Source organism: Triturus cristatus, chromosome 4_2 (genome assembly GCF_964204655.1).
Source record: "Triturus cristatus chromosome 4_2, aTriCri1.1, whole genome shotgun sequence".
Classification (NCBI taxonomy): domain Eukaryota; kingdom Metazoa; phylum Chordata; class Amphibia; order Caudata; family Salamandridae; genus Triturus; species Triturus cristatus.
The window spans coordinates 477,409,371-478,562,803 of NC_140586.1; the positions used below are offsets into that span (position 1 = coordinate 477,409,371).

The window sequence follows — 1,153,433 nt, forward strand, 5'->3', positions numbered from 1 at the left end:
GCTGCTCTGCTCTTGGAGCACAGCAGGGGAGGAGTGGTTTGCCCACTCCTAAGTGCACATGACTGTTTGGCCCTCTGGGACCGGCCAAACAGTCATGCGCACTTTCCCTGATCTCCACGCAGGCTGCAATATAGCCTGCATGGAGAACATGTCCAGGCCCCCATTCCCTGGCTGAGAGTCAACCCACGAGTCTCAGACCACTCACAGTGCTGCATTGAAGCAGTGTGATTGGTCAGCAGAGCCTGGCTGTGCTTCCTGTTCCTGAAGTCTGACGGAGTAGAGCAGGAGCAGAGACACGGGATCCAGCGGCAAGTTGAGTGTTTATTTTTATTTTTTTAATTTACATTGCAACCCCGTGCACCCCCTCCCCACACCCGTTCACCACCCGCAAGGTCTGCCGGCCGCCACTAGTACCAAGTAAGGTTATATCTCATCTGACATGGTCTGTTGTTCTAAATCCATGTTGCCAGGCAATGATCCTCAACAGGCAGACTGCCAAAACGTTGGAGTAAAGCTTGGCATCAGCATTAATTAAAGAGATGGGCCAATATAAGGCTGGGTTATCCAAGGGATTACCTTTTATTGGACAAATTGCTAAATCCATGCCCAGCCATGACGGAGGGGAACCCCTATTCTGTTGTACTCCAATGAACAAATCTAACAGAAACTGAACTCATTCTAAATGCAAAGCCTTATACAGTTCAAGGGGGTGTTAGGGCTGGCTGCCTTCCCAACTTGTTATGTTATGTTATGTTATAGCAATTTGTATAGTGCACTACTACCCATAGGTGTCTAGGCGCATTGCGGACCAAATACTGCAGTGAGAGACTACTTTTTAAAAAGCCAGGTCTTAAGATGTTTTCTGAATTCAAGCAGGGATTTGATCTTCCTAAGAGAAAGAGGGAGGGCGTTCCATATCCTAATGGTACTATGTCTAAAGCTCCTTCCCCCCCAGTTCATAGTTTTAGCTCTGGGGGTGAGCATTAGGAAGGCATTAGCTGAACGTAGTGACCTGCTGGGAGAGTACCAGCTAGAAACGTGCTGAAGAAACTGTGGGCCATTTCCATGAAGAGCCTTGTGAGCAATGCAAAGTGCCTTACATTTCACACGTTGGCCAACCGGAAGCCAATGTAGATCTTGAATTCCCGCCCTAATGGATTGGTATTTAGGGACATCCAAAGCCAATATAGCTGCGGCATTCTGAACCGATTGCAGTCTTCTAAGTTGGTTAGACTGCACATTGATATACAAGGCATTACAATAGTCCAACTTGGTTAAAACCAGGGAAGTTAAAACAGCTTTCCTAGACTTTCTAGGAATGTAGGGAAGGATTTTATACACCGTTCTGACACCACCTTTGAGATGTGAGATTTGAAATGAAGCTTTTCATCTATTATGACCCCCAAATGTTTTGCTTTCATCACTGGTGTAGGAAGGGGGCCCAAGGAATTTGGCCACCAAGCTGGTGACCAGCGAGGAGAAAGCTTTCCGAAGAGCACCACCTCGGTTTTACTTGAATTTAACTTAAGGTAGTGCCTACTTATACACTCACTCAAGGAGACAATACAATCATGTAGTTTGGTAGAGTAGTTGACATCTTTGTCAATGGTTGAGATCACCAATTGGGTGTCGTCGGCATAGGAGGTCTGAACTTCCAGAGAGTTCAGAGAATTCACAACTTCCTCCAGAGTAATATCTGCCTCCAGTGCCCTATTTAATGTTGGCTCTATCAGTATGATACCCTCATTTGTCCCTTCTTCCCTTCACCCAGAGTGGTGTGAGGGGCATCTTCATAATACAATGTTCTATAAAAGCCCTCACAGATATTGATGATCTATTTGGGATCAGTGGTGTATGATTGATTTTCTCAATGCTAGTCCTAACTTCTTTTTATCTGGCACGTAATGCCAGCCTTCTCCCTACCAATTCACCATATTCATAGCTCTCATATCTGTATAGCTGAAACTTCTTTATGTGATAGCTATTGATCTTGGCTTTAACTGCCATGATTTCAAGTTGAATGTGCCCTTCCTCCTGCCCACTCATAATCCTCTCCATGTGGGTTTGTTCCAACCTCGCTAACTTTTTATACAACCCGCCTTCCTCCTGCTTCCTGCTAAAAGTGACAAAGCTGATAGTCTCCCCTTTCAATCCTGCTTTAAAACAGTCCAAAACTACCCCCATCAAAGCACTATACCTGTTCTGATAAAAAGAACTCCACAATCCATTTCCTCATATACTTTATAAAACAATCATTTAAGAGCAATTTCCTATCAAAAGTCCATTTAGACTGAGAGTTGAGAATAACCAGTCCTGAAATTTCCAGAACTAATGGATTATGATCTGAAAGGAGCCTTGGAAATTTCTTGATTCCAACTTTGCTCATCAATCTGGATGAGGCCAGAAAATTATCTCATCAAACATATTTTCAGTGTGGAGCAGAAAAATACATAAATCCCGGGTGAGGGGCTTTCTTAACCTCCCACATTTCCACCAATCCATGACTATCCATAAGTGACACTAAAGTCTGATTAACCCAGGGATTCTTCCATGATATTTAGTCATCTGCTTGCTTCCCACCCCTGATGTATATTTAAATCCCCACAGATATCAAAAGAGTCAGCCAGGCTGCTAAGTCTACCTCTAAATCTTCAAATAATTTTGAATCATCCTGTAAATGGAGAAAACAGTCACCCCACTGCCAATTCTACAATATTCCACCTGCCCCACATATCCACCAATTTCCGCTTGACAGGCCCCATAATACTTTTAACCAAGATACCAACACCCCTGATCATTGTACTCTGGGTTGTATATGCAGCTAGGGTGTAGCCCCTAATTGTCCACAGTTACCACATACCCCATGAAATGTGTGTTTCCTGTTGACAAATAACCTCTGACCCCAGGGACCTCAGTATCTATGCCACCCTCTGACGTTTGACTTTATTATTTAGACCCCCCACATTGACTGAACATATAGATACTTTACCAATTTGATATCCAGAGTCTTGTTCATATGCCCATTCCTTGCATCTTAGATGACTGGATATCCTTATCCCTCTCTCCTTGGCCTCTTTTTTCCTTGCTTACTCTTTGGATATTTCCCCCATAGTTACCATCCCCCTACCCTCTGCCCTTCTACTCACACCTCCACCCCAGCACCCCTCTTATCTCCCCTCCACCCCTGAGAAGCACCCAGACCACACATTGGTCTGTAGCGATGAGAGCATGGCCTCTTACCAACCACCCATATTACCACAACCTGACCAAAGAAGAAAGACCCCCTCCATAATAAGTGCAACGTGAATACCACTTAAGAACATGCAAGAACCATGAAGAAAGAAAAGGAAAATAAGGGGATCACTTTGAAGGGGGAAGGACCCATGTCAAAAGATACCCCAATCAACCAGATCCTGCTTTAGAAACCCGCCTTTCAAATCTACAAAAAAAGTATTTCATCATTTCCTGCAGATATTCTTTTGCTTTTATCTCAGACATGAAGGCCCGTATTTGGTCCCCCCAGATCACTTTCAGACGTGTCGGATACAGTAAGAAAGCTTGGTCTCTTTTAACTTGAAAAGATTTGATTAGCTGCTGCAGATGCCATCGTCTTTCAACAGTGATATGGCAAAAGTTAGGTCTTACAAAAAAACACAGTCTCAAACTGTACGTTTGGCCTCCTACCTGGCCTTCTCCAATATTGACTGTCTTAGAAGGAAATTCCCTATATAGACAAGAGTGGCATGAGGTTGCAAGTCATCCCTAGCTGGTTGTGTCCACACCCTAGGCAATCAATGGGCTCTTTGAACATCTGGGGCCAGTTCCACCCCTCCAAGTCAGGGAATGCCTAGAGAAACAAGTCCACCATGAATGAACGAACATCCGATTGCTCTTTACCTTCTGGAATGCCTAGCACCTGCCAATTATTATGCCTTTGCCAGTTCTCTTGATCCTCCAGCTTCCACTTGACATCAATTAGTTGGGACTCATAGGCTTTCATCTGACCAAAAGCCCCGACAACATCAACTTCAAGGGCAGCAGCTCTGGTTTCGAGGTCAGTCATATTCTCCACAATAGCATTACAAGATTTGGCTACCTTGCAAACCACCCCCTGAAGCTTACGTATCGCAGCCTGAGATCTGTGGCCATCCAATCGGGTTGCCTCACGGTGACACGTGATGCATTGGAAAATTGAGTCCAGCGTGGGGGGACTTGAGGTAAGAGTCCCTGTCGCAGCCTTGGATCCTCAGGGTCGTATGTTGCTCTTTATGGTCCACCTCTTGATATCACCACGGTCTGGTTTATTATTACAGACTCAATGGAGTGATCAAGCGGGGGAAGGGAAGGATGGGAGCAGCGGGGAGGGAGACCTGCAAAGAATAGCAACCAGGTAAGGCACAGTGAATACACACAAACAGGAACCTATGATAAGACTACAGATACATATTGCTCTGTCTATATACCTGCAACAAAAAATTCCTCCGTATTCTCAGCATAAAGTAGTTATCAAGGCTCCATACACATCTGTGAATGAAACAACATGTTAACACCAAGAGAGCACTGACTCACCAACCTCTCTCAAGGATATGCAGTGCGTGGCTTAACAGGGGTGCAGTGCTGACTTGAGTGAATTCAGGTTTCCCTGTAGTGAAATAACACAAAGAAGGCCCAATGCATAGGCACATAAACATATGGTGAAAAAACACGAAGATCCTTCAAATCAGGAATGGGTAATAACACAACTGCTCAGTAGTCAAGTTTTAGGTAGTGGAATAAGTACCCAAAGTGTCTGATACGTCTCAGAACATAAATATAAAGAACAGATTGTTTGTCTTCAATTTCTATATATGGAATCGTTTTATCTCACGACAGTAGCATGTAATAACCCACTCTCAATGTCCTCCTTGCATGGGAATTCAAAGGAAGATCCACAATAGTGCGCTCATCAATGATTGACCAGGAAAAAACAAGCCTTTCAGAAACGCGGCTTGTGCCTTTACATCCACGCGTTCTATCTGCAAAAGTATCAGACTCGCCAAACAGGAGAGAATGCCTCAAGAGTTAAGGAAGGCAGCCGCCTCCCTACTGTATCACAAGAAACCCAACACCCAGCTTGTTTACTATAATGAAGCAAGCGGGGTTCGTTCTGCTCTCCCGCAAGAACCCGGTACTAGGTTCAGCCAACGGGACAGCAGCAGATTAAGATCAGGTCGACAAGAGTTGCCGCATCCGCTGAGCAACAAGGAATTAGAACAAAGGAAATGCGGTGCAAATTGCACCCTTACCAGACCTCTACGGACTTCGGCGTCTCAGCGGCAAGAGTAACCGGCACCCGCTGCTTCCACGGAGGCGTTGAAATAACTTTCTTCCGGATACACGACGATGTCATCAATGCAGTCCCTACGTAGGATCATGGGTATTGTAGTCCGGATCACTTCCAAGGCCTTTTTGCAGTACCTTATGCCTCTTCAGTGTTTTCTCTGGTGAAACCTGACAGTCCCTTGAGAGCCATCTGTCGTTACCCCCACAAATTGCTCAGTTGGTGAATAGTCTTATTTGAGACCCTTGCCGCCTGCGATTTGCCATCTAGTCCCTTTAGCCATCTTCTATGCTTTAGTGAAAGAAGCACCTCCAGTTTGTTCCTGCGGTAAACTGTCGCTATCACTGGACTCAGTAAAAGATTCTGACCCCCCTAAACTTACCATTCTGCCCCATCCATCAAAGAAAAAAAGTGTTCAATCTGTGCACTTTTGCGAGGCCTGGGGAAACTCCTGAAGTAAGGTGCCTTTTGATGGGCTATGTTCTTTAGAATAGTAATCCCCAGAGCTGCAACCCTGAGTTAGAGGCTGCAGTCACCAAGCTCCCTCATTGGCCCCTCTCCCAAATTCACTATCTCTTTTATGCCCTTACCAGCTTTGGATATAGAGACAGCAAGTTCTTGTATGGGTGTTTCAGGGGCTTCAGGGGCTACTGGCATCTCAGATCCCCAGATCCTTGTGCGATGGCAAAGTGGTAGCGCTCTTTACCTTGCCTGCTGCAGTCTGCACCTCTAGAAAAAGCTTCCCAACTATGGCATCTTCCTGGATCCGATTCCTAACTTCTGCTGACTCCTTGTAAAGGATTACCTCCATTGCCTGGAGCATCTCACAGTTCACATGGCTTCCATTGGGCCCCGCAAACTGCAAAATTCCTGACGTGAACGCCGAGACATGAAGGAGTCTGAAGACCCATCCGGGCGCTGAATTTGCAGGGCCCCGCCTTTACCCTTCTTCTCACCAGTTGCTGGAAGATGCCGCCAGCTCTGCTAGATGTTCACTCATCCCCAGATCGTACAAGTACCTGGGGCGCCTGGGGAGCTATTGCCGGCAGAGAAGCAACTTTCCCTTTCTGGGTGCCTGATCCCTCTCCGGCCGCATTAGGACCGATTCTGTTCTGTGGCTCACGCCCGCAGCAGATACTGCAGTCATTGCGGCTCACCACAGCCGTTAGTAGCCAATGACAGGTAAACAAAAACGTTTTCCACAGTAATGTATCACCGTGTCTCCTGCCAGCAAGCTTTAGCAACAAAGTAGAAGCCTTTCAGATCTCAGCTGTGACTACCACAAGCATTGGTCTGTGCTTGGTTAGAGAGACAATAAACAACCACATCAAGCGGCCACCATCTTGCTTCACTCGGAGGGGTGGTGAGAGGTTTTTAGGGTTCAATGATGAATGGAGGTTATGTGTCATGCAAATTGGTTAGGGTTCATGGATCGGCAGAGCTTAGGGCTGCTGAGAGTTTTAAGGTTCAGTGATGGTTAGAGGTTGGGGTAGTGAAGGATTTTTAACGTTCCATAGTAGGGTGATGGTGAGGGATTTCAGGGGTCAGAGACAGGTCGAGTTTATGGGCGAAAAGAGATTTAGGGTTCAGGATTAGGTGGCGTGTAGGGTGGTGAGGTTTTGTAAGGGTACAGGTATGGGTGGAGTTTAGATGTAGAAAGGGCTTTTATGATACAGGTATGTGTGAAGTTTGAGGATATTGAGGGGTGTTTATGGATTAGGGATGGGTGGTCTCTAGGGGTCTTTAGGGGTGTTGAGGGTTTTTCATTATTTAGGGTTGAGGGATGGGTGGAGTTTAGGGGTGGTGAAGGGGTTTAAAGGTTCATGGATGTGTGGCGTTTCGGCACAGAATGGGTTTTTAGGGGTAAGGGCTGGGTGTAGTTCAGGTATAGTAAAGAGGTTTTTGGTTTCAGGGATGGGTAAGGTTTATGGGTAGAAAGGGCTTTTAGTGTTCAGGGATGAGTGGATTTTAAGGGTAAGGGATGGGTGTAGTTTAGGCATAGGGGAACGTTTTAGGTGACAGGGATGAATGTTGTTTGGGATTTTAAGGGGGTTAGAGTTGGATGGTGAGGGGTCAGTGAATCGAAAGCACTGAAATAATGGCCCCTGAAGTAAAGTACTAAAAAAATATCTCCGACAAAATGTTTCTGAATGTGAGACCTTTACACCTATAAAAGATAAGCCTGCAAAAGCCAATTTAAAAAAACAAATAGGATTCTATGAATTGGTTTCCATGAAATGATAAATGCTATTCATGTTGCAAATTTCCATTAAACAGTTTAGGTGAAATGGTTTCTTGGAACTGATAGGTCATAAAAACAATTTTCTATGAAATCACATACAACCTAGTGGCACTTAAACTACTGGCTAAGCACTCCCTAGTTAAGGGTGTAGTGTCTCTGAATGTTTTCATTTATGGACTTTCCACATAAATAGACAAAGTTAATATTTCAACTAACTTTGTCCTTTAAGCCATTTTATGCCCGGTTTTATTTAATCTGCCGACCAACAATGTATTTAGACATGCATTGCTTAATTTGTAAAAGAATAAGCGCTGGGGACTAATGTTTTGCTCAGAAGCCTACTGCCGAAGCTATTGAATGTCAGAAAGCTGAATGCTAAGACTGCACAGACTTGATTCCAACTCATGCCTATTTAATCCTCTACCAGGCACTCCCTGCCCCTTCACCTCACCATTGCATGTTCTTGCTTTCGTTCCCTGTCACGGTTTGCGTCTATATATTTCTTCTTCTTTCCCCGCTTGTGTTTTTTTCACTCCCTTGTTCTTGATAAAAGTGTGAGGAGATAACAATGAGTGTTTGTGCACAAAATGCGTGCCAGTGGGCCCCACCAGCAAATACAAACTCAATTTAAGCACTGTAAACTTGGCGAAGACCAGGAAAAATTGTTTTATGAAATTTAGACTCCGGGTAGTTGTTCTTACTTTCCCACACTACAGGATTTATAGATTTAGTAACCAGGGAAGCAAAACCATTCAACATACTTTATTGCACTCCCTGGTGTTTTAACGTGTAGACAGAGAATGACTGTACCTTATTTGGAATATTTCAATTGAAACTTGGACCGTGAAGATATTCGACGTTAATGAAGGCAAATTGATTTGCAGTGACTCAAGTAGTGGTAAAGAATTAAACATAAAGTCGTAATAGAATGGAATCTTGTAAAACCTGCTTTTCCACGTTTCCTTATGAAACGTTATATCTTTTGTATCGCTATCTTTATATGAATTGCTTAAATTGTAAACTAAATGTAAATTAAAAAAAATAGAAACAAATATAAATAAAGTTACTGATCTATGTTTAAGGGATGCTTAACGTTGATGAAGAATAAGGTGAGAAAAAGGCAGAAAGCGAGTGCAAAGTGTGCATCTCAAGATAATCGTGTATCCTTAGGTTGGCAGACAACAATATATAGAATAGCAGAACAAACCTCTTCACCAGTAAAAAAACGTTGGTTGTAAAATTAATTGAAGATTGGTTGTACTCAGGTAATATTAAGGGGCAGATTTATGACGACTGGCGCATCACTGCAAATCAGCAGGGATGCGACGGGTAAGATGCGTCACGCAAGTTTACCCTTGCGCCACCACAAATGCGCCACATTTACTATGCGGAGCATCGTGGCTCAAGGATAAACAGATGCGTGCCGCATCTCCTGTCGGAAGGGTGGCGCATTGCTGGAGTCGTGTCGCAAGCGTGACGCAACTCCAGCAATGCTCGTGGCCTGCCCATACATGACGAGGTGCGTCACGCCTTACGCCTGCTTCAAGCAGGCGCAAGGTTTTGTCGCAGCGGCGTCGGAAAAGTGACTGAGTGGAATCTTGTAAATTTCACTCAGGCACTTTTCCAAAGCTTTCTGCGCCGGAACCCCCCCCCCCCGCCCCACACGCCAGAACGCCCATATGAAACCTGATGCAGGTTTCATGTGGTGCAGGGCTTTACAACGTGACGCATCTCCCTAGATCCGTCACGTTGTAAATAGGGTGCAACAAATCGCATGGTTTACACCACCGCTGCATCACAGAAGTGACGCAACAGCGGCGCAAAAGTGGTGCAAGGGGCTCGTAAATCTGCCCCAAAAAGTGCAGGAAATATGGCCAAACAAACACAACCTACAGATAGTGCACATGGTTATAGAAGACAAAGGCCCTAATTATGAGAGAGTTGGAGGGAAGGTACATTTTATTGCATCCAATAAAATTCGATTCCACAGTGTTCACAATACATCAGGTGTGATAAATAGTTTAAAGCCTATGCTAGTCCTTTGTACCTCTATCGGCTAAAAGGGTCAATGCGTCCTACGCTAGGGAAATCCATCCTAATTTAAAGGGCATGAATAACCCTGTGAAAGTGTACCGCATTGCCGGTTAGATTCCACCACCTCGATGCCTATGACTATTATTTACACATGGGCAATTAAGTTGTGGGTAGATTTAAGTATTGCAGACCCCTCTAGAAATACAGGATTCAATTGAGGGAGGAACCGATGTCCTTTACATACGAGGAACCACTATTAATCAAAAGGTAAAGACTTTAATTATTCATATAAAGAGTATAAAAAAGTGACTCAGCATAATAGCAGCAGCTACTTCTAGTTCAATTGATCTGTAAGCAAGAGCAAAGAGGACACATTGAAAACATTCCAGACTTTATATATGTGCATTCTTTAACAATCTGCCAATGAATTAAATTACTTTGGAACGTGCACTGCAGCACCCTCCCAAAGATGTCAAGGTTGGAGTATTGTTCACATGCCTAGTCAGAGATTGGACTGTTAAGCATCCTGTGGCCTCAGCCTCCGCTCCACCACTGATCTGTTCTGTATCTAGGTGTGTGTGTGTTTAATTAGGGTATAGATCAGCAAGCCAAGAAATAGCAGTATAACATATTAAACAAGCATCAAGGAGCTGAGCGATGAGTGTCAATGTCAAAGTACTGAGTCTGAAAAAAACACAATCAATGCACTGAGCACGTAAAACACAATCAAGGCATTAACCATGTGAAAACTCAGTCACAAATGCAAGAGGCTACTTGAGAGGCACAAACAAATAACTTTCATGACACCACCATGTTTCAAATGCATAAACAGCAGCAGCCTCTCCTTAAGGTTGGAGGGGCCCTGCACCCCCACCTTTTTGAAGATATGACGAGTGTCTGTCAGGCTGAGCAAAGGTCAGCCTGACAGACACTCTTTATGTTCAGGTCAGGCAGTTGAGCGCTATACATGAGCTAAATGCACCGGCGCCTGGCTCCCTGAGCTGAACTTTGCAGGGATGAAAATTTTACAGCCCTGTGAGATGGACCTCATCAGCCTGTCAGAGCACTTGGAGTTGCTCCCCCTCATGAAGAGTGGAGCTCCACCGATAGACTTGGACCTGGGTGCTTCAGTTCTAAGCTCTGAAGTGCCCAGGGCCGACTATCCATCAGTGACACTCGTCACAGAGTGGAGTGGGTTCAGCAAATCTCACAGACCCCATCCTACTCTGCGACGAGTAAGGGACTGCCACCGCCTCTCATTGACTGACCCATAATAAGGTCAGCCAATGAGACAAAGTGGCAGTCCCAATACTACAGGAACAACAGAGGCTCTCTTCTGCCACTAGAGATTACATCTGTGGCTGTTTTTTTAAAAATGTGTTGGGTGCATGAGTGTGTGCGTGTGTGTATTGTTAGAAACGGGGTCTCTAGTTGGCAGAGTTAGGCACCCTGTCCAAGAAGGGACCAAAATCCTAGTCAGGGTAAGTCAGATACACACCTAAATTAACCCATGCTCCCCCTCTGGTAGCTTAAAACAGAGCAGTCAGGCTTAACTTAAGAGGAACACTTAAAACAGTGAAAACACCACACAAAAATAATACACACCAGATTAGCAATAAAGAGTTTGATTTAATGAACAAAACAAGACCAACATGACAACAACTCAATAAATAGGACAGGAGGTATACATTTTTAAAGAACATCGTTAAATAGTGCTCAAAAGCATAAAGCGCCAACTGGGGACATCTGGTTGCACTTGACTGGGGTAAATTCAAAAGTTAAGGCTCACCACAGTGGAGCACGGGTTGGATACAGGGAACAAACTTGCCCCATTGAAAAAGTACCTTTGGACGGAGGATGTGTCATCGAAGACCTGATGCAAGGAGCAGAGAAGGTGATGCGTCATCGTTAACCCGGCTGGATGTAGACGATGCAGTCGAAGATGCGTTGTCGATGAACCCTTAACGAAAAGGCGATGCAACATCATCGAGCCACACAGCCGACGATGTGATGTCTTAGTCCTCAGAGGCAGCGGCAATGCATCAGCATTGAGGGCAGCTGTCGACACAACAACAAGGATTCATGGATTTTGCAGAAACCAGCCAGAACACCCACTTTTACGGGACCAGGGATGGATTGGCACAACTTGGCAGGGTAGGAGTCACAGTTGGCAGAATCCAAAGGCTGTAGTAGGTTTGCTGAAAGTCTTTCATGTCCCTTACACTTCAGAACAGGAGGCAAGCCAGCAAGCTCTTGGAGTCACTTTCGTTCTGCGGATGTGGAGATGCAGGTCCAGTTCTTCTTACTTCCAGGCAAGGAAGGTAGAAGACAGCAGGGCAGACACAGCAAAACAGGAGTCTGAAAAGTCCAGCTGAAGTGTACTGAGATGGTGGTGTCAGAGGTCCAGTACATATTCTCAGTTGTGCCTTTGAAGTGGGGGAGACTTCAGAGAGAGGCAATTTAAGTTCACAAGGTCCCTGCCCTTCCTGCCCTGGCTCTATACTCAGTACAGAGGGGTATGCAGCTCTTAGTTTGGTGACAGGTACATCCCTATTTAGGTGCAAGTGTCAGTTCTTCCCTCCCATCCTACCCAGGATGGCCCATCAGCCTGGCGATGGCCCATCAGCCTGTTGATGGCACATCAGGATGTGAATGACCCAATATGCACACCTAAGCTCTCTTTGTGTGTGTCTGTCTAGAGGGAATGCACAAAGCCAACTGTCACCAATCCATAGATGTATATTCAGAAACAGGCAGACATACAGAAGGGTTAAAGTAAGAAAATGCCAACTTTCTAAAAGTAGCCTTTTCAGATCTGCAACTTAAAGTCCAACTTTACCATAAATTATGATTATAAATTGTGAGTTCAGAGACACCACATTCAATATATCAATCTTTTCCCAATTGTAAATTACACTTGTAAAGTGTAATAAGGTAATCTCAATATTAACCTAGGGGCGAGATAGACCTTGCTGCAGTGAAAAACATATTTAAGAGTTTTTTACTACCAGGACATGTAAAACATAAAAGTACATGTTCAATTGTTTAAGTACACTGCACCCTTCCCTTGGGCAGTCAAGAGCCTACCTTAGTGGTGACAAATGTATTAAAATAGACAGGAGGCAAGCCAGCAAACCCTTGGAGTCACTTTCGTGAAGCGGATGTAGAAATGCAGGTCTAGTACTTCTCACTTCCAGGCAAGGAAGGTAGGAGGCAGCAGGGCAGGCACAGCAAAACAGGAGTCCAGAAAATTCCAGGCAAAGTGTACTGAGCTGGTGGTGTCAGTGGTCCAGTACATATTCCGAGTTGTGCCTTTGAAGTGGGGGAGACTTCAAAGAGAGGCCATTGAAATGCACAAGGTCCCTGCCCTTCCTTCCCTGGCTCTAGACCCAGTACAGGGGGGTATGCAGCTCTTTGTGTGGTGACAGGCACATCCCTATTCAGGTCCTGCCCAGGATGGCCCATCAGCCTGGTGATGACACATCAGGATGTGGATGACCCAACGGTAACACCTAAGCTCTCTTTGTGTGTGGCTTTCTAGAGGGAATGCCCAAAGCCCACCTGTCACCAACGTTAGACGTTTATTCAGAGACAGGCAGACATACAGAAGGGTTAAAGTAAGAAAATGCTAAGTTTCTCAAAGTAGCATTTTCAGACTTGCAACTTAAAGTCCAACTTTACCATAAGTTGCGATTATAAATTGTGAGTCCAGAGACACCAAATTCAATATATCAATATTTTCCCAATTGTAAATTACACTTATATGGTGTAATAAGATAATCCCAATGTTAACCTAAGGGAGAGATAGGCCTTGCTGTTGTGAAAAATGTATTTAATTGTTTTTCACTACCAGGACATGTTAAACTTAAAAGTACATGTCCAATTTTTTAAGAACACCGCACCCTGCCCTTGGGGCTGTCAAGGGCCTGCCTTAGGGGTGATATATGTATTAAAATGAAGGCTTGGGCTTGGCAAGTGGTTTAACTTGCCAAGTCGGCATGGCAGTTTAAAACTGTGCACACAGGCTCTGCAGTGGCAGGCCTTAGACATGTTTAAAGTGCTACTTAAGTGGATGGCACAATCACTGCTGCAGGCCCACTAGTAGCATTTAATTTACAGGCCCTGGGCACATGTAGTGCCCTGGTTTTGGACTTATACGTAAATTAAATAAGTCAATTGTGGATAAGCCATTGTTACCACATTTTAAGGAGAGAGCATAAGCACGTTAGCACTGGTTAGCAGTGAAAAAAAGAGTCCTAAAGCCAACAAAATAATGTCATAAGAAAGAGGAAGGCAAATGTTTGGGGTGACCCTGCAAAAAGGGCCAGGTCCAACACAATCCCCCCAGCCTATTGCCAGAGTAGACTCATCAAAGTCATAAAAGGACTATCAATACCTTGTTGGACTGCTGACGGTGATAGAACATGGACAATGGCCCACCACTACAGGGGCACTTGCCAGTTCTATTCTTCTCTGAATTCAGATGGATCCCTCTGTCTGTAGTCTCTAGTCCCATAGGGAACTCTTCTTCTCACCTTTGGACCCCATCTGTGCAGCACCTAACCATAACTTGCTCACATTTGCATCTCCGTCCCAACCCAGGGAAAACTCTGTCCACAAGGAAAACAACCAACAGAGGCCATTGACAGCTGTCAGGGTCCACAACCAGGCCCCAGGACATCCACCTCTTTGGTTTCCTAAAGTGAGGGGCAGTAGCCCCAGGTGCCTTGCACCCTTTTTCCACTCCCTCACCCACCAGTTATGGGGTGGTATCCTGAGACTGGTCAACCCGCCCAGGGTCTGTATCCTTATGCTGCACTTGTGCTTGGTGAGCCAGGACTTCCTGGGGAGTATAAACATCCCCCAAGAGAAATACATTCTACATGTAATGTGCAAGATTCTACCTGGCACATGTCCCCAGCCCTCTGTCCTTCTGACAGTGCATGGAGCCTCCCAGGTCAGAAGTGGCCTCAGCAGGGTGAGTGTTGGGCTGCTATGATCTCAAAGCTGGCAACCCCTGACCCACTGGTCCCCCCGTGGAATGTTTCCATCTCTATCTGGGCCTCTGTGCACTCTGCTGTGGAGTGGTACCCCCAGAAACCAGAATTGGTAGGGCGCTTGTGGCATTCGTCCCTCTGGGCTCCCTTGTCATTGTGGAGCTCCCACCAGTTGGTGGTCTCTCAGTACAGGCTGGGTCTCCCTGCTTGTGCCTCCTCTGGGAACAATCCAAGCTCTGAGGCTGGAAATAGTGCATCATGGGCCTCTTCCCAACCCCACCTCTCCTCCTATTATTCAAACAATCAATCAAGTAGGATTTGTATAGTGTGGCTTCTCATCCAAGAGGGTATCCAGGGGCTGAGCTGCAGGTATCAGCTGAGCCAGGTCCGAGTCCCTTAATGAAGTGGGTCAGCAAGGGTGTGGTGTGGAGGTAGAGGGCAAGGGTGTTCCAGGCTTTGACGGTGAGGTAGAAGAAGGATTGTCCTCCAGAGTAGCAGCAGCGGAAGCATGCTATCTGTGCGAGGGCAAGGTCTGTGGAGCGGAGGCTACTGGGAGGTTGGTGGAAATGCAGGCGGTGGTTCATGTAGGCGGTTCCTTGGTAGTGAGGGCTTTGTAGGTATGGGCCAGAAGTTTGAAATGGCATCTCTTCTGGATGGGAAGCCAGTGATGGTCCTTCAGGTGCTGGGGGATGTGAGTCCTCATGTGCAGGTTGAGAAGCAGTCTGGCGACTGTGTTCTGGATCATTTGGAGTCTTTGCAAAAGTTTGTGGTGATCCTGCATAGTGTGCATTGCCGTAGTCCAGTCGTCTGTTGATGAGGGCCAGCATCATTGTTTTCCTGGTGCTGATGGGGAACCTCTTGAAAACTTTGCAGAGCATATGGAAGCAGGCTGGGGAGACGGCATTGACCTGATGTTTCATGGAGAGTTCGCTGTCCAGAATGATGACGGGTTTGCAGGCATGGTCTTTAGGCATGTGGGTGGGTCCAAGCACTGCTGGCCACCGGGAGTCATTCCTGAGTGAGGTGTGTCTGCTGAAGATTAAAACTTCAGTTTTGTCCATGTTGAGCTTCTTTCACAGTTGTACTTCATCCAGACTGAGACATTATTCATACAGTTGCGGAATTTGGTTTTTATCTAGGTGGGTCCGCTGAGAGCCAGAGGACGAGCTGGGTATTGTTGGAATAGGAGATGATTTTGATGTTGTGACATCTGATGATGTCTGCGAGTGGAGTCATTTAGATGCTGAAGAGGGTCGGAGTGACAGGATGAGCCCTGGGGTACGCTGCAGATGGTGTGCCTGGGTTGTGAGGTGAAGGGAGGGAGGCAGACTCTCTGGGTGCGAACTGTGAGAAAGGATGCTACACATCTGAGCTCATCATCTGTGATTCCAATCTGAAGTTGCAATTGATGAGTGTGTGGTGGGAGATGGTGTGAAAGGCCGCAGAGTGGTAAAGCAGGATCAGGGTGGCTGATTCTCCTCTGTCGAGTAGGGTTGCGGATGTCGTCTGTTGTGACGATCTGGGCTATCTCTGTGCTGTGCTAGGCTCTGAAGCCTGTTTGGGAAAGGTCCAGTAGGTTCTTTCTCTCCAGGTGTTCGGTGAGTTGGAGGTTGATAGCCTTCTCCAGGACTTTGGCAGGGAACAAGAGCAGAGAGATGGGATGGTAATACTGGAGCTTGCTGGGGTATACTGAAGGTTTCTTCTCACCTCCGCATGTTTCCAGACATTGGAAAGGTGGCTGTGGTTATGGAGGTGTTAAGGATGAAAAGCCAGTGGGGCATGCATTGGTGGGTGCCCCTGAGTCGATGGAGTTCATAAGAGTGGTTGTGTTCGGTGTGCTGAGTTGTTACAAAGATGGTAAGCGGGTGGTCTGCAGTGGTGGTTGATGATATGCTGAGGAGGTCAGATGGTTGGGAACCGAAGTTTCTATAGATGGTTGCTCTGTTGTTGTGGAAGTGGTCGGCAAGGGTGTCGCAGAGTTCCTGTGAGGGGGGAATCTGGTTTTCGGTGGCTTTTGGGTAGGCAAATTCTTTGATGATGGTGAAGAGTTCCTTGGTTTGGTTGGTTCTGATCTCCAGCTGATGTGTCAGGGCCTGCTTTTTCGCAGCTTTGCACTGGTGGTGGTAGTCATTAAGGGCTGATTTGAAGGCGACTTGCTCAGTGTAGTTCCTGCTGGTGCGCTATCTCCTTTCCAGATGCTTGCACCTGTGCTTCGACGTGCTGAGTTCCAGAGTGTACCATGTGGCCCGTTTGGTAGATCTGTGCATTTTGGCTGTTTTGAAGGAGGGGCTCGGTTGGCGGCGCTAGTGATCCAGGCATTGAAGTTCTCTACTACCTGATCCAAGTTAATGGTGATGCTGGGCTATGTGCTGCTGAGGGTGTTGGTCCATCGTTGCTGGGGGTCCTTTGTCAATCTGTGGTAGGGGCACTGTGGTGGTTGGGGGTGGTACGGAGAGGTCCAGCAAGTTGAAGTGTACGATGGAGGCTTAGGACCAGGTAAGTTGCGAGACGTGGCTGTATCTGATTTTGTTGCTAGATGTTCAGTGTGTGTTTTGCTTTGTATGTGGGGTCAGTGGCCAGCTGCTTGAGGTCAATGTTGTCCAATCATTCCAGAAGGTCAGAGGAGTTGGTGTCAGTGGAGTCATCTAGGTCGGAGTTGAGATCTCTTAGAAGAGATATGGGACTCATTTCTTCCCCTACTACACTGGGACCTGTCTAGGTCACTGCATACCTCCCCCTCAATATTTTGGGAAAAACCTGAGACACCCTCCTTAGGATCGCTCCCCAATATCTTCTCAGACACTCTGGTACTCACCCAGAAGTCTGCCTCCCTTGCAAGTTCCCTGGGGTCAGGGAACTTGCAATCAAACAGGTGCTGGCTTAGCACTGGAAAGCTATGACTGAACATGTGCTCCCTAGCAACCAGATTGTACAGCCCCTCAAAGGTGTTTACTTCACTACCCTTCACCCACCCATCCATTGCCTTGCAAAAGTAACTCACGAAATCCCCCCAAGGACTGGTGAGACAGTTTCTGACTGCCGTGAATCTCAACCTGCATTCTTCCGGGGTGAATACATACCTACTGACAAGGGTCTCCTTCATGGTGGAATAACTAAGCCTGTGCCCCTTCTCTCGGGACTGTAGGGCATCCCTACCATCACCAGGTAAATGCCTTAATAGGACAGTTCCCCAATCCTCCTGTGCACGTCTAGTGTGACCTTATATGTCTCAAACCACCTATCTATGTAATTTCCCTCTGTTAAGTTGGGCACCAAGCACCCGATTCACATAGGTAAACTTAGAAGTTTGGTCTAAACTTAGGCCAAACTTCTAAGTTTACGACTGTGAATTCTCAAAGGGCATTTACGAGGGTTCCTGACAAAATATCGACCCTCAAAATATCCCCATACCAGAATATCGTGACCAAAATATTGATGTAAAAATGGTAAGTATAAAATATCAGAAAAAATATAGGTGTAATAGATATCGTTGTATTAAATATCACTTTTTAAATATATATAAATAAAAATAATAAATATTAAATAGTAACATGAGTTCTAAAATCATTGATTTAATATATATTTTAGCAAATATAACAAATAAACTTAATTTAAAAAGTTAAAAATATATTTAATAATTATTATAAATATATTTACAGATATTTACTTAAAAAACAATTATGAAACTGATCATTTTAATTTGGACTATCATTTCAATTGTTGTAACTAATATAAAAACATAACAAATACATATATACACACACACACACACACATATATATATATATATATATATATATATATATATATATATATATATATATATATATATATATACAATCCAACGCTCACCTTAAACACAAAAGCAAGCAGGACACAGCTCCGGATGCGGAAAAGAATTTAATGAGCAAAATTTCCAGCTTTGGCTAAACAGTCCGTGAAGCAATGGCAGACGCGTTTCTGGCCTCCATGGCCGTCATCAGTGCCGGTATCACAGGCTGGTGAATTCAACTGTTTGCTTGGAGATCTGTCCTGATAAGCAGTCTCTCAGCTCCTCCCACTACAGTCAGGTGAGTGAGACAGTGCCGCTGGGCTCCAGGAGAACTGCATGATGGTACTATATATATATATATATATTATCTACTGGCGGTCGCCAGTAGATAGTTATAGTTACAACCTAGTTTCCATAGGAAATCTCAACATTCTATTTTGAATAACTTTGGCGCCGGTTGACGAATCCTCGCGAAATTTTCAAAACTAATGGGGCGCTCCGCTCAGCTCCTACCCTGAAAGTCTCGGGGTGATTCGTCAAGCGGGGGCCGAGAAAAAAGGGGGGTCCCAAAACGCATTTTCCCCATGCATTTTTCCATAGGACCTTTAGACACAGCTACAGCCCGAACGGCTGAACAGAGTTACTTGAAATTTGGCAGAGAGGTAGCCATAAGGCCAAGGAAGTGCCTTTTGCAGGTCTGGTGTAAATCTGTTCAGTATTTCCAGAGAAAATAGCATTTAAAATCATATCAATATCTATACGCGCGCACCGTGCGCGCACCGTGCGCGCACCGTGCGCGCACCCTGCCGTGCGCGAGCGCAATTCTGATTGGTAGTTTGATGTCGGTAAACATTCGAATCGGTCGAAACCAGGAAGTGTCGGCCGCCATTTTGTCTCTCGCAGTCTGAGGGGGTGAAAAAAAAAGGTGGAGAACTTGAAAAGGGGGCAGAGTGGACAGTTCCTGACCCCCTAGCCTTGGTCAGGGGGTCACTGAAGGACCCCCAAGGGAGAAAAAAATATTTTATTTTTTTTTTTAAATCGCAAGGTGCGCGCACTGAGCGCGCACGGCAGCGACTATGACCCGTGGGCGCTCGGTGCGCGAAGCGCACCGAGCGGCCACAGAGCGTGCACGGTGCGCGCACCTCGCGATTTAAAAAAAAATATATATTTCACGGTGCGGGCACGGTGAAAAACCTGAAAAAAAAAATAATTATAAATAAATAACTTAGCATTTAAAAAACCGTACAAATTCACTGAAAAAACCATAGGTTTCACACACGTTATAGTTACGAATAAGCATTTAAAAAACCTTGCAAATTCACTTAAAAAACCATAGGTTTCACACACGTTATAGTTACGAATTAGCATTTAAAAAACCTTGCAAATTCACTTAAAAAACCATAGGTTTCACACATATTATAGTTAGCTGGACATTTCCCTCGTAAAAAACCAATGAAATTCCCCCGTTATAGTTAGTGCAGGCAACTATAACTTACGCGACCGCAATCCTCTGCTGATGACGTCAGATATTACATCACTGATGACATATGTGTCTTTATGAAAAATAAATATTTGTAATATATGTATAGCTAAAGATTAATGGAAGAAGACATGGGTAAATAAGTGTCTAAATACAGTGATGTAATATCTGACGTCATCAGCAGAGGATTGCGGTCGCGTGAGTTATAGTTGCCTGCACTAACTATAACGGGGGAATATATATATATATATATATATATATATATATATATATATATATATATATATATATATATACACACATATATATATATATATTACCTACTGGCGGTTGCCAGTAGGTAGTTATAGTTAGGACCACGTTTCCATAGGAAATCCGCAACATTCTATTTTGAATAACTTTGGCGCCGGTTGACGAATGCTCGTGAATTTTTCAAAATAGGTGGGGCGCTACGCTCCGCTCCTACCCTGAAAGTCTCGGGTGGATTCGTCAAGCGGGGGCTGAGATAAAAGGGGGGTCCCAAAACGCGTTTTTCCCATGCATTTTTCCATAGGACCTTTAGACACAGCTACAGCCCGAACGGCTGAACAGAATTACTTGAAATTTGGCAGAGAGGTAGTCCTCAGGTCAAGGAAGTGCCTTTTGTAGGTTTGGTGTAAATCTGTTCAGTAGATTCTGAGAAAATAGCCTTTAAATCAATATATATATCTGAGCCAGCTTACGGTGCGCTTACGGTGCGCTTACCGTACGCGTACGGTGGCGTGCGCGAGCGCGATTCTGATTGGCTCTTAGATCTTAGTAAACATTCCAATCGGTCGAAACCAGGAAGCGGCGGCCGCCATTTCGTGTGTTTCACTCAGAAAAAAAAGAGTGATATCTTGAAAAGGGGGCAAGGGAGAGAGTTACAGACCCCCTAACATTTGTAAGGGGGTCAAAGAAGGACAGAAAAGTACAAAGAAAAAATTTATTGATTTAAAAAAAAATCACGGGGTACGCGTACGGTAAGCTCAACGTACGTGTACGGTAGAAAAAAAATAAAATAAAAGAAATGAAATGCAGATTTAAAAGTTTAGATATTAGGGGGCTCTAAAAAGAGCCGTTGTGTTTATGAAGTGATTTTTTAGTGGTACCTACAAGTAAGTACCGATGCAGAGTCTAAGGTTCAAGAGGAAGACTCTGTTCCCTTCATCATTGAAGTGCACACCATCTCCTCTATAAATGTCTTGCATGTCGTAATGCAAGTTGTTGTGGTAAATGGAACCCATACCATAGTCACGGAGGAAAGCAGAAACAGATTTGTTGACGTGCTTTCTTGCTTTGTCAATCTGCGGACAGAAATGATTGGACCAGTTCCATTTTTGCCTTTGGCATATGTTAGAAAACACAAAGGCAGTTTTAGGGAAAAGTGAAAACAGTTGTGCAAAGGTGTCCTTCATAAGCATTTCCAGACCTACCCCAGTCAAAGTGCCTAGGTCATTGCCACCACAGTGCACTATTATGAGGTCAGGGTGTTGGATTTGCATGAAGGATTTCACCAATGGCATCAATTGGTGCCACTTTAACCCTCTCTGACCAATCCATTTAATGTCTACATTTGGCAAAGCAAGGTCTCTCACCATATCTGTTTTCTCTGCATACTTTTCACTCCAGAAGACATAGCTGTGCCCTACAATCCACACTGTGAACATCTTCAAAGGAGAACTGGATGCACTCAGGAGGTGTAATTCAGTAGAATGGTAAAAAGAAATGAAAGACAGTTTGGAAATGGAGGCATACATATTTTTTTTATAAAAAAAAGAACTGATTGGCTGTTTCATACCATTCTAGAATAAAAACTAGGCTGTATGTGTAAATTAATAGAAGCATGTTTTGTATTGGTACAGAAAAATGTGTTACCAAAGAACAGTACTATGGATTTGCTGTTAGGTTTGAAAAGTCAAGCACTCTTGCTCTGTGGAATTGAAACATTGTTTGGTGAACTTCTGACCTAACTCCACACAGCAGTGTTCCATGAGCTGTTGCTATGGTAGCAGGCAGAAGTCAAGTTGGGGGAAGGGTACTAGGCAGAAGTCAAGTTGGGGGAAGGGTACTTATAGAAACCAATAGAAATGTGTGATTACATTTGAAAAAAAGGGGGAAGCACTCTGATTTGAAATTAACATGTATATGTGTGGAAAAAGAGAGGGAAAGTTTGCCATTATCTGGTTCTGCTGAGAGGAGAGAGGTGTAAAGAACAGAGATCCTGGCTCTGATAATCTGCTGTTTGAGTGCCACATTTCTTTCACAGCTAACTAATTTTAAAGGTGAGTTTAGAGTTTGAGAGGGGATGTATGTGGTAAATTGAGAAATGAATAATAGAAATGGAATTCCTTTTGTTGAAGTTGTGTTTATTATTTTCTGTTTTGGGAGAAATTTAAATGTGAGGAACATGTAAAATAATATGGACTATGTTTTCACGATAAATTAAGGTGTACTGGTAAAAATAAAGAATACTTTAAGGGTTTGAGGTTGGACTCAGTAATGCAAATACATACAGCATCAGTAAGGCTGGTTGCCCTTGCTGGAGTGTAGGCAGTCACCCAGGTTACACATGGTGCTGGCCTGAAAAAGCAGTTTGGACATGTGCTTTTTTAAGAATCTGAAAAGTGGATTCAAAATGTGACAGACTGTAAAAGTGTTTATCACTTGCCAAAAAAAAGAGTAGTAAGTGTGCTTTCAAAATGGCAAAGAAATTTCGTTTTGTGACTAATGTGAAAACATGACTCTGTGTGCAAATAGGAATTACAGGCAGAGATTTATTGCGTATTGCTCTGGTGATTTCACAGTTGCATTAGATGGAAAGGGGGAGCCATTTTTTGGTGCAGAAGCAGACTCTTAGCACACACCCAGCTGCTTACCATGTGGAATCATGCACGGTATTCACAAGCGAGTGGGGTTTGAGGTTTCAGTCAGTAATGCAAATACATTCAGCATCACTAAGGCTGGTTGCCCTTGCTGGAGTGTAGTCAGTCACCCAGGTTACACATGGTGCTGGTCTGAAAAAGCAGTTTGGACATGTGCTTTGTTAAGAATCTGAAAAGTGGATTCATAATGTGTCAGTCTGTAAAAGTGTTTATCACTTGCCAAAAAAAAGAGTAGTAAGTGTGCTTTCAAATTGGCAAAGAAATTTCGTTTTGTGACTAATGTGAAAACATGACTCTGTGTGCATATAGGAATTACAGGCAGAGATTTATTGAGTATTGCTCTGGTGATTTCACAGTTGCATTAGATGGAAAGGGGGAGCCATTTTTTGGTGCAGAAGCAGACTCTTAGCACACACCCAGCTGCTTACCCTGTGGAATCATGCACAGTATTCACAAGCGAGTGGGGTTTGAGGTTTCAGTCAGTAATGCAAATACATTCAGCATCACTAAGGCTGGTTGCCCTTGCTGGAGTGTAGTCAGTTACCCAGGTTACACATGGTGCTGGTCTGAAAAAGCAGTTTGGACATGTGCTTTTTTAAGAATCTAAAAAGTGGATTCATAATGTGTCAGTCTGTAAAAGTGTTTATCACTTGCCAAAAAAAAGAGTAGTAAGTGTGCTTTTAAATTGGCAAAGAAATTTCGTTTTGTGACTAATGTGAAAACATGACTCTGTGTGCAAATAGGAATTACAGGCAGAGATTTATTGCGTATTGCTCTGGTGATTTCACAGTTGCATTAGATGGAAAGGGGGAGCCATTTTTTGGTGCAGAAGCAGACTCTTAGCACACACCCAGCTGCTTACCCTGTGGAATCATGCACAGTATTCACAAGCGAGTGGGGTTTGAGGTTTCAGTCAGTAATGCAAATACATTCAGCATCACTAAGGCTGGTTGCCCTTGCTGGAGTGTAGTCAGTTACCCAGGTTACACATGGTGCTGGTCTGAAAAAGCAGTTTGGACATGTGCTTTTTTAAGAATCTAAAAAGTGGATTCATAATGTGTCAGTCTGTAAAAGTGTTTATCACTTGCCAAAAAAAAGAGTAGTAAGTGTGCTTTCAAATTGGCAAAGAAATTTCGTTTTGTGACTAATGTGAAAACATGACTCTGTGTGCATATAGGAATTACAGGCAGAGATTTATTGCGTATTGCTCTGGTGATTTCACAGTTGCATTAGATGGAAAGGGGGAGCCATTTTTTGGTGCAGAAGCAGACTCTTAGCACACACCCAGCTGCTTACCCTGTGGAATCATGCACAGTATTCACAAGCGAGTGGGGTACAAAATCCAGAGTAAAGAAAGACCACAAAAAAAACCTATATTTGAAGACAACTGTTACCTGTTTCTGTCTCCACCTACTTGGCAAGCTGAAATCTTTGGCCCTGAGGAAGATCCGTGGATCCCGCTGTCTGCCACTGCTTCCCTGTTGCCTGAAGCCGTTCCGGTCTCCCGCCGCCGCATCTCCATCTCGCGCGGCCGCAGTGGGGAGACCGGACCACAAGACCCAGGTGCCCTAGCGGTCACGAACCACGTGACCGAGCGTTGCGCGCCAGGAGGCGCTTAAAATCACGGCGCTGCTGCGGCAGAGCGGGTTCCCTGTTTCTGTCTCCACCTACTTGGCAAGCTGAAATCTTTGGCCCTGAGGAAGATCCGTGGATCCCGCTGTCTGCCACTGCTTCCCTGTTGCCTGAAGCCGTTCCGGTCTCCCGCCGCCGCATCTCCATCTCGCGCGGCCGCAGTGGGGAGAAAGGACCACAAGACCCAGGTGCCCTAGCGGTCACGAACCACGTGACCGAGCGTTGCGCGCCAGGAGGCGCTTAAAATCACGGCGCTGCTCCCGCGTCGCGGGATCGCGCGCGGGTAGCGCCGGGAGAAGCCCGGGACAAGGGCGGGACCGTCTGTGGCCGTCCGGGGCCGGAGGAGGCTGGGCTGGGGCCCACTCCCTAAGGTCTATCGAGGCGCCCCCCCTGCTCACCCTGTATCCTATCGACAAGGTATTACTGTTGTACCGTCTAGGAGGCCGACCCGGCAATTGAATTATGGGGAAAAAAATCATCACGAAGAAACGATCTATGGATCTGCAGACCAAAAATACTAAGGTCCCCTTGCCGAGTCTGACTGCGATCGATAGGATGTTGCAGAAAACTATAGGTGTTGTTGTAACTGCTATAGAGAGCACAGAGAGACGTTTATCACTCCCCCCCAACATGCGCCTTGCTTCGCTAAATCCTACCTCTAATGAACAGCCAATAGTTTCACCTGGATCCACATTTCTGGACTCTTATGTAGGGCTTCCAGGAGTTGAGGGAAGCCACAATATTCCATTCTTAAAAAATCCTTCTCCCGTAATGTCTCTTTCTGCAACAAGTGTAACTAGTGCGCCACATATATCAATTGTACAGCACCAGGATACATTTGTAGAGACACATGGTATAGCAACTGAACCAGCGGCCACGGAGGACCTGGCCCTCTCCCCCTGGGCGTCATTGAACAAGAGTGGGAGACTTACTGCTTTAGATAGGTCCCCACCCTTGCTAGCAAATGGGAATATCAGTCACCCAAATCACAATGACATGAGGCCATATAAAGAGTCACCCTTAATGATCAAAACCCCACTGCCCAAAACGATCAATAGACGTATTGCTAATCGAGTAAGAACTGGTGGGGCTTCGAAGAGGAAAATAATAGAAGTGGTACAAAAAGGGAGGGAACCAAAATTATTTAAAACCCAAGATTTGGAAACCCCTAAGCAAAGACCTCCCACAAAAAGGATACCTGTAAGGCCTAATGATAATCAAGGGCGATCTACTCAAATCACTACAGGCAGCCCTACTGGAACCATAACTCCTGCTTCTACTGAGGGTGTCTATGGGTCACTGGCACATATAGAGCACATTGTTAGGTCAATGATTTTGCCAGTCCTTGAAAGGATCAAATTGGTAGATGAAAAGTTGGAGAAATTGGAACAGTTAACTCTGGATAATTTTATTTCCCTAAAAAACCTGATAAAGGTAGAAGTTAGAGGGAGATCAGAGAACTTATCACCATCTAATGCTGATTCTGCAAACACCATAAGTGCTGGAAGTGCTGTAAGTGCGGTATCGATAGTACAACCAACAAAGGTACTAAATTGTAAAGGTCTGAATTGTAATAAACAAAAGTTAGAAAAATGTGCTAAAAGTCCAACATCTAGTGCAGGGAAGTTCATGAAGGAAAGAGCTGTCATACCACAAAGCACAGAAAAAATAACACATAAGCATGAAGGAAGTATAAAAACTCCTTTGGTAACAATTGACCTACCACCAGAATCACTACCCTATACAATTGCACTTACTGGCGTCCCTGAACTGAAGAATGGGAAATCAGAATCTTACCAAGAGTTAAAGAATAAAGTGCTATTCTGGTTGAACACGAACAGGCCGATCCCTAGATATTTAAATGGAGAGATATTGTTTGTCAGAAGGGTTGGCTGGATAGGTAGGAAGGTAAAAGACATTCAAGGAGACACGATTATAGTTAATTTCAGGGATAGGAATGTAGTGGCACTAGTTTGTAATGACGAATATTACAACGACAAGGGCCCTATTAGAATTAAAAATCTTAATTACTTTTATAGTGAGAAGGCTATCCGTACATATAAACGCCGGGCAAACACGGCATATGAAGCTATGCCGTGGGGGCCTGACAACTATTTTCAGATACCCACAAATAATCGTTTTTCAGAGTTATATGGGTTAGACAAGACAAACTGACTCGAAGAAAGTTATGATAAAGAGAATGATATAATTGTCAAACCCATTAAGGCAACTATGGATGGGTGTATTACTAGGGACATAGCCAAACAGGATAACAACCCAATCCTGCAAAAAGAAGTGGGGAATAATAATTCACCAATAACAAGAACTGGTTAAGTTATAAATATAGACTTGAGCCAACTTGATAGTACCAAGGAAGTTGTGGTCAAACTAATTTCTTGGAATATTGCTGGTATAAAGAAAAACATGTCTGATCCTGCATGGCATAATTTCATCAGCAATGCGGATCTCATCTTGTTCCAAGAAACATGGGGAGTAGAACACTTTTTTAAAGTAGGCTATAGGTCTTTTCATAGAGCAGCATCACATTTAAACAAAGGTAGACCATCTGGTGGTCTGATAATTTGGGCAAGAATTACGCTGGGCATTGACTTTACACAAGTGGATTCTAATAGCCCTGATATTTTGGCTATAAAATTTAATGACACTAAAGGACGGGCAATCTGTATTATCAATATTTACAACAGACCCCATCCGTCAAACAAAGAATCAGACACAATAGTCCAACTAGATGGTTTCATTCGTAGTTTAGATCATAAAACTATGTTGATTATAGGAGGAGATCTTAATAGGAGTTTTGAACCCATTACGGGGTTAGATGATATCCATGGAGAAGAAGACAAGGCCTATAACATCCCTAGCATTGACGCAAATTATATAATACCTTGCACAAATGGTTCATTGCAGATGCTGAGATTGATTATGGAACATGGCCTACGCTCTTGTAATGGTCGACTCCCTTCTGATTGCCCAAGCAAACCGACCTTTGAAAGAGGTTGTTCTACTAGCCATCTCGATTACATATTGGTCTCCTTGAATATATGGCCAATGCTCATAGATCTGAATGTGGATAACCGTATTGAAAGTGACCACTTCCCTCTTTCTTTGACTATCACTGGCTCATTGTTCATGTTCCCTAAGGTATTGATACCTAGTGATTACAATTCCATTCATGACCCCTTAGAGTCCAACAATTGCAGGTCTCTAAAATGGCCTGCTGTAATGGGTAATGTAGGTACAATTAGAGAAATCTATGTACTTTATGTAAAGCTTATGTCGCCCTTAGTCAACATCAATATTGAGGAACACTCGGTAACATTAGTACATAGGAATTTGATGCAGCAACTTAGAAAAATCCTTTCAAAAGAGGTCAACAAAGGTCAACCCTGTCGGACTAACCGGCCTAAGGAGGGACCTTGGTATAACAAAGCCTGCCGGCAGGCTAAATTAGAACTAATAAAGGCTATAAAAGGGAAGCAAATAAATATCCTGAGAGAAAAGAGAACATTTTATAAAAATACTATTTTATTAGCAAAAAGATTATGGGACGAACAAGTTTGGGCAGATCTACTCCAAGCTTGTAAATTAAAAGACCAAACGTTGTTCTGGAACCTTATAGCAAAGGGCACCAAAGAAGGTGTGCAATCCAGAGATAGGTTTCTAGAAGAAAAAGTCTGGGTCAAACACTTCTCCACATTGTACTCATGTGAAGGGGAGGAGGAAGGAAAAACAAATGAATACCTAGGACAAAACACTTGTGATACAACGTTAACATTTAGCCTGGCAGATACCATACTAGCCATTAATTCAGTTAAACAAGGTAAAGCCCCAGGACCAGACAAAATCCCTGGGGACCTCTGGAAACACGAGAACAACTTGTGGGCCCCCTATATTAATTTACTTAGCAATGATATTGCAAGAGGTGCCCCAATTCCAGAAACCTGGCAGGGTGCAGAAATTGTGACCATTTTTAAGAAGGGGGATAGATCCAACCCATCAAACTATAGACCTATCAGTTTGATAGATGTCTTGCAAAAAATGTATGCGTGCCAACTTCTCAATAAATTGAATATGTGGATTGAGGATCACTCTATTTTTACCAAATACCAGGCAGGTTTTAGAGCCAGAATTAGTACAATAGACCAGGTTTTTAGATTTTTATGTTTAACATGGAAATATATTAATATAAGGAAATCCCATCTATACGTAGCCTTCGTGGACCTTAAAGCGGCCTTCGATTTGGTTCCCAGGGGGCAGTTATGGAAAAGGCTGAGGGATATGGGCGCCCCTGGGGACATCTGCCAACAATTGATTAGGCTACACGAGGGTAATTATGCAAGAGTGAGGTGGGGCCCTAATGGAGAGCTATCGGAGAGAATAAATATAAAGAGAGGTGTCCGACAAGGCTGCGTTTTGGCACCAACCCTTTTCTCTCTTTATGTAAATGACATCCCTGACACCCTCTTGGGCTGCGAGCATGACTCTCCCAAGTTTTGTGGTCAAGCCGTTCCGGCCTTATTATTCGCGGATGATACGATTTTAATCTCCCAGACGCCTAATGGACTACAAAATCTCCTGAACAAATTTCGGGCCTACTGTCTGGATAAAAACCTTGAAATTAGTGCTCCCAAAACAAAAGTTATGATGATTAACCCCCATAGAGGGTTTAATAAAGTCTTCGATGTAAATAAGGAAAAGATTGAACAAGTGAATAATTTTAAATATCTGGGTATTACCCTCGATACTAAAATGAACTGGAAACCGCAAATAGAAAAATCGAGGCTAACATTAATACAAAATCAAGCCCCTATAATCAGGAAGTTTAAAAGTAGCCCTACTAAAGCAATATCACCTGCTATTGAACTTTTTAAATACAAAGTCCAATCAGCTACCCTATATGGGGCAGAACTATGGGGCTATGTATCACGAGATTCTTTCTCAGCCCAAGAAAACAGTTTTTTTAGGCAACTTCTAGCGATCCCGGGCTGCACCCCTCTTGTCCCGTTATTTTGGGATTTGAATATACGTCGTTTGGACGATCAAGCCCATTTACGCCCATTACTGTACTGGGTGCGCCTGTGGTCAACCGATGAGCTTGCAGACTACAGAGATGCATTGAAGGAAATAATTCAAATAAAGAATGCTACTCGGCTGGTTTGGTTAGCATATATTGAAAACTGGTTCACAAAGTTGGGCTTACGCAACTTTTGGACAGATCCTGATTCTCTTACCAATTCTTCCAAAAAATTGCTGAAGGACACATATTGGGACTATATTTATAATTCTGTATTACATAACCCCAAACTTGGATCATTGACCCTTAAATTTTTAAATTTTAAATGTGGAAGCAAATTCGAATATTTTATGGATGAAATTGAACCCCCCTTGGCTAAATCACTGTATTTAAAGTATCGCTATGGCATTTTGCAACTTAATTTTAGAACATCGAAGTGGGCGCCCAACAATAACAATAAAAAATCTGACCTGTGTAAATTGTGCGATATGGACGCAAAGGAGGATGAGACCCATGTCCTATTTATATGCCCTGCATATATGCGGGCAAGGATAAAATGGATCAAACCTATTTGCTTAAATTTGGGTCTTCGGCGTGTCCAGGATGGGGAAAGAATATTTAAGGGCGACACATCACAGAGTATAGTATTTAGCCTGAGTCGTTTTTTATTTAATGTTGCGATAATTAGGAAAAGGAATGGTCAAAAAATGTAATGGTACTATCATTATCCCTGGTTCTTAAATTTTTTACTCTTATTTTAAATGGTTGATAAACCAACATTGTGTACAAATTAATATTTAAAACTTTTTATATTGTATATTGCATTTATGTATGGATTATTTGTACCCATTAGAAATGCTGCATTTTGTCATAATGATTGGTTTTATATTGTACCGTACTCTTTTATGGTTATTATAACCGAAATAAAGAAATGAAAGAAGACAACTGGAGGACCTAAGTTAGTTGGAGATGCTCATGTTGGGAAAAAGAAAAAATCTTCTGGTAAGCAGACAAAAATTTTTTTAAAGAACATATTCAAAAAAAGGAAAAATGTACAAAATGTCTGTACTGGAAAGAATGTTTTCAATAGAAAAGGAGAGGAAAAAATTGAGAATTTAGTTAATGCAAATATACCTTCTGCAACTAAAAAGATTAACTTAAACAGAAAAACAGCGTTTAAAGAGATACGTAGAAAAATGTTTCAGAGAAGAGTTATGTCCAATTTGATAAAGGATGTGAAGAAATATAAGCAAAAGGCTAAGTTTTATAAGAGAAAAAAAGAAATTGAAGCCATTGCAGCAAAGGCATTAGAATTAAAAAGGAAACTATTCATTTTAATTTTGAATAGGATGCGTACATTAGATAAAATGGTTAATGTACTGAAATCACAAAGCAAAAGGAAAAGAGTAGTGAACAGAACAAACTTTTGTAAAGTGTTTTTAGGAAAATGGATGCATAGTTCAAGTAGTGAACCTTTTTTTAATGAAGAGAGCTATTTGCAAAGTAATAGTTTGCTGCATGCAGTTGACACCAGAGGTCGTGCTTACGAAGTGAAAAATGGTTGCATAATGGAGAAGGAGATAATGGTTCCAAGAGATGAGGTACAAGTGATGGCGGATGAGGCTATGGGGAGACGTCCTAAAGCCCCAGTGTACACTTGGAATTGTAGTAGTATTTGCACTGTGCGTCAGGAATCTATTGATAAATTTCGTGAGTTTCTAAGAGAATATAGTAAAAAAAGTGTAAAACAGAAGATTAAGGTGCTTCAAAGTCTAGATCCATGCAGAGTGAGAGAGAATACTGGTTTGCAGGGTCATTCTCTGGCTTGTCTATCTAGAAAAGTGTGTAATAGTGTTTTCCATCATTTTAGGATGCTGGCTGTTCATCATACTGAAATGAGAAAGTTTGTGAAACGGTTGTATTTTGCTAAAAGTCCAGCAATAAAGTTAGATGAATTGAATAGGGCTCTGTTCCGTGGATCGGTATCAGATGTAGAGAAGGTTGTTGATGAAATTCAGTTTTGTTACTTTGGTCCTGAACAAAACAGTGCAGAAAAGGACACAGTAAATGAGGAAGAAGTGGAAGAGAATGTAGAACCCTCTGTAAGTAAGACATTTAATGATCACATAACAACATTTGCAATAATCTCTAATGAAAGACCAAATATTACTTGTATTTGTTGCCGCAGAACTCATTATAGAAAACAAACTAGGAATGTTGATCTCTACAGAAAGAGTGAAAATGAAGATAATTATAAGTGGAAGGATTTTGCCACATATATAGTTCTTGAAAATTGTTTTGAATTGGGTGAAGATCAGCGTATTTGTAAATACTGTTACAACAAGTTAGAGGAAAATAGAATGCCGACCAGAGCTGTACATAATAATTTAGAATTGGATGCTATTCCTGCTGAACTTTCTGAATTAAATACATATGAGTCTATACTCATTCAATGTGTTCATCCGTTCCAGACCATAGTACGTATGGAGCCCAAAACTGGTAAATTACCTCCTTCAGATTTACTGAGAGGTTTAAAAGGTAGAGTGGTGTATTTGCCCTTGGATTTGAAAAAAAATATGGAAACTATTGATGCGGATACTTTGGAAACTGAACCATTAATTATTCTGGTTAATGGTGTACCTACAAAGAATAAGAAGATTTGGCAGGAGCTGGTAGATGTACGGAAAGTACAAAGAGCAAATTTGTATTTGAAAAGGAATAACAAATGGTATGAATCAATTTATATAGAAGAAGAAGAAGAAGATTTACAAGAAGACACAGAAACACCAACTGGACAAATTGAAAAAGTGGACAAGTCAAAGGAAGAAGAAATTTATGAACATTTTAGCATACATCCTCTTCATTCAAAAGAAGTTATGGGAGACAATATTGATCTGTTTCAGATGAAGAAAGCAAAAGGAACTCCCGTGAGTGTATGGGAGGAGAGCTTGGAAGCTTGATGTTTTCCCCAGCTGTTTCCTAAAGGAAAAGGAGGACGATACGATGAACGTCCGGAACAGATTCCAGCTTCTGAGTATCGGACTACAAGACTATATGCTGAAGATCCCAGATTTCGACAAAGTATTCCTTATTTGTTCCATCTTTTATTTGAAAGCGACTTGTCTGCACTGTCTTATGCAGTAAATCACATTTTAAAAAGTGGAGTACATTTACAAAATGTGTCTGCTAAGGATTTTATGGAGAAAGTGCAGCACCGAGATGATCATTTGGAAACACAACTGATCAATCTGATGGCTTGTCAGCGTGGGACAAATGAATATTGGTACAGACGCCATGGTGAATTAAAATGCATGTTACGGAATTTAGGAACACCAACATGGTTCGTTACCCTAAGCTGTGCTGAGTACGCTTGGGATGATTTACTGGATTTTCTACGAGAGGCAAATTCAAACATTAAAAACATCGAATACAAGACAGCAGGAGAACTGTGCTCATTGGATCCGGTTAATGTTTGCAGATATTTCAATCATAGATTTGAGGCTATGATGTCCTTCATCTGCAATAAAAAAAATCCACCTCTAGGAGAAGTAGTGGATTTCTTTTGGAGAAAAGAGTACCAGGCAAGAGGTGCTCCTCATATTCATATGCTGTTGTGGATCAAGGATGCCCCAAAGTTTGGAACAGATGCTGATGAAGCAGTGTTATCTTACATTGAAGAATATGCAACATGTGCTATACCAAAAAGCACAGAAGAGAAAAAGTTAAAGGAGCAAGTTTTACGTTTCCAAAGTCATCGGTGTGGAAAATACTGTTGACGGAAATACAAGAGCAAAGATAAATACTACACTAAATGTCGATTTGGATTTCCTAGACCTGTTCTTTCAAATGGAAGAGTAAACAGTTTTATGTCATCTGTGAGACATACTATCACAAGAAAATCACCTAAGAATACCTACAACCTTAAAAGAAAAGAAGAATCAAAAAATATAAATGACTACAACCCAGTCATTTTATCCATGTGGAATGCTAACATGGATATACAGTATGTAGCTGACAATTCCATTGCTGTTGCTCGATATGTAACGTCTTACATTACGAAATCAGAAAAAACAGAATTGAAGGAAATGTGGGAAGAGATTTCTCACGAGAAAATTGTCAGTAAGAAGCTGTACAGTTCCAGTTTGAAGATGTTATCGCATCGAGAAATTGGATCCTACGAATGTTCAGATAGGTTATCTTCTGCAAGTCTCTACTCGAAATCAAGAAGAAGAATTTGGGCAAGTTTAGGCCTTGCAGCAATGAGAAATCGGGTACTGAAATCTGATGGAGAAATTGAATATTTGGCCGAGAATGACCCAGAAAGTACAGATATTTTGAAATCAAACATGTTGGACACATATTATCCCAAGAGAAGTCATCATCTGGAGAACATGTGTCTCTATGAAGTGCTTCAGAACTACATTTATTCACGGAAAGCCGCAGAAGACATCAACAATGGAAAATATAAAGTCATTGGTGAGGAAGGATGTTTGGTTGAAGCAAACAAAAGGAAGTTTGATAAATCACAGGAAGCTGAGTTGCGACAGTGCTGACAAAAAGGAATTTTACTACTTGGCTCTTTTACAGCTGTTTAAACCATGGCGTACAGAGGATGAACTACTGGGAGAATTTCAAAGCTATGAAGATTCTTTTAATGCTTGCAAAGACAGCATACAATGCAGTACATTCTCAACTTATCTGCAAATGTTAAATGAAGAAATTGAACAGGAAACTACAATTGCAGCAGAAATAGCTAGAGACAGTTCTCAGGACAGCCAAAGTTCAGGAACACTCAGTCAAGATCCCCTAGGACAACCAATCGTTGAAAATGAAGCATCAATAGCCATGAATGAAGTGGAAACGGCTATGAATCAAGCTCAAGAAGAATTTATAGACTTACAAAATTTGGAAAGACAACTGAACGAAGAGCAGCAACAAATTTATGAAGAGATCAGAAACAAAATTGATCACGGATTTCTACATGAAAAAAAGAGTGCTCATGCACATCATTTCATCCAATCAGGATGTATGTAAGCGGACAAGCTGGAACTGGAAAAAGTTTCCTTATAAAAGTCATCAGAAGCTACCTACAGCAAAAAACGGATTCTACTTTGTCTTGTGTGGTTACTGCTCCAACTGGGTTAGCAGCATATAACATAAAAGGAATTACTTTACATTGTTTGCTAATGTTACCAGTGGAGCATGAGAACAAAATACAATACAACAAGCTAACTGGAGAAGCATGCTTGGAAGTTTCAAGAGTATTGAAGAAGATGCAAGTTCTCATTATTGATGAGGTGAGCATGGTATCAAACTTAATGCTTGCCTTTGTGCATTTAAGAATGCAGCAAATTCTGAAGACAGACTATGACGTGTTATTTGGAGGAAAACACGTCATAGTTTTTGGAAATCTTTTGCAACTTACTCCAGTTAAAGGACAACCAGTGTTTAATACTGTGACACATGAAGACACAAAGAAGTCATTGGGAAGCATCGGTAATGCAAATATTTGGTCCTTCTTTGAGTACAAGGAACTTACTACTAATATGAGGCAAGCAAACGATGAAGAATATGGAAGTATTCTGAAAGATATCAGAATTGGACTACTCACTGAAGCTGGCACGAAAGCATTACAGAGTCGGCTGCTACATAATTTATTTCCAAAGGAAGAAATAGTTGCAGAGAAGATATACAAGAACATTGCAGAAAAGAAAAGTGTCATCTGCTTAATGCCAACTCTACGTGAATGCTCAATATTCAATGAGGAGCTTTTGAAATTGGAAAAGGAAGATATCAGGAAATTGGAAGCAGTGGACAAAATTGAGGATGGAAGAATTACTGTCACATTAACAGGCACACTGAAAAATAAATTGGATTCACTAGAGAAGAACATTTCCAAAATAGCTGGATTAGAAAAAAATCTATATGTTTGCATGAACTGTAGAGTATTTTTAAGGAGAAATTTGGATGTTGAAAAAGGTTTAGTTAATGGAGCTATGGGAAGAGTTGTGGGTTTTATTAATTATCAGAAAAAAGATGGAATTGAATGTTTAAAAATAAAATTTGATCAGATAGAAGAAGTTAAAGACATTTGTCGTTGTTCAGTTCGTTTCATGCTTGTGAAAGACTTATATGTACGTAGGAAGCAGTTTCCGTTTTCTCTAGCATATGCTGTAACTATTCACAAGTCTCAAGGATTGACTGTAGATTGTGCATTTGTGAACATTGGTTCAACTGTGTTCAAAGAAGGTATGGCATATGTTGCTTTGTCACGAGTGAAAACATTATCAGGTTTATTCATGATAGACTTTGATGACTCAAAAGTTAGTGCTGATACAAATTATGTAAAGGAGTATAATAGATTAAGAAGAAGCTATGCTCATTTAGGTCAGTATCCTGTGTTGGAGAAACGTGTAGTTTCTCGTAAAAGGAGAAATGAGAATATCTGTAATGAAGATGTAGAGAGGAGGAAAAAAAAGAGGAGTGATGTAATTGCAAGCAAAAAGAAAAAGGAAAATGAAGAACAGGTTGTAGGATGTCATTTTGAAAATAGCTCTGGTGTCAACTGCTACGCTAATGTAGTGCTGAATGTTGCATTTTATCTGGAAAGTGTGCAAGAGCAGATAATAGTAAATCAGGGAAAAAGATTCTGTTCTGAGTTGAGTCTCCTTTTTCAAAAGCTGAGTAATGATAAAACTCAAATAGAAAGTGCTACTGAAATTAGAAAACTTTTAGATGTATGTTCAGGACGAACACAGTTTTCTCAAAATGTACAGCAAGACGCACAGGAATTCTTGATGTTTTTTCTTCAGGTACTGGAAGAAGAAGGGGTTCCCATTGAAAATTTATTTGGTCTCTCTTATAAATGGGAACATAGTTGTGAAAACTGTTATAATATATGTGGCTCTAATGTTGATTCTGAAAGGTTTATTTATTTAACATTGCCAGAAAGTAAAACAGTCACTTTTGCTAAATTAGTTAAAGATGCTAATCATAGCATGGAATGCAGTGAGTGTCAATCTGACATGTTTTCAACGTTAATTTTAAAGGAATACGGACAGTATGTAATTTTAATGATGCAACGCTGTAAAGCTGATGGTTCAAAATTAGATACTTTAATAAAGAAGTTTACAGGACAGCAATTATCAATTTCAGGAAAAACTTTTTTAACAGTTGCAATAATTTTCCATGATGGACCTACTGTAACTTCTGGTCATTACACAGTTTATCTTAAATGTGAAAAAGGCTGGACACTGTGTAATGATTCCCAATTGATTTTTAAGCAACGTTTGCCTTTTGATTTAGCAAATTCCTATCTAATCTTCCTGAAACCTAAATTTTAGAGAGATTTGGCAACATCTGTACAAAACAATTTTACCATTTTATTGGATTACCATTGGAATTTAAAAAAAAAATGATTTTACAAATTATCATTTAGCCTAATGGAAAGGTAACCAATTGTAATGTGGACTTTTTCAATTTTTAATGAAACGTTGGAAAACCAAAAATTTAGAAAAAATCGGTAACATCTGCACAATTTAAATTTTGGAATGTTATTGGATTGCCATTGGAAATTTATTCAAAAAAGATTTTTAAAATTACTATTTGGCCATGCGGAGAGGTAAACAATTCTATTGTGGACTTATTTAATTATTAATTAATCTTTCGGAAACCAAAATGTTACAGACAATCGGTGAGATCTGTACAATTTAAACTTTAGATTTTTATTGGATTACCATTGGAAATGTAATCAAAAAATAATTTTAAAATTACTATTTGGCCTAAAGGAAATGGAACCAGATGTATTGTGGAGTTATTTGAGATATATTATTGTGATTATACTTCTGAAACAAAAATATCAGACGGTATTTTAAAGAAATAAGTATTGATATTAGATGATATTTTTTAAGAATATTATGCATTTCTATAAAGTTATGTTTATGCAAAAAGAGATTGTGGGCTTTTTTAAAACAATCTTTGAGATTGTTAATTTTTTTTTTGCCCGCTGTTAAATGATGAATGCAATTGCTTTCACAATTTATAGTGAAATGCAATATATTCTGAAAACAGCAAAAAAAAGGCAAATTTTTTTTTTGAAAAATATGTAAATATGTGTACTGTATTATAAAATGTTTTATTAAATATTAATACTTTTTTCTTTTTTTTCAGATTGAGATAGAACATTTTCGAAAACTAGAACCATTTTTAAAGCAATTAAAATAAATTTAAATGAATAAATATTTTTTTGAGTGGGTATGGTAAGTCAAAAATTTCATGGTCCCTTTTTTCCACTTCTCCACAATCACATTTTCAGTTTTTCATTGTAGTCTCTCAAGGACCTTCTAATGTGATAATTGATTTTTAGTGTTTTTAAAAAAAAAAAAATAATAATTACGCGTACGGTAAAAAAAAAATAATAATTACGCGTACGGTAAAAAAAAAAATCAAAAAAAAGTTTAAAAAAATATATAAAAAAAAGTTGAAAGGTAAGGTTGGCTCTTAAAAGAGCCGTTGTGTTCATGCAGGAACAGAGGAAAGAAAGAATGGGAATATTAGTCGGTACGACAAATGTGCTGATCTATTTTATTGTTCACTAGGGAAATACTGGTCTCCCTATGACAAATTAGATCATGACAAGTGGCGCACCGTATTTCAACCCTCAGAAACCGAGGGTTAATTTCCAGAGGACGAGAAAAAGGAGATGCTCCCCCCACAGATGAAGGGCTCACCTGACCTGCCGAAGATGGACTCGGCCCTGCAGATGATGGTCCAGGCTGAGCTGCTGTGGATGTGCTTGGTTGACTTACTGAAGGGTTACCTTCAGTATGTCGAGCATGTGTCCTTCCGTGTACATCCTTAAGGTGTCTCAACATGGTGTGATTCCCGAAGGAATACTTCTTGTTGGGATTCCCTCTTGAAAGTACACGCTTACACAGCTTACAAGTCACTAAGGGTGCATTTACCTTTTTCTTGCCCTCTGGAAAAGTAAAATACTCCCATATGAAAGAGGTCTTTTGTTTCCTCCTTCTCTGCCTCAAGGTAGTGCTGCTAGCCTCACTCTCAGAAGAGTTCTGCTGTTCTGCCATCGTATCACAAAGACAACCCAGCTCCTTCTCCTAAGGGATCACAAGCAGAAATGAGGGGAATGGGTGTGGTGTAGGAGAGTTCTAGAACTGAAAGTTGTAAAAACCAATCAAAAGTCTTGTTTCTTGATCACATGATCTACCGTGCGCGTACGTTACGCTTACGGTGCGCTTACGGAGCGCTTACGGCAAAAGTACGCATGCGCGTAAAAAAGACACTCGCACGCGCGCATGCGCAAAACAGGCACGCCCCTTCACTTCCGCGTAACGTGCGCGTGCAGCGTACGCGTTACGCGCTGTGCGCGCGTGACGTGTGTCTACGCAAATTGCGTAAATGAACGCAAACAGCGTAGAAATCTAACGTAATTAAAGCAAGACGTGCGCTTACCGTACGCGCACGTTAAAAAAAAATAAAATAAAAAAGGAAAAAATAAAAATGTTATACTAATAAATCTTACCTGTTTATTTTATAAAAATGGTAAAAAAAAACCATATTGTAGAATTTTTAAAATTTAACCATAGTCTTTAAAAAAGGATAGAAAATTAAAATAAAAATATGTAAAAAAAAAAAGAAAAAAAAAAAATTAGCATTTAAAAAACCTTGCAAATTCACTGAAAAAACCATGGGTTTCACTCACGTTATAGTTAGGAATTAGCATTTAAAAAACCTTGCAAATTCACTGAAAAAACCATGGGTTTCACACACGTTATAGTTAGGAATTAGCATTTAAAAAACCTTAGAAATTCAATGAAAAAACCAAAGGTTTCACACATGTTATAGTTAGCTGGACATTTCACTCGTAAAAAAACAATTAAATTCCCCCGTTATAGTTAGTTCAGCTAACTATAACTCGCGCGCCCGCAATGCACTACTGATGACGTCACATATTACATCACTCATGACATGGTCACTGACATCACTCATGACATCACTGATGACATCTCAAATGACATCACTGATTACATCACTGATGACATCATCCTTGTGATAGAGTGGCAGACCTCCTCTCACCCTAATATAACCATTGAAACACACATTCAAAAATAGAAACTAAAATGTTCAAAATAATGAACATATCAATATCAGTTACAACAACCTATTCAGTAATTCTAAGAACCACATACACATACAGTCATTCACCAACAGTCCTCTACAGTCACTCATACATGTACTCACTCATCATATGTATTCATACACCTATACATTCTGTTACACAACGCCACTCATCCATAGAGTTACTCACACACATAGTCACTCATGCTAATAAAGAATCAAACATCCATTTACTTGCATATACAGTTATACACACACCACCACACTTACTTCTACAGAAACTTACATATACTTACTCTTTTAAACAATAACTTATAGAAATACATACTTATTCATACAGGAACTCTTCCAATCTCTCACTCTCACATATACTCACTTATATACACCAATAGTCACATATACTAGTTTAAAACATATGTAGTTACTCATAAAGACACTATAGAGACAGTCATTCACTCACTAACACACCCATTCACACACTCATCCACCCATACAGTCCTGCACACATGCTGTATTCAACACATACAAACAGTGAGTCACTCATTCATGCACCTATGCACTAAGTAATACCCCCCACCGAACCATACAGAAACTCAGACACTCATACTGATAAAAAACCAACTAATAACCAATATAGACACTCATGTAGCTACTCACCAACCCATGCAGCCACTTATACACAAAGTAAGAAACTGATACAGATATTTTCATATTTAAAGATTACTCAGTAAGCCATGTATTCACTATGATACACTTAATTAGTCAGTTACACAAAAAAAATCAAAACAAAAGCATCCATTTAGACACTTATATACCCATTTATTCTTCCATTGACCTTGAGATATACATAAATATAAAACATATTTAATTTTCAGAAAAACACACAATCACTGGATGATGTCATCAGTGATGTCATCAGTGATGTCATTTGAGATGTCATCAGTGATGTCATGAGTGATGTCAGTGACCATGTCATGAGTGATGTAATATGTGACGTCATCAGTAGTGCATTGCGGGCGCGCGAGTTATAGTTAGCTGAACTAACTATAACGGGGGAATTTCATTGGTTTTTTACGAGTGAAATGTCCAGCTAACTATAACATGTGTGAAACCTTTGGTTTTTTCATTGAATTTCTAAGGTTTTTTAAATGCTAATTCCTAACTATAACGTGTGTGAAACCCATGGTTCTTTCAGTGAATATATATATGCAAAAAAAGAAGCAGAGAACTCTGGGTAGTTCTCAAGTTTAGGTGGAAAGCAGCTCCTGTATAGAGCACCCTCAACACCAGCGACACTCTAGATCTGCTCACCTCAAATGTTTGCTTTTCTATCAAAGTTTTTAGGCATAGGATTAGCACAGTGCTATCCACGCCGAGATAGAAAGGGACAAAGTCTTTTGCCATTTCTACAGCAAAGTCTTTAAGCATAGGACTAGCACAGTGCTGTCCTTGCCGAGCTGTAAAATGACAAAAGCCATTTACCACTCCAGGCACAGTATTACAGCTTTGAATTGGTAAAATACCAACCAAGCCAACCTGAAATGAGTAAAAGCAACCCCTGACACAGCGTTTCACTCTAATTAAAGCTCTTCAGAGAGGTATAGCTTTGTCCAGACACAAGGGAGCACCCAGTATAAGTCAAAAGAATACCCTTTCAGGCTTAGAGTGATGAATAAATTATGCAAAAAAAGAAGCAGAGAACTCTGGGTAGTTCTCAAGTTTAGGTGGAAAGCAGCTCCTGTATAGAGCCCTCTCAACACCAGTGACACTCTAGATCTGCTCACCTCAAATTTCTGCTTTTCCATCAAAGTTTTTAATCATAGGATTAGCACAGTGCTATCCACGCCGAGATAGAAATGGACAAAGGGGCAGATTTATGAGGCCCTTGCGCCTCATTTACGCCGCCGTTGCGTCACTTTTGTGACGCAGCGGCGGCGCAAATCCTGCGCCATGCTGCGGGGTATTTACAACGTGACGCATCTGGGAGATGCGTCACGTTGTAAAGCCCTGCGCCAGCAGCAGGCGTACCTGTGCAGGGGGGGGCGTTCCATCGCAGGAACGCCTCCTAAAAGTGGCTGAGTGAAATCTACAAGATTTCACTCAGTCACTTTTGAGCCCATGCTGCGTCAAAACCCTGCGCCTGCTTGAAGCAGGCGTAAGGATTGACGCAGCATTGTGAAGATAGGTCCCCCCAAAGCATTGCTGGAGCTGCGTCGCGCCACTTTTACGGCACAGATGCGTCACGCATCTGTGCCGTTTTTGCCCCATGGTGCGCCGCATTGTAAATGCGGCGCATCCATGGTGGCGGAGCTGTGGCGCACAATAACTGGCGCATCCCTGCTGATATGCAGGGATGCGCCAGTTATTATAAATCTGCCCCAAAGTCTTTTGCCATTTCTACAGCAAAGTCTTTAAGCATAGGACTAGCACAGTGCTGTCCTTGCCGAGCTGTAAAATGACAAAAGCCATTTACCACTCCCGGCACAGTATTACAGCTTTCAATTGGTAAAATACCAACCAAGCCAACCTGGAATGAGTAAAAGCAACCCCTGACACAGCGTTTCGCTCTAATTAGAGCTCTGCAGAGAGGTATAGCTTTGTCCAGACACAAGGGAGCACCCAGTAAAAGTCAAAAGAATACCCTTTCAGGCATAGAGTGAAGAATAAATTAGGCAAAAAAAGCAGAGAACTCTGGGCAGTTCTCAAGTTTAGGTGGAAAGCAGCTCCTGTATAGAGCACTCTCAACACAGGCGACACTCTAGATTCGGGACACTCCCCTCGCTAATCTGTCATCATGTCCCAACCAATTGTAGCGGGGCATGGTGCTTTAAATGTGGGTTTGGAGAGTACTGACTAGTTTGGCGGCATCTGAGGAAGTCAGTTTCATGACGAAACGCATCATGCTGTATGCCAAATTAAACGAACATTTTTCTTGGTGACCCGTGTGTGCTCGAACTTCTTTTTACAAGGGAGTCTGGTCTTGGTATTTTGGTGCACCATTGAGCGCCCACCCCAGAAGCTGTTCAGCGGACCAGTGGCAAAAGGTTTGGGAATCTAAAAACTTTTTGGAAACGCCGAACCACCACTGTATCCCGCAAACCAGCACTGTTGTTGTACAAAGGGAATCTACTTACTGAAGTGGGATCCTTGAGCCAAATTTGGGATGCAAGCGGTGGGGTGAGGGTCCCGGAGAGCTGTTCGCCACCCGCAAGGAGATCTAGGCGGGGCGTGGAGAAGGAGCAGAGACCGCCCACTGGGGAAGCACTGACGCTGATGTTTCTGCTCCACACGGACTCGGAGCTCCGAGTTCGGGACACTCCCCTCGCTAATCTGTCATCATGTCCCAACCAATTGTAGCGGGGCATGGTGCTTTAAATGTGGGTTTGGAGAGTACTGACTAGTTTGGCGGCATCTGAGGAAGTCAGTTTCATGACGAAACGCGTCATGCCATATGCCAAATTAAATGAACATTTTTCTCGGTGACCCGTGTGTGCTCAAACTTCTTTTTACAAGGGAGTCTGGTCTTGGTATTTTGGTGCGGCCATGAGCACCATTGAGTGCCCACCCCAGAAGCTGTTCGGTGGACCAGTGGCAAAACTTTTGGGAATCTAAAAACTTTTTATAAATGCCGAACCACCACTGTATCCCGCAAACCAGCACTGTTGTTGTACAAAGGGAATCTACTTACTGAAGTGGGATCCTTGAGCCAAATGTGGGATGCAAGCGGTGGGGTGAGGGTCCCGGAGAGCTGTTCGCCACCCGCAAGGAGATCTAGGCGGGGCGTGGAGAAGGAGCAGAGACCGCCCACTGGGGAAGCACTGACGCTGATGTTTCTGCTCCACACCGACTCGGAGCTCCGAGTTCGGGACACTCCCCTCGCTAATCTGTCATCATGTCCCAACCAATTGTAGCGGGGCATGGTGCTTTAAATGTGGGTTTGGAGAGTACTGACTAGGTTGGCGGCATCTGAGGAAGTCAGTTTCATGACGAAACGCGTCATGCCATATACCAAATTAAATGAACATTTTTCTTGGTGACCCGTGTGTGCTCGAACTTCTTTTTACAAGGGAGTCTGGTCTTGGTATTTTGGTGCGGCCATGAGCACCATTGAGCGCCCACCCCAGAAGCTGTTTGGCGGACCAGTGGCAAAACTTTTGTGAATCTAAAAACTTTTTGGAAACGCCGAACCACCACTGTATCCCGCAAACCAGCACTGTTGTTGTACAAAGGGAATCTACTTACTGAAGTGGGATCCTTGAGCCAAATGTGGGATGCAAGCGGTGGGGTGAGGGTCCTGGAGAGCTGTTCGCCACCCGCAAGGAGATCTAGGTGGGGCGAGGAGAAGGAGCAGAGACCGCCCACTGGGGAAGCACTGACGCTGATGTTTCTGCTCCACACGGACTCGGAGCTCTGAGTTCGGGACACTCCGCTCGCTAATCTGTCATCATGTCCCAACCAATTGTAGCGGGGCATGGTGCTTTAAATGTGGGTTTGGAGAATATATATATATATATATATATATATATATCACACACAAAGTCTCCAAGCACAAGGAGCCCCCGACCCTTCAGGGCGGCCTCATGGAACAGTGAGCATGGAGCAGCTCACCAATAGTCATCACAACAAGGCAAACAAATGAGGCCCATTTCTTAGAGCAAGTCATTTATTCCGAAGGCAGCAGCACACATTTTCCTTTCCTTACGCGTTTCGGCGGATGCCTTGATCACAGGTTGGAAATGAATAAAAAAGCAAAGTGCGTCGTGCATGCTTTAAATACGTAATGTCACATGACCAGTTCGTAAAAAATACAGGTTCCACAATGCATTGTACTGAGTTTAAAATGTTCCACATAAAATCTCAGTAGATCTATTATTAAGCATGTGCAAAAATCGTTCTTTCAAAGTACCTGCATTGTTTCAGTGGCAGTATAACTCATGCAGCCATATGTTTGTTCTTATTTATTCCTGCAAGTGCTCACAATCAACGTCGGCCTTCGTGAAAAATCATTGTTCCTCAGAACGGTCAAAAGCGGGATGTCATCCCGTCTGACTCCCTTCCACACAGTCATCTTATTTCACGCTCGTGGCATTTCCTATTGTAGGTGGGGTGACTGTAGTGGGTCATGCTCCCGATCAAAATCACACACAAAGTCTCCAAGCACAAGGAGCCCCCGACCCTTCAGGGCGGCCTCATGGAACAGTGAGCATGGAGCAGCTCACCAATATTAGGGCACATTTTGACTTCTCAAATCCTCTTCTATTTTATAAACAAATTCTGACATGCAGACTGAAACATGCACTTTGAATACCAGCAGTAGACTTCCCTGGTGAGCAGTAGTTTTACTACAGTGATCTAATGAGCAACTAGAGTGCTAACATTCAGAATTTATGGCAAATGTGTGACACATCTGAATGCCTTCTTGATGGAACCAAAACAAAAAACTGAAAATATTCCCACTGTGGAGACTGCAGTAAATGAGGAAATTAGGAAACTTCATAACAAATAAATCTCCCAAGATGGCCACCAGAGCCAAAAGAGCCCAAATGTAGCCCAAATATCACCCAGATGTAGCCCAAGTATAGCCCAATGACAGAATGTCCCAGAGTGTTCTAACGAACAACTAGAGCGCTTAGTGTCTTACTTATGACAAAAGTATGGCACACCTGAAGCCATCTAGATTGGAATAAACTGGTAACACTTAAAACATTTAATTTAAAAAGGAACACAATGAGGGGGTTCATTTTGCCATAGAAATTATGATTAGTGCTGAAGAAAGAAAAATTAGGGCACATTTGGAGTGACTTCTCAAATCCTCTTCTATTTCATTAAAAAATTCTGATATGCAGACTGAAACATGCACTTTTAATACCAGCAGCAGACTTCCGTGGTGAGCAGTAGCTTTACTACAGTGATCTAATGAGCCACTAGAGTGCTAACATTCAGAATTCATGGCAAATGTGTGACTTATCTGAATACCTTCTTGATGGAATCAAAGTAAAAAACTGAAAGCATTTCCTACTGAGGAGACTGCAGTAAATGAGGAAATTAGGAAACTTCATAACAAATAAATCTCCCAAGATGTCCACCAGACACAAAAGAGCCTAAATGCAGCACAAATATCACCCAGATGTAGCCCACATGTAGCACAATGACAGAAGTGTGCAAAACACTTATTTTTTGTGTATTTGCAGTTTTATATAGTGCAGACTTGTCAGGTATTGGAATGCTTTACATGAACATTGGTTACATCACACGAGATCAAATTCATTTTGGTTGTAGACATGGGGAGATTAAGTGATTTGACCACAATCACAGAATGTTGAGCTGAAGCAGAAACTCCAACCTGGTTCCCCAGTTGTAAAGTCTGCAGCTCTGGAAGTAACACCACGTCCTCTCGCCAAAGTGCAACATTTAATCAAGTGGTCAACTGGATAAAAAAACATAAAGATTACAAATAATTTAAAAGTTCTTTGTCGCTATTTGAAAACTCAAAAAATATGTCCTCGTTTTAGTTTTTTAGAGCATTAACCATAATTTTGATGCAAATAAGACCCTCTCATATATGTAATTTCTAAAGGAAATACTCTAGGTATTACAGTTTTGATTACATCAAGATGACATCAGGCGTTCCACACTTTTGTAATAAATATAGAATGTTAGCAATCTAGTTGTTCATTGGGATACTGTTGAGAGGCAGAGGCCAGGGGCACGGACTCTGAAAATTGAAGGCAGGTAGGAGAGTCCAGAGGCAACAATTTGACCACACTGGGCAGGCAGGAAGGGCAGTGGCAGCACAACAGACAATGGAGGGCAGTGGAAAGGGGGGCAGGGGCAACAAACCAACAATACAGGACTGGCAAGAGAGGCTGTGGCAATATAATAGACCATTGTGGGCAGAAGGAAGAGGCAGTGGTAGTACAACCATACATGCCAACAGACCCGTTTCAGCCAGGAAACGTCCAATGTTTTTAAGCTCAAATAGGCTTTATTTGATCTGTCTCCTGTCTACAATCTCCTTTTTTTCAATGTAACTCAAAGGGGAAAATCAATACCCCAGTTTTTTTTCAAAATCTCCCTCTTACCAAGTTCAAAATGTTCGCAAGTATGGTACATTGAATCATGGTAGGCAGGAGGAATTGGGGTAGGGACATGGACTCGGATAACAGAGGACAGGAGGGACATGGAGAGGTGCACCAAACTGACCCTACAGGGCAGGCATCAGGGTTTGCAGCAGCACAATACACCACACAGCGCATGCGGGACGGGAGTGCAGCACAACAATCCATAGAAAGCAATATGGAGGGGACAGGACCAGGCACATGGACAACAGAGAACAGATGGGAAAGAGGCAATGGTAGCTAGCTGACCATAATGGACACACAGGAGAGAAAACTGCAGCATAACAGACCATAAAGGGCAGGAGGGACGGATCAGGGGTATTACAATGGAACAGACAAGCCAGGAGGGAGGGAGTAGGGGGTCTGCATATGGAAACAGAGGGCTGGGGGCAAGGTGTCAGGGCAGGAGCAGCAAGATGACCATGGAGGTCAGGCAGGATGGGCACTAGAAACAAGGCACACCATGGAGAGCAACAATGAGACTATGGTGGCATACACACAGACCATGGAGGGAGGGTGGGAGGGGGTCAGGGGCAGCTAGCTGACCACACAGGGAAGGTGGGAAGGGCCATGGCAGCACAGAAGACCATGCATGGCAAGCGGGAGGGTTAGTGGCAGCACAATGGCTATGATGGGCAAGAAGGAGGGTGCAGGGGCATGCACAAAGGACCATGGAGGATAGAAGGGAGGGTCAGGACCTGGGCACAGACAAGAGAGTTCAGGGGAAAGGGCCTCACAACAGAATGCGCGGGGCAGGCAGGAGGAGCAGTTGCAGCACAACAGATCAGGGAGGGCAGAAGGGTGTGGCAGTAAAATGGACCATGGAGGACAGGAGGAAGGGGATAGGGGCATGGCATGTGGACAGGCAGGGTGGAGGTGGCAGGGACAGGTTACAGTCATCTGACAATGCTAGGCAGGTGGGAGGGGAGTGGCAGCTCAACAGAACACTCAGAGTAGATAGGAGTGGCAGGTCCATGGAACATAGTGGGCAAAAAGGATGGAGCAGGGGCATGCACAAAGACATCGGAGGGAAGGGGGAAGGAGAATAGGGGCAGCAAGCTAAGCACAGAGAATAAGCAGGAGGTCAATGATGGGCCATAGAATTGGGCAATGGAGGGCAGGAGGAGTGGACTGGTACATCATGCTAAATGGAGGGCAGTGGCAGCACATCAAACCATGCATGGCAGGAGGGAGGAGGCTAGTCCATGGATTTAGACAACAGAGGATAGGGAAGAGGTGGATGGGGCAGCAAGCTAACTGTTCAGAGAAGGTGGGTATTAGGAACTTTATTGTTTTTAAAATGTGTGGCTGTGCGAACTACTTAAAATATGAACAAGTATGCAGCATAATCTCACTTTTATTCAGGAAGAAGAGGATGTTTGTGACTGTGACTCCGGGCTCTCTTGGCAGAAACACCCCCTGACCCTCCACCCCCATCGCAAAATGTAATGCCCGTGAAAAGGGTAGGTGGATGCAGTGTTATATAGAACATAGTCCTGAGAGCACGATTGAAAATGAAAACTAGATGTAGTATATGGTATAAACTATGCACCAAAAAGTGTGATATAAGATGAACCGGGGCGTGAAATATAATATGCAATACATTGTGCGCAATGACAGATTCATTGGAGAGCGTGAGATAGCACAGGCACTAGCGCGTGCTATGCGATATGCGCCTTGGAGTGTAATATGCATAGGGCTGTGTTGTGTAACAAAACTAGTCTCTAAAGTTGTAATATAAAATATGTGCTGGGGAGTGTAACGTTGCATATGCACTGTGACAAAGATATGGATCCCAGACTGTAATATGTATGGCATAGCGCTGTGCGTTATAACATACACATCGAGGAAGGCACGTTAGATGGGGCAATATAACCTGTGCGAAGGCAAGTGTGGCATGACATATTCACGGGGTGGTGTTACAGTGCACATGGCTAGAGAGTGTCATAGCATACACACTAGCTGGTGGAATACAACACAGAGGTGTGAGGCAATCGGCGGGCAATGGTGGGTGTAACACAGCATTGGGCTCAGCCAGGAGCACGCTGTGACTCTCAAGTGAGGTTCGTCTCCTTTCCAGAGAGTAAAATAAAAAGTATTACACATCCGGCGGTGGATGTGTTTTTTATTAACCGTGAGGGGGGTTTCTTGCATAGTTTGGTCGAATTTTTGTCGAATCCCCTTTGAATGGCTTGGTGTGCGTGTATATTAAATGTGCCCGTCAATAGCTACCCATGTTTGTATAAAGAAACGACAAGGGTGTCTACTTGGAGAGTACCCACCGGCGGGGGCGCCGGGATTAGGCACGGTAGGGCGTCAGACACGTCAGAGCTTCACTAGCGGTGTAAATACATTCCATGTGGATACATTCTATGCATAGTCGCCTTTTAATGAATATCACGCAAATCGTCATGGTGATAGGTACATACGGTTTGTCCAGCATGTCCTAGGTGTTTCTATAAATATATATATTTTTTAAATATTAAAAAACAAAGGCCGGCCCCGGGGGATGGGGTCCCCGGAGCCATGAGTGGCCTGAGGAGGGGGCAACGCAGCCCCCTCCTAAAGAATTTAAATACAAAAAAGGCCATGACCCGGGGGTTGGGGTCCCCGGGGCGATTAAGGCCTTGGGAGGGCCAAATTAATTTTTTTCAACAAAAAAAATTAGGGTGCAGGCCCTGAGGGATGGGGTCCCCAGGGCCAGTAAATTTGAAAAAGAAGGGGGGCCACACAGCCCTCCTTCTTAAAAAAATAAAATAAATAAAAGACCGGCATCGCGCTGGAGGCCACGCCCCCTCGTTGCAGCACTCTGCAAACGCGCCCCCTGGCCAGTTGTAAGTTGGGGAATTAATTCCCCTTCAATACTGCGGGTCCCTGAGGACCAACTAGCCCAACAGGTATCTCCAGTGTGCGCCAGGGAGCTGTGTTGCAGACAGGTGTTCTGAGGCCACGCCCCTTTTTACACCTCTATGCAACGCAGCTCTGTGGCGCTTACTGGAGGTACCTAGTGGGCTAGTTTGACCCTAGGGACCCTTAGGATTCAAGGGGACTTAATCTCTCAACTTAGAACGGCCACAGGGCGCATTTACACAGTGGTGAAGGGAGGGGACGGGGCCTGCGGTGACATGTGAAAACACGCCCTGTGGCGCGTTTTAAGGTGGGGAAATAATTCCCTTTCAATCCTGAGGGCCCAACTAGCCCACCAGGTGCTTCCAGTAAGTGCCACTGCTCTGCGTTGCAGAGAGGTGGTGCAGGCAGTGCCCCTTTTTACACCTCTCTGCAATGGCGCTTACTGGACGTACCTAGTGGGCTATTTTGCCTCTATGGATCCTCAGGATTCAAGGGGACTTAATCTCCCAACTTAAAAAACGGCCACAGGGCATGTTTACACAGTTGGGAAGGAAGGGGACGGGGCCTGAGGTGACGTGTTCAAACACGCCCTATGGCACCTTTTAAGTTGGAGAAATAATTCCCCTTCAATCCTGAGGGCCCCTGGGGGCTAACTAGCCCACCAGGTGCTTCCAGTAAGCGCCACTGAGCTGCGTTGCAGAGAGGTGGTCCAGGCCGTGACACTTTTTACACCTCTCTGCAATGCAGCTCTGTGGCGCATACTGGAGGTACCTAGTGGGCTAGTTGGACCCTAGGGACCCTCAGGATTCAAATGAACTTAATCTCCCAACTAAAAACGGCCACAGGGCGTGTTTACACAGTGGTGAAGGGAGGGGATGGGGCCTGAGTTAACGTGTGCAAACAAGCCCTGTGGCGCGTTTTAAGTTGGGGAAATAATTCCCCTTCAATCCTGAGGGACCCTGGGGGCCAACTAGCCCACCAGGTGCTTCCAGTAAGCACCACTCCGCTGCGTTGCAGAGAGGTGGTCTAGGCCGTGCCCCTTTTTACATCTCTCCGCAACGCAGCTCTGTGGCGCTTACTGGAGGTACCTAGTGGTCTAGTTGGACCCTAGGGACCCTCAGGATTCAAGGGGACTTAATCTCCCAACTTAAAACGGCCACAGGGCGAGTTTACACAGAGGGGAAGTGAGGGGACGGGGCCTGAGGTGACGTGTGCAAACACGCCGTGTGGCGCGTTTTAAGAGGTAGTTTTAATCACCTGCCCTATTATATACTAGGGGCTTACAGAGGAGGTAATGCTGATCACAGGGGGACCCCAACGCATAGTGTTCCCTAGTGTATGTAGGTGTTTTCACTGTATTCTGAGTGTCTTTTAACATAGCACTGGCTCTAGGACTGGTTAGTCAGACTCAGTTACCACCAGTATCCGTCTGAAAAAGCTGAGGGTACAGGATGATTTTGCAACAAGGCTTCTTTCTGCTCTTCTGTTTGTTCTTTCTGCACGTTATCCTTCTTCCTGCACTTTTCTTCATCTTTGAGGACTTCTGTTGCTTCTTTCTACATTTCTTTTTTTTCTTTCTATGCGTTTTTTCTTCTTTCTTCACATGTCCTATCTCTGTAGGCATAGTTAGAAATTAGCATTTAAAAAACCTTTGACATTCACTGAAAAAACCATTGGTTTCAGGCACGTTGTAGTTAGGAATTAGCATTTAAAAAACCTTAGAAATTCACAGAAAAATCCATAGGTTTCAGGGGCATTATAGTTAGCTGGACTTTTCACTCGTACAAAACCAGTGAAATTCCCCCGTTATAGTTAGTTCAGCTAACTATAACTCTCGTGCCCGCAATGCACTGCTGATGACGTCACATATTACATCACTCATGACATGGTCAGTGACATCCCCTGGGGCATGGCCACATTTTTTTTTATGGAGGGGGCGGCGTGGTCCACCTCCTGAGGCCTCTATTGGCCCCGGGGACCCCATCCCCCTGGCCGGCATTAATTTATTTGGGGGGGAGGGGGCTGTGTCTGCCCCCCTTCCCTGGCCACTTCTAGCCCCGGGGACCCCATCCCCTGGGGCAGGCCCTATCTGTTGGGGACCGTGGGGGGAGCCCCAATGCCCGCATGGTCCCGCCGACTCCTCGCGTCCTGCAGGAGCCGGCATTGCTTTTCCACATGGGGAGCTGCTGACATGCAGCTCCCCATGTGGAAAAGCAATTCTACTGTGCTTCATTGGCTTTGTCTAGCTGTGGACGGAATTTGTTTGACCACTTCCATTTCTGCCTTTGGCACATGTTAGAGAACACCAAGGCAGCGTGCGGGACAAGTGCCATTTATTGACCGAAGGTCTCCTTTATTAGGGTTTTGCAGTCTAACCCCAGTCAATGTGCCGAGGTCATTGCCACCACAGTGCACATTCATGAGGTCTGGATGTTGGAAATTCACAATATTCTCAACCAAGGGCAGCAATTAACACTACTTTAACCCTCTCTGGCCAAGCCAAGTAATGTCCAAATGAGCCAAATGCAAGTCCCTGTCAATGCCACTCTTTGTAGCACATTCTCTGGCCCAAAACACATAGCTGTGACCCAAAATTTATTCTCTAACCATTTGGAAGAAAAGGAGCAGCAGCACACAGAAGGCTATATCTGAATGACACCGTTTTTAAAATGAAAGGCAGTTAAAATTGAGGTCAGGTCCTAGTTTAAAAGAAGGACATATTTGATTGGATGGTGTAAATATGTTGGTAGCTAAAAATAGGTAGTGATTTAATACATGAAGAAGGTGGATTTGTGATTGGTTCTGGTTAATGTAAAAAGAAGTTATGCTGTTTTGAATATGCTAACATTTTCAAACACTCAAACACACCTGCTACAATTGAACTCGAAACAAGTATGCTGCTGACTGAAAGTGTTAAGTGTTCTGAACTTATAACCTACTGGTACAGTAGAGTGTTGCAAAATAGGTTTCTATGGCAACAGAGGTAGAATAATGTGGGGTGAAGGGTTCAAAATGCTATGTACTTTCAAACTAGAGAGGAGAGTGGTTTACACATAGTACCTATTCAGAAATACAAATTTCCTAAGGCAACATTATCATAGTATGTCAAATGGAGATGAAATATAATAGTAGTATAATGGTAAATACATTATTGGACTTCCATAGATATTCACAAATCTGCTGTAAAGTTAAATGGGGTCCGCTCTGAGTGTCGCAACGGATACGCAAACCCCCCCCCAGAAACTACCCGATTGGGCTTCTTAGCAGAAAGGGTTAGAAAAAACAGACCCTCCAGAAGTGGAATAACAGAAGGAAAAAAGGAAAGAAAGGTTGCGAGTTGCTAAGTACACTTGTATCACTCAAAAAAAGTGTGAAAGATTACCATTACAGGTTCTTTTCTACTGAGAGCAATACTTATAATTCTTCTTGATTAGAAATTTCAAGTAAAAGTGTATTCAAAATTGGAGAACAACATAGCAATTACACATTTGAGGTAATAATGCTGGATATTGAAAATCTCTATATAAATATATACTAAGCTATGACTACTAGACACATTCTACATCAGATTGCACAACTTAGAGAAGTAGACCGTCAAATATATGTGAGGTGTGCTAGTCCAGTGCCTGTGTCGTCAGTTTAGACTGCTACATTGAAATGACATTTATAATGTATTGGAAAGTCATAGGGTTTTCTTTTATTACATTTAAATTATCCCTAAGGTAAAGTGTATGTAGCTAATTGGAGAGGAAGGTGTGTGTTTAAAAGGCAAAACATGTAGTTTGGTGTTTCAGTGAATTAGAAATGCAGTTACAGAGCAGTATACCCCATTAAACATCCACTCATCTATCTATGTAATCATTGACATATTGAGGTGGTGCACTCAGCCAGAAGAAAGACTAAAGGCGCAGTATTTGTAGATAGGTCTTTAATGTAGCTCCACTACATGAGACCTCATCCTACAACCAACAGTAGCAACAATTATCAACATTCTACTACAATTGGATTCTACTAAGGAATGTGACTCCATAGCAACAGGGAAAGCATGGAGGCTGCATAGCTTACAATATATCTCTAAAACTAAGAACATACATCACCTCCCCCTTTACCAACAAACATTGGAAAATATACAGTTGCAGAAACCCATATACACCCAAAATAATATTGCAAATGATGAGAAATCAGATCAAAGTGCTCAGTTAAGAAATACAAGAAATACACGAAATACAATCTTGTAAACGTTGAAGAATTTTCTTCATCCTACTTGATCTCCTCTCAACAGGTTGTGGTGAAGGAGCAGCTTGAGGTAGAGGAACAACGAGCTCACGGGAGGGATTCTCCTCAACACATTTGGACGGGCACTTGACAATCCTGTTTAGATCCCATACTCTATGATCCTGGGTCTTAACTGCGTTCCCAAAGAGTTTGACCACCTTTATTGGTTGTCCAAACTTAGACTTACCAACCCTCGTATAGGAATTCACACACCCAGTTAGTTAGCAACATAGGCACTTAGACATCTACTCCAACACTGACATACCACTTATGTATCCAGCAGTAACAGAGTTAGTTGTACACATAGCTGTATACCCGAACACTCACTAACACAGCCAGTAAGCTGTCCATTCAGCTACTTACACACAGTTTTACAGATGCATACAATTAGTAAGAGAGCCACTCATGTATTTATATATATATACTTAGACATCCAGTAACACACCCACAGTGAGACTGATAAACTCACTCACATAAGTACTCAAGTACTGTTCCAATCAAGTTGCCCATTCAGAGAAGTAGCTCTTTAAACATGGCTTGGGCCTGCTACTTCAGAGCCCGTGTGTGCATTTGTACTTCCAAGTCGACATGGCATTGAAAACTACTTTGCTAAACCTTAAACTCCCCTTCCACTACATATAAGTCACCTGTAAAGTAGGCCCTAGGTAGGTGATAGGGAGGGTGGTACGTGCTTAAAAGGTAAGACATGCACATTGAAGTTTTATTGAGTTTGACATGGCTTACAGACCCATATGTCACTCATACATCCAGTCTCCAATCTAATGTTGTTTGAAGTTTTAGTAAGATTCATGCGCACGTACAGACACATATGCTCAGTTATTCATGCAGCCTCTCACCCATACTGCAACTCATAAACTTATTCACAAAAGCATAGAGACACTCACACACCCAGCTAGATAGCAACATAGGCACTTAGAGATTCACTTAAACACTGACATACCACTTATCTATCCAGTGGTAACAGAATTGGCTCTACACACAGTTACATACCCTAACACTAACTAATACAGCCAGCAAGTTAACCATACAGCTACTTGCATACAGCTTTACAGATGCATAGAATGAGTGAGAGAGACACTCATATACTGATATAGTTAATCAGATATCCAGTAACACACCAAGAGAGAGACTGATACACTCATTCACATATGTACTCAAGTACTGTTACAATCAAGTTACCCATTCGAAAACATGGCTCTTTTAACATTTGTTGGGCCTGCTGCTGCAGAGCCTGTGCGTGCAGTTTTACTGCCAAATCGACTTGGCATTTTAAACCCCTTTGTCAAGCCTTAAACTCCCCTTCCATTGCATATAAGTCACTTGTAAAGTAGGCCGTAGGTACGTGATTGGGAGGGTGATATGTGCAGACATGCAGATTGAAGTCGTATTGAGTTTGATACACACTTAGAGACCCATATGCCAATGATACATCTAGTCTCCCATCCAATACTGGAACTCATGAAACCCATTTACAAAAGCACACAGGCACTCACACACCCAGTCAGACAGAGAAAAGGGGAATTAGACAATCACTCACACACTGACAGACCACTCATGTATCAAGCAGTAACAGAGCAAGTTCCATAAACACTTGTATACCCTAAAACTCACTAACACAGTCAACAGCATACAGTTGTGCAAGCCAATACAATTAGTTAGAAAGCAAGTACAATAGTGACATAGTTACTTAGACATTTAGTCTTATACCCACAGACAGACTGTCACACTCAGACACATCTGACACTCAAGAACTGACACAATCAAGTCACCCATCCAGAGAAGTAGCCCTTTAAACATGTCTCAGGCCTACTAATGCAGAGCCTGTGTGTGCAGTTTTACTGCTCCGATGACTTGCTATTAAAAACTCCTTTGCCAAGCCTTAAACTCCCTTCTACTACATATATCTCACCTCTAATGTAGGCTGCAGGTAGGCCATAGGTCAGGGTGGTATCTGCTTAAAAGGTACAATATGCACGTTGAAGTTTTCATGAGTTTCATGCACATTTACAGATAAATATGCTCAGTTATACATGCAGTCTCCCATCCATACTGCAACTCATAAAACTATTTACAAAAGCATAGAGGTACTCACACACCCAATTAGATAGCAACAGAGGCACCTATACATTCACTCACACCCTCACACAACAGTTATGTATCCAGCAGTATCAGAGACAGTTGCAGATGCAATACATATACCTATACTCACTAACACAGCTAGTAAACACTTTATAGAGCCACTTGCATACACATTTAGACACCAATAGAGTTATTAAAACAGTAAGTGATATACTGGCATACTAATTTCAACATCTGGTAGCAGACCCACAGAGGGAATGATACACTCATTTAGATATGTAGTCATGAGTAACAGACCTAGACACCTATTCAGACAAGTAGTGCTTTAAAGATGGCTTGGGCCTACTGCTGGAGAGCTTTTGTGTGCATTTTTAATACAAACTCGACTTGGCATTAAAAACTACTTTGACAAGATTTAAACTCTCCTTTTACTAAATATAACGCACCCCTCAGCTAGGCTGTAGGTGGGCCATAGGACAGAGTGCTTTCTCATTAAAAGGTAAGACATGTTCACTTGAATTTCACTGAGTTGCACGTTTGCTTGCTCACCATTATACCCAGTTATACATGCAATCTTCTACCCATACTGCAACTCGCATACCTATTTACAAAAAAAGAGCCACTCACGCACCCAGTCAAACAGTGAGAGAGGCACTTATTCATTCACTCACACACCCACACAGTAGTTATGTACGCAGCAGTATCACAGGCCGTTGTACACACAGTTACATACATGCACACTCCATAATACATCAAGCAATTCATAAAGCCACTTACATACACATTTATAAAACAATAGAGGTACTAAAAGAGCAATTGATATACTGGCATAATTACTTCAACATCTGGTGGCACAACCAAAGAGGAAATTATACAATCATTTAGATATGTAGTCAAGGAGTGAGAGACCTAGATACCCATCCAGAAAAGTCGTCCTTTAAACATGGCGTGAGCCTAGTACTGCAGAGCATGTGTGTGTAGTTTTATGGACAGGTTGACTTGGCAATTAAAACTACTTTGCCAAGCGTTAAACTTCCTTTCTGCTCTATATCACTTACCCCTGAGGTAAGCTGTAAGTAAGCCATAGGGCACGGTCCTATGTGCTGAAAAGGAAATACATGTCATTTGAAGTTTCAGTGAGTTACACATGCACTTACAGATCCATATGCACAGTTATACATCCAGGGCCTTATTTATAAGGCCTTGCATCACTTTTTCGCCGCCGGTGCGTCACAAAATGTGGCGCACCGGCGGTGGTGATGTAAAAAAACCGCCATATGTAAAATAAAAACGCATCCAGGTAGATGCGTCACTTTGTAAACCCTTGCGCCACATTATACCTGCGCCAGGTATAATGTATGCGGGGGGCGTTCCAACGCAGAATGTGTCATAGAAGTGATGCAGTGATTTCTGTAAGATTTCACTGCACCACTTCTAGGACGCAAATGCGTCCAATATCTTATGCAGGCGGAAGACTGACGCAGGCACATTTAACATGGGACTTGCCAATGTGTAATGACCCATTTCTGGAGTTGCGTTTTTTTGTGACACACTCCAACAATGCGTCATTTTTGCAGCGACAGATACGTCAGAAAAACTGATGGATCTGTAACTCCTTGCGACATGATGCGTCGAAATATAAATGTGACGCATCATTTGTGTCCCAAGGAGGGCGCAATGAAAAGTGACGCAAAACTGTTTTTTCGCAGCGATACGTCACTTTTCATAAATGAGGACCCCAGTCTCCTACCCATACTTTAACTCACATATCTATGTACAAAAGTATAGCTCCACTCAAAAGCCCTGTCAGACAGTGACAGAGGCACTCAGACATGGACTAAGACAGTAATACACCAGTTATGTGTCGACCAGGAACAGAGGCAGTTGCAGGCACAGTTACATACCCCAACAGTCACTAACACAACATCATTTTAGCGACCCATAGAGTTACAAAGAGAGGCAGTGAAATAGTGATATACGTACTTAGACATCCAGTCACACACCCACAGACAGACTGATACACTATCTCAGATATGTACACCAGTACGTACACGCCGTGTACACATGCAGGGACACACTTATACATACACTAACACAGCCAGATACTGACTTAAGGATAGATTGCTACACCTTGACACACAATTATGTAAACACTAACACACTTAGGTTCACTCTGAGGCATATAGTGATATGACCACACATACACTTATCCATTCACTTAGACACCTAGGCCCACACTAATGCACACACTTACACACCCAGTCATGCAATAACCCATACAATAAGACACCGAGGCTCACACTGATACATACACTGACATGCGCAGACACACACTCTTTTATACACTAATAGACCCAGGTAGACACCTATGCACACAGTGACACTCTGATATACTGATACACCCAGGCATACACTTAAGCATACACCCAGTTACACTCTGATGCATATGGTGACTCAGCTACAAATATACTAATGCATACACTGTGATACTGAGCGATACAGTGATGCACACCCTAACACAGCCAGTCACACACTGACCCAAAAACGTACACGCCCAGGATAATACTGATCATACACTGAAACACCCAGGCAGAAATTGATACGTATCCTGACACACCTTCAGGTACATTCTGATAGATAGAGTAGCATACCCAAGCGTACACTGATATATACATATGCACAACCCAGGAGACTGTGAAGAAAATATTGACATATGCAGGTACAATTTCATGCATACACTAACACACCAAAAGACACACTTATGTATTCACTGACAGACTGAGCCATACATGTTTTCATACTGTATCACACTCAGACAGCCATTTATGCATACAGTGAGCCTCTCTAACACACACTGACACATATGCTTTTAAAACCAGGATCACAGTGATCCATATGGTAGTATAACCACAAATACACTGATGAATATGCAAATACAGGTAGAGACAAACAGATGTAAACATGAACAAAATAGAGTTACAATAGCTATACTATTGTAATATAACTGTTTAAATTGTCAGATAAGTGCTTTAATAATTGTATTTAATATTATGCAAAGAAAACAAAAATTTGCTCATTCCAGTCATTTACTTATATTAAAAACAATATAATTACAAAGCCATCAATAACTGAAAGAAGTAAGAATCAGAGGAAAGGGCGCTATCTCCTCACAACTGAGAAACAAAAGGGGCAAAATGGAGAGAATTTACTGAAAGAGATAAGAGCAGCTGGTAATAAAACAAAAATGTTTCTTAAAATAATATGTGGAAAACTACAAAAAGTGAGCAAAAGCAAGTAAAGAAAAAGCAAACTTTAAAATCAGCTAAGAAAGGACAAAAACTGCAAGATATTAGGAGTAAAAAGAAGAAAGAGGCAGTTTAACATTTTTTTAATCAGAATGTTTTGTAGTAGGTAATTCACAATCTCATAAGAACTACGAAGCAGTATAAAAGGAGGAGGGAAGCAGTCAAAAAATAGGAATGTGTTGAGGCCGTAGTTGATAAGGCCTTTGCCCTTAAGAGGAAGCTCTTTATTTATGTTCTGAGCAGAATGAGAATACTAGATAAAATAGTGCTGTCTTTGAGGAAAGGAAGCCAAAAGAAAAGACTTGTGAATAGAAGTAACTTTTGCAAAATGTTCAGTGGTGAATGGAAGAATAGTTCCAGTACTGAGCCTTTCCTTAATGTAGAAAGCTGCTTTCAAGAGAACACATTAGTGTATGCAGTAAAAACAATTGGACAATGTTATGAGATGAAGGATGGTTCTCCCATTGAAAAAGAGGAGATGGTAGTTTTAATTTTATATATTTTTACATTTGCAGAGCGCATGGCTACACCGCCGGTGTGTCCCCACGCTAGTTGCTGAGAGAAAAAATAGCGTACAGTCAGGCAGACCGACAATCCAGGAACGGTAAAGTAACTAGGTCATTCACAGGAGGTCTATGGAAACAGTACACTCACTGATGGGGAAAAGCCAAGTCTTCAGCTTTCTCCGGAAGGTCCTTTCACTGGGCTCTGTTCTTATTTCAACAGGGAGAGTATTCCAGTGTTTGGATGACAGGAATCTAAAGGAGTGGCCGCCCATCCTTGCCTTTTTGACTCTGGGAATCATTACTAACGCTTTGCCTTCCAATCTCAGTTTCCTGTTGGGTGTGTAGGTAGCTATCATAGTCTGAAGGTAACGTGGTCCTTTGTTTGCCAGAATCAAATTGGCAGTGGCATATTGACTTAAATAGTATTCTCTTTTCGACCGGTAGCCAGTGCAGTCTGGCTAGTGCTTTGGATATGGACGTTCTTTTTGGTAATTTTAGAACTAGGCGGGCTGCTGCATTTTGAATTGATTGCAGGTTCTTGATTCTTTTTTTGGAGGAGCCTACGTATAGGACATTGTCGTAGTCAAGCTGAGAGGTGACCACGGCATGTACTATGGTTTTTCTGGCATAGGCAGGTAGTAGGTAGAGGACCTTTTTCAGGATTTTAAGTGTCCCAACACATTTACCTACGACTTTTCGAATCTGACTCTCAAATGTCAGATTAGAGTCGAGCCAAACTCTAAGGCTTTTGACTTCTGTCTTAGGGGTTGGTAGTTGGCCAAGAGTCTCCGGCCACCATGCTGGCAACCAAATGGATGGCGTTAGTTCGGAATGTTGAAGAAGTTATGGGTAAAGAGATATAGGGAAGGCGCAGGGAGGCCCCTGTGTACAAAATGGAACTGTAGCAGTATTTGCAGTGTTTGGCAGGGCTCAATAGACATATTTAAAACGTTCCTTCATATGTTTCCCTGCAAAAATCTGAAGAAAATGTTTTGTATGTTGTAAAGATTACAGCCATGCAAAGTAAGGAAGTACACAAATTTACATGTTTGCCGACGAAAGTGTGCTGAAGCACCTTTCTTGATTTCAGAATGTTAGCTGTTCACCGCTCCATAATGTAAAAGTTAGTTAGGGGAATTCATCATGTGAAAACTCCAGCCTTATGTATAGGAGAAACTAATAGAGCTCTTTTGCATGGTAAAGTAGCAGAGATAATGAGTTTCATTTCTTTGGTCCTGAAGAGGCGTGTAGAGAAAATGAGGAGTTGGTATGTGCAAGTGTAGAGGAACAGGACACAGGTATTAGTGCTTATAACTTTACAGAAGAGATTAGGAAGTTTAACACAGTTTCTTCAGAGAAGCCAAACTGTGTTTGCATATGTTGCCGGCACACTCACTACAAAAGTCAAATTCGTATTGTTGTTTTGTATTCAAAAACTGAAAAGAACCGAGATAAGTAGCAAGAATTTGCTGCTTACCTATTTGTAGAACAACTATTTGATGTGTCCACACAGCTATGCTATGTTAGAGGGTAATAAAATGCCAGTAGAGCAGTTACATAGCAATTTAGAATTAGTTTGCGAATAAATTCCCATGCGATGTATACATCCTTTCCAAGCTAATATTCGTAGGGAACCCAAAACTGGGAAATTGCCTCCAACAGTGCTACAGAAAGGTCTTAAAGGTAGAGTTGGGTAGTTGCCATTTAATTTAAAAAAGAATATGGAAACTATAGTGGTACAGAGATATTTATTATTCTAGTAAATGATGTTCCTACTAAGAACAAAAAAATATGGCAAGAGTTAGTGACTGTTAAAAAAGTTTATTAAAAGCAATTCCAATACATGGTACAAAATCATATTTGTTATGAAAATGCTAAGGTTTTTCAAGTTATAAGAAATATGGAGGATGAAACATTGCCGTCAATTGGTCAGATTGAAAAAGTGGATCAATTGATATCAAAAGAAATGTATTAACACCAAAACATTCCCCCTCTGCATTCTAAAGAAGTTATTGGTGATGATATTGATCTGTTTCAAATGAAGCAAGCAAAAGGAGCTCCCATGAATGTGTGCGAGAAATGTTTGCTGTTTTCCACAACTGTTTCCCACTGGAGAAGGTGAATGCTATGATGACAGCCGCGAACAGATACCAGCAACTGAATACCGCTCAGCCAGATATAATTTCGCAAGTGTATTCCATATATATTCCATCTTCTGTTTGAGAGTGACTTGTCTGGACTTTCACATGCTGGAAACCATATACTAAAGAGAGTAGTAAATCTCCAAAACCTTTCTGCAAAGGAGTTAATTGAGAAAGTTTATGGAAAGGATGAAAAGCTGGGATGCATCTTGATTAACGTGACGGCATGAACGTCACAACGAGTATTGGTATCATCGTCATGGTGAGCTGAAATGCATGTTGAGAAACCTAGGAACAGTTACTTGGTTTCCGGCGCTCAGTCGTGCTGAGTATGCAGGGGATGACCTGCTTGAATTTTTTAGAAGTTTACTCCTTGGATTCCGCTAATGTTTGCAGATATTTTAACCACAGGTTTCAAGCTATGATGTCTGTAATCTGCAGCAAAACAAATCCTCCTCTTTGCTAAGTAACTGATTTCTTTTTGCGTAAAGAATACCAAGTGGTGCTCCTCATATTCACATACTGTTATGTATAAAAGATGCACCAAAGTTTTGAACAGACACTGATGAGTCTGTCCTGTCTTCAATAGATCAGCATGTGGCATGCGCCATCCCAGAAGGTGGCAGTGAAAAAGGCTTGAGATTTATTTATTTATTTATTGGATTTGTATTGTGCATAGCTGCCCCAGCAATGGGGCATCCCAGCGCGACCAGAGACACCAGAGGGTGACAATCCAAAAGCCGTTATACACCAGAGGAGTTATTTATTTATTTGTTGGATTTGTATTGCGCATAGCTGCCCCAGCAATGGGACTTCCCAGCGTGACCAGAGAAGACAACAAGTTCTGCACTTTCAAACTCAGAGATGTGGGAAATATTGTTGTCAAAAATACAGATTCAAAGGTAAAATTTGAATCTGTATTTTTGACAAGATGTCGGTTTGGATTCCCATGACCTCCCATTTCACAAGGAAGAGTAAACAGCTGTTCTCTGCAGTCAGACATAAATGACACGAAAATCACTGAAAAACACATACAACCTGAGAAGAACAGAGGCCTTGAAGTAAATCAATGACTGCAATCCAGTCATTCTGAAAATGTGGAATGCCAACATAGATATACAGTTTGTTGCAGACATGACAATTGCTATTGCTTGTTACATCTCTTCATATATTATAAAATCAGAGAAGACAGAAATGAAGGAGATGTGGGAGGAGATTTCTGCAGAAAAGAGCTTTACCAAGAAATTGTATAGCCTCAGCTTGAAAATACTTTCCCACAGAGAGATAGGGTCCTATGAGTACTAGGATCGGTCGAGCTAGGCTAGTTTGAAGTCAAGTAGAATTGTTTGGGTAAGTCTAGGCCTTGCAAGACCACGAAATAGAGTGTTGAATTATTTTACGGAAATTCATTATCTAGCAGAGTTTGTTCCGGAAAGCACAGATATTGTAAAATCAAATATGTTGGACATATACTATGCAAAAAGTAATTTACACCTAGAAGACACATGTCTTTATGAAGTACTTCAACACTACAGATATAGATGCAAAGTAACAAAAAACATAGATGGGAAATATGCAGTAGTTGGATGTCACAGTTGTTTGGTGAGACACAACAAAGGAAATCTAATTAACCACAGAAACTGAGCTGCCAAACTCCAGACAGAAGAGGTTTTTCTATATGGCACCTCTACAGCTGTTCAAGCCTCAGCATGCTGAATCAGAACAACTTGGAGACTATGACTCCTACGAAGACTCTTTCAACACTGTGAAAGACATCATTCACAAAGTACTTGCAAATGATAAAAGATAAGATTGAACAGAAAGAAACCATTGCTGCTGAGGTAGCTAAGGGGAGTTCACAAAGGAGCCAACGTTCTGGATCACTCAGTCAAGATCCTCTTGGAGAAACAGTTATTCAAAATGAAGGAACCCCAGCCATGAATGAGGTGGAGACCACAATGTAACAAGCAAGAGAGGAAAGTGTTGATTTTGAAAAATTAGTAGCGCAACTGAACAAAAAACATAAAGAAATTTATTTCAAAGTAAAAGATAAAATAGAGCAAGGATTTCGACATGAGAAGAATGTGAATGCCCTTTGTTTAAGCCGATACTACTATACTTCAGTCAAGCTGGCATCGGGAAAAGCTTTCTCACTGCTTATCTACAGAGGACTACTGAATCAAATTTATTGTGTGCAGTAACATCGCCAACTGGATTAGCTACACACAACATTAAAGGAATTACTTTATATCAACTACTTATGCTACGTGTTGAACATGAATATAAACTGCAATACCAGATGTTATCTTGTGAAACATTGTTACGAGGTATCAAGAGTATTGAAGAAACTGACGCTTTTAATCATCGATGAGAACAGCACGGTTTCTAACTTAATGCTTGCCTTCATACATTTAAGAATGCAGCATATTTTAAAAACAGAATATTACTTGCTGTTTGGAGGAAAGCATTTAATTGTCTTCGAAGTCCTACTGCAACTTACGCCCATGAAAGAACATCCTGTTTTCAAGACACTTCTCCATAATGAAACAAGACGTTCTTTGGGAAGTATTGGCCATGTAAATATTTGGTTAAACTTCGAATACAAGGAACTAATGAAAAATATGCATGAAGTATCTGATGTAAAATATGGACATTTCCTGCAGCACAGTAGAGTAGGGGTTCAGACAAAAGAGGGGAAATATGCTTTGGAAAATCGACTGATCAAGAAAGCATTTTCATCTAACAACATAGCAGAAAAACTAATGCACGATTTCATTGAACAAGACAAATCCATAGTCTGTTTAAAGCCTACACTTCAAGAATGCTCCTACTTTGAGGAACACTTACTGAAGCTAGAGAAAACAGATATTTTGGAAATGACAGCTAATTTCCAGAGAGTAATAATCCTACTAAGTGAAAAACTATAAGCAAAATTGAATTCTTTGAATAAATCTGTTTCGAGAACTGCAGGATTAGAAAAGTGTTTACACGTGTGCAGAAACTAAGTCAGCATAATTTAAATGTTGAGGCAGGGTTGGTAAATTATATTATGGGTAAAGTTATTGATTTAATTAATTTTCCAAATAGGGATGAGGTTCAAAAACATTTGATCAGATTGATGACATGAAGCAGATTGGCTGAAGTGTTTCTGCTTAAATAAATCATTTATATGTCCAGCAGCAGTTCCCAGTGTGTCTACCATATGCTGTAGCTATCCATAAATCTCAAGGTTTAAGAGTAGACTCAGCTTTTATTGATATTGGAAGTATGTCCAGTTTGTTTTTAGTTGAATTTAATGATAGGAAAGTTAGTGCTGATGCAAGCTGTGTAATCGGTTAAGAAGTCTATCCGCTCCTCATTTAGGTCAGTATCCTATTTATGAAAAATGAATAATCTGTCCAAAGTGGAAGCTTACAAAAGAGTTAACCGAGATAAGCTAGAAGGCGTTAAGAAGAAAAAAGTGGAAAATCAGGGAACTGTTGTAGTTTACTAGTTGGAAAACAGTTCAGGTGTAAACTGCTATGCAAATGTTGTTCTCAATGTACTCTTTTATTTACCACATCTTGTAAATCACATTCAACAAAAACAGATACCACATTATGTTCTGCATTGTATCATTTTCTCCAACGTTTACTCAAGTGATGGAACTGTAATACATTCTGCTTCAGGCATTCAAGACCATTTAGATATAAGTAGTGGATCAGTAATATTTACTCTCAACAGTAAACAAGACGCAACAGAATTTATAATGATCATCCTTGGAGTTTCAGTAGAAGAAGTAAATATTGATGAGTTATTTCCACTGAGTTACAAATTGAACCATGACTGTGAAAATTGCTCTTTTACATCCGCCACTCAAATAAATGCAGAGCGATTTCTGTACTGAACACTACCAGATTGCAAAACTGTACATTTTGACAGCTTTATCAAAAACTCAAACCAAAATATGTCGTGCCCAAAATTGTAGATCAGATGTTATGTCTATGTTGCATCAACAAAGAACTGGAAAATACCTTATATATTATTGTTACAACAATGCAGAGCAGATGGATCTAAATTGGAAACCAAAATTACAAACTTTAAAGCTGGCCAATATCAATTTATGGATGGATTTATACTATTTAGGCTATAATATTTCACAAAGGACTTAATAAAACATCTGGACACTACACTTTCTATTTAAAGAGTGAAACTGAATTGACGGAATGCAATGACAGCAACCCTATATTCAAATAAAAACTGCAGTTCAAACTGCAAACTTCCTACCTTTTGTTTCTTCAACCAACATTCTAAGGAGTATTTCTGGGAAAAATTAATGTACAGTATTTTTTCAACATAGATTGTCAGTGTTTTAGACATGATTTGGCCAATCAGGGGTGATGGCTTTAAAAAGCTCACCAAAAATCAAGAGTCCATTTACCTTGCACAAAGGAGTTAATACAGCATCTGCATACTACAGTCTAATTAAAGAAAGAAACTGTATGGGCACAATGCAATCACTACAACGTTAAATTAAACAAAAGCTGCTTTTTCATCTACAAAGATTTTTACCTTTTGTTTTTTCAAACAAAGTTCTATGCAGTATTTCTGGGGAAAAGTAATGTATAGGATTTTATCTATGTGGACCATCAGCGTTTTAAACCTCATTAGGCCTACTAGGGGTGATGTCTTCAAAAAGGTCTTCAAAATATAAATCTCCTTCAAATGTATCAATACTATTGTACCAGTCATCATAAAAAGACAATTATTTTTAGGGCATATTTGTGTAAGAAGTTTACAAATTGTAGGTAAAACAATTGATTAAGTGTTTTTAGTGAGTTTAATGCATAGCGTCAATTAATAGTAGTAATATTCTGTGCACATTTTTCCTGCAATCTATGTGATTGCTTTTTCTCCACTGTTTGAGGCTGAAGCTTTATGCACTACATTGTTTATGGAGCACAAGTATGAAAGCTGAGAACAGTAAAAAATAGAAAGTAAAATGTTTTACTATAACGTAATATAGTTACAGCATAAGCAATGTGTATTGTTTTGTTTCTGAAATTTTGTAAATGTAATACTGACTTATATTTATGGTCTTTTTCCTTTTCAACAGATGAATGACACTATCTATTGGAGTAAAGCAGTTTCCTAATTAGTTCTTTCTGTGTAGTTGAAAAAACATACATTGTCAAGGTGTACACCAATGGGGACTCTCAAACTACAGACACTTACATACCCATTCATCTACCAGTACACCTACTCACACATCCAGTCACGCACTGATACAGATACTCATGCACACACTCACTCATACAGCCACTAAGGTATCCACTCACTCACCCATGCAGACATTGACACAACCACTCACTTTCCAATATAGTCACTGACACACATACTCACTTAGCCATACAGCCACTCATGAACTCACTCACTCAGTTATTCACAAAGACACTTTCTAATACAGCTCCTCACACACCAAATCACTTAGTCAAACACCCACTCAAACAGTCACTTACATACCCATACATACACTCACACAACCATTCACTTACCTATACAGCCACTCATGCACCCTCGCACTCATCTACGCAGCTACTCACACACCCATCCACATACCAAAACATCCACTTCCAGACCCATTCACGCACTCATATATAAACTCACACACCCAGTCACTCACATTGACAGACTAATACATCTATGTACATACCCAATCATATACTAAATACACCTGCTCACATACCCAGTCACTCACCCATGCAGGTACTCATACACACAGCCACTGAGACATCAAACTCACACATCAGAAACCTACTCACAAACTGAATCAGTTACCCATACAGGTACTCATATACCCAGTCACTCACCACACCACTCATACTCGTACTCATTCACCCATATACCACTCACGGACCCACTCACTCACTCACTCATATGCCTACTTATACACTCCTTTGCTCACCAATGCAGGTACCTACTCACTCACCCAAACACTTCTCATATTCCCACTTACTCACTCATACAGCCACTAACACACCTACTAAGTCATACATACAGTCACTCAAAGACACAGTCTCTTACGAATATAGGCAGTTCCACATGCACTCATTTATTCATATAGCCATTCACACACACACACTCACTGTGAGTGACTGTATGGGTCTGTCTGTGTGTGTGTGTGCCACACACACACACACTGACAGACCCATATAGTCACTCACTTATTCATGCAGCCACTCACACAGGCACTCACTCACCCATACAGCTACTCACACACCCACTCAGTCATTCATACAGCTACTCACAAACAGTCACTCACTGGTACAGGCACTCACATACACTAACTAACCTATGCAGCCACTGGCACACCAACATATTCACCCAATCAGACACTAACATGCCTACTAACTCATCTTACACTCACTGACACACTCTCAGACAAAACAAGACATATTCACATTGTTACAAGCATACATGTAACATATAGTTTTTCTTTGTTAAACCAGAATAAGTGGTTCTAACCAAAACTGTTTTTTGTTACCATTTTTACATTTTCTTTTCATTTTTGGTGTCTTTTCAGTTTAAACAAAACAGTAAAACATACTGCTTTCCAACAAAACAAACAAATGTTATGCAAAAAAGAGATGTAATACAAAAAACAAACACTTGTGTGTTACAAATGTGTATCAGAGCAAGGATTGACTGCTCCTCCATGCTGAGTTTCTTCTTACAATTGATGCAAAATTGCCTGAGGTTTGCGAACTCTGGGACAGTCGCAGGAACGTCTGATCGCATTTGAGGACTTGATAAAGTCTCTGGCTCTTCTCCATCATCTCCAACAGATGCTCCTTGTTGGGTCGTCTCCTGCTCTTTCTGGGCTCTTAGAAAACAATTGCAGTGGATTGTTTTGAGATGCTTTAGCATGCTGGAAGTACCACACAAATACTTCATGTCTGTGCCCCTCAACAGTATCTTGTGGCAGACGTTACATTCCACCTTTTTTGCCACAACTTTCTTTTTGCCTGATGGAATTGAAAAAACTGCCAGACATTGTTCTCTCTTTTTGGCCTAAATCCTCTTCCAATACAGACTTAGGTTGATCTAGTCCATGAATCCCAGGAGCAGATGCCATTTCTTAAAAGAAAAACTTGCAAAAAACACCAAATAGAAAACAAAATGAAGAAGGAAGATAGAGAAGTGTGAAAAATCACACCCGCTCCTAAAGAATACTGGAAATCCGAGGAACCTTCTTCTATAAATCATTGAAAGGTGGTTAAACCAATCAAATCCATTTTTCTTGTGTCACATGGGATTCGCGATGGGGTCAAGAGGATGCCACAATGTCATCGCGAATCTGGAAAATTAATATAAACAAACTATAAATTGTTTTTTGTCTATAATTATAACCCTTTTATCCTTTCCTTAGTAAGCCACTTACCATAAACAATAAGTTTAAAGTCTCTATCTATGTTTTTAAGTATCACCAAAAAACACGCAGAAGTCACGACTCTTCCACAGCCCCAGAAATACATGGTTGCACTGACTGCGATAGATTTGGAACTCCCAACAGACCATTACCTGTGATTTACTCGCTTTTCTGCATCGCAGCACTGAGAATGTCCCTGTAGTGTTCTTCCACCCCAAAGTAAACTGTCTCTCGCTCATTGTCACCAGAGTAAATAAGTTTTGTATTTGTACTTGTTGTGTGTGGATTAAAAAGGTTGTGATTTGGTTTCCTAAAAACTTTTATGAGAGATTGCAAAATATGAAGTTCTCAAGCTCATGGGTTTCAGGCAGCAGTCACAAGTTCCCTTCACCTTGCTGTCTGGGAACACATCACAACAACAATGTATAAGTGAGAAACCAACTGGAGTTCTTGGAATGTATACCTAAAATGAAGAAATACGGCCAGTGTTCACACAGGTACAAACATGAGGACCCATGCCCACTTACGAATGCTTGCACAAGTCAAAGCACCTGTACTTTAGCTGATGCCTGGAAGTACACATATTTACCCTGTCATAAAGCACAGTGCTCAGACTTCCAGTCTTCAAGCAATCTTCCGCCAATCTCACTTTTTCGTACTATGGTATTGAGGTTTGTATTAATCCAGGCCACTCCCATGCCTACAATTCCTTTCCTTTACAAACTTGGAGCTTCACTGGCTCAGATGGCTCTCAGCACTGTCAGAGTTTCTAACTCTCCTAGCCCCTCTTAGGCTATGTGTCTTTCCCTAGTGTATAATGGCTGTACTTAAGGAGGCGCCCCGGGATGTGCAAAAGTGCTGCTGCGTCTCTTCACTCGAGAAATGTGCAGAATGCCTTTCTCCCAATCAGCATGCTTCTGCAACCCCCACCCCACATCCCAGCCTGTGCATCTGGAATCATCAGCACCCCCACATGTCCTAATGATAACTTCCAAATGAGCAATGCCTCATCACAGGTGATCTGTCATCAAATTAGAAGAACTGTGGTTCCAGCTTAGCATTAGGTGATCTCAAAATAGCAAGAGGGCTACTTCAATTGTCATAGTTGATAGGTGGTTTTGTCATATTTGACAGTTTAGCATTTATTTTTTTCCAGCATCGCTTTGTTCATAGGGCATTTAATCTCAAACTGAAAAAGTAAAACTATGAATCATAGAATACATATTACAGGTTTAAAAGTGAGGGGCCACTTATAACAGATCCCTTGCCTTTTGCTGATGAGAACTGTTAGTAATTAAACCATATATAAGAAAGAGACGTTCACACTGCAAGTGGCAAGGGTACTAAATATAAATATGATTCACCAGTAGTAGGGCAATAGTAGGAAAGAGGCAGATGCAAAAGGAGGAATGTGGTGCAAGTAAGAGAAATACGAGTAAGAATAAAGTAAGAGGAGAAAGAGAGAGGGTGAGAAAAGATGGACAGCAGAGACAGAGAGAGGCAAAGGGTGGTGGAAGAGTGTTGAAAGGGGAGGAGAGGGACAAAGAGAGAAAGAAAAGTTAGTAGTGGTGGGACAGAAAGGGAAGAACTAAAGGGAAGGAGGGAGGACAAACATAGCTAAAACAAAACATAGAAAGAGGAATGTGGGAAGACTGAAAAAGAGAAAGGCCAGAGGAGAATGAAATCCTAATTTTAAGACTTTCGGTATTCACAGAAGGCATTTAGGAGTCCTAAAGTTAGGAGTCCTAACTATACTACTACTAAACTGAGAAAAATCCTAATTTTAAGACTTTCGGTATTCACAGAAGGCATTTAGGAGTCCTAAAGTTAGGAGTCCTAACTATACTACTACTAAACTGAGAAAAATCCTAATTTTAAGACTTTCGGTATTCACAGAAGGCATTTAGGAGTCGTAAAGTTAGGACTCCTAACTTCTGTGAATACCGAAATGAGTAAGTGCCTTCTGTGAATACCAAAATGAGTAAGTGCCTTCTGTGAATACCAAAATGGTAGTAAGTTTAGGATTTTGTCTTAAGTTAGTTCTGTGAATCGGGCCCTCTATATTTATCCATCAAGGTAGCACTTACCAATAGTCCAATAGAAAGTATTCCAGTTGAGTAGACAAGTTGTGCAAAACTGAGGACTCTTGTTCGATGAATGGGCAGGTTACGTTGCATTCTTTTTTTTTTTAGTCCTCATTTATGCAAATTATGCTTTATATTCAAAGAAAGAGTGCATAAACCAATGCAAAAATGAGGTGTTAGTAATCTACGAGAGAGAGATAAATGTTATCCCCGGGTCGACGATTTAACCACTTGGCTGGAGAATGACACCTAATCTTTTTTTTTTGTATATACCGGTGCTCTTTAAAATAGAAGTGGCCCCGCCACTAAAGCAGCCTCTATAGCATACTCTTAATCATTGGACCATAGATCAAAAACAAACAGAAGTATATCTTAAATACCCGAGAAATTTGATTCAAGAAAATGAAAAGAGAAAAGGGAAAGAACCTCTAATCCGAAACCAAAAAGAAAGAAGAGAACAGGGTGTGAGGTTTATAAAAAGTAATACTTAGTGAGAGGCGTTAGAGGTAAAAGTCTTAACCCAATCATCCCAGATTTCCCAATATTTGGTTTTCTTGGCCTGTTTGCCTGAGTGGTCAAGTAGGGAGACCCTCTGAATGGAGTAAATCCATTCCTCCTCAGTAGGGGAACAGGGAAGAATCCACTGAACACATAATTCCCTCTGGGCAAGAAGGATCAGGGCTAAGAAAAGGGCTTTATGGTTTTTTGTTAAGGTTCGGTAGTCTGCATCCCCTAATAACACCCCAATAATTACAGAGGGTATAGTTAACTTCATCCCTTGACCCATAATACCTGATATGGTCTTACCCACTTTCTGCCAAAAGGACTGGATTGAGGGACACCGCCAAAACATATGGACCTCATTTGCGCTGTCTTCTCTGCATTTCGGGCATTTCTTGATCTCACGACTCCCCATTTATGATATTTTCTGTGGTGTCCAGTATGCCTTATGGACCATGAAAAGATGGTTCTTTTCTAAAGGTGCAGACTTCACATGAGACCATAAAAGAGACATAGATACTTGCCCTAATTTTTCAAGATCTTCATCCGGCAGGTCCCGCTTCCAGATCTCTGTAAATGGGTCTTGCGTATCTACTCCACTTTGAATTAACAGCCAGTACCACTCTGCAACTTCTTGTGCAGATCTTTAACACCAAGTCCGCTTTCCCTTCTAACTCCTTTCCTAGAGATTTTACCAAACTTGACAATTGGTAATACTTGAATTTCGAGACCGAGTTCTCGCAAATTGGGGAGAAGTGATGCCATGAAATTAGTTCAGAATCCACAATAAGCTGCCCCTACGTACGAATACCACAGGATTGAAGCAAAATGGGGAGAGCATCCATCAACAAAGCCGGGGTCCCAGATCGGTGCTGCGTCACTATAGCAGGGAATTTTTAGGAGACGTCTCACCTGAGACCAGAGTTTAACTGCAGCCACAAGAGTCTTCAGTCTCACCTTCTTAAACAATTTGGGATGATCACATTTTAAGAGGAAAAACCCTGCCAGGTGAGGAATACTAGCTGTAAGATCCTTGAAAAGCGGGGAGAAAGTTGAGCTACCCATCAATAATTGCTGAAAGTTCTTTAAGTGGAAGGCACAGTAGTACAGGTATAAATCTGGGAAAGCTATGCCTCCATGAGCTTTCTTTCTTCTAAATTTCTTTAGGGCTATTCTTGGTCTTTTGTTTTCCCAACTAAAACTAGAAAAGGCCCCTTGCACTTTCTTGAACCAAATCTTCGGAAATTCTAGTGGAATTGTATTAAACAGAAAAGTAAATTTAGGGAGAATTGACATTTTTTAGGAGATTCAATTTACCCAAAAAAGAAAGTGGAAGAGCACCCCATGATTGTAGCTGTGATTTGACAGTCTAAGTTACTTTTTCGAAATTGACCTGTGCTATCTTGTCAATGTTATGGACTATTTGAATGCCCAGATATCTGATTTCTCTCTTTGTTAGGTCACTCCTATAGTGGGTATTCCATTTCATTATCTCTGTTTTTTGTCGGTTAATCAAATATACGGACACCCTCCCGAAACTCTCCAGCTGCTCCCAAATTGCAGGAAGTGATTGCTCTAGGTCACCTGTGAGGATCATAAGATCATCGGTGTATAGCCCGATTTTCTTTTCCCAACCATTACACCTAAAAGGGATGATGTTCTGGCAAGCTCTTAATTTGCATGCTGCGGGTTCAATATATATATTGAAAAGGAGAGGGGAGAGGGGCCAGCCCTGTCTAGTCCCCCTACCCATTTTTAGTGACCTTGGTTTTTATAGATGGCTTAAACTGCTGTTTAAAAGGTTTCCCCTAGATTAAGACGCTGAATCATTTTATATAAGAAACGCCAAGTGACCCGATCGAATGCTTTTGCAGCGTCAAACATAATTACTGCTAGTGGGATCTCGTATGTTTGTGCCATGTCTATTGCCCCGATTAGGTCATGCGTTAGTTCAAAAAGCTGCCTTCCTTTCATAAAACCTTTCTGATCTGGGTGTATCAGTAGTCCTATTACCTTATCCAGGCATTTAGTTATGATCTGAGTGTATAGTTTATGATCACTATTTAAGAGTGAAATAGGCCTGTAAGATTCACAGGATTTCGGATTCTTGTTTGGTTTTAAAAGAATAGTTATGGTGGCTTCATCCCATGACAAGGGGAGGTCTTGACCAGATATGAAAGCAGAGTTAAATAGTTGAAAGAAAACAGGAGCAAGCTCTTCCTTTAAAATAACATAAATCTCGCTTGGAATAGAATCAGGGCCGGCAGCTTTCCCCTAATAATGCTAATAGTTTGATCAACTTCCTACACAGTTATGGGGCGACTTAATAATATCACCGGTTTTGAACATCCAAGATATTTTATTACATTTCTAGACTGGTCGGCCTTCGTTTTCCATGCAAGGAGTTGGCCACACCCCTCCCCGTATTCATGATGAGACAACTTACTGGCTTCCCATTTTCTTTTGATTATTACTTCTAAGTGGTCCATGAGCTTATGTTTTGCTGCCGTAAAACTTCATAAAATATTCAGATTACCAGGAAGTTTTTTCTAACGCATCCTGATAGGTGAGTACTTCAGCTTCTAAAGCTCTGATTTCATCCTTCGCTCTATTGGTTTGGGCAATAGAAAGAGTTGTTAAACTACCTCTTAAGAATGCCTTATACGAGTCTCATACCACGTGAAGGGGTGCTGAGTTAAGATTAAATACAAAGAACTCTTTGGTTACTATTTTTAATTTTTCAATTACTGTGGTTTCCAAGAGTAGCGAACGATTTAGGGTCCACCTACCAGGGGACGGTCTCTACGCGATGGCAATTTCCAGGACCACAGCAAAATAGTCAGACAGATGTTCCGGGACATGACTAACCTTCATGGTGTTCTTACAGGTGGAGGCATTGACCAGAAAAAAATCGATCCTTTTTATTATGGAAGGTGAAATTCCCCCCAGCTGTCCCTGCCTTATGTCCCATCTCTCTCCAAATATCTAAGAGTTTCATATCTAACATCAACTGTTTTAAGGCAGCTCTCATATTTTGTGTTGGTGCCACTGCTCTACTTGAGGTTGAATCTAGACTAGGGTCCAAAAGCAAATTAAAATCGCCACCAAATATAATAAAGTCATTTATGTTAATTAATTGAAGGAATAGAGTGTATAATGAAGCCGGACCATCTAGATATGGTCCATAATAACCCACGAAGGTCAGCCGAAGCCGTTGATTTTGGCCCTGGCGATTGCCCACCTCCCTAGAGGGTCAACAATGCAATCCCTAAGTATAGCTTGAATTGTTTTTTTAAACATAAGAGCAACCCCTTTTATTGTGCACGTTTGGGTTGTGCAGATGCAGCGTTCTACACATTTTTGATTTTTTTTAAATCGATATCCATTCCTCCTTAAGCAAGTGTGACTCTTGGATGAAAAACACATCGCTGTCAGAGAGTCTTAGATATTCTAGAATTTTCCTTCTTCTAGAGGGAACCCTGAGACCATTTACATTCTATGACAGAATTTTCAAGCTTTTTTATTTGTTTGTCCTACCTAAATCTGTCATGGGAGAGCTAAATGTTGAGAGAGAAAAACGTATATATGCTGCGTACAATTAAAGGAGTGACAAGCTTATCTGAGCCGATTTGGAATATTTGAAATATTTGGTTGTTATTTATAAATGAGGACTTTTCTTTTCTTTTTTCCCACATGGTCCCCCACCCCGTGTAAGAACAAAAGATCTTTATTTTTTTATTTTTATTTTTATTTGTGACCCACCCCACCCCGGGGAACCCTCCCTCAATACTAGAGGTATACCGAAGATACCTCTGCTTCGGGCTCTGTCTCTATCTAGGCAGGAATTTTAAAGTTTCTCATTTGGATGTGCTTTTAATCTGAATGATCAGGGAATTAACTTCAGAGGGATCCTTAAAATTAAACATGTTATTGTTCCACATCACTTTTAGAGATGCAGGGAATCGTAGGTTTGCTGTGGCACCCAAACCCCTTAATTTTTGGATTGATTTCCCTAATTCCCACACACTGTCCTGTGTGATGCGTGAGATGTCTGATGCGAAACGACCAGTCTCCTTTATTATACACTCCTGCTTTTAGGCCCCTGACAAGGAGCTTTTCCTTTACTAAGTATGTTTTAAAGTTAACAAGGATCCTTCTCTGTTTTCCCCAGGTCTTTTAGAGTATGGGTCACAATGGACTCTCTGTATATCATCCTCCAGGGTCTGTCTTCTATGTCAGGGTAGAATTCTCTTTGAAGGCTAATAATGAAAGACCTTATGTCTCCTCCCTCAACCTCTTCTGGGACATTCAGGATCCTAATGTTATTCCTTCTAGCATTATTTTCTAAACTTTTTAGTTTGGCCCTCATTTCTTTGTCACTGTCTTTTAGTCTTGTGATTTCAGATGGGTTTTAATCTACTTGTTTTGTAAGGTCTTCCAAAGCTGTTTCCATAGCTCCGACTCTCTCCGTTATATCATTAATTTTTACTTCCAGCGTTTCGCAAACTGCTTGGATTTTCGTTTGGTTACTTTCTGAAACTGCACATTTTTCTCTGATTTCAGTGAGTAGGGTAACTAATAGACCATCTGTAGATGGTTGGGCCTCCGAATTGTGGTCTGTAACTGATACCCTTTGCTCATCCCTTAGCTCATTTCTCTGTTGGTTAAACTGATTCTGCAGAATCTCAGGTCTAGGGTTATGTGGATGGCAAATGTTTTCAGTGTTATCATTTTCTACCTCGACCAAGGGTGCCAAGGAAGCAAATCTGTTTTCAAGAAGTACAGGATCCATGTCTGTTTCCAATCCCCCAAGTGTTTGCTATCCTGGGCAGCTCTGAAGAAGTCAGTTGTATAGAGCCAATACTACTATCATTGCTCAGGGTCACCATAGGGGTAAGTTTAGAGCTTGACTGGCTATCCTGAAAAAACTTGAGTATGCTGGGTGGATTGAGTAGGCAAAAAAGATTGAGCCTGAACCTTGAAGCAAGAGCGGAAAAATGGGGTAACTCAAATGTTGGCTGGTTTACTTTGGATTTGCTTTTTTTTCCCCTGATTGGGTGGGACTTCTCTACCAGTGCCTTTTTATTTTGTGGGGCTTCTGAGGTTTTTTTAGGGTTAATTTGCCCCATAAGTGGGGTAGTTTCCCTGTTTTGAACCTCAGAGGGGGGCGACTTTGGCCCCAGATGTCCCTGCTTCTAAGGTTATATCTATTTAACCTATTTGCACCAGTATATAGCTCAGTGTGGTCCCCACTAGCTTGCTGCTCCTCACAAACTGTGCCCCTCTCCACATTCAGTTTAGGCCCCCAGTCCCTCTTTCTCCTCCTTACCGGGGTCATTGGTAAGTGCCATAAACAGTCTCTAAAATTCTCCAAGTACGCCGACTTACCACTACTTTGAAACCAGCCAATTTCAGGTTTGGAAAGTCCTAAATGACCTTCAATTCCAGTTTCAGGGAAGAGCCACTCTGAAACACAAGGAGCCACCAGAGCTAAAACACAAGGAGCCGTGAGGTCAATCACCCAACTCCCGCTGCCCCGGAACCCGACCTTGGCCTTGGTACGCCTGCCACATGCAATCCATGCTGCTACTATAACTCACATATTACATCACTTATGACATGGTCAGTGACATCACGCATGACATTGCTCCAGCGTGGAGTGCAAAATCCTTCCCTCCGTCACAGACCAAAGATCTCACATACACACACTATCCATATGTTCGCCGGTGGGGCCCATAACACCAACATTCACTCACCATCAATCTGTGTTTCTTGGGAGGCGATTATCTTCCAAACGCTGGCATGAAAGGAAATACCACTTTTTACCCTAATGAGTGACAAATCTAAACAACCTTCTGTTCTGATACTCATTAGGCCCTGAACTTCACCTTTAGTATTCCTCTCATAAATCGGGACGGATCAGTTAGTTGCAGGTTTAGGTGGATTTCTAATTCTCTAATTAACCTTTTCGTTAACACATTTTCAATGAACAAACAACCCAACTCATTTCTGTAGGTATTCAATTCAATCTTTATCTAATTAATGCAAATTAAATCATTCATTTAATCAAGTCACCATTCATATTTACCTATTCGGGCTAATTGTCGTCCTCTATGTCAAATCTGGCAGTCTCGCAAATCTATGCCCATCAAATTTAGTAAATTCAGTTTATCAGGAGTTTGGGCATTAATTCAGTCCGTCAAAGATTCAGGGAAACAGCTGTCCTGCAGTGTCACCGTCCTCTCCGTCAGCATAACGTCAGGAAATCGAGAAAGGCCAGAAACGAACCCGCCCCAACCTCTCTATTCTACCATAATTTATAGTCAAAATCATTGACAAATTGTAACGAAAACGGGTCTTCAGCTCTTCTGATTGGTCAATCGAAATCGTCTGACAGGATTCACACCAAAACAATGTCTCTGATGTAATCAATCTTGATTGTTCCAGTTTTTAGAAGCACATTATTGTTCTTTCTGAAAAGCTGGCTTGCTTCCCAGGATAACCTTGAAGGGTACAGTCTGGTTAAGGACATGACGAGGCCACTGTAGCTGGCGTCAACGCAGGCGCACTTCACCCAAGCCTCGTTCAGCGTCGACAGTCAGATTAGGTACCAGAAGCAGCCATTTTGTGGCAGGCCCAAATGGTCAACTTAAGCAAAAGAAACACAAAACGTAATTAACACATAGGAATGACTAAATAAATGTTATTCCCTAACTAATACCCATATGTGTGTGTATTTATCTAGCAATAAGCAACACTCAAGCGGGTTTATTCTTACAAAATAAAGCACAAATCACGAATACATCATAAAAGCGACATATATCATGCAATATTCTAATTGTCTATCATTAGTATTCGTACATAATTTAGTATACGATTTAATAAAGTCATGCAAAGCAATCCCACATGTATTTTAACTCCGCCCACATATTGATCCTGTATCGAAAATGTCCATAAATGGTAATGAATTTTGCTCTATGTTGTATCCACCCACTTATGAGCCCCTCCGTTGTGTATAAAAGGGGACCGTGTACGCAAGTTCTTTGTGCTACCCTATGCAATACTGAAGAGTGTTGTATGGGTTGTAGGACCACCCTTAAGGGTTAATAAACTTTGTCTTTGTACTTTGCAGTTTCCGTGCCAACTTCCTTGTAGATTCCATTTGCAGGAGAGCGAACCCTTGTGTCCTGCTGGCCTAGCTGGGGCCGATATTCTTCAACTTGGCATCTTCCCGTGTACCCAGCATCTTCCACCATGGCTAAGGGTTACAACTCCTAGCGCGTGCAGGCTGTGTAACAACAAGCAAGGAGACATCTTACACCTAATCTGCACCTGCAAGGATTTACATCAAGAACGGTTACTGCTATTAAAAGCAATTAGGAACCCGCACCAGAAGACAAGCGGTGTTGGCTTGCTTTAACCCGGGAAACACACAGCTGAATTGCAGAATACTTAAAGCTGGCCGAACAAAAAACATATAAAATTGTCACAGCGGAACAACAAATAGACAAGTGAGAATCGTCTTTGGCGCAGTTATCTTAAAATCCGGGACTGGCTTTCTCCAAAGGACGGAGCACTTGCACTTTCGTTATATAATAATCATTGGTATAGCAACCGTTGTAAACGTACAATAATGTTACCTTCTGATTATGGTTTTTATTATTGCATAAGGACAGAGCACTAGCACTTCTGTTAAAAAAAAAAAAAGATATATATATATTTGTGTGTACAGCTACCGCTTTTTTTATTGCACAGCAATGTTATCTTCTGTTTAATGTTTTTTTATTATTGTATAACAACAATTTTATTGCATCTTTTTAAAGCAAACACTGCAATGGTTTTTAATAACTATGAGAAATAAATAAACTTAAACTTAAACTTAAACACACCTATAGTTCTTCTTTAATGTTATTTTTTTTCTTATGTTCAGGGGCATTCCAAAGATGTACATCAAAGAGTTTTAGAGTGGAGTTTGATGATTAGATCATGATGTTTCCAGTTTGATGAACTGAGATGGTCAAATCTGCATTAAATGAAGCAATGGATACTTTTGGAACATTTTTGCCATACAGACTTGAATAGGTTTTCTAGATCTTCAATGATTTCTAGAGGACTATGCTCCAGAGCACTGTGTCATGGGTGAAGAACAAGATGCCTTTTTTAGTTTGTTTCCATGCATGCACACATATATGTCTACAATAAGCATTTAAGGGTGTTCTTTGAGGTCTCTGTGCTTGAGGTTTTCATAGGGTTTTTGATAAGCTTTGCAAGTAGTACATATGAGGATCCCGGTAGTCAAATTCTGTGGCTCAGAAGCACATACCAGGACTGTCAAAATAATCATTAATGAGTCACTCAAATGACATGTTGAAATAATCATGAATTGATTTCAAATTATGCATTTCTGCCATTATGTTTTCTTCTTGTGTTACAAATAAATATTAGTTGATTTTGAACTTTCATCCAGCTTTGAAGACATGGTGGAGAGAGGGTACTTATTACTTTTGCGGAGACACCCTGTTTCCTGTGGTTTCATCTCTCTACTTAGTTGTCAGGGGCATACAGCAAAATCAATAAGTATTATCACTTACTGTTTCAGTGTATCAATCCTCTTCCTGAAAAGCAGTTGTTTTACTTTGCTGTCTCGGTCTGACAATCATGATGACCATTTATAATAGTTGCATAGGTTGGGCAAAGAGTATTGCCCAATATTAACGACTTAGCTCTTCTTCTTAGTAAGAAAAAAGAAAGAAAATGAGACTTGGGGCGAGCCAGAACAGCATTACTGCACATAAGAATGATAAGAGCAGTGTGTAAATGTATTTGAGCTTTTTCCAGAGTTCTCGGCATCCTTACCTTGAGTTTGTTGTCAGTTCCTTGTAGGCCTTTCATGCTATCTATTGCCTCTATGCAGGGGACGTTAGCCAATATATAAGCTTTCCAATCTGCACTCTTCTTTTGGCTCCTTTGGCTGATGATTCAACCTCCTTATATCCCATTCTCTAATGGTATGTGGTGCAATAATATTGCATCTGGTCTTGTAGGATCCTGCATGTGGTAGGGTTTGAATGACCCTCCACTCTACTTTTTACCAGACTGGCTATTGAGTGCAAGGAATGCAGAGAGTTAAAACGCATTGCATAATGGCTTGTGTGGAAATATAATTCATCATTAAATATAGTTCCTTCAATAACATGAGATTTCTTTTTCAGAAGGAAGTTTAACTAATCTAACAGCAGGAGACAGTGAACAACCAAATATTGTCTGATGGAGGGTATTTATACTACACTTGGGTGAAACACTCCATTTGCAGAGCATTTGGTCTTTTTATTTTGGAGTAGCACTCAGGAGCCTTTAGTATGGGCCCGTTATTGGGCACAAAATGTTGCAATTTACAATACTACTTGTTAAACTGAACTAGACCTGCCCATATGCTCATGGATATATTTTACCTGGGCACAATGAGACAGAAGTGCAACACAGGGCCTGATTAACAAAGGTAAACTTACAGTTTTGTAAGTTTACAATTGTTTGCTATTAACAAATGTATTTTACAAGTAGTATTTTTAGGACTGCAGAGTCTAGGCTCATGGAATTATAGGAGTGACCTATCTTTCTATGCGTGGAGACTCTGCAGTCATAAAGATACTACTAGTAAAATAACTAAATAGCAAACCATTGTAAGCTTAAATAAAAATATATGTTTACTTTTGTGAATCAGGCCCACAGAGTTTAAATCAGTGAGTACCATTAGCTTTCATGCACAAGGAGCCAATATTGGTAATTAACTATAGGTTTTTAAAATTTTAATTTGTGTAGTTCATGTAATGCTTATAAAAAATGACAAGAGATCATAGCCATGTTTATTCTTTATTTGGCAAACACCAAAGGAGTCACACACTCATAATTAAAAATAATTAAATTGGGGCGTGGCTTGGGCGCACATGGAGTGAGACGTGTTACATCGAGCCTCCACTCTGTCGCCTCCCGTACTCGCCTTTCTTCTGGTCACTGGGCCCGCTTTCCATCCTGAGGGGCCCGGACACATGTGGGGGACCTCTTGGCATCACCTTGTGCTGTGGGGGCCGCTCGGAGGCTCCGTGTGGATCGAGTCTTCTGGCCGGGATCGGCCTGACCTGCTAGCGGAGAGTGGTGCTGGTGATGGTGGAGAGGGCCTATATACCCTGACCTTCACTGACCTGCTGGGGGCCCCGGGCTGCCGCTGGGGCCTCCGTGTGTTCCTGGCGCTTGCTGAGGCAGACGGCTGCTCCCCTACTGCCCGAGACTTCTTGCTGTGGGAGCGGTCAACCCCCGAGTCCTGAGGGCGCAACGGACTACGACTGACCACTCTGGCAGTGGAGGTACCGGGACGGAGGGACCATCTACATGTGGGCACCTGGTCCGCTTGAGCTATGCTGGCTCTTCAGCGCCGGCCCGGCCATTTGGTCCCCATCTGTGGCCTGCGTTTCCTGGCCCTCGCTCCACTTCTACCCCTCTTCTGGGACTCTGGCTCCAAGGCTCGGACCGGGTGGGCACGAATGCTGCAGGTGCCCTCCCATCAGAGCCTGACCCGACTCTTCTGCTTTTTGAGCCCCGTGCTGGTGCAGTTTTGGCCTGTGAGGGCCCTGGAGGTCTCCGGGTCACTGTGAGAGACTGCTCTGCCTTGGACGCTCCCTCCCTGCTTGTGGGGCCTTTGGAGGGGCCCCAGAGACTCTACTTGCCCCTTTGGCTTGTGAGCCCCCCCTCCTGGCCTACTTGGACTGCCCTTTGGTCGGGGACCTCGCTGGACCTTCGGAGTGGTGGTGATGACCTGTGCGGGGCCCCTGCTGGTTGGTGCATGAGCTGGTTCTCCACAGTAACTGCTTGCTCACTCCTCTCTCTCCCACAGGGGTGTGCCTGCATGTCCCCCTCCTGCCCTTGATGTCCCCAAACACCCATAAGCTCTTGTGCCTGTCTCCGTCCTGTGTGTTGCAGGGCATGACATTCACACACTGAGTGGCCCCTTGCTTCCCTGCTGTCTTGCCATCACCACCCCGGGAGTCTGTCACTGACTGGGGAGCCCTGGTTCTTCTCCCGCTGGGTCCTTGGCGTTCCTGGTCTTTGTAGACATGCCTCCTAAGCATAGAGGCAATAAAGAGGCCGACTCTGTGGCTTGTCGCGAGAATCCGGAGACCTCTTTGTGGTCCAAGACATCCTTGCATACACAAGAGGACCCTACTGCTTCTTTGGGGCCCTCTGGTTCATCTGCCTCTGGGGTGCCTATCATCCAGTCATATATGTTGTCCTTCTTGCAGGAAATCTCGCACACGCCCTCCGGGCCCACTCCGACCAGAGTGGTCCACTGTCCCTCCTCTTTGCTCCAGACGACTCTCGAAAGAACTTGAATCGTCACAAGCCAAGCAGGATGCCATCAACCATGTTCACTCCCTAAGTGCTTCCCCGTCTCTCACGAACTAGTCGCCCTCTGTACTACGGTGTGCCTGGCTGTGTTACTACATAGGGCCCAGACCTGGGGGCCCCTCAGCCTGGGCCCGGGGGCTGGATCAAGCTGTGCTTCTTACATTGCTACACGGGATGCCCGACGGCGGAGACTCTTCACCTCCTGTGTGTCTGACGCCCACCCTCCAGAGTCCTGTCGGAGAATGACTTCTCCGGAATGGTCTGCCTTCGGAAGTCTGGCTGTTCCGAATAGACTCTATATTGACTTGGCCCAGTTGGCCTGATTTTTCTTTAATTTCTCTCTTCTTTCTCTTCTTATCTCTTTTCCCTTTTATGGGTTCCTTTCAGATGCGTCCTTGTCTGAGGATGGTGGCGTAACTCTGGGAGTGTGTGGAGGAGATATTGGCAATTGTGCGGAGTCGGTTGGCCCTTTGCTCCTGTGCTTAATTCATTTTCTTTGCCACAGTTTTTGACAGCATGTTTTTCTCCCTCTCTTGTGCCACCTTGTGGGGCTGCTTGTTCCCTGGTCATGGGGTTTGTCTCCCTTCGCTTTCTTGGGGGGTGGTTGCTTGGGTATGGGGTCTGGTATGCTCTGGGAACTGCTGGCGTGGCTGAGGCATGTTGTTCCTACTCCCTTACACCATGACACACACCTTCACATTCCTCTCTCTCAATGTGAAGGGGCTCAATTCTCCTAACAAGCGTCAACAGGTATGGTGCTACCTACTCCATTATGATCCTGACATGGTTTTCTTACAGGAGACCCACTTTCTTTCCTCTTACACCCGCCTTATGTCTCACGGCAAATACCCTACCCAATTTTGGGCGTGCTCCCTGACCAAGGCTAGTGTTGTGGCAATTTTGTTTAAATCTGGCTGGCGCGCAGCGACCTCCCGGACTGTGGCCGATGAGGGAGGGAGGTATCTTAAAGTTGACATGGTTTGGGGTCGGGCTCCAGTACCTTTGTTAATGTATATGCCCCCAACCAGAAACATGATATGTTCTTGCGTCATCACCTTGGAACTCTGCTTTGCTCCCTCTCAGCCCCTGTTGTCCTTGGGGGTGACTTTAACTTGGTTTGGGACCCTGAGCGAGATCGCTCTGCGCAGGCGCACCATGTTTCTGGGGCGATGTCAGCGCCATTGAGGAATACCATTACCGACTTCGGTTTGGTCGATGCCTGGAGATACCTTCATCTGGAGTCTCGGGATTACTCTGTTTTTCTTACGTTCATCACTCTTATTTGCGTATTGATTATTTTTTCCTCTTGCTTTCTTTGGCTCACGTGCTGTGCACCGCGGACGTCTCTGACATTTCTATTTCCGATCATGCGCATGTTCTGATTACGCTCCAATCTCCCGCTGCCCGTGGCGATCCCCTCCCATGGTGGCGCTTGACCCCCCAAGCCCTCTGTGACCCGGTAGATGCGGCGGACATTCGTAAGGAGATTGAATCCTTCTTTGTGGCTAGCTCTCTCTCCCATAGTCCCTAGGATGTCCATTGGGATGCCTTCAAAGCTACTGTTCGGGGAGTCATTACCTCAATCTCCATTGCCCGGACCAGGGAGGCACGTCTGGTTGAAACCACCCTCTCCCGGGATATTAAAGACTTGGAGCATGAGGATCATGCCTATCCCTCCCTTGCTAATAAACGGCGCCTGGCTCTGCTGCGTGGTCAACTGCGCTTACAGCGCACTAATATGGCCGAACGCCTTCTTGTTAACCTTAAACAGAAATATTACGTGGGTGGTGATAAGGTTGGGACGTGCTTAGCGTGCCGTCTACGGACTCAGACTGCCCAATCCCATATTACGAAGCTCAAATGGTCCGATGGCTCCTGGGTTATCATGGAGGCAGACAAGGCTCATACCTTGATGGCCTTTTACACTGATCTGTATGCCTGTGATTCTTGCTCACTGGAGGCAGTTGAGACGTTTCTCGACTCTTGTCCCTGGGACCCTATTGATCCGTACTTCAAGGAGTTACTCGATGAGCCTATCTCCCATGAGGAAATTGCAAAAGCATTGAAACAGCTCCCGACGGGCAAAAACCCAGGTCTCGGCGGTCTACTGGTCGCTTTTTATCAGGTCTTCTACCCGCAACTGCGGGACCACCTGCTCCATCTCTTTAACAACTTTACTGATCATATGGGGCCTCTCCCCCACGATGAACGAAGCAGAAATAGTGCTTGTCCCTAAGCCTGGCAAGGACCCGACTCTAGCAGCTTCTTTTTGCCCCATTGCCCTGTTAAATACTGACGTTAAGCTATTTACCAAAATCTTGGCTAACCGTTGGGAGCCTCAACTTCCGGGCCTTATAGACCCTGTTCACGTTGGATTTGTCCGCCACCGTCAGGGCGCAGACAGCATACGGCGGATTGCCCACTTGGTTGAAAAATCGCGTATCAGAGATATCCCTGCCTGCCTGGTATCTCTTGATGCCGAAAAGGCATTTGATCGCATGGATTGGGGCTTCCTTCGGGCAGTCCTCCAGAAGGATGGCCTGGGACCTGGATTTATTTCTAAATTGATGACCCCTATGCGAAACCTACCACTCGCGTTCACTTCAACAGCTCTACCACCGCTCCTATCTCTATCCACCGAGGCACTCTCCAGGGGTGTCCGCTTTCCCCTCTATTATTTGTACTTGTTGTTGAGCCCTTAGCTATTGCTATACGCCGCAATCAAACTATACGGGGTATTTGTATGGGGGTACTGAACACAAGGCTTCCCTCTTTGCTGACGATTTGCTTTTGTCCTTGTCCTCTCCGTCGATCTCTCTTCCAGTGGTGGCTGAGTCTTGAAGTCCATTGAGCCTGCTTCCGGCTATTGGATTAATCTTGCGAAATCTCATGCTCTCAATCTCACGCTCTCAGCCTCGGAGATCCGGGGCCTGCAGGACTTACTCCCAGTACAGTGGACAGATGAGTCGATTCGCTACTTGGGCCTCGACCTGACTCCTGGGCTCACTTCTTGGTCCTCTCCTAACTGGCCTAGATACCAGAGGTCCATCCACGATGAAATGCGTTGTTGGGAGGGCGTCCCACTGGTGTGGTTGAGGCACCTTAACGCGGTTAGAATGTCCCTTCTCACTAAGATCCTTTATCTGTTACAGTCTCTTCCTACTCCCATTCCGCACGCTGACATTCAGGCCTTACAAAGGGATTTTACCAAGTTCATCTGGGGGAAGTCCCATCCCCGCTTCTGTCATAAACTACTTATGCTTCCCAGATCTCAGGGTGGCCTGGCCTGTCCCAATTTACTGGAATATTATTGGGCTTGTCATCTCCGGTTTATATCGGAATGGATTGTTCCTGAAAGCGAGAAGCACTGGTTCCATATGGACCGTGCGGTGGCCTGTAGACCATTGTGGGATCTAGCCTGGCTCCCGAATGAGGTACGTCCTCGCAGTACCTACATAGCAACTCCAACAAGAACGGTCTTGGAGATATGGGATACATTGGCGCTTTCCCGGGGCCTTATGACCGTCGCTTCCCCCAACACCCCGCTAACACTCAACCCTGCATTCCCCCTGCTTTGCAGCCTCAGGCTTTTGCGGCTTGGACCATAGAGGGTCGGCGTTTGCTCCAGGATTTTTTCCAGGGCTCTGCCCTTCACACCTTTGATCAATGTAAACAATTTTTCCATCTCACAGATAACGTGCGTCTGCAATATTGTCAATTGCGTCATTGACTGTCTTCCCCAGCGTACATCCGGGAAGGTGACTTGTCAGCTTACCCCCTTTGAGTCCCTGGTGCGTAGATTCGAGGGGTCTCGTGGCTTAATCTCTAAAACCTTCTCTGTCCTTCAACACTCTTGACAACTTCCACTTCATGGCTACCAGGCGCGTTGGGCCTCTGATCTGGCTGCTGACATCTTCCCGGAGGACTTGGACCGCTTATGGAAGGACATCCCTAAGGTGTACCATAGCATTTCCCAGCACAAGTCTGCTTATAAGATAATGACAAGTTGGTATTATACCCCTACCCGTCTGCACCAGATGTTCCCGAACACTCCTCCAACTTGCTGGCGATGCCAGACTGATAGAGGGGACTTCCTACACATTTGATGGTCTTGCCCGAGTCTTAGTATGTTCTGTAAGGAAGTCCTCAATCATATCAAAGAGGTGGTGTGCTTCCCGGTTCCTTCTACCCCATCCCTAGCGATTCTGGGCATTCAGCCCAGCACATTGAAGGCCATGTCTTCAGCACACTGGTATTTAATCATCCATTTATTGGGAGCTGTGCGACAGTCCATCGCCTCCTGTTGGAAGCAGCCCCACCCTCCTATTGCAGCATGGTTTCTCCAGCTGTGGGATGTCCTGTCACTGGAACTACTTACGGCCCGCCTCACCCACACTGACACACGCATTGACCACATCTGGTGCCCACTTATACACTATCTCACTAAAACTGAACACTCCTGTCTGATGCCCCCTAGGCTGTGGGTTCTACAGCTATTCGATGATCTTCTGGAGCCCATCTCTCATGGAAAGAGACCGGGCACCCCTGAGTAACCTGCCTAGTCTGTCGGGAGAGCCCTTTGGGCCTACTGATCACTAGACTCCACCCTGGGCTTTGGCTCTTCCCCCTCCTCCCGAGTTCCCAGGCACATCCACTCCTGTCCTCTTTTCCCTCCTCTTCCCCTTTGAGGGATGTACTTTCCGTTGTTCTTTTCTTTTTCTTTCTGTCCTCATCTATATCAGATTTCTCTTTCTGTCTTTCTCTTGTTATATGATGGTTTCTGTTTTATACATAGTGAAGTGTATTAGTATTGTCACAATACGAATTGTAACCTCCAAGTGGGTGGGGGGCCTCGCCTTGACTGGACCTTGCTAGCCTTGCCCATCTGTTTGACTCTTTGGTTGTGTTGTTGTGGGACCCTTATACTGGGCATTGGAACTCTAGCCAGGCCTGCGCCTTCTGGCCCCCTACATGGCTTCCCCTTTGGGTGTGGCGAAGGCCCTTTTTCTTTTTACGGTTGTCCCTTGTATTTTAGGAAGTCGCTGTGCTGTCATTACATTTGTATCTTCAATCTTAAATAGCTGGATCTATCCCTTTGTGGGGTTCTGGATCTGTTTGCTTCTTCTGTTACCCACTTTTTGTTGCCCTGATCATTCAATTTCTGAGACATGTGTAACTTTTTTCCTTGTTTGTTTTCAATAAAAAGATATTAAACAAATATAAACAGTCACCGCTGTAGTGTGCTGTGTTCTGCAAAGGTCTTGGGTTGTGGTGCAACTGGTGGGCACCGGGGACCTGGGTGGATTTGCCACTCGGAGGCCCTCGGTGGTTTTGTCTTGGTGCCTCCTTGGGGTCCGCTGTCTCTGGTCGTTGCCCTGCCAGGTCCCCCGGCGGTTTGTTTATGGTGTGCTCTGCTCGACTCACTCGTGCATTTTGCTTGCATGGGGCGCCGTTCGGGGCATCTAAGGATCTCCTCCTGAAGTACCGGGGATTTTAGGACCCCAGCGGTGCCAGGGGTAGCACCCTATGACTTCGTTTTCCATGTTGGCGTAGTATTATAAAATTCCACTCTCATGGTAATATAACAAAGAACTTGGCAAAGAAGCTGAAATATGAAAAGACATCTTTATTAAACTCAAATGAGTGAGACTACGTCGCACAGAAGCCTTAGCAACTGAATGAGGCAGTCTCCAGAACAAAAAACAGTCTTCCCTTTTATACAGAATATTACGCTTTGGGCAACACCGCCCCTGTTTCACAAGTGGTCATTCACATATTTTGGCTTCAAAGAAAAGGCAGAGTCATGATGACAATCCCACATTCCAGTTCGTTCAGCCCTCAATCGTTTAACCCAGCAAGGCTCAGAACCCTCATCAGATATCATCAGACCCCAATAAAACGGGCACCTCCTGCTCGTAATGTGGTAAATAATTTAATTACCGGGACTTAATTTGATACGGAACATAATAAAAATAGCTCAATAAATAAGAGGCAGAATCCGTGGTATTAGAGGTTAGGAACGGGCTTTATTCCAATGGATGATTTCGAAATCGTGGACTCCAGGTTCCATCACCACGGAGGCTCAGGAAGTGAAGTACATACATTATTGATAATTAATTACTTTTATACAATAGGCATTACAGTGAAGCAAATGCGAGAGGCGTAACAATTGATAAGGAAGATAACATTATTCATGCGTAATGACAATGGGCGTGATTGGGCGTAACTAAGGAACGTCATCAGGTATGATGTCATAATGGGGTGGTTCCATGAAAGAATTTCGCAATGTCAGCAGAATTACTTGGCAGAAATGCGCGCACAGCAGCATGACGTGTGATTGACGTGCAGCTAGGGGGTGAAGGGGACTTGACATTTAGCTCTACATGTGGCGACAGATGTCTAGAGGGTCAAGTCAACCTAATCCCAAATCATATCTAACATCCTATGTTTAAAGAACTATGTTATCCAAAAGAGAGGCCTTCTTGGAGTAGAATCTTATTCTATACTGACTATACTGACTGTTAGTGCGTGTACAAGCGTCTAAGTGTCTACACTAGATGCGAGGGCAGAAGTCTTCCATGGTAATAGGGCTATGAATTACTTGTATAAAGACAGAGAAGCCGGGCCTCTGCTCGGTAGTTGGCAGAATGTTTACTTAAACTACTAGACAGGAATGCATTGGGCAGGGAACGGAGCAGATAATTTCGAAGGTGAAATACAGTTCTTGGCAGGCAGCAAGCTGATGTCAGGCATCGTGAGCCGCGCAGAGGATGAGACAAAGTTCATGGTCACAGATGCAGGTTCGGACTGGAGCTTCAGAGACAGAAAGCAAGAAAAGCTTGATGACAGAATCAGGGCCTACTTGCCTGGACTGTAAAATGGCATAAGTGAACCATATAAAGGCGGTGGCCTTTCGTACTTAGGAATGGAATATCCGGCCCATTCATGGCGGATCTGAAAGAGGACATGTTAACGGTGGACGCACATGTATTTGCGTCTTCATAACTGGAACTGGAGGGAACATACATGTACTTGTAACATGTACATAGAACCGTTGGGGTCCAAGATAGGGGACATAACTGACCAGAAAAATCCATACTTCCACAGTAAAACAAGCCATAAAGTAGGAAACAGAGTCAGATGTGAAAGAGATTAGCCGGAGGCTTGTGTGGGATGAAAAGGCTTTATGGTGTGTCAAACCCTGATGCTAATCACAGGTGGCCTTAGGACGGGGAGCTCGTGAGACCGGACTGACCTGGGGCAGCGGAGCCAAGCTGTACAGGTCAAAGAGAAGTCAAACAGAAAGTACATGTGTTCTAAAGGCCCGTACTTGTTTGTAATGTGTAGCCTATGTGAGGGCAACCATAAGATGGCCACCGCTCTAAGATGGAACCCATGAAGTCAATGTATAATATCGTATACATCGTGCATTTATCGATGAAATGTAATGAAAAGCACTTGTACATAACGCATTGGCCATTCCCGGTTCACTAATACCCGAATAGACAGGGGTAGGGCCCTGCCTCCTACGCGGTCCCAAATTTCAAAGTACCACACTCCCATGTCTGGTTGGGGGCCGCGGCACGGCACTGGTAGTTGTGGTGTGGCGGGGGGCCCTGGGATGGGGCGTGACATACCGTGCATTTATTTGTAATGCACACAAAACGAAACAAAATTTTAGTTTGTTCAACCGCTTAGTCATAGGTTCAAATCCCGGCAGGCTCAATCAGCCTTTCATCTATCAGAGGTCAATACATAAGTACTATTGAGTTAGGTAACACACCAATATGCCGACAGGTTAACGTGCATTTTGCAAAGTGCACATTGTGTTGTGCTTCATTTTGTGGTTCCTCGTCACGCCGTGGCCGCCGGGTTGTGGTGTGGCCTTCAGGTGTTTTTGGTGGTGGCCTGTGCGAGTGGGGTGTGTGGGGGAGTTGAGCGGAGTATGTGTCACTAGATCTGGGCAGGTCGCACGGGGACCTGGCAGGGCGTTGGTCGGGGGTGGCGGGTTGCTGGTGTGTGCCTCGGGGGTAGCTAGGACCTGGCCTCCGTGGGTTTCTGGGCGGAGGTTTGCTTGGGGTCTTTGGTGCCCACCAGTTGTATTGAGGTTTTATATTTTTGCAGATTACACCACAGTAGAGCTGTTATTATTTATAGGCAGGGCGATTTTCGCATTATAGATTTGCCGCATTTGATATAATCCATTGGCAGATTTTAACTGAAATGTATCTAGCTCAAACAGTTCTAAGGTTCCTAAAAATGCTGCGCAGTGATCAGTCCCGATAAATGCCCCCACCCCTTGTTGAAGGGTTATATGAGTCCAGAACATGTTGACACTAATTTAGCTTCACCTAGCGATATACAGTTTCCCAGCATCATTTCATTTGGTTTTGATCCTGTCCTCAACAGACAAGAATTAAGGCTAGTCTGATTTAACGTCAATTTCAAGTCTCCTACTGTCACACCATGCTCAACTCCCATACATTTCACTGCATACATGAAGCTACTGAAAACAACTGAAGAGCTTGTTTGGTTGTAGTTAGAAGAACCCTATGATTAAGTGTGCCACCTTAAAAAAATGTATATATATATCTATATATTAAATATTAAAATTAATGCTAGCAATTAGTTAATTCACATATCAGATCCTGTAATGAATAGCAGTTGATCAAATATACACCAAGTTTGATAACTTATTCATTTGTACTTTGTAGGGATAAATGTCCATCGTCTCTAGTATTCATACCTGTATATCTGGGCTGGCTGTGACTTTCCAATACAGCCCTATTATTAGCCGAATAACCAATATGGAAAAAAACTAAATTTGACTTGATGTGAAATGTATATCCCAGCATAATAGGATGGGTACCATAGAGACCATTAAGGTCGTTGACGAATAAAATCGGACAACCTGCAAACATATGTATATGGTCTATAGCTGTTCTTGATATCGAGAAAAAGTGGCAGATATTTCAGGTTGCCATTTATTCATTTCAGATTGTGTATCACACAAATCAAATAAGGCTCAATAATAATGTAATTTAATAATATATTGGCCCTGGATGCCATCAGTAGTGATAATCTTAAAATCTCTGGTATAATTTTGTACCTAGCCATATAGATAGTTTCTGAGCCTAATGTTCCAATCTATCATCTGTACAGATCAAGAACTCCTAATAATATAAGTGAATGGAAGACGAGATAGATTTAATCAATTTGGCATGATAGGTAATACCTCCGGTGCCAACTTTAAGTTTTTTAGAGTTCTATCAGTAGAGCATGCTCTAATGTTGAATACTGAAGTAATGCCAATGAAACTTCTAAATGTGCCTCGTGAGTATATTTGTTGATGGAACTGAACTCTTGAGGTAGCCTGTGATGAGTTGGCCTGCACTTTAGAGGCTTCTGCAAGTAATGGTTATTCTTTATAGGAAGATAGCCATGGAATATTCAAATGTTTCAATAGCCACCGACACGTTTTCTTGGCGATTTGTACGTCCGTTTTTTATTGAACGTCATATTATTGTGGACAGGGTCAGAGGAGCGTCGTCCCACTGCTTTCTTGCATTGCGATTAACAGAAACATAAAATGGTATTGTAAATACCATTTTATGTTTCCACTTATTGCGCTGCAAGAAAGCAGAAGGCAGGGTATGCCTGGTTGTATTTATGCCGATAGAGGGCGGGCGGGTGGTCAGTTCGGGGAGGAGTGGCTTGCCGGCCAGAAGTGGAGGACTGTGCGGGACCCGGTAAGGTAAGGGTTTAATATTTGTTTAACTCCCCCGTGCGAACCCCAACGCGAAACCCCGCATGACTCCCCCACCAGCCTCCAAACCTGCCCACCCACCCGCGAGTCACGCGCACCACAACTGATTGTGGAGGCTTTTAGGGTTAGCAAAATGGAAGAGGTAAAAATTGACAGATATAGAACACTGTAGGTGAGAGTATTTGGGAGACTGTTTCAACATGTTTTTTACTAGTGCTGCCCAGTAATGAAGAAGGATAATAGGAAGTGCTCTTAGTGGTGTTCGTAGTAAGCAATATGCTCTTCTTGGACTTCTTTTTCCCCAAATAAAAGTGTAAATTAGTGGTTTACCTTTGAAAAGTATGTTTTTGGAAGATAAATTGGCAAGGTCGGGAAAGGTAAAGGGCCTAATTTAGGTTTCGGTGAATGGGACCAGGTGTGGCGGTATAGGTAAGAGCGGAGAACGACCTTTACAACGCGGTTGTTATACCACGATAGCTTTACAACGCAGCCATTACAATTCAAGTCGTTACAACGACTTGCGCTGGATGGCGCTCTACACTAAGGAATAGTATGATTTACTGTTCCAAAACCTTCCCTACTGTTCCATACACTGGAGTTGGAATAGTAAATCATACTATTCCCAAATCCAGCACCTCTAGCGCAAGTCGTTGTAACGACACGCGTTGTAATGAACGTGATGTAAACTACCGCGTTGTGAGTGTATGCGATATATCATCAAACATTCGTAAGAGCGGTTGAGTGGGGCGTGGGGGGAGATGGGGCGAACGCAAGGTAAGTGGTTTTATTTATTTTTTTATTTATTTTCCCTATTTCACTATCTGTCGACTTCAAGCCCCGCCCTCACCACTCTTACCTGTACAGGTAGCGCCTGGATGGGACACCCCTTCGCAAACGTGATAGATTCCCTGTCTTTCGTACTATATGTGCTGTAGGATATAATACACTTGTAATACAGTGTAGAGGATGTCCATCATGTTTGCGACAGAGTATCCCATCTGCCGACATCTGAATCAGGCCCAAAGCATTTTGGTAATACAATCTTGAGTAATCCGTCCTACTAATAATAAGGAAAGAAGCACCATTTGTCAAGAAGTTTGGCAATTTCTTTAAAGAGAGGAGTATAATTTGTTGGTCTTCTATTGTCAGATGTAAGCCATATCCTTAAGTATTGCATTTTAGTCACTTTGCATTGTATCTGTTGGATCTGTTGTGTAGAAGTAGCTGGTATGTAGGGAGCTGGCTCTCTATATAGTGTCCTAAAAAGAAGTACACTGTGCAGGGAGTCCAATGAATCCCCAATAGGTACGCAGAGGTAAAAGCAGATAATTCTAATTCTCTTTCAGTGGTAGTGTGGGCGTGCTGTTAGGCTTATCAGTGTGTAGTGCTAAGCATTTGTTGTACTCACAGGGGCAATAAATGAGACAAACACTAGAATAAATCTGTGAGCAATTTATAAAAATAAAATCAATTTGAATGTAATTTTGTAAGACCAAAAATACAGTTCTAAGGTAAGCATTTTTGGAGTTACATTTTTAAAAATTTTGGGAAATATATCACTTTTTTACGCATTATGCACCTTAGGAAACAATGGAGAAAAAGTAGAAAAATTCATTTAAATTAAGGCAATGCTTTCACAAAAGTTCACCTTCTCGTTTTAGGTCTAGGTCGGGACCAGGTCCAAAGTTCCAGCAGGAGAAGTTTGGGTAGGAGCAGAATACTGAAAGGCTTGGAAGCTGGTGCATAAAGACGAAGGGGGTCACTTGAAAACCTACTGCACAGGAGAATTTACAGGTAAGTCCGGTGGGTCTCCTAGGAGGGAGGAGGTTGCAAGGGCTTGGAGACCACAGGAGCACAGTTGCTTGGTCGTTGTCAGGGCCGGTGGGACAGAATGCAGAATGAACAGGTCAGCCGGGCGGTGTGCGTCTTGAGGTTGTCGTGGTCAGGAGCAGGTAAATAGGAGAGGCGAACTCGGGACAACTGGGCCACTGAGGAAGTTTGTCTCAACATCCCTTGATGGGTGCTTACTTCTGGTGTACGTTGTGGACTCTTCTTCTTTGTTTTTACAGTTGGGGGTCTGGTATCCCAGGTATTAGTGCTTCGCAGCTCCTTTAGGCCCTGTTGACTCCAGACTTGGTGGGGAGTCAGATCTGACCCTCTGGATCTATTTTACCTTTTCTTGCTTTGGTGCTGCCTCAAGGTCGTCGGGGATCAGAAAGTAGAAAAACCGGACTCAGTGCACAGGAGTGATGCCTTCACTCCAATGGAGCTTCTTGGCGATTTCTTTAAGGATGGTGGTGCTCCGGGATTCTCAGAGTCCTTACAGGTTTTGGGACAACCCATCAGCAGCGATTGTTGAGTCCTTGGAGTGGCAGGCAGTGTTTGGCACCTTTTTCTTCTGCAGCAGGGTTTCAGTTCTCGTGCAGCAGGTCTTCTTTGCCCCGGTCTTCTCTTGTCTTTTGAATCTGATTTTCAGCTCTCAGGATGCCAGCTAAATACTGAATTTAAGGGTGTTACAAGTGGAGACAGATAGTAGCCAATTGGTTACTTACCTTTAGGGTGTCTATACCCTCTAGTGGCCACTTTCTGTCTGACGGGGCACGACCCTAGCCCTGATAGGTTTTTTTCCACCATCCCAAGATGGTGAAAATTTAGGAGAGGTGTTCACAATACCTGCTCCACCCTAGTGGTGGACAACGCTAAGTGGGGACCCTTCTCCTAATCTCATTGATTTTCCCTCCTTTCCTCTGCCAAAAGTGGAGCAGGACAGGGGGCTTGGCTTCCACCACTATCTCGGGGTTCCTGGGATGGATTTCAAAGGAGGCATCACCTTTGAAGCTTCTTGCCCATGAAGGCCATCCTGTCCTGGAGGAGGTGTGAAGCACCTCCACCCAGACCAGGCTTTGTTTTTGTCCTCTGTGAGCACTGGCTCTCACCCCATGAGGTCAGAAACATATCTGGTGGTGGCAGACTGCTGTAAACAAGTCAGGAACCACACTAGTGCTTGGTAGATTTGCAGGGGACCCTCTAAAAGGTTCTCATGTGTAAATGTATCAATAAATCCAACACTCACATCAGTTAGGATTTATTAAGACAAGATGTTTGGTACCAAACATCTTAGAAATCAGTGAAGCCATCATGAAGCGAGGTAATCGTGTTGACAAATATCCAGCCCATGTACTATTTATGGCTTCCCTGTTCACTTACAGCATCCCAGAATAGAGTGGATATTGCGGGTGCATATCTGCTCATGCTGATATGCCCTCACATAGGATATAGTGCAACCTGCATTAGGACTAAAGGCCTGCAGTAGGGGTGAATTACCTATATCTTATGCAGTGCATGGGTGGCATGGCACCCAGGGCTGTGGGCCATGTCGTCACTTCGGATTTCTCTGCACCAAGACATGCAGCCTGCATTGGCAGAGTGCAAAGCCTTGGTGAGGAGTCTTTGGGGTGGCTCAATTAGTGCTGCAGCACCAGAGGACCCTCTTCAGTACCCATGCCCGAGGTACCAGGGGTACCATTTACTAGGTACTTACAGGGGTGGCTGAAGGTGTGCCAACTGTGGTAAATTTTTAGGGAAAGAACATTGGTATAGGCAATCTGGTTAGCAGGGACCCAGTAGAACTCAGTCAAAGTTGCATCAAAAACTCAAGCAGAAAGCAGAGGTGGTACTGCAACAGACACCCAGTTTCTCATATGGATTTTTCCTGAGAATATTTATATCCCTAGAATTCACGAAAGGATGCAGCTTGTGATATTATTGTGGAAAGAGCATCATTAAGATCTAGGGTGACCTTTAGTGCATCATCAGCATGGGAAAATGCCTTGAATGTACGAGTATCAGGATTAATGGGTGTTTCTGAATATAGGGCCCGATATACAGTGCACATAGTATTGGCGACAATGGACATCCTTGCCTTGTCCTTCCATTTATATATAATGATCCAGATGTTGATACATTTAGAGCTGCCTGTGTTTCTTGGTATGCCTGCTGGATCCACATAATAAATGCTTGGGAAAATATATATCTTTTTAATACTATCAAAAAAGGCCATTCAACACAGTTTAAGGCCTTCTCTGCATCAAATGAAATGAAATAAAGGGGCTGATTAGTGGCCTCCGACCAATCTGTCAATTTTACCTTTGTATTTGATATTCCAGAATAATCCATGTTGCAATGGAATGACTGGATAATTAATCATTGTGTTAATTCCCTTGGCTATGAACCATGTGAATATCTTATAGTCAGTGCATAGAAGTGATATGGTTAAGTTGTATGTGAGTTTTATTCTTCTTAAGAAATATAATATCTTGTGCTAGCTTCTAGGTTTCAGGCGATAAAGCTCCTGTGCAAATTCCACTGTTTAGTTGAAAGATATATAGGGAGATTTTGTACAGCAGTATTCCATATATCTTAACAGTCAGTCTGGAAAGAATAGTTTTGAAAAAATAGAAAATAAATATCTTGCTGTTGTTCGAATTCTCATCGTATTTCTAACTTTGCTCAATATGATTTCTTTAATCAAATATTTTGACTATCTGAGCCCAAAGTATTCATATTAGAGTGCGTAGCATGTGCTGTCTAATATTGGTGGCCTTTTGTATGTCCTAAATTAAATCGTCTGCCACTGATTGTGTTTTCAGCTAGAACCATGTTAGCATGTGGTTTTTTTAACTGTGTAATGAATGTTTCATCTTTTAACAATACTCAAGTGAATGTCCAATGTGGTTAATCTACTTTGTATAAGTCTATTAAGATTCCTAGCATTACTGGTGCATAGTTTGATACCCATATTAGATGATATTTGAAGAATGTAGGGTAAAACTAATCAGGAAATAATACATTTTGAAATATTGTTTATGTAGTTTGAATGGTGGGCAGCTTTATCCTGAGGATGTTTCCTTTGCCATTGGTCAATGATATCAAGTGTATCTTTTAAGTATATCGTGGCGTTATGAACATGAAATGAAAGAACATGCTAGTTAGCATTTGTAGTGTCCAAATAATGGGAGCAGATACAGTTTAAATCCCCTGCAATGATAAAATAACCCATATTTTTTTTTCAACAGATTTTCTTGGACTTGTGAAATAGACAGTGGTGTGTCATCATTTGGTCCATATTTAGAGCAGATATATATGCGAAAATACATTAGCCCTGAGAATCTTAAATACTCCTGAGAAATTAAAAAGACCATTCAAATATTAAAATAGCTGCTCCCTTTGTTGAAGTATGTTGATCAGTATTATAAAGTGATTTAGCTCCTCATCTCATCAATATATTATATGAAGAAATGCTATATTAGTCTTATAGTATGTAATTTCTTCATTAGTTTTATGTTGGTTAGCACCTATATTAAGACCTTTGACATTAAATTATAAAACGCTTACTGTTTTAAAAATATGAGTTTGTGTGGTGGAAAAAAACATCTGTGACATTAAAGAAATCCCTTGGTTTGCCTTATTTCCATCCTGCTTTTAGCACATCTCCAACCCTGTTTTTCTCCCTCACCCTTAAGTGCAGAAATAGGCCCTGCAAACTCCGATACCTAGAATGGGTCTCCTGTACATCCCCACATTTATATTGGGAATGCTGCTTCACATTCCTGAAGGTGGCATACTTCTGTTCATCGCTTGGAATGTCCTTGTATTTCCCTAGGGTCATCTTATTTATCATTATGATTTTCATTTTGTATTATAATGTTTTGGACATCTTCCGGTTCCTGTAACACCAGAAGATCTAGCAATCTTAAAGTTTGCTAACTCTGCCAGTGATGATGAGCAGCACATCATTATTAGCTCATACTGATAGCCTCTCATTTCTCTTAACTGTTTGTCAGTTTGGAAAGAAACGTTTCCAAAAAGAGAAAACAAATATCCTGCTGTTTTTTGAATTGTCATCCTATATCTAGGTTTGCTCAATCAATAATAATCAATCAATAATAATCAAAAAATATAAAAAATATTATTCTTCATGGGGGGACCATGCTTTAATGTTATATTGGGTATTTTGTGATGGCTGGTTATTGTCAGCCAGTCAGGATATTCATCTTTCACTTCTTCAAGAACCTCATCCTTTAGTAGTTGGGCGATCCATTTTATGAACTCCGATTCACTGGTTACATTTTTTGTTCCCTCTGGGATACTGATTATCCTGATATTATTGCACCTGGACTTCACATTTGCGGCCATAAATATGGTAATTTGTTGGAGTTTTTGTGACTGTAATTGTGTTTCGATTGCAGCAACCTTTCATGACAGGTCTTCTCATCTATTTCTAATGTAATGTATATATTTATGTATATTAGCAAACAGAATACATACAGTTTCCCCAATATCAGCATTTCGTACATTCCTATACTTTAATACTCTCTACTATAATACCTAATGCACTCAATATTATCTATGCATGTGTAAATAATATGTATGTATACTTAGGAAAAACAGCATTTCTATATATCACTTAACAAATCTGGTGATGAATTCAGTTATTCAGGTACCCGAATACAACCTGTAACCTACATAACCACAAGCTATGTTGAACCTTGGAAAACTGGCTGGGGTGAGTGATTACCTTCAAGCTAAATATTATCTACAATCAGTTCAGTTCAATTGTTTTTTTGACCCTTTGTCTTTAAATAAAATAAAACCCACAAACCTTAATCATTTAGAAGAAATACATGCAGTTGAGTATCATAACACCTATTACAATAAAAACAATCATAAAATCCATTAAAAAAGTTATTCTCATAGAAATACAACAGAATAAAAGCATTTCATAGGGTTATGGAATAAACACTGGCATAACCATAACATTCTAAAACCCTTTAAAAGGGGCTGCCAATATCCAAATCCAGCAAAACAGTTTTTATGGCAACCATAAATCTCCCAAAGCAAACACAAGGAGATGATGGACGGATCGCTGGAACTTTTCAGACACTCACCCCCAGTCACAGATCTGGGTTGAATCCATCATCATTCTTTAGCTCACTTCGCCACCTCAGTTCACACCCAGCTTTATGCAAATCAGTATTGAAACTGTGCCTCCTGGGAATAGCTTGAATCCAGTGGCAAAGTGAGCAAGGGACCCACGTCTGGGCATACCCTGCCAACTTAGGGTGAACAAAGCAAGCACAAGGAGATGAGTTGCAGTTGGCAGGGTATGCCCAGACGTGGGTCCCATGCTCACTTTGCCACTGGATTCAAGCTATTGCCATGAAGGGTGTTACCCAGAAACCGGTCCCAGGATGCTGGTTTCTGGTTCACGGAAGACCTGGCTTGGCAGTTCGGGCTGGACTGTTCCCATGAGGCACAGTGTTACGACTGATTTGCATATAGCTGGGTCTGAACTGAGGTGACGAAGTGAGCTAAATAATGATGATGGATTCAACCCAGATCTGTGACTGGGGGTGAGTGTCTGAAAAGTTTCAGCACTCCATCCATCATCTTCTTGTGTTTGCTCAACCATAAATCTCCCAACATCACAGGTCATCCAAATGGTGCATGTCCATTAAGAGCACCACTGCCTGCATTCGGTTACTGGTGCCATATTTTAGAAAAAGAGGTCTCTACACTCACCACCCCTAATCTTTCCAAAAGTGAGAATACTTACAAATGAAATAGATTAGCATGCCAAAGACTGACAGCAAAGCATGATTGAATATATTTGACGAGCATCAGAAAGCAGAGCACCATACTCAAATAAATAAGGGACAGATAGAAATAGTTTGTGTTTGTGATTACCTACCAGTGAGGTTTTGTATTTCGCTTTTAGGTACTCGCAAACAGCGATGTACTACAACGTGTTTTACACTGTTTACGATTCCCAGTGGGTCGCAAATAGACCTACCTGCCTGCTCTTAAAAACGTTTTTACAACCATTCAAAAAACGGGAAAGGGGTCCCTTGGCGACCCCTTTCAGTTTATGAATGGGTTGCCACCTACTTGAAGTAGGTGGTAAAATGCAATGGTTTTATGACCACATTTTAGTCACAAAACATTCACACATACCACTGCAAGCCGCAATTAGGAAGGAGAGGTCTTAACACGACTCTTCCTAATCTAGAATCGCAAACCAATTTTGTGATTTGGTAATATATTACTGAATCACAAAGTCACAGGAATGGTTGCCTGCTGGCGTTAGCAGACAACCACATCTGCAATTGCTTTTAAATAAAGAAAAATTAAAGGTTTTCTTTTCATTTTTTAAGAGTAGGCAGTGGTCCGTGGACATTTTACAACGATTCACAAAGGGGAATGGATCCCTAGGGATCCCTTTCAATTTGCAAATGGGTCACCACTTACTTAAAGTAGGTGGCAAAATGCAAAGGTTATGCAACTGCATTTCAGTCTCAAAGCATTCACACATACCACTGCGAGTCACTATTAGATAGGAATGCCCTCAACACGCCTCTTCCTAATACTGAATCGCAAATCCATTTTGTGATTCAGTAATAGGTTACAGAATGGCAAAATAGGGCTCTGTACTTCCAAAAAGGATTTTTGATTTCACAAACGGCCCGTTTCTGCAAATCAGTCTGTTTGCAAACTCAAAAAAGATACATACATCTGGCCCTTAATATGTTAAAACACATTAAAACTGCACTTTGAGGGGATTTTTGAGAGGCACAAATAATATTCACAACAACCACAATGATCAAAAATCAACACTGGAACCTGATACACTGTCAAGCCAATGCCCCACCTCAAATATTGTTATCTTTTTAAAACACATAGATGGAGTGGAGGATTTGAAGTCTCAAGAGCATTTACCATCCCAAGGATTTGGTGTACAAGGTTCCTTTAGTATTTTGTCTTTTGTCCTCATTTAATTTAATGTGCAACCATTGCACCAACTGCTTAATCATCATTTTCATATTGACACAACAAAATATAAATCTTACTTATTCTTACATTTAAACATTCAGTCAAATTTAACTTATAAGTAGTCATCGCATCTGGCAAGGCTCTATTTCATTTATGTTTTAATCCAAATATGTAGTTGTTAAAAAGTGCCCTTTTTGGATGGTCATCCCCCGCTTCTTGCTGCTAGATGCTGTAGTAATTGATCTGAAAGTGTGCTGGGTCCTGCTAACCACGCCCAGTACCAGTGCCCTTTCCCTTAAACTGTAAATGTGAATTGGTACATCCAATTGGCAAGTACTTTTACACCCCTGTAAAGCCCTAGTGTATTGTACCAGTGGTACTCAGGGCAGGGGTGTAAAAAGGGTACCATGGCTACAGCACTTATTGTGCCACCCTGAGTGATCCGAGTCAAACAGAAGTCTGGAGGTCTGCCATGTGAGCCCTGCATGAGCAGCTTTCCTTCTCGAGTTCGACCCTGCACACTCATGTGTGACAGAGTCACCTCACTGCATTTAACAAATGTCAGTCAAAACTAAGGTAGGCCTCCTATAGCCCAGGAGGCAGGATGCATTATATTATAGGTGTAGAAATATATGTCCAAGCATATATTGCCCTGTGATAGCATTCTAAACGTAATTCAACCACAAGTGAATGGCGGTTCATCGGATAGCATGGGCTGGCATTACCTATATATCCAGCTCCATGATGGCTTTGCCGATTTCTTTCGTGTTTTGTGTCAAACACCATGCTAATAACCCCTGACACAATGGTGGTGTCGAGGTTTAACCAGCATGTACCTAGGTAGCACTTTAAAAAGTGACCACCAAGTTAACCCAGTATTCTGGTGTCTTAGCAGGCTTTTTCTGAAGGTTTATAGGGTGTTCCAGCTGAGCTGTAAAGTTGAGGATGGTTTTGGTCACGGGATGTCACCACTACTTGGGCTGATTAGCCATAAGACTAGATGCCCATTGGCTACTAGTCATCACACCCACTAACACCTCCTAACTACAGGATTTAAGGGGCCCCCTAGACACCAGAAGCTTAGATTTGATGTGATATCAAGAAGAGACCTGTGTCCATGACACGACAAGACTCAACGAAGATAGGTGCTAAGCCCTGCACCTGTGGTATCCACCCTACACCCGCTGGATTGCGACTCAACAAAGGCAGTAGACTGGTTACACAAGGAAGGCGAACCCCTCTGCAAACTCCAGCCTTCATAAGAACTCCTTTAAACTAGTCCCCTGTAGACAGCAGGCACAAACTGCTAAGTCCATGGCTTCAAAGTCCTGCTCCACGAGCCATCTGGCATGGCCACTCAAAGTCCTTGGGCAGCTGGCTTCTGGGAACTGTAGTCCCAACCCTCAGTGAGGCTCAGCCTTCTACAATGTTGCCATGGTCCTCTGGCTAAAGATTTCCTCATTTGGAGTGCTTGCAGGTACCAAGACTTGTTGGTGGTCAGTCCGACTACAACATGCTTTATTCAATGCTTCAAGAGAAGAGATTCACCTGCAAAAATTACCAGTCACCCCTGTGGCTCCATCGGAAAGATCTTGCATTCGTTTTTGCCCTCTTTTGCCCAGGAATATCTATCATTGATATCATGAGGCATTTTCCAAGCTAAGGTAGGTCAAAGCAATACTTATGAATCAGCAACTTCTGGTGGAGGGCAAGGATTATTTACAGTGCGTATAGAGAACATGCGCCATAAGCAGCTTTGGCTACTAATGAAAATACACTGAGGCGAATATGCTATTGATGTCGGGTGAAAGAAACTAAGTCATAGACAACACCATATGAGAAAAAGCTTGCTTTCAGTTGATGTTCTAAAGATCACTGCCTTAGGAAATCCATTCAGCTGTAATAGCATGGCAAACAGATGTTGGTTAAAACTGGATTGGAAATTGCAGTACAAGATTGGACTCTAGCCAAATGGTGATGGCAATGGGATATTTTCTAATTGAACTCTTAAAGCCATATAAAATAATCTAATTATACAATTAAGCAAAAATGTACTATGATAACGCCAATTGACGTGTTTTTTGAAAAAGGAAATAACAATCTCTCCTATTCAATAAAAGCAGAGACTTCAGCATACACAGTGGACTGCAGCACTTTTACCTCTGCTCCTATCTGATCTGCTAATAATATGTTTGTTTTGATTCCCAAGAGCAGGCAGGTGAGAGCAGACGGAAAGCGTTTCACTGAAATTCTATGGAACATTTTACTGCATATTGGGCCACATCTAGGACCATTACCTTTTGCGACACGAAATGTGCAAATTTTAGTGACTCACAATTTAGGAGTTGCAAAAAGAAATATACTACTGTGTCTCAGACACATTTTGCGATACCCAATGAGATTACAAATGACCTGCCCCATCAGTAGTCATGAGGCAGGTTGCAATTTGCACCCATTGGGAATGTGCAATAACACAGGGATGGTGGCCTGCTTTGGACAGCAAGACCCCCATGTCTGTGTTTTTTTTTAAATAAAGCAACTTTTTTTTTAATGCAGCCCATTTTCCTTAAAGGAAAACGGGATGCATTTCAAATTCAAAAATGAAACATTTCAGTTTCACTTTTTAAGTGTAGGCAGTGGTACGTTGGATCACTGCCTGCTCTTAAAAAATGCTTTTGTTACAAATCACAAAGGAGAAGAGGTCCCCTGGGGACCCCTTCCCGTTTGCGAGTGGCTTATCACCTACTGGAAGTAGGTGGTAAACAGCAATTGTTTCGCGACCGCATTCTGGTCCCGAAACAATTGTACATCCCCTTCCAATTCGCTATTAGGAAGGGACACCCTTGGAACGCCCCTCCCTAATAGTGACTCACAAATCCTATTTTGCGTGTTGGTAATAGGTTATCGACTCATAAAATAGGGTTTGTACATAGAAAAATTAAGTTTTACTTGTCGCAAATGGCCCAATGGGCAGTTTGCAACCGGTAAAATGTGTTGTACATCTGGGGCCAGATGTACAACCATTCCGTTTTTCGATTTGCAAATTGTGACGTTTTGCAACTCACAATTTGTGACTTACAAAATGGAATGTACAACAGTGTCTGAGACACTGTTTACAATTCCCAAATGGGACGCAAGGGACCTGCCTCATTAATATTCATGAGGCAGGTCACAATGTGTGACCCATTGGGAATGGCCTGCAAACACAGGAATGATGGCCTGCTGGGGACAGCAGACCCCCATGCCTGTGATTGATTTTTCAAATAGAGCAATTTTTTTTCAAATGCAGCCTGTTTTCCTTAAAGGAAAATGGGATGCATTTGCAAAGAAGAATGAAATTGTTTCTTTGAATTATTTAAGGGCAGGCAGTGGTCCTTAGGACCAGTGTGTGCTCTTCAAAAATATTTTCGCACCCATTCACAAAGGGGAAGGGGTCCCCTGGGGACCCCTCCTCATTTGCGTGTGGCTTACCTACTACTTGAAGTAAGTGGTAAACTGTGTATGTTTTGCGACCGCAAATGCGGTCACAGAACAATGGTACATACCATTCTGACTCGCTATTAGGAAGGGACACCCTTGGTATACCCCTTCCTAATAGCGCATCGCAAACACTATTTTCCGAGTCACCGATTCGCCAAATAGTGTTTGTACTTAACACCACCTCCTTTGACCCAGAGCTTTTGTTCTGAAGACAATCAGGCTTTAGTCGTTCTCCTGCCTGATCTGCTAGATGTCCATATGAGCCTTCAGGCCCCTAGAAATGTTTACATGTACGTCAGCCTGCTTTGAGATGTAAAAACTGATTTTTTAAATGCATAACAAACAAGAATCAAATTGATAAACTAATTTTGAAGTTAAATTGAGAAATTTAAAATAAAAGCTTAAACCACTTAGCAATATTAGCAGTGAAAATGATTATAATAATATAAGTTTTAGCAGTAGCATTAGAAGTGCTATTATTAATTATACTGTCATAAAAATGACTAGTATTAGCATCATCATCACTCATCGTTACTATTATTATTATTATTATTATTATTATTCTTTAGTTGAAATCGAGGAATTGTGCATTTTTCTCTGTCATAAGGGCACTGCTGTGCATGTCCTGTCACCGGCAGATTTTGCCATGAGAAAAAACATGCATTTTAAAACATACATCAGCTTTTTAAGTTTGCTTTTTATATCGTCTGCATGAGTTCCAGTTTCAGCACTTGAATCATTAACCATTTTATGAAACAGTGTGCAAAGCGTGGCAAATTGGTTTTGTCTCCCGGCCACTATAACCCATTTAACATTTTCTCTGGGTAGTCGTTGTGTGCAGGTTCCATAAAAAATTCTCTTTGTCATTTGAATTGAGCATTCTGGACACAATTATATTTTTTTCTTGGGCTAGCAGGGGTTTTAAAACAGACTTTCGATCTATGCAATTACTTCATCTGAGACCAGGCGTAAATGAATGATTACAGGACCTAAAGGTAAGCAGCAATCTTATAAAACGATATTCTATGGCTGTGTTAACTTTCCATGCTGTGCGATGTAACAACCGCACTGAATCAGAGAACACAGGTTTTGTATTCAATGGTACCGATGAGGTACATGTTACAAATGACTCAGACAAGGACCTGTATCTTCAGATATTTATAGGCAAGAATAGTTTATGTGTGAACATCAATTAGGTTGGTGAACTTTTCCCCAGCTTTAGCTGGCACCAACAGTTAATACGAATATTGAAGAAACCTATAGGGTGCAAGCAAAGTATGTTTCATAGTATGCTTTATAAGTAAAGAGGGTAATTTAGGGTATGTTGGAGCGGGACCATAAATTCACCAAACATGCGGTTCTCTTGCCTCATGAAGAGGTGGGGGGATGACTGGGTTTACCAAGGCAACCACTTACTCTTGGAAACCCTTGGCCTGGTGACCCATCTCCCATAGGCGCAGGAGCATCAGGTAACAGTTACAGATACGCTGTCTCTGTAGCACAAGGTGTCTACCACTGAATGTCCTGTCCAGGAGTGCCAACATGAGGCATGGCAGCCAGGGCTGGGCTGGGAACCCAAGGCATGCCTGGCACATTTTGTCAGAGCAGCCTACATGCAATGCATAGTGAGCAAGCACAGCAAGCGAGCCTGACTGCTACAATGGGTTTTTAGGGGGGAGAACATTTGGGGAAAATAGTGCCTTCTACAACACATTTTTAATTATGCATTCAATTGTATTAATTTTTAAAGCATAGCAAATGATGACGTGACAGTGCACCAGGATATAGAAATCTTTCTTGTGGCTCTTCAATGATTCCCTCCAACAGTGCCTCTTATGTCTCCATAGCTCCTCTTTCATAATTATTTGACATGTTTAATAGTGCCTTGCATGTTAGTATAGGGTATTGAAGCATTTTACATCATTCACATGTACAGACTATGAATCACACATGTGTAAATCAGTGCATAGAAAATGTTACATCACACAAGGGGGACTACACGTTGTAGGACTCACATGTAAACCATACTGGTAGGCATTTTGTAAGAGTCCTTGGTCTGGGAAACCACAAGCTCACAATTCAGAACGTACCAAAGGATAAATTATAAAAGAATACCCAAAGCTTTGTGAATGTGCATGTAATAGTGAGCAACAAATACGTTCACACCGGCAGCAATTTAACATTGTAAATTTCTGTTCTTTCATTGATTAATCAATCCCTGTTATATAATATTAATTCAGTTTGATAATAAATCAGGCAAGTCGATGAGAAAACAGACAAATTACGTACTACAAAGGTTAAGCTAAGCCAGTATTTAGCAAAGCATGTAAACATTAGGGTGCTGATTCCGATCCTGTAAAACCCGGGTTCAAATGGTCGTACGGAGCGTTTTCTCTGTACGACTCGTACCCGGGAATTCCACCGTACAAACCAGCAAGTACGATTCGTACAGAAATACCATTTCCGTACTAATCGTAAAAAACACCATACGGCTAAAAAAATACATACAATTCCGATCCTGGACAGCATGTACGCGATGTCCGCACGGAGTCAGGCAGCGTTTTACAGACCAGCAAGTACGATTCGTACCCACAGCACTCCGCACAGCTATATTTTTACGGGAGCAAAAAAGTGCCGGAAAAGCCAAGTACGCCGCGATGCACGAGGGAAAGGGGGCCCGCTACGCGACGTACACGCCATCATCCTCATCGTACGTGTCATCATGTACGGTGCGTACTCCAACATTGCATATGTACGCGCCGTACCCCCACCCCAGCCCCGTATGTACGCGCCGTACCCCCAGCCCCGTATGTACGCACCGTACCCCCAGCCCCGTATGTACGTGCCGTACCCCCACCGCAGCCCTGTATGTACGTGCCATACCCCGCTGGGGGTACGGCACGTAAATACAGGGCTGGGGTGGGTGTACCGGGCGTACATACGGGGCTGGGGGTACGGCGCGTACATACGGGGCTGGGGTGGGGGTACGGCGCGTACATACGGGGCTGGGGGTATGGCGTGTAAATACGGGGCTGGGGTGGGGGTACGGCATGTACATATGGGGCTGGGGTGGGGGTATGGCACGTACATACGGGGCTGGGGGTACGGCACGTACATACGGTGCTGGGGTGGGGGGGCCGTACGACTTGTGCCCAGGCACAAGTGTACCCGGGGTAGGGGTCGTACACAGTTCGCTCCGTACGGGATGTTTTCCATATGCTTGTGCATTCGGAACGCCGGTACGGATCGGACTTGTGCGTTCGGACTTCAGTTTTACGACTCGTATGTAAAACTGTCCGGGGACGTCCCGTAGACTTTTCCCGAGGCAATTTGAATGTATTTTTCCGGTACAAATCGTACTTCACCGTTTGTATGATTCGTACGTAAAAAAATACGGATACGAGTCGTACGGGAAAAAAAATACAGGATCAGAATCGGCCCCTTAGTGGGAAAACTTTGCAAAAAAGTATTTCTTTAAGGGTAGTCTAATGATAGGGGATGATCTTGCTAGAGCAGAAGATGTGTGTTTAAAAAATAGGTATTCAAACCTATCTGCTAGATAGTTAAATAAAGGTACGCTGGAAAAAGAAATTGCAATACTATATAGGGAAGGCATATATATTAAAATCAATGCGTTCAGCCAATATGAATAAAGAAGACGACAGCACAATGTGCAAACAAAACTGTATTTGAAAAAAACTGAAAAATAGAAGGCTGTCATTTGGACAGAAATAGCACAAACAGAGAATATTTCAAAGTTAATATAACAGTGAGACATACCTTTTTTATGGGATTTGGTCAAAATATCGAGTTTTTATGATTAGGAGACAGAAATATCAGAAAAGAATATTATGATACATAGATATCATGATGCTGGAATATTATTGTCAAGAATATTATGTTTTCAGGCAAGGTAAGAATATCACTTTCTAGTTAGTTTAATGTGTTTTAGTCCTTATTTTAATTGTATGTGTTGTTTTAATATAGTTTCTAATTTTAAGTGATTTAAAATTTCCAATATAATTGTTAATAATAATTGATAGTGTTGTCGTGGGTTGTTGGGCTATGGGGTCAATTAATTTTTAACTAAGTGCATGATTGATGTTAGTTAAGTATATTATGTAATACTAATTTAATTTGCCTAATATTCTAGGTCTGAGCTTCTGGAATTTTTAGGGGTATGGAGTGGGAAAATAATTAAGTAATAATGAATTAATACATAATTATTAATTATTGAAGTGATTATTAATTATGTACAATACTGTTGTAAAGAATATTGTTTTCTAATTAGTTTAATGTGTTTTAGGTCATATTTTAATTGTATGTGTTGTTTTAATATAGTTTCTAATTTTAAGTGATTTAAAATGTCCAATGTAATTGTTAATAATAATTGATAGTGTTGTAGTGGGTTGTTGGGCTATGGGGTCAGGGTAGGAAGTTAACTAAGAAATAATTCATTATGAATTATTTTTTAAGTCAGTGCATGATTGATGTTAGCTATGTATATTATGTAATACTAATTTATTTTGCTAATATTTTAGATGTGGGTTGCTATGTTTGTAGGGGTATAGGGTGGGACGTTAATTAGGTAATACCTATTTAACAATTAATATTTAATTTATCACTATATAATTGACGATAAATAATGTAAATTATGTAATGATTATGTATTTTACTTATATTTTTGGTCTGGGCTTCGGGGATTTTTAGGGGTATGGAGTGGGAAATTAATTAAGTATTAATGAATTAATACGTAATTATTAATTTATTTTTAATTATTGAAGTAATTATTAATTATGTACATTATGTAAAACTGATTTCTTATAGTTATATTTCAGTTGCTGGTTGATAGGTTTATAGGGGTGTATGGTAGGAAGCTAATTAAGTAATATTTAAAAATGAATGATTATTAATGTATAATTTAATATTTAGTTGATTAATCAATGTGTTAATTGTGTAATAATTATATATATTAGTTATAAATTAGGTGTGGGTTGCTGGGCTTGAAGGTTGTTAGGTAGAAAGTTACTTAAGTAATTATTAGTTAAAAATGAATTATTTAATTGAATATCAATTAAGTAAATTGTGTTGTACATTTTTATTTTAGTTATATTTTGGGTGAGGGTTGCTAGGCTTGTAGGGGTATAGGTGGCAAGTTAATTAAGTGATAATGAAATAACCATTGCATTTTCAAAATTGTTTAATGTGCTTAAATATATATATATATATATATATATATATATTATCTACTGGCGGTCGCCAGTAGATAGTTATAGTTAGGACCCTGTTTCCATAGGAAATCCGCAACATTCTATTTGGAATAACTTTGGCGCCGGTCGACGAATCCTTGCGAAATTTTCAAAACTAATGGGGCACTACGCTCCGCTCCTACCCTGAAAGTCTCGGGGGGATTCGTCAAGCGGGGGCTGAGAAAAAAGGGGGGTCCCAAAACGCATTTTCCCCATGCATTTTTCCATAGGACCTTTAGACACAGCTACAGCCTGAACGGCTGAACAGAATTACTTGAAATTTGGCAGAGAGGTAGTCCTTAGGTCAAGGAAGTGCCTTTTGTATGTCTGGTGTAAATCTGTTCAGTAGGTCCTGAGAAAATAGCATTTAAATCAATATATATATCTGTAAGCGCGCTCCGTGCGGTAACCGTAAGCTTGGGCAAAAAAAATAAAAATAAATAAATAAAGAAGTAACAATCACATTTATTAAATAAATTAAAGGACCCACAAGGGAGAAAAAAACAAAAGTTACTGCGTAAAAAAAGGCGAGGCGTGCACGGCATGGACTGCGCAACGTGGGCGCTCGGTGCGCGAAGCGCACCGAGCGCCCACAGAGCGCACATGGTGCGTGAAGTGCACCGTGCACGCAGGGTGTGCGCATAGTGAAAAACCAGAAAAAAAATAAAAAATAAATACATAACTTAGCATTTAAAAAAACCGTACAAATTCACTTAAAAAGCCATAGGTTTCACACACGTTATAGTTAGGAATTATCATTTACAAAACCTTGCAAATTCACTTAAAAAACCATAGGTTTCACACATGTTATAGTTAGCTGTACATTTCACTCGTAAAAAACCAATGAAATTCCACGTTATAGTTAGATCAGGTAACTATAACTTGCGCGACCGCAATCCACAATGTGTAATTTCAGATGTCATCATTGATGTCATGAGTGATGTCACTGACCATGTCATGAGTGATGTACTATGTGACGTCATCAGCAGTTTATTGTGGGCGCGCAAGTTATGGTTACCTGATCTAACTATAACGTGAAACCTATGTTTTTTTCAGTGAATATATATATAGATATAGATATATATATATATATATATTCACTGAAAAAAACATAGGTTTCACACACGTTATAGTTAGGAATTAGCATTTAAAAAACCTTGCATATTCACTGAAAAAACCATAGGTTTCACACATGTTATAGTTAGCTGGACATTTCACTCATAAAAAACCAATGAAATTCCCCCGTTATAGTTAGTTCAGCTAACTATAACTCGCGCGCCAGCAATCCACCGCTGATGACGTCACATATTACATCACTCATGACATGGTCAGTGACATCCCTCATGACATCACTTATGATATCTCAAATGACATCACTGATTACATCACTGATGACGTCATCCATTGAGTATGTGTTTCTGAACAATTTTAATATGTTTAATATATATAGGGAGAGGCCTGTTGAAGAATGAGTGGGTGTACAAGTGTGTAAATGGATGATTTTCTGTGGTGTGTAACTGACTCTATAAGTGAGTCATTAAATGTATCTTACTGCAGACTAGTGACTAAACTGTGTAAATGTCTGTATGTGTCTGTATGTTGGTGTATAAGTGGCTGCATGGTTTTGTGAATAGCTATATGAGTGTCTATATGAGTTATTGATTGCTTGTCTCAGTATCTGTATGGGTTCCTGAGTGTTTGTGTGGGTAGGGTGTGTGTGACTCTATGCATAGATGTGTGAGTGGGTGATTCTATGGGTGCATGGTTTTAAGAGTGCATCTGTGATGGACTGTATGGTTGAGGGAGTGTATGTATGGGTGTGTTAGGGATTGAATGTATATCTCAGTGGTACATTTGTGACTAACTACATATTTGAAAGGCAGTATATATGCGTGTAAGGGTATATAAGTGGGTAGATGTGATAGTGTGTGATTGTGAGAGTGACTGTATGGATGAATTTGTGCTTGAATCAATGATTCTATAAGAGCGTAAGAATGTGGTACTAATTGTATGATTAAGTGAACTTGAGTGTGTATAACCGCATAGGTGAGTAAATGGGAGTGTAATTATTTGCATGACTGACTAGGTGTGAGAGTACCTCTATGGATGATTGGTGGTGTGTGAGTGTCTGTATACGTGTATAAATGCATATGATATTCTTGTATGGAGTGATTGTAAGTATGAGTGACTGTACAGGTGAATGAGTGGAGGTGTATGTAGATCTAACAGTTAATAAGTGGGTATGTAGTTATTGGTATTGGAGTATGTATGGTTTTGAGAATGGAACTCTGAAATTTTAAGTCGGTGTATCAAAGGTTATATTAGGGTGTGAGAAGATGTGGTAATTTATCACATGGATGACGTCATCAGTGATGTCATCAGTGATGTCATTTGAGATGTCATCAGTGATGTCATGAGTGATGTCACTGACCATGTCATGAGTGATGTAATATGTGACGTCATCAGCAGTGGATTGCGGGCGCGCGAGTTATAGTTAGCTGAACTAACTATAACGGGGGAATTTCATTGTTTTTTTACGAGTGAAATATCCAGCTAACTATAACATGTGTGAAACCTATGGTTTTTTCAGTGAATTTGCAAGGTTTTTTAAATGCTAATTCCTAACGATAACGTGTGTGAAACCTATGGTTTTTTCAGTGAATTTCAAAGGTTTTTTAAATGCTAATTCCTAACTATAACGTGTGTGAAACCTATGTTTTTTTCAGTGAATTTCAAAGGATTTTTAAATGCTAATTCCTAACTATAACGTGTGTGAAACCTATGTTTTTTAGTGAATTTGTAAGATTTTTTAAATGCTAATTTATGTATGTATTTTTATATTTTTTATATAATTATTTTACAATAAACTACCTATGTATATAGTTATAGATTGACTGTATCCTGTAATGAATGGCTCAGCTCTTTTTTTTTAATTTGGATAAAGTTGAACAGCATAGTTAATATCTTCTATAAACTTATAAACACTTTAATTTAAAAAAAAAAAAATTTAAGGGTTTTTGTATGCATGCGTACGTTGTGCGTGCTCCATGCGCGCATGCTCCGTACGCGCATGCGTGCGTGCACCATGCGCATACAGTGCGCGCACCTGCGTGCTCCGAGTGCGCATGTGTACGTTGTGCGTGCTCCGAGTGTGCGCGCTCTGTACGCGCATGCGCGCGTAGACCCTACGCGCGTGCTCCGTACGTGTATGCGTGCATGCACTGTGCACGTACGGTGCGCGTACTGCGTGCTCCGAGTGCGCGTGCGTGCGTGCTCCGAGTGCACATGCGTGCGTGCTCCGTGCGCGTACGGTACGGTGCGCGCACGGTGGGTGCACGGCAAGTCATGTGATTACAAAACAACACTTTTCATTGGTTCATATAAGTTTCTGTTTCAGAATCTTCAAACACCACACCCACTACCCTCACTTTTTCTACTAATTTCCTGAGAGAAGGTTGCTGAAGAGCTACTCCATTGAAATGGCAGAACACCAGTCATCTTCAGACAGTGAGGAGACCTTTCAAGAACCACCAAGAAAGAGCAAACAGAAGCACTCTTTCATTTGGAATTATTTCACTTTTCCAGACGGGTAAAAAAAAGTGAATGCGCCAAAAGTCACTTGTACAATTTGCGGAAGTGTCCTGTCTAGAGGGGATCTGGCCAAAAAATACTCCTTCAGCATTCCTTGCATGCTCAGGCATTTTAAATCAATGCTTTCAATTCGGTTTGCTCGTGAAACCACAAGAGCCCTAAGGGAGAACCCTCCACCTGGACCTTCTGAGCGGCTGCAGATTCACCATGCACCAGGCCTCTTGACATCCGGCCCCTGTTCCAAAAAGTGCACATTCATTGCAATATGTGCAATGAGGTAATTTGCTACGGAGAGAGTAGCATATATTTAATTGAAAACCGTATACAGCAGCACACATGCTCCAGGTCATAATTTTTTTTTTGTTTTTTTTGTTCCTGTTGAGCAGTTTTTTGATTCCCAGTTTTGTTTTGGTGCTGTAAAAAAATCCCCCAAAAAATAAAAAAAAATTGAAAACTACAAAAAATATATAAACCAAAAAAAATCCAAAAAAAACAGTTCTTTTAAGAACTCAATTCACTTCTCCAAAAAGAGCTATATTTTTAATATACAGTTTTTTATTTTGATTGAATGAATGTGTACTGTATACAAGAATGATTGAAATGATTGAAATTACTGAGTGAAGAGGAGGAAAGGACAGACAGAATGAGTGAGAAAAGGAAATTATGATCAGTCATGAAAGGGAAGTGAAAGACTGACTGCAACAAAAGGACTAAGGGTAGAGGATACAGGTAAGAAGAGTAAATGAGTAAGGGAATGGCAGTGAGTAATGGAGAGTGATGGAGGGGGAGTGAGAAAAGGGGAGTAAGGGACGGAGATAGGAAAAGGGAGTAAAAGATAAAGCGGATGAAGTACAGCAGGGTAAAGGGATTGAAAGTAAGAGAAGTGGAGTGATGGTGAGATAAGGGGTATGAGGATTAGAAAAGGAGGTAAGGGAAAGTGAGAGATGGGGAGTGAGGGGATGGAAGGATTTAGGAAACTGGAGTGAGAGAAAGGGAGTCAGGATTTCAATGGGCAAAGGAGAGTGAGGGAGAGTGAAGGAAAGAATGCGAAAAGATGAAGGGGTGTGAGATACAGACAGGAGGAAGTGAAGTAGGAGAATAGGAGTGACTATGAGTAAAGGATAGTGACAGTTAGGGAAGGTGAGGAAAGGAGAATGACGGAGAAGGTTAAAAAATTAACATAGATGGAAAATGAGTGATGGAGAGAGGAGAAGTGGTCGAAACAGAGATGTTAAGGATATTAAGGGTAAGACAGAAAAAGGGAGAGAGACAGAAACAGAGACAGAGAGCAAGGAACTGAGAAGGAGTAAGGCAGTTAGAATGACTGAGACATATGAAAACAGGGAGAGAAACATGGTTGAAAAAATATTGATGGAGGCAGTAAACCTAGGGGAGTAGTAGAGAAGGAGTGAGGGAGTTACGAAAGAGCAGTAGAGGAAGAAGAGAGAGGGAAGGGGAATGAGAAAAGCAGAGTGAGTAGAAGTGAAGAAAAGGGAGCATGAAAGTGAAGGGGTGAGAAATACAGATATTTTAAACTTACCTGACCAGCAAAATAACTTAATTAGAAATAAATGGGTTTTTTTAATTGCTAGAAAAAAGGATTACATTTCCTAAATTTTCTTTCTCGATCTGAAAAAAAAGAAAAAAAGTATTTATATTTAACAATACATTTTAGAATACAGTACACATATTTTCATATTTAACAAAGTAATTTTTTGCCCTTTTTTGCTGTTTTCAGAATATATTGAATTTCACTGAAAATAGTGATATCAATTACATTCATCACTTAACAGCGGGCAAAATAATTAACAATCTGAAAGATTGTTTAAAAAAAGCCCTGAATCTATCCTCAGTAAAACATACCTTGATAGAAATGTAACATATATATTAAAAATATCTTCTAAGAACAATAACTATTTGCAAAAATATTGTCTGTAAATCTTGTTGCTTAAGCACATACACCAAAATGATATCTGTCAAAGAAGTCCACAATAGAAACAGTTACCTTTCCATGAGGCCAAATGGTAATTTTTAAATTGTTTTTTGGTGAAATATCCAATGGTAATCCAATAAAATCGAAATAATGGTTCCTTCAGATGCTGCAATTTGTATCTAATATTTTGGTTTTAGAAAAATTAAGTAGGAATTTGGTAATTCTGCAGGCAAACGTTGCTTGAAAATCAATTGTGAATCATTACACAGTGTCCAGCCTTTTTCACATTTTAGATAAACTGTGTAATGACCAGAAGTTATACAAGGTCCATCATGGAAAATTATTGCAACTGCAACAAAAGTCTTTCCAGATATTGATAATTGATTTCCTGTAAACTTCTTTATTAAAGTGTCCAATTTTGTTCCATCAGCTCTACAACGTTGCATCATTAAAATTACATACTGTCCATATTTCCTTAAAAATAACGTTGATAACATTTCTGATTTACATTGAGAACATTCCATGTTGTGATTTGCATCTTTAACTAATGTACTAAAAGTCACTGATTTACTCTCTGGTAATGTTAAATATATGAACCTTTCAGAATCAACATTAGAGCTGCATGTGTTCAAACAGTTTTCACAACTATGTTCCCATTTATAAGAGAGACCAAACATATTTTCTATATCTACCCCTTCATCTTCCAGTACCATAAGCATATACATTAAGAATTCCTGTGCATCTTGCTGGACATTTTGAGTAAACTGTGTACATCCAGAACATCCATATAAAAGATTTCTAACATCAAAAGCACTTTCTATTTTAGTTTTATCATTACTCAGCTTCTCATAAAGGAAACTCAGCAGAGAACAGAATCTTTTTTCATGATTTAGTATTATCTGCTCTTTCAAACTTTCAAGATAAAATACAACATTCAGCACTACATTAGCGTAGCAGTTGACACCAAATGACAACCAACAACCTCTTCAGCATTGTCCTTTTTCTTTTTGCTTGCAATCACATCAGTCTCTATTTGTTTACTCTTCTGTACATCCTCATTACAGATATTCTCAGTTCTCCTTTTCCGACAAACAACACGTTTTTCAAACACAGGATACTGACCTAAATGAGGAGCATAGCTTCTTCTTAATCTATTATACTCCTTTACACAGTTTGCATCAGCACTAACTTTTGACTCATCAAAGTCTATCATGAATAAACCAGATATTTGTTTCACGCGTGACATACCAACATATGCCATACCTTCTTTGAACACACTAGAACCAATGTTTACAAAAGCACTATCTACAGTTAATCCTTGAGATTTGTGAATAGTTACAGCATATGCTAGAGAAAACGGAAACTGCTTCCTACGTACATATAAGTCTTTCACAAGCAAGAAACATACTGAACAACGACTAATGTCTTTAACCTCTTCAATCTGATAAAATTTTATTTTTAAAAATTCAATTTCATCTTTTTTCTGGTAATTAACAAAACCCACAACTTTACCCATAGCTCCATTCACTAAACCTTTTTCTACATCCAAATTACGTCTTAAAATTACTCGACAGTTCATACATACATAAAGATTCTTTTCTAAACCAGCTGTTTTCGATATGTTTTTCTCTAGAGAATCCAATTTAGTTGTCAATTTGCTTGTCAATATAATAGTTATTCCTTCATGCTGTATTTTATCCACAGCTTCCAGTTTTATAATCTCTTCATTTTCCAATTTCAAAAGTTCTTGATTGAATATAGAGCATTCATGTAGTGTTGGCATTAAGCAGATTACAGTATTTTTTTCAGCAATTTTCTTATATATTTTCTCTGGAACTATTTGTTCTGTTGGAAACAAATTACATAGCAATCGACTCTGTAAAGCTTTTCTGCCATGTTCTGTGAGTAGTCCAATTCTGATATCTTTGAGAATACTTGCATAATCATCATCATTTGCTTGCCGCATATTGGTAATGAGTTCTTTGTACTCAAAGTATGTCCAAATATTCACATTACCTATACTTCCTAACGACTTTTTCGTGTCTTCATGTGTAAGAGTATGAAAAACTGGTTGTCCTTTAACTGGAGTGAGCTGCAGTAGATCCCCAAAAACTATAACATGTTTTCCTCCAAATAGCACGTCATAGTTTGTCTTTAGAATTTGCTGCATTCTTAAATGCACAAAAGCAAGCATTAAGTTTGATACCATGCTTACCTCATCAATAATGAGAACTTTCATTTTTTTCAATACTCTTGAAACTTCAAAACATGCTTCTCCTGTTAGCTTGTGGTATTGTATTTTGTTCTCATGCTCTACTGGTAACATTAGCAAATGAGGGAGGGTAATTCCTTTTACGTTATATGCTGCTAACCCAGTTGGAGCAGTAACAACACAAGACAAAGTTGAATCCGTTTTTTTCTGTAGGTAGCTTCTAATTACTTTAATTAAGAAACTTTTTCCAGTTCCAGCTTGTCCACTCACATACATTCTGATTGGTTCAAATGATGTGCATGAGCACTCTTTATTTTCATGTAGTAATCCATGATCAATTTGTTTTGCGACTTCCTCATAAATCTGTTGTTGTTCATCATTCAGTTGTTGTTCCAAATTTGGTAAGTTTATTAAATCTTCCTGAGCTCGATTCATAGCTGTTTCCACTTCAGTCATGGCTATTGCAGCTTCATTTTCTATGATTGGTTGTCCTAGAGGATCTTGACTGAGCGTCCCAGAACTTTGACTGTCTTGAGAACTGTCTCTAGCTACTTCAGCTGCAATTACTGCTTCTTGTTCAATTTCTTCATTTAACATTTGTACATAAGTTGTGAAAGTACTGCATTCTATGGTATCTTTGCATGCATTAAAGGAATCTTCATAGCTTTGAAAATGTCCAAGTAATTCATCCTCTGAACGCCATTGTTTAAACAACTGTAAAAGTGCTAAGTAGTAAAATTCCTTCTTGTCAGTAGTGTCGCAACTCAGCTTTCTGTGATTAATCAAACTTCCTTTTGTTTGTTTTACCAAACATCCTTCCTCACCAATGACTTTATATTTTCCATTGTTGATGTCCTCTGTGGGTTTCGTTTAAAAATGTAGTTCTGCAGCACTTCATAGAGACACATGTTCTCAAGATGATGACTTCTCTTTGGGTAATATGTGTCCAACATGTTTGTTCTTAAAATGTCTGTACTTTCTGGTTCGTACTCTGCTAAATATTCAATTTCTTGAATAGATTTCAATACCCGATTTCGCATTCCTACAAGGCCTAAACTTACCCAGATTATTCTTCTGGATTTGGAGTACAGACTTGCAGATGATAACCTATCTGAGCATTCTTATGAGCCAATTTCTCGATGCGATAACATCTTTAAACTGAAACTGCATAGCTTTTTACTGACAGTCTTCTTGTGAGAAATCTCTTCCCACATTTCTTTCAATTCCGTTTTCTCAGATTTAGTGATGTAAGATGTGACATACCGAGCAACAGCAATAGAATTGTCAGCTACATACTGAATATCCATGTTAGCATTCCACATGGATAAAATGACTGGGTTGTAGTCATTTATATATTTTGACTCTTCTTTTCTTCTTAGGTATTTTTAGGCGATTTTCTTGTAATAGTATGTCGCACAGCTGACATAAAACTGTTTACTCTTCCTTTAGAAAGAACAGGTCGTGGAAATCCAAATCGACATTTTGTGTAGAATTTATCTTTACTCTTGTACTTTCGTCGACAGTATTTTCCACACCGATGACTATGGAAACGTAAAACTTGCTCTTTTAAGTTTTTTCTTCTGTGCTTTTAGGTATAGCACATGTTGCATATCCTTCAATGAAAGATAAAACTGCATCATCAGAATCTGTTCCAAATTTTGGGGCATCCTTGATCCACAACAGCATATGAATATGAGGAGCACCTCTTGCTTGGTACTCTTTTCTCCAAAAGAAATCCACAACTTCTCCAAGAGGTGGATTTTTTTTATTGCAGATGAAGGGCATCATAGCCTCAAAGCTATGATTGAAATATCTGCAAACATTAACCGGATCCAAAGAGCACAATTCTCCTGCTGTCTTGTATTGGATGTTTTCAATATTTGAATTTGCCTCTCGAAGAAAATCCAGTAAATCATCCCAAGCGTACTCAGCACAGCTTAGGGTAAGGAACCATGTAGGAGTTCCTAAATTCCGTAACATACATTTCAATTCTCCATGGCGTCGGTACCAATATTCATTAGTCCCACGCTGACAAGCCATCAGAATAATCATTTGAGATTCCAAATGATCATCTCGCTGTTGCACTTTGTCCAGAAAATCCTTTGCAGACACATTATGTAGATGTACTCCAGTTTTTAAAATGTGATTTACTGCATAAGATAGTGCAGACAAGTCACTTTCAAATAAAAGATGGAACAAATAAGGAATACTTTGACGAAATCTTGGATCTTCTGCATATAATCTTGCAGTCCGATACTCAGAAGCAGGAATCTGTACTGGACGTTCATCATATCGTCCACCTTTTCCTGTAGGAAACAGCTGGGGAAAACAACGAGCTTCCAAGCTCTCCTCCCATACACTCACAGGAGTTCCTTTTGCTTTTTTCATCTGAAACAGATCAATAGTGTTTCCCATAACTTCTTTAGAATGAAGAGGATGTATGCTGAAATGTTCATAAATTTCTTCTTCTTTTGACTTATCCACTTTTTCAATTTGCCCAGTTGGTATTCCTGTGTCTGCTAGTAAAACTTCTTCATCTTCATCCATATAAATTGATTCATACCATTTATTATTTCTTTTCAAATATAAATTTGCTCTTTGTACTTTTCGTACATCTACCAGCTCCTGCCAAATTTTCTTATTCTTTGTAGGTACACCATTAACCAGAATAACTAATGGTTCAGTTTCCAAACTATCTGCATCAATTGTTTCAATATTTTTTTTTCAAATCTAATGGCAAATAGACAACTCTTCCTTTTAAACCTCTTTGTAAATCTGAAGGAGGTAATTTACCTGTTTTGGACTCCATATGAACTATAGTCTGAAATGGATGGACACATTGAATGAGTATAGACTCATACGTATTTAAATCACTAAGTTCTGCAGGAATATCAACCAATTCTAAATTATTATATACAGCTCTAGCTGGCATTTTATTTTCTTCTAACTTGTCATAACAGTATTTACAAATACGCTGATCTTCACCCAAATCAAAACAATTTTCCAGAAATAAATATGTAGCAAAATCCTTCCACTTAGAATTATTTTCTTTTTCACTTTTTTTATAGAGATCAACATTCCTTGTTTGAGTTTTATAATGGCTTCTCCGGCAACAAATACGGGCAATATTTGGTCTTTCATTAGAGATGATAGTAAATGTTGTAATTTGATCTTCAAATGTTTTACTAACAGTGGGTTCTACATTCTCTTCCACATTTTCTTCAATAACTGTGTCATTTCCTCCACTTTCTTGCTCTGGACCAAAGTAACAAAACTCAATATCCTCACAAACCTTCTTCACATCTGATACAGATCCACGGAACAGAGCACTATTCAACTCATGTAACTTTTAGCAAAATACAATCTTCTCACAAACTTTCTCATTTCAGTATGATGAACTGCCAGCATCCTAAAATGGTGAAAAACACTTTGACAAACTTTCCTACAAAGACAAGCCAGAGAATGTCCTTGCAAACCAGTATTCTCTCTCACTCTGCATGGATCTAGTCTTTGAAGCACCTTAATCTTCTGTTTAACACTTTTTTTACTATATTCTCTTAGAAAGTCACGAAATTTATCAATAGATTGCTGTCGTACAGTACAAATACTACTACAATTCCAAGTGTACACTGGGGCTTTAGGACGTCTCCCCATAACCTCATCAGCTAACACTTCTTCCTCATTTCTTGGAACCATTTTCTCCTTTTCCATTACACAACCATCTTTAACTTCATATGCTCGACCACTGGTGTCAACTGCATGGAGCAAACTATTACTTTGAAGATAACCCTCTTCATTAAAAAATGATTCAGTATTTGAACTATGCTTCCATTCTCCTAAGAACACTTTACAAAAGTATTTTTTTTCACTTCTCTTTTTCTTTTGCTTTTTGACTTCATTACATTCACTAATTAATCTAATGTACGGATCCTGTTCAAAATTAAAGTGAATAGTTTTCTTTTTAATTCCAAAGCCTTTGCAACAGTTGATTCAATATGTTTCTTTTTCTTATAAAATTTGGCTTTCTTCCTATATTTTTTCACTTCCTTTAGCAAATTGAACATCACTCTTCTTTGAAACATTTTTCTACGAATGTTTTTAAAATCTATTTTTCTTTTTAAGTCATTCTTTCTTACTTCTGATTGTACATTAGCATTTAGTATATTCTGTCGATTGTCTTGTTGTTTTCTACTTGAAACACTATTTGCAGTGGATATATTTTTTAAATTTTTTCTTTGAGGATATTTTTTCTAAAATCCTTAGTCTGCTTACCAGAAGGCTTTTTCTTTTTTCCAACATGAGGTTCTTCAACTAATTTTTGTTGTCCAGTTGTCTTCAAATATAGATGTTGTTGCTGTTCGTTTCTCTTTCTTGATTTTATAGGCATCTTTAATTTATTTCAGTGTAGTTCAGCAATACCTGAAAGAAACTAAAAAAAAATACCTTTATGTAATTTAAATATATTACTATATTTTTTATGAGCTTTTCAAATCCTATCATATGAGCTGTCCCTTTCCTACAACTGCAAGTCTTACACAATAAAAGCTACACAAATTAAATCTCTGACAACAAGTCCTGTGTGCACACAGACTCATGGTGTGATTCTAGGCAGAAAACGATATTTGATTGGCAATTTCAAAGCACATTTACTACTGTGGTAGAGCAAGTGAAACAGCCTGACACATTTTCCTTATAGTTTAGAGAGGCAGAAAAGAGCACATGTCCTAACAGCTACTTGAGACCATGAGCATGTGGAACCTGGGTGAGTGATTAGACTAGAGCAAAGGAAATGAGCCTTGGTGATGTTGTATGTGTTAGCGTTACACACTGCTATCTGTAATACCACACAGTACTGAATAGTAAGCATGGGAGTGCAGGAGAAGCAGCTGCCTGTGTGCTAAGAGTTTGTTTCTGGAGACTGTGTATTGTCAGGTGCAAGAGAGATCTGCATGGACGCTTGCACAACTGCATGAAGACTGCAGAGATGTATGTAGGAGTACATGTATTGTAAGGGTTAATTGGAGTTTTGAACATGTAGGAACTACCTCACCCATTGCAGGAGTGGAAGGAAAATCTACCCTGTTGTTTTCAAATGTGTTTGCATTTGCCTTTCATCTGTGAGATAGTGATGTGTGCTGTATGCTAACCATCACAGTCCAAGAAAACAAGCTGCCCCTCTCCTACGAGTGCTAGTCTTACAGAAGCACAGCAACACAAATTAAATCTCTGACAACAATTCCTATGTGCACACAGACTCATGGTGTGATTCTAGGCAGAAAACGATATTTGATTGGCAATTTCAAAGCACATTTACTACTGTGGTTTTGCAAGTGATAATTACTGTAACAGCCTGACACATTTTCCTTATAGTTTCGAGAAGCAAAAAAGAACACATGTCCTACCAGCTACTTGAGACTATGAGCATGTGTAACCTGTGTGAGTGATTAGACTACAGCAAAGGAAATGAGCCTTAGTGATATTGATTGTGTTAGCGTTACTCACTGCTATCTGAAATACCACACAGTGCTGAATAGTAAGCATGAGAGTGCAGGAGAAGCAGCTGGCTGTGTGCTAAGAGCCTACTTCTGGAGACTGTGTATTGTCAGGTGCAAGAGAGATCTGCATGGACGCTTGCACAACTGCATGAAGACTGCACAGATGTATGTAAGAGTACATGTGTGGTAAGGGTTAATTGGAGTTTTGAACATATGGGATCTACCTCACCCATGGCAGGAGTGGAAGGAAAATCTACCATGTTGATTTCAAATATTTTAGCATTTGCCTCTCATTTGTGAGATATTGATTTGTGCTGAATGCTAGCCATCACAGTTCAAGAAAACAAGCTGCCCCTTTCCTACGAATGCAAGTCTAACAGAACCAGACCACCATGAATTAAATCTCTGGCAACAATTCCTTTGTGCACACAGACTCATGGTGTAATTCTAGGCAGAAAACGATATTTGATTGGCAATTTCAAAGCACATTTACTACTGTGGTTTTGCAAGTGATAATTACTGTAACAGCCTGACACATTTTACTTATAGTTTAGAGAAGCAGAAAAGAGCACATGTCCTACCAGCTACTTGAGACTATGAGCATGTGTAACCTGGGTGAGTGATTAGACTACAGCAAAGGAAATGAGCCTTAGTGATATTGATTGTTTTAGCCTTACTCACTACTATCTAAAATACCACACAGTGCTGAATACTTAGCATGGGAGTGCAGGAGAAGCAGCTGCCTGTGTGCTAAGAGCGTGCTTCTGGAGACTGTGTATTGTCAGGTGCAAGAGAGATCTGCATGGGCGCTTGCACAACTGCATGAAGACTACAGAGATGTTTGTAAGAGTACATGTGGGGTAAGGGTTAATTGGAGTTTTGAACATGTAGGATCTACCTCACCCATTGCAGGAGTGTAAGGAAAATCTACCCTGTTGTTTTCAAATGTGTTAGCATTTGCCTCTCATTTGTGAGATATTGATTTGTGCTGAATGCTAGCCATCACAGTTCAAGAAAACAAGCTGCCCCTTTCCTACGAATGCAAGTCTTACAGAACCAGACCACCACGAATTAAATCTCTGACAACAATTCCTTTGTGCACACAGACTCATGGTGTGATTCTAGGCAGAAAACGATATTTGATTGGCAATTTCAAAGCACATTTACTACTGTGGTTTTGCAAGTGATAACTACTGTAACAGCCTGACACATTTTCCTTATAGTTTAGAGAGGCAGAAAAGAGCACATGTCCTAACAGCTACTTGAGACCATGAACATGTGGAACCTGGGTGAGTGATTAGACTAGAACAAAGGAAATGAGCCTTGGTGATGTTGAATATGGTAGCTTACACACTACTATCTAAAATAACACACAGTGCTGAATACTTAGCATGGGAGTGCAGGAGAAGCAGCTGCCTGTGTGCTGAGAGCGTACTTCTGGAGACTGTGAATTGTCAGGTGCAAGAGAGATCTGCATGGACACTTGCACAACTGCATGAAGACTGCACAGATGTATGTAAGAGTACATGTGTGGTAAGTTTTAATTGGAGTTTGTAACATGTAGGAACTACCTCACCCATTGCAGGAGATGAAGGAAAATCTACCATGTTGATTTCAAATGTGTTAGCATTTGCTTCTCATTTGTGAGATATTGATTTGTGCTGAATGCTAGCCATCACACTTCAAGAAAACAAGCTGCCCCTTTCCTACGAATGCAAGTCTTACAGAACCAGACCAACATGAATTAAATATCTGACAACAATTCCTTTGTGCACACATGCTCATGGTGTGATTCTAGGCAGAAAACAGTATTCCTGGGTGATACCAGTACACCTTAACTTATGGTGAAGACATACTCCATAATATCTTACAAGTTCAAGGCAGTTAAATATCTTCCAAAACATAAAATGTAAAACACAACTTTAAAACAAGAATCACATTTCTATTTTTTATATCAAAATGCACCACATACATCCCCTCTCAAATTCATAACTCACCTTTAAAAGTAGTTAGTTGAGAAAGAAATGTGGCACTCACACAGCAGATTATCAGAGCCAGAATCTCTGAACTGTACACCTCTCAGCAGAACCAGTAAATGGCAATCTTTCCCTCTCTTTTTTCACACATAGACATGTTAACTTCAAATCACAGCGCTTCCCACATTTTTTCAAATGGAAACACACATTTCTATTGGTTGCAAATTTCAACCCTTTCCAAATGATCCCTACCCCCAACATGACTTCTGCCTGCTACCATAGCAACAGGTCATGGAAGACTGGTGTGAGCAGAGAGGTCAGAAGTTCAGCACACAATGTTTCTAATCCAAAGAGCAAGATTGCTTGACTTTTCAAACCTAACAGCAAATCCAAAGTAATGTTCTGTGGGAACACATTTTTCTGAACCAATACAAAACATGCTTTTAAAAATTTAAACATACAGCCTAGTTTTTAGTGTTGAATGGTCTGAAACAGCCAATGAGTTCTTTTTATTTTAAAAAAAGTTTGTAAGCCTCCATTTTACAACTATCTTTCTTTTCATATTGCCATTCTACTGAAAGACACCTTCTGAGTGCATCCAGATCTCCTTGAAAGATGTTCACAGTGTGGATTGTAGGTCATAGCTATGTCTTCTGGAGTGAAAAGTATGCAGAAAAAAGAGGTATTGTGAAAGACCTTGCTTTGCCAAATGTAGACATTAAATGGATTGGTCAGAGAGGGTTAAAGTGGCACCAATTAATGCCTTTGGTGAAATCCTTTCTACATCTCCCACAGCCTGACCTTATAATTGTGCACTGTGGTGGAAATGGCCTAGGCACTTTAACTGGGGTAGGTCTGGAAATGCTTGTTAAGGACACCTTTGTGCAATTGATGTCACTTTTTCCACAAACTACCTTTGTATATTCTAATATATGCCAAAGGCAAAAGTGGAACTGGTCCAACCAATATTGTCCGCAGATTGACAAAGCAAGAAAGCACGTCAATAAGTCTGTTTCTGCTTTCCTCAGAGACTATGGTATGGGTTCTATATACCACAACAACTTGTGTTACAACATGCAAGGCATTTATAGAGGAGACGGTGTACATTTCACAGATGAAGGCAACAAAGTCTTCCTCTTGAACTTCAGACTCTGCATCGGTACTTACTTGTAGGTACAAAAAAACACTCAATGAACACAACGGCTCTTTTTAGAGCCAACCTACATCTAAACACTTAAACTTGATTTTTAATTCTATTTTTTTTAAGTTTTTTTTGCCGCCGTGTGCGCACCGTATGTGCACCGTGCGTGCACCCCGCGATATATTTTTTTTTTTTGTGACCTAAGGGGACTTTCATGGTCCACCTGAGAAGGCCTAGGGGGTCAGGGACTCTCTACCCTGCCCCCTTTTCACGTTCTCCACTTGTGTTTTTAGCTCTCTGCTGCCTCTAAAACTCAAAATGGCGGCTAGGGGGTGCGCGCACCGCGCGCGCACCCCGCGATTTTGAAAAACATTTTAATGTATTTTTCCTTCAGGGACCCCCTGACAAAGGCTAGGGGGTCAGGAACTCTCTACCCTGCCCTCTTTTCACATTCTCCACCTTTCTTTTTCCCTGTCACACACACAACACACAAAATGGCGGTCGACACTTCCTGATTTCGACCGATTCAAATGTTGACTGACATGAATCCACCAATCAGAATTACGCTCGCGCACAGCACCGTGCACGTAAAGTGCGCGCACGGTGCGCGCACGGTGTGCGGCTATAGATATTTATGTGCTTTTAACCCCTTCAGTGCCACGCCCTTTCCCCCTCCTGTGCCGGGCGTTGCACTCGTGGGTGGGGTTCATGACGAGATAGTCTCGTCATGGGCACAGCGCAACCGTGCTCCATGACGAGACTATCTCGTCATGGGCATTGAAGAGGTTAACTGCAATTTTCTCAGGAACTACTGAACAGATTGACACCATATATGCAAAAGGCACATCCCTGACCTGAGAATTTCAAGTAATTCTGTTCAGCCGTTCGGGCTGTACCTTCGACTAAAGGTCCTATGGGAAAATGCATGGGGAAAACGCGTTTGGGGACCCCCCTTTTTTCTCGGCCCCCGCTTGACGAATCACCCTGAGACTTTCAGGGTAGGAGCTGAGTGGAGCGCCCCATTAGTTTTGAAAATTTCGCGAGGATTCGTCAACCGGCGCCAAAGTTATTCAAAATAGAATTTTGAGATTTCCTATGGAAACTCGGTCCTAACTATAACTATCTACTGGCGACCGCCAGTAGATAATATATATATATATATATATATGTATATATAATATTCACTGAAAAAAGCATAGGTTTCAGGGGCGTTATAGTTAGTTGGACATTGCACTCGTACAACACCAGTGAAATTCCCCCGTTATAGTTAGTTCAGCTAACTATAACTCGTGCACCCACAATGCACTGCTGATGACGTCACATATTACATCACTCGTGACATGGTCAGTGACATCACTCATGACATCACTACATTACGATATAAAGATTGCCCCCAGAGACCGCGCTTTGTTTTTTAAAAAGAATTCGGCCGAAATTCGCGCTGGGTGCACGAATCTCGCCTTTTTAAAAACAAAAATGCTTTTTTGGCCCTGGGGGCCTGGGGGGTCAGGGTGTTTCTACCCTGCCCCTTTTTCTTGTTTTTTGCGATTCTTTTTCTGTTTTCTTGAGCCTCGGTTCTACCGAGGCACAAGATGGCTCCCAACACTTTCTGGTTTGGAGTGTTGACAGCCAATTAGCATGAAGCTCGTGATCAGGAGGGTGCGCGGATCCATCGCGGTCATAGATATCACTATCTTTAAAAGTCCCACGTCCCATCAAAGACAACGTACTGCGCACTCCAGCTCGATCAAGAAAATCATTTTAATTCTGTTTCCATAGAAAAGCTAACACACGCGTTCCGGCACCCTGGCCTTCGTCAGTGTTAGTTTGTTTACATCATAGCTGCCCTTAAATAACAAACTTTCTCATTCGTCCAAAGTGCTCTCTAACAACATAGACAAGGGACTTTAGAATACATTATATAAACCCACATTACTGCAGCGGCCATTTTAACCTAGTTCGCATATGTTGATTTGTTATATGAACTTATTACAAAGTGACATTCACGTTCCCAAATTCATTCTGTTTAAAAATATACTAATAAGCAGAACAAAGCAAATTGGTCAAGAATATGCTCATTTGTCAAATTCTCACTTTTCACAATCTATACCAGTTGATTATTGCCACTGTTATATTAATGTCCAATTTCTTGTAAATATCACAGCCATGGCCGCTTATATTAACTCATTTAGCAATGTTGAAAATTTCATTCTTTCAAAATTAAGCCCTCCAATGGGCTATCAGTAAACAATAATACTGTCAAGCAGCACTGTTTACGCATCTTTAAGTATCTTGTATATAGATGGTTCACCAAGTTCTAATATGCACATACATGATATAAAAATATATGAATTCAAACAGGGAAAGCAATTATAATAAACACAACTTTCAGAAAAGTTATTTTTGAAAAAAGATTTGATCCTGGGGAGTTTGAAGTTGCTCCTTAAGCTATCTAAGATGACAATAAAAAAATCCAACAATAATTTTGAGCAGTTCAACCAATAAAGGACCACAATTCCTCCTCCATATTCAATCCCCCAGGAATGCGTGTTTGAAGCTCGATAATGAATCTTGCCTCCAGTTGACGCAGCTCTTTCACCCTGTCTCCTCCTCTTTCTGTCACAGGTACATGATCTAAGCAAAAATGACTTAATCTATCACTCCGAGATTCATGCATTTCCACGAAATGCCTCGCCACTAGATAGGATGCATCGTGGTTTGTGATTGCCCGTTTGTGCGCCAATATTCGTTTCTTAGCAGGATGGATTGTGCTTCCAATATATCGGAGACCACACGGGCACACCAAACAATAAACAACAAAACTAGTGTTGCAATTCATCAATTTACTGATACTGCGTGTCCCCTTGCTGCCCGGAACAGCATATTCCTTTACCTTTTTGCTGTTCTTACATGCTTTGCAGGCAGCACATGGATAAAAAGCAGCTAAAGTAATTGTAGAAACACTCTCTGAAAAGTGACTTCGTACTAAGAGATCTTTTAATGACTTGCTCTTTCGGTATGTAACCTCGGGTCTACTTGGTATAGCCTTACCAATAATATTGTCAGTCTGTAGCACTTTCCAATTTCTCTCTACTAACTTTCTGATGGCACCTGATTCTGTGGAGAACCCCAAAATAAGTTGCTGACTTTCTGTATTCTCACCATCTCGGGTCTCCATTGGTTCTTGAGATCTCAAAAGTGATTGCCTCTCAATAGCCTGCACCTTTAAAGCTGTCTCATTTAAGAGACCACTTTTATAGCCCCTCTGCCTGAATCTACCCAGCGACTCACTTGCTGCCTGGACATAATCCGAGGGGAGTGTGCAATTCCTTGTAAGTCGCAGCAGCTCCCCATACGGAATACTGTGAATCAGTGTACGGGGGTGCTGACTCCTATAGTGATGAACTGTGTACCCTGCAGTCGGCTTTCGATAAAGCTTCGTACAAATCTTACCATCTGCCACAAAAACTGAAAGATCTAGAAACTGGGGCACCTCAGTCTTACTCACATAACTGGTAAACCTCAAATTCAGCGTATTATTATTCAAGATATCAATATATTCTGTCGCCTCCTCTGGTGTACCTTTCCAGACAATGAAAAGGTCGTCAATATATCGCGCCCATAGGGCGATTTTTTCGACCCACTTCTCATTGTCATCTGCCCAGGCCACGTGCTTCTCCCACCAGCCCACGAACAAGTTTGTGTAGCTGGGGGGAGCACGTGCCCATCGCGGTTCCTTGAGTTTGTAAGTACAATTGGCCACCAAATAAAAAAATGTTGTTATGCAGGCAGAATTCGGCAAATTCAAGTAACATTTTACTATGCATCTGGAACTTTAGAGGCCTAGTGTTAAGAAAATACTGGAGGGCTTCCAGACCATTGTTATTTGCTATACAAGTGTACAAGCTGGTTATGTCCATGGTAATAAGGAGAAAATCAGGTTCCCACTGTATCTCCTGAATATGCTTAATGAAGTCAGTGGTGTCTTGAATAAAAGAGCTTAAATATATATATATTCACTGAAAAAACCATAGGTTTCAGGCACGTTAATGTTAGAAATTAGCATTTAAAAAAAACCTTAGAAATTCACTGAAAAAAACATAGGTTTCAGGGGCGTTATAGTTAGTTGGACATTTCACTCGTACAAAACCATTGAAATTCCCCCGTTATAGTTAGTTCAGCTAACTATAACTCATGCGCCCACAATGCACTACTGATGACGTCACATATTACATCACTCATGACATGGTCAGTGACATCACTCATGACATCACTACATTACAATATAAAGATTTCCCCCAGAGACCGCGCTTTGTTTTTTTTAAAAAAATCGGCCGAAATTCGCGCTGGGGGCACGAATCTCGCCTTTTTAAAAACAAAAATGCTTTTTTGGCCCTGGGGCCTAGGGGGTCAGGGTGTTTCTACCCTGCCCCTTTTTCTTGTTTTTTGCGATTCTTTTTCTGTTTTCTTGTGCCTCGGTTCTACCGAGGCACAAGATGGCTCCCAACACTTCCTGGTTTGGAGTGTTGACAGCCAATTAGCATGAAGCTTGTGATCAGGAGGGTGCGCGGATCCATCGCGGTCATAGATATCACTATCTTTATTTCTTAATTTCTCAAAAACTACTCAATGGATTTACACTATTTTTTAAAAGGTCGCTTTCTGAGCCAAGCAGTACCTTTTTGCCAAATGTGGTGTAATTCCGTTCAGCAGTTTTTGCTATAACCGTGTCTAAATTTTCCTATTGGAAAATGATTTTTTGACCACTATTTTTTGAATTTCTCAGGAACTACTGAACGGATTTACACCATATAAAAAAAGGGTACTTACTGAACCAAGGGCTACCTTTTTGCAAAATTTGGTGTCATTCTGATCAGCAGTTCGGGCTGTAGCCGTGTCTAAAACTTCCTATGGGAAACAACATGGGGAAAACGTGTTTTGGGACCCCCTTTTTTCTCAGCCCCCGCTTGACGAATCATCCCCAAACTTTCAGGATAGGAGCTGACCGAAACGGGTCATTAGTTTTAAAATTTTTGCGAAGATTTGTCAAACGGCGCCAAAGTTATTGCCAATAGAATGTTACGATTTTCCTATGGATAATAGGTCCTAACTATAACAACCTACTGGTGACCGCCAGTAGGTAATATATGTACACATACACATATATATACATATATCTAGTGACACGGATCGACTACAGCCCGAATCACACCAAATTTAGCAGAATGCCAGATTTTGGTCCAGAAATAGTGCTTTTTTAATTTGGTGTAAATATTTTCAGTAGTTTTATAGTTATTACAGTAAAAAGATTCATGTATATCTAGAGACATCAATTCATGGTAGCAGATCCGCTGAGCTATACACCAGCAGCAGTTTCATAATTGGCCTGCTGCAACCTGGGAGGAAACTTGTGGCCACCATTTTGTGCATCGGACTCGGGTCCAGGGGGGAGATAAAAAATGTCAAATGTATTGAGGGGTCTGTTAGGGACCCATCATGTGCAAGAAAATGTCCAAATTTGTTCAGGATCCACCAAGGCTCTCAGCACGACCTCCCCTGTTGCACCATGACATATCTGTGGATCCAGACCCAATTAAAAAAACTCTAACACCCACTCACTGACCCACACACCTACTCACACACTCACTCACACACCCACACAAACACTCACACACCCAGTCACACATCCATACAGCCACTCACAGACTCACAAAACCACACGCACACCTACTCACAGACCTACACAGCCACTCACACACCGGCTCACACACCAACTCACACAATGACTTACACAACCGCACACACAATGCACACAGCCATACAGTGAGTCACACATCCACTCACAGGCCCACAAAACCACTCACACAATCACTCAAACACATACTCACACACCCATTCACTTTCTTACACACCACTTATACAACCACACAACCACTCTCACACACACTTGCACACCCATACAGCCATCACATCCACTCACACATCCATAAAACCACTCACACACCCACTCACAGACTCACACAGCCAATCACATACCTACTCACACATCCACACAACCACTCAAACACCCACTGACACACCTATATAGCCTCTCATACACCTACTCACATACCCATACAGTCACACACACTCACACTTCTACTCACACAGCCACTTACACACTCACACAGCCATTCACACACACAGATAGCCATGCATATACCCACTCACAGACCCATATCACCACTTGAAGGCCCACTCACACACCTACTTACAAAACCACACAAAACCTCACAAACTCATACAACCACTCACACACCCACTCACAGACTTACAAAACCACTCACTTACTCACACAGCTACTCATACACCTACTCACACAACCACAAACCTATTCCCACATACACACCCACACAGTCTCTCACATACCCAGTCACATACCAATATAGCCACACACCCACACAGTCACTCACACAACCACTCACACACCCCATAAAGGCAATAATACACTTATAGAAATTGAAATAGCATATATTTGATTTAAATGTGTTGTTGTTTTAGTACTAAATGGGTGGTTTTGATTAGGAAAGGATTCATAAAATGAATTTAAAAAAGAAAGACTTGGTGCATTGCATTTTTAGAAAGACTATATAAATTACCTTACCTTCATTTTTATTTTTTTTGTTTAAAAATATACAATAAGAATGAATGTGTAAATAATAGAGTTAATAATATGAACAATATTTTTCAATAGAGGAGCTAGGCCATGCAGTCTCCCTCTCCCGGACAATTTTGGCCTCGGGGACCTCATTCCCTGGGGTTTGGCCATTACTAAATGAGGGAGGGGGTCCCATCCCAAGGGCCCAGACATGGTTTTCTGGGTGCCCTGGATTGGGACCGCGGGAGAGCCTCAAGGCCCCCATAGTCCTTGCCGGCCTCCTGCAGGAGCTGGCATTGCTTTCACACACAGGGAGCTGCTAAACATGAAGTTCCTTGTGTGTGTACGCAATTCATCTGTTTCCCTGCTCGCTTGACAGCGGGCCGGGAAACAGATAAATGCTCTGCTTCCAGCAAGCAAGAGCAATTTTATTGCTCTCCCTTGCTGAAAGCAGAGAGTTTGCTGTGACTTGGCAGGAGTGGTTAAAGCTCCTGCCAAGCCACAGAAAACAGCTGTGTCCCAGAGGTGGAAATCCAAAAACATAGCAGGAACCAGCCCTGGGAGGTGGTGGTCCCCAGGGCTATTATTGGCTCAAGAGATTTCATGTAGTAGGACCTGCCCCAGTGAGGGCACACTCTGCGGGGCTGAGAATGGCCCGGGAGGGGGCTACATGCCCCACTTCCAATTTTCAAGTACAACTTGGCACTGTGGAGGTCTGGTCCCTGGTGCCAGCGGGAATCCATGAGGCCCCCCATTCCAAACTCAATAGCCCCGGGAGGTGGTGGTCTGTGAGAACACTCCTATTTCTTTTGCTTTAGCCCAGGAAGGTGGCTGTCCCTGTGGAATGTGGGATCTGGCCTGAGGAAGTGTTGGTCACTGGGGCACAAGTAGAGGGGCCTCGTGCACCCACAACCTTTAAATATAATTTAAGCTGCATGCTCCCAGAACCTGGCCCACACACAGGCTATATAATAAGGAAGCACAAGATTTCATGCTTTAAAAAAATATATTTTTCAGCATGAGCTGCAGCTCTAGCACAGATCCACCTAAATATATATATTTTTTAAAACATTGTTTGCTCTGGCCTTGGACCCCTACCCTTTCAAGAGCCCCTGCCCCTTCTCTTTTTTAATATTTTTTGTGTGACTACCAAGATGGCTGTCAAAACTTCCTGGTTTGAAGTGATGGCACCCAATCAGATTTGAGCACAGGGACAGTCGGATCTGCGGAGGATCTGCATCCGTATATATACAAATGTATATTTCTTTCAATAACTCCACAACTACTTAAAGGATTTTCACCAAATAAGAAACCAAACCAATGAGTACCTTTCTGACAAATTTAGTGAACTTCTGATCAGCAGTTTGGGCCATAGCTGTGTCTAAATTTCCTATGGGAATTAACATGGGGAAAATGCATTTTGGGACACCTCCTTTTTCTCGGCCCCGGCTGGACGGACCACCTCAAAACTTTCAAGACAGCAGCTGAAGTGAACATCATACTAGTCTTTAAAATTTCACAAGGATTCATCAAACATTATCAAAGTTATTAGCAAAACAAACAACCCTCTTCCTATTGCAACTAGGTTGTAACTATAACTGCCTTGGTAATTATCTATCTATCTATCTATCTATCTATCTATCTATCTATCTATCTATCTATCTATCTATCTATCTATCTATCTATCTATCTATCTATCTATCTATCTATCTATCTATCTATCTATCTATCTATCTATCTATCTATCTATCTATCTATCTATCTATCTATCTATCTATCTATCTATCTATCTATCTATCTATCTATCTATCTATCTATCTATCTGTCTGTCTGTCTGTCTGTCTGTCTGTCTGTCTGTCTGTCTGTCTGTCTGTCTGTCTTTCTATCTATCTATCTTATATATATATATATATATTTTCACTGAAAAAAACATAGGTTTCAGGGACGTTAGAGTTAGAAATCAGCATTTAAAAAAACCTTAGAAATTCACTGAAAAAAACATAGGTTTCATAGACGTTATAGTTAGTTAGTTAGTTAGTTAGTTAGAGAAATGTGGCCGTTATAGTTAGTAGACCTAACTATAACTCGCACCCCCGCAATGCACTGCTGATGACATTTTCATATTACATCACTCATGACATGGTCAGTAACATCACTGATGACATCACTGATGACATCTCAAATGACATCACTGACGATATCATCCATGTGATAATTTTATGCACCTCCTCACACCCTAATATAACCTTTGATACACCCACTCTAAAATACTGACTACCATTTTTGAAAGCATAGACAATCCAATAGCAGTTACTACATACCCACTGACTAATTCCTAGGTATACACACACATCCATTCATTCACCCCTACAGTCAGTCATACATGCAGTCACTCATCAATACACCACTATCATATGCACTCTCATTCCCGCACATACATACATACATGTTGCGATTATGACCGAATATTTAAGAGCAAATTGTGCACCTACCGGCCTGATCGTAACAAATGCACCGCGCCTGTTCCTAGAAGATAAACTGTTTACGAAAGACTGGTCCCTCATCGCCTGGCGATGTACGAGGGACTGGCTTATACTAATCATTAATACTGCCAAACGCATTGCAGACACCATTCTAGTGGAGATACAAACATTAGAGACCATATTAAATCAGTTTTGGTGACCTCTGTATATAAAAAACAAGCAGATAAGACAAATAAAAATAACAAGGAGTTTAAAGACTCGGTGCTAGCTATGAAAATAACGACATTTAAGAAAGACCTTGCAAAATTTGCACTTAACAAAGTGTACCCCTACACAAGTGAAAGCTATGTACCTCCACAATCTAATCAAAGAGGGAGAAGATATGGGTCAAACTATTCCACTTCTGCAAGCAAAGATGAATCAAATGACTCAGACACATGAAGAAAGGAGAAGAGAGGCTCCAATAGAAGGGGTAGAGGACAAAGAAGAGGTGTGCAATATAGCCAAGGACAACCACAATGGTGGCCCCCGGGTCCCTTTGGTTACTCATAACCACCCTTCCAACCGCCCATGTATCCCTTTCAACTGTACAACAACATGATCCCTACACAGCTTTTTTTAGGGTGTGGCCCAGGCCGGGCAAGAGGCCGCAGAAGAAATCAACAAGCCTCCGTGCATTTGAGTTCGACAGTGACATCCAGGACCACGAGCAGCATAGCCAAGCCGCCAATGCAACCAGGGACCAGCCACAAGACGACCTGATCATGAACCTGAGCACACGAGCATTGACTGACGAAGAGACTTCTGCCTTACGGAAAGGATTGAGATTCATTCCGACTTTCGAAGGGGAAGCTTTTCAAATCAGGCAAGGGCTAGCTTTTTTTTTCCGCAAATTACGTTTGCGTTCATTTTTTGAAGATAAACCAGAGACCGACCAAGAAGAAGATGTGAAGAACACGGGCTTGAGACCATGGTCTACCTTCAACCCTCCAGATATTTGATTCCTACACAGATTGCCACATTTGAGAAAGCGGTGCTTCAGGACGTGAATAGTCTATTTGAACAAGAGACTAAACAGTATCAAAATCTGCCCAAATAAGAACGACTAGCACTCCAGCGGTTGTCCGAAGATGAAACCATCGTCATAAAACCAACGGACAAGGGGGTGTGATAGTCATTCTAGATACTACCAACTATACAGCTGAATGCCTGCATCAACTTGGAAAAAGAGAATCTTATAGCCCACTGAAGATGGATCCAACGAAATGACTCTTGGCAGAAATAAAGAGAATTGTGGACGAAGCGAACGAGGAAGGTTGGATCACTGACCATGAAGCAGCGTTTCTGGTCAGATCCCATCCGATCACACCCTACTTTTATGTATTGCCAAAAGTACATAAAGGACAGCAACCACCACCAGGGAGGCCCATCATTTCGGGTATAGGGTCCATCCTTGAGCCATTGTCTACCTTTGTAGACTTCTTTGTACAACCATTGGTATTAAAAAAAGCCTACTTACATACAGGATACGAAAGACCTCTTGCGTCTCTTAGGTGAGACCTCCTTTGATCTGGAGCAGGATTATTTAGTCTCTTTTGATGTTGAACCCTCTTATACCTCGATACCTCAGGATGAGACACTTTCTACAATAGAGTCATTACTAAACTCGAACCCCACAGACAGCATCACTCCAGTACACTTCATAATGACTTGTGCACGTTTAGCCATGAAAGAACACTTTTTCAAATTTGAGGAGGGCCTATATTTACAAACGTCCGGAATATCCATGGGCAGTTTTTTTTGCCCCAAGCCTGGCTAATCTCTATGTGTACCATTTCGAACAGACCATTGTCCTGCAAGAGAGTAACCCCTATGGCAGACACATATGGGTCTGGAAGCGTTACATCGACAATGTGTTCGTCATCTGGAGAGGCACCCCGGACACCATCATATCTTTCCACCAGTGGTTAAATACCAAAAACAACATTTTGAGATTCACTTTTGAATTTTATAACAACAGCCTGCCATTTTTGGAGATCCGCATCTTCCCTGATGGAGAGGGCCTCAGCACCGAACTAAACAAAAAACCAATGGCCCGGAACTCACTCCTATCATACAATAGTTACCATCCGAAGGCCCTCCAAGAGAATTTGCCCTTTGGGCAATTTTTCAGGATACAGAGAAATTGCTCAACTATCGAAAAATATGAGGAGCATGCCAGAATATTAAGTACCCACCTGAAGGAGAAGAACTATCCAGCTAACGTGATACACAGATCGTGAAAAAGAGCTGTAAATAACAACAGGGAAGCCCTGATTGAAGTGTCTCCCCAAAGGAAGAACAATCCATGTTGAATTGTATCAACACTTTTTGCAGCTATTCAAATCAAATAAAAAGGAGTATTCTGAAGCATTGGAAAATCCTGAACATCGGAAGAGAACCTCTGCCCACTCCAATGTTTGCCTTTAAAAGGAGTACAAACATCAAAGACCAAATCGTACACACAAGACCTAAACTCAAGTCTAAACCATCAGACCAGGAATCCCTATGGGGTTACCTCCGGTCAAAAAGCATTTTCCATGTGGTTCCTGTGCTGTGTGCACCCAAACCTCGCACATGACGGAGGTGGATATAGGCACCAACAAACCATGGATCCTATCAAGACATACAAACTGTAATAGTGATAAGATGGTCTATATGATCATCTGTCCGTGCGGTTTGCGCTACGTAGGGATGACCACGCACAAAGTCAAAACAAGAATACTTGAGCATAAAAGCACCATCTGGTGTATAAAAATGTTTAGACTTAAATCATCGTGAAGAAGACCTACATTGGACCGTGCTAGAACAACCTTACTGACCCCCGCATATTATGGATATATCTACATTTTTGTTTCGCAGAGAACAACGTTGGGTCCATAGGATTAAAACTGATGTTGCAGGATTGAATGAAGAGATCCCTTGGCTATCGCTGTAAATACATGAATCTGGCCCCTGCCACGTAGGATTCTTATATATTCATTATATTACAACCGTGGCATACCACTAATTTGGCATGATCCATAATGTAGAGGTATTGAAATTGCATTAGTGACAAGATTGAGTGTAGTCATCAGGGCACTTGCAACCATTTAGGTACCTCACAGACAGAGTTTACATACATCACAGTGAGAATAGTGCCAAAACAACCACAAGCGCATGGTTTATTTGTGAGGAAGTATCAGATAACTGACTAAAACACTCATTTGTGAAAATCCCATCTGTGGACATAGCGTACTCGCAACAAAAAGGCACCTCTCTTCAAACTGTACGGATAAAGATTTTTCATATTGAAGGGAGAGGATTGTCAGGGTCTGTACATGCGCATTGCGGCCAGCCAAAAATATCACATTACTGAGTATGTGCTGGGGGATAGCGAAAGTACTTACACATGTGTATCGTTCTAAACAGGCATTAGAACAGAACACCTTGAGGTCTTCGCGTTACATGACTCAGGTTTCCATGCCGGTATATATAAGCCTTGTACTCCTCCTGTCGGTACCTCCGGTTGCAACTACAGTATCAGAACGGGGTACCGACGGAGAGGCGAGTCAGGGGGAGCACGTTGGGCAATACGATTTTATGGTGTTTATGGGGTCTTGATTTGGCCTTTATGAGATAGTACGGTTTTGTTAATGCATACAGACAGGTTTTTAAAGGTATGTGGTCGCGCAATTAGTAGTCTCTCACCATGGTATATGTCTTTAACACAACAGGCTCTACTAATTTTAACATTTGACTCTACACACTCCCAAGGAGAAGTACTAGCGCGCTATTTTTACAACGTTGACACTACGCATATTAGCGTGGAACCTTAACCATTCAAAATTGTGACTGCATGGTTTGGCACATAAAAGCCCAATCCTTGTAGTATGCTTAACTTTTACAACGCTAACCATTTGGCCACGCCACTTATGAAATAGGCACATTAGCGCGTAACCCCTAACCATCACAACGTGTGATCACAGGATTGGCCTCTCTAGACCTTGATTCCTGTAATTCACCAACGTACACTAGAATAGCGCGCTCTTTAACTCACCTCTATGTGCGGCTGCAGGATTTGCCACTATGGACTTAGATTCCTTTAGTTCACCTTGGCACACTAGAACAGCGCGCTCTTAAAGAAACTCTTAAAGAAACGTGCATCGCGCATACATAAATTTACCAACAAGAAGCAGCAACGCACCATGCAACCTGCAGCACAAGATAGCTGTCTTCCAATGTTTCCTTGTTTGAAATAATACTACTAATTAACGATCTAAATTAAATTACATTTTAAATTTATTTATTATGCATGATTAATTAAAATCGTTGCATTCAGTACATTGAATGTTAATATCAAAAAAGGTTACATTATACAAAACTGTTAAAAGAGAATATAGAAACACTGCTGATACAATATTGCCGGCCCATTTAAAAACATTATGTGAACTACGTAATATTATTATTATTATTATTTTTTATTTTATTTTTAAACCTGTGGAGCGAACCAGTTCAAAGTCTGCTGTAATCGTTAGTAAGTCTCTACTGTTGGCAGCACAAGCTTTTTCAGTCTCTGTGCTGTCAGATCAAAAAAAATTGGAAGGCAACAGTTTAGCTGCACTAAGGAGGAATTGAAACACATCATCACTGCCTGTCTGCAGGACCTTACTCCGTGCAGCTTGAATAGTGGTTTTCACAAACTTTTCCGTATGTCGTCTAAATTCTTGCATGTGCATATAATATGGATCAGAATCTCAGTATCATTCACACACAGGTGGCACAAGTGATCGGGCCCTCTTGTTTCCCACGGTGGCAAGAACGGATTGATCGGTCCGACTCCCAGTCACAACTTTAGAAATTTTTCATTGGTCTCAAGCTTGATTCCGACCTTAAGGTAAGGCTGGGGTTTTAGAGCATCATAGTTGTTAAGCACGGCCCAGCCGTGAGCTCTCTTGGATACCGATTTCTTGTCCTCTATAGCCAATATGAGCCTTGTCGATTTTGTTACAATTTTTTTAAAAGCCAAATGGCCCATGGGGGTGCTCCAGGCATCTGCCAGGCCAAGGGCCTGCAGAGAGTTCTGTAGGTAGACATTAACTGATTGTTTTCCAGTGCGGGACAACTCTAGCCAAAGTTGGTTGTTCAAGGACCCTCTTTCACCAGCTCTGATTTTGTGCCAACTCTTTAAGAAAGCTCCCTGCCTTTCTGTTTCTTGTCTCTGGATTCCAAATTCCAACCTTATTTGGGCTGGTGAAATATATTTGGGGAGCTGAAATATCGCCCGGTAGGAGGTTGCGATTATGCAGTCAAGGGTAGCGGCATCTCTTCCTTTCATGGATTCGCTCCCGTAGGTGATTACTGGTTGTAATTTTGCTTGTCGAACTTTTAAAAAGGGGTCAAGTGTTAAATCCGGCAACTATTTTTTCAGGTGCTTTAATGCCAAACACTTCATTTCTCCCTTCCTTCGTAAAGATTCAAGTTGTGGTTTGAAGGAGTTGTTTTTATCTAGGAGTACGCCCAGGTATTTGTAGGTAGTTACTTGGTCCAGGCATTTGCCTTCCATATACCAACTAAAATTTTACTTCTTGCGGTGGTTTACACTCATAACTTTTGATTTTTTTAAATTTATTTTTAATACGTTCCGATGTGAAAAACTGTGGGTGACATCTAACAAGTGCTGAAGTCCTATTGGAGTTCTGCTGATCAGCACTAGGTCATCAGCGTAAAGTAAATTTGTCAATGCCGATGCTCCTAGCTTTGGGGAGTGTGAGGAGCAAGCATCCAGTTCTGCTGGCAGGTCCGCCAGGAAGAGGCTGAAGAGCAAAGGGGCCAAAATCCTTGCTTTAAGCCCTTCCTTGTAGTGATTTTTCTTGAGAGGTGCCTTCCAGCGCCTAATTTAATTCTGACCCATGTGTCGGTGTGCAACTGTACGAGTTGGTCTAGAAGGGTTAGCGGAATCCCCATTCTTTCAGCTTTGACCAAAGTTTGGAACGATCTACCTGATCGAAGGCCGCGGAGTAGTCGATGAATCAAAGGTATAGGGGATATTTACCTTGCTTCGCTGCATCCATGAGCCTGGTTAAGGCCATAATATTTGTTGTGGTTCCTTGCCCTTGACGAAAACCCGTTTGGGTCATTGGTATAATGTTGTTTCATGTAGACCAGGCGACCAGATCTTTAAGGACTATGCCTGCATAATATTTAGCCTCAGTGTCAATCAGGGCTATCAGGCGGTAGTTATTTGGGTCGCATCTCATTCCTTTCTTGAATATAGGACTAATAATAGAGCCTCGCCATGACTCTGGAATTTCTGTTTTTCTTAGGGCGTGGCCTATTATTGGGACTAGTGCGTTGCTCCAGAAATCTGGGTCCTGCTTATTTAGCATCGGTGGTATGCCATTCGGGCCCGGTGCTCCTGCCCGTCTGCTTCTAGAAATTTGTTTGCATATATCTTTGACCAAGGATTCTTTTTGCAGGTCTTCTAGACAGTTATCACAGTCGTGGCTTGGCAGAGGAGCTACCTCTTGCTGTGACAGGATCGGTGGTCCAGTGCCCACGTCACATAGGTGCTTTTGGCTTCTGGCCTCCCGAGTGTTCTTTTTTTTTGTAACGGCGTGACTCAGAATACCCAGCGGGACTGTTGTTTCAGGTTCTTAGTCGTTGAAATGCTTAGTTAAGTAGTCTACCCAGGTAGTTTTGGTGATATTGGAACTAATACCTTGATGATTGGGGTGCTGCAAGTTGTTGACCGTTTTCCAGAATTTAGCACTGTTTTTCTGATTTGCGTCAAACATAAGTTTCCCTGAGTTGTAACCAGGTAGAGGTGGGTCATCTTATCCTTCAAATTTGGGTGAGTAGATAGTAAAGAAGTACCCTTGCGGACTCAATAATGATATATGACTAATACATCATTATAACCATGTACCATGTTGGGAATAGTTAATTGTTTTGACTCATTGGAATCTTCTCTGTGTCTCACATTTACAGATGAGTTCCAGTAATACAGAACTACTCACAGGATTACTGGTTTTGTATTACTGTTTATTTCTATTCTTTTTTGATATTCACAGCAGCAGCTTTGTTTTTTAATTCTGGTCCTGATGAAAGCCTGGATACTAATTTAGATCATAAGGGCTGAAACATGTTGACCTCTTCATTCATCTTAGCAGTTTGAATTCATACTGCTTTGCACTTCTTTTTAATCCTGCCAGTTCGGACAAGTGAATAAAGAGTCTTTTTGTCCTCACTAGGTAGTTTTACATTCACGTTCACTCATAATTTGCGCTGCACCCTCACAACACCCTATTACTCACATATGGGATTGTAGCATCCTCAACAGCTAAAAGACAATCTGAAAACATCCCAGAGCTCCTACCTCACAGTGAGGGAGTTGTAGCCCTCAGTGGGACTAGGTTTTCCCACTGGGAGGAGAAGCCCATATGAAGCATGCCACCTTTGGTGGGTGAGGGCATTCGTCCTAAAAGGGATTGCTCCCCCCTTTGGAGCTTCATAGAAAGACGCAGATTCACTTCTTTCTTCTTTCTTTTTCCCAAAACTGGTTTAATGCTAACATAGATCCGAGAAGTTTTTTGTATTATGATTACTATGTTTGAGGAATTTCTTCTCGCAGGTCTTTAAACTGTCTCCCTTGGACCCTCCCCTCTTGATCTTTGTGTTATTATTGCAGTCCAGAAGGCAACAGACATTGCTACTAGTGCGGCCCTCCTGGACCATGCATCATCGCTGGCTGTGCACACGCTGAATGCTTCTGATGCCCCTATCACAGTGTACCACAACTCATGGACCCTTTATGATAGAATCTTTTGTGTATTATTTCACATCTAGTGACCCTACATTAGTTCAGCACAAGTCATAGACTCTTTATGATTGAATCTTTGTGTGTGATCCGATAATTACTGTTGTACTTGTTGCCAGCACTCATCATTCCCTGAGGCCTGGGTTACACTCACCCCACACGCATCCAGCACAGACGTCACTGGACATGTGACCCTGGTAATAAAAAGGAGCCGAGCGCACGTGCCCGTACCCAGTTCCACTATCTATCTAACTGTGTCCGCCTGTTCATTATGTATCCTACCACATTACGTTGTGCTGTGGACAGCACCCACAACCATGTTACCTCTGGCAGTGGTAAAAACTTAGGTTATGTAACTTTGTCTCAGTCATTGTATAAGTACATAGGTAGAGACTGGATCATTAGAGTACTGCAAGGAGAGTGTATAGTGAATTTATAAGTGCTTGGGGATTGGTGGAGTGATTGGAATAATACATATGTTGGCGGAGCCTAACACCCAAGCATGAGCTTGGCTCTAATTGGCTGCCCTCTATGTGCCAAAAACTGAAATTTGGGCTTTGCATGGCCCTGTATTGCTACAACTGCAACACTCTACTCTATGTGTGGAAGTATGGATGAATGTAGGGTCAGTGATTCCCCCTACCTTCCATGTTGGCCATGTTCTTGGGTCACAAGGTGACACATTGGCGCTTGCGGCCTGGCTGGCGGCAGCACTACAATAGAGACACGCACATCAGTTGATTTCTCATACAGCCCAGGACGGAACCACACCCATAGCTTCGGAGTCATTCAGGGAGAGACAACAAAGCTACATGGCCCAGGTTTTCATTGCAGTGATCTGCTGGTCACAGGTTTAGTTGTCAGTACGCCACAGCCACTCCTTCACGGCTGGTTTACACCCACACCACACACATAAACCACAGGCGTTACAGGACACGTGACCCTACCAATAAAAAAGACCGGACGCATGTGCTCTACGCCATTTCCATTTCAGACTTGCTGGCACCGGATGCACTACAGCCGGCACAGGCACACCACCATGGGACGGTGACTTTCGGTGCGCTGAGGTATGGGCACTGTAAGTGCTGAGCGGGTGTGCAGCCTGCGATGATGCCCCGTCCCGGCGGTCCGGACAGCTCAGGTTTTGTGTGCTCTGCTGGACTGCACAGTAGGCCTCAGCCATCGAACAGCAGGGGCCTACCACCACGTGGAGTGGCCTTGCTGGTCACAGAGTTAGTGGCACCACAAAAGCTGAGCGGGTGTGCAACCTGTGATGATGATGGGTGCACTGGTATGTCCTCTGCCATGGTAAAATCAAGACGCAGCAACAAATGTGAGACCTGGTGGCCTGCAAAGCGGGACTGCATGATGTGGAGGGTGCCCTGTCTGTGGACCCCAGGTTTGAGGCTTGCAGCGGCAGGTGGTGGGCCCTCTTTTCTACACGCAGGTGGTGAAACAAGAGCAGTGAGGCCTGGGTGCGCAGGGACGGGCAGACACCTCTGGGCTGTGGGAGTCGATGGTGTGCAGCAGCCTGGGTACGCAGTCGCGGGACAGCGATGAAGGCGTTTGCAGTTGTATGTACTCTGCCATTACTGATTCTATACTATGTTTCACATGAGTGATATTGAGTGCTGCAGTATGTCCCGGAACGTGGTTGGAGACACACCGGTGGCGGAAAGGTGAGCAGTGAGGACTGGGTGCGCAGGGGCGGGCAGACACCTCTCGGCGGTGGAAGTGGATAGAAAGTGAGGAACATTTGTTTTTTTTGTACAAAGTTTGAGGTTTGCAAGGTATTCTGGGTAACAGACCCTGGTCAGAGCCAGACAACTCATCCCATCCTAGGCCTACTCACACAAGTGAGGTAACATTTTTCTCGGAAGACTTTGGGGAAACGCGGGCTAGGTGGAATTTTGTGTATCCACACAGATTCAAGAACTTTCCACCACAGAAATGTGAGGAAAATGTTTGTTTTTTTGTCCATTTTTTAGGTTTGCAAGGGACTCTGGGTAACAGAACCTGGTCAGAGCCAGTCAAGTCACCCCATCCTGGATTCCCCTTGGTGTATAGTTTTGAAAAATGTATAGGTTTGCTAGGTTTCCCTAGGTGCCGGCAGAGCTATGGTTAAAAAACTAAAGCTAGGAACTTTGCAAAAAAAGGGTCATTTTTCACCTTGAAAATGTGGTGTGTCCACGTTGCATTTTGGGCCGTTTCCTGTCGCGGGCACTAGGCCTACCCCCACAAGTGTAGTACCATTTTTCTAGGAAGACTTTGGGGAACGCGGGGTGGGTGCAATTTTGTGTATCCACACAGATTCCAGAACTTTCCACCATAGAAATGGGAGGAAAATGATTTTTTTTTGTCCATTTTTTAGGTTTGCAAGGGACTCTGGGTAACAGAACCTGGTCAGAGCCAGTCAAGTCACCCCATCCTTGATGCCCCTTGGTGTATAGTTTTCAAAAATGTATAGGCTTACTAGGTTTCCCTAGGTGCCGGCAGAGCTATGGTTAAAAACCTACAGCTAGGAACTTTGCAAAAAAAAAGGGCCATTTTTCACTGTGAAAATGTGGTGTGTCCACATTGCGTTTTGCGCCATTTCCTATTGTGGGCACTAGGTCTACCCACACAAGTGAGGTACCATTTTTCTCGGAAGACTTTGGGAAATGTGGGGTGAGTGGAATTTTGGGGATCTACGAAGATTCCAGACCTTTCCACCATAGAAATATGAGGAAAATGTGTTTTTTTTACAAGTTTTTAGGTGTGCAAGGGATTCTGGGTAACAGAACCTGGTGAAAGTCAATCAAGTCACCCCATCCTGGATTTCTCTGGATGTCTAGTTTTCAAAAATGTATAGGTTTGCTAAGTTTCTCTAGGTGCCGGCATAGCTAGTTTTAAGAAACTACAGCCAGGCACTTTGCAAAAAAGGGGCATTTTACCCTGTGAAAATGTGGTGTGTCCACGTTGCGTTTTGGGCCGTTTCCTGTCACGGGCACTAGGCCTACCCCCACAAATGAGGTACAATTTTTCTAGGAAGACTTTGGGAAACACGGGGTGCAATTTTGTGGATCAATGCAGATTCCAGAACTTTCCACCACAGAAAGGTGAGGAAAATGTGTTTCTTTTTATAATTTTTTAGGTTTGCAAGGGATTCTGGGTAACAGAACCTGGAGAGAGCCAGTCAAGTCACCCCATCCTGGATTCCCCTGGGTGTCTAGGCTTAAAAAATGTATAGGTTTGTTAGATTTCCCTAGGCGCTGATAGAGCTAGGGCTCAAAAACTACAGCTAGGCACTTTGCAAAAAAAGGGTCATTTTGCACTGTGAAAATGTGGTGTGTCCACGTTGCGTTTTGCACCGCTTCCTGTGGTGGGCACTAGGCCTAGCCATACAAGTGAGGTACCATTTTTCTCGGAAGACTTTGGGAAATGCGGGGTGGGTGGAATTTTGAGTATCCACACAGATTCCAGACCTTTCCACCACAGAAATGTGAGGAAAATGTCCTTTTTTTCACAATTGTTTAGGTTTGCAAGGAATTCTGGGTAACAGAACTTGGTGAGAGCCGGTCAAGTCTCCCAATCCTGGATTTCCCTGGGTGTCTAGTTTTCAAACATGTATAGGTTTGCTCGGTTTCCCTAGGTGCCGGCAGAGCTATGGTTAAAAAACTACAGCTAGGAACTTTGCAAAAAAAGGGTCATTTTTCACCGTGAAAATGTGGTGTGTTCACGTTGCGCTTTGGGCCGTTTCCTGTCGCGGGCACTAGGCCTACCCACACAAGTGAGGTACCATTTTTCTCGGAAGACTTTGGGAAATGCGGGGTGAGTGGAATTTTGTGGATCTATGCAGATTCCATAACTTGCCACCACAGAAATATGAGGAAAATGTGTTTTTTTTATAAGTTTTTAGGTGTGCAAGGGATTCTGGGTAACAGAACCTGGTGAAAGCCAGTCAAGTCACCCCATCCTGGATTTCCCTGGATGTCTAGTTTTCAAAAATGTATAGGTTTGCTACGTTTCTCTAGGTGCCGGCAGAGCTAGTTTTAAGAAACTACAGCCAGGCACTTTGCAAAAAAGGGTCATTTTGCACTGTGAAAATGTGGTGTGTCCACGTTGCGTTTTGTGCCGCTTCCTGTGGCGGGCACTAGGCCTAGCCACACAAGTTAGGTACCATTTTTCTCGGAAGACTTTGGGAAATGTGGGGTGGGTGGAATTTTGTGTATCCACACAGATTCTAGAACTTTCCACCACAGAAATGTGAGGAAAATGTCCTTTTTTTTCACAATTGTTTAGGTTTGCAAGGGATTCTGGGCAACAGAACCTGGTGAGAGCCAGTCAAGTCACCCCATCCTGGATTTCCCTGGGTGTCTAGTTTTCAGACATGTATAGGTTTGCTCGGTTTCCCTAGGTGCTGGCAGACTTTGGTTCAAAAACTACAGCTAGGCACTTTGCAAAAAAGGGTCATTTTTCACCGTGAAAATGTGGTGTGCTCACGTTGCGCTTTGGGCTGTTTCCTGTCGCGGGCACTAGGCCTACCCACACAAGTGAGGTACCATTATTATCGGGAGACTTAGGATAACACAGAATTGTAGAGCAACTGTTATTACCTACTGATTTTTGATGCATTTCTGCCTTCCAAGTGAAAGACAATGTGTAAAAAAGAAGTCATTTTTATGACCTATAATTCACATGCTTGTCTGGGTACTCCCAATTCCGGAAATGGGCAACTATCTACTGTTTCTATACTCTACATTTCAGAAATACATAGGTGTCTTTCATACCGATTTTTCCATGTATACTTGCTATATACCCTGTACATAATAAAAAACCATTGCAAAACGCTGCACAGTTATTGGCTCTGGGGATCGTCTGGTTCTTGGTGAACCTACAATTCCTATATATCCCTTCAACCAGAAATGTCCAGCGGATGTAAAGGTATATTGCTTTCAAACAGTTGTCATAATTAGAAGAAGTTACAGGTGAAAACGTTGACACAAATAGCTGTTTTTTTCAACTAATTTTTAATTTTTCCTATATTTAACTGTTAGTTTCTATAAAGAAACCTTGAAGGAGCTACACAAATGACCCCTTGCTGAATTCAGCATTTTGTCTACTTTTCTAAAATATATAGCTTTCCAGGATCCATTATTGCTTTTATACCCATTTCTACCATTAACTGGAAGGAGGTTGAAAGCACAAAAAAATAGCAAAAATAGGCTATGTCCCAGAAAAATGCCAAAACTGTGTAAAATATTTTGGTTTTCTGACAAAAGTCTGCTTGTCCCTGAAAGCAGGGATGATTGTGATTTCAGCACCACAACCATTTTCTGGGAAAAGGCTGATTCTTTCAACTGTAGTCCTTTTTTCAAATTTTTCCCAAAAAAAGAAAGAATTTGCTTTATTTTCGCTAATTTCTTGGTCCCCTCCAGGGGAATCTACAAACCCTGGGTACCTTTAGAATACCCATGATGTTGGAAGAAAAGGACGCAAGTTTGGCGTGAATACCATATGTGGTCAAACAAGTTACAGGGGCCTATGAGCGAACTACCCCAAATAGCCAAAAAAGGCTTAGCACGGGGGGAAAAGGCCTAGCAGCGAAGGGGTTAACAAAACTAACAACAAATGATTCATTAAAATATTTGGGGAACCTCTCCACTATTTTTCACTGCATTAAAGAGCTCCACTCGAAACGATAATACTTCTTCCAGTGCTGTGATATCGGCCACTAATTCCTCAGCCTGACTACTTAACACTTCTGGTAAATTGATATCTGAAAAGTACTGAAGTTATGCATCTTGTGAAACTGTATATTTAGAGCCATAACGTTTTTTATAGTGGGCAAGGAATAGTTTTGCAAACCCTCCTTATTAGATGTCAAAACCCCTTACCTAGGTTGCAAAACTCAATAACTATTGCAGCTTCCTGCTTCACCCTAGATGGCCAAGCCAAGATGTTTCCCACCATCTTGCTTTCTTCATGGACTCGCTGTTAATACGATCAAGAATTGTTTATCTCTTCCAGTAAAAAAAATCCCCTCAGTTCATGTTTAGCAGTAGACTGCGGCTACTCCATAACAATTCGCTTGGACGCGGAATTTACCCTTGACTGAACTGCGGTATCAACTGCAAAGTGCATTTCCAAAAAACATGCCCTCCGCCTCTTAGAATGAACAGCTGTCAAAGCCATCATATGTGTGCGGGAACCCGCCTTAAAGGCACCCCAAACAGAAGAGAGGTCTGCTGTGTCCTTATTGATCTGAAAATATTCTTTTAACCATATTTTCATATTTATCAGCCATTCCTGGTTTGAAAGAAGGAGACGATCCGTCTGCCATATGGATCTCTCCCCTCGCTTATCATCTAGTTCTATCTTAACAGTGATGGCAGAGTGGTCAGAGAAAGAATGGGCCCATATTTGGGAGTCAAGACACTTAGAAAACGAGAAATAAGAAAATAGTCAATATGCGAGGCCAACTGAAATTGCCGGGAATAATAGGTATACTGTAACATTTCCGAGTGGGCTCTACGCCAAGGATCAATCAATTGATAATCTTGAATCATAATATCCAATACCTATCTTGTTATAGACTTCAATCGGTTTTTTTTGTGTTATTCGAGGTATCCCTAGCTAGATCCTGGATTTAATTAAAATCCCATCTAATATTATTGCACTTACCACTCCTCTCATCAGGTTATTAATTTTCATAATACTTTTAGGACCGTCTACTGTCGGGGCATAATAATTAATGAGATTACAAATGTAGCCATTTACCCCAGCTGTGATCCATATCCACCTACCAAAAGGGTTCCTCAGGACCTGTATAATGTCCCAGTCTGACCCTCGATCCAGATAAACTGCAACACCCCTCATGGACAGCCCAGCAGAAGCAAAATATGCCTTTACATAGTTCTTGGGAATGTATTATTTCAGAAAATTGGACTGTAGGTGAGTCGCTTGAAAAAATAATACTTGAGGTGAAAAGAGGAAAGCCACCTAAGTAAAGCCCCATACTTTTTGCTATTCAATATTCCTTTTACATTGACCAAAATTATACGTACTTCAACCCTATTTCATAAAGGTCAACAGCATATTTTCTTTTCGTTTCTGTTTTTTCTTTCCAACAATACTGTCCTATCTATGATTCTGCTCTTTTCTAATATCCGTTCCTTCTTTTCTCTCGCTTTCCTAAACTCCTGGGTTAGAGATAGATTGCAACATTTCTTGAGCTTCTTCAAGATTTGTAAACATATGAAATTTGCCCTTTACTAAGACCCTACGTTTAGACTGTTGGGCTATTGTCGCTTGCGCAACCTTTGCCTTAAATAAATAAAGGAGCTTCACAAATTCTTTACAACACCGTGCAGGTGCAGCAGACATATCAGAAAAGGATTCGACAGCATGGTACTTTGTTAGTAGAAAATAGATTTCTTTGGATGGCTCTAGAGAGTATCCATTCCTTGATATGATAGTTGGCAAAATTTTCAAAAATCGTCCTGGGCAAGTTCAAATTGGGAAATGGATAAGCCAGTATCCTGTGTGCTCTTGTAATTGTCGAATCACCTGAGATTTCTGGTAGCATATGACTCTTAATAAATGTCTCAACCCATTGAACCATTCAAGCCCATTCACAGCCTTCTGGTACACCCACCAGCCATAGATTTGAGCGTCGCAAAGGATTTTCCATTTCATCAATCTTATTTTCCAGCGACAATTTGTCTTCCTCCCTAGATCTGTCTGCTGCTGCAAAATAGCCATTCGATTCTCCAGCTGCCATATCCTAGACTCGGCCTCCTGCATCCTAGCTGGGAAGGTAGCAACTGCTTCCCCGATTTTAGTCAAACGAAGCTGCAGGGATGTGTTCTCAGTTGCTTGTGATGCTTTTAGTGATCCTATTTGGTCCAGTATAAGATTTAACATTGTTTTTAAGTCCCATTGCTGGACCTGCGGAACGTCGGGCGCTAAGATAGGCATCTGAGTCTGAGGGTTATTATCCTTGTAGCCAGAAGTTGTATCCTGCTTGGCTCGGCTGATAAAGGCTGAGGAAACGGCAGCAGATCCAGGATACTCAGACTAAGAAGCTGGATCTTTGGGTTGCTTTCTATAGCAGCCTGGGATTGCACTTGTGAGGTTGCAACTGTCCTAGGATCTATTACCAAAGGCTGGGCTAGCAGCTTCTGTTGGGGAGGAACTGGATCTAGGAGAGCAGCCTGTTTCGTGGGAGTGGCAATAACTCCCATATTTAGAGATTGAATATTCTGGTCATTCATAGAAGGCCCTGGAAGAGTAGATGTTGTTGCGTTAGATTTTGAAAAATAGTTTATATTCTTTCAGCTTCCCTTGTATAGCATATGTGGAAGGATCACATCCACCTCGGAAGAGATATCATCCTCTTCTAGCCCCCTTGTGGATGCTGGCTTTGATGTTGGCACCTTATCCTCCCTGAGCACCCTGCCTTCGTTGAGGGATATGGCTAGCTGATTTTGAACAGCGAACAACCTTTACAACCCAGTTGTTACACCACGATACATTCACATCACGGTCATTACAATTCAAGTCATTACAACGACTTGCGCTTTATGGCGCTCTACACTAAGGAATAGTATGATTTACTATTCCAACACCTTCCCTACTGTTACACACACTGGAGATGGAATAGTAAATCATAATATTCCTAAGTTCAATACCTCTAGCGCAAGACGTTGTAACGACTTGCGTTGTATTAACCGCGATGTAACATACCACGGTCTAAATGATTGAGTTGTAATGTCACATATTCATTTTGAACAGGGTCCTGCAAAGTATGCGTACAGCTCCACGGTGTCATCCGCCACCTCTTTTCATTCCTAGCTCCAAAAGCAGGAACAGAGCGCCCCCGGCCGGGAATCCACAGAGCAACAAAACAATGATATGCCAGAAGACGCGAATCTGCAGTGGGTTTTGAGAGGGGGGCAGAGGAGCTCACCTAGCGGCAGCGCATGCTCGGGGGTCCACCTGCCGCCTGTCATATTTTTAATCACAATTCTGAAAATGCCACTTTTAGAAAGTTGTCATTCTCTTGCCCTAACCGTTTGGTGCCTGCAGCCTGATACTGGGTCACATGATGAGGTGTAGTTGGCAGTGGACCTTTTTGTATTGCTCTCAGACATTGAGAAAAACGGAAGATAGGTGTTGGCAATATAGACCACTCTTGAGTTAATGAGGGGGAGGAGTTGTCACCTGCCACACTTGCACATCACAAAAGCTCTGCCTGAGCACTCTCACACAAGGTTTGACACTGGTCTTTTTTGACCCCAGACAAGCTGGGGCCAGGATAGGGAGAAAGGGGATGTCTGACACTTTAGGGGGGAGGGACCTTTAGAAGGTTCCTCCACTTCAAAGTGGGTATCAGATATAAATGTTGAAACATTATTAACAACTCTTCAGTACACCTCTGGACATGTGGCCAGGAAAAAAGACTGCTATGCTGCTGAAAGGACTACTACTGTGCTGGACTGCTGCTTTAAAGGACTGCTGACCTTCTGTGCTGCCCTGCTGCCCTCTTGCCTGGATTAGAAGCACTGGACCTGCATCTCTATGCGTGGAAATCTCTAGAAGCTTCTTCCATTTCAAAGTAGGCACCAGGTATAAATATTGGACCCTTATAGACCCAAATTTTCAGTACACTTCTGGACCTGTGGACTCTGCCAGGAAGAAGGACTGCTGTGCTGCCACTCTGCTGGATGCTTCTGCAAAGAACCGATGCCCTGCTGTGCTGACCCGTTGCCCTCTCTCCTGGGTGAGAAGTACTGGACCTGAATCTCTAAACCCAGGACCTCAGAGTGACTCCAAGGGCTAGTTGTCTGGCTTTCTGATTAGAACCATCTTAATGCTTTTTGGCACTATTTTTACTTAAATCTTTAAATTTGCATACCTCCGGATTTTTGTTGTTTTGGTCTTGATCTATTTATTACAATTTACACCATTTTCTAAATTGGTATGGAATTTTTTTGTGTTGTATTTTTACTTTATTACTGTTTGAAGTGCTGCATAAATACTTTTCAGTATTCACTAAGGTAAACTTAGAACAAAAGTCTAACTTTACTACTTTTCGATATTCACAAAAGTAAACTTAATGTTAGCAATTCAAAATGATGTCCTATTAGGGATACTGGATATTTATCAAGCAGTGTGTCAAGGTTTATCTGTAAAGTATAATTCTTTTTGTAAAAATTCGACTTCTTTAACATGGTTCTATGTCTTGAATGTATAACTGGTGATTACTCGTGAAACTGGAATACACTTTTTCTAACTAAAAAATGTATTAGGTTTCTCCTCTTCGTGTAACCTGTAAATGTTAATTATACACACATATTAAAAAAAATAGGATAACACATGAAAGAATAGAAAAATACATTTTAATTTTTTTACTTCGTTTTGTTGTTTATACATTCATATTCAAGTAGTATATTATGCATTATACAATATAGAATTACAGGTGTAATGTACTTTTCCATCGATTCTTTTTAAAATAATGTAAATAACAAATGTATTGGTGCTAGTATATACCTATTGTAATGGAGTCATTGATATAGAAAGTGTTTGACTGGTTGAATAGATGTAAAAGGAATATAAGGAACATTGTGAAAGTTTTGCAAAAATATTAATAAAATACACACAAGTTAAAAAAGGACATTGCTCAAAGATACTAAAATGAAGGTATTCACATTTTTAAATGTAAACATTGTTCATACAGCTGTTATTAAATATGTTATACAGTTTACTTGTGAAAAAGTGTGGGATAATGGGATTGAGAAAAAAATAAAAATACTCCTAATGCTTACAAAGTACAGCGGGGACTTACAGGTGCCTCTTTCAATTTCTTGTTCTCGTTCTCTCTCTTTGTCTTGGTCTTAGCTGGATACTTACTGCTCAGTAAGGTATGTGAGGTGGCCAAAGTACCCCCTCATAGTTTTCCAAAATGTCGATCATAATATGATGTAATTCAAACCCAAATAGTCCGACGACGCTACCGAGAATTCAAGCAAAAAAGCATGGGGACTGTTTCGTGTAGTATTGGCCAGTTCTTGAAATGGGCAAAAGCAAATGATGGTGCTACAGTTCGACAGTACTTGCTCAGTACTCCTGCCGCCTAGTGGCTGAAGATGGCGGCTCCATTTACCAGAGGGTGACTGTATGGGAAACTTGGAATAACAGGCTCTGGCGTCAAAGAACAGGACTCTTTTATGCATGTTTACGAAGTATCCTCCTCTACATCTGTAAGATGAACAGTGGCTTTTTTGTAGGCCTATTTTTGACGACATCACAATTACAATTCCATTAGCAAATTCAGGCCCAAACAAGTAGATCTACATGCTGGCAACAGAAACCACAAATAGAAAATAGTACTGCTCCTGTAGCCTGATCACAGGGGGAAACGATTTTACGTGTAAAAAACATGCTGTGGGAGAATTTTTATCAATTACTTTTCCTTTTATAGAACTATTATGAACTGAAAACTGAACACAGATTGTGTACACATGTTGCATGGAGAAACATCCGATGGATATAATTTTAGTAATAAAATCATTAAAAGGATATATGTTTTATGATGATGGAAACCCAGGCAAAAACACAAACATTTGATGATTGAGCAAGAATGCACCACATTACAAAAATCACATTTTAATGGGCAATTTTTTAACATGTGTACCACACCATAAATCACATTGCCAGTTACTTAGAACAATGATTCCTTATTTTTTAAACAACTAGATCGTTACAGTGTGTCACGCATTAATTCAAAGTAGGAGAGTTCTCATCTTCCTTGCTTGGCATCACCTATTGCTCCCCAGACATCAAAGACAAACTCGTCTGGGAATGCAAAGTCTCCAAGAGCTTCATCAAGGGCCACTGCAAACTCATCTGGGTTCTTCTTGTCCCTCCCGGCTTCTACCATTGTTGCAGCTGAAACAATCCAACAACAAAATACAGTGAACAAGAAAGAACATATTCTATATCCTAACATCCTCAAATTACATAAATGCAGTGTGTAAAGAAAATAGCTCTGGATTTCATTTATTCTAGCATGCACTACCTCAGACCCTCTATTAAGTGCAATTTATTGAATTAAATTTACAGATTTAATAGCCCACTGAGTGTCTTCTTCAGACATTTAGAAACCCATAACTTTGTGTGTTACCTAGTCCAGCACAGTATTGCCGTATAACAGCAGCACATGTCTCGCCTTGCTCTTTAACCACTCCCTCACGTCGAGTTAAAATCCAGAATCCTTAAATTTGTATTAATGCTACATCTACAGAAGAAAAATCTTTCAAAACTGCCAATCCTTCTCCTACATTCAACTGCCATCCAGTATCACACCGTTCTTCCTTTGCGAAAACCCGCAAGTTTCCTGCATTCAATCGGCTGCCAAGGTACTTCTCCTTAGAATCTGGATTTTGTTAATTTCACTCAAGAGAGACAGCCCTAAACAGGTCTGTCTCCTTCACCTATGCCCACCACAATCACACGTTCTCTATTTTTATCCTACTTGACCACAGTCTTCATCAGTCACCAGGCAACCATACCAGAAGCTCTCAACTTTCTATGCATTACTTGTATGGTTATTATTGTATCTTAACAATCCATCCCTTGCTCTGTCATTCCCACACCACTGGCATCCCATAAAGGCACAAAACTTGGATCTCTCCTCGTTTCTATATACAGCACATCTCCCTTTACCTCTAAACAAAGACCTCTGCGTGGGTCACAGCCACCCAGAACTGGATGTCCATTCCCTACCGCCCATATGCAACTTATCGAAGACCGGCAATATCTGCTATTCAGCTTTCTCTATACCAACAACCCTATGCCTACCTGTTGTATTCCACAAGATATCCTATGACTATGATTGGTTAGATTACTAGATATTAAATTGACCTCTTTCAGTTGGTTAGAGTTTTCAGTTACCACCATTGGCATAGCTTCCAAAAACCAGCTGCATAATGTATGCAAAATGTTCACACACAGTACATCATGCTGAAGCTATTATTCAATGCTATGGCCCAGACATCCTCTCTTTCCCATGCCACATCCTGTCTTGTTCTCTATGCTCAAGCAAGCTAGTCTTCCTGATAGCAACCCACCTATCTTGTGTAACTCAAGGTTCATATCTTGCGTACAACAACCTCCTCTCCACAATAAATTTGCAAAAACATTTACACGGCGTAGAATGCACTCTGCATATCGAATACCCCTCCCCAGTCTCATCAGATCTGCCTTGTTCTTGTTGGAGATTAGACATACACTCAGAGGCAAGATTCAAGAGCCTCAATATGTGATTCGCTGTTGAAGCCACAAATTCCCCGATCACCATTAGGAACCACAATGCTAACTTCATCTTTAGCACATTTTTTTAATGTTTGTTAACATACTTACTGCAGCAGCTTTGTTTGTGTCCCGCGACACACCTAGCATTTGACTGCCACTGTATCTACATGTAGCCATATCCTCTGAAAATGTGCCACCTTTTTCACTATACACAATATTTCTAGTTGATGTGAGTCAAAATGTGTTCTATGAACAACCGGCAAATAAGCAGTGTTGTAGCTCCAAATACAAGTCACTGTCATTCACATGCACAGTCTTGGCAAACTAGAGTGAATTACCACAACAATTTTGCTGGTAGACTCATGAAGACATAAGTCTCCTTCGTCTGAAATACACTAATGCCCACATTTATTAAAGGTTGGCTCTGGTGCCACACAAAGTCTCTCATGGGTATTAACTTTACAGCAAAAAAGTTATTTTGCACTGGAAATGTGTAATTCTCTCAGCGCAATTAGCGTTTTGTAATGCTTTGTATCACTTTCTGCGAAGGGGGCATTAGTAGAGTGTAACCTGGGCAGATCAGTGGAAACACGTGTAGTTTTTGACGCAAAGCCCAAACTACTAAGATAGGCAAACCGGGCTTTATAGCAACAAAAAAAGGATTCCTCCTCGAAATAGGCGTTAAAAAAGGGAAATGGTTTTATGTATCCAAACATCTCACACATTGCATGTATGCTGCGTGTACACCATAGATCCAATGTTGTAGGATGCTTCAAAGTTTGTCTACACATAGGAATTTGTACTGGAAGGGATACAAATTGTTTGTTAGATGGTACTCCTTCATGTACAGCTATTTGTCATACAAGGCAGCATTTTTAGTGCACTAGTGCAGGGGATGGCAGCAGCAGAATACCATTTTTAATAAATATGGCTTTGAGCTGTTTTCTCACCCTTGTGCAAAACAGCTCAGCAACTTTGATAGCTGTACTGTGTTGCCCAATAAAGGTAATAGCTCTGTTTTTGATGCACATGGAACCAGACTTTATGAAGAGTCCACAAGTGGGAGATCCTTCTCCTCAAGTAAATGTACAGACTTTCAGTGCACCTGCAGCCCTTCTATGTCCATTCTGTGGTACCACTTTCTTTCTCTGTCCCATTGCATGACTGCAGCACATGAAAATAAAAATATACCAAAGAACTATTTAGAAGCAGACTTCCAAACAACAATGACCAAAAGAGATCATAAAACTGTTTTGATTAAGACTTTCACCATTATTGTTCACTCAGCTATAAAATGTATTAAATCCAAATAATCTTATTATGTTTGAATAATTAGAAGTGGAAGTGTATTTAAAGGAATGTGCTATTCCTTTGCAAGAAAATTTGCTCAAAGGTTTTAAAGTTTTGGATAAAAAAAAATTTGAAAAAAAGAGGCGAGAGTTATTGTAAAATTTGCAAATTCACAGTCCTGAGCACTTCACACTGGGCTTTCCCTGCTGGTTATATCAGCATGTTTTTAGATCACCTGCAGCAGTAATGCTGTTGGTATCCATTTATTGATTTATGTACTGCAAACTATACTGTTAGGGCATCATAGCGTTTTATAAGCAGCTCAATCAAAATATAGACACATAAAACAATTTATGTTGTACTGCATGTAGTAAATCCATCTTTTCTGCATGGTCACCCCAGATTTTTCAACCTTTTATGGACCCTACTTTTTGCTGGCTTTAGAACTATGTGCACTTTGCTGCTTCTAACCAGGAATGCCAGTGCTCCCCTTTCAAATATGGTTAAATTGCTTATTCTTACTTGACACTTTGATATGCCGAAAGGTCCCTAGTATATGTCGTAGAAAGTGCACCCAGGGCCTGGAAGTTAAATGCCACCCATAGAGTGCTGAGCCTATTCTGCCATCCACAACATAGGATTAAAAAACATTGCTTCAGGCCTACCACTGTTGCCTGACTGCTACAGAATAAAACCTGTAGGACGACTTGTCAAAAACCATTTCTAGCAGCTAAAAAAACTCCCTTTTAAATATTAATATAGGCCTTTAAGTCCCCAAGGTAGGGTTGATGGTATTTAAAAGTGTGACATGTTCAAAATTAATGTCAACATGTCCCTATAGTCGCAAAGGCCCAAAAGTTATTTTCATTGTTGCAGACCTGGCTGTCCTCTACAGAAAACCAGAGTACAGATTACAATATTAGTATTGCTATCTGCAGAATATGACCAGCTAGAAAAATAATCAAACCACTATTTTAATAGTTAAACTCCAGTTCAATTGGTAAAGATGAAGTCAGAACTTTATTAAATATAAAGAAAAAGCAACTTCTAGAAAGTTATCTTTACCCTCCCTGGAACTCCTGGAGGAGCCCTCCAGCAAGTGCCCAGCCTGCATTTAACCTTAATGAGTTGTGAAAGTTCTTCCAGGAGCCAGGCAATAGACCACTTTGATTAACACTTGACCTGAATGGGCGGGGATGATTCCTCAGTGCTCAGCTAGACAATCAGGGTGGGGCTGCTGCCACTGCCTGAGGCACATGTAAATCTTTTGCAAGCTTGAAACAGGACAATAAAACAGCTCTTTTGTATCCCCTGTCTAGTTGCTGAAGAACACTATTTTGTCTTACCAGATTTCTGTCTCATTTTTAGGTCTAGCATTCGCCAAGAGCTTTTGATTTTACTAAACTATGTACAATATACTTATATAGGGACTTTCAGCCACCTCTCTTCATTCATTTGTCTGTTGTGACATTCACATTTTGCTTCCTCCCACCAGAGCATAGAGCATGGGGCAGTGGGACAGCCTACTTAAGTCTCTGGTTAACTTCACTTTGGGTAGCTGCATTTTGCTCTCACAAGGAGCACATCCGCACACAAGCTAGCCTCCTTCAGAGCCAGCGTTTTTGTTTTTACTTTAGTGTTACCTTTGTGTTAGGAGCCTAATGTGATAGTAGGATGTGTCTGGTGCACATTCCATCTTTATCAGATCCCATCTCCTGGCTATGCTGTTCTAAATTCCTTTTGCAGAACTTTGTGTTTCTGGCTGCTCTAGTTCACGGCTTACCAGATTAAATTGTGTCCCTTAGGTTACCTCTATTTACTTTTTTGCTCTCCCTCCTTCTTTATTTCTTTCCTTTTTTTCTCTCTTAATTTCCTTCTTTATTTCATGTTTTCCTTCTATCTTTTATCTCTCTCTCTCTTTCTTTTTTCTTCTTCTTTCCTTCTTTCTTATTATTTCTTTCCCTTTCTTTCTTGCCTTCTTTACATTCTTTTTCTTTTTGTTTCTGTCTTTTTTTCTTTCTTTCTTTTGACCTTTCTTTCTTTCTTTCTTTCTTTCTTTCCCTCTCCCTTTCTTTCTTTCTTTCTTTCTTCCTCGATTTTTTTTCTTTCTTCTTCATTTCTTTCATTTTTCTTATCTCTTGCCTTCTCTTAACTTTTCATTTTTATTTATCTCTCTTTCTTCTCCCTTCTTTCTTTCTCTTGCCTTCTTTCATTCTTACCTTCTTGCATTCCTTCTTTCCTTCTCTTTCCTTCTTTCTTTCCTTCTCTCGTTACTCCTCTTTCTTTCTTTCCTTCTATCTTTTTCGTCACTCTCTTTCTTTCCTTCTTTCCTTCTCAATTTCTTTTTCTCTCAGAAGACTGGCAGCCAACGCCATATCTATTGGCCTACCAATACTTGTTTGTTGTGGGTCCATGGACTGCTTCAAAGTGGATTTTAGTGTTAAATGTGGGAGGACAATAGTAATTATCATAGTACATTTCCCTACACACCCTCAGCTCTCAAAGCCCAAGTTCAGTGTAATGAAAGACTTTGGTCAACTTGGGAATTGTTCACATTAAGCGTTTGGGAACTTTACCCCATTGGTTAGGTTGCGTCCAGGAGTCAACTCCACCTACTAGCAAGGGAAACCATAGATATGACTGCCCAACTCTCCTCCTCCTCAGAAGACTTTCTGGACTTGCGGAATAGCAGAAGACAGCTGGACTTACTGTCTGTAACCTGAGAGAAGCATGGATGTAATTTGGAGATAGAGTAGAGTTATTACTGTGACCACCTCTAGGTTGCTCCCTTCTACTCTTGACACTTCCTTCACGACCCCTGGCCTCAGAGGGGGCAAAGCATTTGCCTTCTACGAGGCCAGGGCTGGCAAAGGAAGTGCCAGGAGTAGCAGGGAACAAGCTAGAGGTCACAGCAGTGACCTCTGGCTACCGCCAAATGATGTCAATGGAAAGGAACCCTGAAATTTGGTCCTACTCCCTCTTGTACCCCAGACAAAGAAGTGGACTCCAAGGGTCAGTTGGCTGACTTCCTGTGTAACTACAGGCATGCAACAAGCTATAAAAGACCTTTTCATTAAAGTGCCGTGCTGACCACTTACTACTGCACCTGGACTGAATTTTGCTGTTGACCTCTGCCTAACGTCCAGTGAGTCTCCAAGGGCTGGATGTACAAAGAGAAGGAATAGCGATTTCCAAACAGCGATTTTACCTATATATGAAACTTTGTTTTATACTTTCAATTCCCAGTGGGGCTCGTGAATAATAATGATGAGGTCACAGTTTGCGGCCTATTAGGAATGCCTACCGTCGAAAAAATGGTGGCCTGCTGAGGTCAGCAGACCACTATGTTAGTGATTGCCTTTCAATAGAGGTTCCTTTTTTTGTTGAAATGTATCCCATTTTCCTTGAAGGAAAATGGGATGCATTTCAACAATATAAAATGAAATGTTTTGTTTTCATTTTTTAAGAGCAAGCTCCTAAAAAATGTGTTTCCAACATTCACATTCTGGAGAATCACAGTTTGGTGTTAGTACATTTGGAAAAGTATTTTTGCCATTGCAAACGGCCCGATTTTACGAATCGAGCCATTTGCAATGGCAAAAATGCTTCGTAGATATGATCTTAAGTTCTTTATATTAAGCTCCTTGGGGGCACAGAAGTAAACTTCTGTGGTTGTTTGGGCACCAAAAAAAGTTTGGAAACTTTTGAAAACTTTTCCTCCAGAGGTTCGGCAGGACCGCATGGAAAAGTATACGACTAGTAATTCCACAGCATCAGATTGTATTTCAACTCTGTCCCACATGGAGATATCTGCAACTCCAAAAAAGTGACAAAGCCCCATTTTACATTGGGACTCAGAAGATTTTCATTGAGAAATCACCAAAAACTCCAGAGCGTCAGCTGGATTAACCTGCTTCAGGTATCTGGCCTTTGGTTCGACAGCGGAGACTACAGTTTCAGCGGTTTCCTGCACAGGGAGGATTTTTCTTCTCAAAAAGTGTGAGAGTCCCATTCTGTGTTGGGTCTTTAAAGAAATGATAAATTGTTTCTTCATGACAGTAAAAAAGTCAATTTCTAAAGTAGGACTTGGAAAGTTCTCGATTGCCAGACTTTCACCTGGATTAATCCACTTGGAGTATCTGACCCGCAGCGCTTCGCAGTCAGTCTCGAATTTCACACGAGGCCTGGTATATTGTGACCATTAACTACCATTGGCGGTTTGCACTTTATGAAACTATTTTCACTTAAAACTTTAAGAACTCATAATTTCAGCTCCTCTTATTGAATTGGTGTTATTTCGTTGACATTTCCTTCATTAAATGTTACCGTACTTTTTTAATTTGGTTTGGGATTTTGATTAATCAGTGTTTTTACTTAGTTAATGTTTTGGCACTGCCTAAATACTTTGCACATTTCCCTAAATTAATCCTGTCGGCTTTGTGCCATACCTACAAGTGAGTTGAGTTTAGGTTAATTTATTGACTTTAGGTGTTCACCCCAACAAGAAGTGTTATTATTCCTTGTGGCTGGCAGACACCCACCCCAAATATTGATTCACGTTTTTACACTGCACATGATATAAACACAGCAATAACAGTAAGGGACAAAGAACCATATACAACTGTGAAGGTTTCATCAGCGCTTAGGTGTAATGTTGCCACCACTGGGACATTCAAGGGAGTTACATAGGTTAAATCTAGAAGACTTAGTAGGTATTGTTCATCTTTTTATTTACTTTCCATGTGAGGTATTAGTCTGGATCTCTTTGGAAAAAGGTTCCAGATCTTGGAAATGGTCTTTGTGAGGGTTTAAAAAATTCTTCTATGCTTAATGGAAATTGGTCTTTTGAGGAGAAAAGTGTTGAGGTCTACAGGAATGGTCAATTTTTATGCAAGGTCAGAATCAAAAAATAACTTTATTCAATCTAACAAGATCATAAAAGTACATCAAACTTGAGCACATACATCAGTCAATAAAAAACACATTGCATCCAGTTCCATAAATAAAACCAAATAGTCTTAACCATACTCATATTGGGAAGATAAAATAATCATTGAACTCAGTATTGTTGATTTGAAATATAAAACTGAATGGTATGACAACTTGCTAAAAGCCTAATGCAGCCACCCCTGAGAACAGTAGATGGAACATCCAAGCTGGGCCAAACGCGCTCGATCAAAACATCATGGCAATAATTAAAACTGTTGGGTTATGCCGTGACAGGTATAAAAAAATAAAGTTCTGGTGCAGCGCACTTATAGACTGTCAAAGTATTTTCGAGCTAGACAAAGTGCCTATGTGTTAGTAACCTATATTTTTGTATGAGTTCTGCCTTTATACTGTGTGTTAGGCTTGGAGCTGTCTATTTGGTGAATACGCCTCTCTGCATTTCTTTTTACTGTTCTGTGGCGGGCGGGTGTAGGAAAACTTCGTGGCCATAACTGAGACTGTCCATGAATATCATGACGGATAAAAGCCCAAGGCGCTCATGCAAAAAACCTGTAAAATCCCAGAGCACTTTCAAGCTGGACAAGGTACATATGCATTTGGAACCTTTTGTCCTGTAATACTGCTGCAAGGTAAATCCATGACCCAAACGAGTAGCTTACTTAACATTCTACTAACCACTAAATTAATGAGTGAGTCACTCAGCATTACTGTTAGGTCTCAGGAGGTCTACTTTAAGGCCTGGAATTTGCTCTTTTGAACATACAATAACTCCCCCTTTTTTCTCTCCATGTCATTAATTGCGGCAGCACTCAGGTTCTTGGTTCTCCATTGTATGTAGCTTATATGAAATCTGCTACAAGGGAGTAGCCAAAAAAAAGAAGTGTCCCCCACTTTTAACCAAACCTCGAATGACACAGAGTGAGCAGAGAAGTAAGCCCAAAACTTCCTATAAATAGTTCCCTTTACCCTTGGTCACCCTTATCTACTCACATGTCCATTTATTCTGCTACCTTTCCAAACATCTATTATCCTTTCATCTTTCCATCCTCCCATTCATCCTTTCATAATTATAACCATCCACTGAAACTCCATCCATCCATCAGTTCATATACTCGTTAATCCTTTTACACAGCAATCACCTTTTCACCTTTCCATTTTTCCATCCATGCATCTATCCAAGCCTAGGGGAGGGGCTCCCTTAGTTGCGCCACGGACTGAGCCTCCCCCTGGGCCAGAAAGGGGGGCTGGATGAGGTCAATTCAACGGGATGCGCTGGAAGGATACTTAAGGCCGGGCCCTGGCATCTTCAGCCTCTTTGTCCCCTTGGACCTCCGGAAAGCTGCAGGGGCACGGCATCGACGAGGAGTGAGGTTTCCGGTTGGATGCGGGGTGTGGCATGGGAGGTTTGAGGGGGTTTCTCTTACAGTTAACTTCTGCAATCAATGCGATAAATATTGAGGTCGCTGCAGGCATGGTGGAATCGCTTCGCTACGAGAATCGTGGTAATGAAATGCGGTGGGCGCGGAGGTAAATGGGTAAGTTAGGAGGTCCCACCGTGATATGCGGGAGACGAGCCCTCGTTATCGGAGCGGCGGTGATGATCGACAGTTTACAAGTCATTTAAAATGAGGCAATGCTAGTTGTTAAATGGCCTTACTGGGGTATTAAGCGATCGCAGCTGAGGGTAGAAGATAATCAGGACTCTGCAGGTGGTGGGGCAGCACCCGTATGGGAGGGGGTGGTAATAGCGGATCATGGGTGCTTTCCCGCATGCATAGAGGTATGATGCAGGAGTGATTGTGACATTGCGAGTGTTTTTTTTATACTGTGTAATAAGTAGTATGTTCATTGGTGCTGCGTATGCCAGTAAACCGAGTGCATCGCAAGGGACTAGATGAGCGCACGTATACATCATTTACCAAAACGTCTGCTCTGTGAATGTGTGACAGAAAGCAACCCTGAGCTGCATATCTCAGGAAGCCACAAGGTCCACAGAGAGGCTTCACTAAAGGCTGCAGGAATGCTCCTACTGCTCCCGTAATTGAGGAATACTCTTCAGCCAGCAGGGGGAATACTCTTTTTCGAGTTCGCTGCTAATGCCTTTGTTTAGAGATGCCCACTGTGCCTTTTAATAATACTTTCGGTAGTCGCGATATATGGGGCAAATTGCTGCCTGTTTACTGAAGCAGCAGTAAGCTATTCTTATCTTCATTTACCTGCTTAGTTATAAATGTGTCTATACTGACTGGCTTTCGGTAGCCGCGATATATGGGGTGAATTGCTGCCAGTTTACTGAATCAGCAGTAAGCTATTCTTATCTTCATTTACCTGCTTAGTTATAAATGTGTCTATACTGACTGGCTTTCGGTAGCCGCGATATATGGGGTGAATTGCTGCCAGTTTACTGAATCAGCAGTAAACTATTCTTATCTTCATTTACCTGCTTAGTTATAAATGTGTCTATACTGACTGGCTTTCGGTAGCCGCGATATATGGGGTGAATTGCTGCCAGTTTACTGAATCAGCAGTAAGCTATCGCTACCCTCATTTACCTGCTTAGTCATAATGTTATGTATACTGGCTGCATATCACAGCTCACTGAGGCATCCGCGTCTCGGAGCTCCATTTGTAATGTATCATTAGGTTGCACTTATCCACAAAATCACCGCATTCGGTGGTATTTCAATTTGACAATGCGAGTTACCAACCGATAGAAGTCCGATTCTTCTCTCCCCTTTTTTTTCGGGACCCTGTCCTTGGCGCCGATGTGGGGAGACCGTTCATGAACTTGTATGGGAAAGAGAGGCAGTAGTTGGACTGTGTTGGCATCGCTTGCCGTTTTTTTTTTATTATTTAATAGATTATTGATTTGTGTTGTTTTCCAGTTAATTAACACGTTATATGAATGGTTTGTTTTTTCATTCTCCGCAGAAGTGTTTATGGTTCAGGGACAAATACGATGCAAAAGGAACAGGCATTGAGTTTAGAGTTGACATGTTTTAAAATAAATACAACAAACATGTAGTTCTTTTTTCAAAATTTAAGGTATTGGGAATGTTAAGTAATCTGGAACGGGTGGTCTTATTTATAGTGTGTATGAATTTATGATCAAGATAAGGGCTAAATAATTCCAGATGTACTAATCAGCTGATAAACACGTTTTGACAAATCGTTTTAATTAATGGCTGGTTCAGTCGCTCGGTATGTTCGGTGTGCAGCAATCTTGGCCCTTTCAATGCCATGGTTTTGATTAATTCCTTTGCGTTGTATTCAGCGCCCAGATGTCCCTTTACGGGTGAAAGCGCGCAGTGCAAACACACGTTAAGCTATTTGTCAGAGAAGTATAGCAGGGCGGCTGCGACCTAGTAGTGACCTCTTGCCGGTTGGGATGGTGGTGATCGTTTTCCCAACTTTCCGGTTGCAGCTCTGAGGCAAAACATTTCCTTGGTGATATGTTTATGGTGTTCTCGTCCATGTGTTGCCTGGGTGGTGTGATTCACTTGTCGGGTGTGATTCACTTGTCAAAAGGTTGAAACAATGATTTCCTTTCACAACCAATAGCTATCATCCTGTTGGGCAATTTTATGTAATAGTGTGTGCGTTCTTTATACTTCTCGGTGAGAAATGATGTGGGTGATCTACACCAATTGTGAAGGCTACTTATAGCTCGATAATATGTCATTTGCCATGACCTTCGCTCGCAGAGAGCATGTCAAGCCGGACGTTGGCTTACCAGACGGCTGTGTGAGAAGGAATAGGTCATTGGGTAATATGACGCGCTTATCAAGCCGGACTTTGGCTTACCAGCCGGCTATGCGAGAAGGAATAGGTCCTTGGGTAATATGACGCGCTTATTGTGAAGCACCCCATTCTCTTCACTTCTATGTTCTATGTTATTTATGTCCACGTTATATTTACACCACATTGTATATTTACACCGCCTACGAGATCTAAAGATAGCGGAGCAATTGCCCGACTCTCTCAAAGAGTACAGCGCTTCAAGGCCGTGCCGGAGTTTTAGCGCGGGCATACGCTGGTTGAGAGAAGGGATGTGCAAGGACGCCATATCAAAAGGGGTAATCTTGCTAGAGACCCGCAACTGTCAAGGCTCAGGGCTGTCAAAAGGGTTTTCTCTCTTTAGGAATTTGGTATTCCACTAGGGAGAGGATGTGGCATAACGCCCAAGCGGCTGACTTAATTCTAGGGGTCATGGTTAGCAGCCTCGAACCTCCAGTCTAGGTTGAATTAGTATTTTCATCTTTCCAACGTTGAATGAACCTCGGCCAAATAAGTTGAGTAATAAATCCAGACGTGCGTACAAAACCGATAACTAGTGTAAAGCACCGTCACAAAGAAGGCTTGCAGTTATTATCCAACTGCAGCTCTAATGGAACTGTAACAACCGTACACTGCATTAACGGTCAAGAGAAGGAGGTAGGCAGAAGCTCAGATAAGGTGTTATTGAAGCCTAACATTGGCTCTTTATTTTATTACTCCTTCTGGGTTGGCGTTTGGTACTGATTGGTACATGAACTTGCACAATAGTGCTTGGTGAACTGCTTCCAAAAAGAATTATCACAATTGAGTACGGGCCATCACAGAGCCACACCCGTAGCTGATCTGGCAAGGTTTATGCTGGGCGCTACCGGCTTCACTTGGGTGGTAGGAGGACAAACCCCCTTCTCTAGGAAGTCGGAGGATGGGTAGCCTTTGGATAAATCTCCCCAGGGGTACCAATGAATCCCAGTGCAGGACAATACCCCGGAGAGCTAGTAAGGATGTTGCAAGCTATGGCTATACGTTGTGTGGTGCGGCTGGGTTTGAGCGAATGATCACCCAGGAAGGTGTCCTGGCGTTGCTATAAGGAGCTTGCCTTCTTAAATGAGCTAGCAAGGATGGTGCAATCTATGGCTATACGTTGGGTTGTGCGACTTGGTTAAGCACATTAGCACCCAGGAAGGTGCCCTGGCGTTGCCATAAGGAGCTTGCCTTCTTACAAAGAGCTAGCAAGAATGTTGCAATCTATGGCTATACATTGTGTTGTGCAGCTGTGTGGTTTAAGCACATCATCACCCAGGAAGGTGTCCTGGTGTTGCTAGAAGGAGCTGGACCCCTTACGAACATGTAGCTGTAGTAAAAGTCTGCTCAAACACACAGGCCTTACCGAATGGTCATAACATACAGGCGGGGGCAAATAAGGGCATACCGCCATTCCACCGCATGTGTGCTTTGGAGAAGCACATGTGGATTGGTTTTCCAGAATTAGCATAACAACCCCAGCTGTGGTAATGAGTGGGTTTACCTACACTGCAAACACTTTTTTCTGTTAGCCGGCTCTACGGGTTCGGCCACGAGCTTAGCCCAGTAAATAAAGGAAATGCATATTAAAAGCTCTTCCCAATAGCAATTGTAAATTGATTGGTGCCATGATCCACAGGCAATGTGGGGAATTGCGAAGTAATCATGTAATATTAGGGTCATTTTACCTAATTTGCCAAATATGTATATATGGAGCTTCTCTTCTCCTTTTAAGGGTCAGCAGTCCTTAGTGAGGACTGAGGGTGTACAACGCAATCAACATGGGGTACTTGGGAAGGAAACGCAATTTAGGAGCTCATCCCAATAATGGGTAGCGATGTAGGTGTGACATAATCCACAGGCAATGGGTGGAATTACTAATGAATTAATAAACATTGGGGCATCATTACGTATTCACCAAATGATTCATGCAGAGTGTCTCTTTTCCAGTTAAGAGTCAGCAGTCATTAGCGAGGGATGAGTGTGGGCAACACAAATAACATAGAGGGGAGGCCTTGGATACTCCACCGGTTCGGGAGGATAGCTTTCTCTTTCATCTTGCTTCCTTTTTTCTTAATTAATTGTTTACCCGCATATTCGGTGCAGGTCTCACCCCTGGAGTATGTTAATTTTGCATTGTAGTTATGCAAGACGATCTTATGCATTCCTTGAGGAGGTGATGCATACGGATCAGTCTATCCAATGTGGGGACACCATGAAGGAGGGGCTAGGGTAAAGGCTAACATCTTGTGGTTTGGCTGTTTGGTTTCGGCTATGGGTGTCAGTCACCCCCAAGAAGAAAATATGCAGGAAAATTGCGGGCAGGGTCCCACTTTGGTGGCATCAGAGCCCGGAACAGGGGGAGACGCTGTTTTCTGATCTGTTTCCTTTCAGAGCTGAAAGCCCACTCTAACAGGAAATGGGGAGGCATTTAGTGACTCGGCCTCCCTAGATTGTGGTTGGAGCCGATCCATTTGATCAAAAGAATAGTAGCAGGTTCCACGATGGGCGCAATTTGGCACAACTCGCTTCTGCTTGAGAAAGGGAGCTGTTCCATCAGGATGGGATGCATCTGTCGACAAAAGGGCAGGAGCTCTTTATACAGACTATAATGTGGGTTATGTTGGAGCACAGTCAGCGCCGGGGGGGTGCAAGTGCGCCAGGGAGCTTCTCACCCTGTAGCGGAGAGCTGACAGTTAACAACAAAGGGGGATGCACAACAATGGAGGTTCAGCGACTGGATGGCCCCAGGAGGGGGTAGGATCCGCGTCTGCAGAGGGTAGGCGGAAGGGGGGACTGACCTGCTGGTGGTCCTGGACTCTACTGCCCTAACCTGCAACGTATGGACTGAGTTGAACCTTGGGGAGGATGCCTGTGTGCAGGTACCCCGGAGGGCCAGTACGCTATGCGGGGCCCTGGTTTTCAAGTAGTGCAAATGTTTACTGTAGCACGTTGGAGCCTGCTGGCACAATGCGCACAGCAGAGGGGGGGGGGGCTTGGTGGGCCGAGACGGCCAAGTTCAAGTGTAGGCCAAAGCCCAAGTTCAAGTTCTTTGCTGCCTTTGACAGGTCAAGGCCACTCACGTGTACGGCCAAGCTCAAGTTCAAGTGTAATGTCGTGCCTAATTTACTTTCAGCCTTTGACATGCTTATGCCGCTAAAGAGTGATGATGTAAATAATTTTATATATCCAAGAAGGATACTGTTACTCTTGTGTTGGTTTGTTGTGAATTACCTGGTTTGAGGTGAATAAAAAGGCTACGCTATGAACAACACGCTCTTGATTCTGAGAGTTCTTGGGCAGAAGGGGAGGTAAGATGGCGGCAATTGGGTGAATGTCACATTGTGCGCATACTTTCCAGCCTTTAACTCTTCCAACCATTTGTCCTTTCACTCTTCTGTCTACCTTTCCATCTGCCTATCCACCCCTCCTTGAATCGTCTATTCTTGCACTCTATTCATGTTTCCCTTTCTTTTCACCCAATACTCCATTTGCCTTTCATCTTTCCTTCCTTCATTCCATATTTCCTTCCTTCTTTCCACCTTTCATTATTTTTATCCTTCCCTCCTACTCATCTTCCTGTTCTCCAGTTTCTATCTACTACATTTTTTCTTTTCTCACATTTTTTTCTTAGTTACTTTTCTCTCTCCAACACTTATTCTGCTCTATCTGTATTTTCTTTGTTTGCATAATTTCTTTCTCTCTCTCTCTCTCTCCTTTACGGAACCTGCCTCACATAGCAGCGCTCGACCCCCTTCCTATTAGCCCTGCCGTGCTATGGCCTAAAAACACTTACGGAGCCAATGTAAAACCAATCAAACGACCCCTCAAAGCCAATGTTAGCCATGCGACTGATCAGCTCTATTGGTATTCATCTATTTCAATAACACACACGGCTCTCATTACAGAAATCTTGGAAATTCTGATTAATGTGGAAAAATAATTTTCCATCCAAATCAAGATTCCGCGATGCGATGGAATAGGACTCACTCGATTTGTGTGAGCACATTTCCCCAAGTAAACGTTAGCAGCAGAAGTCCACGGAAAATGGCCCACGGTGGAAGAAAAAACACAGTAACTCCCCATATTTGAGGGGAAATCACATAATCGTGTGAAAATTCTGCATCACAGTTTTACCAACCCATATGCTTGTTCTAATCCAGGGAGCAGCATTACCAATGCAGAGTTCCTGCAGTTGTAATGGAGACTAGGGGAGGTAAGCTTTTTGTCCTTATGGAGCACGTGCATTACATGGGTTTATGCAAACGCGGCGTCTCATTATTGGGCCTTTAGTTTAAACTATTGTGACGTTTCTTCTTCAAATTAACCTGATGACTTTCCACTCACCATCACCTCTCTTAATAATGCAAAAAGTTAGCGAGACACCTTATTCGGTGAAATGACCCTACATTTACAGTTCGCTACGTTTGTGGGGTTGACAACTTTTCTGAGTTTTGCCCTTCAAGGTTTGCTATTTTTACTTTCGTGATGAAACACAGGGAACTGACTAAAGGCACTTTTCTGAAAGACGAACAAAGTGGAAATTGAAGGCCAATGTATGTGTTATAGACATGCATCTCACGGTTTCATAAAAACGGTTCGGCAATTTGCATTATGACTGGCGAAGTGAAATCTACTGTAGGAGATGGAGCATCATTAATTACATCAGCAGGATGCTTTACTGGCCACACTACATTAGCAATCATTTAGGGCAGGAATTATGTCAAATTAAAGAATGATGGAAAACCAATGACCGAGTTAACATTATAAAATCCTTTTAAATTACTTAAATCAAAAGAGCTTGCATCACCACGGAGCTCTTTTGTGCTGTTGAAATATATATTGTTACTGTCACATTTAGCCAAAAACTCGTGATAAAATATTTATAGTAGGAAATCCCTAGAGGGCCAGCTTGTTAAGTATTGTTTGTCTCCTCGGTAGATATAGTGCCTAATTTGTGCCGGTTTTTCTGGTGCTCTGAACCACCACTTATTTCCTAATAGTGACACTTATTCCTGACAATCCATTGAGTGTTTCAAATTTCAATATATATATATATGTAAATTAAAGTAGAAACAGCTTGTCTAGTCTGTTCTGACAGTTTTAGTGGCATGGAATATTCCAAATGGGAACATTTATTGGAATGGTTTGGTTATAAGGTGCAAGTGGCACAGGCATTTGGCAGTGCTAGGACGTTGCACAAGCTGCAGTGACGTGCCTTGAAATACCGTGGGTACTTAGCTTTTGACAAATTAAGCACTGCAGAAAGATGGTAGATTGTAAAATTAAATGAAGACTTAGTTTTAGAGCAGAACCTGTGGAGAACATTTCAAGTAGACTTTACAAAAGAAGCTAGAGAACAACTGCCTTATTAATCCAGAAATACAACTTTCTGTTAATTAGTACTCCTAAAATTCCATTTGATTGACATGTACTATTGCAAACCTGGAGTGAACAATTATTCTGTGGATGCTCATATAATGGATAACTGATCATGCAGGACAGGTATCAATGTGTTGATCCACCTACTCAACATCCACTGAAGCAGCAACACTAATGCTAGTGAAATGACTTGTGAAATGACCTGTAGACGCCATGAGGTGGAACACTTGTTTATGTATATGATTCAGCTCAAATAGAACCCCATTTCCTGACAATATAGTACTCCTAGGTGTCCTAGCTGGTATTTACTAACTGTTCCTCATCTCCCATTTCTCCGTCTGCTTCCAATCATGCTTCTGATCATCTAACACTCAACATTATATGCTACTGTTGCAAGAGGCACATTACACGCACTAGCCCTAATGGCAAAATGCACAGATCATTTGAAAGCCCCTTTTTTGAGATTACGACCACTCTCAGAAGATAATCCTTCTTCCAGGTAGTTGATCCACGTGCCCCTTTGTTCTTAGGTTCGTCAGGAAAATATGTCCTACATCCTCATTACACAGATCTGATTGGCAACATGTAAACCCAGCAGAACCACCTGTCTTTGATTTAACCACTTTGCATACTCTCACCAAATCAACCATGTTCCTCTTCACCTTTACTACTATGTATTTAGAGATAGACATTCTTATGCACTTACTCTAACCTCGTACATCATCTTGGAAACATCATTGCATCATTCATGCTTGTTCTGGCTTGTCCACTCTGTTATGTTATGCTATGGGAAACATCCATTACAACGCAGTCATTACTATGACCTACCTTTACAACGCAACTGTTACCACGCAACTGCCTTTACATCGCCTGCCATTACAATGCATGTCATTACAACGCATGTCACTACAATGCATGCCATTACAACGCATACCATTACCACGCATGCCATTACAACGCATTATAAGGTAAGTAATGGCAATTTTTTCAGTATTAGGGTGGGTATGGGTTTTGAGGTACATGGGAATAGCATTTTTTACCCCTAAACTATCCAACACTTTCCCTACTGTTGCAGTCACTGGAGTAAGAATAGTAAAAATGTACCCCTTCACTATCCAACACAGTAATTTTTACTCCTACATTAGCCAACACTTACCCTACCATTGCACTGACTAGAGTGGGAATAGTAATTTTTACCCCTACACTATCGAACACTTACCCTACTGTTGCCCTAAAAGTATTATGCGTTGTAATGGTATGCATTGTACTGGACTGCGTTGTAATGGTAGTTTTTAAAAATGCGTTGTGATGGCATGCGTTGTAAAATCATGCAATGTAATGGTAGTTGTGATGTAAAGACTGCGTTATAAAAACATGAGTTGTAATTGCATGTGTTGTAACGTCATTTATTCTATACTATGTTATGCTATGTTATGTGGAACTTTCTATAGCTGGGTCCTCCTCACTGATCTATTCTGCAACTTCAGGCCATATTTCCTTTTTGGTTTTCTGGGCAAGATGTATTAAGCCTTTTTCCCGTTCACAAATGGGCTGATTTTCAGAATCGGCCCATTTGCGAAAGGGAAAGAGCCTTTTGGGATGTATCATCCCAAAAGGCCATCGCAAAATAGAGAATCGCAAAATTTGCGATTCCCTATTTTGTGAATGCACTTAAGGAATCGCAAATTGCGATTCCTTAAATGCAATTCTGTAAGCACCCGAAATTTGAGGTTGGGCCTTAAGGAATCGCAAATTACCACCAACTTCAAGTTGGTGGTAATTTGCGATTTCCTAGAAAAATGCACTTTTTTGCATTTTTTAAAGTGCCATGTGGCGCTCATATATGCCTTTAGAGCATGTATGTGCACCATATGTGCACATTTACATATTTCATGGGTCCAACAGGGTGTCCTTTTGGCACCCTTTCACTCTTGAAATTGCATTTGCAATTTGTGAGTACCCATTGAGTACTCGCAAATTGCGAATGAAATTAAATGAAATGAAAGAGCATTTATAGAGCGCATGGTCACCCGGAGGCATCCCAGCACTAGGGTCAAACCGCAATAGGCTAAGGTAATCAGTGTGGAAAGAGCCAGGTCTTGAGCCTCTTACGAAAAATGAAGTGGTCTGGTTCTTTTCGCAAATGCAGCGAATGTCTTCCCATTCTAGGCCCATAGGAATGAATGGGAAGGTATTCTTTAATTGTGAATCGCAATTGTTAAAATTCTTTAAGAAGACATGAGGGTGAACGGAATCATGATATAAAAACGTTTTAAATATTATATAATGTATTGAACTCATTTGACCTTTCCTGTCCAACCTACAAAATATTTGGACCCTGACTTGTCAGGAAAGAGGATTTGATATCCTGTTTACAGCTTGATCTGATCTGTTTGTGGAGAAACAGCACTTTAGAGCTGGAAACAAAAGGGTATCAGTCATCACAAAGTATTGGAGCTGACTGGATTTAGGCTGTACATGTGCAGAGGAAATCCTGAGTAGCAGTGCACTCTCAGTGGACTACAATTGCCAGCAGGCCATAAACTCTTAAAAGTGTAGAGAGATGATGGCCATCTTAGATCTTCAAGTATAACTTTTCCTATCGATCACAGAGTCCTTAGCACAGCAATGTGTTAAAATGTTAGGGCAGCCAGGTCCTCGCTATATGGGTGTAAGATTTCATGTGACAATTCTGGTACTTCATAAAGGTTTGCCTTTGAACACATTGGATTATAGAGAGGTATCATGCATAAGTCTGTTGTTGACATGTATGTTTGAACTATACCATGAACATTTATTCGAACTCTTAAGACTGACGTAAACATGTGTGCACTCGTAACATTGTGCTGTGCGTGATGCTAAAAGTAACTGCAATGGAAATGAAATTGGCTGGATTCTTAAGGACAATTGTGTGTGTGTGTATATATATATATATTATCTACTGGCGGTAGCCAGTAGATAGTTATAGTTAGGACCTATTTTCCATAGGAAATCCGCAACAATCTACTGGGAATATCTTTGGTGCCGATTGACGAATCTTCGCAAAATTTTCCAAACTTTTGGCCAGCTCTGCTCAGCTCCTACCCTTTCGCGTTGATTCGTCAAGCGGGGGCGGAGAAAAAAGGGGGTCCCAAAACGCGTTTTCCCCATGCAATTTCCCATAGGATCTGTTGTCGCAGCTACAGCCCGAACCTCTGAACGGAATGACACCAAATTTGGCAAAGAGCTAGTCCTCAGTTCAGACTCGTGCCTTTTGCATAAATGGTGTGAATCTGTTCAGTAGTTCCTGAGAAAATTAAGGTAAAAAAGTTAGTGAGATCTATGGCCGCGGAGGATCCGCGGATCCTCCACGCACCCTCCCCGAACCCTCCCGAGCACAAGCTGAATGCTAATTGGCTGCCAACACTCTGAATCAGGAAGTGTTGACAGCCTTCTTGTGCCTCGGTAGAACCGAGGCACAAGAAAGCACAAAAACAAAGAAGCTAAACGCAACAAGGGGGCAGGGTAGAAACACCGTGACCCCCTAGGCCTGCTCAGGGGGTCCCAAAAGGACGCGGGATGCGCGTAGGGTCCACGCATCCCGCTAATGAAAAAAAAACGAAGCGCGGGCTCCCGCACTTCGTTTAGATTTAGCCCCCGGGGGGCCAAGTCCCAGGGGCAATATGGTTTTATAATGGGGAGCCCAGAGGGGCCCCCCAGCGCCAGGGACCACCACCCCCGGGGCTTATGTTAATGTATGCGGGGGGGCTCATGGCCCCCCCGCAGCCCTGGGGACCGCCACCCCGGGGCTTTTAAAAAAACCACAAAAAAAACCCTGTGTGGGGGGCTCGAGCCCCCCCACACGCCCCGGGGACCGCCACCTCCCCGGGGCACTGAATATGTAAAATAGGGGGACTGTTACTGACCCCCAAGCCCTGGGGACCACCACCCCCGGGGCTTTAACTTAAGTGGGGGGCCGCGCTGCCCCACCTGGAGCCAATGATGGCCCTGGGGACCGCCACCCCCCAGGGCCGGCTCCTGCAGTGTCCCGGGGTGCCCACCCCCGGGACACTGCTGTTTGCTATTGCAGGGTGGGAGCCCCGCGCTCCCGCCCTGCAATAGCAATAGCTACTGCAACTGCTTTGGTATTTGGAAGAGAGAGCAGGAAACCTGCTCTCTCTTCCAAATACCAAAGACGATTGCTTTTCCACACGGGGAGCAGCATGTTAGCTGCTCCCCATGTGGAAAAGCAATGCCGGCTCCCGCAGGACGCAGGGAGTCGGCGGGGCCGTGGGGGGATTGGGGCCCCCCTCCTCAAATTTTTTTAATTTTTTTTTTAAAAAATGGCCCCGGGGGATGGGGTCCCCGGGGCCATAGGTGGCACAGGAGGGGGGCTATGCAGCCCCCCTCCATAAAAAAATATTTTTTTAAAAAGGGGAATGACCCGGGGGATGGGGTCCCCGGGGCAAATTATGGCATTCCCATTTAAAAAAAAAAAAAAAAAAAATTGGGGGCAGGCCCTGGGGGATGGGGTCCCCAGGGCCAAAAAAAAAGAAAAAGAAGGGGGGCTACACAGCCCCTCTTCTACAAAACAGAGGGGGAACGAATTCCCCGTCAATACTGGGGGTTCCTGGGGGCCAACTAGCCCACCAGGAACCTCCAGTATGCACCAGGGGGCTGCGTTGCAGAGAGGTGTAATGAGGCCACGCCCCTTTTCACACATCTGGTGCTTACTGGAGGTACCTGGTGGGCTAGTTGGCCGCCAGGGGACCTCAGGATTCAAGGGGACTTAATCTCCCAACTTAAAACGTGCCACGGGGTGCGTTTGCACAGTGGTGAAGGTAGGGGGCGGGGCCTGAGGTGATACTGTGCAAACACGCCCTGTGGCGCGTTTTAAGTTGGGGAATTCATTCCTTTTCAATCCAGAGGTCCCCTAGGGGACAAATAGCCCACCAGGTACCTCCACTAAGTGCCACGGAGCTGCGTTGCAGAGTGTTGTAAAAAGGGGTGTGGCCTCTGAAGACCTCTCTGCAAGGCAGCTCCCTGGCGCATACTGGAGGTACCTGGTGGGCTAGTTGGCCGCCAGGTGACCTCAGGATTCAAGGGGACTTAATCCCCCAACTTAAAACACCCCACGGGGCGCGTTTGCACAGTGGTGAAGGTAGGGGGCGGGGCCTGAGGTGAGATCTGTGCAAACATGCACTGTGGCGCTTTTTAAGGTGGGGAATTAATTCCTCTTCAATCCTGAGGGTCCCTGGGGACCAACTGGCCCACCAGTACCTCCAGTAAGCGCCACGGAGCTGTGTTGCAGAGTGTTAAAAGTGTAAAAAGGGGCGTGGCCTCTGAATACCTCTCTGCAATGCAGCTCCCTGGCGCATACTGGAGGTACCTGGTGGGCTAGTTGGCCCCCAGGGGACCTCAGGATTGAAGAGGAATTAATTCCCCAACTTAAAACGTGCCACAGGGCGTGTTTGCACACGTCACCTCAGGCCCCTCCCCCTTCCTTCACCATTGTACAAATATTCCTCTAAAATCAGCCGAACTACGAATTCCGATTTACTCACCTGTAATCTGGAGAGAACCCAGTGCTGCATCTTTTAGCCCAGCACTGACCCTGAAAAGTAATTCTAAGCGTACTTACCAGTAACTTGTATTTCCTTCCATAGGAATCCATTGTGTGGTTTTCACCAGAAAATTTTCAAAGTGTACATTTTTGAAACGTACAAATATTCCTCTAAAATCAGCCGAACTACAAATTCCGATTTACTCACCTGTAATCAGGAGAGAACCCAGTGCTGCTTCTTTTAGCCCAGCACTGACCCTGAAAAGTAATTCTAAGCGTACTTACCAGTAACTTGTATTTCCTTCCATAGGAATCCATTGTGTGGTTTTCACCAGAAAATTTTCTAAGTGTCCATTTTTGAAATGTACAAATATTCCTCTAAAATCAGCCGAACTACAAATTCCAATTTACTCACCTGTAATCAGGAGAGAACCCAGTGCTGCATCTTTTAGCCCAGCACTGACCCTGAAAAGTAATTCTAAGCGTACTTACCAGTAACTTGTATTTCCTTCCATAGGAATCCATTGTGTGGTTTTCACCAGAAAATTTTCAGTGTCCATTTTTGAAACGTACAAATATTCCTCTAAAATCAGCCGAACTACGAATTCCGATTTACTCACCTGTTATCAGGAGAGAACCCAGGGCTGCATCTTTTAGCCCAGCACTGACCCTGAAAAGTAATTCTAAGCGTACTTACCAGTAACTTGTATTTCCTTCCATAGGAATCCATTGTGTGGTTTTCACCAGAAAATTTTCAAAGTGTACATTTTTGAAACGTACAAATATTCCTCTAAAATCAGCCGAACTACGAATTCCGATTTACTCACCTGTTATCAGGAGAGGACCCAGGGCTGCATCTTTTAGCCCAGCACTGACCCTGAAAAGTAGTTCTAAGCGTACTTACCAGTAACTTGTATTTCCTTCCATAGGTATCCATTGTGTGGTTTTCACCAGAAAATTTTGGAAGTGTCCATTTTTGAAACGTACCAATATTCCTCTAAAATCAGCCGAACTACGAATTCCGATTTACTCACCTGTTATCAGGAGAGAACCCAGGGCTGCATCATTTAGCTCAGCACTGACCCTGAAAAGTAATTCTAAGCGTTCTTACCAGTAACTTGTATTTCCTTCCATAGGAATCCATTGTGTGGTTTTCCCCAGAAAAGTTTCTAAGTGTCTATTTTCACAAACTAAAAATATTCCTAAAAAATCGTCTGTATGACTTAAACACATTCTTTCAACTGTTTACAGGAGGTTGGCCAGTGCTGGATCCAGGATCCACCACTGAGTAAGAAAAAGTAACGATAACACTACTTACCTGCTAAGTGAATTTTCTGCCATAGGATAACATTGGTGATTCTATGGGAAAAAGTTTCTAAGTGTCAACTTTTAAAATACAATAATATTCCTTAAAAATCACTACTGTAACCAAAGCGCTTTTACTCAACAGTTTACAGGAGATGTCCAAGGACTGAATCTAGGATCCAGTCTTGTGGTTAGAAAAGTAATCCATAAAGTAACTAGTTGCATTTAAATAGAAATTCACATTGAGCTCAATGTTGCTTTCTGTTTGAAATTGTGTTGCCCATTGCAACAACTGTAACTACTGTACTTAAAAGTCTGTTGCCTATTTGCCAAGTATTTAAACTAAAGTAATTCATTCTGAGAAAGTATATTTTGTATTGTAATGTATAATGTAATTATAATGTAATTAAAAAATATATATCTAAAAATAAATAGCTTAAAAAATGTAGTAAATCAGTATCAAAAAAATCAGTATAACAATTAATACATTCAAAATTGTCATTTAGAAAACCTTTGAAATTCCCTGAAAAAACCATAGGTTTCAGGCCTGATATAGTTAGGAATTAGCATTTAAAAAACCTTTGAAATTCACTGAAAAAACCATAGGTTTCAGGGGCGTTATAGTTAGGAATTGGCATTTAAAAAACCTTAGAAATTCACTGAAAAAACCATAGGTTTCAGGGGCGTTATAGTTAGCTGGACATTTCCCTCATACAAAACCCTAGAAATTCCCCTGTTATAGTTAGTTCAGCTAACTATAACTCGCGCCCCCGCAATGCACTGCTGATGACGTCACATATTACATCACTCATAACATGGTCAGTGACATCACTGATGACATCACTGATGACATCTGAAAAGTGGTAGGTGGTTGGGTACAGGGTCTGGGGCCCAGACCCTAGAGAGTGATGTCACAACACCCGCTAAGTAAGGAAGACCTTCTGACTATGTCAGTGAGACAGAACAGAACACCAAATATAAAAGGTGAGCCTATTGGCTTTATGAAGGGATCAGGATATCAACATACTTAAAGCACACCTATTGTCTTTGTCAAAAAATCACTAGAAATATATTCAAATGTATGTTTCATTAATTCACACAGTGCAATATGTAATAAAGGTTTTATTTTATAAAAATTAACATGTCAAGTCCTTTTTTAAACAATTTTCAAGCTACAGAATACAGCTCCAGAACCACAAAGGGGCTCTGCACTCAAGTTGAAGAGCATATAGCTCCAGCTAGTAGTACTTTAAGACAATATGGTAAGTTCTCCAGGGGTCATGGATTTAATGAGCCAGGAGCCTTATTGTATTTTTTTACTTACTGTACATCTGGGCATTTTATTTATCATCTAAATTACTATAAAGACAAAACAACTAGGCTAGTAAAAACCACAAGAGCATATCGCCACCAGAACGTCACTTTTAGTAACCTTCGGGTGATGATATGCCTTTCTCCATATTTACTTAGGGGGGTTTAAGCCACTTTTTGTGGCTTAACACCACCTTGTAAATAAGGCCCCTTTACACAGATCACTTAGCGTGAAAAGGGCATGCATTAGGTGTCGCTGTGGGTGTTCCACTGCAACACCCTTTGCTTTTGATGCTGCCCCAGATTTACAAGGAGAGGTAAATCTGAGGCAGCACTAAAAACTAGTGCCATGCAAGAGTAGGTGTTAGAATGGACCAACGAGGAGAAATACTTTTATTTCTCCCCGTGTTTGCTTTTTTTTATGTGTGCTGCATTGTGCAGATCATAATGCCATTAATGAATGTTCATGTGCAGGCACATAAATAATCATGAAATAATCACGATTTTCTATCTACTTCTATGTGTGCGGCAGTCTATGCGAAATGGGCGAACCTCTGACAAATGGCATGCACGAAAGAATGATAAAATGGCCTTGGTATATACACAGAAAGTCATATAGCAACCAACTGATATGGTAATAGCTGAAACTTATGAGCTGTTTAGTTTTAAACATTTGCTTGTATGTGGACTACTTTTTTATTTCTGCATTAGAATACTAGCAGAAATTCATTTTATACCTAATAATTACTTTGATATTAATTATGGATTTGACACGCGCTCACTTTAAAAACTTTTAAAAAAGAGAATACGCCCCCTGTAAAAGAAGGCTAAAAAGCAGCAAACAGGAAGTGTAGAATGTATCGAATGTGAATTTTGGTACCTAACAGTGTGTGTAATTGGAGGAAATGGCAGACATGCTTTTGATTTGTTATTAATTATTCTGCATCCTGGTGAAAAATGAGACTCTGAGATGTTGTGACAAGGAATAATGGTAAGAATTAATTTTTTGCCCTTTGATTAAATAATGCAGTTAATTATCCGACGGATTTTAAGAAAAATGAAGCATGATAATATTTGGAAAGCGATATTTGTCATTATTCTCCACGAGTAATTACATAAAATATTTACTGCAGGTGTGTGTGTTACTACCAAATTGATTATGGTTGCGTAAGTATGATTTTTTATGTTTAAAATCTACAAACTATACCAGTCTATGTGTGCTTAATCGTTTCCAATCCAGATTATCCCTTTAATCAACCAAGAGCAGTGAAACTAGGGATAGGGCAAGTGGCGCAGCATGACAGAACAGGAGGCAGATCTGAAAGATAATTTATAACATTGAGGGCTTCAGCAGATTCTTTGCAGAGCAGCATTAGCTGTTTGTTCAAAGACAATGGAAGGTCAATGGTAAATAACGTGAGACCAGTAAGCAACTTTTAACAAGTCAGAGCACATTTGGCTGTGACTTCAAAGAGATGGCATGGCTAACTTTTGTATTGTGATCAGGCTTTCTCGAGAATGAAAGAATTGGCTATGTGGAAGGCACACATGTTAAAAATAGATCTTTCTCAAAGTTTAAAAGTATTTTAAAAAAGTACACTTATTTGGGAAATGTAATTGTAGAATGTGTTGGAAAGCAAGTTGTAAAGTAGAATGAGAAAACAAACCAATACACATGTATTGGCTAAAACGCTCTGATTTATTAATTGCCTATTCTAAATAATTATTATTGAATACAAATTGGAACAACTTATCTACCTATTTAAGAATATAGCATTACAGTGCACCTTTGAAACACCATTTTGCAAAAAAGACCTGAGACTAATATCCCTTCCGCTTGGTTCCCTCTCACAAACACATGCTCCCCACTTAAAGTGTTGTGTTCCTTTGCTGCACTCGTTTGTTTGGTAACACCAAGATTTTTCAGAACACCTATAACTTTAGTGAGATGATGCCCTTGGACAGCATCCCCAGTCAGAAAATTATTCCACCACTAATGTAATAAATACATCTATCTCTGTAACACCAATGTTTAAAGGCCTTTCACTCATGTTTCAAAGGAGGGTTTTTGTATCATTTCCAACAATGCACCACACAGAGAAACAGCAAAAACGACGAGAAATAAACCATTTCTCCTCGTTTCGCCATGTTGAGTCCAGGTTTTCTTTTGTCTTAATTTTGGTGCCGCCTCCTATTTACGCAACCCTTGGAATGGGTGTTGCGGCGGAATGCCCACTATAATACCCATTGTCCGCCCTTGAAAGGGTGCCCTATTTACAAGGCAGCGTTAAGTCATGTTAAGTGGCTTAATGCTGCGCTGTAAATAAGGCGAAGCCCACAAGAACTGATTTTTCTGGAAGGATAGCTCAGACATTTCCTGCCTCAGTGAGAAGGGGAGAGAGTTCCACATCTTGGCAGCCAGAAAGCCAGAGGAGTAACCTCCAGTGCGTGTCTTCTTAAGATGGGAATGCAGGCCAGAGAAGCCCCAGCTGATCTCAGATTTCTTATTGGGAGTAGGGTTTGATAAGAGGGTGCAGATACATTGGGCCTATGTGTTTAGGAATTCTGCTGCAATAGCACATGGCTTTAAAGGAGACCTTTTCCTTTAACCCCTTCCCCGCTCATGACGGAACCGCTCCGTCATGAGCCACGGTTGCCGTGTTCTCATGACGGAACGGTTCCGTCATGCCACGACCGTTGGCGGCTACTCCGCCCACACGGCGCTGTTTCCCCGTCTGTGCGGGGGGACAACGCAACTGGGCGGAGTTATGAGGGAACCGTTCCGTCATGAGCACAGCTCAACTGTGGCTCATGACGGAGCGGCTCCGTCATGAGCACAGCGCCACCGCGCTGCCCCCCCGCACCCCCCAGCGCCGCGGCGGAATTCCCGCCGCGGCGAAGGGGTTAAAGGGAGCCAATGCAATTGTGCAAGAGCAGGGGCTGTGGGGGAGTATCTCAGCAGATTTAGCAGCAGACGAGCTGCAGCATTCTATACACGCTGGAGTCTCATCAGTCAAGACTGAAAGAGCCTCAGATGTAGAACATTGATTGCAATATTCCATTCTGGATGCAATCATAGACTGGACTACTATCTTCCTTGCTGCTCCTGGAAGGACACCATAGATCTTTTTAAAGGTTCCTAAGATCCCAAAACATTGCCATGCTAGGCTAGTTACTCATCTATCGAACGAAAACCACGAGTCAAACCAGATGCTGAGGTCCTTCACTTTTGGGTTGGGTACAGATAGAGGCCCAAGTGAGTCACACCATCAGGCTGAAGACCAAATGGAAGGCTGCTTGCAGAGAAAAAGAAGCTCAGTTTTTCCAGCGTTTAGTTTGAGGCAACTGAGGTTCATCCACGCAGCAACCTCCGACAGAAAAGATCTTAAGAGAGACGCTGTGTTTGCAGCATCCTTAGAGAGGGTGCTAATCAGTTACGTATCATCAGCGTATGACATGATGTTAAAGTCATAATACTTGATGATGTCAGCCAGGGGGTGCATGTACAGATCGTAAAGAGTAGGGCTCAAAGAAGACTCCTGAGGCCTCCCCTGCTGCTGTGGAAAAACCTTGGAGGATAAAGGTTATTGAGCCCCCTGAAAGGTGCGGTTCTGAATAAAGGAGACAAGCCACAGCAGAGCCTTGTCTCCAATTCCACAGTTCCACAGCCATTTGAGTAGAAGGCTGCGGGACAGCATGTCAAACGCTGTGTTAAGGTCCAGCAACAACAGTGATGTAGTGTCTCCTCTAGCAAAGGCCTGTTGAATGGACTCAGAGGGAAGCAGAAGTGCCGACTCAGTACTTTACAGGGGACAAAAGCCTGATTGCGACTAGTAGAGAAGGTCTCTCACCTCAATAAAGGCTGAGAGTTGTTAGTTTTCATTTTTTCGGCCAGATTGGAAGCAAAGGGAAGCAACTAGATGGGTCTGAAATTTTCTGGTTACATGGGATCAAGTAGCGGCTTCTTAAGAAGCAGCACTATGGTAGCGTGTTTCCAAGACTGGGGACTCTAGCCTGACTTAAAGGAATTGTTGAGAAGATTGAATAGCACGGGTGGTATCACATTCATCCCCCACTCAAGAATTGCCAGGGAGGCAGGGTCTATAGGGGCACCTGATTTAACAGTTGCTACTAGAGGAGATAGTTCCTCTCTGGTGATAGATTTAAAGTTAGGATGCCCGACACTGTCTTCTGGAGGCTAGAAGCAGAACTTGAGACAGGGAGCATTTCTGACAGCCTCGGAGAAAGTAGAGAAGATAGAAATAGGCTTGTCAAAAAAATACTGAGCTATGATATTGCAGCGCTCCATGCTGACACGTGGTCAAGAGAGGAACGTGATTTCACTATTGAGAAGAGTTTGTGGGAGAAGTTCTGGGCCATCTCGATTGTGCCAGCATAGAAGTCATGGCACTTGGTCCTAATATGCCTGTGGTAATCCTACTGGGCCTCACAATAATTAGCCTCTTCAGGACGGTCAAAGTTTTTACGCTATATCCGTTCAAGACATTTAAAGATTTTTTTTCAAAACAGATAACTCCTCATTGAATCAAGCCAACAAAGGCTCATTCTTCTAATGGTGATCGACCCGCAGTACAATTTGATCCAAGGCACTCTTTATCCAATTTACCAGTTGAGAATTAGCTGTGTCTACACAGACATCCAAAACAGAATGTCTCGCTTCTAGAGCTTGGGTGAAGGCAACAAAGGTCACCTTAGCCCATTTTCAAGTCTTGACCGGTTGACCAGAGATGGACAGAGGTGTTAATGTGAATATAAACAGGAAGCACAAAGTGATCTGACCATGGAAGAGGAAGAGGAGGATCCTAGGTAAGCTAAATTGGAGCAAATGGGATCCAAAGTATGTCCCGGCGCATGAACCAATTGTGCTAGCTGCAGTGTTTCTAAGTCAGCCACCAATGCGGCCGCTGCTCTGCACTCAGCGTGCTTAAAATGGAGATTAAGGTCTCCAATGACTGTGAAATTCGAGTACTTCAGGACATAGGCCGAAAGGGTATCAGCGAGAGAGACAACAAAATCTGAGGCTAAGCCCCTTGGGTGATATATTAAAAACCCTGCTAGTGCGAACTTACAAGATAAAGAAAGAGAAATAAATGCAGCCTCGCTACCTGCGCTAGTAACCACCGAAAAGGAGCAGAGGATAGTTTGTTTAAAAATTATTGCAATCCCACCCCTCCCCCTGCGATGGCCTGCCGAACCTAACAATTGCTTATCTCTGGGAATGGCCATGAGCATGTCAGGCGATGAGGATTCCATCAGCCATGTCTCAGTTAAGATAATGGCAACAGGTGAGTGGCAATCAAAAAATCATGCAACTTTAGTTTCTGCTTAGCTAATGAGCAGCAGTTAATGGAGTAAAAGCGTGCCTTGTAAAGAGGGTGTGGAGCCTTAATCTCCATGGTAATGGGTGTCATTAACGTCTGAAAGGAAAACCCGCACTTATTGCAGCAAGAATCAGCTTCATCGGACCCCGTGTCTGACATGAATTGTTAGGGGTGGATGGGGCCAGTTCCCTTAGCTCAGCAGAAGTGTAACACAGGGAGGCTGTCCCAGAACAGCCAGGAGATCTGACCGCTGGCACTGTCTGGACATAAACTGGGTTTGCCATAGGCACGCCTGCAGTGCAGACATGCAGCTGACACAGCTAAATAGCCTCCCTCTAGAAGGGGGCGTGAGTAGGCCAAGTGAGCGCCAAAACCAGCAGAATCAAATAAAAACAAACTGAACCACAGCAGCTCCGCTCCCTCCTGAAAGGCTTCTGTATCAGGTGGAAGATACTGGTGAAAGCAACTTGAACACAATAAAAGGTGCACAAATTAAAAACATAAACTGATTAAAATAGCAGGGTAGACCATCTAAGATGGCTTCCAAGGTGAGTGAGCTAGGCAACTCCGAGCATGCTATGGTATTCTACAAGGAAATGATAGAAGTGTCACCACTGCAACACTGTAGCCAAAGTTGGCTGTTCAAATGCCCCTTACAGGAGCTGAAACCAAAGCAGCGGCGTAGCTGACATAGCTAAATAGCCTGCCTCTGGAAGGGGCGAGGCCATGCCAAATGAGCACCAAAACCAGGGGAGTCAAATAAAAACAAACTGGAGCCCAGCAGCTCCACTCCCACCTGGAAGGCTTCCCTACCAGGTGGAGGATACTGGCAAAGCAACGTGAACAAATAAAAGGATTGAAAATTAAAAGTCAAACTTATGAAATACCAGGGTAGACCATCTAAGATGTCTCCCAAAGTGAAGGAGCCAGGCAACTCAGAGCGTGCTAGAGCACACTACAAGGAGATGAAAGAAGTGTCACCAAGGTAACCTTGTTGCCCAAGTCAGCTGTTCAAATGCTCCTTACGGGAGCTGAAACCACAGCGGCCATGCAGCTGACATAGTTAAATAGTCCTCCTCTAGAAAGGGGTGTGGTGACCAAGTGACCGCCAAAACCATGGGGGGTCAAATAAATACAATCTGGAGCTCAGCAGTTCTGCTCCCTCCTGGAAGGCTTCTCTACCTGGTGGAAGATACTGGCAAAAGCAATGCTAACAAAATAAAAGGTGCGAAAATTAAAAACATAAACTGATTAAAATAGGAGGGTAAACCATCTAAGATGGCTCCCAAGGTGAAGGAGCCAGGTAACTCTAATTGGGCTAAAGCGCTTTACAAGGAAATGAAAAAAATGCCATCATGGCAACACTGTAACCCAAGTCAGCTGTTCAAATGCTCCTTACAGGAGCCGAAAATCAGTTTGATGCATGGTATGGTTTTTTTCCTTTCCTTCTATACAGATTTAAAACTAAGAGCCAGACCACTAGATCCAGTAAACTGTGGTTTTCACCAATTCCCCCTATTCTAATTAGCATTTCCCTGAAGCTCTATGCCGGAGTACACTTTCATAATAAATGATTACTGATGACATTGGTTGTCCTAGTTGTGTATTGCCGCTTCGGGAAATGTACAGTCTGCGAAGAAAGTTAATTCCTGCACTTAACATGAGAATGAACATTCTTCAATTCAATTGGGAGTTTGAGAATTCCACGTCCAGACTAGCATTTCATCTATCTTTACACTTAAATCTGCCCACAGCTCTGGCATTCAGCATAACACTAACCAAGTTGTCCTCCTTCTCCAAGGCCAATCGAAATTTTCTAGCAACCCACACATCGGTGGGGCCTAAGGAAAATCCCTCGACCAGCTTTTATCACAAAAACCTATTGCACAAACTGCCCAAAAGAATAGGGATAGAAGCAGGTCATAAATCAACGAAGGGCATTTGAACATAAACTCTTGTGGAACATATGTCAGCATAGTAAGTGACACATGGGAGGGTTTTTATTTCATTATTCAAATCTTAACATAAGGTAGCCACTGCGTGGATGCGAGCCTTCCTCTATTCACCCTCATGGGCTTCTTTGTTCCCTAACCTTTCGTTTTGTAATCCCAGCGAATGCGACTAAATTTCAGTGGAACACACAAGTAATTACTCCAAAAATACACTCATGATTACATTATTTTGTTTTGTCTTTTTCCACCACACTTGCTGCTACTTTTCTTCTCTTCATCCTCTCCATTTTTCCTATATCTTCCATTCGCATGCAGCTGTATTCCCAGTTTTTTGTTACCAGTTCCATGCTTTCAACACCTGCCTGTCCTCAGTTCAGTCCAAAATGTCTTTTGGGCTCTGAAAGCTAGAAAGTTCTTCAAATGCAGCACACAGAGCATCCTCATGACCTCATGTAAGGATTTTGTCTGTGTGTTTTTATAACCAAGCTTTTCTGGCATCACATAAAATCCCATCATTGTCTGAAATTCATAATGTTACCTATAGCTGCCTTTATTATTGATCCACCTGTGTTCTCCTAACTAGTGGTCTCACCATATGCATCAAATCTGTTACCCGGTTCGATGCGTTTCTACCGTGCATTTCAGCTGTGAGACTCTCCTTTCTACTTCAGTTACATTGGCTGTTAAAACCTTCCCAGACTGTATGTTAACAGACAGACTGACATTCTCATTGCACCTATTGTGGCGTTCCTGGGTTCCATGGGCTAAATGCTGACTTTCAGAAAATCATCTATATGCGCAGCAACAGCTGTACATTTTTATTTCAGATATATTCTTTGTCTATCTTCTTGCTTTCATTCTGATCGTTCTGTGAACATTCTTCACTTTAGCTTATTATTCTGAGAGCCTTTGGTGGTGCAAGACCGAGAGAAGGTTTTGTGTCTTCATTTTGTATCTAGAAGCTTCATTCACTAGATCCCAATGTGTGGTTAATGGGGTTGTTTTTAGGTCTCGCCTGACTCAGCGCATGCGCTGGTCTGGCGAGACTTTTTGAGACTTTTTGAGACTTTTTGAGACAAAAAGTGCACCAGGCCAGCCTAGAACTACAGTGCATGTGCGCAGACGCGCGCGTCCCGCTTTTCCGCGATTACTTTCACTTTCGCGGCCGCTTGTCATAGCCAATAGGTCTCGCTTTTGGGACCTTATAAGTATTTAGTTATGCAACTGTTGCATGGCTAAACACTTATAAGGTCCCAAAGGCGAGACCTATTGGCTATGCCAATGCTTGTTACGCTTATGCCTAACACAGGCAACGTTTGGATGTCCTTGCAGCATCTCACTGGTGGCATCTCCTCCTGCACATGTGTTGCCTGGTCAGGAAGCCTGTTCTTCTAATCCATGTAGTACTATACCTTTAATATGGGTACAGCAAGGGGCTAAGTTGGGCCTACTGTACTGAAACACTCTACTGTGCCTGCCTAAAACAGGGGTGATGCTACAACAGCTATTATGACCACTTCAGATGTGTTCAAGCAGCCGGTCCTTACATCAGTAGTCTGGTGAGCCCCTCTTCATCCTTCTGGATTGTTAGACTCGCGCCCACGCCGGAGGTCTGGCACATATCGTCCTTTTGCACCCACATTAATCAGTTCTTGTCAGCACCCTTAAACCTAGCTATCTTCTTACAGGCAGTTGTTATTTACTTTCCCTGTACCTAGTGGATCTATGTACCATTCTACTGGTTGTGGTCAGTGCATACATGCATGTCCTCCCCTTTAATTGATGTATTGAATTGGGATTTGTCTCTGCGTGAAACCCCAGATCACTGATGTGCTCAAGGTAAACTTTTGGCATACAAGAGGTCGTGTTCTAACACATAGACGTTAATGTAAGCTTTGTTATTTTTATATTAGGGAGCTACCTTGCACGTTGGCATTTCTTCGGATCTGATGGACCCACTGCCACTTCTGCAAAAATGGCTTCTCCAGCTTCCAGCATCTCAAGAACAAAGCGCCACCTCTGCTCTCTGCCATACCATCCTGTGATCTTCTGAACGAAATGCAAACTCGCTCTAGAGGCTTATGGTGATTTGCAGGGGTTCAGACCCCAGTCATTGCACACGCGCGAGAACATTCAAAGGGCTGAATTTTACTTAAACTGGTTGGAGTCTGTCAGTCCTTCTCTACGGATGATATTCACTCTTAGAAACACAGATTTTCAAATGTGTGACACCATATTTCAGGGACAGCCTCACACCTAAATTCAGGGACTGACAGAGTACTGGATAGTCCTGGGTAAGTTGCAAGACTTGATAAAATGTAGGTGTTTGCTTTTTTTAACAGGAGACAAATTGAGAATCTTATGAATGGGGGGTCACCACATTAGGATCAATAACATAAAGTTAAAATTATGACATCCACATCACAGCGAAACTCTAGTAGAAGATGATGCCACTTTCCAAGGCCAGATTGGAAGCAAAAATAAATCCTGTCAAAATATTAAAATCAGCCTCTCACAGCAGGAGGTCGTGACCAGAACGAGGTCATGAGGGTTTTGATGGGTGACAGCAGCCCATCCGGCTCTCAAAGAAGCTCCCTAAGCCTGCAGTCTACCAGGGAAAGGCCAGAGTAGTTTAATGGCCATTACAGCCCTGCAGGGCTCGGATTCCCTCAAATCTTACTCCCAAAGTGGGTCATATATTTTGTAAAGTAACCTTGAGAATTAATCTTCAATAAACAATGTCAGAACTATTGCGTCAGGGATTCCTATTCACATCATGACCTGTCAGTGCATAAGAATAAACAGATGGTCTGGAAATTTATAGTTCATTGCAGAAATCAACCTGCAAGAACAGCTGGAAAAGACCATTTGCGTCCTTATAAACACTGCGCAGTCTCCACAAAGATGGCAATACAATTGTGATTACATTTCTGGGAACACTTTGGCACAGAAAGTACACATGCTGGGAAGTATGCCATGTTCTTGCTAAACATGCATCCATTTTTATTTAATCTTACATCTTCAACATTTGGTTTCCAAATGTAAAGTTAATTCCTTTTCTGCGTGAATAAGTATTGGTCGGCGAGACTTTTCTGCTGTCAATGCAAAGTCCTCACTGTGGACAGGCTCACTTAATGGGATGTTGAAGAGTCAGATAGAGGTGAGAGAGGAAAGAAAAGCAAGCCCTTTGATAATGAAGGCGAAAAGCACCTTGTCACAGCCTCGCATTATGCTGCCACGGGCCCTACTGTAAGCAAGCATTAGGTGCCCACCATCCCCACGGTTCTGTAGTAGACGACTGCCATGAATATGGGCAGTAACCTCTCCACTAGGGACAACGTTTTTTCTCACACAAACTTCCCATCATACTCGTGAATACTACGATTCCTACCCATAGTTCGTCAGGTTTTCTGCAGGTAGATTTCCAGATTCAAATCGCGACTCACAGCCCCTTTTAAGAGGTTTTCACGTAAAAAAAAAAGATCAACAAGATCTATGCAGTTTCAAAGTTGTGAGGAAAACGGTTTTAAAGCTAACATAAGAAAATTCCACATCCATGTCAGCACCAACTAGCAATCACGTGGAATTATTACTAGTTTGCGAGGAAAAAGTATGCAAGGGTCTAGATGTAGAAAAAGAGGGAAATTCCCCTAACTGTGAGAACAGCAATAATCAGGAGTGAGGCTTCACTTATGTAATAAAAACTTTGCACTCCCCTCAAACTCTGGGTCAACTGCATCTTGTGCACTATGGACAATTATGCACCTGCTCACACAGTCTTAGCGTATTCTGCCAAATTTGGTGTAATTCTGTTCAGCGGTTTGGGCTGAAGTCTTGTCTAAAATTCCTATTTGAAATTGCATTAGGAAAACATGTTTATGGACCCTCTCCTTTTTCTAGCCCCTCTCTTGATGAATCATCCCATAACATTCCAGACAGTAGCTGAAGTGAGTGGTAAAGTAGTTTTGTGAAGATTCGTCAAACGGCTTCAAAGTTATTTCCAAAACAAAAAATTATTTCCCTATGGAAACTAGGTCCTAACTATGACTGCCTACTGCCGAGCACCAGTAGGTCATATATATTCAATAATAAAACCAAAGGTTAAAGTAACGTTATAGTTAGGTGAATATGTCAGTGACAACATTAACTTTTTGAACTAAAAAATACAGAAATTCACCAGTTCTAGGTAGCAGAGCTAACTATAACTTGCACCCCCGCTATGCGCTGCTTATGACCTCACAACATCACTCATGACATGTTCTATGACATAATTTATGACATTATTGATGACAACTCAAATGACATCATTGTTGACATCACTGATGCAGCACGCATAGAAAGAGGAAGTAATGAGAAGCAATGCAGATATTTCTCCTTGGAGGGTGTACTATTTTGATGTAATGCCAGATTAACTCACCTTCGTAAATCTGGAATTGAATAAAAAACGATGGGTGGATGCATGAGAACGCCCATGTTCCACCCATGGAACGCCTTTGTAACACGGGGTAATGCATGGCAGTAATTTGTGCTTCCTTGTGTTGCTCTGGATTTACTAAGACATGCAGAGCCACGCTCATAATCAAGTTTATAGTGTTCCTTACTTTTGTCATGAGATTCGAATAAAGCCTCTCAGTTATACTGTGTTGGTCACTTCAAAAGGGGCCCTATGTAATTGTTTCTGTTTTGATAAAATCCTCCTAAATATTAGATGGCTCTATGCTACTGGGATACAACATTTCCATATCTGGTTTTTGCTTTTACAAATCATTGTTTTGAGGTGTTTTAGTCGGATTTGTTTAATTGAACTGAACCAGAAATAATAATTCCAGATTACACTAATTTGCTGCAGAAAATTAGGTATTTTCATAACATGGAGCCTCTTGGTAATCCTATATCTGGCCCTTGTACATTCCCATGACTTTCTGAATAAGAGTGTCTGTATAGCTTTAGAAGAGCCAACAGCTTTAACTAGTCTTGCAAAGGTTCTAATAATCTTTATCATTTGTCACATCTGCAGATAAAGGTAAAGGAGTTGGAGCATTTGTGGAGCATGAGGCAGTTCCATAAAGAGCTTCACAAATTGCGATGTATTGGCCCACGGTGTAATTGAGTGGCATTCTGTACTATGTCTCTCAAAATAGCTTGTAAATATTCAAACATTTGGGACATTTAGACCTATAAATTAGTGCTGCTGCTAAGCCAGTTTTAGCACTAAGGGCCTCGTGTCACAAAATCACAAGACTCATGACCACAAAACTAAGTACTTATCATCATGTACAAAACCTTTATTATGAGTTGGAATTTTTTTTAGACTAGTATATATATGATCATGAAAGTGGTTTTCTCCCTTCCTATATCCGGTTTGGAAAGGAATGTATTGATAGTTTGTGACTGCAATAGATATGGCAAGCCGTTGATGAGCTCACAGCTCCTCCTGAGTTGGGGTGGTAACTGATTTGTAAAGGGAAAGGCGTCCACTTATGTTGGCATTCTCAGGGGGGGACTTTTCCAAAAATTGCTGGCCAAACAGTGCAGAATCGCTACCATTCAGGCAGCGCCTGGGTAAATAGTGAAATTTTTCTGCAATTCACATGGCCTCCAGGCACACAGTGCAGAATCTCTACTGTTTCCGCCAGGAAAATAGTGATATTTTTCTGCTATTTGCACGACTGCCAGCCAGATAGAGCTAAATCTCTACTTTTTAGCCCGGTAAATATTTAGGTTTTCCTGCTATTTGTACACCTGCAAGCCGGACAGTGCAGAATCTCTACTACTGAAGTTGTTCTGCTACTTGCATGGTGGCCAGCTTAATAGTTTAGCTAGAGATGGGGTAAATAGTGACATTTTGCTGCTTTTTGTACAGCTGCCAGCCAAACTGCATAGAATCTCTACTATTTAAGCAGCGGGCAGATAAATAATGAAGATTTGCTGTTAGTTTCATGGCTGCTGGCCAAACAGTGCAGAATCCCTACTATTTTGCAAGTGGCTGGGAATATAAATACGTTTTTCTGATATTTGCATGGCCATTGGTTGAACAGGGCAAAATCTCTAGTATTTAACCAGCAGCCGGGCATATAGTCAAGTTTCTCGGCTATTTTCAAGGCTGTAGGCCAAATACTAATTAATTTCTACTATTTATCCAGCGGCCAAGTAAGTAGCAGACTAAAATCACTATATACCCCGGGACCAGGTACATAACTGGTTACATTGAGATTAGCATATTTCCTAATTGTTAGAGTGGGAACCATGTGTTGTACCCATTCTTGTTCCATCCTTTTTCAACTGAAACATATGAGAATTGACTGATAGCGACTGACTAACAAAACACAAAAATGGTATGCAGGGAAAAAAATGAAGCCCTTTGCGTTACAGTAAATATTATTCAAATGAATCCATACCTTATAATAATTAACACAGCACTATTAGTGATGCAGATCGATTTCAGTGTCAATATCTATACTTCTGTTTTTTGCTGCAAATTGTAAAAGTCAAATTCCTTTACCTCCTCCTCTAAGAACCATCCTCTGGTATGACACAAGTTCAATGGGGCAGACTGTAGCAATTTGCTTTGAGAATTGACAGCTTACATCGGTTTTGGGATCCCTGCAGATAATGAGGGAGCATCCTGAATGCTTCCTTTCAGGGTGGGCCTATTATTTACCTAACTTGTTGGCCACTCTCATTTTGAATGCATGTTTGGCATCAGGTGACTGTTCTGAGCTATCATTTATGACTTAGGTCTTTTATCCCTATTTTCCACATTTACCTTATCTGAAATAAGCATGTTTGTAAATGATAATGATAGGCATGCACACAGTACATATACAATTCAGTATATAAATCAGCTTTACCAAGAGGATCACAGTGCTATAATCTTCCAACTATTTGTAAGATTAAATATACAAAATTCCACAAGTTGGGACTGCAGCAGAGGAATTAAACCAGCCTTACCTAAGTCAATGTCTCTTATTCCCATGTAGGTTTCAAGAAGGTCGTCCACTTTTTTTATTGCCTTCTCTTCAAATTCTGATGGCTTAAATAGAAAATGATAAAAATTATATAATTGAATATTAATTAGATACGTGGTGAAATGTAAACTTTTCTGTATTTTATTTTAGAAGTATGACATTTTACATATATAATGTCTAGGAAAGCAGCACATGCCCCATTAAAATTGGTTATATGTGCATGGTGACTGCTTACTGAAAAAGTCACTTTGCAGGGGATTAGTTTTGGGCCGCATTGTTTAACGTGACTCAAGGCTTTGTACTGAGCATGTGTACCAAGTACTGAACATGGCCTTGTAACACTTACAAAAAAAGGCAGTCAGTGCTAGCCCTAAATGCCAAAGTTGATGCATGCATATAAATGAGTGCAGAACACAGATATGGTACAGCTGTTCATCCACTGCATGTTTGTACTCTATGTACATCTCAAACTTTGTATAGGCTGTGCAACACTGAAGAAGATAAAGAAATATGGTAGAAGTCATGTTGGTTTCTTTTAGGTAAGCTCAGGGTAATAGATCACCCATCTACTGCTAGCTGCAACTGCCAGTATTCAAGCTTTAACACCCCAATGGTTCCTTCTACATTCACAGATCTAGAAAGTGAAAATATCACACACCTCCATCTTCTAATAAAACAAACACAACTAAACAATTAACTAAAACATTAGATGCATCTCCAAACTATAACTACCCATTTGAGCATACTGCTAAATCAATTCACACATGTATAATCAAAAAATAATTTTGGTCTTCTTACATCTTTTTGCAAACACCTGCAGTCATTCCTTTCCTTCAATGAATTGTGTTTCGCTTGCAATCCACATTTATTACCTTATTTGCACTTAGCTACTGTACTCAAATTCCAAACTCTTCTATAATGCATCTTAATAGACCCTCTTCTTATTTCAACTAATTTGATCAGACATACATTCGAGCTGTGAAAAATTTCATGTAGGAACTTTACAATGAAAACATCATCCACACTGACTTTATTCCACCCAACAGAGCTTCTCTTGTGAAACTGTGTTTTGGTGTCACATCCTCTCTTAATCCCTCTCTTTCTTATTCACGTTTGGGGTTGGATCACATTTTCCCTTGTTCCAACACATCCAGCCTGGTGATAACTTTGTATTGGGCTTCCATCCCTTAAACTGATTAAAAGATTGTCTTCTGGTGGAGCAGTGTGCTGTTATTTGATATGCCCATGGTTTATTAACTATTTCTTTCCTCCAACACATATTAGTACATTCTGTTAATTGAATACTGTCCTATATATGAAATTACATCTTTCCACCACACAATTTGTTTTGGGATGGTAAAGATATGTTTGATATCTCTCTGTATTACAAAATCCTCCATCTCTTGGAGGTTACCTGCACCCTGTTGTCCTTGAGAAACTGCGGTATCTTGTGAAATGAAGACTACCAAAGTAATGGATGAGAAGTGAGTTTTTAATCATGGAAAGGACTCCAGCCTCCTGCCAACTCCTCACAAGCCATGTCCAAACAGTCAACCCCTAGCAAACTAGAACTACATATTACATCACTGATTACGAAACATGGATGCTTATGCTATACCACAGTCACACCCAGGAAAACCTTCTGCCTTAAATAAGAGATTCAAAGGTTTCATCACTCTGTTCATGGCCACATCCAAAACTATTTCCAATTCAGGCCAATGAGAAAACAAATTCACAAGTACAATTACATAATTCAGATCTCTTCCTTCTTGTATGGGAACCATAATATCTAACTGGATCTCTTAAGGTTTTGAAGGACTATCTCTGAATTTTGAAGGGTGAGTTCCGATTGTTTTAACCTTGTGTTGAAAAGGGGATTATTAGCAGTGATAAGTAGTGACTTACCACTAGTAAAAAGGCCTCAAACACAATAAAAGGTTCAGTTATGGACTCAAAACATTACTCCGTTGCTTAACTCTTGTACCTGGCAATGAGCAGGCAAGTTTAATTTAGGAGACAGGTGTGTAAAGTATTTAAAAACACCAATACGCTACATAAGTAAGACACAACACACAATAAAAATCTAACTCCGATTTATAAATTTAGCTTACATTTTTATGAACGAATAGACACCAATACAACAAAAAACCAATGTCGAGAACCAGAGATGTGAATTTTTAAAGAACAAACACTTTCTAGTGCTTAGAAACACATTGCGCCAATTTGAGACATCTTGTTGCGCTTGATCGGGACAAAGTCAAAGTTTAAGGCCACTTGCGATGGAGCCCAGGTCAGATACCCTAAGCGGGAGACATTGGTCAAAATGTAACGATTGGACTTAGAAACTTTTCTGGAGGATTTTTCTCTTGACGTTGAGTGGTCCCCTCCAGCAAACCGATTTTAATGCAACATCATCGGACTGCTTCTCCGAGAGGCCTCAGCCAAATCATAGAAGTCTGGTGCTCCGGAGGTTTCAGTGGGACAACCCTGAAATCCAGGCCGGGACGCGGTTGAAGGTAGCCAGCTCGACTCCTGATGTTGAGTCGGTAACTTTATGGAGCTTTTTTGACAAAAAATCCCATACGTCACCAAACTTCTGGAACTTCTCTCTGAAGTTCCTTTTGAGGGTTCAAAGTATCCAAAACAGAAATCCAATGGTCTGGAATCTCCTAGAGAGTCCTTGGGATGTCTGGACTACAATGCATCAGGCCAAACCCTTAAAGGTCCGATAGACCTACTCCAGGATGGGGACTCTTGGTAGAGATGATGCAGGTGGGCTCTATTAACCTTTAGTTTGCAGGGAGACCACTCCTTAATCCTTCTTGAAGAAAGGCAAAGTCCTTAGGGCTGTAGTACCAGATTATGCAGCAGGTTGACACTTTCAGAGTGCAGTCCTTTGGGTGCAGATCCAGATTCCAGCAGGGTAGTCCTTCTTCTCTTTGTAGTCTCAGGCATCCCATTCGAGGAGCTATGCAGCTCTCCCATATTTATTCACAGTTTCTGGGCATCAAGCAGGGGAGCACCCCTGACCAATGGGATGCAGGGTGCCACACAGGTGTATGATCACTTCATCTTAAATGTGGCATATTCGTGTCCCAGAAAACACTATTCTCTCAAACTCCAACATGGAGAAAGTCTCTCCTTTTGGGTTAGATCTGGCTAAGCCAACCCACTGGCGTAGATAAGTTTCACTCACACACCCCTCCCCCTGACTAATCTAACTATGGAGGCTTCTGTGTGACTGGGGTGCAGGATGTGGGGGTTAGCCTATGCTATTCCCAAACTGTCCTTCTCTCATTGAAGACCAGTTTGGCTCACCCTCCCTCTTCCTGCTTTTTGGCTTCTGCAGTTAAAGTTCTGCACCCACAGTAAATCCATGTCTACTCTGACAGGACACTTCACATCTCATCAAGCAGCTCTGGCTCAGCCTGGGAAAGGCTGGCCAATCAGGAGAGGGCAGCTGGAAAGCTAGATTTTGCCTCACTGAAAAGAAAGTTTAATAACTTATTTTCTGTAATAGTTATAAATATAACTTGGGCAAGTTGTTGGGTTTATCTTAACTATTAATTAGATACCCTGAAGTATATGGTTAGGTGGCTGCTGTCAATATTTATATGTAAATAAAATATCTCAATATTAGCCTATGGAGCCATTGATTACAATGGGGAAAAACAAATGTAGCAGTCTTTCCCTGACCAGGGATTAAAAAGCATCTTTTATACTGCCTCTGCTTGTAGTTACAAGGCACCCTACCCTTGGGGCACCTGGGGGAGACCTTAGGGGTGACGTATATGTCAGAATAACGTAGTTTGAGACTTTGGAAGTCTCTTTAAATATAAATTTAAGGTAAAGGCAGTGATTTAAAATGACAGCAGACACCACAGTAGTGCACACTTAGGTGCATTAAGTCTACTGGACCTCTAAATCTACATGCCCTAATATATACTAGGGAATTACAGCTAGGCTGTCAGTACCAATTATAATTACATATAAAAATTTGCATATCCTTATAATCAGAACACTGGTCCTGGGCCTGGTAGGCAGAGCCCAGGGCGCAGTCAGAGTCAGTGACCACCAGTACCAAGCAAATAATTTGATACCCGGGGCACAAAAGATGACTTTCTCACCCCTTGTCACTGGTTTGACATTTTATATAAGCTCTCACAGTTCGTTCAACCATCACATCTTGTCCTGTCGACCAGAAACCTGACCTTAGCCTTTCTTTTGCCTTATTTATCCCAAAATGAGCCATGTCCACTATTTTGGATCTAATACTGTGTGGATGAATTATCTTGCTCCCCTAAAATCTATCCCATCTGCAGGAGCCAACTCATGCAATAGGGTAACACTTCTTCCTTGAGTGCCCTCTGACTGGCCACTCTATGCCAATCTGCCTCATCAATTCCAACAATATGTGCCGTCTTTGATTTCACACAGCCATTCTTCTTGTAAGATACATCCTGTTGTTATTTCGCAAATTTGCATTTCCCGTCACCAGTCAGGAATTTAGTTTGAGTCTACTACTGTATCACCTAACCTAGACAAACATTCTATGTTCCCCATTCCCCATTATAACTTTTGATTCTCCTAATCCACCAGATAATAGCAAGTGTCTTATTTTCAATTACTGAAACCTTATCCTCATTGAGTCTGTGGGGTTATCGCCAGCCCAGCTGCATTCAGCAGCCGGGCTGGAGAAACCCCACAGACTCAATGACCTGAGCAAGGCATCTTTGCTGCCTGCTCAGGCCAATCCCAGTGCTGCTCTGCAGTGCAGGGATTGGCTAGGAGTGTGTCCCAGGGACTGCTGGTACCCAGGAAGAGGCCAGCAGGAACGACGCGATGCGGGAGGAGGCCGGCGTACGGCGGCATCAGGTAAGTTTTTTTATTTATTATTATTAACATTCCCTCCGTGCTCTCCCCCCCCCACTCCCCCCCTCCTGCCCCACCACCCTGTGTTAATGGCGGCTGCCACTGACCATATCTTTTTTCTGCCAGCTAAAGAGTGTTTTGGTTTTTGCCAATATTAGAACTTCACAAAAAACGGGATCATCCTACAACCATCATTCTAGGATGATGTTATCTCTGCACATAAATTGGTCCTCAATATTCGCTCTAAATTCTGTGCCCAAGTAGTGCATTAATAATGGTTCCTTTCTTTCTGCACACAAGCTTGTGTCACACACCTTGGCATGGCGATTAAACAGTTTTCCATTTGCTCCTGGCTAAATTTCATTTTTCAGGAGATTTCAAGAGAAATTGAGATGGAATGAGGTTCTGCATCATGAAGTTCTTCCAAAATTTAAGTGTGTCTGGATACTTTTGAATTTTCTTAGAACAGATATTAGTAGTTTTTTTAAATACACATATCCACATGACATTCTATTGTATAAATTGGCAGTTCCCCTCTTTTTACATCCTGTGTGTAAGTATGCATTATGTGGGATGCAGTACTGAATATGCACTCTGGAATTTTGCAATGTTCACAGGCAAATTACTGTGGCATCTGTTCTTGGTGAAAAATGGACAGTTCCACAGATCGTTTTTAATGTCTTATCTCTAAGCCTGTGTCTCACGTCTACACGAATATGAAACAAACAGCTGTTAGCTCATTAGCATTTTCTTCCTGAAATATAATTATTTAATGTTATCTTTCTAAGGTATTTGCCACCACACGTCACTTTCTTGTTTTGTGATGATCGTGTCTTTATACAACTCCCTCCCACCTGCGAGTTATCTTGTAAATGGTGTCGAACATATGCTAATGTGGCATCCTTCTTTGAGTAAGGTGTGTCAACAACTTATTGATGATCTAATAAGGCAGCTCCGCGCAATCGGTTGAGCACAGGTGTCGGATGAGGCAGCAACAGGAACTCCAGACAACCAGCTGAGTGCACGCGTCGAATGATGCAGCAATTGTGTGCAGACGCGGCACACAGAAGGGGCCTGTAAGCCTTTGTAAGATAGCTGTACCTTCACTTAAAAATAGTCAAGGTGTTTAGTCATTGACAACCCTGTTGGGTTTGCACAAGTAGTAGCTCGCTATTAACTTGGTAGAAGTTAACTGCTAAAGTTACTTAGGATGTAATGGGAGTTAAGTTAAGAACTGTCAAAATCATGAGTCCTCAGTTCTCGATGTTTGGAGGTGATTCACTCGTCAGAAGATGATAGGACGCAATAGAGGTATGGGAGGTTTATATTAGGTAAGCAGGGGTCATAGAAGGGGGATCCTTCATCTATTCACTGCTGACTTCATCTACCAGTTTTCAAGCCTCAATAACCCAATGACCGGTTACTCACCGGTAATATTCATTGCTCCGAGTCGTAGCCCTCCCCGTCCCAGTCCTAACCACATGAGCATAGCTCCTCCCACCAGAAACTCCCAAGCAACTTAAAACCCATCCCTTCCCTCCAGGCCACACCCATACCCTGAGGCATATAACTCCGTGACCCGCCAGTCCACATCCTGTACCAACCAAGCACAAGAAGCCGAACAGGGAGGGAGGGATGGGAACCTGGACTGGGACGGGGAGGGCTACGACTCGGAGTAATGAATATTACCGGTGAGTAACCGGTCATTACCTCCTCGTCAGCCCTCCCCGTCCCAGTCCTAACCACATGAGCAGATACCAAAGCAAGAATCGGCTTCACTCAGTAGAAAAAACAGACTTTATTACTCACAGAAAAGTCACACCACCGGAGCAGAACGCAACACAGCGTCCCCAAACCCAGCAGAATCAGTCCCCCCTACCACCAAAGGATAATGGGACATAAACGTGTGAGGAGAACTCCAGGTAGCAGCCCTGCAGATCTCGGCCATGGAAGCCCTTTGAAAACAAGCCCAGGAAGCCGCCGCCCCCGAGTCGACCTCCCCTGAACAGAACCAGGAGCCAACGCCCCACATGCCTCATACGCAGCACCCACAGCCCACCGCAGCCAACGACTGAGGGTAGCCCCAGAAGGCTTCAGACCTTGACCAGCCAGCCCAAAGGTCACAATAAGGGATTCCACCTTACGAAAAGGCGCAGTACGCATCAAATAGATCTCCAGAGCCCTCCGAACGTCCAAACAGTGCAGCCGCACCTCCGAAAGAGGACCAGGACAGAAAACAGGCAACACCAGATCCAAAGAGCAGTTAAAAGAGGAAGGGATCTTGGGAACAAAGGAAGGATCAGGCCGCAGAACCACCCGATCAGGAAAAAAACGTAAAAAAGGGACCGAACAAAGCAAGGAGCCCAACTCCCCAATCCGCCGAGCCGAGTTAATAGCCACAAGGAACAGAACCTTGATAGTCAGAAACCTCAAAGACACCTCATGCAGAGGCTCAAAGGGAGCCACCTGCAAAGCCCCCAAAACCAGAGGCAGATCCCAACTAGGAGCAAAGGACCGAATGACAGGCTTCTGAAGGAAACAACTCAGCAACAAGCGGGACACCAGGGGTACCACCGGGTCACAGACCGAACCCCGAAAGGCCCGGACAGCAGCCCAATGAGCCCTCAGGGAGGACACAGCTAGACCCAAGTCAAACCCGTCCTTCAGAAACTCCAAGACATGCACCGGATCCACCTCCAACGCAGACCACCCACGCGCCTCACACCAAGACTGTAAAGAAACCCAATGCCGGGCATAGGACTTGAGAGTCGAAGGGCGCCTGGACCGCTGAATAAATTCCGCCACAGAAGGAGAACACCCCAAAGCCACAAGGTTCCTCCTCTCAACAGCCAACCCGCCAATCGCAGGCGGACCAGAAACTCCCGAGACAGAGGGGGAAATGACAAGGGACAAGGGACCACCGGCAACCTCCAGCAAGGCTCCACCGCCAACTTCAATAACAGAGGGAACCAAGGCCTCCTGGACCAATCTGGAGCCACCAGGATCACTGAAGCCCGATCTAGCTTGACCTTCAGGAGAACACGCGGAAGCAGAGCAATAGGGGTAAAGGCATACATCAGGTCCCCCTCCCACCGGAAGGACAGAGCATCCACCCTCCAAACCGCCGCAGAGCAAACCAGAGAACAATACCTCTCCCTCAAGGCGTTCCCCGGAGCGGCAAACAGGTCCACCACCGGGATCCCGAACCGAGCCATCAGGCAACCAAACACATCCTGCGTCAGGCACATGTCCGACAGGGAGGGAAACACCCTGCTCAGGCGATCCGCCTCCGTGTTCAAAATCCCCGGTAGATGTAAAGCCCTCAGAGACAGCAAGTGAGACTCCGCCCAAAGGCCGATACGTCATAGAAGGGGGATCCTTCATCTATTCACTGCTGACTTCATCTACCAGTTTTCAAGCCTCAATAACCCAATGACCGGTTACTCACCGGTAATATTCATTGCTCCGAGTCGTAGCCCTCCCCGTCCCAGTCCTAACCACATGAGCATAGCTCCTCCCACCAGAAACTCCCAAGCAACTTAAAACCCATCCCTTCCCTCCAGGCCACACCCATACCCTGAGGCATATAACTCCGTGACCCGCCAGTCCACATCCTGTACCAACCAAGCACAAGAAGCCGAACAGGGAGGGAGGGATGGGAACCTGGACTGGGACGGGGAGGGCTACGACTCGGAGTAATGAATATTACCGGTGAGTAACCGGTCATTACCTCCTCGTCAGCCCTCCCCGTCCCAGTCCTAACCACATGAGCAGATACCAAAGCAAGAATCGGCTTCACTCAGTAGAAAAAACAGACTTTATTACTCACAGAAAAGTCACACCACCGGAGCAGAACGCAACACAGCGTCCCCAAACCCAGCAGAATCAGTCCCCCCTACCACCAAAGGATAATGGGACATAAACGTGTGAGGAGAACTCCAGGTAGCAGCCCTGCAGATCTCGGCCATGGAAGCCCTTTGAAAACAAGCCCAGGAAGCCGCCGCCCCCGAGTCGACCTCCCCTGAACAGAACCAGGAGCCAACGCCCCACATGCCTCATACGCAGCACCCACAGCCCACCGCAGCCAACGACTGAGGGTAGCCCCAGAAGGCTTCAGACCTTGACCAGCCAGCCCAAAGGTCACAATAAGGGATTCCACCTTACGATAAGGCGCAGTACGCATCAAATAGATCTCCAGAGCCCTCCGAACGTCCAAACAGTGCAGCCGCACCTCCGAAAGAGGACCAGGACAGAAAACAGGCAACACCAGATCCAAAGAGCAGTTAAAAGAGGAAGGGATCTTGGGAACAAAGGAAGGATCAGGCCGCAGAACCACCCGATCAGGAAAAAAACGTAAAAAAGGGACCGAACAAAGCAAGGAGCCCAACTCCCCAATCCGCCGAGCCGAGTTAATAGCCACAAGGAACAGAACCTTGATAGTCAGAAACCTCAAAGACACCTCATGCAGAGGCTCAAAGGGAGCCACCTGCAAAGCCCCCAAAACCAGAGGCAGATCCCAACTAGGAGCAAAGGACCGAATGACAGGCTTCTGAAGGAAACAACTCAGCAACAAGCAGGACACCAGGGGTACCACCGGGTCACAGACCGAACCCCGAAAGGCCCGGACAGCAGCCCAATGAGCCCTCAGGGAGGACACAGCTAGACCCAAGTCAAACCCGTCCTTCAAAAACTCCAAGACATGCACCGGATCCACCTCCAACGCAGACCACCCACGCGCCTCACACCAAGACTGTAAAGAAACCCAATGCCGGGCATAGGACTTGAGAGTCGAAGGGCGCCTGGACCGCTGAATAAATTCCGCCACAGAAGGAGAACACCCCAAAGCCACAAGGTTCCTCCTCTCAACAGCCAACCCGCCAATCGCAGGCGGACCAGAAACTCCCGAGACAGAGGGGGAAATGACAAGGGACAAGGGACCACCGGCAACCTCCAGCAAGGCTCCACCGCCAACTTCAATAACAGAGGGAACCAAGGCCTCCTGGACCAATCTGGAGCCACCAGGATCACTGAAGCCCGATCTAGCTTGACCTTCAGGAGAACACGCGGAAGCAGAGCAATAGCGGTAAAGGCATACATCAGGTCCCCCTCCCACCGGAAGGACAGAGCATCCACCCTCCAAACCGCCGCAGAGCAAACCAGAGAACAATACCTCTCCCTCAAGGCGTTCCCCGGAGCGGCAAACAGGTCCACCACCGGGATCCCGAACCGAGCCATCAGGCAACCAAACACATCCTGCGTCAGGCACATGTCCGACAGGGAGGGAAACACCCTGCTCAGGCGATCCGCCTCCGTGTTCAAAATCCCCGGTAGATGTAAAGCCCTCAGAGACAGCAAGTGAGACTCCGCCCAAAGGCCGATACGTCGCGCCAACAAATTGAGGGAAGCCACCTTCGCGCTCCCCTGGCGGTTGATATAACACACCACCACCGTGTTGTCTGACCGTACCATCACATCCCTCTGGAGGACCCAAGGCAGAAAATGAGTCAACGCCAACTGAACCGCCTTCAACTCCCTCCAATTCGAGGACATTCCCGCCTCCGGCACAGACCAGAGACCCTGCACCAACTCCTGACCCAAGACCGCATCCCAACCCACTTCGCTGGCATCGATCGTCAGGACCAACCTCTCCTGGGACACAAAGGGCGAGCCCTGTAAGAGGTTCCAATCCACCAGCCACCAGGACAACTCTCGGACGATGGACACACCCCCCGGTATCAACCGCTCGTAATTCAGAGAGGCCGGATCCCAATGCCCCAGAAGATGATTCACTAGGGGGTACAAGTGTAAACAGGCCCAAGGAACAATCATTACAGTAGCTGACATTAGCCCCTGAACACGCAACCACTGGCGAGCCGTGGAAGACTGAGCCCCCAACACCTTCCTCAGCTCGTGCATAAGAGTCAATCTGCGTGGTTCCGACAGGAAGACCTTTCCCAACCTGGTGTTGAACACCCCCCCCCCCCCAATGAACAGCAGTTCCCGAGTGGGGTGAAGATGGGACTTCTCCAAGTTCAGAATCCACCCGAACTGTTGAAGGAGACTGCAAACCTCCAGGGATTGTGCCTGAGCCTGAAGGAAAGAAGAGGAAGAAATCAACCAATCGTCCAAGTAAGGGAACACCTGTATACCCCGAGCATGCAACAAACCCACCAAGGGAGCCAACACCTTAGTAAACACCCTTGGAGAGGCAGACAGGCCAAACGGTAATACCTGGAACTGGTAATGATCCACCCCCACACAGAAACGCAGGAACCTCTGCGAATCCGCGTGCACTGGCACATGAAAATAAGCATCCCGGAGATCGAAAGAAGTCAGGAAATCCTCCACCGACAGGAAGGGAAGAATCAACTGTAGAGTCACCATTTTGAAGGACCGATGAGGGATACATAAGTTCACCGCCTTCAGATCTAGCACAGGACGGAAGTCCCCATTTGGCTTCTGGATCAAGAACAGGATTGAGTAAACCCCCCGACCCCTTTGACTCACAGGCACCTTCACCACAGCCCCCTTGGACACCAAGTCCCGAACTCTGTCCAACAGAGCACGGCATCTCGCCGGAGACCTGGGAACAGGGGTAGACCTGAACACATCCACCGGAGGAGTTCCAAATTCTATCCTGTAGCCCAGCCGGACCACCTACAGGACCCACTGGTCCCGAACGAACTCCTCCCAGACTGGAAAAAAAGAAGTGAGGCGACCCCCAACCGGCATCCCCATCATCACATAGTCACTACTTGGAGGGATCTGCCGAAGAGGAAGCACCCTGTTGACCCCGGGACTTGTGGAAGGAAGGGACACCCCGGCCACGTCCCCTACCACGAAAGGGCTGGGCCGCCATTTTAGACTGAAACGCCTGCCCAAAAGCCCGCTTATAACCCGCAAACTTCCCCATCTGAGAAGAGCGGACCGGAGCCAACAATTTCTTGTCCTCCGCTGTCTTCTTTATCAAAGCCTCCAACGGCTCCCCAAACAGCTTAGAGCCCGTGAAGGGAATCTTCATTACGGCTGCCTTCAGAGCAGCCTCCGCCTTCCAAGACTTAAGCCACAACTGCCTCCTAGCAGCAACCGAGGCACCAGCAGCCGCCGCTGCAACGCTAAGGGAGTCAAAGGACAAATCCGCCAAGAAACGCAACTGTTGTTCCAACATGGACAAAGACTCCGAGGGATCCTCATCCTGCATGAGCTGCGCAGAAATACCCTGACAGTCTTTAAGAAGCGACTGAACAAGATAGCTTGTGTAAGCCGCAGACCGAACTGCAAGATTAGAGGCAGCAAAGGACCGCTTCAAGGCCCCTTCAACACGCTTGTCCCCAGGATCAGAAGGAACCGCATCCTCAGACACCACCAGGCTCTGAGATGCCATACCAGCAAGCAGGGAATCCACCTTCATCACAGCTGGAAATTCCTCCGTATATCCCTGCAAGGGATACCTCCTAGCCAGAAACCGGGAAAAGGCATGTTTGTCAACACCCTTCCATTCCCCCTCCAGCACCCTCCGCACAGAAGAATGAATGGGGAGGCTTTCAGGTTCTTTCTTCAGGTAATTAGCGAAGAAGTCTTCAGACTCTCCACCCGCCACGGGACCAGGGAACCCCAAATTGTCCCGAACATGCTGCAGAACACAACGAAGGTCTGACCCCTGGACAAAACGACCCTTCACCTCCTCATCAGAGTCCATGTCTGGATCGACCTCCGCCGAGGCATCCAATTTCTGTTTCTTAGGCCCCTTGGGATCACGAGCCACAAAGGCAGCCGCCACCGCCGCCTCAATCATCTTTTGAATATCCGCCAAGGAAGGAGCAGTGGAAGACCCAGGACCACCACCTCATCCACACAGCCGAGCTACCGCACCTCTACCCTCCATGTTGTGAACATAAGAACAGAGAAACAGACCCCAAGAAATACCGAGCCCAACAAGGAAAAAAATCCCCAAAGGGCAAACAGGGAAAGCCCCACCGATCCCCAGCCAATCCCCAACAGGACTGAAGGCCGGCCCTAAAACCGGCCAATCAGAGACATCTACACATCCCATAAAAGGAAAGGACAGGGCCAAACCGTAAGGATACTAAGGAACCCAGAAGCCCCCGCACTAGGAACTAGCGAACACAGAGGTAAGAAACACCCCAAAGCCCCAGCAGAGCTGCAGGTGATTAGAGCCACAAAAACCCCATACGACCCCCACAGACAGCAGAGACAGACACGAGGACAGGGGAAACTCCTCCCCAGGGCTCCCACAACGCAGCTCCACCCAATCAGCAGGAGTAGAACACCCAACCCTGAAAGCCAGAGTCAAAGACCCGAGGAAGCTTGAAGCGGACTGCATAGCAGCAAAACGGCAATCTGGAAACCGATCTGCCTATACCTCAACTGAAATGTAGTGGCTTGAATCAAACAGGAGACAAGTACCGAAATCCCCAACACCATGCCCCCACTGGCGAAATGGAGAAGCCAAAACCGCCACGCCCCCGGCGCGCAGAAAGGCATGCCGCGCCTCACACCTTCCCTCCCCCCCGGGCGATCCCGCTAGAGCAGGGAATGAACCCGGAAGAGAGGAGGCCGCAGCAGGGAGTCACCACCCCACACCAGGTAGTCCGGACCCCCCAACCCCATGGTCCCGCTAAAGCAGGGACTCAAAGCAAATGCCTCTCAATGTAAAAACCGGCACATGAGGGGTTTAAACGGGCGCTAAACATCCTGTTTCACACTCACCCGACAGGAGGCCAGTCCCAGCACCTTCTGTCACGTCGAAGTCCGCCCGGAAGTGAATCCGCAGAAAAAACAAACAGGATGTGGACTGGCGGGTCACAGAGTTATATGCCTCAGGGTATGGGTGTGGCCTGGAGGGAAGGGATGGGTTTTAAGTTGCTTGGGAGTTTCTGGTGGGAGGAGCTATGCTCATGTGGTTAGGACTGGGACGGGGAGGGCTGACGAGGAGGTAATACTTACCTTCTACATTCTAAGATCTAGCAAGTGAAGATACAACACACGTCCACCATTTTTGGTACAGATCCAGACTCCACTCATCATTGTGAGGGTTTCAGATTCTATTTCAATGGCCAGCATGCAAGGTGCGCCTTTGAAGATACCAACCGTGTGGCCTTTGTTCACGGGCAATAGCTGCATAAAGGCGATTTGTACTTTGCATTTGTATACTGACTAGGTATATCTCTAAGGGGATCCAGGTCTCTACTTCCCACTCCATGGTAGGGTAGAGGAGGGTGTTGTGATAAATGTGCCCACCTTCAGCTATTCACACATTCAATGTATCCCCAAAATGTATCCTTGTTCATGTGTATACTTGAGTACTGCAGACTGTATTTATGATCAAGGGGTTTCTCTCATTTGCAAATGAAGGAATGCCAGCAGACTGTTTGGACAGACTTGCATTTGACAATTTAAATAGGAAGTGTGGCCCTTTCAGGATTGTGAAAAAGTGGTAGGTAATGGACAAACATTAGCAAGAACTATTCATACAGGTGCCACACTTTCTGTAAGAAGGCCCAAGCCGCTTTTAATTTTACTATTAATCACCATGGGCCTGCCCAACTGATGAAAATGTATGCTGAGCTTGATAAGAAAGTAATGCTTTAGGTCAACTACACGTCACTTCCTTTCCATGACTTCACATTTTATTACAGAATGTATATGATATATTGTGAGATCTGCTCAGCTCTGGATAATGGAGCCCTTGAGGCAAGTGATCAACGAGGTACACAAACCCTTGCTGTGTATGAGCACAGCCAAACCATGTGTGCTATTTGCAAACGAGTTGTGCCACATTGAGGAAAAATGCAATAATCTAATCATGCGCTGTCAATCTTGGCACTCTTGAAGTAGAGAGTGCTACTAATCGACAGAATACGTCTTCACCAGAGTCTTACTGGGTCAAAGGGTGAAAGTCCCTCTCGGTTGGTATACTGCACTGCGGCACCCACGGGCAAATCACATCAAACATTAGTGTTGTCTTGTTATGTACACCTCATACAAAGTATTAAAAAAATCATAAAAGTCAATATTTAAAAAATATCACAGATTACAATTCACAATTCATACAAACAGCATGAATTCAAATGTTTTCTAAAAGCCCACCACAATTCTTATCATAAAAGCCCCTCTGCCGACATATGCGCAGCTTCCATGCCATATGCATGAAATGAGAAAAAGTGCAGACTACTGTTGGATCACGGATAGGATTGGAGTTTCCATGGAAGCTGCCACTTTACTAAGCCTATTTCCACCTGGGATCCTCGGCAGCCAAATCTGTTTTACGTGCTCAAAAAGGTAAGCAGAATAAGGAGCATGCACTGACAAAGGCAAAAAGTCTGTCTTTGAAGTGTTAATGCACGCAGACACAGGCGTGCACAAATGCTGCCTGCATTAGTGCATCAAAGCTAGACCAACTGGATTGCAAATTCTCTCAATATGTATTCTTAAACATAAATGCTCATTTTCGGATTCACATTGTAATCCCCTGGCTAAATAGATATGTTTGTTTCAAGATTCACCATGAAGCATTCTGTTCTACACATCAATTGTGCTGCTGTGTGTTTTGCCGTCAAAAGGCCCTGCTTTCAATGAACGTGATTCAGTGATATGATTGTCGTTTCAGCATTTACTTTCGATTTAACCTGCAGATCACAAATGTCTACAGAGGAAACTCATCTGTTAATTTCCACACGTGAACACGGTTCTCTGCTTTATTGTGCTGTACAGAGTTTATCCAATTAGTTTTATATAAATTTCAATACAACCTATGCAAACATTCTAAAGCCATCTTCCAGTACACTGCACCTGAAGTCTACCATAAACACTCTGAGGCGCAGTAACACACAGAGATAACAAAAAAACGACTTAGTCCTTTCAATGCGTGAAGAATTCTAGAACAGAAAGCACCAATGTACCTCCACCGCAATAAATAAACCATAAAGCCATACCATTTCTTCCACGGTTGCGGGGCCTTTGGATCTCAGTCGTAATGTTTCTCTTCCAGTGGATATTTTTCCTTCTGTCAACTTCCCACCTTTCGATCTGGGTTCGATCATCTCTGTAAACAACAAACATGTAGTTACTTCAGACACATTCCAACATTATTAGAGGTTATGTGTAAAAGGCATAAGCAGTCAGCAGGAACACTAAGTGGACTGCCTGGACTCAAGATTGCTCTAGAAAGGCTTTCTCTAAAAAAATCTCTCACTCTTCATGACAGCCCCCAAGCATCTCCATTATTGTCTCTCTAGCATAACTTAGGTCTCGCCTCTTTGGTATCTTTTCCAAGTGTCTCCCATTATAGTAGTGGTATATTCATGCACACACCCCATTGATTATTCCATAGCATGTGCACAGCTCTGTGCTCCACCAACTTCAGACAGTGATGCTGTTCATGAAAACAAAAATGATATCAATATTTCCCTTTTAGATCGGTTTTTGACAGTGTGGCTTTTAAATAGACCTATCGCTTGCAATAGACTGGGCTTTCCCCCCATTCAACCATTGATTTATATCAGATGCATGTAACTGATAGCAGGCTGTTCTTACAACTATACGTTAAAAATCTAAGAAAATTAATGTACATTGAACCCAGATCTCTTGAGTGTTAGTGCTTAGTTACTTCTTTATGGGCAGACTCCACAGTAAAGGGGTTGTACATTGGCGATAAGCTGTCACTCTTTTTCATATTTATTTTTTTATAGAAAAGTGAAGTTGTACCTTTAGTCATATTTTTCATGGTTACATTTGATTTGATTAATCAAGAAGTTAACCTCGGTGCACGTGTCCCATATATAGATCAAGTGCCCACAGGTGTTACAGAGAGAACGGAACTTGCCCAAAGGGCTGGTGCAGATGTGTCACCAACAACTTGATTTTGTGTGTTCTCCATTGTTGGGCCAATTATTGTTCCCCAACATGCAGAATTCTGAGGTCAAGCACAGCAAGTGGCAGCAGTAGGCGTGGAAGCATTATAGTTCTAAAGTGTCTGTTCTCTAGAGTGTGGGCGGAGAATGGTGAGGAGTGTGAGGGCTTCACAATGAAATTGCAAATACAGAAAACGTCATTGAGGAAAGAACATAGCTGCATACATTTCTCATATATAATGCATTTATCATTTTCAATATTGCAACAAATGGGGTCAATTCGGCAAAATGCAAAGGGGTAGTGGAGGTGACATTACACGCCATTTAACCTTTACTTTCACTCATACATGCATGCTTTCACATACACACACACATTTACTCATACACACACTCATTCTCACATAACCTCTTTCTCACCCGCAAGGGTGCAGACAGCATACATTTCAAATAATTTTTTACGTATCTCTGCTGCCAGGGAGGGTCATACTCCAGGAAATTGTAATTGATTCATCATTACACTAATTGTGAGCAATAAAATATTATTCACTATTAGTGTAATTAATAATTGACAAAAAAACAGGAAAGTGGTGCTGCCCTTGTGTGCCTTGCACTAATTCTGCCACCTCTGAGGCCACGGGTCACAAAGGCAGTGCCAGGAGTGGCAAGGGGCAAGCCAGGGGTCACCTAACTGACATCCACGGTTCGCTGTGTCTCCTACTCAGTTAAGGAATAATTTTAGTAACAAACATTTTTAGATTACTTCACTCTTTTGCAAATAAATCAGATATTTCTACAGTAAGAGACTTTATTCCAAAACAGTAGTGGCTGGTGAAATCTGAAAGTAGTGAGGCGTATGAGCAAAGGATGAATCATAGTACAAGCGAGCGTGCCCGATGTCGTGAGGCAGATTTGGTGGTGTTCTCCCCCTAAGAATCGTAATCAGGCCCAAAATACTTGAACTGGCTTCAGCCTGCCAACCTCCCTCTACTAACAATGGGCCTCATTAGGATGGCGGACAGACTTCCATCCAGCTGCCATCCATTCGGAATGGAGACCGCCCGCCTCAAGGCGTCCATACCACGCACCGGATTACGATGCAACTGCCACCACCGCAGTCGCAATGTCTTTTCATTTTATTGCGGCGGGTGCTGCAGTCTGCAGCACACGCCACAGTACAATGAAATCATATGTTACATATCCCTGCACTACGTTGCAGGCACCATGCGGTGCCTGCCACATGGTGCTGGGATATGTAGGGGACACCATCATAGGTGCCCCCCATGGGCCATGTCTGAGGCCCAGAGGGGGAGGGGGCCCGCTATGGGCACCCATGTCCATATCCGCCTGCATGGTCACGGCGGGTCAACGGCCGCTGACAGACATGCGAAAAGGGATATCATTATCCATACGGCAGTGCCTGCCAGGCACCGCTGCCATTCTGTGGAATGCGGGATGTCCGATGGGCAGTCGGTCTTTCCCACCGCCAAATATACGGCCACGGTCCAAATGTGGCAGGCAGAAAACATGATTGCGAAGGTGGTGGGACTGCCACCGATGGGCTGTCAGTGGCAGTCCCACCGTCATCGTAATTGGGCCCATGGTTGTTTTAAGGCCAGAACTGCCGACTTTGGAATTGGAGAACCACGTTCAGTTCTTGGCTTTGGCTGAATATCCTGTGATTCTCGTCAAGTCACTTAATCTCCCATGTGCCTATAAAAAATGAATGTGACCTTGTGTAATATAATTGGTGCTCATTTAAAGTGCTTCAATGCCTTTGGGTCGAGTTTGAACTATTATAAAAACTGCAAAAAGAAGTGCAAAACAAAGCCTTAATATAATGAAAGACAAATAGATACCTATTTAGTGGCTGATATGAACAAAGCTAAACCATAAAATTTGTATAAATCACAGCATCCTTACTTAAATTGTGTGATCTAAGGCAAATATTTTATTTCCAAAAACACACTAGGGAGACAATCCCAAAGGAGAGCGTATCACTCCCTGTCTGCAATGAAACTCACAAAATATATGTCCCACTAAAAACAAGGGTCATCTATAGAAGTAAAAAGAGAAACAAGAAAAAAGAAGAAGTGATCTTTTATAAGGACAATTATCCTCACTCACCCGAGGGTGACATGCTTCATCATCGGGCTCCCTCCTCACATCAGGGCCGCAAGGTCCCAGAAGTGGGCTACGACTCCCCACCAGAAAAATATTAGGTGGAGAGGAGCTTGAGGTGTTTTAAGGTGAGGATTCCACAAAGAAGATAAGTGAGTCAGGGGCAGAGTGCGCAACCCAAAAAAGTGAAAAGTTAAAACTATCTCAGGGGCCCAAAAACTTTAGTCGGTGGTACCCTTGGATAGGATTAAAAAACCAAGAGGACTGGGGGTTCGAAACAAATATACGCCATAAGTGGTCAGCATGTTTCTGCCATTATTAGGTTCAGAAGAAGTTCTTACACATTCATCAGGACCAAAAAACAATTCAAGTCACTCTGCGTAAACAAATAGAATTAGAAAACACTCGATTTAGATGGCTATACTGGCCGTGTTCAACTGTAATCACAGAAGTGATGGGTAATTAATACGCCAACTCCATCTCTCAGAGATAGACTCGGCTGTCAGTACACAGTACTCCTCCAAGATTACTGTGTCCACGGGGGTCAGGGCAAGAGTTATATTTTATTTCACCACAACTTCATTTTCTTCACTATAATGCATGAAAGCACTTTCAAGCGTGAGTTCAGAATATCAGTTGCACAAAAACCTATTTTGTTTGATTGTCATTGGGTCGAAAAGCTGTTTGACTACATTGTCATCCGTTCTTGGCCTCTCAGTACAGCGCACAGTGCTGAACACATTAGCAGGCAGAATTCTAAATTCTGCCTCACTGAGAAGCAAACAAGACCAATGTTTCTGATCTAGCACATACTTCTGTGTCTAGAAAGCAAGTTGTCCAATTATATTGGAAACTTGCTTTCTAGACATCAAACATATGTCCTTGCAGGATAAATGACATCTCAGAAAATATGTATTCTATGTCTAGAAAGCAAGTTGTTAAATTATGTAACTTGCTCTCTAGACACAGAATGTATGCCATGATTACTTTAATAAGCATTTTCGGCCAGGCAGAATTTACAATGATTATGCTGCAAATGCCTAAATTGCTCCAAACAAAAGACTGCTGTCTTGCGGGTTTTAACTCCACATGTACTCGACCTCTGAGCTGTGCGTCACTGTTCTACTCTCTGGCATACATCTTGTTATTCTGGGCAATTGCCGCTTAAGTGCTGCACACTTCTTGGATTTGTATGTTTTAAAAGTTATGCCAAACTTTTCAAAACGTGCACACGAAAAGCGCTTAGCTGACCCCATGGGTTTTTAGCAAAAAATGCATGCACATTGCACAGAACATCTTGTATTTTGGGATATATCTTTCCATGACACTTCCGAGGATATCTTACAAGGCCTGAACAGAAGCTAATTACAACGTTGCTGCTACTAGAGTGAAAGACAGAGAGAGGAAATAGTGGAAAAAGAAGAGGGTGAATAGGCAAAGGCAGTGAGGGAACAGTAGGAGAATGGAGAGAGTAAAGCAGGAAAGGGAGGGAAAGTGATCCTGACCATAAACGAGAGACAAGAGAGGTCAAGACCACGTACCCCAGTAGTCCTGTAGTGCGGTAGTGTCGCAGATGGAGGCACTGCATACCAAATGGTCTATGTCACTCTCGTTCCACAAGGCCAAGCTAGCATGTAACCCGGCCCCACTGAGCCATGAGTTCAGTCTCAGGAGTCTGTGACGTCAGGCCCTCTTCCAAAGGCTGCAACCCCTCCCATTTGCAACTCATCACCCTGTGACGATTTGGAAAAGGAGGGGTGGTGAGAGGCAGCTCTTTATAACTAACAGGCTGCCCCAGGTGTACAAGGCTGCTACTGTAGACGCCCGGGCTGCTTCAAAATGTGACGCTTATTGTGTCAGTTGGTGGTCCTAGACCATCCCTAAGTATTGTAGAACCGGGTTGGCAGCATGTCAGCTCGCACACTGCTTATTATTCACTACTACCAAGTGGCTCATGCGCTCTAGTGAATGTGTCCAATTAAAACTGCCTGACTGCCTGACATACACTTTGGAGAACAGAGTGGAAAGGCGCAGACCAGTGCAGTGAATGCTTATATATAACGCAAATAGGATCTTCATTGCTCTTTGTATTTAACATCTGTTAGAACTGGGGGTCTCTAGTTGGCAGAGGTAGGTGCCTTTGACCAAATAGGGACCCTTGCTTCTAAGTCAGGGAAAGGGGATTACATTACTGGATAACCCCTGCTCACCCCCTTGGTACGTTGACACGAGCAGACAGGCTTATCTCAGAGGCAGTGTGTTAAACATTTGTGAACACATACAGTAATACAGTGAAAACACTACAGATGGACACCACACAGGTTTTTATAAAAATAAGTATTCTTTATATAGACTTAACACAAGACCACAAACGACAAAAATCCACAATACTGTACTCAAAATTGACTTAAAGATGGTAGAATTAACTTAGTTCAAGTTGATGGTAAATGCGACACAGTTCTAACAAAAGTACCTGGATGCGTAACGCAAAAGAAACAAAAGGCTCGCAGTGTTGGAGATGCGTCGGTTCCTTGCTTCGGGGGAGACGATGGGTCGCGCCTCAATGCTTGCGCAGAGTAGGGGATGCATCTTGATCCTTACCGGAGAGGAGGTGATGCGTAGATTCTTGTATTGTGGCCCAGTTGCGATGCGGCAAGTTGGCGCCTCGATGCGATGCGACAATCCGGTGCGATGCGATAAGATGATGCCCTTGATGCGACGATGTGAAGACGATGCGTACACGCCCTGGCAGCCTTGCGGCGACTCTGTACTTTGGAGCCACGACAGGCCCTGCAACCCGCTTCTCCGGTGATGCGAAGGTGACCCTCACGGTGGCGTCACGCTTCTCCGGTGATGCGACAGCAGACAGCTGCGACGAAGACACGCTTCTGGGGAGATGCGGCGGCAGCACACTTCTCCGACGATGCGACGACTACACCTGCGGCGGTGACACGCTTCTTCGAGTTGTGTCGCGCTTCCAGCTCCCAGCGACACTCAGGCTTCTGCAGATAGAATTCCCAGCAAGGAAATTCAGAGGAGAGCTGGTGGTGAAGTCTTTTGTCCCTGAGACTTCAGCAGGAGGCAAGCACAAGTTCAAGCCCTTGGAGCAATATTCTGCAAGATGATGAAAGTCCTTTGAAAGTTCCTTCTCCTCTCCTTGGCACTGAATACACCACTGTAGGCAAACCCAGCAACACAGCACACTGGCAGGGGGGCAGTACAACTCCTACAGCTTCCTTTGGTTCTTCTCCGTGGCAGAGGGTCATCTTGTTGTTCCAGAAGTAATCTAAAGTCTTGGGGTCTGGGTCCCCATATTTATAATACTTTTTTCTTTGTTCTCTGAAGGCAGAGAGGCTTTTGCCTAGTACAAACCAGTTCTGGTCAGTCCTGGAGCACTTTGTTGACAAGACTCCTTCTTTCCTTTCACAGTGTAGGCCAGGGACATCAGACGCACCACAGGAGGTGGAGCCAGCATTGTGGAGGGAAGGCACAGCCCTATTCAGGTCCCAGGTGCAGCTCCTCCCACCCATCTACATGCAGATCTCTCTATTCAGCCCTGTGCTGACTCACAATACACAACCTAGCAGAAGCAGGCTTGGACAGTTAAGCAAGAAAATACCTACTTTCTAAAAGTGGTATTTTCAAACACAGAATGTTAAAACCAACTTCACTAAAAGATGTATTTTATCATTCTGAGTTCAGGCATACTAAACTCGAATTTCTAGCAAGTTCCCTGAGTCAGTTTCAAACTTGAGGGAGGAGAAGGAGCGCCCTGTGCTGTTGCTTTGGTGGATGAGGGGGGTGTGGGTGAGTGAGAGGGAGGCAGAGCATAGTTGTCTGGTAGGATGGTGGAAGTTCAGGCAGTAGTTGATGTAGGCTGGTTGTGCAGTGCTTTGTAGGCGTAAATCATCAGCTTGAATTTGCGTCTCTTCTGCATACAGAGCCACTGGAGTTTTTTTAGGTGGGGGGTGATGTGGATCCATCTGGGGAGGCGGAGTTCTGTATAGTCTGGAATCTCTGCAGAAGGTGAGTAGTGATCCCAGTGTAGAGTTGCCAAAGTCTAGTCGACTTGTGAATAGGGCATGAATGACGGTACATCTGGTGTGCAGGGGGATCCATTTGATGGCTTTTCATAACATTCAATATGTGAGAAAGCGGGCAGAGGAGATTGCATTGATCTGGGACTTCATGGTCAGTTTGTTGTCCAGGATTATGCTGAGGTTTCTGGCATGGTTGGTCGGATTGGGTGATGGTCCTAGTTCTGAGGGCCACCAGAAGTCATTCCAAGGGGTGGTGTTGTTGCCGTAAATCACCACTTACATTTAGTCTATGTTGAATTTCAGGCAGTTATCCTTCATGAAGTTGGAGACGATAGTCATCCTCCTGTGGAAGTTCACTCTCGTGTTGGGGGGGTTTTCTAAGAGTGTGTGTCGTCTGCATCAGATATGAACTGACGATTCCACGATTCCACACCACCTAATTTACTCTGTCCCTGCAGCTTACATGCCCTTTTTATGGCCCGACATAGTAAGGGCCGTCAGAGGTTTGGCCATGTGTCTTTCCCGCCTCCCTCGATTTCGAGTGGGTGGACACATGCCCAGTTTTTGCTTTTACAAACCCCAACCCAAAACATGGCGGTCTGTAACAGTAAAACTTTTCAATTTCTCCTACGCCATGGGAGAAAACTCTTGCTTTGCGATTTTGTTTCTGAAAATAAAAAAATAAAATGAAAGTGTACAGTGCAATGCTGTCATGTTGATGGAGCTGCAAGTCACACTTTCAATGCATTTACAGGAACTGCCATGATGACAGTCTCTGTAAATGCAAGAGATATCTGCTGGGCCAGCGGACATCTCTAAACTTAGCAGGCAGAGTACCCATGGCGAGAGTAACGCACTCCGCCATGACAATGGTACTATCAGGCACTCTATAGTCCCAATCAATCATATATTATATTAAACTATTATTTTTATTAATAATAACCTCTTGGCCATTGGATTGAGTGTCAGGTTCACAAATTGAAAGTGCTTCAGTTTTGCACTATGTTATACATTGTAGGACAGGAGCGGATCTGTAGACTTACTCATTTCATTCTGCAAGATAAAAATAGTGTGCATGCTAAGGAGTGGTAATAAAGAGCTTATGAAAGTAAACATGACTTCAATACAAATCTAAAGGAAATCGCCAGGATATCTGAAAAATCCATAATTTGGTTAATTAAACTGAGTATTTAATACAAAAAATGGAGAACAAGTTGTTGATCCACAACTGGACACGTGGTGTACCTCAAGACCCCTCCTCACTTTCCTCAGTTCACTTTTATATCTTTTTTCAGCCATGACATGAAATGTTGGTGAATGTATGGGTGAATATTTATGCTGATGATACCCAACTGTTTTTCCTGCCACTGCGGTTTTTGGAAGGGACTTGCTGGATTAAATAAATAATCTGTTTAATGAAATCCAGTTCTTGATGGAAGACAACTGAGAGGCCCTGAATACCAACACGACTCAGTTAATGCTAGTGGGGTGCTACCTGCAATCAAAAGTCTGGGTCACACTTAAGCTTCCTTTAGGAGGTCGGATAGAGAAATCTATGCATCCAAAAAGGTTGAAAATGCTAAGGGTTATTTTTGATATGTTGTTAACATTTGAAGAGCAGGCTAATGAGATCATGAGGTAATGTTGTGATTAAATCCACTTCCTAGCGACCATGCGTCACTAACAGGATAAACAAATCAGGGCTACCATAGCACAGGCTAGTGTTTGGTTGAGCATTGATTATTGTCGTGGCCTTGGCTCCTCAGCAAAAGTGAAAGGCTGACTCCAAAAAGTTCAGAAGTGATGGAGGTTTCTAGGTATGAGCATATCACCCCCACCCTGAGGAAGTGTGCCATGGCTTCCAGTACACCAAAGGGTCATTTTCAGAGGTCTGGTATTTATGCTCAGATACTTATTTAAATGAGGTCCAACTCACTGGATAGAGGCTATAGAATCACAAGAGAAAAATAATAGATAAGGGATGACATCTCTGTCAGCATGAAAGAAAATATCAGCGGTTTTAAGCATTCTAGTGGCCATCTGCTTAAAACTGAACAAAGAGCCCACTGAAATGACATGGCAAACTGCGCCAAATATATGTTGGTCTGAGAAGAGGAACTAGAATTAAAAAAATACATGAAGGAGTGGCCAATAATCCTACGGGGTTTACAAAATGATTGATGTAAACCATTGTGTATGACATAAAAGAAGATGCTCTAAAGAGTATATTTAAGTTCACTAAGGGTGTGCAAGCTTTAGAGTGAAGACAACCCGGATTGTTGATGGGAAATAATAAACATATGTTGTGAGATTGCTCTGCCCTTGCTACCTGGTGAAAGGACACTTCGAGGGTCTAGAATGGGTTTGGTGGCACATCCACCAAAGCGACTGAATCAGTGTGTGGTCATTTGATATCATCCGAATAAGTTGAAGAATGCTGGGAAGCTGTGCTTGGGCTGCCTCAGCTCGACCAGCTTTGGTCTTGGACCACCACCAATCAGCCTCAGTTAATGCCAGTGACCCAGGCTCGCAGTGAGACCCAATGAGGCAGGTTTTCTCTCTGCTGTGGATCTAAAAAGCGAAGCTCACCGTGCATTCCCACTAGTGCAACAGTTGTTTAAAATAGGCTGGTCACTGGACGTGGCCATCGAGTGCAGAAACAGCTGCACGCACAGTACCTGCAACATTATTTGTTTTGCCAAACTAAAAAGAATGACAGGAAACACACATTTTCTGAACATAAAGACCACACTGCTGCTTTTAATGTTCTGAATAGGTAGTGTCTAAAATCATAGAGCCCTTTCTGTTGCAATAAATATAAAAGCGGTGAAGGACATATATGTCATGGAATCACAAAGCAGAATGGAAGAAACTAAAAAGAAAATGTATTTTCTCCATCTCATGTCACTTATTACAGAACAATTGCATATTTATCTTTGTAAGAATAAACATTATTAAACCATGTCAATCATTTTACGTTCTTTTAACTAATAGCTGTTCCATTGGTAAACGGTATAGCCGATATGTAGCATAAACCATAAAAACGAGTCAAGAGAAACCATCTATCATGTCTGTCGTGAAGGTGTGAAGGCATCTTTCCTCGGATTATGGGAATAGATGTGTGGGTAATTTTTACCTTTTTATTTTCATTTAATGAAGAGTAGAACACACGCTTGCTTAACAATTTCCCACACTGTCTGAATTGCAAATCACCTTCAGCAATTATTATTATTGCAGACAGGAATCGACGCATATTGATTTGGAAAATATTTGCATCGTTCGAGAAGATCTAAAATGCCAAAATTCTCCAAAGATCCTCATACACGTATAACACCAACATCTATCGATCTATGCCCGAATGCCTTGCACTTCCTACGTCAACATCAGAGGGAATCAGGCTGTTGATGTAATTGTAAGGAGTGTGTGCGCTGTTATGTTTTAGAAGGCGTCCTGTCTGAGGGGGAAGGGGGGAAGGAGCACGCAGGAGCCCGGTAGATCCCTTTACATGTGTTTATTCAAACCAGAGATGCATGCACATAACAGGCAATGTCAACAGGGCCGCCCCCTTCCTTTTCCGTGGTCCCCAATGGTAATACTAGGATTTTGTATTCCTTTATGGGAGAATATGTGCCCAAAGAAAAGCTCACATTCTGCTTCATTTAGCGTTCCAAAGAGTGGTTAGCTTGGAAGTTCTCCAATTCCCCTTTCCACACTGGAAAATGTAGGATGATTGTGTTCCTTTGTGGGAGAATATGTGCCTGAAGGAAATGAGCTCATCTTTCTCTAACTCACATTTTCCTTTGTTTTGCGTCGGTCCAGCTTCGTCCAGACAGCAACCACCCTTCCTCTGGTGCTTTGTAATGATCCTCTTTCACGCACTCCAAACACTAGGATGTCATTACTGTAGTTTAGATGGTTTTTAATGAGCTATAAGACTCTCCGCATCATTTTGTGCAATATCTTGGCGGCAGATGACTTGTCAAAGATGAGACGTTTGTATCTAAACAATCCAAGGTGCATGGAGAAAGCTGTGATGCACTGTGACATATGACACTACATCTCCCCCATTGTTAACCCCTTCTATGCTCATGACGAGCTCAGCTCGTCATGAGTCACAGTGAAGCTCACGCGCGATAAATTCCCCGACTGTGCGGGAGAATTAATCAGTGGGCGGGGTCGTGGCGAGCTCAGCTCGTCATGAGCAGAGCTCCACTGTGAGTCATGACCAGCTGAGCTCGTCACGAGCACAGCGGCGCTGCGGCCCCCCCTACCCCCGCAGGGAAGGGGCTAAATAAAAAGTACACACAAAAAATACATATATACATCATAACTTCTCATGAGTCTTGGTGGTGCTCAAATCAATCTTCCAGATCTCGTTCCATGAGGTTGAAGAGACACAGGAGACATAGAAGAGTCATCCGCGGCCAGCACAGGTGACACAGGCACAGGGGCAGTCTTTGGGCTCTCCTGACTCCCAAATGGAAGGGTTTCAGGGTATTTGAAATAGGAAGAATCTGATGTGATGGATTTCCCAGGATGATGAATAGTTAATATGTGTCCTCTGTTAGTCTCAGCCCTCAGTGGGTGAGCATCAAAAGGAGCATCAGACTTAACATTTTTTTTTGCTGCCTGAGAATGGCTTGGTCTCCTCTTTTGAACACAGTACTCTGAGGACAGTGGCATCTATCACCATTGGTCTTAATTTTGCATTTGTGAGACGAATCAGTAGTGCTAAGTTTATCAATGTCATATGATCTTTCAGTGGTCCATTTTGGCAATTTGGTTCCCATGCCTCTCCCAAACATTAAGGTGGCAGGGCTTTCACCTGTGGTATGCACGAAGAATAGAGTGCAGAACTGATTTGAGTTCAAGTACCTCCAACGTAGTGCTCTGAACGGTCTTCTTGTGGGTGCTCATAAATTGCTCGATGAGGCCAGAGAGGTGTGCTTTTCTGATGTTTGACAGTTAAATGAGTTAGAAATTCTTTTTTAAATTCTCGACTATTGAAAGACCGGCTATTGTCAGATTTCAAAAGCAAAGAAACAACCGAGGTTGCAAAAATATTTTCTAGTCTTTTTTAATGACTCTGTTGTGAGTGGTTGAAAACATATCTTCCATAAGGGGAAAGAGGAATATTCTTCAACAACTACTATAAGAAGATGACCATGGTCAAGGGGTCCAAAGAAATCAATGGCAATCTTCTCCTACACATGCATTGGAAGATCAGACATGTTTAACAGACGCAGGGTTGTGTTGGATGACAAGCAGTTGCACAAATGACATGCCCTTGATTCCTTTTTAACTTTTTCACCAAGACAAGTGAACCACACTCGGTCCCATAGAGCTTGTTTAGTAGAAACAACTCCATGATTTGCCAGTTCAATGACTTGCTGTCTCAGGCTCTCATTTATAACAATTCTTGAACCTCGTAATATAATGCCTTCTGGGGTAAATTAAAGTTCTTCCTGCACAATTTCGAATTTCTGGTATTCAAAGTCATCATGAAGACGTAGAGTATGTTTTCGCCAAGACTGATGTGTAATAATATTTTGAGTATTAGCAAATCTCTGTCAGTGCTCGTGGCAGCAATGATTTGTCCCATGCATATGGCAGCAGGGGTACTAGATTGAAGCATCAGCCACTTTAGAAGTGGTGCCATGACTCGGTATTGGTACACGTGAGAAGTAGTCAGCAGGGTTTTGAACTTCTCCTGGATGATGCACAATCGTATAATCATACTCCCGCAGTCGCAATCACCACCTCTCAAAGCAAGGAGGCATCTTGGCTTTAGGATTGCCAAAAATGGAGACTAATGCTTGGTGATTGGTGACAACCGTGAAGTGCTTTCCATACAGGAACACATGAAAATGTTCACAAGCCCACACCACAGCCAGGTTTTTGTTTTTCAGCTTGTGAATTAGCACGTTCCTTCGGAGACAAACTCCTACTAGCATAAGCCACAATGTGTCTTGGTGAGTTACGATGTCCATTTTGCCTAGGCAAGTATGGCACCTAACCCCACTGGACTGACATCAACAACAATCTCCATTTGTAGGTTTGTTTCAAAATTTGCCATTTCAGTGGCATTCTCCATTGCACGTTTGATTTTCTTGAAGCTTTGTTCACGTTCATGTGACCATCGAAATGGAGTATTTTGTTTCGGTAAGTCTCTCAATTGGACACTTACAGTGGCAAAGTAATGTATGCAACTTGAACAATAATTGGTCATACCAAGGAAGGATCGCAACATAGTTACATCTTGTGGGGAAGAAGCAGATGACAAAGCCTGAACTTTATTTGTTCTGCAGTCATTCCTCCTTCAGAAAATATATGGCCAAAGAACTTGAGATTTGTTATATGAAACTCACACTTTGTTGCATTTAGAGTGAGACCTGTATCTGCAAGTACATGACATATTTGTGTCAGAGCTTTATCCTGTTCCTTTCGCGGGGCCCTAAAAACCAGTGTCATCACTGTAATTGAAAGCATTTGTGATGACTATGCAACCAATGCGATGAATGACATCTATTTCAACATTCAAAGTTCTGCTGCTCAGAAAGGGGGAAAGCAAGTGCAATTAATTTATGTTCATATTACCTATTAGACAAAAATAAAGCTGCTTTTGTCTATACACTGGTTTGAAAGGACTGTGTATTATCAGAAGTAATAGTTGCTTATGGAGTTCCTTTGCACCATAACAGGTCAGAGATATGAAGACCTCAGCATGTGGAATTTATTGTGTCTTGCCTAGTTCTTGAATAGTTTTTGGGCCCTATTTACAAACATAGGTTTAGTTGTAAAAATAAGTTTACAACCAAGTTTACATGTTTACATGCTTAAAACCTACCAGGAATTCACAAAGCAATTACTGGCAGGCATAATGCCATTTACATGTGTGAGGATCTCTGCCACGAGAGCAGAGTTCTCAGCACCCATAAATCCAACTCAAAGTTTGGGAGGAGGACCTTCTTAAGAGTGGTTAGCTTAGAGGTTAATGAACACCCACAAACATGCATATTTGTGGGACCTCACAAACTCCTCCAATTATCCTTCTCATACTGGAAACAGTAGAAATGTTACTCCAGCCAAGGACAAGCACAAATCCCTGTCCAAAGTGGTAAGAGGAATGAATCACCAGCAGAAGTGGTGGGACTGTAGGGCGGGTTCTCCAAAGTCGGTCCTGGAGGGACGAACTAATGCCATATTTTTAAGATAACTACATTTATCTCAATGGAGATATGCTAAATATCTGGCATGGATCCGGCCATCCAGGACCGACTTTGGAGTACCCTGTGTGTTTGTACAAAGAATCCCATTACACCGTGCAGAGTACTTTGCTAGGAGAAGTCTGCAAAGCATGAATAGACATGCTGTGAGAATATTCTTCACAGAAGTACTCCTGAAATCTAAAAGTTTTCCAGAAGTACTGCTTGACATGCTTATGGTGTTCAGAAAGTCAGAAAATCACAACCAGATAGAAACTGAGTTTCTGACTTTCATTCTGCATCATGCCCACTTTATATTAGTACCAACTGACAACTTTGTTTTCCAGGATGTTGGAGCTGATAAATGGAGTTGATAATTTTGTTGTTGGGACAGATGCCTTCTGTCTATTACAAAAAGCTGCTACGGTACCTGGCCTTAGGGAACTGATGGAGTCTTCTAAATTTACATCTAAAAATATTTGCAAATATTATTAGAAGGCAATGGATTTGATTGACATTATGTATTTCTAAAGACAATAGGCACCTCTATTACCATTGTACAATCACAGAGTTTATACAGCTATCAATTCAGGATCATACATATAATATTGATGTCTGCAGTAGCATTTACTTCTACAGTAACATTAGAGACAGTCTGGGGGGTAGAATAGGATGGTGCAAAGTCCACACCAATACATTCACATGAAAGCAAGAAATAACTTGTCTCGAAAGGAAGGTGGAGGGGTGAATGATAGAGACATTCAGATACCACATAAGTATGGGGCACAAGAGAAGTCCTAGCTTCTTCAGTGAACATCTATTTCTAGAATTCAGTGGTACTGCTTTTGGGAACGTGTCTCAGTAGTAACGCAAGTATATTCTTAACAGAAATAAAAGAAAGACATTCAAATAAAATAAAAACTGTACAGGAATATAGAAAGGCCTGGAATTGACACAGTAGACTGAGTGTGAATTTGAAGCTAAGAGAGCTGGAGAATAAAATTGTTATTATAAGTTCAGGAGAAAATGGGATCAAAAGAACGGTTTCTGCATGGTATCAGGTGTGTTTTCCTTAGGTAATGAGAAACAGCATGTAGTAACAGTCTTTGTGAGAACCCAGGACCAGTATCGCCCCCACATTTTGCCCTCATTTTGACTGGTTTTCTGGCTCTGCTAGCCAGGCTCAGGGCCTGTGCTCTGATTAAAAGTAGATGGTAATTAGGTATAATTACAATTGGTACTGACAACCTACCTGTAAGTCCCTAGTATATGTTATGGCATGTAGTTTTAGAGGCCCAGCAGATTTAATGCACTTAAGTGTGCACTAATGTGGTACCTGCTGCCATTTTATAAGCCAGCCCTGCCTTGCAGCCTTCTTTTAAAGTAGAATTATATGCAAATTCATGAGCACACTTTTAACATGATTGGATTTGAATACGATTTTATAAGATGAAAAATAATCATGGTAAACTATATTTGTTAAAATGAGAATATAAATATATATATTGTGATTATGGTTGTAAATTGGTGTGTCATTTAAAGAAATATGGTCTGAATAAACATAAAGAAGATAAGCAAAATTGACTTTGGAATTGAAGGTATTTCCAAAGTAGTATATTACCTTATTTTTACAAATAGGTCACGTCTAAGGTCTCTTCTAGGTGCCCCAGGGGTAGGGTGCCTTGTAACTATCAGCAGGGACATTTTAAAGATGTTTTATATGCCCAAGGGAGGGACAACTGCCAATTTAGTTTTTCCCCATTGTAAGACATTGGCTCCATAGCTAACAAGGGAATACTTTAATAAAATATATAACTATTGATAGAAAAGAGCTGAAATATAATTCAAGGACTTAAAAGGATAGTTATGATAAATCCAATAACTTACCATTGTTAGATTTGTTATAACTATTACAGAGAATAAGTTATGGAACTTTCCTTTCTGTGATCCAAAATCCAGCTTTCCAACAGCCGTTGTATGGTTGGCCAGCCTCAGCCAGGTTTAGCCAAGCTGTCTTAATGAGATGTGAAGTGGCCTGTTAGAGAAACAAAGGATTTCCTGTGGGAGGAGAACTGAAACTGCAAAGCTGAAGGCAGGAAGGAGGTGGGGGGGTCAAACTGGTGCTTCAAATAGAGAATGACACTTTAGACAGGACACAGCATCATTCTGCACCCCCAGTCAGACAGGAGTTCTAGTATTTAGATTAGTGAGGGGAGTGTTAGGGAATCTTAGCCACACCAGTGGGTTGGCTTAGCCAGATCTAACTCTTCAGGAGAGGATTTCTCCATTTTGGATTTTGGAAGAATAGTGCTTTCTGGGACAAGAATATGACACACTTTGGAGGAAGTAGTCATACCTGAGGGTGGCACCCTGTATCCCATTGGCCAGGGGTGCCCCCCTGCTTGATGCCCAGGAACAGTGAATAAATATGGGAGAGTTTATGTTGCCTGAAACAACAAAGAGAAGGACTGCCCTGCTGATCTGCACCCAAAGGACTACACTTTGAAGGACTGCACCTGCTGCACAATCTGGTCCTCCAGACCCAAGGACATTGCCCAGCTTTAAAAGGATTAAGAGGTGGACTCCCTGAAAGCTACATGTTAAATTTTTCATTGGTATTCTGATAGCCAGCCTCCCACATGCACGCAGTGACCTGCCCACAAAATAAGCCAGGGTATAACAGTGGGGTGGTCCTAACAGCATTCAAGAGTGCTCTAAACCTGCTTTCCAGCATTATCGGACTAACCCACCGACCTCCAAGACAAAGTCTCCTTTATATCTTCCAATATTACTGGAAACTAAATAGAACAGAAGCCTCTAGCAATGTATTAATAATTCTCAGCCTCGTTTATCACCAGGGGCCATAAACCTTTCCACTTGCTATTGTAATCCTCCAGCTGCGAATTTCCTCATGCCTTGTTTCACGGACAGTGTTTCTGCTGAAAATGATATAACCAACAATAAACATTATTACATACACTAGACCTGTTCACTCAAGTTCAGTCAGTCCTCTAAATCTAAAGATGCTGACAGCTCTATATTTCATAAAAAGTCTCAGTGCAATAAGTGTTTTTGATTATATGGACAACTATGTTTTCATTCTAGGTGGCATTCAACTTTATAACTTTCAAGGTTGCTGGCTGCAACCGAAATACATTATTTTGGGCTATTCAGAAGTACAGGAAAGCCAAAGAAAGTCAAATAATATGAACTAGGAACAAAAACACTTACACAGCAGGTTTAAATCATGGGAGGTATTCTTAAAGTGGATGAAGTCCAGCTTTGTTCCCTTTAAGATCTCCTTGAATCCCATCCTCTACTCTCAGTTCAAGATACTGCTGGCAGAATGTTAACTAAGGTGACATGGTTTAGCTTTGACATCCCTACTCACACAAGGCTTCAACGTCTTCCAGTTCAAGCCAGCATCTAATTCAAGGTTCTTTTAGTCATCCACAGGGCCATATATGATTAATTTGCTTGTTTTCTTAATAAAACAAGCATTAGCAAAGCCAATAGGTCTTGCCTATGTCCAGATGTTTCACCATGTTGTGCACAGAATGACTGATGTTCAGCATGTCAAAATGTTAGTAGGATAAAGGAGAGTGGGGTGGAGTGGAGTGCCGTACAGTGGAGTGTCGTGGAGTAGAGTGGAGTGTTGTTTAGTGAGGTAGAGAGTTGTGGAGGGGCGAAGAGCATCATGAAGTGCCATAGAGTGGTGTATTATGGTGTAGAGTTGAGTTGAGTGACATGGAATGGAGTGAAGTAAGTGTTGTGGAGTGACATTGAGTGGAGTGGCATAGAGTGCTGTGGAGGGAGTAAAGTGTCATAGAGTGGAAAGGTGTAGAGTGGAGTTGAGTGTTGTAGAGTTGAGTGCCGTAGAGCAAAGTGGAGTGTGGTGGACTGGAGTGGCATAGCAGGTGTTGCGTGGAGTGTTGTTAGAGTAGAGTGGTGTAGAGTGGAGTAGATTGTTGTAGAATGTGGTGACAGAGTTGAGTAGTGTTATAGAGTGGAATAGCATAGAGTGGAGTAGTGTGTTGTAGTGTGGAGTGGAATAGAAAGGAGTACAGTGTTGTAGAGTGGGATGGCATGGAGTGGAGTAGAGTGTTGTAGTGTGGAGTGGCATAAAATGGAATAGAGTAGTATAGAGTGGAGTGGCATAGAGTGGCGTGGCCAGCAACGATTCCTCTGCTAAGATCGTGGGGCGTTGACCCACTACTCTGTGAGCAGTTTAAAAAGGAAAAATAAAATTATGATAACGCAATATTATTATCATTTTATTTTTCCGCTCCTGCTTAGGTGCGGGGCTGGGCTGGCCAGAGCAGGGGCCATGGGGAGGAATGATAAGCACACTCTAAGTGCACATGAGGGTTTGGCCTGCTGCCTTGGGCCAGCAAAACAGTCATGCGCACTTTGCATGTTCTCTTCTGGCTGTATTGCACAGCCTGGGTGGAGAACATGCACAGCCTCCCAGTCCCTCTCTGAGTGCCAAACCACGGCACTCAGACCAATCAAAATGCTGCTGTAACGCTAGGGGAGTCTGGGAGCCGGTGTGCTCCCTGGTTTCTGCTCCTGGAGTGCTGGAGTTGGCTGGAGAGTCAAAGAGGACCAAGAGGTGGTGGCCGGCCTGCAGGTAAGGGTTTTTTCCCATTTACCCCACCATAGTAGAGTGGTATAGTGAGCAGTGGCATAGAGTGCAGTGGTATAGATTAGAGAGTTGCAGTGTAGAGTAAAATAGTGTAGAGTGCAGTAGCGCAGAGTAGCTGGCACAAAGTGTAGTGGCATAAAGTGCATTGCTTTTAAGTAAAGTGGTGTAAAGTGTATTAGCATAGAGTGCAGTAGTTTAGAGTAGAATGGCATAGAGCACAGTGGCATAGAGTAGACTGGTGTACAGTAGAGCAGAGTGGCGTAGAGTAGCACAGCATAGATTGCAGTAATGTAGAGTACAGTGGTGTAGAGAGGAATGTCACAGTGTGGGGTAGAGTGTCATAAAGTGCAGTAGCATAGAGTGCAGTGGCATACAGTATAATGTTTCAGAGTAGAGTGAAGTGGCATAGAGTGGTGCAGGGTACAGTGGAGTGGTGACGGGTAGAGTACAGTGACATTGAGTAGTGGTGTAGAGTGCACTTGTGTAGAGTGAAGTGGTACAGAGAACAGTGTATTGGCATAGAGTGCAGTGGCATAGAGTGCAGCATTGCAGACTAGAGTAGCATCGAGGTGAGTGGTGCAGAGCAGAGTGGAGTGGCCTAGACTGGAGTGGTGTAGAGTGTAGTGACGAAGAATGAAGTGGGGCATAACAGAGTAGAGTAGGCTACAGTGCTTTGGCGTAGAGTGGTGTGGTGCACAGTAGAGTAGAATGTCATAGAGAGAAGTGGCTTAGAGTGGAGTGGTGCAGAGTAGAGTGCATTGACACAGTGTTCTGTGGCATAAAGGGTAGTGGCTTAGTGTGGAGTGGCACAGAGTAGAGTGCAGTGGTGTGGAGTGGTGAATAGTAAAGTGGAGCATGCATGGTGTGGTACTGCACTGCCATTACAGACAACACATCTTCAATTGAAATGACCATCACATTTGGACAGACATACCATTTTACTGCTAAAAGTATACAGCTCAGGGGGCAGAGCTTGCCTGACTCCAAGATGGCAGCAAGTTAGGAGAGCTCCCGCGACTGCCACTATCATGTGACAGAATCCTGGGGCCTGATGCACACTAATCACCCTGACTGTGTGACGAAGTTGAAGGGCAGTATTTTTGCGCTTGATGAGTTCTGGAAAAGTAATTAAAAAGAGGCCAGAAAGAGGCAGACCGAGGCAGGGAGCAGTTGAGGCCTACTGACTGTGATGATGGAACATCTGAGTTGCTTACAGGCGTGGCCCCAGAGCAAATCAACAACAGCGGCAGAGAACTTCCCAGGACCTAGTCGACATCGGACCAGTGGACTGGAAACCCCCAAAAAGCGTTGTGCGAGTCAAAAAAGAGACTTGCGGGGATTCAATTGCTGCTGAATTGGCACCCTTCAGATACAAGGGGCATGGAAAAGGTTGTGAGACGGAGGTGAAGGCACGCAAGGTCTGCAGGATGAGACAGGGCGAGGCAGAGCACAGCGCTCATCCGCTCCATCAGTGGAGGAGTCGAGAGGAGCAGAACCGCCTGCGACGTGATGTGTGGGACCACGGCTCCAAGAACAGACAGCGGATCTGGCGATATGTGGGGGGCTGAAAAACCATGGAGAACACCTATACCCTAAAATATATATAGGGAGAGGCCTACCCCTCTGATAGTTGCCTCTGTTGGCAACTATCACTAAGACATCTTCGATTGACTGTAAACATTTTTTGTTTTAAAGAAAAGTAAAATCTACTCCTCAGTTTTAGCATAGAAGCATTTTATTTAAAAAAAAAAAGTGGAATAATAAAAATGTAGTCATGAAATTTTAAGACACCCTCACAAAAGGTGAACTTAACATCTGGTTGTTGGGGCTTTGCCAGTATTTTCAGGGCCTGTATCGCCATATGGTTTAAGTATACTTTGCAAATCTGCAATAGGAACACTTCTGGGCTTCTTTAATTTAATGTACCAAAGTTGCGAAAAGTTTATTATTGAAACAATGAACTGCTTACCCAAAGGCAAAACTACCGCTGGGCTATACAGCGTTTTCCTTTGCAAAACAGGAATGCCAGTATGCACGTGCCAATGTTTTTTTCTATACGTTTTTCAAACAACCTTATCACATAACTCAGGGGCGTTTTTCTTTAAGTTTGAATAAGGATGGTTTCTCAGCTACTTACACACACACACCGGCCTAGCGTGCACCTCAAAGGTACTGCAATGGGTACTGATGCTGAAAGATGTAAACAAATACGTGTTAGTGGTCGGTCGACTTACAGCACGACATAGAGTACTATACCACTTGTATGGTGCGCAGAAGTGACCACGCTGCACCCTGGAAAGTTTGATTTGGTTTGCTTTCCTATGCTGCTCTGCGACACCGATAGGCTGAGGAAATGGCACTGGACAGGAAACCAAAATCAGCCCTGGAATTTTGTTTTTAAACTAGCCCCACTCTGCAGGAACCCGCAATGAGAATAGGGTCAAGGGTGCTCGGTTGAGCCCTTCCGGCTCTGAATGCAGCCCAGTAGCTTTCAGGCTACCGGGAAAATGCCCGAGGGTCATCATGGTCAGTCCGAGCGAGCTGCCAAGCGCTAGAATAGCAAGCACACATGCCTGAAGCCCTTGGTATGTGGAGGAGAGTGTGGACCCGCTTCCCGATATGTAATATTTTGAATATTCTATTACCGCCATGGCAGTCAGAGAGAGGGGGCTTGTTATGGGGATTTGCGTGCTGTGCACATTTCACTCCAAGAGACAGAGTCTGATCTAGAGTTTGATGGAAATTGAAAAATAATCTGATTTGTGGGCCACGTGCTTCATCCAGAGGATTCACGTCATAAATTAGCAGTCCCATCAAAAATATAAAGAATTTCTAACTCTGACCACCAAATTCTAAATCAAGCTCCTGGAAGCTGAACAAGAATGTGCCTTTATAGCTGTTTCAGCAAGAGAAATTGTTTTTTAATGAATTGCAACCTCAGGCCAGATGTGAATCTTTGACTGGACAGCCACGCACACATTCAAACAGATCAAAGGCTTCGAGTAAACCTCTACCTAGCCCAGGCCGACAATGAATTAATTATTCAAAGCATTTCACTTAAACGCAGAAAAGGTATTGTGCCCTGTGAACTTTGGTGCAATCTGTAATAGCGGCGGGTTTCTTCCAAACAAGAGGAGTACTGAAAATGCAAGGGTGCACAAGGCTACAAGAAGCATGCTATGTTTTAATAGCGCCATGTATTTTGGCTGAGACATCCTTTTAAACTGAGCACAATCTCAGCTTGCTCATCTCGTTTTTATTTGTGAATCTATTCATAAGTTAATGCTCTATTTTGAGGAAGTCGGCTGCAGCTAACCTACATGTGCACCGTATACCATTCAGTAGAAATGGTATACATATGTGATTCGGTATACATATGCGATTCAGTAGCAATGGTACACATAATATGTGATTCGGTATACATATGCGATTCAGTAGCAATGGTACACATATGGGATTCAGTATATATATGCGATTCAGTAGCAATGGAATACATATGTGGTTCAGTATACATATGCGATTAAGTAGCAATGGCATACATATGTGGTTCAGTATACATATGCGATTCAGTAGCAATGGTACACATATGTGTTTCAGTATACATATGCGATTCAGTAGCAATGGTACACATATGTGTTTCAGTATACGTATGCGATTCAGTAGCAATGGAATACATATGTGATTCAGTATACATATACGATTCAGTAGCAATGGTATACATATGTGATTCAGTATACGTATGCGATTCAGTAGCAATGGTGCACATATGTGATTCAGTATATGTATGGGATTCAGTAGTAATGGTACTAATGGTACACATATGTGATTCAGTGTACATATGCGATTCAGCCTTTACATAAGTCAAAAAAGGAGGGCCCTGGGTTGATGCATAAGCAGAGATTCAAGGGAAAACAACTCCATGTCTCTAGAAGACAAAACAAACTGCCTGAAACTATCTATTTCCATTGGCGGAGTATCTCGCCATAATAGAGGGATGCTTACCTTATCATCCACTGAGTCATACAGAGTGTGTGTATCTAGTTGCCAGGCCTGTTAGCAATCAAACACCAGACATAATTTTAGAGTATCAAAAAGTATATAGTTAATTTATTATATATATTGTCATACAAAAGATACATATATCCATACACATAAACATATGTACGCCTTCAAAGTCAGGAAGCAAGAGAGCTTGATACCAGTGAGAACAGAATTGCCACCATGAGAAATGAACAGGACCATGATGGTGGTTTCTAAAATCCAGTTGTGAAATAAATGATCACTTATGTAAAGAAGACTAGTTAAACATGTAATTCTTTAATACCTTTGCAAAATGAGCATACAAGCTATTTGATTTAATAGTGAACACTAGAGAAATAACAGTGAAGGAAAGAGTGATGAAAAAACAAGAAAAATAAATTGTTAAATAAAATGACGTTTTTGATGGATTTAAGCTGAGAATGTGCCTTGATATTCAGTCCAAAAAAAGCTCTATGGCAGTCTGTTGAGGTTCTGATGTAAGGCACAGACTATATTTTAGATGTAATTGGAACAGTTAGTCTATGTTAAATGGAAATTACTGAGCCCAAAACCAGCCCTTGAAACTGTTCCCTATATAATCAGAGGAATCACATGAAAAGCACGATAGAACCCAGAGGCACACCACAATTAATGGAATTGGTCGAACTGTGTAAGAAATTGGATTACTGGTTGAGGGGGTTAAAACCCTACTCAAGCAGGAACCACAATTCTTGTAAGGGTGAAACATAAGCAAACCCCAAACTAACCTGTGCTCAACCCTCTGGTAGCTTGGCACGAGAACAGTCAGGCTTAACCTAGAGGTAATGTGTAAAGTATACATGCTGCGCACACTTAATAATACAGTCAAAACATGTATTAGATTACATTTTAATAAATTATTTGACACCAAATGACAAAAATCAGATCAGTAGAACAGGACATACGCAATTTTAAAGGTTATGGTAAAAATGGTACCAAAAAGCACAAGGAGCTAAGTGTGGTTATCTGTTTGAGCCAGACTGAAACAAAGTCACAAGTTCAGGCTGACCATGGTGGAGCACAGGCCAGATGCAGGGACCAAGAAAGGCCCGCTGAATAAAGTACTTTAAATCCTGGTTGCGGAGCACTGCGAGGTCCCGCGTCGAGGATGCTTCACAGCAGCAGTTCCGAGGGGCTGTGATGTTAAGGTCCTGTGTCCAGGTTGTGTTGTGGAGGGCTGGGTCTGAAGAGCTGTGGTGCTGTAATGTGAGGTCCTACGTTGAGGGTGTGTGGCGGTGGTTCAGAGGAGCTACAAGGTCCTGTATTGGGGATGCATCTCACAGAAGTGATGCAAGGCTGCGAGGTGACATGTCATGGTGTACTGCTTCTCCTAGTGTGGACACTAGCTGAAATGGCTGTTAGCATCAGCTGAAGCCATTTTGTTTTTGGCAGCAATTTTAGTTAGCCATGTGCTCGCCATGTGCTTTCTCCCTCTTCACTATTGCTTGCCCTTGTATTCTGCTTGTGTCATCTATTACAGTTAACTCCTTCAGCACTGAGCCAGAACCTTTCACATGCGCAGAAAGACCTGTAGCTGCCAGAATGCACCTGCTCTTAGAGAACTGTCAGGCTATTTTAACTAATGTCAGCAATATTGTAACCCCTCCAACTCTGTCGACTAAGCGATTCTCATGTATCCTTATATGTAACTAGCTATCATGTGCACACTTGTACTGCCTCTTTTTGAATCTCCCTGCATGCTCAGCGGTAAATACAGTATAAAAGACCCATGATCTCTGTACTCCTTGGACTGCCTCATTACAGTGGCCTGAGGGTACCGTATTGACGCAGTCTCCCTCATGTGAGTTTAATAAACTTGTTATTTTGATATTCCAGCTTCCGTGCCAATCTTCTTCTTTGTTGGTTTAAGGACCGGTGCATCAGTGAACCCCTAAAAAGTTGTTTTTTTCTACAAATTGGCGCCCGAACGTGGACCTTATCGGAGACGTGGCTATCCAAGGGAGTGGTCGTGACGGAAGACAGGAATCTACTGAGGAGGTACCCTGCACAAGGAAGCCCTTTGTCTTTACAGACCAACGTGCTTTCCGGTTTTCCTGATCTGACCCTCCAGGTGTTGGCCGCTCCCGACTGAGATCTTCTTCGGCGTGAGTATTTTAAAATGACCATTAGGTCACTCAGAACTTGGCAGGTGGAGGTTGGAGACTTTGGTTTGGTAAGGGTGCTGTAGCAACACTTTTGTTTGGATTCGCTTGGCCAAGATTTTTGGGTTGTTTGTTTGTTTGCTGCAGCAAATGAAGGCAGGTAATGAGATTTTTCTCAAATTTCTGAAGCCTTGAACAGCACAAATTGTGTTAAATGCCATTTGGTTATAATATTATATATGCTATAATATTTTTGGCATGCCTGCTTCTAGCGCACTTTGTAGAAAGTGTTGCTGTCTTGGTGGTACAAATATATGGATTTAGAAAGTACTCAGCTGGCTCCCCTAGAGGTGATACCTAAATAGGTTTAGGTATATTAAAAATTGTATTTCTTTCATGATGACTAGTGCACAATGGAAGAAATATATATATAGAAGGATCCTAATCTGCGCACTTAGTAAAATTCATAAGTGGTGATGCGGAGCGCTTTTGAGTGTTCTGCCAGCCCAATTGGCAATTTGGTGTACTTTTGAAAAAGGTCAGAGGGTTGAGCCTGTTTTTTTTAACATGGCAGTCTTTCGGCTGTCTATTTGTCTTGGTGTAATCTCTGTACCTTTATTTTCAGAGTCCTTTCGTTTGTAAATATGACTTACAATTGGTATTTACAAATGGTTTGGTTTGAGTACAGTCTGTGGGCTGTCTCTTGCTTTTGTCCTAAGTGTTGATTTGTGGGTTAATTTTTTTTTTTTTTGAGGGTCTATGCGGATGTGGACTGACACTGGTGGGGATGGTTGAAAGTACTTGTTTCAGTAAGTAGTGACTATGTTTTATGTGTGAGGATGGCTTGCTTTAACAAGCAGTGTTGTGTGTTCTGAGTGTATGACCCCCTTCTTGAAAATGTCTAGAATGAGCTCAATTGTTTTTTTTGTCGTCATTCTGTTAAGCAAATGTCATTGAAAGAACTACATTCAGAAAATTCAAGGAATTAATTATGTAACATATGCTAAAAAGCTGCAAGCTACCATTAAAAGTAAAACAGTAACAAAGTATAGATGTGTGAAATTTGTCACAATGGTAAAGATAAATTAGAATGAACACTAAATAGGGAAAAAATAGGCTTCATAGACAGAAAAAACAAGCATTGGCATAGCCAATAGGTCTCGCCTTTTGGGACCTAATAAGTGTTTAGCCATGCAGCAGTTGCATAACTAAATACTTATAAGGTCCCAAAAGCGAGACCTATTGACTAGGCCAATGCTTGTTTCTGTTTATTACTGCTCTGTAGTAATGGCCGCACCCGTGCTTTAGCTTAAACACCTTAAGCTAAAGTTGGGTGCTGAGATTGCTTCAAAAGTAAAGAATTGTCTATTTCTTTACTTTTGAAGCATTCTCAGCACCCGACTTTAGCCTAAGATGTTTAAGCTAAAGCACGGGTGCCGCCATTACTACATAGAAGTAATAACCAGGGAAAAAAAGCAAGCGCCCGCTTCGAGAAATGACTGCCGTGGCGGGGGAAAAATGCTATCGCCGGCCACAGCTTGCAGTGCATGTGCGCTAGTGGTGCGCGCGCAGCAGTAATCACGCCATATGGCTCCTCTGCTCAAGCGCGCGCACATGCACTGCAAGCTGTGGCCGGCGGTAGCATTTTTTAAATCCCTTATTTTAAGTCTCGCCAGACCAGCGCAAGTGCTGGGTCAGGCGATACCTAAAAACAAATTTGTGTGCTTTGCATAACTAGGACGGAATACAAAATGTTACAGCATTATCCTTAGATATTAATATTAAAAGGCATTCACATCATCTGAGTAAGTTGGTTGCTGCTGAAATAAACGCGCCTTTTTTCACATTACAAGATGATAGATTTGTGCTGGCTTGGAATGCCTGTGTTTTAAATAGACTGCACCGTGCTAAAATTTCCAGCACCAGAAAAAAGAGCTTTTAAACAGCTGTTTAAAGCTGTCTGACTGAGAGGAAGCTGTATGTCAGAACAGTGGGAGGGCAAACTTTTTCAGGACATTACAATACAGCAAAGGGTTTTTATTCTGAAAAAGGCATAGAAATTGAGGCTTGCTGGTCGTAAAGCACAGCTGAGTAAACAACACATGGCTATACCCGGTCACAAGCTACAGATCAAGCTGTGGGAACTAGGTTTTAAATTAGTACAGCATGGTGTGAATGCACGTGCGTTAAAAGTTACTGGATTTTAAAAGTTAGAAATACAATTTCATTATTTTGGATAAAAGAGGAAGGATTAATAGTAGGGACTTTCTTTCTTGATGCTTTTGTACATAGGCACATCTGTGGTTCTGATGTTAAATAATTACTGCCCTTTAAAAAGTGGCACAAACTATTTTATGTTTCGTTACAGCTTCTGTGCTTAGTGTTATAAATACATGCATTTAAAGGCAAAAGGAAAGGAATGAGGCTTCTTTTCATATGTGGAAACATTAAAAGAGTTAGTAATCATTATTAAAAAAAGACTACATAAAAAAAAATATTATTAACAATAATTGCACTAAAATCGTTTTTTCTTTTTTATGATCTTTATAATGTCTAATAATCCTACTGTGACAAATATATAAGTTCCTAGCATCAAAGTTGAATTTGAGCAGCACTGTACCACAATGTGGGGAGTGAAATGTAAATTTCACTTTACCCAGGCATATAAACACTTACTTTATAAGGGTACACCTTATACATTTCTGACTCCCCAGCCCTGGGATATCTAGGGGAGACCCTGAGGGTCCCTAATATGCCAAAACATTGTAGGTTATTCATGTTTAAGTGCCCCTACCACCAAAGTCGAGTTTGGGCACAATTTACTTTTTAAAAGCAGTCCTGGCACCCACGGCTGTTTTCAAACTGATCTTAGGTTTCAGCAGTGGACACATGCAACTGCAGAACAAGCAGCTGGTCTCTAAACTGCTAGAAAACCCACCACACACTGCACACAAATAAAAATAAGTTTTAAAAAAACAGCAGAAGTTAGATCCTACCTTTAAAATTATTAGCACACCCTTAAAATTATTAGCACACAGGTACGGAACAGGATTACTTTTCAACTGTGCCTTTCCAGAGTTACTTTGAATTGGAAAACCGCATGGAAATAGCCTTGCACAGACATGGGACAGCAGGTTTAAGGGGCAGAAGTCGAGTCCTGTATTTAGCAGACCAGCAAAATGCCCACATAGGAGGGGTTTTTCTAACAGGTTTGCGTTGGCACTTCGACCTCGGAAAAGATTCTGAAGGAAGGGATGACAGCGCAAAGAGAAAGAGACGCTTTGCTTATTATTTTTGGCAAAAGACCAGGCAGGTTTTGCGCTGCCATAAGAAGCAAAGGAAAGGCAGTAACGTATGTGGGCCCTGTGTAGAGCATAGCTCTGCCATGTATATAGAAATAATGCATTTAGTTTAAAGATTACTGTACAAGGGCTACAATAAGGAGGCAATGAAATTCAGTTTGCATTTATGCGCTCTCATGTTACACTAGTACAATTGCTAAAGGAATTGGTAGTTGGTTATTAATGTTTTCTAGTTATCTATTTACCTCCTACAAGTTTGTTTGTGCCCAGCTGCCAAAAATTAAAGTAAATATTGTCGACAGAAGGGCACCTGTTTCAGGTTACTTACTGTTGAATGAGGGGAGGAGATTAGGGAGATTAGCTCCTGGGCAAATTAAGGTTAACTAAAATTAAGTAACACATTGTCATTTTTCTTGATTTATTTTCTCTCTCTCTGTCTCTCTCTCTTTTTCTCACTCTCTCTTGAGCCTGTCTAAGCTGTCTAGGAACGGCCATGAGACGTTTAATTGGCTATTCAGTAATACTGTTTTAAAATTATTGTTAGCATTCATAAAATGAATAAAAAATATGCCATGTTACTGCCCATCCTGTCTGATGAAATTATGAAACGATGAGTGGTCTAGATTGATGTTACCTTATTTGACCTTTAAGGGGACCTACATGTGGGTAGTTTTTGTTCTAAAATTCTCAGGTGATAACACCATTATTGTTTATGTTATTCTCATGCTACATACAGTTTTGCAAAGGCATTACTAGTCTCTTATTAGTCTGTGTAATTGAGCTGACAGGATCCCTGTTAAATTAGCAGTTTTAGATTTTCCCGCCACGCCTATAACATGAGAGCATGGTCCTAAGCGTAAAATGTAGGTGTTTTTGCTAAGAAAAATAATTTTAGAAGTGTCTGCAGTCCTATACAAGTAGTGAACGCTTATGACTTATGAAACACAAGCTTGTTAAGACAAGAAGCACAAAAGAATTCTTGTTCTAAAAATTCTCTTTCTTGAGGTTCTTCAGATGAATAATATCGGAATACACAAATGTTTGGATTTAGAGTATGTCCATATTGTTTTTCTTTTATCCTCAGAATTTAGTAAATAAACATAGACTTCCTTTGCTGCTTCAAATAGTGTAACGTTTTACTCCTGTCAGTTCACAAAAAAGTTCCTTTTATACTCACTAATAGGTCCAGGGTGTATTTTACTCTCAGATAGATGAAGTGGTTCTTGGGTGCCTTGCTAATGTATGGGGCAACCCAAGACTAAAAAAAGTATTTTGGAAATAGACTATCCTCTATGTTGATAGATTATTTGTTTGCCTTGTCTAAAGATTTTTTGTTCTGACCACCAATAGATATCTGCTGCCCTACAACCATTGCCAGAGGGGCCTGGACATCAGATCCAGCCTGGGGAGTCAGCACCAGTCCAGCTTGAAGCCAGGGTAAAGAGAATCAGCACAGGCATTGCAGGCAACTAGGACCTCAGTGAAGGTAGAAGGCCGGAAGCACTGGGACATGTAGTGTGTACCCCAGCCACTGTCTTGGGTGTTAGACGGGGTCACAAATCAGAAGGGAGAAGTCATGGATCCAGTTTTTGATTTTCAGCTGAGAGAGTTGCTTCAGATACCCCAGCATCAGGCCTCTGAGTCCTGGTCCCTAAGTGAATGCAAGTCTGCACCTCTGTTTGTTGATCAAACTTGAGTTTGGGGTACTTTTTAGCAATGTACCGCTTTGGTCGTCCTATTTTTGGGGAGGAGCACCCCTTTGCGGCTCCTCATCCTAATTCCCATGGCCCCATTTGGTCTTCCTGGTCCCCTGAAGTGAAAATTGTTTTTGTAATGATCCTTGTATTTTCTTTAATATTTGCATTAGGAATGTTTATTCTGCAAGAGAAAATGTTTTGGGAACAGTTGACAAATATTACTTTGCCCTCTTCCTGAGCATATTAATTGGTACTCTAGCCCTCATAAAAAGAACACTGGAAAGGGTTATTAAAAAATGTTTTTTTTCTTAAGATATTATATTAGATATGTGCTGTTGGCTATTCTGAAATTGAAATAGATGATCACTGAAATACATAGGCGCCCTTAAAAATAGAATTGGACTGGATGGTTTTGGGATTTGCTTTCTGCTTGGGGTTGGAAAATATTGACAGTTCTGTTTGTAACAATAGCCATTATTTTCTCCTGCTATCTGTGTGTTCATTATGACCCAATGCTCTGTTCCCTTTGTGCTCCTGTCTATACCTTATATATACCCGCTTAACAATGTTTAGAATATAAATGCCCGCCTAGCAATGGATCAGGATATTAATGGATTATGAGGATAGATGTGCAGGATAACTTCCATGCTTCTATTAATTCATAGCGGATGTCTTCAGCTAATGCTAAAACGGCCATCTGTGGAAACTAGCTGAAATGGCTGTTAGCATCAGCTGAAGCCATTTTGTTTTTGGCAGCCATTTTAGTTAGCCATCTGTTTGCCATGTGCTTTCTCCCTCTTCACTATTGCCTGCCTTTGTATTCTGCTTGTGTTATCTGTTACAGTTAACTCCTTCAGCACTGAGCCAGAGCCTTGCATATGCTCAGAAAGACCTGTAGCTGCCAGAATGCACCTGCTCTTAGAGAACTGTCAGGCTATTTTAACTAATGTCAGCAATATTGTAACCCATCCCTGTTGACTAAGCGTTTTTCATGTATCCTTACTATGTAACTAGCTATTCATGTGCACACTTGTACTGCCTCTTTTTGAGTCTCCCTGCATGCTCAGCGGTAAATACAGTATAAAAGACCCATGATCTCTGTACTCATTGGACTGCCTCATTACAGTGGCCTGAGGGTACCATATTGACGCAGTCTCCCTCATGTGAGGTTAATAAACTTGTTATTTTGATATTCCAGCTTCCGTGCCAATCTCTTTTTTATTGGTTTAAGGACCGGTGTATCATTGAACCCCTAAAAAGGTTTTTTTTCCTACACTAGGACATCAGCTGGGCTGGCAGAGCACATTCAGACCCACTTCCAAGGGTCCCAGAATGGGGTGGCACCACTTTTGGTGGCAGGACTCAAAGCAGGCAGAGTCCAGGTGCAGGGTTCAAGGTGGTTAAATCCTGTTCTGGTCCTGAGGCTCTGATCAGGAAGCCAGCCAAATAGTCCTTGAATTCACTCTGATAGTCCTGGAGTCAAGATGCAGGTCCAGTCTTTTTCCCTCAGGCAGCAGGGCAGCATAGTGCAGGCCTTCTTGCAACAGAGCAGGACAGGTGTCCTTCGTATTCTTCTACAGGTTCAGAGGTGTACTGAAGAGTTGGGTTTGAGGGTCCACTATTTATTCTTGGTGCCAGCTATGAATAAGAAGTTTCTAGAGGTGTCCACTCCCAAAGGTGTTTAGAATTTCCTTCCTCTCCGCCCTGGCCCTAGCTTGCCAGTGAGCACAAAAGACTGTTGGGAGTCTTTGTGATGTGCAAGCGTGTTAGCCAATATCCCCGCACTCCTATCAAGTCAGAGATGGTCCATCCTGCCAGCATCTATCCCCCCTTTATCTCATTGTCTGGGAGCAGACACAGAAAGACCAACTGCAAGATCCACCTGGTCATGTGACCCAGTATACAGGCTGCAGACACCAAATGGTAGGTATGTACAATTTTATTGTCTGATTAGTTAAAATCATTACAATTCCCCCCCCCCAATGTACATAGAAATCATAATAGAAATTACATTATGTTTATAAAATACACCTGGTTTTCGCTCAATACCACTATTATAAAAAAGGAGCAGTTGCTTTACGTTAAAAATTCATTTACAGAAATTCCTACTTAGAGAGACATTCTCATAGCTTAAAACTCTGTTGATTCTATAACTTATTTAGTATAAACTCTCCCAAAGTTCTGGATAGGAAGCACAAAGAACGGGCTGCCTATTTAGCGGCGGAATTACACTCCGGTGGGGGGTACAGTTCAAAATTAATCGGCATGAATGAAAAAATAGGGACCCCTTGAAAGAGAGAAATATATTGATGCTGCCCCAATGGTCAAGACTTTGATGTTCTTTGCTGTCTATTTGCGGCCGGCAACTGGACGTAGATTAGCTTGCTGTCCGCTTAATTATTATGATGGATTGACTATAAGGAGATGACTTCGATCCAAGTTGCTCACCGTCAGCTTGATGTAAGAGTCTTCTGACCATTGACATATATTTGACACCCCGGTAGGCCAAGATAATGGACGCGCCCTCCAGCCAGCATATCACCGCTTGCCTGCTCGAGCGAATGTTCAGGACATTAAAAATACATTTTAAGTGCTGTCTCCTCTGGGGCAGAACTGCTGGGCAGGCACATACTAAGTGGATTAAAGATTCTGATTTATAACCACATAGTCGACAGTTCTCGGATAGAAAAGGCTTTTTCCAGATTGGATACAGGTCCTTTGAGTCGTGCACACCCATTCTGAAGTTTGTAAAACTCTTTTTTAGCTGCAAGCTGAAATGAGCAGATAAATAAGCTTGAGGCCTTAGGGTTTTATACGAGTTGATGACAGTCCACCCGTGCCGGTGCTTGCTGAGTTCTTTTTTGTCAGCCAGCAAAGATTTCCTTTTTGCTGCAGCATTTGCAGCTTTACTGAAACTTTCTTTGTCATCCCCGTTTTCCCATGCAGTTTGTAATTCCAGCACGTCCAAAGATGTTTTCAGGAAGCTGCCCCATGAGATCAGTATTTCAGAGTTCATCTGGTCCCTAATTTCGTCCCAGCATAATCTGTTCATAGAGTCTGGGTCAGGGGAGCAAAATTTATGACACAGTTTGACAAAGCCGCTCATTCCCCGGAATTTTTGGTGCTGAAGACCGAATTCCAAACGGACCTGAGAGGGAGAGGCAGATTTTGGCAACCAAAATTAGCGTTTGGAAGGCCATTGGGACCTGCCGCTCCCTCGGTTTTGAGTTTTAATATAAAACCTCTTAACTCCTTTGCGTTGGTTAGTTCGTGGCTAAGTACCTTTGAACTTACTGCGCTGCCTTCCGCGTGATCCGGTTCGGGAGCCGATTGTTTTACCTCTTGTTCAAGATGCTGCCCACTAGGCTCATCTGCGGCACCTGTTACTGTGTTGCTGTACAGGGTTTTCACGTGGTGAACCCACGTTTCTTGACCGATTCCCGCTTCTTGCTGTAATATTGAACCCGATGATAATTTATTTATAATGCCCCAGAAGTCGCTGCTGTTGGGCTTTTTGCTTGCGGTCAATAAGTGTGTCCAGATACCCCTCTTGTACGCTAATTTTGCGCTCCTCAGGTTCCTCCTGTAGTTTCTCCTCAGTTGGCACAGCTTCCGTTTTTCTATTTTCCTACCAGCTTTTACTGCTCGTAATTGTGAACGCACTTCTCGTGCAAGCCCTCTTTTTTGTTCTCTTAACTCGTAGTTGAACCAGGGCTGTCTTTTGATTACTGTCCTTGCGGTGCAACCCCTCGTGGATGGGAATCTTTGGACTAATAACTCGACCAGCTGTTCCCAGGTTTTGACGCAGCCAGCTTCTGTTTGCGTAACCTGATTGCCCAAATATTCCCCAGTTGTCTCCTGTATAATTTGTGGGGGCACTCCCAGCCATTTAAGTTTTCGAAGATTAAACTTTTCTGGGTAATGCGCTGTGGACTTGATTTTTTGGGCGAGCTTTACTTTGATGTTCATTCTTACAATAAGAGGAAGATGATCACTTTCGACTTGTGATGTAACTTTGAAGGTGTCGACTTGCGAGAGCAAATTATTGCTTAAGATAACACAATCAATCGGTGAAGAAACTTTTCCACTCAGAAATGTGACTGCCGCTGGGATGTCGCCCGGAATTTTCCCATTCAGGATTGTCAGACTGAGAGATTCAAGTTGTTTCATTAGCATTCTAGCTCCCTGTTTGTCGTGCCATTTACTTTCATGCAGGGTACTGGCTATTAGATTGCAAATGAAGTCACCAGAAATAACCATTTGGCAGTACTGATGAGTTTTCTGCAATGCTTTTATTAAATTTGTTAGTGTTGTATATTTTTCGTTCTGCTTTTTCCTTTCGGGATGGATGTAGACGTTAAGTACTAAAAATTGCCACTTACGTTCTTCGGGCGAATGTCTACCACTTAGTTTAGTCACTTGGACCCATGCGGCCCCCGTATCCAATTCTTCGGTTGACCAATCCAGTTTTAGTGTTACGAAAGTTGAAAGGCCCCCTCTTGGGTGCCCAAAGCTGGAGAATCTTTCAGCCAGGATGTGGAATTCTATAACTCCTGGGATGGAAATTGGTGACATATTCCAGGTTTCCTGGAGCAGGATAAGATCTTGATGAGTGAGAAAAGTTTATGTTTCGTGGTCCTGCCCCATATCTTTAAAACCATGGAGATTCCATGAACGAAACGCAATGTTAACTGGACGGACTTCTTCCGAGCTGGAGACTGGCCTCCTTTCTCCTGTTAAGTTTTTCCTTTCTTCATTAGGTATACTTATTGTTTAACGTTTTTGACACCCAGGACCAATCCCTGATCTCCTGAGATGTTCCCACCGGGTTTCTAATGCTTCCTATTATGTTCGACCTGTCCTCATTAAACGGCGTGGCAGGAGAATTCGAACATGCACCTCTCACACATGTGTTATTATTTTTCACCGGTGCGTCCCCGTCTTTTAGATATTTGAGGAGTGGATGCGGGTATCTTGGACATTTATAAGTCTTCAGCGTAATTCCCCATGCTCCGAACCTTGTACTCATTGAGTGTATTCTATCCACCAGGTCCTTTGAGGACCAGGTTGTCAGGGTCTCTTCAGCTCCCGTCCTTAGGCTTTGTTTAAATTCTACGGCTACTAGATCTCGGGAATGAATTCCTTTTAATTCTGGGATTTCTTTAAATAGCCTCAACAGGTTCCCTCTGTTTAATGTATCCTGTATTCCTTTGGTCTTGTATTCTGGAACAAATGACAGTTTTGATTCAAACCCCTCTGATTGATTTTGGACGCTGAAGCAGGAATATGGATCTTCCTTGCTTCCTGTCTCAGGAGTTGTTATTGGTGGCGCACCCTTTGAGGGTCGTAGTTCGCGCTCCCTCGGGTCAGCGTTTGCCTCCTCCATTGTCCGTTCCATCGGGCCGGGTTTGCTAATTGTGTCGTTCCCTGTTTGCACCGGCCCGGAATCCGGATGGTGGAGCTTGCAATATCGGCTGTTCCGCTTATTGTGACCTCTATTAGGTTGGTAAAATTTTGGGCCATGGGGGATGTGGATACCTGGGACATCTTAGCTGGTAAAGGTTTCCTCTTTCCCGCTTCTGGTCCTTTTTTCATTTCCTCGTTAGACTTGACCTGTGTATCTATGCCTGGTCCACTTTTACGCCTGGATTCGCTTTTGCCAGACAGTTGAATTGTTTTTCCACGGCCCTCTCCTTTTTCTATTCCTTCATTGCTATCTTGTTGCTGCGCTTCCTGCTTGGATTTCTGGGGTGCTTTGCCCTCTGGAAAAGATCCTCCACCCATTTGAAGGAGTTGGTCTTTCTTTTGAAGTATGGGAGAGGAGGTAATACTTTGTTGTGTTTCACTGGAGGCCTGAGGGGTTTTAGTGTGTTCTATGTCCAGATGTGTTGCCCCACAAGGGGAGGAGTGGATCTTTTCCCCTTGGGATGCTTTTATTGTAACTGGTGGGGACGTTTTCTCCAAAACAGAGCTTAACTGTTTATTTTGTTTAAGCCGGGCCTTCCTTGTGCGCTTTCTTTCTCGTTTTGTGGGATTTGCCACCCCCGCAGGCTTCAAAAGGGTTTGTGAGGCGTCTATATGGGGATCTGTTAGATCCAGTTGGACCTGCGCGCCGCTCTCTCTGTACCGCTAGCATTACTAGTTTCCGCTGTGGTTATTTTGGTATCATTTGTTTTCTCCTCTTGGTCGGCGGTTTTTTGGGGTTGGTTAAACTGCTTGCTATTGCAGGATTGTTTTACTACCCCTAAGATGTCCTTTAGGATTTCATGGAGGGTTGCCAGCTTCTCTATGATTGAGCCGCAGCCACAGGTGAAAGGTTGTCTGTTGTTATCTATTGACTGGTCCATCTTTCCCCTACATGTTAATAAAGATGTTATTAGGTCCATTTTGGTGTTTATGCCTGAAATATGGCTGGCGATGAGATTTACGAGGTCAATTTGAACATCCATTTTGTCTGATTGGAAGTTCAAAACCCTTATGGCTTGGTCCAGGGAATGAATCAGGGTTTGAGTCCAATGTGTGTTACACTCATATTCATTATACTTCACAGAGGCCTCTGACCCGAGTTCAATCCTGCTAACTGAAGAAATGGTTATTGGTGGTGAGAGATTTTGTTGGTTTGCTCTAGTGGAACTTTGGAGGTCCTCCACAGGTACAGGGCGCTGGTAAACTAGCTTTCCTGATGGACTTAGGGGTGTTGATATGGCTATTTTAAATCAACCCTGTGGGGTTTTGATACTTAAGTCTGGTTGTGAGTCGTTTCCTTGAGGATTTTTTTCCTGACTCTTAGATTCCAATATTTCCAGAATTTCCACCAAATTAGAGTCATTTAGCATAGAAAATGGGTTGGCAGGCCCTTCTTTCATGGGGCCTGCCTGTGCTGAAGGTTTTATTGATTTTTCTTTTATGTCATATATCCCTTTTGAGTTGGAGAGGCCTTCTTCATTGGGGCATGCTAAATATTTTCCCACCTTTGGTCCCGTTGCGGTTATATGGCCTTCCAAAGCTATATTATAGGCTGCAGAACTGCTGTTGGGGTTAATCCGTGCTCTCCTTTCCATGGGGATCTCAGTTCCCCCCTCTAATACAGCGTTGACTGCTTGCTCGAATGCGTTTGAGTTAGGGGATTTTGCAATTACTTCAAATTTATTTGTGAGTGTAGTAGCTAAAATTATGGGCGTTGTCTGATGTATCTGAGCTGTTGTGGTTACAAGATTTCCCGCGTCTAAGCATACCATATTTTTTTGTGGAAATAATTAGCTTTGTGGTGCATTTATCGAATCTTCTGGGGTCCGAAAGGGGTTGGCTCTTGGTTTGTCGGGGAGAATTGGACTTGGCAACTGGGCGGCTTCAACTGTTGGAGCGTATAATGCCGCCATAGGGTCCTTTAAAAAAAAGAATTTGTGGATCCCTGTTTTGTTTTTCGGGCTTGGCATTGTTATTGTTGGCGTTGGTGCTGAAACCAGCCTCTCCCTTGAGCCTTTTACCATTGCTGATTGGTTAAACAGTGAATCCTCTCCGTTAGATTTTTTGAGCTTTGATTTTTTGTTTGGTTTTCTGCCTGTTGCCGCTTGGCGGATTGTCCCCGATCTCATTTGAGCAGCCCTGTGCTTGGCCTAACACCAGAGCTGAATTCTTCGCACTTGTAGGCGACTCTCCGTGACACCGCCGGTTATGTAAGAACGGATGGTAACTAAATTCCTAAGCCGTTTAATGTTACCTGCAGGTCGATGTGAGCGTATTTACTCAAGACGGAGGGCGTAAATGAAGGCAAGTGAGTCTGGTTTTAATCCTGATTTGTTTGATGCCCAGCCAGGACCTTCCCTTGAAAAGCTTTAAGCTGGGGTTCCTTAGTTTGAACCCCCCCCCAAAAATAATAATTCTGTCGCCAGCTGGGGGCTTGCTGAGGGTTGGTTGCTCTCGTTGTGTAGCAGTTTGTTTGCCCCCTCCGGTCTCGATGTACGGCGATTATACCTCCTGGCGGGAGGTATCCAATGCTATACAATGAACAGGTGAAAGGGCGATCCTGGGAGAGTGCGGCGTGGGGGCTTGGATTAGGCTCTCAACTCTTACATCTGGCCTCTGCCCATGATGCTTCCTTCCTCTTTCTACTGCCGGCCTCTCACTGCTGCCCGCGCCCCACCCCGATGCCCTAAAGCAGCTTGTGCGGGGGACCGGAGTTTCCCAATGGCGCTACTTCTAGCGCTGCGCCTACCTGGTCAACGGCAAGCCAGTTGGAGGTCGTGACAATCCTGGGGGGAGCAGCTCAGGCCAGTCAGTACTGTGGCTCAAGCTCCAAAGCTCCAAGACGCGGGCTCACTGGCCAACGGGCCAACAGGCTCTATCCGGCTTTCTCGCTCCACAGCCCGCAGCTGCCACTGGCCGCACCCGACTGCAAATTCAGCTCGGCTCCTCCCTCGGGTGCTCCACGCGGCTGTCCGCAATGACTAGTGCAGCTCAGGCCAGGCAGTTCTTGCACCGGCGTCAGGATAGAGCCGGGGGCCAAGCCGGGGAGTCGGGGGTTGATTGCTCCTTCCCCCCCCCGTCGAAAAATGCTCCACCGCTACAGCTCGGTCCGCTTGCAGTCCGCTTGCAGCGCATCTCGGTACAGCGCAGCACAGCTCAGGACAGCTCTGCCCCCAACGGGTATCTTGACCTTTGCACTCGTCTCGATGGCTCTTCCGGTATGTAACTGGTTGGAACAAGAACATTCCAACTTTCTAAGAGAGGCATTTTTAGAATTGTGACTTAAAATCCAACTTTAACCATTAAAGATGGTTTTAAATTACAATTCTTTAGAGACCAAACTTGGTATTCCTACCTGCTTCCAATTGAAAGTTATCACATATTAAATGCAATAAGGTAACCCAATGTTATCCTATGAGAGAGGGAGGCCGTGCAGAGGTGAGAAAAGATTTGAAGGGTTTTGCACTACCAGGACATGTAAAGCTTAAAAGTACTTGTCTAACGTTTGAGATAATTGCATCCTGCTCTCTGGGCTATTTAGGGCTTACCCTAGGGGTGACTTATATGTATGAAAAGGAAGGTTTAGGCCTGGCAAAAGGTTTATTTTGCTAAGTTAAAATGGCAGTTTAAAACTGCGCACACAGGCTGCAATGGCATGCCTGAGATGTTTAAAAACGCTACTTAAGAGGGGGGCACAATAAGTGCTGCAAAACTGGATGGAACTGGATGTTCTTGTCTATCAAAAAAGCTGAAAGACTTAGCCAGGAGGAACTAGAGTTGATTAAGGAGGTAGAAGAATTTTTGCTAACTAATATAGCCATTGAAAATGCAAAGGAGCTATTGGCCAAGCTAAAGAAAGAAAATTAGATATTAAAAAAAACCACAGAAGATTTCAAGAGAACGAAATTGCAAAAAGATATCCAGAACTTTAGCGAGGCAAAAGCTTGTCCTTGTTTGGACAAGGACTACTATAAACAACCTAGTAGTATTGGCAACCTCAGAACATACGGAGGAAGAAGTAAGAAACAATTCACCACGTTTTCAGATGAGTCAACCTACTCTGATAATTCGAGTGACGCAGAACCCTCAACAAGTGCAAAAGGAAATCAACAAGTGTGCTTTTTCCAAGGACCCCAACCTTCTTTAGGCAGAAGCAATACCGGATTGAGAGTAAGAAACAGAGGTGCCCGGTGGTACAATCGGAATCCCAACCCGATTAAATACCAAGGGGAAATAACGACCAGGAAGAACACTTACCGATAGTCACAAATACAGTAAGCCCGATTCACAATCTTACTAAATTCCAATTAAGGACTACAGAAGTTCAAGTATTGAATAAAGAACTATCTTTTATACCAACTATCAAACCTGACATAAGTCGGACAAAACTGGAAATGATTACATTTTTCCGCAAGATGAGGTTAAAGGCGTTCTTTGCGGATAAACCTTGGAATCCAGATAGGAGTTACTCTGGTTTGAAAGACCCCTCCACCTATTTTCCTCCAACATGTGCTATCCCTGTGGAACTGGTTGTATTTGAAAAGAACGTCTTGAAAGAACTAGATGTTCTAGAGAAAAAACTAAATTATGTTCGATGGAATATCAATAAGGAAGAACAAAGGGCATTGGAATCTCTAAAAAACAACCAAGAGATAATAATTAAACCTGCCGATAAAGGCGGGAGAATTGTGCTAGTGGAAAGAACAAAATATGAACTTGAAATCCGTCGTCAATTGGCTAATGTGGATCATTACTGAAAAATTGATCAAGACCTTTCTAAAACTGTTTTGGAAAAACTAGTCACACTAATACAAACTGGCAAAGAAAATGAATGGTTGTCACAAAAAGAAGCCAGGTTTCTGCTTAACCCACATCCAAGAACACCAATGATGTATATACTTCCCAAAATCCACAAGGATGCTGAAAATCCTCCAGGGCATCCCATAATTTCGGGAGTCAACTCCCTTTTGGAGAGACCAGCTAAATATATAGATGTTTTCTTGAAGCCACTGGGAAGCTCAACCACCAGCTATATTAAGGATACCATGCAAGCCATAAACATGCTAGAAGGACAGACTTTTGACCAAGAAAATGAACTTCTCGTTACTTTGGATATCGTGAGCCTATACACGAATATACCACAAGATGAGGGACTTGAAGCCATGTATCATTTTCTAGAACAACGGCCTAGGCCACATGCCATTCCAACATCATTTTTGGTTGACTTGGGTAAACTGTGCCTTAAATACAACTTTTTTTAATTTAATGAGGAGCAATATTTACAGATCAAGGGCTCAGCAATGGGCTGTCCATTTTCCCCAGAAATGGCCATAATGTTTATGGCACTGTATGAGGAATGTTGGATTTATCACAATAACCCTTTTGATGGCCATATAAAAATCTGGCAAAGATATATTGATGATAATGTTATGCTGTGGAGGGGGCCTAAAGACAGACTGGAAGATTTTGGCTTGTGGCTGAACCAGAGGAATCCAAATATTCAATTTACTTTTCACTCAAGCAACTTTGAACTGAATTTTTTGGACTTAATAGTTAGGCATGAAAATGGAAAGATCTATACACTCTATTCTCAAAACCAACAGATCGTAATACGTTATTACACTTTTCAAGTTTTCATCAGAGAAACTTGAAGGACAATCGCCCGTTCAGCCAGTTTTTAAGAATACGACGGAATTGTTCGCGGAGGGAAGATTATTTCATCAATGTTAAAATACTCTTGGAAAAACTAGTTCTACGGCAGTATCCTAGAAGATTAACAAAACGAGCAATGAAGAGGGCATGGTATACACCCAGGGAGGCATTGTTAACACCAAAAGATACAACCAAAGAAATGCCCCTGGTCTGTGTTACCACTTTCTCAGGATGTACCAATGAGAATAAGAAGATCGTAAAACGCAACTGGCAATGCATCAAAGGATTGGACACCTTCAAAGAATTTCCAGTATTCGCACTGAAAAAGAGCAGAAGTATCACTTGGTAAGGGCAAATACGAAGGTTTCCAAAATACAACCAACTATACAGTCAATGTTAGCCTTACCCCCTGTACAAGGACACCATCGCTGTGGAAATTGCACCTCATGCAGCAGCACTATTGAAGGAAGTGATTTTGAATACAGAAACAGAAACATCAGACACAAAGAATTCACTAACTGTAATACTTCCAATGTAGTGTATTGCGTGATTTGCCCGTGCCAACTAGCCTACGTAGGGAAGACAACTCAACAAATCAAAACTCGAATCACACAACATAGATCCCGCATCAAATGTAAAGTCTTGACAGCTCCCATGGTAAAACATTGTATTGAAAAAAATCACGGACCTAAAGAAATGAAATGGACAGTATTAAAACACATTAAAAGCTCCATGACTGATACACTACTGGCCAATTATGAAGCAAAATACATCCTAAAACTGGGAACTACAGACCATTGGATTAAATGAACTTTCTGAAATCCTGCATTGCTTGTAGCCGATCCCTAATCATGTCGCTAGTACCCGAGACACAAGAAAGAGGCACTCGGATCATTCTTAAGGAATTCCCTTGAGTTATGTTTAAGATGAATCCCAGAAAAGTACTAACCTTTCTGAACACAAAGTGCATTATTCATGATCTGCAGAGTGCCTGTCTGGATATATGAACAAGACATTGTTTCCTAAAGCTTTTAAACTTTATTATTTTTTCATAATACCGGAAGACAGGCTCCAGCTTTCTATTTCTATTTTTATGATTCTTTCACAACCTTCCGTATAGAGTTCCCACCTAGGAATGTCTTTCAGCAATACATTAGGCTCGCTTACAATAATTCCCAGAACCTAATAACATGCTAGTAGTCTCCAGTCTATGAATATGTAAAAAGAGAGATTATTCAAGAACCACAATTCCCTATAATAAGCTGTAATGAAGCACCCTAAAGGAGGGATGTGTTACAAACTGATTTAGTTGCATTTCCTTTATTTCACAGAGAGCAAGTACACATAGGGAGAGGCTGCTGCCTTTCGCCAAAACTATTCCATGGTAGACCCTGAAAGTGATTCTCTTTTCTACATCTTACAGGTATGACAAGAAGGGTGCTTTCCTCTCTTCTCATTTTGATAACACTAAAAGTAGTTCACTTGTCATCAGATTTATTGTACCCATATTTTTCATTTTTTTTCATTCTGTAGTGTCCTACACTAAATATCACAGCCCTGAGGAAGACCTTACATGAATTTATCTGGTCCTCACCTTAAGGTCGAAACGCGTCTGCAAACTTTTCCCCCCTTTTTTATTCACCTTTTTTCACCAGCACAATGTCAAGTGCTTCAACATGCTGTAAAGGATTGAAGATAACATTAAATGTTTAGTTTAACCTACTAATTGAGGTTGACTATGATAACATTTTGTGCCAATGTGAACTCTGACCTCTCTTTTTCTTTTCGACCACTGATTTATTAATGATTGAGGAATAATGCAGTATTATTTTCCCGTCACAAATTATTGCATTTTGTAGATAAAATGTTTAGGACCAAGAAGATGTCTTAAATTGTGTTAGTGTACAGACTAGAAGCTATTTTGAATGTATATTGTTTACAAGTTCACAAACACTGTACAGAAATTGTAATAAGATTTCTTGATGATGAAATATTTTTGACAAAACAAAAAAAACAAAAAAGAGAGTATGAATATATATACTAATAACGTTTGTGAATTAAAGTAAAAATTCACTTTCTTTGAAAAGTATCAACTTGGTAACGACTATCTTTTTTGCTCACGGGGTTTACAGTATCAGAACTGTTTGAATGTAATGTTGTTCATATTTGGACAGATATTCGAGTAATGATATGTACTTGAATAGGAATTGAATACATCGAATCTATGGTCTTAGGGGTAATCTTGTTTATGTACCTTGCAAAACCACTAGTAGCATTTAATTTACAGACCCTGGGTACATGTTGTCCAATGGCAATTAGATATAAGTCAGTGTAACCCTGGTTAAAGGAGAGAGCACAAGCACTTTAACACTAGTTAGCAGTGGTAAAGTGCTGAAAGCCCTAAAACCCAACAAAAACGGTTTCAGAAAATAGGAGTGTGAAGGTAAAAAGTTTGGGGATGAACCTGCAGAAAGGGCCAAGACTAACAACCTGCAAGAGTCCCCCGAACAAACTGAGATTATCGACTTTAGAACGACAAAGGATGTGACTCTCAGCTCCTTTGTTAGTGGACAAAATTAACAATGGTGTCCCATGGTCTACTGTCTAAAAGGCTACCTAGATATTGAGAAGGCTGCCTAGATATCGAGAAGCTGAACAATCTAGCACAGATTATTAACCATTATCAACTGCCTATAGGGACACTAATTCAAACAATAAAGCAAGTGAAGGCAAATGAGGTAAGTCTGAAATTGCATTACTGACCATTTTTCAAGGGACTTTCCAAGGAAAGAAATAACAGTAACTTTTCAAAAGATGGCCTGGTCCCCAAAAGCCAGGTCACTTGCTTCAGGAGAGGAGTCAATTGGCCTCCTTTAAGAGAAATGATAGAAACATCTTGGACAAAATTTAAGTTGACCTGAAGGAGCCAGTTCTGTACAATGGTCACAGGAGCTAGCTAACCAGGGATAGGACCAACATTGTACCATACAGCTGTCAAACTGTAGAGCCTAAAAGTCTGAGTTGAGTGAGGTGTTATGGTGACTCCAGAGCATTTCAAAGAGTAAGAACTGTTAAAAAGAGGAAGATGATTCAAAACGTTTTTGATCACTGCAAACTATTATAGGGTGATTCAAGACACAACTTATATATTCCTTAAAATGATTCAAGAATGGTTTGGGTAAAAAAAAATATAAATATGTTTATAACGTTTTAGCAAGGAAACTCCACTTTTTTCAATTCTCACACAACATTAACCCAGAACTCAGCTGCTGGCTCGCTACACCCTCATCTGTACCTAACATGGCCGATTTTACTGAATAAGATTTGTTAGCTCCTAATACCTGCTGAAGCTGCGTGTGGATATGCCAGCGGAAATCAATAAGAGTTCCATTTTTCAACTCTGTGAGAAACTGACTGATCGAAATTATCAGGCAGGGGTAAATTGACTACCCAGCTGGTACAAAAATATCCCAACATAAATCATACTCAGTTACACAAAAGCAGTGAAAGGAAATAATGCCATTGGTGAAAGCTGCCCCAGCCAAAATGGTGTGATATGGCTGATTAAGTTGACCTCAGAACAACCCAGTGCTGCTCTCTAAACATCTGAAATCATAAAGACATTTTTTAAAGGAAGACGGTGTCGGCACGGACCCTCTCTAACTCAGTTGTAAGATAGCTTTATAATTGATTAAAAGTAAGTAAAATGCAATCCTGAAAATAAGTGTTATAAGCAGGAGATCTGTAACACTAAAGGCTCTGCAATATTTGGATTTTGTGGAGTAAGCACACTCAGTGAATAACATCCCTGAAAGTCAGTCCTTCTTTGTAAGGCAAATTATTAAAAGAAGGATGTTAGAATGCTTGAGAAATGATCTTTTAGCATGTGTACCATTTGTTTACAAAAATATTTTAAGGGTGCTTAAGTGCAGACTGGTGCATGGTGAAGGACGGTCCATAGAAGCAGATAATGATACTTGGATAACAACAGACTGATAAGGGCTGAATCAAAATCAAGGTGAATTAGAACAAATACCAAACTCTTGCAACCACTAATGCAGGCACACAAACACAAGTAACAGACCAGACCTATTTAAGGCATGTTTAAGGTTCTGTAGGCCGTTCAGTTCACACAGTTTTCCAAATTAATGACTAAGCTTACTTTATTTATTAAGCGTACACCACCATCCAAACTGCATCTTGGCTTTATTGAACTGATGTCTTTATAAAACAGAAACATATAGGTTAATTGATTGCTTTGGAAAATGTATTATGCATACAAAAACATGAGGCCTTTTGGGGCAGGTCTTATTTACATTACTTTAAATAGATGAGTTCTGAGAGGTGCTTTTGACGAATCCCATGGAGGGCATTTCTTGGGTCCCCTGGTAAACTGTCCAAGAATGACGGGCCGAGTACACAGAACGCCCTTACACCATATAGTTTTAAGTTTGAAGAGAGACAGAGAGACAGAGAGAGCGTGTCAGTGTGTGTGTTTGTGTGAGAGGAGGGTTGGAGGGGTACAAAGCAGCTTTTTTCTCTGACTACCAAGATTCAAGTCTGGATGATGGAAGTCGATCTAAGTGGCCAGATATATTGAGGTGAGGTTGTGAACATCCAACAGCCCAGATTGAACAGCTTTCTACTTCTAACGGGGAGCCAGTGAAGGGATCTTCTCTCCCGCAAAACATGTTGTCTCCTGACTAATTTCTATAAATAATTGGACTGCACTATTCTGCACTCTCTGCAGGATGTACGTATGAAAGGCATGGAGTCCTGCATCAGGGTAAGAGGAGGTAAGGGTGTATGGGGTGCTGCAGACCCCCCAAACAAAAACAAAAAATAACCCTGCTTAAGTTCATAAGGTGAACAGTGGCGTAACGAAAGTTGAAGGGGCCCCCCTGCAAGGTACACAGAGGCCCCCCCGCTCCAGATTTAATCCGGAGCTCTCTGGTGTGAGTACAGTGCTGAGGGGGCCCCCTGCAGCTCAGGGACCCCCCCACACTGTGGGGGAAGCGGGGGCCTGTGTTACGCCCCTGAAGGTGAATGAGCAATCATGAGCCTTGTTGTGTCCTGCTGGACACAGTCTAGTGTTTTACCAGCCTCTACCACGAGGGATGGTCCTTACACTCACACCACACCTATCCAACATAGGTGCCACAAGTCAGGTGACCCTGCTAATAGAAGAGCCCAAGTGCTCATGCTCGGGGCCAGTTCCAGAAACCTTACTACTGTGTCTGTGTGTACTATTTCTAAGTATGTGGGCCTAGAGCCCACTACTTTACAAGCTTTCAAGTTTAGTTTCATTTGCTGTATGTTCCACACCAGAGGTCAAGTGTCATGCAATGTTTTCTAACAAACTGCTGCTTGTTTAACATGAAGATTGGTGTTTGCTATTTCTTTCTTGGACTGCAGAGTGATATAGGAAGTGAACCATGTGACAATCATACTGGGGACAGGAAGTATGACTGGAAAAGGCTATAGGATGTCAAATGTTTTTAAATACAAAACAGCATTTACATATTTGTAAATCAAATTATCAAATGAGGCATATAGTTGTTTTGAAAATATGATGTGATGGAAACAATGATTTTTATACATCAAATCAAACCAAGACTCTTTACTTGAACAATGAACAAATTATAAATATACACAGAAATGATATTTTAGCATGTTGTTGTTAGTGCACATCATAGGTTTAGCAGTATCACTGCATGACTGATTCAAACACGTGGACATTTCAAGAAGCTGTTTCAATGGGAAATGTGCTCTATATGAAAGGCAGTTTCCCTAGCACGACATGCTTTAGTCATTAAGGACAATAGGCTCCAAAATACGCAACTGGATACACAATATTCGCCCACCATTCTTATGCTGAATGGGCATGGTTCATTTAATACATTTGGTGTAACACTCGGATTTTTCACAACCCAATGACTTCACTGACATAAAATTGATGACACCACCCTACTCTGAAAATTGTTCCAGCACCACTGTGCTGCATACAGTTAGAATTATCAGAAAAAAGTCTAACTTCAGATTCCACCATCAAGGCCTTGTGAGACACAGACAACAGGAGTATAGGCTTTAATATGTTCATGTGTTCATGTGTGCCAGCTGCCAATGGCTAAACCAACCTGAACAGTAAGGTAGATGGTCTACGTATATTCTTTGAAAAGAAGGGAATTCTCATCCGATCAAATATGCCAGGATCTATAAAGAGGTATGGTTAATGCAAACGCAGGTATCAAATATAATACTGTAGGTTTTTGTACAATTAAGTTGCAAAAAAGGATTTTGCATTCAGTCCTCAAAGTCTATCTGTCCTCATTGTAAATCAGAAACAGATGAGTATATATACAATTATATGTAAACTTAGATGTCATTTGTGTACTGATCCACCATCTGCTTATCTGTAAGGATGTTAAAGACAGAGAGGGGAAAGATAAATGTCAATCAATCCAGTGATAAAGAGGAGCCAACTTAATATAATGAAGAAAGTTTCTCTAGATATACCTTCTGGAAGTAATGTTGCAGAAATGACTCAAACCATTTGTGTGTTTTGGTCATTTTGGGCCTAGTGTACCACCTTTCAAGAAGGTTTGAATGGTCAATGGCATCAAATGCTGTGGACAGATCAAACATGAATAACAAGCAACTAGCACCATCATCTGTGAACCATAGCATCTCATCCCAAAATCAGATAAACGGGCACTCCATCCAATATCTTGATAGAATTCCTGACAGCAAGGTAGAGATGCAATTATTAGGATCAAGGTTTTCTTACAATTGTGCTATGATGATATTTTGAGAACTTTGACAAGGAGGTTCATTAAGGTGGTACTTGGCCTACAGTTAGATAGTATAGTATATTTGTGAATGGATTAGTCTACAAGAGGATGAATATACCCTTCTTTTAAGTTGGTGTGACTAACAGTTAATGATAGAGATGTTAAAAAAGTTGCAAACAATGGGAGCAAATTAACATGCAAGTTTCTTAAGCAGGCATGCAGTGGCAGGGTCTACTGGAGAGCTGGCAGGATTTAAAAAATCTCAAAATAGATTGTAGCTCGGTATGTGTTGTAAGATGCAGGGACAAACTGTTGTTGGCTTTGAGGAGACTCAGTCAGGGAGATTGGCCATTTGGCAGTTGCTACCTTTCCCTCTTTTGTTTTTTCATATGTCTCAACAAAAAAGTGGTTTATTACCAAACAAAAGTGTAGTGAGTGATGGACCCCAACATGTCAATAGACAGGGGGGAGAGGTTGTAGAAGATTTTACATGATACAAGTTTAAAAAGACAGTCATTGCATTTTTTGGTTTCTAAATAAACTTTGCACACAAAAGTTCTTAGCTTTTCACATAGCAACGTTAATGTATTTTAACGTAGAGGTGCACAGGTTTTTTATCAACCTCTTATTGATGTTTCGCCATCTTGACTAATGCTTGGTTAGCTTCTTTCACCTTTTTTAGATTGAATTTGAACTGATGCCTAGCACCTACCTGGATCACCCCAATGATCAGTGAATGCCTCTAGTTTGTCAAAAGCTTCAAACAACCATGGATTCAAGCTTGTCTCACCAACATGAACCTGAATGCCTTCACCCCTCAGCTATATAATAATGTTTAATCTCTCTGATTTACGCTCAGTTCATAACTCACATTCAAAGAACATATCACCAGGAAAACCAAGAAAGCATGTTAGCAGCTCTCGTGCCTAAGGAGAGTCAAACCCAACTTCTAGAATCTGACTTCAGATTAGTGCAAGCCGTGGACCTCTCCCACGTGGATGGATGGGATGCTTTGCCTAGCTGCCTTCCAGATACCAGTCTAGCCCTCCTGAACAACATTCTATGCAGGGCAAAATGGTTTAGAAGGGGTTAGATGGAATTTAACTGCATCAAACAAGCACTCAAGGAGCCTCACTGCTCCCCTCCAGGTCGGCATCATCTACAAGACTAGCTGCATCACCTGCAAAGAGCAAAAAACCAACAACATTGCATCTTTTACAAACTATACAGATCAGCTGGACAGTGCTGCATCAGATGCCAGGACATCAGCAGACTGAAATGTACAAGCCAAAGAAGGAAAAATCCAAAAAGCCAGCCAGTTCATTTAGCATCCAGGACATGTAACAACATCCCCATTGACACTGAAACGTCCCAACACTATTGCAATTCAGGAAATTGGAGATGTTTCTCTTCAAGGAGCACTACCCTCCATACAATGTTACGATCTGTTTGTCTACCTTTTGTAAGCGACCTGATTTGTACTCATGGGATTCCATCTTTTATTCAAACTCCCTTACCTCCCAGCTAGCCTTGCAGTATACTCGTACCACTACTTGCCACTACATATATACACAGAGCCTGTAGCGTCTGCACTCTCGTTTTCATACTCGGTGTAGAGTTGGTCAAAAGCACAAGAAGCTGTTACAAGTCTCCTTATTTTCACCCTGTGGCAGTTGGGTTGTTGGGGAAGAGGTGATTATAAACTAGACAGGATTTTGTGTTTTTAGCCATAACTGAATATTGATCATAAGGCACTAACATTAAGCATGAAATTAAGTGATACCTAATGTGAATATTAATATATTGCTGTGGCATATCATAGCAAAGGCATCCACCCCAGGCAATCTATTCTCATGCAGAAATAAATACCCTGGGAGACTAAGGAGCAGATTACCGAACATTTTGCACCGGTTTTGTATCTCAAAAGTGACGCAAACTCATGCAGAACATTTATTTGCCATTTTGCACTCAAAAGTTTATTGAAAGTAACTAAAAGCAGCACTTGGTGCTTTGCATTACTTTGTGTCAAGGGGTCATTCCATGGGTGGCACATGGGCTTTCCCATGCACCCACCCATGTTTTTTGTCGCAAAGCCCTATCTACTAACAATAGTAGACAGGAGTTTGCACCAAAAAATAATGCCTCCTTGATCAGGATTTACAAAGTTGTCACACAAAGCAGTACAACACCCAAGGTTTCTGTGTTGCATTGCATGAGATGTAGAGAAAAGGAAAGCTCTGTACCTACTAAGATATGGTACTGTCCTGCTCCATCCTGAGTGCTGGCACACAATCAGACTGTGCTCTGTGTTGCATGATACATTAGTAAATCTACCACAAGTTTTGAAATAGTCAGATCACTATCTGATGTGTTAGACTGGTGGTCTCCCCCAAATGTTTGCCTTCCTACTCCATTTTTTCTGACCTTGTTTTTTCTGGCCTTAGTACTCTGAGCACTTTATCTTTGCTAACCAAAGCTAAGTGATTGTGCTCTCTCCTCTAAACCCGGTAATATTGGTTTATACCCATTGGCATAATAAATGTACTAATTTGTCCATAGTAAAGTGGCACTTTATGCACCCAGAGCCTAGAAATTAAATGCTAGTAGTGGGCCTGCAGCCTTGATTGTGCCACCCACTAAAGTAGTACTTTAAACATGCCTCAGGCCTGCCATTGCAGAGCCTGTGTGTGCAGATTAAACTGTCATTTCGATCTGGAAAAATAACCTTTTTGCGAAGCCCAGACCTTCTTTTTTTAATACACCCCTATAGTAGGCCCTGGACAGTCCTCAGGGCAGGGTGCATTGTATTTTAAAATGTTGGACATGTACTTTTGAGTTTTAAATGTCCCGGTAGTGAAAAACTTTTTCATTAATTTTTCACATCTGCAAGGCCTGTATCTCCCAAAGGATAAAATTGGAGTTGCCTTATTACATTTTATAAGTGTAATCTCCAAAATTTGAAGGGATACCTGGATCATGTTTGGTGTCTCTGGGATCCTAATTTAAAACCCTAATTTATGGTGAAATACAATTTCAAATTGCAATTCTGAAAATGCCACTTTTGAGGTGGCATGGTGAGCAAAAGAATGATAGATTTAACCCAGATCTCTTGACTGGGGGTGAATGTTTGATTTGTTCCACATTCCATCTATCATTTGTGTGTCTTTTGCTTTCTCGCACTAAGTGTGCCGGGTATGCCCAGTTGTGGGTCCCAGGCTCACTGTGCCACTAGATTTAAGCTAACCTGGCCGAAGAGATATGATACCCCTATACTGGTCCCAGGATGCTTGTTTCTGGCCCAGGGAGGACCTGGCTTGGCAGTTCAGACTGGACTGTTCTCATGAAGAGCAGGGTCAAGACTGATTTGCATATGACTGGGTCTAAACTGTGGTGGCATGGTGAGCAAAACAACAATGGATTTAACCCAGATCTCTTGACTGAATGTTTGATTTGTTCCACATTCCATCCATCATTTGTGTGTCTTTTACTTTTTGAAAGTTGGCGTTTCTTGCCTTAGCAATTTGGTGCCTGCAGCCTGTCTCTGGTCACAAGACTGGGTATAGTTGGCAGTTGGGCTTTGTGTATTCCTCCTAGACAGGCATACGCAATGGGTGCTGAGTGTGTGACTGGGTGGCCCATCACTAGCAGGATGGGAGTGAAGAGCTGGTCCCAGCCTCACTTACACCTGCAAAGGTTGTGATTTGTCACCACACAAAGTGCCTAACAGCTCTGCATTGTCACTTCAGCCAGCTTGGGGCCAGGGCAGGGGAGGTAAGCAATCCCATGCACTTCAAAGGCACTGTCAAGAAGCAGCTTCCCCCACCTTCCAGACCATGGCAGCAGGGTGTTCAAAGGGGACCTAAGACACCAACTCTTCAGTACACTTCTGGACCTATGAATACTCTGCCATGAAGAAGGACTGCTGTGCTACTGAAGGACTGCCTCTCTGCCGGACCGCTGCTCTGAAGGAACTGCTGTCTGCTGTCCTCTTGCCTGGGTGAGAAGGACTCGACCTGCATCTCTTGAACCCGGAACCCAGAGTGACTCCAAGGGCTAGTTGGCAAACCTCCTGATCTGAAGCCTCAGGCTCGTAACAGGCTTCCAACAACCTTTCACTTACACCTGGATTCTGCTATTTTTGAGCCTACCCTGCCCAAGGTTGCCACCCCAGCCTGTGACCCTTGGAAGTGGGCCTAAAGTACTTGCCAGCCCCTGCGGACCCAGCAGAACCGTTGCATCTTCTCTGCTGAGCGGTGCTTCCCTGAGCAGAACTGACGCATCTTCTCTGCTGAGCGTCGCATCCTGGAGCAGAACTAATGAAACTCCTCTACTGAACAACGCACCCCAGAGCAGAATCGACACCTCTCTGCTGAGCCGCGTATACCCCAGCAGAACCAACGCATCTTCTCTGCTGAACAGCTCATCCCTGAGCAGAATCAACACATCACCTTTGATGAGCGACGCATATCCAGGCAGAACTGATACATCGCCGCTGCTGTGGTGATTGGACCTGTTGCAGAGATTCGCATCACTGCTGCAGCATGCACCGCACTCCGAACTGCTGCTGCATGATGCATCCTTGTTGCAGACCCTCGCTTCTCTCTTCTATGGCAGCCTTGACAATGACGCCAGATTCCAAATTGCAGCCTTGCAAGTCTTCAGAACCGATACATCACCCCGACTGCGCACTGAATACCCAACACCGGAATTTGCATTGCAAGCTCCGTCGACAGGATCCTCAACATCAGTGCAACAGGACCTCTCACCGTAGCCTTATTGCATCTTGGAACTGATACATTTCTTCAGCTGCGCGAAGGCTCTTCGACGCGGATCCATGCAATGCTCTGCAACCCAGGATTTAGGATATTTTGTTCAATGGGCCTAGCTGAGTCCCTGTAGCCAGCCTACACACCATCACGGATGGTTTGAACTTCAAACTTTGACCAGATATCCACAGTCTTAAAATGGAGTATCTCTGGTTCTACTAGTTTTGTTTTGGTCTCATTTTATTGATTAAAAAATACTCTATTTTTCTAATACCATTGTGGGCTCCTTTTGTGTTGTGTGTTCACTATTTCACTGTTTGAAGTGTTGCGCAAATACTTTACACATTGCCTCTGAGTTAAGCCAGACTGCTCTTTACCAAGCTACAAAAGGGGTGCTTGTGCCTTACCCTGACAAGGATTGTGGTGGCTGCTTGAGCAGGGCTTACCCCCAGTCAGCCAGTAACTCAATCTTTTACATGATTTCAGATCATTCAGTAGTCAAAAGATTTGTATTTGGGACTGTTTCTTAAATCCAGACAAGGTACTGAGTAAGTAGCATTTGAGGGACTTTTGGGAAGAAACAGTGGGCCCGATTCGCAGAACTAGCTTAAGACAAAATCCTAAACTTACTACCATTTTGGTATTCACAGAAGGCACTTACTAATTTTGGTATTCACAGAAGGCACTTACTCATTTCGGTATTCACAGAAGTTAGGAGTCCTAACTTTATGCTCCTAAATGCCTTCTGTGAATACCGAAAGTCTTAAAGTTAGGATTTTTCTCAGTTTAGTAGTAGTAGTGTTAGGACTCCTAACTTTAGGACTCCTAAATGCCTTCTGTGAATACCAAAAGTCTTAAAATTAGGATTTTTCTCAATTTAGTAGTAGTAAAGTTAGGACTCCTAACTTTAGGACTCCCAGATGCCTTCTGTGAATACCGAAAGCCTTAAAATTAGGTTTTTTATCAGTTTAGCAGTAGTATAGTTAGGACTCCTAACTTTAGGACTCCTAAATGCCTTCTGTGAATACCGAAAGTCTTAAAATTAGGATTTTTCTCAATTTAGTAGTAGTAAAGTTAGGACTCCTAACTTCTGTGAATACCAAAATGAGTAAGTGCCTTCTGTGAATACGAAAATGGTAGTAAGTTTAGGATTTTGTCTTAAGTTAGTTCTGTGAATCGGGCCCAGAATGTTTGTGTGTATGCCATACTTTAAGACAAAGAGTAAATGTATAACTTTTGAAGACAATATATTAATGGACAGTTGGAACTTTGTTATAAGCAGTGCATCCTAAGATATGCATATAATGTACCTCACTAAGTTGAAATGCTGGGTTAGCTCAGCCAGTATTCACATGTGCCACTTTTAGGTCATGCATAGGTTTCTAGGGGTTCAATCATCAGTACGAGTCTGCTGGTTATCTAACAATCTGTGCTAGGGTTCAGAATTAGGCCGGACCTTAATTTTCATTATGTAAGCACAATCCTGTGTAATTACCAAATTTCTAGTTGTGTGCAATATGCAAAATGTTTGCAATTCCGAAAACCAGTAAATTAACAGCTTGATCTCTAGAGTATGGCGAAGGTGTGTGTACTCCATCAGGGCGAAGGAGTAAATTACTCCCCACCCTGATGGAGTTCCCATCTGCCAAATTCTGAAATGTCTTCCAGCCCAGCAGACTTCTCTAGCATTGGCAGGAATTTGCCATGACAACTGTTCCTGTCAATGCATTATAAGGGTGACTGACAGCTCCATCAACCTGAGGGAGCTGCATGCCAAACTTAAAAATGTTTTTTTCTCTAAATAACATCCCAAAGTAGCATTTTGTTTTGAAGAATTGCAGTTTTCACAGTTTTTTGGGGCAGTTTATGGGCCGGATTTATAGTCTGGTGGGTCAGGAGGCATGATATAAAAATAAAAAATTTAACTTACCTTCTTGGCCTCTGCCGCACGTCTCTCCTCAGTCCTCGCAGAGCACCAGAAGTACCCAGGCTACCGGACTCTCCCAGCCAATCACGACTCTACAAGAGCAGCGTCATGATTGGTCTGAGCGGTTGTTTCGGCCACTCAGGCAGTAACTGGGAGGCTGGGCATGTTCTCCACTGGGCTGTGCAACACATCCCAGTGGAGAACATGCCTAGTGCGCATGACTGTTGGACAACCCCAGAGGGCCAGCCAAGCCGTCATGCGCACTTAGGGAGGGAGTGCAAACAACTCCTGTTCCCTCTGACAGTGGCGAGCCCAGCACCGCCCGTCCAACCTGGCTGGAGTCGGAGTCCCGCAAAGAAAAATTAAATGATAATAACTTCTTGCTATTATCATTTTATTTTTATTTTGCACTGCTCAACGAGCAGTGGGGCGACACTCATCCGCCTTAGTGGAGTCTAAGAACCACCTAGGCAATTGAAGCCAAGAACAGGGCACCCATCATATGATGGTGCTTTCACTGACCAGAAGCACAGACTAGGTCATTGTAATTCTGCATAGCTTGGCGTTTCAACTAACCCTGCGCGGTAAATTCCGTTCCGCTCACGGAATGTGCAGAATTTGGACAATTCCGTGTCCGCGGACAACACGGAATTGTAAAAATTTCCACGATCCACGGCGTCGCAGAATTTTTCCCTTGTTCGCGCTTTCAAAATGTGTGTTCGCGCGTGCAAGAGCAACTTACCAGGGATCCCTGCATTCGCTGACATGTTTTCCTATCCGTTCACATGCGCCACAAGCTTTTGGTAGCCAGCCGCACGATCCCGCGAGAGTGTGCGATCGTGAACACGTCATTCGAGCGCACCCGTGTTCGCAAACAGGAAACACGCATCGCGACAAATGAAAGAAGATGGCTGCACCAATTGGCGACCGCATTGGCAAGTTCAGGAGATATTTTCCCCCAAGCATGCAAACAGCCTTCGCGAACAGGAAAAGTGCATCGCGAAGAGGCGGAACAAGCAATTCCGCGTCTTCGCGGAACTGTGCGTTCTCGCAGAGATTTTTTACGGTTTCGTGGAGTTTTGTGTAGCGCGACTACGCAAATTCTGCCCACCCTTAGTTTCAACATGTGCTAATTAGAACAACTACTTGTTAATGTCTCTCATATTTTGTGCAACTTCTGCTGCTTATTTACATTGAAAAGGTTTTAAAAAGACTCTCAAAGAAAAAAATATTTTTTTTAAATCCACAAAACTGTGATTAAAATGGTCCTAAACACGATCCTTCAACCATCCCTTTTTATAATATGATACATTTTTTGGCCTGCAAGAATATCCTCTTGTTTATAAGCTTTAGCCGTTCCTCTGTCTCATCTTAAAGCTAATTTACAAAATGTCTTACCCCTCAAAGAAATAATCCCTGGGGACAATCGTAGTAATTCGTTTTTAGATGGGAGTTTAATTCAAAAACATGTTTCATTATTTCTTTTTTTTAACGCTTTGAAATCTCTGAAAACCTATTGAGCACTTCAAACATAATGGCTATCTCCTTTTGAGTTGGCATATTATGTTCATTTTATTTTGTACCTATCACATTATAAACCTTGGTACATGTAGATGAGATAAAGAAGCTGGCTTGAAAATCCTCACAAGAAATTACCTTAATGCAAAAACTTGCCAACGACCTCTGAATTCTTTTGAAATAGTCATGCAGTGGTCTAGTGGCTTAGTTATCATTACTGCTGCTGATAGATTGGCTCGGCAGACTTTGAAATATGGCTGGATTTTACTGTCTCACCTGAAGGAGCAGTGTTAGAAATGGCGTCTCTAGTTGGCAGTTGGTATGCATCCTGCTCAAATAGGGACCCTTACTCTAGTCAGGGTAAAGGGATCACACAGCTAAGATAACCCCATTTCACCCTCTTGGTAGCTTGGCACTAGCAGTCAGGCTTATCTCAGAGGCAATGTGTAAAGCATTTGTATGTACACACGCAGTAATACAGTGAAAATACTATAAAATGAGTCCACACCAGTTTAGAAAAATAGCCAATATTCATCCGAATAAAACAAGACCAAAACGACAAAAATCCAATCTACACAAGTAAAGGTTAAGCAAATGTAGTCCATAGGAATCTATGGATATACACTTTTAGCACAAAGTACCTGGGATGCATTAAAATCCAAAGACGAAAACAGGTGCTGGGGAGGTGAGGCGCTAGAAATGCAGAGTGAAGCGTCGGTTCCTTACTCCCAGGGGAGGTGATGCATTGGTTCCTTACTGCAAGGGGAGGCGACGCATCGGTTCCTTACTGTCAGAGGAGGTGATGCGTTGGTTTCTTACCCGAAGGGGAGGTGATGCATCGATCTCTGGACACGCGGCCTCGGTTCCTTACTGCTGGGCAACGTCGAAGCAGGAACCAGCACCCACGGACGATGCGTCGAAAATCCAGACACACTGTGGCGATGTGGCGAAGTAGGCACTGCGTCGCTTTCACAGCCACGAAGCAGGTGATATGTCCATTATTCAGTGGCAAAACAGGGACTGCGTCAGAGTTGTAGAAGGAACCACAGACGTTGATGACACTGTGCTCGGAACTCTGGCTGCTATGATTTTTCAACTGCACTGCAGGCGCTGAGTTGATTCCTCGACTACACAGCACCGATGTGGCTATTTTTCAGCCACACTGCGGTGTTGCATCAAGAAAACGGGCACTAAGAGTCTATGTGGCAGTTTTCTTCTTCAGATCACAAGATTCTACTTCCAAGGGCCCAGGAACTGGTTTTGTCACCACTTGACAAGTCAGGGCTCTCAGCAGAAGAGTCCAGGCACTGGTAGGTGAAGTCTTAGATGGCTCTGAGACATTGTAACAGGAGGCAAGCACGCACAAGCCCTTGTAGAACATTGAAAGCAGGATGTAGAATTCAAAGTCCAGTCCTTTCACTCCCAGGACAGAAGCAGCAAGCAGCAGACCAGCACAACAAAGCAGCAAGCAGAGCATCAGTCCCTCCTTCAGCATCCAGATCTTCTTCCTGGCTTAATGTCCTTTAGTCCAGAGGTGTTTTGATTTAAGAGGGTCAGAGGTCCAATATGTATACCCCTTTCTGCCTTTGAAGTAGGTACACTTCAAGTGAAATTATTTCTAGTGTACAAAACCCTGCCTTTCACCTTACCTGGCTCCAGACACACTACAAGGGGGTCAAGACAGCTTTGTGTGAGGACATACACAGCCCTATTCAGTTGTCAGGGACAACTCCTCCCAAACCTCTAGCTCAGGAAGACCCTTCAGCCTGATGACGGCCCATCAGGATTTGCAAGGCACACCTCAGCTCCCTTTGTGTGACTGTCTAGAGTGAATGCACAAGAGCCCAACTGTCATCTTAACCCAGATGTGGATTCTACAGACAGGCAGGGGCACAGAATGGTTAAGCAAGAAAATGCCCACTTTCTAAAAGTGGCATTTTCAAACACCAAATTCACCAAAAGATGTACTTTTAAATTGTGAGTTCAGAAACCCCAAACTCCAAATCTTTTTTAACTCCCAATGGGAAATTACACTTAAAAGATATGTCCGGGCAACCCCCATGTTACCCTATGGGAGAGATAGTCCTTGCAATATTGAAAACCACAATTAGAGGTATTTCACTAGTAGGACATGTAAAACACAACAGCACATGCCCTACCTTTTAAATACATTTCACACTGCCCAGGGGGCTGCCTGGGACCTACCTTAGGGGTGCCTTACCTGTAGTAAAGGGAAAGGTTTGGGCCTGGCAAGTGGTGCACTTGCGAGGTCGAAATGGCAGTTTAAAACTGCACACAGACACTTCTAAGGCAGGTCTGAGACATGTTTGCAGGGCTACACAAGTGGGTGGAACTATCAGTACTACGGGCCCACTATGAGCACTTGATTGCAGGCCCTGGGCACAGCTGGTGCAGTTTATTAGGGACTTACTAGTAAATCAAATATGCCAATCATGGTTTAACCGATCACCAATACAATTTACATAGGGCACACTTGCACTTTCGAACTGGTCAGAAATGGTAAATTGCCCAGAGTCCTAAAACCAACAAAATCATGTCAGACAAAATAGGAGGAAGAAGGCAAAACGTTTGGAGATAACCTGAAGGGCCAGGTCCAACAACCAACATAATTTTTTGTTGCTTGAGTTAGGGTCATAGGCATCCTTGCCATGCCACTGTATCTATCAGCCATAAAAAATGCTATTGCTTTCTCATAAACGTTGTTGCCTTATGAAAGGGGATGATATGCATGTAATCATATACTCACACAAGTGAAGCTCTGGATCAGGAAGTGGGGGGAGGAGGTGAAAGGGGTGTGCGTCCACTATAAAATGTTGAATGCAGAATGATATCCAGTGGTGTGGTGAAGCCAGATCTGCATGAACATCTATGAGAGCCACTCCTCAATGCGGCGTATGTTTCTCCAAATCTGCCCTTGTTGGAGCTGGCATGGCTGAAGATTTGCGTGTTTTGAAAAGACTTTGGACAGGATTTATATACTGCCTGATAGCCTGTTGTTCACCAAGGTGACAGAGTAAACTACTCCATCGTCCTGGTTGAAGGACTGTCCACCAGATTTATAAATGACTGCTAAGCCAGCGGTCATTTATAAAGCATTGGCAGGAACCGCTGTCAAGGCGGTTCTTGTCAATGTGCATCGCTGTTTGGTACAGGGCTCCATCAACATGACGGAATGTTGTACCAAACAGTTTTCTTTTTTGTTTGTTTTGTTTCAAAAACAAAATTCCAAAACGGGATTTCCATTTTAACTAACAACGTAAATGCTCCCATCACATTTGGAGTCCTCTTCCATGGCTAGGAAAGCATTTTGCCATTTTCACTTCCCCTTACCACCAGGGTTTCCCTGGTGGTGATGAGCAGTGAAAACTGACCTTTAATTCCACCGATCTAAAGTAGCTGGTAGGGTATGCTCAGACATGAGTCCCTTGCTCACTTTGCCACTGGATTCAAGCTAGCCTGGCTGAAGACGGCTGAAATGCCAGAAACCGGTCCTAGGAAGCTTGTTTCCGGTCCAGGGAAGACATGGCTTGGCAGTTTGGGCTGGACTGTTCCCATGAGGCACAGGGTCAGACTGATTTGCATATGGCCATGTCTGAACTGGGGTGGCAGAGTGGGCTAAAGAACGATGATGGATTAAACCCAGATCAGTTGACTGGGGGTGAGTGCTTGCTATGTTCAACACTCCGTCCATCATTTCTTTTGGTTTTTGCTTTGTTCGCCATAAGTTGGCAGGGTATGCTCAGACGTGAGTCCCTTGCTCACTTTGCCACTGGATTCAAGCAAGCCTGGCTGAAGACGGCTGAAATGCCAGAAACCGGTCCTAGGAAGCTTGTTTCCGGTCCAGGGAAGGCATGGCTTGGCAGTTCGGGCTGGACTGTTCCCATGAGGCACAGGGTCAGACTGATTTGCATATGGCCATGTCTGAACTGGGGTGGCAGAGTGGGCTAAAGAACGGTGATGGATTAAACCCAGATCAGTTGACTGGGGGTGAGTGCTTGCAATGTTCAACACTCCGTCCATCATTTCCTTTGGTTTTTGGAATTACAGGTCTGCCTCCCATGACCCTTATTCTAGAGGGCCGTCAGAGGGGTTTAATTACAGTGGAGACAGAGTAGTCTCCTCCGTGATTAAACCTTCGGTTCGCCAGCATATACATTTGGCAGACGGACCATTTTCTTGGCTGTATGTATACTCCGTCACCATAGCAACAGAGTATATATGCCACCAATATATAAATCAGGCCCTAAATCACAATGAAACCACCGTTACTGCCACTTCTTTTTCCTCTTTTGCTGTCACTTAGTTCTGGTGCAGCTTCTGAAATGCTTCAAGGCAGGGTTGAGCTTGGAGCGAAGTATGCAAGTTATTTCTGACCTCCATGTTATAGGCACAAGCATGATCTGGAAGAACCCATTGACATCTCAATGCATGCCTGACCGAGCTGATGACCATGTGCACTGTAGCTAAAACCAACGCTGAGGTGCTACTGCAAATATTAATGATGTGTACTGAGGTAGCCATTTTATATGTGAAGATCATGTTTATCAAAAGAATTGCAGAGCTGGGTTGCTCGACAGAGTTGTCAAAAATAAAGGCAACACATATGTGCAGGAAATCTGCCTATTCTGCATGGCCACCCCATATTTTTCATAATTTGCTGGCTGCTATATGTTTGCTGGCTTTAGAACTCTGTGCACTTTACCCCTACTCACCAGTCATGAAGTGTCTGTGCTCCCCTTTAAACATGGTTGAATTGACATAGTGGTATATTTAACTACCCCATAGATTTGTATCCTGTAAGTTGTCACCAACGGACTTCAACACCTATTATGCTATCCACTACAGTGACAATGTAAAACATGGGTTCAGGTGTACCTGACTGTGGCTGTTTATACACTGCAATTCCACCTGTCTAAATAAACCCTTTTAAAAAATCAAAACCTCCCTTTTAAATATTAATAAGCCACCCCATGCAGGCCTTGTAGCGGACAAGGCAGGGTGCATGGTATTTAAAGTAAGGACATGTAAACATTTAATGCTAACATGGCCTTACAATGATTAGCACGAAAAAGCTTTTTTTTCACAGCAGCAGGCCTAGCTGTCCTATGTAGAAAACCAGAGTACAGATTAAATTCCTAATACTGTAAAAGTAACTTTTAGAAAGATACCATTTCCCACGCCTGAACTTTCTGCTTTTAGTCCCCCACTTCTGCCAGTCAGTAATTAGTATATGAATCAGAGTGAAAAAGGACTGAAATGCCTCCCAGGAGCAAACAATACGCCGACCTGAATTGGCAGAGATTACTCCTATGAACCTTACAGAATAAGAAGGTTGGGGACTGTAAGCCTCCTTTTGATATTACAAAGACCAGCTGCCACTATCTCAGGGTCAATGAGGAGGTCCTTTCTAATCAGCAACACCTATGGCTGTCAAATCCTACTTAGTGCGCACTCTCTTCTCACTACGTGGGGACACCACCTGCCACTGCAGGCATTGAATCCAGCCGAGGAGAGGGACTACAAGTCTCAGCCATCTCAGGGTCAATGAGGAGGCCCTTACTAATCACCGATACCTGGGGCTGTCAAGCGCTACATAGCGCACACTGCTCAGGCAGCGCAGAACACATGCAGGATGCGTGTTTGCTGTTCCCGAGTCAAGGGCTGTCCATGCCCTTCAGAGCCCAGGGGATCAAATGATCTCACAGAATGAAGATTTTCATTCAGTTCATCATATGTGCTGGGTCCTAAAAGTAAATTGTCTGCTCCCTCCTCTCAACCAGTTTCTCACTTGTCTGCACCAGGTCAATCATTTTCGCTTTCACCTGTGCCAAATGCGTACCTGCACACCATATTGTGGTGCTTCACCCCATGGACAGCCCACAAACCCCTGCAGTGGACAACCTTCTAAAACAGACAACCAAGCCCCAAGCAGGGGAAACGGCCACACAGACCAACTTTTCCCCACCGTGCTGTATCACAGCACTGGCAACTGGCCAGACAAATCCACCGTTAGTGGGAAAAGGGGTGGGTACTCACTAGACTGCACCAAAGTTAGGAGGCGGATCGAGGACTGCCTAGATCAGGTAAAGGATCTTCTACAGGTGGAATTATCTCCAAATCTTACACGGTTGGACTCCATTGAGAGTATGTAGGTGAACTTCAAACAACCATGGAATCTATCTGCTTTGTGCCCAAGTACGTCAGCTGCTGCCAATCTAGATAAAAATGTGGGACAAGTCACACAACAAAATAATTCCTCCAGGTATCTTCCCCACTCAATGGTGACATGTATCTCATGAGATGTCCTTGACTCTTAAGGGTTGGGTTCAACCACCTCGAGCATCAAGCAAAAAAGCCACTGCTGCACTCTCAATTTAAACAGTCAATCCTACCCATTCTGCCCACATTGTCCAGGATCAGGGAACTGCAGGTCTATAATGCGATTTTGAAAGGGGCCCCATCCCGCCCACTTGGGCTGGAGCTGAGATCATCCTCATTTTTAAGAAGGGGGCCTCCAACCTTCCTTAAAACTACAGACCCATAAGCTTATTTGTTAGTACTCAAAAGCTTTTTTCAAGGGTTATTCTGAGGAGATTGCAAGATTGGATGACTGCCACAGAGACACTAACCCCTCTACAAGCTGGTTTCAGAGGATGCACCACTACAATAGATCAGGTGCTTTGTCTCCAGCTGTTGTACTAGAAGTTCCTTCATTTAGGGGGTGGTTGCCTTTATGTGGTGTTTGTTGACCTTAGGTCATCGCTTGACTGACACAGGGGTCCCGCAATATTTACTGAACATTATTGTGAGACTTCATGTCAACAACTTCGCACAAGTCAGGTGTGGGCAGTTGGGGGAAATATAGATAAAGGGGTTAGGGAGGGATGCGCCCTAGCACCCACATTATTCATGCGATTCATTAACGATCCTGTAGCCTATGTGAACTATTGTGAGTCTGATGCACCTCGCATTGCAAATGTCAGGGTTCCCGTCCTGATGTTTGCCGCCAACAATGCTCAACTCCTCTCAAAATCTCCACTGGATCTCCAAAGAATCCATGATAAATGTGATCCCTCCAAAGAATCCCTGATAAACTTGATCTCTTCTGCAAGCTGAGGGTCCTAGATGTTAATATCATCAAAACCAAGTATATAGTTCTACTCCTTGCTATTCCAACCACCCAAATCCTATGCTGCAAGAGTCCCCCCTGAAGCAAGTCCACACTTTTGATTATCTGCGTGTCACCTTAACAGAACACTTTAATTGGCAAACCCATATCGCAGACTCAAATTAGAGCAAACGTCCAGGGGAATAGTGAAGAGGCATAGGGCATCTCAGGTTTGCCCTATATCACCAGCACTCAAAGTCTATAAATATCAGACATTAGGATAAGGCCTGTATGGTGCTGAGCTGTGGGGACACAGAGAGTTGCCCAGTTTAGTTGCAGTTCAAAATCGCTTTATGTGCCAACTGATTAACCTCCCCATTAGTACTCCGCTGCTCCCCCTAAGGCTGGATTTGGACTCAGAAATGTTTCAGATAGTGTAAGTGAATGTGGCTCAGGCACATGAGGCTGACCCTTACAAATATTGGGCTTGAGTGATTGTGGGATGTTCCTGAGGAGGCCAGTGCAATCTGCAAAGGACAAATCAAGAGGGCCTACTGGTAATATAAATTAGGCTTACTGCAGACCTTGTCTAGTATGGGTCTTCTGAAGCGACCTTCCTAATACTGAAGGATGGATTTGAGGTAGGGCACTTCCTGGACGAAATAGACCCTATTGCTGCGATGAAGCACTACATGTAATTTCAGTATGAGACCCTGCCTCTCTCTTCATCCCCAAAAAATCAGAAATGCCCATCTTGCACTAACCATAATGAAACAGTTGAGCATGTTTTATTTTTCTGCTTTGCACATCAGAGTGCCAGGAAAAAAATGATCTTACTGCTCTGTCGGAACATGGGGGCTAGGGAACATAAAGAAGTATTGAGAATTATAAAAACTGACACAAGCCAATGTGTGGTATTTGTGGTCTCACGGTGTCTGCTAGCTATGTGGAGGTTCAGACACAAAGCACTTTAAGCAGTGTCCCATATCTCTAAATAATCATGAGTTGACGTTTCTTTCATTAGATCTCCGGCTTCTGCCTATTTTTTACTATTTGTTATAAGTATATATTTTGCCATTTGTATTGTGTTGGGTTTTTAATCACTTTTATCTATTTTATATTTATTATAAATCAGATATGCTGATTTTAAATATTGTATTATGATTTTTTATGAACTTTGATGGCAGACCGCCAAATAAAGTCTGTTTGAATCAATATTAAAATATCAAATTCTGCTTGACAGGTCTGCTGGCTTCATATGGAGTACACTTTAAAGGTAGAGAACAGGATGGCATGACAATTCTTGTGTATCTATTGTTTGGTTGCATTAAATCCTGCTTTGCCCTACCCTGTTTCTGGGTTTTACATATAACACTGGGGGTGCACTTCAAAGGAAGGGAAATCCACTGTCTTGTTGATTGGAAACCCTACTTTTGTTCTCTCTGTCTCTGAGTTTTTGTGGGATACCTCAAACCAGATGTTGGTGTTAGATGTGGAGGGACAGCACTCCCCACACACACACCTAGCCTTCAGCCCAAATATATTGTGGCAAAAGAATTTCACCATCTTGAAAATGCCCAAAGGGGGTAGGGTTAGCTCAGAATTTTTACTCTTTTGTTAGGGCATGCCTAGGCATCATTCCTACCTGCTAACATGTACCAAGGATAATCAAGGCACATCCAGGCACCCATTTCAGAACACTTTTGGACATGATGAAGAACAGAAGAGGATTAGACCTGCTGTCTTTGACCTAAGAGGTTCTCTGAAGGATTGGATTTTCTCCCTTTTGTACCCAAGACAAAGAAGTGGACTCCAAGGTTCATAAGGATGATCTCCTGCTCAAGCTACAGGTATACAAACAGCTACACAAGTCCTTTCCTACAAATGCTCAGCTGACCAGTGGCATTCAGACCTGAAATGGATCCTGAAGTTGGCCGCCGCCTGAAACCCTGTGAGTCTCTTGGTGCTTTGCATATTTACTTTATTACAGCTTTGGTACTGCATAAACACTTTATGCATTGCTCTCAGTTGAGCTTGTCTGCTTTGTGCCATCACAGCCAGGGAGTTGAGCTCAGGTTAATTTAGTGACTTTGAGACAAGAGGTATAACAAGGATGATTGTTGTGATCCTCTGGAATAGGAGGAGCCTGACTTTGGGCTGTGGTAGGTTGCAAAAGAGGTACACTAGGGCAAAGTTTCATACCATAATTTTGAGATGAGAAACGGCCACTGTCGAATTCATTTTACAGTACATTGCTGGAACTGAATTATTTTATGGCTTAAAAGTAAGGGAAGACAGCATATGGTAATTCTACTATTAGTTGTTTAGGGACTACTCAGCCAATGACTTGTGTGTCACCTTTTAAGGCATTGTGCCCACAATTCGCAAATTATAGTGCAGCTTGGAAACAGAGAAGACATCGAGAAGACTGAATGTCGTAAATTTTCTACCTACCTATGAAAAGTTTGAGAAACTTAATTCCTACTCTTATGAACCTCTTATTGTGAAAATGTATTCATAGAGTTAGGGAAGCTGGCTTATTGTTGACCCACAAGGAGAAGTGGGAGCATGACGTCTTTGGAAGAAGAACAAGCAAGACCAGTTGAAACAAATCTTTCATCTGTGATTCTGATATAAGATGGAAAAGTCCTCTCCTAATTGGTTGATGTCGAAGGAGCAATCCTGATAATTTGGGGGCACTGAGAATACTAGAACAGAATTTCTAGAACGTTTTCTTCAAGCTTGAAAACTGGTGACTTGTTCATCTTTGGAACATTTGGACAAGGTACCCAGGCTTTCTGAAAAATACGCATGTTCATTGGGCAAGATGTCTTGGTTTTTTCCACTTAGAACTCACATGAATAGAGGCTTTAGTTGGATGCGATATTCCTTTGCTCTGGCTTTATTCACGACCCACAGAGTTTATTTTCCCTTTGCGGTACTTATGAAGGGGGATACCTGGATGTGGGGGTTTTAACTCTCTCAATAACACTAACCTCCTGAAGTTTCTTCAACAATTGTCTACTAGCTGTTATACATAAAATGGGATTTACCAGTAACACCGTCCCACTTGTCTCACCAAGTTTGCTTTTAAGCATCCTACGCTCATAAACAAGTGCCCAAACTCATCCATTTTGTCTTCCTCAAGACAAAGGCTAACTCAAACAGCCTCATTTAAATTTGTCAAAAATGAGGAGGAGTTAAGAAAAATAGGTGGAAAATCTGCATTAACAGTTCACATTCTCCCCTCTATTCTCAGTGTGACTGCACTAGAAGTGCATCCATATGTGGGACATACCATGAAAAGGAGGAGGGGTTGTCGAAAATGGTCAATGACTGTACTGTCAAATGATAGTTGTTGAGGTTTTATTTTGACCACACATTTCCTGCTTCCCTCCTCCTAATGGACTAAAATATTGTGGGTTTTTTCATATTTTCAGTGTATGCATCTTGGGCATGTTGGGATGTCAGGGTGCTATTTCTGTCCAAAATGCAAATGGATGTCCACCTTTACACATCTTATCACCCCGCTAGAGAGCCAAATAACAGACAGGCCCTAAATAAAGCAAAGAGTCAGAGCCAATATTCATACATAAAAAGGAGGGCTTCTACTGTGCTGATGCAAGCAGGAAATTAATACTTGCTCTAGTTTTTATATCTTGCAACCTAGCACCACCTAAAGTCAGACACCACATAACCCAGAGGATAATAGCAAAAAACACCCTTCTTAGGCACATCAGCCTTCTAATGGAGTAATGTTCCTGGTAGTATGAGACCTCAAAGCTTCAAAGGAACTATCTGAGGTAGTTCCCTCCAGATAACCAATTGCCACAAATGAAGGCAAGAGCTATCCAGTCATTATTGTCAAACTGCCTTTATGGGGCTGCTGAGCCACAAAGCACAGACAAGTGGCTAGGCCTCTGAGGAAGGGTGTGATCTGTGACAAATTACCTTTGACAAGTAGCTGTGAAAAAGGAGAGACTACAGAGCAAGGAGTCCCCTTTCTGAGAGCGACATGGATTCACTCCTTTCATAGGCTGAGAAGGTGTAAGAGGAAATAATTACTGCAGCTCAGCTGGGAGTTACACCAAGGTAGTGGATCACAGACTCAAATGGTTGTACTCAAAGGCAGAAAATTAGCCATCTCATAAAAAGTCTTTATTGCGATACCAAAAATGAAAATCCATGTCAGGCAATGACTTTTTTAAATTAAATTAATATATGCAGTGTACATTCCTACCATTTTCTAAGACAAATTTAAAAACAAGCAGGCTTTAAACAGAGAGCATTTTGACCAAGGTATAAAACTGCTGCAGCCTCACTGGTGATAAAGTACCCTCTTAACGCTTTTAGTATGCAAGTGGGTATCACATTTTAGCACTAGGCAGCTAGACCTTGGATTTACAAGGTACTGCAACACCTGTCTTTTAAACTTAGCACTTTAAACCTCAAAATTGGTTTTCCCGACTGAAGCCTGAATTGCAATGTGCCATGGATAATTTAAGCTAATGTGGTATGTTTTGGTTCACGTTTAAGTGATGAAAGACACAGTTGCAGCTCAACATGTGCCATTTGGATTCTATGTAACCAGAATGGTTTGTTTTCACTAATAGTTGAATTAGAAAAAGTAAAATATTAAAATGGATATAGTCAAACTATCATAGTTTAGGGAAAGGTACATGCAGTGAAGAAATTCCTCACTGCCTTGAGGTCAGAAGCATCAGCCGGAGGAGATAAAAAACAAGGGGAACCATGCAGCATGATGTGCTCCTTTAATATATAACTAGTTTTTCACTCCTACGATATTACTTATTGCCATGGGACAGCACAGACAGAATATCATGCCAAGCAGTAATGGAGGTAGGGAATATATATATAGACTAATCAATGGATGAATACAATGCATAGTAACTTGAGCAAACATGTATTGGTTCCTGGAGTCATTGAACCGACTTGTCTACCTCATTCAGGTCTCATGTGATCTGTCTTTCAGACACTACAGATAGTAACTCTAGGACAGAAGTGCCCTCACACATACCAGTCTCATGGTCTTCTCCTGGTAGAGCATATAACCAATGACTCTTTGATCCACCTACTGCAGGGTCCAACATCTCTTACCCATTACTCTCCTCATGTGCCGTTTGACACTAGTCTGAGAATCTTAGAATTTTGGGGAGCAACCTTGGTACCTGCAGTCTCAGGTTTGCCTTCTATCTTTGGTAGAACACTCCCTAATATGAAGTCCAATGTGATCTTGAGCCAACAACCATCACTTTTTGGGAAACCATCCACCATTCCAGTATGATCAAATCCACAGGTCAGTGTTTCTCTTCATTGTTCTAGAAGGCTTCATGAAAGTACTGAGCAGAGCACCGCCAGCTCACCTTCATAATCCATCTCCCAAGAAGGGCTTTCTCTACCCCTATCTCCTGCAAACTACCCTCTCATAGTATCAAAAGGTTTACCTTGCATAGTGTCCAGCACAAGGGTGGGTTCTTGCAACAGGGCGTGTCACCTCTCCAATGCCCTGGCTAAAGGTCAGCAAAGTACTTGGCCTTTGCCCATAATGCATCAAAGGACCTCTTCCACTGTGTGTGCCCATCTTCCTTCATCCCAGCAGCAGGGATGGTGTTATATCCATTAACCAAAGCTTGGAACCAAAAGGAAAACTATGGTGAGTTATCTCACTCTACCTGGGTTTATCGATTATGGTGCAGTGTGAGCCTTCTGATGATCCCACATTCTTCTTAACAGATACCCTTGTGCTGACTCACAGGTCAGCACTCTAAAAAGTTACTGGGGGTCAAAGACCTTTCAGCCAACTAGATGCTGGAAAAACTCCAAAAAACAATTAATTAACATCTGCTCCTACTGTGCTGACCAGCATCCACAACTCTTGAGAGGGATGCTGGCTCTTTGGGGATGTACCTTATTTTCATGAGATACTTCACATTGTCTGTTGCATGGATTTTGGTGTAAGCAAGTAATTTCTCCCTTTTACAGGTAGCCTTCTCAGAAATACCACTCTCAGTGTTCCCCATCTGCTTGGTGCATTGCATCATCTAGTTCAATAGCTAACAAACACTTTTCAAAGTCATCACCAACCACAAAGTAGGCTACCACTTTGCTGGTTAATAGGAGGTGGCCTTCTCCACTATTGCTCTTCCACTCACCAAATTATCACTGTCTCCTTAAAGAGAGCTTATTGGCCTTGCAAATAATTTTAAAAGAAATGTCATTATTTACCTGGCTGATTATTAGACAGTGCACATTTCTTGGCCAGTTGCAAATAGCTGAGAAACTTCACTATTTACTCAGCTGCTGACTAAACAGTTAAAATTTTGTTTAATTATAACCTTATGCAGATTTCATCAGGTACTTACATTGGGTAGAACTACAAAGAAGGAGTGAACACGATTGGCATCCATCTCCTTAGGAAAATTAGGATCTTGATGTATAATTATTTCACTTTCAAAAAGTGCTTGTATATTTAGCACATAACTTTTGCAAACAGAATAGTACTTTGGAAACCAACATATGTACTGTGTGGTACTGAATCCCAGAGGGTTGCAGAATGACCTGCCTAATTAATATTTACTAGGCAGGTGCCCATTTGCAACCCTTTGTGATTGGTTGTAATCACAAAGAAAGTGGCCTGCAAGGGACAGCACACCATCATCTATATGACTGCATTCCAAAATGGGAAGCATCTTTTTTTTCAAAGCAGCCCCTGTTCCTTAATGGACCCCTTCCCCTTTGTAAATTAGTTACCACCTCAACTTGGGGGACTTTAGCTCATCACTGGTTTGCAACAGCATTTGCAGTCACAAACTATCAATAAATTCCTTTCTGAATTGGAAAGTGGAGGGATATAAACTCTTTTAATTAACCCTCCTATTTGCAATTCGGAAATGCTCTAAAAAGTCTGTTTACTAGTCGAAAGAATATATAACTCATAAAAAGTGTTTTGTTCATAATGATAAGCACTTTGTGGTCACAAACCCTGGGATTTTGTAACTAGAGGCACTTAGTGCTAAAACTGGCTTAGATGCAGGCACTAAATTATAGGTCTATAGGTCCCAAATGTTTAGATGTTATTTTGACAGACATGGCGCAGAATGCTACTACAGTACACAACAGGCTAAGAGACATAGAGCCTCGGGAGGCCCTTTATCGAGCTGTCTTGTGCTCCACAAATGCTTCTACTCCTTTACATTTATCTGCATAGGTGACTAATGATAATGAAGCGGTGACTAGTGATAAAGATGATTATATTATTTGGAAGACTGGTTAAAGCTGTTTACTCCCCTGCAGCTATGCACACGCTGCTATAAACAAAGCTATGGGAATGCACCGGGGCCAGATGTAGTATTACAAAAAGGCTCCACAGTATCAGAAAAAACTTTTTTTCTACAGCAAATCAGTTTTTTCTGGAATTATTAATTCTGGTTCAGTTCAGGTAAACAAATAAGAATGAAACACCTGAAAACTGTGATTTGTAAAATCAAAAACCTGAACTGGACATATTGCATCCCAGTGACATACAGCCATCTAATATTTAGGGTGATTTTATCAAAATAGAAACAATTGCATGGGGCTCTTTATAAAATGACCAACACAGTATAATTGAAAGGCGTCATTGCAATCTCATTCAGAAGGAAGAAAACCTATGAGCCAGATTTAGGAGTTTGGAGTACGAAGTGAACTTGGTCAGGGTAGCAGAGGACAATGCTTCCACCATACCGAGGGACCTCCATCTGCCAAATTTAGAGTTGGCCACTAGCCCTGTGGACATGTGTTACGCCCCTGGCTGAGACACAGTCTAGGTGGTTGTGATGGCACTCACATGCAGTAGTAATAGTTTTGTGTCCAAGCAGAAATATCCAAACAAGAACATAATGAACCATGAGATTTCAGCTTCTGGCTCTTCCTGAGAAGTAATCAGGAACACCAAAAAGGGCTGTCCTGCTTATAAACTTCACACCTTTAACAAGAGAAACCTACCACCTACCCCTGACTCCTACCATCTACTCTATGTCACCACTCAGGAAAACCTAATCAGCAGCCCATTGCTAAAAAAGGCCCTCACAGAATTTCTGCGAGCAGCCTTTTCTTCCTTCTTCCTCACTTCAGTTCTTGGTCTCCACCCTCCATCCATACGGATGCAGTCAATACTTTCTCACTGTGTAGAGAAGCAGTATCTCGCTCACTGTGTAGGAAAGCTGCATTGAGTCATTCAAAATGCATCTCACTTGTCCATGCACTTAGGAGTTCATCACACAAGGGGCCTTACTACTACGCACTTGCAACATACTTACTGCACATACACACATATATAATGTTAGCTCAAAGATCTGGGGATCCCACAGAATCCCTCTTTGGGCCATTTTAGACGATTTATCTTGAGTCTACATTACCCCCTCCACTGCTTATCAGAGGCAATCTTATATAATCCTGAGCTTCCCTTTTCTGCTTGTCATAGCCTTTTGACCACTTTGTCAGCAATGAACCATTTTTCCTGACTTCAGCAGAGTTTCTCAAACCCTTTCTTCCATCCTTCAGAGACCACACTCATTTTCACCCATCAACCTTTAAACTCTTCTGCCAAGTTTCTGGCCATATTCCCTCAGATCCACCATTAGACTACTGTGCCAATATCAGACAGCATCTTCTATCACTCAGGTCAGAGTGTAACAGTCCCGGATATGTATTCACTATGCATGTTCTGATTTTTCAGCAAATATTTAAAAGTTATATGCGTTGGCTAAAAAGATGGGGATTTCTCAGAGCTGGCAGCTTAAGAAGCATTAATAAGAACCATTTACAAAAAGGATAGTTTAATGTATGTGTCATAGACTCATATAGGTGTCCTCCTGTTCCCGGTCTTCTTCCTTTTCTCTCATGTCCTTCTGTGCCATTAGGCGTTGGTCCTACTCCTAGTCCTGTTCCGGAAAATATTTAAATGGAACCCCTTCAACACGAGACACACCGTTACCCAAGTCCTCATCACCAGCCACCTGGACTACGGAAACTCCCTCTACGTGGGCATCACCTCACAACTATTGAGCAGACTGCAAACCATCCAAAATGTTGTAGCCAGATTCATCCTCAACCTCCCGAGAAGAGCCCACATCACCTCCCCCCTCAGAGCACTCCACTGACTCCCCATCAAAAATATATGCTAGTTGAAATCGCTGACCCATGTCTACAAGGCCCTGCACAACAGAGGACCAGCCTAGCTCAGCCACAGACTGAACTTCCACCAACCAGGCAGACAACCATGTTCCGCCTCCCTTTCCCTCTCCCTCGCCCACAAGCCCACTTCCAAAGCAGAAGCGGACATACCACCTTCTCCTACCTGGCTGCCAATACCTGGAATGGCCTCTCACTCTACCTCCAGACTGCACCCACCCTACAGAAGTTCAGTGATGGCCTGAAAACCTCAAACTCCCAGCAGCAGCCCCCCAGTGCCTGGATATCCTCAAGAGTGAAAAGCAGAACTCTACAAATTGTTTGATTGATTGATTGACATGACAACTCTGCCCTGCATGCCCTATGTACTTCTCCAAGGCGACCAATTGTAATTCTCTCCCACCCAAGCTGTTCCTCGCTCTGGCATGATTTGGCTTTCGATATTATGTTGTGAAATTGTGGGTTTCATATGCAGCTTTACTTCTGGATATCCTGCCAAATGTATTATCGTTATATTTTCTTTTGTTGAATATTTTCCTTGCTGTTGTCTCTTTTCTGCTTTTTTGTTTTTTTCTGTTGTCTCCCTAACACACTGTCCTCCATGCACCCCGTGATGCAATTTGAACTGAGATGGTTCCTGACGGTTGAGTGTCCCTCACTTGGTGAAGGAACCATATGATACACTACATTCCGGTAATGTTCCTGGCGGTCAAATGTCCTTCACTTAGGTTTCTCGGTGGTTACTTGCAACATTGGCCCTTGGGTGAGTCCCAGGTCATTGAGGAGGGTGTTTTCGATTTCGCTTTGGACTGTCACAGGCAATTGACTATGTTTACGCCCTGTGAGCTAGCCCACAGGCTCACCACAATCTAGGGGCAGGGCTCCTAACATGTCAGAATATCCCGTGACTGGAAATAAGACGTGTACTGAGATTAGATTGGTGCGTTTAGTGTGTATTCTTCACACTGGAGAGTGCACAACGAATGAACAACTGAATGTTGATAAATAATAAATGTTTGGATTTTCTAAAATTTAAGGTTTATTTGATCTCCCATACACCCTGTATGCAGGGATGTATAAATATATATATTGTTGATTAAAATATTTGGTTGGTGCTAAAGTATTTTTGCTTACATGTTTTTCCTAGGTTTCAGAAAATGGACAAGAAGATGTGTTTTCCATATTTGTCTATCAATGTTTTGGGAGTGCTTCTGAATATATTAAAGTCGAAATTGTTTACTGCCAGTATGGGCCTGGAGTATTACAACGTGTATATTTAAACTTTCTCTCTTTATCTCTTATTCCTTATTTGTTATTTTTCAAACAATGCCTTAAATGTGATAATGAGAACGAAAATACGTGAAAGTGTAGTTTAGATAGGATAGCGTGTGGGTGGAGAATGGGATTATTTGTCAAAGTAGGAGACAGCCTTGTACAATATGGACTTTTGGGAAGGAAGCATAAGTGTTTAATAGGATGTGAAGCGAAGTAAGTGATGTTGGGGCGTCAGATGGGAAAGGGATGGAAAGTTGAATAAAAGGCATATGATTGAGGATTACAAAAAGATGACGGGTGGTGCAACTATGAATGAATACATAGTACGCACTGATTTTGCAATGGTGGTGGTTTAGTCTCATTGATGGCACTTTGTTTTTAAATATTTTCTTTCTCTTTCATTTTAAAATATGATTAGAGAAACTTATGTTGTAAATATTGCGTCAATCAGTTCTCAGAAAGAGTTTTTCTCTGCACAAGTTTCAATACTCTATGTCCTTCCAAAGTAAAGCTGTGATGAACAGATATTAATTAATATTGGTTTTCCTGATTTGGGACTAAAATATGTATGCACCTGGCACTGCTTCAGCCCTACAGAGTGAAGCCAATGGTTTCCCGCATTGTGCCCTTAATAAAGGAATAATTAATGTCATCATCCTGGTGACATGTAGTAAGATGAAGTTGTCCCATTAGGAGTGATGTGAAATATTACAAGCTTTATGATTTCACCGATTTTACTATGAGTTGCTTCTGTGCTGCTCAATGTACCTGCAGACTTCACACAAATATATTTTATACTCCAAAGTAGGAACATTGAATGACAATGAGACTTTGAACTTGTTAGCACAGGAAATTAAGGAAAAAGAGGAAGCATGTTTTGAGAGAAAGAGAACAATGTTGAATTGAAAGTGAAATACGATGCAAAGTTACATGAATCATGTCTTTATTATTTGCACGCACCTGCACCAACAGTGCCCAGTAGATAAAAACTCATATTGAAATAGGGAACATCAACTTTTACCAACTACAGCTGTGAAGTAAATACACCTACATGAAATTCCATTACCTATCTACTGAGAAGTTGTCATCAATAACAGTGTATTACAGAACTCCAAGTTTAGGGATAGTACTAGGAGGAGTCTATTTTGGGATTAAACATACATCAGTAAGTAGTGGCCTAATTATACATCCCAGATGCACACCAAATTCCCCTGTTCATGGAAAAGAAAGATTTCTTCCCCAGGTACACACACAGCTGGTAGCTAATGAATGACTAGGTTTTGTATGACCAAAATATTCCAAGTTTAATAGTTGTCAACACAACTTACAACAGATGAGTGAAGCCTGACCAAGAGATACTGATGATGATGCAATACAGTAATAGAAAGTATTCCCCATGGTAGCAACAACACAATATCTAGGACCAAACACTGATGCATGCCTGACAGTGCCAGGATGTGAGGGGATGTGGAACTGTGTTTTATTTTATGTGGAATCCATTTTGTCCTGGTCACATTTTGTGATAATCAATGATGACGAGGCATGAATTATATGTGCAGAAATCGAATGATCTCGCATGAACTAATGCACTCTGTTAAACCCTGGTTAAAACAGCTTGTAACAAAAGGCTTGCTCAAGGACACTACTTGCAAAATGCATTAGCTCACTAGCCCAGAAAATAGCCATCCTTAGCATACCACATATAGGACCAAGTGTCTATCCTGATTGGACCAAGTATTTAGCAAACAATATATTTGTCAAGTATTGGAAAGATCCCAATGTTCCAATTACTGGGCATATGGACATCACGCACTCTGCTACTCCGGTGACATGTACCATCTTTCTTCTCTCATTGAAAATATGCCTGACCATGAGGTAATTCTGTCCTGTCTGAGTGACAATGCACAATGCATTTGTTGATGACGATGAAGGCATCACCTTGCTATTGTATTCTGATTTGATGTGAGTTTAATCTGCCTTATTGTGGTTTACGGGCATAAAAGACCCAGTAGAGTTAGCTAGCTAGAGACACGCTAGCTTTGGTAGTGCATGCTTGAACGCTGTAAGCAAGCCTTGCTCTTTGAAGTTTTAATCGTTTCTACAACTTTTAAACCTTTTAATCATTTTTGACTGTGATTTACTGTGTACTGTGCACTTTCTACCTCACCTGGCCGCTCCGGATCTCCTCCCAAGCACGTGCTCACGTGGTCTAGCGACCGTGAGGGTGTCAGCTGCTGCACAGCAGGGCTGATTGGCGGGGAGGAGCCAGGGGTCACGGGGGCATATATTCAGCACACTGGAGCGGACGCGCTGTCAGAAGAAGACACGCTAGCTTTGGTAGTGCATGCTTGAACGCTGTAAGCAAGCCTTGCTCTTTGAAGTTTTAATCGTTTCTACAACTTTTAAACCTTTTAATCATTTTTTACTGTGATTTACTGTGTACTGTGCACTTTCTACCTCACCTGGCCGCTCCGGATCTCCTCCCACGCACGCACTCACACGTGGTCTAGCGACCGTGAGGGTGTCAGCTGCTGCACAGCAGAGCTGATTGGCGGGGAGGAACCAGGGGTCACGGGGGCATATATTCAGCACACTGGAGCGGACGCGCTGTCAGAAGAAGACACGCTAGCTTTGGTAGTGCATGCTTGAACGCTGTAAGCAAGCCTTGCTCTTTGAAGTTTTAATCGTTTCTACAACTTTTAAACCTTTTAATCATTTTTGACTGTGATTTACTGTGTACTGTGCACTTTCTACCTCACCTGGCCGCTCCGGATCTCCTCCCACGCACGCGCTCACACGTGGTCTAGCGACCGTGAGGGTGTCAGCTGCTGCACAGCAGGGCTGATTGGCGGGGAGGAACCAGGGGTCACGGGGGCATATATTCAGCACACTGGAGCGGACGCGCAGCGGACGCGCGCAGCGGGCGCGCCGCTGGCGCGCCGAATGCGCACCTAAGGCAAGCCCGTCTGCGCCCGTCCGCGCCCTGCCGGGCCCAGGGGCCAAAATCTCTGCCCGAACTCTATCCTACACCAGTGCAGAATTAAGAACGCTTAACCGGGATCACTGCCCATTGAATAGGGAGACCATTGGTGTTCTTATGAGAGAAGGTCTCCTCATACCATCAGAGGATAGGCCCGCGCGCCCCAGGCCTACTCTGGCCCAGACCTCCCCTTTTACGTCTCAACCACTGAAAGTAATGGTCCTGAATACACGCTCCCTCCAAAAGCACACTATAGAAATTTTCACGTTTCTACAAAATGAGACCCCAGATATTCTGGCCTTGTCGGAAACTTGGTTGGATGAAGAATCTGGACCTACTATACTGGCGGCGCTCCCAGTCGGTTATGACACATTCTGGCACAACCGCCCCGTTGGTAAAAGAGGAGGAGGGGTAGCATTCCTTTTAAAAAAACATCTAAGGATAGAGAAAGTTTCTGGTGAATCTCTGGCAGGGGCTGACATGCTGACAATCAAGCTCTGTCATCACTCCTCGAGCATCACGATCTCCATGCTCTACCGCCCCCCGAAATGCCCCCCCAACTCTACCAACCTCCTAATCGAATCTATCACCAACCTCCGCTCTCGTTTTCAACACCTCCTGGTAATGGGTGATTTTAACTTTCATTGGGATCAACAACCCAGGGAGGCTCAGGCTCGCCCACTAGAAGAGACCCTCACCGAGCTCGGCTTCTCCCAACTAATTACCACTCCCACTCATGTGCACGGACACATTCTGGACCTGGTTTGGTCCACTATTCCTTCTTTATTACTTAACGAAGTCACCTCATGTCCCTGGTCAGACCACTCTTGTATTCATTTGATACTCCCCCTTACTGAACACACAATGCCACCCACCGCGACCTGGAAACTCGTGCGTACCTGGTCCAAAATAGAAGGCCAGACGCTGCGAAACGCTCTCCGCGATCTCCCTTCCACAAAATGGGTGTCAGCTGACATAGAATGTGAGGACGATATAGATGTTGGGGCCGTTGCCTTCTCCGATCGACTCTGTGCAGCAATCAATACAGTGGCCCCGGAAAAGAAAAGAAAAATTTGCATTAAAGGCAAAGGGGCCCCGTGGTTTACGGAAGAACTTAGGAATTCCAAACGAGTTCTACGCCAGCATGAACGACTTTGGCGAAAAAACTACAATCCTCAGGCCTTGGCTGATTACAGAAGAGAATTAGCCTCATTTAAAAAAGCGCTGCTGCGTAGCAAGGCAGTCTTCTATGAAAACAGGATACTGTCTGCCCCCAATAAACAAAAAGAAACCTTTAGAATCCTGAAGGAACTCAGTCAAAAACTATCACAGACCACCCCACCCAGCAAGGAACAATGTAATAACTTCCTCACATACTTTACAAAGAAAATTCAGGACATCCTGATGGAGATCGGCAACTCTCCCTGCACACCTTTACCCAAAATAGTGGATGACTCGCAAGACATCATGGCCGATTCCCTTTCCTCCTTCTCACCCCTCGGAATGGATGTCCTTCGAGGTCTGGCCAAAAAGACTAAATCTGGCTCCCCAGCCGACCCCTGCCCGCCTAGTATCTTCAACCTTGCATTCCCAGAAATTGAGCACGACATTCTGGCTCTTCTCAACGCCTCCCTACGCTTAGGGAAGGTTCCTAGCGGCTTTAAGGAAGCTAGAATTATCCCCCTCCTTAAAAAACCCGGTGCGGATATATCCAATATGAAGAATTACCGCCCCATCTCCCAACTTCCCTTCCTCGCTAAAATACTTGAACAACATGTGCTGCAGAATCTCTCCAGGTTCCTTGAAGATCGCCATCTTTTGGGGGACAGGCAAGCAGGCTTTCGTGCTCACCATAGCACCGAATTGGTAATGCTATCGGTCCTCGACGACATCAGATTAAATGTCGGCAATAAGATGCCTTGCGTACTGGTCCTTCTTGACCTATCGGCAGCGTTCGACACGGTCAACCACGCTACCCTTCTGAAAAGATTACGTTCATTGGGATTGGGGGGATCTGTCTTACAATGGGTCACCTCTTTTTTGACAGATCGCACCCAAAGAATCCAGATGGGTGATTGGGTCTCGGAGAAAGGCCCTATTACCTGTGGAGTCCCGCAAGGATCCGCACTCTCACCCCTTCTGTTCAATATTTATCTCAGCCCTTTAATCAAGGCTTTGTCGGCTATGGACTGCCAGATTTTTAACTATGCAGATGACACTCAGCTCATTCTCCACATTGAGAACTCTCCCCATGCACAATCCAGGGCAAAAGAGATTTTAAGCTTTACGGTCAATTGGATGACGGCCAATTCACTTAAAATTAACCCTGACAAAACCGAAGTCCTGGCAATGTCAGATGACCACAATCCGTGGAACTCCCTGTACTGGCCCCAGGAGCTGGGTGAGGCCCCTGTCCCGATCCCGGTGGTTAAAAGCCTGGGCATCAAAATAGATGACAAACTCACCCTGGCCAATCAAGTTTCCACGGTCTTTGGTACCTGTGTGGGACTTCTTCGACTGCTAAGGAGGCTCTCCCCCATTCTCTCATTCTCCACCATGAGAACTATTGTATCTGCCATCATCTTGGCCCGTCTCGACTACGCCAACTCCCTGTATATTGGACTTCCTGACTTCTTGGTTAAAAAACTGCAGATAGCAATGAATGACGCTGCTAGGCTCATTTTCAAACTACCAAGACACACTCGAGCCTCGACTCTTCTCCAACGCCTTCATTGGCTCCCTGTGAAACAAAGGGCTAAATTCAGGGGCCTGTGCATCGCCCATAAAGCAATGTATGGCCAAGCTCCCTCATATATCAAACAGCGCCTCACAAAATACGTGTCAGGGTGCGTACTCAGGTCCTCCACAGGAAGTCTGCTTTACTGTCCCAGTTTCAACTATGTCTCCAAAGGAGGAAGGGCCTTCTCCTCCGTTATTCCCACTCTTTGGAACAAGCTTCCCAGCCATCTTCGAGCTGAAGACCGCCTTCTCCCTTTCAGGAAACAATTGAAAACCATCTTGTTTATAGAAGCCTGGGCTTAACATAACGATCAGTGCTCTGCTAAGAGTCTACGCTACTCTTCTTCTACAGCGCTTAGAGACCTTTTTGGTATTAAGCGCTCAACAAATCCAAATTAACATAACATAACATAACAGTACTTTGGGCATCTTGCTATTTTAGCTTGGGCCTCCGTGAATTCAGGTATTAAGCTGCCTATGAGATTTGACAAATTGTCTCTGTTTCTTTTATTTAGCTTCTACACTCCTTTGGTCATCATGTGTCAGGTCTTCTGGTGATGATCCCATGGTCTTGGTTTCCCTAACTCTCACAGTGCCCCAGTCCTCCTGTCCCATCCCAGCCCTATTACCCCTCCTGGTTTGCCTGTTCCACATTGTATTTATCATTCTGACCCTAGTCCTCTTAATTATGGCCCTCTTAGTTATGTTCCACCTGGGTCTAGCTTGCCTCTTAGTCCCATGCTGGGGGTCACAGTAGTTCATGTAGTCCTTATCACCCTGGTCAAAGCTTTCCCTGAGTCTGACCCTCATGGACCTTCTGATCCCGGTCACATTTGGCCTAGACTTTCTGGTCCTTTATATCCCCTCTAGTCATATTAATCTAGGGTCAACAGGTCCTGCTTGCCCAGGTCCTTTCTGGTGGTAGTCTTCCTGGTACTGGTACATACACTTCTGGCCCCTTGGCCCTCCTTGATCTGATCTCTGTGGCCTTGGTCCTCTTTGGTCTTTCTACCTGGATCTGGTTGTCCTTGTTCCTCTGGTCCTGTTTGGTGCTACAAGGCCCACCTAGCCCTCGTAGTCATTATAGTCATGGATTTCTGTTCCTTCTATCCCTGGTGTTTCTGTTCTTCAGGCAGTTGCCTACTGGCTCAAGATCCCCCTGTCCACATCTTCCTGACCCTCCTGTTCCTTCTCACCAAGGTTTCCCTGGGCCTGGTTTTTCTTGTCCTGTTTTGGTGTCTCTAGTCAGCCTAGCCCTCCTGGTGGTCCACCTTCTGGCCCTTATTCTCCTACTTGTCATCATCCTGCTCTTACTGGTCCTACTCCTTCTTTCCCCATACTTGCTCCACAATGGCTTAGTCAGGTACAGTCTCCAATCCTGTCACCCAGATTATTTTGGCCTAAATATTACTTTTGCTGTGACAGCACAGGCAAGGACAAAAAGGAGGGCTCAGTAGAGATAGAACCATGCCCACTTAAAAAACTGCTTAGCATGGTTAAAAATCGAAACTATAATTCCCATGATACATTGTGCAGGAGGCTAGAACATCAGTTTGGCTGAAGGGGCCACTTATGACATGGGACTACTAGGCATCTATGCCTGAAACCCATTCTGCTGGGTGGAAACTAAGAACAAGTGTGTTTATTCACAAGCAGCACAGTGAACTATATCTGTGAATTATCCAGATACATTACTTTCCTGTCTCCTGCTTGCACTTTCCCATTCCACAGAAGACCCATTACCCAATGTACCTCCTGCAAGTGTCCCAAAGCACTGTGCCCCCAAGCTCCAATTGTCGTCTTTACTTGTCCCTCCCTTTGAGGCTCAGATACCACCTATCTGTCTGCATTCCCCGTTTGAGGCTGCTTGTCGAGTGCTGTTGTGTTGCCAGGTTGGAAATACTAAGCAAGCACAAGCTCCTAAAAAACGAAGCCTAAAGATCTAAAGCTCACACAAGGTCTTTCATAAGAAGCTCAAAAGAGTTGCACTCTCAGAACATCAACAGAAGGATCATGAATATTAAAAAGCCATGTATTCTCATGAGTGACTAAAACATTCATATAACATGCTTCAAAAACCACACCTATTATTTGTAAACAGCCAAATACTCCTAGGCTGCATTTATAATATAATAATAATACCAGCATTTGTAAAGCTCACAGCTACCTCAGGCAAGGTGTCCCGGCACTGGGGGCCGTCTGGAAGATTAAGTGAGCTATTGCCCAGAGTCACATGGTGCTGAGCTGCCGCCGGGGATCGAACCGTGAGCCGTGAGCCCCCGTGTTCCGGAGTCAGCCGCCCTGGCTACTGCACGACACCTCATTTCAAAATATCTGTATGCCATATCCTGGAGAGCCTAAAATGTAAGTTTTAATTCCTACATTTCTTATCTGAATATTAAAATAACATAAATATTTTTATTCAGAGTGAATTTTAATGCTTTTATCTGTAATTATTTCATGCACTTACCTTTGTACAGACTATCTTACATTTGTATATGAGGTTACATTCAAAACCCTCACACATATTGCATCCCCATTACAAGATGGCCTCCACCCTATGGTTACCTGTTGTCCTTTTTTCCTCCTTAATGGCTGCCTAAATAAAGACCTCGTTCACACTAACCAGACGCCTGTCAACTTGTACATAATCCCTACAATTTAGCCTGTGTCTGGCTAAACAGCAAGGAGGATGTACATTTTTTGCTGTCTGTGGCTAGCAGAGATTATCTATTATTTGGCCAGTGGCCAGCTAAATAGCCATTTCCATAATATGCAGCTGACCCGCTATGGAGCAGGGGCACAATAAGGCCAAGAGGTTTATCCTCTCAACAGTTTTAGCTTTAAAACAAGAAACTTTTGTCAGAGCTTAAAATGGTTTCAAAGCTTGGATGCTATATCTGAAGTGAGCCTCATTATGTCAGATATCTTATTTTCCCGACGAATCCTTGAAATGCTTGCTCCTGTGGTCCAAATAATGGAAGCTTTAAAAAGCAGGCACATTTTCTGGGAAGGCTTGATGCTTTCTCGCTGTCCTCCGGAAGTCAGAAATCTTTTCACTCCTAACTTTATCAAATGTTTACTATTTTACTCATGGTTCCACCATTTGCTCCCAAACTTTCAGAATCTATTTTGAGGGTTTCATGCCACACATCTGAGGAGGACCCATCAAAATCCAATTCTAACCGGGTGCCCTGGATTTCTCCAAAGCTGCATGGTATAATTTTCCCCGTGGTCTTCCTCCTCCTCATAGCCTCAATGTTCTTCAGTCACAACATTACTCAGAGTAGTCTTTCAGAGTCAATGGTGCTGGGCTAACAAGCACAGTACTCTTCTAGACAGATACAAAGGGTCTCCATCAGCACTCTCCTTCCTCTGTGTCTTTGTGACTCTGTATTCCATGTAGTGGGAACTCCAGGTTATGAACTTAACACTAAGGCCCTAATTACTAGGTTGGGCAGACGTGAGTCTGCCTAACACCATATTGGTCTGGATCCACCCGACCATAGTTCGGTGGTTGTGACTTTCCAATATGTCTCCCACCCTCCACAGGGCAGTGGAAAACACCCATTTCATTATGGCCGCTTGTGCGGCAGGCAGAAAAGGCCTGAAGCACAAGCTACCACAGTGAAATGGATGTTTTGAAACATCCCTGCACCATGTGGCAGGCATCTATGGTGCCCCCCTAAACACCCCTGCATCGTGTGCAGGCACCGTGAGGTGCAGGCCCCAGAGAGGAGGACTAGGTGGGAAGGGGGCTCTGCTTGGGGGCCCCCAATGTCGCTTTCCGACAGCCTTTCCATGTCGGAAAGGCCGACATGGAATGGCTGACAGAAACCAACATCATAATCCAGACGCGGAGCCGCTGCCATAAAGGGATTATGTTAGGTTTACGATGGACCGACGGGCTCCCTGAGCCCATCGGAAGCGCCGCAGACAGTCCCTCTGCCCGCCACATCATAATGCGGCAGGCGGACCACAGGGCCAGATGGCAATGGGTCCGACACCGATGTGTCCTTGGTGTCGGACCCAACAGCATTATAATTAGGCTCTTATTGGTTAGAGGGGAACCCCATGCCCATTTCAAGGTTACCATTTTGTCCCTCCAATATTTTGCAATATTTCCACTGCCTTACAACTAAAGCTATCTTAGAAATCACTATTCGTTTTTCAAAATGGTGAAATGCCGGCTAAGCTCTGTGGGCTTCTAAAGCCAACCCACGAGATTGCCCTTTACAATTAGGTATCACCCTCTCCATATGAGGGACAAAAGCACATTTGAACTGATTCTTCCTAACCCTGGGCGTAGTTCGCGAAGTAGCACTTCGCGAAGCTACGCAAAGTGCATTTCGCACTACGCGAGCTACGCTTAGCACTTCGCGAACTGCGTAGTACCTTGTTCGCACTGTGCCAGATGTCGTTTTCAATGATTGCACAGTGCGGACAAGCAACCGGCACTGTGCAATCATTGAAAATGGCATCTTGCACAGTGCGAGCTGTAGTTTTCTGCTGCTCGAGTAGATTTTTACTCGAGCTGCAGCTTTCCCAACGCGAACTGTTAGTTTCTCATCGCGAGCGGTCGCGAGCATACGCGACCACTCGCAATGAGAAACCTGACCTCCTCGCGTTGGGAATCTCGCCGGGAGGTTTATTTTCCATGCTCGCGATCGCCAACTTGATGTTGCTGATCGCGAACAAGGAAAAAGTCTCGCCGGGATGTCATTTTGCTTGCTCGCGGTCGCCAACTTGACGTTGAGGACCGCGAGCAAGCAAAAAATGACCACAGCACTACGCAACACTACACTACGCGTGTTCGCGCTGTGCTACGTGCAATTCGTGTAGTGCGAAGTTGCGCGAACTTCGCAAACTACGCGAGCGTAGCGTAGTGCTTTGCCCAGGCTTAATTCTTCCTCTATTGTATCCCCTGTTAAAGAGAGGCCTAGTGAGGTAATTGGAAGATTGCTGCAAATGTCGTTCAAAATCTGTGTCCAATGCGTGACATATATTCCAGAATATTCTGCCTGTCCTTTTGTGGTTCAGCTCTCTCAACTTTCATCATTCCTTGCACAACTACCTGTTAAGTATGAGGTGATAATCCTGAGAGTGTGAAATGCCATAATCAAAACTCCTTGGCTTGCTGACAGTGTGCTACTAGCAGCACTGCTGCACTAAAATTCCATTGTCCTACAAGCAAAGGAGTTACATTCTGTATGTCACAACTGTAGGAAATTGGGTTTTTGATTAGGGCGGAAAACCGTTCACTGCAAAAATCTAAATCCTTGTCACTATGAATCACAAAAGTCACTAAATTAACCTGTGCTGAACCCTGTGGTTGCTTGGCACAAAAGCAGTCTGTGTGAGGTATTTATGCAGCACACAATCAGAAATTAAGTGAAAACAACACATAAGAAACAATCCGCACCAATTTAGAAAAACAGAAGTTGACACCAGAAGGATGAAAATCCTATCAGTAGAACCGGAGAGCTGCAGTTTTTAATTTTAGGTGATATAGCACCTAAAAGCACAAAGCACCAATCGCGATCGTCTGGTCGTGCTACACTGATGGAAAGTCACAAGTTCAAACTGAACACAGTGGAGCATGGGCTGGATGCATGAACCAGGTTAGTCCAGCTGAAAAAGTTACCTTCTCAAAGTGTGGGACTAATAGTCCAGTTTGCTGAGAAGGAGGCCGCCAGGAGCAGGGAGAGCTTTGCGGATGTTCGTCATTGTAGCGCGAAGGGTAGGCCTGGCATCACAGGCGGTTGTCGCTGGAGCTTCGAGTGGCAGTCACCGCATCGCATAAGTGCAGATCTCACATGGTGTGGCGGTCACTGTAGTGTAAAGAGCCAGATTCATCGGAGCTTCATGTTAGCGGTTGACGTGGACGGCAAAGTCTGGGTGCGGACTAGCCTGTTCATGGTTGCAAAGAGCCAAAAACCTTAGGATTTCTCCTTTTCTTACAGAGGAGTGAACTCTAATGCCAGCCAGGCTTTGACTAATGGGTCGGTTTGCAAAATAACGGTTTGCAGGGGTGGCAGAATGACCTGCATAATGAGACTGTCCACAAATTGTGACTGGTATGATTGGCTTCAAAAACATGTATGGTGGTCTGTAAGGGACAGGAGACTATCAAGCACATGCATCAAGCTTAAAATAAATCGCAAAAATTGTGATTCGCTAAAATGGACCATTTACGATCGCAAAGTACCCTGCAGCAAGGCATGAACACAAATATAGCGAAAACCAATGTTTTCGCAAAATTAAAGTATCGCTATTTATTCTGAGAATAAATTAGCGAATTTTTAATTGCGTCCACCAAATACCCAATCGCAATTAAAGAATCGCAAATAAATGCATTAAAAATCGCTATTTGCGACTTTACAGAAAATCGCAAATTGCTAAGTGCAAAATAAGAAGGATCACAACCAGGTGGTAATAATGAGTGCAAATCAGATACAGCTGAAAGTCGACAGAAACCTACTTAAACACACATAGAAGGAGCCTGAACATTTCACAATGGCAGGGATTTACCTGATGGCGGGGAGGATGAGGCTGCATGCTGCAGCACACAGAAGGAGGGGAATACAGGAGCGCATCTTCAGAGTCCACATTACTTTGCTAGAACAGACAGAAGATGAGATATACGACAAGTATAGGCTCAATGAAGAAATGATCCATGATTTAATCAATGAATTGGATCCCATTCTGCAGCGACAGACACGTAGGACCAATGCCATACCCACACATGTGCAGGTCCTATGCTGTCTGCACCTACTGGCGTCAGGCAGTTTACAGGGGTTTATAGCAGTAGCTGGAGGTGTGTCTCAAAGTGCAGTTTCAAGAATCTTCAAAGCATTCCTTGATGCCATGATGTCCCGGATCAAATCACACATTAGCTTCCCCACAACGGCACAGGACCTCACCAAGACTAAACAGGAATTTTACCAGATAGCCCGCTTCCCACAACTTTTAGGTTGCATTGATTGCACCCATGTGGCAATATGCCCCCCTGCAGGAAATGAATACATATATAGGAATAGAAAATGTTATCATTCCCTTAACATACAGGTAGTATGCAATGTCAAAAACATAATAACTGATATTGTGGCGCAATCCCCAGGGAGTGCACATGATTCCTATATATTTCGCCAGAGTTACACACACACTAGTCTTGTCAGGGGTGAATTTGGAGATGGACATCTGCTAGGTAAACATGTGTGATTAATGCTCCCAGACATTGTTCGTATGCAAATGTAATACTGCCACTGACCCTTTGCTTACTTCCATGTAGGTGACAGCGCATACGCCTTGCGGAATTAAATAATGACGCCGTACCTCAATTCTGCAACTGCCAATGAATAGAGGTATAATTCTGTGCATATATCGACCACGAACATCATTGAGCGCACATTTGGGCTGTTGAAGAGCCGTTTCAGATGCCTCCATAAAACCGGTGGCGCCTTACAATACAACCCTGAACAATGCTGCAAGATAGTAGCAGCAAGTGCCATGATACACAATATTGCCACAAAGGGAAGCATAGCAATTGAGGTGTCTGAAAGCGACTCGGAGGACGACAATCAGCAAGGGCCACACCGCCATGCAGCATATGGGGCAAGCGCAGCAGTAGGCCGCAGGAGACGCATGGAAATACCACAAAATTATTTCTGAGGTGAGTAATGAGAAGACAAAACACGGATATTGCTGTCAAAGTGTGTTTATCTTAAAAAATAATGACTTGAGTGTTGAATCACACAGCTTATGTGCCCAGTAGCACAGGAATAGCAGTAATGTACATAAATGTCTGTAAATCAAATCATGCCGTGAAAGTCAGTCAAACGTGTTGTGTACATGGCAGTCTCTCGCTTCCTCCCAAGCACACACAGACGCCTTTCAGATGCTGCATCTTCATCCCTCATGTTGGAAGCGGAGAGGGAACTGCTGTGTGTCTTGCACCTTCCTGCAGTGGTAACAGGCATAGACAGACTGCTCATGCTTGAGGCCTCCTCACGACCCTCTTCCAGCATGACAATATTTGACTCAATTGGGGCAGCTTGCATAATTTCCACTGCATTGGTCACCTGGCCCAGTGCCTTTGCCACATCCCCACTCCAATGGGACATCTCAGTTTGCATGGTCACAGACCTACGCGCCAGCAGTGCAGTGGCTGCGGCCACCCTATTGTTGGATTTAGCATACACGTTCATACATTGCATCAGTTGGTGATGGTGTCTTGTCTGTGACACATGTTCCTCCTGCATCACCCTGGTCAGTTCTTTCACGCAATCCGTCAGTTCTGCTATATTGGCTGCCATCTTTCCAATTTGTGCCTGCACTAAACGTGTTTTTTTTGCCTGCAGGCGCTGCACCTGGAGCATCTGTCCCTCATGACCACCCCAGGCATCATTAGGTTGGTCCTCCAGCTGTGTGATACATGACCTCGCTCTATGCCGCCGGCATCGGGCAGTGCTACTGCGGAGCTGTGTTGGAGGAGTCGGCGTGGGTGTCTCCTGCTCCTGGCTGGCCACTGGTGTTACATGTGCCTCGTCCTCAGATTCCATTGCCACCAGTGGTGGGACAGTTGTCCTGCATGTGGTAGGGGCACGTGATTGATTTTGTGGCACCACAGATGTGTCCGTCACTTCTACTGCGATAGTCTCCTGTGTGTCAAGGAAGTCACTGTCCTCGGCATCTTCACGTTCTGCATCTGTGAGTTAAAAAGTGCAAAACAGCATTAATTTCTGTTAGTGATGTCATGTCATAGAAATCATGATTTCCCTATGAATAAATATTTTGCTATTACACTCATTTTTAGTAGGTTTATTCCTATTTGTGTGTTTGCCATAGTATCTGTCTGACCTGCCTGCATCTCCCATAATGCACTTAGATTTTTAACCAAAATGTGTACTGGAGTCTCCTTATGGACACGTGTTTTGTACTGAGTTGATTTAATACCTTTCAAATTAATGACATTTGGCCACATGCATGCATCTTACCTTCAGATGTGTTTGCCGCTCCAGAGGTGTCTAGCTGCGTCACCCCAACAACAGCTTCAGGCTGGAGTGTTGACTCCACCATGTCCTCCATGGGAGTGTTGGCAGTCTGTGTCGGGGATCCCCCTCCTGTCTTCCTGGCTTCCTTAAGCTGGTCGGCAATGCGTTCCTTTGCATGACTGCGCAAGTCGTACCATCTTTTTTTTAAATCGTCGATGACCCAAACAGCGTTCTTTATTTTGGATCCGGATCCATATTTTCCTTTTCTCCTGCTCTGCCACTTTCAATGATAATTTTCCAAACAGCTTGTCATGGCTGTTTACCACACCCTCAATTAGTGTGTCTAATTCCTTGTCAGAAAACTTGTCTTTCCTCTTCCTGGCACTTTGGCTGTTCTCTCCTGTTGCTGTATCCATTTTGTGAAATGGCCAGGTGTTGTTCCAAATATACCTTTCACTCCTGTTCAGCTCCTGCAGTCAGCTCCCTCCTCTCACTATGACTGTGCACTGAATGAGGCTTGGGCTGCTGACTTCCTAGTAGTGATGTCATCAAGATGCATCAAATGTGCGACCCTGCTATTAGAGATTCTGCAATTTGCGAAATCACAAATAGCGAGTTCGCAATTTGAGATCTCGGTATTTGCGATTGCGATTTATTGCGATTCGCTAATCTTTTGCTATAGTTTTGATGCATCGGTTTTTGCGATTCCTTATTTCTCGCAAATAATAAATCGCAAATTTTCACATTGATGCATGTGCCTGTATAATGCCAGTCTTAGCATTTCAAAGGTGAAAACGTGTGTGTTTTTTTAAAGCAGAACAAGTTCTTTAAATTATACTGGTCTGATTTTGAAAATAAAAGATTTCAGTTTTGAAAACTTCCATTAATAAAGGGAAAGGTATCTCAATTGAACCCATTCCCTCTCTGATTGAGTTACTTCCCCAAATTGGAAGTCAGTAACCTATCAATGGTGTTCAACTAGAGTTATGTCCCAAACCATTTAAATATAGGGTACTGATTTGGTAATTGGAAGGGATACCTAAAGCACACTCCTTCCAAATACCTCATCAGCAAACATTTCTGAACGCATTTTGCAATACAGAAAACGTTCTCTAAATTCTAAAAAGTATTTAGTACATTTTTAAAAAAAAGTAACAAACTAATTTACTGACTTGGAGGGTTCATGACTAGTAAAAACCTTAGTACAACTGGTACCAAATCCCTTAGACCTTTCTGGTCACAGGCATGTATAATGTGTGTAGTTTTTTCAAATGTAATGATACCCTGCGCTAAGAACTGAGTTATGCTTCCAGTACTTCTGACTGTGTAGTAACTGGCTCTTGCATAACTTAAAAAGGGAAACACATTTTAAGTGAATGCAAACTATATATTTATAAATGTCCCTGAGAATCTGAGCTTGAGGGTAGGTGCATGTGAATGATTCCAAAGTCTGGATTATTCATCATGCCTGGTCATTCTTAAGTTTTTTTTGTTTAATTGTTTTTGCAGACATTGACTTACAATAGTAAGCCAAATTAAATGGAAATTGTATAGATAATCCTGCATATAATTCAATAGAAAAATCCACACATATTTGTACTGACGGGCTCCAGATATTCAGAGCAACATTTTGTTTGTCTGCTTTCCAGGTTTATTTTTCATTTTTCCATTTGAGAAAAGCAATGAAATATTGAGCAAATATGTCTAAAAAAATGTAATATCTCCACATTTTTTCATTATATCTTCAGGCTTCAATGAGATATTGATGCAAGGTGTGCACCAGCATGCAACCCAGAATGTGCCAGGAAAAAAACTTATAGTTTGTATGGGTACACATAGAGAAATAAGAGGTAGGCATGTTTGAATAACCAAACTCCATAAAGAAGCTCTTCCACAGAGGTACACCTACAGTCCGGTAGTAAAAAGCATGAATGTGTTTTACCTTAAAATAGAGGTATTCAAGCATAACCAGATCGTTATCTCATTGTTTAGGCCGATAGTGTCAAGTAATGAAGAACAAAGCTATCAAGATGTGCTACTGTGGGAATAATATGGGATTTTACCTTTGTACTGGCGCAATGAATGGCATAATTTGCATTTATTGCTACAGTCACTCTAGATAACTTGGCCACAATAATTACACTGTAATGGCAGAAATAGTATATATTCAGATGCACAAAGTGTGTTGTGTTTTACCTTTATTACTGTGTGAAGTACTACCTAAATATTTTATACAATGCTTCTAAGTTAAGCCTGACTGCTTTTATGCCACACTACCAGAGGGTTGAGCACAAGTTAATTTGGAGTTTGCTTGTATCTCACCCTGACAGAGATTGTGGTTGCTGCTTGAGAAGGGTTTCACCTCCCTCAAGCAGGAAACCATTTACCTACAGGCATATAACACAAAGGGTTCTGCAATCCCTGTATAAAAACCTGCCTCTAATTTCTTTATTAGAGGTGACTTGTGATGCATTCAGCTGCCCATTATAATAAAATGTCAGAATTCACCAGTAATAATTTAGGGCCTCATTATGATGGCGGTCGGACTTATGCCCTGCCACCATCACATCGGAGACGGGACCACCCGACTTGCTGTTGGCGGCCCCGCCAAAGAAATTACTGTGCGAACACATCCAATGCGGTCGCAATGTCTAAGTTTTGTATTGCGGCGGGTGCTGCATGCTGCAGCACATGTCGCAGTACAAAAAATAGGCTTGACATATCCCTGCACTACGTGGCAGGCACCATGCCGTACCTGCCACATGGTGCAGGGATATGTAGGGGGCACCATAGGTGCCCCCAAAACCCAAAAATAAGGGCAAGGGGGAAAGGGAGCCCTCTACGGGCCCCCAATGTCCCTTTCCGCCAGCCTTTTCATGGCGGGTAAACCGCCATGAAACGGCTGGCAGGGAGCGACATCATAATCCCTACGGAGGTGCCTGGCAGGCACCGCCACTATTGTAGAGATTATGCTTGCCTCTGATGCACCAACAGGCTTCTTGATCCCATCGGATGCGCGGCGTTTAGGCTTTCCAACCTCCAACCATCCGCACGCCATTGTAATATGGCATGCGGTTAACATGCTTACGATGGCGGTGAGACCACCATAGACAGGGGCTCACCCCTCAAGGACGCAGGTGGGTTGCGCCTTGCGTGGTTCTCAGTTGGTTGGGGGGACGCGAGCCAGAAGGCCCCTTAGTGCTGGAGCAATAGACGGCGTTCTTCGGGTAAATAAATTGAGTTCTGGCCGACTTGCGGATGGATCATGAAGTTATGGGCAAGTCAAAAGTAAATATTGCTTAGCGATTGAATTTGATAAATCCATATCGTATCAAATTGTATTATTATATATTGTCATGTTTGTGTGATGATTTATAATAAACATGGCCTTTTTTTACCCACAGCCCTGGTCGTCAAGTATTGATTTGTGGGTTTGGATGGGGGCGGGGCCGGGAGCCATCCTGGGGGGTACGAGTCCTATGAAAAGCGCAAAATATAATGAAGCGCGCCCTTAAGACGCGCCTCCCCGGGAACCCGGTCACGCTCCCCCTTTGGCGGTCCTCATCGATGGAGTAAACATGTCTGCAGCGGGAATTACTTCCGGGCGGCGGCGTGACGTCACTTCCGGCCGGAGCCGGCAACACCGAGGGGGAGGAGTGGGCGTGGGCCTATTTAGGGCAACTTAGGGCAATCAGGCCTTAGTGCAATTGAGTTCTGACTTCACAATGTGTGCTGCAAAAGCCAGCAGCCAAGTAGAAAGACAGGTCAGGTTATGGAATACATAATTAAAGCAGCAGTTTAAGAAACAAAATGAAATGAAAGGCAACATTTCTTTCTTCAGCTTTTTCTTTTTTGTAGACTTTTATATAGTGCGAACTAGACCTGAAGATATCGGGTATCAAAGCGCTTTACATGAGCACCACTTTCACTACAGAAGGACACATTTATTTTTAGGCACAGGGAGATTAAGTGATTTACCCAGAATCACAGGATTTTGAGCATCGTTGCTGAGACTTGAACCCAGTTCCCCAGCTTTGAGGTCGACCGCTCTAGCCATAAGGCTACATCCTCTCCCCTTTGATTTTCTAGTTCTATAGTGACAAGCAGAAAGGAGATATTTATGACAAAATTTATATTTTGACCACTACTTAGGCAATTATAGAAAAGTTTTAATCTTGTTGAATGTTTCCATGCATTCCTAGATATGTTTCATGTTTGCAAACAAGCTCTCTCTTTCATATGAAAGGCTACACATAAAAGACTTAAATGGCTTGTGGGAAAGGTGATGATGTGACCATGTATTATAAGGAATAAAGTAACCCCTGCCATACATTATAAGGATATTAGGTACTCAACCTTCAACCTCATTCCTGTATTTGGTCATTGAACTGCTCCTTGTCTGGCAATATCCTTATAATATATGGCAAGGGATGCTTTAACCCATATATAAAATACTGGTGTGGGGGTGTTGGAAATATGGAGGCTTGCTGTTTGTCAATGAGACACTTTGAAATGGGAGAAAATTAAAGTGAAGAGTCAACTTAACCATTAGGTTAACTCTTCATTTTAAATTACTCCCATTTAAAAGCATTCGGAATCATCATTTTATTCTAACACTCCAATATTTAATTGACAAGGACTTTTTTTTATGATGCCCCAGTGCTTCAGTACTTAACCTCTGTGTCTGATCCTGGGTTATAAATCTGCCTCCAGCACTGCTCATTATCAGGACCTGCTATCTGCAACCTGATGATAATAATGAAAAATAAACACAGCCTTCCCTTAGCTTTAAAATTGAAATATGACCCTGTATCTATTTATAAATGAACTCAATGCTGCAAGCTACTCCACATGTGTCTGTGAACTCCTGATAGCTCGAGATCAACTAATTGGAGACACCTGGGCTAGGGGTTCAGGGTATACCTACCCTGCCCCTTTTATTATGTTTACAAAACATTTCAGGGAAGGCGACCAAGTGCTCAGGTCCTGTAATGGCAGCCACAACATTTATTTTGATGTTACAGCCAGCCACTTAGAGTGCAAGCTCCTGCAGGAGCATGGTGGCCAATGGGAAAAAAGTCCCCTTGGCAAATCAGCTCTATATTTATTTAAGCCATCCAGATATGAAAAGCTTTATTCCTTAATTTCTGAAAAACTACTGAACAGATATACACCAAATCACAATTCTGGGCTAAGATCTAGCTTTCTGTGAAATTTGGTGTAATCTTATTCAGCTGTTTTCCGAGCATCGTTGTTCAATTTTCCTAAGGAATATTTCATGTGGAAATTATGTTTTGGGATCCCTTTTTTCTCACACCCCAGTTGACGGTCACCCCGAAACCTTCCAGGAAGAAGCCGAGTTGAACAAACCTTTTTTTCAAAATTTTGTGAAGAGTTGTCAAACGGTGCCAAAGTTATTAGCAAACCAGAAAAAATTATTTTCGAAATATATACTTATACATAACCGACCCCCAGGACACAGTAGTTCCCCTGCCCACACTAGCGGTGTGACCTTCCTCCCCTTTTGTATTACAATTGGCTTAGGTTCGAAGGGCCTAATAAGTTCAGGGAGGGGGGCTGCACAGCCCCCTCTCCTTTTATAATGGTTTGGCACCAGGGGATGGGAACTCCGGGGCCAAAATAGGATTAGGGAGGGGACCGCACAACCCCCCTCCCCTTTTGAAAAAAACACATAGCCCTGGGCGATGGGTTCCCCAGTGCCTAATACGGCTGCCCCACCCGTTTTTTATTATATTTTGTCCAGGGGGATGGTGTCCCCGGGGCCTAATAAGATTTGGGACGTGGTGCAGCATGGCCCACTACCTTTTTTTAATTGAATTTGGCCCCACAAGATAGGGTCCCCAAGGCCTATTAAGGCTTTGGGAGAGGGGATGCAACCTCTCTCCCCTAATATTTTTTCTCTAGGGGATAGGGCCCCAAGGGCTCAAGGAGGCTCAGGGAATGGGCCTGTGTAAGTACCCTTCCTTTTTTATGGTATTTGGCCCCGGGGAATGTGGTCCCCACATGCTATTAATACTCAGGGAGGGGGCTGCACACCCATCCTCTCGTGTTTAATTATATTTGGCCCCGGGGATGGGGTCTCCAGGGCCTTTTAAGGTTTGGGGAGGGGGCCACACACCCACTCCTCTTTTTTTAGAACTGACCCGGATGATGGGGTCCAGAGGCAAATTGAGGGTCCACGCCCCTTCCTTTAATATATATGCATGCCCCTTCCTTTATTATATATGGTTTGACCCAAGGTGATGAGGTCAACAGGACCCAAAGACCAACTCCCCCTCTGAGCATGGCCAAAGATTATGTGCAGCATGGGATTGGCTACCTTTGGAAAGTTAGACGCAAGGCCTGGCTGCAAGCTAGGCCCTGTGGCTAACCCCATGCCATGCATTGCCAAAGGATCTACACTGCATGCAACTGGCTGACTGCATGAATTTGAATGCAGGGCCTAGCTGCAAGCCAGGCCCTTTGTTCAACCCCATGGCTTACACAATAAAAGGCCATGCACAGCATGTAGTGGGCTGCCTGTGACGATGTTGGCTGCTTCCAGGGGGTTGGCCATCAACCCATTGCTGTGCATGGCCAAGGGGTGTGTACAGTGTGAGGTTGACTGCTTGTGGGGGATTCGCCACAGGTCATGGCCATAGGTCAGGCCCTGTGGCTAACCCCCCACTGCACATGGCCACAGACTGTGCATTGTGGGGGGGTTGGCGTTTTACGTATGGTAATAAAGTATTACTTTCATTACAAAAACATTGAAATTCAATGAAATAACAATAGGTAAAGTAACATTATTGTTAGGTGTATTAAAAAGATCTGGTTGGATTTTGAAAAAAACCCATTAGATATTCACTGAAAAAAGTAAAGGTTAAAGTGACATTATAGTTAGGTGAATAGGTCTGTGACAACATTAATGTTTTGAACTAAAAAACACACAGAAATTCACTGGTTAATATTAGCGCAGCTAGCTATAACTTGTGCCCCCGTCATGCACCGCATTTGACCTCACATATTACATCACTCATGACATTTTCTATGACACCATTTATGACATCACTGCTGACACCTCAAATGACCATAATTGATGATATCACTGACCACATCATTGATTACATTATCCAAGGAATGCATGTTAGAAATGGGATTTCTGGTTGGCTAGGGCTTGCGCCTAAGCCAGGCAGAAACCACCACTCTAGTCAGGGCAAGGAAGTTAGACACTGAAGATAACCCCTGCTCACCCCCTTGGTAGCTTGGCATGAGCAGTCAGGCTTATCCCAGAGGCAATGTGTAAAGCGTTTGCGCAACACACACACACAGTAGCAACACACTAGGCACACCACAAAAGAAACTCCACACAAGGTTATATCAAATATAGCCTTTGTATTATCATAAACACATTAGAAACATAATCACACATTTACACTGTGCCAACTAGCACTAGGCAATATTCACAGGGGATTATATACACATGAAAGGGCCAATGGGGCCACTGTCAGAACCATCACAAAGCAAAAATAGAAAATGTAGGCCACACCAGTAACTACTGGCAAAACAGTGTACTTAGCATTCTATCCTGGAACATAAATCATATTATGCACTCAGCATCACATTAGGCGTAAAACACCATATGCCCCAACCTCCTAAGCATAAACACATTAGGCAATAATATCCTCACCAGCATAAACACATTATGCAATAACCTCATACTCAGAAATCACATTAGAAGAGTTAATCAGGGTGCAGAAATCACATTCTTCAGAGGTACCACATAAATCACATGAGGGCCTGACGCCCTTCCAACCTACGACTGACCCCCTGGCCAACTGGCCTTCTCAGAGGGCTCAAATGCCCTATGTCCCGAATGTCAGGGCTTGGCTGCCAATGCAGCAAACTCCAAAGTGCGCACTTGTACTGGGGCAGGGCAGGAGTGTATCTCACTCCCTTCTTATGGTGCAGACAAAAAGAATGCCCCCAAAGAAACAATAACACTGGTACTAACGGTGCCCCTGGGGACCCCACTGGGACTCTTCAAGCAATCATGCCCAACGTTGCTGCTGCATGCTAGCTGCGGTGCAGCTGTGAAGGAATAAGGATACTGGCATTCACTATGCCTGGGGAGCACCAATTATGCTTCAAAACTCAGCCCCTATGCTCGCAATGGTGGCAAAGCTGTGAAGATGCCACAAACAAGCACTGGCACCACGGTGCCTCCGAGAGCACTCACAAGGCACAATGGGGGAGGCAGGCACCGACAATGTGCCTCGAACCACCCCCCAACAGCTCACGCCGCAGCCCCCGCTCACCGGGACTTCTCCTTCTCCAGCGGGAAGTATGTGGGACATTGCAGTTGGGAGCCCGCAAGGCTCAGGTCTCCTTCTCACGGTCACCCGCGATCTGCCTCAAAGAGCCCCACTCACTGGGGCTCTGTCAAGGACTCCACCTGGTCGGCTCTCAGCTCCGGTCTCCTCTCGGGGCTCCTGCCAGGCACGCAGGGGCCCCGCCTCCTTCCCCAGCACACCCGGTGTCCTCTTTCCGGCCGGCTGGCCACGCCCCGCTCTCTACTTGAAACGCAGGGTGGGCTCCCGCTGTCATTAAAACCCAAAAGCAGCAGAAATGCGGGGTGAGCTCCCACCGAAGCACACCACAATGCAGGGTGGGCTCCCGCTCGATTCCTGCACAACTCGGGGGAATCCCTACGCCGGGGATTCCCTATCTCCACGCAGTGCTGCAGACCAAACCAAACGCTCCTCCATTTGGTGCTTTAAATATAGCACTCACGAGGCGCTAGGAGCCACAGCTCCAGCAGCAAGGTTTTTAGGGGCCCAAGGCTGGTACGAGAGTATCTATTAAGTTACATTATGTCATATTAAGTTGAAGGCTAAAAGCAAAGTGAGAGACTGAGGTTTTGGAGGGTGTAGAGGAAGTATGAATGTCAACGCACGGAATGGAGGGGAGAGAAATAGAGAGTTAACGCAGGTTGTGGTAATAGTTGTGGTTTGAAGTGTGAGGTGCATTAGGAATGAGGTAGAGAGAGAGCGGGGAAGGGTGAGGACGTGTGACATACGGATACTGGCAGCAAGTGAAAATAGGTGATTATTTAACGGAAATCAAAGGAGTAAAGGGATACAGTGGGGACCAGGACTCATTTGGGATAATGGCGCGTTAAGTACAGTGTGGGGTATTCAACAGTGTGGTTCAAAGAGGGGCTGATTAGGGACATAGGAGAATGGGTTGAAATGTAAAACAGCATATTGTCAAAGTGTATATGAACCTGTGATGTCTGTTTAAATCAGAGGTTAAATTACGATCAGCAGTGATAATGGGCTAATTGTTTTATTGTTCTTTGTAGTGACCCCTGACGAAGGGCGCCTGCAGCCCGAAATGCATTGGGTGTATTGAATAAACACTGCCTTTTTTAATGAACTCTGCATCTGTCATGTTCTTACAAGAGGTCCGGAGGGGCAAAGTATGAACAGAAGAAACCTGCAAAATAGCACTGTAAACTGCGTGTGGATTAAAAGATAAGATACCTAAGTAAAGAGTTGAGCAAAAGTGGTTGAATATGTGGAATATAATGATTAACGACAAAAGAGTACTGCTAAAATGGCGCAAGTCAGCTGTGCGATTGGTGGGGGCGAGATGATGCCCCACTTTATAAATTGTTGATCCGGGTGCCCTTTGGGCAAGACACTACACCAGTCTGCATGCATTCAGAGAATAGTAATGGATAAACTTGGAAAAGCATTGAATAAATGGAGTGCATCCTACCTTTATAAATGAATATCCTCTTCCCCTTTGTCAGGTGGGGGCTCGTCATCAGACACACCACAGGGGTGCGGAGCCAGCATTGTACAGGCTAGTCACACACCTATTCAGGGACCAGGGACTACTCCTCCCACTACTCCAAATGCAGATGTCCCATTCAGCCTAGTGATGACTCACCCTGCCCCTAAAGGAGCCACGCACACCTCACCAGCCCCTGTCACTCAAAAGCCAGACATGCAATTCACATCAGGCAGGCAGACACATAGCACATAGAAATGCCAACTTCTAAAAGTGGCATTTCTAAAATAGTTATAATAAATCTGCGCACACCATTGAGTAGCATTTATTATCACTATTCCAAATATACCAAACTTGACCACGCTGCTCCTCTCATATCAGGAATTACCACTGAAACACTTATCAGGGAATCCCCAATGCATTCCTATGGGAGGACAGCCCCTAAGTAGTGAGAAACCAAAATGGCTGTTTGTCACTACCAGGGCATGTCACACACCTAAGGTACATGCCCTATCTTTTACCTACAATGCACCCTGACCATAGGGCTAGCTAGGGCCTACCTTAGGGGTGACTGACATGCAGTAAAAGGGGGGTCACAGACATGGCACCCACTTTAGGTGCAATGTCACAGCGGCAGTATCACTGCGCGCACCGGGCCCTGCAATGGCAGAGGCCTGAGATAGGTTTGAAAGGCTAGTTTGGTGGGTGGCGCAATCAGCGCTGCAAGCCCACCAGTAGCATTTAATTTACCAGCCCTGGGTATATGTGACACCACTTTACAAGGGACTGACAGGTAAATTAAATTGGCCAAACAGGTGTAGACAAATCTTACCATATTTACCACAGAGAGCACACGCATTTTACACTGGACAGCAGTGCTAAAGTGCCCAGAGTTCTAAAACCACCAACACAATGTCAGAAAAAAGGCTAGGAGAAAGGCAAAACGTTTAGGGATGGCCCTGCAAAAAGGGCCAAGTCAAACAATGCGTAAGTTTGTTTTATTGTTTACATAGTGGGGGATAACTACCATATTACTTTTCTACCTAATTTTATACAGCCTATGTCCAGCTAATAGGTGCAAGTGTTTACAAAACTCCTGTACTCCTAATGTACCTATGGTGTACAGAGGTATTAAACACATTATACATTTTTGTATTGAAAAGTAACTTTCATCTACTCCACTTCTTGCAAAACTCTCTTTTCAGATGATGGCTTTATCTATAGCGTCTCTCTCTTTTCTTTCACCATGCAATTGGTCTTCTGGGCCCCCCTCTTATGTTTGTATCCTTTTCCTCCTCACCCATGTTCTTGTATTTCATGTGCTAATTCCTTATGTCTACGCATGACTTGTCAGTCAACCAGGGCAGACCCAGGTCTTGATCCCTTTTGATTTTATTATATAAAGTTTTATATAGCGGCGGTGTGCTTCCTTCGTCATTTTAGAGCACTGAAGGTGAATTACGGGATTTCCTTCAATCAAGCAATAGGGCACCTGCTGTTAACACTACTATACTAATGGAAAGGTTGTAACATATGTCATAAAATATTTATATACATATTAAAAAGTAACGCCTGTTGCAAGGAGCTCACCATAAGCATATTTACATTAATGAAATAAAAAGGTAGACTGCGCTGAATATATTTTGTCCATCTCATAGATTTGCCACAGTGGTGGGGCAGACGCCAAAAAAACAGAAATAGCCAAGCAAAACAAATCACACTGTTTTAAGGGTCGAAATACAGATTTACTTGCAGGAGCCGGTGGAATATCAAATCTTAGCGGCCACAGACGCATCGGACCAGCATTATTAGTTTGATCACATCAACTCAAAAAGCACAGGCAATGAAATATAATGATCAAAGTAAATAGAAAACCTGAATTGGAACGGGGACCAAGGAACTATCTCGAGTCCTTGGAGTGACAGAAGATACAAAAATGCCGATCCGTGTATCAGATATAATAAAACAAATCATAAAACTAGGCACCCTTATTTTTACAGTACGTAGCAAATAATAACGTCTTTTTTGTTCTACTTTTCTGAACGCTGTAGAAAGGAAAAATGTACCTCCAGAGTCAAATAGCTGGTAGGTCGTCGTTTATCGAGCACCATGAGGTCGTATTATTCCTGGAAGTAAGCTGCAGCGTGTTCCATTTGACACAATTTAAAAGTGCGCCGGGATTTATTTTTGCCGGAATTCTTTGCTTTTACTGAAAAAAATCCCTCCTGGGTCATTTTGGGTTTCTCATTCAGCCTCGGCTTTTGCGCCGTGGGAATCAAGAAATTGCATATCCTCTGCATTGCTGTAAACCATATCGCTCTGCAGAGGACCTAACTTGTTCCTGGAACCGGAAGAAGAACCAATTATGTTGCGTCCCTGGTTACCCCTCTCTTATGTATGTGCAAGTCAAAAAACAATTCAAACTAGGCTTTTCAAAGTTAGGGCTTTCTATCTTTAGAATCAATGGTACTCCTGACGTTTTTTGCAAAACATGAAACGTGTTCGAATAATTGAAAGCACATATAAAAAAATGTCGGATTTTCATGGGGAAAGTTAATATTGCTGCGGTCTAAGTAGCTAAACAGTGAAATTTTCGAGGCTGTCAGAACATAAACTATTGCAGAAATCTTTAGAGAACACTTTGAATTTAACAGTAGACATAAACTCATTAAAATTGCTTCTTTTCAAAAGGCTTAGGCCCTCATTGGTATTCCAACAAAATATTGAAGAAAAAATATATTGTGCTAAAAGAATATAGGGCGTCATTACGATGTGCGGAGTACCACCAGCCACAGGCCGTCAGTGAGTGTCTGCCCGACAGACAGGTCATCGGTCTGACTGCGGCATTTCGATGCATGTGGTCGGACCACAGATGTCGGGGGGAAAGACAACCGCCTCCAAGATCCCATCGGGGCGGCCGTCAGAATCCTATTCCCTACAGTAGAGGCGGTCCTGCGCAGAAACCACCATAGGGATTAGGATGTCCCAAGCAGGGCCCTCGCCCTCCGTGGGCCACTGGTAAGTAATCCAAGTGGCACATGTAGTGGCCCCCCACATTTCCATGTACTGTGTGCCAGGCACCATGGTGCCTGGCACACGGCACATGTATGTGCATAAAGTGATTTTTTTACTGCAGCTTGTGCTGCGACCCTTTTTCTGGGTCACAGCACAAGCCACAGAAAAAAAGCACTTTTCGACTGCTGTGTTGTGGGTCTCATCGTAATAGGGAGGGCGCGACCACTGACTCATTGTCGGAGGGTCTCCTGCTCGATGGCGATGGTGGTCGGCAGTCTGACCGACCGCCATCGTAATTAGGGACATAGTGTCAAAATTACTGTGAACCAGTGGCGGTGCGTCCATTAAGGGCGCTGGGGCGTTGCCTCACAAGCCGCCCGCACCGGCAGCTCCCTCAGCCTTCGAGGGAGAATTTTCTGACAATCATGTCAGTCACAGTCAGCATGAACTCGGATTGCCCACCCCCTTCAGATTCTGAAGGGGGATGTTGTAAATTAAAGCAGAATGTGATTAAGCATTTACTGAAAACATTAATGCTTCCCTTTTATCGTGTTTTCCTCATTATGTTGGCCGAAGTCCGGACTCCATTTTGTATTGGCACGCTGCCACGTGTTCACCACGAGGAGAGTCCGACCTCTGTGTTAGTTGCTCTTGTAATCTGCCTAGTAACAGTTATAAATAGCTTTCTTGTCTATCTGGCGCATGCCCAGACTTGACCACATCTGTTATAATTAGCTTTGCTTGACCATGTGTTTTCGCGGGCCCAAGGAGTGTGTTAGCTCCGCCCATGTATTGATTCAGTATCGAGAATGACCCTAAATGGTAATGTTCTTCAACTTATGTGGTATCCACCCACTCATGAGCCCCTCTGTTGTGTATAAAAGGGGACTGTGTACGCAAGTTCTGTGTGCTACTCCTTGCAATACTGAAGAGTGTTGTGTGGATCGTAGGACCACCCTTAAGGGTTAATAAACGTTGTTTTTGTACTTTGCAGTTTCCGTGCCAACTTCCTTATAGATTTCGTTACAGAAGAGCGAACCCTTGTCTCTTGCGGGCCTAGCTGGGGCTTGTATTCATCAATTGGCGCCCAACGTGGGGCTCATCGGCGACTCGGATGCTCGAAGGACTGGTCGCGACGAAGGTGAGGAGTTTGGCCGGGGACGTGATCACTGCCAGCGGCGTCTTAGCCCTGGCATCCCGAGGTTTTTCTTCCTTCCCTTCCGAGCTGACCGTCTGGGTGGCGCCGGTCATCGACTGAGACCTCTTCTGTCGGTCCTGCCGTGAGAGCCGTTTGGGCGATTGTGGAGCTTGGCAGTTGGAACCTGGACTCTTGATTGGTAAGAACCGTTGTACGGTACTTGCTCCGAGTTTTGAAGCCTGGTCTGGCTATTTGAGTTTGATTGATGGTGACTAGTCATATTTTGAATTTGTCTTTGTGAAAATATATGCGTTGCAACACATATAGGCAGGTAATGTGGAGAAATTTCTCCGGAGCTGTGTAAACTTTGAACGGCGCAACGATTAAGTGCCATTTTTCTTGATAATACTGCATATTCTGCATTATTCCTAGCATGCCTGCTTTTAGCGCACTTCGTAAGTGGTGCTGCTGTTTTGGGAACCGGTTGAACCTCGAGGAATCTGCTCCAGCTCCCCCAGAGGGGACTCCTAATAGGGATATGTACGTGAAGCATGGTCTTCCTTCCATAATGTACAGCACGTTATGGAGGAAATATACGAGGAAGGATCCTGAGTTGCGATGGCCTTTGTATGGATCGTTTGATATACGTAAGATTGAGTATGTGGAACAGTGTATGTGTAAGCGACGTGCTCATCAGGATATGTTTGAGTGTGTGCGATTATGGGTGAAGGAAGTGCGTGAGCGAGAGAAACGTGAGAAAGCGCTGTTTGATAAAGAACAACGGAAGAATGATCATGTGCGAGCTCAGGAAGCGAAGCGTCGGGAGGACAAAGAGCAAACGGACAGACAAGAGAAAGAGCGTAGGCTACAAGTTTCGGGTCAATATGTTGTTCGTCAGCCACTTTATCCTGTCCTTAATAATCCTGATGACGATTTTCATTTACTAGATCGCTCTCCGCCCCCTTATGTTGGCGCATCTGCTCCGCGGCCGCAAGATTCTGGTCCGGCTCCGGGTAAGGTCGACACACGGTCCATGTTATCGACCGAGCATATGGCTGATCTTCGGAAACTTTCCCTCCGTGCACTTAAGGGCAAGATGTCTAAGGATGAGTTGTTCCATACTTGGGGGTCGTGGCAAGATAGAGAGAGGGTGTATTTTCTGTCTCATTTCTCAGAAGAAGTAATTGCTGCTTTCCGAAAATATTCTAGTATCCTTGAGCCTGACGAAGTGTCTTCGGATGCCGGAGCATTACGTAATGGTGTTTTTTCTCCCCTTAAGGCTTCTGAGGCGGCTCGGCGGCTGTTCGCTTTGCGGGACGAGGTGCTGGCCCTTAGAGAGAAAGCACGTCAACAAACGGAGGAGGAGAAGCAGTCGGATTCGTCTGCAGCAGGGGGCCACCCATCCGCCTCCCAGTCAGATAAGGATGACATAGTGCATGTTAAACCAATGCGAGAGGCGGCGCCTTTGTATGTTCCTCCCAAGGGAGCAGGGACTAGCTCGGATATTAATTCTGTCGATGCTAGGGGATATTTTGTGTATAATTGGGTTTATACTCCATGGCATAGGGCCGATGTTATGGCATTAAAGAATGCGCTGCCTGACCCCCGCAAGAATCCAGCGGCTTTCTATGAAGAAGTCGAGGGGGCCTTGAATTCTTGCATTATGACCTTAGCGGATATAGACCTGTTCTTTGGCCTTATCCTACCGCCGGATACGTGGCGCTCTGTCCGAAAGGTAGATGATGCGGTTGCCTTCAAGGCCCGGTGGTCTGACCTTGAGGATGAGGATAGGGAACGGAAGCCCGCACAGAAACCACCCCAGAATATTTTAGATCTCCCTGCGGCTATTGTGGCTAAGTTGAAGACGATTATCCCCCCTAAAAAGATTGACTGGAATATGTTAGCTGCGTGTAAACAGAAAGTTGACGAGTCAGTCGCGGACTTCTTTACGCGCTTTGAGGAGACGTTTCATGATTTTAGTGGCCAGTCGCTTACTGACGACACGGGCCGCCACCTTTTCGCGGACAAATATGTGGCTAATCTGCTGCCGGCAGTTGCGGCCCGGTTAAAAGCGAGTGAGAGTTCTTGGTCCTCCGCGACACCGACGGCCCTTCTGACCATCGCCCAGTATTATGAGCGTCAGGAGCACGAGGCGAAGGGCCAGGAGGAGAAGAAATCGAAAGATCTCAAAACCAAAGTGATGTTAGCACAAGTATATGGCCCGCCCCGTCGGGGTAATAATAATAGAGGAAGGGGCGGATCTTATGGTCCCCCTTCGGGCCGATCTGATTTGAATAGGAACCAGTGTGCGTATTGCAAGCAGTTGGGCCATTGGGCCAGGGATTGCCCAGCGTTGCGTGCTTCGCGTCAGGGGCACACTCCGGGTGGCCCGAGAGGTAGAGGGGGCTTCTCGAACTTTAGAGGGAATTCCAATGATAATGCCCGTTTCGATATTGCCGGACAGCACCGAGATAGCTCAAATGTTTTCGATCGCCAGCACCAGTATCATGTATCGGACATCGATCGATCGGGATATCATGATTCTCAGCATGCATAGGAATGCGTAGGATGGGGGTCCGAATCAGTTGAGGTGCCGGTCGATCAGACGGGTCCTTATGTATCGGCTGAGGTTTTAGGTTCTACCGATCAGTTCCTAGTGGATACAGGAGCGACACGTAGTGCATTGTCTAGGTACTTGGTTCCGGGGGCTCCCCCATCCGGCTCAATAGTTACATCGGTAGGGTTTGACGGTACACTCTCCCGAAGCCCTCTTTCACAGCCCCTTGCATTTAAAGTTGATTGCTTTTCTGCGCCTTGTCCGTTTCTGCTTGCTCCGTACACACCGGATAACATTATGGGCCTTGATATGTTAAAGTACTTTAGGGCCACAATCCGCTGTTCCCCTGAGGGTGTGAGGGTGATTTTAAATGACAACTACCCCCGATCTGGGCGGATGTGTACGATCTCAGAGGATGCGTTGTTGGCTACCCTCCCCCGAGCTTTATGGGCGACTTCGGACACAGATGTCGGACAAATGGTGATTCCTCCTGTCCACATTAGTGTCCAGGAGGGGGCGGTACTACCGCGCCTCCCACAGTATCGTATTTCCCAGGAGGGCGAGGAGGCTCTCATACAGATTGTGCAAGATTTGATCGCAGTAGGAGTAGTGGAAGAAGTTCCCTATAATATCTGTAACAGTCCGATTCTCCCTATTCTGAAAAAGGACACTGATGCAAAGGTCTATCGGTTCATAATTGATTTGAGGGAGGTAAACAAGATCGTGATACCTCAGTACCCGGTGGTTTCCGATATCACGACGTTGCTTACCTTGGTCCCGCCTACGGCGACCATGTTCTCGGTGATTGATTTGAAAAATGCCTTCTTTTCTATTCCCATTCACCCTGATAGCCGATTTCTTTTTGGGTTCACATTAAACAATAGATCTTATCGTTTTTGTAGAATTCCCCAGGGCTATACAGAAAGCCCTAGTATTTATAGTCAGGCTTTGAAGCGACAGTTGGACTCCTTTGCCTTACTCGAGGGGGTCGCCCTCATTCAATATGTCGATGACATCTTGTTGGCGGCTGACACCCTGGAGTTGTGTGAGAAGAGCACGTTAGCCTTACTTTCCTTTTTAGCATCCCACAATCACAAGGTCTCTAGGAAGAAATTGCAATTCTGTAGACCAAAGGTGACTTATTTGGGTCACCTTTTGTCTAAGGAGGGGCGTGCACTCACACCAGATCGTATCCAAGTAATTTTGGACACACCGAGGCCATCCACGCAGAAGGATGTGCGTGCATTTTTGGGTCTTGTTTCTTTTTGTAGACAGTGGATATTGGGGTTTTCACACATAGCTAAGCCATTACTAGCTCTCTTGACAAAAGACACGCCCATCCCGATCCCCTGGTCAGATGAGTGTGACGCTGCTTTTCAGCAATTGAGACAGGCCCTTTGTTCAGCACCAGTGTTAGGGACCCCTGATTATGCAAAACCCTTTTCGTTGTATGTGCATGAGAAAGATGGATGTGCATTATCAGTCTTAGTGCAGATGCATGGTGATAAGCAGCGCCCTTGTGCATACTTTTCGGCCGTGCTTGATCCTGTCGCCCGAGCATTGCCAGGGTGTTTTCGCTCGGTTGCGGCGACAGCTGTGTCAATACGGCAGAGTGAAGGAATTGTGTTATCCCATAAACTGTTGGTGTTAGTTCCCCACGCTGTTGATGCCCTGCTTAATCAAACAAAGACGCAGCATTTGACCAGTGCCCGTTTAACGGGATATGAGTTGACGCTTTTAGCTCCTCATATTACGTTAAAAAGGTGCGTGACATTAAACCCGGCCACATTGTTGCCATATCCCGAGACCCAGCCTGAGGCACAGAAAGCGCATGATTGTATTCTTGTGACTGAGGAACAAACAAAGGGTCGTATTGATCTCCAGGATACGCCCTTTTCAGATGTAGATGGAGAGTTGTGGGTGGATGGATCATGCCTGAAGCTACCAGATGGTACGACTTCAGCAGCGTATGCAATTACCACGTTACAGACGATAGTGGAGACAGCACGCATACCACAGAAATCAGCTCAAGCAGCGGAACTGATAGCGTTAACACGAGCGTGTGAGCTCAGTACAGGATTGTGTGTGAATGTTTACACAGACAGCCGCTATGCCTTCGGAGTAGCGCACGATTTCGGCCTACTCTGGAAGGAGAGAGGGTTTCTAACGTCACATGGGGTACAGATAATGCATGGAGAGTTAGTCCACAATCTTTTAACTGCATTGACATACCCGAAGAGAATTGCCATTGTTAAGTGTAGTGCCCATAGGAAAGTAGTTGATAAGGTTGGAGAAGGGAATGCGTTGGCGGATCGAGTAGCACGGGAGACTGCGATGCAGCCCGGTACTACTGCCATGTATGTAGTGAAGTCACAGGTGGAGAGATGGCATGATGCGAAGGAGGAAGTGCGAGAAATACAAAAGACCGCTTCTGACAAAGAGCGGGAACAATGGGCTAGCGAAGGAGAACTGGATGACGAGGGTTGCTGGAGAAATAAGCAGATGGATAGATGGAAATTACCCACGGCTTTTGTACAACCTATGTTCCAGATGGCACATGGGCTAGCACATGTTGGAGCTTCCGCAATTGTGAAATTGCTTACCCAAGCCTGGGAGCATCCAGAGATTGCTAGCACGGCAAAGAGGGTGGTGCAGACCTGTATGATCTGTCTGAAGTATAACCCAGGGAAAGGCACGCGAACTCCAGCAGGAGGATTTGCGACGCCCACTGCACCCTTTGAGGTTCTGCAGATGGATTACATCCAGCTTGAGCGCTGTAACAATTTGAAGTATGTTCTAGTAGTGGTTTGCGCCTTCAGTAAATGGGTTGAGGCGTACCCTGCGAAAGACAATACTGCAATGACTACAGCGAAGCTATTGCTGAAAGAGTTTTTCCCCCGATACGGCGTCTGTAGACTTCTGTGGAGTGATAATGGCCCTCACTTTGTAGCGGATGTTATAAAGTATGTCTTGAAGGGCCTAGGCATCACCCAGAAGTTCCACGCCGTGTTCCACCCCCAGTCTGCAGGACTAGTCGAGAAGTATAATGGTACGCTGAAGCTTAAGATCGCCAAAATCCAAGCTTCAACATCTTTGACTTGGCCAGACGCCTTGCCACTGGCGTTATTGTCAATTAGGTCGGTGCCACACTCTCGAACCGGCCTTACGCCGTACGAGATTGTATTTGGACGCCCAATGAATATTTGGGGTCCACCAAGGCCTAAGGCTGTGTATGATGTACCTTGTGTGATGATGAGTGATTATCTGGCACAGTTAACGGATAACTTGGTTTCTATTCATCAACAGGTCCGAGAGGCGCTCCCTGATCGGTCTACTGGCGAAGGACATGGTCTCCGGCCTGGAGATCATGTAATGATAAAGGTTTTTGACAGATCGAACAGTTTGGAGCCGAGATGGGTAGGACCTGAGCAAGTCCTTCTTGCAACGAGGACGGCAGTGCGAGTCTCGAACAGGAAGAATTGGATCCATTCCTTGCACTGTCGAAAGGTACCGCCCGGATTGGTGGAGTCTGCCGTGCTGACCGATCAACGAGACATCCTGGCAGCAGAGACAGGCCGTGCTGCAGAGCCAAACGACACTGAGGAGCTCTTTTCGGACCACACGACTTCTGGAGGAAGGCGATATCATCTGCGACCAAGGAAGTGAGATTTCCAGTACCGGGACATACTGTCAGAACGGCCCTTGGGTTAGTGAAACGGAGAGCCGATGAGGCAAGGGGGGGGGATCAGCCCTGCATTAGTGTAGCGACACCCGTCTTGGCCCGCTGGTGAAGAAATCAACCGCTGCCCAAGGGGAAGAGTTCTGACAGACCTTTTTAGTTTCAGGAAGATATCAGGGTATTGTTTCCTTTGACATGGAGAAGAAGAAAATTCTTTGTGCGTTGGGGTTCATGCTAACAGTAGCTATCGTTGGTATAACCACATGGTTTGTGGAGGAGGCAACTCCTGCTCGAGAGACGCTTGTATTGACGACTCCAGTGCCTGCGGAGCACTACTTTTATACATTGCCATATCAAGAGTTGAAGCATCGACAATCCTATTTGAATAACACTTTCATTCAGATGCTGCATCACACCCACGTTGCTACAAACGCTACGAACTGTTGGATATGTGGGATGATGCCAGCCCATCAGAAGAAAGGAGGTACGCCATTCATACCACTTCCTTTCTCTCACAATGGCTCTTGTAGAGCATGGTACACTTTGTTGTTTGCCACTCGGAAACCGACAGTGGGACGATTGCTTTTCAGACTTAATAAAGAATGCCATCAGGACAAGAATGGATATCCACAAGCGAATGGGACAATTTGGGAATGGGAAGAGTACCGACCGGACAATGAATCCATCCCCTATATCTTCACGAACACCAGAGACACTGTGGGGAAGGACAAATTCGTAATCCAAGTAGCACAAGCCCAAGCGGACCTGTGTGTCCAGAGTGTGGGTTTTATCCCTGTTGGTGTCAGTGATTGCATAACCGTGTTAAACATCGATGGGTTAAATAACAGTACCTTCCTAGCATCCCATAATACCTATTTTGTATGTGGAAATAAAGGTTATTACCGTTTGCCGGCTGGGTGGTCTGGGGTATGCTATGTATCATTCCTATTACCTCCTGTATTCTTAGCACCCGCGTCATATCATAAGGATTTAAAACTGTTGAATAATGTGACTGTAAATAGATATAAACGTACTCTATCAATTGATGAGGTGGATCAAACAGATACCAGCTTGCAACAGTATATTGATTTTAACTTAGGATTGTTCTTTTTTGTTGGAGCTGCTTTGAATAGTAGGAAGATCCGAAGATTAACGAGAGTGGTAGAAGCTGTGACTAATCAAACTGCTGCTGCTCTTGGGAATCTTACGGAAGAATTACAAATTACTAGGATTGTTGCATTGCAGAATCGTATGGTATTAGATGTAATGCTAGCTGATCGAGGAGGAGCCTGTAAAATTATTGGAAGTAGCTGCTGTGTGTTCATTCCTGATCATACGCCATCCGTTTATAACGCCATTAACAAGCTGCATAAAATAGCAGCTGAAATCCACACAGAAAACGGCGCTTGGTCCTTTTCTGGATGGTTTTGGGCGTTGGTTACTGCCTGGGGTTGGAAGGTTCTAACTGGTCTCTGTATTATTGTAGCAATTCTGTTCCTTTTCTGTATGTGTATTCAATGTGGACCATTGTGCTGTTCCGTATGCATTTCATTCTGCATTCCAGATAAGAAAGCTATTGCCGATGTTGCCCGCCAGAAGGGGCTAGCTAAAGTGGTTAAAGGAATGATGATAATTGACATATACGATGATTATTCTTGGAAACCAGATGTCTTCAGTAAATGCTGAAAGGGTCGTCTGTTGTAAATTAAAGCAGAATGTGATTAAGCATTTACTGAAAACATTAATGCTTCCCTTTTATCGTGTTTTCCTCATTATGTTGGCCGAAGTCCGGACTCCATTTTGTATTGGCACGCTGCCACGTGTTCACCACGAGGAGAGTCCGACCTCTGTGTTAGTTGCTCTTGTAATCTGCCTAGTAACAGTTATAAATAGCTTTCTTGTCTATCTGGCGCATGCCCAGACTTGACCACATCTGTTATAATTAGCTTTGCTTGACCATGTGTTTTCGCGGGCCCAAGGAGTGTGTTAGCTCCGCCCATGTATTGATTCAGTATCGAGAATGACCCTAAATGGTAATGTTCTTCAACTTATGTGGTATCCACCCACTCATGAGCCCCTCTGTTGTGTATAAAAGGGGACTGTGTACGCAAGTTCTGTGTGCTACTCCTTGCAATACTGAAGAGTGTTGTGTGGATTGTAGGACCACCCTTAAGGGTTAATAAACGTTGTTTTTGTACTTTGCAGTTTCCGTGCCAACTTCCTTATAGATTTCGTTACAGAAGAGCGAACCCTTGTCTCTTGCGGGCCTAGCTGGGGCTTGTATTCATCAGGGAGGGCGGTCCGACGTCATGCTGCTGAGTGACTGACATGCAGCAGCCAGACCAGGGGTGGCGCAGAGCGCACAGCAGGCAGCAGTGCGCATGCTGGGTGAAGGAGGCGAATTTTAGCTCCGTGCCCAGTCATGCGCACTACTGTCTGCTGTGGCTGGCGCATGCCCATTAGGAGAGCGAGGGTTGAGCAAAGGCTCAAACCTCGGTCTCCTAATGGGCAGGCGGGCGGTGATTCACCCTGCTCTAAGCCAATGCTGGCGCTGCTGGAGCAGCGTCAGTATTGGCTTAGAGGGGTTGCCAACCAGTGCTGTTCCTTAGAAGAGGCGCCAACGGGACCCGGCCGAGAAGCAGAGAGGCGCCGCGCGGACCTGGTCTGGTAAGTTTAGCTTTCTTTTTTAAATTGTAATCCTCCCCCCCACCCCCGGCGACCTCCTACCCTCTCCCGCTAGTATTTGCGAGTAGTGAAACAGTGAACAAACAATGCGCGAGGCCTCATTGATGGGTTTTTATCAGTGTTTGATATAGCGCTCAGAAACCCCAAGGCAGCAGAGCGCTTAACAACAATGATTCACTTAGTGAGAGAGAAGGGATTTTTGTGCAACGTTTGCAGGAGATGATGTAAATACAACAGTGAGTACAAGGCAAGCGAGGGCTACATACACTCGTAGTCCACACCCCTACAGCATTAAGGCTCGTAGCCGAGATGTACTTCAGCGAATAGAAGCACTCACGAGTGACGCACGCAGTATGAATGGGAAGATGAGTGAAACAGAAAGGCTTGTAAAGGATATATGCATCATGTGTGGTGAGCTATCCAGTCGTAGGCATGGAAAAGATACACAGAAGAGTGAACGGCAGCAATGAAGAGATGTAGTCATTACAAGAAGTACAAGAGGGTGACACATGTGAACCCTTCATCCTCTTGAGGGAGGTCAAAGCCAGGAGATATTGTTTCTAGCCGCAGTGCATTTAGAAACATATAGTCAGCAGCAACACGTGATAAGGCTGCAAAGCTGAACTATATCGTCGGCTCGTCACATGATCAGTGTTTGGGACGGTTGAGTGTCTTGGACTTGAATATTTGAAGTGCGGGGGCAGGAGTGTGGGAAAGGAATTCCAGGTTCAGAGGGCATTTCCTTAGAAGGTGCTGTCGAGGAGACTTTTTTATTAATGCAAGCGGTGTGAGAGGGAGGGTAGGCTTGCTTTTTAAAGTGCAGTTTTTATCCAATAGTTCCAGTTTGTGTGTGAGGTGGATGGGGGGATTTAGGTCCTTGGTTTATATGTGAGACAGTCTGGGGCTTATTCACAAGCCCCTTGCGCCGCCGGGGCGTCACTTTTTCCCATATAAAAAAGTGAGGAACCGGCAGCGCAAGGGGCTTCTCTTATAAGATGAGTGACTTCTTGTGCTAATGATTTAAGGGTGTTAAAAATGGAAGAGATTCGGTCACATTTTCTCGTAGGAGTGATCAGCCCGGTTGTAGAGAGGGTTTAGCAGGACATAGGTAGGCCTGCCAATAGATTTTGCAGCCTTAGGTAGGTTGTTTACTGCATGTAGTTTATCTGTGGGAAGGATCTTTTGTATGTTACGTTTTATCCAGGGTGTGTTGGTTTAATATATATATGAAACCATTTCATATGCAATGATGTGTGAGAACGTTATTTTTGTTTATAGGTCTTTAAGCCTAAACAAATGTTTGTGACTCGTGCTTTATGTGTGCACTTGAAAGAGTTTGAGTGTGTGTTTGTACTTGTGTTGGGGTAAAGTTGATGGATATAAGGATGTTATTACAGATCCTGTCATACTACTTTCGCAAGTGCTTTATCAACCTTCCTGCTTCCTCAAATTTGCTTGAAAATGCTCCATTTATCCACTCTTTTTTCAAAATTTTCTCGCAGTTGTTAGGGCTCGCTCGCTCGCCTCAGTGCAGTACCATGATAACTTTACGTCCACCACTTTCAAATGTCACCTGCCGCCACTGCTGTGAACTGAAAAATATTGTCGGACAGAATATCAAAGATAAGAATATTGCTTTTCTCAGCTATATCTTTTTTTTAATGTCCTTCTATATAATATTTGTTCGTTAATATAGTTTTATAAAATACTCTTTTTTTATTTAATTTCATGAATAAAAGTTTTAATATTATAATTATTATTTTTATTATTTTCTATTAGCTTTAAAAGAATATATAAGTTAGCAATTTGATATTAATTACATACAGTTTTAAACTGAGTAATTGTTATTTTATTTTTCATATAGTTTGTAGTTTTAATGTACAATTTTGTTTATTTAATTATTCATTTTTATGTTAATAGCATCTTTTGGCTTTATAATATCTTAAGGTGGGAAGTTATACATTTAATTTATGTATTTTGTTGTAATTACGTTTTTATGCTAATTAAAATATTAATTAGCAATTAATTGGTGCATTAATTAATTGATTAAGTGTTATTTTAATTGTTTGTCATTTTTTAATTAATTGTTACTCTGTTGATGATAAGATCATACTGTTTTGGCGCTCAATATATTCTATTTGTCTTAATTTGTAATGTTTTATTTACTAACTAATTTAATATTAATAATGTTTCATTTATTTTTTGATGGCTGTTTTTTAAGGGGTAATAGGGAAAGATGTGTATTTATTTTTTATTTAAATGTAATTACATTAATGTAATAAGATTTGGCTGTATTTAAAATATTTTGTATTTAAAATATGTTTAAATATGTTATAGTTATATAGTGTTCGTTATGTACTTAAATGTTTTTTAAATTCAAATAATTGGAATAGTATAGCAAATCATTACAAAGTACACCAAGTTCCTTAGTTTTGCTGGGATTGGAGTGGGAAAAGTAAATCTAATCCTCCAAAATATACCACTTTCCCTACTGTTGATTAGATTGAATAGGGAATAGTAAATGTATTCCTCCAAAGACCAAAATGTTCTCTGATGTTGCTTACTTTGGGATGGCAATAGTTTATTAATTATTTATTTGTAAGTTTTATATAATGTGAACTAGACCTGAAGGTACCAAAGCACTTTACAGAGTAAGTAAAACAACAATAACATGAGGTATAGAGAATAGATAAAAATTTATAGTAACGGTAAAGAGGGCAAACAACGTACATCGGGATATGTAGGCAAAATAGCAGCAAGTGCCCTAGTTTCATAAAGCGTAAATAAAAATATACATCAACATTATATAAAAGAAGAATACAACAGAAAGAGGAATGTGAGGACGTAGATATAGTAGGGAGTTACAAGGGTTTGGAGAGAAGGTGCACAATATTTCCCCCAGGTAGTGAATCTAATCTCAACAAAGCCCAAGAATTTCCCTACTGTTGATTTACAGTGGAGTGAGAATATTAAATGTACCCCTCCCACTCCCAAAGTTACACATTTCCCTTGCTTTTGCTTAATTTGGAGTAGGAATAGTAAATACTTTCAAGTTCAACATTGCTCTGCTATTGTTTATTTTGAATTGTTATTGTTTTTTTATTGTTCATTAAATTTAAATTATTATCAAAAAAAAATTATGTGCATTTTTATTTACATTTTATTTGTGTTGGTTTTGTGTTAATTGCATTTTTTAAATACATTTGAAAATGTTTTCATTCATTTTAATATTTAAAATATTTAAAGTAATATTTTAAATGTTGTCTATTTTTTAAATTATGTTTTGTATTTCTTTAATATATATTTATATACTCGTGATCAAGGGACCGAGTTTCCCGAAACGCGTAAAGTTTGTGTGGCCTAATTAAACTCTGCCTTAAAAGCACTGGGTGCCGTGAAGCGTTGTTCTTTCCTGGATGGGATTTCTTCAATGGAGATCTGGAATATATTTATATATATATTCATATATATACATAATAAAGAATATTTAAGCTTAGTATTAATATTTTGATTAAATTACATATAATACTCTATATATGTATACTTACCTTTTTTATGCTATTCTGTTCCACAATATTTTTTGATATTGTGATAGTCTAAAAACTTGGCATCTAATGACAATGTTGGTCAAAAAGCCTCCGACCGCTGGTCGGAGGCTTTCCGATCAACATTGTTGGTTTAAAGACTCCAACCGCTGTAATACAATGATGCCGATCGGAGTTTAAACTGGCCGGGGGTTCCAACTCGGTTCCGACGGGCTCAAGGAGCCTGTCGGCCATTCAAAAGGCCTCATTGTCCCTTAAGGACAGCTTTTCTGCTGTTGGGATTATGATGGCACTTACCGACAGCAGTTCCATGTCAGCCTTTCCGACATGAAACTGCTGTCGGAATGTGCCTTTGGGGGCCATTAGCAGGGCCTTCTTCCCCCTTGGCCCTCTGCTTGTGGGTCTGGGGGACACCTATAGTGCCCCCTTCACATCCCTGCACAGTGCAGCAGGCACCGTTGCAGGGATGTTTCAAAACTTCCCTTTTTCAATGGGAGCTTGTGCTGTGGGCAGTCTTGGCCCGCCGCAAATGCTCCTATTGAAAAATGGAAGTATGCAACTGCACCATGTGCGGTCGCATCCCAATTGCGGCGTTGGAACCGCCGACCTGATTTTTGTTGATGATATTTTTGCCATGATATTCCTGTGTCATAACAGTTTTGAAGATAATATATTGTCATACAACTTTCCTCATTACAAGTTATCCTCTTAACTGCAGTATGTGCAGTAACTCCTGTTCTGCATATTTCACAATCAGAAGTTTGGCAGATAACACTGTACTCCTGCAGTTTTCCCAGAATACATTTTTGGAGATCAAACAAATCACCGGAATCAAAATGCCTGGAAATGTGGATTTTGGTGTTCTGAGCACCCCTGACCTGAAGGTGAGAGCACTATAAGTGAAATTTCATAGCCAACACTGTGAGAATCTCCCAGTTTAGTGGGATTGGCTATTGCTGGGTCGGCAAAGATATGTTCTCCTCCACCTCCGAGACTAAGAAACCTGTACAGCAAAGCGAAATAAACACCCAAAGATTCTGTTGGAAATACTGGATGATGGGTTCATGACACTTTCAGCAAGGGGAGCATGGACCTCTCCGCACATCTCTAAGATCCAACCTGCCTGAGTGTACACTTAAGCGTTACAACAAACGGAGTCAAGCTATCTTGGCTGATGACGGCTGATAGCCAGAAACCGGTCCTAGGATGCTTGATTCCGGTCCAGGGAAGACATGGCTTGGCAGTTCGGGCTGGACTGTTCCCATGAGGCACAGGGTCAAGACTGATTTGCATATGGCCATGTCTGAACTGGGGTGGCATAGTGGGCAAAAGAACGATGGATTTAACCCAGATCTCTTGACTGGGGGAGAATGTCTGCATTGTCAGCATTCCGTCCATCATTTGTTTGTTGTAACGCTGAGTGTACACTTAAGGCATCAAAAGGATTATACAGAGTACAACTGAGGGTGGGAATTGGAAGACCAGTGGCTACAAATCTGCCTTCTGAAAATCTTACAAGCTCATCCAAGACTTTATACACATGTAACAGCCATACCTTTCAGCTCTACTACTCTGGGGAGTAACCTCCTGGGATAAAATACATCTAGAATAAGTGGCAGGATAGACCATGACCATTTTCAGAGCACTGGCCCAAAGTGATCTCCAATGGCATACTAGTGGGTACTTTTTTTTTAACAAACCATTTTAAAGCATTTCGTAAGAGCTCAAGCAAGAATCCCTACCTGCTATGGTGAAGAAATCCCGGATGATTTGAGGAAAAATTAAAGAGTTACTGCAGCCTTTGTCTTAGAATTCTGACCACCAGGAGTTCATCTAAGAAGTGCTGAAAAATGTGTTTCTGAAATTGCTCATAGGTGTAATTGAGTCCATCTGTGCAGGAGGGAGAAGAGGAATGGGTCTGCAGAAGTTCATGGACCAAAGGAGTGTATTTTCCAGAGAGAGCCTGCCTCCAAAGTACAGTGCACAGTTGCCACTAGTGAAGTAAATGACCCCAAGATTCTTTGTATGTGGACAGAATTCACTGAGGCCCATCCAAAAGATATCGATAATCACAGCTGCTCGTTGGCGAAGCAAACATTTGGAGCTCTAACATACTTACTTGGCTTGTGAAATTTTATAGAGAGACAGCCTGCCATGCCCAGTTTACTAACTTGCCCAACCCAACCGGCCTCTATAAAATCTGTTGGACAATTTGCTGGTGACCATTCTTTGGTGTTTAAGCTGCATTCCAGTGGACACTACTCACAAAAGACTACATTTAGTTATTGCTCTGACATGTAAGATGGTTTTCCCATTTTTATGAAGGGTATGTTTTTTAAATATACATTTCTGTCTCCTATACAGATTTTCTCCATTTTCGTTTATTTCTCTTTACATCTTTCATGGTTTGATTGGTTATTTCATACAACACCTACAAGCTTTTGTACAAGGATTGCATTGGACCAGGAAGGAAGACTCAGTGAGCTGAAGCTTTGTTGTTAACAAGCAAAAATCTTCGGGGTATTTGAATCCCACTAGGGCCATCTCATCTTTCACCACAAGATTAAATTTAACACCATACATAATAGAAGCATTTGCTATTTACCAAGCTTAAGCAACAGTAGGGAACGTTTTGGACTTTGGAGTTAGATGTCATTTCAATTGCTAAACGTTCAAAAAAAGATAATTTCAATACATAACAAAATAAAATATTAACAAATCTTTAAATCAAAAAATGTATGCATTATAGATCAAATTAAATGTAATGAAAAAAAACAAAATTAATGATGCAAAAATAATGTTTAAATATGAAACAAATAAAGAATATTAAAAAAATTATTATTATTATTATTAATATTTTTATCCCAAAGTGAACCCCAGTTCCCCTCATACAAACCTTATTAACTCTGAAGGAGGGGTTTGTGAGATAGTGCTAGAGCTCTGCAGCAACTCGCACCAATACCACTCCCATTAAGATATGGCAACTGCCCGCCAGTTCATGGTCCCACTCTGAGTGAAGTATGCCCGCATCACGCTTCATCATGTTGCTTTTATTGGTAGCACAGTTAAACATTTATAGTTCTCATAAACTAACTTCGAGGCAGGCAACAATTGACTCATAACATTCTATGACATGTCATCACAGTAAGATTCTACAGGCAGGGCATGAATAGCATTGAACTCAGGCTATAACATATCCGCTGCCACAGCCTTGTGCATACCAGTAGTTCTTCACTGCTTGATTGTAGAAAGCTGTCAGTTTCATAACATCTAATCCCTTTCACATCTGATTACAATGATTTAAAGCCCGAGACCCTGTGGGTCTGCAAGGTACTATAAACACAGAGTAATTAAAAAATCGAGCATAATAAACGTTTCACCTAACAATGTTTCATGTTTTTATTTGAATTGTTACAAAATACCAAAATGAAAATATAAAATTCTTTTGAAAGGAGAAATACTAACATAAACAAAGCCGTTAATATCATCAACACTAAATCTATGTTTATTTAACGGAATTAACTTAGCAAATGATACAATTCACAAAGTAGGTCTGCAGTTATGTGCAGTATATCATAAGCAGGATATCAGCTGACAGAATTATTGTGTCCTAAATATTGTTTGCAAAATCATTTACCCTTTAGAGTTTAGAAAATCTGCACCCAATTGGATGATATATTTGTTAACACCATTTAGGGCACTATATTTATGTCACCCCCATTGTACATTACCTTGTATCACTGATGCACATCACCTTGTGACAAATTTGTGTTTCTAAAATGCACATCACCTAGTTGTACAACAGCCCTTATGTACAGCACTCATTGCCTTCTGAAGCAAATCACCATGTACTCCGGAGGGACTTCGCAAAGCGCTCTCTTGAGATACTTTGTCCTACGCTCCTATTATAATCTTTGACCCGCCCTCTCCAGGATCACATCACCATATGTTTCCCCCAAGTACTTCACCTTGTTCGCCCCTGCAGAATTTCATGATGCGGCTCACATTGTGCTCCTCTTCTGCATATCACCCTTGGTTTCCCTACTGTGCACGACTCTGCAAACCAGCCTTTGCTCCTCTGCTGCACATCACCATATGCATTCTGACACACATCAAGCTGTGCTCTCCTGATGCAAATCATGATTTCCTCCTTCCTGCATGTTTATGTCTGACGTCTTATCAATAAACATAAGCCATCTGAATGTTGCTGGATTGTGAGCTTGAGCATCTGTATGCCTATTGGTTTGTCAGTGTATGAGTAGAGCATAGGAACCTGTTGGTCCGTGTGTATTGATGCCTACATGCTTTGTGGTTTGCAGGCATAGATTCTGAGTATTTGTTGGCCTGGGTGTCTTCATGTCTGTTGTCTGAGTGCACGCACTCCTTTTAGTTAGTCTGTGTGGATGATTATATTAAGCAGCACATTTACTATTATTTTACACAATGCAACACAACTAAGCAAGTTGCCGGACTACATTGTGTGAAAAGGAGAGGGTAGAAATGTTTCATATTTAAAAAGATATGGAGCATTTCTGCCCTCCCATGGTGCTGCCGTACTGTGTGCTGCCTAACACCCATAGTGCAAGCATGCCTGATATATGGGTAGGGTTGTCTTTGTGCAGAAATGGATACCTTCCTGCATTTAACAATCCTTAGAGACATATTCCTCTTTCTATGTGTCCTGCAAAATTCTGCACTCATAAAAGGAGTAAGAAACAAGGATACAGATATTTATCCTCATTACGCATCTGCTTGGTAGGCACATCATACTGGGGCAAACCCAGGTTTACAAGTCTTTGAAAATCTGAGTTTGTGTCACAATACATGGGTGAATGCATGTGAACGCCCATGATCCATCCATGATAAGTCTACCCAAGGAGAAGTAACCCTAGGCAAAGCTATGTATTTCCTTGCGTTTCTTTGAATTAACTAAACCACACAAAGCCAAGCACAGTGGCTTTGCATGACTTAGTAAATGCCAAAAAGGATTTTGCTTCGGGGATGCACCACAAAGTTAGACAACCTGGCACTAATTCAAGGTAAATTTGGTCCTATGTGTTTTGATATATCTGCATGAGTGCATGTAGGTGAGCTCTGTGCACATGTTTATATGCTGTGTACATTTGTAGGTAGTCATTATGCAAAAGTCACACCTATTTAGCATTGCCAGTGTTGAATTCATATATTAAAAGAAGTTGCTAACAGGGGAAGTGATGGGGTTGCAAGGTAGATGTTGCTTTTGAAAAAAACCTATATCTAAAAACATCCTGCCTTAATCTTTTTCTCATTTAGATAATGATTTAATAGAGCTCTATGAGCTAATTCCTGGACATAAACACTCTTTATTGGCGCCACCCACTGATCAGGTTGCTCTCTGGCTTAGTGCTAGGCAGGTTTCTCAGTATTCTGTAATGTCACACTCTACTAGGGGGATTTTAGTGCTTGAACCTGGTGCTATTTCTCAAGCTGCTTTCACTAAAATGTGGCCAAGAAGCAACACTGCATTTGAAAGGGCTAATAATATAACAGCACAGTCTCATTCACATTCTGCGGTGTGAAAGCACCATCTAGAGGTGAACATAAAACCCCTGAGAAAAGGGTTTCTACTATTTGGTAAATAGAAAAGAGCTGTTCAAATTGTAAGGAAAATCAGCTGTTAGGTGTTGGCTGCCAGGATCGGTGTATGAACAGCAGAATTAGGGTTTCAGTTTGGGGGTTAATGCTTAATTTTTAAGTTTTAATCTGAGTACTATGGAACTAGATAATAATTAGGGAGCATATTTACCAGAATGGTATTTATCCAATACGGTGCATTGCTGTGCTTTCCCACTGCTCTGGCACCATTTTAGCAGCCTACCTCCAATGCAGAAGCAGCGCACATAGAAAAAGGAAAAGCACGAGGACAACTAATCATATTTCTCCTTGTTATGCCTCACCTTGGGAGACATAAGATGTTGATGCATTTCCAGGTTTACAAGTCCTTGTAAATCTGTGAATCTGTCAAAAACCATGGGAGTTGTGTGGGAACACCTACCGCAATGCTCATTGAACGCTGCTCTTGCGCCGACATGTAGAAAGAGGAAAAAACAGGGCAAAATAAGGATATTTCTCCTAGTTATGCCTCACCTGAGGAGACATAAGCTTTTTGCACAGTCCCAGGTTTACATGTACTTGTAAATCTGGGAATGTGTCAATAACCATGAGAGTTGCATGGGAACACCCACTGCAACGCCCCTGGAACGCCTCCCTTATGCAGAGTATGCCAACGCAGCAATTTGCTTTGCATTGCCTTCCTCCAGATTTATCAATCCATTCAAAGCCATGCAATGTGGCTTTGTGTGGCTTCATAAATCTGACTCAGAGGCGTGCACATGTACAACGTGATGCAACCCTCTCATAAATATGTTCCAACGGGTGTTACGAACTTCCACAAGCGGTGACTTCATAGCCCAGTGCCAAGAGACCCGATGGTGTACGTGCGCTTTAGATATTTTCTATAACATAACAGAACAAACTCCAATAGGTTTAGATGTAAATTCCGAGCTACTAAGATAGCTAGAGCAAGCTTTGTTTCAAGAATTGACACCTACTTGGTACAGGCATAACAAAAGGGGAATACGTTAATTCCCCCGCCTCCTAAAAAGACGCATTAAGTGGGTCATTCAGTGCACAGCATGCATCTAGTGCATGGGAATGTTCTGAAATTGTCTATACATTGATTATTATACAGTTCAAAAGTTGCAATTGGAATCTAGCACAGTGAACTATGAACTGCCATCGGCTGAATGCAAACTGCATGGCACAGGTTAGAAAGTTATGTTTTTTCCCAGTCTGCCATTATTCTAATGTTGCTAAAAAGGGTGTGTTTGGGTAGGAAGAAATTCCTATTAGTAAAGCCAAACCTAACCACTGTGTTACATTCTGATTCCTGAGTTTGTGCTTCTCGACGACCAAGTACTATTAAAAAATGTCTACCAGTATGAATGATGTGAATCCTACACCTTGTAGTTCCATTTGTCTTATGTAACATTTACTATACACTGATTTACCTATATTTAATTTATTGTCTCTATGTTTGTGAGATGTATGAATGCTACAACACCCTACACTGGTATGAGAGGCACTATAAATAAATGAAATACATGTGAGAGAGGAGCAGTGGAAATATGAGAGGCACTGTTAAATGGGGATGGAGAGGGAATCATTGAAGATAGTTGTTTCCTGGTGCAATGTAAGGTCATTCTTTACCGTTCTTCAAAAGCTAATACAGTTGAATATATATACTGAAAAATGTGTTTTATAAGGCACCATTGTTGCCCTTTTTCCCCACATTTTCTTGAGGGGAGAACCCCCAAAACCCCCCAAACACCCTTGGAGTGGTCAGGCTTGCTCCCTGCACCCGCTTGCTATGCACCATACATGGGCTGCTCTGTCAAAACTTGCCAGGGCTGCTTTACATTCCCAGTCCAGCCCTGGGTGGCATAAGCAAAATAGGAATTTATTTAAAATGAAGTGGCTAAATAATCTAGATTCATTAAAGTTTTTTCTCGTGTAATAAACATTGACCAAGGCTCTAATGATAATAACACCTAATATGTCAATACAATGAGGCAACCTAATTTGTAAGGTGCACTATACACGATTGTCCAATACAGCCTGAAGTTCTTGAGTCTACTATAGAGTAGGTGTCTGAAAAAATTCTGGGGTTACTTGAGTTGCAGTCCACAGTCCAGAACATGGCCGATTTGCATGTGGCTGGGGGCTACCTAGAGTGGTACGATGGGTGAAAGACAATGGACTGCATTATAGTCCAGACCAACCCAGAGCCTCGATTAACCACTCATGACTGACCATAACTTTGTCATTTGTTTCTGAACATGCTATGAGGCAGCCTGAGAAGATGAGTGCATCTCACAGTTTTTAGGAATTTATCCCAAAGTAGAGGCCATCTAGTAAATACTGCTATTACTGATTCTAATGGAAGATTCAGATTCTGAGGATTCAGCCTCAGAAGGGTGTAAAGCTGATTTGGCCATACTTGGATTAAAACTGCTTGGAATTGACCTCATGACAAATAGGTCACACAGTAGGTAAATAGAACTTCTGTCACTTGCCTGAAAGCTTAAGTAGCAATGTTCACATCAATGTCTGGAAAGGCCCCACTTTAACTATCAAACCTTTTGAGTGGTAGGGACAAGCCAGTACACATACAACAATCCTAGTTTTAGAAGAGAGGTAATCATAGAAATGCCCCTCTTGTAGGTCACAAAATGCAGGCAACCTATGAAGACCATCAAATACATCATCCATGGTGTGCTGCTTTTATATGTGATTGGGGTAAGTAAGCATTTGCTTGGTACAAACACTTCATACATATGATGAAAGAAGATTTGTGTAGGTGGTAATGTGTCACAAGAATATGTGTGCACATTTAAGTAGGCAGGCTGCAGTTGAGGTACATAAACACTGCAGCACCAAAAACACCATATTACAAAAAACAACAATAATATGAATGCCGCACACAAATCATAACAACACAATAATGTAGCAATGACACAACAATAATATACAGCAATGACAACAGATTAAGAACACAAATACAGAACTCAACAGTGCAAAAACAAACCAATAAAAAATAGAATACCAACACTGCACAAATCATATTAAGAAAGCCCAATAAAATATCCAAATTAAACAATGCATATGCCATTGGGTTATGTTGTGTTGGGTTTTTCTCTTCTTGTGTTGAGGTGCTGTGTTATTGCACATTTTGTATGCTGTGTTTTTGTGGCATGTTGTTTTGGTGTAATTCTTTAGTTGCTTTTTCTGCTGTGCAATCATTTTATTAGTGAAGTGTGATATTTTATATTGTCTCACTCAGTTGTTTTGTGCTGCTTTGTTGTGTTGTCTTTATTTTGTGTTTCATGTGGTGTTGCTGTGTTGTAGTAAGGATGTGCTGTTTTGTTTCGGTGTTTCATTTTGTAATGGTCTGTTGTGTTGTTTTTTGTGCGTGTTTTTAGGTGGCATTATTGCTTCATATTGTGATGTTGTACTGTGGTTGTGTGTGTTGTGTTTTACTGTTTTGTTGTGCTCTGTTATGTTTTTGTTATATTGTGTTTATGTTATTGTGTTATGTTGCGTTCTGTAGCCACTTTAGAGATACTAAAAAATGCTGCTTTGTTACCAGCCAAAAACAACACATTCCTTTTTAGTTCCCATGGCAGAACAACTAACTACTACTATCTAAGAAGGTAACATACCGCTGCTCCAACTCTTCAACTATTCAAGACATCAGTCGCCCAAATATTCAATAAAAAGTGCTGCTATCTTATAAGTGCCATAATATCATCAAAGTCTGTCATCTAATCACCACTGCACCACAGTACCAACATCTTTAGAATGCATGGCAGTTCGTTGTACAGCGCAGTGTCCTTTACTGAGAATACTAGAAAGCATTTAGAGAACGCTTCTCATCTTATTAGTGGCACGCATTTTATTGTCTACTTTAATCAAGTAATCACTCATAATCTGTAGGTTTCCATCTCACGGTCATATCTTTTCTGCACCATTCTCTGTTCACAATGTGATCTTATTTAATGGTTCTTTAAAACGTCTAATTTTATTTTTGAGCGTGCTTTGAGACGCCAATTGCATACTTCAACGTTGATCGTTTGTCTTTCTCCTTCAGATGAAACCTGAACTTTACACTAATTAATCAGACAGCACACTTCTGAGCTCCTGCGCCTTTCTTTCTCCTATATCACCTTACCGGGATCCATCGCTCGCCTGTCCCATCTTTTCTGTGTACAAACGATGGCCTTCACCGCGAGATGAAATCGTGAAGAAAGAATGTTAGCTTAACTGAAGTACAATATGTGTTGACTGACAACAATTTATCGCAGTCTTCAACGTTTTGCTGTTGCCAAACTTGACGGTGAAATAGCTATATTTTTAAAGAGACTGAGCTGTTTGAAAAACCGAAATAGTTCTGAAAAGACATACTTGCTGTATTAGTAGCCACTTTTACCAACACTCTCACAAATAGTTAAATGTTCTCGTGTATATATATGTCATTCTTTATATTAGGTAGGGTGGCGAAGGAGATACTGGAAAGTATTCAAATTGATGGCTCGGGGTTACTTTAAGTGCTAGGTGGAATATTTTGACAAAAGGTGAAAAAGATTACATAAACACCTTTTTTAGACTGCTACAAAGCTCAATTTGGTTTAAAAAGTTGCCAAATACCACTCTGCAGGAGGACTACCAGAACATTGAGGACTTTGGACCTTGTTATGAAGCTGCCCAGAAAGGTGGTGACTTTCGGTCGGAGCCTTTCCGGCCCGCATCTCAGTTTAATTTCCGACCGGCATATTACAATGCTTGCGGTGGGAAACTAAACCAGCCGTTCATTATGGCTGTCTTCCGACAGGCTCAAGGAGCCCGTCGGCCGGTCGGAGGCCAGCCCGTAATCCTAAAAAGTGGATTTTCCGCCCTTCAGATTACAAAACTCAGTCTCCGGCAGGCTTTCCATGCCGGGCTTTCTGACATGAAAATCCTGTCAGAGAGCGAGTATGGGGGGGCCCTAGCAGGGCCCCCTTTCTTTGGCGGCCTCCTGTTGGTGGCCGAGGGGGGACCTCAGGTGCCCCCTGTTAATCTCTGCACCCCATGGCAGGCACCTTGAGCTGCCTGACATGGGGTGCAGGGATTGACACCACCTCCCATTTACTAGAGCCGGTTTACCGCTGTAAGACATGCTCCCACTGGGAAATGTTGGAAAGCGACTGAACAGTGTTCGGTCGCATCCTAATCAGGTGGTCTGGACCGCCGACCTGAGGTCGTCGGTCCCATTTCCGAGACGGTCCCCCAGACATTGTAATAGGCCCAGTTGTGTCCAAGAACAGAAAATGCCCAATTACTTACTGGTAATCTTCATTACTCCTGGTCCCAGTGTCCTCGTCCCATTTATAACAAGTGTAGATAACCATCTACCAACAGAAAAAAAAGAATAGAGGAATGTTGGGACCCTAACTCCACCCCATCCCAGTACATAAGCAGTACTTACCCAGCATTATGCCTGAACTTGTGAGCCACCAACAGGAAGGCCGTTCATCCAGAAGGGAGGGTTAGTCGTAAGGAATGGGACGAGGACAACGGGACCAGGAGAAATGAAGATTAACAGTAAGTTATAGGGCATGAGCCTACGGTCTCTCTTGTCCTTGTCCCATTCATAACATATGGAGAATACCAAAGCAAGGAAACTGTCCTTCCAAACCCGCAAAGAACTCCCAGGAAACCACACCGACAGAATAAAAACCCCAAGGAAGCAAACGGGAGATCCACAGGAAAAGAACAGGCAGTAGCACACCACCCACACCGCGCACAACGCTCCAACCAAAAAAACTGAACACACCACCCAGAACAAGTAGGCGACATCCAAAGGGAACAAGAAAAGTGGCAAGCTCAGTGAGTTGCCACCCAGTATGCAGCCAACCCCCACCGGGAACAACCCTCAACCAACAACAGAGGAGGAGCCCCTGCCAAGACAATACCAAAGACTGCCACCCACCGAAGGACAGCGAGGAGGCCACAGACGGAGGAAGACCCAAAATGGCCAGACATCCCAGCAAAGCCAGGGACAGACCAACAGGGACACAACCAAGGCCCGGACATCCAGGACGCCAGACAAAGAAGGCACCACCAGCCCAAAGAAGGCACCCCGGCCCCACAGCCCACCAACCCTCCAAAAACCACCTAGTGGGAGGGAGCCAGCCCCGACAAGGCAAGGACAAGCCAAAAACCAAGGCCAGAAAAAGGGGCATACCACAGAGACCCCCAGCCCACAGGCCAAACCACAGAAGGAAAAAACGGGTCTGAAGCAACTATGCCCCCAAGACAACCAGCTTGTGGAGGACCAGAACCGAAAAAGCATCCCACAGAGGATGAAAAACCCGCACCACTTCCAGCACCAACAAGCGGCTTCAGACACACTGCAGCAGAGAGTGCACCAATCAAACCAAGGAAAAAAATGATCAACAAGGCCAAACAGGCGCACAAGCAGCCCCAGAAAAAAGCTAAGGGGAAGACCCAACAGCCCCTGCCCCAAGCAGGAACGGAGGTCAACAACCACAGGACAAACCCCAACGCCACCAGGGAGGGCCACAGCAGACCTGTCCAAAAAGAGGAGAGGGCCCGCCAACAGGGTCAATGGGGTCAAGGGCCACACCCAGAGCACCAACCAGGGGCAGGACCAAACTGACCAAACCAGGAAGGGAGGAGGCAATGACCAAAGAGCAACCTCCCACAAACCACACCGACCCAGACATCAGAGAGCACAGAGGCTACCAAAGCCCCCGAACCTCCGAAGGAGGACCAGACACAAAGCAAGAACATCCAGCACCAAGCACCATCAGTGACAAAGGATGAATGCCCAAGCACCCAGGCCACTATCGGGGGGAAGGGGCCGGGGAAGGGACCGGAGCTGAGGCAACAGAACAGGCCAACAGGCAAAGGCCAAGGCACACACCACAGAAACCTATGCCACAAAGTCACAGGCTCGGACAGTACGAGGCAAGCCCGATGAGCACCCGAACCCCAACCACTCGAACACAAACCAGAAGAACCAGGTAGCTAGAAACACACACAGACACACCTTACTGGAAAAGGAAATAGCAGAGGAAGAGCCAGAGGCCAGAACCCAGCGAGGCACAACATACCAACAGCAAGAGGCCAACAACAGGGGACAACCAAAAGCAGTGGCCACCATCAGACCCAGAACTGGACCAAACCGGACCAGGCTCAAGCAAACATCCACAGCAGGACAAGGCAAACCCCAAGGCCACAGAGACCAGGGGAACCCAAAGGCTAAGTAGGACTAACATGAAATACGCTGCCCCAAACAACACACACAAAAGAGGACCCCCCAAACCTCCCTCAGATGGCGATCCAAAAGGGACAAAACAGAACTGGAGATATACAAGCCAAGTGGATGGGAAGCCAGGTCCGAAGCCAAGCAGCCTGCCTGGGTAGGAGGACCCCATGGCCAGGCCGCACCAGGGAAAGGCCCGTGCAGAGCACAGGCAAAAGCAAGGGGCAGGGAGTCTGACATGGACCCCAGAACCGCCAAACCATCAGGGAGCCCAGAGGACTCACCTCCAAGCAAGGCGCCAGGAAGAGGAAGGAAGTCAGAAAGGCCCACAGGTAAACACCCAAAAGGCAACCCCAAAGGCAGGAAGCCCAAAATGGCCAGAGCTCCCAGCCCCCAAGCAGCAAGCACCCAACCAGGAGACAGGGAGACAATGCACCACCAACCCAACTGTCCAGAAAAGCGAGGGCCCAAAACAGAACAGCTAGGCCACAAACAAAACAGAGGCAAAAGCCAACGCCTCACAACCAGACCAGAAGCCCCATCGCTTAAGGAGGGTACACAGCCAAACCCCCCAACGAGGGAGCAGAGGCCGGATGAGGGATAGGCCCACAACAAATAGCTCAGGAAGAGCCCGAAGCAGGCCATGGCAGGACAACCGGCCCCAGACACAACAAGATGGCGGAGAGCAAGCAGCAAGAACTATAAAAAAAACAAGGCACCCCCAGACGAAACCCCGACCCAGGAAGTTTTCTGCAGTTGGAGGGACAAAAGTCCAGGATGAGGAGAGAGTAGAGAATCCAAAGGCAGCAAACCCTGCCCTAGAACCACAGTGCCAAGCAAGGAAAAAACCAGTAGGAATGTGGGCAGGCACCCAAAGCGGCAAGAACAAACATCTGCACCCACAGGAGAGGGGAGCCCTCACAATGACCGACTAATGCAGAATTGGAAGCCCCTCATGGGGCAAGCAGGGGGAACAGGCGTAGCCATACAGACAATGACTGGCCCATCTGGAACATTTGGCCAAGTCCACAAATGGCAGGCCGCCCAAACACTGCTCGGACCAAAACCCAACCAAAGAGGGACAAGCCACCCATCAGGCCAAGACCACGCAAACAAACAAACAAACAGAGGAACCCGAAAAGGAAGCCTAGGACTATATGACCCCCCCCCCGTCACCGCAGGCCCGGCCTAGAAGCATTACACAGTTGAAAATGGAGGGGAAGAAAAACTACCAGGTAGAACACACCACGGGGCCATCAGAACCCAACAACATAGCCAGCCCTAAGAACTGCCCCACTAGCTAGCCCAGGCATGCCCCATCAGAGAGCCATAAAAGACAACAAACAGGCCAGGGGCAACTCAGCCCGGTTCCCGACCTGCCTTCCACACAAGGGCCACGATTTTCTTTGTTTATATAAATGTTTTTTTTGTAAGACGACCTCCACACAGTGAGACACCAGCCAGTTGAAGGGCTCAAACCCATGCAGGGAAGGGGCCTGTGACACCAACATACACAGGACCCTGCTCCAGAGTGCAATAGAATAGAACTGCCCATGATACAGACACTAGAGGCACAAACCTCTAAATGCAGCCTTATTCTAGAACATACGATTGGAAGCCAGGGACTCACCCACGGGACCACAATGGCTTCCATCCTGTAAAGTAGGAAGGGAAACAAGAACAAAAGAAAGAGGGCAGGCAGACACTCCAGACCACATCGTCAGCCAGACGATGCCCCTACAAGTCAGCCCCAGAGCCCACCACCAGCACCTGGGCAGCAGGAAAGACATCACACCGGCATCCAGGCACTACACATGCACCACCGGTACAGCCCTTGAGCAGCCATCCATCTACCACGGTGCGTTTTCCCCTCGGCCCAGCCACCAGGAACACACACCCTGCAACCCAGAACCAACCGGGAGGCTGGCGCACCCATCTCAAAGGGCCAGTCGGCATGCATGGCAAAGAGCCGTCCAGCAAAATCCAAGCCTCCCGGCAAGCCCAGCAGCCAGGGAGTCACACCGTACTGCACCCCATCCAGAACAGCCAGCCAGATGGGGACCACCGAAGACCGCCACCCCTGCTTAGCAGGAGCAGCACTAGCACCTTGTCCCATTCCAGTCGACAGACAGAAAAAAACAACAGGATGAATGCTGGGTAAGTACTGCTTATGTACTCCTAGTGGGAGGGGGTGGGGTTAGGGTCTCAGCATTCCTCTGTTCTTTTTTCTGTCAGGAGATGGTTATCACCTCAGGTTATGAATGGGAGAACAGGAAGGACCTGAGGGTAATGGCTCTGTTCTACTTATTGGCACCTTTAATTCTGCAAAACGTGGTCCTTGAATGTGGTGGCTAACCGCACTGATAGTAATTGGCTGTTCATCAAGGTCGTCAAAAAATTAGGGACCTCTTCCAATTGTTCGACCAAATCGACTGTGTTATTTCAACAAACTACCTGGTCACCATTCCAATCAATCAGGCCCTGCCCTGGGACCCTCCTGAATGACTGTTGGCAAGTAATTAAACTTACTGAAGAAAGAATGAATGGCCCCTGACTTGCATGCAGGCCAGTCATTTTGGAGCAGTGCTCGGACCAATGGGAATACTAGCTGCTTGTCACAACCTTTTTATACTGTCCTTGAAAACTGGAAATTGATCAGCCGAAAAAGCTAGATATGCACTCAGATCTTTATCATCCATGTCGTATCCTTCAAAAATGTTTTTTTTTTTTAAACTGAAAAGAGTACTTAAAGAACCATTCAATCACTGTTTTGGCGCCATAAATAAATATTTTATTTTTTTTCACTGTAAAATCCAGACTGAAAATGTTGCCTGTCCCACAAACATCCCAAAATTGGGCCAAACCGAGGGCAGGATTCTAAAGTTTTTCCTCATACAACATTTTCCCATACAGCCTCTGTCCATAGACTGTCCTTTCTATTATGTCTATACAGCAGATGTATAAAGGCATGGGCCTCTTGTTTCATAAACATGATAAATAGACTATTATGTCTCCATGCAATCTCGCTCACAAAACAAGTTGTGCAAACTGAATACACAAATTAAACCATAAACAGAGGCATTTAGAACATTACACATATGTTGCATGTATACTTAAAATCATAATTAACAGATAGCTTTCCAGAAACAGTGCATGTCTGAGTTTCAATTTGTAGACCATAACTAATTCTCCAGCCCAGGACACTATTCTCTTCCATCATTACTCAGTGGGCAGGCCAGCATAACATGATGGGATGTTTCAAAGAAACCAGACTAGCAAGGATAGAACTTTATCTAAATATCAAACCACTGTAACTATACCCAGCTCTATTGCCTTATGAGGCACCTATTTTCTAAAGCCACGTAGTCCTGCTGAGGCGCATTTAGGCCAGTAAATAATCATAAAAGGTGCGCTGGTTGTTTTCAACTCGAATTTTACAAATAATGTTTTTTCTATAAAGAGGCATTTCAGGGTCCCTTGATATGTCATGGTTAGCCCATCTTGTTCGCTGGCAACACAGAATTCACATCCAAGAAACCTGCACAGGCCAGCATCACAAGAGGCCACAATATTTTGGCTAGATCCAAAGTGTTCCATAAAAGCCTGGTAATGCATGGAACCCCAATTTAAGGTAGACGTTTTCAACTTTTAACTCATGGCAGCATATACAGCACTACTTATATGAGAGGCCCCAGTCTAAGCTCACAGTGAATTGCCAAGGGTGAAATATTGTATCCCAAGTTCAAGGCTATCCAACCAAAACTGTCTCTTTAACCTATCAAGAATCTGCTCATGAATAAAAGATCCTTTCAGGAGTTCCCACCCCCAAACCTCAGCCAGTACAGGGCAAAAATGCAAACCCTATCAGTGTAGAAACTCAATATGGGATCAATGGAACTTTCCCCATGACTGTGGCATGATTTAAAGACTGGGAATGGCCATCCCAAAGCTCTTTAAATCTGAGATTTGCATGAGTAGTCCAACATCTATTAATTGATTAGATATTTCAAGACTAATTAAATTCACAAACCTCTCGAATTTAGCTTCATTCACAGTCAATTTGTCATTAAATGGGTGTAGAATCAAATTTCATGGCCACCCATGTTTTAGGTTTATAGTTAGTACATTTCAGACCGATCCAACTTCAGAGCAAGCACTTTCCTCCAGATTGGCTCTCTATGAAGAGGAGAACTCGTAAAACTGAGTATAAAACTTTTGTTGTTGTTTTTTAAGCATTTTAACTTATCAAGTTGCTCAATATTGTGCAGGCATATTAACAAGAGCCATAGCTGTAACACCAATTCAAACTTGGCTGAGTATTCTATTACTAGTGGCAAAATCATTAGGGAATAACAGTTACATCTACGGCCAGAATACTTCCTGCAAAGTCTAGAATGACTTTTTTCGTATGCAATGGTCGGTCATCTTGAGGACGTTCATTAAACAGGCAAATTGCAACTCAGGGCAATACTACCCATTGCCATGCATTCATATGAAAGCCTAGAAAATACAGTGTACCACCAGGGTATCTTGTCCCTCACTAACATCATGTTTATTCCACCTGGTTTAACAGACAGGAAACACATTGCCTCGTATGGAATCTACCCTGCCAAATGTGGTGTGAATTTAAAAAACTATAAACTGATGGAGTATATTCCTTTGGTAAACCTCCCCCCCGTGGTTTATCAATTTGGATGTAACGCCAATTAAAAAAAAATATAGGAGGGTCATAGTGATTGGAAAATAGTTTACCCACTTTTATAGACCAATTTTCCAAGACCGGTTTCACCCTAAATAGGGCTCCTCAGTTGGGTGTAGCTTGGTTCCTGTGGCATAGTGAGCACGAGATCCGTATTTTGGCATTAATTTGTGAGGTGCAGCTGAACAAGACTTGCTGCTGTGTAAAAGACATAGAGGGAACTGCTGCTAAGTCAGGCTGACCCGTGATGCACTTTGGGTGGATTGATCAGCAGGTTGGTCTTGGTTTTGTCTAGGTTCTCAAACCACTTTTTGGTTGAGAACTTTCTAAGCCCCAATTTTTGGATTTGGGCTTTTTGGGCACCTTTAGCACCACTTGTAATGGTCCAGGACTGGAGAGTCCCCACTTGGGGGATTTGGACTCACTCAGGGTTGGTCGAGGTGCGGGTTCAGGATGGTCTGTCTCTGAGACTCTGATCAGGAGGTCAGACAACCGGCTCTCGAAGTCACTCTTGTATTCTTGGGTTCAAGGAGAAATTCAGGCCACAGCAGTAAACCAGACCTCTGGGAGCTCAGGCAGATTTCTGTAAGCAGAGCAGTCCTTCTTGGTGCAGCAAGCAGTCTTCTGAAGTATGCAGCAGGCCACAGTATCAGGCAGTCCTCTGAGAGTCCTTCTGCAGGTTTAGAAAGTGAACTGAAGAGTGGATGTTTGAAAATGGCATGGTTTGAAGTGTCAGGCCAAATATTTTGCCTTCCTCCTCCTCTTTTCTGACACTTCTTGTTGTTGGGTTTAGGACTCTTGGCACTTTACCACTGCTGACCAGTGGTAAAGTGCATGTGCTCTCACCTCTAAACATGGTATAATTGGTTTACAACTGTTTGGCATATTTGATTTACTTGTAAGACCCTTGTAAAGTGGTATATAATATACTCAGGGTCTGTAAGTTAAATGCTACTTGTGGGCGGCAGCACTGATTGTGCCACCCACAGAAGTAGCCTTTCAAACCTGTCTCAGGCCTGCCACTGCAGTGCCTGTGTGTGCATTTAACTGCCACTTTGCTTAGCATTTAAAACTAAACAAGCCTCTTCTATTACATATATCTCCCCTGAGGTAGGCCCTAATTAACCCTAAGGGCAGGGTGCTATGTAAGTAAAAGGTTAGACATGCACTTAGTTGTTTTACATGTCCTAGTAGTGACAAACACCCACATTTGTTTTTCACTAGTGTGAGGCTTGCTCCTCTCATAGGTTAACACTGGGGATTCCTTAAAATACCTGTAAGCTGTAATTCCTGATTGCAGAGGAGTAGATGAATTAAGTTTTATATATTTGGTTTGGAAACGACAAAGCCTCTTTACTGGTAAAGTTGAATTTCACATTACTAGTTTAGGAGTGACACTTTTAGAAAGTAGGCATTCATCTGACCTTAGCTCTCTGTGTGCCTTACAGCCTGTCTCCAACACACATCTGAGGTAGGGTGACAGCTACGCTTTGAGCATTCCATCTAGACAGCCACAAATACAGGATACTTCAGGGCATCTGCATTAATCTGCATACTGATGGGTCTTCCTGGTAAAGAGGGAAGGGAGACACTGACACCTACACTTCAATGGGTAGTGTCCTGTCCTCACACAAAGCACTGATCAACACCTCACAGATAGGCTAGCAGACATGACTTGGCTGAAAGGGGACCTGTGCACTTCAAAGGATTTGCTTTTAAGTCACATCCACTTCAAAGGCACTTTTGTGTATAAGTACTGGGTCTCTGACACTTAAGATCAAACACTGCTTGACTTGTAAATAAGCTCTAGCAGAGGGGCTGATGTGCTGTCTAAAGGACTCAACTGGACTGTTTTTCTGGAAGGACTGCTTTTCTATTTTTTGCCCTGCTGCCTGCTGCTCGCTGACTCTGTTGAAGGAGAGCTGGACTCTGCCTTCTACCAAAGTGATCTCCAAGGCCTTGCTGGCTTGCCCCATTCCTGAACTCTCAGTGCCGTCAAAGACTTCACCTGCCTTCTGTTGCTGTGGGACTCTACCACTCATGAATGATCCCGGCAACTGTACCATTTCTAAAGACCAATGCGTGCTGGACAGCCATAGTGCTCTGGGAAAAGAGCAAGCATTTCACTTGATAAAGACCAGGCACCCATCCTTGCAAAAGAAGCAGCATCACCTAGGGAAACCCTTTTCCAGTGTGGCCCGCCTGGCTGCCTTGACCAAGATTGAGTGCTCTGTTTTGTTGGGACCGAGTCCCCTGTCTCTTCAACAGATGCTGAAGCACTGAGGAAGCCCTTTCAACACGGCCCACTGAGCTGCCGCTGAGTTGCCTTAACAACAGGAAGCTTCTTCATCTAGCTCCATCTTCCCACATGATAAGAAACAATGCTGCACACCGACGTGGCCCCGCTGCATCAGATGAAGGTACTGTGACCAATGAGACCCATGAGGTCCCAGCAACCAACCTGCATGACATCACGGGCGGCTAGTCCTAATTCAAATATACCGGTCGTGAGGGACCTGCTATAAACTTACTAACCACAGACGTTTGGAGTACTGTTTGCACAGTGTAACGTTAAAAAAGCCCATTTGTCTTTTTCTAGCATCACCGTAAGGAATCTAATAGAAGTGAATGTGTTTACTGCACTGTGTTTACTTCTATGCCTTTTAATGTTGTAACTTGAAAAGTATTAATTGGAATCTTGTAATTTTGGATTGTGTTGTTGACAATACAATAAGCTTGTTTCAGAAACCTGTGTGGAGTATTTTTGTGGTGTATTCATTGTGTGACTGTGTGTGTGTGTGTGTTGAACAAATACTTTACATATTGCCTCTTTAGATAAGCCTGACTGCTCTGTGCCAAGCTAATCAGAGAGTGAGCACAGGCTATATTTTAGTGTGTACCAGCTTACCGTGACAAGAGTGAGGATTCCTGCCTGGCCTGTGTGCATACCTTAGCCAACCAATAACCTAATTTCTAACGGTGGGTGAAGGTCCTATTTTTTTACCTGGTACCTCTTTTGAAGTAGGAGACATTTCTAGAAGTTCCACTTTTAAAAGTACTAGGAATTATCTGCCTGCTTATCCTGGTTTTATATTGGCTACAGGCACAAAGAATTAGTGTGAAGTTCTGTGTGTGAAGGCAGGGCACACTCTATTGATTTGCAAGTGGGTCTGTGCCCAGCTCCGCCCCTTCCTTCGTGCTTGAGATGGACCATCCAGGCACACCTAATCACACAATAGAGGTATTAGGTGTGTCTGGATAGGCCAACTGTCACTCACACTTGGGCACGTGACCCAGAAGCAGGCTGCAGACACCAAATAGTTAGGACAGGAAAATTATAACTTTCTAAAAGGGCTATTTTCAAAATTGTTACTTCAAATTTGACTCTGCCATTAAAAAGGATTATAAATTATAATTTATCAGACACCAAATATGATTTTCCTGCTTGATTCCAATAAAAACTTAGAGCTTAATAAATGTAATAAAGCAACCCAATGTTATCCTATGGGACAGGTAGGGCTCACAGTACTGAAAAACAAATTTGGGAGTTTTTCACTACCAGGGCATGTAAAACGTAAACGTACATGTCAAACTTTACAATACACCCTGCCTTAGTGGAATTTAAACTCTTAATTGCAGGACCTTTTTCTTTCCAGAGTTTTGCCCCCTGGGTGTTACGCTGGTAATGCAGAGTTCTGGAGAACCTCGGCCAACATGAGTTGTTTCTCATGCACCGCTCGCAAAAGGTAGATTGGCAAGCGACAACTGGTGTCTCCTAGCGCTAGGACATCACCCTGTGAGATTTTCTTAATGTGGGCGGTCGCTGGCGGTCTTGACCGTTCGCAAGTGAGAACGCAGGCTCTCGAGTAAAAAATCTACTCGAGAGCCAGCAAAGAGGTGGCACCCTCTTGTTTGGAGCATGGTGCAGTCTGGGCTGATTTTGCAGCACAGAAAAAGCTCCTGATGCTAAAAATCAACGCTGTGTGCTGATTCCGCCTGCTCACGGAGCTCCACAGAATCGCCTTAAGTTGTCATGTAACTCCGCGGAATTCCGTAGAGTGAAGCTCCACAAGTTCACTCAACCCTAGTGCTGAGCCATTTTTTGGCAAGAGCTCCGTAGCTTTTTTCCACAGAAGTTATCCACACCAAATATTTGTCCTTTTTTGCAAATTCCTGGAGATTTTGCAAGTACCCAGGGTTTGAGGATTCTCCCGAAGGGTACTGAGAAAAATGGCAAAATATATCAAAACTTTGAGTTTTGGGGGAAAAAGGAAGAAAGTGCTCTGGATAAAGGTGTCTCTTTTTTTAAAAAAAATGGTATCAATGATCGTTTGCTGTGCTAAAGTTACCATCTTCTCAGCTTTCAGGAACATGCAGAGCTGAATAAAAAAAAACACTTTTCACCACAGTTTCAATACTTTTCAAATAGGTAGCCCAGAATTCCTACTTTTTTGTGTTTTTAACCTACTTCCAGTTTGTCGTGGAAACCAGTGTGAAACCCATGAGTGAGCCAGAAAAGTAGACAGAATTCGGAATTCAGCAAAAGGTTTATACATGTAGATCCCTCAAGGTTTTCCTAAAGAAACTCAAATATGAATTTCCCTTGAAAAAATGAAAGAGAAGAGGCATTTGGCAAAACAGGAAGAATTGGTTTAATTAAACGCAGTGGCTGGGAGAGCAGGTAACAGAGTTGGTGTCTGAAGACTGTCTCAAAGCACATTGGTTTCACCCATCATTTTAAACATTACCTGAAGTGTAATAAAATGTTTTATGCATTGCATTCCTTTTGAGACAGAAATTTGGGCCTAGTCACAGGGCCATAAATCTGGTCATTTGATATGAAGTACAGGTGGGCCTTGTCCTGGACACAATGTGGGGCAAGTGTTATTCATCCAGATGTCCAGCATGGAGAGCATGTGGTCATTGCGTGTAATGCACATGCTGTGTTCTGATTGGCTCTGTGTTCCTAACTTAGTGAGGCATCTGACTTTATGTTCTTTTTTGGAACACGCCCCTCCAGCCTAACATGTTTTATTGGGGCCAATCTCCTGAGACCATTGTGGTGTTGCTGCCTATCTGTGGGATCGATCTGGGTTTTCCTGTTCATGCATTTGTCTAAGGGTTATGTGTCCACCCACCTGTGATATGTCAATTAGTTCCTTCAGGCGTAGGTCGCAGGGCCTGCCTGACCATCTAATTTTTACTCAGGTTTGAGGGGAAGGTCATACTGGGTGAATTCAACAACAGACATGCGAGTTTGTTATGATATGTACATTATCATGGTGTACATTATCATCATATTTTTCAATATTAACAAAACTAACTGTTGAAAGAAGAAATACTGAAACTGTCTAGGAAAAAACGGACATTTCTGACAATGCTTTCATCTGTAACTTTTTGTCACAAAGGACAATTTCCAAAAACAATATACCATCACGTCTGCTAAACCCATCTGGCTGCAGGCATACATAGGGTTTGTAGGTTCTTCAAGAACCAAAGTACCCAGAGCTAACAACTGAGCTGCACCGTACAATTATTTGTTATTGTGTTCCAAGTATAGACCAATTCACATGGTGAAGTACATAGAGTGAAAAATGTGTATCAAGGAAACCTATGTATTTCTGAAATAGGCACAAGATAGGGAGTTGAGGAGCAGGGGTATTTGTACATCTCTGAATGTGTGGGTACCCTTATTAGCATATGATTTAGAGGGTATTTTCAAAATGTCTCATTTCTTACACAATTGCCTTCATTAGAAAGGCACAAGTGCAGTGAAATCCAATTGGCAATACCAAATATCCTACTATTCCATGCTCCCACATGTTTGTTGAAAAACAATGGTATCTCACGGGTGCGAGTAGACTTAGTTCCTGCAAAAGGAAACAGCCCAAAATGCAACATGGAAATATTACATTTTTCAACTCAAAACTGACCGGTTTTTTGCAAAGTGGGTAGCTTTGGATTTTGGACTGTAGCTCAATCGGCACCTAGGGAAACCTAGCAAACCTGTAAATTTTTTAAAACTAGACTCTTAGTGGAATCCAGGATGTGGTGACTTGTGTGGCTCTCAGCAGACTGTTTTACTCAGAATCCGTTTCAAACCTCAAACTTTGACTAAAAGAAATCAAATATTCCTCACATTTCTATGATATAAAGACCTCGAATCTGCAGGGTGCACCCAGCAGTCCCCTAAGTCTTCCAATGAAAATAGTACATCACTTGTGTGAGTTTGAGAACATAATGTGCCTACACATTATTTGGCAATCCAAAGTAAATGTCTCATTGCTTTGCATAATTATGTCGTTTTTCTGAAAGGATATCAAATGAGCCCTTGTTATAATATACTGCATTATAAAGGCAAATTACATTTTGATGTAAAGGTAACACAATCAGTTTCTAGGCAGGCTCGGAGTTATCCTCCATAATGAAACTGATGAATGGAATTTTCATGCAAATGACGGAATGTCACGCACGCCGTCTGTGCATCCATCAAGATTCCTCCCGGGTCACATAGTACATCACCAGCGTTAGATGAACACTAGACAGAAACACTTTATAGCAACTCTTAAAGTTTAAAATAGTTAAACTGCTTTGGAAACTGGTCTGCGGATTCCTGAGAAATAACTTCCAGGTTTCCCCTGAGTCTGCAGTGAGGTGAGGTGAGGCAGGGTTCGCAGTGACAGCTCAGGATTACTGCAAAAGGCCAGAAATAATTGGCTTTTAAAAATGTTTTGGAAGCGTCCCAGACGGCAACTTTCTAATTTACTTTTAGTGCCGACAGTCCTGGCGCCGTTCCTGGGCCTGACATCTATAGGCCTAATTCCTGTGTTGCGTCAGCACACAGCAGACATGACAGTCGTGCTAATACTGTGCGACTCAGAGCTTCCGGCGGCGTTGTGGCTGAGCAGTGAGCCCAGCTATCCCTGTTCAGTGATTAATTTGACCCGGTGGTTCCAGGTGGGGCCCACCAGCACTTTTCCTTCTCATCAGCCTTTAACCCAAAGCAAGAGAGAAAGAGAAATATAGAGGAAGGATAGAAAGACAGAAAAACTGTGAAAAGGGAGAAAGCAGGGATGAAAAAGAACCTCAGAGTGAATTAAAGGGGCAGGGAAAGAAAGATGCAATACATAGAACTGAGACTAGGCAGTCTTGGTATTGCGCATTCACAACATTCCTCAGCGCTTGCTGCCAGCTCCTGAGAAAGACTTATGGCAAGGACACATAGGCCCTGATTACGAGGTGCTTGTAATATTCCAACACATGAGTTAACCGCTGTTTACCCATAGGTTGGAATTACAAGTTTGGAGGTATTTAACGCATAACATTTTTTATCGAATATGTTAAATAACTCAACCCTTATTACATTTCAGCAGGCCAAACCTACCACAATTTAACAGAACACATACCGTATTTACCGTATCATGTGTATTTTGGTGTGTTAAACACCCACATTTTCTTTATTGCCCATAAACTCTTAATCGGTGTTATTTATTGCACCCGATAAATAATGTACACCAGGGCATCGTTATTTATGAGGGGCGATAAATAACGCCTGAATTCGTAATAAGCCACTTTTTATTTGACAAATTAAGCGCTGACTGTCTTCATGTCACAGAACTTAGGGGCATATCAACAAGGGCTTTATCTCTGCTTTTTTGGCTTTAAAAGCCAAAAAAAGAGAGATAAAACTAGCACCCTATCAACAACAGGGTGCTAACATGCAAATTTGCATGTTAGCACCCTTTTACTCTACGCTTTCTCCTTGCATCTCTAATGAGATGCAAAGGGGGCGTTCCAGAGTAAAATAATAGGAGAAATGTCGCTAAGCGTCATTTCTCCTATTATCAAGAATGTCGCTAATCCTGTTAGAGACAAAAAAAGCAGCGCTAACCGCGGTTAACGTTGCTTTTTTACGTCTGGTATTTTTCAGACTTAGCCATGATATCCTATGGAAGGAGGATATCATGGCTAAGTTTGCCTGTCCCTATCAACAAGGTAACGTGAGATTATCGCTGGGTTTCCAGCGATAATCTCACGTTAGCCTGTTAGCGTGAGGATTTTTATCACTATTGAGATAAGCGTTGCTAATAGCACGCTATCTCAGCGATAAAAATTCACGCTAGCCGGCGATAATTATCCTCACGCTAAGTGCGCTTAGAGATAATTATCGCTGGTTGTTGTTGATATGCCCCTAAAATCTCTGAAAAGTGGTTTTGATGTAATTGTGCTACGAAAGTGTAGCGGCGTGCCATCACCACAAAAGGATGGCCCTCTGCACAATGGTATGAGAGGGCCCGGAGTGTCCCAGAGTTCGTAGATAGTCACTGATTTGGGGCTAAAGAGGGCCCCCATGAGGATGCTCCTGCGATATTGACTCTTTCTACTCTTTATATGTCAAAGTGAACAGAAAATATCCCTTCATCTTTGAACAGCGTTTCATCTTTTTGCATTCTCCACCCATTCCTAATCTTTGAAAGTGAATCAATGTAACGAAAAGAGCTTACTCCATTATATTTTCAGTGTTTCCCAGACAGGGCCTAGTTTAATTTCCCTTTTAATAATGTCTGTTTCTGTTGATATTATCAGCCCTTGACAATCAGACATAGAATGGGGCTGATCTAGGAGTCAGTGTAGGACCAGGCGAGACTGACAATAATACGTCCAGCAGATTGCACTGCACACCCATGTATTTGTATTTGTGCGTACCCTAAAATTGAGATGCAAAGAAAAGAATAACAGCTTTGCAAACTCTCCCTTAGTTGAAAAAGAAAAGTGCTGCAATTGCACCAATAGATGACGGAGAAATCTAAAAATATGTAAAGTCTTATGGATGAAGCAACATGTGTATGTCTCAAAGTAGTTATCCGAATCGGGGACATGAAAAGATAGGAGTAAACCTTTTTAGGCAACATTCCAATAGGATAACTCGGTGGGTTAACGCAGCACAAATTTGGCTACAACCTGCAGGTTGCACGATAGCTTATTAGCTGTTGTGCTTGACTTTCCTGTGGAGAGTGTTAAAAGCATTACAGTTAAGATGGTGAACAGCAGCATGTGTTATTAATAATAATTCAAACATTTCAGCGTCTAGCGCTACAAAGTGCATATGGAGGTCCGCAGAGTGTATTATGGCATCCTGTGGTTGTTGAGGTGGGTGAGGGGCAAGCTCTCCACAGAAGCAAATCCTCAAGCAGCTCTTGATGCTGCTGCCCTCCACAACAATGGCATTACATGACATATTACACGATGCGCATCTGAAAATAGGGTTCATGCCATTGCATTCTTTCATGTGGATATGTTTTGGGTTTTTTTAAACAATTATCTAACAAAAAACAGGATGCAAGGGGTTACATTTGTGCAGTAATGGAATATTACATTGAAGAGACGTCACGGCCAGGAGTGTTCTTCACGTGTGTAAAGTAATTGTAACATACAGTCTGTGAGGCAATGCATAGTATTTTTCCTATATTGCTCCATTTGGGTAATAAACTAGAATTATTCCTTTGCAATGCGTAATAAGTGATGTGTGTTTACTAGTACTAGCGTTACGTTACATACTTTTGAGAAACATTTATTTTCACTGCCATGGCATGCATAACTATTATTATTATGATTATTATTATTATTATTTATATTATAATTATTATTAATAATATTGTTATTATTACTGTTGTTATTTTTGTTGTTTTATTAATATTGTTGTTATTCTTACTACTATCGTTATCAATATAACAATAATACTGTTTTTATCATTATATTGTTATCATTGTCACCTTTATTTTTATGTGAGTCTCATTTTTAACTAATGACGTCCTAACCATTGAATGTGACAGGGATGGAGTTCCTGGCAAAGTTCTTCAGTTTCATGAACCATATAATGAAATAATTTAACTTCGCGTGGTTCTTACTACCACTACTGGAGGTAAAGCGTCCCACTAGCCTGTGCACATTCGTTTTAAAGCAACCAAACATGGCACTCAATTGGTGGCTTAAATTGAAGCAAGATCGGACAGTCCTTGAATATGATGCAGGAACATCACTCATGCAACTTCCTTTTATAACTTTGTGTGTAACTCTTCAAAGAAGAGGCCTTTCATAAAAGAAAATAGGAGAGTCGTGTAAAAGGCTTTAAAAAAAGTTTCCTTAGTGTGCATTCTATCATAGTTTATTCTTTACTAATTTCAGAGTTTTTGATGGGGGTCTATTTATTGATACGGTTTTCCTCTTGAACAGCCTAGGTATGGAGCAGATGCAGTGGCACTGGGACCAGGGTATGAAAGGCCCACTTAAATATGGCTTTAATTTACTACCCAACTCCTAGAGGAAAGGGAAGACTTTAGAGGTGGGCAAAAAGTTCCACTCCACCAGTGGAGTTCACAGAGTTTTGCCCACTCAGCGCTCTGCTTGAAGCACAGAGTTCTGACAAAACTCCGCCAACCGCAGCGTGGCAGAGTTTTTCCTGGCGCGCGGCTCATCAGCATTAAGTTTGTGAGTGCGAGTGAGAATTTGGGTTCCCTTAGCGCAACTTTTGAGCGCTACAATGCCTCCCGGGGAGATTTCTAAATGCGAGCAGTCGTGGATGGTAGCTACCATTCGCGTTGAGAAAGTTGCTGCTTGAGTAGAAAATCTACTCGATTGGTAGAAAGAAGCAGCGCCCTCTGTCATGCCACATGATGCTGTTCGTGCTGATTTTACAGTGCGGAACAAGCTCCCTGCGACGCGAAACAAGCTCCCTGCACCATGAAGCAGTGCGGCATGCCAGAATTCTGCCAATCAGGGAAGTCCATGAAATCTCGCTGAGTTTTTAGGTAACTCTGCGGATTTCCATGGAGTAAAACTCAGCAAGATCCACACACCCCTAGAATTTACTTGCTTCTGTTGGAGCCAGTGGCACCTTTCCTATTACACTGCTCTTGCACTAAACTGTTTACTCCAGCTCTAACTTCTTCAGAGGCCAGTGGTCTGATTAATTCTTTCAATATTGTGTTCAGTATGTTTATTTAAAGACACCGGCATTACATTTTATAATTTAGGCACTGTACGTTAAGCTTTCTTGGATAATGGCCCCACATAACTGCAGAGACTGGCTCCTTGCTATGCCTCACCAAAGCCATCGCTCAATGTCTGCCAATTGAATAAACTATATAAGTTCAAAATGATGAGCCATAGAGGCAGATCCCTGAGCATGCAAGTACCTAGACTTGGGGACCAGTTCTTAATTGGTAGAAGAATGAGTACCTGTGTCCGAAGATCTGCTCAGATGCCCATGGTCTGAGATATTACATGCCAGCATGCTGAACAGCAAAGCTGCACAGATAGGGAATCCACCTCATGTTTTTTAAATCGACTACCAGACACTGCCTGCCACCAAATTCACTCTTACCCGTCCTTAGTTTTTCCTATTGTTACAGTTTTGCCGTCTGTCCCTTTCTCTTTCTTTCCTCCAACAGCAGCTCCTCCACTAAGGTGGAGGAGTGTCGCCCCACTGTTCGCAGAGCAGTGTAAAAGAAAATATTACATTATATTAACATACGTTTTTATCATTTTATTTTTGGTATCGCCAGGTTAGGGTGGGCGGGGCTTGGCTTCTGTGATGTCCGGGAGGAGGAGTGGTCACTGCACTGTAAAAATGCGCATGATGGTTTGGCCGGCCATCTTGGCCTGGCCAAACCGTCATGCAAACTTTGCATGTTCAACACCCTGGCTGCATTACAGCCTGGGTGGAGAACATGCCCCGGCTCCCATTCCCCATCTGAGCACCAAACCACGGGGCTCAGACCAATCACAATGCTGCATTGCAGCATTGTCATTGACTTTGGGGAGCCTGGGTGCTTCCTGGTTGAGAAGGGGAGGAGAGACGACCTGGGAGAGACAGAGGAGAGGTGCGGCGATCAGGTAAGTGAAATTATTTTTTTCCCTACCACCCTTTCACCCCTCTCACCCCGCCACCCCAGTCCCATACCTGCCGTCCCTGCTTTCCTCTTTGTACATTTTCTCTCTCTTGCTCTGGACCAAAGGCCCTTGAAGTAAGTAAGTTCTGGTCTCTAAAAATGAGTGATGTGGCCCCACCTGCAACCATCAGCTCGAATTAAGCACTGACACGGACACCTCCACCGAAATCTGAGCCTAACCACTTGCAGTTCAAAAACTCTTGAAAATGATCTTTTCAGACTGACCTTTAAGGGATTGCACATTCTGTCGTTAGAATGTCACATTGTCACTCCCGTACCTGCTGACCTACTGCTGGTAGGTTCAACATAGACACTAATTATGATATATCCAGTCAAGATTTTTAGAGTAACCACTGACTAAATAAGTATCATTCAGATTTAATAGGTCTCAATCATATATATATCAGCACATTTATCACTGGAAGACATGCATAAATAGTATTTTTTTGGAAAAAACTTTTGTAATTCCCATAAATTAGTTCTGCACTTGTAAAAGCACTATTCCCGTTTGTGGGAGTAAATCTCCACTTGTGGGTGGGGGTGGGAGCTTAGGGCAGTAAACACCTAAAGGTTTGTGAACACTGACAAACTCTTATCCATGTCAGTATTTATACATCATTTCCTGACCCTTTACCGCCCTGGAAATGGTCAGAGATTTACTTTCATCAAGGACAGGTGTAAATCACTCTCCAGTGTTGCAAGTGGATCGAAAAATCCCCAAAATCATTGGGTGTACCGAGGAGGGGGCTTCTTTCACCAAGGGTAAAAACTTTTTCCACATGGACAAAAAAGGCTACCAAGAGCAAATGCTTCTGCAATTTGTCTGGGTTTTTTCACATGGAAAAACGTATCATTTAAATTTCCACTTGCAAACAAGTAATTCACAAAACATGTCCAGTACTATGCCGGAAAAACTATGGGGCATATCAACAAGGGCTTTATCTCTGCTTTTTTGGCTTTAAAAGCCAAAAAAGCAGAGATAAAACTAGCGCCCTATCAGCAACAGGGTGCTAACACGCAAATTCGCATGTTAGCACCCTTTTACTCTACGCTTCCCCTTGCATCTCTAATGAGATGCAAAGGGGGCGTTCCAGAGTAAAATAATAGGAGAAATGTCGCTAAGCGACATTTCTCCTATTATCAAGAATGTCGCTAACCCTGTTAGAGACAAAAAAAGCAGCGCTAACCGCGGTTAACGCTGCTTTTTTACGTCTGCTAATTTTCAGACTTAGCCATGATATCCTATGGAAGGAGGATATCATGGCTAAGTTTGCCTGTCCCTATCAACAAGGTAACGTGAGATTATCGCTGGGTTTCCAGCGATAATCTCACGTTAGCCTGTTAGCGTGAGGATTTTTATCGCTATTGAGATAAGCGTTGCTAATAGCACGCTATCGCAGCGATAAAAATTCACGCTAGCCGGTGATAATTATCCTCACGCTAAGAGCGCTGAGCGATAATTATCGCCGGTTGTTGTTGATATGCCCCTATGATAGGTGCAGGTTTCTGAGCCACCCGGAAATGTTTTGTGAATTTCAAACATTCTGAACAACTAAGAGTAAGAAATTGCTTAGAAAAATACAGGCACTAGTGGTTTAATTTACTAGATGTGCTGAAAATCCGGCATGGATTCAAGTCTCCTGCTTCTACGCTGGATACCAGTGACCAAGCTTCACTAAAACTCCTAAGCAATTAAAGTTGGATGTTACTTTTTCATTACTCGATCAGCTTTTCCCACCGCTTTTGATTACATTTCATTTCCCAAATACCCGTCATAATCTCCCTCTCAAACAAGAGGTAATAAGATGTTAGCTCGGTTCTATGTACATTGTATCCCTGTGTATCTATTATAGCGGTAATATATCCCTGCTACATGACATTATTATTGTATACAAATATGTCTATCACTTTTCTATGAAGTAGGGTGCCATGGTTACTTTTCTTCACGTCCTTTCTCATCAGACGCACATTTGATGTTCTCAAGAGTAAAGAATGAAGCAAACTGAAGTGCCGCCCTGCCTCGAGATGAGGTCACCCGACACGCTTTTCACGCTGATTAGATTTGTTCACGAGAATTCATCCAGATGTGGGAGGCGTCGGAGGCTACCAGTAAAGCAAGTGAAGATGGAATTCACACAGTAATTGTCTAGTAAGAGGAATTAGAGTTTTCATACATAGCAAGGTAATGATTAGGTCTGTAGACAATATGTCTAGCTTGCCAGGAGAGGAATCCGACATAATCACCAATCAATATTAGTTTCATAATTAGCTGTTTCCTACATTTTCACGTAAAAGCGTTGTGTATGGTATGAATGCAATCCTGATCGCTTCCCTTTACCCAAAGATCAGGGGCGTAACACAGGCCCCCCGCAGCCCCCGCGGTGCGGGGGCCCCCACACTCCAGGGGCTCCCTCACTCTCTGCGAGGGAGATGGCAGCGCCTGCATGCAAGCCTCTTAAATCCCCATAAATTAAACTGTGCGCGCAGGCCACGGTGACGGCCTCTAAGCCTGCGAGTCTTCCCTCTCTTTCTGTCTCGCTCCTCAGTTAGTGAAAACCGAGACTTCAAGAAACGGGTATTACCCTCTCTTTCCTCCTTTCGTTTATTTGCTCCCCTGTGAAATGGATCCAAAAAAGAAAAACATTTTTGCTGGAAACATTGTCTTTTTCTGACACAAGTGCAGCCTCGGGGTGGAGAGAAATAAAACATTCCAAATGTGAAAAATAAATAACTAATTAAAGCAAGACAGAGTGGTTGCAAGGTGGCCAGATTGATTTATTTACACCTAAACACATTTAGCGCCACTTTACAGTGTTTGCCAGTTTTGCCAGTGAAGCACTACTTTTGTTTTCTCCTCTCTTTTTGAGCAACATTGTTTTCCCTGTGTGGGAAAGTGCACCTAGCCTGGAGGTACTGAAATACCTGCTTGATGGGTGAATTGGAAAACAAAATGTGTACAGCGACTGTGTGTTTACGAATGTGGTCTTTTTAAACCATACTGCCTATGTTTTTGAAAGGATATAAGCGATGGGCACTGAAACGGGTCTCTTCCGGGCCCAGTAGTCATGGCCTTACCTTTTCGTGCAAAAGCACTTTCTAATTTCAGAATAATGAGTGTAAAAAGAAAAAGGTAACCATGTTGTTTCTGCTTACATTTCACATGCTTTACTTAATCTTGCATTCCCTATGAGTGTTTGCTTTTTCTAGGATGTTGTTACATTTTTTTAGGCAGCATATTGCTCTTGTCTAGTGCGTAATTAGAATTGAGTCACATCCAGGTGTTTATAGCGGGTCAGTGCAGTGCAAGTTTCTCTAAGTGGGGCAGTATGGTGTTCAGTGGGGGAAAGGATGTGGCGCTATGGTCAGAGCTGCTGAAGTGGAACTGGTGAACCAGGTTCAGCCTTAATGACCAGGCTCCCAGACCACTCTCCTGAGGGAGCACATTCCTGTGCTACGCCTTAGAAGGTGCCGCAAGATCTTAAAAGCCCTGATGTCTTAGCACCAGCAGGTGGACCCTAGCGGTGGCAAGTGTGGATTAACCTTGAAGGCCTGTCCACCACTATCCATGAAGTTCACCTTCAGTCTTGGAGACAGACCTATGAAGCAGCACACCGTAGAGTGTCAGTGACTCTGTCACTGAGGTCACAGGACCCTTGAGCATGGTGGCTGTAGGGCAGTGCGATCGCACCGGATGCTAACTTCAGGTGGGGGCGTCGTGTTTGTAAGTATAATATGGTTTTAAAAGCACTTGCTGCCTCCTTCCTGGCCTCCAACATTTTTGGGCAACAATAAAAATGTCTTGAAAACTCCAGTGATTCATGTTCTTAGTAGAGAGAGATGGTGTTTTGTCTAGTGGAAGGTTTGACTCATGAAAAGGAATGGCAGAGGTGTAATGTGCATGCTGCTAAGAACATGTGCCATGCAGATCACAAAGTGCACATAATGTGAATAGGTCACTGGGTTACTGCTTTTGTCAGAGAGACCCTATTGTTACTCGCAGTTAATAAGTTAAAATCCTAACATAGAACAGTGAGCTATTAACTGTCATGTAAGAGCTGCATGTAAACTCCAAGGTATAAATTAGAGCGTTATGTTTTTTTCCCCAGTCTTCGATTATCCCAATGTTGCAAAAAAAGGTTAATTTGGGTAGAAATCAATTCTGATTATTAAAGAGAACCCCTAACCATGGTATTATGTTTTTAATTCTGAGTTTGTGTTTCAGCAGACCAATCACTATTAAACTATGCTGCCTACTAGTATGGTTGTCATGTGACTCCTACACCTTGTAGTCCTTTGTCTTATGTAACATTTCCTACACAGTTATTTACACACATATGAATGATTGTCTCTGTGTAATATGTGTGATGTAAAGTACTCGGACACCCTACACTGGTATTAGTGGTGCTGTAAATTTTCTGATACTTTATTATTTTGAAATTGTTACACATGCTAACAGTCTCTGCAAAGATTTTTCCTTATTAGTACTAGCGTAATATACAACTGCAGCAATGAGAAAGGTGACTAATCAACCTTTGCAAAGGGCCCTCCACTTCACAGCAGCACAAGTCACATTTTTTAGTAACTTTTGATGTGTTTGAGCTATAAACAATTTATTAGTTAAAATCGTCAGGTTCCCGTTCCCGGCCAAAGTCATCGAGAAGATCGTCAACAGACAGCTAACCCGATACCTCGAACAAAACAGAATCCTGGACCCTTCCCAGTCATGGTTCCGCAGCAACCACAGCACCGGGACCGCCCTCATCGCCGCCACGATGACATCAGGACCCTGCTGGACAGCGATGAGACCGCAGCCCTCATCCTCCTGGACCTCTCCTCCGCCTTCGACACCGTCTGCCACCGCACATTAAGCGCACGCCTCCACGCCGTAGGGATCCAAAACAAAGCCCTGGAATGGACCACTTCCTTCCTCTCCGGCAGAACCCAGAGCGTCTGCCTCCAGCATTTTGATCCGAAAGCCTTCGAGATCATCTGCGGCATACCACAGGGATCCTCCCTCAGCCCGACACTGTTTAACATTTACATGGCCCTGCTCACACACGTCGCCCGACAGCACGACCACAACATAATCTCCTATGCTAACGACACTCAACTGATCCTCTCCCTCACCAAGGACCCCATCACCACCAAAGCCAACCTCCATGAAGGAATGAAGTCCATCGCCGACTGGGTGAAGATCAGCCGACTGAAGCTGAACATGGACAAAACGGAGGTCCTCATCCTCGGCTCCAACCCTTCCGCCTGGGACGACTCCTGGTGGCCGACGGCACTGGGGGCAGCCCCGACACCCACTGACCATGCACGCAACCTGGGAATCATCCTCGACTCAACGCTCTCCATGACCAAGCAAGTTAACGCTGTCTCCTCCTCCTGCTTCAACACCCTCCGCATGCACCGCAAGATCTACAGGTGGATCCCGACAGATACAGGAAGAACAGTCACCCAGGCCCTCGTCAGCAGCAGACTCGACTACGGAAACACCCTCTACGCGGGAGCCCCGACCAAGCTCATCAAACGACTGCAAAGCATCCAATACGCCTCGACACAACTGATCCTTGACGTACCACGCCACGGCCACATCACCCCCACTTGAGAAACCTGCACTGGCTGCCCATCAACAAGAGGATATCCTTCAAACTCCTCATCCACGCTCACAAGGCACTCCACAAGACCAGCCCAGCCTACCTCAACAGACGACTTTCCTTCTACATCCCCAACCACCAGCTCCGCTCCGCCGACCTCGCACTCACCACCGTCCCACGCATCCAAAGAACAACCACCGGCGGGAGATCCTTCTTCCACCTCGCCGCCAAGACCTGGAACACCCTCCCACTGAGCCTACAACAGACCGAAGACCTGCTGACCTTCAGGAGGCTACTCAAGACCTGGCTGTTCGATCAGTAGCACCCCCCCTCCCTAGCGCCTTGAGACCCTCACGGGTATGTAGTGCGCTCTACAAATGTTTGATTGATGATGTATTATGTTGCAAATATGGCAAAGTCATAGTTATGTGGAAAACATTTGCAAACTAGGATATTTTGCCATTCATGTTTGAACTGCTCTTGTGGAAAATGGGAGGAGAAGTGCTGATGACAGAAACTCCATGGATGGGAGACAAATGGCTTGCGATTCCACTTTTAAGGATATTTGGGACATTCTGTGATTGGAAACGTATCCCACTTTGTGAATGTATTTTAATGTAAATAACACATATTAAACCTTAAATAAACATGTGTATCTATTGGTTAAATTAAATAATGTAATAAGCTGTAACCAAAATGGGAAACTAATACTAAAAATTGGGATATTTTGCTCTTTCAGCCACACCTCTCACTCCGCCTACTGACCCAATCCATTGGTTATTCCTGCCCTCTGATTCTCCTCCCACAGTTCCCCTACTTTTTTCCCCCCACTTCGACCACTGCCTGGCACTAACATGCATTAGAGACAACTGTGGGCTTTTACCACTGGGTCTCTTAGAGAATGACACCTCGGGTCCATACACGGGGGCTAAACAGCACGTTTCTGGGTTCTCCGCACAACGTGTTTGCTATTTGACAGCAGACTTCTGCAGCTTGTGTTGAGGAAATAAACATCCCCTTGTGCTTGTATAAAACATAGCTGCCAAGTGGCATTGGCACCATGTCGTGTCCATTCGTAGCTTTTATACAACAACACTTTGCATACTGGAATGTTTAACCCCTTACTTAGATGGCCACAGCACAACTCCCAGTATGCAAGGTGCTGTTGCCTTAAAATCCAGGCCTGGCTGGCGGTGTCACACGTGACGATAGAGCCATTTGGAGGCAATGGTGAATCTGTAATTTAGCAGGCGTGTCTATACTCTTAGTAAGTTGTAAATACCGCCAGTGATGACACACTGAGGTCTGAGGCCTCTGTTTGTTATGAAGTAAGGCCCAGTCTGGTGGTTCAGGTCAGTCCTTGTGAGGGAAGCTGCTGGACTTGTTTTTACCATGCACTTTGAAAGTATTTTCACCTTGATGCAAGAAGAAATTTGGATTGTTTTACAAAACATGCTTGATTTTTGTAAATTGCTGGACTGGTGATTGCTTTATTTTGCACTTTGAAAGTATTTGCACTTTTTCTTTTGCTTTACCAACCACAGTTTGTATAGATTGTCATTAGGTACTTGCTGATATGGTTTGTTTTTATTCTACATGCAGGGTTATTTATGGTGTTGCTTGCACTTGTCTGTAATACATGTACCTTAAATCTTGTATTTAGCATTGTTTACACTACAGAAATTATAAATTAAAACAAACATCTGCGTCAATGTTCTGAAGCATCCAAACAGTTTTCTTCCTCAGCCTTGTTTGCCTGCCTGTTTTGCAGTGCTTACTAATAAAGACATTACGATTGAAATTGCTTCCTCAGCTCACGTTATTATCATGCACAACCCTTGACAGTCGCTAGTGTGTGGCATGCAGATAATTCACCATCTATTTCTCTTGACTTTCGCAGGATACTGAGTTATAGCTTGTGTACTTCTCATGTATATTGTCGTTTGAGTTTTTATGGAATTGCAGGTTTGGGTTGGTCTTTCAAAGTTTCAAGGTATTGTCAATTCTATTTCAGACCCTTCATAGTTGTTCTTTGTTCTTCAGCCAAAGGCAGTTCCTGAGACAATAGGATCACTCCTTGGCATTGTTCTGATTGCTGCCTCAGTTAAATAATCTGCTTTTGACAGTATTGTTACAAATGGCATAGCTTGTATGTTAAGAGTGTTTCCCACTTTCTCATTAGAACTTAGAGAAAGACAATATAGAGGCATTTCATTTAAATGTTGGAGGTTTCAAATCAAAATATGCTAGTTTTCTGGGTGGTAGGGCAAGGTGGTAGATGGTGGGCCGTGCCGCCGGGGGAGGGGGGCCCCCTCCATGTGCTTTGCAGGGGGGCCCCCTCAAGTTTCGTTACGCCACTGCCAAAGATCATGGGTGCACTCGGCCATCTCTACTGTGGTGTGACCACTGCCGCCGCACCTGACGCTGACCTGGAGGGGAGGAGGGGGGAGCGTGTTTACAAATAACAGGAATTTAAAAGGCGCCCACTGCAGAGTTCCTTGTGTGCCCAGAAGTTTTCAGGCAACAATAAAAATATCAAGATAACTTTGGTGATTATTGTTACTACTGTAGAGAGATGAGAGTTGTATCGAGTGGCATTTTCCACTCAAGCTGAAGTAGAGCAGAGGGTTAAGATGCCTGCTGGGAAGAACATTTACCATGCAAATCACCAACTGAATTTCATGTGGAACGCTCAGTAGGTTACCGCTTTTGTCACAGATACTTTTTTTAATTGCAGTTCATAAGTTACAACCCTAAAATAGCATGGAAGAGTTGCATGCAAACTGCATGGCATAGGCTAGAACATTAGGTTTTTCCCCGGTCTTTCTTTATCCTGATTTTGCTAACAAGGGTTAATTTGGGTAGAAATTCATTCTTATTAGTAAAGCTAACCACTGCAGTACGTTTTAAATTCTGAGTTTGTGCTTCTCCATACCCAACACACTAAAAATATACTGCCTACCCGTATTGGTGACATATGACTCCTACACCTTGTAATCCTCATTACCTCATGTATCATTTCCTATAGACTGATTTATATATGAATTATTGGTTCTGTATAATATGTGTGTGATGTAAAGTGCTCTGACACCCTACACTAGTATGAGTAGCACTATAAAACAAATGCAATACATGTGAGAGAGGGCCTATGGAGACATGAGGGGCACTGGTGGAGCATGTTAGTGAGGGAATTCATGGAGAAGGTGGTTTCTTTGGGGGAGGGGGTCAACAAAGACTGTCACACTGGGCTCCACCAGTGCTAAAGCCAGTCCCGGGTACACTAATACCTTGTCTGACGCTATCAATATTTGGTGAGTTTTGGTGGCCTTGTCCTTTAGTGTTTGACTTTGCTTTTTGTTTCATTTGGTTTTCACATCCATTCCTGCTTTTTAGAAGTGACAACACTCCTGGATAAAGGAGTAACCTCATGCATGAAGGACTCAATTTAACTCATGATTAATTACAAACAATTTCGGATGATACATTTTTCAAATTCATCAACTTGACTGACAGACTTACTGAAGACAATTACAAAGTGCCCACTAACTGTTTTGTTATGTTACGTTACGTTTTGTTTTGTTATGTTAAGTTGATTTGTAGAGTGCTTTAATCACCCCTTAGGGTATCCAGGTGCTGAGCAGGTATATGGGTATTAGGTCATCGCAGAATTATTCGACGAGCCTGGTCTTCATCTTCTTGCGAAACTAAAGTAATGAGGAGGAGCCTCTAATGTATTGTGGGAGGACATTCCTTATTTTGGGTGTGATGTAGGAGAAGGAGTGACCTTCTGTCTTGTTTTTGTGGATGTGGGGGGGTGCTAGTGAGAGTCAGGCTGAGCATAGGTTTCTGGATGGTTTGGGAAAGTGTATGTGGCAATTGAGGAATGCAGGTCCAATGTTGTGTAGGGCTTTGTAGGAATGTGTGTAAACTGGTTGCGTTTGTAGATGGGAAGCCAGTGGAGCTCCCTGAGGTGAGGTAAGATGTGGGTGTGGTGAGGTGGATTGAGAATGAATCTACCAAATGCATTCTGGATAGTCTGTTCAGGAGCTGATTGAAGATGCTTGTGTACAATGAGTTGCTGTAGCCAAGTCTGCTTGTGATGAGCACTTGTGTGACGGTTCATCTGGTCTTCTGTGGTAGCTACTTGAAGATTTTTTGCGGCATCTGCAGGATGTGGAAGCAGGCAGAGTTCATTGCGCTGAGCTTGTTGTCTAGGATGATTCCCAGATTTCTAGCGTGGTCGGTAGGTGTTGGTGTGAGCCCTAATTCTGTCAGCCACCAGGTGGCTTCCCACATGGAGGTCCTGTTTCCACAGACCAATACTTCTGTTTTGTTAGAGATGAGTACAGGCAGTTGATTCTCATCCAATCTACTACCAACATCATGCAGTTGGTGAAGTTGGTCCTGGTGGTAAGTGTCTTGTTTTTCAGAGAAAGGATCAGTTGAGTTTTTTGTGCACAGGAGATGATGGTGATGCCTTGAGATCTATTGATGTTGGTGAGCGATGCAATGTAAATGTTGAACAGGGTTGGGCTGAGAGATGATAACTGGGGCACTCTGCATGTTAGGTTTTGGGCATCCGATATGGAAGGAGGCGGTCTGACTCTTTGGGTTCAGCCTTTGAGGAAGGAACAGATCAAGTTGAGTGCTGGTCATGGATGTTTGTCTCATGGAATCATCTGATGGGTGTGTGGAAGGGAAACCGTGGTGAAAAGAGCTTCCTTGCTTCTGGGAAGGTGGCAGTGGTGTTCAGGATGTGGATGAGTGTTCTGCTGACTGGTGATGCACAGATGTTATGAATGTTGTGGTGACAGAGGTACAATGAGACCCCAGAGTTGATTGTTTTCATGATTTTCATGATGGTGGCTATCACTTTACTAGTTCACAATTTTTGTGTTGGAGAAGTTGTATAGGTCATCACATAGTTCGTGAGAAGGGGTGATGCTGTTGACGGCAGCCACAGTTGTAGTGAAATTTTAGATGATCAAGATTTTATTGCTGATGTTGGCGCTTCCTTCGATGTGTTGAGCTAGTGATTTTTACTTGATGTCTCTTAGTTGTTGGTGGTATCGTCTGAGGCTACCTTGAAGGTAGTCCTGTTGTTAGCTACATGGCTGGCTCTCCACTTTCTCTTTAGCTGTTTGCAGTGTCTCTTGCTTTCACAAAGTCCTCTGTGTACCAGCTGGTTTGTCTGTTGGTTCTGTTTGCTGAGTTTGATGGGCAACAAGGAATCTGTGGAGTTCTTCATCTAGTTGTGGAAGTCTTCAGTGAACTCATTGATATTGTTTATAGGGCTGGGTTGTCCAATGCCAATGGTGGTAAGCCTGTCTGATTCTGAAATTTTGCATCACCTGTGGCTGGGCAGGCTGCTGTTGATGGGTGTGTTGGCTTTTGGAGTGTTGACTTGCAAGTGGCTGGTCCTAGTTAATAGTAAGGTCTAGTTAAACTTGATGCCGTTGAAGGTGCTGAAGAGTGCATTGAACATGTGTCTAGTGATGTACATGAGTTCTGTGATGAGTTGGGTTAGTCTTAGGTTATCTAGGCTTTCTAGGAGACCTGTGGAGCTGGAATCGGTTCAGTCTTCTGAGGGGAGGTTGAGGTCCTCGAAGTGTATGAAGAATTTGAAGTCATTGGTGAGGGAGTGATGAAGTCCATGATGAGGTTGGTGAAGCTGGCTCATAGTACCAGTGGACGATAGATGGCGTTTCCAATTAGGATGATGTTTTTGGAGATTTTCAGTTTGAAATGTAGGTGTTCCATGAATGGAGTTGTGCTCTCTGTGGTTGTGGTGCACTTGATAAAGTCTTTATAGATGATCACGATTCCCCCTCCTGGCTTCTGAAGATGATCTTCTCATGCTACCTTATAGACTGCCAGGACTTCCATGGTGATGTTGGGTACTGATGAGTTTAGCCAGGCTTCTGTGATGGGGACACGGTCCAGTAAGTCACTGCTCAGCAGGTCTGAGATTTTAGCTGTGTGTTTGCTGAGCTACATGGTGTTGAGTAGCATGCATGCAAATGACTTTTGGGGTGCTGGTTCGCTGTTTGGTGTTGTGCTGCATGGCTGTTTTGTTGGCCTGGCTGGTGCTTGCAATGGAGGTCTGGGGGTGGGTGCTGTATTTGAAACTTTAGTGGGTGCAGATGAAGCCTCCCTTGGCGTGTCAGAAGCAGAGGGAGAGGCATCCAGAGTGAGCAAATGAAGGAGCACATCGGGGCATCACAGCGGGGCAGTTGGACCAGGATTCATGGCACTGGGTGCAGTCCAAATGCAAATGGCCACAAATAGGCATGCCTTTCACATGCCAATGGTGCTCCAGCTGCACTTGTGGCCACCATTAAGTACGTCTTGGAAGGGGAGGAACATGGAGGGCTACAGGTGGAGCTGTGCAGAAGAAAAGGAAACAGAGAAAATGACATAGGAGAAGATTAAGCAGGTGCGGATCAGGGGGAAGCAGGAAGAAGTCTCGGAAGGGGGTGGGATAGCCAAGGGCAGCAAAGAACACATGAGAAATAGCTGAAAAGGTAAAAGAGCTAAAGAGCTGAAAAGGCAAAAAGGGCTGAAAAAACAGAAAAGAGATTAAAAGGGCTGAACAGGCAAAGAGATCTTAAAGAGCTAAAAACAGCAAAAGAGCAAACAGAGGAAAAAAGCTAATCAAGGAAATGAGAGGAAATTAATAGGAAGTAAAAGGGGTGAAGAAACAAAAGCGGCAAGACTGCACATCAGGGTACGCTGTGGCAGGGGGAGCAAAAATGCAGGTCCAAAGGAGCCCGAGATTGAGAGAGTGTGAGGTGCAGACAAAAACTGTGAGCAGAGGGCACAGGAGATGCATTGCAAACGTGAGCAAAAGGTAGAAAGAAGGTGTGTTACAGAGAGAGAGAGAGAGAGAGCAAAAGGTGTGAAAGAGAGAGAGCCGAAAGACAGAGGTGGGTGCCTCCAGGCAGCGAGCAAGGTCCAAAAGGGCCTTGGACTGGTCAGAGGACCGGTCCCCGGTAAGGTCGGGGGGGGCTGGTCCTGAGTCTATTGGCACAAAATAAACAATTATATAATTAGAGCTCTCCATCTGGCTCATGAGGTATGTACATAATCCCTCACATCTGCCTCTCTTACCTCAGTTCTGTTTACTACCACTGTATGTTCATCCCCAAATCTCATTCACACCCTGCAGCAGACCATGCAATACAGCAACGTCAGACATGTGAAATCTCTCCTTGCTCCTAATTGATCTGGTCAGTGTGGTATCAATTATATTAACACATACATCATTGCTTAGGTGTTGTTCACTCTTGGATTCCCATTTTTTTCCTACTCATATCAATAGTTAAGCTCTTAAAAACTCTATGAAGGGTTTCAACCTATAAACTACCCACTTTCTGTATCTGAGTAGGATATTGTGAATTTGCTTTAACTTTATATTCTGGAAAATATATTAACAATCAATACTATTAATATCACTTGTTACCAGTCAGATAAAGTCTTTGGTTTTAGGCAGCAAACATATTGCTTGTTCTCCCGTTGTGACTCTAGCCAACCTTAAAGTGAAGGCATCCTTGCAAAGTATTCATAAAAATAAGAGATGGAGGGAGAAGCAGAGATTCATTTGGATTCTGGAGTTAATATGTTAGTAATTAAAGAGAATGAATCAAATGTGTAGTTTTTCTAGAGTCTCAAAGAATTGTAATGGAGATCTTCAACCACACTAACACATCGCGTGGTATATATTGATTCTCCACTAGTGTGGCTTGGTGGATAGCATCAACATCGGGTCTTAACACATGAGTGTCCAGTTCTCCTGGCCTGGGTGCAAGGCAGGGCAAATTGGCCCCATTACTGCCAGACACTTAGGGCAGTTAGTAAAATACAAAAGTAAACTGGGTTCAGTGGGCGCCAAGGCCCTGCTGCTCTATTGGTAGCTCTGCCCTGTATCATCCATCTCCTGCAGTTTCTCTCTTTCCTCAGCCCAAAACTAGGCCCTGTAGCCTGCTTACTGGAACTCAACTTCAAGCTCCTGCTATTTGGCAGATACTGCCTGCTCCATGGCATTCATCCTCCAACCCATGCAGCCAGCATTCTCCATCAACTGTGGCTTGCCTCCTCTAGGATATGAGATAAACATCCTTCATGTTCTGTGGCCTGGTAGCTCCTACGATCCTTCTGCCCTAACTCATGAACCCTACCTCCAGGTTCTGAAGCCTGCTATCCCCAGCTTTTACATTCTGTGTACTCTGACTCAGAGTCCTGCTGTCTGCCCCTGTCGGCCTAACTGTTGGAAAGTGGTTTATTAGTAGTGATAAGTAGGGACTTACCACTAGTAATAAGGCCACAAACACAATAAAAGCGTAATTCAAGGTCTCAATAAATCATTCCTTTGTTCAATACTTGGTAGATGGCAACGAGCAGGCAAACGTAACTTAGGAGACAGGTGTGTAAACCAACCATTTAAAAACATGTGAATAAGTAAGACACTACACACAATACAAATCCAACACCAATTTATAACAATAGCTTATATGTTTATGAACAAATAAACACCAAAATGATAAAAATCCAATGTACGGAACCAGAGATTTGAATTTTTAAAGAACTAACACTTTCTTGTACCTAAAATCCCTGTCAAAAGTGTGAGGCTGACTGCAACGGAGCCCTGGTCGAATACACTGAGCAGGAGGCCCAGTCAAAATGTTACCTTTGCACTTAGAAACTTTTCAGGAGCTTTTCTCTCGAGGTCAAGCAAGGCTCCTTTTCAGGCCGGATTCGCATTGGCAACTTGGTTTTCTGCGGGGCCCGGTCAAATCCTGGAAGTCTGGAGCTCCAGAGCGTTCAGTAAGGCAAACCTGAATTCCAAGCCAGGTCACGGTTAAAGATTGCCAGCTTGATTCTCAGAGCTGAGTTAGTCACCTTATGGTGCTTTTTCCAAAAAGTTCACAGACTTCACCAATGGTACGGCTCTTCATCCTAAAGGTCTCCTTGAGGGTTCAATCTGTCCACAACACCAATCCAGCAGTCTAGAATCTCTTAGATAGTCCTTGGGATGTTGGTACTACAGTTCCCACAATGCACCTGGTCAAATCCTTAAAACTCCACTGGACGCACTTCAGGATGGGGACTTCTTGGTGGAGATGATGCAAGTGGTCTCAGTTAACCTGTAGCTTGCAGGGAGTCTACTCCTTAATCCTTCTTGAAGCAAGGACAAAGTCCTTAGGGCTGTAGTCCCAGAATGTGCAGCATGCAGTCCTTCACAGCCCAGACCTTTGGGGTGCAGATCTGCTTTCCAGCAGGACAGTCCTTCTGCTCCTTCTAGTTTCAGGCAGCAGATCTGAGTTGCTAGGCAACTCTCCCATATTTATCCTGTGTTCCTAGGCATCAAGCGGGGGGCATTCCTGACCAATAGGATGCCGGTTCCACCCAGGCGTATGACCACTTCCTCAAGAGTGTGGCATATTCTTGTCCCAGAAAGCACTATTCTCTCAAAATCCAACATGGTGAAATGTTTTCCTTAGATGTTAGACCAGGCTAAGCCAACCCACTGGTGTGGCTAAGATTCTCTAACACTCCCCTTCCATCACTCTCCTTAAACTAATTACAGGGGATCCTGTGTGGCTGGGGTGATAGGGTTTAGGGGTGAGCCTGTGGCGTCCTAAAGTGTCATTCTCCCTTTGAAGACCAGTGTGGCCAGCCCTTCTCCTTGCTGCCTTGTGCTTCTGCAGTTTCTGTTATCCCCCAACAGGAAAACCATTGTCTCTCTGGCAGGCTACTTCACACCTCATTAAGACAGCTTGGCCCAGCCTAGCAGAGGATAGCCAATCAAGAGAGAGTAGATGGAAGGCTGGATTTTGGCTAACAGTGGGATGTTGTTGGATTTACCATAAATATCATTTTAAGTCCATGAATTATGTTTTTAGCTCCTTCCTAGCAATATTCATGCTTAAAATAAATTGTCCATTGTATATGAAGCAAATTATATAAAATGGGGAAAACAAATATGGCAGTTGTCTCTCGCCAGGGCTTATAAAACATATTTTATAATGTCCCTGCTCATAGTTACATGGCACCCTATCCCCGGGGCACCTAGGGGAGACCTTAGGGTGAACTGTATGCAAAAATAAGGTAGATTACTACTTTGGAAGTACCTTTAATTCCAAAGTCGAATACGCATATAATTTAATTTTAAAGACTCTGCAAAGCACGGCTGCCTTTAAAATGAGAGCAGTGCACACTCCAATGAAGGAAATCTACTGGGCCTCTAGATCTCCCTACCCTATTATATACTAGAGACTTATAGGTAGTTTTGAATCCCACTTGCCTTATTATACACTAGTGACTTACAGAGGTCTGTCATTGTAAATTGTAATTATACCAAACCACCATATACCTTCACAGCAGAGCACTGGCCGTGGGCCTAGTAAGCGGAGCCCAGGGCACAGTCCAAGTAAGTTAACACAATACCAAGCATAAAAAAGGGTGGTCAAGGCCAAAAGGATGACTTTCTCACACCTACTGTCGCAAAGTCATCCTTTTGCCCTGGGCACCCCCATTTTCTGTTGACTGGTATACTGGTGATAATGGCCTCTGACTGTCCCTGGGCTCTGCCTAGCCAGGCCCAGGGCCAGTTCTATGCTGGACACACACTTAGAATAGAGTGAAAACACCTACAAACACTGGGGTACACTATGGGTTAGGGTATTCCTATGATTGGCATGACCTCCCCTATAAGGCACTAGAACATAATAGGGCAGGGGGATTAAAATGACCTTTAAGTCCCTAATATTTAATAGGGCATGGCAGTTTAGAGGCCAGCAGCCCCTTCTGCACTTGCATGTAAGCAAAGCTAAAGCCTGAGGTAAGTTTAAAAGCAGCCCTGTGCTACTTTTATAATGTGTATTTTGCCCAAACGCGGCTTTGGTGTTTGGGGCACTTAAAAATGAATAAACTACAATATTGTGGCATATCAGGTACCCCCAGGGTCTCCACTAGGTGTCCCATGAGTGGAGGGTCAGGTACTGATAAGGAGGACCCTTATAAAAGAGATTTTATATGCCTTGGGATAGTGAAATTGCACATTTTACTTCCCACATTGTAATAAAGTTTTTCTCAAAATCGACTTTTGTGCTAGGAGCACTGTGGAGTGAGGATCTGCAATATTTTTACATATTCAGAACCTCTAAAGTTTCCCCTAGGTGTTCCAGGGTTGGGGAGTCAGGGCCCTTATAAAAAATATTTTATAAGTCCTGGTGTTGGAGAAATTGCCAAGTTCATTTTACCCATTGTAAATCCAAAGCCACATAGGTTAACATGGCAATCAGTTATGATTTAATAACTAAGGCTAGGCTTTACAGAAAAATATCATTCAAGGAATTGGGAGAATAGTATTGATAAATCCAACAATATGCTGTTGTTGAAGATAGGACTTTCTTGTCTGTAAGCCAAAGTTCAGCCTTTCAGTGATCTGTCCTGATTGGCCCGAGCTAAATAGATTAGCCAGGCTGATTTGATGAAGTGATAAGCGGCACCTAGGGTGAAGAGCCATTCTGGGAGGAGAGGGTTCTGCTGCATAGGAATGCCAGAGCAAGGGGGAGGGGTCGTAAACCATGACCATCAAAGGTCCAGGGCGACAGGCAGAGAAAGTCAGGTCCATCTATGTCCACCATCTCTGAACCCAGCCAGATGGCAGGCTTAAGGAAAGAATGTGTAAATGCCAGGAGGAGGGAGATGAGCCATCCTGGTTGTTGGTTTAGCCAGATCTTGCCTCTCTGCTGAGACTTCAGCCATATTGAATTTTTGAGAAATGGGGCTTTCTGGGACACCATTGTGTCACTCTTCAGAGAAAATTGTCATGCTTTGGGGTGTTGCCCTGCACCTCATTGGACAGACGTGCCCTTCTGAAATTGAAATTGAAATTGACATTTTATTGATTGATATAGACCTCATCTGAGATCCACAATATGTTAAAATAATATATACAAATTTCCAATCTCATAGTATTACAATATATCAAAATTCTTTATAAGTGAAATAGATTATTGTTCTTAGCTTATATATCTCTAAAATAGTGGGAATAACACTTTATAAAAGTAAAAAACTTTGTAACATACAAATTCGTCAGGGGGTCATGGCTTCGCCACGGAGCGCAATGGCCGCGAGTTAGAGCAGCTCTTGAAACACCGATTTCCTTCCTGCTATCCGCAACATTAATTTGACTTCCGAGGGACGGGGGAGTCGTCGGAAACCATGAGGGTGATGCTGGTCTGAAAATCACCTCTGTCGGACCCTATTTCGCTGAGATATGGCCGTTGTGATCTGCAGCCTTCTCTGACCCTGGAGCCGGAAACTGCCGTGAGAATACTGTGCGCGGTCAGGCTACGGAATAGACCTGCTCCTGACGCGAGACGAAGGTCCGGGCCCTTGGCTGGAGACGGAGGGAAAGCTACAGAGTGGCGGCTACTAACAGAAGCTGTATGATCTAAGGGTGGCTGCCCTTGACGACCGGATGGTGAGCCGGACCTCGCAAGGGGTGGATCCGGACTGTGAAGAGTGCCCCCGAAGCTCCGTGAGAGCCTTTCTGGCCCGGGGGTTTAAGGCCGCAACTGAGCACCGCGGTCATCATTGAGCAGGTGTGCCTGGAGCCCCTGGTGGCCCATGATTGAAGTGAGAGTAGCTGTCAATGGTGGCAGAACAGCAAAACTAACCCGGACCCGCGAACAAGTGGGAGTGGCTGCTGGGATCTCTGTCGCCCAGACGGTGCATGGGTACCCCGGGTCCGGCTTGCCCTGCTGGGCTGACTGGACCCCGAGGCGGACATTCTATCCCATAGGAGATCTACACTTCGCCCTATTAAGCAATAGTGAAGGGGCAATGCCCATATAAATGCCTGGATAGGGCTAGCTGGGTTGGCGCCGGGGGCCTCCCACTGGAACGGGGCAGCGGAGGAGAGCTTATCATCCTGTTACCACAAGCCTACATACCACACACCACCATAGGACATCATATCGGCGTCTTGGGCCTCCAAAAGGCTTGACCCCCCCAACAGGGTTGGTGCAACGTGGCACGCCCGCAAAAAGAGAGTTCACTCCTGCTTGGAAGAAAGAGACGGACACAACAGTGTTGAGAAAGATGTCGGGATGGAGATGACCCAACAAAACAAGTTGGACAGATATACTTTACCGAAGTCGGCGCTTTCAGAGCATCAATCTAAGCAGAAAATGGCAGCAGGACCAGAGGGAGAACTCCCTGAACTCACCCTAAAGGACGTAATGGAAGCAATCTTGGGGGTCCGATTGTCTATGGAGCAGAGAATGGACGCAATTACATCAGAGGTAACGCTCATCAGGGCAGACCTGACCCAAATCAGGGACAAAGTTAAACAGATGGATATTACTACCTCTAGCCTTGTTGATGACACTTCACAATTGCAGCAAGACATTAAAGAACTGCAGACCTTCAGAAAGTTTGCGGAGGACAAGCTTGATGAATACGAGGGCCGCGCCAGACGAAATAATCTATGAATTATCGGGGTGCCGGAAAAAGCGGAAGGGCAGGTAACCGACTTATTCATCGAGGACCTCATACTTAAACACCTAAAACCAAAGGGAATGTCTTCGTGGTCGAAAGGGCACATAGATTCCCTAAGGGGCGACCAAAGCGCGGTGCGACTTCGCGTTGTATCCTGGCTAAGTTGTTGAGTTTCCTGGACCGAGATGCCATATTGCAAAATGCCCGGGTGGCCCCACCTCTACGCTACGAAAATGCAGAAATCTCATTCTACCCAGACTTTACCCTGACCGTGCAGAGACAACGACGTTTGTTTCACGCAGTGAAGAAAAATCTAAGTAACAAAGGGATCAAATACGCAATGCTGTTTCCGGCCCGTTTCCGGGTGGAAGCAGATGGTAAAGCCTAGTTTTTCGATCATCCTGAAGCGACTGCGGACTGGCTAGAGGGTTGGAGAGAAGCAAGAGAACACAACGCTCGTTGAATGTCAACCCTATCCAGATCCAAGGCTGAAACTGTGTTCAGAAAGTAAGGTGTTCCAGACATATCTTGACATTTTCAGTATGTAAAGGCCTCCACGTGGTAGCGATCCGATGTGTCACACTGAAGGGCGATGTTCTGTTAGCAGTTTTATTTGCCCTACTGTACCTTATTGTTGTTGGCCGGTCCCCCCACCCAGGGAGCCTAATTATCTCATCAGACAAGGAGGGGATCGGGGTGGCAGAGCGTCTCACCCCCACACAAGTCTTCTTTTAGTTTCAGTTTGGGCGACAGGCACTCTGCATAGTTTGTCATATGGGCAGTTTCAAGCCCAGAGTGCAGGGGAGCAGGGAGTGGGGTTGGAGTAGGGTGGTTACTACAAGCACAGGTTACATTGACATGGTCTATCAGCAGACAGCAAGAGGAATGCACAGATCATACAAGTGTTAATGAGCACACACTGGGACAAAACTTTTAAACTCCTGAGTTGGAATGTCAACGGGCTTGGGGACAAGTTAAAACTTTGCATAGTACTACAACACATCAAATGACTCTCCCCGGACATAGTACTCCTTCAGGAGTCCCACCTGGTAGGCAATCCCTGTAAAGCACTGAATAGATGGAGCTAAAGGCTGGTGGCGCACTCCGGCTTCACCAATGGCTCTAGGGGGGTGGGTGGGTATCATGTTCAAGCACTCCTTCCCACTTTCCATACACCACACCTGGATTGATGAGATGGGTAGATATACTGTGGTCTCGGGACAGGTGGAGGGGCAGACGCTCATGGTGATGGCGGTGTATGTCCTACCGGGTCTTCAGAGTCTCATCTTCAAGGACTTAGGTACTGTCATCTTTTGCTCCCAGAGGGCCACCTAGTTGTGGGAGGAGACTTTAATTCAGTAGTGTCGGGATTTCTTGATCGCCATCCCCCCCCCGCGACAGTGGCTCCTCATGTAGATGGCTCCCGGACTTTCTGGACGCCTTGAGCCTTGCGGATGTGTGGAGGGTGTACTATCCGGAAGGTATTCAGCACACCTTCCACTCAGGGGCGCACAACAGCCTTTCTCGGATAGATTATCTCCTGGTTCCAGCATCTCAGATAGCAAACATCCGGGAAATTAGACACATGGCACGAGGGATATCCGACCACTCTCCAGTGTGGGCTCAAGTGGTCCTGGGTGAGCAAAGGGTGGGAAGCATTGCACCTATCAACCCTTGGTACCTTCGAAACCCTGTGGTCAAAAAAGCACTCCTACAAACCCTTGATAATTATTCCTTGGAAAACGAAGGGTCGGTAAGGTCATCCCAAACTATACGGGAAGCATTCAAAATAGTACTGAGGGGGCAGGCACTCACACTAATAGCTGGAGCGCGTAAGGAGAAAGTAAAGGACCTGGTCCACTTGGAGAATTAAGTCCTCTGTATGGAGGAGGAGACGGGGAGGAGGTCACGCCGGAGAGACTTCACGTCATCAGGCTTGAAAGGGACGAATATACAGCCATCGCTACTGACATCGCCAAAATACTAGGGAGGGATAGAGACGGCAGAGTGTATGACTTGGGGGATAAGGCTAGGAAATTGATTGCCTGGCTTGACAGGAAAGAAATGGCGAGTAGACTAGGGCCAGAACTGATAGAAGACTCGGTGGGAAAATAACAGATCCACAGGCAATCGCTAACAAATTTGCTGAGCACTATAGGGCTGTATATCGAACAAGCTCAGTTCTACCAGAGGAAGATTCTCGGGCTCTACTCCTCGATATTCAGCTGCTCACTCTGTCGAACGAGGAAAAGCACACGCTAGATAGTGACTTCACGAACGACGAAATAGCGCAGGCGATCAGAAAACTTCAATCTGGCAAGGTTATGGGCCCCAATGGTCTACCCATTGAGTTATACAAGCTAAAGCCAGATAAAATAGCCCCATACCTACGGGCCATGTCTGAGGAGAGCCAGGAGTTGGGTTTACTTCCACAAGACTAGAGGGTTGCAACACTGGTCACCATATACAAAGGGTAAGCCAAAGGGTAAATGCTCATCTTACAGGCCCATCTCCTTACTAAATGCGGAACCAGAAATACTAGCTAAATTACAGGCTAGCTGCCTGGGCCAAGTTATAAGCAACTTGGTACACCCTGACCAATCGGGTTTCATGCCCTATCACAACACTGCATTAAAAACTCCGAAGACTGCATGGTGTGCTGGGAAGACTGTCCACGATTCAGGAAGATGCAGTGGTGGTTTCGTTGGACGCCACAATGGCATTTGACACCACTGAATGGCCATACCTCTTCACAGTCTTAGCAAAGATAGGTTTTGGGCCCTGCTTTATCGGGTGGGTGAGGCTCCTTCACACTGAACCCCTAGCTCAAGTCGTGGTTAAAAACAAGAAATCAGAGGTGTTTGTGCTGGGTTGTGGGACCCGCAAGGGCTGTCCACTATCACCCTTAGTCTTCGCACTCTCCCTGGAGCCTGTGGCGGCATGGATCCGTAAAGATCCAATAATATGGGGTCTTAAGTGGACAGAAGGATGTGAGGACCGTATCTCTTTGTACGCGGATGATATCCTCTTGTATCTTGCTTCCCCGAAAGCGTCCCTCCATAGAGTGCTAAATATCTCCACAAACTTGGGTAAATATTCAGGGTACACGATTAATGGGAGTAAGTCCCTAATGTACGTCCTTAGCGGAGATCCACCTCCCCCCCAGGGGTTGTCTTATTCAGGTAGCAAGGGTAGGCTTTCAATATTTGGCTTTCTTCATCAACACAGACCCCAAACTTCGATATGAGCGCAACCTGCTTCCCCCCCTGTAGAGACTGAGGCACGATGTCACGAATTGCGCTTCCTCTATGCCTTGCAGAACTCCCCAGGTTTGGTTCCAGCACGATATTTTAAGAAGATAGAGGGCCTGCAGAGGGAACTGCTGTGGGAATGTAGACCCCGCATAGCTTTGCAAAAACTTGTACTGGGTTGGTATGACGGGGGATCGTTTTCCAGACATCAGACAATACTATTGCGCTGCCCACCTAGCCGCGATCAACCATTACACCTATCACTGTGGGGATGACCCAGGGCACAGAATGGATAAATGATTACTGCTGGGTGGCAATTACAACAGGGCTCTATACTCTAGACTCCAATGGTTTCCCTTGACAGGACCGACTAAGCACTCATTACAGATCTGGCACGCAGCAAACAGAAGCCTGGGGTGGGACCAGAAACTCATGCTAGTCACTCACTTGTGGGATAAGAAGCAGTTGGGCACCCTGGGGACCTCAAAGGGGTTGGATAAGTGGGACTTAATAGAGATCTCAAAGATTGGGGACCTATAGGTGAAGGGCAAGTTTGTGACATTCGCTTCGCTCCAGCAGGAATACGAACTAGCTGACACTGGGTATTTCAGATACCTGCAAGTCTGGCATGCACTCATGTGAAATTTACCAAAAGGTGCCTCTCCCCCGGAATCCTCGCCGTTGGAGGATAGATTGCTTGACAGATACTTGCCAACAAAAGTGAAATCCCTGACCTATAAAAAGTTGATTAATAACACCTCTGATCCCTTTAGGCTGATGAAAGAGCGCTGGGAGGGTGACGTGCTGGAGCTCGATGATGAGGAGTGGCAGGAGGCGGGGGCCTCCCCTCAAGAGGTGGCAATATCTTCCAGATTGCGCCTCGTTCAACTTAAAATCTTACACAGAGTTTACGTCTCTGGGCCCTGCCTAGTTCGAATAGGAAGAGTAGACAAAAGAAAACAATGTGGTCAAGTAGGCATATTCATGCATATAATATGGGAGTGTGGGCGTGTCCAGAACTACTGGAAGAAGATACATGACTGTATGAGTGAGGTACTTGAAGTTGACATTAAGCCTGAAGTGAAAAAATGCCTTCTGAATGTATGGGAGCCCACTGACTTAAATAACAAAGACAGACTATGGGTCACACTAGGCCTAATGGTGGCTAAAAGAAATATTGCACAGTTGTGAGGAGCAGAGGTATCGCCAAAAACCAAGGCCTGGAAGGCAGATATGGATTGGTGTATGGTCAGAGAAAAAACAGTGTATGTTACACGTGGGTGTCCCAAAAAATGGTCCACTATATGGAGTAAATGGAATGCCTATAGGGGGAATATATGTGTCCCACCAACTGTCCCCTCTTTTGATGAACCACCTACGCAGTGAACGTTGTAACTCACTGTGTCTCATTTGAATGCATTCTGTAAACAACTGTGTCCGGGTATTCGTTGTCGCACAATTCCTCTGCATGTAACCTGTAATGTCGATCTTCTTATGGTTAATAAAAGAAAATATTTTTAAAAATATCATCAGAAGGGGTTCTTAGAATCTCAATCAAATACATAGTTCTAAAAATATTATAGTTTATACAAATAGGTTTTAAAAATCGAGAGCGCGCCTTAACCACACTTCTATTTGGACAGACAAATAGAACATGTGCCAAATCTTGAATTCCTCCCTTACACAAATCACATTGGCCTGTTTTATTAAAGTTACCGCCCCACTTTTTTGTTAGATCTTTTAGCTGGAGTGTCATCAGCCTTAGCATCAGAATGCAATGCCTAACTTTGTGGTCCAATGTAAAACTCAAATATTTTGGGATCTCTTTATACTCCACACTAGCTAACGCAAGCTTGTAATGCGATAACTGTTGACAATAAAGTTTATCCATTTCGTAGCTCAGCCTCGGAGTTGATTGTTTCAGAAAGAACGTCAGGGGTTCTGTGGACCAACTTTGTAAAAGGTTCTCGGAGCATTGAACGTGCTTCAAAGCGATCTCTAAATTTTGTTTCAAAGTAAATACTTCTGGATCAGCCTTAAAAGTTTTGTGACATAAAATTGCTCTTAATGTACCGTCAGGTGCATGTAGTATAATACATGGTTTGCCATAGCTCCTATGTATGCACTCACTACCCCTAATTCCAGTCGAAGTGCCTGAACGGGAGTGGCTTGGCTTGTAGTCGTAAGCATGCGCAAGAGTTTTCCCTCCCTGAGATTTAAAAAACCCCAATGATTTATTGGAATATATTCTAAACCATATGTTAGAATCGGGGTGATCTTTGTTTGATAAGCTTCAAGAAGAGCTGAAAAATGTCGCCTCTCGTAGAGAGGTAAATGTTTTTTATAGCACTTACATGAGATACTGTCTTTAGTTCAGTCCACTGAAAGTGCGGAGCAGTACCAGTGGACTGAGAGAAAACTCGCCCTAAATAGATGTAAGTATATGCTATTTCTACTGTTTTTCCTCCTAGTTTCAAGGCAAAAAGTATAGCTTTTTTCTTACCCCTGAATGGTACTATTTTTGTTTTTGAAATATTTCTTTTTAAAAAGTATCTTTCATTGTAATTAAAAAGAGCCTCCATATTACGCTGCAGCCCAATTGGGGTTAGATCGAATAAAACCACATCATCGGCATATATTAAAAGATGTTTTTTTTGTGATGCTAATTGAGGTGGGAAATATTTACCTCCTGGAAACAGTCCAGTAAATTGCTAAAGAATAGTGAAAAAGAGACAGTTTTTGCATAGAAATCTCTTGGGTTATGCCCTTATCTCCTCCCATATGCACCTTAAACCATATGGTTGTATGAAGTGCTAGTAGTATTCTTAGCAGACTTATCGGAACACCTAACTTCTATAGTTTCCTCCACACGGAAGGCCTATCCACCTAGTCAAAAGCTGTAGAAAAATCTACAAATAGACTATAAACTACCTGAGCTCCAATAATTACATATTTGTCAATAATGGTTTGTAGGATGGCGATATTGTCAATCACAGAATGATTTTGACGAATACCTGCTTGTACCATAGGAATTTCCCCCCTAGCTATAGCCCAATCGTTCAGATGTTCCAAAATACTGCCCGCAAATATTTTTCCTATATTATCAAGGAGGGCAATCTGACAATAATTACTCAGAGAAAAACAAGAACCTTTTTTCAAAAAGGGGAACTTCTATACTGCCCGTCCATGAGTTCGGAATTTGGCCAGTTCAATAGCAGTACATAAATAGGGAGGGCCAAAAATGTACTTCATCCTTCAATATTTGTTTTAGGACCTTCACCGGAATCCTGTCAAATATAATTGCTGCTGTGGTTCTCACTTTCCTTATGTACACGGCAATTTGTTGATCATTAGGTGACTTTTTCTGCCGGTCCATCTCACTGTCGATTCCATAGCATATTGATTTCCTGATTTCAATTGATGGTAGGTTTTCCTCATATAGTTTGAATAGATAAGTGACCTATTCTTTTTGTGGGACGGGAATAGCTCTTGGTGGTATTTTTTTTCTGCTAGCTTCTTTAACTATATCCCAAAAGGTTTTAGATTTTTTTGAACGCACTGCTTCTTGCAGGTCCACCCAACATCTATCCATTTTTGTTCTATTCTCTTTCATACAAAGCCTTTTTCGTCTTTTCTTCAAGATGGAAATTTCGGCCTTCCTAGCCAAAGAAATGTTCATGTATTGTAACCTAATCAGCTGGTTTAATTTCTTAGACAAGAGATTTATTGTCGGATCTTATATCATTTGTGGATTGTCTTGTGGACTGGGAAGAGGCTTCTTCTGCATAGTAGTAGATATCAGGGTGTTTAAGCTTTCAAAATTAGAGATTGGGTTAACTCTATTATTGATTTGTTCATACATTTGGGACTCTATAATCTTATTAATTTCATTATAAATTTGCTTATAGTTCTGGCTGCTCCACAGTATTTGACCTGGTTTTTGTTTGAGTATTACCTCTCCCCACCTTGTGACAAGGACCATGCGGAAGTTGGCTGAAGATGGAGGTCTATTTCTAGAAGTAGTATTGCGTGGTCACTACTTTGAACAAATTGTATAGAGAGGCTGCGAAATGTATTAAACAAATCATAGCTGCTGATTGCATAGTCCAATATAGATAACCCTGTTGGACCTTTTTGGGTATATGAACCAGGCACATCTCCTCTCCCCTTTCCTAGCCCCAGAGAACACTGAATAAGTTCCTGAGAGGGGCAGTGCCTCTCAGATCTGCTGCTTGAAACCACAGAAGAAGAAGTGCCCATGCTGGAAGACTGATTTGACCAACCAGGCCCTGCACTCTGACTGACTGCGCCTGCCGCACAATCTGGAACTACGTCCTGTTTATCAAATCTGCTTCAAATGGACTAAAGGGTGGAGTCCCTGTAAGCTAGAGGTTAACAGAGCTCACCTGGACCCTCACCACCAAGAATCCCCAGCCTGGAGTGACTCCAGTGGATTTGTATGGGCTGTGTCCAAGTGGATTGTGGGAATTAAAGTCCCAAACTTTCAAGCACCATCTTGGAGCTTCCAGACCCTTGGAGTAACTTTTGGACACTTTGGGACCCTCAAAGGGACTTCAGGAAGAAGTTACAGAAGTTCAGGGAACTTTGGAGCAACTTTGAAAACAAGCTCCTTAAGTGGACCAACTCGACCTGGCTCGCCAAGCCAGCTACCCTCAACCACGAGCCGACCTGCCCACCAGGTCCGTCCTGCTAAAATGCTCCAGAGGTCTGACTTCCAGAGTTTGACTTGGAGCTGGTCGAAACCCAAGACAATGAACCCTTACCAAATCTGGCCTGGTGAAGAGTATCAAGGGTCCATGTGAGTAAAATATCTGTGAATGTTTCTAAGTCCAAAGGTAGAAGAGGTGACCGGGACCAACCACGAGAGTCAACCGTGAGCTGGCCTGGATCTCTGGTTCATGCCACTGGAAAGCTCCGGTGGTCTGACTTCAATAGGTTTGATTGGGAGCTCGTCGCAAAGCAAGCCGGTGAACCCTCACCGACTCCAGACTGGTGGAGAGCTTAGAGGGCTCGTGGGAGAAAAATCTCCCGCAAATTCAGTCAGAAGGTAAAAACTTTGACCAAGGCCTACTGCGTGGGGTAGCCATGCAGGACTTCATCGCGGTCACCCTGAAACTGTGACTTTGTCGTGGTCTAGCGTGACTAGAGGTCCCAATAGCTGCTATAGGTTTCTATGTGCTATATAGTGATAAATCTTTAAAAATTCATATCTTCGGTTCCCTACATTGGATTGTTTTTGTTTTGTTGTCATTTTAAAGATAAAGATATTACCTATTCTTATAAATGGGTGTTGGGTTTGTATTGTGTGTTGTGTCCTAATTATTCATTGAATTGGGATTTTTAAATGCTTTACATACCTGTCTCTGACGTTACACCTGCCTGCTCGCAGTCAAGCTACCAAGGGTTGAGCATGGGAATACTTTTCTGAGACCTATTCTGAGCCCTAGACTATGTTAGTGGCCTAATTGCCAGCCTTGCTCCTCCAGCCTTTGCAAAATACATCCTTCTGCCCCTGCAACCTGCTCCCTTCTAGGCTACACAGACTGTCTACCTTAGTTCCTGTAGCTAATTTCCACCAGCTCCTGTAGTATGCATCCTTCTGCCCCTTCAATCAGTTTCCTCTTAGACAACCAGCCACTTATCTCAAACGTCTTCCCATGCTGAGTAGTCTCTAGCATTTCTTATCTATGCTTTTGATGTCCTTTGAACCTGACTGGTGCTATGGGACTATCAACAGATTATACTAGGCTACTTCCAAAGCTAGGATATCTGTGATTGTAAAAGGTTCCTTGCTAAAGCAGCCTATCCTATAGTAGCCAAAGGCTCAGTGCTCATTAAAGAGGCTTTCACTATACAAGCAGTGGAAATCCAGATAATTCACAGTGCTGACATGTGATAAAGCTATTTGACATCCTGTACAGGGGCTTTGCTATCATTAATGCAAAAAATGTAGCAGCATTATGGTCCTGGTTGTGTGGTGTCACCTGCACAGCAATTATGGCTGTATTTTGCTATGAAAATGGCAGCTGACCTATGTTTCTTGCTTACATTAGCGCCCATAGCACCCTTGCCCCACTACCAAAATACTTCTAGTACCTATGGTTCAATTCCTGAGAGAAGCTAGAGACAGTATGGGTAATATAGTGAAATGGATTCTCTAGTTTAGTATGACATACTCAATTAGGGCCCGATTCCGATCCCAATCCCAATCGGAAAGCAAACCGAACGACTCGCGTCCAGAATGCTTTCCATATGATTCGTGTCAGGAGAGTCTGACTGATCAAGCACAATGCATTTGAATGCATCCGGATACGATTCGGTCGGACTCCCATTGACTTCAATAGAAGTCTGTGTACCAAACGCGTACACAGGCTCCCATAGCAAAAAGGGGTGGGTGGTGAAAGCGTCCACATTGTGCATGGTCTGACAGGGGGGACCTATCGGCACTCTCCTGTGACAGTTTTGGAGGGCCCCAGTTGAAGGGGGGCCTGCTATGGCCCCTGAAGTACAATTTTGACAGCCGTTTCGTCTCGCTGAGAACGAGGCAAAGCGGCTGTCCGAATCATGCATCGTACTTCCTCGGTTGGAATTTGGCTACATTGTGCAGCATGATTCGGCTACGAATGAGTCGTACGGACAGGTTTGGGTCCCGGAAAGGATTCAGTCCACGCGTCGGCAATCTTCGCATCGTACTTAGTCATTCAGACCTGTGTATGATTCTGTCGGAAACAAGGGCAAATAATCGGATTCAGGAAAGCCAAATCCGATTCGGAGGCCTTCCAAACGACATCGGAATCAGGCCTTTAATGTACAGTGCTTCAGGGACGAAAACACAATAAAAAAATTATACTCTAGGAGGTGCTGACATCTACTCCAGCACAATTTGATGGTTGGAAAAACTCAATATTTTTAAGCGCGGGCGGAGAACTCCGCTCCCCCAGCGGAGTGTGCGGAGATTTGCCTACCCAGCGTTCTCTGCGGAACATGGAGTAGGCAAATCTATGCACACTCTGCAGTGGAGCGGAGTTGGCCAGCCCCGGCCTCCACCCCCCCATGTGCATGTGCACGCATGTGCATTTTTTGAAAGAAATACACATTCACGGGCATGCGCACATGTGCGGTTTTCGCAATGATCACCTAGTTTCGAGAGAGACAGCGAGGAAGTGGAGGTGGGCAGCCTGGGGACGCCGCTGTTCAGGTAAGTGTGTTTTTTTGTTTTATTTAATGTCTAAATAATTTTTAATGGGGGGGTGGAGGCGAGTGGCGGAGTTGAGTTGGGTCCCGCACCGCCAGCTCTGCCCAGGGTTAAAAATAATTCAAGAGGAACCCTGTTTTGATCCAGAAAGTTAAGTGTCTATAAAGCGAACAGTTTAGCAATATTCATTGTAGTGGTGTAAAACAAATGCTGTGGGAGTAAGGAGAAGGGCCAAAGAATTGAATAGTGTATCAGGGGAAACATCATGTCATAGAGTTCTCTCACGTGGGGGAAATGACAGAAAGCAGATTGCATGTAAAAGATTGCACTACTGAATATCGACCCCCAGAATATCATGGTACAAGCATATCAAGGACAGAATATCGAAGGACAAAACATCAAAAGATGATTGCATTTAGGAAAGTATAGATCACAGGGGTGGGTGGCGAACTCCACTCCGACAGTGGCGTTGGCAAAGTTTTGCCAACTCCGTGCTCCACTAGGGGCATGAAGTTGGTAAAGAAACTGCAATTCCGCCACGTGGTGGTGTTTGCCCCTGCCACCCACCCCTAACCAAGCAATCAAGCCCTCCCCTACCCGAGTCCTCCTTACCTGGATCCCTGCATGGCGTTCCCTGTGCCAGGGCTGCCTCTTTGGTGCAGGATTCTTCTTCTGCTCCAGTCCTGGGCTGTGAAACCCCTTTGCTGAAGGACTCACAAGGACTGCGCATGTGCGCACATGCATAGTAGAGACTGGGTTATGGTCTCAAGAATCCTGCACCGAGGACGTAGCCTGGAGTCAGGAAGAAGTGGAGGAAACACCAAGATCACTGCCATGGGTGACTGGCCGCCAGCAGAGGTAAGCTGAGGTCTGCGTGTAGGGTGGAGCTGAGCAGAGCGGAGCACAATTCCACTGAGTTTTTAGGCAAGTCTGTGGAATTCCTCGTAGTACCACTTCACCAACTCTGCCAACCCTGAATAGATTTACTATTCCCAACTCGACATTTACATACCTTGAAGATATATATACAGCTCAAGTACATATATGTCGAGTTAGAAATAGAAAAACTATATTTACTTACTGGTCAATATTTTTATTTTCTTTCGGTATATGTCCCATCAATATTCTGCGTTTGATATTCACCGTGCAAACCCATGGAACTACATTAGGGGCTGTCAATGAAACTCTAGGAAAAGTGAAATGATCATGTTAAGTTAGCACCAAGGAAGGGTTGGCTAGAGATGTACCCCAGCATGGCAGTGGCATGCCTTTGTTGGAAAGGTTTGAGAAGGGTTGTAGACGATATGTCAAAGATTTGACATTAGCAACAAAATTCTCTGTGGAAAAAAAGGAGATTTGCACTAGGTTTTCTGGAAGAAGGACAGTATCTATACTTGAAGATGTGACAATGAACAATTTGATATTTTGATGTTAGAAGTAGTACGGTTAGTACCTAAAGAATTGAAGGTAGAGTTTAAGTTACACCGTCACTTCCACTTGCAAGAGGTGGAGTTGGTGAATCATTTTACTAAAAAAAATACTGATTGGTTCTCTATGCGAATATTAATGAAAGTTAATAAAAGGAAAGGCGTAACATGGATGAAAAGGTGATGAAAGCAGACCTACTTATTGGCTTGCTACTTTTGTCAATTTATCTAAATGATTGTCAGAACCTACTGGGCAATTCTTGGAGAATTTGGCAGAAAGTTTAAGCTTGCTTTTGCACCCTCGCCATAAGGTGCTAGGAAACCCACTTGCCAGTTTTTGGGGAAGTGCAGCAATGGCCCCACAGGTAGCAATGAAGATTGATCCCCTATTGCATTCTCTACCTTGTGAATGCTTAGAGGTCCACCTGATTCAAAATAGCCACCACCCCACTATAATCTCTGATTGTTTATTGGCTGATTTCCCAATCCAAAATGGCCATCATAGTCTTCTGTTTTGATTAGTCATCACTTCCAGTTTAAAATGGTTTCTGACATTATACAAATGAGCTCTGCCCTGTCCTGTAGTCTATGCCTGGCAAAGTCCATGGTTGATTGGATCTTTCACTGCCAACTAGTTTGCTCACCTGGCTCCTTTCCTTCATGTACAACCTTTTGATGTTAGGGTTCCCTTTTGGGTTCTAGTGTAACTGTTTCACTTTTGCAAGTTATTCCTACGGACGTGCCAGTAGGCACCAGTCTCCACCTTCCGTCTGATCTGAGTTGCCCTCAGGACTAATGGTAGTAAATGTACATGCTTTGTGCTTACCTTGAATATTGGTAAGTGTTTATTGTGGCATTAAATAATTCCTTACTTTACAGGAAGCTGTGTGCTTCTGACTTATTTACCCCAGCTGATAGACCAATGATGTTTTCTCCACCTACCCTAACCCAGTTTCCATTATCCTACATCCCCAACTTCTACACACAGACAAGGTTAAAGGTATTAGGCTTTTCAAAAGATTGAGGATAGTCTGTGCAGTCCTACTCTATTCATTTAAAAAGCAAAGCATTAGGGATAGCTTTTTAAATCATGTGGCAACACCGATCGCGGCATGTGCCCCCACGCACATTCAAATTTACAGACCCTGGTGCATTATTTGAATGACTTTCTCATTTAGATGGTTGCAAAGGACTGGTGCCAGAATACTCACTATATAAGAAAGACTTTCTGAATCATCTTGACCCTTTTTCCTGCCTGGGACTACCATGCATACCTTTGTAGTAACTGGTAAAAAAAAAAGGAAACACTGACCATGATGCGCTAACGTGTATCCATCTCCCCAAACCCTTGATGGACTGCAAGCCAAGGTCTAAATGAGGTCCTAATGTACTCACCCAGTTTTAGCACAGTTCCATTTGTTATTTTTGTGACAATATGCAGTATTTCCTGTAAAAATTTGACTGTTCTTGATAAATGAAAAACACAATAACAGAGCATGCTAACTGCAGTTTAATACATCCTTGATAGTTTCAAGCAGAGCTCATCAAATCTTCTTCTTCTTCTTAGTTCCTCCTTTGTCAAGGAAGAAGAGTAGATGCCCTAATACACCGATCTTCCTTTAGCTATACGATTATATCACCCCAGAGGTGTGATTTAGCCCAAAATTACCCCAGGCTGAATGAAGTATAAAAATGTAAAAATACTACATTTCTCATAACATTTCAATGGACATATTTGAAATCAGAAGTTTTTGTCCAATCTCGAAAAAATATTTGTATATTTGCCATCAGTACTATGCAATAAATGACCTTAAAATACATCTTTAAAAAATGCCGAAATGAAAACACTGGGCTGTTGAATTTTTGTGAGGCACATAAACCCAAGAAGAAACATATTTAAGCATGGAAAGCAATTTCCCGCTTCCAACTCAGTCCATGGGTAATTAAACAGAAGGAATATCTAAGTTATTGCATCTTTTTTTCATATTGATATGACACAGTTCAGGCCAGTCTCATATTAACAAGGATTGAACTGGGTGTGAAACAGTGGCGCCAATCGAAACTGTTAGGGTGGCGTGGGAGAGGGGGGCTGGAAAAGAAAAAATATAAATAAAATCACTTACCTGCTGCTCTGCTCCGCTCCCGCTGCTGGCAGTCTCATTGCTCCTGCTCCTCTTGTCCTCGAAGTAGATGGGCCTGAAAGCACAGGCTCCCCACCCAATCCAGACGCTGCTCTCAAGCTATAGCTAGAATGAGATCAGCACCAGGACTGGTCTGAGCAGATTTGTTTACCACTCAGACAGTGCTTGGGAGCCTGTGGCATTTCTCCCACCTGGCTGGGTTCCACTGCCGGGTTGGAGAAATATAAGTGCGCATATCTGTTTGGCCAAACTGACATGCGCACTTATCAGTGCACACTACTCCTCCCTGCCATGGTCTGGCCCCACCCCTCCTACTCTATCTGCTTTGGACTACAAACATACGCAGCTCAGATAGAGATAAATAAAAGGATAATAACAATGTTTATTATCATTTTATTTATCATCTGATGGCACCTGGTGTGAAACGAAATAACAGTTGCATGAGTGTAGTGACTGGGAACTTCATGAGCAGGCCTCATGCAGGGTAGTGGTGAATAATCAAAACGACCAAACCATAAAAAAAACTGAAGGGAAATTCCAGTATAACATTGTGGTGGGCAGGGGCATAATTGGCACCCCAGCAACCCCCACCGTGAGGGGAAGCACCAGTCTTCCATACATGATGGAGACCCACTCTCCTTGTGCTGTGCATTTCTAAAGCAGCTGCCATGTGCAGCATGCTCTGAGCTGAAACGTGCAGACCCAGATCAGAAGTGAAAGAAAATAGTTCATTTGTTTCTTTCTAAGGCAGATCCTGCAAGGCCCATTTGTAGAGTCGGTAGGGGCCCACTGAGAGTTAGTGTCTTACACAGAGCACTGCTCTTCTGAGAGGGAAAGAGGCCCGAGGTGCAATGGGCATGGGGTATGACCTCCCATGTCCATGAGGGGCACTCAGTAATCTGGCAAATGAGTGCCCTGTGTCTATTAAAGAGCTCCCGGTAGCTTGCTGTGTGGGCTGAACTAACACCTGTCTGGCCTCTTGAAAATAAAAGTAGAAATTATTGGTGATTCAGAAGGGATTTCTCTTCCTACAGGAGTGCCTCCACCAAGCTCCTCCCTTCCGTTTTTGTTACTGGGGGCCGGTTTTGTTACAGGGCTGCATTTTTAAAAGCACTGCAGAGTTCACTGTATATCCAACAGATTTCAGGCAACAATACAAGTGTCAAGATGACTCTGGTGATTAATGTACCTCCTGGAGAGAGATCAGAGTTTTGTCTAGTGGCAGTTTCGATGCATCTAAGGTAGCGCAGAGGGTTAATATGACTGCTGCAAAGAGCCTCTACTATGCAGATCACAAAAGTATTTTATATGCATGGCTCAGTGAGTTACTGCTTTTGTCACAGAGTTCATTTTGTTACTGTGCAGTTCATAAGTTACAATCGTAATCTAGTTTAGAAAGTTATGTTTTTTTCCAGTCTTTTATTATCCACTTTTTGTCAAAAAAAATGTTTGTTCAGGTAGAAATACAATTTTATTAGTAAAGTCAACCCTACTCACTGTGTTCCATTCGAAATCCTGAGTGTAACCTTCCTCAGGTCAAGCACTCTTAAAAAATGCCTATCATTATGGATGACGTGAATCCTACACCTTGTGGTCCCCTTTGTCTTATGTAACATTTTCTATACACCGATTTACATATGTTTGATTCAGTGTGTCTATGTTTGTGAGATTTAAAATGCTATAACATCCTACACTGGTATGAGCGGCGCTATAAAACAAATGAAATACAAGTGAGAGGGGCGCTATGGAGAGATGAGAGGCACTGTTGGAGGGTGATAGTGAGGAAATCATTGAACAGCCTCAATAAAGATTGTATTCTGGTGCACTGCAAGGTCATGATTTACTATGCTTTAAAAACAAATACAATTGAATATATTTAAACTAAACTAAACTAACCTGAGCTCAGTCCCCTGGTACCTATGGCTCAGAGCAGACATGCTCAACGTACGGCAATGTGTAAAGTATTTATACAGTACCAAAAAGTCATTTAGTCAAAATGCAAAACCCAATTTGAAAAATAGAGTAAAATGTAATAAACAAAATGACACCAAAATTACAAAAATTCAAAAAACAACCCAGAAATATAAGTTTTGAAATGTTTCAAAATGTTTAAGTAAAAATAGCACCAAAAAGCACAAAGTGCAATGGTAGTCTATGGTCACGGAAGACCCGGACCTAGGTGCATTTTCAGACTGACTGTGACGGAGCAGGATCAGGTACACTCAGATTCATCCTAGTCAAAGATTTTACCTTTTGACCTAATCTTTTAAGTTCCGAGCAACCACAGGAATGGATTTCTAAACCCCCCCCCCCCCTCCCCTGTTAGGACCTTAGAGATTCACAGGATATCAGTCAGAGGACAACAGCAGGGACCAGTCCAGGCCCAGTTGCAACTGGTCAGCTGGATACTTCCAGGAACAGGACTCTTACACCTTATTGTGCACCTGTAGCCACACAAGAGGTCCACCAACTGACTGTTGAAGTCTACTTCTTTGTAATGGGTACAGGAGGGGGCAGATTCAGTCCTTAAGGGCTCCTCATAGGTCTCATGCAACAGGCCCAGTCTTCTTCTGATCTTCCACAGGTCCAGAAAGTGTTCCGAAGTCGGTGCCTGAAGGTGCAACATTTATGCCTGGCACCAGATAGGGGGTGAAGGTGAGTCCTGGGCACTCCTGGGAGTTCTTAGGGCTAATCAAACCCATTTTGTCAGTAGTCTTCAGCCACACTAAACTCGGGCTCTGATGGCTGTAGGTGGTAGTGGGAGTGTCATAGGGAAATCACCATTGGCGCCCTCCCATATCTAACACTAAAGTCTAGCTTGAGGAAGGCACTGGTAGGGCAAAACCAGAGTCCTTCAGCAACTATACAAATTATCCATAAAAAGTGTCTTCTCATACTGTTCTTTCCCTTTGAAGTGTGCCTCAAGTGTTACTTGCGACTCAACAGACCTGTCAAGCAGGATTTGGCAGTGTGGCATCACAGGATTTGCACAGCCCCCACTCAGAATTTTCTGTGGCGTTCAGAGTAGTCACCTCTGACCATTGATGTCAGAATCTTGTTTGCTCATGGGATGCATTTCACACCTTGTTGATGTCTATTTAAGGCTGGGCACAGGCTGGGGGAAGCTGGAGAACTAATGCAAACTAGCCTCCAGGGACTTCGGGCAGAGAAAAGGTTACTTTTCTTTAATATTTATTCACAACTGAGTACAACACTAAATGGATTTTCAATAACTATGAAAAATAATGATGTAACTATTTTTCTACCTGGTCCCATTCTCGTGATACAGTATTAGTATTTTAATCTGTAATCTTGTTTTCTACATAGGACAGTGAAATAGCTTTTAGGGCTTTGTCACTGTAGGGACATGGTATCATTAACTTTATACATATTCCACTTTCAAATACCATCAGCCTTACCTTACAGGCCAAAAGGCTTAGATAGGGATGCATTGCTAATAATTAAAAATAAGCTTTTAACCTGTAAAAAAGAGTTATTTTAACAGGTTGCACTGCAGGCTGTACACTGTAGCAGTTAGGCTACAGAGTGCAGGCCTGAAGCCTTCATTTCTTTTGTCACACTAGTGGATGACACAATAAGTGCTGCAATTCAGATAGTGACGGTTAACTGTTCATCCCATAGGTGTACTTCCCCACTATGTACAGTATCCTTCTAGAAAAGTTAAATGCACAAATCAGGGATTAGCCAATTTCTCAATATTTGAAAGGTCAGAGCATATACACTGGGCATAGTCCCCAGTGCACAGAGTCTATACACCATCAATAAAATAGTATCCAGCATAAGTTGAAAAATTGGGGATGACCCAACAGAAAAAGAAGATTTCCTACAAGCAATTTCTCCTATTACAATGCACAGCTGTTCACAGCTCCATTAGCCAGGCTCTGGCATCAGTATCGTAGGATCCCTGCAACAGGGCACGCGGAAGAGAATGCTTTGTGCCATCTCAGCCACCCTAACAAAAGGTCCTTACCATCCCATGATGCCGAGACTCCCTCAATCATTGACTCACATTCTTTGTTGCAGCATGTTTTCACATAGGACCTACAGGCACATGCATCAAAAGAAAAAACGGTTGCAAACGGGCAGATTCTCAGAATCTGCCACTTTGCAACCGGTATTCTTGAATTTGGGATGCATCATCCCAAATGCAAAAATCGCAATTTAAGTAATCTCTAAATTGCGATTACTTGAATTGCAATTGCATTTAAGAAATCGCAAATTGAGATTCCTTAAATGCAATGCATTAAAGTAACAAAATTAGTGATTTCGCTAATAGGGGGCGCAAATTACCATGAAGTTGAAATTCATGGTAATTTGTAAAACCTTTGAAAAATGCACTTTTGTGCATTTTTCAAAGTTTCATGTTGCGTACACACATGCCCTTAGGGCATGTGTGTTCGCAACATATGTGCACAGGTCAATTCCAGGGGTGCAACAGGGTGTCCTTTTGACACCCTTGCACCCTGAAATTGCATGCCCAATTTGCGAGTACCTATTGGTACTCGCAAATTGCGCTTGCAATTTCCCATTCATTCCTATGGGCCTGCAGGCCCATAGGAATAATTGGGAAGCTATTCCTTATTTGTGACTCGCAATTTGCGAGTCGTAAATAAGGAATGTGTAGGAATCGCTATTATTATAGCGATTCCTACATGCATAGGATTTTGCGAGTCCTTAATTGAGAATCCTTAATATTCGCAATTAAGGACTCGAAAAATCCTAGCTTGATGCATGTGCTAGCTAATGTTTTATTTGGCACCATTAAGACTTTAGGAGAATTACATTGATATTCTATTTTTTGTCAGCATTTTTATCTTTCACTCAATAAAAAAATGTCTGGTTCATTTAACCTTTGCTATACACATGAGAATTCAGGCCAAATATCAATTTTTTCAGTCATTCAATGCAGGGTTCAGGATTGGTATCTGTGGAAAGTGTCTTGGAACCTAGAGAGTGGGAGAGAGCTGAAAGCATGGCACACCACTTTCTGCATGGCAAAACAAGTTAGTATCAATGTTAATATCTGCCAGGTGGCTCAGTGTCATGTGTACGACCTTCAGCCTGTTCTTTATTTTTCACCCATAATGCTTCACTTCGTATGGTTTTTGACACCACCACTTACACTGTTTACTGCAAGAACCAGATTTCAGATGGTTAAGAATGCAGGAGTATAAGTCAATCTTCTGTGTCCTGGGAACACATCTTAAAATATCTAGTAGAAATTAGAGGAATGACCTCCAACAGTATTGAGCCATTACTAATCCTGTAAACCAGGGAGAGTCCAAACAGAATGAGAATTTTAGCGGCATGATACAACGCAAGTACGAGAGAGCGGCAGGCAGTGATTATTATAGAGAGACACAGAATTTAAATGAGTTGGACAGGTAGTTGCTATAAAAGAGAGCTACAGAATTTAAATGAGTGTGGTAGGTAGTTGCAAAATACAAATAGACTGTGCGTAGCACTGTCTACCAGAAGTGAGTTGCCCGTGCTGCCAGTGGATAAGAACACTGCTGCCCATATTTATTAACAGTTCACACAACGCGGCTCAGCAAGGCAAGTTACTGCACTGCGTTGAGCTGCACCATGTTTACAAAGCTATTGTGCTGTTCATCTCTCTCCCTAAGCTGTCACACTTGTGACTACACAGAGTCAATGTTGGTTTCCTCAAGTCATAAGGCAAAAGTGCCTTCGTTGTGGCCAGGGCTGTTTTTGTGCAGGAAGGCATACCTTCTTGCACAAAAATAATCCCTAGAGGCTTATTCCTTTATGTATGGGTGCTATGGAAGCCAGCAGGCTTACAAAGAGGAGGTAGCAATGTGAAATAAAGACATTTCTCTTTGTTAGGCCAGGACTGGGACGGCACACCATTTTGGTCCAAACCAAGGTTTGCCAACTTTAGTAAATCTCAGTTTACATCAAAATACATGGGTGGATACATGGGATCGCCCATGCTCCATGCAACGCCTCCCTGATGCAGGGTGTCACAAGGCAGCTCAAGGCACTGCCTTGTGTTACTTTGCAGGTGAAAAGTGATGCAAGGCCAGATAAATATAGATTTTTGTGGCTTTGTAAATGTCCCTTAAGCACTTGTGTTTCCTTGTGTGAAGTTGCTTGGTGCAAGGACAACGGAAGTGCTTAATTAATCTGGCCCTAAATATCCTTCAATATTCCTCCTTTAAATGAAATGAAAGGAACATTCATTTGAATAGAAAAGAACATGTTTTGCACACACTATGACCCTCATTTATGGGACTTTGGCATAGGGCAGCACACCAAGTCACCAAGCCTCACTGCCCTACGGCAAAGTGAAAGGGTAGGAGTGCAACGTATTTATCCAATACACTGCATTCCTGCCCTTTCCCCCTCTGCAGGCACCGTTTTGGCAGCCTAGCACTTCGCAGGCACCGCTGCACCATGGTACAAGGGTGCCTGTGTTGTCAACAGGATTGTTTTTGTGCAGGAAGGTGGAACCTTCGTGCACAAAAACAATCCTGACAGGAGCTTTCCCCTTTCCATGTGTGCAGCAAAATGCAGCTCATATGGAAGAGAAAAAAATGAGAAATAAAGTTATTTCTTCTTGTTACGCCTCGGAAGGCGTAAGGTTTTGATGCATCCCCAGGTTTACATAGTTTTGTAACTCTGTGGAAGCCAAAAAAATCACGGGTGTTCCTTTGGAGCACTCACAGCAACGCCCATTGAATGCCCCCTGAGAGCAGAGTAAGGCCATGCAGCGATTTGCGTCAGCTTGCCTACTCCATATATATGAGGCCATTCAAATCCATGCAAAGTGGCTTTGCGTTGCCTCAAATATATGATTTTAAGGTTTGTGCCTCATGAGCATCATAAAAAGTAATCTTCGGGCGGCGCAAGGGGCTCATGAATATAAATTTGCCCCTATGCTTTCATGGCTATCTGAATAAACGGAGATCAACAATAGTTTTTACAAGTTGGAGAAACATCAGAAAATCACCATAATAGCCCAAGAAAAAATAAACACTGAAAACAGGAAAGCCTATACAACACTGATGCAGCAGTAAATGCGCTTGTGAACCTATGTCACGTTAAAGTACACCAATACTTACACAGGTCATTTAAGGGAGAGATACTACCCATCTATTTAAAACACTTAGAATAAATACATTCATCTTTGTAGTTGACATGATTAAAGTAGACCTTGGCCACTGTGTGATGAAAACCTGAGAAACAGTTTTTGTCTGTAATCGTTTATTATCCCAAGAACATTTTCAAGGTGCCAACGGCCCCTCTTTTCCCTTGATGGATCAGGCAAGTCACTTGCAGTTCAATGCAAATTCCATCAATTTTTCTACATTTGTGCTTGCTACGAAACGAGATTATCTAAAAAATGTAGCAGTCAGTTGCTTTGTAGAAAGGATGGTTGTCACTGTGCAGTCTAACGCCTTATAGGTATAAAATAAGTCTACAGTGTATTCGTTTGAAAGGGACATAAGTTGACATGGATTTTATTCTGGTTACTTACCGAACGCTTTCATGGGCTCTATCAATTTAAGGGTGAACGTCCTTCCTTTCTCCAATTCTTTCAGCTTTTTTGCAACTTCATAATGACGTGAACCTACAACGCTGACTCCATTGATCGATTCTATATGATCGCCCACGCTGATCACATTGACTTTGTCAATAATGCTTTCATCCTTTATGCGCTGTCAAAGAAATCATATTATTTATTTGTGCAGTATTATACAAGATAGCTTCATGTTTCTAAATACAAACCTATCATTCTAAATATAAGATAATTATATGATCATTTGGTTGGAAACAAGTAATAAATGTAAAACTTGAGTTACAATCTAAGACATTTAAGTTACAATCTAAGACCTCAAGCTGCCATAGTATAGCACAGCCTTAGGTCAGTATCTTTAGAAGACATGATGCACGAGCAGTAGTGTGCACTGGTATGCACTACTGAGGAAGCGAGAGGAAGAGAAAGAAAGAGAGACAAAAAGAGAGTGGGAAGTGAAGAGAGAGAGAGAGAGAGGAAGAGAGAACGAGAGAAATAGAGTGAGATAGAAAGAGAGACAGCGAGACAGAGAAGCAGAGAGGGTCCCTCCAGTTAGAGGCATCCTCTGCAGCCTCAGTGCACACATGTTCTTCATATCCCCGCCATAAAACACAGAACAGAGAGGCGAGTGTGATTTGAAAGGGAACAGGTTCAGAATTGCATTTTGTTGCTCAAAGATTGGTGGCTGGCTCAGATTTCATCTTTCAGTAAAGTCATATTACGAGCCCTGCAGTGTTTCTGTGGCGTCCTGAAAATGTAAGCACAAGTGGCTCTTTCATCTATGAGCAAAAGAGCTGTACAGAAAGATGTTCAGCAACGTACACACATCCCTTTGGGGCTGTTCTTGTAACATTAACAACCAACCAACAGCTGTGCTTTAGGTGCACCTTTAGAAGTTATCTCCTGTGATACTTTCTTGATGCTATGCACACAGGCCAGATTACGAATGGCATTATTTCACGTGTACTGGAAACTCAAGGTGGAGTTTTGTCATTTGCAATTCTAGGGATCCAGGGCCATATGTGCGAACTAATTTCCCCATAGACACAAAATGGGTAAAACCCTTTGATACATTTGGCCCCCAATGTCTTCAGGTCTACAATTACCGGGTCTGAAAACCCCCAGACTTGGCAACCCCAGGCCTACAAACTCCAGACCCAGAAACTTTATGCCGAGAGACAGCAGGCCAAATTTCACCAGGTGTAGAAGTGCACCGGGTAAAACCAACACAGTGTGCAGCAGAGCCCTTCCTCTGCCTGTTCCCATGTAGTACTGGGCAAACATAAAATGCTCCCCCATTCAGTAGTCAGGGCCCCAACCACCCTTCCCCAGGCAAGGCCGGACGCAAGGATGCAGCCGGCCATATGTAGAGCCCTGGACCACACACAATGGCCAGAGCATGCAGGCCTCCCTCCTGCCTCTTCGCTTTCTGCCTCATCCCTTCTCCCTTAGAACACTGGGAGCAACCAGAGCTGCATGGTCCCTCCCCGGTCACAGTCATTGCAGCGGCTTTATCCTCTCCATCTCTTTCCCCCACCACAGGAAACAGCCAAGGCTGATGGCAGTGCCCAGGTCTGACACCAATCCCCTGCCCACAGCACAAAATGAGGAAGCATGCAGTACTCCCTGCAGTCAGGCCCAAGATCCCTCTCACACACCCTTGCCCCTCCCCCAAAGGTAGAATAACCCCAGACACTGTCATAGGCTGACCCTGCGTGTACCCTTCTTCGCTTTGCCTTTGTAAGCAATGAATTTTAAAAACTAATTTTGACTTTCAGACCATGTTAGAATTGCACTTTAGATTGTGTTTAACCGGTGCAGAAATGTTTTCACATAGAAAATAACTCATAGGAAAAATGTGCTTGCTTTACAATATGTAGGAATCCATTAGAATGCATTTTAATTCTACTTAAAGAATACATAGTAAATCACACATAGGGAAAATATGCTTACTTAAATGTATATGAGAATAATGTGGAGAAAATATTTTTTGTACTACGCTAGCATTATTAAATGTACCCCTTTAATTAGGCCCAAGTCTTTTCTTTTGATTCTTGCTCATAACTAAGTAGACGTTTTGCCTAGTACCAACGTCTTGCTAAAGAATGTGCTGTCTTCAAGATTGTTTTCTTAGCTTCATCATACCATATTAGATCATTCCCATATAACAATGAACCTTGCTGTGAATTCGTAATGAATAGACTGTTGGAATGAACAATAATTTAGATGTACTTTATCTATGCTTAACTAGAACATCATTGATATGTTTGTTTCAGTGCATCTGAATAGCTTTTCTATTCACAATGGAATATTGAACTTAGCGTTAGCTTAGTAAAGAAGGTTCTCATGTGAACCTTCCTCCAAGTTTCTAGTAATGGCAACGGTGTTTTACTATGTTCAGGTGTGAATGTTTACTGTGGAAAACGGAGAACACCATTGGATGAGTGATTTCCATTGGATGAAAGATTCGGAAACGTACTAAAGTTTTGTTACATTATTGTGGGATTTTACATTAATGAGTGTTCCTAGTGGGATAGGAAGGATAACTCTCACTCTGACCTCTGACACTTACTTGGAGGAAACCCTTTAGGACTCTACTAGGGGAGAGTCACTCTATTGCATCCTTGTTCAATTGTTACAGACAGTTATTGCTAAAGGTGACTTTATTCCTTATTCTAATTTCTTGGCTCAATGCTACTGCAACAATCATTCCTCTATCACTGATATTCTAGCAGTTGCTTCTACTATAGCTGTGGGGAACTTGGTTGAGTTTCTAGAATGACTCTTTATGGGAAGTTCTAGTCTTTATCTATGCTCCGAAATTCTAGCTCTTTTCTATAAGGGACTCTTCATGGGTCCTACTTTAGGGTAGATTAGGCTCTTTAGCTAGTTAGTGACAATTTCCTTCAAGGAAAACTCTGTAATGATTTATGCTCTCACTAATCAACCTTTTACTCAATATTTCTGTAAACTTGACTAACTTGAATAAAGTTGCCAAAACCATACTAATCCTTAAGATAAATAAATGTTTTGAAAACGTCTTCAACCTCTCATCATTGACTGAATATTAAGGATCCTGCAGTTGATGATATATGCATGACTTGTGTTTTTTTCCAGGTCCATCCGTACTGTGAGGGCAATGGTCTATCTGACCTGTCAAGTGCCATCTGAATTTCCATAGGTAAATCTGTAAGTTGGGGTGTTTAGTCCTAAATACCATTTGGCCAATCTGTAGTTGCTAACAGTTTCAGATAGCAGAGGATTTGGTTCACACCCCGAGTGGAGCATTAAATAATTGTACCCAAGCTATATTAAAATAATCCCTGATTCCAGTTTCCAGTGTCCAGATCCAGACAGAGTGCAGAGCAGAATTGGACAGAGATTGCGATATAGCTGTTGCGGTTTTGAAGGAGTATAAATAGGGTGAAAATGTTGTAGTTGTAGGTGTGGCAGTTGTGTCTTTTCTTTTAGGGTGTACGAGTGAGTGATAGAGGCATCAAGTTGTTGAAGAGGAGGAGTTGAGTTTCAGGCTCATTGAAGTCGAAAGATCCTGGGATAATAACAAAAGTTTTAAACTTGTTTGGAGAGATTTAGATGTGGAGTGTGAGGTACCATCTCTTCCATCTGTAACATTATGTACAAGCTGTTGTGTTTCATTAATCTTGGTTGATGTTAGTGGAACCTTATTGCGCAAACGGGGTAAACTGTATAATCTGTGTGATTTTTCGCTGGGCGAGAATTCACTTGCGACTGTAGTAAACTCTTCAGTGGTTGTGATACATAATTTCCTTTGTAGAGCAAACAAGACGTTGTTTAAAGACGTTTGTTAGAACTGGGGGTCTCTAGTTGGCAGAGGTAGGTACCTTTGACCAAATAGGGACCCTTGCTTCTAGTCAGGGTAAGGGGGTACACTCCTAAAATAACCCCTGCTCACCCCCTTGGTATCTTTGCACGAGCAGACAGGCTTATTTCAGAGGCAGTGTGTAAAGCATTTGTGAACACATACAGTAATCCAGTGACAACACTACAGATGGACACCACACAGGTTTTATATAAAAAATAAGTATTCTTTATATAGACTTATCACAAGACCACAAACGACAAAAATCCACAATACTGTACTTTAAAAATGGTAGTAATAGCTTAGTTCTCTTAAGATGGTAAATGCAACACTTTAAGTTCAATGTACCTTTGGATGCGTAATGCTATACAACGAAAGTGTTACAGGGAAGGTGATGCATCGGAGAGGCAAGATGGCGGTCGTGTGAGACTGCAGTGCGCACAAGAATGACCAGAGCTCCCGTGAAAGAAAATATAACAACAATGATGAGCTAAAAGATACTTAAATATAAGGAAATACTCCCGGGGTCCTGCGGCGAGGAGATAAAGCCTATCAGGAAACAATTATATACCTTAGGGACCATATTTGGGCTTGCCATCCTAAGGTATTTGGGGAGTGCATACCTCACAGTAGAAGCAAAGCGGCATCAGCAATTGCACTCGCCATCAGAGGCTGATGCTGGATGCAGTAGTCCTGGTGAACTCCTCGAAATGCCTCCAATGGCTCCGATGGCTCTGAAAACGGCGGCTGCCAAGGCTAGGGCAGCAAGATTAGTGCTGCGCGAAATCCCCGAGTCGGTTGATCTTGGATCCGGAGAAGCTGCAGTGGAGGCGCCTGGTTCTTCCATTCAACCGCCTTCTCAGACGGCAAGACGTGGAATCGATACTCAGAAAAGGCATTCGGCCGGTCCTACTGTTGCTGACTTGCTGCTGCGGGGGGCGGCCGTGAGAGCAGTTCCGAGTCATCAAAGGAAGAGTAAGATCGAACCCGTGGAGGCTGTGAGGGTTATGAAAACTGCGACGGCTGGCACCGATTCAAGCAAGGAAACTGAGCGTGATGATCTCGGGTCAGTGGGAGCTATTCTAGATGTATTGGACAGCCCAGAATTGTGAAGTAAGGAGGGGATTGAGGAAGGGACTGAAGACGCTTACAACTTGCTGCCAGTGCCGCCAGTGCTGGAGCAAGATGCGAGGATCAGTTCGATGGTGACTGAAGGTATGCTTAGCTTACCCTCCCCTTTGGTACCAGGGACTGACGCTGATGCTGATGCTGATGGAGGGGGGAGCATGCTCAACCCTGTGGGATCTATACAAATGGCGATTGCCCCTGGGATGATAATAACTTAGGGGGGTCCCTGGACTCGATGGGCAGAGCAGTAGGGGCTAATATTACACACATCCCTTCGCGGACCCCCCAAACACAACAGGCTTCACAAGTTGGTGCAAATGAAATTTATGAACTGGAGAAAGACCCTTGCGATTTCTTTTCTTTCTCAGATAGGGGTGAGTGGTCTGAAGATATTTTAGCTACCACAGATGAGAGTTGCAGTGATCAGGGAGATGATCCTTGCTCAAAAACAAAAGCTACTCTAAAGAAAAAAAAGAGATATGGAGTAAAGGATTTGGCTTGGTATTATATCCCCACAACCCAATTTACCGATCACCCGAAAACCTTAAACGCTATACAACCGGAACACCCAGAGCTTTCAACCTCAATTGCCCCAACCTTAGATACCATACTCCAGGCCATCTCAATGCACCGTGAAAAGACACGTCAAGATGAACGCAAGGCCCAAGCCACCATGCGTAAGGTGCAAGGGGTTGTTCGCAAACTAACTAAAACATGTAGTGCATTTGGAGATCGGCTCACTGACTTAGAATCTAGAATTGTTTCTACTGAGTCAGAACTGGCATCAAACCAAACACGAGTAGACTCTCACGAGGCACAGCTGGCGGATGTCAAATGGAAACTAGAGGAATTTGAGAACCGCCAGCGGAGGAGCCATCTACGAGTACTTGGGGTTCCCGAAGGGGTGGAGGGTGAGGATGTACGCTCTTATGTGGTGGAACTCTTTCATGACTCTATGCCAGAACTAACTGGGTGGAATTGGGCCTTAGAAATCCAACGCGCTCACCGCGTTCCCTTCAATATACAACATCCGACAAAAGCAGGAGCTTTTCCTCGTGCCATCCTGATCTATTTTGGCAATTTCTTACTCCGCCAAGCGGTCTTTGAAAAGGCCAGACCGGAGTCGAAGAGAGTTAGAAATGAGATTTCCTATTTTGGACGACCAGATTTTTGCTACTCCACCGTCGAGAGACAGTGGAGGCTACACCAATTAATCAAGCCATTTCAGGATAAGAAAGCCCAGGCTTACCTCAATAACCCTGCTCGGCTTAAAGTGATTTGGGGGGGACAAACCAAATTTTTTCTGTCAGAGATAAAAGCCAAAGAGTACTTAGATGGGTTAACTGGCTAGATTAGATGCACCCCCCTCTTGGATAGATTGAGTTTTGTTAATATGGTATATATAGGGTACTCATTCTCAATGGCTTAAAGGGAACTTTATGTTTTGATTCTAGCTTTTCAGAAAAAAAAAATATATATACATATGTAAAAAAAAAAAAGGGCCCTCGGGTGAATTTAGAGCTCAGCACCTATATAGCAAGGCAAAAGCCATAGCAATTAAGCTTTGGTCATTTGTCGCACGTTCAGCATCAACAGACTCTAGATGGAGTCTGTATGCCTTAGTAGGGGTGAAGGGTGGGTTTCGGGGATGGGAGGGAAGGGGGGAGGTTGTGGAAAGGGGGGGTGGTTGAAATACAAATAAAATAAAAAGAGCAATTCCGGAAATATTACTGAAACAGTGGAACAGGTAGGAAAGAAAAGTGAAAGACAAGAAAGACAAGAACAAAGATACACTTGGAAGATTGACAAGGGCCTTTGGATGCTGATAAAGGGGTTTCTGGAACTATTTAGGAGACCTTAATGGGGAAGATAATAATCTGCTCCTGGAACGTGGCGGGCCTGAATGATAGGGCTAAAACGGCCTGCTTTGCTGAAATAATTAAGTTAAATTCAATGGATATAATCTGCATACAGGAGACACACATACCCTGGGAGAAAAGAGAACTATTAAAGGTTTGGGGGTATAATATTCTAGCTTGTACAAGTCAAATCTCTAATACTCGTGGGGTAGCTATCCTAGCTAAAACATCACTGGGACTTGTAAAGCGTGAGGTAGGGGATACTTTGGGGAGGTGGGCAATTATAGAACTTATATCAGGCATTACTATTTGCTCGGTCTATGGATCAAACCAAGATGACCCTCAAATATTTGAGCATCTCGAAATCGAGCTCACCTCTTGGCCAAAATCCATAATTTTTTGTGGAGGCTTAAATATCTCTTTAGATTCCGAACCAGGGAGACAAAACCAGGTTAGATATATAGGTCGAAAACCCAGAGTATATAGGGCCCTAACCCAACTTAAAAATAGACATGGTTTGCTGAATCTTTGGGATTTAAAAAATCAATCCGACCCTGGATATACCTATTTTTCGTATCCACATAAAAAATATGTTAGGATTGACTATTTTTTTGCAACAAGAGACCTGGTACCTCAAGCGAAAATTATGAAACTCCCTAAAATAATTTTGGATCATAACCCCTTAATTTTAGTTATAGATCTAACTAACTTTGTCAGTCACCGCACCAAGTGGACGTTTGACAGAAGGCTCCTTGTTAACGAAGATTATATAAAATGTATTAGGGAATGGGCACAAAGATATTTTGACATGAATCGATATAGTGCGGCTAGAGGGGCTGTTTGGGATTGTTTCAAGGCCACTCTTAGAGGAGAAACTATTAGCTACACAGCGAGAGCAAAAAAAAACAGGAATCTAAAAATCAACAACTGTTACGTGATTTGGCTAGAGCTGAGGAAGAGCATGTTTTAACAATAATGCAGGGTGATGATGGGGTCCATATTCTTCATTGCATATTGGTTTTAAAAACAGAATTAAACAGCTGTCTAACCTAGAGATCCGCTAAAATATTTCTCATCTGAATAGTTCCTATGAAAATGGAGAAAGGGTAGGTAAGCTATTGGCCTTACGCACTCGCCAGAAGATTTCCCACAATGTAATATCCTCTATCAAACTAGATGGGCATGAATATACCAATCCGGACGATATCATTGAGGGATTTCAACGATACTACCAAAAGCTATATCAAGATGATATCCTGAAAAACATTGCGGAAGTCAGGGATGCAATAAAAAAAACTGTCTACAAACCCTGAACTTGGAAGAGGTCTGGATGACCCAACTAGAGAAGAACTAGAAAGAGAATTTAGTATTACAGAAGTCCAATTAGCCCTTTCTGACTTGGCCTCAGGTAAAGCTGCAGGTCCTGATAAAATTCCCATAGAGATTTACAAAATACTATGGATTTTAATATTACCTCTTCTATTGGATCTGTTTAATGGAGTACAATCAAGTGGAATTCCCCCTGAATCTTGGAAAGAGACGGATATAATTATATTTCCTAAAAAAATCAAACCTATTGAGAATCCATTTTCATACCGACCAATCTCCCTGATCAATTCAGATTCTAAATTATATCCCAAAATGTTGGCTAACCGGCTCTGGAGGGTCATCGAACATCTGATCTCCCCTTGGCAACATGGTTTTATCCCGGCAAAGGTACCACTGACCTTACTCGCAGAGTCATCTTGCTTTTTGACATCATGTCCGAGACGGGAGACCGGATGTCTATGATCCTCCTTGACGCCGAGAAAGCTTTTGATCGGGTGTCCTGGAAGTTTTTATGGGGGATACTTGAGATAAATAAGTTTGGGCCCCAGCTTATTAAATAAATTAGAGCTATGTATCTACAACCGAAAGCTAGATTGCAATTAATGGGTAAAGAATCACATAGTATTAACATATACAGGGGGACAAGACAGGGGTGTCTGTGTTCTCCGATTTTATTTGCCCTGTATATTAACCCCTTGATTATTAACTTGTTGCAGAGCCTGAAAATCAAACCAATTATTACTGGGGCTTATGAGACTAAAGTCCCTGCTTATGCTGATGATGTGACAATACTAACACCAAATCCAGCTGAGGCAATTTTAGAAATAGATATAATTGCCGAACAGTTTGGCCAGTATTCATGTTATTCACTTAATAAAGAAAAAAATGTTATCTTATGCACTGATAACATTGAATATTATGACCCTAGAAAAACATACAAAGCTACTTATCTGGGGGTTCATCTTTCTTCAAAAGTAGAGGATATCAATAAATATAACTATGAACCTCTGATTAAAAATGAATGTGCTCCCGAAAGTAATGTACTTTTTTCGGGCTATTCCTCTGGCGGTGGAAGATAATATCTTGAAAACACTAGAATCATTATTTTCAAACTTTGTTTGGCAATATGGGAAAATTAGGAGATCTTTGAAGTATTTAGCTCTACCAAATAGTAGGGGTGGCCTAACAATTCCTAATATTACATTGTACTATTGGGCGGCCCTTCTTCATCAAATAGCCCCTTTGCTTAATTTTGAGAATGTAAATCGAACTAGACCAGATATAGAAATACCCACCGTTTTTGAACTTTCTATTGGAAAGAAAGCCCAAGGACTTCTTCTGAAACAAGTAGAAACAAGTTATTATAAAAAGGTTAAATTTAAGGTGATTACCACCGCATGGAAAATATGGAAGAAGGTTTCGAGGCTTATGAAAATCCCGAAGTTTAACAGATACACTCCCTTGTGGCACTCGTCACTATTGCCCATACAGGTTAATGATGATATGGCCAAAAAGTGGGAAAGTATGGGGGTAAGAACAATTGATGATTTTTCTGGGGGAACATCAGATTTCCAGTTTTCGGTGTTACAGAAGGCTTTTGAAATTCCTAACAGCCACTACTTTAAATTTATTCATATTCAAAAAATTCTTAGTCTAAAGACCCCCAAGATTACATTGGAAAAGATTCAACTTCTAGATGTTATAGCAAGGAAATTAACAAAAATCGGCAATTTATACAACATGCTTCTTGATAGAACTCCCGATGATTTGGAACAAATTGAATCATCTTGGGCGCTGAAGCTTACTAATCCCAACGTCGTCTTTCTTTAACATCGAAAATACTTCTATCCCCAAGTTTAAAAGCCCAATTATATAAGACTATCTTTAACTTATATTTCACCCCTGCTAAGCTGTTTTTATGGGGGAAAAGGATAGATGATTATTGTCCCAGATGTGGACTAGGGCCAGCTACATTGACTCATATGTTCTATGACTGTGATAAATTAACCCCACTTAAAAGCGAGCTTTCAAATTTCTGGGAGGAAGTATTCGGGCATAGAGTAGCTGAATCATCTACACTGTTAATTCTTGGTTACGATGGGACGTTGGGGCTAAGAGTGGAGGAGGAATCATGTCTTTTTGTAGGGACTGCGGTATATAGAGTTTTATTAGCTGCTAGATGGAAAGACATGGATCCCCGACCTTTCAGATGTGGCTCACCAGGTTTCTGTGAGTCTACAATAAAAAAAAAGCTATCTATTCCACCAGCGGTAGACAGTCAAGAATCCGTGGTCATAAGATTTGGTCACCTATCGCTGCCTGGACAAGAAATGTAAGCCGATCATAATTGGACAATAATAATAAATTAGCTCACCGTTCAATATTATTGGGAATAATCTTCAAATGAATTGATCTGCCTGTAAATTTTCTAAGATTATCGTCCAACTTGTTTTTGATCTCTAGTTTTTGTAAACTTTCCTTTTGTTATTAATTTCTATTGTACTAATGTACTTTTGTATTCACTGTTTCGTATTAGTTTATTATTTTATTATTTCTATATTCTGGTATTGCTTAATAAAAAAAGATTTTTTTAAAAAAAGGGAAGGTGATGCGTTGGTTCCTTACACGCAAGAACGGTGATGCGTGGGGTCCCTACTGATGCGTAGGGGATGCGTTGGTTCTTATCGGTGTGGGGAGGTGATGCATCGGTCTCTTACTGTGCTTCCGTGGCGATGTGGCACGCAACGCCGTGATGCGATGAAGATCCAGTGCAATGAAACAAAATGGCGTCTTTTTCTTGATGCGACATGATGCGTGCATGCCCGATGGCCGTGCGGCGACTCAACGATTATTCTGAGCCGCGACAGGCCCTGAAACATGCTTCTCCGGTGATGCAACAGCGTCTGATGCGACGGCGAATACTCTTCTTCGGTGATGCGAGACGCTTCAGCAAGGCGATGCGACAGCTGCAGTGGCAACACCCTTCTTCAGTGATGCGACGACAGCAGCTACGGTGGCGACACGCTTCTCCGATGATGCGACGGCATCTGATGCAACGGCGACACTCTTCTCTGGCGATGTGAGGCGCTTCTGCGATGCAAAGCGACAGCGGCGACACCCTTCTCCAGTGATGCGACGACAGCGGCTGCAGCGGCACCACGCTTCTTCTTCGTGAGTCACGCTTCCAGCTCCTTGTGACACGTAGTTCCTCAAAAGGCCCAGCACAACAGCAAGTACTTCAAAAGAATTCTTGGGGAGCTGGTTGGTGAAGTCTGTTGTCCCTGAGACTTCAGCAGGAGGCAAGCCCTATCTCAAGCCCCTGGAGATCCTTCACAAGTTGATTTGAAAGTAGCACAAAGTCCTCTCTCCTTTCTTTGGCGGTCAGGCAACCACTGCAAGCCAATCCCCCAAACAGCACTCAGCTAGGGATAGTCTCTTCCTCAGTTTCTTTGGTTCCTCTCCTCAGCAAAGGTTCTTCTTGTTTTCCAAAGTGATCTAAAGTTCTTTTACATTCATGTTCTCTTTGACCTCTGAAGGCAGAGAGGCCTTTGCCTAGTCCAAACCAGTTCTGGTCAGTCCTGCAGCACTTTCTTGACAAGACTCCTTCTTTTCTTTCACAGTGTAGGTCAGGGACCTCAGACGCACCACAGGAGGTGGAGCCAGCATTGTGGAGGGAAGGCACAGCCCTATTCAGGTCCCAGGTGCAACTCCTCCCACCCATCTACATGCAGATCTCTCTATTCAGCCCTGTGCTGACTCAACCTGTCTCCTGGAATCCCCCAGCCCCTGTCACTCAAACACCAGACAAGGAATAAACAACCTAGCAGAGGCAGGCTTGGATAATTAGGAAAGAAAATACCCACTTTCTAAAAGTGGTATTTTCAAACACAGAATGTTAAAGCCAACTTCACTAAAAGATGTATTTTATCGTTCTTAGTTCAGGCATACTAAACTCGAATTTCTACCTCGTTCCCTGAGTCAGTTAGGATTCTAAGATGTAATAATCAAACTGATCATTCTGGCCTATGGGGAACAGGTAGCCTTGCAATAGTGAAAAACAAAAATGGCTGTAATTCACTATTAGGACATGCCACACACATAAGGGCATGTCCTACCTTTTACCTACAATGCGCCCTGCCCTTGGGCCTACCATAGGGGTGACTAATATGCAGAAAAGGGAAGGTTTAGGGACTGGCAAGTGGGTGCACTTGCCCAGTCAGCATGGCAGTACCAGACTGCCCACAGGCTCTGCACTGGCAGACCAGGTGACACTTGACAGCCGTCACACTGGCTCCTGTGTCTCGAAGAGCCTCCCCTCCATGGCCATTGATGGTCACCCACTGCCAGTACTTTTTAGTGTTATCAGGCAGTTGGGTCCTGGGGACCACCTCACAGTCTCCTAAAGAGACAAGGGACATCTCTGTGGGACCCCACCCACCTTAGGCACCCATCTCCTACCCCAGGGCTACACTCGCCATCTTCCGGGGTGGTGCACCAGTGGGTGCTGTCTTTCCAAACTGTGGGCACCGGGGATCATTAGACTTATGGCCCACTTCACTACATGTGAAGCACCTCAGGGATCCCCTGGGAACAGGTCTACCTGTCGGGGCCCCTTGCTTCTTCTCAGGGGAGGCTGGGAACCTTTCCCTTGGTTCCCTTGGGGGTTACTTTGGGGCCCTTTCTGAAACTCCCTCTCTTTACCCTTGTCCCCCCCACTCTTCTACTGGGGACCCTGCCCACTGTTGGCTGAGTCTCCTATGTGACCCTTGTGGACCCGGTTGCTCACCCAGCGGTCCGCCTCCTCAGCAAGCTTCCCAGGGTTAGTCAGCCTGCTATCAATCAGGTGCTCGCGTAGCTCTGGAAAACAATTACTTGACAAGTGTTCCCATGCAATTAAATCAAGGAGCCCCTCAAAATCATTAACTTTGCTACCCTTCACCCAACCATCCAAAGCTCTGCATCTTTCATGTGGTGATAAGAATTATGGACTTCCGATGGCAAGTCTATCAGTGTATCCCGCCCCTCACTAAGGAATTGCCCCCACAACCCTGCTCCCCAATCCTTCTCAGGGACCCGGTGGGAAGACATGGCCACCTCGTAGGCTTTGAACCACTGCCCAATGTCATCATTCTTATACAACTCTTTCACCACATCTTTAGGAATATACACCCTAGCTTCCACAGGCATGGACGGTGTGCTGCTACCAGATGGAGTAATTTCTAAGCTCCTTGCTTTCAATTCCATCTCCCTCAAACTTTTCTCATGCTCCAGTTGCATCCTATTTTCCTCCAAGGCCAATTTCTTAGTTTGCAATTCAAATTCTAACTGCCCACTTAACTTGAGCTTGGTCAGCTCCATCTCATGCATCCTATACTCCTTCCTGTCCTCCAACTCCTCTGGGGACAGGCCTTTGGCAGAAACACTGCACCTACTGGGGAGGTTGCTCTCCTCCCCCCTTGACCCAATGGCCCATCCAGCTGCTCATCCGCATTCTCAACCCCGTCCTCATTCTCAGGGGTATTCCTTGCTTCGACCCAGGCCCTCAGCGCCTTTTGGAACTCATCCTTCTTGGTGAGAACAGTCATAGCAACTTTAAATTTCCTGCGGAAGTGCTTTAGCTGTCTCACATTGTAGTATTCAAGTTTCTCCTCTTCCCAATCAAAATCAACAGATGCTATGGATGCTGCTTTACTCATGGTGGTTAAACTTGGCAGTTCTTCGTAAAAAATAGAAAATCCCAGGAAAAAACAATCTCCCAAAAGTATGTGGTCGCGTTTGGTCTGCACTCACTAGTAGTGTTCACCAATCACTGTATATGAGTCACAAATGTAAGTCCAGAATCCTCACCGCTGACCACCAATGTTAGAACTGGGAGTCTCTAGTTGGTAGAGGTAGGTACCTTTGACCAAATAGGGACACTTGCTTCTAGTCCTAAAATAACCCCTGCTCACCCCCTTGGTAGCTTGGCACGCGCAGACAGGCTTATTTCAGAGGCAGTGTGTGAAGCATTTGTGAACACATACAGTAATCCAGTGACAACACTACAGATGGACATCACACAGGTTTTATATAAGAAATAAGTATTCTTTATATAGACTTATCACAAGACCACAAACAACAAAAATCCATAATACTGTACTTTAAAAATGGTAGAAATAGCTTAGTTCTCTTAAGATGGTAAATGTGATACTTTAAGTTCACTGTACCTTTGGATGCATAATGCCATACAACGAAAGTGTTGCAGGGAAGGTGATGCGTCGGTTCCTTACACGCAAGAACGATGATGCGTCGGGTCCCTACTGATGCGTAGGGGATGCGTCGGCTCTTCTCGGCGTGGGGAGGTGATGCGGCGGTTTCTTAATGCTCTTCCGTGGCAATGCGCCCCACAACGCCGTGATGCGATGAAGATCCGGTGCAATGAAACAAAATGGCGTCTTCTTCTTGATGCAACACGATGCGTGCATGCCCGACGGCTATGCGGCGACTCAGTGATTCTTCTGAGCGGCAACAGGCCCTGCGACACGCTTCTCCAGTAATGCGACGGCGTCTGATGTGACAGCGACACTCTTCTCCGGTGATGCGAGACACTTCAGCGAGGCGATGCGACAGCTGCAGCGGTGACACCCTTCTTCAGTGATACAACGACAGTGGCTGCGGCGGCGACATGCATCTCCGATGATGTGACGATGTCTGATGCGAGGGAGACACTCTTCTCCGGCAATGCGAGGCGCTTCTGCGATGCGAAGCGACAGCAGCGACACCCTTCTCCAGTGATGCGACGACAGCGGCTGTGGCGGCAACACGCTTCTTCTTCGTCGCGCTTCCAGCTCCTTGCGACACGCAGTCCCTCAAAAGGCCCAGCACAACAGCAAGCACTTCAAAAGAACTCTTGGGGAGCTGGTTGGTGAAGTCTGATGTCCCTGAGACTTCAGCAGGAGGCAAGCTCTATCTCAAGCCCTTGTAGATCCTTCACAAGTTGATTTGAAAGTAGCACACAGTCCTTTCTCCTTTCTTTGGCAGTCAGGCAACCACTGCAGGCCAATCCCCTAAACAGCACTCAGCTAGGGATAGTCTCTTCCTCAGTTTCTCTGTTTCCTCTCCTCAGCAAAGGTTCCTCTTGTTTCCCAAAGTGATCTAAAGTTCCGAAGTCTAGGTCCCCCCTTTTATACGCATATTCTCCTTGTTCTCAGGAGGCAGAGAGGCCTTTGCCTAGTCCAAACCAGTTTGGGTCAGTCCTGGAGGACTTTGTTGACAAGACTCCTTCTTTTCTTTCACAGTGTAGGCCAGGGACATCAGACGCACCACAGGAGGTGGAGCCAGCATTGTGGAGGAAAGGCGTAGCCCTATTCAGGTCCCAGGTGCAACTCCTCCCACCCATCTACATGCAGATCTCTCTATTCAGCCCTGTGCTGACTCACCCTGTCTCCTGGACTCCCCCAGCCCCTGTCACTCATACTCCAGACAAGGAATACACAAGCTAGCAGAGGCAGGCTTGGATAATTAGGCAAGAAAATACCCACTTACTAAAAGTGGTATTTTCAAACACAGAATGTTAAAACCAACTTCACTAAAATATGTATTTTATCATTCTGAGTTCAGGCATACTAAACTCGAATTTCTACCTAGTTCCCTGAGTCAGTTAGGATTATAAGATGTAATAATCAAATTGCTCATTCTGGCCTATGGGGAACAGGTAGCCTTGCAATAGTGAAAAACGGAAATGGCTGTAATTCACTATTAGGACATGCCACACACATCAGGGCATGTCCTGCCTTTTACCTACAATGCACCCTGCCCTTGGGCCTACCATAGGGGTGAATAATATGCAGAAAAGGGAAGGTTTAGGGATTGGCAAGTGGGTGCACTTGCCCAGTCAGCATGGCAGTACCAGACTGCCCACAGGCTCAGCACTGGCAGACCTGAGACACACTTTACAGGCTGCTTCTGTGGGTGGCACAACCAGTGCTGCAAGCCCACAAGCAGCATTTGGTTTACAAGCCCTGGGCACACTCAGTGCACTGTACTAGGGTCTGATAAGTAAACCAAACAAGCCAATCATGGAGTCACTAATCTATACATCAATTTACCATAGGGAGCACTTGCACTGTGGCACTGGACAGCAGTGGCACAGTGCCCAAAGCATCTATAACAGGAAAAACACATGAGGCAACATAAAAAATGGAAGGGAGACCCACGCCAACGGTGCCAGGTCTAACAAAGTTGTTTTGGGAGTCGTGTGTGAATGCAAAGAAAAATTGTAAAAGAGGTGACTGCTGCGAGGAGTGAGTTGTACTTCATAATGTTTTACACTGGGATTGGACGGTTGCTGTGCTTTCATTCTGCCATTGGCTAGTTTTAAGTGCTTTCTTTGGCTTTGGAAAGGAATTGCATAAAAATAAAAGCTGTTATTTGATTGGCGAATCAAAAATTGACGTGTAAGGAACAGAATCAATACATTTGGATTTACGTGGACATTTTGAGAAATAAATTGTCACGATGAAGAGCTTGAAGGATTTTAAGAAATTGGTAAAAGGAGATGTCACTATTCCCATATGTAGTTAGACAAAAATCGAGTATATTGAAGAAAGCCTGCCCTTAGGGAATTAAATGGATACAGCAAGAATCCGTTGTAATCCCTTTTCTAGAAAAAATACTTTTTTTCTAGAGACCCCCTCACCCACCAGGGTTGCCCCTAGGTGACATGCTTCATCATTGGGGTTCCTCTCAATCCTCTACGGATTGAGGAGTGCTGAGACTTGCAAATTAAGTAGGAGCACTTTTTATTGTAGACTATGTGTAGTGCAGTGATGTGGAGTGGAAAGGGAAAGAAAATCTAAAAATACCTAACTAGTTGCCCACTCTTTTCTTCCCGTCCCTAGTTGGTATGGTTAAAAATCAGGGGTTGTTTACTGAGAAGAAACCTGACCTTAATGAGTCTGGTTGTCTCAGTAATGTGTTTTTGTCAACATGTTCTGCAACATGTTTTGAGCTGTTCCTTTAATAGCTCTTCATCAGGACTCCACGGGGTCCAGCCCCGTGTGTACCACTCCTAGTGAATCCTGAAATAAGGACACAAACCATGCAAACCTAATGCGCACTGTATACATACGGTTCTAGTGATTAATCCGTGTCTGTAATTAGAAAGCAAAAAGATATATTAAAAACAGTGACCTGCTTCACCTCACAGTAACCACAGCACGCACAGTGGAGGTCTGGCATGGAATCAATAGGAAATGGAGCTGGAATAACAAGATTACAAAAGCCACACCACTCTGGGAACCAGATATACTGGGTCAGCTTAGCAAATGTCCGGGTTTCGATACGTAGGACATGTTAGGCATCTCAACAGTGGGTGATATGTGGGTGAGGGGTAAACTGGCCACGTTTGCAGACCTGCAACTCAAGTATCAACTAGCGCAAACTGAGACTTTTAGATAATTACAGAATAGCCATGAAGTTACGGCTGCCTTGCCCAAGGATCTCCCTCTGCCTGAGTCCTCTCCACTGGAGGACATGTTGATACTTGACCCTATGGCCACAAAAGCCATATCCCTTACCTATAAAAAGCTGTTAAATAATTGTCCTGACCCTGTGCAGCGCCTGCTGCAGGATTGGGAGGCGGACTTGGGGAGAAGAGATGAGGAAGACTGGTGCGACGCACTGGCTTCTCCCAGAAAAGTGGCTATCCCAATGAGATTGCGCCTGGTCCAACTGAAAATCCTCTACCGTGTATACTTCAACACAAGGTTCTTGTTTAAATTGGGTATAAGGGCTGACCCCCTGTGCCTTCGGAATTGCAACCAGTCGGGCACTTTCTTCCATATCCTATGGGATTGCCCAATAGTGCAACAATACTGGGATAGGGTTACAAAACAGTTGGAGAGAGCGTGTGGTAAGACTCTGAAAGCCTCCCCCCAGTTGTGCCTTCTTAATGTATAGGAAGCCACAGACCTCACGCAAACCGAGCAAACATAGGCCTCAATGGGGTGGGCTATAGCAAAACGCAATATTGCGCAGAAATGGGGAGTGGGGGCTGCCCCGTGCTTGTGGGACAGGGCTATTGATATGGATAGGGCAATGATTGCAGAGAAGGATGTGTATAAACATAGAGGGTGCCCTAAGAAATGGGTTCATAAGTGGGGGAAGTGGAATAAATAACAGTTTGAGACCCATCTAACAATAACAATGAAAAAGTCCCACACCAAAATATTGTGTTATAAAAACTAGGCACTTTAAAGCAGTGACCCCCCTACTTACACATGATTAGTAATACGGGATAACACCGGGAATGTATCATTGAGAGAATCTTCTAATATACATCTATCTAACAATGGTACATCTGAGCGTGATAAGGGTGCATTACTATTCACCAGCAATGCATCATTGAGAGATCCTTCAGATAACATCTGTCAGATAATGGGACATCCCAACGGTTAAAAAGAACCCACGAAGCAGCCATTAGTTGAAATGTGAATAGTAAAATACTGACCGCTGTGTCCACGGGTACATGCATGCAGTAACAAAAATAAAACTATCATACATGGGACGCATCAGCTCTACATTATAAGCGCGTAGCCTGGTTTAAGTAAGAACACACTTAGGTAGTAGCCATTCATCTAACCACCCCGAGTAGGACTTGTTTTGTGGGCAGGGAAACGGCAAAATACTATACCTGTGTATTTCCCAATGCTTTTGTATGCACATCGCTTGATTCCATTCTGCATTACGTGAAACATTTTAATATCAACTCCTTTCCTCATACATTTCCAGTAACTTAATGTTTTTCAGGATGGTAATTCTCCCAATATGGCACTGCCACTACTCCTGCAGTGGTGGTCATTTTGTACTAACTGAGCGGTCTAGTACTATGAAGCAGAATGACAGGGGTTTTTTTTCCCGCCGCATGGTTAGGAAAGGGCTTTATGAACGGAAAACGCCCATGAACCAGTTATTATGCAGTCTCCAGGGAGAGAAGTAGGTTACTGTACCAGAGGTGGCTTTGACGAAGTAAGTGGCGGGGGGCTTCTTTTTTTCCTACAGATGGAGTACGCTACCCACCTGTTAAGCAGCAACAAGAGTTCATGATATATAGACCTGTTTTTTCCCCCTTCCTTTATTAGAGTGTGACTACAAGCCCCTCTACCCCTGGCTTTGACCATGATGCAATAATATAGCATCTACAGAAGTACGTCACATGGATTATCTTTTCTATGTTTTATGTTGTACTGTCACATGGTGTCTTGTTTCACGACTGCTATTTTACGAGTGGTGTCACCCATTACAGTGTGTGGCATGTCCATGACACACTATATGAGCACATAGGATAGACCATACGAGCACCCACAATATACGGGTGCGATATTTTGATAGTTGCATGCACAATTATGCTAATACGACCTGCCTGCACGGCTGACAGGTTGCTGTTTTTAATATATCTTTTTGCTTTCTAATTACAGACACGGATTAATCAGTAGAACCGTATGTATACAGTGCTCATTAGGTGTGCATGGCTTGTGTCCCTATTACAGGATTAGCTAACGGTAGTACACACAGGGCTGGACCTCGTGGAGTCCTGATGAAGGGCTATAAGGGGAACAGCTCGAAACATGTTGACAAAAACACATTACTGAGACAACCAGACTCATTAAGGTCAGGTTTCTTCACAGTAAACGACCCCTGATTTTTAACCGTACCAACTAGGGGCAGGAATACAAGAGTGGCCAACTAGTTAGGTATTTTTAGATTTTCTTTCCCTTTCCGCTCCACATCACTGCACTACACATAGTCTACAATAAAAAGTGCTCCAATGTAATTCGCAAGTTGCAGCATGCCTCAATCCATAGAGGATTGAGAGACACCCCAAGGATGAAGCATGCCACCTAGGGGCAACCCTGGTGGGTGAAGGGTCTCTAGAAAAAAAGTATTTTTCTAGACAAGGGATCACAACAAATTCTTCCTGTATCCTATCTAATTCCCTATGGGCAGGTGTTCTTCGATATACTCGATTTTTGTTTTACTAAGTAACTGTCAGGAGTATAAACCTAGCCTCTACCTCTGCCTCCCTCTCTACTTTGGTCACTATTCCCATATGTAAAGGTGAGGAAGCACCTCCTGAGGGTACTCCAGCATACATTATGACTACTAAGCATGGTTTAAACTCATGTTTGTAGCTTAGAGAATGCAGTAGGTTTACAGAAAATGAGGGTGTTTTGAATTTTCCAAGGTATGGGACATTCAATACCAGAATCTTAGATCATTTGATGGGGAAATTGTAAGAGATGAAGCCACTACCTCGACACATGCAGTGTGAGGCTGTTCATGCTTGGGAGAAAGGTGCGAGAGAAGTAGAGGACGAAATATCAGAAATGGACAGGAAGAGCAATGCATAATTATGCAATTGCTCGAAGGGATGAGGAACAGCGCTGATGGAGAAAGGGTATTACTGAAGGGGCCAGATTATATCCGGTTCGTACATCGGAGGGTGCGAAAAAGAGTAAGTATACTGCTAGTAAAGAAGGAGATGAGTCAGATACAGACTTGGGAGACAAGATATTAGAAGAGTTGTCTTCCCGGCCACCTACTAGTTTTTCTGACCCAGGTGAATTAAGTGCTAGTGCCAGTCAGACAATCACTGCTGCTCCAGTGGATCCAAATCCACTTCCAATTGAACAACCCTTACAGGATATACAAATTGCTCCACCAGTTGTGAGATGACCACCAGCTGTATCCCCCATTGAGAATATTCCCATTGCACCTTGAGTGCCTGCAAGTGCACCACCCCACATTGAGAGAAGGCCAGAAGTCCGAACAACATCAGTTAATGCTGTGGAGCCCCACACAAAATTTGCAGGTTCTAGTAGCAGAAGGTGGGACCCTAGTCTATATGACTCCCCTAGCTTCTAATGACTTAAGTGTCAAGGAAGAGGGATATTTACCTGCTTGGCTTGAAGGGATCATCAGGGAGAAAAGGGCAGAGGTCACAGAGCCCCCAAAAGAAATAGAGACAAGAAAAGACAGACCATTGGATATTCCAGAGTTGAACATAGAATTAGAAGAGCTAATCAAGGGTTGCCTAGAATTTGATCATATAGATCAATACCAGAGAAATGAGTTAATATACCTGTGTAAGGAGTTTACTCGAAGAGCTACTATGGTACATGACAAATTGGCAGGTATAGCAAAGAAGTATGATGTGGATCTTAATAACAACGTGAATCTGCATCGTAGTTATAGGGTTGAGTTGGATAATTAGGTGATAGAAAACATGAGGATCACAGGAATGCATTTGCACCGTATCGAACTGACTAAATGCAATGTCAGATGGAAGGATGTGGAAAAGTTGGAACTTAGATGGGTAAAGAAACATGAGAAGAAAAAGAAGGAAGCAGAGGGAAAACAGGATGAACTGAATGGGGTTGAGGCAGCAGCCTATCCATTGGGGGGAAAAGCTGGAGCAACTTATGTACATGTGCCATGGAAGAGAGGTGATTTGACAGCATTTACAAACAATTTCCTTTTGCCCAAGTGCTAATGGGCACTTGGGTAAAAGGCTCGGACTCTTACATGCATACATGTGAGCACACACATGTATATACGTGTATGGGCTGGGCATACAAGACTATCATTAAGCTCTGCCTGGTATCTGGGGACAGGTAGCCTGTGGCACCAGGGACCTTTCAGTGTTTGGTGCTGACCCTGGGTAGCCCTTATAAAGTGAGTAGGCGTTTGTAGTGTAGATCTGTATTGCATTACTAAAAAGGTTGTTTTCTTAGTGCATTATCCCTTATGGGCAAAATTTGCACCACCGCACAGTATTAGACAGAACAGCTGCTTCAAGCAGACACTCTGTATTTCACGAATGTGCTGCCCTCAGATCAGGTGCCAAATGCAAAAATAACAATTGATGGACAGAATGCAGAACAATGACATACATTCACCCCAGTACAGAGATCTGGGCCTAAATCCATCGTTTTTTTGCTCACCATGCCGTTCCAGTTTGAACCCAGCCATATGCAAATCAGTCTTGACCCTGTGCCTCATGGGAACAGTCCAGCCCGAACTGCCAAGCCAGGTCCTCCCTGGACTGGAAACAAGCATCCTAGGACCGGTTTCGGGGTTTCACCCCTCTTCAGCCAGGATAGCTTGATTCCAGTGGCATGGAGAGCAAGGGACCCACGTCTGGGCATACCCTTCCCACTCGGGGTGACAAATCCAAAAATAACAATTGATGGACAGAATGCAGAACAATGTCATACATTCACCCCAGTACAGAGATCTGGGCCTAAATCCATCGTTTTTTTGCTCACCATGGGAACAAATTGGCAGGTATAGCAAAGAAGTATGATGTGGATCTTAATAACAACGTGAATCTGCATCGTAGTTATAGGGTTGAGTTGGATAATTAGGTGATAGAAAACATGAGGATCACAGGAATGCATTTGCACCGTATCGAACTGACTAAATGCAATGTCAGATTGACCCTGTGCCTCATGGGAACAGTCCAGCCCGAACTGCCAAGCCAGGTCCTCCCTGGACTGGAAACAAGCATCCTAGGACCGGTTTCGGGGTTTCACCCCTCTTCAGCCAGGATAGCTTGATTCCAGTGGCATGGAGAGCAAGGGACCCACGTCTGGGCATACCCTTCCCACTCGGGGTGACAAATCCAAAAATAACAATTGATGGACAGAATGCAGAACAATGTCATACATTCACCCCAGTACAGAGATCTGGGCCTAAATCCATCGTTTTTTTGCTCACCATGCCGTTCCAGTTTGAACCCAGCCATATGCAAATCAGTCTTGACCCTGTGCCTCATGGGAACCGGTCCTAGGATGCTTGATTCCGGTCCAGGGAAGACATGGCTTGGCAGTTCGGGCTGGACTGTTCTCATGAGGCACAGGGTCAAGACTGATTTGCATATGGCCATGTCTAAACTGGGGTGGTGTAGTGGGCAAAAGAACGATGGATTCAACCCAGATCTCTTGACTGGGGGAGAATGTCTGCATTGTCAGCATTCTGTCCATCATTTGTTTGTTGTAACGCTTTTCGCCCTAAGTGGGATGGGTATTCCCAGACGTGGGACCCGTGCTCACTACGCCACTGGAGTCAAGCTATCCTGGCTGATGACGGCTGATAGCCAGAAACCGGTCCTAGGATGCTTGATTCCGGTCCAGGGAAGACATGGCTTGGCAGTTCGGGCTGGACTGTTCCCATGAGGCACAGGGTCATGACTGATTTGCATATGGCCATGTCTAAACTGGGGTGGTGTAGTGGGCAAAAGAACGATGGATTCAACCTAGATCTCTTGACTGGGGGAGAATGTTGCATTGTCAGCATTCCGTCCATCATTTGTTTGTTGTAACGCTTTTTGCCCTAAGTGGGATGGGTATTCCCAGACATGGGACCCGTGCTCACTACGCCACTGGAGTCAAGCTATCCTGGCTGATGACGGCTGATAGCCAGAAACCGGTCCTAGGATGCTTGATTCCGGTCCAGGGAAGACATGGCTTGGCAGTCGGGCTGGACTGTTCCCATGAGGCACAGGGTCAAGACTGATTTGCATATGGCCATTTCTAAACTGGGGTGGTGTAGTGGGCAAAAGAACGATGGATTCAACCCAGATCTCTTGACTGGGGGAGAATGTCTGCATTGTCAGCATTCCGTCCATCATTTGTTTGTTGTAACGCTTTTCGCCCTAAGTGGGATGGGTATTCCCAGACGTGGGACCCGTGCTCACTACGCCACTGGAGTCAAGCTATCCTGGCTGATGACGGCTGATAGCCAGAAACCGGTCCTAGGATGCTTGATTCCGGTCCAGGGAAGACATGGCTTGGCATTTCGGGCTGGACTGTTCCCATGAGGCACAGGGTCAAGACTGATTTTCATATGGCCATGTCTAAACTGGGGTGGTGTAGTGGGCAAAAGAACGATGGATTCAACCCAGATCTCTTGACTGGGGGAGAATGTCTGCATTGTCAGCATTCCGTCCATCATTTGTTTGTTGTAACGCTCAGATCAGGTGCAGCACATGAATGATATCAAGATCTACTGTCCCTGTTTGCGCCCTGTGCACTAAATGGAAGATGCGCTGCAGATCAAACAGGGACTGTTTTCCCTATTTGTTATATGGCCATAGGTCACAATTTTCTGTTTTGCAAAAATGTATCTCCATTTTCTTTCTGCAAAACCATTGTTCCAGATGTGCAGAAATGTTCTTCTTGTTCTATAGATACATCATTCTTTAGTCCTGACCACAACCCTAAATAGTTCAGGCCATATGCCACTGCATTGCCTGAATTGCCTACCTTGACAGATTGCCTACTAGCTAAGGGTTTCTGGGGGCTGAGCCAGCTGAGAATTGGGTGGAACAAGAAAACTGCTGTACATGTCATGTCCCACTTTCCTTTAACTGACTCCCGAAGACTCTCATTATGAGTTCATCAGTAAATATGATGCAGTCATTTCAAATAATCAGGGTAATAATTACTAAGGGCCTGATTTAGATCTTGACGGTCTTACCGTCGACCCTCTGCGGAGGTGGTTCCAAGTACTCCGCCAAGTTAATGGTCCTTCGTCCGCCATATTTAGATGCATGCTGGCTGACTCGCCATCCGCGTCCACAGAGTGTTTCCCACTGCGGTCATGTCTCACCACTGGCCAACGCTGCGAACAGTACTCTGTTGCCTTCAGGGCGGCGGGTTCCCACCAAGCAAATTTAGATTTCACAGTTGTGTTGATTTCACAGTTGTGTTGGTGGTCTCCTATCTGCGGTTCGCTGACGGAGGGAGTCCATCGCAGTATGCGCTCAACAATGCACCATCACTGTAGCCATTGGATGGACGCTAGTATAACACACCGGATGTCTATTTGCCTAATGGAAACACCTGCATGCCACACTATAAAACACACTCCATTTCAGACAATGATCCTATGCCATTCCACTGCATCACAGCATTTTAAAGACAACTTTTTGTCAGAGAAGGCAGGGTTTTGTTTGTTCACTTTCCCACTCTCCAGTCGCTTTTTTTTCCTCACATTTATTTTCTTGGTGTCATTTATTTTGTGGTCTTGACACATTTCTTTTTCCTTTGAGATTATGGCATGGAAGAAAAATTCATGTTTTACAGAGGGAGAGTTGTCAGTCATAGTGGACGAACAGAGTGAATGCTGTAGCTAACAACCTGAGCACACAGGAGGGAATTAGGAAGAGGTGGGATAACCTGAGGAGGAGGGTGCATTCCCTGACCTCCAAGCATCACCTTGCGGGCCAGAGGACTGGTGGTGGTTCTCCCAGACCACCACTACAGTTTTATCCATGGGAGGAGAAGGTCTTCTAGATCCTACATTCTGAAGGCTTGACAGGAATACCTGGTGGAGTGGAGCCTCTAAGGTTACACTTTAGAAAGTCTCATTAAGCCTCAATGCCCTGTTTGTACTCAACTCACCTATTGCCAATGTGTTCTGCACACATTTTCTTGACATAGAAACTTCAAAGTATCAGTATCAGATCATTTGGATGTTTTGTGTGAATGTATTTTGTTGCATCTAAGATTACAGGTGTCAATCTCCTTTACAAGTCACAGGATGGTATGGTGCCAGTCAGTTTTAAAACACCAAATAACCCATTACCCATATGTGTGTCATATTGTAAGTGTCTGTCCCATTTCAACTGCATTATTTTCAACAGGTATGTTTCATTAACTATTTTGCTAGTGTTAAGACAATGTCTTTGAAATGAATACAACTGCAATGATGCCCAGTTTCTGTTTTATCAAAAGACTATTGCTATGACATTTTGCTTATTCTCTCTTGTCTAACATATTTCCACATAGAGTAAAGTGTCATGTAGTGGTCGATCCCTATTCAATGCTCTCATCCAAAAATGATTTGTGCTCTTCTCTGAATCTTGTCCTGTTCTTCTCAACCAATTGAATTGATGTCATGAGTTTCACAAATCAAACTGTGTTGGTCCACAAATTGTAAGGTATGAAAATTGCTATGCTGAATTTAAGTTGTGAATGCAAAAATTGACTCTGCATTGTTCACATGATGATTAATGCCAAACATCAATCCAAGTTGTGTAAATGTCTGTTTTGAAGTCAGCTAGGCCTTGGAATTGTCAGTTACACATTTTGCCTCTCCGCTGTGTTGGGTTGAAGGGTTGGGAGATGTTAGGTATACTTCCTAATCACTCCATCAACATTTCAGGATATCTTATTACCTATTTATTTTAATTTGTACTATTTGAAATTGCAAAATGTTAGTGTAATATGTTCAATATTACTGAAAGCTCTAATCATCAGAACGTCTACCTTTTTTTCCTTCTAGGTATCTACATTGTTTGTCTCAAAAGATTTGGATGTATAATCCACATTTTTACAAATAAAAATGTTCTCAATTTCTCAATAGGGCCAAATGCCAGAGCACGTGGCCAGGAATCTGCCACTGAAGAGACCTCCACTCCAGCCTAGGATCAAGCCTTCAGTGAGGACAACACTCTTGGTAATCTAGACGATGATGAAGATCCTGGTCCATCTGGTCAACCTGGGCAGACAGCTCCAGTGAGTCTCACTGGGCCCACACCAACAATTTCCACCCCAGCTGTAACACCTCAGCTAACCAAAACCTCCACTTCCTGCGTTCCTACCATTGTAACACCAATGGTGTGGCCCCCAGTCCTGGCTAATGTTGATACCACAGCACCACTAGTTCCAGCTAATTCAGGACCCAGTAGGATGGGGCACACTGGACTAGATGCACAGGGTAGTGAGCTGCATGACATTCAAACCCATATGTGCAGGGCTTTCCTAGCACCATCTACCTGTGGTCCTACACCATCTGGCCAATCTACATCTGACACAGCCACAGGTAGGGAGGCCCTGCCACAGGAAGAACCACCTGCAGCCACCCCAGGCCCTGCAAATGTGGATCCCCCTCCCCCGCAGGAGGGGGCGTCTACCCAGATTATCAGGAGGTCAGGATATCAAGACCTCTACCACCACCAGCAAGAAATCCCCACCATAATTTGCTCCAGTGTGTGACTACCATTCACTTTGTGGACTATTTCCGGACACATTTACCTTTCTGACATCAATTATATTTTGGACATTGGACTTCAAACTATTTGGCTCTTCAACTATGGTTTCATTCAATGTGACTGACTACTTCACTTTTTTGTTTTTTCATTTTCACCCTTTTTAACTTCTTCACGTTTAGTTCGATAAATTCAGCTCAAAAACTAAGACTGGTGTTGTATATCTCAATTCTATCAATGCATCAATGCAACTTTACAATGACAAAAATCAAATGATTGTGTAAACATAGATAATTTGCAAGTAGGAGATGTTTTTCACAAGTTCCCAACCATGACTCCCAAACAAAAATACCATTAAAATCATCTACTACTATGTTTATTTCATTTGCCCAGTAATTGTCAACATTTTCACTAACATACCAATCCATACATGAAACTGATAGTGCCAGTTTCCACATTTCCAGTTACAGACCTTGCCAACATGGAAGAAGGGGATATATTCAAAACAATCAGATTCAATAGGCAAATTATCATTGATTCATGTCATCAGCTGGAGCCAGATCTTCTGGCTCACTTAAGGAATCCCACATCTATAACACCAACAGACAAAAACATTGCAGTACTACATTTTGTAGACACAGGATGTTTCCAATCCTCCAATCTACTGTTCCAATATCTGGTGGAATGTCACAACCAAGTTTAAGTGGTGTGCCACAAGAAGTATTTCCTACAATGATGAGAAACATCAACAGCTACATACACTTTATACACAATGAGGATGTTGCCAATCTGAAGGGAGATTGGTATGATTTGGCTCCACTACCACATGTGGTTTAAGCTAATGATGGCACATACTTTGCCTTAGTGCCAAAACACGACAGAGAACAAGTCCAATGTAATCTTCAATTCTTTAGTTTAATCACAGTGAAAGTTGCCTTTGTACAAGACTTGTACACCCAAAGTCTGTGTCTGTCTTTCCAAGGATCAACCCATGTTCCCTTTGTACTTCAAAAGAGCACCATATACTTGTAAATGTCTCAACTCTGAATTGTCCAAATGAAGATGACATGGTGACGGAACCTAAAACAGATCAAAACAAAAAGATTACCAATCAAACATAAACAATAAATACATTACAAAGTCAACTTTTGGAGGACACAGTTTCACAAACCAATTAGAGATAAACAATGTAAATAAACACAGTAGTCAATGTGTCAAAACTTTGATCAACAAACACCTTTGGCCTGATTTTCCCTGAACTTCCCCTTCCTAACAATTACCACCACATGCTTCTCTCATGATCACATCAATAGTTGGTGTAATGGTGAAAGTGATAACATGTAAAGATATACTTACACTCATGAGAAGAAGTTGTCAATGACATCTTGACGTAAGTCAACTCCTTCCTCTTCACCACTATCATCTTCATTTGGCATTTCAGGATCCTCACCCGTTGGCTCTGCATGGTCTCCATCTTCTGCGATGCAAGGGATGTTGCATCGCAGGGCGATGTTATGGAGCATGCAGCAGGCCACGGTTATTTGGCACACTTTATCGGGTGCGTAGAGAAGGGCTCCACCAGTTTTGTCCAGACAACAAAATCTGTGCTTTAGGATCCCAAAAGCCCACTCCACTGGCTGCAGTTTTCTTCCATGGGTCTCATTGAAGCAGACTTCCCCTGACGTTATTGGATTCCTCAGTGGTGCCAACAACCATAGTCGGTTGGCATGAGCTGATTCTCCTAGCTGGAAAACATAAAAAGTAACAAAAAATAACACAATTTCAGATTATTCACCTAGACATTCCCCAAGCAATATTATGAAAGATTGTACTGACCAATAAGCCAGACTCTCTCAGGTCCACGTTGTTACATTTGCAGGGGTATGGAGCTGTTCCACAATACAAAGGAATCATGGGCAGAGCTGGGGAAACGCGCATAGACGCTTGTGATGTACAAATGTGGTAAGCGAGCAACTTGCACATTGATTGAATGGAAGTGTTTCAGATTCCGGTAGACCTATTCTCTAGCATGTGGTGGTACTAAGGCAATATGCGTGCCATCAATTGCTCCAACCACATATGGTAGGTGATCCAAACTGTAAAAGTCCCTCTTCACATTGGCAAAATCATGCTGCTGTGGAAACTGGATGAAGTTGTGATGTATTGCATCACTGAAGATATAACGTCCTGTAGCACACCACTGAAAGTTGGTTGTGACATTCTACCTGTTACTGCCACAGTGCATTGGAAATATCCTGTGGCCACAAAATGAAGCACTGCCATGAGTATGACAATTGGTGTAATAGATGTGGGATTTCTGTTGTAAGGCTGAAGATCTGGCTGCTGCTGATGACATAAATCCAGTATAGTTTGCCTAATAAATCCGAACTTCTTGATTATATTCCTTTTTTCCATGGTGGAAAGGTCTGGAAATGAGCGTTACACCTGAGGCTATCGTCTCCTCACTTTCCCAGGTTTCATATATCTGCATTGGAAAAACATTTGAACATTTTTCAAATTTTCCACAGCAAAATATTTGATAATTAACAATAAAGTCATGTAGTTCTACAACATATATATATGTTTCACTACATATTGTAATCAAACATTTGCTTTTTGTCCTTTATTCTTCACAAATTACATTTATAGCCTAAAAGAAACGCAAAATAATACAAATGTGTAAAGAATATATTTCAAATGTATCTGTTACACTTTTTTTTTTTAAATTCCTCGAAAATAAATTCTTTTTTTTTTTTAAATGAGTGTTCATCGAAGTTTGAACATGTAAACTAGCTAGCCTCTATTTTGAGTGGTGGTGATGCACTTAACAGCCACAAACACACTATTTTGAACTTCTGAATAAGCAGGTGTCTGACTGCGTAGTAGGGGTAAGTTCCATGACAGACACAGTCATAGGCTAACGTTGGTGAAAGTAACATTGTGTCCTTCTCCGCTGACAATTGCGTATGTTCCGTACATGTAAGCAGCGGTTGGAAAAAAGCTCACATGCCTCCTTACACTTCTGCCATCAAGACCTCCTCCATTTTTGCTGCTGTTTGTCACCTCTGGGAGCAGCCATGCCAGGTCGGGCATTGAGAGGGCCCCTGCATTCAGGTCAGAGGAGCTGAAGTTGCTGGCAAAGGAGGTTCTTTCCCTGTATGGCCAGCTCTATGGCTCACCAGAGGAACAGGCACATGTTTGATATGCTTATGTGAATCTGTCTTCTTTTTTTTTATTAACACAAGCTACAATGTCCCTTTGAGTTCCTGTATGAAGTGTAGTGATTTACGTTAAGTGTCACATATTTCTGGTCCTTACACAGGACAATGATGTTTTGGATTTGTAAGCACTTTACAATGTTAAAAACCAACAACATTAATATGTGTGGTGTGTTTCAAATCATAAATTTTATTTGCGTTCATGCAGAACTATATGTATGTATATGTTTGATTTACATGTTATGCGTTGAAAACTCACATCATGGAGATTAGAAAACATATATATACTCTTTACAACTGTACATAAATATGTATTCTGTACAAATCAAATAAAAATTATGTTAGCTACGTGTATCGTCCCACAAATCACTCAGCCTAGATCAGTGCTTTCCAAACAGTTGTCTGGGAGCTACCAGTAAAAATCAGACCCCTTCAGAGCAGCACACAGCCCTAAGGTCACTTATTAGGTGGGCACAATGTCATTTTTTCATTTAAAAGTTAAGGGAAGGCTGTTTTCATGTGACATCATGATCATCAGGATGCAGATAGAAGGGCCTGATAATTAGCAGTGCTCAATCAGAATCATGGGCCAGGCTGGGACTGAGTCACAGGGCCAAACAGCTGAAGCACTGATGTGTATCTTCCATAAACATAGATCCTTGTCAGGTCAAAATTTAAGGTGTGCTTAAAAATATGCCCCTGAAAGCTTTTAAATGGATGACAATTGAAATGGAGAGTTACCTAACATTTTGAGCTAACACTTCATTTCATTTTACCCTAATTTCAAAGTGTGTCACATCCTGGAGAAGGTGACCATACCGACCTCATTAGCGCCCTGCGCGCTGCTGTGCCTGCTCTACTATTTTAATTATCCTGTTCTGTATTTGATTTAAAATTTATTTTCTCATTTTGACCCTGCTTTTATCTTAAGCGCCCCCCCCCCCCCCCCCCGGCCTCACCTCCTGCACTGTAAAACCCCTCCTGGGGACCATCAGCACCGCCTTTGGCGGGTCCGGGATCACGGGCACCTGGGACGATTCTGAGTGCCATTTTGGATCGGGCTCGGGCACTCTCGCGCATTATCGCGAGATCTCGCCCTGAAGAGACTATTTCAGGCAGCAAGAGACGGCAGGTCAGCCTGGAGAAGGTGACCATACCGACCTCATTAGCGCCCTGCGCGCTGCTTTGCCTGCTCTACTATTTTAATTATCCTGTTCTGTATTTGATTTAAAATTTATTTTCTCATTTTGACCCTGCTTTTATCTTAAGCGCCCCCCCCCGGCCTCACCTCCTGCACTGTAAAACCCCTCCTGGGGACCATCAGCACCGCCTTTGGTGGGTCCGGGATCACGGGCACCTGGGACGATTCTGAGCGCCATTTTGGATCGGGCTCGGGCACTCTCGCGCATTATCGCGAGATCTCGCCCTGAATAGACTATTTCAGGCAGCAAGAGACGGCAGGTCAGCCTGGAGAAGGTGACCATACCGACCTCATTAGCGCCCTGCGCGCTGCTTTGCCTGCTCTACTATTTTAATTATCCTGTTCTGTATTTGATTTAAAATTTATTTTCTCATTTTGACCCTGCTTTTATCTTAAGCACCCCCCCCCGGCCTCACCTCCTGCACTGTAAAACCCCTCCTGGGGACCATCAGCACCGCCTTTGGCGGGTCCGGGATCACGGGCACCTGGGACGATTCTGAGCGCCATTTTGGATCGGGCTCGGGCACTCTCGCGCATTATCGGGAGATCTCGCCCTGAAGAGACTATTTCAGCCCTCTGCCGGTCGCGCAGCGGTGACGCGCAGCGGGAGCGCCATCACTACGCATGAGTCTCGCCAGAGTCCTGCCCATCTGCGCCCGTCAGCGCTAAGGCAGGGCTAGGGCAGGATACTCTGGACGACTCAGGATGCCCACCATCACGGACATATATCATCTACGCCAACTAGTGTCATGCCACTCCCATTATGCTGTGGACCCACTATGCGGCCCATATCAGTGTCCTAGCTGTTCATTCGTCCTTCCCACCCCTAAGCCTATAAAGTCTCTTACGCGTAACCCATGCGCGTTTAGGCCGGGAACAGTGGTGACTGACGGTGTGAGTCGCCCCTCTCTTAAAGTATTTCACCTGAATGTCAGATCGCTTGCCTGTCATTTTATGGAAGTCTTTACTTTGATAGAGGACGAGCAACCAGACGTCTTTTTTCTTACGGAGACATGGTTACATGACCAGGCTATGGCGTCCATTAATCTAGCCTTACCTACAGGTTATACCATGTATACCTTACACCGCAATTCTAGAGGAGGCGGCATAGCAGCCGCTGTAAAATCTTGCTACCCTTGTGTCTGGCAGAAAAGTTCAGTGGCAGCCTGTGAAAGTACGCAATTTAGTATTACCCTATCCCCCCACTTTACGCTGTCTGGACTACTTATTTACAGACCTCCTGGTCCTGATGGAGTTTTCCGCCTTAGTCTTCCTGAGGTTGTTGCGTCTCTAGCTTTGAAGACAGCCAACTTTACAATTATTGGTGACCTCAACCTTCATATGGATTCCCCACTCACCAGCACAGTTGGTACCTTACTGGCCGATCTGGAGGCCCTTAAAATTGTCCAGTTGGTAGACCAAGGGACTCACAGTGGTGGGCGTATACTCGACCCCTTCCTTACGAACATTCCGAATGCTCTACTTAGCGCTCCCACACCCATGGCCTGGACCGACCATTTCTTAATACAGGGTCATATCACTTTATCGTCCCCTGTGTTTGAACCCTATTCTCTAAGTGTTCTTAAACGCTCATGGAAGAAGCTTAAATTAGAGGAATTTCAGCAGTTTCTTTTGACACACCGTCCTCCCCCCTCTACTGAAATCACCTGTAGCTATGATAGCTTTTGTGAGTGGCTTACGTCAGCACTTGACTCCTTCATACCTGCCAGGTAGACTAAAATTAGATCTAGTCCCTCGAGTCCTTGGTACACGGACTCGCTCAGAATACTTAAATCCGCCTGTAAAAAAGCGGAGCGTGCGTGGCGCAAAAGGTATGACGTTGAGCTCAAAAAAGCTTACAGATCCTGTACGAGGTATTACCACCAGGCTATCTGCAAGGCCAGAGCTACTTATTATGCGATGGAAATTAAAAATAGCCCGAATCCTACTAAGATTATTTTCCAAATCTGTAAGGAGTTAACCAGCAAACAGACCTCTACTCCTGTTAAAGCTACTCTGACTCAATGTGAAAAAATAGCCACTTTTTTTGTAGAAAAGGTTGAGGCAATCTACGGATCCTTTCCCCAAGACTCTCGGGCGCAGTACCCTTCTAGTATCAAGCTTAATACTGCTCCACAACTTCTTTCTATTCGTGGTCCTAATCTAGAGGAGTTCAAAAAATTAACTATGAAAGTTAGATCAGGTTCCCCTACGGACCCTTTGCGCCCTACTCAATTCCAAGAGCTCGAGGAGTGCTGTTACCCGGCTATCCTTGATCTTATTAACCTATCCTTTGAAACAGGAAGTGTACCAGTCAAATGGAAACAAGCAACCGTTGTCCCTATCCTGAAAAAACCCTCCCTGGACCCTTCCCTTCCCGAGAGCTACCGCCCCATCTCCCTTCTCCCCTGGGTTTCCAAACTAGCGGAATCTCATGCCAATTGCGTTCTGTCTTCCCATTTGTTGGAAGCTAACATCCTCGACCCATCTCAAAATGGGTTCCGAGCGCACCATAGTACCGAGACCGTTCTCCTTGCGGTAGTGGAGCAAATTAGAAAGTTACTTGACAGAGATCAAACGGTAGCGCTGATCCTGCTGGATCTCAGCGCTGCCTTTGATACTGTCTCTCACTCTGTTCTCCTCCAGCGGCTCTCGGAAGCTGGGGTTGGCCAGATCGCTCTCGATTGGTTTCGGTCTTTTCTTACAGACCGATCCTTTCAGGTGTCCACGCCGCCTTTTGTTTCCGCCTCCCATCCTATCTTGCAAGGTGTTCCTCAGGGGTCTGCTCTCAGCCCAACCATGTTCAACCTATATGTCCAACCACTGGCTGAGGTAGCCCAGAGATACGGTCTCACCATGGTGTCTTACGCTGATGACACCCAGCTGGCGGTGGCACTTAATGGTGAGTCCGCAATGGACGCCGTTGCCTTTCAGATCGCTCTACGAGGAGTTACGGGATGGATGTCGGACAACAAGCTGCAGCTGAATGCCTCAAAAACCGAGGTCTTAATCTTTGGAAAAAACACCGACCTCTGGGGTAACCAGTGGTGGCCCCCTGAGCTTGGTTTTGTTCCGGTGCCTGCTGACGAGGTCAGAAATCTTGGGGTGTGGTTCGACAGCAAGCTGTCCTACATTCCCTATACTAAAAGATTGGCTGGGGTCTGCTTTGGCACTTTGCAGTGTCTGAGACCAATCTTCAAATTTTTCGACCCTACCACCAGGCAAATCATAGTTCAAGCTATGGTCCTGAGCAGACTGGACTATGCCAGTTCGCTTCTACTAGGAGTCAACAAAGCGGAGCTTTTTCGCCTCCAGCGCATTCAAAACGCGGTGGCCAGGATGCTGGTTGGCCTGCCAAGATTTTGCTCTGCCCGCCAAACCATCCAAAATCTGCATTGGCTCCCAGTGGAGCAGAGGATTAAATTTAAGGCACTTTGCCTCACTTTTAAAATTCTAAAGTTGTCCACTCCTCCCATTCTCGCCCAGACCATTTCCCCTTATCTCCCAAATAGAGCGCTTCGCTCTGCGGGGTTAAATCTGGCTATTGTCCCCCGCTTCAAAAGAGCTAGAATGGGTGGACGCTCTTTTTCGGTGCTAGCCGCCTCACTCTGGAATACCCTCCCCCCTTCGCTCCGTTCCATCCCCAATCTTCTTCCTTTCAGGAAATGTTTGAAAACCTTCCTGTTTTCCACGGTTTAGGTCCTTCACCTCATCTACGATTAGTATTTCTTCGCCGTTATGTTGTACCATCTCCTCAGCGCCAGGACGCCACTTTGCTGCGGCATCTGTGCGCTTTACAAAAATAAATAACATAACATAACATAACATCCAAACTGCAGGCCCCTTACTCCGAGTAGCCGGTAGTCACTGTGCCATAAGTATGTATGTTTAGCCTTCATTAGTTCACAATGTTTTGCTTTGAGCAGGAGTAGGCCACATCACAGATTATGTAGTGTCATGTAGTTCCTACTAATCTATAGGATCTGTGCATTTGTTGGACAACATAAACTAGGGGTTTGGTGCCTAGACTGATTCCAGACACCCCCATAGGATTTGTTGGCCGATAGACCAGATAGCTCACTGTGCCACCGTAAGCCCCCTTAACCTTATCAGGAAGCGAATGGATTTCTAGCAACCACTGAACATGACAGCCCTGACCCCTCAGGGATCGTGGAAACTGTGCAGAACCTTTCGCTCAGTCACTCATGCTTACTTATTCTCAGAGAAGTATACAGAGAATATACAGTGGGACATTTGCAATATATTTATTGAACCAACGTTATTCTTGTATAAAACATGTATGCTGCAATGATTAATAGACAGAAGCAGATAAAAGTGATTACAAGCAAAAAAAGCATGAATAGCCCATAAGTGTTCCGTAGAGCTGCTGCTCACATCACTAGGAGCTGAGGCATCCTAGGGTGCATCCATTATTCAGGGAATATGCTGGGGACAACAATATACATGGGCCTTTAAGGGGTCCATCAGTACTTCAATGTCCAGTGGCGCAAACAATTGTGAAAAGAGACATATATCCAGGACGCATTCGTGGGTGCAAAGCAAAGAGCGGAAGAATGGTTGTATGCAGTCAAGCAAGACAGACCTGAAGAATAAGAACCAGTGCTCATTCAGTTCTTGAAACAGTGTGAGCCAAAGAAGTGTACCATGCACTCATAGCAACACAGCACAAGCAGTGCTGTCTTCCATTCCGGCTGAACTTGGAATTAAACTCAGAATTCCCGCCACAAGTATCAGGACAAGTGGGAGTCCTCCAAAAACACTTCCCAACACTGAGTGTATGATCGTCTGAAAGGTGCTAGCCAGTTCAGAGCGATACATAAAAAGCGTGCACTATTCCTTTTGTATCAGACATGTTAAAGATACAGTGGACCAGCTCCCCAAAATGTAGCAGGAAGTTAGTATTGAGTTGTGTCTGCATCTCAGACGAGGACCTTGCAACCTGGAGATGAAACGTCTCTCTGGCGAAAGTTAAGGCCACATCCTTTTGAAAAAGCATTGCTTTCAATTTGCTCAAATAATCTCACTGTATGTTGGAAACATTTATCGAAGGCCATAGCATTGCCTCTCTAACTGTGAGGGCAGGTGGAAACAGTACTTGTGTGCTACAAGTCACTATGGAATTAACCGTCACTAGATAAGCAATGCCTGGTTCCATTCCGCAGCAACATTGATCATTCAGCATCAAATAGCTCCCATTCGAGAGCAGCTTGAACAGCGGATGAATCACGGCAGATGGAGAACCCTTAAGATAGCAAGACATGTTTGCTCCCGAAGCATTGTATGCCCCGTGGAGAGAAATGTTTTTGCAAACCAAGGACCTGCTTAAAGCATCCTCACAGTCAGAACCACTAAGGAAAACGTCTGTGTCCCCATTCCTGCATCTAAACCGGAAAGGTAATTCCCAATACCCATGCACATAAACTTCCCCTAGCACTTCATATCTGCCTACCTGTTGGTACTGGAGACAATATTGGAATTGAAAAGCTGTGACCAGTAGGGTGAAGTAAACATGGATTATCCAGTCTGTGGATGGTGTCTCAGCCACGGTGAAAGGTAATTGGTCTACTTTTTCAATGTGCCACATGGTATATTTTGCATCACTACGTGCCATCACAATCTGTCTTTCACTTAGATCGTATTCCAGAAACAGACTTGTGCTGTTGATGTAACGCCACGGCATGTGGCCAGAACTTAATGTTGGTAACATACAGCTCAGTTTTACGATGGACCGTAATTGTGACTGTCCTTGCTGTATTATGTCAGTTGCAGAAGACAATATGTTGGCCAGTGAATTAATTCTAGATGATAATGTGGTCATACCATTGTCAACCACAGCCAAACCCTTTTCTAAATTAATACTGTCAATCTCACGCAATCTCTAAGCAGTTTCCTGTTGAGAAATCTTCCACAGCTTGTTCTATATTCTATACAAAAAGCGCTTTTGACGTGGGTTCCAGGGGCCAAATGTAAAATTCCTGAGATCTATGTCATTAGAAAGAAGGGACAAGTGTTGTTTCAACTGGAAAAGGGTTGAGGTTTTTAGCCAATCTAGGCACAACTTCGCAAAACTATATGATGTCACCACCCTGAGTGTTCTGTTTGTACATATCGCTGATCAGGTCTGTTGATCTTAAACCCTTGGGTGTTGCCCAGGAATCTAGACTGACACTTATTTGTGTCTGTCTGCCAAACCAACCATCGCTTCCAATTTTGGTCTGATGAACTGAAAGAACCATTACGTATCATGGTATCTAGTGTATCCTCACTGAAGTGTGTTAAGTGCTGTCAGTTCTCAAAGCGTGAAAATGCAGGAATACGTGGTGTGTTCAAATCCTTAATTTTTGCTATACCGAGACAAGAAGTTTGTTGCACTGTTTTGTTCAGGAAAATCATTTGATGTGGTATGAGGCATGTTCTAAATAAGGCCTCAGTTCCCTGAATGTGCCAATCTTTTGTCCCCCAGACAGATTTTGTGTCTATGCTATGGTGTCTTTCCAAAATTCGAAACCTTGTCTAGGCAGTTGGGAAATAAGGAAGCAGAATATATCAGCTTGGTGTTTGTCAGTATATTTTTCTTTGCATGTGTAGGGGCAAGCCTATAATAATACGAGGTTAGGTCTGATGTTTCAGAACCTGAAAAATAAGCAAACTTTTGTGCAAATGTCTTTGAACTACCCTTCGGCGGTGTTGAGAAGTGTTCCCACTGTGTGTAATTATAAACAGTGTGTGAGATACTAGCTTTGTGTACAAAATGGTGACGATAATGTTGATAACAGAACATGTCTCCATAATTAGATGTACCATCATACAATTCATCATTAGAAAATGTAGCTGATTGCTCTAGATCTGCAAGCAAATTATGCACAATTTTAATGCCCCAATCATCAGGGAAAGACATTTTAAACAAATAAGGAATTTGCAAAAGTTCAGTAGGACCATACACATCATGCGATACCCTGTCCCAAACAATTCCTTCAGGAACTGGAACTGCTGTAATGTTCACCAGGGTCAGGTCCCTTAGTTCACGGTGTGAAAATGCATGTGGTTTTAGAACCAAGTTCACAAGTTGTACTGCTGAGCGTTCTGGGAGATAGTGTTCATTCAGAAGTAGGAAAAAGACAGTCACCAAACCAATCCAAGTACCAGGAAAAGTAGCCCTATTGTGATCCAGAGATGTAACCAGGGTGGGATGAAGTAAGTCTTTTTCAGGGCAAGGTAGAAAGCATACACGCATAGCTTGAAAAGGAGGGGCGATGGTGGCAGCTCAGGTTCAATTGAATCTGATGAGAAGTCATCATATTGCACGAAGAAGACAGACCCCGTCCTGTCTATTTTTGGCAGCTCAGCAGGTTTTGTAGAACTAGGGGATGACTCAATCTGTGGCATATTTACAAAGACGTCGTCAATTGTTTTCAATTGAGATGTCTATACTTGTTGATTGTACAGTTGTTTCAACAGGGAGAAGTATCATGTCATTGTTTTTTACAGCTTCTTGTTGGTGAGTGAAATCTTCAGTCATTATTAAAGCTTCCATCTGAACTTCCTATACAGTAGCAAGAGGAGTGTGGCAGCTACTCAGGAGCCACTGGGCCTACTGTTGAGAATCAGCCACATACTGTGGTTACATCAGATCATTAGAGACAAATCTGGGCCTTACCCGGGAATATAACAGTAGGAGCCCCCGGGCTAGATGATGCCACAGGACTAGATTAGTGAGTTTAGACCAAGACATGGAATGAGTGTAGTCAACAGGTCACTACAAAAGTGTGTATTAAGATATTTGTTTTGATCAGCATGTGAAAATACACATGTTGTATGATCACTTATGAGTCATGCTTGTGATAGATGTAGACAATTGCGTTATATCAAATCAGAGAAACAAAAAGTCACAAAACCAGCATGTCCTTGTCAATCAAAGGGGAAAATGCAAATCTGGGGCTCCATTCGATGCGGATCCATTGCAAGTTCTGACTAGTAAGGGGCACGTGGTGAATGCTCATTGTCCTGGAAAGTCTAGTACGAGGGATTTCTCACATTTCAAGCACCTGCCTCGGAGTCTGTCGGTTCCAGACATCCAGAGTGAGACTCTGTCATCAGAGGGCCAGAAGAGACCCAGGACTACCTCCGTGGCTAACTCACCAGTGCCAATTAAGAGAGGGGGACCCCTAAAGACTAATATGGGACCGGTCTATGCGGGGTAAATAACAATTACTAAGGAAGGAAACAATACCGGTCAAAATGATATATATTAGGGCCTGAAGAGTGGGTCCCTGATAACAGACAAAACTAAACAGGAAAAGAATGGACAGATTTGAATGACAAAAAGCTCCAAGCGAAAATTGTAGATAAAAATATATCTCTCATATTTATTTATTTTTTGATTGAGTGATTATTTTAAATTTTTACAAAGAACAATAAAGTTACATAAATATTAAACAAATAATCAAAAACGAGCCTACATACATATATATAAATATATATAAATCAAGAACCTGGTTCAGTACCCCACACAAGAATCTAATTCATGCACACATTCATTCATTCCGGACAACGTTCAAAACAAACAATTCAAATCAAAAATGAGACACACTATCCGTTGGTGCTCAGATGGATGTTATAACTAGTGTATCATCCAAGACAGTCAAGGAGATACTCAAGAGAAAGAGCGGTCGACAAATCAGGCGCCAACGCGCGTTTCGGTATAGGACCCACAAGGGGCCCCACCTTCATCAGGGCGTAGACCAAAGGGTAGAAGGGGCAAGAACGGAACCTAGAATCAATCAAATAAGCATAGGTAAGCAGTCAGACAAGGATTTGTTGAACCAACAATTACATAAATTCTAATACATTCTAATACATTCTTCTTCAAAAAAGACATCTGCACAAATCTGTCAGAATCAGTTCCAGTTAGCAACGATAAAAAAAACGATCAAATTTTACAAGGTCCAATAGGTAACATGGTAGCTAAAACCGAAAAATCACCCCTGGTGTGAGAATGTCAGATGTGTGAAAGATAGAGATATATGAAACAGAATAAAGAAAGAAAGGAGGAATGCATCTCACATCATATAATTAATCACATAGAGAATAATGGGAAACATACCACCACCACAGTTCCAGGTCCCCGTGCACATGCATCAGCAAAGTTGCCAGAGTAGAAGAGAAAAAGTAGACCGATTGTTATACATACTTCAAACTGGGCCACCTAAGTCGAAAATGGCAACAGCGTATCAATACCAAGGTGGATAAGCATAAACGCTGTAGTGCGTCATGGATAGTTGCCAGACGTGTTCATGGGGAAGAGGTAAACTCAATCTGATCGGCGTGTGGGCGTTCAGCGTATACAACAATCAGGTGCACCACACATCTAGAGAAAACCGTATAAGGAGTCGATAAAGATCATAATGCAGACAAGGGCCAGCAGATAAACCCTAAGAAGCCGCAAGAAAATATAATCTACACAGGAGGATCAAAAGAATATGTAATGGCGAACGGCAACATACTTGTCAGTAAGAGATGGCGCCGTACATAAAGGAGCGCAGGGGCTTCAAAATTGGCCTCATAAAGCTCAGGAACATAGAGTGCCCGATCACCAATAGCGTAGATACTTCGGGGGCGTATCAGCAAGAATCTGAGGATAAAACGTAAAAAAAAGAAATACAAAGTGACAGGTTATACATGCCCAGTAGAGAACTCGTATCATACTAAGTAAGGAGTACTGGGTATGCTCACTACAGCTGTGCTAAGGACTGTGTGGGTCAATAGGCAGTAACTGCGGCGTAAAAAATGCCTGGTCATGGACAGGACTGTAACAGCCTCAGATCGCAAAGAGATACGAAAGAAGAATGATCTATGACCGAATCCAATAGCGGTCTGTACGGGAAGTCAAAGAAATTCAACCCTGCCCGTGGGAACTTACTAGCTGGTTCGATAATCGAGGTCCATAAAATCCTCGGTCCTGCGGCAACGGCGGAGACGGCGTCGGGGATACCTTCGCTAACGCAGAAACCGCAGGTCGTCTTAATATAGGCGTCATGAATTCCCCGCGCTCCAAAGAGGCAATGACGTGGGGCGGGGAGAGCTCAGCATAGAAAGGGGACTGAGGATCTTAGAGCTGAGTAGATAGATCGAAACATGGGGGCCATGTTAAAAAGGGGAATTCGTGATAAAAGGTACCTGAACCTAGTAAATAAATCGACATGTAATGATATTAAGCGAGGAAATATTACAAGTCTCAGTCACAGGGGGTGACTGGATATTCCTCACATGCCAATGAGGATGAGGGGTCATGTTTGATGGGACGAAAATGAGCATCAAAAACTTGGTGACAAAATCCCCCCAAAAAATTTTCAGAAAAAAGGGGGGGGGACTATATAGGAACTGTACTCACAGTGGTGCAGAAACAAACACGTTGAAGATAAAGATATCAATAATAAAATGCAAAAAAGCAGGGGTATATTGCATGACTCGCAGGAAAGGGAGTCAAAATGCATCAGATAACATCATAACGTAAAAGCGATGGATAAGTTGTCAACAATGTCCAAGAAAACCACTGCAACTGAATGGGGACAGGGAACTACAGGTCGTGTGACAAGGGGAAAATGAATTAAGAACAAAGGGATTATGTTATGGCATTCTCCCACTGAATAATCTCATTCAATCCTCGTTGGACAGAGTCTAAGTAGAAAATCCAAAAAGTCTCTCTCTTTTTCCTAACGGAGGTAGGGTTCCTTCCTGAGGGAGTGTGTATCTTTTCCAAGATAGTCCATCTAAGGTCAGTCTCTTTATGATTCGTATTCAGCCAATGGCTAACCAAAGGCGCAGAGGTTTTTTTTGTTCGGATATTTGATTTATGTTCGCAAATACAATATCACATGGACAGGTAATGATATAAACAACATTGGAGGACCGGCAGTTGGTCATGCCTTGGAGGGTGATAGTTCGATTATTTCCTAGGATGGTATTTCCGACAATAGCCTGGGGGCATGCCTGACACGTGCCGCAGCGATGATTACCCTCAATAGGTTTAGATCCGAAGATGGTGGTTTGGATTAGCGCTTTTTTGTCCATGATTTTTCCTCTGATAAGACAATTTCTTAAGTTCTTATTCCGCTTAAATGCAAACAGGGGCTTGGGGATACTCATCCCATCGTTGCCAATATTCAACAGGTACCATAAGGAGTTGATGGTTTGTCTGACTCGATGATTAATGTTGGAGTGTTTGGTAACATAAACCAACTTATCCATGGGGTCACGTTCCCTTTGTTCGAACATGGATTCTCTGTTGAAGTATCGAGCTCGCTTGAAGGAGTCCTTGATCAATTTATGGGGATATCCACGATTGAGCAGTTTGGACTTCAAGATGTCTGCTTGAACCAAAAAATCCTTCATGTGAGAACAATTCCTACGAATACGTAGAAATTGGCTAAATGGGATGCTATCCCTTTGGCACCTAGGATGATAACTGCCATATAGGAGCAGTGTGTTTCTGGCCGTGGGTTTAGTGTATAGGGACACACTTAGTTTGTTATGGTGATGTTCCACCCACACGTCCAAAAATTCCACCTTCGAGTTGCTGGAATGAACGGTGAATTTAAGGTTGATGTCTGCTGCATTTAACCAAGCTACGAATTCGCCCAAAGAGCTCTGGTCCCCGCTCCAAATAAAAAAGATGTCGTCAATAAAGTGTGACCATACTCTGACGTTTTCGTAGAAAGGTGCCATTTCATTGTAGATGTTCAGTTGTTCAAATTTACCCATGTATAGGCACGCTATACTGGGGACACAGGACGCCCCCATACTAACGCCCTGTATCTGATGAAAGAAGTCACCATTGAATTCAAAATAATTGTCATTCAGGACAATCTTGAGACATTGGATGATGAATGGTGCATTGGTTATAAGCGTTTCAGAGGCCAAGACTTCTTGTATGACTGATAGTGCTCCCTCCTGGGGGATGTTTGTGTATAAAGATTCCAGGTCAAGAGTAACCAGGAGATCTCTATCTGGATCAAAAGGGATGCTTTCGATCTTGGAAATAAAATGGCCCGTATCTTTCACATTCGATTCCAAATTACTCACCAAAGGTTTCAAAAAACAATCCACGAATTTAGCAAGTGGTTCAAGCGCTGAGCTGATGGTAGAAACAATGGGTCGTAGGGGAGGATCCAAAATGTTTTTGTGGGTCTTTGGTACCCCGTATATAATAGGTATACGGGTATAACTAGGTGTTAGGATTCAGCCTCTTTGGTGCAGATAAATTCATGGTCTACTGCAGTTTTGACCATCGATAGAATACGGGTATTGTTTCCTTCCTTAGTAACTCACCAGTGCCGACTGCGGTTGTTTCTCTTGTGTCTCCTCAGCCTCGCACCAAGAGACCTGGAAGAGTGGTTCTAGCACCTCGACGTCACATTGAGGAACTATGATGCATATGTTTTGTTTGTATTTTTTTATTTAACAAAGAGGGTGCTGTAGCGTCTGGTGTGTTACAGAGAGCTGGACCCATATGGTCCCTAACAGACTTCATAGTCCAGTGACGTAAATGAATGGGTGTGGTCATAAAATTAATGACACAGTACGTTTCAGTTACCAGTTACAATCTGAGAAATAAAGACATGTAATACCAAGCACCATGTGTGGCGTAATTCATTTACATGCTACCAGGCTGGGGAGGACGCAACAATTATCACCCTCAAAGCTAACATATTTAGTTTTGAGAGCCACCATTGTTAATAACTATCACTGCCTCCAACATGGGCATCTCATACATTCAAAAACCTAGATAATTTTCTTGTCTTTTTTCAAAAGTTTAGCTCCACTATTTGGTGGTGTCGTAGGATTTACCTCATCCTATGTAAGCACTGATGGTAAAGCCTGAATCTATAAAGCATTACAGTTCAAAATGCAATCACCTCTATACAAATAAATTAATACATTTCCTTCTGGTCAGATTTTCTCTCCCACTCTCCATAACAGGTACTCTTCATACATATTAAATGAAGAAAGCACCTTTACCCCATACCACTGGATGATAATCTCTCTTCTTTTTGCTTCTTCAGAGGCCAAAACCACTCCTTTGTACAAAAGCCATGTCTGTGTATTTTCCTGTCTCTGAAGGTATGTCATGGAAAAAATGTAAGGTGAGCCATTTTTTCAGGTTCTCTGTTTTGTTTTTGCTATGGTGACTTTGTAGTAACGAAAGGAAGCAGCAGCTGAAGGTGAGTTCTGTTCATTCATAAAGTACGAAGATCCCACAGACAAATGTGGCGGTGCATGCAAGGTCGTGCTGTTTTAGGACAACTGTCAACTCTCAACTGTCAAACCTTAACTGACATGGCTTGCGTGACTCATGCGCCAACGGGCAGCACGAGACAAATACCGTTGGAGTGTCTGCACTCCGGGAGAGCGTGTGGACACAACATTACATATCTCTTTTCCTTGGAGAAGGAGAAGAAGGGGGGAAGAGGAGGAGGGGGAAAACAGAGAAAGTTATCTGAACCTTAAGGGGACTCTGATGTCTCTGGAACCTCTTCTAGGAAAGACAGGAGGGTCATTAGCAATATCAAAAACTTTGCAATTCTGAACAGAAAAAATGCAGTTGGTCAGTATCAGAACTTTGTATGGACCTCTTATCACCCAGATCATTAACTTTCACTATCTTGTTCATGTTCCACCAATTACGCCCATTATGCGAACAGCACTACCACAGATTTTGTCAATGCGGACAGGCTCTCCAAATTTGGAGTCGCCTTTCCTGACAAATCCTTGTTTCTTTATTCTCACCATGTCATCCACAACAAATTTCCTGTTGGCAACATGTTTCCTGGTGTCGAAGTATGTTTTTTGCTTGATTTGTACATCACAAACTTTTCTTCTAACCATGTATTCTAGCTCTAAGGGGAGTTCTAGATTTGAGCCATTTAGACATCCACGCTGGTCTGAAATCTGTACAGGCCTTTCTCCCTTTAAGTAGTTCAAATGGGGACACACCCTTGGTCGAGTGGAGATGGGTTCTGAAGAACCACAGCACACTTGTGACAGCCTTAGGTATGTCTTTGTTGTGGTTTTTAGCCCACCGTATACAATCCCCAATGAGTCTGTTAAGTCTCTCTACTAGCCCATTAGTTTGGGGGTTAATAAAGTGAGTTTTTGCTTTGGGTGATGGCAAATTCTTTAAAGAAGACTTCAACTTCACCCGAAATGAACTGTACCCCATTGTTGGATACCACCGTCTTGGGAAACCCCTCCCGCATGAAAACCTCTTTCATGAAATCGAGAATCTCTTTGGAGTCAACTTTGGAAGCAAATTTGACCACTGGCCACTTTGAAAAATAATTGACCAGCACTATGGCATACTACGACTGCTGCGGTAGGGTGTGGAGTGGACCCATGACATCAATACCAACTTTCTCCCATGGATTGTTTGGGTGGGGAATGGGGGTGAGCGGAGGGTTGGCTGTCCGAAGTGATTTGTCACTACTTGCGCACATGGTGCATTCTTGGACAAGTGCATCAATATCTCTGTCTATCTGGGGCCACCAGAAATATTCTCTTATTCTACGTTTGGTGAGCGTGGCACCCAGATGACCCTCGTGTGCATTAGTGAGGAGTGTTTTTCTCATGTTGAAAGGTGGAACAATTTTATTTAACCGGAATACGATATCATCTTCAACAGATAATTCTTTGCTTATCTTTACAAAAGGTTGTAGATCAACATTGAAACTCTTCTCGTTTGGCCACCCCTCGGTTATGTATTTCTTTACACTCTTAAGAACATCATCACTACCCATAGAGTCTTACCAATCACATTCGTTAAAAGCACAAACATGTTGCAATTTAATATTAGCAATCATACAGTCTTCTTGATCATCTTCACTGTTGGGTCTAACACTGTCAACTGACTTCTCTTGCACAGATGGCAATCGTGAGAGTGGGTCAGCACGAACGTTCCGTCAACCAGGTATGTGTACGACTTCAAAATTGAATTGGAGAGGTTTAGATGCAAGGCGAGCTATACGTGGTGTCGTGTTGAAATGACTGGAGTTGCCTAAAATGGCCACCAAAGGTTTATGGTCGGTTTGCAGAGTGAACTTTCTGCCCCAAAGGTAACACTTGAACTTTTCATTGGCCCACTAACACGCAAGCAGTTCTTTTTCAATTACAGAATAGTTTGTCTCGGTGGTAGCACCGAGACCGTAACAGCTTGCGTCTACAGTCAAGGTGCATTGTGGCGGTGTGGCGGTGCCTGCAAGTGCCGCACTGTTTCAGGACAGCTATCAACTCTCAACTGTCATGCCTTAACTGACATGGCTCGCGTGACTCGCGCGCCAACGGGCAGCGCAAGGCAAATACCATTGGAGTGTTCGCGCGCCGGGAAAGCGCATGGACAGAACACTACAGACTTCTTTATTTTTCTTTTTACCATCCTGGCATAACCAATAGCTTTTTGTGTGCCTTGCTCATGCCCTGCAGCTCACTACTAATTTCTGTGTAGAAAGGGCAGGAAAAGTGTTTGCAGGGAATGCAGGCAGATGGTGGCCCTTTTCAATGGGGCCTGGGTCCCACTTTTTAAGTGTATCCCAACCGGTGTGCCTCATTAAGTGGGGTTTCAGTTTCTGGTCTCTGCACTTTTGGTAATCATGGGTCTTGAAAACGGGTAGAGTGGTGCAGAGCGGGTGGGCCTAACTCCGGAGGAAATGTGTGAAGCATCCACGCAGTACACACAGGTGAAACACAAGGCACACTCCAAAAAGAGACGCTACACAAAATTGTGAAAGAATAACTTTTGTATTGTAGAAACACAAGATAGTAATCACAGTAATCTCTAAACTGCGCCAACTGGCGCCAAGGCAATATTTACAGGGGGGAATTTTATACATGGCAGGGCCAATCGGGCCGCTGCCAGAACCATTGCGACATACAAGAAAATAAGGTTAAGACCCCCAGCCTCAATCCTGCAATAGAAAAACCCTCAGGGTGTGACATTAGGCAGTAGGCCGGAACCCCTGCAATGAAAATATCGTGGTTTCACGAACAACATCAATAACCCCTGAGGCAGGAAAGCTGTAAGGGGGAAGACATTAGGCCTCCACCTGTGGGCACAAACATAATAGGCATCCAGTAGTAGGCATAAAGGCATTATTCTCGAACATGAACCTGTGGGCATAAACATTAGGCAGAACTCATGAGGCAGAAAACAAACAGCATAGGTCCATGAGGCCTAAGTACATTATGCGTAACCTTCGCCACCTTGCAATAAGGGTATAAGCATTATACAGTGCCCTGGGAGCATGGAGGCATTATCATGGGGCAGAGGCACAACTTGGCATAATCATATTAGGTGCTCGCATCAGGCCCCCGCATATGCACGTGGTATCAAAATAGGCATGAGACATATAACCATAAGGCATAACACATAACGAGGGGTGCACACATAGTCCCACCTGAGATAATTGCCCCAAACTTGCAGAGTAACCTCTGGCGCTACTGCGCCTGGGAGCCCCCTACTCTGGGACTCTAATCATCCAAGTTGCCCCCTTCGTGGCAATAATGAAGGGGCACTGGCTCACCTTGGAGCCCCCTCCTCTGGGGCGCGGACATACAGAATGCCCCCAACTGCGGCGGCGCTGCACAATTAGGAGCCCCCCACAGAGTACTGGTGAAGTTGGAGTCCCTCTCTGGGACTCAGAAGCAAAGTCTGCCCACCGTCGCAGAACTCACTGTCCGGCGGGGCAACTGAGTAAAGTACAGTCAGCACAGTCACCGGGGCCAGGCACCGGTAGTGTGCCCTGACACACCCCCACCACAGTAGGTCTGGGCCCCCTTGGCACCCATGTTGCCGCTAGAGCCCACACTCACCAGGACTCTCCGTGTTCTGCTCCGGGCTCCGTCTCCTTCCTTGCTGAGATCGCAGGGCTCTCCTCAGTGCATGAGAGCCCCGTCAGCAGCAGCAGCGCCTCGCCGGACTTCCCCCCAGGGCAGGGACTCTGCTCCTTGGATCTATGTGGGCCCCACGGGGCCCACGAGGCTTCAATCGGGCCCCTGCTCCTCCGGCTACACCACCGGACTTAGGTGTGGAGCCCTCCGGCACCAAACGCCCTTCCTTCCTGCTTCGATCCACAATCAGGCTCCAGGACGCCTGACTCCCTTCCCGGGGCAGGGGGGGACTTCCTGGTGGCGCTCCAGCCGGCGCCAATCCCAGTGCGGCTCCCCTCACGTCACGGGGGAAGCCTACGCGGGACTCCTGAGCCTCCCGGGCCACTGCCGTGATTCCGGGCAGCTCTGCAGTGCGGGGTGGGCTCCCGCGGCAGAACAAAACTGGCCGTTCTCCTTGTTGCTGCTTGGCCGCGGCAGTGATCTCCGGGCAGGTAAGAAGTGCGGGGTAGGCTCCCGACTTCAAATGTCAACAACTGCGAGGTAGGCACCCGCGCAACTGCAACCACACGGGGTGGGCACCCGCTGTTCGGCGTACAGGTGGAGTAGGCTCCTGCGGTGTTTTCAAACCTGCCGCTCCATGGACACAGCGCCTCCCTTCCGCCTCAGCGCTTCTTCATGCACAGCGCTTATCATTTAGGTTATCCACGGGTCCTGGGCACACAGCAGCGTGCTGACACGGTGCTGGAAACCTCTGGCAGTGTCTTAGGCTTCCCAGGCAACACGGGAATAGCGCTTGACATGAGAGCAGGTGCAGGGGCCCAGCACATCACAATACCTGCAGGAACCCTCAGCAGAGGCAGCGCTCACAGGCGCTAGGGTAGGAGAGCAGGCAGGATACAGTCAATCCAGTGTAGCGCCCACCAAATATCGCGCTCACCTTGCGCAGGGCATACGGTCAGGGTCCCACGAGGCGCTAGGGTGCAGGCAGGGAGCGCAGGCCAGTCCAGTGTAGCGCTCGTCTTCCTCAGGTGCTAGTCAGCAGAGCAGCAGGCACTTGGGAGTTGGTCTCCCTGGTTCCACTCACACTGGGCAAGGTCAGATAGGCAGGCAGGATTACTCAGCTATCTTGGGGACAGCAGAGCCTCAGCTCAGTCAGCCACAGTAGTGTAGTCTCCTCCTAGCTCTAACCGCCTATACTCCGGCAGAGATTCCCCTGGTCAAGTAGTGCCCCAACTATGTGTCCCCCTGGCCCTGTGGACAGCAGAGGGGTGCAAATAGGCTCAGGGGGCAGCACACAGGCCGATGCGGCGGTACCTCCTGGCAGCAGGTACCCTCTCATTCAGGTCCACGCTCTGACTGAGCACATGGCAGCCTAGCTCCGCTTTTTATGTGCCCCTCACCCCACCTACCAGACAATGCCAGCAGCTTCTAGAAGCATCTGGGGAAACTGGTTCTAACTGGCCTAGGGGGAGGCGTCCAGCACCCTGTATGCTAGGTTTCCCTCCAAAAGCTGGGGCTGCTGGGAAGCGAACAACTAGACTGGCAACCCAGCTTCTGCAGACAGGCACAAGCACTCAGCAATGGCGTCCATTTTAAAAGTGACGTGTAAATACTGAAAGTCAGTCTGAGCACGCCATTGCACAGCACGTCTTAAGGCATCTCACACCACACATGGCCTATACATTTCTTTACAAAGGTGCGTACCCCATTGTACAGCATTTAACATTTGCATTTAAATGCATTCACATAACATGTTGCTACCCATGAAAGCGAAAAAATTCAGGGAAACAGGCTAAGTCCAACAATGGGCCAGGAAGAAATTGATCAGAAGTCAAGATGTGTAAAATGGCTTGCTTGGCTGCGATTTAGTAGGACTCCTGAAAGCGAGTTATAACCATGCAAATCATTTAATTTTTAAGACCTATATGACCAGAGTGTATTCTTGCTCGAGGTAAATCATGTCAAGAGAGAAGACTACTAAAAACAGCATAACATTTTCTCCAGGAGAGAGCTCAGATCCATTATTGATAGCTTTGTGACCACTGTTGTGATGTAAGATCAGCATCTTGCTAGCGAAACAGTTTTCAGCATGGAAATCCATGGAAGCATGTGTAGGGATCTTTATTTTTGGAGGCGTTGGCTCACATTAGGAACCACATAGGATTTGTGGCTTTTCATCCTGAGGACATTTCAACCCGTATAATACTGACTCATCAGATTTTCTCCCCTTTCACAGGCCATTTCAGACCATTTTCAATAAAGGATGAAAAGATGTGACCAGGTCAGGGTTCCCGTGCTACAAAATACCCTATGAATGAGCCTTAGACAAAATGTTGATCTTTTCCCAAGATGAACTCTCTTTGCAAGTATGTTGGGGGGCTCATCCATGGCTTTGGAGGTCAATGCATCAGATGTCCTCGGGTATCAGATGGTGAAGGCTATCTTGACATGTTCTGCTATGACCTTTCCCGGTGAAGGAGTTCGTAAGGAGCCATGCCACTTAAGGGCTGTTGAGGAATTTTAGCTCTTTATGGTGCTATGCAGGAAGGTGAGGAATACAATTATAGTTCACATCTTCAAGCAGAGCATCACTGCATCCAAGGCATCTGAGGAACTAGGCACTCGGTTATGATTGGATTTGACCTTTGATGGGATGTGGTTAATTGCTTCACTTCAGAGGTTTCACTTGCCTCCAGAAGATATCTATGGTTGTAGTCATGAGAATGGGAGACTGGTTATAAAATCATAATTGCCTGTTTTTCTTTCCAGTGGCCCAAGTTCTTTGGCCCTAATTTGATTGATTTTATATGGCAAGAAGTAAATAATCATTCTCCTGTTCCTCATTGTTATGTCTTGTCCAGGTAGCAGCCTCAGTAGCAACAACAGCGTTGGTGCTCTTTTGTGGGAGAGGCTTTATAAGGAGACTCCTTCCTATAGAAATCCAGATGTTCTGCAGGTATTTCACATTACCCACTTAGAAAGGATTGTGCTGCAGTATACTTTCTGGTAGGGTAAAGATTGTGAATTTGTTTCAGATGGGTCCAGAACAGGAACAGGGTAGGGTAATTAAGTTACTTATGTGAATTCAATTACCAATCCTCCTTCCCTGGTTAAGTCAGACCCAATGCTTAGTGCTTGGTGACTGCAGAGACACATTAATATGGTCTATCCTGGAGTGAGGGTAACTAATGATCCAGGTCTGAGCTGGAGAACTGGGTTTCTGCTGTTGTGACATTCTTTTTCTGCAACCAAAGCTGGCTTGTGACTTTAGAAGCTTTACAGATCTGAAGGATGTAACTAAAGCTGTAGCATATAACTTCTTTTGGATTGCTTCCAGTCCCTAATCCTTCCCGTTAACTCCAGTGACTTCCTGACTTCGGGTCCTAAGCAACATATTCCTCCATGTGCTGGTCCATCTAGACATTGAACAGTTCCAGTGCTTTGCTTTGGAGCAGGAACATTGCCAAATCCAGGTTTTGACCATCAACTGCTGGCATCTTTGATAGTAGTTTATCAAAGTAATTTCTCCACTGTTTGCCTCACTTCACAAGGAGTGTGTTCTTCTCTTTCTGCATTTCACAACCAGCTAATGTATGTCTCTTCTCCACATAATGCACCCACAATACCAGGGCCAGACTGGTCGTAGAGCGGGCACCGGGCATTTCTCCGGTGGGCTGCAAGGGTGGGGGCCGGTTTTGGGCCCCTGGGGGTCCATTTTTGTTACCGGGGGCTGGCAATTTTGGCCCTCAGTAACAAAATTGTCCGAAACGGGCCCTGGTAAAAAGCTCGACCGCACCCCCACCCTTACCCAGGGGGGCCGGCCCAGCAGTTTGCCAGGGCCGGTTTCTGTTCCCAGTCCGGCCCTTCACAATACACTCCAGATGCTGGGTCATTGCTGGGTCATTTGGTTCCACTTGAATATGAGGAAGTCCCATCTGCCCATTTCCTAAAACTTGGAGAATTTTCAGACCAGGTTTCATTATTTGCTGTGCAGGGCATCTCTTAGGGACAAGGCTCTTTTCTTTCTGCTTTGTGTTGTATTTTTTTAAGAAGGTTTCAGCATGTGCATGGTTGTGAATCCAGCATCTATCTGCATCCACCGTGCTGTTCTTAATCTGAATACATGATGTCCATTCATTTTCAACAATTGGTTTACCTGGGAGGTTGAGATTGAGGTTCTCCACATAGTAACTCCCGAAATACAAAAAGCTGTGGCTTAGTGTTTCGTCCACAGCACACTATGTTTAGCGTGTCTCTATCATCCCCTCTTCTACTTTGGACCACAGACGTTGTGGTGCTGACATAAAAGAGAAGCATGTGCATGGCAAGAAGTTACCTGCAGAGACAATTTGGTGCAGTTGACAGCAAATTGATGGGCTCTGTTAGCGTTTGTTGACCTAATCTATTGCCACTCTTTCCTGGTCCACATGAATCATCAGGTGACCATGTCTTATGTTAGTTGTCAGAGATGTACTCTAAGTGCATTGTTTAAATACACAGCACATCTCCTGTGCTCTTGGGAGGAGGTCAACACAATACTGTTAAAGGAATCATCCATCTGCAACAAAGTGTTTGGAAGAAATGCTTGAATTAATCTCAGCTACTGGCAATCACTCAGATCACATTTCAGTTGATCGTCTTTTGCCCACTGCGCAACTCTATGCTGAGACCAGCCATTTGTGAAATAGCCATGCTCCTTGCCAGACCCCATTCTGGGAGCTACCAGACAGACAGGAGCTGCCGGGTCAACCTTGATGGTTGAGGACATATGAAACTGGTGACCTGGAGTCTATCCTACTATGGCTCTACAAACTGGCAGGAACATACTTTCTGCACTTGACTCTGAAGGTAGTGAGGGCAAATGGTCAAATGTTTCTCAGGAAGGTAATGTGCGGGACAAGAGTGTAGGATCTTCAAAGGGTTGAAGAATCTTGAAGGAGGCAATCTTGAGTTGAAGGGCAGTTTAAGGTTTATTTCCAAGGAAGGAAGAACCCATCCATACCATAGCCAGTTCAAGCAACTGCTGACAGATCTCTTAAATCTATACATTCCAAAACCTAGGCAACACAGGTTGAACAGAGCCATGGGAATGATGTCATTAGTTACCATGGTACGCTAACATCTGGAAGAGGATGCCACACACCTCCCCTCCTTAACACAAAATAACACAAAAAAACAATTAAGATACATAGTCTTTCAAATAGTTAGGTTTCTGACAATTCTTGAAGATACACGTTGAGAAGGTCCAGCATTGAAATCAACATTATCTGCAGGAAAATATTCATAACAAGTGGAAGGACTTGAACACACAGAGATTCTATTCAAATTCCAAACTCTGTGATCATGAGTTCTCACAGCATTTTTCAAAACCTTAATAACCTTCATAGGTTTTGAGAAATTAGATTTTGAACCAGGAAGCCTGATAACAACCATGTCACCAACTTTGACATTTGTAACTTTGGTGGATTTCTTTGAGTCAAAATATGATTTTCTAGCTAAACATTTGGCTTCCTCTCTCTTCCGCCATCCTAAAGTGGAATCAGATGGCAGAGAATTAGAAGCAGATTCGTCAAGAAGTCTGACCCAAGAAGGTTCCACTAGGGTACAAGGAGCTCTACCTTTGAAAAGAAAGAAAGGAGACTTGCCAGTTGAACTGTGGGGAGTTAATCTGTAACTTTCCACTTTTTTAAGAACTTCTTCTTTCCAATTCAGACTAGAACTTTTGGCCCAAGAGATGGTCTCTTTAAACACCCTATTAAACCTTTCGACCATTCCGTTGGTTTCTGGGTGGTAAAGAGAGCATCTCTTGTGTCTGATCCCTCGTTTCTTAAGAAATGCTTCCATTTCCTTCAAGACTAACTGTACCCCATTATCCATAAGGATCGATTCTGGATACCCTTCCCTGGCTATAAGGGTCTCTAGGGATTTGATTACCTGAAAAGTTTCCATACTACTAGTAAAATGAATTTCAGGCCACCTTGATAACAAATCAATAAGCACTAAAATAAAAACTTGATGACCATCTGAGTGGATAGGATCCACAATATCCAAAGCTACTTCCTTACAAGGTCCACGTGGGAGCTCTCTGATGACCATGGATTGGACTCTCACAACCTTTGATTTCCCACTCATGGCACACACCATACAGTCCCTAACAACTCTTTCCACTTGTAGATCCATTCCAGGCCATCAGTAGGAGGCCCGGAGTCTCTCTTTTATTTTGGACATTCCAGAGTGAGACTCATGAGCTAAATCTATGAGTATTTTACGAAGATCAGAAGGAGGTATAAGCCTAGTTCCACATACAAGTAGTTCATCACAAACAGCCAATTCATCTTTGACTCCCCAGAATTTGGAAGCTTCCTCAGAACCTTGTTTCTTCGTATGCCAACCTTTATGGATGAGAGATACTATCTCAGACAACACTGGATCTGAAGATAGCTTGCTTCGCCATTGACTTTCATTAATGATCTCCCCACCCACTGAACACACATGAACATTGCCATCGTCAAAATCATCATCAATAACATCATCAGGACAATCATCAACTAATCTCGAAAGAGTGTCAGCAATGCAATTTTCCACCCCAGGAATGTACCTGATTTCAAAATCGTATTCTTGGAGAGCAATAACCCACTTCGTTATTCTACTTGAGATCAGATCAGTCCCTTTTTTAGAAAAGGTCTCACACAATGGTTTATGATCTGTCCTGACTAAGAACCTAGTTCCCCCCAAAAAAAAATTCATTTTCCTAACAGCCCAGAATACAGCAAGAGCTTCACGCTCGATAACAGAGTACCTAGATTCCGGATCTTTGAGTCCTCGTGAGGCAAACATAATGGTCTCCAAACCATTTTCACCCTCTTGTTGCAAAACAGCCCCCAACCCCTTGAGACTTGCATCAGTGGTAATTATCGAAGTTTTTGTAGGGTCAAAACTTTTAAGTTTGGGTGCTTTGTTCAGTTTATTCTTAAGAGAAGTAAATTCACTGTCACAACCTTGAGTCCATTTGAATTCAGAACCCTTTTTTAGAAGCCCCCTCAAATTGGTACAACATTCAGCAAAACCTTCAATAAATTTGTTATAGTACTGTATCATACCAAAGAACTTCATAAGCTCCTCTCTGCACGAAGGAGGAGGCTTAGGAGCAGTGCCATCCCCTGAGATTATATGGCCTAGATAGATAATAGACAAAACTCCAAACTGACACTTTTCTAATTTTATAGTGAGTTTGGCTGCTTCAAGTCTACTCAAAATAAGATTACATTGGTCCTCGTGTTCAGCATGATCTTTGGCAAACACAAGAATGTCGTCTTGATAGACGCAGACACCTTTACAATCCTTGAGTACCTTCTCCATCGCACGCTGGAAGACAGCTGCCGCAGACACCAAACCAAACGGCATTCTAACAAATCTGTATGTCCCAAACGGGGTTATAAATTACGTGTAGTCTCTAGATGTTTCTACCAGTTCGATTTGGTGATAGGCGGACGCCAAATCAATGGTGCTGAAGATCCTGGCCCCTCCCAACAACGTTAACAACTCCGAAATGTTGGGTAGTGGGTAGCGGTCCACCACCACACACTTATTGAGTTGCTTCAAATCCACACATAAACAGAGTGAACCGTTGGCCTTCCGGGCTGCCACAATCGGAGCAAGCCAATCAGTACCAGTAACCTCCTCAATTTTTCCTCCTTGCCTGAGCTTGACCAGCTCTTTCTCCATCTCTTCCCTGACAGCCAAGGGTATACTCCTCACTTTACAGCTGTATGGTTGTGAGTTTGGACGTACAGGAATATCTAACTTGAAATCTCTAAGACACCCAAGTTCATTTCTAAATACCTTTGGAAATTTGCTTTTGAGTCACTCTTCAATTGTGTCTTCAGAGTGTACCTGCATTGTCTTAATTTCATCTTTAAGTTTGATGGGAGCAGAACTGCTAGCATCTAAAATGACACCTATGTCCCCTTGGTGGAACCAACTGATTATGCTGTCACCCTTTTGTGAGACGCTGACCTTTCCTGCGACATACCGCCCTTTTTACTCAATTAGGCCTATGAAGTAACCAAGCAAGGAAATAGGTTCCCCACCATATGCCAAAGAAAAGAGAAGTTTTGTGAGCAAGCTTACTTTGAAAGAAAGTTTTTGAAATTATAGTGACTTTAGCCCCTGAATCACATAAGACCTTAGTAGGTTCACCTTCTACTTGAATGGTGTCAATGGGACAAGATTTGCGTTCTAACGTGGAATTCACTTGAACCACAATTTGTCCACAGACAAAGTCTTCTTCGAGAATGTCTTCTTCCACATTCTTGATAGTGGAGTAAGGTATTTTGCTTTTACAAACAGAAGAAAGATGCCCTTTCTTCTTGCATTTTGAACAGATAACATTCAAAGCAGGGCATTTTTTATCGTTGGCATAATGGCCGACTTTGTCACATCTAAAGCATTTAGGCATGGTTGAATTCTTTTTGAGTTTAGAAGAGTTGCAAGCTTTGGGCAAGGTTACAGTATCTTTTTTAACAACCTGAATTGACACCTGTTTGTCTTTCTTTAAAGTGTCAACACATTTAAGAGAGTGTTTAACCCTTTTTGAGATTTGAATTACCTCATCTAGCATGGGTTCATCCCTCAGCCAAAGCTCTTCTCGGACCTTTTCTATATTGCAACCTACCATGAATTGGTCTCTAATCCTTTCATCTAATGAATTGCCAAACTTGCAAGAGGAGTCAAGTTTCCTAAGTTGTGTGATGTAACCCTCAATTGATTCTTCCTCATTTTGAAGTCTTTTAGCAAACTGGTATCTCTCTAAGATTGTGCTTACTTTTGGTAAGTAGTGTTTGTCTAATTTCATCATACAGATTTCATACTCATTTAGATTTGTACTGTCTGCATCAAACAACAGACACAGTAATGTATTGTCTAGCCCAGTGCTTATTTTAGTAAAAAGGAAAGTCCTGTCATCACACACCAAAATAAAATACTGCACCCAGTTTATTTGGGATAAAGTCGTAGGTTTTCAAATTCCTCTATGATTCTCCATAAAGTGCTACACTGCTCTGCAGTACCCTCTTCAAATCTAGGGGTTCATTGTGAATTATCCCACTTGGCAAATGAGCATACCCGTTCAATAGCTTTTGCAACAAAAAATGTCACCAGATGTTTAGTGTTCTTATAGCAATCTGCATTCCACCTTACAGCCATCTCACGTTGAAGTGGAGATACGGTGACCATTGTGGTGCTGGTGAGTGCATTCTCCAAACCTGTTCCTGCAGCACCGCCTTCGACGAAGTAGGACCACTACAGCAGCCTCATTCAGGACAAGGTCGTCTAGGAGGGGATCAGCATGGTGGTTGTTTATCTTAGGTAGTTGAGACCCTCAGGCTGGATACAGAAGGGTGCTCAGTTTTGGCATTTGCAGCCTCCAGGCTGTATTTGAAGCAGATGTTCATCTTCATTAGTTGCGCCTGCTGGGCCCAATCAGATCACGTGTGCACTTGGGAGGCACACAGAATGCCAGAATAAGGGTTTGTGTCTCATTCTAATGTGAAACTTGTTGCGACCCTGCAGGAGACAGAATATGTACTGGCCTAAATGTTACCACACACAAGCCCAAGCCTCTGCTCACATATGCTAATTAACATTGTTGAATGAAAAAGCAAAAAGTCAGAATACCAGTTTCACAAGCAATGAGGCACTCAGGGCAGTGGGGGTTATATGACAGAAGAACAAAAGCCTTTTTCCCAACGGCTTTTAGAACAAATGTTTTAGAATTACGTTGGCATTAGCATGCCAGTTTTTTGTACAAAATGATTTATCATGCCATTATCTGCATAAAGATTTTAAACACCTTTACAATGAATGCCATGCTAAAACGTCCTTTGATGCCGATTACCATTATAACGACAAATGGTAATTAGCACAGGAATCGATGGAAATCAATGTGGTGGTTAAAAAAATGATTTTACATACCATTCCCCATGATAAAAGATTACCAAAAAGACAAAGGACATGTCGCTTTGGAGAAATGCTGAAATTTTAAAAGAGCGATGGATTCAACCCAAATCTATTGACGGGGGGAGAATGGTTGATTTTCTCTGCATTCCGTCCATCATCTGTGTCTTTTGCTTTCTCGCCCTAAGTGTGCCGGGCATGCCCGGACGTGGTTCTCGGGCTCACTGTGCCACTGGATTCAAGCTAGCCTGGCTGATGAGGGGTGATGCCCTGAAACTGGTCCCAGTTTGGCTGTTTCTGGTCAAGGGAGGACCTGGCTGGGCAGTTCGGTCTGGACTCTTCCCATGAGGCACAGGGTCAAGACTGATTTGCATATTGATTGATTGATGAGAAACTTGTATAGCGCTGCTGTCGCCCTACAGGCATCCTGGCGCTTTTGACTGAAGGTCAGCATCCAGGGGTGACAGAGGGAGGATCATGGAACCTGCCTAGATTGAAACTTTAGGATATAGCCAGGTCTTAAGTCCCTTGCGAAATTCAAATAGAGATTTACAATGTCTCAGGTTCGCAGGGAGCTTGTTCCACATGCCGGCCGTTACTATGCTGAAGGCTCTACCGCCAACCCTAGTACGCTTGAATCTCGGAACCACCAGTAAACCAGCTGTGGAAGAGCGAAGTTGCCTGCTAGGTAGGTGGCGAGCGAACTTATCCTGTAGAGGGGCTGGGCCTAGTCCATGTACTGCTCTGAAAGTCATGCACAAGGACTTAAAGAAGACCCTTCCCTCACAGGAAGCCAGTGTAGATCCCTCAATGCTCCAGTGGCCGAGGCGCAGCGCCGCCTATCAAGCACTAGTTTGGCTGCGGCTGACTGAATCCTCTGCAATCCTTGGAGAATGTACTGCGGGGCCCCCAGATATAGGGCATTGCAGTAGTCAAGCCTGCTTAATACCGTGCTACGTACCACCGTAGCTTGAGACTCCCTAGGGAGCAGAGGTAGAATGCTCCGGAGCAGCCGCAACAGGGCAAAACAGACATTGGCGGTCTTACTGGCCTGGGATACCATCTGGAGGTCGTCGTCGATAATCACCCCAAGGTTACGGACCTTCCTGACCGGTGTAAGGGGTCCTTCCTCAGGAGTGAGACAAAATTCGGAGGGGAGGTGTTTCAAAATCCTGAATGGTGAGCAGAAGACCACCTCAGTTTTGCCGCTATTAAACTGGAGAGAGTTTCTTCTGAGCCAATCCGACGTCTGGAGCATGCATTGATGGAAGCGGTCCATGGAAAGTGCATCATCCCCTTCTAGAGAGAAAGCCAGCTGCGTATCGTTAGCGTAGTTCACCAAGCTGACTCCGAAAGATTTGATTAACGGAAACAGGGGCCGCAGGTAGATGTTGAAGAGAATGGGACTTATTGCAGATCCCTGCGGCACCCCGTACGCAACTGGAGACCTACAGGAGGAAAAGGGTGCCATGGTGACAACCTGCTGCCTACCTTCTAGATAGGATTGAAACCATTGCAGCGCTTTGCCCTTTACTCCTATTTGCCTTAACCTCTCTATCAGGACAGGGTGACTCACCGTATCAAAGGCTGCCGACATATCGAGAAGCACTAAGATCATGGCATTCCCGTTGTCGGCTCGCAAACGAAGGTGATCCAGCATGGTAGTTAAAGCTGTTTCGGTTCCGTGGCCAGGACGGAAACCGAACTGATCCCTATCAAGCAAAAGGTTCTCCTCCAGAAACTGGGACAGAGTCTTGCTTACAGATTTTTCAAGTATTTTCACCGGGTAAGGCAAGAGAGAGATGGGCCTGAAATTAGCTGGCACCAGAGGGTCCAGATTCGGTTTTTTTATCAGAGGAGTAACTACTGCTAGTTTCCAGCAGCCTGGAACAGATCCAGCCATTAGGGACTGGTTACAGATCGTCCTTAACCAAGGAAAAGTGTTACGTCCGTAAAAGCTTCCAAATTCTGTGGGGGAGGGGGTCTAGGGGAGAGCCAGATGACACACTTTCTGTCAGGTCATCAAAAGCTTCATGGGTAAGTGGCTGAAAGCTGTCCAAAACAGCAATCAGTTGTGAATCTCCGTCGGTTGGACTGATTGTTTCCTCAAGTGCATCCTCGGTATTGACCTGCAGATTGTTTACAATGTTAGAGATTTTCTCCTGGAAGAAGGAGGCGATTTCACTGCACAAGGTTTGCGAGGGGGCTACTCTGTTATTCATACAGTCCGGGTTAGAGAGGTCACGGACGATCTTAAAGAGAGCTTTGGACCCCTTGGAAGCCTGTGTAATGGAGTTAGCATAAAAATCTGCCTTGGATCTCCCAATGAGGGTTTTGTATTGCAGTTGTATTTGTCTTAGTTCTTCTTTACCTTCCTCAGAGTAGTTTCTTCTCCATTTCCTCTCCGCTTGTCTGCGAGAGAGTCTAAGTTGGCGCAGGTTCTCAATATACCAGGGCGCGGATCTTTTACTCGCCTTCTTTAATTGCTTAACCGGAATAGTGCGGTCCAATTGCTTAATTATGTGTTCCGTGAGAGATCTATAGTTATCTTCTACGGACATATCAGGGGAGAAGAGACTGGCATCAGAAGATGTGGTTAGATGGTCAGCTTTTGCCAGTTTGGCCCATTCTCTGTCCATCCTGTAAAGGCTCTGCTGGTTGGGCACATTTTTCTGACGGGGCAACGCCATACTCAGATGGATAAGAAAGTGATCAGTCCAATTCAAGGGCATTATATTGGAGACTTTCGTAGTAGCTGAGTCGGCGAAAACCAGGTCCAGAATATGTCCCTTCTGATGGGTAGGGCTAGTCACCAATTGGTGGAGGTTCAAGTTGGAACAAGTATACAGGAGGTCGCTCAGTTGACTGCCGAGGCCTCCATCCTCACTGAGATTGAAATCACCTAGGATGGCCATGTTGGAGTGAGTGAGTTTTAAATTGGTGATGGTGTCCGCAAGAAGACGGAATTGTGTGATTGCGCTCGGTGGCCTGTAACATAGCATCCCCGTAAGTAAGTTTCCACTAGGAGACTGAAGTGAAAAGCCCATAATTTCTATCCCGCCAACCTCGTCAATCTGATATGGTCTGAAATCCAGGGAATCCCTGAAAATCAGACCCACTCCTCCCCCTCTGCCCTAGCTGCGAGGCCTGTGTAGGATTTTAAAACCACTAGGACAGGCCCCGCTCAAGTTGACAGTGGACTCAGAAGTGGCCCATGTTTCTGTAATAAAGAGAGCGTCTAAATCCATATATTTCAAGAGGCTAAATACTTCGGAGGAGTGCTTAACGAGCGAGCGGCTGTTTATTGGGCCGCAGGAGATGCTCGCGCTTCCTAGCTTATGATCCTTTGATGGATTTAGCTGCAGTAGTTGTGCTCTGCTGTATGCCACTCGTTCTGGCTGGCAGTTTAACCGGGCAGCAGTGCTGGCGCTGGGGGCGTCCCGGGCGCGGACGGGCGCAGACGGGCTTGCCTCTGGCGCGCCTCCGGCGCGCAATTGGCGCGCCCGCTGCGCGCTTGCATTGGGCGGCTTAAGTAGGTGATCGCCAAGTTCCCCAACCGCTGGAGCGCTAGAGCGCCTCTCAGAAAGGGCGGCTGATGGTGGTACAGAAGCAGGTTTACCCACCTAAGATGGCGGTGCAGGGGAGAGCAAGAGGTTGTCACGCTAAAGCAGCGTGTGTAAGATATTTTTAAGGTGCGGGTAAGTGAGGCAGCAGTGTATAACACAAATATGATCCGCTACAGTATTTAAAACAATTTATCTAACAGGAGTAGACAAAGTAGAAACAGCACCTCGCGTCGCCCTGAATTAAAACAAAAACTTTTCAGCACACAAATATGGCTGGGTCTAAACTGAGGTGGCATGGTAAGCAAAAGAACAATGTTTTTAACCCAGATCTATTGACTGGGGGAGAATGTTTGATTTGCTCTGCATTGCGTCCATCATCTGTATGTCTTTTGAAATTTAATAAGCAGCACCATTCCAATGTCCATGCCCAATGCGCATATTCAGTATGGGTATGGACTCTTAGTCCTACCTTACTGTCTTGGAATGGTGTATAGCACTCCCCAACAGAAAATGGCTCTGCTGATTGGCTGGTAACCGAAAACATCAAGGTAAAACACATTTAAAACAATAACATTTGTCACGTGTGAATTAGGCACAAAAACTGCAATCTAAAACATGTTTTCTTTGTTGAAAAGAATGTAACCTTCGCGAAAACATTTAAAAGCTTGCCAAGTACCATTTTGTCCGAACTTGCTGTCTGACACTGAACAGCACCACATGTGTTTGAGTCCTCCGCTGAGGAAAAGAGCTGTACTAAGCGTCAGTGCCACCTAGTGGTTAAAGTAAGTTCATCATTTACAAAAATGCAGTCATTAACTTCGACAGAATAAATAATCAAAATAAAATTAGAATGGAATTTTTCTCTTTTTTCCAGTTTACTGGCCGCTTACTCCACTTCATTCATTTATTTCACCACGATAGATATACCACTTAAGTAAGCACAGTCTACTTTCATCTACCCAATTTACCTTTGAAGTCAATTATTAAACAAGACAATATTTTTTAAAAAAAATAACCATAACCCTCTAGGTATGCAGTGTAGAATATTGTGAGGTACACATTTTTTCTAAAAAACGCATATAAGGAAGTCAATTCTCAATGTAGTGTGGTAACAAGCAAGTAGCTAATTGTCTGAAGTATTTTGAGCTGTAGACATCCCTTAGATTGGTCCTAGAGAGTGCCAATATGAGTATGGTACTATTGTAACTCTGCTTTGGTAGTCTCTCAGCAGAAAGTGCCAAGAGTGAGCTAATTTAGTTTTATATTTCCTCTTGGGGCTTTTCACATCACAAATGATTTGCACTATGTCCATGTTTTAGAGCAGATGCTAGTGTTCAGTTGATTGCTACATTGCCACAACATATGGGAATTATATTTTCAAAATATCTACATATGTCATTTTTTCCCACAGTGCAAGTAAACCATCCACAGACCGGCTTTCCAGTGAAACAGTACTCTTTCTTCCAATAGAAAAATACTGTGCTGCCATTGTAAGTATTAAGCTGTAATAATTAAGCAAAAAAAAGACCATGCACTGCATTTACTTAGAAAAAAGATAACGATATTAGACCTGTTGTGTTTAGTAACTGAAGCATTTTTTTCCTAATGTTATGACATTGAAAACATCCCTCCAAGCAGGTGCTAACCAGTGCATGGGGATGTAATTTACTTATTCTAAATTAGGGGCGCTCCACAGGACAGGTGCTGGAGAGTCAGCGGGGGCATACATTACTATTTTATCTCTCACGGGGCAGGTGCTGGACAGTGACTGGGGTTTAGAATTTTTATTCTAACACCGCAGGTGCATAGCTCCGGGCATGTGCTATACAGGGACCAGACTATGAATTACTATTCTAACTCTGCAGGGGAGGTAACTCAGGGCAGGTGCTAGACAGTGACCGGGGGCATATATTACTGTTCCAACTCCACAGGGGCATAACTCGGGGCTGGTGCTAGACAGTGACCGGGAACATAAATTACTATTCTAACTCCGCAGGGGACAAAACCCAGAGCAGGTAGTGGACAGTGACCAGAGGCATAAATTAAATTACTGTTTTTACTCCGCAGGAGCAAAATTTAGGCCAGGTGCTGGGCAGTGACTGGGGGTCTATATTACTGTTCTATCTCTGCAGAGGGCATAACTCACTGCAGGTGCTGGACAGTGATGGGGGCATACATTACTGTTCTAACTCCACAGGGGGAACAACTCAGGGCAGGTGCTGGACAGTGACCGCAGGAATGAATTACTACTCTGACACCACATGGGACATAACTCAGAGCAGGTGCTGGACAATGACAGGGGGCATAAATTACTATTCTAACTCCCTAGGGGGAATAACTCAGGGCAGGTGCTGGACAGTGCTGGACAGTTACTGAGGACATCCATTTCTATTCTAACTCCGCAGGGGGCATAACTCAGGAAAGGTGCTGGACAATGACCTGGGGAATAAAATACTATTCTAATTCCAAAGGTGGAAAAACTCATGGCAGGTGCTGGACAGTGACCGGGCATAAATTACTATTCTAACTCATCAGGGGCCATAACTCAGGGCAGGTGCTGGACAGTGATCAGGGGCATAAATGACTATTCTAAATCCGCAGTGGGCATAACTCAGGGCAGGTGTTGTACAGTGACAGGGGGCGTAAATCACTATTCAAACTCTGTATGGGGCATAACTCAGGGTAGGTGCTGGACAGTGACTGGGGGCATGAATTAATATTCTAACCGCAGGGGGCATAACTCAGGACAGGTGCTGGACAGTGACCAGGGGCATTAATTACTATTCTAACTCCACAGGGGGGATAACTCACCGCAGATGCTAGACAGGGACTGGGGGCATACATTATTGTTCTAACTCCACAGGGGGCAAAACTCAGGGCAGGTGCTGGACAGGGACTGGGGGCATGAATTACTATTCTAACTCAGCAGGGGACATACCTCAGGGAAGATGCTGGACAGAGAGCGGGGACATGAATTACTCTTCCAACTCTGCAGGGGGCATAACTCAGGGTAGGTTCTGGACAGTGACCAGGAACATGAATTACTATTCTTACTCCGCTGGGGGCATAACTCAGGGCCGGTGCAGGACAGTGATCAGGTGATAAATTACTATTCCAACTTTGCAGGGGGCATAACTCAGGGCAGGTGCTGTACAGTGCCTGGAGCGTACATTTCTGTTCTAACACCACTGGGGCATTACTCAGGGCAGGTGCTGGACAGTGACCAGGGCGTGAATTGCTATTCTTACTCCACAGGGGACATAACTCAGGGTAGGGCCTGGACAGTGACCTGGTGCATGAATTACCATTCTAACTCTGCAGGGGCCATATCCCAAGCAGGTACTGGACAATGACTGGGGGCATAAATTACTAATCTAACTCCGCAGGGGACATGACTCAAGGCATTTGCCGGGGGTATATATTAATATTCAAACTCTGCTGCGGACGTCCCTCAGGGAAGGTGCTAGACAGTGACTGAGGTTCTAATTTTGTATTTCCCCTACACTGGGTGCATCCCTGAGGGCAGGTGCTGGACAGTGGCTGGGGTTCAAATTTAGTTCTCTCACGCTGTCTGATACACTATTTTTGTTCAATTTTAGATGTAGACTGTGGTATATTACTCTGTACTGAAATAAATCCCTTAAGGGCCTATTACGATGTTGGTCGGAGGCTTTCCGACCGACATCTACGGTTTCACTTCTGACCGTCTAATTACAATCTACGCAGTCAGAAGTGAAACTGGCATCATCATTCCAGCTGGATTCTGACGGGCTCAAGGAGCCCATTGACCATTTGGAACCGGCACATAAACCCAATAGGGCGGCTGTTGGGATTACGATGTCTGTTTCCGACAGGCTTTCTATGCCAGGCTTTCCGACATGGAGAGCCTGTCAAAAAGTGACTTTGGGGGCTCCTAGCTGGGGCCCCTCCTCCCTGTGGCCTCTGGTTTGGGGGCTGAGGGGGTAACTATGGTGCCCCCTGTGAATCCCTGCACCGCGTGGCAGGCACCTTGAGGGGGCTGCCACGCGTTGCAGGGATTAACAGAATCTCCCATTTCTCTATGGGAGCTTGTGCTATGGCCGGTTTATGGCCGTAGCACAAGCTCCCGTAGAGAAATGGGAGTATGGGACTGCATCATGTGCGGTTGCATTGTAATTGTGGTGTCGGGACTGCCGACTGGAGGTCGGTTGTTGGTTCCCAAGACCGCGACGGTGTCAGGCAGAGGCAACTCCGACGACATTGTAATGAGGCCCCCAGACAGATCAAATGAAGGACTGCTCCCTTTTTGCATGAAGACACACTTCCAAGATCAATAATCAACCTGGGCGGAGGAACATGGCGGCGGCAGGCTGACGCCCGTCGTAGGAGTCCCGAGGCCGGCAGATAGGCACAGCAAGCAATGTGCGCTACATGATTAGGAGCTTTCCACCGTATAGGTGAGCAGATATCGGTTGTCTCCTACCTTATCGAAAACCGGATAACTTGCTTTTATTTTCCTCTTTGGTTGAGACGCCGGGGGTGAGGAGCCGATCCATCGCGCTCGGAGGCACTAGGACCCTGGAGACGCGGAACCGAAGCTGACACTGACTCGGATGTTCCTTGTCGATGCAGAGGTAGCAGAGGTAGCGGTGGCTGTTGGGAGAGACGAACGGCTTCGTGAAGCAGCTCAGGAGGTGAAGAAGATATCGGTTCTGCAGCAGCCCGGAGGAAGCAGGAGGACGCTTTGGTGTAAGGCACGAGCTGCTGTGATATCTGTTCAGTTCCGTGGTCCGGTATGCCGTATTTCTTTTCCTTCTTGCCAAACAGGAACAACCTTGCGAAGGAGCTTCCAAAGAGGGAAGGGTGGTTTGCATGACTACTTGGATCTGATTTCTACGGAGACTAACTTAGATACTCCCTGTTGTGTGGTGAGCGCGGTGGATGAAGCAGAGAGGCGAGGAGTTGTTGAGGTGCAGGCCCTTGACCATTTGAGGAGGAAAACTTCTAGAGACCCCCCGTTTGTACATAGAGCTCTATCAAGATCGCCATTGAGAGGTAGAAATAGATACCAATTGAGGTCTCAGCAGGAGCTTATGTCAAACGGGGTGTTAGATTCCGGTATTAAGGAGGGTCCAACTCCGCTTACTCCATTTAAGAAGAAGAGAAAGCAAGGAGATATCAAGAAAACAAAAGCCCCTAAGGGTCCACAAACCCAGAAGAATACACCGTCACTTAGGACCCTTTTCAAAATTATGCAGCAGGCTGGGGCTGGAGATGGGGGGGCTGTACCAATACAGGGTAGTAGTAGTAGTAGTTCTCCCTTAGAGTTGATAAACCGATATGCACCCTTACAGAATACGTTAGTCCTGGAGGGTGATTGTGAAAGCGGAGGTGCGGACCAGCCCCCGGTAGGTAGCTTACCTCTATCCCAATCCCAAAATCCACATTCCTCATCAGGGGCCTCACCTACTCGGCTTGTAGATGGCTTGGTTGGGCTGTGTCAAGTTCAATCCCCGATTCAGAAGGCTCCTCAGCTGTTGATGGATAACTCAGATGGAGAGGAGAGTATGCTAGGTTCCCTGTTAAAGTCCCTGAAGGGTGACCTTATGGCTAAATTCGAGATTTCTGAGAGCAATCAAAAAGGCATCCATGATAGATTTGATACTCTCGAGTCCAGGCTGGATGATATCTGTGCTCGTACTGGGTCTTTGGAGCTTAAAGCTTCTGCATTGGCAGAGTCGGTTCAAGAAAACGCTAAGGTAATTAACACTTTAAAAACACAGAACCGGTCTCTCGCAAAGGACATGGAACGGCTAGAGATGCAAGCTTGCAGGAATAATCTCAGAATCTTGAAGATTCCGGAAGGTGAAGAGCGCGGGGATATCAAGGATTTTGTCTGTAAACTTTTGAGGGAAGGGGTCCTGAAAGACCGCCCCGATATTGTTTTGGAGAGTGAAATTCAAAGGGTGCACAAGGATCCGTTCAGACTACATTCAGACAGGAAAGTTCCGAGAAAGATTCTGGTGAACTTTCAAACCTATAGTGTTAAAGAATTAATTCTAGGCAGATGTTTATCTAGCACCAGTCTCCTCCATAATGCACATCCATATCAAATTAGATCCGATATTGGGGGGAAAACTGTGCAGAGACAGTGGGAGTTAGGTTCTAGAATGCCAGAAATAAGATCTTTAGGTGTACAAGTTCAGATGAAATTTCCTGCCCTCCTGAAAGTGATGTGGAGGAACAAAATTTATAACTTTAGCCAGCCAGAAGATGTTGACATTTTCTTATCCAAGATAAAAGAAGAAGGGGGTAAGGGGAATTGAATGTGAATATGAAATGAGAGAGTAGGGTGGAAAAAGCTTCTGAAGGAGAGAGGAATGTGGGAAAAAGAGGAAAAAAAAAAGTTAAAAAAAAGACATAGATATAAGATAAAATAAAATAAATAAAAATATGGAACGTAGGGGTAGGAGACAGGTGTATATAACTAAATGTTTTTGCTTTTGCGGTGAGTACAATTGGCATATGATGTAATATGTTTTGTGGATGGTAACTCCTATTTTATTTTATGTTTTATTTGGCCTGATATTTGCATGCTGTTGCCACTGGGGTCTGGGCTCCTGAATAGGCGATTTCAACGCCAGGTATGAAGGGTGGGTTCCTCACGGGAGGGTGTGGGAAGGGTTCTAGGGTGGTTAGAAAATGTGTAAAATTGTCCTTGTATTGTGCAAGATTGCTTTTTTGCGTTAATTGCTCTAGATGTTTGGTAAGATCAGTATTGTATGAGTGGATCAGTTAATATAAAATTTCTCTCCTGGAACGTCAATGGTTTAGGATGCAGCAGGAAACAATGGAGGGTCTGTGAGTATTTAAGGAGTACGGAAGCCCATCTTATTTTGGTACAGGAAACTCATCTAGAGGCAAAATTATGTGAACAAGCCTTCCGTACATTAGGGTGGGTTCAGGATATATTATGTTCACATCAGACAGGTTGCAACAGAGGTGTTGCCATAATCATTAGATCGAACAAAGGGATTAAGGTCCAGAAATGGAAAACAGACAATTCAGGTAGATGGCTAGTGGCGGCTCTCTCTATAGCTGTCTTGGCCTTCACGTGTGCAGTGTACTATGGCCCGAATGAAGATGATTCAGGTCCCATTTTAAAATTGAATGCACGCCTTACAGTACCCTGCCCCGGTTATTTTAGGGGGTGATTTTAATTTGGTTTTCGATGGGCAGGTAGATCGGACCTCAAGGGCTAAATATTGTATTCCAACTAAAACTTTAACATCATTGAAGTATATTATAAAGGATTATAATCTATTGGATATTTGGAGAGTGAAAAATCCAGTTCAAAGAGAGTATTCCTTCTACAGTAAGAAATATAAGCAATTTTCAAGAATAGATTTTTTTTTGGCGGCTCAATCCTTGCTTTCCAATACTGTCTCGACCGCTTATACTTTGGTGGGCCTTTCCGACCATTAAGTGGTCGAACTTGTTCTCAGTTTAAGACTTACGAATACAGTAACTAGATGGACACGCGATAGATCACTCCTCACGGATGACAAAGTGAAGGTCCTAGTAAGTACGGGAATAACCGATTTTTTTTATTTTAATCTTGGTTCCGCCACAGTACAAATGGTTTGGGAGTCCTTCAAAGCTTATTTAAGAGGCCTGTTAGGCTCGCAAATGTCATACAGGAGGAAAATCCGTAAGAGAGAAGAAATAGATGATATTAAAGCTATAAAAGATAAAGAATTAGCTTTACAAAGGGCTGCTTTGGTAGACAGAGAGAGGATCCCCAAACTTGAGAGAGAACTGCTGGAACTACAAGCAGCGTTTAGCGCGAGGTGTGATAAGATCAATAAAGAAAAATGGGAGGCCAGCAGGCTGAAAAATTTTGAGTACGGAGAAAAGTGTGGAGCCCTCCTAGCCTGGAAATCAAGGGTGGATAGGGTTAGGAATAATATAAAGGCTGTAGTACAACGGGAATCGGGCTTATTAACTTCAGAGGATGAATTGATTAGAGATGAGGCTATGGGGTTTATGTCTACTTTATATCAAGAGGATACTAGAGTTGGATTGGGCGAGGTAGATGAATGGCTCAATTTGGGTAATCTGCCTCAACTGACAGAGACAGAGAAAATATATTTAGCCAGCGAAATCAAAGAGGGTGAAACACTGGAAAAATTAAAGAAAATTAGCAGAGGGAAAGCCGCTGGCCCAGATGGGCTCCCGATAGAAATTTATTCGGATAATCCTGAAACGGTTGTTCCCGTTCTCATTTCACTTTTTAATAGTATCCTTTTACAAGGAGAGCCTATCCCTCCATCTTGGTCGGAGGCTACTATAACCTTGCTAGTTAAACCAAACAAAGACCCACAAAAAATGGAGTCGTAAAGACCAATTTCGTTGTTAAATTCGGATCTAAAACTTTTCTCTGGGATACTGGATACCAGATTGGCGAGATCCATTAAAACAATTGTACACCCTGACCAGAGAGGGTTTATACCAGGGAGGCAGCTCAACGACCTCACGTTTCAGGTTTTAGGAGCAATAGATTATGCTGAAGTGAAAGGGCTGCCGCTGGCCATTATAGTAATAGATGCAGCCAAGGCCTTCGATCGGGTGAATTGGGTGTGCCTTTGGGCATCTTTGAGGAAGTTTGGCTTCCCTCTATTGTTTATAGAGGCGGTTAAATCCTTATACTCTGGACCTCGTGCAAAAGTCTTAGTGAATGGGGGGTTATCGGACTGGTTCAATATCACTAGAGGTACAAGGCAGGGTTGCCCCTAGTCCCCATTATTGTTTAATGTTTATATAGAGCCTTTTGTTTGTACACTCAGAAGAGATAATACAATCATTCCTTTTAAAATCGGCGAACTGGAGTTGAAAACCGCACTGTATGCGGATGATCTTTTATTATATACTTCAAATCATGTAGAGGCAATCCCACGGCTTTTTGAACTAGCGGAGGAATTCGGAAGAGTCTCGGGGTATAAAGTTAATAAGGAAAAAACAGATATAATGGGTTGGAATAATTTAATCCCGATAGAAGGGGCTAAACAAAAAATCAGATACTTAGGAATATGTTTAACTCAGAAATTAGCTGATATTTCTAAAACTAGTTGGTTGCAGGTTGTTAAGGAAGCTTGTAAGCTAATGTTGAGATGGGGAAGTATCCCGCTTAATATCTACGGGAGAGTAAATCTCGTTAAAATGATTATCCTCTCAAAAATAACGTTTCTTTTTAATTCTATCCCATTACTATTTAACTATAAGGATATTGCCTCTCTTCAAGGAAAGATAAGCTCATTTATATGGGCCACTAAATCGCCCAGGATAGCGTGGAAGAAATTGAGGAGGGGTTTGAATGTAGGGGGACTGGCTCTACCTGACTCGCTAATATACTGCCATGCCTTTCCCTTTAAGAATTTTAGAATTCTAGTTAATAAATTGGACTCTTCCTTACAAGGGCGCCTTTTTCAGGCTCTATTGCATGACCAACCACAGGGTCTCGAGTGTTTCCTTCTTAAATTTGGAGACCAAAAATGTTTTAAAAAGGTCTGCCTTAAGATTTTACAACCAGCAATTTATTCGGAAAACTCTCGGGATCCCTTATTTCAATCTATATGCCCCAATCTGGGATTCCCCAGGCACTCCTGAATGCCTCCTAGATCAACTATCTCAGCCTCTTAAATTAGCGGTGGTCAAAGTATGGGGAGACTTGTGCTGTGAGTTCAGGCTTATGGATTGGGAGTCTCTAGCAAATCTAACGAATGGATCCCTTACTAGGTTTAAGTTTTACCAACTGTCTGCATGGTGGGTTAGACAATCTTGGGGACCGACAGTGTATTTCCCAATCTTTGATTCTATTTGTAGGGTGGGAGGCTGGAAACGGGAAGTCTCGTTTTGGTATCAAACACTGGTTGGTTTTGGGGATAGTTTACCTTTAGAGGTAGAGAAACTTTGGGGCAATGGCCTAATAGGGAATACGGAGGAGATACAAGAAATTTGGAGAGACTCGTTTCTTATGTCTCAGAGAATCATTAAACCCGCTAATTTGAGGAGAAACCATCTGTTTACAGCTTATAGGGTCTATTGGACTCCGGCTAAACTGTCCATGGTTTCATCAGATAATTTCTTTTGTCCAAGATGTAAATTTCCGGTAGCAGATGATACCCATATGTTTTTGGATTGTCCTAAGATCTCCTGTTACTGGGGGTCCGTTTGCCGTTTCCTTGAAGAGCTCTTAGGTGTAACAATCACCTGTTGTCCCAGATTGATCTTTTTTGGTATTTTACCAGGATATAATACGAATTTTGCTGCACAACTTGTGTTTTATGTGATTGTCATTGCCAGGAGAGAAATCTGTAGACAATGGAAGTCTGAGATCCCTCCTAAATTTGCCGATTGTTTGAGAAATATCATGTGGATTAGCCAGTCAGATATTGCGTGTGATCAAAGGAGTACGGAGACGTTTTGGTCTCCACTTTTGGCCTGGTTAAAGAAAGATTGATGGGTCCAATGATTACGCCAGGGGTTTGTGGTCCATCCTTTCCTAGCACTAACGTGATTCCCAGTGGTAAACGGAAATGGATAAGGAGACAGCCCTTCTCTGGGGGAATCCAGCGGCTGCACATAGGCCCCGAGGGAAGGAAACGAGATGGCCGGTGTGGAGGGCCTGGATAGTACCCATCTAGAGCAATCACTATCTGGCATAAGTATGAGGACAAAAAAAGAGAAAAAAAAATAGATCAATAATCAACCAAACATCTACTTCATCCAACAGAAGACAAATCTAAAGTAAACAGAAGATTTTTTGAGTAACACACTCCCTCAAGGACTCCTGTAGATTTTGAACTTTTTAGAACATTGTCTTTCAAATGCAAATGTCCTTTGTCTGTTTTTAACCTTTTTCAGCAAGTTATATCATGTTTATTTGTCCACCCAACTAACAGTAAATGGAATGAAAATTCAGCTTCATACTAAACATATGTATTTAATATGGCTTTCCGTTTTTCATATTGTTTTTGCAGGCCTGAAGAAGATGGCATCCTCTTGCCAAGCTTTATATGTTAAATCTGCATCGGGAAACTGACTTTTAAAGTACGACAGCTATCTTTACTGTAAGGAGGAGATACCTGAGCCTAGGAAAGAGGTGTGTGCATTATCACTCATTCCATTGCAGAGGCAGAGCGGTTACTGTGGAGTAGACTGTCCATAGTACAACAGAACATAACCAATCTGCCTCTGCAATGGAGATAGAGGTTACAGAACATATGCAGTACATAAAAATGCTTGCATCCACCGCCTATGATCCCTGTGCCTCAGTTTCGCAGGAGGTATCACAAAATATCTCCATGCATGTTGCTAGTAGTATGCGCTCCATTGCTAACCTCAGTAGAATGTTACAAAGAAGAAAACAGGCAAGTAATCCACAACATACTGCCCCTCAAACATACTCTGATATTGCTATTGCCCTTGAACTAATGTTAACTTTCACTGATGAACCTTTCCTCCTTCATGATAACCAAAACCCTAAAAAAAAAAAAAATACTAATTTATACCACCGCACATAACCTGATAACTAGAGAATTCTGAAATTTGAATGAGGGAAGGGATCCTTTAAATCCACGCCCCATTCATTCACCCAAATTTATACAATTCACTTAATATTAATGATACCATTTTACCATTGGTATATAGTTTGCTACCTGATAAGCAATCCTCTTCTTATACCAAACTTTTATCTATGGTAAAAGCTAGAACAAAGAGCAAGAGTCAGATGAAAGTAATAATTGACTTTAAATTATCAATGGTAAACACGGTAACCAAATTGTACTCCGAATGTCAAATTCAAGGATGTTTTTTCCACTTTTCTAAGGGGTTTTAGCATGCAATTCAAAAAACATCCTTTGTTGATGATTATTTTTCAAATAGTAAACTGCAGTTTGAATTACGTATATTAAATGTTTTTACTTTTATGCCTACTGACAGTGCAGAAGAATTTTACACTACAATGTCTGAATATGACTACTTTCACCAAAATGATGAAAAATTGACTCCTTACTAAATTACTTTGAGGATACCTGGATTGGCCATCTAAGCAAGTCGGGTCGAAGGAGGAAGCCAAAGTTTGTAATTGAATGGTGGCACTGCTACTCAATCTGTTTAGAGAGAGGCAGAAAAACTAACAATGACATAGAGGGAGGCGCAATTCCTTCAGTAAAGCAATGGGGAAATATCATCCTAACCTATACAATTTCTTGGAAATTTTTAAGAAGAAGTAAAGTTTTCAAGAAATGAGGATTGCACAATCACTGTCTGGTAGCCTAGAGCAAAAGTGTTTAAAAAAAAGTCTAAAGAAATGTCTGAAAGACTTTGGGCGAAATTGCAACAGTGTTCATTGATGGTGGCTTCAGACTACCTGGACAGTCTTACATACACACTACACTATTAACACTACTTACCTACACCGTGGTTTACTTGCCTGTTTTCACATTACATATCAACACAAATGGCTTCTTTACTATTTTATTTAACCACTTCCATGCTCAGGACGGCTCCTGGCCATCATGAGTCATGGTAGCCGTCCCACTGTTGCCGCTCCGCGGACGCGCATGAAAGGCGAATTAATTAGTGGGCGGCATTCGGACGGCTCCCGCCCGTCATGAGCACACGCCCACCGTGATTTATGACGGCCGGGAGCAGTCCTGAGTACCTGAGCGCCATGCCCAGCCCCGCCCCCCCCCCCGCACCGCAGCGGAATTTGCCACGCGTGGAAGGGGCTAAAAGTACATTTGTTTTTGTTATGTTCCTAGTCTGTAAAATTCTATCTCCATTTTTTGTACTTATTTGTGATTTTTTAATGATTTTTCTAAAAAGAGGGTAAACTGCCACAACATGCATGGGAAATAATTTTGGGGTTAAAACATAAGAAACATATATTTTTACTGTGTCATTAAACTTTGTACCTTCCCTTTTCTACCTTACAGTAACGTTAACCACCAGTGTTCTAACATTATGGGCCTCATTACGATGGCCAAAGAACCACCACCAGCAGGCTGTCGATGGCGGTCTTTCGACCATCGTAACAGAGATTTCCGTCCGCCATATAAAAATGGCATTTTAATGTGTGGTGGTCAGAAACACTGACCGCCACAGTCCCAAAAGGCTGTCTGTATCCAACCGCCTGTCGGACCTCCTTGGAATCCCAGAATTGCGGCAGTGCCATGTAGGCAGCACCATAGGGATTACAATATCCCTTTCCGCCAGTCATTCTGCGGCGGTCAACCTGCAGTAAAATTGCAGGCGGATATAGATTTGAGGGCCTGCAGGGGGACCCCCTAACCCTCTTGGCCAGGGAAATAGGCCCTGACTGACTGACTGACTGAGTGTATTTATAGAGCGCACTACTGCTGAGGCGTCTTGGCGCTAAGTGATGTGCAGAGACAGTGACCAACATGTTCAGGGTTGGGAAAAGAGCCATGTTTTGATTTCTTTTCTGAGCACATATCTGCTGGATTGAAGTCTCAGATGTGTGGGCAGTGAATTCCATAATTTAGTCGCTAACAAGGAGAAGCGCTTCCCTCCACACCTTGCTTTCTTTATCTTTGGAAGTTGTACCAGACCAAGGGAAGATGATCTCAAAGATCGTGATGGTACATATCGAGCAAACAAGGATTGCACATCCTTTGCCCCACCACCAAACAGGGCTTTGTGCACCAGCCAGAGTGTTTTGAAGTCAATGTGTCGTCTCACTGGAAGTCAGTGAAGCTGTTTTATGCTGGTGGATGTAGAATAGTGTTTAGGTAGTTTCAGCAGGACTCTTGCTGCCGTGTTTTGAATTGACTGGAGTTCGGAGAGTTGAGCTGCACCTGCTCCCAAATAGAGGGCATTGCAATAGTCAATTCTAGATAGGAATATGGCTTCTACCACTGTTTTTCTCATAGAGAGAGGGATAAATGGAAGAATCTTCCGAAGGCCTTTTAACACGAAGAAGCAGGCTGATGAGACTTGATTAATCTGGGGAGCCCAAGTAAGGTCTTTGTCAAATATAAGACCGAGGTTCCTAGCTTTTTTAACCGGAGTCGGACAGATGCCAGCTGCAGTTGGCCACCAAAGTTGGTTTCAGACCGAGATTTTCTGTCCAAACTCTACCACCTCAGTTTTATATACGTTGAGTTAAAAAAAAATAGAGCTCATCCAGGCCATCAAGGCAGAAATGCAACTGCACAATTGGGCTGCCGTATCATCCATTGACTGTGTTACAGACACTATAAGCTGCGTGTCATCAGCATATGACACCGGCGTAAAGCCGTAACTTTTTATCAATCTAGCCAAAGGGGCTACATATATATTGAACAGCGTAGGGGACAAGACCGAGCCTTGACGCACTCCACCGGGGAGTGTGAACTCCTCAGACTGATAGCCATCCCAAAGAATCATCTGTTCCCTGGATGATAGGAAAGAGGTGAGGAGGGCGAATGCTGTACCACTGATACCTACTTCCTGTGGTCTTCGAACTAGTACTGTGTGGTTCACGGTGTCGAAGGCTGCTTTTAAATCAAGCAGGACCAATGCAACCCTTCCTCCACCATCCATCACCTTACGTATTTCCTCTGCTGCCATAATTAAGGCTGACTCAGTAGAATGTAATGATCCAAAGCCATGTTGGGTAGAATCAAGGAAATCATTGGTCTCTATATATGTTGCTAATTCTGAGTTCATAGCCTTCTCGAGAACCTTGGCAGGTAGCGGCAGGCAGGAGATGGGACGGTAGTTTTTCTCATCTGAGGGATCCAGCTTAGGTTTTTTTAAAAGAGGGCGAATACAAGCTTTTTTCCAGATAGTTGGGAAGACCCCTGAAACTATCATTTGGTTTAATATGGAAGACAGTGGGATACTTATCTCACCTGAAACCAAATGTAATATATGCGGTGGACAGGGATCTAGAGGAGAGCCTGATTTGATTTTTAACAATAAGTCAGCCACCTCCTCCTCTCCCAACAGTGTGAATTTCAGCAGGCCACAATGAGAGGCCTTGTCCTCAGGCTGAGCTGGATCATTGCGCCCTACTTCATTGGCTGAATTTAGAAGGTCATTATATACAGACTGAACTTTGCTTTGTCTACAAAGTTTTGGTCTGGTGAAAACATTGTGTCCCGAGGACATTTCATCAGCGCAGAGACCGTTTGAAGTAATTCCTTTGGGGAATTTGTGGCCCCCTGGATTTTGGTGGTAAAGTAAGCTGTTTTAGCCAGTGTAATTGCCGTTTTATATTCTTCTAAGGCTGCACAGTAAGCTTTCCTTTGTACGCTACTACATTCAGATGCGTTCCTTTTGCCTGCACTTAATTTTAGCTTGTTTGAGTTCTGCCGAGTACCAGGGGACGAGGCTGGTTTCCTTCGAGAGTGCTTAGTCACTTCCGGTGTCACAATATTGGCTGCTCTATTAAGCCAGTTATGAAAGACTGTCCCAGCTTGGTTAGAATCAGTAGAAATTACGGGCCTTTCACATACTGCTGTTATTAGAGCATTTTTACTGACTGACTTCCAGGCACGATATTTGACAGCCAAAGGTCTGTTCCTGCGACCACCGTTTGAAGTTGCTGGCATGATGGTAAAATGTACCGCTGAGTGGTCAGACCAGGATAAGGGACAGACATTCTTAACTTCTATAAGTGAGTTATTAGTAAAAATGCCATCTAGTGTATGTCCTGCATGATGTGTAGGCTCGCAGACGATCTGGTTCAATCCAAAGCTAGCCAGTTTGTCTAATAGGCAAAATGTGTCAGGATTATTGTTGGTTTCCGACTGAAAGTTAAAATCGTCTTGTATCGTAAATGATTCGGTGTCTAGGAATTACTCCATATAGGTCTGGAGGGAGGTCGTAAAAGAGGATCTGGGGCCTAGGGGGCTGTAGATCAACAGACCTCGAAACAGTTCTATATTATTGGATTTTATACTAAAAGACTGCTTCAAGATCTAAGGCAGATTCTTGGGTGATTCTCACCGTGTACTGAGATTGAGAGAATATCGCAATTCCACCACCCCTTGCCCCCATTCTATCACAGTTAGCGACAAAGTAGCCGGCTGGAATTGCCATGTTCCAATCTGGTTCATTGTTTTCATTTGCCCAGGTTTCTGTGAGGAAAACAAGGTCCGGATTCTCTACTTGTATCAAGCACTCTAAATGAAGTTTGTGCTTGACCATTGACCTGGTATTAAGTAAAATACACCTAATAGGTCGGAGATTCTTGTTGTTAAAATCAGAGGTCTGAGCGACTGAGTGAGAGCCATTATTGTCGTGCAGGGAGTTAATGGTACTTGTATTAGTCGACTTATGTCCATCAGAATCTATGGTCATAAAGTTGAAGATTGGATTTGGACCCACCAAGCTACAAATATTACAGCGTAAGGGGTTTGAGGGAAATAATTCCTACTGTAGTTTGTGAGACACACATTTACCAGGATTGAGGCGCAAAAGTTGGCTGTGCGAATACGTGTACCTTACAACACGGGCAGGGGTTCTGGCGCTGGTCGCGTTCCGGGCAGTGACGGGCGCAGACGGGCTTGCCTTTGGCGCGCTCGCTGCATGGTCGTTGCATCCGGATTTAAATTGGAAGTGGGAGTGCTAAGGGGACCAAGAACTAGTGCGCTAACCTTTGTGCGGGTCTGCTCTTACAGGCGGGCACCGCAGTAGCGTTTGAACTGTATCGAATAAAATTGTTGGTTCTACGGTGCAACAATTAATCACCATACACAGATTAAGTTAAAAAATTTAAAAAGGAGATAGTGCAAATTCAGATTCGATTTTAAAAAGATTCAATTCAAGTTAAATTTTCAAACAAACGTGAGCACAAACCCACCACACACTATTAGCGCTATGTAGCTGCACGATCACCACTGCGCAGTCGTTGCATCCGGATTTAAATAGGAAGTGGGAGTGCTAAGGGGACCAAGAACTAGTGCACTAACCTTTGTGTGGGTCCGCTCTTACAGGTGGGCGTTAGCGTTTGAACTTTATCGAATAAAATTGTTGGTTCTACGGTGCACCTATGGTGCCCCTCGACATATCCCTACACAATGTGGTAGGCACCGCATTGTGCCTTCCACGTAGTCCAGGGATATGTGTGGGGTGTCTGTTTTGGTTTGCGGCGGGTTCTGCAGAGCACAGCACCCGCCAAAATGCAAAACATGGGCAAAGTGACCGCCACAATGGCGGTCGCATCCTAATTTGCTCTGTGGAACCTCCGCCTCTTAGGCGGGCGGTCTAAAATACGAATGGATGGAGGACGGGCGAAAGTCCGTCTGCCATCCTAAAATGACCCTCTAAGTATCCAGAACCACCATGTTCTATTCCTGGGATGCCAATGTTGTGGCTTCTACACTCTATTGTACTTTTGGTAGTTCTTCTGCTTCCATCATGTTTAGTTATTATTTAATTAAACGGATTTATTACATCCTTTGTCCCTATATATTTGATGGAGTAAATGCCATTAAAGAAAGTTTTTAACTAGTGCTGTGTTTTGCTGTAAAATTAATTCCATGCTTTGTAAAAGTTTTAATATTAAATATTAAGCCTTTCATTTCTGGGGTTTTACTCTAAATTTAAATATTTTCCTAATGAGTTTGTCTTTATTCAATTCTGACTGCCTGTGTCTTTTAATGTTTTACTTTTATGCATATAACATGTTCAAATCATTGTGCTTATCTAATAGTTTCCTTTTTTTAGTAACTTTCAATGTATGCTCGTTGTTTGTAATATAAACTTCCACTTAATATCCCAAAGGGATAAATTAATACTCAGGCATTAAGATTAATACCTGAGTTTTAATACACTTCCTCACCCAAAAAACCCTATTTTTCCTGGGCAACCCACTCCTTGAAGTAAATAATTTTAACGTAAATGTATTTAAATACCTGTTCTTTTAAAAATAATGTTAACATTAAATGTGCAGTAATACTCAGGCACTGAAATTAATACCTGTGTAGTAATACACTTCCCCTCCATAAAAGCCCTATTTTAGCTAGACAACCCACTCATAAAAGTAAGCCACTGTAATTTAAATGGTTTAAATGCTTGTTCTTTTAAAGATAATTTTAATATAAAATGCGCATTAAAACTCAGGTATTGAAATTAATATCTGAGTATTAATAAACTTCCCCACCCAGAAATCCCTATTTTTGCTAGGCAACCCACTCCTAAAGGTAAGTGACTTTTATTCAAAATCATTCAAATGCCCGATTTTTTTAATCAGTTTAATATTAAATGTGCATTAATAATCAAAACTGAAACTAATACCTGAGTATTAATACACTTCCCCACCCAAAAAACCCTATTTTATTAGGCAACCTGTTCCTAATAAGTTCCTTTAATTTAAATGTGTTTGAATGCCTGCTCTTTTAAAAATATTTTTACCAATAAATGCACATTAATACTCAGGTGTTACAATTATTACCTGAGCAGTATTGCCCTTCTTAGTAAAACCCACCTTTTGCTAGGTAACAAACTCCTAAAAGAAAATGAATTTTATTTTAAAATTCATTTTAATATCTGATATTTTACTAAAAAATTGACTATTAAAAATTCATTAATATACAGGTATTAATATTAATACCTGAGTATTAATACACTTCATTACATATAAACCCCTATTTTTCTAGGCAATCTGCTCCTAAAAGTAAGTGATTTTAATTCAAACTAGTTTGAATGGCTATTCTTTTGTCAAATAAAATTAACAGTAAATGCTCACTAATACTCAAGTATTAAAATCAAAACCTGAGTTTTCATACACTTTACCACCACAAAGCCCTTATTTCTACTTGGCATCTTTTTTATCCCCAAAAAGCAACACTGGAAGGACATTAATACTCAGGTATTCACATTAATACTTGAGTACTAATGTTCTTTTCTATTGAAAACGCCTATTATTGTTGACATTCTGTACCCCAAGATATTTTTTTAATGACCTGTTTAATTATTTAGTTTTTTACCAGGGATTTTGACATTAAAAATGCTTACATTTTCTGGAATTAAAATAACCAACCTTAGACTGCAACTACCTTCTGTTTATTTAATTACCATTCCAATTAATATTTTTAAAACACAAAAACAATTGAAGTTAGTTTTTATTAAATAACTTGATGCTAACACGTTATTTTTCCTTAAAATACCGTGGCTGAACATGTACAGCATTGTTTTTCCTTATAGTGCCATGCATAAAAATCTACCATGTTGCTTTTCATTGTAATGCTGTGTGTGCACAGCTACAGCATTGCTTTTCATTGTAATGCCATGTGTGCACATCTACAGCATTGCTTTTCGTTTTAATGCTTGTGTGTACTTCTGCAATTATATTTTTTGTTGTAATGCCATGCGTGCACATCTACAGCATTGCTTTTCGTCGTAATGCCAGCTGTGCACTTCTACAATTATATTTTTTTGTTGTAAAGCCATGCGTGCACTTCTATAATGTTGCTTTTCATTGTAATCACATGTGTGAAAAACGCATTCATTTTGGACAATGAATCGGTGTTAAGATGGGTGTTTTAATAATACTGTTGCTCTGCTGATTTTGGTATGAAGGGTTAGCATTCTAATGCCTTCGTGAAAAAGGCTGTTTCCCGGGCAGTGGTACATGCCTGTATATTCTAACTGCCACATCAGGTCACCTGCCGCTGGAAACACAAGCATCCCCAGACTGGTTTCAGCCTACCTATGCCTTTACAGTGAGGTGCAGTTTAGTCTAATGGCTGAGTGATCATGGGATCAAAGTGTCAGTGTTAGATTTGGGGGTCTCTAGTTGGCATAGGTAGGTACCTGTGACCAAATAGGGACCATTGTGTCTAGTCAGGGTAAGGGGCTACACTCCTGAAATAACCCCTGCTCACCCCCTTGGTAGCTTGGCAGAAGCAGGCAGGCTTATCTCAGAGGCAGTGTGTAAAGCATTTGTGAACATATACAGAAATATAATAACAACACTACAGATGGACACCACACAGGTTGTATATAAAAAAAGTATTATTTATATAGACATCACAAGACCAGAACGGCAAAAAGAATCCACAATACAGTAAAAATATGGCTGTCAAGATGGTAGAAAATAGCTCAGTTCAAGTTAGTTAATCGATGCAACACTTTGCGTTTAATGTACCTTTGGATGCGTAACGCGATACAAACAAAAGAGTTGCAGGGAAGGTGATGCGTCGGTTCCTTACACGCAAGAACGGGAATGCGTCAGTTCCTTACTTCGGGGGAGGTGATGCGTTGGTTCCCGACTGCTGCATGGGGACTGTGAGGCGTCGGTTCCTTACCGGAGAGGAGGTGATGCTTTGGTTCTTCACCGTGTGGAGAGATAATGCGTCGGTTTCTTACTGTGCTTCTGTGGTGATGCGATGACGATCCGGTGCAATGAAACAAAAAGGCGTCTTCTTCTTGATGCGACAACGAAGGGGTGATGCGTGCAAGCCCGGCGGCCGTGCGGCGACTCGGTGAATCTTCTGAACTGCGATAGGCCCTGCGACACGCCTGTCTGGTGATTCTATGGTGTCTGCTGCGACGGGGACACTCTTCTCTGACGATGTGAGGCGCTTCGGTGATGCGATGGCGACAGCGGCAGCACGCTTTCACGGTGATGCGATGACAACTGCTGCGACGGCGACACTCTTCTTCTTCGTGAGTCGCGCTTCCAGCTCCCAGCGACACACAGTCCCTCAGAAGGCCCAGCACAACAGCAGGCCCTTCAAATTCCCAGCCAGGAACTCAGGGGAGCTGGTTGGTGAAGTATTGTATCCCTAAGACTTCAGCAGGAGGCAAGCTCAATCTTTAAGCCCTTGGAGATCTTCTACACAATGATGAAAGTAACGCAAAGTTCCTTTCTCCTTTCTTTGGCAATCAGGCAACCACTACAGGCCAATCCCTCAGACATCACACAGCATAGGGATAGTCTCCTCCTTCAGTTTCTCTCTGGTTCCTCTCCTCAGCAAAGGTTCTTCTTGTTTGCCAGAAGTGATCTAAAGTTCTGGGGTCTGGGTCCCCTTTTTATACACCAAAATCCTTTGTCTCTGAAGGCAGAGAGTGTCTGTACCTAGTCCAAACCAGTTCTGTGCACTCTTGGAGCACTTTGTTTGTCTTTCCTTTGACAGTGTGGGCCAGGGATATAAGATGCACCACAAGAGGTGGAGCCAGCATTGTGGAAGGCAGGCATTTCTCTGGATTTGGCTACGGTTCCCAAGGTATGGAAAGTGGCCATGGTCAGATCTCTAATTAAAAAACCGAACCTCGACCCTGAAGACCTAGCGAATTATCGCCCGGTATCCTTGTTACCTGGGATGGGGAAGTTAATTGAGAAACTGACAAACATCCAACTGGCGGCATTTCTGGAGAAGCACAATCTCCTCCATCCATCCCAGACAGGATTCAGAAGGGGACAAGGCACTGAAACAGCATTGTTGAAGGTGGTGGAAGAGGCCAGAAGGATTTTGGACGCAGGTGGCAGCGCTGCCATTATCCTTCTGGACCTCAGCGCCGCCTTCGACACAGTTAACCACCATCTGCTGCTGACTCGACTCCGGAATCTTGGGATAACCGGAAAAGCCTGGAGGTGGCTTAGATCCTTTCTGGAGGATAGATACTTCCAGGTATTTGAGGGCAATAGCTGTTCCCGCCTGTTACCGTTACAGTGTGGGGTACCACAGGGTTCTTCCCTTAGCCCCACACTGTTCAACGTATACATGGCCCCGCTGGCAGAACTGGTTGCCCCGTTTGGCATCCAGCTAATAAGTTATGCTGACGACACCCAGCTGGTGTTTTCTCTGCAACAAATAGAGTCCCCGCCGAACAACCTGGCAAATTGTCTGGAGACGGTGGTAAATTGGATGAATCTGTCTCAACTGAGACTCAATGGAGGAAAAACGGAGCTGATGCTCTTAGGCAGACAGGATATTCCCGACCATCTCGCCTGGCCTACCAGTATGGGTGCTATACCATCTCCTAAGACAGAAATAAAGAGCCTAGGCTTTTGGCTTGATAATGGTTTATCTTTTGAGAGTCAAGCCAGAAAGACATCTGCAGTCTGTCATGGGATACTGAAATCCCTCCGTAAAATCTTGCCCCAACTTCCAGAAACAGCAAGGAAGACCGTAGTCCAGGCGCTGGTCTTGTCGCGAATCGATTACGGGAATGCTATATATCTAGGGGCCCCAACTTCCACTTTTAAAACCTTGCAAGTGGCCCAAAACTATGCTGCTAGGATCTTAACGGGCACCAATAGATATGTCGGCAAAGCCAGCCTTGAGATCGCTTCATTGGCTCCCGGTGAAGGAGCGAGTGCGATTTAAATCGCTCTGCATCACACATAAGATCCTACATAGAGAAGGTCCTTCCATATTGGAAAACATGATACATCCTTATAGGCCCCAACGTAAGCTTAGATCGAGCGAACTTAATCTGGCAATTATCCCGAGGATAAAACGAGCCCGCTCAGGCGGCCGACTCTTCTCTCTGCAAGCAGCAAAAGAGTGGAATTCCCTCCCGGATTATTTAAGACTGGAACATACCTTCCTTAAGTTTAGGAAGCAACTTAAAACGTTTCTATTCCCCAGAATTTAATGCAGCATAACAATGTGATGTGAATCAACCCTAGGCCCACTCTGTACCAAATGCGCTGGGATGCTTACGGGTAGCCATGCGCTATACAAGTGATTTTACAATACAATACAATACAATACAGCCCTATTCAGACCCAGGTGCCACTCCTCACACCACTCTACATGTAGATAGCTCTATTCAGCCTTGTGCTGACTCACCCTGTCTCCTGGAATCCCCTAGCCCCTGTCACTCACAAACCAGACATGGAATACACAACCTAGCAGAGGCAGGCTTGGATAGTTAGGCAAGAAAATACCTACTGTCTAAAAGTGGTATTTTCAAACACAGAATGTTAAAACCAACTTCACTAAAAGAAGTATTTTATCATTCTGAGTTCAGGCATACTAAACTCGCATTTCTACCATGTTCCCTGGGTCAGTTAGGATTATAAGGTGTTATAATCAAACTGCCCATTCTGGCCTATGGGGAACAGGTAGCGTTGCAATAGTGAAAAACGAAAATGGCTGTAATTCACTATCAGGACATGCCACACACACCAGGGCATGTCCTACCTTATACGTACAATGCACCCTGCCCTTGGGCCTACCTTAGGGGTGTCTGATATGAAGAAAAGGGAAGGTTTAGGGACTGGCAAGTGGGTGCACTTGGCCAGTCAACATGTCAGTACCAGACTGCACACAGGCTCTGCAATGGCAGGCCTTAAGACACACTTTACAAGCTGCTCCGGTGGGTGGCACAATCAGTGCTGCAAGCCCACCAGCAGCATTTGATTTACAAGCCCTGGGCACACGCAGTGCACTGTAGAAGGGTTTGACAAGTAAACTAAATAAGTCAATCATGGAGTCACTAATCCATACATCAATTTATCATAGGGAAAGCATATGCACTTTAGCACTGATCAGCAGTTGTAAAGTGCCCAGAGTCATAAACCCAACAAAAACAGGCCATAGATAATACAGGAGGAAGGCAAAAAGTTTAGGGATGACCCTGCAAAAAGGGCCAAGCCCAACACAACCCCCTTCCAGCCAAAACGTAGGGAAGACCAATCACTACCCTGATGGGCTTCCCTGCTTTGGGCGATAGAACCTGGACCCTGGCCCGCAAGAGCAGGGGCTCACTCCAGTTCTACCCCAATCTGAACCCATTTTGATCCCTCTATCCATACTCTCAGGGCCCACCAAGCTAACCCATGGGTAACCCTTCCCCTCACAGCGATGCTGTGGACACCATCTGTGCAGCACCTAACCTTAGCTTGCTCACAGGTGTGTCCCAACAGACAGACAGCGAGCCACAGTGACCACTGCCAGTGGTCTCGGATGAGACCCAGGCCTTATGCCTCTCAGGGCTCTCAAACCTCTGTGGCATCAGAGAGCAGGGGGCAGTAGCCCCAGGTGATTGGCACCCTTTGTCCACTCTCCCTCCTGTCAGGTCAGGTATGACATAATGGCACTGACCCACCAGCCCCGGGCCTATATCCGGCGGCTGGACAGGAGACTGGGGAGGGCTTTCCCACACCCTGTCCTCCTCCTCCTTGGGGCTTTGCACCCTCCTACCTGGAGCAGTACCCCCTCCCAGAATTGCCAGGGCTCCTGTGACAGGTGTCTTGCGCAATTCGCCCACCAGTTCAGGGGTTTTATCCTGCAACTGGGCTTCCAGGTCAGGGGGGAGACCCTGAACCTGACCCTCCAACCTAGGGTCGAAACCCTCCAGTTGAACCGGGGTCCGAGGCAAGGACTTCCTCCCTCTGCACCCTCTTCCAGAGTGCAGTACCCTCCCACCTGGAGTGGTACACCTAGAAGACCAACTGGGCATGACACTGTTTACAGTTGTCCCTCCCTCCAGGTCAGACAACACCTGAACCTGGCTCTCCAACCCAGGGAACAACCCCTGTGGTTGAACACCTGCCCGGCGCACCAGGACTTCATTGGGAGCACATATGCCCCCCCCCCGGAGGGTGACACACAACTCATGTGTTGGCGTGACAGTCTGCCTGGCGCAGATCTCCCGACCCCTGTCCATCTGACAGTGCGTGAAGATCCCCCAGGACAGAAGTGGTGTCACCATGGTCATTCACTGGTCACTCAGCCCTTCTGGCTGGCTCCTGAGACACTAGTTCTTCCACTGGGGACTCTTCCCCCCTCTCACCCCTCAATCTGGACTTCTGCACCCTCCACTTAGGAGAGGCACTGCCAGGCACCAGAACTGATGGAGGCCTGCTTACAGACACTCCCAGTTCACCAGACACTAGGGGATCCCCCTCAACGGGTGGCCCATCAGGACAGACTAGGCTCCCTACCGGGTGTTCCCTTAACGAACCATCCAGGCCCTGAGACTGGGTTTCGGGCACCTTGGGACACGCAGCCCCACACTCATTCCATCTCCACTGAGACAGTATGTGAGCCCCTACACCCCTCCCACTACATCGGGACCTAGCTGGGCTACTCTGCACCTCTTCCACCACACAGGTCCGGAAGATACCTGAGCCACTCCTTTTAGGGTCATTTCCAAATGCCTTTTCAGATCCTCTCCCATGCAGCTAGAAGTCTGCCTCCTTGGTGAGCTCCCAGGGGTCAGAGAACTCACTCTCCAACAGGTGTTGGCATTGCACTGGAAAATAGGGACTTACAATATGTTCTCCCACAATTGGATCACACAGTCCCCTATAAGGATTAACCAAACTATCCTTCACCTCACCATCCAGTGCATTGCACACGTACTCCACACCACTCTCCTGAGATTGGCAAGACAGTATCTGGCTGTCTCTGTCACTCAACCCACACTACGCGGTCTTCACACTCATACACCAGGACTTCAACCATGGGGGAACCCCCCTCCCTGCCCCTTATCTAGAGTCAGTGGAGTGTCCCTCCCACCACTAGGACCATGAACCCCTGGGCCAGTTCCCAAATCTATCTCAGGGACACTGTGCACCACCAGAGCTACCTCACATCCTAGATCCTCCTGGCGCAAATCAACCCCCTCCAAGTCAGGCGCCACCTCTCTGGATGTGTGCACTACTCCTTCAGCACTCAATAATACAATTTTGCTGCCACCAGAGGGCGGAATCCCTAAGCTCCTGGCTTTGAACTCCAACTCCCTCATCATTCTCCCATGCTCCAAATGCATTCTCATTTCCTCTAGGGCCAATTTCTTATTCTCCAATTCTAACTGCCCACTCAACTTGAGCTTGGTCAGCTCCATCTCATGCATCCTACTTTTCTCCCTGTCCTCCAGCTCTTCTGGGGACAGACCTTTGGAAGAAACACTGCTGCCTGCTGGGGACAGTGCTTTCCTCCCCTCTGGACCCAATCGCCCATCCAGCTGTCCCTCTGCATCTTCAGCCCCTTCCACATGCCCAGGGGTACTTCTTGCTTCCACCCAGGCCCTCAGCGCCTTCTGGAACTCATCCTTCTTGGTGAGACCGGTCATAGCCACTTTAAATCTACTCCTTTAGAAGTGCTTTAGCTGTTTCACATTGTAGCTTTCTAGTTTCTCCTCTTCAAAATCAAAATCAACAGATGCGATGAATGCTGTTTTACTCATGGTGGCTAAACTTGGCAGTTCTTGGCAAAAATAGGATATCCCAGGAAAAACAATCTACCAAAATGTACGTGGTTGCGTTTGCTCTGCACTCACTAGTAGTGTACACCAATCACTGTATATGAGTCACAAATGCAAGTCCAGAATCCTCACTGCTGACCACCAATGTTACATTTGGGGGTCTCCAGTTGGCAGAGGTAGGTACCTTTGACCAAATAGGGACCCTTGCGTCTAGTCAGGGTAGGGGGCTACCCTCCTAAAATATTCCCTGCTCACCCCCTTGGTAGCTTGGCACGAGCAGGCAGGCTTATCTCAGAGGCAGTGTGTAAAGCATTTGTGAACTTGTACAGTAATATAATGACAACACTACGGATGGACACCACACAGGTTGTATATAAAAATAAGTATTATTTATATAGACTTATCACAAGACCAGAACGGCAAAAAGAATCCACAATACAGTAAAAAACATGGCTGTCAAGATGGTGGAAAATAGCTCAGTTCAAGTTAGTTAATCGATGCAACACTTTTCGTTCATAACGCGATACAAACAAAAAAGTTGCAGGGAAGGTGATGCGTCGGTTCCTTACACGCAAGAACGGGGATGCATCAGTTCCTTACTTCGGGGGAGGTGATGCATCGGTTCCCTACAGCTGCATGGGGGACGGTGATGCGTCAGTTCCTTACCGGAGAGGAGGTGATGCTTCAATTCTTCACCGTGTGGAGAGGTGATGCGTCGGTTTCTTACTGTGCTTCTGTGGCGATGCGACCAGCAGCGCTGCGATGACGATCCGGTGCAGTGAAACAAAATGGTGTCTTCTTCTTGATGCGACAACGAAGGGGTGATGCATGCAAGCCCGGCGGCCGTACGGCGACTCAGTGAATCTTCTGAGCCGCGACAGGCCCTGAGACACGCCTGTCTGGTGATTTGACGGTGTCTGCTGCGATGGCGACACTCTTCTCTGTCGATGTGAGGTGCTTCGGTGATGCGATGGCGACAGCGGCAGCACGCTTTCTCGGCGATGCGATGACAACTGCTGCGGCGGCGACACGCTTCTTCTTCGTGAGTCGCGCTTCCAGCTCCCAGTGACACGCAGTCCCTCAGAAGGCCCAGCACAACAGCAGGATCTTCAAATTCCCAGCCAGGGAACTCAGGGGAGCTGGTTGGTGAAGTCTTGTATTCCTAAGACTTCAGCAGGAGGCAAGCTCACTCTTCAAGCCCTTGGAGATCTTCTACAAGAGGATGAAAGTGGCGCAAAGTTCCTTTCTCCTTTCTTTGGCAATCAGGCAGCCACTACAGGCCAATCCCTCAGACATCACACAGCATAGGGATAGTCTCCTCCTTCAGTTTCTCTCTGGTTCCTCTCCTCAGCAAAGGTTCTTCTTGTTTCCCAGGAGTGATCTAAAGTTCTGGGATCTGGGTCCCCTTTTTATACACCAAAATCCTTTCTCTCTGAAGGCAGAGAGTGTCTGTACCTAGTCCAAACCAGTTCTGTGCAGTCTTGGAGCACTTTGTTTACAGGACTCCTTCTTTCCTTTGACAGTGTGTGCCAGGGATATCAGATGCACCACAAGAGGTGGACCCAGCATTGTGGAAGGCAGGCACAGCCCTATTCAAACCCAGGTGCCACTCCTTACACCACTCTACATGTAGATAGCTCTATTCAGCCTTGTGCTCACTCACCCTGTCTCCTGGAATCCCCCAGCCCCTGTCACTCACAAACCAGACATGGAATACACAACCTAGCAGAGGCAGGCTTGGATAGTTAGGCAAGAAAATGCCTACTGTCTAAAAGTGGTATTTTCAAACACAGAATGTTAAAACCAACTTCACTAAAAGAAGTATTTTATCATTCTGAGTTCAGGCATACTAAACTCGAATTTCTACCATGTTCCCTGGGTCAGTTAGGATTATAAGGTGTTATAATCAAACTGCCCATTCTGGCCTATGGGGACCAGGTAGCGTTGCAATAGTGAAAAACGAAAATGGCTGTAATTCACTATCAGGACATGCCACACACACAAGGGCATGTCCTACCTTATACATACAATGCACCCTGCCCTTGGGCCTACCTTAGGGGTGTCTGATATGAAGAAAAGGGAAGGTTTAGGGACAGGCAAGTGGGTGCACTTGGCCAGTCAACATGGCAGTACCAGACTGCACACAGGCTCTGCAATGGCAGGCCTTAAGACACACTTTACAAGCATCTCCGGTGGGTGGCACAATCAGTGCTGCAAGCCCACCAGCAGCATTTGATTGACAAGCCCTGGGCACACGCAGTGCACTGTACTAGGGTCTGACAAGTAAACCAAATAAGCCAATTAATGGAGTCACTAATCCATACATCAATTTATTATAGGGAGAGCATATGCATTTTAGCACTGATCAACAGTGGTAAAGTGCCCAGAGTCATAAAACCAACAAAAACAGGTCAGAGAAAATACAGGAGGAAGGCAAAAAGTTCAGGGATGACCCTGCAAAAGGGCCAAGTCCAACAGTCAGCTGTAATGATCAGTGGCAGAAATGTGTTCAAGTATTCAACCCATCACATTTTTGTTTTGCATGAGAGATTACTTCTGGCTTAGATTAAGTCAAGTCTCCCTCCCATCACCTTGTTATTTTTCCCTACTAATTACCAGTGCCTGAGACTAATTGAAGCAGACCACCACCTCTTTATTTTCCTCAAAGGAAACAATCCAGCAAACTGGGTGAGTGTGGTGCTAATGTCTTCAATGACCCTCTGTCTTCATGATTCAGCTCTCACTCTGTTTACCTTCAAGGCTGATGTGTTCCTTCTGCTGTTTCACTCTGTTCTTCATAGACAGAAGCCACGGGTGGGAATACCCTCTCATTCATGAGACATTAGAGCCTGTCTTATACTTGTTTCCCTGTTACCCATCCTCTTACAAGCGGCAATGTAAATTCAGTGATCCTTGAATCTGATTGATACCCAAACAGCAATGGGTTCTTCTTTTGTTTTAACTGTCAGGGCCTAGTGCCCCTCTGGTCTTCCAGTGGACCATCCACCCTTGCTGTTCCCTTCACTCTTTCGATTGACCGTCACTAAATTGAAGTTGACTATAAAAAATTGAGCTATTAGATGTGCAGGGTGCGAGGCCTGACCAAGTAATAGGTCCACAATTGTTTCACAACTGTGAAACAAGTATCCCATTGTAGCACTTGACTCTCCCAGTAGTGAAGCAGAGCAGTCCAAGGCCTACTCAGGGAAGGCGGTGTGAGGCATTTGCTGAAGTGTAACAACACTCAATAAATTAATGTCTAGTCAGTGCTCTTTCTTTGAAAAAGGAAAAGTACATTTATTACTCACACCCACACAAACACTAATAAATGGTATGCACTAGGTTACAAGTATATACATGAGGCACATTGAAATACCTCTGATGACTTTCTGAAATCACATTTGACCCCTAGTAGGTCATGAACCCAAAAATACCAATATCCCTGTACCAAATAGAACATCACAAAATAAGGGGGTGTCATGTTAAAAAAGCAAGCCTAATAACTTTGTCAAGGGGTCAGCACATTATATGACCAACTACCACGTGTTACAAAATCACCATCCTATCACTGGAATCAGCAACCATGCAATCATTATTGTTAATAAAGCCATTTCAATGTTTATCAAAAGTCACTGTCTATAATACAACTTAAAGCATTGGAAAGCCATATGTGTCTGAGTTTTCCTGTACACTTTTCAGGTCACATTAAAAGCATTTATAAGACCCGTTACTACCAGTCCCACACTCTCAAACTGTTGAACAAAAGCTCTGGCCTGGGCAGTATTTAAAAAAAGCTGAGAAAGCATCCCCAGCTAGGGGCGTCATCAACCCCCACTTTAGCAGCTGCAGCGGGGGTGGGTTTCTTGATGGGCCTCTTCTGTCTGCAGCTTGGAAGATAAAGGCTCATAATTAACGTGAAAGGGTGGGGGGGTGGATGGATGGATGGATGGATGAATGAATTGAAAGGATGGATGGATGGATGGATGGTGAAAGAATGGATGGATGGATGGATGGATGGATGATGGATGGATGGATGGATGGATGGATGGATGGATGGATGGATGGATGGATGGATGGATGGATGGATGGATGGATAAGTGAAAAGATGAGTGAGTGAAAGGATGATAGATTGATGGATGGATGGATGGATGGATGGATGGATGGATGGATGGATAGATGGATGGATGGATGGATGGATGAATGGATGGATGGATGGATTGATGGATGAGTAAATGGATGGGTAAATGGATACATAGGTTTGAAGATGGATAGGCTTGGATAGGGATGGGCGGACAGACGAACAGAATGGTGACAGACTGATGGATGAAAGGTTGAATGGATGACAGATTGGAATAGTGGATATCAGCAGGCGGATGGAAGGATGAATGGATAGATGCTTGGATGGAAGAGAGAACCAAGCTCTTCTTGGGAGAGTCACGTTGCTTCACATGCTTAGTGTAAAAAGAGATTTGGTTCAAAGTGGGGGTATTTAAACTTTCTGGCAACTCCATTGTCCACATGTCATGTTTTCTATGACCTGGAAGACATAGGGATAATTTCCCAAATCCATCCTGGAGGGGGCTACTGAATTCCCTGCAGCACTCACTGCATTTAAACTTTACATTGGTGGAGACCCTGCCCCTCCTTGGGGCACCACAAGGAAGAAAACCATATGCAAATTAAGCCCTGCACCCTCCCAACTGGAGCAGTACCCCCTCCCAGAATTGCCAGGGCTCCTGTGGCAGGTGTCTTGCGCAATTCGCCCACCAGTTCAGGGGTTCTATCCTGCAACTGGGCTTCCAGGCTGAAGGACGTGGACGGGGTCCTGTGTTTGTGGGCCCGTGGATAGGGTCCTGGTCCCTCCTTCCACCATCCTGTGTCTGGGGTCCTGGCAATGGGGTCCGGGGACCCAGTATTACTGCACCAGCCCGGAAAGTGAAAAACAGGAAAGTAAACCGAGTGGACTTGAGCTCATGCTGTTTATTTCTTCACCATTCTATCACAATCTTATATTTTAGAAATGAATATTAAAGTAAGCAGCTGTGAATCTAGTGTGTGATATGTAAATGTGCACAAAGAGCATTTTGTTGTTTACGCTTCTCTCTCCAGAGCAATTTGTTTTAATATAAACTGCACGGATGGTGTAGAATGCTTGGTTTAGGAGAGCTTGAAAATTATCCACATGTCGCTGAGAGATTAATTGCACACTCCGTTTCGGAGCTACCAAGCGCCCATCTGCTCGTCTGCGCTTCTCCATGTTTGTTCTTAAGTCTCCGAGCACTCAATTATTCTTGCCTCATGTGTAAGAACATGGAATAAATATTTAGGTCACCTTATGCTTTGTAAATGTTGTCTAATGTTTTATGTATTTTAATATTTCTTACTGTAAATTCAAGGAGGCAGAACATCTGATTATATTTCACAGTTTTCAAAACCTGCCCTCATGATTGTTTAGATAGGTGGGTTTGGTGCACAGGGCTCATCCACATTTGCATGTGAATGCGGAAGTGCTGGAACACTGCGGTCGGGTTGTTTTAGCTTCGATTGACAAGAGATTGCATTGTATATTTCTATTAATATATTTTACGGTCACCCTTACACAGCATTTATTTTAGAGTGCTTCTTCAAAAATATAACATGTCATTCTTCAACAAAAGAAAGCGGGTGCTCCCTCCCCAGCATTCCAGTGTGTGAGTCTCTGGTGTGTTATCACGCAATAACTTGACGGCAGATCTACCCAGCTACACGGTGGAAGCGCTAACAACCATCAACACGTGTTATTAAACACCAATGCCCCTGTAATAACGAGCTGAAAACTAAATAAGGTCAAATGAAACAGAAAATGACATTGACAAAAGAAAGCGACGTGGCCGAGGACAGAGCTGTCTTCAGCTCGACACCGTGCAGGTGACCTAGAAAGCGCGCGTTAAAAGATGCCCGTGCTGCGCCCTGAGGGAGCGCGTGTCAGTATCTGTGATACCCCGGCTAGGATTCCCTGCCTAGGAGGCGTGTCGGTTTCCAATGTTGTTTCTATAGCACGTGCTGATAGAAGTGGTAGCATATTCCAGTCGAAACCCTTGCAGTAAGGTTGGCACACGTTGGCCATGGCAAAGGACGCCAGTGGCAGACTGCTGGCCCGAGGGGGAAAGCTTTGCAGCGCGGACTGTGCCTGGAGCCTTTGACGGATCTGAGCCGTAATGAGTGTAAGAAACAAAATAATGAGAGTAGTCATTCCATCCTCGTGTAATGATTAAATGAGTCACTAATTACTCTGACATTAATTGAGCATGAAGATCAATCTAACAAGGATTTTAGATTCAAGTACAGACATTTTGCTTGAGGGGAAACTGCTGTGGTAAACTGAGGCTGCCGTCAATGCATTGGTCAGCTCAGTTTGTAAAACATTAATAAACATTGGGGTAAAAGTCTCTTAGTTTACAAATCACATGGATGATGGATTAATTATGGGAAAGCTAAAATTAATAAGGACTAAGCATACATTTATATTATGGGAGAACTGCAGTTGCAAATAGGAAGATATATTATGTAAATTGTACTTGAAGCAGACAGCTTTGCGTAGGGTTTCGGCAATTCTCCATTAGTGACATTTGTCAAGACAACGCATGCAAAAAAGGCATTTGCCTCGTCTAATCAGTGTAAAAAAAGGCAGTTTTTATGAGCGATAAGAATAAAGCATTGTTCAATATTTAAGCGGAACTGTTCAACACAAGAGTAACATTGTTGTATACTTGGATTTTTAGGTCTTGCGTTAGTTAAGGCTCTTTGTTTTTACTAAAATTATGAGTGTAATATGCTTACTTTCAGCCAGCCGTCTTCATCCACGTTTCTTTCACTGTGTCATTCACGTTTATCTTCCGCCCACTACAGCAGACAGCATGGGGCACAGGTCAGCCCACTTCAGCCATTGGCTAACTTCACTGTGAGTGATGGTATTCTGACCTTCCGCATGAGCACATCCACACACAAAGCGCCCCCTAAGTACTAAGAACTACCATGGCAACTTGTGCCATTTGAGACCGAAAAACTATTATTCGATTTAGCAAATTCTTATTTTTTTAATTCATTATTGGGGAAGCTGCTCCAAAAAGATTTGCAAAAGAGCATGACAAAATGAAATATGCATTGACAAAGCCAAAAGGCTAATGGTCAACATCAGACATATTGGCTTTGCTAATGCTTGTCTATTACATTGTGTCCTTTGGGCAATTTTCTTCACTGTAAAGGGGATAGCTTTACCGGATTTACATTTGAATGACACTTTAGCCTTCAGACATTTTTGTCTAGTGGTCTGATGTGAGTTGTGTGCTTGTGTGTTGTAATTATCTTAAGCACGCACCACAACCTGAATCCTCCCTGAGATGTAGGTGCTTGCTGCAGGTGCTTCAATGTACTGAATAGTGTCATCTGCACAATACACAAATGTAGACAGGGTGCAGGATAAATGCCATTGTGCCTGAATTTCATCAGAGCAGGTACACCATTAAACAAACATTGCAGCCATCTGGTATGCCAGCGTCCATTTCCATATGTGAGGTGCGGTCAAAAAAGTGTGTTTCCCGTTTTAATTCCTTTAGTAACCCTGGGCGGAAAACTACACTACGCTCGCGGAGTGTGCATAGTGAGCGCAACAACGCACTACGTGAATCGCACGTAGCACAGTGCAAAAAAGCAAAGCGGGCATTTTTTGCTTGCTCGCAGTCCTCAACGTCATTTGCGAGCGAGCAAATATAAACATCCCGGCAAGACTTTTTCCTCTTTCGCGATCGGCAACATCAAGTTTGCGATCGCGAGCGTGGAAAATAAACCTCCCGGCGAGATTCTCAACGCGGGGAGGTCAGGTTTCTCATTGCGAGTGGTCGCGTATGCTCACGACCACTCGCGATGAGAAACTACCAGTCCGCGTTGAGGAAGCTGCCGCTCGAGTACAAATCTACTCGAGCGGCAGAAAACGACTGCTTGCACTGTGCATGATGGCATTCGCAATGATTGCACAGTGCAGACAAGCATCCGGAACTGTGCAATCATTGCGAACACCATTTCCCTACCGCTCTACGCAGTTCGCGTAGCTACGCGTAGCGCGACGTAGTGCAAAGTGCACTTCGCGCAGTGTAGCGTGACTACGTGAACTACGCCCAGGGTTATCCCTTAGAGATTTTAGACACAATTACAGCTCAAACCGCTGAATGGAATGACACTACATTTGGCAGAAAACTAGCTCTTAGTCCAGAAAGCAACCTTTTTGTGATCTGGTGTAATTCTATTCAGTAGTTTTTTATATTTTAAAGAAACGTCAAATTTCTAGAGGCGCAAACCCATCTCAAATCCTCCTGATCTTGTGCAGAGATCTGATTCACTGCCAACACTTCAACCAGGAAGTGTTGGCAGCCATCTTGGGTCTCATACTCAGCTGAGTCCCAAAAAATAGGGAAGGGGGCAGGGTAGGAATACCCTGACGCCCTAAGGTCTAGTGGCTTAGTGGACTAATGCATCCACTGTAGGGGCCTGTGTTAGACCTCTTGGATACAGGTTAAATTCCTGTGGGTCCACCCAGCCTTTCATCCTCCTGAGGTCGATAAAATGAGTACCATTGAGTTGGGTAACAATATGCATTTGTTATTCAATGCCACATACCCTTCTGGGTGAATGTGTGCTTTACAAATACATATGTTATGTTATGGTATGTTATGTTATTTTATGTTATGTTATGGTGCTGGGGCCCCCCAGGGACACCGCCTGGGCCAAAAAGCATTTAAAAAAACTTTTTGCAGCAAGCTTTTGTAGTCTCCTGCGCTTGTTTCTCTTTCAGCCCCCAGGTGGGCCAGGACCCGTAGGCATATATATTAGGAGGGGGCTTATGTGGCCCCCCTCCCCAAGGTCAGGAGCCTCAGGGGCTGCCACGTCGCTGGAGCTTAGTACAGAAATAGGAGGAGGGCCAGGCGGCCCCATTCCATGTGCCTTAAAAGGTCCCCATGGACCACCACCTCCCTGGGGATTGCGAGGGAAATAAGACAGGGGCCGCACAGACCCTTATCCTGTATTTAAAATTGCCCCAGGGACTGCCACCTCCGAGGCACAAAATAACAAAAAAAGGAGGAAGGGGCCATGTAGCCCCCTACTGAACCATATTTGGCCCGGGGCCCACCACCTCTCTGGGCATGACTACGTTAAAATTGGGAGTGGACGGGACACGGCCACGGGAGAAATGGAGTGAGACGAGCATTTGGTGAGCTCCGTCTCCTCGGGGCCTGCTATACAGCAAACAAAGCACACCTGAGCAGTGCGGGTGGCCTGAAGTGCTTGTGTCGACATAGAGTCTGTGGGGACATACCTGTGTGATGTTCATGCCCCGGATGGCTGGATTCCCGGCGACTAGCAACGACGAGCGGGAGCAGTGAACTCCGACCGCCATTTTGTGGCTGCAGCCCAGAGGTCGTGGTCGGGCTCGGGAGGTGTCGGAAGCCTTCTGTGACCCCAGAAACTCTCGGGATCCAGCTGAGACTCCCCGGTGGCTGAACCGCATTGGCTGCCTTGAGCCCAGGACACGCTGCAGAAGTGATTGGTACCCGCTATCTCAGATCAGGTACGGGCAGAGTGCCAGTCCCCTCCCCCATTGTACAGACATAAGCAGCTCAACTAAAAGCCCTGCAGATCCTGCTGGGACCGCCCTGAGGATGAGCTGCAACACCGCCTGAGTAGCCCTCCTGAGCCTGGGAAACACTGCAGAGGGGGTGGGTGCCCACCATCTCAGAACGAGTACGGGCGGTGTGTCCGGTCCCCTCCCCCACGACAAACGACTTCATTGAATGGTGCCCCTGGGATAGGACTGCGTCTGTCTTCTTGGAGAGGATCACTGGGGATGCTGGGACCTGCTCCTGGGACCGGGGGTACGTCGGGCTGCCACACACCTGACTTGGAGCAACTACCACTGAGGGAGCTCGGGTTGCTGCCATTTTGAGACCGGAGCTCGAGGCCCGTGTCTATGTTCCGAGAACCAACGGCTGCTCGCAGGAGCCTCGAGATTCCCTCTGTATTTGCCACGGCCTATACAACCGCTGCCTGGACGCCCGCTTAAGACGGTGGGCAATACCTTACATCTCTGGTCCTAAATCCACTAGGAAGAATTCAGCGATCACCCCTGCACAAGCACCAGTGGTGAGCCCATCCCCTCCCCTGTTGCACGGCCACAGCAATTAATTTGGAGGGCACATCAGGAGTGGGTTCCTACCTGCTCCCCTAGGGTACCCTCAGCGGATGAGAGTGCTGAGGGCTGAGGGGGTCATCACTGAGAGTGCTGGGGCAGGCGGCACTGCATGCAAGCCCCTTGTATAGGTCTGGAGTGGGCCCTGAGACCCCCTGTAGATGTCAAGGTACAGCTTGCAGTGTACATCGCTGCTGCATAGTAGACCCAAGCAACGCATGTTATACTGGACTAGATCTGGGCCGGACTGCAGGTCCCCTAACCCTTGACACACAAAAGTTGCCCAGACGGGGGATCTTGGAGGCATACTCGTCCTTCCCTGGCGAGTGGAGGTGGGGCCTCTCTGCTATGTGGCTGCAGGGAGGACTGGCCTTTGCACCACTCACTGGTACCACGACAGCTTCTGAGACACTGATGACGGCCTGAGACGTGCGAGAGCACTACATAGGGAGCACTGTGACCATGGCCTGCTGTTAGCGAGCTGAGTGGACAGTAGCAACAACCTCACCCGTGGAGCCCCACGCACTAGCTCCAGATTCCTGATATGCCACGTACCAGGGGGATTAAAGAAAACCCGGTAATGTCCTTGTGGCACAAAGCTCCCCAACCGGAAGTGGCCATGCAGTCCTCAACTCTAACCCCGGCCCAATGGGTGGGGAGCCATCAGCGCCAGTCACACAAGCATATATGGAACGGTTCCTGCAGGAGATAAGCACTGATATTTCCTCTCTAAAAGAGGAATTCAAGTCGGGGCTCCATGACATCCGGAGAAAGGTAACTGAGGGTTGGGGACCGGGTGGAAGACCTAGAGCGGACTGTGATGCCAGCTCAGAAGACCATGAAAGGCTATTGCGGTGCATCAGTGCGTTAGGGGATCGGCACATTGAACTGCAGACCAAGCAGGAAGACCTTGAAAACAGGAGCCACCGCAACAATATTTGCATTTGGGGGGTCCCGATTGGTGCGGGGGGCGCAGATATAGTGACGTTCACTGTAGAGCTCTTGCGGACGGTCCGAGGAGATGAGGATGCCTCCCCGCCGGCTCTTGATCGGGCTCACAGAGTCTCCGTGGGTACCGCTCGCAAAGGTAGCGAACCGGATATCCTCACTAGGGTGCACTTTTATTCCGAAAATAAAGCAATCCTGCAGGCAGTCCACAATGAGACAGAGATCAAGTACCAGGGACATACGATCCAACTCTATCAGGACCTTTCCACTGTCACTCTCCGTAAACAGCTTTGACTTCAAACCTGTTACAGACAAGCTGCGAGCGCAGGGCATTCGCTACCAGTGGAGCCCCCCTTTTGCACTCCTGTTTCAGTCGGAGGGCAGGCGCCACTCACTTCACTCTCTGGCAGAGGCTAAGGCACTGCTGGATCTGCCTGAGGAAGCTCCAACAGATGACAACTCTTCCCACCTGGGCGCCTTGGGCCATGACCTTAATCCCAGAAGGGCCACAGTTCCTCCTGCCGCTCCAACAGACATGCAGGACTATCATCCCAGGAAGCTAAAAAGGATGTGATTGACCACCTACAAAACCTCAGCGGGGGGCACTCCCCTACCCACTCATCTGCTGACTCTGTCTGAAGATGGGACACCAAGGAGGTGACTGCTTGCAGCATACTCGGAACCTGTTATAGCCGACCGGAAGAACCGAATGAAGGTAATGGTAATCATGGGCCCTTAAACCGGGACCTATGACTATGAGTGGTGGGCACTGGGAGGGACATGGGGCATGACCTCAAAATATCCTGAAGCTCTGACCATGTCCTTGATGTCCCACCCCCTTGGACTTTCTCTTGTGGGGGTGATTCCTCTAGCGGGATTAGTGCACCTCTGTGCCACTCTCCGCAGACTGAGAAGACCTTGCTGGGCCCTTTTGGCTCACTTTTTTTGGGTTTTTTGCTCTCTCTTACAGGCCTCCCCAGATGTTATCTATGGGGATACTGGTGGGTCACTCGCGGACATAGAAGGGGAGGAGACACAGAAAGCCGGGCACCCACTATCCTTTATGAGGGGACTCCACTGCAGACAGGGACTGCCTGATCAATGATTGCCTGACATGGCCACAGGGAGGGGGACACCACACGGCCTGAACACAGGGAAACTTGCTTACAACTTGTCATGTACTAGATCTAGGAGGGGGGTTCCTGCATCACACTCAGAGATGCCTTTCTTAACCTCACTTTCACCATGTGGGACATTAAGTTGCCTTTCCTAAATGTCCGGGGCCTTAACTCTCTGAACAAACGGAAACAAATATGGCGTTACATCCTTCATCATGATGCGGATGTCATAATGCTTCAGGAAACCCACCTAATGAAGGCAGACCTGCACCACATGTCTCACCTGATAAATCCTCACTGACACTGGGCCTATACAACTTCTAAAACTTTGGGGGTGGGGGTGCTGTGCAAGGTGAATTTGTACACCTCTGTCACTCGGGAGACCCGGGATGGGGTGGGATGATACTTGTGCCTGCAGATAACATGGGGAAAATCCCAGCTGACACTGCTTAATCTTTACACCTCAAACACCACACAGAATACATACATCAGATGTGTTTTGCACGAACAGCTCGTGGAGAGGGTGGGGACATCATAGTGTGTGGCAACTTTAACCTAGTTTGGGACCCCTCCCTGGACAGAAGCAGCACGACGTTCCAAAATGCTGGGGTCATGTCGGCACATCTTAAGACAGACATTGAAAGCTGGGGGCTGCTTGTAGATGCATGGCGATACAAACATCCCGATGTTAATGATGACTCCTTTTACTCTCACTTACACACCTCCTATTTGCGTATCAACTATGCCCGGGTCCCCCCCTCCCTTCTTAAGTGCCTCCGCACAGCAGAACTTTCAGACATATCTATCTATGATCATGCCCATCTTGAGCTCACATGGGAAGACCGGACCTTTTGCCCGATGAGTGCTCCACGATGGCACATGCCCTCGCATCTGCTGCATGATCCGGTAGATGTGAGGAAATCCAGAAGGGAATCACTGAATATTTTCAACTCAACACCTCCCCGGACATCTCCCTACACACACATGGGATGGGTTTAAGGCTACGATACGGGTTACGATAACGTCTATTGCCATCGCCAGGAGCAGGGAGGCGAAATTAGTGGAAGCTAAACTCACGACTGAGATCAAACAGCTAGAGCGGGTGGACAAAGAAGCCACAACCCGACGGACCAAATGACAACTAGCTCTTTTGCGTGGCCAGTTGAGAACCCAGTCAACTGATCTGGGTTTAATCCATCACCGTTCTTTAGCCCACTCTGCCACCCCAGTTCAGACATGGCCATATGCAAATCAGTCTGACCCTGTGCCTCATGGGAACAGTCCAGCCCGAACTGCCAAGCCATGTCTTCCCTGGACCGGAAACAAGCTTCCTAGGACCGGTTTCTGGCATTTCAGCCGTCTTCAGCCAGGCTTGCTTGAATCCAGTTGCAAAGTGAGCAAGGGACTCGCGTCTGACCATACTCTGCCAACTTATGGCGACCAAAGCAGAAACCAAAGGAAATGATGGACGGAGTGTTGAACATTGCAAGCACTCACCCCCAGTCAACTGATCTGGGTTTAATCCATCACCGTTCTTTAGCCCACTCTGCCACCCCAGTTCAGACATGGCCATATGCAAATCAGTCTGACCCTGTGCCTCATGCGAACTGTCCAGCCCGAACTGCCAAGCCATGTCTTCCCTGGACCGGAAACAAGCTTCCTAGGACCGGTTTCTGGCATTTCAGCCGTCTTCAGCCAGGCCTGCTTGAATCCAGTGGCAAAGTGAGCAAGGGACTCACGTCTGAGCATACCCTGCCAACTTATGGCGACCAAAGCAAAAACCAAATGAAATGATGGACGGAGTGTTGAACATTGCAAGCACTCACCCCCAGTCAACTGATCTGGGTTTAATCCATCACCGTTCTTTAGCCCACTCTGCCACCCCTGTTCAGACATGGCCATATGCAAATCAGTCTGACCCTGTGCCTCATGGGAACAGTCCAGCCCGAACTGCCAAGCCATGTCTTCCCTGGACCGGAAACAAGCTTCCTAGGAACGGTTTCTGGCATTTCAGCCGTCTTCAGCCAGGCTTGATTGAATCCAGTGGCAAAGTGAGCAAGGGACTCACGTCTGAGCATGCCCTGCAAACCTATGGCAGTTGAGGACCCACCCCATGGGTAAAGTGGAGAGTGCTCTCCTGTCTCTGAGGCAAAAGTAATATCAGGGTGGAAATGAGGTAGCCAGGATTTTTGCCCGGCAGCTGTGCCAGCGCCAGGCCAAGGCCCACATCGGTAAAATAACAGACAAGTGTAGCTACATGGGTAACAGCGGAACGGGACAAAGCCAAGGGCTTTCGCAAGTATTATCAGCGGCTCTACTCTCGGGAAGATCCCTCTCCCACAAGGCTCCACTCTTACCTTGCTGACTGGAGTGAGACCATCTGCCCATGCAACATGCAACTCTCTTAGGAGCTCCCATTACGATAGAGGAGCTATGTGCTGCTGCTCAAAGCCTTCCCCTGGGCAAAGCGCCCCGTTCAGATGGGCTTCCTGTACTCTTCTGCCGATTCTTTCTTCCTCAATTACAAGAACACCTCCTGAGACTGTTTAAGTCCTTCTCAGGAGAGACGGGCCTTACGCCCACCATGGCGATGGCCAAGATCGCCCTCATTCCCAAGGCTGGCAAGGACCCAGCGCAATGCTCTTCCTACTGTCCCATTGCCCTGCTTAACAATGATGCAAAACCTTTTACTAAAATACTAGATATGCTTCTCGACCCTTATCTTCCGGACCTCATTGAACCTGACCAGGTAGGGTTTATGCACCATAGACAGGGTGCAGATAATGTTCACCGTATAGGCGCCGTGCTTAAATATCCCCACCTGCCTTCTCTCGCTCGACGCGGAGAAGGCATTTGATAGGGTTTATTGGTCCCATCTCTGCGCCGTTCTGGATAAAATCAGTCTACGACGGGAATTTATCTCAAAGGTTATGGCATCATACGTGGCCCCAACCGCTTGCATTATGGTGAATGGGCAGACTACGAAGCCGATCTCACTTCATCGGGGTAATGCCCTCTCTCGCCCCTACTCTTCGCGTTAGCGGCGGAACCCTTGGCTATAAAGGTGAGGAAAATGGAAGGGATAAGGGGCCTATTATTCGGCGGTCAGACCCACAAAATCAACCTGTTTGCGGATGACCTCCTACTAACTTTGACTCAACCTGAACTCTCACTCCCATGTGTGATTGATAGCTTGCAGGTTTTGAAGCCATGTCTGGCTTCAAGATATATCTATCTAAGTCCTCCGTCCTCAAGATTAACATCCCGGCCTCAGAGGCTGGAACGCTGCAAGGCCTGACTCCTTTTCAATGGGTTTCAGATTCTATCAAATATCTGGGACTCCGTATTACCCCTTCGCTCGCCTCCTGGTCTAGTGCTAACTTGGTCATACTGCGCCGCTCAGTGGCCGACCTCCAGAGATGGAAGCCACTATATATCTCTTGGCTGGGACGTAGAAATATTATTAAAATGAACATTCTGCCGCGGGTCTTATACCTGTTTCAGACCTTGCCGACGCCGATCCCACAGGTGGACATTCAGCGTCTCCAGAGGGACTTGCGTTGCTTGGTATGGAATGGGAAACGACCTTGGATAGCGCACTCACTATTGATGCGCCCGCGGGACAGGGGGGGCCTAGCTTGCCCTAATTTGATAGACTATTACTGGGCGGCTCACATAAGATATATCTCTGAGTGGGTGGTGCGCAAATGGAGAAGCACTGGTTCCACATGGACCGTGCAGTGGTGTGCTGGATATTGTGGGACCTTGCTTAGCTACCTAAACACACCCGCCCAGGTAGTGCTGGATATCTGGGATGAATTTCAACCAGGTTTACTGGTGCACGCATTCAGAAACTGGAGCGTCGGGGACTGCCGGACGATCCTTGACCTATTTGTTGGAGACAACGTGAAGGCGTTTGACTCCTGCAAGGCCGAATTCATGTTACCCTCTACGGCACGGCTTCAGTACATGCAATTACAACACTGGCTCTCCACCTCTGGGCTTCCAATGGCGGCAACACGTCCCTTTACATTGTTCAAAAAACTGGTGTAGGTGTTTGCAGGTACTAGGGGACTGACCTCTAAAACATATCAGGTACTGCAGCACTCGACACCGGTTCGCACCCATAACTACCAGTCTGCTTGGCTGGAAGCAACCCTGGAGGACATCTCCCCCAAACAGTGGGACACATTATGGCAAGATATCCCCAAAAAGTAGCGTAGCCTTACCTCCCGTGAAACTGCATGCAAATTAATGCTCCAATGGAATTACACGCCCTCTCGTCTAGCGGCTATGTACCGCACAACCTCCAATCTCTGCTGGCACTGTGGAAAGGGCAAAGGCACACTGTATCATATTTAGTGGTCGTGTCAGGATATTGCTACCTTCTGGAAGGAAGTCTTGGGGCAAATAAAGGGCGTTGTGGGGGTACCCGCTTCCACACTTACAGCATGTGACAATCCTAGGTATATGCCCCCCTACCTTGAAGGCAATGACCGGGGCAGAATAGGCCCTCATCAGCCATTTACTTCTCGCAGCACGGTAACTCATAACTTGCATGTGGAAGCAAACCTCTCCCCCTTCGGTAGCTTAATGGTTCCCAGAGTCTGGCACATTTTGGCGATAGAACGACTCTCCCACAGCCTAGCGATCACCGAAAAGAAATGTTAGCGCATATGGCATCCATTAATAACCTATCTAATGCGCATTGAGTTCACATGCTTCAGTCCTCCAAAACACAGAGCCCTTCAGCTTTTCCCAGGTGATTAAGTTGCGCACACGCCCGGCCTACAGGACATATCTTGATCACTGCCTCTGCAAGACTCCCCCCCTTCTTGCGCATCATTATCTGGAATAGACACGATGACCCATACTTTATACCACATCACGGCCTGTTTGGGTATGTTTTTGTATAGTTGACATGATTAGTGTCTTCCTTTTTCCTCCTCTCTGAGTCACCCTGGCCTCCGGAACCAATGCACACCCTTCTATACGACATACCTGGACTCACATCTTAACGCACAGGATAGGGATTATTGGGGAGCCGGGCCCCCTCAGAAGCAAAAGTTAGGAGGCAAGACAGCGTCCACCCTGACAATGCCTACATGGAGATGCCAGTTCATCAAAGCTATTACTGCAGTTCCTGGATTGGGCCGTCCTGCTCCACTTTGCTTACTATCCCTTGAAAGCCTGTCTAAGTTGTATGCAATGCTTTAGCTCACGCGGCCGGCCCAAAGTGCTTGTAGGTGACTTGCTGTGTACGACCCAGCTGAATGCTTGGGTGCTTTTTTTTTTTTTTAAGTGTTTACGCTGCCGGCCCAGTCAGGGTTGTAGGCACCACGCTGTGTAAATCCGACTTGTTATCAATAAAGGTTTTAAAAAAAATATATATAAAATAAAGTGTGAGGGGACCTGCGAGGCCCCCCTCCCAGGCTCTTTCAGCCCCAGGGACCATCACCTCCCCGGAGGAGGCCCTGTAATAGCAAAGCAGGAGCCTTGGGCCCACCTCCTGGAGCCAATAATTTACTCTTGTGATCCGGAGGACCCAGCTCTGGGACCTAGCTGTTTGTTCTCGCTTTGGTGGAAGCTTTGACAGCTCCCGCCAAGTGAGAGCAAACAGTAACTCCACTCCCAGCAGGCGGGAGAAAGAAAACTGCTCCTGCTCGCTGAGAGCAGAGTTTTCATCTGTTTTCCTGCCTAATTCGCAGCAGGCAGGAAAATAGATGAAACCATTGCTACCACATGCAAGGAGCAGCCTTTTTGGCTGCTCTCTGCGCGTGGGAGCAATGCAAGCTCCCGCTTGAGGCAGGGAGCCTGCAGAGACTGCAGGGGCAATGAGGCTCCCCGTGATCCCCAAAGTAGCTCACTGGGTGCCCTGGATAAATTCCAGGGCACTCAGCATACAGAGGCTGTGCCCTGAAGGATGGGGTCCTCGTGGCCGAAATCAGCCCCCATTAACATTTGAGTGGGCCCGATATATCTCATCTAGTGGCGGTCCGCTTTTCCATAGACAGAGCGTTTTTTGGTTTTCCAATAACTTTGACCCTGTTTGATCAATCTTCACAAAGTGTTTCAAACCAAATGCTCATTCAACTCACGTCCTTCCTGGAAAGTTAAAGGGTGATCCATCAAGCGGGGGTTGAGAAAAATGGGGGGCAAAAAATGAAAAGTCCCAATGCATTTTTCATCCAGTTCCTTGAGACCCTCACGGGTGAGTAGCTGCTTACAATTCCCTGATTGATTGACAAGCTTCATTTTCCCACTTATTGCTGTATAAATTACTGGCGTTACAACTAACAGTGGGGTAGTGGGCAAAAGAACAATGGATTTAACCCAGATGTCTTGACTGGGGGAGAATGTCTGCATTGTCAGCATTCCATCCATCATTTGTTTGTTGTAACGCTTTTCGCCCTAAGTGGGATGGGTAATCCCAGACGTGGGACCCGTGCTCACTACGCCACTGGAGTCAAGCTATCCTGGCTGATGACGGCTAATAGCCAGAAACCGGTCCTAGGATGCTTGATTCCTGTCCAGGGAAGACATGGCTTGGCAGTTCGGGCTGGACTGTTCCCATGAGGCACAGGGTCAAGACTGATTTGCATATGGCCATGTCTGAACTGGGGTGGCGTAGTGGGCAAAAGAACGATGGATTTAACCCAGATCTCTTGACTGGGGGAGAATGTCTGCATTGTCAGCATTCCGTCCATCATTTGTTTGTTGTAACGCTTTTCGCCCTAAGTGGGATGGGTATTCCCAGACGTGGGACCCGTGCTCACTACGCCACTGGAGTCAAGCTATCCTGGCTGATGACGGCTGATAGCCAGAAACCGGTCCTAGGATGCTTGATTCCTGTCCAGGGAAGACATGGCTTGGCAGTTCGGGCTGGACTGTTCCCATGAGGCACAGGGTCAAGACTGATTTGCATATGGCCATGTCTGAACTGGGGTGGCGTAGTGGGCAAAAGAACGATGGATTTAACCCAGATCTCTTGACTGGGGGAGAATGTCTGCATTGTCAGCATTCCGTCCATCATTTGTTTGTTGTAACGCTTTTCGCCCTAAGTGGGATGGGTATTCCCAGACGTGGGACCCGTGCTCACTACGCCACTGGAGTCAAGCTATCCTGGCTGATGACGGCTGATAGCCAGAAACCGGTCCTAGGATGCTTGATTCCTGTCCAGGGAAGACATGGATTGGCAGTTCGGGCTGGACTGTTCCCATGAGGCACAGGGTCAAGACTGATTTGCATATGGCCATGTCTGAACTGGGGTGGCGTAGTGGGCAAAAGAACGATGGACTTAACCCAGATCTCTTGACTGGGGGAGAATGTCTGCATTGTCAGCATTCCGTCCATCATTTGTTTGTTGTAACGCTTTTCGCCCTAAGTGGGATGGGTATTCCCAGACATGGGACCCGTGCTCACTACGCCACTGGAGTCAAGCTATCCTGGCTGATGACGGCTGATAGCCAGAAACCGGTCCTAGGATGCTTGATTCCTGTCCAGGGAAGACATGGCTTGGCAGTTCGGGCTGGACTGTTCCCATGAGGCACAGGGTCAAGACTGATTTGCATATGGCCATGTCTGAACTGGGGTGGCGTAGTGGGCAAAAGAACGAAGGATTTAACCCAGATCTCTTGACTGGGGGAGAATGTCTGCATTGTCAGCATTCCGTCCATCATTTGTTTGTTGTAACGTATAAATTACTGGGGCATTGAAGGTCTGACAGTAAGTACAAAAGAGCTCAGGAGAAGGTCAGGCATCATTACTACTACCAACACAGAAGCAACTCCCTTGGGTGTTGAAAACAAGCATTATGTGCAACATTAAGGTGGATGACCTTCTGTTGTGAGATACAGGGACACAACAAGTTCTAGATGCCTCCATACAACGGCCCAGCCGACCTGCTGCACCGGACTTGCAAATAGACTTGCTTGAGTCATACTGACCTCTGCTGGAATGAGTTCTTCATCCCCAAGAGGTGCATCCCCAGGTCCTGGACCCTGGGCGGCATCTGAGGGGACAACAACTAGTCTAACTGAAGATTCTATAAAATCCGGTGTGAAGCGACATGAAGCCCCACAAAGTTGCACCGCACAGCTGCAAGTTTCTTTGGAAACGACGCAGAGTGACACAAAGCTCCACAAAGCCTCACTGCACTGCTACAAGCATCATCGGAACAGACTCTGAGCAATGCAAAGCACCGCAAAGCCTTGCAGCACAGCTGCAAACTACATCAAAACTACACAAAGCCTCGGTGTACAGCTGCATCAGAAGTGACGCAGAGCAACGCAAAGTCTTGCATAGCAGCGCCGCGCAGACCTCGCACCCAAGAACATAAGGTACAATTCTCAGTTAGCCAAACATGGTCCTGTGCATGGCCTCTGCTCCATCACAGTCAGCCTGAAATTGTGACGTTGTCCCAGTACAACATGACCAGATACCCTCAATTGGAGCTTTGCATCTTTTGGCGCTATTTTTATCTAAACCTTTCAAATTCGATATCTCAAGTTCTATGGGTGTGGATTTTTGTCATTTTGGTCTCAAATAATTTATTTGGAATTGTTCTTGTGTTGTGGTTTCACTTTATTGCTGCTGGTGTTCTTCATAAATATGTTACAAGTTATCTCTAAGTTAAGACTGCTTTCGTGCCAAGCTACCAGAGGATTCATCAGAGGTTAATTTAGTGACTTTTGTGGTTACTCTAGACAAGGATTGTGGTTGATACTTGAGAAGGGTTTCACCTTCCCAGAACCAGTAACCTAATTTCTCACAATCATGCCTTGATTTTTTTATGTTGCTGAACATTATTTCAAAAGGAAACTCTTATGACTGAAACACTCCTGGAGCCATATTCCAAAAAGAGCACTCTGTCTTATTTGTACCGTGGCGCACCTCCACAATGGTGCACCAGGCGCAAACAGCAAGAGTGCTCCTTACTGCTGATAATGTGCGGCCTCCTGGACAGGCTCAAGCTCGTGGCTGCCCTGAGGACATTACATTAGTGAAAGGCGGACAGGCTGATTGAAGCAGCCACTACATCCTTTACAGTGGAGATGGCACCTGCCTGCACTACATGGGGGATAGAGATCCCCCGCATTGACAGACTGCACCCTCCTGCAGGAGGGCACCTGAGAGGTCCATGGACTGCCTTCTCCTTCTAGATGGCTACCCTCAGAGAGTACATTGAGTGATTGCCACCATATCCTCTGTGCCTGCATCCATAATATGGCACAAGCACAGAGGCAAAATGTTTCCCTCATCTGCATGGGGCCACACTCCCAAGCAAATGCAGAAATACCCTCTTAAGATTGTGCTGTATTACAAAAGGAGATGGACAAGTGTCTGCGCCTTCTTCTGTAATACCATTTTGCCACAGGGATGCAAACAAACAGGGCACAGTATATAATATACCCGTGGTGGGAAGCATCCGGTACTTGCTTCTTCACTCCTATCTGCCCTTAGCTTTTTGGATGGTCCAATGCTTTGTTCATAATTCAATCAATTTTTAATCATAATAATAACACACTCACCCCTGTGCAGTATATTCAACATTTGGGCATTTGGGAACACCAATGACTACATGAAATGCTATTTGGTCTCAGAACATTTAGCAATGTAGAACCTTAAGGGAGTTGTTATCTCCTGTTTGCCAAATTTCTGAATAGCCTAAAGTCAAAAAGGCAGCTGAATGAATCAAAAGTAAGCATCTTCGAAAAACGCTTGTCCTTTGTCCCTTGACGACATACCAACTTTGTTCGGCTAAAGACTGAAGCGCTTGAGTTTTAAAAAAAAATACGCCTAAAGGAAATCTTTTTGGAGAATAATCCTCCACATCACAGAGAAGCCACTGGGTTCAGAAACTAATGGACTTTTTGCCCCCCGCCTAATTCCATTCCTAAAGAGGTTCTCATTTTTGAGCACTCAGTCTTCCCAGCTATAAACCAGCTAGAATGAAAAAAAGGAGTTTGGGAAAAACAATGTCACATGAGACTAACGGAAATCCTTAGACAATTTACGAATAGACAACACGGTTGTGATCAAATAGGCTGACAAGAGAGGTGCAATTGTGGTCTGGTCATTAGAAGATTACAAAAAAGATGGCCAGAGGCAGGTTAGCAACCAAAATTTCTACAGGAAGATTTCTAGTGACCCCACAAACGAGATTCAAGGTTAAATTGCAGTCATCCTAAAAGAGGCATTTGATAAAGGATATATCAGCCCCAAGGAGTGTGATTTTCTAAATAAAAAAAAGTTATTCCACGGATCTTTGTCATGTATCTGCTTCAAAAGAAATACACAGGCAAATCACCCCCAAGACATCCAGTAGTGTCTGGTTGCGATTCAATTCTGGAGCGTATTTCACAGTATGTTGATTTTTAAAGAAAAACCTTTTTTTGCAGCAGGTTCCATCTCTACATACACACACACGTTGGCAATCTTCGAGTTTTTTACAGATCTTGAAGATGCTGATGGATTGGCCCAGTTCCTGTGGCGCAACTTCCCCAAAGTCAGTGGTGGATTCCACCACACAATGGTCTAATAAATTATGGAACATACTCGTTTTTGTTTGCAAGCGGATTTTGAAACTACGGGTCTCATAATGAATTTGATCCTGTAGTAAGTTCCAGACTGCTAGCCTAAAGTTCAAAAGGCGAGAAGTGGTTGGATTGGCCACAGTTTCAAATCGGTAAGCAATCAGTGCAGGGGCATGCCAAGTCATCTAAAAAGAAATGGCAAATGCCCGAGGCAAACCCATACAGCAGTACCACCAACCAGAGGTTCACCACGAGCGTTCTCTGAAGTAAGTGACTTCTAAGTATTCGTGCATGTGAGAACAGACCGAGCAGCTGTGTCTCTGATCACTACAGCGGCCCCCGCTTAGACTATGAAATTGCAATCAAACCGCCTCTTTTCTTCAAAGCATGAGGTGGAATTTTTTAAGCACCCGATACATTGTAGCAAGACTCGCCACAGGGGCCAGAAGGGCTTCCAGCACCTTTCCACCACACACAGAAGAAGTTTCACAAAGGAAACAAGCCACAAGGTTCTGAGCACTATATACAAATGTAGCAAGGGGCACGTCTGGCCATTCATTGCCAATAGAAGCATCAGTTGCATAGTCAGTTAAAAGCAACAGACGTTGTTATTCTTTACCTGCAGTCACTACGTCCCGATTCACAGAACTAACTTAAGACAAAATCCTAAACTTACTACCATTTTGGTATTCACAGAAGGCACTTACTCATTTTGGTATTCACAGAAGTTAGGAGTCCTAACTTTAGGACACCTAAATGCCATCTGTGAATACCGAAAGTCTTAAAGTTAGGATTTTTCTCAGTTTAGGAGTAGTAAAGTTAGGAGTCTTAACTTTACTACTCCTAAACTGAGAAAAATCCTAACTTTAAGTCTTTCGGTATTCACAGAAGGCATTTAGGAGTCTTAAAGTTAGGACTCCTCACTTCTGTGAATACCGAAATGAGTAAGTGCCTGGATATTGTCTTAAGTTAGTTCTGTGAATCGGGCCCTGAGTGCCGGCGCGCTGTGTTCATTCAAAATAAATTACATTTCCAGAAACACATCACTGTATTTTATCATTGGCCATCATAAATTTACACTTTAGGAATTATGAGTGACTTCTGACAAAAACTGATGTTGGACCAAAAGGATGTAAATCAATTGGGGCCTCCGTGATGCTCACATTGATCAAGTGAGTCAACATGTAATTTCTAGTTTTGAAGCAGTCTCAAGTTATAGTTTGCATGGTTCTCCAACTAGTCATGCATTGTTTTGTTTCCTTTAGCAAATCCAGAGCAAATGTGTCTATGTGGAAACAGAGGGCATTGAGCCCACAGGACTGAAATAAATGTAATTTTCTTAGTGGAAGACACTTCTAGAATTAGTATAGAGCCCACCACTCACTCATTTTTAGGATTCACAATTTTTAAAGCTATATGAAAGTTTTCCATTTGTTTTGTGTTTTTGTTTGGTATAGTGTCCAGCAGTTTTTGGTCCTGAGGATAATGCTGCAACTGTTTGGGGTTTGAAACCTCTTGGCCACTTACAAACATCAGGGAGAGTGTATGAGAAAGAAGCTTTGGCATACAGGGAATTCGTTTTTAGAACTAGCCACACTTTGTAGTCTCTATTTTTCAGTCTGTTAGAAATGGGGGTCTCTAGTTGGCATAGGTGGGTACCTTTGTCCAAGTAGGGACCCTTGCTTCTAGTCAGGGTAAGTGGGATACACACTTTAGATAACTCCTGCTCACCCCCTCGGTAGCTTGGCATGAGCAGACAGACATCCCAAAGGCAATGTGTAAAGTATGTGTACTCAAAACACACAGTAATACAGTGATAACACTATAAATGGACACCACACCAGTTTAGAAAAAGAAAGTATCTTTATCTAAACTCCACAAGGCTAAAACCAAACAAATCCAACATACATGTCATAAGGAAATGACTTTTAAAGGTTTCAAACAACTTAGTCCCTAGAAAACTATGGATTCGTGATATCTCTCAAAGTACCAGTAGTTGCGACAAAATTCACAAGGCCAAACAGCTGCAGAGCTGCGAAGCGTAAAAAAAAAGAGATGCGTCAGTTCCTGAGACCCTGGGGAGGAGATGCAACAGTTCCGCTGCATGCAGAAGTGATGCATCGAATCCGGTCTGTAGGGGGAAGTGATGCGTCAATTCCAAGACGGTTCTGGTCTGCGAGTGTTGCGTCGGGAAACCTGCCATACAGGTACGAAGCGTGGAAACCCGGGTTGTGTTGGCGATCGATGCAGAGTCAAGCGGCGCTGCGATCCCTCGATGCATCGGTTCTTGCAGCAGCGATAGGCGCTGTGTCGTTTCGGAGGTGGCATGGCAATATGTGGAGATTCTTCTCGCACCGTGGTGCTGCATCTAGAAAACTGCCGCAAGAAGAGCGATGCATCGATTTTCTTGTGGTTGCATTGCTTTTCCAGCTCCCAACTGCAGAAACAACCTCCAGAGGCCCAAAACAGTCACAGGCACCTTCTGGCAAGTCAGAAATCCCAGCAAGGAAGTTCAGGGGAGTTGGGGATGAAGTCTTTGTGTCCCTGAGACTTCGAAACAGGAAGCAAGCTCAACTCAAGCCCTTGGAGATCTTCTTGAAGCAGGGGGCACAGCACACAGAAAAGTCGTTCTCCTTTCCTTGGCAGAAACAGCTACTGCACGCCAACCCCCGACACACAGCAAAGGGGCAGCACTTCTCCTCAGTTTCTCCAGCTCTTCTCCTTGGCAAAGGCTCCTTTTGATTCTAGAAGTAATCTAAAGTTCAGGGGTTTTAGGTCTAATACTTGTACCCCAAAATGTCTTTGTTCTATTTGTGCAAGGGTCTCTGAGCCCAGTCCAAACCAGTTCGTTCCTCACTGGTGCAGTATGACCACACATGGTGGAGACAGCATTGTGCAAGGGAGACGGACGCAAGGAAAATCTCCTCCCACCATTCTAAATGCTGACCAGGCCTATTCAGGTGCTAGTGAAAACTACTCCCACTACTCTGAATGTAGCCCAGGCCTATTCATTCCAGCCATCACTCATTCAGGAAAGGCAGTACACACATCATCCCCCCGGTGGCTGTCTGAGAGAACGCCCATCCCCAGCCCCTGTCACTCCAAAACCGGACAGTCCATACACAAACAGGCAGAGGCACACAAAATGGTTAAAAAGGGAAATGCATACTTTCTAAAAGTGGCGTTTTCAAACACACAATTTAAAAACCATCTTTACTAAAAGATGTGTTATTAAATTCTGAGTTCAAGGAGCCTAGACCTTATTTCTCCATCTTGTCCCAATGGGAATTTATGCGTGAAAGATGTTACAAAGCATTTTCCATTCTATCCTATGGGCAAGATAGTCTTTCAATAGTGAAAATCGAAATTGGCAGTATTTCACTATCAGGATATGTCACACACACCAGTACATGTCCTACCTTTCATATACCCTACACCCTGCCCAGGGGGGTACCTTGGGCTTACCATTGGGGTGCCTTACATGTAAGAAAGGGAAGGTTAGGGTTTGGCAAGTCGGTGTATTTGCCAAGTCGACATGGCAGTTAGCAAACTGTGCACAGACACTGCAGTGGCAGGTCTGAGTTACCTTTTCAGAGCTACTCATGTGGGTGGCACAATCAGTGCTGCAGTCCCACTAGTAGCATTTGATGTACAGGCCCTGACACACTTAGTGCACTTTACTAGGGTCTTGCCAGTTAATCAAATATGCCAATCATGGATAACCAATCATGATAACAATTTACAAAGAGAACATATTCACTTTAGCACTGAAACGCAGTGGTAAAGTACCCAGATTCCTATAGCCAACAAACACAGGTTAGTAAAAAATAGGAGGAAGAGGCAAAAGGTTTGGGGATAACCCTGCAGAAAGGGCCAAGTCCAACATAGTCAGTGAACATAACACAAGCTTCCATCCCTTGGTCTTGGTTTATTGACTAAGAGCCTCAATTGTCAGCTGAATCTATTATAGGCTCTTGCTGATGGTTAATTTCAGAACTGGGGCATCAATATATATGTGTATCGCTATTTTGATGATGTGTGATTTCTAACAATGTAGTGTATTTGAAATAGTCCAAAGTGTGTTCAAATGTGATATGGAAACTTAAAAAATGTATTCGATGTGATACATTTTGTTTGTTGTTTCGATGGTTATGACAGATACTGTAAAAACAACATATAGAAAAAAGTGTGCTTTTTATAAATTATGTAAATAAACAGAGAACACTATAATTGAGTTTGTGTTCTTGGGTGTAAAATAGTATTTTAATGAAGTAACATCAGTTTGTGTGTTTGAAATTGTATAGTGGTCTAGCCTTGCTGGCAATAAATTGACCCAACCCTATTGTTTTAGCATCCATAATATCGCACAGGCGCAGAGGTTAAGTGTTTTCCACATTTGCTTGGGTCCACATTACCAAGCAAATGCAGTAACACCCTCTTAAAATAGTGCTGAATTACAGAAGGAGATGGCCATATGTCTGTGGCCCCTTCTATAATATTACATTGCCCCAGGGACGTAATAAAAAACAGGCCATAGTATGTAATGTAACCCTTGGGGGGAAACATCCAGTACTTGCTTCTTCATTCCTACCTGCACTTCACTTTTTGGATGGACCAATACTTTGTCCACCATTTCATCAATTGTTTTTATATAATAATAACACACTCAAAACTATTTTGGGCATTTGAGAACATCAATGACTACATGAAATGCTATTTGGTCTCAGAACATTTAGCAATGTATAACTTTAAGGGAGTTGTTATCTAATGTCTACCAATTCTGAAAATAGCCTAAAGCGGCAGAAATATTTCCTAGTTATCTGGGTGTACCTTAATTCTAAATACTTTTTGATGAATGTCCTTGTTGGAGGTACTGGATGGACAATAAAGTTATTGTGGTCTTTACTTATCTTGCTGTATCTGAGTTTATAAAACTCATCTCCTCCTAGAGTGAGCATTGACGGCTCAACTTTGCTACCAATGGTGTGTGTCAAGTCCTCAAAGGGAAAAGCTTGCTTATACAATTGGAGTCCAGGAGGATTTGGCACCCTATGAAACCAGTGGTAAACAATGAGACCCACACAGGATGCTTCCCAGTAACCACTCACGTCCTCAGCACTTCATAAACAGGCCTCTACAGCCCCCCGCCACTGTGCTGGCTGATGGAAGTTTCTACAGCCCCCCACCACTGTGCTGGCTGATGGAAGTTTCTTCAGCCCCCCGCCACTGTGCTGGCTGCTGGAAGTGCATATTTTGCTCCCATGTACATGATAGGACTGGGAAGCTGAGGAAGAGTGAGAGCTGATGTCCTCGGTCCTGTTGCATATGAGAGATGCTTCACTGTAATACAGCCATAGCACTGTGCAGCAATGCAACCAAACTCTCCCTTTGCCGACCAACCGATAGGCAAATCATTTGCATTTGCACTGGCGCCTCAGGTGAGTAATACGCACGGATCAGCCTCATAAATATTTATGAGGTGGTGTACATTCCATAGAAGAGAAAATAAAGTCAAGAAAAATGCATATAACAGAAGAACTAGAGATCTATTTTGAAATTTTACAATGTACCAGCATAGCCCTTCTGTCCCAAAAAAAAAAAAAAAAACAGGTCCAACAATGTCACCAACGTTAACACCTTGTGAGACGGACATCAAGTGGAGCATGCAGTGGTCCTGGGGACTGCTGCCTGCTCTCCAGGAAGAGCACGGCTCTATTGTGCGTAATACAAGACATTCACCATGAACAGATGTCACTTTATAAAATAGCTTATGGAAGGCGAACACTGTCCAGTGTTTGAGACCACATTTACGGGCACAAAGCAATGATGTATTTGCCTCCTAGCTCACATGGGTTCACGGTGCAAGCAAAGAGATTCATAATGCAAACTGAGAATTGCAATACCAATTTCAGTTATGGCTTAATATTTGCAAAATCATCACGTTTATCAATGATGCGTTTTTGAATTCAAGGTCCTTCGGAGCACCTTGGCCAGGGTTTCTCAGATGAACGTGCTCTCTATTTCTCATGTATTCACACCGATTGAGTTATTATCAATTTAAAGCCTCATTTACATCAATTTACCTCGCAGGGCACTGCTGCACGTCACTTTGCTGTGCTGCCCTCCATCAAAAGAAAAGGGCAGGAATGCACTGTATCTATGAGATACTGCATATTCCTGTCCTCTTCCACTGTGCTGGCACTGAAATTCTGCCTAGTGCCAATGCGGGCACCCTTGTACCATGGTGCAAGGGAATCTGTGTGGTTGCCATGATTATTTTTGTGTAGGAAGGGGCACCTTTCTGCACAAAAACAATTTTTACGCCTCCCCTGGGGAGATGCATGCTTTAGAGGCACTCCCAGATTTATGCTGTGTTGTAAATCTGGAAATATGTCAAATACTATATAAGGGGGATAGTGTAAAAATAAAAAATGGCACAGACCTCACAATCTCAGGCCGAGGACAGCCGAGCTAAAGTGACTTTACAGCCTCCTATTGCTCTTCTATTGCTAAAATAAAATAGTGCTGACAGGTTCAGACCGCAGATCTTCTCCAACAGTCTTTAAGTACTGGATCCAAGACAGCAGTCGTTCTGAATACTCAAAGGTCAGCTCTAAATACATATTTGGAATAGCAATAATTTTGTACCCTCTGCTGTAGATAAAGGCAGATTGAATAGATTTTTATGAAGATTCAGCATACCCAGTCACTATAGTAGGGCATTCTGCAAATCATTTTTATCCCGGTTCAAAAACGTGTACTCCTGGGAGCTGTGGTTTCAGGATTGGAGTACGTAATTTACCAGCAGCCACAAATGCAATCTGGCCTGAGGGAACAGCAAGTAGACCCGATAACATGCTCTCCTACAGTTGAAGCTAAAACCAATCCAAATCTGTTAGTAACAGTGTTAGACCTGACATCCTTGGCGTGGGTTTTCCCCCTATCTTTTGCCTCTGCTACATGGATTTTTGATGCTGTGCTGGATTTCGTTTTGCTGGTTTAGATGCTTTGGACACTCTGCCACTGCTAATCAGTGCCAGAGTGTAAGTGCTCCCTGTGTAAAATATCGTATCGATTGGATATACCTGATTGGCATATCTGTATCACCATGAAGTCCCTAGTAAAGTGCACTGTGTGTGCCAGGGCTGGTGATGACGGATGCTACTAGTGGGTCTGCAGCGCTGATTGCGCCACCCACCTGGGTAGCCCTAAAACAGTGTCTCAGGCCTGCCGCCGCAGGCCTGCCCGCAGTCCCCGGACTGCCATGTCCCCCTGGCCAGTGTCCACACTGGCCGGGCCTAACCCTTCCCTTTTCATACACGTCAGTCATCCCTATGGAAGGCCCAAGGTACCCCCCTGGGCAGGGTGCAGTGTATGTAGAAGGTAGAGCATGTACTAGTGCAGGTAACATGTTCTGGTAGTGAACACCGGCCATTTTGTGTGTTCACTACTGCAAGGCTATCTTGTTCCATAGGCTAACATGAGGGAGGCGGGTGCCAATGGCTATCCGCCTATCTTCTCATACGAACAAGATAAGACATGAGTGTTTGATATCCCTGAGCTCAGCAATTAATAACACATCTTTTAGGAGAGATTGTTTTTAAATCCTGAGTTGGAGAACAGTACTTTTTAGAGAGTAGCTGTTCTCTTGTCTGACCCTTCTGTGTGCCTGGGCGCGCTTGTGGATTGACTGTCTGGTTTGAGAGTGACAGGGGCTGGGGATCCCCCGGGAGGTTGGCTGAGCCAGCCCTCTGCTGAATGGCGACAATCGCAAGGAGAGTGGAGGGAGGAGATAGCACCTGGGATTGAATAGGGCTGTGCCTGCCTGCCACTCTGCTGGCTCCACCTCCTGCTGGGCGGCTGACGACCTTGCCCCTCGCTCTGAAAAGAATGTAGGAGCCAGGAAAGCAAAGTGCTCCAGCAACACCCAGAACTGGATCAGACCGGGCTCAGGACCCACTTGCACAAAGACTTCAAAGACTTCTAGGGGTATAAGTACAAGACCCCTGACAACAGATTTTTAGATTCGACCATCGAGAGGAACCTCTGCTGAAAGACGGACCGCTGAAGAACTAAAGGAAGATTGCCGTGCTGTGTGCTCTAAAGGCTGACCTGTTCTGGCGTACAACTGAAGCTAAGGAGAAGAAGGGGTCCTGCTGTGTGCTGACCCTATCCACTTGACCAAACAAGACTTTGCTGTGTGCTGTGTCTTCAACTGAATCTCCAAGGGCCTGAGAAGAGCTGGCCTCCTGTTTCGCAACCCAGGGATAGAAAGGTTGCCAAGAACTCAAGACTCTGCTGTGTCCCACCTGTGCTGCTGTGTGCCGCAGGGACCGTGGACTGTTCTACCAAGCTTCTCAACATCTGCCTGTGAGGTGGGCTGGCTGCTCTCTGTCTTGCTGGAGAGTACCGCACCGAGCCGGGCCTGACACCGGTTGCCGCATCAAGAAGATCGACGTGCTCATCGGCACGTGCCTTGCCGCGACCCGGAGGCCTGAAGCAGACCGAGAGTCGTATTTCCCTGCTCTACGAAGCCGCGCAGTGAGTGGCTGACTCCGGTGACGTCGACATCGTCACTGGGGGCTCGTCGAGGGAGTGGTGGAATCCTTGCATCGAACAGCCCGAGGAGCGCTCGTGCAACGAGCGCAGTGACACCGCCGGAGCAACGTAGCTGCCTAAAACATCGAGGGCCTACAAAGTGATTCATTCTCCGTGAGTATCGAATCACTCAAGAGACTAGAGACTATCGTCTGACGATCCCGACCAACCAAGAAAGCGATTGTTGTGTAAACCTGTGATGCTTGATTTCAACTGCGGAAACTAGATAAAGATATATTATTTTTGATATAACTCACCTGTGTGGTCTAAGTTTGTGGTGTGCGGAGGGGGGATCATTGTGGTGTCTACGTGCAAATACCTTACACATTGCCTTGGGGATAAGCCTGTCTGCTCGAGCCAAGCTACCTAGAGGGTGAGCAGGGGTTATCTACCGTGTGTGTCCCTGTACCCTGACTAGAAGCAAGGGTCCCTATTTGGTCTAAGGTGAATACCTCTGCCAACTAGAGACCCCCAGATCTAACATTGGTGGTCAGCGGTGCGGATTAGAACCAGTATTTGCACTTGACCTGCAGTGATTCTTCGTACATCACTAATCTAGTAAGCAGCTGCATCGCACGAAGTTTTAGCGAAGACTATTCTTGGAGGATCGACGAAGCATCATGTCTCTGAATGGAGTAGGTGAGGAGTCGGAATTGCAATTTGAAGTAGAGAAGTTGCTCACGTACAAGAAGGAGCACCTAAAGCAATTCTGCAAGCAGCTTGGATGCCCAGCGAAGGGCAGCGCCAACAGGACGGAGCTACAGAAAGCTCTAAGGGCCTGGTGGGAGGCCAAGAATGGCGCAACCGAGGAAACTACTGAAGGGGATGGCACACCGGAGCACGGATTTGGATCCGATGACCTGCCAGTGAATAGGCCAGCGTCGAGGGCTGGCAGCGCCCATTCCAGTAGGAGCCTCTCTCCAGAGGAGCTGGAGGAAAACCAGAGGGTTAGAGCCCACGAGATTGAACTTTTTAAGCTCAAAGCTCAAGCGGAAGAAAGGAAACTGCGCCTTGACAGTGAGAAAGAGGCGGAGGAGAGGAGGAATGCTCTTGCTTTGGAAGAGAAGAAACTCCAGTTGGCTCATGAGTTGAGCATGAGGGAGCTGGACATTAAAGCCAAACAGGTGGCGTCCAGTCCGAATGGTGGCAGCGCACAACCAGTACAGGCGGGTAAAGTATACATACCGAAAGATTTGGTGCAGAATTATCAGAGGGGTGAGGATATCTATGCGTGGTTTAGATCCTATGAGCTTGCCTTGAAGATGAATGAAGTGCCTGAGAAAAGTTGGGGAGCGGGTTTGTGGAAGCATTTTGAGGCCTCTGGGAGGGATGTCTTAGCACCCTTAGAAGCAGCAGGGACCTTAACCTACCCCACGATGAAGGAGGCCTTATGCCTCAGGTATGGGCTTACACCAGAACAGTACCGACAGAAGTTTAGGAACTTCAAGAAACTTGATTCGAGTACGTGGGTGGAGTGTGTGAGTATGTACACGCGTGCACTGGAAGGTTGGATAAAGGGCAGCAAAGTTACTGATTATGTGGGGTTGTGTCACTTGATTAGTTGGGAGCACTTGAGTAGTCTATGTGTTCCAGAGCTGCGCCAGCATCTTTTAGACAGCAAGTTAACTGATCCCAGCGAGCTTGCTAAAGAGGCAGACCGCTGGACTAGCACCAGGGTCAACAAAGGGGTGGTAAGTATGCCAGCCAAGGGTGGACAGGGTCCCCAGCAGAAAGGTGGGGAGGACAAGGGTAACAGTAAGGAGTTCTCTAAAGGGCCCCAAAACAGTTCCCAGGAGAAGGAGTCCCAAGCCCCCAAGCCGAAGAGGTCTTGGCCCCCTAAGGGCAACAGACCACCGCCTACTTGCTATGCTTGTAGGGAAGTGGGGCACATCGCCCCTAAATGTCCCAATAAACCCCCAGCACCAGCTGCTGCTCCAGTCCCAGGGTTAGCTAGTGTAGCTTTGGGAGGGGATTTGATTTCCAGTGGGGAAGCGGGATTAGCTATGATGACCCTTGTCTCTTTAGGAGACCAAGAGATGGTCCAGGATACCTTGATACCCGCTAACACTAAGAAATACGGGCAAAAGGTGACCATCAATGGGAGGGAGATAGAGGCTCTGAGAGACACCGGGGCTAGTGTGACATCTGTCAGGTGTCAGTGGGTGTCTGAAGAGCAAGTAATTCCCAATGTGCTCCGCCCAGTAGTGGCAGCTGACACTTCAGTTCGCCTCTGCAAGATGGCGCGTGTTCCCTTTACATGGAGGGGAGTCTCTGGTACCTTGGAAGTCTGTGTCAGTGATGCCTTGCCGGTAGATTGTCTGTTGGGTAACGACCTGGAGAGTTCTCCATGGAAGGACGTAGAGCACAGAACTCACTTGGAGATGTTAGGACTGCCAGCGTGGATCTGTGTATCCACACGTGCCATGACAGCCAGTAAGGGTGGATTGGTAGAACTGGAGCCTGGAACGATGGCCCAGGAACCTACCAGAAGGGGCAGAGGGCGCGGGAAACCGGCCCCCACTGTTCCCACGGTCCAGGAGGAAGCGGAACCTGAGGGGGATGCCCTGGAACCTACAGGGGAGCAGGTGGCCGAACTAGGGGAGTTGCCTGAGCTGACCCATTGGCAGCAAGAGGGTGGCCCCTCCAGGGAGGAATTCTGCCAGGCTCAGAAGGAGTGCCCTTCTCTCATTGGTGTGCGGCAGCAGGCTGCAGACCAGGCAGCAGGCCTAGGGTCCAAGGAACATTTGATTTACTGGGAAGATGACTTACTGTATAGTGAGCCTAAGTTCGCTGAGCCCGGTGCAGCCCGTGTGCTGGTGGTACCCGAGCGCTTCAGGAACTTCTTACTGGGTCTGGCTCACGACGTGCCTCTCGCAGGACATCTGGGGCAAGACAAGACCTATCACAGGCTTGTCACCCACTTCTACTGGCCCCAGATGAAGAAGCACGTCGGTACCTTTTGTAAGTCATGCCAAACCTGTCAAGCCAGTGGCAAGAGCGGAGGGAAGTGCGTGGCGCCCCTCCAGCCGTTTCCTGTAGTGAGCACCCCTTTCGAGCGGGTGGGCATTGATATCGTAGGGCCCCTGGATCCCAAGACCGCCTTAGGCAACAGGTTTATCCTGGTCTTGGTAGATCACGCCACTCGGTACCCAGAAGCAGTCCCTCTCAGGACAATCACAGCACCCGTGGTGGGCCGTGCATTGATGGGGATCTTTTCCCGTGTAGGGTTCCCTCGAGAGGTGGTCTCCGACCGGGGTACCAACTTCATCTCTAGGTATATGAAGTCTCTGTGGGAGGAGTGTGGAGTAACGTATAAGTTCACCACTCCTTACCACCCTCAAGGAAACGGATTGGTTGAAAGGTTCAACCGCACCCTGAAAGGTATGATTATGGGCCTAGCGGAGCCCATGAGACGGAAGTGGGACGTCTTGTTACCATGCCTGTTGTTTGCCTACAGGGAGGTGCCTCAGAAGTCCTTAGGGTTCAGCCCCTTTGAACTGCTGTATGGCCACCCTGTTAGAGGACCTCTCACACTGGTGAAGGAGGGGTGGGAGAAATCCCGTGGGAAAACCCCCCAGGATGTGTTCAGCTATGTGCTGGCCATCCGCAACCAAACGCAGCGCTTCAGGAAGCTCGCTCAGGAGAACCTAGAAGCCAGCCAGGAGGAGATGAAAAGATGGTACGACCAGAATACCACTCTGGTAGAATTTCATCCCGGGCAGAAAGTGTGGGTGATGGCGCCGGTGGAGCCTTGTGCGCTCCGCGACAAATGGACCGGGCCATATGAGGTGGTAGAGCGCAAGAGTGAGGTGACCTACCTGATCAACATGAAGACTCCTAGGCAGCCCCTTAGAGTCTTGCATGTGAACCGCCTCAAACCCCACTTCGAGAGGTCTGAAGTGACGATGCTCATGGCTACAGATGACGGTGGGGAAGAGGATAGTGATCCACTCCCTGACCTCCTGGCAGCGAAGGAGCAAGACGGGTCAGTAGATGGTGTGGTCCTCTCGCCCACGCTGACCCCGGAGCAGCAGAGCGACTGTCGCCAGGTGTTGGGTCAGTTTGCCTCCCTGTTCTCCCTGACGCCAGGTGTCACCAATTGGTGCGTCCATGATGTGGACACTGGAGATAGCCTGCCTGTGAAACAGAAGTTTTACAGAGTAACTGACAAGGTCAGGGCCAGCATCAAGGAAGAAGTTTCCAAGATGTTGGCGTTAGGGGTAATTGAGCCCTCTAGCAGTCCCTGGGCTAGCCCAGTGGTCCTCGTTCCCAAGAAATCTGCTACACCCGGTGGCCCGTCAGAACTTCGGTTTTGCGTGGACTACCGCGGGCTCAATGCGGTCACCAAGACTGACGCGCACCCCATCCCCAGAGCTGATGAGCTCGTGGATCGGTTAGGAGCTGCCCGGTACCTCAGCACCTTCGATTTGACTTCGGGGTACTGGCAGATTGCCTTAACTGACGGGGCAAAGGAGAGGTCGGCATTTTCAACACCAGAGGGGCACTTCCAGTTTCGAGTCATGCCCTTTGGATTGAAGAATGCCCCTGCCACCTTCCAGAGACTGGTCAACCGGGTACTGACCGGGCTGGAGCAATTCAGCGCCGCATACCTGGATGACATTGCTGTGTTCAGCTCCACTTGGGCCGAACACTTGCAACACCTCTGTGAAGTGTTGAGGGCGCTGCAGAAGGCAGGCCTCACTATCAAGGCTAGTAAGTGCCAGATAGGGCAGGGATCAGTGGTGTATTTGGGACACCAGGTGGGGAGCGGCCAGGTGGCGCCCCTACAGGCGAAGATCGATACCATTCTGGCTTGGGAACCCCCCAAGACGCAGACAGAGGTGAGAGCCTTTCTAGGACTCACCGGGTATTACAGACGGTTTATCAAGGGATACGGCACCATTGTTGCCCCCTTGACGGAACTAACCTCTAGAAATCAGCCCAGGAAAGTGAATTGGACCGAGGCCTGTCAAACTGCTTTTGATGCCCTGAAAACTGCAATGTGCACAGCACCGGTGCTTAAGGCGCCTGACTTTTCGAGTGAGTTTGTAGTGCAGACAGACGCTTCAGAGCAAGGCGTGGGAGCAGTACTCTCACAGATGGACGACGAGGGCGGGGACCAACCCGTAGCTTTCATTAGTAGGAGGCTACTTCCCAGGGAACAGAGGTGGAGCGCTATTGAAAGGGAAGCATTTGCTGTGGTCTGGGCCCTGAAGAAGCTGAGGCCCTACCTGTTTGGGACTCACTTCCGTGTTCAGACCGACCACAGGCCCCTCAGATGGCTAATGCAGATGAGGGGTGAGAATCCAAAACTGTTGAGGTGGTCCATCTCCCTACAGGGAATGGACTTTACGGTGGAACACCGTCCCGGTACAGAGCACGCCAATGCTGATGGTCTGTCCAGGTTTTTCCGCCTTAGCGATGAGAACTCCCAAGAGGGTGGGTAGTTCTCCCCGCTTTCAGCTGGAGGGGACACGTGTTAGACCTGACATCCTTGGCGTGGGTTTTCCCCCTATCTTTTGCCTCTGCTACATGGATTTTTGATGCTGTGCTGGATTTCGTTTTGCTGGTTTAGATGCTTTGGACACTCTGCCACTGCTAATCAGTGCCAGAGTGTAAGTGCTCCCTGTGTAAAATATCGTATCGATTGGATATACCTGATTGGCATATCTGTATCACCATGAAGTCCCTAGTAAAGTGCACTGTGTGTGCCAGGGCTGGTGATGACGGATGCTACTAGTGGGTCTGCAGCGCTGATTGCGCCACCCACCTGGGTAGCCCTAAAACAGTGTCTCAGGCCTGCCGCCGCAGGCCTGCCCGCAGTCCCCGGACTGCCATGTCCCCCTGGCCAGTGTCCACACTGGCCGGGCCTAACCCTTCCCTTTTCATACACGTCAGTCATCCCTATGGAAGGCCCAAGGTACCCCCCTGGGCAGGGTGCAGTGTATGTAGAAGGTAGAGCATGTACTAGTGCAGGTAACATGTTCTGGTAGTGAACACCGGCCATTTTGTGTGTTCACTACTGCAAGGCTATCTTGTTCCATAGGCTAACATGAGGGAGGCGGGTGCCAATGGCTATCCGCCTATCTTCTCATACGAACAAGATAAGACATGAGTGTTTGATATCCCTGAGCTCAGCAATTAATAACACATCTTTTAGGAGAGATTGTTTTTAAATCCTGAGTTGGAGAACAGTACTTTTTAGAGAGTAGCTGTTCTCTTGTCTGACCCTTCTGTGTGCCTGGGCGCGCTTGTGGATTGACTGTCTGGTTTGAGAGTGACAGGGGCTGGGGATCCCCCGGGAGGTTGGCTGAGCCAGCCCTCTGCTGAATGGCGACAATCGCAAGGAGAGTGGAGGGAGGAGATAGCACCTGGGATTGAATAGGGCTGTGCCTGCCTGCCACTCTGCTGGCTCCACCTCCTGCTGGGCGGCTGACGACCTTGCCCCTCGCTCTGAAAAGAATGTAGGAGCCAGGAAAGCAAAGTGCTCCAGCAACACCCAGAACTGGATCAGACCGGGCTCAGGACCCACTTGCACAAAGACTTCAAAGACTTCTAGGGGTATAAGTACAAGACCCCTGACAACAGATTTTTAGATTCGACCATCGAGAGGAACCTCTGCTGAAAGACGGACCGCTGAAGAACTAAAGGAAGATTGCCGTGCTGTGTGCTCTAAAGGCTGACCTGTTCTGGCGTACAACTGAAGCTAAGGAGAAGAAGGGGTCCTGCTGTGTGCTGACCCTATCCACTTGACCAAACAAGACTTTGCTGTGTGCTGTGTCTTCAACTGAATCTCCAAGGGCCTGAGAAGAGCTGGCCTCCTGTTTCGCAACCCAGGGATAGAAAGGTTGCCAAGAACTCAAGACTCTGCTGTGTCCCACCTGTGCTGCTGTGTGCCGCAGGGACCGTGGACTGTTCTACCAAGCTTCTCAACATCTGCCTGTGAGGTGGGCTGGCTGCTCTCTGTCGTGCTGGAGAGTACCGCACCGAGCCGGGCCTGACACCGGTTGCCGCATCAAGAAGATCGACGTGCTCATCGGCACGTGCCTTGCCGCGACCCGGAGGCCTGAAGCAGACCGAGAGTCGTATTTCCCTGCTCTACGAAGCCGCGCAGTGAGTGGCTGACTCCGGTGACGTCGACATCGTCACTGGGGGCTCGTCGAGGGAGTGGTGGAATCCTTGCATCGAACAGCCCGAGGAGCGCTCGTGCAACGAGCGCAGTGACACCGCCGGAGCAACGTAGCTGCCTAAAACATCGAGGGCCTACAAAGTGATTCATTCTCCGTGAGTATCGAATCACTCAAGAGACTAGAGACTATCGTCTGACGATCCCGACCAACCAAGAAAGCGATTGTTGTGTAAACCTGTGATGCTTGATTTCAACTGCGGAAACTAGATAAAGATATATTATTTTTGATATAACTCACCTGTGTGGTCTAAGTTTGTGGTGTGCGGAGGGGGGATCATTGTGGTGTCTACGTGCAAATACCTTACACATTGCCTTGGGGATAAGCCTGTCTGCTCGAGCCAAGCTACCTAGAGGGTGAGCAGGGGTTATCTACCGTGTGTGTCCCTGTACCCTGACTAGAAGCAAGGGTCCCTATTTGGTCTAAGGTGAATACCTCTGCCAACTAGAGACCCCCAGATCTAACAAACAGAATAGAAAACTGTTTCTGTAGACCAAAAGCCTGGTGCTAATGTGCACAATGCAGTCCAAGTTGCTCATGAAACATTCTCCAATAAAATCAATGTTATGTAAAGAAAATAGCTGTAACATCTCAATATTCTAAATGAATCAATGTTCCTGCTTCTGTGTTATTCCTCTGTAGCTTTTTGGCTTATCCAGAGATGGTGTGTGAACCAACCTGTTGTCCAAAAAAGGTTTTACAAGAACCCCTCTTTCTTGAAGCTTTGACAAGGGTGTGGAGTCATGAGGTAGGACACATAACTCATAGTCCTGATTCAAAATCAAAAGCATGTGGATTCACTGATGACTTGTCTTTAAAGGAACATGCAATTAGGCATTTGCATAGACTGGGGCATACCATATACTGTGCATGATAAACAAGGTGGATTATGCAATGGAGATTGTCGAACTCGAGTGTACTGAAATCACAGTTATTTTGGCCTAATTCAGGTCAATATCTAGGCTGAGACCTCCAATGACATTCTTGATTAGGGAAAAGCTGTCCTTATGTCTGATCATATGAAAGGACAGTTCTGGACACTCTGCAATAAGGAGGGGTGAATTTTCTCTTTTCTAACCACCTTTGGAAAGGCAGAGGAGAGGGAAGCAGCACATGTCAGAAGGAACAGAGGAATGTTCTACTTTGTAATCATCTCTGTCATGATTACCCACCTTTCCAAGATTTAATCAGGCCAAACAATCCAGTAACCCTCTATATGATCAAGGAAAATTATGACTAGCATGTTGTCTATATTGAATATTCATAAGTGAGTTGCTCTGCAGGAGTAGCCAAACATGAACCACCAAAGACCTTTGTTGGCGCATTCTCATGCTCAAGCCCCTCTCTGTATGAGGAACACAATGAATAGGAAGTACTCCACTATTGTAAAGCAGGAGCTAAAGACTTTGGTTTTCCACTCAATGCTCAGGAGGGAATTTTCTACTTACGTGTACTGAGCACAATTTCTTCCAAATGGGGGCTAGAAAACATCTTATCTACAAAAATAACCCATGAGTGCTGTTTCACCTACTGTCAAGGTAGAAACTCAAGTCAAACGGCTGACAATAACTTAGCTTGTACATGCATCATCTCGGAAATACTAATGGCAATCCTTACTTCCAGCATGGTTTAAGTGAGAGTTAGAAAGTTCTCAACAAGATTCTTGGAACTTTAAATGCCGTAGGTAACTGCTGACAGTGCCATACCAAAATCTGAGAAAAATCTATTGAGATCTCTGTGTTCTTACCTATAAGAAACTGGAGGGTTCATGTGTTCAGTTAACATAAGCCATCATGAGAATGTGTCAAAAAATTCAAACAAAAATCATTGTCAGCCACTTCTAAGGCAAATATTACCTGAAATGAGGCCTGAACATTTTGATCAATTCTTTCCATTCTTATGTAATAATCTCCTAGACCACATCATGAAAGGAAAGCTAAGGACTAAGTGAGTAACTATATTATAAGTGTCCATTACTCTGGAAACAGAGGTAAAGAAAATACTTGCGAGAAGATATTAATTAATTAATATATATAATAGGTTCACACTTGTGAATCTAAGATTGTTTATTAATATTTTCCTTGACCATAACTCCAAGTTACTGCGATTCTGAAAATATTCCAACCCTGAGTTGTAACATGCCCATAAGTGAAAACACTAACAAATTATTTCTGTTCATTTGGTATTATAATTATATCAACCCATATAATCTCCTAAAGAAGGAATTAACATATCATGAAATGTGTTGAGTTAATTTCCAAATAAATGGCAACGTTGTATGAAACACTTGCCCCAGTTCTTTTTGGGAAAATGTTGTACATAATTGTGGATTTTAAACTATTCATTGAAAATTACAATTCAATAGAATTTAGATTTTGGTTAATCGTGTTAAAGGCATACACTGTAATTGAATGCTCAACAAGTGCAAACAAACAAAGAACAATAAACTATTTCACATTTTTCAGATTACTAATTTCAAATAGCCTGTATATACTTTAGAATATTTTCTGTACTTACAATTGTAAATGAATATTAATAATCTGAGTTGTGGGATCAGGATATTTATATTTTACATCTATTTTTCAACATAAGACGATGAGTGTGAAACCTCCACAGCTGATGTCATAACCACATATGTGACATGTCGATGAAACACCTGATGCCCTCCACATCAGTTAAAAAAAGGCCCCAGCAATAAGCTAACAGTCCACCAAAAAGCAAAGCTTGGAAACCCAAAAATGTAGTGAAGCACATACTCCAAGAAATGGCCCTGACACTTAGAAGAAATATTGTTTGACATTAAGATGATTAATCTAATTAGGAGAACATGAATGTTTCTGGTAAGAAACTGTGTTACTAGTAGGTCTTGGTGAAATTCAAATTAAACTGACATGATTTGGGGAATTTTGCATTATGCTTGTTATGTGGATTCCTAAATAACACCATTATGCCTTATCATGAAATAACGCACCATTCTTGGTAAAAAGTTACCGTAAAACACACCATTCTCGGCATGCACAGGAACAACAGATTGCGAGTGGCTGCTGTTTGCAGTGCTTTGTTTAAGTGCATTCTCATGTCATAAATTAACTATAGATATGAATTGTTAAGGTTTAAGGGCAAAAAGTGCCAAGAAAAAGTAAAACATCAATCAGAAGTCACTGTTCACAGTTAACTGGGACCTAGGTGCGATTTCAGACTGACCAAATTGGAGCAGCAGTCAAATACACCAAGCGGGCCATCCCAGTTAAAGATTCTAACTTCTGACCAGTAGCGGTCCGTGGAGGGAGTGACGGTGGGGCAGTGAGGCGGGGCGGGGGAGGGGCAGGGTGGTGAAATGTAAACACCAGATTATGGATGACCGGAGGTAAGTACACATTTAAATAGGTAAAACGAATTTCGTTGCGCGCGCTGCATCGCAAAATGCGATGCAGCGCGCGCAAAGGAATTCGTTTTACTTATTTAAATGTGTACTTACCTCCGGTCATCCATAATCCGGTGTTTACATTTCACCACCCTGCCCCTCCCCCGCCCCGCCTCACTGCCCCACCGTCACTCCCTCCACGGACCGCTACTGCTTCTGACTTAGTTTCTGAAATGGAAGTCAAAATTATGCAGCGGGGCAATGTTGCAAGTGATATACGACAAAGACCTCTCAAAGTCGGATATCCATTAAAAGTTGCCCTGCTGAAGCTTATGGTTTTAATGAGGAAAGCTCAGAATGGGAAAATTAAAATTGTGTGCCTGCTCAAGTCCTTGCATCAGTCGAGTATTTTTGCATCTTCGCCTGCTTATGATTTGCATCCCATTACTTAATCTCTTTTTTAGAGCGCAACATTCTCCAGCAGGTCAGTATTAAAGCTGTTTCCAACAATGTCATCTCAAAGTCAGACATCATTGCTGTAAGGTTTAGCTGAAGCTTCAGAGGTCTTAGAAGTCCAAACATGTTCCAAGTCTCAACTTTTTAGACTTTTGAAGCATTTCTTCTTGATCTTTTCTAGGGCTCCCAGGACCTCAAGGACAGCGCTTAGGTGCCAGGACTTACTCCAACAGAGGCCACCAGCATAGTACAATACAGCTCCAATTGCTACTGGTCAGCTTATAACTCCAGAAAAAAGGTGTCTTACACCTTATTGTGTCACTGTAGCCACACAGGATTACCCAAGTGATTCTTGTAGTCCAAATCGCAGTCCTGGATACAAGAGTGCAGAAGGCCCAGAATCTCAGGTTTCCACACAGCTGACAAACAGCAGATGCATTCCTCTTCTGTTCTTCCACAGATCCAGATGTACTGTGCTGAGCTTGTGTCAAGGTGCCACTATTGTACGATGCACTAGCCAGTTAGTGGGGGACTCCAGGATCCCTAACTACTGAGAAAAATGTTCTCAAGGACAAACCTTCTAATATTTGTAGCACAACCTGTTTGCCTTGCTGCAAACTATCACACATCACACTGTTCAGAGTAAAATCCAATATCAAAGAACCCTTGTTTGGCTGGTATCTTAGGCATTGGTGTGTAGGGAAAAGCACTTTCCTTTCCTTCTCAACCACACCAAACCGGTTCTAGGGCACCCTCCCACTGGACTGGTGCCAAATGCTCTACAGTTAGCCCAAGAATTAAACCTTCTCTTTCCCAGATGTCTCTTTAAACTTAGCTATGAATGAGGTCACCCTTGTCCCTTTCAAGTTAATGAACTGCCTGTACCTTTTCCAGCTGCACATTCTGAGCTTAGAGTCACAAACCTCACACCCAGGATCTTAGCAATTAAGAAAGCTGCAGACCTCTGGAGGCCAATAGATATGGCTGAAACATGTCGACTAAATCCAGGAATCTGGGAACATTAACACTTGAAATATAGTGATGTGGGTACCAGTCCAGAGTTTTTTAGTCACATTGTGATCCCCTATGTACCTCACCACCAGATGAGTCCGCAATCACCACCTAAGAACCCTCAATTACATCAGTTGAGCAGCCCACCTGCCCCTCTACAACAATGGTCGGGTGGATGTAGACAACCTATGATATATTTTTCATGATTGAGCAGACAAATTCACATATCTAAATCTGACCATCTGGTTAATTGGGGGAACTATTGTCCATCTTTTGACTCTCTGTATGCAGGACTGGTAGATAGGAAATGGCTAGAAATAGTGGATCATTAATAAGGGTTTAAAACATACATCGAAACAGTTTTTGGTGTGCATTACATAAAAAGAGGTCCTTTTGGATTGTTAGGTTCTGACTTTGTTGTCTGAATATACGTACTACAGTGGAAGTCAGAGAAACGTGTACATTTGTTGTTCACCCTCATTCATGATTGCAGAACCTTTAAAACAGACCTGGATGTGTGCTGTTGACTCATGAAATCTCGTACCAAACAGCAAAATGAATTTGGAAGGTCTATGACACAGTACTATGCACATTCAATTGCTCAAAAAACATATAGGACTGAGTATCTGAATACAATTAGCGATCAAGTCTTCTTTACCATTATGGGGCCGATTTTGATCCGGGTCGGAAAGCACTCCACCGAGTCGGATCCGGAGTGTTTTCCGACCGAGCCGGACCCCTATAGTCCGGCCGAGCGAGTACGATGTGCACGTATGCTGTCCGACTCGGTTCGATCGGACTCCCATAGAAGTCAATGGGAGCCAGTTGTACGACGCGTACATGCGCTCACATTGACTGAATGGGTACGTCTCGAACAAGTGTGCCCCCTACAGTGGGTACGCGTCGGTGCCATCCGCGCCGTACATGCCTGTGTGGGGAGATCCATGGTTGTCCCCTTGTGTGCGAGTCGTACGACTGCGGGTGTCGGGGGGTCCAACGCGGACCCCTGAAGTCCAACTCCGGGAGCTTTTGCGAGCCAGATGCTCCGACTCGGTCGAGGTGTCCGATTCGAGCATCATACTCGTTTGGTCGGGAATCGTCTCCATTGCACGCGTCGGTTTGCGTGCGACCGAGTCGGACGGATCGGGTCGGAGCCGGGAACAAGTCGGTCAGAGAATTCGCGCATCTTCGCATCGTACTTCGTCGTCCGGACCCGTGTACGGATCGGTCGGAAAAGAAGCATCGAAATCGGATCCGCTACGGCCAATCCCAATTCGGTGCCCTTCCGACCGAGATCGGAATCGGCCCCTAAATGTCCAAACAAGTTTTCCAATTAAAACTGCCTAAAATGAGGAATATTAAGAGGTGATCAGGAAATCTGCCTATTAAAGGCTGGAATGTGATCCCTAAAAATAATTAGGACAATAGTATGTAACCAGATTTAGATTTAGTCGCCTCTGACTTTAATAATATGTTTGAAAGAAAAGGTCAGTTTGTTGAAATAAAACAATCAGTGGTTTCAGATTCCCAGATATTTAAGCAAGCTGAAGAAAAGATGTTGACAATACTGCTCTGATGTTTCACTATTGACACCAGGATCACAACTGGAATAATTAGAATGAAAGTGGGCATAGGTGAACCCTTGGTCCCCCATGTGATGAATGAAACTGTCGGCCCATTGTCCATAGGGTCTTCAAGTGGTTATCTAGTGAATTACATCATAAATGGGCCTACGTGAAAGATCTGGTTTTCCATTTTACTGAAAGGCCCCTTTGACTGATTTCCACATAACTAGTTGGCATCACCTTATGTTAGACCTGCACCTTGGCATGAGTCTCCCTTCCACTTTTTGTCTCTGTGCCTCATGTGTTTTGCTGGTGTTAGCTGCTCAGAGCACTGTGCCACTGCCAACCAGTGCCACAGTGCAAGTGCTCCCTATTTAAAATGTATATGTTGGTTGGATTCCATGATTGGCTTATTTGGTTTACTGTCAGACCCCAGTAAAGTGCACCAGGAGTGCCCAGGGCTTGTAAATACAAATGCTGCTGGTGGGCTTGCAGCACTGGTTGTGCCACCCACAGAAGCGGCCTGGTAAAATGTATCTAAGGTCTGCCATTGCAGAGCCTGCGTGCAGTCTGGTACTGTCATGCTGACTGGGTAAGTGCACACACTTGCCAGTCCCTAAACCTTCCCTTAACTTCATATCAGACACCCCTATGGTAGGCCCAAGGGCAGGGTGCATTGTAAGCATAAGGTAGGACAAGCCCTGATGTGTGTGGCATGTCCTAATAGTGAATTACAGCCATTTTCGTTGTTCACTATTGTAAGGCTACCTGTTCTCCATAGGCCAGAATGGGCTGTTAGAATTGTTACATCCTATGATCCTAACAGACCCAGGGAACATGGTAGAAATTCGAGTTTAGTATGCCTGAACTCAGAATAATAAAATACATATTTTAGTAAAGTTTATTTTAATATTCTGTGTTTGCAAATACCACTTTTAGAAAGTTGGTACTTGCTTGCCTGACCATTTCAGCCCGCCTCTGCTATGATGTGTATCTGCCTGTCTGGTTGTGTGAGTGACAGGGCTGGGGAAACCCAGAGGGGCAGGGCTAGGTAGCCTGGTGGTGAATAGGAAGATTGGCAGTCAGATGGGTGGGAGGAGTACACCTGGGCTCTGAATAGGGTTGTGCTCTGCTACCACAATGCTGGCTCCACCTTCTGCGGAGCGGCTGATGTCTCTGCCCTGCACCCTGAATAGAAAGGCAGAGTCATGTCAACAGAGTGCTCAAGAACTGGTTTGGACTGGGCAAAGGCCCCTCAACCCCAGAGGAACAAAGGAATTAGGGGTATAAGTATTGTGACCCTGCTCCCAAGAAATTAGATCCTGCTGAAACAAGAAGAACCTCTGCCAAAGGAGAAGGAACTGGGAAAGCTGTAGGAGGAGTAACTGTCCCTGACCTGGGGGATTGGCCTGCAGTGGTTGCCTTGCTGCTGAAGGAGAGGAGAAAGACTGCTAAAGACTTTGCTTCAACTTGTGCTTTGAAAAGATCTCCAAGGGCTTGAACTGAGCTTGCCCTCTGAACGAAGTCCCAGGACCAGTGGACTTCACCCCCAGCTCCCCAGAGTCTTTTGGAAGTGCCTGCTGCTGTTGTTGGGCCTTCTGAGGGACTGCGTGTCGCAAGGAGCTGGAAGCGCGATGCAAGGAAGAGAAGCGTGCCGCCTTCGGAGCTGTTGCCGTCGCATCTTGCAGAGAGTGTCGCCGCTGCAGCATCGCATCGAGCAGAAGCGTCTCGCATCATTCCGGAAGTGTCTCGCAACGCCGAAGAAGCGTATCGACATCGCAGCCATCGTAGCTGTCGCATTGCACCGCATCGAAAGAAGAGTCTCGCATCGAGGAGGAAGCGTGTCGCCATCGCAGCCATCGTAGTTGTCGCATTGCACCGCAACCAGAAAAGCGCCTCGCATCCACGGAGAAGCGTGCTGCCGTCGGAGCCGCTGCCGTCGCATCTCGCAGAAGGGGTGTCGCCGCTGTAGCATCGCATCGCATCGAGCGGAAGCGTCTCGCAACGTCGGAGGAGAGTGCCGCTGCCAAGGCCGCTGTCGTCGCATCTCCCCAAAGGTGACGCCGCTGTAGCTGACGCATCGAGTCGAGTCTTCTCGCAACATCGGAGAAGCGTAACGCATCTTGAAGATCCCGTCTTTATTTCTTTTGCACCAAGAACTTCAACGCATCTGCATCGCTGCAACACTTTAGTTGCCCTGTGTGTCGCATCTAAGGTACACTGACTTAAAGTGTCGCATTTAAGAACTTAAGAGAAACTAAGCAATCTTCTACCAACTAAGCAACAGTATTGTGTATTTTTATTCGTTTAATGGTCTTGTGATAATCCTATATAAAGAATCCTTATTTTAAATATAAATACCTGTGTGGTGTCCATTTGTAGTGCTGTCACTTGGTTACTGTATGTGTTCACAAATGCTTAACCTATAACGCTCTGAGATAAGCCTTGTCTGCTCGCGCCAAGCTACCTAGAGGATGAGCAGGGGTTGTTTTAGTAGTGTAACCCCTTTCCCTGACTAGAGGAAAGGTTCCCTGCTTGTCACAAGTACCTACCTGTGCCAACCAGAGAACCCGGATTCTAACACCTTATAACTTAGAACAAGGAATACTGAAATTAGTGGTCTAGTTCTTGGGATAGAGGGATCAATTGTTGGAATACCATAGTAAGCGTAGATCCTGGGTTCTAATTTTCTGCTTATGGTCACAATACAGTCATGGGTGGACTCAGAAGCCTTGACTGCTTGACTGCAGTGTACTGCTAGAGTCATCTACTGTGGAGTGTGTCTTCGTTTTAGACAAACCTTGGAAAGAAGATATTACAGCAGTCCTGCCGTGAAGAATGCACCACCACGTAAATACTGAGTGGGGCCGCAGGAAGCACAGAACTGCTTGAAGCCTTAAAGCATAAGCAGCAGATGGGCAATGAAAAGTACACCAAACTTGGTAAATTGCACTCGACGGCTCACTGGATGGCTAATAATAATCATTAATAAGGGAAGAAAATGATGCACACCGATTGGAGGGTTTGAATTGCACTGAGACACTACAAGTCAAAGCATACATGTAGAAAAGTGGACTCGCTTGTGAGGCCCCACTTAAGGGTTATATATATATATATATATATATATATATATATATATATATATATATATATATATATATATATATATATATATATATATATATATATATATCACTGAAAAAACCATAGGTTTCACACATGTTATAGTTAGCGGAAATTTTACTGATAAAAAACCAATGAAATTCCCCCGTTATAGTTAGTGCAGGAAACTATAACTCACGCGACCGCAATCTTCTGCTGATGCTAATACTGTATTTAGACACTTATTTGCCCATGTCTTCTTCCATAAATTTTTAGCTATACATAGATTACAAATATTTTTTTTTCATAAAGACACATATGTCATCAGCAGAAGATTGCGGTCGCGTGAGTTATAGTTTCCTGCACTAACTATAACGGGGGAATTTCATTGGTTTTTTATCAGTAAAATTTCCGCTAACTATAACATGTGTGAAACCTATGGTTTTTTCAGTGAATTTGCAAGGTTTTTTAAATGCTAATTCCTAACTATAACGTGTGTGAAACCTATGGTTTTTTCAGTGAATTTGTACGTTTTTTTAAATGCTAAGTTACTTTACGCCATTCGTGGCGTGCGCGCCCACTTAACGCAGTTCGTTCCGTGCGCGCACGGTGCGCTTCGCGCACCGTGCGCGCACAGTGAGCACGCGGTGCGCTTCGCGCACCGCGCGCCCACTTTACGCAGTTAGTGCCGTGCACGCACGGTTGGCACGCGGTGCGCTACGCGCACCGCGTGCCCACGTTACGCTAGATGGGCCATGTACGCACGATGCGCTTCGCGCACCGTGCGCACATGGAGGACATATTATGCGCTTCCTTGTGATAGGTAATTTGTTGAAATTTTTTGGGGAAATGCTGTGCTCTTATATGCCATGCACAAATGGTGGCCTTCGGCCACCATTTGCACACGGGGTGGAGAGAGTGGGGTTTTTTTTTTTAATAATTTTTTACCGTACGCGTACGGTAAGCGTACGGTAAGCGTAATCGGCGAAATTTTCGAAATATAAAAAATTACCGTTTTTTGCCTTGGGGGATCTTTGAAGACTCAACTAACATGGTTATGTGCATGGGCGCTGTCTAAACAGCCCCTTTATATGTTTTTGGAATTTATTTATCAGCTCCCCCCTCAGAGTGCGAGAGAGAAAATGGCGGCCGCCGCTTCCTGGTTTCGACCGATTCGAATGTTTACTAAGATCTAAGGGCCAATCAGAATCGCGCTCGCGCACGCCACCGTACGCGTACGGTAAGCGCACCGTAAGCGCACCGTAAGCTGCCTCAGATATATATATTGATTTAAAGGCTATTTTCTCAGAATCTACTGAACAGATTTACACCAAACCTACAAAAGGCACTTCCTTGACCTGAGGACTACCTCTCTGCCAAATTTCAAGTAATTCTGTTCAGCCGTTCGGGCTGTAGCTGTGTCTAAAGGTCCTATGGAAAAATGCATGGGAAAAACGCGTTTTGGGACCCCCCTTTTATCTCAGCCCCCGCTTGACGAATCCCCCCGAGACTTTCAGGGTAGGAGCGGAGCGTAGCGCCCCACCTATTTTGAAAAATTCGCAAGGATTCGTCGACCGGCGCAAAAGTTATTCAAAATAGAATGTTGCGGATTTCCTATGGAAACGTGGTCCTAACTATAACTACCTACTGGCGACCGCCAGTAGGTAATATATATATTCAGAGTTTTCATTGAAGCCTGTGAACAAGGACCAGGAGGTCCAAAACACATAAGGCAAGATTTTCATCTGTGTGCAATTGTCAGTTTATGCCTTGTAAACAAAGAACTCTGCTAGAGTAATCTGCTGTAGAGTGCGTCTTTGTTTTGGAAAAACATTGGCTAGAATATATATATGTATGTGTGTGTGTGTGTGTGCATGTGTGTGTGTGTGTGTGTGTGAATTGTACTGTGAAGATTGCCACTGTACAGTAATAATTAGGTCAGAGTTTCCAAAGGAAGATCATTTTTTGTTGCACTAATACCTTTGGAGCCACTTGACAAATCTTCACAGAACTTTCCCAACAAAACGTTCATCTACCTCAGCTCCTTCTTGGAAAGCTTTAGCATGATCTGTCAAGAGGGAATAAGGAAAAGGGAGGTCCCAAGACACTTTTCCCCATTCAATTTCCATTGGTAATTTTAGATAGCGATACAGCCAAACAGCAAAGTTTTTCTCAAAAACCGTTCTATTAATTTTTTTTTTTGTGAACATTTTTTTATTGATTTTTAAATATGCCATTTACAAATAAAAACAAAGCAGCGAGGTACAGCATTCACTCCACCCCCCCACCCTAACCTTCCCCATCCAACATGTGTCCACTGAAAAAAACAGGAAAGTCCATTTTGCATTTTAACCATTTCCGTCATTTTAGGTCAACAAGAACGTCGAGGACAATACTCATAGAACAATCCTTCTGGCCCCAGTACAATAAGTACATAAAGTGCAAAATTACAGTTCATCAGTTTTCAGATGTTCATTCATTAAAGGTAAAGTGACCTGTGCAAAAGGTTCAAAGTGCAAAATATATGAAGAGCAGTGCAAAAAATGCATAAAAAAGACATACCGTGCTAGGCCAATCTTCTAATCCTCAATTATATGGATTTACGATCCCTCTAGCGATTCGCCAGCCAAACACAAAAAGCAGGGAACTTTACCACCCTCCCTAAGTTTGTTGAGGGTTTGTCTGGCGAAGCAAGTTAGACAGGGGTTCCCAGATAAACAAATCTTTCTTTTTGGCCCGGATCCCCTTCTTGGAGTAAATAGCTTTTTCAAGGTTACATATTGAATATATCCGGGCCAACCACTGTGAGAATAGAGGAGGGTTGGGATCTACCCAAGCAGATGTTATACGCAACCTATAGATTGCCATAGCAATAAAAATTAGGGCCCCTCCTCTTTTCCTATCTACAGATTCTTCTATACCCAATAAAACCGTCGTGGGGGTGAGAAGGATATCTCAAGATAAAACTAACCCAAGAAAACCTTGTATCTTAGTTAGCAAGAGCCCAAGTTTCTTGTGTGTGGCAAACATATGGACGGAGTCTGCGCCATATTCAGAGCATCGAGGGCAATGAGTGCCTCTACCAGTTCCCCATTTCGCAATTCTACTTGGTGTATAGTACAAAAAAAAGCAAGTTTTGTAGAATTGTGCTTGTAAGTTAGCTGATAGTAAATCACTTTGAGCACATTGGAGAGCTAGGCAAAAAACATTGTTGGTAATATCCAATTTCTGTTGCCATTTACTTGAATTGCCGGCCAAGTCATCAGGCATTAAGCTATTAAGGGTGTCAAAGATAGACCCAATTCAGGGGGTAGTGGACTCAAGTAATCTCTCAATAAATTAACTTTTCGTGAACCCCGAGGGCCTGCCTGCCTTGTGTGAGAAAATATTCCTAATGGCTAGATATTTAAAGGCATCATTGTGGCTCAAATCGAATTGAGTTTTAAGATCCACAAATGCCAAGGCACCCTCAGGCGAATACAGAACCCCCAATTTATTTAAGCCAGAGTTAAACCAATTTTGAAAAAAGGATCCCCCAAATATACCTGGCAAATTATCATTGTTTGTAGTAGGGGTGTAGTAATTCAATCTGCCGATTCCCAATAGCTTGCGCACTACAGTGAAGACCTTGAAGGTTTCCATAAGGGTCTTGAATCTAACCTTCTTATAATACCCGAATTCGACCTGGCGCCAAAAGCACCCCCAAGCATCCGACCCGAGAATAAGTTCAAACGTAGACGGGAGGTCCGTTTTTGGTACTGAATGTTGGCCATATAAAAATACTGGGCATATCTGCAGGACAGTGGCCCAGTAATATAATCTTGAATTTGGAAGAGCCCAGCCCCCTCTCTCCCAGGGAAGGGATAATTATTTAAGAGATCTCCTTAGCTGCGAATAAGCCCATATAAATTGAGAAAAAAGAAAACATTTTGTAATATTGTATTAGTGAATTCAAGAGGGATGGTTCTAAAAAAATATAAAATTTTAGGAAAAAAGATCATTTTGAGGACATAGCACCAGCCCACCATTGACTGATGTAAATTATTAAGCAGCTTCACTGCCCTCTTTGTCTCCATGGCGAGCGGATTCAAATTTTCTCCAACTATTAAATCTGTTTCAGCCAGGATGTTCCCCCCTAGGTAACTTGCCTTAGAGACAACTCTATTATCTGTCCAGTTGATTTTGTTGTTAACGATAATCTGGGTTTTTCCTTTATTTAACACGTACCCAGACACCTCCCCAAAGCCCTTAGCCTCTCGTTCTATAGCTATTATAGCTTTCTCAGGTTCGGGGGTCACAAAAGCGAAATCATCCGCATATGCCATGATTTTTGTTTCAAAGCCGTTTCTATATATGGTTGGGATTTCCTGATTATTTGCATGCCCTTTAATAAAAGGATCGATGTACATTGCAAAAAACAACGGGGAGCAGGGACAACCCTGGCGGGTCTCGCGTGTAATTGCAAATTGCAAATTGCTCAATTAATTGCCCGTTTATCGAGACCCTAGCTGTAGGATTGAGATATCTTATCTTATCTTATCTTAAGTGCCATTTGTAAAGCGCGCTGACGCCGAAGCTTCCTGGCGCTAATAGACAGAGTGGGTGGGGAGGGAGCATAGAAGGCGGAGTTTTAGCTAATGGGGAGGAATAGGTGAGTTTTTAACAATTTTCTGAAGTTCAGAAGGGAAGAGGAGGATTTTATTGGAAGAGGAAGGAGATTCCAAAGCGCAGGAGCTAGATAGGAGAAGCGGCGACCGCCGAATTTCTTGGTTTTGCTTTTAGGAGTGATTAACAAATCGCGGTGGGCTGATCGGAGATTACGTGTTGGGCAATGAGGATGGATGAGAGATTTGAGGAATGCCGGGCCAGGGCAGTGAAGGGCTTTGAAAGTGAGGCATGCCACCTTGAAGGCCGCCCTTTGGGCTATTGGAAGCCAATGGAGGCTGTGGAGCAGAGGCTTGGCTGATTGCCATCTAGGGGTTCCATGAATCAAGCGGGCGGCTTGATTCTGGACGACTTGTAGGCGATGTAACAGGAGTTGTGGGAGACCGTGATAGATGGAGTTAGAAAAGTCCAAACGGGAGAGCACAAGAGAGATGACAGTTTGGGTGAGTGCCGCTGGGGGAAGAAGGTGACGGACTTTGCGGATCCTGCGAAGTTGGTACATACAAGATGATACTACCGCTCCAACTTGGGCTTTGAGGGAGAGTTCGGCGTCAATGATTACGCCCAAGCTCTTTACTGTTTTTGCTGGGATAGGGGGGGAGCCAAGCTCCGGAGGCCAAAACTGTGGGCCCCAGTGGGCATGGCTGAGTCCAGGGAGGAGGAGCTCAGTTTTTCCGGGGTTCAGCTTCAATTGGTTCAGACTCATCCAGAGTTGGATATGAATCATGATTGCGTGGAACGTTTTGATGGCATGTGGTGAGTTGAGTGAGAGGATGATTTGTAAGTCGTCGGCGTAATTATAGACAATGATGTCCCATTTCCGCAGAGATTGAATCAGGGGCCGGAGGTAAAGATTAAATAGAAGTGGAGAGAGAGAGGAGCCCTGGGGGACTCCGCAGAGCGAGGGTTGTTTTTTGGCAGTGTAGGGACCCAGGCGGACCGCCTGTGTTCTTCCAGTGAGGAAGGACCTGACCCACTCGAGAGCAGTGCCTTGGATGCCTGCCTGCTCGACACGGTGGAGAAGGATGTTATGATCCACCGTGTCGAACGCGGCTGACAAGTCCAGGAGGACGAGGGCTTGGGGGAGCCCCGCGTCCGCATTGCTCCTGAGTGTGTCAAGGACTGCCAAGATGACTGTCTCTGTAGAATGGGCGGGTCTGAAGCCGGCTTGGTTAGGCTCGAGATGACAGGAAGATTCGATAAAATTTGACAGGCACCGGGTGACATGGGCCTCCATTAATTTTGAGAAGTATGGGAGGAGGGAGATGGGGCGATAATTCGACGGCTCCGCGGGGTCGGCGCCGGGTTTTTTGAGGAGGGGCACTAGGATGGCCTCCTTGAAAGAGGTAGGAAAGGTGCCACTGCTGAAGGATTTGTTAAGTAAGTGTAGAATACGATCTGGCAGGTTGAGGCATATACTCCGCAGGACCGACGGTGGACAGCAGTCGTTCGGGGAGCCAGATTTCACGCGGTTGGCAAGTTCCGCTAGAGAGGGAGGGTCTAGAGCAGGGAAGGTGGTAAAAGTCAAGGAGTTGTTAGAGGAAATAACTGGTAAAGGTGACTGGGGAAGGGGGGAATAGACTTTTTAATTTTTGTGATCTTTTCCAAGAAGAAAGAGTTCAGGGTGTCGCAGGCCTCCTGAGTGGGGGTCTGGGCTGGGAGAGTTCTATCATCTGTGGTTAGCTCGTTTAGGACTCTGAACACCTCCTTAGATTTGTTGACTGCCGAGGAGATCCTGTTGGAGAAGTGTTTTATAATCTTTACGTGCGGCCAGATAGGACTGTCTAGCAGAGACAGAATAGTCACGTCTCCAAATACGTTCTAGCTGGCGAGTTTTTAATTTCTGAGCCTTAAGGTCGTCAGAAAACCACCTATGGGAGTGCTGATGCCTGGTGCTGGGGAATTTGACTAGGGGAGCAAACAGGTCGCTGGCCGATTTTAGCCAGGAACCAATGTCTTGTTCTAGTCCATGGATGTCATTGGGGGGGGGAGAGACTGGGCAGGAGTCGGCCAGGGCAGTGAGGAAGCCCTGAGAGTCGTATGTGCTCCATTTCCGTGAGAGGCCACCGGCCATAAGGGGGGCAGGAATCTGACCGGCGACTGTGATGGTAGTGTCCACCAGGTAGTGGTCGGACCAGACACAGGGGAGTATGTCTGGTGAGGATATGGCCAGATTGCAGGTCCAGATCTGGTCGAGGATATGTCCCTTGACATGGGTGGGTAGGGAGACGTGTTGAGTAAGATTCAGATTTTTTAGAGTCTCAAAGAGCTCCGTGGCATGGGGTCCGGCCTTGGTGTCGTTGAACCAGTAGTTTAAATCGCCGAAGATAGCGACGCAGGAAAGCAGCGTTAGCAGAGAGGACAGTTGTTCACTCAAGATGGAGGAGAAGGATGGCATAGAATGGGGGGGGTCGGTATAGGAGGAGCAGGGTAAGGGGGCCGGTATCAGTTTGTACGCTGATGAGTAAGGTCTCCACCTCGGGGAGGGGAAGAGAGTAAGAGGAGATTGAATTCAAGCGTTTAGATATAATGGCTGCCACCCCACCCCCGGGTCGGTCACCAGGGCGATCGGCGTGGAGGATATAATAATCAGGGGGAAGGGCAGCCAGGATGTCTGGGAGGGACTCTGGTGTTAGCCACGTTTCCGTGAGCAGGAGCATATCAGGATTGGAGTTGGATAGCAGAATGAAGATGTCTACGGAGTGTTTCACCAACGAGCGGGTGTTCATATATGATACCCTGATGGACGTGGTGTTCCTGATCGGCATAACTGGGGGTGAGAGTCCGTGTAAGTGGAGTTGGTCAGGGCGCATAATGCCAGCAGAGAGTATGCGGCGAGTAGCCGTTGGGGATGGCGTGATGGCAGTGTATTGTAAATCTCTGAGTGATTGAGGTGAGTAGCTGATAGGATGGTCAGCGTGGCGTGCCCTAGGGCCCGTCCTGGCGCGGACGGGCGCAGACGGGCTTGCCTTAGGCATGCCTTCGGCGCGCAAACGGCGCTCCCGCTGCGCTCGTCCGCTGCGCTTCCGGTAGATGCACATGATTTATGCTGGGAGGAGGGGATTGGATGGGCGTGGCTTGAAAAGGGGCGTGGCCTCTCTCGTGGCCGGTGATGGCGTCAGGGGGAGTGTTGTAGGAGGCTACGTGGCAGCGCTAGAATCCGCTGTGCGTGCCTGTCCAATTCGAGCGAGTGCTCTGAGGTGATCTCGCTAGCTGGTGAGTTTTAAAAAGTACAAGTTATTTGTGACAAACAATTTTAAGAAAACGTGAGTAAAATGCTCCCGTCTTCCGCCTCAGGAGAAAGGCTTTGACAGCCTGAATAGCCCCGGGACTGAAATCCATTCTCCACAGAAACAGCCAGGAGACCCGATCGAATGCTTTTTCAGCATCAAGAAGTATTAACACCATAGGGTCCCCTGTTGTCTGTGCCGCTTGAAACACAGTAATGGTCCTCCGGATATGGTCTGTGGTGCTTTTTTGGGGGATAAACCCATGCTGCCACTTGGAGACAAGATTTTCAATTCTAATAGAGAGCCGGGAAGCAAGGATCTTGGAGGAAATTTTAGAATCTCCATTGATAAGTGTAATTGGGCGATAAGAACCCATTTGCAAAGGAGATTTTTTTTTTTAGGAAAGATAATAATTTTGGCTGTCGACCATGATGGAGGTGGGGTTGCGCCGTTGAAAATTTGGACCACAAGGGCTTTAAAAATATCTTTAATCTGGGAGGACAAGACTTTGTAAAATTCGACCGGTATACATTCAGTGCCTGCCGCCTTGCCATCCGATAGGCTTGTCGTTGCCGTGGCAATTTCTTCCCAGGAGGGAGGATCCTCCAGTTGATCACGATCCTCTGGGCTAGGCATGATAATGGGATTGAATCCAGAAAGTTATCAATCGCTTCCTGCCTGACATCCTGTGACCCAGCATCCTCTTTGGCATACAGACCTTGATAAAATTCACGAAGGCTGTTTGAATTTCATTCGGATTGCTAGTGATCCCTCCTGCCGGCACTCAAATGGAATGTATACCATTATTTGTAAGATGCTGCCTAGTTCTTAAGGCTAACTTGCTCACTACATTCATAGATATTTTCGTGTGCAGCGGCCCACTTCGCAGCAGCTTTCTCGGCCAAGATTGAACCAAATTCTGCTCTAATTGCTGTAGTTTCAAGTTGTGCTGACTCAATTTCTTCTCCCAGCTGGACGGCACCAATAAGTGTTTCCTCTGCCTTTGCTAGTTTTTCTGGAGCTCTAGAATCTGCGCTTTCTCCTGTTTGTTCTTCCTAAGAGAAAACTGTAGTGTCTCCCCCCGAATACACGCATTCAAAGCATCCCAAAAAACCATAACTGGAACAGAACCAATATTCCTTTCAAGGAAGTCCTGAATCCAGCTTTTCATATGATTTTGATAGCCTATATAGAACAGTAACGCTCTCTCAAAACTCCAACGCGAAGCTTCCTTACAAAAAGCTAAGCCCCATTATTTAAAATTAAGGAGTTATGATCCGTCAAGAACCGTGGAGTAATATCAATGCTACTATTACCTCGAATCAGAGAAGGCAAAACCAAAAAATAATCAAGTCTTGCAAATGACTGATGCAGTGCGGAATAAAATGTATACCCTGGTTGGTTCGGCTTTAGGCTGGACCAGACATCAACAAGCCCATGTGTGTGCAGTAGGTTCTTCAAGGCCTGTAAGACCTTTGGTTTCCGACCTGTATACCGCGATTGGGTATCCATCCCCCAATTGCTGGGTAAATTGATGTTAAGGTCTCTGCATATTATAAGATGGGGGAGGCCAGTGGGTTTGCTCCCCGGAAATCCAATTAAATACTCCGGGATCATCGGCTATACTCCCATATATTGAACATAGGGTAAAGGAAAAGTTAGATGTTAACCCGCATTCTGCTAAAACCCATCTCCCATAAGGATCATATTTAATTTGAGTGGGCTGGAGTAGGCGATTACGCTGGGTCAGAATAGCTACGCCTCTCGTGCACGCTCCCTGTGATGTCCCCCCAATAAGACTATATCCCATCGTATTTAAAAGATGTGTCTGTGGTCCTTCAATATGTGTTTCTTGGAGGCAGATTACATCAGCCCCCATCAGGCGCAAGCCTTGAGAAACCTTCTGCTTCTTGCGAGCATCATTTAAACCGCAAGCATTCAGGGAAACAATTCTAAAATGCATTACATTTGCCATATTAAATAATTACTAACTTTGTAGATAATGTAGCATGCATAAAAAACATATGTCAAGGCAATACCAACACCACAAAGGGACCCCGCACAGCAGTAAAAGACCATCTGTTCAAAAGATAGAAAAGCATCAAATTCTTGCACTGTCTAATTCATCAAGTCAAAAATGCATATTGATAATAGCACCAAAGCAAAAAACATGAAGGATCACCCCCGACCCAGCTCGCCCTACCCCCTTCACTCTCCCCAATTCCCAGAACCCTTACCCTACCCCTCTAACCCCAAAAAAGAGCAATCAGGAATAACCTGGATGATGAACGCCTATAGTAAAACCCCGCCACCCAGCCCCGCCATGAACTCAGATGAGATTTTTAACCCTTTTAGGCCAGTAAATGAGAGCAACAAAAGGAATGGAGGAAAAAGAAAGGAAAATAACAGAAGATAAGGGACCCTACCCTTATCCAAACCTAAGATACCCCTAAAGCCCTAACCTCATCTCCTTCACCCTAGAGCCTGTCAAGAGCTCACATTCTGCCCTTTCCCCCCAAAAAACAGAAAGATAGGAGTCAATGGAATCTGGACCTATCAGTTCTTGATCATAACAATCACTAGCTCTGCCCTTGTCTAACCTTGATTTCACAGAGGTATTCTTGGGCCTTGATTTCTGACACAAAAGTACTTGAAGAGCCATTCACAGTGATTTTCAATTTAGCAGGGTTCATAAGAAATACTTGCGCACCCAACTGCTGAAAGGGGGAAAATAGCGGGCAAGGGCGCCACCTTCGCTCCACCGTAGCATGGCAGAAATCAGGCATTCCAAAGAAAGACACCCCCTTTTGAGAGTTTGGTTGAGTATGTTTGTAGACCATCTGTCTGAGTAGAACATTTCCAAAAAAAAACCAAAAAGGCTTTGGGTTTCTCTCCACCATTAGCATGCTGTTTCTTCAGGAGCTCCGTGGCATGGGGTCCGGCCTTGGTGTCGTTGAACCAGTAGTTTAAATCGCCGAAGATAGCGAAGCAGGAATGCAGCGTTAGCAGAGAGGACAGTTGTTCACTCAAGATGGAGGAGAAGGATGGCATAGAATGGGGGGGTCGGTATAGGAGGAGCAGGGTAAGGGGGCCGGTATCAGTTTGTACACTGATGAGTAAGTTCTCCACCTCGGGGAGGGGAAGAGAGTAAGAGGAGATTGCATTCAAGCATTTAGATATAATGGCTGCCACCCCACCCCCGGGTCGGTCACCAGGGCGATCGGCATGGAGGATATAATAATCAGGGGGAAGGGAAGCCAGGATGTCTGGGAGGGACTCTGGTGTTAGCCACGTTTCCGTGAGCAGGAGCATATCAGGATTGGAGTTGGATAGCAGAATGAAGATGTCTACGGAGTGTTTCACCAACGAGCGGGTGTTCATATATGATACCCTGATGGACGTGGTGTTCCTGATCGGCATAACTGGGGGTGAGAGTCCGTGTAAGTGGAGTTGGTCAGGGCGCATAATGCCAGCAGAGAGTATGCGGCGAGTAGCCGTTGGGGATGGCGTGATGGCAGTGTATTGTAAATCTCTGAGTGATTGAGGTGAGTAGCTGATAGGATGGTCAGCGTGGCGTGCCCTAGGGCCCGTCCTGGCACGGACGGGCGCAGACGGGCTTGCCTTAGGCGCGCCTTTGGCGCGCAAACGGCGCTCCCGCTGCGCTCGTCCGCTGCACTTCCGGTAGATGCACATGATTTATGCTGGGAGGAGGGGATTGGATGGGCGTGGCTTGAAAAGGGGCGTGGCCTCTCTCGTGGCCGGTGATGGCGTCAGGGGGAGTGTTGTAGGAGGCTACGTGGCAGCGCTAGAATCCGCTGTGCGTGCCTGTCCAATTCGAGCGAGTGCTCTGAGGTGATCTCGCTAGCTGGTGAGTTTTAAAAAGTACAAGTTATTTGTGACAATCAATTTTAAGAAAACGTGAGTAAAATGCTCCCGGCTTCCGCCTCAGGAGAAAAGTCTGTCTGAAGGGACGCTTGTATTCAGCGTCTTTATACACGGCGACGAAGGGCGTGGCTTAAAAAGGGGCGTGGCCTCTCTCGTGGCCGGTGATGGCGTCAGGGGGAGTGTTGTAGGAGGCTACGTGGCAGCGCTAGAATCCGCTGTGCGTGCCTGTCCAATTCGAGCGAGTGCTCTGAGGTGATCTCGCTCGCTGGTGAGTTTTAAAAAGTACAAGTTATTTGTGACAATCAATTTTAAGAAAACGTGAGTAAAATGCTCCCGGCTTCCGCCTCAGGAGAAAAGTCTGATATAAGGCTTTGACAGCCTGAATAGCCCCGGGACTGAAATCCATTCTCCACAGAAACAGCCAGGAGACCCGATCGAATGCTTTTTCAGCATCAAGAAGTATTAACACCATAGGGTCCCCTGTTGTCTGTGCCGCTTGAAACACAGTAATGGTCCTCCGGATATGGTCTGTGGTGCTTTTTTGGGGGATAAACCCATGCTGCCACTTGGAGACAAGGTTTTCAATTCTAATAGAGAGCCGGGAAGCAAGGATCTTGGTGGAAATTTTAGAATCTCCATTGATAAGTGTAATTGGGCGATAAGAACCCATTTGCAAAGGAGATTTCTTTTTTTTTAGGAAAGATAATAATTTTGGCTGTCGACCATGATGGAGGTGGGGTTGCGCCGTTGAAAATTTGGACCACAAGGGCTTTAAAAATATCTTTAATCTGGGAGGACAAGACTTTGTAAAATTCGACCGGTATACATTCAGTGCCTGCCGCCTTGCCATCCGATAGGCTTGTCGTTGCCGTGGCAATTTCTTCCCAGGAGGGAGGATCCTCCAGTTGATCACGATCCTCTGGGCTAGGCGTGATAATGGGATTGAATCCAGAAAGTTATCAATCGCTTCCTGCCTGACATCCTGTGACCCAGCATCCTCTTTGGCATACAGACCTTGATAAAATTCACGAAGGCTGTTTGAATTTCATTCGGATTGCTAGTGATCCCTCCTGCCGGCTCTCAAATGGAATGTATACCATTATTTGTAAGATGCTGCCTAGTTCTTAAGGCTAACTTGCTCACTACATTCATAGATATTTTTGTGTGCAGCGGCCCACTTCGCAGCAGCTTTCTCAGCCAAGATTGAACCAAATTCTGCTCTAATTGCTGTAGTTTCAAGTTGTGCTGACTCAATTTCTTCTCCCAGCTGGACGGCACCAATAAGTGTTTCCTCTGCCTTTGCTAGTTTTTCTGGAGCTCTAGAATCTGGGCTTTCTCCTGTTTGTTCTTCCTAAGAGAAAACTGTAGTGTCTCCCCTCGAATACACGCTTTCAAAGCATCCCAAAAAACCATAACTGGAACAGAACCAATATTCCTTTCAAGGAAGTCCTGAATCCAGCTTTTCATATGATTTTGATAGCCTATATAGAACAGTAACGCTCTCTCAAAACTCCAACGCGAAGCTTCCTTACAAAAAGCTAAGCCCCATTATTTAAAATTAAGGAGTTATGATCCGTCAAGAACCGTGGAGTAATATCAATGCTACTATTACCTCGAATCAGAGAAGGCAAAACCAAAAAATAATCAAGTCTTGCAAATGACTGATGCGGTGCGGAATAAAATGTATACCCTGGTTGGTTCGGCTTTAGGCTGGACCAGACATCAACAAGCCCATGTGTGTGCAGTAGGTTCTTCAAGGCCTGTAAGACCTTTGGTTTCCGACCTGTATACCGCGATTGGGTATCCATCCCCCAATTGCTGGGTAAATTGATGTTAAGGTCTCTGCATATTATAAGATGGGGGAGGCCAGTGGGTTTGCTCCCCGGAAATCCAATTAAATACTCCGGGATCATCGGCTATACTCCCATATATTGAACATAGGGTAAAGGAAAAGTTAGATGTTAACCCGCATTCTGCTAAAACCCATCTCCCATAAGGATCATATTTAATTTGAGTGGGCTGGAGTAGGCGATTACGCTGGGTCAGAATAGCTACGCCTCTCGTGCACGCTCCCTGTGATGTCCCCCCAATAAGACTATATCCCATCGTATTTAAAAGATGTGTCTGTGGTCCTTCAATATGTGTTTCTTGGAGGCAGATTACATCAGCCCCCATCAGGCGCAAGCCTTGAGAAACCTTCTGCTTCTTGCGAGCATCATTTAAACCGCAAGCATTCAGGGAAACAATTCTAAAATGCATTACATTTGCCATATTAAATAATTACTAACTTTGTAGATAATGTAGCATGCATAAAAAACATATGTCAAGGCAATACCAATACCACAAAGGGACCCCGCCCAGCAGTAAAAGACCATCTGTTCAAAAGATAGAAAAGCATCAAATTCTTGCACTGTCTAATTCATCAAGACAAAAATGCATACTGATAATAGCACCAAAGCAAAAAACATGAAGGATCACCCCCGACCCAGCTCGCCCTACCCCCTTCACTCTCCCCAATTCCCAGAACCCTTACCCTACCCCTCTACCCCCAAAATAGAGCAATCAGGAATAACCTGGATGATGAACGCCTATAGTAAAACCCCGCCACCCAGCCACGCCATGAACTCAGACGAGATTTTTAACCCTTTTAGGCCAGTAAATGAGAGCAACAAAAGGAATGGAGGAAAAAGAAAGGAAAATAACAGAAGATAAGGGACCCTACCCTTATCCAAACCTAAGATACCCCTAAAGCCCTAACCTCATCTCCTTCACCCTAGAGCCTGTCAAGAGCTCACATTCTGCCCTTTCCCCACAAAAAACAGAAAGATAGGAGTCAATGGAATCTGGACCTATCAGTTCTTGATCATAACAATCACTAGCTCTGCCCTTGTCTAACCTTGATTTCACAGAGGTATTCTTGGGCCTTGATTTCTGACACAAAAGTACTTGAAGAGCCATTCACAGTGATTTTCAATTTAGCAGGGTTCATAAGAAATACTTGTGCACCCAACTGCTGAAAGGGGGAAAATAGCGGGCAAGGGCGCCACCTTCGCTCCACCGTAGCATGGCAGAAATCAGGCATTCCAAAGAAAGACACCCCCTTTTGAGAGTTTGGTTGAGTATGTTTGTAGACCATCTGTCTGAGTAGAACATTTCCAAAAAAAAACCAAAAAGGCTTTGGGTTTCTCTCCACCATTAGCATGCTGTTTCTTCAGGATGAAGGGGAAGTGATGGGCCTGCTGGATTTCATGATCCCAATTCCACTCAGCATGATCGGGAAAAGCTCCCTTCAGAAGTTTCATGATGTGTCGGCGGGGATCATCGCCCTCCACTCCTTCGGGGATCCCTAACAGGCGGAGGTTGTTTCAACCCTGCCTGTTCTCTTGGTCTTCCGTTTTCCACATGACATCTGACATGCAAGCGCCTTGGGAGGGGCATAGATCTTTCAGGATGGTAACTTCAGCTTCCAAACTTTCGGTGCGGCCTTCCATCATAGTGACCCGCTTTTCAAAGTTTGAGCAGGTTTTATTCAGCTTTCTAAGTCCCCCTTGCAGTTTTTTGGCTGCCCCTTTAGCTTGTCTATTGTATGTCCGCACTTCCTCCTGAAACTGTTTAATCAACAATAAAATAGCCATCAAGGAAGGCTCTTCAGAATAATGTGATGAAGCTATCATACTTTCAGAACATGAGATCTTGCCAGATTCTTCACCATAGGAGAACGTAAGTTGTGAGCCAGAGTTATCCCATTTTAGCTGACTGTGCTTTTCTGAGCATCTCACCTTTCGCTTACTGGATGTGGTTTTCTGGCATTGGACCGTGCTGATTTCTTTAGCAAAATGACCGCAATTGGTGTCAGATTGGTCCCCGTCGCTTGAGTTGAGGGAACTCCTTTCAGCAGCAGAGTCCGAACCATCCGAGACTGAAAAGAAATGCTTGCCCATCAGTTTGGGGGACAGAACTCCTTGGGACAGCCGTGCACCAGTAATGCTTTGATTCACAGAAGTGGTGGCAGTGAAGCCACATGTTTTCTGTTCGTTTCCATCGGAGAAAGACCCAGCTTGGGCAATAGAGTCCTCAGCAGTAGCGGCCAGAGAAAGAGCTACAGATTCAAAACCCTCCGTGGAGCTCGTGATACCAGCAGTTGAGATCACCTGTCTGTGGGACTCCACTGTTTGTGCTAGCTCAAGGCTTTCCAGAAGATAATGGTTCTGCTCCTGCAAACCAGGTAGCCCCATGTTATCCATGGCCAATTCTATAGATTCAGTACCTCCATTGGGGCTTATCGTTATTTTTTCTTTGGGGCCTGAGGAGCGTCTGACAGGAAACAGTTTTGCAATAGAGGGTTGGGAGCCCACACCATCTTTAAGCGCCCCCCACAAGCAGATCTCCCAGTAGCTTTTTATGGCCCCCAGTGTCCCATTTACCTCTCAGTGCGGTGTCCAAATCCGAAGTCAACATCCCCACGCTGGCGGGTCCGGTATTACCTGGGGCAGTCCTTGTTTTCATCCCCCTCATGCCACAGGACGCCATATTCTGCCCTAGGTAGAGGTTAACCTCCTTCAAAGCCCGCAGAATATCAACGGGGGCCGCGGATCAGATCAAAAGAGCAGCTGAAGACCAGAGCGAGAAAAATCCAGACCTGTGAACGAGGTTGTGGCAGTTTGCGAAGTACTCGTAGCGGTGCCGGCAAATGCCCCTTACTGGAAACGACGGCGGCTTCCTCCAAGAAGAAGCAGAGGTCTGCGGAACAGTGTCCCCGATCCAGGCGGCATAGCCCATGGCCAAAATTGACTAGCGGTGTGTGTGGCGGTGTAGCAGAGTGTTACACAGGCGCCATCTTGCTCCCGCTCCACACTGTTCCCTCTTTTTGTGATTTGATGTAAATCTGTTAAGTAGTTCAGGAAGGTTTGAGAAATTAAGGGTCAAAATGTATATGTGGAGATTGCCACTGTGCATTAATAATTAGGTCAGAGTTTCCAAAGGAAGAGCATTTTTTGTTGCGCTAATAACTTTGGAGCCATTTGACAAATCTTCACAAAATTTTCCCAACAAAATGTTCATCTACCTCAGCTCCTTCCTGGAAAGTTTGGGGTAATCTGTCAAGAGGGAATAAGGAAAAAGGAGGTCCCAAGACACTATTCCCCATTCAATTTCCATTGGTAATTTTAGACAGAGATACAGCCAAACGGCAAAATGAAATTACACCACATTTTTCTCAGAAAGCGTTCTTTGTGATTTGATGTAAATTTGTTAAGTAGTTCGGGAAGGTTTGTGAAATTAAGGGTCAAAATGTATATATTTATTGACAGCTGGTCCCGCAAGAGTTCTGCTGGAGTCCTGAGGGATAGTAAATTCAAAGAATAAAGGGTTTTGATTGGCACAGGAAGCCTTTTTTCCCACCAGCCATTTTACACCCACAGATTCGAGACTGCTTCCAATAAAATCCATGCTGTGATTGGCTGGCCACAACAGTGTTAAGAAATGTTGCAGCCTCAATTGCAGAAAACGGGACTCGGCCCCACTTTTCGGGACAGACTACCCAAAAAAACATAAAGCACAGGCATCTGGCTATGGAGAGCTTTGCACAGCACTACCAATGCAGTATGAAGCCCCATTATGTGGCCTAGCCCCACTACGCACAGCCTGTGCTCAGTGTGAAAGCTGTGCATACAGCCCACTCCCTACAGAGACCTAAGTCCCATTAGGTGGGCAAGTCCCTACTACGCACAGACTGTGTAGGTGAGCGGACTATGCATAGAGCCCACTGCCGCCAGACACAAACGCTATTAGGTGGGCAAGTCTCTACTGTGCACAGTTGGTGCTGAGTGCGCAGACTGTGTGTAGAGCCGACTCCCTCCAGAGACCTAAGACCCATTAGGTGGCTAAGCCCCAAAAATGCACTGAAAGCAGTCAGTGTGCAAATTGTACATAAAGCCTACTTACTTTAAAGACCTAGGACCCATGAGGTGGGCAAGCTGGTACTACGCATAGCCAGCACTCAGATTGCAGACTAGGCATAGAGCCCACTTCCTACACAGATCCAAGCCCAATTAGGTGGGCAAGCCCCTACTATGCACATTCAGCACTCAGAGTGCAGACTGTGCATGGATCCCACTTCCTCCAGAGATCAAAGCCCTATTAGGTGGTTAACCCCCTACTGCACTCAGTCAGCGCTCAGTAAGAAGACCCACTTCCTCCAGAGACGCAAACCCCTTTAGGTGGGCAAGCCCTTCCTATCCACGATCTAAGCAAGTTAGGTGGAATAGGCCCTACTACGCAGTCTGCACTCAGTATGCATACTGTGCATTGCACCCACTCCCTCCACAGCTAAGTCCCACTAGATGGGCAATTCAAGAAGCCTAATAGCATTGGAAATTACCAGTATAGTATTGGGGTTCACCTGTGTGAAATTAGATCCTGAATGACTACTTCAAAATAGCCCTTGTCGTCTATGACAACTTAAAACAGTTCTGCCTGTTCAACCACTAACCTTTAACAAAAGACATTTGCGTTTAACATTTTAATTAGTGGGTTAAAATGCCTAGTCTGGCGAGTGATATTGTCTAGTCTGGCTCAGATTTTTTCGATTTGAAACTTAAAATTCCACACATGACAAGACTGCTCTTAATGAGCTTGTTGTATTGGTGAACGTGCAGGTTTGGTTCTGCAGACACACCCTCCGACATGGATACCCGGTAAAAATAATACACAGCCGTATATGTTGAATCATACCTTTATAAAGGCGTAGCCCACTCCGTTGTCAGTGATGGTAAGCCCAAGAGCGTCCTCGGATTTCAGAACATCCACTTCCTTCTTAATTCCTTTCACGTGGGCAAAAATAAAATCTTCAAGCCCAATTTGTCCGCCCAATAGTTTGTCCATGTCAATTTTATGTGTATTCAATGTGCAAAATAGTATCTGAAATAGAAATAAAGAAAAAAAGTGTTTTTTTAAAAAAATTTGATATGCTATGGACATGGTGACAAAGGTCAATATTCTTACTCTGATATTCTTGTAACAGGTATGAGACACAAATACCGAGGTATCTAATTCAACACTGCAGTTAAAAGTTAAAATACTAATTAAGCAGAGCATTATATTTCTACAAACTATTGGCATTGCTCTTTTAATGGATACCGTATCGGAGTATGTCAACAAGCTGCGTGTAGTATTTCAATCAAATCTCGGGGTTCACTTCTGTGTCGGGTAAATATTAAAAATGCATTATTCAGTGTTTCCCAAAGAAATGCTCAAGGAAGAGCTATTTAATTACCATGTGCGTAAGGTAGTAATTGTTCAGAAATATTAACCATTCAGGCAGAAATCATAAATAAGACAATTATTCTTTTTCACACACGTGTATACAGCAACGCACAGAGGGCTCTCCTGTCATAACCGATAATTAATTTGTAGAAAGAAAAAAAAAGCAGGGGCAGGTGCTGGCGAATGCCGACATTGCCGAACACCAGGTTGCCTAATCTTTATTTCGGTAAATAGCTATTACAACGCAGGTATTTATGGTAAAGGCATATATGTGGTAGTTACGGCATATGCGTGGAAACAGCTGCGTTGGTAGGCAATCCACGTAGTTAGAGGAAACGGAGAGACTCTTCCGCTTCCTCACAGTGACGTGCACTGCCCCTCAGACGAGGGGCCTGCATGAGGAGAGAGGTAAGGGGGATTGGGCCTTGGGCATGGGGCTACTATTTTAGGGGTTTGGGTTAAAGAAGGGCTGAGGGATGGGGGGGGGTAAAGAAGGCCTGGTGGACAGGAGGAGCGTTGGGGTAGTGTTTTAGGATTTAGGGTAGGAGAAGGGCTGGAGGCCAGTGCTCAGCCCAGGGGTAGCGCTTTAGGGTTTAAGGTAGGGGAAGGGCCAGGAGGGTCGCGCACGGGTAAGGTATTAGGGTTTTGGGCGGGATAAAGGGGCGGGGGGAGTCTTACGGGTGGGTTTTGAGGGTTTAGAACTGGGGATGAATATTTTATAGAAGGGTTGGGGGCAGACGGTGGGGTACGCATTTGACCGGGATTAGGGTTTATGGTAGGGGTCAGGGAAACCTTTGCCACGCATATGCCTTTAACATACATGCTTTTACAACAAAATTCATTGTAAAAGCATGCGTAGTAATGGCATCTTTGTTGAAATAACGTGTGTGGTAAAGGTTTACATTGTAATGGGATTTCCCTTGTAATGCATATGTGGTGAAGGCATACGTTACAATGGAATGCGATGTACCGTCATACATCCATTTAATTCACCTCGCACCTTATTTTGAGCATCTTACACTTCCTGCCTCTTTATCCTTACTCTAACATGTTTTCTTGCTTTGTCACTGTTTCCTTATCTTTATCTTCCTCCTTATTTCTCTCTTTTCTGTCCTCTCTCTCTCTCTTGCCCTGAGTCAATGTCTGATAAGTACTGGTGACCATCACCAGCACAAATTAAACACAGATCAAAACGCCTCATTTGTCAATCAGTTGTTCAATGTGAAATTCAACCAGGTAGTGATTATTTCGTCTCCAGCATAAAAAAACCTGGGATGATATGTGAGACACCGGGTTGTGAACTTCATTAACAAGCCTCCCAAATACTGAGCTAAAATAATATTTATCTGTAACCCACCATCAGAGTCTCTATTTTAAGCAGAACGTTTGGGACGGTTTCGATTTAGAAATGTTAAAATGTGAAGGAAGTTTCCAGAATGTAAGCCAGCAATTTGTTAATAATTAACAGGAGCCCACCCACCACACAGCCAGTTCCCTGGATCCAAAGCGGCAGCTAACTGGGCTGACCCTAACACTCCAGAAGACTGGATCAGGGAGAAATGTGAGGCAATCTTCATGATACATCAAAATGCACTGAAATTTTCATGGATATGCAAAACACTTTGGGGCAGATTTACAAGCCCCGTACGCAACATTTGCGCCGCCGTTGCGTCACTTTTGTGACGCAGCGGCTGCGCAAAGCCAGCACCATGCTGAAGGATATTTACAATGTGACGCATCTAGGGAGATGCGTCACTTTGTAAAGCCCTGCGCAACATGTGGGCGTTCCGGCGCAGGGGGGGGCGTTCCGGCACAGGAACGCCTCCTAAAAGTGGCTGAGTGAAATCTACTTCACTCAGTCACTTTTATGCCCATGCTGCGTCAAAACCCTGCGCCTGCTTGAAGCAGGCGCAAGGATTGACGCAGCATGTTAGGCATAGGGGCACCCCGAGCCTTGCTGGAGCTGCGTCGGGCTTGCGACGCGACTCCAGCAATGCGTCACCTTTAAGGCAGCAGATGCATCACGCATCTGTCTCTTCTTGCCCCATGGTGCGCCGCATTGTAAATGCGGCGCATCCATGGTGGCGCAAGAGGTGTCTGCCGTGACGCAAAATAACTGGCGCATCCCTGCTGATATGTAGGGATGCGCCAGTTATTGTAAATCTGCCTCTTTACATTTACCACTTTAAATAAACAATAAGGAAGCATTAAATAAATAATCCAATGCAATCAAAAATAAGCGAATAAGTGAAATCATCATCTAGCTTGCTACATCATCATACCCCAGAAGAATTCATAAGTTCATCACCTAAAGCAGAGCTCACGTGACCAGTCATAGATTCCACTCAATTGTTGTTCACCTCATTCTCACTCGCTACGTCATCAACCACTGCCTCTTCCACACCACAATTGTTTTCACTCTGTTTGCGACCAAACTCCCAATAGACCATGTTCTGTCCTACAGTTTCTGCTCTGCCAACACAAGTGTCAGATCTAATTTCTGGGGTTCCAGGCCAGTCAGAGGATAGTGGGCTCTACAAATGACACTTGGCACAGTTTATTGATGATGTTCTGGGGTAGCTGTACCATTGGACATCAAATTTAATAACCACGTATTCCTTTTAAGGACTTGAGTCTCTCAATGGAAACAGAAACAGTAGTTCAGAACTTACTCAAGGAGATGATATGGTATAGAAAATCTAAATTAAGTAGGACACTAAAATGCCCTTAAAACACTGGTTGCCCAGTCAGTGCTTTAATGCATGAAAATAAAATGCATTAATACACATGAGAAGAATAAGGTGTGCATAAAATAATAATTGGCAAAGAAAAACAGAATTATCTAGCTTCTTCCTGGCCAGAGATGTGGCCCTAAACACTATTATAGCATGTACACACTAAGCGCTATACAAAGATGTTTTAAAAAGATTTAATGTGGGGGTCTTTTGCCAGCCTTTTTCAATAAAATGGGTTTGCAAAGCACAACCCTGTAACCTCAGAATACCAGAAATATCAATAATCCTTGCAACTTCCTCTAACTCTTGAGCCCCAACACAGGAGGTGAAATGGAATAATTCTCTGGAGTGAGCACTAGAGTGTGCACCCAGACTCCCCACTGAATAGCGCAGGGGAAAAGGTGGCTCACCCTCATAATGGTAACAACTCTTCCATTGGTCTCCAGGGGTGATGTGCGGCGACAGATGCTGTCAGAAGGGCTCTTCTCCTGAAAGATGAAACCAGTGACTTCTCCATTGGCAGACAGGTTTCTCTTTCCAGAGCTTGGTAGCACTAGCACTTCTCTCAGGCTCCATGTCAAGATTAGTCCTAGCCGTGAAAAGAGACAGCAACCATCCAGAGATGTTTTACGGCACGGACAAAGTGGGCTATTGCCCAGGGCCCCCACCATTCAAGGAATCCCTTCACAAAAGGATCTTTCTCTCTCACCTCTATCTATTCCTATATTTCGACCTCTCTCCTCTCTGCCTACCTCTAACTCTATCTCTCTGTTTTTCAGTGTCAATTTATGGATTTTGGTTTTCAGTCAAAATATTGAGGTGCCGATTCCGATCCGTTAAAAATATTCCCCGTACAAATCGTATCCGGATTTTTTTACGTACGAATCGTACAAGTCCCGTTCAAACTGGCAAGTATTTGTGGAGAAGTGTAGCTCACTGGTTAGAGGAGGCATACCCTGAAGCAGAGGTCAGACCCGGGACCAGGGTTCGATTCCCGACGCGGCAGGGTCTGGAGCCCAATTGTCCACGGACTCGATAATTCTCGCTTCGGTGCCTACTCTAAGCACGAGTTCACACTATGCAGCTCTGGGCAACAAGCTTGCTTAATCTTCACAACGGCCCCCCGCGGCGGGATGCCTGGCTTTCACCTTGGGGATGCCCAGTACGGGTTATCTCACAGGGAAAAACCAGGATGGGTTCCCAATGCAAGCGCCGAGATGCCCAAGGGTAATTTGAGCGCTATATAAGACTGCACATACATACAAGTACGATTCGTACGTTAAAAAATCCATACGAATCGCATTGGGAAAATTCCCCGACACGTCCTCGGGTCGGAAAAAGTGTCCGACACGTCCCCGGACAGTTTTACGTACGAATCGGGAAACTGAAGTCCGAGCGCGCAAGCACGATCTGTCCCGTCCGTCCGAATGCACAACGTATGGAAAAAACACCGTACGGAGAGAACTCCCATAGCAACCATGGAGACGTCCAAACATGTGCCCACGTACGCGCCGAACACCCCCCCCAGCCCACCCCCCGAGTATGCGCCGTATCCCCAGCCCCCCCATGTACGCGCCGTACCACCACCCCACCCCGTAGGTATGGTGCGTACCCCCACCCCCGTATATATGGAGCGTACCCCCACCCCCACGCTGGGGGTACACACCGTACATATGGGGGTGGGGGTACGCTCCGTACATACGGGGGTGGAGGTACGCTCCGTACATGCGGGGGTGGGGGTACGCTCCGTACATACGGGGGTGGGGGTACGGCATGGACATGGGGGGGCTGGGGGTACGGTGCGGACATGGGGGTGCTGGGGGTACGGTGCAGACGTGTAGGGATGGGGGTACAGTGCATACCGGGCCCCCTCTTTGCCGTGCATCGTGGCGTACTTAGCTTTTCCGGCACTTTTTGGGTCCCGTAAAAATATTGCCATGCGAAGTGCTGTGGGTACGAATCGTACTTGCTGGTCCGTAAAACGCTGCCTGACTCCGTCCGAATGTTGCGTACGCGGTGTCCCGGATCGGAATTGTGGGTATATCTTAGCCGGTCGGTGTTTTTTACGATTCGTACGGAAATGGTGTTTCCGTACGAATCGTACTTGCATGTTTGTAAGGTATTTTTCCCGGGTACGAGTCGGACGGAGAAAACGCTCCGTCCGACGATTCGTACCTGTTTTTTCCAGGATCGGAATCGGCCCCCTAGTTGGAAATGTCAACTTACACTAATATCGAGTTACAAATATCGTGACACAGAAATATCGACAGCAAGAATATCGTGGTGCGGAATATCAACTTTAAGGTAAGAAATATCGATTTTTTAAATTAGTGTAATGTAGTTTAGTATATATTTATAATGCATGTGATGTATTTTTTTGTATAAGTATTGTTTATGTTTTTGGTATATTTAGTTGTTATTAATTTTATTTTAATCAAATATTGTGTTTTTTAGTTTCGTAGTGGGTTGTAGGTTGATAGGGGAATAGGGTGGGAAGTAATTTAATTATATTAAATTAATTAATATTTTTTATTTATTGATATTTATCTAATTGAGATTGCATAATGTTAATTGTGTTTTTAATTTCTTTGGGTACATATTCAGTGCTGGTTGCGGGGTTTATAGGGGTAAAGGGTAGGAAGTATTTTTTTTTTTATTAATTAATAATTAGTTGTTAATTATGATCAATTAATTAATTGGCAATTAATTATGGTAATCTCGCAAATCATTTTAGGTGCAGGTTGTGAGGTTTATGGGGTTAAAGGTGGAAAGTAATTTATTTTTAATTAATTATGAATTAATTGGAAATTAATATGAATTAATTAATTGATGATTAATTAGAGTAATTGTTTAATATTTTTTTTTGTGTGGGTACTTTGGGTTTAAAGGGTTGAAGGGTGGGGAATACATTAATTTTACTTACTTTATAATTAGTAATACTATTAGTTATTTAATTGATTTGTTTTTTAACTGTGTAATTAAGTTTTTTTACAGTTTAGTTTTAGGTGTGGGTTGTGGGGGTTATAGGTGTAAAGGCTGGGTAGTTAATTAATTTTTATATAATTTAATTTGTTTTTTTTAATTAATAATATTTGTTTAATTGAAAATTGATTATGTTAATTATGCAAATACATTTTCGATATGGGTTATGAGTTCTGTGGTGTTTTAGGATAGGAAGTAAATAAACTAAATTTATGAAATAATAAATGTTTTTGTTAATAAATATTTTCTAAAAACAAAATTAATTGTATGAAAATTATTATTATTATTTATTTATTTTTTTAGGTATTTGTGAAATGTATTTAACATTATAATATGTTTTTATTTTATTGTTGTGAGCTTTAAACTTATTTGTATTTTGTTATTTACATATATATATATATTCATTTTTTTGATGATATTTTGTTTGTTTTTAATTTTGAGCTGACTGGAGTGAGAATAGTAAATTTTACCCCTCCGCAATCGAACACTTTCCCTACTGTTGCACTCACTCGAGTGGGAATAGTTATTTTTACCCCTGCACTATCCAACACTTTCCCTACTCTTGTACTGAGTGGAGTGGGAGTTGCTTTTTTTTGTTAATTATAAATTTTATTGTTGTGTTATGTGTAGTGGGAATAGCAAATTGTAGTATTTTGCAATGTTATATTTTATGTAATTTTATATTTATTGTAGATAGACTAGTAAATCTTATTTTTGTGTGGTGTAAACTATTTTGTTACTGCTGTGTTTTGGGTAGGAGTAAATATTTATATATTTATTTGGTGGAAAAAAAATCTTTTTAATGTGGTGGGAAATGTATTTGTATTACTTTAATTAGTAATAATTTATTTTATGTTGTAATTTATATAATTATGTGTTTGATTTATTATAATAATAATGTTATAATGTGCAATATTTTTTGTTAGTTATTTACTTATTTTTAATTAAATTGTAAAATAAGTGTGTTTAATTACAATTTTAAATTACATTGATTTCCTTTTTTAATATTTTATGTTTTTGGTATATTTAAATATGTTTACATATATTTTTGATAATATTATGCTATTTAAGATTTTTTAAATTATATTATTAATTAAAATTGTAGTTTATATTATTGATATATGTATAATTATATATGTGTGTGTTTACATTTTTTTAGTTTATTTGTTGTATTTGTTAAAATATACATTTAATTATATTTTTCTTTTATAAATTAAAGTTAGTATTTAATTTTTGAATATTATAATAGTTTAAAATATATATATTTTAAAATCGATATTTAATACAACTATATTAATGTAAACAATATTTATTTTCGATATTTTTGTACTTACCTGTTTAAGTATAGGGAGTCGATATTTTTACCACGATAAAGTTTTACATCTATATTTTTGTGGTCGATATTCTGTCAGTGAACCGTCTTCAATTAGAAGAAAATGAGTAATAAAAATCAAAGTTGTTGAAACAGGGGCCCACAAAATATGAAGGACCTTCAGCTACCTTAGATTATCACTTCTAGTAGGTAGCAGCACATATTTTAAAATAGGCAGTAAGACTCAATCATTAAAATGTCCTATTTCTATCCCACTCTTTCATATTTGTACTTAAAATACACCAATCTACTATTTTACCCACACACCCACACTTCACCATACGGCCTATAAAAAGATCTCCGGTAAAGAGCCCCCATTGAGGGTGCACGTCGGGCATTGCACCGCCTACCCAACGTGGAGCAAAAAACCCAATGATGAAGTATGACACCTATATAGGTGTGTGAGTGTATTTGTTCCTAAAGAGTAATGCTCCCTGCTGACTCTGTGGAACCTTATTGACCTAGCAAACAAATCTGCACTTACTAGGAACTGCGTACCCCTGTGATCATGATTACACAAAGCTAGACACCACTTGAAGAGCACACACACAGAGCCCCAATGGATCGCACTGTGCACTCAGCCAGTTACATTTATATAAGCGTCATACTCACATACAAATGCACACACACATGTAGCACATGCACCCTGGAAACATGTCCCTGACATGATGCAGATAAAGGTCTTTGTCTGGATGCCTGGACAAACCTTTTACATGGGTGAAACAAGTATGCAATTCCCCTACAGGAGCACAGATAAAAAAGCCTGTCACGCTCTAAAGGAAACCCTCAAACTTGGAGCCCATCTCTGGGGCTCACATCACTAAAGCGAGTATGAGCTTGCATGATGGTCAAGTTCACAGGATGGAACAAAAGAGAGTCAAACTGAACAGGGACACAGGGCAGGGTAGGACAATGCACCACGGCTCTCCAAGCCCGTGGAAGGGACTTCCCGCTCCTATAACCAACAACACACCTTATGGTCTATCAAGAACCATCATTGAAACTGACTGTATTGTCACCATTTATCGAAATTCAGAAAACTTTAAACACCCTTTCATAACACAATCCATTTTCCTGCCGACCACACACGAGTATTTCCTTTACGCTGTTCTTCTTCCAACCTTTATTAAAATCACTCCTGCCAGTTTCCAAATGACCAACATCATGTCCGAATGACACAAATATTAAAATCATGAAGGGCACCATAAAAACAGGCATTCTGGTCCTTAACTATTCTCACTTATAGAATATGGAGTAATATGTGAAATCGGGGATTACACAGAGCAACTTCGGGATGAATAATACTAGTAGCCTCAAACAATTAATTCATTGTTAAAGAGATTATCTGCACTACAACATACGTGTCAATCTCGAATAGTAAACATGCTTGCACAAAATTATTCCATAAAAAAAATTATGTTGCAGGTAGTAGATGTGCCAAAAATGTTTATTGCACCCATCTTGAAAAATAACTATACATAACAATTATATATTGCACAATATCAGGTAATTTTTCTATTGGCCACACAAAATCAATGACGTGTTTATCGGAAGGACCACTAGGGAAATCAGCTTTGCTTCCAGATGCCTTACACATCCTCCTAATTTTATCTGAGGTTTATATTCTCTCCACCTCTCTACAAACACATCAACAGATTAATCCACAACAAGCCACCGATACCATTTACACAAATTTCTTTTGGCAGCAGCCATACCTAAATCACCCTCATATAAAGACTATCAGCCTGCCGATTTCTAGCATTAAAAAGTGGTACAGACGTAGTAATAAATCACCCTTCAGACTTAAAAACCTTCTCTGAAAGTAATTGACCTCACCCTCCCAGTGACTCTCCTTATGGAGCTAAACTGGTACTTTGCTTTACACTAGCTCTAGCAGAATATTAGCATTTTTCACATCACATCACAACACCAACCACTACATTCTTACTATGATACTACTTCTTTGCATTTGTCAGTGTCATCAACACTGTCCTCTACTGATTCACTTTCTGAAACCACACTTTCCTTATCCAACTAGCATGCTATGAAAGAAAATAACTCTCGGTGCTTTTATCTTCGGCTATAACATTTAAGCAAAAGTAAAACTCTTGTAACTTGGTAGCACGCACTTGCTTTCCCATCCAGTCATCAGCAAATAAGTAAGTAAGCGGCCTATGATAAGTGCAGAAGACAAAAAGTATTCCCTTCAAAAAGGACTTGATATGATCAGAACCACAAGTGCATGACAAAACCTCTCTTTCGATGGTGAAATAGTGACAGTAAGGCTCACTTAACGTCTTTGATGCAAATGTTATAAACTTCTGTATGCCATTCACTAAATGGCTTAAATACATCTCCTGAGCTAGTAGCTGGGCTTGGTATCATCCCTCACAACACACTAAGGGGCAGATTCCGATGCGGGCAGGAAGGGCTCTGACCGACGGGCGGAGCCCTCCTGCCCGCATTGGAATGTGCCGTCCGGATTCCTTTCCGAACGAGCCATTCTGATGACCTCGGTCAGAAAGGAGCCCGACTCGGTTTTCCAGATGGCGTACGATGGGCTCAGAGAGCCCGTCTGCCATCCAGAAACCCTTCAGTGCTCCCCAGCAGCCTCTTTCCTGCAGAGGGAGTTCGATTGCTGTTTCCCACTGCCTTTTTATGCCGATCTTTCTGGCACAAAAAAGCAGTGAGAAACTGTCTTTGACGGCCCCTAGCAGGGCCCCCATGGGTGCAAGTCCGCTGGTTGGGGCCTAGGGGGCACCTGTTGATCCCTGCATCCGGTGGCAGGCACCTGAGGTGCCTGCCCAGGGAGCAGGGATGAACTGCACCCATGCTCTTTCAATGAGAGCATGCATTCTGTTCGGAATGTATGCTCTCATTGAAAGGTATAGGCAGGCCACCGAACAGGGTTCAGTCGCATCCTTGTTGCAGGTCTGTAACCGACGACAGGAGGTCATTCAGTTACAGTTCCTGGCCGATCAGAATCAGGACCTAAACATTAAATGCAAAGTGCAGCTAATGCAGCATGAACCAAACATGAATTAGCCCCACATGGTCTTAAAAAAGAATATAATGTATCCGTAGCCTTTGAAGAGCATCGTGAATAGCCCATTGCTTGGGAGCAACTGATTTTATAGTTCTTGAAATTCCAAACCAGCAAATACCGACCAGTAAGACATCCACAAATACCTCCGTTCAGGTCAATCATGGAAAAAGATTATAGGGACCCCAGTTATGCAAACGACTCTAGTGTTTCAGGTATTCCATCACGGCCTACTTGAATCATTTTTGGACAACTATTGGGGGTTGGCCTGCTTTTTTCTTTTATTATTGTTATTAGTTTGATCTTATATCAAGTTGATGAATTTATTATGATAAAGTTGAATTATTACTTTTTATCAATATGTGGTTTTATGATATTTTGAAAACATTTTAAACTAAACACCGATGATGACAATTTGAACAACACATGTTGGCACAGAAACATACATCTCTCTTTTTAGCTTGTCTTATAGCCACTGGTGAGTTGACTGGCTCAATAACTGAATTGTTCCTAAATTGTTCCAGAATGTCAGCTTATTCCGATATAATACTCCTTTAACATATTGCATACTAGAATGGATGTCCCGCATCCACCAAACTCCACATATTCCCCAAATAAATCAAACGGCATCAAGTACGAACAATACACATGATGAACGGACACAAAACGTGACAAAGCAAACATGTACCAAATCAAACACAGCAAAAGAAAACAAATCCAACACTGTAACCACATCGAAACTCATACATCAAAACATCCACCACAGCATCATCATGTTAAATCACTATGCCAGCAAATAGCAACACAGTACAGCATATACTCTAGTGACTGTTCAAATGCCAGACAGTGAACTACCCACCACCAAAGCAGCAAACACCACCACGGAGAACGAATAACACGTTGTATCGAAGGCCAACAACCATCATCTTGTACAAAATTTAGCTAGATGACAGACATCATTACATGCGAACAGACATCACACGCTCCACACCCCTACACAGAGGAAAGAAAACATGTAAAAGGTGCAATATCACAGAACATAATTTGACTTAACAACAGAAAGTGCATGCCTTGTTCATCTTAAGAAATGCCAACCTTCATGCCTCTTCACCTTATTATCGAACACATCACCAATATGAATCATATACATCTGAATCATAACTCTACACACGTCAGAGGCATATGATACAATAATACCCAGTTGCAATAGTACAACTAGCAAAACCACCTGACACATTACGTGATAAAAGCACAGAAAACATGCCAATTATAAAATACTCAGCAACAGAGCAGAACTTTCCAGAACACTTGAAAGAAATCACGAAAATACCCCTCCCAAAAGACCTCAAAATGGAAAAGAACCAGGGGGCGTGGCCAACTGCCGACGGGAATAGCCGCACACTAACCTAGCTCTGCTGTCCCACTCCCGAAATATCTGTGTAAACTCATCTGCCCCGGCCAAATCTCCGCTCTGAGGAAGGAACGTGATCTACAGCTGCTGGCCCAGTAACACACAAACCTTTAGGGAAATTGGAGAGGCCCCGGTGTTCGGCGGTTGTAGCTTGCGCCACCCGAAGCGGCTGTGCCGGAGGAGATCCTCGTCCGCGATGCTCTACGCGACACCGCCTCTGCGGCCTGGGCCGCGGACCGACAAAGAAGAGGCGGACGAGCGGCACTCATTGACTATTGAAGCCAAATGCGCAGGAGGCACCCGAGGTGGTGAGCGACCCGGCTCCGGCCGAACCCGATCCCCCGAATGGCTGCCGGGGCCCACAGTTAGACGGGACCTTGATGATAGAGGCGGGCCTGCCCACAACCCCAGATACTGCAATGGTCCCAGTCCCATCCGCCCCAGCTCCTCCAGACATAGTTGGGCGGGCCGCCACTACCACCATGTAATATTGGAGGGCTGATCTTGTGAGAGGGGCCGCGAACACGAAGAAACCCCTAGAGGAAGGAGCAGTGCCACCAACTGCGCGCAACGTCTCTTACAGCGCGCTGGACGTCCTGTGGGGTCTCGTCACCCTGTTTGCAGCCCGATGAGTGCGAGTGGCCGCTGTGTGTTTAACTAGGGGGGCTCCTCGGCACTGCAACATTTTCCTTAGGCTGAGAGAGGCACAGAAGGCGGCCGATGCTGAGCAGCAAGAAGCGGTGGTGGATTAGTGCTCCTGTTGGCGGCCGGTCCGGGGGCTGGTCTTGACCGAGATTCCACTTGACCATCCAAAGGTTGATTAGTCGCATTAAGGCCTACGGTACAAAGAGGAGCCAGGGCATCCAAATACCTCGTCACGGTGAGAGACCAGCACTCTTTACATTCCTGAGGGGTGCCACTTAGTGATCCATTGGCTTGGGGGTCGGGGTACTCTTTGCCAAAACCGACAGGCCGGGTGGGGTGTCCCACTGCAGGCGGCGGTGAGTAGCGGGCGCATTCCGGCACCCACCTGCACCCTAGTTGGTGGAACAACCATGGCTATGGGCCGAAGCAGACGAACGGCCCTGCAGGCCAAATTGGACAAATATGCGTGGCAGAAAACTCAAGAGGAAGGCCAGGGCACCGCCGCAACCCAGGGAGAGAGTCCAGAGCCCACGATGTAGATATTTTGGTGGCAATAACTACTGTATGGACCTCCCTCGAAACCCGGATCGACACAGTCGCCAAGAAGGTTGCCTTGATTAGGGAAGACATGAGGAAAATGGCGGACAGAGTGAGTTCTGTTGAGAACACCACTAAAGATTTAGTGGATGACTCGGCCCTCCTTAAAAGACAGGTGGCTGAACTGCAAACTTCCCAGGAGGCACTGACCCTACAACTGGATGACTATAAAGGCCGAATGAGGTGCAACAATGTTCAGATTCTTGGCATTTCGGAAAAAGCGGAGGGGCAGGCGGCCGACCTGTTAGTGGAGGACCTGATCCTACAACGACTCCAACGACGAGGATTATCTGAGTGTTTCTTCATTGAATGAGCTCATCGTGTGCCTGGGGGTAGGCCGAGACCTGGAGCCCCCCGATGACTTCTAGCCCGGGTGATTAACTTTCGGGACTGTGATGTGATCCTCCAGACTGCGCAGGCGACCCTCCCGCTGACAGACGAAAACAGTAAAGTGTCCTCCTTTACGGATTTCACCCTGAGGGTTCAAAAGCAACGGCATAATTTCCTGGAAGTAAAGCGTGCTCTTAGAGACCAAGAGATCAAATATGCCATGTTGTTCCCAGCAAAACTCCGGGTTGTATCAGATGGCATATCATAGTTCTTCACGAGACCGGAGGACGCTTGGGACTGGCTTGACGGCTGGCGTACAGTTGGTAAGCGGTCACACAAATTCAGTCCTGCGGCTGGCAGGGCCGGTGACCGGCGTCAGCAGCGATGATCCCCTCCTACTTCAGGTTCGGAGTCTCCGGACCCGACAGGGTAAATGCAACCGAAGGACAAGTAAGCGGGACTGGCTACTAAGTCTTTGACTTTCATACTCAGCTGAGACGTTGGTGTTATCCTCTAGCTGTAGTTTCTCCTCCTGCTGTTTGGCAGAATCAAACTCTTTCCACATGATCCTTAGTTCATTGTTATTTCTTATGCATCTGCCGGGGCGTATTGGCCGGTGCCCGTTCCGCTGTATATTGTTGCTATAGAGAGTGGGGTTGTTCACGCACCTGAATTTGATGAGAGAGGGCAACAGGCACTCTGCAAGTTGGGGGTGGCGTGTGGTTCTAAACCCATTGTGCAGGGAGGCAGGGTGGGGGGAGTCCGCATTAGGAGGGGGTTATGGGGTTCGTTGTTGATGTTTCTTTTGTTTTCTGTATCAGTGCATTGCCATGATTGGTTCCCCGACTAAGCAATTGGTCCCGCTGTCCCTTATGATCACCAACACTATTTGAGCTGTCTTTGTCCACTAAATAACTACTGTCATGCTGGGGAGGGGTGCTCTGGGACCCAGTGGTGGATGGATCCTCTGGATGATTTCTTTACTCACCAAAACGATTAGATGGCACCTGGCGGGGCTCTCAGTTTATTAACTTGGAATGTCAATGGCCTGGGGGACAGGATTAAGAGGGGCATCGTGTTGCAGTATATCAAACGGCAGGAGCTAGACATTGTGATGCTCCAGTAGACACACTTGGTGGGGTACTCCTGTGGGACCCTGAGCAGACGAGGGTACCGCCTGATAGTTCACTCAGGGTTTTCCTATGGCTCAAGGGGAGTGGGGATCCTCCTACGCAAAGGCTGCCCCTACATAATACACAACACCTGGACTGACGCTCAGGGTAGATACTCAGCGGGCACATGGGAAGGACGGGTCCTTAATGTAGTCTCCATATATGCTCCCCCTGGGTTACAGAGACTAGCCTTATGAGATGTACCGACTCTCCTACTGGAATTGCCCTTGGGAGGGTTGATACTGGGAAGTTACTTTAATTTAACTTCGGAGGGATATCAAGACCGTCTCCCACCACAAGCGGATCCACCACGGGGCTCGCAGCTCCACAAATTCGCCAACGCCCTCGGAGTTGTGGACGTCTGGAGGTGGTTGATCCCACTCGGTACCCACTTCACGTTCCAATCAGGGGCTCACGGTAGCCAGTCTTGAGTCGACTATATGTTTACGCATGCACAAGATATTCCTGCCTTCACTGGGTCCAAATGTTTAGCACTCTGGATATCTGATCATTCACCCTTCCTTACTACTCTCGGTCTCCAGCAGGCCAGACGCCACAGTACCCTTACTATACAACAATGGGCGCTCAAGATACCTCAGATAAGGCAGGCGCTGCTTAAAGACACTGATTACTATTTCACTGAAAATGTGGGCTCCGTCGATTCTGCAGTGACACTTTGGGGAGCGTTTGGCGCTGTTATCAAGGGCAGAGCACTGTCGGCAATGGTGGGACATAGGACTGAGCGCTCTAAGAGGATGGTAGAAATAGAAGCAGACATACTCACCAGGGAAGAGGACATCGCACATGCCCTTGACGCCCAACATAGTTGCCATATCAAACGGCAGGATTACAGACAACTTCCTTTTGAAGAAGCCACAGCCTGATCTCTAGCTACCCGTCACAGAATCTATGAGCATGGTGACCGCACGGGTAAACTCCTGGCATGGCTGGAATGGAAGGAACAAGCCTCCAGAAGGGTCCATGTCACAGCAGGCCCCGAGAGTATACTTCTCACTGACCCCCAAAAAATTGCTGACTCCTTCGCTGCCCACTTTGAAGAGGTCTACAATGTACCGGAGACATCTCAAGCCCCGTTGTCAGCTGATCTCCTTGCCACTATAAATGTGGTGGGTCTCTCCCCGCAAGATAGAGACGCCCTAGAAGTGGATATGACTGAGACGGAGATTCAGAAGGTCATACAAGATGTCCGTACTGGCAAAATGATGGGTCCCAAAGGACTCCCCATTGAGCTTTTTATGCCCATGGCCACTAAATTAGCGCCTCACCTGTTGAATATGTATATGGAATGTTTTGAGACGGGCATACTTCCGGCAGATATCCGAACCGCCTCTATTGTTGTCCATAAACCAAATAAGCCACCGGACGACTGTAAATCATACCGTTCTATCTCCCTCCTCACTGTCGAGGCTAAGATCTTGGCCAAACTACTGGCCAATCGACTACTTCCGTATATTACTGAACTGGTTCATCCAGACCAGTCCGGTTTTATGCCGGGGGGAACACGGCGCGGAACCTACGACGGGTGAACGGAGCCCTTGGTAGAATCGGAACCATCAGGGAAGAAGCGATTTTATTGTCCCTAGATGCCACCATGGCATTTGACACTATCGAATAGAATTTCCTTTTTGCGGTATTAGCTCGCATGGGGTTTGGACGATGAGATGGATTAGGCTTCTATACACACAACCCACCGCACATCTCACCATCAACAATAATCGCTCGGCTACATTCCCCCTCAGACGGGGCACGAGACAAGCCTGCCCATTGTCTCGGCTTCTCTTCACCCTTGTATTAGAACCACTGGCCGTTTGGGTTAGGGGTGATCCAGAAATAAGGGGACTAAAATGGACAATAGACCACGAGGCCCGTATTTCGCTTCATGCGGATGACATTCTTCTCTATCTGGCCTCTCCGTCGCGTTCTCTGCGTCGTGTACTTCACATATTTCATTTCCTTGGTGCCCATTCCGGATACAAGATTAACTGGTCTAAATATCAGATGTTCGTACTGTGGGGTAAACTCCCCCCCCAGTCATCGAGGGTACGAGATTCCAGTGGCGTCCCAGGGCTTTCGCTACTTGGGTATCTTTGTTACCCTGGATACTAACCTCTTCTTTGAGCATAACCTTTAGGGGCCTCTCCGACGTCTCAAATTGGATGCCCTACACTGGCGTTCAATCCCCCTTTCTCTCCTGGGAGAGCGTCCCTCTTTAAGATGCTTGCGCTCCTGCACTTTCTGTATGTGCTACAAAACACCCCTAATTCTATCCCAGACTTCAATTTCTCCAAAATTTATAGCGTCGTGCGGGGGCTACTGTGGTAGGACCGTCCGCCACGCATTGCAATGAACAAGCTCACCATGGGATGGTACGACGGTGGCATAGGGTTAGCTGATATACGACTTTACTACCAAGCTTCGCACTTGATAGCAATAAATAGGTGGGTATTTTGTCCACATGATGATCCCAATTTCCGTACGGATCACTGGGGCGGGGCGGCTACAATAGGGCGTTGTATACCAATCCCCAGAAGCTTAGCTTGACAGGCCCTACAGCTCGTACGGTTGAGATCTGGCATGGAGTCACAAGGAAACTAGGGTGGCAGAACCGATTGACAAAAGCAACACCACTCTGGGAATCTGACATATTGGGACTACTGAGTAAATGCCCTGGGTTTGATAAATGGGACACACTCGGGATATCCACAGTGGGAGACATGTAGGTGAAGGGGAAGCTAGCCACATTCGCTGACCTTCAGACTAAGCACCAGTTGACACACACAGAGACCTTCAGATACCTCGAGATCAGTTATGCCATTTCGGCTGCCTTGCCCAAGGGGCTCCCTCTACCTCACTCTTCCCCCCTGGAGGACCGGTTGATACTGGACCCTATGGACTGTAAGGCAGTATCCCTCACTTATAAAAAATAGGTAAATAACCGTCCGGACCCGATGCAGAAACTAAGAGTGGGATGGGAGACGGACCTGGGTAGTGTCGAGGAGGAGGACAGGCGAGAAGCGCTGGCCTCCCCTAGGGAGATGGACATCCCCTTGAGACTGTGTCTCATTCAGCTGAAAATCCTCCCCGAGTATACTTTGACGCTAAACTCCTTTTTAAAATGGGTAGACGGCCCGACACGCTGTGTCCCTGTCATTGTAACCAATCTGGCACTTTTGTTGATATACTTTGGGAATGCCCACACATAAAGAACTACTGGGAAAAAGTCACACGGAAGATGGAAAGGACATGCGATAAATCCCTAAAGCCATTTCTCCAGCTCTGTCTGCTTAATATATGGGAGTCTACTGACCTCTCCCAAGCGGAGCAGGCGTGGGCCACAATGGGTTGGGCCGTAGCCAAACGGAACATTGTACAGAAATGGGGGGTGGACACTGTCCCACTATTATGCGACTGGGCCAGAGACATGGACAATGCAATGATTGCGGAGAAGGTTGTATTGTAAAGGTACAGGCTGTCCCAGGAAATGGGATCACAAATGGGGGAAATGGAACAAGTACTGCGGCGAGATAGGATCGCCCTGATGTCTCTGCTATCAGATAATGAACTCTCTACCTCGACACATGAATAAGGGATATATCCGCTGGGCCTCTTTTACTTCACTTCTATTGATGTACGTGTTTCTTCTTCTTATTGGTTTGCTACATGAGGCTGGACATTGGCCGGATGCGGTGACATGATGTAACCTGTGCGCCTTTTCCAGTGAGTTTTAAAATGTATGAGTCATGTATCAGGGACCTCCATACGGATTTCATACTGCTCTGTACTGATGCAATTTTGATGAAAATAAAAAATTGTTTACACAAAAAAATGAAAAAGAGCCAGCAAATGCAGCCTTCATACGTTTTCCCTGCAACTTTAATCAGAACATCAACCAATATTACACACTCAAATGAATGTTACACCTGCACACTTACTGGGTGCACATGTAAAGATATAGGGCACGTATCTATTTATGTAATTATTTATTCGCTCATTTATTTAGGATTTTCGTGATGCGCGAAGTGTAGCCTTTTGATTAATTCAGAGTGAAGAATTGGATAAGAACATTATACAGTCTCAAGAAAGAGCGACGTGATGGTGAGAACGTGCGGTCAGGTAAGTTGAAGCCCTTCGCTGATGTTCTGTGATCTTGGCATCTGAGAGTTTGGATGGGTTCATGTAAAAGTGAGTCTGAACAGTTCAGTTTTCAGGAGCGAGTATGCCTGGGTTCTGACCTTAAAGAAGGGTTGACAGTATACCAGTCTCTGACATTGAGCACCCAGGGATCTGAATATGCTTTATCCATTCGAATAACCATTGCTGACTCATGTTAGCACCGAGTTAATGGATGATTGTGGTTGAAATATTCTTTTGAGCAACATCTCCAAGTATTTTGGACCTTCTTCGCAGTAGGGTGTTTTGCAGAGTGTAGGGAGCCTTGAATTTGATTGTGACACGACTGGGAGCCAATGGAGAGCTTTCAGGATGGGGTTGATGGGGAGCAGCTGGAATATATTGAGGCATACAATGGACACCCTGTTTTGTAGTCTTTGTAACCTGTCAGCGAATTCGTGGAGCCAGTGTAAATGTCCTATTACTTACCGGTAATCTTCATTACTCCGGGTCCCGTAGTCCTCGACACCGTCATGGACTAGTGAGATGTAACTATCTCGCTGACAGAAAAAGAACGAAGGAATGCTGGACCTACCCTTCCCCCTCCCACTGGGAGTACATAAGGAGTACCGTCCCAGCATTCCTCCTGAAATACCAAGCCATAATGAAGGCCGGCAGACAGGGAGGGAGGGAGGGAAGTCATGACGGTGTCGAGGACTACGGGACCCGGAGTAATGAAGATTACCGGTAAGTAATAGGACATTACCCCCAGGTCCCTCCGTCCTCGACACCGTCATGGACTAGTGAGAAATACCAAAGCAAACCCCGGCATTCATACCAGAAAACACAACAAACCACCAGGATAGCAAACAAACCCAGAGATTTATTGGAAATAAAGCAGAAAAACAATCAGGAGCGAACAGAGCTCAACACCCCCAATGCAAAACCTCCATCATCCCCCAATAGATTGAGAAGGCGATAATGCCTGATGAAAGTATTGGAAGAGGCCCACGTGGCAGCCCTACAAATCTCAGAGAGAGGAACACCCTGAACCTCCGCCCAAGAAGCAGCCACCCCTCTCGTAGAACGACCCTGAACCCCCAGAGGAGGAGGAGAACCAGACAGAGAGTAGGCCAAGGAAATGACTTGCTTCAGCCAACGGCCGATGGACACCGAAGAAGCCTTACTCCCAAGGGAAGCCGCACCAAAGGAGACAAAAAGGGAGTCCGATTTGCGAAAAACCGCCGTACGGTCCAGAGAAATGCGCAAAGCCCTGCACACATCCAACAAAGACCACTGGGGACCACCAGGAGAATCCAAAACAGAGCCCAGGGCAGGTAAAACCAACTCCTGACACTTGTGAAATTGCGAAGCAACCTTCGGTACAAAAGAAGAATCCAGTCGGAGCACCACACCCTCCTCAGTGAAGGAAAGAAAAGGAGGCCGAGCCATCAAGGCTCCCAACTCCCCAAGACGACGAGCAGAGGTGACCGCCACCAGAAAAACCACCTTGAGAGTCAGAAATTTTAAGTCCACCACAGCTAAAGGTTCAAAAGGAGGACTGATTAAAACTCGCAGGACCAAAGGCAAATCCCACAGGGGAAAAGAAGGACGAGGAACAGGCCGAGAAACAGTAAAACTGCGAAGAAGACGAGAAACCAAGTCCTCAATATCCGAAAGGTTCCCCCACGGGGAACGAAAAGCCCGAACAGCGGCCCACTGGGCCCGCAGAGTAGACACAGCCAAACCCTTCTCGAAACCTTCCCACAAAAACTGAAGGACAACCTGCAAGGAACAGAACAAAGGGGAGACTCCCAACGTCGAACACCAACGGTCAAAATTACCCCAATGCCTATCATAAGCCTTAAGGGTGGAAGGCCGCCGGGAACGCTGAAGAGCCACCGCTAAATGTTCCGGGAAACCGCGCCGTCTCCAACCCTGCCTTTCAACTTCCACACCGACAACCGCAACCGGAGAAGCGACAGGGACGGGGAAGACCGAAGTGGAGACGGAGACAGGGGAAGAAACCAGGGACCCTGCACCGCCAAAAGACGCACCGTCGGAAACCAAGACCTCCGAGGCCAAAACGGCAGGACCGCCACCACCTCCCGATCCTCCTGACACAAACGGGCCAGAAACCTGGGAACCAGAGCCAGGGGGGGGAAGGCATAGAGGAGACGTGAAGGCCACGGGAGAGACAGAGCGTCCACCCCCCAGCAACCCTCCTGCAGAAACCGGGAGCAAAACCGAGGGAGCTGAGCATTGTGCCGGGAGGCAAAGAGGTCCAGAAAGGGACGCCCAAACCTCCCGCACACAAGCCGAAACGCAACCGGGGTGAGAGACAACTCCAGAGAGTCCGGAAAGCACCGACTCAGGGCATCCGCCACAAAGTTGTCCACTCCCCGAAGATGAACCGCCGTCAGAGACAGCAGATGGCCCTCCGCCCAACAAAACAGGGGCACCACTATCGCATTCAAGGAAGCCGAACGAATCCCCCCTTGATGATTCAGATAAGCCACCGTCACCATGTTGTCGGACCGCACCAACACGTTCCGACCGAGCAACAGAGCCCGAAAACCCATCACAGCTCGGGACACCGCCGTGAGTTCTCTCCAGTTGGACGACCGGCGGCTCTCCAGGAGGGACCAACGACCCTGAAGGGAGTGAGATTCCAAGGTCGCCCCCCAACCCAAAGCGCTGGCATCCGACGTCAAGACCAGAGAAGGAGAAGACTGCAGGGGCAGACCCAAAGACAGATGATCCCTCACAGACCACCAAAGAAGAACCGGGAGGACCACCGGAGACACAGGAATAAGAACGTCCATGTCGCGGGACAGGGGATCCCAGAGAGACAGGAGGTACACCCAAAGGGGGCGCAGATGAAAACGAGCCCAGGCCACCGTGAAAACCGTCGCCGCCATCAGACCCATAAGACGCAACCAAAGGCGCACCGGAAAGGCACCCCCCACCCGGAAACGACGAGCAAGGGACACCAATGTCAAAACCCGAGGCTCGGGGAGGAACACACGGTTCAGATCCGAACGGAAGCGGGCCCCAATGAAAACCATGTCCTGTGACGGCGTCAGCTGACATTTGGGCAAGTTGATCAGAAACCCATGGGCCCGCAACGCCGAGCACACCACCTCCCTGGCCTCCAGCAACAGGACCCGAGATGGAGCATGGATCAACCAGTCGTCTAAATAGGGGTACACCATCACCCCTTGGAGATGAAGCCACGCGACCAAAGGCGCCACCACCTTTGTAAACACCCTTGGCGCCGACCGGAGACCGAAAGGCAACACCAGGAACTGGTAATGACGCCCCTGAACACAAAACCGTAGAAACCTGCGGGATCGAGGATGGACCGCGACATGGTAATACGCATCCTGAAGATCGAGGGTACACATGAAGTGACCCGGCAGCACTAATGGAATCACCCTCTGCAAGGTCTCCATGCGGAAAGGAATCCTGGCCACCCATTTGTTCATGACCCGCAGATCCAAAATCAAGCGGAAACCCCCCGTGTTCTTCGGAACCAGAAAGACCAGGGAATAGAAACCCAACCCCATCTCCAACGGAGGAACCTCCTGAATGGCACCCTTCCGAAGAAGGTCCAGAATCCCGAGAGAAAGATGGGACCGCTTCACACGACTCGAAGGCCAAGGAGTCGGCCGAACACCCGAGTCTGGTGGAGGCGCTGTAAATTCCAGGACATAACCCTGGCGAATGATGTCCAACACCCAGACGTCGGAACACGACTGAACCCAGGCATCCAGGAAGAAGTGCAGCCACCCTCCTACCAACAACCCGGGAACCACCGCCAAAGAGTCAGGAACGCGGCTTGGCAGGAGGAGGGGACTTAGCCTTACGGTCCCGACCACGGCCAGAAGCAAACCTACCCTGGCCTCTCACAAACTGCCTACGAGAAGCAGGGGTTCAGAAGGGACAGGAGCAGTAGTAGAGACTTTAAAAGAGGAAGAATGTTTCTTTTCTTTAAACAACTTGTGCAATTTCGTCTCCAACTCCCCTCCAAACAACATCGTACCCTGAAAGGGCAACCTCAAAGCGCATGCCTTCTGCGCAGAGTCAGTCTTCCAGTCCTTGAGGACAAGACTGCGACGAGCAGCCACACAAGCCCCCCCGGACAGAGCAGAAGCACGCACAACGTCAAAGGAGACATCAGACAGAAGCTCCACCTGACGCTCAATTTGCTCCAGCAAGCCAGAACAGTCCGTGGCATTATCCATAGACTGATAGAGAGACTTCAGGTCAGACAACAGGGACTGCGACACATAAGTCCCGTAGATGCCAGCCCTCAAGGCCAGGTGGGAGCCAGAATACACCTTACGGAGCGCCACATCCGCCTTCTTGTCAACCGGATCCTTCAGAACAGCATCTTCAGCAAGGGAAGTACGCCCCACCAAACTAGCCACAAACGAGTCAATAGGAATTGAATCAGGCAGGTCAGTGGCCATATCCTGCAGAGGATAGAGTTTCGTCATGAATCGAGGAATCAAAATGCGATCAGGATCAGCCCACTCGCGCTTCAAAACATCTTTGATGAAGGGATGGACAGGCACATCGACAGTGGCAGCACTCTGAAATTGACGCAACAAAGGGCCCCTAGAGGTACTAGGCGCGTCTCCGTCAGGAAACCCCATGTTCTCTTTAACATGCTGCACAATAACAGTCATAGTATCCTTGTCCACATATTTGCCCTTCAACTCGTCATCCCCCAAAGTACCAGCAGACTCATCGCCACTAGAAGCCGAAGAAACAGGAGCAGGACACCTGCGACGGGAACCAACATCACCCATCTCAGTCAAGGTTTCCCTGATCAAGCGCTTAATATGCGCATCAGCACCAGCATCACGGCGCCTGGACCTGGCAGGAGAGGGAGACCTGGAAGCACTAGAAGAAGAGGAAGACCTCTCCCGGTGATGTCTTTTCCTGGAATGCTTTCCCATCGTAAAGAATACACCAAACACAGCAAAAACGCCAGAGATAACAACCGCTATGCGGTACTCACCCCAAACGCTCGTTATAACGAGTCTCCCAAGCCGGTAACCTCGAGGCGCCTGACTTCCGTCCCCACGATCAAAAACCGGAAGTCAGGCATGACGACTTCCGGCCGGGGAAGGAGCTCCAACCAATCCAGAGGAGCATCACGGCCGCGCCCCCTAGCAAGCCCAGCAGGCCAGGAGAGGCGGCCATCGGGCCAAGAAGAAACCAACGCGGTATTACACCGCCGCGTGGGACCAGGAAATGGAGAGGCCCGCGCCACTCCCCCCAAGCCCAGCAGGGAGGGAGAGGCCAACAACGAAGGGCCGCCGGCACCAGGTAAGAACCAGCGGCCACAACGAGAATCCAGAAAGAAGGCAGGAGCGCCCCCGCTCCTGCCGCGTCCTCTTACACCGTCAGGATGACAGAAAAAGAACAGGAGGAATGCTGGGACGGTACTCCTTATGTACTCCCAGTGGGAGGGGGAAGGGTAGGTCCAGCATTCCTTCGTTCTTTTTCTGTCAGCGAGATAGTTACATCTCACTAGTCCATGACGGTGTCGAGGACGGAGGGACCTGGGGGTAATGATGTCACAGTAGTCCAGTTGGGTCTACTGCCCAGACAAACTGCAAGCAACAAATAACCTAATTTCCTTAATAAAAAATTTCACACTATCGCAAAGTAAAAGCATACCACTTTCTCACATGATAGACACATTTTGTATTTATGGACAACTTCGTAATGCATACTTAAAATTAGAGGTTGAGTACGCTCAGGTTTTTAACATTCCCATAAACTCTCTTTGGGCAAACCAGACATTTATACATGTTATGAAACCATGACAATAGTCTAAGTAAACTCTACAGTAGCACTGTGACTGTCACAGTTCTTTGCATACATTTCTAACCACTGAGCAAAGGAGCATAAAATGTTGCATTAAGATTTCAGCATTCATACTGTTCCACACATATTTCTAAGCACTGAACAAAGCAGACCAGCATAAATTACTTTCCCCAGAAACACTATTCCTTCCTTGACGCACTACCAACAGAAACAGTAAAAGTGTTCAGTTGAATTCCTTTAAAAAAACACATAAAGAAAATAAATTCACCTGTGGGGCCTCATGCTGAGAAGACCATGCTGCGCTGATAGATGACAAGGACACTTATATGGTTGGTAACTGGAATGAGGGTAAATACCCAGTTCCATTTTATTAGGAGGGTAATCTGAAACTAGTGACATCTCTGTAGGAATGGTTGGGGGGAGTGTGAGCGACCGCCGTCTAGGAGATGGGCTGTTCAATGACATGTCCCATGGGCACAACAGTCCTCCCAAAAACCTATGAGTGGCAACATAGTCCAACAGGAGAAAATGAAGCAAAACAAAGTGGACACTAATGTAAGTTTATCAGTTGGCCGTCAATCAGCACAACTTGACAAAAGATGGCACCTACAATAGGATATCATTGCTCAGTTTCATAGTTTAACATGTCTGGAACGTTAGGGCATAAATACAGATACCAAGGGATCCCAAATGCTGTGAACAGCTTCAGATTTCAATGGGCGTACACACCAAGATGATGCCTGGAGTTTTTGGATATTGTCCAAAGGTTAAACTGGTACATAAGGGAAAGAGAATTGAAGGTGCCGTGTGCAGTCCATTGTGAAGCTTGCTTTCCATTGGCAGTGTTGCTTTACTCTCTGAAGGCAGCCCTGTGAGGGACCTGGATATTGAGTTTCTAGCATTTTCTTCAAACCACCTCTAAATCCAGCATGATTCAGTGGAGTAGCGCTGAGGGCATCTGTTGGCAAAAGAGGCACCAAGAATGTGGTGCCACTGGACCACAGTGAGCTGTGTGCTGTGAGCTCTGTTGAGGTTGTTTGTACACCGAGCTTGGGCAGATGCAAGACCACTGATGAACCAATGCCAGGCTACTCATGGAAAACTTGACATAGGTGGATCTTGGCCTACGAATGTTGAAGACACCAGTGAGGGGAGCGAGTAGATTGGACAGCGATGGTTGGCTGTTGCAGCCGAGTGCCAAGGATGCTTTGCAGAACTGCTGAATATTGAATGTCTGACTCCAGTCAGATTTTGAGTTGCACAATTTATATTAGTATTGATGCACTTCTACAGGAACTGGCTCAGTGACCCTTTCATGTCATTGATGACTGGATCTATCCCTAGTTGATGACAAGGCCAGTATACTGGATGATAAATAGAGCACTGGAGTTGTGAATGAATGTAACAGTTGTACACAGGATTATCAATGTTTTGTTTCATGGCAGTCAATGAATTGTCCATGAAATTCCAGGTCAATGTTCCATGGTGTGCTGTTTTTTTTTTCTTTAGCATTAAAAGGGTTTGTGTGATTGCAACAGATTTAACATCATATTCAAGTGGGTCTGTGAGCTGCTGGTGATGGGTGAAAGTCTTCTGACTATGACTGTCCCTGTGCTTCATCTTAGTGTGGATGCCATGGTGTGTTAGGCAGACAGTGAAGTTGTCTTGACCATTCTATGGGAAGCCAGGGACAGAGACTCTGGTGCATGCAGCTTCTTTGTGGTTTCCCTGATAGATAATTGAAGTTTGGTGTCTCTGGACTCACAATTTAAAATACATCTTTTAGTGAAGTTGGATTTTTAAATTGCAGGTCTGAAAATAACACTTTTAGAAAGTTGGCATGTTCTTACTTTAACCGTTCTTTGCTCTTGCCTGTCTTTGAATACACGTCTAGGTTTGATGACAGTTGGGCTTTGTGAATTCACTCTAGAGAGTCGCACACAAAGGGGCTGAGGTATACCCTGCATATCTTGATGGCCCATCACCAGGCTGATGGGTCTTTCTGAGCTAGAGTTGTGGAAGCAGCTGACACGTTCACCTGAATAGGGTGTTGTCTGTCCCTTCACAAAGCAGTCTGCAGCTCCGTTTAGTGTGTCCGGAGCCAGGGCCAGGAAGGGCTGGGTATTGTGCACTACAATGACTTTCCTTTGAAGTTTGCCTACTTCAAAGGCTGAAATGGGAATACGTACTGGACCACTGACACCATATATTCAGAACACTTCTGGATTGAGGACATTCTGTCAAGAAGAAGAGCTGTGTTGCTGACAGGAGGGACTGACACTCCTGCTTGCTTTATTGTGCTGGCCTGATGCTTGTTGCTTCCATCTTGGAAGTGAGAGGACTGGACTTTGCCCTCTATAGCAAGCTTTCAAAGTTTCTCCAAGGGCTTAAGTTGAGTTTCCCTTCTTTTGAAATTATCAGGGCCATCAAAGACTTCACCTGCAGCACCTGGGCTTTCTTGCTCAGAGCCATACTCTACCAAGTGGTGCCAAATCCAGTTCCTGGGCCCTTAGAAGTGAGCTGCTGTGTTCAACAAGAAACCAGCACACCGACTTCGAGTGTGACTTTGGAGCCAGCATCACTCTGTGACACCATGCATCTGCCTGCACTTTATCCCCACTCAATGCAACAACCATGACTTGTGACACAGGCCCGACGCCGTGCTGCCAAACAACCACCACAGAGGGAGTCCCAAGTACTACGTCACCGAAGTTCGTGGCGCCTGACTCGTACTCCGTCGCCACGCCGGTGGTTTCATGGTGTGACATCGATGCCGCGTGGCTTGACTCTCAACTCTTCATTGACCCCACACTGCCAGAGGAACCAATGCCTCGACGTCAACACCGCATCACCTCCCCTGTGCCTTGTAACGTCTCGGGCCTCACCGGCTCAACCACTCTGAACTGCCTATAGGAACTGACAGCTCACTTACTTCAGTGATTTGGAGGGTGTAATTTACTTACTCTGACTAGAGTGAGGGTACCTGCTTGGACAGTGTGCAAACCATTGCCAACCAGAGACACCATTTCTAACACTTCAGCATTGATTTCGACCCTTACAGCCATAGCGGTCTCCTCAGGATGGGGGCTGGTGTCAGATGGTTCAAAAAGCTGGTGAGTAAGGCCAAATGAAGAGCTGAGCATCGGACTTAATGGTCCACTGTAAAGAATGAATCACAGCTTCTGTCATGTAATGATCATCACCTATGTCGATAACGGAAAGAACACAGGTGTTGTCACTCTCGGTTGTGAGGGAGACCCACGAGAGGGGCTGGCGATGCATGTCTCTGTGTATTTGATGTTCTGTATTTCAATGTGTTCTCCTGCAAACAGTGGGCGGCTGCATCTAGGTCCAGGACATTTTGAAACATCCAACACCAGGCTCGGTCCTGAAGAAGCCTCATTATTTGTAGAAGTCAAAACGTGTCGACATAACTCATCAAGGAAATCGGGACCTTCAACAATACTATATTTCTGTTAGGTGGCCACTAAACTACTCTATCTACATTTCTTGTGCAGTGGCCCCACGAGCACCAAGAGGGTCCTTATCCTTAATCATTATATAACTATATCGAGACATCTGAAGCAATGTGAGGGTCTTAATCCCACGTGATTCTACTATAGTGACCTATGAATTATTAAATCAAAGAAGTTGTTAGGTTTCACACTGTATTTACTGCATTGCTACTGCACTCTCTACTACTGATCACAATGATAACAGTGTTCTGTGTATTAATGATGAATTAATTAAATTGGCATTAATATTTATTTTTCGATAATGTTTTACCAGAAGAAGCATATACAAATAGCTCTGTACATGCTTGAACCAATGCTTACTACATATTTATGAGCATGTTTGAATTTCACAGCAAATTCTTTTCACTTGATTCAATGGAATAGTTTACCTTATATGCATAACTACAGTATCAGTTCGTAGCATGTGAGGTGTCTTGTATTGCTGATTGTTATTTGAGGTCCACCCTTCCTTGCTTTATAAGGACCCCGCCTTATCTATATTACACTTTTGCAAGGTAAGCTTTCCGGATACTGGGATGTCAATTAATTCTCCATGACTCAATCCTGCTCTGTGTGTAAAGCACCTTAGTTGCGCGTGTTAATTTTGTGTAATGCGCCGATGAAATATGTTTTTCTCTTTATCCTGCATGTAAAGTCAGGTCATACCATATGCCTGTTACACTATTCCCAATCTGACACACTGGAGTTTGCAGCTGTTGGTTGCTAAAATGCAGTCCAAAGCAAACACGGCTCTCTGGTGTCCGGTTATCAAGGTCATTTCTGAGGTGTGTGAGATTCGAGATCTTGTGCCACATTATCTTCTGAGGGCTTTGGAACAGAGCTCCTAATTGACTCATGGAGAGCACATACATGTGGCTAGGGGGGTATAAAAGGCTGCTACTTCTGACAACTGAATATGAGACGTGCGTCACCAAGGTCAGCTAGTTTGCCTACCCTGCCCGACGCCCAACCAGTTTGCAGCAGCACCATTCATTTTAGGGGACTTGTTAGATTGTACGTCAGAGATTTGTGTCCAGACTGCGCTAAGTGCACATATCCATGCTGAACCATTTAAACACGTTTCGTACACTAAACCATTGTGGGCAAGTAGGGATTCATACGCTAGGAAGTACACACTCCAGGCGATCAATGGGAGGGGAAGGGGGTATGGATAGCATGTCACAAACCAGCCCCAAACTCCTCAGACGCCTCTAGTATTTGGCAATTAAGGTTGAAATGCAGGCTGCACACACACACAGAAGTATAGAAGGGACATTGAAAGTAAGGAGGGGAGCAGGCTGCAGAAGGAGCACATTATCAAATCCTAATGAAGAATCAGGGTATTGCATGCCGAAGCAAGACCTCTGACCTCTGGGTCAGGGTAACCGCTCTTCCCTCGCACAGCTCCGTCCTTAAGGCACTGCCCACAGTACCTTCTGGACTCCAGGTAAGGTGTTTGAGGCCCTCCTCCGCCCGCAGGCTCATGCCTGTGCCCCATCCCTGGTGGTCCAGTGGGAGAGCCTCGTACTTCTGCTGGTCCACTCTGCCAGCCTTTCTGTTTTTCTGCTTTTGTCTGTCTGTGCCTCTGTTGTCTGCCTATGCCTTCTGACTATGTGTGCCTTGTTGTCTGTCTGTGCCTTGTTGACTATTTGTGCCTTGTTGACTGTTTGTGCCTTTCTGTCTGACCGTGCCGTTTTCTGTTCGCTGTTTTCACTGTTTTGCCTTGTTGTCTGTTCTGTTTTCTGTTAGCTGTTGTCACTGTTTTTCCCGCTGCCTTTTTCATTCCCTTTCCTGCTGCTGCTGCCCCTGATGCCCCCCCACCCATTGCGAGTTCCTGCTCCCGCCTCCCAGCTGCTCTCCCTCCCCTTGACCCCTACCTAATGACGGCCGCTGCGTGACAGGGCGAGCAAGACCTCTGACCTCCTGGTCAGGGTAACAGCTCTCCCCTTGTGCAGCTCTGTCCTTAAGGCACTGCCCCCAGCGCCTTCTGGACTCCAGGTAAGGTGTGCAAGGCCTTCCTCCACCCGCAGGCTCCTGCCTGCGCCTCATCCCTGGTAGTCCAGTGGGAGAGCCTTGCTTTTCTGCTGGTCCGCTCTGCCAGCCTTTCTGTTTTTCTGCTTTTGTCTGTCTGTGCCTCTGTTGTTTGTCTGTGCCCTGTGACTATTTGTGCCTCTGTTGTCTGTCTGTGCCTTGTTGACTATTTGTGCCTTGTTGTTGGTCTGTGCCTTTTTGTCTGTCTGTGCTGTTATTTGTTTGCTGTTTTCACAGTTTTGCCTTGTTGTCTGTACCATTTTCTCTTCACTGTTTTTACTGTTTTTCCCGCTGCCTTTTTTTATCCCTTTCGTGCCGCTGCTGCCCCCATTGCCCCTTACCCCCTGCGTGTTCCAGCTCCTGCCTCCCAGCTGCTCTCCCTCACCCCCAACCCCTACTTAATGGCAGCTGCGCACAGCGGGCACGCTGCTGGCGTGCCGAAGGCAAGCCCATGTGTGCCCGTCCACGACCCGACTGCAACCAGCGTCAGTGACCCTGGTCCTCCAACCCCCTGCCACTACAACTGAGCAACCCTCCATGCACTCAACCCTGGACGCAACAACAACTGCCAGCTCTTGACGCCAAGCATCACACAAGGCCAGTTCTCCTGCCGACACTGCCGACACTGCCGACACTGCTGCCACACCTTCACCCACCTCCGGACCCCGACAGCTACCACCACCCTACTGGACGCCAGCGCACCCAAACCCCTGAGCTGCCTTCTCCTCAGCTCCCTGCACAGACACGCATTAGAAATCTGCGACTTCCTCAACACTCTCGCCCGACGTTGCCTTCCTCAGAGACCTGGACCAATGCCAGCTCCACACCCGACATCACAACCGCCATCCCCGATGGAGGCATGATCCAGAGGAAAGACCGCCCCAACCACCCTGGAGGAGAAAGACTCGCTATCATCCACAAAAGCTCCCTCCGACTGACAACCTCCATCTCGAACGACTCCTTGCCCCTATGGAGCACATCCACTTCCGTATCTTGGTCAACCCCAGCACGACTCTACACAGAACTCTTGCCTAAAGACCTCCCAGACCCCGCGCACCATTCTGCAACACCATCGCAGACCACATTGTGCCCCATGCACTCGCTTCCACAGACTATGTAATGCTCGGAGACCTGAATTTTCACCTTGACAACCTCAGCGACGCCAACTTCACCTCCCTCCTAGACAACCTCACCAACATCGGACTGAAGCAACTCGTCACCACCCCACCCACACAGCAGGACCCACCCTCGACCTTATCTGTGCTGGAGGAAACAACATTTGCCTCAGCCACACCACGCAACCCCTCTGGACGGACCACCACTGAGTCCACTTCTCCTTTTCAAAATCCACTGCCCACAAGCCTACTTCACAGATGGATCACCGACTGCGTCAACACACTCGCTCCCCTCCAGAACTCGGAAAGACAACACACCACAAAAGCCACCAGGTTTACCACGGGCCTCAGAGAATCCAAGAGGTCGTGCCGACGACTCAAGAAAGTATGGAGGAACAGCAGAACCCCGGAAGCACACACCGCCTACAGGACTGCCATTAAAGAACTCCACCAACTCATCAGGTCCATGAAGAGGAACTTCATCCAGGACAGAATCCTCCAAACTCCCACAACTCCTAGGAACTCTTCAACATCATACAAGAATTCACCAAACACCCCCAGTAAAACCTCTGACGTCCCTCCCTCCCAGGACCTCTGCAACAAACTCAGCTCCTTCTTCCACCACAGGATCAGGACACTCTACAACAAATTTGATGAACAGAACCAAGGCACTGACCCAAAACCTGCCACCAGCACCGCCACTCAGCCGACCATCCTCACCTGGACCCCTGTTACCACAGAAGACACTGCAAAGACCATGAGGAGCATACACTCTGGAGCACCCACTGACCCCTGCCCACCACATATCTCCCACAGGGCCGCCTTCGCACCAGACCTACAATGGGCAATCAACTGCACCCTAGAAACAGGCCCATTCCCCAATGACTGGAAACGCGCAGAAGTCATAAACCTCCTCAAGAAACCCTCCGCAGATCTGACAGACCTCAAGAACTACAGACCCATCTCTCTCCTCCCCTTCACCGCCAGACTCGCCAAGAAGATCATCAACATCCAGCTCACAAACTTCATTGAATCTAACGCGATCCTCGACACATCTCAAACCGGCTTACGCAGCAACCACAGCACTGAGACTGCCCTCCCAGTCACCATGGACGACATCCACACATTCCTCGACCAAGGCCACATGGCAGCCCTCATTCTACTAGAGCTCTCAGCAGCCTTCGACACCTTCTCCAACTGCAGTCTACCCGTCATACTCCACAACGCCGGAATACAGGAAACTGCCCTAGACTGGATCCGCTCCTTCCTTGCCAGCCAAACACAAAGATTAATACTCCTGCACTTCGTCTCCGAACCCACATAGATCAGATGTGGAGTACCCCAAGGATCCTCCCTCAGCCCCACGCTCTTCAACATCTACATGGCCCCCCTCGCAACCATCGTCAGAAAACACGTACTCAGCATAATATCCTACAGCGACGACACCCAGCTCAACTCGAAGAAAACGGAAGTCCTCATTCTCAGATCCTCCCCCTCTGCGTAAGATGACGCCTGGTGGCCCCCCGCCCTCGGTAACCCTCACACAGACCATGCCCACAACCTAAGCATCATACTCGACTCCTCCCTCACCATGAACCGACAGATCAACACCGTATCCTCTATGTGCTTCAACACCCTCCGCAAACTCTGCAAGACCTTGATGACAAATGAGCTACCCAATTAAGGTTTCCTCTGTTGTCACCACGATAGAAGGGCATTCATGGGCATGTTCCATTTTGTCAGTATCCATAACCTAGACATTGGTTACTTTCTTTTTGAATGACATAATTTTAGGTTTTTTTTGGTTTTAGTTTTTTTAGGTTCACCATTTCAAATGTTCTCTGTTAAATGCATGCTATTGTTTCAAAGCCCTCCGCAGACCTCTTGATGTTTGAGGGAAAAGGATCAATTCATCTGATTAATGTATTTAATGAGGAAATGTATTAAACAGATGAGTTAATCATTCTCCCTCAGAGACCAAGAGCTTTACAGAGGCCTCTAAGCCAAGATAATGGATTTCATTGAACCGCAACTCGAAGGAAAAGAGTCGACTGACTCCAGTGCATTGGGCAAGTCTGCCATATGTAATGAGGAAATCAAGAGGGACATCATGTTCCCTGCCTCAACCCATTATTATTACTAGGATATCTCCGGGACAAACATGGCAAAACAGACATATTAACTCTCACTAATGTCCGAGAGTGTAGGTGGCTATTAAATAGAGTAATGCAGGCTTTATGCCCCATATTTTCAGAATGACCCAGAGATGATGTTTAATTCGAAAAACTACAATAAATACAGCACACGTGGAAGTAGGTGAACGGCCTCTTTTTATGACCAGTAACAATGGTGCAATAATATTTTCCTCAACGGAGCAGCATAACGACTCACTTATTGTCGCTGGATTTTATTTGGGTGCAAAATCAATCTCCTCAAATACAATGGAATTATGTCATAAAACAAAATCTGAAAAATAAAATGCTATGGCATACATTCCATCCTTTGGGGTCAGAGGGAAGACTGTTCATTCTCTAGATGTGCCTCTTAATGTGATCACTTTTACTGCTTCTGGCTTCTCAACATTTGTTGCAGAATTCCCAGTGTTACTTTATTCACCAAGTGGCAGATAAAACTAAATGTAATTGTTTTAGAGTGCGACAATTAAGTTCACGCTTGTAGACCCTGTACCCAGCAATATCTACTATCTTTAGACTCTGAGGCCTTAAATAATTCGGGGATGCAGCTTCTTGTTGCTCTTGATTGATATTGTATATCTTTGCCGTGTTCTTCTTTTTAAATAATTTAGTCTAATTATCTCTCTCTAGTTTAATGTTTATTTTGACCAATGCCCTCAAAAAAGTCCTAAAAAAACATTTTGACAATCACCAGAAAAAAGTTAAAATTATTTGCGAATACGGATAAGCCTATTCATACCCAAACTCATTTTTGCGATTTTTCCAGTTGCATGTACCAACCACTTAAATGTCCAGTTTAAACATTGTGGCCACAGTAAAACACATCTGCGCTGAAAAGTTGTTGGCCTTTAACATAGTCAAGTCACCAATTAAAATACCTTTCCTGTAACCCAAGGTCCCATTTTAGCCTCAACATGCAGACACAGAAAAAGGAGCCTCAACATGACTGACTAAAGTGGCCCTGCTATCATAGATTAGAACCTTGGAATGCTGAAAGCTCCATTTAAGACAACGGGGTAGGTTGGGATATACAATTGTGGTATAAGCCCTGAGCTCCAAAATTCCAATGTTTATCTTCATGTTTCTCCCTTTTTAGCCTAGAACTTTCTACCCTCACTGGGTGGAATGTTCTAATAGTCTTTTAGCCCTTTTTACTCTGGATATACCAATTGTTAAAGGCCCTCTCCCTCGTTATAGGCCTTCGCCTGCAGATTGGGCATATAAATCAGCTTCAGGGCCTTCAACAATCAGTATAGCCCTCGGCAGCAGGCTATAAGGCTATAATAAAGAATGGTGATCACTCTCCAGTCTATAGCTTCCCTGAAATTAAGAAATTAAAGAAATTTGACACCTGCACGAAAACATAATTAAGAATTGCACTGCTGCCATGTGATATCTGGTTATGTGAAAATGAAATATCTTTCTACTGTATAAATATACATGCGTAGCTATGAAAGTTAATAATATATTAATTTGCATATGTTTTGATAAAATATACGGTGATACCCTTAGTAGTACTAGTATAAATAGAAATGTAATGAAGTTCATTTGAATTTAAATTAAAAAAATATTTGTACTGTGATCGATTGTGTTTTTCTTGCTGATGTACCGTAAACACCATTTTCTTTAGTGCCCTGCTAGCTTAGTACTCAACGGTAGCGTCATAATAGGAATGAAGATTCCCCATACCACAGAGTCCTCTATGGCTGAAGATTTATTTCAAACTCAGAACGGCAGCCATTCATTGAACTTGCGAAAATCCCTGTAGAACATTTGCAATTGCTTTTTACTGGACCCAGTTGTCAAAAAGTGGGTTTTGGGGTACTTTATGTCTCCAAACAGAATATAAACAAGAGTTAACAAAGACAATAGAAATACTTTCATGAAGCATGAACACATTGGCATGAAAAAATGCTGCTATGACGCTAATGACGGTGGTGTTGGCTTTAACGGTAGTGTTTAATAGTGGGGGTAATGGTGGTGGTTGTTATGTTGATACTAACAGTAGTGGCGGTAATGGCTCACACTCGAGTCCTGACAAAAACATTTTGTAAACTCTATTATATTAAAAACAATTATTGGAAAAGCAAATAGGTCTCACCTATACAAGAGCTATGGGCTTTGGCAATGTGTTGTTTGCATGTTGTACACCAGTGTGGCTGCTGTTCAGCAAGGCTAAAAGTTAGTGGTGTGAAGTGTCCTGCAATGGAGTGTGGGAAGAAGAGTCGTAGACTGGATTTGTTGGAGTAGGGTATCAAAAAGTGGAATAGGGGAAGTTGAGGGTCGTAGGGGGGAGTTGAGTTCAGTGGTTCAGTGGCAGAGAGTGTTGTAGAGTGCAGTGTCATAGAGTGCAGTGGTGTAGACTGGAGTGGCGTAGAGGGAAGTGAAATGGGGTGGAATATGATGGAGTGGGCTGAAGCAGTGGAGTGGATTGGAATAGATTGGGGTGGAATGGAGTGGGGCGGAATGGATTGGGATAGAATGGATTGACTGAGTGGAGTAGAGGGTTGAATTGGAGTGGGTGGACTGGATGGGGTGGATTGGATTGAAGTGGGGTGGATTGAAATGGGATGAGGTGGATTGGAGTAGGGGTGCATTAGATTGGATTGGGGTGGGGTTGATTGGATTACAGTAGAGTACTTTGGAGTAGGGTGAATTAGAGTGGAGCAGAGCGGGTGGATTGGACTGGAACAGAGGGCCGTGGACTGTATTGGTGTAGATTACATTGGAGTGGTGTGGGGTGTATTGGGTTGGAGTGTGGTAAAATGAATGGATTGGATTGAGTTGGGTGGACAGAACTGGGGTGGGTGGATTGAAGTGGGGTAGAGTGGGGTGGTTTGGAGTAGAGTAAAGTTGATTGGATTGCAGTGGAGTGAAGTGTACAGGATGGGGGATCGGATTTGAGTGGGGTGGATTAGATTGGGTGGGATGGACTGGAGTGGGATGGATTTGAGTGGGGTGGGGTAGGTTTGTTACAAGTGGGATGGACTGGACTGGAGTGGGGCAGACTGGAGGGGGTGGAATGGAGTGGGGTGAATTGGAGTGGGATGGATTGAATTAGAGTAGATAGGATTTAAAAGGGGTTGATTGGATTTGAGTGAGATGCAGTGGAGTGAGGTGGATTGGATTGAGTGAGGTGGATTGGGGTGGGTGAACTGGATGGGGTGGATTGGATTGAGGTGTTAAGGATTGAGGTGGGGTGTATTGGAGTGGGGTGGATTGCGATTGGATTAGGCTGAATTGGGGTGGATTGGATTGGTGTGGGGTGGATTGAATTAGACTGAGGTGGATTGGATTGGGGTGAGGTGAGGTGGATTGGAGTGTGGCAGTTTGGAGTGGGGCATATTGTGTTGAACTGGAGTGGGGCACATTGTTTTGGATTGGAATGGGGCAGAGTCCAATGGGGAACATTGGTTTAGACTGGAGTTGGAGAGATTGGAGTGGGGCACATTGTTTTGGATTGGAGTGGGGCAGTTTGCAGTGGGGCACATTGTTTTGGTTTGCAGTGGGGCAGGTTGTTTTCGGTTGGAGCGGGGAAGATTGTTTTGGATTGTGTGGGGTGGGTTGGACTGGAGTGGGTTGGACTGGAGTGGGGCGGATTATTTTGGACTGAAGTGGATTGGAGTGGGGCAGATTATTGTGGACTGGAGTGGATTGGAGTGGGACAGATTATTTTGGAGTGGATTGGAGTGGGGTAGATTGCTTTGGATTGGAGTGGGACAGATTGCTTTGGATTGGAGTGGGGCAAATTGCTTTTGATTGGAGTGGGGCAGATTGTTTTTGATTGGAGTGGGGCAGAATGTTTTGGATTGGAGTGGGGCAGTTTGGCATGGGCAGATTGTTTTGGATTGGAGTGGGACAGTTTGGAATGGGGCAGATTATTTAGGATTGGAGTGGGGCAGATTGTTTTGGATTGGAGTGGGGCAGTTTGGAACGGGCAGATTGTTTTGGATTGGAGTGTGGCAGTTTGGAGTGTGGCAGATTGTTTTGGATTGGAGTGGGGTTGATTGCAGTGGGGCAAATTGTTTTGGACTAGAGTGGGACAGTTTGGTGTGGGGCAGATTGTTTTGGATTGGAGTGGGGTCGATTGGAGTGAGGCTCATTGTTTTGGACTGAATTGGGTCAGATTGGAGTGGGGCCAATTGCTTTGGATTGGAGTGGGGCAGATTGTTTTGGATTGGAGTGGGGCAGTTTGGAATGGGGCAGATTGTACTGGATTGGAGTGGTGCTGATTGTTTTGGATTGGAGTGAGGCAGTTTGGAGTGGGGCAGATTGTTTTGGATTTGAGTGGGGCAGTTTGGACTGGGGCAGATTGTTTTGGATTGGAGTGGGGTCGTTTGGAATGGGTCAGGTTGTTCTGGATTGGGGTGGGGCAGTTTGTTTTGGATTGGAGTGGGGTCGATTGTTTTGGAATGGAGTGGGGTCGATTGGAGTGGGGCAGACTGTTTTGGATTGGAGTGGGGCAGATTGTTTTGGATCGGAGTGGGGTCGATTTGAGTGGGGCAGACTGTTTTGGATTGGAGTAGGGCAGCTGTTTTGGGTTGGAGGGGGGTCGATTGGAGAAGGGCAGACTGTTTTGGATTGGAGTGGGTCAGATTGTTATTGATTCGCGTGGAGAAAATTGGAGTTGTGTGGGTTGAGTTGGGAGGATTGGAGTGTAGTGAAATGGCGTGGATTTGATTGGGATGAGTGGTTTTGATTGTATTGGTCTGGGCTTGTTTGGATTGAGTGGGGCGGATTGGTGCATGGTCAGGTGAGGTGGGGTTGATTGGTGTGGACTCGAGTGGGGAAGATTGGAGTGGGGTGGATCAGGGTGTACTGCACAATTATGTGTTAAAGCATCATTTCAGAAATTACGCATAAGAAAGAAAAATATATTTCTCATCTTTTGAGAACAGCACCAACAAGAAAAAACAAAATAAGACATGAGGGCAAAGTGAGAAAAGATTTGGCAAAATAACATAAATTTAACTTTAGACAATAAAACTTTCCAATTTATTTGTCCCGCTGGGCACATTTTCACTAGTCACATGCCTTTTGTTTGTAGGGCACTGGAAGTTAAAAAGAATTTAAAAGTACCTCAATCACATCCGGAGCAGCGGACAGGCACTGATTAAGTTGAATCAGTCAGCACTTGGTCCCTGCTCCACAAAGAGGAACGCAATTGATGTTAGTGTTTTTCTTCGGAAGAGGGGAGAAAGGCCCCTATCCCTTACTCGCCAGGTAATAAGCGTTAGTCGAGAGGTACTGGTTCTTGCCCAATGACAGGGGGAAACCCCTATCCCCCTAGTTTTAGCAAAAGTTCTGATGGGTTGTCAAGGCAAGATTAGTGTATTCTGATTCTTGGAGGAAAAAATTCCAATTCAAAGCAAGTTGATTTAAACGTGAGCTAGTCCTTTATTTGCACTCATACATAGGGGTGGGTATGAGAAAAAACCAAGGGGTGGCACAGCCAACACGTGTTTCGCCCCCTACATGGCCTATAGGCCTGGGGCTTCTTCAGGGCGGGTATTACTGAAAATGGACGTTTCCACGATGTGCTAGAAAGATATAGTCGGATTCTCAAATCTTGGCTAATGCCCGGTACGAGTGTTCTGTTTCATTCAGTTCTGTTAGGCCTGCCTTGACGAATTATGAGGCTGTAAAGAGGAGTGCCACACAAGCAAACACATGGCTAAGGAATGGGTGGGCTCCAAGCCCTTTTGGATATAAGAGCTTTCGCAAGTTAGATGCATGCGCTAGCGCATGCTCTCGTACGCTCAACCCTAAAATGGATTGCTTTCTGTATAAAAGGCATTTAATGCATAACTAATTGACAAGTGTACTTTTCAAAAGTATAGTAGTCCTTCATGGTGTACCAAACAACCAATAAATAGTATGATGTGAAAGAGAAATACTCCTCTGGGTGGAGCCAAATTCTACCTCATGTATATTTCTGAGCACGTGTAACAGTATAGTCTGTTGCAGTGGCATAACACACGCCCCCACAGCATCCACGGTGTGGGAGGACGAGCTCCAGGGGGCCCCCCTCAGCACAGTTCTCTGGCTGGAGATCTCCAAATTGAGCCTGAAGGTGGACTCTCCACATGTCTTGCAGGGGTGCCCCCTCAAGTTTTGTTACGCCAGAGGTCTATCGGCAGGACGTTCTACTTTTTAAACAAAAACGTCATCTGAAAAGTGCAACAATGGATAACAGAAGCAACTGCACAGAAGTGGCAGTTCAGCAGATGCCAAAAAATAATTTGCAGCTAGCCTGTTCCCGTAATAACGATTTGTAAGAGGTCAACTGTAATTTCCACTCTAATCGCTGACCCAACTTGAGGAGACTGGAATCAAAACATGCCGTCCCATCCCTAAAACTTCAAGCACCTAAATATAATATATAGACCTATCCTCAACCCTCATCCTCCCCTCCTCTACTCCCCTTTTTCATCCACCACTTTTCTTACCACTATCTCTTATCCTCCTCGCCAACCGCGGCCGCTGCAGGTAAGAGTGGTAGGGCGGTGGGGCCAGGTGGGGGAATTTTGACAGACAATGACGAGGGAAAATTAAATAAATAATGTTTTCATCGTCTGTTGAAATCCCCCCCACCGTGCCCCTCCGCCACACCGCTCTTGCCTGCAGCGGCCGCCGCTGCTCCTCGCTGTTCCCAACCCTCTCCACTATCTCTTCAGTACCCTTTACCCTTTGCTTCTCTCCTTCCTCTCTTTTCTATTTCATAATATGATGCTACATTAATTTATTTATATGAACAGTGTTTGAATCTCAATGTCAAGTCATATTGCACATTTGCTTTGTCTTATTTAAGACAATCAATATATCCATCAATGACTTATCCATACTTACCATACCTTTTGCAAACTGTGTTCTTACCATGTACTATTTGCTCAACAGAACCACAATCTTTGTAATATCAGTCGAATTACAGTGACAACTTGAATCTAATGTAAACTCACCAAGCACCCTATGTATATTCTTAACAGAATCTCAAATAAAAAGCTTGTGAAATAAAAAAAAAGTGGAAAACTGAAAAGTGGCTGTGAGTGAGCCGTACAGATTAATTGAAATTCACATTACGAACCATGCAGACAGTAGTCTCAGCCTGACCCCCATCTACAATGGAAAGTGAGCGAGCAGCAATGGAACAAGAGACTGGCGTCGTCTTGGCACAGGGCATCGCATGGATCAGTGAATCAATGCGCCCTGGCTCCTTCACTGGGTTCGGCCTGCAAAGTCTGCCAACATCTCTCAGGCAAACGCATATACTTTCACGCTAGACAATATTTCGCGCCCTTCAGACAACTTCTGAGAATGAATGAAATGCGTGCTGTTTTTGCGTCTTAATAACTTTACCCTTGTAGCGACCTTGCCAAGCACTGACCACCGTCCAAGAACTGGCCTCACACCGCCGCGTCGAAGCCATTGGCAAGAGAACAGAAATGTGATATTTAGAAATATGATACAGACGCTCGGTTTAGAAACTGGTCACAGCAGCATGCACACGTCAGAGCAGAACTTAGGGCAGATGAGTCAGTCCTCAGTCATCCGCCTCTGAACACGCGTCAAAGAAAACTAAAAGTGAAAAACTATTATTACCCTCCTGTTGCCCTTTTCCTTTTGACTAAACAGTAGCTTTTATTTATTTTTAAAACAAGACACAGAGGCATGAAGAGCGCAAGGGATGTGAACATTCCTATCACAATATTTCTGTGTTGAGGGAGGGGTGTGGCGCAGTGGCCAGAGCGGGGGACTCGGATCACGGGGTTCATGGTTCGTCCTAGGGCGCCAGCATTAGCGCAGCTCAGCGTCTGGTGACTCTGGGCGATGGCTCACAATCTCCCCTACGGCCGCCGCACCTTGAGACCCCTAGGGGTGATTAGTTTGCGCTTTAAAATACAGGATTGATTGCCTATCACAATATGTCTGTGCATGAAATACAGCCAGAAAGACATTTTATGTTAGCATCTGCTCTTTGGTGCAGCAGCATTTTATATAATTAAATGACTTTGTCATTTGTTCCTGGGTCACTGTTGATGGGTGATGGATGGCTTCTTTGCTCATTCAAGTGAAATTCTAGCGAGGCTCATATAATTCAAATGGGTTAGATCTCCATTGTGAAAAAAAACTCAAAGAAATGAGACAACTTAGGTTCAACGAAAAAACAGACAAATGGATACACAAAATACAACAACAAACAAAGGCTGCCCACCAGCATTAGTGCTCTGACATTTTACCAGACAAGCAGTATGTGCATAGGTCCCTTGAGCTGATTTTCCCGGAGACAAGGGGATTACAAAAATCGTAAACTATGTTGGCCTCTATTGCCGACTAAGGACCTTAATTCAAGTTTGATATATGTGGGACATCAGCCCAAAAGTGTTGAATGTACCATCAGTCTTATAAACAGTGAATTGATGATGATGACACTCTATAGGCAGCGGATGAGACTGTTGCCACTTTGTGCTTGATGTTTGACATCCGCCTACTCTAAATAATGCCCCAAGTAGGAAGCTGTATATTAAATTATAAAGAAAAAAAATAAATTCCATGCACATTACCCGAATCATTTGGTAATATCCCTGGCATTCTTGACTGTCCCTGAATCCATATCCTGATCTTAGAGCTGTGGCATCTGAGTTAGCAATTAATGGAAAATCTCTAGATTTCTAGATGAAATGCAAACATTGGAAGACAATCCACTGGTGGGATTATCCCAACCACGGAGTTCAAATTCTGTTGGAAACTCCAACAATGGATTCTCCTCCAATGTTGGTGTTTCATCCAGATACAGGAGAAGTTTCCTTTACCACTAAACTCAGTCTTTTATTTACATCATACACCACTTCTTGAAAACAAGTTTTCAGGCAGAGTCAGACCTCAATAATTTACAAAGCAAAATTATCTGAGAATTAGATATGATTAAAAATACACTGTGGGCATGCAACATTATATTAGATGAAACCCATACATATTATGTTGCACACCTCACAGGACATAAATAGATGAATTTAATTACAAACACAGATCCTTGATCTTTCATAGGGTGATGAAAAGAGTGGGGATGCTAGCTTCTTCAGTGTCCGAACATTATGGATGTTGCCATGGAAGACATCACATAAAAAGATTCTACCAGCACACCAGTCAGTGTTTCTAGACCAAGTACTCCAATGAAATCTTGAGAAATCAAAGTCCAGGTTTCCTTAATGGTTTTATTTCATTTCCAGTTAATCATGCAAAAGATAAAAAGACATCATGTCAATATGTGTTTAATTCCAAACGATTTTGTTCACAGAAAATTTAATCAGGGCCTAATTCTGGCACTGGTTAATACATCTAGACCGTGACAAAGGCAAAGAGAGCTCATTTAAATAGTACATAATGGAAAGAGAGGCAACAGGTAGAAACAAACATGTATAGCAAGGAAAGTTCTTGAGTCTTCAGTGATGTGCAAAAATTTCTTCATTATTGTATTCAGTCTATTATTTACGCAGCCAACGCGTTTCTCCCCAAACAGGGCATCATCAGGGCACTGATAATATCATACTGCAGTTCCGCAGATTATGTAAGGCGTTTATCCAAAGTAAAGGATACACACCTGAAGTTTCATTCTTCCTTTGATCAGTCAATCATTCACATCCTCCGTAAGGAAAAGGTTTATAAAATAACGAGGATAGTGTATCCAAGAGTATGGCCCATCAATAGAAAATTCCAGTGGATACTGTATTGGGCATCATGAGCTCCCTCATGTCTGAGAGATCTTCTCATTGACCTCAGCCGTGTCAGGCTCTCCTCTCCTTACACAGGCAACTGATCTGGAACACCGTTATATAAATAGTGTAGTGGTTAAGGGCCTGCCTAAAGCTCTTCAAGAGTGAAGAAGGGTCAAGCCAATTTGAATTTATGGCTTCTGAGAATTTTAGCTATAAAGCAAATAGGATGTTCCACAGATGTAGCTGGACATAGGGCAAGACATTAGCCAGGATTGGATAGAGAAAGAGAGACTATAACTGCTTTCCAAAGATGAATTGATTGACCTCCTGTTTGCCTCCTCCAGGGACACAACAAGCAAAAGGAAGCCAGATTCCAAGAGGGCCCAGCTAACCACAGAATATTGGACCCCGCACAATCCCTGGCTGGATAAGACCTGGTACCTAGACATCTGCCCTGATCAGTTGAGTAACAGGATTTCTGGGATAGAGTATAAACCAAAGGAATAAACCAGACAATCCCAAGTGTCCATGCCTTCAACTCAAGATAGTACATATTAAGACCTCAATTAAGAATCAGGGAAAAAATGGAGGATAGGGTAAGACACCTGAGACACTGATTTGGGATGGCACTAACAGCAGTTTCAGACCATCTTAGAACCACCACTCAAAAATCTTGACAAACCAAGAAACAAATAGACTGAATTTAGAAAACGTATTTATAAGACAAAAAGGTAAATGTGATAAAAATACCTGTTTGAGCAGCTTAGCTCTCACTTGACACAGGAAGACAATAACAAGCCCAAGTCCTGCTAGGATACTGGACCTGAGCCCACAACGCCAAACAGCAGAACAGTCGGGTTGACAAGGAGTCTTCAAGCTAACTGACAGGCATGGTCAATTGCCCAGATAAGTGTAAGTATTGCTGAACAGAACCTAAACCACCTTGTGGGAATCAGCTGACACAGGGCCGGATGCCATTGTTTCTGTCGCTTCCCACTATTTCTGAGATTGGAAATGTATGAGTACCAGAAATAACTTTTCATGCAATTGGGAAACAGTGGGTTAGTAATTGTTTTCATCTCCAGAAGACTGGATCCATGTGCAGAACCTTGCTCATTAACTGCCCACCCTAGGGAGGCAGGAAAAAACAGGTTTGTCCTAGTTTATTGCCGCACCGAAAACCGGTATAGTGGGACCTTCCAAAAAAGATAATTGACCTCAGCAAACTACACTGGGTAGACCTTCCTTTGAAAACTTAAAAGTGACTAAGTCCAAAGGGAATACCTTGGACTGGTGTGACAAAGCTATCCTAGCAATGAAGTGACTTTCAGAGACTAAAAAATCCAGTTTTGTCCAACTCATACATTTAAAGCAAAAACCAATGGCTTCAGTGAAAGTGTGACAAGGACATGTCCAACTTGCAGGACCACTCTGTGGCCTCAGTCTTGGACTTTACACCACTGAAGAATTTTGACTGCCTTTTCTGAAACAAAATTCTGAGGTAAAAACTAGGGGTGGACGAAGCTCACGGAGGTGGACTACGTGGATTTCCGTCAAATTGCATAACAACTCTGTGGAATTCCGTGGTGCTCTGCAAGTGGGTGGAATTGCTCCACTCGCCCACCCCTAGTAATTACTAGATTGCTAATATAAACATAGAGGGATTAATGTCCTTCGTGCACCTTAAGGATGTCCTTCCCTCTCACAGTCAGGGAAAGACACCTGCTGCCTATTTGTCAGTGGATGTCCTTGGCAGTGGTGTCGCTTGGCACTGTCACCTTGATGAACACCTCCTCCATTGTCTGGTACCAAAATCCCCAAGGGGAATAGCAAGGAACCACACCACTGTGCTCATCGAAAGGCACCGACATTGTTGAACCTGACCGTGCCTCTACTACTCGTAACATATAACAGAAGCGGCTAGTCCTTTAAATAGACACAGAGAAAGGACACTAAGGAGGTGCTAAATACATCAGCACCTTACTGACACACGTTATTGCTATGCTACAAATCGCAAAGTACAAGAGAGAGTCCGTTTTGATTATAATATACATTTTCAAAACATTTGCCAAATTAAAGAAATCATTAACTTGTTTAATTAACCGTGTTACTGGGTGATAATTTCCATGTTTCATAAACAAATGCTGAACAGTCACCACACATCATATTTCTGTCATTGGTTTTATTTTGAGTAGTTACAAATTAAACATTTTATCTTCAAGATGGCCATCAAAATTCCTTCTACCGACGACGAGGGGCTAGCACTGAGCCTTATGGTGCCTTATTAAAGCAGTAAATCAACCATGTTAGAACGCAAGTGTTCACATTTCCCTTAAGAATATTTTTTATTCTGGCTTTTCCCAAACGTAGATTTTTGAAGATGTGTATAAACACAGTGAATGTGATATGTGCTCTGTCTTTCCTGTTCAAGCTGGCTAAAATTACAGTCACTTTAGTCTGTTTCCTGTTGCTAAACCTGAAAAAGCATTTACCTCTGACCGTTAGGGGCTGCTCTATTTCATTCAAGTTCTGCAAGACTACCCGATAGGCTTTAAGGTTGTATTTTCGGGTTTATGCACATTTTTATAGGTTCAGTTGCTAGCGAATGAAAGTTCTTGCTATTTTAGGGTGATTTTGAGTTGTTCGTTGTAGCTTTGGAGAGCTCTGGTATTTTGGTGTTTGTGTCAGTAGTTTGTTCCTTGTTTCTGAAGCCAGGGTCTGCGTTTTCAGGCAGATTCTGAAGCAGGCATGTCATTCCCCAAGGCTTCCATCAAGCATTTCAAAGAACACATCGTTGAGTTACATTGTAAACTCTGTTTTGTGGTGAATGTAAGGGAAGGATGCTTTACTTTTTCTAGGCACTTTTTTGCCATAAAACTTAAAATATTCATATCTTCAGTTCCTGTTGTTTGATTGTAATGTTTTTTGTGTCTTTTGTCCATTATTTATTTTTTCCATCAACATAACTGTACAAATGTCTTTGGGGTGTGTTCCTTACTTTATAATTGTTGCTATTGCTGGAACATAATGTGCATTTCTCTGGGGAATTACCTGCTGTCTTCTATACCACACCAGCCCCAATAATGCTCAACTGAACTTGCACACCACTAACATGAAAAAACAATATTGGTTACTCATTGATTGCCAAAGGTTTCTTCAAATGATATGCATCCATAACAGAACTGTAGTTTCTGTGTTGTAAAGAATTTCAACATTTCCACCACTTGAAATTCTACACCTATCCCCAAAATTGTACTTATATTTTATATTAAAGTGTTTTACAAAAGGCTATTCAGCCGTTGGAATGGTTTTACAGCACAGTCAAAGTGTGGGTACATTCAAACATTGGTTTCAATGATTCAATCGTAGACCATTGTATGACTACTGTTTGTTGAGCTGTATCAGCTTTAGTCTATTTGTTTGGAGTATTTTATTTTTAGTATGCATGACTGTTGGAAATTGGGCTACTGGTTGAGGGGGTGAAACCCAGCTTCAAGCAGGGACCACAATCTCTGACAGGATGAAGCACAAGCAAAGCCCAAAATTAAACCATGCTTAACCCTCTGGTAGCTTGGCAAAAAGCTGTCAGGCTTAACTTAGAGGCAGTGTGTAAAGTATTTATGAAGCACTTATAAAGTGAAAATATGACTCACAAAAAATCCCCCACACATTTGGAAAAATGGAACAAAATGTAATACATTATTTGACACCAAAACAACTAAAAAGCCATCAGTAGTACTGGAGAGATGCAATTTCAAAGGTTTTAAGCAAAATAGTGTCTAAAAACACAAAGTGCCAACTGTGGGAATCTGCTCATGCCAGACCAGGACAAAGGCAAAAGTTCAGGTTGACTGCAATGGATCACAGGCCGAACACAAGGACCAAGTTTGGACCGCTGAACAAGAGTACTATAAGTTCTGGTTGTGGAGCATTATGAGATCCCATGTCAAGAATGCCTCACAGAGAGGTGGGTCTGAGGAGCAGCGAGGATGGTATGTGAGGTCCTGCATCGTCATCAAGGATGCTATAGATGAGGGGCTTGCGATGCGGTGTCCTGCATCGAAGATGCGTTGCACACCAGCGGTTCCAAAGAAGCTGCGGGGCTGCAATGCGGATTCCTGTGTTGTTGTCACAGAGGCCCTCGACGGGGGGCATGCAATAAGAAAGCTTGCTTCAAGTATGTGTCGTGCAGCTGCGGTTCTGGGAAGACTCTGGGCTGTGATGCGAAGTCCGGCATCAGGGATGCATCACGCAGTGGTGGTTCTGATGCAGCTATAAGGAGATGCATTGCGCTGCTTCGGGTCTGCTTACTGGACCACAGCTGGGCTGGCAGAGCAACTTCAGGCCCACCTTTACGGTTCCAGGACTAAGGGGGCACCACTTGGGTGGGTAGGGTTTACAGCAGACAAGGTGGATGGAGCCTTTTCTGTTGCTGAGGTTCTGATCAAGATGCCAACTAATTAGTGTGGAGTGACTCTGGTGGTCCTTGGTTCAAGGACCACCAGGCAAAAAGGCAGAAGGGCAACACAGTAGGAGTCCTTCTTGCAGAGCAGCACAACAGTCCTCTTGAGTATTTAGCAGGTCCAGAGGTGTTGTGACGAGTTACATCTGAGGATTCAATATTTGTACCTGGTGCCAGCTTTGAAGTAGTAGAATGTTATGAATGTTTCTACCTCCAGAGGTGTTTGGAATTTCCTGTCTCCCTCGCATGGCCCCTGCTTGTCTGGGGTCACAAAAGACTAGTGTAAAACCCTTTGTGATGTGAAAGTGTGGCAGGTGACAGCTTCCCCCTTATCAAGTCAGAGATAGCCCATCCTGCCAACACCTATTGCCCTTTGTCTCCCTGTCTGAGCGCAAAACACAAAGACCAACTGCCAGGTACACCTAGCCATATGACCCAGGATACAGGTTGCAGACACCAAATGGTTGGGACAAGAAAATGTCAAATTTCTAGATGTGGCAATTTCAGATTTATGACTTAAAATCTAACTTTACTATTAAAGAGGGCTTTAAAGTACAATCGTTTAGAGTAGACACCAAACTTACATTACCACCTGCTCCCCATTAAAAGCTATCACTTATCAAATCTAGTATGTTAACCCAATGTTATCCTACGGGAGAAGACCTTGCAGCACTGAAAAACAAATTGAAGAGTTTTTCACTACCAGGGCATGTAAAAGTTACTTGTATATGGTAACTTTTTAAATACGCTGCACCCTTTCCTATGGCCTATTAAGTGCCTACTAAAAAGTGGTAACTTAAAGTGTTAAAAAAGAAGGTTTAGACCTGGCAAAATGTTTATTTTGCTGGTCGGAATGGCAGGTTAAAACTGCAAACACAGGCTGCAATGGCAGGCCTGAGACATGTTTAAAGGGCTACTTAAGTGGGTGGCAAAATATGTGCTATAGGCCCACTAGTAGCATGTAAAATACAGGCCCTGGGTACATGTAATACCACTTTACTAGGGACTTACCAGTAAATTAAATGTGCCAATTGGGTATAAGCCAATTTCACCATATTTAGAAGAAAGAGTACACATATTTTAGCACCGGCTAGAAGTAGTAAAGTGCACAGAGTGCTAAGACCAAGCAAGAAAAACTACATTTGCCAAAATGGAGGAGTAAGGAAAAAGTTTTAGGGGAAGACCACTTTAAGGCTCACAGGTCTAACAATGGCATAATCATAGGTGTGCAATAATAATAAATAAAAAATAAATGCTAACAATGAAGAAGAACTTGAATTTTATATAGTGCTTAAGGCTGTATTTGTCATTTCAAGGCTGCATACATAACAGGTGTTACTTTTATCAAATGTAATGGTACTCCACTGCCTGACATCAGAAAGAAGTAAACATGAGTTGGCATTGCCAGAATTCAAATGCATAACCTGCAAATTACAAAAAGCGTCAGCAGGGAGAGATTAACGTGGCCATATTAACTTAAACAGTAAATAATTCCCATCACTAAGGGGAAAGCATTAGATGTGAATCTGGTCAAATAACTTGGCACTCAATGTCAACACTGGTTCAGAAGTGAAGTCATCCAGCCTTTACCTTCCTACGATCTGACACGTCATACCTCCATTCACCATATGACATTTGGGTAATTGTAGAAACAACCATTAACTGTTGCTGTGGTTACCACAAATTCCTTTAGCTTAGCATGGCAATAAATAATTATTCCAAATACATATTGTGATCCAGAATATAGCAGTAAAGATCCCCTGGGAACCAAATTCACCCTACACATTATGGATGCCTTGTGGTACCACTACATCAAAGCCTCAGGCTCATCACCAAGTACATGAATGAGGTAATTTTTCAATATATTTTTCCACTTCTTCCACTTCTCTTCATTGACCCTGTGTGTACACCAACCATATTACCTGAAAATGAAAATGAGTTTAAGTTAAATATATTGAACCTAAACTTAACGCTAACTGTAATCCTAGCCCTCAATGTACCTTATCAGTTGAATTGCCAACACTAACCCTTATTTAAAGTTATACTAAATTAAACAAAATTATCTTAACCTAAGCCTAATGCTAACTGTTGCAAATAATTTTTGTCCATTGAATCACTTTTTGATCAAACGTATTTTTAAACTTAACTGTGGGTAAGCCTCATTACCTGAGTCTCACTCATGGTAAATTCATGGTAATTGGACTGAGTATGTTTACTGCTAGTATTCGCCTTTTAAGCTAAGGCAGCTGCAGCGCAGCTAGGGTAAAGGGCATTGGGCTGGTTACACATGAACATGTGCACAAACATGCATGCATGTGTGCGGGCTGCTTGTGAAAGACTACCGCTATGTGCAGCCTGGTAGTTGCACACAGACAGCATTCCTGTGGCAGGTTAAAACTGTAAATTTGAACTGTCAAAATAACCTATTTTGACAGGCCTGAAATCATTGATTTAAATAATAGATCACCCCTAAGTAAACTTCAGTGTCCTTAAGGCAGGATGCACGGGGGCCGATTCACAGAACTAACTTAAGACAAAATCCTAAACTTACTACTTTTGGTATTCACAGAAGTTAGGATTGTGTCTTAAGTTTGTCTTAAGACAAACTTAAGACGGACTTAAGACAAAATTCTAACTTAAGTCTGTCTTAAGTCTGTCTTAAGTCTGTCTTAAGTTTGTCTTAAGTCTGTCTTAAGACTGTCTTAAGTCTGTCTTAAGACTGTCTTAAGTCTGTCTTAAGACTGTCTTAAGTCTGTCTTAAGTTTGTCTTAAGACAAACTTAAGACAAAATCCTAACTTCTGTGAATACCAAAAGTAGTAAGTTTAGGATTTTGTCTTAAGTTAGTTCTGTGAATCGGGCCCATAGTATTTAAAAGTAGGACATGCATAACCTTAATGTTCCATATGTCCTTAGAGGTAAATAGACCTAAATAGCTATTTTCATTGTAACAAAGATGGCTGCTTCCATAGAAAAGCACTGGAATTTTTTTTACATTTGATAAATGCTAAATTCTATTTGGAAACAGTGAAAGATAGGCAGCTTAAATGCACTTGAATGATCTAATTCAAACAAACTTAACAATTATCCATGTTTCAAGAAACTCAACAAAAATAGTGTGTGCACCAGGTCAGGGGCTCTGCAAGCCTCCTAATTCAAAAATGAACAATAAAAATTCCAGATAAGTGTCTAGAAACACCAAGTGCACTACGAAATGTCACTATAGGTGTACTCAATGTTATCAAAAATTATTGTCAAATATATCCAGTATTCATAAATCAATAACAGTCCTAAATCCTCGGTTCACTGGATCTCACTTTGAAAAACAAATCTTCAGATCATGAGGTAAATGATGATCTGCTTTTATTCTTGATGGTCGCAGAAAGTTTCACATTCAATTGACCCTTAATCGACTTCCTCAGCTTCTTGGCTTGCTGATTTAGTTGTAAAATCTACATCTTTAAACATTGACACATTGTCCTTTTTTGACAGAGGCGGGCATACCTTTTAACCTCTGCGCGATATTATTTACAACTTCACGAACACTCGCTGGTTATTACATGCGCTTCAAGTGTTTTCACTCTAGTACCTTGAGGTATGATCAGCTCCATTGCTTTAACTCACTCATGTTACTTTTTGTTTGTCTATTTTGGCATGTGGAGATATGAGTTTCACCATTTCTGTTGGTTTTTGTCACGATTGGGTCACACATTTGGATACTTCTTTCTCACCCTTCTGGTGTTCTTTTTGTTTTCTTTCTGAAATGCACGTATTTTTCATGAAGGTATACACATCAGATTGGGTGACTAGTCCTTCCGCACCCTTGTGAATCCATTTGACGCTTAACTTTATATTGTTGTACAATGGTGATTATATTCAGTTTATTCATATACTTGCAGATTCCCCTGACGAAGGGCTCATGTTTAAAGCCCGAAATGCATTGGGATTTTTGAAGACTGTGAATTTTATAAGCTGAACATAAGCTACATCTTTTGGTTTTCAATTGAATGTGAAACTTTCTGCGACCATCAAGAATAAAAGCAGATCATCATTTACCTCATGGTCTGAAGATTTGTTTTTCAAAGTGAGATCCAGTGAACCGAGGATTGAGGACTGTTATTGATTTATGAATACTGGATATATTTGACAATAATATTTGATAACATTGAGTACACTTATAGAGACATTTCGTAGTGCACTTGGTATTTCTAGACACTTATCTGGAATTTTTATTGTTCAAATTCTATTTGGAAGCAGCTAGAAAAGTATTTCAAGAACACTAAGAATTATTGAAAATCCAAATCAAATTTGACTAACTATTAAGCAAAAGGCCCTTTTAAAAGTTGCCTTTTTCCTTCCTAAAGCCTGTACAGGCTTTCCTGTTGGTATTCCATCTGTCACCTGGCAGCCAGCCAGGAGTGAGTTGTGAATTGCTCCCTGGACAGGAACAAAGGTGCTTGAGTGTGGGGAGAAGTCGTCCTTCTCTTGACAGGATGGCCTGGGGCTGTGGCCAGTAACTTGATTTACTTCAAAGAGATCCCTGTCAAAGGCAGATGTAGCTTATACCTGCCCTCCACCTCTTTTGTCCCTCCAGTCAGGCTAGCTCCAATCCCATTGGGAGGGTGTCTGCTCCTTGAGCCAGTTTAGAGTGACTACAGAGGAGGGGCTAATCTTTTCCACTTTCACATCTCTGGGTGGGCACAGGAGCCCCGTACAAGGGAAAAAAGGGTCTTCCATGTTGGATTTAGGCAGAGAGGGGCACTGTGGGATTGTGTGCAGTAGGGCACACAGAAAATGCTGCAAAAGTGAGTAGGGTTACCCCTGTGAACTTCTTCCCCATTGGTTAGGAGGGGTAAGGAGTCTCACCCAACCCGCAAAATTGTGGCAAGCATGAATCTGGCTTCCACCGTACCTTCAGAGAAGAAAACCCTGTACCTAGAAGGCAATGGAATAGGAATAATGGACAGCAAAACGAAGAAGCCACGAATTGTGCTGCTAAGGACTTTGTCTCCAGTTGACCACCAGGACTAGATGGGTATCTCTAGGGCCAGTGGCCCTGATCTGCGTATGTCCCCTGAGGACCAGTAGGGGATGACCTGGACTCCACTGCCACCATAGGTGCCCTGAAAAACATCCAGAAGGCTCTGAGACATTGGACTGCAGGCAGAAGGGTATTCTGCTGGCTGGTTGTGGAGAGGCTGCTCAAAACACCCCACCAGAGGAGGGGCACCAGGAGCCATGTGAGCGGAAGACTGGTGCAGGAGGCCAGTAAATCCAGCCTCACAGAAAGTGTGTCCTTTAGAGGTCAGGAGGCCTTTTGAAATGGTTATTGGTGGCAATAGCTCACCACCAAGCGCAACCAAGATAAAGATCAACTAAATTCGCCCAGTGGGGCTCGAGTATCGCTCTCACTGATATCCAGCAAAACACATTATGATGGTTAGTGTATATGACCGCAACATAGATCTAGCCAGATTGTTTCATCAAGTGTAGGAATAATGTGCGGCACTGGCACCACAGACAATGCTCTGAGGCAGGTATTTGAACAAATATCTCGATTGCTCCTACCATACAAGCCACACATGTTACTCAGAAGTGCAGGTGATAACAGATCTCCTTGCATACACACAGCCTAGTTCACACATGTGGAGACAAAGATATCTTTCCCTCAAGAAGAACACAGATGTATCTACAGTACATGATTCCTGGGCATGACGTGACTATTTGGTGGGAACACTAGATATATGCACCAGGACTGAGGCTATAGAACATCTAGCACATACCCTTTCAGACTACTCACTTCTTAAACTGACAATTGGGTTCCTGGCCCTGAGACACCAGACATTCACATGGTGGCTATCTCCATCTGTGCTTCTTGAAACAATGTTTAGGTAGGCGGTAAAAACAGAAATGATAAACTACTTCAAGCTCAGTAAGTCTTCAGTAGACATGATTGGCATGCTTTGAGAGGCCTTTAAAGCCTATGTCAGAGGAATGTGTATCACCAAACAATATGGCATGTGCAGATCCTTCTGCACTGGCTCAATAGATTTAAGAGAGAAATCAGGTCCTTAGTGGTACACTATATGCATCACCCCAGCCCGAGCACTTTAGATGACACTAAAACTAGACTGATGAGATTTACAGAGACTGCAGACCAGAAAGTAAAGAATGGACACAAGCATGCCAGGGCTAGAGTGTTGGGAAGACCCTGGCCACACTCATACAACATTCCTTATCAAGACATAATACAATTACATCAGGGCTGCCCTTTGTCACTCCTGCTATGCACAGGAATCAGAAACCTTGATGTGTGCTGTTCGGCAACTTCACGCGAACAGGGGCCTAAGTTTTATTTCCCTAAATCTCAATATATCACTCTATGAGTATGACATCACTATATATTTGCACACTCCATCTCACATCTCAGCCTAATTATTAGAGATTTCACATTGTTTAAAGTGCTATGGGGAATTGCAATCAATTGGAATAAATCCACGATGTTCCCCCTAACTTAAAGTACCCTCAAGTGTACACTGGACTTTGCTTTCCCCTGGAGTCTAAACTCTGTTAAATATCTTGGTGTATGGATAAGCTGACAGATCTGCAGCAATAACTGAAAACTATGGTGTTGTCATAGCTAAAATAGGAGATCAAGTCAAAAAATGGCACAGCCTTCCCTTGTCATTGATCGGTAGGATCGCTCTGAAGAAAATTATTGTTCTGCCAAAGATATTATACTTGTTTTACAAGATTCCCATTTACTTAAATAAGGAATTTTTAGACATCTGAGGTCTATCATGATCACCATTGCGTGGGCTGCAAAACAGCTCAGGGTCAGGTGGGAAATATTAACGTTGCCATAGAAGCAAGGGTGATTAGCAGCTCCCGATTTTGAATTGTATTTCAATGGAGCAAACCCACACTTCTCCTACTATTTGCTCCATCCCCTCCATGCATGGCAAGTATGGCTATAAAAAAGGACAATAAAGATCCCACCCTGTTTACCGTACTAATAGGACTCCACATTGTAACTACACGGAAATAGAATCAGTTGCCAGTACGCTCCTTCCCTAGAATAAACTTTGTAAACATATGAACTGCGCTGTACTATATAATCCGGAACAGAACCTTACCAGGTATCCCCTGATATGGCTTATTAAAAATGGAACTCAAAAATGGAACATCTCTTGCCCGGCTAACAAATCTAGGCCTTACAGACATGAGTGATATATTCCCTTGAAGTCATTTTCTCGAATACTCACTTATAAAAGGGAAGATTATTCTAACCTTGGCACTTTACTGTATTTTCAATTGCATGCATTGTGCAGAACTAGCTATCCATCTTTTCCATTGGCACCCAAATCTATATAGCTCTGCAACATCATGCTGCAATCACAAAAACATCTAGTTACCAGATTGAATTCTGCCATACAGGTAGAGGCTCCTCTTACTATATTAAAAGCCAAGCTACAGTGGGAGACTGCTCTGGGAGAGTCTATTTCCATTAAAGAGTGGTTCTACTGCTGCAGTCAGATAAAGGATCTTGACCCAAGTGGTAGATTGTAATTGATTAAATTCAAATTTCGACATCGGATATACTACACTCCACGTGGGGCCTTTAAATGTCAGTTTAGGTCTGATTCATGCTGTGCATGATGCAATGCTACTGAGGCAGACTTTTTTCATCTGTCACTCGACCATGACCGGGGTGATAATGGTACTAACGCCCAAGGCAGCCTTACTTGACTGTGCGACTGACATGACACAACATGTGAGATCGGCAAAGAGGAGCAGTGGCATAGCTAGAGGTTTGGATGCCCTTGACAATCCCTTAGTTTGCCGCACAGTGCCGTAAGAGCGGGCGGCTGGTGCTGGCAAAAGATGCCAATGAACGGGGGACTGGTGACAGCCAAGAAGGAGTGGGGGTCATTTGCCGATGAGAATAAAGAAAAAACAAAACTTACCTTGCGTTTGCGGCTCACCGCTGCACCCAAAAAAGTGATGCCTGGGGCAGACCGCCCCCCAGTTATGCCACTGAAGAGGAGGGTGGCATGCGTATGGGTACAAAATCTGGCCACCATGATAAAAACGTGGATGTTGACATGGGGTGTTGTAATGAGTGACTGGAAACTTTTTATTCTACAACTCCTCCCACACAGCGATCTAAGAACTTTTGAGCCCCTTTGAAAACTGTCATGGTAGTGTTAGAGGAGATAATGTAATGAATGTAAATTTTTTATATGACCAGTACTATGGAGGAGTATGATGGGTTAAATGTAATTGACCGGAAACAAGAGTGAGGTCTGGTTAGACAGCAGACCTGATTGTAGGCTATTCTACATTACATAGTATATCAAGATATGTTCTCTCTCTCATGCCTGTACACTGTGATTGATAGTTTGTTCACACAATGTGTGCCTTTCCATGCAGCATGCGTTTTGGACTCTTATGCTAATATTGTATTGTGTGTATGTGCTAATGATGCTACTGATTGATCTCTGCTCAGACCCAACCAAGTCAAATTATATATTCCTATGACATGGTTCTTGTTAGGTCTAGAAAAGTAATCAATAACAAAACAAAAAAAATGACTCTAACACTTTTGATCTTGTTTTGAATACAGATGCTTTATTGGTGGGCATTACAATGCTACACTTATAAAGAATGTCTTTGAATATGGTTTCCTTTAGTTTTAAATGTGTTTCAAAAATGTGGTTATTGCCCTTATAAATGTGGTGACCCTTTGACAAAGCAAATAGACCTACCTTATACACTGATGTGTTGACCCCTTGCCAAAGTCAGTCGGCATGCCTTATTTAAATGACTCCCTTATAGTATGATGTTACATCCCGGATGGGAAGGACATTGTGATTATGGGTTTCAGCAACCACTAGGGGTGAAATGTGTTATAAGGGTATCACCAAAGCTACTTTCTTCTACCTGATGTATATATTTGTAAATTAATGCATAACATTTAGAAGTGTGTGTGTGGAATAAGCGTACTTTTCATTTTTCAAAGAAAAAACACTCCCTGGACAATAATTTATTGAGTGTTGTTGCCAGCGAATTGGGATTGCTAGTCCACACCATTTCCCTTGTGTAGGCCTTGGACTGCTCTGCTACCCTGAGAGAGTCAAGTGCTATAATGGGGTTCTTGGTTCCCAGTAAGGAGACAATTATGGACATATTATTTGCGCAGGACTCACCTCGTGCACAACTAATAAGCCAATTTCTCACACCATTCATAATGATTATTTGATTTAAAACAAATTACAGTAAAGTAAAATTTACCAACAGCCCTAATTCCAATATTAACCTTAGTCCTACACGTTTTTAAATTAAAAAATAAAACAACAATAATACCAACTCTAAGCTAAAGTATTTTAATTGCATGAAATTATATAAGCAACAATAACCTGATTCTAATATACATCCTAGTCCTTAATTCATTTAATTTAAACCAAATAAAATAAAGTTAAAGTAAACCTGAACCTTACCATTCTTTGAACCCTATCACGATTCCAAACTATTTTATTACATAAAAAGTATCCTTAACCTACCTGAAATGCCCACACCAACCGTAGCCCTTACGCAATTCAAATCAGATTAAATGAAATTAAATATCTAACCATAATCTGACTTTAATGTACCCGATCCTACAACCCAAATCAATTTAAACCAAAGGCAATAACGAAGGTAACCATGATCATTGATGACTTTAAATTAAATTGACCTAAATCATTTACCCTAACACATATATGGTGCTTGAATGTTATCAAAGACCTCTGCAACAGTCAAACAATGTAGCCATGGAAAAGCCTCTGAATACCTAAAAAAACAAAAAGCCGCTGTCCCACATCACACCGCTTTCTGCAGACCTTTGTGTCACTTAGCTGCAGAACAATTCTTATTTGATGGTGCTGTTCATAAATTCTGATTCATGGAATGAGGATTAACTGTATTTTTTTTCACACCGTCTAATTCCACTTAGTACAATAGACATCTGCCAGATTGGTGAAATTTCCACAGTCCTGTCTGTGTAAAAGGTAGGAGTATGGGTGGGAACAGCTTATATGCAAAGAAGAGATGGGGTTACTATTCGCAATGTACTTAACAGCAGGAAAGTAGCTGTGGTATGATCCATCCAATTCACAGGACTAAAATCTGCAGCCAAACAACTTGGCACAAGTGTGGAAATTGAGTGTCGAGGACACCGTAGCAGGCCACATTTCATTGGACTGAAGAGAAAGGGGTTACTCCAAATAGAAAATATTTTCCAAATGAAGAAACAAGAAATAAATGAATTATGCATTTGTGATTTCAAAGTGCCCTGCAGCTTTTCAAATTATGGATAATTTTCTGATTTAGGTAAAGTGAATACATTTATCATCAGAGAATTAAACAAATTGTAGACGTTAGCCTACAACGAGAAAAGCTGTACTTATGTTTGTGAACTGTACTTAAAAGTGGTAGAGGCTTTGCAGCCAAAGATGCCGAGTAGGTAACACGCTCCTGGTGGACATCTACTCAGTGCCAAACCACCTTTTTAAAGAAATATTTCCAATATTGTCCTTTTGAGGGTGCAAGAATAGATATACTGCACTCTTGCAACTGGGAACATTGCAAAATGTTTGCATATGGTACTTCCAAAAATCTGCTGGCGTACACAGTGCTTTGAAATGCCAAAATAATCATTGAACGGCATGAACCAATTAGTGAAGAATTGCATGAATTTAAAAAAATAATAATAAAGGAACGCTGAGAGTTTGAAATATAATCATATGCACAAGGCAGACCTTGTGAAATACTTATGTGTAATGTAATTAATTATTGAGACAATAACTCAGCCGAGCTGCAGTCATTAACATTTATTTTCATCGCAGAATTAGTTTGATTGTTTTCCATGCACCCACAACAGTGTGGAAAGCCAAACCACTTGTGTCTGGCCCAACACTCACTTTTTCCATCTCTAATAAAATTGGAATTCGCATACGAACGATCCCCAAATCGTACATCCCCACACACTCTCCTGCATGAAGTCAACCACCATAGCCCTAATGCACGTGTATCACTCTCAAAAAGTCCATGTACACTGCTCCCTGCACGAATCATCCACACCTGCATAATTCTTTTCTAACATGAAATGAAGTTTGGACCACCTGCAGAAGTATCTCTCCTTCAGAACCCTGCCCTCGGCCCTCATTACCTGTGGTTCAGATTTTGATGCAATAATTATCGCTTTAATAAAATCTGACAGTTAGGTGTTCCGAATTTATCAGATGTGATAATTAACACCTATTTGAAGTTTTGCCCACATGGGTATTTTTCTCCTTTGAAGCTCCTGCAGGCGCAACCTGCTGAGATTTAATGGAGCATGTTTTTTTTTTGCCCCCCTCACACCCCTCCCCCCGCATCTCTCAAGTTTAAAAAAAACGCAAGTCTCATAATTCTGCAGTGTGCAATAATGGAGTTTCTGCACAGATCTGGAGCAGTTCTATGCAACCTTCACATTTAGAAGAATGTATCAGAGGTCGGCTTGTGCTACACACACAGCAGTAACATAAAATGAACTTCTTCACTGATGTATCAATTAAACATTGTTTGTGTTTAGGATTTTAGACCTCTTAGAACCCACTACTTCCAAGCTATGATGGCTTCTTTTTAATCCTTTCTTTGCTGCTTATTCTTTAAAAGCATATAGGTTACCTAACAGCCTATATATTTGCCAATGTTAGACTGATTTGAAGGATTCTTCCCAAATCCTTTTGCGTGTTTGATATGCTCCTCTCAGTGGCAATAGTATGCCTTGACGTGGATCCCATGCTCACTGTGCCAGTGGAACTAAGATACACCCAACTGATGAGCCCCAAACCAGGCCAGATACCTGGGTTGCTTGTGTTTCGCGTCAGATAGGACCTGGCCTGGCAGTTCGGGCTGGACTCTTCCTATTGGAGCAGGGTCCAAACTGAGGTGGCACGGTGGGGAAAAGAACGAAGGGTTGGAATGCTACTCCAAGTGATTGCTAGTTGTTAGACTTATTGGAAGCATTCCTCCCATCACCTTTTGAGTGTTTGATGCACTCCCCTCAGTGGCAAGGCCTTGACGTGGGTCCCATGCTAACTGTGCCACCGGCGCCAAGCTATAGCCGACTGATGAGCCCCAACCATGGACACACCAGTCTTAAGTTGCTTGTGTTCCAGTTTAGGTAGGACCTGACCTGGCAGTTCGGGCTCGACTGTTCCTGTTGGAGCAGGGTCAAGACTGATTTGCATATGGGTGGTTCCAAGCTGAAGTATCATGGTGGGAAAAAGAAAGATGGGTACACACATAAATCAATACAGTGAAATTTTAAGTCTGATCTTTTGGCGTTGCCAGTGGTTCTTAATTGTGATGTTGCCCAAAGGCTGCTAGTCGCAGTGCGGCAAAAAAATAATTTAAAAAAAAACTGGTGTGAAAGCAGAGGACAGCTATGTACAGTGCAGTAAGAAGTACAATACTTCTGATCTTGCCAGGCGCTTTAAATCTGGATGAAAATCATGACTACAAATGAATGTCACTCAGCACTAACCAAGAGTGCCAATTATAACCTTAGGAGAACAGTTTCCTGCTTCTCTACAATATTTCCAAATTGCCGCTCCTAACTCACGTCCGTCTTCTTTTGCAGTTGATCGATTTTTAGAAGGTTTATTTAACCGACTTACTTTTTTTCAAGGCACCCAAGTCGTGAGACTAGTCACTGCTTGTCGAAGATTAAATAAGCAAATATTTTGACAAGAAGCGCAAACAAGACAGAAGACTCTTTACGATCCTAAACTCAGTGTTAATGAGTAACTCAGTCACTAGTGGCCCTGAGAGCAAACACTCAGCGGAGACAGCTTTCAGTAGCAAGGAAAAGATAACACTGGGAGGAAAACACCGAATATTGAGCAATCTAGAAACTAATGTATATGGTCATGTTCTGTTCCAACTGTGAACATTGTTTTAAAATCTGTCTACAATTGATTCTTTCCAAATGATCAAGACGTACGACACACGACCATGTACAATACATTGATAGATGGATTTGCCAGAAAAGAAATAATACATTTAGTAAATTTTACTGGTCTCCTAAAGAGCATAAATATCAATGAGTGTGAGAATCTGTAAAAGAGATTAAGGAACTTTGAAATACTGCTTTACAGAGGAGTCTAAACATGTGTAAAATTATGCACTTGGGGGTATATTCTCAAGAACGTGTGATAACTACCGCAAGAGTAGCATAACGCAACTTTCAACAACGCAGCCTAACGCGGGAAAATTACGCTGCGTCAACCAAGTATTCACAACGCGGCGGTACCATGCAATAGTCACCAGATAACGCGTCAAATGGCCGCGCAAAAATCAACGCCACTCCGCAAAAATGCAAAACACAAATGCCATAAAAGCTGCAATGAGGCCAATCGCGAATCAAAAGGCTGCGAAAACCGGCGGCAGGCCAGCAAATCCCACGCGTCTGGCGGGAAAATGCACCATAAAAGCAACAAAAACGACACACCAGAAAGAATCCAAAGTGCGTAGCAACATGGATGCACCCTGACCCAGCGCAGAGGCCAACGCGAACTCCACAAGCCCCACAGACCACGAGCAAGGTACAACGGGCTCGGGGACGGCCAAGGAGAAGAGAGAGAGGAAGACGGGGTGCAGACCGCAGGAAAACTAGACCAGCGTCACGGAGGTGACAGTACACTACCAGCAACAGACCCATAATCAGACTTTCTAGAATGCAGACGGAGTGTCGACGAGGCCAATGGAGGAGGCCAAGAAGCGTTGGAATGATGTGGAAACCTAAACCAGGCACAAAGCCGCTGCCAACAGGAAGGCAGCAACGGCGACAGGAGGTGGGAGTCCTGCGCCACAGGAGGAGCTGCAGGAAATGGAGGCCGGTAAACAGTGTAGAGACTGTGCAAGGAGATGGGAGTCCGGACACAGCTCGGTAGGACCTGACACAATAACAACAGGGTGAGGATCTAAAAGGGACCGGTGGCACAGGGGGAGATGGGCACAATGGCACACATGCGCAACGATGTGTAGCACACTGCACAACCACAAATACCCAGGGACATGTCCCCCATCCTTGTGGCACACTGCAGCACCCACACATTGCAATTACAGAACATCCGTTGACAATGTGGCACAAAGTGCAACACCGACACTGCAGAACAGGGGACAAACAGGCCAATCACATTAGACAGAGCAGGTAACTGTGAGATGCATATGTGAGGGTACAACCTCACATCAGTCATGTAGTCCAAATGTCCACTGTCCCAACTCAAATTGCCTGCACCGCCCAGTCATTATGTACATTGTCACACAGTCTGCATGTCTACAAGAACAATGCGCCAACATAAAGGTCAACACAATGTCAACATGCATCTCCCCTCCACATTGCAGAGGGACAAACAACACCTCCAGCAGGTCACACTAGACAACCCATCAGTGAGGCCGGAGAGGACCACCACACCTTCGACACCAACGCCCTACAACAGCCCATGGACATCCCTCGCAACCCACCACCAGGACCAGGGCAGACAAGCTACTTAGAGGAGAACCCAGCCCCTGCAACAGACCACACAGCATGAAGCACCCGCAGGCACGTCTGGCACACAACACTTCACCGAGCCACACATGGCACACCAATGCCAGGTGTCAGATGCCAAAAGGAGCTGGCCCAACAGGTGCAGGTGTGGTCCAAATCCATGGAAGGCCAACTAGAACACATACGTGGGTGTCCATTACCCTTCAGGGACCACCTACACCCCACAAAGGAGACCCACACTGCCATAGAGACACATGCAGATGCAAATTCCCAGTACAGAACCACACCCAGGGGCACGCACATATCAGTCACACACCCACATTGGTTCTGCGTACGACGGCCCAGGCCACTTCCCTTATGAATTGAGTGTGTGATGACAAAGCTACATGTCCAAGCTCTAACACGCAGCCTGCGGTGACATGTCTGCGTCTGCTGGACACAGCACAATGTAATGTCGTAGGGCCCAGGGCACTCATGCAAGCAACAAGATCACAGGGACACACGCAGATATGATGTCGAACTGGCTACGGGCACATGCGCCCAGCCCCTTTATTGGCAGGGCCACATGTACAGTGATGCCTGTGCTGGATGTGTGTGGGGTGAGTGCAAGCCAGCCCTCATAGAGTTGTTGGTACTGGCAACAACAGTGAACACAATGAATTTCGAAACAGACAACACCAGCATTACAGGGACAACTGCGGAGCATCATGGAGGTAGCCTGAGCAAGTCCAGAGAGCACACAATGAGCAAACAGAAGTGTCCGTGAGTTGCACTGCCCTGAGTCTGGGGCACCAGAGCAGAGCACGCTCATGTGAAGAGAATGTCTAGGATTCCGTCCATTCAGGACCCACATGATGCAGCTGCAATGGGTGGTGTAGCACCTGCATCATCTTCCTCATCATCGTCCCAGGTCTCCCAGACCGCCTGAGGTGACATTGCTGCGTGAACTCACCACAGTACATAACCAATACAGTAATGGACGATGAATCGTGGTGCACTGAGTCAGTGGCACCTGGAGTGCTGAGCATGGTATCAGGCCGATGATGGCATCCACAACAGGAGTGAGCAACTCTGTAAGTCTGTCAGGACCACCATTTCGACTCTGACAGATGGCAGTTGGAGGTGGTCCTTGCGGTGGTGGCGTGTGCCTCCTGCGGTGATGCAACGTCTGGGCCGCTTTGTACTCGATTCTATGTGTGGGCTCTTGTGGGCCGCAGTTGAGGCCGGAGGCTGCGGACAGTGCAGGGCCACAGACACATGGCGTTGATGACCCCAAGACCATCGCCTCAGAGGCAATCCAATATCTCAGACAAAGAGGTCCCAGACCTGACCAGCACAGAGTTAGTGGCCCTGGATGCACTGCAGCCGGCACAGGCACCCAGCCACAGGACGGTGACTTGCGGTGCAGTCAGATGGGCCATGTGACCTGAGCAGGTCCCCATCAATGTCCGAGGTGTATGTTGCGGAGGGTTGTGGGGGACAGTGGAAGGTGTCCTCCAGGGCATGATGCAGAGGGTGGAAGCTGTCCGGAAGCAGCAAATGGAGGAGTGGAATGCAAAGGCATCGTTTTCGCCACAAAAACTGTATCACCAACATGATGGCGACAACAACCACAAGTCCATGGACTCAGACGCCACCAAAGTGCAAACAGAAAGTGTCCATGGGTCTTGGGGAATAGACATAGTGGCACCGGGGATGAAAGGGGATACAGTCTGTGTTGAGGCCTGTACAAAGACATCAAGTCAGCAATAAATAAATCAATGCTGAATTCAAAATTGTGTGTGACCCATTCGACCGCAGTGTAGGCTGGGGGCAGCGGTCAGCAAGGGCCCACAGCCATGTGTTGTTGTCTTGTGATGCACAGAGTTAGTGGCACCAGGGCAGTTGTTGGTAGTGTCCGATCACCTCCGTAATGATGATCCTTTTTTTCCTCCTGCCTGAACCGCGTCTTCGCCTCTCCTTGCGTGCAATGATTCTTACTCTGCCCTTGAATAATCGATGTTCAGTTCCAATTCTGTGGCCTACGCGAGCGCAGCGTGGGCCGGGAGCAGTAGTCCGCGTGGGCCCACAGCCACGTGTCGTTGGGATACTATGCACATGGTTGCTGCTACCTGAGCGAAGGGAGTACAGTGAAGTAGAATCTTCCTTATTGTGCATACACGGACAATGTATGATCAAGACTCAGTTCCAAATGTGTGATCTACTTATCCGAAGTGTAGCCCAAAAGCAGTGGTCAGCAGTGGACAACAGACATGTGTCGTAAGAATGCCATGCGCAGTGTTGGTGGCACCACCTCGAAGGGAGTACACTGATATATGATCTGCAATGAACATATGTACTCAGCCATCGTGTAATCAAGACTCAGTTCCAAATGTGTGACCTAGTTGACCGTGGTGTAGGCCGGAGGAAGCAGTAGAGTACGTCAACGAGAAAGAAGTAAAGCGGGACTGTGTCGTGGAGGCTGTGATGGTCTGAGGAGGCTGCCAAGGTCGCGAGCCTCGGGCTTGGAGCTTGCACCGGCACGTGGTGGGCCCTCCTTGACACACGTTGGTGTCGGCAGGTGATCAGTGTGGCCTGGCTGCACAGGGGCGGGCCAGATGGGTTCGGGGCCTAGCAGGCCGGGGTATGGCAGGCTCACAGGATCGCAGACAACTCTGCTCAGGAGGACGGTGTCGGCCTCGTGGCGGGGTGAGAGGAGCCGCCCTGGCAGAGATGTTGCGCTTTCCAGAAGAGGACCACACCCAGGGCTACTTGCTTTTTACTTACACCCCTACGCTGGGCTGGCATACGCCGAGCCATCCCACTCCGCTCACGCTTACGGGGGAGGGACGTCACAGGCAACATTTCCGCGAACTCCCCCTCTGTCTGGGGCGACATGGTTGCGTCCACTGCACTCCATACACCAGAGGTGTATGTCGCCATGGATATGGGTGTGTTCTGCATACTGCGGTCTGTCCGGCACATTTCCACAACTCTTGGCACTGTGTACTTTCCCAATCATGGTTCTCCTGCATCCTTCACACATGCCTGGTTGCCACCTCTCCCCACATTCACCTATTGTGTGGCCGAGGTGCCATGCCTTTGATGGCTCATGTTCACGGCTTGCCCAGGTTACCATGGTAAGTTGTTCTGTCGTGTCTGGTGTGGTGAGAATGTTGTTTTGCATGTTGTATGTGATTTTGTGATGTGTGCATTGCCAGAGTTGTGAGTTGCATGGTTGTTGTGTTGGGTGAGTGGGGTGTTCATTTGGAACTTGCCAAGGGGCTGTGCATTTCCCTTGGTGCCATCCGGGGAATGCAGGTTGATGATGGACTGTCGGAGGATGAAGGACTCATGCACACTGGCTGGGTATTTGGAGGCGACATTGGTGGAGGTTCCACGGTGTTCAGATATTGCCTGCACTTTGATGTGAGACGTGTGCTTTCTGTTGTGGTGATTGTGTGCTATGTCACCAGTGGGCACAGGTAGGACATGTGTGCTGTGGATTGCCCCCAAAACGTGCTTGCATCCAGCTATGGCGTATGGTTCTTGCTTGGTCTCCAGCGGATCCTGCGCTTTGTGTTGGACATATAGGGACTGGGGTACCAGGGTGATGGTGATGTCCAGGACAGGTGTGAGGGACTTGAATGTGGCTGGCTGTGAGACTCTGGTGGGTGTTGGTTAGGGGTACCAGGGGCCAACAGGTGCAGCACAGCCAGCAGCTTTGTGTGGGGTGGGATGTTGGTTGTCCGCTGTGTTGGTGCCGTCGGCCTGTTGGGTGATGATGGTCAGGATGTGTAGGATGGTTGTCCTTATGAGCCTGTAGTGGACAATGACATTGTCAGGTGTTGGGTCTGTGAGGCTGGTGCGTTTCCTGGGGGTCCGCTGTCTTTGTCTGCGCTGCCTCTGTGATGGTCCGGGGGAGGGGGTTCCAGGTGGGGGTTGGGGGCCTGGGGTGGTGGCAGTGGCCCTCTTGGGTGTCCGGGCCGCATGATCAGTGGCTCCATGGCATCTGTTGCCCTCCCGATGTGTCTCTGGGCTGAGCTCCCTTTTGTGGTGCAGGCTGCTGTCCAACTTTGCACCAGGTCAGAGCAGGTGTTAGTTTCCTGCTGCTAACGCGCCTTATCGCCTGTTTTTGTGTTCTTATCGCCGATCTGGCTGGTCGTTGAGAATGTTGAGGTGTGGCTTTTCGCACGGGAACGCCTACTCTGCATCTCATTAGCGATTGTTGCGGGGTTCGTCTGTGGCGATGTTTTTTGCGGCTGCTAACGCGGGTAAACTGGTGCTGTGGGCTGTTCACCACAGCTTGTGATTGGGGCGATACATTTATCGCAACTTTGGCTGCGATAAAGTGCCATTAACTCGGTGATGTCTCCTTGTGAATATGCCCCTTGGAGTGTGAAAGTTAGCTGCATGAGTAAAGATTGGGCAAGTGAAGATGACAAAACAGGATACACATCTGATAGGAATACATCCCTTGGCATCAATTTGTAAAGAAGTATGAAATGGTAACAAGTAAGACTTTAACAGCTGGGGGAAACAAAATTCAAAATTAAAGAAAAATTAAAGGAAAATTCAAACAAAATTTAAAATCTGAAATGAAAGCAAAACTCAAAAATTAAAATGAAGGCAAAATTCGGACAGAGAAAATGACAGAATCAGTGACTGACTTAGCATGCAGATCAGGCAGAAGCACGCTCCTTACATTTATTATTGCCCTTGAAATGTATTGCCCCCAGTTTGAAATGTAACATCTATGGTCTGTAGCAAAGACCCTCTTGCAGTCCCATCCATTGTCTGTGATGTTCCCCAGCACCCGCCCAACCCTCTGCTGTCTGTGTGTTTGCCCCAGTCCGTCTCAGCCACCTTCTGTTCTCTGTCTACTTGCCCCAGCACCTCTCAACTAGCCTCCATTCTTCTTGTGCTTGCCCCCAGTCCCTTCCAACTACTCTCTGTGCTCCGTGTTCGTGTCTCTCCTGCCCACTCTCTGTTGTCCATCTGATTGACTCAGTCGCTCCCAACCTTCCTCCATTGTCTGTCTGCTTTCCTCAGTACCCCCGCACATCCACCCATTGTCATGTCCTTGCCCCCAGATGCTACCTTTCTACTCTAAATTGTCTGTCTGGTTCCCCTGCCCCTCCCACCCTCTCTCCATTGCAGCCGCGGCCCGTGGAGGGAGTTCTGTGGGGCGGTAAGGCGGGGCGGGGGAGGGGCAGGGTGGGGGTTCTAAAAACCGGAATATGGATAATTGCAGGTAAGTAAACAATTAAATAAATAAAACGAATTTCATAGCGCGCGCTGCGATGCTAATTGCCGGTGCGGGACTACCACACCACTGGCAGCCGGTTCCAGCAAAGCTAGGGTACGTCCACCCGCCATCTTAATAGACCCCTTAGTGTTCTGTGGGACAATTTGTGAAGAAGTAGAGCTAGCACCCTATCTGTCTGAAGTATAGGATGGAGAAAAGGGCCACCTAAATTCACCATAGTGTCCTGGAAGTATGTCACCCAGCATGGATGTTGGCTGGAGACTCCACCTCTGCTCTCGATGGATGGACTTGCAGGGTCACTGGGCGGAGCAAATAAACACGAACATGATTAGCATATAATGTGATGGTGTGGTGAGGCTTTGTTTGTCCATTGAATGGCCATAGATATTGGATTTGTTTGGGTGACCTGCCCTGAGCTCCCAACCAAGTTGTCCTTGCTGCATTTGTTTTGTTTGTGAGACAAGATTGCACTGCTGCTGAGCTGCAATTGGTGAGTGTGTGTGTGGGTGGGTGGGTGTGTACGCGTGTGTGCGTGTGCGCGTGTGCGCGTGTGTGTGTGTACATTTAACCTATGATGCCAAGCTCTAAATGGTTGGTGTAAATGAAGCTTGAACAACTGCTAACTGTGGGCCACCATGGAAATTCATCTTTTTCTTGTGGAGCCCTAAAGTAATTTTTAGGTCTCGCTGAGCCAGCGCATGCGCTGCACCGAGACATTTAGTATCGGGGTTTTCAAAGTGCTGCCTGGTGGCCTAGCGTTTGCATTCACGCGAGCGTGCACGCGCGCATCACTAGCGTGTTTTTTTTTTTACATTACTAAAGCTTCCCGCGTCGCGCGGCCAATGCTTGTTCTGTCTGCAATTTCAGGGTCTTGCCTCGCTGCACTTTCACCGTTATATTTTCCTTCCAAACTAGACAGCAAGCAATGGCACTTTATCATTTCAAATACTTTCATGTCAGAGAAACTCTCAATTGCTTCATATTTAGAATTACATTATTTCTGCTCTGCCTAATTATATTCGAGGCAGTCTATGTTCATGTCAGCAGTCCTAGAATGAATGTTTTAATTTACACATAAAAACATAGCTCCTGCTGACTTAAATCACTTCAGGAAGTCACTGAATAACAGGATTTTTTTTAATACATCTTAGATATATTGGCTGTGAATGTGTGGCCTACCTGTATGACAAGCTAAATATTTTCTCCTGATCATACGTACTCTGCCACTCCTCCCCTCTATCTCATCCGTAGGCAAACTAAATGTTTATGCTGGTCCAGAAAAGGTTGGCCGAAGTATATATACTGTCTAACTTCATGTATGAAGTACAATAAATTGCTGCTTTTTAAGTCTTAACAGCTTACTGCCTATTTACTATGCGTTGTCTCTCACCGCTTTTAATCCCTTCATGGGAGCGCGTGGGGGAAGATGCTAATACATTATTTTTTAATGCAGTTTTTACATAACTACCCAAGAAGATGACAAGCATGAAAGCCACAGAGGCACATAAATACTGGTGTGCAGAAACACATAAAAAAATTAACATAAGCATGCTGAAATGTGCATAATCACTACAATCTTCAAACAAAGATCACTTCCTGCCAGACACCCACATTAATGTCTAGATACTTAGACATATGCACACATCTACACTGGATCACGCACAATTCTTCAGTGCCTCACAAATCCAGAAATACTGTAAAGCACTACAAAGTCCCACATATGCACAACAACCCACATAGGTATTTATATACTAGACACCAGGTACATGTTTTAAAGCCTTTGCTCATGTTACAGGACTTTATGAGCCATGCTCTCTCTAAAGTAAGTAGAATCTTCAATATTATTCCTTCATTTACTAACTATTGCCTTCACACAAACTACAGACTGTTCACATCAGCTTGTTCTTCTGCTACCCCCACCCTTTTCTTCTGTCTGATACCCAGCCCTCTTCCTCCTTATTCTCCATGTGTGAGGTGATTCCTCTCCTGCTGGTCCACCCCACACTTTTGCCGCTTCATTGCTCACCTTCACTTATCCTCCTATATCATCTCCTGCTCTCCGACTGACTGACTGAAACATTTATAAGGCGCACTTATGCCGTGGCGTCTTGGCGCTGGGGGAATTAAAACAAACAACGAGAAATCCTAGGATCTTGGAAAAAGCCAGGTCTTTATCTTTTTCCTAAAAAGAGCCCTGTTGGGTTCCAGCCTGACTGTCTCCGGAAGAGAGTTCCACAAAATAGAAGCTTGATAAGAAAAACCAGCTCCTCCTCATTTTAATTCTGGGGACACAAACCAGCCCTGTGTTAGCAGACCTAAGCGTACGTAAGGGTTGGTACTCATGAAACAGCGATTGAATATCCAAAGCTCCACCTCCGTAGATTGCCTTGTGCACGAAGCAGAGAGCTTTGAAATTTACTCTCTGGCACACTGGAAGCCAGTGTAGTTCTTTAATTACTGCCGAGGTCGGATGATGTTTGGGCAGATCATAAAGTATTCGTGCTGCCGCATTCTGGAGGGATTGGAGTTTTTTAATGTGTCCCTTACCTATACCAAGATAGAGTGCATTGCAATAATCAATTTTAGAAAGGACAAGAGCTCCAACTACAGTTTTCCGGAGAGACAGCGGGATAAAAGGTAAAATCTTCCGTAAGATTTTCAATGTAAAGAAACAGGCTGAGGTGACTTGATTAACTTGAGAGGCGTATTTAAGATCTTTATCAAACACCACTCCCAAGTTCCTCGCCCTAGTTACAGGGACTGGACAGGAACCTGCCTCTGGGGGCCACCAAGTTTGGCTCCAGATGGAAGGGAGTTGGCCAAACTCAATAACCTCGGTCTTTTCCGTATTTATCTTCAGGAAGTTCCTAGTCATCCACGCCATTACATCAGTAAGACAGTTACAGAACCACTCGGCTGTTCGCCCGACATTTTGAGACAGGGAGACCACTAATTGAGTGTCTTCGGCATAAGACACCAGCATTAAGCCATGTTCAGTGATTACCTGTGCCAGAGGTCTGACATACAAATTCAAAAGAGTCGGAGACAATGCAGAGCCCTGCGGGACTCCACATGGAAGATGGAATAATCCAGATTTTTGACCATTCCAGTGAATCTGTTGCTCACGAGATGTTAAAAAGGAGGTGAGTAGGGTCAAGGCGATATCTACAATACCCGCATCCTTCAGCCGCTGCACCAACACCGAATGGTTCACGGTATCGAAGGCCGCGGTCAGATCTAATATGGTAAGTGTGGCTCTGCCTCCCCCATCCATCACCTTCCGAATCTATTCAGTGGCCATGAGTAGTGCGGATTCGGTGGAATGAGACGAGCGGAAACCATGCTGTGTGGGGTCCAACAAATTATTCCTATCCAAATAATCCATTAGTTGTAAATTCACAGCTTTTTCCAAGATCTTAGATGGTAATGGAAGACAAGAAATTGGACGATAATGTTTTACGTCCAGAGGATCTAGAGAGTTTCCTCAAAATAGGCCTAATACAAGCTTTTTTCCATGGCGTGGGAAAAACCCCAGAAGCAATGGCAGCGTTCATAAGAGGTGTCAGGAAAGAGCTAATCTTGTGGGGTAGTAGATGTAATATGTAAGGCGGACATGGGTCCAATGGGGAGCCCGACTTCGTTTGGGGCAACAAATTGGCCACTTGGTCCTCTTCCAAGGTCGAAAAGCAGAACAGCCTATGTGGGGTATCCCGGTGATTCGGGGATGCCGCAGTGGTGTGTTGTTGAACCCCTGCGGTTGTCAGAAGTGTGTTGTATACCATCCATACTTTATTCTGGAAAAACAAAGACAGTTGTTCCACAAAACTTTGATCCGGCTGAAACCTCTCATCGCCGGACCTTTAGCTAGCTCTGCTACTGTTTTGAATTGCTCCTTAGAGAAGCTAGTAGCCTCCGTAATCTTTGTGGTGAAATAAACCGATTTAGCCTGTTTTATCGCTGCCTTATAGTCTTCCAGTATACTATTATACCCTTTTTTATGCTCGGTACTGTAATCAGACCTCCAGATTCGCTCCTTACGTCTGCACATTGTTTTTATTTGCCGCAGCTCCAACGTGTACCAGGGTGAAGTAACCCTTTTATTGTGAGAGGATTTAGTGACTTCCGGGGCATGCAGATTAACAGCTGATCTAAGCCATTCTTCAAAATTAGAGGCTGAGATGTTGATATCAGAAGTCACCTTGGGTGGCTCAGTCTCCAAGGTAGTTAGCAACTCATTCTTCTTAATTGCTTTCCAGGAACGAGACTTAGATACCTCTAACCTACGACTACGGCCTCTCGTTAATGACGGGAACTTTATACTAAAATGGATTGTGGAGTGGTCAGACCACAAAGTGGGTAGAACACTCTCGACTTGGAGCTGGTCATTATTGGTAAAAATGCCGTCCAATATGTGTCCGGCTATATGTGTAGGCTCTTCTACAAGTTGTTTCAGGCCGTAACTTGCCAGGTTATCCAGAAAATTGAATGTATCAGAGTTGTTGTTGGCCTCTAAGTGAAAATTAAAATCACCCAGAATAGTAAAAGTGGGAGAATCCAAATATAATTCTAAGAATGCAAGAGAACTTATAAACGGGGCACTTGCCCCCGGTGGTCGGTATATTTGTAGCCAATTAAAAAGTTCCAGATTTTTATACTTAATAACAAAGGTTAGAGCCTCCGCCTCTACCGAGGGCTGGGGCAGCATCCAAACAGAGAGACAGGATCTATATATAATAGCGATCCCTCCACCTTTGGTGTCAGCCCTGTCCACGTGAACCACTGAGTAGTCTGCTGGGACCGCTACATTCCAGTCGGGGTCAGAGGTCTCACTGGCCCAAGTTTCCGTAAGGAACACCAGGTCCGGACTAGCTGTGTGAATCAGATATTCTAGCTCATATTTATGTTTCCCCATAGATCTGGTGTTTAGTAAAACACCCTTAATTGACTCACCACTAGGAAATGAGGAATAGGTCTTACAAACTAGGGGGTCATGGGGAGGTGAGTCCGGATAGGTGTGCTGTCCTTGCAAGCCTCTCCCCACTCGGTCATTATTAAGCATATATCCCCCGTGTCCCACTAGGTTTACATCTTCATACCGCTGAAGGCGTCTAACCGGGTAGTCAAGAAATTTCAAGGGACATACCCCACACCCATTTGGTTTAAAGGTGTCACTAATACCATACTAAATCCGTGACCACCATTGCTCTCTCGTACTCTTTTTGGCACTCCCCTTCTCCGCCCACAAGTTCACTTATGTGCTCCACTGAGACCCTATGCTGTTGCACATTACCCTCCCGTGAACATTCTCTAACAAGCAGTGGAGGCCGGCACAGGTAAGCGCGATGGGCTGGGGCAGGGCAGGGCGCTGCAGGGGGGTAAGCCGACAGACGACGGAATAGGTATTATTTACTTAATAATACCTATTCTGTCATCTGTCGACAATAACCCCCCACCCCGCCTCGTCCCACCGCGTTTACCTGTGCCGGCCGCTTCTGCTAACTAGTCTTTAGCAGGACGTTTTTCCTGTGTCTTACATTCCCTTACAGTCTACCTTCTATACCGATCTATCCCCGCATTGCTCTCCTCGCCATTCTTGTTTGCGAGGGCCCCTCTCCTGCACTGTTTAGAACCAGTTTCCTTGTCTGTCCACTCTGCCCTCCTCTTCGGCACCTCACATGTTTCTTCTGTGATTTTCTCTCCTTTCTCTCCCACACAGCCACCTCCTTTATCCCCCCTTTTCCTCACCAGTTCCTTTATTTCCTCCTTTAGACTCTAGGTTTTCCCATATCAGCCTTCTCCTGTGCCATACTCTCATGACCACAAACCTGTGTTAATAAAGTGCATTCGGTGAGCACTTGGTACATGAGCAAATTAGAACTATTCTAGAATCAACATTAGTACAGCAGGTTACTCTCGCACTATCTTATTTGTACACTCACTCACTCCGTCTCCCCTTCCTTTCTTTCCCCCTCCACATAAAGGAATGCTCTTAGCTGCCAATAATAGCAGTAAAACTGGTTTTTTTAACTATAAATAATTTACAGGCTCAAACAAAACAGAAATGTTTTTTAACACTTCTATTACGTTCCTCATACATAACGTGTTAGCTTCTGACTAGACCAGAATTAGCTGTCTCACCGGCCGTAGGTAATTAATTAATCTGCTAAAAAAAAAAGCATTGGCATCGCCAATAGGTCACGCTTTTGGGACCTTATAAGTATTTAGTTATCCAGCACAATATCCTTAGTGCAACAACATCAACTGTTGCATGGCTAAGCACTTATAAAGTCCCAAAGGCGAGACCTATTGGCTATGCCAATGCTTGTTATGTACTTAATTGCTGTCATTTTTGGACCTCAGGAGACATGGACAGCTAGACACCTCTCAGTGAATATTAATCTTTTTGGTAACTCCATAGTAAAATACACAATGATTGCAGAAGTGGATAATGGGAAAATACCCCATGTAGGCTACAGTGTGGTCTTACACTTTATTGTCAACACCGGCTCCTATGACCGCTGCCACGTGGTGGCACTGTTTGTGTCATTTAGAGGTGAGCAGAGCAACAGTTGTTTATTAACTGGAGGCTTCTCCACTAAGGCGGAGGAGCGTCGCCCCACTGCTTTTTGCAGGGGAAAAACAGGAAAACTAAAATGATAACTCTATGTTATTATCATTTTATTTTTCCTGCTGCGGCGTCTCGGCGGGCGAGCGGGGCAGATCTGCTCTGCTCTCAGTGCAAGGGGAGCAGTGCTGGGAACTATGTAAGTGTGCATGAATGTTTGACCAGCCCTCTGGATTATAGCCTGCATGGAAACAATGCCCAGCCTCCCAATCTCTGGCTGAGCGCCAATCCACGATGCTCAGACCAAACACAATGCTGCATTGCAGCATTGTGATTGGTTATCAGTAGGCTGGGAGCTGGGTGCTTCCTGCTTTCTGCTTCCTTTGCAGAGAAGAAGCCAGGAAGAGGATGCAGGAGAGGATGCAGGAGAGGCTCGGCCGGCACAAAAGTTTTTTTTTTATAAACCCTCTCCTCCCCCTCTTCCCCCCCACCCCACTGCTGCTTACTGGGAGCAGCCACTACTGCAAAATACAATAAAAGCAACTAATACCAGCCACACAAGCCATTCTTATAGTTTTTGGAGGCTCTAATAATCTGAATTGTCACACTTGTAGCAATGTGATGGTTATTCGTTTTGTAGTTACTGTCTTTGAAAGTGCTGGCAGTGGCAATGGATGGTGCAAGCTGCGGTGGCTACATGACGAGGGCACACCCACTTTACTGTTTAAAAAATGAAGAACTGAACTGAAGTCATTTTGACATATTTAAGCCTACTTCTAATATTAAATAAGTCAGCAACTAAGGTGCCTTCAAGCACACAATTCTGGTTGCATAGTGCTCTAGAGTGAGACATGCAAAGCATGTTAGCTTTAATGTTTTTACAGTAAAAGGGATTAAGGTGCTATTTCCTACATGGGCTAAAACCCAGGACAATACCTGCTGCATGTGTAAAAACCCTATATGTTACTGTTAGACCTGGCATCCTTGGAGTGAGTTTCCCCTGTAATTTTGCCTTTGCCTCCTGTGTTTTACTGTGTGCTGAACTTCGTTGTTGCTGTTCTAGAAACTTTGGGCAATTTGCCACTGCTGTTCAGTGCCAAAGTGCAAGTGCTCCCTCTGTAAATTGTTGTCATGGATTAATGTTTCAATAATTGGCTTATTCGGTTTACTGTCAAGTCCCTAGTACAGTACGCTGTGTGTGCCCAGGGCCTGTAAACCAAATGCTCTTAGTGGGCTTGCAGCACTGATTGTGCCACCCACATAAGCAGCCTTGCAAAAGGGTCTCAGGCCTGCCATTGCAGTACCTGTGCGCAGTCTAGTACTGCCATGTCAACCTGTTAAGTGCACCCACATGTCAGGCCTAAACCTTCCCTTTTCTTACATGAGTCACCCCTAAGGTATGCCAAAGGTACCCCTGTGGGCAGGGTGCAGTGTATGTGAAAGGAAGGACATGTACTGGTGTGTGTAACATGTCCTGATAGTGAACTACAGTGAATTTCGTTTTTCACTATTGAAAGGCAATCAGTCCCATAGGATAGAATGGGAGTTTATTAAGGACATCTTATAAATATAACTTCCCATTGGGACAAGATAGGAAGGTGAAGTTTAGTATGCCTGGATTCAGAATCTAAAGATGCATCTTTTAGTAAGGATAATGTTTACATTCTGTGCTTGAAAGCATTTAGAAGGCAGGTATTTTCTTGCTTAGTCATCCAGTGTGCCTCTGCTAGGTTAGTGTATTGGCTCTCTGGCTTTGGAGTGACAGGGGCTGGGGATGTGCATTCAGTGTAGAGAGCCACTGGGGGGGTTGAGGTGTGCCCTGCCTTTCCTGGTTGAGTCGGGCTGGGCTGAATAGACCTAGGCTGCATTTAGAGTAGGGGGAGGAGATTTCCTTTCACCTGAATGGGCCTGGTCTGCCTTACACAATGCTGTCTTCACCTCATGCCAGGAAGATGCACCAGAGAGGACAGAACTGATTTTGACTGAGCACAGAGCCACTCTGACACCAGAGAGGAAAGAGAAATGCTCTAGAAATATTTGGGCCCAGACCTAAGAACTTTAAATTACTTCTGGAATTCAAGAGGAACCTCTGCCAAGGAGAAGAGCTGTGAAAACTGAAGGAGAAGTACTGACCCTTTGCAGTGAGCTGTCTTGGGTTGGCCTGCAGCGGCTGTTTCTGCCAAGGAGAGGATAAAGACTTTGCTGTGTGCTGTGTCTCCTGCTTGAAGATCTCTAAGGGCTTGAAGTAGAGCTTGCATCCTGTTCTGAATTCTCAGGGACACAAAGACTTCACCACCAGCTCCCCTGAACTTCCTTGCTGGGAGTTCTGACCTGCTAAGAGGTGACTGTTGCTGTATTGGGCCTCTAAAGGTTGTTCCTGCTGTTGGGGGCTGGAATGAAATGTATCTTCAAGAAGTGCGACGCATCCGCACCTGTTTTCGACGCATCGCCGAAGAAATCGACGCAGCGCCTGCCCATGGCTTGAGGAATCGCTGCACGCCAGAACCCGTGCGCTGATCTCCAGAGTCCGAGATCACCACACCAATTCCGATGCAGGCCCTGCAGTGTGGCTGTAAGAATCAATGAATCGTGGGTCCGCAGCTGGAGAGACCAACACAGCGTAGTTGCCACCACCACATCGGGAACCAACGCATCCCCAATTATCACGCATCGCACTTGGGCACCATGTCTGCAAGAATGCTGGGCAGCAGTAAGAACCCAATGCATCACCTCCCCGCACAGTAAGAAACCGACGCATCACCTTCCTTTCGGTATGGAACTGGCACATTGCCACCCAGGCGTAGCAGTAGGGCACCAAAGCATCACCTCCCTGAAGTAAGGAACCAACACATCACCTTCCATGGGCGTAAGGAACCGACGCATCAAGTTCCCTGTGGCAGATTGTGTTTGTGACCGTGACACATCCAAGGTACTTTGTGAAGAAATTGTTGCAACTATAATTTGCTATGGACAAAACTGTTTCTACCTTTTAAAAGTCATTTTTTGATTACTGTATTGTAGGTTTTTTTCGTTTTGGTCTTGTTTGGTTTAGATAAAGATTACTTTTTTTCTAAACTGGTGTGGTGTCTATTTGTAGTGTTTTCACTCTATTACTGTATGTGTACACAAATGCTTTACACACTGCCTCTGAGATAAGCTTGGCTGCTCATGCCAAGCTACCAAGAGGGTGAGCAGGGGTTATTTTAAAAGTGTATCCCCCTTACCCTGATTAGGAAGATGGGTACCTACATGGACAAAGGTGCAAACCATTGCCAACTAGAGACCTTATTTTCTAACAGCATTTTAACAATTAGAGACCATCTAATTCACTGCCAAATGTAGATTTTATTAGGATACGACCGCCGTGCAGGCAGTTGTAAAATGCTTTCTTCTACAGCAGCTTGTGCTGCTGCCCAGGGAAAGGGTCACAGCACAAGCCGCAGTAGAAAAAGGCACTTTGTAAACATCCATGCACCGTGTGCCAGGCACCGTTTGGTGTCTGGCATATGATGCATGGATGTTGTAGGGTGCACTACATGTGCTCCCCAGGCCACTTAGCACTTAGCTCATGCTTGGGCCCCCAAGTTCCGTTTCTGTGTGCCTTTTCATGAGAGTGGGACCGCCATGAAAAGGCAGTCGCGAGCAGAGCCTCCATTGTAGGGATAGGAGTGTGACTGCCGCCTTGATGGGATCTTGGATCCTGTCGGAGGTGGGTGTCTTTCCCTCCATCATTATCTCCCCGACCTTCTCCATCATAATGCGGTGGTCTGACCGATGCCCTGTATGTTGAGTGGACCGCCACCAACGGTCTGTTGGTGGCAGTCCAACCAACATCATAAGGAGGGCCTAAGTCCTTGGTACCTCCCACTGGTTATGCTAGACCCACCTTCTGTAGCCCCTGTGATCAGATTTTTCCCAGCTGAACTCTGGCCTTGAAAAGGTGGGAAGTACATTTATTAAGTCTCCTGCCAAGCAAATATAGACCCTCTGATATAGCAGCCCTTGATGGGAGCTCAAGGGGCTAATATTTGCAATTCATCAAGCTCCTAGGAAGCATCACCTTGTTCTTTCTTATCACGTTTTTGCGAGAAAGAAGGGGAGGGGTGAGTCAAGCATCTCGCACAAAGGCAGGCAAATCTTTTTAGAATTTAGAATTGCCATAGCAAAGGAAGGACACAGGATGACTTTGTCTTTAACGGAGGCTTTACCATACAATCACTGGCTTCTCTCACTCTGGATTGTGCCATAAGCAAAGGACCTGTTTGAGTAGGTTTTCCACTAGTGAGAAAGGAAAATTGCTTTAATATACAGGTCCTTAGACAAGCTTAAAGAGATTAGACAGCTTAGTTAGACTTCCATAATTTTTGCAAAATTCTTAGTATAGTGCCTTCTGGGAAAGGTTTTAAGTCAGAGACAGAGCTGAACTGTAGGGGAGGTCTCAGTATGGGAACTGTGTGAAGATGGGCTCAGGGCCCCCACCCACCACTGTTGATTAACCAATATAACTAGCAGCCCCTGCCGCCTAGAGATCAGAACACTACTTGGTATGGAGTAGGCTTAGAGATGACAAGATGAAGGAGACTGCTGCCAAAGTAACTCTGTCTGTCTGTCCGAGGAAGGACAGATGACTTGTGTACTTACTCTTGAACCCAAACTCCAGAGGTGATTCTTAAGGGTGAGAAAAACTGGCCTCCTGAACTCAGCAAAAAGATAAATGAAAAGAAGACTATCTTAACAGAAGAACAAGCAAAAACGTTGGGACTGCAAATAGGCTGCCCTGGTATACTGGTAGATGCCTCCTGAAGGGGGATGGACCAGAAAGAAGATGTTGAGCTTCCTGTAAAGTTGAAGTGTAGATAAAGCTGTTGACTGGAGCAAACTGCTGGTTTTTACCTAGCATGTGCTCCCCTGCCGTCTGCCTAAAAGGACATCACCTATATATAAACCACGCTGCATTCTCTAACAATGACTTTTGCCTGCCACTTTGTGTTTTTATGGACACATTTTGAGTATGTGTCAGAGAAGTTTTCACTGCTGTTGCCTTGCAACTGTACTGTGTGTGGAAAAGTTGAACAGCTACCTGTGTTTCGTCTCTTTTCATATAGTGCATCGTCCGCCATTTCCAGGAGCCCCTTGCTGCTGTTTGTTGGTTGTAAACAAAGGGATGGGGATCACCTGTAGGATGCACCAGTAGGTAGAGTGATCACCTACTTCCAGGTCCTAACAGACACTCTTTTGGACTTTTGTGTGTTGATCAAATGAATTTTGGGTGTTGCAGTCTTCTTTTACTTCCATTGAATATGAAAGTTGTATTGATCTCAGGTCAATTATTTGTAGGTGAAAAGTCTAAGTTTGCAGACAGTGTCTGTAACGACCTGGGCTGTGGTGGTCACCCTACCAGTTCAGGATTCGACGAGACGCATCTGCAGAATCTATGATTGTCTGTTTGTGCTCATACAAAATGTACGTAGTCTGGGCTTGCGAGTACTGCATTGTATTACCTAGGTTAGTAGTTATTTGCCCTCTTATTTTGTCCCCGTAAATGACAACATATTCTCAATGATTTTCCATGCACTCACTAACCCCATTCACTGCTATCTTCTGGATGAGGCTTATCACCATTGATATTTCAGTATGAACACATGAGGGATACATGCTTGTGCCATCTATGTTGTCAATGGAATGTAGTGTACTGCTCAGCATGTTCAAATCTCATTGAAGCCCACAAAAGACCATCTTTGTTGTTGAACATCTGTGTCAAGTGTTTTGGATTGGATGGTGCTTTCTGGATAATACTGGGTTAAGTTGGGGATTAATTAGAGTGCATGGGCTCTGAAAAATCAAGGTGTGAGGGTTTGATTATAGTGTGTGGTGGGGAGTGAGAGAGTGTAATCAAAACTAATAGCTTGCAAAATTGTATGGAGTGTGATGAGAGTGTGCAGGTTTGTATTGCTAAAACATGTGGTGTATGGAGTAAAGAAACTTGTTCTGTAGCTGCCAGTGCTGCACATGTTACACCTATGTGTTTGTGTGTGCTTGTCTGTTTTTATGCTTTCATTGCAAGTACTAAATACACTATACCAGTGCTTAATTTGTGCCAGTGGTTTCCGGTGCTCAGCGCTTAATTTTCAGCACTGGCTCAAGTGACAGTGCACTATATTGTGGCACTGTCTTCTTAATTTTGAGATGAGCACAACAACCGGGTTTATTAAGTCAAAATACATTGAAAATAATAATGCCAGCCTCACATGCCGTTAATATAGCTTTGTGTGGTCTGAAATATGCTGAATTGTCAGACTTGCAAGACTGCAATGGTTGGGTGTTATGTTAGTACTGCCATTGGCAGCGCTGGCAGGGTATGGGTGCTTCAGGCTGCAGTGGCCTTCTGAGAAGGGCCCCGGCCCTTGATCTTTTACAAATTAAGCACTGCAATGTACCTTTCCTGTAGGTAGCGTACACTGATGCTGCTAATATTGTAATTTTTAGTTCTGACTACAGACAGCTATAGGAGCCCTTGTGTCACCAACTCTTTCAAAAGTAATAAGAACAAGTGTAAAGTGAGAGGGCTAGTTGCCCGCTTCCATTCACCCATTAGCTTTCATGAGCTTTTCGTGTTTTACGGATGTCCATTAAGCCCCTGACATTTTCCCGTGATATCGATAATCGAGTGGTACTTTGCCGACCAGGTCTCATATGGATAAACCTCTTGGTGCATGGCGACTTCCCCGGAAGCCGTGTAAGTCATGATTTAGTCATCTGAAAGTCAGTAGTCTAGTCATCTTTTACCGTCTCACGTGATATGCGTGATGACGTTACGCCTCCCAATCGGGATGCGCATCCTATTTTTACACTTCTCGCGGTCCGGACGTTAACATCCGAGTCCGCAGGAGGGCCGAGTAGGTTTGCAGAGGGCTGGTGACCTTGGCGTAGTAAGTAAAGGTTCTGCTGTGCTGAATTTCGTACCTCTACTTCCACCATGTAAGCTATTAATTTCATTTTACTTCCTTCACTCCTTGTTTCGAGTGTGACTATAGGTCCCGCCCCCCACCCGGACTCATGTAGTGAAGTTGATTTTAACATCACGTAAGCACCGTTTACGGATTTCTTGGTGTTCACCAACCAGTGTGATAATTCCTCGCATCTCCATTTTAAAACCAAGCGTTTCTTCCGCCTCCCATAAGTCAGCCAGATTGTAGTGTTGACTAAGAGTGTGATGGCGAATTGTTCAGGCATCTTTGCCGTAATCACCACCTACCAGGGTGTAGCATTCTCCGGCACTATTTGTTCTAGCGCTAACGAGCACCACAGGATATTTCCTTTATCGACACGGGTTGATACGAGTGTGAACTCCCGAAGGTTCTGATAATATGGAAATTTTCACCCTGTGTGAGCATGAAACTCACTCACAAATTTTGTGTGATTAGCCTAAGCCTGTTCTCTGTGAAATTATATATGTATTTTGTGAATCACTGTTTGTTTGTTCTGTTTTATTTTTTTCACTCTTGCCTCAACAGAACTAAAGCTCTCAGAAATCCTGAAGGGTTACCTTATTTTGACCGTAAGTCTTTAGCGGTTCTAGACCCCACAGGTCAGGGTACGCCTTAGCGAGCGTATACCGCCGTGGTGGCCTTCCACTAGGTCCTGAAGAATGCTTCATGTAATAACGCCAGAAGCAGAAACATGTCGACCACTTTGATCACTTTGCACTATATTTAGGACGTAGCTGGCCCAATTATCACCAGAGTTCTCACTTCCACCACATTGTTTTTAACTGTGTCCAGTTTACCACTATTAAAATTACTTATTGGTTCAAACTGTGACATTTTTTAACCTACACTATCACAATTTGCACTGCATTCACACACAAAAAAACCCAGCTCCGCTGTACTTCAGGCGTCGCAGCACACCGGGGAGACATTCGATCTCTCCGGTGGGAACCCAATGATGAAGCATGTCACCAACTAGGTTGGTGAGTGAGGGTACTTTTAAAACATAGTGATTCACCTTTCTTATATCTTTCAGCACTTGTTCATACTTGATGGACACACTCTTCCATTGTTTATCTATTTCAAAGATGGTAACATTGTTCCATTTGTGTTCCCATTACGTTTTAGTGAGGTGGAATCTAGTAGCCATTTTTGCTAGTCTGTCAATGCCACGTGAGAACCAGTGCATGTTGTTTGATGTAATTACTTTGCAAACATATCTACATTTTAATTAGTGATGCATGGCCTTTTTTATAAGGTGTGCGATGTTTAAAGGCGGTAGCAAGTCATAAAGACAAAATGCCACTCTCTCGTTGCCCTTGCACGTTCATTTGCTTTATTTTGCAGTCGTGATAACATTTCCGTGGAATTATGGCTTTTTAGTTCACAAAGTAGCGACATGAGTGCATAATAGTTTTTTTAGGATGTAACAAAAATGTCTGACCCTTTGCCAAAAGTATCTGCTATGCTGTATTTTGCTGAGCATGCCATTTAAATTCGCCACAGAATGTTCATCTTCTGACTTCATGTCATAAGAATCTGCTTTGAAGGTACAGCTCAACTCCCGTAATTACCAAATACTTCCCCTAAGAAAAAGCCAGACTTATTGGCTTTGCAAATGCATGATCTGTGTGTGAATGATTCTTGTACTGCTGCTACCATGAGGTACCATTAATATGTGAGGGGATCCAGCCCTGCTGATGGCCTTACTGTATCAGCTTTATGTTTTGATAATGAAACTTGAGAAAACATTGGCTTTGTCAACCTTGTTTCATCTGGTTAAAACGAAAACACAAATAGCTAGGGCAGTGTAAAGTCAGGGAAGCCTCGTGTTTAATGCAAAATAGCAGACAGCACTGCAGAGATCCTAATGCCTGCACTACAGGTAACACGCAATACACAATATACAACATACCACATAACATAGAATGTAAAGAAGATGGGCTTTCTAGCATTCCTTTTCAGCCATTACCTGTGCACCTCAATTCACTGATTAGTACTTTTTTCATTTGGAGCTTGAAGAAGTGATGGTGATAAGATGTTCCTTGTTCATGTATTTTGTATTTGAAAAGTATGTCTACCTTTTTACACAAACATTTTAATGTAGTGAACAAGCTTAAAAGTAGTCTACAGCTTCAGGCGGTGGTCAATTTACAGCAGTGCTTGATTTGTGCCGGTGGTTTCCTTGTGCTTAGCACTGGCACTTATTTCTCAGGCCGAGCCTATTGCCACACCTGCACACATCTTTCCAGATACATTTTCTTCCCCTGCACAAGTTGAACAGAAAGTACTCCCAGCTTTGTGTTATATTAATTCTGCACGTAGATGAGAGCTTATGGGAATGAAGCGGGGGTTGCAGGTTCAGCGCTTCTGCAGGCGCAGAACACGTAGATTAAATGCTGAACCTTCGAATGTAGGCGCAGCACAACCATATATCTATAGAAACACGACTCCTCCACTTACAGAGACATCAAACGAGCTCTAGAAAACACTCACATTAACATCATACTCGCATTCCTCCATAAATTCGACCTCTTAAATAAAAGGGAGAGGATGTAGCCTAAAGCCTGGATGTATGACATTACAACGTGTGTCATTACAACGCGTGCAGTTACATCGCATGCGTTACAACGCATGCGATGTTACAACGCTATGCCATTACAACGCAAGTCTTTACATCGACTTGCGCTAGATGGCGTGCTAACATTAGAAAAGTGTAATTTACTATTCCAACTCCAGTCCACTTAACAGTAGGGAAGGTGTTGGGATAGTAAACTACACTATTTGTAATGTTAGCACGCCATCTAGCGCAAGTCGATGTAAAGACTTGCGTTGTAATGGCATAGCGTTGTAACATCGCATGCGTTGTAACGCATGCGATGTAAAAGCTGCGCGTGGTAAAAACCGCGTTGTAATGGCTGTTCCCCCTAAAGCCTAGGACGGTCGATCTCAAACCGGGTTCGAGTCTCGACAATGACGCTCAACATCCTGTGATTCTCGGTAAATCACTTAATCTCCCCGTGCCTAACAAAAATCAATGTGCCCTTGTGTAAGCAACTGGTGCTCATGTAAAGCATCAAATAAACAAGGTGGTTCTACGCAATGTGATATAAAAATATATTTTTTGTGTATTTTATTTAGGGGTGGGTGGAATTTGCGTAATCGTGTTACGCAAATCTCCGCGAAACGGTAAAAAATCTCCGCGAACACGCAGAAATTCCGCGAACACGCAGAATTGCTTGTTCGCGATACTTCTTTCCTGTTCGCAATCGCTGTTTGCGTGCTCGGGGTGAAATATCTCGCGAACACGCATATTGAGAACGCGAACAAGCAAAAAATTTCGCGAAGTCGCGGAACGCAGATTTTTGGGCAATTTCGCGTTCTCCGCGGAACGCGAAATTACCCAAATTCCGCAAATTCCGCTAACGGAACGGAATTTACCGCCCAGGCCTAATTTTATTATTTAAATAGTGAATAAATAAATAAAGCAGTGCCATATGTGAATGTCAGATAAAGGCACTTAATGTTTTTTTAAAATACCCCTCACACACTATGAATTCCCATAGTGTCATGCTTCATCATGGGGGTCTTCCCGTCCCTCTACGGGGCGGGGCGTGCTTCGACCAATAAATATATGGGAGCACTGTTGTTAAGTGAAGGAAGAAAACTATGTGTAAAGTGATGGTGAGTGAGATAGGGTTAGTGAGTGAAATATTCAAAAAATTAAAAATCCTCTAGCTAGTGGAAAAAACAGACTTTATTAAATTCCCTAGCTGAGAATGTTAAAAAATTGGGGTTGCGTAGGGGGTGTATACCAATTAGATACTCCCTACTGGGTCAACATGTTTCGTAAGCAGTCCCCACTGCTTTACTCATCAGGACCAAAAAATATATATGTCCCTACTACACTCAAAATATTGATAGGATTGTATGCCTGTTCGTTTGTTTTAAGTCCTCCCAAATTGGGGAATTATTAAAGGTACAATGACCTTTCTTGATTGAAAAATATGAATGAAAAACAACCCGTGAGTTGTTCATATAAACACATCTTCATACTCTGCATTTTTCTGCTAGGTGAAAAAGAAAATCGTGATATATTTTTCTTTTGCTGTATTTCAATGGTTCTTAGTACACCGGTTATTCTGGCTTTTTATTTGGCCAGCACACGTGTTTACACATTTGCATTCTTTCTAATTTCTTTGCCATGAAACGTGATATATTTTTCTGTGGATAAATGCTGGGTATTATTCCACCAACAGATTATCAGAGACCAATTTGCAATGTGCAAAATATACTCGTTCTTTCATTCTTAGTAGCTAACACACACACAATCATACACCCACTTTCATTAGAAAAACCTCGTTATAATGATAGCCATCTGACTCTGTTCTAGTGAAAAGAAGTTACTTTGCAAACTATTAGCTTGTACGAGCTCGCAACCAAATACGTAATGTCATCCATGCTGTACTTCATAAACTCGTCATAGCCGGTTTTTACATAACGAAAATATATACATACTTCATTGGGGATGATTATCCGATTTCATGAGCTGGCATCGGAGAAAGGGGGAACTTCTACCAAGCACTGTAGATAAGGTAAACTGTGTTTAGAAGGGTGATTGCCGACAAAATGAGGTAGTTGTTACTTTCGCCGAAGCGTGAGAGGGAGTTAATTCAGCAATGCCTTCTCGGGGTCCAATGGACGTTGGTTCCTCTCCGATTTCTTCCCCTGTTTCTCCCTTGACGAGCTCCACAGGGAGCATATCCCCCATGGGGTTACCCACCTCAAGATTACCCTTTTTTTGAACAGCCTCATTTTTTAGGATCTCGTCAAGGGAGAAACAGAGGAAGAAATCGGAGAGGAACCAACGTCCATTGGACCCCGAGAGAAGAGGATCAAATAAGAGTGTCAACCAGGAGCATGACAAGAGCAACAACGAGCAAGAAATGAACCTTGTCGTGAATCTAACTGACATGCAGCTAACCCCGGAACAAATCTCCGTTTTGGAAAAAGATTTGGGTTTTGTGCCAACATCAAACATGGATAAATTCCTGCTATGCAAAGAAATACAAGAGTTCATGAGGAGATTGAAATTACAAGTCTTCTTCAAAGACAAAGAGCCTTCCTCCACACAAGAAGGAGATACAGGCTTGAAACTGAAATCCAGCTTCACACCATTAAAATGCACTCTTCCAATTGAATTACTTGCCTTCGAAAAGGCAGTCATGAAAGATCTGGAAAATCTTGACACCACTACAAACAAAACCTTTCAAAACATAACAAAAGAAGGAAGACATGCAATACAAGAACTAAGTAACAATGACGATTTGGTGATAAAACCTGCGGATAAGGGAGGAGCTATTGTCTTACAAACAACGGAACAATATGACAAAGAATGCAGACGACTCCTTCAAGACAGGAGAAATTACGAGGTCTTAAACCAAGACCCTACAGAAAAAATCAAAACCAAAATAAAGAACTTGGTAGAAGAAGCTCTTGCTCACAGATGGATAACGAGAAAAGAGGGGGATTTTTTAGTCCAAGAATCCCCAATAACACCATACTTTTATACCATCCCAAAGATACATAAGAAATTGGAGAACCCCCCAGGTCGTCCAATTGTATCAAAAATCGGATCAATTTTGCAACCTGTCTCGAAATTTGCAGATGCATACCTAAGACCTATGGTGCAAAAAACATCCACCTACTTGAAAGACACTAAAGATGTATTGGTATTATTAGAAGATCTCATTTTTAACCCACAACAACAACTACTAATCAGTTGTGATGTTGAAAGCTTATACACGAGTCTCCCCCACACCGAGACTTTGGACATTATCGAAGAAGTTCTCTTTGATGTTGATTGGGAATATCAAACTCCTAGAAATGTCGTCATGGAGTGCTGCAGTCTAGCTCTAAGAGAAAACTTTTTCGAGTATAAGGGTACTCTCGACCTCCAGAAGCACGGGACCAGCATGGGGAGCGTTTTTGCTCCCAGCATAGCTGGTCTCTATGTGCACCATCTTGAGACCACCAAGATCTTACATCAAAGCAATCCTTTTTTCAAACAAATCAACACCTGGAAGCGGTATATAGACGACATCTTGATCATTTGGGAAGGTGACGAAAGCACCGCAAAAAGTTTTATTACGTGGTTGAATCTCCAAGACGATTTCCTGAAGTTCACCAGCACCATTTCTAACAAAGAATTGGTATTCCTGGATCTCAACATATCACCAAAGGATGGCAGACTTATGACCACCACACATTTCAAAACTACATCTCAGAATTGTCTTCTTCTGTACAAAAGCTTTCACCCTAGACATCTGCGTGATAATCTTCCATATGGACAATTTTTGAGACTCCGACGGAATTGTACGGAAGTCAGTGATTTCAAAACTCAATCAAAAGCTCTCACCGACAAACTTGAGAAAAGGCAGTATCCAAAAAGAATTATAGAAAAGGCCTATAAAAGAGCTCGTAATAACTGCAGGGAAAGACTTCTTGAATCCACCAATCCTAAACCTGAAGAAGAAAGAAGACCATTCTGCATTACAACATACAATACCAATTCCAATCAGGTCACCAAGATCATCAACAAACATTGGCGTATCTTGAACAGTGCAGATCTGAATCTACCGAAGCCAGTCTTCTCACATAGAAGAGGAAAGAGCATTCGAGATATGATCATACACACAAGACCACGCAAAATTGAAAATACACAACAATCAACTGCAATGGCAAATATACACGGGCACCACCCATGTGGCAAATGCAAAGTATGCCCACTTACCAAAAAAAGTAAAGAAATCATTTTCCAAAATGGAACAAAATGGGAACAGAGAAAATTCACTTCATGTAACAGTAACAATGTAGTATACCTCATTTCCTGTCCATGCATGCTTGAATACATAGGCATGACGACCAGACCAGTAAAAGTCAGGATTGGCGAACATAAGAGCAATATAAAATGCAAGAGAGGAACAACGAAAATGTCATCACATTTTCTTGAATTTGGCCATAAACCAGAAGACATAACTTGGACTGTTATTGAACAGATATCAAATGAGAAATACCTGTTGGAAAAAGAGCAACGATGGGTGTTCCGCCTTAAAACTAATGTTAAAGGACTGAACGATGACATCCCCTGGGGCCAATTGTAAAAAGATTGGAAAAAGATCTCAATTACTAAATAACTCTATGTCAGTCGATTTCTCCAGTCCAGCAATAATAATTTGTTTACATGAACATTATGATTTAAGGAATGACCTCGAGAATACCACTTCTATGAAATTACCTTGCATAACTATGAATACTAATGAAAAAATTCAAATCTCTCATCCTTGTATACCGGTCGACTCCCCATTTCAAGAGACAACAGTCCCTTCCCCATTTTTTTTCCTACATAACAAATACCACCCGGTTTCATTTTTTTAAAAACGAACTATTGAAAAAGATTTATAGTCATTATTAATGAGAACTGCCTTCAGCAATTTCGCAACCTGTTCATTAATAACATTCTCGAATGATATTATAAAAATCTTGTGAATATTCACTATGGCAAAACCGGCTTTTGAACCTGGCACGAATTATAGAGACTAAACAGGAAGTGAGTATATATTCAGACAACAAACATTCCAAAACGGGTGGCCATTTTAAAAGCGGGTCGCGCACCACCTCATTCTGTTGTTTCACGCGCCGCTTCCGGTAATACCTTTGGTTTAAATACACCTCAGTACTAAGAAGGCGCTGAACGGAGCAGCACGGTAGAAAGCTGAGGTGAGGAGAGATTCTCCAAAATGTAAGTACGACTAGCCTAAGTCTTTAAAGAAGGCATTGCTGAATTAACTCCCTCTCACGCTTCGGCGAAAGTAACAACTACCTCATTTTGTCGGCAATCACCCTTCTAAACACAGTTTACCTTATCTACAGTGCTTGGTAGAAGTTCCCCCTTTCTCCGATGCCAGTTCATGAAATCGGATAATCATCCCCAATGAACTATGTATATATTTTCGTTATGTAAAAACCGGCTATGACGAGTTTATGAAGTACAGCATGGATGACATTACGTATTTGGTTGCGAGCTCGTACAAGCTAATAGTTTGCAAAGTAACTTCTTTTCACTAGAACAGAGTCAGATGGCTATCATTATAACGAGGTTTTTCTAATGAAAGTGGGTGTATGATTGTGTGTGTGTTAGCTACTAAGAATGAAAGAACGAGTATATTTTGCACATTGCAAATTGGTCTCTGATAATCTGTTGGTGGAATAATACCCAGCATTTATCCACAGAAAAATATATCACGTTTCATGGCAAAGAAATTAGAAAGAATGCAAATGTGTAAACACGTGTGCTGGCCAAATAAAAAGCCAGAATAACCGGTGTACTAAGAACCATTGAAATACAGCAAAAGAAAAATATATCACGATTTTCTTTTTCAGCTAGCAGAAAAATGCAGAGTATGAAGATGTGTTTATATGAACAACTCACGGGTTGTTTTTCATTCATATTTTTATATTTACAGATAACGAAGAAACGCTATTTCAATCAAGAAAGGTCATTGTACCTTTAATAATTCCCCAATTTGGGAGGACTTAAAACAAACGAATAGGCATACAGTCCTATCAATATTTTGAGTGTAGTAGGGACATATATATTTTTTGGTCCTGATGAGTAAAGCAGTGGGGACTGCTTACGAAACATGTTGACCCAGTAGGGAGTATCTAATTGGTATACACCCCCTACGCAACCCCAATTTTTTAACATTCTCAGCTAGGGAATTTAATAAAGTCTGTTTTTTCCACTAGCTAGAGGACTTTTAATTTTTTGTATATTTCACTCACTAACCCTATCTCACTCACCATCACTTTACACATAGTTTTCTTCCTTCACTTAACAACAGTGCTCCCATATATTTATTGGTCGAAGCACGCCCCGCCCCGTAGAGGGACGGGAAGACCCCCATGATGAAGCATGACACTATGGGAATTCATAGTGTGTGAGGGGTATTTTAAAAAAACATTAAGTGCCTTTATCTGACATTCACATATGGCACTGCTTTATTTATTTATTCACTATTTAAAATAATAAAATACATAAAAAATATATTTTTATATCACATTGCGTAGAACCACCTTGTTTATTTGAAGTCTGACATAGGAGGAAGGTTCTACCAGAAATCCTCTTCACTCCCTCTCTTTGTTAAATTTTGCTCATGTAAAGCACTCTAATACCCCATACATTTGGGTCAAGTTTTGTTATAATCCGGGGTCTCTGGTTGTCGCAGGTATGCACTTGCGACAAGCAGGGACCCTTTCCTCTAAGTCAGGGTGTAGGATTACCGCTTTAAAAATAACCCCTGCTCACCCTCTAGGTAACGTGGCGCGAGCAGTCAGGCTAGATTTCCAGAGGGCATTAGGTTAAGCGTTCAAGATATCTCACACAATAATCACCACCCCACCACAAAAAGACACAAGGCTGTATTTATATCAAAATAAAGTTCTTTATATAAAAGATTTCTTCAAGCAGGATGTCAAAATACAGTTCTTTCACTTAAATAAGGTTCCAGTTACTTTAAATGCTTTTAGGCAGTCCACAGTTCTTAAAATGGCACTTTCCTATTCAAAACAAGCTTCTTTGGGGTTCTGTGCGCTTCGTAGCGCCTTCGGTACGCTTCGTACTAAGTTTTGGACGTCTTTTGCCGTTTCTCACGCTTCTCGGGTGAGCACGCGTACTCGGGACGTGAACCCTACGGACCGTACCCTCGTAGGTACGTGTCGTACACGTTCGGTATGCCTCTTCCCAAACCTCACGCTTCTCGCGTGAGCAACGTACTATACTTTCAATGGGGGACGATTCGTAGGTTGCTAAAGCACACGCTTTACGCGTGAGCAACGTAGCGGGTCTCAAGCGTCAGTACGGCCCGAACCAAGCAACGGACGGGTCGTACCAACGCGCGCTGCACACAGTACCTTGGAATTCTTGTTGGGCAAAGGTCCTGGCGGCTCCAGAAGTCGGTGAGGGGTGTCCCACGTCGCGTTGCTGTCTCTGGAGGTCAGAGGATGGCGATGCTTCGTGGGGCACGTCTAGGCTTCCGGACACGCACCAGAGGGTAGAAGCAGGAGGGGCAGCTCAGGGGCAATTCCTTCAGCGCGTCGCGCTGCCGGCTTCACAGAGAGGACACACAGGGCTTCGTAGGTCCTTGCAGGGGCTTCCACGGCCAGGGGGGGTGTCGCAGAGGCTCGGCGCTCGGAGCCTAGTCAGTTTCTTCTTTGCCTTGTGAGCTACGGCTCGGGGGGTAGATGCTTGCGGTGCTTGGACCAGGTAGACAGGTCTTTGCGGTGCTCGCAGTAGCCCCGGTGGCAGATGCCGCCGTGCTCAGATGAGGGGCACACAGGTCCTCAGGGGTCAGCATCACAGGATCGCCTCCAGCAGCTTCTCCTCTTCTTGGGGAAAGGTAGCGCCCACTGTTCCTGGGGCGCAGATCAGGGGGCAAGTTCACCAGAAAGCCCTTGGAGATTGTTCAAAGCACTAGTTGATTCAAAAGTCTTTTCTTCTCAAGTCTTTTCCTCCTCTTCTTCTTGCAGCAAGGCACCCACCACAGGCCAGTCTCACAGGTCAGAGACAGTAGTCCTCCATGCAGCTTTCCCAGGTCCTTCTCTTCAGGCAGAGTTTCTTCTTGGCGCAAACAGGATCTGATTTCTTAGGAGCAGGGCTCCTTCTTTTATAGCACAATTCTTTTGTTCTTTGTCGCCAGGGGGCCTGGGCCTGGCTCAGTCCAGTTTTGGAGCACTTTGTTGTGGTGACTCTGCTCTTTCCTTTCAGCAGCAGGGCAGAGACATCAGCCACTCCACAGGGGGCGGAGCCGGCATTGTGGTGGCAGAGCACATGTCTATTCAGAGTCAAAGGTGTACTCCTCCCACCCATCCAGGTGTAATCTCTCTACCCACCACCTGGCAGCCAGCCTGTCTCCTGGAATTCCCCAGCCCTGCTCCTTTACTGTTACTAGGCAGAACACACACACACAGCAGAGGCGGGCTGAAATGGCCAGGTCAGTAAATACTAACTTTCTAAAAGTAGTATTTACAAACACAGGAGATTAAAATAAACTTTACTAAAAGAAGTATTTTATTATTCTGAGTTCAGGCATTCTAAACTTGACTTTCTACCATGCTCTCTGAGTCTACTGGGATTACAGCGTGTAGTAATTCCAGCAGCCCATTCTGGCCTATGGAGAGCAGGTAGCCTTCAATAGTGAAAAACGAAAATGGCTGTAATTCACTATTAGGACATGCCACACACATCAGGGCATGTCCTACCTTATACCTACAATGCACCTTGCCCTTGGTCCTACCAGAGGGGTGACTAATATGTAGTTAAGTGAAGGTTTGGGTACTAGCAAGTAGGTGCACTTGCGCAATCAGCGCGGCAGTACCAGACCGCGCGCAGGTGTCTGCAGTGGCAGACCCTAGACACATTTTACTAGGGCGCTTCTGTGGGTGGCACAACCAGTGCTGCAAGCCCACCAGCAGCATTTGTATTTACAAGCCCTGGCACTCCTGGTGCACTTTACTAGGGGCTGATAGTAAACCAAATAAGCCAATCATGGAATCCAATCAATGTCAACATTTTACCATAGGGAGAGCATATGCACCTTAGCACTGATCAGCAGTGGTAAGGTCCCCAGAGTCATAAAACAGCCAACAACAGGTCAGAAAAAATATAGGAGGAAGGCAAAAAGCTTAGGGATGACCCTGCCAAAAGGGCCAGGTCCAACACAACCCCCTTCCAGCTAAAACGCAGGGTAGACCAATCACCACCGTTATGGTCTTCCCTGCTTGGGGCGATAGAACAAGGACCTGGCCCGCAACTGCAGGGGCAGACTCCAGTTCTACGCCAATCTGAACCTATTGGACTCCCTCTGTCCATACTCTCGGGGCCCACCAAGCCAATCCATGGGGAACCCTTCTCCTCACCTGTGGACACCACCTGTGCAACACCTTTTCTTCACTGGCCCACAGGTGTGTCCCAACAGACAGACAGCAAAATGCTACAGTGGCCACTGACAGTAGTCAGGGATGAGACCCAGGCCGTATGCCTCTCAGGGCTCTCAAACCTCTGTGGCGCCAGGGAGCGGGGGGCAGTAGCCCCAGGTGCTTGTCACCCTTTGTCCATTCTCCCCCTTGTCAGGTCAGGTATGACATCCTGGCACTGACCCACCAGCCCCAGGACTGTACCCGGCGGCTGGACTAAAGACTGGGGTGGCCTCTCCCACACCCGGTCCTCCTCCTTGGGGCTCTGTACCCTCCCACCTGGAGTGGTACCCCCTTCCAGAATTGCCAGGGCACCTGGGGCAGGTGTCCTGTGCAATTCGCCCACCAGTTCAGGGGTTCTATCCTGCAACTGGGCGTCCAGGTCAGGGGGGACACCCTGAACCTGGCCCTCCAACCTAGGGTCTAAACCATTCAGTTGAGCCGGGGTCAGAGGCGAGGACTCCCTCCCTCTGCACCCCCTTCCAGATGGCTGCACACTCCCAACTGGAGTGGTACCCCTAGAAGCAACCTGGGTCAGGACACTGATTACAGTTGTCCCACCCTCCAGGTCAGACAACACCTGAACCTGGCTTCCCAACCCTGGGACCAACCCATGCGGTTGAACGCTCGCCTGGCGCACCAGGACTTCCCGGGGAGCACGCATGCCCCCCCTGAGGGTGACACATAACTCATGTGTCGTGTGACAGTCTGCCTGGCGCTGATCTCCCGACCCCTGTCCATCTGACAGTGCATGAAGATCACCCAGGACAGAAGTGGTGTCACCATGGTCATTCACTGGCGACGCAGCCCTTCTGGCTGGCCCCTGACCCACTGGTTTTTCCACTAGGGACTCTTTCCCCCTCTCACCCCTCAATCTGGTCTTCTGCACCCTCCCAACTGGAGCGGTACTGCCAGACACCAGAACTGAGGGAGGCCTACTTACAGACACTTCCTGTTCACCAGACATTAGGGGATCCCGCACAACGGGCAGCCCCTCAGGACAGACTAGGCTCCCCACCTGGTGTTCCCTTAAAGAACCATCCAAGCCCTGAGACTGAGGTTGGGCACTACCGGGACATAACCCATTCTCACTCCTTCCCCTTAAAGACAGGACGTGAGGCCCTACACCCCTCTCACTACTACAGGACCTAGTTGGGCTACTCTGAGCCACTTCCACCACACTGGGTTTGAAGATACCTGGACCACTCATCGTGGGATCACTCCCCAATGCCTTTCCAGACCCTCTAGACTCCACCAAAAGGTCTGCCTCCCATGTGAGCTCCCTGCGGTCAGAGAACTCACTCTCCCACAGGTGTTGGCATAGCTCTGGAAAACAGGGACTTACAATATGCTCTCCCACAATTGGATCACACAGCCCCCTAGCAGGGTTAACCAAACTATCCTTCACCTCACCATCCAGTGCCTCACACACATACTCCACACCACTCTCCTGGGACTGGCAAGACAGTATCTGACTGTCTCTGTCACACAACCCACACTCTTCTGGGCGGTCTTCACACTCACCTACCAGGGCTTCAATTTTGGGGGAACCCCTCTCCCTGCACCTCTCATCTAGAGTCAGTAGAGTGTCCCTCCCGCCACTAGGACCATGAACCCCTGCGCCAGTTACCCTATTCCCTTCAAGGATACTGCGCACCACTGGAGCTACCTCATGCCCTTGAACCCCCTGGTGTATGTTAACCCCCTCCTTCAAGTCAGGCGCCACATCTCTGGGTGTGCGTACTACTTTCTCAGCACTAGAAAATTCAATATGGCTGCCACCATCTGAGCTGGATTCCTCCTCCCACTCAGCAAAGCTCAATCTCTGAGCTACGCACATTTCTTGTTGCTGGGCTGAGACACTCATGGCCTCAAGCCTCTCGAGCTCCATATCATATTTCCTCATTTTAAAGTCATGCTCCATTTGCATTTTCTTTTCTTCCAGAGCCAGCTTCTTGCTCTCTAGCTCCAATTGAGCATTTACTTCCAGCTCTGCCAACTGTATTTCATGATCCCTGGCGGCCTGTCTGTCTGCCAGCTCCTCTGGCGACAGGCCTCTGCCAAAACTGCGAATGCTTTCCGCTGGTTTCAGTGGTGTAACTTCCTTAGTTGCACCCCTTGATTCAATCCAGGCTTTCAGCGCCTTGTAGAGATCTGATTTGTTTTTGCATCCTGCATGTGGAACCTTGAGCTTCCTGCAGAAGTACTTGAGTTCACTTCTCTTGTAGCTGTCCAGTTTTGACGCCTCCAATTCCATTCCTAAGATTTCAGAGGTTTCAGAGATTGATTTCTCAATGCTGTTTGGGCCAGGCATGACTCCAAACACAAGGGATCTTCTTTCTTGGCAAGTGAAGTTAAATTTTTTAAAAGTTCTGTGGCTCAAGCTACTGGACTGTCCTCACTGTGTAATGGCTAGTAATCACTGCGCAGACACCAAGAACACAAATCCGTAAATCCTCACCGCTGCCACCAATGTTAGAATCCGGGGTCTCTGGTTGGAGCAGGTATGCACTGGCGACAAGCAGGGACCCTTTCCTCTAAGTCAGGGCATAGGATTACCTCTTTAAAAATAACCCCTGCTCACCCTCTACGTAACGTGGTGCGAGCAGTCAGGCTAGATTTCCAGAGGACATTAGGTTAAGCGTTCAAAATATCTCACACAATAACCACCACCCCACCACACAAAGACACAAGGATGTATTTATATCAAAATAAAGTTCTTTATATAAAAGATTTCTTCAAGCAGGATGTCAAAATACAGTTCTTTCACTTAAAAAAGGTTCCAGTTACTTTAAATGCTTTTAGGCAGTCCACAGTTCTTAAAATGGCACTTTCCTATTCAAAACAAGCTTCTTTGGGGTTCTGTACGCTTCGTAGCGCCTTCGGTACGCTTCGTACTAAGTTTTCGACGTCTCTAGCCGTTTCTCACGCTTCTCGCATGAGCACGCGTACTCGGGACGTGAACCGTACGGACCGTACCCTCGTAGGTACGAGTTGTACACGTTCGGTATGCCTCTTCCCAAACCTCATGCTTCTCATTTGAGTAACGTACTATACTTTCAATGGGGGGCGATTCGTACCTTTCCGGATCACTTCGTACAGTCGCTCCGAAGGTTTCTAAAGCGCACGCTTTACGCATGAGCAGCGTAGCTGGTCTCAAGCGTCAGTATGGCCCGAACCAAGCAACGGACGGGTCGTACCAACGCGCGCTGCACACAGTATCTTGGAATTCTTGTTGGGCAAAGGTCGTGGTGGTTCCAGAAGTCGGTGAGGGGTGTCCCGCGTCGCGTTGCTGTCCCTGGAGATCAGAGGATGGCGATGCTTCGTGGGGCACGTCTAGGCTTCCGGACACGCAGCAGAGGGTCGAAGCAGGAGGGGCAGCTCGGGGGCAAATCCTTCAGCGCGTCGCGCTGCTGGCTTCACAGAGAGGACACACAGGGCTTCGTAGGTCCTTGCAGGGGCTTCCACGGCCAGGGCGGGGGTCGCAGAGGCTCGGCGCTCGGAGCCTAGTCAGTTTCTTCTTTGCGTTGCAAGCTACGGCTCGGGGGGCAGATGCTTGCGGTGCTTGGACCAGGTAGACAGGTCTTGCGGTGCTCGCAGTAGCCCCGGTGGCAGGTGTTGCGGTGCTCAGATGAGGGGCACACAGGTCCTCAGGGGTCAGCGTCACAGGATCGCCTCCAGCAGCTTCTCCTCTTCTTGGGGAAAGGTAGCGCCCACTGTTCCTGGGGCGCAGATCAGGGGGCAAGTTCACCAGCAAGCCCTTGGAGATTGTTCAAAGTACAAGTTGATTCAAAAGTCTTTTCTTCTCAAGTCTTTTCCTCCTCTCCTTCTTGCAGCAAGGCACCCACCACAGGCCAGTCTCACAGGTCAGAGACAGTAGTCCTCCATGCAGCTTTCCCAGGTCCTTCTCTTCAGGCAGAGTTTCTTCTTGGCACAAACATGATCTGATTTCTTAGGAGCAGGGCTCCTTCTTTTATAGCACAATTCTTTTGTTCTTTGTCGCCAGGGGGCCTGGGCCTGGCTCAGTCCAGTTTTGGAGCACTTTGTTGTGGTGACTCTGCTCTTTCCTTTCAGCAGCAGGGCAGAGACATCAGTCGCTCCACAGGGGGCGGAGCCGGCATTGTGGTGGCAGAGCACAGGTCTATTCAGAGTCAAAGGTGTACTCCTCCCACCCATCCTGGTGTAATCTCTCTAACCACCATCTGGCAGCCAGCCTGTCTCCTGGAATTCCCCAGCCCTGCTCCTTTACTGTTACTAGGCAGAACACACACACACAGCAGAGGCGGACTGAAATGGCCAGGTCAGTAAATACTAACTTTCTAAAAGTAGTATTTACAAACACAGGATATTAAAATAAACTTTACTAAAAGAAGTATTTTATTATTCTGAGTTCAGGCATACTAAACTTGACTTTCTACCATGCTCTCTGAGTCCACTGGGATTACAGCGTGTAGTAATTCCAGCAGCCCATTCTGGCCTATGGAGAGCAGGTAGCCTTCAATAGTGAAAAACGAAAATGGCTGTAATTCACTATTAGGACATGCCACACACATCAGGGCATGTCCTACCTTATACCTACAATGCACCCTGACCTTGGGCCTACCAGAGGGGTGACTAATATGTAGTTAAGTGAAGGTTTGGGGACTGGCAAGTAGGTGCACTTGCGCAATCAGCGCGGCAGTACCAGACCGCGCGCAGGTTCTGCAGTGGCAGACCCTAGACTCACGTCAATTGCATGACTCTAAACCTGATAGAGTATCAAATCTATTCTGCATTACAATATTGAGCCCTTTCCCACACTGATTACCAACATTGTACAAGTATGCTCCGTTAGGGGTCGGTGGCTGAATAGGAGTGAATGGTCGAAATGACCCAGAATTCAGTGGGACTTTAATCAAATGGGTGTAAAAGTAACCAAGTGGGCGTACACATATACTATTCACATTATAGACTAAATATGCCGCTCTTAATAAAACTGTGGCAACACGTTGGGGATGCTTAAAATTAACAATAATACAGTCTCCATTTGTTGATTTCCTGGATGTTCCAATCCAGTTCACCCTCCTTGTTGACAGTATTTGGTCAGCAAAGGTGACTGGAAACCCAGTTTTTATTCAACCATGATACTGTTCTATTTTTTAGTGAGTCATGGGATTCCTCATAGGCCTGATGAGGATGACACTCAATGGGGGGAACATTTATAAGAACAACCACATAAGGTGCGCAATCAGGAGGGAGGTTAGCATGGCAATTTTTCTTTGCATACGTAAGAGCTGGTGTTCCCTCAGGAACTACTATGGCCTTTTTATTCTGAGTGGCTGGAGAGATAGACTAAAGTGGGGCTGGCTCAATTACAGATGTTGGTTGGATAGTTTGCTGTAAGTTTGCTCTACCAGCTCCCTGCCCCTCAGCAACTGATCTCTTGTCCACCACCTTAAATCTTCCTGCCGCTGCTGAGGCAGGTGTGTTGCTAGCAGTACACCCAATCTCTCGACTTCTAGTGCCACTGTATCTATTTTGGATATCAAGGGTTTCATCAGCTCTATGATTTTTGCCTCTATCTTTGCTTCTATAGAATGAGTTAAACGTATGCTCCATATTTATGTTTAGATTTGTGCCAACCACATTTATACCTTCCTGACGATCAGTTATAGCCCCAGCGGTATTCGCGACAGAATGGCTTTTTTCTGCTCTTTTTTTGCTGTTCTTCCCCCCACGTTTAATTTGTGCCTTTCTGCATAGTCTCACTGGCCTAGGGGAGGGTAGTAGCTCTTCTTCAGCTAATTCGTTAATTATTTCAGGTAGGACATCATTTAAATCTGCATGAGCCTGTGCTTCAGCCGTGATGGTGCCCCTATTACCCCCCTCCAGGATATCAGTTACAGCCTGGACCATCGGTGGGAAAGGCACCTCTTCGTGTGAAGCAGGGTAATCTCCTCGACCTAGTGAGGCCCTACGCTCATTATTAATTTGGTTCACCTTTTTGACCAGGTAGTTGTCCATGGTTCCTAGCCCGGATACATTTTTGTCGGTCTTAGACTTAGACATGGTCCAACTTGCCTATGTGTCACAACACAACACGAATAACCAAAATAAGTAAACACAGGCACTTTACTCTACTGACAAATATGAGATACTCACATCGTTTATGAAATCTTTGAGACGTAGCCAAGGTCCGTGGCCCAGCCCAGCCTCCTCTGGCCTCTGAAGGCCACAGAGGGCCCGCCCTTTGCCCGGGCTTAGCCCGGCACCGCCCGCGAGCGACCCGCGATGCGGGCTTCCGGTCTCCTAATTATAATCCTCGTGATTGTGGGTAGTGGCCTCAGCTGGTGCTTGTGCCCTGAAGAGTTCTGGGGCCTGTAGTCCTCGCTCTCCACCAAACCGGCAAACAGGTAATTTACAAGGTCCTCTGGCGTGTCTGACGATGCGTCTCCCGCGAAGCGGGAGGCGCGAGCAGTAGAAGTAGCCCCCGGTGATTGCGGTTAGTGGCCTCAGCTGGTGCTTGTGCCCCGCAGAGTTCTGGGGCCTGTAGTCGTCGCTCTCCACCAAACCGGCAAACAGGTAATTTACAAGGTCCTCTGGCGTTTCTGACGATGCGTCTCCCGCGAAGCGGGAGGCGCGAGCAGTAGAAGTAGCCCCCGGTGATTGCGGGTAGTGGCCGCAGCTGGTGCTTGTGCCCCGCAGAGTTCTGGGGCCTGTAGTCCTCGCTCTCCAACAAACCGGCAAACAGGTAATTTACAAGGTCCTCTGGCGTTTCTGACAATGCGTCTCCCCGTGTACATTATTTTATAGCAGCTAGACACTATTTTATTTACAGTATAAATGTGCACCTCGCTCTATATAAAACACCGACTTGCTAATAAGGGCCTCTTTATCTCACTGCAGCTCACGGGCCTTCTTGTCCAGGCATGTACACATCATTCACTGTGAACACGGGCCTAGCCCCACTACTAACCTCGTGTAACCCATTCAGCATGAATCAATCTTCACGAATAGACCGTGCCCCCCCTCCCACCAAACAGACAACATCTTTTGTAGACAGGGCCCCAAAACTTTCCACAATGTCTTTATCCTAGTTCATATAGCTGTCTGCACAGGGACTGAAGCCTTGATGAGCTATAAACCCATGTCTGTGCAGCAACGTACACAAGACAGCCTGGGAAGGGACAGTCTAGCGTACATCTATTCATCTGGGCTCACGGGAGAGGTGCCTGCGGTCTGTGCCTGAGAGCACAGGGTTTTACACTACGAAGCAGGCAGCCCCCTACCGGAACAACTCCCCACAGGAACAGGAGTAACGATGAGCCATAAACCCATGTCTATGCAGCCACATACACAGGAGAGCCAGAAAAAGTGCTTAATTTGCGCCACTGGTTGCAGGTGGAGCCACTGGCATTCATTTTTGGGCACTAGGACTTATTTTTCAATTTCACACCACGACCAAGATTCAAGGGCGTAACACAGGCCCCCGCATACCCTGCAGTGCGGGGGGGGGCGAGCTGCAGGGGGCCCCCTCAGCACTGTACTCACACCGGAGAGCTCCGGATTAAATCCGGAGGGGGGCCCCTCTGTGTACCTTGCAGAGGGGCCCCTTCAACTTGCATTACGCCACTGCCAAGATCAGGAGAGAGAAAGGCATAATAGGGGAGGAAGGGTATTATGTGAAAATAGTGACAAAGGGATAAAGAAGGGATGAAAAATAATTTAGGAGAGAGAATGAAAGGGTCAAGTAGTGAGTGTCCGGTGGTTGAGAGCTGGGGCATGAGGTGGAATCAGGATGTGACAGCCTTGATATTTGCAGACCTGACTTTCAATAGCACTGGTGGACGATTTCTGAGAAGAACTTTGGACCCGGCACATATTATTTTACAAATTAAGCACTGATCTGGTTATGGGGGTGCTTTTTGCTGCAAAAAGTTACAGGCTCTCTGCTGCCTCCAAATATGCTACTCCCTGTGTTGAGTAGGATTTGGTCCCCTCTGCACAGGACTCCTGTAATCTAGGGCAGGCAACAACCTGGAGCTATGGGTCCCTGCGATATCAAATAAAGGCTGTCAGCAACGTATGCAAAGGCACTTGGCCCCACCAACTACCAATCTGAATGCTGCAGCAGAAGACACTATTTAAACTGAGGCAGGGTGCTAGTTTCTATGGGCCTCATGTATCATTCTATTTTGTATTCACAAACAGTGTGAATCGCTAAATTTGTCCGTTTGCGAATGCAAAATAGCATTTCAATATGTATGAAAGTCTTTGACAGTGCATTTTAGGTAATCGCAATTTTTTGCGATTGTTAGAACTGGGGGTCTCTAGTTGGCAGAGGTAGGTACCTTTGACCAAATAGGGACCCTTGCTTCGAAGTCAGGCAAAGGGGATTACACTACTGGATAACCCCTGCTCACCCCCTTGGTAGCTTGGCACGAGCAGACAGGCTTATCTCAGAGGCAGTGTGTTAAGCATTTGTGAACACATACAGTAATACAGTGAAAACACTACAGATGCACACCACACAGGTTTTATAATAATAAGTATAATTTATATAGACTTAACACAAGACCACAAACGACAAAAATCCACAATACTGTACTTACAATTGACTTAAAGATGGTAGAATTAGCTTCATTCAAGTTGTTGGTAAATGCGACACAGTTCTCACAAAAGTACCTGGATGAGTAACACAAAATAAACAAAAGGCTCGCAGTGTTGGAAATGCGTCGGTTCCTTGCTTTGGGGGAGACGCTGCGATGCGTCTCAATTCTTGCGCAGAGTAGGGGATGCATCTTGATATTTACCGGAGGGGAGGTGATGCGTAGATTCTCGTACCGCAGCCCGGTTGCGATGCGGCAAGATGGCACCTCGATGCGATGCGACAATCCAGTGCGATGCGATAAGATGGCGCCCTTGATGAGACGACGTTGAGCCGATGCGACACGCCCTGGCAGCCTTGCGGCGACTCTGTACTTTGGAGCCGCGACAGGCCCTGCTACACGTTCTCCGATGATGCGACGTGACCCTCGCGGTTGTGACGCGCTTCTCCGGTGATGCGACAGCAGACAGCTGCGATGAAGGCACGCTTCTGGGAGATGCGGCGGCAGCACGCTTCTCCGGTGATGCGATGATTACAGCTGTGGCGGCGACATGCTTCTCGTTGCTTCGCGCTTCCAGCTCCCAGCTACACGCAGGCTTCTGCAGATAGAATTCCCAGCAAGGAAATTCAGAGGGGAGCTGGTGGTGGTGAAGCCTGTTGTCCCTGAGACTTCAGCAGGAGGCAAGCACAAGTTCAAGCCCTTGGAGAAATATTCTGCAAGATGATGAAGTACACACAAAGTTCCTTCTCCTCTCCTTGGCACTGAAGACACCACTGTAAGCCAACCCAGCAACACAGCACACTGGCAGGGGGCAGTCCACTCCTACAGCTTCCTTTGGTTCTTCTCCTTGGCAGAGGTTTCTTCTTGTTTTTCCAGAAGTGATCTAAAGTCTTGGTGTCTGGGTCCCCATATTTCTACTACTTTTCTCTTTGTTCTCTGAAGGCAGAGAGGCCTTTGCCTGGTCCAAACCAGTTCTGGTCAGTCCTGGAGCACTTTGTTTACCTGACTCCTTCTTTCCTTTCAGAGTGCAGGGCAGAGACATCAGACACACCACAGGAGGTGGAGCCAGCATTGTGGAGGGAAGGCACAGCCCTATTCAGGTCCCAGGTGCAACTCCTCCCACCCATCTACATAAAGATCTTCCTATTCAGCCCCGTGCTGACTCACCCTCTCCCCTGGAATCCCCAGCCCCTGTCACACACAGAACCAGACACAAAATACACAACCTAGCAGAGGCAGGCTAGGACAGTTAGGCAAGAAAATACCTACTTTCTAAAAGTGGTATTTTCAAACACAGAATGCTAAAACCAACTTTACTAAAAGATGTATTTTATCATTCTGAGTTCAGGCATAATAAATTCGAATTCTACCATGTTCCCTTAGTCAGTTAGGATTATAAGATGTAATAATCAAACTGCCCATTCGAGCCTATGGGGAACAGGTAGCCTTGCAATAGTGAAAAACGAAAATGGCTGTAATTCACTATTAGGACATGCCACACACACCAGGGCATGTCCTACCTTATACTTACAATGCACCCTGCCCTTGGGCCTCCCATAGGGGTGTCTGATATGAAGATAAGGGAAGGTTTAGGGACTGGCAAGTGGGTGCACTTGGTCAGTCAGCTTGGCAGTACCAGACTGCACATAGACTCTGCAATGACAGACCTGAGACACACTTTACAAGCTGATTCTGTGGGTGGCACAACCAGTGCTGCAAGCACACCAGCAGCATTTGATTTACAAGCCCTGGGCACACATGGTGCACTGTACTAGGGTCTAACAAATAAATCAAATAACCCAATCATGGAGTCACTAATCAATACATCAATTTAACATAGGGAGCACTTGCACTGTGCATTGAATAGCAGTGGCACAGTCCCAAAGCATCTAAACCAGCAAAACATATCAAAAACAGAGCAGGCAATCAGACAAAATGGAAGGGAGACTCACGCCAATGGTATAAGGTCTAACAGCGATTATCTAAGATTATGACTACAAATAGGGAATTGCAATTTGTGATTCTTTAAGCACATGTCCCAAGCCTTTTCTAAATGCTAACTTTGCATTTAGGAAATGCGATTTCCATCACTCCAAGTCAATGGTAACCATGTCCAATTTTTGAAAATGCACCAAAAAAATCAGTTTTCAAACATGCCGTTGCACATTTTGTTTTGGGCTGCTCCAGGGGGGCCAAGTTCTTCCCCTTTAGCACTTGACACTCAGTAATAGTGTGGATTGAGCATTCTAAGGCCCTTCAGGAGGTGGTAGGTACAAGATATGTGAGGGCTCATAACTCAAAATACCCCCCAGTGTCCCCAATATGATTGTCCAGTCCAATACTGATTTCCAGTGTATAAAGCAGTATTTATTACACATGCTAAATACAACACACTAAATAATCCATACAATAGTCTCTCAAGGCTAGTACTCTAGCACTTCCCAGGGTTGTTCCCCTTCCCCACACAGATCCCCTCTCTCCCCCATTCTCCTCCACGCTATACTCTGCTTCCCTGACAGATTCCACAAGGTAACTCTAGGTGCTGCCCGCTCTAGAGCTATACATCAAAATCTCGCTGGGCCTTGAATTTGTTTTTGATCTTTACGCAGTAAACTGGCCTCAGACCCTCCTTCCACCTTACCCCAAATGCTGTCTTCAGAAGAGTCCAGGAGCAATGTGCTTCTCTGCCACGTGCTTCACACCGAACAGCTTTCACTGTGCCCTTCCAGGTCAGTGGGACCAGCGCAGCGTGCTGGGGTGGTCGCTGTGGCTCTTTCCTCTTCACTATTCTTGCTGGTAAGTCGGTGGAGCAGCTGCCTCTCTGTAGGCAAATTCAGGACATGTTCCAGAGCCACTCCACTGGTCTGGGTGACACTTTTGACACGGCAACAGTCTCAATGATCTGAGTGGCTCCCTCCCGGCAAACAGGGGTCACATATGTGGTTGGCAGTCCTGATCAGGTTGAATCATCCAGGCGACAGCCTCAACAATCTCAATGGTCCCCTTCTAGCACATGGGGATTACAGACATGGGTGACAGTCATAGCCTCAGTTGAAGAGGTGCTAGCCCCCAGTCTCAGCTTCGTTGACAGTATCCTCAGCAATCCCAGCGACCTTCTTCCTGGCACATGGGCCATGGGCAATGGCATCACTGCTATGAGGAAATGGCCCGCAACTTCACAGCAGCCTTGGCAGCGATTACTGACTTCCGCAAGAGAACTGAACTGGACACTTAAGACAAATATGTGAGTTGGTGTTGGCACAAAATATTAGAAAAAAATAATTTGTGGACAAAATATTGTGTCAAGAAAATTCAGGACAAAATTATTGTCAAGGTAAGTTTCTATGGGTAAGAACACTTCAACTATGGTTAACTCCCCATATATGTACTTTAGCGATTGAGATATATTTATATATATCTTCAAGGTATGTGCTACATGTGGAGTTGAGAATACTAGATCTATATTTACCTAATTGCACTTACCTTCTCTAAATTTTGGTCCTCGATACTTTTTACACAATATTCTGTCCACACAATATTTGTTTCCACAATATTCTGTCAGACAACCTGTGATATAATGTCTGGCCTTTTGACTGTTATGTTCGGGCTGTCATTTCCTTTGAAGTGTTCTCTCCTCTTCCTTGCCTTTTGACAAAGGAACAGTCTACCACAGCAGGAGTGACTCCAATTCCGAGTGACCCACATCACAGGCCAAGGGAGTAACATGGGATCACACTTGACTATCAACCTCTACTGAAATATGTACCATAAGGGTTCAAAGGACTAAGCCTTCCTTTCTATCAGATTCCCTGGTTGTGCCAGCCATATCAGGTCTACCATCTCCCTGCTCATGAGCCCAGGCCTCACTGAGCATTAACTCTTCTTGGAATCAATCAAGGAGTCCATTGATGTGCAAGGAGGATGTTCGGCTCCTCTCTAATAAGTGTATATGTCCTACCCCTTCACTCAGGAATGTCAGCAATACGCAACTCCTGTCTGAGAGTTGCAGTCCTAATCTCCCTGTGCTTCCAATATGGAAAATACATCCTCCATTTTATGTACCATCACAGGCACACACATGCAGCCCAACATGCACATTCAATCAATCAATCAATCAATCAAGGCATTTATAAAGCGCACTACTTACCCGTAGGGTCTCAAGGCGCTTGGGGGGGGGGGGGTGCCGTTACTGCTCAAACAGCCAGGTCTTCAGCTTCTTCCTGAAGGAGAGGTGGTCTTGGGTCAGGCGCAGGTCGGGAGGGAGGGAGTTCCAGGTCTTGGCGGCCAGGTAGGAGAAGGACCTTCCTCCTGTTGTCGCTCTTCGGATGCGGGGGACGGCGGCGAGGGCGTGGCTGGCTGATCGGAGGTGGCGTTTGGGAGCGTAGAAGTTGATTCGGTTGTTGAGGTAGCTCGGGCCTTGGTCATGAAGGGCTTTGTGTGCGTGGGTGAGGAGACGGAAGGTGATTCTTTTGTTGATGGGGAGCCAATGCAGGTCTCTCAGGTGTCCGGAGATGTGGCTGTTTCGTGGGATGTCAAGGATGAGTCTGGCTGAGGCGTTCTGGATCCGCTGGAGTCTCTTCTGGAGCTTGGCGGTGGTACCGGCGTAGAGGGCGTTGCCATAGTCCAGTCAGCTGGTGACGAGGGCCTGGGTGACGGTCTTCCTGGTCTCGGTGGGGATCCACCAGAAGATCTTCCGTAGCATGCGTAGGATGTTGAAGCACGCCGAGGAGACGGCGTTGACTTGCCTGGTCATGGAGAGGGAGGAGTCCAGGATGAAGCCCAGGTTGCGTGCGTGGTCTGTCTGTTTGGGTGCGGTGCCCAGGGCGGGGGGCCACCAGGAGTCATCCCAGGCGGAGGGCGAGGGTCCCAGGATGAGGACCTCCGTCTTGTCTGAGTTCAGTTTCAGGCGGCTGGTCATCATCCACTCGGCTACATCTTTCATCCCTTCGTGCAGATTGGCTCTGGCGGCGGCGGGGTCGTTGGTCAGGGAGAGGATCAGCTGGGTGTCGTCGGCGTAGGAGATTATGTTGAGGTTGTGTTGGCGTGCGATGGCCGCGAGGGGGCTCATGTAGACGTTGAAGAGGGTGGGGCTCAGCGAGGATCCTTGAGGGACGCCGCAGATGACTTTGGTGGCCTCTGACTTGTACGGTGGTAGGCGGACTCTCTGTGTCCTTCCGTCAAGGAAGGAGATGATCCATTCCAGTGCCTTCTCCTGGATTCCGACGTTGCTGAGGTGCTGTACTAGGGTGCGGTGGCAGACCGTGTCGAATGCCGCGGAGAGGTCTCGGAGGATGAGGGCCGCTGTGTCTCCGTTGTCCATCAGGGCTCTGATGTCGTCGGTGGCAGCGATGAGGGCGGTCTCGGTGCTGTGGTTGGCTCGGAAGCCAGACTGTGAGGGGTCGAGGGATCCATTTGTCTCGAGGAAGGCGGCCAGCTGCTTGTTGACGGTCTTCTCGATGACTTTGGCTGGAAACGGGAGGAGCGAGATGGGGCGGTAATTCTTGAGTTCGGTGGGGTCTGCTGTGGGTTTCTTGAGTAGAGCGCTGAGTTCGGCGTGCTTCCAGCTCTCAGGGAAGGTGGCGGTGTCGAAGGAGGTGTTGATAATGTCCCGCAGGTGGGGTGCGATGACAGCGTCTGCCTTGTTGAAGACGTGGTGAGGGCAGGGGTCGGTCGGAGATCCGGAGTGGACGGAATTCATCATGCGGACGGTGTCTTCGGTGCTGATCGGAGTCCAGGCGCGGAGGGTGGTGGTGGGCGGCGTTGCTGTGGTCGTGGCGTGCGTCGGATGAATGCTGAAGCTGTTGTGTATGTCTGCGATCTTGTTGTGGAAGTAGGAGGCGAGGGAGTTGCAGAGGTCTTGCGATGGGGTGATGTCGTTGTTTCCTGCGCTGGGGTTGGAGAGCTCTTTCACGACGTTGAAGAGTTCTTTGCAGTTGTGTGCGTTGTTGTCCAGCCGGTCCTTGAATGCAGTTTTCTTGGCGGCGCGGATCAGTTGGTGGTGCTTCCGGGTGGCGAGCTTGAGGGTGGTCATGTTGTCCGGTGTTGGTTCCCTTCTCCAGACTTTCTCGAGGGCTCGGCAGTTCTTCTTGGAGCTCTTGAGTTCGTCGGTGAACCATGGGGCCTTCTTGCTGCCGGGTCTGCTGGGCGGGGTCCTCAGAGGGGCGAGTTCGTCCGCGCAGTTGCTGATCCACTTCGTGAGGTTTTCGGCGGCCTGGCTGGGGTTCGCTGAGCTGGCAGGAGGGTGCTGGCTCAGGGAGGCGGCGAGCTGGTCGGCTGTGATCTTGTTCCAGCTTCTACGGGCAACCTGTTGCTGGTGGTGGTGGATCGTCGTTCTTTTGAAGGTGAAGTGGACACAGCTGTGGTCCGTCCAATGAAGTTCTGTGGCGTGGCTGAAGGCGATGTCTGTGCTGGATGAGAAGACGGCGTCGAGTGTGTGTAACATTCAACTATTATGCTGTGTCCCAGCACTCACACAAAAGTATCATGCACTGTCTGGTGCTGCACACAATCCAGGCAGGCTAAGGGTGAGTTAAGTTCACAGCCACAGAAATGTACATGAGTGACACAGGTCAAAATGCCTCTTCTCATTACTGATTCTACTGAACAAAAAAAGGGAATGCTGCCACCACTGTGCTCAGCTCATGTCACTTAAATCCAGGTAAAGACAGTAGTGTCTTGCCTTCATGCTTGGCACGCCGCTCCCATCTAAACAGACTGCATTACTTTGAGGCAGGCCTAAGTTACAACTCACGTGTGTTAGAACTGGGGGGCTCTAGTTGGCAATGGTATACACCTTTGTCCAAATAGGGACCCCTGCTTCTAAGATAGGATAAGGGGATTACACTCCTAGATAACCCCTGCTCACCCCCTTGGTAGCTTGGCATGAGCAGACAGGCTTATCTCAGAGGCAGTGTGTTAAGCATTTGTGAACACATACAGTAATACAGTGAAAACACTACAGATGGACACCACACAGGTTTTATAAAAATAAGTATGCTTTATATAGACTTAACACAAGACCACAAACGACAAAAATCCACAATACTGTACTTAAGATTGACTTAAAGATGGTAAATGTTACTTAGTTCAAGTTGATGATAAATGCGACACAGTTCTCACAAAAGTACCTGGATGCGTAACGCAAAAGAAACAAAAGGCTCGCAGAGGGAGATGCGTCGGTTCCGTGCTCCAGGGGAGATGATGGTTCACGCCTCTATGCTTGCGCAGAGTAGGGGATGCGTCGTGATCCTTACCGGTGCGGGGGTGATGCGTAGGTTCTCGGCCTGCAGCCCAGTTGCGATGCGCAAGATGGCACCTCGATGCGATGCAACAATCCTGGTGCGATGCGAGAAGATGGCGCACTTGATGCAACGATGCGACTGCGATGCGTTCACGCCCTGGCAGCCTTGCGACGACTCTGTACTTTGGAGCCGCAACAGGCCCTGCGACACGCTTCCTTGGCGATGCAATGGCGACCCTCTCGATGGCGTCACGCTTCTCCGGTGATGCGACAGCAGACAGCTTCGATGAAGACACACTTCCTGGGAGATGCGGCGGCGGCACGCTTCTCCGGCGATGAGACGACTACAGCTGTGGCGGCTACACGCTTCTTCTCGTTGCCTCATGCTTACAGCTCCCAGCGACACGCAGGCTTCTGCAGATAGAATTCCCAGCAAGGAAATTCAGAGGGGAGCTGGTGGTGAAGTCTTTTGTCCCTGAGACTTCAGCAGGAGGCAAGCACAAGTTCAAGCCCTTGGAGAAATATTCTGTAAGATGATGAAAGTCCTTCGAAAGGTTCCTTCTCTTTTCCTTGGCAATGAAGACACCACTGCAGGCCAACCCAGCAAACAGCACACTGGCAGAGGGGCAGTCCAAACTCCTGAAGCTTCCTTGGTTCTTCTCCTTGGCAAACGGTTCTTCTTGTTCCCAGAAGTGATCTAAAGTTCTTGGGTCTGGGTCCCAATATTTATACCCCAAAATCCTTTGTTCTCTGAAGGCAGAGAGGCCTCTGCCTAGTCCAAACCAGTTCTTGAGCACTTTGTTTACAGGACTCCTTCTTTCCTTTCACAGTGCAGGGCAGAAACATCAGACACCCCACAGGAAGTGGAGCCAGCATTGTGGAGGGAAAGCACAGCCCTGGAGCACTTTGTTGACATGATTCCTTCTCTTCTTTCTCCAGTGCAGGGCAGAGACATCAGCCACACCACAGGAGGTGGAGCCAGCATTGTGGAGGGGAGGCCCAGCCCTATCCAGGTCCCAGGTGCAACTCCTCCCTCCCATCTAGATGCAGATCTCCCTATTCACCACTGGGCTGACTAATTCTGTCTCCTGGAAATCCCCAGCCCTGTCACTCAAACTCCACACAAGGAATACACAACCTAGCAGAGGCAGGCTTGGACAGTTAAGCAAGAAAATACCTACTTTCTAAAAGTGGTATTTACAAACACAGAATACTAAAACCAACTTTACTAAAAGATGTAGTTTATCATTCTGAGTTCAGGCATACTAAATTCGAATTTCTACCATGTTCCCTGAGTCAGTTAGGATTATAAGATGTAATAATCTAACTGCCCATTCTGGCCTATGGAGAACAGGTAGCCTTGCAATAGTGAAAAACGAAAATGGCTGTAATTAGGACATGCTACGCACACCAGGTCATGTCCTACCTTATACTTGCAATGTACCATGCCCTTGGGGCCTACCATAGGGGTGTCTGATATGAAGAAAATGGAAGGTTTAGGGACTGGCAAGTGGGTGCACTGGCCAAGTCGATATGGCAGTACTAAACTGCCCCCAGGCTCTGCAATGGCAGGCCTGAGACACGCTTTACAAGCTGCTTCTGTGGGTGGCACAACCAGTGCTGCATGCCCACCAGCAGAATTTGATTTACAAGCCCTCGGCACACATGGTGCACTGTACTAGGGTCTGATAAGTAAATCAAATAACCCAATCATGGAGTCACTAATCAGTACATCAATCTAACATAGGGAGCACTTGCACTGTGGCACTGAATAGCAGTGGCACAGTGCCCAAAGAATATAACCAGCAAAAATATATCAAAATCAGAGGAGGCAATCTGACAAAATGGAAGGGAGACTCACGCCAATGATGCCAAGTCTAACACGTGTCCCCTCCAGCTGAAATGTGGGGAGAACTACCCTTCCCTTTGGGAGTTCTCTTCACTAAGGCAGAAAAATCTGGACAGACCATCAGCGTTGGCGTGTTCTGTACCAGGGCGGTGTTCCACCGTAAAGTCCATACCCTGTAGGGAAATGGACCACCTCAACAACTTTGGGTTCTCACCCCTCATCTGCATTAGCCAACTGAGGGGCCTGTGGTCGGTCTGAACCAGGAAGAGAGTCCCAAACAAGTATGGTCTCAGCTTCTTCAGTGCCCAGATCACAGCAAAGGCCTCACGCTCAATTGCACTCCACCTCTGTTCCCGTGGAAGTAACCTCCTACTGATGAAGGCTACAGGTTGGTCTAGGCCCTCTTCATTAATCTGTGATAGAACAGTCCCCACACCATGCTCTGAAGTGTCTGTCTGAACAATGAATTATTTTGAGAAGTTGGGCGCCTGAAGCACGGGTGCTGTGCAGATGGCAGTCTTCAGGGCGTCAAAAGCCTTCTGACAGGTGTCAGTCCAGTTCACTTTCTTGGGCTGCTTTCTGGAAGTCAGCTCAGTCAAGGGTGCAACAATGTTGCCATACCCCTTGACGAACCTCCTGTAGTACCCCGTGAGTCCTAAATAGGCTCGCACCTGTGTCTGAATCTTTGGGGGTATCAATCTTGGGTTGCAGGGGCGCCACCTGGTACCCCAAGTACAGCATGGAACCCTGCCGATCTGGCACTTACTCGCCTTGATCGTGACGCCTGCCTTTCGCAGTGCCATCAACACTTCTCAGAGGTGGCGCAGATTTTCTTCCCAACTGACACTGAACACTGCAATCTCATCCAGGTAGGCGGCACTGAGTTCCTTCAGTTCAGCTAACACCTGGTTGACCAACCTCTGAAAGGTGGCAGGGGCATTCTTCATCCCAAAAGGCATCACCCAAAATTGGTAGTGCCCATCTGGTGTGGAGAAAGCTGACCTCTCTTTGGCCCCATCAGTCAAGGCGATCTGCCAGTACCCAGACATCAAATCAAACGTGCAGAGGTACCGTGCAGCCCCGAACCAATCAATGAGCTCATCAGCTCTGGGGATGGGGTGCGCGTCAGTCCTGGTGACTGAATTGAGTCCTCGGTAGTCCACGCAGAACCGGAGCTCAGGTGTGGCACACCAGGCGCGCCAGCCTTTAGGACCAAAACCACTGGGCTGGCCCAAGGAGTGTTTGAGGACTCAATCACCCCTAAAGCAAACATCTTGGAGACTTCCTCCTTGATGTAAGCTCTGAACTTGTCAGTCACTCTGTAAGCCTTGTGCTTCACAGGAGGACTGTCCCCGGTGTCCACATCATGGACGCACCACTCAGTAATACCAGGAATAAAGGAAAATAGATCAGAGAATTGCCCCAACAGTTGGCGACAATCTTGCTGCTGATCAGGGGTCAGGATAGCAAAGAGGCTGACTCCATCCACTGACCCATCTTGCTCTGTCGCAGACAGGAGGTCAGGAAGAGGCTCGTTCTCCTCCTCCATTCCATCATCCGTCGCTAGGAGCATGCCCACTTCGGACCTTTGTAAGTGGGGCTTCAGGCAGTTAACATGTAGGACCCGCAAAGGGTTCCTGGGAGACCGCAAGTTCACCAGATAGGTGACATCACTCTTGCGCTCCACCACCTCAAATGGACCAGTCCACCTGTCCTGGAGTGCACAAGGCTCTACAGGGGCCATGACCCAAACTTTCTGTCCAGGCTGAAGCTCAATCAGAGTGGCATTCTAATCGTACCACCGCTTCATCTCTTCCTGGCTGGCTTCCAAATTCACCTGAGCGAGCTCTCTGAATCGCCGAGTCTGGTTCCTGAAGGCCAGCATGTAACTATATACATCCTGGGGGGGTTTCCTAGGAGATTGCTTCCAGCCTTCCTTGACCAGACTCAAAGGTCCTCTTACCGGGTGTCCATACAAAAGTTCAAAGGGGCTGACCCCTAGGGACTTCTGTGGCACCTCACGGTAAGCAAACAGAAGGCATGGCAAGAGGACGTTCCACTTATGCCTCATTGGTTCTTCAAGACCCATGATCATGCCTTTAAGGGTCCGGTTGAATCTTTCAACCAGCCCATTACCTTGGGGGTGGTAAGGAGTGGTGAACTTGTAGGTAACACCACACTCCTTCCACAGGGACTTCATATAACTAGATATGAAATTGGTATCACGGTCTGACACCACCTCTCTGGGGAACCCCACACGGGAGAAAATCCCCATCAGTGCACATCCCACCACGGGGACCGTCACTGTCCTGAGCGGGATGGCTTCCGGGTACCGGGTAGCATGGTCTACCAAGACCAGGATAAACATGTTGCCCATGGCTGTCTTGGGGTCCAGTGGCCTCACAATGTCAATTCCCACCCGTTCAAAGGGGGTACAGACTACAGGGAAAGGTTGGAGAGGAGCCTTGTGCTTCCTTTCACTTTTCCCACTTGCCTCGCAAGTCTGACAGGTCCTACAATGAGTATATGAACTTTTCCGCATCTGGGGCCAATAAAAGTGGGTGACAAGCCTTTCAAAGGTCTTGTCCTGCCCCAGATGTCCAGCTAAAGGTACATCATGAGCCAACCCCAGTAGGAAGGCTCTGAAGCACTGGGGTACCACCAACACACGGGCTGACCAAGGCTCAGCAACCTTAGGCTCTGTATATAGGAGGTTGTTCTCCCAGTAGATCCAATGTGATCCAGACTGATCACCTGCTGCCCGGTCTGTTGGCTGTTGCCACAAACCCACAAGAGAAGGGCACTTCTTTTGTTCTGCACAAAATTCCTCCCTGGAGGGTCCTCGTTCTTGCTGCCAATGGGTCAGCTCAGGCAGTTCCCCCAGTTCAGCAACTTGCTCCGCTGTAGGTTCCAGGGCATCCCCCTCAAGGTCTGCCTCCTCCTGGACCGTGTGAATAATGGGAGCAGGTTTCCCGCACCCCCTGCCTATTCTCTTTAAGGCAGGTCCCTGGGCCATACTTTCAGGCTCCAGGACCTCTTCAACACCCTTACTGGCTGCCATAGACCGAGTGGTGACACAGGCCCACTCAGACAGATCCAACATCTCCAAATGAGCCTTCTTCTCCACCTTAGCCCAAGGGGAGCTCTCCAAATCATTGCCCAACAGACAATCCACAGGCATGGCTGGCCTCACAGCTACCTGAAGAGTACCAGAGACCCCACTCCACCCAAACGGAACCTGAGCCACCTTGCAGTGGCTCTCTGTGTTGTCAGCAGCAACAACTGGGTAAAAGGCATTGGAGACAACCTGCTCTTGAGACACCGGGTGACACTTGACAGCTGTCACACTGGCTCCTGTGTCTCTAAGAGCCTTCACTCTATGGCCATTGATGGTCGCCCACTGCCTGAATTTCTTAGTGTTATCAGTCAGCTGAGCTTGAGGGACCATCTCAAAGTCTCCTAATGAGACAAGGGACATTTCTGCGGGACCACACCCACCTTGGGCACCCTTCTCCTCCACTCCCAGAGCTACACTGGCCATCTGATGGGGGGTGCACGGGGTGGCAGATACTGACCCTTTTGGGGACACTGGGGATCATACCAATGGTGTCCCACCTGCTTACACTGACAGCAGGTAGCAGGCCCCTTATGAACAGGTTTACCTGTCAGGGGTTCTGAATTCTTCTCAGGGGGAGGCTGGGAACCCTTACCTTGGTTCCCTTGGGAATTACTTTGGGACCCTTTTTGGAACTCCCTCTGTTTACCCTTGTCCCTCCCACTCTTCTGCTGGGGACCCTGCCCACCCTTGGCGGAGTCTCCTACATGACCCTTGTGGACCCTGGTACTGACCCAGCGGTCCGCCTCCTCAGCAAGCTTCCTAGGGTTAGTTAGCTTGCTATCAATAAGGTGCTGGCATAGCTGTGGAAAACAATTAGCAGACAAGTGCTCCCTTGCAATCAAATCATAGAGAGCTTCAAAAGTATCCACTTTGCTACCCTTCACCCAACCATCCATAGCACTGCAAAAGAAAGATACATATTCTACCAAAGTGGTGCCCTCCAGCTTCTTACAATTCCTGAACCTCTGTCTATAGAGTTCTGGGGTCAAACCATATCTTGTCATCAGTGCTTCCTTCATGTGAGCATAAGACATCCTATTCTCACTGGGTAGGTCTAACAAAGTATCCCTCCCATCACTCACAAAGCGGCCCCACAACCCCGCTCCCCAATCTTTCTCAGAGACCCGGTGGGCCAACATTGCTATTTCATAGGCTGCAAACCACTGCCCAATATCTTCATGCTTATGGAAATCTTTGATTACATCCTTGGGAATATATACCCTGCCTTCTGAAGGCACAGATGGTGCGCTGCCACCAGAGGGATTGATCTCCAAGCCCTTCGCCTTGATCTCTAACTCCCTCAACATTCTCTCATGTTCCATTCTCATTCTCTCTCTCTCCAAGGACAATCTGTTTCCCTCTGGACCCTCCATCTTAAGCTTAGCCATCTCCAGCTTGTGTGCCCTATTTCTCTCCCTGTCTTCCAACTCTCTGGGGGACAGGAAGAGATACTAATGCCAGGTGGGGACGGTACCCCTCCCCTGGCTGGAAACACTGGCCTACCCAGTTGCCCATCTGCATCCCCAGCTGGCTCCACCACAAGATCAGGGGCATTTCTTGCTTCTACCGAGGCCCTCAGCGCCTTTTGGTAGTCATCCTTTTTAGAAATCTCTGGTGTAGCAACTTTCAATTTCTTGCAGAGATGCTTGAGCTGTTTTAAAGTGTAGGTTTCCAACCGCCCTTCCTCAAAATCAAGATCCATAGATGCAACAGATGCTGATCTACTCATGGTAGTAAGAATTGGTAGTTCTCAGGAAAAAAACAACAGTCCAAGGAACAATTCTACTCAAAAAAAGTATGTGGTCGCGTTTGGTCTGCACTCACTAGTAGTGTACACCAATCACTATATATGAGTCACAAAGGCAGGTCCAAATCCTCACCGCTGTCCACCAATGTTAGAACTGGGGGTCTCTAGTTGGCAACGGTATACACCTTTGTCCAAATAGGGACCCTTGCTTCTAAGATAGGATAAGGGGATTACACTCCTAGATAACCCCAGCTCACCCCCTTGGTAGCTTGGCACGAGCAGACAGGCTTATCTCAGAGGCAGTGTGTTAAGCAGTTGTGAAAACATACAGTAATACAGTGATAACACTACAGATGGACACCACACAGGTTTTATAAAAATAAGTATGCTTTATATACACTTAACACAAGACCACAAACGACAAAAATCCAAAATACTGTACTTAAGATTGATTTAAAGATGGTAAAAGTTACTTACTTCAAGTTGATGATAAATGCGACACAGTTCTCACAAAAGTACCTGAATGCGTAACGCAAAATAAACAAAAGGCTTGCAGAGGGAGATGCGTCGGTTCCGTGCTCCGGGGGAGATGATGCGTCACGCCTCAATGCTTGCGCAGAGTAGGGGATGCGTCGTACATCCTTTCCGGTGCAGGGGTGATGTGTAGGTTCTCGGCCTGCGGCTTGGTTGCGATGCTCAAGATGGTGCCTCGATGCGATGCAACAATCCTGGTGCGATGCGAGAAGATGGCGCCCTTGATGCGACGGCGATGCGTTCACAGCCTGGCAGCCTTGCGACGACTCTGTACTTGGGAGCCGCGGCAGGCCCTGCGACACGCTTCTCCGGTGATGCAATGGCGACCCTCTCGATGGCATCACGCTTCTCCGGTGATGCGACAGCAGACAGATTCGACGAAGACACGCTTCCTGGGAGATGCGGCGGCGGCACGCTTCTCCGGCGATGCGACGACTACAGCTGCGGTGGCGACACTCTTCTTCTCGTTGCGTCGCGCTTCCAGCTCCCAGCGACACACAGGCTTCTGCAGATAGAATTCCCAGCAAGGAAATTCAGAGGGGAGCTGGTGGTGAAGTCTTTTGTCCCTGAGACTTCAGCAGGAGGCAAGCACAAGTTCAAGCCCTTGGAGAAATATTCTGTAAGATGATGAAAGTCCTTTGAAAAGTTCCTTCTCCTTTCCTTGGCAATGAAGACACCACTGCAGGCCAACCCAGCAAACAGCACACTGGCAGAGGGGCAGCCCAAACTCCTGCAGCTTTCTTGGTTCTTCTCCTTGGCAAAAGGTTCGTCATGTTCCCAGAAGTGATCTAAAGTTCTTGGGTCTGGGTCCCAATATTTATACCCCAAAATCCTTTGTTCTCTGAAGGCAGAGAGGCCTCTACCTAGTCCAAACCAGTTCTTGAGCACTTTGTTTACAGGACTCCTTCTTTGCTTTCACAGTGCAGGGCAGAAACATCAGACGCCCCACAGGAGGTGGAACCAGCATTGTGGAGGGAAAGCACAGCCCTGAAGCACTTTGTTGACATGATTCCTTCTCTTCTTTCACAGTGCAGGGCGGTGACATCAGCCGCACCCCAGGAGGTGGAGCCAGCATTGTGGAGGGAAGGCCCAGCCCTATTCAGGTCTCAGGTGCAACTCCTCCCTCCAATCTAGATGCAGAACTCCCTATTCACCACTGGGCTGACTCATTCTGTCTCCTGGAATTCCCCAGCCCTGTCACTCAAACTCCAGACAAGGAATACACAACCTAGCAGAGGCAGGCTTTGGATAGTTAGACAAGAAAATACCTACTTTCTAAAAGTGGTATTTTCAAACACAGAATGTTAAAACCAACTTTACTAAAAGATGTATTTTGTCATTCTGAGTTCAGGCATACTAAATTCGAATTTCTACCATGTTCCCTGAGTCAGTTAGGATTATAAGATGTAATAATCTAACTGCCCATTCTGGCCTATGGAGAACAGGTAGCCTTGCAATAGTGAAAAATGAAAATGGCTGTAATTCACTATTAGGAAATGCTACACACACCAGGTCATGTTCTACCTTATACTTGCAATGCACCCTGCCCTTGGGGCCTACCATAGGGGTGTCTGATATGAAGAAAAGGGAAGGTTTAGGGACTGGCAAGTGGGTCCACTGGACAAGTCGGCATGGCAGTACTAGACTGCACCTAGGCTCTACAATGACAGGCCTGAGACACACTTTACAAGCTGCTTCTGTGGGTGGCACAACCAGAGCTGCAAGCCCACCAGCAGCATTTGATCAACAAGCCCTGGGCACACATCGTGCACTGTACTAGGGTCTGACAAGTAAATCAACTAACCCAATCGGGGAGTCACTAATCAATACATCAATTTAACATAGGGAGCACTTGCACTGTGGCACTGAATAGCAGTGGCACAGTGCCCAAAGCATATAACCAGCAAAAACATATCAAAAACAGAGGAGGCAATCCGACAAAATGGAAGGGAGCCTCACGCCAATGATGCCTGGTCTACAATGTGCATGACCCATGTTCTTCCATGACCAATAATTTGTACCAGGGATCCAGATATCGTTGCAGCTGTGGCCCTAAGGGTAGGGGTGCAAGTCCATCACCATGCACGGGATTGTCCTGTCCCGACATGGAGGTAAAAAATTCAGGACTGGAGACAATTATCACCAGGCATTCAGTGTTTAAGAACACCGCCCACTTGCAGATTCAGTTTATTACATGCCATTTTGGTGTCAAATTAGAACAGCAGAGGCTCTGCTACATTGACACTTCTTCAGACAAAGTATGGAGTTGCTTGGTTGCCAGTAAAGTTTATCACACTTTTCTGTAAGTATAGATCAATATGTGAGAATAGCCAACCCTCCAGAACAGAGACTGTTGTACAGAAAGTAAAAGCAGGCTGACACATTCAGATCATTCCTTAAGGTCTGTAGGCTGCAAAGAAAACCTGTACTCGGGATATCATGGAGATGTGTCAATGTCATAAGATATAGGTGACTGCTGGAATGGCAATGTTCAACCAAACCTTTCCTAAAGGAGCAGCTTGCTACCCTCCTCCTAATTCACGTTGTCGCACTGTCAAGGCTATGAAGCACTATACAAATCCAAGAACAATATACCAACATTTTGGAAAAATAAATAAGTAGAACTGGCAAGATGCAGCAAAAATTGGGTAAGTATGAGTGAATATGAAACACAGCTGTAATTGTCATGGGTTTGGCATTGAAATGTATGCCACCCTCAGTCGGGCATTGCACAGAATCTTGAAACTATCTGCCACCCCCTACCCTATCTCCATCCGACTCATCCCACTCCTTACAGATGGAGGTGTCTCCACCTCCATCTGTAAGGTCACCTCCATCTGTAAAAACTGGGACGAGGAGGAATGCGAATCAGGTTGATGAAGATTGCCAGTATGTAAATGAATCAAAACCTCACAGAGGGCCACATGTACCAAAATAGCATTTTTTGATTACCACATTAAGATTTTTACAGAATCGCTATATCATAATTTCAAAATGCGATGTATGTGAGGAATCACTGAAGATTTTGCAATTTCTTAAAATTACCAAACAGTCAATCAATCAATCAAAAAATCAGGGATTTGTGAAGTGCGCTACCAAACCGTGAGGGTCTCACGTTGCTAGGGGGAGAGGTCATGCAGCGCAGATTCAGCCAAAGAGCCAGGTCTTGAGGCTCTTCCTGAAGGTGTGCAGAGTGGGGTAACATCTGATGTTGAGTGGGAGTTCGTTCCAGGTCTTTGCTCCGATGTAGGAATTGGCTTTTCCACCTGTTCTGGCTCCGCATCTGCACGGGGTTTTGGCAGAGTGGAGGTTTCTCTTGGGTGTGTGGAAGGAGACTCTTTCGTTGAGGTATTGGGGTCAGGTGTTGTGGAGGGATTTGTAGGCGTAAGTGAGTAGCTTTAAGGTTACTCTCTTCTCGACGGGGAGCCAATGGAGTGTAGTGTAGTTCCTATATCCCTGATAGACTCTGCGCATTGGAATAATATACACTATAAATTTGACATAGGACTGAGGTCAGTATGTCTCTATCGAGTACATTAAACTTAATTATTTGTGTGTGCCAGCTAACTCAGAGGTCACTAGAAACGTCTCAAATAAACAAGAAGGGATTAGTTTCTGACAACCGCATCAACATGACAACTTTGTTTCCCTTAGAGTCGGAACAATCTCAGAACCGTGGAAACAATAGATAACAATTTCACTCAGTCAATCGTGCATGCTTCGTTTCTACAGAGTTGCACAGAAATAGAGAGACGGGCGTTTCAATAAAAAGGGTTTATTGACCAATCTTTTTTCTCATGCAAGAGATATGAACTGCTACAATTGTAAGACAGGCTGCAAAGTACAATATGTACAGAGTTAGCAGTATGATAAAATAATACTGCAATAGCATGGTTTGTAGCTATGACATATATTTATAAAATACATACATAAATAACACAGGCTAAAATGTGAATACTCCTCTGATGCTTCTAAATAGTTCTACCCCAGTGTACCTAACCTAAGTGTAGTACGAGGTAAGAAGTAGGTGCTGTTTTCTAAAGTATAGCTAGCTATAGCTATAGTTTTGCCAAGAGTTGCCAAAAGTTTCTCTAAGTTCTAGTCTGCTCCATACCTTAGAATGTGTGAGTTTGGAATCTCTTTTCCGGGACTCGATATCTAACACCCCGCAAGGGGAGTCAGAAACACTGGAGCTGGATTCTCTGAGAGGAGGATGACAGCGTCTGGTCAGTGCATTAGGCTGGGACTCGATCTCCTTCTGAACTTGTCATGGCGAACCGCAAGTGGGCAGTCGAGCTGGACCGTACCGGACCCGTGGTTTGCCAGAGCAAGTACAGGTATATTTATACCTTGAAGGTGTTTAGGAATATCTGTATTGACGTAAAAGTCGGGCATCAGAACATCATGTATGAACCCCTAAGGAATAGATGTTCATGCATACTAAATGAGTTCTTGGAGAAATCAATATGCAAGCAAGGGAAATTCCTTAAGAGTCTGGTTTTCCAAGAACTTGTTGTGACGTGGATGGACGGATGTAGGAGACCATGCCTGTATTTGGTTAGCATGAACAATGCCTAAATAAGGTCTGGATTGTCTATGCCTAAATAAGGGCAATATGAATTGTATCTATATAAGGGCATAAAACGGGAAACTCATATACGGAATCTAAATCTACACACAACAGGAGGTGTCGTAGGTGCTGGGTGATGTGTTAATGTCGTGGGATGCCGAGGACGAGCCTAGCAGGGGTGTTCTGGATGATCTGGAGTTTCTGTAGAAGAGACTTGTTGATTCCCAAATAGAGGGCTTTTCCATATTCAAATCTGCTAGTTATGAGTGACGTTCTTTCTTGATTCAGTGGGGATCCACTTGAAAGTTTTGCAAAGGATGTGGAGGGTGTTGTAGCATGAAGAGGAGACAGTGTTGATCTGTTGGGTCATGGTGAGGGAGTTGTCGAGTGTGATACCGAGGTTCCGCGCGTGAACCGTGGAAGTAGGCGGCTGCTGAGGGTGGATGGCCACCAGGTGTTGTCCCTTGCTGAGGGAGTGGGTCCGAGGACGAGGACTTCTGTCTTTTCCGAGTTGAGCTTCAGACAGCTGCTGCTCATCCAGGATGTGACGTCCTTCATTCCTACCTGGAAGCTGAGTCTGGTGATGTCAGTTTGCCTCGTGAGGGAGAGGATGAGCTGGGTGTCGTCGGCATAGGATACTATGCGGAGTCCATGTTGTCTGATGAAGGGGGCAATAGGGGCCATGCAGATTTTGAAGAGCATGGGGCTGAGCGACAATCCTTGGGGTACTCCGCAGTTGATCTCTGTGGGTTCAAAGAGGAAAGTCAGAAGTCTGATACTTTGGGTTCAGCCTGTGAGGAAAGAACGGATCCAGTTGAGGGCAGGTCCCTGTATGCTGGTGTCGTGGAGTCTGGCAGTGAGAGTGCATTGGGAGACGGTGTCAAAGGCTGCAGAGAGGTAAAGTAAGATGAGGGCATCCATGTGTCCCTGGTTGAGGAGAGTGTAAATGTCATCTGTGGCGGCAAGGAGGGTGGTCTCGGTGCTGTGGTTGCTGCGGAATCTGGATTGGGAAGAGTCGAGGATGGAGTTGGCTTCGATGAAGTTCGGGAGCTCGCTGTTGATGATCTTCTTGTGATTTTAGCTGCAAAGGGGAGGAGATAGATTGGTGTGTAGATTTTGAGGTCCGTAGGGTCTGCGGCAAGCTTCTTGAGGAGGGGCTTGAATTCTGTGCATTTCCAGTCATCGGGGAATGTGCCTGATTCGAAGGTGTCGTTGATGGTGCATCGTAGCTCAGGTGCTCTGGTGGCTGTGGCTCTGTGAAAGATGTGGGGCAAGAAGGGGCCCTGAGTGGATCCTCTTCATAGTTGTGGCGGTGCCTTCGGTGGTGACCGGGGTCCAGGCGGAGAAGGTAGGCTGGCTGGTGTTGCTGGGGGTGGGTGTGGTTTTGGTGTCAGGTATCTGTTCATTGAAGTTCTCGTAAAGGTTCTTGATCTTGAGATGGAAGTAGGATTAGAGCCATTAAAGCCCCACTCCCTCGTTAAACACTGGATCTGGCCTGTAATGGCTGCTAGAGCCCGCTAGGTCATGCTTTCAGGCTACAGCAAGACATTGTTCCAACTTATGCCCAGTGCTCCGTTTTGAGGGTTGGAGACCATAAGTAAAAAAGAGAATTTAAGATATTCTTTCAGGCAGTAGTGATGAAAACAGCCATGTAAAATGGATAGTGCTATGTGAATAATATGTATAATGTATATATGATGTCTTCCGAGTACATCGTTTACCATACTAATTAGTGATGTTACACCTAGCTACACAGACAGCAGCAGTATTAACTTCGAAAGCATTATGCTGCACATGACTGACCACATCTCATCAATCTCGGGGTCCATAGTTTATCTCTGTAGTTTAGATACTGAACATGGAGCAAAAATCTCCCCAAATTGTTTAAAATGGAAATATGGAAATGCAGGCACTCACTATCCAAATTTACTTATGCACAAGCAAGAACTGTTGGCACTCTCCCATTAAAGGTACATCACCACTTCTAGAAGAGCTGGTACTCACCCTTTCAAATGAAAGAAATGCAGGTAGTCAATACCTTTCACTTGTCAATTGAAGCACTCTCTCCCCATGATGAAAGCAATCCTGCTAGACTAATACCAACTTTACATTAATGAGAGCGTATTCATCAATCAGCAGAAACCAATTACAAAGTCCTAAACTTTTCGCACCTTACATTGCTCCCAACACCATTTGAGTAAATATCACTCAATGGGTGCAGTAGCTGCAACTATCCTCTCTTAGCTTGACTCCTGCTTGTTTGTGATACAGTTATCTAGCACTTGCTAAAACAGGGAGAGAGAGTTTTGATTTGCAATGCTTCCTCCTGTCTGTTTATGGTAGACCCTAGTGGAGACATGCTTGGCCAGTCATAAGAGCCCTACGGGCAGAGGAGAAGGAAGCATTTGTGGGCTAATGTACAAAAAAATTAGGAATTGCGATTTCCAAATTGCGATTCTTACCAAATCACTATCTGGATATCGCAATTCCTAATATATTAAAGATTTATTTTTAAAACAGCGATTCCTAGTGGGGTTGTATATCGACCTACCTCATGAATATTAATAAGGTAGGTCACAATTAGTGACCCACAAGGAATCATAGGAATCACAGCAATCACAGGGTGTGTGGTCTGCTGGTATCAGCAGACCTCCATGTCTGGGAATTACTTTTTAATGAAGCAAATCCTTTTCCTTGAAGTAAAATGGAATGTGTTTATAAAAGAAAATGACATTTTTAAGTTTCATTTTATAAGAGCAGGCAGTGGTAAAAAAATATTATTTTTACATTCTCAAAGGGGAAGGTGGGAATGGTTCACCACCTCCGTCGAGGTGTCGGTAATATATTAATGTTTTGTAACCGGAATTTGGTTGTGAAACATTAATACATACCACTGCCAATCTGCATTTTGAAGGGATGCCTGAAACATGCCCCTTCCAAATATGGAATTGCAAACTCAAATTGTGTTTTGTTAACAGGTTACTGAATCACAATTTGTCTTTTGGTCAATTAAAAAAAAAATTTACAATCACAAATGGCCGGTTCTGCGAATAGGGCCATTTCTTACCTCCAAAAAAGATTCGGACATAAGGCCTTTGGAGAGTGAGGAGCTTTTTTGCTGAATTGGTGGAGTTTCTCAGTGATGATATTGACCAATTATGCTGTTTTTTCAACTGGAACTTGTGAACTTAAGCTGATTGTGATAGACACATGTTGTTCAGAGGAGTTGATTTATGGTCTTTAAAGTACTTACGCATGTAAGTGAACTTGCTTTACTCTTCTTTCCATTCTGATTTTGCAATGGAGGATTGGAGGATAGGGTGAGGGGGACGGAGTAAGACACACTGATTTAGCCACTGTGCAAACTTACTTAAAATTTCCTTTTGGTTATGTTAAGTGTGCTTCCACCACCCCATAGGCCATATCCTACATGTTCAGTACAGCACAATTAGTTTTCAATTGTTTAATTTGAAGGCTGTGGGTAATATATATATTTCAATGTGTCAACATGTTTTTGACCATTTACCCACAGCTTTCAACCTCCTGATATGGAATGGGATGCATTCACTGAAGCTGTGAACAGACTCAAAAACCATTTTAAGGACAATACCAGTATACTTGTGGAGAGGCACAGGTTTTCAACCAGGACACATTCACAATTTGAATCCATGGATGCCTTCCAGGCCAGAATAAAAATATTGTCTTCAACATGTGAGTTTGGTGTTAGCCTACAAAAGTATTTCAGAGATCAGATAGTAGTCAACCGTTATGACAAACGTATCCAGGATAACTGTTATGATGTCGTAATCATAACCTCTTGGACACTTTAGAGATAGCCAGAGGGATTTGGAGGTATACAAAAGCTTCAAAAGAGTTGAAGAAAGGGATCACATAGCTACTGAACAAGTTAAGGGGGTCACAATCACGGATAAATCTCATAACTTAGTGGATAAAGATGCTGGGAGTGGTGGGAAATCATTCAGTAATACTAAGGCATGCTTCAGATGTAGATCCATCAACCACTTTGCCAATGCTTAGAACTGTCCTTCTATTAATAAAATGTGCGTAAAGTGCAAAACGGGGAACAACCTTTACAACGCAACTTTTACAACGCACTACACTTACAACGCATTTTTTACAACGCACAATCCATTACAACGCATGACATTACAACGCATGACACTACAACGCATTTTTAAAAACTACCTTTACAACGCATTCCATTACAACGCATACTACCATTACAACGCATACCATTACAATGCATAATATAGTAATTTTTACCCCTATACTATCCAACACTTACCCTACTGTTGCACCCCCTGGAGTTAGAATAGTAATTTTTACACCTATACTATCCAACACTTACCCTACTGTTGCACCCCCTGGAGTTAGAATAGTAATTTTTACCCCTACACTATCCAACACTTACCCTACTGTTGCACCCCCTGGAGTTAGAATAGTAATTTTACCCCTATACTATCCAACACTTACTCTACTGTTGCACCCCCTGGAGTTAGAATAGTAATTTTTACCCCTATACTATCCAACACTTACCCTACTGTTGCACCCCCTGGAGTTAGAATAGTAATTTTTACCCCTATACTATCCAACACTTACCCTACTGTTGCACCCCCTGGAGTTAGAATAGTAATTTTTACCCCTATACTATCCAACACTTACCCTACTGTTGCACCCCCTGGAGTTAGAATAGTAATTTTTACCCCTATACTATCCAACACTTACCCTACTGTTGCACCCCCTGGAGTTAGAATAGTAATTTTTACCCCTATACTATCCAACACTTTCCCTACTGTTGCACCCCCTGGAGTTAGAATAGTAATTTTTACCCCTACACTATCCAACATTTACCCTACTGTTGCACCCCCTGGAGTTAGAATAGAATTTTTAACCCTATACTATCCAACACTTACCCTACTGTTGCACCCCCTGGAGTTAGAATAGTAATTTTTACCCCTATACTATCCAACACTTACCCTACTGTTGCACCCCCTGGAGTTAGAATAGTAATTTTTACCCCTATACTATCTAATACTTACCTTAAATGCAATTTAATATTATGCGTTGTAATGGTATGCGTTGTAAAGGTAGTATGCGTTGTAATGGAAATGCGTAGTAAAGGTAGTTTTTAAAAATGCGTTGTAGTGTCCTGCGTTGTAATGTCATGCATTGTAATGGATTGTGCGTTGTAAAAAATGCGTTGTAAGTGCATGCGTTGTAAAAGTGTGCGTTGTAACGACATACATCCGTGCAAAACGTTAGGGCTTTTTGTAAGTGTGTGCAAGAATGTGCAGAAAGTGTGGCATGTAAAGGAAGAAGAACCTTTTTGAGACTTCGTTTTGGTGGAAGAATTGGACAGAAGGGTTGTGCTATCCATCAATATGGCGGAGGCAAATCAGGGTAATGACAAAAGTGGGGACCCTATTTGAGACGTGTGCTTAGGCAAGATCAAGTTGAGAGTCACAGTGGATTCTGGGCATCACCTCCCCTGTGCCTTGCAACATCTCAGGCGTCCCCGATGTGCCAACAACCAGCATCGACAGTAAGGAACTGACACCACACTGACCACAGTGACGCCTCACCTCCCTGGCACCTTAAAATGTCTTTGGGCCTTATTTAGATCTTTGCAGATGGGATACTCCATCACAAACGTGATGAATGTCCCATTCACTGTATTACAATCTCCACAGGATATAATGAAATCGTAATACTGCGGACGGGATGTTCATCACATTTGTGATGGAGTATTCCCCTACACCAATATCTAAATCCGAACCTCTGTTTTGTCTATGTTTCCAACATGCTGTAACCGGGGTCTGGACAACTCATAACCAGCCCGTGCTCCATTGCAGTTGACCCCGAACCTTCAGATTCGACTTTGTCAAAGCATGTTGTTATAACCCCCGTCAAAGCTATTATAATTCTAAGTGCTAGAACTGCATTTAATCTTGAAGAGATTTGTATATGGATTTGTGAATGTTGTTTTTTTGTCATTTTTGGACTTGTTTTAATCAGAATAATATTGGCTATTTTTCTAAGTTGATGTGGAGTACTTTTGTGGTTATTTCACTGTGTTGCTGTGTGTGCGTGCACAAATACTTTACAAATTGCCTCTTTAGTTTAGCCTGACTGCTCTGAGCTAAACTACCAGAGGGTGAGCATAGGTAAACCTTTAGAGACTACTGCACTTACCCTGACTAGGATTGTGGGCCCCTGCTTGGACAAGGTGCAAACCTCTGCCAACTATAGACCCCCGTTCTAACTGTAGATGTGATTAAACAAAGCCCTGAACCTACAGACAAGGACCATGTGAGGTCCTTCTTAGACTTATGCGAGTATCACTCCAAGTAAATAGAGAATTTCCCTTTCCAAACCGAGCTTCTCAGGAAACCTTTGCGCAAAGGGGAGGAGTATGTTTGAGGGGCTGATGAACGCGAAGTTTTTGAAGGTTTGAAGTGCTTGATTGTGGATTTCCAAGCTTTATGCCCTTTCAGTGATGATGCAAAATCCATTGTGGCAGTAAATGCTAGGGAGATTTGATTAGGGACAGTGCTTTCACAGATGGTGGATGGAGAAAAGTATACAGTAGCTTTTGCTTCAGGTGTTTGTCATCGACTAAGCGTAATTATAGCACTATTGAACTTGAAGCACTAGCTTGTGTTTGGGTGACAAGGCATTTCTCTACATACCTTTGGGGACGTTTTCCCTCATCACAGATCACAAACCCTTGGTGTTTTTGCTAGCCGAAAAGAACTTAAGTAAGGCTAGTCCCAGATTGGTGAGAATATTAGCAAAAATGTACAAATTAAATTTTGATGTTAAACATAGTCCAGGAGTTCAAAATGCTAGGGCAGTTTTTCTTTCTAGGTGTCTGATATAATGATGAGGGTGCAGCAGTCAAAGAGGTTGAATGTATTGTCGGTAAGGTGGATGGTATTGTAATTTCAGGCAAAATCATTTCATATCATGAGTGGAAGGATCATGCTGAGGAAGACAGTTGCAAATCCAAGTTAAGGAGATTCATGGATGAGGGTTGCCCACAGGAAATATATGTGAGTGATGAGATCAGACCTTTTTATAAAGTTAAAGATGAGCTATCCATAGAGGGTGAGTTGGTGTTGCATGGAAACATGCTGCTTACTCCAAGGGTCCTTAGGAATTGGATACTAGATTTGGCACACCAAGCTCACGTGAGCGAAACTGGCGTGAAGAAAAGGGTACATCACTTTTATTGGTGACCGATGATGGATAGTAAAGTAGACATGTGGATAGAGAGGTGTACTGGTTGTAGCCAAGCTGACAAATCTTTGTGTGTCTATAAAAACCCCCTTATGTCCACTTGATTTTCCCAATGGGACATGGGAAACATTAGGCATGGATTTTGTGGATCCTATGTTTGATTTGCCTGTGAGCAGGAGCTATGCATGGTAGTGGTAGACTACTATTCCAAGTGGGTGGAATGTAAATTCTTGACGGAACCTAACACGGAGATTGTTATAGATTTATTCTCTTCTTTGTTTTGGAGGGAAGGTTATCCCAAAGTGGTAGTCACTGACAATAGGGTGCAATTCAAGTTAAATGCCATGCAGGAGTTTGTTAGGGACCATGGCATTAAACATCTATTGGTTGCTTTATACAGTCCACAAGGTAATGGAATGGTCAAAAAAGTTAACCGGATGTTGAAGGAGAGTATTCAAGTGGCTTTGGCCTCTGGAATGGCAGTGGTGAAGGCTGTTCAGGACATGCTAAGGAGTTACGGGAACACACCACATTCATCCATGGGGGTTCCCCCATTTATTCTATTGAGTGATAGGTACTCTTCTTGTGACTTGACACGTGCATGGGTTTTGGATAAAAATGAAGCAGGCAGGCGGATACCTGGTAGTGATGAGGTGTGGAGTAAGGTGATTGAAGGATAATGGAGAAGCAAATAAAGATATGATGCCTTGCACAGAGTCAAGGATGTCATGTTTCAAGCAGGTGATTTAGTAAAGGTTAAAAGACCTCAAGGACAAACAAGAAATGGTTCAAAGTTTTTCCCAGCTAAGCACGTGGTGAAATTTTCCAATCATGCCATACTGGTTGAGAACGAGAAGTGGTGGAACAAGACAAGTGCGGCACTGAGCAAAAAAGCCCAAGATGAGCGCGTGGGTATGTGTTGGACCCGGCCTCGTGGCGTGGTCCTGACTTCCCTGGGGTTGGGCCCGTTCCCCGCCCTGGCCTCCACGGGCCACCCGTTCGAGCCGCACGAGGTCGCATACACCTCGGGGCTCCACCATTTTGTTGCCTGCCACGTGACCCTGCACACCAGTCCACCTGACTCCGCTCAACCCGGCCTCGGCCCCAGCGAGGCCCAGACATTGAGGCACCAAGAACTGGCCAGGGGGTATCACGTGAACACCTCATCGCCCTGGCGGAGGGCGGTATCGATGGGACCCCCAACCGTCCCCACACACCGAGGTGCGATCGGCCTCCATCTCTCCTGGGCCTGGCGCCTCTCCTGCTGGGTGTCTGGCCGCTCCCACCCCGGCCTCTCCGCCCCTCCGGGCGCAAGGGTCCGGACTCCAAAGGGCTCCAGGCCTATATCTGGGGCGACCCCGCAACAGACCGGCAGTTGTATCCCGGAGTCGAGAGCCCTGCTGATTGTATCGCGGCTGACCCTACGGAGAAGAACTCTTGCTTGAAACCACCACGAGCCCTGCAGACTGCGTCGCGGCTCCTTCTTGCTGAAACCCTGAAGCCCCCCGGAACATCGGGGCCCTGCTGACGCTGTCGCGGCCCAACCTCGCTGAAACCTCCCTCGGAGCCCTGCTGACGACGTCGCGGCTCGAGCTGAGCAGAAACCATCTTGAGAGCCCCGCTGACCTGGTCGCGGCTCTCCACGAACTGAACGCCAGAGCCCTGCTGACGCCGTCGCGGCTCGACCCCTCCGAGTTCCGGAGGCCCTCCAGCTTGAGGATAAGAACTGGGCCCCAGGTACCCTCGTACCAAGCTCCTGCCAAAGACTGTCCCGCTACCCCTTCCCTTCTAAAGAGACACTGAGACTTTTGTGGATCCCTTGATCCCTTTTCGTGTAAATATTGATCCCGTAACCTTTAAGTGCTGATAAAGAATTGCTCGTCTTGAGACAACCTCCTTGAGTCCTCTGTGGTGGTGTTACTGTGCTAGTACATAATAGGAGAAGGATTTCCCAGGAGGCTTCTCTGCAGCGCTCGGCTACTTCGTACAGTGTGGGCCCCCCCCCTGAGTGGTCTCGCCGACTTCTCGGGGTCCGCCTTCCAACATTTGGTGGCCAGCGACGGGACCCGAGCCGAACGCAGTACGTACAAGCCAGTAACCCACTAGCTACCCATCCAAACAACCGGAAGTCATGAGCAACCAAGAGAACAACACGACCACGGAGTTCCAGCCCGAACGGTTGGAGGAATACACGCACAAAGAGTTGAAACAGTTCTGCAAAGACAAGGGCATTGCAACCACCGGCCTAGGTACCAAAGAAGAGATGCAGAAAGCCCTGAGGACCTGGCTAGAGTCCGGGGCAGGCCCCTCCCAGGACGAAGGTCCACTGCCCCTGACTGTGGCCACATCAACCGCACCGACTCCGGCAACCGGAGGAAGAAACAGCCTAGAAATCGGCCTCTCCGAAGAGGAGATACGAGAACGGGAGAAGGTCCGGAACCACGAACTAGAGCTCGCACGACTACGGCTGGACGGCGAACTCCAGCTAGCAGAAAAGAAACTGGCCCTAGAGCAGCTACGGCTACAAGAGGAGATAGAAGAGAAGAGACGGCACCGAGAGTTGGAGGAAAAAATACTGACCCTTGAGCACGAGCGAAGTCTCAAAGAGCTCGAAATCAAGGCAAAGAACGGGGGGACCGACACCCCCCAGTAATAGAGACACCCTACCGCCTGCCGAAAACAAGGTACATATCCCTAAAGATGTCGTCAAGGAGTACTACAAAAATGACGACATCCAACAATGGTTCAAAGCATACGAGGTGGCCATGACCTCCCATCGGGTGCCCCGAAAGGACTGGGGCGCCGGCCTGTGGGGTCGGTTCCTTAGTGAAGGTCGAGACACACTGCTCCAGCTGCCAGAGGAGGTGATGACCTCCTACGAACACATGAAGGAGGCCCTGCTCACCCGCTACGGGCTAACCGCGGAAATGTACCGCCAGCGGTTCAGAGACTGTAAGAAGATCCCGGGCACTACCTGGGTGAAATATGTGGACTTTTTCAGCCGGGCCCTAGAAGGATGGATCAAGGGTAGCAAGGTCACCACCTACGGGCAGCTGGTCGACCTCATTGTTTGGGAACATCTCTCCAACAATTGCTTCGTGGAGCTAAGGCAACACCTCCTCGACAGCAAGATGACCGACCCACGTAAACTCGCCGTCGAGGCCGATCGATGGGTCAACACCCGCGTCCCCCGGAACTCGATGGGGGAGTACCAGAGGAACCCCACCGGACCTCCACGCCAACGCGGTGGAGGGGGAGGGCCGAACCGGAATCGGGACCCCCCCGCCGGGGCCCCCAGGCGCCCGACTCGAGGGCCGCCGCCGCAACACCTCTCCCCGAGCCTAGCCCGAAGAGGGGCGACCTCAGCCAGAACCGGACCACGGCCCCCAGTAACCTGCTACGACTGTCAACAAACCGGACACTATGCCAGCGATCCGGTATGCCCCCTGAACCGAAGAAGCGGGGCCGGCGGGCCCCCGCCCCGACAGCTGGTGGCCGCCGCCCTGGGGGAAGGAGAGGAAGAAGAAGAAATCCTCGACCGAGGAACCACCGAATGGGAGCCGGCGGCCATGTCCCTGGTCTGCCTGGGCAGCCGAGAAATGGTGCCCCGCACACCAATCCCAAGCAACACCCAGAAATACCGGCAGCAGGTCACCATCAATGGCCGACGGGCCGAAGCCCTTCGTGACACCGGCGCCAGTGTCACCGCTGTCCGCTGCCACCTGGTGACCCCCGAACAAATCCTACCCGATGTGCTGTGCCCCGTCCGGACGGCCGACAACAGCGAAAGCCTGTGCCAGATGGCCCTGGTCCCCTTCGAGTGGGGAGGGGTGACAGGCCTACTGAAAGTGACTGTCCGGGACGACGCACCTGGGGAACGACCTAGAGAGTTCCCCCTGGGCTCAAGTGGAGCGACGAGAGCACCTCCGAATGCTGGGACTATCCGAATGGGCCTGCGCCATCACCCGGTCCATGGCCGCCCAGGCCCCCCGCTCATCCCAGGCCCCCGGTACCGCCCAGCCCGAGGGGCTCGCACCAACCCCCGCCTGCAGCAAGGGGGAGGCGGACACCGACACTGGACCGACTGAACCCTCCCCCGAAGAGATTGCTTCCCTAGGCGCCCTACCAGAACTTACACAATGGCGCCACGAAGGGGGCCCCTCGCGAGAACAGTTCCAGCAAGAACAGCAGTCCTGTCCCTCTCTCGAAGGGGTCCGACGACAAGCGTCCGCCCAAGCCAACGGTGACCAGACCGGCACCCACTGGGTCTACTGGGCCGAGGGCCTATTGTACAGTGAACAGAAAGTGGCAGAACTCGGGGCCAGCCGCGTGTTGGTGGTCCCTCTCCGCTTCTGAGAGTTCCTTCTCAACCTGGCACATGACGTGCCCCTCGCCGGGCACCTGGGACAAGACAAAACTTACAGCCGTCTGGTGACCCACTTCTACTGGCCCCGGATGCGAAAAGACGTGGACAACCACTGCCGGTCCTGTCAGACCTGCCAAGCCAGCGGGAAGACCGGGGGTCGGGTCAAGGCCCCCCTCCAGCACTTTCCAGCCGTCAGCACCCCGTTCGAACGAGTCGGGATCGACATTGTGGGGCCCCTGGACCCCCGGACCGCCCTGGGCCACCGCTTCATCCTGGTCCTCGTGGACCACGCCACCAGGTACCCGGAGGCTGCCCCGCTAAGAACTGTAACGGCCCCCGTGGTGGGCCGGGCCTTAATGGGAATCTTCTCCCGAGTGGGATTTCCCCGCGAAGTGGTGAGCGACCGGGGCACAAACTTCATCTCCAAATACATGCGGTCCCTGTGGCAGCAGTGCGGGGTCACGTACAAATTCACAACCCCCTATCACCCCCAGGGGAATGGGCTGGTAGAGCGCTTTAACCAAACCCTAAAGGGGATGATCCAGGGCTTGGAAGAGCCCCTCCGGCGGAGATGGGATGTCCTATTGCCATGCCTCCTGTTCGCCTACCGGGAAGTCCCGCAGAAGTCCCTGGGGTTCAGCCCGTTTGAACTATTGTATGGACATCCGGTCCGCGGGCCCCTCAGCCTGGTCAAGGAGGGCTGGGAGACGAAGCTCCAGGGCGCCCCTCCTGACGTCTACCGATACCTCCTGACCCTACGTAACCAGACCCGCAAGTTCCGAGCCCTGGCCGAAGCCAACCTCGAAGCCAGCCAGGAGGACATGAAGCGGTGGTACGATCGGAACGCCTCGACAATCGAGTTCAAGCCAGGCCAGCGAGTCTGGGTCATGGCCCCTGTTGAGCCCTGCGCCCTCCAGGACAAGTGGACTGGGCCCTTCAAGGTGGTGGAAAAGAAGAGCCCCGTCACCTACCTAGTTGACCTAGAGTCCCCCCGGAACCCCCTCCGGGTTCTACATGCTAACAGGCTCAAACCCTACTTCGCCCGGACCGAACTGAGCCTGCTGCTTGGCGACCGACGAGGGGGGCGAGGAGGACTCCGAGCCCCTACCCGACCTCTTGCAGAACGACGTCCACGACGGATCCATCAAAGGTGTCCAGCTCGCCTCCTCCCTGACCCCGGAACAGCGCATCGACTGTCAACAACTGCTGCAGGACTACGCAGCCCTCTTCTCCCTCACCCCGGGGGTGACCCACTGGTGCGTCCACGACGTCGACACCGGGGACAGCCCCCCTGTGCGACACCGAGCCTACAGGGTACCCGACCGAGTACGGGCATGCATCCAGGCCGAAGTAGCGAAGATGTTGGCCCTCGGGGTCATCGAGCCCTCTGACAGCCCGTGGGCCAGCCCTGTCGTCCTGGTACCAAAGGCCGCAGCCCCCGGCCATCCCCCGGAGCTGCGATTTTGTGTAGACTACCGGGCCCTGAATGCTGTGACCAAGACGGACGCCCATCCTATACCCCGGGCCGACGAACTCATCGATCGCTTGGGGTCCGCCCGCTACCTGAGCACACTGGACCTCACCGCCGGGTACTGGCAGATTCAGCTTACCCCCGGCGCCCGAGAAAGATCCGCCTTTTCTACCCCTGATGGGCATTACCACTTTCGGGTGATGCCCTTCGGCATGAAGAATGCCCCGGCCACTTTTCAGAGACTCGTAAACAAGGTCCTGGCCGGGCTCGAGGCCTTCAGAGCGGCCTATTTGGATGACATTGTCGTGTACAGCAACCACTGGGCTGAGCACCTAGTTCACCTCCAAAGGGCTGGGCTCACGATTAAGGCCAGCAAATGCCAGGTCGGCCAAGGATCGGTGACCTACCTGGGCCATCAGGTGGGAAGCGGTCAGGTGGCCCCCCTCCAACCAAAAGTCGATGCCATCCAGGCATGGGAACCTCCCACTACCCAGACCGCTGTGCGGGCCTTCCTTGGCCTCACCGGATACTACCGGCGGTTCATCCGGGACTATGGGAGCATTGTGGGGCCTCTCACGGAGCTCACCTCGAAGAAACAGCCCAAGAAGGTGCACTGGACTCCCCGCTGCCAATCAGCTTTCGAGACTCTCAAGGCCGCGATGTGCACTGCCCCTGTGCTCCAGGCCCCTGACTACAGTAAAGAGTTTATCGTACAGACAGACGCCTCCGAATATGGGATCGGGGCTGTCCTGTCTCAGGTTGATGAGAAGGGACTCGACCGCCCGGTGGCCTTCATCAGCCGACGGCTGCTGCCCCGGGAGCAACGATGGAGCACCATCGAGCGCGAGGCCTTCGCTGTAGTGTGGGCCCTTAAGAAGCTCCGGCCCTATCTCTTCGGTACCCACTTTCAGGTCCAGACCGACCACCGGCCTTTGCGGTGGTTAATGCAAATGAGAGGCGAGAATCCCAAGCTGCTGCGATGGTCCATTGCCCTGCAAGGGATGGACTTTTCGGTTGAGCACCGACCCGGCAATGACCACGCCAACGCTGACGGCCTGTCCCGCTTCTTCCGCCTTGACGAGGAGAATCCCCAAGAAGATGGGTGACTCTCCCTGCCTTCGGCTGGGGGGGACGCCTGTTGGACCCGGCCTCGTGGCGTGGTCCTGACTTCCCTGGGGTTGGGCCCGTTCCCCGCCCTGGCCTCCACGGGCCACCCGTTCGAGCCGCACGAGGTCGCATACACCTCGGGGCTCCACCATTTTGTTGCCTGCCACGTGACCCTGCACACCAGTCCACCTGACTCCACTCAACCCGGCCTCGGCCCCAGCGAGGCCCAGACATTGAGGCACCAAGAACTGGCCAGGGGGTATCAAGTGAACACCTAATCGCCCTGGCGGAGGGCGGTATCGATGGGACCCCCAACCGTCCCCACACACCGAGGTGCGATCGGCCTCCATCTCTCCTGGGCCCGGCGCCTCTCCTGCTGGGCGTCTGGCTGCTCCCACCCCGGCCTCTCCGCCCCTCCGGGCGCAAGGGTCCGGACTTCAAAGGGCTCCAGGCCTATATCTGGGGCGACCCCGCAACAGACCGGCAGTTGTATCCCGGAGTCGAGAGCCCTGCTGATTGTATCGCGGCCGACCCTACGGAGAAGAACTCTTGCTTGAAACCACCACGAGCCCTGCAGACTGCGTCGCGGCTCCTTTTTGCTGAAACCCTGAAGCCCCCCGGAACATCGGGGCCCTGCTGACGCTGTCGCTGCCCAACCTCGCTGAAACCTCCCTCGGAGCCCTGCTGACGACGTCGCGGCTCGAGCTGAGCAGAAACCATCTTGAGAGCCCCGCTGACCTGGTCGCGGCTCTCCACGAACTGAACGCCAGAGCCCTGGTGACGCCGTCGCGGCTCGACCCCTCCGAGTTTCGGAGGCCCTCCAATTGAGGATAAGAACTGGGCCCCAGGTACCCTCGTACCAAGCTCCTGCCAAAGACTGTCCCGCTACCCCTTCCCTTCTAAAGAGACACTGAGACTTTTGTGGATCCCTTGATCCCTTTTCGTGTAAATATTGATCCCGCAACCTTTAAGTGCTGATAAAGAATTGCTCGTCTTGAGACAACCTCCTTGAGTCCTGTGTGGTGGTGTTACTGTGCTAGTACATAATAGGAGAAGGATCTCCCAGGAGGCTTCTCTGCAGCGCTCGGCTACTTCGTACAGTGTGGGGGCCCCCCCCTGAGTGGTCTCGCCGACTTCTCGGGGACCGCCTTCCAACAGTATGGAAGCATTACCTGCAGATGCCAAGTTAGTGGCTGGATGGTGGCTGGAGGAGGAGCTGGGGAGTGTTGATGAGGGGACATTGTTGGGCTGTAATCCTGGGTCAAGCAAAGAGTGTGGGGAAAATTCAAATAATATTTGTGGTGGAGAGTCAGGTTCTAAGTTGTGCGTTGGTCCTTCTGGGGAGGCTGCTAGGATACTTCGGGAAGTGCTGCGGGTCCCACCTTGTCCTGGACTCTATGTAGAATGGATGGCAGCAGGAGGAACATTAATCATTCCAAGCATTTGTGTGATTACATCTTGAACTAATGACTTGTGAGAGTGGATTGTTGGCATTTTATTGTTGTCATTTTATGCACAAATATATATATATTTTTATCTTGTTCTGCTACAGTGGTTTGCTATTGTTTTATTTGTTCTCTTACATGTAATTTTTTATCATTTTATTTATTCTCATGCAATCTTCCGGTTTCTGTTTTTCTCTATTGCCATGGTATTATATTATGGTTTTTAGCAGTTCTTGCTATTCTGTTTATGCCATTGTTATTTATTAATGAACTGCTTTCACCTTCTCTTGATTTTGTTAAAGGGGAAGATGATTTTATGCTTTGATCCTTGTATTTGTTTAGTTTTGGAACCTGTTGTGGAACTTTAGCTTGCTCATTCCAATACAGCGGTCTGGTGTCGGATGTTTCGTCTGTATCTGGACGACCTGTTGGAGTGGTTGTGTGCTGTCCGTCTTATTAAAGACTCTTTTTAATATAAAGGAGGTAATTTTGTGGCCATTGGGCCAACTTCCCTTCAGCCCCCATGGAGCATTGGCAGCTGTGTGCTTTTCGTGACCCCTCCCCAGGCCATCGCCCTGAGACTATAGTGTGCTGGGGATGGGCTGAGTGATAGAAGCAGCCTCTGCCTCGCTGGGGACCAGGTATTGTCTTAGTCCCAATGTCTTCAGGACTTAGCGCAGAGGGTGTGTTTATTGGGAAATATCTCGCTTTGAGAATCCCTTGCCCAAAAAAGAAAAATTAGATAAGGATGTGGCGTATGGGGCCAATGCTGCTGACTTTGGAACTGAGAAACTAGGTTCTGGTCCCAGCTTCGGCTGAACATCTTGTGATTCTTAATCTTCCAAGGCCCTTGTAAAAATTCATCTGATCTTGTGTAGTGTAACTGGTACTCATGCAAATCGCTCCACTACCATTGGGGCGAGTTTGCCTTCTGTAAAATCGCAAAAAAACAAAAAGGCCCGTTTGTTCATGTTTTAAGGTGCTGCAAAGACCCACACAATAATTACAGAGCACACTTTATATTATAAATCCTTAATCTTTTTTTTTACATTGCCGTTCTGCCTTTGTTTAGTTTAACTATCTGTCACGGGTCAATAAGGCAGCTTCAGAACACAATTTTAAGTGCTTTAACTTTACTTTACTGTTTAAAATACATACTAATCAGAGGAAAAAATACTGACTTTGGATGATTTAAAAACCGACCAGATGGTAACCCTTCCAAGAGTAGGTGTTGTGGCCCTTGACCCACTTTATTTTTGCCTCACACGCCCCGCAAAGATGCAGCGCTTCTAGTTTTCACCAATGTTCATAGGCTTCAAATGCTTAAGTTGCCAAACATTTCTCTAAAAATGAGTCCAATGCTACTAACCAAATGGTGTTGATGAAAGGGCACGACCAGGGAATGTGGGCCCCTTTTTTGCCAGTACTCAGAATTTTTTTTTTAACTTAAGAAGCAATGCCCAAAGAAAAAACATAATACCCAAATCTTGCTATTACAAGTGAACCGACTTGTGGAAATGCACGGATCCTTTCCTTTAACATGGGAGCAGTAACAAAGCAATCTAAATAGAGCACCGGATTACTAAGAATAAAGAAACATGTAGATAATGAGAAAACAAAAGACCTGTCACACTCGTGTTTGCAACCACTGCTAAATACACTCGGCAACAGAAGAATTGCACAAATCCGAGATAACAATGCTTTATATAAACACTCAAAAGGACTGGCCTGAAAGCACTAACAGTCTAACACGATAAGGGTATGTATGAAATGTGTACTTATCCCAGAGCCTATTCAGTACTGCACAGAAATACCCTCAGCAACTCTATCTAGCTGGTCACGTTGTAGAGAACTGATATTAAGTGAAGTTATAGTTTGGTTGGTATTTTGGTATTCCGATGCATGGCTATTTCGGTATTGGGGGTGCAGGCAATGTTTGCTCCATTTCAGTGTGATGCTGCACCTAGACATTTTAATTCAATGCATGGGCTTGGTAGGCAGCTTAATCTTTCAAATGTGGTCCAATAAAGCAGAAAAGATGTTCTCTCACGTGGGAAATTGGCCGCCATTTTGGAATTTCAGAAACACTTTACCGAGGTCAGAATTCAGTATTTAGAGAGTACAAATTAAATCAATGCTTTTATGAAAAATACGGTGTTTCCTACTGGCATATCAAGATTTCTTACTACAATGCATGGTGTTTTAGGACTCAATTACTTACCAAGGAAGTACAAACAAAAATTCTTGAGGAAATAAATTCCCATCCATTTTGATCTGAGGAAATATTTAGACATGATGGCTCTAACTTTTTAAGTGAATTTAACAGAATTGATTGATTTTTCTAATGCCATTTCTGAGCACTGTAAATCAATGTATCAAATTGGATTTGAAGCACTTTTGCCAGAAACGCTGTTAGGAGTGATTACCTAGATTAGAGGTGGAGGAGAAAGATGATAAATGGAACAACCAATATAATTTACCTTACAAATATTGACAAATTTTTAAATAACATTACATATATTTACAATTTCAGGAGCAGGGAGATGGTGACATTTTCCAAAAGTCACAAAGTGTTTGGTCGCCGGACAATGCCGGAAACAGAACTCTCATCTTCGCTGTCAGTATCAGCATCATCTCTCGCCAACAACAAGAGGTGCTATTACTAACCACATAAATGTTACTCGGTTTATTGACCTCACAAGAATATAAGACAGGTGTAGCCCTGTTAGGATACAAACTCCTAACTTCCTGCTACACAAGTGGATTAACTTAGCTTGAGTCTTGATTGCGCTTACTCTTAATATCTCTGAAGCATCAACCGTATATATGTTGGAGAACTGTAAATTGTAAAATTAGTATGATCATTTCAAATCTGATATAACTGCATAATAATTACTGGACAATTCTCTAGCTGAAGAGGCCTACCCCATGAAGGCTAAATTATGCCTGACGAGCTTGCTATGTTGTGCAGAAGGGTAGAAACTAAAGGCATGATTTAGAGTTTTGCAGATAGGTTACTTCGTCACAAATGTGACAGATATCTTGTTTGCCTTATTGCAATTGCCATTGGATGTAATGCAGTTCTAATAAGTGGGCAGGATATCCGTCACGTTTGTGAAGGACTAACCCATTCACCAAACAAACTGTTTGCATCATGATTCTGCATTTGCACATGGTTAGACTGTGTGATATTTTCATTGAGTAATTAACGAGTGAACCGAAACTCATCATCCACCACAGGTTTTATACCCCAGCATTTTAAAAGTATTACGAAGATGTTACTATGAACTGGGTTGTTATTTTTTTATTTGTAAAACAATGGCAGCACATTTGTCTGCTGCGCATGCTTTACTACTCTATTAATGTGCATCAAAACTAGAGGTGGGCGAGTCACTGAAGCCAGGCTAGAGCCACATGCCTGGATTTGGCTCAGCTCGAGGTCCTCTTTGAACCTCGAGCTGAATATGAGCCGAGCTTTCACAGGAGGCGATGTGGCAATGTGACATCTCTTGGCTACACCTGCTGACCATGTAACAAAAGTACGCTATCCTGTTTGAGGTTTAAACGTATAATAACTGATAAAACCTCAGCAAAAGAGAAATAGCCCTAACCAGTGTAAACATATAAACCCTGATAAACACCTGAACGACCACAAACTGAATGCCATTCAAAGAAAGGAAGAGGAGAGTGAAATGGTCATTTTTATTTCTTCTGAAGGGGCCAATATAATGTGACTTTGCTATACAAAATATCAGCAAGAAAGTCTATGATAACATTATTCTGCTTGAGTTTTGTTGCTTAGGGATGTCACTAAAATAGTGTTTTTTCTTCCTCCTGCTTTTTTCAGTTTTGTGGTCTTTGGTCTAAAGATGCAGGGTTTAGAAGCATGTTTTAGGTCTTATGTATTTAGTTTATAAACTGTAGAGAATCAGGAAATATCAAAAAACATATTTGATATTTTGGCTATGTTTGATTCTTTCACTGATAGGTAAAATGGTTGGTTTCCCAATATGTACCATCACATTTCCCCACAGCCAGAGAATGGGTGAAACCCTTTGATACATCAGCCCCCTTTTCTAGCGAGTCAGTATTGATAGTAGGTGAATTGCCAAATACCCCAGACTTTAAACATTCAATGGAAGGAGGTGTAGTGACAGGTAGATCTGAAAAGAGTACTGTCACCAAGCATCTGTGATACTGGTGAAAACATGACACCAGACTTTTGAAAAACATGGAACACAGTGTCACTTAAAATGCTGCTGCAAACAGTTCTTACCAAGGTCAACAAAGATTGGAGTGATATTCTTTGTACTGGCAGTGATTCACCTACGTATATGAAAAACTTGTGTTATGACCTGTCAAAATCTATACCTGAGCTGAAGTGATTCCCTGTAAGAGATCCTTGCCACTTGCTAGAGGGTATGCTGTAAGCATCTTTAGAATCTTCAGAGTTAATGAAGAATGCTATTGACTTTGTAGTCCATTCTGGTGCACTGTTTCATTACACGCTGGAACTAAAACACAAATATTTCTCATTTCCTGCTTTGTGTGGCATCAAAAAAAGAGTCATCCCAACTGTGTCATTCAGCCAGTGGTTCTCAGTCTTAAAGGCAGTGAATGCCACATTATCAGTGTGGCGACTGCTTACAGAATTTTGCTAAGTGATCATGCCAAAGGCAAGAAATGTGAAACTCTTTGGTCGCATATTGATAGTGATGTGAAGAAAAGTACACTCTACTGCAGTCTTAAATACAGGAAAGCATGACTGCAGTAGTGGGCATAATCAAAAAAAACTAGAGTCTGAAAGCACCCTTGTCTACCAAGTGTTCAACGTAATTGGTGTAGATGTGAAGCATCTCCTTGAGAGTACACTGGGCGATACTTTTAGTGATTTTGGCATTGCAACATGTTCCATGTTAGAATGCTTGCCACTTGTTATGCAAAGAAATGTTAAGGAGCAATTCAGGATATTTTATTTTACAATGCATAAGTAGCTTGCAATGATGCATAGAAATATCCCTTCACCAACCATGACATTTTAAGTCAATGAAGCCTCACTGTGGTGCTCTGCACAAGTTCTAGACACCTTCCTTAAAGGGTAATTTTCTCCGGACTTTGAAAAGTACTGCTTCATTTTTCACCGCTTCATAACTCTAAGGGCAAATGTGCCCAGTTCAAAACATATGTTGCCAAACCTGTCCCAGAGAATCGTTATCTTCAGATGCACCAGTAATGGCATGTAAAGCTATGTCAGTGGCCAGAGTTAGCAGGTTGTGTACTGGCTGTTTTGTCATTGCCCGTCTCAAGTGCCAAAGTTGAGACGGCCTTTTCACAGATAAAAGTTTACATGGGAAAGAGCGAGCGTGCATGACCATAGACCCACTGAAGAAGTATTGTATGGTGCACTACAATAAGTTTAATTTGTAAAAATGCATTTGGGCCTCATATACACAGTACATACATTGTCTAGATCCCATGCATTATCAGTGCAGAAAGAAAGAAATAATAAATGCAAAATGTTCCATAAAAACCAGAAAAGACTGTTTCTGTTGAATTTAATATCGTGAAAATGTGTAACCACTGATAACCACTGTTTTTAAGGAATTCATATCATTGGAAAATACTGGAAAAAATCCACCACCAAAATTTATCAAAAATAGAAACTGAAAACAGGAAAGCCTAAACATGAGGAACCAGGTTGAAATCCCGGCCTTTGCCGCAGCAATCTGTGAATCGGTAGCCAATGTCTGTTGAGAAGCGCTCTTCTGTCCTTGAGCAGGGTTCGCGGTATTTAAACCAGCCAAAAACATAATGTGAATTCTTCCTCTCGGCCACGCAATAATTCAATCCTCCAAGAATGAAGGACAAAGCATTACTATTTGATGTCAGAGAGAGATGCACATCCAGTGGCTGAATTGCACAGTGTGAAACTGAAAAATCTTGGATCAATCCAGGTTTCCCAGTTTGACCACATTGCATGATCTTAGGTAAATACTCTATCTCATCAAGCTTCCTTTTTGTTCATTATCAGATATCAGCGCACCTTCCAACAGGAGGTTCAAGAAACGTGCTGCACAAAAAACTCTTGTGTTTGATTTAATAGCTTGCTTTAACTATAATACAAAATTGTTCCTCATATAGAACACACATGACCCCTAACTTGCCATTTAGTTCCTTATAGCAATGTCATCAGGGCGGGGGCAGGGATTTTTCTCAAGCAAAGTTTAGAAACACTCACTATAAATCCTCCTCAACGTAGAGATAAGATCTGATGTTCTAAGGTGAAACGCTACGGCATGTCAAAGAAATACACTTTTTTGAATTTTGAAGACAACATATCATATTGCAACATGATCTTTGCTGCACAATTTACATGTTAAATATTTTCAGGGTTCAGCTCTGCACGGGCTCTTGGAGCCAGAGCCGACCCGTGGCTCGGCTCTGGCTCGACTCTCTTTGTTATTTTGTTGACTTGCCCACCTCTAGTCCAAACCGTTGCGTATGATCCGCCTCTCAAGTTGAAGGTAACATGACTTTGTTACCCAGCCCTGTTGAGCTTTGCTGCGCTTGCCAACGGATTTGCCAATATGTAGTAAGAGTGATTGAATCTCTGTTTACTAAAACATGTTGCCAAAACAAACTCAATTTAAACATGCATCTAGAAACCTTTCAGTTTGTTCAAATACACTTTCACCAGGGGAACAAGGAAGGGAGACTACGTCATCAACCTGTAAGCAGGCGGTCCCTGCCTTGTTTACCTAGTAAAACTGAATGTCGTGTTAAACGGTTATATGAATTTAGATACTTTTTATACCTGTGTATCATTTACAAGCACGCTGCAATAAATCTGTGAGATATGTAACCGAATAACCTGAAAGGACAAAGTCTTCCCGGTTGTTTCCAGGGCGAGAATTGTAGTTTTTATGGCCTGAACAGTTGATTGTGTTTAGTACGAAAAACTGCCAAACGATGACTTCACCTCAGTAACGATTTTCACGGTTCCAGTCTTGCATAACCGTCAGCAGGATAAACACGGCCCGTGACAGAGCATACTCGGCTTTACACATGTTGGCAAGCCAATGGGGAACGTATTTTTTTACATCTTTCCCACGTGACCTCAGTCCCGCCCTTTTCCCCCATGCATTCACTGTGCTGCCTCTCCCTCACCTCGAACAATGTGGCCAGGTAGCGAGCTTATTACTTATTTATTCATTAACAGGGTAGGCGTCTTCTTAAAGGTTTCAGTTCCTTTCAGATAGAAAGATTTGAACAGATGCGTTTTCGCACCTTGCTCGTAATGACAAAGCAAGAGAGAAGTCTGTTCTGAAAGTGAGGCCCAAAGCATAGGGACAAAATGGGAGTACACTATATGTGAGATTTTTAGTGACCAGGGGCATTTTCAGAACATGGTAATTTCCTCGGATGCCTTGCGCCAGCAAGAGACAGTTCATTGTCTACCGTCACCAGTCCATCATGTAACTAAACTGGCAGTTTCAGCTGGCTACGTATGTAAGGCCAAAAGGTTTGCAACGCATTCTCTTCTTGAAGAGAAGTCCCTGAAGATTACATTAATTGGTCGAGACTTGGTGAGATTTCATGTTTCAGCCTTTTAACCAGAGAGGAGACTGAGCATCTTCAAGTGGTACAAGGGAAGTTTTAATCAGTCCAGCAAGGATGGCATTTCCATCAGTCACAGTGCAAAATAAACAAGTTATGGACAGTTCAGCAGAAATCCTCTGGTGACGAAGAAACCCTAATTTTCCTGAGCAGATGGGGTTAGTACATGGACATTTAGTAGAGGCCAGCACTGTTTTACAATGTTGTTTCATAGATTTCAGCTTGTACTGAACACAAATCCTTAAGATTTAGCTGAATACTGTAATTACTGAACAATCCAGGGAGACTTGGTAATATCAAGTACATATTTATGCCCTCATTTTGGTTTCCAGAATGGAGGAGTGAGAAGTCCAGTTGGGTCTAGTTTAGTTTTAAGGAGAAGGACACCTGTGCCAAGATTTGCAAGGAAGGACTTTATGTAGCCGATGCCAGCCAGAGAAGATATTCTCAGATTTAGTTAGCTTTTTTTCAATATTATAATGAATGACCCATGCTTGATGTGAGCAGGTGGTTGCCGATGGGTGCCACAAACACATATTTTTGTGGACCAGCACTTATTTTTCCGCATCATATATTTACTGAGTGCAGAAGAGGGAAAAACACACAGATCAGAATAACAGAGAATGACAAATAAGGCACCTGCAAAGTGATTAAAAAGATCAGAGAGTGTCTGGTAGAGGATTGAAGGCTACCAGATTTGGCACTCCAAACTTTAATTGCATCTACCGCTGGTTTTTGATCAGAGCTTTGGGCAACGGCACTCTTACTTTCACAAACTAAGAACTGTGAATGACTACTTCCCCTCCAACACTTGGGCATCCTTCGGCCCAGCACAGGCCAAATGTGAGTGTGTGATAAAAACAATCCTCAGTTTTAAAGTCTCTATTGGTATTTTAAAAGCAAAGCCTAGATTCAAGCAATCAGACTGGGAAGACAGTGTGGCTAAATATATCTACCTCTGTATATTGCATGAGTTATTGTTCAGCGAAGGTAGCCCACATTTCTTCCTTACCGAATTCCTGGATAGGTTAAATTTCTTGGGAGCCTCAGAATTAGTCTTAGCTTCCTGGACTGAGATGCTAGGATTTTATTTACTTTCCATAAGATGACTAACAAGGACTCTTGCATGGATTGTTATCCTTGAAATCTCCACCAGTTACATGCTCCACGTTGCACCGCATAAGGCCTCCAGCAAAAAGACTTTGTGGGTACTTCCAGACATTGCTATACACCAATATCATCATCCACGCCTGTCACTTTAATAATATCTGCTTACTCTGTAAAAGAATCAGCATGGACTCCAAGATTCGTCCTATTTTAATGGGTATTTGTGACTTTACACCATGCTGTCAGTTGAGATCTACCACTAGACAACCCTGCCTTTGCATTACATGCTTTATGCTGCATCCACTGGACATGCTATCTCCTTATAACACGTATCCTTATAACACTTTCTAGAGACTGCCTTCTCCATACAAAATGGAGCTGATCTGTGACCACCCAAATCACATGGCTACTACTTTAGCACCCATCTGATGCTGTAGAGTAAAGCCTTACTGGAGCAACAATGAAGCAAATCGTCAAAGAGGTCTGTTTGGCTTACTCCTGTTTAATATTGGAAGAAAGAAAGACAATAGATGTCAATAGCTTGCCCGTAAAGTGGAACAGCTTCTAAGAAAACATGTAAAAATCATTCAATCCCAGGAACTCTAAGGCTTAAAACAAGTCTTATCCAAAAGAGATAAAACAATATTAAAATCAAACTTTGCCTATAATTCTGAGTTAGGGACTCTTGGAGAAAGTATGACTTGAGGGTTCCCCAACACTGAACTAGCTCAATAGATGAGTCGCTATGAGTTGCTTTGGGAAAATTACATCTCAGTATATATTGGATAGAATATATATCTATACATTTAAATGTGTTTTTGGAGCATGTATTGACATAAAGTGCCAAAAACGATTCTTGGAGCCAATAAGTTTTCATTGATTTGTGGGCAAGGAACTGAGATATGAGTCTATTACAGCCAAAAATCAACAGATGATCCTTCAGACATTGCCTGAGTAGAGGAGATTCTCATAGAAACTGGCAAGGCATTCCAGACTTTTAATCCCAAGAAAGCAAAAGAGCTGAAATGGAAAAGAGTGCTTGGAGGTGGACATCACAGGAAAAAGTGTGTGTGTATGTGTGTGTGTGTGTGTGTGTGTGTGTGTGTGTGTGTGTGTGTGTGTGTGTGCGTATGTTCGTGTGTGTGTTCGTGTGTTCACCAAAGGTTACAGGGATGTTATAGTTAGGTTGAAATTTTACAAGCACAAAGCCATAGGAATTCAGCAGTTGTAGTTATTCTTATGTTGGGAACCATAACGTGTGGCCTAAAGTTACTTAATGGCACAAGTTATAGTTTCTTCAGAAAAGCATAATTATAAGTATAAGCATAACTGCTGAATTTCAATGGTTTTGTGTGGGTAAAAAACCAACCTAACTATAACGTCTCTGTACCCTCTGCTTTTTTCAGTGAATTTCAATGTTTTTTTTCAAGTAAATGTATATGTACATACATATTTAAGAAGGTGTACTCACAGTTATACTTGAGAATATAGAATCCAACCACATCAATGATGTGTTTTCTCCCAAAGATACATAAAGATGTAGAAAACCTACCAGGACGTCCTATCATCAGCTCTATTGGATCCCTACTAGAGAACACTTCAAGATTTGTTGGCACCTTTTTGTTTCAGTATGTTACAGCACTACCATCTTATTTGAGAGACTCTGGTGATTTTCTTAATAAAATTCAGGGCACCCATGGAAGGATAACTATCTATTAGCAACTATAGATGTATCAACACTATACACCTTGATTTGCCACTGTAATGGAGTAAAAGCTTTGCAAATATTTCCTAAGAGCTTGATCAGTGACTTATATGGCACTCAAACATGATTTTAGAAATATTGGAATACTGTTTATCCAACAATGTGTTCATATTTGAACGGAGAGTACTACCTGAAAAATTAGGTAATGACCATGGGGACATCCTTTGCACCAATGTATGCCAATCTACTCATGGGCCATTGGGAAGCTGAGGCCGTTTGGACAGAAGAAAATAGAGAAAAGCTGTAATATGTTATATTGTGGACAAGGTTCCTAATCTGAGAAGGAGACAATAAGAGTTTGGAAGACTGTATTTCATAATTGAACCAAAAGACATGTTCACATACACAGTTAGTACAAACCAGATAAACTTACTGCAAAATCGGATTATGCATCAAAGAGGACAAAATATGTGCCAAAATCTATTGACAACCAACTGCCAGTAACAGTATACTCCATGCTAATAGTGGACAACCCAAAACATCAGAGTGGAGTGTTCTGTTTTGTAGAAATGCAAAGAGTAAGGAGAAACTGTTCAGAAACCTTTGACTTCGAAATACAAGCAAATTAAATGTTCAGGAGATTTCGTAGACACAGCAGTTGAGACCGACAAGAGTCCTGACACCTGCCAGGAATGGACTGATGAAGGTGATGCATAATTAGTAGTTTTAAAATGCATCATATGGACCTTACTAGATGTTGGTACCACATACATACCCCATACCAGTGAAAGTATGGTTTTTATTACTTTTTCAAACACACTTTGAGCAGAGTGACATATAGCTTTGGTCCTGATGAATGCCGAGAACCTTTTGGTCTTCATAGGATGAAACGTGTTGACAAGATCATAAAATAGGGGAACATCTATATCCCTATTTCATTTAGCTTGGTTTTAGCCTATCCTTTGGGTCTACCAGAATAAAGATTGTTTTCACCCACCAAGAGATAGTTTTAACTCACATATTTTGTTTTGCACTCTACCTCTCACAAACCTTGGCTTGGATGACAAAAAAAAAACTCCCACTCCTCTCCTACTGGGAAGTTGCAACCCACACTGGGTACCTTGCGGTCCCAGTGTGAAGAGGGGAACCAATGATGAAGCATGTCACCCTAGGGTGAGTGAGGGTTCTTCTCTTAACACAATAGTGCTTCCATGTTTTAAGCTTTCTTCTCCCCTGTTCTGTTATACCATCCATGTACATATGTGAGACTTGTTCCTTATTGTCTAACACCATACCATACGATTACGATGACTCATAAATATAGATACTATAAATGTGCTTTACAGTAAAAGCCACATGAATCAATGTAACTTATATTGGTGTCCCTTAAAAAGAACTGCTTACAATTCTATGTGATTCTATGGCAAAAAATGACTGCATGTTTGTGGCTATACAATTGAAATGTGATCGCTGTAGTTGTTTTTTTAACTGAAATTAAGTTTGAACTAATACATATGTCTTTATAAGGCTTGCCTTTCACGCTAGGACTCTGTGGTCCAGCAGAAGGCAGAAACGCCAACACGCGTCAGTGGTCTTTTCCCTCACTTGCAATTTGGTGATTACTGATTGGATATTGAAATAAAATAAAAAAGATGTCATACCTACTTGGATCTTGTGCTGCTCTCTTTTCTGCATGAGTGTAGATAGATAGACACACACATATGGAATGTGCCATATGTATATTTGTGTTAATAAAAAAGATATTTTCAGCAAATATTGGTGAAAAAAGACTATCATTTAAATCATTACCTCTTTATGACATTCATGTTGAAAAAGGGAAGAATTCCTTTCATGACTTTAGTAACCCAGATAATCTGATAGATTTATCATTTGTTTCATTTAATGCTTTTAGTACATAGTGTATTAAAAGACTGTGCAATAACAAGCCTGTGATTCACAAACTTGCAAGCTTCACCAGCATCATCCTAAGCTCCAGTATACAAAAGTAACATTGAGCGTTTCACATGCCGTTGAAAGCCACAATGTACAGATTTTGACTCCTTGCAATTCAGAGGGGGGAGCCCAGCATGAAAGAGATGTCCCCCTCCTTATAAATTGCAATGACATGTATAACGTCTTTGTCTCTGCAGCCGTGGTTGCAAACCATCGATACTATACTGACTCCTCAAAGCTGGTGCTATATGATTCACAAAGAGGCCGCTCTTCATAATGGACAGTTTCCACTTTCTGAATGTAAGTTTAAGCACTGAGGGGAGTATACAGCAGGCCACAGGACCAGAACACGGTTCTGCAGTGTTCTTCGCCTAATGCCATTTTTATGGTCTGGCTTGACAGCGCAGTGTGGACAGACAATTATGTCAGCATCACTTAACAGGGGCTTTGGCTCCACCCACATGTTGGGGGCCAGGAGTACACGTTTTGATTTGGCAGATGTTGTGTGCTTCCACAAAAAAAGTGCTTGCCCCTCACAATTGTGATTGTTTTGTTTATTTTTCCAGCTTCCTGAGCTTGAACTTTCAGCGGCACACATGACATTGTAATGCTATTAAACTGTCCTGGATAACTAGATAATGTATGTTGTTTTTCCCTTGGCAGCAGAACAGATTGCAGGAGGGTGGTCATTACCCTACATAGATGCTGACATCTGGCTTTACAACATAACTATCACTGTACCTTTTAACTCACACCAATATTTTTCTACAGTTCTTTGCTTCCACACAAATACATATCCATTCCCATACTACACGTTATCATACTACATTCCTTTTAAAGCCAGACCTATTTTGGGCTGCGATCAAAAAATGAAGCCGGCATTTTGCTACTTCAAATGCAGGAATGGAGTGCTGATATCACTTGCATGTCTCCATCCTGCATTCCCCGGCCTTTTCAGTAGCACCCACAAAGAGAATCCTTTCTCATTAATCTTCATGGAGCAGGATTCTGTGAAGTGCCATTTTTGGGCTGTGATGAATTTCTACACCTGTTGCAATGAACAAATATTCTCCTGTCAGTTGTTTCGCACAACGGCTGGCCTGCGGCCTGAAAACAATACAGTAGACCCTTCATTTTCTGCATTGTCTGCATTTCAAAATATTTCATCTCATTCTACTCTTGTTACTGTATTTCTTTCTATAGTTTGTAGATTTTCCAAGTTCATTCCTTCCAAACTACAAAAAAAAACGTCAATTTTACTCCATATTTTGAAGGGGTCCCTTTTACTTTTTTAACTCCCCCAAAAGATGATGTAGCATCATGAGCCATTTTGCTGTGGTTCTGTAGGCATGACATTTGTATTCTTACATCCTTTTAGACTCATATACATTACTGTCAATTAACAGCCATGAAGTCAGTCACATAGTGCCTCCTTTCGTGATCCTTTACATATTTTTACATATGCTCACCATCTAATGCGAAGTAAACCTGATCACTGAATTTTTAATAATGTTGGATTTGATGCCCACCTATTTAAACAAGCATTTACAATGCAATGGTCTCGGCAATATTATAGGTAGAGCTACTGGTATTGCTCATTATTTTTTTATTATTTTTGTATCCCTAAATAAATGGCATTGTCATTTCTATTGGCATTAGCTTTTTTTTTGCATATGTGATACCTATTGCATTAGCAGAGAGAGAGTGAGGTAGTGAGATAGAGAGAGAGAGAGAGAGAGAGTGAGGTATTGAAATAGAGAGTGAGGTAGTGAGAGAGAGTGAGGTAGATAGAGAGTGAGGTAGTGAGATAGAGAGTGAGGTAGATAGAGAGTGAGGTAGTGAGAGAGTGAGGTAGTGAAAGAGTGAGGTAGTGAGGGAGAGGGATGTTGTGAGGTAGTGATATATAAGCATAGAGTGATGTTGTGATGTAGTGAGATAGAGAGAGAGGTAGTGAAAGAGAGTGAAAGTGAGTTAGTGAGATAGAAAGAGTGAGGTAGTGAGATAGAGAGTGATTGAGGTAGTGAGTGAGAGAGAGTGAAGTTGTGAGGTTGTGAGCTAGAGAGTGAGGTAGTGATGTTTTGAGAGAGAGAAGTTGTGAGGTAGTGAGATAGAGTGGAGTAGTGAAGTAGAGAGAGTTATGTAGTGAGAAAGAGTGAGGTAGTGAAACAGTGATGTAGTGAGGGAGAGGGATGTTGTGAGGAAGTGAGATGGTCGGTGGTTGAGATAAGTAATGACTGGCTGATACTGGCCTTCATTCTTGAGGGGTCCGTTGGTGGCTGGATTGTAGCCCACATAGGGAGCTGTGATGTAACAGGGCTTCAGAGACAGGTTTTGAAAGTAAAGTAGTGTCACTTCTCGTGAATATATCATGACGTTCACGGGACACAACTGACTCATCTCATAAAATAGTTAACTATGGTAGGATATTGTTAGCATGGTCTTTAAGGCTTCCGTACTTGAATTGGGACAGCTACAGGAACTTCTCTGCACAATGAAGTAGTACTGGCGGTTCTCAAAAGGACTCCTGTGTGTCAGATGAGAGGGACTGGCCTGTATCAGCTGTAATCGAACACTTTCTGTCGGACAGTGTACGCACGCCTATGGATCATTTTAATACTTTTCATGGGACAGCCGCTGCAAGTCTCAGCTTTATTCTAATCGTTTTAAGGGACTGTGCAGAGTTTTATCAGCAGGTATCAAATGAACTCTACAGTGGTGGCGCTTCTTTACAGGATTCCTGTTGTGTGATGGCACTGGCACTTATCAAATGAAATCATGGCACATCTCAAAAGTATTCTGTTACTTTTAAAGTGACATCACTGCCACACTACTCGGCGCTGGCACTTCTCAGCAAAATCCAAACACTTTTCATGGGACAGCCGTACCACACTGCTAAACATGACACTACTCAGCAAGATTCTAGCACTTATAATTGGACAGTAGTATCATGCTGCTCAGCAGTGACACTTCTTAGCAAGATTCTAACACTTTTAATGGGCCAGCAGTAACACACTGCTCAGCATGGCATTTCTCGGCAAGATTCTAACACATTCGATGGGCCAACAGTACCACACTGCTCAGCACTGGCACTTCTCAGCAAGATTCTAAAACTTTTGACGGGACAGCACTACCACACTGGCACTTCTCACCAAGATTCTAACCGTTTTAATTGAACATAGCTATCACACTGCTCAGCACTGGCACTTCTCAGCAAGATTCTAACACTTTTAATGGAAATTCAGTATCACACTGCTCTGCACTTGCACTTCTCAGCAACAGTTTAACACTTTTCATGGGCCAGCAGTACCACACTGCTCAGCACTGGCACTTCTCAGCAAGATTCTAATTATTTTAAAGTGACAGGAATCGATACTCTCCACAGGATTATAATGTTTTCAGTGAGCGGTTCTTGTCATGATTTCTTGCAAAAATCCGATCTGAATGAGCCATGTGCTTTTATAACGCGTGGAACACCTGCGCATGCGCAGTGGGAAACATTCGTCGCCTCACATCCCTTAGCAGTATGAAAACCAGAGCCTGGGAAGGTGAACCCCCTCTGAACACACACGGAACCTTCAGGCCAATCTGCCATTCGGATCCTTCCACCCTACGCAGAGGCGCAACTAGAGCCAAATTTCGGGGGGGGGCTAAGCAAAAATTTCGGGGGGGGGGGCTGAATCTAGGCAGAGTGGAGCTGCAGGGGCTCTTAGAAGGGGTGAAACGACAGCAAGGCCTCATTAACATGCAAATGGTCTTTTTAAAGACCTGTGAAGTGCTCGGGCACGGCTGTGTTTGTGCCCGGGAAGATGTCTCATCCCGGGCTGCCACACACGACGGGAAAGGGGGGGGGGGCTGAAGCCCTTTGATTCCAATGGGTGTTGCGTGCCTGGTAGAGAGGGACCCTCACCTCCCTTCCTACGGAGGCGCCTCTGCTAACCTGGGAATGCCAGCTCCTTCCAAGCACCCGCCGTGCCCTGCACGGGTCTGCAATGCTAGGACGAGACATCCCACGGGAACACTGGGGGAACGCACTGCTGAGGCATGCCCGAGGAGGGTCGGTGGAGCCACATGTCTGGCGTGACCCCTCCCCAGACCAGCAGGCCTGGAAGTCATTCTCTCAAACTGGCCTCGCGTCCCTCCGTAACTCTGAGGTGAGGGACAGTCGCCACACCTCGGGCTCCGTTACCCTCAAAGCAAGCAAACAACAAAACACTGAAGAGGCCAGAACAAATGAACAACACGCGACCGCGTTTGTTTAACTCTTGAGTGCTCGCTCCTAGGCTTCTGTGAAATGGCAGCTTTTCCCTCAGTCGAAAGCCACTAAATACTCAATATCCCAGAATCCCTTCCAGCTGTTCCTATCGCATCCCTCCCAGATTTGTTCAGAGTAACTCACTAGACGAGTCAAGCACTTCAGAAAGTTTCAGTGCTTTGTAAATACCGGTGCAGCTATCAGCTAACAAACCGCCTCCTGTGGAGGATCTGAGGATACCTTGGTTTTATGCATCGTTTGAAGAAAGAATCCCCCAGCAAAATGGGGGTGAAGCCAGCATCCGGTCAAATGCAGATGGAGCAAAGGGGGGCAGGGCTCGCTCCCTCCCGTCTCCGGTTGTGATGGCTGACTCGTGTTTGAGGGATGTAGCGCTGCGAGTGTCGGTGGAATCACTGCAGGTGGTCTCCGGCAGTGATGGCGGACTCTTGTTTGAGGGATGTAGCGCTGCGAGTGTCGGTGGAATCACTGCCGGTGGTCTCCGGCAGTGATGGCGGACTCGTGTTTGAGGGATGTAGCGCTGCGAGTGTCGGTCAGACGATAGGAAAAAAATGGCGGATGGAAGCTTCGAAACTTTTTCGGATTCGGGGGCGTGTTCCTGCTGTTCTAAAAGGGCGTGGCTAAAAAGTAGAAAGAACAGCAAGGAACACGCCCCGGAATCTGAAAAAGACGGAGCCTATTTGGAGGGGCGGCTCTCTCCTCCAATGGCTGGCCTCCGTTTAGGAAGCCAGCCAATGGAGGGTAGGCAAAAAGAGAGGCGGGCTAAGGAGCCACTCTAGGAAACATTAAATCTCCGACTTCCGGTTCTCCCTTTGGCAGACCGGTAGTCCTCGACCTAAAAACTGCACAGACATGGCCCCAAATGCGACTTGCTAGACAGTCCATTCACTCTACACCATTAGTTTCTCTGCAGGTTTGAAGTAAACAAATTGAATTTGAAGACATGGTTGCTCCAGGCATGTGCCATGTGTCTTCCAATTGTGAGCCAGGTTCATTTTATAATATTAAGCCAAATGGCGCATTATTGAAAAGTAAAGGCCGCTGCGGCTTTTAGGAGTTTTGAAAGATTAATAAGGCTTTGCCCACTGTTTCTCGCGCATGGCCACGCTACATCTATTTTTACTGTGCAGGTTTACTAAACCCTCAGGTATCAATTTACTTGACTCTAGCCTTGCTCCAATGAGCACCGCCAAACACCCAAGAACGAATATGCCTCTCAAAGTAACACCCACGAAAGCAGGAAACCTGGCGTTTGCTCGTGTTTCTGTATTTAAAGATGCAAGACAAGTGGAAGTACAGTACGGTAGTACCGCTGACTTTAAACGATCTACGCCGCTCACCTATCTGCGCTACAAACGCATTTACACCTGTCAAACCCAGTGCCGGTTTTCCCGCCCCTCGCCGTGCCACGGTTTATTCAGTGGCACAATGCACGTGCGCACTTACCTCTGCTGGAGATACCTGAAAAGCTTCGGCGATTTTTAAATATAATTCCTTGACGCTGGTGAAGCCCTCGATCCGGCCCGTGGGGCTCCCGTGCGCCAGCTGCGCGTGGAAGACCAGCTTGGGGCGCAGGTTGGCGGGGGGAGGCGGCAGACCCGCGGCTCCGTTGGCAACTTGTTTGGCGGCACTCGTCCCGGGGGCACCCGCTCGGCCGCCGACCTCTTCGCTGTCCACAAGCTTCGACCTCTCCTTTGACTTGGCTTTCTTCTTCCCTCTTATCCCCAGAGGCATTTTGTAGGTGAGCAAATAAATAATTTGTGGGTGAGTAGGTTACTTCCACGTCCCTCATGTAACGCTTTGCCTTTTTTTTACCTCCGTCTCTTTCTGCCCGAGTATCACCTGACGCTCCTTCCTCTCTACTTTCAGGGTCGACTTTGTTCCCTGATGTCACTGAGTCATTGCTTCTGTTCTACTGCATTGGATACTGCAGGTGACGGAGCAGCGCTTCCTGTTTCTGCTCTACTAGACCCAGTCCCCCAGCCCAACCCTTCACCTTGCAAATAATTCCCTATTCTGAAGGAAAGCCACGCCTTCTGCTTTCAATCCTGCCAGCCGCGTTTACCTGACGGCTACGTCTGCCCAGTGGACGCATTGGCTTGCAGGTGACACCTCCTGTTAGCACAGCCACGCATCCTGTTTTCCATGCCCAGCGATATCTGCATCCACACGCAGGCCCGCGTTTGTCTTGAGCTGGAAGCTGGGCCCCTTTTCAATAAAGCCTGTTTTTTTTTCTTTAGAAGAAACCCTGCACTACACCTCTTAGCTTGGAGGATGCAGGCACGTGGCTGTCAATAAAAAGTGCTGCCTTTATTTCAGTTTGTATTGACCAATTTTCGCTTCTAATGTAAATATTTTTCCTAAAATGTCAATACTCCAAATGTGTAAACCACACCTAGCATGCAATATTTATGAAGCATCCGTGATCCACTATGATCATGTATCCATAAAATAATCTACTGATATTCCCATTTTTAGTTTCTGTTATGCAAGTGATTGCAAATAATATTTTCATCTAGGGCAGGCCTTGCCTTTGGTGACCTCTTACCTGCGAGATTTTCTACAGCTGTTCAGCGTCACAATTTTAAATAACATAGAAATATGCAATGCATTCTGAAACACAAACCTCAATGGAACCATTACATACGCCATACACTGAAGAAGATAATACGAGTAATACATATATTATTACTTAAGTGTTTTACATATTGCATGACACTGCAGGTGTGATGTTTAACACCTTATTACTATTAATTAGCTCATTAATTTAATGATCTTAGGAGGATGAAATAGTATTCCCCTGATCTCTACCTTTCTGGGATTCAAACCTGTTACCAACAGGTAGACCAGGGAGGGTGGAAACAGATTCAGGACTGTAGGCAAAAGCGAAATTTGTTTGACAGAGCACGTCTCATACACACAATTTGAGTTCCAGGCCTTCGACAATAATGTGATGCTTCTATTAAAGAGTGCACGAGGGCTGCTGCCATACCCCCTTATAAAACCACTGGCTCGGTTTGCAACTATCAGTGAGCCCTTTCATATCTGTTCTTCATTGTTCATTATGGACATTTTGTGTTCAGGTTATTTCTGAAATGCTTGTGGTTGAGTGGTGCTCGTAGCACACGGATGAGTGCATTCCAGAACCTGGGACATTTAACTCCAAGCACCGGGCCCTTCTGCTTTTGTTGCCTGGGTTTCTGCTCGCCATATGCATGCTGAGGTTCGAGGTTAGAATATAGTGGGTGACTGTGAGAAATGATCCAATTTACTTCTGCCTGTTTATGCTGGGTTTTAGGATTGTGCGCTTTATCACTGCCAAACAGTAGTAAAGTGCCTATGCTTACCCCTAAAATGTGCTGTATATCTGAACTCCATGTTTAGCCTATTCCTTATAGGGCCACTGTAAATGTGCTTAATATGCACCTATGATAGGTTAAATATCAAAGGTGTGCTGCGATGTATATTTACACCACCCACATTTATGTCAAAAACATATGTCTGAACTTTACATAGTCTGTATAACTCTACAGTTGAGAGTCTTCATGGCATTTACTCTGTACTGTTTTATTTTTGGATTTTATAATAAAACGTGACTCATGATTCCTGCCGGAAGAAGTGAACTTACTGAAGGACTCAACACCTCTAGGACTCCTCGATTCTGCTGGCACCCAGGGACTGGAAATGCTCTTCAAGGGTCAAGTGTGTGTTTACATGCTTTAGGGACATAAAAAACAGAAAGACTCCTGACTCCAAGAATGCCCACCTGACCACAAAGGAAACAACTCTGCAGGAGGTCTGCCTGGAATGAGACATGGTTCCTAGAAGCCTGCCCTGAGTTTCTAACGGCAGCAGGACGGCCTAAAAGTAACTTTCCTGGAACCTTGAAATAGTTAGTATTTAGTCATTTTCATAACCTCTGGAGGCCCACGACAAAGTTCTGAGGCTTGCCCAGGAAGGCCCATACAACAAAGGTATATGGCCCTGTGGACCAAGCCAGGCTACAGCATCCAGCCTAGACCTGCTGGAGGATTTTGACGTCCAAAGCAGTGACTAACTCTGAAGGCAAAACCTTGCACTGTTAGACAGCAAATTGATCCGACTCGCAAATTGACCTCGGCAGGGTCAACTATACAGATTTGTTCCATGAAAAGCTTTAAGTACCAAATCCGAGTTCATCAGCAGGAGCTTGATGACACCAGCTACAACTTTGAGGGACTCTTGCCAGCCACAGTATTGGATCTCACCCTGTGCAAGATTTTGACTTCCTTTTTAGAGACTAAGGGCCTAATTTAAAAGTTGGTAGGAGACCTGTTTCTGCACCAGAGCGATGGAGTAAATTATGCCGTCACCCTGATAGAGGTCCCGCCTGTCAAATTGAGAAATCACAGCCAAATAGACAGTCACTAATTAAAGCATTGGGAGGAACCACCGTCACAGCGGCTCCTGTCGATGCTTTGTAAAGTTTGGTGCATAGCTCAGTCAACAGGTTTTCTTTCGTATTTTTAATAAGGAAACACCAAAGCAGGATTTTTGTTTTAAAAATATAAAAGAAAATGCTGCCCTCGCCATGAGAGTCTTCTCCCATGGCGAGGGGAGAATTTAGCAGTTTTCAATGCCCCTTACTACCATTATTTTCCTGGCGGTGACGGGCAGTGAAAACCTTCCGCCTGAAATCATGCATACGTCCTGGTCAACCACTAGCTATTGTTTTTGATTAGGGCTTTACTTTTTCTTGGCTCTTTTTGCTTTTAAACTTGAAACATCTGAAATATCTGGTTAACCTTAACCTATCATAATGATTTTGGTGAATTTTTACTCATTAAATGTTACTCTACGTTTTTCCTTTGGTTTGAGAATGTTTTGTGTTGTGTTATTTATTATAAAATTGTTGCTACTGCTTGAACATAACACACACTCTCTGGGAACTGCCTTCTGCTTATGCTACAGTCACAAGTGGTTGAGCAGATATAAAAAAAAATTATTTTGACTTAACCAGAGTAGCTTTATTGAGTTGGTGGGGTGCACCTCTTCCAAATGAATAACCCCATTTCTAACAGTGACCTTCCTCTGTATGTAAATGGGAACCTTTGTCCAGGAGATCTTGTGCATGATGCACAGAATGTTAATTTTAATTTAATTCCAAAATCCACTGAGTGACAATGTAGGTACCCCAGAGTATGGATTGTATGATCATGATTTTATGAATAATACTCAGCGAAGGTTTGTTGCATTTGTAATATGTGTTATGTTTTTAGGGGGGAATTCAGTGTAGACTATATTGCTAGAGTCCAAATGAATCATCACCATTACTTTTATCAGTTTGCTGGGACAGGATAGATGGGCAAGAGTAAGGCAGGATTTCAGATTCACTTTAAGGTATGGAAAAAGAGTTTAGAGGATGGTGGGTTAGAAGAAGGAATGAGTTTGATGTGGACATGGGATTGTTAGGAGTTCCACTTAGTATCAAGTTTCTGAAACTCTGTCCCTATCCACGTCACTGCACTAACTCACTAAACTTCTATATGCTCTTTAGTTCCAGAGTAAGTCCACTATCACACTGTCCACTTTAGTTTTTTTATAAATGTAAGCTGCTGTAAAAAATTGACAACACTTGAGGGGCTCTCACCCGCTCAACTAGGGATACCTGAACTCTTGTTAGAACCAATCCATGGAGGTATGCTAAGCAGCAAATGATAACTGGACATAAGACTGCTTGTAGTTTGCAGTATACACCTCAGAAAAGTGTGTGTCCACTCTGTCAAGTAACTATGCAGTAGATATGTGTTGGAAATGGGGTCTCTAGTTGGCAGAGGTAGGTACCTTGGTCCAAATAGGGACCCTTGCTTCTAGTCAGGGTGGGGGGGATACACACTCTAGATAACCCCTGCTCACTCCCTTGGTAGCTTGGCACAAGCAAACAGGCTTATCCCAATGGCAATGTGTAAAGTATTTGTACCAACACTCAAAGAAACACAGTGATAACACCACAAATGGACACCAAACAGGTTTAGAAAAATAAAGTATCTAATCTAAACTAAACAAGACTAAAACGACAAATATCCAACATACAAGTATTAAGAAAAATGACTTTCAAAAGGTTTTAGCAACTGAGTCCATAGAAAACTATGGATGCGTGATTTTTTGCAAAGTACCTGTTGTTGGAACAAAATTCACCAAGACAAACAGCAGCAGCGATGGGAAGCGTTGAAAAACAGAGATGCGTTGATTCCTGAGACCTTTGTGGATGCGATGCAACAGGAACGCTGGGCACAGGGGAACAGTGCGTCAGGTCTGGTCTGTAGGGCAAAGTGATGCTTTGATTCTGAGATGACTCCGATCTGCGGGGGATGCGTCGGGGAAAACCTACCGCACAGGGACAATGTATGGAAATCCGGGTGCGTCGGCGAACGATGCGTTGAGCGACGCTGCTGCAATTTCTTCAGCCCCAATCCCTCGATACATCGATTCTTGCAGCAGCAACAGGCACTGCATTGGTTTCAGCAGCGGCGTGGTGATGCGTGGAGATTCTTGCTTTAGAAAACTGCCGCAATAAGAGCGGTGCATCGGTTTTCTTGTTGTTGTGTTGCTTTTCCATCTCCCAGCAGCAGAAACAACCTCCAGAGGCCCCACACGGTCACAGGCATTTCTTGGCAGGTCAGAACTCACAGCAAGGAAGTTCAGGGGAGTTGGGGGTGAATTATTTGTGTTCCTGAGACTTCAAAACAGGAGGCAAGCTCTACTCAAGCCCTTGTAGACTTTCCTCAAGCAGGGCACACAGCACATAGAAAAATCCTTCTCCTTTCCATGGCAGAAACAGCAACTGCAGGCCAACCCCAGACACACAGCAACGGCAGTACTTCTCCTCAGTTTCTCCAGCTCTTCTCCTTGGCAAAGGTTTCTCTTAATTCCAGAAAAAATCTAAAGTTCAGGGGTTTAGGTCTAATACTTGTACCCCAATATGCCTTTGTTCTCTTTGTGCAGAGAAGCTTTGTGCTCAGTCAAAACCAGTTCTGTCCTCTCTGGTGCAGCTTCCCGGCAGGGGGTGGAGACAGCATTGTGGAAAGCAGGCCAGGCCCATTCAAGTGAAAGTAAATCTCCTCCCCCTATTCTAAATGCAGCCCATATCTATTCAGCCCAGCTCTGACTCATCTGGATTTCTAGAGCCACTGCTCATCCCCAACCCCTGACACTCCAAACCCAGACAGTCAATCCACATCCTAGCAGAGACACACTGGATGGCGAAGCAAGAACATTTCTACTTTCTAAAAAGCGGTATTTTCAAACACAGTATTTAAAAATCACCCTCACTAAAAGATGCATTTCAACATTCTGAGTTCGGCATACTACACTTTATTTTCCAATTTTGCTCCAGGGGTAGTTATGTTTATAAGATGTTGTAAGCAAACTCCGTATTCCATCCTATGGGAACAGATAGCCTTTCAATAGTGAAAAACGAAATTGGCAGTACACAAATCAGGGCATGTCCTACCTTTCACATACATTGCACCCTGCCCACAGGGGTACCTTGGACCTACCTTAGGGGTGACTAACACGAAAGAAAAGGAAAGGTTAGGGCCTGACAAGAGGGTGCACTTGCCAAGTTGACATGGCAGTTTACAACGGTGCACAGACACTGCAGTGGCAGGTCTGAGTTACCAATTGTAACAACATTTTACACAGGGAGCACTTGCACTTTGACACTGACCACTGCGCCCTCGGCCTGGTCGCCCCCACTCCTCCCGCCTGCTCCTTACCTGCTGAGCCTCCTGCTGCCACCTGCTGCCTGAGCCACCACAGGGCCGCCAAACGCCGCCCCAGCCGCCACAGGGCTGCCGAGCGGCGCCCCAGCCACCTCAGAGCCGCCGCCGAGCCCCCAGGTTTCCCGCCGCTACCAACGAGACCCCGCCCCCCCGCCCGCTGATTGGGTCCCGCGCTCCTCGCCTCCCCGCAGACCCTCCCTCTCGGCTCCCCTCTCATGACGCCCCCAGAGCGACCGCGCAGCGGACGCGCGCAGCGGGAGCACCGATTGAGCGCCGAAGGTGCGCCAAAGGTAAGCCCGTCTGCGCCCGTCCGCGCCTGGACCGCGCCCAGCGCCAGAACCCCTGGCCCCCGCAGAGGCCACCCCACCCACCGGACTTACGATGCCGCCACCCTCAACGCACTCAACACCGGCCGAACCCCCGGGTGCTACCGAGCCACTCCGAGACGCACCCACGGACCCTTCACCTGCCAGTCCTGCAAGTTCTCCTGCATCCGGACCTGCATTGCTTCAGCACCCACCAAACGGAACACCAGCAGCAACCACCTCAAGTGCATCCTGCTCAACACCCGCTCCGTCCACAGACACGCCGTTCAACTCTGGAACCTCCTCGACACCACAGCTCCTGACGTTGCCTTCCTCACGGAAACCTGGATGAACGACTCCTCAGCGCCCGACATCGCCATCGCCATCCCAGAGGGCTACAAGATCATCCGGAGAGACCGCGACAACCAGACTGGAGGAGGCATCGCCATCATCCACAGGGACACCATCCGTATCTCGACCAACGCCGACGACACCCTGACAACCGCCGAACACCTGCACTTCCAGATCCACACCGACCCCAAGACCACCATCAGAGGCACCCTGATCTACCGACCCCCGGGACCACGCACTCAATTCAGCGAAGACATCGCCGACTTCATCAGCCCGCACGCCCTCCCCTCCGCTGACTACATCCTCCTCGGGGACATCAACTTCCACCTGGAGAACAACAACGACCGCAACACCACCACCCTGCTTGACAACCTCACCACCCTCGGACTCAAGCAGCTGGTGACCACCCCCACCCACCTCGCCGGACACACACTCGACGCCGTCTTCTCATCCAGCAAAGACATCTCCTTCAGCCACGCCACTGGACTCCACTGGACAGACCACAGCTGCATCCACTTCACCTTCAAAAGAACCACGGTCCACCACCACCAGCAACAGGCTGCACGAAGAAGCTGGAACAAGATCACAGCCGAACAACTCGCCGCATCCCTGAGCCAGCACCCTCCCGCCAGCTCACCGAACCCCAGCCAAGCCGCCGACAACCTCACGAAATGGATCTCCACCTGCGCGGACGAGCTCGCCCCTCTGAGGACCCCGCCCAGCAGACCAGGAAGCAAGCAGGCCCGTGGTTCACCGACGAACTCAAGAGCTCCAAGAAGAACTGCCGTGCCCTCGAGAAAGCCTGGAGAAGAGACCCAACGCCGGACAACATGACTACCCTCAAGCTCGCCACCCGAATGCACCATCAACTGATCCACGCCACCAAGAAAACAGCATTCAAGGACCGGCTGGACAACAACGCACACAACAGCAAGGAACTCTTCAACATCGTCAGAGAGCTCTCCAACCCCAACGCCGGAACCAACGACATCACCCCATCGCAAGACCTCTGCAACTCCCTCGCCTCCTACTTCCACAACAAGATCGCCGACATACACAACAGCTTCAGAACACAACCAACGCTCCCCACGACCAAACCAACGCCCCCCACCACCACCCTCAACGCCTGGACACCGATCAACCTCGAAGACACCATCAGCACGATGAACTCCATCCACTCCGGATCCCCAACCGACCCCTGCCCTCACCACATCTTCAACAAGGCCGACGCTGTCATCGCACCCCACCTGCAGGACATCATCAACACCTCCCTCGACACCGCCACCTTCCCTGAGAGCTGGAAGCACGCCGAACTCAGCGCTCTACTAAAGAAACCAACGGCGGACCCCACCGAACTCAAGAACTACCGCCCCATCTCGCTCCTCTCGTTTCCAGCCAAAGTCATCGAGAAGACCGTCAACAAGCAACTGGCAGCCTTCCTCGAGACGACTGGTTCCCTCGACCCATCCCAGTCAGGCTTCCGGGCCAACCACAGCACCGAGACCGCCCTCATCGCTGCCACCGACGACATCCGAACCCTGCTGGACAACGGTGAAACAGCGGCCCTCATCCTCCTGGACCTCTCCGCGGCATTCAACACTGTCTGCCACCGCACCCTAGTGCAGCGCCTCAGCAACGTCGGAATCGAGGAGAAGGCACTGGAATGGATCATCTCCTTCCTCACCGGAAGGACACAGAGAGTCCGCCTGCCCCCGTTCAGATCAGAAGCCACGGAAGTCATCTGCGGCGTCCCTCAGGGCTCATCGCTCAGCCCCACCCTCTTCAATGTCTACATGAGCCCCCTTGCGGCCATCGCACGCCAACACAACCTGAACATCATCTCCTACGCCGATGACACCCAGCTGATCCTCTCCCTGACCAACGACCCCGCCACCGCCAGAGCCAACCTACACGAAGGGATGAAAAACGTGGCCGAGTGGATGACGACCAGCCGCCTGAAACTGAACACAGACAAGACGGAAGTCCTCATCCTGGGCTCCTCACCCTCCGCCTGGGACGACTCCTGGTGGCCCCCCGCCCTGGGCAACGCACCCAAACCGACAGACCACGCACGCAACCTGGGCTTCATCCTGGACTCCTCCCTCTCCATGACCAGACAAGTCAACGCCGTCTCCTCGTCCTGTTTCAACATCCTGCGCATGCTACGTAAGATCTTCCGGTGGATCCCCACCGAGACCAGGAAGACGGTCACCCAGGCCCTCGTCACCAGTCGACTGGACTACGGCAACGCCCTCTACGCCGGTACCACCGCCAAGCTCCAGAAGAGACTCCAGCGGATCCAGAACGCCTCGGCGAGACTCATCCTTGACGTCCCCAGACGAAGCCACATCTCCAGACACCTGAGAGACCTGCACTGGCTCCCGATCAACAAAAGAATCACCTTCCGGCTCCTCACCCACGCGCACAAAGCCCTACACAACCAAGGCCCGACCTACCTCAACAGCCGCCTCAACTTCTACGCTCCCAAACGCCACCTCCGCTCGACCAGTCACGCCCTCGCCGCCGTCCCCCGCATCCACAGAGCGACAACAGGAGGAAGATCCTTCTCCCACCTGGCCGCCAAGACGTGGAACGCCCTCCCGACCGACCTACGCCTGACCCAAGACCACCTCTCCTTCAGGAAGAAGCTCAAGACCTGGTTGTTCGAGCAGTAGCGGACCCCCCCCCCCCCCCCCAAGCGCCTTGAGACCCTCCGGGTGAGTAGTGCGCGGTATAAATGCCTATGATTGATTGATTGATTGATTGATTGATCAGCAGTGGCAAAGTGCCCAAAGTATCTAATCCAGCAAAAACGAAATCCAGCACAGCATAAAAAATACAGGCGGTAGAGGCAAAAAGTCAGGCAAAACCACCCCAAAGATGCCAAGTCTAACAATATTTGATAGAGATATCACCTGCGCTCTTTGTAATTCACAATATCATAGTCAGTCACAGAAACACAGTCCATACAACAGAGATTCTTCTGAATATTCACTATCAGAAGTATCCCTCAGAAAATTATATTTTATCCTTGCCACAATAAATGAATGGTGTATGAAGAAATTCCTATCTTACTCATGGTTTTGGTTATCCGAATCCCAACAATTTAGTGTAATGTAGCTGTTGTGTATCTTTTTTAGGGTAACCGATATAATTTAAAAGAGTTTAACTGTTTTGTAGAAACCAGACTGTACTTCTATATATTGCCTGCATCCTCTAGTTTAACAGAGGACAAATAATTCCATACTACAAAAGGATAAGGTCATCAGGCTCGGCCACAGCAGATATGCGTTCAAGAGGGTGAGCCAGCAGATGATTGAGTACCCTACTCACACCATTAACATGAACATCCTAAAATACACGATGGGCATCTAGGAGAGTAGAAAGGGAATGAGTCAGTACTATGACTCAATATGTATAAGATGTTACAACCTTTGCAATATACTTATATACAGACCTCCAGGCTGAGAATGAAAGACAAATGGGTTTAATATCATATGCAGTAGGGCCCTAGCCTTACCACACCCTTCAGACACCAAGTACCTTGAAAGAGAATCGCCAAAGAATTCCCAGTAACAGATAGGAAGAGAATAATAAGTCACAAAATAGTACTGTCCCAGGATCTGACTACATTTCCATAACCACCCTGACTCTACCTATGCCAGTAAATTTAGGATTACTCTCAGATGCAATCCTTAAGATATAGATCAAAACTAACATTATTCCATGATAGTTGCATCACTAACGGGAAAAATAATAATTTTCCGCAATTCAATAGGTAAGCCTGGAGAAATGTGAGGATGAGATGAGTCAGAGAAATATTGGCATATCATAGGGAACAGCTGGAAACAGAAACATGAATGTAGAATTAAACAGAATACATCAAGGTGGAACCTCACAGCAGGAGGATCAGCAGAACTCCAACTACAGAATGTCAAAAAGGTGTGGATCACTGGATACTGCTCTGGGTCTGCTTTTATGGTCAAGAGAAGTAATTGGTGTCAGGAGGAGAGACATGATCCAAGTCCACTGAATTACCAGGTAAGCACTGTTATAACGGAATTATTTTTCTAAAAGAGTCATAGTCTATGTTCTGACCTAGCATCTCTACAAAGGCAGCATGTGCACATGTAGGGGCCACTGCTCACAGAGCAAAGATTTCCTAGGAAAACTTAGCATGTCCCTGCATCAGGTCATCTGGTATCCTGTTGTGTAGGACATGAAAACAGTGTTGCTCTGCACTGCAGGGCTGAAGCTTCAAACCCCAATGCAGACACCTGAATCTCTCCTCCATGTTGATGTTTTCAGCCTTTGTGCAAAACGTCTCGCCTGGGCGTTGGACCGCTACGTTGTCTCCTGGAAAGGGTATTGGATCGCAACTATCAGATTGCGAAAATTGGGACAGTTATAAATCGAAACACTACCTTTATTGCTGTGTATGGCATTTTGGACTGTGGAACATTTGCGACAAGAACCTACAGGATACTATTTGTACTAACATCAGTCCAGTGCTGTTGAGACATTATCTGATTGGATGGAATTTTGTTTTCCAGTATAAAACATTGGTGAACTCTCAGGAAGATACTATTTTGGTTATCGTCATTATTTAGTGCCCTGAAGAAGTCCTGTATCAGGACGAAACGCGTCAGCTGGTCTATCTGTAGATTTATAGGAACTGAATGCCCTGTTCTTCAAAAAAATGAAAACGAAATGAATAAAAGAAACGATTTTTGAAGAAATTCTATAATTGGAAATGAACTTTGTGATTTCAAGTTTCTCGTGTGGTGCACCTCTTCTTGATGTTATAGCCTTTGTGCAATAGTCCACAGGTCTCCTTATCACAAGGCATATTAGACTATATCTGATGAAAAATATATATATTTACTGAAAAAAACATAGGTTTCAGGGGCGCTATAGTTAGCTGGACTTTTCACTCGTACAAAACCATTGAAATTCCCCCGTTCTAGTTAGTTCAGCTAACTATAACTCGCGCGCCCGCAATGCACTGCTGATGACGTCACATATTACATCACTCATGACATGGTCAGTAACATCAATAAATGGGTATATAAGTGTCTAAATGGATGATTTGTTTTTGAAAAATTTATTGTATAACTGACTGATTAAGTGTATCTTAGTGAATACATGGCTTAGTGAGTAATGTTTAAATGTGTAAATATCTGTATCAGTCTCTCACTTTGTGTATAAGTGGCTGCATGGGTTGGTGAGTAGCTACATGAGTGTCTATATAGGTTATTAGTTGGTTTTTTGAGTATCAGCATGAGTGTCTGAGTGTCTGTATGGTTCGGTGGGGGGTATTACGTAGTGCATAGGTGCATGAATGAGTGACTCACTGTTTGTATGTGTTGAAGACAACATGTGTGCAGGACTGTATGGGTGGATGAGTGTGTGCATGGGTGTGTTAGTGAGTGATAGACTGTCTCAATAGTGTCTTTATGAGTAACTACATATGTTTTAAACTAGTATATGTGACTATTGGTGTATATAAGTGAGTATATGTGAGAGTGAGAGATTGAAAGAGTTCCTGTATGAATAAGTATGTGTTTCTATAAGTGATTGTTTAAAAGAATAAGTATGTGTAAGTTTCTGTAGAAGTAAGTGTGGTGGTGTGTGTATAACTGTATATGCAAGTAAATGGATGTTTTATTCTTTATTAGCATGAGTGACTATGTGTGTGAGTAACTCTATGGATGAGTAGCGTTGTGTAACAGGATGTATAGGTGTGTGAGTACATATGATGAGTGAGTACATGTATGAGTGACTGTATAGGACTGTTGGTGAATGAGTGGATGTGTATGTGGATTTTAGAATTACTGAATAGGTTGTTGTAACTGGTATTGGTATGTCCATAGATTTGAACATTGTAGTTTCTATTTTTGAATGTGTGTATCAAAGGTTATATTAGGGGAAGAGGAGGTCTGCCACTCTATCACAAGGATGATGTCATCAGTGATGTCATTATTGATGTCATTTGAGATGTCATCAGTGATGTCATGAGTGATGTCACTGACCATGTCATGAGTGATGTAATATGTGACGTCATCAGCAGTGCATTGCGGGCGCGTGAGTTATAGTTAGCTGAACTAACTATAACGGGGGAATTTCAATGGTTTTGTACGAGTGAAAAGTCCAGCTAACTATAGCGCCCCTGAAAACCTATGGTTTTTTCAGTGAATTTCAAAGGTTTTTTAAATGCTAATTTCTAACTATGCCTACAGAGATAGGACATGTGAAGAAAGAAGAAAAAACGCACAGAAAGAAAAAAAAGAAATGCAGAAAGAAGCAACAGAAGTCCTCAATGACGAAGAAAAGTGCAGGAAGAAGGATAACGTGCAGAAAGAACAAACAGAAGAGCAGAAAGAAGCCTTGTTGCAAAATCATCCTGTACCCTCAACTTTTTCAGACGGACACTGGTGGTAACTGAGTCTGACTAACCACTCCTAGAGCCAGTGCTATGTTAAAAGACACTCAGAATACAGTGAAAACACCTACATACACTAGGGAACATTATGCGTTGGGGTCCCCCTGTGATCAGCATGACCTCCTCTGTAAGCCCCTAGTATATAATAGGGCAGGGGATTAAAACTACCTCTTAAAACGCGCCACAGGGCGTGTTTGCACACGTCACCTCAGGCCCCGTCCCCTCACTTCCCCACTGTGTAAACACTCCCTGTGGCCGTTTTAAGTTGGGAGATTAAGTCCCCTTGAATCCTGAGGGTCCCTAGGGTCCAACTAGACCACTAGGCACCTCCAGTAAGCGCCACAGAGCTGCATTGCAGAGAGATGTAAAAAGGGGCACGGCCTAGACCACCTCTCTGCAATGTTAGTTGGCCCCCAGGGTCCCTCAAGATTGAAGGGGAATTATCTCCCCAACTTAAAACGCGCCACAGGGCTTGTTTGCACACGTTAACTCAGGCCCCGTCCCCTCCCTTCACCACTGTGTAAACAAGCCCTGTGGCCGGTTTTAGTTGGGAGATTAAGTTCATTTGAATCCTGAGGGTCCCTAGGGTCCAACTAGCCCACTAGGTACCTCCAGCATGCGCCACAGAGCTGCGTTGCAGAGAGGTGTAAAAAGTGGCACGGCCTGGACCACCTCTCTGCAACGCAGCTCAGTGGTGCTTACTGGAAGCACCTGGTGGGCTAGTTAGCCCCCAGGGGCCCTCAGGATTGAAGGGGAATTATTTCCCCAACTTAAAACGTGCCATAGGGCGTGTTTGCACACGTCACCTCAGGTCCCGTCCCCGTCCTTCCCCACTGTGTAAACATGCCCTGTGGCCGTTTTTTAAGTTGGGAGATTAAGTCCCCTTGAATCCTGAGGATCCTTAGGGGCAAAATAGCCCACTAGGTACGTCCAGAAAGCGCCATTGCAGAGAGGTGTAAAAAGGGGCACGGCCTGCACCACCTCTCTGCAACGCAGAGCAGTGGCGCTTACTGGAAGCACCTGGTGGGCTAGTTGGCCCCCAGGGTCCCTCAGGATTGAAAGGGAATTATTTCCCGAACTTAAAACGCGCCACAGGGCGTGTTTGCACACGTCACCTCAGGCCCCGTCCCCTCCCATCACCACTGTGTAAACGCGCCCTGTGGCCATTCTAAGTTGAGAGATTAAGTCCCCTTGAATCCTAAGGGTCCCTAGGGTCAAACTAGCCCACTAGGTACCTCCAGTAAGCGCCACAGAGCTGCGTTGCATAGAGGTGTAAAAAGGGGCGTGGCCTCAGAACACCTGTCTGCAACGCAGCTCCCTGGCGCACACTGGAGATACCTGTTGGGCTAGTTGGCCCTCAGAGACCCTCAGTATTGAAGGGGAATTAATTCCCCAACTTACAACTGGCCAGAGGGCGCGTTTGCAGAGTGCTGCAAGGAGGGGTCGTGGCTCCAGCGCGATGCTGGTCTTTTATTTATTTTATTTTTTTAAGAAGGAGGACTGTGTGGCCCCCCTTCTTTTTCTAATTTACTGGCCCTTGCGACTCCATCCCCCAGGGCCTGCACCCTAATTTTTTTTGTTGAAAAAAATAAATTTGGCCCTCCCAAGGCCTTAATCGGCCCCGGGGACCCCAACCCCCGGGACATGGCCTTTTTTTAAATTTAAATTCTTTAGGAGGGGGTTGCGTTGCCCCCTCCTCAGGCCACTTATGGCTCCGGGGACCCCATCCCCCGGGCCGGACTTTGTTTTTTATTATTTTAAAAATATATATATTTATAGAAACACCTAGGACATGCTGGACAAACCGTATGTACCTATCACCATGACGATTTGCGTGATATTCATTAAAAGGCGACTATGCATAGAATGAATCCACATGGAATGTATTTACACCGCTAGTGAAGCTCTGACGTGTCTGATGCCCTACCGTGCCTAATCTCGGTGCCCCCGCCGGTGGGTACTCTCCAAGTAGACACCCTTGTTGTTTATTTATACAAACATGGGTAGCTATTGACGGGCACATTTAATATACACGCACACCAAGCCATTCAAAGGGGATTCGACAAAAATTCGACCAAACTATGCAAGAAACCCCCCTCACGGTTAATAAAAAACACATCCACCGCCGGATGTGTAATACTTTTTATTTTACTCTCTGGAAAGGAGACGAACCTCACTTGAGAGTCACAGCATGCTCCTGGCTGAGCCCAATGCTGTGTTACACCCACCAGTGCCCGCCGATTGCCTCACACCTCTGTGTTGTATTCCACCAGCTAGTGCGTATGCTATGACACTCTCTAGCCCATGTGCACTGTAACACCACCCCGTGAATATGTCATGCAACACTTGCCTTCGCACGGGTTATATTGCCCCATCTAACGTGCCTTCCTCGATGTGTATGTTATAACGCACAGCGCTATGCCATACATATTACAATCTGGGATCCATATCTTTGTCACAGTGCATATGCAACGTTACACTCCCCAGCACATATTTTATATTACAACTTTAGAGACTAGTTATGTTACACAAGACTGCCCTGTGCATATTACGCTCCAAGGCGCATATCGCATTGCACGCGCTAGTGCCTGTGCTATCTCGTGCTCTCCAATGAATCTGTCATTGCGCACAATGTATTGCATATTATATTTCACGCCCCGGTTCATCTTATATCACACTTTTTGTTGCATAGTTTATACCATATACTAGATCTAGTTTTCATTTTCAATCGTGCTCTCAGGACTATGTTCTATATAACACTGCGTCCACCTACCCTTTTCATGGGCATTGCATTTTGCGATGGGGTGGAGGGTCAGGGGGTGTTTCTGCCAAGTGAGCCCGGAGTCACAGTCACAAACATCCTCTTCTTCCTGAATAAAAGATAGAGATTATGCTGCATACTTGTTCATATTTTAAGTAGTTCGCACAGACACACATTTTAAAAACAATAAAGTTCCTAATACCCACCTTCTCTGAACAGTTAGCTTGCTGCCCCATCCACCTCCTCCCTATCCTCTGTTGTCTGAATACATGGACTAGCCTCCTCCCTCCTGCCATGCATGGTCTGATGTGCTGCCACTGCCCTCCATTTAGCATGATGTACCAGTCCACTCCTCCTGCCCTCCATTGCCCAATTCTATGGCCCATCATTGACCTCCTGCTTAGCCTCTGTGCTTAGCTTGCTGCCCCTATTCTCCTTCCCCCTGCCCTCCGATGTCTTTGTGCATCCCCCTGCTCCATCCTTTTTGCCCACTATGTTCCATGGACCTGCCACTCCTATCTACTCTGAGTGTTCTGTTGAGCTGCCACTCCCCTCCCACCTGCCTAGCATTGTCAGATGACTGTAACCTGTCCCTGCCACCTCCACCCTGCCTGTCCACATGCCATGCCCCTATCCCCTTCCTCCTGTCCTCCATGGTCCATTTTACTGCCAAACCCTTCTGCCCTCCCTGATCTGTTGTGCTGCAACTGCTCCTCCTGCCTGCCCCACGCGGTCTGTTGTGAGGCCCCTTCCCCTGAACTCTCTTGTCTGTGCCCAGGTCCTGACCCTCCCTTCTATCCTCCATGGTCTTTGTGCATGCCCCTGCACCCTCCTTCTTGCCCATCATAGCCATTGTGCTGCCACTAACCCTCCCACTTGCCAAGCATGGTCTTCTGTGCTGCCATGGCCCCTCCCACCTTCCCTGTGTGGTCAGCTAGCTGCCCCTGACCCCCTCCCACCTTCCCTCCATGGTCTGTGTGTATGCCACGATAGTCTCATTGTTGCTCTCCATGGTGTGTCTTGTTTCTAGTGCCCATCCTGCCTGACCTCCATGGTCATCTTGCTGCTCCTGCCCTGCCACCTTGCCCCCAGCCCTCTGTTTCCATGTGCAGACCCCCTATTCCCTCCCTCCTGGCTTGTCTGTTCCATTGTAATGCCCCTGATCCGTCCCTCCTGCCCTTTATGGTCTGTTATGCTGCAGCTTTCTCTCCTGTCTGTCCATTACGGTCAGCTAGCTACCATTGCCTCTTTCCCATCTGTTTTCTGTTGTCCATGTGCATGGTCCTGTCCCCTCCCTATTGCTTTCTATGGAGTGTTGTGCTGCACTCCCGTCCCGCATGCGCTGTGTGGTGTATTGTGCTGCTGCAAACCCTGATGCGTGCCCTGTAGGGTCAGTTTGGTGCACCTCTCCATGTCCCTCCTGTCCTCTGTTATCCGAGTCCATGTCCCTACCCCAATTCCTCCTGCCTACCATGATTCAATGTACCATACTTGCGAACATTTTGAACTTGGTAAGAGGGAGATTTTGAAAAAAAACTGGGGTGTTGATTTTCCCCTTTGAGTTACAATGAAAAAGAGGAGATTGTAGACAGGAGACAGATCACATAAAGCCCATTTGAGCTTAAAAACATTGGAAGTTTCCTGGCTGAAACAGGTCTGTTGGCATGTATGGTTGTACTACCACTGCCTCTTCCTTCTGCCCACAATGGTCTATTATATTGCCACAGCCTCTCTTGCCAGTCCTGTATTGTTGGTTTGTTGCCCCTGCCCCCCTTTCCACTGCCCTCCATAGTCTGTTGTGCTGCCACTGCCCTTCCTGCCTGCCCAGTGTGGTCAAATTGTTGCCTCTGCACTCTCCTACCTGCCTTCAATTTTCAGAGTCCGTGCCCCTGGCCTCTGCCTCTCAACAGTATCCCAATGAACAACTAGATTCCTAACATTCTATATTTATTACAAAAGTGTGGAACGCCTGACGTCATCTTGATGTAATCAAAACTGTAATACCTAGAGTATTTCCTTTAGAAATTACATATATGAGAGGGTCTTATTTGCATCAAAATTATGGTTAGTGCTCTAAAAAACTAAAATGAGGACATATTTTCTGAGTTTTCAAATAGCGACAAAGCACTTTTAAATTATTTGTAATCTTTATGTTTTTTTATCCAGTTGACCACTTGATTAAATGTTGCACCTTGGCGAGGGGATGTGGTGTTACTTCCAGAGCTGCAGACTTTGCAACTCCAGGTTGGAGTTTCTGGTTCAGCTCAACATTCTGTGATTGTGGTCAAATCACTTAATCTCCCCATGTCTACAACCAAAATGAATTTGATCTTGTGTGATGTAACCAATACTCATGTAAAGCATTCCAATACCTGACAAGTCTGCACTATATAAAACTGCAAATACACAAAAAATAAGTGTTTTGCACACTTCTGTCATTGGGCTACATGTGGGCTACATCTGGGTGATATTTGTGCTGCATTTAGGCTCTTTTGTGTCTGGTGGCCATCTTGGGAGATTTATTTGTTATGAAGTTTCCTAATTTCCTCATTTACTGCAGTCTCCTCAGTAGGAAATGCTTTCAGTTTTTTACTTTGATTCCATCAAGAAGGTATTCAGATATGACACACATTTGCCATAAATTCTGAATGTTAGCACTCTAGTTGCTCATTAGATCACTGTAGTAAAGATACTGCTCACCACGGAAGTCTGCTGCTGGTATTAAAAGTGCATGTTTCAGTCTGCATATCAGAATTTTTTAATGAAATAGAAGAGGATTTGAGAAGTCACTCAAAATGTGCCCTCATTTTTCTTTCTTCAGCACTAATCATAATTTCTATGGCAAAATGAACCCCCTCATTGTGTTTCTTTTTAAATTAAATGTTTTAAGTGTTACCAGTTTATTCCGAATCAAGATGGCTTCAGGTGTGCCATACTTTTGTCATAAGTAAGACAGTAAGCGCTCTAGTTGTTCTTAAGAACACTCTGGGACATTCTGTCATTGGGCTATACTTGGGCTACATCTGGGTGATGTTTGGGCTACATTTGGGCTCTTTTGTCTCTGGTGGCCATCTTGGGAGATTTATTTGTTATGAAGTTTCCTAATTTCCTCATTTACTTTCAGTTTTTTACTTTGGTTCCATCAAGAAGGCATTCAGATGTGTCACACATTTGCCATAAATTCTGAATGTTAGCACTCTAGTTGCTCATTAGATCACTGTAGTAAAACTACTGCTCACCAGGGAAGTCTGCTGCTGGTATTCAAAGTGCATGTTTCAGTCTGCATGTCAGAATTTGTTTATGAAATAGAAGAGGATTTGAGAAGTCACTCAAAATGTGCCCTAAGTTTTCTTTCTTCAGCACTAATCATAATTTATATGGCAAAATGAACCCCCTCATTGTGTTCCTTTTTATATTAAATGTTTTAAGTGTTACCAGTTTATTCCAATCAAGATGGCTTCAGGTGTGCCATACTTTTGTCATAACTAAGACAGTAAGTGTTCTAGTTGTTCTTAAGAACACTCTGGGACATTCTGTCATTAGGCTATACTTGGGCTACATCTGGGTGATATTTGGGCTACATTTGGGCTCTTTTGTCTCTGGTGGCCATCTTGGGAGATTTATTTGTTATGAAGTTTCCTAATTTCCTCATTTACTGCAGTCTCCTCAGTAGGAAATACTTTCAGTTTTTTACTTGGTTCCATCAAGAAGGCATTCAGATGTGTCACACATTTGCCATAAATTCTGAATGTTAGCACTCTAGTTGCTCATTAGATCACTGTAGTAAAGCTACTGCTCACCAGGGAAGTCTGCTGCTGGTATTGAAAGTGCATGTTTCAGTCTGCATGTCAGAATTTTTTAATGAAATAGAAGAGGATTTGAGAAGTCACTCAAAATGTGCCCTAATTTTTCTTTCTGCAGCACTAATCATATTTTCTATGGCAAAATTAACCCCCTCATTTTGTTCCTTTTTAAAATAAATGTTTTAAGAATTACCACTTTATTCCTACCAAGATGGCTTCAGGTGTGCCATACGTTTGTCATAAGTAGGACTGTTAGCGCTCTAGTTGTTCTTTAGAACACTCTGGGAAGCTGCAGTAGAACACAAAGGAATCAACTGACAGTCTCTGCCCTTGTTGGATGTACATGTTTTACTGAGAATGTCAGACTTCATTCTCACATGACTGAGAAAGATAATGTGAATTTACAGAAAATATGCTCTCAGTTAGCTTATAGATCACCTTCCAAACCTCTGTGGGAAAAGCATGAGAAAATAGTTTTCTCTCAAACATGATTCATGATATCACAGCAGAAGGCTTCACATGGTAAAATCACCTTAGAACACACCACAATTCCTTAAATGAGTATGGTACCATCAATAAATGATTTATAATGTAATTAAAGTCTTAAAACCTTCTATTAACTGCAATGCTTTTTAATGAGGTGCTATCATGTATATTGGTCCCAAGATGGCTGCCAACACTTCTTGGATGAAGTGCTGACAGCCAATCAGATCTCACGATGAGATGTGTGGTTAGGCTCCGCCCAGATATATATGTGACTTTACTTTTGATTTTCTCAGGAACTACTGAACGGATTTACACCATTTGAGCAAAAGGCACGACTCTGAACCAAGGCCTACCTTTCTGCAAAATTTGGTGTAATTCCGTTCAGCAGTTCGGGCTGTAGCTGCGTCAACAGGTCCTAAGGGAAATTGCATGGGGAAAACGTGTTTTGGGACCCCCCTTTTTTCTCAGCCCCCGCTTGACGAATCACCCCGAGACTTTCAGGGTGGTAGCTGAGCACCAAAGTTATTCAAAATAGAATTTTCAGATTTCCTATGGGAACTCGGTCCTAACTATAACTATCTACTGGCGACCGCCTGTAGATAATATATATATACAAGGACACAGCCCAGTGTCCGAAATGCGTCTGAGGCAGCACCTTTTTGTATATATGAAATAAAGAAAATCCTGGCAACAGCAGAGCAAAGTGTTCGTGTTCCTATCTTTGGTGCGATGATGCACTAGGGAAAAGCGGAATCGATATATATATATATATATATATATATATATATATATATATATATTCACTTGAAAAACCATAGGTTTCACACATGTTATAGTTAGGTGGATATTTCACTCGTAGAAAAACAATGAAATTCCCCCGTTATAGTTAGTTCAGATAACTATAACTCACGCGCCCGCAATCCACTGCTCATGACGTCACATATTACATCACTCATGACATGGTCAGTGGCATCACTCATTACATGGTCAGTGGCATCACTCATGACATCACTGATGACATCATCCTTGTGATAGAGTGGCGGTCGCGCGAGTTATAGTTATCTGAACTAACTATAACGGGGGAATTTCAATGGTTTTTTACGAGTGAAATATCCACCTAACTATAACATGTGTGAAACCTATGGTTTTTTAAGTGAATTTGCAAGGTTTTTTAAATGCTAATTCCTAACTATAACGTGTGTGAAACCTATGGTTTTTTCAGTGCATTTGTACGGTTTTTTAAATGCTAATTTATCTATGTATTATTATTTTTTTATATATATTTATTTTACAATAAACTACGTATTAATTATTATATTTTTTGGGTTTTTCACCATGCGCGCCCGGTGCGCGCATCCCCGAGATGTTTTTAAAAAAAAATTTAAAAAATACATTTCTACCTTCGGGGTCCTTCAGGGACCCCCTGACAAAGGCTAGGGGGTCAGGAACTCTCTACCCTGCCCCCTTTTCACGTTCGCCACCTTCCTTTTTCACTCTCGCACTGAAAACAAACAAAATGGTGGCCGACACTTCCTGATTTCGACCGATTCGAACGTTGACTAACATGTAATCACCAATCAGAATTACGCTCGCGCACGTTAGGGTGCTCGCACGGTGGGCGCACGGTGCGCGCACGGTGCGCGCTTATAGATATTTATATGCTTTTAAATGCTATTTTCTCAGGAACTACTGAAAAGATTGACACCAGACCTGCAAAAGGCACTTCCCTTACCTGAGAACTACCTCTCTGCTAAATTTCAAGTAATTCTGTTCAGCCGTTCGGGCTGTACCTTCGACTTAAGGTCCTATGGAAAAATGCATGGGGAAAATGCATTTTGGGACCCCCCTTTTTTCTCGGCCCCCGCTTGACGAATCACCCCGAGACTTTCAGGGTAGGAGTTTTGAAACTTTTGCGGGGATTCGTCAACCGGCACCAAAGTTATTCAAAATAGAATTTTCAGATTTCCTATGGAAACTCGGTCCTAACTATAACTATCTACTGGCGACCGCCAGTATATATATATTACCTACTGGCGGTCGCCAGTAGGTAGTTATAGTTAGGACCACGTTTCCATAGGAAATCCGCAACATTCTATTTTGAATAACTTTGGCGCCGGTCGACGAATCCTCGCGAATTTTTCAAAATAGGTGGGGCGCTACGCTCCGCTCCTTCCCTGAAAGTCTTGGGGGGATTCGTTAAGCGGGGGCTGAGATAAAAGGGGGGTCCCAAAACGCGTTTTTCCCATGCATTTTTCCATAGGACCTTTAGACAGGGCTACAGCCCGAACGGCTGAACAGAATTACTAGAAATTTGGCAGAGAGGTAGTCCTCAGGTCAAGGAAGTGCCTTTTGTAGGTTTGGTGTAAATCTGTTCAGTAGATTCTGAGAAAATAGCCTTTAAATCAATATATATATCTGAGCCAGCTTACGGTGCGCTTACGGTACGCTTACCGTACGCGTACGGTGGCGTGCGCGAGCGCAATTCTGATTGGCTCTTAGATCTTAGTAAACATTCGAATCGGCCGAAACCAGGAAGCGGCGGCCGCCATTTTCTCTCTCGCACTGAGAGTGATGTTTAAAATATTAAGCCCAAAAACATGTAAAGGGGCTGTTTAGACAGCTCCCACACACATAGCAATGTTGAGGGAGTCCCCAAAGATCCCCCAAGGCCAAAAACGGAATTTTAATTTTTTCGCTAATTTCGCCGATTACGCTTACCGTACGCGTACGGTAAAAAATTATAAAATAAAAAAAAATTATCCACACTCTCCCCACCCCGTGTGCAATTGGTGCCCGAAGGGCACCAATTGTGCATGGCTTATTAAAGATGAGTTAAACTAAAATATTAAAACAAAAAATAATTAAAAAAAAAATCATCCACACTCTCTCCACCCCGTGTGCAAATGGTGCCCGAAGGGCACCATTTGTGCATGGCTTATAACAGATACGAAAAATTAAAATATTACCTTTCAAAACGAAGTGCATCATATGTCCTCCATGTGCGCACGGTGCGCGAAGCGCATCGTGCGTACATGGCCCATCTAGCGTAACGTGGGCACGCGGTGCGCGTAGCGCACCGCGTGCCCACTGTGCGTGCACGGCACTAACTGCGTAAAGTGGGCGCGCGGTGCGCGAAGCCCACCGCGTGCTCACTGTGCGCGCACGGTGCGCGAAGCGCACCGTGCGTGCATGGAACGAACTGCGTTAAGTGGGGGCGCACGCCACGAATGGCGTAAAGTAACTTAGCATTTAAAAAACCGTACAAATTCACTGAAAAAACCATAGGTTTCACACACGTTATAGTTAGGAATTAGCATTTAAAAAACCTTGCAAATTCACTGAAAAAACCATAGGTTTCACACATGTTATAGTTAGCGGAAATTTTACTGATAAAAAACCAATGAAATTCCCCCGTTATAGTTAGTGCAGGCAACTATAACTCACGCGACCGCAATCCTCTGCTGATGCTAATACTGTATTTAGACACTTATTTGCCCATGTCTTCTTCCATACATTTTTAGCTATACATATATTACAAATATTTTTTTTTCATAAAGACACATATGTTATCAGAAGAAGATTGCGGTCCCGTGAGTTATAGTTGCCTGCACTAACTATAACGGGGGAATTTCATTGGTTTTTTATCAGTAAAATTTCCGCTAACTATAACATGTGTGAAACCTATGGTTTTTTCAGTGAATATATATATATATATATATATATATATATATATATATATATATATATATATATATATGTATATATATATATATATATATATATATATATATATATATATATATATATATATATATATATATATATATATATACTACCTACCTACAACATTCTATTTGGAATAACTTTAGCGCCGGTAGACAAATCTTCGCAAAATTTTCAAAACTCGTGGCCCGCTCCAGTCCGCTCCTATCCTGAAAGTCTCGGGGTGATTCATCAAGCGGGGGCCGAGAAAAAAGGGAGGTCCCAAGACATGTTTTCCCCATGCAATTTTCCATAGGGACCGTTAGTCGCAGCTACAGCCCGAACTGCTGAACGGAATTACACCAAATTTGGCAGAAAGGTAGACCTTGGTTCAGAGTCGTGCCTTTTGCTTAAATGGTGTAAATACGTTCAGTAGTTCCTGAGAGAATCAAGATCAAAATCACATATACATATCTATGGCCGCGCTGGATCCGTGCACCCTGTCATGCACGAGCTGTATTCTAATTGGCTGTCAACACTCCAAATCAGGAAGTGTTGGCAGCCATCTTGTGCCTCAGTAGAAGCGAGGCACAAGAAACCTAATAAAAAAAATGCAAAAAACGAGAAAAGGGGGCAGGGTAGAAACACCCTGACCCCTAGGCCTGCTCAGGGGGTTCCACAAGGACCTCCAAGACCCCAAAAAATATATTTTGTTTTTAAAAAAAAAATTGGCAAAATCCGCGCTGGGTGCACGGATCCTGCCGATCCAAAAAAAAGGAAGCGTGGGCTCCCGCGCTTCAATGCTAATTAGTCCCTGGAGCATGATAAAAATAATGTATGGGGGGTCCAAACCCCCCACACTGCCCTGGGGACCACCACCCCCAGGGCAAAGTATGAATAATTTATTGAGGGGGGCACACGGCCTCCCTGCAGCCCCGGGGACCCCCACCCCCGGCTTAATAGTTTAATGTGGGGGGCCTCTAAGGCCCCCCCGAGCCCCAGGGACCGCCACCCCCCGGGGCTCAAATTTATTAACATTGCGGAGGGGCCACACAGCCCCCGGGGCTTTATTTAAATAAAAAAATACCCTGTGTGTGGGGGCTCAAGCCCCCCCACGCGCCCCAGGGACCACCACCTCCCCGGGGCACTAAAGATTCAAATTGGGGGGGTCCATGACGGACCCCCAGCCCCGGGGACCACCACCCCCTGGGGCTTTGTAAAAGATGGGAGGGGGGCAGCGCGTTCCCCTTCCTGGAGCCTTGTTGGGGCTCTGGGGACCGCCACCCCCCCAGGGCCGGCTCCTGCAGTGTCCCGGGGTGTCCACCCCGGGACACTGTAGTTTGCTATGGCTCAACAGGTATCTCCAGTATACGCCACGGAGCTGCGTTGCAGACAGGTGTTCAGAGGCCACGCCTCTTTATACACCTCTCTGCAACACAGCTCTTTGGCGCTTACTGGATGTACCTAGTAGGCTAGTTGAACTCTAGGGACCTTCAGGATTGAAGGGGAATAATTTCCCCACCTTAAAACGCGCCACAGGGCATGTTTGCACAGTGGTGAAGGGAGGGGATGGTGTAGGAAAGTGGCTCTATATATACTGGACCAAAGTAAAATCAGCCGAACTACGAATTCCGATTTACTCACCTGTTATCAGGAGAGACATCAGTGCTGCATCTTTGAGCCCAGTACTGATCCTGAAAAGTAATTCTAACCGTACTTACCAGTAACTTGAATTTCCTTCCATAGGGTAACATTGACTGGTTTCACTTGGAAATTCTTTTAAGTGAGGAGTTTTGGAACTTTAAAATATTCACCTAAAATCATCCGAACAACAAATTCCGATGTACTCACCTGTTATCAGGAGAGACCTCTGTGCTGCATCTTTGAGCACAGTACTGATCCTGAAAAGTTACTCTAACTGTACTTACCAGTAACGTGTATTTCCTTCCATAGGAATCCATTGTCTGGTTTTCACAGGAAAAGTTTCTAAGTGTCAACTTTTAAAATACAATAATATTCCTTAAAAATCAAGAGTGTAACCAAAACGCTTTTACTCAACTGTTTACAGGAGATGTCCCAGGACTGAATCTATGATCCAGTCCTGTGGTTAGACAAGTAATCTATAAAGTAACTAATTGCATTTAACCAGAAATTCCCATTGAGCTCAATGTTGCATTGGGTTTGAAATTGTGTTGCCCATTGCAACAACTGTAACTACTGTACCTAAAAGTCTATTGCCTATTTGCAAAGTATTTAAACTAAAGTAATTAATTCTGAGAAAGTATATTTTGTAATGTAATGTATAATGTAATTATAATGTAATTTAAAAAAAATCTAAAAATAAATAGTTGAAAAAAATGTAGTAAATCAGGATCCAAAAAATAAATATAACAATTAATACATTTAAAATTTTTCATTTACAAAACCTTTGAAATTCACTGAAAAAACCATAGGTTTCAGACATTTTAAAGTTAGGAATTAGCTTTTAAAAAACCTTTGAAATTCACTGAAAAAACCATAGGTGTCAGACATTTTATAGTTAGGAATTAGCTTTTAAAAAACCTTTGAAATTCACTGAAAAAACCATAGGTTTCAGGGGCGTTATAGTTAGCTGGACATTTCACTCGTACAAAACCATTGAAATTCCCCCGTTTTAGTTAGTTCAGCTAACTATAACTCGCGCACCCGCAATGCACTGCTGATGACGTCACATATTACATCACTCATGACATGGTCAGTGATATCACTCATGACATCACTGATGACATCCCAAATGACATCACTGATGACATCACTGATGACATCACTGATGACATCATCCTTGTGATAGAGTGGCAGACCTTCTCTCACCCTAATATAACCTTTGATACACACACTCAAATATAGAAACTAACATTTTCTAAACAGTGGTCATACCAATACCAGTTACAACAACCCATTCAGTAACTCTAAGATCTACATACACATCCACTCATACACCAACAGTCCCATATAGTCATTCATACATGTACTCACTCATCATATGTACTCTTACACCTATACATCCTTTTACACACCGCCACTCATCCATAGAGTTACTCACACACATAGTCACTCATGCTAATAAAGAATCAAACATCCATTTACTTGCCTATACAGTTATACACACACCAGCACACTTACTTCTACAGAAAGTTACACATACTTACTCTTTTAAAAAATCACTTAAAGAAACACATACTTATTCATACAGGAACTCATTCAATCTCTAACTCTCACATATACTCACTTATATACAGCAATACTCACATATACTAGTTTAAAACATATGTAGTTACTTATAAAGACACTATTGAGACAGTAATTCACTCACTAACACACCCATACACACACTCATCCACCCATACATTCCTGCACACATACTGTTTTCAACACATACAAACAGTGAGGTACTCATTCATGCATCTATGCACTAAGTAATACCCTCCACTGAACCATACAGACACTCAGACACTCATACTGATACTTGAAAAACCAAGTAATAACCCATATAGACACTCATGTAGCTACTCACCAACCCATGCAATCACTTATACACAAAGTGAGAGACTGATACAGATATTTACATATTTAAACATTACTCAGTAACCCATGTATTCACTAAGATACACTTAATCAGTCCATTATACAATCAATTTTACAAAAAAAAAAAATCATCCATTTAGACACTTATATACCCATTTATTCTTCCATCGACCTTGAGATTTACATATATAAAAATTATTTAATTTTCAGAAAGACACACATTCACTGGATGATGTCATCAGTGATGTCATTTGAGATGTCATGAGTGATGTCATGAGTGATATCACTGACCATGTCATGAGTGATGTAATATGTGATGTAATCAGCAGTACATTGCGGGCGCGCGAGTTATAGTTAGCTAAACTAACTATAACGGGGGAATTTCAATGGTTTTGTACGATTGAAATGTCCAGCTAACTATCACCTATGGTTTTTTCAGTATATCTATATATATATTCACAGAAAAAAACCATAGGTTTCAGGGGTGTTATAGTTAGCTGCCCATTTCACTCATACAAAACCATAGAAATTCCTCCGTTATAGTTAGTTTTGCTAACTATAACTCACGCGCCCGCAATGCACTGCTGATGTTGTCACATATTGCATCATTCATGACATGGTCAGTGACATCACTGATGACATCACTGATGACATCTCAAATGACATCACTGATGACATCACTGATGACATCATCCACTGAATGTGGTTTAGTTTGAAATTTAAATATGTATTATATATATACCAATCTGTATTGAAGATTGAGTGGATATATAACTGTCTGGATGGAGGATTTAGTAGCTGTCTGACTGTTTTATTCAGTGAGTAATTAAAAGTGTCTCACTTAATACATGGATTAGTAACTAAACTATGTGAATGTGTGCAGCACTGTCTCTGTTGTTGTATAACATGCTGCATCAGTTGGTCACTAACTACATGAGTGTGTATATTAGTTATTGATTAGTTGGGTGAGTATTTGTATGGGACACTGAGTTTGTGTGTGGTTGGATGGGGTGTGTGTTACTCTATGCATAGATGTGTGAATGGTTGATTGACTAGGTGTATGGGTTTAAGAGTGCATGTGGAAACAGTTGTTTGGGTGACTGAGTGTATTTATTTGTGTGTTGGTGAGCGAATATATGTTTTAGTTGTACATCTTCAACAAAGTAAAAAAATGAAAGTTATTGTATGTGAGAGTTGGTGTATATAAATAAGTATGTGTAAGAGTCAGTGATTGTGAGAGTAACTATATGAATGAGTGTATAATTGTAATGGTGCTTTTTTAACATATTAACGATGAGTTACTATGTGTTTGAATAAATGAGTTGTTGGATAATTGTGTAAGTGAGTAAATTTAAGTGCGATACATTTTTTTCATGAGTGAGTAGGATGACTGCATAACCGACTAAGATAACTGCTGATGTGTCAATGTCTATATATGTGTATAAGTGCATTTGATAGTAATCTATTAATTAATGACTGCATGTATACATGATTCTGTTGTTGAATGGGTAGTTGTGTGTGTAGACTTAGGAATCAGTGAGTGGGTATGTAGTAACTGGTATTGGTGTGTCAATGGTTTCAAATATGGTACTCTGTATTTTACAGTGAGTGATGAAAGGTTATACTAGTGTATGATGAGGTGTATCAGATTGTCAAGTGGATGATGTCATCAGTGATGTCATTTGAGATGTCATCAGTCATGTCATCAGTGATGTCACTGACCATGTCATGAATGATGCAATATGTGACATCATCAGCAGTGCATTGTGGGAGCGTGAGTTATAGTTAGCAGAACTAACTATAACGGAGGAATTTCTATGGTTTTGTATGAGTGAAATGGGCAGCTAACTATAACACCCCTGAAACCTATGTTTTTTTCTGTGAATTTCTAAGGTTTTTTAAATGCTAATTTCTAACTATAACGTCTCTGAAACCTATGTTTTTTTTCAGTGAATTTCAAAGGTTTTTTAAATGCTAACTTTTAAGTGTGATAGTAGTTATATCTATTTTTTGTACTGATTTTCTTCAGTTTTTTAACTGTTTCTTTATAAATATTTTATTCATTAAATAACATTATATATTTTTCTGAAAAATGCAAAAAAAATGTTTTAATTAAAACTAAAATATTGATTCATTTTCTTGTTTTCATTTTTTATTTGAATATATTTATATTGTTTCCTTTAACCCCTTCGACGCGCATGACGGAGCGGTTCCGTCATGCACGTCGGTTGCGCTGTGCGCATGATGGAACCGCTTCGTCATGGCCCCGCCCGCGCTCAGAACCTTCAGCGTGGCGCGGAAATCCGCGCCGCGCTGAAGGAGTTAAAAAAAATCCAATTTTTTTCGGAGTCACGCACTCAAAGTGTACACATAACGGTGGGTGCGCACATTCTATCCGCCATTTTAGAAAAGTCATGAAGGATCCGCGTATGGTGTGCGACGGCTGCGTGTTTTTCAGTTACATTATATACATTTAATATCACGTGATATGCGCGATTGGTATGCGACCAGTCTGCGACTCTTGCTCCCACACATTCGCGACATATGCGCATTATGGTACGAGATGTTTGCGCGGTTGTGGGTCCCGCGTGATATCGTATACGTGCTGGGGTGCGCTGGGTGCACGACTCCCGCAAAAAAAAATTATGTTCAAAAATGATATGTATGTGTCTTTAATATACATATTAAGGCAAGAGATTATATAAGATATTCATCAAAATAATATATTTGGACTTATAATAAACTTATATTATTTTTAACTATATTTTCGCGAAGTCGGGTGTGTGCATCGTGAGTGCAGAAAACCAGGTCAGCAGAGCTGCTGTAGAGCCAGAGAACCAGGTCAGCAGAGCTGCTCTAGAGCCTAACAACTAGGTCAGCAGAGCTGCTCTAGAGCCAGAGAACCAGGTCAGCAGAGCTGCTGTAGAGCCAGAGAAACCAGCTCAGCAGAGCTGCTTTAGAGGGAGAGAACCAGGTCAGCAGAGCTGCTTTAGAGCCAGAGAACCAGGCCAGAAGAGTTGTTTTAGAGCCAGGGAACCATGTTAGCAGAGCTGCTTTAGAGCCAGAGAACCAGGTCAGCAGAGCTATTCTAGAGCCAGAAAACCAAATCAGCAGAGCTGCTTTAGAGCCATAGAACCAGGTGAGCAGAGTTGCTTTAGAGCCAGAGAACCAGGTCAGTAGAGCTGCTCTAGAGCCTAAGAAACAGGTCAACAGAGCTGCTCTAGAGAAAGAGAACCAGGTCTGCAGAGCTGTTGCAGAGCCAGAGAAAGCAGGTCAGTAGAGCTGCTTTAGAGGGAGAGAACCAGGTCAGCAGAGCTGCTCTAGAGCCAGAGAACCATGTCAGTAGAACTGCTTCAGAGCCATAGAACTGGGTCAGCGGAGCTGCTTTAGAGCCAGAGAACCAGGTCAGCAGAGCTGTTGTAGAGCCAGAGAACTAGATCAGCAGAGCTGCTCTGTAGCATAAGAACTAGGTCAGCAGAGCTGCTCTAGAGCCAGAGAACCAGGTCAGCAGACCTGCTGTAGAGCCAGAGAAACCAGGTCAGCAGAGCTGCTTTAGAGAGAGAGAACCAGGTCAGCAGAGCTGCTTTAGAGCCAGAGAACCAGGTCAGCAGAGCTGCTCTAGCTGACACTGACTGACTGACACTGACTGATTGACACTGACTGAAACAGATTGACTGATACTGACACTGACTGACACTGATTGACTGACACTGAATGACTAACACTGACTGACTGACTGACACTGACTGACACTGATTGACACTGACTGACACTGATTGACTGACACTGACTGACTGACACTGATTGAGTGACACTGACTGACACTGATTGACTGACACTGATTGACTGACTGACACTGACTGACTGACACTGACTGACTACTCTCTACTACTCTACTACTGACTCTCTACTACTCTCTCTCTACTACTCACTCTCTACTACTCACTCTCTACTACTCAGTCTCTACTACTCAGTCTCTACTACTCTACTACTCTCTACTACTCACTCTCTACTACTCACTCTCAACTACTCACTCTCTACTACTCTACTACTCACTCTCTATTACTGATTTGCTACTACTCTCTACTACTCACTCTCTACTACTCACGCTCTACTACTCTCTACTACTCACTGTCTACTACTACACTCTCTACTACTCACTCTCTCCTACTCTCTACGATTCACTCTCTACTACTCACTCTCTACTACTCACTCTACTACTTTCTACTACTCTCTACCACTCACTCTCTACTACTCTACTACTCACTCTCTACTACTCTCTACTACTCACTCGCTACTACTCTCTACTACTCACTCTCTACTACACTCTCTACTACTCTCTCTCTCTACTACTCTCTACTACTACTCTCTACTATTCACTCTGTACTACTCACTCTCTACTACTCTCTTCTACTCTCTCTACTACTCTCTGCTGCTCTCTACCACTCACTCTCTATTACTCTACTACTCTCTCTCTACTACTCACTCTCTACTACTCTCTCTCTACTAATCTCTACTACTCACTCTCTACTACTCACTCTACTACTCTCTACTACTCACTCTCTACTACTCTCTCTCTACTACTCGCTCTCTACTACTCTCTACTACTCACTCTCTACTACTCACTCTCTACTACTCTCTCTGCTACTCACTCTCTACTACTCACTCTCCACTACTCTACTACTCTCTACTACTCGCTCTACTACTCACTCTCTACTATTCTCTACTACTCACTCTACTACTCTCTCATACTCTCTACCACTCACTCTCTACTACTCTACTACTCACTCTCTACAACTGTCTCTCTACTACTCACTCTCTACTACTCACTCTACTACTCTCTACTACTCACTCTCTACGACTCTCTACTACTCACTCTGTACTACTCACTCTCTACTACTCACTCTCTACTACTCTCTACTGCTCACTCTCCACTACTCATTCTCTTCAACTCGCTCTCAACTACTCTCTACTACTCACTCTACTACTCATTCTCTACTACTCTACTACTCTCTCTACTTCTGACTCTCTACTACTCTCTATCTACTACTCACTCTCTACTACTCTCTACTACTCACTCTCTACTACACACTCTCTACTACTTGCTCTCTGCTACTCACTCTCTACTACTCTCCAGTACTCACTCTACTACTCACTCTCTACTACTCTACTACTCACTCTCTACTACTCCACTACTCTCTACTACTCATTCTCTACTACTCTACTACTCTCTACTACTCTCTCTCTTCTACTCACTCTCTACTACTCACTCTCTACTACTCTCTACTACTCACTCTCTACTACTCTCTCTCTACTACTCTCTAATACTCACTCTCTACTACTCTCCACTACTCACTCTCTACTACTCTCTCTCTACTACTCTCTACTACTCACTCTGCTACTCACTCTCTACTACTCTCTAATACTCTCTCTCTGCTACTCACTCTCTACTACTCTCTACTACTCACTCTCTACTACTCTCTACTACTCACTCTACTACTCACTCTCTACCACTCTCTACTGCTCACTCTCTAATACTCACTCTCTACTAATCACTCTCTACTACTCACTCTACTACTCTCTACTACTCACTCTCTGATACTTTCTCTACTACTCTCTACTACTCACTCTCTACTCTCTATTACTCGCTCTCTACTCTCTACCACTCTCTACCTCTCTCTACTACTCTCTTCCTCTCTACCTCTACCTCTCTACCTCTACACCTCTACCTATACACCTCTACCTCTCTACCTCTCTGTACATGCACACATATGCACATATATATATGCATATATATGCATATGCATTTATATATATGTATGTGTATATATATATACATATATAAACATTTAAATATAATCTGCATATCTTTATAAATATAAATGCATGCAAACATATACATATACATATATGCATACATATGCATGGTAGGTACATGAAAGTTTGGAAAACTCTAATACAAGCAAAGCTAAAAAGCCACCTAATTACAAACAGAAATGCTTTAACTTAAACGAGGGCGAGACCTATTGCATTTTCAATGCTTGTTTACTTTGATTCCATCAAGAAGGCATTCAGATGTGTCACACATTTTCCATAAATTCTGAATGGTAGCACTCTAGTTGCTCATTAGATCACTGTAGTAAAGCTAATGCTCACCAGGGAAGTCTGCTGCTGGTATTCAAAGTGCATGTTTCAGTCTGCATGTCAGAACTTTTTAATGAAATAGAAGAGGATTTGAGAAGTCAAAATGTGCCCTAATTTTTCTTTCTGCAGCACTAATCATAATTTCTATGGCAAAATGAACCCCCTCATTTTGTTCCTTTGCAAATTAAATGTTTTAAGTGTTACCACTTTATTCCAAACAAGATGGCTTCAGGTGTGCCATACGTTTGTCATAAGTAAGACTGTTAGCGCTCTAGTTGTTCTTTAAAACGCTTTGGGATTTCTGTCATTGGGCTATACTTGGGCTACATCTCGGTGCTATTTGTGCTACATTTGGGCTATTTTGTCTCTGGTGGCCATTTTGGGAGACTTGTTATGAAGTTTCCTAATTTCCTCATTTACTACAGTCTCCTCAGTAGGCATACTGTCAGTTTTTTACTTTGATTCAATGAAGAAGGCTTTCAGATGTGTCACACATTTGCCATAAATTCAGAATGTTAGCACTCTAGTTGCTCATTAGATCACTGTAGTAAAGCTAATGCTCACCAGGGTAGTCTGCTGCTGGTATTGAAAGTGCATGTTTCAGTCTGCATGTCAGAATGCTTTAATGAAATAGAAGAGGATTTGAGAAGTCACTCAAAATGTGCCCTAATTTTTCTTTCTGCAGCACTAATCATACATTCTATGGCAAAATGAACCCCCTCATTTTGTTCCTTTTTAAATTAAATGTTTTAAGAGTTACCACTTTATTCCAATCAAGATGGCTTCAGGTATGCCATACGTTTATCATAAGTAGGAGTGTTATCGCTCTAGTTGTTCTTTGGAACACTCTGGGAAGCTGCAGTAGAACGCAAAGGAATCAACTGACAGTCTCTGCCCTTGTTGGATGTACATGTTTTACTAAGAATGTCAGACTTCATTCTCACATGACTAAGAAAGATAATGTGAATTTACAGAAAATATGCTCTCAGTTTAGCTTATAGATCACCTTCCAAACCTCTGTGGGAAAAGCATGTGAAAATAGTTTTCTCTCAAACATGATTCATGATATCACAGCAGAAGGCTTCACATGGTAAAATCACCTTAGAACACACCACAATTCCTTAAATGAGTATGGTACCATCAACAAATGATTTATAATGTAATTAAAGTCTTAAAACCTTCTATTAACTGCAATGCTTTTTAATGAGGTGCTATCATGTATATTGGTCCCAAGATGGCTGCCAACACTTCTTGGATGAAGTGCTGACAGCCAATCAGATCTCACGATGAGATGTGTGGTTAGGCTCCGCCCAGATATATATGTGATTTTACTTTTGATTTTCTCAGGAACTACTGAACGGATTTACACCATTTGAGCAAAAGGCATGACTCTGAACCAAGGCCTACCTTTCTGCAAAATTTGGTGTAATTCCGTTCAGCAGTTCGGGCTGTAGCTGCGTTAACAGGTCCTATGGGAAATTGCATGGGGAAAACGCGTTTTGGGACCCCCCTTTTTTCTCAGCCCCCGCTTGACGAATCACCACGAAACTTTCAGGATAGGGGCAGACCGGAGCTGGCCAAAAGTTTGGAAAATTTCGTGAAGATTCGTCAACCGGCGTCAGACTTATTGGGAATAGAATGTTGCGCATTTCCTATGGAAAATAGGTCCTAACTATAACTACCTACTGGCGACCGCCAGTAGGTAATATATATATATATATATATATATATATATATATGTATCCAACAAAAGAAGTGCAGAGCCTGATTCCGGATGAAAAACCGAGCGTTTATTTTCATAATGAAAAGTGACTGCAAACTAATTTCCTTACGCGTTTCAGCTTAATAAAGCCTTGATCACAGGTGAGTAGAATTGCAACACAGGGAGGTGCTTGTGTCCATTAACCCACGTGGTTTGATGTCACACTACTACAGATCCCAAGATGCACCAGTGTTGTAATAATAGTCCAAGTATATGGTGCGATATTTAATTAAACTGCATAGCATCCAAAACACCATATTTAGGTTTGTAATGTTATCAGTGCATCTTGTTTGCTTTAAATAAAGTGCTCACGTGCATGTTGATAAAATGGCAAAAGCACATTGTCATGATAATAAAATCCGAAATTGTCCAAGAGAGGTTGTTACCTCTCTCTTCTCCCTTTCTCACCTCGTGTCCAGAAATTCCTCGGCAAATCCATTTACGTCTGGCACAAAGCAAGCAGGTCATGCCCCCATAGATATATCACCATATTTCAACAAAGCACTCCATGAAAGGGGGCCCCCAACCTTGCAGGGCGGCTGCTGCAAACAGGAATGGAGATCCTGTGACATTAATCCAACAAAAGAAGTGCAGAGCCTGATTCCGGATGAAAAACCATGCGTTTATTTTCATAATGAAAAGTGACTGCAAACTCATTTCCTTACGCGTTTCAGCTTAATTAAGCCTTGATCACAGGTGAGTAGAATTGCAACACAGGGAGGTGCTTGTGTCCATTAACCCACGTGGTTTGATGTCACACTACTACAGATCCCAAGACGCACCAGTGTTGTAATAATAGTCCAAGTATATGGTGCGATATTTAATTAAACTGCATAGCGTCCAAAACACCATATTTAGGTTTGTAATGTTATCAGTGCATCTTGTTTGCTTTAAATAAAGTGCTCACGTGCATGTTGATAAAATGGCAAAAGCACATTGTCATGATAATAAAATCCGAAATTGTCCAAGAGAGGTTGTTACCTCTCTCTTCTCCCTTTCTCACCTCGTGTCCAGAAATTCCTCGGCAAATCCATTTACGTCTGGCACAAAGCAAGCAGGTCATGCCCCCATAGATAAGTCACCATATTTCAACAAAGCACTCCATGAAAGGGGGCCCCCAACCTTGCAGGGCGGCTGCTGCAAACAGGAATGGAGATCCTGTGACATGAATCCAACAAAAGAAGTGTAGTGCCTGATTCCGGATGAAAATATATATATATATAAATATATATATAAAAAAAGCTGAATCCTGGATAAGATTGTGGATTAGAGAGGGATTTAAAAAATGTATATAGTACTCATAAGCCATGGTATATATGTAAAGAAATCTAGAAAGATCAAAAATGTAAACCTGTCTAAGGTTGTATGGGAAGCTATGTACATCCAAGCTGGCATTGCAAACACGATCTTACCCCTTAAAATACAAGATCAGTCAGGTAGTAGAGGAATTCTACTACTAGATTGGATCTAGACAAAAAGGAAGCATTGAATTAATCCATGTAGTATAGACGAGAAATAGATACGGGGAAGGACACCGTTAGGTCCCTACATGATACTGGCAAGGACTGAGCAATCCCTCAAAGAAAAGGCAGGAGGTTCTTCTTTGTCTGTTTGCCTCTTGGCTGAAAAGCACAATGAATGCTCAGCCCCTGCAAAGCATAATATGGCATAAAATGGCCATCCACCATGGTTGTGGCAGAAAAACTAGACCATCAAAACTAACTATCATACCAAATATGACAGTGTGACAGAGTAAAACAAAAGGGCATCTTGGTTTAGTTCTGATAATGGTGAAGTATAATACTCCACAATATGGGTAATTATCAGTGAAACAGATTGTAGTTTATGGTGTACAAGATAAACAGAGAAACAGATCCAAGACAATTGCAAACATTGTTACAAAGAGAAGTATTAGAGTTGATGATACAGAGATAGAGCTTTATTTATGTAACTGGATAAAATAATTTTGATAACAAAATACTGAAGCATTACATTGGCAAATTGAAATCCTTCATTAAGTCCTTGTTTGATCATTTGGATTCAGTCTATCCACCAGCATTCCCTAAGAGACAGCTATTTCCTGATGTTGCTTTCCCTTGAATATGTTGTAACTGCCTCAATAACTAACCACTCTATGTCTTTTTCTATGCAGACCACTGTGTTTGGACAGTTAACCAGTTAAAGTGGGCAATACAGGAGAACCCCTTATTCCAATATTTAATTTCCAGAAACAAAGAATTATAAACGCAGGCTTGATGGGGGTATCAAAGATACATGCCATGGCGGTCATGTCATAAGGGCAGTGAAATCATACCAAGAAGTAGTATCTGCTTCAAATAAAAAACTTACCCACAAAGCTGCATCACCTGCTAAATATGATAGAGAAACTACTCCTCTTGCAGATGCACTGGGAAGCAAGGAAAATGCATTATGCATTGGCTTAGGAAGGTCCTCAATATCTGAGGGTTACCAGAAGACCTCTCAGATGTAGCTAAATGGAGATGCAAAGCCATAACCACAGGGCCAGGAAGAACTACTAAATCAGTGTTGACTGCAGGAGAGGCACTGCCTCTTCCAGGTGAGGCAGCATCCTCAGTATTGGGGAGGGGAATCACCTAAGTCCATTACTGATTTATTTGCCTGGAATGATCAACAAAAGTTTGCTGTTACCTTTGCTTTCATATATTGAAAGGATTGCAACAGGGTCTTTATGGAATACATACTGGTATTGGAATGCATAGGCTGCACAATCTTTCACACTTGGCCACAATAGACAAGTGTTCCAGAAAGACAGCTACCTGATGAATGAATAACCCATCATGCCAAGGCCAGGCACATCCTGAAGTACAGAATGCATTAGTGAATAGAAAGCGAAGGTGTCTAAACACTGGACCCAATAAAGGTACTGGCAGTCAGGCCATCCCCCATCACCCAGGTGAAGGTCCCGACTGCCAAACTTATAAATGTCCATTGGGCCGACCAGCATCTAGGAAGTTCCTATCAATGTATTGTAACTTTGCCATGTGGCTCCATCAAACCTGACGGGGCCATACGTCAAATTAAATAAAACATATTTTCAAAAACAAAAGCCCAATGTGGGGTTTTGTTTTTGAAAATAAAAATAAAATCTGCCAAGGCGAGGGATGCATGTTGTCGTTTTTTCTGCCCTTTACCGCCATGGCTTTCCTGGCAGTGATGGGCAGTGAATACTGACCTGCATGTCACCCAGCTAAATTAGGTGGGTGGACATACAGATCAACCTCTGACAGCCCTTACTCTGTCAGGCCATCAGATGGGTCCAACCATGACAGAGATTGAGTAGTCTCCACCGTGGTTACACCAAAGGTCTGCCCACTTTAAAATCTGGTGGGTGGACCATTATGTTGGCAGATAAATCAGGCCATCTGCAATCACATGACTGGCCACAACCTCTTTGATATGGTTATATGTAGGCCACTAGATTGAAAATAAAAGAATAGAAATATTAACACTGAATTGCCAAAATAACCCTCTCACCACCAGGAGTGTATTTATTAAAGGAGGTTGCCTAAGTTCTGACTTACAGCCTCTGAAATGGAGGCATGTGTGCACATGATCTTGCTGTCAGCAGGTACTTCAGTGAACAGAACAGAGACACCCCAGGAGGACTGAGCTCATCCATTTGCCACACCATCCGGCTGGGCAGCTGATAAATCTGGCAATGCTCTTCACTCTGAAACTGACATTCTCAGACCTGATGTTGTTATCTGACGATCTCCCACCTGATGATGTCTCCAACAACTAACACTCTGGAAATGTGGAAGCACTTGCAGGTACTCCCCAGGGTACAGGAGAAAGACATGACATAAGGATCCTACATTATTCAATAGCCACAATCACTAGGAAACCAAATACATATCAAACCTTCATCAAAATCTGAACTTTTTAATTGTGTGACCTGTACTTTTTACTTCCCTATTCCTGTGTCACAATTGTTAACTGAATGCCTCCCAACAATCCAAAAACTTGAGTACTAAGGACTTTGTTTTCTCAAAGGGACACGTAGCTAACACTCCTCAATGCATTTACTAGCTCCTAACTAGCGTCAAAGTCATAGGAAAATACAGTCAATTAATGGCACTCTATATGTGTAATCCTTTTGACCACTGGATTCACCGCTCTCTTCGACAAGGTTTTAGTTCTACTAAATTTAGATAAGGATTTGGGAGACTTTGCAGCCCTATCATAATTTACACGATAGAGGTCCTCAGTAGGCTTCTAAAGTGAGCACCACCAATGGATCTTCATGACTCCTGATGCACAGATCCTTTCAGTATTCAACTAAATTTCACTTTCTTTAACCAACTGTCTCAGGGTTTGGTCAATTGTAACCCCAACACCCCATGACATTATCACAGAACTTCTGCAGTTTTTGGCTATTCCTCTCACTGTAAGCACACACAACATTCACATTTCCACCCCAGCCAAGAAACAGATAACCACAATGTACACCTTCTAGGTGCGACAAACAAAAGGGTGGGCTGAGTGACTAGTCAAGTTAAAGATTTAGAGTTGACTGGGGGATGTGCAACAGGGCATGATGATGGGTGGGGAACGATGTGACATGGAAGAGTACTCGGTGGTAAAAGTAGGTTGGTTGATGGGTCTGAGAGGTGAATAGTGTGGCAGGATGAGCTGAGATATGGGATACAATGGGCAGCATGATGTCTGATCAGATATTCCAGGCTAGAGCTTTGAACAGGGTGGTGGAGAATGTGACAGACAGATTTTTATGTTAAATATTACTGTAAATTAAGTGTAGATAATTATTTAAATGTAGAACAGGGAAAAACTGCTACAGCACTATTACTTTTTATTACTTTAACTAATTTAGATATATTAAAAGAAAAATGTTTTTCAGAAGTTTATGTTAAAAAATTAATTCCACATAAAGAGTAAAATATAAAAACTACAAAAAGAGATGTATAGCACTAATTACAGATGATACGTAATGTATTTGTTTAGAAAAATGTTATATTATTTTTTACATTGAAAACTGGCTGTTAAAATATTTTGAAATTCACTTATAAATATGTGCTATTTTAGACACATAATTGTAACATATTAAATGTATTTATATTTTAACTGTTTAAAACTATTATAATAATTTTATTTAATTTAACATTATTTCCAATGGGATTTTATTTAACGTTCCTGCCTCCATTATTTTCAATGCAATGATGTTGCAGTTGTTGCAGTACCAGTGGTTGGACATGTGTGTGTGGCTCAGGACTTACTACTACTTTGCCAGTAGTAACTTATGTTCATACTTTTGGCTCCACCGCCTTTTCAGGGGATGGAGACATGTCAGTCACACATTTTGAGTAACTTAACACTCAGATTTTGTGAATAACCTAAAAGTAGTAAACATATTCAAAAGTGTAAATTACTCACAAATGTAAGTTACATTTCTGAATCTGCACCACTATTTTCTTAGGCGATGGAATTACCACAATGTCCCTTTTCGTCATCACATCACAGCTGATAGATAAGAACTGTGCTAGTGGAGTAAGACTAACTGTAAGGAAGATTATTGGTAAGGAATTGTGACGTTATCTGCAGTCGTATGTCTAGCAAGCAGCAGTTTTAAAATTAAATAATTGCTTATAACTCATGGCAGACTTGTTAAATCCATTGAAGCAGCATTTGTGGCAGAAGGGTCATCAGTAGTTCTACAAACATGCAAAACATTGTCACCATGTACAATCTTAAAATGAAAATACCCAGGGGCATATTATAAAGAACGGCGTTAAAATTGTCGCCGCTTTAGCGACAGGAAACTGCCGCTAAAGCGACGATAAGGGGCTTGATAATATGCTCTTGAGAATTCCAATAGAATCCCATGTTCTGGTGTGAACCTGGGCTTCTGTTTGAATTCTCAAGGGCATATTATCAAGCCCCTTATCGCCGTTCTTGATAATATGCCCCTCACATTCTTATAAATTCTGTGAAATATGTCTGCTCCAAATGAGACATGGCAATGCTTAGGTAAAATGTAACATTTTATTTGATTTTTATTTAAATCTACATAAATGTAATACAACATGATATATAATAAAACTGGAACATTTTATATAATAAATAAGTATCTTTTGGGAAAAAAGCTAATTTGTTTCAACATAATACCACAATAGTTGCTTTTACACTTCTGTATATGTGCAATAGGTAAAAATATATAATGGCACCCATGCATTCTTAGTGGCAACATGGCATGGAGAAAATAAAAAAAGACCTTTGATTCAGACATCATTGAATCTATGAACGTACGTATGAAAAACCTGACAAGCAAACAAACCAAAACACTGTTATTCGTACACATCCTCGCATTTGGAACATTGTGATGAGTACCTGTGATATGGGTTGTAGGTATATGTGGAAATCAAGGTTGTTTTAAATCTTTCCTTTGGTTCTAGCAGGCAATACATTTCTTGGCATACAAAGCTGAGATGTGTCACTTTTGCTTGAATAGATATCAGTAGGATTGGTAATTTGGTGAGAGGCATTTGATCAAAGTTGTATTGGTTAAACAGAATCATGATTGAGTTTTTTTTTTTTTTACTTCTTCATATGTTATCCAGGTAGCCAAGATATATTGAATTTTCATACACATGTTATCATAGACCTCATAAAATTAGACCCGACTGAGTCTACTTCGCGAGTGATAATAGAGAGGAGGCGCTGAGGCCGAGTCTAAGTTTGGGGTAGAAATGGGCAGTGGCAGTTTACAGCAGCAGTAAGAAGAGATCCTTGTTAACTGAAACTATTACTTCATCAACCTTGTTCTGGGGTACACTATATGTCTAATATAGTGGCATTTAATTATATAATAGTGGAGCATGGAGAACATCCCAGGGGGATAACCGTAGCCTGGTCTTGGTTGCAGTGAACTTAAAATAAGCCTAATTGAAGCCATCCATCTTTCCATCAGATTTAGGTGGATACTTAAAATAGCAGATCTGCTGTGGGGCAAGTTGTTAGGAAGTCTACCTGTGTACCAGTGGTGTACAGGTATAAATCAAGAGAACGACCGCATGGTTGGTGTTCACGAGTGGGAGTGTGCACATTTTAAAGAGGAAAGGTAATAGATAAAAGCTAAACCGTATTCCAGCAATTTTCCGCAATGGATTGGAATGAGGTGGCATTAAGTTTGACCTCTTGAGTGTTTTCTTTTACAGAGCTGTGAAGCCATACTATGGCTTGGAAAAAGGCACCGCCAACTCTATATTATCCAATATTGCCTCAGGCCTACATTTTTTGAAAGCTGAGTGCAGGGCAAGCAGTAGCAACATGGACAATTGTTTCAATGAATTTTATTCTGAATGTTATCCAATAAAAAGTTCCAGAATTCCTTTGTTCCTTGGGCCAGTCTAATAAGAATTACATTGGAGTCAAAGTGCTTCATGAATCGCGTGCAAAATATGTCTTCATATCTTGTAAATTGTAAGAAGGCGGAAAGAGGACCTGCTGATGAATAAGGTGTCAGCGTCTGTGGATGATTTACTGCTGGTATAAATATGCCAGCCTTCTCGTTTGAAATGCAAAATAATGCTGTAGCTTAACACATACGACAGGAGTCAGGTGTGGAAGAGTGATTTGGATGTCAGACCTAGATTATCCCCATGAATATGTTTCCTATTGTTCCCACCTCAGTCCTTAAAACATATTCACACACCAACTACAACAATGATCTCTGTCCCAGTGATGATTTGTGTATTCTTGGGGTACTTTCCTGAATGTCTGACCCTTTTTGTGGAACCCATGAAGGGTGAGCAGTGCTAGCATTTTCAGAATGAGGCAAAAGAAGACCCTGTCTTGCAGAAGGAGTCCTCCTCACAAGTAAAGCTTGTGCGAGGGCAAGGAGCACTTGGCTAAGAGCAGTAAGAGATCTAGGCATTGCTTTCTAATACTTTCAACTCTACTGGGTTTTTCACAGCAACAGTGAAGGCCAGCATGAGGCATGGTCACAGATGGGACGACCGCTGCTACTCCTCTGTAATGCTGCTACTCCTCTGTAAAATGAGTTAAAACAGTGATAACAAAGGGCCAAATCAATACCCTTTACTAGGAGGAATGAATAGTCAAGTCATGTTCCAAAATCTATTCAAATCTTTTCCTAATGTCAATGTGTCTGGAACTATAGTAGTTGGAACCCTGCTGCTATTTTCAATGATCAATTGATGTTATTGTGAGCTTCTTTATTGTGTGAAAGTAATTTAGGAGAACAAGAAAGAACATATTTCCTGCCCATGCCAAAGGGACGGAGACCATTGTCCGACAACACTTCACCATCCGAATGTAGAGCTAGAAGTGTGCATTTGTAAACAGGAGATTTGTTATTTGAAATGTATTTACAAATGAAGGAAAGGAGAAGATAGGTTAAAGGTCATATGCCACACTCCCAATCTTGCCAGTGGACATCTGTCTTAAAGTGAATGTCTCCCCTTGCTCAAACAAAAATGTGTTCTGTGGACACCTAATTGGAGTTAATTATGGCATCAGTCGTCCATTATATGAAGTCTTCACTGGGGCAGTGCAATTCACATGGACTGCGGCAAAGTATGCTAAAATCCATTAATTGCTCATGTGCGCTCCGCCTTTGTGTTCAGTTTGTTTATTAGATGCCAAAAACTTTTTTTTCTTCATTTTTGGGGGGTGCACCAACCCAATTGTCTTCAGAACCAATGCTTGCTGAAGAATCGGCACATCATACAAAGTCTGCACAATAAAAGCAAAAATATTCAGGGCCCAGAAGAAGATTTATTCACTACCAAACCCTTGCCCACCTTAGAATATATTTGTTTGTGTGTATTGTAGAACCTACACAATCAACAGCATTAACATTCGGAACAAGATTTCAGTCTTTATTAGGATGATGAGTTGAAAAGGCCCAAGTTTGTTTCTACATAATTGTAAAGTTGCAATGCTTCAGAGAAGGCTATCACAGAGCAGACTTGCAGACACTGGCTATGCTTCAGACCTCCAACATGGGGCCATATAAGCTGCCTTCCTAACTGTGAATCCATTGAAATTCTTATACTATATTTCTGCCTTATGAGGTATCAATAACACTGAGTGGTTTACCCATATCTTGCCACAGAACACTATATGGAATATTGTTAAAATGGGGGACTGCACCATGGCAGGGTTCTATGGTGGGAGTGCACAAAGAAAAATGTAATTTGGCTATGTAATATGAAGGGATCTAAGTGCTTGAGTTGTGTTTTCTTCTTTTGTTTTTGATATAGACTGCTGTGTCAAGCAGCTCCAGTGGAAAAATCCCAAAACAAGGTTAAAAAAATATATATTGTTAAAATCCTGTAAATCGTTTGGGAATTCAGCTTATTACAGAATTAAATAAGGAAGGGAAACGGGGCATACATGTTATGTAATGTAATATACTGCTATGTTATGTTATGTTATGTTATGCAAGTTTAAATTTAAGAGCACACAAAAACCATAGTTCTCCTCACTCTACAGAAGATAAGCACATGAAGTAAGGAGGTGGCATTATCACTATAGGAAGAGAAAGCGTGACAAACGGCTAGGTCTTTAGAAACCATCTAGAAAAGACTTGTAGAAGAATTGTATAAGGCACTATACACACATAACAAGGAACCACATCTGATACTACAATGAGAACTACATTTGCAACCTTATTGGGAATCTGAATATCAGGGAGCTCTATAAGAATTCCAACACATAAGGGTTAAACTCAGTGCAGGGACTCTGAATAACAGATGGATCAGAAGTGCAAGGAGGATAGCATCCTTTTACAATTGAATATCGTCCCCAGAAAAAGCGGAATATTAGAATTAGGATATATGTAACATGAATCCAGCAAGGACACAGGCAATGTATTATTAGAAAATGTCTGTGTGTGTGTGTGTGTGTGTGTGTATGTGTTTGAAACAACTTATTTAGTAGAATAAGGGAATTGTGCACTAATAAAGGTCAGAATGATCGTTGAATAAAGCTATGTCCCTTAATCACAAGATTAAACTGAAGGATGCTGGTATGGCAAGAGCAAACGTTTGTTGCAAAGGGTAATGTTCTACTTTTGAAGTTCCTTTGCATCAAGTCATTTTGCTGCTCTGCCCTACGCCAATTTGAAAGGATAGGAATAAACCATATTTGCAAGATACAGTGCATTCCTTTCTTTTCAGCAAGCACCAGCACACAATTAGCAGCCATGCGCCGATGCAGGTGCCCTTGCACCATGGTGAAAACATGTCTGTGTTGTTGGCAGGATTGCTTTTCTGCACTAAGTGATACCTTCTTGCACAAAAACAATCATGAGAGGCTGTTTCTTCATTTCATGTGTGATGCAGAATGTAGCACACATATAAAGAGGTAACAATGAGCAGAATTCAAGCATTTCTCCTTGTTACGCCAGCAAGGTTTTGGTGCTGCCCCAGGTTTAAGAGATATTGTAAATCAGGGGCAGCATCAAAGTCCCTGGGTATTGCGTGGGAACACACACAGCAACGCTCATGGAATGCCTCTATGACAGAGAGTAAGGCACAGCAGCGACTTGTGCTGCTTTGCCTTACTCCATATATACAAGGTCATGAAAAGCCACGAAGGGTGGCTTTACATGGCCTTGTAGATATGGCTAAGTGCTTTGTGCCACCGGAATGTCACAAAAAGTGACTTTTCGGTGGAGCAGAGGGCTTGTAAGTATGTCCCTCAGTGTATAGGTGAAACAGTGAGGCTGGCTAATATGTATTTGACATTACCCACTGCACCATGCCTGCTGCAATATAGGAACAATATTACATTTGTGTGGACTTTATAAGCACTGCTGACTCGTACATGGCCCAACAATGAGTATCTGACACTTTCAACTCTTCAGAAGTTCATCATGTCCCAGAAAAGCATGTCGATTTGAATGTAGTGTGCTTGAGTCTGGAATGTGAAGGCAGTTGAAGTGAGGTCAGCAATAGGGAAGCTCCATTTTCTTACTTGACAGATCTTGAAGTCTGGTTTCTGTAATTACGACTAACCTGGATAAGAAAAAAGACAAAAAGATAAATTACATTTCATTGAAAGGCAAAGAAAGATGGTAATCTCTCCAAGTAGGCGAACGGATAAAACATCGCTGGGGCATATTTGGGAAAGTGGGGCCCAGTCCCAAAATTACCTAAATATGAAGACTTCCAACTTCTGACCTCTTGCTGTCAGAATGTGTCGCTGTTTATATTCTTTTTAGATCTGGCTACTGGCAGCTTTAGCTAGCTGACTGACATTTTGTCACCAATATATTATCATAAATATGGGCTTTGTTTCTGTCCCAGAAGAGTATCAATCTCTCAAGTCGCACTCTTGCCTGTTTAGATGTATCCTTTCACTGCAATGCATGAGAAACTATTTTACATCTTCATAGTATACACAATGTTCATATGTTCAAGTTTTTACCTCAAGCGTTTACTCATTACTCAAATCAAGGGAATTTTTAATTCTTTCTACTGCAACATCCTTTTATTAATATTTTGTTTTTTGACAGGGCTCGACTGTGAGCCTCCGTCAGATTATTTATGTGGGAAGGGATGCCTCTTCCAGTCTGTTTAGGTTAGCACAGACCTTATAGAATCTCTGCTAATCCCTTGTAGGTGTAGCAAAGCAGCAAGTAGTTCTCCGGAGGGATGAAAGTTACATTCATGCAGTACCAAATGCTTTAAAATCAAATCAAGAAAACAGCACAAAAAAACTCTAGCAAAATAGAAAACCATGACTGAACAAAAAGGTACCAAAACCAGCATAAGTGGAACCAAAGGTATGTATTTTACAGTTTTAAGGCAAAAAAACACTAAGAAAATGTGAAGTGTCAATAATATTTATCGGTTTGAGGTTTGACCAGGACCTAGATGTAATTGTATGCTTTATTTGATGGCGAGGAAGTCAGCTATACCAGGTTGTTGATTTTGGTGGCAAAAGGTCTGAACGGAAGAAACCTAAATTTCGTAGTCTTCAAAATAGCTTTCCTTCTGGCACAGATTTGCTGCATCATCCTGGTGAAGGGTTTTAACTTTACATTTAGAGTATGGTTTATGGTTTGGCCCAGGGAATAAAGGCAGACAGGCCTGTGGAGGACACTACACTGACCACCCTGCCTCTACTCCATCTATCAGTTTCTGATATCTGATATCTCTTTGCATTGGCAGGAACCATCATCATGGCAGTTTCTGTAACGTAGGAAAAGTTTGACAGACAACTCTGTTAAACATGACAGGCAGACGTCAAACCCCAAAGTGCCCACATCATGTGAGTGTCCTTCCATGATGTGATGGTCATTTTCTTTTTTTACTGTACCTTACTACCAGGATATACTTGGTGGTGACAAAGAGCAAATTACAAGCCATCAGACCGCCCACTCTCAATTGGGTGGACTGTCAGATGGCTTATCTCCAATGTTCCTATTCCCTTGGGCCATTGTAGGAAGGTTTGCACTCACTGAGTACATTTTATTCTGGTTGCATAAAGCTGGGGGTCTGCTCACTTTTGCATTGGGCAGGAGGACCGAGAATTAGAGGAGAAATTACTCTGTCACCATTGCGAATGAATACCCTCTCTGCTAAAAACTCTAAATCAGCCCAATAGTCTCTTTTTGGTTCTCAAATTTCATGACTTGGGCAAAGCTGGAAATTGTAACCAGGTAGAGCTCCAGGACCCACGCAGATTCTGCTGAAAAAGTACTTTGGATGGAGGAAACATCAACATCGAAGACCTGATGGGAAAAGCAGAGAAGGAATGCATCTTCGTTGATCGCGTGGATGGAGGTGATGCGTTGGTTCATTTTCATGCAGATAGTGACAACTTCATTGACGAACCCTTTTGCGATGATGGTGATTCATCATTGTCAGGCCGCGCAGTCCGTGAAAACGATGTTGTTGAGCAGAAACTGTGTCAGCATAGAAGAAGATGTGCCGGTTCTGCTCAGGGCAAAATCATCAAGAGAAAGTCACTTCGAAGGGCCCAGGAGCCCAGGACTGGATTGGCACTGCTTGGTAAGGCAGGACTCACATATGGAAGAGTCCAGGTGCTGTTGCAGGGTTGTAAGAAGTCTGTGATGGCCCTGAGACCTCAGAACAGGGGACAGGCCAGCAAGCCCTGGGAGTCATTCTGAGTTTGAATGAGATGAGTCTGGTCCTTTCCTCAGCAGGGCAGAGGGTAGCAAGCAACAGGCTACATGCAGCACAGTTGTTCTTCCAGAGCAGCAGTCCAGCAGAGCGGCAGTTCTTGTAGCAGCACAGTAATCCTTGTTCCTGACAGAGTTCTTCACAGGTCCAGTAGTGTACTCATTTGGTGTGGTCAGAGCCCGAGTACTTATAACCAGTTGTGCCTCTGAAGTGGGGGTGACTTCAAAGAAGGGTCTTTGAATTCCATAGATGTCCTTTCCAGCCCTGGCTCCAGACTATCAGAAGGTGGTAATTAGCCCTTTAGGTGGGGACAGGACACTGCCTATTCAATTGCAAAACTTCTTGTGTTTGTTGATATCTAGAGGGAATGCACAAAGTGTAGCTCTCACGCACCCCATATGTGTATTGGAGATAGGCTGCAGGCACACAGGGCAGTAGGAGAAGAGTAACGCCCACTTTCTAAAAGTGGTATTTCTAGAATAGTAATGTTAAATCCAACTTTTATAGTGAAGAGGATTTATCATTACCATTCCAATCATATAAAACATAACACAGCCACTCATTTCCAATCAGAAATTACAGCTTAAAAGGGTATTAAGGAATTCCCAATGTTGACCTATGAGAGGAGTAGGCCTCACAGTAGTGAAAAACAAATGTGGGTATCATTACCTGGACATGCAAAACTTAATAAGTACATGACCTACCTTTTACTTACAGAGCACCATGCCCTATGTGATACCTGGGGCCTAACTTAGTGGTGACTTATGTGTAATGAAAGGGAAGTTTAAAGCTTTGTAAAGGGTTTAAAATACCAAGTCGAAGTGGCAGTGAATTGCACATGCATGCCTTACAGTGGCAGGCTTGAGACAGGCTTGAAAGGCTACTTATGTGGCGAGCACAATCAGTGCCCTGAATATATGGTATACCACTTTACAAGGGACTAATAAGCTATCTAAATATGCCAACTGTGTTTACAACAATGTTACCATATTTAGGGGAGAAGCACACACATGTTAGCACTGGTCAGCAGCGATAAAGTGCTCAGAGTCCTCACAAAATGATACAGCAAGAAGAGGAGGTAAGCAGGCAAAACGTTTGGGGGAAGACCACCCTGAGTAGGACAGGTCTAACTGGCATGATTCATTTAAGAGAACTCATCCTGCACTGATAAGAGGATACTATAAGGGCATTCTTGACCTCGGTGCGAGGGAGCTCTTGATAAAAGATATTCTGGATAATGGAATGATCCAGATTATGATTAAAATACCTTGAGATTAACCCGGAGGCAATCCATATCAGAGTGGATTCATCAAGTATGATTAAGAGGAACTGTTGAAGTGGATGAGAATTGCGTGTGATGGCCCATTCATTCTCCATGGTGCCAACATCTTTTTGCCCATTCAAGTGCCAATTATTGGTCAAGGGATCCCGACTTCTAGCGCTTGCCCTAAAGCCTTCACTCATGGAAAAATGAATTTCCTACCGCCACTCTGAGTGTGAATACACCTAACATACGAAGGCCCAATATTATATATGCTCATTGTGCTTGATTGTGTATTATAAACATGCACTGTAAATTATCAGCAGCACAGGTTGTTGCAAATTGCTTATGGCACAGTGAAACTGCACGACAAACAGACACTGTACCAGCAGCGGCTGGTCCAAACGGGCGCCAGGGTGGCGCCCCAGAAAAGAAACTGCTAACTGTCTGCAGTTCGGCAACGGAATGTAAGCAGATGAATTGACAGCTTTCAATTTGTCTGTGTACATCTCCCTGGCCGGGCGGGTAAAAGTGCGCATGCCAACGCACAGCGCATGCAGGGGAGGGGGGGGGAGACTGGGGCGAGCACTCAGAGCAGGAGTCCAGAAGATGGTGGTCTGACTGCGCATGTGAGTGAGGAGCGTGCGCTCCTCACTCACATTCAAAACCATTAGGTATGCTGCGCATGCCTAGTGTAGCGTGCAGGCCTCTGAATAGGATTCTGCTCGGGCGGTGACGCATTTTTTGCAAAGTCGCCCCGTGCCCTATCAAATGCCAGGGTACAAAGTAAGTAAATAAGGGTCAGCCGCCTCCCGTCGCATCCAGTCTCCTGATTAGGCAGGGTTAGTTCCACCACGTTGCAGAGGAGACGAGCGGAATCGAAGGAGAATGGAGATGCCTGGTAAGTTTATTTTTTTATTGTACTATTCATTAAATTAAGGAAGGCCTGCTGGCTAGAAATTGCTGCCACTCAGTCAGTCTACTCTAAAGCCCTCATTATTAGGGAACTCCATTAGTAATACCGCACCCGGGAGTAACGATACCACAAAGATGGGTGTTTCCATGTTGCAAGATACTGGGCCACTATTATGTGCTCGGAAATAACTTCATGAAACTCAGCTTCCGCACAAATTGCAGCAGGGATTCCCGCCATGCTGGTCGGGTTTCTACATTTACATCTCACCAGAAAAACCCCAGTTGTGATTTAACCCACATTTTGTAATTCCAATTTAGGCAGAGACTTTTGTTTATGCCCGCATCCGAAGTAGAACGGAAAATAGAATATGGGATACTGAAAGAAGTTACTAGAACACGATCTTTAAAAATGCGCTTTGCTTTCTCTGTTGAAGGTATTTTCTAAGATGGTTTGATTTTTAGTTTTTGGCTTGAAATTATCGTTTGCCGTCTCACTCGCTTAAGGCCGCTGGCTTGTAACACGTAGGTATATTAGTCGCCAAGCTTTGCTCACTTGTAGCAAGATCTTGCACGTCGAAGGCTTTCCGTACAAAAGACACGTTTTTATGTGAAATATGAGATGCATCCTAAGGCACTGAATGGTCTGTGGTGGTTAATTAGTTACATGAAATGCATGTCTGCCATATTATGGGGTAAGTGTGCATATGATGACAGACTGATGTGTGATGTGACACTTTTTTTTTTAGTATATAAAAGCAATGGCAATCATTGATGCAGGTTGTATTTTGAGTGTATATCCTAGAGAAAAGTGATGTCAATATCATTTTCATGTGAAATCTGTTTTATTGATGTCACAACTACGCTTTCACAAGTGCCTTATTAACCTTCTTACTTTCTCAAATTTGCTTGAAAATGCACCATTTGCCACATCTTTTTTCAAAAGGTTCTCAGGGGAAGAACCCTCCTCCCGCCTCCTACCAGACTTTATGACAGTTGGGCTAGCTCGCTACGCTCGCTTGATACACATCAGTCACGTGATTTTGTTTACGCCCTACCACTTTCAAATGTCACCAGCTGCCCCTGCACTGTACACGTGCTCCCTGTGGGGAAAGTGAAACAATCACACAACACTACTCCTTACCTTAACTAAAGGTTGCTTTGGCACCCTTGTCTGGGCAGAAGGATACACTCTGTATTGCAGATCAGGCTGAATGATCGACAGATACTATCATAGGCTTAGGCTACAATACGAGAAGCCATGGATGTGTGAATGTATGTTGATTCTTATGAGCCTGCCGTTATTAGCGATTATTCTTCACCCTTGAATTCCTGATAATGTATGACTCCGCCCAGACGCTTTTCGCAATTTGCATCTATTTGGAAACGTGAAGGTTCGTTAAAAAAATAAAGGGTTCAATAAGTTTCCTACTTACTACACAGAAGCTAAAGTGCTGTGTGAGAGATGAGATTGTTTTGTCTGAATTCAGCTGTCATTCCGACCCATGGAAGTTGTAGTGTCCTGCGAGACACGTTCTAGTGTCCCGCAGGAAGCTAGACTTCCAGCCACTCCCCTGAGGGCTGGACACACTGCATCCCACACCCATCCATCACGGGTGTCACGAGTGACGTGGCCCCGGCTAATAAAAAGGCCCGGGCGCACGTGCTCGTGGCCAGTTACTGTAGCCTACCACATGGTGTCAGTCATTGCCGTCATGCGGGCCTGAGGCCCGACACCACATTGGCGACGAAAGGGTGATATACAGGACATACAAACTGTCGCAACTGCCTGCCTGTAGAAGTGCGCACGTCCCCCCCCACAAGAGGGTGAACCCTGGCCTCGCCGGAATGGCGGAGGAGAGGGAGAAGAGCCCTCTCTAACGCCGTGCTTATCGCTTGATGGTGTGGGACAGGCAGCGCTATCTGCAAGGTGCCGAAGGAGAAGGTGTTTTAGCCCCTCCAGGTATGTTCGGGCCCAGGCGAAACGATGCTCATGCGATGAGGCTCCTGTAAACTGAAGAGAAGCCGCAGCGTGAGAGAGATGGGCCCCTGGTGCCTCCCTGCTGAACCGCTGTGACATTGCTGCCATCCACATACCGCCAGTTGTGATCACGGAAAAGAGGGGAGGAGGAATGGCCACAACGAAGGGAACTGCACAGAATATAGCTGCAACCCTACAAGTGTGAGCTCGAGGGATGAGGTGCCACCTGTTGCGGCAGCTGCCTGCCGTTGTGACCCCAGCTAAAGTCCCCGCGATGCCCGCAAGAGACTGCTGACACGCCTGCGCCAGGAGACCTCTGCTTTAAGTAAAGATCACCCCGAAGCGCCCCCCAAGCGGCGTGAAAATCCAGAGGCCCTGTCACCCACCGGGTCTGAATCGCACCACGCGGCGCATCGGAAGCAAACAGGCAATGTGGACAAAGGGCTAGTGCATGGAAAACAGATAAAAGAGAACGCACAGACCTGCATCGTCAACCCCTGCGCAACGGGGAAGGAGTAGCTGCAATGCCGTCGGGATTGTCTCCCAACAAACTTCCTGATTATGGGGTGAAGATTGAAGCCGCACGCCAGCCGAGACCACCAGCAGCCGTAGGGAGCGTCCGTGAATTGTGGCAGCACCGCCACCTAGCGGTGATTTCTGGCGCCACACCTCAGCAGTGACCTGGGGAAGAAGTAAGCGCTCCACACGCTTAATGAAGCTTTTGCCCCGAATCGTAAACCACAGCGCGATCCTCGTGGCCAGACCTCACAGAGATGAACGCCGACATCTCGAATGCACCTGAGGCTCACAGCACGAGTGGAGTTCTTGTGGCATCCTGCAGCGCCCGAGAAAAACAAGGGACGCCTGCAGCACTCGGAACACCTACAACACACGGGAATACGTACCTGGCCTCTTCGTGATCACCTGCAGTGGCCAGCAAGAGGCATTGCACGCAAAAGTCCACTGCACAGCACAAGAGCCATAACTGACTGAAAGGAAGATGGCCCCAGCATAATAAATCACTTGTGGGAATTCAGGCCAGCGCAGACACATGCACCAAGGAGTAGCCTGCAGTACCACCTACAAGCCAATTGCAGCAGTGTACCAGATGGCAAATCGGCAATTAAATAGTGCCAATAAAACAGACTCATGCCATGCTGAGCCTGCTATTGCACGGTACAAGCCCCACATCGTAACCTCCAGTGCCCTGCACTCCCAAGTGCCACAACCAGCATACTAGCCAACTAGGCTCACTACTTTTTTCAAGAGGAGAGGAATGGTGCACACAGCAAAGAAGCCCTGCTAGATGGCGAGCCACAAAGGATACTGTGCGCCGCACACCCCCTAGCATCTACCGCCACTGCAAGCACAGCAGCAAACGTGAACTGCTGTCACGCTCTCCTTCACTACATGGACTGACAAAAGGGCATGGTGGCATGAAAGGCTTCCACAGGAAATGGAGAGGAAGGCTATGAAAGATACAGCCAGGACTGATGCTGATTACACCACACGCCGTCAGTGGCTGTAAATATCCACAGCATCAGCAAGGCCTAAAAAGGCAGCAAGCCACATCCCCCCGAAGGAACAAAAGGAGTGGGCGCAGAGCATGCAACTATCAGTGGCCGACCAGTGCAACGGCCAGCAGGTGTTATGCTACACATCCCCCAGTGGCTGTCTGACGCCACCGCCAGCAAGGAAACGACGTCACATGCCCCGAGTAGCGAACGACCACCACTGCAAGAAAGCAGGACAGACACAGCAGCCAGGACCTAGACAAGAGAAGCCGCACACCCCAACAGGGCATTGTTTCATTCGCCACCAGCGAAGCTACGAAACCACTGAACACTGAAAAATGTGCCAGTCACTCTGCAAGGTCCCAAAAGCAGCAAACTGAACAGACAGCATCGTCACAAGGTACCTACCCACAACAACAGCACAAGAAAGACAGGTGCAGAGCGTGCACCACACACATGGCTGCCCAAAGCCAATGCCAGTGAAGAGGTCGCATCACCCGCCCCTTCTGGTGAACAGTCACAACCGCCAACCACACCACAGGCACACCAGTGCCAGAAGGGAGCGCACAAGGCGAAGACGGATCGCACGTGGTCCGAAGTGCGCAGGAGACCACACCAGTGAATCCGACTGCACCGACAGGCATCCAGGAGAACGAGACATCTCCACAAAGAAACACAGCTGGACGCAGCACAGAGAGCGACCACGTCCCCACTGCACCAGCGAAGCCCCGCAGGGGGCCGAAAGCAATACAGGGTCCTCCTCAACACAGCCTCAAGATGGAGTCGGCGTGACCCACGGCAGGCAAGAAAGGAGTCGCACCCGCAGCGGCCCGAAAGCGACACAGTGTCCGCGACACAGTGTCCTCCTCAACACAGCCTCAAGATGGAGTCGGCGGTGACCCACAACAGGCAAGAGAGGAGTCGCACCCGCAGCAGCCAGAAAGCGTCACGGTGTCCGCGACACAGTGTCCTCCCCAACACAGCCTCAAGATGGAGTCGGCGGTGACCCACGACAGGCAAGGAAGGAGTTGCACACTCCACGTGGCCGGCCGCCACAGCAACAGGCGCTCCAACACCAGCGGCACACGACTGGACGTCACGTCGCCCAGCAAGCAAGGAGCGCTCCGGAGCGAAGGAAGAAGCCGGCGCCCTGACAGCACCGCCTCGAGGTCCAAGCACAACGCCCTCGAAGAAAGAAGAGTGACAGCCCTGTCACCCTGGAAAACCGGAAGACACAGGTAGACTGAACAGACCAGCAAAAGGAGAAGACCAGAAACTCACAGCAAGCCAAGAGCTCACCCTGACACATTCGACAGCCACCAAGGCGGACCACCGTCCCTGGACACAGCCTCACAGGAGAACCGAATGTAAGCCGCAGCAGTCGCGAACCGCGTCTCTCCACAACGCTTCCCCAAGTGAACGGCCACTCCCCAAGAGTCGGCAGTCCACGTCAAGTGGCATCCCTGCTCCTGTCCGCAGATGCCACGGGTGAAGATCTGCTCCGAGTGTCCGTCCTCACACCGCCTCAAGATGGAGTCGGCAGTGGCCCCAAGCCAGGCAAGTGAGGGTCAACACACTCTAAGTGTAAAGCCGCCACAAACACTCAACATCGGCAAGGCGGAGGCACGCGGCTGCCCAGGTCTATCCTGACATCCGCACTATACCAGCAAGTCACCACCACCTGTCATTCCGACTCGCCACATGGCTGGCAACCATCACCACGCCAGCCATCGACACCTGCGTCAAACACCACTCCCCGAGTACCCATGGACTGGGGTCTGAAACCGTTGCCACACAAGCCGACTAAACGAAATCAGAAGCCACCTGTGAACCTGGCCTACACCGGAACCGCGGCAGCGAGTGCCAGTCTTGACCAAGACCCATCCACCCGTGAGTGTTGTGCGTGTGACCAAGCAACGGCTCCTCGGCGGTTCTGCAGCTGCCACCAGATGGCACGCAAGCAGCGGCTCCAGTGCAACCTTCCTACAGTCCCGCAGCGACCCCGACGACGGGCCTCCCCAGGCGGGAGAGTGAGGAGAGACATTGCCCCACCATCAGGGTACCGGTCATGGCCAAGCGGTTCAACAGGGACAGTCGGTCCAGCAACACATTTGTGAATCATCATGTGAGACTCCATCCATGGTCACGACGCAGCACACTAAAAAGAACAGTTAGAACCCACCACAGACTATCACCGACGTCAGTCAAGAGGAAGCCAGGCAAGACACTAAGACATGACATTGTCAGTAAACGGACGGTATGCAGCGGGCGTCTCCAAGCCAGCGGCCGTGTCCTGAGTCCCTCAGGTTAAATTACGGGTGCCCGTCGAGAAGGTCCTGTTGGAAGCCAAGTTCACCAGTCCACGTCTGATGTCGCCCTGCCACCTGACTCGAGAAGCTGATGGACCCTGTGGTATTTAGGTAAACGTTTGTTTTCTTCCCCACAGGTTGGACTGACACTTTGTTTGTCCTTCAGTAAAGTTGGGGAGGAATGTAGTGTCCTGCGAGACACGTTCTAGTGTCCCGCAGGAAGCTAGACTTCCAGCCACTCCCCTGAGGGCTGGACACACTGCATCCCACACCCATCCATCACGGGTGTCACGAGTGACGTGGCCCCGGCTAATAAAAAGGCCCGGGCGCACGTGCTCGTGGCCAGTTACTGTAGCCTACCACATGGTGTCAGTCATTGCCGTCATGCGGGCCTGAGGCCCGACACCACAGAAGTGTTCTTCGGTCGTAGTCCTACTGAGAAAGCGCTGCAGCGTATCTGTGTGGCCCCTTGAGCACAGCCAGCAGTGGCTGCCATCAACTATAACAGCCATCCTTCAGGAAACACTTCTGCTCAGATTACAATAGAACTCCATTAGACTGTGAGGGAGAAATCGCTTATCTAAGATGGCTACCATTGTGTCAACGTCATTTTAGCAACATCTCTGCTAGTGGAAGCCAGAGCACGCCGAGGTTGCCCCAGTGACAGGACAGGATACCCATAGTGACTAGCACTGGCCAGAGAAGCTGTCCTCTGGTTTGTGAAAGCCTGCAGCCCTCACTGGTACTGCCATCCGCTGCTGAAAGCTGCCCCAGGCACGAAATAGTTTTACAAATCACACCACCATCACAGCAAAAATGTAAAACTGAGCAATGTTTTTATGAGCTGATCAAAATATTATATACACTCCAACAAGCAATGGCTGAAAGTACAAAAAAAAACAAAGCGACCAATGACTGCAGGGTCCCAATGCGCTTTTCTGTGATTAGTTGGTGCCGTTGACACGAGTTCTGGTGCAGAAATAAAGTTGCCTGTCATCAACGTTAATGGTATTTTTGAATTCATTTTAGAAGGTGTACACAAGAGGGCAGTGTTCCCAAAGATTTGAGGATAAAACTGTTGGCAGATGCTGTGTATGTTAGATATTCTAGCACAGAACACATCAAAACATGTTTCTTTATGTTAGGAAGGCAACAAATTGCTCAATTTGTCGAAACAGAAAACGACATTCGAATTTTGGCGGATGCAGTTGTAAGACCACTTTCAAGTGTGACCCTGGGAAAATCAAACCATGCCCATGTGTTCAGTTCGCATATCTGACACAACTGACAGTTAAAAAACTGGCGTAAAACGGGTCAGAAGCTCAAAATATACAACCGCAAAATCAGTTATTCTCCCCTTCACTTTAGACAAGAGTCCTGTTTTATGAGAATTTAATTCAACATGTGCACCCAGGTTACATAATAAATTGAGCTAAGATAGCAGGACCTGGCTAAATAGAGATCTCTAAATAACCATTTTTTGCAAATCTGAATGTGGCTGTCTTTATGCCACCCCTAAAGCATTCAAGTGTTGCAACACAAACACGGAAGCTATGTTTCATGACATGGGGACGTCAGCGTCAAGTGCAGTCTAAATGGATGTGTGTATACCGGTATGCGTGTATAATAGTCAAATTCATTTTGTATAACTTTATCAATGTTGAACATTGTTAAAGCATACCATTTACCTCAAAATGTTGACAAATGGGCAATTGCATTTTGACCTCCGATTCCTTGTATTTAAATAATATGTGATTTACACCACACAGCATCTTTCCGGTGCTTCTAGTGCAAACATTGGATTGGTTGGACACTTTCTCATACTTTCTGCATCATTTGCAAATGATGCAATTAGGTACACGCTCGGTGCTCAGATAAGCGTGACAAGGACACTGCTACATGTGTTTAAATACCAGACAGATGCTACTCACATTTCTGCACGCCATTGAATAATGTGTAATTCATGCTCGTGCACTTTACGACTTTATGAGGAATTCTTGATCGGCCCCACTGGCTCGAGCAGTGTAAAGGAAAAGGTCAACAATAAAACGTGTTAACACATTTATCCAAAGAGTAATTACATAATTATTGAACAACTCCTGTATTGTACAGCCACTGTGGCAAGTAAAAGTTGTATAAAATGTATTAGATAGAAAGGTACGGGATGTTTGTGCAGCTTGACGACATTTGTGAGAAACATTTGACACATTCTGCAGATTAGCAACGTTTCATTTGTTTAAGACTTTCCTGCGTGCTCGTCTGAACGATTATTGTGTACATGCTTGAGAATTGGAGAGATTTGTTTCCAGCTCGCAAGTTGAATCTCTCGAATCCAAACTTTTATCTAAATGTAGAGGCAACAGTTTCGTGAGGACAAACAAGGATGAATGGGTCTAGATCAAAGATGGAGATCTCTTGCCTGCTCCTGAAACTGGAGAGTGGAAAGCTGTTACATCTTAACATTACTTTAGTGTCACCGTGTAAAACTCTTCATCTGTGTCTGAGAAAGGACGACAGCAGCGTGGACCCAGGGATTTGGAACTTATGCAGAGGAATTTTAGGAATCAGATGTAAATATACATTTTGCTCTCAATTACAACAGGAGTTGTGTGGAGGTTTTCTGCGACCTAAACCTGTGACTTTCAGAGTACAAAGAAAGAAGTTACTTAACTATTTCTGAAAGTTAGAAATCTCTGCAGAAAGGCTCAAGAATCAAGCTTACTGGGAAAAGACACAACATTTCCAGCTACATTTTGTCGTTATCCCCTGTGGACGACATATTCAAGGCCACTGTGGAAATAGTGAGAATGGTGACCTTTTTGACTGGGATGAGCCACCACCTTTGACCTGACCATGCTCCATCAAGGGTAGGCCACAATGAGTGTCCCATGGATGTTTTATCAAATGCAATACATTCGAATCATGACTTCAGTTTTCCCAAATTATAGTTTCATTTTACCCATATTTTTCTATGTTTAATTAACTTTACAGTATATCTAACTTTTAAGTTGTTTATTAACTGTATTGTTTGTGTGATGTTGTTGCACACATTTCTCTGCACTTTTAACCAAGGATGACCTTACTGCTTGTGCCAGAGAGCTACGAGGGTCAATATTCTTTTGCATCTAAACTTTTTACGAATCATCATTACTTTCAAAGGAAGACTTGCATTCATTCTACAAAATCAACTCAGCAGTGTGGTGACTTTAAGATTTCCTTGCTTGGGTGTTTTATGGACTATCACCATCCTAGTTTAACCAATTTAGTGCACTTCACATAACATTCATAACATCTGCACTAGCGCTATAAAGTGGAGAACATGAATGGCACAACCACTAGGGGCGGTGTTCACACCAGGGGGCTTACTTCCTTTTTATGGTCCTCACCACAAGCTGCTCCTGAGGCTTTTGTGTTTTGTTGAGAATGACAATAAGCCTGCCATGCATGCTGAGGTCCTCAATGCTGAAGTAACCTTTCAGATTTTTCTCCTCGGTACTAGGGCCACAGTTCAGCAATCCCTAGCTCCAATTTCAATCTGAGAGGTACCACTGAGAAGGGGAGACCTACCCCTTTTCAGTGGTACCGCTTTGTAGAGCATTCCTGCTCAGGGTTTTCCCCTCAGAAAGTCCACTGAACACCACCGGTATGTATGAATAAAGGAATGGGAATGGGGTTGGACTATCTGACATTGGACTGTCCTCACACTCCTTGACCCCTTGACAGTCTTTCTGTCCTTCCGGGAGTTCAGATTGGGAGATTTAGATTTCCCCCTCAGACAGACTGTCTGCTCTAGGTTCAGTCCGAATGGGGCATTTACCCACTCTCTGCAGTCCACATGTCAAAACTGCTGTCAAAGAAATTCCAATTTCCTCGCACATACCTTTGGGGATGGATGCATTGTTCAGGCTCTGGGTCATCCACCACTCAGGAAATCGTACCAACACTGGGCATTTTTCAAAACTGGAAACTGGAAAATTCATGGAGATGGAGCATGTTTTCCTATCATAGTGATCAAAATTTGCCTAGAGACACAATTTTCTCTCATCAGCCATGGAGGATCTCTCCAGTATTGAGGCACTGTTTCAACTGGCACTCAGTTAGCCCAGCCAACACTGAGCGTTTTTAAATCTAGAGATCCAATGGAATGCACGGCAATAAGGCTCATGTGAAAAATCTGCATAGTTCTTACCCAGAATTCCTTTCAAACATCAAAACTATGCTTAAAACATCCAGTCACCTCTCTGTTTCCCATGGGGGTCACTGCAACATGTGGGCCTAGGGTCAACCAGTTCACTGAGAACCCTACAGAGCCTGCCATTTCTGAAAACTAGATACTTTGAGAATAAAGGGTGGTGTGGCTTTTGTGGATTGCAGCACAAGTTTTTTACTCAGAATGCCTCAAAGTATGGGTCACAAAAACACAAACTTCTCAATGTCACAGAAATCTCGGACCCTTTCCGCCGATCTAAAAAGTCTTATCATCTTGCATTCTCAGTTGTCTCCAGAGAAAAAGAGTACCCAACATGCGTGTGTCGGCCTAAAACACATGACATAAGCAGACCAAAACTGTAACATGTTAAGACACATTGACATTAAATTTACTTCACACGATCCATGTTTTCACCTATTCATGTCTGGTACAATACCCTGCCCACAAAAATGGGGTATCTGTTTCATTTTCAAAAGAAGTGGAATGCAACCAACCCTAGGCCTATCCCTAATGGCCTGAGGAATGTTTGTGTTTTACTTTATAGTTATGATGTTTGCAAGGTATTATGAGTAGAAGAACATAATGGGATCCACTCAAGAACATCTCCCTTGACCTCCTTGGGTATCTAGTTTTAGAAATGTCTGTAGTTTCTATTTTTCTTGTGTGACAGTAAACTACAGACACAAATACCACTGCGTCCCTCATCCCCAGAATGAGTGAATTTCAAAGATAAAATCTTGATGTTACCACATTGTATCTTGGGGCCTTTCCTATCCGACAATAGGCCCGTCCACACAAGTGGGATAAAGTTTGATCTTGAAAAGTGTGGCCACATTGGGTGGTAGAACTTTGTTGGTTGCAACAGATTCCTGAACTTTCCCTCATAGAAATGTGAGGAAAATCCATGATTTTAGCCAAAGTTTGACATTTAGTAATCTGGGTAAGACATAGTAATGGAATCCAAGCAAACCACACCAGTCCAGACTCACTCTGGGTACAGTTTACAAACATGTCTGTGGTTAGTAGGTTTCCCTGACTGTTGGCCGACCCCAGACCAATTACCACAGCTGTCCACTTCACAAGAATGACTGAATGTGAAAGGAATACAATCCACATGTTGGAGCCTTTTTGTTGTAAGAGATGGGACCCAACCATGCAAGCGGGGTAACATTTTTATAAAAAATGTTTGCAAACACTAGCTGGTAGGACTTTTGTTAGTTCACCACAGAGTCCAGCACCTTTCCTCTAAGAAATGTGAGAATAATCCATTATTTCACGCAAGGTTTTATGTTTGTTGGGCATTATTTGCAAGAATAATTTGAGGAATGCAAGCAAGACACATAACCCCAGACTTGCCCTGGTGTGTAGTTTCCAGAAATGTATGGGGGATAACCCTGATTACTGGCAAAACCTGGGCCCAAATACCATAACTACCACAATCCATAGAATGATTACATTTTGGGGTAAAATACTGATGTTTCCATGTTTCATTTTGGAGCCTTCCTGGATGCAGGAGATAAACCCTTCCACATAAATGAGGTGCTATTTTTATTAGTAAGAGTATGGAAACACTGGTTGTAGGAGGTTTGGTGATCCCCACAAATTCTGGAACTTTCCTTCATAGAAATATGAGGAAAATCTGTGATTTTCACCAAAGTTAGATGTTTGCAGGGCATTCTGGCTAAGAAAAAACAGTTGGTTACAAGCATGCCACACCACCCCAGACTGGTCTGCATACCTAGTTTTCAAAAAATATCTGGGGTCGGTTGTTTCCCTGAGGACAGGTTGACACCAGTCCAAACTCCACAGCTACACACAACAGCAACTCAAATTCAAAGAAAGAATCTTAATACTTCCATGTTACATTTCGGGGTCTTCCCTTTCGCATGTGATAGGCCTAAGGACACAAATGAGGTAATGTTTTTTCTGCAAGAAAATCGGAAGCACTAAGTGGTAGGCCATTTGTCAATGACGACAGATTCTGGAACTTTCCTTCACAGAAACATGAAAACAATCTGTAATTTTAGATAAAGTTAGATGTTTGCAGGGCATTCTGTGTAAGAAAAAACAGTTGGTTACAAGCAAGCCACACCACTCCATACTCATCTGCATACCTAGTTTTCAGAAATATCTGGAGTTGGTTGTTTCCCTGAGGACAGGTTGACACCAGTCGAAACTCCACAGCAACACTCAACAATGACTCAAATTCAAAGGGAAAAACATTATACTTCCATGTTACATTTTGGGGTCTTTCCTTCTGCATGTGATAGGCCTATGGACACAACTCAGGTATTGTTTTTACTGAGAAAAATGCAGAAACACTTAGCGGTAGGACATTTGTCGATCCCCATAGTTTCTGTAACTTTCTCTCACAAGAATGTGAGGCAAATCCATGATTTTAGTCAGAATTTGATGTTGCAGTGCATTCTAAGTAAAAAACATTAGTTGGATCCATGCAAGCCATGCCACCCTGAACTCACCCAGGTGTCTAGTTTGCAGAAATATCTGGGGTTAGTAGGTTTCCAGGACTCCAGCTGACCCCAAGTGCAAACAATGCAGCTACCCACCTTCACAAAATCTTTGCATTTTAAAGGGAAAATGTTGATGTTTGCAACATTTTAGAACCTCTACTGTTGCAGGCGAGAGGCCCAGCCACAAAAGTGTAATACCATTTTTATTGGGGAAAATCGTGAGAAAGCTGGGTGGGAGGACTTTTGTTGCTTCCACAGAGAATCCCAAACTTTCCCTCACAGAAATGAAAGGGGAAAACTGATTTTGGCCAAAGTTTGACATTTCATGTAGACGTATCAACACGAGCCACATCATCCTAGACTTGCTTGGATGTCTAGTGTTAGAGCTGCACAGGTTTTGTAAGTTTCCCTTGGTATGGGCTGAACCCAGTCTCAAACACCACAGCTGCCCATATTACCAACATGATTTAATTTTGAAACAAAAAATCTTGATGTGTTCACAAAGCATTTTTGTGTCTTTCTTGTTGCAGCCTAAAGGCCCACCCACACAAGAGAGATTCTGATTTTCTCAAAAGTGTGGGAATGCTGAAAAGTAGGTACATTTGTTCTTATCTATTGAATTTATCTACATTTTTGTGGCTCCTAAATGTGAGTCAGTGTGGGACAAACAACACATTTTGTAAAACTCATTCTTAATCACCTGATATTATAAGTAACCCCAAATTCAAACTGGTGCTAATAACTCCTATTTCTACACTCAAATTCATAGGTACCTTTCCAAAATGCATAGCTTTCCTTCATACCCATTTTTTAGTCATTAGAGATTTCCTTATGAATTGATGCATTGTCGAAAAACAATAAAAAATCGTTATAGACCACAGCTTGGTTGATGGCTCTGGGTATCTCATGTTTTGGGACATCCAGCAAGCCCTATATGTGTGACCAGAAGAGTCTAATGGACATGACAGTATATTGCTTTTGTAGATCAGCCATCAGGGCAAAAAATGGCACATGGCAATAGTGTCACATACTTCTATTTTTCTACTTACTTTCACTATGTTTGAGTTCAAAAATTTGATAAAAGCTAGAGCAATCTATACAATAACTACTTGCTGAATTCAGAATTGTGTCTACTTGTCAGATATGTATCATTTTCTAGGTTCACACCTCTTTGTCTAACAAACTACAAATATGTAAAAGAACATAGATATAGAAAATATTGACCACCACTGAAAACATTTCAAGAACTGTGGTGAAAAAAATTGTTTTTTTTACAACTCTGCCTGCTCCTGGTTACTAGGAAGATGGCAATCATAGCCCAACAATCATTTTGTCACTGTCATTTTTAGAAACAAAACAGACTTTCTTGCACTGCACATTTCTCACATTTAAAAAAAAATGATAATAATTTGCTAAATTTGGATTATTTTCTCTATTTCCTGATGAGAAATATACAAACACTAGACACTTTTAGAATCCCCAACATGTGGGGAAAAGAGGTACACAAATGTGGCCAGTATTTCATTTCAGGCAAAAAAGCCATGAAGGCTGAAGCACAAACTGTCCCAAAATAACAGAAAAGGGCTTCACACTATTTCCTTAAGGGGTTAAGTGTGGATTCTTGATTAAGAAGAATTTCATTTTCTCCTAGGCCTCTGCTGCTGGTCATTAGAACTATACCCTGCAGCATATAAAGACTAGAACACCCACCAATCTGGAACAAATGTTTTTGTTGGGAGATCATCTTTGACCTCAACTTCACGCTTGCTTTCTTAGTCCATGGCTTCCTTTATTTCCCTTTCCTATCAGACTTCACTATTTCTGCTTTGAGGTTACATTGATATTCCTAATTAACAAAAAATAAATACCATTTTGGCCAAGCCATGTTTTATTGGATTTGCTAATATTGAGACTGAAGTCTCCGGAGTTTGGTCAAGAGATCACAATTATATGTAAACTCAAAGCAATAATTGATCAAAGACTCAGTTGACAGATTTTGCAATCACATTTGTTCCATGTATCACTATGCACCCCCTTCCTTGGCTAAAATATTAATGTGCTAATTACAACTTTTGATTAACAAATACAAGATCACTCCCAATAAGTACACACACACTCACCGCCATAATCTCTTGGAGATTGCTCTTAGCAAAGCATTTTTGCAAATCACATGCATTGTGAACAAATATTCTCTGTTGGAGTATGCCAATTACTAAGGAAGTGATAGAAATGCTCAAGAGAGCTTATGATCACTGAGTATATCCTTAGAGAAGCATTCCAACACATTTATCTGAACTGTGGCATCAAGATGACGACTAGCAATGTACATACATGTCACGCACGGCCCTAAAAAGCAGATTCCTGTGTGAAATAAGTTTGTCATACACAACCTTCAGAAGATAGCAAGCAAGTAGATCTGTTTCTGACTCATCTGTTTTTGACTCAATGGAAGTCATAAGCAAGCTGATCCCTGGGAACAGAAATCTAAGGGTCAGCATCTTTGACACATCTCTCCCCATACAAGGTACAAAAATATAAAGGTGAGATGGTAATACTTAAGCAAATGCCTCTAAATTATAAAAAGAAATGTATTTAGGTGTGGCAAACCATCTTTGTGTAACAAGTGAGCACGGGTACCTACTCTGGGTCTACCCCATGGCTAATTCTGCTTGGATAAAATGTGCTGCTATTGCACTGGTATCCACACTGTAGCCAGGTTACTGCATTACATTCCTCAGCATGGACATGGTCAGATCAAACAGCTAGTGTGAAGATGTTCAATGGGTTGACAAGGAGCCAACCCATCCTGTTTTCACACACTAATTTGCTGGCCTGAAATGTCTCAGAACCATCATATAGTGCCAGTGGGCCAATTGTTGAAGCAATCATGTTGGAAACTGAGTGGAGGTGATGGAGGATCACATTTTGAGGGAGGCACAGCCTGGCCCAGAAGCTCCTCCCATTCCTGAAGGGAGGTATCACAAGACGCCTCTGAATGGACAATCCTCAACCCAGCAAACCACCAGCAGCTAAAGAAAAAGGATATTCGTAATCAGAGGCTGGCGGATGCAGCCAACCCTGGTGGGATTCTCACATCCAGTTCCTTCCCTCCTCTTCTGGAGTCTGGCCACTATAATTGGAATCTCCGAAATGATGCACTATTTCGCAGCACTTATTGTTCATGGGCTCTCTGAGTGAATAAAAGCTAGTCATAACTGGAACTTTTGATAAAAGACACTATACCCTTTGTTTTACATATGTTTATTTCCGTACCAGAGGGCAGCTATGTGTTAATATCTGTGAACGGCAGAAATCCAAGAATACATCTGAAAATACTCATACAATAAAGGCAAAATAATCTGTATGTTGTACATTACTGGTCATCATTGATTACAGACACATTTACACTTTGTCAGAAAGAACAGTGTGCATATCAGTACTTCCTGCCCTAAGAGAATCAGTATGGGTCAAATGCTACCTGAAACATTTAACTAGCCGCACTTCACCAATGACACAGAACAATCCACTTGCTAGCCTGGCTTTGCTTAGCCTAGGCTACTTTTTTTGAATCGAGCCCGAGTCAGCGCGCATGCGCTGCTCAGCGAGACTGCTGTAGTGGAGTATGGAGAAGAAGCTCCGCCCACTCTCCGCCCATGTTTTTAATTGGCTTGTGTCAGTGTCCTTCCTAAATGCTGGTGTCTGATTCGTAACAAGGCTTCTTAGTCCCTCCTAACTACCGTCTTGTCTTCATCTGTAACCTCCCATGGCGACTGGCCCCTTTACTTCGGCTGTTACAGGTTAGTGTTCTTAAGCGTGTAAGCACTATTTTCTTTCTTGAGCTTCTCTTGCTGCCGGCACGACGTGCTTTACGTTCAGCGTGCCATGCCCGCTTTCTCTTTTGAGGAAGCCGGGACAATGGTTTTTTAATGCGAGACCTATTGCATTGCAAATATTTTTAGGCACGGCGAGAGTAAGTGATTTGCCCAGAATCACAGGATGTTTTTTGAGCCTCCCGCCAGACTCGAACATGGTTCCCCGGCTTCAAAATCTCTTGTATAATGAATTAGGGATTATTTCTGAGTTTCCTTTAGGCAGGCGGCATACATTGCTGTGACTTTATCAGACAGTAAACTGCGGATCGTAAGTTTGCAACATCTTCTTGTCGAAGCATAATCTCCCATGTCTTAGACATAGTAGGAGGACTCACATATAACCCTTTCTAACAGGGAACAACCCGTCCATACTTATTCAGGCTGTTTACTATGTTAAATGTATTATCCTTTACATTTTTCGTTTAGTATGGAATGAGCAAAACTGAAAATGAAAACTTAGTCCTAGACTTGTAATCACAGATATCTTATTGACAACCAAGATAGAAATGTGCAGGTAATATTTATCAAATGTTATGCAGAAAATTAATTCTCTTCTTGATCATAAAAATAAACTCTACATAGATCAAATAAAATACCAGATTGATCATTCTTTTTTCTTTGCTTCATTGGGAAGACGCCGATTGTTAGCCTATTTCAGTTTTCTAAAATGAATCAACACGAGGTAGTCCTATATGGCATCCACCGCAGAAGCCACCTCCCCTAAGTGCTTCCTGTTGCTAAACTTATTCGTACTCTTGCATTCATGTGACTAAACTCGTTCTGTCCATTCAGTTGATCCTCAGGAATGGCGGAAGAAGAGGTTTGAGAGCCTCTGCTTGACAGAACTCCTAAAAAGATTGGCAATGTGGGGAGCCGGAGAAAGATGCTGGGTTGCTGAGACCCTAGTACCTTCGGACACAGGCTCATCGTGCTGGGATTCATGTGTTTCCAGGGGTTCTGTGAGTAAAAACATTTTCACGTGCACCCTCTTTACTAGCTGACTGCTGTTGCACCAGACCAGACACCCTCCTAGTGCCCAGCTTCAGCCATTGCCAAGACACCCTCAGCCATGGCCCCCTTCTACGATGCCGCCCTCTGCTAGTAACCAGGAAGTTGAGTCTGGTGGTGGTGGGGTCCTTGGTGAGGGAGAGAATGAGCTGGGTGTCGTCGGCGTATGATACTATGCTGAGGCCATGCTGTCTGACAATGGTGGCGAAGGGGGTCATGTAGAGGTTGAAGAGGGTTGGGCTGAGCGATGATCCCTGGGGTACTCCGCAGTTGATTTCTGTCAGCCCGGAGAGGATGTGCGGCAGTCTGATCATTTGGCTTCTGCTGGTGAGAAATGAGCGGATCCAGTTGAGGGCAGTTCCTTGTATGCCGGCATCGTGTAGTCTGGCGGCGAGTGTGCGGTGGGAGATGGTGTCGAAAGCTGCTGACAGGTCGAGTAGGATCAGGGCTGTGGTGTGGCCTTGGTCGAGGAGGGTGCGTGATGTCATCTGTGGCGGCGAGTAGGGCAGTCTCGGTGCTGTGGTTGATGCGGAATCCGGATTGAGAGGGGTCGAGGATGGAGTTGTCTTCAATGAACCTTGTTAGTTCTGCATTGACGGTCTTCTCAGCGACCTTTGCCACAAAAGGGAGGAGCGAGATGGGCCAGTAGTATTTGAGGTCCGTGGGATCTGCTGAGGGCTTCTTGAGCATGGTTCTGACTTCTGCGTATTTCATGTCGACGGGGAAAATGCCGTTCTTAAAGGTGGCGTTGTAATTCTGGTGCGATGGTGGTGGCGGACCTGCGGTAGATGTGTGGTGGTCAGGGGTCTGTGGGGGCCCCCGAGTGGATGCCTTTCATGATCGAGGCGGTCTCTTCGGTCATGACCGGTGTCCAGGAGGAGATGGTGGGTTGGCTGGCGTTGCCGGAGGGAGGGGTTGTTGCAGAGTCAGGTGCTTGGTCGTTTAAGTTGTCATAGAGGTTTTTGATCTTCAGATAGAAGTAGGATCCAAGTTTGTCGCAGAGGTCCTGGGAGGGGGTGATGTCCATGGCTTCGTTAGGGGGCTTGGAGAATTCCTGGATGACGCTGAAGAGTTCCTTGGAGTTAGTGAGGATTTTTTTGTGGATGAAGGTTCTTTTGGTGGTTGTGATGCGTTGGTGGTATTCTGTCATGGCGTTCTTGTAAGTGGTGTGGTTTTCAGGTGCCTTGCTGTGTCTCCACTTCTTCTCGAGGCGTCTGAGGGGGCGGAGGAGGCTTTGGTCCAGGTTTCTTTAAAGAAGGCGACGTCGGGTGAGAGGGTGTCCAGGAGGTTCCAGATCTCTACGGCGTGTCTGTGCATGGAATGCACGTTGAGGAGGATGCATCTCAGGGCATCGGATGCATCTCAGGGCATCGGCGGTATTGGTGGCAGGGGTGGGGGCGAAGGTCTGGCAACAGTGGAGGCAGGAGAACTTGCTGTGGGTTGTGTTCGGCATGGACTGCTGGCAGTTGTTTCTTCCAGGATTGAGTGTGTGGTGTGTGGCTGAGTCGTAGCAGTGGATTGACTGAGAACCAGTGTCCCTGGTGCTGGTCACGGTCGAGTCACGGACGGGCACAGACATGCTTGTCTTTGGCACGCCGGCGGCGAACTCGCTGCACAGGCCGCAATTAAATTGGGAAGGGGGAGGGAAAGCACAGCTGGGAGGCAGGAAACAGCAAAGGGGGGAGGGACCGTGGTGATGGGACAAGGGCTGCGAGCATGGAAAAATAAGCTCGGAGGCGAGAGACAGCAAGGGGGGAGGAGCCGTGGGGGTGGCGATGGGAAAATGGCTGCAAGCAAAGAAAAATGAAAAGCAGAAAAATAATGAGCAAGCAGACGGCAAAATTCATTAACGAATACTAGGCAGGCAACAATAAGGGCACAATACCGGCAGCAGGAACCAGGGGCTGGTAGAGAGCGGCCAAGAGCGGTCTCGAACCCTGCCCACACCAGGTAGCGACAGACCAGCGGAGCTGTGGGTAGAGCGAGCGGATCTTTGGCATGAAGGTCAGGGGTCTTGCTCTCTCATTAGCGCAGCGGCCGCCATTAAATAGGGGAGGGGGAGGGAAAGCGCTGCTGGGAGGCGGGAAACTGCAAGGGGGAGAGGCCATGGGGGCAGCAAAGGGACAAGGGCTGCGAGCACAGAAAAATAAACAAACATAAAAGCATGAACAAGCAGACGGCAGAATTAATTAACAAATACTAGGCAGGCAACAATAAGGGCACAATACCGGAAGCAGGAACCAGGGGCAGACAGAGAGCAGGCTGAGAGTGTTCTTGAACCCTGCTCACACCAGGCAGCGACTGACCAGCGGAGCTGTGGGGACAGCAAGCTGGTCTCTGGTCAGAAGGTCAACACCATCTAAGAATCTAGACGTGCTATGGTATTTTCCACTTGTTGTGTGCTAATGCCTTTTTGTTACAGACCAGATCCTCAAATTACTAATATTGCATGTAGGGAGTAGAAAGAACTCAGCAAAAAGGGGTGGTAGCATTTGAGGTGCTGACATGTAATCATAACTATGTGTTTGCACAGAACTTGACTAACAAGGCTGATAGTTAATAATCCCTGACTGACAGGTGGTTTTTTATTTTTTTTTAAGAAATGTGAACCACATTAAGTTGCCATTAGAGCTCGGGTTACATAGCCTGTCTGTGAGGTGCTGCTGTGTAAGTAAGATCAAGGCAGATCTTGTGAGTGACAGACCTACCTGGGAGTTTATTTAGACTGCCTTGGATTATAGACCAAGGCTGGAGTGGCTGGTATTTCACACGTAGGTTGAAGGGTGACTGCTGCTTTCTGAGCAGGTTGAGCTGACATGGCCCAACCATACGCCCACTGCTGCTGCTTTCTGAGCAGGTTGAGCTGACCTGGCCCAACCATACGCCCACTGCCCTAGTCTGGTCACGGCCACTTGCAATGTGGGGTTGGATTGAACATTTTTGCTAGGGTTGATTTTGTGTCTAGTAAGGCCTGCTGCAACTCTGCAGACAATTTGTCTTCTGTGGAAACCACCTCGGGGTTGAGGAGAGTGTTAAGATGTGCACATTGTAGTGCTGATGTCTAGCTCATTGCGAGAGCTACTTTCTCAGGGTCTCTGACTTCACTGCAGCCTGATCTGCTGTAAATGTCGCTTGGCAATTGAAGCATCCAAAAATTGCTGTCTGTTGCCACTTTATGCAGTGGCTCAAGAGAATATATAATAGCACCACTTATTGCTGTTTTTTTAATGTAATTATGCACTAGTTTTCAATGTTGGCACCCTTTTATCTGACCTATCATTCGGAATGCCTTGTGTGCAGTCAAGTGTTGGTTCTGCACTAATGTAAGGTGTGCAGGAGCAAAGTCCTGGTTCTTGGGCGCTGACTGACAACATATTGAATGACAAGCAGATCGTGTCGAGCCTCGTGTGGGGTCAGTCCATTCATGACATCTGGAGTTTAAGGCACCTTTCTGATCTATCCTTTCGTGTCTTCATTTTCCGCTTGGAGGATGGTGTTTATGGAGCGTTTGTGACGGTACAAATATTCTGAACTGTTACATTTATGGCTTTGGCAGCAGTATTGTTGTGGATCATCAGGAGTAAGTCAGTTGTAATATATATATGCCCCTATTGGCCCAGCTCATATAGCAATATCAAGTGGAGCTCTCATGCATCAAGGAGGTTGGGCGTTGTTTTGAGCAGAAGTGGTCATAGAGCGAGACCTCTTTGAGATGATCTCATGCCTGGTAAAGAGGAAGTGCCACCTTAACTCTGTCCCTGCCCTCTTTCAATCTGTTAGCTCAGCGTCTGGCTAGAGGTGGAATGAGGAAGGCCTGCTTCCTTGTTTGTCATTGAGGAGTGCCAGGAGCACTTGCCAATGGAATGCGTAAGTAAGTACACAGCTCTGTCATCTTCCAGAAAAACCTAACCACTTATAACAAGCATTTTCAATGTAATAGGTCTCGCATTAACAAGAGTTTGAGCTATTGGCATTGTAAATGACAATGCCTTCTATTTATATTTTGGTTGTACAACATAAATAAAAGGCATTGTCATTGACAATGCCAATAGCTTAAACTCTCATAAATGCGAGACTTCTGCTCTCTGGTAAAAGATTGGTTCTTGATTTTCCCCCGTGCATTACAAAGGGAATTTGTAACAAATACCAATGTTAATATGCTTATGAACTGCCTTCTGAAATACTTTCCCTAGATGCAGATACAAAGAACCCTCTGTCAGCCTTAGGTTACTGAATTATACAACGTTTGACTTAAAAAGAAAAGGAGATGAGAAAAGCAACACCAAATACTCTGTAGCCTCACTTTGCAGGACAAATATAACAATAAAGTCACCTTTTTTATCAGACTGGAAGGTGTTTTTTCAGAATTTCTTTTGATGCTGAAGGTATACTGTCTGGGAAAGACACAGAAAATTCAATGAGCAGGTCTCCTCGTTGGTCTGGATTTTTTGGAAATGGCAGACCATAGCCTATAACTCGCCGTCTCATTCCTGGTTTCACCACTTCATTTATCGTCACAGGAATACTTCTTTCTTCTAACGTTGGTACATTTATAGAGCAGCCACATAATGCCTACAAAAACAACAAACACATCAACAGATTATTAATCAATCACTAGGGCATGTAAGGAGTCTGATGCAGATCTGCAAGCTGGAGAAAAGGACAACACAACACATCATTAATCAAACACTAAGACATGGGGGAGTATTAGAGAGACATACAAGATGGAGAAAATAACAACACAACTTATCAGCACATTAATAATCAAACATTACTGCATGCGAGGAGCCTGAGACAGACATACAAGATAGAGAAATGGACAACAAAGCACATCAATTAGAGATTCCCCAGACATCACTCGCCCATAACGCTGCCTCCTACACACGGCGCTATCCACAGCCAAGCTTTGCAGCCTTCGGCAATGGAGATCACCCAATCCCCTCTCGCAAGAGGACTGGACTGTGCCGATGATTCAAATAGCGTTCCATGAACAAATTATTTATGGCATGCAGAATCAGGTGGAGGTGTTTGCACAAACATAGGCTACCTTTCTGTGGGAGGCCGCGCACTAACCTCCTCCCCAGTTGTCATCCGCCCACTTGCCCATATTGCAGCAGAGGCTGGTCATTCACAGTCCTGCGCAATGATCTTCTCCCCCGGGACACCGCCCATGCCGTTTCTTCAGCTGCACCTGACATTGTTCCCATACTGACCCACAGAATCACCCCTCCAACCACAGCGCACCCTGCCTCCCCCTCTAAGCATATTGTCAATGTTTGAGATTCATGATGCTCCTCCCACCCGGACCTGACAGGGGGACCCTCCACATCCTCCCCCACTTTCCTTCTCTCCCTCTCACTTCCTCCTCCGAGAAGAGGTTCTCTCAGACTTGTGATCCTTCCCCCCCATCCAAAGCATGCACGACTCACGGCCACCACCTTCGCTGTTGGCAGTGGAATGATAGCTGCACTCTGACGCCACTGTTTAACTGGGTCCAGTGCCCTACATCAAGCTGTTCGATTTGCTGCACTGTTTATGTTGATGATATATCACTCTTCATTGTTATACTCCCCTTTTTCCCTCTCCCCTCCCTCCCTCTTCACTACCCCTCCCGTCCCCTCCCCAGGTTCCCCCATTGCAGTACTTATGCTGTAGGTCAGAAGACCACACAAATTGCTGTTTTTTCTTCATAAGCATCCTCATGTAATGTGCTTTACCACTGCATTTGGGAATAAACCTGGCAAAGAATTTCAACATACCAAACAATGACAAGAGCTGGTCCTTGTTTTGTGGAGTTGGGAAACCCTTTATAGCCTTTACTAAATCCTCCTTGTGTTTCACCCCCCTAGGAGACAATTTATATCCCAGGTAATCCACCTCATCTACTGCAAACGTACCTTTCTCTGCCTTTAATGTGACACCCCTCTCAGATAAGATAAATAACACCATAGCCAAGGTCTTTTCATGACAATCCACATTCCTGACATAGACCAAAATGTCGTCTTGAAAACATTTGACAAATGGGAACACCAGAAAGCATTGCCTCCATGACCCCTTGAAATACCACTGAAGCCGATGCAAGACCAAAAGGCATTCTTTTGAATCTATAAGCACTGGAATGGGTCACAAAGGATGTCAGATGTCGACCTTCTGTCTTTAGTATGATCTGGTGGTATGCGGAGGACATATCCAAAGTGGTGAAAACTTTTGCTCCCTTTAATGAACCCAGCATCTCTGTGATGTTAGGTAGAGGACGTCTGTCCACCCATATCCTCTCATTTAGATCCCTCAAGTCAATCCACATCCTAAGGGCACCATTCCTTTTCCTGGCCAAAACCACAGGGATAACCATTCAGAGCTGTAAATGGGCTCAATGATACCCTGCTGACAAAGAGATTCCAAATCTAGAGACAACTCCTTCCTCATGGCAAAAGGTACCCATCTGGCCTTGTGCACAACAGTGTCATGGTGGTGTCCGCTGGTGAGGTCATGCATGTGCGAAGGACACACAGGCTAGCTAACTCCTCCTTGTGCTATTGTGGTATGACTGGCAGACGAGTGAGCATGTTGAACAACATGCCCCAGAAGCCTCCGAGGCAGTCCCAGGAAGTGGTGCCTGTAATTAGCGGTTGATGGAGGGCAGGTTATAAGCCCCTCCTTAACGCTCTTCCGGTGCGTGACAATTTCTACCTGGAGCTTCTCCTGTTCAGAAGGATTTTTCCGTGTCGTCTCACCTTCTACCCGTAAACTTGAAATCTTCCTGGTGCCCCGACCAGAGCGTGTGTGTGTGTGTGCACTCTGTTTCTTGGGGCGTGATCATCCTGCAGCAGCTGTGGTGCCGTGCTGCTCTTCCCAGCAGCTTGTGTTGCGAGCTGCGTCTCCAAACCGTGAGTGGGGCTGTGTTCACCATCGTCTCCTGCTTCCCAGCAAAAACCCTCCTGTCTGCCGAAGGCCGTTATGAGCAGTGCAGGGAGCGTATTCCCATAGAGCTAGCATTTTCAGAGCTATGAACCCGCAACAGCAGCTCCTGTGAAGAAACAAGGAGCTGGGAACTCATCTGAAACCCAGATAAGTGGCAAAAGCTTCTTGGGTTTATTCTGTTCTTTTCTTTGGAACGTTCTCCTGTGTTACTTGGGATCCCTCCCTCGACTTTTGTTGTGCACTCTCCTGGGGTGAATAGTAAATTTGCAACTGCATTGGGATATCCCTGAGGTGTGCCTTGGCACAGGCTTCTGTGGACAACGACAATTTGGGGCTCAGTGGTGTGCCTGATTGACTAATTACACTGTGCTGCAAGCTATGGAATGTGAGTACCAGAACCAGGGGGTGTTCCTGAGATACGGTGCATGTGGGTGAACACTTATATTAACTTGCCTCCTTTCTTGTATGTAGGCTATTTTCACACAAACCTGAGGTTTCCCTACTAATCGTTAGTGATCCACGTCATTCAGAAGGGCTCTGGACCTGTGTTGCTTCCTCATTTGGCACAGGGCAGTGATCTTGCTACACTCCCTTTGTGACAGCAGATAGGGGAATCAGAGAAATTGCAGCCTTCCATCATCCCCGCTGGATGACTCCGCAGGTCTGTGGTGTTTCACATTGGACAGGTCTGACAGATAGTCAAGCCCATGTTTACTGTCCAGCCTGAGTGATGAAAACCAACAAAATGTTTGCCACCATTCTTAAGACGATGACCACATTACAAATAGTGGTGCAGGCCTTTCAGGCCGAGAACCAAGAATTGCGCAAAGAGCTAGGGACAGTGCGCAGGGAAGTGGCAGGACTTTCCAAAAAAGGGAGACCTGAGAGTAGCACGAGATCACATCAAGGATTGGAGGTTGCCACCTCCCTCACATGTTACATTGCATTTGTAAAGTGCGCAGTTACTCAGGAGTATCCCGGCGCTGAGCCCAACTGGGGTACCCATCCTGGCTTTCCCTGTGAGATGATCCCTACTGGGAATCTCCAAGGTGAAGACAAGCATCCCCGGCGCTGATGGGGCCGTAAGTGGAGATTAAGCAAGCTATTGCCCAGAGTTGCTGAGTGGGATCCATGATTAGAGTAGGCACCGAGAGAATTATCAAGTCCGCTGACCTTGGCCCAAGACACTGCCACGTCAGGAATCGAACCGTGGTCCCGGGCCGACTTCTGCTCACGGGTCTGCCGCCTCTAACCAGTGATCCACACTAATCCACCCAGTGAGCCACACCAATCCACATGTGGAAGGTGCTTCCCCTGTGTATAGTACCCATACAGAGATTGTGGGTCTGTCAACTGTTTCTGGGTTTTTTGGTGCTAGCCATGCCCCCTCACAAGGTGAAGGCAATACCGTCCCCATCAACGTCATACAAAAACCCCATTTACCACATGCCCCTCCTGAATGGTTCTTTGAGGACCCAAAGAAATTTGGCATTTTCCTGAACCAATGCTAATTGCAATTCCTCTGCAAACCTGCGGTTTTTGATGAAGATCAAGCCATAACCACCTTCATAATGTCATATCTAAGTGGAAATGCTGCCAGCTGGTATAAATTGTTGATTGAGAAGGACGATCCTGTTTTCTACGATTACCCAGCGTTCTGCAATGAAATGCAGAAGTTATTCGATACCAAGGACAACCAGGTCCGCCTACAACTGAAAAGTGAGGCTAGTTGGTCGGACTGTGAACTCATGTCGGAAAACAAGGTCTTCGATATAATTGCAAGCTTAAAGCCTACTTCCCACACTATGGACCTCCTCCCATCCACAGTAATAAAAAAACTCAACCACACAATTGCCCCATTCTGGACAAAAATCATCAACTCCTCTCTCACATCAGGTTGTGTCCTGGACTCCCTTCAACTAGGACAAATCACACCCATATTCAAGAAACCAGGGGCCGACCCTAACAATCTCAACAACCTCAGGCCTATCTCCAACCTCCCGTTCCGAGCTAAAACACTCGAGAAGTGAGTTCTCCAACAACTTAACAAACATATTGAGGATTTCAACCTCGTCGACACCTTTCAATTGGGATTCAGGAAAGGTTGTAGCACTAAGACAGCTATGCTCAATATTTCAGACGATATCCACAGAGCCTTAGATGAAGGTGAAGCTTGTCTCCTCATCCTTATTGACCTATCAGCAGCATTCAACACAATATATCATTCAGCTTTACTTGAGACTTTCAAGAGGCGCTCTGGCATTAATGGCATAGTACTAAAATGGTTCACCTCCTTCCTTCAGAATCGTTCGCAACAAATTAAGATCAAGTCCTGCCTCTCTATGCCAACACAAGTCACATTTGGGGTCCCACAAGGCTCGATCCTCTCACCATCCCTCTTCAATCTCTTCATGGAACCCCTCACAATCATTCTGAAACAAGCAGGAGTGAAATACCACCTATATGCAGATGAGATACAAATCTACTACAAAATCAAATCACCCAGTGACATCCAACACCTCAATGGCACACTAACCAAGATACTAACTTGGTTTAAAGCAAACCACTTAAAACTGAACCAGGACAAAATGGAATTAATACTGTTCTCTCCAAAAAGTTACCACCGACCAATCCATGACTGGCTCAAAAATCTTGATGCCCTAAACTGCTCCCTCGTCCTATCCGACTCGGTAAAGTCACTAGGCATTACCATGGACAAGAACCTATCAATGAAGGACCCCATCAAAACCTCTGCAAAAGGTGCGCTTTACTCACTAAAACACCTCAAGAAAATAAGACCTTTCATTCCCCATGAAGATCTCAAGACAGTACAAACCCTTGTCCTATCTAAACTGGACTATGGGAACGCCATCCTAACAGGGGCTCCAAAAGCTCACCTAGCCCCACTAAGGTCAGTCCTTAAAATGGCAGCTCGACTCATAACAGGTGTACAAAGATTTGAACACATCACACCAACCCTCAAATCCCTCAACTGGCTTCCCATGGAAGGGAGATGTATCTACAAATTGGCCTGCATCACACACACACAACCCTTCACTCACGTTCCCCCAACTACCTAAACAGCAAACTGGTAAAAGCTGGAAAATCCAGAACTGTGATAAGCTCCAACTCACCTCTTCTCATCCCCCCGAAAGTGAAAAAGAAACCCACTCAATGCCGATCCTTTTCTGGTAACGTTCCCAGGATGTGGAATGCACTCCCTATAGACTTCAGACTTCTCTTGCTTCAAAAGATACTCCTTCTCCTCAACAAATACTTTACCGACCAAGTCAACTAACCTAGACTTCAATAACCTAGCTAACTACCCTCTCACTTGACCAGCAAGGATAGGTGGTTATTTGACTGTTTCAACCACCTGCATTCTCTCCCTCCCCTGCAATGTTTGCCAAATTATTATGTTTTTGCTTTTTTATGCATCCTTATGTCCTGCTATGTAAGGCAATTTTTCTTGCCTTTGTGTATGTAAAGCGCTCTGATACCCACGGGTCAAGCTAGCGCTATATAAAACGTTAAAATAATAAATAAATAATAATAATTTGACAGGAGGTCCCATCATCTTTCCTTGGATGGAGAACTAATTAGCCTAAAACAAGGTACATCACAACCTTCAATCGGCTGCTTGTCGAAACAGACTGGCCCGAGAGCGAACGAACATTATTATTTTATCAGGGATTACGGGGTGAATTGAAGGATGTCCTCGCTCAGGTTGTACACATGCCAAAGTCCTGTGATGAGTTGATGGAACTTACTGTGCAGCTGGATCATCGCCTCCAGGAGAGGAAGGGGGATAAGGGGAAGACAGAACCACAATACTTCTTACCTCGACCCAAGCCGGTTACTGAAGACAGATCCCGACTTAACAATGGCATGGAACCCATGCAAATCAATGGAATTTGGGGACCTCTAACAGTGGAAGAGAGGGAAAAGAGACGTAAACAACGTCTTTGTCTGTATAGCGGCAAGGGAGGTATTTCCTCAAGGACTGTAAGGCCAGGTTGAGGGCGGCGGAGAAGACGCCAGGGTCACAAACTCAAGACATTCTTCAACAAGAATGGGACCTGAGTGAGAACTCGGGAAACTAAAGAATTCGAACAAGGCCGAGATCCCTTGTTCGAAAGAAGACCACCCGAGATCCCCCCTATCATGGCCAACACTTTACAGACTTCCATAGCCCACCTCAACGTGTGTTACGGAGATCCATTTAGGAAGTTGTCAGCTTTGTCCTGTCACAGCTCGGAGGTTCCGGACTCCATTTCCCATCGGCCAGTGTGCTGCTCTGTAACACGTCCTGACGTATATCCGGCATCAAGGCGGCATTTAAGGAAGTCCAGGTGAACAAACGATACCGGTTATTGTTCTTGTGTCCTGTCGTGACGCAGGTTGCCGGTTCCCGTTCTTGGACTCGTTGAGGTCAGGTAAGGGTGCTTCGGCACCAACCTTAACTTCTTAACAGTTTTTGGTGAGTTTCGCAATACTAGCATTCTCACACTGCCGTGGTGGAAACGGCTTTGGTGTAACATTTCGGCATTTTAAATAGTGGCCGTGTAAAGAAAAGGCTTGTGAGTAATAAACGGCAGCACTACCACATGCCATGATGGAACCGGTTTGGGTGTGTTAATTTTGTGCCACTAACGTAGCCGTGCAAAGAATCGTCATTTTTGTGTTCAGGTGTGCTGTGTATTGTTTGTGTTTAAACAGCCATGACGGAAATGGCAAACTCTCGCATTTCAGAGTGTTCATAATCTACCGTGAAAACAGCTGTGAGTGTGTACTTGGTTATTTGGAGGATGCACTGCTAGCCGAAGCCGTGTTTAGAAACGGCATTTATACAGTGCTACATTGGAATGGTATGACAAAGCCGTGTTAACAAATGGTGGATAAAGAGAGTGATAATTCATTGGCTCATACATACCAGCAAAATCCAAAAGATTGGGTTGTGTGTTAATTGGAATCCTTGTTTATTTTTGATTCTCTGTCTTCATTATTGTGTTGTAGTAACAGGGGGCATTTGAAGTACGTGGTGAGAAGCTCCCCTGCGAAGTAAAATACCCTGATTGAAAGGGTGGGTTCAAAGATAAAAGAACACTCCTCTTTATTCCTGGACAAACTAATATGCTTATGTACTTATTAGTCTTTTTTCTATATTCATGTTTCTCATTGTTTTTTGTCTTAAAAGGCGAATGAGTTGCAAATCAAGAAAAGATAGAGCATATGCATTTCATGATTATAAGGAAGACAAGGTGTTGTTATTTTCCTTTACAGGTAATAGAGAGTGTAAAGCATTACCTATAACAGTTCAAAAGAGATAGAATTGTGTTTAGTGAATGGTATCTAATTGTTTGCTTTTTTCATAGGTCTCGCTCCCTGCTGTCCCCATCCTTTCCTTCCCTCACTTGATCAGATCAATATTCTGTGCTGTAATAGCATTCAGAATTGAGACGATCAAGAGGTGGAGCCCTTTTTTGCATCGAACCAACTCCGAGGTATCAAACGATCTCTGTGTGAAGCTCTCAGAGCTGACAACGTGGCTGCGACTTTATGGTTGGGATCAGAACAACTTCAGAAGGTACCAGCGTTACTGGATTCCAGTGCCACCGGCAATTTCATAGATCAAACCTATGCTCAGCATTTAGGCCTACCCTGTGTAAGTAAGGGAATCCCAGAACCTGTGAAGGCGGTGGATGGTACAGCATTGACCTCAGGTCCTATGAAATACCATACTCAACCAATGGTAATGCAGATCAGGGACGAACATTACGAATACATTCAGTTTGACCTAATTGTCAGTTTGACGCTCCTCATTTATGCCTGATTCTGGGTGTGCCCTGGTTGACTCTACACAACACTTCAGTGCGCTGGGCTCCTCGCTCAGTAACTATGAATTCCATCTTTTACGGGACCACTTAAAGAAAGATGAAGTCCTGCAGCAGAGGAGTCAGGAAACCCAGTCCAGTTATCTGGCAGCCGGATGTGGTGCTTCTTTGGTATGTTTCACTTTATCGTTACCCCCGGATTACGACCAGTTTCTCTCTGTGTTCAGCAAACAACAAGCCAGCCAATTACCGCCTCATCGTGACTACAACTGCAGAACAGACCTGATTCCTGGGGCCTCAATACCATGCAGCTGAGTGTATGCCTTGACAGAACCTGAGACACAACATTTGAAGGAGTACATAGATGAACACCTACAGCCAGGCTTTATCCCACACTCCTCGTCCCCTGCTTCATCGCCCCTGTTCTTCATCTCTAAGAATGAGGCAGATCTTAGAAGCTGTATCGACTACAGAGTGATCAATTGGATCACGGTGAAGAAGTGCTACCCGTTGCCTCTTATTCCTGTTTTATTGGCCCAGCTGAAAGGGCCCATATCTTTACCAAGCTGGATCTTCGTGGGGCCTATCATCTGGTACGAATGAAGCAAGGGGACGAATGGAAGACAGCGTTTCAGACTAAGTTTGGTCTCTTCTAGTACCAGGTGATGCCCTTCGAGCTATGCAACGCCCCCGCTGCCTTCCAATACTTTATGGATGAAGTATTGCGAGGGTATCTCAACTTTTTCTGTACTGTCTACATTGATGATATTCTCATCTACTCTGTCACCATGAAAGAACATGTGGGGGATGTCAGGGCGATCCTGGCTCGATTACAGAAGAATTATCTCTACTAAACTGGAGAAGTGTTTGTTCCACGTGCGCAAAATAGAGTTCCTGGGGTACGTGATAAATGAGAAAGCAAGAAACAACAGAACGGTATCGGCTATTACTCAGTGGACCTCTCCCATGAACGTGAAAGGGTTTCAGAGCTTCCTGGGGTTTGCGAACTTCTATAGAAGGTTCACAAAAGACTTTTCCCATATTGTACAACCCATCACCCATCTGTTAAAGAAAGGTGCCCCTATGCGTGGGGAGATGAAGCCGAATAAGCCTTTCGGGATCTAAAGGAGAGATTCACCGAGGCTGCTATTTTACTTCATCCTGATGTCCATCTGCCCTTTGTAATGGAAAGTGACGCATCTCAGTGTGCTTTAGGGGGTATGTTATCACAAGGACATCCAGAGACTGGCCAACTACACCCTGTGGCTTATTACTCCCGAAAGTTGACCCCCAGCTAAATCAACTACAGTATCACCGACAAGGAACTAATGGCAATAAAGAGAGTGTGCGAAGAATGGAGAGACTATCTGTTATGGGCCACCCGTACCATTGAGATCTTTCTGGATCACAGGAATCTGCTGTTCCTAAAGACAGCTCGGGCCCTGACAGCTGATATGGTCTCTCTTCTTCTCGGACTATGATTTTGTGATCAAATACCAGCCTGGTCTGCAGAACGGCAAGGCTGACGCTCTCTCTAGTGTGGTTCAAGAACCGGATAAGGACAAGGAACAGGATGAGCCGCCCAAGATTCTTCAGAAAGCCTTGTTCCCTGGCTCGGAACTAGCGGTCATCACTACAGAGTCCTTTCTGGAAGAGCTGAAAGCTTACGTGGCCCAATAGATCACCAAGCATGGATTCTGTAAGAGCCAGCCCTTTGCATTCAGAAGGACAACCTGTTGTATTGAGCCCAGGCACTTATTCTCCCACACGAAACCCAACAGAACCAATCCTTGTCCTGGACACTTGACTCAACGATGGGGGACATACAGGTATACATACGACTACCACCTTGACTGCATGATACTTCTGGTGGCCCACACTACGTCAAGACGTTGTGCAGTTTTCTAAACAGTTGTGGCATCTGCGTTCAAGGAAAACCCAGTCGTAACATGCCTGCAGGACTTTTACACTCAATTCCCATTCCCCTGTCTCCTTGGCACACCGTCTCAATGGACTTTATAGTAGAAATGCCCATAAGTGAGGGCTACACTGTGATTCTAGTGGTTGTGGACCACTAACAAAGTTGGGTCACTTCATCCCTATGAAAAATATCCTGACTTCGCACAGTTCTTCCTACAATATGTAGTGCGTCTCCATGGAAAACCAGCAGTATTAATCACAGGCATGGGATCAGAGTTTACTTCCCGTATTTAAAAGGCTTTGTCCATGGCCATGAAAATCGTCGCCCGAAGGTCCACAAGTTACCATCCCCAGACTGATGGTAAGACTGAATGCCTAAATCTAACCCTTGAGCAATACCTTTGGTGTTTCTCCCTCCAAAATGAAGAAGAGTGGAGCTCTTTCCTCTAGATGGCGGAGTTTGCTTACAACAATGCAGAGCACTCCTCATTGGGGTGTTCCCCCTTCTTTTGCCTAAATGGAGTCCATCCCAACATCCTCACTTTTGCATGGCTGATTACTTCCAAACACCCAACTGTGCAATAACTCCATGCATGTTTGCACGTGACCCTGAATGACACCAAGGAACACTTAACCAAGGTTCAAAGCTACGACCAACGCTATGCTGCTAAGAAACGTATCAAGGAAACTGTTTACCAAGTGGGAGACACTTGCACTTAAAAGGAGTTAACAAACTGAAATCCAAATATATAGGCCCCTATCTCATTGAGAAAATCATAAATCCAGTGGCCCTAAAGTTGACTCACTAGCACCTGAATAGACCCGGTCTGCATTTAGAGTGGTGGGGGAGTTCCCTTGCACCTAAATAGGGCCTGTCTGCCTTATACAATGCTGTCTCCACCTCCTGTCAGGAAGCTGCACCAGAGAGAACAGAACTGGTTTTGGCTGAGCACAGAGCCTCTCTGCACCAAGAGAACAAAGGAATTTGCTGTATAAATAGTGGGGCCCAGACCTCAGTATTTTAGATTACGGCTGAACTAAGGAACCTGCCAGGAAGAAGTTCCAGGAAAGCTCGAGAAGGAGTACTACCCCTGTGCTGTGTGCTGGGGTTGGCCTGCAGTGGTTGCTTTTGACTTGGGCAGGGAAAGGACTGGACTGTGCTTTCATCATTCTGCTATTAGAGTTTTCTTCAAGGGCTTGAAATAGAGCTTGCCTCCTGTTGGAAGTCTCAGGGATCGAAAAGACTTCAAAGATCACTTCTGGGAAATCAAGACGGACCTTTGCCAAGGAGAAGAGCTGGATAAACTGAGGAGGAGTCCTGCCCCTGTGCTGTGTGCTGTCTGGGGTTGGCCTGCAGTGGATACTTTCTGCCAAGGAAAAGGAAAAGGACTTTGCTATTTGCTGTGTCCCCTGCTTGAGGAAGGTCCCCAAGGGCTTGAAGAAGAGCTTGCCTCCTGTTCTAAAGTCTCAGAGACGCAGAGACTTCACCACCAGCTCTCCTGAACTTCCTTGCTGGGAGTTCTGACCTGCTAAGAGGTGCCTGCTGCTGTGTTGGACCTCTGGAGGCTGTTTACCTCTGGGAGCTGGGAAAAGTAACACAACTTCGAGAAGCGTGATGCATCAGCACCTGCTTCTGATGCATCGCCGAAGAAATCATCGCAGCGCCTGCCTACAGCTCGAGAAATCACCGCACACCGCATCGAGTGCACCGATCTCCGAAGTCCGAGATCACCGCACCGGTTCTGATGCAAGGCCTGCTGTGTGGCTGCAAGAACCCACGCATCGTCACGGATCGTCGCATCGCACCGAGGCGCCAAGTCTGTCGCATCGTTGGGGGACACAGTAAGAAACCGACGCATCACTTCCCCAGGCAGTAAGAAACTGACACATCACCTCCTCTTCAGTAAGAAACCAACGCATCACCTCCCATGCGCAGCAGTAAGGAGCCGAAGCCTCACCTGCCCTGGAACAAGAAACTGATGCATCACCTTCCCTGAGTGTAAGGAAACAAGGCATCACCTTCCCTGCGACCCTTTTTGTTTATGTGCATGACGCATCTATGGTACTTTATGTCAAAATTATCACGTCTGCAATTTGCTTGGAACTGAACTGGTTCTACCTATTAAAAATCATATTTTTAGTACTGTAATGTGGATTTTTGTCATTTGGTCTTGTTTGGTTTAGATAAAGATTACTTATTTTTCTAAACTGGTGTGGTGTCCATTTGTACTGTTTTCACTGTATTACTGTATATGTTCACAAATGCTTTACAAACTGCCTCTGAGGTAAGCCTCATGCCAAGCTACCACGGGGGTGAGCAGGAGTTATTTTAGAAGTGTATCCCTCTTACCCTGACTAGAAGCAGCAAGGGTTCCTATTTGGACAAAGGTACCTACCTCTGCCAATTAGGGACCCCCATTTCTAACAGTAATGTTGACTAACCAACTCCACTTCTCAGGATCAATGAGAGTAAAAAAGGAACCAGAATCAGCCGTCATGGATATATTTTTACCATCTACACCAATTTGACTAAATGGTCACCTGACACTAGTACAGTCAAGCTTTAACACTTCTGGATCATCTGCATTTTGTATGGAATCAGTGGTTTTGTAAGAATCACAAAACATTCAATTTCCCCCCAACACTTGATTCACAAGCATCTGGCACCATCATAATCAGATTTCCTTTCTTACTGTCAGGATCAGAATCCACCTCTGATATGCAATCAACTGAAAGGACCTTTTTAGTTGTAGGTTTGACATGTGCTGGTCTGGATTAGCACACCTTTGCAAAATGACCTTTCTTTTTACATTTCGTGCAATGCTTATCAGATGCGGAACAGAAAGAGGCATTTCCCAAATGACTCCTGCTGCCACATCTGTAACATTCTAATGGTCTTTGTTTACCACTCTTCCTTTCCCTCTTGCTGACAACCTTCTCAACCGTAACTGCATGCACTTCAGTTTCTAAGGCCATTTGATCCATGTACATAGCTGTAGTTTCTACATTCTTAGCTACTTTTAATGCTTGCCCAGAGTTAAATTCTCCGTCGTTAAAAGTTTCTCTTGAATCTCTTTGCTATTTGTTTTCTCAACTAATTCAACCCTCAACATTTCATCCTCAAAAGTTCTCTAGTCACATGTTGCTGCAAATACCATAAGATCACTCAAAAAGGCGTCAACAGGTTCACCTGGCAACTACTTTCTCATATAGAACGTGTGTCTTTTCATAATGATGTTGCATTTCTTTTTAAACCTGCCATCCATCATTTTTATGGCTGAGGTGTATTCATCCACTGCATCGCCCTCAACCATAACTACAGCTGGAGGTAAGTGCTTTAAAACCTTCCTCCCTTCCGTGCCCAAAGAGTGGCGCAATAAAGCTAGTTTTTTCTTCTGTGTGAAAACCTCTGCTTCAATAGCTTCAAGGTAAGCTTCATGAAATGAATGAAATGAAATGAAATGAAATGAAAAGAGATTTCTAAAGCGCATGGCTGCCCTAGAGCGTCCCAGCGCTAACAATGTACTGAGCCACTACCCCAAGACACAAGGGGAGACCTACAGAGGAAAGAGGTGAGTCTTCAAAGCTTTGCGGAATTTTGCCAAGTTGGGTTCTTTACGCAGGTCCATCGGCAAAGCATTCCATAGTTGGCCTGCATTAATGGAGAACCGGCGTCCACCTGATCTCGCCTTTTTAGCTCTGGGTATCATTACTAGATTCCCAACTTCAGAGCGAAGGGCTCGCATAGGTTTATAGGGGAGAACCAAATCTCTTAGAATGGGAGGACCCGATCCTTGTAAGGCTTTGAACACTATGCAGAGAGATTTAAATTTAATGCGTTCTCTGATAGGGAGCCAGTGCAAGGTCTTCAAGGCAGGCCGGGCTGAGGAGCATTTAGCAGTACCAGTGAGCATCCGTGCCGCTGCATTTTGAGCTCTTTGGAGAACATTCAGTGAGTATTCAGGTGCCGCCAAGAAAAGGGCGTTGCTGTAGTCAAGCCTGGAAAGCACCAATCCCTGAACTAATAGTTTCCTGGAATTGTCAGGGAGAAGCGGCAGGACTTTTCGGGCTGACCGGAGCAGCCCATAACATGTCCCTGCCACTCGTTTGGCTTGTGTGATCATAGACAGCTCTGGTTCGAGCCATACGCCTAGACTTTTAATGGTGTCCTTAGGGGCTGGGGGGGCGCCTAGACTAGCTGGCCACATACCTTTAGGCAATGATGAGCATAGATTACCAAGGATCATAAGCTCCGTTTTCGTCCCATTCAGTTTTAGCCGGGAGTCCGACATCCATGCCATAATGTTGGTAAGGCAGGCCGCAAACTTCGCCCCCTGGTGTTCCGAGGGGGACAGAGATACAATCAGTTGAGTGTCGTCTGCATAGGTTGCCATTGACACCCCGAAGGGGGCCACCACCTCTTCCAATGGAGCCATATAGACGTTAAAAAGCGTAGGGCTCAATGAGGAGCCCTGCGGGACTCCACATAGGAGGGGGGTAGGCGGAGATCTAAAATCGCCATCGCAGACCTGATAAGAACGATCACTCAAATAAGACTGAAGCCATTGGAGGGCCGACCCTCCTATTCCCAACTTTCCCAGACGGTGGATCAAGATGTTGTGGTCCACCGTATCGAAAGCAGCGCTTAGGTCCAGGAGGACCATTGCAGCAGATCCTCCTGAATCCAAGATACGTCTGCCTTCTTCAACCATTGCTATCAGAGCCGAATCGGTTCCCTGGCCAGGTCGAAAGCCAGTCTGCGTCCGACCTAGTAAGTTGTTAGCTTCTAGGAAACAGGAAAGCTGGCGGTTGACAAACTTCTCAGCGATCTTATTCAGGCCAGGCAGAAGCGAGATGGGACGGTAGTTTGCCAAATCAGCAGGGTCAAGGTCGGGCTTTTTCAAAAGAGCCTTGACAGTGGCCTGCTTCCAGCTAGGTGGAACTATGCCATAGGAGAAGGAGGCATTCAGGAGATCAGTTGCCGGACCTTATAACCATAATTCCCACTCCACAGGGGGATTTCCTGCCGTCGAGAGAAATGGAGAAGGAGGTAAGACAGATTGTTGCATTTTGACAGGTTACTAGGAAACACAGAGAGATAAAACTTGTGAATTTCAAAAATTAGAATGAATGGATGTAACAACACATAAAAGTCACAATTAAGTATAGAATACAGTGATGTAATGATCTGCAAAACGGTGTATGACATACAAATCTACGCAGGGTGTGTGTCAGTGAAGGTGCACGCAAAATCGTGGATTATTATAATAGAGGCTTGTCACCAGAAAATTTGTGACATAAATATATGGCAATTGCAGTACGTAGTGTGCACATCACTGACATACACGTACTATGATCCCAGCTAGATGCACAGAGAACAGGATAAATATGGTGTGCGTGTCACTGACACCCACTGTGTATGAAAGTACAGCAGATGTGAGAATCCAATGAAGGAATCAGAGACAATGATGAGGGTGTGTGTCTCATCGATACGCAGAACAGGCAAAGGTGGAATCAAAGATGAAGAGTCCTGGTCGCAGCAGGAAGTTAAAGTTACCAAAGTGTGAGCGGAGACATCTGGAGCACGTTAGGAAGCCGGGTGACTACAGGTGAAGAAGCTGGTGCCGGGAAATAGCACTCGTGGCTTGAGATGGTTGCTAGGCTACCATGCCAAAGCAAATGTGGTGACGCAGCCATAACACTCTAGGCGCTGTTTGCTAGGCAACAAAACAGGCTTGGTTCAGACGCAACGGTCACACGGGAGGTGACGTCACCAAACCAGGAAAAACCCCAAAATCATGATGAAATCGTGTCCAATGGTTGCCGGGACGAGGTGTGATAGGAACACCAATAAGCGCTGCCCCCCTGGCCCAGAGCTGCTCCGTGTCTTTCTGGTGGCCCAGGGCCACACGGGGGATCCTCTAAGAACCTGGCACACTGTCACAAACCCTTCCTCTGGCTGACACCCGAATTCCTCTGCTGCGTACTGGCCAACCTGGCGCAGGCCGACAATCCCCGCTGGAGCCCTGTGGCCACCGAATTCCTACGCAGCGGGGCCAGCGGCTACGTGGGCTGTTGCGAGAAGTGTACTGCAGCAGCGTTTGTTGGTGCTGGAGATGCAAACACTTAATTCTCAAATGCAGGAGCTGGGTCTCACACTCACTGTCCCAGAAATGTTCTGCCATCAGACCTGCCTGCCACAGCTGGATTATGTCCGCCCGGCCCAAGTTGAGCCTCCTGTACAGTGGGTTAAAAGAATCCTCTACTCTGCAGGTCCACGGTCCAGATACGCTCGTCGCCAGTGAAAATAAGACGAGGAAGACTCTGCAGGTGAGATACTTCTTCTTTATTGAGTACGAAGGTACAGGACCCATCCGAGCAGGCACAGGAACCAACTGCCACTCTTGACCATTCCACATGCCACCATTCCAACGCAGAACCCGTCGTCATGGTGGCATGTGTATTTACAATGATTAAAGCAGAACCCAATATGCAACTACTTGAAATCCAAGTGTAACGGTCTGGTTTGTATTCATATAACTTTCAAAAGAGCAGGGAAGTTTCTTTGTGTCCGCCATTCCTGGCTGAAGCCGGATCCAGAAGGTCCATCTATGACTTAAGAGGTGCACAAAGGACAGGTTCATGAACATGGTCGTTGCTATTGACTTACACAAAGGAGATGGGATGCTTATCCGTCCCCTGTATCCTGTGAGGGCGAGGGAGCCTCCCAATCCAGGACTACTCAATAGCACCCTTTCTAAGCTGTGATTTGGCTGGCAGAACAATGACTCGCCCAGATTACCAACTAGTCACCTGATGTCGCAGCCCTTGTCCTCCCCAGGAGTATTATATATATATATATATATATATCACCAAAATGCACCACCAGCAACCTGAGAAAGAGAATATTCCACCAGAACAATCTGTATCATATCCGGAATATCTGCAGACCTTAATCTTTCGCTTGTACAAGGGGATGTAACACTGAACTGTGAACATTTGTGCTTCTGTAACTACAGATTGTGTGCTTTGGCTCTTTCTTTTCATCCAGCACATAGTGGTGTAGGCCTATCCAATGAAATGGGGTAGATTTAAAAATAAGTAAAAATAAGGACTACGTATAGGCCCAATATCGAAGCTGATTATAATGTAATCTCAACTACAATAGTTATTAACCATTTTTTTAAACATAAACAAAGTATGACCTCATTTTAACAAAAGAAATAACTATACAAGAATGCCCATTATAATTTGTGTAAGTTCACCATGTGTTGACTGAGACTAAATAGCTATCCAAAAAAACAGCCTTCAAGATTAACCCTTTATTGTTTGCCCTAGATAGACCCTAAAGGCAAAGCCTAAAATGGAGGCACTTTTGAAACCACTGAGCTCTCATTATTATCTTGCTCCTTTTGCTCCTAGCTCTCGGAACAGCAGCAATACTCGTTACAAAGACTGCTTAGGTGCCCATGAGTTCCCCAGACATGTGCACAGTGGCCTGAGAGGTGGGCATGTGATGATCCAGGCCTCCTCAATGCTTCCAGGGCAGAGAAGCAGCTGAATGTCTTGCCCTAACTCACTTACAACTTGTAGAAGGAGATGAAGGATGACAACTACTAGTCCATACATTTTGCTGGGGTGAAAGGACAAATAAGAGGGAGAAGAGTTCAGATTGTGCCTCAATCTAACTGAACAGCTTTCAGGAGCTAGGTTATGATGAATTCCTATGGAAACTTAAGCCATGATTATAAAGGGTCCACAATCCCAATTGTGCCCCTGGTAAATACAGCCACCACAGGGTATGGTAATTATGTTATGTTAGTGTTTTTGTAGAGCACAACTATAACCCCACTAGGGTGTCTTGCACTGAAAACAGGTAGCATAATTAACATGAACGCTGATGAGGAAGAAACTGTTAATGCCGGTGGCTGCCATATCAGGGCACACACCAACATGTATTTTAGTGTTGCTTAAAAGACACCTAAGCAGTGATTTATTAACGCAATACAAAAAGTCATCCCTAAATAGCGCAGACCTCTTGATGACGCTTGAAAGTCAGTGGTCCTATAGCAGATGTGCTGCCATGAAGGCTTTCTTAAGGTGGAGACTGCTGTGTCACTGGGGCTGGTGGAGGTCTGACATGGGGAACCATGTGTTTTCCATGGCAAATGCAAGTTTGATGGGACTGGAGAACTCTGTAATTATTCCAGTGGTTTTCCTATCCTACTGAACTCTAATTGATCCCCTTAGTGTTTTATACTCACAATATTGTTGAGGCTGTATTGTCAACATTTGAAAATGATTCCACTCGCTCCAGGTCCAGGCCCACATTGAAATAAATCTTTCACAAATGCCTAACTGCTAAAGCCCGACCTGTCTGGAATAGGAGGTCAAGTCCTGATCCTAAACCTGAGGTCATTTGTGATTTAAAATTCTCAAGGTTTCATTTGCTGCCCTCTGTTCGAGATGCAATCTAAAGTTGGTTCTGCTGGTGAGGAAATTCGATTTTCGATCGTGATCGAATCGACCCGCCATTTTGTGCTCCGCCGCAATTTTGTGTTGCCCTCACTCAGGCATCACGGCGAACATAGTCTTTTCTGCTTTTTCTGCAGCTTCGTGCCGAAATAAGCCTTCTGCCTCTATTTACAAAGCTGATGTTAGCACTGGCCGAGTACACTAATCCCTGTCTGGTTTTCTAATCCCTGTCTCAACTATCTCTTGGTTCACACTATTCTCTTCTGACTTTATCTTATCGTCTGGCCTTCGCTGTCTTCTGCACGTATTCTCTCGTTTCACAACTGTCCTCCAAAACACACAAACGTATCTCGTCACCTGCGAGTCGACCACAGACCTGTTAATGAATTAGTTCGTGGGGAGGGGTGACAAACACAGTTGGAGGAGAGGCTCTTTGAGTTATCCGATACTTTGTTTTCAAACCTTTCCTATTGGTTCTGTTCTGTTTTTCAACCTTTCTTATTGGTTCTTTCTATATGTTTTAGGTGTGTTCTTGGTTAATGTATATTTCACATATGACCTATATACGATTGTGCGCCACGGAGTGAAGTGGCAGTCTCCTGAGAACATACCGTGTGTACTTCTAGGACAACTGTACTAGCTGCAGCTAATAAAATCTGATCTTTTACGCCGACAGAGTGTCCCCATGTCTCTGTGTAGCTGAGCAGGAGAACCTAGGAGATTAAGGCGTACCCTGCACCGCCAGACCCATAAGGTTCTGGTTCTTCACTGGGTAAAAGCAATTGCTTAGCATTCAGTAGTAAATAAGATGTGGGAAAACAAGCAACTAATTATTTGCAGATTATAGTCTAACATATCACTTTTTAGACAACCACCGAAACACACCAAAGGAAACTGTTTTTTAGTAAATGTAATTTTTTACTCTTTAGTATATGGCTGTCCCATATAAAAGGTCAGTAACGAATGACAAGAGTCAGGTGAAATAGTATTACAAGCTGACGTCATCAGTGAAATATACAAAACATATAAATAACACACATATATGCAACAAATGAGTCAATGATGACTGTCCTTTCACAATTTAATACATGTTTCCACAACAATCCCAAAAGAGATTCTTATTTTGGCCTTGGAGTGAGGTAACTGATGGACATGAGCTTAAAAAAGTGTTGACGTTTCGACCCAGAGGTATGCGCAAATCAACAAGCGTTACAGCGGGTCTTCCTCAGGACAAAAGACACAGGACTGGACAGCCTATTTGGGGCAAAATTATTTCAACATGAGTCTGGTGTGTTTCAAAAGAAATAATTATGTATAAGGTGGTGGTAAAGAATCTGGACTCACCGAAACACCACAGAGCAAGTCTTGTGGTAGTGAAGGGTAGAGTCAATCATATATGTACATAAAATACGGCCAAAATCTTCAATTTGGTAAAGCAGAGAGTGTGAAATAAATAACGTGATCCAGCAAGCAGTTGGAATCTCTTCTGTTGTATTTTAAGGAATGCAAACTCGGGACTCGAGATGAGCATATGAATTAATATTCAGGAGTTCTCTAAATAGATCAAATAAAAGTTTGGAATCTTCAATTCAGGATCTGCAATAAATGCAGTGACCGCGGGTCGGTGTGAGAGAGCAGAGGTTTGATGACAGCAAGGATGCAGGGACAGTGTTTCTTTAATACCAGCCAAGGAGACAGCTTTAGAAGGCCACTTAGGGACAAACTAGTAAACAAGGTCCACAAATATTTTTTTCAGTGTATCAGGAGAGCTCCATGTGAAAAAAAATCTGTTTTGCCAGGAGTGTTGCAATTCACATTTGTTGCTGGATGAGTGGTCAGAACTGTATGGCCAGTCATGGGAAACACCGTAGAAAAACTGACTGAGTAAAATCAAAACAGATAAATATCCCTTTCTGGGTGTTTTCTGATACACAGTCATGTTGCTTCAATTCGCTGGTGTGATCTTAAAGTCTAATTTGCAGTGTAATTTGTATTTCCAGATGTAACTTGGGCTATCCTGTTTCCTCCCTATCCAACCCTTCTACAATGGAATCAGTGCATGCTGGAAGGTTCTCTCTTAAACTAAAAACCTTTCTTAAAGACCTACGTTCACTTGGATTTATCTGAGAGGAAAATCACCATGAAAGCTTGATGAAGTGCATTTTCTATTTCTAAATGTATCTATTTCTCCACCATGTACATGGAATTGAGGACAGCATTACTCTTGAGAAACGATCTGGTTTATTGTCAACCTGAGATGAAACTTCTGCAAGCACATTGTTATTTCACAGCTTAAAATATGCTTGTGGAGGAAATAATTAAAAAAACCTTAAGGGAGCACTGTTCTTGCAAATGTCTCAGAGAGCAAAGGAAGTTTAACATTTGCTTAAGCTATTCTGCACTAATATATTTATTTCCCAGTTACTTCCAGTGCATCCAAATGTCATAGAAGAATATATTTCATGTTGTTATGTTGATCCTTGCAAGAAGGTGGATTATTAGTTAGGGTGGTTGTTAGAAATCATCAAGTAATAATGTCCTCATTCTGTATTAGATGCAGTAGGTTACTTTGCTGAGCTTTGTTTTAAACCTTAGCACTGTCCTGGGCATCTGTGGCACAGAGCAGTCAGGCTTAATTCAAAGGAAAATAAGAATAAATTATTGATCAGTTCCGAAACAGCTAATAAGAAACACAACACAATACAAACAACACTATAATTTCTGAAAATAGTATTATCTTTAAACAGACACCAAAACAACCAAAATCTGATGAAGGGAACTGAAGGTATAATTTTCGAAATATTTTCAAAGATCACTGCAATTCACTCAAAATGTTCTATACATCTCTACTTTATGGAGTCGCAGTCAGCGCAAGGGCCGGATTGGTCCCGGTCAAACTTTTACCTTTTATTCAGAAACATTTCTATTTTTTTTACTGGAGAAATCTTGCATCCAAATAGAGAGATACATAACATAAGGCAAAACAGAAGAACAAAAAAGCAAAAAACAATCAATATCATTACAGAGGGACAGTTAAAGGATAAAGCTAAAGTTCAGGGAGGGTCAGACAGAGCAAATCATAAGACAAAAGAAGAAACACTATGAGGACATCATATCTTGCCCAGCCAAAGTCCAACACATCCATACCCTCAATGGATCCCATATTCAACCTCCAGGTTCTATGTTCATTGTGATCTAAAATTGCTATTTCAAGGGAGCCAGTGTTAAGGAATTCATGCCACCAGACCAGGAGCCTTGGAGCCGTTCTCAATAGGCAATCTCGCACCTGAAACAGTCTAGCCAGTGAAATTCCCAAAAATGTAAAACTCAAAGATGTTGTGTGGGATTGTAGATGGGTGCCCCAATATGATTAACTTCGTGCTCCAAGGAAATGTCTACATGCAAGATCCCATTGAGTTTCCCCAAATACGGTCACAATACGTTTGTATAGAGTAGCATGCTGCAAAGGTACGGCCCGCATTAGCACCGCCAGCACCACACCGAAAATATTTCTCATCTTGTTGCAACTTCATGGTGTATAAACGGTGAGGTGTATAATGCAAATCATTTATACATGCAACATGGTGGTCCTTGATTAGTTAGACATTGACAACCTTCTGTGCAAGAAAATTGCTAAGCGTGATATCCTAGGCAGTCACCCCCGACCCAAGATGATGGGTTTTGTTGGTAGGGTCTGTAGTTTGGATTCGGTGTTGGACTATAATTCAGCAGACAGGCATAGTCCAGCGTTCCACTATGAGTCTGGCAACATTTTTTAGTGGCTCCAATCGGAAGTCAGCAGCCCAGGGAGGCTTCGATAATGAAGGGGAGGTGAGTAGCAGTAGTGCAGTAGCAACTAGTTCTTTGTAAATGTCCAGGGCTGCAGCAGTAGGGTCCAGGGAAAACCCAGTTGCAACTGGTCAAAAAGGCACATTGCAGATGCAGGCCTTCTTTAGCTTTTGTGATCCTGCAGCTTAACAGGAGGCTAGTCAAATCGCCCCGGCTTACAAATTGAGGTTTCTGGTTGCCAGAGTATACACCCTTTCCAAGCAGGAGCCACAGTCCTAGTCAGGGTAAGTCAGAGACACACCCTAAATTAACCTGTGCTCACCCTCTGGTAGCTTGGCACAGAGCAGCCAGACTTAACTTAGGCAATGTGTAAAGTATTTGTGCACACTTTAATTACAGTAACATAGTGAAAATAACACTAAAAGACTCCACGCCAGTTTAGAAAAATAGAAAATATTTATCTGAGTAAAACAAGACCAAAACAACAAAGATCCAATAAGCAGAAGTGGAGATATTAAAAAATAAGATTCAAAAACAGTGTTTAGAAGTTAATAGCGCTAAAAGATAACTTAAGGTTGCCCTAGACCTGGGTAAATCCAAATTCAGGCCAACTGAGATGGAGGGAAGGGCGCTTGCAGGAACCACGCATGGCCCACTGAAAATTTACGTTTGTTTAGAGCAAAAGTCGACATCGTAGACTCTATGCGTCGGGTCCGATTCACGCAGTCGGGTCAATGTGCCAAACTCGAGCCTCGCAGCAGTGTCTTCGGATCGATGCTGCGTCGTCATCAAACCATGCAGTCAGGTCAATGCGTCATTGTCGAGCCGCACAGGGATGACCTCAGATCGGCACTGCGTCAGAGGGTACTGCATTGCATTGAGGGGGCACCTACTCAGGCAAGGGTAGAACTCACAGATAGCAGAGTCCTGCAGCACCAGTAGAGTTGTAAGAAATCTTTTGTGACCCTGATACTTCAAAGAACAGGAGGCAAGACAACAAGCCCTTGTAGAAACTTGGGTTCAAGGATGAAGACAACAGGTCCAGTCCTTCTCAATCCCAGGCAAGAAGACACAGGCAATCAGCCAAAACGGCAGAGCAGGTAGCAAAGTGGCAGTCCCTCCTACAGCATAGCAATCAGCAGGCAGCAGACCAACACAGCAATGCAGGTAGCAAAGTGGCAGTCCCTGTGGCATTCACTGTCCTTGCTTCATAGCACAGAGGAGATTGATGGGAACCGCTACAAACAACACTTACTGTTTCTGGGCCTCACACTTGCCAAACGGGACATTGCCCAAGCGTGGAAGGCGACCTCCCAGACAATTGTGGATGGGTGGAAGACGGCCATAGACAGATGCATGGAGGCCAAGATCGCAGTCTTTCAGGCAAGGGGCTGGCCGCAGAAGCACAGGAAGATTTGGTCCTATTGGGCGACATATCGGGGCATAGACTTGCCCCCTTTCCACAAACCAACCTTCCATAAATTTGACTGGTACATCTACCTAATTGCTAAAATATCCAAGATGAGCAATTCTGTAGTCAATACATAAACATCTAGACATATTGCATTTAAGTGAACTATGTGATAATCTGTATTACATTTCAGTTGTTGGGCCAGCTGTTTTGCAGGCTAGTTTGATGATGTTTTTCCCAAAAACGTGGTACTTTCTACATCGGACTGTAAATACAATGTATGATTTGGGCACTGCCCACCCCGTGCCATGGAAACTTAATAAAATCTGTTTTGAAAAATAAGTTGTCAGTCCCTCCTACAGCACAGCAGCTTCCAGCAAGAATGTCCTTGGTTCCAGCAAAGTTGTGATTTGGTGGTGTCAGGAGTCCAGTACTTATATCCAAATATGCCCTTGAAGTGGGGGAGACTTCAAAGAGGCCTTTGAGGATCACAAGGTCCCTGCTTTTCCTGCCCTGGCTCCAGACTCAATACAGGGGAGTATCCAGCTCTTTGTATGGGGCAGGCACAGCCCTATTCAGGTGCAAGTGCCAGCTCCTCCCTCCCAAGCTACCTCAGGAAGGCCTTTCAGCCAGGGAATGGGTCATCAGGATGCAAAAGTCACACACAAGCTCTCTTTGTGTGACTGTCTAGAGGGAATGCACAAAGCCCAGCTGTCACCCAACCCGGACATGTATTCAGAGACAGGCAGAGGCACAGAATGGTTAAAGTAAGAAAATGCCAACATTCTAAAAGCTATTATCAACAATAGAGGGTTCTGGCCCATAATCAGTAAGGCTGGCCCAATCTTCATAATCTAGCAACAACACACATGCTGGTACTGATACCTGAGCAACAACTTACATAATCAAATCACACGTGACACTCATTGTGACTGAAACAGACAATTGTTTTTTATTCTTTAGTTTCTAAAGAATTTTGAAATTTAATTTTCTCAAAAAAACCTTTATCGGTTAGCACAGTAGTCCGTTAATCAATTTTCATAGACCACACTGGTTACATCACATACATAACATGTATAACACATAATATTTGTCTAATATATTAGACAACACTAGACATAACGTAGACAACAAATACATACAATTATAATAGTAAATAAACAAGGTCAGGTTCCAAACTTTGCAAAACATTAAAAATTAACAAAAAGGAAAAAGGAAAAAAAGGGAAGAAAAGGAAAACGCCCAAATGGATTGAAAATTATTTTTAAAAAAACAGTGTTTCTTTTTTTAGGAAAAACAATGCAACCGTAGTCTGGGCAGTGACAAAACATTGTCTTATTCAGGTAACCAAGGAAATTATTTCCTCAATATTTAATAAAATTAGTCACAAGTACACAAAAGGGTTAGCCTAATAGTGAATACGTGTTCACTTGTTTGGTCAGAATTATGGTCAGTGCGTTTCAAACCCCTAAAAACCTTTGGGCAGGGTTCTCCTCAGGACCTGGTACACAAGAGAGCTTATTAGAGATTAAATAAATCTCTTGTCAAACAATTTGTGGGTTTTGGTTTGGTTTGAAAATTCAAGTGTGCTCGAAAGTGTTGAGCAGTGTGGAAGGTATCTTTGACGATTCAATATTACTCAATGTAGTATTGGAGAAGAAGCTGTACTTTTAGAAACTTATATTGTGCAGCCGTTTCTTTGATCGCTGGCGCGAGGTTTGCAGTAGAGGAATGAAGCCTCTTTAGTTTGCATGCTTTGCTTTCTGCGTAGTTCACTGCCGGCATCTCCTTCTTACTCGATACTGCCACCCAAGCTACCTCAGGAAGGCCCTTCAGCCAGGGAATGGGTCATCAGGATACAAAAGTCACGCACAAGCTCTCTTTGGGTGACTGTCTAGAGGGAATGCACAAAGCCCAGCTGTCACCCAACCCAGACATGTATTCAGAGACAGGCAGAGGCACAGAAAGGTTAAAGTAAGAAAATGCCAACATTCTAAAAGTACATTTTCCGACTAACAATTTAAAGTATGGTTTCATCATAAGTTATGATTTTAAATTGCGAGTCCGGAGACACTAAACTCCAAATTTATATATTTTCCCAATTGGAGATTACAATTAAAAGATGTCTTAATGCAACTCCAATGACCAGACCTTGCAGTAGTGAAAAACGAATTTAGCAGTTTTCCACCACCAGGACATGTAAAATTCCAAAGTACATGTCCTACCTTTTAAATACACTGCACCCTGCCCATAGGGCTGCCTAGGGCCTACCTTAGGAGTGACTTATATGTAATAAAAAGGAATGTGTGGGCCTAGGAAGTAGGTTAACTTGCCAGGTCAAAATGGCAATTTAAAACTGCAAACACAAACTCTTTAAGGGCAAGCCTGAGCCATGTTTAACCCCTTCCCTGCGGGGGTAATTCCCCCACGGTGCGGGGGGGGGCCAGGGCGCCGCTGTGCTCGTAACGAGCTCAGCTCATCATGACTCACAGTGGAGCTGTGCACATGACGAGCTGAGCTCGTCACGGCCCCGCCCACTGATTAATTCTCCTGCACAGGCGGGGAATTTATCACGTGTGGGCGGGCCGCGGCCGTTATGACGAGCTCAGCTCGTAATGAGCACAGCTCCACTGTGACTCATGACGAGCTGTGCTCGTCATGAGCATGGAACGGGTTAAGGGCTAGTGAAGTGGGTGGACAATCAATGATGCAGGACCACTGGAAGCATTTATTTAACAGACCCTGGGCACATATAGTGCACTTTACTAGGGGCTTACAAGTCAAATAAATGTGGCAATTTTGGAAAGGCAAATGTGAATATGTTTTGAGTGCAGAACATATATACTTTAGCCATGGTTAGCAGTGGTAAAGTGCCTAGATTCCTAAGGGCAGCAAAAATGAAGTCAGTAAATCAGAATCTCATAGGGAAAAAAAACTCAGGGGAAACCACACCAAGGATGCCAGGTCTAATACCCTTGGAGTCCAAACCCTGATCCTTGGCACAAGTGGAAGCAGCCTCTCACAATAAGGCGCTACAGAGGGATAGTGATCAGGTTGTCCTCCACTCAAAGCAACAAAAAAGACAACATCATACCTGATCAACAACGAGCACTCGATTCTGTCGATTTAATGAGTGGGATGGGGGATTCATTTTATACCCCAACAACAACCCTTTGTACTGCATTGGTATTGTCCCTACTCAATCTGGCCCTGTATGAACTATACAAATTGTATAAAACCTTCAAACTATATATCACAGTGTTATAAACAAATACCCTCCACTTAAATAGGTGTACATAAGACAACAATTTGTGAAAAAACGAGATAGCACCTCACATGCGCAACACAATGGGAGCTTACTGGTAGGTTCTCACTAGTCGTGCTCACGTTTCTCATCATTGGTGGCTATCTCGCTGAAAAGAAATGTGTGTACTTAATGGTGTACAGAAACCAGTGAAAAATATGTGTTTCACTACCCATAAAGAAGAAACCCAGTGAATTTAAAATTGAGATAGGTCACACTGTCCCCAAATGTTCACTTTATTTATAACTCGTGCGCCTATTCAAATTAAAAACAAAATGCATGCTTGCAGACCAATTAATGATGGGCCGACATGTTTCATTGCCTAATTCACTTGATAGCAATTTCTTCAGGGCAAGAAGTCTCAATCCACTTTTCTGGACCCTTGTTTCTTAAAAACACTGTGACTGTTGGACATAAACAAAGAGAAGGTTGTTTTAAAATGGACAACCAACCACTCAGACTTACACTTTACCTCACTAGAGTGGCACGTGTGCCTACATTGCCAGTTGTTATTTACCAGGAAGTAGCCAAGGCCCCTCGTACCAGCTATCCACCTTGTCAAAATAGGAGCTCAATTTTGCTATGAGACCTATTCAGTGTGAAAGACACTTGTGTTGTCCCAACTCTAAATGAAGAAACAAACAGTTACAATTTGTATTATCATCAATCAACATATCTATGGTCAGACTTCAAAGGTAGCCATGGTTTACTCTAACCCATATCCCACCTTGTGACCTGTGCTCAAGTCACCCTCACTAGGTCTAAAATCTAGATATACCCACATTTGCTTATGTATGGTCATATGTAAGCGTTGTTATCATTACTCGGGCTGAATCACTATGCGTTTGAATCTCACCCCACATGTACCGCCCGAGGTCTATCCCTCATAGTGCTTAAATCAATGGGCATGATCATATGTCAGCGCTGTTATCATTACTCAGGCTGAATCATTATGCGTTTGCATCTCACCTACACGTAAGTCCCAAGTTCTATCCCTCATAGCGCTTAAATCAATGTACACAAAAATAGCAAATCATAGTTGCGCACTGTGTCCCCAATGTAGAGCTTTATCTCTGCAAAACGAGCCTGTTTGCCATCCCCGCTTACCGTATTCGCATCCAGACGAGCGTTGTCTCGTTCCAAAACGTATCACGGTTGAAGATTGAATTTTAAAAGAGGGGCTGGTCACGTACCGGAAACCAGCCGGGTTCCGTGTCACGTGACCCTCACTCCTTCATGGGCGCCATCTTTAAATTCTAAACTTCCCAGATTATTAAAGGAAGTTTCTTGTCATGTATTTGTACTCTGCCGGTCACTTATACTTTTTTAAAAAAAGGAAAAAGAATAAATTCCTAAATGAATATGAAGCAATCGGAGATGGAGTTTCAACATGGGCAGGTCACGTCCCGGACACCATCCGGGTTCCGTGTCACATGATCGTCCCTCTTTCATAGGCACCATCTTTGGGTGGCAAACTTCTCCTATTATTGCAAAAAGGGTTCATAACATATATTTATGTGATATCAGTCCCTTACAATTTTCTACAGTCCTACACAAATGTCTGCAGAATTTTTAATAAAACCAATTACATTTAACAGAAATTAGGAATAGGTGATAAAGTAATCGATCAGATAGTTCTAACTGTTACTTCTTATGTGTTCATTTACTTATTAAGATATCTCACTGTCACAAATCATATGGACAAAATCAAGCTCCTAACCCCTAAGAAGTCAAGAGTATCCTATGACTGCACAGAGATCAATGCATTAGATCTATTGGCTCAAGTGTAAACTTCAAACCAGGTCACATTACAAACTGTGAGTTAATTCACGAACAGTTATTGATGGAAGTGCCGGCTAAAGTGTTCTATGTAATTCTGGAGTCCTTCATCAGAGTCCCATTGTTGATTCAAAGGAGCAGTTAACTGGCCCATATCAGAGCCCTAATACGGTCAGCTATCCGCTAACTTTGTTCCACTCTATATAGTTGTTTAATCCCTGTTGATCTGCTTTCTCCATATAGATCCAGCGTGCCTCCTTTTTAGTCAAAATTCTCTCAATGTTGTGCAAGCAGGCCAAGCATTTGGGGTCTCTCTCCACGACTTTAGCAGCAGGAGGAGTGTTGTACATGTTTAATTCCTCACCTTTGTTGTTCCTACAGATTAAGCCTTCCTTTATGTTTCCCTGTTTCTTTCCCTTCTAGAATACCTGTGTGTATTCTAGCATGTGCATCTGACCAATCCATGATTTGTCAGTTACAAGTCTGGTCAGCCAGCAAGGCGTTCCTTTGCTTGATGTCCAAATAAATTCCATCAAAAAACCTACCTGGAGAAGTCTTCAAGTTGGCCAGTTATTTCCCACAATTTTGGCAACGATCTTCGGTGTTGGTGCTGACAAGACGCTTTGATGGTAAGCTGATTTCTTTCCCATCGATTGATTTCTTCTTCTCGGACACCCAGCCAAAAAACAAACACTTTGGATCATTTCTTCGAGTATGGTCCACAAACACGGAACACACTACGATTGTATTTGCTGTATCGGTGAATTTTCCTGGAAAGTTAAGACGAGTTTCCTTGATGTGACGTCACCTCGTCCAACCGTGAGTCTTATTAGCACTTTTCCATTTCGCAAACGTGCATGTCATCGCAGCACGCACACAGCCATTGAGTGAGATGGGCCCGCTGTGTTGGCTTCCAGAGTGGCACGTCATCATGTTAACGTGTTCAGCCATTTTGAGGAGCATATTTTCCAGCAGTCGACTGTAAAGCCAGTGTTGCAGTCTTCAGGGCTACATCACCATGCAACGCAAGTCGACCATTTAAAAAAAAGAAAAGTATGGTATGCGTTAAGTGTTGAACATTGCAGCCTATGCACGCTTATTACATCTCGTGACGTTTGACTGTCATTACCAGCTTCGTTCTTCTTATGAATTGGGTGCTTTTTAGTTCCTAAGCGACCACAGCGAGGATTGTATTCAACATGGATTACTTCACGCAGAGTGTCTCAGTGGCAAGCACACCTCTAGCGTGTAGCTGGTTGGTGCTAATTACACATTTTCAGTAGTGTTGTCTTGGTCATGTTCATTTATTAATATTTGCCTTCAGTACGAGTATGACATTTTCTTGTTCTTGCTTTCTAATGTCACACTGCGCGATTTAACAGTCAGTGAGGATTTTTATACCCTTCTAAGTTATTTTAGATCATTCTTTCTAAAACACTTTTCACGGCCAAGTGTACAGATTATTTTATATTGCTAAACCTTGTATTGTGTGATCTTAGTCATGTCAAGTCTACAAATGAATGTTGCTTTGCCGCCTCAATTTTTAAGCGATCCTGGCACTCCTTCGATACCCTGGGAAGATTGGATTGTGATATTTGATAATTACCTGGATGCTTTAGATGGACAATATTTTTCTGCAAAGCGTAAAAAAGCCTTACTTCTAAGTTCTTTGGGGAAAGAAGGCCAACATATTTAGATTTTTACCACAAGCTTTACAAGTGAATGGTCAACCATTACCAGACGAATACAAGGAAGCGATATGTAGACTAGAAGCAATATACGTAAAAGAAGAAAATTTAGTGATGAATCGTTACAAATTCCATACTCATCGACAACGTACTGAAGAGTGTATAGATGAATTTGCTGGAAGACTGAGAGAACTGTTGGTCAAATTCAATTTTGGAGTTATGACAGATTAATTGATTGGAGACCAATTAATGGTACAATGTAATAACAGGAAAATTCAAGAAAGATTGTGGGCAGCAAAGAATCTCACATTGAAAGTGGCCATTGATTTAGCCAAAGTGATAGAACAATCTGAGTCTTGCATAAAAGAGTTACATAAAAGCAGTGTTAATCACGAAATATCTGAGGTTTCTGTTAAAAATGACATAGAAGCGACTGAGCAATGCGATGAAGATTCTGTAGAATTATTAAGAAATAGGAATAGATTGTTTAACAAAAAAACAACTTTCACAAAAGGGCCAAACAAATATTGTTCAAGATGTGGTAGCAATGGCCACACATCTGATTCAAAATTCTTTTTTGCTTCCAACAAAGAGTGTTTGAAATGTGGTCGCCTTGATCATTTTTCTAAAATGTGTAAAACGAAAATATGATCTAAAGTTGCAGTAGGTCAGGAAGTTTCTACAGAGGACAAAAAAGAGAAGGATAGACTCCTGGTTGTTGTTGATAGTGATGTCAGTCCTGTCAAACAAAAGTGAGAAAATAGACCTAAAGTGTTATTTCTTCTTGATTGGCAGCAAGTTTCACTTATGGATGATACAGGCTCTAGATACACTATAATTCCCAAAACTATGCTTGAAAAAGAGTGGGGGGAGAAGTCTTTACAACCTAGTGATATTTCACCTGCAGGCTACCAAGGACAATCTATAGATTTATTAGGTTTCTTCGAAGCAGGCATCTCAAATAGGTCTACAAAAGGAAAAATGTACGTTGCTGTTGATGGACCTCCTATGTGAGAGTGGATCCATCCATACGATCTTCACAATATTGTAAATCCTAGAGCTCCTTTGCAAGTCATGGTAGTTGACGATGTGAGCCTTGAGCAAGAGGCTAGTATTGTTTTTAGAAATTAGTTAGGAGAGCTCAAAGGCTATTTTCACAAGAGCTTGTTAAAAAAAAAAGCTTTACCAGTACAGCACAAACTCAGAAGAGTCCCATTAATAGTTAGAGATGACGTTAAATCTCTTATAGATGAAATGTTACAAGGGGGTGTTATTTAACCCGTTGAGGCGTCTTGTTGGGAGTCCCCAGTTGTTATTACCAAAAAAGCTGATGGCAAGATTAGGTTCTGTGTGGACTTAAGGTCCCTGAATAAATGCGTTGTAGCAGACACTTTCCCCTAACCTAATATAGGTGTGTTGGTTTCTACATTGAAAGGTGTGAAAAAAAATTCAAATCTCGATCTCAAAAATGCATACCACCAGATAAGGTAACAACATAGTTCTAAACACCTTACGGCTTTTATTACAACAGAAGGTACTTTCCAATCTACACGGTTGCCTTTTGGTTTATCATCAACAGCTAGTGTATTCCAACGCATGGTCACTGAAATCTTCAAAGGTATTGACAAAGCAATATATTTTCAAGTCGACATCCTTGTTTTTGGTGATTCTGTTAGTGACCACAACCGGGTCCTTAAGTCAGTTCTTCAAAGAATTGCTGATGTGGGCCTCACCCTACTTAAAGAAAAGTGTTGTTTTCTGGTGGAACACATAGAACATCTTGGTTACCAAATCTCTTCTTCTGGTATAAAATCTAAGAAAAACATACTGGAAGCTATTCAGTTTACCCCATGTCCATTTGATAAAGACAAATTAAGGTCTTTCATGGGACTTATAGAATACTATTTTACATTTCTACAAAGTTTTCAGACGAAACCTTGTATTTAAGACAGCTACTTAAGAAAGGGGTGACGTATTTTTGGGGTCAACAACAAGAAATGTGTTTTAATTCTATAAAAAGAGAAATTGGTGAGGCTAATGTTCTAACACTTTTTGATATCAAACGTACATTCATTCTTATGGCTGTTGCAAAAACATCCTGGTTGGGAGAAAACAATAGCCTTTGCTTCTAGAACTCTCACGTCCTCAGGAGCAAAATTACTCAGTTATTGAGAGGGAATCACTTGGGGCAGCATGGGGTATTCAATACTTCCGTACTTACCTTTGGGGTACCAAATTCATACTTAAAACTGATCACAAACCCCTAGTGAAAATCTTGTCCCCTGGTGGTGCAGGTAAAGGGTCGGCGAGGTTGGCCAGACTAGCTGCAAAATTGCAAAAATATCAATATGAGATTTCTCACATCCAGGGTTGGAAGAATCTCCAAGCAGATTTTCTATTAAGTGGGAAAGTTTAGACGGTCCGTCTTTTGTTACTGGTGATGATGATGGCGCTGTTACTTTCGTTCAAGATGCTGTCGCAGTAGGTGGTGGAACTTTTTCAATGGATGAATGGTGCTGGGCCATGGATGCTGATCATGTTCTTAAGGCTGTTATGGTTCTGATTAAGCTTGGTTCTAGACGTGAAAGTTGTGTGCTTGTTTCTGTGCGCCCTTTCCCTAAAATTTTGGACAAATTGCATTTGTGGCTCAACTGTTCTTATGAGAAGTGATAGATTTGTTCCCCCTTTTAGTTTAAGATCCAAACTTTTCAATTTGGCTCATGAAGGCCATTTAGGTCAAACCTTGACTCAACGGAGATTGAAAGATGACTTTTGGTGGCTAAGCATGGATGAGCAAGTTTCCTCTTTGGTTGAGAAATGCTCTGTGTGCAAGGAAGGGGAAGAAAGGCTCAAGGTTAAGCCTGGGCAAAGCACTACGCTACGCTCGCGTAGTTTGCGAAGTTCGCGCTACTTCGCACTACGCGAATTGCACGTAGCACAGTGCGAACACGCGTAGCGTAGTGTTGCGTAGTGCTGCGGTCATTTTTTGCTTGCTCGCGGTCCTCAACGTCAAGTTGGTGACCGCGAGCAATCAAAATGACATCCCGGCGAGACTTTTTCCTTGTTCGCGATCAGCAACATCAAGTTGGCGATTGCGAGCATGGAAAATAAACCTCCCGGCGAGATTCCCAATGCGAGGAGGTCAGGTTTCTCATTGCGAGTGGTCGCGTATGCTCGCGACCGCTCGCGATGAGAAACTACCAGTTCGCGTTGAGAAAGCTGCCGCTCGAGTAAAAATCTACTCGAGCAGCAGAAAACTACAGCTCGCACTGTGCAAGATGCCATTTTCAATGATTGCACAGTGCCGGTTGCTTGTCCGCACTGTGCAATCATTGAAAACGACATCTGGGACAGTGCGAACAAGGTACTACGCAGTTCGCGAAGTGCTACGCGTAGCTCGCGAAGTGCACTTTGCATAGCTTCGCGAAGTGCTACTTCGCGAACTACACCCAGGGTTACTCAAGGTGAGTACTAAATCGTCTACGAGTCATATCACAAACCCAGGTAGTGCTTGGCATAGCATTTGTCTGGATTTCATAGGACCTATGGAGGAATTACCCCTCAACCAGCGTTTTGCAATTGTTGTTATTGATGTTTTTTCAAAATGGTTGAGTGTAAATTTTGTTAGAGACATCACCACTAACAGCACCATTGTTGTTTAAAAACAAAATTTAATGAGGAAGGTTTTCCTTCAGTGTTAATTACTGACAATGGTACTCAATTGGTCTCTCATAGCATGTGCGTTTTCCTTGCAGAGGTGGTGTCATACATCACCGCACTTCTTTGTACAGCCCACAAATCAATGGTTTATGTGAGAGAGCCACTCGTGTTGTTAAAGGGATCATCGAGATGGCGTGTGTGAGTGGAAAGTTTGTTCACGATACGGTCCAAGAATTGGTTTGGGCATATTGTACTATCATACACAATCAGTGTGAAAAGACTCTGACCTCATGCGTGGTAGGCTTCTGGGAACTAAACTTACGCCTTCATGGATCAAAGAGTGGGTTGCCAAAGGTGGTCCTTCTGTTTCTTCACATCTCACTAATCCTCAAGGTAAAAAACATAAGATTTCTAAAGGCGATTTGGTTAAAGTTAAACCAGGAAGTGTTTCTAAGGGCCTTTCCAAGTTCAGAGGGCCTTTTACTGTCAAGAATGTTTTTTCCCACTACGTGATTTTGACGACTGGAGAAAAATGGAACTTTGGCGGTGTCGCTTTATATCAAAAGAAAACATTCTCACTTTCTTCAGATGTTGATGACACCTTGTGTGATGCTGTAGAGACTTCGAATGGTTACATGTTGGCTGATGTGAATGATTTCATTACTAATCCTGCTATTGTCAAGCGAAGGGAAGTGGGTGGTGGTGATGCTCGTGACTCGGGTGAAAATTATTCGAACACACACAATGCATTGGGGTTCAGGAGCATATGATGTAGCAGACCTCCTGATTATTTAAGTGATTATTGTTGTTGAGTACTTTTTCTTATTTTTGTTTTTCTTTTCAGGTTGACACTCATTCCTTTATGTTTGTTTGCGTAAAGGAGGATGATGTGTTGTACAGGTTTGATTCCTCACCTCTGTTGTTCCTACAGATTAAGCCTTCCTTTATGTTTTCCTGTTTCTTTCCCTTCTAGAATACCTGTGTGTATTCTAGCATGTGCATCTGACCATTCCATGATTTGTCAGTTACTGGTCTGGTCAGCCAGCGAGGAGTTTGTTTGCTTGATGTCCGAATAAATTAAATCAAAAACCTTCCTGGAGAAGTCTTCAAGTTGTCCAGTTATTTATCACAAGGAGTTCTCTCTTTTTGAAGTTCTATCTCTAGTTCAGAAGGTGCAGTCCTTCTTGGTGCAACCTTTCTTTCTGCAGTCCACAGGTTCAATAGGTGCAGTACTTTTTCTGTTCTTTAAGTGTTCTGAAGAAAGTATCCAAGGGGGCCACTTTTATGCTTGGCATTAGAGTGTGTGTGGGGGTGACTCCCTAACCAGGTTTTCCCCACACTGGGCTTGGTGACACTCTGACTACTTAGACAATGGCAGTGACAGGCCTAAGTGTGGGTTACATCTGCCTGTGACAGGGCTGTCCCTTTGAAGCTTGTACAGTTGGTGGTCACATTTTCCCAGGCCATCCTCTCAGGAGGAGTTCACACCTCCCAGCCAAGGCCATTTTGTTCCCTTTCTGAGAGCAATTCACACCTCCCTGCAGGCTGTTAGGCGACTGTTGAGGATAATCATTGAAAGGGCTACTAGGGGCTTTAGGTAGGAACATTACAACTTTCTAAGAGTGGCATTTTCAAAATAGTGATTTAAAATCTGTCTTTCAAATCAGATTGGATTTTAAATTCCTAATAATGTGGATCTTTGAATCATGGATCTAGCTATTCCCAAGCCGAAGGTATACACTGTAAGTTGTTATAATGTAATCCAGTGCTTTTCAATAGGACAACCAGCCTTGCTACTGTGAAAAATGGCTATGGAGATTCTACACTGCCGGAACATGTGGAACTTAAGAACACATGTCCAATTTTTTAAATACCATGCACCCTGCCTTATGGGCATTTAGGGCTTACCCTAGGGGTGACGTACCAGACTTAAAAAAGAAGGTTTTGGACTGGAAAAAAGTGTATTTAGTCAGGTTTATTTTGCAGTTTTAAAATTCCCATGCTAAACTGATATGGCAGACCTAGAGTCATGCTTTCACTTTATCACTTTAGTGGTGGCACAATCAGTGCTGCAGTCCACTAGTGTCATTTAAGTTACAGGCCCCAAGTACACAGAGCACTATGTGCTAGGGGCTTATAGGCAGGGCCACTGGAAATATGCAACAGGGGAGGCCCAAATTATGCGACCAGGTTGAGTAAATTATGGTGCAAAAAAAGACAAATTATTCTGCATAATGCAGCATATTTTGTGTTAGTATTACTTTATTAATTTGCTATTTTTACACTAATTAACACTGTTGGGCATTGGTTGTACCTCATTAGGGCCAGTTTAATGCTAAAATATAGCAATAAAGCAACAGAAAGGTGATCAGTCAATCTTTGCAAAGGGCCTTCCACTGCGTGACAACATGTGTCACTGCGTACTTAGTAACTTTTGAACCGTTTGAGCTACAAAAAACTTGTTTCGTTAAAATCTGCAGATAATGAATTATGTGGCAAATGTGGCAAACCAATAATTATGCGATAAACAACACAGCCACACAACTGCATAATTCCAGTGTACATGCTTAAAGGTAAGTTAAATATGCCAATCATGTATTAGCCAACTGCATGTATACTTTAGGGCTCAGAGCACATACACAGGGAGCTGGACGTCTGCACTTCATTGTTCAAAATCAGTACACCAGCATTAACTCTAGCAAAAAGTGCGGGCAAAAAGTGACTGTGAGCCTACAAAAAGGGCATTTCCTAAACATCTTTCAGCCAGTACTTGACTTCAAATTGTCAAGCTTCTATTTCGGTGCAGACACTCAAAACAGAGCAAAGCTCTACCTCAAAAACAAGCATTGGCATAGCCAATAGGTCTAGCCTTTGGGACCTTATAAGTATTTAGTTATGAAGCAGGTCCAAAAGGCGAGACCTATTGGCTATGCCAATGCTTGTTTTAGAATAAACGTTGACTAGATTGCTGCGGAATGATATTCCGTCGAGCTGCTGCTTTGCAATCCATTCGGAGGCATTCTTTGTTTACCTCTGCAGATATATTGGATCTGAGGAAGTTGCGTGATACAAAGAGGCGCGTGTCAGACGCCGACCGCATCCAGTATAATGAGTTACCTGGAACGCGCAGCGAATCCTGGGAGGCGGTCTCGCGCCAGACCGTACATACCGCCGCTGTGTTCGACACGTCTATTCCAAAGAACAGGTTGGTGAAATGATTTCCTTTTGTAAATATCAATGTTCTTTTCAGGAGATGATAACACATTTGTTACAGGCTGCGCGTCAAATCGCTGACGGTCTTTCAATGCATTGCTGTCTATCACACGCGCCTTTGGAACAACAATAAATGTATTACCCTGTGCGTGTTTTTTTTTCTTCTGTTGCTTCAGAGCTCCTTTTAAGGAAAAGGGACAAAAACCCAGTGCTGCCAAAAGCCCACAAGCATGACCATCCTCAAAGAGAATGGCAAACAATAACATGTGTATTCAGCATATTCGGAGCGCAAGTCCTCACACCTCCCCCAAGTGATACTTTCAACATCTGCTCAGCGTGTTTGCCTCATTATACTGTGAAATATGTTTATATTCTAGGGCATTGAGTTCCTGCGGTGCTGAAGATCACCATCAGTATCTGGCCCGGATCAGCTGAGGTTGCAGTGGTGCCATTTTGCATCAACATTTATCATGATTGATGTCTGTAAACAAACTTTTCCCCACCATGTCAATAAACGACATTTGCGCCAGGTTACAAATGAGGATGGTACAAAATTCAACCAGAATCTGTGCAATTTATAAAAATTGTAATAGAATGGGTACAGTTTTATAGCAAGACTGTACACTCATGTGTTTGCTTCGCCTGTTCTCACTTTGTTACACAGCAATCAACAACAAGCGCTAAAAGACAAGCGCGGCCCCGCGGCAGCGAAAGTTAAAGCGATGCGCGGCGCGTTTCAGTGGAGCGCGGCCAGAAGCCCATGTACAGCGTTTACCTTGCGGGAGCGGGCAGCAGCAGGCGCGATAATTGCAAACAGATGGCACCGCTGCTCGCTCCTGCAAGATAAACGCCATACATGCACGAGTACTAATAGGAAACAGTGCAAAACATGCACAAGTTTCAACAAAAACCAGGAGTGATTCCAAGAGGTCACTCCTAAGCAGCACTTGCGCACTGCGTAGGCGAGACTTAACCAGCATAAAGAAATTTGTCTCAAACGTCCTCACCGCCTGAGACTCTAATTGCTGATGTCTACCTCAACCCTTTGAAAAACAACACTCAAACCGGCCTGTTATCTACAATCTGGCCATCTCTGCTTGGAAAAGGACTTTTACCCAACAATACTTATCTTCCTCAAGTTCAATAATACTTGGCAAGTGGAAGCTCATATTCCACTCTAATGCACACAATTCTTTGACTTTCTTCAAACAGCATCCCGTCATCATTGTGCTCCATAATGTGTACTCTTACTGTTCCACTGCTCTCAAAATATCACCTAAATCATCAATGTGGTAATGTCTTTCTTGGATTATTGCAACAGTCTGTGTATTGGTCTCTCAAGTTTATCTCCATCAAAACTTCAGAGACATCACATTTTTGCATCTTGTCTGTTCTTCTATTTGAAACAATAAGGTCATATTACACCTACCCTGTAGTTTTCACATTGACTTCCAGTAAAAACAAAGTGTGACATTTAATGTGCTGTGCCTCTGTCATAAAGTGGACTATTTGTGCTGACCAAACTATATTGCAAAACTGTTTCTTTGAACTGACAGTTTAGATACAAGGCATTTAGCAGTCGCTATCTCTATGTCCAAGGCATCTCCATGTGGAATTCCTAACCCCAACATCTGAGATTGGAAAGTGACCACCTCATACTCAGAAGATCACTAAAGATCCACTTCTTCTCCATGACATTTGGATAATCCAATGCTCTTTCCAAAAAACCCTCACCAGTTGGATCCCTAAGTTATGCCCGGTCAGACTCCTATGACTGCTCAATTCCATCTCCTTTCTCCACGCTCTCAGGACTTATACTCTTCTTCAAGGCTTGGGCAGCACTGTGGATACCTCCAGGCACTTTCTATCCCTGCTAGATGATCAATTGTTTGCCACCACTGGGTTTATGTCAAAGTACTACATTGAAACTCGTTTTTCTTCCCAGAGGCAACCAAAACATCCCCTGGAACACCTTATTTGGTATTGCTTTACAAGAGCCCCAAATAACGAACACCAAATAATAAAAAACACAAAATAAGAGTGGGTGCATTAAAAATAATCTCTAATAAATACAGCAATTAAGTTTTTAAGAAATTACAATAAAGAAATGATTAATATTACTCGGTAAAAGGCTCCCTCAGTAGCCATACCATGATAACCTTGTGTGCCTGTCCACAGAGAGGAACTGCAGAACTATGAATTAGCAAATGAGCTCCAGGCACTGCTTCTCCTAAAGAAGGAGCAGCAAAGAATGATTCATTTTTATAAGCGGTGCTGTCTGCAGCGCATGCCCAGCTCGGGGAGTTACTAGGACTGTACATTTTCACTGGGCTATACCTTTTCCTCATGAGCAGAGAGTGCAGCTTTATTCTGTGCTATTACAGAGGTGCAGAACATGATCATGACATGTCTTGCTTCACCTGTTGATGGTGTCTTTTTGAAGAGTGGTGAGATGTAAGATGTAAACAGTGCTTAATTTGTGCTGTTATTTGCAGGTGGATTGCGTTTGAGAACTGCAACTTATTTTGCATCATCATTTTTTCAAAAGTAAGATGAAGAGATGGGAACTGAATAATGGTACGAGAAGGGCCATGACTACAGGATAGGAAAAGGCTGCCTTGTAACCAGCAAGCCCAACAAACGACAACCTCAGTATTCTGCAGCTCCGGGAGCAACCTTCTAAGAAAAGCTTTGTACCTCTTCCCTTATTTAATTAGAACTTAAAACTGGCTTCAATTAATACGATATTAAAATGAGAATGAACAAGAATGCAACTATTGATCTCTTACGTGGCTGCCTTAAGTATTTGAACTGTGAAAGGTCCAGCAAGCTGGTTCCAGTCACCAGAGCGAATCGAAGGAACACCCTGTACCAAATACTTTTTAATCAAACTGTGATTAAAAAGAGCATGTTTTGGGATAGGGATGTAGTGAACTTCTGTATCTGTGCTATATGTGTGCATTAAAAACACTAGATCACGTTCTATGGGAGTGTGCAGCACACCTGAATACTAGGGAAAATATTGTAATTTTGAGCACATTTCGGTTAACGTTTAAATATGCATTAGAAAAAAAAACTATGGGCCATTCTGAGGGGGAAAAAAGCAGTTGCAAATTGCGCACAGCATTTTGCGATCAGTATTTTATTTGGCAAACTAACCTATGTACCAACAAGTCAGTTCATAAAATAGAGAATCGAAGGGAGCAACTTGCAACCTTGTGATAGGCTGCAGGGACGGTTGGTGGCCTGCAAGAGACAGCAGACCACCATGTGTGTCACTGCACTACAAAATGGAAAAAAAAATGTAAGCAATTCAATTTCTTTAGAGGATGCAGACCTACTACCCCCAAATCATTTACCACCTAAACCTGGGAGTTGTTAGCTGATCAATGTTTGCAACCAGAATTTAGATGCAAACCATTGAATGTAAGTATGAAGGACCCCCTGTAGGTTGAAAATACAATTCCTAGGACAGGGCAAATATGCAATTGAGAATAAAATTTCTCATGTAAGTCTTGTGACAGTATAGTAGAGGGTGAAACTATGACGTTCAATGGCTGTACCATAAATGCACAACAACTATGGAACTGCAAAACTCAGAACGTTATTTACCTTGTTCTCTGCCCGTGCCAATTAGGTTACGTTGGAGAGACATCCAGGGCCATTCAAACAAGATTAACAGAACATCGTTCTGCCATTAGAACAGCTAAACTTTAGGCACCCTTGGTTAAACATTTTATTGATTTCAACCATAAACCAGATGATATTCACTGACGAATATTAGAAAAAATCAAAATACCAGACGATAAAGGCGGATTTCAAATCCGTAACAAGAGAGAAGTTTACTGGATCTTGTCTTTAAATACTTTTAAATGCGGTCAGAATAATGATTTACCCTGGGAAAATGCCATTATTTGAATATCCTGTAAAAGTAGTTTTTAGATAGTTACAATCATTAGGCAAAGTGACAAGAATGAAATATTGCAGTAAAAGATAGTTAGTTGACAAACACAACATGGTAGGTTGGTCCACACGTAGTAGTAGAATGGTCATCAAAACACATAGACAACTTGATCTGGTTATACTATATATAGGATCATTAACATAGAAAAATATTTTTATAAAGCGATCGGCTATTTACATATAGTGCCACAAATGAGTCGACTTCCCTTGCAATGATTTGGGCTAGTGATAGATCGAATTCTATACTACGTATTGTCGCCAACATGACCATAATATTCTATAAAATAGATATTTCAGGAAAAATAGCATTGGAAATATTAAATTGTCAAATTAATTAGATAATTGAAATAACTATAGAATTGCACTTTAGATTTATTAGAAACATTCCAATATGGCACTTAAATATAGCGTATAGGGAATTTAAAACAATGCGCGACGGTCTAGTTGTTTGGCCGCTATGAGGTGGTACATTGTTTCATTTAGTTTCCTTAACTAGGAACGTGGTTATATATAATAGAGGGTTGCCAATCCAGCAGTGCTCGCCACGTTATCCCTATTATATAAATACACTGGTAAGAATTTCTATAACTCTAAAGTTAGACAGTTATATATGGAGGAAGGTTATTTTAATCGACATTAGATGTTGATGTCAAAAATCAAATAGGTTGGGCTAATTTGAGAACCTTAAGTTGTTTATATAGAAACACATGTGTTTTACACACAGCAAGTAGGTGTGTGTTTCGCGCAAAGATTTATCCTTCTTAAGATTTGAAGTTTAAATTCTGTAGGAGATGTGGATTATTTACTAGAATGTTGTTCAGTAACATGAATGTCAGTCATTTCCTAATTATATATTTGGACCATTTAAAAAGATGTTAAGATCTTTGAGTACAATATAGTCAGATAACATTCATACTATAGACTATAAATAATGCATCTAATTCGCATGTTTCCCTATTTTGTGTTTTTAGACCTTATTCATTAAAGAAACTTTATTAAGCACATCCTGCCAGCATACAGATAATCATCGAATACTTTTTTAATATAAAGTAGGTCAACAATATATCAATGTTATATCAATAATGGCTAGAAAAAAATATATAAATCATGTCCTAATTACATATTTGGACTATTACAGAGGGAAATTTCTCCCATATCCTGGTATCATCTTCGCATATAAGAATATTGCATCGCATAAAATAGTGACAAGTAAGCCATTAGATGTATAAAGATACACAGTCCTTTTTATCATATATTAGAAACTACTTTTTAGATAGACATTGGGGAAAGGATCTATTCTATTCTACATACCTCTACTTTTTCTATGCTTTTCTATATGTTTCTCTTTTCAACTATTAAACTGGTGCACTTTGTGTTTTAATCTATCAACTATGGGTGTTCCAATGAATGCAACTATATCACAGACAGGATGTAACCAAATTGTCAAATAAGAAATAGAAATGTTAGAATCCAGACAATGAGTTCTAAGTGTATTTTTTATTATTTTTAGGTTTACCTGTGGCATTTCCTGACAAAGACGCCACTTGCGCCGAAACGCGCGTCGAAGATTAATTTTCTGCCACCTTTCTTTTTATACTGTATTGTATATTCATTGTCAAATTGTATTGTGTAACATTATCAAATTGATGTCTTTTTAAACCAATATTCATTGCATTTGAATGTCAAGTTTGTTTTTTACAATTAAAAAAAATTAATCACATTATACATTATAGTCACACTGAACTCTTTTCTTGTATTGCATCTGTTCTATTGTGATAGAGTATATATTGCCTAGGAATTTTATTGTCGATTGATGCAAACCATTGATACACACCTTACTAAATTGCAGTTTGTAAGGTATGCCCCTTACACTCCACACCCCTTCTAAATTGTGATTTGGGAATCATTTCAAAATCTGTTTTGCCATTCGGAGACACTTTTCCAAATTGCACAATGGGTTTTTCACATCAGTAAAACGGTTTTGCAGTTCTAAACCCTGTTTGGTACCAAATCGGAGTGTTTACGAGTGCAAAGATCTTTGTATATCTGGCCCTATGTTGGCTTGCCTTTTCAAACAGATGATTTGTATTTTTATTGTATGAATGGTATTAGCAGTTTTTAATTTTAGGGATAAATTTGTGAATATATGTTATTTTTATTGAATGATTTTATTAGATAGTTAATAATTCTGCAAACCTACCCATTTGATTCTGTTTGTCCATATGTATGATTCCCTGATGTTTATCTGATATCGTAATGATACCTAATTCAAATGTATCTCTTCTATTCCTTCCTCTTCAGTATTTACCTAAAGCCCTGCAGTAGCATTTCAGTTATATCATTGAAGCCCTCCCTAAAAATTAGTTTATTTAATTATTTCTACAGCTCCACACGTTTCCATTCAGGAAGGTTTTTATCTTAAACAAATGACTGAAACCTTCCTTTGACTGATCAAATGTACCTCTATAATTCAGTGCAGGGCAACTCAGCTACGAAAATTGCTTCTCAGACCCACATTTTGAGGTTGGTGTAGTTCCCTTTTTGGTCACAATCGATGTTTCCAGCTGAATCAGGAATGATAAGGAATGCAAGAATATCATATCCCCGATTCCTCCCTCTCCTTGGTATCAGTTGGAAACATTCCCTGATGGAAATGGGTAGAAAAATGGCGAGCGAGGTGCAAATTGGGTGACGTAAATCTGATCCCCACAAATATTCTTCACTTCTTAGAGAACCGTTAGGTTATAAATTGGGCTAGCACAGTAACTCCATCCTGCAATTACCAATATCCACGGTATTGCTAATTCTGTGTGTTGAAGGGTTGCATAGGTATTCCCTGCTCCAAGGAAGACCCTAATGTTTAATAGATCATAAGATGCAGAAAGGGAGGCAGGTCAGTGTACTGAACAGTGCAGGACTATAAACTTGGTATTCTTTCAGCAGCACAACAAACTCCTCTGCAGCCCTAGTTGCGCAGGGGTGCCCACTTCTGACATGCCCCTGATCTGTCAATTCCTTCCGACAGCTATTGCGACACAATACTCCGTTTTAATTATTCTACTGCTCTAATATTGTGTCCAGAATATCAACTACCAAGATATTGTGAAGGTAAGTATATATAGGTAAGTATAGATGTGTTATTCTTAACACCACATCACATACTTTGATGGTACATATAACAACAACGTACATAGAAGTGGAGTTAAGAATAGTAAATCTATTATTTGTGTATATATACTTAACTTCACTAAATTGCGATAGTCGATTTTCAGAGCACAATATTATGGCAGGTTGCTATCTCCTCACTCGATATTGTGACATTTAACCCCTCCCAGAGCCCTAGCCAGTCATTGGCATTCCGGAGTACCGCATGCTGGCAGGAGGCCGGAATTCTACTATTAATAAACTTTAGCATCCCAAGTACTGTAGCATTTGAGAAGTGCAAGAGGTTATTTTTGTCTGAGTTTCTGAGTTATGAGTTATGGTTGGCCAGTAGCCCAGCTTGGGACAGGGTTCGCTGGGTCCATCCATCATCAAATTTTGCACAAAGGCTTTTGAATGATGCCTCTCTGGGCCTAAATATTTGATTGAAGTCTAGTTTTTTTTATGCAATGACAAAGTTTTTCCTAATGATTAGCGCAAAACAAACGCACAACACAGGGCCTCTGTAGAGTATCTGCGAGCCTGTATGGGAGTCAATTCAAGTTAATGGGGCTTAATTAGCTTAGCGAGGGGGGAAATTGTAACCCACCGTGACATCTCGCAGAGGTTGGCCCTACTCCAATTATTAACATGTACTTGTTTGCCTTTACAAAGGTGACTTTAATGTCTGTTGACAATAATCAGACTCAACAGGAGCAGCAGGGTAAGTTAGGGAACCAGAAGGCACCCAGACAGCAGTGTGTTAAACGGCTGCTACTAATTAAGAGGCTGAGACAGCACAGCAGGAGGATGTAAAGGGAGCATTCTGCTGGTTGGACAAATCCCAACAGTCCACTCAGGCTATTATTTGATTTTTTGCCACCCAACAATATCATTACCCAGGTCAATCAGGGATGTGCCAAGAATTGACTGATAAAATTAATGTATGGCATATGCAGTGGCATAACAATGGCCCCCGCGGTGTGGGGGGGGGGGTGGTGAGCTGCATGGAGCCCCCTCAGCACAGTAGTCTGGCCTGAGAGCTCCAGACTGAGTCCGAAGGGGGGCACCTCCATGTTCCTTGCAGGGGGCCCCCTCAAGTTTTGTTATGCCACTGGGCATATGATATCTTTGTCAGCACCGTCCCAGAGGGTAGTCCAGTTTGGCTAAAAGTGGATACCCTACTCAGATCCTCATTACAAGTTGGGGGGAATATAGATGGGTATTTACCATAAGTGGTAAATACCCCCACCTCAGAATGAGGTATTTAACACAAGCTGTAAATAACTAATTATCCTTGATTTCAACTTTAAAATGAGAACTGACGTGAAATAGATATTTAACACACCAAACTCTGCATGTTTTGCCTATTTTAGGATATTTAACCTCAATACATTTCGGCATGTTTGACTTGCCAGATAAATCAGGAAAAACTGCAAGGGTGTGGTAATTTCACACAACCCGTAATTCCAACCCCTGTGTATATACTGTGCTGGTTTGTGGCTTATAATACAGCACAGGGTATTTTTTTTTTATTTTTTTTTTTTAATTAATCCATGATAGATCCACAAAACATTACATTTCATTAACACAGATTGTTCAATGGACTTAAAAAAGAAGAAAGAAGAAGAAACAATATCAGAATAGTACACAGAAAAAAAACATTTACAAGAAATACATTATTTACATAATTGGTCTTAGTTCATGAAAATTCCCTAAAGTGCAAAGTGCAAATGGCCGTAGAGATAAATCCCCAACTAATCAACTCATTCATCCATATAGGAGACCACCGGTCCCCAGATGTCCAAGCCTAGTTTCTTTTTCCGGATACCTTTCAGAGCATATTAACTATATTCTATATTAAACATAGATAAAAATCTAGCCCTCCATAATTCAAAAGTTGGTGCATCCTTCTGAAGCCACATTGAGGCAATGCATTACCTGGCAACAGTTGTGGCTAAAAAAATCGAATACCGAAATTTATAAAGCAATTTATCAGATCCCTCTCCCTCGGCAACCCCCAACAATACATGAGCAGTTGATAATCTGACTGGTCCCCCCAAGATTTCCGCTAAAAATTTCTCTCTATGTCCAAAAAAGCTGGTTAAGTGCCTACATGTATAAAACATGTGCACAATATCAGCATCCTCTGTCCCACAACGAAAACATTTTCCATCGTTTGACCCCCCGCATTTAGACAACTTGGCTGGGGTGTAAGAAAGATTAAACACAATCTTGTAATGTTGTGCCCGAAGATTAGCAGATATTAGCAGTCTCCCCACCAACTCAATAGAGGTTTCTACACAAGTGCCAAGGTACCCTAGCCTGTTGTCCCATTTGGTATTTTGCATCTCTAAATCACCACCCTTAGTATCTAACAATAAATTGTACAGTGTGCCAATACGTGAGTTTTTCCTCACGGCTTCAATAACAGGATTTACTTCAATATTCCATTGATGTTTACATAAATAGTCACGGACTTGCAAATATTTAAAGAATTCAAACCTGGGGAGGTGATATTTATCGGTTAGCATTTCAAAAGACATCAACTCCCCATTAGTATAAAAATCACCAATATATTGAATCCCTTTAGCCCGCCACCTATCTATGATCCTGTCCCAAAATATCGGTGGGAGGAGTGTTATGGCCGTTAGCGGGGTGTACAGAGATACCTTCCCTAATCTAAAATTATTTTTCACTGCTTTCCATACTTTATAGGCGGTATTTAGGACCTTATACCTAGTTTTGTTGTAGTAGCTCATCTCAAGATTAACAAACAGCCGATTTTTGGCATAACTGCTAATTGCCTTTGGTATATCGATGAAGCTTCGGCCGCGATAATTGGTTTTACCCCTGTTAATAATATATTCATGTGCTGCAAAATACATACAAAATAATATAGGGTGAAATCGGGCACAGCCCAACCACCTTTCTCCCGAGGGAGGATCATATATTGCATGGCTCTCCGGGATTTACCCTGAGCCCACAAAAATCTAGCACAAATTGACTGTAAAACTGCCAACTGGGCACGAGGGATCTCCAGTGGTACAGATCTAAAAAAGTTTTAGGGAGTATAAGCATTTTAAGGACATTGCATTGTCCTACGATTGAGAGATGCAAGCATTCGCACCGGTCCAATTGCTTTCGCACATAGTTTAGAATATTACCCCAATTGACCTCCACCAATGACTTTAAACAAGTCCTCAGCGTGATCCCCAGATATGTTACCTCACTCAAGACCCTCTGGTCGTCAAATGCAGCTATATTAGAATATAAAATTTGTGTCTTTGCAATATTGAGTTTATATCCTGAAGAGGCACCAAACTCTAACGCCAGTTGCTCTATTTCTGACATGGCTATAATAAGGTTCGGCGTTACCACTGCCACATCGTCTGCGTATGCAAACACACAATAGTGCTCTTGCCTCCAAATTACCGACTCTATCCTTGAGCTTTGTTCTAACATTTTTAAAAACTGATCTATATACAAGGAGAACAGCAAGGGAGAGCAGGGACATCCCTGCCTAGTTCCCCAAGTGATATGTACTGGGGAAGATTCTAAGCCCATAATACAAATTCTAGCTATTGGGTGGCGATATAGGGCTTGTATGGCAGTAATGAAGTTTTGTTTAAAACCAAGAGAACGTAATATAGCCCATAAAAATTCCCAAGCGACCCGGTCGAACGCCTTTTCGGCATCTAATAAAATCAAACTGAGTTCACTCCCCGTGGTACTGGCTATATCCAACAGAGTTACCACTCTATTGATGCGATTGGTTGTCCCCCTCTCGGGGATGAACCCATGTTGTCAAATTGATGCCAATGGGGTTATTACTTCAGCCAACCGGGTCGCAAGGATTTTGGCATAGATTTTGCCGTCTGCGTTTAAAAGTGATATGGGACGATATGAGGTGGGTTGATCAGCGGGTTTATCCTTTTTTTTAAAGACTATAAGGCTGGCCTCATCCCATGTTAGGGGGGGAGCTCCTGCCTGGGCCTGTTGAAAAGTGGCAAGCATATCAGTTTTTAATATTCCCAAAAAAGTTTTATATATTTCAAGTGGAACTTTATCGGGTCCTGTGGCTTTACCCAGTGCTAAGCTATTAATGGCTCTTTCCAGCCCCTCGATAGTGATAGGGGCCTCTAATAGTTCTGCATCTTGCATATCCAAATTTTTATCCTTAAAGTTCTGTAGCAGGGATTCCCCAACTTGTGGGTCATAACCCTCCCCCGTATACAGTGCCTCATAAAAATTATGAAAGACATTTAATATCCCAACGTCAGTTTCTATAAGATTGCTCCTGGAGTCTACCACTGAGCTGATCTTCTGAGCCGCCTCTTTAGATCTAAGCTTCTGTGCCAGGCAGCGTCCGCTTGCCTCCCCGTATTCGTAGTTTAACTTCTTGTTGATAGCACACTTCTTAGCTATCTCTTTACTCCAATGGAGATTTATTTTGGCCTTGCCCCGGGCTACTTCGGTTTGAAGAGCAGTAATCTCCTGACCACCATGTATACCTTGCATAAGTTTTTCTTCTGCTATAGTTAAACTAGCATATAATTCCTGCAGCACTGCTCACATTTGTTTTTGCTTATATTAACCGAAGCTAAGGGTCTCTCCCCTGAAAGCCGCTTTAAAAGTATCCCATACACACCCAATCCCTGCACTGTTCTGGTTTGTGAGAAAAAACTGCTCAACCCATGTCTTCATATGAGCCACGAAACTTTCATCTAATCGTAACTTCCTATCAAATGAAAAAGCTTGCGGTTTAATTCCAGTCCTAAGCAGCCTCAGGTTTAACACTAAAGGGCCATGGTCTGAGGAAACCAGTGGATATACCTGTATTTTAGCTCCAGCCAGCAAGAGACCTGATATTAAAAAATAATCCAGCCTTACCAATTTCTGGTGTGGACAGGAATAAAAGGTATACCCAGGATCCTCCCCTCTTAAAGTAGCCCAAGCATCCATCAATCCATGATCAACCAGAAGAGACTGTAACACTTTAAATACCCTCGGTTTCCTCCCTTTATAAAATGTGCTATTATCTTGTGGAGCATTAGGCTCAAGGTGTATATTTAAGTCACCGCACACGATCAGCGGAGAGGGCCATAGGGCCAATTCTACATTCAGCCCGTCAATTATTAGGGCCTCAACAAAATTTGAACCATATATGGAACATGTCGTACACTTCTGACTTCCAATCTTACATTCCACAATAACCCACCTCCCTTGTTTGTCTGCCAATGCTCTACCTGTCCCTTGTATCTGATTCTTAGCCAAAATTGCAACTCCCCGTGTAGTGGTGGATTGCTCTGTACAAATCAATACTGTCAAACCTAATTCCGCTAATAGTTTTCTTTTGGCCCATGCGATATGAGTTTCCTGTAAGCATATCAGGTCACTCTGAAGCATCCGCAACTCATTTGCGACCCGTTGCCTTTTATTATGGTCGTTCAAACCACTTACATTCATGACGCAAAACCGAATACCTCCAAATGTGCCACTATCCCCCATCTGTTTTCCCTGTATCTTTAAGCTTACAAACTGTGTACCTAAGGCCAATGAATTTCCTGTTTGTCTTCACCATACCATCATGGATTATTTTTACTAGTGCCCCACCCCACCCACCAACCCCCGCACAACCCCCTTCCCCCAATCCCCCCTCTTCCCCCATACAAGGCTGCGGCCGGAGCCGTGACCCACCCCCTCCCGACCCCAACCCCCAAACAGGAGGCTTGAAGACATAGAGTCTCCACGATGGATCGAGCTTTACCTACCCCGGATCCCCCTGCCCCACCCAGTGTTAAAACCACATGAGTATTCACCGCCCACCACACTGCAACCCAACTCTACACAAAAGACAAAAACAAAAGGAAAGCAACATCACAATGCAATCCATGCATAATAAGGACAGGAATTCCACATACTATCCACGTAATATCAGGTCACCCCCTTTTTTTTCTTCCCCTCCCTCCTTTTTCTCACCTTTTTTTACTTTTTTTATTTAGTCATTTATTATATAGTTTTGTTTTTTGTTTTCCTTCCTCCTTCCTTTCCTTGCTCCCAGTCCATTATAGGGATTGCAGATACTCTTTAGCAGCTGATTCAGCTATAAAAAACTGCATGCGTTCATTGTGGATGACTTTGAGTTCGGCTGGGTTCAACAGATAGGCTTGTGTCCCTTTATCACGAAATGGTGTGATGAGCTGACGTAATTGCCATCTTTTTTATTATGTTAGAGGGCAATAATCAGGGCGCACAAAAAACTCTACCCCCTTCCCAGTCTTCTTTCTATCTGGGTGTGCCAAATCGTACACTGCCTCTCTTGCCAGAAAATTATTGACTGATATTAAAATCGCCCTTGGTCTTGAAGAGTTCTGGCCCGGTCTGTTGAGCTGAGCAAATGGAAACCTGTGTGCCCTCTGAATCTCCCGGCTCCAGTCCCATTGAGTTAGTCCGGGGAAGGCTTCGGAGAAGAGTTCGATGACAAATTTTTGTGGATCTTGCCCCTCGGCCCCCTCGGGAATGTCCAGCACCCGGAGATATTGCGCCGGAGTCGATTTTCAAGATCAGTAATTTTCCAGAGGGTGTCATCCTTAGCAGTGCGCAAGGTCTCTGTCGTCACCTTCTGCACTGCAAGCTCATCCTCTAGGTTTGATATGCGAGTCTCAGACTCATTAAACCTGTCAGCAAACTCGGAGCAGGATTTCGTAACCCTCCGTACCGAGTTCTGGAGTTTGCGACAGGCCCCCTGCATACGCAGACTCTCTGTGCGGGTCTCCTCCCTATGGGCCATTGTTGCAGGGATTCTGCTGATACACAGAACTATGCGAAGAACCCCAGGACCTCAGTGAATTGTGGTGTACCAGAAACTCACCTCAGAACCCAGAACCCAGTATCCGGCTAGCATAAGTGTCCCATTCGTTATCCGAGATTTAGCTCGGCGGTCCCAATGTGTAGACAACCCAGAACAAGCGACTCAGTACATACTCAGGAATGGTGGGAATCGGAAATACCTGTTCGTATATTATTCTCACATCAGTCCACAACAATAATCAACAGAGACACGTTGTAAATAAAAGGGATTTATTTTTATAGACCACGTGTCCTAAGATGCAGTACTTTGGCTAATACAAGCAGACAAATGATTAATATCAAAACCAGCAACATAGTTACAATACCATAGAATATAAAAGGGGTGATCATATTATAATGACAGTGGATACTACCACCTTCCCTTTACTAAGAAGCTAATATTATTATTATGCTAATAGAAGGTCTCTTAGGCTTGAATAGGGGACCCCATACCTCAAAGATCAGCTTAGTGAAATCACATCACAAGAGCATCAGGAGTCTTCTCGCAGGAAGGCTCGTCTTCGGTCTGAATAATAAACATGATGTCTGTGATACTAAAAGCACTAATTTTCAGGCATTTGCAGCTGCGCGTGTGTTATGGCTAAATAGTGGGCTGATCAACCTAGAGTGAAAAACATGCATTGTGTAATAACCCAGACTGTTTGTCACACCATGTACAGACCAAGGTCGCTGCGCAGAGCTTGGGATAGTAACAACAGATCGCGCTTGTGTGAAGCAAGTCTCGAGTCAGCAGTTTGTTTTAAGAAATAACATGTAAACGCAGTGCCGTGTGCAAAAGCAAAAAGATGGCTTTCTAACATCTAACGTGGTTATGCTAACTTAACAATGCCTGTACGTATTCAGAGAGAACTCACTACACGCCCCCTTGATCGAAGCACTATTTAGTAGGCAAGAAAAGAGAGAACGCAGAGTTCAGTTTCGTCAGAGCAGAACAAGGCGTAACCAATCCAAAGGTTCAGAATGAGTTAAAGTCTGAAACGAAAAAAAATTGAAAAGCAAAAGGGGAAACTGTGGTGTCCGGAAAAAAAAATATAATCAATTAAAAAAACTCAAAACAACCATCAGGGAGAAAGCAAAAAAAAAAAAAAAAAAGGTAAATGCCGCGGCAGGGTGCTGTCCAGGAGCGACAGGCGCCAAGGACGATAGTTCAGTCAATCCATGAATGTATAGGCAGCATATGTGGCAACCGCTTCCAACAAAAAATCATTTGCAGGGCCAGCGAAAGTCTCAGCCATCCAATCCATCAACGAGAAGGAACACACGTGTTCGTCAAACAGCGGAGCTTCCAGCACGACCAGAGGGCATCCGGAATGTTCCTCCAAATAGCTCATAGCCAAGAAGTTGTAGGCAGCTGTAGAGATGTCCCAATTACCCAGGATCCCATGTGCCGCTCCGCAAGCCATTATCCGGACACCAGAACAGGTCAACTCGTGAGACACTAAGGGCCTCATTAGTCGATCGAAATCCGGCACCGGAGACACCAGGCTGGTCAAGCACAAATCCAAAGGCCATTCAAAGGGACAATCCAGGCTGTGAAGCACAGGCTGCACGCAGGTGAAGTAGCAATACCGGAAAGATAATCCATATGCCAGGCTTAACGTCGCCAATGGCAGAGTTCCATAAAAGTCAAGCATCCTATCCCGAAGAAGATGCAGGCGGGACAGGTGCACGTGTGGCACAGAAGGAGCAGCCATTCCGTAGTATGAAAAGGAAAAGCAGCACACCCGCCACTAGTGCCAGAAGCAGCGGAACACCTCCAAAGATGCTCGAGAAAAGTGAATGAAAAAAGCCCGGAACCACACCAAAAATAGTTTGGAAAGAGGTCACGAGACCCGAGCCCACAAGTTTAAAAAAATGAGCCAGGCCGGTCGTGGACGAGGCATTGAAAATAGTTTGGATCAAAGAGCCGAAATGCAGGGGGAGGTCAGTATTCAGAAGCGCCTGTACCTCAGTGCGCGTATTAGCAACGTGAAGGTCGAATGTTTCACGTGATGAAGTCAAAGACACCTCTTTTTGGGACAATAGGGCTCTTATTCTGCTCAACTTGTTGAACTCTGCTTTCAAGGTTGGAATCGAAGGCCAGATGGAAGCATCCAGCCGCCCATGCGGGGGTGGAAAGAGAACATTATTGCAGCAGACCACTTTCTGCGAGACAGTTACAATATACGGGATTCCCACTAACATCCCACAGCAAGCTTCACTATTCAAAATCAAATAACTACCGTTAGCAAGCAGTGTGAAAGAAGGCGTAATCACAGGCACTGGGACACCCCGTAAGATGCATGCTAAGTTCGGTGCTTGTACATTGCATGCGCCGTGTAATTGAATGTGCCTACAGACCAAGGAATGGTCAGGTGACGTGGTACATTCCTCGCCCTTCAAATAAACCTCAGTCCCGTCCCTAGTACATCTATACGTAAAGGGGAGGGACCAAACCTCATGTATGAAAGCGGTGCCCAGCGGTTCATATCTACCCAAAGCATAATGTTTCATACAAGACGTAAACTTAAAAAGTGCAAACGGGAGAGTTATCAATCCGTGGATTAACCACGTAGCTGAATTGATCTCCGCTACAGAAAAAGGCAATGGTTCTAATTTTTCAATATGTAACAATGAAAATGTAGCATCCTTCATGGACATAAATCGCTGCTTGTCAGTAAGGTTAAAGGGAAGGAATAACGATGTAGTGTTAAGATAGTCCCAAGGGACTCTCCCTGCCTTTAAAGTCTGCAATGTCCATGCAAACTGCATAACAGAACGCAACTGGTTTTGATCATGATATAACACAGACATATCATCATACACAATATCAACAACTGATGAAACAATATTATCTAATGTATAAATCCTAGAAGAGAGAGTGCTAATGCTATTATCTATAACGGCCAAAACCTTCTCCATGTTTGCTTGGTCAATAGCCCGCAATCTGGAAGCCGCCTCAATCTGTGACAACTTCCAGACTTCGTTGTAAATAGCATACGCCCACCTCTTGGTTCTGCCACCCACAGGACCCTTAACAAAATCATTCAAATCTATTTTGTCATGTAACTGTGATAAATGAACTTTGACAGACGCCAAAGTGGAATGTTGCAGCCAAGATTGACATAACTTGCCCACAGAGTATGTAGTGACTGTATGTGACGACTCAAACCGAGGGTCTACGCGTTCCTGAGTATACCCCGGTGTCAGCCCCAGAAAACATCGTTGACAGATATCTGACCTGCTTTGCCAAATTAACCAACCCTCACTATTAACTTTCGAAATATTGAAAGATGTATTTGAAACTAAGGATTGCAAAGCAGTAAGGGACAGATCTGTGTGGTTATCCCAATTGGGATAAGCGCCCAGATCTGGCACAGAAGGTGACTTTAATTGTTTAGAAGTAGCCAATCCAAAACAGGTGGTTTGGAAGATGGATGAATTTAAAAATAAAATATGATTTGGTATAAGACAGGCACGATGTAAAGCCTCTGTACCCTGTACCTGCCACGGCTTGGAACCCCAAACCGACTTTAGATCAATAGTAGTCTTCCATACATCATAACCTTTGATTGACAACTCGTCCATAAAGGACTTAGAATAAAGTAGCTTCGTGTGTGTCAGTCTAACCTTTGCGGCCGACTCAGGCAGCACCTTAAAATAAAACGCTGCCGGGTTGGAAACACTGAAATCGGTAAAATATGAATACTTGTTAATTAGTGTTTGTGAACTTCCGAATTCGGGAGTAGGACAGTGTTCCCATTGGGTATAATTTACAAAATTTCTAAATGTATTAGCTTTATGCAGGAAATGATTGCCATAATGTTGAAAACAATACTGTTCCGCATAATTAGCCGCATTCTCATACAAATCTTCAGCATCAAAAGCGGCATAATATTTTAAATCAGAAAACAGTGATTCAATGGCGTGTACATCCCAATCATCAGAACGTATGTTCTGCCTAACCACATCACCCATAGAAACACGAAATACATTAGGTACATTAATGACCTCTGTAGGCCCATGAATTTGGAATTTAACAGCATCCCATGCGATTCCATCCAAGACGGGCCAGGCAGTAATATTCACAAAAGTCTGGTCCCTCTTCATGATGTGGGACGAGGAGTGGGGGGCCAAAGTTCCATTGATAAGTCTAATTGTCGATCTCTCACTCAGATAGTGGCCATCCACAAGACGGAAAAAAACTATCACAAATCCAATGGACATAAATAAAAAAACACTGAAAAGCAACAGCCAAATGTATGTCCAAGGGGCAATCAAAAAATGTCTCTTAAACCAGCTGAAAAAAACTGCAATGTTCGATGGGGGGCTTGAGGGCAATGAGTTAGTGTCAAAGGAGAAACGGGACTGGCCAAGTGCCGTAGATTGTAAAACAGGCGAGGGACCACGTGTAGGATAAGCATACTCAGTTTCTTCGGGCAAACCATCTGCCGATGGCATCAACAAGGGATCAGTAACCGTTTGCATCTCGATGGCAACATCAGGCAAGGTGTTAGAAGCAAGAGTCAACATTGAATTTCTTTGCATCGTCTGGCATGAAACTGCTGGAGTCATGCTAAGAAGAATCGGCCACTCGCTGAAGTTTGACATTGTCAATAGAGATGTACCTGTTTTCTTTGCGACCAGGAAGTGGAGGTAAAATGACTGTTCTTGTACCCTGCACTCCAAGCACTGGAACTGGTGCACGATAAGAGGGGCCGAACTCCTTCTTGTTCTCCACCTTCTCACGGACCAGATCTCCAACTCGGGGTAGCCAGCCGACTACCGGAACCTGAACTTCAACTTCAGATGTGGAGGGCAAGTGTTCCTTCGATAGAGTGTCTCTGGCTTCTTGTAGAGTCTGTAAAACAGCACAGTGATCATCTACGTCAAAGGGTGCGGTCGACGCCGCCATGTCTAGACCATCAAGGTCTGGTACAAACATTCTGATTCCGAAGAGCATCATGTACGGGGTCCGCCCACCCAGAGACCTTCTAGGGAGATTATTAAGTGCACGTTGGACGTTATACAAATGGGCTAGCCAGTTTCGGCCTGTGCCTAAAACACGGGCTGTCAATGATTGCTTTAAGTCACGGTTCATTCGCTCCACCACACTATTACCCTCAGGTCGGTAGGGGGACGAAAATTTGACTAGGACCCCCAAATTTCTCATAGCCTCCTTGTAAGCCTTAGAGGCAAACGCAGGGCCCTGATCAGAATGGAAGGTACCACACGCAAAAGTTCCCACAAAGACACGCAAATCTCTGATGACAGTCCGCGAGTCAGCACTCCTTTGTGGCCATACCCACAGAAAACGTGTGCACGAATCCACTGCAACCAAGATGTACTTGTACGCAGTATCAGAAGAAAAAGGACCGCAGTGATCCAAATAAACACAACCAAATGGTTTATTGGATATGTACAACTGTGTTTGTGATGGGCGCGCAACAGTAGAAGGTTTAATCTGTTGGCAAATGTCACAATCGAGAACATAAGCGCGCGCTTGTTTATATAAACCGAACCACCAGTAACGTTGTTGTAGCAGAGATATAGTGGCTGACACTCCGGCGTGGGCTGACGCCAACCCCTCATGAGCAGCCAGAATCAGTGCGGGTCTGCAGTCCGCGTTGGGAATAATTCTGTCACCAACGTCGTTAATCCTCACTAAAGGGACATTATCAGGACTTAAATGGTAAATGTAACGAGAAGGAAAACCCTTCGGGTAATCGCCTCCCTTTTCTGTAGCAGCAATAGCTGCCAAGATGTCATCATCAATCTTACTCTTTGATCTGGTTACTGCTGCCACTAAGTATGTAGCCACTGCTGTTTTTGCTGCCTCGTCAGCCAAGCTGTTGCCGACAGCATGGACACCAAGTCGTTGGTGACCAAGAGTGTGAATTACATTCACGAGTGGGAGACGTTCTTTAAAGTCCGCCACTCGAACCCAAAGCGTTTTATGCTTAATTGTGCCACCTTTTGTGTCTCGATAATCATTCTGAGACCAGAAGTGTAAATTGTCATTATAGGATTGGACACAGTAAAAAGAATCACTCACTATTAGAGTAGTGACTCGGGGATCAGCAAACTCCAGTGCAAGCACTAGAGCCCGAAGCTCCGCCAATTGCGCGGTACAATCGCCCAATGACTGCGTATGCACCGCATCAGACTGGAATTCACCATTTACGAAAGTACCTACGACAATTGCGCAAGCCGCTGAGTAGGCGTGCTTTGATCCAATTGCGGGCTGCGCAGACCCGTCAGTGTATATGACACAATGGTATTCTTCGAGCGGGCGCAAAGACAGAGGAGCCGGATGAACGAATTCATACTGCAAGAACTCTTGAGTCTGTAATGAGGCATCAAAGATGTAGGTGACGTCTGGCGACGTCAGTGTTGTGGCCCATTGTATCCACCGGGGATGCAAAGCTTTAGAATTTGGTACACTTGCCTTTGTCACCGCTTCTAAGGCGGGATAGGGTGTTACAACCAGAATCTGTTTCCCATGTGACAGTGCGCGTTCTTTAAGGATCGCCATCTGTACAGCAGTCAGAACTTTTTCGACCGCGGAAAAACGTAATTCAGCAGAGGTGTACAAGTGGGATTTGTACGCAATGGGGACTGTATCGCCCTCATTAAACGTCAAATACGTGAAACCCACGGCGCCTGGCACTATTCTTATTACCAGGTTGGTGCGGTTATCACGTGTCAGCAAATATTGTGAAGCAAGAAGGTCAGCCTGTAAAGACTGTAAAATTTTAGAATGTTCCAGCTGCCAGCTAGACTTCGAAAATGTGGGTTGTACCAAGGCGTAAAGCGGCTTGATACGCTGGGCATAATCAGGAATGTAGGTACGGCCGAAATTCAGAAAGCCCAGCAGAGATTGTAATTTCTTTAGTGTCGTTGGCGCACTCAAGCATGCGCACTTCTCCAGAAAGTGGGGAGCTAACCCCTTTCCTTCATTATTGAGCTCGTAGCCCAAAAACAACACTGTATATTCCGCGATGTGAGACTTCGCAAAATTGAATTTGTAGCCATAGTCAGCAAAACTCACTACAATATTGTCGACTCGAGACAGATGCGGCAACAGCTCGTCATCCGTGAGGTAGATATCGTCAACATAGGAGTATGCCTCGGGGTCTATTCTTTCTAAGAGAGAAACCACGCGAGCGGAAAAGACGCCAGGGCTATTTTTGTAGCCCATGGCTAATCTCGTAAACTGTTTTTGTTTACCGCCCGAAGTAAACGCTGTCCACTGGCTACTCAGTGTGGACAGGTTATGGCTAAAAAAGCCATTGGAAATGTCAAGTGTCGTTTTAAACCGTTTACGCACGAGACTGTCGACTAGAGCCGAGCTATGTGTATTTTGTACCGCGCAGGTCCGGCAATGAGAGTTTAGGTGCCGGTAATCCAAAACTAAACGGTACGAGCCGTCAGGCTTCGTTACAGTGAATAAAGGGTTATTCATAGGGGACACACATGTTTCAATTACACCCTGATATTCCAATTGTTCAAGGATCGCCGCGACGTGAGGTCTAGCTTCACGACGCATGGGATATTGGGGCTGTGGCTGGGGCATAGACCGCAATGGAATCTCATGGCAGGGGGACAACCGGTCCCAACCCACCTGAGTACGATACACCGCTGGCGCAAGTGCCAGCGCCCACTCACCAGCGTACATTTCAGCTTGGTCCTTAGGCACCGTGTGCGCAAAGGACGGGAGGATTTTCTCCTCCCCTCTAGGAGCTTCCAAAATGAAGGCCGGGGGCCAATCTGCCTCCGCTAGGAGGATATCATAGGTGGTGGTCAGATTATCCCAAAAAATCCCTTTTATAGTACGTTGTATGTCACCCTCTATTAATAAGACTATTTCAAAAAGTCTATCAGGGGGAGCCACTCTGGTGTCAGCTGTTTCAACAGTAACCAATACATCAGTTGCTGTCGCCGCCAGAAATGGACGCAGAGCTTGACGGACTATGGTAATTTCCGCCGCGCTGTCTAGTAGCGTCAGCGCCCATGTCCGGTTCTGAAGCTGTGTCCGCACTATCTGAGGCATATTTTGCCGTCAGAGCCGCCACTTTCTTCTTCTGAAACGGGGGTCTTTGTCGAGCAAACTCGTCCTGCTTGCCTTTACCCTCAGTCTGTCGGGGTTGGTCACGCTGTTGTGGAGCACCCCGACCTTTGCCACCGCCTCCGCCACCAGACTGTGTAGCCGATGTTTCCTGTGAAGAACGAGGAGAACGCGGTTCAGAAACCTGAAATCTATCAGGAGACTTAATAGTAGCACGATCTCGCAGATCATAAGTGCGTTCACTACTTGACTGAACGGGAGAGGCAGGCCGAGAGCCCTGTTTCTGCTGCTGCTTGCCCTGTTGTTTAAACGGCCACTTTTGTTTTGGAAAAATGGGTCGTTCATCCTTACCAGAAGTTCCTGCCTTACCCTGCTGCTTAGAATCGGGATTCTTGATCACAGGCTTAACTCCTAAAGAGCTACGACCCAAATCACGATATGCTTCTGCAATTATTTTAGCAAATTCCTGCGGCTTGTCCTCTTCAGCAACTTTCTTCAGTTCATTACGAACCTGAAAGTGCAACGCATCACCCTTAAGGTTTCCCATTATCATGGTAGCCACCAGGCCAAAATCTCCGAGGAGCCGCATCCCCAATTCTATCGCAGACTCCGCTCCATGGTCCTCTTGAACCTGTTTAATGATGGAAGGCAGCTGTAACATAGACGGAGTGCCGAAGCACTGCGCGTACGTCGCAGCAAAAATCTTACCCCAGGATACACAGTCATCTATATGGGGAACTAAGTCTTTAGGCAAACTAATGGTGAGGATCCTGTGTTTTTCCACAGGAGTTGTATGCGGATAAACCGCCTCTATTTGGTCAAATTTTTCAGCAAGCCAAAAAGGATAATCATCCCTTGTGAGGGGGCGCTTGCCCACAACAGAATTGACCATAACAGGACTAATGACCACCGCGTGACGATCACTAGGTTGTCCCGCACTAACAGGCGCCCCCGCCTGTACAGTGCGCGACACATACTGCACTAACGCCCTATATACCGTTATAAGGGCAGTGTGTAGTACACGCAATTCATCCACCGTCACCGTGAGGTAACGGGGATGAGGCGTAAATCCGGCTAGTACCGGCCAAGTGGCCCCCGCAATTGATAAAGGGCCCATTCTCGGCGGTATAACCACATGGGGGAGGGCGCCATTAAACCAAATCTGATGTTGCCAAGCAGATATTGGTATCTCCTGTGTCCTATAAGGCGCATAGGCGGCAGGCACGGCAGTGGCAGTGTAAGAATGAAATGTATTATCATTACCACTGACTGCCGGAATCGTCACCCAAGAGTAGAACAACTCAAAGGGGTGAGCCGCATCGGCTCCCACCACAAAGATGACGTCCATGCCCGCGTCCGGCACCCCATACTGCGTCAAGTGACGTTTCAGGGCCGCACGGCTATGCGCCGCAATATTAATTGCCATAAGGACAAGCTATACTTCAAGTATTCAGTAGCACAAGGGTTCAATAACCTTTTTAATGATCAAGCTTGAAGGAACCTATATCAATAGAACTAGGTAGGTTTAAATCCGTCAGACTTGTTATCCGGAAACAAGAATGATGGTGCTGTGGACTAAATGTAAGCACTACTAAGGCGTTTCAACTCATAGACCAAACGTTAGGTGCGCCATGTTGCAGGGATTCTGCTGATACACAGAACTATGCGAAGAACCCCAGGACCTCAGTGAATTGTGGTGTACCAGAAACTCACCTCAGAACCCAGAACCCAGTATCCGGCTAGCATAAGTGTCCCATTCGTTATCCGAGATTTAGCTCGGCGGTCCCAATGTGTAGACAACCCAGAACAAGCGACTCAGTACATACTCAGGAATGGTGGGAATCGGAAATACCTGTTCGTATATTATTCTCACATCAGTCCACAACAATAATCAACAGAGACACGTTGTAAATAAAAGGGATTTATTTTTATAGACCACGTGTCCTAAGATGCAGTACTTTGGCTAATACAAGCAGACAAATGATTAATATCAAAACCAGCAACATAGTTACAATACCATAGAATATAAAAGGGGTGATCATATTATAATGACAGTGGATACTACCACCTTCCCTTTACTAAGAAGCTAATATTATTATTATGCTAATAGAAGGTCTCTTAGGCTTGAATAGGGGACCCCATACCTCAAAGATCAGCTTAGTGAAATCACATCACAAGAGCATCAGGAGTCTTCTCGCAGGAAGGCTCGTCTTCGGTCTGAATAATAAACATGATGTCTGTGATACTAAAAGCACTAATTTTCAGGCATTTGCAGCTGCGCGTGTGTTATGGCTAAATAGTGGGCCGATCAACCTAGAGTGAAAAACATGCATTGTGTAATAACCCAGACTGTTTGTCACACCATGTACAGACCAAGGTCGCTGCGCAGAGCTTGGGATAGTAACAACAGATCGCGCTTGTGTGAAGCAAGTCTCGAGTCAGCAGTTTGTTTTAAGAAATAACATGTAAACGCAGTGCCGTGTGCAAAAGCAAAAAGATGGCTTTCTAACATCTAACGTGGTTATGCTAACTTAACAATGCCTGTACGTATTCAGAGAGAACTCACTACACCATGATGGTCTCATAGATGACAGCCAGGGAAATATCCTCAGGTTTCCCAGTGGATTCAGAGTTGGGTTGCAAACTGCTAGGCATTTCAGTCTCTGCTTTAAATGAATAGTCCCATTGAAAGGAATCTGCGCTCTCAGCAGATTGATATCCAGTGCCCAGACCTATATCCCTTGCTTGCGCACAGTTTTTGGACTATCTATTCCCTTACACTTGTCAGGATCAGATTCATCCCCGGAGGTATCTGAGGGATCATACATTGAATAAAAGGGGAGGTCGTCAGAGTCATTCTCTTTCCTTAAATCCGGTTCAACCATTTTCTTTCTGACTGCCATCCCCCCTTTTTCAATAGCAGACCCTGCACTACTTTCTCTCCTCTTTACATTCTTGTCTGGCCCTCGTGACCTGCCCTCTACTGGTGTCTTTTCTGATTTTTTACCACCACTTTGCCCATTTTTTAATGAACCCTGAGGGGTGCCAGCCTTACCCCCATCCTCATGGGCCAAAGGGGTCAGAGAGTCATCTTTCCCCTGTAGATCTTCCCCCATATATAAGGCATGTTCAAGGTTAACAGATGTGCTAGGTGTCGTAGATGCGATAGACATATTTTTTTTTACTTTTGCAGTCAAAAATAGAGCGGGGACTGACTTCTTACCACCGTCCACGCGAGTAACATCCTTTTTCCCCACAGATGAAGTCAGCTTTTTAACCTCTGTAGCGTCCGCTGTCTCCATGGTATTTCGTGCTCTGCCACAGCCATGGGGGCATTGCAGCGCGATTCAGTTCAACGTCCGCTCCAAGTCCTCCGTTCGCTGGCACCATCCACTCTCCACACTGGGAGGCGTGCGCACATCCGGAAATCTGTCTCGCCAACACCAGGAGCCGGCAAACACCCAGACGAGAAGAGCAGCCGACGCTCCACAGCATACCCGCTCAGCCTGCACTTCACCACGGGCCAGCACGGTACGCGGGTCAAGGAAGCCTGGACAGCCTGGATACAGCTATGCCGATAGCATGGTAAGCGGAGCAGGGGGGAGAGCTCTGGGAGCTCAAGCTCGCACGACCGTACTCACGGCCGCCTTCTTGCCTCACCTGTGTCCCAGTCCCAGCACAGGGTATTTCTACTGTATAGGCAAGACTAGTTCTTTCTGTACTGCTTGCGATCTCAGTCATGTGTTTACATAGCATACATGAAACGTGCGTATTCATGTATAGTTTCACAGGGTGGTGACTGGAAACCCCTAACAGAATTAGTCTAAACCTTATGGTTCAGAAAATCATATTTCCAACCTGTATTATATTGTTCCTTTACCCATGACATGTGAAGTTCAGTGAAAGGAACAGCTACCATGACTTACGAGTAGTTTGCTACGCCTTCTCTTATGAGAATTAGTACTTCAGTTTAGCTCCTCTCTAGTTTTTACATAACTATTTTATGAGAAACAACTTCTTTCCCAGCCGCTCTCTGAAAAGCAGAATTCTCTGCCTCTTTTCCAGAGGCACTATTAACCATTCACTTCCCCCTTGCAAATCCTGACGGAGGTTCTTTTTTAAAATGTCTACTCATGGGTGGACATCCTTCCCTCACTAAGCCCTGCATTTGCTTTTGCCGAATTCTATGGCACTCGTTTTGTCAAACCTTGAAGAATGAGAGATGAGTTGGCCCCTCCGGGATTGCCCGAATGATGCAGACAGAATGGCGAAGCAGCAAATTTAAATCCCTCGCTTGGGGTGAGGTTTGTATATTCCCACAAATGTACAGCTGGAACCTCGGTCCCTGATTTCTATGTATGAGAGGTAGAAAAACATTTTTATAAACCAAGGTCAGAGTGAACTTATACCAGGACTTCAACCTCAATTTGCACACGCAGAGTTTCTTAGTTATTACACATGAACGAAGAGTCACGCCGATTCGCCCTTGATCACAACTGACATTACTTGGGCCTTTAGCTTCCCATCTAGGAGCAGGTCTGGTCAATGTTGCTTTCAATTTGTTTTGGCGTAGCTAGTTACATAACTTCAAATTAGAGCAATATTCAGTGAACAAATCGCTTGTGATATTGCATCAAAAAGGACAACAAAGAAGAATGCCCCTTTCTTCTTGTGCTAGACATAAAATCTCGTTTACAAACGTCATTTTGCATGGGGTTAAATATTCATACATTATGACGTTTTAGTTCCTTACGCATCTGAGAGACATCACAGACTTTGGATGTAATTCTTTTGCTTCCTAGGGGTTGATTTGGTGGAACAGGGAAAATGTTCCCTTGCAGCACAGGCTGTTATTTGAATATAAAGTGAAGGATTATGCTGCATGAATAGTTCACTGATTACAAAACAATATAGTATAGTAATAAAGTGTATTGCCGCATCACTAATTACAATGACCATAATGCAGTTGGACGTGGGAATATGGTAACATGCAACAATGTATGGGGTTTAGCATAGGTAGTGGCATAGTGTTGAATGGAGATCACCCATTTCCCTATCCTGTGGGAAGCTAACTTTATGGAGAAAAAAAGATCCACCTTCACAGGTTTCTGTAATTAAAGGACCATACTGCACCGACTCCAGAATGGCAGAAGCTCCTTCGGTAGACCTTCAGCCTAGTGTCCGAGAGATGTTCATCCCCACAAAAGCCAAGGACCGAGGCTTGTATTTGTTGGCGTTAGACTTCAACACAACTTTGCCAGATTTAGCCTCCATGACTGGCATGCTGAACTGAATCAATTTCCTAAGAAGAAGCACAAAGATAATCAATTTCTTCTGCCTAAGCACCAACATCTGTCTGACTGTGTTCATTCGCTTTTTGACCTTGGTCTGTCCATATGCCCTGCTAAAGTTTCTAGGAAGGGATTTTACAAATGTTCAAGATTTCTTGGGGTCAACATGGTGGATGGAGCTATGTTGCAGGGCAGCTAGCTCAGAGCACTGGGCGCTGCCTGCCCCTCTCCGTACATACCTGCATCTGTATTTTGACACTCCTTTTCCCCGGCACTGCAGACCCCTGTGCAGGGAGATGTTTTTCTCTCTCTCCATGGGTGATTCACGGGGCTGCACCCTAGACATAATGAAGGGGCTGCAACGAGGTTCCGATGAAAGCGGGATCAAGGAGGAGAGTGTGGTCGGTGCAGAGCTATACTACGCTGTAATGCTGCAGCTGCAACCATTCCTTTGGCCGTACCTTCCTTGCTAGCTACTGGTGCAGTGTGTAGCCTTAGCAGTGGTCTACTGCAGGCGTTACCTGGTGGCAGTGTGGTGTGACGGAGGATAGCGAAGGGGAGAGATATCCCGGCCCCTGGTTTGGGGGGTGAAACTTCTGAGACTTTTCTGAAAATGGATGTCTGTAATTCACTACGTCATCACTTATAATTCACCCCAAGATGAAATGGAGATCTTTAAGTTTCCACATGAGACAACTTTTCGGTTTCAACATTTTCCAGCTCCATTATATTTTCTACCCTCTCTCCACCGTTTTTGGCAGCCCCCTGTGGCATCCTCCTCATTTCTTTGTCTCTGGTGAGCAGTTATGGCCCCTGGCAGCAAATATTGTAAGACACTGCAGGTATAAGAGTAGCTCCAACTCAGTCAGTGCTATCCATTTTTTTCTCTCTGTTACTCCTTTATTGTTTTAAAAAACAATTCACAGGCCTGGAGGTGGTGCCGTCATATATAAGATGGTGATATATTTTCTCCTGAAAGGAGGGACTTTTGTTTCCCGCTAACTTTATGGGATAAGTAAAAGTTCAGTGGTATGTAGGAGGATGGTGGCTAAAGGATCTTAATGGGACTACGAGAGCAGGACTTATAATGGACACAGGTTCTCTTGGAAGAAGGAGAGCTCAGATAGAGCCACCAATTTTGATGCCAGGGGATCGGAGCTCTACTTTTTCAGGGATCATGTTGGAGTGGAGAAAGGGGGTTCCTCCCAGCCACAGAAAAATTGGGTAGTATCACTGAAACCATTGAAATCATTGAAACCTTTGAAACCACAGGTACAGCCAAGCCGGGCGGCAGTGGGGTGTGCACCCTGAAGACATCAGGGCATGACACAGTCTTGGCAGATGAAAGGGTGCAGTCTATAAGTGAGGAGAGCTTGCGAAAGTCGGGTAGCTCACAAAAACTGAAACCTGACAGGCCTTTCTGCTTTAACTCGACTGTTGTTGACAAACATGTCCCCTCCCTTTTCAGGCTAATAAGGATGTCTTAGGGGGTCTAATAGCAACCCCCACTCAGTGGAAAACAAGGAAGAACCCAGTAGGGAGAGGCAGTGGGATTACTCAAAGCATACTTGAAAGATCTGCGAGGTTGCTGGCCCCTAACAGATACAAACTCTGACAGCCAATAGATTCTCCATTCTGACAGAGCCTGCAGAAGCCAGCAGAGGATCAGGTCTGAAAGGGGTAGCTGCTCAAGTGGGAGAGAGGTTAGATGAAAGTGAAAGGGTTTGATCAGTTTCAGGTTGGGGGAGCCTGAACTTAGAGAACCAAGTCGATTGAGACAGTTCAATTGCCTCGTTCTCTTCAGGTCGGTCCTCCAGACAAATCCTTAAGTGCATCCTGAAGGAGATCAGGATTGTTAAGAAAACACAAACCGAAAAAGCTCCACACCTGGAGAAATTAACTGAAACGGTGGTTGCCTTAGATGAAGAAATGGGGAGAGGATGTAGCCTTACAGCTAGAGCGGTCAACGTAGAAGCTGGGGAACCAGGCTCGAGTCTCTGCAACGACGCTCAACATCCTGTGATTCTGGGCAAATCACTTAATCTCCCTGTGCCTAACAAAAATGAATGTGTCCTTGTGTAATGAAACTGGTGCTATTTAAAGCACTCACCCGATATCTTCGGGTCTAGTTCACGCTATATAAAATTAAAAAAAATATATATATATATGACGACCTTCATGATCAATCAGCAAGAGATGGAAAATCTCCAGACGCTTTAGGAGGGAGAATCAGTTCTAATATTGTTACCAACAAATCAAGTCCCTGTCAAAAAAGCGTGAGGACTTTGAGAACCAGTCTTATCGGTCCAATGTACCAATAGTAGGAGTTCCTGAGGGCACATTGGAGCCAGATATGGAAAAATGACTTGCTCAATGACTAAGGGAGTAATTGGGCAGGAAAATTGCAGAGTTGCCTGCACAAGATCTTTTGATAGCAAGGGCCCATCGGGTTCCAGAAGGAACTCCTAAAGCAGGCAAAAGACGGAGGACTATCATTGCCTATTGATAGACAATCAAATTAAGGAGTCATTTTGAGTGCTGCCAGATCATAGAGGAGGCGGCCAGGAAGCAAAAAGAGTTCAGGGCCTTGCTTCCAGAATGCAAGGCCTTGGCCATCTCTGCATCCATTTGCAGAACAAATCTAAGGATTAACTGGAGAGGGCACTTTCAGGACTTTACAGATCTAAATGGGGCTCAAAATTTCCTCTCCACTTGCAAGACCTCTCTGGTTGGGATGAGGGGGCTTGAAGAGGGTGGGAAGGAGCAGAGCGGTCCAGAAAACTGTGCCCATTAAGGAATCCCTGTTTCTGGGGTTTCTCTAAGGGAGTATTGGGGTTGGGTTGCACAGTGTACTTAGAATGTGCTGGACAGTCAAGATGTGATGTCTTAGTAAACCCGCTATGGTTTCGCAACCTCTGTTTTCTTCTGGGGTTTCCCAGTTTCCTTTTTTGAAGGTTGGGGCAGGATGGGAAGGGTAGGAAAGAGGCACCACCCACTGTTGAATAAAGATGCATAACAATGCATTTACGTTGCTAGGGAGGGGAAGGTCTGCTTCACAATTAGGCAGGCTCAGGAGCTGGAGAAGAGTGGCTGTGAAGGGAGCAGGTGGATGGAGAGCAGAGCAGAGCAGAAGAAACATAGAAAGGTGATTCTGAGGCATCAGAGTGGAGGAGATGCAAGGATGAAGGTCATGATGTATGGGAACGGCTTCTGTTTTGCCTCCGTAGGCTCATTCTAGGGATTGTGGCTGTCTGGGGTGGCGAGGCATTTGTTATGGGTCCTACCAAAGGCTGAGTGGCTTGTTTAGTTAATAGCTAATTTAGCATTGTTTAGCTTTAATGCTAACGGTCTCAATAACAAGATTAGGAGGACAGTCACGTTTGTGTGGTTGAAAGAATTCAAGCCCAGCGTAATTTTATTACAAGAGACACAATGGGTGTTGGGAAGCGAGAACGAGAAAGTGACACATCTAAGTGCATGGAATGCATTTTTTCTTAAGCTAGGATGAGACAGAGAGGGGTTGCTACCTTGCTAAGGAAAGACCTACAGGCGAAATATCATCAGGTAGTTAAGGTAGTTAAGGACCAGGTGGGGCATTGGGCCATTCTAACAAAAGAGTTGGGGATTCGTAAGATCAATGTTGGATGTTATTATGGCCCAGTCAGTGATGATCCTAACCATCTTCAGTAACTGGCATGGACCCTACCCAGGGAGATCATCCTGGGGGCAGGGTGGGGTGGATTTGAATTGTTTACCACCTCCAACTTATTACACACCCAGCATAAAAGATATACAGAGAATTTGTAAAGTCTGTGTCTCAATATGGGTTTATGTGATACATGGAGATCAAAAAATGCAGGCTTAAAATCTTTTACCTGCTATCCTAAACATTTTTCCTCCGCTTCTAAGAGCGATCTCTTTTAGCAACATTTTCCTTGTCCACTATAGACATACCCCACCACGCTGGTGGCCTTTCAGACTATTCAACAGTAGTATGTAGCTGTATAGTTCCTCTGCAGACAAATGTGTCTAGATGGATCATGAACAGGACCATGCTCTTAGAACCTCAGTGTCTGAATCAGATAAACATAGGGTTTCCAATTTGTTTTCTAGTAAATTATATTTCGGCGGATGCATCAATGGTCTAGGAGGCATTCAAGTGAACAATTGGAGGGGTCTTTATCTCCCTGACAGCATTTAGGGATAAAAGGGACAGGGAAACAATGTCCTATCCGCGGAAAGAAGCTGACAGAGCATATCAAGTTGCACATTCTAATAATTCCAATAGACTGCTGAAAGATAGATGTCAGGAAATAAAGGAGAGGATCAGACATTTCTAGCTCCTAAAGGAGTTAATAAACAAGCAGACTTTTCAGGGTGAGGTATAGAAAGAAGGAGAATATGTAGGCCAATTTCTAGGGAAGGTGGATAATCTTTTGGGAAGTTGGAAGCAGCCTCCACTTTCGATAATTGGTAAAATTGCTCTTATTAGGATGTTATTTCTTCCTTTGTTCCTACCTCTCTTTTTGGCTGACGCGCATAGATGAGAAAATCCCTCTTTCGTTAAATTTGATCATATGTATTGTTTGTTTGTGAGAAACTAGAAATGCCCCTGAGTTAAATGAAGCATTTTACAGTTGCCTAAGAGTAAGGGTGGACTTGGATTCCCAGTTTTATGGCGTTATTATTTTGTGTCCTGAGCATAACAGCTACGCTGTCTGCCAGTGGAGTCTTCTAGTTTTGATTATTCGATTCTTTTCTAGATCATGAAAGCCCTGAATATCAACGATGTATCCTGGTGTGAAAAAACCCCCAAAACTCCAAAAGAAGTGAGATGCAAAATGCCGTCCCAATTCGTGGCACTCAGGCAGAGGATTTTGTTAAGTCAAAGTATCCCCTGGGTTAAAGCTGAAACGCTCGGGGGCTTTTGCAGTTTCCTGGAAATTACACATAAATGGACAGATCTAAATATAATGAAGACTTGGGACTTTTTGTGGGTCCCAGTTGTAAGTCTTCATGGATGCTGTTTTTGGGTCAAACGCTTCACAATCAGCATCACTTTTGATGTACGGTCAAATAACAGCGATCCTAGGTAATAACAAGGGTACCAACATCAAGTCTTCCAAGGAGATACTAAAGGATCCGATCAGGGGAGATAAAGTCAATCTTTTTTTTAGATTTTGGTATCAGGCACTGGGCCCAGACCATACACGTCTAATAGAAGTGGACAGAAGTAAATGGATGCAGCATACAGGGATTGATATAAGTGACCGTCAATGGGAGAGGAATATCGGCTTGAGCTTCACCTTTTTTAGGGGTGAGAACTTCCAGGGTATGTCTTTTTTAAATGAGTGGATGATCTATCTAACACCATGGGTTTTGAATAAATGTTCCCTTCAGTACCTGGGAATTGCCAAAAATGTAGCTCTGAGAGAGACTGGCTTAAATTTGTTTGGGTAAGGGGTATTCAGGGCGGTAAGCTGGAACATCCAGAAAATGTTTGTCCCTTTGTCGAGAGTAGCCCTCCTGGGTCTGATGGACTGGCACTTTAAAAAAACCTCTCAAGGCCGAGAATTATAATTTTACTGCAATGATGACTGCGCAGTCACTAAGCACCGCCCACTCAAAGCCTCCTGCTGGGCCCAGCTTTGAGCAATGGGCAACGGATATGAAGAAAGTTAGTCATTGAGAAGTCTGGTTCCATGCTAGGATGAATAGGTATGTTACATGCCTTAGAAATTGTAGATGCTGGGCTAGTAAGGTATAAGAGAGTGGAGGGAAGGCACAGCCATACTAGGGAAGAGGATATGCACAATCTCATTTTGTAGAGGTCAGGGAGGCATTAGTCGGGTCAAGCGCCTCTTTTAGGAGATGGTATGAAAATTCTGAACAATCATTGTAGGGGGGAGGCCAGGAGGACGGTGTATGGGAGGTGGGAACTTGTGGTATTTAATGGATTTTTAAGACCAATTTATAGATCTTGGATGTATTGGGCATGTTCTGATGAGGGCTCAACTTGGTAGAAGATTTTTAAGACTGTTCTTTATGATTTACGGATAAATCTCCTTCAGGAGGGTAATACATTTTGACATGTGTCTTCTCCCTTTTGGCCGGAGAGCACAGATGATATTGTTCCTCTGTAATCCCCTTTTCTACTGAAAAAAATACAAATATATTTCTACCACTTCAATTGATCTACATTGAAACTACAGATTTTCTTAAGTAAACTTAGTTTGGACTGCTAAGTGTTTTACATTGTTTAATAAAAATGGGGTTTATTAAGTTACACATAACACATTTCTTTGGAGGTCTGCCGTGCAGCTCAGACCAAGCTACTGAAGGTGAGTGAAAATCTAATAAAATAAAAACCTGGATTACCCATGTGGGTCCTCCTCTTCACCTAGTGTGGGATTCAGTCCCAACTCATATCAATCTCCAGTAGTCTGCCAGTCATAATCCATGCACTGCTGCTTACTGCGGCCAAGTCGGCTACAGTCAACTGAGCAGACAGCACTAGTTAAACTTCCCTCTGTAGTCCTGAAGTCTAAACAAGGTACCTCTCCGACCTTCCACTGTTAAACCCTTTGCGTATGGGTCCAGTTAGAAGCACTGCACATAGCAGCATAGCTAGGGTGCAAAGGGCCCCCCTGTTTGCTACTTGGGTAGGAAAATACAGCCAGAATTGGAGTTCACTAGGCCCCTCAGGGCCTTTGGTCCCATTGCCTCTACTTCTTTTGCACTCTTGACAGCTATGCCCCGACAACAATTCAGTAAACGCATTCACCTTGAACCAGCGTTTAATTGGAACAGGTGTCTGACAGCCTCGCACAATAGCTTATTTTAGGGGACCATGGATTAATTGAGATATTCACATTCATTGATGCACTAAATTTGCAGTTGCCAGAGAGTTGGATGGTCTCTCAGAATTATCAATGTCACTGGAGCAGCAACAGTTCGTTGCTGCTCCAGTGACATTGATAATTCTGAGAGTTACAAGAATGTAAATGCTACTACATCAAAGGGACAGATACTCCATTGTCACAAGGCATCTTCCAGACACTGAAACATGTATCAAGTAGGGATAATTCCAGCTCCCCTCCCATTGGATGTTTAGACCCATGCTAGTCCAGGGCAGCACTATACTACCTGTGTGCCTCCCATTAAACCATTCGTTGATGTGTGGTGGTAGGCCTGGTTCTGGCAGAAGTGTGGCTAGATATACATTAAGATTAAACCTATTAGAGCCCACAAATCTCCCCACAACAGACAAGTAACCCATAAAGTCATGGTTATCATTGAATCCTGGTTCATATATTTTGTTTTGTTGGATTCCAAATTACAAATAACAGAATGCAAAATAAAAACAGCAACAAACAAGCTACCCAGATCAACAGGGTAAAACTCAGAATGAGTCCATCCCAGCAGAAATGATGAAGGTTGCTTATTAGAAACAAATGGCAAAATGCAGTGCATCTATTGTTTTCTTCTATAGTACTGGGCACATCTAATTGTGTAGCAGTTAAGCACTGTTCGTAGTGATAGTGTTTTACTGTGAGATATTGGGTTGTTGAGGGATTTGAGGTCTTCTCAAACAACAGCCACAATCCTTCTCAGGGCGAACCACACAATTCACTAAATTAACCGTGCCCAAACTTCTGATAGATTGGTGCAAAAAAGCAGTCAGGCTTAACTTAGAGGCAATGTGGAAAGTATTTATGCAGCACACTAACAGTAATAAAATGAAAACATAACACAAGAAAAATCCCACACCAATTTAGAAAAATTGAGTCAACTTTAACAAATTATCTGGCACTAGGTTGTTGTAACTAGTATTGGTATGTCCATTGTTTAGAAAATTTTAGTTTCTATTTTTGAATGTGTGTATCAAAGGTTATATTAGGGGGAGAGGAGGTCTGCCACTCTATCACAAGGATGATGTCATCAGTGATGTCATTTGAGATGTCATCAGTGATGTCATGAGTGATGTCACTGACCATGTCATCAGTGATGTAATATGTGACGTCATCAGCAGTGCATTGCGGGTGCGCGAGTTATAGTTAGCTGAACTAACTATAACGGGGGAATTTCAATGGTTTTGTACGAGTGAAAAGTCCAGCTAACTATAACGCCCCTGAAACCTATGGTTTTTTTCAGTGAATTTCTAAGGTTTTTTAAATGCTAATTCCTAACTATAACGTGCCTGAAACCTATGGTTTTTTCTGTGAATTTCAACGTTTTTTTAAATGCTAATTTCTAACTATGCCTACAGAGATAGGACATGTGAAGAAAGAAGAAAAAACGCACAGAAAGAAAAAAAGAAATGCAGAAAGAAGCAACAGAAGTCCTCAAAGACGAAGAAAAGTGCAGGAAGAAGTATAACATGCAGAAAGAACAAACAGAATAGCAGAAAGAAGCCTTGTTGCAAAATCATCCTGTAACCTCAACTTTTTAAGACGGATACTGGTGGTAACTGAGTCTGACTAATCAGTCCTAGAGCCAGTGCTATTTTAAAAGACACTCAGAATACAGTGAAAACACCTACATACACTAGGGAACACTATGCGTTGGGGTCCCCCTGTGATTAGCATGACCTTCTCTGTAAGCCCTTAGTATATAATAGGGCAGGGGATTAAAACTACCTCTTAAAACGCGCCACAGGGCGTGTTTGCACACGTAACCTCAGGCCCCATCCCCTCCCTTCCCCACTGTGTAAACACGCCCTGTGGCTGTTTTAAGTTGGGAGATTAAGTCCCCTTGAATCCTGAGAGTCACTAGGGTCCAACTAGACCACTAGGTACCTCCGGTAAGTGCCACAGAGCTGCGTTGCAGAGAGATTTAAAAAGGGGCACGGCCTAGACCACCTCTCTGCAACGCAGCTTAGTGGCACTTACTGTAAGCACCTGGCGGGCTAGTTGGCCCCCAGGGTCCCTCAGGATTGAAGGGGAATTATTTCCCCAACTTAAAACGCGCCACAGGGCGTGTTTGCACACGTTAACTCAGGCCCCGTCCCCTCCCTTCACCATAGTGTAAACACACCCTGTGGCCGTTTTTAGTTGGGAGATTAAGTTCATTTGAATCCTGAGGGTCCCTAGGGTCCAACTAGCCCACTAGGTACCTCCAGTAAGCGCCACAGAGCTGCATTGCAGAGAGGTGTAAAAAGGGCACGGCCTGAACCACGTCTCTGCAAAGCAGCTCAGTGGCGCTTACTGGAAGCACCTGGTGGGCTAGTTAGCCCCCAGGCACCCTCAGGATTGAATGGGAATTATTTCCCCAACTTAAAACGCGCCATAGGGCGTGTTTGCACACGTCACCTCAGGCCCCGTCCCCTCCCTTCCCCACTGTGTAAACACGCCCTGTGGCCGTTTTTTAAGTTGGGAGATTAAGTCCCCTTGAATTCTGAGGGTCCCTAGGGGCAAAATAGCCCACTAGGTACGTCAAGTAAGCGCCATTACAGAGAGGTGTAAAAAGGGGCACGGCCTGCACCACCTCTCTGCAATGCAGAGCAGTGGCGCTTACTGGAAGCACCTGGTGGGCTAGTTGGCCCCCAGGGTCCCTCAGGATTGAATGGGAATTATTTCCCCAACTTAAAACGCGCCACAGGGCGTGTTTGCACATGTCACCTCAGGCCCCGTCCCCTCCCTTCACCACTGTGTAAACGCGCCCTGTGGCCGTTCTAAGTTAAGAGATTAAGTCCCCTTGAATCCTAAGGGTCCCTGGGGTCAAACTAACCCACTAGGTACCTCCAGTAAGCGCCACAGAGCTGCGTTGCATAGAGGTGTAAAAAGGGCCATGGCCTCAGAACACCTGTCTGCAAAGCAGCTCCCTGATGCATACTGGAGATACCTGTTGGGCTAGTTGGCCCTCAGGGACCCTCAGTATTGAAGGGGAATTAATTCCCCAACTTACAACTGGCCAGGGGGCGCGTTTGCAGAGTGCTGCAAGGAGAGGGCGTGGCCTCCAGCGCGATGCCGGTCTTTTATTTATTTTATTTTTTTAAGAAGGAGGGCTGTGTGGTCCCCCTTCTTTTTCTAATTTATTGGCCCTGGGGACCCCATCCCCCAGGGCCTGCACCCTAATTTTTTTTGTCGAAAATTTTTTATTTGGCCCTCCCAAGGCGGGACCCCAACCCCCGGGTCATGGCCTTTTTTTTTTTTTATTCTTTAGGAGGGGGGCTGCGCTGCCCCCCTCCTCAGGCCACTTATGGCCCTGGGGACCCCATCCCCCGGGGCCGGCCTTTGTTTTTTATTATTTAAAAAAAATATATATTTATAGAAACACCTAGGACATGCTGGACAAACCACATGTACCTATCACCATGACGATTTGCGTGATATTCATTAAAAGGCGACTATGCATACAATGAATCCACGTGGAATGTATTTACACCGCTAGTAAAGCTCTGACGTGTCTGACGCCCTACCGTGCCTAATCCCGGCGCCCCCGCCGGTGGGTACTCTCCAAGTAGACACCCTTGTCGGTTATTTATACAAACATGGGTAGCTATTGACGGGCACATTAAATACACACGCACACCAAGCCATTCAAAGGGGATTCGACAAAAATTCGACCAAACTATCAAGAAACCCCCCTCACGGTTAATAAAACACACATCCACCGCCGGAAGTGTAATACTTTTTATTTTACTCTCTGGAAAGGAGACAAACCTCACTTGAGAGTCACAGCGTGCTCCTGGCTGAGCCCAATGCTGTGTTACACCCACCAGTGCCCGCCGAGTGCCACACACCTCTGTGTTGTATTCCACCAGCTAGTGCGTATGCTATGACACTCTCTAGCCCATGTGCACTGTAACACCACCCCGCAAATATGTCATACCACACTTGCCTTCACACGGGTTATATTGCCCCATCTAACGTGCCTTCCTCGATGCCTATGTTATAACGCACAGCGCTATGCCATACATATTACAATCTGGGATCCATATCTTTGTCACAGTGCATAGGCAACAATACACTCCCCAGCACATATTTTATATTACAACTTTAGAGACTAGTTAGGTTACACAACACTGCCCTGTGCATATTACACTCCAAGGCGCATATCGCATAGCACACACTAGTGCCTGTGCTATCTCGCGCTCTCCAATGAATCTGTCATTGCGCACAATGTATTGCATAATATATTTCATGCCCCGGTTCATCTTATATCACACTTTTTGGTGCATAGTTTATACCATATACTATATCTAGTTTTCATTTTCAATCGTGCTCTCAGGACTATGTTCTATATAACACTGTGTACACCTACCCTTTTCACGGGCATTACATTTTGCGATTGGGGGTTGAAGGATCAGGGGGTGTTTCTGCCAAGTGAGCCCGGAGTCACAGTCACAAACGTCCTCTTCTTCCTGAATAAAAGTGAGATTATGCTGCATACTTGTTCATATTTTAAGTAGTTCGCACAGACACACATTTTAAAAACAATAAAGTTCCTAATACCCACCTTCCCTGAACAGTTAGCTTGCTGCCCCATCCACCTCCTCCCTATCCTCTGTTGTCTGAATCCATGGACAAGCCTCCTCCCTCCTGCCATGCATGGTCTGATGTGCTGCCACTGCCCTCCATTTAGCATGATGTACCAGTCCACTCCTCCTGCCATCCATTGCCCAATTCTATGGCCCATCATTGACCTCCTGCTTAGCCTCTGTGCTTAGCTTTCTGCTCCTATTCTCTTTCCCCTGCCCTCCGATGTCTTTGTGCATGCCCCTGCTCCATCCTTTTTGCCCACCATGTTCCATGGGCCTGCCACTCCTATCTACACTGAGTGTTCTGTTGAGCTGCCACTCCCCTCCCACCTGCCTAGCATTGTCAGATGACTGTAACCTGTCCCTGCCACCTCCACCCTGCCTGTCCACATGCCATGCCCCTATCTCCTTCCTCCTGTCCTCCATGGTCCATTTTACTGCCACATCCTTCTGCCCTCCCTGTTCTCTTGTGTTGCTGCAACTGCTCCTCATGCCTGCCCTGTGCGGTCTGTTGTGAGGCCCCTTCCCCTGAACTCTCTTGTCTGTGCCCAGGTCCTGACCCTCCCTTCTATCCTCCATGGTCCTTTGTGCATGCCCCTGCATCCTCCTTCTTGCCCATCATAGCCATTGTGCTGCCACTAACCCTCCCGCTTGCCATGCATGGTCTTCTGTGCTGCCATGGCCCCTCCCACCTTCCCTGTGTGGTCAGCTAGCTGCCCCTGACCCCCTCCCACCTTCCCTCCATGGTCTGTGTGTATGCCATCATAGTCTCCATGGTGTGTCTTGTTTCTAGTGCCCATCCTGCCTGACCTCCATGGTCATCTTGCTGCTCCTGCCTTGCCCCCTTGCCCCCAGCCCTCTGCTTCCATGTGCAGACCCCTATTCCCTCCCTCCTGGCTAGTCTGTTCCATTGTAATGCCCCTGATCCGTCCCTCCTGCCCTTTATGGTCTGTTATGCTGCAGCTTTGTCTGTCCATTATGGTCAGCTAGCTACCATTGCCTCTTTCCCCTCTGTTCTCTGTTGTCCATGTGCATAGTCCTGTCTCCTCCCTATTGCTTTCTATGGATTGTTGTGCTGCACTCCCGTCCCGCATGCCCTGTGTGGTGTATTGTGCTGCTGCAAACCCTGATGCCTGCCCTGTACGGTCAGTTTGGTGCACCTCTCCATGTCCCTCCTGTCCTCTGTTATCCGAGTCCATGTCCCTACCCCAATTCCTCCTGCCTACCATGATCCAATGTACCATACTTGCGAACATTTTGAACTTGGTAAGAGGGAGATTTTGAAAAAAAACTGGGGAATTGATTTTCCCCTTTGAGTTACATTGAAAAAGAGGAGATTGTAGACAGGAGACAGATCAAATAAAGCCCATTTGAGCTTAAAAACATTGGACGTTTCCTGGCTGAAACGGGTCTGTTGACAAGTATGGTTGTACTACCACTGCCTCTTCCTTCTGCCCACAATGGTCTATTATATTGCCACAGCCTCTCTTGCCAGTCCTGCATTGTTGGTTTGTTGCCCCTGCCCGCCTTTCCACTGCCCTCCATAGCCTGTTGTGCTGCCACTGCCCTTCCTGCCTGCCCAGTGTGGTCAAATTGTTGCCTCTGCACTCTCCGACCTGCCTTCAATTTTCAGAGTCCGTGCCCCTGGCCTCTGCCTCTCAACAGTATCCCAATGAACAACTAGATTGCTAACATTCTATATTTATTACAAAAGTGTGGAACACCTGACGTCATCTTGATGTAATCAAAACTGTAATACCTAGAGCATTTCCTTTAGAAATTACACATATGAGAGGGTCTTATTTGCATCAAAATTATGGTTAGTGCTCTAAAAAACTAAAAGGAGGACATATTTTCTGAGTTTTCAAATAGCGACAAAGAACTTTTAAATTATTTGTAATCCTTATGTTTTTTTATCCAGTTTACCACTTGATTAAATGTTGCACCTAGGGGAGAGGATGTGGTGTTACTTCCAGAGCTGCAGACTTTGCAACTGGGGAACCAGGTTGGAGTTTCTGCTTCAGCTCAACATTCTGTGATTCTGGTCAAATCACTTAATCTCCCCATTTCTACAACCAAAATGAATTTGATCTTGTGTGATGTAACCAATGCTCATGTAAAGCACTCCAATACCTGACAAGTCTGCACTATATAAAACTACAAATAAACAACAAATAAGTGTTTTGCACACTTCTGTCATTGGGCTACATGTGGGCTACATCTGGGTGATATTTGTACTGTATTTGGGCTCTTTTGTCTCTGGTAGCCATCTTGGGAGATTTATTTGTTATGAAGTTTCCTAATTTCCTCATTTACTGCATTCTCCTCAGTAGGAAATACTTTCATTTTTTTACTTTGATTCCATCAAGAAGGCATTCAGATATGTCACACATTTGCCATAAATTCTAAATGTTAGCACTCTAGTTGCTCATTAGATCACTGTAGTAAAGCTACTGCTCACCACGGAAGTCTGCTGCTGGCATTAAAAGTGCATGTTTCAGTCTGCATATCAGAATTTTTTAATGAAATAGAAGAGGATTTGAAAAGTCACTCAAAATGTGCCCTAATTTTTCTTTCTTCAGCACTAATCATAATTTCTATGGCAAAATGAACCCCTTATTGTGTTCCTTTTTAAATTAAATGTTTTAAGTGTTACCAGTTTATTTCGAATCAAGATGGCTTCAGGTGTGCCATACTTTTGTCATAAGTAAGACAGTAAGCGCTCTAGTTGTTCTTAAGAACACTCTGGGACATTCTGTCATTGGGCTATACTTGGGCTACATCTGGGTGATATTTGGGCTACATTTGGGCTCTTTTGTCTCTGGTGGCCATCTTGGGAGATTTATTTGTTATGAAGTTTCCTAATTTCCTCATTTACTGCAGTCTCCTCAGTAGGAAATACTTTCAGTTTTTTACTTTGGTTCCATCAAGAAGGCATTCAGATGTGTCACACATTTGCCATAAATTCTGAATGTTAGCACTCTAGTTGCTCATTAGATCACTGTAGTAAAGCAACTGCTCACCAGGGAAGTCTGCTGCTGGTATTCAAAGTGCATGTTTCAGTCTGCATGTCAGAATTTTTTTATGAAATAGAAGAGGATTTGAGAAGTCAGAATGTGCCCTAATTTTTCTTTCTGCAGCACTAATCATAATTTCTATTTCAAAATGAACCCCCTCATTTTGTTCCTTTGTAAATTAAATGTTTTAAGTATTACCACTTTATTACAATCAAGATGGCTTCAGGTGTGCCATACTTTTGTCATAAGTAAGACTGTTAGCGCTCTAGTTGTCCGTTAGAACACTGTGGGACATTCTGTCATTGGGCTATACTTGGGCTACATATGGGTGATATTTGTGCTACATTTGGGCTCTTTTGTCTATGGTGCCCATTTTGGGAGACTTATTTGTTATGAAGTTTCCTAATTTCCTCATTTACTACAGTCTCCTCAGTAGGAAATACTTTCAGTTTTTTACTTTGATTCCATCAAGAAGGCATTCAGATGTGTCACACATTTGCCATAAATTCAGAATGTTAGCACTCTAGTTGCTTATTAGATCACTGTAGTAAAGCTACTGCTCACCAGGGAAGTCTGCTGCTGGCATTGAAAGTGCATGTTTCAGTCTGGCTGTCAGAATTTTTTAATGAAATAGAAGAGGATTTGAGAAGTCACTCAAAATGTGCCCTAATTTTTCTTTTTGCAGCACTAATCATACTTTCTATGGAAAAATTATCCCCCTCATTTTGTTCCTTTTTAAATTAAATGTTTTAAGAGTTACCACTGTATTCCAATCAAGATGGCTTCAGGTGGGCGTTTGTCATAAGTAGGACTGTTACAACAAACAAATGATGGACGGAATGCTGACAATGCAGACATTCTCCCCCAGTCAAGAGATCTGGGTTAAATCCATCGTTCTTTTGCCCACTACGCCACCCCAGTTCAGACATGGCCATATGCAAATCAGTCTTGACCCTGTGCCTCATGGGAACAGTCCAGCCCGAACTGCCAAGCCATGTTTTCCCTGGACCGGAATCAAGCATCCTAGGACCGGTTTCTGGCTATCAGCCGTCATCAGCCAGGATAGCTTGACTCCAGTGGCGTAGTGAGCACGGGACCCACGTCTGGGCATACCCATCCCACTTAGGGCGAAAAGCGTTACAACAAACAAATGATGGACGGAATGCTGACAATGCAGACATTCTCCCCCAGTCAAGAGATCTGGGTTAAATCCATCGTTCTTTTGCCCACTACGCCACCCCAGTTCAAACATGGCCATATGCAAATCAGTCTTGACCCTGTGCCTCATGGGAACAGTCCAGCCCGAACTGCCAAGCCATGTCTTCCCTGGACCGGAATCAAGCATCCTAGGACCGGTTTCTGGCTATCAGCCGTCATCAGCCAGGATAGCTTGACTCCAGTGGCGTAGTGAGCACGGGACCCACGTCTGGGCATACCCATCCCACTTAGGGCGAAAAGCGTTACAACAAACAAATGATGGACGGAATGCTGACAATGCAGACATTCTCCCCCAGTCAAGAGATCTGGGTTAAATCCATCGTTCTTTTGCCCACTACGCCACCCCAGTTCAGACATGGCCATATGCAAATCAGTCTTGACCCTGTGCCTCATGGGAACAGTCCAGCCCGAACTGCCAAGCCATGTCTTCCCTGGACCGGAATCAAGCATCCTAGGACCGGTTTCTGGCTATCAGCCGTCATCAGCCAGGATAGCTTGACTCCAGTGGCGTAGTGAGCACGGGACCCACGTCTGGGCATACCCATCCCACTTAGGGCGAAAAGCGTTACAACAAACAAATGATGGACGGAATGCTGACAATGCAGACATTCTCCCCCAGTCAAGAGATCTGGGTTAAATCCATCGTTCTTTTGCCCACTACGCCACCCCAGTTCAGACATGGCCATATGCAAATCAGTCTTGACCCTGTGCCTCATGGGAACAGTCCAGCCCGAACTGCCAAGCCATGTCTTCCCTGGACCGGAATCAAGCATCCTAGGACCGGTTTCTGGCTATCAGCCGTCATCAGCCAGGATAGCTTGACTCCAGTGGCGTAGTGAGCACGGGACCCACGTCTGGGCATACCCATCCCACTTAGGGCGAAAAGCGTTACAACAAACAAATGATGGACGGAATGCTGACAATGCAGACATTCTCCCCCAGTCAAGAGATCTGGGTTAAATCCATCGTTCTTTTGCCCACTACGCCACCCCAGTTCAGACATGGCCATATGCAATTCAGTCTTGACCCTGTGCCTCATGGGAACAGTCCAGCCCGAACTGCCAAGCCATGTCTTCCCTGGACCGGAATCAAGCATCCTAGGACCGGTTTCTGGCTATCAGCCGTCATCAGCCAGGATAGCTTGACTCCAGTGGCGTAGTGAGCACGGGACCCACGTCTGGGCATACCCATCCCACTTAGGGCGAAAAGCGTTACAACAAACAAATGATGGACGGAATGCTGACAATGCAGACATTCTCCCCCAGTCAAGAGATCTGGGTCTCCTCAGTAGGAAATACTTTCAGTTTTTTACTTTGGTTCCATCAAGAAGGCATTCAGATGTGTCACACATTTGCCATAAATTCTGAATGTTAGCACTCTAGTTGCTCATTAGATCACTGTAGTAAAGCAACTGCTCACCAGGGAAGTCTGCTGCTGGTATTCAAAGTGCATGTTTCAGTCTGCATGTCAGAATTTTTTTATGAAATAGAAGAGGATTTGAGAAGTCAGAATGTGCCCTAATTTTTCTTTCTGCAGCACTAATCATAATTTCTATTTCAAAATGAACCCCCTCATTTTGTTCCTTTGTAAATTAAATGTTTTAAGTGTTACCACTTTATTACAATCAAGATGGCTTCAGGTGTGCCATACTTTTGTCATAAGTAAGACTGTTAGCGCTCTAGTTGTCCGTTAGAACACTGTGGGACATTCTGTCATTGGGCTATACTTGGGCTACATATGGGTGATATTTGTGCTACATTTGGGCTCTTTTGTCTCTGGTGCCCATTTTGGGAGACTTATTTGTTATGAAGTTTCCTAATTTCCTCATTTACTACAGTCTCCTCAGTAGGAAATACTTTCAGTTTTTTACTTTGATTCCATCAAGAAGGCATTCAGATGTGTCACACATTTGCCATAAATTCAGAATGTTAGCACTCTAGTTGCTTATTAGATCACTGTAGTAAAGCTACTGCTCACCAGGGAAGTCTGCTGCTGGCATTGAAAGTGCATGTTTCAGTCTGGCTGTCAGAATTTTTTAATGAAATAGAAGAGGATTTGAGAAGTCACTCAAAATGTGCCCTAATTTTTCTTTTTGCAGCACTAATCATACTTTCTATGGAAAAATGATCCCCCTCATTTTGTTCCTTTTTAAATTAAATGTTTTAAGAGTTACCACTGTATTCCAATCAAGATGGCTTCAGGTGGGCGTTTGTCATAAGTAGGACTGTTAGCACTCTAGTTGTTCTTTAGAACACTCTGGGAAGCTGCAGTAGAACACAAAGGAATCAACTGACAGTCTCTGCCCTTGTTGGATGTACATGTTTTACTGAGAATGTCAGACTTCATTCTCACATGACTGAGAAAGATAATGTGAATTTACAGAAAATATGCGCTCAGTTTAGATTATAGATCACCTTTCAAACCTCTGTGGGAAAAGCATGAGAAAATAGTTTTCTCTCAAACATGATTCATGATATCACAGCAGAAGGCTTTTCCACATGGTAAAACCACCTTAGAACACACCACAATTCCTAAAATGAGTATGGTACCATCAACAAATGATTTATAATGTAACTAAAGTCTTAAAACCTTCTATTAACTGCAATGCTTTTTAATGAGGTGCTATCATGTATATTGGTCCCAAGATGGCTGCCAACACTTCCTGGATGAAGTACTGACAGCCAATCAGATCTCACGATGAGATGTGTGGTAAGGCTCCCCCCAGATATATCTATCTTTTTAACTCTAATTTTCTCAGGAACTACTGAACGGATTTACACCATTTAAGCAAAAGGCACGAGTCTGAACTGAGGACTACCGCTTTGCCAAATTTGGTGTAATTCCGTTCAGCAGTTCGGGCTGTAGCTGCGTCAACAGGTCCTATGGGAAAATGCATGGGGAAAATGTGTTTTGGGACCCCCCTTTTTTCTCGGCCCCTGCTTGACGAATCACCATGAAATTTTCAGGATAGGAGCGGACCGGAGGTGGCCAAAAGTTTGGAAAATTTCGTGAAGATTCGTCAATTGGTGCCAACGTTATTCCAAATAGAATGTTGCGGATTTCCTATGGAAAATAGGTCCTAACTATAACTACCTACTGGCGACTGCCAGTAGGTGATATATATATATATATATATAAATTCACTGAAAAAAACAAAGGTTTCAGGGGCGTTATAGTTAGGAATTGGCATTTAAAAAACCTTAGAAATTCACTGAAAAAAACATAGGTTTCAGGGGCGTTTTAGTTACCTGGACATTTCCCTCGTACAAAACCCTAGAAATTCCCCTGTTATAGTTAGTTCAGCTAACTATAACACGCGCCCCCGAAATGCACTGCTGATGACGTCACATATTACATCACTCATGACATGGTCAGTGACATCACTGATGACATCACTGATGACATCTCAAATGCCAATTCTTAACTATAACGTGCATGAAACCTATGGTTTTTTCAGTGAATTTCAAAGGTTTTTTAAATGCTAATTCCTATCTTTAACTTATCTCTGAAGATATCATGTTTAATGATTTTGATTGGATTTCTATATTTTTCAAATTCAGTGTGTCAATTTAATTAATTATGTTTTTTTTAAAATACTTTTTTATCACCATTTTTTAAACTTATATTTTCAATTAATTCTTTTAAAAAGTAAAAAATATTATTTGAACTTAATGGGTTTTTCAAACATATTTTTTTATATTTTTCAAAATATTTTTTTAACTATATGTTCAAAACTTTATTTTATATATTTTTTCCCCATGTTTTTGGATCCGCGCACCCTATGTGCACCGTTCTCGATCCCTACGCTGTTGCATCCGCGCATGGTATGCGTTGGGTACGTGTTTAGTGCGCGACTGCAATGCGACTGGTACGCGACTCCCAGCCTATACACAACACGTTCGATGTACATAACGCGACGTTTACGCGCTTCCGTGATGCATCATATGCGTCTATGACGCGGTAGGTGCGCGGATCCCGTGAAATATTTAAAATTTAAAAAAACATATATATGTATTTCATGTGAATATTAATTGAAGACAAACTCTAAACTGGTCTTAAAACTAATATATTTTTACATCTAATCCTGTAATTTTTTTTAATTCAATTTCGCGAATCCGCGCTGGGTGCGTGCTGCGTAAGCGCAGGGTGCGCGGATCCCATGTGACCTGCAAAAAAAGAGATTTGATTGGTTCATTACACTAACTATTGAAAGACCCCACCCAATTCAATCATTCTTCTTTGACCTTCTTTGGAGGAGCATCTCTTTGCAGAGAAGAAGATTTTTTAGAAAAAGTTTACACTTAGCTCTAACTTTTTTCAACTAAAAATGGCTTCAGGGCAGCAGGCATCACCTGCATCTCCTCATACATCTGAGGATGAATTTTTGGAGGAGTTACCACGCAAAGAACGTTTTTCTTCAGTGGTGTGGACATTTTTTACTTTTCCCGAGGGGCAGAATAAGACTAATGCCACCTTGGTCACGTGCAAGATTTGCAAAAGAGTGCTGTCGCGAGGGGATCCTAACAAGAAATACTCGTGCGGCACGGCAAGTATGATGAAGCACCTGAGGACCCTTCATCCGAACAATCTTGCACGATAAGAGTGCCGACGGATGAGAAACACTCCTGCTCCTGCGCCTTCCACCTCATCGCAGCCGAGCACTTCAAGAGTGCATCCATCAGCCCAAAACTTGGACATCCGTCCTCAATTTCAATATTTAAAAGTGCTCTGCACTAAGTGCAATGCGACTTTGTGCTACGGTGAGCAGTCGATCGATCTGATCTGCCGCCGGCAAGAAAGTCACATTTGCTAGTTTTTTTTTTGTTCCCTGAAGTTCATTGTTTGGTTCCTCCTGTTTTGTTTTTTGTTTTTTGTTTTTTCCAGAAAAACCAAAAAAATCACAAAATTGTTAGACAAACCCCAAAAAATATATAAAAGAAGAAAGAAGAAAAAAAAAAGTTCTTGTAAGAACTAACTTTCCTGGTTTAAAAAAAGAGCTACATTTCTTTGTTAGTGTGTGAAAGTTTAGATGAATGTATGTGTAGTACATAATTGAGTGAATGAATGCATTAGTAGCGTATGGTGAATGTATAAGTGCAGAACTATGAGGAAGTGCTGCAGCATCACACAGTAACCTCTTTAACTACAGTGTGCTGTAGTACTTCCGAAGCACAGGGATGCAACATGTGTACATAAATATGTTGCAAATCTATGCTTCTCTCTGCATGGCTGCTTAAACTGCAGCCATGTGGTGTCACAGGCACCCTTGCACCATAGTGCAAGGATATCTGTGTCATGTGCTGTTTGTTTTTCTGCAGGAAGACACACCTTCCTGCACAAAAACAATGAGAAAATGCATTTTACTCCTTCAATGTATGCTGAACATTTTAGCATGCATTGAAGATATAAAAATGTGGAGAAATACAAATAATGTTCCTTATTGTACTTTCCTACACCAATTTTAGAATGGTGCAGCATTCACATACATATCGAGATTTATGATTTCTGATAAATCTAGAGATATATCTTGTTCTATGAGTATTCAGTGCAATCATGCACAACAACACTTATAGAACACCTTTTCAACGCAAAGTGGTGTGCATAATGAGGTTGTATTTACATTTCCTCTCTTTGTAAATATGAAAGAGTGTCTTGCACAATAACTATGTTACAAAAAGTGACATATTTCCGGTTTTAAAATTCCTTGCGAATAATAGAAGGTAACCACATAGTTTTGTCTGCAAAGATGTTCAAAGAAGAATGATTGAAATGATTGTGGTCCTTCAATAGCTACAATGGGAAATATTATGAGCCCCTCAAATCTCTTTTTTTGCAGGTCACATGATATCTGATTATGGTCAGATTTCAAAACTACATAGGTATAAACAGAGTGTTTTTAGAAACGTGTTTCAACTTTGAAGCTTCTTGCAGACCTCCTCATTCTGCATATTGAGACTTAGTTAAACTTACCTTCACAGTAATAGGAATAAAAAATGGTATACATCTTTTTCCGATTTTCATTGCAATCTAAATTCATATAAATTGCTTATTTTAAAATTTGGATCTGTGAAAGAAAAGGGAAAAAAATTATAACATGTAATAATACATTTTTTACAACACAGCATAATTTCCACAAAGTAATTTGTTTGCCTTTTTTGCTGTTCTCAGAATATATTAAATTTCACTAAAAATAGTGATCTCAATCGTACTCATCACTTAACAGTGGGCAAAAAAAAAACAATCAAAAAGATTGATAAAAAAAACCCAACATGCTATTCTCAACAAAATACCACAAGATACAAATCACAGATATATAAAATGCTTACAGCTAACAAAATTTTATAAGTTTAACTTACAAAAACTGTAAATGCTGTCGCTTTAAAATATTCACCGAATCTAAGGATGAATTTTTGGAGGACGCACCATGCCCACAACGTTTTCCCTCAGTGGTGTGGACATTTTTTACTTTTCCCGAGGGGCAAACAAAGATCAATGCCACCTTGGTCACGTGCAAGATTTGCAAAAGAGTTCTGTTGCAAGGGGATCCTAACAAGAAATACTCGTACGGCACGGCAAGTATGATGAAACACCGAAGGACCCTTCATCCAAACAATCTTGCACGAGAAGAGTGCATACAGATGAGAAACACTCCTGTTCTGTATCTGTAAAAAAGAATCACAAATAAATGTATATTAATAACTTTCAAATTTATACTATTCCATTACTGTACAAACACATTTTATATAAAAACTGACTAAGAAACTATAGCCCTGAACCACAAGTGTGACAATCGTTAAAACACTACATGCATAGTGCATACTAGTTTGAAGCAGTTAATGCCCTAAAGCCTACCTCACTAAAAGACTACATGCTAACTGACTGAATGATTACAGTACTATAAGGAGACACACTGGGTGTTTGCTAGAAGTGTATGGATACTGACTAGGGAATTGAAGGTGTGAAAGACAACTGTGTAGGTGGTTAGAGGCCTGCATGCATAGTGAATAGGCATTTGAAGCAGTCTATGTCGTAAGGCCTGGCTCACTGCATGAATACTTGGGTACTGACTGAATGATTAGAGTACAGCAAGGAGAGTGCCTGGGTGAATTTATAAGTGGTAGGCTTTTGGCGCAGGGAAATGATTATTACTTGGGACTGAATGGGTCACTAGAGGAGTGCAAAGGGAGTGACAGGATGTTTGCTGGACTGTATGGATACTGACTAGGGAATTGAAGGTGTAAAAGACAAGTGTCTAGGTGGTTAGAAGACTGCATGCATTGTGGATAGGGGTTTGAAGCAGTCCATGTGCTAAGGCCTTGCTCAGTGCATGAATACTTAGGCACTGACTGAATGATTAGAGTACTGCAAAGAGAGTGTCTTGGTGAATTTATAAGTGTGTGGGTTTTGGCACAGTGAATGGATTAGTCCATGGTGCTGAATGGGTCACTAGAGGAGTACAAAAGGAGTGACAGGATGTTTGCTGGACTGTATGGATACTGACTAGGGAATTGAAGGTGTGAAAGACAAGTGTCTAGGTGGTTAGAAGACTGCATGCATAGTGGATAGAGGTTTGAAGCCGTCTATGTGAAAAGGCCTGGCTCACTGCATGAGTACTTGGGTACTGACTGAATGATTAGAGTACAGCAAGGAGAGTGCCTGGGTGAATTTATAAGTGGTAGGCTTTTGGCGCAGGGAATGGATTAGTACTTGGTACTGAATGGGTCACTAGAGGAGTGCAAAGGGAGTGACAGGGTGTTTGCTGGACTGTATGGATACTGACTAGGGAATTGAAGATGTGAAAGACAAGTGTATAGTATGTTAGAAGACTGCATGCATACTGCATAGACATTTGAAGCAGTCTATGTGGTAATGTATGGTTCACAACATGAGTACTTGGAAACTGACTAAATCATCAGACTACTGCTAGGACAGTGCCTGGGTAAAACATTTAAATTTTCAGTTCTGGCACAGTGAAGAGAATACTACATGGTACTGCACTTTAGTGTCAAATCCTAACTCATTTTATCAATGCATAAGCAAAGAATAGCTTCTAAAGCTACTAAAACTTGACAACATGACCGATTTTAAAACAGTTATCCGTCACCAAATACACCATGTTCCCAAATGCTTCTATCACAATCCTTACCCAAATGTACACAGACTCACAGTGTGATTTTAGACAAGCAACACTATCCCTAGCAGTTTACCAAAACTCATTCACTAGTCTAGAAGAGGTAAGGGTACTGCACACAATCTACATATTTAAGTACAGCACATTAGTGTCAAAGCATGACTCATTTAATCAACGCATAAGCAAAGACTGGCTTCTAATGCTACTAAAACTTGACAACATGACAGGTTTTAAAAGAGTTATCTGCCAGAAAATACACGATGTTACCAAATGCTTCTCTCACAGTGGTTCCCAAATGCACACAGACTCACAGTGTGATTCTAGACAACAACCACTATACCTAGGAGTTTACCAAAAATCATTCACTACTGTGGAAGTGATAAGGGAACTTCACACAATCTACATATTTCAGGACTGCACTATTGTGTCAAAGCCTGACTCATTTAATCAAAGCATAAGCAAAAACTATCTTCTAATGCTTCTAAAACTTCACAACAAGACAGGTTTTAAAACAGTTATCTGTCAGCAAATACACGATATTACCACATACTTCTCTCACAGTGGTTCCCAAATGCACACAGACTCACAGTGTGATTCTAGACAAGCAACACTATCCCTAGTAGCTTATTAAAACTCATTCACTACTGTGCAAGGGTTAAGCAGACTACATACAATCTACATATTAAAGTACAGCACATTAGTGTCAAAGCATGACTTATTTTATCAATGCATAAGCAAAGACTGGCTTCTAATGCTACTAAAACTTGACAACATGACAGGTTTTAAAACAGTTATCTGTCAGCAAATACACAATGTTACCAAATGCTTCTCTCACAGTGGTTCCCAAATGCACACATACTCACTGTGTGATTCTAGACAAACAACACTATCCCTTGCACTGTACCAAAACACATTTCTTCATCTAGAAGGAGTACTACATTTTAGTATAGAAACATAACTCATTTCACAAATTCATAAACAATGACTGGTTTCTAATTCTACCCAAATATAAAAACAGCACAGTTATCTGTCTGCAAACACATGCAAAACACAAATGCTTATCACAGAATGGTTTCTACATGCACACACACTGTCAATAAGATTGTAGAGAAAAAAAGTACTCCCTACACTTTAGCTGGAGAAATACATTAGTCTGATTAAAATCAAAATAGTCTACATACATCCCCTCACAATTAAATAACTCACCTTTTTGTAGATTAAGAAGTATATCAGTCACACACCAGATTTTCTTTTACAGAATCTCTGCATTGTGCACCTCTCAGCAAAAACAAAGAATGGAAATGTTTCCCTTTCATTTTCCACACATATAGATGTAAACATCAAATCACAATCCTTCACACATAAATTCAAAAGCAAACACACATTTCTATTTGTTAAACTTTTCAACCCTTTCCAAATGAAATACATTTCAACCCTTCCCCCAATCTGCCTTCTGCCTGTTACCATAGAAACAGGTCATGGAACACTGCACTGAGCACACAGGTCACAAGTTCAGCACACAATGTTGCTAAACAAGACAGCAAGTGTGCTTGACTTTTCAACATATCAGCTTATCTTATATAATGTTCCTTACAAACTGTTTTTTTTAACCAATAAGAATCATGCCTTTAACAAACAGAAATATACACCCTACCTTTCAGGGTAGAAAGTTGTAATACAACCAATGATTTCTTGTCTTTTTTCATTTTTTTTTCCCTTGGATCCGCACACCCAACGTGAGAGAATCCGTGCACCCAACGCGATAGGATGCGCGCACCCTGCATGCATTTCACCGTTTAAAAAAAAAGAAAAAAGGGGGCCCCAGGGGGTCCTTCTGGGACCCCCTAAGCACCTCTAGAGGGTCAGAGTATTTCCACTCTGCCCCCTTTATATGTTTTACACACTTATTCCCCTTGCTTCTTCAGCCTCGCTTCTACCGAGGCAGAAAATGGCCGCCAACAGTTCCTGGTTTCGAATGTAGACAGACACTCGATAGCCAATTAGGATTCAGCACGCGATCGGGAGGGAGCGCGCTCGGTTCGGGGAGGGTGCGCTTACAGTGCGGGTAGGGTCCGTGGATCCTCCCCGGCCATAGATATATATGTACTTTTAACTCTAATTTTATCAGGAACTACTGAACGGATTCACACCATTTATGCAAAAGGCACGAGTCTGAACTGAGGACTACCTCTTTGCCAAATTTGGTGTCATTCCGTTCAGCGGTTCGGGCTGTAGCTGCGACAACAGATCCTATAGGAAATTGCATGGGGGAAACGCGTTTTGGGACCCCCTTTTTTCTCGGCCCCCGCTTGACAAATCACCACGAAACTTTCAGGGTAGGAGCGGAGCGGAGCTGGCCAAAAGTTTGGAAAATTTTGCGAGGATTCATCAACTGGCACCAGACTTATTGGGAATAGAATGTTGCGGATTTCCTATTGAAAATAGGTCCTAACTATAACTATCTACTGGCGATTGTTATAGTTAGGAACTTGTTTCTATTCAAAAAGCGTTTTTATTTTCCCAATAACTTTGGCGCCGGTTTACAAATCTTCGTGAAATTTTCAAAACTTATGGCCCGCTCCGGTCAGCTCCTATCCTGAAAGTTTCGGGGTGATTCGTCAAGCGGAAGCCGATAAAAAAGGGCGTCCCAAGCACGTTTTATCCATGTTATTTCCCATAGGAAACTTTAGACACGACTACAGCCCGAACTGCTGAACGGAATTACACCAAATTTGGCAAAAAGGTAGCCCTTGGTTCAGAAAGAGACCTTTTTTTAAAATGATGTGAGTCCGTTCAGTAGTTGCTGAGAAATTAAAAAAATAAGAGTCAAAAAATCTATTTCCCATAGGAAACTTTATGCAAGGCTACAGCCGAAACTACTGAGCGGATTTACCCCAAATTTGGCAAAACGGTACTGCTTGGCTCAGAAAGTGACCTTTTTAAAAATGGTGTAAATCCATTCAGTAGTTGCTGAGAAAATAAAAGTTTCGATATTTAGAGGCGCGGTGGATCCGCGCACCCTCCCGATCACGAGCTGCATTCTAATTGGCTGTCAACACTTCAAACCGGGAAGTGTTGGCAGCCATCTTGTGCCTCGGTAGAACTGAGGTACAAGAAATCAGTAAAACAAACTCAAAAAAGAAGAAAAGGGGGCAGGGTAGAAACACCCTGATCCCCTAGGCCTGCTTAGGGGGTCCCACAAGGACCCCCAGGGCCAAAAAAAGCATTTTTTTTTTTTAAATCGTGAGATGCACGGAGGATCCCCGGATCCGGCCACGAAAATAAAAAAAAAACAAAGCGTGGGCTCCGGCGCTTGAGCCAAGTCCCGGGGGCATGTTAAAAATGTGTGGGAGGCCCAATTCCCCCCATACTGCCCCGGGGACTGCCACCCCCGGGGCTTTGCACAAATAAGCAAAGCAGTATTGCTTTTCCACACGGGGAACTGCATGTCAGCAGCTCCCCATGTGGAAAAGCAATGCCAGCTCCCGCAGGACGCGGGGAGCCGGTGGGACCGTGGGGGCATTGGGGCTCCCTATGGCCAGTCCCGGGGGATGGGGATCCTGGAACTAGAAGTGGCCCCGGAGGGGGGCCATGTGGTCCCCCTCTCCAATTTTTTTTTTTTAAACGAGGCAGAACCCTGGGGGATGGGGTCCCCGGGGCTAAAAGAAGCCTCAGGAGGGGGCCACGCAGCCACCCTCCTTTGTAAATAATATTACAAAAAAATAATAAAGTGGCCATGCCCCGGGGATGGGGCCCCCGGTGCCGAAAATGGCCTCGGGAGGGGGGCCCACACGGCCCCCTTCCCGATTTAAAAAAACAAAAACAAAAAATTAGGGGTCAGGCCCTGGGGGATGGGGTACCCAGGGCCCAAAATACCAGGAAAGTAAGGGGGGCCGCGCAGGCCCCCTTCTATAAAAGACATTTTTTTTAAAAAGCCGACATCGCACCGGAGGCCCCACCCCCTCCCACCAACACTATGCAAACGCGCCCTGTGGCAAGTTTTAAGCTGAGGAATTAATTCCCCTACAATATTATGGTCCCTGGGGGCTAAGTAGCCCACCAGGTACCTCCAATTAGTGCCACAGGGCTGCGTTGCAGAGAGGTGGTCTGAGGCCACACCCCTTTTTACACCTCTCTGCAACGCCGCTCTGTGGCGCTTACTGGAGGTACCTGGTGGGCTAGTTAGACCCCAGGGACCCTCAGGATTCAAGGGGACTTAATCCCCCAACTTAAAACGCGCCACGGGGCATGTTTGCACAGTGGTGAAGGGAGGGGGCTGGGCCTGAGGTGACATGTGCACAAACGCACCCTGTGGCGCGTTTTAAGTTGGGAAATTAATTCCTCTTCAATCCTGAGGGTCCCTGGGGGCCAACTAGCCCACCAGGTACCTCCAGTAAGCGCCACAGAGCTGCGTTGCAGAGAGGTGTAAAAAGGGGCCTGGCCTCTGAACACCTCTCTGAAACGCAGCTCCCTGGCGCATAATGGAGGTACCTGGTGGGCTAGTTGGTCCCCAGGGACCCTTAGTATTCAAGAGGAATTAATCCCCCAACTTAAAACGCAACACGGGAGCTGCGTTGCAGAGAGGTGGCCCAGGCCACACCCCTTGTTACACTTCTCTGCAATGGAGCTCTGTGACGCTTACTGGAGGTACCTGGTGGGCTAGTTGGACCCCAGGGACCCTGAAGAATCAAGGGGACTTAATCCCCCAACTTAAAACGTGCCACGGGGCGCGTTTGCACAGTGGTGAAGGGAGGGGTCGGGGCCTGAGGTGACATGTGTGCAAACGCACCCTGTGGCGTGTTTTAAGTTGGGGAATTAATTCCCCTTCAATCCTGAGGGCCCATGGGGGCCAATTAGCTCACCAGGTACCTCCAGTAAGTGCCAGAGGCCTGCGTTGCAGAGAGGTAGTCCAGACCATGCCTCTTTTTACACCTCTCTGCAAGGCAGCGCAGTGGCACTTACTGGAGGTATCTGGGGGGCTGTTGGCTCCCAGGGACCCTCAGGATTGAAAGGAATTAATTCCCAACTTAAAACGTGCCACAGGGCGTGTTTGCACACATGTCACCTCAGGCCCCCCCCCTCCTTTCACCACTGTGCAAACGCGCCCCGTGGCGCGTTTTAAGAAGTAGTTTTAATCCCCCTGCCCTATTATGTACTAGGGCCTTACAGAGGAGGTCATGCTAATCACAGGGGTACCCCAACGCATACTGTTCCCTGGTGTATGGAGGTGTTTTCACTGTATTCTAAGTGTCTTTTAGCATACCACTGGCTCTAGGCCTGGTTAGTCAGAGTCAGCTACCACCAGTACCCGTCTGAAAAAGTTGTGGGCACAGGATGATTTTGCAACCAGGCCTCTTTATGCTCCTCTATTGGTTCATTCTGCACATGTCTTGCTTCTTCCTGCACTTTTCTTCGTCTTTGTGGACTTCTGTTGCTTCTTTCAGCATTTCTTTTGCTTCTTTCTGTGCGTTTTTTCGTATTTCTTCACATGTCCTACCTCATTAGGCATAGTTAGAAACTAGCATTTGGAAAACCTTTGAAATTCACTGAAAAAACCATAGGTTTCAGGCACGTTATAGTTAGAAATTAGCATTTAAAAAACCTTAGAAATTCACTGAAAAACACATAGGTTTTAGGGAAAGTTATAGTTAGTTGGACATTGCACTCGCACAAAACCATAGAAATTCCCCCGTTATAGTTAGTTCAGCTAACTATAACTTGCGCGCCCGCAATGCACTGCTGATGACGTCACATATTACATCACTCATGACATGGTCAGTGACATCACTGATGACATCACTGATGACATCTCAAATGACTTCACCAGGTTGGGGTGTACAGGATTCGCTCATAGAAATGATGAGACATAGCTTGCCCATTCCAGTGTTTATATGTGGCTTCTAGAGAGAGTAGAGGACTTTACCCTCTAGAAGGTAGCATTTCTCCATTTTGTGGCTGCCTCACAGACCACTACCTTATGTTAGACTGGTTTGTCTGAGAACCAAGGGTTATTTGAACTTTTAGATATTAATGGTTTGTTTCACTCTAGTGCTAGGAGCATTTGATCCAGGGTGATGTGTGTGAATCAATGGAATTAATGGAAAAGGAAAGCTAAGAAATCGCATTTGAGGAAATCAAAAATTAAAAACCAAGTTTAAGGAATGACAATCTAAGAAAATCGTCAATTAAAGAAAATATTTTGAAAAGAAAGATAATTTTAGGGAAAAATCAAAATTACATTAAACTTGGGTGGAGTTTAAGACTACTGTGGAGTTTTGAGCTCAGGGATGAGCAATGTTTAGGGTGATGAGGGGTTTTTAGGTGTCAGGAATAATTGGAGTGCAGACATTGAAAGGAGTATTTAGGGTTCAGAGATGGGTGGACCGTAGGGGTGGTGAGGCCTTCTAGGGTTCATGAATGAGTAGTGTTTAGGTGTGTGAGGTGTTTTTAGGTTTCAGTGATGGGTGGAGCATAAGAGGGTTTTAGAGTCCATGGATGGGCAGAGTATAAGGCTGGTGAGATTTTTTGGGTTCAATTATGGGTAGCAGCTCGGGTGGTGAAGAGTTTTCAGGGTAAGGGGGTTGGACTTTAGGGTCGTGAGATGCTTTAAGGATTCAGGGATGGATGAAGTTTAGATGTAGAAAGGGTTTTTAAGTGTTCAGGGATGAGTAGTTTTGGGTGATGAGGAGTTCTTAAGGGGCACTAATTGCTGGTCTTTAAGGACGATGAGGGTTTTTTAGGGTTCAGGGATGGGTAGAGTTTGTCTGTTCTGAGGTGTTTTAAGGTGTATGAGATGGTTGGGATTTAGGCATAAAAAGGGGTTTTAGGGTTCAGGGATGGGTGGAGTTTGGGATTGTGAGTGATTTTCTAGGTCAAGGATGGTGGATTTTTGGGATAGAAATGGCTTCAGAGATGAGTGTAGTTTAAGTGTGGTGAGGGATTTTAGGGGGCAGGGATTGATGGTGATTAGGGGTTGGGAGTAGTCAGCAATGCAGGGTGTTTACGAGTGGTGATGTGTCAGTAAATTAAAAGCATCCAAAGTAATTGTTTGACAGTGTAAAAGATATAAATATGAAATAATGTCCCCTGAAGTAAATCATTGAAATAAATATTCTGATAAAACTGTTTCTGAGAGTAAGACCTGCAACCACTGCATTTGCACTTAAAAAAGAAACATTCAGACCACTTTTGACCAAAAAGACATTCTATGAATTGGTTTCTATGAAAAGGTAAATGCCATTAATTCTTAAAAATGCTCATTAAACAGTTTAGACTAAATGGTTTCTGTGTAATAGTATTCCACTAAATCATTTTCTATGAAATCACATACAACCGATCCAAGGCCCTGGTTATATTTATATGCAGAGACTCCAATATGGCCTTTTCAGTGGTTATGACAATTACAAGTGTTTCTGCTCTGAAAATAATATATAACACACATACACATGCCCATATACACACAAATACACACTCACAAAAAGTATAGAATACTTCCAAAGAAAATGGTAAATCTAGTAATTAGTAATAAGCCAACGGTTTTCTCTACACAGTGAAAGTTATTTTCTATACAGTCAAACCACTCCCTCTTCAAGTTCATGCAGTTCGGAATGATATCTTCCTCTTTCCCAACTTGAAAACACAGTTTCGCCAAAATGTTGTTTGTATCCACTTTCTCTTGTTTCAATGGTGGCAAACAATCTACAAATATGTTGTGAATCTTACAAAGGCTTGATGTTTCTGAATTTTACAAAAGGTCTACCTGGTGATATCTGTCACACCCTTATCTTTTTCTTTTCTCCCACCCATATCTGAACCATGTAAAAACAGGAAGGCACGTCAGTTTGGAAGACATTTGGCAAGATTTCTGCCTGCAAATCCTGATTCTGTTCATCAGTATTTCTCATTCAAATGGGGAGAGGGACTCTTTTATATCAATATGTTAATGGTCTCTTTGAAGCTTACCTCATCTCTTATGATCCGGCTTATTTATGCTACATAAAACAAGAATATAAATACAAATGCATTTGAAAAATAAGCTTGTGTTTCGTTTAGCACACTTCTAAAGCAAGCTGTCATCGTTTGAAATGAAATGTCCAGAGAGTGGTCTAACATTTGAGCACACAGAGGAAAGCCTGGCAAAATGTGTCTACCACAAACAAACATCCAGATTTCAAACAATGCTTACATTCGTTTTGAAGCATACACCAGACTTCAGGCCATTTGAATAACTAATGCTTGAATTAAGAAATAAATCTCGTGCTTTAAAATCCCAGAGACTTGCCCTTCACAGCTGACACTGCCCATCAGCTGGATGTAGCGCAGTTTTGGGTCAAAAGAAAAAACGAGTGAATGAGACAGGCAAGAGACCATTGGGGGTGGGGTGAGGATATAGACAGTGATAGCAACTCTTGGTCCCACCGCTGTGTGTAAAGATGTCTTACGGTTGATAAAGGAAAAAGCGAGATATAAGAATAACATGTTAAATTTAGGAACAAAGACATTATAATTAATTAAAATACTGTACAATCTGTTCCTGAGTCACTTGTGTTTCATGTTTAGGACAAGCAACCACAAAGATTAACGCCCTCAGCCAAGGAAAATAATGCTTAATTCATTTTACTAAAGCACTTTTCCACTTATATTATCAATTTAAATATTATCAACTTACCTCCCTGAGACTTATTTGCATGTGGTAGATAATGTTTGAGCCATCTCTCTTAAAGTGTGCGTGTGGCTTATCTTTAATGACAAAAACAATATCTGCTGGGATGGTGTTGGGTAACTCATCGCCTTCATTGGGGAACGTTATCTTGGTACCTTCCTTCCATCCTTTCCTTATTTCAATTGTGAGAATTTTGTCCTCAGTTCGGATCGTTCGTCCATCTGGGTTTATCCTTTTCCTGGAAATCTTCATGCGTTTAGTACCGCCATTGTATATCTCCTCCAATGATACTCTTAGTTCATGAACAATGGGAGGGTCTTGCTTGCGTCGGAGTTGGCCGCCCACTTGATTTCTTTCTCTAGGAAATCCATTCATGCTGAAACTACTGAAGGCCCCAAAGGGATCTCCATCCAATTCCATATCCTCATCATCCCTGCGACTTGGCATCCTGCGCCCAAAGAACATCTCAAAGGGATTTGCTCCTCCAAAAAAAGCTGCAAATGTGGCGTGTGGATCGCCATGAAAAGTGTACTGGAAGCTACCACCTTGTCCGTCAGATCCTCCAGCTCCTCCTTTCAGTCCTAAAAGATAAAAAAAGCACAAACATTTAAAAATCAATAAAATCAGGGAAAATGTTCTTGACATTTTTGTGTCATTCAAAAAATCAAGAACTGAAATTTCAACCACTGGATTTCTTCCACAGGAAAGGGCTGGATTGTTGGCACATGGCCTGCATTTTACCATGAACTACTTGTACTTAGTGAATATTATGAATACGTTAATTCTTACTGTTAGAAATAAGGGTCTCTAGTTGGCAGCGGTAGTTACCTTTTTCCAGGTAGGGACCCTTCTTCATAGTGAGGGTAAGAGAGTTACACTCTTAAAATAACCCCTGCTCACCCCATTGGTAGCTTGGTACGAGCAGTCAGGCTTATCTCAGAGGCAGCGTGTAAAGCATTTGCACATAACCAACAGTAATACAGTAAAAAAAAACTACAAAAGCACACCACATCAGTTTAGAAACATACCCAATATTTTTATATATCCAAAACAAGACCAAGACCAAAACGATAAATATCCAACATACAGTTACTTAAAAATATGCACTTTGCAATAATACTTCAGGTTTGTAAAAATAACTTGAAAACACAGTTCTTCTAAGGCGGTAGCTCTGTTTGGGGATACGGGGGTGCTGAAAACAAAAGAATCCAACAGTTCCGTCTGACCGCGTCGGTCAGGGGCGTCGACAGACTCGTAAACAGTTGCAATGGACCGCACTAAACAGTACCTTTTGGTTGGTGTGGGCCGGTCGTGGCAATCATCGCGGGTTGCAATGCCACACGTAGCGGTGAGGTGTGCAGTGCCCTCAAGCCGCAGTGCAGGCAGCTGCTCGGTAACGGTCATCAAGAGGCATCGGTGCGACCAGGGCTTCGGTGCGGAGTGAAGGCGGTGCTCGTTGCGGTGCTGACAGATCATGGTGAAGGTGACGGAGCTGGTTGGGGGGAGCTGGCGTCCGTCAGTCTGGACTGCAGTGTGGAACAGGGTGGTGCAACTATGAGACTTATGAGCCATGCTCCCAATCCATGATGCGGTCACGGAAGTTGGGGTCAGGGTGTAATGACGTCGTTAGTGAGACCAGAACAGATGCTGTTGACTTAACCCATCTTGGTGGCCAGCTCCAGTGCCTTGGCTTTCTCAAGTTTTGCAATGTGAGCCACCAATTTGGGTACCAGGATAACCACCATCCCAGTGACGACGACTATCATTGTATCTGTCATTGAAGTTGGTCCTGACGGCCTCTACCAGCTTGGCTAGCGCAACCTTATCTTCCGGATTAACTTGTGTGAGGGCAACTGAAGTGCAGGTCTTCCTGTGGACTAGTCGCCCCAGCTTGGCCTTGGCCTTGACGATGCAGTATGGAACACCCATTTTACGAAAGACAGCAGGCAAGAAAACTACTAGTTCAATAGGGTCCACATTATGGGCAATTACCACCAATTGAGCCTTCTTATTTTCAAGCAGAGTGGTTACTATGTTCACGCTTGAACAAAGCACTGGTGGCCTCTTGGTTGGAGCACCCCTTTGCCTGCAGCCTTCTGTTCAGCTCGAGCCAAGAGCCTCTGCTTCTTCTCCTGTTTTGTCTCTGGTCGGTATTTGTGGGCCAGCTTAAAGAGCTGAGCAGCCGCCTGTCGGTCCAGGGCCTGCGGAACTGGTTGATCGTAGGTGGTACTTTAAGCCTCTTGTAGAGGATGGACCTCGGGCGCTGCAACCGGATGTGGCGGGCCATTTCAGGAAGCGAGTCAGATCACGCTTGGGCTGAATATCCTGGCCAATCCCATAGTTTTTGGGCCTCTTCTCAAAGAGGGGGTTGACAACTTTCTTGGCCTCGAGTTTCTTTACTACTGAAGGAGCTGGGGCCATCATCTTTCCTTTAGCCTTCTTCCCCTTCAACATAGCTAACGGTGATAGAGAAAAAAGTGAGACCAGGATGGCAAAGTGAAGCGAGGCAGTGCGGAATGAGGTGCCCACTGGTCACGGTGTGTCATGTTCTCTTGCTCTTTGTATGGCTGGCGCGCGGTGTATCGCGTGCGCGCTAACACTCTTACCGCTGACACCACGTCAGGCAGGTTGGCCGTCTAGTCCTTCCTAGATGGAATCAGCTGATGACACCAGCTGACCGGCACTTCCGGGGAGGATCGCATATCAGAAGCAAAGTCGCCTGCAACCGGGGCTTCGTATTCCTTTACTGAGCTTCGCAGGAGCGTAGGAGTGCTACTGAATGCTCTACCTTCAACCGGATATCCCATCTGGACCGTGCAAGGGCGCCCACAGAATCCTTGTCTCCACGACTCGTGCAAGGGCATGGAGTCACGTTCTTTGATTTTCCTCACCCGCACAGGAGCGCGTTTACTTTGCCTACCGTGACTCGTGCAAGGGCACGCAGTCGAGTTCCTTTGTTTTTTGCCGGCCAGTGCAGGAGCGCGTTTACTTTGCCTACCGCGACTCGTGCAAGGGCACGTAGTCGCGTTCCTTTGTATATCCCGGCCAGCGCAGGAGCGTGTTTACATTTGGTCCCCGCGACTTGTGCAGAGGCACGAGGTCGCGTTCCCTGGATTGCCTCACCAGCGCAGGAGCGCATACTTCTTTTTTATACCGCGACTCGCGCTGGGACAAGGAGTCGCTTTTTCCCTGTACCTTAGGACAGCGCTGAGGCACTTGCTTCTTCCCCATCCAACAGCACCAGTACGGAGGCACTGCATTGCTGTTTTGGGATATTAGTGTTTGAAGGGCGTTCCTTTGTGGATTCAGCATATAATCGGCTGGTCTACTCCGACCTGTAGACGCTGCATCTCAGGTGACTACTTCATTCTTGTGTTCTGTGTTGGTTGTGCTTGTTATCTGTGACTGGCGTGAGTGTTACCCCCCTTTGCTCTATCCCATAGGCGGTGCATACCACGAGACCTTAAGAACACCTGAGGGCGATCTATCACAGCCTCCTTCTACACTGCCTTCGCCTTTATCTTGGCTGCCTCCCCCAGTCCCCTCTTCGGCCTGGTTAGTCTTTAGTTCTTTCTGGGAGAAGGAGGGAGCCGGAGGTGGTTGTCCACGTCATCCCAGTGGGATCACTCCACAAGCAGAAGGTAAGTCTTGTGGGGCCTCGACACGGTGCAAGCAACGGCTCGGTGGCTGCAGCATCGGTCGTTGTCATCAGTGAGACCAGTGTTGGGGTGCGAGATGCAGACAGTGCCCCCTACGGTGCCGTCAGGACACAGAGCATGAGTCAGTTGCTTTTCCCTTCTCTGTGGCAACTGAAACAACAGTTCCAGAAGTGGTACCCAGAGGTTGGTGAAGTCTTTGCAGTCACTGAGACTTCAGAACAGGAAGAAAGCTCTACTTCAAGCCCTTGGAGATACGTAGCACAAGTAAAGAAAGTTCAGTCCAGTTCTTACACTGCACAAAGGCAGAAGCAGCAACTCCAGGCCAACACAACAAAGCAACAACACAGCAAATGGGCAGGAATTCTCCTGGCAGCTCTTCCAGTTCTTCTTCTTGGCAGGTTCCTTGATTCCAGCGAGTTCTTAAGTTCTGGAGTCTAGGCCCCAATATTTATCCCCAAATTCCCTTTGTCCTCTCAGGCAGAGAGTGTCTGTGCTTAGTCCAAACCAGTTTGGTCCTCTCTGGCCCATCTTCCCAGCAGGAGGTGGTGACAGCAATGTCCAAGGCAGACAGGGCCTATTCAGGTGCAAGGGAAATCTTCTCCGCCCAATCTAAATGCAGACCAGGCTGATTCAGGTGCTAGTGAAAACGCCTCCCACTACTCTGAATGCAGACCAAGCCTATACAAGTGCTAGTGAAAACTCCTCCCACTACTCTGAAAGCAGCCCAGGTCTATTCAGCCCAGCCCTAACTTATTCAGGAAAGGCAGGACACACAACAAATCCCCCCCTGCAGTGACTTTCTGAAAGAATGCACATCCACAGCCCCTGCCAATCCAAAGCCAGACAGTCAATCCACAAACTCAGAAGAGGCACGCAGGATGGCTAAGCAAGAAAATACCTACTTTCTAAAAGTGGTATTTTTCAAACATAGAACATAAAAATCATTTTTACTAAAAGATGCCTTTTTATATTCTGAGTCCAGGTATTAAAAACTTCATTTGCCTATCTTGACCCAATGGAAAGCTATGCTTATAAGATGTTGTAAGTGAAACTCCCTTCTACCCTATGGGACAGATAGACTTTCCGTAGTGAAAAAATAAATGCACTGTAATTCACTACCAGGACATGCCACACATATCAGTACATATCCTACCTTTAACATACACAAACCCTGCCCACGGGGTACCTTGGACCTACCTTAGGGATGACATATGTAAGAAAATGGAAGATTAGGGCCTGACAAGTGGGTGCACTTGCCAGGTCGACATCCTAGTTACAACCTGTGCGCAGACTCTGCAGTGGCAAGTCTGAGATACCTTTCATGGGCTACTCATGTGTGTGGCACAAGCAGTGCTGAAGGCTCTCTAGTAGCATTTGATTTACAGGCCCAGACAGATACAGTGCACTTTACTAGGGGCGTACCAGTCAATCAAATATGCCAATCATGGAAACACCAATCCATAATAACAATTTACAACAGGAGCACTTGCACTTCAACACTGAACAGCAATAAAAAAGTGCGCAGAGACACTAAACCAGCAAAAACAGAGTCAAAACTGGGAGGTCAGAAAGCAAAAACACAGGGGAAACATGCCAAAGGATGCCAGGTCTAACACTTACCAACAATCTCCTTGGAATATCTACTCAAGTAATGAGAAATAATTTTAGTGTTTTTAGCTGCCCTTTCATTGTCAAGAGGGTGACTTTGAAAGTTGAATAGAAGTTTGTGTTCTGATTTTACTGGTGATACATGTAGCAGTGCAACTGCAAATTACTGTGTTGTGTTTGGCTGTGAAATCCCTGTTTTCCAAATATGTATAGGGGAAGTTCAATGTAACACGGTACCACTTCGTTTCTTTCCATGATTAAATTGCAAAGAGTTTTTGGAAACGCATTATTATTCTTTAGTGCCCGAACTGAAGAGACAGGCTCGGTGTCTTTCACCTAGGAGTCAGGGTCAGACTGGCAATGTATCTCTTTGGGCATTTCCCAGGGGTTTGAGGAGCGGTTGTGCCTTGGGAGACGTGTTTTTGAAGGTACGCAGTCGCTGATGTCACTTTATCCTACTGGCACACTGGAAGCATCAGCAGTGAGAGGGAGAGAGAGAAAGAGAGATGGGGAAGGGAGATAGAGAGCAGAAGAGAGAAAGAGATCGAAAGGGAGAGAGAAAGAGAGGAGTGAATGAGAGAAAAAGAAAAGGTAGAGGATGGAGTGGAATCAGAGAGAGAGCGGGTAATGTCCTCTGCCTCATTACGTACTGTACTCCATCCACCAAACATTAGATCATGCCATTTCCAATCATCGTATAAGCTTTTGATTATTTAAACTGAGAGATGTTGTGGTGCCTAATAAGTAAGCCTGGGATTGAAAGTAACACTCTGCAAAACATAAAAAAAGATTTTGATGATATAAAGAGGCCAGACGAGGATGTGCTGGCCTTCTTCATATATAATATTTATATCGGTGCCTTCAATGTAAAATAGTAATTGGCAGAGACATATGTATGCTGGCAAGACAGAGTACTCATTTGTGTTGGTGGGTTATGCTGGTGAGCTACACATGATTAATTTAAGATAAGAATCCTTCTCTTTCATGGTAAATACTCTCACACATTTTCTGATTCTGTCACCAGAAGACTCATTCAACTTCTAGCTTAAATGCATCACATCAACAAACTTGCTACCTGCATACTACAAACAACTTTGAAACTGACGTTTTAAAATTTTTATGGAGAAGTAGCCACTATAGCTGCAATATTAGCCTTTGAAAGAAAAATAGCCTGAGTAGCATATTATAGCAATGATATGTGAGGATATTTGTAGAGGATAAAATGTTTCCTGTGAGGGTTGCCAGCACGTACCACAGCCCGGCGCGCCTGGCAGTTATAAAGGTATTGAGACCCAAAGGACTGCTCTGTGGAACAGAGGAGCACACACAACACGCCCTCCTTATTACATGGGACTCCTATCCATTTAACAGTTTGTATTCACTTTGCAATAGTCAACGCATACCTTTTCTGAATCAATAGTGCCATGCAGGGCCTTTTCCCTGTTACTGGTAGCAAGCATGTAGCCTACTGGCCTTGCTCTGTAAAGTTCTGTTGAAGTGCTATAACCTGGTCTTCGTGCCGACATTCCATGTATGTGATATGTGAGTGATGAGAAGATAAGGTGACTGGTAACATGGAGCTGTATGGCAGATGAGCGAGTGATATGAGACCAATGGTCATTCATTATAATAAAGAATGGCACAAGACGGATGCCGGGCCACAGCCTCCTAGACTAGCAAGGTATGGTGTATTTCTAGCATTCCTGAGGCTTTTGAGATTTTCTAGATATTTAGGTGTGAGAGGATGGAAACGGCTGTCTTTTGAAAAGCACAGTGCCCTTTCTGAAGTAGTCTGCCTGATTACTATGGCCTGCCCACTCCCATTAGATTAGATTGAGTGCTCGAGATTGTGTAGGACCGGTAGGTGAGGACAACAATTTCCTTTGTGGTGTAGAGAGATCCATTCTGTCAGGACCTGTCTTTTTTGTACTACTCCCAGATGGCGGAAACCACTGTCAGGTGCATGCTCTTCACTCCTCATTGTTCTTGTTTTGGGTGCTCTGGTTAGAGACTCCTACCCTGAGGTAGAATTATTATTTTGTAACAAAGGCTGTGGTTGATCTGAAAAGTAAGAATACACAGTCTGAGAGAGAAGCCTCAAACAGGTTCCAGAGCAGCAATAGTGACATTCCCTATCTGAAAACTGGCATAAAAGAGGGACTCAGGCCTTCCGAAGGCATTCCAGAAATTCTCTTTAACTGTAGAGGTGGCATTCTGCCGTGTTTCAGGGAGTTCTTGTGTTCCAGGGCTGGTGTCACTGACAGCTAGTGCCACAGAGGTGAGGGTACATCACCTTGAAGTCTGCATTCATCGTTGGAGGACAGCTGAAGGTCTACCTTGGTATAAATTTGTCAGACCTGTCATCCTTATGGTCGTTTTCCCCCAAACGTTTTGCCTGCTGACCTACTCTTTTTGCTGTATCTTCTTTTGCTCATCTTAGGACTCTGAGCACTTTACTACTGCCAACCAGTGCTAAAGTGCATGTGTTTCTCCCCTAAGCATGGTGACATTGGTGTATATATAATTGGTATATATACTTTACTTTTAAGTCTCTTGTAAAGTGGTATATCATATACCCATTGTCTCTAACCTAAATGCTACAAGGGAGCTTACAGCACTGATTGTGCCACCCACACAATTAGCCTTTCATACCTGTCTCAGGCCTGCCATTGCAAGGCCTGTATGTGTAGTTTACTACCATTTCGGCTTCGCATTTAAAACTCCATGCCAAACCTTAAACTCTCTTTTTATTACACATAAGTCACCACTAAGGTAGGCCATAGTTAGCTCTAAGGGCAGGGTGCTGTGTAAGTAAAAGGTAGGACATGTAGTATTGAGTTTTTCATGTCCTGGTAGTGACAAACAGAATAATGTGTTTTTCACTACTGCAAGGCCTACACCTCTCATAGGCTAGCTTTGGGAATTCCTTAAAACACTTTTAATCTGTAATTCCTGATTAGAAAGGAGTAGCTGCACCATGGTTCATCTCTCTGAAATGGTAATGATAAATCCTCTTTACTGGTAAAGTTGGATTTAACATAACTTTTTTATAAATGACACTTTAGGGCAGGATAAGAGAGAGGGGCTGACACTTACACCTGAATAGGCAGTGTCATGTTTCCCACACAAAGAGATGATGATTACCCCCTATCAATAGTCTGGAGCCAGGGCTGGGAAGAAAGGACCAGCATGCGCTTTAATGGCGCTTCTTTGAAGTCACCCCCACTTCAAAGGCACAACTGGGGCTCTGAACCTACCAAGACAGTACACAACTGGACCTGTGAAGAAATCTGCCCGGACAAACAACTGATGTGCTACATGGATTGCTACTCTGCTTGACTGCTGTTCTGGAAGAACAGTTTTTCTGCTTTGCTGTGCTGCCCAGCTGCCTGCTGACCTGTGCCCTGCTTAGGACAAGGACTGGACCCATCTCACTTGAAACCAGAGTGACTCCAACTGCTTGCTGACTTGCCCCATGTTCTGAAGTCTTAGGGCCATTAAAGACTTCCTTCAACCCTGCAACAGCACCTAGACTTTGCCCGCTGTGAGTCCTGCCCTGCCAAGTGGTGCAAATCCAGCCCTGGGCCCTTGAAAGGTGACTTCTGCTGAACAGAGCCATCAAAATTGATGCAGTGATGACTTTACGCCAATCAGAACCGCTGTGTTTCCCCTCAATGCTGACTGAGGAGACGATCGACGACATCACTTTGATGGACTGTGTGGCTCCACGATGACAGACACTGCAGCTGGACAACGATGCACTGCCTGCATCGTAAAGGGGTTTGTCAACGAAGCCTTCATCGCCTACTCAGATCAGAACCAACGCATTGAGTCTTCGACATCGATGCTTGCTCCTTCCAAGGTGCTTTTCAGCAGGACGTGCGTGATTCCTGTAGTTGGCCTGCCCTCTGTTGCGATTGGCATGAACTTTGGATTTGCCCCAGTGCACTGCAACCTCAAGTAACCCCTTTGGCTAATAAGCACAACTTTTTGATTTATTCTTTAAAAATTCATAACTATAATTCTACTTTTTGTATTGTTGTCCTTTTAGTCTTGCAGTACTCATAAATTATAATCTATTTTTCTAACTCTGTGTTGAGTATTTAATTTTGTGGTGTTTTAATTGTGTTACTGTGTGTATGTTGCACAAATACTTTACACATTGCCATTGCATTAGATTTGCCTAACTGCTCTGTGCCAAGCTAGCAGTTAGTGAGCACAGATTATCTTTTATTGTGTATCTATCTTACCCTGACAAGAGTGGGGGTTTGTGCTTGTACAGGGTGCATACTCTGACAACCAGAAACACCAGTTCTAACAAAAGCCTACCTGGCCTGCTGAAAAACGGAAGTGGAAGGCACCTCTGCTGGAGGAATACTACATAGAGGAGCCGCCCATCTGAGATTCCCAGCAGGACACAACTGCCCAAGAGTGTGGACAAACAAGGGGGGCATGACTGGACCTGATTTGAGTGCTGGAATGAGTCTCTTTGTATCCCTGCAATCACATGTGGCACTCTGCACCAACGAGATACAAGAATGTGACCATTGTCTGTGTGAACCCAAGACGGGTTGTATGTTGCACTCCCTGCCCTGAGTGCTGAAATGGGATCCCTCTGTCCCGTCACAGACCGGCTTGATTTGCTGTACAGACAAAGACGAACTTGAACACAGCCCGTGCTCTCGCTGTGCCTGAGGACTGGCAACTGGTTCTGACACTGCCCGTTCTGACAACCCAGAACTGACATCCTCACCAAGAACTCAAGAGTGGGCTCTTGGCAGTGTGGGCCTGAGAGATTGCAATAGGCCTCCTTGTGCTCTGAAGCTTGCTGTTGCACTGGCAGACCGGTCATAGCAATGCTAGCTCCTCTGGCACCATCTGAAAATAGACACTGGCCACCCATCTGCAGTACAAAAGAGCAGGTAAACCTAAACTGAAGTGGGCCTAAGCTGATACAAGGTCATACAACTGAGACCACGGCCTAACTGCTAATTGGACTTCAATTGAGTGCCCTAGATTCTGACTAAAAACAATATACACTGCAATCTGTTTGCACTTTTACTGTAAGCCAGCACTTGTGATTTTGCCTTTCTAACTACACTAGTGCATTTTCCCTATAGTACCTCATTACACCATTATGCTATTTTTGTTTATCGTGTGTAGTACTGTGTAGATGTTAATAAAGTAGTCCTCTTTTTCATAAAGGAAATCACTGTATTTGACACTCTGTATCTTGTTCTATGCAATGGCTGGTGAGTGCTGAGTGAGTGCTGAGACTTTGCCCCCATACTGCATCCCTGAGGCTACTCACCTCACTATCTAGAAGGTCAAGTGCTGAAAGATTTCAGTTGGTGCTCAATTTTTAGTGGCATTGTAGATCTGGGCAAAGGACAAGAGTGGTAAAAGGCTCCACCTACACTGGTTGTGGCCCTCTGCTAGTTCTCAGAACCTCAAAAGTGTTCAGACCATTCTCAATTGTTGCCACAGCTGCTAGTAAGAGACAATGAAAAGACAAGGAGGGATATTGGGATACCACGGGTTACATTGAGAACAAATTTGACTGTGGTCCTAGTCTTCAAAAACCTGTTTTTAAAGGCAGCAATTTGGACATCCCCAAAAGCTAGTTTGCCTAAGGAAATCCTCAGAGATACTTGACCCCCATTTACCAGCCAAATAAATTAATCCCTGATGGCATAAATAAAAGACAATGCATGAGAAGTACCACTCACGCATCCAGTTTGTCAACCACAAAACAATTCCATTAGATAGAAAGACAATTTAAAAAAAATATTTCCAGTAGCAGTGGTAGATCATAATGAAAGAAATTCTGTTGTGAAGACTGCTGTCCATCATTATTGGCATTTGATGAACTGGTATGGTAGAGATTTTTTTTTGCCTTTCTTTGGTGAATTTGTGTGGGAGGGGCATAAGGGGGTCATGTGTCACACCGTTCAGTGTTATGTTATGTTATGTAGATGTGAATGATGCAGTTTATCACCAATGAGGTTATCCAGGTGCCAGAACAGGAGTGTGGGCCTGGAAGTGCTCCTAGTTGAACTTCCAGTTCTTCAGCTCCTTGCAGAAGTCAAAGAGTGGAGTGGTGGTTCTGATGTGTAAAGGGAATTTGTTTCAGTTTTTCGATGCGATGAAAGAAAAAATGCAACCTCCTGTCTTGCTTCTGTGGATGCAGGGGACTCTTGCAAGGCAGAGAGAAGTGGAGCAGAGATGTCTGGGTGGTTGGTAGAGTTGGAGTCTGTCATTGAGGTAGGCTGGTCCTGCATTGTGGAGGGCTTAGTAGGCATGGATGAGAAACTTGAATCTGCAGCATTTCTGGATGAGTAGCTAGTGCAGTTCTGCGAGGTAGGGTGTGATGTGTGCACTTCTGGGGTTGTCTAGGATCTAGAGTCTGGAGGTGGATCTAGATTTTGGTGGCGGTGTTCTGGATGGTTTGGAGTTTTAGAGTGAGCTGGCTGGAGATGCTGACATAAAGTTAATTGCTGTAGTCTGCTGGCGAGGAGGGCCTGGGTGACCATGCGTCCAGTGTGCATGGGGAGCCATTTGAAAATTTTGGGAAGCATTCTGAGGATGTGGCAGCAGGATTAGATCACAGTGTTCAGCGGTTTGTTTATCAAGAGCTTGCCATCAAGGATGATGCTGATGTTTCTGGTGTGGTTGGTGGGGGTGGTTGTAGAACCCACATAAGTTGGCCACCAGGAGTAGTCCTAGTGGGAGTTGCTATTTCTGAAGATCATGGACTTCTGTTTTTATACATGATGAGCTTGAGACCGTTCTTTCGCATCCAGTTACTATGTTGGAAATTTGTTCCTGGTGGTGTTGTTGGTGTCAGTGAGGGAGAGGATGAGCTGGGTGTCATCAGCGTGGTAAACAATGTTGCTGTTGTGGGTTCTTATGATGCGGATGAGAGATACTGTGCAAAGGTTTTACAAGGTTGGGCTGAGGGAGGATCCCTGGAGAACTCTGCAGATAAGCTTCAATGGTTTAGGGGTGAAAATGCAGAGTCTAACAAATTGTGTCCTGTTAGAGAAGAAGGCAATCCAACTTAGGGTGTGTCTTTGGACTTCTGACTTCTGACATCTAATGATGAGGGTGCTGTGGGAAATGGTGTTGAGCTGAGTGGTCGAGCAGGATGACTGCAGCCCTTTAACTTCTTTTCATGATTGAGTGGATGTCATCTGTTGCTGCTAGGAAGCTGGTCTCCTCAGCATACATTTAAAGGCAAGACAGGTGGGTGTGACTTACTCTCATGGTAGAACAAACCTGGAATTGGTTGATGGTACAGCTTTTCGTAGAGGCAACATGGAGCAACCACTACTTCTGAGAACACATAAGGGTGGTCAGCCTGACTCATCTGTGGTGCCATCTGTGAGGCTGCCATAGCTAGCAGCAAGATTAGATCAACCTTGACGTCAAATAAATCCTGCTTGCTAAAGCCTGCCAAGGCAACCAATCCAGAAAAGCATATGATCTTCCATGGCGCTTTATACATTTCTAAATATATAAATATATATATATATATATATGGAGGGTCGTCTGAAGAAGATACAGAAACAACCATGCAGAAGACAAAAAATGAAGGCCTACCTCGAACAACTCCTACCCTAAATAGCATCAGAGGTAGGCACAATTGGAGCAAGCTTGAAGACTTGCGTCCTAGAGCTCCTGAAGGACATAGATTAGAGTAGACAAACTAGAAAGGCTGAAGACTAGTGGATAGAAAAACAACTAGTTAATAGGGTGATCTACCTGGAGAAACAGTATGAAAACTCCAGCTGAAGAAGGTGGTCATGCAGTATAAAACCCAGCATAACAGCATATGTAATAGGGGTATTCCTAAGGGCATAGAATGATCAGACACTCAGTCCTACATACCCAGTCCGCCGCTTGCTGAGGCGCAGGCTAGAGGACCCACCGACTACAACCGAAATAGGATCATGGAAAGAAGCCCATCTAGATGTATTAACAATGGTGCACTTCTTTGAGAAAAAGGAACTCATGACCATTGCCAGATCCAATGATTCAATCACCTTTCACTGCCACAGGATCCAATCCTATCTACTATGATCCATGTATCTTGAAACATTGAGAGGCTTCAAATGAAAAAGAGACTACCTATACGTGTACATGACCTGGTATATCAGTGGGGGTGTTAGACCTTTCAGCCTTAGGGTGGACATCCCCCAAACCTTTTGCATTTCTCCTCCATTTTTGCTGATCTTGCTTTTATTGGGCTTAGGACTCTGTGCATTTTACCAGTGCATGTGCTCACTCCCTAAACCATGGTAACATTGGCATACATCCAATTGGCACATTTAAGTTTTTGTATAATTTTCTCGCAAAGCAGCACTACCTGTACCCAGGGCCTGTAAATTAAATGCAACTAGTGGGCCTGTAGCACGTATTTTGCCAACCACTTAAGTAGCCTGCCAATCATGTCTCAGGCCTGCAATTGCAGTCTGTATGTGAAGTTTTAAAGACCTTGCAAAACAAGGAGAGAGGCTCAATAGAGTCCAAAGGGACAGAGCACCGAAATATACTGTAAAGTCAGAAGAGTTCCCTTTGTACTTGTTGCCAGATTGTGTTAGAGGCACTACTAAAGTGTCCTATCTTGGAGAATGTCACACATGGAGATATCAACCCAGGCTAAAGTTAGTAACCTATAAGGTTGGAAGCACCCAATATACAACAATGTATGCAGGGGATGAAAGCAATATAGTATCACAGAAATGATCCAATTCACTGCAATAGAAATAACATAGGTAAAATCAGTACAGTGGATCAATATGAATTTTATTAAAAGGTGTATAAACTGATACACAAGTGTACACAATAAAAACAATTGCATGAATCAAAAAAATATAAAATAAAAAGCACAAAGTAAAAAACAATCAACAGTATCACGTGGAAGGAAACACTACACAGTAAAGCACCACAATTGTGCTTAAACAATGTTGGTTTGTGCTACCTATGGACCAATTACCCCCGGGCACGATCTACCCTGGTTTTTAGCGATCTTGGTCCCAGGCCAAATACAACCCAAATACTAAGCGTCAACGCGTTTCGGTGGAAACAATGATAAGACCACCTTCTTCAGGACGGGTAATAATATTCCTTCCTTCAATCAATGATTCGCATACAAATTCCTCAACATGTGTTGTTGATCATGTAGCTCGCAGCCTGTCATTGATTGTTCGGCTGATCCAATTATTATAACCGAGTATGTATGTAAATATCTTAGTAAAATGCCCCACGAATCACTTTACTTAGAATTATAGGAACGTCTTTTTTAAAAGTATGGTGCCGGAGCAGTAGTCACTTTCAATCTATTAAAAAACAGGATTTGTTCCTGACGAGTAGATCAAGGGAATGATTAATAATTATCAATTTCCCCGTGTAGATATATTCCACAGAACCAAGATTTATTCTTCTGTTGGAAATCTGATAGGCTGTATAGCTCTACTCAACCAGGGTTTCAACCGTCACTCAGTTCGTCATTCTTACAGACCCATTTCCCTCTTGAATCTTAAAGATAAATTATTTACAGAGGTACTAACCATGTATCTAGGACAATTAGTTCTGGAGCTAGTAGAGCCAGCTCAATCTGGTTGTGTCTTAACCTGCTAATGCAGCAACAATACTAAAAAGATACACCATATAGTGGAAAATATGCAAAGGACATGTAGGAAAGCATTACCTCTGTCAGTGGATGCAGAAAAGACATTTAACATAGTGAATTGTCCACATATGCAACATCTGATACACTCACTGGGATTTGCATCATGTTTCATTAAATTATTATTAGCTTGCTGCCAACACTGGAAGGCATGTATCAAAGTAAACAGGACACTGTTCCAGCATGTCAAGGTTAGCAGAGGCACATGTTAGGATTTCCTTTAATCAAGGCTAGCATCTGTGCTCACTCTGGAGCCCTTCGCTAATAGTGTTGGGAAGAAAGGTGATAGTGGAAGGGGGTATGGATTTGGAGAGATGGCTTCAATTGACCATATTTGCGGACATCATCTTAGTCTCACAGTGCAACCAAATGAAGTCTGTGCTAAGCCTGCTATGCACACTTGAGTGCTTCCATAAACTGTTTAACTTGAAAATGTATAACACCAAATCTGAAGCACTTGTTCTTAACACACCACTAAAAAGAAACTCTATGAGCACTTTTGCCCTGGGTGTCCATCTCAATAAAATGCCTAGGGATCCAAATCACTGTATCAACTACACATATTGTTATACATTAAAATATTTCATGCTTTTTTACATCAAGAGATTTAAAATTAGACCACCCAAATTGGCACAAAAGCAATTTCTCCTGAATAAGCAGAGTGGCAATAATAAAAATTACTGTGCCGTCCAAGATACTTTACCTCTTCCCAACAAATCCACTGCCACTACTATCACAAATAATTAAGCAATTCTAATAGATATTAATGACCATATATGGGGAGGGGAAAAAATTCAAAAGTAGCCAGTAGGTTCTTATATCAGACAGCCACCTAGGGCGGACTATTGCTCTCAAACTTAATGTATTACTTTTAAACAGCTCAACTTCACTACCTGCTGGAGTGAGGGAAGCAAGACACACAGACAGAGAGGTGCTTTGTGGATCACCTTATCGTAGGCAGTGATCTATGAGAAATCCTGTGCAGCTGTGAATTGATCTACTTACTAATTATGTAGTATCCCTGTGTACATGGGCTAAATTAGCAGTGACAAAACGTCACATGCTCTTCCCATCCTCATGGACTCCAATATGCAAAAACTTAAGATTTACTCCGGTTATGGACTGACAAGCTTTCAGAGAAAGTAGGAAACCTAAATGGCTCTTTGTGGTCTCATTATACCACAAAGGGCACATTAAACCATTTGAGGAAGTTAACATTTACAACTCTGCTTCTTCCCTGACAATGATGGAATCTTTGTATTTTTAAAATGTCCATAGTATACTGAGAGTAGGAATAGTGATTATTTCTACACCTGTGAATTTGAGGTTACCCGTTGTATCATGTGATTCAGAGGACATTTTGCAAAATGTGTACTTTATAACATAAATCCTCATATGTGGAAACCAATAATGGAGAGAAATCCACTTCATAATAATAACAAATGTTTTAATAGTTTGTGTTCCTATGCTTCTACTGATAAAAAAGTTCACCCTGCTTATGGCCCATGACAAGAAAGGCTCCAAAATGCAACATGAAGACATAAAATCTTTGGCAATGAGGTTAACTATAGATTTTGGACCCAGGCTTGGCCATAACCTATGTGGCTGGGCCTAACACCCACGAGAAGAAAGGCCCCAAAACGCAATGTGGAGATATTACAATTTTTGTGATAAAAATAAACCTTTTTGTCCTAAAACTTTTTTGGGGCATTGTGTGTATCTGCAGAGTTCAGGCCCAGGCTTCGCCACCAGCCAGGGAAACTTACTAAAGCCAGACATTTCTGAAAACTAGACAGTCAGTGTTGTCTAGAGAGGCAAGGCATACCTGGCTCTCACTATATGTTCTTACTCCCAGTGCCCTGCAACCCTCAGACTTAGGCTGAAAGCACTCAATTGCTCCACATTTTTATGAAGGACTCTTCAGTAATCTGTGGGAGTCCACAAAATTCCAGCCAACCAGCATTTCTACATTTCTCACAATAAAAAACAGTACCCCACTTGTGTGGCTGTCCTTTACACTCCTCGCAGGAACAGATCATACTAAGAACCACACGAAGGTCCCAAGCAGAGACTCACTAGGGAGAGACATTGTCATCTTTCAAGCTCTGCCTCTCCCATGATGATTGGTTGCCGGGTCAGATTTATGCCCCTAGCAATGATAAAAAAATAAAAGCAGAACACACCATTAGCTGTGCATCACACCAAAGCAAAAATAAAGTCAAGAAGTGAAGGCAGAGGATATCTCACTTCTCTTAAGACTGTTTGCAGGGCACAGGTGCCAGCCACGCTGATACGCACAGTGAATTGTATACTACATAAAAATGGATTTCAAAAGAAAAGAAGGAAAGGTTTTTTTTAAAGTTGCATACAGATTTTCTATTCAAACCATATGCCTACAAGTGAGCTTGGCTGGTGCATCTGCTACAAGCTTATGTGAAAACTTGCTACCTATCAATCAATGCCAGAACATAGTCTCTGAGAGCAGTAAATGGTAGTGAACTAAGTGTCAGTGCTAAAGAAAAGTGTTACTAAATGACTTTGTGGTCCTGCACCCTCTCTGATACTCGGATAAATTCAGAGCTGCCAAAGGATGTTCAATCAATCAGGATTCATAGAGCGCTGTTTAACACCTGTGAGGTTATCCAGACAGTGAGGGGGTGGGGAGAGCTGCTGCTGATGGCTTTCCATCAAATAACAAGGTCTTCAGGCCCTTCCTAAACTCCTGTTTGGAGTTGGAGTGGGTGGTTGTTCCAGGACTTTGTAGCTAGGTGGGAGAAAGAAAGGCTGCCACTCCTGCTTCTGTGGATGCGTGGTGTGTGAGCCAGGGAGAGATATGTGGAGCGCAGTTGTCTGACGGTCTGATGGAAGTTGTGGTTAAGGTGGGCTGGACCCTTGTTGTGGAGGGCCTTTCAGGCATGGGTAAGTATTTTGAACTGGTACAGTTTGCTGATGGGGAGCTAGTGTGTTGCTTTGAGGTGGGGGATGATGTTGATTCTCCTTGGGAGGTCAAGGATGAGCCTTGCTGCTGTATTCTGAAAGGCATAAGTCTGTTTAGAAGTTGTGCAGTGATCACCACGTAGAGAGCGTTGCCGTAGTCCAGGAGGCTGGTAATGTGTGCCTGGGTGACGGAGCGTCTGGTGTTAGTGGGGAGCCATTTGAATATTTTCTGCAACATGCCTAGGATGAGGAAACATGATGACAAGGAGGTGTTTCTCTGCTTCCTCATAGTGAGCTTGCTGTCGAATATGATGCATAGGTTCCGTACATTTTCTGTGGGTGTGGGGCCAATATGGGTTGGCTACCAGGAGTGGTTCCAAGGGGAGATATTGTTCCCGAAGATAAGTACCTCCATTTTATTGGTGTTGAGCTTGAGGCACTTGATCTGCATCCCGCTGGCAACGCTGGTCATGCACCTTTGAAAATTTGATTTGGTGGTGGTGGAGTATGAGGACAGGGATAGGATGAGCTGAGTATCACCCATATAGGAGATAATGTTCATCTCATGGGCTCTGATGGGGCCATGTATGTGTTGAAAAGGGTGGAGTTGAGAGACGACCCTTGTGGGTTGCCGCAGATTATGTCCTTTGGGCCCAGGAAGAAAGGCGGGAGGCGGATGCTCTAGGTTCTACCGGAGAGAAAGAACACATTCCGTTTAAGGCAGGCCTCTCCAGTGAGAAGCTCATGAGCTACTGGTAGCTCTCCAGCTATCTGTTAGTAGCTCTCCTGTGTGTAGCCCAGACTACTAAATTAGAAGCTTTTGCTTTGTTGAATTAGTATATGTATACCAAAATTCAAAGTTCATATTCAAGAAATGTGTGTATATTCAGAACCCATAATATACTAAATATATTTAAAGTGGATATTTGAATGATAAGTCATGGAGCAGTGGGGCACTTATTACTAACAATATTACCTTGGTGTCAGAGGTGTTGCAGCTGTGGATGTTATATATGATGAAGGGTTATACCCTGAAACCAGTTTCATGATGCTTGTTTCCGGTCCAGGGAGGACCTGGCTTGGCAGTGCAGGCTGAACTGCTCCCATGAGGAGCAGGGTCAAGACTTATTTGCATATGGCTGGTTCCGAACTGGGGTGGGGTGATGAGCAACATAACGATGGATTAAACTCAGATCTGTGACTGGCGGCGAATGTTTGCATTGTTTAGCATTCCGCTCATCATCTGTTCTTTTTGCTGTTGGTGTTATGTATTACCCTTATAACCTGTAGAGGCATTTCAAATGACAAAGCATTGTTTACATTACTGCTGGTAATCCTGTGCTGAAGTGATCACAGCTGGTAATCTTGCTTAGGGTAACCACTAACGTAGTCTTGTCTGATGTGTACAACACTAATAATGTTAGCTGCTCGAGATGGTTTTCATTGAACATAAATAGCTCTCATTGCTAAAAAGGTTGGAGACCCCTGATTTTTCTGTTGTTTGTGGTGATTGGTGGGAGCTAGTTTGGAATTTTCTCAGTCAGAGGGTGCCTTGCTGGTTCTCCAAATCCCTGCCAGCCATTTGCAGTTGTGTTTTGTAGGTTTGAGTTTAGGATGAACCAACTAGTGTGGTTGGAGAGTCTGTCTGGTTTGGAGAGCTTGAAGGGTGCGACTTTGTCAGTGCATTTAGTGATCCAGGTGTTGAGGTTTTTGATGGCTTGCTTGAGATTGGATATGGGGTCTGGCGGAGAGTTTTTGAGGGTGTGTGTCCAGAGATCATCCTTTACCTTGCTCCAGCTCTTGTGGGGGGTTCTGGAGGGTTTGGTGGTGCTGTTGGCGGTGTTTGAGATATAGAAGTTGACGATTAAGTGGTCTGACCAGGTGATTTCAGTGACGTGGCTGTATCTGATTCTGTTACTGGCTTGAGAACATGGGGTCCAGCGTCGATGTGAGTGGGGTCAGTGACCAGTTGCGAGAGGCCCAGGATGTCCATGCTCTCAAGAAGGTTGGATGTGTTGGTGTTGGTAGGGTCGTCCAGGTGGAAGTTTATGTCCCCTAAGAAGAAGCCTTTCGAGTTGATGGCCAGAGGGGTGATAAAGTCAGAGTTGGCCTCACATAACACGGGGCAGGGTGCCTCTAACGGTGATTTTGCTGTCAGTGTTGATTTGGAGGTTTAGGTGCTTCATGATGAGGACGGTACTGTCTGTGGTGGCTGTACAGTTGAGGGGTTTTGTGGATGATGGCTATTCCACCTCCTTGTTTTTTGGTGCGTTCTCGGTGGATTATGTTGTATTCTTCTGGTGTGGCAGTGGGGATATTGGGTGCTGACGCTGGGTTGAGCCAGGTTTCCATGAAAAAGACGATGACTGGAGTGAGGGAGGAGATGGTGTCCCATAACTCGACTGCGTGCTCGCGGAGCAATCAGGAGTTGCTGTGGGTTGTGGCAAGGTGCAGAAGCAGTTGTGGTTGTGAGGTCTGGTGTTGAGAGCTTGACGTTCAGCTCTGGAGTAGCTGTAGGTGGTGGGGGGCAGGGTTCCTGGGACTGGCCGTAATTCAGGCAAAGACAGGCTCGCCTTTGGTGGGCGCGCCAGTGTCGCGACCGTGCTGCGGCCTCCATTAAGTAGGTTCCCGGGAGACAGGAGGGGTGCTAGGCAGGGTCAGCGGGAGGGAGAGGGTATGAGGGAGGAGGAGGTTTGGCTGAGAGCGGGAAAAATCTAAACATTTCAAGATTTAGAAGCCTGAAACAGAATGGGTTATGTGGGAGGAAGGAGAAAGCAAGAAATGGTACTGGGGGAAAGATAGAGGCAGTTAAGCAAGGAGAAAAGGATAATTAAATTGTGGAAAAAAGGGTTGACAGAAGAAGGCGGTTAGGTGGATTAAAAAGGAATAATCCAAAGTGATTTTTGGAAAAAGAGGCAGGTTAAAGGAGAAAAGAGGATTAACACATAGCGGTTTTGGGGAAATTATCACAGTCAAGAGGAGAAAAAAGGATTAACAGAAGGTGGTTTTGGGAAAAAGAGGCAATTGGGAGAAAAGAGGGTTAGCATAAGGTGGTTTTGTGAAAAGGGGCCGGGAGAGGAGAAAAGAGGATTAACACAAAGCTGTTTTGGGAAAAAGAAGGCAATTAAGAGGAGAAAAAAGGATTAACACAAGGTGGTTTTGAGGAATAGAGGCAGATAAGAGGAGAAAAGAGGATTGACACAAAGCGGCTTGGGGGAAAAGAAAGCAGTTGAGAGGAGAACAGCGGATTAACAGAAAACAGTTTTAAGAAAAAGAAGGCAGTTAAGAGGAGAAAAAGAATTAACACAAGGGGGTTTGGGGAAAAAGAGGCAGTTAAGAGGAGAAAAGAGGATTAGCACAAAGCAGTTTTGGGAAGAAGAAGGCAATTAATAGGAGAAAAGAGAATTAACACAAAGTGGTTCTGGGAAAAAGAAGGCAGTTAAGAGAAAAAAAAAAGGATTAACACAAATGGCTCTGGGAAAAGAAGGTAGTTAAGAGGCGGAAAAAGAATTAACAGAAACCGGTTTTGGGAAGAAGAAGGCAGTTAAGTGGGATGTATGAGGAGAGAGGTAACCTTATATAGAAAAACAGATTTAACAGCAGGTTGATTTGAGTGTGAATGAGGACTATACGAGGGGTACCATGAGACAAAGGTATCGAGCAGGAGGCTCATGTAGCTAGCAGCTGGGAGAGCTTGCCCGAGGACCTGCTCAATGGGGTCACGCTGCGGCCTCCCTTAAGTAGGTTCCCGGGTGATGAGCGGGGCACTGGGTGAGGTCAGCATGAGGCTGAAAGCAGGAGGGAGAGGGCTTGAGGGACGAGGGGGCTTGGCTAAGAGTGGGAAAAATCTAAATATTTCGAGGATTAGGAGCCTAAAAATAGAATAGGTTAAGTGGAGGAAGGAGGAGGCAAGAATAATTATTGGGGGAAAAAAGAGGCGGTTAGGCAATGAGAAAAGGATACGTTATTGTGAAAAAAAGAGTTGACAGAAGAAAGTGGTTAAGCGTGGAAAAAAGGATTAACACAAAGCGGTTTAGGGAAAAAGAAGGCAGTTAAGAGGAGAGAAGAGGATTAACACAAAGTGGTTATGGGAAAAGGAAGGCAGTTAAAAGGAGAGAAAAAAGTATTAAGACAAGGTAGTTTTGGGAGAAAGAGGCAGTTAAGAGGAGAAAAAAGGATTAACACAAAGCGGTTTTGGGGAAAAGAAGGCAGTTAAGAGGAGAAAAGAGGATTAACACAAAGTGGTTTTGGGAAAAAGAAGGCAGTTAAGAGGAGAAAGAAGGATTAACACAAGGTGGTTTTGGGAAAAAGAAGCAATCAAGAGGAGAAAAGAGGATTAACACAAGGCGGTTTTGGGAAGAAGAAGGCAGTTAATTGGGATGCAAGGGGAGAGAGGCAAAGTTATAGTTAAAAAACTGGTTTAACAGCAGGTTGATTTGAGTGGGAATGAAGATGATATGAAAGGTACCGTGAGTCGAAGGTATCGAGCAGGAGGCTCGTGTAGCTAGCAGCTTGGAGAGCTGGGACCTTCCTGTCTTTTCTTCCCAACATGGCCTCTGTGGACATTAAGGTGGCTCTTCTCAGTTTCCTAGTAGGGCAGGGTGCCAACCCCAACCATCTTACTTAATAAGTTACCAATATTCAGGTGAGGAACTCTTCAATGATGCCACACATACCCAGAGATGCTCATCATTGCCCTTAAGTGATTGGTGGTGCGACTTATGGAGTGGAGTGGTGGTGTCCTCTGGTATCATGATGAGATCATCCTTCTCATTGACAGAAGAGACAAGGTCCGGTTCCCCCTCCTTTTGGGGAGTCATGTGGAAACAGAGTGGGCTACACATAAGGGAAGTGTAATGAGTGGTATCCACCAAAGCAGAGCATTACTGGCCAAGGCTTGGCAGAACTTCTTGCCCAGAGAATTAATCCTGTTACAAAATTTGGTAGGCAGAAATGTGGCAGGTACTGGTTCTCCCTATAAAAACCAGCTAGCCTCTGCCCGAAGTGGAGAATGACTGGAGACCATACCGAAGTCCTGACTACCCCAGTTTCTTTCCCAGGCAAAAGCCGTGGGACAACCAGAAATGGGGAAAGACTTCTTGGCGATATGATTAGTTGGAAAAATAACTGCAGACCATATTAGAGCCCTGACTACCCTTGTTTTCCCTCTAAGCATCTATGTCAACTAATTTGAGTGAAATCTGTACGGAGATGAAGTGGAAGCTGGAAAAATGATCAGAAGAAACGTTTCTAATCTCTTCTATTGTGAAAAGAAGGACATTAATAAGAATTTTTGCACCATCACTAAGAGAAAAAAATATGTTTAGAGTTTGGCTTACATGTTACTTCTCTGCCAAATTTGCGGTTCCCCCACTCAATTTAGACACAGGGGAAGCACAGTGTTTTTGAAAGTGAAGACTCTGCTGTTGGTGGAAACCTTTGACCATCAGCCCGTCTGCTGGCTTCAGGCCATCAGTCAATGTACTTCTGGGCAAATCACATTTTTCCTGTGGTTCCATACAGGAAAAACCCAAATGACCCCCCAATGCACTGGGAGAAAACACCAAGGACATCAGACCCAAAATCCCACACTGGTAGTTTATTTCTGAAAAACTAAAATGTGCTTGCCAAACAGGAATATAACTGTGTGTTGTGTGCTTAGAAACTACTCTGCTATTTGTGCAACTGCCACACCAGCAGATGCGGAGAAGGCAATCATGTTCCCAACAGGGAGGGATTTCACGATTCAGCGGGTTCCTCCACAGGGGAGCGATGGTGCCTTTGTTGACCTGGAAGGCTGGAGGGCAGCCTAAGTGTTGACTGGTGATTATGTAAACGTAACCATTTGATTGATCTCCTTAAATAGGCTACATTGAATCGGGATCTTGGATTAGAAGTTAAATCACAACATTCACTAAAATGTACCCAACAAAAGTTGAAGGAAAGCAATACTCCAGGACTTATCATTTACAGTATCGGAAACAATGTGCTTCTTGCTGGAAATTTGATAAAATTTCAAAGTGACAGACTGCATTTGTAAGAGGCCTTTTAAGTTTAGTGTTGGCTATTTCGAGACTGTGGTTTTGAAATTGTCTTAGGAATGCGGTACAGAAGAATAATTGCAAATACAAGTTTAAATATGACTGGAACACAGTACGGTGACATTTAGGGATGTGGGAAACAGCCTAATATCACATGCTTTTTTAAACAAAACTGGAAAACGTAGAGGAGAAATACATTTTCAATGGAAGTGAGTTTCCCAGTCTGATAGCTAGCAATGAAAGTAATATAAAAAGATGGCCAATGATGGGGCATACAAGATGAACTGTAAGGACAGAATAAAGAAATCATATTGAAATAAATAGATAAATAAGTGAAAGCAGATATGAGGGGGTTATACATTTAAGCAAGAAATAGGGGAAACCGAAGTAAAGATAATGAGAAGTGAAGTTACAAAGAGAAATAAGATGATGAGGAGTACACAAAGAGAAAGAAGATTACTAAGTAAACAGTAACATGGGTAGTGGTGAGGTAGGAGACATGGAATTCTATGTGTAAGGAGGAGCAAACTTCCAGGCAGGAGAAGATTAAAATAAAAATACGAACCTCAGTAGCATTAATAGTGAGTTGATTTTCTGACTACAGTACAGCTGTAAAACGACAGACGCAAGAACCCAAAGAAACATGTTTCATGAAATAAAGGGTAGAGTCAAAGACAAATCTAGGTTTTCTAGAAGATAGACATAGAGGAAGGCTGGCTGGTAGAAACATTTATTCTCCAGGCAAAGGTGGAAGAATGAGGAGGACAGTGAAATAACACGTTTTCAGTTTTAGGAGTTGTTGGATGCAAGAAGAGGCAGAAGGATTTAGATATGAAAGAAGATGGTGGAGAAACAATATAATTAATGTTCTCGAATACCACAGCGTCTTCCTTATACAAATAAAGGAGGAGTATAAAGTATGTATGTGTGTTCTTATATGTATGTGTGTTCTTATATAGCGCCCGACTTACCCTTGGGCATCTCGGCGCTTGCATTGGGAACCTGTCCTTGCTTTTCCCTGTGAGATAATCTGTACTGGGCATCCCGCCGCGGGGGGGCCGTAGTGGAGATTAAGCAAGCTATTTGCCCAGAGTTGCAGAGTGTGAACCCATGATTCGAGTAGGCGCCAAAGTGAGAATTATCGAGTCCGTGGACACTTGAGCTCAGACCCTGCTGCGTCGGGAATTGAACCCTGGTCCCGGGTCTGACCTCTGCTTCAGGGTATGCCTCCTCTAACCAGTGAGCCACACTTCTCCACAAGTAACAAGGGAAGAGGTATAGCTTAAAGAATGTCAAGAGTCTGAGGCTCAACCCTGGAGAACTTCTTACTCTCTGGGAAACGGACAGGAGAAATGGTTAGCTCAAATGGCAAAATAATTTCAGTTTCAATGATTGAATAAAAACCAGAAGAGTACCATGACTGAGGAGATAGTATGGATGACCAGATGGAAAGAGATATTTTGTAACTGCAAGAAGAGCAATTTCAGTAGAATGGACAAAGAAAAACCAGACTGGAGATCACAACGCAATAGCGGGCATCTAGTAATGCTAAGAGTTGATAATGAACTGCATGTATGGGGAGGTTTTTAAATTAAGGGATGTGAGAATCAGAATGAAACAGTCTATTTAAAGGAAATGAAGGGGTCTGGAAGAAGATATCTGAAGAAGGATGTTTAAGCGGGGGTGTGCATCTTAAATTAGCTTTTAAAGGTACCCGCGGAGTAAGAAAGGTTGAAGGAACAGTCAGAAAGAAGAGGTGAATGGGCTATAGTTGGATATTATAGGTATAGGCACATTATCTGAAGGGTCAGTGGTGGAGCTTCTGTTTGTGGAAAGGAAGGCTCTTAGAATTATACAACTGAAAAGGCAAGAAGGATAAAGGATGAGAACTAGTATGAGATTTTTTAGAGAAGGGGAAATCAGAGCAAATTAGTTCAACTTTAAAATAAGTAGCAGATTCAGAGATGGACAGAAGAGAGGAGAGACCAAGGAAAGGACATTTGTCGAGCTTGTGAAAGATAGCAAATATATATTGAAGAAGAGGAGAAAGGGAACTTATCACACTTTGAAAGTAAGATTCTTTGGTGAGTTAAAATATGGGATGATATGCAGCTTAGAATGCAAAAATGGCAACAGTAGGAGAGAAATGCCTTTTCCGCAGATGCTCTGGTTTGCTAAAGAATGCAATAGGCTAACAGGCTTATCTGGGTTAATCATAGTTGACAAGGTCTGTGGGAGGGCTTGAGAGAATTCCTAGTTTAGTTCTCTTGAAACCTTTCACCCCCAGACCAATTTTGGTATCCCCTGGCCACTCTTCTACTATAACAGTGGCACTCCTGTGGTCCACTCTTTGAACTACCTCACCCTCAAAATGAGTTTGCCTAATTAGTTTTGCCTCCCTTCAAGAAGATAAGCACACCTCTCCTATACTCACGTAGTCAAGTTGGTTGTGCTACATCAGCCAGCCCTTCATTTAACGCGTGTGCCCTGCTCAAGACCCTCTCTCACATATCCCTACCTGTTTCAACAAAATACATTGAAATTTTAGAACATGGTGCCAAAAGTCCAATAAGCAAGGAAAGGAGGAGACACTGCTGACATTATCTAGATCAAGTCATCCACAACCACAGGAAATGTATCACTGCCACCATTCTGGTGCAGTTTCTGTCACATTAACTAGGGATTCTTTTCTGAACTGAAATGGACACAAAAGTCAAACAGAGGGTACCAGTGTTAGAAGAAAGTTAATTACCACACAGGCCACAGTGAAGTGGAAGTTGATCTGAAAGCTATATTTCCATTGCCCACTTCCTGTGAAGAGCAGAAATTTAGACTATGATAGAGAACCAGGCATACAAGCCGGTCATTTCCCTGTCCAGATGAATGAAGCTCATTGCCATTCACAGTGAGAGATAGCTCACATCAATGATGGAGACAAGAGTCTGCAAAGGCTCAGGGACAACACCAATGCTATTATCACCCCACCACTTCTTAGATCTTCAGCGGTGGCTTCTCCACTAAGGCAGAGGAGTGTCGCACCACTGTTCTCAGAGCAGTGTAACAAGGAAAAATAAAATTATCATAACACATTGTTGTTATCATTTTATTTTTCTGCATGGCGCCATGTTGGGGCGGGCAGGCTGGGCTGATTCACGGGAGGAGGAGTGGTACGGGCACCACTAAGTGCACATGATGGATTGGCCTGTTGTCTTGGGACGGCCAAACCGGCATGCGCACTTAGCGTTTCTCCACCAGGCTGTGTTGCACTGTTGGGTGGAGAACTGTCCCAAGGCTCCCAGGCTCTGCCTAAGTGGCCAAACAGGTTGCTTAGACCAATCATGATGCTGCTGTCATGCTTGTGACAGCAGCGTCACGATTGGCCTAGTGGAGCCTGGGAGCTTTCTGCTTCCGGAAGTCAAGAGGAAGACTGTGACGTAGGGAGGGGGGTGCGGTGGGTGTGGGCCAACCCGGGTGTCATCACTGAGGGGTGTGACTAAATGGCAAAAATATGTGTTTTAAACACATATTTTTGCCAAGCCGTGGGTGACAAGAAATCACAGCGGGGGGTGTAAAATGGGAAAAATATGTGTTTTAAACACATATTTTGGCCAGTTCGTCAAGCTGGGGGTGACAAGAAATTTTACACACTGGGTACCACCTGAGCATGCTACGCCATTGGAGGAAGAGAAGAGGATGGAGAAGAGAAGGCGGCCGTAACTAGGTAAGTGATTTTTTTTTTCAACCCCCCTCCCCACCTCCCTCGTTCCTTAGCAGTTGCCACTTTACATATCTGCAGTCTGTGCTTTCGCTCTTGGCATCAACCACTAACTCATTGTCCCGTTCCCACCATGGTCACATTCCCCATACGTTTCTTCCAGCTGCTCAAAGTGCCAAAAGAGAAAATATGAGTGCCAGAAATGACCTAAAATAGGAGCTTCAGAATACACAAGGAGCAATCGTTGCTAGTTTAAGCAGTTATTTGACAGTTCTTTCCCTGTTTACTGTAGCATACAGGTAGTACTGCATTTTGTGGAGTCACTGAATAGATAGAATGAAATTCACCCTTTTAAGCAACGACTTAAAAGATGAATGTTGTTGCATAAAATATAACAAAACCCAATCATCCCATTTATGATTATTACTAGGTCATTACAGAATGTGCATTGTGTTTCCAAAATGCAATCCTTAAGCAAGCATCGTCAAAGTAATACGTCTGGTGTACACCGCCAGTTGTTTGGCTTTGTCAATGCTTGTTTTGATACGTCATGCTGTTTGCAAATCTTTGTTGCTAGGGAAGCTGCAGGGCTCTTATTAATCTAGAACTAAAACAAATTGGCTAAAAGGAAAAATATGTTTTGGTTTCAAAGAGCGCACATTGCCATATTAGCCCCAGACACTTCAGGCAACTCCTATGTCTGTGTCTATGCTCCTTGTGAAAAGGAAGAACGGACTCACTCACAGTGAAGTTGGCCCATAGATGAAGTGTGCGGACCCACTTGCCCATGCTGCATGCTGCAGCGGGCAGAAGTAAAACGCGAATGACGCAATAATGGGCCATAGGATAGATGTGCCACATTACCTCCATTTAAATTGCTAGATTCGAGAGGATATTAGTTTTAGAGTTGGGTTGAATTTTTGGTGGTGAGAACTTACATTAAATATTTCCATCTGGAAAATACGTACATTGGAATTCTATTGCTTGGTACTTGCTGACAGCTCTGAAAAGTAACTATATTATACGTATACTTTTAGTGAAATCAAAAGGTCTTTTCTAAAGCCTGAGCTCAAAACGGAAGAGGCCCTGCTACATTATTTTTATTTTTCAGTGGAGAATCTCAAAATGACGTTTGGCCGCAATGTTTCCATCAGAGCCACTTTTTAGAGAAAAACAGATCTACATTGTAACGAGTTTAGTTTCCCCCAGGGAAAGTACTCGCTCGTGGACGGTAGAGCAGGCCCAGTGCGACGCAATGTCAAAGAACTCTAGGCCGGGAATTGCTCATTCTGACAGTGCAGTCATTAATTACATTATTTTCCAACTATGGATTTCACGTTTGTTATGCCAAATGCACCCATTATATAGGGCATGAACGTTACCATAGACCTCACAAAACGTCACAGGAAGGAAATGATCTTTCAGGGCCTGTCACCCAGAATTCAGGCTACTGTTGTTCTGCATTTAAAATTAAACATGAAGCATGTAATAATCTGTAATTAACAATGTCGAAAGAAGCACGCCGCTAAATACTGCAAAATTTAGAGACAGGCTCTAGAATTCGGTAATTATATTGGCTACAGAAGTCACACACTTTGCAAAGAAGACGTAACTTGCAGCGACAGAAAAACGGGATACTACTAAATAATAGTACTAACAACTGTGGTGTAAGCTCGATGGGCCTTATGCACAAAGCCATTTTGCGGTTGCAAAGTCTGCAATTGCAAAACTATGGGGTTTGTGACTTCAAAATTACATTTTTAAATCTGCTAAACCCATTTTGCGATTCAGTAACATATTCTGAATCGCTATTTGGAAGTGCTATGTTTAGAGCGTCGCTTCCAAATACCGATTCACTAAGGTATGTATCAATGTTCTGCAACCCTAATCCAGATCCAAAACATTGAAAAGTTACCGACTTCCAAGCTGGGGTGGTAACTCATGCACAAAATATAAATGTAGAAAAAAGTTTATTGGGGAGTAGTCATTGGTTCAAAACGTTTGTTTTTAAATGCATCCCTGTTTCCTTGAAGGGAAAAAAGGGCTGCATATTAAAAAAAAAAAAGACTTTATTAAAATGCAGTCACAGACATGGTGGTCTGCTGAACTCAGCAGGTACCATCCCAGTGATGGCTTCCAGTCGTAGAGACTCACAATTTGCAACCTACCTCATGAATACTGATAAGGTATATCACATTGCGAATCTCTACAACAAGAAAGTGTGTGAGCCCACCTATTTTTATATAGGTCAGATCGCAAAATAATTTTTCACTCTCAAATAAATAGGTGCACAATTTGCAACCACTTTTTGCTAATGCAAATTTCGTAACTCAGGCCCTATCTTTCATTGAGTGAGTAGCAAATAAATCATTCCTCTGTGGCTGAAAGGCATCTATTGACATCCATTCATTGACAAACAGAGGTCACTGCTCCAACAGCGCACAATATCAAAAAGCCTACATGCACAAGGCCACTGCTATAAATAAACCTAGAAAACACTGGAATACTTTGCTTCTCAAGAACTGAATAGAGCTGTTTCTTCCTTGTGGATCCTCAAGGTTTCATCCATACTATTAACTTCTTAGATCCCTAAAGTTGCAACCCCCTGGCAACACAACAATTGTAAAATTATACATGGACTGTGGTGTCTTTGAAATTTAAATGTTGAACACTTTTCATTTGAAGGGGTTAATTGGTGCCATATCATCATGCATCATGTTTTATGCAAATACTCAAATGATCAATTACTGGAATAAAAATGTACATTTACATTACACCCCATTTATTTTAATCAATCAATTAGTAATTTGTAAAGCACGACTACTCACCCGTGAGGGTCTCAAGGTGCTGAGTGGATGGTGGGGTGGAAGAGGGTCTGCGGTTCTGTCAAAGAGCCAGGCCTTGAGGTCCTTCCTTAATTGCGGCAGGAATGGGGATTGCCTGCGGTGCATAGGCAGGGAGTTCTAGGTCTTCGCAGTGAGGTAGGAGAAGGATACTCCTCCAGCCGTGGTCTTGCGGATCTGTGGGATGGTGGCAAGCTCCAGTTGGACGGAGCGGAGATGTCTGGTGGGAGTATTAGAAGGAGAGGCCGTGGTTGAGGTTTGCAGGTTCAGTGTTGTGGAGGGCCTTGTAGGCATGCGTGAGAAGCTTGAAAGTGACAGGTAGCCAGTGAAGGTCTCTCAGGTGGCCGATGAGGTGTTGGCATCAGTGGATGTCCGTGGTGGGGTCTTTCTGAGGGAGGTGGTGAGCTGGTCTTCAGTGACCTTGTTCCAGCATCTGTGAGGATTGCGGAGGGCGTGATGGCACACAGTAGGTTTTTCGAAAGAGAATTGGATGTAGTGGTGGTCGGTCAAGTGTGGCTCGGAGGTGTTGCTGACCGTGATGTTGTTGCTTGTAGAAACGATGGGGCCGAGCTTCTGTCCTGCTGGTTGGCATTGTGACCAGTTGTTTGAGTCCAATGGTGGCAAGGTTCTCCAGTAGGGATGTGGTGTTGTGGTATTCAAGGTTGTGCAGGTGGAAATTGAGGTTGCCCAGGAGGATGTGGTCCACTGAGTTGAGAGAGTGGTGAGTGATGAATTCAGTTATGGCTTCGCTGAAGGAGGGGCGGGTCCGGAGGTCTGTAGACAAGGGGGTCAGTGGAGGGTGGCGTTCGGGTTGATCTGTATCTGAAAGTGAAGGTGCTCCATGTCAGGTGTGTGGTCGTCGGAGCTGGTTGTGAGGCAGAGGGTGTCTTTGTGTAAAATGGCGATGCCTCCTCCTGGCCGGTTGACGCGGTCTTTGTGAATGATTTTGTAGCAGTCGGGGATGGCAGTTGCAATGTCCAGGGCTGAGCTGGAGTTAATCCAGGTTTCTGTGAAGAAGGTAACATTGGAGTTGATGGAGCCAAGCAGGTCTCAGAACTCTGAGGTGTGTCTTTTGAGGGCACAGGTGTTGAGAAGGATGCATCTGAGGTAGTCAGGTCCGGTTCTTGAGGGTTGTGCGGCTGGTGGGTCTGGTGAGCAGAGACCGGCGAAGGTGCAGTTGCAGCTGCGGCAGGTGAATGGGCTTTGGGTGTTCTTGGGCGATGTGAGGTGGCAGGCAGAGTGGCATCTGGGGTTGAGGGCATGGAGGGTGCTGGCGTAACAGGGGTTGATGGTCCCAGGACCAGGGTCCGTGGTGGTGGGCGTGGTCCTGGACTGATCGGGTGCAGCTCAGCTGTCCTTTACAGTGCCTTTACAATGGCGCTGCTGCGCAGCTGCCTCCATTAAATAGTGTGAGAGGGACGGCTGGACAGCTGGGAGGCGGGGAAGTTGGAAAGCAGTGCTGGAGGGGGCAGGCCGCGGGGGATGAGCAGCGATAGGGACACGGAGACTAATATGCAAAGATTCCCACTTGACCTATATGCCTTCCAAACTTAGCTCTCACTACCTAATAGTCATTACCAACTTCCACTTCAATATAAAATTGACGTATTTTTATTTTGATATGTAGACCTAAGAGTTAATAAGTGGCTATGTAGTTATTGGTATTGCAGTATGTATGGTTTTGAGAATGGAACTCTTAAATTTTGAGTCGGTGTATCAAAGGTTATATTAGGGTGTGAGAAGATGTGGTAATTTATCACATGGACGACGTCATCAGTGATGTCATCAGTGATGTCATTTGAGATGTCATCAGTAATGTCATGAGTGATGTCACTGACCATGTCATGAGTGATGTAATATGTGACGTCATCAGCAGTGGATTGCGGGCGCGCGAGTTATAGTTAGCTGAACTAACTATAACGGGGGAATTTCATTTGTTTTTTACTAGTGAAATGTCCAGCTAACTATAACATCTGTGAAACCTATGTTTTTTTCAGTGAATTTGCAAGGTTTTTTAAATGCTAATTCCTAACTATAACGTGTGTGAAACCTATGTTTTTTTAAGTGAATTTATATATATATATAAAGCAAGAGCTCAAGTTATTATACACTGAGGAATACAAATATTACATCACAACATGAACTATACAGCTCCCCAAATCTACACTCACTCACTACTTAAAACCGCACACATATTCACATTCACATTAAAATCTACCATTCATGCCCCAGCCTGATCTCACACACACATCAGAGTGAATCCAAGATTATTCTTTATACTGTTATATGCCGGGGTTCTCTAATCTACAGTCGACATACTTTTCGGTGGTGTCAAAGATAGGGAACCACCTTCATCAGGACCACATGATATGTACAAAAAAGTATGGCGAGACAATATGGGGAAGTCGGTCTTTCTAATGTGTTGAAGTAGCACCTGCTCAAAGTTTTGTTTTCCTTATGGACACAGAGAGAAAAAAGGTGCAAAAAGGGAAAAAGTGAAAGAAAGTGACAAAAAGTAGAACAGATGAAAGGAAGGTAAAAAAAAGATCAGAGGAGAAAGCAGAGAGACAGCGGACAGAGCAGCAACAATACAGAGATGCTCCCCACTGGACCACCAGGGATGAGGCGCAGGTGGAGTGCCTGTGGGTGGAGGAGGGCCTCGAACACACAGACCTTCAAGCTTCAGGGGTAGCAGCTACCTGGCAGAGCTTGGTGGGAAGGGAAGCAGTTTACTGACAAAGTCAGTGAGATTGCTCCTTTCACTGCACAATGGCTGCTATTAAGTAGTGTGAGGGGGAGGGCTGGACAGCTGGGAGGTGGGAAAGCAGGAAGTGGGAAAGCTGTGTTGGAGGGGGTGTGGGGCCACAGGGGATAAACAGAGGCAGGCACACGGAGAGAAAAAAGGCTCAAAAAGGGAAAAAATGGCAAAAGTGAAAGAAAGTAACAAAAAGCAGAAAAGATAAAAGGAAAGTAAAAAAGAGACCGGAGGAGAAAAAGGCAGAAAGCCGAGAGACAGAGGACAGAGCAGAGATACAGACCCCCCGGGTATGAGGGGCAGGCGGGTGCCTGCGGGTGGAGGAGGGCCTCGAACACAAACACCTGCAAGGGTCTGGGGCAGCAGCTACCAGGAAGAGCTGTGCAGGAAGGGAAGCAGTTCATTGACAAGGTTTTATAAAACTTGTATTTTAGAAACTCATGCACAAAGTTACGACAAAGGCAAATAAACTATGCATGGAATGAACATATGATGAATAAACTCAGACCTTTAATTAGGCAGATGAAAACTCAATGCTTATATACCAAATGATGCTTTTATGACATTGAGAGAGTCATGATAATTTGTATGTGGTATTGCTCTTGTGATTATTATATTGTAGCACACTAAAAGATATCTCAAAGGAAAAGATTCTGATTTTCAATCAGTTATTTGACATATTAAAATAATGTTTCACAATTAATCTTTTCTCTTTACATCGTTAGTTTAGGATTTATCGAAAATGGTGTGTAGGTGTTTATTCTTTGAACATTTTTCAAAGTGAATTAAAAGCTGACATTAATATCACTGATGAGTTGTTTTTTTACAGAGTTTTATATAGCGTGAACTTGACCCAAATTGGGTATCAGAGCGCTTTACATAGCACCAGTTGCATTACATGAGGACACATTCATTTTTGTTAGGCATGGGGAGATTAAGTGATTTGCCCAGAATCACAGGATGTTCAGCGTCATTGCCGAGACTCGAACCCAGTTTCCCAGATTCAAGGTCGACCGCCCTAGCCGTTAGGCGAACTCCTCTCCCCGTAGGTACATGTGAACATTTTTTTTCTTTCTCTGTGCCAGATCCAGCATAATCACTGGCCAGGGGTGTATTAGAAGACTTAACTTTAAAATCTTGAAATGAAAACTAAGATGAGCATTGAGGCTGTGTCTCATCTGGATCATAATAATTAGGAGTGTCAAAAAGGGTCGGGTTTCTGCAGGGCAGCCTAAAAGCACAGCATTGTCTGCTTCCTTGTGACATCATCCTATGAGTGGAGGAGGGGAAAGAATGGTGCACAATCTCCTTGGCTCTATAACACCCTTGCTGTCCTGCCTTTGGGTGGGGGTGGGTCCGAGACTTGATGGGGGGAAGCACTGCATGCTCTAACAGTTGAGGGAAGAGGGAGTAGTGTCACTTAGCCAGGCATTGTCTTGGGATGTCAGTGATTTGGATATATTTTCCAGATTCTCTAGAACACAGCTTTGGAAATAGGCATCCTAGACCCCTTGGCTTTGTCAATATGCCAACCCAACACAGAAAGCCAGTGGAATTACAACCCACTGAGCAGTGTTTGAGTGAAATTCGTTTCAGGCAACAACCAATTTTGTGAAATATCATTCCCAAACCCTCTTTCATGAAAGAAAGACACATTCAGGAACACTGGGAACCAATTGCTACATTGTAAAGATTGAATTGAAAATGTAAATCCTATCCTAGTGCACATAACAATAATAAAAAAACAGAATAGTAGCTGCAACTTTTACCATTAATGTGGCATCCGACAATATTCCAGTCTTTGGCTTACTAGGCTAAAATCAGTACCAACAGAAACCCTAATTCGAGTTTCAAAGGTTAAACTACAAAGGTTTCGTTAGGATTCAATTGTGAAAACACCCAATTAATCATGAAGACCTTCTAAACAATCAATATATCGTAAAAGGTCATTAATTTTTCCATAACTATTTACTTTGTGCAATATAACTTGACTATTCGAAAACAGCAATTTATAGCCCACGTAGAATATTTACACAGACACAACGAAAAGTTCATATCGTCAACTGATTGATGTCCTCTATGTGGACAGACACATAAAGCAGACCAAGTTTCTCATTAACAGCCAATTCTGATGTCAACATCCAGTTTCAACACTAGCAGCCAATGTCGAAGTTAGCAGCCAACATGTGTTTAGCGGGTGACTGCTGTTCCTCAAGGCAGCCAGTGAAATGAAGAGCTCCTCGGTTACTAGTTCTCAAAGGGCATGTGACAACAATGTGTTTTCCCATGCATCAAACAGTGTCCCGCTCAATCCATACTATTAGGCGATTCAGATATTAATTATGTATTTTCATACAGCTCCCAATCACTCATAGTACCATCATGAGTGCAGTGAAAGCAGTAAACACAGATGCAGTCTAAAACAAGTAAACAAAACCCTGCTTAATAGCAGAAAGCTATGCCTCTTGCTGTATGATCACCTCCAAAGTTTTGGACTGACACTGCTGGTTGTCCTCACTGCCAGTGCTTTGACCCCTAAAAGTATATGTTTGATTTGTTTATACCCAGTGTCTATGTTAACTTACTTATGAGTACCAAGCATATGGTACCAAGGGTACCCAGGGCATGTATGTTAAAGTGTCCCTTTGGGACTGCAGCACTTATTGTGCCACCCTGAGTATGACAAGTAAAATTTGTCTCCCAGCCTTCCACTACAGATGGGTAGAGCTATTTTAAACTGATAACTTGACTTTGCCATTTAAAGTAATGACAAAGTCAAAAGCTCCCTTTTTAGTATGTTTATAAGTCACCCCAACAGCAGGTTTATTGAGTCCTAAGGCAAATTGCTATGTATTAAAAAGTATGACATATATTCTAATATGTCCTAACATTAACAACCCCAAATTGTTGTCTCTATTTTGGAAAGGCTAGTAGCCCTATTGGTAAATGCAGGACTACATGCTGACAACTCAGGTGTGCTAACTTCTGAATGGGGCTACTAAAGTTTGTACTTCAAGGTATCCAAATAATAATCACTTTAAACATGATGTCGAAATTTAATTTAATCTAACTTTTAAATAGCTGCAACTTTTAGAAAGTTGACACTCTGTTGACCAAGTTTTCCAGTGACCATTCGCAGATGCTGACCCAAGACAGCCATCTGCCCTCCTGGGAAGAAGTGTGAATGACTCCCAGGAAAAGGAAAAATAAAGGCCTGACATTGAAAGAGGTGTTACCTTTGCCTGGCAGGACGTCAAACGGTGTGAGCCAAAAAGGCAAGCTTCAAAGGGAATTTGAATTTGAATTTGAATTTAAAAACATTTCTATAGCGCACTTTTACCAAGCGGTTTCTTGGCGCTGTTGGATTGTGAGAAGCAAGCAGGAGCAAAGGGGAATTTAAGCATTGTAAGCACGGGAAAAGAGAAAAGTTTTAAGACCCTTCCGGAACTCAATGTAGGAAGATGACATACGGAGTTCCGGGGGGAGGGAGTTCCAAAATGCAGGAGCAAGCACTGCGAATTTCGTACCGCCAGTCTTTTTCTTGCTGAAGCGGGGGATGGTTAACAAAGCCTGATGAGTAGACCTAAGCTCTCGTCCAGGTATGTAGGGGGTGATGGCAGAGCAGATAAATTCCGGGGCAGTGCCTGTTTTGGCCTGGAAAGTAGTGCAGCCAAGCTTGAACAGAGCACGCTCTTTCACCGGCAGCCAGTGCAAGGCCTGCAGTAGGGGAGTAGCTCTATGGTATTTGGGCAGGCCGTGGATCAGGCGGGCAGCCTGATTCTGCACTAGCTGCAAACGGCGAGTGGCGTAGGCTGGAGCGCCATTATAGATGATGTTCCCATAATCGAGGCGCGAAAGCACCATGGCCATCACTATAATTTTTAGGGCAGGTAAAGAAAAAAAACGAGAAATCTTCCTAATGATTCGAAGGGAAAAAAAACAGGAGGAAACAACTAAATTGACCTGAGAGTGAACAGAAAGTGAGGGATCCAGGAGGATGCCAAGGGTCTTAACCTTAGGAACTGGGAGCGGGGGAACACCAAGTGAGGAGGGCCAATGGGAGGGGGACCAGGGACTGCAACCACCTCTGGTCAGGACTAATTCCGTCTTGTCCGGGTTGAGTTTGAGGTGGTTGCAGTTCATCCAATCCTGGATGAACAGCATGACGGATTGGACATTTGAAGCAGAGGAAGTGGAGTGGGAAAGGTCAAAAATTAGCTGGAGGTCATCGGCGTAATTGAACACCGTGACCTCGAGCTGCTGTAACATAAAAATGAGGGGGTAAATGTATAAATTAAACAAAAGAGGGGAGAGGGAGGAGCCTTGGGGAACTCCACATGCAACCTTACGAGAGGCAGCGGTGAAGCCAGCAAGGTGGACTGCCTGAGCCCTGTCACTCAGGAAGGACTTAAGCCAGGTGAGGGCCAGGCCCTCTATACCCGCCGCCTTGACACGGGTGAGGAGGATAGAGTGGTCCACCGTGTCAAATGCGGCGGATAGGTCTAAAAGAATGAGGGCCTGGGGGACGTTGGTATCAATGCCCTCACGTAGGCTGTCCATCACTGAGATCACTACCTTCTCCGTCGAGTGGAGGGGGCGAAAGCCCGCCTGCCGGGGGGAGAGGCAGTGGTTGGCTTCCACATAGGTGCTCAGGGTGCTGGTTACATGGGTCTCCAAAACCTTGGCCAGGTAGGGTAACAGGGAAATGGGACGGTAATTGGAAGGGGATGAAGGGTCGGCACCGGGTTTTTTTAGAATGGGAATGACTGCCGCAAATTTATGGGCAGTGGGGACCACTCCGGATTTGAGTGAGTCATTTAAAAGTGTAAGGGAAGGGGTAGGGCAGTGTAGGAAGACTTCTCGCAAGATACGAGCAGGGGCAAAGTCTAGGGGGGAACCTGACTTTACCTTTTGGAGCAGGGGAGGAAGTGTAACTGTGGTCAGAGGGGGGAAGGAAGTGAGTTTGGAAGTGATAGCAGGGGGGGAGGGATTAGTGAAGGTGAGGGAAGGGGGGGAGATATTAGCCTTGATCGTTGCGACCTTATCAACGAAGAAGTCGTTGAGGGAGTCGCAAAGCGGTTGAGAAGGGGGGATCGAGGCCGTGGCTCTATTAGACGAGGCAAGCTCATGTACTGTGGCAAAAATCTCTTTAGATTGAGATTCAGCTGCTAGTATCCTGTTTGAGTAAAACAGGGTCTTGGCGTCAAGTATGCTTTGTTTGTATACTTTGAGCACAGAGAGGTAGATGATTTTTTTGGCGGGACTATATTCTCTTCTCCATGCGCGCTCTGCTCTGCGTGCGGCTAATTTCTTCTCCTTGAGATCGGGGGTAAACCAGCGATTGGCAGCATGGGCACGCTTCACCGTGATCCGTCTCAGGGGAGCAAAATCATCGCCTGCCCGGGTCAGCCAGCCATCGATGATAGTCAGCTGGTCCGGGGCGGCGAGGCCCGAGAGGTCAGGGCAGGAATTGGCCAGGGATGAGCAAAACGAAGGCATGTCTGCCTTACCCCATTTTCTAGCCCAGATGTTCTTTGGGAGAAGAGGTATAGGCACTGGGGCTAACGCGAGGGAGAAGGAGATTGAAAAATGGTCCGACCAAGAACAGGGGGAGATGACAGGAGAAGTGGTGGGGATATTTAGGGTCCAAACCTGGTCGAGCGAGTGGCCATGAACATGGGTGGGGCTGTGAACGAGGGGACAAAAGTTAAGACTGGTCATGAGGCTGGTGAATTCTTTGGAAAGGGGGGTTTCGACGGGATCGTTGGGCCAAAAATTGAAGTCACCCAACACCAACACTGAGGAGTTGTTAATAACCAGTGTGGCGAGGATGTCCTGAAGGCAGGAAACAAAATTGGAAGTTGTGTGAGGGGGTCGATAGATAAGAACAGCAGTAAGGGGGGTAGAGTAAGAGCTAGCACGAATTATTAGGCAGTCTACCTCGGGGATAAGAGGAGAGGGGAGTATTTGAAAGGGGGAGTCAGTATGTGTTATCAGGGCTACTCCGCCGCCTCTCCTGCCCTCCGGGCGATCCGCACGAATGATGGAATAAGAGGGGGGGAGTGCGGCTAAGACGTTGGGGAGGGAGTCTGCCTTAAGCCAGGTCTCTGTTAAGAACAAGAGGTCCGGGTTGTGGCTGTCAAGAAAATCGTGTAGCTCATGCTGATGGCTAACGACAGATCTGGTATTGAGGAGTATGGCAGTGGTATTATAGGACGGCGTGTGGGGAACAGGCAAGATGGAATGAATAGGCGCAGCGGCCCGAGGCCGAGGAAGACAACTTTGAATAACGGCGGGGGGTGCAGCGGGGGGGCTCGTAAGGAGATTTAAATGTTGTACTGAGTTAGACACAATAGGACTAATGGTGCCAGGGATCCAGTGAGAAAGAAGCTCGGAGGAAGTGTATGACAGCGGGAGGGCATAAGGGAGAGCCCCCTGCCCCGGCCTGCCGCGGACGGGCGCAGACGGGCAGGACTCTGGCTTGACTCCGGCGAGCCTACGGCGCGCCCGCTGCGCTCGTCCGCTGCGCTGACACATGGGGGACGTTTAAATAGAGGAGCAGCGTGGGGGGAGTGGCGTGGGTGGGGTCGGGCGAGCCAGCCCGATCCAAGATGGCGGCCACTACCGCTAGGCGCCTGAGGTGGAATCAGCTGCCAGCCAGCCTCGCTGGGCCCCAGAAAAAGCAGGGTGGGGGTTAAAAGGTACCTGTTAATTTTCAGTACAGGTTAAACAACAGAAACAAGCAATTTAAAAACGAGTGCATGTCGCCGCTTTCGATCAGCGTGACAACGCGCTAAAAGCACTTAGAAGCTCAATCGCAGCCCTCAGCTCCCACGAGCAAGCCCACTGCCACCGGACTGCTCGCAATCGCTGGGGAAACTGTGAAGCACTCCTAAATAGAGGAGCAGCGTGGGGGGAGTGGCGTGGGTGGGGTCGGGCGAGCCAGCCCGATCCAAGATGGCGGCCACTACCGCTAGGCGCCTGAGGTGGAATCAGCTGCCAGCCAGCCTCGCTGGGCCCCAGAAAAGCAGGGTGGGGGTTAAAAGGTACCTGTTAATTTTCAGTACAGGTTAAACAACAGAAACAAGCAATTTAAAAACGAGTGCGTGTCGCCGCTTTCGATCGGCGTGACAACGCGCTAAAAGCACTTAGAAGCTCAATCGCAGCCCTCAGCTCCCACGAGCAAGCCCACTGCCACCGGACTGCTCGCAATCTATGGCACCTATGAGAAGTAAACTTTGGTATACACAAGAGGGACTGCTCTTTTGTTCAAGTAGATGGACTGGCATCAAGGACAGAGAGGGGAAACCAGTTGCTAACCCACTTTTTCCATGGGGATGCAGCCCTCAGGGTGGGCTACCAACCTTCACACACCGAGAGAGAGGATCAGACATCTTGGGAGTGGAACGAATAGTGTACACTGGGATAGCTAGATGCCACACACTGTAGGAAGTTGTCTTCAGGCAGGAATGGACCTGGTAGCCATTTGGCTAGTGACTGCTACATTCCCCAAGGGCACCTTCTGGGCATAAATACGACACCCCTAGCATCCAGACCTCATATTACACCTGGACTGGAGAGAAGACCAAAACCACACTGCCCAGCTTTTCCCTGAACATGGAAAGCAAGGCTGCACCAACTGCTGAACTGCACCTGCTGATCCCAGACAAAAAACCCATCCTGCCTAATTAGTAGCCACAGTCGCTCAATCAATGTGCAGCTGGGCAGACCAAGTCCCAACACTCAAAAGTTTAATCCGTCTCTGCTGAACCTGAGAGAGGTGTCAAAGTGCAGTTTGGTCTACCAAGATGGACGCTAACCTTCATTAAAGGCAACCTCTGTTTTTGCTGTGAACGGAGACCAGTAATCTAGTGGACTTTTGGCAGACCCAACACGACTTTGAGGGACATCAACACCTGTGGCCAAAGTTGCCCCACCAGGACTGTGAACCAAGGAGTATCCTCAAGAAGCCCCCATTCGACCGCACAGCATCCTTAGCATCACACAGCATCTTCAGCAGCCTGTATCCAATGCATCAGGACCACTCCATTTTTGGCTATGGCGGTTCACCCATAAAGCCTAGACCTGGACTTGAAACTGCTTTGGTGACAAGTGAACTGCCTACAAATCCTTACAAGCCCCATTGACCTCCTCCCTGCTGCAGTGGGTTGCCCAAATTGGGCCAGAGTAGGCGAACATAACTTTATACAGCTGTTCCATAGTTTCAACTATCTGTGGTAGTTGCCAATGCTTGTTGATTTTTTGAGTGAAAAGCAGTGATTTACGATTTACTTAATATATCTCCGGAACTCTCCACTGAATTTTGTTTATTTTGGTGTCTAAGATTTTTTTTGTGTTGTGTGGCCCTCTTATTTCGTTGTTTTGATACTTCTAAATGCTTTATATTTGTTCCTTTGTTTACCCCTAACTGAGCAAAGCCGGAGCCACCCATAGTTGTGCTTAAGGTTTTACAAGTGAGCACGACTGGGCCGTCTGGTATTATGGGTGTATTACACAATGGGGTCTCACAAAAGCCCAATATAATTCACTGCTTTCCTCACACTGTCTGACTAAGGTCACTGCAAATCTGACCACGATGCAGCTAAAGAACCAGAAGGCTTCTGTTTGACATGCCCCTGTGGTGCCCACTGTCTGGCTGCTTCTCAGATTTTTGCCGCTCTGCAACCATAAGAAAGAGCTGTCTCCTGAACTGCTTCTGTGCCAGTTAAGTCTCTCAAAGGTGGTTCACACTCATATCTTTTTTTAACAACAAAGTTAGGGCTCCATTAGGAAAGTCCGCCCGCCACCCCAGCGATGCTGGGACCGGCCGCCAGGGGTGCGGCGGTCCTGCACCACCAATAAGGATGCAACCGCCATCCTGGCAGTCGCATCCCGCATCTTTGACATTGCAGCGGGCGTTGCTGTAAGCAGCCCAGCCGCAATGCCAAAGAGACATTTGTGCATGGCAATGAAGGGGGTACCGTAGGTAACCCCAAGTGCAGCCCCCCAATGGGCCCCCACAGCAATTCCCGCCTGCCTTTCCATAGCGGCATCACCGCCATGGAAAGGCATGTACTGCCAGGCATCATAATATGGATGGCACCATATTGTGCCCGAGTTTCTGCCTGGTCGGCAATCATGATGATTGCCGACCGGTGAAAAAGCGGGGGACAGACTTTCCGTTGCCGCGGTACCCCCACCATGGTAATATGGCAGGGGTAAATGTGGTAGTGATGGCGGGCAGATCACCACCGCCGGCTAGGCGGTGGCGATCGGCCCGTTATCATAATGGGGCCCTTGTGCAATATAATAGCATAGTCCGCTATTTTCATCTGTGCTTGGGGGAATGCTGATAAGCTCCCAGCAAGGGTGTTCGGACAATATAGAGGAACAAAAATTTTGTGAAACAAAAATGTTGTCTCATGAATATCAGGATTTCAGAAATAGTGTTGACAGGAATATTGTAGGTAAAAATATTGTTTTTAGTGTGTTTTCCAATACTGTTGTAAAAAATATCGATGTACAAAATATAATTGTATGTAACAACATTTGTGTTAGTGAGTATGTGATTTATTTTAGTGTGTTTGATTGCACTTTAAGCACATTCTTATTTGTGTTTTTAGTTGTATAATTTACTAGTTAAAAAATTGTTGAAATTTGCATTTTTTGTTGTATTAATATATATAAATAATGGTTATATACTTTTTTGGTAGCAGAATATTGGGTATTTATGGTATAAGAGTGGGGAGATTTTCAAAAAGTGTACATTTTAAAGTAAAATTCATGGTAATAATTTTAAGAATAATATCTTATCATTTAAAAATGTTTGTAACTTTAATCTTTTAAATAATTTTTTATTTAATAATCATGAAAATATATATTCATGGTATTTAATTATAAAATGTATTAAAATAATTAATGAAATGAAAATATTTAAAGTAAAATAATTAGAAACTATTTTTATATAAACATTTCATATTTTAAAAATATTTCTTTAGTATTTTTAATAAATATATAAATGTAATGATAAATACAATATATATCAATGGTATTCAATGTAAAACAAATAAATTCAAATATTTAAAAGTGTAAATAATTCGAATAATTTAAACATAAATGTATGCAAAAATGTGTTTTAATAAATTAAAATGTTTAGAATATGTTACCTCTGTAGTGTCCAATATCTTCTCCAATAAAGTTAAATTGGAGGGTGAATAGAAAATGTCACCTCTTTAGTGTCCAAATCCTTTCACGAATATGGTTAGATTGGAGTGGGAATTGCAAATGTCACACATTTAGGGCCTCATTACGATATCGGGTGGAAAGCCTTCGACCAGCGGTCGGAAGCTTTCCACCCGACATGGTAGGTTTACAGTCGTATTAGGATGATGGCGGTCAGAGGTAAAGCTGTGGGGGCATTAATTTCTGACGTTGTTTCAACGGCTCAAGGAGCCCATTGGTCCGTCAGACAGACCGTATAATCCCTGTAATGACGGTGGCTCTGCTGTCAGGATATGCTATCGGTTTCCGACAGCCATTACATGTTGGACTTTCCGACATGGAAAAGCTGTTGGAAGCGACATTGGGGGCCCCTAGCAGGGCCCCTTTCCACCCTGGTACTCTGCAATGGGACCTGGGGGGCACCTATGGTGCTCGGCTAAACATCCCTGCACCGTGTGACAGGCACCCTGGTGCCTGCCACACAGTACAGGGATGTTTTAAAACCACAATTTCTCAATGGAAGCTTGTGCTGTGGGTCTTTTCCGTGCGCCACACAAGCTCCCATTGAGAAATGGAGGTTTGCAACCGCACTATAGGCGGTCACATCAAAATACTGCAGTCCGAACTACCGACCTGAGGTCAGGTGATTTCTTTCTGCAACAGTGTTAGGCAGACCTTCGTCCGCCTGACTTCGTATTAAGGCTTTTAGTGTCCAACACCCTGCCCTAGTATAGTTAGACATAAGTGGGAAAGAAAATGTCACGTCTTTAATGTCCAACACCTTCCCCCATTATGGTTACATTGGAGTGGGAATAATAAATGTCACTTCTTTAGGGTCTAAAACTTTCCACCAATATGGTTAGATTGGAGTGGGAGTAGTAAATGTCACGCCCTTAGTGTTCAACATTTCCCCCAATATGGTTAGATTGGAGTGGGAATAGTAAATGTTATGCTTTTAGTGTCCAACACCTTCTCTAAATTGATTTAGATTGGAGTGGGAATAGTATATGTCGCCCTTTTAGCGTCTAGCACAGTTTTCAAAATGGATTATGTTGGAGTGTTATTATTTAATCTTATATTTTAGTCTGAAATACTTTATTTTCATTGTATTTGTATGTAGTAGAAATAGTTTGTGTTATTTTATTAGTATTGTTAATGTTTAGAAATATAATAAAAACATAGTTATATATATATTTAGGCAATAATATTATTAATTAACTTTTTTTCTAGAATAAAGACATGTAACACTTTTTTTCACATTTTGTTTATGTTTTCAAAGTTTATTCATTGTATAATTGTACATTTTTAAACATATATAAACTTTAAAAAAATATAAAGTTAAGTAAATAAATAATTTTTACACGATCTTTTATTTTTTTAAAAAAGCAAATTATATTTAAATATTATTGCATGTTGTATATTTCCACTTTTATTTTTTTATTTTTAATTATTTAACATTTCTTACATTGTTTTCTATACAAGTTTTCAACATCATTGTAACTTGTTTTTTCAGTATATTTTAAATAAGCGTGTATACTTTTATTTAATTGCAACTTTTTAAAAAAACTTTTTCGATATGTTTTACAAGCTTAATACCTTTTTTATTTTTTACCTACATTTATTCAACATTTTTACATTATTTCCTATTCATTTCTGTGGAAAGTCTTTTTTTTATATACATTTAGCAGCATTTTTTGTTTTACCGCTAACTTCTGTTTTGTAGTCTATTTTCCCAGAACCAGGTCACGGTAAGGTGCTGCAGTTTATCGGAACAGGTAAGTCTTTTTTTAAGGAATTGTTTAGGGTTTTGAGGGTGGGGGCTTTGGAGAGAGGTCTACAAGTTAGTTATAGTGTTGGTTTATTTAGATATATTAATAGTAGTGTTTTTACTAGTTAGTAGTTTGGGGTTTTTTGCTCTCTATTTTAGTAATCTATCATTATGCTATGCTATATTAAAGGCCTCATTACGATGTCCCGACACCGTCTCAGATTCGGGAACCGACCGACTTGCAGGCGGCGGTTTGACCCAACGGTTACGGAGTCCCATTGATCCCTATAGGAGCCCATGTTCTGCCCCACAACACAGTCTCCAATGGAAAAATGGGGTGTGTGTATAAAACCCTGCACCATGTTGTGGGCACCCCATTATGACCATCCACACAGTGAAGGGTTTTACAGGGAGTCCCTCAGGTAACCCCTTGGCCCCCAACCAAAGCTCTCAGGATGAAGGCGGCCCAGCCAGGGGCCCCCAAAGTAACTTTCCGACAGCCTTTTTGTGTTGGACGGGCCAAATTGGAAAGGCTATTGGAAATTGACATCGTAATCTGTCAGTCAGAAACGCTGTCCGTAGAGGTGCACAATGCAATTCTGGCCGACAGGAATACTTTGGGGCCGATTCACAGAACTAATCTGGGATAAAATCCAAAACGTACTACTTGCGGTATTCACAGAAAGCATTTAGTAGTAGTAAAGTTAGGACTCCTAACTTTACTACTACTAAATGCCATCTGTGAATACCTAAAGTCATAAAGTTAGGATGTATACTGTTTTTCTTTAACGGTCCGGTGAGAGAATCTGGCAGAGTTTCCTCATCTTGGAGTGTTTGTTGTTTTTGAAGTATTTAGTTGTTTAAATTAGTGTGCCTTTTATGCGGTTGATTTAACCCCTTAACTGCGACGCAAATTCTCCCGCAGTGCGGGAGAATTAAAGAGTGGGCGGGGCTGCGTCAGCCAACGGACGTGCGCAGCATCAGGGAGGAGGTCAACTCAAGCACCGAACGGGTTAATTGTTTGTCTGATTGTATTGGTTAAAATTGTATTTTATTAGTTGGTTTGGTTTTATTAGATTTTATATTATCTGATATGTCCTTTTACGAGAATCACTAATTTAGGTTTTATTTTTAATGTATGTCCTACAGGTTTATAGTTTTGAATATAAATGTAGTCATTTATAATTATGTAGGCTGTTGTCTGAATGTTTCTACTTAATGGGAATTTGTTTACTGTATTGTTATGACTTTAGGTATCTAATTTATTGGGGTGAACGGTAAGATTTTGTTGATGCAATGTATTTATATGTAAACGTGTATAAAATGGTTTAGGCGTAGTTCCAATTATTATTTTATATAAAATGTGACTTGATTCGATTTGAATTATATTGACGATAATATTGTGGTCAATATTGTGTGAATTGATATTTTTGACTCATTATTTGTTTATTGAAAGTTACCAATATTTTTGTTTTTTATATTTCGGTTTTCGATATAGGTTAAAATCCAAATTTTTAACAGCAATAATTGTTTTCTCGATATTTGTGGTTTTACTAGTTAGTTATAGGAAGCCAATATTTGTATTATCGATATTTAATTTCAGATATTTATGTGTTTCAAAATTGTATGCAGCAATATTATGTCAGTGATCAGCCAACAAGTGAAGGTTAAATGCACCTCCAATTAGACTTAGGCAAAAGGAAGCAAAGCGTTTCTGCATGGCCAGTCTTGCCTCGGTCTCTAGGCATGAAGTCCGTTCTAACACCCGACACTATGGGACTGATTACGATGCTGGTGGGACCTACGATCTGACCACCTTGGCCGTGATCTGATTTCGACTGCCGAGGACAGGAAAGTTTCCCCCCCCCCCGTATTACAATGCAACCATTGCTACTGTGGAGGTCTCATCTACAGAGGTGCATATATCCCTGAATATGTTGCAGCAAGTGCATGCAAACTCACAGGAAACATGTGAATTGTCCACACATGTATGACATATATGGGGATATGCCTTGTGTACCATGTACCCCATTGCTGGAGTGTAACAATCTGTGCACAGTCCAGTTAAAGGGGATACATGCCACCTATGGACTTACCTGCATCTTGGCGCACGCAGGGTCGTAGTCTTTGGAGTTCAGCTGCCGCAGCGTAGAGGACACCTGGAGGAAGGGATCCCCGCTGGAGACTGTCGGAAAGAAGCAGATTTGGGCAAGTATGCACCCTAAATCCATAGTTTCCGAAGACTCAAGGCAGGATGTTGGACCATCATGGTTGGGTCGTCAGAAATCCACACCGTAATCCGAACGGCATTCAGAGATCCCTGTTCTGCCCTATGGATGCTGTTCTCCTCCGACCACCATCCCGGCGGTCGAAGAAAGGCTGGCGAAGCAGTCCTCAAAGTACAGGAGGCATGCATCATGATCCGGCGGTTGAAACAACCACTTCTGATTAGACTGCAGCAGTCAGACCGCCTCCAACAGGACTGCGAAAGTCGGTCAGACCGGCATCGTAATAAGGCCCTTTGTTACTAACTTATATAAATTTATCTGGTAGTTGTTGAATCTTTAAGAATGAACAAATAGCAGAAACAGGTTTTTTGCCATTTCACTCTTTTTCATGCTACAAAACCATGCTCTTTGGTTTATAATAAGAAATGAGACGTGAAATTATCAGCTTCCATATAACTTTGTTCTCAACTTTGTTCCAAACTCATAGAACAGAGTATGCAACTTCAAATTAATTACTGTGAACATATTCAAGCAGACTTGATTATCAGCTGCAAAGAAAGGTAACCTTAAAGAAGCATGCTTTCTATAATTGTTGCATCAGTCTACATGATTAACTTGTGTAACCCACCAAGGGGAAAAACACAATTATTATAACAATCTCCTTGGTGGGGGAAGAGGGGCATGCAGCCCTGGGCCTTACTCTGAACACAAGGCTGTTTCTCATACACTCCCACCATGGTACAACCAGGTGAGGGAAATGCTGTGCTCAAGCTCACAGTCTCTGACCTGCTCACTGAAGTGGTTTCTCCAGGTAGACATCTCCTGCAACTCCCAGGTCTGGAGTCAGTACCTTGTGGGCCTGGGTTATGGGGTCTAGAATTGACTGACTCATAAACACTGGGCTAATCAGAATTGTGAGTGGTGGAATGCCAACTAGATTTACCGCTTGTAATCAAGGCCCTGGTATCCGAGGATGTCAGTGAATCCTAAGCCAGACGTACTATGAAAGAAATGTTTTGGTGAGAAATCTAAAGAGCACCAGGAAAAACAGTGCAAGGCTCACTAAAGGAGCAGTCTCTAAAAAAAAGTAGAGCAGCAAAGGTTGAAGCACTTCTATGTTAGCAGAAAAAAGTGATTGAAGAGTAAGACACAGAGGAAGCACATATTGAGGCTTGTGAAAGACATTCTTTATGTTGCCTTACTCGTATTTTAAGCTGCTGTTTCATAGTTTAAATTACCACCTGGTCTCACAGTTTTCAAAACAGTCACTTCAGAGTGCTGTCAGTAGGTGGCAAAAGTATGAAGCCTTCTCTATCGAGGGTGCTTTCAGACTGATGTGACCTAGCTGTGTGGCTAACTACCCAATATCTGGCACATAATTATTCCAGCAGATATTCACCTGTTTGTAAAACACTTCCAGCTCAGTCCTATCGCGTCTACCATAAGGCTACAAAAGTAGAGGTAAATGTACTGTATGGCACTAATATCTAGTGAGTGTGTATAACAGACAACAATATTCAAAACAATGTTTATTTATTTGGAAAGTGTTTCACCAGGCCTAAAAAAGAGAATGAGGAGAGCCTTTTAAACCTCTGCATTGGTGACAACAGATGCTGAGGGCACATGAGGTGAAATGGTTGGCAGAGAATTTCTTTCTAAGAATAAGCAATGACTAAGCTGCAATGAAGAAATGGCAGCATATGGCATTGAAGTGTTTACAAAGATTTACGTATGTGCCATCAGGAGCTATGACTTGTTAAAGCAGCCTGAGTGTTCTTGCAGGGGTGGCAGTTTACATCATGTATGAACAAAGACATGTGTTGTGTTTGTCACTCAGGCACACTCACTGGGCTGGGCTTTATTATTCTGTACCAAACATGTATGCTTTTAGGAGGAACAGAGGTAAATTTATGACCAACTAGTCAGAGACAATTGCGTATACATGGCAGGTTAGAGGCAATCCATACTTTGTTGATCATGTGTGTTGGGGAATATTGTCTAAATTAAAGATGAAATAAATTACCAGATTAAGGAACACAGAGCTGCATCTGTCCTCTCCTGAAAACCAAGAATGTTTAACTTGTCTCAAAATTACCTTCCTCGCCCATCTTCCTCATCCCAGACCTCATAGTATGAGTGTCTGCTCCATGCACACCATAATCTCACCAATAGTAAAACCTAATGTAAGTGGCCCCTCCACACCCCTTGTTATCATCAGATGAGGGGCCAGTATAGGGTCAAACCCAAGCACTTCTTTTTTCTGTGGTCACCAAGCAAATTTCACCAGAATGTATCAATCAATTAATCATAGCATTTGTAAAGCGCACTACTTACCCGTGAGGGTCTCAAGGCGCTGGGCGGTGGGGAATGCTGCTACTGCTCGAAAAAAAGCCAGGTCTTGAGGAGTCTTCTGCAGGTCAGCAGGTCTTGGGTCTGCCGTAGGTGGATGGGGAGGGTGATCCAGGTCATGGCGGAAGGTGGGAGAACGATCTGCCACCGGCGGTCGCTCTTCGGATGCGGGGTACTGTGGAGAGAGTGAGGTCGGCAGAGCTGAGTCGTCTGTTGAGGTACGCTGGTCCGGTGTTGTGGAGTGCCTTGTGTGTGTGGGTGAGGAGCTTGAAGGTTATCCTCTTGTTGATGAGGAGCCAGTGCAGGTCTCTCAGGTGGGGTGTGATGTGGCTGCGGCGAGGGATGTCGAGGATCAGGCGTGCAGAGGCGTTCTGGATGCGTTGAATCTGTTTCAGGAGTTTGGCCGAGGCTCCTGCGTAGAGGGCGTTTCCGTAGTCCAACCTGCTGCTGACGAGGGCATGGGTGACCGTTCTTCTCATTTCGGTGGGGATCCACTTGTAGATCTTGCGGAGCATGCGGAGGGTGTTGAAGCAGGAGGAAGAGACGGCGTTGACCTGCTTAGTCATGGAGAGGGTGTAGTCGAGGATGACCCCTAGGTTGCGTGCATGGTCGGTTGGTGTTGGAGCTGTTCCCAGTGCGGTCGGCCACCAGGAGTCGTCCCAGGCCGAAGGGGTGGATCCAAGGATGAGGACCTCCGTCTTGTCCGAGTTCAGCTTCAGTCGGCTGTTCCTCATCCATTCGGCGACGGCCTTCATTCCTTCGTGGAGGTTAGTTTTGGCGGTGTGGGGGTCCTTGGTGAAGGAGAGGATCAGCTGGGTGTCGTCGGCGTAAGAGATGATGTTGAGGTCGTGCAATCGGACAACGTGGGCGAGCGGTGCCATGCAGATGTTAAACAGCGTTGGGCTGAGGGATGAGCACTGGGGTACGTCGCAGATGATCTCGATGGTTTCGGAGCGGAAGGGGGGAGGCGGACGCTCTGTGTTCTGCCAGAGAGGAAGGAGGTGGTCCAGTCCAGGGCCTTCTCTTGGATCCCGCCGTTGTGGAGGCGTGTGCGTAGTGTGCGGTGGCAGACCGTGTCGAAGGCGGCTGACAGGTCCAGGAGGATGAGGGCCGCGGTTTCTCTGTTGTCTAGCAGGGTCCTGATGTTATCGGTGGCGGCGATGAGGGCAGTTTTGGTGCTGTGGTTGCTGTGGAACCTGGACTGGGATGGGTCCAGAATGCTGGTAAGTTTTAAATATCAAGCGGTCCTTTACAGGTTTCTGCTATATTTCCAAATCTCAGTCGCGCTCCTCCGCGGAGTGATTACGAGCACGAGTTGATTGCACGGGTGAGTTTCTGGTCATTTCCTTGTTTTAACGAGTAGGGAAGATATGTGTTAATTATGCCTACTATTGATTTTTGAGGGTTTTCAGCTATGGCTCCAGTTGCTTGACAAGGGGGAAGATTTCTGGAGAAACCTTCGAGAAATCTCTTTCGCATTCTCCCATGCTCCAGTTGCTAGGCAACAGGAATGCTGGAGATATTTAACACGGTACCTACTTTGTGTCAGTTGTCTTCAGGGACTGCAGTGGAGAGGTGTTCTGCTCAAACGGTTTTTGGCAGTTCTGTCTTTTGCATGCTGGAGCCTGCTAAGAAGCATACCTCTAAAAGGAAAGAATGTTGAGTCTTCTTCTGCAGAAGAGCTACCTCAGGTCAGTGAGTTGTTGCAGGGCATGATTAATAAAGCAGTGGCTGCTGCTTTTGAGGCCAGAGATGCCTCTTCTGCCCCGAAAAGAGTGAAGTTGTTTGTGGAAAACATGTTTCAGATGAAGAGGGGGCAGAGCACTGGAGCAGATATATTCAAGGCTCAGAGGTCAAAGAGTTGTAGATCATTAAAGAGACAATCTTTCTTTACCATCTACCTCCCAGGAAGAGGAATATGTTTTCTTTTCACAATATCACCATAAGGATCCTTAGGGACTCCCTATTCACAGGGTGATAAGAGGACTGTTGGTCAGATATGGAGAAGTCTAGCTTTCATGTTTACTTTCTAAGCACTATGCTTTGGATATGTTTCAGGAGTTTCCTTCAAATGTTAAGGTTGACTCAATCATGGCAGGCTTGACACCCTTGGATCCATTATTTCAGAAGACCCTCCTTCTGATCCCACTAACAAGAAGGTAGAGAGGGCTATTAAAAGAGCTTTTTCAGCCGTCAACTTTGTCATTTTTGGCTGGGGCTTATGCGACATTTACTATTCAGTTGCTCTTACAAGACTTTCACACCTTGGCAGAGGAACTTCAATAAGGAAAGGACTCCACTGCACGCCTGGCACTGATGGATCAGCAGGTTCAATTTTTATCAGACATTTCCTTCGATTACCTGTGTGCAGCAGCTTCTGCTTCAGGTTTAGCAATAGCACAAGATAACACATCTGGATGAGATCAAAGAAAGCAGAAAGTCTCTGTTCAGTCACCTCTTTTTTACTGATAGCAAATTATTTGACTCCCAGTTGGACAAGCTCATCAAGAAGTCAGTTTTTCTCTACCTTGATGACTGTCTAATTTCTGTGTCTTCTCTTCTGAAGGCACAAGAAGCAGTTCAGCTAATCTGCTGTGTCCTGTCATCCCTATGGTTCCTTTTGAACAAAAGTCAAGCCTCATCTGAAACCTGCACAGAGATTTCAATTTATTGGAGCCTTTTTCATGTCAGGTGCTGAAAGGCTGTTTCTTCCTTCAGCGAGACAGGAGAAACTGTCAAACTAACTGACTCAACTTCTCAGTCACATGTTAAGCTCCAGTAAGACTGTGTTAGTGGTTCAGGGAGACATGGCTGCTGCTCAATCTCTGGTTATCTGGTTTTGTCTTCATCTGTATCCTCTTGTCAACCATCTTCTGAGTCACTGGTGTTCTCTATCACAGAGCTATGATTGAATTGTTCCCATTTCTAAGGAAATATGGGCCTGGCTTTGATGGTGGTTGATTTTCTCCAACTTGAACCATGGGGTTTATTTAGATCCTCCCCTTCCACTAACAGTAACTACGGACGCCAGCAGTTTGGTTTGGGGTCAACCATGCATTCTCATTCAGTCCAAGTTGTTTGGTCAAAGAAAAGGCAGTACCAGTCTTTCAACTAGAAGGAACTGACAGCACTTTTTTTTAAAAACCTGCTATCCTTAGCTCTTCCTCAAGGGCCTAGTGGCTAGGATTCATACAGCCAATCAGATGACAAGACCATATGCAAACCACCTGGGAGCCGCAAGGGTTTCTCAGTTAGCTCATCTAGCAGAGCTCATGGGCATCTAGTCCAAAGCAAAAATTTGCTCTCCCTTTGGAATTTATCTGTCAGGGAAGGAGAATGTCCAGGCAGACAGGTTAACTTGCCAATTACCATCTTCAGTGACAATGAACGCCTTCTGAGATTGTGTTCTCTCTTTCCACATCCTCAGATTTGAGGTGTAGATGCCATGAGTTCAAGAGTCCAGAAGGGCTTCTGTTTGCTTTTCCCCTTTTCCAGTTGTTGACCAAGGTCCTTCTCAAGGTCAGGGAGGAGGAGCAGAGGTTCTCCCGGTGTCTCCAAATTGGTTTCCCCAGTTATCCCATAGCAGTAGAACTGCCACGAGTTCTTCTGACATTTCCATTGCCTCTCAGTTTACCTGAGCTCCCTCAGAAGTCTCTGAGATCCCTCTCGCTAGTGGGCTGGTATTTGAAAGGCAGAGGTTAGAGTGTATGGGTTGTTTGGCAGAGGTGATCCTGTCAGGAAGTTGAGTACTTTGATGTCTTACAGAAGACATTGCTGACATTGTCAGTTTTGGTGCATTTCTAAAGGTTTTGCGACTGCTTCTTGTCAAGGTTCGCTTAATCTAGAATTTTTGAGAGATGGATTTCTTTCGGGCTCATTTATTTCCACTTTGCATTGGCAATGGGCAGGAATTAAGGGTATTAGGGGCACTCTCTTAAGTGATTTGTATATGCTGGCTGTTTGGATGCTTAGACGTTTTTTCCTTCAAAGACCAGAGGGTATTCTCCAGTCCCATCATGGGATTTGGCTTCGGTGCGTTCAGCACTTCAATTTCCTCCCTTTGACCTTTTAGAATCAGTATCCCTCAAATTTATAACTCTTAAGGTTTTCTTTCTTTTTGCAACTGCTTCAGATTGGAGACTGGGGGAGCTCGTGTTTACTTCTGGCCATCAAACCTTTTTGTTGTGTTTTTTTTAGAACCAGGTAGTACTTAGGCCAGACCCTTCCTTTCTTCCTAAAGTCACATGTGATCATGACAAAGGGGGGAAGGAGCCAATAACATTCGCTTTTTTGAGGTGAGATTCTATGATCAAGAAGCAGACGCTCATACTGTGAAGACTGTGACAAGGAAGACTATGACTCAGAGCAATGAAGTTTACTGGTAAGTAATCCATGAATTATCCCGGTTTAGCTATGTGCATAATCTGGCAACTTCTCATCTCTATCACAATAATGGAATAGCCTAGTTTTAAAGGATGCTCTCATTTATTAAAAATTACCAAAGCTGTCAGTAAAACATATGCCAAAAGATAGAGGGATTTTTAAAATGTATGAATTTACAAGATTTTTGTCTGACAATTTCCTCACTGTCCTTGTATTATTTTGCAAATACAACCATTAGCTCGGGACCTACCAGCTATGCTAACACATTAGTGCCAATTTTATAAATGTGACTATGTAACAAAAGGTGGCAACTTACCAATTTGTCATTTTTGGTGTGCTGCTATTTTTTTAATTCTAAACGTAAGCTAAAATGCAATTTTGTGGAGGGGACGACTGTTACATTGCTTGTAGGCTCTCACTAAATTCTGTGAGTATTGTGCCTTTTCTACATATTTCTCTTGGTTTACACAAGAAGATAAGCTTGTGAACAGGCTTAATAACTTGCTAGGGAATTTGGACGTGGGCAAGCAGATGTGCAACTAAGCAGTGGTGGCTGGTGGATTTTAAACGTGGTGAGGCAGAAAGGCTATACTCAAGTATAATTCACATGCAAAAGCAGCAAATGAACTCAAACTTAAAAATGTGTCGGGGAGGTGGGGTGTTGGGAGAGAGAGGGTGGGTAGGATGGTGGATTCGGCCAAGGAAGCACAGAAACCCATATAGGGATCAGATGACAGCAAGTGAGGCAGAGGCACCCACAAATGTAATATGTGTACCTCTATCCTGGTGTACATAGAACACAGTGTTCTCATGAAGCCTCAGCGATGTCACACAAACAAGAAGACAACACAGTAGTTAAGCACATACCTACCATAAATACAATTACCAAATGTCATAATTTCTACACTAGTCATATATTGCCATTTGCCAGCCAAGAACAGTCTAACGAAGTTCATCAACATCGACACAATGACAGTGAAGTTAGTGTACCCACAACAGCGGCTACAGCCACAGCATATAATTATAGTCACCCAACAGGCCAAAATCATAGTTGACTGCTATTCTATGACAGCAGTCACCCTTGGACTCATTATATTTACCTCTGATTCTTATTATCTGCGTCTCTGGGTGCTCCCTGTGGGCGGGGAAATGTAACAGAGAAAGAACCCTTGGCAAGGGCTATGCGCGGCACGTGGCAGCGAGACCCAGTCTCTGAGTAATTCAAAGCAGGACAGGCCGGTCAAAACCATCCTCTCTCACTGCCAGGCATTTTTGCAGGATGACTAATATATTTTTTATAAAGATGAGTCTCTGAATTGAAACTTGAACATTAATCTCTTCATGAGATGGCAGTGTGTGCGCTGGCCCTTCTGTGAAGCCCATGTGTAATTCATGTGACTATTGCTGGCACAGCAAGTAATAAGTGTAACTGATGTTTAAACACGAGCATCGGAAAAGCTTCATGGATGTCACAATCCACCCTAAATTCATTTAAGCACATTACCACAATTAACCATCCACAAACTGCATTCGTTATTCATTTTAGGGTTTCACTTGCCAGTGCCACAACAATCGTATTGCTGTATGCCACTCTGCCTGATCATTACTGATGTGAATCGTTCAGGCACAGAGTATTGAAGCCCATGACACTTATTGCATTAATGCGTGTTGGCTTGAAAGTGTGCCAAGTTGCACTGTGGTAGCATGTTTAAGTTTCTCTTTAAGAGCTCTGTGCATGTTATTTTTAGAATTGTGACTGTCCTAGTTCAGTTTGGACAGTTATGCAAATAACATGCACATTCAGAACCTTCATTTAGTCAAGCTCTGAACACTCCTTTATTTCAAAACTATTACGTAGCACAATAAACGTAACTGTAGTAAAAACCTACTTTTATTTTTCGGATGAGTTGGAGGGGTCGGCTAGAGGTGTGTTTTAACTGCACTGGCTCACCTTGCTTGAACTCACAGGGTCTGTTACTCTGTAATGTGTGGTAGCTGCGGTGGCAGAGCATGGGCAGGCCTGGGCAGCAATGCAAAATGCTCGATTCAAGGGGAGGCGACTTGCCTATTGTTCTAAACCACCAGGAGAATGCTTCTGCTGGATTCTTTTCTTCGATTCTAATCGCACAAGTAAAAGTACAGTCCACTCTCCTCTGACGTGGTTGCTCCTTCAGTAGGCCACAGCCTACCAATAACAATAACCAACAGCAGTTGCAGAGCTCAGTGACACGCCCAACCTTTCATTAGCTCCACAGACCTACCCCACCCCTGACCATTTACTTCAATGGCACTGCTCCAGACACGCCCTGGGCCATTTCAAAGAATGTCCAAAAATAATTCTGCATCTCGAAATGAACATTCACCACTCTCACCACTATTGTCATCACATGCCAAGCCTATGCTTGCAGGGGGAGCAGGGCCTTGCCTAGCCAATTGTAGGATCATCACAGGCAATTTGTTCAGCCCCTACCACCCTTCAGAAAAACAAAGAATCAAACAGTTTTCAAGCATCAATTTTATTTTCAGTAGTCCAGTGTTATTTTTCATCCTTTTCTTCTTTCTCCCAAAAGGTGGGAAGGCAACTCCTATTTCGACCTTTAATGCCAGCCGCCCTAGCGACTTAAGGCATGATTTTGATTTCGGTCGGAGTTGCCTCAGACCGACACCGTTTTGGTGGAGGAACCGCCGGACCAGAGGTCGGCTGATCTGGCTGGTTCCGAACACCGAATTGGAAACCACCTGCTGCACAAGATGGGAGGTTGTGAACATCCCTGCACCGTATAACAGGCAACTCATGGTGCCTGCCACGGTGCAGGGATGTTCAGGGTGGCACAATAGATGGCCCAGATGCAGAGGGCCAGGAGGGAAGGGGGCCCTGCTAGGGGCCCCCATAGTCACTTTCGACAGCCTTTCTATGTCGGGAAGGGCCAACATGGAAAGGCTATCGGAAACTGACATTGTAATCAGGATGGCAGAGTTTCTGACTGACCGAAGGGCTGCATGTGTCAGAAAGAGTCGGTCGGGCACTCCGACTGGTGCCTCTGACCACATACATCCTAACGTGATGGTCAGACCACAGCAGTAGATGTGGTTGGGACAGCAACCAAAAAGCCGTCAGTTGAGGTCCAACCCACATCGTAAGGAAGCCCTAAGTTTACTTATTTTTTTTTGTTGCAGTTTTATAAAGCGTGCACAAGCCAAATGGGTGGCATAGTGCTTTACATAGGAGCTTCTTCAAACAGTACAAAATATAATATAATATAATATTATATAATATAACAGAATATAATATAATGTAATATAATATAATATTGGGAGAAATTGGGTTGTTGGTTGAGGGTGTGTTAGTACTTATGCAGCACTTAAACAGTAGCAAAGTGAAAACACAATACAAGAAAAATCCCACACCAATTTATAAGCATAGAGTAAGATTTTATAAAGTATTTGACACCAAGACAACAAAAACTTAATCAGTAGAACTGGTAATGAAGTGTGAAAGTTTTTAGTAAAATCTAGCGCCTATAAGATTAAAGCACAACATTTAGTTGCGCGAGGCCAGTGCAAAGTCGAAAGTTTTGCTGAATGCGATTGAGCGTGGTTTGGATACATGAGGTGGATGAAGTCTGGTTTCGGCTTACCTTCAGACTAGGAAAAATGTTTGAGAAAAAAATTCTTGAGAAGGTAAATTTCAATGGAACAAGAAAGCTGGCAGTGTCTGAGGAGGAGGTGTCGTCGTTAGGGAGCCGCTGGACAAAGTGGTAAATAGGATTTAAATGTTCCAACTTAGACTTTTTTTTAGAAGTCGAAAATCTTCAGCAGGCTAAAGCTGCCAGCTCTAGTCAAAGAGGTCTCCACTAGGCTGGTTACTCCTTCTGTGAGGAGCTGCTAAACATAATTTGCTGCCGAGAAGTAAAAAACGTAATAGGAGGCACAGCAAAGTCAGGCTGAAATGCAATGCATCTTCAGCAGATTAGCGAGCAGGTTGGTTCTCATCTCCTTGAGGTACTCAGGGCCCTTTTAAGTCGAAAATGTTTTAAGTCCCAGGTTTTGGATTTGGCCTATCTTTAGCACCACTTCCTAGAGTCCAGGACTGGAAGGGCAGTCCTTGGAGGTTCACAACTCACTAAGGATGGGTCCAGGTGTGGTGGGTTCAAGATGGTTGCAGTATTTTCTGTCCCTGAAGCTCTGATCAGGAGGCCAGACACCTAGCCATTGGAGTCACTCGGGAAAACCTGGGTTCAGGCTGAAAAGCAGGTCTCAAGCAACAGGGAATGCTTCTAATGGCAGAGGGCAGTCTTCAGGCAACAGGGCAGTCCTCTTGGTACAGTAGGGCAGGCCTCTGAAGTACACAGCAGGCCACAGGCAGCAGGGCAGAACTCTGAGAGTCCTCCACAGGTCCAGAATTGAACGCAAGAGTCAGTTTGAGGTTTCTAATTGTATGCCTGGTGCCAGCTTAGAAGTGGAAGAAACTTCTAGAGTGTTCCCTCCACTGATGGTGTTGGAATTTTCTGCCTCACTGCCCAGGCTTTACTGGGCCTGGAGGCACAAAAGGTGAGTTTGAAGTTCTTTGGGTATGTACTGAGTCAGCTGCTTTGAACTGCATGAGGGGCAGTGGCCAGCTCTGCCCCCCCATCCTGCTATGATGGCCGATGCTCAGTCCCCCTATTGTGTGACCGTCTGGAAAGAATATACCTAGTCATACCACCTAGAAACCAGGCTGCAGATACAAAATACTTAGGACAATAAAATGCCAATTTTCCGAGAGTCTCACTTTCAGAATTGCGTCTTAGAGTCCAACTTTACCATCAGAGAGGATTTTAAATTACAATTCCTTAGACACCAAACATGACATTTCTACATGCCCACAAAAAGATGTTATTACTTGTTAAATGTAATAGGGTAATGTTATGCCTTGAACTTAGGAGTTTTTCACTACCAGTACATGTAAAACTTACAGTACAAGACTAACTTTTTAAATACAATGCACCTTTTTAGGGCCTATCGTAGAGACAACTTATATGTATATAGGCAAAAAAGGTTTGCAAAAGGTTGGATTTGGCCAAGTCGAATTAGCAGTTCAAAACTGCAAACAGGCTGCAGTGGCAGGCCGAAGATATGTTTTAAGGGGCTACTTAAGCGGGTGGCACAATAATCGCTGCAGGCCCACTAGTAGCATTTAATTTACTGGCGCTGTGTATGTGGTATACCACCAAGGGCATAGCTTGGTCAGTATGATTGGGATGGACGTGAGCTTCAGATTTCCCAACAATCATGGTGGAAACATCTTGTTAAAAAAACTAATTATTTGAGAATCCAGACATGAGGGGGCTAAGGGGCAGGGGAAAGAGAGAAAAGTGCAAATTGGTAGGGATACTTAAAATGCAATATTTTTTCAAATGAATCAACATTTTTTAAGGCTTTCAATTCATAGACGAGAGAGAGTACATCTGCTTTTGTCGTTGTAGGCATGTAAAAATCACAAGTGAAATCTGACGGACACTTTACATTAACTGACTGAAAGCATTTGTACCATACTATTTACTAAAAAATACATTTTTGGGGGGTGTGACACCTCAAACACCCCCCGTAGCTAAATTCCTGTATACCGTTTTACTAGGGACTAATAGGAAAAATAATTACGCCAATCAGGTTTAAGACAATTTTACCATGTTTTAAGAGAATTAGCTCAAGCATTTTAGCACTGGTTAGCAGTGGTAAAATACACAGACCAACAAAAACACATTCAGTAAAACAGGAGGGGAAAGGAGAAAGAGTTTGGGGGACAGATCTAACAAATAAAATAGAATAGAATAGTATGAATAGAATAGAATAGAATAGAATAGAATAGAATAGAACAGAATGGAATGGAATAGAATGGAATATCATATCACATACTTACGTGGACTAAATAGGAAATGTAGGGCAAATAGCATAGTGGCAGATGGTCAATCGAGGTGTCACCGTGCACTTGAGTGCTGCCAAATAATGCCCTGAGACTCTGCCACACTGCTGATTTAATAATTTAGTAACATGAATAAAAGCACAACTTTTGTGTTTTAATGCACATTGCCGGTGCACAGATCTGCCCTCTTGGCCTCTCCAGGCTCCCAATGACAGGAGAAGGAGGGGGATGAGTGGGCAGAGGCACAACCCATCTATAGAGTCCTATTCAAGAACATGGCAGTCTATAGGTGGATGACTGGAGTGTACATGTGTGAGAGCATACTTTAGCTATGTCAGATCACACAACCCACAATGTAAATTATCTGATATGCTGCATATAGCTCAGGCAACATAGTATATCTGCTAAAATTAGGCTGTCAGGGCACACACATCAGTGCTTCCATGAGGCCAATTAGGATCGAACCACAGCAGCAGAGGCTGGATCCCAAGCACTGTCCCTGCTTCTGAAAGAGCTGTGCTTCCAGTTCTATGAAGAAGCTTGGAGAGGGGTTGAGGTTGGTTGTCTCCTTTTTAATCATGTCCCTGCTGCTCTGTCTGGCTCCTCTTCGGGAACCATGCCTTGCTGATTCTGAAGTCCAGCTCTGGTTTCCTGCTATGCTGCTCGAAAGGAGAAGCTTCCAGAGAAGGAAGAAAGTAAAGTAAACAAATCCAGAGGAGAGAATTAAATTCACTGAGAGTAAATTGAATTCAGCGAGGGTCAGAGAGAACTAGTATGTACTTTTGAGTGAGATAAGGAGTGAAAGTGATTGAGAGGAGAGAGAAAGTTAATACGAATATGAGAAAGCAAGTGTGAGGAAGTTGGTGGAGGAGTTTGAATAAGAATGATTTAGTGGAGGGCCTAGTTATCAATGGTGTGGCAGTAGTGTTACATCAGGTTCCAGAGTACTGAGTTAGCCTACGAAAACCTAACTATTAAACCAGAGTGCCTGTACACCAGACGTTCAAGGTGACTCCCTGTACACCAGCAGTTGTGAGTGACACAGACAGTGAGTGTGAGCATTTATGTTTGCATGTGAGTGACAGTGATAATGAGTCTGAGTCAGACCAAGTAAGACTGTGTGAGGCAGTGTGAGTTAATAAGTTAAGAGTTAATGAGTGTGGGGAGGGTTTTAATGAGTGAGGGAGTGAGTGTGACACTGAGTGAATAAGAGTGTGTTTGTGCTACGCTTCTTCGTTTATGTGGGCACTAGAGGTAACTGGAAGTAATGCTAGGTATAAGGGCACCAATGGCAAAATGCTGGTGCTAGAATATTGGCAATAACTCTTGGCTTCAGAGAGCTATGTTGTCGGACTGGGGTAAATAATCCATGAGAAAACAATGGCTCTGACATACTGGATGTCATTTTTGACACACGGGTCATCCCTAGTATATGGGCAGAATCAATAACAATATTTGACCATTTGCATATTGTATGAAATTCTTAGCATAATGGAGAACTCATGCCAAAATGCTGCCATTGGCACACTGTATATTTCATAACATATGGGAGATGCCCATGGCTGAACAGAATGGTGTGAACTTGTGTACAAGCTACCGTCATCAGGAACCCAGAGAGGCCCATGCACACTCATGAGCATTGTGCTTTTATGAACACTTCAAAATATAAATTAATAGCGGTGTGGGCATAGTCCAAGGCCATTATGTGGTAATTTGTAGGTGGTGGGGCACTGTGTAAAGGCCCTTGTTCATGAGCCACCAATGATAAGTGTTTTAAGAGCCCATGACTTCTTAACATATTTATGTGTAAATAATGCATTAAAATGTTCTATTTGGTCCATTTTTTTCAAACATTGCTCAGAAGTTAGCACCCACTCAAGCCCTTTTAGTTGAAGTCAGGCTTGTTCGTATGCTTGCTTATTGGAATTACAGGCAAGAATTATGCCTCACCATTTTCAGAGCTCAGCAGCACCACTGGAGTAGCAGTGGGATCAAAAGATTGTCAAATGTTGGTAACCATTCTGACAATGGCAGCAACGAGCAAAGGGTTTTCACAGCTGGAAGCAGTGTTGTAACAGGCCTCATAGTGCAGAATTGCCCAATGTCGATGTGAAGGCATTTTACATCCTAGGTGCACTTTCGTATATGCATTGCTTTAGAGTTTTTGCCTTCCCAAAATCATGGTGTTTCAAGAAGCATGTTGTCCCTGCTCATAAAGACGCATACTCCACTAGAAATATTCAGTTTCTGGACCAGGTAGTTGGGGGTTCCCAAAAACAATACTTTATGCTGATGCCAGTCAATTTGAAGATGAACGTTGCTCTTAGAAGGAGTCACTCCACAGAGGGCAAATAGGTGAGATACACTTCCTTGTTTTTGGCCATCCTGGCAGCTGTATGGAGTCCAGCTTTTGGAAGAGTTAAATGCAGTCTACAAATTCCTATGTGTAGTAAGTTTCCTTAGTCCTGTCTTCTCTGTGTGAGGGTTTGGATAAAAAGCTTCAAATCTTGATCTGGTACAAAATATGTGCATCCAGAGTGGAGTCTAAGTTGAAATTGTGCCCCATTTATCATTGCTTGAAACTTGAGGCTTTTGTCCAAAAACATTTTTTTGCACAGGGCTCTTATATGAGGGATAACAGGGAAATCTGTTTTAGTCCAATTAGCCTTACGTCGACGTGTGAATTACAGGTCTGGTTGAACTCAAGATCTTTAACAATGGAACAAACATAATCAGAACAGTAAATGTTCAGATACAGCTGGGTGTCATCTTCATAAAAGGTATATGAAATGTATTATTAATTTAAAGTGGGAGCTAGAGGGTTTACATGAGGGAACAAGATGATAGGGAAGAGAATAGAATCTTGGACAACCCATTTTTGCAGGGTCTGGATTAAAATGTATAGCGCTTAGATCAATTATGGAGAACATACTGTATTCACCGTGAATGGTTTGTTGTATTCTATACTTACTATTACAGACTTTGGGAAGCATCCTTCAGCCATTGGCTTTTTGGCTCAGGACCCTTCAGTCATTGGCTTGAGACCTTGTCAATCACATGTTGGTTCAGATCACAAAAGCATTTTAGTGTCACCATTTTTCTCATGACTGTTTTACATCTGAAATCAATTGGCAAGTGGCTCAGTAACACTGGGAAGACAGGACTACCAAACATTTCTGAAAAATGGATGCTACAGAAAAATAGAATCGTTTTACTCTCAGAATCATCCATTTTTCAGATGTATTTATCAGCACTACAGTGCTACCACACCACACCACACGCAGACAAATACTAAACATTGTGCTTATTTATTATATAACCATTCCAAAATGGCTGTCCACATATAATTGGTTGGCAAGTGAGCACTGACAAAGCACAACACAAAGAGTATGAATTAACAAATGCATCTGAAAAATAGAGCTGTGGAAAAAAACTAAAGCTTCTTTCGATAGCATCACTTGATCAAATGCTTTGGTCTATGCTTTATCATCAATATACAAACAAGGGCTGGCAAAGCCAGTAGACCTAATGCTTGTACAGCATCCATAGTCCATACAAATGTCAAAACTATTGGCTTTGCCAATGCAGGTTATTCATTGCCACAGGATTTCAAAGTATGATGAAAACAAACTGAGAAACGTTTAACCCCTTCGGTGCCACGCCCTTTCCCCCTCCTGTGCCGGGCGTTTCCCACGCGGGTGGGTTTCATGACGAGATAGTCTCGTCATGGGCACAGCGCGACCGTGCTCCATGACGAGACTATCTCGTCATGGGCACAGAAGAGGTTAAAGATCCATCCTGCATGTGTTGCTCCACTTCACCTGCCTTCCTGTCACTGGTGCTTTGTGCTATGATATTCAAGACCTTATGGTTAGTCAGAACCACAGGAGTTCAGCCTATATGCCAAATGCAGCAACAGAGAGGAAGGACAAACAAAGACAAAGTCAAAGAAAAGCAAGGCAAGGAATCAGGGTAAATAAGACAATTAAGGAAAGACAAAGTAATACAAATTGGAAGAAAAGGTTTTCGAAAAGACATTATATTTGCACCATCTTTGTCATCGGCGTTGGCTGACACAAAAGTGGCTATAATATTTTCTTTGTAAAATGTGATCAAAAGTATTAGTCAATTCTTTAAAATGTTTTCAATGAATTAAAAGTATTTAGGCATTTATAAATAAAAAAATTCAACCCAAATCAGCTTTTACATCATGGGACAAGATTTGTAGTCACTAATTGATAAAAACATATCAAACTGCCTTTTGGGGGAACACAAATTAAATGAAGCTTAATGAGGAATAATCTGCATTACCATAATTAAGGATCAACACCAACATTACAATAAAAAGAGCGGATAAAGACGATGCCTTTGATGTTATGAATGGAAACATATGTCAAAAAAGTGGAAGAGTACTCGGGGAATGAATACTCTGCATTAATTGAGTATTGACTGAAGCACTAGACAAAAAAGACTACTAGCTAAACACTGCTGAAACACAAATTAATTCCAAGAATCCTATTATCTACCTGCTCCCTAAAATTGTAAAGAATTTGAGATATCCCATTTTTAGACCCAAAATACTGAATTTTAACTTTTCATTTATGCTTTAAAAGGGAAGAGGTGTTGTGACACTATCTGTCCTCCATCAGGTGTGATCCCAAGCAGCATTGCTGTGCAAGTAACACTCATCTCAAGCATTATGGATCAAGGAACTGAAGGCCTCACTGTGGAGGAACTCAGGATTTCCCTCTTTTGGGCCTTGTGTCATTTAATCATCGTGCAAGAATGTACTCTCCATCTTGCGTACAATCATATGGAGTCTATGAATTAACACCTCAAGGACCATCTACTCCCATCTTTAGAGACACCGGTCACGTAGCAATGTAATTTACCTTCATCTACCTCATTCCCGACCCTGAGTGTCCAGCTTCACTGAACCATGTACGCCTGCTGGGGGTGTTCTGAGCTATCGCTGCACTTTCTACAATATCATTGCAGGATACAAAACAAGTAAATCTGAGAAGCCGGAACACCGCAACATTTGAGGAAATGCGCGAGGAGGCATACAGCAAAGTAGATTTTCATACACCTGTCACTCCCAAGTTGATCAACAATAATATAGATTGCTTCCATGTGATTGACCTCGACATGCTCCTGCAACGAAGAAGGGTAAAACAAGCTGGCATAGTATACAATTATCAAAAGGAATTGTGCGTGGTATCAAGTGGGCAACAAGAGTCACAGGGTCCTCCAAAAAGGCCCAAAGGCAGTTATAGACTCCCGTCAGGCACGTTAAGCAAAGCAAAAACCTTGACAGTGGCAAATGGAGATCTACTGCTGTTAGGACAGTCGTAATGAGACATAAGAAAATACCCGCACTTTGAATAAAAGAACTCAACTGGAAATGGTTGCCAACAGCTATTAACAGCTCTGAGAAAATCTGTCCGAGAGCTGGCACAAATTAGCCTACATGCCTTTAATAGCAAAAAAGCCCCTTCTCCTGGTTACGTCTGCAGTACCATGGACAGCAATAACGCCCAAGGTGGGGCAAATGGATAGCTATCCTGTCATGAAAAGTAGCTGGACTGCAATCAAAACTTGAGAATATAAAGGGCCTGACTTAGGAACCGACAATGGCAGACGCTCTGCAAAAGAACTCCGCAGTATCATGCCAATAATCCGGTCCCTGCTTCTGATCCCCGGGGCAATCGAGCCTGGGTCGATCAACTTATCCCAGCACTGCATAGGCACTTGCCCGTGGTCCACAAGACCCAAATGGGGCGCCCATGGTCAGAACCTGTAGGATGCGTTGGCTGGCTATAGGGAGAGACGTGCAGTGGGCCATGCTCACCGAGGGACGTGCCCCCAAGCCCCGTCCGGATTACTGGAAGCTGAGAGCACGATACTACCACACAGCTGGCAGTGCCAGCAACAGAAGCTCAGCTCCCCACGTGGATGCTGCTGCAGATGCGGTGGGCCTGCAACCATGACCGGGCCCACCTGTGAAGCTTGAGATGCTTCAGACAGCATTTGGTTCCAGGGGGCTGGCATCGATGGCAGAGCATGTGGCAGGGCGAGCCCCCCATTGATAGCCCAGATACTTGGCCTGGCGCTCCAATTGGAGGCACACCTAGTGGCCCGGGGTTCTGCAGATGGCCTTTGCAGGCCTTCCTCCCCATACAGTGAGGAGTGAGAAAAAAGATTCAGCCACGGCACGTCCCACCCATCTGCGCTACTGATAGGGAGACAAGGTGAGACCCCCGGATAACTGGCAAGGTGACAGACTTATGCAGTTATTTTCCCATTTTCTGCTGTACTCCCAGGAGCCAATACAACGATCCTGGAGCTGGGACTGGGTGATGGTCTCAGGTCTGAAGTCTTACCTTTGCGCAGTGGCGCTACAGAGAACACACTTCCCCTGCAGAGTCAGCCACACTCTGCTGCATTATCGAGCCACATGGTATTCACTGCTCTGCCCTCGTGGATATCCACCCTGCGGGGGGCCTGCCCAGCAGGAGCCGATGGCAACATAGTGGTCCAACTGGACCCACCTAGAAGGAGGTGAGATCAGTGGCTGGTCCTGATGTGGCTGCCCCAGTTGTGGTCCTAACAGTGGATGAGGGCCCCGCTTGGATGGGAATAGGAGGGGACACTGAGAAGCGAAGACTCAGTACCGTGGGGAGACCTTCTGTTTGCTGGGGAGTCCCCCGCTGGTTTGAGCAGTCAAAGTTCCAGCAGCACAGGTGCAGTCTGCTACCCTTGTCCCTAGTCCTGGACCTCTGACCCCCTTCCCTTTTGCCACCAATCACAACATAACAAAGGACAAGCTCTCTGGCTCCACATGTCAACAGAGAATTGACAAATATGCCAAGAAGGCAACACTGACAGAGGATGTCTGCATGACCAGCTGTGGAGACCAGTACACCGAGGGGTTACAAATGTCCTCCATTCTGCAAGCGAGCCAAGACTTTAAAGAAACCATGGAGGGCAAAATGGGGGAACTGAAAGTGGACCTGTACCTGATTCGGCATGATCTTCCGAACTCAGTGAACAGGTTCAAAAAGGTGTAGGGCAGAGTCTCTGAAACCAAAGAGTCCAACTTCTTGTCCCTGCAGTACCTGGTCAGGCACCTGGAGCCCTGAGTGGAAGAAGCTGAAGGAAGATCATGGCACAACAATTTGTGCATTGTTGGCATCCCAAAGGGAGCAGAGGAGACCACGCCGACCTCATTCATCATCAACTGGCTAAAAGATTGGGTGCCAGCCTTGGAGGTTTCAGCCTGCTTTATAGTTGAAAAGGTACACAGAGCACTGACCGCTAAACCTCCGTGGGCTGTCCGCCTCACCCCTTCATTGCCCGGGTTCTTAACTGTGCTGACAGAGATGCCGTCCTATGGGAGATCTAAAAGACTGAATCTCTGGTGTTTCAATCCTCCCCAGTAATGATTTTTCCGGACTACACCCTAAACGTTTAACAGCAGAGACAATCCTTTCAAGAGATGAAACAAAAACTTAGAGCCATGAGCATTCAATGTTTTTCCTCCTCCCGGCTCCCTTGGAAGTCCTATTTCAGGACAAGACTTTGTTTTTCAACATGTCAGAAGCAGCCTGTGACTGGGTAGAGGAGCGTCCCAACTTGCGCAGTAGTGACTCTATCTCACTGAGTGGGGGAAGGCTTGTGGGAGGAGGGGAGAAGGGGGGCCTTTGAGTGAGTGGCGCACAGCTCCCCAGCCCAGACCTCACTATCATGAGTGCAGGGTCCGATCCCTTGAGCCAGAAAGTTCTCCTGAACGACAGGCCGACGGGGCAGCAGCCATGGGACCCTCGCAGAAGGCAGTGGACTCTGATTCGCTGTTACCCTAGCAAGACCCTGTGACATAATTGACTATACATGGACTTGGCAGGTGCCTACACAAGTTGTTGAGAAGGCATTAAGTGGCTCTGGGATTGCTGGTGATCCAAGCCTCTAGCTGTTTTATTTTATAGGTTTGTGTTGGTTGGTGTTGGGGTTGGGGTAGGGGACTTTGAGGGGTGGCATGGGTTGGGGGTTGCACAACAGAGGAAACACAAATCTCAGGTTAGCCCAGTTGGCTACTGTCCCTGGCTGCATCAACACAGGTACTTCTAGATTGCGAAGTATGGGGTTGGAGTTGATGAGGGGGAAGGGTGGGTCGGTAGAGTTTGTTTTGACCCAACACACACATCATCACATGAGATGTCACTGCCTTGGACAAATGACTGACTCATAGCAGCACGGTCTCCCAGGGAGACATAGGAGCGGATTAAGATGCAGTAGGATACAGCTCTGACCGTTAGTCGGAGCCATTCCTACCGCCTCATAATCTGCTGGATGGATTCCTTTCCGACCGATCCATTTGGATGGTGTTGGTTGCAAAAGAATCTGACAGGTCATTGCGACTGCCATACGACGGGCTCGGAGAGCTCGTCCAACAGTCAGAATGACTTCAGTAATCCCAAGGGAGGCTCTTTCCGCCCGAGGGATTACAATGTCGGATTCCAACAGCCTTTCTGTGACAGCCTTTCCTACACAGAAATGCTGTCAGAAATCAACTTTAGGGGCCCCCAGCAGGACTCCCGTGGGGGCACTGACTCCATTTGGTGCACGAGAGGGCACCTATGGTGCCCCCCTGTTGATCCCTGCAAGGTGTCTGCTACTGGAAGCAGGGATGAACTGCACCTCTTCGATTTACAATGAGAGCAAGCATTCCAGTTGGAATGCATTCTCCCATTGAACAGAATAGGAGTGCAACTGAACACTGTTCGGTCGCATCCTAATTGGTTGGTCGGGTGGTCCCAAGACTGAAACGATGTTGGGCGAACTTAAGTCCACACGGCATCGTACTTAGGCATTAAGTGTCCTCTTGTGAAATGTTAACGGCATGTTAGTCAAGGTTAGGAGAGGGGAAGTTTTCAAAGCAGCTGGCACATCTAACCTGGAGAGCTCGGGGTAATGTATAATTAAAGGGTGCATGAAAGTCTGGGCGGCCTCTGTACTCAGGCAGTCTGACATGCATACTTCAGACTTCGAAGTCCAAATCCACTTTTCCTTCAGTGCAGGGGCTGGATCAGCTAATGCATCCCTCTGTGTGTTCTTGGTGTACTGTGTTGCCTTGTCCATCCAATACCTGTACAGCTCCCATGCTATTTTAGGCCTGGGCGTACACTGGAACTCTGCGAAGTGACCAAAAAACTCCGCCGAGCTACGTGGAGTTCCGCAAGCAGCGGAATGCGTTAGGTCATGCCATTTATGCTGATTTTTAGCACCTGTGTTTGTACTGCGATGGAGAATCAGCACGAACGGCACCATGCGCAACAGGGCACTGCTTCTTTCTGCCACTCGGGTAGTTGTTCTACTCTAGCAGCAGCTTCCTCAATGTGAACAGAAGGTTTCTCAACGCGAGCGGTCGTGGCTATCCACGCCGGCACGTGTTGAGAAATCTCGCTGAGAGGTGGACTAGCATTGACTTTTCCTCACTTGCACTTGTCAACATAATATTGGCGAGAGAGGAAAAAACTCCACTCCGCAGTTCGGAATTCCGTGTGTTCCGTGGAATGCAGAAAGCTCAGCAAATGGAGCAGAATTCACCACCCAGGCCTAATTTTAGTATAATAAATATTTTAAGAGCTACGTCAGCATTGGCTCTTTGGCAAAAATCAACCTCCAGGCTTGGGTACAGGAGAGCCAGGGCAGAGCGAGTGTGGGAACATGGCCAATTATAGTGCAGCTTTATTATAAAGTGCACAGTAATTGGGCTTGTCAGGGCTCCCTTCCTTCAGGCACTGAGCACAATCATAAACATATGGGAGTTTGTGATGTCGGCTGAACCATGTGCCATTTATCCCCGAGGCTGCAGACATGTAGGGAACCTGTGGCTCTAGTATTTATTTTTCAAAAAACATAAAACTGAGATGGATCCTGGGCTGTAATTAGCTTTGAACCTAGTCGCAATACACAGCAATCAATGGGCAGCTTGAGAAATGCTTTTGAAATCTACAAGTACAACATTGAATAACAGGAGGGTTAAAGCTGTCTTAAATTCAATAATTTATTCTTCAAAGCATATTTACTCCAGCACTGTGTACAGTTTACAAATGTGTTTATACAGGTTTCCACTATCCCGGGTCCAGCTATTTCCTTTATGTACACAACAATGGCTTAAAACCATTAGAAGACCACTTGTGCGACATGCTGTGTTTGACACATTGCACACAATAGCTCATTCCAGTTGGGGAAAGTTCAAGATGACTTTTACGCTGCAGCCCCATCACTTGCAAACATCACCAGCAGCAATTGGTGTAAATGCTATATATGGGCCTCCAAGCGAGGGTGCGGGTTGGTGTGGCTGTCTCTCACTGGTTCAATATAGAGAGAGGCACTCACCAGGATTGTCCCCTATCCCCCCTGCATTTTGCATTTGCAATTAAGCTCTTAGCAGCCTAGGTGAAGGTGGAGTGTTTTTTTCATGGCTTCCAGTGGTCCCTGAAGGTCAGCGACAGAATATCCCTCTATACAGATGATGTTTTATTATTTCTGCATGATCCCAAGGTGATGGGGCACTGTGCCCTTCAAATTATTTTCAGAACCTGCTCCAGTCTCTGTATGAACATAGCCATGTCATCCATCTACCGTATTGCCCAATGCCAGACGGACATGCCATGGGTGCAAGAGCTGCAGGTTTAAATACCTGGAGGTATTTGTTACTGAAGACAAGACTTGGGCTTATGAGGTCAGCTTGCAGTCTCAGCTGGAGGGCTTGACGAGGGCCACGGAATTCTGGTCCTCCCTCCTGTTGTGCTTACTTGGATGGTCTGCCATTTTTAAGATGGTCTTTCTCCCTTGTGGCTCCTGTTCCAGCTCCAGAACCATCCCCTCCCGGTTGGGCGAATCTTCTTTGCCAAAGCCAATGCTCTGATAAGGGATTTCCTATGGGGCAATGTGATCCACAGTGAGGCACTGGAATCCTTTTAGGAGCAGCAGGCAGAGTACCACATGCACTGCACCCAGTTTTTCCGCTACCTCCAGCTCTGGCACGCACTCACGCCATACTTGTGACTCAATGTGGTCATTCCCGAATACTCTCCAATGGAGGTGAAAATCCTACTAACATCAAGGAACACAAACTGTCCGTTCTATATCAGATGTTGCTGTGCAATCGCTGCACCCAATGGTCCGGGTGAGGGAGACGTGTACACGAGATTAGGGGCCACTAGAAGATGAGGACTGGGTTGAGGCGGTGGCTACCTCTAGAGAGATGGTGAAAGCTTCTCAGTTTCATCTGATCCAGCTCAAAGTGTTGCATCACACATACCTTACGAAAACACGTCTGCTCAAAATGAGATTGGTTGGCTCGGGAAGTTGTTTGTGCTGTGGCGACCCCAAGGGGGATTTGACACTGCCCGGTCCTATCACACTCTTGGGAGGGGGTTATTGGGAACCTTGGAGACAATGCTGGGCTGGACGATACCTAGGGACCCGAAGCTGGTCCTCTACACATCACTGAGGATATAGACGGTGATAGATACAAGAGAGTGCTGCTGTGGGTGGGCCTACTGATAGCCAAGCATGACATGGCACGGACCTGAGAAGATGCTGCAGCCCCTCCCGTGGCTAGATGGGCCACTGGTATGAATCATTGCATGACCATGAAACATTCAATATACCTGGCCAGGGGGTACCCGCAGAAACATTACAAAGTTTGGAAAGACTGGGCCGGACACAGAGGGATACACCAGGACCCATGTCCAACTCGACTGTGGTCTTTAGAGGGGAAGGCACATCCCTGGGGGGTCACCTTTGATTGATTCCATGGGGCAATGCTTTTTAAGTTTAATGCTTTTGTTTGGCCCTATCTGGGGGCCAGTCTGTGTGGCTCACTATGTAGCAAGGCAATGTGTATTATAGAGATACTGTTTAACTTATTGCTGGCCCTGTACCAGGCGTTTGTGGTTAAACTCAAATAGGTTTTTTTAAATGGAGGATATCGATTGGATAGAATTTGTGAGCACAAAGGAGATATGTTGCTTCCAGGAGATGTGCAAATATTCTTACTGCCTTATAAGAGCCCCGGGACTTTACGTGTTTTGCCATCAAGGGCAGGAAACTAAGCAGGGGGAGAGCAATATGGGGCCTAACTACCTGGGTTTCAATTAAACTAAACTGTACAGCAATTAGAATTTCCTCAACTGCATCCCCACTGTACATGCTGAAAGTCAGATTGGCCAAAGAGCAGAGGAAATGCAGCATTATGCTGGACATCCTACATAGGTACTTATATCCCTGCAAATGCAATACGTTTGAGGATCAACTTTCAGCCTTAAAAACAATTGTCTGTGGCATAAAGAGCAAGGTCCCCAGCAACGGCAAGCATTACCTCCTATTCTGCGGTGATTTCAACATCTATCCCCTGGAATATATATGGGAGAACACAAAAAGTGTGGAGGAGAACAGTTGGGGCATTCTGTAACCAGAACTGGGAGTTTTCTCCCCCTCAGCCGACACAAGAAAGGGAAATTATTTAGCAATTTTCTCCCGAATCACAGCTAACCTTACAAAATGGTTAAACGATATCAGACAGCATCGCAGCACCCACATTTTGGAATTGTAGAAGATCTAGCCTGATCCACTACATTCTATTATCAAAATGAATGGTGGGATTTGGTGTTGGACATGGAAGTAATCCAAAGACCTGAGAGTGACCCCAACCCTCCATGCTTTAAGTGTGCAATTTTGACTGACGAAAAAAAGTTAAACTCTTTGCCACCAGCATCACCCATACAGTAGATGAGTGGTCAAATGGAACAGAGAGAACTATTCGAACACCAAGACTTAATTACCGGCGAGCCAGGCGCGTTTTTTGACCAGCACCATTGATAGCAATAAGCACGAGGCAATACTAGCAAACTCTCAAAGGAACTTGCATGCCACTGGTCTGCAACATAGGTACCAAGGAGTAAGAGCAAGAAACCTGATAAAATTTGATGCGATAAAGAGTGCAAAGCAGCCAAGAATAAGCTGAAATGGACGTACAATGATTGGCATGCCTCCCAAGGAGAAGAGCAATCTTTTAGGGCCATAAGGAAAGAATACAACTCCCTACTCAGGGGCAGGAGACTGACCTACCAGCGAGATGTGTTGCAAGACCTGATCATGGCAGCAGAAGAAAAGGATAGAAAATCCTTTAGGAGGAAAATCACCAGAATATTTAGATAAGGTCCTAGAACCCAGGACAACCATATTCCAGCACAGACCTGGGTAGACCATAACAAGATCATATATTCCAGTGGCGAGCATACACCAGTCCCCTCCAACGGAACAGTTAAGCATTGTACGCCCAGAAGTAGAAAGAGCTATCCTGGATCAGAAGGCCAATAAAGCACCCGGACCATAATGTGTGCCAGTTGACATGTTTCGCCTTGACTACAAGGCTTGGTCTGTGGTCCTGACTAAGATATTTAAAGCGGTCCTGAGATCAAACAATGTTCCATGCTCCTGGTGATCTGCCATCACAGCCCCATGCATAAACAACTGAACAAGTTGCAACCATGTAACTGCAGGCCAATATAGCTTTTGGACATTACCAGAAACATATTCAGGCGTGTCCTTCTCAACAGAATTCATGCCTGGCTGGACAAGAATACTGTCCTGATAGATGGTCAGGTGGGGTTTTTGTAACAGGTATTAGTACAATTGACCAAGCCATAAAATTACTTATGGTATGTGTCAAATATACAAAGATGCTCAAGCACCCACTCTATTTGTTCTTTACCCACCTTAAATTGGCCTTCGACTTGGTAAATAGAACAAAATTGTGGGAAACGCTCAAAGAACAAGGAGTTTAAAATCATATCTTGCAAACCATAAAACTGGTTCCTAAAAACTCGTATACTTAGTTCGCTACAGAACTAGAGGAGAATGCACTCCCTAATTTGACATCTGTTTGGGGGTGCTTCAGGGATGAGTCCTCGCCCCACTCCCTCTTCTTGAACAACTCTGATGAATTTTTACTCAAGGTGGACACAGATGTACCAAAGCTGGGCAACAAAAAAAATTGACCTTCCTGTTTGCAGATGATGCAGTAATACTATTCTGCGCACGAAACGAGCCGTACGGGAGGTTGGGCAGCTTTGAAAGCTACTGCAGCCTAAAAGATCTCCTTATTAACATGCAAAAGACAAAAGTAATGCTTCTAGAATTATCTCCACTGCTGATAAAACCACCAAGATTTTCTGGCAAGGTACTAGTAATTGCTAAGGTCTAGGACTACTTGGGGATCTCTTTTGACAACAAGTTGTCCTGGAGTGTATGTATGTATGTATGTATGTATGTATGTATGTGCAGTCTTATATAGCGCTCAAATTACCCTTGGGCATCTCGGCGCTTGCATTGGGAACCCGTCCTGGTTTTTCCCTGTGAGATAAACCGTACTGGGCATCCCCAAGGTGAAAGCCAGGCATCCCGCCGCGGGGGGCAGTTGTGGAGATTAAGCAAGCTTGTGCCCATGTTGACAAGGCAGCTAGCACCTTACAGAGGTCTGCCAATGCATTCCTGAGGCTCAAGACCAAGATCAGATGCCACTCATTGAGGGGAAACATCCTTTACCACGCAACCATTACAACGCGGTATGGTTACATCGTGGTTTTTACAACGAAAGTCGTTACACCGACTTGCACTGGAGGGCGCTCTAGACTAAGGAATAGTGTGAATTACTATTCCAACACCTTCCCTACTGTACGTAGACTGGAGTTGGAATAGTAATTCACACTATTCCTAAATCCAGCGCCCTCCAACGCAAGTCGATGTAACGACTTGCGTTGTCAAAACCGCGATGTAACATACCGCGTTGTGATGGTACGCGTTGTACCATCATACATCCCTCATTGAGTGCTGTTCTCCATGTATACAAGCAAAAAGCATTGGCAGCAGCAATTGATGGTGCAGAATAATGGGAGTATACCAACCGCAAACAGCTTCAAAAGATAGACAATGCGTTCTTGAGATCGCTGCTACATCTGAGCCCTAGCACACCGCTTCTTCCCCTGTATCTGAAAATGGGCCTGGTCCCTATTTCTGAGCTCATACCACTAGCCCTGGCCCTGAATTGGTTGAGCTTAAACTGCAATCCATAAGGAGAGTCCTATCTGAGAGCAATGCTTAAAGTTGATACAAACTGATAATGAATCAAGCGTGCATACAAAAATCGATCCCATTTGTGTACTACTCTGAAACAGAAAGTATGCACACATTCTTCTCACTTTCCCTCTGTAGGTCTCCAGTCTTCTGTGTCTCTATTAGTCTTATCTAATGTCTGTTGTCTCTATCACTCAGTCTCAATTTAAACTTGATTTTTTGTTTACTAAATGTCCTCATGCAGTCACAGTCTATAATGAATGAATTAAGTGACCGATACTATACATTTTTATCAGGGTTACCTTGTCCTCTGCGAGCACATACGAGACCGCAGGGTGTGATAGAGGTAGCTTCTTCCCGTTTTTTTTTCATTTTTGCAGTGAGTGATCCGCACAGAACTGTGAACTTGTACCCAGGGCTCCCTGCTCTCTCTGTATCGGCATTGCACCATTAAAATGTCCTCTAGCTCAATGGTTCTTAAAGCCAATATTTTGTATTTTTAGCAGAATTCACCACAAGCAAGTTTCTAAAAGGGATTTTTAAAGGTACTGAATGCTGTTACAAAAAAAGAATTCATTGTCTTCATTTCACTTAGTTAAGGCGCTATTTTTTCTTTTAAGATAACAAATAAGGGCAATATGGGACACAGCAAAATGTGAATTATCTCTAAGCTCTCAAAACGTAGGACCTACTATTAACTACCTCACTGAGGCCTTGGCTTAGTAAAAGACTGAGCTCGCAACCAGAAACTGTAAACTGTGATTTTTAAGCAACAATTGGATTATCTATTTTACCAACTTTTCAGTTATTAAAGTGACAGTTAATAAAAATGTCATCTGTTGCGCAGTAAGTGCACGTCAGGAGCAGAGATGACTGCCACCTTCCAAGCATTAGGAGATTAGCCCTATTTACTGCGATCCTTACAATGCATAATTTCCCTGTCCAGGTTGACCATATATGGCATAGAGGAATCGGACAGAGCAAATAAACAGTGTCCTCTATCCAGACAGAAAATATTCTCTGTCCATCAGAGCCAGACGTTTTTTTGTGTTTTTTATAAAGAACCCCCAGTACAGGAGAGTTTGTTTCTGCAAAACATAAAATAATGCAGACCAGTCACCATGATCTGCTGGCAGGCTGTCATTTTGGTTTTGTCGTAAGGTTTCCTATCGCACTAGGAGTAGGCCAATAGCCTCTTCAGCCGGGAGGGCAGCGACCCACTATACTCAAAATGACCCATAAAGTTACATCTGGCCTACCAAGTCTATACAGAAGAAGGCCCCGGAAAACTGAAATAAGGAGAAGAGAACAGCAGGGGAAAAAAACATATATCAAAAAGAGAAAAACAGCTTTCTCCAATTCTTATATAAGTTATACCTCAAACAATAGTCACTCTCTGGATACAGACCTCTTCAGAAATTATATAAGATGCTTCCGCGTAGTCCAAAAATGGATGTAGAATTAAAGGCAAAGGGATGAAGGTGATACCTTTCCTGGATGAACTTCCAAGCGATATATATTGTGACTGAGTTTGAGGTTGACGAGGAAAAATATTATGAGATAAAACTTGGGGGCCTCAAAGTTCCCACAACACTAAGTCTGTTCTTAAATATCTGGGCCAGTACAGGGAGTAGATAGGTCCAGCAGTGATGATTGTATCGCTCAGAAGTTCATCCAGGAAAGGTGTCACCTTCATCCATTGGCCTTTGATTCTACATCAATTTTTGGCCTACGCAGAAGTATTTTGTGTTCTTCATCCTTGACTGTTTCCCTGCATTGGGGAACTTTCTCAGTATATATGCCATTTATCCATATCTACCACCCTATCTAAATTGGAATCGGGCTCCTTGAATATATCTGTATTTGTGCTGGATGGCTTTCTCCACCACTATCATATCACGCCCAGCGCCCTTACGAAGGTGTCTCTATCATTCTGAGCCTTTTCTCGCTAAAACATGCATCAGCGCATTCTTTTGACCTTGTTTTATGTTTGTCAGTAATTTTATGCGGATGAAATTGATATGTGTATAAGATGCATATTGAATGATATTAATGTAGATCACTCTGTGACACATACCAATAGACAAACAGGTGTATATAATGTTAGTTTGGAGTCTGAGCAATGTTTTTAATGTGTAGATTGGATGTTTTTACATTACATGAATGAAAGGAGTTTAAAAGGGACTGACACAGAATAATTATGTTATTTTTCCCGCAGATTTTTTTTTTCCTCCTTACATAGTAGGAGGTTTATTAGAAAATAAGACATTTTAGACCAGAGTGCCACAGAACCCACAACATGGGTTGTGACCTAAAACATCAAGGGATCCTCACCCTGAAGAGGGCCGCATTGACCAAAGGGGGTTAATTGAAGAGGCCGAAACATGTTGGTACTTGCAGTAGGGATTTAGGGGTAGTTACCCCTCCTATATATCCCTAATTAGTTTTAATCCAGTCAAGGGGAACCAAGAATAAAGGTAATCACTAGGTATCTCCTTAGATTGTTTTACTCTTTTCTTTTCTGCACCGGAGATCCCTTCTTAAGGGAAAAGCTTTCCCTATCACTTTTACTTTTCTGTTTCCTTTTTCAACCTTCCCCCCTCACCCTTAAAAAACACAGCGCTCCCTCCAGTGTGTTGGTCTGCACCTGGACGTCTGCAGCTGCCCTATGATGAAGCATGCCACTGCATAGTGGGTGAGGGCAGTATTAAGAAATTATTGAATTACCTTCTCTCATCATTTTCTCTCGTTTTAGATATACCTTAGAGATATAATAGGGGACAGGAACCTTTTATCACAATTTATGTTAGTATCCCTGACCCTTCTAGTCCTTCTCTCTTTTGTGAGTCTTGATAGATTGGATGTTTCTCTTGAATGATTGTGCAAGAGTGGTATTTTGTATGAGTCTGGTGTTTAATATGGATTTCGAAGATAGGGAGCCCGAAATTCAATTATAAAAATAAATATGTATTCAAAAAAATAAAATAATCTCTGAAGAGGTCTTTCTCATGAGAGTGACTATTGTTTGAGTTATTTACCTTATATAAGAATTGGAGAAGGCTGTTTTTCTTTGTTTTTATACATCTGGCCTACCAACCAGTTTTTCCATTGGGTTTTCTTAAGTTGCATACAATTGATAAAAACGCATTATGCCAAATGAAGATTAGGGACACTTTGAAGAAAGTGTGTGCGTCAAAACATGACAATCGGTTCATGAAGAGCACATTATCTGGATGGGAGAGAAGTGTTTTGAGCAAGTACAAAAAAAAAGTAACGGCTCTGAAGTGTAGTGCTTGGTAGGAACACAGGACACTAAGGGGCATATGTACAAGCTCCTATTACCATGGAAACGTCACTTTTTGTGACGTTCCCGTGGTGAAAGGGTCTTGCCTTATGTGCAAGGCAGCGTTAAGGCACTTGTACATATGGTTAGCGTGAAAGGGGCGTTCAGTGGGTGTTGCGGTAGGCGTTCCACCGCAACATCTATTTTATTTGATGCTGCCCCCATGTTCAAAGGTGGCGAACATAGGAGGCTGCGCCAAAATTAAGATCAGAAAAACCCTGGTCTTATTTTGGCGAAACGACGAGAAATGCATTATTTCTCCTCGTCTTTGCTTTTTCCATGTGTGCTGCCTTGTGCAGCACACATGGAAAAAGCAAAATGCCATGGCTTGTTTATGTACAGGAAGGTGTCCCTTCCTTTGCATAAACAAACCTTTAAAAAAATGCAATTCTGTCACTTTCATGTGTGCTGCATAAAGCAACACACATGAAAGTGACAACATAAAGCAGCACACATGAAAGGGACAGCATTGCATTTTGGGATTTTTTATGTGCAGGAAGGGACACCTTCCTACACATAAACAATCCTCCCCTGCACGCAGACACCCTTGCACTCTGGCGCAAGGGTGCCTGCGTTGGTGCTAAGTTGTTAAACATAGCGCCATTGCAGGGGGAAACGCAAGGCTGCACCACATTCTTGAAAATATGGCGCAGCCTTGTGTTTCAGAAGTGTCGGAAAGAGGCGTTAAGCCCATGAGGCTAACAACACACTCCACCACTTCATCGTACATATCCCCCTAAGACTATTTCAGTACAAGAAGAGTGTGGACAGGATGAGGAGGAGGAGAAAGACTGAAAGATGTGTATCCTGCAACAAATACTATGGCAGATTATTTATGGTAAGTGAACCCTTGGTGCTGACTGACAATTGTAGGGCAGAGAGATGAACAAGGGAGTCTTGTTCATCTCCTCAAGCCATAGACTGTGGACACCCATATCCAAGGCTGAAGGGTCTTCTAAGTGGCAGGAGATGCTTGTGAAACAAATGATCATGTTCCCTCCCAATGCTTGTTGCTGTATAATTGGTTACAGCCTACTTTGAGTTGGCTAGCATCTAGTTTAGAAATTTGTTAGGATCTGTTTCACCTTTGGGTAAGATATGGTTTATGATTTTTTTTTTCAACTCTGGGTGTCAGTGGGTTTCGTTTCACTGAACATTTCATTAGGCTTGAATTTACTGTTGGGTAAGTCTAGGTTAGAGGTGGTCAGGGTCTAGTTTGGTGTTGGTAATGTTAATTTTAGAGTCAGTGTTTAGGTTAGTCTGTAGGGGATAATGACCTGGTCTCATATGGCCAGAGTCAAGACATATACATAAACTTATAATAGTGCCAGTGGTAGTGGAAACGAGATCATGCATCCTTTGCCCAAAAATGACATTACACGATTAAACCACAGCCTGTCAACAGCTGATTAGGAAAAGCAAGGATCTGAGGTCTCTTTGCTTTCTGTTCTTGGTTTAGTCGTGAAGATCTCTAAGAACAGGCATAGCAAGTGCGGTGAAAGGGGCGGCAGAAGAGGAAGACAAGTACCGCAACTGCTTCTTCTGCAATTGGCTAACCCGAATTGCCAACCTCCAAACTGGGGTAGAGTTCTTTAGGGATTGAATTTAGTTGGCAAAGCTCGAGTTCACTGCTGGTTAGTGTTATTTTGGAGTTTACTAGTGTCTGGTTTACTGTTGTGCAGGGCATAATTTAGAGTTGGTTAGGGCCTAGAACAGGGACACTCAAAGTACGGCCCTCCTCACCTTTACGTGCGACCTCCTCGTCAACAGCAGCACTGGGCTGCTATTTCTCAACTAAGCACTAGCTTTGAGAAATATGTTAAATAAAGGGGTAGTCATTTATTTACAGCTTAAGTTAAAGGAAGTAACTAAGGTGTTGTGCACCCGTTAATTTAGGAGCACCTTTGTTTTTGAAGACATGTTGCAACAAACGTGTAAAAATGTGATAGACTCTTCAAAATTCAAAAAGTGTATTTCATTAACACGCAGAAGCCTTTTGTCTTAGTACATTCAATTACACCAGTGCATTGAGAAATAAACTTTTTTTAAAGTGGTAGTTCGAAAACATAAATTTAGAAACATTCATTCTTCTCCTCCACTCTGGCAACAATGCAAATAGTGAACTAAGAGGTTGTTATGTTTACCATCTGAGTAGCCAGGGTTTCTATTATACATGGATAAAAGTATAAAACGCAAGAGAAAAATGTGTACAGTGCGCATCACAGTTATGTATTTTGACATGTGATAATGAAGAAAAAGAAGATAAGGTGAAATAAAACCATTGCCGAGGATCACTCAGTTTGGTCAAGTGTGGGGGGGGGGCGGAATTGATCCCGGGTTTTCTGGTTTCATATTGTGCAATCCTGCCTTTATATGTACATGCTTTACTTTCCCCTATTCCCACCTTACAGCCCCTCCTGCCCCCGTCTGCCATCAATGCGGCCCTCGATCACAGGACAGGCCAAACTTGTGTGGCCCCCTTGAAAATGTTTGCGGGTACCCATGGACTACATTAACGTGGGCTGGGCTCCACTTTACAGTGCTAAGGGATACTTTCGCAGTTAGTTGGAGTCTAATTCATAGTTAGCTTGGGCCCAGTTTCAGCTAATGTAAAGCACGGGTGTTTTAACATAAATTCTAAAATTTTGATTCGGCGTCAGGAAAAAAAAGTGATTTATGTATTGTTATGAAAGAAAAACAATTGTTAACTGGAGCGTCCAGTTTAGCTATTTCTCTTTCGTCTTAATTCGCTTATTTTTGGGGTACCATTCTTTGCCTGGAAACTTTTAAACTGATCTACACATTCAGTTCCTCTTCGAACAGTTTTGAGAAAAAAAAACAATCCTTTTAAGATAATCGTAACAAAAATATGACTGTGATCTTGATGTAGGTTAAGTGTATTTTGCCTGGGTGATTTATGAGCACTATTTACAATCAGTCTAAAAAAAGTGATCTTGGTATTTCATGACATCATGTACATTCTTTCCTCCCCAGGCAGCCGGCCAGGAACATTTCGGACGGCCTCTGTTGGCTCTTCCTGTGCCTGCACAGGCCATGTGCAAATTCCCAGCACAGAATGCTCTGTCAGATTTGTTAGTGGAAGAATGCACTAGTTGCCTTTGTTTCACAGCAACATTCAAACGAAGCTGCATGCAACACACCCACAGAATCTCCCGGCAAACACACTGGCCACCCGAATGACAGTGCTTAGGTCTTCACCAAGGAATGCTATTCTTTGTAAGTCGTGTTCCAAACTCTTTCCAATGTAAAGGTTTGAATGGGCACTTCGAATATTGACTTGATTCTTTTATAAACTGTGCGATTACTTAAAATCTTTCCAGTATAAAACACATGAACAGCGCCCCCCTCCCAACCACCCTTCCCCCAGGATCAACCTGGTATTCAGCTTTAAAATAGCACCGTGGCTACATGGGCTCTATTTACTACTTTATGTCCATTTAAAAAATTGATTATTAAATGTTCCCTTTATGGCAATTCTAAAGGACATAGGCAGGCTCTGGTGGAGTAGGGTCCATTCTTCAGGGGGCTCACCATTCAGCCAAAGGCCTCTCAGATATGAGAGTCTTATGAGCTCCTTGCTATATTACGCAGAGGGGCGACAATTTAGGTTACGCCACTGGGCGTACGCCATTACCCGTAATAGTGGTACAAGAATCATGTCCATATATTTTATTATAATTTTTATAAATAAAAAAGTCCCAAAAAATATGTTTGTGTTGTCTTTAATGAAAAGAGAAATTCACCTAAAAACGGATTTTTCTTTGAAAGTGGAACAAGCACATGTAAATGTAAATTAACATTATTTTTTTGATCAGGTGCCACTGGCAGACGTTGTCTGGTGGTTCTGCTAAAAGACTTAAAGGACTGACACTTTATAATCCGATTTGTACTGCAGAAACAGTTGATTTAGCAAATTGTTGTGAAAGACTGAGGAAAGGCCGTGATCTACAAAGATTTTAAGGATTGTAACGCATCATCTGGCATCGCCTGCCACCTACAGGGAGCTACGGTGCGCTGGTAGCTATCAATGCCATCACTGCCAAAAAGGTAATTGGCTGGTGAGGCACACAGGGCAGACCCGCAAATTTATAGAAAAAACTAGGCAGTCATATAGAGTGCCAAAACAAGCCAGGAACTCAATGTAAGACAATAATCCAATTTTTAAAAACATTGAAATAAAAAAAAATGTTTGTGAGGGACTACACTGTCTATGATGTTGGTAGCAAACCTGATGATAGAGTGACAAAATAAACAGAGACAAACCAAGACTCAACCATTGCTGATGAGTCACATTTTAGAGCAATGTCTCACTCCTGGTCAGTCTCAATTGCCAAATGGCCACGTTGACTTTATAACACCTGGCAATCATAATAAGTTTCTTATAAACATCTCCTTAGGCCAAAGTTAAAAAAAAATCTTGCTAATGGTGATTTTAAAACTTTATTGTCGACATGTGCCTGGTGTTACCACTGTTGGGGGAGAGGGGAGTGCGCATGTTCGTGCGTGCGGCCTTGGGTAACCCTGCCAGGCGCACAACACCCATTGGACTCAAAGGGATTCAGCCCCCCTCTCCCCCCCTCGTGTGTGGCAGCCCGGGCACACACACAGCCGCACCCGAGCACCTCACAGGTCTGTAAAAGACCATTTGCCTGTTAATGAGGCCTTGCTGTTGTTTCACCCCTTCTAAGAGCCCCTGCAGCTCCACTCTGCTTATTGCTTAAAGATTCAGCCCCCTCCCACCGAAATCAGCTCCACTCTGCCTACTGCTTAAAGATTCAGCCCGCCCCCCCCCCCCCCCGAAATTTGGCTCTAGTTGCGCCTCTGAGCCCTGCCTTTACCACAGGGCAGTAAATGCTCACCTTCCTCGCCAAACTGGTCATAGATGTCCCTCTTCTTGGGATCGCTGAGCACCTCGTAGGCCTCGGCTACCTCCTTGAACTTTGCTTCGGCTTGTGGTGACTTGTTCTTGTCGGGGTGCCAGCGCAGCGCCTGCTTCCGGTAGGCCTTTTTGATGTCCTCCTCGGAGGCGCCGCGTTCGATGCCCAGCAAGCTGTAGTAATCCTTGCCCATCTCCTTACCGGTACTCACTGACAAGGAAGGCTTCCTGAACTACACACTTCTAGAAGGTCCTACGGGGCAGCTAAGGGCCTTGTGAGGTTACTAAAGGTCAATGGGAAAGGTGTTCTAGTGAATGCATTAAATGAGTATGAACCTGGAAACCTGAGTTCTATTGTAGATTGTAGAATTTGATCTAAGTGTGTGAGCTTGGGCTAAATTACTATATTCCCCAATGTCTCAGTTCCCTTACCTGTCAAAAATAGATGGAATTTTGTATTTAGATATCCTGCATCTCTGTGAAATGTTCTTGCAGATTGTTCCGAGCAGTTCTGGCAGACTGCAAAGGTGCAGTCTGTGCACAATATATAAGTGAAATACCTAAAAGAAATATAAAGGCAGCTCTTTGGGGATTATAAACCCGCTCCCACAGAGTATGTAAAGAAAACTCCTGCAGAGGATATGCGTGCAGTCCTTTCTGGGGAGTTAAGGACAGCACAAATTCTGAACTGCCTGTACGTGCAGTTCCTGCAGGAACACGAAAGGGCAGCTTCGGCGGGATAAATCAGTGCTGCATCTGATGGAGAGGGTCTGCAGAATATATACGGGTGCCCCAGTAGTGAAATTAAGAGTAAGCCTGATGCCTCTAACTGAATCCTGCTGCCCTGCGCACTTCTTATTCGGAGCTGAGTGCACTCCCTCTCTAAAGGCCGCTTCTGCACTATGCCCTTTCCGCACTCTTCCTACACTCTCCGCTATCTCTCCTTCCGTGCCCTAGTATTGCGGCTTTTTCTCTCCCTGCCTCTCCTGCGCTCAAGCTCTCTCGGCAGTTCCTGCAGCTTCTGTTCAGCACAATCTACCCTGCGTGCTTCCCAAGGGCGGCGCCTGCATGTCGGTGTCTGCTCTGCTGCTCCTGCAGCACCCGGCTCTCCCGTTCCCACTGAGAAGCTCCCGCTGTGGCCCAGACTGACCCCTGCAGACGGTGCCTCCTACAGCGAATACCGCAATGGGTTCCCTGTGTGGCTCCTGCGCCACCCCGAGCCGCTCCGTCGGGGACTTTCGCCGGCCGACCCTCTCTGATGCGTTCCGGCTCGCCCTCAGATGAGAGAGATCCCGCTATACCCTCATTCCCTCCTCTAATGCTCATATATAGAGATCAGCTCCTCCCGTCCGTCCCATCCTCAGCTTCACAGTGACGCCTCCGTAGCACGCGCGGCGCGCTGGACCTGCAGCTCTCCACAGAAAGACCGAGAAACCTCCAGCAGCTGCAGCAGCGGCAACCCGAGGGACGGGTCTGTGCAGCTCTACCCCGGGCGACATCGAGTTCGTGGCCCTGACTGCACCATCCGCAAGGAGCAGGAGATTCCTGGCCAATGCTGGCCCGGGAATTCATGGCCCCCATCGCCCGGGACTCCCCTGATTTGCCACTGACACCATCGAACTAGGTTTTTCACCCCTGTCAGAAGAGTCGGATTGCGACCAAATATAGGCCTGTGTACTAGAGAAAAAGAGAGGCCCATGTTTATAGATCGTGACAATCTTTGTGTAATGAGCTTTGGTAGCTAATTTGTGAAAAAAAATGGTAAAATACGATTTTATTTCCCCAACCTAACTTCTTTATCAACCCATTTCAACGTTCACCTCCCCTGATATCTTCCCCCCATTCTCATTCGTATTCAGCCCTTCACCCCTTCTCAAGTCTTCATACCTCCTTTTCAACTTCTTAGACCTCCTCTCTGGTTTCTACAGGTGCTTCCCCGAATTTACTCTCATCAAATCATCCAGTCTCTCTTTTCCTCTTGTACAGCCATTTTCTTCACTTACTCTTTCCTCTTCTCTCATCTCTTCTCTCATCTTCTCCTCCCTTCAGTTCCTTCAGCTTCATTTCCCCCAGCCTTTCTCATTTCTCTTCCTGTCCGTCCTCATAACCAATTTCCCTCCACTCATGCCTTCACCAATAATTTTTTCCTTTCAACCCGTATCATTTTTAGCACTCACCTCTAATGACTTCTTTTCTCACATCTAGTCTGCAACGTCTCCTCTGCCATTCTCCTTCATTGTCACGTTACTGGCCTTGTTCTCTTACTTTCCTCCACTTTTCTGTTCTTCTCTCATCTCCTTCTTACTCTACACTTCTCAGCCCTTCTCTCGTTTCCCTCTCTTCCACCTTCATACCACCATATTCCTTTCAGGTCTTTACCACCCATTTCCTTCTCTTAGTTCTAATCTCTCTGTTTCCCTCTGCAGTGTTTTTCAATCCTTCTCTGACCAATGATCTCTTCCAGAAGCTGAGACTGAGATGGACCATATGTTGCACACAAACTCCGATCATGTCTTCTTTTTCTCTTCCCACAAACAACCTAGGGTGTTCAACTGAAAAGATGAGCTGATCCAGAAATGTAGGTAACTCAGTTTCTTTGAGGTCAGTAATATCAGAAGGGAGCTTCCAACCAGCACCGCAACGGTTGTCTTTCCTCCACTTTCTATTTTCTGAATCCACATGACACACGCCACTTGAGGCAAAGTCTTGCGCTGATTGTGTTGTGAAGCAGACTCCTAGAGTCTAGATACAGCACATCCCCACCCTTCTATTAATCAACCAAACTAAAAAAAAACAATGCAACACATGTGATTGCAACATAATGTAACATCTTTCTCAACTGTTGCTGAACATTTAACTAAACTAAAAATATAACACGCCTAACATATTTCCCAAACCAACCTAAAAAGGTTGTCTCACCCCATCACATAACCCCCATGCCAAACTGGCCTATGATGAATCGGATCACCATCCTGTAATACATCTCTTTGTCCTATTCTTATCATCTCGTCCCACACACTCTGTTTTTGATCCTCATTGATCCCATCATCCATTTAATCTTTCAACAGACAGCCTGCAATTTTCACCACTTTTTTGCAATTCCACATATTACCATCAGTCAACAACACAGTATATGGATACACCCTCTTAATCTGGTTACGGTCTGAAAATGTAGCCAAAGCTTTGTCCTCCCTGCATCCTTTCTTGACGGGCACCCACTCTCCAACTTTAAATCCACTTTTCAATCCTTCCATATTTTCTGCCCAATTTTTCCTCCCCACTCCTTTGCTTTCCTTCCACCCATAAATTGAATGGCACTTTTCCTATACCACTGTTGGGCATTGTGAGATAAGCCTACACCAATTTTCCTACCGCACTACTCCACTGGTAACCTTGACTCAACGCCAGTTGTAAACCAACCTTTAACATCCTATTCCACCTCTCCACAAGTCTAATGCTCTGAGGGTAATAAACTAAGGACCTAATGTGCTCCACACCATAGGTTCCCATGAATTCCTTCATTTCCTGTGAAACATATTGCACACCATTATCAGCTGCCATCTGCTCAGGTATACCCTGTCTATTCTATAATTCTCCAAGAATGTTATCACTCCTGTGTAATCACATGATCAGTACATTTTACTTCTGGCCATCGCAAATATTAATCTTTGGCTACCAGGGCAAATTTAGGACAAGAACCCAACACTCTTTATGGACAAGGGATGTCCAAAGCCAGTTTTTATCAAGGGGCATCCCTTTTGTCCACCTCAAATGGTGGATACTCCATCGTCCTTTGTGACTTGTCACTCCACGCACACGATGAACATTCTCTTACTGCTCTTTCCACATCTTTGTCTAATCCTAGCCACCAATACACCAATCTCACCCTATGCTAAGTTGCACTCATGCCAACATGACCTTCATGTGCCAATCTCGCTATACTATTTCTCAACACCTCGGGTACGACCAGCAATTCACCCTGAGAAATGTCTCACAAGTGACTGACAACTCTGTACTAACATTCCTGAATGACTCTGTCTTGTCAGAATCGTTAAATGAGAAAAAACAAAGACCCCCTGAACAATGGATAGTTCAATTCCTAGGACAGGGGCTTGAATAGTAATGACAAAAACTCCTAGGCAACTTTGAACATACTTTTTCTGTCTTCCTTGGTCTTCTTATTGTCATAGATATTGTGTAATTTGTTTACTTTATTGACATTGCCTAGGAGTACTTGTCAGAATCGTTACTTTTGGCTGGCCATTCCTTCATATATACTCCTTCACTTATTCCAATATGGTATCCTCTTTGACTGCCCGGACCCATTTCTCATGAGCTATCCGACCCTTGGTAAGGATCCCCACATTCACTACCAGCCATTTCTCTTCCCCTTCAGTCACCACATTCTCACTCTTCACTGGTAACCGTGACAAACTATCTGCAATAAAAAAAAAATCCTAGCAAGTTTTCCATTCTGAAAGTGTACTTCATCAATCTGAAAACCCACTTGGTAATCCTAGATGAAACTGGACCCATGCCTTTCCTGGTAAACACATCCACCAAAGGTTGATGATCGGTGTGAATCACTAAATCCATTCCCCACACAAATGTCTGAAAATGGCACACACATCACCAACATGCCAAACCTTGTCTTTCAATGGTAGAATAGGTCAACTCAGCACCTTTCAAAGTTCTTGAAGCATAAGCAATAGTAACTTTCTTTCCATACATGTGTTGCATCAAAACAGCAGACCCACTCTTCAGTTCACTTCTGGACTTGCAGAGAACTCTCAGAGGGTTGCCCTGCTGCTTGTGGCCTGCCATGCACTTCAGAGGAATGCCCTGCTGCTTGAGACCTGCTAGAACACAGGGCCACCAGAGTGACTCCAATGGCTTGTTGGCTGGCCTCCTAATCAGAGCCTCAGGGACAGAAAAGGCTCCACCCACGCTGAATCTGCACCAGGACTCAGCCTGAGTCAGTCCTGACCGTCCAAGTGGTGCCCCTTCAGTCAAGGACCCTTGGAAGTGATACTAAAGGTGCGCAGATAGCCCAAATCCAAAACTTGGGACTTTAAACATTTTCAGCCTAAAGGTGGCCTGAGAACCTAAAAGAGTCCAGGGCCTACCTGCTCACAATCAGCCCAAGGTGCATCACCGGTCAACCTGACTAGGTAGTAGTTCCTGCTACGTCCTTCTCTGCAGCAGCAAATCCTGTTCAGCAGCTCCTCGCAGATGGGGTATGCAGTCTCATGGAGCCCTCATTAGCTACATTCTGCAGCTTTGCCCCACTGGAGATTTTTGGCTTCCATAAAAGAGACTAATTCCGAATGTAGAAATCTTCACTGCAGCTCCATCCAGCCATTCCCCAACGATAGCGCCTCATCCTTGGACATCGCAGGTTGCCTTGCCCTGCTGAACTTTACCTTATCAGACATGTTTCTTCAATCCTTCTTCTAAAGCCTGAGGTAAGCTGAGACCGGTCCCAATCCACATTGTGTATCAGACCCGCGGTCTATCACAGTCGGACATAACTTTCGACTTTACCCCAGTCTCATGCAACTAGATATTCACTGTTCACACTTTGATCTTTTAGGTGCTAAATTGCACAACAAATGTAAACAATTAATAACTTAGGTTCTATTGATAGGATTTTGTTTGTTATTTTGGCATCAAATAATTGATTACATTTTACACTATTTTTCTAACTTAGTGTGGGGGTTTTCTTGTGTTTTGTTTTCACATTATTACTGTGTGAGTGCTACATACCTACTTTAAACATTGCCTCTCAGTGAAGCCTGACTGCTTTTGTGCCAAGCTATCAGAGGGCTGAGCACAGGTTAGTTTATTTACTTTTTGTGGTTCACCCAGACAAGGATTGTGGCTGTTGTTTGAGAAGGGCTCACACCCCCTCAACCAACAACCCAATTTCTAACAGTTCCTAAAACAACAGACTATCTCTGGCGACAGAAAACCACAAGTTTCACAATCAGACCTCTCCCGCTCCAGTTGAGAGATAGTGTGCAAGCTGAAAACTGTAGAACCTCGAGAAATTATTTTTAATCTTGGCTTTTTCAGGTAAAAAAGCATGTGGTATTTTTTCAATTTATTCTTCTGCATCTTTTTGGGCCTGAGATGGGAGTAATCAGAATCAAGTTGCGAGCATACACTAAATGTGTCATTGGACTGGAACCTCATACACAAAGGACTAGAACACACAAAGGACAGTGCCCTGAGGGAGACAGCTTCCAGTATTGTTGTCTACCCACTGAAAAGTGGTATGGAGAAAAGTATGGACAATGGAATAAGCAATCTAGCATTGTAATCTGAGTTCTACTTTACAAAATTGTTTGCTATAGGACAAACTTTTCTTCCTATGCCTTTATCCTCTTATCCATAGGTGCTGAAAGTAGGGATATGGGGGTGCTGCAGCACATCCCAGAATAGCCATGCTGGTGTTCAGAAGGTGACTGAGCAATAAAGATTCCTATGATGTCAGATTTTTTCAAACATAACATAATTTAAATTTTGTTAAATGAGCTATACACATATTCAAAATATGTCAACAATTAGTAAAGTTCAAATGAAGCACTTTTTTATAATTATGAAGTGTGACGGAAACAAAGGTTTTAAAAGGATAAAAAAATAATCAAGACACTTTACTTGGTTAAGCACAAATTACAGATATTCCTGAAACCCGATTTCCACACATCATTTGTGTGCTGTGTAGTTTTATCAGTAAAACTTCATGTCTAAGCAAATTCAGTGGTAATTTCAACGAAAAATGTGTTGTCTGTAAATGTCAGTATGCTAGCATACCAGCGCCTCAAAATGCACCACCGGTAACATACAAGACCTTTACCACTCTCCTCCTGAATAAGTATGGCATATGTGCTGCACTTATTCTTTGTGTGACACTAGGATTTTCCACATTCCCTATGACTTCAGCAATATAACATTAATGGCAGCACCCCCATTGTGAAAATTGTTCCAGCATCACTGCTCTCATCTCCCATTACTGTATTGTAATTGCATTTATATAGTGCTTAATAGCCCTGATAGGGTGTTGAAGCACTTTATGTGAGAACTTTGCAGGAGGTTCCCCATAGGAAATAAGAAAATAAATATATACCTGGGGCAGGCTCTCTGCAGTTTTCATTCAATAAGATTTTATTCACAATTTGATTCCACTGGTAAACTGGTTATAATTAAATGATCATGTACACTTGTTCCGCCATTGTCTTTGATTGATATAAAAACCATAGCAGATAGCACACTCTTTAGTTTCAATTTTGGTCTTTCCTGTCACCTGATGGTTACAATGAAGATGCATGAGAATACAAAACTTCCAACATCTTGTAATGATTGAAAATTAGTTTCAACTTTTCCTAAACCTTCAGAGTTGCATTTTACAACTTTTAGACACAGCAAAATTAGTGTCCAGTGGCATAATGGCCAGTAAGTAAATCTGACTAGGTATTTTGTAGATTTACTTGCTTTGACCTGGTCCCAGGCAACAGGACTATTTATGATCCCATGCCAATATTAAATAAGCATTTGAGAGACAGACTGTGCACAGCCGCTGATAGTCCTGGGAACCTTCCTACCTTTGAGAATTCATTGCCAATCAAGGGACCCAGGAGAAATGCTACCATGAAAGTTCCAGCTCCCGAAACTGGGGAATGATTATCTAAGCCTGCTGATTCTGATGAAGGGCCTCAGAAGAATTACTGCCAGTGCCAACCGAGAGAACATGGAGACTCACTATCCCCCACCAATGCCAAACGAGGTTCACTAAAATTGGTCATATATGTGCCATCTCAGAATCCTAAGAGTCTTAATACCCTCAGTCCTGCCAGTGCCAGCTCAGGTACTGTGGAGACTTACTGTCATGCCACTCCCAACAAAGAAACTTCCCAGTTTTGCAACACTAAACACAACTAGATGCAACCCAGGGAAGATGAAGTCTTCCTACTGTGACCACAGTCCTCCAAATGCCACCCCATGTCTTTAAGAATCTTATAACCATTCCCAACCCAAGCAACCAAATAGAGTTTCCACAATCAGTCTTACCAGTGCCAGTCGTGTCTCACTATCCTGAGACCTGTCTGTGGCAGCTAGAGGATGTGAGATGCTGCCTACTTTATTCACTGCTATTGCTCACCCAAGCATCTGAGAAATGAACTGTCATGCCAGTGCCAACAAGAGATCTGGGAGACTTACTGCCACAGAAAGCAATGTCTTTGCTTCCCTCCCATCTCTATGTACACCGACTAACTGTACATTTTGACTGCATGATACCATCTGGGGCATCTCCCACAACAGCATCTATTTTCCAGAAAAGATATGACCTAGCTGTGTCCTATCCTGGTTTTGGACTCCACTGATTAAGACTGTGTTAGACTTGGTATCCTTGGCGTTTTCCTCTAACATTTTGCCTTCTGTCCTCCTGTTTTTGACTGTTTAGCTAGTAACAGGTTCTAGGGATAATGGGCAGTTCATAATTACGTTCAAGGACATTAGGTCGGCGGTGAATAGGTGCCTGTGTAATAAAGCACCAAGACCAGACAGGGATCCCAATTAATCTCTTTAAGAGTAATTTGACATTGTGGGCCCGAATCCTGGAGAATGTATTACAGAGTTTGATTTCCACAGATCTCCCGAAATCCTGGTCCAAAGCTATAACCGTCCTGTTTTTCAAAAAGGGCTATAGGGGTGATCCTCAATGTTATCGCCCAATATCTTTAATTCTTCTGACCTCAAAAGTATTGGGGCAAATAATTTTGGATCGCCTGGAGAATTTGGCCATTTAGAATAACATTTTAGCACCGACCCAGTGTGAATTTAGGCAGGGTCATGGGACAACTGACCAGTGCCTGAACTTGCACTTGCTAAGTGACAAATATGTGCTGGCCGGGGGGTGGGAGTGGGGGGGGGCGCATTTTCTTGGCGTTCATGGACCTCAGCGCAGCCTTTGACGTTGTCATAAGGGGAAGGCTGTGGGACATGTTGGCCAAGAAGGGGACCGACATAGGGATTATACCTCTACTTGCTTAACTACATGAAGATGTGGAGGCAAACGTAAGGTTCAGAGTCCATCAGGAGTGTTCCTTTCCCATTAAAATTAGAAAAGGGGTCAGGCAGGGCTGTGTGCTAGCCCCGTTTCTTTTTAGTTTTTACATTAATGGACTGGTGGATTATTTGGTAGAGGCGGAAGCAGATCCCCTGTGGGTAGGGACAAGGCCACTGCCTATGCTAATGTACACAGATGACTGTGTCCCAATGGACAGAACAGGGCAGGGGCTCCAAAATCATTTAGATAGGTTTGTAGCTTTTATGTATAATCTTGAGCTTTCTACCAATAATACAAAATCTTTTGCTATGGTGTATGGTGGGTCACAGAGCAGGATTCCCTCTTTTTACATCTCTTAAGTGTGTTTCTCCCCTCACTTATTTGGGGGTCCAGTTTGACAATACTGGATCTTGGAAACATTTGATGGAGGTCAGCACAGCGCAAATGGAGAATTCTTTAACCATGTTTTTAAATTTACTGTGAAATTATGGTCCATGCCATTTAATGCTGCCATCATTATCTATAAAGCTTGATCAGTCTTAGTTGCTTCTAATGGCGCAGGGGTGTGTTTTCTTTTTACTATTCCCCTCTTCAGGTTATTGAAAATTGTTTTTTACTGAGACATTTGTTTCTCCCCACATGCACTTCGCGCTGGTAGTACACAATAAACTAGGGGTGCAATACCACAAAGATACTATCAGGATAGCCTCGACCATGCTGTGGTTGTCCGTTTGGTCCAGGACAGAGGTGTACTGAGCCAAACAGTGATTGCCGACTGTCTTAATCTAGAGCAGGCAAATAAAATAGGGGAATTTACCTGTGTTAGACACGATCAATTGGAATAGATAAACTTAATGACAACCCGCAGTTCATTAACCAGTCAGTCAAGGCTATTGTAAAATGTGAACTATAGAACCATCTTGCTGCTAAAAGGCTGTCTCTTGAGTCAAAGATAAAGACAGCAGCAACTTATCTTCCACTGTGCACCAAAGGTTTTATTTGGTTAGATTAAGGCTTGGCAGAGTTCATTATTTGTCATCTTATCCATCCAATGTTTATAATAGTCAGGATCCGCTACTATGCCCCTGTGACTCAGTATCACCCCCATCGCAATTACATGTGCTTTTCTTCTGTGATCTCTATAAAGAACAAGGGCTTCACATTTTAAGGCCTCTCTTGTAAAACTTCAATACTAGAAAGTGTAAAGAAGCTTTATTTTATCTGCAACTTCTGCAGACTGAGGCAATTTGTATTAGTATATATGGTTTTATTGCCTCAGCAATGTGATTGTGCAGAGTAGCTGGGAATTGCAGTTTTAGTTGATGTGATGAATTTTAAAGCCCATATTAAAAAAAGAGTTTTCATCTATGGTCCTATTTAATGCATTTGTAAGCCTTAATATACCAATTGGATTTTTAATGTAGGATCATGGCATGAGATTCCAGATATGGTTTTGTTTTAAAAAAAGGTTTTAAATATGTGCTTGGTTTTAAATGTTTTTTTTTAAGTATATGTTTGTTTTTATATATTTGATGTGTGTCATAATGTGGTTTTATGGTTTTTTAAACAAAATAAAGATTGATTTTGACTTTGACTGTTTAGCTGAACTTCGTTTTGCCAGTGTAGAACTCTGTGCATTTTTCACGGCTGACCAGTGCTAAAGTGCATGTGCTCTGTATCTAAAATTTGATAACAATTGGTTTATCCATGATTGCCATATCTGATTTACCTGAGTCCCTAGTGCAGTGCACTACATGTGCCCAGGGCCGATAAATCAAATGCTACTTGTACTTTTAAGATTTACCTGTACTGGTAGTGAAATAATCTTAAGTTTGTGTTTCTCTACTGCAAGGCCCATCTATCCCATAGGATAACATGGGGCTGGCTTGCAATATTTTATAAATACAGTTTCCAATTGGGAAAAGCTAGGAAAACTAAATTTAGTGTCTCTGGAATCACAGTTTTAAAATACAATTTATGGTGAAGTTGGTTCTAAAATTATAGTTCTGAAAATACCACTTATAGAAAGTTAATGAATAATAACAGGGTTGGGCCTATTTATTGTTAGCCAGTCTGGGCAACTCTATCTAAAGATGCAACAGGAGAAAGCTAATACTGACGCAACTTAATGAAAACATTTTTAAAATAACTGATCACGACTCTCAATCAACGTGATCAAATCTCATTTCTTTTATTCCTTATCGGTTTGAATTTGGAACACTAAATTAATCATTGTTTAGATGTCTGTCGAACACATCAAAACCATAAATGACACAGATTCCAATACACAACACCACAATTCACATAAAAAACAGACAGTAGAACTAATCCCAGTTCACATGTTTATTCACACCAAAAAGACCCCTACAATTTGCTGAATTGGCATGGGCCCACTAATGGTGAGGTGAAGCACCAGGGGTATTGCTACATCACTCTATTTTATTAGGCTTTCCAATGGGACTTGAAATAAAAACTCAACCAGTCCATAAACAAAGGTTCCCTTAAAGTCATGATGTTGCTGCTAGAAAAAAGACCTCTCTGGTGGTTCTAAAAGTTGTCGACCAGTTTCAAACCCTAAATTATTTGAGGGTTCTCTTCAGGACTTTGAATGGGGGAAATTGTTAATGGTATTGAGCCATAATGAAACACTAGGAATCGTAAATGTGAAGGCCAGACTTCTCTTATGCAGTTGAAAATTTAGTTCTTTGGGTAATCGCTGATGCTGTTTCACTTCCCTCATCAGCTCAAGGCAACGTCCTTTGTATGTTTCGGTGTATGACTAGTTTTGTCTTTGGTACAATGTCTAGGGAATCATTCCTTTCTGCTTCATGGTGGTGCCAGTCGAGAACCGAAAGTTGGCATTTTTTTATTTATATCATTTGATGCCTTCTGCCTGTCTCTGGAGTACATGTCTGGGGTGGGTCACAGCTGGCTTCCTGTATTACCTCTAGGTTGCCACACACAAAGAAAAGGTTGGCGAGCCTGAGTGGTCGTCTGCATGTTGATGGATCTGCCTGAGCAGGGTGAGGGGAAGGAGCTCACACTTCTACCTGAATGGGCTATGTCCTGGCCCCAAAGAAAATAGGTTGCATACCCCCTTAGGGAGTCAGAACCCAGAGCAGGGAAGGGCAGGGTCTTGTGCACTACAACGACCTTTCTTTGAAGTCTCCCTACTTCAAAGGCTATAATGGGTATATATATTGGACCCTCTGCTGTATTGACCTGCTGCCTGCTGCTTCTTGCCAGAAGGTGAGAAGGACTGGACCTGTTCTCTACATCCTAAGGACTTATGTTTCTCCAAGGGCTTGTTGGGTTGCCTCCTGTTACTGAAGTCTCAGGGAAATCAAATACTTCACCTTTCAACTTCATCCCAGCACCTGGACTTTACTTGCAGTAAGCCTTGATATGCTAAGTGGTGTCAATCTAGTCCAGGGTCCTTGGATGTAAGTTGAAGGTGCTGCATCTGCCAGAACCAGCGCTTCAACACCTCTGTTCCGATCTGACACCAAAGTATTGCCTGCTGCTACATAAGAATCGGTGCATAAACGATGCTGCAAGGTCTGGACCCGGCGTACTGCCCTCAGCATCACCCCCGCAATCAGCGCTTCGGGGGTCAACACATCACCGCCAGTGTGTAGAGAACACATCTTCTCCAGCATGGATTAACCTAGAGCATCGCCTTCGTATTCCGGACTCAGCGTTTTGTTTACTGATCCGACGCCTCGTCAGTACTGCATTTCATTCTTCAAAAAGGATTAAGGTACTTTGCACAGCAGGGACTGCATGGGTCCTGTAACCAGCCTGCACTCTGCCACGGGCAGCCAGAATTCTAGACTCTGTCTCGGTCCAGCATGCCCTACAGTAGCCCCAAAACGCTATGCTATTCTTTCAAAATGAATATCTTGACTTGTACTTATTGGACTTTTGTCATTTTGGTCTTGTTTTGTTCAGAATATAATTATCTATTATACTAAACTGGTGTGGAGTCTTTTTGTGGTGTTTTCACTGTGTTACTGTGTGTATGAACACAAACACGTTACACATTGCCCCTTTTGATTAGTCTGACTGCTATGTGACAAGCCATCAGAGGGTGAGCACAAGTGATCTTTTAGTATGTACCTCTCTTAGCCTGACTAGATTGTGGTTCCTGCTTGGATAGGGAGCTCAATTTCCAACAGGCTGTATCCTAAACAGACTTAGGGGGCCAGTACCCCATCACCATGAGGTTTCATTACCAGATCACAGTTTTGCACCAGTGACTTGTTTGATGTGGAGTGCTTCTTGTCATGGCGGTTGGTTTTTGAGCTACATAAAATTTGTACACACCTTTAAATTCTTGGACACAAGAACGTCAGCAGCAGAGGCGTCAGCTCACTGGATGGACTTCTATGTCAAAGGCATCGCTTGAGGGAAAACATTCCTGCAAGTAACAAGAGACCTTATGAGTTTGATAGAGCGGAAATAACATTTACATTTTAAAGACGAGCAAAAATCGGGCATGACACTTTTTGAGCAAAAAATAAACATGCGTCAATTACACATTATAGAAAACATGATGAAAATAAAGAATTTTAGTAACTGCATCGTAAAAGCATGCAGGAAAAGAGTAGTTTAGATGATATCATACGTATGAGTAACATAGGTTGTGATTTATTAAACAAAGAGAATCTTGTTTTATTAACGTGTGTTAGAAAATGTGTACATGATGAAGTTCTCACGTTATTGAATACATTTCTAATCATTTTATATTTTGATAGTGAATTTTATCAATTTAACCTTTGTACGTGATAACGTGTGCTCCCAAAATGACAAAAGAAAGATAGGTCCTACACCTTTTTACTAAAAAATGCATTTGTGAAACGCTCAGAAAATATTCTTCACAAGTGCTAATAATAATTGTTTGAAACGAAAATTTTAATATATACTTTAAAGTGCATTTACATGTTGATACTTATAAATGTAGACATGGCATATTTCTACGTGAATTAATTTTGATCATACCAGATGTTCCTAAGTGCATCAGAAGTTACACTAGAATCTCAACTTCTTCATGTTTTTGTATAAATATATGCTTATAATTCTATATATCCGGCGTTATATTAGCCTAATTTAACATAGGCCAAACTGTATTCATGAAGTTTTCTGCCTTGCTAAGCATACTGAGCGTGAGAGGATTTACTGATGTAAGAATTTGTATGTAATCAAATTTTACTTTCCCTGAGTTCTCATGTATCATATAAAGATTTTGCTACAATTATGTTACCATTTGTCGGACACTTGCCTGGCAAACTGCCTTTTTGAACTCCTCTGCATGCTCTAGCTAAAGGGGCATTTTTTAATGTTTGACCTGCAGGATGACTTAAGGACTGCGTAATTGTTCTACCTATTTCTTCTGCATTTTCTGTCTTCTTTATGTCTCCCGATCTACATTCCACATGAACTGACCAGTAAACTAAGTAGTCTGATCCAATAAGGTGACACCAGGAGGTGTCAACTCCGGAAACCATAAGAATATATTATTGCCTGATTTGATGATCAAGGGGGCTATTCCTTTTTGTGCACTGAAGGAAACAGAGGGTTTTGTGTGTCTATGTAGCTGATGATGGTGACAAACTGCTGCAGTTCTGCATGCATGCTGAATACAAAATGATTGAAGAGATTTGCAGAACCATTTTATGCAGACTCATCGGGTTTCCTTTCCCATTTGGCACATAGGCTATATGCGCTACGTGGTCCTTTCCTTCTGGGACTACTAGAATGAGCAAATTCACGTCCTTTCCTGAACTTGTGAGCTTTGGGTACTGATTTTTTTGTATCAAAGTCTTATTTCTAGTGAAGCACTTATTTTTCTAAATGTCTTATAAACTATAAAATATTAACTAAATTGACTCAGTTATCATGATTTATCCCACTCAAGGTGATTGAGAATTCTAAACTCAAATTTTACTTATGACTAAAGGAGATAGGTTAAGAAAGATTTTAGGACACCAACTACTAATGCTGCTATTTTGAATTGCTTTACCTGAACTCATAGTGTGTATGATTTTGGTTTGCCTACGTTCCTTCAGGAGATTTGGGCCTGCAGTATTAATCGTTTATCTTAATAACACTGTGTTGAGAGTAATTTATATGAGTTTGATTTCAAACTTGTAGATCAGTCATCCAATTCCTGGTCCTCATTGGATGACTGTTGGAACCGTTTATAACCAACCCCTCTTGACACACAGCAAGGTCCATCAGAGGGCAGAGAGACAAATGATGACATTCTCCAGCACAGTCTTAGTATGAGAAATGGATTAGAAATCTTCTGAAAAATAGGGCTCAGTAAATGTTACAGCAAGTTCTAAAGAGACAATATTTGACCTGAGTACAGCCCCATAGGATGATAGCCAATGTTATTAAAAATATAGAACCTAGCTCAAAGAAGCTATGCAAATGGGTGGGGCCTGTCTCATCCCCAAAAGATGCGAGCATCTTTTTGTTTGGTTAGTAGTTATTCATTTTAACTGCTGCATTTAGCGATCTAGTAATAAAAGTCCTTTACTTCTTTGAAGATAAATTACTAACTAGACATTGAAGTTATCATTTATTATTTATTGTATAATCCCTATTGTCACCTTTAATAAACCTTGGCTGCTAGCCCTTGCTAATAAGGGAGATTCAAGTGCTCAAAGGGAGAAAATTATTATCCAAATTGGGGTGCAAAAACACCTAAGGAACAAAACCTATTCAGATAGAGTTATGGGGTTGGAGGAGCACACCTCTTTGTACCTACTTATTCACAATATTTGTATTCAAACTAATTACGGTGTGGTGCTACAGTGCTACACTTGCTGTCAGGCCATGTGTCTGGTCAAAAGAATGCTATTACAAGTATGGTAACTTGTGTGCACTATTCACTGGGTTGAAAACAAACCCTACTATTTATTGCAAAAGTTTCCTTTTAAAACAATACTCAACACTATAACCATTGGTACATAAATGAAATTGTTATTTCTCTTGTCTTAGACAGTGTTATAAGCATAACAAAAACGTAAACATAAAGGTTCATTCAGTCCATTGTTCAATGTACAATTATTATGTGAACAATACTACTGCTGGCTTTATAGCACATCATTAATAATAACGCAACAATCTTTTCAATGCCCGATGCATTTCAGGACGTTGCCGTCCCTTCCTCAGGGGACAATCTATAAAGGAAAAGAATACTTTTGTGAGCTTATCAGCAAAAATGCAATAATTCCACGTAAGCTACACTACCCAGTCACCTGTTTTCTGCATCATAATTCTGACTTATAAGACACCTAGGTGTCTAGTAATGCAAAACACCATAACCTGCCCAACAAGTTTGGAGTTAATGTTTGTGATTCAATACCATATGTAGAAAAAAAGGTGCAAGAAAGACTGGAAAATGAATTCTGGTGCTTAGTCAAGTACCTCATTGATGAGTGCAAAAGCATTGAAACACAATACTCGTGAATCCGGCCTTGTATAAAGAAAAGTCCAATGTGAACTACTGATCCTAAAGTACTGTTAGACAAGCCGTGCAAGCCTATTATTCATTTACACATTACCCAGGTAAGTGCATGAAGTGCGCATTGGCAGATTATTTTCTCTCATTTTAAACATTTAAAGCAGCAGTTGAAACTTTTCCCGTTTTGTTTTCAGCTTTTAATCTTTGGACAATTACAGAGTTCAACCAGGAATTGCCATTTCCCCCAAATAGGTGAGCGTCTACAGGCTATATATCTTATGTCTAACAGTACTTTAGGGTCAGTAGTTCACATTGGACTTTTCTTTATACAGGGCAGGATTCACGAGTATCGTGTTTCAGTGCTTTTGCACTCATCAATGAGGTACTTGACTAAGCACCAGAATCCTTTTTCCAGTCTTTCTTGCACACTGGGTGTTTATGCACTAAATACATCACCATTCTTCTAGCACCTTTTTTTCGATATATGGTATTGAATCACAAACATTAACTGCAAACTTGTTGGGCAGGTAATGTCTTATGAGTCAATATTAAGATCTAGAACACAGGTGCATGGGTAGTGAAGCTTACATGGAATCATTGCATATTTGCTGATATGCTCACAAAAGTATTCTTTTCCTTTATAGATTGGCCCCCGAGGAAGGGACTGCTACATCCCAAAATGCATCGGGCATTTAAAAGATTGTTGCATTATTATTAATGATGTGCTATAAAGCCATCAGTAGTATTGTTTACATAATAATTGTAAATTGAACAATTGATTGAATGTACATTTATGTTTATGTTTTTGTTATGCTTATAACACTGTCTAAGACAAGAGAAATAACAATTTCATTTATGTACCAGTGGTTATAGTGTTGAGTATTGTTTTAAAGGAAACTTTTACATTAAATATTAGGGTTTGTTTTCAACCCAGTGAATAGTGCACAGTGCACACAAGTTACCATACTTGTAATAGCATTCACAAAACCTATTCAGACACATTTCAGTGCAGCCCGCTGGGGTGCAATTAGACCCAAACACTTGGGGTGGGCTAAGATTGTGAATGGGGTCAGCTAATCCATCTTCAAATTCCATTTCAAAATTACCAATGTGGCAGAGCACTTTAACACTGTTAAATGTTGCATTTTAATGAACATTAGGACAGTAGATCTGGAAGAATGTGGAATGTTATGTTATATTTACAGAGGCAATCAATGGCAAATTGAATAATCTAAAACTCACTGGGCCCTTCTGAACTGGTCTCAGCATAATGCACTGTTTAACAATTGTTCTGACCATACTGCATGTACCAACATATAATACTATTGCAATATTTATAAGAGAGGATGTTACCATTTAAGACACCTCTCTTACAGTCATGGTCATACTGCCTCGTGTCCACACACTATTAGCATATTGGATGTTGAATCTGCAATGCTTTTTTAATGCAGAGTAACCCTGAATTCTACATCGTACTAAATGTTCTTAGTTTTAATATGCTCAGGCACTCTGATAATCTGCAATATAACACCAATCTGAAAAGATGTTGATTATACAACAAGACGAAGCACCAAAAACAAGTTCAAAGTGTTAGTATCACTGGTGTTGCACAGCACAGACCAGATGTCAAAACGTACAACATAACCATGAACACTAGAGGGAGCAGAATATAACATAGTAACACATTTTGTGAATATATATGCCAGCAGTGCATGAAGAAGAAGAATTAAGTCTGTGGATTTTTTTGACAAATGTTCTCACTGATGGCAAAATAAGTGTATTTCAGTATGATTCTTATGCTAAGTGACAATATCCTGAAATAAGGCTTCTTATGGGAATGCAGTGCTATAACATATGTCTTGCAGAAAAAATGGTAAATGCATAAACTGGTGTCAAACAGTAGTAATTGAGCAAATACAAAAAATATGATTTTCAGAGTATAAGGGCTGGTTGTTCTGAGCAGGAACTGTACAACCTGCACTTAGAATTTTTCTTTGCAAGGACAGCCCTACTGTTAGCCTTTCATTCTCCCTGTGAACTCCCTCAAATCTCATACTTCTAGCTCTGATGGTCTCTGTCCTGCTAGCAGCTCAGTCCCCCCACAACCATCCTTCTTCAAAGATGGGCACATACAAAATTTATGTCTTACGTAGGAACACAATAGGTCTCAATAGTGACACCTTCCCCATCCCTAAATCACATAATGCAACACCCTCTATACTACATCACTCAGTAGTTCCTCCTCTGCTCCTCATCATACTCCCACATAGCGTTCCTCATTCCATATCCATCTCTCAGCAATTACCCTCCTGTTATCTCTTCAAGCCCTTCCCTTACACACAACCAGTGCTTAGGTTGCACCTGTGGATGCAGAGGGTGGACACAGTCACTCCTTTCTAGGGACTGGGACTTATTTTCCATTATAAGACTTTGACCCAGAGAAAGAGACACAAAGGCAGAAAAGGAAGAAAGAGCACAGGAAAGATAGGATAACACTATACCCTCGGGTGAATATGCACTTTATAAATACTGTTTAACATAACATGACAATATCAAATGGAGAAAGCATGGATAAACAAGCACCTGCATGAGTGAGTTAAAAAAGGAGCCTGCGCTACATCACTGCACAGATATCACACACCAAACAATCGCTGCTGCCAAGCTTCGAAGCTGCACACACACCACCTGGCTGGGCACGCCGGCGAGAAGACATAACCACCCCGCCGCACTTTGCCCTTCTCCCCCTGGCGCAGTAGGGCGCCATGCTTGCCGAGAAAATAAATGTGGGCTTCACAGCTTTGGGTTCCCAACCAGCCTGGGGGCTCCTCCCCCCCCTCCCACCCACTGCTTCCTGCGCGCAGTGTACTGCCCCGCTGTGCCCCGTTGGACAGCTGCCAACCCCTCCCGCTACAGCACACCATGATCTCCCCCCCTCTCCTCTTGACCTCACCTGAATTTACAATTTTAGCCCCTACTCCCCCTAACGCCGCATACGCGTGGGGGACGGTTTGTTTACTGGTCATGTTCCCTGACCAGATTCCTATCTTATAGCGGATAACAGTGGATGGGCGCGCCGTCCGATATCCCCGGAGCGATACCCTACTAGGCACACACCGCTCTCTGGCAGCAGAGATGCGATGACACACGCACCCCATCACGGATGGGTATGTTCAGAGCTCTCAGTGAGATCTTGACCAGGACTCATTGGGGTGAATGCTGGACATAGCCTCGACCTCCAGCGACCTCGGGGGTGCAGCGCAGGGGGGACAGACGCACGCCTCACAACCCGCGCATAGACCCTAACTATGCAGCTGTAGGCTGAACTCGCCAAATTTAAGCGATAGTTTACATGTCTCAGTGAGCTATACCGCCATACTACTGCCGTGCTCCGGCCAGCATTGCACACACGACGCTGACACTGCGCTGCCCGGGGACCCCCACGGTCAAGAGCCACCACGACAAATAGGGCGCTTCCCAATGAGGGCCTGGGCGACGACCGCAATGGCCGCAATGCGGGCTGGAGTGCCGCGTCATCTCCGTTGCTGACACTAAGCATAAAGAACCACACAAAACAAACAAGAAAAAAAAAAACACAAACCATGGACCTGTACTTTCTCAAGGCACTTGCCTAACGACTGTAACAATTCTAGTGTGTACAACACCGCCGGACCCCCGGGTTGCCGGCTGAATGGCTGTGTTCTAATGTCTGGAAACACCTGCTTACTGTCTCCTTGATTAGCAGCCATGGTTGGCGAATGTGTACTGTAAGATGACGCAACTGTGCATAATAAAGGTCTTCCAAAAACAAAAAAACAAAAAAACAAAAAAAATGAGTGAGTTAAAAAGGAAGTGTAGAGTGGTGGAAGAAAGGGGTATGAGATATAATCAGTCTTGGTATATGTTAACTTTAACAATGCTACAGTAGGCTGCTAAGAAAAGCTGTGAGCCCCTGTGATTCTTATTAATTTGCTTAATAAATTAAGCATGCTCTTAGCCTCTTCCTCGGCTGTTTATCCACTATTATTCATCTCTGTTCAGTCTTTACCCATCCCATCCTTTCCCCTATAGCACCCAAGATGGCTGCTAACACTTCCTGGTTGAAGTATTAGCAGCCAATCATAGCTCTGCATTTCCCTGCACAAGCTCGGTATTTTTCGCGAAGTCGTCGGGCCACAGATATCACTAACTATATTTTCTTAAATTTCTCAACAATTACTAAACGGATTTACACCAAATGATTTAAAAAAGTACAATTTGCGGACCAACAGCTAGCTTTCTGCCAAATTTGATGTAATTCTGTCCAGCAATTTGGGCTGTAGACGTATTCAAATTTCCTATGGGAATTAATATGGTAAACTCACTTTTTAGTCTCGCCTTTTTCTCAGTCCCTGTTTGACAGATCACCCTCAAACTTTCCATGCGCAACAAGAATCACAGGCACACTTTTTGGGGGACATTTTGTTAAGATTTGTCAAACGATGCCAAAGATATAGCAAAGTAAAAAAACACTGGCTGTTCAAGTGAACAAGGCTACGGCCGAAACGTGTTGGTGAGGCTACCCCATGCAAAAATACACAAAAGAGGGTCCCTGCAAAAAGAATGAATAAGGGGAGAACCAGGGAAAACAACAAAAATATATGCAAAAATCTACCCCTTATAAAATCGTTGTAATTGTTGTATAGAGAATCAACAATAAACAATGTCCCACAGAAGGATAATCTACTTTATTTATTATCAAAGGATAAAAATATTTTCTTTTTTCAGAGTTTTTTAAATACATTGGTATCCAAAGGACATAACGTTCATTAATTTAATATTGAAATCATATCGTACAGTAGAGCCCTAATTTAGTGGGAAGAGAACCATACATTGTTGGTACATGTCTCCACAGAGAACAAAAAGCAAACCTAAATACAAAGACATATAGTGAAAACAAACAATATTACAATAAACTCCAACTAAGAGCACAATTACATATAACACAGCATAAACACAGTATACAATACATAGACAAACAAAAAGACAACGCACCGATGCGCGTTTCGGAAGTAGCATGTACCATCCTTCATCAGGGCACTGAATTCATAAGATGCTCAGTAGTCAAAGAAGAAACATTATATATTTTGTTGTATATACACAGATCATAAGTTGTAGTGCATTGAACTCAGTACAATATGTACACACAATTCTGTGGGAACAAGCAAAAAATAAAGAATACCTCTAAGCATGTTTTAATAAAGTTTACAATTTAATATATGTAGTTCAAAGGAGCAAGTTACCTAGACCCAGAGTCCTATGAGGCAAAGGTATAACCAAATAAAGAAAATCCACCACCACCATGAACGTGAGATTTCAGAAATAAGTCAGAGTGACCCGGTGATAGAAAAGATCTCTGTTAGAAAAAAAAAAATCAATGTAGATAAAGGATAGGTGGAGAAGAATTTGAAGAAAGGAGAAGATGTAGCACAGTCAACATACTTTCTACGGGTGTCCTGGTTCCCAAAGGACGATGTAATCTGAGGTTGGTGTGATCTGAGAGGTTATGGATATGCCCTCGAGTTCAAGCAGACTATCACAAAGGGAAAAATGGGTTCTGTAAAAAAAAAAAACTCATTATTTTTACAGAACCCATTTTTTCCTTTATCTACATTGATTCATTTTTTCTAACATCACCGGGTCACTTTGACTTATTTCTGAAATCTCACATTCTGCAGCTAACACTAAGCTGTGAGATCATAACTGGTCCATAAAACAACACGCATGCTGATCCACAGCAAAAGATCAGCTTTTCAATGTTATAAGATGTTGCAAGCAGCACCTCATTTCAAGGCATGAGAGCGCGTGCAACAACAACCTTCTGCGTTTCTTAATATTACAGCACACAATGCTGACACTAACTCATGTTTAAACAGGGAACACGTGTGTGCTTCCTTCTTCAACAAGATGGCCGGCGCTGCTTTGAAACGCATAATAATTGTACGTTCCAAAGTAGGCCAGCCATCTTAAATGCTGATCAAGAGGGGAAAGGATGTACTGTTAAGGCTAGAGCGGTTCGAGTATCAGTGGGAGACTTGTGATCCTCTGTTTCTGGGTATATTACATAATCTCTCCATGCTGCTTAATTCTCTGTGCTCTCCCTATGTGTAAAGCAATTGGTGCTCGTGTAAAGCGCTCAGATACTTTGCAGTGGAGTTTGTCGCTATGTAAAATATTTTTTTAAATATGTGAATACAGGAAAGGCTTGCTGTGGGATGAGGGCCCGCGATAGCGTGAAAAAATAAGCACGTCAATTACAGCATTCTTGTTGTGATCAGTCCCTGAATAGCACGTTCCATTCATGCATCTAAAATCATAGATCTAGAAAGGACAGTTTTAAACAATGTAATTTAAGAGTTCTGATTAGACAATGACCTATTTAAGGAGTTATGTTTTTCAGAGTAAACCATCAGTGAAGTTAGTTATTCAGAATACTGTAAGGGTGCACAAGATACAAAATACTATAAAATCAAAAACCTTCCCACTCATTAGAAAAGTACCTGCGGAGGTCAGTAATGGGACAGGGATGAGTCCCATCTGAAGCACTCCATGGTTTGAGCCACACCTCTTCACAACATGGCACCCCATACTTTCAACCGCGAGGACGCCCGCAGCTCAAATGCTTCTTTCTCTCCAGTGAATATTGAATATGTGGTCGCTGACCTTTTTTCAGCACCATCAGGGATTGTAATCACAAGCAGTTCAGGAGCTGGGAGGCCATACTGCAAGTTCCATGTAGAGAAAGGGGTGAGGGGCTGAGGGTTTAGAGGGGGAGAAGAAATCTTTTTTTGATAAATAATGAAAAGGAAAACATTGAAACACATCATGACATCTGTTCACCTACATGAGTAGCTCTGCACTGCCTGTGCATTATCTCTCCAGACACTCAACAACCGCCTACTGACACAGAATGTAATTCATTACACTAACATGCGGGCAGGGCGAAGTCAAAACATGAATTTTAGGAAACTGCCCCCCTTCACTCTGTGTGGAAGCCCATAATGCAAAGTGGACATTTTTCCTCCCTCACGCCAATGAGTTTTCCGTTGCAGTGAGAACCATATGACTGGAGTTCTTGGAGGAGGCGCAGCATGGACCCTGCATTGCTGGTCCTCTGGGCAGAGGCTGTTATCTGGCTGGAGTGCAAAGTCTGCAACAAATGAAGGTGGGTAAATAGCAGGTAGCCGCCCATCCTGGACAAACCCTTCCCTTACCCACTCGGGAATCGATGACACTGAAAATGAGCGGCCACGGTGCTGCAAATGCTCACATTGCAACAAAGGCACGCAATTGCATGTTTGAAGAGCTGTTCACTATTTAAGAAGGGGATAAAGGCAGGGGGGGCAAAACGCTTGCCTAACTGTGTCTCGCTGCAGCAGCGCTGGCATGCTGCTTGTTCTAAATAAAAATAAAAAAGTTCAAAAGTTACGAAATTCAATTCCAAAATTGGAAGCAGATAAAACCTGCAGCAATACTCCAAGGGAGTTAACTTCTGAGAAAAAGGTGGGACATGCACCAACCATTAGCCATTTAGAGGCTATGATTTTTGAATGACACAGACAAAAGCCAATCCAAACTGATGTGAGGAGTCAAACCCCACAAAGTACATACAACATATCATTCTGCAGTGCAAGCGCTGTAGGCTTGCCTAAAAATAGGAGGGGGTGCACGGGCCCCACTCCTATGGCTTATCAAAACACCAGGGACTGTCATCGCCCCAGGGCACTGTTTATAATGTATGAGGACGGGTCCACTTGGCCTGCCTGCGTCTCGGAGACCGCCACCTTCCCAGGGCACTTCTTACAATGTATGTGGGTGGGCCCACTCAGCCTGCCCGTGCCCTGGGGTAATTAAATGAATGTGAGGGGCCTGCACACCCCCCGCAGCCCTCGGGGCAGCCACTTCCCAGGGCACTTTTTATAATGTGTGTGGGTGGGCCTGCTAGACCTGCCTTCACCACTGGGACCGCCACCTCCCCAGGGCTAAATATGAAATTAATGTGGGGGGTGCCTGGGGCAATCCTTATCAATTAAGTGGGGTGTGTGGCCCCCTGCAGCCCCAGGGACCACCACCTCCCTGGGGATGTGTACTGAAATGCAGGGGAGCCATGCATTCCCCCTACTGGAGTCATAGATGGACCTGGGGGCCACCACCTCACAAGGACGGCTCCTGCTATGCCCCGAGGTGCCCACCCTCAGGACGTAGCTGTTCGCTGTGGCTTGGCGGGAGCTTTACCGCTCCCGCCAAGTCACAGCAAACACTCTGCTTCCAACAAGTGAGAGTTGACAAAATGTATCTGTTTCCCTGCTCACTGTCAAGCGAGCAGGGAAACAGACAAACTGCTTTCAGATACGGAGCTGCATGTTTAGCAGCTCCCTATGTCTGAAAGCAATACTGAAAAAGGAAGCAGGTAGCCAGCAGGGACCGTGAGAACATTCAGTACTAATGGCCAGGCCCCAAGACTGAAACCGGCAAGGTGATGGGAACCATGTAGCCTCCTCCCCCATTTCAAAATGGCCTTGCCCCAGGGAATGGCGTCCCCTGGGCTGAATTTAGCCAATGGAGGGGGGCTGGATGGCCTCCCTCCCCTTTTATAAATACATTTTTAAAAAAAAGGTCAGGCCCCGGGAGATGGGCCCCAGGGCTGAAATTGGTCTGGGGAGGGGGCTGTACAGCCCCTTCCCCAATATGGTAGTGGCTGGGCCCCGGGGGATGGGGTCCATGCTGCAATAATAGACCGAGGGAGGTGGACCGCGCAGGCTCTCTCCCTCATTGCAAAAAGGCTGCACCCCGGGTGATGGGAGCGGTCCACAGTGCCAAAAAGGGCCTGGGAGGGGGGGGGGCACACAGCCCCCCTTCCCTAACAAAATAAATAATTAAAAAACACTGGCCCAGGGGAAGCCGCCTATGGCCCGTCCCCTTTCTGAACTACTCTGCAAAGGGGCCTCCTAGTGCACACATTGTTGGGAGATGAAGTCCACTTGACTGCTGAGGGTACTTGGGGGCCAATAACCCCTTCTGTTACCTCCAGTAAGTCCCACACCGTGGAATTGCTGAGAGGTCATCTGAGGCCATGCCCTCTTTCTCTACCACTCTGCGCCTCCTGGTGCATTACTGATTGAGGGATGAAGTCCCCTTGGCTGCTGAGGGAGCTTGGGGGACAACAACCCCTCCTGTTTCCTCCAGTAAGTCCCACACAGTGGGATTGTTGGGAGGTTGTTGGAGGCCCTGCCCCCTTTCACCACTAATCTGCAAAAATGCCTCCTGGCACACTACTCATTGGGGAATGAAGTCCCCTTCTATGTTGAGGGTCCCTGGGAGTAATGAAACCCTCCAGTTACTTCCAGTAAGTCCCACACAGCGGCATTGTTGAGAGGTCATTGAAGGCCCTGCCCCTTTTCACCATCACTCTGCAAACGCGCCTCCTGGTGCACTACTTGTTGGGCTATGAAGCCCCCTTGGATGCTAAGGATCCTTGAGGGCGAAGGACCCTTTCTCCGCTAGTTAGGAAATAGAATTCATAAAACCTTAGAAATTCACTTAATGTTAATCCCTAACTCTTAATTCACTCATAAAAACCAAAGGTTACAGAGACGTTATAGTTAGGAAATATAATTTAAAAAACCTTAGAAATTCACTGAAAAACTAAAGGTTACAAGGACTTTATAGCTAGGCTGACATTTCACTTGTACAAAACCAGAGAAATTCAGCAGTCATAGTTACCTAAGCTAACTATAACTTACGCCCTGCAATCCACTGCTTATGACCTCACATAATACTTCATTTATGACATGATCAGTGACATCATTGAAGACATCTCAAATGGTATCACTGATGACATCATCCACAAAACTACTCACACACCCACCCACACCCTATACAACCTCCCATATACCCACTCACACACCCATACCCACACAACTCACATACCCATTGACTGACACATACAACTACTCACACAACCACTCACTCATCCATAGAGCCACTCACTAACTCATATAGCCACTCCCACAACCCCTCACCCATACAGCTACTCATACAACCAGTCACTGATCCATACAGCCACTCACACAGCCTCATACTCACCCATACAGCTACTCACACATTCACGTATTCACCTATAAAGCCACTCACACACCCACGCATTCACCCATACAGCCTCTCAACAGAGCAACTTGCTCACCTTTACAAACACCCATACACTCACTCACACACCCATTCAACCACTTACAGACCCATTCACACATCCATACAAGTACTACCACATCCGTTCACACATCTATACATACAGTCATTCAATAAGACACTCACTCTCCAATACAGCCACACTCACACCAACAAATTTTAACCAAATACCCACTCAAACATCCAGTCACTCATCAATGCACCCACTTACACACCCAGTCACTATTCATACAGCAATTCAGACACCCACTCACTCACACACACAGTCACTCACATACCCACTTACCCACCCATAGAGCCACTCACCCAGCCACTCACTCACCCATACAACCACTGACACACCCACTGACCAATACAGCCACTCACCCACCCACACAGATACTCACACACCCACTTATACACCCATATAACCACTTACTCACACACCCATACAGTCACTGAGATACCCGCTCACACATGGATAAATACATTCACACAACCACTCACATAATATATGTGAGAAATAGTGTCACTCATTAGAAGTACAGAAAGTATACTATTTTAACTTTTGTAATACCATGGTATATATATTTTTAACACTCAGAACGTTTTAGAAAACACTCACACGTACAGGATGATGTCATCAGTGATGTCATTTGAGATGTCATCTCTAATGTCACTGACCATGTCATCAGTGATGTAATATGTGAGGTCATAAGCAGTGCATTGCAGGGGTGTAAGTTATAGTTAGCTCAGGTAACTATAACTGCTGAATTTCTCTGGTTTTGTATTGAGCATTGACTCTCTAGCTAGGAACACATACTAATAGTAAAGCACAAACCTGTTGCAAACTCAGAATGCTGACTCATCCTTGGCCAATCAGAAAGGGATTTCTGATGGTATGTCATCTTTCTCAATTCCCACGGTAAACATCCATGATGACACCTACTGAGTGACCAACTAGCCCTGGACTTTACAAAAATAATTAAATCTAGCTGTTTCCCAGATGCCTGGAAAATGACCTCAGTCCTCCCGCTATTAAAGAAGCCAAATTTGAATCCACAGAATCCTGGAAATTACAGACCAATTTCAGAATCCCCTTTGCAGCTAAAGTACTGGAAAAATTATTGAACAAGCAATTATCAAAATTTTTAACCTCTGTAAATGCACTAGATCACTCACAATACGGGTTTCGAGAGGAACATGGAACTGAAACAGCGCTGCTTATGGCAGTGGAGGAACTCAGGAGTGTACTGGATGCTGGAGGGGAGACCGCCTTGATTCTATTAGATCTCTCGGCGGCCTTAGACACTGTAAACCATGATACACTCCTGGCCCGACTAGCCGAAGTAGGAGTCCACGATATGGCACTCAAGTTGCTATCCTCATATCTAACCGATAGAACTTTTACAGTTAAATTAGGAGAGGCTACATCCAAACCTTTTAACTCACCATGCGGAGTACCACAGGGGTCTTCCTTAAGCCCTACCTTTTTAAATATTTATGTGGCCCCATTAGCAGCTATAATAAGGAACTGTGGTTTCCTACCAGTCTCCTATGCAGACGACACCCGAATAGTGGTATCTGTCTCAAACAACATAGAAGAAACAGCAGGCAGATTTAACAACTGCATGAGACAGATTAATCACTGGATGCAGCGTAACTGCTTAAAACTAAATGGTGATAAAACCAAAATCATGCTGCTGGGGACAGACACAAAAGTCTGGCCCCCAAAATGGTGGCCAGACACTCTAGGGGACTGCCCATCCCCAGTGAACAAAGTTAGAAACCTAGGAGTGATACTGGATAACAAACTATCCTTTGACACCCAGACAACTGTCTTCCACGTTATGGTATATCCTCAAAATGATAAACAAACTACTGCCATTTATTCCACAGGACTCCTGTAAAACATTAGTAACAGCATTGACCTTATCTAGGCTAGATTATGGGAATGCGCTGTATGCTGGGATACAGAGCCAATATCTAGCAAAACTCCAACGCTTACAGAACGCTGCAGCAAGGCTGGTGCTGAACATTCCAAAATCTGAGCCAGTAGCCCATAGATTAGAAGCCCTCCATTGGTTACCTATTGGAAAGAGAATAAAGTTTAAGTCAGTTTGTCTGGTTTATAAAGCCCTCCATGGGTCAGGATCCCATTTTTTAAAAACACATTTGAAACAATACGAGTCTTCCAGAAACCTGAGATCGAGCCAGGCAAAGCTGATTCAGGTTCCCAAATGTAGGTGGGGGGGGGGGGGAAGCTTCCTGCTTCAGGCAGCCAAGACCTGGAACCTTCTCCCTATTACAATCAAAAACAGCACATCTCTGCTCACATTCAGGAAAGAGGTAAAAACCTGGCTGTTTACTTCTTAGGTAGAGCACTATCCCCCGGTAGACCTTGACATTACATCGACTTAGCGCCAAGATGCCCATGGGCAATCGTGCGCTTTATAAATTCACAAATCAAATCATTTTGTTGCTCAAAAGCGGCTACAAATTGTTACAAAAGATACATCTAGGAAGGTTCTCATGAGAACCTTTGGCAAGCCTACTCTGTCAGCTGGTCAGTGACCCATTGTATAGCAATGGTCTGCTCCAAGAAATTAAGCATTAATATCCAGCATCACTTGATTGGATCATGGAAATGAGAGCTTTAGCATGCTTTTTCGTTCCCTAGTTAATTTGTTCATTATAAGCATGTGGCATAGAAAACTATCTAAATAAAATGAAATCATATGTTGTGAGGTGAAAAGAAATACATTTTGCAACAAACCGGACATTTCACAAAGATTTCAAGTTTTGCAGTTCAATTACAACATTACATCAGCATTTAAATAGACCATTTATTTTTATTACAGGTACAATAAAGAATAAAAATATTTTGAGGCCTAGTAGTGAAACAATGATAGAAATAGGAGCTTTCTGCAAAAGAAATACATTTTCTATGTGGCATTTTTAATAGAAAAGGCATTTTCTCTAACCACTAAATGGACAAGCATTTACTATGTTAAAGCACATTTCTATATTATTATGAAGCTTAATTTATGTAAAAGAAATTAAACTTCCACAATCCCTGTCTGATGATTTTATTAATCATCATATCTCTAGGTTTTCTCATGTGAGTCCATTACAAAGTGCACGTTCATCCTCAGTTGAATATCGTCTTTTTCTTTTAAGCCCCTAAATTTCAAAGAGTTAATATAATAGTTATTCATTATGGCCCTCAAACCCAAATCCTTCTCATACCATTTCTTTTCTAACTTTTCCTTTCCTTTGCGATGTATGTATCTACAGCCTAGAATTAATGCATAAAGAAATATTAGACAAACTCCCACTACTACTATTGGAATTAGAATAGTTTTCCTGCTGTTGAAAACCAATTTCTGATTGTGGCAACTCCCTTTTCAAAACTTTAAAGACTTGGTGTTTACAATTCACTTAATTCAGGCTCTAAACCTGAAATGTTCTTTATGAAACCTTCTATTTCTCTACTCTCGTTAGGTATGTATGTATTTAAGCATCTTGCAGACTCCGGCCTTTTCTGCAAGTAAGATGTCTAAGGCAAGTCACTCTTGTAAAACCGTTGACCGTATAGCAATTAGTTCTATATTTAGTACAAGCAAGCTCTAAATGGGCTAGTGTGGGATCTGAAAAGATCTGTAGAACCCAAAATCATAACCCCTTCACAACAACCTGAGTAAAATAAAGAGAATTTATTTAACGTGCACGGGAGCCTCAGATGGGTGCTGAGTGCTCAAATAGCAGAAGTAAAACACAAGCACTTATAGACACAGAGTACAAGAGGATGCAGCATCATAATAATACACATAGCACAAATTAAGCATGGCCTTCTTGACCAATTATCAAAGGCCTAGGCTGCGCTATACCATTTATGGTCCAAAATATACTGTTGCTGACCACGTGTCCCAAGTAGGCAGCTTCTGGGACTTTACAATGTAAGCTATGTACCAGTAATGGTAATTTCTACAGAAGTGATTTGCGACATCTGTTCTAGTACCGTGCACGTAGACTGTGGCACTTCCACATTTGGTGTGTCCATAGGCATGTGGCTAAGCTATCGTCATGTACAGTCTGAAAGTGGTTCTTGAGCAAGCATTGCGCTACCAAAGCATCTTTACTTTCAGCAGCTTCAGTAACTTCTAATAAATGTTTTTGTGTCAACGTTCTACAGGCCTTTAAAGTAGATATTTGGTATCACATTATAAAGGCGGCTTCTCCATTACACCATCTGATACCATATCACTACATCTTACTCGCAGGGCCTCCCCAGCATCACGTTGGTACCTCAAAATGTACTCCTTAATAGGCAGAGTGTTGTAACTAGTACAGTTGTATTGTTCCCAGTTAGTGCAATTATCCTGACCACAGTGCAACCCACTACTCTGAACGTTGCAAACCTCCTAGAACTAACACTACCACTGCTATGCAGCACTATCTTTGGTGGCCTTTCGCAATATGTTCCCTTTCTATTGTATTATTTGCAATTTGTGTCCTATAAAACCTAGTCATTTCTTAATTATTTTAGTGGTGTGTACTTTCCCGAACCTTTCCTAATGCTATTTCTAAATGTTGTGGTCTGTAACATTGGCTATGGAACTTCCAGGTGAGTGAGTCTATTCTATAGTTGTAGATGACAAAATGTGATGTCCCCTCTTACTCTGCATGTTATTATCTACTAAGCACTAGTCATTAAAATGGCAGCAATGGGAGTGAATATTGGTAGTAGCACCCATGGCCATATTCTCTCATTGTTCTGAAAGTGTAGAGGCATTGTTCCAGTCATTGGTACGTGTGGCTAGTGCGACTAGTTGGAAGACTGTCTTATCTTCTGTTGCAATTTCACCCTTTTTCAAAAGTCTACGGAGGAAAATGCAGAGCCTCAGTGCTGATACCTGTAAACAGAAAAGTAACCGTTGGTGCCAGTCTTCAAGTAATTTGAGAAGTTATCAAGCACTTCTATTACTTAGGCAAAGTGATGAGGAAGGTACAGATGTCTCGTTGTCACAACTTGTAGACTGATGGGTTGGGGCATTGATGTTCCAGACGTCTTTAGTTGATGTATCGTTGGGGCCCGCTTACACACTCTTCCTTTCTCTGCTGTGTGGAGCAAGCACAACCCTTCAAGATGAGCATGGGTACCTTGCTCACTTGGTACCTTTTGTGGTACACATGTTGTAATGATGTTGTACTTGAAGTGGTGATCCAGGGGAAGGCACTGGAGGCTCCTCTAGTGGTAGTAGTGTCACCTTTTCTTTGGATGAGAGCCATGGATCCTGAAAGTCAGGCCCTCACACTTGACCGTTTTTGCTGTTGTCAAACGGAACTGATATGGCCCCTACTACCGATGTCGAAGCCAGTGCCATCTGATGTGGGTTTTTATCCAAACCCAATCCCCTGGCTAGAGGCCATGGGCTGCTGGTGTCTCTGCTTCAGGAAGGGCCTACGGCACCTGACGATGTTATTCTTTTTTTGTAGTATTGAAGAAGCAGATCGTTAGGTACGGACAGATGGACAACAGACATGTGGCCTGGAATATTCTTTGGCCGTCCAAACACTATTTCATGTGGGCTGAGCTTTGCCACTCTGTCTGAGATACTTCTCATGGACAACAGAGCAAGTGGTAGTGCATCAATCCAGGTCAGTTTAGTGAATGGAAAACACACAGAAGTATCTGTGGGTCTCACCAAGTCACCTGGCACCTAAAACGTCCTATGCATAAGCAGGAAAGTGGAATATGTTTTATATTTATTTAATCTCCCCCTAGGAAGCCCTATTGAAAGGACAGGGTCCCATCACTCACCAAAGGTGACATGCTTCATCATCTGGGATCTCCTCCCGGCTGTAAATCCTAGTACAGCCGAGGGCTACAACCCTCTCAATGTGAGGGAGGAGCTCAGGGATGTTTTCAGAGTTCAACTGGATATGCTAAGATCCATCAGATGAAGAGCTACAATGTATTACAAAGTGATGTGTGCAGTGCTTAAGTGAAAAACGTGAGATGTAATAAAACTAACTACCATGAGAAAAAATAATTTAATCTGTATCTCGTGGTGTCAGGGTTAAAAACAGTGCTAGCGCAGTTTGAAAAAATAACTGTCACTGTAAAGATTATGAGGGTCGGTCTACATGGTTCTGCTAAAGTGACCTACAGAGCTTGTTATTTGGTGCCTAAACTTCTGTTTCATCACTTTATGACCGTACCAGAACATACCTGCGTTTTTGTTCCTCTAGAAGTGTTAATGTTAACACACCTTTGTGACGTATGCGCTATGCTGCAATGCGGTCACTCGAAACCATTGCATAATGGATTAAATACCTCTTTCCATATAGTGAGAGCTCATGATAATAGCTCACTGTATTATTGTTTTAAATCTTAACACACCGTAGTGATTACGATGCAAGCAGCATTAGTGCTGCATGCACTGTCGACACCAACGCGGTGATTCCAGTTTGGCAAATAGCCTGAAATAGACCACTCTTTAATGTTTAAGTTCAGTGGAGGTTTGTTCACAATATCCTCATCTGGGTGGGGCATAAGTACGTTTACTATATCTCTTATACACATGTCGCATGTTTTACATATAGGAGGAGATGCGAGCCCGTTACCATTCTGAAACGGGCTGCCTCCCTCATGTATTAGTACTTTTCTGTGTATTACGAACTCACGCTGCATGTTTTACATAAAGAAGAAGATGCGAGCATGTGACAATTCTTAAACAGGCCGCCTCCATTGTGTATGAGAGTTAAGGGGGAGTCTGTGTAGTGTGGTGCCCCTATAACCAGTGGTTATCTTTCAACATCATTTTCCTTGTAATAAGTTGCCTGAGACATCCTATAAATGCCACACTCCATCGCAAATACGTCTCATCATTATATCTTTTGATCCAGGAGTTGCTGCTACAGTAGTCCTGAGTAGACAGGTGTTTTTTAATAAACACGCCACATATCTTTGAGATCACATTTGGATTATACATCATATCCAATCAGGTGATAGACTAAGCATCTGTACACTGCAAGTTTACATTACAGCGTAATGCTTATTTTAATATGGATAGAATTACCATATTTTCTCCACTAAAGACATTGAATATTGACGAGTCTGTTTTATATGACGTTTTCTGTTACAGATAAACCCGTAATTAATTTCGAGTTTGCTTCTCTGTCAACTCAATATTTTCCTAGAGCAGGGCCTCACGTCCTGAGCAGTTGCCAGGTGAGATGAGGCGATTTACCCACACATAATGGGTAAGTCTGAATTCACATCTATCTTTCTTCATTTTAACTGATGAGATTTTTTGCTGAACTATTGAGTATGTTGACTCAATTTTGGTCACAATATGTACACAAGTAATGAATTGTATTTATGTTTGTATCTCTCTTCTTCCATGCAGGTTTGACAACTACACGAGCCTAGAACATAGAGGTGTGGTGTGTATGGTTGTATCTGTTCCACTGAGCAGTTGTTACCTGCGTTGTAGTTATTTTTTCACAGTTTTTCACATTATTTGCAGTAGCTTACACTTATAGGTCCTGAGGGATGCTGGACACTCTGTAGGTAACAATAGCACAAACATGTAGACCGACCCTCATAAACTTTATAGTGGCAGTTATTTTTGCAAACTGCGCTAGCACTGTTTTTAACCCAGACACCACGAGATACACATTAAGTTCTTTTTTCTCATGTTAGTTAGTTTTATTACACCTCACGTTTTACACTTAAGTACTGCACCCATCACTTTGTAATACATTGTAGCTCTTCATCTGATGGATCTTAGCGTATCCAGTTGAACTGTGAAAACATCCCTGAGCTCCTCCCTCACAGTGAGGGGGTTGTAGCCCTCATCTGTACTAGAATTTACAGCCGGGAGGAAATCCCAGATGATGAAGCATGTCACCTTTGGTGACTGATGGGACTCCCTCCTTTAAATAGGCCTTCCCAGTGAGAGATTAAATAAATATAAAACATATTGCACTTTCTTGCTTGTGCATAGGACGTATTAGGCGCCAGGTGACTTGGTGAGACCCACAGATACCTCTGTGTGTTTCTCAGTTCTTATTGGCATTATATCTGTGCTGGTTGTTAAACTTTCCCACGGACCCCCTAACCCCTGGTTTATTTCTCAGTTTAGTGGATGCACAAATATTCCCAATCTTATTTTTTCAACACTCCGTCCTTTCTCTCAACAGTACCCGCTGCTGGTGGATGATAGGCACAATGTAGTTTCTGTGTAGCTCCTAGCCCCTTGCACAACCCCTCAATCACATGTGAGCTGAACGTCGGTCCATTGTCAGAACCCAAAAGCACAGGCACTTAAAAGCGTAGAATGAACTCTTTCAGGAGGCATTTGGCAACCGTTTGTGCATCGCAGATCATGGATCAGTATGCCTTAGTCCATTTGCTGAACATACACACAATAACCAACACGTACTTGTACTTTTGAGTAGGGGGGCATGTTGATGAAGTCCATTTAATGTGGGGAAGGGAAGTGACCTGGGGTAGTGGAAGTACCCTTTCTAATTTTACAGTTGTACCAGCATTAGGAAACAGTCTGATCATTCCATCACGCCCTACATGTGATGGACCACATAAAAGTCGGTCCATGGGAGCAAGCATTATCTTTGGTAAACATATTTTTCCATTTGGGCCTATCCATATTTCCTCTTCTTTTTGCCTACATCCTCCCCTTTTCCATTCTTCTTTTTCTTTCACCCCGCCCTTTGAGTAATATACTTTGGGTCATAGTACATATATTCATCCTTTATCTTGATATCATGACATCATGTTGAGTATAAGCAATTTGAACCATTATGTTCTCACAATCAGTTAATGCTATTCTTTTTTTTTTCCTGCATCAATGAAGGCTTTAGCTCGTTATACATTGTCCTTGGAGGAGGTGTGTGCAGCACATTCTACAATTGCAACTCTCTTTGGTGGCAACAGGCCTTGCAATAGTTGTGCTATTAATTAGACCTGGGCCAAAATTCCGTTCCGTTCGCGGAAATTGCGATAATTTGGCATTTTCGCGTTCCGCGGAAAGCGCGAAAATGTCAAAATTTCCGCATTCCGCAGCTTAGCGATAATTTGTTTCTTGCTCGCGCTGTAAGATAATACATTCTCGCGTGCGCGCGATCGCCTTACCTGAATCCCCGCGTTCGCCGACAAGTTTTCCCGATCCGGTCGCGTTCTCCACGAGATGTTGGATTGTTGGTAGCCATTTGCGCTGTCTCGCGACAGTTCGCGCCCGCAGTAACGTCATGCGTCACGCGATCACGTCTTTCTTCTCGCGATCATGCACCACGAGACAAGTGAAAACAAGATGGCCGGCCCGCGAGCAACCGCATGGGTAAGTTGGAGAGCCGCGACCACGCAGAAAATACCGCGAATGGGCGGGAAAAAAAACTTCCGCATATTCGCGATATTTCCGCGTGTTTGCGGAGATTTTTAACATTTTCGCGATAATTTGCGAAAGTGAATTTCGCAAATTCCGCCCACCCCTACTATTAATGGTGCATGCTGTATTCGTTGGCCAGTTGAGGTAAAGAATCCCCTCATAGCCCACAGCTGGGCAAGATCAGGGGCCACTCCAAAAGTATATTGGCTGTCTGTGTAAATGTCCACTAATCTTCCTTCATGTTGTTAATCTTGCAGTACATTCCAGAACATTTGTAGCCATGCCGACAGCATATGAATTTTGCAGTGAGCCTGTGTTATTGCTGATGCATGAACCACTAGTAGAGTTATATCTCCATCAGGGAAAGGTGTGTCTCTTGAATCACATTTAACATTTGCATACTTATCTGTGGCTAACACATGTATTATTCTTTACCAAACACTCCCTGTCCATGACCCTTTGCTAGGTGAGAAATCAGTAGTCGTGCAATGTGTGGGCCAAATTGTCAGAATTATAGAACACATTTGCACCAGTGGAGCTTTCTAACCAGATATGACAGGGTGAAAACCTTTATCATTAAGCACATGCATGCTAACATTTCGAAAACAGGAAACATATTACACTCTGCAGTGGAACGAAGGAAAGAACCTAAAAATCATATTGTCATCCCTGTAAAAGACTTTAAAAAACATCCATCATCTGCAAAAGAAGAATTAAAACATTGTACCATAGCTTGTCCCAACAGCAAACACAGATGAAAATCTCTGTCATAGTAACACCTTTGGGAATCAGAATACTCATAGTTGTCAAACTGTGCCGATCCCTTATACCTTGAAACCTATTTGCAAACACCCTTAAAGACTGCACCTGTATATTAAAAGAAATATTAAATCTGTACACATTGTATCCTTAAAACATTATAATACGAAGCACAGTTATTCAATGCACACTATCCTTCTGCATTGGCATATACTCATTACTAAAGATCAATATATAAACATATTATTACTACTTTTTATCCTATCCTTTGTAGCCTCTGGTGAATGCACTGCATTAGAATGCATTTTCGCACATTCCACCTTACAATGTAATTCGTTATAATAATATTTTCTGCAACTCTGAAGAACCTGGAAATGAAAAACATTAATATACATACACATTATTTCTTTTAGATACATACATAAAATAGAACTTCTCGCGCCATTTAGCTGGGTAAAACCCTTCAAGAACTCAATATACCTAGTGCTATTCTATATGTGCTTGTGAGGATGGTGGTGTTATATGTTAGGCAGTGGTCTGTGGAGTGAGAAATGGGGAAAACAAGCCAGCTACCTAACCTGACCTAATTGTGTGAGCCTAGGCCTTTTATTTCCTTTAATTCTTTTGCTGCACTATTATCCTGAAAGTGATGCTGTGCAGGGCACTCTGGCTACCTCCCTTCAATAATGTAACTTGACCTTTAAGGAAATGTTTGCCTCCATATCTTAACTTCTCTCTTATTCCAGCACTAATTCATCAGAGTAAACAGCACCCATCTGCAGTTCATGGGCCCAGATGTGACCGGCAGGAGGGCCGTATGTGCCACCTGCTTTTTAATCAAGTAGTTATTTGCAATGTAATGCAATCTTTTGTTCTTTAAAACAGCACATGTCTCCTGTTGTAAATGTCTCTGGGAGATGGGGGTGGGAGACCTGTGGATGCCATCACGCTGGCCCTCACAATGTCAATTGACAAGACACATACCATGAAGCAAGACATAAAACAGACACGTACGACAAACATCTTTTCTACGACATTCTTGCATCTGAAAATGAAAATGTTAGGAAACAAACCATTGCACCAAAACTCATTAAAGTCTATATACACAAAATAACACTTCTCTTCGTCAATCTTTAAATGAACTCTAAACAACTATAAATTGTAACAGTTATTCAATCCTATTTTGTTAAGTTCATTTAAAGTATTTGCATTCCTTTCCATTCTCCGCTGTGAAGAATACATTTTTTTTAAAACAGTTCTGTTCATACCCACAGAAAACTGTTGTAGTGTGTCGTTTAGTCTTAGTGCAATGCCCAGAGTCTGCGGCCAGCCAGGATCGTTATCTCAAAGCCAGTCAAAAGGGGTTTAAAAAAAAAAATGTTTAACCCTTCAATATATCATAAAATCAAAGGCCTTACATGGCAGAACATTTCTCAGTAACTATTGTTTTTCACTCTTTTTACTCTACGAAATTACCAGGGGTGCTAAGTGTCCCAGGAGAGGTCACGTCTCCTCGAGCAGTCTGAAACACACTTTCCAGGGTATTTTTATGCCTTAGAAGCTGTAAATCAGATGTGCCAGCTCCAAGCGTGTTAATTGAGAGACTGTGGCTGGAGAAGGTGACCATACGGACCTTATTAGCGCTCAGCGCGCTGTTTTTGCTTGCTACATTATTTTAACTATCCTGTTTTGTATCTTATTTGAATATATTCTTGCATTTTGACCCTGCTTTTACCTTAAGCGCCCCCCCCCCCGGCCTACCTCCTGCACTGTAAAACCCCTCCTGGGGACCATCAGCACCGCCTTTGGCGGGTCCGGGATCACGGGCACCTGGGGCGATTCTGAGCGCCATTTTGGATCGGACTCGGGCACTCTCGCGCATTACCGCGAGATTTCGCCCTGAAGAGGCTATTTTAGGCAGCAAGAGACGGCAGGTCAGCCTGGAGAAGGTGACCATACGGACCTTATTAGCGCTCAGCGCGCTGTTTTGCTTGCTACATTATTTTAACTATCCTGTTTTGTATCTTATTTGAATATATTTTTGCATTTTGACCCTGCTTTTACCTTAAGCGCCCCCCCCCCCCCCGGCCTACCTCCTGCACTGTAAAACCCCTCCTGGGGACCATCAGCACCGCCTTTGGCGGGTCCGGGATCACGGGCACCTGGGGCGATTCTGAGCGCCATTTTGGATCGGGCTCGGGCACTCTCGCGCATTACCGCGAGATTTTGCCCTGAAGAGGCTATTTTAGGCAGCAAGAGACGGCAGGTCAGCCTGGAGAAGGTGACCATACGGACCTTATTAGCGCTCAGCGCGCTGTTTTTGCTTGCTACATTATTTTAACTATCCTGTTTTGTATCTTATTTGAATATATTTTTGCATTTTGACCCTGCTTTTACCTTAAGCGCCCCCCACCCCCGGCCTACCTCCTGCACTGTAAAACCCCTCCTGGGGATCATCAGCACCGCCTTTGGCGGGTCCGGGATCACGGGCACCTGGGGCGATTCTGAGCGCCATTTTGGATCGGGCTCGGGCTCTCTCGCGCATTACCGCGAGATTTCGCCCTGAAGAGGCTATTTTAGCCTTCTGCCGGTCGCGCAGCGGTGACGCGCAGCGGGAACGCCATCACTACACCTGAGTCTCGCCAGAGTCCTGCCCGTCTGCGCCCGTCAGCGCTAAGGCAGGGCTAGGGCAGGTTACTCTGGCCGACTCAGGATGTCCACCATTATGGACATATATCATCTACGACAACAAGTGACATGCCACTTCCATCATGCTGTGGACCCACTATGCGGTCCCTATCAGTGTCCTTGCTGTTCATTTGCCCTTTCCACCCCTAAGCCTATAAAGTCTCTTACGCGCAATCCTTGCGCGTCTAGGCCGGGAACAGTGGTGACTGACGGTACGAGTCGCTCCTCTCTTAAAGTATTTCACCTGAATGTCAGATCGCTCGTCTGTCATTTTATGGAAGTCTTTACTTTGATAGAGGACGAGCAACCAGACGTCTTCTTCCTTACGGAGACATGGTTACATGACCAGGCTATGGCGTCTATTAATCTAGCCTTACCTACAGGTTATACCATGTATACCTTGCACCGCAATTCTAGAGGAGGTGGCATAGCAGCCGCTGTAAAATCTTGTTACCCTTGTGTCTGGCAGAAAAGTTCAGTGGCAGCTTGTGAAAGTGCGCAATTTAGTATTACTCTATCCCCCCACTTTACGCTGTCTGGACTACTTATTTACAGACCTCCTGGTCCTGATGGAGTTTTCCGCCTTATTCTTCCCGAGGTCGTTGCGTCTCTAGCTTTGAAGACAGCCAACTTTACAATTATTGGTGACCTCAACCTTCATATGGACTCACCACTCACCAGCACAGTTGGTACCTTACTGGCTGATCTGGAGGCCCTTAAAATTGTCCAGTTGGTCGACCAAGGGACTCATAGTGGAGGGCATATACTCGACCCCTTCCTTACGAACATTTCGAATGTTCTACTTAGCGCTCCCACACCCATGGCCTGGACCGACCATTTCTTAATACAGGGTCATATCACTTTATCGTCCCCCGTGTTTGAACCCTATTCTCTAAGTGTTTTTAAACGCTCATGGAAGAAGCTTAAATTAGAGGAATTTCAGCAGTTTCTTTTGACACATCGTCCTCCCCTCTCTACTGAAATCACCTGTAGCTATGATAGCTTCTGTGAGTGGCTCACGTCAGCGCTTGACTCCTTCATACCTGCCAGGTGGACCAAAGTTAGATCTAGTCCCTCGAGTCCTTGGTATACGGACGCGCTCAGAATACTTAAATCCGCCTGTAAAAAAGCGGAGCGTGCCTGGCGCAAAAGGTATGACGTTGAGCTCAAAAAAGCTTACAGATCTTGTACGAGGCACTACCATCAGGCTATCTGCAAGGCCAGAGCTACTTATTATGCGATGGAAATTAAAAATAGCCCAAATCCTACTAAGATTATCTTCCAAATCTGTAAGGAGCTAACCAGCAAACAGACCGCTACTCCTGTTAAAGCTACACTGACTCAATGTGAAAAATTAGCCACTTTTTTTGTAGAAAAGGTTGAGGCAATTTATGGATCCTTTCCCCAAGACTCTCGGGTGCAGTATCCTTCTAGTATCAAGCTTAATACTGCTCCACAACTTCTTTCTATTCGTGGTCCTAATCCAGAGGAGTTCAAAAAATTAACTATGAAAGTTAGATCAGATTCCCCTACGGACCCTTTGCGCCCTACACAATTCCAAGAGCTCGAAGAGTGCTGTTACCCAGCTATCCTTGATCTTATTAATCTATCCTTTGAAACAGGAAGTGTTCCAGTCAAATGGAAACTAGCAACCGTTGTTCCTATCCTTAAAAAACCCTCCCTGGACCCTTCCCTTCCCGAGAGTTACCGCCCCATTTCCCTTCTCCCCTGGATTTCCAAATTAGCGGAATCTCATGCCAATTGCGTTCTGTCTTCCCATTTGTTGGAAGCTAACATCCTCGACCCTTCTCAAAATGGGTTTCGAGCGCACCACAGCACTGAGACTGCTCTCCTTGCGGTAGTGGAACAAATTAGAAAGTTGCTTGACAGAGATCAAACGGTAGCGCTGATCCTGTTAGATCTCAGCGCTGCCTTTGATACCGTCTCTCACTCTGTCCTTCTCCAGCGACTTTCGGAAGCCGGGGTCGGCCAGATCGCTCTCGATTGGTTTCGGTCTTTTCTTACAGACCGATCCTTTCAGGTGTCCACACCGCCTTTTGTCTCCGCCTCCCGTCCTATTTTGCAAGGTGTTCCTCAGGGGTCGGCTCTCAGCCCAACCTTGTTTAACCTATATGTCCAACCACTAGCCGAGGTAGCCCAGAGATACGGTCTCACCATGGTGTCTTACGCCGATGACACTCAGCTGGCGGTGGCACTTAATGGTGAGTCCGCTATGGACGCCCCTGCCTTTCAGATTGCTCTACGAGGAGTTATGGGATGGATGTCGGACAACAAGTTGCAGCTGAACGCCTCAAAAACCGAGCTCCTAATTTTTGGAAAAAACACCGACCTCTGGGGTAACCAGTGGTGGCCCCCGGAGCTTGGTCCTGCTCCGGTGCCTGCTGACGAGGTCAGAAATCTTGGGGTGTGGTTCGACAACAAGTTGTCCTACATTCCCTATACTAAAAGATTGGCTGGGGTCTGCTTTGGCACTCTACAGTGTCTCAGACCAATCTTTAAATTTTTCGACCCTACCACCAGGCAAATCATAGTTCAAGCTATGGTCCTAAGTAGACTGGACTATGCTAGTTCGCTTCTACTAGGACTTAACAAAGCGGAGCTTTTTCGCCTCCAGCGCATTCAAAACGCGGCGGCCAGGATGCTGGTTGGTCTGCCAAGTTTTTGCTCTGCCCGCCAAACTATCCAAAATTTGCATTGGCTCCCGGTGGAGCAGAGGATTACATTTAAGGCACTTTGCCTTACTTTTAAAATTCTAAAGTTGTCCACTCCGCCCATTCTTGCCCAGACCATTTCCCCTTACCTCCCAAACAGAGCGCTTCGCTCTGCGGGATTAAATCTGGCTATTGTCCCCCGCTTCAAAAGAGCTAGAATGGGTGGACGCTCTTTTTCGGTGCTAGCCGCCTCACTCTGGAACACCCTCCCCCTTTCGCTCCGTTCCATCCCCAATCTCCTTCCTTTCAGGAAATGTTTGAAAACCTTCCTGTTTGCCACGGCTTAGGTCCTTCACCTCATCTATGACTAGTATTTCTTCGCCGTTATGTTGTATCATCTCCTCAGCGCCAGGACGCCACTTTGCTGCGGCATCTGTGCGCTATACAAAAATAAATAACATAACATAACATAACTATTGCTGCTGTATCTAAATTTAGTGGTCCTGGAATAATGGGTGTAGTTAGTGTGCATTCCATTTCACCTATTTGCTTCCCTTCCTGTCTCATTTGTTCTTCATGTAATTTCGGAAAGTCTTTAGTAAAGGACATGCTCTGGACCATGGGACATGTACATATGCCACTTTATTTTCCTTCTCCCCAGGTGGAGGGGACACATTTCTCAGGGGCTTTATCAATGTGGGTGTTGTGGGCACTTGGAAAGAAATCTGTGAACGTAAATTTGGCTGCATACCAACTATAATCTGGAGAGAGGGGGGGCTTTTCCTGTATTCCATTGTTTCTTAGGACTGTGGCTTGCAGCTCATAAGCACCGTGGGCCTCAGGATCTCTGCCCATTAATTCTGCATGTGCTAGCGAGAGCACTGTATCCTGGAATGATCTGGAGTTTCTGGCTGTGAAGGTGTTTACTTGTAGCCTTCCCCTCTACCAGTTGGTTAAGAAGTGCTACATTTAGAGGTTTCATTTTTTGTAGTTTCTTTTGTGCTACAGGGGGGTGGTGGTGTGGTGGTGCCAGAATTGGGACAACTAAAACTCTCTTTCTGAGCCTTTTGAGACAGAGCTGACTGTGTTCTATGTAAGGCCTTTCTAGTGTGGTGATATTGTGGGCTGTCTGATGTGCATAAATGCAGATGTCCCATACCTAGGTTTGCCATGTTTTGGCCGTAAAGGGGTCATCTAGTGAATTATTGTCAAAAAGTTATTTCCACGTATAATCAATAAGACACAGTATTGTATTTGCTTTTCTGTGCATAATTTTAACAGCTAATTTTTCTTTCCACAGAACTTGGAAGCCGCATAGGCTGCTTCCTGTCCCATTGTTACAAGAGAAGCAATATTTGAAACATTCTATTGAAACTTTTCTTTCGTTCACTTCCCCATTCATGTGTTCGTGTGCGAGAGATTTGCAAAAGGTCTGTTCATCATGGGACAGCTCGTGCGTTGTGCCCCTGTGGCAGAGAATGCCAGTGTGCAATGTGTGTTGGGGAGGGGAGCCTGAACTTCCACATTCTGCAAGTCTGTGCAAAAGCGCTGACCCTACTTGCGTTACCAACAGTTCAGTTATACTAGATACGGAAAAACAAAAGGTGGCTTGTTAGGTTAATGCCATGTGACGCAATAGGAAAGACAAATGCTACTACACACTTTCGGCCAGCCTGAAGCCTTTGAAAAAACACAGAGGAAGCTGTCTGTCATTCAACAGGCAATGCAATTGCTAGTAGTTCACCAAAGCATTCACAAGTTGGAAAGGGAGAGAAAAGATTCCTGTGGTACTGGCGCCCCTTGGACAGTATAAAAGGTGACAGGCATACACATGAAATACAGAAGCAGGAATTCAGTCCCTGCGCAGCGGCACTGTGTTGTACTGTGCGCTATAGTTGAGTGATGTACTCCTAACCTAGTCACAAAATAATAATAGTGGAAACAGAAAGAGGCTAATGGGGACTTCAAGTGTGATGAGAAATATCACACATGCAGAGGGTCACCTGTCAAATACAGGTACGTCAGGAGGTCTGTAAGTCAATTCGACATTTGTATTAAAGTGGCCGGTAATCAGGCATTTGACACATAATTAGAATATGAAAGGTCAGTCACAAAATGCCAAGAATCTCAATGAATCACAATACATTATGTGACAATCAAAGACAGCATATCAAAAAATAAAAGCACTTCAAATAAATGCATACAATACAATAACAGCACTTTAAATGAATGCTTATAATGAGGTGGACACCTATTCACATCTGGAGACCACCCTTGGTGTCCAGCAGGAGGCAGTGCACCAGAGCCAACCGCTCTCTGGCTACACTATAGTGTGGCTACCAGCACCAACACCAGGGTTGTCACAAAAAGCAGCGCAAAAATACCTGTTGCAACAACCAGGAGGAAATACCACCTGCTAGCCCCCTACGATATCGTCATGCACTCAATACCAGTGCCAAACCGGGGAGCAATTCTTGCATCAACCCTAAACCTGGGGAGCACTACCTGCTATCTCCACCACGTGAAGCAATACCTGCTACCACCCAAAATCTGAGGAGGGGAAACCTCCTCCAGGCACACCTAGTGACTTCCTGTCCTGGGATGCCCACCAACCTCTTGTGCTACTCACGGCTGAATCCTTCAGCCCCTGGCTGGGGAGTCTCTGCTGGCAAGACAGGGAACTGCAGTACTTCACCCTCTCTGACCCACCGTCAGTCAAAGGGCTGCTTAGAATCAGAGAGTCACTGTTGGTATGGAAAATGCAGAATATTTGCCCTCTCTGCCCAGGGGTGAAGGCAACAGCTCAGTAAGTAAAATCCAAATTGATACACATCTGAGTAAATATGGAAACACATGGACTGGCAGCAAAGACGGAGAGAACTGTACCAGTAGTGCAAAATCAATGGGGCCTGTGACCCAATAGTCGCCCAGCGGCAACGACAGCAGACGGAAAAAGAGAGGAAATAAAACAGAGGACAGCACAATCAGAGGATATACATGAGAGGAAACCCAAAGACCGAGATCAAAACAAATACTCCTCCCCTTAGTAACTGGCCCACCGCCAGGGACAACCGAAGGGAAATACGCAAGGAGACGGCAACTGTGTCCCTCAGAGGCTAGAGGCAACAAGACAGTGCAGCATCGGCCCTGCGCCACAAGTGCTCACCAGAGAGGGAGACAGTTACCAACAGAGCTGTGATTGACAGCGTAGCAACAAACCCGAAAATACACAGATCACACAAAAACAAAACAACCACGAGGAGTAGGGTGAGGCAGAAGGAGAAAGAGCACATGACAGTAAGTAGGCACAACAGCCATCAAAGCTGGCCCACAAAGCCGTCATTATGTGCTGAGAGATCCTGGGGAAACAGGAAGCAAGAGCAGCCCAGAGATGTGACAACTACTCACGGCTAGTGGCAGTATCCAGCCCAGAGCGGAGGGAGAGAGAGACCTTGAAGGAAGGGAAGCGTCGTGGTCGGACCTCAGACCTACACTCGAAGGGGAAGGCAGCCGTAGCAGAAGACATGCATTCTGGAGTCGCATTCTCTCACCAAATGTGGGATCTGGAAAGATCTGTGGAACCCAAAATCATAACCCCTTCACAACATCCTGAGTAAAATAAAGAGAACTTATTTAACGTGTACAGGAGTCTCAGATGGGTGCTGAGTGCTCAAATAGCAGAAGTAAAACACAAGCATTTATAGACACAGACCACAAGAGGATGCAGCATCATAATAATACATGTAGCACAAATCAAGCAAGGCCTACTTGACCAATTAGCAAAGGCCTAGGCTGTGCTATACCATTTATGGTCCAAAATATACTGTTGCTGGCCACGTGTCCCAAGTAGGCAGCTTCTGGGACTTTCCAATGTAACGCATTGTACCAGTAACGGTAATTTCTACTGAAGTGATTTGCGACATCTGTTCTAGTACCATGCACGTAGACTGTGCCACTTCCACATTTGGTGTGTCCATACCAATGTGGCTAAGCTAGCGTCATGCACTGTCTGAAAGTGGTTCTTGAGCAAGCATTTCATTACAAAAGCATCTCTATTTTCAGCAGCTTCAGTAACTTTTAAATAATTATTTTGTGTCAACGTTCTACAGGCCTTTAAAGTAGATATTTGGTATCACATTATAAAGGCAGCTTCTAAACTAGGTGCCATTTTGTCGACAACTGCTGATCACTTTCTAATCTTTTCACAATTTAAGATGATGCCTACAGGTGGAATGACAGCTTCAAATATATCTTTTATTTGTCTAGTTCCTGTTGTTGTATTGCGTTTCTGTCCGTCTGGGGTTTTAATATTAATGCATCTAAGCTCTTCAGATCTTTGGAATTAGTATGTACAAATAACAGATTCCCTCCCAGTCAGCTGGCAGTAAGTAGTAAGTGTTCTGTCCACAAATATAATAAACTCCTGGAATAGCATTCTCGTCTCCCTGTAAAATTTGCCAAGATCACCCTGTTAATTTGAATGTGTGTTCACAGCTACTAAACCCTATCTGTCTAGGCCTTTTTGGTGTCCTTCCTCTGTACATGCAAATGTTTCCATTTTTGTTGCCTGTCAAGTCTCAACTTAGGGTAAACCAACTTCTTTCAGAACCTGTTTTCTTCCTTCTTCCATGCATTCTCTAAAACAGCACCCTTTTTGTCAGTAGTTTGTGTCATGTTAGTGTATCTCCCTTCTAAAGCCATCATATATGCTTTCTCTATTGGCCACATTAAACAGATTAAAATATTTGTGTAAGCCGTTACACTATATATATGTCTATAGGGAAAGGAATAGTACCAAGATGTATCCATTTCCCTTGCTTGTGAGTGTAAAGTCATACTTTCTATTAATGGTAAACTGGAAAGTAGTAGATCATGATCTGAAAAAAAATATTGAAAATGTCCTCTCCTATAAACTAATGCCAATAGGATGCTGCAAGAAATAAAGGCATATGCTAATTGATAACTTTTCCTAATGTAGAATAAACATTAGTGGAATAATCGTTTTTCTTATAACTTACAAAGGAGTAACTAAAGGGGTCCTCCTTGATATTAAAAAAGTGAATTAGTAATATTCTTTGCTTTAGTCTCTGACTCTGGTGCTAGGTAAAATCCTATTAGTACCACAGTGATCATTATTAATGTTATTACAAAAATAAAATCCATGATATATTAACATTTTTTTCTAATGCAGCACATTCTCTGAGTGAGTTTAAAGTACTTAGTTCAATAGCTTGTAGCAAGTTTTAGTATACAGCTTCTATAGAATGATTAGTCTTCCCTTTTTTCTCCTTCTGCAGTCAAGATCCTAACACGACAATCCATTGTTTTCTTCTAAAATGGTGTCCCTATTCTTCTGTAACTTTCAACTTGGATCTAAGTTGATCTTCTGAGAAACAAAGAGCTAAAAGAACAAACATCTAATCGTCACAGTTAATAATTTTCTTTCTTCAGTTTAATCCCATCGGACTGATACTGGTGCTATTGGTCCGGGTGGTCTCTCGATTGGTGGTGCAACCACCAAAGCTCTTCGTTCAGGGTCAGAGACTGTTAGACCTGTCAGCCCTTTGGCTGTTCCCTTCTCATTTTATTTTCTTCCCTTACCCCCTCATTTTTTTTCCCTGTCCACTAACTTCTTTTTGGTGTTGATGTAGAGGCTCTGGGCGCCCCATTCTCACTATCTGAGGGAGAGGCGCAAGGTGCTTCACAAAGAAAAATGGAGGAAGGGGGAGAGTGGTTTTACAAAATGGTGCTCCCAACTGTCGCCTCAGAGCCTGGGCCATAGACTGCCATGACAGGTTCTGGAACCTTCCGGACCACTCTGGCCAGTCAGGCCCCAGGTTATAAATAGAGGTGAAGGGGGGTCGGCCATTTTAGGAGGTAGATGAGCTGTGAGGTAGACAGGAGGAAGGCACCTGAGTGGGGAGGTGGCTGCGCTAGAGAGGGAATTGACAGGTCTTAGGGTCTGCGTGACTTCCCTCATCAGCTGATACCACCCTCGACCTCTTGACCTGTCCCTGACTCCAGCCACTGATTTGGAGAATCATCTCTATCTTAGAGGCTTCTGTTTAGTCAGAATCCCGGAAGGAAGACCAGGTGAGGAGCCACCGTCCTGGACTACACCTCCCTCATCCCTGTTGTTGCCTGAGACTTTGAAAACATACAGGCCAAACGACCAACCACCATTCTGGACGGTTCAGGAGGTGACTGTGCCCAAGTAACAAACGAGTGGATGGCTTACTTGTCCGTTCCGGTGCGTACCTTGCACCCTTATTTCAGCCCCCCCTTTGAGGAACTGGGAAGCGCTGTGCCAGCTAAGCGCTATATTGCCAGAACTAACAACTGTCCCCCAGCGCTGTGCCAGCGAAGCGCTGGGTAGCCCTACTATCTGATAGCGCCCGGTACCCAAGATCACCACCACTGTAGGAGAAGAAGCACCACGCATGGTAGACTCACCGCCGCTGGCCGGGTCTCTGCGTGCCTGTGCTTTGCCCCTGAGGAGCGCTGTGGCCGAGGATCGCCGCCGCAACCCCGAGATTGAGAGATCGCCTAATGTCACGGGGGAGTGGTCTGTTGTGATCCGGGAGGTCTGTTGAGAGGGTCGGGGCTCCCTGGTGTGGGCCGGCGAGGGAGTGACGCGTCTGAGCAGCTGAGGAGAGATGCCGCTAGGAAGTGAGGGTCGTGAGCCCTTGAAGCCGTTTCACCAGTAACTCGTGACAGGAGCCGACGCCGAAGCACCGCCCCCCTGTTGCCAGTAGTAGGAGGAGGACGTGCCTCCGCACGCCGCGTTGCTTCAGGCGGCTGCGGCGCGCCTCCCAGCTGCTGCGGAGGGGGAACAGGACCGCGCCTGGCCTACGGAACCGAGTAGGGACCAGGAACGACTCTGCGCCAGCATTAATTGGAACGGGAGAGCGAGGTTTCTTCCCGTGACGAGACTCACAAGCCGGGAAGTCCTTGGGGGAGGTGGTCGGTGGGTGTGCCCCATTTCCGCCCCCCTTGGTTGCCGAGATCTCCCCGTGTCAGCACCGTGAGCCCGTCTGTCCCGAGGAAAGTGGGAACTCGACTCAGGCTCCGCCGACCTTCCCGTGAGGAGGACTACGAGGTTGACAGTAAGCTGGGTATAATCAGAAGGGAGGAAATGCACGGGGGCTTATGAACTTAATGTCAGATACTAGGGTAAAAGAAATTACCAGTGCCATGAGGTACACACTTGCGAGGCTGTAGTAAATATATTGGGAACTCCCAGAGTAGAGCTAGAAGTAAGGTTCAAATGTATTAGTCTGGTTCCCAGTAACAGGGAAGGTTTATGGGTAATGCTCAAATGGGTTAGTTTGACTACCAGTTACTGAAAAGCTTCAGGTGCAATGCTCAAATGTAACAGCTTGATTCCCAGAACCAGAAACCAAAAAATCACCAATATAGCGCCTAATGTTTAAGATTGATCATATGCGATAGACTAAGATTCAGGAAGTAAAGCGTCTAGTGTAATCAACTGACTGAAGAGCCACATGTGGGCCTGTTGGCCGTCTGAAGTTCAGTACTAAGAAAATGTTACGTGAAGCGATATATGTGGGGATGTAATTTGGCATACTAGAATCTAGACGCTGGTTTGATACATCTGATAGTATTTAGGTATTTGCTATACTGGAGTAAAGAAAGGAATTGTACTGTTGTTCTGAATACCATGAAATGTTTAATCCTGAAATGTGATGGATAACGTAAATTGAGCGCACATAAAAAGGAAAGATAAAACTTCTTTTCTAAACCTTTCCACTGTTTCGGTGTAGCGTCATTTTTGAGTGGTGAGGCGCTGAAGTGTGAGTTGGGTGTGATGCAAGCACGACATGCAATTTTGGAGAAAAAGTCTTTCTGCCTGAGCCAAGCTACCCCAAGGACGTCAGGTCCAACAGAGACCAAAGGCACTTCTTCTGGTTTTCTCACTCTTTTGGTGTGCGTGGCATAAATCCAACTCGGGATTCCTGCACACTTAACAGCAGTATGTGTGGTGAGGATCACCTGAAAGGGGCCTTTCCACCTGGGTTCAAGGCATGTCTTCTGAACATGCTTCATGATCATGACCCATTCACCAGGATTCAGGTCATGGCACTGTTCTTGATGCTAGTCTTGGGTGGCATCTGAGACCTGATGAGAGACAGAAGTAACTACATCAGCCAGTCCTTTGCATTAATCTAATATAATGTCATCTGTGATATTTAAAAGAGCATTGGCAGGAATGGCTCTGCCCATCAATCGTTAGTGGGGCTAACCCCACGAAAGCTATCTCGTAAGAATAGTCTCTCATCTGCTGACATCCAGATATCATTTGCATTTTCCTCTCATTCTGCTTTTACTCCAGCAATCTATTCTGCTTCTCACATGTTTTCCTGCACCCATTTCAACTCATTCCACTTATCAGTTACTTTCATCAACATTGCAAAAAAACTCCCCTCCTTGGACTCACATGTGAGATTTCCATTAAATGAACAGGCTAACAATGCACGGTACCAGGCCACTGAGTCAGCATATCGGTTGCCCATGGTAACGTGTCCGCTTCCTCCTTGATGTGCTAAGCACTTCACCACAGCAATTTCTCCAGGTAATTGCAGAGCATCCAACAGGTCCTTGACATAGGTTCCATTTTAATAGGGGTACCTGAAGATATGAGAAAGCCCCTCTGTGACCACAATTGTCCAAAATCATGGACAACACCAAACCCTGGCTAGCTATCAGTGAATATGGTGACTCTCATCTGAGCAGTTAAACTGCAGGCTCTAGTAAGAGCAATCAACTCAGCAACTTAGGCAGAAAAAACCTTCTGAAGCCATGAAGCTTTGACTGCATCATTTATGGTGCATACGACATATAAAGCTCTTAGTGTGCCATCATTTCCTCTCAAATATGAGCCATCAATGAATAATACATGATCAGGCTAAATCAGGGGTTCGGCATTAATGTCAGGGCGGGGTTTGGTGCACAATTCCGTGACATCTAGAAAATCATGTTCACTTTCATCACAGTTATCATCGTCATTTACAGGTAACAACGTAGAAGGGTTCAGCACTGTACAAAGTTTTAAAACAATATTGTCTGAAGAGAGTATATTTTGCTTGTAATGGGTTAACCTATAATGGGTCATATACAGTGTCTTTGTTCTTTTTGACAATAGCTCCACAGAGTGTGGGGCCATACCAGTTAAGGGGTATCTCATCACTATGTTTTCGCTCGTTTCCAGACTTGTTCTTACTGCAACCACCGCTTTAAGGCAACTGGGTAGTCTTGCCGCTAGAGGGTCATGTGTGGTAGAGAAATAGGCACTAGACCTTCGGGATCCTCCATGTGTTTGTATCAAAACCGAGAGAGCACATCCATCTCTCTCACTGCAAACCAATGTGAATTAGTTCGTATAATCTGGCATTCCGAGTGCTGGGGCACGCCACAATTTCTCTTTCAACTCTAAGAATGCTCTTGTACATTTGTTGCCCTCTGGAATCAGATTAGACACTTCTCTGTGTGTCAGCCTCAGTAGAGGGTTGGCTTGGCCACCAAGGAAAAGTTTGATATCCACTGCCTACAGTAGCCAAACATTCCTAAAAACATTAAGATTTCTTTCTGAGTTCGAGGCGGATTCATCTACAAGATTGGTTCCACTCTCACTGGTGTCACTTTCCTAGCTCTTTTCACAATAATGTGTCCCACATATTGTTCCTCTTTCTGGCAATACTGCAGTTTCCCTGGATGCACTTTGTGCCCAGTCTCAGCCACGTGGTTCAATAGTGCAATTATATCATGTTTGCCCCAAGCAGATCATCTATGTATTTTACAAGGGTTGACCTACCAGGCATCTGTAGAGTTTATAGGTTTCTTTTCAGAATTTGTTTGGAAATGGTTGGACTCTCTGTATACTCTTGTGAGACATGGCAACATGTCAATACCTTCTGCTGGAAAACAACGGAAAAAATAAACTTGCTTTCTTCATGCAATGACACTGAGAAGAAAGACTGGTACAAATCGATAACTATAACCATTCTGCAGTATATGTGATTTGAAACAATGTGGTAGCTGTATTTGGGACCACAGGACAACAGGGCACTACTTTTTCATTTACTTTTAGTAAATCCTGCACTATCTTTTATTCTCCATTCGGTTTCTGTAACCCCATAATTGGAGAGTTACATTGACTTCCAATTAGTTCCTACAGGATTCCTTTCTGCAACATGTCATCTATCACTGGTTGCATTTCTGCAATTGTCTCTGGTGTCAAATGACATGGTGGTGTTCTGGGATAAGCTGCATTTCATTTCACAGTGATTCCGACTGGTTCTACACCTTTAATTAGTCCAATGTCTTTCCCTGTAAAATCCCAGACTCCTGCTTTCACTGTTTCTCCTAAATCCTCGGGTATTTAATTGATAGTTAACAAAGGGAATATTCCTGTATCAGCCTGATGTTTGATTAATTTAAAATCTTCTTCCTCATCACACGTTTGGAACGCCACACCATCAGGTGTACAACAGATAGTGCAATTTAATTTCCACAACAAATCCCATCCCAACAGGTTCACAGGACTCAAATCATTGCCAACAAATTGGTTCTCCCCTTTAGATGAGCCTATTTTTACTGGAACATTTTCAGAAACTGGATTTTGAATTTGTGTTATACCTGCTGCTCAGCGAGTGTGAATGTGGAGTGGAATGTTGTTGTGAGAGGTGATTGTGGAATGTTGGATGAGTGAGAATGTCAGTTGGTGTATGGGCTGAGCAGCAGGGAGGCTGCTCCTGGTGGGGCTCTCTTCTACTTAAGATCATACTTGGAATAAATATACTAAAGTTACTACCTGGACTGGACTACTTTCTTTACTACAATTTGTTTATTAGTTACTCCTATAACTTGAATAGTTTTCCCAGAGAGAGGTAAGTCTAGAAGTTTTGCTGTTCTAACTGTGGATCTGGAAGCACGTGTATCAATAAGAAATTATACAGGGTAGCCATAGACTTCTGCATCTACATATGGGCCACTATGGTCTACCTCTAAGACTGCTCAAGTACGCGATCTTCTTCCCCTCTCAGGCACTATCATTGAGAATTTTCTGAAACTGAACAATCAGTTTCAAATAACGAGAACTGTTGTAATGCATTCTGGTTTGCATTCTGAAATTGTGGCATGGCATTCTGAAAAGTATTAGTATTTATGTTTGGCATTTGATTGAGATTAAACCTAGGATTTCCAATTTGTGCAGGTGCAACTGGCATTATTGCAGCCTATCATTACATTGGCATCTGCGTTTGTGGTACTGACACAATTTGAGCTTGCATATCTTGCAGCATTTGTACATTCCCACCAGCATTATCATTCCCTCTTTCAATGTCCAACTCTATGACAGATGTGACAAGCTGCAATCTTTTTCATAGCAGAAATATCTGTACCAGATCCTGTACCCACAGGAACATCTCTACCTCTACCTTGTGCATCATTTATTTCTCCTTGATTTCCCTGAAACCTGGACTGAAGCATGGCAAGTCCTTGCATTTTTTCTTGTCCTACAAAAAAAGGATTTTAAAAACCTGGATTTTTCTCTCAATTTGGGAAAATTGTTCGTAAAAGCTGCCAATTCACCTCGACTCCAATGATCATGTACATATGTCTCTCCTGTGATATCTCTAAGTGGGTAAACCGTCACTTCTCCCTCACTTCCTTCACCTTGCTTTCCTCTGATGGCTGCTTCCCTATTTTTCTTCTCATGTGTCTTAGCCCTCTTGGTTTCTAGTTTTTCAATTCCACTCCACCTGTGAATGTACTAAACCAATTCTACAATATGAAAATGCAGTCCTGTAATCCTCAAATTCTCAAAAGTTTGGTAATCCAATTGAACCCTAAAGGTTCTGTGTAGATGCACATTTTTTGTGAGATTGTTTCAATATGCCTCAGCTAGTTCAGTTAATTTGTCATGAGCTAAGGCTGCCTTTCTTGTAACCTCTTTGCACAAGTGTATCAATTCCTTCCTTTGATATTGCTAAATGTACTTAAACTCCAATCATTCCCTTATTATTTCCACAAGCTCTTCTTTCAACTGAGAGAAATTGTGGGGCTACTCTTTTTCAACCTCAGATTTTTTTAGGTGTTCCTGCACTACTCTGCCTTACTAGATCCTGCTGCTTCATCAAACCAAGCTGGTACATCTCCCTCCTCAGTTGCAACATTTTTTTCCGGTGATATTGGGATGGTGAGTACCAACATCCCCCCATCTATTAGTGTTTGTACCATTAGTGGTGGTTTCTAGTTAACTATCTGTGTGTTGGAGGAGGAGCCTAGCGCGCAACCAAGATGGCCGCGTAGGTGCGAGGCTCCCGAGGACCTCCACGACCTCCTGAATTAATCCTGGCGACATCCTGTCCTTGTTGAGGGGACTGTGTCGGGGAACCCGAGCTGAGGCGCCACCCGTTTTTCGGGCTCGAATCGGACCCCGGACACCGGTGGGAGCACCGATTGAAGGTTGCGGCCTTCTCCGCGCCGGCCCCCCGGATTGGAGTAGTGGGGCGATCCGGGGACAAAGTGAACAACAGCGGCGGGCAAGGCTGGGCGACTCGCGTACCCCGCACTTTCACTTTCGCTTTTGCGCCCTCCTTGCCCTCAAGCGAGGTGGAGTTGGTGTGGTCTTGTCCGGGTGCCCGGCTGACCCGCCGGCTGTGGGTTGTCCTGCGGTTCGGTGGTCGCCCTCCCCCCCCCCCCGGAACCCGTGAATTGGTATAGCGGCCCGTTTGAGGAGATTGGCACGACGGTGGGAGAGCAAGCATGTCCACCAAACAAGATGGCGACCGGGCGAAGGTGAAGACGACCCGCCGTGGCCCGGCGCACCAATCTAACAGTATGGACCGCTACACTCTCCAGAAGGGTTCTCCGGAGACATCGCGCACATCCCCGGCGGGCCCGACGGAGGCATCTGCTCAGCCGGTGGATCTGACCCTCCGGGACGTCATGGGCGCCATCGCAGAGATGAAGGCCTCGGTGGACCAGCGCTTCGACACCCTAGCGCAAAAAATAGACTCGGTCCTGGTGGATGTGAGCCTTGTGAGGGCTGACTTGTCCAAAACGAACGACCGGGTCGACTCCCTGGCCCACACCGCAACGAGCCTCACGACGGACGTGGTGGCCCTCCAAAAGGAGGTGCGCCGGCTTGGCCAGGCGAGCGCCCTGATGGACCGGCGACTGGAGGATTCCGAGGGTCGGGCCCGGAGGAATAATGTTCGTATTGTGGGGGTGCCGGAGGGACGAGAGGCGGAGGCGGCAGATCTTTTTGTGGAAGAATTGATCCTTACCCATCTCCAGCCCCGGGGGCTGAGTAAGCTTTTTGCGGTGGAGCGTGCTCACCGGGTCCCTGGGGGCAGACCTAAGACCGGTGCCCCGCCGCGGCCTCTCATTGCCCGGATTTTTAACTTTCGGGACAGAGACGCTATCCTCCAGACCTCCAGGCAACAGGGACCGGTCAAGCTTGATAACATGGATGTGCATTTCTACCCAGACTTTACTCCGGCGGTTCAGAAGCAGAGACAGAGTTTTCTTGGTGTTAAACGTCGCCTACGGGACCTGAACCTTAAGTACTCAATGCTTTTTCCAGCCAAGCTGAGGGTGGAGGTGGATGGTCGCACGCACTTCTTTGACCGGCCCGAGGCGGCTGGGGACTGGTTGGACACTCTGCCTGGAGATCGGGGCCGGGGGGGCGGGGGGGGGCGCAGCTGGCGAGGAGGGCCCGCCGGATCAGAATTGAGGGGTGAATAAATAGGCCTTGCTCTGGACGATGTTCCTTCACCATTTATTGATTGCATATGTTCCCCTCCTATGGAGGTCGTGTGGGGTCTGTTGGGGGCTTCCTTCCTCCTCTGGGGGACTAGTTAGTTTTTAAGCTATGGGGCGACAGGCACACTGCACTTTGGGGGGGCTATCTGGGCTCATGCAGGGGTGCAGGGAGGGGGGAGTTCTGTTGGGAAGGGGGGGTGGGGGGGGGTGTGTTGTTTGTTTGCACCGCAAGGCAAACCCGCTACTGTATTGTTGCTTTTAAGATGCTCTGTGGGGGACGACCGATTGTTTCGACGTATGATGGGGGGTAGGGATTTTACTGTGTTGTCCTGGAATGTTAACGGCCTGGGGGATAGGATTAAGCGTGGTGTGGTCCTGCAGTACTTGAAACGTATTTCACCAGATGTTGTCTTCCTGCAGGAGACACACCTTATAGGTAACTCCTTTCATGCAATGAATCGGCGGGGCTATCGTTTGGCGGCCCATTCTGGCTTCACCTCGGGCTCGCGGGGGGTGGGTATTATGATCAAGAACTCGCTCCCGTTGGAGATTGATGAGGTGCGCCATGATGAGAGGGGACGCTACACTGTACTGGTGGGAAGAATGGAGGGTAGAGTGTTTATTTTTATTTCAGTGTACGTCCCGCCTGGGTTACAAGCCACCACATTTGCGGACCTGGGGCACCTCCTTCTAGACCTTCCGAGTGGCCTGCTGGTGGTTGGAGGGGACTTTAATGCGGTAGTTTCTGGATCTATGGATCGCCATCCCCCTAGGGACCTTCCCCGGGCACAGGCGTGGCTGTCCGGCCTTTTAGACACGCTGGGCCTGGTGGATTGCTGGCGACTAAAGCATCCCGCGCAGCGGCAATACACCTTCCACTCGGGTGCCCATGGTAGCCTTTCGCGGCTTGACTACATCCTTGTCCCGGCGGCCCATGCAGGGAGGGTGGGGGAGGTGTGCCATCTGGCGCGGGGTATCTCAGACCACTCCCCATTGCTGTTACATTTCGATGTCTTCCCGAGGGGGGATGGCAGGGTGGCTCCAATCAATGCATGGTATTTGCGCGACCCCACCATTCGTGCCGATTTGATCAAATCCTTACAGCGATATTTCGACGAGAATGTGGGGTCGGTCCCTTCGGCCATCTCCCTGTGGGAGGCTTTTAAGGTAGTTCTTAGAGGGGAGGCCCTCTCCTTTATCTCCCATGCCCGGCGGCGCGAGCGGGAGGAGGTGACCCGGGTAGAGGCCGAGATTGCGGAACTGGAGGGTGACCTGGGGAGCGGGGTAACGGCTGCCAAGCTGCATGTTCTCCACTTAAAGCAGGCGGCCTATCGGGCCCTCGTCACGGAGGCGGCCAGGGGCCTCAGTAGAGAGCAGCAGGGGCGATTGTATGATGTGGGTGATAAGGCTGGCAAATTGATTGCGTGGTTGGATAAGAGGGAGAGAGCGAGTCGCGTGGTTCCTTTGATTGAGAGTGTGGATGGTGCGTGTGTCACCGAGCCGGAAGCCATTGTCTCCTGCTTTGCGGATTATTTCCGCGAGGTCTACTCCCCGGTTTCCCCCTGCTCGGAGGAAGATTCCCATGCCCTGCTTCGGGACATCGCACTGCCCTCCCTTACGGTGGAGGACAGGGATTCGCTGGACGCTCCTCCCACCTCGGACGAAATTGCCTTGGCTATTCGCTCGGTTGCATCCGGCAAGGCCATGGGCCCCAATGGTATTCCCATCGAGCTATACAAGCTACGCCCGGATGTACTGGCGCCCCACCTGCGCGCGATGTTCCTGGCAGCCCACTCGCAGGGTTCCCTCCCGCCGGACCAGCGTCTGGCCACAATCGTGGTGCTCCACAAGGAGGGGAAGCCCCGTGAGCGGGTCACATCCTATAGGCCGATCTCGCTCTTGAACGCGGAGCCCAAAATCCTCGCCAAGGTGTTGGCCAACCGATTGGTTGGTGTGGTGGGCGATTTGGTCCACCAAGACCAGTCTGGCTTTATACCACACCGCAACACGGCGCTCAATCTGCGGCGCCTGCACGGGGTGCTCGCACGGGTCCCATTTGTGCGGGAGCCGGCCATCTTGGCGTCCTTGGACGCCACCATGGCGTTTGACACGCTTGAATGGCCATACATCTGGGCGATGCTGGCGAAATTTGGATTTGGACCGAGGTTTATTAGCTGGGTCAAATTGTTGTACTCGGGCCCATTGGCGCAGGTGGTGGTGAATGGGCGAGTCTCGGCCCCATTCGCGCTGGGGCGGGGCACGCGACAGGGTTGCCCCCTGTCACCTCTCCTGTTTGCACTGGCCCTGGAGCCCCTGGCGGAGTGGCTGCGGTGGCACCCTTCCATCCGTGGTCTCCGCTGGACCCCCGAGCATGAGGACCGCGTGTCCCTCTATGCTGACGATATCCTCCTGTATCTTGCCTCCCCGCGGAAATCACTGATCGTCCTGGTTGATGTTTTGCGCTCATTCGGTCGCAACTCAGGCCTTGTCATCAACTGGGCGAAATCCTGCGTTTATGTGCTTTCCGGGGAGGCTCCGGTCCTGCCACGGGACTGTCCGATCCAGATTGCCTCCCAGGGGTTTCGGTACCTGGGTATATATATCACTCTTGACCCGGAGGCCCGCTATGAGCGGAATTTGCTACCCCCCCTCCAGCGCTTGAAGGAGGACGTGGTGCGCTGGCGGCGTCTGCCGCTTTCGCCGCTCGGCCGAGCGGCCTTGTTTAAAATGATGTCCTTGCCGCGCTTCCTCTACGCCCTCCAGAATACTATGGACTTGGTTCCGGCACGCTACTTCCGTGAGGTGGAGGGCCTCCAGCGGCGCCTGTTCTGGGACGGGAGGCCGCGCATTGCTCTGGCTAAATTGACGCTCCCGTGGTACGATGGGGGGGTCGCCCTCCCGGACATTAAACGGTATTACTGGGCCTCCCAACTAGCTGCAATTAATCATGGCCTTTACGGGCCCGCCTTGAACCCGGCATTTGAGATGGACAAGATGCTCCTGCCCGGTGGCGACTATAACCGAGCGCTCTACTCTGGCGCGCCCGACTCCCGTCTGACGGGACCGACGCGTGTCATGGTGCGTGTCTGGCACGCGGCTAATGCAGCTATGGGGTGGAAGGACCGTTTGACCCGGGCGTCACCGCTGTATGCGTCTGAGAGGTTGGGCTCCCTGTGGACATCGAAGGGCTTTGAGAAGTGGGACACGATCGGAATCAGCACTGTGGGAGATCTCTGGACGAGGGGGGGATTCAAGACTTTTGCGACGCTGCAGGCGGAGTTTCAGCTGCAGGGCAGTGAGTACTTTCGGTACCTACAAGTCCGCCATGCGCTGGGCTCCGTCTTCCCGGATGTCGCGTCCATCCCGGAGTCTTCCCCCCTGGAGGACAGAGTGCTGGATGGCCATGTTCCAGACAGCACAATCTCCCTCATATATAAAAAACTGATCAACGACAGATCGTGCCTGCTGACTAGTCTCCGCGAGGCCTGGGTTGCCGACGGGCTGGAGCTGGACGACGAGGATTGGATTTCCGCGGTGGCCTCTCCGAAAGAGGTGGCCATCCCGGCTCGCCTTCGTTTCGTCCAGCTTAAGATCCTTCACCGGGTTTACGTGACGGGGCCAAGGCTTCTACGTATGGGCTTTGCTGGTGACGGATTGTGTAAGCGTGGCTGTGGTGCCCTGGCAACTTTCATGCATATACTGTGGGAGTGCCCTAAGGTGGAGCGATTCTGGCGTGGTGTGCATGAGGTCCTGCGTGTGGTTACGCGTGTCGCGCTGTTGCCTGAAGCGAGGAGATGCTTGCTGAATGTGTGGGAACCAAATGACTATTCGGTCCCGCAGACGCGGTGGGTGACTCTGGGATACATGATAGCTAAGCGTGACATTGCTCAATTGTGGGGATCCCAGAGGCCCCCGGCGGTGTTGGCCTGGAAAGAACATATGGATTGGTGTATGTTTCGTGAAAAGGTGGTGTATGTGGCGAGGGGTAAGCCTGGGGCGTGGGTGAAAATCTGGGGCCCCTGGAACGCCTACCGCGGGGGTATTTGTGAGCCGCCACTGCTACCGGCTGCCTCGCCAGCTCCGTCTCCCTAGATGGCCCCCCTCCCTCAGCCGTGGGCACGCGGTTCCCCAGTCCCTGATCTACTCCCATTCCCCTCTTCAGAGTTCTGCTGCTGGTTGGGATCCCCCACTTAGGGAGCACGTGCTGTCACTTTGGATCGCGGGTTGCCTTGCGGGTGTGGTTCTGTGTGTTGTTTTGTTTTGATAAAAGGGAACCGTATTGTGGGCATGGAGCTATGCGGCCTGCAACATTGATTTCTCCTGCTTTGCTAATCTGCGCCGCCATGAGACTCTTGCTGTATGTATGCAATATGCTTTTGTCACTCTAGCGGCCGGCCGAGTGGTTGTAGGCCCATACCTGTAACTTTTTCAAACTGCAATAAACGGTTTCAAAAAAAAAAAAAAAAAAAAAAAAAAAAAAACTATCTGTGTGTTCCGAGATGTCGGGATGTATCCCAAAGTGAGTAAACCTCCGGTAACTAGTTGAGTCTCAGGTCTTGTCTCTATAATGGGAGGAGCACTTGCTACTACCCTAGTTACTGATAGAGCACTAATAACAGATACTTGTGCTATACTGGTCACTGCAGATGGAGTAGTTACAGTTGTAGCTGTAGCTGTGGTTGAGGCAATCTGCAATATTTGTAACGGTCGTTCAATTGGGGTTCCACCTTGTTGTGCAGGAGCAATAGGCACTATTGAACTGGCACTAGATCCTGATTCACTTTGCCCTGTAGGGATCACATCTGATGGGGGTCTATAAGTCAGCGTTTGTTCCAATGCTTCATCTCCTGAATCTGTATCTGTCTCATCCCCTTCTTTCTTGAGGGAATCTCTGTCCTTTACTTTCTTGGCAGCTTCTGAAGTAAACACTGGATATAATCTAGTCCCCTCTATAATGTTTTTTTTCCATCTAAACTGTTCTTCGTCCCATCGGGCATTTGCACAATTGTTTAATGCTCTATTAGCCCTCCTCTGATTTTTTTCCCTCTATTTATCCCTTGCAACTTTCTCCCACGCCTCAAAAGCCTCATACTGAATGGGTGTAGGTGGTGGCTTCATTTTGTACAATTTTTCTTTCAAACGATCTAAAATTCTGGTATTGAATGCTCAAAGCACCTTCCTTCTCAGTGATCCTACTCCATTGACGAAGCTAAAGGCAAGTGCTGAAACCTTGCTCAGTACTCATATTGTATGCAGGCGCACCCTCAGGAGTTGCCTCTTCACCTTTGCGTACTGGATTGGTAACATCCCCTCCCACCATATGCTTAAAATCTTTAAAACATTTCATAATGATGATTCAATTTTAAGCAACATGATTAAACTAGATGTTATGATTTTGTTCCGTATACATACATTTCTTTTTAAACCAATTGAATTCCAGTTATTCTTTCACAGTTCTTAATAAAAAATCCAAATACTTTATTAACTTTTTTATGGATCTTATTCCGGTGCAGCACTGCAACGTCATCAATCAGTCACAGTGCAAAACACACCAACCGACCAATCCCAGTGCGAAACACTGTGACGTACAACCTCACTCCTCGCAGCGGCTCACCCTCCTTTACAATTTTCTTCATATTCACACATTTCTAACAAATAATCTCAAAAACTTTTTCTTGTTTTCCCTAATAAAGGAAATAAAGCTTCCCACACATTAAAGAACATTTTCAACAACATTTTCAGCAAGTGAAATCTCGACCAGAGTGAAATCACTCAAATCAATGCATTTTCCCCTGTTTGCGCAGTTAGGTTCAAATAACACCGATCAATGTTAATTAGTCACACCAGCGTAATAACCCTAGGTCACTGGTGCAGGTGATGGTACCTCACACACCACACTTCAAATTTCTGCAAACAAGTTTCCAATTATTATATTATCCCGGGATCTTTCGAGTACAATGAGTCTTAAATCTCTGAACACCTTTTCAACAATTATTTCTCTTTTAAAATACCCATTCTAATCAAACATCCAACCCAAAAGAAAAGCACAACCACAACACATTTTCCCTATTAATACTCACACCTTGACAACTGCAACCGCCTTCTAGTACCGCTTTGACAGATCTTCAAGGTCCGGATAGTGGATTCAGGAATTGTGAATTTTACAATAATATTCCTGGGTAGTATTTTATAGTTCCATTTAGATTGTTAAACCTATTCTCGGCTACCACATTTGCGAGTGAAGAAATTTTATAAAAAGTTTGCGAGGCGTGGCTTGGGGCGTCAAGATGGCAGTCGCACTCTAAGAGTATTCTGGACCCCTCCGTCATCTGCCGCCATCCACTTCGATGTTCTGCCTTCTGTGAGCCAGCAAAAGCTCTGCGGTGGCTCCACACCTTGCTTGTCCCTGTGGGTGGCATGCAATTGAACACTGACATGGCAGGGGCCCGCGCAGCTGCATCCATAGTGGCACCCAAGATGGAGCGCCCATATAGGGATCGGGCCTCCAGTCCCAGTTGCTGAGATGCAAGCCGCTTCACACCCTGACTCCCACGTACAAAGCCTGACAGTGGAGACCTACATTGGAGATGAAGGTGGGTGGCGGTCGCCTGCAGTAAAGGTTCCGACGCAACTACATTGGTGAAGACCAGGCACAGCCCATGAAAAGCGGCATGGGCAGAAGAAGCCCTTCACCTGGTAGGCACTGAGGGTTTCTAAACGGGAGTGCCCGCATTTGGCACGAGGGCTCTGTCCTCTAATTTTTTAATTCCCTCATTACCTGGCCAGTGTGGGAGCCCCAGGGATCCTCTGGTTAGTGTGAGCCCCCGCTCACCAGTGGCTGATTTGGGTTGTGGGGCCAGTGCTGCCATTGACCTCTCCCCACTGGCAGGGCCTCCTGATCCATTCTACGCCCAACTCTATATGTTGCCTTGAATTGAGTGACCTGCAGCTGCCCCGCTCCTGGAGACTTTGGAACCTAATTGGTGCCTCCAGGAGTGAGGCCCAGTGCCATCATATTGCAATCAGGTGGACTTGAAGAGGGTGGCCGTGGGCGGGGACGTGGACATTGATTCCCAGCTCAGTTCCTACAGCGCTTGTGTCACCATTCTGCCTGGGTCTATGAGACATGTTACTAATGCCCAGCGCCTGATGGGGGAACATTCTGGGCCTGATTGTGTGGTTCCTCAGTCTACTTGTTTCCTCACAGAGGGGTACTGTCTTGGATGCTTTACCAACAAAACTGGGGTGCTTTATGGTCATAGGAGTTCTCCCATTTCGTTCTGTCACGGTGGTGTTCAAGGATACCTGGTTCAGCCAGGTTCAGGCCCAGAGGGGCTCCCTTCCTTTACTCCTCCCCTCAGATGTACATCACTTCCTGCTGCTTGTTCCTGGCACCTTCAAGGGGGTGGTGTTGAATCAGAGGCCTGCCACTGCCGGTACACCTCAATTGTTCCTGCACACAAACGCTAATGCTTCTCTGAGCCGAGTGAAGGTGAATTGGCAGGCCTGAGATGGTTGAGGGGTCCTCAGGGTGAGAGGCCTGTGAATCAAGTAGTTGTAACTCCAATATCATCTGACTCCACAATTGGGGATCGCCTGACACTGACCCTGCCCTATACATTGCAGCACCGCAAACTTACATCCACACACTGTGCTCCTCCTCTAGGCCTCCCATCTCACTGCACATCCAAGCAGAGACCCAGCCAGTGTTTGGCTGCTCATGCTGCTTTGGTACATAGCAAGCATGCCAGGACCTAGACACAATTGCCTCAGTCACACCACATCATTGATGGGGAAAAATAGGGCTACAAAAACCCCATCCCTTCCAGCCACACATCGACCAGTTCACCACTGCAGCTGTAGCGAAAGGGGGTAACACAGTGGACAAAAATGTCCCTGCAGAAGAAGACCTTAATAACATTTTACAAGCCACCCACACCTCACAGCCCGTGGCAGAGACAAAAATAGGGGAAGTGTGAATGGATGTGGCATTCCTCTGCCAGGACCTGCAGAATGCAACCAGCCAAATCCATGAAGCAGAGGGACGCCTCTCTAAGGTAGAAGATGACCAAGGTCGCTTGCCTCCTCACTTGTACGAACAAACTCCATCATCAAGAGGAAGACGCATAAAACCGCTTGAGATGGATTAACATGCTTTTGTGGACTTTCCGGAATATGTGAAGCATACCCGACCTGCTGAATTCCTGGAGGAATGGCTTAAATCTTGGATGTTGGCTGACAAGTTATGGAACGAGACCACAGAGCACTTACTCCTAAACACCCTCCTGGTGCTTCCCGCCAGCCTATGATAGCAAGGTTACTCATCTTTAAGGACAGAGATGTTATTCTGCGAGAAGCTTATGCGCACTCAGATATCAGACATAAGAACTCAAATATTTTAACTTTTCCAGACTACACACAAGAGGTCCAGGCCAGGCACAGATCCTATGAATCTGTCAAACAGAAACTCCTGGCCCTCCAACTGTCTTATGCTCTCTTGTTCCCAGTGCGCCTCAAGGTGATACATTCGGATAAGACCTATTTTTTCAAGACCCCCTGAGTCAGTGTGGGAATGTCTAATGGAAGAAAAATCCATTACACCTGCCAGCCTGCTCTCCCCCACCATCGACTAGTCAGACATTTAGGGTCGGCACGGAATTGGCAAGCATCTGAGACAAGTACTAGGTCTCTGTACTGCATCTCCCTCACCAAGCTCCGGTTCCTCGGCGCCACTACCGCCGCAATGATCGTAACAGTCCCCAAAGACAGGAGAAGACCCCCATGCTTCACCCCACACTGAGCAATGATTGAGCCACACACCCTCTCCCATTTAGTGTCAACATGGGAGGCCCTTTTGCAACCTGGGCCCAGGCCTGATTCAGCCCGCAACTGCTGAGAAGCTCCTGAATGCTGGCTCGAATACAGATACCGAACTATATTGATCCCACAACTTGGAGGTCCACCACTCCACACCTGTCTAGGACAAACTGGGATTAAGTTGAGAAACACGTTATAGGGTGACAGATGCTTCGCAAGGGGAAGTATGAGGTGGGGGAGTTGGGGGAGGTGGGGCATTTGCCATAATGTTCTGTGATTTAGTTTTATTGCACGCTTCTTGGTTCGGTTCATTTTCTAGGTTGTCACAGAGTCCCATCAATATACCCGACCACACACGCATCACGTTCAGCACCCGACCCCTCTCATGCAGTAGGCGTACCATTAGCTTTCATGCAATTCAAGTCCCCAGTTTTATCATGGCCCCTTATGATGTTATGTCCTGGAACATAAATGGTCTTTCAGGCTGGATCAGACACTCAGCAGTGCTGAATTATGCCCAACGCTATCTCCATTCTACCTTAATGATCCTGGGGACACACTTGATGGGCAAAAAATGTCAATTTCTGGCACGGCAAGGGTTTGATAGGGTCTATCACAAGGGGTATAAGCTGGGGTCTCGTGGGGTGGCAATTCTGTTATGCCGCTTCTTTACCTTGATGGTTGTTCAGACCTGGACAGATCATGAAGGTTGCTATTTCACCCTAGCGCAGTGGTGTAGCAAGGGGGGGCAGTCCGTCCAGGTGACATGAGTTTTGGGGGTGACGGCTTACCCCCTCTCTTACTTGCAGCCAACGCGGGGGAAACCCCAGCACTACCTTCACTCTTAAATTCGGCTACCAAGGGCGGCAAAAGACCTAGGTATGCCACTGCCCTAACAGGTATGACTGAGGCCAGCCACTTGATAATTCTTTGCCTATATGCTCCCCCCACAGCTCTAGACTCCTTTTTAGCCATACTCCTTGGTATTAGAGCTCAATTTCCTCTGGGTCTCATTATCATAGGGATGACTTTAATCGAGTCCTAGACCCCGTGGTGGATTCCATTGGTCCCCCATCAGATGCTCGACCACCTAGGAGCAAACTCCCTACACAAATGGGAGGCCACCCTAGGTTTATGTGTTGTGCGGAAAACCTGGAAGCCTGGGCAGAAGCAATATACACATACAAGTGCAGCACATCATGCACACGCATGCATTGTATGCGTCTTTTACCAGCTATCAATGTTTTATCAGTTTTGCAGGTGCAAATACTCTCACATGGAATCTCTGATCACGTCCTTTGCTCAGGACACCAGACACTACCAGACTTCAAGATGCGACATACACTCAAGATGTGAGGCGTGAAATCGTGAAGTATTTCCACACAAACACAGAATCGGTCCAGTCAAGGGGTACTCTCTTTGTAGAATGAAAGAATACTATCCGGGGGCATGGCAAAACCTTCCTCCGACAGAAAGAAAAAGCACAATACAATTGAGTCACCCAACTTAAAGCTTGTGCCCTTTGCCTAGAAACACAGCTCTCCAGCATTAACCATAGCACTATCACCATGGAACTGACCTTGCTTCGCAATGAGATTAGGGCCCACTTGCTAGAAGCAGCATGAGTATATGGTTGGGGGGACAAAAACAGCAAGTTGCTACATTGGCTGGCCTCTAGACCCCGGCAAGATGAATCATACCTGAGATAGTGGGCAGTTAGGGCTGGAAGCACCGTTCCTCCCTAGATGTCATCCAGGTGTTTGCTGACCACTGTTCAACCCCATACAGGGACATCCCTCATCCCAACTCTGAGAGGGCCACCCCTCGCCTTGACGAGATACCCCTGCCCAGCCTTTCCAGTGCTGAATGGGGAGAGTTGGACCAGCCCATTACCCTCAAAGAAATTGGAGACGCAGTCTCAGATATCGCATCTGGGGAAATACCCCGCCTAGATAGCTACCCCATGGAGTTCTAAACAAAATATAAAGACATCCTCAAGCCTCATTTATTAGCCCTTCATAAAGAGTTGGTACAGATGGGATCTTTCTCCTGATACCTTGATCAAGCCACTATTGTGGTCATACCAAAGACGCACCTACCATCCATCTCCTGCGCTAACTACCAGCCTATCTCTTTTATTACCAAGGAAGTAAAGATTTTTGGCAACTGTGCTGGCCAACCACCTACGACAAGTTCTTCAATATTTAATCCATCCCGACCAGTATAGTTTCATTCTCTCTAGGAGTGCGAGACACTATCTGCAGCGCCTACACGTGGCACTGGCTCACCGCAATAGGCTTTCAGCCCCACTAGATGTACTCCTGATAGACTTCAAGAAAGCCTTCGACATGGTGGACTGGAACTATCTGACCCATGTGATGGAAAGGGCAGGGTTTGGTCCCAGCTTCTGTGGACATGTGCTGATCTTATACTCCAACCCGACGACCTATGTGCAAGTTAATGGGGTGGTTTCTGATGAATTTCCTATCCGCCGGGGGACTAGCCAGGGTTTTCTGCTGTCCTCCCTCCTATTTCTGTTGCCCATCGCGCCCTTCGCTCGTCTTATACGGTGTGATGCACAGATCAGAGACTGGGAATGGGACACAGGACACAAACACCGCATTGCTCTGTATGCAGATGATGTGTTGCTGTATCTTTCAAAGCCACCTGATAGTGGTCTTCGATGTCTCCGGCTCCTGTAGATCTTTGCAGAGGCTTTGGGATTGACAGTCAACCCGGTGAAATCAATTCTCATACCACTAGCGTCCTCATGTGAGTGTGTATTGGCAAACAACTATCCCAATCCGTTGTCTTCGGTATCAGTATCTTGACTCACCCCTATCCTGGTCTCTTAACATCACTAAGGGTGGGCGGAGCCCACTGAGTTACACTATGCGGAATTCCGCGGAGTTCCGTGATCAGGTAGAGTGCTTGCCCACCTCTTGGAACAAGCCTTCTGTAACCCGCATGGGCACAGCAACCCACCAAAGCAATATAGGTGGCACAGCTTTCCACCCCAACAGCACCACTTGGTTCAAGTCTTTGGGGTTCCACACAGTATGAATGCCAGGTACACTCATAGCCTCCCTCACCTGTTCTCCTGAAGCCATTGCCGAGCAGGGGACATCACGTATGTTCAGTGGGGGCAGGTGATTCACTGTGACGCTCTCGTCAGAGGGCACTCCCCCATGCTTCAGTCAGCAGTGCACCTGATGGGGGTAGGATGGTTTGTGCATCATACCCCTCCCACTGCCCCATGCCCAGGAGCTGAAAGTGGGAGAGGGTTTACCTTGGAGCGCTGTTCCATTGCTGCAGATGTGCCAGTGCACCCAGTCACTGCCAGAGGCCAGCCGCGTGAGAGAACGGACTTCAGATTAGACTGAGATTTTGATAGGACATCACCACATGTGTGGACATGTACTGGCCTCACCCCACATCCAATGGAGAACACTGGTAGGTTTTGCTACCAATTAAACTGGTCGGCTTTAGTTTTCAAAGACGGCGGGTGTCACTGATGAGCGCCAAATGGCACCTGCCAGTGAACTACGCTCCATACTACAGAAGATATACGATGGCTGATGCTGGAAAAAATTCACACTAATGGGTCCAAAGGGACAGAGATTCGAAAACGGAGGGAGGTTTTTTGGATATTTTCTTTGGACACCTATAAAAGAGGTCTAAACAATGAAATTCCGTGGAGTCAAGCAATCCGCTATAACAACTAACTGGTCTTTACCTTAATTAACATGGGTCAACTTTATGAGGTGTTCTATCATCTTTTACCACATCAGGATCTTGTGTTGTACATCCTGAATTGTAGTCCTCCTTGACATATTGCATATTTTTATGGAATTGGATATGCTAACTAATCAATACGTATTCAATAAGATCGGTATACCATATCCTTCCCTCCTCTTATTGAATTTTGTTATTGAGACTATATATGCCCCTTTCTACCAAGCGTCCCATACCAGCGACATCGATTAGAGAAAGGACCATTATCATGGTATTTTCTAGTACACTTCGCGACTTTGAGCCCTTAGGTCAACTACATTATTTAGGAGTAAGAGCATATATTTTTAGTTGCTATGACACTTAACTGTTATGGGAGATCGGTTGTATGAACACAAATGGGTCTGCATTTTGAAAAAAATATTTCTATTTATTCTCAATTCTCATGTGGTTGATCTCTGACATGATTTCTCTTATATTAATATAAGAGTAACTAGGGTAATAGAAAAACAAACTGGGAGTATCGATTTAACGGGCTTCGGAACCGTTGCATTCTCAACCAGTACAATATGGCTCCCGGGTTCCCGCCTTATCAGTCAAATGTGTTGCATTTTCCAATCCAGTGTACGTCATTGGACGTTTCGACCTTGGGCGGGGTTTATGTTTATCCCTAGAGCCAATCATGGTTACTTACGGCGATATATATTAGTACTGGCGCCAAAATCCCGTTTGAACTCAGGTCACGGGGGCATATGAATCTAAAACCAGTACTATGGACGATCGGTGAGGACGCATAACGAAACAGAATTCTATTACATCAGCGTCATCGTTTCAATTACTCTACGAACACTCGACCTAAATTACATATCAGGTATGCTCATCGTAAAAACAAGGAACTGTTGGCTACTAACATAATAGCTGACCAATGCGATCGGGAGGGACGAATTTGATAGGAATTTGCTTTAAACTAGAGTATTTAGTATAATTATTTCTTGGTGCATGGTGATGTCTTTTAAGGCATGCAATCGGTTACACATACCAACAGATAGCGGCCCGTAGAGTTCAGGGCACCAACAGCACTAATATGTCGATATTTATTATTTTTTCTCAGATTCTGTCGCTATGCCTAATATATATAAATGGTGCATCCAGTTACCTAAATATATTAATTTGTCAAGTGTTTCAAACGAGTCACCCGCAAACAGTAAGTGCCTTTAAAATCTTCCATCATAGTAACTTAAACCCAATACAACAGTATTTCGAACAATTTGTTGATTTTAAAATAAGCTGATTTCCCTATTTTAGATGTGCTTTGGGACATATTGGATATCCAACATATGTTGACCTTTCTTCGCTTCACCTCCCGTGATAAATTGTGGATCAATTGCTCTTCCACATAATCAGATACGAGGCTCTCTTTAACAAGGTACATGGCTATTCTATAGCTTTCAATGTAATCCGTTAGCTAATGTACTGCAGCTCTGCAGTGGGATTAAACTATCTGGAAGTTCTATATGCGGAACCACTCATTGTGTGGGATAGGTGAATACTAGCTTTGTATATTCTGCATTGATAACACTACATTGTGTTCTTTCGTATGAGTTACACATTAGTGCTCATAACATATTGGTGATATGACAACTTACTTGGAGATGAAATATGTAAATTTGTAAATATTGTACAGAGAGTAGACATTTTTTATTAGTATTGTGTATTTCAGTCACTTGAGTTTTTTGAATGTATATAAATATTCTAGGTTGTTTTTTTCTATTATGTTTTAGGAGTTAAGACATCATGGCTACCTGAGGAAGGCAGAACGCCGAAACGCGCGTAGTATGATTAAGTTTAGCCATGTTCAAAAAATGAGTTCAAATATACTGTGATTAATTGACCAAATTGGACAGATAATGTGTCAATGATTCTTGTTTTTCTTGTTTTCCTCCCTATGTCGATTGTGAATGTATAGATACATGATATGGAAAGAATCACAAATGTGTAAATATATGCACAACTGATGTGACAAACACAAGAAATAATTTAATGAAAAGGAAAAAGTAAAAGGAGATGTATCTACATATAGGGCGATGAGAAAAGATCACAGATAAATTGTATATATATGCACAAGAATATAGATTTGCATTAATAAATGAAAATACAGAATTGCACCTTTTTGGGGTCCTGTTTGGTCATTTTGACTATGAAATGCACTTTGCACATTAGTCACATTGCACATTAGTCTACCACGTTTAGTATAGATTCCTACATGTTTATTCGCAAATAGTTTTTGTAAACCCTGACATAGGAAGCTACATTAGGGGTACCCCTGTTATATTGCATTATGTTTTTCTCCATGGCAGGTCCATGTGGGGTGAATGTTTGTTAGTCATATATATATATGTACAAAAAAAGTTTGTGTTTGATAGCTATCTCCAGTTATTTATTAAGTTGTAGATTCACAATATTGTATTTGTGTTGTATTTTCCTTTTGAGGGTCTATACACTTTCTTAATAATAGGATTATACTGTTGTTCCATCAAATTAAATTTCCTAGGACTTCAGATCACTTAGGGGCATTGTTTCACATGTGCCTTTGGGTCCCGCAATAGATGCACTACTAGATAGTTTATCCCAAGAAGGGGGTTATTTCTAACCGTTTCTTTGTACACTAGAACCATTTCTCTTTTCTTCTTTATTTCTTTCTATAATTTCTTTTTTGTCACCAGTTGTGAGGAAATCCAAGTCCTTGAGTCTACCATGGATAAATTGCGAACATTCGGTTTCACTGATGAGGATCTTGCCTCATTACTGGGAGATTCATCTTTGAGTAGTCATACGATCCATACTACTAGCATCATAGGCAATGAAGATCTCAATAAATTAACATCTCTAAAGAAAAAAGCAAAACGAAGTCAAGAGAAAACTTATCCATATCTGGCTGATAATTTCTACCAACAACAAACCATTCAAGAAGACCAATTTCAACCTCCATCGGATAGATTCACAAAGAAAGTTGTCACTTTCTCTGACACGTCAGATTCCGAAGGGGACAGTTACAATCAATATCAGGCGCACACTCCTGGACGTCAGATGCCAGGTAATAACAGAAGTGAACGTCCTGGTTTTTTAGCCAGATGAGGGACACAGAGAACCAGATGGCGCCCCAGATACCAACGACGTCAAAGGGGCATTTATCAACAATCACACAATTACCCACAGGGACAGAACTTTTACCAAGACGACCCTCAAGTTCTGGTCACGAGACATGCCCAATACTGGCGCGAGTAAATCAAATACCTATCTTCAATCTTAGTTCGCATGAGACTGACTGTCAGACTGAATCCTTACTAACTAAGGGCCTTTCCTTTGTTCCACACACCAAAGCAAACAGGTTTGAACTTTTCCAGGATTTGGTATCTTTCTTTCGCAAAATCAGACTTCGTGCCTTCTTCGAAGGACAAACAAATCAAGAATAACTGATACGAAATAGATCGGGCTTAACACCCCCATCCACATTTGTCCCCACCCTCGAACAAGTAGGACCTGAAATTGCTATTTTTGAGCATGTGGTGTTTAATAAATTAACCACTGCCTTAAAATTTATCCCTGCACCCAATCACAATCTTACTCGGGAGGAACATAAAGCCCTACTCAACTTGAAAAACAACAAAGACATTACCGTTAAGGGTTGCGACAAGGGGGGTGGCATTGTGCTGATGGAAACCGATCAATATGTTGCTAATATGCTAACTATGCTCTCTAATACAGATCATTACACCCCCATACAATCAGATCCCACTAAAAGGGTATCGACGATGATTGCAGAAATGACCCATAAAGCTTTGGAGGACCGTCTCATATGTGAGAAAGAGTGGCAATACTTGAATGTTACTAAACCTAGAATGGCATCGATATATGGGATTCCTAAAATTCACAAGAGTACCACCAATCCACCGTATAGACCAATTGTAACCACCATTGGTTCAGCCACAGAAACATTATCCAAATATGTAGATGCTATGTTACGACCGCATGTCCCCAAAATAAAATAACATATAAGGGACACTACAGATATCATCAATAAAGTAGAACGGCTATCCTTTCATGAGGCAACACAAATCTTGGTCACTATGGATATAGAGACCTTGTACAGTACCATTCCTCAATCAGCTGCATTGGAAGCCGTTGGCTGGTTGATTGAAGTATTTAATATAGATTGCCCTAGCCATTTTATCTTGGATTGCTTGGCCATTGTCTTGCAGGAGAATACTTTTGAATTTAATGGGTCACTTTTCCAACAGACTAAAGGAGTCAGTATGGGGGCGTTGTGTGCCCCAACAGTGGCAAATATTTTCATGGCACACTACGAGCAAAAGTATATCCATAATGACGTTGCACCATTCAGTGAATCTATTACGAGCTGGTCTAGATTCATAGACGACATCTTTTTTATCTGGAATGGAACTGAAGAAGAACTTGCAGATTTTGTCTCATGGCTTAATCTATGTGATACAAATATTCTTTTTGTATCAACTAGTGACAAGCACAGTGTAGAATTCCTGGATGTAACTAGTAAAGCCAACGAACAAAAACTCACAGTTGACCTTTTTACGAAACCAACTGCCCGCAATACATTGCTACACTTCACAAGTTATCATCCAAGGGCACAAAAAACTACCATCCCGTTCGGACAGTTCCTATGTCTTCGTAGGAATTGCACCGATCTGACTGATTATGACAAACAGTCTTGTGTCATGAAAGCAAAATTTATTGCCAGGGGTTACCCTAAAAGACTGATCCGTGACTCTTATAAAAGAGCATGGTATTATGACCGTCAACACCTACTTGCAGTAAAAAATCCTAAACAACAGGATCGTTTAGTATTCATCACGCGTCATTCGACTATGAATGACACTATACGCCATATTGTTAATCCCAACTGGCATATTCTGAACGCCACAAGAGACAGATCTGAACATATAGCAAAACCAATGTTTGCGTATCGTAAGAACAAGAATTTAAAAGATTTGATAACACAATCTCGCATGATGAAGGCCCCAGTTATTTTGACACAGACCACCTTGAGTGGACTGCCCATCTTGAAAGGCAATTATAAATGCATGTCATGCATTGCTTGTAAATTTGCCATAGAAGCTAAACAGTACTCCATCAATGGGGTAAATGTAGACCTACAAAGCCTGACCAACTGTAAGACAACGAACATTGTCTATGCAATAATGTGCCCATGCAATAAAACCTATATAGGAGAGACATCGCGGTCTATGGAAACACGTTTTACACAACACAGATCCGCCATCAGGATAAAAAAATTGCAAGCCCCTTTGGAACAACATTATGTTGAGCTGAATCATACTACAGAAGATATACGATGGCTGATCCTGGAAAAAATTCACACTAATGGGTCCAAAGGGACAGAGATTCGAAAATGGAGGGAGGTTTTTTGGATATTTTCTTTGGACACCTATAAAAGAGGTCTAAACAATGAAATTCCGTGGAGTCAAGCAATCCGCTATAACAACTAACTGGTCTTTACCTTAATTAACATGGGTCAACTTTATGAGGTGTTCTATCATCTTTTACCACATCAGGATCTTGTGTTGTACATCCTGAATTGTAGTCCTCCTTGACATATTGCATATTTTTATGGAATTGGATATGCTAACTAATCAATACGTATTCAATAAGATCGGTATACCATATCCTTCCCTCCTCTTATTGAATTTTGTTATTGAGACTATATATGCCCCTTTCTACCAAGCGTCCCATACCAGCGACATCGATTAGAGAAAGGACCATTATCATGGTATTTTCTAGTACACTTCGCGACTTTGAGCCCTTAGGTCAACTACATTATTTAGGAGTAAGAGCATATATTTTTAGTTGCTATGACACTTAACTGTTATGGGAGATCGGTTGTATGAACACAAATGGGTCTGCATTTTGAAAAAAATATTTCTATTTATTCTCAATTCTCATGTGGTTGATCTCTGACATGATTTCTCTTATATTAATATAAGAGTAACTAGGGTAATAGAAAAACAAACTGGGAGTATCGATTTAACTGGCTTCGGAACCGTTGCATTCTCAACCAGTACAATATGGCTCCCGGGTTCCCGCCTTATCAGTCAAATGTGTTGCATTTTCCAATCCAGTGTACGTCATTGGACGTTTCGACCTTGGGCGGGGTTTATGTTTATCCCTAGAGCCAATCATGGTTACTTACGGCGATATATATTAGTACTGGCGCCAAAATCCCGTTTGAACTCTGGTCACGGGGGCATATGAATCTAAAACCAGTACTATGGACGATCGGTGAGGACGCATAACGAAACCGAATTCTATTACATCAGCGTCGTCGTTTCAATTACTCTACGAACACTCGACCTAAATTACATATCAGGTATGCTCATCGTAAAAGCAAGGAACTGTTGGCTACTAACATAATAGCTGACCAATGCGATCGGGAGGGACGAATTTGATAGGAATATGCTTTAACTAGAGTATTTAGTATAATTATTTCTTGGTGCATGGTGATGTCTTTTAAGGCATGCAATCGGTTACACATACCAACAGATAGCGGCCCGTAGAGTTCAGGGCACCAACAGCACTAATATGTTGATATTTATTATTTTTTCTCTGATTCTGTCGCTACGCCTAATATATATAAATGGCGCATCCAGTTACCTAAATATATTAATTTGGCAAGTGTTTCAAACGGGTCACCCGCAAACAGTAAGTGCCTTTAAAATCTTCCATCATAGTAACTTAAACCCAATACAACAGTATTTCGAACAATTTGTTGATTTTAAAATAAGCTGGTTTTCCTATTTTAGATGTGCTTTGGGACATATTGGATATCCAACATATGTTGACCTTTCTTCGCTTCACCTCCCGTGATAAATTGTGGATCAATTGCTCTTCCACATAATCAGATACGAGGCTCTCTTTAACAAGGTACATGGCTATTCTATAGCTTTCAATGTAATCCGTTAGCTAATGTACTGCAGCTCTGCAGTGGGATTAAACTATCTGGAAGTTCTATATGCGGAACCACTCATTGTGTGTGATAGGTGAATACTAGCTTTGTATATTCTGCATTGATAACACTACATTGTGTTCTTTCGTATGAGTTACACATTAGTGCTCATAACATATTGGTGATATGACAACTTACTTGGAGATGAAATATTTAAATTTGTAAATATTGTACAGAGAGTAGACATTTTTTATTAGTATTGTGGATTTCAGTCACTTGAGTTTTTTGAATGTATATAAATATTATAGGTTGTTTTTTTCTATTATATTTTAGGAGTTAAGACATCATGGCTACCTGAGGAAGGCCGAACGCCGAAACGCGCGTAGTATGATTAAGTTTAGCCATGTTCAAAAAATGAGATTAAATATACTGTGATTAATTGACCAAATTGGACAGATAATGTGTCAATGATTCTTGTTTTTCTTGTTTTTCTTGTTTTCCTCCCTATGTCGATTGTGAATGTATAGATACATGACATGGAAAGAATCACAAATGTGTAAATATATGCACAAGTGATGTGACAAGCACAAGAAATAATTTAATGAAAAGGAAAAAGTAAAAGGAGATGTATCTACATATATGGCGATGAGAAAAGATCACAGATAAATTGTATATATATGCACAAGAATATAGATTTGCATTAATAAATGAAAATACAGAATTGCACCTTTTTGGGGTCCTGTTTGGTCATTGTGACTATGAAATGCACTTTTATTTATTAATTAGTCTACCACGTTTAGTATAGTTTCCTATATGTTTATTCTCAAATAGTTTTTGTAAACCCTGACATAGGAAGCTACATTAGGGGTACCCCTGTTATATTGCATTATACTGAGTTTTTGTTGCCATATTCCACTCTCCAAGCAGAGCTCGTAGTGGGAAAAACTCTGTGAACTCTGCCAGTGGAGCGGGGTTCACTGTCCACGGTTGAACATCACCCCTCTCACTGACAAAGTCAAACGCGGATCTTAAGAAGTGACAGACTTTACTATTGAATGTCATGGGAAGAATAGCCCTCGACAGAATGATGGTACTGCCCCGATTCTTATAGCTTTTTCAAAATTTCCCCCCATGGTATTTCTCACCACTGGCTCAGAGATGGATTAATTGCCACCTCCTTTTTGTGGCACAATGTGAGGCACAGTTTAGCCTTCCCCATCTGTCAAAGAAATTGTTATGACAGGGGTCTGGGTATGGTTAACTTATACTTATACTATCTGGCATCCCACCTCTTGATCATTAACGAATGGGTCAGTGGAGGCTAGTTGGACCCGGCATGTAAGCAGGGACTTACCACACCGGGATTCCCATGAGTTATGGAGCTGCTCTACAGCTGCGCCATACCCAGGACGCTTACGGAAAACTCACAGGGAGACTTGGAGACCCTTAGATGAGAATTGACGAAACACATTAATGGCCCCCAGAGTTCTTACAATATCCTCCAGGCTCCGCTTGATATGGACATACTACCTACATTGGCTTACCGCACCCCTCCATGGCACACTAAATTTCTATAGACTCACACACAAGTGTGTGAGTCTATAGAAATTTAGTGTGCCAAGAAGGGGAATTTTGCTTGTGACTAGTGTCTTTTGGTGCTCTACCCCTTTTTGCGGTACGAAGTCCCTCTCTTCTCTTTTTTGAGTTACCTCACCCCTGCCAGGCTGTGTCGAGCGGGCCTCAGAGCCAGTACTAAGTGCAGCCGCTGCTCTCACGCTCTGGCAGACTGCTTTCATATGGTATGGTCTTGGCCCTTTATAGCACACTATATGTGGGAGGTGGTGCTGGCTGAGTTTTTGAATGTTTTAGACCTGACATTGGAACTCTCTCCTCTCTTGATCCTGTTTGGAGTGGAGGAAGGGTGGGAGGCCTTCTGGTCCGACAGGGCGCTGCTGGGTACCACCCTTGTGGTAGCTAAAAGAGAAATTGCAGCCCATGGGAAGGCCCCCCAAAGTTTTGAATCTGTCGGCGTGGAGACAAGGAGTAGATTGGTGCACTCAACAGGAAAAGCCAGTGTATGAGGCACGGGGTTATGCCGCTAAACATGCAAAGATAAAAGGCAAATGGTTTGTGACGTGATTGTTGTTTCCTTGTGTGATGCTTGTTAGAATGGGGAACCTCTGGTTGGCACAGGTAGGTACTTGTGACAAGCAGTGGTCCCTTCTTCTATTCAGGGCGAGAGAATTACCCCTTCAGAACAACCCCTGCTCACCCTATAGGTAGTGTGGCGCGAGCAGTCAGGGCTAAACTTCAGGGCGCTAGTCAGTTAAGCATTTATGATCACACACAGTAAACCACGACGATCCCCCACAAATGGACACCAGGCGTAAGTTGTATCAAAAATACGGATGCTTTATATAAAAGATTCTTGGTTACGCAGGCATGTACAAGACCATCAATAACGGTTGCGAAATGGAAGCCACAAGATGATAATTAGGCACTGTTCTTTTCTTTGGTAACTTATTCGATCACGAGCGCTTCACAGGGCTCGGTTGAGTCGGTCCAGTCACGATGATGCGCAGTGCACCCGGGGTACAGTGATACGGGGAAATCAGAACGTTGCGGACCCCGAGTCCGATAGAGAGTTCACTGTACCTGGGAACGTGCGATGTGCTTGGACGAGTCTTCGGGGGAGATGCAGGTTCTGCACCTCGCGGGTCTTCCGGATCAAGAATTCAGCGGGCGGCTCTCGGTAGACAGGTGCGGCCCAGGGCCTCCGGCACGGACTGTGCGGGAGGTCACTGCGGAGGGCGGCACGGTCAGACTCAGGCTGGGAGGTGAAGCGGGGCGGCCGGATACGTTACGACGTACGGGCGGCCGTCCGAGGCTTGATTTCACTTCCCAATTAGAAATCCGGCGGGAGGGCGAGAGGGCACCAGGCATGCTCCAGTGGCAGGCAGGTGACAGGGAAGCGGGGCGGCCAGCCTCGATGGGTCCAGAGCGGCTCAGGTAGAGCGGGGCTCTCGGAGAGGGGAGGCGGCCAGGCTTCTGGGTGTCACGGCCCTAGGAGGGGTGGCAAGGTGCGCAGAGCACTCCGGCGGGAGAAAGCACACGGCTCGAGTTCTCAGACGAGCGGAGACACGGTGAACCCACTGGTCCTGGGGTTCAGTTCAGGGGGCAAGCTATTCTTCCAAGCCCTTGGAGATAGTTGAAGAACAAAGTGCAAAAGTCTCTTTCAGTCTTTTTCCTCTCCTTCCTCAGCAAGGCACCTACTGCAGGCCAATCCCTCAGGTCAGGGAAAGTTACTCCTCCTTCAGCTTCTTCCAGGTCCTTCTAGTCGGGCAGAGTTCCTTCGTGGTTCAATCTGGATCTGATTTCTTAGGAGCCAGGCTCCTACTTTTATACAGGGATTCTTTTGTTCTTTAGCGCCAGGGGGCCTGGGCCTGGCTCAGTCCAGTTCTGGAGCACTCTGTTGTGGTGACTCGGCTTGTTCCTTTCAGCAGCAGGCCAGAGACATCAGCCGCTCCACAGGGGGCGGCGCCGGCTTTGTGGTGGCAGAGCACAGGTCTATTCAAGAGTCAGGGTGTACTCCTCCCACCCATCCTGGTGTAATCTCTCTACCCACCACCTGGCAGCCAACCTGTCTCCTGGAATCCCCCAGCCCTGCTCCTGTACTGTTGCTAGGCAGAACACACACCCACGGCAGAGGCGGACTGAGATGGTCAGGCACGCAAAGGCTAACTTTCTAAAAGCAGCATTTGCAAACCCAGGATATTAAAATAACCTTTACTAAAAGATGTATTTTATTATCCCGAGTTCAGGCATACTAAACATGACTTTCTACCATGCTTTCTGAGTCCACTGGGGTCACAGCGTGTCGCGATCCCAGCAGCCCATTCTGGCCTACGGAGAGCAGGTAGCCTTCAATAGTGAAAAACGAAAATGGCCGTAATTCACTATTAAGACATGCCACACACATCAGGGCATGTCCTACCTTATGCCTACAATGCACCCTGCGCTTAGGCCTACCAGAGGGGTGACTAACATGTAGTTAAGGGAAGGTTTAGGGACTGGCAAGTGGGGACACTTGCTCAGTCAGCGCGACGGTACCAGACCGCGCGCAGGTTCTGCAGTGGCAGACCCTAGACACATTTTACCCCGCTGCTTCGGTGGGTGGCACAACCAGTGCTGCAAGCCCACTAGCAGCATTTGGATATACAAGCCCTTGGCACCCCTGGTGCACTCTACTAGGGACTGATAGTAAACCAAATAAACCAAACGTGGAAGTCAATTCACATAATACATTTTACCATAGGGAGCACTTGCACTGTGGCACTGGATGGCAGTGGCCCAGTGCCCTGAGCAGCTAACACCAACACAAAAACACATTGAGGCACAGACAAAAATGGAAGGGTGACCCACGCCAATGGTGCCAGGTCTAACACGTGTCCCCTCCAGCTGAAAAGTGGGGAGAACTACCCTACCCCAGGGAGTTCTTCATCACTAAGGCGGAAAAACCTGGACAGACCGTCAGCATTGGCGTGATCTGTGCCAGGGCGATGCTCCACCGTAAAGTCCATACCCTGTAGGGAGATGGACCACCTCAACAGTTTTGGGTTCTCACCCCTCATTTGCATCCACCATCTGAGGGGCCTGTGGTCGGTCTGAACCCGGAAGTGAGACCCAAACAAGTAGGGTCTTAGCTTCTTCAGCGCCCAGACCACAGCAAATGCTTCTCGTTCTATCGCACTCCACCTTTGTTCCCGGGGAAGTAGCCTCCTGCTAATAAAGGCTACGGGTTGGTCAAAGCCCTCCTCAGTGATCTGTGAGAGAACAGCCCCTACACCATGCTCTGATGCATCCGTCTGCACCAGGAACTCTTTGGAGAAGTCAGGAGCCAAGAGCACGGGCGCCGTGCACATGGCAGTTTTCAGGGTGTCGAAGGCTTTCTGACAGGTGTCAGTCCATATCACTTTTCTGGGCTGCTTCTTCGAAGTCAGCTCTGTCAAGGGGGCAACGATGCTGCCATACCCCTTGACCAACCTCCTGTAGTACCCGGTGAGTCCTAAAAAGGCCCTCACCTTCGTCTGGGTCTTTGGGGGCTCCCAAGCCAGGATGGTTTCAACTTTGGGTTGGAGGGGCGCCACCTGGCCGCTCCCCACTTGGTGTCCCAAGTACACCACTGAACCCTGCCCGATCTGACACTTGCTTGCCTTGATCGTGAGGCCTGCCTTGCGCAGCGCCATCAACACTTCCCAGCGATGTTGCAGGTGTTCTTCCCATGTGCCGCTGAACACTGCGATGTCATCCAGGTAGGCGGCGCTGAACTCGGTCAGCCCAGCCAACACCTGGTTGACCAACCTCTGGAAGGTGGCAGGGGCATTCTTCATCCCAAAGGGCATCACCCGGAACTGGTAATGCCCATCTGGTGTAGAGAATGCGGACCTCTCTTTGGCCCCATCAGTTAAGGCGATCTGCCAGTACCCAGACGTTAAATCAAACGTGCTGAGGTACCGTGCAGCCCCTAACCGATCGATGAGCTCATCAGCTCTGGGGATGGGGTGCGCGTCAGTCTTCGTGACTGAGTTGAGTCCTCGGTAGTCCACACAGAACCGGAGTTCGGGCGTGGCACCCGGCGCTGCAGCCTTTGGGACCAAGACCACTGGGCTGGCCCAAGGACTGCTGGAGGACTCAACCACCCCTAGGGCAAGCATCTTTGAGACCTCCTCTTTGATGCAGGCCCTGACCCTGTCAGTTACCCGGTAGGCCTTGTGCTTCACAGATAAGCTGTCTCCTGTATCTACATCATGGACGCACCAATTTGTGATACCAGGAACCAGGGAGAACAGGTCAGGGAACTGCCCCAGCAGCTGGCGACAGTCACCCTGTTGCTCAGGGGTCAGGGTGGGTGAGAGGTTAACTCCATCCACTGACCCGTCTCGCTCTGAGGCTACCAAGAGGTCAGGAAGAGGCTCGGACTCCTCTTCCGTCCCATCATCGGTGGCCAAGAGCATGCCCACTTCGGACCTCTCCAAGTGGGGCTTCAGTCGATTGACATGTAGGACCCTTAAGGGGTTCCTAGGAGACCGCAAGTTCACCAAGTAGGTGACAGAACTCTTGCGCTCCACAATCTCAAAGGGTCCGGTCCACTTGTCCTGGAGTGCACAAGGCTCCACAGGGGCCAGGACCCACACTTTTTGGCCAGGGTGAAGCTCAACCAGAGTGGCGTTCTGGTCGTACCACCGCTTCATTTCCTCCTGGCTGGCTTCCAGGTTTGCCTCAGCAAGTTGCCTGAAACGCCTAGTCTGGTTCCGGAAAGCCAGCATGTAACTGTATACATTCTGGGGAGGTTTCCTGGGAGATTGCTCCCAGCCTTCCTTGACCAGACTAAGAGGTCCTCGTACTGGGTGGCCGTACAAAAGCTCAAAGGGACTGAACCCTAGAGACTTTTGTGGCACCTCGCGGTACGCAAAGAGAAGGCATGGTAAGAGGACGTCTCACTTACGCCTCATGGGTTCCTCGAGACCCATAATCATGCCCTTCAGGGTTCGGTTGAAGCGCTCAACCAACCCGTTTCCTTGGGGATGGTAAGGGGTGGTGAACTTGTAGGTCACACCACACTCTTGCCAAAGGGACTTCATATATTTCGATATGAAGTTGGTCCCCCTGTCAGACACCACCTCTAGAGGGAATCCTACTCGTGAGAAAATTCCCATCAGTGCCCGTCCCACCAGGGGGCCGTCACTGTCCTCAGAGGGATGGCTTCAGGGTACCGGGTGGCATGGTCCACCAAGACCAGGATAAACCTGTTGCCCATGGCTGTCTTGGGGTCCAGTGGCCCCACAATGTCAATCCCCACCCGCTGGAATGGGGTACTGACCACAGGGAAAGGTTGGAGTGGAGCTCTCAGCTTCCTTCCACTCTTGCCACTTGCCTGGCAAGTCTGGCATGTCCTGCAGTGAGTGTCAGAACTCCTGCGCATTTGGGGCCAATAAAAGTGGGTGACAAGCCTTTCAAAGGTCTTGTCCTGCCCCAAATGTCCTGCTAATGGCACGTCGTGAGCCAGCCCCAGTAGGAAGGCTCTGAACTTCTGGGGTACCACCAGCGCACGGGCTGACCCAGGTTCAGCAACCTTAGGCTCTGAGTATAGGAGGTCGTTCTCCCAGTAGATCAAGTGAGTTCCGGACTGATCACCATTGGCCTGGGCTGCAGCCTGCTGCCGCATACCCTCTAGAGAGGGGCACTCTTTCTGCTCCCTGCAGAATTCCTCCCTGGTGGGGCTTCCTTCTTGCTGCCAATGGGTCAGCTCAGGCAGGTCCCCCAGTTCGGCTATCTGTTCCCCGGTAGGCTCCAGGGCATCCCCCTCAAGGTCTGCTTCCTCCTGGGCCGTGGGAACTTCAGGAGCCGGATTCCCATGCCTCCCTTGCCCTCTCTCTAAGGCCGGTTCCTGGGCCTCTCCCTCAGGCTCCAGGGTTCCTTCAACACCCCTACCAGCTGCCATCGAGCGGGTGGTCACGCACGCCCAATCAGGCAAGCCCACCATCCGCAGGTGAGTTGTCTTCTCCACCTTTTCCCAAGGGGAGCTCTCCAAATCGTTACCTAGGAGACAATCAACAGGCATGGCCTCTCTCACAGCCACTTGCAGAGTACCAGAGACCCCCCCCACTCAAAGGGAACCTGAGCCATTGGACACTGACTCTCTGTGTTGTCGGCGTTGACAACACGGCAGAATGCGTGCGGGACAACCTGCTCTTGAGACACCAGGTGTTGCTTGACAGCAGTCACACTGGCTCCTGTATCTCTAAGAGCCCCCACCCTCTTGCCATTTATGGTCACCCACTGCCCATACTTTTGAGTATTGGGGGGCAGCTGGGCCTCAGCGACCATCTCACTGTCTCCTAATGAGACTAGGGTCATCTGTACGGGATCCCCCGCCTCTTGGACATCTATCTCCCTCCCCAAGGCTACACTATTCACCTGCTTGGGGGGTGGAGCACCAGAGGGTGCTGGTTTACCATACAGGGGGCACTTGGGATCCACGGAAATGTGCCCCAGGTTGTCACACTTGTAAAATCTGAGGGGCCCTCTTTGAACAGGGTTACCTGTCGGGGCCCCGGTCTGCTTCGGGGGTGGGGGTGGCTGAGAACCTTTCCCTTGGTTCCCTTGGGAATTACTTTGGGGCCCTCTGTAGAACTCCCTCTGTTTACCCTTGTCCCCCCCACTCTTCTGCTGGGGACCCTGAACACCTTTGGCGGGGCCTCCCACGGGACCCTTGTGGACCCTGGTGCTGATCCAGCGGTCCGCCTCCTCAGCAAGCTTCCTCGGGTTGGACAGCTTGCTATCGATCAGGTGCTGGCGTAGCTCAGGAAAACAATTATCCGACAAGTGCTCCCATGCAATTAAATCAAACAGCCCTTGGTAATCATTCACTTTGCTACCCTTCACCCAACCATCCAGCGCTCTGCAAAAAAAGGTCACATATTCTACATAAGTGGTACCAGGTTTCTTGGTGCAATCCCTAAATCTCTGTCGGTACAATTCAGGAGTTAACCCATACCTTGTCATAAGAGCCTCCTTCATGTGTGGATAGGATGTGTGGACATCAGAGGGGAGGTCTAGCAGTGTGTCCCGCCCCTCACTCAGGAACCTTCCCCACAACCCCGCTCCCCAATCCTTCTCAGGGACCCGGTGGGAGGACATGGCTACTTCATAGGCCCTGAACCACTGCCCAATATCATCCTGCTTATAATATTCTTTGACTACATCTTTAGGAATGTGCACCCTTGACTCTGTTGAATTGCTGCCACCAGAGGGTGAGTTGTCTAAACTCCTGGCCTTGAGATCCAACTCCCTCATTTTTACCTCATGCTCCATGGCCAGTTTCTGCCTTTCCATCTCCATTTGCAGTTTTGCCATCTCCACCTCATGTGCTCGTGCAGCACTCCTGTCGGCCATCTCCTCGGGCGACAGGCCTCTGCTAGGCTCAAAAACACCTTCTGGGGGTATCACCTCTCGTGCATTCTCTGGAAACTTTGATTCGTGCCAGGCTCTCAGCGCCTTCACGTACTGATCCTTGGTCGTTAGTCCACTTTGCTTAATTCTGTACTTGGAGAGATATCCTTTCAGGACATCATTTGTGCACTTCCTCAGTGCCTCGGGCTCCCAATCGATGTCATCCACTCCAGAGAATACAGAGGACGCTCCGCCTCCACCGACTGAGCTAGGCATGGTTTCTTAAGGTGGAGATTCTTCTTTAGCAACAACTGTCAATCAATCTGTGGCTGCGTTATAGGTCTGCTCTACGTGGTGATCAATAATTCACTGTATGTAAATCATAAATGCAAATTCGAAATCCCACCGCTGCCACCAATGTTAGAATGGGGAACCTCTGGTTGGCACAGGTAGGTACTTGTGACAAGCAGTGGTCCCTTCTTCTATTCAGGGCGAGAGAATTACCCCTTCAGAACAACCCCTGCTCACCCTATAGGTAGTGTGGCGCGAGCAGTCAGGGCTAAACTTCAGGGCGCTAGTCAGTTAAGCATTTATGATCACACACAGTAAACCACGACGATCCCCCACAAATGGACACCAGGCGTAAGTTGTATCAAAAATACGGATGCTTTATATAAAAGATTCTTGGTTACGCAGGCATGTACAAGACCATCAATAACGGTTGCGAAATGGAAGCCACAAGATGATAATTAGGCACTGTTCTTTTCTTTGGTAACTTATTCGATCACGAGCGCTTCACAGGGCTCGGTTGAGTCGGTCCAGTCACGATGATGCGCAGTGCACCCGGGGTACAGTGATACGGGGAAATCAGAACGTTGCGGACCCCGAGTCCGATAGAGAGTTCACTGTACCTGGGAACGTGCGATGTGCTTGGACGAGTCTTCGGGGGAGATGCAGGTTCTGCACCTCACGGGTCTTCCGGATCAAGAATTCAGCGGGCGGCTCTCGGTAGACAGGTGCGGCCCAGGGCCTCTGGCACGGACTGTGCGGGAGGTCACTGCGGAGGGCGGCACGGTCAGACTCAGGCTGGGAGGTGAAGCGGGGCGGCCGGATACGTTACGACGTACGGGCGGCCGTCCGAGGCTTGATTTCACTTCCCAATTAGAAATCCGGCGGGAGGGCGAGAGGGCACCAGGCACGCTCCAGTGGCAGGCAGGTGACAGGGAAGCGGGGCGGCCAGCCTCGATGGGTCCAGAGCGGCTCAGGTAGAGCGGGGCTCTCGGAGAGGGGAGGCGGCCAGGCTTCTGGGTGTCACGGCCCTAGGAGGGGTGGCAAGGTGCGCAGAGCACTCCGGCGGGAGAAAGCACACGGCTCGAGTTCACAGACGAGCGGAGACACGGTGAACCCACTGGTCCTGGGGTTCAGTTCAGGGGGCAAGCTCTTCTTCCAAGCCCTTGGAGATAGTTGAAGAACAAAGTGCAAAAGTCTCTTTCAGTCTTTTTCCTCTCCTTCCTCAGCAAGGCACCTACTGCAGGCCAATCCCTCAGGTCAGGGAAAGTTACTCCTCCTTCAGCTTCTTCCAGGTCCTTCTAGTCGGGCAGAGTTCCTTCGTGGTTCAATCTGGATCTGATTTCTTAGGAGCCAGGCTCCTACTTTTATACAGGGATTCTTTTGTTCTTTAGCACCAGGGGGCCTGGGCCTGGCTCAGTCCAGTTCTGGAGCACTCTGTTGTGGTGACTCGGCTTGTTCCTTTCAGCAGCAGGCCAGAGACATCAGCCGCTCCACAGGGGGCGGCGCCGGCTTTGTGGTGGCAGAGCACAGGTCTATTCAAGAGTCAGGGTGTACTCCTCCCACCCATCCTGGTGTAATCTCTCTACCCACCACCTGGCAGCCAACCTGTCTCCTGGAATCCCCCAGCCCTGCTCCTGTACTGTTGCTAGGCAGAACACACACCCACGGCAGAGGCGGACTGAGATGGTCAGGCACGCAAAGGCTAACTTTCTAAAAGCAGCATTTGCAAACCCAGGATATTAAAATAACCTTTACTAAAAGATGTATTTTATTATCCCGAGTTCAGGCATACTAAACATGACTTTCTACCATGCTTTCTGAGTCCACTGGGGTCACAGCGTGTCGCGATCCCAGCAGCCCATTCTGGCCTACGGAGAGCAGGTAGCCTTCAATAGTGAAAAACGAAAATGGCCGTAATTCACTATTAAGACATGCCACACACATCAGGGCATGTCCTACCTTATGCCTACAATGCACCCTGCGCTTAGGCCTACCAGAGGGGTGACTAACATGTAGTTAAGGGAAGGTTTAGGGACTGGCAAGTGGTGACACTTGCTCAGTCAGCGCGACGGTACCAGACCGCGCGCAGGTTCTGCAGTGGCAGACCCTAGACACATTTTACCCCGCTGCTTCGGTGGGTGGCACAACCAGTGCTGCAAGCCCACTAGCAGCATTTGGATATACAAGCCCTTGGCACCCCTGGTGCACTCTACTAGGGACTGATAGTAAACCAAATAAACCAAACGTGGAAGTCAATTCACATAATACATTTTACCATAGGGAGCACTTGCACTGTGGCACTGGATGGCAGTGGCCCAGTGCCCTGAGCAGCTAACACCAACACAAAAACACATTGAGGCACAGACAAAAATGGAAGGGTGACCCACGCCAATGGTGCCAGGTCTAACACGTGTCCCCTCCAGCTGAAAAGTGGGGAGAACTACCCTACCCCAGGGAGTTCTTCATCACTAAGGCGGAAAAACCTGGACAGACCGTCAGCATTGGCGTGATCTGTGCCAGGGCGATGCTCCACCGTAAAGTCCATACCCTGTAGGGAGATGGACCACTTCAACAATTTTGGGTTCTCACCCCTCATTTGCATCAACCATCTGAGGGGCCTGTGGTCGGTCTGAACCCGGAAGTGAGACCCAAACAAGTAGGGTCTTAGCTTCTTCAGCGCCCAGACCACAGCAAATGCTTCTCGTTCTATCGCACTCCACCTTTGTTCCCGGGGAAGTAGCCTCCTGCTAATAAAGGCTACGGGTTGGTCAAAGCCCTCCTCAGTGATCTGTGAGAGAACAGCCCCTACACCATGCTCTGATGCATCCGTCTGCACCAGGAACTCTTTGGAGAAGTCAGGAGCCAAGAGCACGGGCGCCGTGCACATGGCAGTTTTCAGGGTGTCGAAGGCTTTCTGACAGGTGTCAGTCCATATCACTTTTCTGGGCTGCTTCTTCGAAGTCAGCTCTGTCAAGGGGGCAACGATGCTGCCATACCCCTTGACCAACCTCCTGTAGTACCCGGTGAGTCCTAAAAAGGCCCTCACCTCCGTCTGGGTCTTTGGGGGCTCCCAAGCCAGGATGGTTTCAACTTTGGGTTGGAGGGGCGCCACCTGGCCGCTCCCCACTTGGTGTCCCAAGTACACCACTGAACCCTGCCCGATCTGACACTTGCTTGCCTTGATCGTGAGGCCTGCCTTGCGCAGCGCCATCAACACTTCCCAGCGATGTTGCAGGTGTTCTTCCCATGTGCCGCTAAACACTGCGATGTCATCCAGGTAGGCGGCGCTGAACTCGGTCAGCCCAGCCAACACCTGGTTGACCAACCTCTGGAAGGTGGCAGGGGCATTCTTCATCCCAAAGGGCATCACCCGGAACTGGTAATGCCCATCTGGTGTAGAGAATATGGACCTCTCTTTGGCCCCATCAGTTAAGGCGATCTGCCAGTACCCAGACGTTAAATCAAACGTGCTGAGGTACCGTGCAGCCCCTAACCGATCGATGAGCTCATCAGCTCTGGGGATGGGGTGCGCGTCAGTCTTCGTGACTGAGTTGAGTCCTCGGTAGTCCACACAGAACCGGAGTTCGGGCGTGGCTCCCGGCGCTGCAGCCTTTGGGACCAAGACCACTGGGCTGGCCCAAGGACTGCTGGAGGACTCAACCACCCCTAGGGCAAGCATCTTTGAGACCTCCTCTTTGATGCAGGCCCTGACCCTGTCAGTTACCCGGTAGGCCTTGTGCTTCACAGATAAGCTGTCTCCTGTATCTACATCATGGACGCACCAATTTGTGATACCAGGAACCAGGGAGAACAGGTCAGGGAACTGCCCCAGCAGCTGGCGACAGTCACCCTGTTGCTCAGGGGTCAGGGTGGGTGAGAGGTTAACTCCATCCACTGACCCGTCTCGCTCTGAGGCTACCAAGAGGTCAGGAAGAGGCTCGGACTCCTCTTCCGTCCCATCATCGGTGGCCAAGAGCATGCCCACTTCGGACCTCTCCAAGTGGGGCTTCAGTCGATTGACATGTAGGACCCTTAAGGGGTTCCTAGGAGACCGCAAGTTCACCAAGTAGGTGACAGAACTCTTGCGCTCCACAATCTCAAAGGGTCCGGTCCACTTGTCCTGGAGTGCACAAGGCTCCACAGGGGCCAGGACCCACACTTTTTGGCCAGGTTGAAGCTCCACCAGAGTGGCGTTCTGGTCGTACCACCGCTTCATTTCCTCCTGGCTGGCTTCCAGGTTTGCCTCAGCAAGTTGCCTGAAACGCCTAGTCTGGTTCCGGAAAGCCAGCATGTAACTGTATACATTCTGGGGAGGTTTCCTGGGAGATTGCTCCAAGCCTTCCTTGACCAGACTAAGAGGTCCTCGTACTGGGTGGCCGTACAAAAGCTCAAAGGGACTGAACCCTAGAGACTTTTGTGGCACCTCGCGGTACGCAAAGAGAAGGCATGGTAAGAGGACGTCTCACTTACGCCTCATGGGTTCCTCGAGACCCATAATCATGCCCTTCAGGGTTCAGTTGAAGCGCTCAACCAACCCGTTTCCTTGGGGATGGTAAGGGGTGGTGAACTTGTAGGTCACACCACACTCTTGCCAAAGGGACTTCATATATTTCGATATGAAGTTGGTCCCCCTGTCAGACACCACCTCTAGAGGGAATCCTACTCGTGAGAAAATTCCCATCAGTGCCCGTCCCACCAGGGGGCCGTCACTGTCCTCAGAGGGATGGCTTCAGGGTACCGGGTGGCATGGTCCACCAAGACCAGGATAAACCTGTTGCCCATGGCTGTCTTGGGGTCCAGTGGCCCCACAATGTCAATCCCCACCCGCTGGAATGGGGTACTGACCACAGGGAAAGGTTGGAGTGGAGCTCTCAGCTTCCTTCCACTCTTGCCACTTGCCTGGCAAGTCTGGCATGTCCTGCAGTGAGTGTCAGAACTCCTGCGCATTTGGGGCCAATAAAAGTGGGTGACAAGCCTTTCAAAGGTCTTGTCCTGCCCCAAATGTCCTGCTAATGGCACGTCGTGAGCCAGCCCCAGTAGGAAGGCTCTGAACTTCTGGGGTACCACCAGCGCACGGGCTGACCCAGGTTCAGCAACCTTAGGCTCTGAGTATAGGAGGTCGTTCTCCCAGTAGATCAAGTGAGTTCCGGACTGATCACCATTGGCCTGGGCTGCAGCCTGCTGCCGCATACCCTCTAGAGAGGGGCACTCTTTCTGCTCCCTGCAGAATTCCTCCCTGGTGGGGCTTCCTTCTTGCTGCCAATGGGTCAGCTCAGGCAGGTCCCCCAGTTCGGCTATCTGTTCCCCGGTAGGCTCCAGGGCATCCCCCTCAAGGTCTGCTTCCTCCTGGGCCGTGGGAACTTCAGGAGCCGGATTCCCATGCCTCCCTTGCCCTCTCTCTAAGGCCGGTTCCTGGGCCTCTCCCTCAGGCTCCAGGGTTCCTTCAACACCCCTACCAGCTGCCATCGAGCGGGTGGTCACGCACGCCCAATCAGGCAAGCCCACCATCCGCAGGTGAGTTGTCTTCTCCACCTTTTCCCAAGGGGAGCTCTCCAAATCGTTACCTAGGAGACAATCAACAGGCATGGCCTCTCTCACAGCCACTTGCAGAGTACCAGAGACCCCCCCCACTCAAAGGGAACCTGAGCCATTGGACACTGACTCTCTGTGTTGTCGGCGTTGACAACACGGCAGAATGCGTGCGGGACAACCTGCTCTTGAGACACCAGGTGTTGCTTGACAGCAGTCACACTGGCTCCTGTATCTCTAAGAGCCCCCACCCTCTTGCCATTTATGGTCACCCACTGCCCATACTTTTGAGTATTGGGGGGCAGCTGGGCCTCAGCGACCATCTCACTGTCTCCTAATGAGACTAGGGTCATCTGTACGGGATCCCCCGCCTCTTGGACATCTATCTCCCTCCCCAAGGCTACACTATTCACCTGCTTGGGGGGTGGAGCACCAGAGGGTGCTGGTTTACCATACAGGGGGCACTTGGGATCCACGGAAATGTGCCCCAGGTTGTCACACTTGTAAAATCTGAGGGGCCCTCTTTGAACAGGGTTACCTGTCGGGGCCCCGGTCTGCTTCGGGGGTGGGGGTGGCTGAGAACCTTTCCCTTGGTTCCCTTGGGAATTACTTTGGGGCTCTCTGTAGAACTCCCTCTGTTTACCCTTGTCCCCCCCACTCTTCTGCTGGGGACCCTGAACACCTTTGGCGGGGCCTCCCACGGGACCCTTGTGGACCCTGGTGCTGATCCAGCGGTCCGCCTCCTCAGCAAGCTTCCTCGGGTTGGACAGCTTGCTATCGATCAGGTGCTGGCGTAGCTCAGGAAAACAATTATCCGACAAGTGCTCCCATGCAATTAAATCAAACAGCCCTTGGTAATCATTCACTTTGCTACCCTTCACCCAACCATCCAGCGCTCTGCAAAAAAAGGTCACATATTCTACATAAGTGGTACCAGGTTTCTTGGTGCAATCCCTAAATCTCTGTCGGTACAATTCAGGAGTTAACCCATACCTTGTCATAAGAGCCTCCTTCATGTGTGGATAGGATGTGTGGACATCAGAGGGGAGGTCTAGCAGTGTGTCCCGCCCCTCACTCAGGAACCTTCCCCACAACCCCGCTCCCCAATCCTTCTCAGGGACCCGGTGGGAGGACATGGCTACTTCATAGGCCCTGAACCACTGCCCAATATCATCCTGCTTATAATATTCTTTGACTACATCTTTAGGAATGTGCACCCTTGACTCTGTTGAATTGCTGCCACCAGAGGGTGAGTTGTCTAAACTCCTGGCCTTGAGATCCAACTCCCTCATTTTTACCTCATGCTCCATGGCCAGTTTCTGCCTTTCCATCTCCATTTGCAGTTTTGCCATCTCCACCTCATGTGCTCGTGCAGCACTCCTGTCGGCCATCTCCTCGGGCGACAGGCCTCTGCTAGGCTCAAAAACACCTTCTGGGGGTATCACCTCTCGTGCATTCTCTGGAAACTTTGATTCGTGCCAGGCTCTCAGCGCCTTCACGTACTGATCCTTGGTCGTTAGTCCACTTTGCTTAATTCTGTACTTGGAGAGATATCCTTTCAGGACATCATTTGTGCACTTCCTCAGTGCCTCGGGCTCCCAATCGATGTCATCCACTCCAGAGAATACAGAGGACGCTCCGCCTCCACCGACTGAGCTAGGCATGGTTTCTTAAGGTGGAGATTCTTCTTTAGCAACAACTGTCAATCAATCTGTGGCTGCGTTATAGGTCTGCTCTACGTGGTGATCAATAATTCACTGTATGTAAATCATAAATGCAAATTCGAAATCCCACCGCTGCCACCAATGTTAGAATGGGGAACCTCTGGTTGGCACAGGTAGGTACTTGTGACAAGCAGTGGTCCCTTCTTCTATTCAGGGCGAGAGAATTACCCCTTCAGAACAACCCCTGCTCACCCTATAGGTAGTGTGGCGCGAGCAGTCAGGGCTAAACTTCAGGGCGCTAGTCAGTTAAGCATTTATGATCACACACAGTAAACCACGACGATCCCCCACAAATGGACACCAGGCGTAAGTTGTATCAAAAATACGGATGCTTTATATAAAAGATTCTTGGTTACGCAGGCATGTACAAGACCATCAATAACGGTTGCGAAATGGAAGCCACAAGATGATAATTAGGCACTGTTCTTTTCTTTGGTAACTTATTCGATCACGAGCGCTTCACAGGGCTCGGTTGAGTCGGTCCAGTCACGATGATGCGCAGTGCACCCGGGGTACAGTGATACGGGGAAATCAGAACGTTGCGGACCCCGAGTCCGATAGAGAGTTCACTGTACCTGGGAACGTGCGATGTGCTTGGACGAGTCTTCGGGGGAGATGCAGGTTCTGCACCTCACGGGTCTTCCGGATCAAGAATTCAGCGGGCGGCTCTCGGTAGACAGGTGCGGCCCAGGGCCTCTGGCACGGACTGTGCGGGAGGTCACTGCGGAGGGCGGCACGGTCAGACTCAGGCTGGGAGGTGAAGCGGGGCGGCCGGATACGTTACGACGTACGGGCGGCCGTCCGAGGCTTGATTTCACTTCCCAATTAGAAATCCGGCGGGAGGGCGAGAGGGCACCAGGCACGCTCCAGTGGCAGGCAGGTGACAGGGAAGCGGGGCGGCCAGCCTCGATGGGTCCAGAGCGGCTCAGGTAGAGCGGGGCTCTCGGAGAGGGGAGGCGGCCAGGCTTCTGGGTGTCACGGCCCTAGGAGGGGTGGCAAGGTGCGCAGAGCACTCCGGCGGGAGAAAGCACACGGCTCGAGTTCACAGACGAGCGGAGACACGGTGAACCCACTGGTCCTGGGGTTCAGTTCAGGGGGCAAGCTCTTCTTCCAAGCCCTTGGAGATAGTTGAAGAACAAAGTGCAAAAGTCTCTTTCAGTCTTTTTCCTCTCCTTCCTCAGCAAGGCACCTACTGCAGGCCAATCCCTCAGGTCAGGGAAAGTTACTCCTCCTTCAGCTTCTTCCAGGTCCTTCTAGTCGGGCAGAGTTCCTTCGTGGTTCAATCTGGATCTGATTTCTTAGGAGCCAGGCTCCTACTTTTATACAGGGATTCTTTTGTTCTTTAGCACCAGGGGGCCTGGGCCTGGCTCAGTCCAGTTCTGGAGCACTCTGTTGTGGTGACTCGGCTTGTTCCTTTCAGCAGCAGGCCAGAGACATCAGCCGCTCCACAGGGGGCGGCGCCGGCTTTGTGGTGGCAGAGCACAGGTCTATTCAAGAGTCAGGGTGTACTCCTCCCACCCATCCTGGTGTAATCTCTCTACCCACCACCTGGCAGCCAACCTGTCTCCTGGAATCCCCCAGCCCTGCTCCTGTACTGTTGCTAGGCAGAACACACACCCACGGCAGAGGCGGACTGAGATGGTCAGGCACGCAAAGGCTAACTTTCTAAAAGCAGCATTTGCAAACCCAGGATATTAAAATAACCTTTACTAAAAGATGTATTTTATTATCCCGAGTTCAGGCATACTAAACATGACTTTCTACCATGCTTTCTGAGTCCACTGGGGTCACAGCGTGTCGCGATCCCAGCAGCCCATTCTGGCCTACGGAGAGCAGGTAGCCTTCAATAGTGAAAAACGAAAATGGCCGTAATTCACTATTAAGACATGCCACACACATCAGGGCATGTCCTACCTTATGCCTACAATGCACCCTGCGCTTAGGCCTACCAGAGGGGTGACTAACATGTAGTTAAGGGAAGGTTTAGGGACTGGCAAGTGGTGACACTTGCTCAGTCAGCGCGACGGTACCAGACCGCGCGCAGGTTCTGCAGTGGCAGACCCTAGACACATTTTACCCCGCTGCTTCGGTGGGTGGCACAACCAGTGCTGCAAGCCCACTAGCAGCATTTGGATATACAAGCCCTTGGCACCCCTGGTGCACTCTACTAGGGACTGATAGTAAACCAAATAAACCAAACGTGGAAGTCAATTCACATAATACATTTTACCATAGGGAGCACTTGCACTGTGGCACTGGATGGCAGTGGCCCAGTGCCCTGAGCAGCTAACACCAACACAAAAACACATTGAGGCACAGACAAAAATGGAAGGGTGACCCACGCCAATGGTGCCAGGTCTAACACGTGTCCCCTCCAGCTGAAAAGTGGGGAGAACTACCCTACCCCAGGGAGTTCTTCATCACTAAGGCGGAAAAACCTGGACAGACCGTCAGCATTGGCGTGATCTGTGCCAGGGCGATGCTCCACCGTAAAGTCCATACCCTGTAGGGAGATGGACCACTTCAACAATTTTGGGTTCTCACCCCTCATTTGCATCAACCATCTGAGGGGCCTGTGGTCGGTCTGAACCCGGAAGTGAGACCCAAACAAGTAGGGTCTTAGCTTCTTCAGCGCCCAGACCACAGCAAATGCTTCTCGTTCTATCGCACTCCACCTTTGTTCCCGGGGAAGTAGCCTCCTGCTAATAAAGGCTACGGGTTGGTCAAAGCCCTCCTCAGTGATCTGTGAGAGAACAGCCCCTACACCATGCTCTGATGCATCCGTCTGCACCAGGAACTCTTTGGAGAAGTCAGGAGCCAAGAGCACGGGCGCCGTGCACATGGCAGTTTTCAGGGTGTCGAAGGCTTTCTGACAGGTGTCAGTCCATATCACTTTTCTGGGCTGCTTCTTCGAAGTCAGCTCTGTCAAGGGGGCAACGATGCTGCCATACCCCTTGACCAACCTCCTGTAGTACCCGGTGAGTCCTAAAAAGGCCCTCACCTCCGTCTGGGTCTTTGGGGGCTCCCAAGCCAGGATGGTTTCAACTTTGGGTTGGAGGGGCGCCACCTGGCCGCTCCCCACTTGGTGTCCCAAGTACACCACTGAACCCTGCCCGATCTGACACTTGCTTGCCTTGATCGTGAGGCCTGCCTTGCGCAGCGCCATCAACACTTCCCAGCGATGTTGCAGGTGTTCTTCCCATGTGCCGCTAAACACTGCGATGTCATCCAGGTAGGCGGCGCTGAACTCGGTCAGCCCAGCCAACACCTGGTTGACCAACCTCTGGAAGGTGGCAGGGGCATTCTTCATCCCAAAGGGCATCACCCGGAACTGGTAATGCCCATCTGGTGTAGAGAATATGGACCTCTCTTTGGCCCCATCAGTTAAGGCGATCTGCCAGTACCCAGACGTTAAATCAAACGTGCTGAGGTACCGTGCAGCCCCTAACCGATCGATGAGCTCATCAGCTCTGGGGATGGGGTGCGCGTCAGTCTTCGTGACTGAGTTGAGTCCTCGGTAGTCCACACAGAACCGGAGTTCGGGCGTGGCTCCCGGCGCTGCAGCCTTTGGGACCAAGACCACTGGGCTGGCCCAAGGACTGCTGGAGGACTCAACCACCCCTAGGGCAAGCATCTTTGAGACCTCCTCTTTGATGCAGGCCCTGACCCTGTCAGTTACCCGGTAGGCCTTGTGCTTCACAGATAAGCTGTCTCCTGTATCTACATCATGGACGCACCAATTTGTGATACCAGGAACCAGGGAGAACAGGTCAGGGAACTGCCCCAGCAGCTGGCGACAGTCACCCTGTTGCTCAGGGGTCAGGGTGGGTGAGAGGTTAACTCCATCCACTGACCCGTCTCGCTCTGAGGCTACCAAGAGGTCAGGAAGAGGCTCGGACTCCTCTTCCGTCCCATCATCGGTGGCCAAGAGCATGCCCACTTCGGACCTCTCCAAGTGGGGCTTCAGTCGATTGACATGTAGGACCCTTAAGGGGTTCCTAGGAGACCGCAAGTTCACCAAGTAGGTGACAGAACTCTTGCGCTCCACAATCTCAAAGGGTCCGGTCCACTTGTCCTGGAGTGCACAAGGCTCCACAGGGGCCAGGACCCACACTTTTTGGCCAGGTTGAAGCTCCACCAGAGTGGCGTTCTGGTCGTACCACCGCTTCATTTCCTCCTGGCTGGCTTCCAGGTTTGCCTCAGCAAGTTGCCTGAAACGCCTAGTCTGGTTCCGGAAAGCCAGCATGTAACTGTATACATTCTGGGGAGGTTTCCTGGGAGATTGCTCCAAGCCTTCCTTGACCAGACTAAGAGGTCCTCGTACTGGGTGGCCGTACAAAAGCTCAAAGGGACTGAACCCTAGAGACTTTTGTGGCACCTCGCGGTACGCAAAGAGAAGGCATGGTAAGAGGACGTCCCACTTACGCCTCATGGGTTCCTCGAGACCCATAATCATGCCCTTCAGGGTTCGGTTGAAGCGCTCAACCAACCCGTTTCCTTGGGGATGGTAAGGGGTGGTGAACTTGTAGGTCACACCACACTCTTGCCAAAGGGACTTCATATATTTAGATATGAAGTTGGTCCCCCTGTCAGACACCACCTCTAGAGGGAATCCTACTCGTGAGAAAATTCCCATCAGTGCCCGTCCCACCACGGGGGCCGTCACTGTCCTCAGAGGGATGGCTTCAGGGTACCGGGTGGCATGGTCCACCAAGACCCGGATAAACCTGTTGCCCATGGCTGTCTTGGGGTCCAGTGGCCCCACAATGTCAATCCCCACCCGCTGGAATGGGGTACTGACCACAGGGAAAGGTTGGAGTGGAGCTCTCAACTTCCTTCCACTCTTGCCACTTGCCTGGCAAGTCTGGCATGTCCTGCAGTGAGTGCTAGAACTCCTGCGCATTTGGGGCCAATAAAAGTGGGTGACAAGCCTTTCAAAGGTCTTGTCCTGCCCCAAATGTCCTGCTAACGGCACGTCGTGAGCCAGCCCCAGTAGGAAGGCTCTGAACTTCTGGGGTACCACCAGCGCACGGGCTGACCCAGGTTCAGCAACCTTAGGCTCTGAGTATAGGAGGTCGTTCTCCCAGTAGATCAAGTGAGTTCCGGACTGATCACCATTGGCCTGGGCTGCAGCCTGCTGCCGCATACCCTCTAGAGAGGGGCACTCTTTCTGCTCCCTGCAGAATTCCTCCCTGGTGGGGCCTCCTTCTTGCTGCCAATGGGTCAGCTCAGGCAGGTCCCCCAGTTCGGCTATCTGTTCCCCGGTAGGCTCCAGGGCATCCCCCTCAAGGTCTGCTTCCTCCTGGGCCGTGGGAACTTCAGGAGCCGGATTCCCATGCCTCCCTTGCCCTCTCTCTAAGGCCGGTTCCTGGGCCTCTCCCTCAGGCTCCAGGGTTCCTTCAACACCCCTACCAGCTGCCATCGAGCGGGTGGTCACGCACGCCCAATCAGGCAAGCCCACCATCCGCAGGTGAGTTGTCTTCTCCACCTTTTCCCAAGGGGAGCTCTCCAAATCGTTACCTAGGAGACAATCAACAGGCATGGCCTCTCTCACAGCCACTTGCAGAGTACCAGAGACCCCCCCCCACTCAAAGGGAACCTGAGCCATTGGACACTGACTCTCTGTGTTGTCGGCGTTGACAACACGGCAGAATGCGTGCGGGACAACCTGCTCTTGAGACACCAGGTGTTGCTTGACAGCAGTCACACTGGCTCCTGTATCTCTAAGAGCCCCCACCCTCTTGCCATTTATGGTCACCCACTGCCCATACTTTTGAGTATTGGGGGGCAGCTGGGCCTCAGCGACCATCTCACTGTCTCCTAATGAGACTAGGGTCATCTGTACGGGATCCCCCGCCCCTTGGACATCTATCTCCCTCCCCAAGGCTACACTATTCACCTGCTTGGGGGGTGGAGCACCAGAGGGTGCTGGTTTACCATACAGGGGGCACTTGGGATCCACGGAAATGTGCCCCAGGTTGTTACACTTGTAACATCTGAGGGGCCCTCTTTGAACAGGGTTACCTGTCGGGGCCCCGGTCTGCTTCGGGGGTGGGGGTGGCTGAGAACCTTTCCCTTGGTTCCCTTGGGAATTACTTTGGGGCCCTCTGTAGAACTCCCTCTGTTTACCCTTGTCCCCCCCACTCTTCTGCTGGGGACCCTGAACACCTTTGGCGGGGCCTCCCACGGGACCCTTGTGGACCCTGGTGCTGATCCAGCGGTCCGCCTCCTCAGCAAGCTTCCTCGGGTTGGACAGCTTGCTATCGATCAGGTGCTGGCGTAGCTCAGGAAAACAATTATCCGACAAGTGCTCCCATGCAATTAAATCAAACAGCCCTTGGTAATCATTCACTTTGCTACCCTTCACCCAACCATCCAGCGCTCTGCAAAAAAAGGTCACATATTCTACATAAGTGGTACCAGGTTTCTTGGTGCAATCCCTAAATCTCTGTCGGTACAATTCAGGAGTTAACCCATACCTTGTCATAAGAGCCTCCTTCATGTGTGGATAGGATGTGTGGACATCAGAGGGGAGGTCTAGCAGTGTGTCCCGCCCCTCACTCAGGAACCTTCCCCACAACCCCGCTCCCCAATCCTTCTCAGGGACCCGGTGGGAGGACATGGCTACTTCATAGGCCCTGAACCACTGCCCAATATCATCCTGCTTATAATATTCTTTGACTACATCTTTAGGAATGTGCACCCTTGACTCTGTTGAATTGCTGCCACCAGAGGGTGAGTTGTCTAAACTCCTGGCCTTGAGATCCAACTCCCTCATTTTTACCTCATGCTCCATGGCCAGTTTCTGCCTTTCCATCTCCATTTGCAGTTTTGCCATCTCCACCTCATGTGCTCGTGCAGCACTCCTGTCGGCCATCTCCTCGGGCGACAGGCCTCTGCTAGGCTCAAAAACACCTTCTGGGGGTATCACCTCTCGTGCATTCTCTGGAAACTTTGATTCGTGCCAGGCTCTCAGCGCCTTCACGTACTGATCCTTGGTCGTTAGTCCACTTTGCTTAATTCTGTACTTGGAGAGATATCCTTTCAGGACATCATTTGTGCACTTCCTCAGTGCCTCGGGCTCCCAATCGATGTCATCCACTCCAGAGAATACAGAGGACGCTCCGCCTCCACCGACTGAGCTAGGCATGGTTTCTTAAGGTGGAGATTCTTCTTTAGCAACAACTGTCAATCAATCTGTGGCTGCGTTATAGGTCTGCTCTACGTGGTGATCAATAATTCACTGTATGTAAATCATAAATGCAAATTCGAAATCCCACCGCTGCCACCAATGTTAGAATGGGGAACCTCTGGTTGGCACAGGTAGGTACTTGTGACAAGCAGTGGTCCCTTCTTCTATTCAGGGCGAGAGAATTACCCCTTCAGAACAACCCCTGCTCACCCTATAGGTAGTGTGGCGCGAGCAGTCAGGGCTAAACTTCAGGGCGCTAGTCAGTTAAGCATTTATGATCACACACAGTAAACCACGACGATCCCCCACAAATGGACACCAGGCGTAAGTTGTATCAAAAATACGGATGCTTTATATAAAAGATTCTTGGTTACGCAGGCATGTACAAGACCATCAATAACGGTTGCGAAATGGAAGCCACAAGATGATAATTAGGCACTGTTCTTTTCTTTGGTAACTTATTCGATCACGAGCGCTTCACAGGGCTCGGTTGAGTCGGTCCAGTCACGATGATGCGCAGTGCACCCGGGGTACAGTGATACGGGGAAATCAGAACGTTGCGGACCCCGAGTCCGATAGAGAGTTCACTGTACTTGGGAACGTGCGATGTGCTTGGACGAGTCTTCGGGGGAGATGCAGGTTCTGCACCTCGCGGGTCTTCCGGATCAAGAATTCAGCGGGCGGCTCTCGGTAGACAGGTGCGGCCCAGGGCCTCTGGCACGGACTGTGCGGGAGGTCACTGCGGAGGGCGGCACGGTCAGACTCAGGCTGGGAGGTGAAGCGGGGCAGCTGGATACGTTACGACGTACGGGCGGCCGTCCGAGGCTTGATTTCACTTCCCAATTAGAAATCCGGCGGGAGGGCGAGAGGGCACCAGGCACGCTCCAGTGGCAGGCAGGTGACAGGGAAGTGGGGCGGCCAGCCTCGATGGGTCCAGAGCGGCTCAGGTAGAGCGGGGCTCTCGGAGAGGGGAGGCGGCCAGGCTTCTGGGTGTCACGGCCCTAGGAGGGGTGGCAAGGTGCGCAGAGCACTCCGGCGGGAGAAAGCACACGGCTCGAGTTCTCAGACGAGCGGAGACACGGTGAACCCACTGGTCCTGGGGTTCAGTTCAGGGGGCAAGCTCTTCTTCCAAGCCCTTGGAGATAGTTGAAGAACAAAGTGCAAAAGTCTCTTTCAGTCTTTTTCCTCTCCTTCCTCAGCAAGGCACCTACTGCAGGCCAATCCCTCAGGTCAGGGAAAGTTACTCCTCCTTCAGCTTCTTCCAGGTCCTTCTAGTCGGGCAGAGTTCCTTCGTGGTTCAATCTGGATCTGATTTCTTAGGAGCCAGGCTCCTACTTTTATACAGGGATTCTTTTGTTCTTTAGCGCCAGGGGGCCTGGGCCTGGCTCAGTCCAGTTCTGGAGCACTCTGTTGTGGTGACTCGGCTTGTTCCTTTCAGCAGCAGGCCAGAGACATCAGCCGCTCCACAGGGGGCGGCGCCGGCTTTGTGGTGGCAGAGCACAGGTCTATTCAAGAGTCAGGGTGTACTCCTCCCACCCATCCTGGTGTAATCTCTCTACCCACCACCTGGCAGCCAACCTGTCTCCTGGAATCCCCCAGCCCTGCTCCTGTACTGTTGCTAGGCAGAACACACACCCACGGCAGAGGCGGACTGAGATGGTCAGGCACGCAAAGGCTAACTTTCTAAAAGCAGCATTTGCAAACCCAGGATATTAAAATAACCTTTACTAAAAGATGTATTTTATTATCCCGAGTTCAGGCATACTAAACATGACTTTCTACCATGCTTTCTGAGTCCACTGGGGTCACAGCGTGTCGCGATCCCAGCAGCCCATTCTGGCCTACGGAGAGCAGGTAGCCTTCAATAGTGAAAAACGAAAATGGCCGTAATTCACTATTAAGACATGCCACACACATCAGGGCATGTCCTACCTTATGCCTACAATGCACCCTGCACTTAGGCCTACCAGAGGGGTGACTAACATGTAGTTAAGGGAAGGTTTAGGGACTGGCAAGTGGGGACACTTGCTCAGTCAGCGCGACGGTACCAGACCGCGCGCAGGTTCTGCAGTGGCAGACCCTAGACACATTTTACCCCGCTGCTTCGGTGGGTGGCACAACCAGTGCTGCAAGCCCACTAGCAGCATTTGGATATACAAGCCCTTGGCACCCCTGGTGCACTCTACTAGGGACTGATAGTAAACCAAATAAACCAAACGTGGAAGTCAATTCACATAATACATTTTACCATAGGGAGCACTTGCACTGTGGCACTGGATGGCAGTGGCCCAGTGCCCTGAGCAGCTAACACCAACACAAAAACACATTGAGGCACAGACAAAAATGGAAGGGTGACCCACGCCAATGGTGCCAGGTCTAACAATGCTCTATCTAGCATACTGGCTCTGCTCCTGATTGTACGTGATGTGGTTTGGGGCTTTTTGAGGACTATGGAAAATTACTTGTTTTTCTGTTACTAAAACAATAAAAATGTGTTTATTAAAAAAGAAAATTATATATATGTATATATATATATATACCAGCTCCACCTTAAGACTTACTAAGTGAAACTCCAATTTTCACGCATATTTCTGCTCCATGTCGACAAATCTTTGCCACTGTGTTAGAATGGAGAACAACCTGAATACATTGGTAAAATAATCATCAACTTACAGCATTTAATGTTCAGTCAATGATGAGAGGTTTAATGAAGTTTTAATAGCTTTATTTATCATTACAAAGATTAGTTTGTATTATTGTTCTTTCATTCAATTTAGTCAAATAAGTCTGTTTACAGAAATAACAAAAAGATTTGTTATTAGAGACAACAAATCAAATAACAGTGTGTTCCATAAAGAAATTTGTCCCTATCTTAATTTGAAATATCTAACCTATCCTATTGAGAACCCATAAAGAGTTCCTTTGGAAAACAGCAAGTAAATTTAGCAAAAGGCTAATAGCTATGAAAGGTCAAACTCCCCATAAAGAGTAGTTCCGGGAACTCAGACGAGTTCCCTAACAGATGCCGTAACAACCGTAAAAGTAGCTAGAAGGAAATAATCACAGCAGTAGCTATGATCAACATAAAGATAGGAAGTCTCCTCAAAAAAGGTAAGGAAAACAAGAAAAATCTTTGTTAGCAGTAGCTTAAAGCAATCTTAGGCAAGAGTAGCACAGTAAAGTGCTACAGGGTTAAGGTGTGCATAGAATGCGTTGGCTCTCTAGCTAGGAACACGTACTATATAGAAAGCACAAAACATTTAACAAACTCAAAATGTTGACTCATCCCTGACCAATGGGAAAGGATCTTACAATGGTCCGGTGTCTTCTTCCTTGATTCCGATGGTAAACATCCATGTCGACATGTTGTTGTTCTAAAACAGCTACAAAATGTTACAAAAGATACATCTAGGAAGGTCCTGATGAGAACCTTTAGCAACCCTACTCTGTTAACTGTTCAGTGTCCCATTGTGTAACAATGGTCTGCTCTATGAAATGAAACATTAATATCTTGCATGTCCTGATTAGATCATGGAAATCAGAGATATAGCAAGCATTTTATTTCACTGGTATATTTGTTTATTATAAGCATGTGGCAGAGAAAACTATCTAAATACAATGAAATAATATGGCGTGAGGTGAAAAGAAATAGATTTTGCAGCAAACAGCACATTTCACGAAGATATCAAGTTTTGCAGTTCAATTATAACATTGTCAGCATTTAACCCCTTCCCCGCGTGGCAAATTCCGCTGCGGTGCGGGGGGGGGGCGGGGCTCTCAGGTACCCAGGACGGCCCCCGGCCGTCATGAGCACATGACTACCGTGACTCATGACGGCCGGGAGCCGTCCTGTGCATCGATGAGGTTAAAGAAAACCATTTATTTTTATTAAAGGGACAGTAAAGAATAAGAATATTTTGAGGCCTAGTGGTGAAAGAACAATAGAAATGGGAGCTTTCTGTAAAACAAAATTGCATTTTCTATGTGGCACGTTTAATAAAAAATGCATTTTCTCTAACCACTAAATAGACACGTATTTTCTTTGTTAACGTTAAAGCACATTGCTATAACATTATGAAGCTAAATTTATGTAAAAAGGTTTCAACTTCCACAAGGTATGCCTCCAGGCCTGCAGTCACAGCCTTGGGAGTCCAGCCCATGGCAGCCGACGGGGAGACCTAAAGGCCTCTTATTGCAACAGTCATTGAGCGCCTGGCGCTGTGCAAGCAAATTGTGACTATGCACCTTATTATAAAAATATCATTTATCATAAGCGAAGACTAATAAAAACCCACATTGTAAATTCATGTGAAAAGTTCCCAGCAGCACCAGAAGCAGAATCCTTTGAATGCAACACTTGATATGACAGGCCCTTCAATGTGAGATCACAATGGTCCAGGGTACATGCAGACTCCACTGCAACAGAGAGAAAGGGATAGACCACTGTTGGAAGGATTGTCGGGTAGGATGTGATCCTCTTTCAGGTTCATTGCAGGATCATTTTTGTGACTACAAATTTGGATTTTCTCAAGAAATTGGATTCTGCGCCTTGCCTGCCCCCCCCTGTGAAACTGACACACAGGGCATAACCCATAATGTGGTGATATATGATGACACATTGAAAATACTTCATTGTGACATTTCCTTGGTATAAAAGGCTGGTACCCAGGCAGCTGCAGCATTGCACTCAAGGACACCAGGCGGGGAGGACCACTGCTGGCTGGTTGGAGGCCAATGCTGCAGGGTCTTAGCAGGATCCAGAAAGGAAAGGGGCAGAGGTGGGTCTAAGAGTACAAGATGAGTGAATACATTAAATGAAAAGTAAACTGAAAACTGAATTTGAAACTAAAACTGAAAACTAACTTGAAACTGGCTTGAAACTGACTTGAAATTCCAATTCCCTCCCCTTCCTTTAATTTTGGTTCCCTTCCATTCTCTTCTCTACCCTTTATTTCTGATCAACTTCCCTGCCCTTTAACTTTCTTTCTCCTTTCCTTTCCTCTCCTCTCCTCTCCCTTCCTATCCTTTGGGAACCAACTTCGCCGTGCTTTACTTTCCCCAGCTCTTTTCTTTCCTTTTGTTTCCTCTCCTTTTCCTTTCCTCTTCCTATTCCTTTAACCCTTTTTTCCTCTTCCTTTAACTCTTTCATTTCCTCTTCCTTCTCCTTTTCCTTCTCCTCTTCGTTTTCTTTTCCTTTTCTTTTCTTCCACTCCCCTTCTCTTCCCTTCCCGTCATAACTATCTCTTCTATCCTCTCTGCTTCTCTCCCTTCCCTTCCCTCTTCCATTCCATTACCTTGCCTTTCTCCTTTATTCTCTTCCCTTTCTCCTCTCTTCCTAACCTCTCTATCTCTCCTCTCTCCACCTTTTTGCGGCGCATTGTTAAAGCACCTCCTATGGGCATGTTTGTCTTTGTGCCCACGTCTGTAATATGGCGCGGGTGCAGAAGCATTAGGATTCCCACATTTGCATGGGTCACGCCCAATGCACATGAGGGAATGCCCTCTCATTATGCCACTGGCACTACATGTGGGCGAGCCATGAGTAGTACAGAATAGGCCACACAAGTGTCTGTGGCCCCTTCTGTAATACCAGACTCCCCTGGCGGCACACCGTGTGAGTGCACTTGGCGTAATACGACCCCAGGAAAGAAGTCATACTCATTTCGAAAAGCATAGTATTGGATGCACATGTAGTTTAACAGGCAAACATGGATGAGATACATATTCTAATAGGGCAACAAATATTGTATGCTACATAATTCCATTTAGTAATGTATTTATTTGTTGATTTTTGTGGTTTTACATAGTGCAAACTAGATCTAGAAGTGTATCTGAGCGGTTAGTCACTGTAATTCAGGTAATACTACGTTTTCAAAACATGTTAAGGGCATGATCGGTATAGAATGCAACACAAAATATATTGCAAAGGTACTGAAATACATATGATATGCCTCTGCATTATTCAGGAAGAGTTAAGATATTTTACACTGCTTTTTTATATATTTTTTAATAAATGCACCGTAACAAGTGAGATTTGGTATTGTTGGTGTTTTTGAGGTTTGTAGTACTTTTTAACTTTACCTTTCACTGAAAGATTTTGGGCATGTTCACAAAGGTAAATTTAATCTTAAACGGACGTCTATGACCAAATGTACCTTTTCTGATGTCTGCCTGGAGTTCACAATGGGATTCCTGACCGACATAAATGTTTTTGCCGCGATTTTACAAGGGTGGCGATCTGCACCAGCAGTGTGTAAATGTCTCCACTCAGGGGGTTGAATGGGCGCTCAATGGAATGGTTTGCCTCGGAAATTTGGGAACACACCCGAACATGTTTATTTGTGGCCATTCCCAAACTCCTCTCCGACTGAATAACTCTTTCTTTCTTCTTCTAGGTTGGAAAGATGATACAGATCACTCCCAGATTGGTGGGGTATAGATGAAGGAATATCCCCACGGAGAATAAAAAGAAAAGTGTATTTGGACAATGAGCTGTGAGGTCTTCACTACCATGGAGAACCCTGTGCAGCGGGAATAGGAGCCGCAGAGAAAGTCGCTTGACCTTCTTGCCTGTAAACGTTTACCTGGTGCAGAGTTCCAGTCTTATTACAGGGATTGTTGGTGAATAGTTCTAAATGTAAAAATAGGTTCACGCGGAGGCAGAAATCTGTGCTCATATTTTTTTGCTATTTTTGTGAAAAGGTGTTTTTCTTTTTAGGTCTCACCTACGCAGCGTGCATGTACTGATTAGGAAAGAGACCTTCGGCACAGCTTTCCCGGCAAAAACATGCATGCATTGCATTGCTTCCAATGGCAACTCGTGCACGTCTGGCGATTCACTTGCGGGAGCGAGCAGCTGGCACCATATGTTATAAATTATCGCGCCTTGCTGCTCACTCCCGCAAGGGAATCGCACAGGCCCCCTCCTCTCTCCCCTCCTCCTGCTGCCACGCGAGGCGCGCGTGCACTCTTGTGCTTGTTTTTGTCTGTTTTCTATTCTCAGCTTCTTCCTGTAGGCAAGGCAAGCTCTGCTGAAGCCGGCGAGCGTCCCTCGGAGCTGGATATGTCACTGGTAAGCTCCTGCTGAAATCTTCAGTTTCGGCCCAAAGCTCGGAAAGGGACAGACTTGGAGTCTGCAGGCGCCGGGTGTGAAAAGCTGCTGGGGTCATTTTGCCACTTTGCCTCCGGTTGCAAGTTTTATCTACAGCTTAAGCCACTTTCTTGGTTCTTTAATTCTCCGAGCAAGCAAATGAAGGCTGAAAGTTGTACCAAGCAGGGTTCCACGAGCCCGGATGCCTTCTCTGAAGGCTGATTCCCGAGCCATCACCTTTCCTGGGGCAAACCCAGTGAAGATAAATCCTGGCCGCCAGAATAGGTGCAGCTGCCCACAGCTGTCAGCAACCAGCACGGAGTAAGCACTAGTGTTAAAGAAGATAGACCCTGCAAGCCTGTGGTGTCTTTCCTTGGAAAGTGCCATGTGTGGCGAGTGGTCTGCGTGTGGCGATGATGGCGGAATGATGAATGTGCCATAGAAGGGTGAATACACAGGCAGGGTTGGATTGGGATTCAAAATCGTCCAGGGCACGCTAAAAACAAGCATTGGCATTCCCAATAGGTCTTGCTTTTGGGACCTTATAAGTATTTAGTTTTGCAGCACAATATCCTTGGTGCAACAACATCAGCTGTTGCATGGCTAAACCTTGTCCCTTATAAGTGTTTAGACCATGCAACAGTTGATGTTGTTGCACCAACGATATTGTGCTGCATAACTAAATACTTATAAGGTCCCAAAAGCGAGACCTATTGGCAATGCCAATGCTTGTTTAATTTTAGCAACTATTTTGTTTCATTCCTCCGAGACTGATAAATTGGATGAAGTGCCCAAGCTGCAATTTATAATTGCTGCAGATTACGCATACCTCTGCAGGTGGCAAAATCACAGCTCTTATATACATATACATCATGTCCATTAACTATTGAGATATGATAGAATAATTTTTGTCAGCTGTCAAAGCACAACATTTCTGTTGTTCAGTATATTTATAAATACCACTGCACATTATTCAGGACCATTAAGCACTAAGAAAATTAAATAGACTACTATTAACATGTTTGTTCCAATTTTATATAACAAAATCTTTCTAAAGCAAAATGCTTCTGTCATAGCACCGTCTCTGCCTTTTAATTGCTCTTGGATGGAATCACACCTATCCCATAAACATTGTAAGCACCCCAAAAGAATGGTCATTGTTGAGCTGAAGTAATCAAGGTGAGAGTACATGGCACCTCCTGTCCCAGGAGAAGTGAGAGAATGGCAACACTGGTCTCCATAAATAATAAATAAACAAATGAGCAGAGGCTTGGCAAATGATTAAATGTCCTTGCATGAACAACAAAAATACATACTTCTAGAAGTTCAAGTGTTTCAGATGGTTTCTATCACCATAATATGCAAGTCTTCTCATCTTAATTAGCCTCACTGACCTCATACACCAACTCCTACCTCCCAATCCCCAGACTGCCTCCCACTTTGCTTCCTTCTTTACTACATAAATGTGTAAACTGCACTCATCTTTCTCTCATCCTTCTCCCTCACCACCAACTATGCCTCCTTTCTCTGCTTCTCCTTCCCTTCTTTGTTGTCTCTTATCGTTGAGTGCAATCTAATTCCCAGGATACAGAAAACTAACCCCAATGTAACTGCCTGTAAGAAATTGGTTAACTGGCTGACTGGGGTGTGAGCCCTGGTGAAGCAGCAACCACAGTCATTGGCAGGATAAGGCACAAGAAATCTCAAATTAACCTGTGCTTAACCCCTCATAGCTTGGCACAGGGCAGTCAGGCTTAACTTAGAGGCAATGTGTAAAGTTTTTGTCCAACACTTCAAACAGTAAAACAGTAAAAACACCACACAAAAACATCCACACCAGATTAGTAAAATGGATGTGAATTTAATAAGTCAAAGGTTGAGGCCGACTGCGATAGGTTTACCTTCTCAAGTTTGTTCCCAGAGTTTTGTTCATGTTGAAGACGCTGCGAGGAGCAAGGAGAAGTCACAGGAGGCTGTGAGTGTGGCGTGAAGAGCAGGCCAGACACTGTGGACAGGCAGGTTGGAGCTTCACTCTGTCAGTCTCCCAGAAGGTGTTAATGCTGCTGTGTGAAGAGACAGGCCGGCGACAGCTCGGTTTATTTTCAGTGCGACCAGTGTGATCCCAATGCAAACAGGCCCATTTGCGGTAGCGACGAGTTTGAAAGCTTGATTCAAGTTCGCTGAGCCACACAAAGGGTCCAGGACCTGAGGAGCATCACTTGGGGGGTCAGGAGCTCACTGCACCTGGCTTAAGGAGCTGGTTGGGGAGTCTTTTATGTCTCTGAGGCTCAGATCAGGAGGCTAGCAGACTAACCCTTGGAGTCACCTTGGGGTCCTGGGGTAATGGGGTCCTGGGTTCAAGGTGAAGTTGCAGGTCCAGTTCTTCTTCCCCAGGCAAGACAGCAGTAGGCAACATGTCAGCACAGCAGGGCAGCAGTTCCCTTAGAGCAGCAGTTCAGCAAAGTTACAGTCCTTACAGCAGCACAACAGTCCTTCTTCCTGGAAGAGTATGAATAGGTCCAGAAGTTTACTGAAGAATTGGTGCTGAGGTCCAATAACTATACACAGTTGTGCATTTGAAGTGGGGGGAAGCTTCTAGAGGCATGCCTTTGAAGTGCACAGGTGCTCTGCCTTCCTGGATCTGGCTCCAGACTAACTACAGGGGTTATGCAGCCCTTTGTGTGGACACAAGACACAGCCTATTAGAGTGTAAGTGGGGCTAGGCCCAGCTTACCCCACCCATCCTGCCAGTGATAGACAATCGAGTCACAGCTAAGCTCCCCAGTGTGGCTGTCTAGGAGGAATACACAAAGTCCAATTCAGCTACACTCATGTGACCCAGAGACGTGCTGCAAGCACCAAATGGCTAGAAAATTACAACTTTCTAAAAGCGGCATTTTAAAAACTGCAATTTAACATCAGACTTCACCATGAGTTAGGATTTTAAATTGTGATTCCAGAGACTCCAAACATGAAGGGGTTACCTGTTCCCATTTGGATACTACACTTATAAAATATAATAAGGCAACTCTAATGTTATCCTGTGGGCGAGATTCTAAGAGTTTTTCACAACCAGGACATGTAAAACTTAAAATTACATGTCCTACTTTTTAAATACATTGCACCCTGCCCTCTAGACTGGCCAGGGCCTATCCTAGAGGTGACTTATGTGTATTTAAAAAGGAAGGATTGGGCCCTGCAAAAGGTTTATTTTGCCAAGTCGAAAATGGCAGTTTAAAAGCTACACACACAGGTTGCAATAGCAATAGCAGGCCTGAGACAGGTTTGTAGTGCTACCTAAGTGGGTGGTACAATCAGTGCTGCAGGCCCAATAGTGGCATTTCATTTACATGCTCTGATCACTGCGAGTAAATTATAAGTCAACTGAGGAAAGTCACTCTAACATGTAACCTGCAGAAAGGGCCATATCTTAAGAAACTCTTGTTTGTTTCATTTTACCCCATCTCACGAATCCCCCTTCTTCCTAAACTCTTTGAGTGACCTATTATTCTCTCTTGATTCTATATCACTCCCATCTACCTCCAGTCTGCCTCCCCCTCTATTCATTACATTGAAACTGCTCTCTTTTCTTTTAGAACTCATAGCTCTTCCTCTTCTCCAAAGGGTCCCTCAGGCTTTTTCCTTTTCTCCCTTCTGTTTTTTATTTAAAGACTCTTGCCCCTGTTATCACTTCCCTTGGTCTAACCTCTCATTTGTGCATCATTTTCTTCTTATGACCCTTATCTCAGTATCACTACATCTAAATGTTTTTCCTCAATGAAAACTTGGAAACCTTCTCTTGGCTTCAGTTCAACCCAAAGAAAACAGACACTCCTTTTTTCTGACCATCCTCCAGACTCCTGTGTTCTCTACTGAATATACTATACCCCAGTTTTTCTATCTCTGTCTAACCCTGCTCATAATTTAGACATGATCCTCAATCCCGAGCTCTCTCTGTTGTAACTCTCATGCTGCCCGCAATGTTATTAATTTCAGCTCTATATTATCCATAAAATTAATCAATTTCTTATTCTGCAAACCACTACAATTCTTGCAAACCACTACAATTCTTGTTTCCATTCTTTTTTTCTCATGTCAACTACTGCTCTTCTCTTGTCGGACTTCTATAATACTCACTGGCAATTTCACAATCTATCTTCAATTAATTTATTTGACTTCTGCTTTGTTTACCTCCTGTGGTACAAATCTCTCTTGATTCCCTTTCAGTCTATATCATTTCTAAATGCATCCACAGTCGTGCTCCTCTTAATCTGTCCTATCTTGTCTACTTCTATTCCTCCTGCCTCAGGGTGCCACTCAACTTATGATTGTTTCCCTCATCCGACCTGTGCTAAGTTTTGCTTACATTCCTCTGAAAAAACGTTATAATAAGTGTGGTTTTTTTTCTTCATTTCAAAAGAATTTTATTATTTTAAAGGAGCAAATAAGGACATAGGATACAAGCAAAAGTGATACAATTGATATCAGATAAAGACAAACAATATGTTAGATTGAAATTAAATAATAAGAAACACATCATTAACATTCATTAATCTGCAGATTTCAGATAAATAAATTAATTAGGGAAGAAAAAATTGATAACCTGCAGAAGTAATTATCAAAAGTATCACCATCAGATAGCAAATTAGGGATGACAGGAAAAAAGAAAGGAAGGAAGAAAAGACGGAAAAAGTAGGAAAGAGATGAAGAAAGACAGGGAGGAGTGAAGGAAGAGGAGAAGATTTCCAAAGGATTCACCTGACACACAAGACAACATTACCCAGACAAATCAAAAGGATATTGATCCACCAACCCCACTGAGGCCAATTCCATGTACGTATCTAAGGCTTTCCAAACACCAGTAGATATAGAAGGAGAGAGATGAGCGTGATCAACTGATATATGAGCACTTCGTAAAAAGGAAACCCAAGCCCACCAAGTATGGTAAGAAACTGAAGAGAAAGATTTCCACTCCATGAGAATTACTTTGACTGCAATAGTCAATAAAAGATCCAACAATTGTAATTCCATGGAATCTAAAGGCAAAGGGACTGGGGCCGCCAACGGACCTAAAAGAATTAATGGAAAAGAGAGTTGAAACTTAATATTAAAGATAATCATGAGGTGTTTGTGAATTAAATCCCAAAAGGGTTGGAGAAGGGAACAATCAAAGAACATATGTTGAAAATCGCCTGGTAAAAGACCACAACTCCAACACAGATTGTCTTCTTTGAGATTTAGCGAATACGAACGGATGGGAGTCCAGTGAAGAAGATTAACAGAGAAAAACTTAGACTGCATTAATGAGGGGGCGATTTTGTTACGAAGAGAAAGCTCACCAATATCTTGCCATGTGTCTGAAGAGATATGATCGGTAACACTATGATTAAAATGATGTAGCCATTTTTGCTGTGCGACAGTTTGGGAAGGAAGTGTAGAGGACGACAAGAATTTGTAAATCCTAGACGCTGCATGACCAGTCCTGATCCATAATTGAAAAAGCGTAATCGTAGGGGAAGAAGGATGAAGGTGCCCTTTAGCAAGTGCTACCTTTATCTTAAGAAAGGTATAAAAGTCTAAGTTAGATAAAGAAAATTGTTGAGCTAGGGAGGAGAAAGGGAAAGGATCATTATTGGAGTCATAGAGATGTTTAACAAGTGAGATACCTTTCCCAGCCCAATAAGACATCAACTCTGGATCAATATTAATTTTGATTTTAGAATTCTGCCAAATAGACGACCATCTAGTTTTATGCAGTGGAATTGCCACTTTCTTATCAACCTTGCGAACCGCAGCAATAGTGTCTAAAACAATAGATCGAGAGAATGGAATAGAAAGGGAATTCTTGGTTAAAAAAGAGGCAGTCGGCAGAGGGGAGGCCAATTCTTGTTCTATTAGCAACCAGGATGGAACATGAATAGAGGGAGAAGAAAACCAGAGCGCACCCTGAGACGCCAGAAGAGCAGTTTGATATTTCCCCCAATCAGGAAGATCACAGCCTCCCATATCGTAAGATTTCCGTAAGAATTTATAAGCAATTCTAGCCCTTTTGTCATTCCATAAAAATTTGGAAGTAAGTAAATCAAGTTCGTGAAAGAAGGAATCAGAGAGCTTTACCGGAAGCATAGAAGAAACAAAATTAATAATAGGTGTTATCATCATTTTAAGAGTCTGCAGTCGACCCACCAGGAAATATGCTTCGGAGACCAAGTTTCTAAAAGATGTCGCACCTTAAGAATAGTTTGAGATTCATTATAAGTAACCGTAGCATAAAGGGTGGAACAAAAATAAATACCCAGATATTTTAGTTGTTTAGATTGCCACTTAAAGCCCGCCGAACCCATATGAGAAGAGAAACAGTAAGGATTTAAGGGGAACATCTCTGTCTTATCTTTGTTCAGAGTATATCCTGAAACCTTTGAGAAAAGAGAAATCGTATCAGAGATAGCAGGGATGACCAGTGCAATATCATCAGAGAAAATAAGAACATCATCCGCATAAGCAGCTGTTTTTATCTGATGAGACCCAAAAGAGAACCCCTTAATGTCTGGATGTAAGTCAATCATTCTGAGAAGAGGATCAATGGATAACAAAAATAAAAGAGGAGACAAGGGACATCCTTGCCTAGTACCCTGGCGAAGGTTAAAAAAGGACGACATAGCTCCATTTACTCTTATGTTAGCTCTAGGTCGGGAATAAAGAGACATAACCATACGGATAAAGGAATCACCAAGATTGTGTGCACATAAAACAGCTCGTAGAAAAGGCCAAGAGACCTTATCAAAGGCCTTTTCAGCATCAAGGGCCAAGGCCGCCGCCGGAAGATTGGATCGCTTGGCTGAACCGAGAATGTGACAAAAAGTACGGATATTATCACGTGCAAGACGACCCTTTACAAAACCTGTTTGGGAAGGATGAACCAATTGAGGAATAAAGGATTCTAAGTGTTTAGCTAAGATTTTAGCAAAAATCTTAGCTTCCATGTTAAGAAGAGAAATAGGACGAAAATGTTTGGGGTCCGAATGATCTTTTCCTTCTTTGGGGATTACTACAATAGTAGCATCAGCAGCAGAACCAGACACAGAACCATCTTTAATAAAAGCATCAAAGACGGATTGAAGTTTCGGCACAATCACAGATATAAAGGTTTTATAAAACAAAATAGGATATCCATCAGGACCTGGAGCTTTACCGGAGCGAGTAGCTTTAATTGCAGAAATAATTTCGTCAGAGGTAATCGGGCCATTCAAAGAGTTATTATCTTCCTCCGATACAGTTTCCACAGGAACTGTCTTTAAGAACTCTTGGCATTGTTCAAAAGAAGATTGGTTAGAGGGGGTATATAAATTATTATAGAAATCTCGAAAGACCTCAAGAATTTCTTCAGTCTGAAATTTTTTCTTACCAAGATGGTCATTAATAGAAGAGATTTGGGAAGATTTATAAGAAGATTCCTGGAACTTTAATGTAGCCGCAAGAATCTTGCCAGCACGGTTTTTTAACAACAACTTCTTAGATTTCTGAGCCTGAAGACCTATATGAGATCTCTTAGTGACTATAGTATTGTATGTATATTTAAAATTCTTAATAGATTGTAGGCAAGATTTATCTTTAGATTGTCGAAAAAGAGATTCCTGACTTTTAATCTCAGCTGCTAAGTCCGTGAGTTCCTTTTTAATGACAGCGTTTCTCCTTGACATACATTTGATGACCTGACCATGGAAAGTGCATTTAAAAGAGTCCCAGAGAACAACAGGGGAATCGACTGAACCAATATTCTCAAGGAAAAACATCTCAATATCATTGGAAAACTCTCGAACCTGGGAATCATCATGTAAGATTTCTGTGTTTAGTCTCCAAGATCGAGATCTCGCTCTAGGGGCAAAAGACAAAAGTCTGAAAGTCACCGCGGCATGGTCTGAAATCAAAATAGGATGAATAAGCGGAGATGAGGAAGATTGAACAAGAGAGGAGTGAACCAAAAGATAATCAATGCGTGAAAAAGACGAATGGGGGGAAGAAAAAAAGGAGAAATCACTGCCAGTGGGATTATGAAGACGCCAGACATCCTGAAGATGGATAAGAGAGCACATATTAATCATTTGTTTATGTGATTTAGGGGGACGAAAATTAAAGGCAGAATTCCTATCTAGGATGGGATCCATTGGTAAATTAAAGTCTCCACCTACAATAAGATTACCAGAATGAGGTGTGTCATTTAGCTTTTTGGTGATTACTTTCCAAAAAGACGGATCATCCTTGTTAGGGGCATAAATATTCATGACAAAGAGATCAGCATTACCATCAGACATTTACGTAAATGGGTCGCGACACTGCTCGTCATGCTGCAAATAACCCCAAAGGATTCTGGATAGTGTAGTGGCAGTCATCGGCACCCCGCATACCTACCTGCTCCCTGCTGACGAGAGGCAATTACCTCGAAACACGTGTCCAGGGATGGCATTATATTTCTATATACTCGTGGCGTAGGCGTACTCACCGTAGCCACTACACTGTCCAGAATCCTTTGGGGTTATTTGCAGCATGACGAGCAGTGTCGCGACCCATTTACGTAAATTACTAATAGCTCATTCGAGCGACTTTGGCTGACGAGCCCGGTGTCTGCACCTGCGCGCCTTGGAAGGTATTTTACCTATATATATGGCAGTCATCGGCACCCCGCATACCTACCTGCTCCCTGCTGACGAGAGGCAATTACCTCGAAACACGTGTCCAGGGATGGCATTATATTTCTATATACTCGTGGCGTAGGCGTACTCACCGTAGCCACTACACTGTCCAGAATCCTTTGGGGTTATTTGCAGCATGACGAGCAGTGTCGCGACCCATTTACGTAAATTACTAATAGCTCATTCGAGCGACTTTGGCTGACGAGCCCGGTGTCTGCACCTGCGCGCCTTGGAAGGTATTTTACCTATATATATGGCAGTCATCGGCACCCCGCATACCTACCTGCTCCCTGCTGACGAGAGGCAATTACCTCGAAACACGTGTCCAGGGATGGCATTATATTTCTATATACTCGTGGCGTAGGCGTACTCACCGTAGCCACTACACTGTCCAGAATCCTTTGGGGTTATTTGCAGCATGACGAGCAGTGTCGCGACCCATTTACGTAAATTACTAATAGCTCATTCGAGCGACTTTGGCTGACGAGCCCGGTGTCTGCACCTGCGCGCCTTGGAAGGTATTTTACCTATATATATGGCAGTCATCGGCACCCCGCATACCTACCTGCTCCCTGCTGACGAGAGGCAATTACCTCGAAACACGTGTCCAGGGATGGCATTATATTTCTATATACTCGTGGCGTAGGCGTACTCACCGTAGCCACTACACTGTCCAGAATCCTTTGGGGTTATTTGCAGCATGACGAGCAGTGTCGCGACCCATTTACGTAAATTACTAATAGCTCATTCGAGCGACTTTGGCTGACGAGCCCGGTGTCTGCACCTGCGCGCCTTGGAAGGTATTTTACCTATATATATGGCAGTCATCGGCACCCCGCATACCTACCTGCTCCCTGCTGACGAGAGGCAATTACCTCGAAACACGTGTCCAGGGATGGCATTATATTTCTATATACTCGTGGCGTAGGCGTACTCACCGTAGCCACTACACTGTCCAGAATCCTTTGGGGTTATTTGCAGCATGACGAGCAGTGTCGCGACCCATTTACGTAAATTACTAATAGCTCATTCGAGCGACTTTGGCTGACGAGCCCGGTGTCTGCACCTGCGCGCCTTGGAAGGTATTTTACCTATATATATGGCAGTCATCGGCACCCCGCATACCTACCTGCTCCCTGCTGACGAGAGGCAATTACCTCGAAACACGTGTCCAGGGATGGCATTATATTTCTATATACTCGTGGCGTAGGCGTACTCACCGTAGCCACTACACTGTCCAGAATCCTTTGGGGTTATTTGCAGCATGACGAGCAGTGTCGCGACCCATTTACGTAAATTACTAATAGCTCATTCGAGCGACTTTGGCTGACGAGCCCGGTGTCTGCACCTGCGCGCCTTGGAAGGTATTTTACCTATATATATGGCAGTCATCGGCACCCCGCATACCTACCTGCTCCCTGCTGACGAGAGGCAATTACCTCGAAACACGTGTCCAGGGATGGCATTATATTTCTATATACTCGTGGCGTAGGCGTACTCACCGTAGCCACTACACTGTCCAGAATCCTTTGGGGTTATTTGCAGCATGACGAGCAGTGTCGCGACCCATTTACGTAAATTATTACCATCAGACAACTTAGATAATAACCAACGTCCCTCTGTATCCTGTTCAGAGGAAACAATAGACAAACCAAACTAAAGTAATTACCCCATTTCTTTTGCCACAAGCATCTGAACAGCGTTACAACAAACAAATGATGGACGGAATGCTGACAATGCAGACATTCTCCCCCAGTCAAGGGATCTGGGTTAAATCCATCGTTCTTTTGCCCACTACACCACCCCAGTTTAGACATGGCCATATGCAAATCAGTCTTGACCCTGTGCCACATGGGAACAGTCCAGCCCGAACTGCCAAGCCATGTCTTCCCTGGACCGGAATCAAGCATCCTAGGACCGGTTTCTGGCTATCAGCCGTCATCAGCCAGGATAGCTTGACTCCAGTAGCGTAGTGAGCACGGGTCCCACGTCTGGGAATACCCATCCCACTTAGGGCGAAAAGCGTTACAACAAACAAATGATGGACGGAATGCTGACAATCCCGTGCTCTCCATGCCACTGGAATCAAGCTATCCTGGCTGAAGAGGGGTGAAACCCCGAAACCGGTCCTAGGATGCTTGTTTCCAGTCCAGGGAGGACCTGGCTTGGCAGTTCGGGCTGGACTGTTCCCATGAGGCACAGGGTCAAGACTGATTTGCATATGGCTGGGTTCAAACTGGAATGGCATGGTGAGCAAAAAAACGATGGATTTAGGCCCAGATCTCTGTACTGGGGTGAATGTATGACATTGTTCTGCATTCTGTCCATCAATCGTTGTTTTTGCATTTGTCACCCCGAGTGGGACGGGTATGCTCAGACGTGAGTCCCGTGCTCTCCATGCCACTGGAATCAAGCTATCCTGGCTGAAGAGGGGTGAAACCCCGAAACCGGTCCTAGGATGCTTGTTTCCAGTCCAGGGAGGACCTGGCTTGGCAGTTCGGGCTGGACTGTTCCCATGAGGCACAGGGTCAAGACTGATTTGCATATGGCTGGGTTCAAACTGGAATGGCATGGTGAGCAAAAAAACGATGGATTTAGGCCCAGATCTCTGTACTGGGGTGAATGTATGACATTGTTCTGCATTCTGTCCATCAATTGTTGTTTTTGCATTTGTCACCCCGAGTGGGACGGGTATGCTCAGACGTGAGTCCCGTGCTCTCCATGCCACTGGAATCAAGCTATCCTGGCTGAAGAGGGGTGAAACCCCGAAACCGGTCCTAGGATGCTTGTTTCCAGTCCAGGGAGGACCTGGCTTGGCAGTTCGGGCTGGACTGTTCCCATGAGGCACAGGGTCAAGACTGATTTGCATATGGCTGGGTTCAAACTGGAATGGCATGGTGAGCAAAAAAACGATGGATTTAGGCCCAGATCTCTGTACTGGGGTGAATGTATGACATTGTTCTGCATTCTGTCCATCAATTGTTGTTTTTGCATTTGTCACCCCGAGTGGGACGGGTATGCTCAGACGTGAGTCCCGTGCTCTCCATGCCACTGGAATCAAGCTATCCTGGCTGAAGAGGGGTGAAACCCCGAAACCGGTCCTAGGATGCTTATTTCCAGTCCAGGGAGGACCTGGCTTGGCAGTTCGGGCTGGACTGTTCCCATGAGGCACAGGGTCAAGACTGATTTGCATATGGCTGGGTTCAAACTGGAATGGCATGGTGAGCAAAAAAACGATGGATTTAGGCCCAGATCTCTGTACTGGGGTGAATGTATGACATTGTTCTGCATTCTGTCCATCAATTGTTGTTTTTGCATTTGTCACCCCGAGTGGGACGGGTATGCTCAGACGTGAGTCCCGTGCTCTCCATGCCACTGGAATCAAGCTATCCTGGCTGAAGAGGGGTGAAACCCCGAAACCGGTCCTAGGATGCTTGTTTCCAGTCCAGGGAGGACCTGGCTTGGCAGTTCGGGCTGGACTGTTCCCATGAGGCACAGGGTCAAGACTGATTTGCATATGGCTGGGTTCAAACTGGAATGGCATGGTGAGCAAAAAAACGATGGATTTAGGCCCATATCTCTGTACTGGGGTGAATGTATGACATTGTTCTGCATTCTGTCCATCAATTGTTGTTTTTGCACAAGCATCTGAACAAGCAACATCAGAAACCCATTCTTTCTTCAAAAATAGCGCCTCTCTGGCAGAGACCTTTGTCTCTTGAAAAAGGACTAGATCCGAAGAAAGAGATTTGCAGTAGTCTAATATCTGTGACCTTTTTACTGGGTGATTTAACCCTTTAACATTAAGGGAAAGTATATTCAATCCAGACATAGAGCCAATAGTAGGGAAAAATGATACTCCATATATGATAGAGGATATACAACAACCATAGAAATTCGCCTCCAGACACTAGACAACAACACGAAACAGGGAGAATCCAAGGAGGAAATCCGAAGAGAAAAAGAGAAAGAAGAGGAAAAAGAAAGAAGGAAAGTAAAAAGAAGAAGAGAGAGAAGAACCAACAAGGAAGGTCTGAAAAAGACCAAATTCATACTAGGGGGAACATGGGAAGATGAGCAAGGGGACCATCACGAGGAATAAATACAATCAGCATAAACAGCCCCAATACAGTACATAACTGATTATACTTAATTAAGAAGAAGAAATATCTGAAATATGAACTATAATTAGTTAGAGTATTCCAAAAAAAATTCATCATGTAAGTCTATAAAGGCGACATGTATATACCAAATTGATAAATAGGTAACATATAAAGTATATCATAAAAGAATGGAGAAAGCAGAAGAGAGAAAGATATCTAATGTTACAAATGAGGAAATGATGAAAAATAAGCTAATAACTATCTCTAATATTAGGTAGAACGAAACCGAAGCAGACCTCATGAAAAGCAGGAAAGAATAAAGAGAAAGAAATATATTTCCAAAGAAGACTATAAGGTACAGTATGAAGAAAATAAATGAGACATAATAGAGAAAGGCATGAAATAGCTGATCAGTATAACAATCAATGAAGCCCTATGGAAGATAAATAGAAGAAACAAGTATATATTTAAATATGTAAAATCTAAAGATAGGCATCTAGTTAACTGTCCACAAATATATAAAACTTGTGATACTTAATTTAATTTAAAGAGGCAAGAATATCTTAAATATATAACCATAGAAGTAAAAAACATGAGACTATAAAGTGCAATATAAATATAGTAATTTAGACCTAATAGAGAGAGGCAGTTAATAATAATAAGTAAACAAACCAAGCAATGATATAACTATGAAATAGATATAAAAATTAACTATACAGAAATTAAAATTAACTCTATATATAGCAATTAATAAGCATCTATGAAGCAATTTATGTAACCAATCTATACAACAATACAGTTAATAATCAATGGCGTACTCCATAGAGACAAAACAACAAGAGAAAAACATCACGCGAAAGGACCAAATAAAAATACGACAATGGAAGTAACATTAATTGGGGTCAGGGAGAAAAGAAGAACAAAAAAAAGAGAGATAAGACCAAGTCTCACACAAAAATTCTAAGGAAATAAAAGAAGCCATAAAGTGAGATAAGAAAAGAACCGGAACCTGACATGGACAAAAAGCATGCAAGGAGGAAAAAGATTGATAAGCACGAAAAAAGCGAGCAGGAGTGAGGCCAACCTATAAAGAAACAATACCACGAAAGAATAGAAGATACATAAAGTAGATATACCGGAGATAGTGGTCCACTACATCATAAAGATATGAAGGGAGAACATATAAGGAAAAGGAGAAAAAACACAACCCACCACATAGCTTACAAAGCCACGCACAAAAAAACAGCAAAAGCACACCAACAACAGTGGACAATAAGATCACCACGCATATCTAAAAAAGACAAACTTAATAGATCTGGAAAAGAGAAAACTCATTGCAGTTATATGTAACCACATCAGGTGCCAGAGGGACCAGGATCAAGCGAAGCTTCCATTTGAAGTTCCATCTGCAGCTCCATCTGATTGTCCAAAAACGAGGCCAAATCAGCAGGTTCATCGAAGATTCTGGAACGACCTTTGAAGGTAATGCGGAATTTTGAAGGGCCAGAAAAAGAGAAGGGGATATTCATCTCAGAGAGACGCTTCCGGAGATTAAGAAAACCTTTCCTCCTTATTACCGTGTCTCTGGCAAAGTCCTGAGAAATTGAAAAGCGATGGCCATTCCATGAGACAGCTTTAACCTTCCGCATATGAGCCAGAATTTGTTCCGTATGTTGATGGCGCAGTGGCTTAAAAATTATCGCTCTTGGTTGCGTGGCCGATTTAGAGCGAAAGGTGGGAACACGGTGTGCCCGGTCCAACTCAAAGTCTCTTTGGAAAGAAATTTGCAGCGTAGAAGGAATCCATTGATATAAGAAATCAATCATAGTAGGTGCATCTTTCTCAACTTCCTCCGGAAGACCAAAAATGCGCAGATTGGATCTGCGGTTACGATCTTCTTGTTCAGTGAGATCTCTCCGCAATGCCGCCATTGAGCGCTCTAACTGGCAAAGAGACCTAGATTGTTTTTGCATAGAATCTTCTGCACCACTAATACGTGTTTCTGTGGCTGAAACATGAAGGGAAAGAGCCTTGAGATCATTCCTGATGGCTGACACCTCCACTTGCAGCAAATCTGTGTTAGTCTTGGTAGACTGCGCAATGTCATGAACATCATTAAGGCGCAACAGAATAGTCTCAAGAGTGGAGTTGGTGTCTTTTTGAGCAGTCTCAGGTGTAGGAGACACTTGTTTGGACCTCTTAAGAGAAGCTTTAGAGTCCTTTGCGTCTTTAGCATTTGGTGACAAGCCCATATTCGCAGCCATAGAGCACACAGCCACAGCGGGAGCAAAATACACCACTTCAGATAAATGAAGGGAAGGAAAAAGCCAGAGGATACTAGTATAATCAATATGCAAAAAAGAAATGAGCAAAAAGTGGAGAGCGCACTTTCAGCAACCAATACAGGATAATAATAATGGGGGGCTTACATGACAAAGGAGAGGAATCTCATCTCAAAAATACCACGCCCTGCAGGTATCAAAGGACGCCTTTCGGAACCGAAAAAAAACAAGAAGCAGGGTATCATAGAGCATAGAAGCACCATACAAAGGCATTGGAGGCGCTCTGAAGAGAGGTATAGTAGAATAAAATCCAAAATACTCTCATAATAGGCAGCAATGTAACATGAGGAATGAAAGAAATCCAATATAGACTTTTATAAGTATGGAAATAGTCACCAGCACCTGTTTGTCATCATTCCTGGCAAGTTCGTAGAAATAACGCCGTCGTGTTGTGGAGAAAAAACATCTCCGTCAATGAGGAAAATGGCGGCCGCTCGTAAAAACACCGAGCGCCACCTTAAAACGGCAGAAATGCAGTCACCGGCAGCTTCAAAGAGCAGGAAACTCGCTCATGCAGCACTCGGCATCGTCAGAAACATGAGGCCAACTTTTGACAGGTATGGGGCAATTCGAAGCGGTAGATAAACCTCCGACGGCCCTCGCTCGGCACAGAGCTCAAGCGCAACACGCCATCTCGCAGCGGCGCGCAAGCCACGCCCCCATAATCAGTGTGTTTTAATGATTTGCAGTAAAAACAAAAACATTTAAATATACCTTAAATTGTGTAAAAAAAAGCTGTTTACTTACATAAAATAGAGAAAAAAGGTGGGGGATCGGTAAAGTCCAAAAAGATGTATTCTTAAACGCACAAACAACATTGAAATATGGCCGCCATGACTCAGGAAGGTCAGAGAGTTTTGGGGGGCTACGTAGAACAGCAGAACAAGAACTTTAGGATCTGACAGCCTGGGAGACCATGGGCTTGGGTGAGGGAAAATAACAGAAAAATAAGGGAACTGACTGAGTAGCCATGAACTTAAAGAAAAGAAGAAGTAGGGATCAGGGATAGAGGTAAGAGATGGGAGCCTTCTAAGAGAGTGGAGTGAGGGTAGAGTGTGTGGCTGCTGGCAGGTGTTCAAACTTTGTGAAACACTTATCAGTGGGTAGCACTGTAATGAAACGTTGAGAAGCAACGTTTGGGAATCAGTGAAGCAGGGAGTGTCCTCCTGCAAATAGGAGCCCAGAGCTATGGCTTGGGAGGCAGCAGGGAACGTCCCATCACATAGAATAATGTATGCAATAATCCCGTGCTGGAATAAGCTGGGACTTACATAGGTGCTAAAGGCGTGGTCACTTGGGGATCAAGTGACCAGTTGTTTTGTTTTGGGGGAAAGAAAATGGCACTGGGGACCTGGTTAGCAGGAACCCTGTGCACCTCAGTCAATTTTCATCAAATACCAGGTGAAATGTGAGGGAGCTACTACAACAAAAACTCAGTTTCCTACTGTACTGACCAGTGCCCAGGACATCTACTTAAGATGACTTCCCTTCACTTGTATCATCTAGAAATCAGACTAGACAGCACAGGGGTTTATCTGCTCATGCAGATATGCCCTTACATGTAATATAATGCACCCTGCCTTAGGTCTACAAGGCCTGGCCAACAACCTATAGAACAAAAGAGTAAAAGGTGGTCAGAAGACAGACTTTGTGCTGTTTATTCCTGAAACTTTAGTAGTGCTTTTCCTCTGCCCGTGACTGCTTAAATTTATCTGTAGGATTATGGTCTTTGTAGCTTAAAATGTGCTGCTTTACCTTTCGGTGACAGCTTAAATTGTTCTGTTGGTTTGTGGGCTGTTTAGTTTCAAATGTTCTGTTTTACCTGTCTGTGACTGCTTAATGTTACCTGTTGGTTTGTGGGCTTTATAGCTTAAAATCTGATGTTTTACCTGCCCGTCACTGCTTACATTTCCCTCTTAGTTTTCCCATATACTGTGCTAAGACCTATGTGAAAGCAACCCACCCCAGCTCCCTTTTGGTCTTAGCGAGGGAAACAAAGTCAAATTACACCTCAGAGGCTAAGCAGAATGTACTTTGAGACTGCAGAAATTTGCTCTTAGGGTTTAAACTGTGTTTGGAAAGTGTATGTAGCACTCAATTTTGGCTAGGAGAATGAGTTGTTAAAGTGTGAGAAAAACAGTATTTTGAGTGGCTTAGATTTGGCCCTTACCTGCAGAGGTTTCAACAGGAATTCCTTAGTGTGGATTGAGCCTGTCAGTTTCCAAGGAGATGCTGAATTGTGGAGCAGCTCCCAGCCCCCCGCCCAGCAGTCTAAACAAAAGGCCACATGTCCCTCACATAAGTTCGCTATTGGTTGTTACATCTGTGCTCTGATTTGCTCCTATATCTATAGCATCTATGTCACTTAGGGCTACCCCATGGTTAGGGTTCTAATTGGCTGATAGTTATTGGCTCCTAGGGCTAGGGTTTCTATTGGACTTGGGGCTTAGTTTAGTATTCTGATTGAATGATAGGTCTGGTGTTCTGATTGGCTCCTGAGGTTAGGGTTTTGATTGGCCTTAGGGTTTAGGGTTTGGTGTCTGATCAGATGCTAGGACCAGGGTTGTGATTCGCTATAAGGGCCTGGTCTCCTATTGGGCTTAGGTTGAGGGCTAATGTTGTGATTGATTAGGGTTAGGGCTAAGGTTCCCATTGGCTGAAGGGGTCACCTGATCATTAGGGCTATTTAACCCTAGGGCTCAAGGCATCTCAGCCCGGGTTCAAGGCTAAGGGTGGAGAGAACAAGGGCAATTGCCTTTTTGGGCATCTTCAAGCCAGGTCAGGCCTAGGGTCAGAATTGCCTCCTTTTTTCCATTCACCAGCTCCCACCTTAACCCAGCCACATACACAAACATATTAACACACTAACAGCATATAGACTCCACACATTTACTACAAACAAACCATACACACATCTCAATGTCTCAACACCTCACAAACCACACCAATATACCCTTCTACCCCAACTACCACACAATGGCACCTTCAGTCACACACAAATCACCACTCTATCCTATACCACTAACCAATCTGCTCATCACCACCACAACCCAAATCTAAACCATATGTAATTATATCCCATCCAGACACACACTCCCAACTCATACAAAGCATCAGCTATACCCTCAAATTGTTCCTAACAGACCCCTTTCTGTCATCACCAAACCTATACTCAGCCTTCTATCTTTTTATCCACCAACTCCGCCTTCTTTCTTTACCAACAAAACACAACCCTAACACTCCACTCCACCATACATATTACCTCTTCCAGCAATCAAATCTAACACAAACACTACTAAATTGTGTCCATACCCTCTCACACACCACATATAGTCATTTCCAACACACAGCATCATCCCCTTACCTTACAGCTTCCACTCGCCACCAAAACTTTACATACAAATACTTCTCAGAAAACAAATAAATCATCATCTCCTCTGACAACTCCTCGGGAATGCAACACACAAACCAGAACAAAAAAATCTCTCACACACACACACTACCTCATAATACTTTCCGTCACAAACCAGAAACATACCCACTCCCACCCTCCTGACTATACAAATATGACACACCCTAAACCAACTCTACAGCCAAGCTTTTTCTCTTCCACCGCACATAACACATATAGCAGCACAACAACTCTTTTAACTGCCTCTCATCTATTGGACAATTTAGAACCTTACAACATGACCCATATGCTGCACCAATACCCCTAACTCATACACCTTCCACACTAAACAGACGTAAACAAAATAAACTGGCCACTCTTCACAACTTTGCACCTCTATGTCTACTGCACAACAAGGCTACTATACAATAACAGCACAGCTCACCAACGCACTCACTCCCACCATGTCCACCACCTACACATGCAGACCCATCAAAATGCCTTCTTAGCATGATGCATGAGGAATATGATACAGAACAACTACTCTATTGCTATCCTCATACAGCTAATATCAGCACTAAGGACACATCTGCTACAAGTCCACAAAACACTGTTCACACCATCACCAAAAGACATTCTCTAAACTGCCTACTAATAAATTCTCAATCACTGTCAAAAAACAAGCATCACATCTACAACCTTCTAACTGACACACAACCTGACTTACTCCTCATAACTGAATCATGGTTGGGTGATGACATGGTCAGAGTGTTGTATGAAGACATTCCTCTAGGTTATCAAACTATCACACAGCATCATATAAGTAAAAGAGGAGGTGGCTTAGCTGTTATCTTCAAGCAAACATTAAATATCACTAAAGCTGACAAAGTCACCATACAAGGTTGTGAAGCCTTCTTCACCAGATGCAACCCTACACCATCTTCCTTCTGTAACTTCCTACTCCTTTCCAAACTTCCACCTATCAATGCAAAATTCACAGGCACACTTCTAGACACAGTTTCAAACCTGATAACACTTCACTCCAACCTATGCACTCTTGGTGACCTAAACATTTGGTTTGACAAACAAAAAATGGCCCATCCGAAAACAATCATCCCTGACCTAGACATAGTGAACCTACATCAAATCATCCACAAACCCACACTCATCATTACACACATCCTAGATGTCCTTTTTGCATATTCACAAATCGTTACCTTTCAAACTATTACTCCGGTCACATGGCCAAACCACCATTTGCTTGTTTTCCTACATGAAACACCACAAAGCAAGACACCTAAAACCACCTTACATGCATCCACCCATCGACCATGGAACAAACTCAGTTTTGAACACTTACACAACTAATATCCAGTACAGACTTGGATTGGCTACAGGAAGCTATTGATATCCTAATATCACTAAGAACAGCACAACAGAACACAAGAAAACAGTCACTTTAGAGAAATACAGAGCTAAAAAAGATAAAACAGCATATCAGAAAGTTGCAACCCACCTGGCTCAAAACAAACACTAATCAAGACAAATTTCACCTTCAGAAACTTAACAGGTTAAACAAGTCAGCATTCTAAGAAGCTAAGAAAAGATAGCACTCAGACAGAATTCAAAATGCTAAATGTGCAAATAAAACATGCTATAAAATTCTCACCGAATTCCGTAAACCAAATTGCCTAGAAGGAGCTCATCCCATTAGTCAAGTATTCACACACAAATTGCAAATCATTATACAACCAAAGCAGACATGTTGGACTCCTGTTTAAAACATAGACAAACCACCAGCAGCGACACTTCTCCAAAGAACCTTCATAGAGTAGGCTAACTCAGCCTCTGCATTCCTTCCAACAAATATCACACAATTAATTCATTGACCTGGGCAAAGCAAGCAGGCCTGTTGGCAGCCCTTACGACCCATGTCTACCAGAAACCTTCAAGAAAATTATTCTAACTACCTCTGCTGCCACACCAGTAAGAAGTATAATCAGCAATTCCTTAACTATGGGAATATTTCCAGAAGACCTAAATAAGTCATAAATACACCCATTACTAACATAAACAAACCTGGACCCGCTTAATCCTGATAACTACAGACCAAATACAAATAGACCTTTCCTGGGCAAACTGATAGAAGGAGCAGCATTCACCCAGATGTCACAATTCATTGAAGATAAATCCATACATTCAGACTTCCAAAAAGGATTCCGTCCAGGAAGAGGCACAGTATCTGCCATCACTGCCACAGTTGACTGGAACGGGGTTGCTGCACTGCTTCTCTTGGACCTTTCAGCTACCTTTGACACAGAAGACCATGACACTCTAATATTAAGACTCCACGAAGCTGGCATAGAAGGGACTGCTCTCGAGTGGATCACATCCTACCTTCAAAACAGAACAAACGTCATCCATACCCACCCATTCTCATCCAAACACTACTTCACAAAAGCAGGGGTTGCTCAAGGCTTTATCATCTAACCCATGCTTTTCAACATCTACATGAAGTCATTACTTGCACCGATCAATGAATTTCAGCTCACATGCTATAACTATGCAGATGACACAAATACTACTCAAACTTGAAAGTCACAAAGACATTGGAAAATCACAAATTTTCAGTTGTCTCAGAACCATTGATCAGTGGATAAAAAGGAGCCATCTCAACTTGAATGCTTACAAACTGAAATATTCACACGTGGCGATTGGAAAAATTATGACCACTCATCGCCTGGTCAGACGATCTGGGAACACCGCTTGAATTATCTAAGGAAGTAAGAAACCTCAGAATTACCATGGACTCCAGGCTATCAATGAATGTCCAGGTGGACAAACTAGCAAGCTCCAGCTTACTTTCTATAAAAACTCTGCAACGCATCTTCCACCACCTGGGATTTCCACACAAGGTCCAGGCTACTATCTCTCTTGTTCTGTATAAACTCGATTACACCAATAGGCTCTACCACGATCATCTTTAACAATTATGAAAAGACTACAATGGATTCAGAACTCTGCTGTCACACTACTCTTACATATAAAGCCACAAGCCCCCATTTCCCATGCCTTGAAGGCCCTAACGGTTGCCAAAAGATCCACATGCAAGCTGCTTTGTGTCACCCACAAAGCGATACATGGAACAGGGACGCTATTCATCAGGAATAAAATCACCAAATACATTCAACAAAGGAACCTCCGCTCTAGATTGGCACCTCACCTCAAAATCCCACATTACAAGAAAAAAACCATAGGGAGCACATCCTTCACTGTTCAAGCAGCCAAAATATGGAACCCTTTACCCCAAACATAAGATTCACAGATAACTACCTTATCATCAGAAGACTACTGAAGAGTTGACTCTTTCCCACATAACCACCATACTCAAACACAAATATACAGCATATGCCTGTGTATATAAACAGCTTTTGGGATTATATATGTGTACCTAGATAAGGGTATTCCTTTGTATAAATGCGCATAATAATCATGTTTATAAATATATAGACATTCGTTCGTTCTGCTTAACAAATGTACATATTACTTATGGTTATATTATTATATGTTTAACATGTATATTGGTCACTGCATAAATAAGTCAATTATTATCATAACTATTCATCTACAATTGATTCACTATTAAATTAAAAATAATAGAAAGAAAATGTGCTTAAAGAACAGCAGGACTTGAAAGTCTGAGTTTATTAAATACAACTTAAATTTAGATATATTGCCTTATACATATATACATTCCATGTACTTATGTATCTTTATATTTATTACATTACTCCTAAATCAGCATCTCCAATGCACTTCCCTACATCTCACCCTATACCTCTCTCAATGTATCCTCTACCTCTACTCTCTGACTCATCCCAAACCCCATTCTACTTCTATTATCCCCAAAATAATCCTTTCTAGACTCTTTCCTCCTCTTCTCCTCCTTTCATCATCTCAAACCTCTTTAACTATTCAGATCTCCCAAACAAGCCTTTCTAAACCCTTCCCTTTGACTCTTCCCTTCCCTTCCTCTCATCCCAATCCTCCTCCTGTTGCTATATCCAAATAAACACTTTATAGACCCTTCCCTCTTCTATCCCTCCACTATCCTTTTCCATCCAACTAACAGGCTCACATGTCCACGCTCAAATTAATTCCATATTTTCCCTATACTAATTCACCACAAATGGTGCTTGGGTTCCAGAGTAACGTGCTACTCGCCAAAAAGCGCTTTGATGCCTCATATGGGGTACCAAGTGCTATATAAATGCAAACCCTTCCTGCTTCTATCTCTCCACTATCTTTTCTCAATCCAAATAAGTGACTAATATGTCCACCGCTCAAATTAATTTCATATTTCCCTATACTAATTCACCGCTAATCCTTTTTGGGTTCCGAAGTAGTGTGCTACTCACCGAAAAGTGCTTCAACGCCTCGTTAGGGGCAATAAGCGCTATATAAATGCAATTACAATCACAATCAACGTAAATGACTACATTTTCACTTTGACATTGTCAATACGGCATTTAAGCAGTCAACGTGATCCAGCACGTAATAATCAGAAACAAAATTAATTACTGCCACCAGCACATCATATATTGCCTTATTTCATTTTCTCACTCTGACAGATTGTAGCTCATAGACAGAGAAGCACAGGCAGCCAAACACTTAGGTTTCGCTAGGTTTATTTGCAGTGTCCGGCATTCATGTTCAGCAGTTGGTCTCTTTCCATAGCAAGATCTTGGGATGACAACCAATTAATAATCAAAATTATATTATTATTATCAAGCACAATATTCTATGATGCTACACTCTTCATTCTAGCCTATTCTTAAGCTGTTAACATCAGTAGTGTGTTTCAGAACTCTTCAGAATTCAGAACCCATGTCAACAGTTCCCCATGTTTGATAGGTTTGAGAGCTACACCGCCAACCAATCACAATGTCAGTACCTGAGGGGCGAGAAAGATTGCGTACTTGGCGCAGTCTTAGAGGTAGTTCAAAGTGGTCCATCCGTAGAAGGTGAGGTGAATGACCACTCTTTGTTATTCCTGGTTGACGCTGGTGTGCCCGTTCCACTGTTAGAACAGGGAAAGTTCCAAACCTACACTTCTCACAATAAATAATTCAAGTTGTAGGAATTGCAAATTAACAAATGATGAACCTTGTCACAAAGGAAGTTCCTGTTAAAATAGGGTCATTTGAAGAGTGATACCAGTTTGCTGTGTGTGACTCCAGTCCTGTAAATCTCTTGGGGTGTGACCTATTATGTAAGTTGTACACCAAATGTTGTGGAGTTTCAGACCCAAGATGAGGATGTTGATTTCATGTTAATCAACCAAGAGACAGCTGTCGGATGCTTTACCATCGGATCTCAAGGATACAAAGAAGGGTGAAGTCTGGGACTTTTCAGGAAAAGACATGGATCTCTTAAGTGGAGTTGAACATGTACATATTAATGTCAATCCAAATGCCGAATTTCCTATAGCACTTCAGTACAATCTGGCTCCCGAAACCTTTGATGGGATTGCCCCAGTAATTGAGTCAATGATACAGCAAGGCATTTTGAAAGAGATCATGGGAAGTCCATGTAACTTACCAATTATGGGCCTGCAGAAACTGAGTGGTAAATACAGGATCGTGCGGGACCTTAGAAAGATTAATAATATTGTCATACCTGGTTGTTCTGTGGTAATGAGCCCAGCTGTGATACTGTTTCAGATTCCATGTGAGGTTCACTGTTATCGATTTGTAAAAGGATTTCCTCTCTATACCTTTGCATGAGAACAGCCAGTACCGTTTCCCCTTCCAGTTCCAAAACAATGTTTTGGCATGGTGCTGAGTCCCACAGTGGTATTCAGAGAGCCCGTCTATTTTCAGTCAGATGCCCGAGAACAATCTTACTTCCTTGGTAATGCCCTCTAACTCTGTGCTGGTTCAGTATATCGACGACCTGTTAGTGATGTGGGCACAAGACATCATTGCGTATGGAACCACTTGCCTGAGAATGAACATAAAGTGTCCCGAGCAAGTTACCATACTTTCAAAGAGAGTACTGTATCTAGGACACCATATTGAAAAGGGAATGAGGAAGCTGTCACAAGATAAAATCTCTGCAATTCTGAAAATGAATTCGACAACGACCAAAACAGAAGTCAGGATGTTTCTGGGAATGGTGGGCTATTGTCAACAGTGGATACCTAACTTTTCCATAGTGACCAACCCTTTATAGAGGTTGACAAACAGGGCTGTGTCTTATCCGATACCATGGGACAATGGCTGATAAGTTGTGTTCCTAGAGCTGAGAGATAGTCTCTGTTGTGCTTCGGCAAAGGGAATACCAAATTACAATAAAGCCTTTAGGATTGCTCTCTCTCAGAGCTCACACAAATGCATGGGGATGCAGACCTATGGCTGATTATTCTGCTACTCTTGATCCTGTAGCTGCAGGACTGCCCAGTTGCCTTAAAGCTTTAGTGGATTGAAAGATGTGAGAGTATAGTCATGGGGCCTCCTCTTATTGTCATGGTGCCCCACTCTGTTGAAATACGGCGGACGCGCACTTTCACTGAGCACCAAAAAAACTGCAGATTTACTAAATATGACCAGACAATACTTGCTGGTGTGCTTCACTGAATTCTGCTACCTTGTTACCACTGCTCAAAGTTGAAAATGATGAAAGGGAGGTGGAAGTGGAACATGAATGTCTGTATGTCACAGAACTTTGCATAAACCAAGACCAGATATTTGAGACGAGCCTCTGGTAGAGTCTGATTATTTATTGTTTGAGGATGGCACTTGTGTATGATATGATGGGGGAATCCTAAGTACTGCGTACAAAGTCTCTACAGTAGAGGGGGAAGTGGAGGCCTCCTGGCTCCAAGGTGTAGCCTCTGCACCAGTGGCTGGACTGATTGCTCTTACTAGAGCCTGCAGTGTTTCACAACAATTGAGAGTGACTATTTTTACTACTAGTTAGTACAGCTTTGGTGTGGTTCATGATTTTGTAATGGGGAGTATGTCATGAAACTGTTGGAAACATTGCAGCTGTTATGTTACGTCACTTTACGTTACGTTGCATTATATTAAAAGGATTTGTAAAGTGCAAGCTGCCCCAGCAATGGGGCTACCCAGCACTACACCATTAAAACGTGAACACAGCAAAGAGCATACCAAAACAAAAGAAGGAAACAAAGTGCAACATAAGCAGCAAGGTGCCTAAACTGCAGGTAGCCAAGTTTTTAGCTGCTTCCTAAAGGTCAAATGGTTCTGCATTTTCCTTAAATGTAGAGGAAAATTGCTCCATAATGCTGAAGCCAAAGCTCAAAACAGGCGACCTCCTGATCTCATTCTTTTAATCCAAGGGATAAGGACCAGATTCAAGTCAGCCGAGCAGAGGGCAGAGTCGCATGAGTCCTGAAAGAATAGGGGCTCCTTGCACATTCATGACCTTGTGAGCAATGCACAAGGCTTTGAACTGTGTACTTTTCTCTGTAGGCAAGAAATAGTGTTTAAAGAGGAAACCAGTGGCAGAACAAACTTGGAAAGAGAAAGAGTAGTCTAGCAGCTGTGTTCCGGACCATTTGTAGCCACTTTACAACAGATGTTTTGGCACCCAGATAAAGAATATTACAGTAATACAGATATGATATAATTAGGCCTGGGCGGAGTTCGGAGAGTGACCACAAAACTCTGCCGTGCCATGTGGAGCTCTGCAAGCGGTGGAGTATGTTACTTCGTGCTCTTCGTGATGATTGTAGTGCCGGGTGTTTGTCCTTCGCTGTATAATCAGCATGAACGCCACCATGTGCAGCGCAAGAGGGTGCTGCTTCTTTCTGCAGCTTGAGTAGATGTTCTACTTTAGTGGCAGCTTCCTCAACGCAAACAGAAGGTTCTCAACGTGAGTGGTAGCGACCAGCCGCGACCACCTGCATTGAGAAATCTTGCCAGGAGGTGGTCTGCATTAAGATTTTCCACGCTTGTGCTCACCAACTTAACGTTAGTGAGCACGAGTAACAAAAAAAACTAGGCTCCGCTGAGTTTTTCAGAACTCCATACCCTACCCTGTAAAAAACTCCGCCAACTCCACGAGCAGAGCGGACTTTCACGCCCAGTTCTAGATATAATTAGAGACTGCATTATCATCTTCCAAACTTGAGAGTGGAAGAAACTAAAGATTGGTTTGAGCCCTCTCAGGAGGCTGGAACATGTGCCAGCTAGTTTTCCTATTTGGGTCTCAAGGAGAGTGTGTCATAGTGAAGTACTGGGTATTTTAGACCCAGCGGTGCAGGGGCACACACCCTATGACTTCTGGGTTCACCCTGTTCCGGACCTACAGAAACACAGAGTCTTCTGTGTGAAGTCAAAGATTCGTTTATTGGCTGCAGACCAATGACAGGTATCCTAGAAGTACAACAGCGTGTATGTTCTCAGGAGACTGCTGAAAATCATAGGAACGGACTTCATCTTAAATACGCTTTTCCTTGCCTCAAGCATACATTCCTAGGTTTTATGATACGGTAATATGCAAGTGTACATTACAAAGAAAAGGCAGAGTCATGATGACCGTCCCACATTCCAGTTCGGCCAGCCCACAATGATTTACACAGTAAGGTTCAGATCCCACATTTGAAGTAAATAGACCCCCCAATAAACATGAGCATCTCCTGTTTTGGGAAACAAGTCATAAAGCAGGAACAAGCAGGTGTGGAAGAGATTAGCCGGGGGCTTGTGTAGGATGAGAAGGGTTTTATGATGGGTCCAGCCCTGATGCTAATCACAGGTGGACGGAGGAAGGGGAGCTCGTGAGACCGGTTTGACCGGGGGCAGCAGAGCCAGCTGCCCAGGTCACAGAGAAGTCAGAGGGAAAGCCCATGTACTATGAGGCCCGTATTAACTCCATCATAGCCTATGTGAGGGCAATGACAAGATGGCCACTGCTTCCAAAATGGAACCCGCGTAGTGAAGCCGAATAACGTGTAAACAGTGCGTTTATAGCTAGAACGATCTATAAAGCACTCGTACATGCCGCATTTACCATTTGCGGTTCGCTAATACCAAGATAGACAGGGGTAGGGCCCTGTCCCCTACGCGGTCCCGAATATTAAAGTACGACAGACCCTCCTTTTGCCCTTACATAGGCAATCACTATACTCATCTTAATCCGAGTCTAGGTCAATGTTCACGAAGTCATGGAGATGTTGCTGTAGCATCATCCTATTACTTAGCTCGTCCCTCGACACAGGTTTCCTTACACATAAGGTAGCACAGAGACCACATATCGCGGGAGCACACTGTATACACAGACAGAACAGGAAAAGGATGGCTAAAATCATTCCAATGACCATCAGAACTTTCCAACCCCAGGCAGATATCAATTCCCAGAACCATCCCACCAGTGACCAATCTCCCTTATCCACGTGTATGGCTTCAGATATTTTATGGAGTTTGGAGATGGCTTGATACACTGTTGGAGCATTATCTGGTATGAAAAATGCAGCAACTGGATTGGATGACCTTGCATACCCCACCGCGGTCTGCAAGAATAACGTCTAGAACCATGCGGTTCTGCAGAGTCATAAGGCGATCCGCTTGGAGCTCAGCTGTCAAATTACTAAGGGCACCAGCCGTTACATTGACAGTGGATTCAACCACACGAGTCAGCTGTCTCAGGTTCCTACTATTGACCATAGGTCCCCAAAACGGCAGGAAACCCAAGAAGAAGTCTCCTGCTTCCTGACCGGCAGTGTCCTCCTTACTAATCACACCTCTCACGACTCTGGTCTTGTGATAGTCAGAGGCGGCAGTAAATGTCGGCGGTAGCAAGTTCGCAATATAACATGTGCCCGAGAAATCAGGGGGCAACCACGTATATGCTCGGTCATGACAGATGAAATATGTGCCCTTGGCAGCCAAAAACGCAGGGGAAAACTGTGACGGGAAAGTGTACGTTTCAGTACAGTCACTCCTTCCCAGTTGAGCTCTAGGATTCTGACCATTACCCTGTAAGCAGAACGACCCATGTGGGGTACGACCCAGATTGGAGATGAGATTTTTCGCTGTCTTTCACCCAGACTAATACTATACCCCGTCGCGTTCCATCCTACATAAGGTCTCAACTCTTCTTTGGGGATAGATGAGTATGCATTGATATCCCTACTCATATCGGCAACTCCTTTCATCAAAGCCTTATTATTGGTGATAGGTCTGATGGAACGCGGTTGGCGAGGGGAGTATGTATCTAGAGCGTAGAGAAACATGGTTTGGAATGCCCATGACGATCCATTGTAACTGTACGGCAGCACCAGGTAGGGAATACCCTTGTTAATGGTATGGGGCATTAACCCACACACCCAGCAATTGGTCGTATTCATTACTAGTTGGTGCTGGTGCAAGAGCTGGATAAACGAGTTATTTACGAACTCTGATCGTCTGGTCTGTTCGTGCTCAGGCAAAGGGTGAAAAGAGTGAGAGGAGGCAGTAGAAAGAGATATAGGCTGTTGAGTGGGTGCAATGGGCTTTTGAGCGGAGAAAAACACAAACCCTACAATAAACATCATGATACTACACAGTGTAAAAAAGCACAAAAAGACAAAACATTTACTTTTTACAAATCTACACATCCTGGCTTTAAAGTTCATTTCCTCAATCGGTCTCTCCATCTTACAAAACTCCATCCTCTACTCGGGCCGCTCGCGGTGGATGAGTTTCTTCTGCTAAGGAGTACGCCTGTCAGTCCAGGGAAACGCCCTAGACCAACCAGAACCGTCGACCTAGCGTCTTCGGCCTGTACCCCAAAGTCTTGGCACCGCGACCCTGCGGCAGAACCCGGATGGTGGTTCGAAAAACAAAAATCAAGAAAGTCCTTCAGATGGGAGAGCAAAAAAATGTCAAAAGGGAAATAATGAGGAAATCTTTATTTGTCCATGGGCCTAGGTCTCAAATTATAGCGGAGACGGCCAGGTGCTGTTTGGTCTTGAAACAAAAGTTCAGGCTCAGTGGTGTCCAGTCGACTTGATGGTGGCACAGCTTCCTGCAGAATAGTGTCACTCTCTTGGTCTGAAACTGTGCCTCTTAAGCGTGCGTCACTGAATGGTACAAAGCGAGGTACAATGTCTGTCTCTGAGTCGGCGATACCCTCCTTGACCCACTGGTCATATGGCAGAGGCAAGGGAACTACCTTGCAGTGAGTACCATGAATCCAGTGTTTCTTCCCTTTCACTCGTACTGCTGATCTTGTCGAAAGAAGAACAAGATGAGGGCCGATCCAGCGAGGCTCGTCGTTGCTCTTGCGCTGGAAATTTCGGACCAGGACCCACGTACCAGGGTTGATAGGGTGTCCAGGAGGTTCAGAGGCTTGGGGAAGGGTATCATGTACCTGTTGGTGCAAAACACGCAGTTTAACAGTCAAATCATACAGGTAATCGAGCAGTACTGGATGCTCTATCTCACTGAATTTCGCCGGTCTTGGCACGCCCCATACATTAGCCGGGCGGCCAAAGACGACCTCATAAGGGCTAAGTCCCACTCGTGAGTGTATGGTCATTCTGGTGGACAGGAGTGCTAGAGGTAGAGCGTCAGGCCATTTAAGACCAGTGCTCGCCTGGATCTTGGCCAGCTTGAGCTTTAAGGCTCCATTGTAGCGTTCTACTAATCCAGCTGATTGGGGGTGATTTGCAGCGTGGAACTTCTGCTTTATCCCTAGCCCTTCACATACATTCTTCATCACTTTACCCACAAACTCACTTCCGTTATCACACCACACCATTCTTGGCATCCCAAACCTAGGGAAAAACTCTTTCACAAGGGCTTTGGGTGTGGATAGGGCAGTGTTATCTTTCAGAGGATAAGCCTCAATCCATTTTGAGAAAGCACAAACAACCACCAATACATATTTCAGGTTGTTGCATCTTTCCATGTGAATAAAGTCCAGCTGCAAAACTTCAAATGGACATGATGGGGGCGCAAAGTGACCGGCCGGAGTTGGGGTTCCCCTACCGGGGTTGTACTTCAAACATACTATGCAATTCTTGACCACATTCTCTGCACACTTGGGAATCCCAGCATTCTGCCATACTGGAGCCAACAACTTGCATATACCTTTCGTACTGATATGTGCCATTCCATGTGCCATAGTAACCACTGGAAGCACATATGCATCAATCCAACAACCATTCCCATCCAACTTACCCATACTTTCTCTCCACTTGCTTAACTCTTCCTCTGTGGCTTCAGCTTGAAGCGACTTCACACTCTCTATTGTGTTCTCACACATTCCTACATCATTAACCCATCTTGCGGGACCTGCAACATACATTCTAGTCCTCACATTCTGTGCGGTTTCTCTCGCGGTCTCATCAGCAAACGCATTCCCACGTCCAACATCATCTGTGACTTTCCTGTGCGCACTACATTTCATGATCGCAACTTGCAACGGTAGGGTCAGTGACTCAAGGAGATCATTCACCAACTTGCCATTCTGAATTTTAGCTCCATGCGAAGTCAGGAACCCACGCTCTTTCCACAGTCGCCCAAAATTGTGAGCCACGCCAAAGGCGTACTGGCTATCTGTGTATATGTTCACTCTCATTCCTTCAGACAACACACATGCTCTCGTGAGGGCGATTAATTCTGCTGCTTGGGCCGAATTATGTGGCACTCGTGCAGTTTCCACGACCGTGTGTAAAGTCGTGATAGCATATGCAGCAGTCGTGTCACCATTAGGGAGCTTGAAACATGACCCATCTACCCATAAAGTGCCATCACACTCAGTCAGGGGAGTATCTTTCAGATCTACTCTCCCTTTCGTCTCTTCTTCTGTTCTGAATAGACAGTCATGTTGCTCAATCTCATCTGAGTCTGCCGGAATTGGCAACAATGTAGCTGGATTCAGCGTATTGCATCTCTTTATGTGTATGTGATTAGCTAACAGTGTAAGTTCGTAGCCCGATAATCGTGCACTGGTCAAGTGTTGTGTCTTGGTTCTATTTAATAATGTGTCTACAGCGTGTGGAACCATGACAATCAATGTGTTGTCCATTACCAAACCAGCAGATTGTCGGATAGACATCGCTGCAGCAGCTGTCGCTCTCAGACAGCTTGGCAATGCCCTTGCTACAGGGTCCAAGGTAGATGAAAAATATGCGCATGGGCGCGGTCTGTCGCCAAAAGGCTGTGTTAACACTGACAACGCACATCCGTCTTTCTCGTGAACATACAATGTAAAAGGCTTACTGTAGTCGGGAGTACCCAACACAGGTGCTGAACATAATGCATTACGCAATTCCACAAAACTTTTCTGGCACTCTTCAGACCATGGGATAGGATTCGGTGTGTCTTTGCATGTTAAAGCTAACAAAGGTTTTGCCAATAAGGAAAAACTAGGGATCCAATGCCTACAGTATGAAGTGATGCCCAAGAAAGCACGTACTTCTCTCTGTGTTTTCGGCACACTTAACTGTGCAATAGCTTGAATTCTCTCTGGGGTCAGTTTCCTTCCCTCCTTCGATAAGAGATGACCTAAGTAGGTCACTTCTTGTCGACAATATTGCAGCTTAGAGAGAGACACTTTGTGATGGAAAGCGGATAAATGACGCAATAGTGACAATGTGGCGTCTTTACAAATCTTCTCAGTATCCGCGGCGATCAGTAAATCGTCCACATATTGAATCAGGATAGCGCCACTAGGTAAAACAAGTGCATCAAGCTGCGCTTTCAGAGCCTGACTATATATGGATGGACTCTCACAGTAGCCCTGGGGAGCGCGTTTGAAGCGGAAGCTTCGGCCTCCCAGACTAAAACCAAAAATATCTCTGCTCTCTTCTGCAATTGGGATACTAAAGAAAGCATTCTTTAAATCGATCACTGAAAACCATGCAGCAGAGGCTGGAATCATCGTTAACAAGGCAGTTATATCAGGGACAACCGGAAACTGTGGCACAACAATCTTATTAACCTCTCTAAGATCAATCACAAATCTGTAAACAGGTGGCTGCGAAGGGTCCGTTCGTTTTAAGACAGGTAAAATCGGACTATTGCAAACGTTGCCTCTTGTCTCTTCGATCACACCCTTATTAATCAAGTCGCTGACAATGTCTAACAATGCTTTCTGCCCTTCATTAGAGATCTTGTACTGGGGAATACGTGGCAGTCTGACATTAGCCTTTAGAGTCACCGCATATGGCGGTATTTCCAAGAGGCCCACATCATTGGGACCAGTAGCCCAAAGGGCATCCGGAAGGGATGACAATTCAGGTGGCATCGTGTTTTTAGACAAATACATTGGGGAAACCACTTTCTTGCCTAATGTAAGTTGTACTCCTGAAGGAGAACAATACAGTGTAGCGTGCAATCTTTTCAACAAATCTAATCCCAGCAAATTCTCACCACAACCTGTTGTCAGGATCAGGGGCGCTTTCAGCTCGCAAGGTCCAACAGAAAGTGACATGGGACTGGAAATCGGGTTCCTAACTGGGGCGCCAGAAAAACCTACTGAAACATTTATATCGCCAGACAAAGGTGCGCCAGGAAGTTTTGAATGCATGATTGAACTCTTTGCAGCACCAGTGTCTAGCAGAAAAGGCTCCGTTACATTTGCTGTAGTCACCTCAACATACGGTCCACTCTGATCCACTGGCACTGAAACAACTCCCTCTCTCTGTCTATGGCTGTCCTAGTAATCATAACTCTCTGCATCACCGTCTTCTGCATAATAATCATTATTATAATACTGAGCCGTATTGCTAATCGCGTTAGCTTGCTGATCAAAGCTATTGATGGTACTTTGAGGCGGCAGAGGACGCGCGTTCTGGGGAACACTTCCACGCCCTCGGCCTCTAGGAGCTTGCTGACCACCCCTACCTCTTGCGCCATACGCATTACCGTTCCGCTGCATTAATTTAGGGCAACTGTATTTAAAATGACCTTCCTCTTTACAGTATGAACATTGGTTGGGACCTACAGGGACACGTGGTTGATAATACCCATTCATTTGCTGATTGTTCTGAAATTGTTGGGGTTGGTGATAGACACCTTGGGGTTGCCTATAATTATTACCACCTCCACGTGGCGGATAGGCCTGCTGTAAAAGGACCTTTGTCCTTAGTTCCTTCGTTTTCTTCTCTGTTCTATCTTTCTCGTCTTTATCTCTGTTTTCATAATACTGTGCAGTAGCCAGTATTTGCGCTGAAGAGGAAACGGCCCAAGAACTCTCTGAATCTTTCAACTTTTTACACAGGTCAGGGAGTAAATTCTGCACAAACTTATCCACAAACAACCGTTGGCCACCCTCAGTACTCATATCTTGCCCACTGTGATCAATAAACGTTTCTTCAAACCTAGTAAAGAAGTCTGACACTGTCTCATCTTTCTTCTGCTTGCATGCAGATAACTTGTCCCAATTTACGCGCATCGCAGGCATTATTGTCTTCATATACGTGATGATTCTACCAGGCAATTCAGCTACTAAAGGTTCTGGTTTCGCACCACCCGTTTGTCTAGCATCAGCAGCAACAATGTTAGCCCATGTATCCCCTAGTTCTGCATTGTGATCTACATTACGAATTGATCCCCATAGAGGCTGTGGAACAACATTACCAAACAACATGTCTATATCGGCCAGATTCATAATGCATGACCCTGCCGTCTGTGACAACTCTTTATAATAACCTGCTGGGTTTTTACGGGGATCAGGCAAGGACTGCTTAAGCGCTAACACCTCAGAGCGCTTCCATGGAACATGCACCCAAACACGCTGGAAATACGCTGCCACAGCGGGGTTACCACCGGCAGCTGCAACCGCTTCCTTCCATACCGGGGGAACTTCTCTCATAGGGTATTGTCGCGCTTTTGCCTTTTTCCCCACAAGGACCTCTTGTTCGAACAATGACTGTTGGCAATCGTCATTCCTTAAGGACAATACAACCGCAACTGCTTTATCTACTTCGCGGTCCACAATTATACCACTTCCAAAATCGAACCTCACTCTACACAATTCCTGCGGGTTCGGATTTCTACCACTATCCTCCAATTCTTCACAGAGAATTTCGCACATTTTCTCAAATACATATCTCTGTTTCGGGGCATCCCATTGATGGAAAGTGTTAACAACCGATTCCACATCATACAGTGAAGGAAAAACGATCCATCTACGCGCCATGTGATCTATTACCTTTTTCTCATCGGGGTTAGGCAATTGGCTGCGCAACTGCTTACGCTGTACACCAGGAGTTGCACCAGATGACCCAAAGAGAGGAGACATTAATGTAGTAACCACATTAGCTAAGCGCTGTCGCGCTGAAGGAGAAGCTGAGGCGAGAACAGGGGGAAAAACAGAGGGAAGAAAAGAGGATGTAGAGACAGGTACTGGAGTGGTGGAAGGAAGAGTGTTAGGGGAGGCAGTTACTGGATTAGGCAAAGTCGCAGGAAGTGCGGGGGCAGTTGGAAGCACAACTGGAGGCGCTTGAGAGGACTGCGCTACAGGAATAGGAACTGATTGCAAAGCAACTGGCGGTTGTGGCAAGGCTTGCAGTATATGCACTGGAGGCGGCATATTTACAAGCTGGGGAGGCGCCGTGGCAGTTTGAGCATACGGGGGTGGCGAACTCAACAAATGTGACATCAGGGGGTCTTTCTCCTTTTCTTCTGACTCATCCTGCTTAGAATGTGGCAAAGCTGGGTAGCATTTGTCAATCCCTAACTTACGCTGCCTGTGCAATTGCTCATTCATTTGCTCCTCTTCATTGTCTTTAAATTGTACAGCTGCTTGCATTACTGACATACCTCTCTCTCTCTTATTCTTTTTCGCTAACTTAATTTCCTTCTGTTTGGCTTCCTTTCGCCATAAGCGGAAAGAGTCAAACATCGCCGGCCGGGCTTTCTTCTTAAACAATTTAATTTCCAGATTATCTAAAATATCAGTATCAAAACTACCATTTTGGGGCCATTTTAAAACACCATCTTTCCTGGTGTAGTGGATCCACACTTCGTTATATGCAATGGGGCCTACGCCATGTTTCACATAGAGCTCATAAGTTGGAGTTCCAACCGGAGGAACCGGACATGATTCCTCTAGCTGGAAATCTTTTCCACAACCCAAACAGAATAATCTACCAAATAGTCCAGAACCAGGCATCTTCGCTCACTAGTCTAGATCCAAACGTCAAAGGATTATCGATTACGATAGCCTCGTGAATACACGAATCCTCTGGCTTTGGGGTTTGCAAACACCAAATCACCAATTACCAAATCAAATCAAACGATCCCGAGGGATACCAAAACAAATGGGAGACGCTCCACTTATACTTAACTGAATATTGCTGATCGATGGCGTCACCAGAAGACTCTCTCGATTGTTTCGCTCTCTCAAACTCGTCAAGGGTCCAAAACAGGTCGATTAATCAGGGCAGCAGTCCTTCGTAGCCGTCGGGACGCGGAGAACCTCGCAGAAAAGACTTTCGGACCACGTTGACATGCAGGGGTCGATGAAGTGGCGGCCTTCCTCCGGAATTTCCACACGAAGCTCCTCACGAACCTCTGGCTTGGACTGGTACCGCTGAAATCGTCCCGAGTTGGGCGCCAAACTGAAGTACTGGGTATTTTAGACCCAGCGGTGCAGGGGCACACACCCTATGACTTCTGGGTTCACCCTGTTCCGGACCTACAGAAACACAGAGTCTTCTGGGTGAAGTCAAAGATTCGTTTATTGGCTGCAGACCAATGACAGGTATCCTAGAAGTACAACAGCGTGTATGTTCTCAGGAGACTGCTGAAAATCATAGGAACGGACTTCATCTTAAATACGCTTTTCCTTGCCTCAAGCATACATTCCTAGGTTTTATGATACGGTAATATGCAAGTGTACATTACAAAGAAAAGGCAGAGTCATGATGACCGTCCCACATTCCAGTTCGGCCAGCCCACAATGATTTACACAGTAAGGTTCAGATCCCACATTTGAAGTAAATAGACCCCCCAATAAACATGAGCATCTCCTGTTTTGGGAAACAAGTCATAAAGCAGGAACAAGCAGGTGTGGAAGAGATTAGCCGGGGGCTTGTGTAGGATGAGAAGGGTTTTATGATGGGTCGAGCCCTGATGCTAATCACAGGTGGACGGAGGAAGGGGAGCTCGTGAGACCGGTTTGACCCGGGGCAGCAGAGCCAGCTGCCCAGGTCACAGAGAAGTCAGAGGGAAAGCCCATGTACTATGAGGCCCGTATTAACTCCATCATAGCCTATGTGAGGGCAATGACAAGATGGCCACTGCTTCCAAAATGGAACCCGCGTAGTGAAGCCGAATAACGTGTAAACAGTGCGTTTATAGCTAGAACGATCTATAAAGCACTCGTACATGCCGCATTTACCATTTGCGGTTCGCTAATACCAAGATAGACAGGGGTAGGGCCCTGTCCCCTACGCGGTCCCGAATATTAAAGTACGACAATAGAACCACACTCTTAGATTCTTTATTGGTGGTTTATCGTTTGGAGGGGGGCCCAAGTTCCTCCAACCACCAATGGTCTCCCAAAGTCTGAGTATGTTTCCCCAGCAGAAAGATCTCAGTTTTGCTGGCATTCAGCATAAAGCAATTGTCTTTCATCCAGCTTGCAACGGCAAGCAAACATTTTCTGAAGTTTACCATGCCCTTTGCTGAAAGTGCAAGGATATGTTGCCTAGAGAAATCGCAGTTGTAAAGAGTCGGCACCCAGGACTGGAAATGACTATGTAACAGTCAGCAACAATTATTATTACAGTATTTAGCTCATGGGTCCCTAACCTTCATTGGAGATTATGTAAATGAGTCTGAAAATGATACCAACTACAACCTTTTATTGACAGTGGCTGATACTTGGGAAGAAGTGAAGTTATTGCAGGAGAAAGTAACAGAGACAGAACAGCAGTGTTGGGTCAGTGCAGATTGTGTTAAGAGGGATGATGACATTTGCGAATCACCAGATGGAAGACCTGTGTTGCTGGATAGCTTGTTGTCTCCAATGGCTAGGCATTTTCATGGCCCCCACATATTGGGAGGGATGCTATGGTCAGGTTGTTTCAACAGAATTGGTTCAACTTCCAGTTTAGGTTGATTACTGAGAGTTTGTGTCGCAGATGCGTTGTGAGTCATCAAATGAATGGAGGACACAAGTGACAATGAGTCACACGGGGAGATCAGAAAGTCCTTTTAACAGGATATAACTGGATTTTATCCAGATGCCTGAGTGTAACCGGCTGAGATATGACTATAAATATAGGAATATGTTGCAAATGAAACTCCAGCAGTATAATAGAGGATGGCAAGTGGGGGGGGCGGTAAGCTAAACTTAACAACTGTCAGTCAGTATATGAGCTGTAAAGAACTAATAGGGGTATCAAAAGATATAGAATATTTTTCAGCTAAACCTTTTATTGGTTCTTCTATATACTATTACCTTACAATTCTTAGCTTTCGTCATTTTTCTTTTTTGGGATAGTAACGGGGTATCAAGATTCGTGGTGCTGTGCTGCGCCATCTCACTCACAGACCTACGGTCTGGAAGTTTCCCTGGTGAAGGGGGACCTAGGGGGTGGAGGATGGGTGGAGAGGGGAGCTAGGGTTGAGGGTTGGTGGGGTGGAGGGATGGGTCAGGAGGGGGTGGGCGTGGCTGTGCAGAAAAAAAAGGAAAAAAGCTCAGGTATAGGCAGCAAAAAAGAAAAGAAAAAGATATTTGGAAATATCAGTATGATATGGTCTGGAAGGGTCATCTCTGTAGACCACATGGATAGACTTAAAATTTGGTCAGCTAACGTGGGGGGGCTGAACAACAAGAGCAAGAGAGATAAAGTGTATGAAATATTAAAAGCTATTAACCCTGATGTAATCTGTCTACAGGAAACACACATTCACTGGAGCAACGAGGGTGTTCTCGAGATAAGGGGGTATACCCTGGTGGTGTGCTTTTCTCGGACGTCCATTATCAGAGGGGTAGCTATATACACTAAACACTGCATTAGAATAACTAAGCGGACACTGGCTGATAAATGGGGGCGCTGGGCGATAGTATCACTCGCTACAAGTCTGACGTGGGGACTATATACAGTTCAAACCAGGATGATCCCAAGATCTGGGAAGAAATGAAAGTAGAATTTGCCTCCTGGCTGGAACCTTTGATACTCTGTGGTGCCATTGATATACATCTAGAGAGCACAAAAGATCAGGCTCAGAAATATAGTGGGAGGAAACCCCAAGTATTTATGGCGTTGACCACATTTAGAGATAGCCACGGGATGAAAGATGTCTGGGCGGAAAAAATCTCAAGTGACCCTGGGTATACCTATTTTTCACACCCCCATAGGAAGTATGTACGATTGGATTACTTTCTTGTTTCAAGTAAAATATTAGGTGAGGTAGATCTCAAAAATCTTCCACAACTTTTCTCGGACCATAATCCGCTTTTGCTAGAGGTTACAAAGCAGGGGTAAGCTAAGAAGCAGAGTAGTTGGTCATTTGATAAAAAAACTACTAGTTCCATGCACACATGAAACACTGGTTTACAGAATTTTTTGATATAAATGGATACAGTGCCTCGCGCAGTATAGTATGGGACACCTTTCAGCGGGGCTGAGAGGGTAGGTTATCAGCTATGTGGGACAACATTGGAAGCATCAGAAGGATGAGGTTAAGTCACTAATAGAAAGATTAACTGAACTAGAGGCAGAGCATGTAAAGCTAATCAGATCAGTTACGGGGGCAGGAAGATCAAATAAAGGACCAGGTGAAATGTATGAGTACGGTGAGACTGCCAGAAGAGTACTTGTGCTACGTACGAGACAGCAAAGTGCCCGGAATAATATTGCAAAAATCAAAAGCAACAATGGACAATATGTGACAGGGCCTGCAAAGATTATCGACGTCTTTGAGCAGTTTTATAGCAAGCTGTATCAAGATGACGATCTAGAAACAAGCCCGACAGACAAAGATGATAGGTTGCCAGCATTAACAGTAATAGATGAAGTAACATCACAGGAGCTGGGAAAAGAATTTATACTCAAAGAGGTTCAGGAGGCTATCGGATCTCTTCCCATGGGGAAAGTAACTGGCCCGGATAAGATCCCGCTCGATCTATAAAAAATACTTGTGCACAAGGTTGCCCCAATTATGCATGATCTGTTCCTGGGTGTACAGCATAGCGGGATCCTGCCCTCATCATGGAAGGGGACAGATGTGGTGATAAATCATAAATGGTAAACCACCAGAACTGCCAGCTTCTTATCACCCGATCTCGCTTATGAACGCTGATGCCAAAGTCTATTAAAAAATTATAGTGAATAGCCTACAAGGAGGCATAGCGACACTGGTATCACCGTGGCAGCATGGCTTTGTTCCGGGCAGGGGGACCACAGACCACATCAGGCGGGTTATTGCAATACTCGATATAGCGGAGGTTGAAAATATTGAGTTGGCTATGGTCCTCTTGGATGCCGAGAAAGCCTTTGATCGGGTTTCGTGGCAATACCTCTGGGGAGCTCATTCAGAGAGGGGGCTTGGTCCTCGGCTTTTGACAGCTATTCAGGCCACGTATCATAGACCGTATGCCCTGCTACAGATAATGGGCAACACATCAGGGAGGATCGAGATAACTAGAGGGACACGACAAGGGTGCCCATGCTCCCCAATTCTATTTGCCCTATATTTAGATCTCTTTATTAATCAAATTAAACATAACCCCGCAATCAAACCAGCAATTATCAAAGGATATGACACCAAGATTTTGAAATACAACAGATGACGTCGCAATAGTCACCACAGAACTGGATATGGCAATTAGGGAAGTAGAAAATATGGCCGAGGAATTCGGAAAGAAATCAGGGAAGAAATCAGGGTATAGCTAGAAAAAGGGAAAAACTCAAATCATCTGTTCCCAGTGTCATACACAAGATACCTGCGAAATCGATGTGGCTATGTTTTTAGGGGTAAATATGACATATAATATGGACATTTTGTGGGCGATTAATATTGATCCAGTACTAGAGAAAATAAATTCAGAACTAGGGGTGGGCAGAATTTGCGAAATTCACTTTCGCAAATTATCGCGAAAATGTTAAAAATCTCCGCAAACACGCGGAAATATCGCGAAGATGCGGAAGTTTTTTTCCCGCCCGTTCGCGGTATTTTCTGCGTGGTCACGGCTCGCCAACTTACCCACGCGGTTGCTCGCGGGCGCGGCCATCTTGTTTTCACTTGTCTCGCGGTGCATGATCGCGAGAAGAAAGACGTGATCACGCGACGCATGACGTTACTGTGGCGCGAACTGTCGGGAGACAGCGCAAATGGCTACCAACAATCCAACATCTCGTGGAGAATGGAAAACTTGTCGGCGAACGCGGGGATTCAGGTAAGGTGATCGCGCGCACGTGAGAATGTATTATTTTACAGTGCGAGCAAGCAAAACATTTCCGGTAAAATGCGGATTGCGGAAATTTTGACATTTTCGCGCTCTCCGCGGAACGCGAAAATGTAAAATTATCGCAATTTCCGCGAGCGGAACGGATTTTTAGCCCAGGCCTATTCAGAACTCAGATGATGAGATAAATTACACCTTACACCTTACACTAATAGGAAGAATTATTGTACTAAAAATTTACATCTTTCCTAAATACTAAAATACTATATTTACTCTGGGCAATTCCACAGAAGGCGGTATAAATAAAGTGAATGCTATGTTCTCCAACTTCATCTGGGGTTACCAGAAGACACGACGAGCATTGAAAACTATGACCCTCCGCGCAAACGAGGAGGATGTGGAGCCCCGAATATTGTATTTTATTACTGGGCCACCGCATTACAGCAGATGGGTATTTTCCTTTTACCAGGCCAGAAAATAGATCTGGGCTTACCCACAATATATCATTTATCTTTTAGGAAAGAGGCAGAAGGGCTCTTTCTTCTGCAACTTGAACCAAGCTATTACAAAAAAAACAAGGTTCAAGTGCGTTATGGCGGCGTGGAAGTTCTGGAAAAGGGTCACCAGATTGCCGAAGATTCCCAGGTATAATAGATATACCCCTAAATGCCGCTCTTCTATATTTCAGAGGCACTATATGAAGGTATGGCTAGAAGCTGGGAGCAGGTGGGTACAGATAGGGTTGCAAGCTTGTTTCATAACACTGAGCATATTCCATTTGCAGGGCTTGTACAAAAGTACAGAGTTAATAATAGTACACAGTTTAAATATTTGCAGGTTTAGGGTTCTATAAAAAGCCTCCCCAGAGGTCCTCTCAATCTGGATAAAATTTCAGTGTTGGAAACTGTAAATTGCCAAGACAGTAGGATTAGAGATTACTATCAAGATCTAATTAAGATCCTACCTGACAATATGGAGAAAACCGAAACGAAATGGGCAGGAAGCTGGGCGATGGGGAGGTTGATTTGGATATGTCAATCGAATTGGGGATAAAGATTTTCCTATCAGCTAATCTAAAGGCCCAGCACTACAAAACCCTGTTTAACCTATATTATATGCTGGATAAGCTCTATGGGTGGAGGAAGAGGGAGAACGATAACTGCCCTAGATGTCAAACCGGTCCAGCAGACAGCATACATATGTTCTATTCCTGCACCAAACTATCAATGTTGAAAGGAGATATAGAGGACTTTTTGCTGCAGACAATTAATAAGGATATTACTATCAGTCCAACTCTGATGCTTCTAGGATATGACTGTCAGGCTAATCTAGATCCACCTCAAAGGGATTTCTTATTTATGACTCTACCCATAGCCCGCTTGCTGGTCGTTACAGCATGGAAAGTGTCTAGTGTATTTTATTGCTGCTTCTCCTTTACATCCAGTGTAAACAGTATATTTCTATTTTTGTACATGCCTGACTTTTGAAAAATAAAATTTTAAAAAAAGGAATAGAATTTTTTTTTACAAAAAGAGATATGTCCCGGTGATTGTGTGTATTTTCTCACATTGGACTATTGTTATTATTATTGCAACTTATAAAACGTGCCCCTATCCCAAAGGATTTACCTGCGCTGGATCCAGTAAGGGTATATCAGCCCTCATGTTTAAAACAAACAGGTTTTAAGGTTGAAGTTTTACCAACAAGGAGAAATGACAGTCTCACTGTAGCTAAGTTGTTGTTGTGGGTACTGATCCCCAGGTTCGGTTTTCCGCTTTTGCTGAAGTCAGACCATGGAACTCATTTTAATAATGAGATCCTGAGAATGTTAAGCACAGCATTGCAAGTGGAACAGAGTCTGCACTGTAGCTTTCGGCCTGCGGTTTCTGGAATCGTAGAGCAGTTCAATGGCATGTTAAAATCCCAGTTAGCCAAAGTGTGCGCATCGATTTCTCTGAAGTGGGCAGATGCTTTGCTCTTGGTGCTCATAAGTTTATGCAGTATTCCTGATTGGAGGACACAACTGTCTCTCCATGAAATTATCATGGGTCAAGCTATGAGGTTGCCTGCAGTACCTGCAAATGCGCTTGTGAATATTACAGTTGGTATGATTCTTGGCTACTGCAAAGGGCTGGCTGATGTGGTGCGTTCTGTGTCTCACCAGGTTGGAACTGCCACCACTCTCCCACATCAGGAGCAGTGCCATGATCTCGGGCCCAGAGACTGGGTCTTGATGAAAAAACATGTATGGAAGGCATGCCTGGAGCCTCATTGGAAAGGACCCTACCAGATTATCCCAGTTGTCTGATGTAGAGCTCTCCCCAACGGGGTGCATGCTTTGCACATCCAGAGAGCTGATTGTCCTCCTGATGATATGAGAGCACCTCTTCTAGAAGAGCAAACCTAAGCTGTGGAGCACCTGGATGAATCAGAGTGGGGCACAGAGAGCGAGCAAGAAAATCGAGGTTCCTTTACAGTCCAGAAACCTTCAATAGCACAACCTTGGCCCGTGGGGGGTCTCAATGTATTTGCATGTAGAGTCGAGACAGAAGGAAAATCTTGGCTTTTGGCACATGTGGAAGCTGACCATGATCCTAGTGAAGGGCCCAGTGGTGTGACCAGTCAAGTTGGAGCTGGAGACGACTAACTAAGAAGGCAAAAGGTAGTGAGACCGAATCTGCCTATTGAGCGCATACCACACGCTGTCATTAAAGAGACTGAAGGGAATGATTTGAGTGGCAGTGAGGATGAAAAGCGCACACTTAGGAGATTGAAAAGTGCTTGGGTGCCTTGTCGGAGGTATTTAGCCCCTGAGTAGACATACTTTGTGACTTATGACGATGACAGGCTATTTTGTGGTCTGGACGATCATAGTGGGGTACCAACTGAACCTCCATGAACCTGAACTTGTTATGGAATGCTGTTTTGAACTTGTTTTCCCTTTGAATGAAGTGACCGAGCTGTGTTTGATTTGATCTTTGAACTGAACTTTGACATTTATTTCAATCAGTGACACTTAATGAACTTTCTTTAAAGAATTATGAAGATTTCCTAGTTCCGAGGCTGCAGAAGGAGTGTAAGGGTGTCAGTTTAGAAGATGGAGTACGGTTAGGCAAGACTCACAAAGACTTTTGTAAATAACTTAACTGCATTTATTATTGAAATCAGTTTTGCTATTTGCACAAGTAGAAATATATGGAAAACTTTTAGTTTGCTGCTATTTTCTACTCAATGGTCTTATTATAGTGAAGTTATGGAAACTAGTAACCATAATAGATGTAGATTTTTAAAGACTGGTGTATTCATAGCAATTGTTGTAGGGCTAATCGTATTGTTTGTAGGACTATATTCACTTACTCCTTCAAATGCAATTAAACCTAAGCTTAGTCCCACTTCTAGTACCCTTCCTTCCACTGTAGGGAATTTGCGTCCTTTTAATTTTATCACGTTACATGTAGATTCTTCAAGGGAATATTTTTCTTTGAATACTTATTTTAGATTGCTTTATGGGTATATTCATACTGTGAACGCTAAGGATTGCTATGTTTGCACTCAATTGTCTGGCTCAGTAGCTGAGTGCATCACCAACCACCCCATTCCTCTCACATATGGTATTTCTTGTAGCAATGTGCTTAGTCTCTTATTTAGACAAGGTCACTCTGAGTACTGATTTTCCAATTATGATTTAGTTTTCTCAGATGTTACTTTGTATAAGACCTGAATCCACATGTCAATGCTAAAGAGATGGATACTGTTTGGAGTTTCTTGTAGCCTATTGCAAGGCAGGATACTGCTTATGCCCACAGGCATAGTCTGTAGTTCATACTTAACTGATGGGAAGGAGTTATTGCGAGCACATATTTAATTTGGGAGAACATTTGGACCAAATTCTGAGAGGAAAGGATTCGGTTATTCCTGGAGTCTTGTTTTTTAGCTATACTTTTTCCACAGATTTATCATGTAGATCATTTAGATGAACACCCATATGGATCTTTTGGTACGCCAACATTTTGTAATAGTGCTTCTGAGAAAGTGGGGTATACATTTGGTGCAATTATCCCATCTGTTGGAGTGGTTTTGAATGATCTCAAGATTAGGAAGTTATCTTCTATAGCAGATAAGCTAGCTATCAGTACAGCTGGATTGTTACTTATTAGCATCTGAGATGATAGCTAGTAGGTCTATGGTTCTACAAAAGTGCCTTGCATTAGACCTCCTTCTTGCGAAGGAGAGTGGCACCTGTAAGATGCTGAAGGTTGAACAATGTACCTAATGTCCAGATAAGACTGAGAAAATAAAGAAGCTCATTAAGAATATTACTGAATTAAAGGAGAATTTGGGGAATTAGAAGCTTTAGGTGCATGGGAAACAATTGGGAAGAGATTCGCTGCTGTAGGTAGTTGGTCTGGCAACTGAGGTAGTGGAAATTTTGGTTCAAACCTGAGGCCCATTATTGTCATCGCTATCTGTGTGATTTGCATGTTTGGTGTCTTTAAAGGGTACAGGTGTTTAAAATCAATGAAAGAAGAGGAATACAAAAATAAAGTCAAAAGAAAAAGAATGGATGTAGAATTGGAGGAGCGTCAGTGTAGGTTATATGATGAGGTGAAGCACTTGGAAAATTGCAGACGTAAGATACTGAAAACAACAAGTTTGTGAGCTGCTCTCAAGGGATGATTCATGTGATATTAAGATGGCTATCCTAGCCATCAGAGAGGGGAGGACTGGAGCAGCATATTTTATACTTCATCTTGTATTCATCACATATACACATTTATATACTCATATATGACATTATATTCAACAAGTGACTTTGTAGTATAGCTTATAGGACCATTGTCGTCATTTGCTAAGTTAGCATGAGCTTCGCTGCCATGTGGCTTTTTTTGCGCATAGCACTGCATGCATTTATTTTGCAAGACTTTGTTTGTGCCCCTTTCACATGAGAACTGACTACCTTGCATGTTATCTGCTGTGCCCTGAGGTTTAGTCTGCACTCGATGTTCAAGGTCGAACAACAATGCCCCCTGTTATTCTGTTCTGGTCAGTCCCTCGCACCTAGACATAACATGCTACACACAGCTGCACTACTGGAAATTGTGTACTTTAATATTGCAAGCGCAACATTTTCACACACACTTGGAGAGACACCTTTCCGAAGAGAAGAGCTGTGCTTGTCCTGCGATGTGAATACTGCATCTAGGCCTTGAGGTATGGGGGTCTGCTGACAAAGCCCAGAGGTCTTCTTTTAGATAATAAACTATCTCTCACCACGGGGAGGGTGGTTGGGTTGCTCAATCCCTTTCCACTGTTTTTTTATAACATGATATCCCCGTTTATATTCTATGGTTTTGTAACAATGCTGACTATATTGTGTTTATGCATTTTGCTGCTAGTATTGGCTCGTGTACTGCACCATAGAGCGCGTTAGTTGGAATAAACATTTTAAACTATAACGCGTCACTCATTACTCGCATTGTGGACAAGTATGAGTGAGTGAGCGAAAGAGTGTCTAGCTCCTGCGATTCCCAAGAAGAGACACTATAGCCAGTCGGTTTGGGATTTTGGGTACTAAGTTGGTAGGTTGGTACACCCCTATTCACTGAGGTCCTGTTTTCCTGTGCATAGTTCTGTGTATGTGCAGAATCCCTGCAACATGGCACCACCAACATTTGGTCTGGTTCTATTCTGCGAGACGCTTGAGTAGTGCTTGTGCTTGTCCACAATACCCTCATTTCTGCCTCCGGAGACAGCTGTGACGGTTTAACCTCCTATATTGACATTTTTATAGGTTCTTTCAAGCTTGAAGTTTTACAAAAAGGTTTCTCTTTATACTTTTAGCCCTTGTTGTGCTGCCTGATAATTAAGTTGTGCTTCTTATTTTTCGTATTGGGGCATAACATTGCCGCACACAATCGTGCCCCACTCAGGGATTTCTTTAGAAATTATGGAGACCCTGATGAAGGGGTGTCTTTGATTTTTGTAGTAGAAGCGGATCCTGCGGATCCGTTCGAAGTCCTTTACTCTTGGGTCACCTTTCCGGCGGTGGAAGTGGACAACAATCTGTTTCATGAGTACACTGCCGCGACTGTTCCGGTTGCGTATTATCCCTATCGGACCCTCGAGGTTCCGCTAACAGCTTGACAACACTGAATTTGGTTCAATGGCACCCTTCCTCACACATTCACACCGGTCCGCTTTGGTCCTTTATCAATAGAAGGGGCCACATGGTAGATGTTAGCTTGGTATGCACCACACCCGCGTGGGTTAACGACAGCTTCGCTCGATCAGCTGCGCATGTTGCATACTTCTCTGATTCGAGTAGATAGAGCTGTTATGCCAGTTTGTGTTGCATACTTTCCAGGTGGCTCCCCCTGGAGTTGCTGCGCAACCTGTGGGGACTGGTGGCATAACTATCAGTTCCGTTATGGTTAATTCGGTGATGGGCAAGAGACCGATGAATAAGGATGAATTGCCTTATTGGCTTGCTGAGAAATTTAGACAGCTGGAAGCTGTTTTCCCTAATACAAATCCAGTAGAAAAACACTGAATTTTAACTATTAGTTTGCCTAAAGATTTAATACCCGAGTTAGCTGATTGTAACGCCTGTGGCAAGGTTTTTTCAGCTGTGTATTCGAAGTGTTTCGGCACTCCCTCTATGACTGTCCTCCCCTCCGTGATCAAGCGTGTTCAAGAAGAGCATGGTGCTGAAGCGGCTGTGGAACTGGGGATGCGTCTTGTTGGAGTGTTTGACGTGGTGGCTTTAAAGTCGCTAACAGCTTGGCAGCAGTCCCGGAACTAGACAAACCACGCAAATTACCAAAAATGATTGCACAGGCTTATAAAACCATTGGCCGCAATAGTTTGGGTGTTAAGCCTTTTACTCAAATGCAAACTCAGTCTCAAACACAATCGAAAGCTCCATCTGACACAGAGGAAACAGGAGGAACAACCACGCTTCCGTGCCCCTTTTCAAAAGAAAAAAGTTGCTGCTTTGACAGCGAGATATGCCTTGGACAGTAATATCCCGACTGCTGGACTGGACTTGGGCTGTAACCCTGCTAGACAGCACAGCGGAAGTAACAATAGTGCGGGAGGCACTGTGTCCTTGTCTGGAGATGACAGCAACTGAAACTTTCTTTACTGTAGAGACAGCTGACACCCAGGTTTCGCCCCCTCCCCCGGATCGGCTGTATGACATAGTTTTTCGGATAGAAAATGACATTGAACGTGTGGTCACGGGGATTTTCTGGGAGAATCTGACCACTTCCTATGACATTTTATTGGCAGAGGCAGATAGGCCCCCACCTTTTGTTCTGGCCACGGTTCGCGGGGAGGACGTGATTCTCCCGAGTTTTTCTCGTTACGTCCCCAAGGAGCATGCAGAGGCCTTTGCAGCTGAGTGGGCTTTGGCCCTTGCCCCGGCACTGTACCGTAATCAAGTTGGCTGTGATAAAGATGCGCTGTCACATGATATTCCATTGCGGTCTATATCTCAACCGCAACCCCAATATCCCATTCGGCGAAAGGCCAAAGGTCCCGTTGCTGATACTCTCACTCAGTTAGAGTATGAAGGAGTGATTAAGACATGTGTGTCACCAATGAATAATCTGCTTTTTACTGTATCCAAACCCGATGGGTCTTACCGCATAGTTTTTGATTATTGGCATTTGAACTCTCATTATCGGACCTTTGCGGTACAGAATACCCATAGCTATGCTCTAGTAGACAGTATAGTTCGTAAAAAATATAAAACGTCAATTGATATTTCCAATGGTTTTTACAGCCACAACCTGTCCCGTGAAAGCAGTCAATGGACCGCATTCACGGCCGGTGGGAAACAGAAATAATTCCGGCTTTTGCCAATGGGGTATAAGAATAGCCCTGGGGTTTTCGCAGCACGTGTTGTCTCTCTGTTGAACAGCATAGACCCAGATGCATACTCGTATGTTGATGATATTTATCTCACAGACAACTAATTGTGGCTCCATCTGTTCAGTGTTGACTGCATAAATCTGGAATTTGCGGACTACGGCTACAAATTTAATTTTGCTAAATCACACATCGCTTGTTATGCGGTGTTCTTTTTGGGCTATGAGCTCAACAATGAAGGTAGGGGCTTAGCTCTCCACCTCTTGGAGAAATGCGCACGTCTGCAGTCTCCAACAACCCTGAAAAAACTTCAGTCTTTGCTGGGATTTTTGAATTTTGGGCGTTCCTATATTCCCAAATATGCCCAGCGTATCAAGCCGCTTTATGCCTTGATACAACCTACATTTTCAAAAGCCTGCTGGTTACCGGAACATTCTGCTATTTTACTTTCTATGCAAGCTGATTTGCTTGATACTAAATACTTGTTGACGCGTGATACCCACACTAACCTGGTGATACGAATCGTGCCATGCACTGTGGGTTTCACTTACTTGTCGTACAATGAAGGAGACACAGTACCAATTGCATACAAATCACATTTGTACACTTCGGCCGAGATGAGGTTTTCAACTGTTGAGAAAGTTTTGACGGCAATGCAGATGGCAGTCCTAAAGGAATGTGCACTGGCACCCGGAAAGTGCATTTCGGTGGTTACACCTTACCCTGCCCTTAAAGCAGTAATGAACGCAAGTGTGCCGAACTCAAAAGCTTTACATCCCCGTTGGATACAATGGGTTACTTCTTTGACATCCCCGGATGTCACTTTTATCTTTGACCCTTCTCTTTAACAGGAGTTCTTGCAGTATGAACACGTTCATCTGCCTCCCCTGTTTTTGCTTCCTTTGGAGGAGTACACATGTATCATCTACACCAATGGTTTGGCGCAACCATCCATGGGTTCAAAACACGCTTATTCAGCGACTTGTGCAGGCACAATGGTGAATGGTGAATTCAAGTGTAACATAGTGCACACTCAGGAACTGGGAGACTATGCAGCTCAATTGACCGAGCTGTGCGCTCTGGTTCTTGCTCTTGAGTTTGCTGATCCAATTGTTTCGACTCTTATTGTCTGCGACTCTTATTACTGTGTTCAGTCTTTCAATAATTTTCGCTCAATCTAAAAATAAAAACATTGTTAAGGGAAACAGACGCCCCCAATCGAGGTCGGTAAGTAAATTTCATGTGGATGTCAGTTTCTCACACATAATGCTCCTCTAGGGGAACAAATAGGTAGTGTGCCATTGAGGAGAGCTCACATCAAGTAAGTCCTTTCCTTTTCAGGCGACGAGCAAACCGGGCAGACTGCGAAAATGACCATGGCAGTCCCCGTTTTCTCTTAGCATTTTCTAGATAGAGAGGCCAATAATCACGCTCTGTCCTTCCTTTCAGAATTCAAGTACGAGCCCCCTTATCCCCTCAAGATCATGGGGCACAATTTTGCTTTTCAATGAGTATGTGATTAAGTGTTTATGTACATACTGGATGTTTGCGTGTCATGTCTTGTGAAGTCACGCGGTGTATATTAAACTAATGTCACGATGAAACACGAGACTACTGCTAAATTCACACACCATAGAGGAGCATTATGTGTGAGAAACCGACATCCACATGGAATTTACTTACCGACCTCGATTGGTGGACGGCTGTTTCACTTAAAAATGTTTTTCTTTTTATCCCACAGATACTACGTGACTAATGGTTTATCGTATGTATTAATTAACACATGCTTATTAGTTGCAGCGTTTTTCTTGATTATTTTCACTATTTACCTCAATTTAGGTCACTTTTGGAGTGGTACACACAGGGTGGGACCCTGTGTTGTCCTGAACAAGAGCTCTGGGGAGGCTCGAAACATGTTGACGTATGCTAGGGCCTCCCAACATCTTACCCCGTTTTTAGAAATACCGACTAGGAGCCAGAATAAAAGTTATTTTGCCCACTAGTTAGGTATTTTTAACTCACTTCCTCCACTCCACAACACCACTGCACTACACATAGTTCCTCACAAAAGTGCTCCTACATGTCGCAAGTAGCAGCACGCCTCAGTCCGCAGCGTACTGAGATGGCCCCTATGATGAAGCATGTCAGCAAGGGTAAACCTTGGTGAGTGACGGGACTCAAGAAAGAAAATGTGTTCTTTCCTTCTGATTTTCCAACTCAGATTAAGCGAAAATCCTTTCCATTTGGCTAGGTTCTTTATCTGACATCTCGGATTTTGTAGGTCTACTATTGTTTTAGGAGGGTGAACCTAGCATACACATCTACCTCCCCCCATTTTCAGTCTTTCAATGACAACTTGCTCTTTTGGTCTCAACGTGTTCCGTTGCAGCCGTTACTAGATCCATGACTAAGGTTGATAATGACATTTTGGCAGCACATGCTGCTACCAAGGAATGCCTTAACTACCCGCAAGTTTTACCTTCAAAATATTCTTATCAGTTAACTCCCGAACAAGTTCCTTTTGCTAGGATACCAGATGTTGGAGATCGGCTGATTCCCAACGTGGACCGCAGACGCACTTTAATCAAAACAGCACACATGGCTGCGGCAAATGCAGGGGTTTCTGCGACTGTTTCTATCTTGCAACAACGTTACTGGTGGCGTGGTTTACATAAACAAATCCGTACTGATGTACTTTCTTGTGACATCTGTCAACAAATTAAGCCTTAAACGGTAACACGACCCCCACAAACACCGCTTTGCATAGCCATTCGTTCTTTTTCTTGTGTGTATCTTGACCACTGCGGTCCTTTTTTCTCTGATACTGCATATAAATACATTTTAGTTGCAGTTTATTTGTGCACTAGATTCCTTTGGGTGTGGCCACAATGCAGTGCTGACGCTCTAAATGTCATCAGGAATGTGCGTGTCTTTGTAGGGATTTTTGCCTGTGGCACCTTTCATTCTGACCAAGGTCCAGCATTCGCCTCTAAGGCTTACAAGGATGCAATGAAGTCTATGGGGCTGTAGGTGCAATTTTCGTCTCCATACAGGCCTGAGGGCAACTCAATTGTGGAGCCAGTGAACCGTGACTTAAAGCAATCCTTGACAGCTGGAGTTTTAGGTACTGGCAGGAACTGGTTAGCCCATCTGTATGGAGTCCAACGTGCACTCAATAATCTCCCTAGAAGCCCTCTGAGTGGGGTATGAAATGCTCTTTGGCATTAAAATGCTTGTGGCAGACCTTGATGATCTAGACTTTGCGGGGGCTGCCGCGACCTTTGAAGTAGATAATAATTCTACTATGTTACAGAACCTACAAGAGGCCCGTGCCAGCCTTGCGACAGACCATTTGTCCTCAGCAACTGATGCAGCACTCCTGAATCCGGTGGTCGGCTGGCTTCCTAAAGTTGGAGATCTGGTCCGAGAAAAGGTGGAGACCAAAAAAGAATTTGGTCCCTCTTATCATGCACCAGTTCCAGTGCTTGGCCTGAAGGGTACTCGATCGGTAATTTTACCTGCTCTTCCTGGTCGTAAGGACAACAGATACATTTCAGTAGACAATGTCAAGCTACAACATCTGGCCGATTCAGAATAGTGTGACGCCTGCTTTTTCATGTCACACAATTACAAGGATTCGTGAAAGTGGCACATTTTCCAGTTCACCACAAGACATTGTCATCGAGATGTATCCTGTTGTTGAACTTCCTTCTGTTCCCATAGCTTCCTCCTGCAACGCGGAGGCTGTATACATGTATCCCACAAGTGAGTCTTTCCATGATTTGCCAGATAGTCTTCTGAACCATGGCAGTTTCTCCTATGACTCATCTTCGACCTCCTCAGGTGCCCCAACCAAATTGACTATTTTTTTCACCTGGTTTAGAGACTTATTTGGTCCCTCCATGGACATACATCTGGTTGATACTGATTGTGATTTTTCTTTTTATGTCCATTGGATTCATAACTCATCAATGGTCACTACTTGCCAGAACGCTCTGCTGTGAACTCTGTTGATGGTATTTTGGCACCCCATTCATCTTTCCACATCATGAAGCGTGACCAGACGCTTGTTAACATTTCAGCATTCCCAATTTCGGATGGCATCATTTGGTATAAGGTGAATTTTCAAGTTCATGGTCCGACGGAGCTCATTAATGTACCATACATATTTCGTGTTTCTATGGATGTGGTGACACCCTAAAAGGCTATGATCATTGGAAGGACACCATTGATTTAAAATCAATTTGGGGTTCTAAGGAATGGCAAGTGCAGCGCACTGAAGCCTTACATCGTGCCTGCCTCATCCCAACACAAATAGTATTTTTAAATTCTACAGTACACCAAACAACATGTTTCGGTTTGGCTACTGCTAAGAAAATGAGTGCCCCTGCCATTCCATCCTTAGCTACGTATACTTATTGGCATTCATTCACAAATTTTACCATTGAAGCTTTACAAATGTTAATTCAGAATAATTCCTTTAATGATGGTAACTTGGCACAGAGCAGTAAGGCTAAACTTAAGAGGCAATGTGTAAAGTATTTGTGCAACACACACACACACACACACACACACAGTAACACAATGAAAACACCACAAAAAGACTCCACACTGGTTTATAAAAATAGACAAGAATTTTATCAATAAATCAAGACCAAAATACCAATAATCCGATAGGTAGAACTCGATTTATGAATTTTTAAAGGATAAAGAAGAGTTCAAGCACTTAGAAGCAATTAGAGCCTATGGGGGTTACCTGGTCACTCTAGACTGGGGCAAAGTCAACAGTTTAGGCCAACCACGATGGGGCAGAGTACAGGGGCAAGAGCCATGCAGGCCTGGTGAACAAAGGACCTTGATCCTGGTCGCAACAGTGAGATGCGGAGTGCAGACAAGTGATGTGTCGATGTCTGGCCCACAGTCAAGGTGATGCATTGATTTTCTTCATGCAGTGGTGGCGATGCGTCAGGGTGTTGAGTGAAGTGCCAGTTTTGAGTGTGACTGTTCCAGAGGCGATGCACCGGGTTAATCCATGCTGGAGGGGCGATGCATAGATCTTCTACATGCAGTGGTGGTGTCAGGATTCCATCCACAGCTCACCTTTCTTGACTATCACAATATACTGGCATGGCTCATATCATTCCTCCCAACACTTATGAATGAACAAATGTCTTGTACCCTGAGTTTTGACCATATTACATGCCGTTGGTAATAGCTAGCTGCAGCTGGTGTTCACTGGTTTGTTTGAAAAGTCTTAAAAGCTTTTAAAAATGTATTACCATGCATATACAATGTCAGGGTTCAGGCGACACGGAAAAATACACAAAATCCACCAGAATAAGCATCAATCAACCCCATAGAGGATCTCAATGTGAACCTTCCGGAAGACAGCCCTAATCAAAATAATCCTCTGCTCCTGTTCCTTGCTATAAGCAATGAATGAATGAATATTAGTCTTCTAAAGCGCAAACTTAGCCCAGAGGCATCATGGCGCTACAGGAGGGACTGTCAAACAGAAATAGAGATAAATAGAAGTAAGGCGCAGACTGGTGTACCTGTAAAGAGCAAGGCCTTCAGAGCCCTACGGAAGAGAGTGTGAGACACTTGTCGAGAAATATCAGCAGGGAGGGAATTCCAGAGCCTAGCAGTGGCGATGGAGAAGGCTCTGCCTCCCAATCTAGCTCTCTTGAACCTGGGGACTGCCAACAGATTTTTGCTGGCTGATCTAAGCTGTTTAGTGGGGACATAGCAATTGAAAAGACATTTAATGCCCTCTGAACCTAGGTCGTAGAAGGCCTTATGAGTAAGACAGAGAGCTTTGAACAGAATTCTGCGCTTCAGAGGAAGCCAATGCAGCTTGCTGACAGAAGCCGAGACCGAGTGGTATTTAGGGAGATCCATCACCAGCCTGTCTGCTGCATTCTGCACCAGCTGCAGACGACGAATAAGGCCCTTGTTAATACCCAAATAGAGGGCATTACAATAGTCCAATCTGGACAGCACTAAGGAAATAACTGCCTGCTTTCGGGAGGCAAAGGAAAGGAAATGGGAGATTTTCTGGAGAGTCCTGATAACCCCAAAACAGGTGGACACCGTTTTATTAACCTGAGGACTCAGAGAGAGGGAGTGGTCCATTTTGACCCCTAGATATTTTCCATGGGATACAGGTCAAAGACAAGAACCAAGCGTATCTGGCCACCAATCATTGGACCAGACATTCTGTTGGTTTCCAAAGATCAGGACCTCTGTTTTGTCCCCATTGAGTTTAAGATAGTTCTCAACCATCCAAGAGGAGACTGCCTTCATACCACTTTTTAAATTAGTGGCAGGTTGCCTGATGCTGTGGCCGATAGCCACCATGATTTGCGTGTCGTCGGGATAGGACAACACCTCCAGCCCAAAGGACCTGCCAACCCTGGCCAGTGGGGCGACATCAATGTTGAAAAGGGTCGGGCTCAAGGAGGAGCCCTGGGGGCCTCCACATAATAAATGGTTAGGAGCAGAGTAAAATTGACTCATTTTCACTATTTGTGCCCGATCGCTAAGGAAGGAGGTAAGTAGCTTGAGGACTGTACCCCCAACCCCTATCTCCCTGAGTCATTCCACCTGTCTTATGGGAGATAGGGTATCAAAGGCTGCGGTAAGGTCAAGAATAATCAGCAGCGTGGTGTGACCTGCATCAACCTGAACACAAAGATTTTTGATGACTGAGGTTAGCGCTGTCTCCGTACTGTGATCACTTTTAAAACTGTGCTGCAAGCCATCAACCAGCTGGTGCTTCCCTAGATAGGAACTGAGGTGAGAATTCAGGTGTTTCTCCAAAAATGTTGCTGGGACTGGTACCAGGGAGATAGGGCAATAGTTCTTTAATTCAGCCGGATCCAGAGAGGTTTTTTTTAAAAGAGGTTTGACTACCGCAGTCTTCCAAGGGATAGGATACTGCCCCAATGAGATAGCTACATTAAGTACTGAGGTGAGGTGGGGCACAATAGCCTTCCTTCCTATTTTCAATATCTTCAAAGGGCAAGATTCCATCGGGGAGCCAGAGGTAATTCCTCCTAACAGGTGGGCCGTAAGCTCCGGAGACGGGGGGGGAGGTGAGTAGCTTAGGTACCTCCGCCGAGGTTGTGAAATTATTAAGATGAGGGTGAGAGGGATTGGGAGGGACTGATAGGGGGATCTCCACATTAAAAGATTCCAACGAGGAAAATATATCCATGATTTTTGACCAGAAAAAGTCCACCATTCTGTCACAGAGATCCTGGGAGAAGTCCATCAGGTCAGGGACTCAGGGGGAGGAAAGTGAGTTAATAACATTAAAAATCTCTCTGGGAGACCTAAGGGATTCTGTGACCTTTGAGTAAAATTATATTTTTTCCTCGATAATGGCAGTTTTCTATTCCTTCAGGCGTTGTTTATGTAACTCTCTTTCCGCAGGGTTAAGGTCTGAACGCTAAATCCTTTCCTGCTTACGACAGGATTGCCTCAATCTTCTCAGTCTATTGGAGAACCAAGGGGCAGAGGGCTTTTTTCTCACCGCATAATGCTCTTTAAAGGAAGCTAGGGTGTCCATGGCTGCTAAAAGCCAATTGGAAAAGTCAATAGCCGCCAGATTAGCATCCGAGTGAAATGGGCCATGATGGTTATTAAGTAGGTTAAGAAGGGCCTCTTTACTAATACAACTAAGATTTTTCTTCTTCTCTATTACCTTTTTATTGGGTGGGACTGTACATGTACCGGGAGCTGGAGATTGAAGGGAATGGCATAATGGTCGGACCAGGAAAGAGGTATTGGCTCTCTTACCGTGATCCGGGAGTCATTGGAAAATATGCCATCTAATATATGTCCCGCTACATGGGTGTGACAGACCACAACTACCCAGGGTTTCCAAGAGAATCCGAGTGTCCTTGCAAAGAATGTTCTCAAGGTGAAAATTAAAATCACCCAAAAGGGCAAGATTAGGTCTTGCCAGGTACGGTTCTAAAGTCCTGGCTAAATGATGATGTCGGTCTAGGTTGGCTGTAAGTTGCAACACCAGTGAAGATTTCAGTTGGTTGGATTTTTATTGAAAAGTATCGAGTCTGGTAAGGATCAAGAGATGTAGTGAATGAGTCGGTGCAACAGGTATAGACATCCTTATAAAGAATGCCCAGACCCCCACCCATTCTACCTACCCTGTCAAATCTAGCTAGGACACAGACAGAGGGAATTGCCTCCACAAGATCAGGACCGGAGCAATCCCTAGCCCATGTCTAGGTGATAAACAACGCGTCCGGCTTGTGAAGTGAGACAAAGTCCCTGAAAGCAACCTTATTCTTAATAAGGGATCTCACATTGATGAGAAAACCCAAGAATGCTTGATCACGGGGAGGAGGAGGGTGAGAGGCTCTCTATGTAGGAATCGCCTACACCTGCCTGTGACATGAAAAAATTGCAATTTGAATGCGACCTTTGTGAGCATTCTAAAACACCTTCTAGATGACAGCCTTAGCAAATTAATCATCAGAACCTGTTCCTTGCTATAAGCAATCAGAACGTGACCTTCGTGAACATTCTACAAACACCTTCTAAAAGACAGCCTCATCAAGTTAATTATCTGCACCTGTTCCTTGTTACAAATAATTAGAATGTGACCTTTATGAACATTCTAAAGCAGTCTTATTTAAAGACTGTCTACACTCCTCAGCTTCGCTTAGTCTCTTTGCCTGCCATTTACCTGTTTCCCGGCTTCCAGAGCTCTGTCTTGCCAGATCCCTTGATCCTCCTGGTTCGATCTCACTGCAAAGAACGTCCTGCATTAGTCTTCCACCTGGATGGAAAAAAGAACAAGAAGAAAAGGAGGGACGAAATAACAGACTTGGGTTTACTACACGAAGAGCAGAGTTGCAACATTGTGCTGCAAACAAAGGTAACCAGTGTTTTTTTAAACTTGTACATACTGTTGGCAGGGCTCTGCCAAAGAGGAGTTGGGTGAAGCTAACCCCGTCCAAATTTGCTTGTGGGTTTGATGCTGAAACCATACTTCCAACAGTTTCAAAGCTTTTGATAAAGGAACTTCTACAGACAATCTAAATGAACACAAAACATCAAGAAACCAAACGTTGGTTGAGGTTTGAATATCTTTCGTGAGGTGATACCTTGAGAGATAGAGGTAATACTATGCTAAAGTCTTATTATTTGTTTGTTTATAGGTACCATATCTGCCGGTACCATTCATCAGACTGGTGTGAATGTCTGCTGCAGTGTTGCTCTTGAGTAGATGAGCCACAGCATCTTTGCCTATACACGCTCTCTCCATCCCAACTCCCTTACCCCTGGGAGTTGCCATTGGAGCAGTGTCTCCTCCAGTAAACCAAGGGCATGTCTCATAAGGATTCAGAAAGTAGCGTTACTGCCCCTTTGTAATCTAATTGGAATCCAGGTAGGTGGCTTATGACAGGTGGTGATGTGTTGATTCCGAAGTGGTGGTTCCGAATGTAATGTAGCATTTCCAATTGCGATGCGCCGATTCTACTCCCAAAAAAGGGTCGATGCGCCAGTTCTGCTACATGCAGAATGGAGATGCATTGATTTCTCTGGTGCTAGTATCTATGTCCACTTCCACTGATCCAGGCACAAGAGCAGGGGTAGAGACTTTATTAGCCCTAAGTCTCAATAAACAGGAGACAAGCCAACAAGCCCTTGGAGATCACTTCAGTTGCAAGGCAAAGTCCAGCTCTCCTCAGCAGGATCAAAGAGTAGCAGGGCAGCACAGCAGAAAATTAAGCCTTCCAGGTCAGTAGTCCAGCAGAGTGGCAGTCCTAGATGCAGCACAGCAGTTTGTCTGATAGAGTCCAGTTGTAGGTCCAGAAGGGGCTGATTAGGGAGGGTCAGGGAAACAGTACTAAAACCCAGTTCTGCCTTTGAAGTGAGTGTGACTTCAAATAAGGGTCTTTGAAGTGCACACGGGTCCTTTCTTCCCATCACTGGCTCTAGAGTATCAGTAGGGGGTAATCAGCCCTTTGTGTGGGAACAGGGCACTGCCTATTCAGGTGTGGGCGTCAGCCCTTCCCTCCCTTCCTGCCCCAGAAGAGCCATCAGAAGGCCGAAAAGTACTCAGACAAACCTAACCTTCCTGTGTTTATAGCTGTCTAGAAAGAATGCACAAAGTGTATCTGTCACCCACCCAGATGTGTATTGGATACAGGCTTTAGGCACACAGAGCTGTAAGAGCAGAGAAATGTACACTTTCTAAAAGTGGCAGTTCTAAAATAGTAATAATAAATACAACTTTACCAGTAAAGAGGATTTATCATTACCACTCCACAGATATGAAACATGAAGCAGCTACTCTTTTCTAACCAGGAATTAAAGCTTAAAAGTGTATTAAGGAATTCCCATTGTTAACCTATGAGAGTAGTGGGCCTCACAGTAGTGAAAAACTAATTTGGGCCTTTGTCACTACCACGACATGCAACACTTAAGAGTACAAGTTCTACCTATTACTTACACAGCACCCTGCACTATGTGCTACCTAGGTCCTACCTTAGGGGTGACTTATGCGTAATAAAAGGGGTGTTTAAGCCTGTAAGTATCAAAGATCTCATTGACTGCTAAATTTGTTGTTGTTTTTTTAGGTAATCAGGAATGTTGAGCGTAGATTGCTTTATGAGCAAAAGGAATCCTTGACGAAGCTAGAAGCCAGTGTATCTTCTGCAAGAATGGAGAGATGTAGGAGTTCTTAGAAACGTTAACTATGATGAGGCATTGTTTCTAAATTGTGCTATGTAGTACAACCTCTGTTACCTGTCTGCTAAGCAGAGTCGTATTGGCCGATAGGGCAATAAGGCAGTGTCCGAAGGGCTGGACTGGCCGGTCAGTGTGTGAGCCAGTGTTTCGCCTGTTTTGTGGTCTGGTGGGCTGATTTACATTGTTGATTTGCCTGGTGTCACCACAAACATTTCCTGCAGCAAGCACAATTGTATGTAGTCTTCCATATCCTGTAAAACTTCTATACAGTGTGTCTTTCCAAGTTGAAAACTGCTCCAATTTGCTAATGTGGGCCACTTTTCAGCTATCTAATTCACTAATGGAGGCCACTTTTATTCTGGTGTCTGGGCCTGTTTTTGGTCCCAGTCTGACGCCGCTGTCAAGTTGTAATAGTATTTCATGAGCCATGCCTCTAAGGCCATTTTTTGGTACTACATGGTAAAGAGTTAATCAAGAGCAGTGGATTTATTGTTTACCAGTTCAGTGTGGTGGATTTATTGTTCAGCAGTTCAGTGTAGTAAGTGCATGAGACAGTCGCGTCTCTGCGTTATTGCAAAGAACCTACTGGCAGTCAGGGTGGCTACAGCATACCCTAATCACAAAAAGCATTCAAAGTATGTGGGGAAACATAGTTGAGCATTCCATTCCAACTCTATATTGATGCTGGTATATACTTCATGACTGAAGAAGACAATGTCGCACCTGTGGGACGTTTTGATACCTATGTGTCACAAGAGAAGAAACTGATGTTGTATTAGTACTACTGTGCATGTTATATTTGCTCACAACACAAAAGGGTCAGAGATAATTTTATGACCTAGACATACATCACTTCCCTAAATCTTCTAAACACAACACACAATGAGATGCAGTCGGTCATGTGATATTTGCGGACAACATCTTATGACTCAACCTAAATCCTTTAACTCAAGAACATTTTCTTTGTAGGACAAAAGCCCTCACCCACCACAAGGTGGCATGCTTCTTCATCGCGCCCCTCCTCACACTAGGAACAAAAATTGAATGGTGTGGGCTACAACTTCTGGCTCAATCCCAGAAGAGGTGACGGAAGGAGCTCTTTGAGGTGTGTCATATGTAGTCAGGTGGTATCCCTTTGAGAGCTAGGTATGGGTGTGGTAAATTATAAGTGCAGAGTGTAAAGTGAATGCAAAACAAAATTAACTTAAAACCGCCTTATTGTGGACTAATACCTTTATTAGCGCCCCCCAAACAGCAGATTAAAACTCAAAGGGGAGTGAGACCTTCATCCCAATAGAAACCAGATCGACATGTTTCTGCCTTTCTCAGGACCCTTTCAGGGGATTCTGGACACTCATCAGGGCAAACGGGTAGCCACTCTGCCAAAAGGTGCCAATAGATGGTACATAATGAATGTTATTTACTTATAAAACCCATCAAAGGGGCACTTCACATAATTCCGTTATTCTCAGCACCTAAAACGAGAGCTACAGATGATAAAAACAATTATTGACAAGAACCAAGACAAAAGAGTGGAAATGAGGGTGTAGAATGCTTTAGTAAAATAACCCAAAAAACGTGCTCAAAAGTTTAAATTGCTCACCCGCTGTCAAGTCAGGTGCTAGGCTCCAACTCAAGCCTTATTTGATGAACATACACAGGGCTAAAGGGAATAAAAAGTATAGAGACGGAGACACAGGTTAGTAAGGTAACGCCAACTGCATTTTTATCCCATCTGTAAATTACACCATATGGAGGGGAGTGGATCAACTCCAATTCTTCAGACCAATCCTCATAATGAAAAATGAACAAGGTTCCTGTACGGAGATTAATAAGGCTGCAAATGAGCACTGAATGACGTACGCACTCACACAATCGAGAGCGCTACAGCTGCCATATGAATCAGAAAACATAAGAATCACTGCCCTTCATATTAAGGAGGCAGAGTCCTTAGCTCACCTCTATAGTGTGCGCTGTTCTCCGATTTTCATTTCGGCAAGGAGAGCGAGCAGATGCCAACACTCGTTTTATATCTAAAGAGGCCCATAATAGTTAAGCAGCGCACTTCTGGATGACGTGACACACAAGTATTATGGGTATTGTAGTTTGGTATTAGAGGCATGATAACCTCCACAGTGATGCTAAAACAATGTTAGCATCAGAACTCGCCTAAAGTATAAGCAGGGGCGGCCCCTCCGCTAAGGCGGAGGAGCATTGCACCATTGCCTCTCAGCACTGCAAAAAAGGAAAAATAAAATGATAACGCGAGGTTCTTATATTTTTATTTTTCCGTGCTGAGGCAGTTTTGAGGGGTGGGCGGGCTAAACTGTGCAGGTGTAAGAGTGGTGGCACTCTCTAAGTGCTCATGACTGTTTGGCCGGCCCAGGACGGCCGGCCAAACAGTCATGAGCACTTAGAGAGTGGATGGGGGGAGAACATGCCCAGGCTCACATTCCCTGTCTGAGCCCCGAACCACGGAAATCAGACTAATCACAATGCATTGCAGTGCTGTGATTGGCTTAGGGGACCTTGGGTGCTTCCTGCTTGCACAGAAGCCAGGAAGAGGACGGAGGCGAGGCGGTGCCGGCAGACAAGTTATTTTTTGTTTAAGCCCCCACTGCCCCCCTTGTCCCCCTTACCACCACCACTCTACTGCTTCCTGGGAGCAGCCGCCACTGAATATAAGGCGACCCATAGCTACCATGCCACGTGCAACTTAATGCTTTAACACGCAGCAATTATCAAAAGTATGATCTAATGTTAGAAACATAATAATCTCCACAAATATACTAGAAAAAGCCATCTACCATAAGTAAGGACAACAAGTTCCGCAGTACCACCTTCAAAACACAAGCTAATAACCTTATGATAAATTTCTTGAGCTAGTAATAGATGATAACATGTCACATATGACCTTTGAAAGTCAATACATGTTATTGATTACAATATATGACAAACAAAATGTTCTATAAAATCATTTGTCTTTTTAAACTGAAGCTGAATAAAGGTCAGTGGACACAGTCAAGAGTCCATGAGGATGGGTGAGGGCTTTCGTTCTGAAAAGCAAAGAAAAGTTTTCTTGAGTTATAGGATTTTTGCTTGAGTCATAAGATTTTGACCTCAAGCGTCACAGTGCCTACTGCATCTCTTTGCGTCACGTTATATTTGCTGCTGTGTCTGGGGGAAGGTAATATGGATGTGACACACTGGGTATAAAACCATTCACGATTTATCAAACATACTTGCAAACGGATGGTAAAAGATTGTGTGGCCATTACCTCTCTGTAGGAACCGTGAGGACAAGTGGGAATAGTGATCACAGGGGTATAGAGTTGTGGGAGACCTTAACATGCTATCCTTTTCCCGAATGTGAATCTCTGAGCAAAAAACATGAGTTTCAGCTCAAACTAATCAGAAATTGTTTAAAGGTCATGCCACAAATGGAGCGGAACAGTGGCAGGCACTTTACGAAGGATAATTGCACAATGTTAAGTTCTGATTGCTGTATTCACCAATTAAACTGGTACGTACAAATAAGGTAAAACCTTTTCCCAGTCAATAGCATTGTACCACGTTGTTAAACTGGGGTTGGGCTTTCGTCTGGGCCATGTAAACAATCCTGCAGTAAATGTTCAATGTCATTGGAAATAATAATTCCTTTGTAACAAAAACGCTTTGCTTCATTATTTGTGCATATTCATATCACACCCTAGACACTATTCTGAAAACAGATTTTATTTGAAGAGAGCAGAGTGAAGAAATATTCCAAACATTTTCTTTTCAGCCTTACAGTGCCAAATACTAAGAATCCTTGTTGTAAGTTTACTCTCCGTTTTATTCTTAACAAGCAACTGTTTGTGTTGTTTTCATTTGTGTGGCGGAGCAGGTTCCTTACAAATTGCATTGTGATTTATTTGGCGAGCCACTGTGTAAATCATATTGATTGTGAGCTTTGCATTTTTAAGTGTCTGTGTCGATGTGTATCTATGCAGCTTGGGTGTTATGCCAGTTTTCTGACAACTTGATCGCAGTTTTCATGTGTTTTTGGGGTTTGTGTAGTTGTGCAAATAAGATGATAAACAACGTAATTCAGTCTCCCGTAGGTCTTGGTGATAATGTACTCTGCAAGCATTGTGCTCACTGCTCGGTGTGTAGTTTGCATTCACAACACACGCAACATGCGTGATGTGCCAACTTCATCTTCTCTACTTTTGGTGATTTTGCCCTTCATGATTTTTGGCGATTTTGCCTTTGTTCTATATGACTTTTTATCCATGTTCCCATTCGTTTAGGTCGATTTGACGCTGTGGCGAATTCTGGGACCCATTTAAAACTTACCTGCAGCCCCTTGCTGTAGCTCTGGCTGCTCCTGGACCCATTTTCTCCCGCCGTCGCCTTGCTGAAATCGCGGCCGCCGAGTGGAGAGAACTACACACCCCAGCCTCCCCTGCTCCGGTGGGCCAATCAGGTGACGTTATTCACGCGCCCGGAGGCGCTTTAAATTTCTGCATACCTCCGGGGGAGCGGGTGTTGCTTTGACGCTGTGGCGAATTCTGGGACCCATTTAAAGCTTACCTGCAGCCCCTTGCTGTAGCTCTGGCTGCTCCTGGACCCATTTTCTCCCGCCGTCGCCTTGCTGAAATCGCGGCCGCCGAGTGGAGAGAACTACACACCCCAGCCTCCCCTGCTCCGGTGGGCCAATCAGGTGACGTTATTCACGCGCCCGGAGGCGCTTTAAATTTCTGCATACCTCCGGGGGAGCGGGTGTTGATTTGACGCTGTGGCGAATTCTGGGACCCATTTAAAACTTACCTGCAGCCCCTTGCTGTAGCTCTGGCTGCTCCTGGACCCATTTTCTCCCGCCGTCGCCTTGCTGAAATCGCGGCCGCCGAGTGGAGAGAACTACACACCCCAGCCTCCCCTGCTCCGGTGGGCCAATCAGGTGACGTTATTCACGCGCCCGGAGGCGCTTTAAATTTCTGCATACCTCCGGGGGAGCGGGTGTTGCTTTGACGCTGTGGCGAATTCTGGGACCCATTTAAAACTTACCTGCAGCCCCTTGCTGTAGCTCTGGCTGCTCCTGGACCCATTTTCTCCCGCCGTCGCCTTGCTGAAATCGCGGCCGCCGAGTGGAGAGAACTACACACCCCAGCCTCCCCTGCTCCGGTGGGCCAATCAGGTGACGTTATTCACGCGCCCGGAGGCGCTTTAAATTTCTGCATACCTCCGGGGGAGCGGGTGTTGCTTTGACGCTGTGGCGAATTCTGGGACCCATTTAAAACTTACCTGCAGCCCCTTGCTGTAGCTCTGGCTGCTCCTGGACCCATTTTCTCCCGCCGTCGCCTTGCTGAAATCGCGGCCGCCGAGTGGAGAGAACTACACACCCCAGCCTCCCCTGCTCCGGTGGGCCAATCAGGTGACGTTATTCACGCGCCCGGAGGCGCTTTAAATTTCTGCATACCTCCGGGGGAGCGGGTGTTGCTTTGACGCTGTGGCGAATTCTGGGACCCATTTAAAGCTTACCTGCAGCCCCTTGCTGTAGCTCTGGCTGCTCCTGGACCCATTTTCTCCCGCCGTCGCCTTGCTGAAATCGCGGCCGCCGAGTGGAGAGAACTACACACCCCAGCCTCCCCTGCTCCGGTGGGCCAATCAGGTGACGTTATTCACGCGCCCGGAGGCGCTTTAAATTTCTGCATACCTCCGGGGGAGCGGGTGTTGATTTGACGCTGTGGCGAATTCTGGGACCCATTTAAAACTTACCTGCAGCCCCTTGCTGTAGCTCTGGCTGCTCCTGGACCCATTTTCTCCCGCCGTCGCCTTGCTGAAATCGCGGCCGCCGAGTGGAGAGAACTACACACCCCAGCCTCCCCTGCTCCGGTGGGCCAATCAGGTGACGTTATTCACGCGCCCGGAGGCGCTTTAAATTTCTGCATACCTCCGGGGGAGCGGGTGTTGCTTTGACGCTGTGGCGAATTCTGGGACCCATTTAAAACTTACCTGCAGCCCCTTGCTGTAGCTCTGGCTGCTCCTGGACCCATTTTCTCCCGCCGTCGCCTTGCTGAAATCGCGGCCGCCGAGTGGAGAGAACTACACACCCCAGCCTCCCCTGCTCCGGTGGGCCAATCAGGTGACGTTATTCACGCGCCCGGAGGCGCTTTAAATTTCTGCATACCTCCGGGGGAGCGGGTGTTGCTTTGACGCTGTGGCGAATTCTGGGACCCATTTAAAACTTACCTGCAGCCCCTTGCTGTAGCTCTGGCTGCTCCTGGACCCATTTTCTCCCGCCGTCGCCTTGCTGAAATCGCGGCCGCCGAGTGGAGAGAACTACACACCCCAGCCTCCCCTGCTCCGGTGGGCCAATCAGGTGACGTTATTCACGCGCCCGGAGGCGCTTTAAATTTCTGCATACCTCCCGCGTCGCGGGACAGCGCGCGGGCGGCGCCGGGCTAAGCCCGGGCAAAGGGCGGGCCCTCTGTGGCCCTCAGAGGCTCGAGGAGACTGGACTGGGCCTATTTATTTATCGATTGTGTTAAAATATCTTTTATTATTTGTATTATATATATTTTTGTTTGGTGTGCACATTCTCCTTGTGATTAGGAACCCTTCGTCACTCTCTCCCAAATATTTCATCTTCTTTTAATTTTAACATATATTTATTGTTTCTTTTGGGGTTATAGTACTTTGTTATATAAAGATGTCAGCCAAAAAACTACGGTCCGGGAGAGTAATAGGGGATAGGGTCTGTACAATGTCAAAACCCATTTCCCCTAGCAACAGATCTTCTAGTCATTTGCTACTAAAGGGTCAGTCCCTGCTGCCTCAATTTTGGGAGAAGACGGTATCTAGTAGGGGGAAAAAAGATCAGTCAGACATCCCTCCTCCTGAAGATCCCTTCTTTCCGCCATCTGATAGGTCAGGAAATATTGGGGATGCTTCTGTTTATCCTAAGACTGGACAGCAAACCAATGCGCCTGCCGTTTCTGCAGAGTTTCCCCTTGCTGACCCCATTGGAGGTCCACAATTAATGACGGACAGTAAGGGAGTTTCTCAGTTGTCAAGTATTGACCTGGAGCTCTGTGGTCGATACTTAGCTGACGGTCCTTTGAATTTACCTGAAGTGATTAAACCCCCGACTGGTGTTTCTTCCTCTGGTCTCTTTCTTTTTAGTAGTACCCCTTCTCTAAAATTGCCAGATATTTTTTCTCAGTCAAATTTTTCCATGAGTCCACTGCTTAATTTATCTGACACTGGTCATAAGGATCTACTCGATTAGGATAAAGTGGAAAAACCGATTTCTGAATCCTTGATTGCATTGGAACATTTGCTGGCATCCATCCTACAGTTATTGAGTAAATTTGTGGGAAGTTCCGATTGCATTCTGGAATCAGTCACCCAGATACTAAAAGCCTTAGTGTTAAAAGCTCAGGAAAAGGTTCCTGATGTTGTTTCTAAAGTAAGCCCTCTGGGGCATGAGTTGGGTAGTGTGCTCTTAAATGAAAATGTAAACTCAGTTCAAAATAAGCCCCCTGTAGCTCCCATTTTACCTGTATCTAATTGCGCAAAGCTTTGCGACCTTGAAATTGAAGAAGAAATCATTGAGGTTGCTGCTCCAAATCTTGAAAGAGAACTATTTCCAATCTTTTTACCTGAATCAAAGGGATCAGGGGGGGTTGAAAAGGGAAAAATTAGAAAACAAAGAAAGAATCTAGGAAAAAAGAGGAAACCAATCCGTAGATTCAGAAAGAAAAAGCAGAAACAAATCATTTTTGAGGATTCCCAGGTCTTAGACTCTAAGTTCCAAATGACGGGAGAATTAATGTGTAAGGAGGTGGTTTCCCATTCTTCTGATATCTTAAAGTTCTCAGTCCCGGGCACAGAAATTATTTCTGATTGCCCTGGGAATGGTCCCCCATCGGATGTAGGGAGATGTGCAACTCCCCTGCCCGAGGTAGAATCGCCTGGGCGGTCTGTAGCTCTTGATCCTTTTGCCCCCGTTTTTGCTGCTTTGGATGTGGGAGAGGTACGGCCCCAGCATTTGCCCTCAAAAATTCCGGAAGTCTATGTAGATACATTTACAGTAGATTTTTTACCCTTATTTGATTCAGACTTATCCCTAAATAGAGCATGGCTACTCAAATATTTTAAGGATATTGAGAGCCTAAAATTGATTCAATCTAATGATATTGATTTAGTCTCTATATTGGGAACAGCGTCCGCTCCCTTTGTTAGGGTAAAATTCTATTCTAAACTTATATTAAACCTTATTCTACAACAGGCCGAGAGTTTTCAGTGTAGGGGAATTGATGTTTTACCTGTTCTCCCCTTTGGGAGAAATTGTTTCCCTCCAAATAGACTTTCTCAGCAGGGCAATGGTCAAGATACTCTCTTTTCCCTATATGATGAATTAAAGATTTCTGTTTCAAAAAATACACGCCGGGTGACTCAGGCAAAGCCAGTTTCGCTTACCCAGAATATTCCCCCAAACAATGAAAATTCTCAGTGGAATTGGTTGCCTGGGGTTTTGTCTACTAAAACTTTAGACAATCCTAAGCTTTTTCAACATCTTTAGCAATAGTTTAAAAGTAATCTCTTGGAATGCTGCTGGTATTCATAATAATGCTGAGAAATTACAGTATTTATTCTCTATGAAAGCTAGCATTATTTGCCTCCAAGAGACCTGGTGTTCTAGTAGTCTATATGCAGGAAAAGACTATTTTGTCCTCGAGGCAAGGGCATTACCTTCAAAGAAAGGGCATGCCAAAGGTGGTCTTGCGTGCCTCTTGTCAAATAGATTGGAATGGAATTTTACACATTATGTTGATCCAAAGAATCTCTTTCAGGCAGTGACCCTCTGCTCGCAATCAAGTTGGGGTACCAATACTTCATTAGTAATAATAAACGTATATATTCCCCCGGATGAATGTTTTAATATTTTATTGAAGCAAGTCTTTTCATACATTAAACAGCTAAAAGAGCTAGATCCTTCCCCCCATGTACTGTTAGTTGGCGATTTTAATTGTAAGGTTTCCAACACTAGTTTAGAGTTATTCAGAAATAAATGCAAAGAAGAAGCCTACCTTATCCCTCAGATTCTCTTCCCTAATAAAATTAAAACTAATAAAAGAGGGAAGTTGTTATTGGAAGAACTTTCTGCAACTGAGGGGATAATAGTGAATGGTAGGCTTCCCTCCGATTTTCCTGCTAACTATACTCATAGATCCCCCTTCAGTCAGTCAATCTTGGATTATGTAATTATTGACTATGATGTCTTTTCTCTAGTAAAAGATCTGGTAGTCTTACCGTCATTATTCAGTGATCACAACGTGATCATTATAGATTTGTCTTTATTTTTTCCAAATTCTGACTCATGGCATCTTAATAGCGATATATTTAATTTTCATAAGAATACCGGAAGATGTTTCTGGAATTTTAAAGCCAGGAAGGGCCTGAAGTGTATTTTAGGAAAAACTATCCCAAAATTGATCAATTGGCAGGGTTCTGAACTGACTCATTTCGAGGATTTTATGAAGGAGGTTATTCGTGTTGCTAATAGATCCTCCTTTTCCAAAAAGAGGAGCTTTGTTCCCAGTTCGCTGATCCCTTTAAATAAGGCAATAAATAGGTTAGTGCGGGAACAATTTCTGTGTAGATCTACTGAATTAAAAAACAAAATATATTTGTTAAAAAGAAGGAGAAGTCGCATCAAGAAGAAACTTAAAAAGGAAAAAGAGGATTCTCTTTGGATCAGATTAAGGGAGGCGGTTGTTCATGGCAATACTAGAAAATTTTGGTCTCTCATCGGAGAGGGTTGTGGAGCTAGAGTCAGCCCTCATCCTATTCCTATTGCCGAATCATTATGGGTGTCGTTTATCTCCGCCCTTTATGCTGGGAATGGCGTAACATTTGAAGGTGAGTGCTCCTTAGAAGCTCCGAGAGATGCTGAGCTTTCTATTGAAGCCCCTTCAGAGAAAACCATTGAAATGGCTATTAAGGATATGCGTTCCTCTGGAGCTATGGGGCCCGATGAACTTCCCATTTCGATACTAAAGTTAGATCCTGCTCTGTGGAGTAAAATCCTCTTTCCTTTATTTAGTGCTTGCTTTTCAAGTAAGACTGTGCCATCCTCTTGGAAGGGGAGCATTTTGGTGCCCCTGTTCAAGAAGGGCGATAGGAATAATCCAATGAACTATCGTCAGATAGCTCTCCTTGATGCTATTGGAAAAGTCTTTTCCAAATGCCTTCTAGCTTTAATCACTGATTGGGTTGAGGCGAATCAGATTTTGCCTCTTGAACAAACGGGCTTCCGCAAAGGGCATAGTACTTTGGATAACCTTACAGCCCTGCAGGTTATCCTGGACAAATACGTAAGAGTTCGGGGTGGAGGAGTCTATGCGGCTTTTATTGATTTCTCTACAGCATTCGACAAAGTGGATCGTCCTCTGCTGTGGAGAAAGCTAGCTATATTAGGTATGCCCCCCCTTCTATTAGACCTAGTACGATCTCTACATTCGGACACTTGGTGTCGAGTGTTACAGGGTGGAGAAAGGGGACTCTCGTGTGCTATTCCTTCCACTAATGGTTTAAAACAAGGTTGTCTTCTGGCTCCTCTGTTGTTCTCCCTGTATATTGCTGATCTTCCAAACTCGCTCGCATCTTGTGTTGGTATAGCCCCGGTAGTGGGGGGTTATACTATAGCCTGCCTTTTATATGCTGACGATATTTTAATTTTAGATTTAACTCCTAAAGGCTTAGCTAATCGTCTGCAGGCTTTACATGATTTTGCTGAGTCCCACTTTTTGAAGATAAATGCCTCAAAAAGTAAAATTATGTGCATCACAGGGAGGAAAAAATCCAAATCTGAGAATTATGGTTGGTCAGTAGGTGGGCAGAAATTAGAAGTGGTTAAATCATATACCTTTTTAGGAAGAATTGTTTCAGCAAACCTGAGCGAGAGGCAACACATTGATAACAACTCTCGTAAAGCCCTGTCTCAAGGCAAAAGCTTGAGTTCTCTTTATTCCGCTACAGGGAGAAGACATTTTGCTCTTTTATTAGAGGTTTATAAGGCAAAAATCCCCTCAACCCTCCTATACGGAATAGAATTGATGGATTTAAAACACTGGGGCTTCCTTCATATGATTGAAGGAAAATTATTAAGGTCTTTAACCACCCTGAATTCAGCTTGCTCTACAGCTGCTCTTAGACTAGAATTTGGTCTGCGTAGCAGTTGGGTACAGGGCCTGTCTGCATTAGTACGTTGGGTCGCCAGCCTTGCCAGAGGAGAAATGGGGACTTTGAGATCCCTTCTCAAGAGTGAATTATTGGGAAGTTTTAAAGAGCACTCTCAAATTGTTAAGAATTTCAGAAAGGCAGTGGCACTTCTTGAATTAGATGAGAGTTCTATTTTTATTATTTCTTCTTCCCAACTAAAATCTCTTTTGAAGCAGGCTTCCTGGTCTCTTTGCTTCAGGAGGGATAAAGAATCCATGATAGCTAAGAAGCGAAGTGCCCTACTGTGTAATACTTACTCTAGGAAGTTTGTTCAACCTTATGTATTTTGGAATTTAACACATGGTATTCGGAGATTTTGGTTTCTTTTGAGGCAAGATTTATTGCCGCTTAATTCCCTCTTGGCTAAATGGTATGGGTCTTCCCCCCTATGTAATCTCTGTAATATGTCAGCACAGGATCGTACTCATGTATTGTTTATTTGTCCTGCATTACGTTTACTTCGTTTAAGGTGGTTAAAATCAATTTGTCTACAATTAGGAATCCTTGATGCGAATTCCTTTTTAAAAGCTTTGTATACCCCTCCCAATGAAATGTTTTGCTTCAATATTTTTAACTTTTTTAAAGGTTTTTTAGATATTTATTGATGAAATGAGGAGGATTGTGTCATAGTATGCCCTTTTCGATGGAGAATGTTGTAATTGTTTATTTTTTCTTTTTATGATGGAATATGTATATGTATTTTGTATATTTTGTTTGTGTGGCCCTCTTTGTAGTGCCAAAACATAATAAATAAATTGAATTGAATTGTTAATGTTGACCTAGTAATCTATGCTGTTATGATTTCCTTCCTGCAAAGGATAAGAATCGTGTTTTTGGCAGAGTATTCCAGTCTTGCACGATGTCGATTCTGCTAAAATGATTTTAGATCGGGACTGTTCTAGATGGTACAATGTTTACAATAATCAAAATGTCTCCTGTGACACAATTTTTCTTGACTAATCATTTTCATTTTCTGAGTCACAGCAGTGTTTCTTACTGTGTAGCCTCTTTCTCTACCATGCAAACAAAAACCGAAATAAATCTCTCTTCTCGACACAAATACAGTCTTCCGCACAGATGCATGTGGTTATTGGGCACTAATTTATATCTACTGTTGGCACAGGAGTAATCTGGGGCACTGTGAGAAATGAAGGTTTATTTCTGTTTTTATAAACCAACTGGGAACTGTGCTATTAAATATTACTTACTGGCGTAAGGACCATGTTTCCGTAGGAAAAGCATGTTTTGGCTTGTCCATAACTTTGGCGTTGGTTGATGAATCTTCACAAAATTTTTACAAACAAAGCATCATAGTGAGTCTTGTGGTGCATGGAAAGTTTCGGGGTGATCTGCTAAGCGGAGGACGAAAAAAGAGGTGTAAAAAAAGTGAGTTTTTCCATTTTCATTTCCATAGGGCCTTTGAACACAACTACAGCTCGAACAGCTGGACGGAATTACACCCAAATTGGCAGAAAGGTAGATTTCGCTAAGCAGACTATGCTTTTTGTTATTTGGTGTAAATCGATTCAGTAGTTGTTGAGAAATTTAAGAAAATACAGTTCGTGATATCTTAGGCCGCGACAACTTCACAAAAAACAACAAGCTCCTACAGGGAATTGCAGAGCTTTGATTAGCTGCCAACACTTCAGCCAGGAAGTGTTGGCTTCCATCTTGGGACTCGGCTTCAGCCAAGTCCCAAAAAGAAATGTAAAAAAAAAAAAGAAAAGGGGACAGGGTAGGAATACCCTGACATTATAAAGTTGGTCCTCGGGACCCAGACGGACCCCGACAGGCCAAAAATTAAATAAACAAAATTACAGTGAAATTGCAATGTTCGCAATTTTGCTAGTTAAAAAAACAAAGAAGTGCAGACTCCCACACTTGCTCTTAATTAACCCCTGGGTGCGCCAGGTCCCGGGGGCATGCCAGTAAAATAGGAGGGGGGGAGCACGAGGCCCCCATGGCAGAGAGGACTGTCACCTCACTGGGGCACTTAACAATATGTATGTGGGCAGGTGCGCTGGGTCATCCCTCTGCCCAAGGACCACCACCTACCCGGGGTAAATCATACTAAAATAATGCAGGGGCCTGTGTGGCCCCCCCCCCCCCCGAAGCCCCAGAGAGTGTCACCTCCCTGGGGCAGTTAAAAAATGTATGTCACCCCCATCTCCCCGGGGCAATTTATTCTAAATAAGGGGGAGCACATGCCACCCCACAGCTGCGGGAACTGCCCCCTCAACGGGGCTTAAATAAAATGATGCAGGGGGTTCGTAGGGTTACCCTGGCCCTGGGGTACACCACCTCCCTGGGGCTAAATTGGACAATGGACGGGGCCAAGCGCCCTCCTCGTGGAGGCATGTCCTGGGGACCGCCATCCCTCAGGTCCGGCTTCTGCTGCTTCCCGAGGTGCCCACCATCTGGAGGTAGCTGTGTGCTCTTTCTTGGTGGGAGCTGACAGCTCCCACCAAGTAAAAGCAAACGTAACTCCGCTTTCTGCAAGCCGGAGCTATCAAACAGTTCTGGCTTGCTGAAAGTGGAGTTTTCATCTGTTTCCCTGCACACAAATATGTGTGCAGGGAAACAGATGAAAACATTTGCTCTGTCAGACAGAGAGCTGCCTGTCACAGCAAGTCTGGCTCACACAGGGGGCAGGGAGCCTGCTGGGACTGTGGAGTCCTTGAGGCTCCCCCTGCGGTTCCAATGCAGACTGGTTGCTCTGGGGGCACTCTGAGAACCATGGCCGGTTCCTGGGGCTGTAATTGGTGTGGGGCGCACAGCCCCCATCCCCCATTTGGTAATGGCTGGGTCGTGAGGGATGGAGTCCATGGGGCCAAATTTGGCCTGGGAAGGGGGGCAGGCAGTCCCCTCCATATTTGGGACTGATCGGGCTGCAGAGTGTGAGAAGTTGGCCTGATATATGCTGTCCACTAGTTCTAGTGGGCACCTTGTATCAGTACAAACAACCCCTAATTGGTTATAGGTTAAAGACAACCTTTATTGAAAGCTATCCCAGTGGTAGCTGTGGAGAGCAGCCTTCAGGCTAAGTCTTGAAGGAATGTAAAGTAGCTTGTTTTACCAGTCTATAATCTCTTGAGTCACTAAATGAAAGATATTCACACCAGGTATATATATAAAATATATGTATTTATTACTAAACACACCCTCCTAGTCTCTTTATGAGACTAGAGGTCAAAACACATAAGTTACACTTCAATAATCACAGTAAAATAGCACAAATACACGTCAGGCCTTAGGGGCGAGCCACACCATATACTAAAATAGTGGTATAAGAACCACGACTTCACTAGACACAAGGTCTAGAGCCTGTAGAATCGCTGGGACCCCAAGGAACCACCCAAGGTAGTGACACAGGGGACCCACGGGGGCCGTATGCAGTGTGTGAACACAGCCGTGAGCTCCCGTTAGCTTCTATGGGTTAGATGTTTTAAGATTAGGGACACTTCGAAATGAGTCAGGATCAAACCCTTTTGGACTCAGGAAGTGCTAGGGCTAGCACCCACGGGAACACCTGAGTACTCGTGTTACCTCACCCAGGGAAGCCGGGTGCATAGGTGTCTTTTGGTGTTGGGTCGCGTCGTCGATTTCAATGGGAGCTGGCGAAGAAGTACTGCTGCCGTGAAGATGCGAAGTGTCCGAAGAGATCCAAGCCTGGATCAAAGATGAGAAGAACCTGAAAGCAGAGGGGACAGAGTCTGGGTCACTTGCCAGTGACCAGGAAGGCGATGACCAGATGCCCACCAATGTCGGGTGATTTCAGGTGAAGGAGGTGAAGCTTGACTCTTCAGCCACGAGGACCAGGAGGTGTCGAGGACAACCAGGAGCTGGATTCGAGCTGTCCCACAAAGGATGTCGAGTGCTGCAGTGTAGGTGCCCAGATTGGACACAGATTGGACACAACAAGCCTTGGCAACAGCAACCTATGCAGAAACAAGAAAGATGGTTCGGTGCAGACCAGCAAGGTCTGTGGGACTCACCACTTGGATGGGAGTCAGGGCACGTCTGGAGCAACCAGGAAAGCCCAAGGAAATGCAAAGTTACACCCTCAGGGACCCACCAGTCAACGGACCAGGGATCACAAAGGGACCTCAAGGCGAAACACAAAATGGCGGACCACGGGTCACTCGGAATGACCAGGCCGACAATCTTCAGTGGATTCAGTGCTCGAGATGGGGGCTACAAGTCAGCCCAAGCACGACTTCAAGAGACGTCAAGAAGTCAATACACTTGCAGAAATACACGGTGACCAGGAGTTCTGGTTCCACACTACTCATGAGGGCTGTGGGTCTCAGCTTTGCTGGAGACTCGGGTCGACCTCTGAGATGTCTGGAAATCCTTTTCCTGGGCTGCAAATACAATGAAGTCCGGCGGGAGCTTCGATGATGCAAACCGGCAAATTGCTTTGTTTGTGCCTGCCAAGCAGGGGAGTCACTCCTTGACCCCCAGGGAGATTTCTTCAGTCCTCTGGTGTTGAGCAGAGCCTCGAAGGACCAGGATTCAGCGTCAGAGTTTCATCCAGGGTAATCTAAAGTCCTAAGGACAGGGGTCCTATACTTATACTAAGGTAGGGGGTTGGACATACTCTGGGGACCCACCTATGGGAGGGTTTGGAAAGAGGGGTGGCTACACCCATTTCCTTTGTCCAGTTTCATGCCAGAGCAGGGGCTGGAAGCCCCTGAACCGTTTTGAGCTGGACTATGCACAGGGACTCCAAATGTGCCCCCAGTGCAGGACTTCAAAGCACTCAGAGAGTGCTCCCACCCAGCCCCAATACACATAATCCTGTCTGGGAGGTGGGTACACCTCCCTGTGACAGGAAATTGATTGTCCAGGCCTCCCCTTCCAGAGTTTCGGTCAGCAACAGGAGGCCAGACCCGTGTCTGTGGCTGCAGCATACATTTTGTGATGCCAGGGCTCTATTAAGTTTCTACCGGGTATACCAGTGCTGTCATGTCTCTCCCTCTAGAAGGGTGGGATCATACTCCCACACCAGTTACTGGTGTGGGGGTATGCTTCCAAGGTGTTTGACACCAAACATGACATGTTTCCGTGCAGCCAGTCCAAAGTTAGTATTTACCGTTTGGTTATAATGCACTTAAGAGTATCTGGTCAGGCTGCACTACAAACAGCATCAGAGAAGGGTCTCTGAACGCTGCTGAGGGGCTCTGCTCATGCAGGGGCACCCTCTCACATAAGAACCAAGCACTCTGCCTTCCGGCTTGATAAGGCCTGCCATAGGAGTGACTTATAGGTTTATATGTGTGTATATATGGTGAGATATAGTGAAACTATATCTCAGTAAGGGGTGCATGTACCACCTTACCCAGTCTGCAGTATCAGACCTGTGGTGTTATTTTGGGTGGCTTTCCAGGGGTGGCATAATACACGCTTCAGCCCCTGGTAGGCCTCTGGGGAACCTATGCCCTGGGTAGATAGTATACAATATTCTAGGGGCTTACAAGGGCACCTCAGATCCAATCTGAACTGTACCTAAAGTAAATGGAATCATTTTAGAGAGGAAGCAGCTAGGCTGGGGCCCTAATTAGCAGGGTCCCCGCCAGACTAAAGTTGAAAAACAGTGAAACACCAGCAAAAAGTGTGGGTAAACATGTGAAGCAGATCCTTCTCGCCTACACAGAGAACGGATTCCCGAGACATTGTTGGAGGCCCCGCTCCCTTTCTCAACCACTATGCACAGGGGCCTCCTGAAGTACTACTGGTTGGAGGATGAACTCCCCTTGGCTGCTGAGGGTCATTGGGGGCCTAGAACCCTTATTGTTGTGACAAGTATGTCCTCCACAGCGGGATTGCTGAGATCTCATCGGAGGCCCCACCCCCTTTCTCAACCACTCTGCAAAAGGGCCTCCTGGTGCACTACTGGTTGGGGGATGAACTCTCCATTGCTCCTGAGGGTCGTTGGGGGCCATGAACCACTATTGTTGCGACAAGCAAGTCCCCTACAGCCGTATTGCAGAGATGTCACCACCTCCTTTATCAACCACTTATCTTAGAAATGTTATGAAATAAACCAAAGGTTATAGAGACATTATATTTTGGCTCACATTTTAGTTGTACAATACCAGGGATATTCAGCAGTTATGGTTACTTGAGTTAATTACAACTTACGCCCAGCAATGCACTGCTTATGACCTTGTTGAAAATTGAAACAGCTCGTTTTAAAGCGAGTGAAAGTTCCTGGTCCACTTCGTCTCCGGCATCCCTCCTGACTATGGCTCAGTATTATGAGCGTCAGGAACAAGAAGCGAAGGGGCAGGAGGAGAAGAAATCGAAAGATTTAAAGACAAAGGTGATGTTAGCACAAGTATATGGTCCGCCTCGTCGGGGTGTCGACAGAGGTAGGGGAGGATTTTCATGGTCCCCCTTCGGGTCGGTCAGATGTAAATAGGAATCAATGTGCGTATTGTAAACAGTCGGGTCATTGGGCCAGAGATTGTCCGGCGTTGTATGCATCTCGTCAGGGGCGTGGTCAAGGTCCGCCGAGAGGTAGAGGGGGTTTCTCGAATTTCAGAGGGAATTCTAATGATCGTGCTCGCTTTGAACCTAATGCGCAGCAGCGAGATAGATCCAATGTATTTGATCGACAGCACCAGTATCAAATGTCAGGGACTGACAGCGCTGGGTACCATGATTCGCGGCATGCATAGGAATGCGTTGGATGGGGGTTGGAATCAGTTGAAGTGCCGGTTGATCAGAAGGGTCCTTATGTTTCAGCAAAGGTTTTGGGTTCTACTGATCGGTTCCTAGTTGATACAGGAGCGATCCGCAGTGCGTTGTCTAAACAATTGGTTCCGAGGGCTCCCCCATCTGGCTTAATGGTTACCTCGGTAGGGTTTGATGGTACACTCTCTCGAAGCCCTCTTTCTCGACCCCTTGCATTCCATGTTGATCCCTTTTCTGCACCCTGTCCATTTCTGCTTGCCCCGAACACGCCTGACAACATTATGGGTCTTGATATGCTTAAGCACTTCAGAGCTACGATCCGCTGTTCCCCCGCTGGAGTACGTGTGATATTAAATGATAATCACCCGATGACTGACCGGATGTGTGTGGTCGTGGAGGATTCTGTGTTAGCTTCTCTCCCTCATTCTTTGTGGGCTACTTCAGATACCGATGTGGGACAGATGGTGATTCCACCAGTCCATATTAGTGTCCAGGAGGGTGCGGTGTTACCGCTCCTCCCTCAGTATCGCATTTCCCAGGAGGGGGAGGAGGCGCTCATTCAGATTGTGCAGGATTTGATTAAGGTGGGGGTAGTGGAAGAAGTTCCCTATAATGTTTGCAACAGTCCTATTTTACCCATCTTAAAGAAAGACACGGATGCTAAAGTTTATCGTTTTATCATTGATTTAAGGGAAGTGAACAAGATCGTGATACCTCAGTATCCGGTGGTTTCTGATATCACGACGTTGCTCACTTTGGTCCCGCCAACGGCGACCACGTTTTCAGTTATTGATTTGAAAAATGCCTTCTTTTCGATCCCTATTCATCCTGATAGCCGATACCTTTTTAGCCCTAGCATTTACAGTCAAGCATTGAAAAGGCAATTGGATTCATTTGTTCTGCTCGAGGGTGTCGCCCTTATACAATATGTCGATGACATCTTGTTGGCGGCTGACACTCCCGAGTTGTGTGAGAAGAGTACGTTATCCTTGCTATCCTTTTTGGCATCTCACAATCACAAAGTGTCGAAGAAGAAATTGCAATTCTGTAGACCAAAGGTGACTTATTTGGGTCACCTTTTGTCTAAGGAGGGGCGTGCACTCACACCAGATCGTATTCAAGCAATTTTGGACACGCCAGTGCCTTCCACACAGAAGGACGTGCGTGCATTTTTGGGTCTTGTTTCTTTTTGTAGGCAATGGATATTGGGATTTTCACACATAGCTAAACCATTGTTAGCCCTTTTGACAAAGGACACACCAATTCCTCTTCCTTGGTCAAATGAGTGTGAAATTGCATTTCAGCAACTGCGACAGGCCCTTTGTTCAGCACCAGTGTTAGGGACCCCTGATTATACGAAGCCCTTTTCACTGTATGTGCATGAGAAAGATGGATGTGTTTTAGTGCAGATGCACGGCGACAAGCAGCGCCCTTGTGCATATTTTTCGGCTGTACTTGATCCTGTTGCCCGAGCATTACCAGGGTGTTTTTGCTCGGTTGCGGCGACAGCTGTGTCAATACGTCAAAGTGAGGGAATTGTGTTATCTCACAAACTGTTGGTATTAGTCCCCCATGCTGTTGATGCCCTGCTTAATCAGACGAAGACGCAGCATTTGACCAGTGCCCGTTTAACGGGATATGAGTTGACACTTTTGGCTCCTCATATTACGTTCAAGAGGTGTGTAACGTTAAACCCGGCCACATTGTTGCCGTTCCCGGAAACTCAGTCTGAAGCACGGAAGGCACATGACTGTATTCTTGTGACTGAGGAACAGACAAAGGGTCGTGTTGATCTCCAGGATACACCCTTTTCAGATGTAGATGGAGGACTGTGGGTGGACGGATTATGCCTGAAGCTACCAGATGGTACGACTTCAGCAGCGTATGCAATCACCACACTGCAAACAATAGTGGAGACAGCACGCATACCACAGAAATCAGCTCAAGCAGCGGAACTGATAGCATTAACACGGGCATGTGAGCTCAGTGCAGGATTGTGTGTGAATGTTTATACAGATAGCCGCTATGCCTTCGGAGTAGCGCACGATTTCGGCCTACTCTGGAAGGAGAGAGGGTTTCTAACGTCCCATGGAGCGCAGATAATGTACGGGGAGTTAGTCCACAACCTCTTGACTGCATTAACATATCCAAAGAAGATCGCTATAATTAAATGTAGTGCCCATAAGAAAGTGGTTGATAAAGTTGGAGAAGGGAATGCTTTGGCAGACCGGGTGGCACGAGAGACTGCGATGCAGCCTGGTGCTACTGCAATGTATGTTGTGAAGTCACAGGCAGAAAGATGGCACGATGCTAGGAGAGAGGTGCTGGAAATACAGAGGACCGCTTCTGATAAGGAACGGGATCAATGGTCCAATGATGGAGAATTAGATGACGAAGGATGTTGGAGAAATAAGCAGATGGATAAATGGAAGTTACCCACAGCCTTTGTACAACCTATGGTTCAGATGGCACATGGACTAGCGCATGTCGGAGCTTCCGCAATTGTCAAATTACTCACACGAGTTTGGGAGCATCCGGAGATCGCTAGTACGGCAAAGAGGGTAGTGCAGATCTGCATGATTTGTCTGAGGTATAACCCAGGAAAGGGTACCCGAACTCCAGCAGGAGGATTTGCGACACCTACTGCACCCTTTGAGGTTTTGCAGATGGATTACATCCAGCTTGAACGCTGTAACAACCTGAAGTATGTTCTAGTAGTGGTTTGTGCCTTCAGTAAATGGGTTGAGGCATACCCTACGAAAGACAATACTGCAATGAATACAGCCAAGATGCTATTGAAGGAGTTCTTCCCTGGATACGGTGTTTGCAGATTGTTGTGGAGTGATAACGGACCTCACTTTATAGCAGACGTTATAAAGTATGTCCTGAAGGGTCTAGGCATTACCCAGAAGTTCCATGCAGTATTTCACCCTCAGTCTGCAGGATTGGTTGAGAAGTATAACGGTACTCTGAAGCTCAAGATCGCCAAGATCCAAGCTTCGACTTCTTTGACTTGGCCAGACGCTTTGCCGCTGGCATTATTGTCAATTAGATCGATACCGCATTCTCGAACCGGTCTCACAACTTATGAGATCGTCTTTGGACGCCCAATGAATATTTGGGGTCCACCAAAACCTAAGTCTGTGTATGATGTACCTTGTGTAATGATGAATGATTATCTGGCACAGTTAACGGATAATTTGGTTTCTATTCATCAACAGGTCCGAGAGGCGCTCCCTGATCGGTCCACATGTGAAGGTCATAATCTCCGACCTGGAGACTATGTTATGCTGAGGATTTTTGAAAGGACGAACAGCTTGGAGCCGAGATGGGTTGGTCCTGAGCAAGTCTTACTTGCAACGAGGACGGCTGTGCGGGTTTCCAATCGAAAGAATTGGATCCATTCCCTGCACTGTCGCAAAGTGCCGCCCGGATTGGTGGAGCCTGCTGTATTGACCGACTATCGAGAAATTCTGACTGCAGAGAAAGGCCGTGCTGTGGAACCGAACGACACTGAGGAGCTCTTTCCGGACCAAGCGATTCCTGGAGGAAGAAGATATCACCTCAGACCGAGGAAGTGACTGCTGTATCCAAAGTTGTCAGAGCGTCCCTTAGGTTAGTGAAACGGAGAGCCAATGTGGCAAGGGGGGGGGTCAGCCCTGCATTAGTGTAGCGACACCCGTCTTGGCCCGCTGGTGAAGAAATCAACCGCTGCCTAAGGGGAAGAGTTCTGACAACCTTTTAGTTTCAGGAAGATACTGACCTTTCACTCTAAGATGGAGAAGAAGAAGATTCTTTGCGCAACAGGTTTTATTATTACAGTAGCTATTGTTGGGATAACCACATGGTTTGTTGAGGATGTGACTCCTGCCCGGTAGTTGCTTGTTTTGACTACTCCAGTGCCTGAGGAGCACTACTTTTATACACTTCCGTATCAAGAACTGAAGCATCGTCAGTCTTATTTGAATAACACTTTCATCCAGATGTTGCATCATACCCATGTTGCTACCAATGCTACGAACTGTTGGATATGTGGTATGATGCCCGCTCATCAGAAGAAAGGAGGAACGCCATTCATACCTCTTCCTTTTTCTCATAATGGCTCTTGTAGAGCATGGTACACTTTGCTTTTTGCCACACGGAAACCAACAGTGGGACGGTTACTTTTCAGACTTAATAGGGAATGTCATCAAGATAAAGATGGTTATCCGCAAGCGAATGGGACAGTATGAAAATGGGAAGAGTATCGACCAGACAATGAATCGATCCCCTACATTTTCACGAACACTAGAGACACTGTGGGGAAGGACCGATTCGTGATTCAAGTGGCACAAGCTCAAGCGGACCTGTGCGTCCAGAGTGTGGGTTATATTCCTGTTGGTGTTAGTGACTGTATCACTATCTTGAACATTGACGGGTTGAATAATAGTACCTTCTTAGCATCCCATAATACATACTTCGTGTGTGGGAATAAGGGTTATTATCGCTTATCAGCCGGTTGGTCCGGAGTATGTTATGTAGCATTTTTATTACCTCCTGTATTCTTGGCACCTGCATCTTATCATAAAGATTTGAAGTTGTTGAATAATGTGACTGTAAATAGGTATAAACGTACTCTATCTATTGATGATGTTGACCAAACTGATACTAGTTTGCAGCAGTATATTGATTTTAATTTAGGATTGTTTTTCTTTGTTGGAGCTGCCCTAAATAGTAGGAAAGTTCGAAGATTAACGAGAGTTGTAGAGGCTGTGACAAATCAAACCGCTGCTGCTCTTGGGAATCTTATGGAAGAATTGCAAATTACTAGAATCGTTGCATTACAGAATCGTATGGTATTAGATGTTATGTTAGCTGATCGAGGTGGAGCATGTAAAATTATTGGAAGTAGTTGTTGTGTGTTTATTCCTGACCACACGCCTTCAGTTTATAATGCTATCAACAAATTACATAAAATTGCAGCTGAAATCCATACAGAAAATGGCTCTTGGACCTTTTCTGGATGGTTTTGGGCATTGATCACTGCATGGGTATGGAAGGTTCTAACTGGTCTCTGTATCATCGTAGCAATTCTGTTTTCTTGTTGCATTTGTGTCCAATGTGGTCCTTTACTCTGTTCCCTGTGTGTCATTCTGTATTCCTGATAAGAAAGCTATTGCCGATGTCACCTATCAGAAACATTTAACTAAGGAAGTAGAAGAAATGATGAGAATTGACATATATGATGATTATTGTAATAAACCGGATGTCTTCAGTAAATGCTGAAAGGGTCGTCTGTTGAAAATTGAAACAGCGATGTGATTAAGCATTCACTAAAGACATGAATTCCCCTTACTTAGAACTAGTTTCTCTTCTTATGTTGACTAATGTTCGGACTCCATTTTGTATTGTCGTGTTTCCACGTGCTCTGCACGAGATGAGTCCTATCTTCGTGTTAGTTGCTCTTGTTATCTGCCTAGTAACAGTCTATAAATAGCTCCTTTGTCCGTCCGGCGCATGCCCAGACTTGACCACATCTGTTATCAGTTAATCCTTGCTTGACCATGTTTTCGCGGGCTCAGGAAATTAGTTACTCCGCCCACATATTGATTCTGTATCGAAAATGTCCATAAAAGGTAATGTTCTTTGCCTCATGTTGTATCCACCCACTTATGAGCCCCACTGTTGTGTATAAAAGGGGACTGTGTACGCAAGTTCTTTGTGCTACTCTATGCAATACTGAAGAGTGTTGTATAGGTTGTAGGACCACCCTTAAGGGTTAATAAACTTTGTCTTTGTACTTTGCAGTTTCCGTGCCAACTTCCTTGTAGCTTCCATTACAGGAGAGCGAACCCTTGTATGCTGCGGGCCTAGCTGGGGCCTCCATTCATCAACCTCACATATTACATTACTCATGGCATGGTCAATTACATCCCTGATGACATCTCAAACAATATCACTTATTACATCATCCACGGAAGCACTGACATGCCCACTCACACCCCTATACAACTTCTTATATACCCCTCACACCCACACAACCATTCACATACCGTCTCCTATGTAAGACCATCAAATGGATCCCCCTCAAACACAGAAAGACAGTCACTCATGCCCTAGTCACCAGCAGACTCAACTACGGCAATGCACTCTACCCCAGAATAAACAAAAACCACACCCGCAAGCTAAAGAACATCCAGAACGCCGCCGCAAGACTGGTCCTCAACCTGCCAAGACACTGCCACATCTCCCAGCACCTGCGCACACTCCACTGGCTCCCCATCGAGGCTAGAGTCACCTTCAAGATGCTCACCCACACACACAAGGCCCTCCACGACACTGGACCAGCATACCTGAACAAGCAGACTCCAATTCCATGCACCCTCAAAGGACCCTATGATCAGCCCAGCTCTCCTATGCCCTGGTCCTCCGCAACAGAAAGACCAGATCGGGAGGCCGCTCCTTCTCCTTCATCACGGCCAGAGCCTGGAACACCCTTCCGCTCCACCTCAGACAGACATCGCTCCTCATCTTTGCAAGAAACCTCAAAACCTCAAAACCTGGCTCTTCGCCAACCCCCTCCTTGATGGACTGGAACATGTACCCCCCCCCCACCCCCAGCACCTTGAGACCCTTATGGGCGTGCAGTTGCGCTTAAAAAACTACTGATTGATTGACATACCCATTCACAAACCTACACAAGTACTCATACAACCACTCACTCATCCATAGAGGCACTTAGACACCCACTCACTCACTCAGACAGGCACTTAGACAACCACTCACTCACCCGTAAAGCTGGTCATACAACCAGTCACTTACCCATACAGCCACTCACACATCCACACCCTCATTCATACAGCTACTCACGTATTCACCTATACAGCCACACACTCACCTACGAACTCACCCATACAGCCTCTCAACACAGTGAATCACTCACCTATACAAGCACTCACACAACCACTCACTTACCCATTCAGACTTCAATATAACCACTCACACATCCATTCACCCACCCATACGTCCATTCACACCAACACTTACCCACCACCTCACTTAAGCAAACACCCACTCAATCAGCCACTCACTCACCCATACAGCCACTTATACTGCCAGTCACCCACTCATGCAGTCATTCAGACACCCACTTACTCACCCATGCAGTCACTTACACATCCACTCAGCCACCCATACAACTACTCATACAGCTAATCACTCACCTATACAGCCACTGACACATCCACTGACAGATACATACAGGCCCTCAGTCGCCCGCTCACACATGGATATACACAGTCACACACAGCCATTCACATAATATATGTTACAAATAGCATCACTCATTACTAGTACCGAAAGTATACTATTTTAACTTGTGTAGTACCTTGGCATATATATTTAACACACTTAAACTTTTGTGAAACACTCACACTCACTGGATGATGTCATCGGTGATGACCATGTCTTGAGTGATGTAATATGTGAGGTCATAAGTAGTGCATTGCAGGGGTTTAAGTTATAGTTAGCTCAGGTAACTATAACTGTTGAATTTTACTGGTTTCGTATGAGTGTAATGGGAGTCTGATTATAAAATCTCTGAAGCCTTTGGGTTTTTCAGTGAAAATGTAGATATATATATATATGACATGAGATAAGGAATCTGTGAGCAGAATAAAGAAAATCGCACTATTACAAGAGGAGTTCGTGCTTTCTTCCTTACCAGAATCGAAGTGGAAAGGTGCGCTCTTTGAACCGGATATATATATATATATATAATTGTAAGGTTGTTTTGATCATGAACTATGAAAAAGTCTGTCTTCCATTGCAATGGATGTAGCAGACCATGTGATCAGGGAGCTTGTGATTTTAAAATGCTGACATGGCAGTTGCGTTTGTTGTGTGAGCAAGCCTGCTGAGACAGGCGAAACGCATTACCTGAAAGAGAAAATAAATTCAAGAGCTTTTTAATCAGAAACCGAGTTCGTGTGTCGGTATCCAGAAACGGAAGGTTAACTGGAGTTGGTGTTTATATATATAGTCTTTTAAAAAAAACATGGGTTTCAGGGACGTTACAGTTAGTTGGACATTTCACTCCTACAAAACCAGAGAAATTTGGCCGTTATAGTTAGTTCACTAACTATAACTCGTGTGCCCGCAATGTATTGTTAATTACATCACATATTACATCAATCATGAAACCCATGTTTTTTTAGTGAATTTCAAAGGTTTTTTAAATGCTAATTTCTAACTATAACGTCCCTGAAACCTATGTTTTTTTCAGTGAAATTCAAAGATTTTTTAAATGAGATTTTCTATGTTTAATGTGCCTCAATCCTATGTTTTTTATTGACTATATATATACATATATATATTTTAAAAAAGTTGAGAATAATTTATAGTTAGGAAAACTATATTCATTCTTTCTATTTTAACAAAAAATTATTTTACAGAAGTCGCACACCCTACAAAATGGCTGCGCGCATCCTCATAGCCATTTTGAAAAGTTGCGTGGGGATCGCGACTTCGGCGTAATTTGGAATGTATGAAATATCTTGAAATTAATTATCAATAACATTCTTGCTTTAAGTGATGTGTATTTAGAAACAAATTTTTTCAGTATACTCCGAACTATACAAAATGTGCCGTATGCGCAACTTATGCGCGTACGGTGCATGACCCTTCCCCTCATGTATTTACGGGTTCGCGCCATTCTCGTGCCGGTGTCGCGACTTCAGCATATTTTCAAAGGTTAAAAAATGACTATTGAAAGTTTGAATATGAGATGAGTAAATAGTTTTGGAAATATACTTATTTACATATTATAGAAACTTTTATTTATAGTTTATATTCATATATGCAATATTTTGCGGGTGCATTATTTGCAAAAGAGTTTTATCAAGAGGGTCAGACAAGAAATGTTCCTGTGGCACCTCCAGTATGAAAAAACACCTGGAAACCTTGCACCCAGTCCATCCTGCAAGGGAAGAACGAAGGAGGGAGTTAAATGCTGCAGCACAGGAAGACCCTAATGCTCCTTCTACATCAAGACAGCAAGTTGCAGCTGGTCCAAGGTTCCACATCATGCCTGAACTCTTGGATGCGACTATATGTTGCAAGAAGTGCAATGAACAACTTTGCATTGCATGAACAATGCCTAGATGTCATTAGTGCTGCACAAAAAATGCATTTTTTTATGTGCTTCTGTTTTTGTTAACAAATGTATTTGTTGTTTCTCATTTTTCTGTTTTAAAAAAAATCAAAAACACACAAAAAAATTAAAAGGTTTAAAAAATACCCCAAAAAATAAAAAATTGTTTAAAAAAAACAACGGTTCTTACAGAACCACATCTACTGGTTAAAACTGCATGGTTATTTTATGAATGTTTGAGTAGTGGCAACGTGATTGAACGAGTTCATGGATAATAGCTGGGTGATTGAAGGTGTGCACAAGGAGTGACACTGTGATTGCTGGACTGCATGGTACTAATTGGGTAATTGAAGGTGTGAATGAGCAGTGTCTAGGCGGTTAGAGGATTGTATGGGAAGTGCACATGTGATTGTAGCAGTGCATGGTTAGTGCCTGTGTCACTGCATGAGTACATGCGTAGTGACTGGATGATTAGAGTACTGTAAGGAGGGTGCATGGTGAATTTATAAGTGGTTGCGTTTTGGTGAAGTGATTAGATAAGTACATGATGCTGGCTGGGTGATTAGAGGACTGCATGGGCAGTATACAGGTGATTGTACCACGGCATGTGTTAGTGCCTGGGTCATTGCATGAGTGCATGGGTAGTGACAGGATGATTGGAGTACTGCAAGGAGAGTGCATGGTGAATTTATAAGTGCTTGGGTTTTGCTGGAGTGATTGAATAAGTACATGGTGCTGGCTGGGTGATTAGAGGACTGCATGGGCAGTGCACAGGTGATTGTACCACTGCATGTGTTAGTGCCTGGGACATTGCATGAGTACATGGGTAGTGGCTAGATGATTAGAGTACTGCAAGGAGAGTGCATGGTGAATTTATAAGTGCTTGGGTATTGGAGGAGTGATTGGATAAGTACATGGTACTAGCTGGGGGACTGGAGGAGTGAATGGGGAGTGACAGGGTGATTGCTGGATTGCATGTTTACTACCTAGGGAATCAAAGAAGCGAATGAGAAGTGTGTAAGTGGTTAGAGGACTGCATCGGTAGTACATAGGGGATTGTAGCAGTGCATGTGTTAGTTACTGGGTCATTGCATGAGTACATGGGTAGTGACTGGATGATTAGAGTACTGCAAGAGGAGTGCATGGTGAATTTATAACTGCTTGGATATTGGCAAAGTGATTGGATAAGTACATGGTACTGGCTGGGTGACTGGAGGAGTGCACGGGGAGTACCAGGGTGATTGCTGGACTGCATGGGTACTACCTGGAGAATCGAAGGAGTGAATGAGAAGTGTGTAAATGGTTAGATGACTGCATGGGTAGTGCATAGGGGATTGCAGCAGTGCCTGTGTTAGTGACTGGGTGATTGCATGAGTAC

At 44.4% G+C, this 1,153,433-nt stretch overlaps 2 protein-coding genes, 2 long non-coding RNA genes and 1 pseudogene across 4 annotated transcripts; 1 reads left to right on the top strand and 4 right to left on the bottom strand.

The window, feature by feature from the left end:
• Window positions 1-154,231: 154,231 nt before the first annotated feature.
• GIPC2 (GIPC PDZ domain containing family member 2) lies at window positions 154,232-705,928 on the bottom strand. Its single transcript, XM_085601974.1, has 6 exons — window positions 705,406-705,928; window positions 550,781-550,966; window positions 395,942-396,122; window positions 210,830-210,939; window positions 194,986-195,067; window positions 154,232-155,797 (listed from the first exon to the last, which is right to left on the bottom strand). The coding sequence occupies exons 1-6, from the start codon at window positions 705,691-705,693 to the stop codon at window positions 155,649-155,651; spliced, it is 996 nt and encodes a 331-aa protein (XP_085458100.1). The 5' UTR covers window positions 705,694-705,928; the 3' UTR covers window positions 154,232-155,648.
• LOC146834568 (uncharacterized) lies at window positions 423,533-425,655 on the bottom strand. The gene is made up of 2 exons (XR_014960636.1): window positions 424,527-425,655; window positions 423,533-424,250 (listed from the first exon to the last, which is right to left on the bottom strand). It is a non-coding gene; the product is annotated as an uncharacterized LOC146834568 (long non-coding RNA).
• Window positions 705,929-747,070: 41,142 nt separating the features above from the next.
• Window positions 747,071-960,360, bottom strand: DNAJB4 (DnaJ heat shock protein family (Hsp40) member B4). Its single transcript, XM_085601976.1, has 4 exons — window positions 959,045-960,360; window positions 875,581-876,155; window positions 778,089-778,327; window positions 747,071-752,084 (listed from the first exon to the last, which is right to left on the bottom strand). The coding sequence occupies exons 1-3, from the start codon at window positions 959,253-959,255 to the stop codon at window positions 778,097-778,099; spliced, it is 1,017 nt and encodes a 338-aa protein (XP_085458102.1). The 5' UTR covers window positions 959,256-960,360; the 3' UTR covers window positions 747,071-752,084; window positions 778,089-778,096.
• Window positions 877,230-878,028, bottom strand: LOC146834570 (large ribosomal subunit protein eL8 pseudogene; annotated as a pseudogene).
• A 68,068-nt stretch (window positions 960,361-1,028,428) lies between the features above and the next one.
• LOC146834571 (uncharacterized) lies at window positions 1,028,429-1,029,527 on the top strand. Its single transcript, XR_014960313.1, has 4 exons — window positions 1,028,429-1,028,548; window positions 1,028,789-1,028,881; window positions 1,028,983-1,029,103; window positions 1,029,459-1,029,527. It is a non-coding gene; the product is annotated as an uncharacterized LOC146834571 (long non-coding RNA).
• Window positions 1,029,528-1,153,433: the final 123,906 nt, after the last annotated feature.

Coding starts and splice junctions, on each gene's coding strand:
- GIPC2 (XM_085601974.1), bottom strand. CDS start 705,693: ATGCCTCTGGGGATAAGAGGGAAGAAGAAAGCCAAGTCAAAGGAGAGG. Junction 550,967..705,405: donor TTCAGGTATCTCCAGCAGAG/GTAAGTGCGCAC, acceptor TTTCTATTTCAG/ATACTATTTTGCACATTGAA. Junction 210,940..395,941: donor AGAGCCCATGAAAGCGTTCG/GTAAGTAACCAG, acceptor TGTTGTTTACAG/AGATGATCGAACCCAGATCG.
- DNAJB4 (XM_085601976.1), bottom strand. CDS start 959,255: ATGGGCAAGGATTACTACAGCTTGCTGGGCATCGAACGCGGCGCCTCC. Junction 876,156..959,044: donor TGACCAGTTTGGCGAGGAAG/GTGAGCATTTAC, acceptor TTTATCTTTTAG/GACTGAAAGGAGGAGCTGGA. Junction 778,328..875,580: donor TGCAAATAAGTCTCAGGGAG/GTAAGTTGATAA, acceptor TTGTTTTTGTAG/GCATTATGTGGCTGCTCTAT.